The sequence below is a fragment of the Globicephala melas genome, chromosome 8 (genome assembly GCF_963455315.2).
Source record: "Globicephala melas chromosome 8, mGloMel1.2, whole genome shotgun sequence".
Classification (NCBI taxonomy): Eukaryota; Metazoa; Chordata; class Mammalia; order Artiodactyla; family Delphinidae; genus Globicephala; species Globicephala melas.
This window is the reverse complement of record NC_083321.1, coordinates 100,117,803-101,271,235: the sequence shown is the minus strand read 5'-3', so window position 1 is coordinate 101,271,235 and position 1,153,433 is coordinate 100,117,803. Positions and strand designations below refer to the sequence as shown.

Here is a 1,153,433-nt window from a genome sequence, read left to right as displayed (position 1 = left end):
AAAGTGAAAGGGACAACCACCAAGGGTCTGTGGTTCCAAGCATTTTATAGACACATGAGTGTCTATAAAAACTACTGAGGACCTTTAATGAAAATATAGCTATTAGAAATTATTGTGGTGCTTCTATGATTTGTTCCCAATCTGCCTCTCTATTCTGGCCCACTATTCATTTCTCCTTAAACATTCTATACTCAATCCAAACTGAATTATGTGATTTTCCTTCAATTTGTCATGAGTTTCCATGATTTGGATGATGATGTTTTCTCCCCATAGAATGACTCTTTCCCTTCGCTACCTCAAATCTTAACTATCCAACCAGACCCAGACCAACACTCCTTTTCCATCAGACTTTCCCTGAAATACCCACCTCCTATCCCGCTGCCAGCTAAAATTCAACTTTTGCAACTCTGATGTCTCATTACAATTCATACCTATTTCTCGCTGCACTCTCATTTTCTTTCTTGTATTAATGTTATTTCTGTATGTGTCTTATCTTCCCTTTTAGATCTGAACTTCCCCGAGGGTGGGAACCACATTGGATTCATTTTTGTGTCCTGATGGAACCAAGCATGGTGACTACCATATAATGAAAGTGAAACAAGTCCTCATGAGATGAATGGAAATAATGACGGCAGTGATGATGATGATGATGATGATGATGATGAGCAATGGATATTAATTAAAGGTTCCTATGTGTCAGGTCTTATTTTGGGTTCTTTCTATGGCTTATCTCGTTGAATGCACTCAGTAAACCTATGTAGTAGTAGCTGCAGTTATTATCTTCATATAATGGATTACAGAATTGAGGCTCAGAGATACCAAATTACCTACCCAAAACCACATAACAAGAACAAGGATTTTAACCAAGTTATTTTTCTTCAGAGATAGGATATAAAAATTACAGTGATAATTTTTTGTGTCAACTTGACTGGGCAATGAGGTGTCCAGATTAGATATTATTTCTGGGTGTGTCTGGGATGATGTTTCTGGATGAGGTTGCATTTGAACCTGTGGACTCAGTGAAGTAGGTGTTCCTCCCCAGTGTGGTCGGGCATCCTTCAGTCCATTTAGGGCTGACAGAGAACAAAAAGGTGAGGAAGGGGGAGTTTGATCCTTTTCTTCCTGCTCCTCTGCTTGAGCTGAAACATCTCATTTCATCTTCTCCTACCCTTGGACTGGGATTTACACCATCAGCTACCCCTGGTACTCAGGTCTTCAGACCTAGACTGGAATTACAATTTTCCTGAATTCCAGCTTGCAAATGGCAAATTGTGGGATTTCTCAGCCTCTGTAATTGCAGGAGCCAATTCCTCATGATAAATTTTATATATATATATATATATAATCTGTATCTATATCTGTCAATATCTCCTATTGATTCTGGTTCTGGTTCCCAGAGAACCCTGACAAGTACAATTACCTGATTTACCTCCTTTTTTTGTTCTTACAGTCCCATAACTTTAGGACAGCATGCCTATAATTTTAGAATTATGTAGCCTCTGAAGAAAACTTTCAGATTCATTTCTTCTTTGTATTCTTTTTCCCTCCTATTGTTCAAAAAGGAGGCTTTTAACAACCACTTAGTGAGAGGGCATTTGGGGTTAATCCTGACCAGGGCAGAACTAAAAGGACACCCCCAACTGAGTGGACGCAAATCGTTGATGCATACAGAGTCTTGACTGAATCAAGTGCTTTCAACTTCCTTTTAAAAGAAGTTACTCCCCCAGGATTCTATTTAAAGCCCTGCAGACATGAACAAAAGCAGATGGCATGAAGTAGCATGACATCCATTGAAGATGGTGGGACAGGAGGGGATCCCCAAGTTCCTCCCTCATCCCACAGGTCAAGATAATGCAGTAAATGTCATTGCAGGGTGTGGGCACCCCAAAGAAGCAAGTATCTCTGCACCAGTTAGCATCCTACCAAAGAGATGCATGGTACATGTGATCAAGGACTAAAATGGGTGGTTCCAATAAACCTCAGGCAGAGTAACTGGGGAAGGGAGAGAAAATAACAAAAAATAGCCTGGGGTCTGGCACAAGTGAAGGTGTAATGATGAGAGAGCAAGATGACGGGAACCTAGAATCTCTGAGCTCTCTACAACTCCACTTCCCCATCTGGAATGGTCCTCGTGGGTTCAAAGGCAAATGGAAGCAGTACGATTTGGGGGTTCCTTAAAGTGGCATGAGCAGCATTTCTATTAAAGTTCTTAACACATGGATGGAGAGAAGGATCTCGGTCATTTCTTGACTTCCCCTGACCTTGCTTGCACTGCCCTAGCCCAGCGTCTTACTTCCACTGGGCTCCCTTTCTGGTCCGGGCTCCCATTTTCTCTGTATCCTGAATTTCCTCAGCCATTTCTTTGACACTCTCCATACATGAACACAGCACATGGCCTTAACACCTTATGGATGCTCAAGAAACATTTATGGGGGAGGTAGTGATTTGGCAAGGATATCTAGTCTTTGCATCTTTGGCACACAGCTAGTCAATCAATGCTGATTGGAGTGGAATGAGAGGTGTGTGGCCAAAAACAGGTTTTTTGAAGCTCAGTGAGCTCAACTGCTTGATTTGGATAGCTGTTGTGCTTTGGCAAGAAGGTGTCCATTTCCAAATTCGAAGTGTAAATTCCATTTAATTAGTGATATGAACTAGATGGCCACAGCTGCTGTTTCTTGCAGCGGCCAAGGGCCTGGGGGGAGAATAGCAGCAATGAGTGCAAAATGACTCAAATGGGCAGGGACTGAAGATGGTGGGCATAGATGGGCTCTGCAGACCTCTCCCCACTCCACTGGTCCTGACCTCGGAGAAGCGACATCAGAGATGCAGAGATGCAGCTCCTGGTGTATGGCCTTTAGGAAGCCCAGGAAACTTTCATATTTTTTATTCTCACACAAATATTCAAAGAGAAGCTGTGAAGCAACATAGTTTAGTGAACTAAACATATAATTTATTTTATTATTTAAACATAGAATTTAGAATCAAAAGACAGAGCTTAAGAATGTTGTTATGTTGAACAGGTAATTTTTAAAAGCTTTAAAAAAAGTCTACCCTGATAGATGAATGGTATGGGGCTTGACAAACGTTTCTGATGACAAAGTCAACTCTAAAAGAACATCAACTGGTGTGTGTAGTAAAATAAGGCAAAATGATATACATTTCATAATTACAGATGTAATTGGGATGGGAGGAAATGTAATGCAAAATTAAGAATTTATGTACACTCAGAAGTTCTCTCTTTAAGGGGAAAATAAAATCCAAGTGAATGGCTAAATTCAAAAATAATATTAATAACACCTGACTCCATCTGCAAAAGCTAGCCTGTGCCATTAAGTAACCTACTTGTTGGCTTTGAGCCTTAATTTTCCAACCTGTTTAATGGGAATGACAATTCCAACCCTACCTACCTCATCAGTATACTGCAGTTATCAAGTGAGTTCATACATAGGTAAGTGTTCAGTAAAGTATCATATAAGTACAAATGAATTAATAAATACCAAACAAGCACCATGGTCTACTAAATGTCCCATGGTCAGGGACATTTGTGCTCAATAATCCCATCCAGTTTTCATAACACCTCTGTGCAGTTGGTATTATCCTCAATTTACAAGGCAGGCAATTAAAGATAGTTTTTATATTTGCAAGAGGTTACAGACCTCACACATCTGGATCCACAATCCCTTTTTATCTTTCAGCTATTTTCATCTACTTTTTGTCCCTACTCCAGTGTAAAGGGAGCCATTGGGCCTGACTCTAATTTTCCCTGTGGTCCACATTTGGGCTTAAAGCTTTAATCTGCAGTATATTTACAGTTAGCCCTCTGTATCTTGGGTTCCACTTCCAGGGAACCGACTGTGGATCAAAAATAGTACGGACTTGAGGATATGGGGAGGGGGAGGGGTAAGCTGTGACAAAGTGAGAGAGTGGCATGGACATATATACACTACCAAACGTAAAATAGATAGCTAGTGGGAAGCAGCCGCATGGCACAGGGAGATCAGCTCGGTGCTTTGTGACCATCTAGAGGGGTGGGATAGGGAGGGTGGGAGGGAGGGAGATGCAAGAGGGAAGAGGTATGGGAACATATGTATATGTATAACTGATTCACTTTGTTATAAAGCAGAAACTAACACACCATTGTAAAGCAATTATACTCCAATAAAGATGTTTTTTAAAAAAAAAAAGAAAGAAATTCTGGAAAGTTCCAAAAAGCAAAACTTGAATTTGCACAGCTCTGGCAACTATTTACATAGTATTTACATTGTATTAGGTATTATAAGTAATCTAGAGGTGATTTAAAGTATACTGGAGGATGTGTGTAGGTTATATGTAAATATTATGCAATTTTATATGAAGGACTCGAACATCCTTGAATTTTGTTATTGTGGGGTTCCTGGAAGCATGTCCCTCGGATACCAAGAGACAAATATACTATCCTCTGAACTACCAGATGATGCATTCAGCTCTTTAATCCACATGCTCACTGTATTTGTAAGGCATTATTTTAGGTTCTGTGGAATATTTTTAAATGTGTTAGTGGCAGTATCTTCCTTCATGGAGCTTGCATTCTAGAAAGAGAGACAAACTGGGAAAAATATTCATGATGTCATATATCACAGACAGATGACAAGCTGTGATATTGAACATTGACTATGTTTACTATATAACAAACTCTCTGCTAAGCATCATACGTGTACTAGTTGTGGAAATAAATGAAGACCACCCAAATGAAAAAAAGCAATTTATTCAGAGCTGGCTATGGCAAGGAGACAGTCACCACCACTTCATTGGGCAGAGACTCAAATGCGGGCAGCTTTATAAAGGGAGAGAAGGGAAGTCTTCAGGTATGCCCTGATTGGAAGTTGTTGGTATGTGCAAGCTGGCCGGTGGGCCAGCTAGAAGTGGGACACCCTGTGTGACTGGTTAGGGGAGCGTATTTGACATTCTCCAATTGGTCCTAAGTAGGAAGCAGTAGCCAAACTCAGGCAAGCTGGAAGTTATTGCCACAGATGTTGTGGTTTGGACTAGTCACTTCCTATATTAGTCACTGAGGAGTGTGGGTGTTCTATTTTTAGATATGTCCGGCCATTGTCCATTCGTCTATCCAGTCTCTCATAATTCACTTATAACTATCCTATGGTACAGACACAGTATTAGCCAGTGAAAACTGAGGCACGGAGAGATGAATTAACCTGCCCAGAATCACACAGCTACTAAGAGGCAGAACCATGATTCTAACCCAAGTTTCCTCCAGAACCCCTACCCTCATCCACTACACAAATACAGTTGAATAAAAAAAAAAGATCAACGACGTGAAAGGAAATGGGCAAAGAACCAGAGCAGAGAGTGTACAAAAAAGAAATGCAATAACTCGCTATTAAAAAGGATGCTCAGACTCCACCAAATTAAGGGAAAGAGAAAATAAATTACAAGCAGATACTCTTATTATTTACCTATCTGGTTGGTAAATATCAAAAAGTTTGATGGCATACATTGTGGGTGAACTTGTAAATTAAAAAAAAGCTGTGAAGAGGAATTTGACAATATCTATCAAAATTACAAAGACAGGGCTTCCCTGGTGGCGCAGTGGTTGAGAGTCTGCCTGCCGATGCAGGGGACACGGGTTCGTGCCCCGGTCTGGGAAGATCCCACATGCCGCAGAGCGGCTGGGCCTGTGAGCCATGGCCGCTGAGCCTGCGCTTCCGGAGCCTGTGCTCCACAACGGGAGAGGCCACCACAATGAGAGACCCGCGTACCGCAAAAAAAAAAAAATTACAAAGACAACTCTCCTTGTCCCAGCAATTTTATTGCTAGATATTTATTATAGAGATATAAACCCATGAGTGAAACGGTATACATGCAAGAATATTCATTGTCACATTTATAAGAGCAAACCCTGGAAACGACCTAAATGACCATCGTTTAGGGCTGGTGCGTCCATAAGAACAGGAGCGTATTTATACCACATACGGGGCATTTACTGCTCTCAATGCTTTACGTGTGTTAACTCATTTCATCCCCGTAACGATCCTATGAGGTGGGCACTCTCTATATCGGTTTACTAAATGAGTCAACCAATGTACAGAGAGGTTGAGTAAGTTGCCGAAGGTCGCACAAACAAGATTCGACTCAGGCAGTCTGGTTGCAAAGTCTGTTTTTAAACACTGTGCTATGATGACTACCCCATGGCAGTTACAAGACTGATGTCGTTCTATATGTACCAACATATAATAATCTCCAAGGTATAAAATGAGAAGAAAACACAACACAGAGCAAGCTACAGAATGGCATATATGTGTGTTAATTTTATACATAATATATAAACATATAAAATATTATATACATGATATGTATGATATATATTCAGAGGGATAGACAATCTGGGAGGGGAAAGGGAGCACAAGGATGAAAAGGAGATACTTTCATCATAAAAGCTTATTTTTTTGAATTTTGAGCCATAGACATGTTTTTCTATTAAAAACATAACTATAAGCACCGAATAAGCTCATATCACTTTCCTGCTGGAAATCCTTTAATTGCTTCTATCATGCTTAGAACAACCAAATCCAGACTCTGCAGGACAATCAACAAGGCCCCACCTGATCTATACCTTCTCCCTCTGGAGTATGCAAATCTCCTTCTGGCTCACTCTGCCCAGCTTCTCAGGCCTCCTTTCAGAGCTTAAACATGATGAGCTCTTTCCTAGCTCAGGGCCTTTGCACTTGCTGTTCCTTCTGCCTAGTTTCTCTTTTCCCTCATTTTGCAGCCACTTGACTGTTTCTCATCCTACAGACCTTGCCTTAACTTCCCAAGCAAACAATTTAAAGTTGTTATCCTAGTTCCTGTAATTTATCAAGTACCTTCTTTTATTTCTTTTTTCAATTAACACTACTCATAAGCTGTGATTCTACCTCCTTCATGCCTTTTTACTTTATTTCCTTTACCAGAACAGGACTGTATTTGTCTTCTTCTACATGACAGCGCCAGCACATTTCACAGTTCATAGCAAATAGTACCTACTCAATAAACACGTGTTTAATTGTTTAATTAATTAACTAATTAGCCCTGTCATTCATGTAGAATGAAACCCAGCACATAAGGGGATTTGAAGGACAGGATTTTCCATTCCCAGCCTCCAGTGCAAGTAGGAGACAGGAGGGTTTCACAAGAAATCTTATGTTCACTTATTGAAATGGGTCCCCAAAATCTTGAAATGAAGCTGTTGCATGATCTGTAAGGGAAAGATAAACGCATAAAGTTATATAGGTCGGAATTCAAATTTCTGTCTAGCTGAGAGTTCTGTGGCTTTGGGTAAAAATTATTTAACACCTGTGAGCTTGAATTATGTCATCTACAAAACTGAGATGGTGAAAATATTGTGAGGATTGAATAAAACAAAATGTGTAAATCTTGGCCCATAGTAGTCCCTCAATTAATGGTCATTATAAGTACCTCCTAATCCCTTTCCTAAGTGCCTTCAGAGACCAGAGACGACAGCAAAGGCTGCTTGAGGGTCCAGCGTCCCTCAAAGTCTGGGAGGAGGGTCCTTCCCCCAAGACTGCTGTTACTGCTATTGCTTTGAGCCTGATGATGACATGGGACAGTAGCAAACCCTAAAGTGTCATAGTCTTGCATGCTCTCAGACCCCATTGTATTCTCCTTGCAGACAAAGTTGCATTTCCATAAACAGTGCACGGTGTTCCCCATGGATTGAGATTTCATTAGTATTGCCCAACTTCTGTTGTGGTAATAAATTTGGAGCACAATATCTGCATGTTGGGTCCTTTCAAATGCTTTGATTAAAGAGGATTTGGACGTCATTTTTTTCTTACTATTCCATTTCTGCTTGGGTTGTGGAACCAGAGTTGGCTGGATCCTATGAAGCAAACAGATTATCACTGACCTGCCTCTTCCCCAGGTCCCAGAAGCTCAGAGAACCTGCATGCACCTAGGAGCAGCAGACCCTGGGACTCCAGGCCTGCTGGGTACCAGGACATGCTGTGCTCAAAATGGGCTTGAGACACAAATCACGATTCCTGGACAGACTGTCTGTCATGACTCACATGATCAGAAAAAAGAGCTCTATGTGGCAATGTCCTTGGACATGGTATCCTTCCAGCCCACGTGAAAGGGTATGATAAAGACTAAGAGGAGAAGAGGGAAGTTGAAATGTCCTGAGTGGCTTCGCCCAATTCAGCCAATTCCAGAGGAAAGATGTGGACTCCTGGGCTACTGTTTTCCTAAGTCAGCCTTCCAGGCCCCTCAGACTTTGTGTCACCATTCCAGGAGGAAAAACTAAGTAAGGTAGCCAGCCAAAGAAAGAGAGAACTCTGCCAGACAAACTCATCAGTCTGTCCTCAGGCTCCAGGAGCATGAAATGGAAATGGATGGTATCCAGTGAGCTTGCTCGGATTTTATTATTCCAAAACCTTCTGGACACTGATTGACTCTCTTTGCCTGGTGTTTAGTTTTACTTCCTTCTCTTTCTTCTTCTAGGGAATGACAACAAGATGCTCAGGGATGAATTCATTGGACAGCACTCTGTCTCCATCACAAGTCCTCAACATGCCTCCCTCATTCCTTCTGGATGGAAATGTTCCATCTCAGAGCCGTGCCCCTCGTTGAATCAACCCAAACACACTCCTTTAATGCCGCCTCAAACAGCCAAGCTACACCCATCAGGGAGCAGAGAAGAGAGAGCCAGGCAGTGTGGGTCTTCCTCTCCATGCTGGGGTGGACGGTATCCATCAATCTCCCAGCAGCGCTTCCCATCCTGAATGGGTTTCCATCCACTTTACAATAATACAGATGGTCTCTCTCTGTCAATATTTAGCTGCTTTGCTCCCGGCACCTTGAGGAATCCTGGCAGGAGGTGGGCCACCTACAATGAGTGATGATGTTGGCCTCCTCCAAGCTGTAGCTGAGGGATGTCTCACTAAATACTCCAGACACCATCTGTCCAGAGCACAGATGTCCAGGAAGTAGACAGCTCATCCTGCAAAGTAACCATGGTGGCGCAAGGGTTAACTTGAGTAAGGCGGTGCTGGACAGGAAAACACCTGAGTCCTCCTCTTCCAGTGATAAACTCTCTTAAGTCACTGAGCACATTTGTCAGTCTTAGTTTCTCCATCTATGAAATGGGATGACTGCTTACTGAAAGAATAGCATCCCTTTTTTTTCACATTTATCTTACACTGTTTTGAATCCTTTGGCTTCTTTTAATATGTGCAATATCTTCTCTTCCGAGGCAGCATGTTATAGCAAAAAAGCAGACAGGCTACAAGAGAGTACCAGCTCAGTTCTTTGCTGTCTGACCTTGAGCAAGTTGTTTTACTTCTTTTTGCCTCAGTTTTCTCATTTGTAAAACAAGGATTAGTGCTCTCTACCTTGGAGGAAATAAGATAATGATTTGAAATAGCTTAACTTAACGTATGTATTGAAAAAGCTGTAGCCACTCCTGCTGTTACTAACAACCACCAGGAACTCACATGGCATAAAAGTCCTTCCCCTTGCATGCCTAGCACAACATTGGCAGATAGCAGACACTCAGTAAATATTTGCTAATTGATACACTTTCAAGCTTCAAGGCAGCACAGAACTGTATCCACTAATGGCGTCATTCTTGCAGAATGATTTTATAACCCCATTAGCTTGAGAGGTAAATGGAGCTAAAAATGTTCACACCAAGAGCCATAGTATCCAGGCCACTAAAACATTTGATTTTTCTCCTTTTCTCCATCAAGTGCCAACATGTGAGTGAATTCATCTCTCCTCTCCATTTTGATGTCTGTCTTGACGTGAAACCCATTCTGGGAATGAGCTGATGACACCCAAACCGTAGCCTATTAACACATCTTCCTCTCAGAAGCTTCTGCTATTTTGCAAAATGCCTTTGGGTGCTCTGCAGAGAAAATGCCTGCGACAATGGAATCCGGGCTTTGATCAGAGTTGTTTTCCTTTGCACTTTCTTTAGGCACTGCAGAAAGTTTATTCTCACAACAGATTGACACAGTTATCAGTGATTCTTACAGAAATCCGGTTGAAATATTGCCTCTGTTGTTCCTGCATTTCTGGTCCAAAACACTGTTCTCAAGGCCGGCAAGCCACACAAGCGCTCGTGTCCTGGCCTGTGTGCTGTCCAGCTCTGATCACATTGCATCTGAGGCTTTGACAGTTTCATAAGGACTGGTCTGTTGACCGGGCCCTCAATACCCCTGATCTGTGAAACTAGGGCCACTTCGCCACTTTCTGCAGGTCCAGCTCTACCCCGGCCTCTGAGACTGATCCTGTCCCCAAGCAGGGGGAGTACAAGTTCCCTAATTTAGCATTGAGTCAGAGTTTCTGCAATTTCCATCCTAACAACATATATTGAATCATGTAGTCTGTAAGCAAGTGGCCTGCATTATGTCATTTATTCTTCTCCACAACCCTATAAGGTGGGTAGTGGTAGGATTCTCATTTTACGTATGAAGAAACTGAAGCTCAGAGAGGTTACATCTTTTGTCAAGCTCCCTTCGCCAGGAAATATTGGAGCCAATGGTCAGGCATGGGAGCCCTGCTTTTAACCCCTTACACACTGCCGTTTCCCAGGGCTGCCTCTGGTGGTCCTGTCATGTCTACCCGCTACTGTAGTCTTCTTCAGGACTGGACTTCTTGATCCTGAAGTCTATGCAGAGCTGCTCAAACTTTAACGTGCATATGAATTACTTGTAGGTGACTTGGGGAAGGAGAGGGCTTCATAGAGAAATGAGTAATGGCAGGGGTTGGGGGGTGGGAGTGAGAAGGCATCCCAGACAGAGAGGCAGCAGGTATAAAGAATAAAGGCAAGACGGGCACAGTCACCGGGAGACCTGCAAGTTTGGCGTGGAGTCAGTTTTTCCGCAGTTCCCATCCTAATGACATCCTGGATTGCCAGGACCAGAATATCCAGATGAGGCAGGGCCTGACCATCAGAACTGCAGGCCACATAAAAAGAAGCTGGAGGTAGGCTACCTGAAAAAGGGGACACGGAGCCACAGGGCAAAGTGAAAGGCCAGACTAGAAGGAGAGAAAACTGGCTTAATATAAAATCTATGTTACGTTCAAAGGTTCGGATTAAATCCAAGATGCAGCATGTCTGTCCCAGTCATGATCAGCCAAGCAAAGTGCTGGGTGGCACAAAGCTCCTGGCATCCTTGGTAGAGACACTGGTTCCAGTGTCAGCATCCAGGCCCACATTCATTAGAATTTTGCTCTTCAAAACATGGCCCAGGACACAATATCACCTCTGTGGTCTTCCTACCAGTAACACATAACCTGAATCTAATTGTGAGGAAACATCAGACAATCTCAGATTGAGGGGCATTCTATAAAATAACTGGCCTCTGCTATTCAAATCTTCAAGGTCAAGAAAGACAACAACAGTTGAGCAATTGTTCCAGGTTGCAGGAGACCCCAAAGTCACAACACCAAATGTAATGCGTGATCTTGGATTGAATCCTGGACCGATGGGGAATAGTGCTATAAAAGACATTACAACTGAAAATTTTTGAATATGACCTATATTAGATAATAGGATTGTATCAGTGTTAAATTTCTTGACTTTGATCAATGGAAGAGAATATCTTTTTCCTTAGGAATTTAGGGGGAGAGGACACATTGTCACCAACTTACTTAAGTACTTCAGAAAAAATATATATATATCATATATTACTATGAAGAGAAAGAATTATAAAGCCAATAGGGCAAAATGTAAACAATTGTTGAATTTGATTTTGGATACAAGTATGTAGTCTTTCTGGTGCTATTCTTAGAATTTTTCTCTAAGTTTTAAGTTAATATCAAAATATTTTTAAGTTCCAAAAAGTAAAATAAGAAAGACTTAAAATATATATAGTATAAGAAGAAATATTGGGCCTTTAACCAGTAGAATAACAGACTCAGAATTAGAATGACAGACTCTCAGGTCTCATACCAGAGCCACGGAATCAAAACCTACATTTTAACAAGATCCCCATGTGATATTCACATTCAAGTTTGGGAACTTCTGCCCTACCACATCCTGGGCTGGGTACCTGGTCCTGGCTCTCAGATGTCTCAATCACAAGTCATCTCCAAGCTATGTCCCAAACTCCTGTTCATCCCTGAAAACACAATTCGGAAATCATCTTCTCTATGAAAATGTTTTGTACCCTTGCCTACGGCTCCCTTCCAGAATAATGTGCTGTGTCAGTATTTTTCAAGGAAAATTGACTGTGTCCCCATTTTCACATTATATTGGAATTAAGCTTCATTTTCCTGTTAAGCTAAGATACTTATTTTTTGAGTGCCCTCGGCACTCAGTCAGGCAAATGCCTGTGCTCGAGAAACTTTTGAGTGAATGAATGGATACATATTTGAATGAATAAATTCAACTCTGTGTTGTCAACCCCCATGTATATTGATGGCTCCAGGACTATACTGCTGGAGTCTCAGAAGGAACAAGTGGTCATTTAGGTTTGAGCAGCCACTGGGGTCTCTCACCATCAGGGAACAAAGGAGTTGGCGGGAAGAGGAATCACAACACATCGATATCCAGCCGCTAAGCCAACACTGCTCCTCTGCACCACAAAAAACAAGGAGCTTCAAGTTTCCTCACAATTCTTAGCAGTCGTATAAATTGCTGCTGGCTTTATGACCCACTAACACATTGTTCTAGTAACAATCCATTGGTAATATCTACAAGATGTGTGGGAGTTAGGAAAATACAATAAATAACAAAAGATAAGCCTAGCCAATAAAATGGTTTAATCGTGATTCCTAGGAATAAAGAAGAAAGGCCAAAGAGACAGATATCAGTGCAGGCTTGTTTGAAAGCATGTGACCTTGTTATTCTAATCGCTCTGTGCCTATAAGAGGCAGCCCTTTCTCTCGCTCTGGCAGGAGCAGGTGGGAATACAGGACAGAGCATCAGAAAGCTCAAGTGACCGAAAGGAAAGGAGAGCCTTTGGTTTGGGAGGCATGATCTCCCCACTTGCCTTCAAATGCACAATAAGGAATGGATTTATAATGAGCTGCTTCTATCCAAGAACAAAAGCAAATTTAAAAGGACCTACTAGTTATAATCCAGCATCCCATTGTTTTCAGTGAAAGGATAATTTCGGATATCAAACCAAAGCATCCTTGGCTACGTAAGGCTGTGTGGACTCCAGATCTTTCAGTACAGACAAGGCCTACTACCACAGTACTCGCAGAAGAAATATTTTATTTTAAATCAACATGAGACTTTTTAAGAGTTCTCCCAGGAACAGGGTTTGGCCAAAAACTGGAGCTTAATTTAATGAAGGTGAAAAGATTAAGGAAGACATATAATAAAAAGGAAGTCCTGAAAAAACAGAAGGGACTTGGAGCAGGAAAGCGTGTGCCACTAGTTGAAATGTATCGACAAAGGCAGTGAGCATATTCAAACAATTATGAGGCTCTGAGCATCTCAGGGGATTTTCAGCAAGACTCTCCTCTGGCTGCTGCATGTGCAGGAAGCCTCTCAAATGTTCAAAGAGCCATGTAATAGAATTGCTTGAGGGAATTTATTTATTTTAATACCTACTATGTGCTAGATAACCTCAGAGGCAGGCAAAATACCTTTGTTTTGCAGATACAAAGGCACAGAGTTCCATGGTGCCTGCCCAAGATCAGAGTCTTCAGAAAGGTCCTCAACCCCAAACTTGAGTGAGGCCATGACAGCCCTTTAAAAAGCTGTCTCTTTGTTTGCAAAGCAGTCAAGTCACCTCTCCTGGTATCTCTTCCTACTTACCCTCTGAACCTTCCAGCCCTGCTGGCTTGCAGACACCTGCTGGGATCTTCACTAGGGACCATTTGCATCTGCTGGCCTCCTATAGATTTTTCACTTCAATCCCCTCCTTCAATTCCAAGCCCACCTTCACTCAAGAGGTGCCTTCAGTTCCTTTTGGTTCCCATTGTAGCAGCCAAGAGCCCATACACCCAGCTCCTTTGTCTAGCCCCGGCTCTCATAGCACCAACCAAGAGAGTACAGTTTCCTAATCTACAGCAGAACCAGAATTTAAATCCAGATGTCTAACCCCAAAGTCAAAACTCATCCTCCTGTTCCATGAAACTTCTGCATAGGGGGTCTTTGTTTCTAGACATAGAACAAGAGACTCAGTAATGCCAAGTAAGTCTGACAACATAGAGATTCTAATGAAGTACTGAGATCTTCAATTTGGACTCCAGTAATTAAGAATGTGTGATTCCTCATGCCTGATAGAAAGTCCATGATCAAAAACATGAGAGATAACAAATGCTGGCATGGATGTGGAGAAAAGTAAACACTTGTGCACTGTAGGTGGGAATGTAAATTGGTATAGCCACTGTGGAAAACTAGAGGTTATAGAGGTTCCTCCAAAAATGAACAATAGAACTACCATACTACCCAGCAATTCCACTTCTGGGAATATACCCAAAGGAAATGAAAACCCTAACTCAAAAAGATATCTGCACCCCCATGTTTCTAGCAGCATTATTTACAATAGCCAAGATATGGAAACAACCTAAGTGTCCATTGATGGATGAATGAATAAAGGAGTTATGGGATATATGTACAGTGAAATATTATTCAGCCACAAAAAATAAGGAAATCCTACCACTGGCAACAACATGGATGAAACTTGAAGGCATCATGCTAAGTGAAATAAGACAGACAGAGAAAGAAAAATACTGTATGCTCTCATTTATATGTGGAATCTAAAAAACAAATGAACAGGGCTTCCCTGGTGGTGCAGTGGTTGAGAGTCCGCCTGCCGATTCAGGGGACACAGGTTCGTGCCCCGGTCCGGGAGGATCCCACATGCCGCGGAGCGGCTGGGCCCGTGAGCCATGGCCGCTGAGCCTGCGCATCCAGAGCCTGTGCTCCACAACGGGAGAGGCCACAACAGTGAGAGGTCTGCGTACTGCAAAAAAAACAAAAACAAAAAAACCCACAAATGAACAAAAACCACCAAACTCGTAGAAAAAGAGATCAGATTTGTGGTTACCAAATGCAAGGTGTGGGGGAGGGGATTTGGAGGAAGGTGGTTAAAAGGCGCAAACTTCCAGTTATAAGATAAATAACTACTAGGGATGTAATGTACAACATGATGGCTATAGTTAACACTGCTGTATCACATACAGGAAAGTTATTAAAGAGTAGATCCTAAGAGTTCTTATCACAAGGAAAAATGTTTTTCTTTTTATTGTATGTATAGGAAATGATAGATGTTAATTAAAACTATTGTGGTAATTATTTCACAATATGTGGAAATCAAACCATCATGCCGTGCACGTTAAACGTATACAGTGAGGTATGTCAATTATCTCTCAATAAAACCAGAAAATATTCAAACAGGAAAAAAAATATGTAATTATTTCAATGTTGGCAGACCTGAAAATTACTTTGATGTCACTTATAAGCAAATGAATGCTACAAACAGAATCAAAGAGAAGAGAGAAGAAAGGCCCAGGGGGAAAGACTCAGCCTGGTTTCCCAGGTGATGGCAATCTGGAAGGGGCCAGAGAAGTACTGGATGAATAAAAGGGTCCACACTGGAGTCTGATAAGATTACAAAAAGGACAGTGAAAAAGGAGGAAATGAGGAGCAGCTTCTTCACTTCTTTCAATGAGGAAACAGTTTTTAAATATTGTGTATTATTAAATATTATTTAAAATTTTTTTTTCTAAGCAGGTAACTGAAGGTTTTGATTTGCACAGTTATTCTCCTATTCTGAAATATGTAGGTGCCCCTAAGTGCCCACAGTGCTTGTTGGTCTGAGAGCTGTGATCTAGCCTATTTACAACATTGTGCTGTGCCTGGCACATAGTAATTACCCAATGAACATGTGGATTAATAAATATGTCATTATTTAAATTATATACTGCTTAACTATGTTGTGTGTTTAATTATCTTTCTTTATATAGACCACAGCCTGTAAGCCTCATGAGGTGAGGACCCATGTCCCATTGTGTTTACCTCCCCAGAGCCTGCCAGAGTTACAACATAAGATAAAAGCTATTTGTCTTACACGATAAACCCCTAGTGACTAAGCCTGACATTCAAGATACTTAATAATCTGATCCAATCCAGCCTCACTAACATAATTTCTCATTAACTCACTACCCAAAGATTGTGCTTTGCTCCAGCCAAATTAGTCTCCTCCTTAGTCCCCAAGTATACCATGGACAGCTCCATTCCAGGCATCCGCATGCTTTACTATCCCAAACTAATGGACCATTTCCACTGTATTCTGTACAGCAAAGACCTACTCTTCAAGTTTCACTTCCATTAGCTTCCCAGGACCACTCTTTTCAACACCTTTACAGCTAAGATCTCTTTGGCACCTAGTTTAACCTGCCTTGAAACATTTTTTTTTTTTTAAGTGCTCTGATTTTCTCAATGCTGTGGGAAGAAATATGGCAACAAAAACCATTCCTTTTACTTCTTTATACAATACCTGAAATAGAACAAAGCAAAACAGTAAGAACTGAATAACTTTATGGGGTTGGAGATGACAATAATAAAACCACACTTATGTAATCATAAATTCAGAATGTTTTTCATCTAATGTTCAAATTAAGACACCTAAGTTACTGTAAATTACTCAGTGGTTCTAAAGAAGGGATAACAGTTAGAGACATTTATTTGCAGTGCTGCTCATTATTTAAATATACATTATTGTTAGTTTTGTGTTTTTTTAAGTTCCACACTCCTCTTTTCCCTTCTCCTCATTGTTAACTGAGGATGTGCTGTGATCTCTCTTCTCTGCGGCTGAGTAGTTCAACATATTGAAATGTCTACTCTCAGAAGTTTGTTTTCTAAGCTGAAAAGTGTAATTCTTTCAAAATTCACAAATCAAATCCAAGAATTCTCCTGCTCATATTCCATTGTTCCACAAAACGTTTAAGGACCAAATGAAGTTCTATCATCGCTGAATGGTAATATACCATTTAATGTAAGCTCTGACACAGATTCTGCAAAACAAGATATAAAATACTCATCTCTATTAAATATTTTTTTTAAAAAGAGTGCATTTTTACTCAAGGTAAGGAGTGGGCAATTGAAAAGTAAAATATTGTCAAATTGGGAGGAAGACTGATACGTCAAAACTTGTTTGAATCAAATTCTTTTGCTTTCCAAGGAACTCAATTAAAACAAACTTAAGCAGAATGGGAAGTCATTGACCGATTATAAGACCATAGATAGAGGGTGTTTTGCAGCTGATCTAAGTCAATTCATCCAAAGACTGGATGCTGACTGGGCTCTTGCTCTCACCATGCTTCTTTATGAATATCACTTTCAAATTTTCACGCTAGGTTTCTCCATGAGGCTGGACCCATGGCCACTCTCTTTACTGCCAGGGTGTAAGATAGTCTATTTCCTTAGATTTATTTTAAAAGAAGTTTGCAGAGAAAAATTCTGATTAGCTTGGTTTGGGTCTCATGACCAGTCCCATGAACAGTAGGACTCAGTAGCATGGTAGTTGCCCATGGACAGAATTTTCAAAGAAGTTTCAAAGGAGAAGAGAGGTGAACGGTCCAGAAAAATACAATCGACCTCCATTATATACTTGAAGGAGAAAAAAACCTTGTTTTCAATTCAGAAGAGTTGTTGGTTAGGATAAAAGAAAAAGGAAGAAAAAGCTTTACAATAGTGAATTCTTTCCTTTTCTACAGTGAGCCCCAATACAGAGATGAAGTACTTTGCTATAATTAAAAAAGCTCAAATCAATATCTACCATAGCTCCATCACACTGCATTATAACTTTCTATGCACAAGACTGTAGTCCCAATGACAGATGAGTGCTTTAAACTCAAGACCCTGTTATGTCTTTGCTCTTGAGGCCAAGGCCAACGCCAGCATACAGTAGAGGATTTTCTACAAGTGTGTAAGTAGGGAGGGAAAAGGAGGAGAGGGAGAGAAGAGATCCTTTACTCAAGTTGCCCACCATCCAGTGGAAGATCAGGCATGATGCAAGCAACTACAACTCAAGACAGAATAATCTGTGCTAAGTAGAATTATAAAAACATCCTTCAGTAATTTAGAAGAAGTGATTTACTCTCCTGAGGAAAATCAGATACAGCTTCACAAGGAAGTTGCTTTTGAGTATTTCCATAGAAACTCTATTCAGTAACCCTGAAAAAAGAAATGGGTGTTCAGACAGAAACAACAGGTGGGAACACTGCACCACAGCCTTAAATTGCTTATACATAGAATAGGGTGACTTCAGAGGTTCAAGAAAGGACTTTTTGCTCCTTATCTCCATTAAAAAGATCTCCCTCACCTATTCATATTGCCTGAGAATTATTCATAAGGAGCAAAGCCTTTCACTTCCTAATTAAGGATAAGTTTTCAAAATGCAAATATTCCTTGGTTTACAGTAAGGAGTAAATGACTAATAACTTGGCCTTTCTTGGAAGCTAATTGTGGTAGAAGGAAAAAGAAGGATAAAATGGAGGCATTAGGTTCTGCAGAGCAAAAAGACACTGCTGAGAGAAGGCAATGAAAGGGGAGACAGGACCCTCACAAGGTTGGAAGTTCTTGCATTGTATATTGGACTGGAAACGCACAGCGACAGTCCTCCTGATGTCGGGCCCTCTGTTAGAAAGTAAAACAAGCAACCATTGGCTCTGTTTTAGCACGTCTTAGTTTTAGTAGATTAAACTTAGGTGGGGGCTTGGCTTGACACTGAACTCTGTGCTCTACCATGGCAGTGGAAATAAGTTTTTTTAATGAAAATCAAATTAGCTCGTAAAAAGGGAGTATTTTGGATAACTGATAACTGATTTAGTATATCAGTCATCTTTTGAAACAATACACTAACGATAGTGCTATGTACCAAATCCAGGGACTTGAGAATAAATTTTATCATTGCTCACTGGTACATGGTCTGATGGTTAATTTTAATGGTCAACTTGGCTAGGCAGTGGTATTCAGCTGTTGGTCAAACACCAGTCTAGCTGTTGCTGTGAAAGTATTTTGTAGATGTGATTGACATTTACAATCAGTAGGGTTTAAGTAAAGCAGATAATATGGGTGAGCCTCATCCAGCCAGTTGAAGGCCTTAAGGGGAAAGACTGAGGTTCCCTGAGCAAGAGGGAATTCTGCTTCAAGGTGGCAACATAGAAACCCTGCTGGAGGCTCCCACCTGCTGGCCCATCCTACAGATTTTTAGACTTACGACCACAATGTCAATTCCCACCAGAATTTCTAGGCTGCAGCCCTGCCCTACAGATTTCAGACTTGCCAGCAGCCACAATCATGCAAGCCTGTTCCTTAAAAATCTCTCTATAGATAGATGGTAGATAGATAGATAGATCGATCAATAGATAGATAGATAGATAGATAGATAGATAGATAGATAGATAGATAGATGATAGATATTCTATTCCTCCATAGAACCCTGACTAACACACATAACTGGATAGCTGGGCAATTCTTTGGGGCTCAGCTGCCGGCAGGCTGGTCTTTCATGTTCCAGCAGGTGAGACCAGGCTTGTTCTCAGGGAAGTACAGGCATGTTATAAGAGTGGAGGTAAAGCAGCAAAAGAGGGAATGGAGGATTTCCTGAGGTATAGACTCAGAACTAGCACACCATCCCTTCCACCGCTTCTGTGGACCAAAACAAGTCACAAGGCCAGTTTGGATTCAAGGGGTGGGACAATAGACTCTACCCTTTGATGGGAAGAGTGGCAAAACCATTGCAGGAAGACCATTTACTGGGGTGATGAATGTAGTCAATCTAAGACTCTTAGAAAACAGGCCTGCGTAGTCTTGATGATAATACAGTTATGATGTGCAACCTAATATGATGACTGCTAACCCCCTCTTGAATGAGGGCATGTGACTGTCCTCTGAGTCTCAATATTTGCCCATGCAGCCGGGCTGTTAAAAAGAGTAAATGCTGTCAGATCAAAGTATCCTGAATATAATAATAGATATAATCAATATAATAACATATAGATTGTATAGTTCTATCTATGCAGCACTCAACAGTTTACAAACCATTGTTTCATTCATTATCAGAATGAATACTTAAGTCCAGGGAAATGCTAAAGGTATAAATGGAATTAAAGGAAAAAATAAACAAGAGGGAGAAGAAGGTATGAAGAAAGAAGGGAACCGAGTCTTAGAAGTATTTCGGCCTAAAGACAAATGCTAGAAAGAGTATTTCTTTGCAGAATTCTGAGCACCTGGGGGACAATTCTGAATTAGATTTGGAGATGGATAGTAAGTAGATGAAGATGACGCATGATTTAGGAGGGATATATGGGCACCAACTCCTGGAGCAAAAGAGCAAAACAATATCTTTGGAAGATGAATTTAGGGAAGAAAGTCTTCCTAGGTGTAAGTAAAATTATATTAAATGTGGGTATGTTTTTATTTGTTTGAAATGCATTTCTTCCTACCTCTCCCCCTTCTTAGAAACAGGGAGCAATGGTGAGGGAAGGAAAGGGACACAATAAAGAGTACAGGAGAGGAAAGGAGAGGGGAAAGACATGGAAGGGGGCCTCCCCAACCTTCTTCAAAATCCCCAGGAAGCCTGGAGGTGGAATCAGGGGTGTGTGGTACGAACCACGAGGGTGAACGCGTGAGCTTGCCGTAGCACAACTAGGAAAACAAAAGCAGCCTGGAGATAGTCACAGCCACAGTTCACTCTGAAATGACAAGAGATTTAGGCAGATGTACTAAGAGTTTGAACATCACTGCCCATCTTGGCGTGATGACAGAACTCCCCTCACAGCTGTCCCTGGAGGAAGGTCAAGTGTTAAAACATACCCAGGATTGAACAGTCTGATGGCAGCACGCAAGCCCTTTCAACTTCTCAGGGATATCAGGACAGCAGTTGGATATCTATCAAACACTAGCAGGGTCTCTGGTAGAGTACAAATCCCTCTGAAAGCACAGGTCCCAGCTCAGAGAAGTTTTAAAGGCATAAAGCCAAAGGGAGGCGAGGTCTGGGCAGCCACCATCCTCATACAGTCAGGCTGAACTTTTATAATCCGGTCACTGTGGGCAGAGAAGGAGTCTGCTTTCAGAGCAAGGTGTTTTATTAAATCTTCTCCCTCTTGGAAACGTTTCTACAGCCAGCCATCAGAGAAAAATCAGAAAAGGACGAAGTATTTTCTGGAGTGGAGAGTGTGAAAAGAGATTGGAATAAAAGAGGTAGAAGGCAGTAACAGCCACAATCCGCCCACTCCAGCATCTTTGCCAGTCACGTTCGCTAGAGAAAGTCTCTAGCCTTGAGGGAAGGGTCTGACTCAGGACAAATTGAAGGAAAACAAAGACTAGGCTAAGTGAAAGCCGACAGACAAGGAAATCCACAAAAGAAAATCCAAGGAATGAAAGTAATTTGAAAAATTATACCTAACACTGCATATCAAAACAAATATGAATGCACATGATTTGGGGAAAGACCACAAAACTGAAAATTAGAAGAAACTGGTTCCAGTTCTGGCTCTGCCACTTACCAGCTGTTATTTGATCTCTTTGAGTCTCAGTTTCCCCCTAATAAATGGGATCATAACCCTAGCTCACATGATTATTGTATCAAGGAGAAAAGTCCTAGGAATGTGCCTATAAATGTAGCTTTTCAAATGTTAATGTCCGTAATTGGTATTATCATCATGTTTGATAAGAAAAGGTGATTCCAGCATATAAATTTGCATATTCATTAAAAGCTAGGAAAATGCTGATGTTATAACTACGGTCACTGCTGCAGAACCTGTCACCGGCTAGATCTGTCAAAAAGAAAATTACAGAAACATGCCTGAAGTTGCCCTGCCCTCCCTTTCACGCTGATAAGAGAAATGAAAAACGAACTATATCTTTCGCAGGAACATCCCTTTTACTGTCTTCAAACTAAATATTCATACTTGCCAACTCTCAAAGCTATTCTGAGACAAAGCAGAGATCACAGTTTATCTCTTGGGCTTTTAATATCCCTCATTTGTATGGATAGAAAAGTTGAGGTGCATGAAGAGAGGAAGTGGCTCACTCCAAATCCACATGTGCTGGGAACAGCTGGCCTTCCCCACCATAGAGCAGACCCAGGAGAACGTCCCAGCTCCAGGCTAGCGGCAAAACACAGGGAAGATGTAAAATATTAAACAAATAAAGACCAAGGAGGGAAAAGGAAAAGATATATTCTGGAACATATTTTCAAAATAAGAAAGATAAATTCTGAGAAGGAAACATGTTGGGAGAACAAGACAACAGCTGAAATAAATATGAAAAGAAGACAAATTTGGGCCAGACCAAAAAGAAAACTCGAAAATATTAGGCAATGGTTGAAGAAAAGGTAAAACTGGGAGAGTAAGATAAACACCAAAGGGCAATAAATCATAGAAATAACACATCTGAGAATTATTATGAATAAAACACATCCCACAGAGTAAGTCTGCGAGAAGTAAGACAAATGCAATGTGACTAAAAAATATAGATATCATAAGGATGGAAACCCTGTTGGAAAGATAAATATCCAAAAGAACAGTGGCCTCCCTGGTCTTCCATAGGGAATCCGAGTTACATGCATTTCCTTAAGCTGTTCCTCTTGGGTTGTACTCCAGTCTCTTTCTATTCAGTACTGGAATGGAGGTCACCTCTCCCTTACCTGATAGGAGCTCTCATTTACTCTGTAAGTGACAGATGGACTGATCCCCTTAGGAGTGACACTGTTCTCCTTCTGTCACTGATAACTCCTCCCTGGGAAAAAGCCAGAGCACTGCTCTCCTATTACCAAATCCGGACCTTGTCACATGTAGGTGAGTAGCTTCAAATACGGTGTGCGTCACCGTCACCAGCAACTTGCCCACCTTTCCCCAGCTTCCCACAGTCGTCCAGATCACCTGACTCTCTTGTGAAAATCCCTGGACAAGATGCAGAAACAGTAGCTTGTCGTCATGAACTTGAGGCAGGCTTTGAAGTGAGACCGGCGAAGATTTGAAATTCTATAGCCGTTGTAGATCAGCTGTGTGATGTTGAACTAGTTAGTTTAACTCTCTGCGGCCCCTACTGCCTCGTCTGGGAAATGGGAATAACAATATTCTGAGATAATTAGGAAAACGCATGTGTTTTCCATAAAAATCTAGCTGCTTTAAGGACTCAAAAAGTGGTAGCTTGTGGAATAACCACGAGTCATGACAAACATAATCTTCACCTGCACGTGGGTTCTGGGTTCCGGTGGCCTGGGATCATGCCACCATGGAATATATCAGCCAAGGCAGAGATGAGGATGGAGAGGTCCAGCGTCTCATCTCTGAAAGCAGGAATGAGTCCAATTAAAGAAATACTCAGCGTCCAGAACACAGTGCTAACCATGATGCTCACATCTGTATCACACATTACAAACACATCAAGGGCTTTCACTCAAAGAGGGGCTTCGATTTTGGATACTGGGCATAAATGACAGAATGATAAGGCTACTTACTCTCTTTATATAACAGTTTTTTTTTTTACTTGCAAAGTACAATAGTTTCACATCTATTGTCTAACACAATCACATCAACACAATCACTTCCACACAGTAACGAAAGTTGTGTAGGGAATGTCCATCTCGTTCTCGTACGCGAGAAACCTGAGGCCAGGAGACGTTGTGACTCACCTAAAGTCACGCAAGGTCATGCAACCAGTAGGTGGCAGCTCATGGATGGCTCCAGATCCACAGCAGAGGATGTAGTGCTCCCAGCCAGCCCCTCCAGAAAGAGAAACATTCATTGCTTCCATCAAGAGGACCCTCTTAGCTAAAAATACCTCATGCAAATGAATTCTCCTTGAGGGAAGAGAATACACAACCAAACATTCAGTGGGGGAGTAAATGCAGTTAATATTAAAACGGAAGCCTGGAAATTGCCTCTCTTCTCCAACCAAAGTGTGTTCCTTAGACCAGCAGCACCGTGCCACCAGAGTGCTTGTAAGAAATGCAGAATCTTGGGGTCCACTCCAGACCCACTGAAGCACCATCTGCATTTTAACAAGATTCCCAGGTAATTCATATGCAGATTAATATTTAAGAAGCACTGGTCTAGGTAATTCAGACAGGAAATCATTTCACCATTGAGGTGGCCTGAATTCACTTTGTCGGGGAAGAGCTCTACTTGGCACAGCTGAACCAAGATGACTTTTAGGATCAACCTACCTAATTACCTACCCTCACCCCCTACCTGAGCACATCCATCCAACTGTCTATATCAGTTTGTCCACCTCAATCCCAGTTGGCTCTGCTCCTGACAGGATGTATAGAGAGACCATAGTTGGGGGAAATCTTTGCTTCAGAAACAGACTTCATAGAGCTGGAAAGGGAATGAAGTAGACCTAACCTACATCATCGTGAAGGTCTCTTGCATTCCTAAAATCCCATGATTCTGTTTCTACATTGCATTCTTGGTTTGAGCTCCTGGTTCTATGTAGCTTTCAGAACTTTTGCTTACCCTGATCTCTGACACATCCCTACTTGTCAGATATTTACCTGGGGATAAATTTACTTTTTAACCTATTTATGTGGGGATAAAATTTACATCATAGTGGACTGCTCTCCTGATTACTTCTGACCTCTGTTATCCGAAGAGTCCCCTAACAACAATTGACTCTGCACAGTCACTCTTATTTGAACGGCTACATCTGGAACCCAGAGGAACAGTTCTTTCAGAATATTCTCGGGAGAGGCATGTTCAGTCTATGACCCAGTTTCATCTGTTTTGCAAAAGTAAGGCAGCTATACCTGGCTCTTTCCCTTGGAGATGTGGGACCACATTACATCATGCATAGGGAGGTCTCTAAGGGTCCCACACAAAGGTTCACCATTATTGAACAGTATTATTACCCTATTGCTCCTCAATTAAAATAAGTGGCACTTTAAAATGCAGTAACAGCTGCTCCCAGCAGTGTCTCCTTGCAAAGCGTTTGTGTTCTCAGTTTTTGCTTTTCCCTACAGCCTTTTACATCTTTGTTTAAACTGTGCTTCACACTCACCATTGTGAAATCCACATAATGCTAAATATGAAATGCCCAATTCAATCCAAAACCAAAAAAAAGAGCTCAAAGGCCAAGAGAATGCCATACAACTCTCATACCTGGACCCTAAAGGCCCTTTACCATAATGGCCCTTTACCATTTTGCAGCAGTAGCTCTATGGGGTCTTCCTGTGATGCAATCAAATCCACAGGCATCACACTTGGGCCCTATGAGGAGCAAGTGGCATGCAATGAAAGGCAACACAATATGTCAACTACATATGCTTACCGTTGGAAAAAATCCAAGTGCATCCAACTCAAAAGAGAAGGATGCTTGTGCTTATTTGCTATGGTATATTTCATGGCATAAAATAGTGTCAAATGTAGAAAACAATAAAAATCTCCAGCAGAAATTAATTCTTCATACCTTCTATTCTCTTCTCAAACTTCCAACAACTCTTTCCTCTTCCTTATTCTTAGCTAATGACCTTCCTTCCTATTTCTCTGAGAGCGAGCAGAGAAGAGCTTTTATAAAGCTGTATCTATTCACATCTGAGCCCTTACTCTGCCCGCCCTTACGTTAGTCACTGAGGAACAGTGCTTACTACTAGCCAAACCCAGCTCCTAACCCTAGACACCTGATCCCATCACCTCTCCCTACTCAAGAATATCACTACAGAAATTCTCTTCTCTCTCACACATCGTTCCTTATTTCTTAATTCTTCTCCACTGCTGGGCTGTTTCCATTAACATCCAAGCACATTGTAATTTTTCACACAAAAAAACAGACTCTCTTTAAATTATAGCTACATCTCTCTCAATCTACTGATCCTTTTTTATTTTGTACATTCCTTTAAAACAAAACTCCCTGGAAGTATTTGTCTATGTACACTGTCTCAATTTATCTTTTATTCCCTCCTGAACATTTTCCAATCTGGCTTTCCCTCCTTTTGCCTGTCTCCAATTAAACTGTTCTTGTCAAGGTCAACAGTGACCAACATGTGGTTAAATCCAGCTTCTAATTTTCAGTCCTCATTTCATTTGATCTATTAGAAGCATTTGATGGGATTGATCACTTTTGCCCCTTCACTAGGCTTCTAGGACTCAAAAGAACATTCTTGGTTTCTTTTTATGTCACTGGTGGATCTTTCTCGGTCTCCTTTTCTAGTCCTTCCTCAGTTCCCTGAACTTTAAACATTTGAGTGCCCATGGCTCTCAAAGGTTCATTCCCTTGATGAGTTCATTCAGCACGATGACTTTAAAATGCCATGTTTACATGGGTGACTCCCAAATTTAGGTAGCCAGTCCTGACACCTACCTTTAACCACAAATCTTGGACATCTAATAGACATCTCAGACTTAACATGCCCTGAACTGATATCTCGATCTTCCTCCTTGAAACCACTCCTCCTGCAGTTGTTCCCTTGTCAGTTAAAGGCAACACATCCTTTATTTGCTCAGGATGAAACCATGGTTTCATCCCTGATTTCTTTCCTTCTCTCAGAGCTAATCCATCAGAACTTTTTTTTTTTAATTTCTATCAAATCACTGAGAAAGTGACCATTTCTCATCAGTTACACTGTTCCCACCTTGGTCCAAGCCATCATCATTTCTCACCTTCTAAATGACCTCTGGCTTTCTGTCCCTGTCCCCTGAAGTCCACATGGCAGTCAAAGTGATTCTTTTAAAATATATGAATCAGATCATGTCACTCTTCTGCTCAAAACTTTCTAATAGCTTCCAATCTTGCTTAATAGCTGAGTCAAGTTACCACTTTCAGGACTCCATTCATGCATCTATGAAATGATAATAGTGGTACCTATCTCATAGGATAATTGTGAAGAATAGAGGCAACAGTGTTCACAGCTTGTTTAAGAGAGTTCCTGGGATGAACTGAAAGCTCAGAAATGTAAACTATCATCATCATGATCACAAATGCATTGATAATATATTTAATCAAAAGGATCAATAGTATTGTAGTCCACAAATTATAATAAGATCTAAAAGTGAAACTAGAAACTCTTTTCTACTCTCTGTCCATTTATTTCTAAGGAGGCAAACTTTACATCAGGCACGCCACAAGCCCTTTTGGCCACAGGGCATCAGAAGGGATAAATATGATTACTCAGATGGCAATGAAATTCTCTAGCAATGAAGACCAAAAGGTGATGATAATGGTAACAACCAAGTCAGTGAGGAAGGAAATGTCAGTGACAGCCACCAGGAATTCCGACAGGAAATCCATCCTGGCCATCCAGAACATCCATGGGCATCTGTCTTTCTGGCTTGTCTTCTGTCAACTTCAACTAATGGCAGCTCTACCTCTGGAGTAGAAGGCAGCCAGATATTTCTGAGAGTCTGCAGTTGGACTCTTCAATCCCTCAGGTTGCCTTACCCCTCCCCTGCCCTCTGGGGCCCCCATTTCTGCCCCTTTCCCCAGTCCTCCCTGTTGGGACCTCTCCTGCTGTTCCATGCCCGCTTTTTACGGAGAGCTGTGTCAGCTCTGTACCGGCTGGCAGAGAGACACATATGAAAAGGTGAGTGCATCTTTATGCTGGCGTCTGGTGATTTTTCCCTGTGTGTGTGGTTTCCTTTTTCCCCCTAAATTGACTATTACCATTTTCCTTTTTTTTTTTCTTTCCCTTTTGAATAGTACCACTAATGCGATGAGAGAGAAAAGAAAAAAAGAGCCAAAGCCCATTAAAATATAACAACAAAATAACCCAAGGCTCAGGATGCTGAGGCGGCTTAAAGGAGTCCCCCTTCCCTTTCTCATTATCTCTCTTATTCAGCCACCTTCCCCAACAAAGCAGTCCCCTCCCTTCTCCCCCTCCTTGGATGCTTTTATGTTCCCCATTCAGCCGCCTAGATGCTTATATTCTCTTTCCTTTCCTTCCACTGCCCCATCCTTCTCTCCATCCCTCCTTCCTGAAAGATTTTGCTTCACAGCCTCTTTTTTCCTTTCCGCCACTTCATAGGCTATTGTTACAGGGTCCACGTACTATTAATTCTCAGCAAGAACAACATCCTGAGGACATGGTGAGGATAGTGATGGATGAAGGAAGACCAAGGGAAGCAGGAGACTAGCTATTCCTCCCCACAGCAGCCCACTAGCCAGAGGGACCAGATGATGAAAGACAAGTAAACAGTCGGAAAGCAAACAGAGAGCCCTGCTGGGGGAGCAGAGAGCAGAGGGTTAAGGGCCAGCAAGAAGGACAGAGAAAACTGCCAACTTGTTGCTTGGTAACTATACACAGGTCATTAAACTCTGTGAGTCTCATCTGTAGAATGGGCATCATGAATTCTACCTACCTCTTTATGAAGATCAAATGAATGGAAGAAGTTAGCAAAACTGCGAACTGCTATACAAAATAAAGTGGTTGTTGTGATTACTGTGGAATATCTTTTGAGGAAAAGATAGTTGTTTACTCATCCTAGTGGCCTCAGAATCAAGAGATGACCTTGCATATGTCCAGTAACCAGTGAATTATTGTGGAATATAATTAAATGGAATTCCCATTCTTTTCACGTCTTATGTCACCACCTACATGTTTTATTTCAACAATAATCATTTCTTCTACTTCTCAAAATTACCGGGACTAAATAAAACATGGCACTGTCCTATAATGAAATACCTCCTATGTAACCATTAAAAATTACCTGTTTAATGAGTTTGCATAGCCTGACAAAGTGCTCTGTTATATTGTTAAGTTTTAAAAGCAAGATACAAAACTGCCTAAATAGTATGTCCAACTATTTGTGTTGTGTGTATATACTCCAAATATTAATATTAATATCCAAAATATTAATACTCCAAAATATTATTACTCCAAATTTTGATAGCAGTTGTTTCTGGATTGTGAAATTATGGTGTATATATATATATATATATATATATATATATATACACACACACACACACATATATATATATAAAATAATATATATACCATTTTATATACCATAATATGTATACCATATTATATAATATATATACCATATATATACACACACATATATATTGTTGTTTAAAAGTCTTCAACAATGATTAAGTAATATTTTAATAATTTAAAGAAAACATAAAATGTTATATTAAACAAAGATTACAATGGCCAGGAACAACTTCATGTACCCTCTTTCCCCACTCCCACCTTACCAAGAGTACTGAGTTCTTCTAAGACAATTAGAAACTGTAGGGACAGGAAACCCATAAGAAACCAATGAGCATATGAGTTACTTTATTTCCAAGATATCACACCTAAAATCCCAATGTCTCCATTCTCTCAAATACCAACAACATCATCTCTCCAGGCAGAAAATCTGGGGTGGGATTTTATGTTAGTGAGTCCAAAGACGAGATACCATGGAGTAGCAGGCAGAGGAAGGAGATGGCCACATTCATAATTCACCTGAACTTTCTAGCGTCTTCTCTCAATCACCTGGCAGCGAAGGTCTACAGGTACTAATTCATTTTTACGTCTCCTTGAAGGAGTTGTGCCCACTGATCACTGAGGGAGGTTTAACCAGTTGTTTTAACCAGTGCACAATTGACAGAGCTAACACATCAAGGTCTTCATGGAATCATGCAAAGAAGTACAACCCAGGTAGAATACAACACTTGGTAATGGCGAAGAATGAGGTAAGGTTTATGAAGAACACCACCTTTCTGGGCAAAATCTGTATTTTTATGTACTCATTGATCTTCTAAAACATATATCTATCCAAACACTGACTCATTCAATATCAAGCTCCTGAAATTCCCAAAGACAATGGGGACAGCCCCCTCACACTTGTTTTATTTATATAACAACGACTTAAATACTCTCAATCTAACCATCTTGGTCCCATTATTTGTTGGAGGGGGCTTTTGTCTGCTCGTCTGGGACTTTTCCTGTTAGGTGAGGTACACTGAAGGTTTCTGCTTTGAGAAAAGTAAACAAAGGTATGCTCCCAAGGAGAAAGTTTAAGTATTTTAAACTTTCCAAACATTGTGGACTGAATCAGAAGGAAATACAATTGGTAAAATGTAAAATCATGGTCAGAAAGTAGATCTCCTATGAAGCTATGACTGAAATTTAATTCAACAACTTAATGGGGAGCTAGTGATTAGCAAAATGAAGCAAGAGCTCGGAAGATATAGAGAAATTTCTTGGGTTCCAGGACTGAACGTGTTCCCCAGAGGCAGAATTTGTGCAGAGAAAATTCCATTATTGGACCTGCCTTTCCTGGAATTCCATCACTGGAAGATAATTTTTAAAGCATCTAAACAAAAATGTGCCTACTTTCTGAAGAACCATATTGGCCTCAGATTTATATCTTTTAACCAGAAAAAACACCTCCAAATAAGAGAATCTCAGGTAATATCCTTCAGTGTTTGTGGGCATTTTTACAAAGTTTAATTTTCTAAAAGAGCTTTGGAAAGGGTACATGGTTTGCAATATGGACCTAAGATTTATCCTAGGTCTTTAATTTTACATGGCACATTTTTGTCTGGTATGGCTACATCTCACTGAGCACCCCACCTCACCTGATCCTTTTCTAATCATGAATTAATGTATAGGACGTCAAACAAAAGTCCTGTGCCAGAATCCCCCAGTCCCAGTGATGATAAAAAACATGGTGATCATTTTCTGTTAGGGTATTTAATACTAGATCGATAGATAGATACATACATAGATACATAGATACCATTCCTGGTGTGTTATTTTTATTTCAAACTATTACCTGGGTTCACTCAGCTCTCACTAATACCTGAGCCATTTATCTTAGCTTGAACTGCAACAAAGAATTTTTTAAGGGTATAAGCTTTCGAATTTTGGTTGAATACTGCTCCTTGGACAAGTCTGAACCTTCAAAATAAATCTTTCTTTTTGATGTTGGGTCACTGAGTGCCTCATACCTTTCCTACAGTGCCATTTATCTTAGCGAATGTATTTTCTCATTGGCTGGATAAATACATACATGTTTTCTTGTTTTATTCACCTTGCAGTAGAGAGGGGAAAAATGAACTCTGACAATATAACTTGGTTATTCCTCTTCTGCCACAGTTCCAGGAAGAAAAAGTAACACAGAGAATGTCAAAACCTGGAGAATGCCCAAAGTGCAAAGACTTTTATAACTAGCTTTCACAACATAAACCACTTTGAGAAGCTTCCAGAATGGCAAGCACCATAGTAAATCGACAGTGTCATCTGCCAAATGGCCTGGAGATGCAGACAACCGATGGGCTCATTAATTATGGATGACGATCAGAGTCAATTTGACTTCATTATGGGCCAAGAAGAGGAAATCATTGAGAAGCTTGTTCCTAAGGGGCCTCAGTGTAATGGGGAGTAGACGGGGGTGGGAGAGTCCATCACCCCACCTCCTCTCTCCATCTCTTTGAGGGCAGCACTGTGACCAGAACTACATGAAGTGTCTAAATAATTTAGGCCAAAGTCAAATGGTAGGAGGCCCTGAATTTCCAAAACTTAATATCTATCCGTATGGCTCACAGTTCATCAGATAATTATACTAACCTCTCTGGCAGGGAGGGAGACTGCTTAACCAAAGCTGGGCTTCTTCAAGAATTTTTACCCCTGTTTTTGTGGTCTCTTTTCAGGGGATGATGCCAGCCACCCCTCTTAAGATAAAACATGTCATTGGCCTGTGGAGATGGAGGGAGGTACAGGGCTACACTGAGGTTCTCCATCACACTCACTCAGCTTCCCGGATCTTCAGCCCACTCCTTGTGTGCAGCCTCTATGTACCAGAGCACAAACTGTAGAAGAGGAATGAAGCTGAGTACCACATCTGATTGGACCTGCAGGGGGCTTTCGAGAGACAGGATGTAATTACTCCACTTGGATTGCAGCCAGAGCAAACACTTGTGTGATCACTCAGCCTCCTTTGTGTTTCTCTAGCACCTTCTCTAGCATAACCCACTGCCATTCTCCCATTTGAGCTTCAGAAGAGCATCCGTGCTTCTCCAGCAGCCTCTCTTTTAATCAATTCAATTTAACTGAACAAAATGGAGGCTGTGATATCCCCAGTGATGTGCAAGTCATTCTGGGAGTAATAAGCAAAGTCTAAGGTATAACCTACGTGATCAAGAAATTTAGCCTATTTGTGGAAACACAATGTAAATGAAAGAAATAATCAGAGAGCAATAGAAAACATATGCAAGTACAAAAATAAGGGTCCACAAGCCAATGTTATTGTTATAGTTAGATAGAAAAGGGAAGCATACACTCTCTCCTTGGCTACAGGGAACATAAAAAGTCATCTTGAATTTAGCTAATTTGTTAATGACCATACCTGTACATTGAGAAATAAATTGGGATAGTTTAGGCGTAGTTTGATTATCTACACTGTTCCAATTCATTTCTCAGTGCATAGACGTGGATTTTCTCTCCATTCTAAACCAGTTTTTTTTTTTTTTTCAATCATACTTCTCAGGAATCACTCTTTAGCAAGAGGCTCTGTCACTATGATACTCCATAAAGCTCGTCTTCACTCGGAAATGGATGTGATTTTAGCTTCTGAGTGATACGCATCCCCCTTGATCCTTAGCGCACTGGCACTTAGCTCTGATACATACTCATGTACCTTTCTCATTAGGAGTTACAAGCAATAAACTCGTAAAAATCTCTTCTGCTCCTGTTTAAGTGTCCTGTGCAGTTCACTTATATTTATTCTTTGAAATGATTGTTTTGGACTTCTTTTTAAATGGACATGAAATGATTTGGACATTATTATTAAACCTAATAGGAGGCAAATCAAACGCAATGTTGAGAAATGCACAAGTTCATTAGTGCCCACTATGCGACTAGTGTGGTCCTTCCCAAAATATATATTAGAAAAAACAGGTTCCTTTGAAGAGTATGGTAAGAAGACTACTATTTTTCAATACGATAAAGTACCTTTGCTACAGCTCAGGGTACTTGCACAAGTATTATCATGTTTGATTCTCACAGAGTTACCCTGAGGCAGATGAAGCATATTTTCTTAGCTCCACGTTCCTAGTAAAGAAACTGAAGTTTAGCATGCTCATGTGACTTGTCCAAGGTCACACCACTAGGAAGTATCACAGCCAGCTGTTTAACTGAGTCCTGGTCCAGGGCTCTCTCTGCCACAATCTCTTGTGAAATTTCTAGATACCAGGTGTCAAAAACTGAGAAATTAAACGGGATAGATTTTACCCTATTTGCAAGCTGACAAATTAGACTGCCACAGTTTCATGGATGCTGGCAGAAGACATGAAGCTCCTGGTTCAGAGATAAAGGACTGTTACAGTAATCGTCATAGACAGAGTAATAGCATTATCCCCAGTTCCTATAGCCCAGTTCCCTTAGTGAACTGGACCAGGTGACTCCTGAAGAATGCAATAAGCTCCATTATAGAAGAGTAGCAGTAACTTTAGGGAACCAAGTCTTATATAATGTGCATTAAGCATATGCTTATCTTTGCATGTTATCTTTTTTTAAATTGAAGTATAGTTGATTTACAGTGTTGTGTTAGTTTCTGGTATACAGCAAAGCAACTCAGTATACATATATCTATTCTTTTCCATTATGGTTTATTACAAAATATTGACTATAGTTCCCTGTGCTCTACAGTAGGACCTTGTTGTTTATTTTATACATAGTAGTTTATATCTGCATGTTATCTTTATTATACTGGACAGTGAGAAACTTCCTCTTCTCTCCATAGGGATATATATATATATATATCTCCTTAAAAAAGGGTCTAAAACAAAGGCAGTCAGTCCTCTGTAAGATATGAATAAGTATAAGAGACTGATGGTGAATTGTCTCTAATTCTATATACTAATACTATGATGAGCAGGTATTATGGTTTACTTGAGTTTAGGTAACATATTTCATGTGTTGAAAACTAGTAATGGTTGGATTAGTATGTAAACCCACATCTTTTCACTCTATATTCCACATTCTACTATTTTATGCTGTCTGTCCAAGGTTGAGGCAATATTTGGGGACAATTAATATCTCTACAACCATCAAATCATACCTTCTGGTCAACAACCTCTCCTTCAGTCCTGGTGTAGTAGAAATACCAAACACCTATTTCCTATGCACACACGCTACCCCCTATATATAGCAGGAAATGTATCCTAACTCTAAAGGGAGTGAACACGAAACAGATTGACTTTGATCCGATGAGCTACTTGACAAGAGTGTGAGTCCAAGATTTGGAGCCAGAGAGAATTAGATTGCACTGAATAAAATAGTAAGCAGACATTGAAATGGGTGGATGGGGACCAAGAAAGGAAGGAGAATGCTTGTGGAGCCTGGAGGCTGAAGAGAGTAAAGGCAGATACATAACAAAACAGATTTATCTAATAGGATGTTTACTCTTATGTTGCACCCTAATGTTTTGTGGGAAAAGAGTCTTTGGGAAGAACTGCAAAGGTACTGAGTTTCATTGATGAGTCTCTATGGTTTAGAGATAGTGGCAAGGCAGGGCCTCTGAAGGGAAGGGAATAAAAGAATCATACCTCTCCAGAAACTCACCAAAGTCTCAGGAAGACTTAGGATGTTTCCAGAGATGCTTTGTGCTACAAAAAGTTGACTTACATGGTCTGTATCAATTGACCCTTTTTCCCTCCAGCTTCTAGTTGGGTTCAGCCAATGGGAGGAACTGACAGAAGATCCAGAGGTGAAGTCTGCCACCAGAGTATTAATTTCCCCAACTCGCTCCTCTAACTGACTGTCTCATTCTACCGAAGCTCACAATTCTTATCAGGCCATGTTTTCCAGACATCTACTCTCTCTAGCTTCATCTCAAGGAAAACCCAGTTACCATCAGGGTAGAGCAAAATGCTTTCTCTTGGATTCTTAATTAGACTTCACCACTTGCTAGCTGTGTGGTCTTGGGTAACTAATTAACTTCTCTGTGCCTCAACTTCTTTATGTGTAAATTTGGGCTAAAAATAGTGCCTACATCAGACGGATGTGTGAGGATTAAATAAGAAAGTCCTCGCATAAGGTTTGGCATATAGTAAGTAGTTGATAAGCATTAGCTAATTGTTATCGTTTTATTATTGTTGTTATTGTTATTTTTCAACATCATCAGTGTGGAAAAGAAGTTTTGCTCTCAAAGGCCCATTAATTTTTAAAACTGAAAGATCCAGCTAGAGATCCAGTCAGTGGCAGTGAACGAATGGCCCTCCTAAACTGGGAAAAATCTAGAACCTATCATATTCAGAGCAGAAATTGCAAATATTTCAATTGGCATGTCAAATATTAACAGCCCATGTTTGACTATGTCCATTCAGTTCTAGAAAAGATGTCATCTCCATATCAAGGGATTAAAATCATTGCGTGAATGTTTCCTCTATGCTGAGATTTCTCTCATATTATAGGATCCTCTATTATTAATCATTTTCTTTCATATCTTAATAATGTGATAGAAAAATCAAATTAGGCTGGTAGAAATTTCCCATCAAGCTGTATTAACTTGGTCTAGTAGAGACTTCAGTTTTCTTTCTAATGAGAATGCTAACAGCCAGCTTAGTCTGCATAGTGCATGGGTCAGACAAGCTCCTTCTTTTTTTGGAGGATGTGTCAAGAGTCATATTGAACTCATTCCCCTTTGTTGACATTTACAGCCAATCAGTTTCCAATGTTTGTCAATTCTGCCTTTGTATCAGCTTATTCTCTGTTCCCTATACCAACTGCATAAAACCCTCACTAACCCTTGTCTAGATTATCAGAGCCTCCAACAAAGGCTCCTACCTGGTCTGTTAACACTCTAATTAATCTTCCACATTTTTGCTATATTAATCTATCAAAGGCATATTTATGACTATATCATTTCCCTGTTCAAAAGTCTTCTATGATACCCCATTACCTACCAAAGACAAGCGTTAGGGGACATGCTTTTAGCATGTAAAGCACTCCATGTGCTGGTCTTAAATTACTTTTCCAACCTTATCTCACACTATTCTCCTCACTAACTTCTTTGGTAGCCAAAATGGATTTTTAAGCTATGCTGAATATTTTCACTTTGCATACTTGTGCAATATTTCCAAATGCACTCTCTACCTTCTTCACCCTGCTCTGTACATTGGGAAGCCTGACCAAAGGGGTCTTTCTTTCTCTCTGGTTTCTAGCTGGTTTAGCCATTGGAAAGCACAAACAAGAGATTGGAGAGCTGGAAGAAAGTATTAAGGTCCCCAAACTTTTGCAGAAAATCTCTTTGTTAAACTCTCTTCAACTACACAGTTTGAAGTAATTTGCACTTATCTGTTTTCTGCTGGGACCCTGGCTGATAAAGTAACAACTACAGGAGTAACATCAAGAAACCAACCCTCCAGTGTAATTCAGGGGGTGGATTTAAAGAGCATGTGGATAACCTTGAAAGAGGGAAACAGGACACTGGTTACCTGGATTTCAATACAAATGAACTTACTTAAAAACAGAAACAGAGTCACAGACTTAGAGAACGAACTTACGGTTACTGGGGGGAAGGGATAGTTAGGGAGTTTGGAACTGAGGGGTACACACTGCTATATTTAAAATGGATAACCAACAAGGACCTACTGTATAACACAGGGAACTCTGCTCAATATTATGTAACAACTTAAATGGGAAAAAATTTGAAAAAGAATAGATATATGTATAACTGAATCCCTTTGCTGTACACCTGAAACTATCACAACATTGTTAATCACCTATACTCCAATATAAAATAAAAAGTTAAAAAAACAGAGTACTCAAATTAATAACACTGGCAATGTGGGACAGGTAGAAATCTGGAAGCTCTGACACTAAAATGACAATAGCAATTCTTAAGCTGTGAGGTCAGATGACACTGCTGCTGCCAGACATAGCGAGAGTACACGGGGGAAAGGGCAATTCCTAGCTTAGTGCTTGGGTGGAAAATCAGAAAGATGCCATGACAGCTTTGAAGGTGGCTCTCATCCCTGTAGTTGCACGGCAGATACGGCTGAACTAGAAAGTTCAGAGAAAGCTAAATATCAAATTTTTCCAGATATCTTACGTCAAGGTAAGACCACCGGTGGGAAAGGAGTGGAATACCAGGACATGAGAGGGGACATTTAAGCAGATGAATCAGAAGAGTCTGCGAACTCTGAATCTGCTAATCCCTCCGAAACTCCTGAATCCATGGAGACGGAGGCCCCTTGTTCCCAGCCTTATCTGATAGACTCTACCTTCCGCTGCATAAAAACTTTTAGTGATATACATGAGGCAATTACTTTACAAGGCAATACTGATTCTCCTAAGGAACCAACCTCTCTAACCACCAGCCACCCTGCATTGCCTCCAGGACCATAGCAAGAATTAGATCCCAGACAGAGAAAGCCTGATCCTGGAAGGCTCAACCTATGCAGGGAAAGAGTTGAGGACTTTGCCTGTTTGTATTACAGACTATATTTTAAAAAGGATAAAATCAGATTCTATGGGTGTTAGATCAAGTTTGCCGTTAGTAACGCCACCCATCTACAGAAGTTACAGCTCCTGTCAGGCAACCCTTTGCCTATAGCTCCCCTCTCTGGATTTCCGTAATCCCTCCCTCCTCTCAGTCTTTCAGGCTCAGGGGTAGTAAGGGCTCTCCATTGTTGTGAGCCCCAAGGTACTGCATTATAACCCTTGTTAACATCACTTGACCCTGCCCACAGCGTTGAACTTTCCTTAATTATCCTGTCTGAGTAGGCTGATTCCTGCCAGGACCCTGACCAATACACTCTCTGGTTTCATGTTTTCTTGTCGTGATGTTTTTTATTCGTGCCATGCCCTTTGCTCATAATTCCTTCCTACTCATCCTTCAAAGCCCAAATTTAAAATCAGCTTTGAAGTGAAGCTTCCCTATTCCTGAAAGTGATATTGATGTATCCCTCCCTAAGCCGTACTGCCCTTCCCACATACTTCTTTAACATTTCTTAACAATTTCTTCTTCGCATTGTTGCTAGTTCTAAACATGATGTATTTCCTTTCTCCATCTATCAGCATTCTGTGGACAAGATTCATGTTTAATTCTATGTTCATCCTTCACTGGCCTTATCAAGCTGCTGAAAAATAATAATAACCACCTTTAATTTAATTATTTCTGTGTTTCAGGTACCATTCTATGCTCCTGTATATATTAACTTATTCAGTCATCCAACAAAGTTTTGAAGTCACCATTATTACAATGTCTATTTTACAGGGAAAGAATTGAGGTCCAAGTAACTTGCTCAGGGTCACACAGCTACCAAAATGGCAGAACAGGCTTCAAGCCCAGCATTCTGGCTCCAAAGCATATACTTTTTAAAAAATTTATTTATTTATGTTTGGCTGTGTTGGGTCTTCGTTTCTGTGCGAGGGCTTTCTCTAGTTGCAGCGAGTGGGGGCCACTCTTCATCGCGGTGCGCGGGTCTCTCACTATCGCGGCCTCTCTTGTTGCAGAGCACAGGCTCCAGACGCGCAGGCTCAGTAGTTGTGGCTCATGGGCCCAGTTGCTCCGCGGCATGTGGAATCTTCCCAGACCAGGGATCGAACCCGTGTCCCCTGCACTGGCAGGCAGATTCTCAACCACTGCGGCACCAGGGAAGCCCCGCCACCATTGCTTTTTCACCTTTGGTGCAAATGTAACACAATGAAAAAGAGAAAGAATGTCATAGAATTATTCTGAGAAGAGCTGTGACCTCCCAGAATGGGGAGTTAATTGTTTAATGAGTATGGAGTTTTAGGTTGGGAAGATGAAAAGGAAGATAATGGTGGTGATGTTTGCACGACAGTGAGAGTATGTTTAATGCCAAGAACTGTACACTTTAAATGGTTAACATGGTAAACTTTATGCTATATATATTTTACCACCATATGTTAATCAATTAATCAGTTTTTTTTGAATGAGTGGAAAGAATAAATGAACAAACTAACAGACTAATTAATTAATGAGGAAATAGATTTTAGAGTAGATAGCAGCCAGCCTGACAGTTGAGGTCAGACCATCTCTTTGCATCCAGTTTCATCAAACCATCCAGGTTGATGTGACCTTGGTGGCTGTGGTTTAGGTTTCAACATACAGGCACTGAACTTTCTCATTTGGGGGCCTTAGTAATCACATAGAGCTGACATCACATAGCTTGAGGGGAACCCCAATCATCTATCCCCAGCCAATTATGTAAACGATTAATTGCACCAAACTATACAAGAACTAATCCAATCATATCAGATATTTCTAAGACACTGGTGTCATTACTAGGACTATGGTGAGTGAGAAGGAAATTTAGTGACTTTTGTGAGGAGGCTCCCGTAGGAAAAGAGAAAAACCCCTAACCCTAAGTGGTGGAAGATCTGGGTTCCACCTTACCTCTCTTCTCTTCTGTTATTTACCTTATCTCCCCAGATAAACTAATCCTATCCTGAGTGTCAAATACTCTCCACCTGCCAGTATTTCTTCAACTTTGACCTCTCCCTAGTTCACACTCCTACTTCAAATGCCTACTTGACATGTCCACACAGATGTCTAATAGCTATTAGAAACACAAACTAACCAAACAGAACTCAAGTCTGCCCCTTATAGAAATCTACTCCTCACCCCAATCTTCCCCAATAAAATAAATGGTACCACTTTCCAAACAGTTTTGCAGGCTTTAGGACTAGATGTTATTCTTAATCCTTTTACTCACTGAATCAACTCACTCCTGTGTTGTGATACCCAAGTTATCTCTACTCCCCAAACTTATCTGAAATTCTACTACCATCACCTTTATCCAACCCACCTCATTTCTCCCCAACGACTGCAGAAACACCTCATTGGTCTTCCTGCTTCCACTCTTGCCCCCTACAGTCCATTCTCTACACACAGAAGCCAGAGATGCTGTTTGAAACATAAAGAATATCATGGTGTTCTCCTGCCTAAAATCTTCCAATGGTGTTCATTTGAACTTAGGATGTAATCCAAATTCCTAATGCTCTCTTACAAAACTGCATAATTTGGACCTCACCTACCTCTCACACTTCAGCTCTCATCACTTTTCCTCTTGCCAGTTACACTGCATCCTGGCTGCCTTCTTACTCTTCTCCCAATAAGACAAGCTCATTCTAGCTTTAGGGCCTTTACACTAAACGTTACCTCTACTAATACTACACTTCCTCCTGATTATTTCAGGCTGACTCCTTCATATTACTCAGACTTTAGCTCAAATATTACTTCTTTAAAAAGCTTTCCTTGACCACCCAATCTAAAGTAGCCACTGACTTACTCATCAATCTTCATTAACTTCATTGCTTGCTTTTTTTCTTTTATTTTTTATTTACTTATTTTTTTTGTGGTACACGGGCCTCTCACTGTTGTGGCCTCTCCCGTTGCGGAGCACAGGCTCTGGACGCGCAGGCTCAGCGGCCATGGCTCACGGGCCCAGCCGCTCCGCGGCATGTGGGATCTTCCCGGACCGGGGCACGAACCCATGTCCCCTGCATCGGCAGGTGGACTCCCAACCACTGCGCCACTAGGGAAGCCCCTTGTTCTTTGATTTTGTTCTCCCTTCCTTCTTCCCTTCCTTCCTTCCTTTCATCCTTCCTTCCTCTCTTTCTTTCTTTTCTGCTTTTTTTCTTTCTTCTCTTTCCTTCTCCTTTTTTTCCTTTTTTCTTTCTTTTTGTCCCAAGTAGAATGGGAGCTCTAAATGAACAGAGACCACTTCTATGGTAAGTGTATTCCCCACAGTAGGGAATGGCTAATACATTGCAACAATATACAGAATTACTTTTTTTTTTGCGGTACGCGGGTCTCTCACTGTTGTGGCCTCTCCCGTTGCAGAGCACAGGCTCCGGACGCGCAGGCTCAGCGGCCATGGCTCACAGGCCCAGCCGCTCCACGGCATGTGGGATCCTCCAGGACCGGGGCACAAACCCGTGTCCCCTGCATCGGCAGGCGGACTCCCAAACACTGAGCCACCAGGGAAGCCCTAAGTGTACTAACTCTTTATTTTGCTATTTTTTTTTAATCATTGCCAATATACTGTTAAGTTCACTAAGTGAATTTTTTTATTGTAAAGTTTTATTTTACTATATACTTTAATTCTGGAATTTTCATTTTATTCTTCATTATAATTTCAGTTTCTCTGCTTCAATTTCCTACTTGCTCATTCATTACTGTCTTGTTTTCTTTTATGTTCTTGAAAATAAACATAAAATCTTCTTTGAACTCTTTCTCTGCTAAATCCAGCATCTGAGTCAATCTCTATAGATTGCCCTTTCTCTTGAATATAAGTTGCTACAATTTTGTGTTTTTTCCTATGCTTAGTAAATTTGTTTTTATTTTTACTTGGTTCCAGATTTACTGAGATATAATTGACATATAACATTGTGTAAGCTTAAAGTGTACAAAACATTGAATTGATGAGCACACATATTGCAAAATGATTACCACCCTGGCATCAGCTAACATTTCCATCCTGTCACATAATTACCATTTCCTTTAGTGGTGAGAACATTTAAGATTTACTCTCTCAGCAATTTTCAAATATATAATACAGTATTGTTAACTATCAACAGAGGGCCTGAGCTGGCTGCTCATACAGTTCCTGAGCTTGGAGGATGGGGTGGTGAGCAGATCAGGATGCAGATGAAGGGTGTCAGCAAATGTGAATACTTGTGGAGTAAAAGCTGTTGAGATTTGCAGGGAGTTCATAGCAGCTGTGCTGGCCATTGGCTTTTTTGGTGGTGAAATCTGCTGGGTTTCTCTGCAGAGCAGGTCACTGGGAACCACAATTGCTCCCACTGTGTGATTACTACTGGCAGCCCATGCTTTTCTTCCTTGTCCCCAGCTGTATCTATACATCTCAGCTTTGCCAGTCTGGGTGGGATGAAACCAAAGCAGGGCCTTTGTGCAGTGACCTGAAAAGCTATGGAAACTCTTCTTTTCTTGGCAAGGGGAACCCTTTCTAGCTAGGAAGTCCCTCTTGGCACTGAGCAATGCTGGCTTCGGGGGGAGGGATAATGCAAGCAAAATAAAGCTGTCTTTCTTCTCTCCTTGTGTGGTTATTCCTAGGCTTTATGTCCCATTCTGTTACTAAGTTTCTTAAGTGGATTCCAGAACTCCCCCAGAGTTGTTTTTGTTCATTGATATTTGTAGGGGGATGGAGGCTGGGGTCCCCTATGTCACCATTTTTGTCTGCATCTAGTAAATTTAAATTGTCTTCTAAACACTGTATAAGGTATATTGCAGAAACTCTGGACCCAGCTATATCCCTTTAAAGAGTCTTAATTTTTTTGTTCTGGTTTCAGTGGCCAATTAACTTAAATAGACACACAGACTCAAAGCTGAATCTATTTTTTGGTGGGAAGAGGCTGAAACCTCTGTCCATTCTTTGTGTTTTAGCTGAGATGCTTGGAGTCTACCCTGTGAATGCATATTTCAGGGGTTAGTCACAGATTTGGGCAGTTTGTTTACTTACAGAATGTGAGGTTCTCCCTCTCTGGAGCTCTCCTTCAAGAATTCCTCTTCTCCTCACTTCAAGACAGTATGATTACAGTCTTCCATTTAGTTTTTCCCACTTTGCCTAGTATGTACTGGGGTCTTTGCTCAGGAGACAAACAAACAAACATAAAAACAATCACTTGAGAAAGGATTGAATAACATTGCAGAAATTAAATTGACAAACCTATCAACTAATTAGCTATAAGGGGGTAAGAGAGAAATCAAAGATACACACAGAGTATATCTCTTATCTGGAAAGCTTTCCTCTCCTGCACACATCAAAAGCCAATCCATCTTTCGAGGCACAGTTGAAGTTGCTTTTCCCAGTCCAACACTTCTCATTTCCACCAAAAACCAGGCAGGCACTGCCTTGGGTTGTGTGGGGCTTTGTGGAGTATACACTTTGCACTACCCAAGTTGATTTCAAGCTCTATGAAATTAAAAACATGCTTTATGCATTGTTGTATAGTTATGGGGACAACCCTAGGGTAGGTGCTTCATAAATACTTTGTGATTAAATGATTCTCCCACTAATCTCATCTCACAGTGTCTCTGATAATAGAGAAATAGCTCCTAAGCATCTCGAATCCTCACCTTGCTTTCTCACTACTTGCTGAACCTCCACTCAGAAGAAACTGCTACTCTAGTTATCAAGTTTGCTGATCCGTTTATAATATCAGGTTTTGCCAAAGTTGTCCACTTTAAAGGGACAGAAGAAATACTGCATTGAGAAGGGGGAACTATACTTTTTGAGTAGTTAAAGACCTGAAGAAATATACTGGACTGGTAAATATGTCCCTATTGAATGGCTCTAGCTTATCTTCAATCAGAAAGATGGGAAGGAAAGAAAAACATTGTCTGTGGCCATAGGGCACTCCTTTTGGCCTTTACCTCTTGATATTGGTGCAAAGAAAATCCTGTGCAGCTATTAAAAATGTTGATGCCCTAGACTGCCGGCATAATAAATGTTAATATGCAGCTGCTCACACGCAAAGGCTTCTTAGTACAAATAACAAAATGCAAAATTATAATAAATGGAGCCTCGGTACTTCTGGAAAGTTCCCAGAAGGCAGCAAATTGAAACAGCACAAAACCCCAAAACAATAGTAACAGAAAGGAAAGCCAAGTTGTCTTGGATCCCAGAGCTCCAAAGAGCTCCCAGCACAGACAGGCCAAAGAAGAGGGCAGCTGGAATCCCCTGGGAAGAAAGCCCAGGACTAGCTGACAATTTGATGGAGTCTGTTTTAAAGCTACACACACACACACACACACACACACACACACACACACACACACTTTACCCCCTCATGCAATGAGCAGTAAAAGGTAAGTCTTAAGACACAGAGAAGTCTCCAACCTTTATTCACTATCTCTTCAAAACTACCACTGCTATAGTCAGCAGTTATGTAGCCTGCAAGCTTCCGCCCACTGTTCTGATAGCCCTGTACCTCGATGTTACATGTAGACAAGTTCTTCAATATAAAATGACATTGTTCCTGCACTGGTTGTGTGTGTGTGTGTGTGTGTGTGTGTGTGTGTGCATCCACTTATGTGAACACAGACAGGCATGGCATATGCAGAACTATTCTACAAACATCAGAATTATGAAGATACAATGTATTATGCCCATTTTACAGGTAGAGAAAATTGCCTACAGAGTCTTACCCAAAGGTCTTCCCATAGGCCAATCCTGAGGACTCTGTCTCCTACTTACACACCTGTAAATGGGTTGTTATATGCCGATGAGTAGGCTTGCCATGAGAAACACTCAGTAACATCTTGAGAAAAAAGTAACAGATTTTCAAGGAGCAGCAATTGTAGGACCAACATAAAACGAATCAGGTCCTACGCTCCTCCCAACCCCACCTCCATAGAAAACCCAATCCGAACTCTAAAATATTGCACATTCCCCAAAGAGCCATTTAACACTAAGGGCCAGAAATCCTCCAAATAGGAAAGATTACCATAAAAGTCCCTGGTGTTACATCTAAAGATGCAAATGAGACCTCATATATAACATCGCGTCTGGCTTCACTGATGGTAGCCAGATTCCTGCTCGCTGCATCCCAGCCTGGTGAGGACCACTGCTCCAGGAGGTGCCCTCCTTCTTTGTTCTAACTGCAGGGAGGATGAGGACCACTGCTCCAGGCGGTGCCCTCCTTCTTTGTTCTAACTGCAGGGAAGATGAAGAAATCCGGCGGATACTTTCAATCATTCGGCCTCCTCACCTCCAAACTTAAGAAAAAGAACTGGGGGTAAAGAGAAGATTAACATGCCAACGTTTTCCTCCTACCTCTTTTAGCTTTTCAGATGGAGAGAAAGGAAAAAGGTGAGATGTTTTGGGTGATATCCAAGCCAGGAAAAGTAAGATCTGAGGCCCTGCTAGGAGGAGTGAAGACTCCCTTATATCCAGAGGTGAATAACAAGACATTTCTGCTTGCCAATAGAATCTGAGGCAAATATTTATTTGCTGAGAAGCTATTCAGGCCTCTGGGGTTCTTAGGAAGAAGAAACAGGTTCTTCACAGGTTAAGGGCTTAGTCCCATAAGGCTGCCCCCACCATGCCCAACACCAACACACACACTTCAGAGCCCATCACAAGTCAAGGTTATTACCTGTGCTTCTGATCAACCAGCTATAGAGCAGAGGTTCCTACAACACTTTCTTTGTGTTCAATTAATTTGCTAGAGCAGCACACAGAACTCATGGAAACACTTACGCTTATCTATAAAAGAATAGATAAAGGATACAAAAGAATGCCCTGAAGGAAGAGGTACACAGGACAATGTATGCGGGTGGGGCATGGAGTTCCCAAACCCTCTCTGGACGCACCACTCTCCCAGCACCTCCACGTGTCATCGACCCCAAAGCTCTCTCAACCCTGTACTTTGGGGATTTTTATGGTGCCTTCAGCATGTCAGCATGATGGATCATTAACTCCATGTTTAACCCTTCTCCCTTCTCAAAAGAATGGGGAGCAGGGCTGAAAATCCCAAGCTTCTAATCATGGCTGTGTCTTTCCGGTGGCCAGCCCTCATCCAGGAACCCACCCGGAGTCACCTCATTAGAACAAAGGATGCTCCTACCACCCAGGAAATTACAAATTTTCCTGTGTCAGGAACCAGGGTCAAAGAACAAATATTAAAAAAAAAAAAGATGCTCCTAGTACTCTTATCACCCAGGAAATTATAGCAATTTCACGAGCCCTGCGTCAGGAAGCAGGGGCAGAGACCAATATTTACTTTCTACTCTCTCACGCCATGGCACCATTTACTACTCAAAATTGAAAGGTCCTTGGACCAAAAGTTACAGATATGGCCTTCCTTAAAGGTCATAACACGTGTGTCCATCAGACTTAAGGGCTGCACTCTTAAGGCAGCTTTCAGAGAAAGGCAGGGAATTTGTCCGAGTTTCTGATCTCATGGCATCCCTTTTATGTGTGCCTCCATTATTTGATCAAAAAACAAATGATATCTTTGTTGCACAAATAAATGAATAATTGAATGAGTGAATGGATAAGCCTATAAATGAATTCATGAACGAATAAACAAAACAGCAAAGTGTGATAGACTATAATTAATCAGCTGAATTGTTCAAACTATCAATTCTATACTTTTATAGTTTAGAGAAAAAAGATGCTGAGCGTTGCTTAAAGTAGTCCAAGAGTTTTACTGCAGTAAGAACATTTAGACTTCACTTCATTATCTTCCTCATACCCGATGTCACTTGTCATTTTCATGTACTCTAAATTGAAGTCACCAAGACAAGGGAAGACATAGGGAGAGGACCCAGGTCTCTGACTTCCCAGACCAATGGCTCTCCAACACCCCAGAGCCTCTCCCCAGCTGGAAAGTCGTCAGATAATTTTTTTAACATATTTATTGGAGTATAATTGCTTTACAATGTTGTGTTAATTTCTGCTGTACAACGTGAATCAGTTATATGTATACATATATCCCCATATCCCCTCCCTCTTGAACCTCCTTCCCACCCTCCCTATCCTACCCCTCCAGGTTGTCACAAAGCACCGAGCTGACCTCCCTGTGCTATGCGGCTGCTTCCCACTAGCTATCTATTTTACATTTGGTAGTGTATATATGTCCATGCCACTCTCTCACTTCGTCCCAGCTTACCCTTCCCCCTCCCCATGTCCTCAAGTCCCTTCTCTATGTCTGCGTCTTTATTCCTGTCCTGCCCCTAGGTTCATCAGTACCTTTTTTTTTTTTTTAGATTCCATATATATGTGTTAGCATATGGTATTTCTTTTCTCCTTCTGACTTACTTCACTCTGTATGACACCCTGAGAAAACCATAATTCAAAAAGAGACATGTAGGGCTTCCCTGGTGGTGCAGTGGTTGAGAGTTCGTCTGCCGATGCAGGGGACACAGGTTCGTGCCATGGTCCGGGAAGATCCCACATGCCGCAGAGCGGCTGGGCCTGTGAGCCATGGCCGCTGAGCCTGCGCGTCAGAGCCTGTGCTCCGCAACAGGAGAGGCCACAACAGTGAGAGGTCCACGTATGGCAAAAAAAAAAAAAAAAGACATGTACCCCAATGTTCACGGCAGCACTATTTACAATAGCCAGGTCACGGAAGCAACCTAAGTGTCCATTGACAGATGAATGGATAAAGAAGATGTGGCACATATATACAATGGAATATTACTCAGACATAAAAAGGAATGACATTGAGTTATTTGTAGTGAGGTGGATGGACCTAGTGTAAGAGAATTTTTGAATCTAGCTGCGCAGGCATTCCAATAGCCACCTTGCAGCTCTGTTTTTAAGATACTCACTTCTTTTTGTTTCCTAATGCGGAAGCCAATCTATGAGGGATAATGCACCTTTTAAACAAAAATTTTGCCTGACATTATATTATCAGAGAACAGTCAATAAATACACATTTCTCTAAAACACATATAAATGGCAGAAACATGATTATCTATCAAGCAGGTTTGGCACTAAGAAGAAAGGTTTGCATTATCCCTGATGGTCAATCGCTTGGAGTCATTCAAAGATCTGAAACCTTAACCTCAAAATTATGATCTTCTCCAAGGACAAATGATTGTTTAACCAAAAGACAGATGGTAAGGAGCAGAGAAAACTGACATGTCTGGTCTCCAAGTGTTTCTGAGACTGAGGGAGAGTTGAGCAGGGGAGGTGATCAACCATTTGGCACACTGGAAAAGAAAGTTAAAGTTATCAAGGTCATCTGGTCCACTAATTGCTGTTGGCGGGTCCTCTCCACCACCCACCAACTCCAGAAAGGCCACTGTGTACCCAGAGCCTTCGAGCTGGTCCGGGTGAACTCTGTGGTCCCTTCACAAAGACTGACAGCGTGACAGACAGATGGCTCACATATTGACAGCCCTGCCACCTCACTGGTCATCCCTCAGTATGCTCAGAAAGGATGAAAAATGTCTCTTAGAGGAAACAAAGGAAGGAAAAGAGGGAGGAACACGTCTTCCTAAAGAAAGGGTCATAGAATTTGCTTTGCTTTGAGACCTGCCCTTCCTTCCCTGTAATGCCAGTCAGATTTGGGCTCTCCTGCTAGTCTGACCTTGAGTAAGGCTGTTTTACAGTCTGCAGACTAGTACGGGCTGCTCAGCACCCAACCAGTCATCCTGTGGGTGGCTCTAGCCTTGACCGCACCCCTCCTTCTCCAAGCTGTCCCAGTCATGCCCCAGAAGCATGGACTTCACTATGAACTTACGGCCCATATGACTGAACTGTGTGTCCGAGCCTGTGGCTCCTAACTCATCACCCTGAGCAAGGAACCCTCAAGATCCCAAGAGGCAATCTGTCTCTGATTTGATCAGTTACACCCAGTGTCTAAAAGACTGCAGATAAACAAGGCATTCAAATATGTCTTGAGTGAATCAAAGAAAGAAAGGATGGATGGATGGATGGATGAAAGAATGAAAATTCCTGGGACATGCAACAGTAAACCACTCCAGGAATCTTGAACTCACCACTTCACAATAAAACCAGAGCTGGATGGAATATCCCTCTTCCAATCCCTCACTTTCTCTATAATTTATGTGGCAGTTGCCACTCTGATTTATTATAGTTAGTTATTTTTAACTTAATAATGAGCTCTTTAGAGCAGAATCTGTGCTTGCTTCACCTTCATATCACTCATCCAACACATATTTATTGAATACTAAAAGTTCTGAGAGTTTTAGAGAATAAAGGCATAAATGAGGCCCAAGCTGCTTCCTCTAGCACAGATATTGGTCGGGAAAGGATGTGTCACCAGAATCAAAGGTGTGGGGAGTGGGTAGAAGTGGATGAGAAGTAGATAGTCATTATAAGAGCTCATGTTTATTGGGTGCCTGCTGTGTAATAGACACCTTACTAGATGCTTTACAAGCATTATCTCCGTCCTTACAAGGCACCCATGAAATCAGCATCATTATTATTCCTACTTTACAGATGAAGAAACCATCTCAGGCTTAGAATGGTTAAGTAACTAGCAAAGTAAAAGAGGCAGATTAGGGGGAAGGATAAATTAAGAGTTTGGGATTAACAGATACACACTGCTATATATAAAATAGATAAACAACAAAGACCTACTATATAGCACAGGGAACCATATTCAATTTTTAAAAAGGGCCAGGAAGACCTTTCTGACTCAAGAACTAATTTATTCCCTCTTTATCCTTCTCCCTCTCTCTCTCTCTCTCTCTCTCTCTGTCTCTCCCTACCTCTCTCTCTGACACACACTTCTGGTTGAATTTATATTTTAGTAACAATAGCCTCTATATTACTTGGAAACCAGTCTCACATGTAAAACTATTTTAGTGAATGAACTGGATGGGATAAAGTGCAATCAAAAAGAGTAAATTTATTCTTTCTTCCAGAGTCCCTACAAAATCACTCTGGATAAGTCTTCTCTCTCCCTGGGATAAAATTTCAGGAAAGTCTTAAAGCTGTCCAAGCTCCTTTTAATCACAAAAGCAGTCTCAGTTCAGTCATTGAGTCCAAAAGCATCCAGTACACTATAACCATTGGAATGCCAAACTTCATTCACGTTTAGGATTCTCCTTAAGCCCAAGCCTGAGCCCCTGGAGGCTTGCAGCCCTAGGTGACACAGTGGGTGTGCACGGCTTCCTCTCTGCTGCCCACCCTGATCTCTTCCTATGCTCCTCCCCCTGCCCAAGACCAGAGGGAATTAGAAGGAAACTACCCCATTTTCATGGAAGGCACAGTTGTAATCTGGAGACGGGCACACTCTGGATAGCAGAGGTACAATTGTTAGCCTTTTTACTCTATTTTGTTTGCTGTCTTTTGTGTTTAAAGCCCCCTGCGGAGACCTCTCACTGCCTCTCCCTTGATATGAGCAAAATCATTCCTCCTGAGACCACCTAGGGCTTCCCTTCCAGAAACACAGCCATCTAGCTCTCTTTGTGGAGGTTTTGCCCGTTTCAAGCAAAATCTCCTTCAAACATCTCCAGGCCAACTCCCCCTGTGGGATCCACTTGTGGCCCCTGGGACACATCTCCCTTTGTGTTAGAAGAGACACGTCATTCCCAAAAGTTTCTTTGTGTTGGCACCAGGCAACCAGTGCCAGCCTCAGCTTTAGTCTTCCTAAGGTGGAAATTAAATACCAGTCCTTAGGTTTCCCAAGCTCTTACGGGCTCCTGACAGGTGTTCTGGGTAGCCGCCTAGAAGCTTCCCGCACTCTGCCTTGAAGAACAAGAAATGCCTTAGTATTCCAAAAACTCCTTCCCAGCCTCTCCAGTAACTAGTCCTGTTGGGTGGAGGAGGGTGGTCCCTACCAATGAAGAAGCCGTTTCAGAAACTTCCCAGCAGCTCCTGCATAGGTGGGCTAGCACTCTTTTCTGCTTGGCCCTTGTGGTATTATTCTTCTACTTCCCTCTACTTCTCCTTTTGAACAGGAAGACTTGGAGTTTGGGCTCTACCACTTTCTTTCATCTCCTTTTTTTTTCTGTTTCAATATATATCTTAACAACAGGTAATAACAGCAACGACAAGAAGATCAGCTGTTCTGTCCGCATACCTGAAATTCTGTTCAGTGTGATTTTGTCTTTGCCCCTCCACCCCACCGCACCCCCAAACAATGAGTTTTAGAACTTTCTCTTTCCTTCGGAGGCAGGAACAAGCTTCAATTTGTCCCCGGTACTGAATTTGACTTCCGGGAAAGAATATAAACCTTCAGCCTCTGATTCTCTCCCACTCCTTTCTATTAGTGCCTGTGTCAGCAGGGTGCTGTTATAAGAGACTTTGTTACATCTTATCCAACTGTTGGCAAGTTCTGAATCTTAAAGAGAACTGTTTTGTAGTACAAAGATTAGAGTGCTTCATCGAACACTAAAAAGGGAAAGGGAAAAAACGAAGTCATCAAGAAAAGTTTTTAAAAACCCTCTCTGAGTAGGCTTATTTGAAGAGCCTGTATTATGCACTTGGAATTTACTTTAATTATTAACATTGAAAGAACACGTTCCTTCTAAGCATAGAAACTTCAAAGGGTAAATAGTGATTGGGCTTCACGTACCTTTTTCTTAAAGTGCTGTCATAACAGCAGTTGCAGCCACGCAACTATTCGGAGGTTTGGTGGTGGTGGCAGCTTGTTTTGTTTTGTTTTACTCGGTAATCGCAAAGGGCTTTATAAGGAAAGAATAATCAATACAGCTTCTACCCAGCTGGAGCAAACTGGGGCACAAACTATGACTTGGTCCAGGGTCATTCTGCCAGCCCTCAGAGAATGTCCTGCTCTGTATGCTCATCAGACTGAGGAGCTGGCTTCCATAGGGAGAGTAAAAGAAGGCATCTCTGTGTGGCAGCTTGCTAAGCGATGAATATCTGAGACATGCCAAGGATCTCAATGCCAATGCCAGGAAGAGATGGATTGATTAGTGAGACTCAAAGGGAGGAGGATACAAAGAGCTGGTGGAAACTGCAAAGAATCCAGCCAGATACTTATATACTACCTTGGATGTCCTATCAATGGCTTGGAGACCCCAAAGCAATCTTCATCATTGGTTCAGTTTAAACCTAAACTCTAGGAACACCAACCCTCCTTCCCCGAGACAAGAGAATAACCTGCTAGTTATTTGCTAGTTTCACCTCTTCCCATCTGCAGTACTGGGTGGCTGCAGTTAGACTTTCTGGTGTGAAACAACGGTTCAGAAGTCAAGGAAGCAGAGTCTCAGGTAGCACTGACCTCTTGAAAAAGGTCATCATCATTTTCTAAGTGATGGGGTAATTATTTTCCCATGTAGCTCGTATTTGGCCAGGTTTCTTTGCATTCCTTAAACAGCCATTTTCACCTGGAGTGCCCTTCACCTTGTTACCCATAGCTGAAAAGTTTCTTTACAACTGTAGTCTCATGACCTTGTCTCTGCCAATTAGATTCCATCCGGATCTCCAAGAATAACCTACATAGGAGGATGTAACATTTATGCTCATAAATCCCTGCAGGTTGCCAAGAGACCTGTCACTAGACATCCTGGAAATCACCTGCTTGGTTCGGTTGGGAGATACACACACACACACACACACACACACACACACACACAGAACATACTCAACATTGGTGCTTTTCCGTGATTGGACTATTGATGGATTATTCTGAAGGTGACAGAAGAATGGAGAAGAAACACGAGGTTTAGACGACACTGAGCATTTGCTCACTAATTGATTCATTCAGTAAAAATTTATCGAGTTTGTAAATTCAAAACACTCATTTGTACAGCTTCCTCCCTCAATGAACTTGATTCTATTCAGAGTTCAGCAAAACAATTACCTAATGATATCAAGCTTCGTTGATTGACAATCTCAGCTAAGCAAACTCTGTATCCTCTTTTCTTGAATATTTTGCCTTGATTTTAGATAAATGCGGAATCTGAGGCCCAGTTCTCCTTCCAAGATCACACATTCAGCCTGATTTCAGGCCCCTCATTCTTAATAATTCCCATGTAACTGGTGTCATCATTACTGTTCTCATTGTCATCAAGAAAAATTTATGGCGGGACCACTGGGGATCTAATACTGAACCAAAAGCCTTAAGGATCTTATATTGCAGAGGATGTGCAGTCCGTGCTGCCTAGAAGCTTCAAGAGGTAGGTGTTAAATAGATTAGCTAATTAATGGCAGAGGGTTGTTTAAAAGCTACAGAGCTGGACCAAATCCGGAAAAAAGTTCTCATGCATAATCAGTTATTTTTGATTTATAGAAAATATACTCTCTTCCCCTCTAATAACAAGCAGGAAAATAGTTATTTTCTGGTTCGCCCCTGGGGATCTCTGCATACAAATAATTCAAACAAAACTAAACTTTCAAACTTCACGCTCTCCCAAGGGAATCTTCTTTTATTAGAAATAGTCACTTCAAAGGTTTGAATAAATGTGGGTCTTTTTTTAAACACTGCAAGCAATTTACATTTTTGTGTGTACATTCACTAAATGATTCTGATCAGATTCAGGGAATTTATCCAGCCAGAAGTACTATGAAAGTGTGAAACTTCATAGCACAGCGATGTCAAACAATTAGTGACAGAAATTGGCTGGGTGTTCAAGCCCCCCAAGTAAACATTGGATCAGATAAATTCCTGACCCAACTCAAGAAATGATAGTAGGAGTTTGTGTTTATGTGGGTTCCCTGCACTTCTTCAGCAATATCAAAGTCTTTTAAAAGCATGCTGGTTTCTGACAAATGTCAATTTTGACAATAATAACCTGACATTTTTTTTAACATCTTTATTGGAGTATAATTGCTTTACAATGGTGTGTTAGTTTCTGCTTTATAACAAAGTGAATCAGTTATACATATACATCTGTTCCCATATATCTTCCCTGTTGCGTCTCCCTCCCTCCCACCCTCCCTATCCCACCCCTCCAGGCGGTCACAAAGCCCTGAGCTGATCTCCCTGTGCTATGCGGCTGCTTCCCACTAGCTATCTATTTTACATTTGGTAGTGTATATATGTCCATGCCACTCTCTCACTTTGTCACAGCTTACCCTTCCCCCTCCCCATATCCTCAAGTCCAATCTCTAGTAGGTCTGTGTCTTTATTCCCATCTTACCCCTAGGTTCTTCATGACCTTAATAACCTGACATTTTCTTTAGCACCTTATCAAAGTTTACAAAATGTTTTCTCACCCAATATTTTATTTCTGTCCTATTTAAACAGTCCCCATGAGTTTGATCTTGTTACCTTCTTATTTTATGATCCAAAAACTGAAGCTCAAACTCTACAAGAATTGCACAGCTAAAATGTGGAAGAACAAGATCTTGAAGCCAGATTTTATTTGAATATCTTGGAATCTGTCCTAAGCTGTTTTGGCCTGAAATTTTCAGATGGTTTTATATCAAATAGTATGAGGAGAATAATGGTGATGGTAAAAGGAACCTAATTAACCAGAATGACAGTATGTGCATTACAAATATTCTAGATTAATAGTGACCTTTCAACATCCCTTGATGCTAAGCAGAACTATATCAGTAAAAGACTTAAATCAAAATGCTAACTAGTCCTACCTTTCTAACCACTAAAACCATGCAATGTGACTAAACTAGCAAAACCCTGAGACTTAGTTAATATCCAGAGCTGATAATCATGAGTCTGCACTGGTACAGCTAGTCTAGTCATTAATGACTAGCATCCTTTCTCATGCAATTAGACATTAAATGCTTTCTATAAGCCTGACTCTAAGCTGAACAGTTTCAGATACTGTAGCTCATGGAACACTTACAGCACCATTCTGTGATAAGCATCAGCTTAAATTTTTTGTTCTTCTTTTATTTTTTGGTACATCTTAAAAAAACTGCAAAATGTCTGAAGATGATGTTCTGTAACTCACAGAGGCTTCAGCTATCAGGACACACACTAGGAAAAGCAAAAGCCAGCTATATTTAGATGGAGGGGAGTGGCAGTAGGTATTTCATACTAGGGGCAATTATAATCTACTGTATAGCCAATGTAGGAGAGATTTTTTCTTAATCTGCTTATCTTCCATTTAGGCTTTATTTGCCTTTGACAAGACCTCTCTCTTAGCATTGTCTTGCATAATACACAGCAGAATGCCAATGAAGCATGGAGAGCTCCGTCCTAGGAATCCTTAGGAAATCATCAATTCCCCACAGTGACTGGAGTCATTGATTCCCTCCTGGGAACTGCCTTTAGAAAGAATGATCTCAGAGGAATTTAGAAGCGTTAGCTCTGTCAGTAAGCCAAGAGGGATAAAAGTAGAGACAAATTCCATTCTCAGTTCAATTTAATTCAGCGAGCATTTATTGAGCCTCACACAGTCTTTGGGATATAAAAGTAGAAGGAGACAGCCCTTGTCCTCGAGGAGTTTGCCATCTGAGGGTGAGACCAAGGGAGGCTGACCTGAACAACCTGAACAAGGTCCCCAACCTCTTCGAGGCTGTTTCCTACAGAGTGGACCTACTTTGCCCCCAAAACAAGCCTTCTGCTCCCACTTGGTCCACGGAACCAACTGCTTATGCTTGCCACCCTGTTCCCTGTCATTGGCACTGTGTCTGGGGTATATCTCAGTGTGGTCCACTGATATTTCCCAGCGGTTCCCTGCTGAAGTCTTCCCCATTCATAACAGTTTGTCAGCTCCCCTTTGCTATGCACATTTGCTTAGCACCGCAAACACAGATAACCATAGCACTGGGGTCCCTTCACACTATCCTGCTTTTCCTAATACCTCACTGCCTTCTCTCTCTTTGTTTTTTTGTTTTGTTTTGTTTTTAGAACATTTTTAAATTTACAGAAAAATTGAGAAGATAGTACAGAGAGTTCTCATATACCTCATACCCAGTTTCCCCTATTATTAACATATTACATTAGTGTGGTACATTTGTTATAATTAATGAACCAACATCAACACATTATTAATAACTATAGCCCATAGTTGTTTCAGATTTCCTTAGTTTTTGTCTAATGTCTTTTTCTGGTCCAGGTTGCTACATTATAATTAGTTGTCATGTCTCCTTAGACTTCTCTCTGCTATTAAACTTTCTCAGACCTTCCTTGTTTCTGACGACCTTGACTGTTTTTTTGTTTTTGTTTTCATCTTTATTGGAGTATAATTGCTTTACAATAGTGTGTTAATTTCTTCTTTATAACAAAGTGAATCAGTTATACATATATATATATCCCCATATCTCCTCCCTCTTGTGTCTCCCTCCCTCCCACCCTCCCTATCCCACCCCTCTAAGGTGGTCACAAAGCACGGAGCTGGTCTCCCTGTCTCTTTGTTTTGTTTTTCTTGGAAAGGGCAGAGGATCTAGATTCGCTCTTTTCTTTGCAGTCATTTTAGGTCTGGTTTGTGTTGTGCCTACACATGAATCAAATTTCGTAATAAATAAAGCTACTAAAGAATGAGGTTCAGTAGAACAAAGAGGTCTGCCATGAAGGAGCAGTGACTTGGAAAAGAGGCTTAAGGACCAATTAAGAAGGATGATTTTGGGCTTCCCTGGTGGTTGAGAGTCTGCCTGCCGATGCAGGGGACACGGGTTCGTGCCCCAGTCTGGGAAGATCCCACGTGGCTGGGCCCATGAGCCATGGCCACTGGACCTGTGCGTCCGGAGCCTGTGCTCCGCAACGGAAGAGGCCACAACAGTGAGAGGCCCACGTACTGCAAAAAAAAAAAAAAAAAAAAAAAAGAAAAAAAGATGATTTTGAAGATGGAAAAAAATGACAGCTTACTTTCTACCAATAAGTGTGAGATGTTTGTGCAGTTCAGAAAATACTCGTTAGATTTTCTTTATTTTCCTGAATTGGAAAATACTAGTTAGATATATGTCCATTCCACACACACACAGGCACACACACCCACATACTCACACACGAAAGACACAAATGATATCAGCCAGAAGTAGTATTGCCTCTATGGGAGAGGAGAAACACATATATGTCTAAATATTTCAAAGCTTTAAACCAAATAATAAACGAGTAAAATCTGTACTATTCTCTTCCCTTAATAAACATAATCCATATTGACCTAAAAGATCAGCTTTGAATTTAGAATTGTTGGACTGCTCTGAGTTCTATGTTGCATGCTGGCAGCACAGAGAGAACTGGTACCTAGCCTGTACTGCACCTTCCCACCTCTGGCTCTGACCCACATCACAGAGAGCCTCATACACACAGCCTGCACACCCAAGCAGCATTCCTACCCATGGCCAACAGCCTCCCTTGGTTCCCCACAGGGGTGTGCACATCAGAGGTGCAGTATATGCTCAGAGGGACAGACCAGAAACGAGGGCCTTTCAGATGCAGTGAGTGACCTAAAAGTCATATGAATGGAGAATTTGGGGATCCTGGGTAGCCAGAAAATGATCTAGAAAAGGGATAAATGCTCAGAGTATGCAAGTCTCTTGGCGCCATGGACTCTTTGCCCCATGGGGAGAGGTAGGACTCTACCTCCTCAAAAAGTGGTCCATGAATTGGCATCACCTGCATCATGTGGGAGATTCAGATTGCATTTTCAGGATATCCCCAGATGAACTGAATGCACAGTGGTGTTTAAGAAGTGCTGCTCTGAAGTGTGGAGCCTGAACGTGACCTGTTCCACCTGGGTCTAAGGTCAGTAGTGGCCAGGAGCAGTGTGTATCCCTCTGTCCATCTCCTCACACCCCAAAGATACACATGGAGTACAGAATCAATGTCCCCAGATTCTTCGCTTGTTGCCTGACCACCCCCTGTTATTGGTTGGTGGCTAATGGTAAATTTGATTTCATCTGTGAGTCATTCAGCCACAAATGAGGCTACCCAGTTATTTCAAGGCCATTTCCCTGGCCCGTGAATGGATGTGGAAGGACCTCAGAGATTATGACAAGAAACACAATTTTGGTACCGAAGAGTGTGCCTCCATTGGTGAGCCCAATACAAAGTAGGTCAAGAAACTCAATGATAATCAAAGCATTCTAAACTGGAATCAGCTCTCAGATACTCCATAATGGTTTGCAAATGCAGGCTTATCTCTTCCCTGTTTAATTCCTTTCAGTAGGTGCAGGTAGAGAGAGGCTTACTTTATTCCCAAATATCCTTGAGTCATAGCCCCTGGACTCCAGTTACTAAAAACATTACAGCATTGATCAGGGCTATGATTCTGAGCTAAAGTGTGTCTATTATTGGAGGACTCCGCTGTCAGGCAACATTAAGAGTGCTAGAGGGACTTTAGAAAGATATTAAGAGGTCCTAAGATATGAAAGAGTTCCCTTGGCTGTCATGACTGTAATACACAGATCCCTGAAAGAGGAAAGGTAGAGAAAAGGTGCAAACACCCTGTTAGAAAGTGAAGACACTGACTTAGAAGATTCTGTATTTTAGATAAGTTTCTTCCAATCTATGGAATACTTGATTCTGAGGTTTGGGGAAGGATAAAAAGGAAGTGACGTTGGGTCTTAGAAAATTATCTTCTCTGCCATGGGTACCTCTTCTGATCTAGGTAAGGCAGAAAGGCTATTTTTGACATCTCTGTGTTTTTATCTTTTATAAGAACTTTATACGTGTTCCCCAAAATACAGGGTTTGTCATCTGCATTTTTCTAATTCATAACCAAATAGAGACATTTGGAAGATTGAGTTTTTGTTTTGATATTTAGAGTGGGAAGGCATGTTCCAGAAATCCCATCTTTAGAAAAATGACTATCTGATTAGAGTCATTACTAATAGAACAAGTTGACATAACTCAAAGTGGAAAGTAGAGAATTATCAAGATAATTTTTTTTTTTTTTTGCGGTACGCAGGCCTCTCACTGTTGTGGCCTCTCCCATCGCGGAGCACAGGCTCCAGAAGCACAGGCTCAACGTCCATGGGTCATGGGCCCAGCTGCTCCGCGGCACACGGGATTCTCCCAGACCGGGGCACAAACCCACGTCCCCTGCATTGGCAGGCAGACTCTCAACCACTGCGCCACCAGGGAAGCCCAAGATAATTTTTAATTCAGCCCAAATGTGAACTAGAATGCCTGCCTTAAAATCACAATCCACTACATCAGAGGTTCTCAAAGATGGACCCCAGACCAGCAGCAATAACATCACTGAGAAATTTGTCAGGAACACAATTCTCAGACCCTACCTCATACAGCTTCAAAGTCCCTGGGGACAGAGCCCAGCCGTCTTGTATTTTAACAAGATGGATCACTGGCTCTCAAATTTGATAACGAATACCAATGCAGGGCACACCTTAGACCCACTGAGACACAATCCCTTACATGGAGCCCAAGCTTCTCAGTTGTTTTTGAAGCTTCCCAACCTGTTCTGATATACAGCCAACAGCTAAGACCCACCCTGTACTGGATAATTTTAGTTTTATAGACCTAGCTCTCATGTACCTGCAAGAAAACTTTAATCCGAGAATCGACAGGCCATTTACAAACAGGGGCATGTCCTCAAAGACCTGTAACACCAAAACACGCTCACAGAGTCAAGCTGGGGTTTGGACATATCCAGCTCAAAACTCCTGTATTTCGGGCTACCGAGCATCATTTGCACAGCTACAATTATTTCAATCACCGTTAAAAATGAGAAAGGAATTAAATTAGCTTGCAATCTTTTTGCATGTTTCTAGAGAACATGTCACCTGTCACTCGGAATGAGAAGTGCTTCTCCCTGTCTCAGGATGTGGTATAATGAGGTCTCTCTCTGAGCTCTGAATGCAGAAATGTATTTATGGCACAAAGGGAGATTTATGTATTTTCTAAAAATCCTGGCAGCCAATAATTGCCTTGACTGACTCTCTAGGGCTCCAAATGCAACTAGATTGTGTTTGGATATAAATCTGGATGCACTGTAGTCTTACCTCTGTTTCCCTCCATCAGAGGCCAGATAGGGCAAAAGGGTCTGAAGGGGGAAAGTAATAAAATTATTTATAAAATGCATAAAAATAAAATACTAAGCCAGAGAAGGACATTTTGGTATAATCTGTGCAAAATTCTCAAAGATATCATTCATAAGTACCATCTTGGTGACTATGTTAATGAATTCTAGGATAACAAGTATTCTGTACAATCACAGCTTGGTGGGTAACCTTTTATTTTCCTTAATGTTGTAGAAAGTTGTAAGGAAAATATATTCACTAAAGGATTTGTCCCAGCGTAAGAAAGAGATTCAAAACTGTTTAACATCTTCCATCTGATATTTCCTCTCTGCTCGATCATTTTATCATTCAAGAAAGTATTACTGAGAGAACGAAAAGTTGGGAATGGAATGAACATACTTCTTTGCCCAGCCTGTAACTGATGGGGCATTCTCAAGAACACTGGGGTGAAGTCAGGTGGTAAACAGTTTTAAAATCACTCTGGCTCTGAGTTGTGGCATGTATTCCAACAGTTAAATATTATAAGTGCTCAACAAGAACTTAAAAGAGTGGACACAAGTTGATCTACGAAACTGTGCTAAATAAGTTGCCCAGTCACTTTAGGAATTCAGAGGAGGGGGGCTTGGGCTGCATCCTAGACGGTACCAGAAGTTCCAGGTTCCATTAGGCCTGTCCCTACTCCAGGCCTGAGAATGCTTAGAAATAATCTGTTCTTAAAACTAAGCCTTCTTCTGCACTGTTGAATCTTGACAGGTTGTATCCATTACCCATCATTTGGAACCAGCTATAGATCATGGCCATGGGCAGGATACCAGCAGAGGCCCATACCTATGGAAGCTGGTTGAGAGAAAGCCAAGGGCCACTGTAAGTGCTCTGACAGAGGATGGCAGGTCAGCACTGCCATCAATTCCTGTCCTCTTGGATAGGCGAATTCATTTTGGTCACTTTGGGAATTTGACAAAAAAGAAATAATATTTTTAAGTATCTGTCCTATGGAACAGAGCCAAGAGGAGCACAAATGCCCTAAAGACATTTTTTCCAACTAAATTACATGCATTTATTTTTCACCATGGGGGGCAGAATCGAAAAGTTAACAGGCTCCAGAGAGACAGAGCATGCTAATTCCACTCATATTAAAGGTCCTTTAAAATGCCACTCATGCCCGAAGCACTGATGAGTTTGCTAGTTGCCCAGCTGGAGGGATGTTGCTCTGCTCCCACTGGAACCCATTAGACAGCCTATAGATAGATGGACTCTGCACGGCCACGCACGCAGCCACGCCATCCCAAAGTTTTAAAAAAATTACTAAGCAATTACACAGATTTCCCAGCTCTAACAATACGACTAATGGCAGCCCATTTGTGATCGATTATTTGGCACAAGGAAAATGAAACTGTTTAGCATCGGGCTCAAAGCTCCCGTAGAAATCACATTCAATTGCAGTTCATAGAGAATTGTGGGGCAGGGTTGTGTTTTGTGGTACACACACTGGGTACTACCCTCACCCATGTAACACCGGGTTTGGTTACTCATAAGGAAGCATACACGTTTAGAGCTGAAAGCAAGCCTAGCGTGCCTACCTCTCATTGCACAGAGAGGAAACTGAGACTTCCAAATGTATGCATGAACGCATACACATGCACATATTTGCACACACAGGTGTGCATGCATGCACATGTGTTCATGCACATACACACACACACACACACACACACACACATGGTTGACCAACTGTCTCAGTTTGCCCAGAACTGTCCCGGTTTCTGCACTGAAAGTCCCATGCCCTGAAAAACCTCTCAGACCTAGGCAAACCAGCACTCCAAAACACACACATCTTTAATGAACACTATCTAATCTAAAAAAGCTACAAAGGCTGAGGACTATTAAGGACCCTTCCAAAGAAGTGTCATGCCAACAAAATTCTCTTCACGGGAAACCTAACCTAATTACCTAGGTCGGCTTGCCCTTGGAAGCAAAAGTGGAGAGACTCTCTGGGTTTCTACCTATTGTCACAAAAATCAGAGCATCATAGCACTTATCACAGTTGTAATTAATGATCAATTGCACAATTGCTTGTTTAATATCTGTCACTTGCTGCTGAAATCTTCATGAGGGAAACGTGTGACCATAGGCTTGTTCTCTATCTGATGCCCACTGCCTGAAACAGTACCTGACCCGTGATAGGCATTCTATAAATATTTGTTGAAATCAATGAACAAATTAAGAAGAAAACTCTGTGGATGTGACGGTAGGGTGCTGGGTGCGTTTCATCTCAGCTACCCGGCAAAGCATTCCTCTCTATAAACAGGAAGCCCAGTTCTCTTCCACAGGCAAAAGCCACCACAACCCATCCTGCCACCCTGATCTCAATCTTTGATTATTGTGAATACACTATTACATCTGATCGTGATAATAATAGCTATAGTAAGAAAGTCAAGTGCTTTTTGTATGTCAAGAAGTATAAGGCAGGGGTTTTATCCTACCTCAGGGCAGAGTCACCGTGCTCATAGCAAAGGATATTTGGGGAAGGTTTGTCATGCTCCACTGTGTCATCATCAGTCAATGGCAGGGACTGGCGGGACTCATTGCAAGGAGGTTAAGTCCATCGCTATCCTGTGATAAAAACATACGGCGTACAAGCCAGGCCTGCATCTGACCCAGGAGGCTGAGCTCTTCTCGAACAGGACATTTGCCATGACCAGCATTGCCAAAGCCTGGAAGGGTGCCCAGCACTGAGCTCAAGAAACATCTGTTGATGGAAAGTGGATGCGGGGTAAGAAAGGATGATGATTAAAGGAAGAAAATACATGAGTGACAACAGAGATGATGTCTCCAGTCCTGGCACAGGACATAGAGGATGGAACATGTCAAGGACACAAAGGGAGCATGTTGGGGATTTCCACACTAAACTCAACTGCATCTCAGGGGAAGAATCCAGAGTGACAGGTGCTGTGTTTCTTCACATCAGTGAAGGAATATTACCTGGCCCCTTCAGTTCAGCAAGTCAGCAGAGGTCTTCGAATATGACACAAGTTCCACATTTGACTCAGCTTGTCCCCTCCATCGCCTCTACAGGAAACCTCCCAATCCAGGGGCAGCCTGTCCACTTTACTTCTCTCCTCGTCTGTTTAATTTCCTCCTACAGGACCAGGAGTAGCTCAGCTGTGGACTATGTAATTCAATAGATTCGCAGATATGTCCTGAGTCAATTTTAATTCTATTTAAAGGACAGTCGATAGAGTCATCTCTGCGGCTTTCTGAGATGAATTTCATATTTCATACACTGAACAATGTGGACAGGAAAAATGGACTTCTCTTTAAAGATATATGACTTAGGTTTCTAAAGTGTTCCATGTCTGTCCCACTTCTCCATTTCAGTGAAACTAGGCTCAAACTTGGGAGCTTATTTAGAAAATCTGAATGGCAAAGGAGGCATGCATCTATACATACAGAAAGCTTTAGACTGACTGCTTTCTTTTGGGTTTGCCAAAATAGAACTGGAAGTCACATCTTTCTCTGGGATTTCTCACCCTTGTGCCTTTCCCTGAAGTCATGTTATTCCCTCTTCCTGGAATGCCATTCCTTGCCTTCCTGTATATTCTCATCTCTCCATGCTTTCAAGATCCAGCTCAGATGCCACGCCCACCATGAGGCTTTCTCTTACCCTCTTCCCTCCCACTCACCTCCACTCCCCCACTGGAAGGAACCTCCCAGGAGCATGGCCTCTCTCATCCCATTTTAGCTCATATTTTTGCTATGAAATGTATCTGTTTGTTTTCCCAGCTCATCTGCAAGTTCCTTGAGGGAAGTTTATATATCTAATTGATTTTGGTATCGTCCTGTATTAGTCTTGTTTTGTTGGTTATTAGTTTGCTATTCCAATGAATATAATAAATATACCCAAAGTTTCACCAGCATACAACAACAAACATTGATTTTCCTCACTTGTGAATCTGACAGTCATCTGGGGCAACGCTTCTGAGGTCTGAGTTCAAGTCTGCTCACTTGTCTCAGCCTGGAATCCAGGCTGAAGAGGAAGCAGCTACTTGGGGGAAGCTTTCCTTCTGGTGAATCCCAGGGAACAAGAGGTCAGGCTGAGCCACACAAGCAAGCCTCTGAGGGTCACATTTGCTCATGTCACATCTGCTTTCATGCCATAGGTCAAAGCACATCACATGACCAAACTCAAAGTCAGGAGGGAGGGGGTGAATATTCTGCACTGCAAAATCAAGTGGCAACATAATTCTGTCCCGTTGGCTCTGTCTCACAGCCTGCCAGCTTCTCACGATGCTTGTCTGAGTGTCTAGGAAGTTCAGTACATGCACACCCCTGTACTGAACTTGCTGTATTTCCAGCAAGCTTAAGCAGGCTGCCCACTGCTTGTCCTTGGCCCAGCACAATTCTGGAAGTTATTTGAGAATTTAATATACACGCAAGTGAGTAGGATCAAGAAAGTGACTTTTTGTGTGCAGCACAGTCTAGCTCCTGGAGAGCTCCTAACCTGGTGGGTATCCACAAAGGTCCAAAAGGCCTGGGAGAAGAAAGCAGACAGCCATTGCTAAATGACGGTTGGAAAGTTTGGGGGAAAGTCATTCATTTCAAAACATTGGTACTAGTGAGAGTATTGCCACTGGCCTTTACTACTAGAGTTCTGGAGATGAAAACAAGATCTTTGTTCTTTAAGATTTTCATCTGCTCCCACTGCTTTTTCCCACCTGAAGTGCTAATAGTCTTCTGGCCACGTCATAACCGCCTCTGTGGCAAGCCTCTCTGCAGTGTCCGAACACCCGCTTGAAGGTTCACCTGGTGAATGACCAGCAGGTGTGTCTGAAACAGACAAACAACTGTAACCCAGATTTCTCTGGGACTATAAAAAATTAAAAAACGAGGGAAAGGAAAACAGATTCTCTAGGGAAGAGCCTCTTGTATATATACTCAGCTTAGCCAAGTTCAAAGTGTTCTCCATACATTAATGCATGAATACTGAGGAGTAAGTAGTATGGAAGGAAGGCTGGCACACATCTGCTCTTCCTCAAAGGATGTAAAAGAGGGCACCAGGAGAGGCCAGTCCTTTCTGGAAGGTCAACAGGGTTTGGGTTGTTGGCCAAGGTCTAGAAGGCCGAGATGCTGGTCCCCAAGGCTTTGTGCTTGTCCCCAGACCTCACTCAAAGAGTGTTATTATGAAAGCACTTATGCGCTATTGGATTTCATTCCAGTCAGTGTTCAAGTAGGTTTTTAATTGTACAATAAAGTCCATTTGTTTGATCCACGATCTCAGCTTTCTAAATTGTTTTCTCCCACACATTGTAATCCGCGCTGCTCACTGCACAGTAATTAGCAAGTCGATCACAGCCCTCAGTGCAAATTAACGAGGTTCTACCAGAGTGGGCTTCTGAGGTCTCCATGAGATACAGGAATGGCTCTCTCTATCCTCCTCCCCTCTCCTGACAGATGATCAATTTCTTTAACTCGAATTGCATGTTCATTAACCCTCTCTTCCCAGAGTCAGCAAGCCCACTGTGACTTACACTTGACAAAGTGAGCCAGTGACAGGGCCATGTGGCTGGAGAGAAGCTGGGTAGAAACAGAAGTGGTTTTTGCAGGCTGCTTTGGAGAAGCACAGTGACGTTTTGAGCAAAGACAACAGAGTCAGCGGTAGCCACCATACTCCTCAGCCAGGAACAATTATCTGGGGATCGTGTGCTGCTCAGACTTTCTGTAAGTTTTCCTGATGTGATGTTAGTGGAATAACACTAACTAATTCCACTAATTATTAGTGGAATAATTAATGTATATCAAAGTGAAGCATGGCCCAAGTGGATATTTAAACAGTATTGTGTTCCCTTGTCAGATGGTTTCTTTTGCACTGCATAGAAAGCCCAAGTGAACATTTAGTTCCCTATTATGCCTTGGAAATGAACTTAGACGGCACTAATAATAGTATCACTTGAAGACATAAAGTTGAGAGACCATATTCTCCTGTGTCACCAGTATGGCATATTTGTCTTCTGCTTAATTTGCCCTCACTGTGTATTATTAGGAGTTAACACTGTAGTTTTGTTTAATAACGGGCTTCGCCGCCCATGGCTGACTCCAAACTGATCACTCAGGCCTGCTGATGAAAGTCCTAATTCATCCTTGTTAGAGCAATTAGAGGGAAATTGGATAACGGTGCATCTTCTTGCAAAAGTCTACGTGCAGCTCTAGCCTATCCCCCAAGAGGTTAAACAAATGCTCACTATGGCTGCAAGTGAAATAGATACTTTCCTTGTAAGTGAGATAGACCAAATTAATTTAGACTTCAAGAAATTTTTAAGTGGGAGCTGGAGCTCAGCCTCTCTTCTCCTCACTCCATTCCCCTCTCTGCACACGGCCAGGTTCAATGTTCTCTGCCATTAGAAATCAATTATGATGCTCTGCTGTACTACATATGCTGCCCTGGCATGAGCGACACCCCAGCATCCTGACTTCAGTTGCCGTTTCTTCTTGCCCTTGACATTCGAGTAGTCACTTGGAAGTGGAAAACTTCTCAGAGCATTACAACACATCCTGTCTCCCACCGATTCCATTTGCCTGTTGGGAATACAGCCACATACAGCTTGCTTCTGCCTGGGAAGATGGTGTTTCTTCTGTGGATGGATTTTTCACCACATGGGAAAGGTTTTGGGGTAGGGGAGAGGGTTATAATGGACTAGGGAAACTAGAGATGGGAGGAAAAATGCAAAACTTACATGAGATGTGAGGAGAGATATCTGTTGTGTTACGGCAGAGTTGGTTTGGACCCAGAGAACAAAGACAAACAAGAAGCGAGTGCCCTCAAAGTATCACAAAATTTCTAATCCCTATAGGCCGACGTTTCTGTTCATTTTGCTGTGAGTCTCAACTATGTATTTAACTTTTTGGGTCTCTTGTCTGTTTTCTTATCTGTGAAATGAGGTCCTTGTGATCTCAAAAGTTCCTGCTGACTCTATAACATGAAAGTTTTTTGCGACAAGTAACAGAGCAAATGGAGTTTTTTGTGTGTGTCACATCATGAGAAATCTAGAGAGAAGATGCCGTTATCGTTGGTTCAGAAGTCTGTAGTTACCAAAATCAGCGTCTCTGCAATTCTTTGGGGCTTTTTTCTCATCTTGCCACCTGATGGTCACCCAGATGGCTGCTGGCTTCCAGGTGTGACAATCACATTGTTCCATAACAGAGCAAGGGGACAAGCAAGGAAACTCCTCTTCCTGAGGCTTTGCCTCTTTTTAGGAAAGAGACGCTCTCTCCATAGATTTCTGCCTACATCTGGTTTCCCCAGGACTTGTACTTGGCCAGCCCTGGGGGCAGAGAAGCTGGGAAGTCAAGTATTACATTTTCCATCCTCTGTTGAAAAGGAGGCAAAGCAGGAGGGTGTTGAGATAGGTTCTGAGTCAACCTGCAAATCTGCCACAGGCTTTGAATCTTGAAGCGTGGTCGCCTGAAGCTTGCCTGTCTCAGACACAGAGAGGAAGGCAGTGGGCAGGCATTATTACTGCCCATAAATATTCCCATTTCTTCTCCCTTTCCAACCACACTGAGAGACAGTATTTCGCCACCACACAAAGACAGGTATAGCCAGGTAACTTTCTCTGGTCGATAACATACATGCCAAAGTGGTGTGTTTAGGTCCCAAATGAAAGCATTTATGAACCAGTGTGAAATTCTTAGTGTCTTCTCATCTCCTATAGCTAGAGATGTTCCAGGGGTCAGAAGCTCTGTTAGCTTGTGTCTAGATGTGAGGATGAAATGGAGCAGAGCCCCCTGATGGCACACGAGGGACACGTAGTAGGAGTGGGGTTCGGGGAGTTGCTAGTTAACATAGTATAACTTAGAGTGTCTGGACTAAAACACATGGGCAGAGAGGATGTACTTATTGTTGAAAATTCCACAGCTACTGTGAGACCCCAGCCTAGAGCCTGGCATCTCCACCTTTTCCTGCACTTCCTTTGCATCTTCCTTCACTTCTGCCCTGCAATCTTAAGAGCTCCTCAAATGACCAAGTGCTATTCTGGCCATGGAGATGTGATGATGGAAAAATCTGTGGAGGGGAGCACCTTTTAGAGCTCGGTGGCTTTGTGCTGTGATGGGGACCACCTGCAGGCATTCCTTTTAACATCTGTTGATTAGATTTCTCTCTGGCTCCTCAAGGAAGGGGAGAAGGGGGATCTTTCCCAGGCTGCAGCACTTGAAATCATTTTTGTGCTCTGGCAAATGTGATGATAACAATGGCCATGGTTTTGTAACAAAGTTTCGTGGAATTCATTTTCACCATCATCATTATCGTGGCCACCATGGCCATCATTATTAGGATAGGTGCCTCTACCAACATTTCAGGTTTAGGGAGCACTGCCGTTGGGCTGGGGATGGGAAATATATAATCTCTTCTCATTGAACCTACATCTTTTAAAAAGCCACTGGGATAAGCAAGTCATAGAAACCCCAGGAGAGATGGATTATTCTCACCTACAAATGCAAAGCAAGGCAGTGTAGGGGTGTGGAGAAGGGGTAGATTGGACATTCAGGAAAGACATTACTTGCTCATTTATGGACTTCCCTCTGTGACCTAAACAAGGCTCCTCTCTTGTTAGGGTGCCACTTACTCCAATTTACTATTAAATATAAAGAATATATGTACTCAAATCCTTCTGTATTTTAATACATCCATAGAGACAAACATTGATCTTAGAAAAATCTACACAATGGTCATCCTGTCCAAGCCACGTCTGTGGGTGTGGTGAGTGTCCTCAGAGGCACCAGTTTCTCTAGACCATAGGGGATCTGATGCTTTTCCAGCCCTGTAGGAGCTATTTGCTTACTTGGAAGGAGAGAAATGGACAGGCAAGCAGGAAGGGCTAAATGGCACTAGACTATTTATTTGCAGATGTGAGCAGTCCTGCGGTGTGTGTTTATACAGGAAGACGTTGGATGGGGAAGAAGCAGCAGGGCTGGCCACAACAGTTATCAGCCTGCAACTCCTCATTTCTGGCTACAAACTCTCACACGCCACTTAAACACATTAGCACTCAGCGTCCTTCGCTATATAACTTGGTAATGGTCTGAGCTTCGCCCCACCCCCACCCCCATCCCCCGCCGGGGACCTGTCACATGCCTGTACAAAGACGACAAAGAGGTCCTCTGAGCCATCTGAGGAAGGGACCTCTTCCCCATTCTGAGTTCCAGGGGCTGGCATCTTCCACGGATGGATAGAACATACGGCTGGTTGAGTCCTCTAATGACTTACAAATATCATTCGGAGGTCAGTTTCACTTTGAAAGGAAATACGGAAATCAGGACTCCTTCCTGGGAGGCTGCTCTCTCTTAATCTGTTTTTTATCAGTTTTTTTTCATTCGTGTCCGTTTTCTGTTGAGAAGTACCACACGGCATTTAGTTGTCATGTCTCCTTTGTCCTCTCCAGTATGTGACATTATCTGGCTTTCCTTGTTTTTCATGATTTGGGCAATTTCCAAGCATACCAGTCAGATAGTTTATAGAATGCCCCTCAATTTGGATTTATCTCAAAATTACTCTGGAGTTATGGGTTTGGGGAATGAATATCACAAGAGGTGAAGTGCCCTCTTATCATGTATCAGGGGCAGTATGAGGTCAACATCACTATCACTGGTGATATGAACCTTGTGATATCTTGCAGTTTCTCCTCCTCACAAAGTCACTACCATTCTGTTTCCATACGCTATGCTCGGGAGGGCCAGTCCACACTCAAGAGAGAGGGCAGGGGGAAATAAACTCCACCTTCTGGAGAGGGTATTGACATGAATTGTTTGGAATTTTTTTTTAAGGAAGATTTATCCCTTCACCACCATTTATTTATTTGTACTAGTATGGACTTATGTATATTTGTTTTAGACTCTGGGTTGTAATTCAAGGTTATGTTATTTCTTGTGCAAAGTGTTCCAGGCTTGGTCATTGGGAGCTCTTTCAAGTTGGCTCTGTTTTCTTTTGATATGCTTCAATTTCCCTTCCTCCCATCCATTCCTTCCTTCCCTCCTTCCTCTCTTTCTCTCTCTCTCCCCCTCTACCTCTTTCTTCCTTTATTGCTTTTTAAAACGTTTAGCACTTTCTTGCCTTCTGCCACTACAATATACTTCAAGCTCATCCTGCATTTTCCCTGCCCAGCCCTAGAGCAGGCATTTCTCCAAGGAGCCCTTGTTTCTTTAATTGGAGAATGGCATATAGAGACCAAATCTTCGTATTGAGTGTGCTCCTTGCTGCTGAGGTGTCACTGCTTTTAGGCCATCTCAGCTAACTGAGCTAGAAAATATATGTGCGTATACTAACCCATGTATGCCCACATATCTGTATATGTGTGTGTGCATCCATGTATGTGTATATATGTAAACATGAGTTAATACTGATGTCTCTGACATGAATCCAGGATCACAGGGTTCATTCTAGCCATCCTCTGCCCTTATTGGACACTTCTTTCTCAGATGGTTATCTCTCATTATTTTTAATCCATTTACTTATTTGTTCAGCTCTTAACCTCCTTCTAAGTCTCCCTAATCCTTCAGTCTCTCTTGGGATCTTATGTATAATTTCGCAGCACACCATTCACATCTCATTCATAATATTTGGCACAGAGTGACTATGCATTTGATGTCTACCGCTGCTGCCAGGTTCAGTTGCCCTGAAGGGAGGACCATGATGCCTTGCTCTCCACTGTGCACTGTGCAAAGATTTACTGAATCAATCAAAGAGAGAAGTAAGAGGACTAAAGCGACAGCTGCTTTTACACAGGCCCTTCCACTCAGTCCTCATTTGTACTGTTGCCGCATTAGACAGATGGAAGGTTTCCTGTTCCACTCTCCAACACTCAATTGCTTCACCCAGTTTTATCATCTTCCTAGCAACTACTATTATCTGCCATCATCTTGATTGTTTTCTGTCTCCCCTACTAGACAGTAAGCTCCACACTGGCAGGGACCTTGCCTGTCTCCTTTATCTAGAACAATATACAACGCAAAGCAGGTACTGCATAAAAATCAGTAAATAGGAATGTTATTAACATTGTTGGCTGTCTTACATTGTATCAACACAGATATTAACCAGATGTGTGATTAGTATTGTTATTTTTGAAATGTTTTGGTGACTTTATCACAAATAAAAAACCTTAAACAAAGAAAAAAAAGAAAGAAAAGAAAAATAAATGAAAACCCAAAATAGCCAATGTTAGGCTTCAATAACAAAACAACTTTTAACAGATAAATAGGTTTTGGAGATCAAAGTTGGAGTCATTTACAGCCTGGTTGGGGTTTTCTGACATTTTTCTCTAACGTTTCTTATATTTATTTGCATAACATTGTCTGTGCAAATGGCTGGTGTATGCTCTTTCCCATTTCCCCTCCATCATCTGTCTTTCCCTCCCACAAAACTTATGAAAACTTATGAAGAAACATAAATCATTCTAAATACAAACTATCTGGAGATTTGTTGGTTGAAGCAAAACAGGAGGTTGTGAGCAAGTGTGCAAAATTCCCGTGTCGATAACTCCAGTCTGTGGTCCTCCACCCATGTCCTCTGTCAGTTTCACTTCATTTATCTGTAAATGGCCTCACTTTTAGAATCGAAGCTTATTAATTTGGACATTCTTAAATTCACTTTAAGAAACTTTGGAAACACCCCAAGGTAATGATTGCTTTACCACCATCTGAAGAAATTGTTTACTGCTCTGGAGGTGTACCACCCTGGCCACGCATCAGAACCACCTGAGATACTCATTAAAACACAGGTTCCTGGAAATCACCTCAGTTCTCCAGAGCCTGACTCTACAGAGGGTTCAGCCTTAAGATATAGGCTCTAAGCCCACTCCCCCTGGTAATTCTTATTCCAGCAGCGCAGTTTTGGGCTGGGCCACGTAATATCATATCAGTGTAAACAAGTTTGTAATGGCACTGTTTAAACAATAAGACAATCTATTTTCTAGAGTTGGAATTCTGCTTATTCAAACCTCTAGTCAATTAACTTTTTTCCTCTTTTTATTTTTTATTATTTATGATTGTCAATTTTTAAATATGCTTGTTAAATAAAAAGAAGTCAAACTTACTCTTTACCATGACCCACAGGAAGAAATACATTTTAAATTGCATTCCAGTATACAGTACAAACATACATATGTAGGCATGTACATGTATATAAACCAATAGAAAATTCATAAAATAATATGATAAAGTAAAATGTAATTAATATTATATATGTTGATATGGTCAAATATCAAATAAAACATAGAAATAGCCCCAAATAAATGATACAAGAATAGTCTAGTAAAAACCCATAAATATTGACTTTGTGACCCACTAATGAGATTCAGCCTATGATGCGAAAAACACCGAACTAACTAGTCACTACCCCAATAGCCCTGTTACCAATACTCAAGAGACATTTCAAGGACTTGAAAAATAACAAAACTGCAATTTTTTTCAATCCAAAATTTAGAAAATGAGCCCTAATTGTGAGGTGCTAGTGGATTTGTGAAACTGCCTTAGCACTTTGGATAAAAGGAAACGTACTAGGTACAATGTTTCACTGTTGACAGGACTACTAACTTATTCACACTAAAGCCTAACTTAACAGTTCTCTGGTTTCCCACCCTGGTTTCCTTGCTCCTTGGTGCACTTTCTCAGTGTGGACCCACGGTTCTCTGCTATTATTCACTCTGTAAGGACCAGAGTAGAACGGCCTCTGACCACACACTTTAGACGTAGGCTGTAATGAACGAATGGTGTTCTCTATTAACGGTCCCTGCACTTGAACTCGGACTTTTCTCATTTGCATCATCTCTGTAAAACAGGCAGCAATAGCCCTTTTGATGTCACCTGTCTCCTCTAGAACTCAGCTTAATTTCTACCTATTCTGCAAAGTCTTGACCAAACAACGTCTGTCCAAACCAACTACCCTGGTCACAAATCTTTTCTTTTCACTTCCCATTCAAACACTATTTTGTGTTCCTGAAGGCTGTTAAGTCCTCATCTGCCTGCTCACTTTTGATTTTTCTGTCTGCCCTCATGCTGTAAAGTTCATGGGATCAGGGATATTAACTTCACTTTGCTAAATAGTATAAATGCTGATAATGATGAGGATACATTAAATTCCTTTCAATTCCTCCTCCAGCACCTGGGGGTGCCCCAAGCTTACAAAAACACTATATACAGAAAACTCTCATTCTTTTAGACTAGAGGAAGGGGGGAAAGAATGATGCATTCTTTAAAATCTGAATGAGATGCAAATAATAAAGAAGTTCAGCTGAATTTCTTTTAAATAGAAAAAAAACTAAAATCAGTTTTAAAAATTGGTGTTGAATGTAGGTTCTGAGGGACCTATTTTCACAAAAATAAATGTTATATATCTGGCATTTCACATTTGATTCTAAATCAATTTTAAATGGCAGTTTTTATAAGTAATCATGGAAATAGCTAACTTTGACCAGATGTGTGTTATGGATTGCTTCATTTGAGAGTAACCTACATTGCATTAGAATTATGCCCATTTACAGAAGCCACTGAGATGTCAGGAAGTTACTTGCCCAGAGGGGCACAGCTAATAAATGCTGGGACACAAACTTTAATTTCGGAGCCCTGCCCTTAACCTCACTTTCTAAAACCTTATTATTTTTATTAACTTGCTTTGAAACCTCTGTAAAAATTAAACCTAAGTCCAAACCTTTATCCAAATCTTTAGGAATTCAGAGGGTGATCAAAGGTGGAGAAATACTACCATACCTGCCTGGGGATATTGGAAATAAAGGAATGAACTGCTATGAACAGCTCCATCATTTTGGGCTCTGAAAACAATTCCCCTGTAAACCTTTATTTTCAACTCTTATAAATCTTAGCAGATCAATTCTGCGGGGATGCCGCTCGCTCCCACCTCACTTTGACTCAGTAGAGAGTCATTTCGGAAAGTTTCCGCTGAAACAGAGGTGCCCTTTGTGAGTTACAGGCCTGAGAAAAATTAACGTGTTTTGGTTTGCTTGTTTTGTTTTGTTTTGAAAAAGTCAAGACCTTTTTTCCCCAGCTCCCCATAAGTCACAAATAGCTTTTCTTTCAAAGTTCAACCTTGTCAGGCCGTTAATCCTCCACAAGGAAAAGTGCATGTGATAGGCTTAGAAAGGTTTAGCTTTCAAAGAAGGAAGTTATTAACTTTTACATTCCTGGTTGGCACATTCTGGATGGCTCTGGAAGTCTCTTGGGGACTAAATACCTGAGGAGCTGCAAGATTGATGCAGCTGGGCAAACCTTTTCCTCTGTGACCCTTTGCTCTAGCCCTGTACTTTCTTTATTAGGAAGAAAGGTGTCCTGATGCAAAAAAAAAAAAAAAAAGTCATCATAGAGCACAAGACAAGATGGAAAAACGGAGCAAAGTCCCGACAGAACACTCAGGTACTACCAGTCTCTGAGGGGAGTGGTCTCAGCATCTGAGCCCCAACTCACCAGCTCACAAGGGAATACTGTTTGTGTAGGTTGAAGCATGAAATTTAGACCTCAGATATTCTTGGACATATCAAGAAGTTAATAGTACCCTTCAAATTCATTATCCACCAGTAAACTAGATTCCCCAAGGCAGCTTTGGAAAGAAGGTAGAAATAGAATGGAGATTTTAAGTCAAAAGATCTGGCTTTGAATCCCAGCTGCAGTTTAGGCAAATCAGTGCTCCTGAGATGTTTGGTGTTTCCTCACCTATGAAATGGGGATAGTTTGGGGATGCAAACTATTATATACAGAATGGATAAACAACCATATCCTACTGTATAGCACAGGGAACTATATTCAATATCCTGTGATAAACCATAATAGAATAGAACATGAAAAAGAATATATATATATGTATGTATATATATATATATATATATATGTATAACCGAGTCACTTTGCTTTACAGCAGAAATTAACACATTGTAAATCGACTATACTTCAATAAAATAAATTTTTTAAAAAAGAAAAAAAGTTTAAATAAAATGAGGATAATATCCACACTTCTTCAGGTACTTATGAAAAGAGTAATAACTGACATTTATTGAGTGCTTACTATATGCCAAGCACTGTGCTTTATGTGAGTTTTTTATTTAATCCTCTCAGAAGGCACACACTGTCATTATCTTCATTTTCCAGATGAGGAAGCTGAGGTTTACAGAGATTAGACAACTGTTTGCCAAGAGAACGGAGAAAGTTTCCCAGCTAGTATGGCTCAGAGCCCATTCACCTAGCCATGGAATACTCTGCATCCTAAGGTAACGGGTGTCAGAGCATTCTGTAAATTCTAAAGAGTGGTACAAATGTGGTTATTTGTACTGTCTTTATCCATATATGACATCCTGAGTATAATTCCAGGCTCTCCAAGTGACCTCAAAATAAACCCATGAGAGAAAGAGCAGCCATGAACCCCTGGCAGGTGAGTGTGTGTAATGCAGTGATTCAGACTCGAGCATACTTCAGAATCACCTGGAGGGTTTCCTGAAACACAGATGACTGCGCCCCAAGCCCAGAGCTTCTGCTTCAGTAGACCTGAGGTGGGGTCCGAGAATCTGCATCTCTCACAAGTTCCCAGATGCAGCTGGCGTTGCTGGCCTGGAGCCCACTTTGAGCACCACTGGTGAACGGTTGAAAGCACAGTCTTGAAACCAGAAGTCAGTTTTGCCCCTTGCTGACGGTACCAAGTTTGCTGTCTCAGTCTTCTCGTCCACAAAATGTAAACAATACTGGTATCTACCTTGTAGATTTTCTATGAGGGTAAAATCAGTATAACACACGTACAGGCCTTCGACTCAGACTTGGATCATAGGAAACGCTATACTGGCTGTTGCGTGTGTAGACACCAACACCTTCAGCTCCTCTGAAGCTTTCTGTCTGTCCTTGGAGGGGCTTTACCACCAAACCCTGCAAGAGTTAAATAGACCATGAAAATTGTATGTCTTTTAAAATCTGCAATTTCATTTTTTATCGCAAGGGAAATGAAGTCATACTAACATGTATCTGTCAGGGTCCCAACAGGAAACAGATGGTACACTCAAAATAGGAAGATTCCAGGAGGGTTTATTTACAAAGGGGCTGTTCATGATGTGCGGATGTTGGGGAACCACAAGGGATAGTATGGTGATCTGGGGCTTAATAGCGGTTAACTTGCTATCGCTCCTGGGCCCGAAGGAATGAGGAGGAAAGAGGCAGCTATTGGAACCTGGTGAGAAACAATTCCTCAGTGTTGGCTGCCTTGAAAGCAGTAGTCTCGGATCAAGGAACACAACCAGCTATGTAGGCTTCCTGGGAAGAAGAGAGACCAGGGGATTAATGCTCACTCTCCTCCCAACCTCCATCCCTCCAGGGCTCCCAAATAAGAGCAAAGTTGACTCTGTTTTGTCCAACAGAGACCAAACCCAACTGCAAGACAGATGCATGGGAAATGGGATGAATCCACCAGATGTGTTGACATGAATATATCAGTTAGTCCTTACTCCAGCCCTATACTCTCCCCATTTTACAGATAAGGAAACAGACTCAAACTAGTACAAGTAACTTGCCCAATGCTATACTGCTTGGAAGTGGCTGGGTATTCAAGCCCAGGCAGTCTTACTCTAGAGCCTGTCTAGTCAACAACTATAGTAGAGGAAGCCTCTGGAGAGAAATAACAGAATTGAAATGCTTACTCTTTGTTAGTATAAAAAATAAATACTGTAAAGGGTGAGTACTATATAGTTGTCAGAGCTAGGGCCCCAGTGACCTCATCTGTCTTGTTAAGTCTAAAAATAAAAATAAAAATAAAAGGAGACAAACTTACCTGTTACACTGCGATTACACATTGGTAAAATATGCATATGGCCATTGATGATGTCGGCTATAATACAACAGTAGGATGATGGATGCTTTCTTTTTTATTTCCTCCCTTTTCTGAAGTTCAGTAATACGGCCAGATTGAACTTACATCTTTTTAGCATAAAGGCAATCAAATAAAATTTTTAAAAATAAAGTAAAATGAAGGGCGAACCAGACAATCTCCAAGTTCCCTTGAGTGTTTTATCAGCCTACAATCTCGATGTCAATCTCTTTATCTCTCCTCCTTTAATATTAAGGCAATCTTACACTTATGAATAAAGGTCCATAGAGTCCACGTCAAGCCTGCAGACATCATGCTTTATGAAAACTGGGGTGATGGGGGTGAAAGAAGAGAAGTATCTCAAAATTGCCATGAAGTCCTCCAGAGCAGAAACTTTTTTGTGTGTGTGTGTGTTTTTTTTTTTTACCCTCTAGCTGCATCTGATTCAACTTCTGTAACATTTCTATGACTTTTGGAAAGATCACAGAGATTTAGAGCAGTGCTGGGCAGAACCAATATGGGGAGGTATCTGCTTTTGAGGGATCCCTGTGGAAGTTCTCACTAGAGTCTTCGTTCTTGAAATGAGAGTTGGTGTGTCCCAGGATGGGCATCTTGCTTGGTATGTGGACATTGGTGGCAATGGGGAAAAAACCTGAGAAGTGAGAGTAGGATATCTCAGAGATGCCCCTGAAGAGTCTCCTCCAGGCTGTGGATCATCTTCCACAGGTATCTCCCTACAGGTGGGTCACAGAAAGTCACCCCAGTGCTTCTCCCCTGAAACAAAATTGCCCCATAAAGACAACATAGAAGGTCAAGTTTCTGCATTTCTGATTGTGATGCCAAGTTTCATAGTCACAAATAGGGGAGGCTAACACAAGACTAACTATCAGTTCTTAATACAGAGACGACATCTTCTTCCTTATGTTCTCACTTGTCCACCATCCATGTCTAAAATGGTTTAGCTCTATCCTAAGCAAAGAGATTATCTAATCTATCCAATCACCCAATTTCTACTCAGCATCTCTTCGAGGTCACTGAGTCAATGATCTCTCGTTGACCTTTTGCTTTGTAACTCTTCTCAAACCAAGTTTATATGAGAACAGCAAACTCAGGACTTCCCTGGCGGTCCAGCGGTTAAGAATCTGCCTTCCAGTGCAGGGCATGTGGGTTCGATCCCTGTTTGGGGAACTAAGATCCCACGTGCTGTGGGGCAACTAAGCCTGCACACTGTAGAGCCCGAGTGCCACAACTAGAGAGAAGCCCGTTCGCCGCAATGAAAGATCTCATGTGCCACAACGAAGAGCCTGCGTGCTGCAACTAAGACCTGACGCAGCCAAATCAATTAATTAATTAATTTTTAAACAAAGAACGGCGAATTCGCTCTCAACAGGCAAAGGGAGTGCCCTCTATTTATTAAAGCTCTGAGGAGTTCCCAACATAAGACTTTGTATTGGGGACAGATAGAGGTGGATAGACAGAAAAACTAATAAGTCTTAAATTTCAGGGCCTCTCACTTGCAAGACCCCATTCCTAGGCCCTAAAACTGATGTTATGATTGTAATTTTGCATTCTTCTTTTTGAAGAGAGTCCCCCAAATTGTATACATTTCAGACATTGCAAAACCTAGATCCACCTTGTGTGCAAATGTAAAGCTTTCAGATTATTTCAAGCTCTAGAATTCACCTAGGTTTAAATCACAAAGTCAGGGATATGTTTTCTTCTACCTCTCCTCACTACCTCACAACTAGTCAATAACTAGAAGGAGAGGAACTTGGTGCCCGAACAGTTGAGAACTGAAGGGTGTCCACACTAAGGGACTGTACTTCAGTAATGAGGTGGGAAATAGGTTCAGGATGAGGGACAGTGACAGGACAGAATGAGGCCAGAGCAGAGCTGTCTACCAGGCACCTGGCTCAGCACAGGGACGGAGTCCAGCAGGGTGGTTGAGACAGCATGCTTCGGGTATCCAAGGGCTTTCCTCCCTACCAAGCCTGTGATGTTGAGCCTCACAACTCAAACGCTGTGAGCCTCAGTTTCCTCATTTATGAAATAAGAATGGTAATACCTATCCCTTGAGAGATCTATGAAGACAAAATGGGATAATACCTGTAAGATGCCCAGTGTGTAGTCTGGTCCATCATAACTGCTCTGTAGACAATAGCTACTTCCCTTACCACTAAACCAGAAAAAAATAATAATGATGATAAGCAGATCATCTCAGTGAAATGTGATGTACAACGTGATGCTTTACTTAACATCTCATATTACTCCTTTGCCTCAACCTTCTCGTGTCTTTTAACAGTACATCATTATAACTACTATAATTTTAAAAATCTTATAAATGGGAAAATATGTCATGGAATTAAGAACAGATACGGAAAATGACTTGTTCAAGTTGGCACAACAATGAATTATAAAGCAAGAATTGTGAAATATTCCTAGGGAGCCCAAATAGTTCCTGATGTCAATAAAATTTATTTCAACTTATATTTATTGAGCACTTACTATATAATAGGCATTTTGCTTGATACTATGGGGGAGTCAAAGATAAGAGAGATTCTCTACTTTCAGAAAGCTTGGAATAAACCAGAGCAGATTTCCTAAAATGAATTGTTTCCATAGAATACTAGTAGTCAATAATGTTATATGAAAAATTGTTCTACGGACAAATCAATTTCAGAAGCTTCAGGTTAAACAGTTTTCTCGACTCTACAACTTCTTAGAATCTTTATAAGGATGATTTTCTTTACAAAGCTCTCAGTGGGGGGGGGGGATTGTCTGCAGCACTTTCCAAACTTATTTAACCATAGAACTCTTGACTACTGTAGAATCCCATGAGTCTAGTGTTCCTGGAATATACGGAGGGAAATACTGGATTAGGGAATTAGAGACCTGCAACTAATCTACAAGTGACTCTAAGACAGATTGAGGGGCTTCAACATATTATAAAAGCTGGATGGAGAGAGCAGCTGTCTTAGTTAGTGAGATTCTGGAAAGGCTTCCAGGGGAGGTATGGTTTGTGATGGTCCTTAAGGGCTGGATCAAATGTTGTATGATGGATACACAGACAAGAGAATTCCAGGTGGCAAGACTAGTGCAAACCGGGAAAGAAGTGAGGCCAAAAGTCTGGAATGATGGATTGGCTTCATTGAATTAGCTCATAAAATGTCTGTAGATATTAATGCATATATGTGGAATCTAGAAAAATGGTAGAGATGAACCTATTTGCAGGGCAGGAATAGAGACGTAGACATAGAGAATGGACACGTGGACCCAGGGTGGGTAAGGGAGGGTGGGATGAATTGGGAGATTAGGATTGACATATATACACTACCCTGTGTAAAATAGATAGCCAGTGGGAACCTGGTGTATAGCACAGGGAGCTCAGCTCGGTGCTCTGTGACCACCTAGATGGGTGGGATGGGGGATGGGGTAGAGAGGTCCGAGACGGAGGGGATATAGGTATACACATAGCTGATTCACTTCATTGTACAGCAGAAACTAACACAACATTGTAAAGCAATTATACTCCCAATTAAAAACAAAATGTCTGTAGATGATGCAAGGGAAAAAAAGTCAGAGAGACTGGGTGGAGACTTGTTATGGAGTAGCGCGAAAACCACAGCAAAAAGTCCTTGGAAGCGACGGGACTGAGACTGATCTGCACTCCCAGAAGAATATTCTGGCAAAATGTGCAGCCTGCATTGGAGTGGGGAAAGTTAAGACGTAGGGAGACCAGACAAAGGTTATCTCATTAAGCTCAGCAAGAAGCAATACGTTCTGAACTAAGGCGGCAACAACTAAAAGGCTGGGACTGAAACATTTCTGAGATAAGATCTAGGCGACTTGACAGCTTTTGTGTGTTTCATCACATCGAGTAACATCTTTTTATAGTCATAAATGGTCAAGTTGTGTGTATTGAATTTACAAGATTGAACTCAGCTTATGTGATTCTCAACATGGCGTGAGCTATGAGAACATGAGCAGGTTGCTAATGGACAGGTATGTAAATTCTCACAACAGAAGACTTCACTGGCAAGAATTGGTGACACCGGATGTGACCAGATCATGACAAACTATTCTGATCAGCCAAAAGGTGATTGCTGGGTGAAACTGACCAGGAGGCAGAGCTGAAATCCCACATGCATTTCTTTTCCTTGACTCTTAGGGCTACCAGTATCCATGTGGGTCCCTGAAACACCACTCACTTAGAATTCAAGATTCTGCAAACCTGAAACCACATTTAAAATTGTTCCACCCGCGGTACACAAACAGACCCTCAGAGCAGTTAAAGCCCGGGGCCTCTGCTTTCTTGCAGACTAACTGGCCAACGTACAGCCTGTGACGTTGTGAGTCTAACTGCTCAGGGAGCAGCAGGCTCTCTAGGACTCCTGACCTGGACCCACCACACAAAGTGTGGCCATCCCCGCCGTCTCTGGTGAGTACATGTGCACAGAGGCCTGTGCTCCATCCGTCAGATCCACACCCTGGTCATCCAACCTCTGAGAGGCAGATGTTTCCCTTAATTGCTGAAGATTAAAATTTGCGAACCAAAAAATGAAAACACCTCCCCCAGGCAACAATAGCCAATCAAATCACAGGCTTTGGGAAGAAAGATGATGATGGTGTCCTCCCCTCTCTGAGTGAGTGAATTGCCACCCCTGAGTTCCTTTGGCCACACAGAGGCTAGACAGTCTGTCCTTAGGGACTTGGTGCTATTCATCCTCTCACTTAGTCAAAAAAACCTATCATTTACTGTCCCCATGCAAAGCACTGTGCTAGGCACAGTGAGAGAGATTCAAGAGTAAAGAGATTCAAGTGTGGAAGACACCTCATCTCAATGAGAAAAATCAGGAAAGTCATCTTTGAGCCTCATTTGAAGACCAGGAAGGATTTGAACAGGCAAAGATGAAAACCAGGGCATTCTTTGGGAGAGAAATTGTCTAAGTAAGAAAACATTAGGCCAATAATTAAAAGCCATGTTTGGGTCTTTGGGTAAGCCAGACTGAAGGCATTGTAGAGCAATTATATGCATTTTATGACTGAATTATGTGAATAGATGAATAGATGGATCTTGGATTATTTGCATGACTGATATAACAGTAATAACCCTTTTGTATTTTATGGAAAATGTGCACAATCTAAAAAGGCTTCAAAGAATTAACTTCGTCGCAGAACAATGTGCAAAATCCAATTCGAATTTAAAACAGACACATACACACACAAATTCTAATTGCCCTAGAAGAGGAAAGAATTGATTTATCAGCAATTGTTCCTAATTAGACAAGTCCACTCAATTGTCTGGCTACCCAGCTGGCAGATGCAATCTTTACACATCTACACTTGGCAAAAATGAACTACAGTTTATTTTCAATTTCCAGGTTTGTTTTGGACATATACATCCCCCTTTGGATATAATGAGATACAATCCGAATGATAAATATCAGTTGATTAATGTATACAGGGCTTCAGTTTAATAACTGTTTAAGGAAAAAATATTTGGCTATTGTTAAATCTTAATAAATGTTTTAAAAATAAATTGGCTTGTATTAACAGCTGGCTATTAGCTTTCATACTTATTATGTACTAACGTAGTGCTTTAGATTTAATACCGTATTTATCATTGTTTATTTTCACAGTTATTGCTTCGACCTAATACTGTATTTTTATTCCTCCAGATTCTCAGAGTTCTTTTCTAACGTTAACAATGACTTCTCTCTTTTTCTAAACTTCTGATGACCTCCACCCAAACACAGGTGCACCACCGGCTTCACTCAAGTGCCTACCTACTCAAATGAAGACTCTGTTTCCAGAATTTTCCAGACTCTTGTCTTTCTAGGTCATGTTTTTGACTAGGTTTCCATTTCAGTGAAGCTTTGGAACTTAGTGCAACCTATGACTCCTGGGGATGAAGAGCACCTGTTGAAAAGACTCTCCATAGTGTGAATTCCTCTTCTGTCCTCTTATCCTAATGTAGGGATTGAAGAGTACATTTAATGAGAAAGAACCTGAGGTGTCACAGCAGAAGGAAGGGTCCACAGTGCATGTGACACTAGATCCAATGATGGTAGGGCCCAGCCTCCCGCTGGAGCATCTTTTCCACTTGAACCCCTGGAACAGGTCTCGGATCCTTTAAGAGCCTCCCGTGAGAATTCAATAATTGTCTCTGTGGAAAGTACGAGTTCCCCCTAGTGCAGCGTGATAATCATGGATAATAATAGCTCTTTCCAAGATAATCCTTAGGCAGAAGCAAAATCCAACGGAAAATGTTGTTCAGAGTCAAAACATGAGACCTGGATCTGTCTTCTATTTAGCTCTCTAAATACATTGAGTGTTTCTTTTGTCACTGCTGTTGGCATAATGTATTAGTATTACTATTCAGCTGTTATTCTCTTAATGCCTATATTTTTGTCTCTTTATTTCCTGCCAAGCCTTCATTCAATGGACCTACTGCCCACTTTTAACCCTTACTTATCTGCCAACCAGATTACAGTTCTAAGCCTCTCCACTTTCACTACCAAGAGTCAGGACCAAACTTTAGGGATATTTCTAGAAACAATATCCTAGTGTGAATGGAGTAGATCCAGGTTTCTAAATTGCCCTGATTTTCACTCCACTGTGGTTGGACTGATTAGGGATGGAATTTCTTTTAGGCAAAATCCCCATCATATTTGTTAAGTCATTTTCACGGTATAAGAAAAAGTTGAACTTTATATGTCTATAGGCAAGAGCCCTCAGAGCAACTTCCAGTGTTGTTCTGATTATAACTCACTGTGAAGGCTCATCTTATGCGTCCACTTGCCTGGGGTGAGGATGCCCAGATAGCTGATGAAAGTTGTTTCTGGATACATCTGTGAAGGTGTTTCCAGAAGAGGTGAGCACTTGAATCAGTTCACTGGATAAAGACCTGCCCTCCTCAGTGTGGGTACCATCCAACCTACTGTGGACCCGAGTAGAACAAAAGTGCTGTGGAAGGGTGAAATTTCTCTCTCCCTTCTGGAGCTAGGATGACCATCTTCTCCTGCCCTTGAGCATGAAGCTCCTTGCAATTTAATTGGAAGAGATATGGAAGTTTTGTCAGAAGATTGTTCCAACAGAGAATGACTCACCATGCAGTTCACATTCACGGCTGTTAGTGGTACCACAGCACTGCATGGAAGATCGGGCACCCCATCCTGAAGACCCATGCCCTCTCCATTTCTGCATACCAAGTTCCCCCTATTCTCTCAGGTGCCAGAGCTACCCATAGCTCAGTAAGTCAAGCCCCATCACTGGGAACTTGAACTAAGCTTCTAAGACCCTGGATATTATATCACCCACAAGTTCATGCTTTGCTTCTTTTCAATTTATGGGACAAACCAGATTCATAATTCTATTTTAAAATATCATAAGACATATTGTTTCATTTTCCTTCTTTAGAGTGTAATTATTCCTAATTCCACAATTACTTTGCAAAGTGACAGTGTAGTGATTAAGAATGCTTGCTTTTAGAAAATTTTTCTTATCACCAAACTCTATAAAAATTTAACTTCCTCCCAAAATTATGACGTTGTTGGGTAGTTTTTATTAGACAATTTTGGGACTTGAAAGTTCTTTGTGACTAGTTCTCTCATATTCCAGCACATATATAATTATAATTAATTGCTTCTCTGCACATTTCCTTTTTCTCTGGAAGGAAAGAAACGGTTTTGGGGAAAATAAGAACAGTAGGAAAGGCAGGGAGGGGCTCTTTTCTTTGTTAATTGTATGGTGCTAACTGCCTGTCTGGTATACAGTCAGCATTTCAAAAGTGCGTCTTTTCAAGTGGTGTTTCTGAACAGCTGAAATACGCTATGAGACACAGGCCAGGATAAAAGGCTAGGGCAGTACATGGCTTCAAACCAGCAGCCAGTCTATGTCTGTCTCACACACGCATACACACGCTCACACACACAGACTGGGAACTGGACTCCCCCAGAGTCTGTTGTTCTGCTGGATGACATGTGCTTTGTAGGCATATGAATTGGCAAAACTATGCTCTTCACCTTCTCTGAATCCCAAGTGAGGTCTGAACCCAAAGTGAAGAAAAACCTAGGAAAACCTAGTAGCCTCATCACTCAGGACATGTTTCCCAGGGACCCCATCATTGATCATGTAGGCTCATGGTTTGGGAAATCAAGCTGCAGTTCTCAGGAGCCTCACCCTAATGTGAGCCTGGGAACGAGGATGAGAGATAAGGTTCAGATGCCCAAAGAGCTTACGGCCATCATAGGAAGAGACTTTCCTGGTCATTAGTTTTCTCCCATTACCACAGCTCAGTCAGCCTCTTTTTGGGGACCATTGCTACAAGTAAAGAAGAGAACAATATGCCCTTTTATCCAACCGTAGTGGAAGGCTGATAGAAAAAAAATACGTAGCCTGGCATTTGATGGAGACCAGAAAGATACATAATCCCTCATACGTGGGTCTCTTAATTATCCGAGGGTCAATGAAGTCTACCTAACCTTCCCTTCATTATTTCTGACTTCGGACAATGGAATTGGAAACTGAAAGCTGGCTGAAGGGCAGGGAGCAGATCCTCAGACTATTTCCAGGAGGAAGTGCCAGAAAGAGCTTGTGAAACTTCCGTTCTAGCAAACCCAAGAGGTGGGGATAATAATAGCTCAGTACTCTGTGTGCGAGTGTGTGGGTGGGTGTGTGTTTCTCAAATGCGCTAAGTGCTTCCTAGATATGAGCTCATGCAGTTTCATGGCTCCCTGGTGAGTCAGGTGAAAAGCTCTGATGTCTATTTTGCATGCGCTGAACCTCAGAGAAAGTCCCAAGTACTGAGGGACTTGTTTCCATTGATATGCTAAGATCTGATGGACAAATATGGACTACGTCCCTACTGTGTGCCTCGAATGGTTCTGAGTGCAATAGACACACCCGGAAAGTGGGAGATACAGCCTTTCTTCGTGAAGATCTAGCACTTTGAGATCAGGAACTAAATCAATACACACAGGAAAAGAGGGCAACATGGCCCGTGGGGAGAGCCGGGCAGCTACTAAAAGTGCAGCTGAAATCCACACATTTCGCATTTCAGGGCATCCTTGATGGGAGACTGTTGTAGCCCTTTGGGCAATGCTACAGATACATCATTTGGGATGTGTTGGTCGCTGTAGAAAACTGCCATCATGGCTTCAACTGGAGGAAGACTTCGGTGGTTTTGTTTTTGAGACTCTGGATCTGTTCTCAAGACTTGATCCGCTTTGTAGTCCTCCAGCCCAAACAGCACAAGGACAAATGCACGTCCTAGAAATGCTGATGGCCCCTCAGAGATGCAGTCGGAGCCCCTAGATGCTCTGGGTGGGACAGCTGATTGGCCTGCCGTGGGGAGGGTGCACTCCTTCCCGTGAACTTGCGGCCGCGGTTCTTCCATTAACGAGCCCGTGGGTCAAACCGAGAGGCAGAGGTGGACTGGGACCCCCGCACCGCCCTGGCCTCCCGCCTGAGGGTTGCGGAGGGGAGCCTGGAGGGTCCGGCTGGGCAGGGAGAGGCGTTCCCCCCTGTCTCTCTGTCAAAAATAAAATAATAATAATAATAATAATGTTGAGGCTGAAAAGCCCATTATGGCTGGAGGGCGAAAGTAACATTTTCATTCTAAAGTCTATATGAGACATCTTCCCATAGAAAATGATGAACTTGCACATCGGGAAGTGCAAAGACTATTTAATCAAAGCCTTTAAGAAGATCAAACTTAATCATGAGATGTTAAAAAAATATACAAAAGCAGATAAGAAGAGGTTTTGGCTGCGTGACCAGAATCTGAAAATCAGAAAAGAGCCCTTTAGGTCCTTCCACGGCAAGGGAAATATGTCATTTTTTTTTTCTTGCTCAGCAATCCAATTTACTCACCCCACTGGTACGAGATGGGACTTAAATAGCATGGCCAGTCAGACAGCCTTGGAGACCCGCAATGCTCTGCCAGGGTCTTGTTCTCCATGTGGTCCTTGCTAACTGTCCCCGTTTTCTTATTTTGATTCATCTTAGGCACGGCTTTTAAAAGAAAGAGAGATAGTAGAAACGTTCCACAAGATACGAATGAGTAGGTGCCATAGAAGGAATAAACAAGGTCAGAGAAGGAGGTGGGGTTTGGGGTTCCCTCTTGCTGACCCCAAGAAAGTCCTGAGGGTTCACATCTTCACTCTTAAAACTAGACCAGGACCAGCTCCACTGAGGGCCCCATGCAGACAGTGGGATGCAGGAACACAAAGAAAGCCCGTAGAGAAAATGCGGGTGGAAACAACACCGTGAGGGCTAGATCAAGGACTGAGGATAGGCCAAGATTTTTTTTTTCCATCATGCCACACAGCTTGTGGGATCTTAGTTCCCCGACCAGGGATTGAACCCGGGCCACGGCAGTGAAAGTGCTGAGTCCTAACCATTAGGCCCCCAGGGAATTCCCAAGGTCAAGATTTTAATGCAGTTTTGATGTGTACTTTTGTCCATTCAAAATGAAGTGCACTGGGCCCAGTGTACACGGGGAAATAGTAACACCAAGAGCTACCACTGAGCATTTTCCAAAACAGGCATTTTGCCCAGAGTCAGAAAGGTGAAGTCACTTGATGAATTGAAGTAAGTCATAGCTAGAAAAAGCCAGACCTGGAATCCACCTCAGATCAGCATAATTACAGAAGCTTTGCTCTTTTACTTGTTGAATAATTCCCAATTCTTTTCAAATATAAAAACATTTTTTTATACATACCTCTCCCCCAAAAGAAAAATTCTAGAAATTTTACAGAAACGTTGCACTTTCACGTGTACAGTCTGCAGGCGATACTTGGTATGCACTGACATTCAGAGGCCCTGAGCAATCCCTTTACAGCCCCAGAGAATCCCTTTTCAGCCCTCATCTCACAGAACTTACTATCGAAACCATTCTGAGGAAAGCAAACGTGAGCGGTGGGCAAGGATTCACACATTTGGGCTCCTACTCCCCTAGTGAAAACGGAAAGAGGTCAACTAGCAAGTAGGCTACAGGAGGTGGCAAGAGCCTCCAGCCCCCCTGGCAGCCCCTCAAGCCTCTTACACTTTTGTAATATCTTCTTCCTCCCACATGTTTGCCAGATGACTGCTTTCCTGCTGTTTTCTCTCCAGGCTCCCTTGATTAAGATGGCACTGTTATCTAATCAGATTCTACCTGTAAGAAAATCACAGGGTAATCTCCCAGGTCCCTCACAGCCTGCTAGGAATGGTTCTGGGTACAGTTTGATGGACCGGGCAGACACATGAAACACACAAACACACACACAAATACAATGAGGTATCAGTGCATGAAACACACACACATAAAACATAATGAGATCTCAGCGCATGTAAGGAATATATATATACACATGTATATACATAAGATATATATTAATAGTACTAATTATTATAGCATAAAAATGTGCAGATGTAGTTAGAGGATGGGACAAAATAGAGGAATGGTCGCCGTATGAAGTTATTTAAAGAGGTTTTATGTATGGAAGGAAATGAATTAAAAGCAGATTTTGAACAGAGGAGAGAGAAAATCAAACGAACACTCTCACGATAAGAAGTAATCATTAAGTAGTAATGAATCAGGGAGAATATAGAATATGAGTTTTGATATGTCTACAATGTAGCCGAGGATAAATAATCCACATTAAAAAAGAAAAACTAAAGCAAACACAATAAGGCATATAAAATGCCACTGCTGTTTTGCTCTCTTCATGAACTCCCAGGGGAAGGACTGCTCTACGGAGAAAAGAAAAGGTCCCAGGACGAAGGCTGGGCTTCTCTTCCTTGGCTTCTGTCCTGGCTTCTTCTGAGCCCAGGCAGGCCCAGGAGAACCCAGCAGGAGACACGCAGGGCACACGCTTCTGTCCCAACATCGCTTTGACTCCTACTTGGTAAAGGATAAAAGGTGAAAATAAGAGATTGTATAATGTCTGCATGTGCCTGTGTCTCTCTCTTGTTCAAACCTGTCACCTCCAAAGAAGGAAGTAAAAACAGGTAACAAGGAGCCTTTCAAAGGGGAGCAGTGCTACATTCTGTGATGCACCTGGTATCTGGACTCCCCTCCCGGAAGGATATGGCCTTCTGCAACCTTGGGATAGCCATTTCCATGCTTGTTAGAGCAACTCTATAATCAGCAAATACATCTGAGGGCTCCAGGCTTTAAGCAGCCTCCCACTACTTTGGTGAAATTGCCTTTAATCTTCTCATATCACATATACATAATCGGAGACGCTTAGGGATTATGGATCCAAATCCTACAGGAAGCCACTGGGACTCTGGTGACCAGAGCAGGGGTTTTTGGATGCCAGGATATTTAGACGGTTATCTCCATAGGTTGTCTCGCTACTTTCTCATCTCAGTAGCTGGATGTGGCTTGGGGACAGAAGTCTACCCAGGTTTACTGAACACCCCTCCTCACTAAACTCTTCCACATTCACGATCTCACTTAATCCTTACAACAAACATTCAGGGTAGACAGCTTTATTATTATCGTTACTTTATCAAGGAGGAAACTACCTTGCCTAAATTCAAACAGCCAAAGGGGTTTGGGTCAAGGGCAGATGAGCCTGATCCCCACCCCAGACTTTGCACCACAGTGTGCTGGAGGCAAGAACACTTATCCCAGACACAGATAGAACGAAGGGAGGCATGCTCTTTGGAAAGTACTTTGGAAAAGGACTGTGTAGGTAGTGCAGGTGTGATAAGTCAAGCATCCAGCAGACGTTGGCTCACGTTGTAAAACCAAAACTGGTCCTGGTGCTGAGGGTGTGGGGCAGAGCAGCGAGGCTGGCTCCAGCCATGTCCTGGGGACATGGTGATGCCCTGCTGGGCACACGGATACCCATCGGGCCAAAGCCCTAGTTCCTTTGGCCTTCAGCAGAATAGCAAAGCAGGAAAGCTTGACCTTGGTGTGCCCTTCTGTCCATCTCAATACCCCCTTTTTCTCTGTAGTCCTCCCTCCCCACCAACGATTTAAAGATACATCCCCAGTAACATCTTCATCGGGTGATCTTTTCATCAACATTTTACTTAGTTAGCGGTGCCTGGCCTTTGTTTATGCTCTCCTCCTAACCTTGGACCTTTTCTTCATCCTTCTCTCTATTCTCCCTTTTCCTTTCTGTAATAGTCCCTTACTTCCTGTTCTAATTTCTCATCTATTTTTCACTCCTGAGATAGCAAAGAGAACAAAAGAATGAGAATGGAAGAGATACTTTGCATCTCCCTGAATGATTCATTATTTGATTTTTTTCCATTACATTCTTTGAATGAGCTTCATAAGATCTATGGTAACTAGATACCCCATTTGTGTCAAATGCTCTTTTGATATTTTGGCACTGACTAAATAAGCATTTCAGAGCATCTTCATTTCCTTTTCTCTGTTTCACAAGTCTGATGGTTGGGTTTCCAGCTAAAGAGAGGAGAAGAAAGGAAAGAGAGAAAAGATTTGCAGAAAGGCAAGACACTCAGAGAGCCAGCCCTTGTCCATTGCCAAAGGACTATTCAGGCCTTTGCATTCCTTTGAGCAAGAGGGAAGTGATCAGGGAAGAAGTTTGGAACATGCCACCCCAAAATATGCCACTTTGACATGTTGATTATTTTGAGCTGAAGGCACTTGAGAAACAGCAAGTACTGGAAGGGCCCTCTTCCCTCCCCTTTTCTACTGTTAAATAACCAAAAAAAAAAAACAGTAATTTAAAAATTTCAAGATCTAATTGGCTTTGTTGAATGATTCATGAATAGGGCAGCATCCCATCTAGCAAGTAAAGAGGAGTTCCAAGGAGTTATACAAAATGGAAGAGGATTTTATAGGCAGAAGGGGGAAGAGAGTGGGTTGTTTCAGCCTTAGGTAGCCTACCTACAGGGGATGGAAGGGAGCTATGTGGCAAATTTCCTCACTGGTACTGACCAGAAAATCCCAGACTGACTTGTTAAAACGACACTCCTGGGGGAAGTTGTGACTGCAGTTACATTAGGTATTAAATCTTTGTTTGCTGATGTGGGGCTTAGCACAAGTGACTCCACATTGGGCCTGTCATTTCCCTTTTGACTATCTAAAAGCAGGTCATAAAATTTCCTGTGAAAAATGTGCCCACTCTGGACTAGGAAGGAAAGAACATTCTTATCACCAGAGACTGGGAGTCAGCACCAGAATGGACCCATACAACCAGATCTACCAAAATAACCCTGATCTTTCCTTATATTCCCCCATATAGTTCCTAGTCATTTTCTCACAATTTACCACCCCTAGAAGCTTAACCCCCTTTTCCTTTGTCTTGTCACTTCCCCACAAATTTATCTTTCCTTGTTAAAAATGTATATAAGCTCTCAGTCCTAGCCTCTCTTTTGGATCTTCAGTTTTCCTATGAAGGCTCCCATGTGCATGAAAAAAAAAATTAAATAAAATGTGTATGCTTTTCTTCCGTTAAACTGTCTTTTGTCGGTTCAATCCATAAGCCCCAGCCACAGAACTAAGAGGGTAGAGGAAATTCTTTGTTCTCCCCTACAACATCAATTCTTTGTTCTGTATACACACACACACACACACACACACACACACACACACATACACACACACACTTCATTTTCTCTGGGAATGTCAGGGTTGGAAATGTACAAAATCTGTAGACCACCCATTCATTTTGGAGCTGCAGAAACTAAGAGCCAGAGGAGCAAAGTGACTTGATTAAGGTCATAACATCTGTTCCTGTTTAAACTGGGACTAGAATCCAAGCATCCTGACTCCCATTTTACAGTGTTCTTTCCACTGACCCACCTAGAAATGGAGCTAAAAATCTTTCTGCCTTTCCCTATAGTATTCATTTGGGGCTCTATTTTCCATGAACTTGTCTGAAGTCTTCTTAAAGCTATCTGGTTTCAGTGTTATGCTCCCAAGGAAGAGCCTGAAGCCATAGGGACAGAGGAAGGTGGGACCAGGAAGGGTTTTATTTGTGTCCTGTCTCAGATTCATGACCTCTTTCCTCCTAAGAGAGTCATAGGCCTTACCACTTAGGAAAGCGGTCTAGAGGCGAAGGACTTTGTTTTGGGGAGGGGCCTCATGGCAAGCTGTTAAATTTCCCCAGAAATGAGTTATCCTTCTTCCCACAGGTAGAGGTTGGCAGCTGACAGAGATAGAAAGGGTAATCTGTTCTGACTCTGTCTTGGACACCTGTCTAGATCTCCCACTACAGCCATCAGTGAGCTTAGAGTTGGAGTAGCTAGTCAGTGGATGTCTCAGCTGGGCCCCCACTTGCATCAAAACTTTCATTAACCCCTGGCAGATGGACATGGGGCCAAACTACTCAAGAAGCTCCTAAATATTATAAAGATAGTCAGTGAAAAGCAGCCAGTTATCTCTAGCACAAGATCATGGGAGAGTCAGGAATAGGACCCAAGGGTCCAGATTTCCAGGCAACAGGGCAAGCTCAGCTTTGTTCTTCGCCTCATTTTGTTTTCTTTGCCTCGGCCAGCTGCTCAGAACTGAGATATTTTTCAAATGTCTCTTGAAAATCAGAAGTTGGGAAAGGTCTTCTTTTTAATGATCTTGGCCCCCTCCTGTTAATTTCCCAGCAACGGGGCCTTTCATTTTACTTGGGGTTCAATATAAAAGGGCTTGGCTAGGGTGGAGAAAGATAGAGGAAGAAGATAATGCAGGGCTTGTGGCTGGATTCTTTCCCTTCAAACTTGGAAGATATCAGCTGCTTGGGGGATTTGCATAATTAGAGGAGCCTATGGATGCAAGGAAACTGGGGTGACCTGGGCTGAGGAAGTCTGAGGGGTGGGGGGAAGAGTCAGGTGGGGAGTGCTCCAGTGAAGAGAGATGGGTTCCTTTCTTCTTATGGAAATAATCATTTCAACTTTGCTCTGTCTTCTCTGTGACCATTTAGAGGAAGGAGGGCTCCCAATCTGCATTTAAATGAAATGATTTCAGGAAGCACAGAATAGAGTGTAGGCTTTTCATCCTCCCATCCAGGAGAAGGCCTTAGATGCATTAAAATTGACGGTTGCTCTTTGCAAAAGCAAAGGGCAGTTCCCACCCACTTCCAGTGCCCTGACAGGCCACGGGCTTCTGTGGTTTGGTTTCGGGGATGGAGAAGGTCCTTTGCTCAAAGGAAGGGTCGAATGTTGTCTGAAATTCCACCATTGAATTGAATGGAACTTCCTCCCCTGTCACTTTCATCTGTTTTTAAACTACAGATATCCCAGAAGAGGTAAAGCTCTAAGTGATTATCAGTCGTTTACATCTAGGGATGACTGGGGTCTTTGATAAGAGGTTTCCAGTCCTTTAACAAATATCTGAAAAGCGGCTGTTGCCAGGCAGGTGCTGTGCTGGTCCCCGGGAACGAGGCTGGGCATGGCCGAAAGAAATCCCCAGTCAGAGGGTGGTTTTGCTGCTCAGGACGGGGTGAGAGGGCACCCTGTGGAGAGAGAATTTAAGCTCAGTGGAAGGGAGGGTGGTGCAAGAAAAAGGAAGCTGGGGAGCCTTGACCATGCACGTGTATAACATTTTTATGATTTTCCTTTCTTGTCCTAGGCTGGTCCTGTCTCTCATAAATGGCTCCTTGCTTGACTTCCAGGATAGGAGGCACCTGCCCTTATCCTGCTATCACTGAAGGGAGAGCCAGGGGCCAGGAAGGAACTATTTCCATAAACCAGGATGTCATTTTCTAAGTCTCCTCCACCCCAAACCCCCAGGGCGGCTTTGCCGCTGCTGAGAGTCCCATCCTCTTATTAAAATCTCCCCTCCAGTCTGCTTGGTCAGCACGTGAAGGACCAAGGATATGCCTTTTCATTAAGATTATTTCTATTCCTGACAGGCCTCCGGGTGGGTCACGGGACGGACTCCTCAGGCGGTGCTGACAGATGTGGTCCCAGCGCCATCGGTCCTGGTAATTACTTTTGGAGCTGGCACTCCAAAAACCTGCATTGCCTGGGGGCCGGGAGACCCTGTAAACCCTGCAAGTCACAGCTGGAGACAGTGTGTGTGGCAGGAGGAAGCTGGTGGCAGGTGGGGGATGGGATGTGGGGAGGGGCCATTTAGGTGAGAGAACCTGGCGAGCACCGCATCCTTGGCTTTAAGAAGAGATGGAGAGCTTCCCTGGTGGCGCAGTGGTTGAGAGGCCACCTGCCGATGCAGGGGACCGGGTTCGTGTCCCGGTCCGGGAAGATCCCACATGCGGCGGAGCGGCTGGGCCCGTGAGCCACGGCCGCTGAGCCTGCGTGTCCGGAGCCTGTGCTCCGCAGCTGGAGAGGCCACAGCAGTGAGAGGCCCGCGTACCGCAAAAAAAAAGAAAAAGAAAAAAAAGAAGAGATGGAGCAGGGCTTCTTGGTTTGGGGGCGGCGGGGATACAGGCGGGGGTGGGGTGGGGTGGGAGGGGCGCGTCTGTAACAGCCTGGAATATCTCTAGCTCAAAAGCAGTACCTTCGGAACAGAACCGGCTTCTCCTGTCACTGCATTTGCCCCAGAGCAAAGATCGTCACTCCATTCTTTTCTTCTGAGAAATGACTTCTGGGTTCTGGCTTTGCTACAGAGCACTGAAACTTTTACAGGTACTCTGGGGTCGTGCATGGGAAAAGGCTTGTTGTCAGAGGATGGTGGAGTATTGGAATGTCCCAGGAAGGACCCCCTTGCCCCTCACCATCTGCGGGAGGGGCATTGCAAGAATTTAGGATTTGCCAGCTAGATTAGTAGACTTTCTGGGTGGGGACCGACAGTCACATGGATCAGCAGCCAGGCTAAAGCACTTCTCCCAGCCGGATAGCACTGACTGGATCTGCCTTTAGGAAGAAAATGTCCTTGTTATGATTTTTTATTTTACAGCTAAGTAAGGTCCTAAGCAGCTATGGGATTTTCCCGAGGGCCCTCAAGGATAGAAGAGGCCACCAGAGCCCTGGTCTTCCTCCCACAAAGCAGGGATTCTGCTAAGCTTGCGTTTAGGTCTTGGATAACTAAGAGGATACAGGACCGATGCCGTGCCTGCCGGGAAGCCATGCTCAGATTCTGGGAGGAGGGGTAGGGCTGAAGTCCTACTGCCTCGGCTCCTAGCCTCGTGCTCACCTTCGCTGGGCAACGGCTGTCCAGGCTCCACGGGGAACACAGCACTGGACAGCGGGGACACAGTCGGCTCCACTGGAGAGACGTGACGGAGCTTCTGTAGCAGCTTTTCTTGGGGCCAGAAAAGACACTTCTCACAGTTGCTTCTCCTACAAGACAACTCTGTCTTGGGACAGGTGCCGGAAACTTGTGGCCACAAGCCAGCTGTGCGTATTTGTCTATACATTCACTTGTTCTTTGGTGTTGAACACAGCTGGGCTGACTACCTGGGCTTCCCGAAGTGGGATGCAGAGATAGACAGGACCAGACCCTGCCCGCAGGGGGCTTTCCACCCCTCTCAGGCTATGCATCCCCAGCTCTCTCCATCTTTATGGAGCAGCCCCGTCATGGTCCTTTATGTTTCACAGTTGTCATGTCCTAACTCAGAGCAAGCCCATGGGGTGGGCGCTGAGTGGCCCAAGGTCACACAGGTGGCTGGGGCCAGATGCCAGCAGAGCGCCAGCCTTCAGCTACCACACTGAACATAGATACCCGGACCAGGCTAGGAAGGGGTGTCCAGGGAGTGCTGTGGTGGCCTCTCAGAGAAAGGAGCCATCTCTCCTGCTGCCACGGACTCCTGCCAGGTGTCTTTGCGAGCTGCTTCCCAGGTGTCTTTGCGAGCTGCTTCCCAGGTGTCTTTGAGAGCTGCTTCCCGATGCTCCACCAAAAAACCTGGCAGCTTTCCTAGGACAGCTTACAAACAGGGACAAGAGGATGCTCCATTCAGATCGGCCCCTGAGTCCAAGAAGAGGAAATATTCCCCACTCCTGGCTTCTGGATACCAACCAGGCTTTCTGCCTCTAGAAGTGAGATAAACAGTGAGGCTGGGAGGGGCCTTAGAGATAATCTAGTCAACTAGTCCACCCCCATCCCCTGTTTACTGGGAAGGAAACAGAGGCTCAGGTCAACTTACAAAGGGTCACAGCCAGCAGAAAAGCAGGAGCCCAGCCCTGTTCCCCTTTGTTCCAACACTCTGCTACTTCCCAGGTTGGAGCTTACCAGGGAAACACCAATTCTGTCTTTTTTTTTTTTTTTTTGGCGGTACGCAGGCCTCTCACTGTTGTGGCCTCTCCGGTTGCGGAGCACAGGCTCTGGACGCGCAGGCTCAGTGGCCATGGCTCACGGGCCCAGCCGCTCCGTGGCATAGGGGATCCTCCTGGACCGGGGCACGAACCCGCGTCCGCTGCCCCGGCAGGTGGACTCCCAACCACTGCGCCACCAGAGAAGCCCCCAAGTCTGTCTTTTTAAGGAGAGGGACTGACTTTAGCTTGTAATATCTATTAGGTGAAACTGGGGATAAACAGAGAAACACTGATTTGGGGGTCTTATCTTCTGTCAATCTCACCTCTTTCGCTAGCCTGGTATTCGCTGAACACTGGATTCTGAAAACTCTTTTAAAGGAAATCTCTCTCTGCTGATTAGTGCTGTGCTTTGTCCTAACCAACAGCCTTTATTGAGCACACCCCACTAAGCTAAGGGTCTCCGGGGAATTGATTGTACAATCCTTGCTCTCCTTGTCGAGGAACTGAGTCTCTGGGAACACCTGGACTGGAGTTTCTCTCCACACTCTGGTTTCCACATTCTGTCTTCTCAGCTCCATCAGTGAGGGTACAGCCACAAGCATCTCGGGAATATTTTGAGACTGACCACATCTGGCAATCTGGGGGCTGGGGTGTAAAATTAATTCCTGCTGCCCCAGGTTTTATGAATGAGGACCCAGAATCATGCTGGATTTTGAGTTTGAGGAGGATGCATTAGCGAGGGTCATCTCTGAGTAGGAGAGTTTGCGCAACTAGCAGGGGACCCGAATGGGACGGCTCTGGCGGAGATAACATCTCCAACCTGAAGAGCAGGGGCTTTGATTTACAGGCCTGGGAGTCAAATGCCTGATTCAGCAGAAGCCCTCTGTTTTATTGCACCAGGTGAAATTCAATCATTCCCAGGGAGGGCCTTTGCCCGGGAAATGGGAGATTCAGGCCCTTGTTAAGTTAGGATTAAATTGCTGATTTCAGCAAATGAAAACTAATGACCACTGCTGATCTCCCATTTGCAGGGGGTGCCTGCAGAGGAAACTCAGCCTCCCCAGTGAGGGGGGCTTGAACAGGATGAGGGTTTGGGTGAGTTTCTGGGGATGGCCATGCTTTAGGGCAACGTTTGGGGTCTGACAGTTCAAAGGACACGTTTCCTGCTGGGGCTTACTTTCTTTCTGAGTTGGCACAGAGGGGGGAAACGGGGTGAAGATGGGAGCCCAGGTTTCCCAGGAACTGTTACCCTGGTCTGTCTTGCGAGCTTGTGCATAGGTGGTAAATCAGTTCACCTCAGCCCCTGGCAATGGTGTCACCTGTCTGAGTTTTCTTTTTGGGAAGCTTGGCAACGTCTCCACCCTCCTTCCCTGATCGTGCTGCAAGGGTGTGCCTAGCCCTTGTGGTCTTTGTATATTTCCTGCCAGGGAAGGTGCGGGACGGCTGCCCCCACTTAGTGGCAGTACACATTCTCCTCTTCAAGCATCTCCAGCTCAAATGCAAATGTAACTTAGGCTGATGCCTCATCAGACAGCACATTAGCTTGGCTTGGTAACAATCAACTGAGACTAAAAATGAGGCTTAGCATGCACAATAATGATAATATCTATCATCTATTGAATAATTACTATGTACCAGGAGCTATGCTAAGCTCTCTACAAACAATATCTTTCTGCCTTCCTTTTTTTTTTTTTAATCCCCAGCTCTGAGGCAGGTGTTACATTTCACGTTCAGAAAGGTTCAGTCATGTATCCAGGGTTACACACTAAATAGTCAGTTAGGAGCCAAACCCAGGCCATCTGACCGTCTCCCACATTGCTACGGGTGCTGAGGGTTGCAGCAGAAGCTGGGGAAGGAAACTTCAGAGGTGGGGAATTTTGCCTCAAGGGGAGCTGGAGACAACAAAAGAGAGCATCACGTGACGGAAACATGCACGTCCTTAGAGTGGCACAGACACCGACTCCCATCTCAATTCTGACAAGTCTCCCCTGCTTTGTGTCATCTTAGGCAACTCACTTGTCTCTGATGGTCAGTTTCTTTATTTCGTAAATAAGGACAATGATGCCCTCTTTTACCGACCCATCCTCGGGTCTCTGCTTACGGTTTCTTTGGAAGACTCCCTGACCTTTCACCCCACACCTGCTCTAACCCTTTAAAGGCAGGGATGTATCCAGTTACATCTGCAGCATCTCATAAACATTGAATGAATGAACAAATGAGCTCACAATGAGGCATAAAATAAGCTGGAACACAGAAGACATTCAAGAGATTGGCTCTGTTCGCCCCTTTGGTGATTCTGCCTGGGGTCAGCTTCCTTGTTAAGACTTGGAATCACCACCGTGTGCTCCTGTAAGGGAAGATGACAGCCCTCCAGGACAAAGAGACTTTTATTAACATTCCTCAGTGTCAGTCACTCTGGCTTTTGGTCTAAGGCAGCAGCGTTCAGTGCAGAGACAACATGGTACTCGAAGAGTTGAGCTTCTCAAGGCAGCCGGGGTCCTCCTCAGCCTTCGTCTAACAGCCGCTGGGTGAGTGTTGAACAGTCTGGGGAGGTGGTCTCCCTCTCTTGGCTCACGTCCACCAGAGCACTGACCTCACTCTGAGCCAATGTGGGGTCCTCAGGGGCAGAGCTGGGAGAGAACAGCTCTTCTGTGAAGGAATAACCACAGCCCTTCCAGGGAGTCAAGTGCAACCTCTGTGAAAGTGGATGCAGAGGAGCTTACGGGAAGGATCCGCTGCGCAGAGCCGTCCAGCCAAGGCCGCGGCACTTTCTGAAAAGGAGGAGGCTACATACAGCATCTCGGGGAGGTGAGGGGGAGGTACGTGGGGACGGAGGGTCGGGGCAGGACAGGCTCTACGACCACTGCCTGTCCTGCAAGAGTTCCTGCTGCTGTCATGCAAGCAGAGTAATCCCTCCAGGACCAATCCCTCCTCTCCCTCCCAAATCGCTCCTCCGACTCCCAGCTAGTTCACCTCCACATTGTGCACTTCCCGTCAGGCTCTCTGCTCCACAAAGCACTATGTGGCAGCAGTAATAATAAAAGCAACTATAGACAGAGATCACTCTGTGTCGAGTCCTGATCTGAGCTCCCACAATAACCCCCTGAGAAGGTACTATTATTCTCCCATTTTGCAGATGAGGAAACTGAGGCCTAGTGAGGTTATGTAACCGGACCAAGGTCACACAGGTGGAGAAGCCTGAAATCAAACCCAAGCAGTTTGGCTTAAGGGTCTGTGACCCCAGGAGACAGAGGAAGAGAGGACAGGGAGGAGAGAGGGCGTGCTGGGCAAACAGGAAAACAAGAATGTCCTGGTGGGCAGCGGTGGCCCCCTTGAAAGCATGCCCTTCACCCTCAACCTCTGGTTTCTGCGCATCTGTTTCTCCCCCTCACTACCTAGTGCTCTGCTGCTTAGGGAGCAGGACATCAGTGATGAGCCCTCCACCCAGAAGGCAGCTGACCGTGTCCTCTGTCCTCCAGGTGAATGTCAGACCTGTTCCCTCACCTGGCAAGTCCAGTGTGTGGAGACACCCATCTTCCAACTGGCCCGTGGGTTCTTCAGAGCAGGATGAAAGTGAGCTCAGACATCGAGCCCCCTCCACCTACCGTTCTCCCCAGGTACACACACACATGCACGCATACACACTCATATACACATGCAACACACTCATGCAGTACACACATGCACACATACACATGCTTGTACACACACGCGCATGCACTCACTCATGCACACACCTCCACCTTAGGGCCCCGCCACAGACCTCAGCTACTCCCCCTCTAGGGAACCATGAGGTTGCCCTGTGTCACAAGGACAGCCTCCTTCCTGTGCACCTCCCTCGCCCACCCTGGCTTTTGACAACCCGGCAGATATTTTTCAAGCCCCTTTTGTTTTTTACTGAACAAAGAAAAGAAAAGTGTTCCTGTCATTGCTCACTGTGCTGTTCCTTCCCCCTATTAGCTCCACTAAGATGCACCCGAAGAGAAGAAAATACAATTGCATACAATTAGCCATGGGAATTATTAATAGGAGCAAGAGATTCAATCCATTCTATAAGTAATTCTGTAGTGATTTAGTAATTGATAGTAATTAAACACTAATTAATTCATTTCCTAACTAACGTATTTACTTTATTTATGGGTATTCACTTTAATTATACTTGTTTGCATTCCTTGGGTTAAGTCATACATTTTGCCATGTTTTCTGAAAATATTTATTTGAGCTTCTTTGAGTCATGCTTTGAGAACATGAGGGAACACAGACTAATTGTTCCGGATTGAGCTGAGCACGCGTCTCTCATGTTGGAAGGCAGAGGTGAGGGAAGGTGACGATTTGTTACCTCCCGGATTAAGCCTCACCTCCACCCTCACCTCCACTCCCCGAATTTTTCGTGCAGCTTTCTGACAAGCACTTTCTGAGTTCTTCTTTGAAAAGATCAGAATCTTGACTATGGGAATATGTTCCCCATGGACCTGAAATGTCAAGGAATGAAAATCCCATCTTTGGGCCTCATTTTGGAATGAGTGTAGTGACCCTAAAGAGACATGGCAGGCATGTGTCTATTCTCTGGATGCAGTGGGTTTTAGCTAGGTTAGTTAGACTCCCAGACTGGAGTACAGTGTAAGGCCCCCGCAGTCCAGCCACTCAGCTGATGCTCATGTGTCTTTATCAATTGGCCATGCAGCCAGTGTTCAGATAATTTCATTGAAAGGACATTATCCCCAGTATTCCATCTCTGAACAGTTTCAACGATTAGAAATTCTTCCTCACACTGGACCTCAAACTGTTTCCTTAAAAATATCTTCCTCCCTGACTACCCCCTACCCACAAGTGCTCTACCCACAGGGCCATAAAGAGTAAGTCCACTCTCATCCATCAGTCCATCTAATGCTTAACAATTAACATGGCAGCTCTAGACACTCCAATCCATTTACCATTCTCATGTAGAATGCATTTGTAGCCCTTCAGCATCCTGTTGGCAGAAGGAAATCTAGCCTCTTTTCATCACCCCTAAAATATGTGAATGGCTGTTGTCTGACCATCACAATGAAAAATGGAAATGACCTCACTCAGTCAAGATTCTGTACTTCTGTTAATGAGTGCATTAGCTTGGGTTGACCATATAGCAATAATGACTCACTGAGTTGTTGGTCCTTTGAGGAGCAACAGGTGGTGTGCTGAGTGTTTCAGGGGACTGTTATGAATAGTGGGTAGGTCGCAAGTATGAAAGAGACTTTTTTTTTTTGCAGTACGTGGGCCTCTCACTGTTGTGGCCTCTCCCATTGTGGAGCACAGGCTCCGGGCGCGCAGGCTCAGTGGCCATGGCTCACGGGCCCAGCCGCTCCATGGCATGTGGGATCTTCCTGGACCGGGGCACGAACCCGCGTCCCCTGCATCGGCAGGCGGACTCTCAACCACTGCGCCACCAGGGAAGCCCATGAAAGAGACTCTTGGTCATAAAAGAAGGTCTGGAAATCCCAGCCCTGGCATCAGCTATACAGAAGGAGAGGTTTTCCTCCTTGTGCTTACCTTTTATACAAACCATGTTTTACTGCAGACTGGCTGGGAGCAAATGTGTGTGCAGTCAACAGGGGAAGCAAAACATGTAGGATGAGGATGGCAAGCAGGGTCACACTCGTGATGGATTCTTCTGGCAGCAAAGTTGCCCTTTAATGTTCCATCCTTCTGGACCCCAAACCTCCACTCTATTTTGGGAGCGAAGGAGGATGAGGTAGGGCAGCAGTGGTTGAAGTGGGAAGGGTTGGGAGAGTTGGGGGTGACCCTGGGCAGAATATCTGTGAGAAGCACATGATCCTGAGAAAAAGTGAAATCCCCTATATACTTAATTCCTATATTCAGGGCTTTCCATAAGACCATGATTGGATGTGTCATTTTTTCACTGATGGGTCTGGATGAAGACAGGATGAGAAGCTGAGGCTGTACAGCTGGCTCATTTCCCCTTCGCTGGCCTATGGAAGGGAGCTGAGCTCTCAGGCAGGGAAACTGCTGGATCAGCTCTCACCTCCGAGCACAGAGGGTCTGTGAAAGTTGCTGCCAGGGCCTGACTTCTGCTAATCGACCTTTCCAAGGAGGGCAGGAGGCGATAAAATAGCCACACAACAAAATTGTTAACAGAACCCTATTTAGGGTTTGAATTGCTAAAAGAATTGTGTTGCAGAAGGGATTGCGGCAGGGTCGTGGAAGAAAACCCGATTCCTGCCTAGACGACACACGTGCTGCGTTGGATAGTGAACACCTGGGTACACAAATGAGGCTGCAGGAATGACCACGCTCCCTTCCATGGATGACAGAGCATCTTCTTCCATTGGGAAGAGAACCCTCCACTTCCAATTCCCCTGTTACTGTTTGGTCCCTTAAAAACTCCTTTCATCCTATTAAGTAACTCCTGCCTGACTATTTTTGAAGTTGCAAAGTGAAGGATTTATAATTGTGTAGAAATGAATGTATCAGTAATATGGACAGATGTGGATTTTTATGACAATGGTGTGTGTGTGTGTGAGTGTGTGTGTGTGCACACGCACATGCCATCTAGAGATACACAGATGTGTGTGGTTTAGTTTCATCGGCATGCAGTGCAGGATTTGCATCTGCTAATCAGTTCAGGATCCAGAAAATTCTCTTCCAGTAGAAGAATTCCATTACCAGTCAGCCAGCTGTGAAATACTGTACCTGTTCCATACCTTAAAGAGAAAGGCCTGTTTTCATCTCCTGCACAGACACACACACACACACACACACACACACACACACACACACACAACACATGACCCTAGCATACCACAAGGGAAATCAGGTAAGAATTCATGAAAAAGTCTCTGGAAGGAAAAAAAATCAAGGTTCTTTGACTTTAGTTTTTCTATGAACTGAAATGAGATTTTCAGGACCAGAATCTTTAACATGCTGTTTTATAATTAAGGAAGGAAGGAAGGAATGGAGGAAAGAAGGGAGGAAGGAAGGGAACTCTTGCAGACACAGAGGAGGGTGAGCTCTATAAAAAGCTGTTAAATGAATTATAATTATTATGGGAATAACAGGCATACTACAAATATATAGGCGAAATTGTCTCACCCTCTCTCTTCTCATCATCTTCGGAGTGGTGACATTTAAGCGTTGACTGGAGTTACATCCCCTGAGCCATTGGTCACTGGGATTTGGCTCTGAGAGTATAATGTTAACTAAACTTTAAGAAAATGAGAGTGTGAGCGAGAAAAGAAATCAGATGGAATATAAGGGAAGAAAAATAATGAAACATTATTGAGAATGTAAGTCTAGTATCCTATTTGTTGCTAATAATGATCCTTTGGTTTCTTGTCCCCAAAACAGACCCTCTCTACATTCAATGTGAGTTGTGTATTTGACTAAATTTAGGTAAGGAGATTCCTAACCCAGAAAAATGTGGGACGTAGCCACTCCTCTTTGAGGGGAAGAATTCAAAATGGCACTCAAGCCACCCCACCACTGTGGGTGTGTACAGTCTGGAACAAGCCCGGTGCTCTGACCAGCTTTCTAAAGTGAATTTCATAATTAAGAGTCTAATTACTGGAACGGTCTCATTGACATGAGATGGAAGCTGGAGCAAAGTAAATGACCTGACAATTCCATACCGAATAAAAGTCCAGGAGCCTAAAATGAAGCAATATTAGCGAGGATGCCAGACAGAGTCTAATCAAGGTTCAGAACCAAGTTAAGGGTTTGAGGAATCAACATAACAATCAAAAAATATTCAGTTGGATGTATATATGTTCTGAAACATGATGATTCCATTTAGTGCATTGCTCTCTCCCTGTTAACAATTTCACTTGATTTCTATTCCCTGCTTATGCAATTCTTTCCCCTCCAAACAGTCGGATGTACATCCCTAGGCATGCACGTGCTTGCACCCCAGTGAGCATACCACCTTCACCTACAAAGCCAGCTGTGTATCCAACCTCATGTATTGATCATTCCTCTCCCCTTTGTTACTGAGACACGACCTCTCACGTTTACCTCCAACTATGTGGAATCGAATGTACCAGTAATCTGGATGTATGTTCATTTTAACCTCAATGGTGTACGTACTCATGATAGCTAGGGATACAGCTTATTTTTCTTTTTCTCTTCTTTCTTCCTGAATATAGAGATTTACTTCCACCAGCCCTTTAGTCCTTTCTCTGTATGTTCTCTCATAGCAATTGCTTTCATTTATAAGTCTTCAATTATCACCTCTACACATATGATTATCAAATTTAAATTCTATCCTGAAATCAGTCCCAAGAGCCCCTTCCAAATGTCCAATGGCTTGTGACATCCTCCATCTGAATGTTCCCACCAGAACTTTAAACTCAGTACCTCCCAGACTAAACTCACCATTTCTCCTATAGTTCATCAAAAAAGAAATGAGCTTCTCTGTGTACAGCTGTGTTGATTAAGACCCCTCTATCATCTCAGGGCCCAAACCCTCATCATCCCCCTTCCTCTTCCTCTGCAGCTGATTCATTTTCTGAGCTTTGTCAATGTCGGCTCCATGATGCTTCCTTTACCTGCCTCTGCCACCACCCTATTCAGACACCAATCACTTGCCTTCGGGGTTACCGTAATAGCCTCTTAACTGCTTTGATGCCTCTAGTCTCTCACATCTTCAATTTGACTTACAAATGCCTGCCAGAGTGATCTTCCTAAAGCACTGCTCTGATCATCTTACTTACCGTCTAAAAAACTTCCATGTCTCCTGACTCACTCAGTCCACACACACACACAAAACAGCTTCCTAATCTGCATCCACAGCCCCCCTCCAATATAACATAAATTGACCACATCACCCACTGATCCCTTCACCTACCCTGAGCGTTTCAGTCGGACTGGACCACTGCTGTTCTCTGCACACTGCCATTTCTATCTCTGTGCCTTCGTTCCTGGCCTGGGGTGCAGTGCCTATTTCCACAGACACAAATCTCTGACTCAAATGCCATCTCCTCCTAGAAGTCATCCCTGGTCTTCGGCTGCAAGCAATGTTATATTCATCTGATCTCATTTATCTGTTTTTTTCTTTTTTCATGACCCTATCAATTTCAACTTTGTATTAAAGTTGCATGATAGCATCTCATTTCTTTTAGAAAACAGAAAGTCCTTGAAATTGAAGCCAATATCTTCACACACACAACAGTTGTTTATCACACAAGCACTTACCTCATGCCTTCTGCACAGTCAGTGCTTAATATGCACTGGATTAATGATCCTATATGAATAAATACAGGTGTCTGAATGCTCACACTTGCTCACTAAATACGCAACCATTCATGACGACAAAAGTATGAATCAATCACTCTATCAATTAATCTCTCAACCACAAGTTTACAATGTTCCCATGGTGAGAGCTGTGTGTATATAATTGCCTGCCCACATGCATTCATGCTTAAAAAGACAGAAAAACGAACTCCTTGAACAAATGGGCAATGACTCTTTCTCCGAACACTGTGAGTCACCCTAGCATGGGCACCTGCATAAAAGAAAGTGGAAACACCGATGTTTCTCTGAGAATACAGACCAGATGAAAGAGCTGCGGGGACTGGAAGAAATCCACATGCGTTGGATAGACGTGAGAGCAAGGACAGGGGCCAACCCAAGCTGTCGCTGATGGGAGGAAGAAACCCAGCCCAAGAATGTGCTTTAGGGGGAAGAAAACCAAACTGCAGACAATCCCAAAATGGCTCTATATGAAAATATACAGCAAACAACATTAACGTGGCTGGCATGGAGCTGTGTGTGTGTGTGTGTGTGTGTGTGCATAGAGTAGGGAGGAATGTGGGAAGGAATGAATGAATGAATTCAGGGCACCCTGATAAATTCCCCCTGGGATAAAATCCAGATGTCTGCTTCTAAGAGATAAACAGAAAGCTCTGCTGCTCAGAACCATGGCCAGTGGCTGAACATCACGCTAATCTTCTCTGCACCAGGTCCCAGGCACCGCGGCAAATGTGTGTCAAAAAAAAAAAAAAAAAAATGGAGGCAAAGAAGAGAATCTCACTAAAGGCAATAACGTGAATTCAAATACTCTTTGCAGTCTGGATGAAAGGAACCCAAACTGATGTTGTTTCAAAGAGGGTATAGGGGTAAGAGCAGAGCAGCAGATTCATTTGGCTGGAGAGATGGGGAGACCTCCCTGACTAAAGGGGCAGGGACTGGCTAGCTGCCAGTGAGCAAATGGTGCCTAACGGTTGCCATGCACTCTGTCCTCCGCTGAGCACTTTTCCATTTATTGTGTCCTTCGATTTTCTAAGCATAGTGGAGAAAAGCAGCACAGGTGCTATTACTCCCTCTCCAGGGAAGAAGTTAACTGAGGCCCAAGGGAGCCCCACCTTGGCCTCCATCTCCTTTAGGTTTAACCCAGGGCTCTAGGCTGCTGCTTCTAGGACATTAATGTAAACATCACCGGGAGGACGTATTGAAATCCAGATGCGAGTCTGAGGTGGGGCCTGGGAGTCTTGCATTTTTCACTCTCCCAGGTGAGGCCGACGCTGCTCGTTCAGGATCACGCTTTGAGTAGCACGGCTTAGGACGCCGTATCTGTGGGTGCTGGGTTTGAAAGGCTTGAATCAATAAAACCAGACCATTGGCTCTTCATTTGAAGGACGTTATTTCATTTACACTATGAAAATTCTAGAACATGTGTCACCTGGAGAGCCTGGGTAGGACTGGTGGTCTTCGGCTCCGACAGGCGTGATCCTTCCGGCGTCTACGTGGTGACCCTGCAGACGTCACAGACTCTCTAGATCTCTGCTTCTCCAAGTGAGCAGAATCCAAGCTCATCCTCTCCGGAACCTCACTGTCATCCAGATGAAGGAGCCGGAGAAGACTCCTTGTTTTGATTGATTTGACTCTCGCAAACCCCCTGAAAGTCCCGGAACATGGAGCCTCCAAAGCAAGCTGGTCTGCAGCACAACACAGGCTTGACTCCTCGTGTCCCTTCAAGAATCTCACACATGTCAGGATGGGACTCCAAGGCCCCATTGCTGACCCCACACTCTGGATCAGAGTTTAGAGAAAAGGCCAGCTTCTCAGGGACCAAGCATAGCACCTACCTGCATCCTGTCATTTAGAACATATTCCTTTGGGACTGTAGGTCCTTTTCAGCTTCAGAATGTGGTATATACACACCATGGAGTGTTATTCAAACTTACAAAGGAAGGAAATTCTGACACATGTTACAACACGGATGAAACTTGAGGACATTATGTTAAATGAAATAAGCCAGACACAGAAAGACTCATATAAGATTCCACTTATATGAGGTACCTAGAGTCATCAGATGCATGGAGACAGAAAGTAGAAGGGTGGTTGCCAGAGGCTGGGAGGAGGGAGGAATCAGGAATTATTGTTTAATAGGTACAGAGTTTCAAGATGGAAAGAGTTGTGTGGATGGAAGATGGTGATGATTGCACCGCAATATGAATGTGCTCAATGCTCCTGAATTCTACACTAAAAAATGGTTAAGACGGTAAATTTTATGTTCCATGTATTTTATCACAATAAAAAATAGGGGGAAAAAGGATTGCTCTAAAACTATAATCATTCTTGGGAGAATTGTTCAACACTTTTAAATTCTAATCACTTAACAACATCAAGGGAACTTATGTATTAGATTTCTTGTGACAACCAGCTGATACAAAGGTACCGCTAGGTTGAGGCGCAGGAGGGGTGGGCGAGGACCCCTAAAGGCAGTGGTGAGAAGCGGCCAAACGCTACCATTGCCGGCTTCCCAGCTTTGCCGAAAGCCAGGTCTGTGTGTGTGTTTCCACCTGTATCCTCTGGGCTCTGCTCTGGGTGCCTGGACTGACCTCCAAACTCTCATGACCTCCAAAGGCTCCCTGGCCAGATGTGGTCCTTCTTCCCCTGCCCCTGACCCCACCCCCATGCTCCGTCTGAGCTGTGATTGGTTCACAGAGCAGCAGGTCCCTGGAGACTCCGTGCTGTCTCATTGGACATGACTTAGGGTCACTGCAGCAGTTGGGCACTGAGCAGGCTGTCTTCCCCCGCCCGTACTCAACGGGCTCACCAAGGAGATGACAACAAAGAAGAACTCCGATATCCTGCCACCCCACCCCAGGGCCTGCTACTCTGCATGGCCTCGCTGCCGGCCTCAACGACCCTTCAGAGACAGCAAACCTCCAGGAGAAATTAAGTCCTCACCAAACACCCTTTAATTTTATCCACTCGGCTTAATGAAGGTTCCAGTCTTAATGACCTCGGAGGCTTTTCGTCTGACGGTTCTGCTAGTAACTAAACCCTATGCTATTTTTCCCACCCACCACAGCCTGAAATCTCACGCATTGCCTCTGATCCTATTTTCTATCTCTGGGCTCTGTTGCATTAGCACCTTTTTATTTCTCCTGGCATGTTTGACAGTGAGTTCAGGCTAGTGAGAATCATCTCTTTGTGCCGGAAAATGGGGATTGCACTGGTTTTCTTAGAATAATGACTTATAGTTAAAATTACCCCCAGGATGCCATAATTACATGGATGCCACTTTCTTGTTTGACAAGGTGGAGAGGCAGAGTTCAGATGCCTATAGGAGGTTGCTTGGGGTAGGGGAGAGAGAGAGAGAGAGAGAGAGATAAGCAGATGTGTACCCAGAGCCCCCCCAGAAAGCATGAGGACAGGAAACAGAGGCTGAAGCTTGTGACAGAGAAGAAAGCTGTTCACCTGCATCGCCCCCAGTAGGTGCCTTCTGCCCATCCAGGATGGACGGGGAAATTTGCAGGATTCCCCCAGACTTCCCACAACCATGAGTATCACACACTATGGGCATCACCACAGTATCTGAAATTCACAGATGAAACTTCCATTAGGCCTAACTCATTAAGGAGAAGGTCTCCGCTAAAAGGGAAATGTTCTTTGGGAGGGGGTCCCACATTAATGATACAGGCTAAGTTAATTCACAGGTGCTCTACTGCAATTTTTTTTTTACATTGGTTCTTAGTAGTGAGATAAACACGATCTCACGTGAAGCGTATTGTAGAAAGCAGTGGGATATGGTGCTGTGTATCAGCCTCTGCCCACTCAGCCCGCCACCCCTGCCCCCCGACTGTGCTTCCAGTGATGGGGGATGGGGACCCCTGCTTGAGAGCCACTGCTCCGCTCTGTCGACCTCTAGCAGGGCCTCAGGGGGTGATATCCGGAGACCTGAAGGGGGAAGATTTAAAATGCTGATTCCTGCCAAGGTAGGAAGTCAAAGGGGAAAACCAGGATGATGAGGGTTCAGGACCCCGGGGGGAATCCATGTAGGGTCAGAAACGGAGCAGAAATGGGACAAGGGATAAGATAAGGGCACCCTAAAAGGGGGCCAGTCACAGTCTAATCTCAGCCCCACCACGAGGACCTGTGTGTCTTTGGGCAGATTCCTTAACTTCTCTGGGACTCAATTTCTTCATTTCTAAAATGAGAACAATAACAGGACTTAATGTCCAGCGAGGACTATTGTGACAACTGCTCCCCCAGACCCCAAATTGCTATCTTGCTCTTCTCGTTTACAAGTCCCCAAGAGGCTGCGTTCAGCCCCTGGGGAAGGGGTCCGGAAGAGAGTCCAGGGTGGCTCGGCAGCTGAAAGTGTTCAGTCTGGAGGAGTTGCCGCTGTGATGGGCCAGTGGGGTGAGCCTGGTGGGGCCCCAGCCTGCATCTGTTTGTCAGGCGCGTGAACGGGAGCCCAGCCAGGTATGTGGAAGTGAGGCGGGACCCCGAGAAAGCTGGTTTTTTAAAGCCGACTTCTAATCTGTGTAATTACTGCCACGGGGCCAAGGCACCAGGGAGGAGGAAACTTGTACACCATCCTCTCTTTTTGTTTTCCTCTCCATCAGAGAGACCTTGAGACCTCCCCAAGGTTTTGAAGCAAAATTACATTTTTTACTAGAGCAGGGCCGGCTCAGCCTGCAGGAATGAGGCTGCATCCCAGCCTCCCAGGTCGCCAGCTGAGGCTCCCTCAGAAGCTAGTATGCAACGGACCATTTCTCAAATGACACTAATTAATGTGGGGTTTATTGGAAAAGCAAATCTACTTCAGCTCCTTGATTAAAACCCTCTGTGCTCCCCGGTGACACCATCTGTCCAATGGGCTTTTGGTAGGCGCTTGTGCGGGGGCAGCTGAGGAAGTGAGCATGTGCTTGGTCTCCGTCCCCATCCCAGTCTGTTGCTCGGACTAGTCTGTCACCTGAGAGCCTGACTCAGGTTTCACCTGATCTCATGATACAGAGGGTGTGATCAGCACAGAGGACTAGAGCACAGAGATGGTATGGTCTCACGCAGGGCCCAGGAGACATGAGTTTAAGGCCAGCTTCATCTTTTACTAGTCAGGGTACCTGACCTTAATTTCTTGGACCGTTGTAATAATAATACTGACACAAGCTTGTGCATCCTATTGTAATGAATGCTAAAGAGGCTTCTGAACCCCAAAGCCTTGCACAATGTGGCTATTCAGGATGGGACTCAGAGACACGGAGGAGTGGAAAATCGATCCAACAACACCACGGCATGCAGTGTAAATCTTGTACAGCGATGGGGGAGAGTCCCCATCTAAACGGGAGCTGGGATCACACTGAACTCCTCTGGTGACAACTATGGAATGTGGTGTCAGAGAGATCGCCAGGTCAGGCCCCCTCAGCCGCATTTTCTGACTCTTACAACGCACATGGGGGTCCCATGGAAATCTTCCTAAGCCCCACCCATCCGTGATGCCACCCCGGGGATCCCAGATCACAGGGACCTCCTAGAAGACCCCCTTCCCGTCTGTGGTCGCTCAGAGCTTTCTCAATGCCGCATACTCTCCACTAACGTGCTGTTCGTTTCTTTCTTATGTGCAGATGTCTTGCCTTCTTACACGCATGGTAACATCTTTGAGACTCTCGGCAGCGCACAATTTTGTGTCTGACTGGCCTGGAGGCAGAGTGCCCACAGCCCGGTGCAGCTAGTGGGCTTTAAAGTGGGTTATTGACCATTCGAGCTAGGTTCTCCCCCTTTCTCTCAGTGCCCGACTTTGTGGGGAGCCCCTGACTTCTTCATTTCCTGAGACCTGTCCCTCCAAGGTTCTCCCTGCCTGCGGGAACCTTGCTGAGGCCCCGCCCCATCCTCTACCAGTATGCCTGTGCTCCATCATTCCCAGGGCCAGGCTGGGGGACCCCAGAGCCCCACCCAGGTCCTCTTCTCTTGAAGAGAAGTGACACCTTCTCCCAACCACCCCCACCCACCAAAGAAAGAAACAGGGCAAAGCTTTGCAGAGTAGACATATGAAGAGGCTGCCATAAAAGATGCACCTTCAAGTCGGCAAAGCTGGTTTGTCATTCTCTTTCTCTCTCTGGGCCTCAGCTTCCTCATCTGTGAAATGCAGGGCCTGGACCAGGTGACTCCGCAGCACCTCCCACCTTGAAGACCCTGCAGTCCACCAAGGAAGACAGGAGGGCAGCAGGAACCACAGGAGAGAGAGTGAAGTGCTGTGTCTGTCCCCAGACCGCGGGGCTTTAGCTCTGCAGGCCTCCCCATTCCAGTCTCTTTCCTCAAGGACAGCGCAGGCAACCAAGAACGTGTGAGGATAGCTGAGCAACTGGATCTGAACCTACTTTGTGGTGGTGCACTCACTGTAGGACGGTCACACCTGCCCATGTTTTGCACGTTGCTTTACACACATCCCCTTTAATATTTGTCAATCATACCTCAACAAAGCTGTTAAAATTGGAAAAATCTGGTTGTAAGAGAGCATCTACTTTTTTTTCCCATCATTTTTGCAGTATCATTTGTGCAGTATCATTTTTGCAGTATCATTTTTGCAGTATCATTTTGCTGTTTATATACAGGAAAGAAAAGGTAGGGAATTATGCAGGTGGATTTGTCCATGCCCTGTTTTCTTGTTTTGCTACGGCTCTGAAATACATTCCATGTTATTCTGAAAAAAAAAAAAAAAAAAAGAGGGTTAAGCCCTTTGATTGGAGAGTTGGCGGTTTGTGTTCAAGTCCTGACTGTGCCTCTTTCAAGCTGTCTGATTTGAGCCGGGTGATACTTGTCCCGATCCTTAGCTCGCTCGTTTGTAACATGACATGTCTACGGTCAAATGCGACTGTGGCGGGGATTAAGCTACGCCCTCGGCACCTGGCATGTTGTAGGTACCCAGTAAGTGATAGCTCAGGGATTAAAGTAGGAGTCTGAATTGCACGGGGAAGTCACACCCAGGACCATGTGGAGTTTTACCCTGCTTCTGCGTTCCAGCTTGGCTTTGTGAACTTGTTTAGGTCATTTTGTTTGAAAGGGAAGAAATCTCTGCAATGACTCTTCAGGATCCGACGTCACGAGTGGTGACCCTTTGGGGTCCAGTGCTGGCTAAGTGGCTCCAAGTCTGATGTCCCGGGGCTTCTCTGTGCTCTAGATTTCCCCCAGTACAAGTTCTTACTCCATTTTTCTACGGGAGGACCTTAGGCCCTGCCTCTCCCCGGCCTTCCCAGCCACGCTGCCTCCGAGGCACCAGCTCCAGGCTGCGACCCCAGATTCCAGGGGGTACAAATACAGTCTGATTTCTTGGCCTCTTAAAGCTGCGTCCTGCCACTCGCCTGAGAAGGCAATTTCTTTTCTGTTGTTCTGTTGATACAGTTTCAAAGAAGATTTCCTTGGCCGCCGCTGCCTCGCTTTTCTTTGTGGGTAGATGCAATGACTAGGCTCCTGCACGTATGTACAAGTCAATTCTCCTTTAATGATGATTTTACCTGCTCTGAAGCTTATCAGAAGAAGGGTTCACGCACCCGGGGTCTCAGCTCGGAGCTTTCAGTGGGTCTCGGCAGCTGTTCTATAGGCAGATGCACCTATTCTGAATGTCATCAAGGTAATGCGAATATGCAAAGCAATTTGTGATGCAGGAAACCAGAACCAACAGTGGAAGAAACCATGTTTGGGATTATAAATCACTCTCCCATCAGCCGCTGAGCTTTCTTTGGGATTCAGCTGAGGAGGTTCTGCAAGCAGTGGGACACTGCACCGTCCCCTTAACTGAATTCTGTTCCCTGAGAGACGGGTCCAGAGCAGCATTGTTAAATCTTGCAAGAAGGAATTAGAGGGGTTCAAGTGGAGGAGAGGCCTTAGGCAGAAGGAGGGAGCGAGAGAGAGAGGGCATCTATTGGGCAAAAGGTATCAAGGAAACATGTTTAGATCTGCTTCTATCGCTACGGCTGGCAGCTTCGTAGAGGTTTGAATGGAGAGTTCTGGAAGGGTCACTGTACATCTTACCAAGAAGAAGGGCTCCATTAGGGCTCATTAGAAACTCAAGTCTATAATCTCCACCTCAGCCAGTCCTCCACTTCAAAGGGCTGCTCTTATGACTTTGAATTAACCTCTGGATGGGCGAAAGCTCAGGCTCCAATAAGTACTGGTGATGGCCGGGCGAATTCCAAACTCGATTTCTTGACTTCTGTAGTCCCAAGGCTGTCTCCTGAAATGCAGTCAGCACGGGGCTGCACATCTGTGTAATGGATCCAAACCATCTACTGAGATGCCGGGCCTGGAGAGTTTCTCTCTAACGAGAGCTATGCTGTTCTCACTGTTCCCTTGTTTTATTTCTCAGAAGGAATGTGGATGGATACAGCATAAAACAATGCACGACCATGCGACAGAGCTCTAAAGACAGTCACCACCCTTTCTCTTTATGACTTACTTCACTCAGTATGACAATCTCTAGGTCCATCCATGTTGCTGCAAATGGCATTATTTCACTCTTTCTGATGGCTGAGTAATATTCCATTGTCTATATGTACCACATCTTCTTTATCCATTCCTCTGTCTCTCTCTCATATGTGAAATCTAATTTTAAAAAAATGATACAACTAAACTTATTTACAAAACTGAAACAGACTTACAGATATCGAAAACACACTTACGGTTACCAAAGGGGAAACACTGGGGAGGGGAAATAAATCAGGAGCTTGGGATGAACATATACACACTCCTATATAGAAGATAGATAACCAGCGAGCACCTACTGTAGAACACAGGGAACTCTACTCAGTATTCTGTGATAACCTATACGAGAAAAGAATCCAAAAAGGAATAAGTACATGTATAACTGAATCACTTTGCTGTACACCTGAAACTAACACAACATTGTAAATCAACTCTACTCCAATAAAATTTTTTAAATAAATAAATTTTTAAAAAGACAGTCACCACCCTTTTACTGTCACTCTAGCTGCGTGTTCCTCACAACTGAAAACAGTTTTGAGACAAGGTTGGAATTCTTTAGGTCAAGCCATAGTGTTCACCCCAAGTTTGATAATGCCGGTAACTCAGAATTTTCTGGGAAGTTGCAGAGAAGATTTGGGTTTGTGGTGACAGGGGACACCAAGCTGGGGGCAGGTGTGGGTAAGAGAGGCCACTTTCTGTCTAAGATGCTTCTATCCCAAGGGTTTAAGGGAAGGTTCCTGCAGGATGTTGGCCCTGCGGGATAAGCAAGCCTGGGGCATCTGCTACGTGCAGGACACTGGTCAACGTCCTGCCCTCGAAGAGTTTATGCAGCCATAAAAAGCTAAGTAAAAGCACAAGGTGGCATATCCCAAACATAAGACGTCGGTGTGTTGAACGCTGCAGGACTCAAGGGAAGAACTTATAGTCGGGGAGGCAGGCAAAGCCGCAAAGCAGAGGTGAAACTCAACCTGGAACTCAGGAACCGGCGTGGTAGTGGGGAGGGCATTCTGAACAGAGAGAGAGGCATGGACAAAATGTGGGGTTAGGAAGGAGCACAACAGGACAGGGGGAGAGGGAGACCTCAGGGCACGTTAGCAAGCGCGCAGCAGAGTCAGCACAGAGCTCAGAATGAAGAGACCCTGAACTTCAGTTCTCACTCCTGCGACCTGAGACACAGGAGATGGAGCACTGGGGTAGGGAGCCCACTGAGAGTCTTACCACCAGAGCCTGCAGGTTCTCTTCTCACAACTGCAGATAATCCATTTTCATCGACACTAGAGGGGGTTAGCTGCCAGCGTGTGAGCCCACAGGTGTGTGCAAAAGGGTGTGCCCTGGCACAGCTCTCTCCCAGCTAATTCCTGCGAGTGTTTGGGGACCGCTGAGTCTCCACTGACCTGAGAACAATGATGAAAATCACCCAAAGAGTCAGCGTGTGAATATCCCCTAGTCCCTTTCCTGATATCATTGATTTTGCTGAATGCCTCCAGACAACAGTACAAAAATATATTTTTAAAAGCATGAGAATTCAATTAAGCGGAGATGCAGATGTACCTCCAGCAAGTAGGCCAATGGGACTGTCCCCAGTAGGATGGATGAGAGCCCAGATATGAGATGTCCTCGCCTGTGCATCAGTACATCCAGGCTCCCTAAGCCAGCAGCAGGGAGAGCCGTGGAGATATAAATGTCCACCATGTAGTTTCCCATCTTCCTGATCTTTCCCGTTCCCACCTGGGGCTTCTAGAGTGGTTCTCAGACTGGGCTTAGTGTCTATGATGTGACCGGGAAGGAATGGGAAGGCTCAGGTAGAAACATCTAGGAAGGGGATTTGGAAAACGCAGTTAATTAGCTGCCTGTATATTATTTTGTCTACTTGCTCAGCTGTAATCTGAAACAGGTTTGCGGTTAGGCTGTGACTATTCCTGCAGAGATCTTGTGGGGCAGGTAGTGATCTTTCTGAAACTCAAATGGGATGATGTCCATAAAAATCTCCATGGGTCCCCAATTCTTTAGGGTCCAGATCCCTTCTTAACACAGCTCACTCCGTTTCCTGTACAAGGGAAATGCAAACTTCTGGGTTCTTCCAGCTGAAGAATACGGGAAATCTTCATCCTAATCATCTAGGGCAGTGACTCCGAATAAGTTTGCTGTAGACACATTTGTTTATATCTGGAAAACATTATAGTTTAATGGAATGAGCAAAGGACTGGGAGTTGGCTACTACCTAATGAAATGTCATCATATCAGCTCCTTCCTAACCCTTCCTTTCTCCATTATAAAATAAGGATTTGGGAATAAATTACCTCTATGGTCCTATCCATGTCTAAATTTCTGTGCCATATATGTGAAATAAAACAGCTAATGCATCTCAAAGTCAACATTGGTCTTGGGTTGCCCACTCTTGGATAACACACACCTCTGCTTCCCTCCTTGGGTTTAGATCATCAAAAGCTGTCAGTGCATTTCTGCTGTCCCCCAAGGTAAGGTCATGGTAGTGACATCAGCCACAAGGAGAAAACATTCATGCCAAACAACGATGGTTCGAGTCTCCCTGAGCTCCATAGGTCTCCTGGGGAGAGAGAAGCAGGTGCAAGACCCAGAGCCTGCATTTTCTCCCAGCCCCCTGCCCAGAGGGAAGTCCGTCTCTATCCCCCAAGTCCAGTGAAGAGCTTATCCTGGAGGAAGAGACACTTAATAGAACTGACACCCTCCCAACAGCTGCATACGAGATTGGTCAGCTGTTGGCACAGCAGTGGCTACTAAGAGACCACTCTCTGCTGGGGATCGCAGCTGTATTTGCATGAACTGTCTAGGGTGACCTGCCTTCCCCAGAGGCTTCTGAACACACGCAGCCTCAGGGCTCAGTGCAGAGAAGTCTTCGTTTTCAAGGAAAGGAGGCTGTTTACCATCGATGTGATCATGCAACAGGGAGCCTGAGACTTGCTTGGCTTCTGCTGCAGCTGTGTAAATGGCTGTCATAAACTTTTCCCTGTCTGGCCCAGATCACCTAGAGGGTTACATAACCCTCTCTACTTACCAAGTGTAGAGTCAGGGAGCAACCGTAAAGATGTCACCTCCACCACAGGTGTCCTTTATTCACCCAAAGAGAAAGCCCCAGGTCACAGGCACCACCACCATCACTCAGACAATGATCAGATGGCTTCATCTACTATCACCACATTGGCATTTATAGCACCCACTTCACAGGTTTGTTGTGAAGATGAAATGAATTAGTACATTGAGAGCCCCGAGAACAGTGTCTGGCACAGTGTAACTTTGCTACAAGTGTTCACTGTTTTTTATCCATTCAATCCAATGAATACTTAGGGGGGCACCTACTCTGTACCAGGTACTGAGCCAGGACTGGAGATATAACAGTGGGTAATGAAGACCTACTTCCTCTCTGCTCTCCGGATGCTTAGACTCTATGAGAGGAATCCATGGGCTGTCCTGGGGACCTTCTCTAAAGTACAGAAACCTCCCCTATGAGGTGGGAAGAGCAGTCTCTCAAATTCCCACTCTTTAAGGTGGTATGTGAGAAAGGTCACCCAAACTGACCTCTGCCCGAGAAGCAGAGCAGGGGACCCACCCTCTGCACCTCCCCTTGGGCTCTGCAGGGTACCATTTGTCAAAGCCAGCCTCTAAGACTAAAAGCCTATCACATTTGGTTTCAATCCCATATTTACCCGCTGAAAAACTAACTTTCATCGAAGACTCCAGATCCATTTTCTAACAGAGCCATTCCAGTTAGAATTAATCCCCAACTCAACCCTTTCAGTAAATTGTCCTTCATCTGTAAGAAACAGGAACAAAAATATAACGTTGAGAAAATGATCCCTCCGCCACCTTCAATCAACTCATTCTGGTACCCCAGAAAACCTTATTAAATGATGACCTAATAGTAAATGGACAGTCTCCCCAGAGCAGCTAAAGCATCTCAGCCTTGCCCCCTTCTCTTCAGGCGTGGAGAACAGCTACTCAACATACTCAATGAATAACCCTGGGAGGGGTACCCAACTCTGTGAAATGCCAAGCAGATGTAGTGAAAAGTCTGGGATTCCTTTTAGGAATTAATTTTAATTGATCCACCATTCAACAAATATTGAGTACGTAGTATATGTTAGGTACTAGAGGTAAAAAGAATAATAAGAAACATCTCTTCATTCAAGGAGCTCACAACCCTGTTGGGGACACAAATTTAGAAAACGTACAATGCAGATGGATGAGCCTGAAAACAGAAATATGCACTCAGTGGCTCTTTACTGCCAAGTAATTTGTTAAAAACAGTATTCCATTGCTAACAGGCTTTCCATCCTCAAAAACCATTCTCATCTACTCTCTGGAAATTTCTTCGATATACTATGTTGATTAATGCTTTCACCTGCCATGCCCTTACCTCCTACTTCTTGTCCATAGGGTGAACTCCTATTCATCCTTTAAAACCCTTTTCAGACTACCCCAATAATTTTAAGCATTCCCTTTTACTACTTCTCTACCTTTTTCATATTCCTCTCTTTGCACATATTATTCTATAGTCTGATAAATTATTTGTATGTCCATATTCTTTACTAGACCGTGTGTTTCTTTAGGGATTAACACAGTACCTAGCCCATACCAGGTATTTGTAAATGTTCATTGAATTAAACTGTGTATAAGAAATAATGGTATTACTACTATGACCACTACCATGACTACAGTTTTTGAGAACTTTGATGAACAGGCATTGTGATAAATACTTTACATACATTTCCTCAGTTTTTCCTCAAAACAAGTTTGAAAGCAGGAAGTATCACAGATGGCTTGGCTTCTCCAGCAAGTGATACATTACAGAAAGAATGTATTGTATGAATTACTATTTTTCCTCCATTCTTTTTTTCTCTCTCTCATACACACACACACACACACACACACACACACACACGCATGCACACACAGAGAATCTTATAAGCCATCGTTGAACCTCTGTTACTATTGTTTGGAGTTGATAATTTGACTTAAGTATCTCATTTCTGTATTCCCATAGTGCCCTGCGAATGTCCATCTGAACATATCACTCTAGCATAACTATTGATATGGCTGTTTGCTTTCTTCATTAGACTATGAATTCCTTGAAGTCAGGCATGCCTCATTCATTTCTTTTATCTGAAATAAACATCTTGGTGCCTAGAACACAATAAGTGTTCAACGAGTATTTATGGTAAAAGGAAGGGGAAAAGGGAGGAAGAAATGAAGGAAGGAGGGAAGGAAGGAAGGAAGAAATGAAGGAAGGAAGGAAGGATGGAAGGGAGGGAGGGAGGGAATAGAGGGAGGGTAGGCAATATCTGCCATGAGCCAGAGGAGTTATTTAGATAGAAAATGTTGTTCCTCATAAAACCCAAATACTCTTCCGCCAAGCAAAGGAAAAACACCATCAGTGAGCACATTGGAGTCTGGAATTGCTGAGTTAACCAATCACTTGATATAGCACTCCCATCTTATAAAGAGAATACTAAGGAATCTTGGTGAAACCGATGGCCTTTGCATCTTCAGTTGAGTTTAGGCAAAGTGACCTTTTTCTTCTAGCCCCTTGCTTTAACTACTGGACCCAGTGCTTCCCAAGGACGACCCCACTGGCCTCTCGTATGCTCTATTTCCCCAAGCAAAAGTGAGCAATACCAGTGGGAACTGAGGATCCATTTATTTAATAAGACCTTTACTACCTACTTGGTGCCAGGGCACTGGGTTCACAGAGGCCTGTCCTCTGAAAGCTCACATTTTTAGACTAGGTGGTCACACCACCATCTTCATAAATCCTACAACTCAAAGCACCCAAGGTCAGTACATCAATGGTGGTAGCATCTGTGTACTCAACTCGCCGATAAAACTTTTAAATCTACTTAGAAAGCAAGGAGAGAGAAATAATAAACACCTGAAATTGAATTGACCTCTGGTTTTAACCTAAGAATTGGAGTGACTTTGGGGAAAAATGTTATGTGTAGAACATAAATGTAAAATGTGCCCATTTCATTTTCTTCCTGCATTGTATTTAACAATTATCTGTGATAAATGCCTTTCCAGAGAGACTCTCCAGGTTTATTAGAAGCTACCTGTAGACTAGAGATAGGCAACCTGCATTTCCTCCCTCCCCTATTCTGTTATCTGACTGGGAGCCAACCTCCTGCAGATCCCAGAACCCCGTGACAAAACTCATCCTTCTCCTAAGATGCCGAGGGAGGGGTTGTCTGTGCTCAGAGCTCCCCGTGGATGAGGCTGCTCAGAGTAGTCCACAGGTCTCCTGGATCTCTTTCCTCATCTTCGCCACTAACAGGGACATGGTTCTCCCCCCACTTCCCAACTTCCAGGGGAGATAATTGCTCAAGGTCGGTCTAACCACCAAAGGGCCACCCATTGACTCTCAACTGGTAATAGTTTTACAGGATACGCCAGATTCCCACAAGCTGAGGAGAGGGAAATCCAGCTCCTCTGGGCATAGAAGTAAGCATTTCCCCCCATGCAGAGACTGCTGCTCCCCTTAGCCTTCACCCTGCAACTTCCCAGACACCTGTGGCTACAAAGCCCCAGCCAAGTGTTAGGCTGTCACACCAAACCTTGATGCCCCAAGCACTCCCCACCCACCAGGGCTGCTCAGGCAGCGGGAAGGGGATTATAACCTGTAATTTCTCATCTCCGTTAGCAGGTGACAGGCTCCCATAACGTGACATCCATATGGCATCACCCCTGCTGTTGAGCACAGTTTTAGGGCAAGATTCATACCACTTCTCTCTGTGCTCAAAATAGATGCCCAAAATTGGGATAGAATTTACATAAATTGGCTGAAGAGACTGTGTTCAATTAAAAAGCTTTTGTTGCCAAGGAATTTTTTTCGTTGATACATATGCTCCTTTATTGCAGTCCTATGAAGGGAAAGATGTTGGTTCTCTCTCTCTGTCTCTCTCTCTCTCTCTCTCTCTTCTTCCTCCCTTTCTCCATCCATTCCTCAATAAATAAAGAATGGGGAGGTGGTGTGTATCTGCCCTGAAGGCTGAATGAGCAGCGGATAATGAAGTAATCCGTATGGAAATAACAGGGAACCCAGCCCATGAGAAAGAGCACGTGGTGCCCTCTTGCCTAGCCTGGGGCAGGGCAAGCTGCAAAGCTCCTCTCTGTGTGTGTTCTGGGCTCCATCCCAGGGTGAATGGGCTGTCCCACTTTGCAGTCACCATAAATTCAATGGGATGTGTTTTCAGTTGCACTGACATGAAAAACATGTGTTTTAATCATGAAATAATCCTGTTCTTGCACAAAATTGGGCAACAGAAAAGTATAACAGAGGGGAAATTCATAGGTAATTTGATCAGTCAGTGATGAACCCTGTTAATGCCTTTCCTTCCAGCCTTCACATCAATTGTGTATATTCACGCACATGTGGGATCAGAAAATATAAATACTTTTGTAACTCAGCATTTTTAATACTGTATTATAATTTCTTGAGCATTTTTCCATATCATACATTTTAGGAACATCACTTTTAATGGAGGTACTATAATGTATTGAACACTTTCTTTTGCATATTTATGTTATTTCCAGTTGTGTTGCTATCCCTATGTAAATATTGCTGCAATTAACAGCCTTGACTTGGTATGTACCTCTGATTACTTCCTTAGGATACCTCTGCATGGGTTGAGATTTAAGGTGTATATTTGATAGTGAAAGAAGTTGAACTGAGCTTTTCACGTGCTTTGGGACTGATTCATCTTATGATTAATGCATGCATTTTTTACAAAGTCTGTTTAGCATCAGAAATGAAGTAAGACCAGCTCCAGGCTTCTAGAAGTTTAGAGCACAGAAAACAGTCTGGAGGGCAGGACATAGGACCATGAGAGAGGAACCACTGGGTGTTTCAGTGGATGGGCAGGTCATGCCTTACTTAAAAGTAATAGAAATAATTTTGTTTTGGTGGGATTGAACTTGAGCCTTGAAACACTGCTAGAATTTTCATGGGTGGAGCCAGAGAAGGAGGGAATAGTTGCCAGATAAAAATGGTGTGAGCAAAAGGGCAGAAGCAGGAAAGCACTAGAGGTTGGGTAACTGCGAGTGTGGAGACTACCGTGCCTCCCGAAGTATCAATACGCCATTAACTGAAGAGGACTCGCCATTACCTGTAGTGCTGTAATTATGGAATCATAATTGTCCTGAATTACATGTTGCAATGACACATTCCAACTGTGTCCTCACCTCTGAACTGAAGGCTCCTTGAGGCTGGCACAGCCTTCTCTCTGCACACCTAGCTCCCGGAACATCGCCCTGTATGCTGTGCATATTCCCAAAGACTCACTGACCAAAAAAAATAGCTTAAAGCTAATTGCAATGCTTGATTGGACGTAATCTAACAGACATTGAGATATAACATCCTCACCCGGTGTCAGTACCTTCCCTTGGAAGTAGGTCAGACAAGGGACTGCATCCCTTGTTTTAAATCACTAAATGCTCTGCATCTCTGATAACTGGCTCTTTTGTTTTCCATAAGGACATTCCTGACCCAATATGCAGGACCTACCAAGATGCTTTGCTCATAAATAAGAACTCAATACCTATTTGGCGAACGGAATTAATAAACCCTAGACTTTGCTTTGTTTATCCTCCTGGTCCTTTGAGCTGGACATGCCCTTCTGCCTACCATTCATGACCTTATTACATATTCCCAGACAGTTAGTCCAATATCAGACCAGGTGCAAAGCTGACTGATGGGGATTCTTGGCAGAATCTTCTGGCGCAAGGTTTGTTTCTCCAACTATCCTGATCCTGAGACTCACCAGGGGTGCTGGTTAAATACACAGATCACTGGGACTCTCCTCTGGGAATCCTGATTCATAGGCTTGGATTGGGATGCAGAAATCAGGGTTATGAATAAGCACCTGAAATCATGTTTGGAGCAAGTTTGAGAAACCTTGCAAATCAACAGAGCTCTCTTGGCTATAACCAGGATATAATGGACAATGTTAATTAGCCATAATCACAAACAACTAGCTGGCATATAGAAAAGCAGTCCTGGAAAGTGGAGAGATCACTGTCAAGGGAATTCAATATCCTGGACTCAGATCCTGACGCTAACACTTGCTAGCTGGGTGGCTTGGCACAAATGATGTAACCTCTTTGAACCTGTGCTTCTGCCTTTGTAAAATAAGGAAGGCACTACTTGCCTCTTTCCCTTCAAGACATCTAACTGGATGATGCCTGTAAAAGTGTATCGTACATGGGAGGAATTCAGTTTGATGTCTTGACTGGAAACAAAAGCCACGAGATGATCTGTTTGCTGGGGGAGATAAGCTTTGTCACTGTCACAAGCTATTGGTAAATATTCGCTCCACAAAAACACTCCTTGCATGCTTGTCCTATTTTGTACCAATACCACAAAGCTGGGAGGTCATCTCAGTAAATAACAATTAGCATGAATTGAGCACTTACTCTCCATCAGGCATAATTCCAGGTGAATTACTCAGATGGACCGGTTTTGTCCCCACACAGCTCCATGAATAGGTGCTACTTTGATGGACATATTTTAGTTGAGGAAATTGAGATGGGAGGTATCTTTAAATAACCTACTGAAGGTATAATGGCAGCACATAGTTAAATAACTTGTCAGAGGTCAAACAGCTACTAAGGAGCAGAGCCAGACTTTGAACCCAGACAGTCTGCCTCCATGGTCCCTATTTCTGACCCCCTAAACCACATGATTCCTCAAGATGATGGGTGGTCCCCACAGTGACAGGGAGAAGAACCAAGGTCTCCAGTTACTTACCCCACTTCCCCTTTTTAAAAATGCAAAAGGGATGAGCGGAAGAGATGAATAGGCGGAGCTTGGGGATTTTTAGGGCAGTGAAACTATTCTGCATGATACTATAATGGTGGATACTTGTCATTGTGCATTTGTTCAAACCCATAGAATGTCCAACACCAAGAGCGAACCTAAAGTAAACTCTGAACTCTAGGTGATAATGATGTGTCAGTGTAGGTTCATCGATTGTAACAAATGTACCATCTGCTGGGGATGTTGATAGAGGGGCAGGGGGTCTACGCAGCTCTCTGTACCTTCCCCTCAATTTTGCTGTGAACTTAAAACTGCTCTAAGAAAATTAAGCCTATTAAAATAAAAATGCAAAGTGTAGCAGTTTTCTTATAGCTCATGCTATCGATGTCCATTTGCCCTCTATGGCGTTCAGCATTATCCTACATAGTTTTTCTGTGGCAGTCATTACAGAATATTAAGTCTTGCTGGAAGGCTGACAAACACAGAGTCTAGGGGGCTCTCAAGCCAGAGGCCCTGGGGCAAACATGCCACCACCACGTTGGGGTGCTCCTGTTGGGGAATGCCTTTCGCCAAAGCGCACGCTAGGCACCTTGGCGCTGCCTCCACCTGGCCATTTCCCACCTGAATGACCTGCCTAGTCCCTAAAGGCACTAGAGCTTGCTCCTGAAATCCGATCCCACCCCTCTAAGAGGAAACAAAGAGCCCAGACAAATGAAATGGATTGCCCACGTTCAAGGCAAACTAACGGCAGCGTCTGGAATAGATCCCAGCTCTCTCAACTCCCAGACCAGTGCTCTTCCAAACCACAGTGAAGGGGGAGCCACAGTGGCATCCCGGCCATCAGAGAAAACTAACCAACAAAACCCCATGAAGCACAGTGCTAAAGAGAACCTGACGGTGACTGGAGACAGGAACAGAATGGCTCCCAGCACAGCGGCGCCCCTCCGAGGACTGCAAGGTGCCCAGGGCCGCATGCTGCCCTCCCAGCGCAGGCGCTGGCGCCAAGTCAGCACTGTCCTTCCCGCTGCCTGGAAGGTGGGGTGCCTCGGAAGCGCCCCCACCCCCACCCCGGAGAGGCGGGAGAGGCGAGGCTACCGCCGGGATGGTGGCGCCTTAACTGAAACGGGCGCAGAAGAATAGGGGCGACCGCCCGCGGTCTCCTCGGCCCCGCAGAGAAGGGATGGGGGCCAGAGTCGCACAAAGCGTGCCCCGGGCCGCCTTCCGATTGCCGCCTCCCAGCGCCTTGTAGCTCTGGAGAACTTTTAATAGAAATCTGCAGAATGAAATGGGCTACAGCTGTTTGCCTTGATAAATATATTTTATGCTACATGCCTCAGCCGCCATCTGTTTGCTGATACGAGCACTTCTTCGTGGCAGCTAAGGAGAAGTCATCAAAAGGAATGGCAGGAGATGAGTTTCCGAGCAGGTAGAGGGGGAGAGGGGGGCAGGGCAGGGGGGCTGCTTCCAGGCTGAAAGGGGCCGTCCTGGGGGTGAAGGAAGGGAGCGCAGGAGCAGAACGGGGGCCGCAAGGACCAACCCACCCAGGGAAGCCAGAGAACAAAGCCAGAGAAGCGGCCCACCCACGCCTCTTCAGCCATCTCCCGGGACGCTCTCACTGCATCCCAGAGCTCCCAGTCTTTCCTCCCTCCTCCTCTCACCTTTGGCCTCTAATACTAAAAGCAAGGTAATGACAGGAGTTACAAAGGTGCCTGCCTCTGAGCTACTGGTGAGTGTGTCCTGTGGCCCCTGGCATGAGGCTCCCGGCCTGTCAGTCGCACAGGAGGAGCCTGGGGCCCCTGCACCTGATGCCACTGTCCCCTGAGCCCACCTCCTACCTCCTCTGATCCGGGCTAAGTGCAGAACAGACCGGGAGAGGGACAGAGGCCAGTGCCCTGAAAAAATGTAACCTATTCCAGGACCAAACCAAATCAGGGAGCAGTTTTAAAGCACCCGTGCTGGGCCCTGTGGCCGCACAGCTATCCAGCCCTGTAAGGATTGCAGAAATGGTCCAGGGGTGCTTAGAACAGGTATGGAGGAGGAGGGATGTACCCGTTCTGGAACTCTAAAATATCTTCATGACAGGGAACAGATTTGCTCACTCTCAAACCCTCAAAGCAAAAGAACAGAGGAGTCAGCATAACAGATAACGGGGAAGGGCTCAAATACTTGGAGATTTCTGATTTCTGAGAGCAGAAAGTCTGTGAAGGTGTCTTCCTTCCTTCCTTCCCTCCCTCCCTCCTTCCTTCTTCCTTCCTTCCTTCCTTCCTTCCTTCCCTCCCTCCCTCCTTCCTTCTTCCTTTCTTCCTTCCTTCCTTCCTTCCTTCTTCCCTCCTTCCTTCCCTCCCTCCATCCTTCTTCCTTCCTTCCTTCCTTCCTTCCTCAGGGAGAGATGGGAGAGGCCAATATGACTCACCACTGTTCTGAGTGGCTCCTGTTTCTGGCATCCCACGGCATCACTTACTCCTGTGTACACCCACCACCACCACCAGTGCTCCTGCTGCCGCGACTGAGAGAAACGCAGCCTGGCTGGGAAGTGGAGTCAGCGTGTGTGGACCCCACAAAGCCCCACACAGGAGCAGCGCGTCTCCCTGGCCCACCTCCTCCCTCCACCCCCACCTGGATGCTGCCAGGGAGGAGGCCATGCTGGCCCTCCAGCTGGCAATGCAAGGGCCAGTGTCACCACCAGCTGCCTCCAATACCTCCTTCCCCGTCCTGTAGGGCTGTGAACCTCCAGAATGAGGAGCAGGCTTTGGTATTGGAGGGCAGAGCCAAGAGGCCGAAGCGAAAGGAAAACTGGATCCGTCGTAGCAGAAAAGGGGGGACAACCTTCCAAAAACATATTAGTCAAAACAAACAGGATGGAGCTCCTGCTGCCTGGTGCCACCTCCTCGCAAGCACGTGGGCAGGGTACTGTTGGTGACATGCTTTGAGATGCTCTGACAGAAGGCACTGAATCATTGTGTACTGAAGATTGTGATGTTTGGCCCAAGAAACCAAGTGCTTTGCACGCACTTCAGAACTGCTGGCTGTTCACTGGAGCCAGAGCAAGCCTCAGGCTTCGTCGGAGCCCCAGTCCCAGGTATTAGGTGTTTCCATGGCACTTGGTATTTTGCAATTATCTTTTCTAACACGTCTGCCTTAGCAGAAGAAGCAGGCCGAATGTACATCCTTCTGCCCTCCGTGATGCCTGCCAGCCTCTGAGGAAGAGGTCCTGACCCCGTCATCCGCCTTGGGAGGAGACTAGCAGGGCCTGCCGGCTCCCCGAGTTTGCAGCCTCTTCTATCTACACTCGGTTGCTGGCTCCACACTCACTTCTTCTATTACTTATCTGTCCACGTTTCAAGGCCAGCTCAAAACAGACTGCATCCATTTACTCATCCATTTATTCATTCCTCAATTATTTGTTGAGTACCTACTATGTGCCATGCACTGTTTTAGGCACTGAATATAGAGCAGTGAATAAAATAGGAAAAAGAAAGTCCCCTTCCTCATGTAACTTACATTCAATAAGGAGGTAGATAAATAATAAGCAGGGGCTTCCCTGGTGGCGTAGTGGTTGAGAGTCTGCCTGCCGATGCAGGGGACACGGGTTCGTGCCCCGGTCTGGGAAGATCCCACATGCCGCAGAGTGGCTGGGCCCGTGAGCCACGGCCACTGAGCCTGCGCTTCTGGAGCCTGTGCTCCGCAATAGGAGAGGCCACAACAGTGAGAGGCCCGTGTACCGCAAAAAAAAAAAAAAAAAAAAAAAAAAGGAAAGAAGTAAATGTTAACACAAGAATACAAATAAAAGACCATGAGAGATCAGAGGACAAATCAATTAATTTTCCATGAATTCCTTTCCAAAGAAGACAGGGAAGGCCTTCCAGGGAGAATGACGTTATAGGCAGGCACTGAAGGATAAGTAGGAGTTTACCAGAGAGAAGGGAGTAAAGGACATTAGAACCGAGTTTCTCAACTGGGGGTGATTTTCTGTCCCCGGGACATTTGCTGATGTCTGGAGAGATTTTGCCTGTTGTGGCTGAACCAGTGGTGTTCCCGGCCTCTAATGGGTCAAGGTCAGGGATGTTGCTAAACATCCTACAATGCACAGAACAGCCCCCAACAAACAACTACACAGCCCAACTGTCAGTAGTGCCGAGGCTGAGAGATCCCTCATTAGAAGTAAAGAGAACAACATGTAAAAGGGTGTCAAATGGTGCCAGGGTCATCTGGAAAGTCTAGAGAACAGTAGAAGAAGTTCAAGTGTGAAGCAGAAATCTGGAGTCAGTGGAGGCAATGGCAGGGGATGGTGCTGGGCAGGAGGTCTGAGACAGAGAGAAAAGTCTCAACACCCCAAACTATGAAGTTTGGCTCCACACACAACAAGGAGCCGATTAAGAGAAGCTGCAATAGGTGAAAACAACGGCTGCCAGTTACGGAGCCTCTACTCTGGGCTGGATGTTTGCTGCATCACCTCTCATTCTTAAAAGAGAGAGACAGAGAAACCCAGCAGGCAGTTATTATTATTTCTACTTTACAGATGAGGAAACAGGGAAATCAAAGCTCAGAAAAGGGAAGCTCCTTGCTCAAGACCAGCCACAGGGACAGCTACAATAAGAGATCCCGGTTAAAGTGAGATCTACCCATCTCCTGAGCCAGTAACCTTCCCGGCAAAGCAGCCTCTCCCAGTCTGACCTGCACGGCTTCCCTAGAGCCTTCCCGCCCCTGGGATGTAATCACAGGGCTCTGAACACCCAGTGCTGAATAAAACCCTCCTGAAGGAAGGGAAGACTAGCTAACACGTACAACCAATTGGGAATCCACTGACATCATTCCATTCTTTCTACTCATTGCCATATTTTGCAACCCAGGAAACATGCCTGAATAATCTCTAGAGAACAACTTGAGCATTTGAAAATCTTTCCTTCCTTTCTCTTTCTTTCTTTTTTTTTTTTTTTTTTTTTTGCGGTACGCGGGCCTCTCACTGCTGTGGCCTCTCCCGTTGCGGAGCACAGGCTCTGGACACGCAGGTGCAGCGGCCACAGCTCACGGGCCCAGCCGGTCCGCGGCATGTGGGATCTTCCCGGACCGGGGCACGAATCCGTGTCCCCTTCATCGGCAGGTGGACTCTCAACCACTGCGCCACCAGGGAAGCCCATCCTTTCTCTTTCTTCCTTCTTGCCTCCCTCCCTTCCCCTTCCTTCCTCCCTCCATCCCTCCGTCTTCCTCCCTTCTTTCCTTCCCTTCTTCCTTCCTCCCTCCATCCCTCCCTCCCTTCCTTCCTTCCTTCCTTCCTCCCTCCTGAAACAGTGTGATTGGCACACTTTGAATATTTACCAAAACCCACTTGCTTTCCTCCTGAGCACATAACCCGCTGACATTTCCTGGCCACCTTGTGGCCAAGTGACAGAATTCCGGCCACTGAGATCCGGGTGAAAGCGGCCTGTACCTCAGCCAGGTGTGGCCCATGAAAACCACCCATAGGCTATTCTTGCTCCCTCTCTGCATCCGCTTCGTACAGAGGTTACAGAGTTCAGTGGAGATGCAGAGGGAAGGAGCACAGGCCCTGGGGTTCAGGAAGTCTGCCTACCACCCCATTATTTCCACATTGGGCTTGATGGGAATGGCAAGCTTTTATTGGATTAAGCTACTGAGATTTGGAAGTTTGTTACAGTAGCTAAATTTACTCGCCCGACCTAATACAGGGAGGGTGGAGGATGGGGAAACAACGTAGAACTGAGTTCAAAATTCAAACAAGTGACTTCTCAGGCAGAGTCCAGAAATAGTCAGGGAAGACAATTGTCCGGGAATCAGAATCCTCCTGTGCGTCTGCCTCGCCGCCTCTGGTATGTGACACTGACATCCTCTAGATCCAGGCAGAGGCCACATTTTAGGCAGAAAGAAGGACAAAGGACAAAAGAGAAGTGCCCCTTGGTGAGTCAGCGCGGTTGAGGGGCTTGCCTAGAAGCCTCACCTAATGGGCTTCCCTGGTGGCGCAGTGGTTGAGAGTCCGCCTGCCGATGCAGGGGACGCGGGTTCATGCCCCGGTCCGGAAGGATCCCACATGCCGCACAGCGGCTGGGCCCGTGAGCCATGGCTGCTGAACCTGCGCGTCCGGAGCCTGTGCTCGGAAACAGGAGAGGCCACAGCGGTGAGAGGCTCGAGTACCGCAAAAACAAAACAAAACAAAAGCCTCACCTAGTGGCCTCTGCTCACATCTGGGGGTCTTGCCTCCTTGCAGAGGAGGCTGGAAAACATCACCCTTTTACTTGGCACCCTGCTTCCTGGGATAAAATCAGGGCTCTGTTGGGAAGAAAGAAGGGAAACCAGGTGGGTGGGAAACCAGGAGTCTTTTTTAAAAGAAGGGAGAGGATAGTGGTTTTGAATCAGAAGATACTGCCTGGGCTGGTTATGTGATGCTGGGTCCCCTTTGTGTGCTGGGCCATTTCTGGCTTTTGAGGCCTAGGAGGTAAAGGTGTGGGTGTCTGAAATGGCTCCACCCCAGGGTGCACGCACCTGCACCACCCTTTCTCAACTGCCTCTGAGACGGGTTGTGCCGCCCCCGTGTCCCTCACGCACAGCCCAAATCCTCTGCCCACTCACTCCCGCCTCATTTCCCAAGAGCCCATCCTGCAAAAGATGCAGAGCATCTCTGCCTTCTCCCTTAGTGCTCTTTTCAGCAGAATCTCCCACGACAGGAAGCAAGGGCCGTGTGCCAGTGCTCTTGAACACCCGCTGCTTCTCCCCCTTCACAGTTAACACCAGAAACACACACATTCTCCTGCCATCAGACCGAGCCAATTTCAAGTCTTGTGTGGGGTTAACGCCAGTCTCTCTGCCTCTCCTGCTTGGTGTTACTAAACGCTGTTCCCTGTGGCACTCAGCACAGGCCTGCAGGGAGAGAACAACACAAATTAACCTTGAACATAGGTGTGGGACTGAAAAGCAGCTTTACCATAAATGAGAATTATAAAGGGCCAGGAATCGTCCCCTTGACGTTCGCACTTTGGGGTGCCACGTGGAAAAAAAAAAAACTGTGCTGGATTTTCTGACTTTCTAACAGGACTTACTGAGGTTGATTAGACCCTCTTCTGCCACCTCCGTGCCTGGCAGCAACAGAGAAGAGGCAAGCTGAAGAAACGGAAATCGCCTGCCCTGGCATCTGTGCTCTGGGAACCAGGCAGGGGAGAGGGACCACCTAACTCAGCAACATAATGACCGTGAGCCATGGCTGGCTCCTGTAGCCTAGGCACTGGCCATGTGCATGCTGGGATCTTAGGGATAGACTTTACATAGTTCGATAGATAATTCAGTGTCTTCCCAGAAGGTCAAACTCTCTCTTTCTGTCTTCCTCTGCTTCTATTTCATTGAGTCTGATTTCTTCCACTTCCTCTTATATGAGAAATATCTTATTCAAGACCCATGAAGGGAACTTTGGTAATCTTGGGCAGTGCTTTCTAAATGTTCATCGGTGGACAAGTCGTTGAGGAATCTTGTTCAAGTGGAGATCCTCATTCAGTAGATCTGGGGCAGTTCTGAGATCTGAACTCTAAAGGGTTTCCAGGTAATGCCGATGCTACTGGTCCAAGGACCAGCCTTTCACCTTGGCATTGCTGGCAAACACGCTTTGATTGTGTTAAGCACTGAGATTTGAAGGTGTGCTTGTTAGAGTGTATCTAGCGCATGATCAGGACCTTGGATGGAAGACCCTAGGACTTTTAGAATTGCTGATCCCTACACCTCAAAAGGTCATGAGTCTAGGACTTAGAGGCATATTCAAAGGCAGAGCACTCCGCCAGATGAACCCCCCCATGCAAAACCAAGGTGTATATGAGAAGCATCCATTGTTCCAAGAGGCACCATTGACTTTACACAGGCTGTGAGCAGGTGACCCTTCATTGTGTGGTACACCTGCAGAGAGTTCTGCTTGCAAGTGGCGTCCCAAGCAGAGGGGGCAGAGAAGCTTATGCTTCCTTCTTTCTTGATATCAACAAATGACTGTGTCAACAGCATCCCAAAGACTGATGACCTGGGGGAAACAAGGCAGGCCACAAGGTGTTCACCAGAGGACAAATCTGAAGGTGATTTCCCTTTAAACTAGCCTCTCAATGATCACCTGACTGTGTTAGGAATGATAGGACCCAGGCCAGCACTGCTTTTCAGAGTGTCTGTGACCACCTTCCAAGCATGTACCAGGTACCACGTGAAAGGGCTCTCGAGTCTAGAGCATCCTCAACAACAAACTGAGCCACTCCACCTGCCCGGTTCTTCGCCTCTAGCTTAATCTCTCCTTCTCCTAGACACTTAACTACCTCCTTCTCACCTAGATTTTTCCAGTCGTTCTTAATTCTGTCCTTGCTTCACCCTTTGGATATGATGCTTTCTATTGCCTCCCCAATTACAACTGTGTAGCTTTAGTTTCTCTTTTCTCCATTTCTGACTTTGGATGAAAAGTACATCCTTCACCCCCCTTAGGTAAGACTCTTTCCCCTCCAGACTCTCTTCCAGGTGGTCTCATCCACCCCATGGTTTCAACTACTACCTGTGTGCTGGGGTATCCCAAATCTATATCTCCAGACCAAAGCTGTCTTCAATGTTCCAGACTCAAGTATCCACAGGCACATCAAATTGAAGGTGTTCTGGATGGCACTGATCACAGGATCTGAAAGAATCAAGGAAAGAAATAGGGAAGGACCTGCTTTTTCATTCCCTAGCTCATGAAATGACACAGTCACCCACCCAGCTGTCTTAGCCAGACACCAGGGAACCACCATTAACTCTTCTCTCCTTCTCATCCTCCCACAGCTCAATCAATTTTTAAGTCCTATAACTTCCTTTCTCCAAAGTGCTGTAGAACCTGTCATATTTTTGACCATTTTAGTGTCTTCACACAACGTTTTCCCCGAGCTTGGGTTCTTGTCCTTCTCTTCTTCAATGGCTTATTGTTAGCAACGTTGACTACGCCCCAAACTCCTTTGACTCTCCGATGGCGTATCACCATCTGTTGCCAAATGAGGGCTATGAGGAAGTGGTACATGAGTGCTTGAGTTAGGAAGGGCTCCTGGTAAAAGTTGGGAGTTTTACCTGGAGCTAGATTGCCCTTGGCATTCATGTTGTTTAGGCAACACTGTTGGGGACACTAATATTTCCCCAGGAGAATGATTCCCAGTTATTCCAAGAAAGAAGAACTACCCCTGTGACTCAGCAGAGAACCGCAAACTCTATCCACTCGTGATGTCTTTTCCCTCCAGAGATCATGTCCCTGCAGGTGAAAGTTTACCACACTCATTCCCCTCTGACTCATTTCTGGTCAACAGGGAGATGGGAGAGATGAGAGATTGTTTGGAAGAGGTTAATGAGCCCACAGGCTGCTGTTCCGGTGGTTTTCTCCCTTTCTTTTTGTCTCTCCTCCTTCCTAGAAAAGCTTGTCATGCAAGAATGCTTCACGACTAGTCTGTGAAATGCAACTCAGTTTTTGACATTGCATCCTTAAACCACATACCCCAAAATGCTTTACAGGAGCTGATAAACGATGTGAGCAGGTTGCACATTGTGTGAACTAGAATACCAAGACTTGATTCCAAAGTCCTGGATCTGCCACTTGCCCATGACACGAAGGTGGCAAGTTACTTAAATCTCCAACCCTAGTTGTCTGCGTTTGTGCAACGGCTCCCTGCCCATAATTTCTATGCTAATTATTGGAAGTAATATCAGCATTTATAAACTCTAAATCAGGCTACAAAAACAAAGATTACTACTACCGATAATAGTAAGTAGTTATAAACAAGGTGTTTTTTGGTGAGGGGAGGGCTGGTTACAAATGACTCCAATATTATAAAATATTATAAAGAGAAAAAATGAAGCAGAGGGAAGCTCACATGAGTCATAAAATGAAGATGACAAAGTCTTGAAGACAGGAGAGAGTTTGGTGATGAGGAGGGTCTGGTACTCAGATCTGGGGGTGGAAAGTGACAAGAGGTGGGTGCTGGGATTTAAGCCGCATCCCTCCATGCAGACCTTTGGAGGTCACGTGAGGAGTTTGGATGTTTTTCTGAAAGACCATGGAAGTGATAAATGTGTTTCAAGCAGAGAAGCACTTGACAGACTTTGCATTTAAGAAAGTCATTTATGCTGCTGTTGTGGATACTGGACCTTAGTGCATCAAGGCTGGAAGTAAAGAAACCAACTTAGGACTGTGTGGCAGTGACCCAAGTAAGAGACGGCAGGGCTCAGTGCCATGGGGATGGAGAGCAGTAGATGGATTCAATAACTAAATGGGTAGTAGAGTCCAAACGCCACAATCTCATCTCTGAAACCTCAGCGCATCGACCGCGAAGGATCCCCTCTAGGAAGGCAGACTGTATCAGCAGGAAGGCACCAGACTTCTAATCAAAAGATCTGTATTTAATTCCTAGCCTTGCCATTCATTAGGTAATTAAAATTAGCTTCGTGGATTTGGGCAAGTCACTTAACCTCGCCAAGCCTCAGTTTCCTCATCTATAAAATGGGGATAATAAGCATTATCCCACCTTGTCTACTGAGTTGTGAAGCTCAGATCAAATACAACACAGGAGACGTGCTTTGTGAATTGTCAAGCACTGCATAATTGTAAAACACCATTCTCCAGAGAGGCAGTCAAACCAAACACACAAGGGATAGACATAACAGAAAAGAACGTTCAGCTCCTCGTTGGAGCCTCCTGCCTGATGCTTCCTTGGCCTGCTTGACTTATATCAGGCCAGGGCTTATTTCCATGGTTCCTTAAACTTTATAAAGCCCTTCCATAGTGAGAAAACTTTGCGAGAATCTTGTTAGACACAGCAAAGACCGAAATCAGCACAAAGCTCACATATAAAAGCATTAGGAAAAAATAAGGATTTCTCCAGAGGCTCTGTGTGTGCTTAAATGGCGCAGAGAGCTAAATTGTGAAATTACAAATGAGATGTGGAATGACATATTTGATTATACAGAGTTATCTGCAATGCCTCATAACATGTAAGAAATGTGACTGTTTATCTGGCACGAGCTCAGAAAGAATCTGCAGAACTAAATGAGCTCTAAGAGGACGTTCCCAAGACAGAGGTGTGCTTCTGCGGGAACCGTGGGACCTCAGGGCCTCATCCTGGTGCCTGAGACCCCCGGTTCCACTTTCTCCTCCATAAAAGGCTCACATGGACTTCATTTGACCTGACCCATTCGAGGAGAAATGAAAAGTGTATCCCTGTTTCACAGGTAATGAGACTGTGTCCTAATACAATCATAAGGCATGGTCTCTACTCTCAACCAGCTGACAATCTAAGAGGGTCCCTAAGATAGTCTGTGTGATACGGATCCCTCCCCTGTGTGGCCCAGGGCTAACCCAGTGTCCTTCATACTGTGGGAGACAGGAGAGCTCAGGCTTTGGAACCAGGCAAATCCTGACTCTGCTGTTTACTAGAGGCCTTAGATAAGATCTCTTTGCCTCCCTGATCCCTGATTTCCTCCATCCTAAAGCAGGGGAACAATGCCGGTCCTGGAGTGTTGGTGGAATTAAACGAAACTTTCACGCAGGGCGCAGAGCCCATGCCCCTCACACTGGAAGTGCTCCATAGCTATTAATACTCCATTCATGTTGTGGATGATGTTACGATTAAGGATGGCTAGAAAGTCATCCAAGGAGTCAAGGGGTACACAGAAGGACTACTTGGCTTCCTCTGTTCTAGGTCAGCACTAAGCTCTTCATCGAAGTCCCTAACATCATTGAGGTGCACCTGAGTCCTAGCCACAGTATCCCAAGATGCAGATGTTACAGTAACAACCTAGGACATCTGAAGGTAAGAGTATCAGAGAAAAGCAGGTGTCCTGTCCCTGACCCAAATTCTGCTGAAGCACCCAGAGCCAGTTTTCTATCTCCAGCCCAGCCAGCCCTACTTTGCCAGGGCCCTTTCAGAAGGAGCCCCAGCCCCCAGGTTGCCGACGTGGCAGCTGTGCCCAGCAGGCAGGTGTGCAGGCAGGAGGCGCTCACAGGAGAGAACAGATTGAGCAGCACTTCGGGAAGTCTCCAGCACAGATGTCAACACAGAAGGGAGACTCATCCTTGTGCTCCATCTTCCCACCCGTCCCAGCAATCCTAAGAGAGGGACAAGAAATTTGAGACGGATTGGAGCTGTTCATTTGAATCCAGCAAGGACCAAGTGCCTCCTCTTCAAATCCAGGCAATTGAGGCTGTGACCCTGGAGGTCAACATCAAGGCACATTTATTAAAGCCCACGGGTGGAGGTCCACACCACCCCCCTGCTACGAGCGTTTGTAATCTGACTCTAGGAAGCGCAATAAGTTTTGCACAGGTGACAAAACAAATGCATAATAAATCTGTGTGTGTGTGTGTGTCTATGCTTGTGTGTGTGTGTCCATGCATGTGTGTGAGTGTGAGCATGTGTTGGGATAGATGGGATGAGAAGATAGGAATCCTATACATTTTAATTTGATTTCACTTTCTAATCATTATCAAAAGAATGAGGATGGGACTTAGAATAAAGAAATAGGACAAAGGTATAAACAGGAGGCCTTTTCCTGTTGGACCCTCCTACTTTTCCTCATGCCATAAATAATTCCCAAGAAGAGTCTCTAACAGCATTTCCTAAAATGGTTTCATTTTGTAATTCTTACACACACACACACACGTGTGCACACACACACACACACATATACACACACACAAGATTTAAGTAAAATTTCTCAACTGGGGAGGCATCATTTGTCTAACCTTTTATCTTAGACCTTGTCATAGAAATATACTATGGGAAACCCTGGTTACAAGATCCCCCTGGATAATCAGGTCAGACATCTTTCAGATTCTACTTAATGTCTCACCAAAGTCAATCAACAGATAGATGTTAAACACCCACCATGTGCGGTATCCTATATGAAAATGCCCAGAAGATACGGGAAGGTCTGAGATTATTTTCTCTGCGACTACCATCATCACCACACTCTACTGATTGGCTCTGCTAAGTATGTCTCTGATCTGCCAGTCTCTCCTTGTCCCATTGCCTGCATCATCTTTTTCCCAGACCTCTGACAGGTCAGCTCAGGTGCCAGGTCCTCCAAGACTTCCTTGATCTAATCCCTAGCTTGACTCAATGTTCCTCATCTGTGTCCTCAGAGCAAGTTTACATTTTTTGTAGCACTTACTGTATGGTATTAAAATACTGGGCTTTTAGATCTGCCTCTGACACTAAACTGATTGTAACCTCTGACAGGGCTTTATAACCCTTTAGCCTATGACAGAGTCCTCCTCTCAGTAGATACTCCAGTGGCATTTACTTGCCAAAGCTTAGCCTCCATCACAGCAGGTTTCATCTGTGTTGTGTTTGCCTGTGTATCTGGTCATCTCACCTAGCAGACTTTGGGCCCCTTAAAGACAAGACCTGATTTATCTTGGGATCCCCAGCGCTGAGTACAGTGCTTGGTACCTAGTGATGAACAAATGAAAGAATGAGTGAATTACGTGTGAATGAATATATCTCTAAATTCCCTCTGATTTCTCTGAGGCTGTTTCTAATTCTAAAATAAGAGTCGATGTGTACCACGTGAGTGCACGGACAATAAGTGCTATTACATCTCTCAGGAGGGGAAGATCGCTTTCAGCTAGAATGGTTGGGAAAGGTTTTAACGAGAAAATGTGATTTAGGCTGAGACTGGAGAAGGCACAGTGTTTGGATATGTTGATGGAGAGGGAGGACCTTCTGGGAGGAAGAGGGAGCAAGGGGACAGAGCTGAGAGAGAGCAGTCCCTCTGGCTGCTGGGCTCCTTGCCTGTTTCTGATCTGTATGGAAAAAGGAGAAATGAACTTGGCTTTTTTTCTCTTTCTTCCTCTGCATCCACTTCAGAATTCTCAGAGCAAGCGTGTTCTGAGAATTCTCTGATTCGCTCTTCACACATTCGCTCCTTCACAACTAAAGATTCTGGGGTGGGGGTGGGAGGGTCATAAGGTGACCAGCTGTCCCAGCTTGTCAGGGACTAATGCTTTCTCCAGAATCCCAGCAGTAAAACTGGACAAGTCCCAGGCAAATAAGGATGAGGTGGCCTCCCTAGCCCTGCTGAAGAGATGGAGAAAACTGAGTAGCCCAGTGAAGCTTTTAGAAACACCCCTTCCCTACTATAGGCCCTACTTCTGATTTATTTTCTCATTTGAGGACAAAAGGAAATGGTTTTCCAACTGAAGGAAAATGTTTCACCCTCTTCAAGCCGCTTTCTCTCATGCCCCCCCTCCTACTTTAGGTGGACCGCTTCAGGGCCATGATATGACAATTGCTGCCATGCATTTACCGAAGCGGGTTGGTAGTGATCTGAAGTCCATGTTCCCCCCATACGCAATAAACTCTTTGCTGGCCTTGGCTGGGCCTCATTTACCCTCTCAGCCGCAGTGTAGAGCACAGAGGAAACTACCCAGTGCGTATTTTTGAGCTAATGGATGCTTTTGTTGGTTGTTTTTTTGGCCGGTGAGATAATTGTGACTCATTATTTAAAGATTCCACAGTAACTAACGGATCCATGCAAAACTGACGAGTGTAGACCCTTCTCCTGGAAACAATCTATTCCATTTGCAGTCCCCCATTTTAAAAGGAAGATGAGCCCACTTTTGCTGTTGAGCAGAAATCCACCATGTTACACCAGTTTTTAGTCTCAGGTATCAGCTCTCTAAGGCTGAAGGGCTCAGCACACCTTAGGCCACTGAGGCCCCATAACTCCCCAGACATTCTCTCAGGGTCAGTGAGAAACCAAACAGCAGAGGCCAGAGGTGGCAGTGGGTGGCCAGCCCTCTTCCCAGGCTCATTGGAAGCCTTGGCCCCAGTGGGCCATTAGGTCCCCCAAGCAACTCGTGCTACATCATGCTGAGATTTGGGGGAAGGGATGAACTGACAGGGGAGGAATTCCAATTCAAGTCCAGGAAAAAGAGGATTTATGGATGAAACAATGTCAGCTGACTGTATTTTACCCAAGTTTTCATTTTTAAAATTTTCAACCCTACTGAAGTTTGAAAGTATAAAATACAAATGAAAATGTATATACCTTACCTTGAACTTCGCTCTCCAATTGCTAACATTTTGTTCTATTTGCTTAAGATTGCTGTCAACGTTTTTGCTAAACCGTTTGAAAATTACAGATATCTTGAAATTCGACCCCCGAAATACGTCAGCACGTATATCCTAAGAAGTAGGTATTATCCTATATAAGCACCATGATTTTTTTCACTCCCAAGACATTTACCTCCTAAGACAGTGATACAATGTTATCTAATATGTTGTCCATATAACATTGTCCCCAATTGTCTTAGTAATGTTCTGATTCAGGATCCAATCAAGAATTATCTACTCCATGTAATTGACATTCTCTTTAGTCTAGCTAAGTCTCTTTAATCTAGGACAGCCTCCTACTTTTTTTTTTTTTTTTTTGGTCTTTTAAAACAGATAGTTTTGGAGTACAGGCTAATGTAGAATATTCCGTAGTCTAAATTTGGGTGTTTGTTTCTTCACTATCAAGTTCAGATTAGATATTTTGGGGATAAGTTCTACATAGGTGTTGTATCCTTCTCATTCCAGCATATCAGGAAGCTCATAATGTAATTTTGCTTCAATATTGATAATGATGTCCCTGGCTTCAGAGGCTTAGGTAGCAAGAACAAGTGGGGCAATCAGGCAGGACATTTTTTCTGTCACTTGGTTAAGGTGATGTCTGCCAGAATTCTCCATCATAAAATCTTTTCTATCCTTTGTAGATAATAAGTAACCTATGGGGTGAGGCCATGTGACTATCCCATTCTCTAATGGAATTCATCCAGTGGATTTATCATCCACTGATGATCTCTTTCTGAATAAATCATGGCACTGGTACTTACAAGTGGTGATTTTTCTAATTCTATCATTTCTTCTCCATATATAGGCTAGCATTCTTCTGTAAAGAACACTACCTCACCACCCATGCATATACATGCTTATTTGTTAACTCTTCATCTTGAAATAATTAAAGACCCATAAGAAGTTGCAAAAAAAAAAAAATTACAAAGAGGTTCAGTGCACCCAAGCCACACTTTCACTCAATGATAACATCCTACATTATCAAAACCAGGAAACTGACACTGGCACAATGTGATTAACTAGACTACAGACTTTACATGAATTTCACTTTTTAAAATTTTTAAATTTTATTTTAGTTGTTCAGCATCGCTTTGAACTCATTTTTTTTTCGTTGTGTTTTAATCTATTACCATCCTTACTCTTTTTGCTGCTCAAAATGTCTCAAGTTTGACTAGTGGAGAACCCCTTCAAGCCAGCTTATGTATCTTATTGATAAGCTACCATCAGTTTTTGAGCTATTCTGTGGTTTCTGGTACAAGATATCCCAGACTCCAGATCTGTAATTAGCCATTTCTCCAAGAGGCCTTGGTTCCTTTTTTTTTTTTTCCCCGTTGAAACTTTGATCCTGATTCCAAGCCCTGGTTTCTTTCGGTGGGGAATGTTATTTAAGTATAAGATCTAGGGGCTAGGTGAGTTATTTCCTACTGGATTTTAGCAGAAGGTCCTTCCAGTGAACAAACCTGAGTTCAGATTGATTCCCCTCACTAAACCCAGCATCCCAGAACTCTTTCTCCTCTTTTCATGTACTATATTTCTATACCCCTTCTCCCTGGCCCTATCACCATCAATATATTTAACTCATCTGCTCAATCCTACAATATATTCAAAACTGTTAGAATTACTATATCAATACCACTCACTGCCAACACCAAACCTACTAAGTAAGTTCAAGGTGTCTTTACAGTTCTTTTTTTTTAAATAACCCATTAGGATATACAGTTGGAACACTGGGCTCAAGAGTTTGTGAATTATTTATTTTCTGCATGGTTACATTATCAATTTGATGTGTGGTTGGCTTCCTTTGTTTCATTTAATTCAGTTTTAAGATTGCTTTGTGTTCATCCTTACTGATTTAATTTTATGTTAAAATATATGAAATGTTTATATGATTTATAAGTCAAAACTATATGAAAAGGTATATTCAGAGAAGTCTTACTATCATCCCTAATAATCTCTGCCCCTCCTCTTTCCACGTACCCCATAATGGGTAACCATTTTCATTAGTTTATGGTTCACGCTTCCTGCATTTCTTTTTGCAAAGCAAGGAAATAACTTTGTTTTCTTGTTTTTTTTATGTAAAAGGTAACATACTATATGTACTCTTTCTCACCTTACATTTTGCTGTCAACAATATATCCTGAAAATCATTGTGTATCAGTTCATAGAGCGCTTCTTCATTCTTTTTTACTTTGTGTGTACTCTCCTGTGTAGATGTGCCATAGACTATTCAACACATCTACTGTACAAGGCATTTTAGTTGATTCCAATGTTTTCTTACAATAAATAACATCACAGTAAATAACCTTATCACAGTGGTTATATTTGTGGAAGTGTATCGCAGGATAAATCCCAAAAAGAATAATTACTAGCTAAAAAGGTAAATGCCTAGTTTTGTTCAATATGCTAGATTCTCCTCCACGGAGACTCATCATCTTACTCTTTCTTTTTTTTTCTTTGCGGTATGTGGGCCTCTCACTGTTGTGGCCTCTCCCTTTGTGGAGCACAGGCTCCAGACGCGCAGGCTCAGCAGCCATGGCTCACGGGCCCAGCCGCTCCGCGGCACGTGGGATCTTCCCGGACCAGGGCACGAACCCACGTCCCCTGCATCGGCAGGCGGACTCTCAACCACTACGCCACCAGGGAAGCCCCATCTTACTCTTTGATCAGCAATTTATGAGTACCTGTTTCTTTGCCCAAAGTGTGTTTTGTCAACCTTTTCAATTCTGCCAATCTGATAGGTAAAAATTAGTACCTGAGTGTAGTTTTATTTTGCATTTCTCTTATTAAGAGCAAGTTAGAACAGGTTTTTTCCAAGACTATTTGTGTCTATTTTTCTCTGAAATGTCTGTTTCTTTTGCTAATGTTTCTTTCAGGTTTTGGACTTTCATTTCTTGATTTTTTTTTTTAATTCTTATGAATACTGGGCTCTATTTATTTTTATATAAATTTATTTATTTATTTTTTATTTTTGGCTGCATTGGGTCTTCATTGCTGCGCACAGGCTTTCTCCAGTTGCCGCAAGCGGGGGCTACTCTTTGCTGCTGTGCACAGGCTTCTCGTGGTAGTGGCCTCTCTTGCTGCGGAGCACGGGCTCTAGGCACGTGGGTCTCAGTAGTTGCAGCACATGGGCTCTAGAGTGCAGGCTCAGTAGCTGTGGCACACGGGCTTAGCTGCTCCACCGCATATGGGATCTTCCCAGACCAGGCCTCGAACCTACATCCCCTGCACTGGCAGGCAGATTCCCAACCACCGCGCCACCAGGGAAGCCCCATTTCTTGATTTTTGAATGTTCTTTATATATTAGGGAACATGTATTATGTTCCCTATACATGTTCCCCAATACATGAATTATGTATTAGCCCTTTATCTATGATATATATCGAATATACTTTCTCCAAGTTTGTTGCTTGTCTTTTGACTTTGTGATTTTTTTGCCATGAAAGAATTTTGTCTTTTTTTAATATGGTCAAATTTATCAATCTTTTTTCTTCTTAAATCTGGATTTTTGAATCATGCTTAGAAAGGATTTCTCCATACTCGGATTATGAAGAAATTCACCCATGTTTTTTCAAAAAAAAGTACTTTCTTTTATATAAGAAACTACTTGTGTGGTTCTTTGTTTGTTTGTTTGTTTTTACATTTAAATCTCTGACCCATCTGGAGTATATTTTGGAAGATGGTGTAAGATATGAATGCATTTTTATCTTTTCCCAAATAGCTAATTTTACAACATTTTACTAAAAAGTCCACCTACTTCCCAGAGCTTCCTAAGTTTGGAGGTCTTCTACACTAAATAAGCCCTACGGTCAATATTAGTCATGTCAAGACAGAAATGGATGGGTTTTCTTTTTGTGCCTTTTCAGTGTGATACTTCCAAGCCCTGAAAGACAGACATTGAAAAAAAAAACAAAAAGGACCTAGGGTTAGAAACTTAGAGTTTCTAAATATACATATTTTGCTTATTTTTAGGAAATACATGCTAATGACAAATATATTTTCAAAGAAATACATGTTAATGACAAAAATTCAAATAGTACAAAAAGTTGTACGATGAAAGGTAAAATCAACCTTCTATATCAGATTGCAACCTCTCTAGAAGCCACCACCGTTACCAGTTTCTTATGTATCTGTCCACATAATATATGTCTGTAGAAAGAGAAAAAATGAGAGAAAGAGAGAGAGATGTGTTTTAAATGAAAGAGGGGGAAAGTGAGCTCATACCTATGAAAGACGCTTAAGTGTCAAGCATGTGCAGGTTATCGAGAAATCGAAGTTCAGAGAGGCAAAGTGACTTGTGCAAAGACCTCAGCTAGCAGGGAGAGGATCTGGATTTGAATCAACACTGTCCTCTCTGTACTGAGCTGTGGACAGGCAGGGAGCGCTGTGGCTACCACATATAAGGGGCTACTTGGAACTCCTGGAGGCACACCCTCACCCCCCAAAGTGACTCGGCAGTGGGAGCAGAGAGACGTCCAAGTTGTGACAAGAAGTGCACATATCGCGTCACAGTCATGTGCTCCTTGACAGGACGCCCGCCACGGTGGGAAAGCAGATTCATGCAGCAGGGCAAAATCACCCATCTCCAAACACTCTGAAACTTTTCTCTAGGCCCTGATACCAGGAGAGAAAAAAAAAATCAAAGGAAAAACTGGATTGTGTCAAGAAACATTAGCAGCTGTGACTCAAAGATACATGGAGGGCAGTTCTGCTGACTCAGAAGGGTCCTTTTCTTAGTCACTTTGCAGCTTTTACCACACTTTAATCTTTTAGAGAAAGTGATTTACAAAGTGGAGGGGGGAGGTAAAAATAAAAGATTGCAACAGAAGGATTTGCTTCGCAACAGCAGTTTGTGGCAGCATGCAAGGAAAATACAGAGAAGAGAGCATTGTTCTTCTATTCCGGAGAGAGGGTTTTTGAATACCCAAGTTGATGGGTGTCAATTTCTGTGTATTAAAACATTCAAAACACAGCTCTTTTACACAGAAGTTCCTTCTATTGTAGTGGAGATGTATTTTGTTTTCCCATCTTTAGGGATTACAACTCTGTAGAAAAGCACAGGCTAAAAGGGGAATGGAGGAGTGGAGGGGTAGCTCCCCTGGAAAGTTCACAGGCTGTTTTTGGTTCCCTGGAGATTTTACTCCTTCTGTACGAAGGTCCTTGGGCTGCTCCATTCCTTGAGATCCTGGAATGTTGGATTGGGATGGGCCCTTCATCAGTATATGGCAGAGTTCCAGCTCATGATCAAGCCTATGCGTTCCCACTCTACTCTCTTTCCAGTACCCGCAATTATCACCTCCACAAAAGATGGGGGAGGCACTAGAATTCTGGATTCTGCACCTGAGCTAGACATGTGTACAGCCAAGGACAAGTTCCACCCCAGCACCTAACCTCTGACCTCCCAGCCTTCCATGAATTCTCCTCCTTTTCTCCATTCCTTTACCTAATTCCCTTCAACTCCTACGCTACTAAGATTCTAGCCAAGGAATTATGCTGTTCCCACTCAGATTGTCTCATTTGTACAGTAAGGAATATTTCTCTGCTCTTCCTAGCAGGTTTCCACACCCCTTCCCATTTAAAAATTCTATTAAAAACCCATGATTTATAGCAAATCTCCCTTGAGTTTTTCAAATGTTTCAAATAACTCCATTCTCACCCTTTAGCATCTGTCTACCCATCCATCAACTGGTGTCTTTATTAGACACTTGGTATGTGCTAGGCGCTGTGCTAAGAGGAGGGAAAATGACATTTGTGTAATGCTTTACAGTTTGCAAGGCATTTTCACATCTGTTTTCCTATATGATCTCCACAATAATCCTTAAAGTAGGAAGGGCAGAAATAATTACTAAACCCATATTGCAGATTAGAAAACTAAGGCCTAGAGAGGTCAGGTGGCTGCTGGGAAGTGACAAACCCCCAAATTCAAACAGAGCTCTGTTCAGAAGCTTAGGCACTTTGTATTAAACATCAAGATGCATGTGTGTGTACCTGCGTGTGCCCCTCGCCCCAGTCCCCATACACAGTCGATCTTTACACCTGTAATTAGTTGTAAGCATGTTTTTCTCTGCTTTTCTAATGTGTTAGCTCTGCTCTCCTTTTAATCAATAAGGTCCCCCTAGACTGGAGCCCAGAGTGGCTCTCCGAGCTTGGTGCCCAAAGGGGTAAGGAAAGTCAAATAAATCTACGATTCTTAAGAGCGAAGCTGGATAAAGGTGTTGATTTGCGTAGATGCTGTCTCCTCTGAGATGGCAGTGAAAGGTATTGAGAGCCCTTGCAGGTGGGCTCCCTGGAGCTTTACCCCTTGAATAAGTATTAGCATTTTTTGGAGTCATTTCCATTCTGTCAACACAACCCTGAATGAATCATCTCTGTGGTCTCCATCCCAGTCGCTCTCCTGCCACTCCACACAAAAGCCAATGCAGGTGAAAAGCCCCCATAGTGGGCATCTAATTATCATCAAACTGCAAACCCATTTCTCAAGGATCCTTCCCCATTGCTAGAAAACTGGATTAATCTGCAGGGCTCACAGTGGTTTTTGCATCTCTTAATTTACTACCAAACACTCCTTGTCTCCTGAGAGGAGCTGTTTTGTTACGTGTAATTAGACCATGTACACAATCTTATGTGGGACTTGTTATTTTTGCACAGGAGGATTACGGAGCTGTCTCCAGGTGGGGAACGGTGACAAAGGGACAAAGGGACGCTGGCTGCATGTTCGTTTGCAAATCTCCTCTCGCCCAGTGCCCGAGGCTCGGTGGGGAGATGGTAGGGCTGGAGACACACGTGGGCTCAGCTCCTCCGTCTGATTGGGGCCGGGAGTCTCCAAAGATAATGGCTGAAGCATATGGTCTCTCCTGCTCCTGAGATTTTCTGCCTCCCAAGAGCAAAGCCAGCAGTAGTAGCCACCACGGGGCTGAAGGGCGTGATGGTGACTTTGGAGCCCCTCCTTTCCAGGACACACGCAGGGGACCAGGATATCTAGGTAGAGCTGCATCTGATTTTAGGGAACTGAGAGGTGACTGGGCTTTGGAGGCTGAGGATCCCTCCGGGCCTTAATCTCCAAGCTTAGGTCTTTTCCTTGTGAAAGCCTGATTCCCTGTAATACTCAGCATCACCCTCAAGGAAACTCTTGAAGCTCTCAGTCCCACCAGAAGCAAATGAAAAGAGAGCACTCTAGCTTGTTTCAAAACCTTTCTACTCACTCGCTTAGAACTTCCAGTCCTCACTCAGATTGTACCAGAAAAATCTGTTTCGACTTTGAGTCGATTGGTGAGAAACATCCTACATTTGCATTTGTCCTCAGCTGTCTTTATTTTTCTGTTAATGATGGAGAAGCGGGGTCTGTCGGGATTACTTAGGGTCAAGTACTTCACAGGAGCAAGAGGCGTGCTAGTCAGGAGGAGAAGGACACTTGACACTAACCCTAGACCATGGTTAGGAGGCCCTAGAGAGCGGTCATGCTCTGGATCAGAGGTCCCGGTTCCTGCTTCATCACTTACTGGCTGTGTGACCTTGGGTAAGTCATCAGCTCTCTGAGCCTCCATCTCTTCAGACATCTGAGGATGATAATAGCAGGAACATCTGACCTACCTCCCAGGGCCTTAGTGAGGATCAAATGAGATAATGGACATGAAAGAGCTTTGTAAACCATATTCCACTTTACAAAGGAAAGTTGTTGTTATTAATGATAATGACTCTTCCCGCTGGTAATGGCTGTCAGCTGGGAGTTGGGGGATGCTCTGCCAGTTCTGTTAAGGTCCTTTGTAAAGGACCAGAGTGTGCCCTGTCACTCACCGGGAGACACCTCAGGGGACTCTGTCGGAGGTGCTGGAGGAGAGTGGCCAGGGCGCCCTGTCCCTCAGGTTTGACACAGCATAATTGTTTTGACATACAATGGAATTTGTCCTCGCATGGGTCAGAAAAAAAGCCCAATACTGATTCTTTTCATCTAATTTCAATTACAGTCATTAAAACGCTTATTCCTGAGTCAAGCCTTTCCCAAAAGCCATCAATGACAGCCCATTACAGGAGAGTTATTTATAGTGGCGCATGTTAATTTTACAGTACCACAGACCAATGATTCATGGCTTGGCATTAGTGAGAGACATTATTCAGGGGGCTGAGTGATCTCTGACATAACAAGCACTGCTCTGTATCTCTGCAGGGATGATTCAAGGCCTCAGACTTGGAGGCCAGACCCTGTTCAGAGCAGAATGCCCAGAGCCTCTTCCCTTGTCCCATTCCACCAAGGAGACCTTTTGTACTAAGTGGGGAGGAAGGCCACAATCTGCTTTGGGATTGGAGGGTGACAGCTATAGGATTTCTGGCTGAGATGATATCTGGCCTGGGCCAGAATTTCAGCTTTTCCTTCTCATATTTACAGCTATTAGCATGAGCATTCATTAGACCTCGTATTATTTGCTGCTATTCGATAACTCTAAGGGGATATTTGATACTCACCTGGACTTGATGGAAAAAGATGGCTCTGGGGCCATCGCAAGCCCAGCATCCTTTTATCCAAACTACTTCAACCTCAGGGTTGTAAGTGCCACTTTGACCAATCAATATTGGGCCTTTTGATTCTTGGTCTATTTGTAGCTGAAATTCTCTCCCTTGATTAAAAATTCACCAGGAGGCAGCCTGATGTGACATTTATGAGTTCCTGGAAGTCCATAAATGTTGAATGTTAGAAATTAGCCTGAGTTGTTTAGATGATAAGAAACAATAAGCAAGTAGGAGGGCTAATATTCAACACTCATATTTTTATTGTCTATCTGTGGGACCTCACGGCAAAGTGGAACTCAAGTTCCCAGCTCTATTTTAACACAGACCATGATAACAAGTATTGAAATTGATTATGTTTGCTCTATCTTCATATAATAGTAGCTCTGCAATCATTGAGAGGATAGATTGGCAAAAATAAATGTGTGACTTCCTTATTTTGAAGTTTTCAACCACAGAGTTTTTACACTCTACCCGTGATTATTTCTTTCGCATTATTTCCTGCCCACATCCCAACGCTATTCTGAGTCTCTGTTTCCTTCTTTTAAGTGACTTCTTCAAACATTTCTACAATGTTCCCTCTGTAGGCCTTTCTGGGCCATTGATCAAGGTTCTGGGAGCTTTGTACGCTTCCTAGAAGGGCTTGTCTAGTCTAGGCTGAAGTCAATGAAAGGACAGAGAAGGTTCAATGACTGAAGCTCTAATCAACCAGTCTGAGTGCTGTTCTACTTCTTTTACTGCACGGTCATCCAGAGAGCAGTTTGTACATGGAATTCCAATTCTGTCCAGTGGCTGGTACATTTTACAAAGTACAACAAGACTCTCGAATGGGGAAACCTAGAAATGTGCTGTATTATGGACGGATGAAGGAAAGTGCGGTGGAAAGAGGACAGAGTCTAGAGCCAAGTGGTTTGAGTTGACTCCAAGCGCTATCATTTATCAGGTTTATGACCTTGTGCTTTAACCTCCTTATGCATCCATTTTGTCTTCTGTAGAACGGAGGTAATGATGATCCCTGTCTCAGAGGGTTGTTATGAGAAAGTAAATGAGTTCATGTTTGAGGGCATTACCTAGCATATAGCCTATGCTGTGTATGTGTTTGTTAAAAGAGAGACATAATTTTTATTGGAGTAGAGTTGATTTACAATGTTGTGATAGTTTCAGGTGTACAGCAAAGTGATTCAATTATACATATATATTTTTAGATTCTTTTCTCATATAGGTTATCATAGAATACTGAGTAGAGTTCCCTGTGCTATACAATAGGTCCTTGTTGGTTATCTATCTTACATATAGTAGTGTGTGTGTTCATCCCAAGCTCCTGATTTATCCCTCCCCCTCACATTTCCCCTTTGGTAACCGTAAGTTTGTTTTCAATATCTGAAAGTCTGTTTCTGTGCTGTGAATAAGTTCATTTGTGTCATTTTTAAATTATATTCCACGTAGGGGTGTTATCATGAATTTGCCTTTCTCTGTCTGACTTACTTCGCTTAGTGTGATAATCTCTAGGTCCATCTATGTTGCTGCAAATGGCATTACTTCATTCTTTCTTATGGCTGAGTAATATTCCATTGTATATATGTACAACATCTTCTTTATCCATTCCTCTGTCAATGGACATTTAGGTTGTTTCCATGTCCTGGCTATTGTAAACAGTGCTGCAATGAACATTGGCGTGCACATATCTTCAGATTATGGTTTCCTCTGGATATACACCCAGGAGTGGGATTGCTGGATCATATGGTTGTTCTATTTTTAGTTTTTTAAGGAACCTCCATACTGTTCTCCACAGTGGCTGCACCAATTTACATTGACAGACATTTTAATTTAAGAAATATTTACAGAATATCCACTGCTCAAAGACACAATGTTAAGCAACATGAGAATGGAAAAAATTAACAAAATATGCCTGCCTTTAAGGACAGTGTTTGGAGGGATGTAGACATACTCAAAAAATCAAGTTAGCAGAGCTGGTACATGATCTATGCAGGTGTATTCACATGAGAGATCCAAGAATGTTACCCAAGAGATATTTGAAGGGTTCCTTAAAGGATAAGTAGTATTTCCAAGGGCAGATAATGGGGGGCAGGTGGCTGAAAGCTGTCCCACTTGCACCCAGCACAAGCCCAAAGCCAAATTGCTACCCTGCAAGTCCATCAATCCCATATCTGTCTCCACTGTGGGCCTCATTTCCCAGGCCTACCTGCCTTTCTTCCTCTTTTTCCATCCCTCCCTCTACTTGCAAATTTCTACCATTGGCCTCCTCCATTTTCCTCCAATTACTTTCTTCTTATTTTATCTTTCTTTTAATCTCAAAAATAATGCAAACAATGTAAATCAATCGAAAATATAGGACACAAAATGAAAAGCAAAATCTTCTTCCTCTACCCCATACTCCCTAGAGGTAACAATGGTGTGGTGGTTTTGAAACACGGCCACAAATTCTTGAGGCTTCTCCATCTGACGGGGGCATTTTTACCCATTCCCTTGAAACTGAGCAGGCTTACAGCTACTTCAACCCATAGAGGAGTGCAGAAGGGGAAGTATGTGCCTTCCAAGACTGAGGCATAAAAAGCCATGCAGCGTCCTCCTTGTTCACCCAATACCCTCTCTCTCAGAGCCCTGAGCTGCCATATAAGAAACTCAGCTTCCCTGGGGCAGCCTTGCTGGAGAGTCTACGTGCCCACACTCTGGGCAGTAGTCCCAGCTGGGCGCAGCCTTCCAGCCTTCTCCAGCACTTACAGAGTTAACAGACGCCATGGCACAACTGATTCAACCAGCCTTTTAATGATAACTCCTGTAGTAGCCTCCAAGTTTCTGGCATTATAAAAACCAGCCATGGACATTCTTATCCACGTATCTTTGTGCAATATATGGGTATGTCTGCAAGACAAACTCCTAGAAATAACATTGCTGAACCAAAGAGTATTTTTTTTTGATAGATATTACCAAATTGCCCTTCAAATAGGCTATGCCAATTTAGACTTTTCCTGATGGTGCATAAGAGTGCCTATTTCACTGCAACCTCACCAACACTGAGTTTTATCACTTTTTCATTTTTACCACTCTGATGTCATCTCTAGAGCCTTCCTTATGATGTGCCCCAGATGTATGCAGTGTCAGCGAGCGATCCCAAGTGTGACTTGTCCCCGCCTGCAAACCCAGGGGCTGAGGGGCATGTAGAAGTGGAGAGGGAGCGTTCAGGATGGTAAAGGACAAAGATAAGGCAAAAGGGCAAACTATTAATGAAAACTAAGTTAACACAAAGGTGAGCCACAGAACGCCGCAGACCTGCAGAGCAGATGTTTCAGAGTATAATGAAATTCAGCTCAATGACATTCTGCTAATGGCAGGTGTTATCTGAAGTCCAGAATGACCCAGTTGGAAGAAGAGGGTTGGGGGCTTACAGAATGAGGAGGGAGGTTTGAGGAATGAAAGGAAGTTCTTTCAGTTAATCAAAGGGCTCACTGAACAGCTGGCTAAAAATGGAATATTTTATAATGATTGATTTCAACCTGGACGATTCCAGGGCACAGTCAAGAATAATGGGCCCCAGACCTAGCTGCCTAGCAATATTACCTGGAGTGCTTTTTTAGAAAAATATAGATATTTCATCATCCTCACCATCGCTTCCAAACACATACATTGTCACCATAGATTCTGATGCAGTCGGTCTGCCCTTCTAACCAGCCCGTCAGGAAATTCTGAGGCAGAACAAGGTTAAGGAACAGAGTTTCTCAAATTTGCACGTGCATTGGAATCACCAGGGCCTATTAAAACACAGGTTTCTGGGCCCCAACACAACAGCTTCGGATTTGGTAAATCTGGAGTGGACCTGGAAATTTGCATTTCTAGCCAGCTCCCAGGTGATGCTGGTCCAGAGGCAGAGCTTGGAGACCGATGCCAAGGCATCAGGAGCACTGGGAGCTTTCTGGAAATGCAGAAACCTAAGCCCCACCTCAGATCTCAGGAATCAGAGTCTGCATTTAAAAAGAGCCCCTCCAAAAAGAGTCATGTACCCCAATGTTCATTGAAGCTGTATTTACAATAGCCGGGACATGAAAGCAACCTAAGTGTTCATTGACAGATGAATGGATAAAGAAGATGTGGCACATATATACAATGGAATATTACTCAGCCATGAAAAGAAATGAAATTGAGTTATTTGTAGTGAGGTGGATGGACCTAGAGTCTGTCATACAGAGTGAAGTAAGTCAGAAAGAGAAAAACAAATACCATATGCTAACACATATATACAGAATCTAAAAAAAAAGAAAAAAGAAAAAAATGGTCATGAAGAGGCCAGGGGCAAGATGGGAATAAAGACGCAGACCTACTAGAGAATGGACTTGAGGACATGGGGAGGGGGAAGGGTAAGCTGGGACGAAGTGAGAGAGTGGCATGGACATATATACACTACCAAATGTAAATAGATAGCTAGTGGGAAGAAACCTTAGCACAGGGAGATCAGCTCGGCGCTTTGTGACCACCTAGAGGGGTGGGATAGGGAGTGTGGAGGGAGATTAAAGAGGTAGGAGATATGGGGATAAATGTATATGTATAACTGATTCATTTTGTTATACAGCAGAAACTAACACACCATTGTAAAGCAATTATACTCCAATAAAGATGTTAAGGAAAAAAAGAGCCCCCAGTGATCTGTGTGCACATTAAGCGCCACCCTCCTAGCTTACCTCTTTTGTCTCGGATACGATGCAAGGGGAAGAGGCCTGAAGGAGTGGAAAGCTGCCTGGAAGACCTGGGTTCTGGTCCCAGTACTACTACTAATGACCTTTGTGATAAAATAAATCCCTTCATCTCTAAGAGCTTCTTCTTCCTTATAAATAAAATGGCGATGCTGAGCTAAGTAATCCTGTAGATTCTTTCCTTCTTTCCTACAATTCTAATTTGGTGCTTGGCACATTGTTATGGGCTGAATTGTGTTCGTCCCAAAAGACATATATTGAAGTCCTAAGCCCCAGTACTTCAAATTTGACCATATTTAGAGAGAGCGTCTTTAAAGAGGTAACTGAGGTTAAATTGGGTCATTAGGGTGGGCCCTAATCCAATATAGATAATGTCTTTACAAGAAGAGATAGACATGCATAGAGACAGTGAGAATACATAGTGAGAATACGGCCATGTACCAGCCAAGATGAGGCCTCAGAAGAAACCAACCCTACTGATACCTATATCTTGGACTTTTAGCCTCCAGAACTGTGAGGAAATTAATTTCTCTTGTTTAAGCCTCCCAGTCTGCGTTTCTTCATTGCGGCAGTCCTAACAGACTAATATACACATATTAAGCTTTGTAACTAAATCTAGATTAGAGTCTAAATGCATAAATCTGATTTCTTATTACAACTCATTTCACACTGGACCCATTAGTTCCTGTAGGCAGATTCACCAAGAATGCCAGGGCTTTCTACACGGGCCTCAGATTTTCTAGGCAATACCAACACTGGTGCAAATTCATTTCCCTGGATTCCATATCCAAGAACGATGGAACGCTCATTTACCACCAAACACTTATCCCAATCGAATTGTCACCCCAAACCGGCGCTCCCACCAGCCCTGCCCACCCTGCATGGATTTAGCTTTAAATTTTGATCTCTGACCTTGATCTCCTTAAATTCCTCTTTTCAGGAATCAAGTAAATTACACTTCTACATCATGGTCCTGGTTGTTTCATAATTCCTTTACCCAAGAACAGGTTTACATTTATTGCATTTTCATTCAGATCTTTTTTTTTTTTCTCAGCTAAGCCAAGGTACTCTTATAGAGCAAACATACAGGAGAAAAATGATGAAAACAGGAACCCTCCAATAAGTGCATTCAGATGATCTCCTCACTTCACTATAGTTACTAGTGTAATACAGCTAGAAATAAGGATTCTTCTAGAATTCGTCTAGTCAAATGCAAAGACTCCGGCCTCCAAACATTAACATAAGAATTGCCACTGTTTTGGGCTTCCCTGGTGGTGCTGTGATTGAGAGTCCGCCTGCCAATGCAGGGGACACGGGTTCGTGCCCCGGTCCGGGAAGATCCCTCATGCCGTGGAGCGGCTGGGCCCGTGAGCCATGGCCACTGAGGCTGCACGTCCGGAGCCTGTGCTCCACAACAGGAGAGGCCACAACAGTGAGAGGCCCGTGTACCGCAAAAAAAAAAAAATTGCCACTGTTTTGAGAGCCCTAAAGGTAAGCCTATTTTTCACAAGCAAAGGATGTATGTACCTTGGACATTTTTCAGTAGAGACACAAGTAGTCGAAGTCTCACAAAAGCAAAAAAATTTAAGACATTTCCTGAGCAATGGAGAAAATGGCAAAACTAAATTTTTTTCTTTTTTCCCCATCAAGGTAGTATAAAGCTGTGTTTCTCAAATGTAAATGTGCATGCATGTCACTTGGGATCTTGTTAAAGTGTTGATTCTGATTCAGAAGCAGTGGGGCCTAAGCCTCTACATCTTTAAGAAGCTCCTAGTGGAAGACCGCGCTGCTGTTCCATTGACTACCCTTTGAATAGCAAGGATCTAATGGCAACAGAGATCACTGGTTTCTGCAATTTCATTGATACTAAAGTTGAAATTCTAAAATTTTCTCTAGATAGGTTAGGCCACCTCACCTTAGCCAAGGTGGGGGTTTGAAAGACAAAAAACCTGGACCCCACTCACTTGGGCTCTTAACATCTTTGAAGAGGCTGGCAAGACCAGGAGAAGGCACCCAATTTGTTGACTATTATTACAAGTGGTCTGTCCCAGCTCACTCTTCTGCACTGACACAAGGAAAGGAAAGCAGATGATTGAGGCAACTGTGAGCTTAAATTGTAGAGTCTAATAAACATCCCTTCTCTACCTTTCCATGTCCCTGGAGACATTCCCTAGGCCTGGTTATAAAAGCTCAGCGGATTTCTCGTCTGGTCTCAGAGGGCACAGCAACTACAACTATCACAACTTGTGGTACCCACCAGAAAAGGCAATCACAGATGTCCCCTATGGTTCACCAAGTTTCTGAGTAAAACTATAGAACAATGCTTTCCAAACTTGTCTCTACACTTGGATCACCTGGGGAGCTTCAAAAATTTCTGATGCCTGGTGTAACCCCCAAATATTGGGATTTAATTGGTCTGGAGTGTATCCTGGGCTTTAGAATTTTTTTAAGACCTCACCCTTATCCCAAGGTGGTTTCAATGTGCAAACAAGTCTTGAAATCACTGCTATAGGGTATATTGATTGAGTGCAGGGATTGAGGTGAGAGGGAAACTGTAGTTTTCTGAAGGACTCAAGAGAGCTGTCTCTGGATTGATTGTTCATTCATTTATTCATGCATGCATGCGTGCATGCGCATATGCAACAAATAATTACTGAGAACAGACTTTGTGCCAGTGCTATGCTGGGACCTTAAGATTCAAAGAGGAAGGACATAGCCCCTGCCTTCTTGGGGTTTATGGTCCAGAAGAGATGTAGAGAAGTGAACAGACAACTCAAGTACAGGGTGGTGGTTCCAGGGTAGTGGGACTACGGCAGCAGTAATGAGGTCGTGGTGCCGTGGAATACATGAGGGTGCCACTGATGACACAGAACCATACATCTCGTGCAAATACCTCTCTGAGAATCAGGAAACCAGGAAGCAGTTCTGACAGGAAGAACAAACTGTATTCACTCATTCAACAACAATTTAGCAGCGAGCACGGTCGCGTACCTGTCATTGGGTGCATTGCTGAGCAGATTGTAAATGAAGTAGTCAATTCAAGAAATACAAAGCGGGCTTCCCTGGTGGCACAGTGGTTAAGAATCTGCCTGCCAATGCAGGGAACACGGGTTCGAGCCATGGTGCTGGAAGACCCCACATGCTGCGGGGTAACTAAGCCCATGCACCACAACTACTGAGCCTGTGTGCTAGAGCCTGTGAGACACAACTACTGAAGCCTGCACGCCTAGACCCCGTGCTCTGCAACAAGAGAAGCCACCGCAATGAGAAGTCCATGCACCACAACGAAGGGTAGCCCCTTCTTGCTACAACTGGAGAAAGCCTGTGCACAGCAACAAAGACCCAACGCAACCAAAAATTAATTAATTAATTAATTAAAAAGAAAGAAACACAAAGCCTCGCGTTTCTCTATGAATTTTTGGATTTCCTAGTAGAGTAGATATTTCTTGTCTTTACTTGCTGGTAATCCATTCTCTCTTCTGGTACCAGAACTCAGAACTTCCTCTGAGAAACAATCACTCTGTCTGTTTTGTCTGAGGCACCTCCTCTAAGTAGAGCACCAAGTCTGCCTGACTCCGATTTTACCCTTGGACTTAAACCTGGTGTGTATGTGGACATGGAGCTGTTGGCTGCCGTCTTGCGACCAATGAATAGAGGCTAAGGATGCAGCCAACCTGGAGAAGAGAGCCAGGAAGTACAGACTGCTGTCTGATGATACTGTTTCCCTGGATGAAGCCATGTCTTTATCCCCTGCTACGTAGGCTCATAATTTTCCTTTGAGGCCTAATCCAATTTGACTTAGCTTTTCTGTTATTTGCAACCCAGTGTGTCGTAACTGCTGCACCTAAAGTGGACTTTTTTCCAGGACTATTTTTTTGTGTGATTGGAAAAAAAAAATAGGCCCATTAATAACTGCTCATGAATTGCTCAGTTTCCTGTTTTGTGAAACTGTTTTTTAGAGATTCTATCTAACATATCTTTAGGTGTACAAATGGAATTCTGTAAAGTAAGTCAGATCATGAGCTTAGGATGTTCTTTAGAAAACTATTTAGGGAGATTGGGATTGACATATATACACAAATATGTATAAAATAGATAACTAATAGGAAATTGCTATATAAAATAATAAAATAAAATTCAAAAAATAAAGAAACTATTTAAATAATGCTACACCTAGTTAGCAGTGTAGCATTACTAACTAATGCTAGTTACTAACTAATTAGCTAACTAATTAGTGCTGCCAACTAAAGCTCAAAGAGCAGATGGAGAGAAATATTCCAGGTTGTTCTATTCACCTTCTAACAAGTACCTGAGAAAACCTTCTAGGTTTGAAGAGCCTGGGATGGGGATTTTCACTCTCTGGGTGGTATTGCTGTGTGGTTTGGGGATCACAGGTGTGGAGGAGCTGGTGAGGTACAGGAGGTTCTGAGCCACAGAACCAATTAGCTTGGAGTCCCAGCAGAGGGGTGTGCTCAGCTCCTGGAGGGCCAGGATGTTTTGGGTCACAAGGTGCACCGTGATCACCATAAAGGTAATGAAGGTTATCAGGTGAACTGGAGGAGAGGTTGTTAAGCTAAGCCTACCTCTTCACCAAGTACTGTTGGTCCTTCTAAATATCTCTTAAATTGTCCTCTTCCAAATATCTTGACATTTTTGTCCAAATTCTCATCATCACTAGCCTAAACTAATGCAACAACCTCTTAATTGTTCTTCCTACTTTTAATAGCATTTCCACCTCCAGGCACAGAGTCAGTCCATCCTCCACACGGCTGCCTAAGTGGTCCAATCATGCTACCTATTTAGAAACCTTCTTACTTGTCCCATCACTTACAGAAGAAGGTCCAAGATTTGTGTCAAGGTACCTTTTGCCTCTATCTACTTATGAAGCCTCTACATCTAGTTCCCAGCATGGGCTAGGCTGATTCAAATATTTGTTCCTATACTTACTACATTCCTTCTGTCTCAAAGTCTTCTAGGAAAACTCCTCTTCATACTTCAAAACCCAGTTCAGATATTCCCTTCTTCAGGAAGTCTTTCCAAGAATCCTCATACCTTTAAAGCCATTTTTTTCCTCCTCTGTACTGTATTTATAATTTGTACTTACTTTTATCCCCTAACATCCTGTTATTATGTTTCCCCTTCTGTCTAAATATGAGCCTCTTTAAGATAGGACCAGTTTCTTATTCATTTCTTATCTCTAATACCACGTATAGTGCCTGACGTATAGTAAGCACTCGGTAAATGTTCAGTGAATTGAACTGATTACATTTGTCTCCAAGTCAGTGTTGAGGGTGATTTAGAAAGAATCATCCTGATGACCAGGGATGAGATCAGAATTAGGTTAAGATATGATGGGGAATAGCTAAAAAAACAGTGATCAAACTTTACCTACATGTTGATGTCTCCTGTTAAAGTGTATCTAGTTTAATATCCATGTTTAGCTTTTGCATTAGAAGTAATATATTGTGACTAATACCTGAAAAAAATATATTTATAAAGTGTGTAGGTTTGAGTTGAAATCTCCATAGAAATCTCAAACACTAACTCTGACTTATACCCAAATACCTTCTCGTTTACTCTGGGAAAAAATAAGATTCCAATTACCTACCCTACATTAAGTAAAAATGTCTAAGAGAAAAAGGAATTATTTAAAAAAAAATTAAAAGACATTCTTTAATCCTAATTAGGCAAAACTAAAATTAACTAATGGAGATGATCTAGGCTAAATCCCAAAGGGTCAGAGTAGGCAAAGGGAGAGAACAAAGCTTCATCACCAGCCCACCTTTCCAACTCAGGTGACCAGGTTCCTGAGCAATGATTTCCAGACAATCTAGCCCAGAGCCAGGGGCATGAAACAGATGGCCCCTCAATTTTGTTCTGAGTCTACAGCCACCCTTTTTGGATAAGCCCTGCTTGAGCTGCTTTGCCTTTATTCCTAGTAACCATTAGAGTTAACAGCATCACTTTAAACTAGCTACAGTAAAAGAAGAAAAAAAGCAAGAGAGAGGGAGCCGGAGATTGCCTTGTAAAATTGGCAAGAACTTTCACTTGCTTTTTGCTGGTACTCTTAAATTCAAGACTGGTTTCCACGTTCCAGGAGCCCTGTTTTGTTACTGACTGACACTCAGCAGAAAAGGTAGGGGGCAATGGGGCAATTCCCCCCCCACCATTTTACCTCTTTGCTTAGCAATTTCCTCGTTAATATAACAAGATTAGCCTTCCTGCTGCAATGAGTGTGGCTTCCTTCATGCCAAGGACACCATCACGTTCACAAGTATAATAAATCCTTTTAAAAAAATCCGGCAATCAAGAGACAAATGTAACAACCTGGAATTTCTGGATTCTCCACCAATTTAATTACCATGGCAACAAAAGGACATGTGCCTAATTAAACTGTCAATCACACCTAAATGACAGGCATCCTATTTATACAAATGTTTACTCCTGTGGCTTGAATCAGCCCTTCTAGTTCAGGAGGCAGCAAGTGGTGATTAAAAACAAGTGACATCAGAGATCTCCACCAACTAAGTAAAGTAACTTAGCTTTACTTCGCTGCTACAATACATCTGATTCTTTTTTTTTATTAAAATTTTATTATCCTTTTAATGAAAATGCACATAATATATGTGTGTGGCTTGATCAATTTCCCCATATTGATTACATTCATTTACTAGTACCAACCACAAAACATGGTCAGCACCCCTGAAATCCACCACTTACCCCTTCCAGTAACTTGTCCCTCTCCTCCGAAGAGTAACCACTGTCCTAACTTCTCTCCACAGAGCTTAGTTTTACCTGGTTTTGTGCATTACATAAATGGAATCATTGGGAATGTACTTCTTTGTCACGATGCTGTGAGAGTCACCCACAGTGCTGCGTTTTACATGGTTCTTTTTTATTGCTGGGTCGTGTGATTGTGTGGCTACACCACACTCTGATGATCCATTCTGCTGCTGGATCCTGTTGTTTGAGTTGTTTCCTGTTGGGGTATTATGAGTAGTGCGGCCATTAACGTTCCAGTGCATGCCTCCTGGTGAAATATGTTCATGGGCCTATTGGGTTTTAATTGCTGGATCAGGTTATGCGTATGTTGTGGATGCTGCCACATAGTTCTCCACACTGGTTGTAGCAATTCACACTTCTGCCATCATGGAGACGCTAGCTACCAGACTTGAAGTCTCCCCACATGGCCAAGATGAGGCAGTGTGTTACTTAGTCTTCACAGCAGCCCCATTTTTCAGATGAGGAAACTGAGGTTAAGAGACTTGCCAAGATCACACTCAGTAACATCTGGGGCTCCACCCCAGGTCCTTGTCACCCGAAAGCTGGAGCTCTTACTCTCCATACTCAGGTCTCTCCGGTGTTCTGACTTGGTGTAGGTACCAAATGCACTGTATTCTTAACAGAACTCCCAGGCTCCTATTGTCCCGTGTGGCAGAACATTTCAATGCTGGACACAAGCCTCTTCAGAACCCTCTTCTCCCTCTGACCACTTTGTCAGCATGGGTTGTGAGGAAATAAAGAGCAGAGCTCACCATCGACCCACAATGGATAAATAGCATAAACAAGGAAGAAAAATGAAGTTATAAGTCACTAAGATTTGGGAGGCTAGGAAGTTTTTGTTACTTAGAATAACCAAGCCCATTCTAACTGATACAATGAACACATTTAGTTTTGTGAAGTTAGTTATAACCTATATTTTGACAGTTCCCAAATTTTATCTCTTGGCAGATCCTGAGTCCTGAACTCTAGAACCAGTTATTCTACCATTTCTCTAAACCTTCTCTTATAAAATTATTATATATCTCAAACTGGACGTGTCCAAAATGGAATTCCTGATCTCTCCTCTCCCCAGAATTGGACCACCTGCAATCTTCATATGTCAATTAATAGTGGCTACAATATTCCCATGACTCAAGACAAAAGCCTTGGAAGTATTCTTGTCTCTTCTCTTTCTCTTATACTGCACATTGAATCCATCATCAGCAAGTCGTGCATGCCTACTTTACTTTTTTATAGTTTTTATATTTGCAAAATGTATTTCAAAAGATGTTTGACATCACTAATTATTAGAGAAATGCAAATCAAAACCACAATGAGGTATCACCTCACACTGATCAGAATGACCATCATCAAAAAGTCTACAAATAATAAATGCTAAGGAGGGTGTGGAGAAAAGGGAACCCTCCTACACTTTTGGTGGGAATGTAAATTGGTACAGCCATTACAGAAAACAGTATGGAGATTCCTTAAAAAATGAAAAATAGAGTTACTATATGATCCAGCAATCCCACTCCCGGGCATATATCTGGAGAAAACTCTAACTCAAAAAGATACATGCACCCCAATGTTTATAGCAGCACAATTTACAATAGGCAAGACATGGAAGCAACCTAAATGTCCATCAACAGATGAATGGATAAAGAAGATGTGATATATATATACAATGGAATGTTATTCAGGCATAAAAAAGAATGGAATAACGCCATTCGTAGCAACATGGATGGGATTAGAGATTATCATACTCAGTGAAGTAAGTCACGAAGAGAAAGACAAATATCACATGATATCACTTATATGAGGAGTCTGAGAAAATGATACAAATGAACTTATGTACAAAACAGAAATAGACTCATAGACATAGAAAACAAACTTATGGTTACCAAAGGGGAAAGTGGTGGGTGGAGGGATAAATAAGGAGTTTGGGATTAATGGATACACACTACCATATATAAAATAGATAACCAACAAGGACTTATTGGATAGCACAGGGAACTATATTCAATATCTTATAATAACCTATAATGGAAAAGAATCTAAAAAAGAATATACGTACATATATGTGTGTGTGTGTGTGTGTGTGTAAATGAATCACTTTGCTGTACACCTGAAACATTGTAAACCAACTATACTTCAATAAGAAAATTAAAATTTACATATATATATATCTCTCCAGAATGTGACCCTCCTTAGGTTATCTAATTCTAGATACCATGGCTCTTCAAAAATTCATTCTTCTAGATATTAGTATTTTTACTACCCTTTCTTTGAAATTTTCTCACAACACCCCCTCTCATCCCGCTCCCAACCTATTTGCCATGATGCTATAGGGTCCTGTTTCTCCTGTACTCATCTCTTTCTTTGTAATTCACTGACAACATTTTCTCTCCCACACTTTAGCTTCCTGATCTTCTCGCTATTCTATTTCCATGAGAAAAGCAATGCTTCTTATGGCTTTTCATTTTTATTCACATTTCACAAAATGTATGTATAACAATGGTGATACTGGGGATGATTTTAGGAGGTATAGGGATGAATATTTCTCTTTTAACAGTTATCATTTTATTTTACTGTGTATTAGACAAAATATAAGTAACACATAAAGCCTGAAATTTCACAGATATTATTGCTTAGGTGAGGCCAAAAACATAAGTTGAAGTCAAATTACAGTAAAATATTAAATAAACAAGACTATAAGAGTATGAGACAGAGGGAAACAATGTAAGTAGCACACAACTGAAGTGTAGGTAATGTACTATGGATCCTCAAATAGTAAATGCAGTCAGTTCTCTTTGAATGAACACTTGTGACGGCCACCTGGAGAGTTGCATTTGGATGGTGGTCCACCATACCTTTAACATTAATAAATGAATCTCAAATGGATTTTCACCCCAAAACCAGTTCCTCTGTTTATTCAACGATGCCCACTCTTCTAGTAGGCCAAGTCCAACAACTGGACATCATTTTTTAGTCATCTCTCTCCCTTGTCCCCTTTTTTCACTAAATTTTTAAATCCGGAAATGACTGTCACATTTACCCTTTTCCTTTTATTCTCATTTACATCATCCCAAGCCATGACCCCATTATCTCATACCCAGATCATTGAAATGACCTCCAAACTATTTGCCTGGCTCCATCGAAATTCAGTTGCATTCTGCCAATGCCCTAAAATCATCATCCCCATGTTAAAAACCTTCAGTAACTTCCCCTGAAGGCAATGTCCAAGATCCCTCACCCCATGCTAATAATAACTAATGTATATTGAGTTTTCTGTGCTAAAGGCCTTACAGGAATTTTCTTGTTGAATCCTCATGACAACCCTGTAAGGTAGATACTCCAGATGAGGAAACTAAAGTTTAGAGGTTAAGTGACTCAGCAAGAGTTAGTAGGTGGCCAACCCAGAATTCCATCCCAAATAACCTAATTCTTTCATCTAAACTGCCATGCTACACTGTCTATTGACAAATCTAACATTCTTTCTAAGTATGTATAATCTTTGTGTCCTCTGCTCTATTTCCTTTTTCCCCTCCTTTAGGTGAGTCTCATTCTTAAATATTGGGCCTTTATCAAGCCCCCACCTGGGTTTTGATACTCTACCCTGCCCCCCACCAACACACACACATTGCAAAACCACCATCTGCTACAATATCCAAATTGTACCTCTCCTTTAGGACCCAGCTCAAGTTCAGGCCCTTACTGTGACACTAATGCCAGAATTATGCTGGAAAGAAATAGATGGCTGTTCTTCCAGATTGAAAACTTATGTGCCCAGGCCCTGAATGTGGGCACCGTCAGTCCTGATGTGAACTTGGCTCTGTGGATAAATGACTCCAAGGAAAGAAGCTGACATCCCCAGCCCACCCTATGAACAGGGGGGCCCTTCATCTCTGAATTAAGAACCTTCCAAAGTAACGCAAGTGGATAAAGTTCAAGGCATTGCTTCTCAGCTTTTTATGTGCCCAGGGCCTTTTCAGCCCATTCTTTGTGTTCCATAGACATTCAGTAATCGTAATAACACAGGCTGATTTCCAAATGTGCCAGTGTTTCAGAGACAGAGAGTCAGGTATGAGTCCTGCCCAGAGAAGTCATGGCCTCAGTGAGCAGTTGGTCCACCAGGATTTGTTTTGCTCACTGACCTTCTTTCAATTGTTCAATTCATTCCTTGAGCTCTTGTCCACAGAGAAACCAGAAAAGAAATAGAACTGGCAGAGATAAGCTGTCTCTTCTGTTCTTTTTATATAATAGAAGGCCACACACGCACACACAAAAACCCTTAGAATTAGACGGAAACTTAGACATCATCTAGTCTCACCCCTTCATTTCAGAGATGACAAAACTAAGGCTCTAATAGATAAAGTGACCCACAGAGGGTCACATAATTAGTGATAATTAGAGGCAGATCTGGGATTGGAACCCAGAAATTTGAGCCCCAGTGCAGCTTTTAAATCCTAGCTCTCTTGATAGGGTTATAACCTTGCAAACATGGACAAGTCACTTACTCTCTCTGGGATTCAGTTTTCTTAATTCTGCAATGATGCTAATGTTAATGATTACACTAACTTTGTAGGATTGTTATAAGAATCAAATAAAGTCAAGTGAAAAAAGTAGGGAGCAAGCATTTAACACATAATAGTTGCTCAAGAGACGTTCATTTATTCACCCAAATGGTTGTTGGCGGACATCCAGGAAGAATCTAGCAAAAACATATTTTCAGAGGATGACTAAAACGTTGAAGACTTAATCACACAAAATTTCCGAAAATCCAGAGAGAGCCTTGAAATCGGGATGGGGAGAAGGGAGGCTGCTGTGAGAGGGAAGATGTTTAATGGCAAAGGTGCCTCCGTTGTTTGTTTTTTAAAGGAAAAGTTGTGTGTCAGCTAGGTGACTCACAAAACAGTAATTATTTTTTTTATTATTTTTATTCCCATGAAACAAACAAAGCACTTTTAGCAATGCCGAGCTTTCTGGAGACCCAAGAAAATAATTGCCTGGGTGGAACATTAATTGCTTTAAAAATTAATTTTATGTTTTAGCTTTGTTTATCAACATGTGAAATGAGTGTTAGAGCCAAGTCTTAAGTTATGTGACACCTAACCTGGCAGGAAGAGGCAGAACTGAGGGGAATTGCTCCCCAACCTTCCACACTGCTAAGTTCAGACCTCAGCCTCCTGCTGGGTCTCTGTTTAACATGGTGAGCAAGGGTGCCTGGTCCCCAGGCTATGACGTCACACCCCAGCTCTCCCCTGGACCTGCTGGCTGTCCTTGGAAGACAGTTTCTCTGAGTGCATCTTTCTGTCCTTGTCTGTTTGCTCTGAAGCATGTGTGACTATAAGGCTTAGACTGGGGCTGTGAGTGCTGAAATCAAATGATCAGGAAAATTCTGATCTTGCAGAAAGTTTTGGGTTTTTAAATTCTGAAAAATTTATATGCATAAAAGTACAGAGAATCATTTAACAATTACCCATGGACCATCCAGATTTGCTATATGTTAATTTTTTTCCTACCTGCTTTAGAAAAACTTTTAAAGTGAAAAAATGTACAGACATCATTGAACACCCCCAAATCGTTTTTCTCCCTCCTCAGAGGTAATCACCACCTTGAAGTTGAATTTTATCTTTATATCTCTATTGTTTATATCTGTATATATTTGTATTGTATGTATTCACAAGTAATATACAATATCAATTTGTTCTTAAATTTTATATAAATCATACCATCTGCACATGTATTTTTGTAACTTGCTCTTTTCACTCAACATCATATCTTCAAGAGGTATATATGTTGATACATTTAAATCTAGTTCATTTTAACAGACAATATTTCATTGTATGAATGGACTACACTTTACCCATTACATTATTGACAGACATTTAGCTTTTTTGCAATTACTGTAAGACTGCAATGGATATCCTTGATCATATCTGCTTGTGAACATGTGCAAGATTTTCTCTAGGATATATCAATACATCTGGGAGTCAAATACTGGATCATAAGGTGTGTATATCTTCAACTTTACTAGATATTGACAAATTCTTCTCCAAAGAGGCTGCACTAATTTATATTCCAATCTCCAGTTTATGATAATTCCTGTTTCCTCTTCAGTGCTTGATATTGTGAGACTTTAAATTTTTTTTCCTAGTCAGATGGGTATAAAAATGACCTTTGCTTTAGAAGTTAGTCCTTGAGCACTAGTTTGATACCATCTGTATTTTAGGTGACCTGTTTTACCAGCAGGCCTGTTACCCTCCATGACTAACTGGGTAAGCACATGCTTATAATGGAATAAATTAATTTTTTAATGTATTTTCTTTTTTACTAACAAGTTTGCACATTTAAAAATGTTTATTGGCTTTTTGAATTTCCCCTTCTGTGGAATTCTTTTTTTTTTTTAATGTGGGTTGTTATTTTATTATTTTTTATACAATTTTTAAAGGTTATTTTCCATTTACAGTTATTATGATATATTGGCTATACTGCTGTACAATACATCCTTGAGCCTGTCTTACACCCAATAGTTTGTACCTCCCAATCCCCCATCCTTATTTTGCCCCCAACACTGGTAACCACTAGTTTGTTCTCTATATCTGAGTCTGCTTCTTTTTTGTTATATTCACTAGTTTGTTATTTTTTAGATTCCACATATAAGTGATATCATACAGTATTTATCTTCCTCTGTCTGAGTTATTTCACTTAGCGTAATGCCCTCCAAGTCCAACCATGCTGCTGCAAATGGCAAGATTCTGTTCTTTTTTGTGGCTGAGTAGTATTCCATTGTGTCTATATGTATACCATATCATCTTTATCTACTTATGCACATGGGTGCATGTATCTTTTTGAATTAATGTTTTTGGGTTTTTCCAGATGTATATCCAGGAGTGGAATTGCTGGGTGAAATGGTAGCTTTATTTTTAGACTTTTGAGAAATCTCCATATTGTTTTCCACAGTGGCTGCACCAATTTACATTCCCACCAAAAGTGTGCCAGTGTACAAGAGTTCCCTTTTTTCCACATCCTTACCAACATTTATTTGTGTTCTTTTTGATGATAGCCATTCTGACAGATGTGAGGTGATATCTCATTGTGGTTTTGATTTGCATTTCCCTGATGATTAGCAGTGTTGAACATCTTTTCAAGTGCTTGTTGGCCATCTGCATTTCCTCTTTGGAAAAGTGTCTATTCAGTTCTTCTGCCCATTTTTTAATCAGGTTGTTTATTTTTTAGATGTTGAGTTGTATGAGCTGTTTACATATGTTGGATATTAATTCCTTATCGGTCATATCTTTTGCAAATATTTTCTCCCATTCAGTAGATTGTTTTTTTCATTTTGTCAATGGCTTCCTTTGCTGTCCAAATGCTTTTAAGTTTAATTAGGTCCCATTTGTTTATTTTTGCTTTTATTTTCTTTACTTTAGGAGAATGGTTCCAAAAAAATATTGCTGCAATTTATGTCAAAGAGTATTCTGCCTATGTTTTCCTCTAGGATTTTGATAGTATCTGGACTTACATTTAGGTCTTTAATCCATTTTGAGCTTATTCTTGTATATGGTGTGAGACAGTAAGTGGTGCTGGGAAAACTAACAGCTACATGTAAAAGAATGAAATTAGAACATTCTCTAACACCATATACAAAACTAAACTTCTGTGGATTTCTTGTTCATGTCTTTTGCCAATTTCTCCCTTGCTTTTTTATAACATGCTTGTAGAAAAATATTTTCAATATTTTGCAAATGAATCCCTTGTTGACTATGCGATATTGATTTCCACATTCCTGAACTCTCCATTACTTCTATTGGGCAGACTTGAATGTGAAAGCAGCCATGGAGAAGCACTCATGTTCAGAGTTTCCCAGGCACAGTCTGTGTTGGGTAATCACACTAGATCTGTAAAGCAGTATGGTGGAAAGACTGGAAATCAGATGCCCTACTTTCTACCTTCACCTTGACCCTGGATTATCCAAGAATTCTCAGGCTTCTTTTTCTTCATCTGTGAAATCATAGTATTAATGCCAGCCTCCAGAGCTTTTGTGAAAAGCAAATAATATACATAAAATCACCTTGGAAAATGCTGTGCAAATGCTAGCCATTATTAGTAGCAGCAACTCAAACATAAGGTTATTGTATTAGTCTGCTTGGGCTGCTGTAACAGAATATCACAGACTGGGTGACTTAAAAAATAGAAATTTATTTTCCCACAGTTCTGGAGACTAGAAGTTCAAGATCAAGTGCCAGCATGGTTGGTTTCTGATGAGCATTTTTTTTGTGACTTGCAGAATTCTGCCTTTTTTTTTCTTTTTTAATTTAATTTATTTTTTATAAAGCAGGTTCTTATTAGTTAGGTATTTTATACATATTCGTGTATATGTGTCAACCCAATCTCCCAATTCATCACACCACCACCACCCCCACCACTTGCCCTCACCTTGGTATCCCTAAGTTTGTTCTCTACATCTGTGTCTCTATTTCTGCCTTGCAAACCAGTTCATCTGTACCGTTTTTCTAGATTCCACATATATGTGTTAATATATGATATTTGTTTTTCTCTTTCTGACTTACTTCACTCTGTATGACAGACTCTAGGTCTATCCACCTCACTACAAATAACTCAATTTCATTTCTTTTTATGGCTGAGTAATATTCCATTGTATATATGTGCCACATCTTCTTTATCCATTCCTCTGTCGATGGCCATTTAGGTTGCTTCCATGACCTGGCTATTGTAAATAGTGCTGCTATGAACATTGGGGTGCATGTGGCTTTTTGGATTATGGTTTTCTCTGGGTATATGCCCACTAGTGAGATTGCTGGGTCATATGGTAATTCTTTTTTTTTTTAATTTTATTTTATTTGTTCATTATTTTTGGATGCATTGGGTCTTCATTGCTGTATGCAGGCTTTCTCTAGTTGCGGTGAGCGGGGGCTACTCTTCATTGGGGTGCTTGGGCTTCTCATTGCGGTGTCTTCTCTTGTTGTGGAGCACAGGCTCTAGGTGCACAGGCTTCAGTAGTTGTGGCTCACAGGATCTAGCGCGCAGGCTCAGCAGTTGTGGCACATGGGCTTAGTTTCTCCGTGGCATGTGGGATCTTCCTGCACCAGGGCTTGAACCTGTGTTCCCTGCGTTGGCAGGCGGATTCTTAACCACTGCACCACCAGGGAATTCCCTCATATGGTAATTCTATTTTTAGTTCTTTAAGGAACCTCCATACTGTTCTCCATAGTGGCTGTATCAATTTACATTCCCACCAACAGTGCAAGAGTGTTCCCTTTTCTCCACATGGTCTACAGCATTTGTTGTTTGTACATTTTCTGATGATGCCCATTCTAACTGGTGTGAGGTGATACCTCATTGTAGTTTTGATTTGCATTTCTCTAATAATTAGTGATGTTGAGCAGCTTTTCATGTGCCTCTTGACCATCTGTATGTCTTCTTTAGAGAGATGTCTATTTAGGTTGTATGCCAATTTTTGGATTTTTTTTTTTTTAATATTGAGCTGCATGAGTTGCTTGTATATTTTGGAGATTAATCCTTTGTCAGTTGCTTCATTTGCAAATATTTTCTCCCATTCTGAGGGTTGTCTTTTCATCTTATTTATACTTTCCTTTGCTGTGCAAAAGATTTTAAGTTTCATTAGATCCCATTTGTTTATTTTTGTTTTTATTTCCATTACTCTAAGAGGAGAGTCAAAAAAGTTCTTGTTGTGATTTATGTCAAAGAGTGTTCTTCCTATGTTTTCCTCTGAGGGTTTTATAGTATCCAGTCTTACATTTAGTCTTACATTTTATAGTGTCCAATCTTACATTTGTATGGTGTTAGGGAGTGTTCTAATTTCATTCTTTTACATGTAGCTGTCCAGTTTTCCCAGCACCACTTATTGAAGAGACTGTCTTTTCTCCATTGTATATCCTTGCCTCCTTTGTCATAGATTAGTTGGCCATAGGTGTGTGGTTTTATCTCTGGGCTCTCTATCCTTTTCCATTGATCTATATTTCTGTTTTGTGCCAGTACCATACTGTCTTGATTACTGTAGCCTTGTAGTATAGTCTGAAATCAGGGAGCCTGATTCCTCCAGCTCCACTTTTTTCCCCTCAAGATTGCTTTGGCTATTCAGGGTCTTTTGTGTCACCATACAAATTTTAAGAATTTTTGTTCTAGTTCTGTAAAAATTGCCATTGGTAATTTGATAGGGATTGCATTGAATCTGTAGATTGCTTTGCATAGTATAGTTATTTTCACAATATTGATTCTTACAATCCAAGAACGTGGTATATCTCTCCATCTGTTTGTGTCATCTTTGATTTCTTTCATCAGTGTCTTATAGTTTTCTGATTACACGTCTTTTACCTCCTTAGGTAGGTTTATTCCTAGGTATTTTATTCTTTTTGTTGCAATGGTCAATGGGATTGTTTCTTTAATTTCTCTTTCTGATCTTTCATTGTTAGTGTATAGGAATGCAAGAGATTTGTGTGCATTAATTTTGTATCTTGCAACTTTACCAAATTCACTGATTAGCTGTAGTAGTTTTCTGGTGGCATCTTTAGGATTCTCTATGTATAGTATCATGTCATCTGCAAACAGTGAGAGTTTTACTTCTTCTTTTTCAAATTGTATTCCTTTTATTTCTTTTTCTTCTCTGATTGCCATGGGTAGGACTTCCAAAACTGTGTTGAATAATAGTGGTGAGAGTGGAATTCCTTGTCTTCTTCCTGATCTTAGAGTAAATGCTTTCAGTTTTTCACCATTGAGAATGATATTTGCTGTGGGTTTGTCATATATGGCCTTTATTATGTTGATGTAGGTTCCCTCTATGTCCACTTTCTGGAGAGTTTTTGTCATAAATCGGTGTTGAATTGTGTCAAAAGCTTTTTCTGCATCTATTGAGATGATCATACGATTTTTATTCTTCAGTTTGTTAATATGGTATATCACATTGATTGATTTGCAAATATTGAAGAATCCTTGCATCCCTGGGATAAATCCCACTGGATAATGGTGTATGATCCTTTTAATGTGTTGTTGGATTCTGTTTGCTAGTATTTTGTTGAGGATTTTTGCATCTATATTCATCAGTGATACTGGGCTGTAATTTTCTTTTCTTTTCTTTTCTTTTTTTTTTTTTTGTAGTATCTCTGTCTGGTTTTGGTATGAGGGTGATGGTGGCCTCGTAGAATGAGTTTGGGAGTGTTCTTTCCTCTGTAATTATTTGGAAGAGTTTGAGAAGGATGGATGTTATCTCTTCTCTAAACGTTTGATAGAACTTACCTGTGAAGCCATCTGGTCCTGGACTTTTTTTGTTAGAAGATTCTTAATCACAGATTCAATTTCATTACTTGTGATTGGTCTGTTCACATTTTCTATTTCTTCCTGGTTCAGTCTTAGAAGGTTATACCTTTCTAAGAATTTGTCCATTTCTTCCAGGTTGTCCATTTTATTGGCATTGATTTACTTGTAGTAGTCTCTTATGAAGTATTTCTGTGGTGTCTTTTGTAACTTCTCCTTTTTTCATTTCTAATTTTATTGATTTGAGTCCTCTCCCTCTTTTTCTTGATGAGCCTGGCTAAAGGCTTATCAATTTTGTTTATCTTCTCAAAGAACCAGCTTTTAGTTTTATTGATCTTTACTATTGTTTTCTTTGTTTCTATTTCATTAATTTCTGCTCTGATCTTTATGATTTCTTTCCTTCTACTAACTTTGGGTTTTGTTTGTTCTTTCTCTAGTTCCTTTAGGTGTAAGGTTAAATTGTTCATTTGGGATTTTTCTTGATTCTTCAGGTAGGATTTTATTGCTATATATTTCCCTCTTAGAACTACCTTTTTTGTATCCCATAGGTTTTGGATTGAAGTGCTTTCATTGTCATTTCTCTCTAGGTATTTTTTGCTTTCCTCTTTGATTTCTTCAGTGGTCTTGGTTATTTAGTATCATATTGTGTAGCCTCCATATGTTTGTGTTTTTTATAGATTTTTCCCCTGTAATTGATTTCTAATCTCATAGCGTTGTGGTCGGAAAAGATGATTGATATGATTTCAATTTTCTTAAATTTACCAAGGCTTGATTTGTGACCCAAGATGTGATCTATCCTGAAGAATGTTCCATGTGCACTTGAGAAGAAAGTGTAATCTGCCATTTTCAGATGGAATATCCTATAAATATCAATTAAATCTATCTGGTCTATTGTGTCATTTAAAGCTTGTGTTTCTTTATTAATTTTCTGTCTGGATGATCTGTCAATTGGTGTAAGTGAGGTGTTAAAATCCCCCACTATTACTGTGTTCCTGTTGATTTCCTCTTTTATAGCTATTAGCATTTGTCTTATGCATTAAGGTGCTCCTATGTTGGGTATATATATGTTTATAATTTTTATATCTTCCTCTTGTACTGATCCCTTGATCGTTATGTAGTGTCTTTCCTTGTCTCTTTTAACATTCTTTATTTTAAAGTCTATTTTATCTGATATTAGTATTGCTACTCCAGCTTTCTTTTGATTTCCATTTACATGAAATATCTTTTTTCCATCCCCTCACTTTCAGTCTGTATGTATCCCTAGGTCTGAAGTGGGTCTCTTGTAGACAGTATATATATGGGTCTTGTTTTTGTATCCATTCAGCGAGCCTGTGTCTTTTGGTTGGAGCATTTAATCCATTCACATTTAAGGTAATTATCGATATATATGTTCCTATTATCATTTTCTTAATTGTTTTGAGTTTGTTTCTATAGGTCTTTTTCTTCTCTTCTGTTTCCCACTTAGAGAAGCTCCTATAGCATTTGTTGTAGAGCTGGTTTGGTGGTGCTGAATTCTCTTACCTTTTGCTTGTCTGTAAAGCTTTTGATTTCTCCATTGAATCTGAGTGAGATCCTTGCTGGGCAGAGTAGTCTTGGTTGTAACTTCTTCCCTTTCATCACTTTAACTATATCGTACCACTCCCTCCTGGCTTGTAGAGTTTCTGCTGAGAAATCAGCTGTTAACCTTCTGGGAGTTCTCTTGTATGTTATTTGTCATTTTTCTCTTGTGGATTTTAATAATTTTTCTTTGTCTTTAATTTTTGTCAATTTTATTACTATGTGTCTCAGCGTGTTTCTCCTTGGGTTTATCCTACCTAGGACTCTCTGTACTTCCTGGACTTGGGTTCCTACTTCCCTTCCCATGTTAGGGAAGTTTTCAACTATGATTTCTTCAAATATCTTCTTGGGTCCCTTCTCTCTCTCTCTTCTCCTTCTCGGACCCCTATAATGTGAATGTTGTTGTGTTTAATGTTGTCCCAGAGATCTTTTAGGCTGTCTACATTTCTTTTCATTCTTTTTTCTTTATTCTGTTCCATGGCAGTGAATTCCACCATTCTGTCTTCCAGGTCACATATCCGTTCTTCTGCCTCAGTTATTCTGCTACTGATTCCTTCTAGTGTATTTTTCATTTCAGTTATTGTATCATTCATCTCTGTTTGTTTGTTCTTTAATTCTTCTAGGTCTGTGTTAAACATTTCTTGCATCTTCTTGATCTTTGCCTCCATTCTTTTCCTGAGGTCCTGGATCATCTTCACTCTCATTTTTCTGAATTCTTTTTCTGGAAGCTTGCCTATCTCCCCTTAATTTAGTTGTTTTTCTGGGGTTTTATCTTGTTCCTTCATCTGGTACATAGCCCTCTGCCTTTTCATTTTGTCTATCTTTCTGTGAATGTGGTTTTCATTCCACAGGCTTTAGAATTGTAGTTCTTCTTGCTTCTGCTGTCTGCCCTCTGGTGGATGAGGCTATCTAAGAGGCTTGTACAAGTTTCCTGATGGTAGGGACTGGGGGTGTGTAGAGCTGGATGTTGCTCTGGTGGGCAGAGCTCAGTAAAACTTTAATCCTTTTGTCTGCTGATGGGTGGGGCTGGGTTCCCTCCTTGTTGTTTTTGTGGCCTGAGGCAACCCGGCACTGTAGACTTTGGTGGGCTAATGGCAGACTCCAGGAGAGATCACACCAAGGAGCACCACATTAAACCTCTGCCACCAGTGTCCCTGTCCCCACGGTGAGCCACAGCCAACCTCCACCTCTGCAGGAGACCCCCCCCCAACACTAGCAGGTAGGTCTTGTTCAGTCTCCTATGGGGTCACTGCTCCTTCCCCTGGGCCCTGATGCACACACTGCTTTGTGTGTGCCCTCCAAGAGTGGGGTCTCTGTTTCCCCCAGTCCTGTCAAAGTCCTGCAATCAAATCTCACTAGCCTTCAAAGTCTGATTCTCTAGGAATTCCTCCTCCTATTGCTGGACCCCCAGGTTGGGAAGCCTGACATGGGGCTCAGAACCTTCATTCCAGTGGGTGGACTTCTCTGATATAAGTGTTTTCCAGTTTGTGAGTAACCAACCCAGCAGTTATGGGATTTGATTTTATTGTGATTGTGCCCTTCCTACCACCTCATTGCAGCTTCTCCTTTGTCTTTGGACGTGGGGTATCTTTTTGGCGAGGTTCAGTGTCTTCCTGTCAATGATTGTTCAGCAGTTAGTTATGATTCTGGTGCTCTCACAAGAGGGAGTGGGAGCACGTCCTTCTACTGTGCCATCTTGAACTAATCTCTCACTGTCCAGACTTCCGCCTTATTGATGTATCCTCACATGTCAGAGAGTGAGCTCTGGGGTCTCATCCTCTTCTCATAAGGGGACCAGCCGTATCAGATTAGGGCCCCACCCTTATGACCCCTTTTAATCTTTATCACCTCCTCATATCTCCCAATATGGTCACATTAGTGGTTAGGGCTTCAACATAAGGATTTGGGGGAGATACACTTCCATCTATAGCAGTGATGGTACATTGATATCCACTCATTTATTTTCAAATGGATCTAAGTTTCTTAATCTTTCATCAGGGTTTGGAGATCTAGATGGGAACAAACACCATTAATTTTGTAGAATAATCTCCAACTTGCTCTATTCATAAGTATCATTGTTATCAAACCAAAGTTTGACCATTTCTGTGATTATCATTCAAAAGGAACAAACCCTGATGGTCAGTATTTTTTCCAATAACATATTCACTTAAAACCGATTGAGTAAAGAGACTAGACCAGTACCATCCAGTGGAACTTTCTGTGGTGTTAGATATGGTCTATGAAATCTACACTGTCTAATAGAGTAGCCACTAGAACCATGTGGCTACTGGGTACTTGAGGGTGAGTAGAATGATGGAAGAAGTATATTTTTAAAAAATTATTATTGGCGTATAGTTGAATTACAATGTTGTGTTAGTTTCAGGTGTACAGCAAAGTGAATCAGTTATACCTATGCATATATCCACTTTTTTTTAGATTGTTTTCCCAGATAAGCCATTACAGAGTACTGAGTAGAGTTCCCTGCACTACACAATAGGTCCTTATTAGTTATCTATTTTATATATACTAATGTGAATATGTAAATCCCAATCTTCCAAATTATCTCTCACTTCTTTCCCCCGATAACCATAAGTTTGTTTTCTGCATCTGTAACTCTATTTCTATTTTGTAGATAAGCCATTTGCAGCAACATGGATGGACCTAGAGACTGTCATACTGAGTGAAGTAAGTCAGCAGAGAAAGACAAATATCATATGATATCACTTATATGGGGAATCTAAAAAAAGAGTACAAATGGAAGAGTATATTTTTAATTGTACTTAACTTTAATAATGTAAAATTAAGGAGTCATATGTGGGTAGTAGCTACTGCATCAGCCATTGCAGGTCTAGACCTGCTCCCCAGGCATGAGTGACATCTCCACCAGCTGATTTCTCCTCTTTTATTGTGTGGTCTTAGATCCCAGACTCTGCACAAAATGGTGCCTGGTGTCTCACTCTCCTCTAACAGGAATATCTGATGACCAAAAAGACAAAGAAGAGAAGCTTGAAGCTCATATGAGAATTCCAAACTAGGGAATGGGTGTGAGTGTCAGAGAATGGCATAAATCAGGTGGAAAACATCAAGTTTTCACCTTTCCCATTTTTCTTTTACTTTCAGGAAATCTAAGAAATAATCCTTAACTATAGAGCATTTCCAGATTTACGATGGAGAGGTCCCCTGACAACCATGCTGAACTAAAATTCAGCACACCTGAAATGAGAAAAGAAAAAAGCAGCCACTTCTTACTTCAAACGTTTTCAACTTTTAAAATTATTTTCCCTGGGTCCCAAATAAAAGCAGTTCACAGAAGGGGATTGGGGAGCACAGACAATTCAATTACCAGCCAGACTGTGAGATCTGCCATGTTAGTCCCACCTCTTATTAGGATATCTCAAGGAAAGTCAAGTTCCCAGAGTATCTGAACCTAAGAGCAATTAGTTCAAATAAGCAAGGTCCCCTAGGCTTGTCGATAAGAGGAAACAGCATCACAGATTTATGAAGCCCATGATTCCAAATTATTTGTCAAAGTAGAAGATAGGTCCAAATCTGTCCTGGAAAAGCAGGTTTGAAAATTCCAGCTTTTTCACATGGTGTTTAGAGTCTTGAAAGCTGTTTCTCCAAACTCTAAATCTGAACTTTAAACCACCAACTCATCTCTTTCACTCACTCCTGCCACTCACACACTCTCAAATTGTACTTACTGTGCTTGTGATTTAGCAAATGCCTTTGTGTGCCTGACAACATAGGTGTTCAAATGATGAGAGATATCTATCGTGCTCAAATCAATAGGCCAAACCCACACTTACTTCTTAGCTCAGAAAAAGCTTTCCATTTTCCCCTGTTAATGACCTTTAACATCTGTGCCAATAACCATCAAGCCAGGACTAAATGTCCCTGGGCTAGAGTAGGGAGGTGAGACAGGAGCCATGAGGCTGTGGACACCTTCATACAACTCGCCAGAATCTTAAAGATTCAGAGGTCCCCGAGGAAACTGCATCCTCCCAAGTCTCCACTTCTTAGTGAAGTCACTCACCTGCTCCCACCTTCACCCCGCCCTTCTGTGCCCTTGCCCTGAGTCTTGCATGTCCTGTCCATGTGGCCCTCCAAGGTGTTGGATGTCAGGATCCAGGTTTCCATGGTGACACAATCTGGGCTCCCACCAGAGAGGCACAAAGCCAGGAGGAATCCCAATGCCTTTGCAAGAGTCTTGCTCTAACCCTATTATTCACTCAGTGGGCCCAATTGCTGTTGTTATTCCTCACAATACAGGCTGGTCTCCTGTCTAAGAATCAGAATAACAGGTGATCTGCAATGAACATCACACTTGGTTGGGAATGGATTCTAGGGCCACTCCACTCAGCCCCCACTTGGGCTCCAGAACATCCCTGAACCTCTCCCAGCCTCTCCTTTTCACCACACCATGGGGATCATAATCATAACAGACCTACAGTTACTAGGATATCTGACAGAGAATTCTCCTTAAAGGACCACCACAGGCCCAAATGGTCCTGACTCTGATTCCCTGGCTCTGTTAAAACTTACAGCAAGGAGTGAAGTAGGCCTGTTTTTCTCACCTGCTCATCTCTCACCTAGTCTCAGGAACAACAAATCATAATAGGTTTAACACTATCCATGGTGGCAATGGGGCATGTCTTGCACCTATAAATTTGAAAAAAGGAAATTAAAAAAAAAAAGTCTCACTTGGGCTATAACACAGAACAGGCAGAGGAGAGCTAGGGGGTTTGCAGTCTCTCAAAAGAGCCCAGTCTGGGCGTCTTCTGCATTGCTCCAGATTCCCTTACTAACTCGCTTTTCCAATGACAATGTGAGCCCCTAAGAAGGTCCTGCCTTGCAGGGCCCAATGCCTCTTCCTGGGTCACACTGACTCCTTAGCTATCCCTGAAATCCAAGATGCCCCTGTCTGACCCACAAACCCGCACGCCCACACACATCCAGTTTTGCCCTTTCAACCTTGTTGATCTCACCATAACAAGCAGACAGCAGGGGAAGGTAGGAGTGACTAGGCCTTACTTTTAAAGATAGGTGAGTCCCAGTGGAGGTGAGAAGCAGAACTGTTTTTCTTTGGAAGACTTGACCCTGTCCTCCCCACCTCCTATTGATGCTGAATGTGGCCTCTGTACCCCAACACTGAATTAAACCTCAGAGACAGAGTTTTGGGTGAAGTAGAAAAGAAGAGCTTTATTGCTTTGCCAGGCAAAGGGGACCACAGCAGGCTAATGTCCTCAAAACTGTGTCCTGACCTGGAAGGGGTAGTGAGGAGTTTTATAGTAATGGTTCACATAGGACGTGACCAGCTCATGGACACTCTTCTCATTGGCTGGTGGGGAGAAAACGGGGAGTCAGCATCATCAACCTTCTGGTTCCAACCGGGTCTGGAGTCTGCGTGCTTGTGGGCAGCACACTGTTAACCTCTCCCACCTGGTAGGGGTTTCAGTATCTGCAAAACAGCTGGAAGATATTGTGTGTGTATCCCTTGAGGGGGAACTAGGACCCTGCCCCAAGGCTGCACTATTGTTTCTCTTGACTGTTCCTCCCTTGTCTCTGCATCCCTTCCCTTCCCTAATCAACAGCTGTTTGAACCTGTCCGTTGGAACTCAGGGAAGGTCAGGGAGGCTGAGTAAATCCTATTTCTCAGAAATGGGGGACACAGAAAGGCTTTTGTACCCAGGCACCCCACAGGGTCCTGCTCAGTTTCACTATCATAAGCTTTGGGGGTAACTGACCAATGGCTTACTTGGTGATTTTTCCTGGAGGTTCCTGAGACCCTGCAGGGCCTACTAATGAACATGCTAGAAATACTGTCTGTGCTGAGCAGGACTGTTTCCACCTACTGGTGAGAAACAGGAAGAGACCCTCGGAAGGAGCCCAGCAAGACAGGGCTAACGCCTGGCAGGAAACAGTCAAGAAAACCAGCCCTGGAATCAGCAGAAGAGAAAACCAGACAAAGAAAGGCACTTTAAAAACAAAAGATGGTGTGTTTGGGGGTAGAATTTGCTTCAAAGTATCACTGCATGTGGGGGATTTAGAAGGAATTCTTTCCAGAAAGGCCTGAATTTTAAAGCATCAGAGTCAAATGTTAAAAAAAAAAAAGAGAGAGAGATTTGGGAAAATCAAGTAACAAAATAAACACGGGTTTTAGTAAAAACTGAGCTGTCTCCTTAGGATTTCTTCTTAACTGGATAAAAATCGGATGTAACTTTGCTTTTATGGAAGTCTAGCCACCAGCAGTGATTCACAGCCCAGTCCGAAGGACCCAGTGCACAGCCTCCGACGTATATTCATCCCAATCCCTACATCCCTACAGCCTGTAGGCAAAGCTGCTCCCAATGGCAGAGCTGCAAGGAGTCAGAGCTATTTTCCCCAAGCATATGTTGATATGCAGAAAAGCGGACAGTCTTTCTCTATGCAAGCTGTCCTATTGAAGGCTCATTTCCTGTCAATCTTCCTTTTTTTTTTTTCCACAAAGCTTTAATTTTTTGCCACAGCACTTTCTACATTTTAGTTTCCTGCAAACCTCAGGAAATAGACTGAAATTAATATCGTCAGATGCTTCTAAAAGTGCTGGCTTGGCGGCATTGCAGAACGCTTTCGGATGCCGTTTTGGGATTAAAATATACCAGTTATGCCCCCATTGTTTGTAGGAGAGATCTGGGAGAGAGATTGTGTCTGAGATTGGACCAATTTGAAATTCAGGTTTAAAAAAAATGGGAAGGGAGCCCTGTGATTTCAGACCAGGCCAAGGCAGCAGGTAAGCAAACTGGAGGAGGAGGTGAAGAAACACACCCGGCTCCAGATCAGGGCGTTTTCCCAGCACCCCATCAGCGGGGGAAACTGAGGCCAAGACACCTTGTTCTTATTTTCTGTGCAGAGCTTTCAAGCTTTGGGTAAGACATCCGTGTTCTAGGGCCTCCAGATCTGACTCCAGGAGAAGCATCATGTGTCCTGGGAAAGAAGAAGAGGCGGAGCGATCTTTTATTAGCTATGCATCCTGAACCAGCAATGAGTTTTCGGAGGGGGCAACCAACTCCTAGTTTTCCTCATGTCTCTGGCCCCGAGGAGCCCAGGCCAGGGATGAGGCAGACTTAATGTCGAGGACCCGCTGTGCCCTGACTTTCAGCAGATCCCTCTCTTTCCAGATTGCAGGTTCTCTGTCAGTCTAATGGGGAGAGATGAGTCTTCCCTCCCTTTCCGCGCAAGGACATCGCAATGATAAACTCTTAACAACTATGCAAACATGCTTTGGGTTCTTGAGGGGGAGAGTGTGACATGAATCGAAGTTATTTTTATTATTGTTGGCTTCTGCATCTATGACTTCCTAAGAGTGTTAGATGAGGCCACGCTATTTCAGTATCTCCAAAAATCTATGCGAAATCTTGGTAATATTGAAGAATACTAAGGCTTTTTACACTCTCTGGGTTTCGTTCACCTTTGGAATCAGCTGCAACTTCTCCATCTACACCACACAGCCTCTGTTCGATCCATCCAGGAGATCTATGTATTGCACACCTAACTCGTTTCCTATCTGTCTACACCCCAGGTTGAAGTCCTCAGCACCTTCTTTGTCTCCAAATCCAACAATCACATGATTGACTGGCTTTTCTGCTCCCGGCTCTCCCTATTCAGCCAGCCTCTGCATTGCCTCCTGCCACCTTCCTAATGCGTTGCTCTAATCAGGAGACCTCAATGGTCTTTCAGAGCTCTTCTAAGAAAACCTGTATTTTATAAATGAGGACACTGTTCTCAGAAAGGCTAAGGGAATCACCCTGAGTCACCTTACTAGCCAGGGGTAGAGCTGGACCGAAAGCCAGACAAGATCACCAAATCCTAGGTCTACACTATCGCTTATCACGTTCAGGGGTCTACACTATTGCTTGTCAGCCTTCAGGGGTTCCTCAGAACCTACAGAATAAACTCAAGCTCTGGACCACTCTATGCAGCTTCATAAAATGGAAACGTGACTACAGAGGCTTAAAAATTGGGGCTCATTTTTTTCACATAAGGAGAAGTCAGGAGGTAGGTGTTTCAGAACAGATGCTGCAGCTCAAGGAGTCATCATGGACCAGATTCCTTCTCATGCCCTTTCTGCCCTCCCAAGCCTGGGCCTTTGCTTCGTGGTCACAAGATGCCTGCTCCACCTCCAGGCCTCAAGTTCACACTCTAGACAGGAAGAAGGAGAGAGGAGCAAGGGCAAAAGCCATGGACCAGATGAGTCCTTTTTCATCAGTCATCCAATGGCTTTCCCAGAAACCTCATCTAGGAGACTTCTAGTTACATGAAGGTGAGAGTTAGGTCACGTGATGCTCCTCTAGCTGCAAGGGAGCTGAAGAGGTTCATAGTTTTAAATGGACATAATGCCACACTGAAAAACATTGAGGCTCTGTTAGTGAGGAGAAAGAGAAGCAAGAATATTGAAGAGACAACTGGCAATCTCAGCCCCAAAGCCTAGTATTGACCTTCAGATGCCCTCCAGCCCCTCCCCAGCAGACTTTCCTGGTCCCACTTCCTCCTGCCTCGGCCACTCACTCCATGGCCCAGCCATCCCAGGGCTCCCGTTGCCCTCCCAAGCACAGGGTGGGTGTTTTTCTACCTTGTTACTTTTATATACCTCGTTGCCCACTTCTTTAAAACCCAGATGGAACGCCACTTTGCTTTTCCTAACGCTTGCAGTCAGAATTAACCTCCAACTTTTCTATACTCCAGTAACATATTGTACTTATCTCTATTAAAGCAGTAATCACATCCCACTCTGAAATGTCATTTACCATGCATGTATCTGCCTCATTCTTCTGTAAGCTTCAGAAGACCTAGGACCCTATCCTGTTTATCTCTATATACAGTGCAACGTTTAAAATGCTGTATGTTCCTCAGTAAATGCCCAAGTGTTTACAACTGGAATTATTTTTTTCATTTTGCATGCATGGCTAATGATGGATGAAAAGGAACATCTCATAAAGCTGTGGAAGTAGAAAAGCTGTGGAGGTAGAAAAGTTGGGACCTTCCATCTCCCTGGAATAGTCCAGTGCTACCCTCTTTGGAGGCAGAAGGATGACTTCTGGGATCTCTCCAGCCCGTGGGCTTTGTGATGATGTCACCATCCAGAGGATCAGGGCTCTGCAGCATCAGTGACTGGTGGTTTGTTCTGCATCCTTCAAGCTCTGAACACACTAGGGTGACACAGACAACTGTTTCTTCGCCCTTTTGGTTTGAACCTGAGCCTCATGACACTCTGCCCTGTTTTGGCTTCCAGGCTGAATCTTCATCAGGCTGAAGTGATGGCTGTTCTCTGTACCCACCTCACCGCCATCACCACCACCAGGGTTCAGTCTCTGACCTTCTCCACTTGGCTTTCTGCCCTGATGCACTGACTCTGTGGGATTCACCTCCAGATTCCTCTTCCTTCTGATTTCCAGTTGGGTTCAGCCACCAGGAGTCACCAAAAAGAGGTGAGAGAGCAGGAGGAGAGAGAGGTAGGGGTATGTCTCCCACTGCTCCCTTTCTGTTTCAGGGCTGGGTTCTGTTGTTGGTGGCATCCTGTCCCTCCAGGATTCAGCTCCAGCCACGTGGCCCCGCCCCTCCGTCTTCAGTTCACAGGACTCCACCCCCCCACCCCACCCCCACCCCCATCTTCAGGTCACAGGGCTCCACTTAACAATGGTCCCTCCCTCTGTGCTTCAGGACTGGGGTAGGGGTGGTAAAGGTATTCGCCTCCCTGAGTGCCTCAACATCACCTCGTCTTAGCTCCTGGAACCCAGCCCATCCTTCCATACACAGTTTATGAAATTTCCTTCCACATCCCATCCAAGTGCCCCTTATTTTATGCCAGGATACAGACTGGCGTGGCCGCCAAGGCCCTTGCTCCGTGTCCAGTATTAGATGTCTTCAACATGATAAGGACTATTCAGAATTTTGAACTGGCTCCACACACACATATGTGACAGTCTCCAGAGAAGCCCTGGCTAGTGTTTTCCTTGTTTTCTGAGGACAGAATGAATCTTCACCAAAGACCCGATGTCTGTCTGTTTCCACAACTGGCCTACACTTGCACGCTTCAGAATGAATCTCCTTCTCTGATACAAAAACGTTTGTCCTGTCGGACGGGATTGCTTATGTTTGGGGAGATGGGGAAATGGAGAGAGAGGTGGGGATAAGGGCCTAATGGATATTAAAGTCTCTGATTAATTGTGTCTAGAACCACATAAATTAAAGAATGTTTCCCCAAAGACCTCATCCCTCTCCAGAGTTGAAAGGTATGAATGTACAGAGAGCTATCAAACAGTCACACTGTGAACTCAGAATTAACCCTTTTCTGCTTTGTCTGTGTGTTCTGGATGTGCTGATAAGATGGTAGCTTCCAAACTCTCCCCAAGACAGGCACCCGAGAAACTCAGCCTCAAGCTTGCAGAGGGCAGAGGCATTTGACTTGTTTCTTTCTCTCTCCTCCCTCCCTCCCTCCCTCCCTCCCTTCGTTCCTTCCTTCCTTCCTTCCTTCCCTTCCCCACTCACTCACTCCCTCCCTCCTCCCTTCCTTCCTTTCTCCGTTTCTTTCTTTCTCCCTTCCTTCCTTCCTTCTTTCCTTCCTTCCTTCCTTCCTTCCTTCCTTCCTTCCTTCCTTCCTTCCTTCCTTCCTTCCTTCCTTCCTTTCTTTCTTTCTTTCTCTTTCTCTCTCTCTCTCTCTCTTTCTTTCTCTTTCTTTCTTTCCTATTCCTTCTGAAAATGGTCAATGATACCCTAAAAGAATACCACTAAAGCACTCGTACATTTTTGCACATAGAAAATGATGAATACATGTGGACTTCAGAGTGATTAGTTCAAGGTCAGGGCTGTCTTCCTCCCTGAGGCCAGCTGAATATCGGTTACCTAAAAGTGTCAAGAGTTAATCTTTGGTCCTGTTTCCCTTCCCTATGTTTGGGCCACATTTTAAAACCTGGAGACTCAATATAGCTCGTATTTTCTCCTGTGCCCTCACCTTTTCCTTTCTGCCCTTTTACCCTGACCACGACAGCAATTACTGCTTCACTGAGAGCCTGGATCAGATATGGATGAAAAAAGCAAGTCTTGCCTTGGAAAGCAGAAGACAAAAGGAAATGAATGCTTCAATTCTTGTTTCCTTCAGGCATATTAAAGCAGACTATCACTGGAAAAAATCTCTGAGATATATTGTTAAGTTCAAAGAAAATGTAATTGCAGAATAACATATATCATGTGTGATTCCCATTTATGCATTTGTGCAGAGTGCTTGTTCTTTTATATGTATATAAACGCATAGCAAAGGACTCCAAATGCTAATAGCAGCTACCTCTGGGAGTAGATTTGGGGCGAGGGTTGGTAAAGGAAGGTGTTCACACTTTATGTGCTTCCATAATATTTGGTTCTATAAAATTATAGAGTATCTTCTTTAGTTTTTGCTTGCATAAGTAATACATGGATTCAATCACAAATAGCGAATCCTTTAACAATTTTCTTAGGTCTTTTCTTTTCCTTCTGTTCTACCAAATTAATTTTCTCTAAGTTTTAAAAATTGAGATTTCTTCACTTGAAATACATCCTCTGTCTTTTCAGGGTGTCATTGTGCTTCCTGATCATGATTTAAAATAGGTTGTAATGAATCATCTTCCACAGCAAGTTTGACTAAATCAAGTAAAAATGGTTCAAAGGAAATCAAAATTATGAATTAATCTCCTCTTCTATTACCACAATGATGCCTCTCTTATTGAGTTTTATTGCTTATATTCTGGAAGATGGAACACAAGAGGAGAATAAGGAACCACTGGGTGTCAGGGTCTCTGATTTTACTGGGACTCATGTCAGGTTTAAGTCCTGTCTCTTCCTGTTCCATCTCAGGCCCATTGTGAGACCCCCCTGCCCACCCAGCCCACAGCAAACACTCCCTTCTCAGAATATCTGTATCTCTGAGTCACTTTCAGCTTCTCTCAAGGGCTTATACGGTTGTCCTATATGTCTCATGAGACCATGACAGGCTCCTTGAGGACTGAATGTAAATCTTTTTCATCTCTGTGTTGCCAGAGCCTGTATTCAGTACCTGACACAAAGTAGATGCTCAATAAATATATGTCAAATGCACATCTGAATGAATGAATACATGGTTGGTTGTGTCAAACCATGTGTCTGTTTTGTGTCTTCAACTGCATTGGAAGGTATTTGAGGACAGGGGTCAATGTCTTAAATCTTCTGCATCCTCTTACAGTGCCCTAAGAAAAATTAGCATCCAACAAATATTTGTTGATTGATTTCTCCTATTTTAAAGGATGATAAAAAAAATAGTCATGGAGATTTAGATCTTGATTTTTTTTTTTTTTTTTGCCAGCTTATTGACAAGCAAGAGGAGGAGAGGTGTATTTTTTCCCTTATTTTGTAGATAATTCCAATGAGGCACAGAAAGGTGAGACAGCTTGACAATTTAGGAGAATGGAAATATACCTCCTGACCTTTCCAGGCTAGTCTCTGAGGACCCTTCTGACCCCCTCAAGAGCCCATTGTTTCCTGACTGTGGACTTTCCCTTCCCCATCAGGGAGCACGCCAAAGCTCGGTAGACAGCCCGTTGCTGACTGATCTCTGAATTTCAGGTAGTTAAAGTAGAAAGTGGCACTTCATAATTAGATGGTAAAGAGCATAATTATCTGAAGGCACCTTATAATTACATTCATCCTCCCCAAGCTCCTTCAGCTGCTTCAAATGGGATTTTGGTTCCTGTCCTCCTGTCCCCTTGGTTCCTGTCTGCTTCCTGTCCTGTATCAGTTCAATGCCACTAGGCCAATGTTGTTTACCGGGGATGGTTGTACCTTAATAAGGGAGGAACCCTCCAGTGGATTCTCTCCAAAACTCAGAACTCATGGGCTCTCAGTGCTACTACATGGCAAACCCTACTTCAAATCATTCTGTATGTGGTGCCAGATAAATGAGATGGGAGGTTGAGAGATCATTGTGAAGCCATTAAATCTAGATGCCTCTTCAATATTTATCTCAAAAGGACTCTGTGACCTCAGTAAACCCTGCTGAGGTTCTCACCTACTGCATTAACGATGCTTCCTTATTTTGTAACCTCCAGTCCCATGACAAACAGATTCCCTATTGGTTTAGCCTTGAAAGCAAAGAAAAATCACCATCACCACCCTCCACCAAAGAAAAATATCTGTGTTTTCCTTTCTCTTGAGGTGGAGTATAGCTCCAAACCAACAGTTTCTGAGCAAGCAACACACCCAAATATAATGGCAGAGAGTGCAAACAATAAGCTCAGCTGGAACAGCAAGGGGACTTTCAGTCAGTAGCGTAAATCACCCACTTTGAAAAATGGCTGACTCAATGAACACCCTGTCTCAAGAAAGAAAGGAGCCGAGAGAGTCCTTAGTGAAAGCAAGAAACTCAGTTTTACATCTCATTCGAAAGATGGATTCACGGTACTCCTCTCCATCCAGGTGGGTGAGTTAGTTTAGTGTGGAATTTGTCTGCCCTCCCTGAAAACTCCGGTTAGGTAATGAATTATTCCAAGTAAATTAAGTGTATCGATCCCCTCCCCTTTCTGACACTTTGCAGATATTGCTATCAAATCATGCTCTATGCAAGTGTCAGTTTTTGCCACAGACATCTGAAAAGGGGAACAAATATTCTCTTGAGTTTCTCTGAGTAAAATAAGTACTTGTGGGGTCTACCAGGTGATGACAGAGCCCTATGACGAAACCGGCAGTTTACTGTGGAGAGCTAGCACACTCGGCTGATAAGACCAAGGTCATGGCTGTACTCCCCTGTATTTCCCAGGTAATATCAGATCATGGTCACGGGTTGTATCTTAACTCTGGCCAATTTTCATACAAATGCAAGTGGGTCAGAAAGAAGATCAGACCACAGAGCATGGACAAAAATTGTGAATCTATGACAATTCTGGGAAAACAATCAGACTATATACCCTATGAATGGGATGTAGCACAAAACTTTAGAAACTGGAAGGAGGCAGCCTCTTTCAAGGTGAAGTCCTGCATCATTTTGTTAAGGACTTGCTTCATTGATTCGAATTCTTCTTCCCCATTATAATGACCAGACTCATCCTTTTCTAAATAATAGATTCTTAATCTAAAAAAAAAAAAAAAAAAAAAAAAAAAGGATCTTTCTCTGTCTTATCTAATTGAACGTTGTTTTTTATTTTTTTTTGGCTGAAAACTACCATATTAAGGCTGTTGAATGTATTCAAAGGATGAATTGTCTAAGATGAATAGTCGGGCCCAGATGGCTAACAAATGTATACTATAAAGTGTTACTTTCATCCATATTAAAGGCCCTTATCGCAAACTGAAATTCTTATGGATGAAAGGATATGAGGTCTGAATTTGCTTCAAAATAATCCAATGAGCTGGGAGGAAGCATGGAGGATTAGTGAAACAGACTGGGCCATGGCATGGCTTGATCATTGTTGATGCTGGATGATGGTACAGGGGAGTGCTAATAGCACTGGTTCTAACTTTAGCATGCATCAGAATCATCTGGAAGGCTTGTTAAAACACAGAGAGCTGGGCCCCACCCCAGAGACTCTGATTTAGGAGGTCTGGGTGAAGTCAAGAATTTGCATTTCTAGAAAGTTCTCAGGGGATGCTGATGTTGCTGGCCTGGGAACCCCACACTGAGAATCATTGTATTAAATGGAGTTCCTACCTCTGCCTGCTTAGAATCTCAAACAGCAGGAAAAAAAGGCAGAAAAGAGACACAGACAATGGGAAAAGCACTGAACCATCAACACAATTCCAATTGGACTGAGTCTGGGAAACAATAATGTTGGTTTTCCTCATTTACTCTGAACCTCTATCTGTATAATTGTTATGGAGTATGCTTTGGGACTGTGCCATTAAGCAAAATGAATAACCAGGATCTCTAACTCTTCTTTTAATACAAGACTAGAGTTAGGTTGTGGTTTATCTAGATGGGTGGCACCACTCCCCGTATTTGCCTGAGATTCAGAATGGGTTTAAAATGTGTGGTCAGAAATCTTTTCCTTTGGTCTTTCAGATGTGCCTAGTTCCAGAAAGTAGATGTGGAACTTTCTGCATCTCGTTGGGTCTAGAGGCATCAGGTGATGAAGAAAGAAAATTTCAAGCTTGAGGCTGGATGGTCACAAGGAGGCAAGTAGGACTTTTGGTCTAATTTTGTTTCGTTTAAACACCCTTTGGCCAACGATTGCTGCATGCCAAGCATTGAGCAACAGACTCTGGGATATGCAAAAATAACTTCCAAAAAAATGGTCCTTGACCCTGAAGAGCTCACATATAGTTTGGAAGGTAGACATGTAAATAAATAATTATACTATAATATGAATCATTATATAATAACTGTGGTTGTTATGAGTATGCTGTTCGTTTTCAACTAAGTGGGGAAGGAAGTGAAGAAACAGTCTCAAGGGATGACAGTTCAACTGGTTCTTGAGCAATGAGCACCTGCCTATTAGCAAAGAGATGCATGCAGGGGAGAGGCACACAGGAGAGGAAGCAGTAGAAGTGTGGGAGAGTGAAAGTGGCTCCTACCTCCAATCAAAGAGTCATTTGACAGGATTAGAGTGTGGGCTGTGAAGGAGGAGGGGGCTGGCGAAGACACAGAAAAGGTATATTTGTTTGACATGCACTACACACAGCAATAAAAAGTTTATACTCTATCTTGGGGACCATGTACTCCAAGGTGGTATATGGGGAAGATATCACAGAGCTGAATTTCAAACAGCCAAATGCGGTGGGACAGTGGGTTAGACAGTGGCAAGAGGTTTCTTTAGTCTGTAGACCAGGCAATGAGTTCAGGAGGCCATGAGTTCAGGCAGAGATGATGAAAACTCGGTCTAGGGCTCCATAGTTTAGAATATTTGCTTAGGAGGCCCGTTGCTAGCATGCCAATAGAAAAGTCGTGTGTGTGTTTGTGTGTGTGCACGTGCATTTGTGTGTAGAGGTTTGAATATACATAAACTTATATAACTTTATAAAGATAGATAAATATGAAATTTACATATATAACTGTTATATCACCTATCTGGCCATAATATGGAGAGAAGAAAAGAAGGAAGAAAGGAAGGGAGGAAGAAAGGGAGAAAAGAGAAAGGAAGGAAAAATACTGTATCTATAATAAACAAAAAAGAGAAAGTAAAGTTTGCCATCTAGGAAAAGAGCTTAAAGGGCTTCAAGTGAGACCAAGCCGCTCCCTTGGCTGCTATAAAGGTTTGGTAACTTATAACATAGGCCTAGGGTGTGTGTGTATGTGTGTGTGTTGGTGGGGGGGGGGAGGAGAGGGTTATGAAAAAGAATAATGGAGAAAAAGAATAAATGCAGTATAATTTTTAAGACTTTGAATATCACAAATGAGTCACAATTTGGAATTTCACTTTTTCTTCCAATATTTTCCACATAATCAGCCCATTCATATACACAAAAAGAACACATGGAATATTCCAAAATGACACAGGACTCACTCCGAGCACTGAAGCGGGATGCTGAGACTTGCCTCCCGTACCATCCCTGGAGCAGGGATGAAGATCCTGGCCTGTGCATTCAGCTGGTGATGAGAAAAGGCACAGGGCACTGCCACCTCCTTTTATAATGTTTCCCATATCTTTTCTTCCCTGTAAATTACACATGCCAGGCCTTTGCCAAGGGAGATAATGCTGCTCCCATGTGAATTGGATACTCAGTGCCCTGCATGCCTGAGTGTGTCAAGGCTAAACAGGTCTATTGTTCTTAAACAATGTTGCCAGAGAATTGTCTCCTTGTGCAGAATGATGCTGAAGAGATAAAAATATCTTTCATTTCTGTAATGCGTTGCATCTTACAGTGTGTTCCACATTTTGCAAACTATATATAGGCTCAATTCATTACCCACCCCCATAAAATACAGCCAGAGCACTGGCAGGCACATGCCAGATGTTTGACAATGGTTTAATAACAGAGTAAAGAACAAGTTAAATTGGACTCGGAAAACAGGAAATGGGATGTGGGGCACTAGGTAAAACTATGCCCTTAATCCTACATTATGTATTGAGTGCCTACTGCCTACCAGGGTAAGAGCCCGGCGCCATGGGACCTGGAGAGGCACCACTCTTACCCTCAGGGGGCCGCCAGGATATCCAGGAGGATGCACAATCAGATAGATGCTATGGTCCAGTCTGATTCATGTTAAAATCGAGTTAAAATACAAGGCGCCATGGTCCTTACTGCCTTTCAAGGGAGGTGTTTACCATTAACCACCCTGGCATCAGCTTTCCCTCAGTTTCCTAAAAGGCTTGCATCCGATAGAATTATGGAGTGTATGTTGAAGAAAAGCTGTTCTGGAGCTCAGAATCCAGGTTGGGGGCGGAGCATGGTTCTGGGGGAAATAAGGAAAGAAGAGAAATCACAAGTTGAGCAAGTTGGGGAAAGACCGAGGGCACTCAGAGTAGAATGAAAATCAAACAGTTTGGGGAAAATACATGACCAATGAGACCAGAGGAGTCTGTGCAGATTCCAGGCTCATCGCTAGTGTTCCTGGTGGGGGGGGGGGGGGTCACTGGCAAAAATCTGCCCTAAAGCCGAAGTCACTGAGTCACTGGGGAAGCGCTTCCAAATCTCTCCAGGCTGAGAGCTGTGGCTTCTGGAAAACAGACAATAGGATTTTAGGACTGGGGGGATCCCAGGGAAGTACTGTCTTATTTCATAGATGAAGAAAGATACGCCCAGGTTTATTAAGTGGTTACAAAAGGTAGCAGTTCTCAGGCCAGAACCCGGGTCCAAAGGCTCACCCTGACCCCTCACTCAGGCCCGGCCTTGGGTGAATCAGTGGTGCAGTCTGGCCTTACCCTTTGGGGGATGCTTCTGAAAGCTGAAAACCTGGTTCTTGGGGCCTTTCTGCAGGACTGCAGAGAGACTGACCACAGTGCACAGGGATTAAGGTCTTATAACCCACCTACGCAGATGTGAGCAAGAAATTTGGTTCAGATAAATGAAAAAGAAATAGCTTAGAAGATTGTGACTGCCCAGGTCAGACAGGCTGCCATCCAGGGAGAACCTCTGAAGCCCAGTTGGTCTCTGGAATTATATGTAACTTCCGGCCCTTATTAACTTATCCAAGATGGGAGAGTCAGGTTACCCTGAACTCCCAGGAGGGGTCTGTTCAAAACATGTTTAAATCCCTGAACAAGGAGGTTTTCACCAGCACTGGCAGGTTCTAAGAAAAACAAAAAGGAATGTGGTTTATAATGTATCTGTGCAAAAAATATTGCCAAGAGGCATTAAACAGGAAATTCTCCGCTCATAATGACTGTCCCTCTCATAAAACTGCCTCTCCCTCTCCTTCGTGCTATACAGGGGCCCTGGTGAACACAGGAAGATGAGGGCGCATGAGCACTGCAGGAGAGCAAGGGAGCAAGCAGGACAGTGGAAACTCTAGCTGAAGGTTGGGGCCCTGTGCTGCATCTCGACCCTGCAGCTTCCTGTAGGGCCTCAGGCAAGTGGGCCCAGAAGGATTCCACTAGAAAGGATTCCAACTGACAGATGACCCTCCAGGGTAACGTCTGTCTTGTTAAAAAGCCAATGAGAAGGTTCATAATTTTTTGCCATGTATGCACCTGTGTACGCTTCGCCCCAACTAGAGGGCAAACTTTCCAAGAACAGGAGTTCACGTATTCATTCCACACATCTTCATTAAGTACCCAAAACAGGCCTTTGCACAAATCGGGGGAATAATAAATATTACAGACATTGGATGAACAGCCAGGAGGAAAGTCACTGGAAAGTGGTGATGAGTCAGAGTCTGAACTCCCACCGGCTCAGGACGCTGGACAGCGGTGCCCGGACACCCCTGTACCTGGGCCCAGAGCCTCCTGCCTCACTCTTTGTTCCTGACCTCAGGAAACAGCGGAGTACTCTTGCTGCCCAGAGACCAGGGCTTGGAAGCTGTCCGGAGGAGACTTGCACTCCTGAAACTTCTTGGCCGGGGAGCAGCAGACTCCGGAGCCAGCCCCCATTCTCGGGAGGGAGATCTCGTTCCTACCCGCTGGGCTGGGGGTTCGAAGGACACAACTCCTGGCCCTGAAAGCCTGGAGGGGGCGGGAACTGATTAAGGCGGCCACGGGCTCTGCGCCAGGTGAAGAAACTCTAGAGAGGATGCCACCTGCTGGCGAGGGGCCGCGGCTCGCGCGGTGGGCGCAACGGAGACCCGGAGCCTGGATGGGCAGAGAACAAGAATTCGGGCAGTTTTCCAAGTGGCCGGTTTTCTGCTGTCTCTTCAGGGTCGCCACCTCCTCGGGTCGAGCCCAGAGACCCGGTTCTCCGCGCGGCGCGCTCCGGACGCCGAGGTTCCCAGCGGGGGCGGCGGGCGTCCTCCCCCGGCCACCTCCCCTCGCGGCGCTTCGAGGTCTAAGCCTCCGCGCTTCTCCATCAGGTGGAGCCGTGCTGCTCGCCGCCTCCCTCCTCCGCTCCCTCCTCGCCGCGAACTGCGCGCAGGCACCTTACAGCGCCAGGAGGTTAACCGAGACCCCGGAGGAGGTGAGGCCAAGGATCAGCCCAGGCGGAGATGGCGGGGCCGCCGTCGGGGCTGGCGCCAGAGCCCGGCCGGCTGTGGGTCCTGCAGGTACCGCTGTGGTTCTCGCTGCCCCACGTGGTGGCTGCCGAAGACTGCCCTGATTTTTCCGGCACTTGGGCTTGAAAGGCCTCCTGGTCCTTTTAGAGGCAGGCAGCTCACCACTTAATCCAAGCTTTTTTCCTTTCTGCCGGAGACCAGAGGCTGCGGGGCGGGGGTGGGGGTGGGGGGGGGGGTGGAGGGGGGAAGGAGAGAGGGATGGAGAAGGGAACAGGCCTAGCTGGCTGGGGGGTGGAGGGGGTGGGGGATCGGAGCCAGATTGAGAGTCAGGAGGCAATCTCGGGACCATGGGGCGAGGGAAGCCAGGTCCTTCCAACCTCGGACTCCCCCCACCCCTCTTCTCCTGACCAAGAGTGAGTGTGTGTAGTTTGAAGGCACCTGTAGGTGGGCCTGATTTTGGTGGGTTGCACAAGTCGTGACCCTGGCCTCTTGATCCTGGTTTGTAGTATTTCCCTCTGGGGCTGAATTAAGCAAGTTTGGTCCCAGGCCACTTAGGAATTAGCAATCAGAATTAACAACAGTTTAAAGGGTAAATGTCAGTTAAAACATCAAATGTTGCTTTGTAAGGCACAATCTACATTCTTTAATTATTAGTCTTATTCACAGCAAGGTTGGCTTTAGGAATGACCCCCAGACCTCAAATTTCTTCCCGCCCCTATAGATTCAATTGGAAAGCTCCTACTAAAGTATATTTTCACTCTTGATTATGTTATTTGACATGTTATTTAGAATTATTATTCATCTTTTGCACGTGTTTCTGATTTGTCTCTTCTATTTCATTACGTTGTCTATTATAGCAAGTCCCTGGACTAAGGTAGTGCTGACACTTTGCTTCTGTGCCTTGTTTGCTAATTTAGCTGATGGGGTGCCTCTTTTGGCTCCTCTTAGTTTCTGTTGCTCAGCATTGCTTATTTTCCCCCAAAAGTTTGCTTACAAATTTCCCTTTGATGTGTTTAACAGCCTCTAAGGGGTGCAGTTAAATAAACTATTAAGAATAGAAAAGTCAACAGGGCAGACACCTACTAATTTGTAGATCTTTGATGTCAACAACCAGGTGTAAGCTCCTGATAGCACACATGTGCCCCTTCTCTCTTCCTTGTTCATAAATACTAAGGGATGTGTTTTTTAAAGTTAAGATCCACATGGAAACTTGGAATGTACCTTGCAATCAGCAAAGTCCCCAAAATATGTAATACTGTTGGAAGAAAAGCTAAGAGTTTCCCAAAACACCTCCCCAAGGTCCAGTGACTGATGAAAGTAATGATTGATTTTATAATTGCATGCCACAAATCGAGTGAGCATCTTTCATTTCCCTCTCCTTACTCATTATGTCCCCTTCTTCTGCATAATGCTGTATATTTTTATATGTTGCTTTGTAACTATCCTTACAGTTTGTATCTTATGTGTGTACTCTGCTTCCACACTAAATTATGAGCTCCTGAAGTCATGGACAGCGCCTGCAGTTTTATTTCCCCCAATGCCCTGCTTATACCAGGCATAGCTAAATGTCTCTCAAATAAATAGACCTAGATAAATTTGCTTTGATATCCGGGAGGAAATAGAGTTTGATTTGAGTGTGAGTTTCATGACAGGTGAAAGACCTGAAGGTTCTTAGGAGGCAGTTGCCTGTGACCTTGGCCTCTCCTTCGCGGTAGGATTCACAGCACCTCTTGGAGAAAAGACACACTCAGAGTGATGGGGTGCTCCTTAGAGGAGAGACTCCAAATGCAAAGCCAGCCTGCTCCCCTATCCTTAGTAGGAAATGCACAAACCAGGATAATAATAATAACAAATGGGTATGTGTCATAAATCTACCTTTTTTCCCTCTAGTTCCTTCATTTTGTTTTCTAGGAGTATGGCAAAGCAAAACCAAGGTGCAAACGTTCCCAGCTTATTACTTAGCCCCCTCCTAGGAAAGTCTCAAAAATTCAAAGCATGCTTATCTTTTCCCCAACTCCGAGACTCCTGCTGCACATACTGGCCAAGTCTTTCCTGGGGAAAGATGTACCCCCCCTTGCCTCTTGCTTTTCCCCATCCAGCCCAGTTTCCAGTCCCCCGTGCAAAGGCAAGGCAAGCATATTGTAGTATGGGTACGTGCATCCAGCCATCCTTCACTCCTTTAAACAACATTATGTCCTGTGGACAAAAAGTCACACCTCCGCTCCCTGTTCAAGATGTCTTTTGGTCAATAATGGTGGCAAAAGCTGAATTTCCCCCTATGTAGGGGGAAAAAAAGAAGGAAAGAAAGAACAGAGCCTCCCCTGCACCACCACCACCCTCCGTTTTGCATAGATCGCCTTTCACCAAGTATTTCCTCTTTAATTATGACCTGTTTCCCCTCCCTCTCCCTCCGCCCCAGCTTCAGTGAAAGGAGCCCTTCTGTCACTCGTCACTCGCTCCCTGGCTCGCTCGCGCGCTGGCTGTGGGAGGAGCCGCCGGAGGAAGCTGTGTGCCTGGGATGCCGAGCGCCAGAGGATGGAGCTGCTCCGAGAGGGGACGTCGCTGACAAACCCGGCTTCCCGAGGCGGCTAGAAACAGGCGACTTGCCTCGGCTGGCTGCGGATCCCCTGAGGCACGGAGCCCGAGGCCACCCGGAGGGACCGACGGACAGACAGATGGTCGGCGCGAACCCGGGAGGACCGCGGCGGAGGCAGGGCACCACGAGCCGCCGAGCAGGAGAAACTCACCGCGAACCCAAGTTGCCCCGCCGGCTTCCCCTCGGCGCGCGGAGGAATGAGACCTTTCCAGCTCGACCTGCTGTTCGTCTGCTTCTTCCTCTTCAGCCAAGGTAGGACCCGTGCGCCGCTGGAGTTGCAAAAAAAGTCGGCGGGGTTGTCAGGGCGCGCGAGGCTGCGGGCAGGAATGTGGGCAGGGTTCGGAAACTCGAACTGATGGATGCGTCTCCCGGTGCCCGGCCGAGAGGCACTGGCATTGCCTCTTTGCCTTTGAAAATGCAACAGAATGGTACTGTTTATTTTCCTTTGGAAGGCAGGGATACCGGAGGGGAGGGTGACTTTCTCCCCTCACTTGTCAACATCCAGCTCAAACTCCCCAATGCAAATGAGTTCTTTATGCTCCCGGTATGTTAATTAGGCGGCATCGTTGTGGCTGTGCGGCTCTGAACTTCTGGGCGCCTCCTCTCCTCCAGACGCAGGTTGGAGAAGAGGGCCGGGAGGGAGAGCTTTGTTTACGTGGCTATTTCAGCACGAATAAGGTCGGGCTGGCACGGGTGTATTCGGAAGGGAATGCGTGTGGAGGGGTCTGCGATGACAGAATGGACCGTGGCGTGATGTGCAATGTTTGGGAAAAGCTTCTCAAGAGTTTCATTGAATGTAATCGGCTTCTCTGAATACGACTGCATTCTGAGTCCTACACAGCACTAGATTTCAGGGCATACAATGAAATTCCGCCCGTGATGCTGACTGCTTCCTTTCTGCAGCTTAGCAGGGGCAGAGAAGCTGGTGGACTCTCCGAAAAGAACTTGGCCACCTCGGGCTCCCTGCCCCTGGGAGCCTTGGGGCCCGTGGGGGTGGAGGGCAGGGAGGGCCATTGGGGAGATGGATGGCCAGTGCCCGCAGAGCCGGTGGCATCCGAGTCACCTGTGGAATTGAGTTTGAGGGACAAGTCAGTCGGTTCCTTCCCCCGCTTCTGGAATGCCGGCGCTTTCTCTGCCATCTGAGGCGGCATTTGTGCCAGCCAGCACAGCTCTGGGAGGAACAGGCCTCTCAGAAAAATCCACAACAGAGCACGTCCATCTGTTGATTAAATGAAGGGTAAAAGTTTTTGAGAAAGCACAGCACCGCCATGGGTGGCTGGTTTTGCAAGCAAACAGCATGTCTCCCTTTCTTCCCCTGTCAGGGAGAAGCCAGATGAGAGCAGAAACCCACACCTCCTTCCCCAGCTCCTCAGCTGCTACTTGTGGTCACTGCATATTTTCCCGCTGTCAAACTTTGCTTCTGACCATCCTGATTTAACCTGGGGGCCCTTCCCACACCCGAGTATGCGTGCATCCCTGCTTGTATGTAATTCTAATGTACACACACGCACACACACACACACACACACACTCACGTATTCGTGTGGTTTTGTGCCTCTCACCAGGGCTCCCTACAGCAGCAGGAAGATAAATTGCCTTCCCCAGAGTTTTTGGGCTGAATGAATAAGAACTGTCTCAGAACACTGGTATAGAAACATTTGGGTTCTATTACCGTCTTGTGAGATGACCCTCTTTGTTGGATGTGTGTGCTCTTGCTTAGGGGTCACACCTACACCGACACACATGCTCACTCTCATCCTCCTTTGCCTCTTACCAATTCATTCACTCAGGGAGTTACGCATAGAATCCCTAAATAGAGGATCCAACCGTCCCTCCCCCCTACACCCAGGTTCATGGAACCAGTGCACGTTTTACTCTCTCCCTTGTTTATGTTCTTAGAAGCTTGAGCCGAGACTCCTGTCTAGATTGACACAAGAAGCCTATAGGTGTCTAAGTGCCTCTCTGGCTGTCGGAATCATCACAGTGTGCAACTCCTACTTTGCTTATTCCTTTCTCAGTACAGAGCTGTTTTTGATTGCCTCATATAAATCTTTAACTATTTACCTATGGAGGTTAGATGCTCTGCTGCTTCTATCCTAAGCCCCAAGAGCACTAGGAAGGAACCACAGCATCACGCAGTTCATAGTTCCTTGTTATTCCTGAGCTTTCTGAGCTTGGCCAGCTGTGCCCACCCTCCTAAATGGTAGATGCATAGTCGACGGGACTCCAAAAGAAGTCTAAAGAAAGACGAGAAGACCAAAGTGGACGTAGCCAATCAGAACCCCCTACATCACTGGACATTGTAGGGTAGGTTCCTTGAGTAGATGGTGTCTCGCTGCAGGAATTAAGGGTCAAGCGGGACAATGTTTAATGGACTTCGCTGGAATAGAATACCTTTTGACTTGATCCCGGGGCATTGATTTGAATGTGGATGAGTACTGTGAATTCCCCAGAGGATTCCATTTGACCCTCTACACATATATGCTTAATTCGTATACTGTGCCCAACTCCTGCCTGGTACCGTATGTGTATCGAGCTATCAGATAGAGAGGATGCACTTTCAACAGGTCACGAGAGGACTAGCCCACAGGCTTTAGGTGGCCCCCGCTCTCTCATCCCCCGTCTGCCGTTGCACCCCACCTGACACCCCCTCTGAGCCACCCGTCTGATCCCGCCTCCCGCGTGCCCTTCCTCCGGGGATGCTTTCCAAGGAAATGTGCAGAGGCTCAGGGATGGCCCTCCACTCGGAGAAAACAAATGCCCAGGGCTCTTTTGGGGGCCTTCTCTGGCCCTCTAGTGACACATTCATCTGCTGTCCGACGCCTCTCACGGCGGGAAACTGCATGTCATTTTGAAGTCGCTGGAAACACAGTTCTCATGCCTCCCATACAGAGGGGCTGCTCCCAACAGCGCTCCGAAGACTTTAAAAGCGAAACATTTAGGTAAACTCTTAACGTAAGTCATCTCAATCACCCTTTCTCTTCTAAGTTGTTAAATATTTATTCACCTTTCCTTTGTTTTCATTCCCCTTCAGAGAGTAAAATTAAGGTATAATTAATGTTAGTGATATGCTGTATCCCTTATCTTGTAAACTTTGGGCGTTTCATATAGGTTGAGATTAAATATGTATTGATCGTTCTTAAGGTGGCAGTAGAAAGGCCAAATGGCATTCTTCCACTCCCGCCGTGGCCAGTGTCCCCGGGCCTGGCTCCCCACAAGGACGTGGAGAGCTGCCGGCGTGCGCTGTTTGTGGGTTTCTCTCTTGCCGGGGATGCCTCTTCCCCAGCTGTCGGGACAGCGTGCTCTGTACAGAGAGGGATAATGTCACAGCACGCTTGGCCTCCTGCAGGGAAGAGGCATGTTCTGCGCCTGGGTGAAAAAGAATCTATCCTCTTGTCATCCATACACTTAGAACTTGCTGTGTTTTTCCCTTGCTCATTTCGGTTTGCCCACAACGATTTCCTTCTGTGCCCCCCTTCATCTTCAAGACCCGCGCCATCCAGCCTGCACAGCCACGTCTTAAGTTGCTTTGGGGGGATGATGTTCTAGCAGGACAGAGGGTGCCCTGCTTCCTGTCAGATCTCTGGTTCTGAGACAGTTCGGGGAGTGTGCAGTGGTACAATCTCGGTGCCTCCTATTCGGCCGCTCCTAGGAAAGGTGTCCTCTTCTCCACTCTGACGTTTTGCTCTAGCATCCCAGAGTGTCCTGTCCTGCCTAGTAACCTTGTGGGCCTGAAAGTTCCGATTCTGGAGAGTCCAGCTCCCTTGTTGGCTTTACATATGCACCACACTGCTCTGAACATGTTGGGATGAGAGTGAAAACTTGCATTTACCTGTCAATGGCATCCCTGAGTTGAGGATTAATCCGGGGTGTCATCTCCCTGTTGGGAAGAATCTAAGCCACTTGCTCTCCTAACTTGCTGGCAGGAATCACCAAGAGGGGCTGTCAGATGGCCATCAGAGGGGCAGAGGTTCTTGGTGACACAAATCTCCAAGGGAACAGGAGAGCATCAAGCAGACAGAGGGTAAGATGGAGTGTGAGTGGAGAGAGGTAGCCAGGGGGAAGGGGACCTGGGTGGGTGACAGGAAGCATGGGAAGGGATCAGCAAGGGCAAGAGGCTTCAACTTGCAAGAAACTCCCTTGGGGAGGGCAGGGAGGGGTCTCAGAAAACAGCACGAGCACAGCCGAGGCAGCCAGAAGTATGGAGGGGATCCGAGGGGGGTTACAGGCTGAGAAGGTATTGGAAAAGGAAATTGGGAGTGAACAGCAACTTTGGAAACATTTATCCTTCCCCAGAAATATCACAGAACAAAAGATAGAGCAAGTAATAAGTGTGAGACTTCCCCCACCGGCAACCCATGTGATCTGATGGCTTGTCTAGAGGGGGAAGAATCACTTTTTTTGTCCTGGAAGGTCAGTGCACAGCTGCTAAGGGTGTGGGACCCCTTCTTTCACAGATCGCCAGGGTGAGGAGAGCTGGGACGTGTCTGTTGGGCTGGGGGTGGCCACTGTGTCTGCTGCCCAGCAGGGAGCTGTCAGTTGCCAGCCAGACCTATAGAGGAGGGAGGAGATATGTCCCAGGGGGAGAGGGGTGTGTGGTGGGGTCAGGGCCTCCCTGCTGCGCTCAGAGGATCCCACAGAGCCTCCCTCTTGGGTTACAAAAGGCAGATCTCGCTTGGAACATGGCAGCAGTGAGCTAGGCATGCTACCAAGGGGCAGCAGCTCCGCCTGGGGTGCCAGTGTTGGTAGGCTCCTTCCAAGCCCTGATAGGAGCCAGGGCCAGTGGGGACCTGCGGAGTAGGGCATTAGGCCTGAAGATGCAATTTTTCTTTTTTGTTCAGCCCAGTGGGGGTGACTCAGGAGGCATTATATTGCAGACCTAAAAAAGCCCATGAGTAATCCTGAGCAAATTCAAGAGATTTCAACAGCAAAATAATAACAATACTAATGATTCCTTTGATTTGCAGAGTACTTTTCTTCCAAGGAGATAAAAAGATAAACTGTTTTGGAAACACGAAGAGGGAAAGAAAATTGCCTGTGATGGAGGGTTGGGGAGGAGGCCAGGAGCATTCATTTCAGGGCCTCCATGTAATTGGGGTTCGGGACAGTTACACAGCCTTAGGCACCATTTCTCGGCTACAGCCCTTATCCTTGTAAGCTGTTGAGATGACTTCTGGGTGTAAAACCAGTGCAGGCTTTTTTAATCAGGGTCAACCTAGAAATAACGGGGTGCCGAATTCCTTCCCCCCACCCCAGGAACAGGGTCGTTCTAATTCAGCAGTGGAGGGGGTCAGGGAGGCCATGAGCTTGCTGGAATCCACCCTTGGAGTCTCACCACGGCACCGATCCTGACCTTCATGGTGGTTCTCGCAGCAGAGCGATTGGGGCCCCAGTCTTCCCTCAAGGTCAGTGGACTGTCCAACATTCATGGTGCAGGGTCTGGCTGGAGCTGCTGCCCTGGGGATGTCTGTGCCCGCCGGTTTCATATCCCATCACTTGTAATCACAGGGAGCGGGGAGCAAATCCTGCCAGCATCCTGTGCCAGGTTGTGATAGCTTTGCCCGGTATTCCAAATGGAGTGGGATTTTATTTCCAGCTAGGGGAAGGATGCAGCGTCTACTGCATTGAGACAGTACAGCTCTGTATGTCAGCGTGGGTCAGTTTCTGTTCCCCAGGGGAAAGCCAGAATCCAGTAAGGTCGGCCCGTCAAATAGGAATATAGATATGCCTTATGGGTCATTAGAATACTTCTGTCACATTCACGCAAAGGATGCTGTGTCCTGCTCTCTGCTGAGCTTGAAGAGTATACCCAACCCACGCAGTTGCCATAGACTAGGGATCTCCACCCCACATTAACCTTAACTTTCATTAACTTTCTACTTCTAACCCACTGAAAGAGCTAGGGATCAAATATGGCGCTTTTTTTTTTTTTTCCGTCCTCTCCCAATGGTAAAAATGAGTATTCTGGCTGTATACTTCTAGAAGTCAGTAAATGTCAACATTAGGTAAGTGTTTCCTTTGTGTAGTTGCAAGTTAGCATAAGCTGCTTGGAAACAGATGTTTTCCCTAAGCATACAATGTTTCCGTGAGGACACAGGCCATACCGCTATGAGGATTAAATAAATGTCAGCTTCCCCTGGGCATGTTGGTAACAAGTTAAAGCCACGGAAACAGTGGCCAGCACGAGTGACTCCTGCTCGTTGCAGAGTTATTGTGTTGCAGCCCTGGCTGGGGCACGGAGCCTGAGAAACGGATACTTGTCCTCTCCTGGCTGAAGTCAAGGCAGGGAGTAGCCAAATGTAGACACCTCCCGACACGCCGTGGGGAGGTCTCTCCTGGCAGCCAAGAAGCCGTACCGTGCCCACTTTCAAGCCTCCTCCCATCCGTGAACCCCCTCTCCACACACATGCGTGCCTGCCCGCACGCACGCACGCACATACCACTTACTGCTACAGTGTAGCGATATCCAGAACTTAGAACAAATCGGCCATTTTCCTCAAATGCAGGAGGAGCTTTTCCCCTAATCTTCCACCTGGTGTTAGTGGCCTTCTGAGCAAAGTGACAGAGATTTGCCTGAGGTTGTTTTTCGATCATTGAAACCAACGCTGCCATGGCATGCATGTGTCCTCATTAAAAGGAGGTGTGCCCATCAGGCTGGATTATCTTAGGTGGTCTGCTTGCTTGGCCTGTGTTCACCGGACAATTGTTGCAAGTTCACGTTCTTTCTAACTAGTGCCTAGAAGACAGGAATTTGAAATCTGACACTGACAGCTGCAGCAGTGACAACCAAACATCATTTTCGCCTTTCCACACTCTTCCCCAGGGGCTCCAGAGGGTCTGTGTCTCAGAGGGCCACATTTCTTACTCCTTCCTTTGTGATTCAGTAGCATTTTCTGACACCAGAGCTCAGCCTGTCCACTCAGCCAGCCCTCACTGGGGGCCTCCTACGTGGTGAACACACTGTGCCAGGGACTTTTGATGAAAAGATGACTGAGGCTGTGTTTCTGCCCCAGGGGAGCTCTCAGGCTAGTCAAGGAGCAAACAGTCGGACTTGTCGTTACAATTCAACAGCTCAGAGTAGTCAGAGTGTGCTAAGAGCATCAGGAATCGCTGAAGGTATTGAGAAGGGCTGTGCAGAGGAGGTGACTTGATCGTAAAAGGTGTCTAGAGTTCTCCCGATGATGCAAAGAAAGATGGTCCCAGATGGTACCTCAGATGTGTGCACAGGTCAGAAGGGGGGACAGGATGTCAGGGTTCAGAAGCAGTGGTTTGTTTGGGGGCTAGACTTCTGGGTGTTGAGGAAGCTTGTGAATGGTCGTGGGTACCATGCTAAATGTTTTGAGGATGGATCATCAGAATTAAGTCTATTCTTTAGAAACATCGTTAGTAGCTTATGGGTCTGTAATGCTCTCTATACCATGGGTTCAATGGACGAAAAAAAAAAAGAGAGAGACAGATCAACATGTTATTTATTCTTGGTATTCCCTGTGTTGCACATGGGGCTTAAAAAATGTAGAATTGAGTGGAAATAGCCTCACTCATCTTCCTACGTAGTAGTGTGTATAGGGATGGAAAGTGGACAGGACCACGGAGAACACAGAAGCAGGGATGGCCGAGTACATGCAGGACTGTTAGTCGGATGGAGTGCTCTGAGGAATGGGAGTTTCCAGTTTCTGGGGCCCCTGGAAGGCTAGGCAGAGGTGGAGGAAACCTAACATTGAGGACAAATGGTAAATCAGAAAGGCAGATGGGGGCAAGGATGAGACAAGCAAGAGGTGCCTGGGGACGTTCTGCTGAGGACTTCTTTCCTGTTCTCAGGAGGAAGCTAAGCTACCCTGGCTCTGGGGGAAACAAGGTTACAAGCTAACTGATTTTACTCGGAAATGCTTACAAGTCTCCAGCACCCAGTAACCTTTCATTCAAGAGCAGAGAACATCATCAGATCACATGCTCCACACTCTGGCCCGCTCTCTTCAGGAGATGGCGGGGCTGGTGGGACAAGCTCAGGGGTGAAGCCAAACCCTGCACTGGCGTGCAGGAGGAAGACAGTGACATCCCCAAGACTGTCCACAGCTAACCCTACTGTCGAAGGCTGGCTGGGTAGATGGCCTGCCATTGCTGCAAGGCTATGAGTGGAATTCGGGCCATCGAGAATGGAAGAGTCGAGATGGATAACAAGGTCCTACTGTACAGCACAGGGAACTTTAGTCAATATCCTGGGTTAAACCATAATGGAAGAGAATATAATAAAGAACATATATCTATGTATACTTGATTCACTTTGTTGTACAGCAGAAATTAACACAACATTGTAAATCAACTATACTTCAATAAAAAAATAATAATAAAGTGAGTCTCCTAAAAAAAATAAATAATGATAATGGAAGAGTCAGATTGGAAGGTAGCCTAGATAACATCGAAATTCTCTCCAATTCCAAGATTTCCTAAATATTATCTATTAACAACAAGCTATTTATTTTGGATAATACACTCTTCTACCATCCTCTATCATCTAGAAAGTAGATGATGGGTTATAGATCTCTTTGTCTAGCTCATTTTCTTGCAGGTGCCAGACAGATTCTTTGGGTTGTTGTTGGTGGCAGCAGCGGTAGCAATGATTATGGTATCAGAATGATGATGATGATATTTAGCGTTTGTGTAAAGCTTCCCGCGTTGCACATGGCTTTCCACGAGCGCTGCTTCGTTCGTCACTGTGATAACAGTGAGAGGCGGCCACTGTCACCATCAGGCCCTCAGAAAGGTTCCTTTGCTGACCGCGCTCACTCCCCGTCGTGCTCACTGCACTGTCGAGAAGCCTCAGTGCTTCTCAAGAGGCTGGCGGATCTGCATCAGCAGCGCTGACAAACGCATGAGAGGATCCTAAGCTGGGGCCTGAGATGAGCCACGTTCTTAGAACTTGTGCAAATCCTCAGTGTCTAGGCACAGGCGAGGGCTTCAGGGGGTGTCTCCTATGAAAACTGGGGAGTTGACCTCTGAACTGTGACCCCACATTGCAGCTCTGTCTCTTTTTGATCGACTCCAGACTCTGCCTGAGCCGGTCCCTTCCTCTGTCCAGCCTTCAGCTTTAACTCGAAGGCCCGAGGTTTCCAGGCCCCTCCACCTGGGGAAATGACAGGCCAGCCTTTTGGGCTGAATGGCAATCAAGGAGCTGCTGCTTGGGTAGCTCCTTTCGTAGCTGTTCTGACAAAAACAAAAACAACCCAAAAAAGCCAGGGGCTATTCTTAACTGGTTGATTAAAATCTCCGTTTCTTTTATCGCCCTGGTGCCTAGCACCCTAGTCAGCATATGGGAGGCTATGAATAAATATCGACTATTGGAATAAAATGTGGGGAAAAATGAAAGAAAAGAACACGGTGCCTCGGATCCCCCCGCATCACCACACACCACAGCAGAGGCTGAGACGCGCCCCCCCACTGGAGGACGGAGGAAAGACCTTGATGGTTTAAAGTGTGGTCGTGCCCTGTAGGAAGATGTTCCTCTCCCACCAAGGCCTTGAATGACCATCGGGTCACCAGGAACACTGCCGAGAGAAACACCCTCTGGCAGCCACCCACTCCTCCCAAGAAACAGTCGGGCCTTCTGTTCTTTAATGCGTGTCAGTTCCCATCTCTGTCAGTCACCTGCACATGTCACAGGTGATGCAGCTCCGGTGCAGCGTGACAGGCCATCTGTCACCCTCGGCAATGCTGGGAGCTATGACAGCTTCAGAGTGACACCGGGCCCAGCTGGCTCATCAGGCAGGTGTTCAGGGGACAGAGACTTAGAGCTCTCTCCCAGGGACCCATCCCGGTGCCGCACAAGGAGTGATGGCCCCCCTTCCCTGCCTGCCTACCCTCATCCCAGAGGAAGAGCACCTGCCAATTAATCTCCCAGTGGCTTTGTTCTCCACGTCCTACGACCCGCACTTTTCTGTGCCTGCTTAAGGATGCTGGGGTCTACCCCACGTTCACGGGGAGTCCCATTTCTTCGGGGAGCTAGACTCTGAAGCCTCCTTCTTGCATAAGACACTGCGCCCTTGTGATGGAGCCTGGGGAGACCGGGCCTGTGTTTGTCTTGGGACCATATCGGTCAAGAGCTGGCAGAGCAGAACGTTGTGGGATCTGAAACGGGGTGAGCCCTGCAGTTCCTACATCTGCCTGACGGTGGCAGCAGCAGCGCTTGCAAAGCCCAAGAATGAGCTGAAAGCAGGAGGCCCAGGGCTGCCTCTTAGTACCAGGAAGAGAGTCAGGGTGCCCAGGCAACGGAGCTGGGGCAGCTGAGGGCGGGCAGAGGGCCTGGAAGGGAAGAGCAGGCCTTCCGAAGGGCAGCAGCTCCCCAAGAGGCTCACTTCCTTTCTCCTCTTTCTGATGGATGTGAGGGCAGAGTGTTAAGCGGGACGCCTATGTAGAGCGGCAAGAGGTATGTGGACACATTTAAAAATGCTGGAGGGGCTTGGAAGAGCTACAGAGAGAGGGGCTAGAGAGCCCCCGCTAGCGGTGTCGCTGTCTGCGGTGATGTCTGTCCTGAGGGTGATGGATGGGTTAGTCCTCCCAGGAGGGCGGCTGGCAGCCAGGAACCCCACTTCTCCCCGGGGAGCCCACTGCCCCTCCCAGGTGTTTGCCCCTTTAATGATCTGGGAGCCAGTATTTCTGCTGCTGCGCCCCTCTGCTGCTGAAAAAGCCAAACAGACATGCTCAAATTAGTCCTCATAATCCCTGATCTTGCGGGCCGGCTCGAGAGGAGCTACTCTGTTTTCACCTGTGGACAGAAACAGGCACCCTTTAAAAATTGCCATGTGCCACGGCTGCTCGTTTGAAAGTGTGTCTCTCCAGGCAGGGTAACCGGATCCTGACACAGACATGGCTAGCTGATGCCCTGCGCTCTGTCGGAGGGAAAGGGAGGAGTCCTCTTGGCCCCAAGAACACCTTACCTCTTCCTTTATCTTCTAGGGGGTGGTAGCTGCCTTATTCACCTTTTGAGAATTACAAGCGGGTTGGACCTCTGCCCGGGGTCGATCCACGGGTGGCATAAGCTAATATAGTGAGATGTGGGATGAAGGAAGGGTGAGGCGTCACTGGAGCATCCCTCTTGTCTTCTCTGTGTGGCCTGAGGGGCCGGTAGAACTGGCTGTTTATGTTGTCTGAAATCGTCAGACATTGTGTGACTGTCCATTAGGTTTTGGTTGCCAGTGGGATTTTATATGAGGTTTTGCTCAAGCCAGAGCAGCCTCCCACACCTGAGTCACCACCACTGTCCCTTGCCGCTTGCTCAGGAGTGTGGAGACTCACTGTCTGTCTTCCTAGGGGTGGGGGAGGGCGCAGCGGAGTTGGGAGGACATAAGATGCTCTGTCCATACTACTAACAGGCCCGCTGGTACATGGCAGGTGATACCTTGAGTATCTCATATCAGAAAAGAAAACTGTTGGCATAAGGTTTGCAAAACCTTGCTTGAAACTGCAGATGTGATGCTAACACAGGTCAGAGAGGAAAAATAGAGCTGCATGATTTGAGAATTTGCTAAAAATAATAGAGATAGCTCTCTTCCCCCCATAAAAAGATGTTATAGCAAGGTGGTATGTATGTGCCCTTTGTCCCCTGCCTTCCTGGCCCCCTGATTTGGCCACCTGCTCCCCTTTCTTCTTTTACAAACACGACCCTCCCTCTGGGATCCTTCAATAGAGAGGGGAAATCGTGAGAACAGAGAAGAAGCAAAACTTCTAATAGTCTCATTGTGTTTCTCTTTCTACCACTAACACCTGCGGTTGTTGAGCTGGAACCAGCCATGGGGAGGCACTATTGAGGCCTATAGCCAGGTCCTTTGCTGAGCTTGCCTGCATTTGCCTATTTAATCCTCACAGCAACCTGATAAAGCCGGGACTGTCATACCCATTAGCAGATGAAAACTACTGAGGCTTAGATTCCATAATTTGCCCGAAGGTCGCACCACAGACAAGCATGGAACCACCATTGAAACACTCGGATGAAGACCCACGTCCTTTGCCGCCCATCCCTTCAGGAGGAATTCTGGTCCCACTAGTCCCTTATAAGCCACAGAAAGCCCTGGCCGGGCCTGTGGTCCTCCTCGTTCCTAACTTGTCGGGCTTGGGGAAAAGAGCTGGTAAAAATGGAAGAAATCGTCTCCCCTTATGCAAAAGCACAAGTAAGAATTTGAGAAGATTTGCTCCACGGCTGGTGCTACTTCTTACCTCCACAAACCATCTCCAATTCAGCTTAACATTTTGAAAACCAAGTGCTGATTTCTTAACAGGAATCCATCACCACCTAACTTTTCTTCAGTGGATTAGAAAAAATGTGAAACCCCATTCTGCTTAGGGAGAGGTTAGTCTGCTGTTAGCCGTGCACTGTGAGAACAGAGCTACTTGACGGGAAGAGGCACTCAGGACATCAAAACCCTCCTTTTTGTCAAGTCTAGAAGAGTAGAAATGTCAGAAGACCACATGGTTCTGAAATGATTAATACTGGTCGTTAGGAAGAAGTAGAAAAGACTCTTGAAAAGCAGGGGAGTCCAAATGCCGTTCAGACTTCGACTCTCCTCACTTTGGATCCAGCAGGTACATCTTATCTTGTGTCAGAAATTATTTCTGAATATGGCATGTACCTACCAAGACCATGCTTGAAATCACAATATTGGTTTCAGATAGACACTTAAGATAAACTAGCAAAACATGAAAGTTCTTCGAAGTTTTCAAAGCTCCTTTAAATCGAATCAGAGGAATACAGAGGAAGAATGCCAGGCAGGTAGATCTCCACATGAAAGACGGAAACCTCCTTCTTATTCCACAGCCCAAGCCCTTCAGTGGAACACACGGATCACATCAGCAGTGCACTGTCAGCTGTCGCCAGGGCTCCAAATCCACGTGGATGCCCGTTTCTCTGGGCATGAGCTTTGCCTTGGTTTTTCTCTTCATCAGACCAGGGCAGAGGTATTCACAGATAGAAATCCATACTTTATAGGTAAAAGCAGCTGAATGCTGAGCTGATCAGAATCAAGAAATACCATCGAGAGAAACAGATTACTTTCCTCCCCTTTTCTCCTGCGAATAATAATAGAATATCTACATTCCCCTCTTATTATCAACGGATATCCACTTTCTAAAATCCATACCCCTGAATTCCTGCTAAGGAAAATAAAAATATTTACACTGCTGTATTTTTAAGAGAAATTCTTCTTACATTGTCAACGTCTTAGTCTGACGTCTGAGTCTTAGTCTGAGTCTTCTTATGTTATGTTTTCCACCTTAAATGTTTACATAGGCATAGCAGGGCTGTTTACATCTTTCTTAAGGGCTGTTGCAACCATATGAACTGAAAAAAGTATTTTCAAATCCAAGTATGAATATCCTTTACACCGAACAGTTTTGCTACTTTTGTTGAGTAGGGTTCAGAGGATATGAGTGTCCATGAGGCACCAGTGGGGGTGGGGCGTGAAGGTCACAGTGTTCCTCTCAATAAATACTGAGATGTTTTAAAGGAACAGCTTCACGGACACTTGTCTGTCTGGTGGTGCGTTTTCTGGCATGGGACTCACCTGCAGTCACTCTATCCCCGGCCCCCCCAACCTCACCTCCATGTGAATCTTGCTTATATTAGCTTAGGCTGTACAAGGGGTCTTGGGAGTGGTTTTTAACCAGAGGAAGTAAAGTGGCTCATGGGAGCTGCCTCTAAGAGTTTTATATCACATTATCTTAGGATGACTTACCCGGTGAGAAAGGACCCAGGAATCTCCATGAGTCCTGAGCTAGGAAACCAGACAAGCACCAAGGCCAAGAACATACAATTTAGAACGTGGTGGCTCTGCCCACCCATCACTGCGAAGAGCTCTGAGGATCACTCCTTTCCGGGTGACTCTCAGCCCTGATCCCCTCAGGGAGCCCGGGAGAGCCACGTGAGGGTCTGTGCTGACAGGAGAGAACGTAGCATAGGACAGCCATAGATTTTCTTCCACCTGCACTTCAGAATGTTTAAGTCAGGGCTGTATACCAGAGATGCTCATGTCCATAAAGGATGGATTTTCTGGGTCCAGATTCCGCACGTATAAAATAAGGCACCCCAAGAATTCTTGTTATGTTTTTTTTTAAAAAAAATCTTCAAGGTCAATACAACCACAGACATTGATATTTGCCTCATTGTGAACTGGGATCTGCTAGCTGCTTATGGTCATTTCATTTTTCAATTCGTAAAAAAAGATGTTCTCATCACTGGGCCTCTGGGCCTCCTTCTTCAACCCAAATCACCCATAGGAAACCAAATGCAGGAGCTGATGACTATGGTGATGGGAGGAGAGAGAGAGGTGGGGCCGGTGCCGGATTTGAAGGCACCCTCAGCGCCCCCAGGCGTTTACATAGAACGTTATGGTTTCAGATCCCTTTGACATGTATTATGGTCAACTCTCACCCTCACTTTAAAAAATAAGGAAAATGAGTCAATCGGGTTCAGTGGCTTCTCTCAGGTCACACAGGTAGTCAGTGTGAAAGTGAAGGTGGAAACCAAATCCAAGCCCAGAAGTTCTTCCACTCTCCCTCCTCCATGCCACCCATGCTGGGTTCCTGCCTCCAAGGAGCATGTCCTCAGAGGGTGCTTGGCAGACTGGGCCCTGGGGGTTATTTCCTGCATCATCACGTGGATTGGGACGGGGTCAGTGTGTCCACGGAGAGGCAGGAGAGCAACTTGTGCAGGGAGCTCGGCAAAGATCCTGGGAAAGGAGCGATGGCTGCTTCCAGCTGAGGCACATGGGTCTCTGTGCAGAAGCTGTGGGGAAATTGCTCTTGACTGGGGCTCTCTCTTGTAAATGAGGCATAATAAGGGGACTTAGTAGCTCCAGTATAGTGAGGACTTCACCGTGCCTGGAAGCTTCTCCCAGGGCACCTGCCATGAGTCTGTCCAACTGTCAATAGAGGAGGACCTTGTTGGGGTCCAGAGCACCCTCCACACCCCCTCATCCTCCGAGCATGTGACACCAGCTCTAGACTAGAGGCCTGGGGTCCATTCCCTCTGTCTCGTGTCTGTGGCATGGCTCTGGGTGTGGCCTTCCTATGTAAAAGGGAACCAGGCTTCCTCTCCCACGTGCCTCCCAGAAGTGTTACTTATTGAGGAGTGCTTTGAATCGTTACGAAGCGTGCTAAGCAGAGGGGAGGTATTCGTCACCCTCTGGTTTAGCGTTTCCAGACGTGGTGAGCTGGTGCCCAAAGTCAGGACAGGTCTGCTTGGATCCTCATTCTCTTTTCAAGGCAGGACAGTGTGTGGCTTTCTGGGGGAGCAGGTGAGGCCAGGCAACCTTTCTCAACAGAGTTCATCAGGAGAATTAAGCTCAAAAGGCCTAAAAGACATCCATTGTATTAATGAATTAATTGTTCCCTCTGCAGCTAAAATGGTTCTAGGTATGTGCTATGCTTGGGAGAAGGGAAAAAAATACTCATATTGTTTTCTGGTTTTCCTGGTTCAGAAGAGGAACCCCAGTTGAGAAAGAGTGGACGGGGCTATATTAGTTTCCTATGGCTGGTATGCAAATTACCACCGACTTTAGTGGCTTAAAACAGCATGAATGTGTCCTATTACATTTCTGGAGGCCAGAAGTCTAAAATGAGTCTTCTGGGCTGAGGTCAAGGTGTGGACAGGGCTGGTTCTTTCTGGAGGCTCTAGGAGAAATCTTTTCCTCGCCTTTTCTGGCGTCCAGAGGCAGGCCGCCTGCATCCCTTGGTTAGTGGCTACTTGCCTGCCTCTCTCTGACCTCTTGCCTCTGTCACCACGTCTACTGCGACTGAATCTGAGCCTCCCACCTCTCTCTTATAAGGTTGCTTGTGATTGTATCAAGCCCACCCAGATAATTCAGGAGAATCTCCCCATCTCAGCATCTCTTAACTGAATCACATCTACAAGGCCCTTTTTGCCTTGTAAGGTGACCTATTCCAGGATTAGGACAAGACATCTCTGGGGGGTTCATTATCCTTCCCACCTCAGGGACCAAAGTCAAAATTGGAGCTGGGTGGCCCCTCTTTTTCAGGAAAATGTAGGCATTCCCATCCTGCCTCTCTGTGTGAGAAATCTGTGCCTCAGTCTCCCTATCCATAAATTAGAGAGAACTATCTCCCACCCCGTTTATATTGATCAAGGACTTTGGGATTATCAAGTAAAAAGTGCTTACTGTGGGATGGCTGTTGTAATACCCTACTATGACTTGGTATAAAGTATGCCCACGTCAATCAGTGGAGCTACTACTAGATGCAACGTTCCTCTGGTCCCATGGAGGAGAGATTAGGGGAGCATCTATCAGAGTCTATAGTTAAACCTCACTAAATGATTCTTAATAGTGATTTACTTTGACTGCATTAGCACGGAGTATGGGAACGCTCCTTGCAAATATCATATAGCCTGGCCTCCTCCTGTCTTTGGAGTCATTGAAATGGAACGGAGATAAACAGCAATAGTGTAAAACAAAGGACACATGGACACTGGGTTTTTCTACGTGGATTCGCTGTAGTAGATCTTTCTCTCCTGGCCTCTGCGTCTGGCTGAGTCTCTGGCTGGGCATGAGGCACAGGCAGTGGGCATAAGTATGTGGCAGTGAACATGGGTTTGGAGGCTCAGGGATGAGTATGTGTGTCCTTCCACGTGCCCAAGCAAAGCAGAGGGTCTGTTATGATTGCATTAGACACCACTTTGGATCGTGTAGGTCTTGAGGTTCCATTAGCATGCTGTAAAGGCTTCGGGAGGTCTCCCTCAGGTTAGCCATGTAAGGAATTTGGAAGCTTAGCCCTTCTTGCCCACCTCGCCACCAGGGGCCGTAAGACTCCATAGAAGACCTGGGGGCTGTTGGCCCCTTGCCTTGGTGCACGGCAAGGGCTGGAGTGGCCAACCCTTTCCTGGGCCAACTCCCAGGCCTCCAGGATGCAACATGGGAGGCTCCAGATGGGCCTCTGAGCTGGCCGCCACCCCACGCTCACTCTGAAATCCCCCCCAGCTCTACCCCGGGAGCCCAGGGAGAGACTCCATCAGCAGGCGATGATAGCATCTTCAGATAGGTTTACAAAACGTTCAACCCTGGGAGAGCCTGAGTCCAGGAAAGGTTCTGTTGCTGCTAAACTGTCCCAAGGGGAGCATCACAATCAGCTTTAACCCCGGGGCTCTGGGGAATTAGAGGAGAGACAAGCCCTGGGAATGATTATAATCCCACCATGCAGCGCTCCCCCTATTTATTTCTTCATATGGATGAATTTGTATATATTTGCATTTTGTTCTATCTGATAATATGCATTGAATTCAAATTGAAATGACTTGAATAGATTTGAATATTAATGAGGCGTTTAAAGGCTGCCATCCCTGGCAAAGTCCCCTGGCAAGGGAGCCTGTGGTGCAGGAGCTCAGCCATCTCCTCGGGCACCCGCCCCACCAGACACCAGCACCGTAGCCCAGGGCAGGGGAGGGCCGCCCTCGGGAAGGAGGGAGGTGCCCCCCGGCACCAAGCTAGGAGCCCGCTCCACTGAGGGGGTGCGTTGAAAACAGCCCCCAGAGTGGGTTTGGCTTCTCGTCAGACATCCAGACACATGGTTTTAGCAAGGTCATGAAGGGCAGGAGGTTTTCCCACATGAAGAAAAGCCTACTGCCTTTTCGTCCTAGAACTGGGGGGGTGAGGGGCAGAGTCGTGTTGCAACCAGACAGGTCCAGGTGAGGGTAGCTCTTCCTCAGGGACCCATCCAGGTGCTGTGCTTTCTTCTGCCCTGGGTCCTGGAGCTCAAGCACATGTAACACCTCCTGGTTATTTTCTACAGGATGATGACAGTTTGCCCATGTGTTCTCAGTGGGCCTGAGGGCTGTCCGTTCTTCTCGAGGCTCTGGTAGGAAATCACTAGATACTGGTCACTGCACCCTGCCTGGACCTTGGGTTAACCTCCAAGAAGAAATACGATAGAAAGGCTGTGAACATAAGAACACCCCGTCTGGGGCTCACTGGCCATCTTTCTTCTCTTTGTCTAGACATTTGGGTAGCAGTTTGTCCTAAAAGGTGTCCTGTGGTTCCAGGCTTCAAATATTTAACCCTCAGCATCAGAATTTTGTAGCCCCATCATGTAAGAACGGCATTTTCTGGCAATTTGAATTGGGTTAATGGTTGTCTGTTGTATAGAGTATTAGGGATTAACATTTCTAAGTGATCCCCAAATTATTTGATTTTGTCCTAACTCAATCTTGGCTGGTTCCAAGTTTAAGCCCATAGCACCCATTCTAGTGGCTAATTGTGAGAGCAGGTAACAATGAGAATATACTTGGGAGTCATTTAGTTTCCTATTCCATGAGTTCTCATGTATACCCCATTTTCACTTCTAATTCAACAATCTGAAAACTAAAGTCATTGTATCCCCTGTTGTGGTCCTAATCTCAGTGAAGGCTACCCCCATATTCCCAGTACCTTGTTCTGAAACCCAAGTTGTCACCAGCCTCTTTCTTCATCTCCCACAGCCAATCAGCTCTCTTACCATAACACATTTTCTCTGCACCGTCTCTATTTTCTCTTCTATTGCCCAACTTGTTCTCATCCTTTTCTCCCAAAGTATTAGAGCATCCTCACAAGTTCCTCACTTTTTGTTCCGAAGTCATCCTTCACCGTCGTCATTCTTCACTACTTGTAGCTTCCTAAGATACAAGTCAGATTTACTCTTACCCATCTCAGCAAGTCCACTGGTTACCTGTAAACTGAGCCCCACACCTCCCCCTGGAATCTGAGTCTACACCATCAGCCCACAGTGAAAGTGCTATATAATCTGGCACCAGCTGTCTTCCTAGCATCATCGTCTCTCCATTTCTCCTTGCTCTCCTAGCTTTAGCCAAAAAAAAAAAGGAAAAAGAAATGATGTTCCCTGGATGTACCATGCCTTCATGTCTTGGCATATGCTATTCCCTCAGCCTAAATATTCTTTCCTCATCATTTATTAAAATACTCTTCCTGTTTCAAGGCTCAGCTCAAACCTCACCTCTCGCATGAAGTCATTTCCTGTTTGCAGCTTAGAGACTGCGCTTTCTCTGTCCTCCCCCGACAATGATGCAAATATCCTGTAGTATCAGGTGATCCATCCTGTCCAGACTGCTGCTTACTCAATATCTCACCAACTCAATGGCAAGTCCCACAAGGAGAGAAACTCTAATGTTTTAACATTTTTCGTATCATCTGATCATCTGTGACCATCAACAAATAGTTAATGAGTGAGTACATGAAATGAATGAGTGTAAAAGATACACTGTTGTCTAGAGCTTGTCCAGTTCTCTGCAGCATCCTGTTCGGCCCTTGCCCCATCCAGCATCTAATTGTCCTGAAAAGACACTGATGTTTATTAAGCGCTTGCTACACAGGCCAGGTGCTTCTCATGATCTCATTTGATTCTCCACAAAAACACTGAGATGAAAAGATCCTTCGTTCCATTTTGCAGGTGAGGAAACTGAGTCTCAATGAGTCTAAGAAATTTGCGACGGGTCATACCTCCCATGTAATAAAGCCAGAACGGAGGAAGCTCAAACCTTCTGCTTCCCCATCCAGTGTTCTTGGCACTACCCCAAAGCTGCCTCTATAGGCAGGCAGAGCAGCCCGATTCTCGGCTTCCCCAGTCTCTGGGTCAGGCTTCAGTGCTCTGGGAGAATGAGTTTCCCTCAAATCAATCCTGGATGCAGTTATTATTTTATAGGGATGTTGTAAGTTGATAAGGTAGCTGTTATATGTTAATAACTACTGTAATGTTGTTCTTAAGGCCTATTACTTGTGCTGGTTTGTATTTTAATGTGTGCAAAGGTGATTACAACTTTAATATGAATGTTAAACAGATTAGCTGATTTATATGTAAAATAAATAAATAAACGAAACCCATACTCTCATTTCTTTCTCCCTCTCTGTCTTCCCCCCTCTGTTCAAAAGCAGATGTGGTCTGTGGAGCACTGACAATGGAACAATAAGAGAGTGTTTTCTGGGTGACAAATAGTGGTTATAGACGGGTCTTTTGTTCCGAGTGAATTTGGACTATACGTCCTTAATAGCTGCTTGTCTGAGACTTTCGGCTTTTGACTGCATTTGGGAGATCGGTTCTGTTTGTGAATTGTGCGTTCACCATTCTTTCCCTTGAAATTGTGTTTTCCACCTCTGGGAAGCCCCCCGATGTTTTCTCAGTACACACTGGAAAGTGTGCCAAACTTTTAGAAAGGCAAGTATATCCCGAGGTATCCTGGGGCACAGGACATAGAAGGGAAGACAGATATGAAAACGAGCAATTGTGCAGGAAGTGCAGGAAGATGGGGCCCGGGGTGGTCTGCACAGAGTTATCTCTGTGGGAGCAGACAGGAGGGATGCTAACCCACCAGGTAGGGAGAGCTCTCAGAGGACACTTCCTCTAGGAAGTGGAGCTCCAGGGATGAGCTGAAATTAGCTAAGAGAGTGGCATGGATATATATACATTACCAAATGTAAAATAGATAGCTGGTGGGAAGCAGCTGCATTGCACAGGAAGATCAGCTCCGTGCTTTGTGTCCATCTAGAGGGGTGGGATAGGGAGGGTGGGAGGGAGATGCAAGAGGGAGGAGATATGGGGATATGTGTATAAGTATAGCTGATTCACTTTGTTATAAAGCAGAAACTAACACACCATTGTAAAGCAATTATATTCCAATAAAGATGTTAAATAAATAAATAAAAGCAAACATTCAAATCCAAAAATTAGCTAAGAAAATTAACAGGGGGTGTAGGGGGGTGGGGGAGGGAGCTTAGGGGAAGGGAAGGGCATTCCAGGCAGAGGGAATGGCATATGCTAAAACCTGGATGAATGCAGCCAGTTCCGGGAATTACGAGGGGCTTGGTGTGGCCGGAACCAAGGGGCATCGAGGCCATTGGTAGCACCAGTGCTTTCATGCACTGTGCCCAGAGCCAGAAGTCAGGGAGCTTCCTGGCCTGGAAGTGTAACTTGTGTTGGATGGGAGAGGCAATAACCAGTGTATGGTTATTGGGTGCTTTGCTTTAGGATGTAATTGCTGCAGAGGACAGGCAAAAAGGAAGAAAGAGTGCAGGTTAGTTACAGAGATTCCACACATAGGGGTGGAGGAAACTTAATTGAAGGTCATTGAAACTGAAATTTGTAGAGGAGGATGAAGACACACCCATCTGAGAGGACAACAGATATGACACAGAAAGATTGTTAGTGGGAGATGAGTACACAGCAACCCCTCAAAGAAAACATCAGAGAAAGAGGTACAGAAGCAACCCCGAAAGAACCACATTTTTGCAGACACACAGCACATAATGATACATTAAGTTAGCGTTAAAATCTAGCACCAAAGTGTTAACAGTTATCCCCTGGACTTGATGTCAGGGGCTTGGTAGGAAGCACCTTGGAGTGGACCACGGTAAGGATGAAGCTGGCAGTACTGGACATCAAGGAAGCACAACCGTGGTGCAGGAACCCACGTACCAGGGTGTGGGAAGCGTGGTGGGCAGAATCTGAGTGAGGGTACAAAGAAAAAATAAACAGAAGGGGATTACTCTGACTATGTAGCATACAGGACATGCATGCTCTTTCCTGATGCAAAGTATAAATTGGCACAGAAGTAAGTTACTGCCATGATGGGGACCTTCAACTCCCTGGACATTGGCTGGAAGGTCAGTCCAGCAAAAGCAGAGTTCTTGACATATTTTTAATCACCTTATAGGCGGCTTGATTTCTCAGAATGTTGAGAAAAAAAATCAGTTAGGGATTCTGACACTCTGGGCTCAAGCCTAAGTAATTTTCTCTTTTTCAACAAATATTTATAGAATACCCAAAGTGTGCCAGGCCTTATGCCAACAAGACATAAACCTCTTGATGACTTAGGCACATAGTAGGCCCTCAGGAAAGGCATGTTCAAAGAATGCAGGAATGAATGAATGAATGTAACAGGAACCTTGAAGGAAAATGAATGCTCATCTTCAGAATTATAATAAAAACAGGACACTGAGCGTGATCAAATGCCTATCCTAGGCTGTAGGCCTATTGCTGAAATCCACAAAAGAAAGATGTAGAAAGGGCAAGCAAAAGGAAAGGTGGTTCCAGAAGGGTGGGAGCTTCAAAAATCAGAATATACTTTGACAACACAGTTCCAATCATCCGGCTGAAGCATTGGGCAGCATCTAAAGAAACCAGCATGGCTACGCAGACAACACCCCAAGGGGCTCAGGTTGTAACAAGACGCATAGAAAGGATGGAAGGTGGGCACCTAGCACAGGGTGAGTACAAAAGAGGAGGAGGACCAGGTGACATAAAGACCCAGACTGAGCCAAGTTTGCAGAAAAAGAAAAAAGCAAACCATTGGAAAAGACAAAATGGAGATTTTTAGTACTTCTTAAGGAAGGCGCACAATGTTAAATCAGTTACAGAGAACTTCTCCTCAGCTTCTCTTTTGGTTCTGTCTTTTCTATTATGCTTTTCCTATTTGAGGGAGAATAAACTTGGTGGAGATGGAATTGAAACCTGAGCAAGGTGGTATGATGGTAAGAGTCTATATAAGGTTCAGAGTCCCAACGATCAAGGATTCAGTGCCAGCTCTGCCACTTCAGAAACTTGTGCCAGTAGTAACCTCTCCTGGTTCAGTTTACCCATCTATAGCACAGAGGTAATAACAAGAGTACAGATGTCATAGATCTGTTGTATAGATTTAAAAATCTGATGCAAATAACACAATGTCATAACACCTAAAAAAATTCAACGAATGTTAGCTATCATGATGATGATTAGATGTTTAAAACAAATCTGATGACACGACCCAACAAAATTAACTTCCCAGGATATTGAAACAATTTGAAGATAAGATCCTGGAACCATTCTGGGTGAACAATAGTCAAGAAATAATGGAAAATATGAGAGTCTGGAAAAATACCATTTTTTTTTTTAAGTGGAGGAGTAGATGGCAGTAGATTCTAGAAACAGCAGACAAGTGGATTTCACAGAGACCTCCAGGAAGAAAAATCTGCAGGAGATGAAGTAGATGGTTCATCAACACCCAGGAAGTCACCTGTGGTCACTTGAAACCACCTTGGGCTTGCTCACAGCAAGTCATGCTAACATCTCATTTAAGAAAAGAACTTAGTGTCATTTCAGAATCTGTCTTTCCTTTGTGATGTTGTATTATTCACAAATTTGATAAACAGATCTTCCTCTGTCTCAATTCCAGAGTCTTAATTGAAAAGGTTTGTTTACTGAAATCTCAGTATGAGCTAACAGTGTGACATGGTTACACACAATGGACTCTTCTGCTGCCTCAGTAGAAAACGCTGTGTTCGTATTGGGGACAGTAGCACTGGGGACAGTAGCGGTACCACTCTCTGCTGATGTGACCACACGTGGGAGGTGTGTGCTCCACCCTGAGGTCACATCTTAGCCCCTTACAAACAGGGGCATCCGAAAAAGGCTGTGAGGGCCAGGGTGGTGAAGAGCCTGGGGATGATGCCATCTACGGAAGGGTGGAGGAATTGTGTGTTATTGAGGCAAGAAGGGCAAGACTTCAGGGCTCTCCAGCTTTCTTGTGCATCCAAATGGCCTGGGGTGCCTGTTTAAGTTGCAGATTCCAGCGACCCTTCCTTTACTGAGGGAAATTCATTATCCATGAGTCTTGGTGGGAAACAGAGGCTCCTCCCACCTCTAGGTAGAAGTTGCAAAAATGCAGATCCTGGTTTTCCCAGCCTCCCTTGCAGCTAGAGTGCAGGCCCAGGACCCAGTCACTGCTAATGTGACCCACTTCCCAGACTCAGTCTTGAGAGCTGGTTGTGTCGAGAAGAGGTTAAGCAGAGCATCCTTCTGACAGGGTTGGCCGCTGTGGCCAGATCAACGCAGGGTCAGTGTGTATTTTGGCAGCAGCAGGAGTTCTGAGGATGGTTTGAGGTATTACGTAGACTACCTCAGAGCCTGGTCATCAGCTCTTCTGAAATTCTGTGCTCTGCCCAATATTGTTTACTGTTTATACCAGCTAGATGGCTCGTGTTGCTTGCCACTGAGGCCCCTGATGGATACAGTACCCAGGAGTGCCTGCAGGGGTGCCACATGTGTGCACACACCACACATGCACACCTTCTCTTTCTTCCCTAGTATTCTTCTCTTGCCTTGAAAAATGTTAGGTACAGCTAGCTGAAACAATTGCCGAGGGGTGGGGAAAGAAAATCCGTTTATTCATGTTCCCTATCATCCACATAAAAAGTGACAGAAAAAGGAGCAATATTTTGCTCTGATTGCATTGATAGCATTTAATCTACACTCTCTTTCACTCAAGCAGGATGCTGGCCAAAGTCAATGGGAATTAGATTTGTATAACAAAGGGCAGAGTTGAACCCATAGGGGCTGGAGAACAATTTAGCACACAACTTATTTCACTGCCAACTCTAAGTTTTGAAAAAAAAAAAAAAAGAGTCAGAAATTGAGTCCTGCGGCCAATCCGCATGAACATGTTAGTCACGGGCTTCTGAATCACAGGCCAAATGTCCCCTGGCATGAAAATCTGCTCATTTTTATGGTGGGGGCATCTTCTTAGGACCTCTGCATCAGACAACTTCTAGTCCCACCCACACTGCCAAGTTCAAACTGACCCACCCAATGTTGAGGTAACATTGAGCGCCCCGGCTCAGTGGCAAAGAGAGAGCTGGCTAAGGCACATGTGCCCCATGTGAAGGCTGAGGGGCCTGCAATGGTCAGCAGAAACAAGGCAGTGGTGGAGTGGGGTCAGCTGCTGCTGTGTGACAAAGAACCCTGGTGGCAGCTGAAACCAGTGTTCCAAGCTTCGGTCTGGACCCAGTTTTGTTAAAATCCATCAGGGCGATCCTGACTGAGACCTTGCCCCTCTCTGGATCTCAATCCACTTGTCAAAAACTGAGTTATCTAGACTAGTACGGTGTAGTAGAAATGGCCTGAGTTTAGGAGGTACATAACCCAAACACAGGCTTTATGACCGTGGCAAGTGACTCAACAGTGTTTCCATTCTGACATCTGTAAAACAAGGATAATGCTTTTTACAGAGTTTGGAAAAATTAAGAGTAATGACTTATACAAAGTATGTAATACACTGTCCGGCAAAAAGGGATTCAATAAATGTTAGTTTCTATTGCTCATTGATTCATTCAACTAATATTTATTGGTGCTCCCAGTGTACCAGGTACACGCTAAACTCTTGGGATGTGGTGGTTTATGTGACAGGTAATGTCCTTCCCTGTGGTGCTCACATGTTCTCGTCCTCTGAGAAGAGGCAGATTCATGTTCTGTAATTCTGGGGGCAGAAGTAGGATTCATGATCTCTTCTGTTGTCCTGTGAGTTCCTGGAGGGCCGAGACCAGCTCTAACTCTGCTTCCTGTCTGTGTATAGTAGGTGCTCAATGAGGGTTTGGGGAGGAATTAAGTTACATACCAGGTAAAATGTTACAGGTGCCAATTCCACAATGAAGCCATTCAGTGCTTTATGCTTGTTCAGACTTGGTCAACTCTTCATATTTCCAATGCTGGGCAGCCGAAAGGAAGAACATATCCATCCCAGATACATCTGGTGTGTGGCTTTCCCTCTTAATTTGGGGACGGGAAACACAGCGTGGGAAGGAACATGTATGCATAATCCTGCTCTCTCTCTACCAGGCCTTTTCTGTACCATCGCCAGGTCTAGGAAATGTGCACATAGTGACTGTACCCTGTGATATTTTCCAGTGAAACAGGCGCTGAGGTGTCATCCTCTCTAACTCATCCAGAATTCTCAACTTTCCAAACAAGAGAAACCAGATGAGCTTCGGTGTCGCTTTGCAGCAGGGAGTTTCTAATCATAAATAGAAGGGGCCGTATAAATTCTCTACCATGAATCTGTCTCTCCTAGACTGAATATTCAGATGCTGCTCTTACCTCGTCGGGTTCAGTTGCTGGTCATCCTGTCTGTACAATGGACTGAGCCCAAGTCACATAGAACCTGTGTATTTGGAAAACCACTGCAAGTGAATCATTAGAGGCTTTTGAAAGAAATAGCAAGGTTCCCCTGCCTCTTTATCTGTAGGCCTTACAGGATGGACCGTAGGAAAGATGCAGAAGCACTGCCTCAGTGCTCTTCGCTAATTGGAGGTTGGAGACATTGATTTATGACAGGTGCCTCCCATGATAACACCTTAGGTTGATCTCAGAGCAGAGAATCAGAACGATTTTTTTTTCTCTTCCATGGTTCCTTTCAGAGCTCTTCCTGCAGGAACTCCCCCTCCTAGTATTGCTGAGTTAAGGTAATGTGATCGTATTTTTATGGGTGCAAAAAACAAAGAGGCTCAATGACATGCCAAAGGTCAGATGACAGGATGGGGAAGCAGCACCCAGAACAGGACATAAAAAGCCTGTCCAGCTTCCAGTGGCTTCTAACTCTCATTTTCACATCTAGCTGTTATCTCTTGAGAATTTCTAAGCAATTTGTAATGATTACGATCTTTTCGGTAGACATCATTATTCTCAGGTCAGAGCTGGGAAAACTGGGCACTCAAAGAGTTGCCTCTGCATCCCCTATTCTTTCAAGAATCAGAAACAGACCTTGATCATTTTTCACTAATGGTTTAATCTCCAAACCATTGCACTTTTCATGATGTTTATTCAGTTCTGTTTCTAGAATTTCTGTCACCAGAATTGTAGATAATACAGTCTGCTCATAAATACTCAAAACCCACCTAAATAAGGATGTGCTTCTTTGAGCGAGATGACAATAAAGAGATACCAAGGAAGGTGAAAGCCGTTGTGTTGGGGGGATAAACAATAGATTAAAGGAGAATTGAAAAGCAACATTTGTTCACTATTTCAGCTCTTAAAACTCCCTGAGCCCTTCAGAGCCACTGCAAGTGAAGGAGATGTTAGAGGCTGGAATCTGAGATAGAGGCCACAGCACTGCCACAGTGCCAGTCTATCCCTCTGCTGCTGTGTGGACAGACGTCTACTAGATGCTCATCAGATACTAATGTGAAAGTGTTTCTTCGCTTCCTTAGGTGTCACTTATTTGGAACTCAGCAAACATTGTTTTTGTGGAAGCAATGTTCTAAATTAGACCAGATTCCTGAGTCCATCCACAGAATTTTATTTAACTAGGAATGTGGTTGAAATACTCTGTGTTTACAATTTTATGTGTAATAGAAAACACACCTGTCACTACATCAGTGAACTCATTAGCAATTCAATAATTGAATTTAAAAAAAGGTAAAATAAAAACTATTCAGTAGTTTGATATTTAATAAAAATCATATTTCTTTAGAGGACAGTATATTGATGCAAATCATGGCATTTCTGGACCCTGAAAGGTTGTCAGGGCATTTGTCAGGGTTTAAAGTTTGATGGTACAGATTTCCTTTTTTTTTTTTATAAATTTATTTATTTATGGCTGTGTTGGGTCTTCGTTTCTATGCGAGGGCTTTCTCTAGTTGCGGCGAGTGGGGGCCACTCTTCATCGCGGTGCGCGGGCCTCTCACTATCGCGGCCTCTCTTGTTGTGGAGCACAGGCTCCAGACGCGCAGGCTCAGTAGTTGTGGCTCACGGGCCCAGTTGTTCCGCGGCATGTGGGATCTTCCCAGACCAGGGCTCGAACCCGTGTTCCCTGCATTGGCAGGCAGATTCTCAACCACTGCACCACCAGGGAAGCCCCAGATTTCTTTACGTCTAATTTAGCTCTAAAGTTATGGATTTCTGTTTCATTGATACAACTATATCACTTAGATTTACACTCACCTGTGGATGATACAGGTGACCCTTGAACAATGCCGGGGCTAGGAACGCCAATCTCCATGCGATTGAAAATCCACCTATACCTCTTCAGGTGGCCTTCTCTATCCGTGGTTCCACATCTGCGGGTTCAGCCAGCCATGGATAGCGCAGTATTGCAGTACTATTTAATGAACAAAAAATCCATGTATAAGTGGACCTGCACAGTCCAAACCCATGTTGTTCAAGGGTCAACTGTAATAAGAATGCTGTTTAATAAGGAGAATGTGAGAGACTAGAAGAAAGGGAAGAAAAGAAGAAAGAGGAGGGAATTTCCTAGAAAACTCAAATTAAGAAAAAATTAAAAGGGAGACAAATAGAAATATGTACAGATATGTAAAGCAGCATGCCTGAAGTAGAATTAACCGAGCTGTGAAGAGTGAAAAACAGGAAGAAGGATTTTTCAAATGCATAATATCCCTGAGGGGAAGAGGATGGTGGTAGGGAAGGTTGCAATTCCCGAGTCAACCTCTAGGTGGCAGTGTCAACACCAGGCAGTTTGGCTGTTCTATGACTTGGGTAAAAGAAGGCTAGTTTCAGCTAGGTTTTCTTTTGTACTGTGTTGTCTGAACTCAGGTCGAGTTTTGCATTAACTAAGCATATTAACACAAGACTTTGATTCCTCTCATGGGTTTCGCTGGAATGACATACCAACCCTTCAGTACCATTTTGTTTGCGCACTTGGACCCCGGCACTGTGCTGTACCCAGGCAGTCAAGAGCAGGGAGAAGGTGGAAGATTAAAAAACATGGAAACGCCCCCCCTGCTGCCTCTTTCCTCGATCCAACAAGAGAATCCTGGAAGGAACCCATCTCCAACTTTGAACAGATCCACAAAGCCATATTCCAGGAGGGCACGTCATCCCTAAGTTACTCACAGTAGCCTCGTGCCGTCAATCATATGAAGACCATCGAGGCCACCGTCACAGTTTGCTGGAGGCTCTTTCACTGCTGCTGTTTCTTCCCTTTATTCACTTGGGTAGAATTTGTCTCTGAGGAGGACATGTCCTGTATCCTAATGTGGGATTGCTTGGAGGGCCTTGGACTCCCCAGGCTGCATCATTACCCTGCCCACAGCTCCACAACCCTGCCAGGAGGTCTGACTTCCTCTGCCCTGGTTCACACCCACTCGTTCTTCTGGGCTTTGCTTGGATATCATCTCCTCGGTAGCTTTCTTTCACTCTTTCTGTGAATTCCCACAGCACCCATGCCTACTCTCAACCCCATCTTAGGACTTGCCAGACCACACTGAATTGCCCATACGTTTTCCTCTGTGGTAACCCCCTCTCCCTGGAAGACTGGTGATCCTCAAGATAGAAAACCTGTCTTATTTCTCCTTCCCCTGTGCCTATGGGAGACATTCAGCAAGTGTTTATTGATTAAGTGAATAAAGTGAAACCTCCTTGACCAGATGTCCACTACACCTTTTGCCCCCAACCTGGTTTTCACAGTTAAGTGGCTTCATTGGCCCTTGAGCGCCCTCTTCTGTCCCAGCAGAAGTATGCTGTGCTCGGAGCCTGGTCCTCTGATAGGTGGTCACAGAGCAGGTGCTCAGACATCTAGGTCCAAAGTGACTCCCTCCCATCAGAGACCTGTTCCAAGGATGTGGCAGACTTTTTCTGTATCCGATACGATGGTCGAAAACACTCACATCCTGTTAGAGCTGAAGGGACTTTAGTGATCATCCAGCCACACCCACTCTTTTTTTTCACAAATGAGGGAACTGAGTGCCAGAGAGGTGTGATCCCCTTCCTAGAGTCACACAGCAAGCCTGCTAGCAGACCTGCAACTGGAAATTTCATCTTATACCCCTGCCGTTTTTCTGTGGCAAGGGGCTATTGTGTACAATTCCTGATCTGTGGGCTCCTGAGAGCCTGCTTCTGGGATAAAGTGAACAAAAAGCCTTATACATGGGCTAAATAAATAAATAAATAAATATGACAGCTTACCCATCTTAGGGCAGCCTTCTTCAGGAGGAGCTTAGCACATTTAATAGGGTGCTTGTAAACAGGAGCTATTTGAATAGTTTCTCCAGCACACTGTTAACATTTATACGTGCCCCATTTCATCTGTAATCTGCTTTTACAAGGCACTGGTGAGCCTTTGATGGCAGCAATGAATGACCCAGACGGCTTCGCCTCAAATGTTCAAACCAAGCTGAAAATTTGGGAGAATCTAAGGTATTCATCTCCATAAAAAAATCCAAACACATTAACTAGAATTGCTCTTCTCCATCCAAATACATTAACTTTTTCTTCCTTTTCCCTTTCTTTCTTTTGCATTTTGACATTACCGTGTTCTGGTTATTGCCCACATCTGGAGCATGGCAGCTGTCCTGTAATGTGCAAGCTGCGGTGTGTAATTTGGAGAACTTGAATACAAATATCTGTTAATTAAAAAAAAAAGTACAGAAGCATGTTTGTCAGCTTGTAATTATGTAAAGAAGAACACCACCTCCCAAACTAATTTAAAAAGCAAACTGAAAATAACTTTACCAGCGGCTTTACAAAATCCAACAACTCTGCATTTAGCCATTAAGTTTCTTCTGATTATCCCAACTTCCTTGGCAAACATCCATGAAGTTTCTCTGGGGAAAGCAAGGGGGCCCGATACGGTAATCAGGAAAGTGGGCCTGGACTGACAGTCAGGTCACTGGATTCTGTTATTTGCCCCTTATGGTAAGTGGAAGGCAGGGTTTCTCAGTCTCGGCACTGGTGGTATCTGGGGCTGGATAATTCTTTGCTGTGAGGGGCTTCCCTGTGCACTGTAGGAAGTTTAGCGGCATCTTTGGCCTCTGCTCGCTAGATGCTCACTAGCACCCACCCAGTCCCCAGTGGTGATCCGCAAAATGGCCCCAGACATTGCCAAATGTCCCTGGAGAAGGATTGGGGGAGATCGCCCCCGGTTGAGAACCAGTCATTTTTATTTGCTGTGTAATAGGAAGAGCACAGGGCTTGGCTTCAGAAGACGTGGGGTTAAGTGGCCATTCCGTTCTAATTATATGACCCTGGCCAAATCAGCTGGCTTTTCTCAACACCAGCTTCCTCATCTCAGTGGTGGGTTGCTGTGAAGGTCAAGTGGAATGTGGAAGATTTTCACAGGTAGAAAAGGGCATTAGGAAAATAGGTTGTTATTATTATTATTGCAAAATGGCGCCTGAGGTGAAAGTTTAGAGGAGGGCCACAGGGCAGCTTTGTGAAGTGGGAAGCGATTCCGTTACGACTTTGGCCTGGTTAACACAGGGCACAAGCTTGTTGACTTGACCTGTTAGCACAGAGCTCTCCCACACTCCGAGACTGAAGGGGTAGGTGCGGTTTGCAGTGTTCTTCGGAGAATTGATGGACCTGGTGAAAGAGCACTGGGGCACAGAAAATCACTGAGGAGCAGCTGATGGAGACGGAATAATTTTATATACACAAGACGAAGGGCTGTACAAGGGGCTTCAGTCCCCTCCCTGTACCCTCTCTTCTCCCCGTAACAGGTCAAGAGGTGTTTGAACTACTCAGGCTCCTGTGAGGTTGTGTAAATGCCAGTCCCCAGGTCAGAGAACATTTCAGAAACTTTTCTAATGGTGTTTTAACAGTAAAGAGATTGCCCGCTTCTGGGCTGATGGGAAGACAGGTGGGTGGGTGGATGAGAAGACCTCAAGGGCCCTTCCAGCTCAAGAATTTTAGGATTCTGGGTTCAGCGCTGGGTATTCTCGAATCCAGACCATCCCTTAATTCATCCACAGATTTCTGGGGAGACACTGATCTAGCAGGAGCTGCCACTCACTGAGGATGGCTCTGTGCTGGAAAGTGTGCTGAGCCTCTTAGGTGTATCATCTCCAGACAGTTCTGTAAGGTAGGTGTGTAATTCCTGTTTCCCAAATGGGAAAGCTGAGGTGTCTACAGGTGAAGTAACATAACACAGAGCAGGGACACATAGTTTGTAAGAGCAAGCTTGTCATCCTCTCATCCAAATCGATTAGGAGAAGGGTCTGTGGCAGGTGGCTGGACTCCAAGCTCACAGGTACCTGGGGAAGCAGAGCTATCGAGCTGCCACTCGCAGACAGAACTGTCAGGTCCCAGCCTAGCCCACCTCCACGGCTGAGCACTTGATGGCCCTGTGGCTAAACTCTGAAGGCCAAACATTATGGGAGGGTTTAGGAGGATGCCATAATGTTGAAAATAAAAAATAAAATAAAGACAGGAGGAAGACGCTGACAGCTTGAGTAGAGCAAACGCAGTCAATACACCCGAGATAACAATTTCTGCAGAGCAGCGCCTCGCTTACCCAGACCCCCAGGAGAGGCAGCAGCCCTGACAGCCCACAGGAATTCTGACTTGCTGCACATCTTTTCATCTCCTGCCTGCTCCTGCCGACTTTTTCATTTTATGTTATTAAATATTAAACCCTGTAAACACTTTCATTTGTCTGCGCCAGATTGTCAGTCAAATTACCCTTTTGTAACAGTATCAAATCATATAGGTATCACTTACTTTCCGGAGCCATGCAAAAATCCCATGGCAGGATCAAACAAGGATGGACCCGAACTGCTGGTCAGTACTCCTGAATTCTTTTCTTCAGACCCTGGCATCAGCTAACCCCTCATATCTATTCAAGTCAGATTGTTTTCTTTCCAAGCAAACAGGATTGGGCGTGCTACTAAGACACCCACCTTCTCTCTAGCAGATTTAAAGTCGATTGGAATGACTTTGAAATTTCAAAATTCTAGAAGTTGAGCCCCATCAACTCAAGAAGCTGTCTGTGGATTTAGACAGAGCACATTGTCAAGGTTACTGTCTTGATACCCAGAACACGTCACGTTCTGTCACTTCTCTGACTGTCATTTGCTGGTGCTCTGGAATTGGTCGTTATTTCCCAATGTTAAATACCCAAAGGAAGATATAATGAGGCCAACATGATACACAAGGAAATAATATATTCCAAAGTCAGAAAGAAATAAGGTTGTTAAATTGACCGATATTTTGGATTATCCATGTCTCCTCTCTCTCCCTTAACAAAGACAATCACAACTTTATAATATTTAAAATTCAATTTTGAGACAGCACAAAAGAAAGGATAATTGGTTCCATGAATTCAAATGCCAGTTACTTGTGTGTTAGTATTTTGTGATGTTACCAGCATTCCAGGCCCCCACTGTGAAAGCCAAGGCATTCCTGAGAATTGGAATCTGATGGTAACTATTGTGCAAATAGAAGAATAGACCATGACTCTCCCCTCCCAGTAACTACCAAGGTAGTCTCCACTTCCTAAGTACGAGTTTTCAAAAGATAGAAAAGATAGAGCTTATGATGTGTAAACACCCAAAAGCCTCCTTGTAAATAAGCAATACCATTGACCAACTCAAGTAGATTTGTCAATAGTGGGAAATAAATCAACTAAATGTAAGGAATTAAATCAAGTGGACTTAAGATTTTACCGGGAACTTTAATTAAGGCACCATCCTGTAGCTCTTTGCTGGTCTCCCCAGAGCACACCTCCCACCCTTATCTCCAATCCATCTTCTCATTCTTGTGCTGCTTTTTCTGTGCCCTCGGTAAAGCTATTTAACCTTTCCTTGGTGCTAATGACCCATCTGTTGATCTGGAAGAGCAAGAGTCTGAGGCATCTGGCAGAGGGTGGTCCTCTTTGATGAATGATTGGAAAGTACTGTGAACATGAAGTGCTCAGTATTAATATTGCTTTCCAGTGCCCTAGACAGTCTAATGAAATGATATCTTAATCTATGTCACAGCTAATTCATTTTGGAACCGAGTCTACTGATTCAGTTTGGGGGTCACCAAGAAGATGTATTTTTCCTTGGGACAAATATTGACCTCCTGAGCCTCCATCAATATTTACCTTTTGGGTCAATAAATCTCAGTGTTGACTTTGATAAAAGTCAACAATCTCCACGGAACCTCAGGGTCTTTGTCTGTGCTGCCTTAGTTCCAAGGCTGTCACTTGATTCTGTTTTAATAAATCCTTATGTGCAGGAGGTTATAACACAAGCTGTTGGCATGCCCTCAGGGGTAAAGTAGCTGGGTGTATCCCCCAGGCATTGGCGTAGAAATGCTGAGGTGAAACTATCCCAGTGCTTCTTAGAAAATCCCTGATCTTATGTCCATACTTCTCTTCCTGCAGGGAGGGGCTTTCTAGGAGGGCCTACCCAACATGAAATAAGGTGCAGACTAGTTAGACTCCTAACAGAGTCTATCAAACTGGACGATTCCATTCACTGAGTGTTCGAAGGCTGTCTGTCTACTTGGAAGTAGGGGGCGCTGCCTACACGCAGCCAGTGTCATGTTTGCAGACACAGGACATTAATCTGAGCACGCTGATGGTCACCAGTAATGCTCTTCATCACCAAAGAGATCATGTCGCTTTCACTCCAAACCGTGAACATGCCTGGAATAGTCTATCAGCTGGGCTGAGACCAATTGTTTTATATGTGCAGATTTAGCCATTCGGTAATGGTGTCCACTGAATATGTTTTAGGAAACTGCTGTGCCAGGCTCTTTGCCAAGGTGAGATTTTGCTCTCAAGCCCCACAGTTGCCCACTGCCTGGTAGGGACTGAGAATACAAAAATGCATGAGGCACGGAGGGAACTTTGTAGCATAGACGCAGTTGAATGCATTCCTCATTTTTCCTACTTCTTACCTCATTCAAACCCTCATACCCACACCTCTCCCATCATGAACGAGTTCAGACCAGGAGCTGGTGCTCGTGTAAATCTCTCATTGGAGTCACATGCCGAAAGGACTAAGGTCATTCACTCCAGGGATAGCTCTTCCCACCACTTTCAGACACCTTGCCAGCATCGCATCATCTGTGGTCTTTGGGGAACAGTTGGGGGAGGGGGTTGCCTTGGTTAAAGACACGAGAAACATGTTTTGTAAGAGCAGGAGGGGTCTGCTTTTGAACCTATGGAGAAGACGTTATCCAGGAGGGAGGGCGGACAGTGACGAAGTGACAGATCAACAGGGTGGGTGCTATGTTCATCATGTTTTGTCTTTGCATCTAATTGCTTTCAATATAGATTTGAGGAGAGAGAATGGCTCATCACAAAGTATTCTGTTCAGAAATGTTGCACAGATAAACAGATTTCTAGAATAAATATATGTAAAACTCAAAACTCTGTTCAACACGTCTTATGATAAATGAGATTTTTTATGTTTCCCATTGATTTATCTGCTTTTAATGGGCCCATTTGCAAGCAGCCGTGCTTCCAAACTCTCAAGGATGGTGTGTGTGTGTGTGTGTGTGTGTGTGTGTGTGTGTGTGTGTGTGTGTGTGTGGTGAAGGATGGTAAAGGGAGAAAACTAGCAGTTCATTCATTTCAGAAAGCTAAGTGTTGGAAGACTAGATCTCTCCTACAGCTCTTCCTCTCTTCTCCATCATTTGTCAGTCCTATTAGTAATTCAGGCTATAAAAGCCTATTTTTTATTTACCTAGATGTTTCCAAATAGTTGAGGAAAATACATTGATGAGAAGATGAAAGGGAAGGGGCCTTTCGAGTTATTCACAAGCAGGGTCTATGTTGTCTGAATTTTTAGCTTAATTGTCTGCTTTCCATCTGCATTTTTTCTGGGTATCCTGATCTCGATCCAGGAGCCAACTCAGCAGTCTGGTCTCTGGACCGTTAGCAGCTGCCTGGAACCACAATTCGAATCAAATCCATCTTGATGAGTTTGATTAACTGAGCTCCGGGAGTTTTGCTCGGTGCTGGTTCTTTGAATCAAAACCTTAAGATCTCAGGCAGTGTGTGCTGAGAGAGCTCTAAATGTACCCCAGGGCCTCTTTAGAAAGACCGGGTTTGTCTCAGTGTCCTAGGCTCCATTTCCGAAAATGGCAAAATAAAAACAAAAACAGACAAAGAAAACCTGTTATAGCAGAGCTTGTCCTGTCCCACAGGGGGTAGTTAGGCTATTAGCTGCCCTGCTCTTAAGATGACTGCTTGTTTCTGTTTTCCTCATTTCACATTTATTCATGGAGGATTTGCCTTTTATTTATTTCTGGCAAATAAATTAACTTCTTTTTCTCCTTTCATGTTTCCTGAGTCGTGTCAAGGTCTTATCAGGTACTCCACCTTCTTCCCTACTCCCAGCAGACTTCCAAGGGAAATCACTCATTCATTCATTCAATCATTCATTCAGACAACAGCCATTTATTAAGTATCTGATATTTGCCAAGTACTTTGCTGGGAACTGAGGAATTTTAAAAAATGGATCGATCAGGATTCCTGTCCAGAAGGAGAATAGAATGGAGCATAGAAAGACCTGCCTAAATAAACAAGTACAATAAACATTTGAAGGCATGATAAAGAATGAGCTAAAACAGTGCTAATGTGCATTAGAGATGGGGGAGTTAGATATGAGGGGAATCAAGAGGTCAAGTCTACTGTCCTTGAGCACCAGGTGGATTCAGGGAGTGTCAGATGCATGGCCCCAAGGTTGGCTACCAGAGTGGAAGGTGGGGCATCCTTTGACATAGGGACCAGTGGAGGGGAGGCAGGTTTGTGTAGCAAGTGCTGTCATCTCCTTTGGACTCACTGAATGTGAGTGAACTTGATGTCTGGGAAGGGGTATCAAGTTGGCAGTTGAATATATGATATCGGAGCTTGAAGTTTGGAGGGTGGGATCTGGACTAAAGAGAACAATTTGGGCTATTTCCACATAAAGGTGGTGGTTGAAACAATGGGAGTGGGTGAGGTTATCTAAGTATAGCTTGTGGAGCAAGGAGAAAAAAGGCTAAGACAAAAACCCAGTAAAAAACAACATTAGGGGTATATTAGTCAGAATTTTCCAGAAAAAAAAAAACAAAACAAAACAATAAAAAAATGGAACCAGTAAGATGTATATAGAAAGAGAAAGAGATTACGTAAAAGAAATAAACTCATGTGGTTATGGAGGCTGGGAAGTCCCACGGTCTGCTGCCTATAAGATAGGGAACCAGGAGAGCCACTGATGTAGCAAGTTCTAGTCCAAAAGCCAGCAGGATGAAACCTAGGAAGAGCCAATGTTTTAGTTCAAGTCCAAAGGCAAGAAAAAGATGGATCTTTCATTCAAGCAGTCAGACAGGCGGAGTTCCCTCTTACTTATGAGAGGGTCAACCTTTTTGCTTTAGTCAGCCTTCAACTGATTGGACGGGGCCCACCCACATTAGGGAGGGCAGTCTGCTTTCCTCAGTCTACTGATTTAAATGTTAAGCTCATCCAGCAACACCCTCACGGGCATACCCAGAATACTCTTTGACCAAATATCTGGGCTCCCTGTGAACCAATGTAGTTGACACATAAAATTAACCATCGCAAGGGGCAAACAGAGGAGAAGGAAGGGGCGCCAGAGACAGAGAAGGTAAAAGAGATAAAAGAGAAATGCTCTCGTTTGTAGGAATAATGCCTCAAATCACCTTAAACACCTTTTGCTAGGGAGGTTTTGTATGAGTATTTTGCATGATTGGGCAACAAAAACTATGTGTGAAAAACACTGTGCTAGGTATTGTAGGAGAATTCACAAGTGAAGGTGGTTCCATACCATCAAATGTAGTGAGAGAGGTTAAACGTATCTATAGATAAAATGGAAGAGGAAGGATGGGGCTGAAAAAGTGCTAGCCAGTCTCAGGGTCTTGAATGTGGGTCCCTGTTATACATCATCACTTATTGTGGCCGGTTGGGCAGAGGTCCCCTCAGCCAGAGGATGGGAGTTGGGCTAAAATGGAAGAGCTTCTTACAGATGCTTGCACAATGTCAGAAGGAGGATAGTTCCGTGGAACACCAGCCCACGTAAACTTTACTTAAGATATGGGCTCCTCTGGGGACATCCCACGTTCCACCATTCTGTCTTTGTGCTTGATGAATGGTCATGATCACACAATTATTCTTACATATTCACACTCCCAGATATCCTCTTATTTTTTTTTTTCTCAAAAATCCTAAACTGCAACTACTAGAAGGGGTGAGTTAACATTTCAGTGCCAGCCACTGTGCTCTACATACATTATCTCCTTTACCTCTTCCAACAATCCTTTGAGATTGTCCAACAAGACTAAAACTGCAATCCACTTCAGATTATAAGAAGCTGTGAGGATTAAGAGACCGTAGAGGACCCCTGTTCTCCATTGTGCTCTGTAAACTGTGAAGCAGCACACAATTGAACAATCTTATTGAGTCACGTGGCAGCCCTCAAGATAGATGGCACCCTGCCCATTTTACAGAGGAGGAAACAAAAGTTCCTTGAGACTGATTTGCTAGTGAGTAGTAAAGCTGGCAGCAAACCCAGGTCTTGTGATACCCAGATAACCTGGTCCTCCAGGTTACCCACAGCTACCTGTGCAGGAAGAGGTCAAGGCCTACCCTCAGATCTTGCTCTTGTCCAGGCAGAATTCAACCCTACGACAGAGCCAACCTGCCTCCTACGCCTTAGAAACTTCTCTCATCCAAGAACTCACCAGGTTGCCACGGTCCAGCCTTTCTTTGCAGCCTGCGCTTTTTCTCAGACTCAGAAAGTGCTGAGCTGGCAGTGCTAGAGGCTCTGTTCTCGGGTACGCTGAGCATCAGGTAAGATACGTTTGAGCTCGCACCTTCCCCTGGCAACATTTGACAAGCATTTGCCATGGAAAATTCAAAATTAACACTTGACAATTAATCTCTGACTTGAGAGAGCCGTATATACCATAGGTGTAACCCCTGGACATTTCAGTTTCCAATCTGCACAAGTAAGATAACATTCTGAAAATGAAACGTAATCGTTAACGAGCGATGTTCCTTAGGATAGGTTGATCTGCAGTAGTGAGCAGTCTGCACGATCTGAGCAGTGGCTGATGGTAAGGAAGAAGCAGGAGAGTCGGAAGAAGGAGAGAGATGAGCGTCTGGGCCTTGAGATCAGTCCCAGAGGCTGGAAGGTGGAAGGCCGGCTGCCATGAAACACTGGCCAGCTCTGTCTTCCTGGGGCTTAGCTCTGTGAATTCATCAGTCAGCAGCAGCCATTGGCTGGGCCAGGATGAGGTTAATGGAGGCACAGTGGGGAGACACCAGAGAAGCGGAAAAGGTGGTCCCTGCTATGAAGACTTGGTAATTGCCTTGCAGAATCAGACGATATACACATGAAGTAGATTAAGCACACCACCCAAGAGGCACCCACATGAGTACAAATTAATATGGGGCCTGGTGGTTGTGGGCCTGTTTTCCTGCCTCTGTGTCACCAAGGATGACAACTAGAATTGCCTGGCAGCAATTGTAAAAAGTACTTGTAGATCCTTGGCGAGAAGTCATCAGGCCAAAAGAGTGCATTGTGATTTCTTATTATATTTAATGTAAAATTGAAGCATTTGGATATTTCCAAAGTGTAATTTGTTCTGATGGGTGGGCCGACAGTGAATTGGACTGCTTCACTAGGGAAGAGGCAAAAAATAAATTAAACAAATTAATGACTGTGACGCATTCCAGGGAGGAGAGAATGTGGTTGATAATCTACCCCCACCATCGCCCCTAACAAAAATCATCAATTTTATTGCAGCCACATCTCCTTGGGCTGCTGCTTCTTATGGCTATTCTTAAAGAAAACTTCCCCTCCAGTCGTTTTCTTTAGCCCAATAAGCACAGTCACTAATTTTCTCTCATTTGGAGATTCCTCCTGGAACTATATGCCATTAAAATGCTTGGACATGTGGAAATGGGCTGAGGGAGATATGAGGAGAAGGGGATTGTCAGATGTGGAGAGATTTTGTCAGACGGAATGACTCTAACATGGGATTCACTAACCAAAAGAGAAAGCTCCTGCCACGGGATGGTGAAGAGGAGAGCCGGGCCCCGTGCCTGGAAGCGTCCAGGAGGCATCGTGTGCCCAGAGCACAGCTCAATGCCCAGCCTCTGCCAACTGCTCATTGGACGAGTGAGCGAATGAGTGAATGGATAAATGAATGAATGAATGAAGTCACAAACAAATGGGCGAATGAGCAAGACAGATGAGCCACTGAAGCAGAGAGGCGGACTGGAGTCTGGGAAGCAGGGTGGGGCAGGGGTGGGGGCAGGATGCAGGACTTGCAAGCCAGTGAGCATCAGTGGAAACCATCAACTGATGGTTGAGGGCAGCACAGAGCACAGCATGGGGTGGGCGTGCGGGCTTGGCACGTGTCTCTTGGGGCAACATGGACCCATAGTTGCGTGTCCCCTTCTTCATAGAACTTTTTACATCTTGCATTTACTTGTATGATCATTCATTTCATGATCACAGGATAATATTCAAACTATTTAAGAACTGGGGTATCAGTGGCACCGATCAACCAGAACAGACACAACCCCAGGGGACACCAGCTAAAAACCCAGTGTGGCCATCCAGAATATCAACCCTGACCGCATCTCAAGACCTAGGTTTTCTGAGGATGAGTATCATGTTTGTTTTAATACCTGTTAAAGCCTCAGCACCTAGCTCAAGCCTTTGATACAAATATAGTTCCTCGTTTATAGACACTGTGTCTGCTCTGGGTGTAGCAGCTACTCAATAAATACCTGTGGAATGAGTGAATGCATTATGTAGGGAAGGCATGGTCTGCGTGAAGTGAGGGAGGTTTCCCTGGCCTACCCAAACGGCAGGACGGCCTGCCTTCCTTCCGGGGGCCACATAGGACCACCCTGGGGCCTTGACACACAGGGAAGGGAGGGCAGAGGCAGATCCAGCAACCCCGCCCCCGGCAGCCCGGGCATTTCCTCCAAAGTGCTTTCCTCGGCTTGGGTAAATAACTCTGTTAATACTCTCCAGACCTCTCCCCTTTGTTAGGGAGCGCAGTGTATTAATTAAAAACCACGGGCAGCTGTAAGTATCTCCAGAACAAGGATTAAGCCAGGCTTCTGTCAACTGCTTTCAAAGCAAGTGCTTTTGCTTAAGAAATGCTTTCTTTAGGCGTTAAAGCAATGCGCTTTCCACTGTTCAATCTCCTACGTTACCTCCCTACCCTTCTGGTGCCTTCCCCTAATTCATGCTTCAAACCAACTTCAGCGGGAAGACCACAGTGAAATACCATGTGCCTGAAGCAGTGCCCCCTTGGACAGACACGGCTCACTGGGTTCTAATGTGATCAGAGCAAGGCCAGCATAGTGAGCGGGTCAGTCCCCTGCCCCTGCCCACCTCTCAGCTTCAGCTGAGTTAAGGCACATATACCATAGTCATATTAAGCATGTTTAGATGTGCCGATGAGGGGGAAGCAAAAGACAGGGCTGGACAGGGCTGGTTCCTACGTGATGTGTCTCAGTTTACTCTTCTTTTTTGCGTCCGTTACATGGGTCGCTTACCGGATGACAGTGCACCCGGAGACCCGTTTTTGCCTTTTATGGGAAGGGACATTCTGATAGAGTGGTTCAGGGGTGAGCCAGGCCGTCCATCTACAGGGATGCAGCCCACCAGCGTAGGCTCTCAACATGACTGTTCAAATGAACCACCCAGGAGATTGAACTACGTGGCCTTTAAGGGCCCTTCCTAGGTTGAAATGTAATGTTGTGAATCAAGCTGTCTTATGAGGTTTGAGCTGAGTTGAGAAGACTGTCTCCCCTCCTTCACGGACAGGCAAGGACCATCCTTTCTGGACCATCCACTCTACCCGGCCTGTATAGTGGTTCCCCCCTTATCCACGGTTTCACTTTCTTCAGTTTCAATTACCACGGTCAACTGCAGTCTGAAAATATTAAACGGAAAATTCCAGAAATAAACAATTCATAAGTTTTAAATCGCATGCCGTTCTGAGCAGCATGATGAGATCTCATGCTGTCGTGCTCTGTCTCACCCTGAATGGGAATCATCCCTTTGTCCAGCACATGTGTTAGCTGCTTGGTAGCCGTCTCGGTTATCAGATGGACTGTCAAGGTATTACAGTGCTGGCATTCAAGTAACCTTTATTTTACTTAATAAAGGCCCCAAAGTGCCAGAGGAGTGATGCTGGCAATCCGGATACACCAAAGAAAAGCTGTAAAGTACTTCCTTTCAATGAAAAGGTAAAAGTTCTTGACGTAATAAGGAAAGAAAAACTCGAATGCTGAGATTACTAAGATCTATGGTAAGAATGAATCTTCTGTCCATGAAATTATGAAGAAGGAAAAGAAACTCATGCTAGTTTTACTGTCACACCTCGAACTGCAAAATTTAGGACCACAGTGCATGATAAGTGCTTATTTAACATAGAAAAGGCTTAAATGTGTACAAGATATTTGAGAGAGAGTGACAACATTCACGTAACTTTTAATGCAGTATACTGCTTAATTGTTCTATTTTATTATTAGCTGTTGTTCATCTCTTACTGTGCCTAATTTATAAATTAAAATGTATCATAGGTATATATATATGGGAAAAAACGTAGTCTATATAGGGTTTGGTACCATCTGAAGTCCCAGGCATCCACTGGGGGTCTTGGAATGCATCCCCCAGGATAAAGGGAGACTATTGTATAAAGGGCTGGGGGGGCACGTGGGGATGGGGGTGGGAGATAGATAGGAGACCACGAGAAAGGCAAAGCAGAATGAAGCAGTTCTGAGCCCCCAGACAATGTGTGATTTGCAGATCTTTACATTATAACAATGAATATTAAGTAAATCAGTATGTTCTCCATTGAAGTGATAAATAATCAATCAGCTATAATAGCACAAAATATCTCTGAATTCTAATGTGGCCATAAAATAAAATGTCAAATCTGAGGCAGACTTTTTTTTCGAGAGACCTGATATGAACTTCCTGAATTCCTCTCTCATCCTCACTCGAGTGCCGGCAATGGCTGTCTCCATCCTCTGGTACCTATGGGGATGATCTCAACACCTCTGTCCCCCTCATTTGGAAACCTTGAGGAATGACTTAAGATACAAGAGATAGTCACAGCCCCTGGTGAGAATTTAGACTCTTCATACACACACACACACACACACACACACACACACGTACACACACACACACACACACACACACGTATACGCCTGACAGACCTGTATCTTGTCGTACACCATTCAGCAGATTGTGCCGTGAAACCCAGCCTCAGCAAAGAAAGAAAGGGGGAAAGAAAAGGGGAAAGAAAAGATCTAAATCAGGATAACATAAATAAGCCTGTGGCAGGCAGAGAAAAACCCAAACAAGTAATAACACCAGGGAAAAGTCACTGCTGAATTTATATGAAAACAGGATGTCACAAAAGCTGTTTGAGAGACCTCTGAGAGGCAGAAATCACAAAAATTCTTTCCTGCCAGCCTGTGGTTTGAAAGTGTAAGAATTACTCTTTTGTGAAACATTGGTGACGAATTTGATTATTTTCTGTCAGCAATCAGCCTTTTTGTCTTATCACACTTAGTAGATTTGTGACTATTTCTCGCTCTCTCTCTGAAATGTGTGTGTATTTAAGTCACATTTGCATCTTTGCTCTTTTCTACAGCCTCTTCTCTTTGAACTATCAACGTGTTCAAGTTATAAACAAATACACAAAACTCTATTTGCTCTTAAACCCTCATTGTTCCTCTAGTCCCTATCTTTTCCCAACCTTTTCCAGGACAAATATATATAGGATAAATGCATACATATTGGTCCAAGCTCATTTTGAGCCTCAAGCCCACAACTGGCCTTTTTTTAAAGCAGAGTTTCAGTTATTCTTTCCTCTTTCCTTTTGTCAATGGCTTCTTTCCTCAAGGTGAGTTCACCGCTGTAGATTTCAATGGAGTAGAAAGGATGGCCGGCAAGCGGTCAGACGATTCTGTCTCTCTGCGGGACTGATGGGACCAGTACCTTTGCAGTTCCTTCCATCACTCAGAGGTTTGGTTTGCCTTCTGGTTGCTTTGTTCCCAATATCTCATATGCCAACCTAATGATGGAGACAGCTGTCTTCACACCTCAGATGCTATCAGCCCTTCCATCATGAGGAAGAGGTAGGATGTGTTCCTCACTGAGAACTTGACCTCAAATCCTAGTCCCCTGACACAACAAAATCTTCTTGTTCAGGATTGTCTACTACTCTCTGAGCCACTCCTAAGTAGAGCACACCCATCCACCAGTAGCAGACGCCTCATAACCTCCTCCTCGTGCCAACACTCATGCTGGGCAGTAAGGCATTATTGAGCATTTACTGTGTGTTCTGCAGTGAGCCAGATGCTATGGGCAATAAATTGGAAATTGTAAGACATGGTTTCTGCCCCTCTGAAGCTTATGTTCTAATTAGAGAGAAAATCCAAAAATATGAGTGTCCATTATCAAATGCTCAAAGCGTTTCTGTTGATGCCCGCGCCTCTCTTTTAACCTCAGGTCTCTGGATTATTAGGCTTTTTCTGTTACTTCTATCTTGTCTTAAAGCAAAAGATACATGTGGTTCTTCTCTCCCATGGCTATTCTCAGAACCTGTGCTTTATTTACCTCTTATGGCAAATAGATGATGGCTCCCAAAGATGTCCATGCCTAATCCTGAAGGCTGTGAATATGTCACCTTTCATATCAAAAGCAGACGAGATTTGGTAAAGGATTTTAAAATGGGGAGATCATCCTGGATTATGTGGTTGGACCCAATGTAATCACAAGAGTCATTATATAGAGAGGCAAGAGGGACAGAGTCAGAGAAGGGGATGTGACAACAGAAGTGGAGGTAGGAGTGATGCAGGATCCGGAGCAAAGGATGCAGTCAGCCTCTAGAAGCTGGAAAAGTCAAGGAAGTAGATTCTCCCCCAGAGCTTCCAGAAGGAACCTGGCCCTGCCAACCCATCTTCGACTTCTGACCTCCAGAACTGTAAGACAGTAAAATTGGTGTTGTTTTCAGCTACTGAATGTGTGGTCCTTTGTTATAGCACCAATAGGAAACTAATACACTATCACACCATCCCTGGTTACCTGACCCGCATTTGCATCTTTGATCTCCTTTTCTACAGGTCACGTATTGTCAATGCATTTACATCATAAACAAATAAACAAAATTCCATTTGTTTTTAAACCCTCAGTGCTCCTCTATCTCCTATATATTTTTCAACCTTTTATAGCCAAATTACTTCAAACATGGCCTAAGGCAGTGATTCTCAAATCTATCACCAAAATCACCCATGGAGTCTTTAAATAATACATCTTCCCAGGCTTCCCCACAGACCTGCCTAGCTGGGGCTCCCCATCCATCACTGATCTTTGGCACCTACCACACTAGAGAGAAGATTCTCAAGGAAGTTTACGACATTGCTCCTCCTCCCTCATTTGCATAATCACTCAACCCACTGGCTTTTCCTTAGTCTGCTTGCTTTGAAACTCTGCTGCATTTAACCATACTTCAACTTCTTCCTGAAGATTCTTTCTTGGCTTCTAAGTCCCTTTACTGGTTCGGCTTTCCTAATTTCTCCTTAACTGCTCATTTGTTTCTTTCCTAACCTTAAAGATGAGTCATCAGATCTATCTGTTTATCTATCATCTATCATCTATCTATCTATCTATCTATGTATCTATCGGTCTATATCTATCTGTCAGTCTATCTATCTATCTATCCATCTGTCTATCTATCTGTCGATCTATCTATCTGTCGATCTACCTATCTATTGGTCTATCTATCTATCTATCTACCTCTCTATTATCTATCTGTCTGTCTATTATCTATCTCTCTAACTATTGGTCTATCTTATCTATCTTTCTATCTATCTATCTATCTCTGGTATTTTCATTGTTCATCTCCTTCCTCTCTCGCACGGAGCTCAGCTATTCTCATGGCGCCACAGAGTCCCTCCATCTTCTGTGTGGACAACTAACTGCTAAACTTGTAGCTTCGGCTCTGACCACTCTTCTGACTCCAGCATCACTTTAACAACTGGATGCTAAACCCTTCTCTGTAAATAGCTACCCTTTGTTAAATGCTTTTAGTCTTCACGGCAACCCTACAAGATCTTAGCCCTGTTGTCACAGATAAGGACACTTAGGTTCCTTAGGAGGTTATGCAACCAGCCAGAGGTCATATCTCCCTGTGAACCAGATTCAGAATGTGCCCTCAACATTCTGTTGGTCACCAGAATTCTCGATTCTTCTTCTGACAAGTTTTCAGAATCAAACTATATAGGGAGCTGACCTCCTTCTTTGGGGGGTTCTGAAGGCCTAAGTCGATGATCATGCCTATGTTTCTTACTAAAGCCAAGAGTGAATCTATCTGTGTGTACATCTCAAAGATGATCTGTCCAAGAAAAGACACCAGCTTTTCTCAAAGTGGGGAACTCCCTATTTTTCCATTTATTTAAAACTTATCCTTCAGTGCTCAACTGAATGTCTCTGTGCACAGAGCTCTTCCAGACCAAGCCCACAGGGAAGAAATCACCCCTTTACTGAACTAAGCGTGTTCAGGATGCTCAGAATAGGGATGATATAGTAAACACTCCCGTCCACACCCATCCCAAACCCAAGTATCTGGGAACATGATTCTAGGGTGTTGCCAAAGGTGATTCAAATGATGACATATTGTATTAAACTTGGGAATACTTTTCTCTGCTATCTAGTAACTGGTTTTTCTGAACAGGACACCTAGCTTAGAACTGTTTCCTGTCTCTGAGTAACTTCTCTGCTCTCATGGGACAGGAATCCTCTCTCTGAGCTGGTCTTGTAAACTCCCCTTTATTTGTGAAGGTCGATCTTTGTTCCCCAAGAGGTCATTCAGCCCAGATCTGCTTCATCACTTTTCTACCAAGGTGTTTAGGTGCTCTGTGCAAATGTAACCAGTCCTAGCTTCCTGGAATTCCTAAGATAATTATGCAGATGGATGGTTCCCCACCCCTACCCTCAACTGTGCAATGGGAGATGGGAGAAGAGAGGGACCAGCCCTGATCAGCACCAGGCAAAGGCATTCATTACCAGCTTGACCTTAGAGAAGGATGTATATTCCTACATGGAGGAGGAAAGTGTGAGCTTCTTTTTAATGCACCAAGCTTAAGTAGAGACCTGAAGGTAGAAATAAGAATAAATGATGGACAAAGTTGGCCATAATGAGGAAACTAGTCTGGTTGAGCTGGAGCATTTATGAGACGTGAAATTAGTTAAGTGTGCAGGGTCAGATTCTGAAGGCTCTTAACCACCAGCCATTAGCCTTGGTGTTAGGGCATTGAGTATCCTTGTATATTTTAAAGCTGGAAAGTGATCTAATGCTTAGGTTTCCACAAATAACAAACCAAAAGGAAGAAGAAAAAAGTGGCCAAATATCTTAAATTCCTCTTGGGCCTATTGCCTGAATTATCTTGGACCCCAAACACACAGACTTGTGCAGATTTTCTTGGATTATTTATTTTGGTTTGAATGTACACAGTGGAGAACTCGATGTGAGCTTGGCTGGATGCTTCAGAGAAAAGGACTGTGTTGTGTATGCATCTGTTGATGCAACTGGTACCCAGACCATCTGTGGGTGGTTCCTGCCATTCTTAGCAGCCCTCCTCTCTTGCAGAAAGAAGGCTCCTACACTGAGTCATTTGGTGGCCACTGAATTTTATTTTAGAGATACGTCCTAAATACTGAGAGCTTCCCACTCACTATGCAGAAGAGAATGCCCTTTGAGAAGAGGATTCCTATGTGTCTAACAACAGCACGCTGCCTGGGCAATCTCTCTCTTTTGTCACAGGCTGAATGAGGACACGTTCAGCCTTTGAGCTCCAAGGGTGAGTACATCCAGGGAGGATGCTTAGCAGCCTGTTAGGGTTTGAGTCTGAACTATACCTTTATGTCACTCTACATGTGAAGATGCGTGTATAGCACCATTTCAGTGTTCCAGAAGAATCAGAATCATAAAATTTAAGAACTAGAAGGGACGTGGGAGTCCAACTGCCTACAAATCACTAAACTCCCGTTATAGCAGATCCAATTAAGAGTCATTCTGGAATGAAATAATGCCGTTTGCAGCAACATGGACAGACCTAGAGATTATCATACTAAGTGAAGTAAGTCAGAAAGAGAAAGACCAATACCATATGATATGACTTATATGTGGAATCTAAAATAGGACACAAATGAACCTATCTATGAAACAGAAACAGACTCACAGACATAGAGAACAGACTTGTGGTTGCCAAGGGGGAGGGGTGGGGGTGGGTTGGATTGGGAGTTTGGGGTTAGCAGATGCAAACTATTATATATAGAATGGATAAACAACAAGGTCCTACTGTATAGCACAGGGAACTATATTCAATATCCTGTGATAAACCACAATGGAAAATAATATGAAAAAGAATGTGTGTGTGTATATATATATATACACACACATTCTTTATATATATATATATATATATATATAAAAAACTGAATTACTTTGCTGTACAACAGAAATTAACACAACATTGTAAATCAACTATACTTCGACTTTTTTAAAAAAGAGTCATTCTGCTTCTTCTTGCTAGCTTCTTCTGACAGAATACTTACCACCTTACAAAGATATCTAATCCACAGTACCCATTAAGCTCATACACTGCTTCCATACAGCACTTCCAGAGAGACTGAGTTATATGTCTGAAGCTCACCAAAAATCATACCTGCAGAGCCAGCAAATTCATATCTAGGAATTTATCTAAGGAAAGAAATGAATCAAACAATCAATTAATCAAGGTATTATATTCCTCTCAATAGTAGTAAGGAAATTAAGTGAATTACAAATCTTGCTGTAGAATAATAAATATTAATGGAGAAAACCAGTAATAGCTAATATTTTCGGCACTTGCGCTGTGCCTTTGCTGAGAGCTTTATATGTATTAGTTCATTCATTATTCACTCAGCTCTGCGATGTTTACGGAATGTGTGTCTATGAGAGTGGGTTTTGGAGGCTGGATGGGTTGGGGATTCTTTGAACACGTTAGGGTTTGTGAGGACCAGCTGGCAGTGTCTCCTCCCTCACATCCCCTACTCTCACTTCTGAGTTGCTGTCCCGCCCCCAGGCCTCTGCCTCCCTGGAGTTGAACAAAACATTTCCCCAGTTTGGTTACACCGTGAATGGGGCCAGTTACCTTTTCCTCCCATCCTGTCAAGGCGGGCACCCCCAGGAGGTAGGATTTCTAGGAGTGCTTTGAAGAAAGAGGAAACAGCATTGGGCAAAGTTCTGAAGAAGGAAAATTGAGTCCCATGGGTCTTTTACATGCATGTTAATACTTAATTGTTTTCGTTGTTCTTTGGAAGCCAAAAATGCCTCCTAGCTTTCTGGACCTCACAACCCTGGGGAAGAACTGTGTTATCTGTCAGACACTGGACTGTAAACCCGAGTTTCTGCTAGCTGTGAGCGTAGCCTTTGTGAGACCTGGGCCTTAGCTAACATCACAATGATCAGAACTGTATCCAGGTCCCCACGAGCTCTCAGTTGAACTGCAATCCTTCTATAAAGGGGGACGGGTTCATGTCAGAGTGTCTTTCTTATGCCGTTCTTAAAAACTTGACCATTTTTTTTAATGATCAAGTATGATTTCAGTAATACAGAATTGGTTTCTTATTAAATCAAAGGAGAAAGATATCAAGCGTGGTAGGTATTATACTTTAAGTTGATTACAAAAAGCATTTATTGAGGGTTAACCACTAGGCACTGGATAGAAAATCAATTACACGGTAGTTAAACATCCAATAATATGTGTTTTAATGAACGATTCATATTTAACACCTCTTATGAAATCATGGGCTCTATTGGAGTTTGGGGGAGCTAAGCTGCAGTTGGGATGTCTGAGTTAACTCTTGAAGAGCCTGGCACCATTTAAAAAAAAATTGACATGTAGTTGATTTACAAATATATTAGTTGCAGAAATATCACTCATTGGTGGAATCTGCTGCCATGTTTTGTCAAACAGCATTTCACAGCCTCATGGGAACTGAGGGCTGGTTCACTTCGGTTCTAGCATCGTGCCTCCTGACCCACACAGCTTCTAAGAGTCACCATCTAGACTAGGCTCAAAGACGACGCTGACATCACATTGGCCTGAAAGAGCAAGTCGTCATTTTGAAGAACTCACTAGGATGATGCTGTGCATTATGAAATGACATTTCCAGATTTCTTTAGGTAACTTGAAGAGCCACGGTGTCCCAGTCCATAGAGACCCATCTCTCCATCATCTGCCGTATCACCTCTTACGTGATATGTGATAACCTGACCCAGAGATCTTTATCTTGAAAAGGTGTTTGTATGTACTGTGTGCGTGTTTAATTCAACTCAGTTGCTATTCACGCTTTCTCTTTTCACTACACTGTCCAGTCGAATGTGGTTTCAGGATAGAAAAAGGCCATCCGGTTTCGAAACATGCCAAGACACCCACACTCCCAGCTTCATTGAACGTTGCTCTGGAATTCCCTAGCTCTGCTGCTGCTCTGGGTTCTATAATGTGTGGCTACTCTTTTCAAAGGAGTTCATAGTCTGTGCCGCTAGAATCAGACCATGGGAGAGTCCTTCAGTTTAGCCAATTCACAGCTATTTTACAGAGTTATAGGAGAGGTGAAGGAAAGAGCAAAGAGTGGAAGACAAGAAGAAAATAGCAGTGCGCATGTGGCAGTTGAAAATGAGAACCAGTGAAAGAGGGAGAATACAAAGTGGATACTTCATAGGTAGAGGACGGCGGTGGGGAAGCTTAGCTCCCATGTGCGAGATGCTGAGTGGGCAAAGGACCATGGGAGTGAGTAAGCTGTTGACTCAGAAAACACCGGCTTTGGCTGACAGTATGGAGATCACCAAACAAAGCTGAGGAAGGTAGGATGGTTAGCACTTAGGAGCTTGGGCTGTGGACTCTGGCTGACTAGATTCTTTCTGCCACTTGCTAGCTTTGTGGTTGGGAAGTCAACACCTCTACGCCTGGAGACATGATGCCAAGTACCTAGTACAAGGGCTACCACATCCTAATCACACAGTAAACCTTGGTTGAACAATGTGTGCACAATGATATCTACCTTATATGGTTGTTTTGTCCAGATAAATTGCAGAACCCACATGGAACATTTAGTGTATTGCCTGATGGGTAATACCTGTAACATTAATAAAAACAATTCTTATTATTACACATATTAGTAGGATTCCAAGTGTTTGATTTTCTGTAGTCATTTAATCTTATTATCTAAGTGATGTCCTTCCTGTTATGATTACTGGGACATATTTTGTGAGCTCTTATGATTGTGAGTGACATAAAACATGTTTTCAAGATACATTAAATAAATGAATCAATTAATTTGTAGGACTTCAGAGTGGAAAGTCACCTTACTGAACATCTAGTCTAGCCTGTAGATTTTATAGGCATAGCCTATAGATCCTTTTCTGGCAATATATAAATATTATTTATATTTAGTTATATTTATTTTATATTTTATATTATAAAATATAAATATATATTTTATATTATAAATAGTTGCGTTAGCTTTCATTTGGCTAACAGCATGGGGGATTGTCAGATATTGGCTCTGACCAGATTTAATCTGCAGGCTATGTTCTGCCCTCTTTCTACTTGCCTTAATATATATTTTAAATATATATTTTATATTATAAAATATAAATATTTTATAATATAATATATATATTATATATAATATATAATATAAAATATTATATTATTTTATATTTAGTTATTTATATTTAGTTATATATATAACTAAATTCCTCGTTTTATTAACGAGGAAGCTGAGGCCCAGAGAGGTTAGTTGGTTTGGGCTGGGTGACCCAGTACATGAGGACCAAATCAGAACTACAGGCCAGGTCTTGCAGCTCCCAGCGTGGTAGCATGTCATGTCAACCAGATCTTCCCTTCTGCGGGACAAGGATGGCTGGCCAGTTGCAGAGCCTGGAGGCTACTGCCTGAGATGTGACTTCATTTTGCAGTTTCAGGGTCTATACCATCATTTCAGGGGAAGAAATGCAGCTCGAGTCTATGCTCCAGGTTCCTGTCTTCACAGGGGGTGTTTGAGCCCCAGTTGGAGGGCTCTGGGTTCCTTTGTTCCGGTTCAGAATTCTTGGCGGTTCTGGTTAGGCTTCCTGACTTGATCTGAATTTCTAAAGCACCCAGCTCAGGATCTGTGATTTGGAGAGGCATCGCCTAGCAGCTGTCACCATAGGTTGTGGGAAGGGCACATGAGGAGTGCCAGGAGTCAGATGAAAGAGGTCAGTGCTGCTTGGGGAGGGAAGTGGCAATTCTCCTTAGACGGCGCATCCCTACTTTTTATGGCTGATGTGCTGGGTGGATCAAAGGGAATCGGCAGAGAAAAAGTAACCAGGAAAGAGAAGATATGGTGACTGTGGGGGGACAAGAAGTGAGAAGGGTGTGTGGGGTACCTGCATCCAGGAAGCATGTGGTCTCACTTCCCTTCCAGCCTGGTTGACTCCAGCCCGTTCCCTCGGAACTTCAATCCGGGGAACCCTAGGCCAAAGGATACATGACAAGTACTCAATAGGTATTTGATGAATGAATGAATGAACCCATAAATGAATAGAACTTTAGGGAAGTTCTAATAGCTGAAAGCTATTAGAGGTCCTTAATGGACCTCAAGTGACGAATATAATCAACATGGTTGCAATGATTAATTCCAATAAAGCAACTCTAAAATAAAGCACTAACAGAAGCTTGAAACTGCAGAATTTATAGTCATCAACATGCTTATTGTTGTCACCATCTTGATGGTGACCTGCCTGGAATTGTCCCCCCTCTTTCCAGCTGCCCTAACGAGGTGGGAAGGCTTAAGTCTAGGAACCCAGCAGAGGAGGGGTACATCTGTTGTGTGTCTAATGAGGCTCTCAGGGTGGAGGAAGGTGAGCAGCTTTCCCCAAAGGCACCAGTGTAATCCTGAGATCTGTTTCCGCACAGCTTGGGGGAACGTATCTGAAGATTTGCTCAACTGCAAGTACAGATGAAAATGATACTGAAAGGCCCCAGGCCACATTCTTCCAGGGACCTTGTGGAGACTGGGGAAAAATGACTTTTTTCAAAAGGACGGCAGTGCTGGCTGGGAGGAAGATGAGGAAAGAAGGTGTAGGACCCCTTCCTCGGTCCTTCCAGGAAATAAGCGGAGGTGTCCTCACGCCGCAGACACAGCCAGCCGTGTCAGATCCACACTGGTGGCTGAAGGTTGCTGACACGTCGCTGAAGAGCTCCAGAGGCTGGGATGCCCGAGAAGGATGGCAATGGCTCTGTCGTGACAAAAATCACGCTGGACAGCAGCCAGGCGGGGACGGGGGCTGCAGAGAGCTGGGCCCTGAGAATCTGAGCACGTGTCAAAGCAGTTTTATCATCGGGAAAGAAAACCGAAAGCGAAGCATAATGGAGGACTCGAGGCAGACAGGGTGTGTCAGTGAGATTTAACTTGTTTCAGAGCAGAGGGAATCGCGAGGGCCCCCGTCCTTGATTGGAGTGGACCCGCGAGGTGGGCACAGCTGGAGGGCTGGAGCTCTTCATCCCAGACGGGATGTGGCTCCACCCGTCCCATGAATCTCTTCACCAGCATCTTGAATAAAAGGCAAGTAGAAAGAGGGCAGAACATAGCCTGCAGATTAAATCTGGTCAGAGCCAATATCTGACAATCCCCCATGCTGTTAGCCAAATGAAAGCTAACGCAACTATAAATTAGCAGCTCCGGGAGCCAGGGAGGAGGGAAGTGGGTTCTCCAGCCCAGATGGAGACAGAGACAGGAGCCCCGGGAGGCCAGTGTGTGCCCCCCAAGCATGCAGGTGTTGGAGGGGGTGGCGGGTGTGGGCGCCCCCCTTGGGCTGCCCCGCTCTGGTCTCAGAGTCGTGCCTTGTCTCCCATGGAGCCCACATGAGCGCTGCCTCTTCTGGAAGGTTTCAATGGCAAAGGCACCCTGTCCCCTCCGAGAAAAATTGGTTCACGCTCTCATTTTCCTCCTGCCCACCTGGAGCGCGACTCTGTCCTCACAGTGAGCCCTGGACAAGGTTCCCTGGCCTGGCCCTCGATATCCAAATGAAGTCCCCACCAGGCTGAATCCAGTGACAATGTATACCCCAAACCTTGAGACTTGGCCATTTCCCCACTTGGTTTTCACTCACCGCAACAGGATGTTAATGAAACAAAGAGGACAAAGGGGAACGCGGATGCCTTCCTTTCACTTGTGGAGATGGCTCTTTAATGCTCCCCTTAGAGGACATGCCTGCCCTTGACCCCTTACATCAGTCATTCTGGTCCCCCTGACCCTGCGGTCGTGCCCACCTCCCAGCCTTCCACTCCACATGGCACTCACGCTCAGAAATGTATTCAGTACTGATGCCTGTGGTTCATTTGGCTTTCGGTCCGTGATTTAATCTCGCCCTGGGCTCGTCCTCACCCGTACTCCGTGGCAGCGTCAATGTGCTCGCAAGCGCGTAAGAGGCAAAGTCGGCCATGTCTAGGCAATTCTGTGTGTACAGTGCAGTCTGTAAAGGGGCTTCTTTTGATGATGACGGTGATAATGATATCAGATCGTGCTGAGAGGGGCAGAGAAAAGCTGTGATTAGTTCCAGGAGTGAGGCTTTCTGTGGCAGAGATGGAATCTCCATCCCTCACTGAGACACAGCTTTCACTGGGAGTGAGAGGAGGGAAAAGAGGAAGGTGAATGTCTTACCATGAGGGCTGCTCAAGGCCCAAAGGCATCTCAACAGCCAACCCCCGAGACCCCCAAGAGAAAGGCCCAGTGGAGAAGCACCAGGGTCCATGACACTGATGGGAACATTTGTCAGAGATCTGCAAATGAGAGTGCCAGAGCAGAGGCTTGTCCCAAGAGACTTTGTCTGCAGTAGGTGGGAGGTTGGAGGGAATATCTTAGAATAAAATCTTTTAATGTTCCTCTCCACAGCATTAAAGCCTCCTTAATGTGACAAATCGGCGCCCCTGCCTACTTTACTGCCTGCATGTTAATGAGCAGAGCCCAGGTAACAGTGCCATTGGGTGGGGACAGTTCACAAACAGCTTGGCTTTGAGATGCTCAGGGACAGAGAAGGAAGATGAGGTTGCATGAGAGCAGCAAGCCCGGAGGAGGAGGCTGCCTCCCTGCAAGCCCTGGGGTCTCAAGGAGAGCCCCCAGGGAGTGTCCTTGCTCTAGGAGGGGCCACACAGAGAGAGCCAGGGGAGACCTGAGACTCCCTTCCGCTGAAGGACCCCATTCATTAAAACAATATACAAAACACCCTCCAGTGCAGGCCACACGGCTCCCAGGATGAATGCAGGTCACTGTCCCTGACTGGCTGCCACTTCGTGGTACTTGAGTGACCCTCTCTAGCTGGGAGAGCAGGGGAGGGAGTGGGGCCTGGGCTTTTGCAGAATGTGTAAGCCCTTGTTTTCTCAATCCAATGTACTGATTCTTTGTCACCAGGTTCTTGAGGTCACTTTGTTACCTTGACAGGGTGATACAGTGGCCAGTGTTAATCAGGCCCTTGGGAACACTGGAGATTGTGTGGTGGTGATGATGATGATGATGATGATGATGATGATGACATCATGTAGCAGGTACCCAGTGCTCACCATGGGCCAGACATGGCAGTAGGTGTTCTAGATGCCGGTATTATTTAATCCTTACTCAACTATTTGCTTGATAATGCTGTGACTCCATTTTTATTAAGGAGTAAACTAAGTCTCAAAGAGATTAATAACTTGATTACAGTTATAAAGCTCTTAAGTTATAGAAAATGCAAAAGTATTCATCATTGGAGGAATGTATACAGAGCTCCCTTGGACTGTGTTATATTACAGAGTACTTGAACCAGAAGGGAACTTAGACATTATCTGGCCCAACACTTTTTTTTTTTTTTTGCGGTACGCGGGCCTCTCACTGTTGTGGCCTCTCCCGTCGCGGAGCACAGTCTCTGGACGCGCAGGCTCATCGGCCATGGCTCACGGTCCCAGCCGCTCTGCGGCATGTGGGATCTTCCCGGACCGGGGCATGAACCCATGTCCCCTGCATCGGCAGGCGGACTCTCAACCGCTGCGCCACCAGGGAAGCCCTGGCCCAACACTTTTTATTACTTGGGTGAAAATAACTGAAGCCAGGAAAGCTGAAGAGACTCCTGTAAGGCTACAGCCCTGGAAGTTGGCAAAGCTGGCGTGAAAGGCTAGTTTCTGTCGAATTCTAGCCCTTTGTTCTTTGCACTTTGGCAGACCCCTTGTCTCATTGTCTTCCCATTTGGAGTGCTGCAGGATTTTCATTTTTAAGTAACTTGTTGGTGGCTTGTGGTGAATTAAGTGCATGATGGAACTAGAACATCTACAAATTGGAAAATAACCAGGGGGAAGCTTGTGTCCATTGAGCAATTATAGGTGCGCTGAGACAGACAGACACCTGGGAAGCCCACCATCTTCCCCAGGGAGGCAGCCACCTCCATCCGGTCTGCCTGGGGAACACTGCAGAGTTGGAGGTGTATGGTTCTGGTCCTGGTCCTGGGACACTTGTTCATCCAGGCTGGTACCCGAAGACTGAAAAAGGATGAAGAGGAGAGTGGGAAAATGAGCAGAGTTGAGGCCTTTCCTCTTATCTACCTGAGTGTGCCCAGCACATGCTCCAGACTGGAGGGATATAAATGTCAGTTTATGTACCACACTGGGCTGGCTGCCAGGAAACACCTGCAGAGTAAATTAAAGGCAGATTCCTAAGGCCTTCTTCCAGAACTTCTGATTCAGTAAGTCTAGGTTATGATTCATCTGTATTTTAAAAAATTGCTTCCCAGGTGATTCTGATTATCGGCCCAACTTGTAGGCACTACTGAAGGCTCTAATGTCACCAGGCAAAACACAGGGGAAGCTGGAGAGATAAGCGACAGTGTGGTCAGTTAAATAAAAGAAGATGGTATAGGGTTTGGAGGGATGTTTTTGGTTTTGTTTTAACTATAACTCCTGGGCTATTGCTAAGAGAGACACTGAGGATGATTCCAACATTGAGAAACAAGAAAAAAAGGTTTTATGGGTATGATCCACTATTTGAATGTAAATGAAATTTTCCATAATTACAACTTCTTGTCCAACATGAAGGCTCAATTGAAATAAAATCATGAATGGTGTCTGAATTATCTAGATCAGTTCTCCTGTATGCATTGTCCCTGGTAGTCAACAGATAAAGCTTCCATCACACTAGGTAATTATCTGGATAAGTGAGGCAACTAATAACTCCACAGTAAACCAGCCGTAAGTGAATTGTCTAAGTGACAACTTAGACTGATGGACCCAGAGGAGAGGATGGAACCAGAGCGTGGTCCAAAGGGCTACATGGCAATCATGACCTCATCCGGTGCTGTCGTCATTTAAGGGCTGAATTGCTGCCTATAGGAGCAAAGGTGGGGGACAAGGATAAATTAGAAGTCTAAGGTCGTCCCTCAGTTTCCCAGCAGGCAGGCTCCCAAAGTGAAGTATTATGAGCCATGTGACTGGAAGAATACAGCAACTTCAGTACTGAGAACATGGTCTTGCACATAAGATGAATGTCTGGACACTCTGCGGTAGCAGAGGGGGTGAACACACACACACACACACACACACACACACACGCAGCATAGATATGGGAAAAAATTTACGTCTCTCCATTGTAAATTTAAATGAAGTCCGGAGTAGTGAAGGCCATTTGTAAGGTCTGCTGAGCTAATGGATTCATAATGACTTTTAAAGCTTCACTCGGGTAAGAAATACGGTTCATTTTTTAATTGCGTATAATTATACTTTTTCATAATCTAGGGTGGCATAGCAAAAGTAAATCTACTGGCTTAGTTATCAATCTTTTTATTATCTGGAACCCTGCTGAAATAAAAAGGAAAAGAAACAACTATTGTTTTTCTAATCTAGGAAAAAGGATTTTTAAAAATACTCTCAATGTTAAATGAGTTATGATGCTTTTGATGGGAAAACACTGGTTAGCTGCAACGAGTGATACTCCTTTGGGGGAATGCTCGTTGTAGAAGTGCCGGGGTGTTCTGACCTACCTGTGGTGCACACTGCTTCTTGTCCTGGAGGAGTGGCATTTGATGGTCTGTTCAATAAGCTAAGCAGAGAGTCCATTTTTATCCCTAGAGGTGGACTCTGTGAAAATCTTCAAGCTTGAAGCGGCAGGAGATTGGGGGAAAGGACAGTGAAGAGCGTGGTAGGAAGTCAAGAAGGTGAAGTTCCTGGGAACATAATCAGATTTATCTTTCTGCTGGGTTTCTCCTAATGATTTTCCCAAGGCCCTCGTAGGACCCTGTGGTTCACTCAGAGTGACCCTGGGGAAGAAGATGTATCTCTGAAGGACACGGGATGATAACTTGGCCGGGAAGATTCATTGCTTTCATGGAGATAAGATTTGCTGTATTCTCAGTTTCTTGCAAAGTGGAAATGCTGAATCAATCATATGTAGGGAAGCAGCCTCATCTGGGAGGAATGAGGGCAAGTTCTGGTCTACAGGACCATGCCAAAGGAAGGAGGGACGTTTTGCTCATGCAGGTACAGCGTAGTTCTCCACATCCAACTCTCCTTGTGTCTCATCTCACTAATCCGAGAGATGCCCTCCGCCTGCGAGAGGCACCGTCTCTAGGAGACAGCAGTTGGGTGGCCAGTGGAGGCCTGTTAAATGAGGCAGCCTCTCGACAGCACCGTCCCAGCCCTTGCTGAGCTGCCACATGGGCCTGTCTTCTCCCTGGCCCAGCATCCCATGATCCCTCGAAAAGGCATCAATTCCGGTCGCCCCGTGTTTGAGTGAATCAATTATTCAGTCATTGTTGGGGAGGCAGTAACCCAGAAAGAAAAACCAATTAAGCTCTTAAAGGTTGAGCAACCCATTTGGGTCTGATGGAGATGAATGATGTTGCAGTACATCTCAGAAGGGGGAGATGACTTCCTGTGAAGAGACAGCAGTTAGCAGTGAACATCTCTGAATCCCTTCAAACTATTTTTTACCATCCTCCCCTAGTCCCAAACCAACACACACATCAAGCCCATTGACAGTTCAAGGATGCTACAGCTTATGCATCTTACACCTAGAATAGCAATAATGACCATCACAGTGGTGCCTGTGGTATGTGCCTGGCGCTGGCTAAGAGCTTCTCTCACTGAAGTCTTTGCCCAGGCAGGTGCTAGGTCTGAGCTTCACCCTCCACAGGGACTCCTTTCTCCTTTTTGCCTATTCTAGGCTCCAGGAGCTGTGCTCATGCCTGGTGGTGCCAAAAAGCAGTGTTTTAATCTTTACTCCTGTCTCTAGAAAGAAGCAGAACCTCACATCTCCTGTGGAGAACTCCTTTACTCTCCTTTACATCCTGTAATCAGTGTGGGTTTCCTGAAAAAGGTGGAGTTTAAGGTACAAAAGTGGTTGTAGACAGTGAAAAGACACTTGGGTCCAGAAAGTGTCTTTATTTTACAGTTTAAAGTATGAACATTGTGATACACATGGAAACCTTGTGAGTTTTGCTAGCTAGGGAATCCCACTAGGGATCATCCAGACTCATTTCCAAGTAGATGATGTTTTTAATCGGTGGTGACCTAGAACAGCTTGTCCCTTTATCCTAGGGCATGTGCTTTATTCCTTTAATTTCCCTCATAGCGGGCAAGACACATGACAGCTGAGGATCCTGGCACTGCCACTTGCCAGCTACTTGACCTTGAGCAATTTACTTAACCTTTCTTAGCCTCAATGTGCTCAACCACAAAATGGGTCTAATGATACCTAGTTTTCAGAGTTGGAAGAATTACAGAAAAGATAAAACTCAAGTACCTGGAGTCAGAGACCTGGTACCTAATCAGTGCTCAGTAGGTGGGTTTTGTCCTTGTCACTGTTATTACTATTACATCACTAGATTCAGAAAACTGGGTACAAGTCACTCTTCTTCCACTTGCCGGCACTTTGACCTTGGATGACTTGTGTAGCTTTTCAAAACCTTAATTTTGGCATCTGTGAAGTGTGACTAGTAATTTCTACTTTACCAGATAGCAGTAGGTTTAGCAACAACAAATGGAAAAGCCAGCCACAATGGTTTAGACACGTAGGGAGCCATTGATCTCACTTAACAAGTCTGCCAGGGACACGATGCTACAGTTGGTTCAGCAGCTTGACCTCAGCAGGACCAGCACCTGGGCGACTCTCCAGGGTTCTCTTGGCCTTTTCCACCGGCTCTGCCCTTCATGGTTCCAGTATGACTGCTGTCCGTTTAAGGCATCATCTTTGTCCTAGGCATGGAGAAGGGGGAAGAGGAAGCACAGAAGATAAACCTCTTTTTGTCAGAAAAGCAAAAGCTTTCCCTACAGCCCACCCAGCAAACTGATGCTCACATGTCACTGACCACAACGGGGATGAGGGTCAGACCAGCCAGCTAACAGAGTTTGCCACATCTTGTAATAGGGTTGCTGAGAGAATAGATGAGCTGGTGTATGTTAAAGCATTTTGTAAGTGCTTTACCAAAGAAAGTGATTATTCTCACCCCAGCCCTTGCACAAAGCAGAGGCCAGTCAACTGGTTAAGTGATAACTTTATTGTTCAGGCCTTTTAACCCACACAGAGATAAATGGAAGGCGATGGTTGTTTTAGGACTAGCCGACAGGTCATACCCTCTTTCTGACCAAGCTGGGAGATATCCTGTTTGATTCTGTCAGCGAGATGATGTTCGAATTGGGCTTGGTGGCTTCAATTGTCTCTGCTTGATCTAACTATGAGGCCACGACCTAGATAAATACGGCAAATTTCTAGTACTGGCAGGAGGTATTCCTGAAAGACCCGTTCACCAGTAATGGGGTGATGTGAAATTAATCACAGGTAGTCTTCCTAATGTGTGCCCTCCCGTTCATGTGCCCTCATGACGTCCTTCATTAGCATCCGCTATTTTTTAACAGCTTTAGGGAGGTTTAATTTACATACAGTAAAATTCACTAAATATACAGTTGAATGATGTTTAGTAAATGTACACAGTTATGCAACTATTGATACCATCCATTTTAGAATAATTCCATCTCCCTGAAAAGGTCCCTCATGCCCATTTTCAGACAATCCCCAGAATTGTCCCCCACCCTACACTCACGCCCGCCTTGCTCTGGGCAATTGCTAAGCTACTTTCTGTCTCAAGGTTTGCCTTTTCTGGGCATTTCATGTCAACAGAATTTTAAAACATGTGGTCTTTTGCTTCTGGCTTCTTTCACTTAGCATGTTGTTGAAGTTCATCCATGTTGTAGCATGTTATCAGAAGTTAGTTCATTCTGATTTTTAAATAGTATTTCATTGTATGGCTATACAGTTGATGATAAACATTTAAATGCCTTCCACTTTTTGCTTATTATGAATATACTGCTACACACATTTATGTACATGTCTTTTGTGGCCATATATATTTATTTCTCTTCAACAGATATCTAGGACCGGATTTGTTGGGTCGTGCAATAAATTTATGTTTAACATTCTAAGAAGCTGCCTAACTGTTTTCCACGTTCTACCAGAGTGGAACATTTGTTACAATCCATGAACCTACATGGACCCATCATCACCAAAAGTCCATAGTTTAAATCAGGGCTCACTCTTGGCATTGTACATTGTATGGGTTTTGACGAATATATAACGGCCTATGTCAACCATTACACTATCGCACAGAGTAGTTTCCCTGCCCTAAACATCCTCTGGGCTCCACCTATTCACCCCCCCTCCCAACCCTTGGCAACCACTGATCTCTTTACTGTCTTCATAGTTCTGCCTTTTCCAGATGTCATATGATTAATCATAAAGTTTGTAGCCTTTTCAGATTGGCTTCTTTTACTTAGTAATACACATTTAAGTTTGCTTCATGTCTTTTCATGGCTTGGTAGCTCATTTCTTTTTAGCCATTGTCTGGATGTACCACGCCTTCTTTATCCATTCATCTGCTGAAGGACATCTTGGTTGCTTCCAAGTATTGCCAGTTATGAATGAAGTTGCTCCTATAAATATATGTGTGCAGGGTTTTCTGTAGACATAAGTTTTCAACTCAGTTAAATACCAAGGAGTGTGATTGCTGGATTGTATTGTAAGAGTATGTTTACTTTGTAAGAAACTGACAAATTGTCTTCCAAAGTGGTTGTACCATTTCATATTCCCACCAGCAATGAATGAGAGTTTCTGTTGCTCTTCATCCTCACCATCATTCAGTGTTGTTAGTGTTTTGGATTTTGGCCATTTGGATAGGTGTGTGGTGGTATCTCATGTTGTTTTTATTTGAAATTTCTAATGACATATGACATTGAGCATCTTTTCACATGCTTGTTCTCTAGGTATGCATCCTCTTAGGTGAGGTGTCTGATCAGCTCTTTTGCCCATTTTTTTAAACCAGGTTATTCATTTTCTTATTGTTGAGTTTTAAAAATTCTGCTTATATTTTGGATATTAGTCCTGTATCAAATGTGTCTTTTGCAAATATTTTCTGCCAGTTTCTGACTTGTCTGCTTTTGCCCATTTTTAAATTGGGTTGTCTGCTTTCTTATTATTGAGTTTTCAAAAGAATTCTTAGTATGTTCTGGATATAAGTTTTTTATTATTCATCTGATTCAGAAAATGTTCTCCCAGTATGTGACTTACCTTTTAATTTTCTTAATGGTGTTTTTTAAAGTACAAAAGTTTTAAATTTTGATGCAATCCAATTTCTTAATGTCTTTCTCTATGGATCATTCTTTTGTTGTGTATTGAAAAACTCTGCCTAAACCAAGGTCACAATGGTTTTCAACTATGTTTCCTTCTAAAAGTTTTATAGATTTACCTCTTACATTTAAGTCTATATGAATTTGGGGTAAATTTGTGTGATGTGAGGCAAGGATCTCAATTCACATTTTTGCATGGGACTATCCAACTGTTCCAGCACCATTTGTTGAAAAGGTTATTCTCCCATTGAATTGCTTTGGCATCTTTTTAAAAAATCAATTGGCCATAAACCTAAGGCTTTAGTTCTGGACTCTCAATTCTATTCCATTGATCTATTTGCCTCACAGTATATCAGCACGACACTGTAGGGGTTACTGTAGCTTTAAATCATGTTTTAAAATCAGAAAATGTAAGTACTCCAACTTCGTTCCTTTTCAGAATTCTTTGGGCTATTCTGAGTTCTTCCATTTCTATGTAAATCTTGGCATTGTGTTGTCAATATTTTCAAAAAAAAAAATCCTGCTGAGATTTTGATAGGAATTGTGTAAAATCTAAAGATAATTTGGGAAGAATTACCATCTAACATTTTTGAGTCTTTCTATCCATGAACATGGAATGTTACTCTATCTATCTGAAACTAATTTCTCTCAACAATGTTTTTTAGTTGGCCGTGTACGAATTTTTCACTTTTGTTAAATTTATTCCTAAGTGTTTAGTATTTTTAGGCTACTGTAAATGGTATTGTTTTCTTAGTTTTATATTTGGATTATTGCCAGTATACAGAAAGAAAATTAATTTCTGTATGTTGATTTTATATCCTGTGACCTTGCTGAATTCTTTTATTAGTTCTAGTAATTTTTGTTATAGATTCCTTAGGATTTTTAATATGTAGGGTCTTCTACAAATAACAACAGCTTTCCTTCCATCTTCCTTCTAATCTGGTTGCTAAGTATCTGTTATTGAATTTGAAATTTTACAGAACACTCAAAAACAGTAAAGAGGAGGTGCGCAGGGAAGATAGTGTGATGACTTGGGGGAGGAAGAGCCTGCAAATTGGGGCTGGAGTGGCAGAAGGGACCAGGGAGTCCCTCATTAGCCTGTGATGAGTTTGGACTCACTTATTCACCTTGCAAAGCACTAGGATGAAGGAACTGGTATAAGAAAGGCATGTCCAGGTTTGATGGTGGAGACTTTGAGAGTGAGACAGAAGATGCGTTATTGTTGAGCCCCTTTCAGAGAAATTGAACTACATACTCCAGTATTTTTTATTTTGTTCCGTGAAGAAATGGTTTGTTCCCTTCCTATTATTTTGGATGTCCTTTTCTGCTCAGTAGGGAATGGCTGGTACACTGTCCCTTCCAAATGAAGGTGGGGAAACAGTGGCACGAAGGTAACCAGGTGAACAGTCAAGAGGCCTTGAGAACATGAGTTTATCTGCCGTCATAGCAGTAATTCCAAACCATAACAACCATGCTTCCTCTTCTCCAGTGAAGAGCCTTTTAAATAATTCCTCATTATTTATTTTTTAAATAAATAAATAAATTTATTTATTTATTTATGACCATGTTGGGTCTTTGTTGCCATGCACGGGCTTTCTCTAGTTGCGGCGAGCGGGTACTACTCTTCATTGCAGTGCGCAGGCTTGTCATTGTGGTGGCTTCTCTTGTTGCAGAGCAAGGGCTCTAGGCATGTGGGCTTCAGTAGTTGTGGCACGTGGGCTCAGTAGTTGTGGCTCACGGGCTCTAGAGCGCAGGCTCAGTAGTTGTGGTGCAGGAGCATGTGGGATCTTCCTGGACCAGGGCTCGAACCCACGTCCCCTGCATTGGCAGGCAGATTCTTAACCACTGCACCACCAGGGAAATCCTCCCTCATTATTTAATATGCAATGGCTATATGGTTATATGAGCTGTTATCTATTTATGTTGACTATTAATAAATGATTAGACCATATTGTGTGGGTTTTAATAACTCCATAGGGAGGGAAGTGTGGCCAGGAAGTGAAATCTCAAGCAATTGCACATTAGTAGGTTGAGTTATTTTTTTTCTAACACGCAGAAGCTGTTCACTTACAAGTAAATTGAACACATAGGCCTGCAGCCCTTACTTAGGATTCTGTCCATGCAAAAAGAAGGCACTCACAGCAGATGCATGGTTCCTGGTGGGAAGAACCTGCGGGGAGCAGGCGTGGCAGGGACTGCCCAAGGCAAGAGCTGATGCTTGTTAGGTTGGATGCATTGCACTGCGCCTTGGCTTTTCAGGTGGGCTGAAAACCTCCATGGGGACAGGAATGTTGATGGTCATATCTGTGTGATGCCAACCAGGGCTTTTAAAATGTATTCCTCCAAATCAGATAGGTCCCCCCCACAACTTGGCCTGCTTGACTGCTTTCCAGATAAGACCCAGGAAAGCACACTGCACCCCTTACACACATGCCCTTCCCCATTCTAGACAAACAGGTGAGAGACTATTGGAAAATCAGGATTAGAGTGTCAGCCAGGGAGATTGGACAGAGGCAGAGAAAGCACCAGGCTTCAGCCACAAAATGGAAATGGACTCAAAACATCTTCTTGTCAGCAAGGATTTTCCAATCAATACCAAGCCTCCTTGCTACATACTTATTCTTTTCTTGCTGTCTGCTGAGGGTGATGATGAATTTCTTTCTCCAGGTAGCTGTAGAAATAAGGTCCTTATACTCTCCTAGGTACCAGGTGAGAACACAGCACTCCTGGGTGTCGGCCTACCTCAGGGCTCTGCAGCATTTGTCACCATCTTTTCTCTTTGCTATAACGGGAATTGAATCCACTTTTCCAGCCTCACTGCTCCCATCTGGAAACTGGTGAATTTTCCTAGGATGCTCTAAGGAAGAATGAGTACAGGTACATGACTGTTCCCATTCCGCATTTGAATTGTTTAGACAGCCAGTCCTACTCAGGGTCCTCACTGTTACAGTTGCTACTAGAAAGCAGATTTGGACATAAAACAAATTCATTCTCTAGGATGGCCATCCTAGAGGGTTCACTAAGGACTCCCTTCAAAAGAAATGTATCGTAAGTTTGTCCCAAGCATGGATCCCATAGCACTTGGGCTCCTGGAAGACAGGGAGGTTCTCCTCTGTAAACGCCTTCTCTTTCCATAACCAACAGTGAATGCTTGTGGAGTGATTGAGAGCAAAGGACGGAGAGGGAAGGGAGGGAGGGGAGAGAGATACTGATTCCAGTGTGTCCATTTGTAAATAGGGAAGAACATTTTGTATCCTATTACAAGTTAATCACTAAAGGGATGTTGCCTATGAGCTAAAATTATACATAATGGTCCATCACTGGGGACCCTGCTTCCCAGGTGATGAGCAGTAAGCTAAAATACCTTTGTTTAGCTCACAGGAGATATCCTGACCAGGCCCACTTGTGAATGACTGCAGGGAGGAAGAAATTAACACATCCCCTCCGGAGGCTGATGGGGACCAGGAAGTGTTTGACTTTATTCCCTCGCCTTTTAGTATAAAAGGAGCCTGAATTCTAACTCAGGCAAGATGGTTCTTTGGGGGCGTGAGCCCACCATCTTCTCCGTTTGCCGGCTTCCAGAATAAAATTGTTATTCCTGGCCCCAGGAACTCATCTCTCCATTATTGGCCTGTCGTGCGGTGAGCAATAGGAGCTCTGACTCGGAAGCACGTTCATCCAATCTTGATTTCAGCACAGATGATGTGCCAAGCAGTGCAGTAGGTGCTGGAGATAGAGCAGTGCCCAAGAAACAGGCCCTTCCCTCAGGGAGCTTAGCGATGGGCTGGCAAGGCAGACACACGTGGATGATGCACGTAAGTTCTGTGCTGGGCTGAGCACAGAGGGCTGTGGGAGCTCAGAGGTAGGACGTTCAACTCCCCGAAGGTTTCTGAGAGAAGGTGAGTTGTACGCTTCTTCTATGTGGGAAGGAAGATGGCGGGGGGACATAGGGCAGAGCGAACAGAATGTAAAAGCCTGGAGACAAATGGCTTTTCCGAGTGTTCAGGGCAGCTGGGAAGAGTAGGTGTAGAAGAGGGTGGTCAGCTATGAAGCTAGTAGATGATGAAGGGCCTGAGAAAAGGCTGTGTGAAGGATTTGGGGCCTGATCCTGAGAGCAAGGAGGGCGGGGGGGAGCATGGGAGCAGTGTGACCCGATAGGCAGTTCAGTAAGCCCCCCGCATTGTGTTGCATATGGGATGGGCTGGCGGAGCAGAGCTGAATGCAGGGAGGTGATACAGGAAGATGGCAGACCCAGTGGTGGCATGGGAATGCAGAGCATCCTGTGCCCACCCCTCATCCTCAGCAGCCTTCCTCAGCATCGGTTCCAGGCAGTCACTGCAGGAAAGGGCAGAAGACTGAAAGCAAGAAAGTGGATGCATCACAGAGACAGCTTTTAAGCTTGGAGAAACTTTGAGGGACAAAGGGAAAACGCCTGCCGTGGAGCTCTAGAGCACTTAGGAAAAGTAGCGAAAGGCCTGCCCCCATCAGTAGAGTAGGGTAGCAAGACGATGGGCATCAAGCATGGGTTTGGAGGTACTGAGGAGTAACCCAGTTCCAGCGCATTGCACACAGGGCTCCAGAGGCACGGGTGAGATCCAAACGTTGCAAAGAATGGGGGAAGAAAAGGCTTTGGCGCGCACAATAGGGTTCATTCACGAACTTACTGAGTGGCTCCTGTTACCACAGTAACATGTCAAGGGTTTTGCAGATCTGGGAGGAAAAAAAAGAAAAAAACGAAACCCTAAGTTAACAGTAATCAAAGCAAATTAGGTCACTGTTACGAGTTATTAATTTTAATGCATTAAGAAAAGTGTGCAGGGGGGAGTGAAGGGTTTGTGTGTGTGTGTTTTTTAAACATGGCAAATGGGAAACAGCAAAAAGTACAACAATAATTATGCAGAAAGCAAAGTGAAGTGTTCCATAAAATGTAAGAAATGAACAAATTACATGCCCCTTCTTCCTCCTCCCTCCAGTGTAGTTAGGGGTGGGTGAGGTGAGGAAGGGGCCCGCAGCCTCTCGTGCAATAACGAGCTCTCGGTTCACATCTCCCTGCATGTTCACGGGCGTTAGTGAAGCCAAGCTGAAATTCAGCACTGAAAAGAAAGCACAGAGGGGCATTTTTCTGGGCTGAGTTATGTTTAGTGCGGAATCGCTCTTAGGCAAATGTGCCATATGATGAGGGGAAATTGGAAGCCGTGAATAGATTCTCCAGGAACGTTCGTACCCAAGGGGACTCCGGGCAGGCTGGCTTTTTTTGGATGCTGGGCCTGGCTGACTCACTCCACAGCCTACTTCCCTGATGGGGCTCTGGGTCCCCCAGCTGCAAATCTGGGTCATGTGCGGCTCCAGCCAGAACAGGCTTGGTATGCTTTTGTTCTGTCTTATTTGGCTTCCCTTTTGTTGTTGTTGTATTTGTTTGCTTTTTATCATCTTCGGGTTTGCTCTGCATCTTTGAGGCAGGACAGAAAATTCTGCGTTCCAGATGATGTCACGTGTAGAACTGACCTCCTTTTTTCTATACACACAGTCTCCCCCTCCCCCCGACCCTCTGACCTCTTCCTGAACACACCCTCTTTGCCCACATGCCCACACATTCCCCCTTTCGATCCCTGTCCAGATGGCATTTGGGTCATTAGCTGCTTTTCAGATTTGGGAGGAGAAGCTAGGACTCAACTCTGCGGCTGCATCACCTCCCTTGACTCTTAGGATCCGACCACACTGTCCTCCTGGAAACTCTCTTCTCCTTTGCCTGTAAGATCACTTCCTCTCATGTGCCTTTTCTCCTTCTGACCAACTCAGTCACAACTGGCTGTGCATCGTCCCCATTCTCTGAGCCCTGCTGGCTGCCCACATTCTTAAAAGCTCCTAAGGAATCTGTGCATCTGAACTTGATAACTCCCTCTCTCTCTCTCTCTTAGGGTGATTTCATCCTCCCTTTCTCATAGTTTTACCAATTGGGAATCAGCTCATAACTCCCAAGCCCAGAATCTGGCCTTCACCTTTCACCTAAGCTCAGAGGAACCCACTGGAGATCTCCATCCATGTAGCCCGTAAGCACCACAAAACCATTTTTTTTTTAAATCGAAACTCAACTTCCCCCTCTCCTTGGTAACCTCTTCTACTTTTATCCTCCCCAAGCAAACAAAGAAAACAAAGCAATATCATATAAAACAACAGCAAAAACTCTACTTGTCTTTTATTTCTTGTTGACATTAAAACATAGCATCTGCCAGCCAGTCGTGCAGGTGAGAGGCACTTGAGTTGACCAGGATCTCACCCTCTCAGTCCCTGCACGTGGATAATACTTCTGCAGTAGCCCACAGTCCTCCCACTGTCACTGCTGTGGTTCCAGCCATCACCCTCTCCAGCTCATGGACGGCTCTCTCAGAAGCAGTGTCAGTCTACAGGGTCTCCCTTCTCTAGTCTTCTCTACACTGATTTCAGAGCTGTCTTTCCAAGACCTGGACCTGATAAAGGCATGCCTACCTAAGGTCCTAGAATAAGCTTCTCATTGCGTAAAGGATGATGTAAGAAGCATTTCAAGGTCCAGTGAAATCTGGCCCCAGTCACCTTCGCCACCCTCAATTCTGGCCACTCTTCCCTACCCCGTGACTAGCCCCATATCCGATAGTTCCTAATGCTCCGTGCACATCCGTCTGTCTGAGCCTTTGCCCCTGATCTTCCCTCTGATGGCATCCACGCCATCTCTTCTCTACCTAGAAAACTCCTACACATCTTCAAGACCCCTGAGGCCCCCCTGAAGAGTGAATCTCCCTTCCCTGGACTCTTCGGAAAATTGCCTTTACCGTAGCACTTTTCACAATCTCCTGTGTTTAACTGTACACATTCCCGGTTCCCTCATCAGATTCTGAACCCCTTGAGAGACACCATCTTTGAATCCTCATCGAACATGGGGAAGTTTATGCTTTCTTTTTATTCTTTATTCATGTTTTATTCTTTTCCTCAACGAGATTCTCACTTACAAATGGAAAAGTTCTGAGACGTCATCATAACCTATTCAAGACTGTAGATCCCAAGGTGGCAAAGCTTAAGTGAACTGAGAGGTAGAAGTACTAGAAATACTGATCAGACAGTCTCCTCTGGAGGATGGTCTCTCTCCAAGGTCACACATTCTAGGGATGGATACTCTGAGATCTGAGAACACATCAAGGCACCAGGTGGACGACACAGCAAGCTCCTGTACCTGGCTCTTATGTGAATGTTTCTGAAGGTTCGGGAGTCAGAGGGCAGTGGGTGGGAGGGTGGACAACACTTGAAATTCTGGTTTCTTTTCTACTCTATTGTTAGGTGATTTGAATAAAAGTCATCTCCACCTTTTCCAGTAAAATAGTCCAAAGGGAGAGTGGTCAAAGGAGAACTTTCATTTTTCATTTATTAAAATACTGTTTATTTTTATGATAAAGAGAGAAGGAAAAATGTAAGCCTGGTGGAATCCCACAGAAGTCTGACCAATCTTATGCCTAACATTGCTAAGAACAGGTATAGAATGTTGGGTATAACTGAATAGTACATATCAATATATAAGTGTGTATACACGTAGTCATAAATCCAACTAATATTTGTTGAGTAGCCACTGTGTCCCAAGTGAGCAGTGTGTGTGTGTGTGTGTATGTGTGTGTGTGTTTGTGTGTGTTCCACATGCTAGGTTGGGAAGCTTTCCTTTCAGTAATTTGTATGACCCTCACCTCATCTGTCTTAAGTGCTTTCTGGACACTGGGAGAGAAAGCACATTTTTTTTCCCCAGAAGCTAATTTACCTTGTGAGTGGAAAGCTCCACTTTAATTGATTCTATATTTCAAGATCCAAGTAACCTATAATCTCAGCTCAGTTGTCAGTATTTTGCCTGCCCGGTCCCTTAGCTTTGGACACGCAGATGGCGCAGGCAGAGAGCCACTGGCATGGCTCAGGAGGAGAAGGAACAGCAGCTCAGGGCGATAATCTCCTTTTGATTTCTTTCCCCTTCCTTTTCCTACACCCTCTCTCAAATCCACTAAAACGGGGGAAAATCCATAGCGATTAGAGAAGCTTCTGACCGAGACCTCTTTCTCCTTTGGCTTTCATTTTTTTCCCGCACCCTCTTTAGTATTCAGAAGGCACCCAAACATCAGAGGTTTCCATGATGCTTGGCTGTGCTCAGTATCCCAACCACAGAGTGGGGAGGAATTCTTACTGGAGATTTCACCGTTCATTCCTTTCAGGCCGAGGCCAGGTGGCTTCTGTCACACTCCCAGGCATAATTCTGCCAGCGAGCCACTGGAGCAGTGATGGCAACAGTTCTGCAGAGGCAAAGAGAGCATGTAGAGATGTGAATTAAGTGGGGAGTAGCCTCTGACTGGACAAGGTACCCAGGGAGTCTCTCAGCTGTCCCGTAGAGCCGTGGGTCTACCTGGCAGAACCTGGGAAGGTGGACACACACAGGACTTCAGGTTGGCCCTACAGAGAGCTGCACGGGTCACCAAATGAGAAGAAAATACTCAAATTAGCCCAGTTAGGTTCAATGATGATCCTGGGCTCTATGTTAGGAATATTGACTTTCATTGTACAACCCACTAGCTAGACACTTGTCTTCCCATCTTACAGAAGACAAAACCGAATTGCTTAGCTCAGGGGGCACAACTAGCAGGCAGTTGATCCAGATTTCAACCCCAGGTGTGCCAGGATCCTGCCCTTTGTTACCGATGGGCAGGATGGACCTCCAACACTGTTTTCCGGTATCTCCTCCGCTCCTCTCCCCGGCCCTGACGAGATGTGTGGACAAGGCGTGGGAACACAGGAGAGTGCTGTGCAAGGTTGGGGTCATAGAAAGGACATCAGGAAAGAGAAGCAGAGTGCCTCAGCTCTCTGCCTGCCACGCACAGGACAGGTGACTCTTCTGGACATGGATGTCCCAGGTCCTGGTGTGTCTGATTCCTGGCGGCCTCAGCCTGCCAGAGAGCCCTGTTCTCTGTCCGCTGTAGGTACAAGGAGGGTAAGTGCCTGGGAACGTACAGGGCAGAAGGGGGAGGGGGAGGCAGGTGCCCGCACAGTGGGGAAGTGGCGGAGATGGGAGGGTGGGAAGGGCAGCCAGGCAGTTTTAATGCTGATTCCCCGGGGGTGACTCCGGGATGCCAGTGTTCTTGGGCCCTGCGGAGGGTGAAGCTGGGAACCTGGCGGTCACTGACAGCAGGAAGACATAATGCCAAGGAGGAGAGGGCAGGTGGGCAAGGTCACAGGCGCTGGCATCTGCTCTCCAGCTCAACCCTCATGCTGAGTTCAGCTCAGGCCTGACAGCCTCCTCCATCTAATCTGAAAACTACCCCATCTGCCTCAGGCGGTTCTGTGACTCCATACCTGTGTCATGGGGCGGCTACTGACTTTTCTTGCTCTCCACTCCATCCCTTCCACGTTCCCAGGCTCCCCTCACTGGAAGGAAGCAGCGGCCTGCTGCTGCCTGGCAACCTCATCACAGGGGCTGGGCCCCCTCTCGATGGTCAGGACACACGCATGTGCGCGCAGGATCCCAGGGCGTTGACAGCCCAGGGAAAGGGCAGGAGAGCCTTCCAGTTACCAGTGGATTGTGATGGTGGGTGGCAGGTGGAGAGATGGCAGAGGGGCATCGGCCAAACCTTTGCAAGGGCTTCCACGATCCTGTAAACTCTCACCCTTTTCCCTCGTGGAAGGAGAGAGCTGGGAAAATGAGCAGAGATCTTTCTAGAATAGTCCCTTTTAAGTACACACACACCTTTTCCCTTGCGCTAAGAGCACAGCTCCCAGGCATAGTTATTATTCTTTCCCTGTCTCCTCTGCCACACCACACACACACACACACACACGCGCACACACACACACACACACACACACACACACAGTCACGCTGAATATCCATGCCGTTGGGAAGTGAATCAGGCTACTAACAACTTCTATCCTCAACCTCCAGGGAACCTAACCAGGAGGGGTGGGGAAGCCAGGTGAGGTGTCAGTGGGCTGGGGGACAGTGCATCCAGTGTCACCACTGTAGTCAAACAGTGGCGGGGCTGCAGATGAGCACGGGCGCAGCCACGTTTGCTTGGAAAGGCAGGGGTTTTAATGGAGCCAAGCTGCTCCTTTTTCTTTTCCTTCTTCCAAATCCCCAAATGGCCCTACCTTTTAATAAATGCCGTGCTGGGGCCAGTGTCTGGGAGGAAGTGAACAGAAGAGACTGTTGAAGAGCAGTCTGCGGGTCTGGTGTGTGAAGCCACATATGTTCCTTATTGCAAATGGGCAAATATAAGAATGACATAAAATTAATGGGCATTAGATTTCCCGTGTGCCTGGAAATCCTCTCTATTTTAGATCCTGATCATTTTTTTCATTGAGCAAATATTTTGGAGTGCTTGATAAGTGCCTGGTACTCTAACAGGCGCTGGCAGAGAGCTCTCTGCAGGTTGTAAACAGGACAGTGAGACCGAATTTATGTTTTGAAAGATCACTGTCTCTGCAGTGAGGAGAAGGGATGAGCCACAAGAGGACACGAGGGTCAGGAAAACTAGTTGGGTGGGTTCATCCAGGTGAGGATGATGGTGGCCTCAGTTAGGAACATAGGGAAGGAGCAGGGGGCATAGAGTCAAGAGATGTCTCCCAGATGTAAAGCCACTGTTTATTGAGTATCTACTATTGACAAGGCACTGTGACAAGTGCTGGGAGTAGAGGGATAAGCAATATTGAGGAGTAAGATGAAAAGAGCTTAGTGTTGCTTTGGTCCTGGGAGCTGAGGGTCAGGGAGAAGCTGTGATGACTGATGCTCTAGTTTTGTGTTTGAACAGATGGGTAGATGGGCAAGCCCTCACAGCATCTGGGACCATGTGAGGAGGAGAAGGTTTGGAGGCACAGCCAGTGACTTCCATTATGGACATATCAAGCTGAAATTGGTTCTGGAGCCTTTAAGTAGAGATGCCCAGTAAACAGTTGGTTATGTGGGGCTGGAGCTCAGGAGAGCTCCAGGATTATGAAAAGAATCTGGAAAGAACCCCCAAGAAATACTAACATTTAAGAAAGGAGCAAGATGTAGCTGTCCAGTTTTCCCAGCACCACTTATTGAAGAGGCTGCCTTTTCTCCATTGTATATTCTTGCCTCCTTTATCAAAAATAAGGTGACCATATGTGCTTGGGTTTATCTCTGGGCTTTCTATTCTGTTGCATTGATCTATATTTCTGTTTTTGTGCCAGTACCATACTGTCTTGATTACTGTATCTTTGTAGTATAGTCTGAAGTCCAGGAGGCTGATTCCTCCAGCTCTGTTTTTCTTTCTCAAGATTGCTTTGGCTATTCGGCGTCTTTTGTGTTTCTATACAAATTGCGAAATTTTTTGTTCTAGTTCTGTGAAAAATGCCATTGGTAGTTTGATAGGGATTGCATTGAATCTGTAGATTGCTTTGGGTAGTATAGTCATTTTCACAATGTTGATTCTTCCAATACAAGAACATGGTATATCTGTCCATCTGTTTGTATCATCTTTAATTTCTTTCATCAAGTGTCTTACAGTTTGCTGCATATAGGTCTTTTGTCTCCTTAGGTAGATTTATTCCTAGGTATTTTATTCTTTTTGTTGCAATGGTAAATGGGAGTGTTTCCTTAATTTCTCTTGGAAGGTGTGGAAACCTAAATTGATATTATAAAATTTTATTTCCGGGCTTCCCTGGTGGTGCAGTGGTTGAGAATCTGCCTGCTAATGCAGGGGACACGGGTTCGAGCCCTGGTCTGGGAGGATCCCACATGCCGCGGAGCAACTAGGCCCGTGAACCACAACTACTGAGCCTGCACATATGGAGCCTGTGCTCCACAACAAGAGAAGCCACGATAGTGAGAGGCTCGCGCACTGCAATGAAGAGTGGCCCCCGCTTGCCACAACTAGAGAAAGCCCCCGCACAGAAATGAAGACCCAACACAGCAAAAATAAATTAATTAATTAATAAACTCCTACCCCCAACATCCTAAAAAAAAAAAATTATTTCCTTGGGTCTACAGTAATACACCCCTTCCCCCCATCTGGTGTCATAGGAATGTCTTACGTCCAACTGCCCACTCTCTCTAATATGCATCAATTAGAACACTCCCTAACACCATACACAAAAATAAACTCAAAATGGATTAAAGACCTAAATGTAAAGCCAGACACTATAAAACTCTTAGAGGAAAACATGGGCAGAGCACTCTATGACATAAATCACAGCAAGATCCTTTTTGACCCACCTCCTAGAGAAAGGGAAATAAAAAAAATAAATAAACAAATGGGACCTAATGAAACTTAAAAGCTTTTGCACAGCAAAGGAAATCATAAACAAGGCAAAAAGACAGCCCTCAGAATGGGAGAAAATATTTGCAAATGAAGCAAGTAACAAAGGTTTAATCCCCAAAATTTATAAGCAGTTCATGCAGCTCAATATCAAAAAAACAAACAACCCAATCCAAAAATGGGCAGAAGACCTAAACAGACATTTCTCCAAATAAGATATACAGATTGCCAACAAACACATGAAAGGATGCTCGACATCACTAATCATTAGAGAAACGCAAATCAAAACTACAATGAGGTATCACCTCACACCAGTCAGAATGGCCATCATCAAAAATCTACAAAAAATAAATGCTGGAGAGGATATGGACAAAAGAGAACCCTCTTGCACTGTTGGTGGGAATGTAAATTGATACAGCCACTATGGAGAACAGTATGGGGGTTCCTTAAAAAACTAAAACTAGAACTACCATACAACCCAGCAATCCCACTACCGGGAATATACCCTCAGAAAACCATAATTCAAAAAAAGTCATGTACCACAATGTTCATTGCAGCTCTATTTACAATAGCCAGGACGTGGAAGCAACCTAGGTGTCCATCAACAGATGAATGGATAAAGAAGATGTGGCACATATATGCAATGGAATATTACTCAGCCATAAAAAAAACGAAATTGAGTTATTTGTAGTGAGGTGGATGGACCTAGAGTCTGTCATACAGAGTGAAGTAAGTCAAAAAGAGAAAAACAAATACCATATGCTAACACATATATATGGAATCTAAAAAAAAAAAAATGGTTCTGAAGAACCTAGGGGCAGGACAGGAATAAAGACGCAGATGTAGAAAATGGACTTGAGGACACAGGCAGTGGGAAGGGTAAGCTGGGATGAAGTGAGAGAGTGACATGGACACATATACACTACCAAATGTAAAATAGATACCTAGTGGGAAGCAGCTGCATCACAACCAGGCAAGGGGGTAAGTACAATGGGTGACTTGGTGGTCCGTGGTGTCTCAGCTTGATAGGGAAGAGAGTGAAGATGCAGGGTCTGTAGGATAAGGAGAAAGAAAGAGGCCAAAGAGGGGTTTCAATAATATCCAAGAACCTATCTGTCTTAGAACACATCCTGAGCTATAGCCAAGAAAGATCAGGAAAATTAGGAAGCTGTGAATAGGAAATAAGGCGTCTAAATTTATTCTTTCAGAAAAAAGGACCATGGCACGGCCCCACAAGAATAAACTGAACTCTAATAGAACCTCTTCACAGGAAGACTTCTTTAACTGGAAATCCCAAATCCAGATCAAATGGATTAAATTCCACAGTGAAGTGAGGATCTTTGCATTTAGAGAGATTTCACTCTACCTTTTGTTCCTCGGAACAGTGATTTGATAGCATTACTATAATGCTGTGTACTTGTCTATGTCTAATCAATAGGTCTCTTGAGATCTACTCATGCATCTTATAGTGGTAAAAAAAGACATTTTATAGGTAGAGTCAGCAGTGGGAGAGCATATCAGACTGTGTAAAGGCAATAAAGCATGAGTGTTAGGAGCATGAGTTTTGGGGGGCAAATCTCTAACCTCGCCAGATATTGTCTGTTTGACTTTAGGAAAGTGATGTAACCTTTCAGAGCTTTCATCTATACGATAGAATGATGAGTGCTTCATGGAACTGATATGAAGACTAAATGATAGAATTAAATGATGAAATAAATGATAGAATTATAAACACAGCATTGTGCCAGGCGTGTAGTAATGGTTCAGTAAATGACAATTAGTGATGGTAGTAGTTCTGTTACTGATTAAGGCAGAAGAACAATCTAGACTCTACGGCTCATCCCTAGCTAGCAACATCTATGGCCCACATTTGCTGATGCCAACTGAGCTAGTCCCACACGTCACCCCAGCCTGTGCCACTGCCTGTCCTCTTTGGAACCTTACAGCCTAAAACTTCTCCGCATCTACTCTGAACGTCATGTACTCTTATCTAGCCCCTCTCAGGAAGTGCTTCTCTTCCAGAGCACGGCTGACTGTGGGAGCTCAAAAGACTTCTGCACAACAGGCCTCACTAAACCGAAGCATGTCTCGGCCCCTGCGGCTCAAGCACCCAGAACAACCGGATCGCAGCTCTGGTATCTCCCCCAGCCAGAGGATCAGGCTCGCCACCCGCGTGTCGAGGCCCTGGGTGGTGGCTCAACATCAAGGACCTGGTTATCAATTATTCTAATTGTTATACCTTACCACGGCCAGAACTGCTGAGGTTTAAAGCAGTTTCCATCCTCCAGATCCATGAACTTGCCCTTGGCTTACTGAACCCAACCACACTAGTTTAACAGAAGTGATTTTAATTACTCAACTGGAACTACAGAAGGAAGGAAGTGAGGAGGGTGTGGGGCTGTGATCAGTGTTTAAGCAAAGGGCTGGCGTTCTCCTATCTCAGGGGCAAAGCCACTCCTGATGGCTATACCTCCCACGAGCTCTCTCCCACCCACACCACAAGAGCATCCGCGCTGAGGGATCAGACATATTGAAACCCACAAAGTTTCTATGCCTTAATTCTAAAAATTACATGTTTATTTAGAACTTGGAAGGTATGGAAACCTAAGTTGATGTTATAAAATTTTATTTCCTTGGGTCTGTAGCAATACACCCCTTCCCCACATCTGGTGTCATAGGAATGTCTTGCTGGTCCAGCTGCCACTCTCTCCAATATACATGGATCAGGATTGCACACACGTACTGCGATCCATTGGTAGTGGCTGCCCGGCCTTCAATGTAAGAAAAGACGCTGAAAAATAACACTATGCTTGACTAGTAATGTCTGCCATGGGCACAGGCATGAAGATTGGAACTACCCTTTCTATGTATTTGCAAACCCCATCTTAGATTACAAACTTCTGGGAGGCAGAGAATATATCACTTTCGTTCTCTGTGTAAATGTACCTGACATATGTCATGAGTTGATGATGATGGCGACAAATATTTATACCAAAATACAGTATTTTAACTAGTTGTAGCCAGCTAAAATCTGATGATTGTCCTTTACCCCTTAAGCTTGCTCATCACCTTGTCAGAGAACAAGCAACACAGATTACAAAGTCTTCACTCCTTATCCGAAAACTACTTGGCTCGTCTAAAGCACTGTCGTAAATATTAGACACCAAATTGTCAAAATAAATAAAGAGGGAAATTTTGTGGTGTGGCCAATTCTTCTCTTCTCCTACTAAATCACGTTTATTTGCTTATTTGAGATTCACTAGATGTCCCCGGCATCCAGCAATGATTTTGAGGCTCAGCTGGACACAGGCAGGGGAGAGGGAACAACCTTATGAGCAAATGAATGACCGACATTTTTTTTGCTTCAGCATCATTTATCTCACTCGAGTCTTGTGTCCTTCCACTGCTACGTCATGGGTCCCCGTCTTCCCTCTGAGAGGCATGTATATCATCATGTGCTAACCTCATAACACACATGCCAGAGATCAGCGTGGGCTCCAGTGGAAGCCCAGCTTGAAGAGAAGAGTCACAAGTCCAAATTCTGCCTCACCCCTGTAAAATTCCCACTAACCTTCTTTCTAAGTTGGACTATTCCTAAGTTGGTATCCCCTACCCCATGGTCTATATCAGTAAGTTGGTTGTTTTGCTTTTTAATGAAGGAGGAAAAAGGCTTCTGCAATGAAGCCTCACGGGCTGGCTTTCTACACTGATCAGTTGAATTTGAGAATCTAGTCGTGGGCCCAGAGGGTGTTCAGAAGAGTCTGTCTCTCTCATGCGCCTTTGTCTTGCTCTTTATTAGCTATGATGTTAATGAATGGCTCTCAAAGTGTGGTCCCAGAACCAGCAGGAGCAACATCCCCTGGGAACTTACTGGAAATGCAGATCTGGGTGGTCCTCCGAGACCTACTGAATTGACGATGTGCGGGTGGGACTCAGAAATTTGTGTTTTAATAAATCCTCCAGGTGCTTTGAGGCATGCTAAACCTTCAGAAACACTGATCTCCCTGAAAAAATAGCGCACGCTGAGAATCAGGTGACCTGAAATAGACTCCGGTTCTCCCACTGACCAGCTGTAAGATCGTAAATTACTCACACACTCTCTGGACCTCAGCTGCTTTATAAGGAAACTAAGGATGACTTTACCTCTGTTACCCATTCGGAGTATCAGTAGGCTACAGTTCATCAGTAGGTGTGGAAATGCTGTGAGCAGTTTGAATATATTTTTCATATGACTAGACTTTTATTCATTCATCCGTTTAACAAATATTTTTCATCACCTATATGCTCTGGGTCTGGAGGATGCTACAGGAAGAAGACAGATGAGGCCTTTGCTGTCATGGAGTCTACACTCCACCCTGGATCGTTTGTGATACTGTTTAATATTTGCAAACAGTTACACAATCCATTTTGAGATTAGGTTCAGATCTCTCACAGGAATGGGAAAATGTGAATTGCTTTTACCAAAGAGTAAGGATCAGGTTATGTCAAGCATAACAAAGCAGGAGTTGACTACAATGCAGCTAAAGCAATATGAGCTACCAGGAGAGAACATAGGAAGAGATTTAAAAACTGTCAAGCTGGACCTTGCCTCTCTACGATGGAGGCTTGGATGAATGGTACTCTAGGCCTCATCCAGCTTATGATATTCCAGTTCTGCTGTCTCCATTTGAGCCAACTATTGTGGCCTGGCTTGGACGAAACTGTACGCTATTCAGTACAAAGAGTAAAGCAAAGCATATATTTCCTGAGCTCTTTTCCAGAATCATAATTGATCAAATCGCTACCATCTGAGATATGGGCCTGGTGAGAATAAACAAATGTTCATCAGATGGATGGACCCCAGGGCACATTTTTAGAAGTAGGATTTTAATCCTTAGCCACTATCATTGACAATCAGCTGCTTTTTCTTTTCTCTTCAATCCAGAGCTAAAATTCAATTTCCTAAATTTTATGAAAAGAAATGAAAAATATGCTGGGGGGAAAACAGTGGCTCAGGAGAGTTTTTGGACTTCAAAACCCTCAAAAATCTTTTAATGATTTAAGTGTAAAGGAATCAGAAACATACTGATGAAATTCCCCTTGATATCCACATGGTGCTTACAAACTCTGGAGGGAAGGTTCCAGCAATGAAATCTGCTATTTTTTATCAAACCCAAACCATTTGAGATGACTGGTGAACTCCAGTATGGTGCAGTCATATCTTTTTCCCAATAATCCCTTCTCCTCAAAGGCAGAAGGGGAAGGAAAGGCCTAATTAAGGAACATTGGTTTTGAAGGTCAGAGTCTTAGAGGGGGTGTCAGGTTATATCGTATGCTGAGCTGTTTGTGATGTTTACACTGACCCACAGGTGTGCTGTGAATATACAAAGTTCAAGTGGCAATTGTCTAATCTTCTGCTACTTTCCAACATGCATTTGGCAAGACTTGTTGCATCTTAAGTTTAAAAACAGTAGATTTCCAAGCTGTCATAATATTGAGGTCTCACGTGTATTGCTTACTCTGCATAATTAATTGTAAAGTGATAATTGTACACTAAGATATTTTCATTCAAACATGGAAGTGCAAGTCTCAGCATCTTTGCCTCCAGCGGACAGAAGAAAAAGTGAAGCGGTGTGTGCTTTCCAAGCATTGACAATGCCTCTCCTTTCACTGAGGCCAGCTGATAAGGGGCTTGGAGGATCTTCAGCTGGTCAGGCTTTGGCACCTACCTGTTGTGAACCCTGTGCACTACTTTCTGTAGGTCTCACCCAGTCTTGAAGGTTGTCCCAACAAGCGTAGTCCAACTCTGGTTTTCTTCCCTCTGAATTCTGGTGGCCCGCACAATATCTGTGTATAATGTATCCCTGAATTTTGTACTCTCTGTAATTCTTTCTGGCCTTACTGTCTTTGTAAACCCTCTGAGAGCAGAAACCATGCCTCATAATTCTGTGTCTTCCAAATCACCCTGCAGAGTTCTAAGAATATAGTGGCACTTGATATATACTTTCATTAGCTTGAGTGCCATAACAAATAACTCCAGAATCTCATCGGCCTACAACGAGAAATGCTGACCTCTTATTAATGTCACAAGGGGGGCTGTGGGTCAGATGTGTCTCTGCTCCACGTGACTGCATTTAGGGCCCTGGATGAAGCAGTAACACCTCTCTGAGACATTCCTTTCTCATGACAGAAGGCAGAAATGGGTCAAGCCAGATCAGACACCTACGGTCAGAGCATCTACTCACATGAGGCATCCCTCATCTTTACTCATCTTCTATCAGCCAAAGCAAGTTGTAAAGCAAAGGCCAGTGCAAACCTGACTAAGGGGTGAGGAAGGAAACTCTGCCTACAGGGAACACTACAAGTCACATGGCAATGGGGGGAGGGAGTCGAATTGTGGGGAGCAAAATACAGCCTACCCTAATGCTGCTGATGGATTGTACTCGAGGTGGGGAGAGCTGACCTGCTCTTCCTGAGCGAGGATGGATGTGCTGCCTGGTAACAAGCCGCCTCTGAAGCAAGCATGTAGGCGTCAATCACAGGGACCCCTCCCTGGCTTTGCAGACCTTACGATCCATGTACCACTGCTCTGCCCAACCACTTCCTGTGTTCTTCCGTCAGCACTTAGGTGATGGTCTCTTCCCAAGCAGACTTGGAAGGAGGTATTTTTCAAGTATTCTTTGGGTTTCAAGTAACAGAAACTGACTCCACGTGCCTAAAGCCATAAAAAATTTTGCTGACATAAACAGAAATCCAGAGTTAGGTGCTATTGAATAAAGGCTCTGGGTCTATTTTTCCATCTTTGTCTTAACTCCTTCTTTCATGGATTGCCTTTTGCCCCCAAGCAAGCCTCCTTCCTGGCCATAAGATAGCTGCCAACAGCAATCTTGGCAACATGATTCTGGGTTTACATCCAGGGAGAGGGAGAGAGTGTGTGTGTGTGGCTTTCCATCACTCTCTTAAGAGGGGGATGAGTTTCCAAACACCCCTCAGCAATCCTCCCTTGCATCTCATTGGTCTAGAGAGGGCCACTTCTGAACTGATGACTTGTCAGGGGATTGGATAGCCCTTAGACCCGTCAGGCTCCTCCAGGGAGCTGGTCGTTTCCCTAAAGAGTATTGCTGCTATTCAATGGAGGGGAAATTGAACGGATCTTGGAGAGTGAACTGCATTCCCCAACTACATTTGGAAAATCTGGTATCCCAGATAGCTCATGGAGAAAGAATATCGGAAGATGGGCGAGATGAGCCCAGCCTCCCTGGGCCCTGCTCCTCGTGTTGGGTCCACATTCAAATCAAATTGGGTAGTTCAGGCCAGAGGTGCCTTCTAAATTTCACCTGCCCGTCAGCCACTCCTGTTAACTGTGTTTGCTTGGCTGAGAGCCTTTCCAAGGGAGCCGGTGGTTCCCTAAGGATCGCCTCTCGTGCCTGCTTTGACTGACTGTCACACCTCAGATGTCAAGACTCAGCAGCCCCTAGCATGTCACCATGATGAAATGGCACTGGTAGTCATGATCACGAAAGAAGTTCATCACTAGTTTCCATTATCATGTCAAGCCCTTCTTGGCCACGCTTCACCTGCCACACCCGTGGGAACGAAGGGAGAGGCTGGTAGTTAGGCTGATAAAGCGGGATGCTCCGTGGTGCCTCAGATTCAAAACAGAGACCCTGGACACATAATGAATGGCAGGTGCAGAAGCCCCATAGCTACACAGCATGCCCTCCAGGAGGAAGGCGAAGTGCCTTGCCCTTCCTCTGCTTAACTAATAGACAGGCTGGGTTATTTCTGTCTAGCAGCTCATGGTGGGCTGACTGTTCTGTGTGTGTGTGAGAGGTCCTCCTGGCTGATGCGTAGTGTGGCAGGCGCTCAGGGCTGGGGCCAGTGAAAGTGCTGAAATCTTCACACACACTTGCTGGAGGAGTATGAGATGGGCAGGGGTGATTGGTGTGGACAGAAGTGAAGAAATATCTCAGACGGTGGCACACAGGGTCCGGAGAGGCAAGGAGAGGGAAGACCGGCTCGAGGTACCCGTGGGCTTCACCTGTACGTCCTGAATGCCACGTAGCTTGCTTGAGGTGTGGATTGCCCACATATCTCTGGGGAAAGTGGCTGTGCTACTGATGGCTGTGCTTGTCTTTCTGAAGGGAGAGCTGGTCTCCAGACAGGCTTTCTGGAGGCCTGACTCACTTCATCTGGGCTTCTGAACCCCACCCCAATCCTGCTGGGACTCTGAATGGTTTGGGCTCCTCCATGGGTGCCTGGGCCTGGAAGCAGCCCTCCAGGGCTTCTTTCCTGGTCTCTACTGAGTCCTCCCACTACCCACCGGGGCAAGAAGAGGAGATTGCTTCATAAAAATCCCTCTGCCACCACCCCCATCTCCCACCCCTACCACTTCCTGGGGGTGTGTCCACATGTAAAGTCATTCCTCTTGGAGCGGGGAAGAGCGAGGCCAACAGAAATCTGGGCTGAGCCTTCCCTTCTCTGTCCGTCAGTGGCCAGCAGGGCACAGAGGTAATTTAATGGTTGGGCAGGCTTAATGCTAGAATGCCCTGCTCAGTGTCTGCAACAGAATCCATGTCGGATTGGGCCATATGGAGACTTCACCAGCAGAGGCACTGGCTGCGTCCCTCTGTTGCAAAATCTCCGTTAGGTTTTTTTAATTAGACAAATATCAGTGTTTCATTCGGGATGAGAAACTGTTTTCTGATGGCAACAACAATGCCTCTTTCAAAAAGGCAGCTCAACATAGGGACTGCCTTTCCTCTGGGTGCCTCCTTCCCCCTCTGTAGCTCCTACTCGGAGAGGAAGGGTAGACCTGGGAGTACGTGATCATCGTTGTCATCGACAGTATCCCGAGCTCTGCCATACCTTGGAGCTTCCTGCTTCTCATCGCTTCCCCTGCCTCCCCTCCCCTCCACCCCACCCCCTTCTGATCACAGTGACTCCCCCACCCCGCAACAGAGGGTAAAATACAGGAGGAGTGAGAGTGGCCCAGGGCAGTTGCAGAGGGGATTGTAAAGCCCAGCCTTCCTTCTTCTTGGCTGTTGGAACATATATCTTTCTGTCTTGCTCACTGCTAAGCCCAAGGGTCCGGGGCAGAGCCACTGCTGGGCTCCTTCTGCTTCTGATATCATCTGATAGAAAGGACACTCCACCAGAGGTGTTCCCTCGACCAGCTAAGCGGAGCCAGAAGTGTCGAACACTTACTGAATTCCATCAGAGTACATATACTGTTTCCTGGGAAGCGGGGCAGGAAACAGTGGCTGACGTGTTAACATAGATTGGTTCTTTGGGGCTTGGGACCCAACCTACCTGCCTTAGTAACCATGTGACTGTGAGGATTGTGAGTCTTGGAGAGATTGACAAACTTGCCCAATGTCACCATCCACAAAATGGGGATACCATTATTTACCCCGTGAGCTTGTGCTAAGAATTGGATGGGTTAGTTTATGAAAATCCCTCAACAGGGGTCTGGGCCTTCGTAAGCTCTCCGTAAGCAGTAGCAAGGTGTATCATGAAAACGCCCTACTGACCACAAGTCTGCCCATAGGCGCCTCAAAACCTTGTTATGCCCCTTGTCATCCAGATGGGCGACTACAAAGTCCCGATCGAGGATTTCAAGACTTTTCTACTTGTTAGCCACCAACTCCAAAAAGGCCTTAAAATCCCCCCCAGATGATCCTTTCTTTGCAAAGTACTCCTTGGTTGACCGCTTCCTCTTCTTTTAAATGAGGGCCTTTATACCAAGGGCTGCGCCTCCATCAGATAGCTGCCCCCTTTCCCTTCCTGAGCATGAAAAGCCCACCTCCATGGAGGTCTTTTCAAAGTCTGGATGCTTCTGGGAGTGGAAGATGAACTCGTATATCAGTTGCAAGGCACAGACACATGGTAAAGGAAAGGATATCCGGTGGTAGACTCCGGGCTGAGTTGGTTTGTTGCTTTGAGTTCAGGTAGACAATTTAGGGTGATTTTAATGACTCTGAAATGTTTTATCTTTTACAATCCCCACACCTGCTGCTCCGCCACCTTAACGGATTGCTGGCTTTCCATCCCTTGCTCCCTGCCATCTTCAGTTAACGCAGGGTCCATTAGGACTTGAGAAACTTATTATTGCAATAAAAAAATATATCCTATCCATATCACAGACCATATATCTGAATCTTGCCTAACACCCTCCGGGGATTAATACATATTTTAACCCAGTGTTTTACAATGCCGATGCTTCGACCCCCTACACAGCCCTTCCCACCGCTGCTGAGACAATAGAAGCAAAAGGTCATCTCTGAGGTTAGGATGCCACTTCTCCTGGGTTTATGGAGAACAAAGCGCATCTCCCCTCCTCTGGCAGGCCTCCCAGGAGACACTGAACCTCCCAAAAGAGTGGAAGACACCACGGAGAAGGGGACCATCGTGACCCCAGTCAACAGAGCCTGTTCTCAGTTGTAAATTACCCGTGGGGGGTGCATGTGCGTGGGGTGTGTGTCTAAACTGAGATCACCATCTCGTCACCAGAGCCACCCCTCGGGACCTGGTGCTCAGCTGGTGTTGCGGGCACCTTGGGTGCGCTACGCAGCGTGCCTGGTGTTTTCTCCAGCTACAAAGAGTGCTTGCTCTTTTGCTTTGAGGAAGTATCAGGCTAGCAAAGAAGTCCTCACTCAAGCCCATGGCCATTTATCCGTGATCAAAAAAGCCCGCAGCTGGGACCTAGGCTTTAGTTCCACAACCCCCTCTAACCCCTTCCTCTCCATCCCCACCCCCTCCCTGCCCCACTGTGGCTAATTCACATGCCGGCCATTTCTCTAAGGATGCCCCCCATTCCCCCTCAGCCCCTGGAGGATGCAGATTACATCTCCTACCCTTCAGGGTCCTGGTTCCCTGTACCTTCATAGTGCTCATCTAACTTGTAATTACATGTTTATGTGACTTTTCCAACATTCATCTCTCTACTTAGATTACAGTTTCCATAAAAGAAGGAACTATTCTAATTGATCTGTTGCAAAATCCCCAATTTCTAGTAATCGGACACACTTAACTGTGTTGAATGAATGAATGATTTTGAGCAAATTACTTAACTCTCTTAGTCTTCATTTTTCTTAATAATAGTAACAATAGCCAATGCTTCTAAAGTGCTTACCTTATGCCATGCCTATTCTAAGTATTTTATATAATAATTAATCTTCCTAACAACCCCATGAAAGGGTCACTGTTATTTTCCCCATATTACATATGAAAAAACTGAGGCACAGAGGGGTTACATGACTTGCCCAAGGTCACACAGCTAGTAAGTGATGGAGCTCCAGTTTGAACCCAGGGAGTCTGACTCCAGAGCCCCTGCCTTGGTTGGACAAAGTGATCACAAAAATCTCTTTAGCTCTTGGTATCTATGAATTTAGAAGCTACCCATTGGCATATCCACCTAGATTCATTTATTTAATAACTATTTATCAAATGCATGTTATGTGTCTGGGTACTGGAGCTACCACTGTAAACAAAACAAAGATTCCTGGAATGTACGTTCTGATGAGGAGATCAGCATAGTTAACAAACTACACAGCAGATTTGGCCAGTTAGATAAGAAGTGCTACAGAGGAAGATAACACAGGGGAGAGGTTTGGGGGTCTTGTGGGTGGTGGTATAATTTCATGTCAGGAGGTCGAGGTAGGTTCTGTTGAAAAGGCAACACACGAGTAGCGACCTGAAGACAGTGGGGGGGGTGGGGGGCGAGTCATACAGAGACCCCCGCAAGGGAAGGGCCTGGATGGAATGGAGAACGTGTAGAAAATGAGTGGGAGAGAGAGTGGGAGAGGCGAGGCTGGAAGGTAGCAGAAGCCAAGTCCTGCTGACTCTGAGTTCATCTCCGTCACTTTACACTCATTTTCTGTTTACAAGTTTGGTCCACCATTCCATTAGACTAAGGGAAAGACACATTCATCTTTTTAGCTCCCAAAGTCAGCTCTGAGCCTTGCCACAGCTGGTACTCAGAACAGTTTTTGAATTAATGGTAGAAGTGCTAGAAGACCTCCAATCCTAGACTTCTTTTCTTTTCTTAATTTTGTTGCTGAAGTTCTTTTAAGATTTATAACCTGTCCTTTCAACCTTTCAACCTTTCAGCGAAACGTTCCTTGCCTGGCCTGGAATGTGCAAGATTTCAGATGTCTTTTTCTGCTATTTCACTGTGTTATGTGCCATTGGCAGTGACCTTCCATTTCAACTTCCTCTGTATTGCAGACATCCCAAAGTGTGGAGAAGACTATGATAGTCTTTGGTGAATACAGTCATAGCTATATTTGTCACAGATAATGATTTGATCAAATGCAGACCCCTCCCTCTCAGGAGATGGCACCGTCTTCAGTGCAGATGTGGGAGTACGTGGAGCTTAAGATCAGTCACTGTGTGCAAATAATGGAGGGTCTGGGGATAGAGTTCAAGGGCATTTCCAACTGGAAGAGATATAACTTTGCGCTTTGACCAAATCTCAAGTCGAAATTCAAGTCCAACAGCAACTGTAATAGTGACACCCTCTACTGTTAGGTTCATTGACTGTGTGCCAGGCCCCATGTGGGTGACTGGACACACATCAGAGAGGTGCTCTCATTTGAAAAAGTAAGGACGCTGTGGGTTCCTTCGTAGACTTCCCTCCCTCTTCTGAACCTTTCATCATGCTTTTCCTATGTGGAATAGAATAACTCAGAAGCAGAAAACCGGGGTTCAGCCAAACCACTCTGATTTCCCTCCATGGTCCCCAGAAAGGCAGAATAAGTCATGACAAGGCAGTTGTCCCAGAAGATGTCCATCATGTCCCTGAGGCCAGATGCAGCCTCGTACGTACGTGGGGCTACGGAGGAGAGCTCTAGGGTCTAATGGGATGGTAAACTTTCAGGATTTAATTTGTTTTATAATGTGTACAATTCACATCGTCTGCTTTTAATACTATTCCTGACTATTAGTGAATATAATGTTCCCATACATGCTAAAAACAATGAAAGGAAATGAGATCTGAAGCAAAAACACTGTTTCCTGCAGCAGGAGAATCCCTGTCTGCTTATCTGCTGGAAGGAGAGTCAAGTTATGGGCAGAGGCAGCGAGGAGATCGTTTGTAAGGTCCTCACCATCTGGGAGGCTCTGTGACTTGTCTCTTTGGTAGCCATCTTGCTGTTAATACCTCCCTTTTCTGAGCCTCAGTTTCCCTCTGTTGATAAAAGACTAAGGATCCCAGTTCTTTCCCAGCCTCCCTACCTTTGAATGCTTTTCCCTTTAGCAAAATCCACGCCACCAACAAAAAGACCTTGGCAGCTACACAAAGCAGAATAACTTTGATTTCAGAGACTAGGAGCCACGTCTTTGAACCTCCTGCCTCTTGAGTGGTCATCTGGCAGAAAGAGGCCCATCAAAAAATCTTCAAAGGAAATGAAGGGCATGGGGAGAAAGAGGACCGGTGTCTGCAGTGAGAGGACCTGGAGAGGGGCAGGTCGGAGCTGGGACCCACCGCAGTGTGATTGCAGCCTAGGGCTCTGCACACCGCCCAGCCGTGAAGCCCGCCTGGCACTTTGTTCTACAAAGCTCCTTGTTTAGCAGATAAAACGATTTTTGACCCGGAGACCTGAACTGACAACTTTGTGTACAAACCCCAAACAGAATCGCCCTGTCAGCTCTTTCATCCCCACCACGCTTCCCCACGCTGCTGCACCAGGGTTTTTGCACTGCTGGGTGTGGACGAGGGAACCCTGGGGTCCTTCGGGGAATTACATCCCCCCTGAAGCCGCTCCCCAGCCTCCCAGCATGGAGTGACAGCCGGTTTATAGGCTCCGTGTTGTCAGGCCGTGGAGATGCGCGATAGCTCCATTTCACACATGTCTCCAGTGTTTTGTAAAGGTTCACAGTCAGACAGACAGGTTAGACAATGGTGGTGCCTTTCAGCAACCGAATCTCAAACCCATCCAGCGTGTAGGCTGAGGCTGGTGATGTGACTGCAGGTCACAAGCGCGACGGTCCAATAAGGCCTGAAAAGAAAGACCCTCCCTCCCCACTCTCTGACCCCTGGGCAGGGAACGGTAAATGCCACACATGGTCTCCTCAGCTTGGAATCCCAATGAGAAAGGGCATACAGGGCATATAGGAAGTGCCTATCTAGTGTGTTGATGAATTACAATTCTTTAGGGCCGTTTACGTCTTTGATACCATTTTGCAAATGAGAAAATAAGGCAGGTGAAGCTTAGAGGATTTCCATTCATCTCACAGGAAGTCTGTGTACCTGGTTGAGACCCACAGCTAGCAGCCCCCTCTATGAGCCCCTCCTTCATTAAAAAACATTAACCGTCCTCACCCCACTCCCCAGCTGTGCATGGCAAGTCCTGCCCTCCAGGATGGAACCCTCTGAATCAAACCTAGCTCAGCCTCTACAAATTGAGCTGTGTGGCCCTAGAGCCATCCATCCAGCAGTGATACAGAGTGGACACTAGGCGTAACACTGCCCTTTTTGCCCACCCAGGGAATGACCCAGACGCCCCCAGCTTCTCCTTGGAAACATTGCCACAGATACCTATCTGAAGATGGGTTTGTACATTACCTCCTATATCTGCATCATCATCTACATCATCATCATCATCATCATCATGTCAATTATTTTTTATCTACTTGACAATTATACTTGTAGCTGTCCTAGATACCTTCAAAGAACATTTTCACAGTTTCTATTCTCTGGGTGGGGTCTTAATGTCTCAGAGGGATAGCATCCATGCTTACAGATGCAAAGAGAACGTTACAAACATGGAGTGAACGTGGACTAAAAATAGATAAGGAAAGATTAAATATGTACATTATGCAAACCTCCCCCTCTTGACCACCTCCCCCCCCCCAAGCTATAGATGTGCTAAATGATAGCAGGGGGCAGATTTTCTTGGCCCAAGTAAGAACAGTCTTATAAAACAGATGATTTTTTTCCCTGCTTGTCAAAAACATATATAGAGAGTCATCAGTGGAAAGCCATCAGCAGCTGAGCTAAGAAGCGTGGCTGAGAAATTTTAAGGAAATATTATTAGGAATGACCTCTTATTCACAAAAGATTTTGTGACCGAAAGTCTGTTCTGTTGATGTTGCTTCAGACCAGGTCTCTTTTATCAACTGTAATATCCCTAAGAGTAATCAGTCTGATTGGCGTCAGAGACGCAGTAAATATCAAGGCACAATTTAACTGGCAACAGCAAAATAGCAAGTAATCATAAATGTGTGGGCCTTTGGCCATAAAAATGCAGATGTTTACCTTGAATTTTGATTTAAACCACCTAGATTTTGCGCCAAATGAAGCTTGAAACGTATCATCTGAAGTACAGTGTCCAACAGATAAAAATAGTCCTAAAAGCTTTGCCTTTGTATGAAAAAGACGTTTCCAAGGGGATGGTCCTCTTAGAGCCAGGCAATTTGCTCTATGCCATTTTCATAAAATCATAGTATTTTCAAGTTGCAAAGGACCGTCGGGGTCTTATAATCCAGCCGCCTCCTAATGCAGAAATCCCTGCTCAAGAATTACCTCCAGGCCGGGCTTGAAATATGCTGTCTACCCAGGGCAGGTCTATTATAGGGTCACCTTGGGGAGGGTCGATTCTGTTCCAGGGTGAACCAAGGGACTGCGTTCATTGTTGGGCACCTGAAGCTGATGTGAGCCTCCAAATCAAGGTGCCCAAATAACCCAGTCTCCCTAGAGGAGGTGGCAGGAGGACTGGTGATAATTTGGAAATTTCTTTGGTAAGACCATCTTCTTATTTTTCCAGCTGGCAGCATCCATTGTCATGCTGACCTATTAAGGTGATTACAGAAAGTGTTGGTGGCCCAATATATCTCATTTCCATCATTGCCAGCCTCCTGCAATCACAACCTCTGGACATGTCATAAATCCAATAGACTGAATGGCTCCAGGAGCTCAGCACAGAGGCTGCAGCTTTTTTGTTTCCACTTAGGCCAGGGTTATGAGTAGTAATAAACTCAGCAGTCAGGTCCAGAAGTGTGATAATAGGGGGAAATGAAAAAGGGTTTGAGAAAGAAAAGCAAAGCCAGAAAAATGCTCAGCGTTCCTTGCTTTGCTGAGTTCTCAAATTCATTAGCAACCCCAATTATTCAATTCCTCAATTTTAATCTCTAATTAAACACAGACACTATATCTACGGTGGGTGGAACTTAAGTGGCCTCTTCTTAATAATTGTGTAACTATGATCCCTGCATTGTTAACCCAGAAAAAAGAGGAAAAAAAAACTTTATTAAATAAAAAGAAAGAAAAGAAAACCATGAATGCCTAAAGCTCATACCAAATGGTAATTACAGAGAGACATTATTTCCCTCTAAATATAGCAAAGATGACTACGAGGCTTCCAGCATTTTCCTATAATAATTTCTTAAATCAAAAGCATATTTGCCGATTTGAGGATGTATCCCATAGCTATTCTTTCTGGAATAATTAGACAAGCTAGAAAACAACAGGCAGAGGTACAATATATTGCTGGCTGAATGATGAGACTATTTTTTGCTTATTTCACAAGGTTGAAGAATCCTGGGCTTCCTTTAAAAAAATGATTATTCAGATGAAGTAATGAAATAAATATAGACAGAGATGTTGGATGAAGTATTTTGGTAACGAGATTTCTGTTTATTTAAAGAAAAACTCCCTGAGAGAGGGAAGGCACATCTACATAGCCTCAGAAGGAAATGTGATTAAAACACAGGTAGGAGGAAAATAGAACACAAAAGTGCATCTCTTCCACAATGATAGGCATGTACGAACTAGATTGTTCCATACAGGACATCGGAAGGGAGCCGCGTCCTAGTGTTTGCCCAGCATCTGTCCACTTCCTAACACGCCGCATTGTAGTTGTTGGTTTTCTCACTCATCTGCCCCATTGATTGTGGACTCTTGAGGGAAAGGAGTGTGCCTTTCACTTTTGTACCCACAGGAATTAACACCTTGCCTGACAAACAGCAAGTACCAAGTACGTTAAACAAATCTGCTGCATTAAGGCAGTTATAGTTAGGAGTACATTCTTTTGAATTCCCTTTTGTAAAGTCTTAAACTAATTTTATGAAATACACACTTCAAAGTCATGAGAGAATGTATATTACATACATACATGTACATGTGTGTATATACATATTTCAAATAGGTTAACTTGACCCAAAGAATCAAGCTAAGAGTAAGCCAGGAACTTTAAGCAATGGGAAGGAAACACTTCCTCTATAGGAGAGACACAAAAGTATGCTCCTTCTGGCCGGAACTGGGTCTCTTTTGTCAGTTATGTAGACCCTTCCACCAAGTGGGTGTTTCCTTGCCAGGGTCAACCATAGTGTCTTTAGGTGGCCCCAGAGCTCTGTGCACACTCCATGAAGGTAACACCATTGGACCAAGGCTCTGTGGGTGTTTCTGACTGGAGGGTGACACCCAGGGACCAAAATGTGCTTTGTGGACCCCAGAGTGCTGGGCATTGGAGGTGTTACTCATCGTCCTGTGGGGGAAAAGAATGGGGCTGCAGAGGTTCTGCTCCAAGGCTCTTAAAATGTTTCCCACTGCAGTAGGGGTGTCCCAAGAGCCACCTGGCAACCAGCTGGGGTCACAGCTGTGAATTATAAGATGGCATCAGTGCCAGGCAAACTCATTGGTTGTTTCTTTGCTTCGAGGAGGACAACCAATTATTGAAAGAGTTTGCACTGGGCACCCTCAAGATGCATGTATTTTATTGAGACCGTCAAGTGAGAAAAGGACTTTTTTAGTCTCTACCCTCGAAAAGTTTATAGTTATGTAGGGGAGATGAGTTTGAATGACAAATCCATGCTTGGGGCTGGTCAGCAATTTGTCAGCATCATCTGATGGCATTAGACACCCAGTAAGGTCATAATTCAGATGACCTTATGGGGTATCAAGGGCTTTTAGCCCCGAAAGAGGTTCCCTGCAAGTTTATGACTGACCCAAGCCATCACCCATTCTTTCTCCAGTCAACATCCTGTTTCTTTGCTGATCGAATTGACCCTGAGTGTCCTCTGACTCTCCACATATCCTTCCCGAGAAAATGGGGCTTGATTTGCTGTGACTGTGCAGATTCTTCAGACTAGCAACTAGCTGTCTCCTCTTCGAGAAGCCCCCTGCTCCCCAAGGGAAAGTGGACGGCTTCTTGCCACAAGGGTGAAGATGAATCCTTTGTCAGCTTTTCCCACAGAAAAGAAAAATGATGAGAACCGAACACTAAAAAGAATCTGTAACTTGAAGCAGGTACCGTGTACTGGTTTGAGCCAATATCCCAGCAACTCTCTGTTGGTTCCATATTTTGGTCTTTGCCATTGATTTCTACCTTGAGTCTCCTCCAGGTCCCTTTCTTCTCTCCCCTCCTCTCCTAACTTGCCCTCTTTTCCTATAGTTTCCAAGAAAAATCAGCTACTTGACTTAACTTGCAGTTATTTTGAAAGTGTCTTTAAATAAGTGCAATGCATTCCTTCCAACGAAATACTCTGGAAGAGCTCAACAGCCCTGAAGATATACAATCAATACTTTGCCTGAACCATTGATACCCTTGCCCATCACTTAAATATTATTACAGGAAAGATTTCAACAAGATCACGGCACATTATACTTTAAAGTTTGACTTTAAAGGATGTCTGGGTCTTGCTGAAAGGCATTGGTAATGGAATTCTTTATCTCTGAGCTTAATTTATTCTGAGGAGAATAGGGCCATTATCTTAAATCTATTTTTTTTTTCCAACAGAGAAAACAGGCCTCAGAAGTCCAGCACTTATAAAGAAATTATTGTTTAATTACTTTTTTGTTTAACCCTTTGCAGAAGGAAAGGGAGTGGGAATGCATTATTGGCAAATGAATATGCATTCCTATTGGGTTGCCATCAATAGACTTCTAGTATTTCTTTTCTTGTCATTTCTATTCCTATGCTTCTCGGCATTTCTCACATACAAGAACTCTGCAGTCAAGGAAACCTGAGTTGTACTGAATCCACTTTCTTTTTGAGCATGGGTGATGAAGTGGTCTTTGGTTTGAAGAATGTAAGCAATCGGTAACTGAGGGATTAGTGTTCTGGTGTTAGGCTCCATACTTGGTGTAAATTAGACACGCGAGAGCTGTGTGTTGACACACCTGGGAACAGACACACTTGCCTGTAGCTCCTTGACTCTGGCAGGGTATCTCCACTGCGCAAAACACCTGGTTTGAAGAGTAGAGAAAATGATCTATCAATGGACTCCTCCTTTTACAAAACACCAACCAGCAAGCAGTTAATAGGCACACTGTTGCTTCCCTCCCTCCCAGCAAATTTGCTTAACTGAAGGGCAGTTTGGGATTTGTAGAAGGAGACTTGAGCTCCAGGAAAGACTCTAAGAAGATGCCATATGTCTAGGACCTCTTCCAGGGTCTCTACTTGCTTCTTTTTTTTTCATTCTAATATGTAAAACTCAACCACTAGGCCCCCATGACACATTTTGGGCCAGGTTTGGTGAACTAAATAGAACCAAATATTATAGAACTTCAGGAATAGCTGCTTTGCTAGCCTTAGGCTTCATCAGCCTCCCTAATCAGCACTTTTGCTTGATGGCATCTTTCCCTCATCCCTAGGATTCATCTGGTCAGACACGCCAGTTGGTGAGAATGGCATGGCTTTCCAGAGGTTGAGGGGTGCTCCAACTTTGAGGAAGGTTTGTCTTCCACTACATTCTTGCAGATTGATTAGATGGAAGGAGAAAAGTAGGCACCATTATAATTCCAGGATCAGAGAGTTTATCAGCATTTCACATCTAACTTTTAGCTCCGCTCCTTCCCTTCCCTTTCCTTCCCTTTCTTTCCCTTCCCTTTCCTTCCCTTCCCTTTCCTTCCCTTCCCTTTCCTTCCCTTCCCTTTCCTTTCCTTTCCTTCCCTTCCCTTCCCTTCCCTTCCATTTCCTTTCCTTTACTTTCCTTCCCTTCCCTTCACTTTCCTTTCCTTTCCTTTCCTTTCCTTCCCTTCCCTTCCCTTCCCTTTCCTTCCCTTTCCTTTCCTTTCCTTCCCTTCCTTTCCTTTCCTTTCCTTTTCCATTCCTTTCTTTCCTTTCCTTCCCTTCCCTTCCCTTCCCTTTCCTTTCCTTTCCGTTCCTTTCCTTTCCTTTCCTTCCCTTTCCTTTCCTTTCCTTCCCTTCCCTTCCTTTCCCTTCCCTTCCCTTCCCTTCCCTTTCCTTTCCTTCCCTTCCCTTTCCTTTCCTTTCCTTCCCTTCTTTTCCTTTCCTTTCCTTTTCCATTCCTTTCTTTCCTTTCCTTTCCTTTTGTTTCATTTCCTTCCCTTCCCTTTCCTTTCCTTTCCCTTCCTTTCCTTTCCTTTCATTTTCCGTTCCTTTCTTTCCTTTCCTTTCCTTTCCTTTCCTTTCCTTCCCTTCCCTTCCCTTCCCTTTCCTTTCCTTTCCTTTCCTTTCATTTCCTTCCCTTCCTTTTCCTTTCCTTTCCTTTCCTTTCCTTTCTTTTCCTTTCCTTTCCTTTCCTGTCAGTTAGGGTACGTGACACTTTTTTCTTTTTTTACTGCTATTATCAGAGATTTTGTGTTTGCTGGTTGCTGGGTCACATTTTACAAGTGCACATGGCTTGGATGACCTCCATCTACTTCTTAGCTATCTTCACATCTGCAGAGTGAAAGGCTGTAAAGAATCCAGACCAGCTCTTTTTCCATCAGCCTCTCTGGATGATCGTTATCCACAAGTCAGAAAGTCAATGCACTTCCCGAATCGGAGTCATATATGTAAGAAATCTCCATTTTACAAGAATCTAGAACATCTCTTGGGTTTCTTTCCATCCAGGTGGGTCAGTTAGTTTGTAATTGAGTCTAACTGACCTTCTACCTTCTGTTAGCCTTTACTACCTAAAGTCACAGGGAACTGAGAAGTGGGAGAGATTTTCCACCTGCTTTTGAATCCCTGCCCCATGACCCGTCTTACAGCATCCCTACTGATTGTACAAGATACATAGGTTCAGAGGACCATTGGAAAAGGGAGCCTGGATTGTAATAATCAGAATCACCATTTATGTTGGAATTTACATACTCCATGTTCTAAGTTAATGTGCTATCTTTTTAATTGAATATAAGCTATGAAGACTTTGGCTAATCATATTTCTCACCTAATGGACATTGTCACCCATTTAAAAAGAACTCTCTTTTCTATATTTTTTTACCTTTATTTCTGGTCCTTGCTCCTATTTCCCTATCTCTACCCCTAGGTAACTATTCTATGTTTAATATATGTCTTTGAATATATATGTAAATATGTAGCATTTCCTATGTGAATGACTTTAATTTACCTAAATGGCATTGTACCACATATATAATTCTGTTTTCTTCTTCCACCCAACTCTATGTTTAAAAATTGCTATTGTTCATGTTTACCCAGTTATTCTCTCTAATTGATGCAATTATGAAGCTGTATTTAGCCATTCCTTTTTTTTTTTTTTTTTTTTTTAGCCATTCCCTTTTGTTGGATCTTTAGGTTGCTTCTGTTTCCACTCCCCACTACCATGAACCTGTTTGAGAATTCTGGCATTCATACACCCAGACAAGATTTCTGGGTCTTAGGATAAATAATTGTATTAAGTACTGCCAGATGTATTCTAAAATAATTGACCAGTTTACATTCTCACCACTAGTTCACAGGGGTTCCGTTTCCCCTCCATGTTCACTAACTTTCGGTATTCTCCACTTTTCTAGTTCTTGTTTACCTAATTGGTACAAGTAGCATTTCATTGTTACTTTCACTTATTCTCATTACTGATAACTTTGATGTTAAATCTTTACTCTAAACTGTCCACAAGATAGGAAGGAGTAGCACCAAAGAACAGAACCAGGGTCAACAACCTGAGGTTGCCCGAAATGGAACACTTGGGCCTACGGGGCAGCTGTTCAAACTCCCCAACTTTTCTGAGCTGCAGGCCTCATAATGACTGCTCTACTGCTGCAGGAATTCAGTGACTCGATAGTGCTTGATGGGCTTGGACAACCCAGGCATCTACTCCCCCTTCCTCAGGAAAGGCAAAGTTACGTGCCCTCCCTGGACCCAGCTGCAACTGGAGGTGTCATACATCAGTGGATATGTGCAGACTCACTTAGTTTAATGTTTCTGTCAAAGTAGCCCACAAGTGCCATCTTATCAGAGGATCAATTTCATATCAGAGGATCATTAAATTCTTTTTTCATGAGAATAAAATGGGCTTTTGCTGCTGCCTGTTGTACTGCTGCTCTTCTGAAACTGGAGATGAAATCAAAGTGGAAGAGATTTAACCAAATTTTCCATCTTCAGAAAATAAGCTCCACTGTAAATGTATCTTTGATGTGGCATTGTGCAACACGGAGAGAGGAGAAATAAAAATATCCTAATGGTTCTGTTATACACAAACAGGGGGAGGCTGTAAATTTAACCCTCTGTGGAAGCAGCATTTCACTCTCCTTCCCACTGGCAGTGAGGTAGGGAGTGGGGTTGGTTAGGAGTTCGATAGGTGAGTGACAGAGGTCTAACCCCCATGATAGGCCACGCTGGGGTCCAATTGACTTGCACATTCATTTGTTATTTTTTCCCAAGTAAGAGAACACTTGGGGAAGGCTTCTGATTTTCTATGAGGGTTTGAGCACCTTCAAGGGAAGCCTTCCTAAGCTGTGTGATCCAGGGCTGGCCTCATTCCAAGACTGACCTCTTCATCTTGGAGTTTCCCATCAGCCTGGGAGGAAGGCTCCACCCCCAACCTGGTAGGCCTGGGGCCAAATTTCTGCTCTTCCCAGCGGGGGCACCTGTGCTCCTCCGGTCCAGTGGCCAGAAGGGATTGTTTTAGTTATGAAGTTGTTTGCGGTCCATATTTGTGAGGCACTTTTCTTAGGCTGATAACTTGGATTGTTGCAAAAACAGGAAATAAAGAGGTCAAGGCGCAGCATGCTGGGAGGAGATCAGCACAAGAAAGGCACTTGGGGCCCATTACTCACTGCAGCTCCTTCCCTGACCTTTTCCTAGGGTCCTGCGATTGCAAAGTCCTAGAAGAACAAATGAACAGAGCCAGAAGCATCAAACAGAAGCCATGGTGATGCTTATGAAAGTAGCCCTGGGAGGAGCGCAGTACTAAATGCAATTGGGGGTAAGGTGTGTAAACAACAGCAAAAGAGAAAATGTGCTTGGATAAGAAATCAGGAGGAAAACAGACACAGAGATGAAACCTATGGTGAGAGTGAATTCTCAAGTGCTAGAGATTACTGACCGCACCACCCCTCCCCCAGGGGTCTGAGCAGAGTCAGAACTCCGGGTGGCATTACAGTCCTGTCCAGTTCACACAGTCTCCCATACCCTGGATGGAGGGCACTGAGGCCGCCGATGGGACCCACATATTTTTGTAGGGCATCTGTGCCATTATTCCGTCCACTGGGAATGCCCCTCGCTCTGCCTGCTTCTTAGATTTTGATGTGTTCTCCATTCCGAGTAAAGAGCAGAAGTCTTTAGAAAGCATGCCTGTCCGTGGTTCTGCAAGGACCAGGGTTACCTGGAGGGGGTGTAGAGGAGAGCCCGTGAAGCCCGCTCAAAAGCCCAAAGCCCAGTATTGGGAGAACTCAGCGAAGCCTTCTTACTGGCTCAGCTTTGCTCTGAGATGCTGCCCTTTCTCAGGGCTCATTTTCCCCTTCGCAGACTAGCGAAGAGGCAGGTCTGCCTTGGATGCTGTGGGGTTAGTTGCTTAGCTATCCAACCACCTGGCAGTGGATTAGAGCAGTCACGGTATCCTGGAGAATCACGTCTCTGTGATTAATGGAGGCCTTGTCTTTTAAAAGGCCCAGCTACATTTTATATTTGCCATAAGCCATGCGTGTGCTCTTCAGAGAAAACAAGAATAAAAAAAGCCATTTGCAAGATAAGTAAAGAGAAATGTAATCCCTTAGTGGAATGAAGGGTGCTTTGAAATGAATGGGGGATAATCCTTTCGTTGTCTGTTACAAATGCACTGTGCTTCTGCATTATCTGGCTATGAGAATGTGCCATTCGCTCTGGTGACAAAGCCACTGCAGTTTCTCCTCTTGATGTCATTTTAAGCGTGTGGTACAAAGTAGTGTTTATCGTCTGGGGTCTGAGGCGTCTGCCCGATGTGGGCAGCTGGGTCGTGTGGCTACTGAGGGCTCCTGACAGGATGAGTTCTGTTTCAGGCTGTAAAAGGGAGGCTTAAGGCAGGGATGGAACGAATGTCCATGCCCCACCTGCTCCAGAGGTGGAAGGACCTGGCGCTCTATTCACAGGGTCTTTCAGTAACCAGAAGAGTCATAACTCAGACCCTCGCTCCGTCTAAGACCTGGGGCTCATCTCCCACTTCCAGGATCTGGCATGTAATTCTCTTAAAGGGAGAGCAGGAAAATTCCAAGGGCTTCTCAGAAGTTTTGCTTTGAATGTTTCTTCCTTCCTCCCACCTCTTCTCTCAAGCCCGCTCTGCTTTTCTTTCCCTTCCTCCCACAAGAAAGATGCTCCTTGTTGGGAGGAAGCTATCATGGAACCACTAGGAATGATGGCAAGCTGCAATATCTGAGAATCTCTGTTCCTGGGAGTTACTTCCTCTGAAGCTCAAATTTTCCCATGCTGATCTGTTGATTCTCACAGAGAGCTCTGGAGCCCTACACCTGTAGATTCCCAGAGAAGATGGAGTGTGATATGAATGATTTTATATCTCCCACTCTCAGTGCCTAGACAGCTCAAGAACTCATCTGATCACTGGTCAAGAAAATATTGGAGGGACGGGGGTGGTGAAGGATCACGTCACTTCCTGCTTTAAAGGCTCCAGTGGCCTCCAATGGCCAAGGACAAAAATGAAGTTCTGTGGCAGGGTCTGCAGAGAGCTCCCTGCTGCAACCCCAGCCTGACCAGACAGCCTCAGCTGGTACCACCCTCCTCTTGTTCTTTTAGCTCTTTGCTACTTTTTCTCCTGGGACCCTCATGCATGCTACTCTCTCTCCATTTCCTGTTTGTCTAACAACTTCTGCCCATCCCTCACAGCCCAGCTGAAGCGTCACTTCCTCAAGGAACCCCCCTTGGACCCAATGAGTAGATCGGGCCATCTCTTCTTTCATGGCACCCCATAGCTCTTTATTTTACTTAGTGTGATTAAAAATGAAGAATCAGTTAGAGAATTTGCTGCTTGCTGTGGTCTCCTCACACTGGAATACAGGCTCAAGAGGCAGGAGGCATGCCTGTCTTGTTCACCACTATATCCCTACACTGGGATAAATACTTACTGTACTGAGCGAAGACATAAATTAAAACAACCCTAGCTTTCTCTAGTTTGCATATATAAACCTCAATTCATCACTTCCTTTCACTCCCTTAGAAGGAAGACAGGAAGCTTGATTCCCAATAAAATCACATCATCCTCCGAGGTCGCCCCAGACGTGATGATTTAGGCATGTCAGGCCTGGAAATAGATTTTGTCATGACTTCCTGCAGCTGCACCCTGGGGAGAATTCTGCTGAGGCTCCTTGAAGTTCATCATTGGCGTTCCTACCACCTCATTCAGCATCCAAAAGCCCACACAGAGCACTGAGTCACGTGTGACTCTGGGATAGGCATGTACAGAGACCGTCTCATGGGTTTGCATTCTACCTCCTGAGAGCTTACAGTCTAAGAAACAGAAACTGATTCTAGAAATAGTAACTGTATCTAGAATATCCTGGCAACATGATCAAAACCTGAAACTATGAATGTTAAGGCATTTATAACATACATGTTTAATAATATAACATTTTTCTTAGCAGGAAGGAGCCAGTTTAAGTGCAGTTGGAGGTAGGAAATGGTTAGCTGGCTGAGACAATTAGACAAAGAGGATGTGGGGCTTGGAAGTCCAGGCCAAAACAAATGATTTTCTCATAATAACCCAGATAGCCAGGGCTTCAAGAGGGTCAAATCCTCCAGAGTCTAAAACTTCTAGCCTTTCAGGTGGCTGGTTCACTGGTTCTGTTTAGGGCATGAGCTCAGCAACAAATTAAGTAAAGTGTCCCCAGTAAATGCTAATAAGTCCCAAGAGGAAACAGGGGCATCCCCATGCATACCAAATGCACTCATTAGCATCCCTGCTATTATGAAGGATAGCAGAGTGACCTTGCAATCATTAGAAGCTTAAAATGTATGACTTAAGTTTAGGGGGATACATATTACATTGTAAAACCTAATTAGTGTTACCTTTGCTAATTGCTGCCTAGCACTGAGCTGGATAAAATAAATGCATGATGGACGTTCCAGGGCGACAGACATAACCCCATCACTGTTTTTAAAGGAAGTGAAATTATAGGAGAAGCGCCGTTTGAAAAAGTGTTTATCTGAATTGTTCTGAGTGGTTTGAAGGAAGCGGGGAAGCGTGGTCAGTGAGTGGATTTATCTGCATGAACCCTAAATGCTGACGTCTTCTCTGGAGAACATGGTTCTTCTCCTGGGCTTCTCTAATGTGAACTCAGGGATGCCAAACAAGAGGGGAAAATTACTATGGTACCAAAATCCCTCCCCGGCATGCAAACAGCTGTGCAGGGAGATAGTGAAAGCGTGTCTAAACAGGCAGTTAGAATACTCAGCACTGGCCCAGCCCAGACCCACAGCCGCGATGTCAGGCAGTATGCTGTGTCCAGGGCTGGTTTTTGTCCGCTAGACCAGCTGACATTCACACGGGAGACCCAGTGGGCTCCCTGCACTCACATGGGGTGTGAGGAGATTCACAGCCCCTTTACCATGCCGGGGCTGACGTGCACGCAGTGCCAGGGGCACAAAACTCAGATCTGACCGCAGTCTCTACCCTGTTACTGCAGATGACACCAAAATAGCAAAAAAGGATTGGCCCTCCACCCACACCCACCCAAACCACACGCACACACACACTCACTCACTCACACACACACACACGCACACACTCACACATACATACATTCACACACACACTCACACACACACACGCAGCCTTGCCTTGCTTCTAGCTGTGCTCAGCATTCATAATAAAGTTGTGAAAGGGAAATCATTTTCTCAGGGTTGTCATTTCTTTTTCCTGCTTAAAGATAAGTGATAGCTGATTTTTCCAAGAAAAAAGTCTGTCACTGTGCCTCTCTCAGAGCCCCTCCTGCGTGTATCCTAAATGGCACAGATTAAAATCAAGTCCTAGATATTACAGCCAGAAGCCGTTGTAAAAATAGTTTAGAGCTTTGTTTTCATGGTGGGTTCTGAGGAGGGCTGGGGTGCTCCGAGGTCCCCCAGCCTCTGCTGGGGCAGCAGGGTAGGAGGGGGACCAAGAAAAACAGAGCATGCTGGGACCTCCTGCCACCAGACCAGCCCCTCTTAGCTATTTTATATAGTGAGTTTGCACTTAAAATTTCATTTGGAGAAGAAAACACTTCCACTGCTAAAAAATGGCTGGAAATCACCAAGGCCATTGAAGACCTGGGAGGCTCTGTGACTTCCCTCAGGTTGCACCTCAATGCTGGTAGGGCCGGGACCGGCATCCTGGCCTCACGGTTCAGTGATCTGTCTCCAGGTCGGGGTGGAAGGAAAGTGAAGAGTGCCAACTGCTCCCAAATCCGTAACAGGTGACTCCCTAAATAACGTCAAACCCAGCCTTACTTTTGCAGACATTCTTAGGTGGTCTTAGATAAGATGCCTTCCCCTGAGCTAGACTTCCCAAGGATCGTGCTCCTCTTTCAGGGATAACAGGGACCTCAATGAAGGGGGGAAGGGGGTTAGCTTTTGCCCACTAACGCTGCTCCAGCATCACCTCCACCACTGCTATAGCTCTAGGCTCAGCAGGTCCTGGTGGCCGTTCTTCTCTGACTCAGCTGGTCAAGGCTGGATTTCAAAGCTAAATTGCTTCCCTGTGGTTTCCGGCGTCTGTGCATTTGCCTTGATTGTTAGCCCACGTGGCTTCTCTGGGGTCGCCTCCTGCCATTTGCTGCCTGACAGTGTTAGTGCAGCAAGACAGACTAGCGGCAGAGAACCTTCTGCATCTGCAGCCCAGGAGTCCCTCCATTCAGTGATGGTGGGACCTGTCAAAAGCAGCAGGATTTCATAGCGCTGCTATTTCACCTGCTTCCTCCCCCTCACTGTGCTTCCTCCCAGCTCCCCCGTCCTTTAAAAGTACTGAAGATAAAGCAAACAAACAAACAACAAAAAAAAAAAACAGAGCTGCTGATAATTAAAATTAAATCTTTGTTCCACCAATGTCTGAAACTCTGGGAAGTCATTATCAGAGTCAGACAGTGATATTTTGATATTCCAGAATCTTTTTGATATGAGGAATAAAGTTCTAAGGCAGGAGAAGATAGAGCACCATGCTATTTCCTAATCAGCCTTTATAATTTGCAGTATCTTGGGACTCTTCTCAGATGTTTCCACTGTGGCTTATGTATGCTTCAAATCCATGCGCCATTAAATGCAGAAGCTGGGCACTGAATTAATGAAGGGAGCTTCAAAAGCGTACCTCTTTGGCAGACTGAAGATCTGAGGGCGGACTCAAAGAGGGTGATGGGGCTTTGAAAATCCCTAAGCACAAACAATAAACCTCATTAAGTAAAGTCAGTGGAGTGGGCTCAGGAACGGAATAAGGCAAGTGGGGGACAGAAGAGGCAAGACAGACTGAGGACTGGCTCAGTCGAGGGGGCTGGGTTTGGAGTGGAAAGCATTGTGTTTGGGGAAATCACATGACCCCAGAAGAAGCTGTGTTAAGGAAAGTAGTCAGGAGGATGCTGGAAGAACCCAGGGTACAGGCAGCCACCACGAGGACGGTGATGGTGATGGCCTTCCGGCACGAGCATGCTGTGAACTAGAGGCGCTCTGAGTTTAAGAGTGGGGCTGCCGGCTCCTGTCTTACTCACCCCAGCAGCTTGAGGAATGTCTAAAGAAGGCAGAGCTTTTGAGCAGGGTCTGTAAAGGAAGAGAGGAGCTGAGGGCAACTGCTCGGCCATCCAAATGAAGTCCCCAAAGGTTGGTGAGGTTGTGAGTCACCCTGTCACACAGAAGCTGAGCTGGGACTTCCGAAACCCTCAAGGCACCTCTGTGTGCAGTCAGGGAGTAGGAACCTTAGGGAGTTGATCGCTGTTCAATGGGAGAGTTCTTCATGAGATTCCACCGAAAACTGGCCAGCACTTTGGACGATCAGAGTGCCAGACCAGTGGGTAGAGTTTTCAGAAGTATCTTAGTGCCACCGGGTAATACGTGGAGACATTTCATTAGGACACAGCAGGAACGTGAAGAAGTGCTCGGTGCTGGAGCCCATGCTTCTCCCTCTAGACCCTCCTGCGGGAAAGCCGAGACCACTGGGCCAATGCAAACCCTTCCTGGACCATCATTGCTAGTCAGGGCCATATCTCGTAGGTACCAGGCACTCCCTGGGTCCAGGTGGGAGGCCAGTTCTCTCGTGAAGCTGCTGAGCACCACAAAGCATCGCCCTCCACTCCCAGCCCTCTGCCTCTAATAATTATATCTTCATTTTAATTCAAGAATTTAACTACAGAGATAAATTTAAATATACTGACCCTTTCCCCTAGAATGAAAGGACGGAGGATCCTCCACCAGATAGTTACATGTGGTTGCAGCTGGGGGTTTATTTAAACTAATTTTATTATTCATGACACTGACAATTTATGCAGTGAATGCAATTATAGGCTATGATTGGCTGCCACCACTAAGGGCAAAAAGTGTCACTTCCCTGGATATGCAAGAAAGAAAGGCAGAGGATATTAGAAAAATAATCAGTCACAGGGATATTTTTTATGAAGTGTTCCCCCCAAAACCTTCACTGAAAAAAAAAGGCTAATTTAATTTCCCAAACACCCTGCAAAAGATATCTAATTATCCACTCCTAAATTGCTCTCATAATTTCTCCAAAGTTCTCTATTGTTTATGCCTCTGTGCGTTCTCCTCTGCAAGCAAAGAAGCTGTCGTCTCGATGTGCAAGTCCCAGTAAAACCTACACATGGTGATGCTCTCGCTGCTGGGTTCTGAAGGCCTGTGCAGCCTCCGATACGTTTGTCCGTTTAATTAGGAAGTATTTGAGGAGCAGACTTGAATTGTTATTTTCTACAGTTGGAGGAGGAGTAGAGGGAATTGACTTTTTCTTCCCCTTTTTCCTAAGAGGAGCAGTTAAAAAATATCATTGAACATCAAATCAAGACTAACTGTGGTGCATCTATACAGTGGATACACCTTGGCAGTAAAAAGCTGTGCGTTACTGATACACCCAACAATGTTAGATGAATCTCAAAATAGTTATGCTAAGTGAAAGGAGCCCTGCAAAAAGGAGCTCCTAACATGTGATTCCATTTACATAAAGTACTAGAAAAAGCAAACTCATTTTTAGAAACAGCAGATCACATAGTTGTTTGAATGGGAGGGAGAGAGAGAAAACTTTGGAGGGAGTGATGGAAACGTTTATTATCTTGATTGTAGAGATGACTTCACGGGTGAATACATGTCAAAACTGATCAAATGGACACTTTAAATACGGGCACGTTATTGTATGCTGATTAGACCTCAATAAACCTCTTACAACAAACACACACCCCTAGTTAGACCTTGGCTCCAGCATTTACTAGGTATGTCAATTTAACCTCTCTGGCTGGTGGTGTACTCATCTGTAAAGTGGGGATGATAAGATCTTCTCCGCCTACCCCGCAGGGTGTCATGAATATCAACATGAGAAAACAACAGCCCAGGTATATACGTACTGATAACTTCACAAATGGACTTCCTCAACCTCAATCCCTGGAGAGGTAACAGGGGTCAGTGCTACTGTCCCAGCCTAGCAAACAGTCAGCACTCAGTCTTTGTTTAATTGAAATGATGGACGTCTGATGTCTAATGCTTAGTAAACCTCCATTGGCACCACAGAGTCTAATTATTATCTATTGATTGAATTTCTGATAGGGACTCATAGAATCCTGAAATAGCACATCTTAGGATGGAAGGACATCAGGAGAGCCTCGGCACTGCATCCTAGTCTCAAACAGATGAGACGTAAAGACGTCTAGTACCTGATTTGGGGCCCAGCCTTTAAAAAGGATGCTTAAGCATCCTTTTTTTTTTTTCCGGTACGCGGGCCTCTCACTGTTGTGGCCTCTTCCGTTGCAGAGCGCAGGCTCAGCGGCCCTGGCTCATGCACGGCATGTGGGATCTTCCCGGACTGGGGCAAGAACCCGTGTCCCCTGCATCGGCAGGCGGACTCTCAACCACTGCGCCACCAGGGAAGCCCTTAAGCATCCTTTTCAATGGAGGAGAAAGTGGTGATCAAGACGAAATTCCTAGAACTTTCTATGTGCTCTCCTACGCTATTCCCTACTATAGGAATTGATCAGTTGAGAGCCTGGTGTGAATCTGGTAAGAGCCCTTTAAACTCACAGCACAGCCAAGTGGAACTGCAGTGGGGGAGCTCCTGTACTTCAAAGCCTCTTGCAGACCTCAGAGAGCTCCAAATTGTAAATTGTCTGATGCCAGCCTCGTGGCTGCTGTCTACATTAGCATCCCAAACTCTCAAAATTTTCTCCCTAGCTTCCTGGCAATCAGTTCAGCCCACTTGATCACACATCTGCCTCACTCCAACCAGTACTAAACATTTGTTTATGTCGCCCTTTGCAGATCTCAAAGTACTTCCGTGTAATTATCACATTTAGTCCTCACCTTGGTTCTGTGGGATATTTAGGATAGATCCTTCTAGGATTCCTGTTTGTGGTTAGAGGAATTGATGCCCATGTCAATGAAAGATTTGCCTAAGATCCCTCACTGAACAGAGTAGAGAGAAGAACCAATTCTCTACCTTCTAACGTTGTTTCCCATACTCTCTCTACTCACGCCATCCCCAGGGAGATGGGTGACCTCACCTCCACTGAAGGCAATGTTATGCCTATTCCCACTTTTCAGATGTGATGGGGAGAAGTAATGTGACCTACGTAATAAGGTCACCCGGTGGCTGAGTGGGGATCAGGTCCTGGCAAATGCAGCCTCCTTTCCACTCTACCAATTGCATCTCCAACACAGGCAAACCTTGTTTTATTGCACTTTGCAGATATTGCATATTTTACAAATTGAAGGTTTGTGGCTATCCTGTGTTGAGCAACTCTATCAGAGACATTTTTCCACCAGGACTTGCTCACTTTGTGTCTCTGTGTCACATTTTGCTAATTCTCACAGTAATTCAAATCCTCCACCAGCAAAAAGATTACGACTCACTGAAGACTCAGCTGATAGTTAGCATTTTTTAGCAATAAAGTATTTTTAAATTAAGGTATGTACATTTTTTAGGCATATGCTATTGCACATTCAATAGACAACAGTGTAGTGTAAACATAACTTTTACACGCACTGGGAAACCAAAAAATTGGTGTGACTGGTTTTATTGCGACGTTCGCTTTATTGCAGGGGTCTAGAGCCGAACCCGCAGTATCTCCGAGGTATGAAGTTCATTTCAAACTCTTGAAATGTGTGTGTCATTCTGCTGCCTTTACATTCCTGGCCAGGTTTGGGGAACCCTAGGGGTGTCAAGGGATGGCGGGGAAGAGAGGTTGAGAAATGAAAACCAACTCATTGGACCAGCGTAGATCCCGGCCTCTCCCATCCCCTCCCTGTGGTGATGGATGGGTTGCAGAAAAGCATACCTCACTCCTTGCTGAGGAAAGAGCGGTGACCCTTTTGTCTTCAAGAATTTGGAAAAATAACAGCATGGAAGCTAAATTGGGGCAGATAGGAGAGTCCTCCCTAGAAAGCACACTGACCGTGACCATAATCAGTAATGCTCCTTTCTTCTTAGCCTCCAATCCCCAAAGCATCACCTGCCGTTCCACCAACAAAAATATGCTGTCTTTTTGTCTTAGAGTGATGAGTGCATGCTTGTTCTAATATTCATGGGCTACATTCAAAACTGAACCAGGGCAATTATCAAGAGTTTTGGGAAGTCAGACTCAGTTGTTTCAGATGACACGATACCTCAATTATTCAGAGGCCACCTTTTCCAAACTGCCTTCTATAATTTTGTGTCCTGTTCACCTTGCATGGGTCCCTACACATCCCCCCCTCCACCATCACTCTGCCTTTCCCAAGGTCTTCTGGGAGGCTAGTCAAGGTGAAGCAGTGCAGGGCAGGAAGAATGATCTCTAACTCATGTGTTAACCTTAGATTTTGACTTTCCTGAGCCCACTTGGAACCATTATCCTCTTTTCTGAATGTTGAAGGTTTCTTTTTTCCCCCGAGGAGACATTTATGAAACGGATCACCATTGGACTGTGAATTTTCCTGTCAAGAGGTGGGACAGAATAAAGAATGTGACCGTTATTCTCTGCTCATAAAAGCGGCCTCCCTCCAGCCCCTTTGTCAGTTATTCAAGACAATCTAAGCCCTCCTGGCACTGGGTCACCCTGCAGACGGGTGCTCCCCAGTCGAGGCCCAGCCCAGCATTTGGTGCATGGGACCAAGCTGTCCACTGATGGCAGCGCTCAGCTCTCCAGCCCGACTGTTCAATAATGCTCTAATTAACTACTGCAGACTTCAGAGGACCCACTAACTGTAATGGAGAGATCAACAGAGGCTGCACAGATTTAGATGTGCATACTAATTGCTGAATTAGCCATCACCTGTTTTGGAATGTAATGCTGAAACATGGCTGCGTTTTCAGGCAGAAGACCTTCAGTTTAAGAAAAAAGTTCATCTTTCGGGAGAAAAGTGAGCCCCACTTCTTCTCTGATGAACAAGACCCTTTTGTTGGCACCGGTAGGTGATAAAGCGAGGGCTGAGGCAATGCAAATGAAGCGGGTACATGAAGTACCCGTGCACCTAGACCTCAGGGGAGACTCTGAAGGGGAAGACAGGGGTTGCTTAGAATGGATATTAATGAGGACTTTGATATCAGGGAGGGAGCCATGCTTGGCATCTGTGTGTTTCACGGCTGTACCCAGACCACGTTCCTGCGTCTTCTACATCTAGCGTGCACCACCATCTTGATGCTAGTAATGGGTCAAAACCACTTAGCATCTTCGTTAGGACTAGAAGGAACAGCATGGGGACAAGCTATGTCAAAGGACAGTGAAGAGGAAAGGGTGTAAGAATCAGGAAGAGAGGAGAGCAAGGGCTGAGAGAGAAGACAGAACTCAGGTGAGAAACAGATTTGGACAGGTGAAGAAAAGTAACTATTTCTTAGTCCCATTCCTTATTTTTACTGATTAGCTTCAATACCCCGTAATCAGTGGATTCAGACAGTGGCGAAATCATGCTTACCCTGTGAGCCTCATAATTTTTTAGATAAAGTATTTGTTGCCCAATAGAAAAGTGAGACCTATTTTTCAAAGCCCCAAATACCCTAGAATGAATGAGCACAATGGAGCAGCCCGAGGCATCCAACGTGAGAAAGCTCCGGAGCCAGCTGGCTGCCCTCTGCTCTGGGCTCCACCTAACTGATACGGTCTTATTCAGAAAAGAAAGGACTCTCAGTTACCATGAAAGAATTGCCTGCAAGACAATAGTAAGGCAGATTCAGTATTTCTGGTTTTTTCTCCGTTGGGAGATGATGATGCTAACGATGATGGTGGTGTTGGCAATGATGGTGCTAATGACTAATGCATTCACACACAATGCAAACAAAACTTAACAAGATCTAAGGGACGCTGGGATTCTAGGATGATCTGTCCTTAAGCTGTCTTTTCTAAGAAATGCAATACATTTGATAAGAACGTGCCTGAAAAGTTCTCAGAATATCCATTTGGGGAATAGGCTGCATTTTCATGCCTCCATCCTTTCTCTGGGGAGGCTGTGCTATGAATGAGACCAACATGGGCGTTGCCAAAGATGTCACCACACTGAGATTCTTTATGTTTCCCACTGTCTTCCTACTTGAACGTGAATCTTCTCAGACTTGACACACTTCTGCCTTTGAGATCGTTCTCACTGCTGAAATGTAAAAATGGCGGGACTGTTGTCCAGGACGGAAGAATGCAGTACCCATGGTCATCTCTTGGCATCAGATTCCTCTCCCCTACTCAAAGCTTTAACAGCCTTTGAAAGAACCCTATACCCTACCACTGCCCAATCTGAAGGGGTGGGGGTGGGGGCTTCTATATTAACACTAAATCCACGGAAGGGTTTTCTATTTAAAAACAATATCCTAGCCTCTTAACCTTTTGCCCCCTTCACCCAATATCTATTCACAAAAGGTTGGGTTAAATTATAAACCCCGGATGCTGTTAAACTTTGCACATGTTGTGTCAATTGTCTTAATCTGGAGAAACCCCATTGCCGAGCAACCCCCGGTTGTCTTTCTCATATTGACTGACCGCTGCACCTCTGTGCTAAAATGTGCTTGTTGTGCTTTTCTAGATGAACTTTTCCACTTCATGAGCCTCTGCGGAGAGGTGACATCGTTGCTTTTGAGCTCTCCCACAACCTTTGCAAATCTCCTTGTCTCATTTCTCTAGGAATGGGCCTCAAAATCTGTCATCTAGCTGGTCAACTAATTAGTTTCCTGGGTCATGACTCTTGCTTGCTCGATCGTTTGTTACACTCCCCCATAGAGCACTGAGCTGTCCTGGGCTGCAGAGATGCGCGACCTGTATCAGTTTTGTACATGTGCCTGTTACCGACCTGCCCAGCCTTCCTCAAGACTCTCCAAACACATCCTCCCTACATCCTGACAGCCTGGCTTTGTAGACCTACACATCTCTCTGTGCTTGGACTTGGAGCCCAAACTGTAAACTTTTCACACTCATGTATTGGGAGATACCTGAAGCTTGGGTCGACTTCATGTCAGTATAAAGAGAGATTTGTCGAATAAAGTGGTCTAGGGTCTGTTCATTGGCACCTTCTAAAACAGTGTTTCTCCAATGATAGTCCAGAGCTACTTCCAACAACATCATCTGTAGTGACTGTTTAAAATGCAAATTCCCAGTGGCCGCCTCCACATTACTGAACAGGGTTTCTGGTAGTGGAGCCCAGGATTTTAACAAGCTTTACAAGTGAGTCTTATACACGCTGAGAACCACGTAGTATTAGAGAACTTTTTTTTTTTTTTTTTACTTTGGAAAAATATTTATTCTATTCACTGAAAGGTAAATCAGTTTGTAATAAATCCCTCTAAGTTTGAGGGAAAAAATTGATGAAGAAATGCATCACGAGGTCGTTCCAATCTGCCCTGCTTTTTGTCCAGTTCTAAGGGGCAGCAGTCATCCTAGGGCTTCTCTCACTGCAGTTAGAGAACGTTTTTAAACTGGTAGACACGAACACTTGTTTGTTCATCTATACAGGCCTAATGCTTCATAGAATCTTAAGGTTGACATGTGTCATAAGCATCACTGAAGTCATTTGTGCCATCTCCCAGGGAGCGCACACTTCCTCCAGTTTTATATTTGCAGAGATAAGGAGCTTATGACTTCAAGAGACCTCCACTGAAGCTGCTCTAATGATCAGAAAGGTCTTTGTACCGATTCAAAGCGTCCATCTTCCCCTCTCAGTTCCAGTTCTGACTCTGAATAAATATGTAATGGCCCTTCTTCTACACAACACGCTTTCTAATACTGGATCATAAATTCAAACCAACAAGCATTTTGGAACATCCTTCACGAATCCATAAGCCAACCTGTGTTCAGCTTTGGAATTCCAAACCTAAGTTTGGTGCCTAATGCTTACCCGTGAGATTTTTATATTGTGATGTGGGGAAAAAGAAAACTCTATGTAAGGATGGGAATGCTAAAATAGAGGTGTATGAGCATGCTAAGGAGAGAGCAATGAATTCTTCACTGCAGAAAAAGTACGCATCATGTAACTTGAAGAGAGTGTTGGATATTTTCCAGGTGGAAAAACGAGTGAAGGGCATTCCAAGGTGCCAGCATGAGTAGCGTTATGGAAATTGTGATGGTGACCGTGCACTTATGAACCAGTCCAAAGTTGTGTGTGCATAGAAAGTAGGTGGACAGGAGGCAGGGAGGAAGGTGACAGGAAGCAAGAGTAGAAGCAATGGGTGGGAACGGGTTGTGAAGGGCTGTAAATGCTGTGTTGTTTGGAGATCTCTCTCACCACCCTGGTGACCTGCTTTGCCATTGCATGTTGCCTTGCTTTCCTCCTAATGATTACTGGCTTCTCCATGACTCTCTACAACACGTGATGATTCTCCTATCTCCTCAACTGCCAAGATGTTAGGCTCCTGATTCAGTATCTGATTCAGTCCCTGTTTGGAAGAGAAAAAAGTAAAGTAACAAACCCTGAGGACTTTCACTTAAACAGGAGGAGGTTTTTTACTTATAAGGATATTTGCTCTAATGGGGAGCATGCATATATGCTGAGTTGGGGTGTTAGCAGCTGGGCTCAGCGGGCAGACCTTTGAGGTCTATCTAAACTCTCACCTCTTGTCTCTCCTGCATAGTCATCAAATGTCCAACAGATCATATCCAGGGAGGTGAGGGGCTTTGCATCCATGGACCCTGAACCTAGGAACTCCAAAAGTTTCTTTGTTTGGGTGACTTTTAAAGTTTCTGTAGAACTGGAAAGCTGCCACTCAAAATGCATCCATTAGTCAGTCCAAGCATGTGATAGCAAATTTTCCACCAGTCAGGGAGTCACAGAAGGGGAGCAAAATCAGCTCTTCACTGCACTTCAGACAGCCAAGAACATCCAGGATGGCTCTTGCCATTGCATCATTTGTTGGCATCACCACAAAGCATGAAAAATATGGAAATAAGATTGCCGACAAGCAGAGGGTTTAGGGACATAGTTTCTGCCTGCATTCTGCTTTCTGCTGGGATGCCTCCCTTCCCAGTTTCTCTTTGTGCTGAGAACCAGAGCACTTCCGCTGGTTACAATCTCACACACACAAAGGGCAGGGTGGACAACCCAGCCAAGTGTTTTATAACAGCAAAATGCAAATACACAGGTATGATTTGTGCTCTGAGTTCAGTCAACCAGGGAAGTGAACGCTGTAACTATGGGGTTAGATTTACGCCCACCAGCCCACCCTACGGTGCCTTAGCAGGATGAAATTCTAAAATGTCCTGTACTGAACAGGAGGTCTGCAGTTCCTGATCTCAGGAAGAAGGTGAGCTATGCACCTGCTCCTACTTTAACAAGTGGCTGGCAATTTTTAGATACATTTGAAAGGATCCTTCAGTGAAAAGTGTTCTCAGAGAATGTCAAGAGTCCATGAGTCAGGGTGAGCAGAAAGTTTCCAGAACTAGAGTGCTCATTCCCCAGATGTTCCAGAGTACAAAGAAATGATACGGAAAATGACCTAATCAGGGGCCGATTTAGGACTAGACCCCGCCCACTCTCACACCCCAGGAAAGCTCCAGAGTGGATCTTCTATTCTCCAAGCGCTGCTTAGCTCATCCTACTTTTAGTTCAAAGCAATAAATACATTTTTCCCCAGACGTTTTGACACTCGTTTTTTGAAAACCAGGCACCCCTTTTTTTTAAAGTTGCATTAAGAGCTTTAAGCAAAAACAGCTCAGCCAATTGCCGAGACAGGTCTTAGCCTAGGACCTTCTGTCTCAGTGACCGTGACCGAGGGAAGCATAGTAGGGTTTGTTCTGAACTAGGCTCCTTGGCCCAGTCTGAACTGAGTGTTTGTCGTGCCAGCCTGTTCATGGGCTCTGCAATCTTTGACAAGGGCACGGCTCTGGAGGAGCTCGGAGAAGGGAAATGGGATCAGCTGGCACCTGAGAGAGGTCCCATTAGCAGAGCACGAGGAGAAGGGAGAGGCGGCCACACACAAAGTTCAGCCCATTTATGCCACTTGGTCCCATTCCGGCTAATCAAAGATACACTACCATTAAGTACATTACACTGACACTGTGATTGGTGGAGGGAGCAAAGTACTTGTCAGCTGAGTGAGTATTGGCTGTCACTTCTGTTATCCAGCTGCCTGCTTATTTGCGATTTTATTTTCAGATGTGATTGACAGTTGGATGGCTCTGACATTCTCGGCGCAAACATACAGCCTGTTATTATGCTTGCATTAACATTTTTATAAACACACGGTGCACATTGGAAAAGTAATTATGTGTCATCACTTCAGTGCTTCATCAAAGAAAAGTTTACTGTGTAATTGCTCTGTGATTTACCTAGGTAGAATGTGTTACATTCCACAAAGTCTCTCTCTATTTAATAGTTTACATTTACTCTTTAAAATACACAAGATCCCTTCCCAGGGGCTTCCTTGGTCTAAAATAAACTTGGCAATATAATTTAGCTTTCCATAAATATACTTAGATATTACTGTGGAGTACTTTTGCATAATAGTTATTTAATGCCAAGTGTAAATATGCAGTGCATTATGCTGGCTGGGCTATCAAAAAAAAAAAAAAAAAAGAACTTTCTGACGACAAGGAAAAATAGGATATTGTTACCTTGGTTTCCACGTTAGGAAAACGGCCTTTTGCTCTTATATTTATATCCATGCTTTTCACAATGACATCTAATTTTACAATAAAGTAACTTGAGCTGAAGCGCCGAGCAGTAGAATCTAAAATGTTGGTTCTTGTTAGCTTTTCAAGAGCTCTTCTGATGTAGCGCTGAAAGAGGTATATTCTGGAGGAAAGCACAAATGGTTGCAGGGTACTTGGGAACCGAGACAAAGGGACTGTTTGACTGATGTTCCCTCAGTGGGATCTCTCTGAACAGCTGGATATCTAGGGAGCAAAAGGTAGGGGTGGATGGGTTGAAACAAATAGTTGTTGAAAGCCCCCACCAACAGAATCTCAAAACATAAATTGCTTTTATGGCTGATATCGGTCAGGCACTTTGATTGTCATGTGCTTTGTAATTACTGAGGAGCAATTCCTTACAGCTACAGCCAAGATCAGAGAAGTAAAGCTTTCCTAGGATGCTTTGCACATCTGGATCAGCCTCCATCTGAGAAAGGGTAGGCACGGAGAAGGGACAGAGAGGAGAGGGTGGGCCAGATGACTTTCCTACTCAAGGGGTCTCCTTGGGCACAGCACTTCCCAGTAAATACCACAGCTTCCTCCTTGAACAGCTGAGATGGAGCATGGGGCAGTGGTCTATCCTGAGATGGGCCAGTCACTCAGTAAGAGATGTGGTGGTGTAGGTCTCTGGAGATACAAACTTCTGGGTCATGAGACCAACTGTGGCCTTGAAATGGTCTTTACCATGAATCCAAGTGGTCTCTTTGCCAAAGGATTATTCTGTTGGATGACCCACTCGGTACTGTACCGACGTTAAATGAATGAACCGCAAAAATCTAAGTGAAATCCAAAGGCTTTTGATTCTCTGGCTATTTCTCCACTCTTTTGGGAGAACTTATGCCTGCATGGAAAGTGGTTTAGCAGTGAGAGAAGCGGGGAGACATGGTAGAGGTTGCAGGCTGATCTTGAAAACGAAGATGGGAAGCTGACATTTGGACACAGATAAAGAGGAGCAGTGAAAGGGTCAGAAGTGGGTGAGGGCCGTGGTCTTGATCACAAGGGCCTATAGTTATCCCAGTAGCATGACATCGATTCATCGGGGCCTAAAAAGCAATGGCAACTTTATCAGCTGCTTCCCCAGTGCAGCTGGCAGCTACAAAAAAGAAACAGTTAAAACACGCATTTCCAGATGTGTATAATGGTTCAATAATTCCACATCAGTGTATATTAATCCTCTCTGGAAATTGGCATTAACTCGGCTTTAGCACCAATCTAAATAAACACGTCAGCTCTTAGAGCAGGGGTTTCTTTGCATAACAGCTGCGTAGAGCATCTGCATCCTGGTTATAGGTTCCCTCTACGTTACCTCTGAAATGAGCTCCACTCTCCCACTTTACATTTAGCCAGACTCAGGATATTTCCTCCTTTTGCTGTCACTGATGAGAAGAAAGATGCCATTGTAATTGCCAGTTGGCCTGTGGAGTAATGCCCTGTAATTGACAAAGATTGCTTAGCTGCAAGAAAGAAAGATACACTGTTTAGGAGAGATCATCTTCAATATTGTATTTAACCCGCACTCTTTTTCCACTTTACTTTTCACCTGAGCCCTGTAAAAGATGTCTTCATTCTTTGCTGTGCTATTTTACTCTTTGCGGGAGAAAAGAGAAGTGCAGTGAGGTCCACGAGGGAACACTTCGTCCCTTGGGAGTAATTTCACTGAGTTGGGAGACTTAAAAGCTTTAATATGGTTATATGCTGAACAATCCAAAAGCAGAATTTGTTCCCCATCACATTTAACACACCCTTTGACCTGCCAGTCCCGAGGGTGGCCAAGGCTTATGCCATTTTTTAACCGTGCCTCAAATTACTAGGTCAGGTCTTCACATCTTCATTATTCTCAGAGGGTTTTTTTTTTTCCTTTGCTCCTGAATTCAGGGTTGTGTTACATTTTTCCTTGAGAATCACATTGACTTTTTTTTTTTTTTCAGAGAGCTTTAAAAAATTGCAGTGTTAGAAAAATATATATACAGGTTAAAATGCATTTTTCATGTCCTTTCATACTTTATTGATATTTTTTCCCTCGTTTTTCTTACAAAAGAAAGTTTTAATGCAGTTTTGGGAAAAAAAAAAAAAAGCAGTCAGCAGTTGCTCCCTCCCCCAGGAGTAAAAATACTGGACACCTTGCTTAAGAAATGCAACAGCAGCTGTATATAATGGGAGTGGGAGGTGGTGAAACCCTATTAGTCACCTGTAACTCAACTCTTCCTGTTACACACTATTTTAATAGCTACAGGGGACTTTTAACTCCCCACAGTTTCTAACTGTGCAGTAAAGTTTAAATGTCCTTAGGGGAGTTTTTGATGTACCTACGGGATGTTCAATCTGAAGATGGAATAATTGTGTCTAAAAGCTAACACTACCTAGAGAATATGTATCTATCCATCTATCTCTCATCCACATACATACCTGTCTCTCTCCCTGTGAATGAAAGGTCGTGTGTGGAGTGGAAAAACACTGAGTTAGAAATCAAGGGTATCCAGGTTTTAATCTCAGCTCTAAGTCTCTGGGCAAGTTATCTCACCTCTTTGAGTCATCTGTGAAATGAGAAGCTTGGATTATATCTCTAAGGAGAAATCCAGCCTTGACCTTGCAACTGTTTAGCACCTATTACATTAATATTCTGCCTTCCCATGCATTAAAAAAATGTAAATGGTGAGCTCAAGATTGCCGTTATCACATACTGCTGTATGCCACTTCCTTTATGTTATGTAGTTTCCGTCACTCCTGTGTTTTTGTACGCCATCTTGAGCCCAGAGATATTGTAGCAACAATTCAACCACTCTCTCCCTGTTCAAAGTTATACCGGCACATTCACAAGTTATGCTAGACAAAGTTGATAAATTGGAATGATTTTCTAAATAACCCAAGTCAAAAATGCTTTCATCTAAATCAATTGATGCTGAAATTATTTTAGCTCCCAATGTAATTTACTTCACTTTTCTGGGGTAGACCCGTGTGCATTAGGTGTGTCTTGGAAATTGAGGAGAGAGATGAGTAAAGGAACAGATACTTTTCACTGCAGGATCACAGATCTTCACTGTAAACTGCTTGGGTGTTATAGGTCAAATAATTTACTTCCCCTGCCCCCTTACCAGCCAAACCCTTTCCATTCAGACTTGCATTTGGTTTGGATGTACAGAATCCACAGGAAGATTTGGAAACTACAGTCATGCATTGGTGTCCACAGGGCATTGGTTCCAGAAACCGCCCCCCACAGATGCCAAACAGATGCTCAAGTCCCTTACATAAAATGGTATAGTATTTGCATATAATCTACACACATCCTTCCATACACTTTAAATCATCTTCAGATTACTTGTAATGTCAAATTCAATTTTTGCTTTATGGGACTTTCTAGAAATTTCTTTTAGCATTTTCAATCCATATTTGTTGAATCTATGGATGCAGAACCCGCAGATACGGAGGGCTGACTGTACTTGTATACACGCAACCCAGTTTTCATATACGAGTCCGGTTCCAGGTGTAGCTCAGCTCTTGGCTGTGGCCATTCCAGAGAACACTCCTGCCCCCAGTGGGTCCACACTGCTTGCTATCAGCTAAGAAGCATACAGTGCTATTTCTCAATCCGTGGTCTCTTAACAGAGCTGGAAATCCGCTTGGTCTCCCCCTTCCCATTCAGACATCTGCCAAGTCTCCTATCCGCCCAGGAAGGGGTCCCCAGCCTTGCCTTGGCCAAGTGCCACAAGCAACGTCGATATTTATGCAGACTCAAGCAGCCTCCCGCCCCTCCCTTGTCCGTTCTCCCTTTTCCTTTGTCCTCATTAATACAACTCTTTTCATCATTTCAGGGTTAGTCTGTCTTAAAGCTTTCTGTCATCTCCTGTAGGCGCTATCAATTATGAAATAGTCCAGCTTAATGATAAAGTCATTCTTTTTTTTTTCATTCATTAAAAACTATTTACTGAGTGTATACTGTGAGCCAAACCCTATGATAGATGCCGTGGGTGCAATAATGAACAGCACAACGTCATCTGTACAAGCTGACCAGCTATGTGCTTATTTTTCCCTGAGTGTGATAGGAGATTCAACTCTCCAGATGGTCACCAAGCTGCTTTATACCACAGTGACGCCCCTTCTCCACATTTCTCTTTTCTCTCATCAATGCCTTTAGTCTGGGAAACTGATTCTAGTGAGCCTGCACCCAGCAGGTGCGTTTCTGCAGGCCAGCTGTAGCAAATCTTGGTCAGTAGAGAGAACTAATGCTGATTCTGGAGAGAAAAGACCCAGGCCTGGTGTCAGTGGTCTATTGAGCCAGTGTGGTATTTACGCCCAGAAAGTTCTGAAGGGTAGATAGAAAGATGTACTTTGAAATGACCATTTCCAACACGAGGTCGCCTGGCACACCCTGCCCCCCATCACCAAAGTCAAGCATGGCTGTGCTGTTCTCACCACTTGCAGGGAATCAGAGATTTAATTTCAGTTTCACCTCCAAGCCTTTGCCTGTTTCTAATGTCTTATGATATAGGGACAAGTCCTCCCGTGAAATGCCATGTTTTCTCTCTAAGTATTCATCTCATTAATGATCGTGCTGCGTTACTCTGTTTTCCCTGTACTATTCTGTAGATCATTTTTGCTATGTAGATACAAACTCTTTGATATTATAATTGTGAAGTACATATGAAGACAAATGCATAGGGCATAATGAGAATGGATTGCCAATAAAAGCTAAAAAACAATGAACCAGTTTTAAAAGTGACCCCTTATCCAGAGCACTGTCACTTTGAATGCTCTGTGGAGGCCCTTGGATGGAAGAAGTTTACTTTTAGTCTAATGTTGATAGAGGTTTGACATCGGTAGCATCTTAATTATCTGATAAAAGCCAGAACCCTGTGCCTTGCTTACCTCTAATGTCTAATGCCTTCTACTGCCATTAAAATTATTGCCACGGCTCCAGAGAGAGAAACAAGAGATAGCGGCAATGGATTTCCAAGATGTGAATTAGAATTTAAAGAGTCACTTGGTTTTGTTTAAACAAATTACAAAAATAATGGGTTGCCCTTAAAAGGTCTGTTTCATGTATTGCTATCCTTCACTTGTGACACCCCTGGCAGTGCTATTCCCAATATTGTATCTCCCGTTAGTTGCTAGGGAGAATAGTGATTTCTGGGGGTCTCATCTGCGTTTTTGTCACTTTGTCTCTGATTCTGAGGAGCCGAGAGAGGATGTTCAGCGTCACACCTGGAGGTGCGCAGAAGAATAGAGTGGTTGACTGGTTGACGTAAATTCAAAAACTCTGAATTCACAGAGGGCTGGGAAAATATAGAATGGGGCCAGAAATTGAGATGGGGTCCCTTAGAGGCCAATGAGTATTCCTAGAATATGCAGGAAGCAAGAGGAGCAGACACAGACCTCTGCCAGGTCAGGGTCAATCACATAACAGGAGAGCATGATGTAGACTGGCCCATTAGCTGTGTGACCTTCCCAGGTCACTTGACCTCTCTGGACATTCATGTCTCTGCTACAAAATGAGGAGGCTGGACTGGGTGTTCTCTGAGGTTGCTGAGCCTTTAATATTTCATGAGGCTCTGGGGGCTGGAAGTTCACAGCCATGCGTCCAAGCAGAGCCAAGCGGGAGGCTGAATTCTGAAAACGTCCCCTCTCAAAGAGAGAACGTGCCTGTGGAAAGGTATTTCAGCTGACCCAATTCCCACACTAAGGCAATAAGGCCCGGTCCCATATGGCTAATCCCTCCCCAAACTGTGTGTTTGCCATCACGCAGACCTACCCTGAAAATAAAGTGTCTAGGCGAGTTTCAGAACCCAAATGGAGCAGAATGCAAATGAGCAAGATAATGGTGAAAAGTACATTTACTTTGAAAATTCTTTCAGATGCAGTCTTCAGCGGCAGAAGCACCGCGAGTGTTGATTTTTAAACTGCGCCACTTCGCGATTCAAGCATGTAATTTTTACCTTGGATAAGAGATGCCGTTTATTGAACGCCTTCCTCCACTCCTTTTTTTTAACTTTTTTTTTTTTTTTTGCTTTGGCAAGTACCTAGTCTTGTTTCCAAGCACGGTTGGAGATCTGAGATACAGGATTTTCTGTTGGGTTGCAAAGGAAAGGACTTTGACCCCACTGTAAACCATGACCTAGGTCCCCGGAGGTTAGGAGAGTTCCTGAAGACCCTGTAGCTACTTCGTCTCTGACTCCTATCTGTTTTATGCCAGCTGGGAATAAGAAAACGAGAATGAAACCAAGGCCAGAGGGTTGCATTTGAGTAACAGTTGGGCGGGTACCTTGTATTACCTTGATACCTGAAGTATACACAGCACAGCGAGATGCGAAGCTGTGGACATTATTGGGTTAATCTTGATGGTGCAGACCCCCAGGCTGGAGAGATGGGATTCCTTAGGGGAATTTTTTGGGAGCAGAGAGAATGAGAGGTGATCTTGGTGTCCTAATCTATGGCCTTGCTGATTGGATTAACCTTCTAATTTCCAATCTTGGCATCCTTTAATACTAGGTAAAGAGTTACTGTTTCTTTGCTTGAAAAAGCATCTGTCCTGCACACAGGTAGTGGAGTCAGGCCAGACAGATGCCTGGATTCCTCCTGTCCGGGAGGTCGCTGGTCCCTGAGTACTTGGAGGTGTCCCAAAGGCCTTTGTTCCAGCTGTGAGTCACTCCTCTCCTTAGCATTTTTTTTTTTTTTTTTTTTTTTTGCGGTACGCGGGCATCTCACCGCTGTGGCCTCTCCCACTGTGGAGCACAGGCTCCGGACGCGCAGGCTCAGCGGCCAGGGCTCACGGGCCCAGCCGCTCCGCGGCATGTGGGATCTTCCCAGACCGGGGCATGAACCCACGTCCCCTGCATCGGCGGGTGGACTCTCAACCACTGCACCACGAGGGAAGCCCATCTCTTAGCTTTTAATGCGTTGAAATATAATTTTCCACGGGCCAGTAATTGTATAAAAATTGCTTTTTCTTTAAACAAGGATTATGCTTGAACATTTTGAGCCAGAAGAAAAATGTACAGAGGGAATCATTAATTTTGAATAAAAACACTTACTTTCCCATAGCCAACAAGGGAGTGAGATGTGAAATTGGTGTTTTCTCCAAACAGCCCAGCACTGCTCCCCAGTCTCTTTGCTTGATCTATTATCCAGTCACCTGCAAAGTTGAATGTCTTGTTTGGCCTGAATCTGACTTTTATTCTTTTCCCTCTACCTATTTTTTAAGGACTGTGTTATATGCATACCTCAGACTTCATTTGCATCCCATTAAAGTAAAACATTTTAAAGTTCTTCACAGCAGAAGTAAATCTGACAGACTTTATGAAGCTATTATACCTGCAGGTATTTTATACTTTTAAAACACATTCTTGTCAAGCTATCTTAATTATATTATTATATGTACTTTTGAACTTGTATCCGCTATTCCATGATATATTACACTTTTGACAGAGCCCTCCGAAAAAGTTACAATTTCTATCAAAGCTCTTTGGCTGCACAAAGGTGTATCTGTTGTGGACTCTGGAGGTATTTGTTCATCTACACACTGGAATGTGTAACCATTGACGGAGCAGGCTGCTTTAATTTTCCATCCCGGTGATGACACATGGCCAGTGGCTTTCAGGACCGGTGGCCAGAAAAGTAGCTGATCTACAGCCGCCTAATAACTCAGCTTCAGAAGTGAACACTGGCCATGCCCTGGATGCCTTCCAGGCCTGCTCTTGGAGTTGGGCTGCCTTTCAAAAGACCATAGCTATCGTCAGGGCGCTCTGTTGCACACCAAGAACGCCAAGGGTTGATCAGTATCTTGTTCCTTTCTCGTGTCTATACAACACCGTGTGGCCACACGGAGCAGGAAAGTGCCCCACTCACAGAGAAGATGAAAGCAGGGCTGGGCTGGGCTGGAGAGAGAGAAAGGAAAGCTCGAGGCTCCGTAGAACTGTTTCAAAGGTAACACAGCCCGTGGTCCCTTTGAAGGGCCGCTGCGTCTTTGAGGTAGCCACTCGCGGCATTCAGTGCAAAGTGGGGGGCACTGTGGTCTGTCCCGGGCAGCCTGACCAGGTTGGGGGTTATCCTGAATTGGATGGACCATGCCTTCTCTTCTGCTTCTGATGGCAGGGCATCCTCGTGGTGCGAGCTCTGTGACAGCAGGCACAGGGATGGATGTTCTGTTGACCTGTGTCCCCAGCATTCTGCATGGGCCCTTGATGAAACATGCTGAATGAGGGCTGAGATGGTTTCGGGTCCATGTGCACCAGGCTGTCTGCCTCTGCTGGGCTTGGGTTTTCCTTCCTTTTTACATTGACCTGCTTTCCGTATCCTCTGAGAGCTCCCCACACACATACTGCTGATCTGAGGGACACAAACTCATTGTCATGGACGTGCTCAAGCAAATCCTGCAGAAGCGATTTCTGCTTCCTTTTCCCCTACGTCTAGATTCTCTCATAGCGGGTCTACAGGGTAACTCAGCTCTCCTGACGAGAGGCCAGGAGAATGACAACAGCTTTATTCAGAAGCCTCATCATTCTCCTGCATAAAAGCTTTTATCCCCTTCTTTTTCACGGTCTGCTGATCCCTGTGAGGTGTATCTGTATCCGGCATTGTTCAAAGTGCAGAGAGGGTAGGTGACTTACCCAAAGTCACACAACATAATGTAGCATGGAATGCTCTATACAGACCAGCTTGCCTATCATTCATGCCATGAGTCTCCCCCCGATTGCCTTTGAGCTCAAAGGTGGCTCTGCATGTTCCCCTCCCACTCAGACCTAGAGGTCCTTTATCAACGGTGGAGGGAATCACTTGTTTGTGCTTCCTCTTCCTTCCCAAGAACACACAACCGTAGTCTGGGCGTCAGAGCAGAAGGCCATGTGCTCAGCAGACCCTGGCCGGCAGGGCTCAGCTGTTTGAGGGATGGAGATTTCTCCTGAAGAGTCTATTTGGGCTGTTTTAGGCATCATCTGTTGGCTTTACCAAAGGAGGCTCCACAGATGCTCTTGATGTCTGCTCCTAGCTCCAGACCCCAGGCCAGGCCAGCTTCCAGGTTGACGGCAGACCTGCTTGTCTGGAGAAATGTGCTCCGTGCCTCTGTGCTCAAGTAGAATAGTTTGGGTCCAATCTTTCTGTGAGGCAAGAAAAAAATCCCATTGCCCAGTGCAGAAAACACACATCCCAGCTATCACCGTATATATCCTGTGGCCCATGCAACACCCTGCTCCAAGCCCTCCTTTGTTCTCTGTACAGAGTCCCAAGGCCTCCACTGAGCACAGATCATGCACGGTGCACCCCTTCTCCCGTGCTCTCCGCTCTCCTTCCTGGCAGATGCAGGAGGTGGGCGCGCCCCAGGCCTCCTGGAGTTCATGCTCACATTATCACTGCTGCCTTTGCAATGAGTGGAATTGGAAGAGAGGTTGAGGGAACAACTGTTTGTCCAGTTAGGGGCCTGCAAAGCCTGGCGTGATGAGGGTGTGGTGAAGCCAGGAGGACCTACAGTTGGAGGGGTTGGCATGGGCCAGACCAGGAAGCTGCGTTCTAGTGAGATGTTTGCCTCTCACAAGGTGGTACTGGATTTTTGGTGACGGACCCGCCTTCTGGGGGACTTGCATCTTTAGGGGCAGGGACGGAAGCCTCAGGGGGAGGGCTCCAGTTCTGCTTTAGCGCTTTAGCTCTGACCCAGCAGTGGTGAGCCATGTCTGAGCGACGATCCACTTGGCTGGATGGGACCTCCAGGCGGCCTCGGCCCCTGGAAGCCAGGCTGGTTCCGTTGTCACCTTTGATAATTATATCCTAAGCAGTAGTCAGCCATCTAATGGATCAACTGTCGAGTATATGGCACAGGCAGTCCTGGCATCTCATGGAGGGTGTGCGGAGTGGGCCATGCTGCTGAGGAAAGGAGGAAGATGCACTCTGCTGCCCTGGCAGAGTATGAGGCTGGGCCAGAGAGGGTGCGGCCTTGGCCTTGGACTGAGAAGAGCCCCGCCCCAGGACAGGGATCGCCTGGGCCACACACTCGCCAGCACTCACCCCTGCTCATTAATCACGGTGTTCTCAGGCCCCAGTTTCAGAGGAGGTGTTCGTCTACACGTGGACCAGGTGAGCTTTACTGAAGGTAGCACTGTTTAGGGACATTTGAAGCTGATTGAGGAAAGGGTCCCGGTGATGCCATTTGAAAGGCCACTCACGGTTTGTACAACAGGATAAATAAAATAATGGACTGATTACAAGGCACTTGTGAACACTGTGGCTTCAGGAACAGAACTTTTATCACTTTAGAAGCCAGAGAAAGGCATCCCTATGCCTTTAGGTTGCTTTTGGACAGAGGGGTATTTTTTTCTGTTAACACAATCCAATTTAAAGACCGTTCATGGGGCACCCACTCTATGAGCGGGATTTACAGTAAAGACTCAACGTGGCACAGCCCCTGCTTTAAGGACTTTACAATCCTAGTTTGGAGTGGGGTAAGGTCGGGGGCTGATAAATCAAACACCTGATGAGCACACCGTGAGCGCGATACCGTCAGCCTCCTGTGAACATGTACGACACTCAGAGCTGAAGGTTGACCTGATTTATGACACTTGAGCAGAACCCATCTGGACAACTTGGGGAATTGATCTATTAGCAAATGTGCCTATCTCTACAACTAATAAAGACCCCACTGCCCTCCTTTGGGTTCTCCCAGAAGTAGACGCTCCAATTCGAGAGCAAGCAGTTCATTTGGGACGTGATCCCTAGAAACACTGTAGGAGAAGGGGAGGAAGCCAGAGAAGGGAAGGCAGCCAACAAACAGTTCATTATGCAGAAGTCACCGTGGGGCAGCCAGAGCTCAGGCTGCCCAGACCAGGCCTCCAAACCACCCGAGCCAAAGAGCAAGGAAGCAGGGCATTTGACCCCCTGCTCCCATCTGCTATTGCTTGAGAACTGCTTCTGCCTGAAAAAACTCCCTCAGGCCGAGGGTTCCACCACAGACAGCCTCTGCATGTAGAGTTGAATGCTGCTAAGAAGATAGAGCAGGGCACCAGCCTCGTCAAAGACGATAATAAATAATGACCGGATGCTACATGTATATAGGACCTCCACGTCTGCACTACACTCCCAGACTTGGTCACATTTTACCCCATGACCAGCCCGTAAGCAAGGCTGAGCAAGCGCCCTAGCTTAGCAGGCATCATGAAAAAGTCTAAGCAAAGCCCAACCCGACACTCCAGAGATCACTAAAGAGTGAAGGCGAGGAATCAGGGGCCATCTTTCTCACAAATGTGCCTCTCCCCCTCGCTCCACCTAGGGGCACATTGCCCATCCTCAAACCCCACTGGCCCCCTTTCTCCTGAAGCTCCCTCCAGCCACAATGAGGACCTACATTGATCCTTTAATCCCCCTTTCCCACCGTGTACCACACAACCAAGCAAGAACAAAAGGCTGCCTTGCTCAGCTCTCTGGTTGCCTCTTTTCAGGCTCAGCTTTGCCTCCTTTGTGGCAGGAAGGTTTTTGATTCCCTCCTGTCCCCCACATGCCTAGCATGTCATAGTGTGTGTTTAATAGACATCTGCTTGATGACCTTGAACTGGTCCAACATCAAACTTCCCTAAGGAGAACTGGCTATGCCATCCTACCTGTGCCCCACGGTCTGCCTTGAGCACTTTTCCATCATGAGAAAAGAGAGAAGTTTCCAAATCTGGAAGCTCTCTGGCCAATCAATAAAGGATCAAATTTATATTGAATGCCTCTTGCTTATCTGGCTCTGAGGTTAGGTACCGTAGGGGATACAGGTATATCCGGCACGAGAGGCCTCCTTAGGGAATCCACAGTTTTATTGCGGAACTAAACTAAAACCCAAAAATCAATCACCTCAGAAGTAATGCTGGACTGAGAGTCAGTAAAGGGAGTGATTAAAGGCTCATCAAAAAAAAAAAAAAAAAGAAAGTCTGGTTTTAGATTCTGGCCAACTTACTTACCTCCTAACAGAATGTAAATTTAAAGAATTACCTCACAGGGGCTAAGCCTCCATTTTTGTCACCTGGAAATATTAACAGCATATCCCGATGAGGTTTGTGAGAGTGGAAAGAGGTATTGCGTGGAAACCACATGGTGCCCAAAAATCACTCAGTGAAATGTATTAGTATTATTATCGAACACCGGTATTATCTATTCTCTAATTCGAGTCACTGCTGACTCAAAGTGCTATGGAAGTTTGGGGAATTGAATAAGCAGAAAGGCTTAGTCATGGAAGGAGGGATGGATGAAGTGGGTGTTAGATTGGCCCTTGAGAGAGTTTAGAAATGGGAGGGAAGAGAGAGAGTCTTCCAGGCCAGGAGAACAGCTGGACGGGAAGTTGATGGCAAAGGTGTGCAGTGTGCAGGCATCTCGGGGCACCTGGCCCCAAGGGGGTAAATGGGAAGGCAGTCAGGCGTGCAGGTCCTGAAAGCTGGCATGCCTAGAGAGGAGTGATTCGATTTGCTTGGGGGAATGGCGTGATCATGGTGGAGTTTCAAGACAGTGATTGCTATGGAGGTCGAGGCTGGTCCTAAGGGCAAGAACCTGGGAACGAGGAGAACACAGGTTGTGGGGAGGGAGGCCCACCCTGCCTAGCCAGGTCAGGTAGAAAGGGAAGCAGAGTCTCCCTGCAAGACAGAAACTACTTCCCTCTCATTCTGTTTCTTCCTAAATGCTGGGCAATCTTTGGCTTCTCCATAGTGTTTAGACAAGAGTCTACCACCCTCCCCCAATCGCTCTCCTAGGAGCCCAATCAGATACACAACCGAAGCACACATATTTCTTTCTTCTATTTTTGTGCTCCAAAGATGGCCTGACATTGGTAAATCACTGCAGCAGGCTTTAAATGATGTATGAAATGAAAAATTCCTTCCCTGTGTATTGGGAGGCTCCTGCCCAGCAATGGGTTGGCTCTGCTGGGCTGGCTACTGTATTATTCAGCTCAGAGGCAGCCAGAAACTCAGTGGAGGTGAGAAACTCAGGATCACAAAGGAAAACAAAGTTAAAAAAAATTATTCTAAGGTAATAAAAATATCTACTGAAACATTTACATGCCTTTCTCCCTGTCTCTCGCCTTTTTTTTTTTTTTTAAATTTCTGCTAAAGCTTTTTGGATAGGAATACTTTTTCTCTGCTTCTTATGCATTTTTCTCCCACCCAAGTGTCTGCTCTCATTCCTTAACTTCCCCAAAGACAGAAAAAAAACTTTGTTTCAGAGGCCTGCACAGTTGATGGCATTTCTGGTCCTTTTCTCAGGGACCATTTTTAGTTTGACTTTGCTCCTGTGAGTAGTTCAGGACGGCCAAGTCGAGAGGGACTTCCTCATGGCCCAGGTAGACTCCCATCCCATGCAGTGTGGCCCTGCAAGGGGTACAGGATGGTCGTTGCTGCAGCAGCCTGGGTCTGCTTTAAAAAGCCTCGGAGGAAACTGTCCACCTGACCTCTACCCCAGGATCTGCTGAGCCCAGGCTAAACGCATCCGTGATCCACTCTGTGAACTCTATCAGTGCAGAGAGCACCAGGCAGCCTCGACTCAGAGCAGCCGCCTTGTGCCTTTCAGACAGAGCTACAAATAGACTGAGGGCCTCCTCAGTCTGCAGGGAGAGCGGGCTTGATCAATTGGCTTTTAGCCGATGAAATAATTATTGACGGACTTCTAATCTTGGCGCAGAACAGTCAAGAGGCATTTTAGCTATAGAGGGTAAATGGGATCATCTCAGGATAAATTTAGCAACGTGGCCTGGGGGCAGAAGAGAAAGAGGCTTTGGGATCCAGGAAACACGCGGTTAGAGCCTCTCTGCGCCTGGAGGCAAGTCGGGTGAGTCCGTCTGCCTTGTCGGAGGGGCCCTAGGTGTGTGTGCTGGGGTTGTGCACAGGTGCTTGCAAGGAGGGGCGAGGAGGAGCTCCATGCTGGGCGCTGGGCGTGGAAACACGAACGTGACACGCACACTGTCTGTGCCTACGTGCAGGAAAACACATAAGGGAGTAGAAGACTGTGGAAGAGCAGCGAACGTGCGCATGCGCGGGACAGAGGCGGGGCCTGGAGGGCTCGGAGCGTGCGCCCTGCGGCTGCGCAGCCCAGACTGGCATCCTGGCTCCACCAGCTTCAGGGGCACGCAGTGGGGCAACACATCTCCCCACTGTCCCTGGGTCTCCTCAACCGTAAAAGGAGGATAAATCTACACCAACTCAAGGCTTATGGTGAGGGACAAATACATGTAAGGCACGTACTTCAACGAAGTGTATGTCACTATTTCTTATGGGGAGAAGAGCAAACCAGGGACACCCGATCTGGGGAGGACCTGGAGTCTAAGACCAGTTCACACAAAGTCAGCTCGAGTCTTATATTTGCTTCTGAAAGGAGAGGGGCCACGGACGGTCATCCCTCGGTGTCCGTGGGGAATTGGTCCCAAGACCCTCACGGATATCGAGATCCACCGATGCTCAGGTCCCTTATATGAAATGGGTTCTGCATCTGCGGATACAGAGGGACCACCGTGCTTTCCCAAGTAATAAGAACTGTAGAACTCTGCCGCTGCTCTCACCTCCACCGTGTGGCCATCACGTGTCACCATGTCAAGGCAGATGTCCTACAAGGCACATGACCCTCCTACTCCCACTCCCGTTTTTCTCCAGATTTCACAGGGGGGAAGGGGTGGGGTGATGCTCCAATATCAGCAACCTTAGGCTCATTCTGGAAGCCATTGTCCTGTCTTGCAGGAGACAGAGATTCTGGGGTGGAGTGGGAGACTGAGTTTGAACTGGGTGTTACTAGTTTCTTAGTGGGCCTGGGTTTCCTCATCCATAAAATGGGAATAATAACTCCATCTTCTTGACTTCACAAGAGACATAGAGAAGGAAAAGGCTTTTAAAAACTGTAGTGTGTTCTGTACTTTGCAATACACGTTATCTGGCCAGACCCTCTCTTCAGCCAAGTGTTCAGCCTCCGGCAGGATGCACAGGGAGGAAGGAGGGGGAAGAAAGTTAATACCCGCTTCACCACCTATGTCATGCGAGCCAACCCGGCCGTCAGTGGGTTAACACATGGTGCAGCCAGGTAGCAGCAGTCCCCGCAGAACTTGTTCCTGGCCACCTGACTCCAGGAGAGCTTTGGCAACCAGTTGAGACCTGCAGCCCCCTTTACTGTGTGAGCTTTGGTATAGGAGGGAGGCAGGGTGGAGGAATAGCAGCTACTGGGGGTTCTGAAAAGCCCAGAAAACCTCCCCTGCAAATCCAGCTTCATGTGACTTCGAAGACCTCAGCTTCACTGACTCAGTTCCTCTTCTCCCCGCAACTGTGTGCGCATGCAAGCACGCACGCACAAATGCACACGCATTCCCCCTTCCATTCAAATATCCGGAACCCCGATTGGGCTGAGCTGTCTTCCTGGGCAGCTGAGAAGAGAAGGCTGGACCCCAGCGCAGAACAGCAGCTGAGCAGTCCTTGGTCGTTTCCCCCAGGTAGCACATTCCAAACCAGCAGCCCAGATGCTGCAGAAACACCTCCGTACTTTCTTCCACACCTCCGTGTAGGGGAAGAAGGCATCGAGGCCATGGCAGTCAGGCAACAGCAGGAGCTGCTGACAGCCTTTCAGACAGAAGGGAGCATACAGGAAAGGAGGAGGCCAGTCCCTAACCATCACACTTCCTACGCCTGGAATTAACGCCTTGTCGCTCACAGCTCTGGTCTCCCAATGCTGGCTGTCATGGCCATGGAGCAGGTGTGATGTCCAGGAACGCCGTTGTCAGGGAGCCACTGCAAGAAACTGCCAGAGACGTCCCACTCTGTCTGCTTCTTGAGTGCCTGGCAGTGTAGGTTCAGCCTCAAGGGTCTGCACCGTCAGAGGCATCACTCTCTGGCAGGTTGATTTCTCTGTGCCTTCTCCATTTCTCAGAATTACAGAACACAGAACTGGAAAGGACCTTGGTGTTACCGATAAAATAACATCCAGTGGGGTTAGAGTAGATGGTAGGAGTAGAGGCTAGTAACTGGAGACCAGAAGCCAGTGCCTGCCTCCTGGTGCAATGCTCTTTCTGTTGCCTCAGCATCGAGAGACCGAGTCTCCTCATTCATCAGGGCTGCTCGCTGCCAACAAGGGACAGGGGCTTGAGGCCCCCTTCCAAGCCCACTGCCCATGTGTCCATGTCCATTAAGCCAGCACACCTGGTGTCTGCTCAGATAGGTTCAGGTTTTCCCAGATCCCAGGAGGAATGGAGATTTTGTCAATACCCACAGCAGAGGCGCTGGCTTGGTTTCCAGTAAGAGTCAGTGAAGCTGGGAAAATTACTCATTACAGTTTTATTGATATTCACTTCACTCTGCAAATGACGTGGGATGGTTCTGACAGGATGTCTTAATGGGATTGGCTGAACATCCATTTGGGTGGATGTGGGTTAATGGGGCTGAATAGACTAAAGGGTTCCATTGCATCGGCCCTATTCCCCAGGCATCTCCTCCACCATCAGGAGCAAAACGACGGGACAGTGCCCAGTGTGATGCTTGGGGGAAGCACTGCTGCTCAGGAAATTCTCAGATGTCTTTTCCTCTCTTTCTTCCATCACCTGAGTAGCATCCAACCTCTTTACTTGGTTGTGGCTTTGTTCATCAGGGCTGCTCACGGCCAAGAAGGGCAGGGGCTGGAGAGGCCCCTCTCCAAGGCTGATGCCCGCCTGCCCAGGTGGCCACCTGCATATTAAACTGGTTCTGATACTAACGGTTTAAAAGCAGGTGACTGGAGCTTCAGCTTCTGCAGAAAGATTTCTTATCACCTGGTACAATCCAGTGCACCCAGACATTTGTGACAGCCTACTGGATGAACGTGTCCCGTGGACTAACCCCAGGGAAACACCATCAGCCCATCCCTACTCCAAATCTAGGAGGCAGAGAAGTAATGACTAAACAGTTAAATGTGGATTCTCTTTGACTGCCAGACAAAACTCTAATACACTAACATAATTAAGTTCGGAGCTGCATTTGGGTAGCCTTCCGTAATTTCTGTGTATGTAATTTCCATGTATCATTCCATTTGATTCTCACCACTATCCTGTGAAATAAGTGGGGCTAGAGACATCTTGTGAATTTCCTATGTTGGTTATTTGCCCGTTTACAGGCTCAGATACATTCCCCATCCTTCTGCAAACTATACCGCCCAGACTTCCTTCCAACTGGCATCTGTGTAGGTTTAGCCAACGGAGCCTCTGTCAAGGGATTAGCGGGTAGAGAAGAGGTGAAGTCAGTATATTTCACTCCTTCCATCCTGGTTTGGGTGGCCTGTAGTTTTGTCTCTTTGGTGGTCTAGTTCCCACTGGGTGGCCCTATGCCTCCAGCTTTGGCCTGGCTGCCACCTGCTGCTAGCCTTTGGGCGTCCTCATCCTCCCCTTTTAGACTACCTGGTATGGGCTCTGTCCACCTGGCTGCAGCCTGACCAGTACATTACCAGAAATGATGAAACCAAGCCCAGGGCAACATAGCTACCATGTACCGTGTCGTTATTGCAAAACAAGTCCTCATACTTCCAGAACACACCCTTTCCCAACCCATGTGAGGGCAAAGAAAAGGGGTCAATTTAATAGCAGTTAATACAACTCAAAGTAATACAACTCTAGGGAACCCAGAGGGGAAAGCACAGACGTAAGCAGGGGAGCACAGAGGAGAGGGAGTTTGTTTGCAGGTGGGACATCAGTAAAGGCTTTGTGGACGAAGTGACATTTGATTTGTGTGGGATATGATTGTGCTGAAATTTGGTGTGAAAGAAGGAGATACTGTTTCCCGCACTGCAGAGAAGGGTCAAGTGTGGGACACCCCACTTTCAAAGTGCCCACGGCTGCTGCCTTGCATTTGTCCCTGTGCCCCCCTCCCCATGACTACCAAGACTGTCAACCTCCTCTCGCTGGTCTGCCTGTCCATTCTGCACCCTCTGTTAGGAAGTGTCTCTCTAAAAAACACACATCCCACCAAGTCAGTCTTCTGTCTAGACACCTTTGATGACTCCCTGTTGCTTATGGGACTGGCCCAAGCCCGAAATCCAAGGCCACGTGGGGACCAATCACCAAGTCTCCAGTAGCCCATGTGCTTCTCTTGCTTTGCTCAAACTCTCCCCTCTGCCTGGAATGCCCTCCTTTTTGTTTCCATCCAGTAAATTCCTTCCCATCACGTAATGCTGTTAAAGGATGTGACTTCTGTAACTCTCCCTGGCACTTCTACCTGAAACACAAATACAGACAACATTTTTGGTGCTCCCAGAACCCATTGCCCACACTTGTATTGAATTGTATCAAACTGTCATATCCTTATGCATTTACCAGTCAGTTCCCACACTAGGAGTTCATAGCTCGTCTTCTACGTCCCAGCACCACACACCCAGTAACTGGCACATAATAAATGCTCATTAAACATCTGTTGCACTGAAATGAATTCCATTGTTGTCCCTCCTCCTCATTTCCTTGTACTCCCTACTCCCCTCCTGAATTCCTCTACTTAGACTAGAGGTCAGGAGCATCTGTCCCCTTCCACACTGCGGTGGGCTCTCAGAGGCGTCTGTGGGGCTGGGAGAGGAGAATGCTGAGTATCCCCTGACACTGACACAACTTCATTTGGGGTGTGCTTTTCACACAACAGTATGTTGATAGAGTTGAATACAGTTGGCAAGGTAAATAATAGAAGGGAAGAAGGAACTTAAGAAGAACATTAGAAAAAGAAAGATTTATTCTCAACTGAGATACAGAGAGATAAAAATGGAGCAAGGCAGGTATGCTGGGAAGAAGTGCTATGTTGAGGGAGAGAAATAGCCAGACTCAGGCTGACGCTGGTGCTGTGACAAGCAGTCTCCCCCACCCCGTGGCCTCTTGGTCTACCAGCCATCTTCTTCTCACTCTGGTTCACTCGCAAGTTGCCCTCTCTTCCAGGCAGCTGGGCTGACTACACCTTGGGAAGAAAGTTCTTTCCACAACTGTGCTCTTTCTCAGGGTTGGGTAGTGCTTTATCTCTAATGGCAATTAAATTCATGTATGGTTAGGCCAACGTTTTCAGTCATTTCCCTGTGTATGTATATGTGTGTGTGTGGTTCTCCCATTAGATTATTAACAAACTCCCCAGCTGGAAGACCATTTCGAGACAGTCCCTTCCTTGTCCCTCTTGGCGTGGCTCCCTGCCTGTCCCTTGGACACTGCCCACTGTCGTCCAGTCCAACCGTCCCTCTGTGTACAGAGAAGTTATATATAGCACCACGGTTAGAAGCATAGACTCCGAAACCAGAGAGCCTGGCTCCCAATCCCAGCTCTGCTAAATGTGGCTCTGCAGCCTTTCGTGAATTTACGTCTGCTTCCTCATGAGTAAAAACAGGGATAAAGATAGGAGGTCCCTTCCTTCCCATCACATAATGCTCTTAAAGGATATGACTTCTGCAAAACTCAACACTTGTCCTTACAGAACTTCCTTAAAATGTGTTTGTGCCCCAGCAGCTCATCATGTAAATTTGAGGGAAACCAGAATCCTTGTCCACAGCTTGAGTCCTCAGCGGCTGAGACCTCTGTTCTGAGATCTCAGGAGCCCCAGCCAGGAGCAGTGCAGCAGCCTTGTTTAAACCACACTTCCCTCCTAAATTCTTATCCCCAGCAAAAACCACAATCTCCCCTAGCAGCCCGGCATCCTACCTCTCCAGCTGTGCACCGGCTAGTGTGCAAGTCCTTCAACACAGCCAGCCCTGCCCCTCCTCCTTCTCCGACCCGAAACTGAAAGACACACACACACACACACACACACAGCTGACCAACCTCCTAAGAGATCAAAGCCAAAATATGAGTCTGCCTTGTGGATGACAGACGAAGACTCACATTGGCTGTGTGTGTGTGTGTGAGAGAGAGAGAGAGGGAGGGAGAGAGAAGGAGAGAGAGAGAAGGAGAGAGAGAGAGGGAGCGAACATGCTAACATGCTCTCAGGGGTCAGAACCTGGAGTTTAAACCCTTTTGCTGATGACAAACATGCCCAGTGGCAAGCAGTGTGCCCCCGGCCCCCCACACACATCCCGTTCTCGGCATTTATGGTGGGTCACTAGTGTATTAAGAGAGAAATGCATCTGGCAGTCTAACATCCGCTGTTTAAGTCCTCTTGCTTTGTGGAATCAGGCCCAGCAGCCCCTCGTAGTGGCCGACTCTAGAGCATCCTTTGACAGGATATGGGGCATCCTTCAAGGTTAATGAGAGAAAAGCTCCTTTGGTCTATATCTGTGTATTTTGCTGCCATGACATGAGAGCTGAAATGGACCAAATTGCTTCCCAGCGTGAGCCCACAGTAATATTTCTCCAGCTTTTGTACATGAGCCTCTTGGCCTGGTTGGCTGTGGTGGTTGGCAGGTAAGTGGTGCCCTGGCCAGGTGCCAGCATGTTAGAGCTGTGTGTCTGTTGCTAGTTCATCTTCAGCACCAGCTCTGTACCCTTTGGCTGTCTGGAGCAGGGCTGGGGCACCCACAATGGCTAATTTCCCCGAGGTATATTGTGGGGGGCTTCTCTGCCTCCCTCTGATAGCCTTCCACTGCCTCCAGCCCCTGCCACCCTTCCGGGCACATCCCCTGCAGCACTGGAGGACCAGGCTCACCCCTGCACCCCGGATGAGCAGGTCTGCCCAGAGACCGTCCTCCCAACACGTCTGCTGCCTCCTTGGGAATCAGGAGAGGAGTGTCCGCTCTGGGTTCTGGATATGCTGCTTATGAAAGGTGTAACCATAGCGGAAATACCTGTGTCAGATCAGAGTCCCAGATGCAGTCTCTAAGTAAAGATTCCTGAACAAGTGCTCCCAGGAGAAACAGGCAGGAGAAAGGGCTGCAGACAGAGATGGAGAAGAAGCCAAGCAGGAGTGTGATTTTAGGCAGAGCCCCAGTCCCGCTAACCCTGCAGAAAAGCTCTGTAAATTACACCTTAGGGCGTACCTGACTCTCAGCAGGTTTGGGTGAACAGTGAGGCCAAGTGTCTGCACCGCCCAAAGGCAGCGGTGTCCAGAGACCTGCGGGTGTGGGCCGGTAGGAGCAAAGCACGCAGGTGGGTAGGGACAGTATGTGGGACCAGCAGGAGGATGCAGGGGTCTGTGTGGACCACCAGTCGTACCCGTTGCAACCGCAAGCCCACTGAGTTTCATGGCCCTCGGTGTAAATGGAGGATACAGATAGGTATGCCATAAAGTTGATGTGAGATCCAAAGGCCATCACACATACATAAATGTCAGCGCCCTTTTTTCCCGTTCACCTGTCAGGTTTCCCGCCTCCTGTTGACAGTTGCACTCACTGAAGAAGCTGAATGCTCATGATATAATGTTAAGTGGGAAAAAATTCAGGCTGCAGAGCTGTGTCCGTGGCATACTCGCCATCGTATAAAATTCTTAAATATATATATATATATATATGAACATATATAAAATTTTATTGGAAAATACTCAACATGCTAATGGTGATTATCACTGGGTATTGAAACTATGAGTTGTTATTTTGTCTTTATACTTTCCTGATTTTTCTACCGTAAGCAAATGTTATTTTTATTTTAAAAGATCACTTTAAAACACCAAGGCTTAGAAAGATCAAGCAGTTTAAATACTGTGAGAAAAACTTAAAGACCATCTTGTCTTCACCTGTTCCCACCTCCTACGTTTAGATGCAGAGGCAAAGTCGTGTGGTTGGGAGATTTTATCTTTGGTTCTTAATCCCCATCCTAGCTATGCATTTGCATTTCAAGGGAGATCTTGGTGGATACTGCGGCTTAAATAAGATTAAGCGGGCTTCTTTACTGTGGAATTTTCCAGAGCCTTCAATGTATTAAGGTGCATCCTGACTCTGGAGATAAGTAGCCTACGAAGTGTTCTCGCACATTACCCAGCGCTAGGACCCTTTCCTCAAGGATCATTTGAGGCACTTTCAGCCCAGGACCAACTTTGGGAAACACCAGGCTTCAGGCAAAGAGAAGGAGAGCTCTCGGGGCAGATGTTTTAGGGGCAGGCACATCTCCCCAAATCTCCTGCTGGCTCCACAGCTCCTGCCTCCACCCACAGCCTGGACCGGGTTCAGGAGAGTCCAGATCCTGAGAAGACCTGATGGGTGAGCCACGAGTGCCGGCAAAGGTGGTGAGAGAGAGGAGGAAAACGTGGTCCGTCGCCCCCAGTTGTGTCTGGTCGTGTCATGTCTGGCTAGACCTTACCCAGAGGTGGCCAGAGGAACCTTGGGGGTTGAGCCCCCCAGAATGGGAAAGGCTGGTGACAGGACCAGTGGGAGAGCATGACCCACTGGGCGGCCAGAGCCTCGGCTTTCACAAACTGTGGACATCATGCTGCTTGCTAGAAAGCAGTTCTGGGTGGCAAAATGGCAAATTTGTAAAATAAGGTCGGGGGGCCGCCCCAAGATCAATGTCTCTGAAAGCCAATATAACACGGCGATGATGCGCCCAAGCTCCTTAGCCCAACTCCCCTGCGATGAGTCCTCTTCCATCATGCTCTGGACCCTCAGGCTGGGGCTGAACTTCTCTGCCTCTGATCCCTCCTCTGTAACGTGGGCATTACGTGAAGACAAGGATGACTCTACATCTGTAAAAGATTATTTTAATGAGGACTGTGGCTAGTTATTCCATGCGGACAGAAAGAGAGGTTGAAATGACTGCAGGAAAAAAATTGGAACCTTGTGCGTTGCTGGTGGGAATGAAAAATGGTCCAGCCACTGTGTAGAACAGTATGGTGGTTCCTCAGAAAGTGAAACAGAATTGCCGTATGATCCAACAATCCTGCTTCTGGGTATACACACAAAAGAACTGAAAGCAGGGACTCAAACAGCTCTTTGCACATTATTTACAAGAAGCAAGAGGTGGAAGCACCCAAGTGTTCATCGGTGGACGAATGGATAAACAAAATGTAATATATCCATGCAATGGAATATTATTCAGCCTTAAAAAGAGAGAAAATTCTGATACATGCTATAACATGGATAAACTTTGAAGAGATTACGTTAAGTGAAATAAGCCAGACACAAAAGGACAAACACTGTATGATTCCACTTATCCTTTATAGAGACAGGAAGATTGGTGGTTGCCAGTGGAGGGAGGTGGGGGAACGGATAATGGGGAGTTAGTATTTAACGGGTATAGAATTTCAGTTTGGGATGATGAAAAAGTTCTGGTTACAGATGGTGATTATGTTTGCATAACAGTGTGACTGTACTTAAGGCCACTCAACTATACACTTAAAAATAGTAAAATTTTATGTTATATATATTTACAAAATAAAAAAAGAAGTCTCAACATTAAAGAGAAAAATAGAATCTAAAAAATAATGTCAACCCCATGGGGAGTTGGGGCCATAGGTCAGAAGGAGTTTTTCCTGAAACTGGAGGCCCCCTGTCCTTCAGGGCTTTCCAGGTGGACTTGGGTGAGATAATTCCTGTACCTTGGTTGTTGATCCAAGCGTTGAACTAATTGACCTTGGCGATCAATCACCATGAATTTTCCATCCCACCACGCATATCATTAAGACTGAGAAATATATTGTTAAATCTCTGACATTTAAAGTCCCTGTCATATATCTAGAATGAAACATAGAATCAAGTGTTCTGCAAAATAGGTCCAGAGATCTTGAAAGGAGGTCAAGAGAGTGTTTTTCTAAGTGCGTGTAAAAAATAATTTTGACAATTTTTACAAGATTGGTACAATGCCATGAGAAGCATATGCATGGTGGCAAAAACTTGGAGGGAGTCTGCTTAAATGTGAAGCACTCTCTGAGGCCGGCAGAACTAGGGGGTGGATTTTTTCATGTTTTAATTTCTTTTGTGTTGTCAAATATTGTTTTAATAATTAATAAAATGGACAAAATGATAAAAGTAACATTTGAGAAACTAAATGCATGAAAAGCACATGAAGACTGACATCCCTTCTTTTACTCATTTAAAAACCCAGGGCTTCCCTGGTGGCGCAGTGGTTGAGAGTCCACCTGCCGATGCAGGGGACACGGGTTCATGCCCCGGTCTGGGAGGATCCCACATGCCGCGGAGCGGCTGGGCCCGTGAGCCATGGCTGCTGAGCCTGCGCATCCGGAGCCTGTGCTCCGCAACGGGAGAGGCCACAACGGTGAGAGGCCCGCGTACTGAAAAAAAAAAAAAAAAAAAAAAACCAGATATGGGAAGTGGGATGAGCAGAATATCCTGCTTAATATAGATGAAAACAGCTCCTCATATTAAAAACTCAAACTACAGCCACAGGATAACTCCACGAGATGGCGTTCACAGAATCGATAAAACTCCAGTTTGTTTGGAAAGTCAGGTTGCCTATATGCCAAAATACATATTTTGCAAATTGATTAATTTACATTTGAAAAGACCCAACCTTAATTCTTCAAGAAACTGAATAGAAGGACTGAGAGAAAGGAAAGGAAAAAAACCCCCACAACACAGCCATTTAAGCATCTTTTTTGTCTCTGCAATATACATAACTTGATTGAAATTGATAGCATTTGGAAAAAGTAAAGATTTTTTTTCCATTAAGAAAAAAAACAACACAAAAAACTTGCCAGAGTTACATGAAACCTTTGCTGTCAGTGAGCTTTTACTGACTCCAGAATAGTGGTGACACACATTCTGACAGGGGTGCACAGCCTGCCATTGCTTTGCTGTGGTGGGACCTTAACCCTCATGCTTCCGTTTCCTTGAAAACTAATATTATAAAAGCACAGCAGATATTTTGAGCTCAGATACAGTACCTTGAATTTGAATTCACAAGGTGCTTTCTCTGCTGTCATCACATCACTGTGTCAGTGGTGCTCTCAACTCATCATATCGAAGCAGAGAAGGCATAGGCTTTCGAGTCCCAAAGCTGGGTGACCTTGCACAGACGACCTCTTATCTCAAGACTAGGTTTCCTGGTTGCAGTGAGAAGTGAGGAAATGTATACATGTGGTGTTTGGCACAGAGTAGGTGCTCAGGAGTTCACCCCTTTCCTGCCATGCACGTAGAAGACAGATGGGCTTCAGGGAGAATAGATGATTGGTCTCAGGCTAGACAGCTAATAAATGGCAGAGTTGAGCCTGGAACCGTGATCTTCTAAGTTCCATCAGGCCCAGTGGCGTTCCACTGAGTTCCTCCCCTCCTTCTTGTCCAGAATTCCTGAAAGCTGTGCTTTATAAAAGAATGGCCGATGGAAAGTAGCTGGGTCGGGTGGGGTGGTGGAGAGGCCATGGCCCGCTTTATAGCTGCTCCTGTGTCCCCCGCCTAGTTGCTGGAACCACCTGCACGTGGGCACCTTCATGGCCCCAAGGGAGCTCAGAGGAACCATCCAGCTTTGCACTGTCCCATCAAAAATCAGCAAATAAAGAGCTCGCCTCCCTGCCAGGATGTCTTAATCGCTCTCACTGGGGGCCTGAGTCCACCATTCACAGCCCGCAGGCCAGAAAAGAGAGAGAACCACAGCGGGGAGACAGGGTGGGTGCCCCGGAAAAAGGCACCTTGGGCTTGAGGGGGTTGAGTAGGCGGCTCCCCAGCCAGCAGGAAAGGACGATGGGTATGCTCTCTCCGTCTGAAACGAATGGTGTGGCTTGAGAACGGGGGGAAGGGAGCAGATATTACCCAGGGTGACTCCCAGGGCATCCCCCTTGGTAGTCCCAACAACTTATCAACCACACATATGTGTTTGTTTAGCACCAAAGCGATGTCACTGAGGAAGCTTCCGCGCAGCCAGGTAGAGAGGTGCCTCCCCCCGTGGATGCGTCACATGTGTCCCCCAAATGCCTGCCAGAGCCTACTGGTGTCCGTCAGTTTATAAGTCACGTTCTGCCCCCGGTCCAGGACTTTTCCCACTGTACCATCAGGATGTCACCTAGGGCAGCACAGCCCAATGACCCACACACTCAGGTTTCCAAAACACAGCCCTTTCATTCAGTACACACGCACTGGCTATCTGGTCCATGTGTAACTGGACACAGACAAAATGATTTGAGATCAAAGCCTTCTCTGTACAGAATCCTTCTCCTTCCTGACCCTCAGAGCTCCTACCAGAGAGCCTAATGCCCTGGCACCTTCCACGTGGGCTGGAAGTCATCTGAACTCCAGCAGGTGGCGCTGCTCTGCGTTTGACTTGGTGTGCAGTGTTGATGAGGCTCAGGGCCTTTCTATCCCCTTGTCTTGTGGTCTGACTGCCTCTGCGGCCTGGCTTTGGGTGTGGGGTCTCCTGGTGGACCAGGTGCAGTTTTCTCCCAATCACAACCCTCCGGGGTCCTGGTCTTTTAGCCTCACTCCCCTGCACAGTTGGGGCCCCTCACAGATTCCCAGACCCAACATGTCAATCGCTTGAGTCTGTCTTTTGAATTTGGTATAAACCTTTGCCAAAGTACTGTTCTCTGGAGTCCTGGCGAAAATGTCCCTCTGTTGGCAGCAGAGGTGGTGACAGGGACCGTCCGCTCACTCCCACCCACAGACCCTTATTAGTTTGTGAGGTTGGCTCATGGTCACCACGGAAGGGGCAGGGAGCCTGAGCCCAGAGGCATGAGGTCCAAGAGGAGGAGGGGTCCGGAGCCTCCGTGGGGACAGGCCTGGGTTAGCTTTGCCTCCATCTTCCATCCTAAGGAGGCTGCCCCGTGGTCCTTTCCCCTCCAGAGGACAGGAGCAGAGCTGCAGAACCCCAGTAGTTTCCTCTCTATCTCCACTTCCTCCTCTGAGAAGTGGGAATAATAAAGTCCACCTGCCAGGGTGCTTGTGCCACTCAATGAGATAACGCAGGGGAAATCTCTGTAGAAAGTCCGAAGTGCCCGGCAGGCGGTGGCTGTTGGCACTGGGCCTTCACTGTTTAACTCTGCCTCCTCTGCCCCAAGCCCAGGCCAGACAGACCTCAGGGGCCTCACCTTCCACTGGTGGCCCAGGAAAGAGGCCCTGCTGCGACCTGACAAGAACAGATAGTTTGTGATTACTATTCACCTCTTCTTTTAGAAAGCGCAATGAATAAAACATATGCAGTTCATGGACACTAAAGAGCCTTTTCATATCAATTTGGGCGGAGTTGTCAGCTTTGATTTATTAAGTAAAGTTCTGAAACAGGTTACTGATGGGCTGTCAGCCTCCTGGTAACGGATGGGCCTCAGCTGGCTGCGTGGTGATGGACTTGCGTCCCGCCCCTGCCACCTTCCAGAGAGGCAGCCCTTGAAGACGCAGCACACGTGTGAAGGCAGCCTTGTGCTCTCTTGATGGATCTGCCCATTTCCCATCACCCCTGCATTTGGTCTCTTTCTGTCTCTGCAGTTCTCCCCACCCAACACCAGTTCTCCTCCCTCAGACCCCTGTCCCCCACCCCACCCCTGTCGCCAAGTGCTTGTGACTGGAAAACATCGCTGGGTGTTTCAAGCCTGCCTCCTTCCACATCTGGTCAAGGTGTCCCATCGGTCAGGAGGGCCAGGGTGGCTGGGAAGACCCTCTAGGAGCAGGCTCGCCTGGAGACCCCATTTCTTTGCCAGGCTCCATGGTCTCTTTCACAGTGGTCAGCACTCTGGTCCCTTGTTCATAGTACAAGCCACTAGGCTGTATGATTCCTGAGTGGGGGTGAGGCTAGGCAATCCCAGGCCGAATGCAGGAGCTGGGGCTGGGATCGCTCCTTCTTGTAGCCAAGGGTCGAGTGAATGACTCACCCACTCCAACACCCACCATGAAATCTCTTTTTTTAATTTTTATTTTATATTGGACTATGGGAGCTCTGCTCAATATTCTGTAATAACACAAATGGAAAAAGAATTTGAAAGAGAATAGCTATATGTATATGTATAACTGAATTACTATACTGTACACCTGAAACTAACATGAAATCTCTCTCTAACATGAAGTAAGCATTTCACCAGCACCTATATACTTGGAGATCTTCCCAATTCCCTTGACCTCCAGGCAAGAGCGGACACCCATTAAGCTGCTTCAGTGGGTTTTCTGTTAGTGTTTTTCCTTGGTTTTTGTCCTGCTCAGAGACCATATCTTGGTCACAGAGAGCTGTTCTGTGTCGCCCCTTGCTGCCCTGATGATACAGGATGTTGTTCTAAAGGGCAGGAGAGAAGGAGGATGTCACTCTACAGAAGTAGGGACCAGCCTCTCAGTTAGGCGTTGGGTTGTGTACAGTGAGGCAGGGAGTCTGTGGCACAGTTCTTCAGAGCACCAAGTAAATGCCTTGCTTTTGCAGAAAGGAAAGAAAAAAATCTGTGATGCTCGGTCTTTCTGAACTTGACCCATATTCTCTTCTGATTGGGAGGTCAGCTCTCAATCCAGCTGGAGGATGTCATACTGAGTCAAACTCATGGTCAGCCCACTGTCTGCCTGTGACAGGGGCCGATAGGACACTGGGCCTTTGACGGGTGGTAGTCCAGTCCACTTTCTGCGAATAAACACGGGTCCCCATCACCCATGCCTTGCCCTTCCCAGCTCCTTAACTGTGGCTCTGTCATCTCTGTGCCACCTCTTGGAATGTGTCCTTTAGCCACATTGTATAAACCGTCACATGAGGGCCAGAGCCAGGTCTGACCATGAAGCTCTGCGGATTCCTCTGCCTCCAGAGGAGGGACCATCAGTCCCACCCTAGCACTGCGATCCCAGAAGTAGATCCCAAAGGAAGGCAATCCATGAAAGACATCAGGGGACTCAGTCTGAAAAAGAAGAGGGTGGGCCCTAGTATAATCATGGTCTTCCAGTGGATACGTGCTTATTACAAGAAGAAAAGGGCAAGATGTTGGCCCCTCCACCTGGAACAGAGTAGATGGAAAAGCATTTGTATCATGGAATCCTGAGAGATTTAGACTTGATACAGGGGCAGTTTTCTCATGACTAAGAGAGTTAGGTCCTAAACAAGTTCACAGTTCTTTAGCGGTTCAGACGCAGACAGTTGAGCAGAAGGAACCATGTGGCAAGGGGAAGACTCAGCACTACGGGTTGGATGTACCATCTCAGGCCGTGGACCTGTGTGCAGAGACTGACGTAGACAGGGCTCCACGCAGCAGCCCCATCCAGCCGGGCTCAGCGATTCTTCTTCCTGCCACCTCCTCCCAGGAGTGCTCTATTCCTCCTCTGTCCCACCTCTTCACTGCTGCAGAGCTCAGCAGAGCCTGGACACATCCAACCACTCCTCACCTGCCCCATCCTTCCTGGCCCAGAGCCCGTCTGGGGACACAGGCTGAGGGGGAAAAGGGGGAGGAAGGCTTACTCCCTAGGACTGCCTCCTATTTCTCCTTGTTTCAACCCAAAGGCTCATTTTGACCATATATGTAGCTTTATCTTCTCCTGCAGAACCTAGTTAGAAAAAAGACAATTGTTGGGTAGGTGCACAGAAGAGTAAGGATTGTTCACGATCCTTTCTAGCCAGCTGGGAGAGAATCAAAAAGACCACTGTCAACAATAATTAGAAAGGGTCCCCAGACACTGAGCATGGCTCTGAAGCACAAAGACGACGTTGCAGGGCACACAGGAATGAATAAGTTTCAGGTTTATTGCTGCAATTAATTGAACTGTAATGGATATAACTCTCTTTCAATAAGCAAACATTTATCAAATACTCATGATCCTTGGTCCTGGGAATACAGATCAATAAGGTGGGACTTCGACCTTTGACGGCCCAGCTATCTAGTGGGCCAGACAAACATGTAAGCAAATAATGAAGCATAATAATCTGATAAGTATTCCAGAGAGTTCTACACAGTATGCTGTAGACACCAGAGGTGGGATTCCCTTTTTTTTTTTTTTTTTTTTTTTGCCATGTCACGCGGCTTGTGGGATCTTAGTTCCCCGACCAGGGATTGAACCCACGAATTCAGCAGTGAAAGTGCTGAGTCCTAACCACTGGACAGCCAGGGAATTCCCAGGGATTCCCTTCTGAATGCCTCCTCCATTCCTGGCACTGTGCTGAATGCTGGGGATGATAAAGAAACAGATATAGGCCTTGCCCCTCAAGGAGGCTTACAGTCAGCTGAACACACCCCAATCTGCCCGGGCAGCTCAGACAGGGCTCCAGGAGAGAGAGGACCCAAGGCTTGGAGAAGGAGCTTCAGTTGTTCCACACGCAGGGAACAAGGGCTCTCTAAACAGAAGAAACAGAAAGTACAAGATAGAGATGCGAAAGCATGACCTACTTGGGGAAGTATGAAAAACTTCTTTGCTTCTTCTTTTGTAACCCTAGCCCCAACTGTCCCTTCAACTCAGACCCGTGAGTAATGGGAAATAGGACTATGTCACTGAGATACAGTTTGAAAACATTAACTGAGATCCTTAGACTTGACCGCGGGCACTGGAACATTTTTGAAAATTTTGAGTAGGATGAGTCCGTTCTCTTGTCCATGAGACTCCTACAGAAATCATACATAAACCAAAAGAAACTGGTCTGAATTTCAGTAAGTTCTAGAGCTGTGATTTACATGAATTGCCTCTTTCTGCTAATAGGAACGATAAAAATAATAGCTCTCTCCTAGAACCCTGTCTCCAAAATGGCATGAAAAGGCAGTGATTACGGGTGTCAGTAGATACCCATATAATTTAATCCCGGTAGTGGATCTTATTTTTTAATGGATCAATCTCCCAGGGATTTCTCAATGTTCATGTCCCCAGTGAGAAGTCGATTTTATTGCTCTAGCCGTGTGTACTTTCCTTCCTGAAGTCAAGAATACAGAAAGCAATCTGTAAGGCACACAGCAGGAAGAGGATGTATCCTTGTCCACTTAAATATTCATGGCAGCTTGCATTTTGGTTCAAAAAGACCCTTGTTTATTTAGATAAGATTTAATTTATTCATAATTTACCTAAATTTGCAGGCGCATGCATGTACATTTTAGCGTGTAAGTAGCATAATACATAAAACATCACCGAAGCATGCAAATTGTACATTGACAGCAGTGGAGCCCGCCTGGATGTTTTAGGGAGATAACACGTTTCCACCAGAGCAAAGACCTGAGCACAATGGCCTGGGATTGTTTGCCTGTAATACGATGAGTCATCATTATCTTTTTACCCAAGGCACACTTCTCATTAAAAACTAAAATGTATGTAATATAAAGTGATGCTGAAGAACAGCTTTCAGAAACCAACGTTGTGCTTCCTCCTCTTCTCCCTCGTCCTTTATTGTTGTACAGCCGACCCCTTCTCTCCTCTCAGCCCTCAAACAAAATAAAACAACCTATTTCAATGGCCTCTAAGTTTCCGGTTAATTAGTGACAACCTTACATTCCCATTCGTGTATTCGTTCATTCAAGTAATATCCATTGTCCACTTGTTGCATATCAATACCATTCTAGGCTATTCCAGCAGCCTTGTAGAGCACCTGATCTGTCTTCTCCAAAAGGCAATGAGCTCTCTGGAGGCAGATGCTGTGGCTTCTCCTGAGACAGGCTGGGACCTGAGACCTGGGACTCTTTGCTGCAGTGCTTACTCCTGGACAAACATCTCCTCAAGCAGCAAAATACAAAGAAACTCTAAGGGACTAAAAATAACTGCATGCGTGAGCAGTTGGGGCAAATTATGGACAACAAAATACAAAAAGACCAAAACATACCCAAAAAACCCAACTGCCACTTCTGAAGAGCCAGTAGCAAGAACAGGGTGTTGGGAACAAAAGCGAGGTACTGTGTGTGCCCCCTGCACTCAACACCACCAAAGGGGTGGGCAGACTACCTAAACCACCCCTCCAGGCTGACCCCTGGACCTGCCCTTACCCTCAACCCATGTAAGGAATCAGCTTGCCCCCACTCAGGGAGAGAGCAAAGGAACCTGTTGCTTGTTTTTGTTGGCCCCAATAAAGCCTTGCCTGAATTTCTTTTCTGGCCTCTTATCAATTTCTATTGGTTGGGGAAGGCCAAGAACCCTGGTCAGTATTCCGGTGCCCAGCCCTGACCCTGGCATATTGTAGCTGATGGATAAATGTTGTTAATGGTCTGGACCATTGTTTTCAGCAGCATATGGGAATTCTTAGAAATAGAGAGAAAAAGGAACTTCTCATGAAAGTTTTAGCCATGAGAACTTTCTCGTGACTTGTCGCTGGTCATGAGTCTGACAAGTCCTTCATCCTGACTCTTACGAAAGAAGAAAATCCCAGTTCTCGCCCAGAGCTGGCAACAGTGTGCCTTCCCTTCTTGGTATGCAGGGTTTCTCCAGCCAGAGCACCGTTTTTAGGCTTTGGAGGAGGAATTGGAGAGACATAATCTGAAGAGAGCGTAAGAAGATTTAAAGGAAGGGGATTTGTTTGGAGTCTTTGCTACCTAAAGGCATTAAAACTTTATATTGCCAAACAATCCCGTTTTTCTTTATTTATGGATCATATATTCCCCCTGTTATTACTGTCATATATTTTTCCAACCTGACAGCTGGTAACACCGAAAATTCACTGCTAGCAAAAAAAGCCATTTACCACTCTCTCCAAGATAATAATTTTAGAATTAAAGGAAAAAATACATATACATGTCTATGCAAAAATATCCATATTTATTTTTAGCCCCTGAACTCATACTCCAGACTGAATATGGATTGGGGGTCTAGAATCACGTTTTGATCAGAGTTCAGGGGGATTCTTTTAAAAACATAACCCTCAAACATCCTCTCTTACCTGTTAGCTATTAACTCGGGTAAGAAATATCAGAGCAGGTCATCCTGGTTTCCCCAGAGTTGATGCAATTTAATTTCAATTTGTCAAACGTGGCACGATGGCAGAGATTTATTTTTCCTCTTGATTTATTAGAAATATTCTAAAAGGGGCAGTCTGTCACTCAGGTTATTTTAGCCAGTCCTCTTGTTGACGTTTCTTTTCCTTTGGCTTACAATCCAAATCCACAAGAAGGGGAAAAGCAACCCAAGAGATAAAAACCACAAGGGGGAAAAAGAAAGAAATCAATGTGTTTTAAACCTGATGACAGGATGGGTTGTTTAAATTGCTTCTGCACATTGATTTAAAGCACGCCCAGTAGAAACCTCGATTATGTTAACAATCTTTTCCCTTCATTTCAATCACTGTATTTGCTGTATCTGATTACCTTCAGAAAAATGATGTCCAAATATAATGTTGAATACAATTTTATTATTATTATTTGTTAGAATGATGGGCAATGACTTAGACGTCTGGGGACAGGATTAGTAACATAAATAATGTGAATTCCAAATAGCCCAAGATACTGATAAATCAACTGCATGTTTAACTATAGGTTATGTCCTAGATGTATTTCTGAAAATGTCAGTTCTTTCAGGCTTCAGGAGTGCAGAGAGATAAGAGGTAATCCTGGCCATAGACTGCAAGTGGTGGGAAATGTCCTCCCATGTGAAATGAACAAAGCTTCCAGTGTGAGAGGCTGTGTTATGTTTTGACAAAGTCACCTTTAATCTCAATAATTTGTCATTGAGATACCATTGCCAAGGCCGCCGACATCTTTTGTAAAAATACTTCTAGTTAGCCTACCTGTACTTCAGCTCAGAGGCAATGGAGCCATTATTTCCCATGTTGCTTTGATATTTTCACACCAGTGTGACTCCCTGATGGTGGTTAGGATTGGAAATAATGGGAAGTGGTCTTTCCATTCTGTACCCATATCTTAGACAGATCTGGCTCCCGAGTAACTGTTGTGGAAATAACCCAATGATAAAGAATCCAACCGACCCATTCACTAGGTTTCTGTTTCTACTCTGAGTCTAGCACCATCCTTATATATGAGGATTGTTGTTTTTCATTCAGGATTGTGAAGAGTTCTCTGACCATATGTGAAAGTTTGCTTTTTGGCACACTGAACACGTGCTTTCACGTATGCTGTGTCCTTCAATCTCATGAAGCTGGTTAGATTTAACCCATTTCACCATTGAAGAGACTGAGTTTTAGCCAAAAATGTCACTCACCTAAGGTCACCCACTTGTTAAACACTGAGATTAGATTTGAACCAAGTGTTGTTGTTTTTTTTTTTACTCCAAACCTTCTATTCTCTTCTCTACACCACATTACCCTGAAGCTGTTGTTTTGTTCGACTCACCAAAAAATACCTACTGAATAGCTTCTATATGTCAGGCCATCCATGTTCGAGGTGCTGAGGATCAAAGCAAGTACCCACTGAGCCTACTCTTAGGGGCACAGTACAGAGATTAGTTTGCTGTGTGTTGGAAGAGCTATGCACAGGGTATCATGAGGGTGTGTCCGAGGTCTCCATGCCCACCAGGCTCAGGGAGAACTTCCTGAAGGAGCAGACCCTGTGTCAAATCTTATCATGAGACACATGATTCCTGCCTCTAGGCAGTGTCCACCTTGTGCACGTAACTAGGAGGTCTGTTGACCCATTCTGCAATGAGGAGGTCAAGGACAAATCTATGAACGTTTTCTCTTCCCTACACAAGTCAGAGGAAGCCGACCTTCTTGCTAGCATGTTCTTTCAGGAGGTTAAAAAGGAAAAAGAAAAAGAAACAACTCTATCCTCTAGGCATCTCAGACAGGCATCTTTAACCAGTCAATACAGTAAACACTTTTTGAACTGTTTGGTTTAACTGAAGTTCAAGCAGCCTGTTCATCTTCCTTATAGCTGCTTGGCTCAGATGCTTATCATATACCTTAGAATCCTGGTAGGGAGAACAAAGGCTATTTATCAAGGCTTTGCTGGAGTCAGGATTTATACCAGGCAAGAATCTTAAAGGTATCAGATTTAAAAGTGAGTCTATGGCACCTTTATTCTCTGCCTACCAAATTCCCATTCATTCTTGTGTGAGTTAGACCCACCCCCTTGTGTATAGTTAGAGAGAACAGCCCTTGCAAGAGACCACCTTACTTCTGACATCAGCTGGAAGTCCAGGAGGGTCCCCCAAACCACCATCAGGTTTGATCATTTTCTAGAGTGACTTATCGAATGCACTAGAAGCTGTTACAGTCATAATTAAGGTTTTCTGCAGAAAAAGGATTAAAATCAGCCAAGGAGGGAAGACCTCAGGGCAGAATCTGGGCAAACACCAAATGCAGAGCTTCATTTGTCCTCTTCTTGTGGAGTCAGGATGGTCACTTTCCTGGTGTCCACATTTAACAACACACAGGGAGAATTGTCAACCAAGGATACTCACCTGAGCCTCAGTGTTCAGAGCTTTTACTGGGGTTCCATTGCTAAGGCATGATTTGTTGATGGACTGATCAATTGCTCTCAGGGTTGATCTCAGTCTCCAGGTCCATTGATGCCAGGCAACCCAAAGCCCCCAACCTAAATCACATGGTTAAATTGCATGGTGTGAACCAAAGCCCCCCAGACAAACGAAGGCACTAAAGACACTGGCCAAGACATTGACAACAGCCAGACCTCTTTGGGGGCAAAGTTAAGTAATTTACAGCCCCATTCTCAGTACCAGCTCAAAGATGCACTCCGCCGTGCAGAGTCTGCTTTCTCCCTCTGAGTCCCCGCAGCACTTTGTCCAGGTCTCTGTTTGCTGATTGCATTGTAAACTCCTTAGAGCTGGAGACTGAATACTCGTTCTGCCTTCAACACCCAGCACCTGTAGGGTCAAGCACGTAGTATGTGTTTAATAAATTTTAACTGGGTTGGATTTTTCTATTTGATGAAGAAACTCATCTTTAGATTTGTAAAGAGTTTGGATCTTACTAGCTGCTTTTCTTTTGTTTTTCTGGTGGACATTTATGGGTTTTAGGTGTAATTCTGCCCTTACACCCAAGTGCAGGACATCAGAAATATTTTTTAACTTTCTACCAGCCTCGGCTGTAAAACCCTCGGCTGTACCTCAGTTTCCACTGATGGTTGCAGAATCTTCTTAAGCCGGAGCAAATGCCATACCCCTTCCTGGGCATGTCGATGACGTTTATAGGAGAAAATAACTTCCAAGCCCTGGGAAGTATAGAGTCCAAAGCAGCTATTCCTTGCTTTGTGTTATTTCTCCATTTGGTGATGTTATTAAAGATAAGTCTGCAGGAGAATTCAGCCCACTGAGAATGAAGCACAGGACTTTGAGGAGAAAAACTCCACTATCTTAGGAACAGCACATTTCAAACAAAATATAAAAAGGAGAGAAGTGGCAGGGAAACCACTGAAAAATGCACAACTGGATGCACCTGGGTCTTTTTCCCCTGCTATCTGTTTGTTGTTGCATGTTTGTTGTCTTGTGGGTGGAGCTGCTGTTCTCTGAGCATGAAGAGTAGGCGGAACGCTCACAAAAAATAGCAATGATTCGCTTGCACTGAGCTTATAATTATGTGCCAGCTGTGGAGTGTTCCTAGAGTGTCTGCAATGGTGGCGCCAACTAGGGGCCACTCTGCCACCTGTGCATGTGAGAGTGTTTCGTCAGTGCAACACCGTGCAGCTTGCCATGCTCCCTGTTAGTGAGTATGGGCTGCAGGTCTGTGTCTGCTGAGACACCTGTCATGAGAATTCTCTTCTTTACAAATTGGGGAGATATTCAGTAATGGCATTCGGAGTGCCCCTGAGTGATCTGATTTCCAATTTTTTTCTCAATAGTGAGCTGCTGAGGTGATACACAGTGTCATTGGCTGTTCTCTCTCCTGCCAAGAGCCAGGGTCTGAGAGTGGAGTTTCTTGGGGTTTGTGAAAGGATGGGAAAGTCCACGTTGTATCTATGACTCAGGCTTTTCTCCTGGCCCCAAATCAGATTAGGTGTTAACCGTTACACTAATGAGTAGTTTCACCCTAGGTTGGACCTCTTCTGGTGGCTACAGTCATCTGGAAGGTACACTCTTGAAAGAAAGCAGTCCCCACCCAAGTTCCAGGTCATGTGAGCTATGGTACCCTCAGAACCCAGCCTGCAATAGGAGGTCACGTGATGGGGTGACCCTACAGAGTGCCTCCAGGGATTGTAGGTAATCCAGCCTCAGACCACAATTTGAAATTCTATCTATATCACTGTATATGTAATGGCTGCATTTCAGCTATCCCTGGTACAAGATTATGATGTAGAAAAACTCAGAAAACAAACTTTCTCCCAAATGCTGTCCATTTGGGTGGTACATTGGTGGGACGGGGGAGGCAGAGCAGATGCTCAGAGTAAAAGAAGTTGAGAAAAAAGATGCAGTGGACCCTGAGGGCTAAAACAGACTTTCAAGGGAATGAAACCTCAAGAAGTGGCTGGGTGTTAATTCTTCCTCACAAGTCTGAAGTCAGATGTAGGCTGAACATCATTTTCAAGAGTCTAAGGCTGAGTCAGACCCGTAAAAACAACGCACAAGGAGAAATGGGGAACTCAGGAAGACAGGAACGATCTGTGTACGCTTTCAAATCAAGGCTTTGTTGAACACGGCCGAGAGCTCCGTGTGTCAGCAGCCCGTTCGTCTGCTTGGAGCCGCACCGTGCTCAGGGGACTAAAGGTGTGAGATGTTCATTCTTCATACACGGTAATGTGTCACCGACTGTCTTCACAACGGAATTCCAATCTGCATGTTTCAGTGCAAAGGAAACACTTTAAAGACTCCGTCCATCACTGCCTTAACGGAGTACTGTTGATATTCCAAAGGGTTCTTATTACGTGGGCGCCACAGATGAGCAGACAGCAAGACACAATATAGCTAATACAGCAAATGTTCAGACAGAGGTAATAATGCGTTCCTCTGTCCACGGGGAGGTGGCCGTGTGGACCTGCAGTGGCCGACTGGTCTGGGGACCCTAGGTGCATCCCTTTTGCCCTAGACGATATGAGCTTTGCACTTGGGCGTGCCCATTTGTGATATGCGGGGATGCCTATTTCGTGCTTTTAAGGGCTCGTTGCCCCGTGAGCAAAATACTTAACCGAGAAAAGGGAAGAAGATTGGGCTGCAGAGGAAAGCAAGCTTGCTTCATCCTTGTGCTCTCTGCAGGAGGTCAGGTGGACCTGCGTGACAAATTGCTTCTGTTTGAAATAGTTGGAACGGAGCATCTCGGAGACTAGATAAGCGAACTTGAATGATCCTGTTAGGAGGATAACAGCAGTGAGAAGAGGGGACAGACAGCCGTGTGCGGGCACGTTCCGCTGGTGTAAAGGTGGTGTGGCAGCCTGAAACTCGGGATCCTCTGCTTTGGATTGCTTCAGTAGAGACCTTTAACATTTTTTAAAAATTTTTTATTGGAGTATAGTTGCTTTACAGTGTTGTGTTTGTTTCTACTGTACAGCAAAGTGAATCAGCTATGTGCATACATATATCCCCTCTTTTTTGGATTTCCTTCCCATTAACATTATTTCAGTGTAGCTTGATCTGGGCACCACAGCTGAGTCCCCTTGAACACATCCATGTTCAAAGGAACGTGCCATCTGGGCATCAAACAGAAACACAAAAATAAGCACTGCTAGGTCTTTGAAAGTGAGGGTGCCAGGGAAGAGTGCAGGCAAAAAGGAACAGGTTTTCCTAGGTCCCAGTAGCTGCATCATGGGCCATGCTGACCCTTTCAGAACCCATGTCTGCTCATTATGACATTCCCAGAACACATGCCCAGTGCTACCTCTGAGAGCAGGGCCCTTCGAAAGGAAGACCCTTTAGCGATTTAAATTTCCAAGAGTAATACTGTGGCCCCATGAGTTTATTCTTCATCTGATTCTACCCTAATGAGATACACAGCTCTGGCTCTGAGTAGTTCTGAATGTGCAAGGAATCTGCTGTCCGGAAAAACAGGATATTCCTTAGGAAAATTTCAGCTACTGGGAGGGGCAGGAGGCTTGCTTTTCTGTGCAGCCTCTTCCAGGGATCTCCTTACAGGAATAGGTTTATTATAAATTTTCACATGCTCATTTATTATTTTCTCCAACATATTTATCTCCCAAGTATATAATCATCATGTGAGCTTCACTTTAAAAACAAACATGCATTGACTTCTAGACCTTATATTAATAGATGCTGTTTATTCTCATTTAATGCAGCCCTGAGCCGAGGGAGAAACATCTTTTCACACAGTGCACGTACATATGGTGGTTTTGAACATACCATCAGGCACAGCGATGACTTGACCCTGTTCTTCCATTCCGACCCCCACTTGCTGTGGAATCTGGGACACGTGCTCCTTTTCCTATTTTAAAAGAAAATGAAGAAATATTTGATGGAGAAATAACATTTAATTTTTGAGAGTTTCCGAGGTTTAAATAGTATGAGAAGTAAAAGACCAATTAAATATAAAGATTTAAGGAGTATATTATTTGTACAATTGTAGAGATAGAGAGAGAGAGAGAGAGAGAGAGAGAGAGGGTAATGCTTGCTTGTCAATGAGTTACATGCCATGGAGGCAATTGCTAAATAATGTTTTACAAATAATAAGACATTTCAAATGCTCAACCAATAGTATGAATGTGTCATTAGTTCTTTGACCACCTACTGTGTCTAACTATCACCCTAAATTATTTCTCTAAACTTACAACCATTGCTTTAATAGGATAGTAGAATCCCTTCAGGAAGGATTCCAGGCTCAGTATCCTTCAAGCAAACAAACAGAAAATACAGATTTTTCTGTTGTATGTAACCCCAGATTATAAGGTACGGGTACCAATTATTCAAGGACATATTCGGCAATTGCTGAACCAATTAAGGAGGGTTGTAGTTGTCACTTCTAAGGTGCCTTGGGACCTTCAAAACTATGTACCTATTTTTTTGGGGGGAAATGGTTCAAAAGAATGCTTCCTGGCTATGCAAAGGTCACCCGGTGGTCTAGGTTGTTATTTATTTATTTTTTAACATCTTTACTGGAGTATAATTGCTTTACGATGGTGTGTTAGTTTCTGCTGTATAACAAAGTGAATTAGCTATATGTATACATATATCCCCATATCTCCTCCCTCTTGCGTCTCCCTCCCACCCACCCCCCATCCCACCCCTCTAGGTGGTCACAAAGCACCAAGCTGATCTCCCTGTGCTATGTGGCTGCTTCCCACTAGGTATCTATTTTACATTTGGTAGTGTATATATGTCCATGCCACTCTCTCACATCATCCCAGATTACCCTTCCCACTCCCCATTCATTCTCTACGTCTGCGTCTTCATTCCTGTCCTGCCCCTAGGTTCTTCATAAAGTTCTCTTTCTTTTTTTTTTTTTAGATTCCATATATATGTGTTAGCATACAGTATTTGTTTTTCTCTTTCTGACTCACTTCACTCTGTATGACAGACTCTAGTTCCATCCACCTCACTACAAATAACTCAATTTCATTTCTTTTTATGGCTGAGTAATATTCCATTGTATATATGTGCCACATCTTCTTTATCCATTCATCTGTTGATGGACACCTAGGTTGCTTCCATGTCCTGGCTATTGTAAATACAGCTGCAATGAATATTTTGGTACATGACTCTTTTTGAATTATGGTTTTCTCAGGGTATATTCCCAGTAGTGGGATTGCTGGGTCGTATGGTAGTTCTCTTTTCAGTTTTTAAGGAATCTCCATACTGTTCTCCATAGTGGCTGTATCAAGTTACATTCTCACCAACAGTGCAAGAGGGTATTTTCTCCACAACCTCTCCAGCATTTACTGTTTGTAGATTTTTTGATGATGGTCATCCTGACTGGTGTGAGGGGATACCTCATTGTAGTTTTGATTTGCATTTCTCTAATGATTAGTGATGTTGAGCATCCTTTCATGTGTTTGTTGGCAATCTGTATATCTTCTTTGGAGAAATGTCTATTTAGGTCTTCTGCCCATTTTTGGATTGGGTTGTTTGTTTGTTTTTTTATATTGAGCTGCATGAGCTGCTTGTAAATTTTGGAGATTAAACCTTTGTCAGTTGCTTCATTTGCAAATATTTTCTCCCATTCTGAAGGTTGTCTTTTTGCCTTGTTTATGGTTTCCTTTGCTGTGCAAAAGCTTTTAAGTTTCATTAGGTCCCATTTGTTTATTTTTGTTTTTATTTCCATTTCTCTAGGAGGTGGGTCAAAAAGGATCTTGCTGTGATTTATGTCATAGAGTGTTCTGCCTATGTTTTCCTCTAAGAGTTTTATACTGTCTGGCCTTACATTTAGGTCTTTAATCCATTTTGAGTTTATTTTTGTGTATGGTGTTAGGGAGTGTTTTAACTTCATTCTTTTACATGTAGCTGTCCAGTTTTCCCAGCACCACTTATTAAAGAGGCTGTCTTTTCTGCGTTGTATATTCTTGCCTCCTTTATCAAAAATAAGGTGACCATATGTGCTTGGGTTTATCTCTGGGCTTTCTATCCTGTTCCATTGATCTATATTTCTGTTTTTGTGCCAGTACCATACTGTCTTGATTACTGTAGCTTTGTAGGATAGTCTGAAGTCTGGGAGTCTGATTCCTCCAGCTCCGTTTTTCTTTCTCAAGATTGCTTTGGCTATTCGGGGTCTTTTGTTTTCCATACAAATTGTGAAATTTTTTGTTCTAGTTCTGTGAAAAATGCCATTGGTGGTTTGATAGGGATTGCATTGAATCTGTAGATTGCTTTGGGTAGTATAGTCATTTTCACAATGTTGATTCTTCCAGTCCAAGAACATGGTATATCTCTCCATCTGTTTGTATCATCTTTACTTTCTTTCATCAGTGTCTTATTGTTTTCTGCATACAGGTCTTTTGTCTCCTTAGGTAGGTTTATTCCTAGGTATTTTATTCTTTTGTTGCAGTGGTAAATGGGAGTGTTTCCTTAATTTCTCTTTCAGATTTTCATCATTAGTGTATAGGAATGTAAGAGATTTCTGTGCCTTAATTTTGTATCCTGCTTCTTTACCAAAGGATTCTCTATGTGTAGTATTATGTTATCTGCAAACAGTGATAGCTTTACTTCTTCTTTTCCGATTTGGACTCCTTTTATTTCTCTTTCTTCTCTGATTGCTGTGGCTAAAACAAGGTGGACAACCTTGTTTTTTTCCTGATCTTAGTGGGAATGTTTTCAGTTTTTCACCATTGAGAACAATGTTGGCTGTGGGTTTGTCATATATGTCCTTTATTATGTTGATGTAAGTTCCCTCTATGTGTACTTTCTGGAGGGTTTTTATCATAAATTGGTGTCGAATTTTGTTGAAAGCTTTTTCTGCATCTATTGAGATTATCAAATCATTTTTATCCGTCAGTTTGTTAATATGGTGTATCACATTGATTGATTTGTATATATTAAAGTATCCTTGCATTTCTGGGATAAACCCCACTTGATCATGGTGTATGATCCTTTTAATGTGCTGTTGGATTCTGTTTGCTAGTATTTTGTTGAGGATTTTTGCATCTATGTTCATCAGTGATATTGGCCTGTAGTTTTCTTTCTTTGTGACATCTTTGTCTGGTTTTGGTATCAGGGTTATAGTGGCCTCATAGAATGAGTTTGGGAGTGTTCCTCCCTCTGGTATATTTTGGAAGAGTTTGAGAAGGGTAGGTGTTAGCTCTTCTCTAAATATTTGATAGAATTCGCCTGTGAAGCCATCTGGTCCTGGCCTTTTGTTTGTTAGAAATTTTTTAATCACAGTCTCAATTTCAGTGCTTGTGTTTGGTCTGTTTATATGTTCTATTTCTTCCTGGTTCATATTCGGAAGGTTGTGCTTTTCTAAGAATTTGTCCATTTCTCCCAGGTTGTCCATTTTATTGGCATATAGTTGCTTGTAGTAATCTCTCATGATCCTCTGTATTTCTGCAGTGTCAGTTGTTACTTCTCCTTTTTCATTTCTAATTCTATTGATTTGAGTCCTCTCCCTTTTTTTCTTGATGAGTCTGGCTAATGGTTTATCAATTTTGTTTATCTTCTCAAAGAACTAGCTTTTAGTTTTATTGATCTTTTCTATTGTTTCCTTCATTTCTTTTTCATTTATTTCTGATCTGATCTTTATGATTTCCTTCCTTCTGCTGACTTTGGGGGGATTTTTGTTCTTCTTTCTCTAATTGCTTTAGATGTAAGGTTAGGTTGTTTATTTGAGCTGTTTCTTGTTTCTTGAGGTAGGATTGCATTGCTATAAACTTACCTCTTAGAACTGTTTTTGCTGCACCCCATAGGCTTTGAGTCATCGTGTTTTCATTGTCATTTGTTTCTAGGTATTTTTTGATTTCCTCTTTAATTTCTTCAGTTATATCTTGGTTATTAAGTAGTTTATTGTTTACTCTCCATGTGTTTGTATTTTTTACAGAGTTTTTCCTGTAATTGATACCTAGTCTCATAGCGTTGTGGTCAGAAAAGATACTTGATATGATTTCACTTTTCTTAAATTTAACAAGGCTTGATTTGTGACCCAAGATATGATCTATCCTGGAGAATGTTCCATGAGCACTTGAGAAAAAAATGTATTCTGTTGTTTTTGGATGGAATGTTGTATAAATATCAATTAAGTCCATCTTGTTTAATGTATCATTTATTTTCATTTTGGATGACCTGTCCATTGGTGAAAGTGGGGTGTTAAATTCCCCTACTATGATTGTGTTACTGTTGATTTCCCCTTTTATGGCTGTTAGCCTTTGCCTTATGTATTGAGGTGCTCCTATGTTGAGTGCATAAATATTTACAATTGTTATATCTTCTTCTTGGATTGATCCCTTGTTCATTATGGAGTGTCCTTGTCTCTTGTAATAGTCTTTATTTTAATGTCTATTTTGTCTGATATGAGAATTGCTACTCCACCTTTCTTTTGATTTCCATTTGCATGGAATATCTTTTTCCATCCCTTCACTTTCAGTCTGTGTGTGTCCCTAGGTCTGAAGTGGGTCTCCTGTAGACAGCATATATATGGGTCTTTTTTTTATATCCGTTCAGCCAGTCTATGTCTTTTGGTTGGAGCATTTAATCCATTTACATTTAAGGTAATTATCGATATCTACATTCCTATTACCATTTTCTTAATTGTTTTGGGTTTGTTAGTGTAGGTCTTTTCCTTCTCTTGTGTTTCCTGCCTAGAGAAATTCCTTTAGCATTTGTTGTAAAGCTGGTTTGATGGTGCTCAATTCTCTTAGCTTTTGCTTGTCTGTAAAGGTTTTAATTTCTCTGTTGAATCTGAATGAGATCCTTGCTGGGTAGAGTAATCTTGGTTGTAAGTTTTTTCCTTTCATTCCTTTAAATATGTCCTGCCACTCTCTTCTGGTTTACAGAGTTTCTGCTGAAAGATCAAGGGGATTCCCTTGTATGTTATTTGTTGTTTTTCCCTTGCTGCTTTTAATATTTTTTCTTTGTATGTAACCTTTGATAGTTTGATTAATATGTGTCTTGGCATGTTTCTCCTTGGATTTATCCTGTATGTGACTCTTTGTGCTTCCTGGACTTGATTAACTATTTCTTTTCCCATATTAGGGAAGCTTTCAACTATAATCTCTTCAAATATTTTCTCAGTCCCTTTCTTTTTCTCTTCTTCTTCTGGGACCCCTATAATTTGAATGTTGGTGTGTTTAACGTTGTCCCAGAGGTCTCTAAGACTGTCCTCAGTTCTTTTCATTCTTTTTTCTTTATTCTGCTCTGCAGTAGTTATTTCCACTATTTTATCTTCCAGGTCACTTATCCATTCTTCTGCCTCAGTTATTCTGCTATTGATTCCTTCTAGAGAAATTTTAATTTCATTTATTGTGTTGTTCATCATTGTTTGTTTGCTCTTTAGTTCTTCTAGGTCCTTGTTAAATGTTTCTAGTATTTTCTCCATTCTCTTTCCAAGATTTTGGATCATCTTTACTATCATTACTCTGAATTCTTTTTCAGGTAGACTGCCTATTTCCTCTTCATTTGTTTGGTCTGGTGGGTTTTTATCTTGCTCCTTCATCTGCTATGTGTTTCTCTGTCTTCTCATTTGGCTTATCTTACTGTGTTTGGGGTCTCCTTTTCACAGGCTGCAGGTTCATAGTTCCCGTTGTTTTTGGTGTCTCCCCCAGTGTCTAAGGTTGGTTCAGTGGGTTGTGTCGCCTTCCTGGTGGAGGGGACTAGTGCCTGTGTTCTGGTGGATGAGGCTGGATCTTGTCTTTCTGCTGGGCAGGACAGTGTCCGGTGGTGTGTTTTGGGATGTTTGTGCCCTTATTATGATTTTAGGCAGCCTCTCAGCTAATGGGTGGGGTTGTGTTCCTGTCTTGCTAGTTGTTTGGCATGGGGTGTCCAGCACTGTAGCTTGCTGGTTGTTGAGTGGAGCTGGGCCTTAGCACTGAGATGGAGATCTCTGGGAGAGCTTTTGCCATTTGATATTATGTGGAGCCAGGAGGTCTCTTGTGGACCAATGTCCTGAACTCGGCTCTCTCACCTCAGAGGCACAGGCCTGACACCCGGCCAGAGCACCAAGACCCTGTCAGCCACATGGCTCAGAAGAAAAGGGAGAAAAAAAAAAAGAAAGAAAAAAGAAAGAAAGAAAGAAAATAAAGTTATTAAAATAAAAAAAAAATTATTATAAATTTAAAAAATTAAAAAGTAATAAAAATAAGGAAAAAGAAAGAAGAGAGCAACCAAACCAAAAAACAAATCCACCAATGATAACAAATGCTAAAAACTATACTAAAAAAAAGGGACAGACAGTACACTAGGACAAATGGTAAAAGCAAAGCTATACAGACAAAAATCACACAAAGAAGCCTACACAGACACACTCACAAAAAGAGAAAAAGGAAATATATATTTATTTATAAAAAGGAGGAATAAACAAATCTACCAATGATAATAAACTCTAAACACTAAACTAAGGTAAACATAAAACAGGAAACAAATTAGATTCAGAAAACAAACCCCAAGTCTACAGTTACTCCCAAAGTCCCCCGCCTCAATTTTGGGATGATTCATTATCTCTTCATGTATTCCACAGATGCAGGGTACATCAGGTTGATTGTGGAGCTTTAATCCGCTGCTCCTGAGGCTGCTGGGAGAGATTTCCCTTTCTCTCCTTTGTTCTCACAGCTCCCAGGGTTCAGCTTTGGATTTGGCCCAGCCTCTGCGTGTAGGTCGCCTGAGAGCATCTGTTCTTCGCTCAGACAGGACGGGGTTAAAGGAGCCGCTGATTCGGGGGCTCTGGCTCACTCAGGCCGGTGGGGAGGGAGGGGCACGGAGTGCAGGGCGAGCCTGCGGCGGCAGAGGCCGGCGTGACGTTGCACCAGCCTGAGGCGCGCCGTGCATTCTCCCGGGGATGTTGTCCCTGGATCCCGGGACCCTGGCAGTGGCGGGCTGCACAGGCTCCCCGGAAGGGGGGTGTGGATAGGACCTGTGCTCGCACACAGGCTTCTTGGTGGCGGCAGCAGCAGCCTTAGCGTCTCATGCCCGTCTCTGGGGTCCGCGCTTTTAGCCGCGGCTCACGCCCCTCTCTGGAGCTCCTTTAAGCAGCGCTCTTAATCCCCTCTCCTCGCGCACCAGGAAACAAAGAGGGAAGAAAAAGTCTCTTGCCTCTTCGGCAGGTCCAGACTTTTCCCGGACTCCCTCCCTGTTAGCCGTGGTGCACTAACCCCCTGCAGGCTGTGTTCACGCCGCTAACCCCAGTCCTCTCGCTGCGCTCCAACCGAAGCCCGAGCCTCAGCTCCCAGCCCCGCCCGCCCCCGGTGGGTGAGCAGACAAGCCTCTCGGGCTGGTGAGTGCTGGTCAGCGCCGATCCTCTGTGCGGGAATCTCTCCGCTTTGCCCTCCGCACCCCTGTGGCTGCGCTCTCCTCTGTGGCTCCGAAGCTTCCCCCTCCGACACCCGCAGTCTCCGCCCGCGAAGGGGCTGCCTAGTGTGTGGAAACCTTTCCTCCTTCACGGCTCCCTCCCACTGGTGCAGGTCCCGTCCCTATACTTTTGTCTCTGTTTATTCTTTTTTCTTTTGCCCTACCCAGGTACGTGGAGAGTTTCTTGCCTTTTGGGAGGTCTGAGGTCTTCTACCAGCGTTCAGTAGGTGTTCTGTAGGAGTTGTTCCACATGTAGATGTATTTCTGATGTATTTGTGGGGAGGAAGGTGGTCTCTGCGTCTTACTCTTCCACCATCTTGAAGGTCTCCCCCTTAGCCTTCTTATACCACTCTCATTAACACAAGACAATTTGGGATCTTTTGATGCTGTACATCTCAGCAACCTCAGCATATGATTTTCTTTCTTTCTTTGGCAGAGAACTTTCATCTTTTCGCTTCAGGGAAGCACTTTACAGCTTCTCTTTGGCATATCTGAATTGCCAGCATCACTACTCTGGTGCTTTGAGGCCATTATTAAGTAAAATCAGGGTCACTTGAACATAAGCACTGCAATACCGCGAGGCGCTAAGTGACAAATGGCGGGATGCGCTTAGGTTGTTATTTAGAATAGAAGAGGATGATGATGGATGGATGGATGGATGGATGGATAGATGGATAGATAAAGCATGGAGAGAGAGAAAGAAAGAGAGGTTGATTTAATAAATAATGAGCATATCCTCCAAGAAAGCTGTGCCTTGAGTTACTTTACTGAGCCCAGCATTTCTTTGGCCGTCACTCTCGTCCTAGAACATCATCTTAGTGAAGGTGAACTTGCACCGGTGAATAGATAGGATAATAGCAATCTCAAAATTGAGCTTAAGCCACGAGCTGTCAGTAAGTGCCGTGCCAGGCATTTTCTACATGCTCAATAACCTTAAAGCAAACATCACTGTCCCTCTTTTCCAGATGCAGACAGTGAGGCCCATACAGAATAAACGATGAGCATAAGACCAGAGAGCTAGTAAGGGGCAGTGCCAGTTTTCAATCCCAATTTTGTGTGATCCACGATCCATGCTCTTAATCCCTATGCTGAGGTTTAGCATCTGTAGAGTCTGGGTGATGATAAAACCCAGGATGGTATTCTTCACATATGTGAAGTCATATGTGGATGTACTATTTGGCCACAAAGCAACATTCCAGTAATTATGATGTGATCTTTCTTCTAATTGCTCTAATGAAGGACCAAGGGTGATAAAATGCATGGAGGACCCAGGCTCCAGTCATCAGTGACATAAACAATAATACCGTCCCTTGGCACAGGTGGGTGCACTGTTAGGAAGACATCACCTCAAGAGCTCTCACACTTCAGCTGCTATGCTCAGTGAGTTTTGCATCCAGGCAGTTAGACAATGAATGCATCTGGCACCGCCAACACCTTTCTGAATGCCTGCCTGTCCAATCCCTGCTTAGCTGGCTCTTAACAGCTGCACTGAAATCGAAACATTAAGAGATGACTGTCGCCAAGCCACCTGTAGAATCCAGGGATGCAAAAGGATAAGCCCCTCATTTAATTGTAAACGGAGCTTCTGGCGGTCCGATTCAGAGGACCGTCACTTAGAAATGTTAACGCTGTTTATTGTAGCATGCCTGGGATAATGGCATTTCTCAACATCTGTTTTCATTTAAAATTTCTACGTTGCCTTTGTGTTCCATTCTGTGGACGCCACTTGGTAAGGATGCCGTTCATACTTATGAAGCAGGAGGATGGAAAGTGACAAGTGGGAACCCAAACGAAATATTATTAATAACTATTTGCAGCTGCTGCTGGGACTTGTTGAGTAGCTGCCAGCGTCGCTGACAGAATTCATCTTGCAAAATGTACCTATGATGAATATCAACCAGGAGTGATTAGCAAAGGTTGTTAATTCATGAATGACTTGCAAGCACACCAGCCACTCAATCGCCACCAGTAACAGGATGCATTTTTGTTTTCTTGTGCAAGGCAACCAGGAGCTTAAGATCATAACATGGTCATCATTGTCACACTCTTAGCTCTCTTTTTGTACCTTGATAGGTTTAGTCTGGAAGACAGATAAAATGAAAGAAGCAGAAGTGTCTGCATGTTCAGGGAAATGAACTGTGGAAAGACCATGCACATCTTTCCAGGCTCACATCAAAACTCACTTCTTCCCAACAGGCTTTTTGGCAACATCAGCCTTCTGGAACCCTCCCTTCAGGCTCTCTCTGCACTCATCTGACTCCGTCACACTCATTTATCAATAACATTTAATCGTATTTTACCTTTTATGGTAAAGCCTTATAATTGTGCATTTCTTCTCTTCCTGTGTGTGCTGCAGGTTCTTAAAAGGTATCCATTTTCACCTCTTTTCCTCCATCATGGCCCCACCGAAACTCCCATGCTTGGTCCCTGACACCTAGTCATTCTAGGTGTCTACATGCTGTACTATCCCACACTGTGTTTTTTAAACACTTTTATAACTATTTCAATGTAATTGCTTTCTTTGTATCCTATATAGTTTGTTTTATATTTGAAAACATTATTCTGTGAAGAGGTCCATAGTGTCAGCAGATTGCCAAAATTTAAGAATTCTTGTTCTGGGTCAGGTGTTCAGACTCTAAGCATAATGTTGAGGGTGTTTCATACCCAAGAACCCCATTTGTATTGTTCTACCTGGAGCCACGGTGTCGTAGCCACTAGATGGTGGAAAGCATGCCGGAGTAAGAATCAGAAGGCCCATATTTATATCTGGATACTGCCTATGGATAACTGTGTGGCTTTGGGCAAGATATTACCCTCTCTGAACCTATGTGTCTTCATAGCAAGTCTTAGGTAATATAATTCCTGCCTCACCAGTTGTCATGAATAGAAATGAGATCATTTATGTGAAAACACCTGCACAGGTAGACCTTCCCTAAACATTTTTTGAATCTGATTCAAGGCCATGGGCTCTTCAGCCCATTTGCATATGCAGACATCAGCTCCTAGGACTGACAAGAATGCTTTCTTGTCTCCCTCCTGCTGGGACTTGGGGGGCCTGCCAGGAAGCTTGGGGATGGCTCTGACAGCGAGGTGCTAAGAGGAAACCTGCCTCCATTTCCAGTCCTGTCCCCACAGGCGAACCAGGCTGAGCCAAAGGGTTCGCAGGGATCAACAGGAAAAGGGAAAACAATTTGTTTGGGGGCCCTAGAGTCAGATACTCAGCATGCTGGGCTGGCGGGTTTTTTCAGCTTTAATCAGCATCAAGTTGATCTCATTTTGAGAGATGCCAACAAATCCAGGCTATCTACAGGTAGCTCCGGCCAGACATCCCCGGCCCTCCACCTGTTCCCTGCCCCTTCCCCTGCCCTCCTGAAGGCCAAGGGCACCAAGGTGCCTGGACTGCTGTCCTGGACCCAGTTGTCAGCATTCTCCTCTACGCTTCAGCTGGGGGCAGTGGGCAGCAGAAATTGTGTTTTCTCTTTCTGTCTTGACAGGTTGTTTTTTGTTTTTTTTTTCCTCCTCTCTCTTCTTTTGTTGAGCTGCATTTTTCTGAAAATTAATTAATTGTGACTGAAAGGACTGCAGACAGAGAACCCTGGAGACTGATTTCCCCCTATTTATCCAAGGTATCAGCCTGGTGCTAGCAGGGACCCACCAATGAGACCAGAGTTAAATAGCTTCTGTTCTCTGAGGAGCTCAAAGCACTTTAGAAACATGAGCTCATTTGGGGTCCGTTCTGACCTGGATTCAAAGTGCCCCACGATCCTCCCAGGACACAGATGTCTAAGACAGCCCGCATTCCTGCTGAGGCCATTCTGTCTGCCTAGAGTCAGAAAAATGGAGGCATGAAGCCCAAGTAAGATGAGCCTATAATGAAAAGCAAATGCCCTGAAGGTTAGATGAGGAAATTTAAATTTGCCCGCCAGCCCCCCACCATGTCCTCCAGGCTTTGGTTTGTGCCTTAGCTGAAACAGAAGACTTTCTTTTCAAAGGATCAGAAGAAATCATGAATATGAAAGCACCTAGCATGATGTGTTGCAAACAGTGGATACACAGTAAATGTTAGTTGAATCCAGAATGTGCAGAGTGACGCAGACCAGTGGGTTCAGTGCTTGTTGTATGGCCAAGGATGGACAGTTTAGTCCCTTACACCCGACTCCCATTTCTCTTATTCTGGGTTATCCCTAAGGAATACTAGATCTATGTGGTGGATTACAGAGGGTCACAGAGTCCTTGACATTCTTTCCATTGAGAGGTGCGGTCATTGGATCCCATTGAATCTGGGCAGGACCTCTGGCTGCTTTGACCCACAGGAAATGGTGGATGGAATGCTGTGCGTTTCCTGGCCCAGCCCTTAAGAGACTACCTCTGCAAACACTCTCTCTGGAAGCCCTGCTCTAAAGAAGTCCAAGCTAACCACCTGGAAAGGTTATGGAGAAAGAACGATGCTGGCCAGCCCCCAGCTCTCTCTGCCAAGCCAACCCAACCACAAGGAACATGAGTGAAACTGGCTTGGACCCTATACTCTAGACCAACTGAATAACCCGGATACCATGTGGAGCAGAAGAACATTCAACCAAGCCCTGTCTGAATTCCTGACCCATGAATCAGGAGCTCTAATAGAATTATTTTAAGTCTCTAAGTTTGGGGGTATTTTGCAGTACAATAATAAAAACCTCAATGCTACACGAGTTATGAAAAGTACCCAGGTCAGACCACCTTCCTCAAGAAGACACATATGTTAAAATTAAATTAAAACAGGAATTGGGCGGGCTTCCCTGGTGGCACAGTGGTTGAGAGTCCGCCTGCCGATGCAGGGGACACGGGTTCGTGCCCCGGTCTGGGAGGATCCCACATGCCGCGGAGCGGCTGGACCCGTGAGCCATGGCCGCTGAGCCTGCGCGTCCGGAGGCTGTGCTCCACAGTGGGAGAGGCCACAACAGTGAGAGGCCCGCTTACCTCAAAAAAACAAAACAAAAAAACAAACAAGCAAGGATACCTAAAAAACAGGAATTGGGCAAAGTCTGTAAGTGCAGGACCTCCTGGAATTTGAGAAATGTGCCTGGATTGCAACTGGGAAGGGAAAGTTCTAGAGCGGTGGACAAGGTCCCTCCTCCCTTCACCTTTCCATATAGCAAAGATAATCGTTGTTATGTTTGAGGACATAACTAAGTGCTTTATGGAACAGTAATACCATCAGCGAACCCTTACCGTGTGTCAGAAAGCATTCTGGTACCTCACATGTATTGGCCATTTCTTCCTGACAGCAATTCCACGAGGTAGCTCTCACTTTCATCGCCATTTTACACTTGAGAAAACTGAGGAGCAGAGAAGTCAAGTATTTTCCAAGTTTACAAATTTAGAAGTACATTGTAATATTTAATTCTCCCATTAACCCTATTGTTGGTGTAACAGATTACCAGAAGCTCTGTGGCTTAAAACAACACAAAGGTACTATCTTCTAGTTCTGGAGGTCAGAAACTCCAAATGGATCCCACTGGGCTAAAATCAAGGTGTCAGCAGGGCTGCCGGCATTCTGGACGCTCTAGGGGAGAATGTGTCTCCTTGCCATTTCCAACTTCTAGGGGCCGCCTACACGCCTTCGTTCCTGGCCCCCTAATTTCATCTTCAAAGAAAACAATGACCAGGCAAGCCTTTCTCATACTGCATCATTCTCGCAGGCACTCTCCTGCCTCCCTCCTTCACTTATGAGGACGCTTGTGACTACATCAGGCCACCTGGATAACACAGGATAATCTCCCCATCTCAAGGTCAGCTGATGAGCGACCTCACTTTCATCTACAATCTTAATCCCCTCCCCTTGCCGTGTAACGTAACATGTTCACGTGCTCCAGCAATAAAGACATGGACATGTCTTTGGGGGAGAGGAGGGAGGGGTATTATTCTGCCTACCACACCCTATAAGATGGGGAAGGCTAGGTCTCCCTTTTATAAATGCGGGAGCTGAGGTTCATGGCAGTTCAATAATGTTTCCAAGGTCACACACACCAAATGTCACTTCACCTGAAAACCGTAGGGCTAAAAAGCAGGAGTTTTCTAGAAAAAGGCCAGGTAAGCCCCTTCCAAAAGCAGGGATGTTGTTTGGAAGTGGACTAAACAAATCACCACGCCTTTCCACCAGCCCGTGGAAATGTCATTTTCTATCAGCTTTACTGCAGTGAGAGCATTATTGGGGGTTTCCCCCCTGCCAGCTTCTCCAGCCTGAAAAAAAGAGAGAGAAATCTTGTCTAGGAAAACCCCTCTGAGAGTGCTCACTTATCTGTCCCTGAGAATTGAAGAAACACCATTTCTCATCTCCAGGAAAGGCTTCCGATAATGAACTCTGTGATAAGGGGACTCCATTCACCATGAAGCCACAAATCATTCCAGCATATCAACCCTGTCAGTCCCAAGGGAGATAAAGAGGGAATGTTTTGGAGCTCTTTAAAAATATTTTGTGTGCCTCGGCCCTAAAAGCTCCAAATGTGTCCCACGTGGCACTTTGCTCGCCCTGCCTCGAATGCAAGGCTTGCTGTCCTGCACACGCGAGATGTGGCAGCCAGCCAGCCAGACACCTGAGGGAGTGTCCTTTAATCCTCACCAAAACGCCCCCGGGCAGCTGTTAACCTCTCTTAGTTTCCACATCTGCAGAATGGGGATAAGTCTGCTGTCGACAGCCAGTAAGTGGCAATAGGATGCGAACCCAGCTCTGTGTGGCCCCAACCTCGTACCCTGGCCACTTTACCTTCTGCCCCCCACCCTGCTTGCTCTGCCCGCTGAGCCTCTGCTCACTCCTCGGTCTCCCAGGGACACCATCTGTCACTACACCTCCCATCCATCAGAACCTCTCATCGGCCCTTCCATCCCACCTCGCCCACCAAGAAGCCTGCCCTACTTTCTCCTACTTGGTTCCCTCCTTTGGCCAAAATCCTCTACCTCTTCAAGTGCAGTAGCCCGTAGCTATGTGTCTTTATTCATCTCCTTCCCTGGGTTTGAGTCATTCTCCCAGGAGAGGTTGTGAGCACAACTGGGACAAAATCCATCCCTTACACAGGATTTCCCTTGAGTTCATCATGGACCCACCAGAAGATGAGGGGCACAGGTGTTTGATAAGGGTAGCCTGAGCTGCAGATTGACCTACTTTATCTTCAGAACATCTTGGTTATTATTTAAAGAAGCTTACTATAAAGTTTCATTCAAAAAGTTAAGGAGCTTGCTGTACACCTGAAACTAACATAACATTGTAACTAATTTTTTTAAAAAGAAAGTTAAAGAGCACATGTAGCACCCACAACCAGTTCACTGCTGGGTTCGACCTCAACCTCAGGGGTCCTGGCTCCCACTGCAGCATCCCCTCTACCCCACGGGCCAGCTGTAATCCTTTTCTTAAAGTAAATTGCCATGCAAATAAAATGGGACAGGGATTTTTTTGTATGTTTTGTTCATGGGTGGGGCCCCCAGCACTTGGAACAGTGCCTGGTACAAATATTGCATGAATGAATGAAAATTGTGGAAAAATATTTTGAATACAGATTTCAGATGCATACCTTAATTAGCTATTACTTAGCTGACTAAGTTCATGAGCCCTCATCAAATGGACATCAGATGTTCTGGACCCAAAACAACGGCAGAGTCCAACTCTGAATGTTTGGAGTGCGGTCTGGATGATGATATTATTAACACCCTTCCTGGATAATTCTGATACATTAGAGAAATGCACATCAAAACTACAATGAGGTATCACCACACACCAGTCAGAATGGCCATCATCAAAAAATCTACAAACAATAAATGCTGGAAAGAGTGTGGAGAAAAATGAATCCTCCTACCCTGTTGGTGGGAATTTAAATTGGTACAACCATTATGGAGAACAGTATGGAAAGTCCTTTAAAAAGTAAAAATAAAACGACCATATGATCCAGCAATCCCACTCCTGGGCATATATCTGGAGAAAACCATAATTCAAAAAGATATGTGCACCCCCAGTATTTATTGCAGCACTATTCACAATAACCAAGACATGGGAGCAGCCTAAATGTCCATTGACGAGGAATGGTGTGGTACATATATACAATGGACTATTACTCGGCCACAGAAAAGAATGAAATAACGCCATTTGCAGCAACATGGATGGACCTGGAGATTACCATACTAAGTGAAGGAAGTCAGAGAAAGACAAATATCATATGATATTGTTTATATGTGGCATCTTAAAAAAATGGTACAAATGAACTTATTTATGAAACAGAAATAGAGCCACAAATGTAGAAAACACACTTATGGTAACCAAATGCAGAAGGGGGGGAAGGATAAATTGGGAGATTGGGATTAACTGTACACAGTACTATATATAAAATAGATAACTAATTAAGACCTACTGTATAGCACAGGGAACTCTACTCAATATTCTGTCATTACCTATATGGGAAAAGGATCTAAAAAAGAATGGATATATATATATATATATATATATGTGTGTGTGTGTGTGTGTGTGTGTGTATAACTGATTCACTTTGCTGTACACCTGAAAATAATACAACATTGTAAATCAACTATACTCCAATTAAAAAAATAAAGTACTCCATTAAAAAAAAAAAAAGAACCACTGCTTTATAGCAGAATTGTTCATTGTTGCTTCTGAACCTGGCGAAGGGCTCTAAGTTATATTGATAAGTTGTCTGCGGGTAAAATCTTTTTGACAGCCAGAGAGGTTGGCCAAATTTTCCCTTTCACCATTACTCAGAGAGGTGTATGGAGGACCATATCCTCCAGTCAGTCTTCCAAAGTCTGGCCTGAGCCCCACCCAAAGGACCCTGCACATAGTAACTGTGGGAGGAGACCCGCTGAGATGCTCTGATTGGGAGGCTGCCGGGAAGAACCATCCATCAGTTCTGCCCGTGACAGCGGCAGGATGCAGCAGCCCCCGCGGTGGGCCTGCCAACTCTGCTGTCCACACCTCGTTACACCTGAGAAATTGACATCGTGTTGTTCTGTTTTGACACGCTGGGTGGAGCCACATCAGATAGTTGCTTCCTGTATTTGTCCTCTTTCTTCATGTTGCCCTCAGCAGCACACGGGGATGGACCTGCCCTCAGAAAGCTCTCATGCCCCTCAGCCGGGGAGAGGGTGGTGTACCCTGAGAGACACCCCCATGGGCAGGAGGAGCCTGGCAGACTAGTCCATCACCCCAGGCTGCCTGGCAAGCTAGGGACCCCAGGTTTTCTGCCACCCTTCTTTTGACGTCATCTCCTGGGGCCCCGCCTGTCCTTCCACTAGGCTGGTGGGGGAGTAGATACCTAAAGCTGCCCACATGTCCTTACCAGGTACATGCCTTTTCCTGCTCCTTGTCCCCTGGCCCACCATGTAAGCTCAGCACAGTTCAGTAAAATGTATTGGGTGTTCACATGGCCCAGGCCCTGGGCCAGGGCAGGGATGTGGGGATACATTCCCTGCCATTGGAGGGTTCAGCGTCTAATGATGTCTTGCATTCAAGGAAGTTGAATGACTGTAAAAATCCCTGCAGAATTTGGGGACCAGAGACCAAGTAACGGACTCTAGGTGGAGGCAGGTCTGGAGTCAACAATTACAATCACTTTGTAGTCTATATCTGGGGGAATCCTGACAATCAACAAGGATATCTCTGCAGTATTTCCTAAGCCTCCACATAAGGCTCTCTCTCTCTCGCTCTCTCTCTCTCATACACATGCACACACACACACACACACACACACATACCAATTTCTACTTTAAACAACATGTATAGTAAAGTGGAATGGTTAACATTTTATTGTCATCCTATAGCATTCTGGGTGCTTTGTATACATACTTTTATTTAATATATGCAACAACTCTGTGAGAGATATGGCATTGTAATTAGGCGAGAAAATTGAGGCTCAGAGAGAGGTTAGGGAACTTGCCCAAAGTCACACAGCTTGTATATGACAGAGGCAGAATTCAAGTGTCTGCCTTACTCCCAAGCTGGTAGAGCACCTCAAACTCTGCCACATGGCCTCCCTATAGACACGTATTTGCTTCACTGTTCACCCTTCCTAAGTCATTATTTGCCTTTTTGATGAACCAGAAGCAGTTGCAAAGGACTGGTCTATCGTCTGTGCCTCTCCTTCCCACTGGAGGCCCCCGGCCACCTCCCCAACTGTGAACACATTTCACGTGTCATGAGGCTGACTGCTCCCCTGCCGTGCGGTGCGCCTGGCCTAGACTCGCCTCACAAGCTGATTTTGAACAGATGCTCTCACCCACCTGAGCGCCACGTGCCAGGTGTCTGCTAGGTCTCAGCATCCTCGAAAGGTTCCTAATACTCCCGACAAGATTGAGCCGCACTTCTGTAGAACATAGTGACCCTCCTAATAAGCTTGGGCTCTTTCGAGGCTCTTCTGCTGAAGCCACTGATTAGAGAGCTGACTGGCCCACCTGAGGCATTGGTTCAGAGAAGCCCCCAGAGCCAAACAGAAGGGTCACTGAGATCTAGAGTCTGTACCCTTGGACTGTTAGGAGTGAGCGAGTCAGAGCTTCTTCCCCGTGGGTTACCAATGGGTTAACACAGTGACCCCTCAGCCCTCAGATCAGGGTGGAGCTGGGACAGCCAGAGCCCCAGGGAGTCAAATCCAGATTTGAGCCCATTACCTGTTTATTCCATGCACCGTAAAGATATTATCATTTTCTCTGTGTGTCATGAACAAGTTTCGGGAGCTCTAAACGGGGAGCTCAGTGGAGCTTCCTGATCCCTTTGACATGTGGCATTGGGTCTGACTGTCTTCTGTATGTGACTTCATGAGAGTCATTTTGCTTTCCCTTAGACCAGAAGGATGAGAAAGCAAGGTATCCCCTTCCGGTCAGAGTGGGGGGGTGGGGGCGAGGTAACTGAGATAAAGATCCTATGATAAGACATCAGAGACTTGGTCATGTGGATGTGTAATTGGTCAGAGGAGTGGCAGGAATGGCCCATCTCTCCGTCTGGCCCTTCGCATAAGCAGAGGAAAGAGCAGCATTGTTATTCCATCCTCTCTGCCTCCGGAGACTGGGAGGCAGACGCCCTTGGTCACCTGCAACCCTCGGCCAGCAATGGCATCTAAGTCACCATAAGCTTTTGCTAACTGGTTCTGCCATGGCCACTGCCCTCAGCACGCTGCATCCTCCCTCTTTGGAAACCGATTCTGACTCAGAAAATCTGCATTTCTTTCCTTTATACTCGACAGTTGCAAAAGTAAACATCTGCAACACAGTGTGCACTGTTTATCCTCTGGTCTTAGATGGGCTGCTTAAACACTTGGCTTTTTTGCTGTGTATCGATGGCCCAGCCGTTTAGATCTTTTTTCCTTTTCTGTTAATTTCAGTAGAGTTGGCTTTTTCCTCTTTGGTCTTTTTTCCCTGCACTCCTACAATTACGTGCTCTTTTCCTGGGCCCTGTTTTTAATGCAGCGGGTTCTCCCTTTCATCAGGTAACATGCTCCCTGTAACTGATTTTGATCGTGCCCAGTGTAAATACACTTGCTTAACGAGGCTCCACATGCCTTTTCAATAAATCACTTATTTCTCTTCTCTGAGTTTGTTTCCTGGACAATTATTGATTGTGGTGAGCCTCCCACGGCTCCCAGAGTAGCTCTGGTCTGGAACAACATGGCAAGCAGGCCTTGGAACAGACAAGAGCCTGACATTTGCTTCTGCTGAGCTCCCAGCTGGGGTGGAAGAGGGGTGGGTGAAAAGAAGATTGACAAGCAGCCCTGAAACTTTGTGAGCACTTGGGAAATCCCTGGTTTGGAGATTTGTACTTGGATCTGACCTTAAAATTCAGCATTAGGGATTATAAATGAAAACATAGCCAGAACTTTCTTTTTCCCCCGCGGGTCTCCAACTGTACAATTCTAAGTGGTTCTAACACACTTAATTCAGAACTGAGGCAATGAATTCAGAGCAGACAGATGAAACCTGCCTTCAGCCCAATTCTAAATCCAGTGGCCATTATAATCCTGTCGGCTTGTCAAACAGTGGATTTCTCACTCTACCTCAGAAAATGTAAACTCAAAAAGGAGTCTTGCAACTAGAGATTATCATACTAAGTGAAGCAAGTCAGAAAGAGAAAGACAAATACCATATGATATCACTTATATGTGGAATCTAAAATAGGACACAAATGAACCTCTCTACAACATAGAAACAGACTCACAGACATAGAGATCAGACTTGTGGTTGCCAAGGGGGTGGGGGAGTGGGGGAGGGATGGACTGGGAGTTTGGGGTTGGTAGATACAAACTATTACATTTAGAATACGTAAACAACAAGGTCCTACTGTACAGCACAGGGAATTTTATTCAATATCCTGGGATAAACCATAATGGAAAAGAATACAAAATATATATATAGAGAGAGAGATAGATATAGATATATATATAGATATATATCTGTATAACCGAGTCACTTTGCTGTACAGTAGAAATTACCACAACATTGTAAATCAACTCTACTTCAATAAAAAATAAATTAAAATATACTTCTTTTAATCTTTAAAAAAGAAGTCTTCCCACCAAAAGGGGAAAAACAATTTGCCTCTTCTCTGTGAAATTTTAGGATAACTGAACTGACATACCTTTGAATGATAATGAATAAGTACTGTTCTTATTTGTTATTTACCTACTTTCTAATTTTAACACATAGCACTAGTGATAATTACCAAATTCTATATTTATAGAAAGCTGACTCTTTCTTAAGAAGCCAATGGGGCAATTATCTCCATACTGTATGTGCTGTTTCTCTATAAATGTTGAAGATTCAATAATTACCACTAGAACTTGCTGTGGCATTTTGAATACGGATACATAATAAGGAAGGAGGTCATTTCTTCATTAATATTCAAAACACACACTAATTCCTGCTTTTCTCTGCTGGATGAGCTCAGCTCTGGGTTTTGTAAGAACTTTACATAAGCCAGTTTAAAACTCTGTTATCATGTGGCTTTTACTTATTGAGAGTTGATAAGTGCTGTAATAAAGGGAAAAGAGAACAAGAAGTATATCTTATAATAAAAATAATAGCTCCCACTGTTATTATATATCAGGTATGGTGTGGCTTCAAATTTGTCCTCTTCATTCTCTCAATACCTGTACAAAAAAGGCATTACCCTTCCCCCATGTTACAGAGAATTCAATTGAGGGTTCAGAGAAGTTAGTCATGTGCCTGAGGTCACACAGAGGAGTGACAGCCAAGAACAGAAGCAGGACCGTCTGGTTTCACAGCCTCATTCCTTCCACCCAGTCACTGTGGTGGCTCAGCTGGAATCTTGGTGACCCCAGACTTTTCAGTGGGGAAATAAAGTGTGTCGATGGTTGTTATGGAAATGAGCTCAGAAGCGCTACTTGCTCCTATGATCCTAGAGAGGGACGATGAATGTATAAACCAGAACCTTCCGTTATCTGTCTCAAGTAAGCCATCACCATAAGAGCCGACCTCCAGAGCCAAAAGAAGGGATCAGCGGGTTTAGGTACTTCCGTGTCCATGATTAATCCTCTAAATTTAGGGTAAATTGCAGGAAGGTAACCTAAAAGAATTTATTTTTGTTTTGGTTTGTTTGGGCTGTGTTTTATCACTTTGTAGATTTTGAATAAGAAGCTTTGAGTGAAGGACCCCATTCACTGACTCATTACTGTGACCTATTTGCTTGAAAGTCATCACAGATCTAAACCTCAATACAAATGATCTAAGCTCGTGAGTCCTAATGGCAAAAGGATTCGTGCTAGTCAAGGTGCTTATGAAGATATGAAGGCTAAGCGAACAAGGGAATTCGTTCTTCAGTCGCTCTTTGGGCAGAATTCCCACTCACTGCAGTGAAAGTCAAGTGGGCCAAATCTCAAGGTAATATTTTGGTCCAAAATACTTACAACTTTTTAACTGAAAATATCGTCTTGGCAGCGTGAATATGTGGGAAGGAGATAAATGAGGGACTGCCTGAGGAGAAGCTAGCAACAGGGATCAGAGATTCCACCAATTTATTTGCTTCATACACAGGTGGTGAGAGGTGCTTTGGACTAATGAACATGTTTTTAATGATTTTGAAGTGAATGCCAAAGCCTTGTTAATGCTCCAGCCACAAAGGAAAACAAGGCTGCAAATGCCTTCATCTCCCTGAATCCTGGGTATCTGAAGGCACAGTCCTTGAATCAAGTTATTTTCAGCTCAAATCCGTTGCTGAATTATTTTCGCTAGATAGCTACCGCCTCCCTAAAATCTTGCAGTGATTACAAAGAGAGGTACATCCTATTTCGATGATGGAAGCCAGTTTATGGATCTGAACTGGGGAAAACAGGGCCTGCCGCAGAGTGAGCTGTGGCTAATGAAATGGAGAAACAGGCATCATTGCTTGATCTGCCCGTCATGCTGTGCTGTGCGGTCCTACCTGGCCGTGGACTCCCGCTTCCTGTGTGAGTGAGGTGAGCAGGCTCCCAAGGCCCCTTTCCCCAGGACAGCGCCATGCTCTCGGGCAGGTGAATGGAGATGGTTCACACAGGGTCTGAGAGACAGCGCCCAGCCCAGAATGTGGGCTACAGTCGAGCTTGATGGAAATGCAGGTACTGATTGCTTGAGCCTGGGTCTCAGCGAAATAGTAGCTGCTCATCCCAATGAAAAGAACTTGAATTTCCAACACAGAGGCTCAAAGTCCAAGCAAACTAAGAAAGCTTAATTACTAACAATTTCCTTTCATCTGTAACCCACACAGGTTGGAGTCTAGTCATCAAATAGTCACTAGTTATATACAAATAGATAAACAGCAAGGACCTACTGTATGGCACAGGGAACTACAGTCAGTATCTTGTAATAACCTATAATGGGAAAGAATCTGAAAAACAATATATGCATATATATATATACATATATATGTACGTATAACTGAATCACTTTGCTGTACCCCTAAGACTAATACAACGTTGTAAATTAATAATACTTAAATTTAAAAAGTGGTTATAAAAACCAGTCACTAGCATTTGTGACATGTGTACTGTGTGCTGAGTACTGGAGATGCATCTCCAGTACTTGTGGACGTGTTGTCTTACCTTTCTAGAATACCTTGTTCTGTCCACTAGATAGCATTCAATGCAGATGCTGTCAGAGCTCATCAAGAAGTGCTGTCATAAAGTGTGAACACGTTCTGGACGAGCTCTGCTGCCTAAACCAGAAGTGCTTGGCAGCCTGCCCCATCACTGTGCCCCCCATTCCTCGCCACTACAACATCAGCTGCATCTTCAAAACAATGTGAATGAGAGCCTACTCTATACACAGCTCTGTCATAAATGCCCCAAGTACCCAAGTAGGAAAGTAAAGGTCTTTGGTCTTCTGTTTCTTATGATCGCAATAGAAAGAATAGGTTAAGTGGTAGAAAATAGCAAACTGTTTGCTTAATAGGTAGAATCTATTATATCTTGACATCAAGGTGAATTGTTCAAATAGAAATCAAGTTTAAAAATTCTCCAATCCTGGGACTTCCCTGGTGGCACAGCGGTTAAGAATCCACCTGCCAATTCAGGACATGGGTTCGAGCCCTGGTCTGGGAAGATCCCACATGCGGCAGAGCAACTAAGCCTGTGCGCCACAACTACTGAGCCTGCGCTCTAGAGCTCGCGAGCCACAACTACTGAAGCCCGCGCGCCTAGAGCCCATGCTCCGCAACAAGAGAAGCCACTGCAGTTAGGAGCCCACGCACCGCAACAAACAGTAGTACCCGCTCGCCACAACTAGAGAAAGCCTGAGCACAGCTACGAAAACCGAACACAGCCAAAAATAAAAATAAATAAATTTATTTTTAAAAAATGTTAAAAAAAAAATTCTCCAGTCCTAAAAGTGCCATAACCTTCTCAGTGAAAATAGACGGTCTGTGATGTGTCAGTATCAGTGCTGGAAGAATGGGAGGGCTGGATTGAGAAATTAGTCTCTTGACTGTAAATTAATGTTTTGAGGGCTTGGTCTGATTTGTTTTAGTCTTAGAGAAGTCCATTGCTAATGTGGAGTGCTATAAAAGAAGGCATAGCTGTCACTGGCACTGTTCCTGCCCAGTGCCCACTGGCCCCCAGTGTTCATTCACTTGTCTGTCCATCCATCCAAACAGTCAACAGCTATTTATTGAGAATTCTTCATGTGTCTAGGGACACAGCAAGAAATAATTCAGACACAGTGCCCCTACCCTTAACAAGATAGCAACCACATGGAAAATTCAGAGAAGGACCACGTGACTCCATAGCAAAGTCATTTGGTTTCTGGGTCAAAGTTCTCCCTGGAGAAGGAGCATGATGGGAGGGAGGGCAGGAGAGTGCTGAGGAGGACCTGCTTGAGAAGAGCAGCCTTCTTAGAACAGGAGGAAAGAGGCAATTGCGAATGTGAATGGGCCCTGGTGATGCACCAGGCGTGGAGTTGCTTGTGCTGGCTTCTCAGAGCCTGGTCGCAGCAAGAGCTTAGAATCGGGGATTTAACACTCCCGTTGGTCCCTCAGCAGGGTCCAGCACATGCCCAGGGTTGCCGGCTGAGCAGACAGAGAGCCTAGGTGGCCGATGGAAGGGAGCAGATGGGGTTTGTCAAACGGGCTGCACAGCTCGTTAGCGAGCTGCCTCCTTCCTGAGCACACTCTAACATTCACCCAAACAGCTGCAGCTGTCGGGGAGACAGCTCAGAGCTGGGGGGCTTCAGACAACGTCCAGAAGAGTATCGTAGTCTCAGGGTTGCAGCCAGGACCGCAACAAAAGGTGGCAACTGCTCTCTCCTGCTCAGCCTCCCTGATTAATTTGGTATTTCAGACTCAGTAGCCCATGAGGTCTTCATCTCTTTCAGTTACTCCTCCAAACAGATGTCCATTTTATGAACCATTCCTGAGCCTTGCCTTGGGAGCCAATTCCCCTCCTCCACATGAATGCCTCTGGCTTCAACCAGTTTCCAGAATGTTGCCGATGCCCAGGTACAGGGCTGAGCACAGAGAAGGTCTCTGGGCTGAGCGTTTTTTGCCTTATGGTTCCATGCTCCCATTTATGGGATGTTTGCAAGACACTTAACCTAAGGGGAAAAAACACATTACAGCTTGGAAACGTACAGAAACCAGAGATTCTGGAGGGACCCTGTGGGACTTGAGGGCTTACACAAAATGTTTTAAAGTGCTGTCCAGAAAGAAGGCCCCTTGGAAAGTCCTCACATGTCTTCAGGAAGCTGATATATGGTAATCAGAGCCATGTGCAGCGGCTGTAATTTTCGACAACGTAACAAGGAAATTATCGCTATTTTCCGCTGTTGCTGCATATTCCTAGGATCCTTGCTTGCTGGAGAGGCGTGAATAGGAGATTTATTTTGTATTGTTAGACTGTCAAGGCACTCTAGAGCAACAACTTTTAAATGATAACTTCCCAAGCTTACAGGAGTTGTGAATTACATGCTTTTAGTCCAGTGTACTTGAGGGGCTGACAGCTCTCCCCTCCCCGCTCATCCTTCACTCGGTGCCCTATATGATCAGTGACTGAACACGCTGCCCTTCCCAAACCCAATGGGACCATTATGAAGAATGACAGAAATCTAATTAGCCACGAAGCGAGCTGAGGCAACTGACGTGGCATCGCAGAAAGAGAACTGTTTCACACCCCGGCCCCCGGGGGCCCAAGGAGAGCCTTCTTTGCCAAAATTGAGACCATCTCGAATTAGCTGAATGTGAGAAAGGAGTCCGAGGTTGGGTGGGGGAGGGAGGGAGGGATGTGCAATGAGATGGGACACAGTTTCAGGGAAGTTTTGTCAAATCTTCCACCTTAGCAGCCACTTAGTCTTGGGGGCTGCCCAGCCACTCCCTAGAAGCGGGCGTGATAACAAAGCTTTGTACAGGACAGCACCCCATGTGCTTTGACCTTGACCTCTAAGCAGCTGATGACCTCTGTGAGCCCTCCAACCTCTCCCGTTAACATAGAGGGATTGAGATAACGAACAAGTCTCTTGAATGGGGTTACTAACAGATGATCAGTCTAAAGACACTGAACACAGCAATTTCATTTTTTACTCCTGCCTCGCCCTTTCTTTGCATCCACATAGCACTTAGAGCTCTCCTTATTACATGGGCAACTGAGGTTACTGAAGTGTCTCTCTCCCCATCTGCCCACTGGATTATACAGTCCTTTGAGGGCAGGGTCAGTGCCTTATTGGTTGTCTTCTGTGTCACCCAACACACTCGGCACTTAGTATGCACGTAAATAAATGGTCATTGAATTGAATCAGGGTCCCAGCTGATCCTAAGGCCATCATCCCCCTTGATCATGCCCCTTCTTGAGCCCAGAGGAGGTGGTGTTTTCCCCTCAGCCTCCTGCCTAATTGCATTTGCTCCTGGGCCCGTGAGTCAGGGCTTGTTTTCCAGATTGGGTGAACCTCTTCTCTCCACTGCCCCTTAATGAAGGTTCTGCTGAAGCCAAGGGCTCGTGTTGTGAGACTCTTATGGTTTACTCCTGCCTGCCGAGTTCGAGTTTATTATTAGAGGCCTGTACATAAGGGCTGGCTGCTTGCCTTTTTTTTTTTTTTTTCCCTAAGGCAGCTAAAAACAGAATAGTTGCATTTGTTTTGAGGGGGGAAAAAGAACAAGAGATTTTGCAAACAGTTAGAAAAAAAAAAAAGCCGAATTGGTCCATTTTGGAATCTCCCGACCTTGACAGTGTCCCTCTAATGCTCTATAAACATTTGTTTGGGGTATTTAGTAAGCTGCCAGCTGACAAATTGCAGAACTTTTGCAAGAGCCCCTTATCTTTTCTAGAACCACTGAGATGGCAAAGTATATTCTCTGTCTCCACAATTCACTCTCTATTTGCATGTGGAAATTGGAAAGCAAGTTGTTTTTCTTCGTTTGCATGACAAAACTCAGACCCCAAAATACAATCCAGCATTTAATTTGAGCTAGTTAGTGAGTGCAAAAAAGGACCTCCGCCCCCGGTTGGCTCCCTTTTGCTGCTGCTGTTTCTGCTGTTACAATTGAAACTGATGTATAACGCTGAGAACATAAAATACCTCCTTGGGCAGTGCTGCAGTGAACCTGGGGAGTCGTCTGCCTCAGGAGGTCACGGGGAAAAAACAAACCCCATGAAAATCTGCCTTTATTTTAAGACCTGAATAACCGGGTTTCAACTTGGTAGAGGCCTCCCCGCAGCATGAGAAGGGGGCCACTCAGCCCTGGGCAAGGCCGGAGTTGCTAGAATGACCCCTTGGAAGCAGACACTGATCACAGCTTGCCAAAAGCGGATCATGAGAACGAACTTAGGACAGGTAATGTTTAAATAAGCGCTCTCCTCGGCTAATGACTCCGCCGCGGCATCCTCCAAGGACAGTGGTGCTCTATTCCTTTCCCCTCCCAGCCTCCAGAGGGCGCTCCTTCCGCCAAACTGCATGCAACTGTTCCTGCCCCAGGGCAGTAGCTGCTCCCTGCTGCTTACAAGGAAGGAGTAGAGGGCAAGCAGTAGAGGGCACTTCCAGTCTGCAGCGAACCCTCTTCACCCTCCTTGAGACATTCACCCACGCCACCTGTATCCAGTGCTGACTGTGGAGATGAGCACCCTGCCAGCCACTGAGGGACGCAGATAGCCTATAATGGAAACAATCTGATTCTCTTACTCAATCAGTTTGCTGTACACTTGAAACTAACACAACATTGTAGATTCACTATACCTCAATAAAAAAATAAAAAACTTATCAGAAAAAAAAAAAAAAAAAAAAGAGGATCTGCTCCATGCCCTCGGGGTCCGATGAGGGAGGCAGGAAAATGAACAGGCACTTATAACGCCAAGCGAGTCCGTGCAGTGAAACTTTGGAATCAGAAATTGGGTCAGATTCTGACTCTGACATCCAGAGGTTCTGTATCCTTGGGCAGGTTACTCACACTCCCTAACTTGGGTTTCCTTTCATCATCTTCCCCTAGGAGTGCAATGAGCATTATATAAGGCAACATATGTGAACCATCGAATAGCGTGGTACTAAGTGCTGAAGTAGTCACGTCTGTCCCAATAAAGAACAACCTCCAAAGAGGAGTTCCGACCCGTATCGCAGAGCAGACATGTGGAATAACCTCAAAAGCCTTCTAGAAATGCTTAAAAGACCATTTTGCAAAATTCAGGTGATAGGTGAGGGGAAAAGACTTTCCAGGCAGAAGAAGTGACAAGTTCAAAGACCTGAAGATGAAAAACAGCAGAGCATCATTGGGTACCTGCAGGTGGTTTCATGTGAGGACCCATTCGGCAAAGCTGGTGTTGGCTGTCGTGTTGGGTACATGTCCCAGGGGGGGTCGGGATGACTTTTTTTAAGTTTTGAATTGAAATGCATTTTAAAATTTTTTATAGTAATATATGTATGAGTGGTGAAATGTATAGCTAATGAGAAGCTCTCAAACACTAGAGGCTGAGGGTAAGTCTGAGGGCTGCCTGCCAGTTAGAACAACTGTTCCCTGCAGAGAGGGGGAGACCGTGCTGGACAGTCTCATTTACCAGAACTATCCTTTCTCCTAACATCTTTCCCACCACATGGAAATGCAACTATAATTCACCTAGGTGATCTGATGATTCTCTGTGCTGAGTTCCAAAATTTCAGCGTGAGAAGTTCCCTCATCAAGTGAGAAGTGTAGGGTGTTACCAGGGAGGGTCTGATAGAAGAACTAAAACTCTGGCAGGGAGTAGGGTCTGAGCCCTCCGCCCTTCTACTTTCTCATACTGTATCCCACTCCCAAACATGCCTGTGTACTGGACTCTCTCTGGGTCTCAGTTACACCCCCTCTGCTGAAAGCAACATGGTTAATATCTGATCCTCACCTAATAATACTATAGGCAGACCTCAGAGGTATTTCAGGCTGTGTTCCAGACCACCCCAATAAAGCAAATATCACAATAAAAGGGAGTCACACCAAATGTTTGGTTTCCCAGTGTATAGAAGTTGTGTTCACTATACTGTAGTCTATTAAGTGTGCAATAGCATTATGTCTAAAACAACATGGCACATACCTTAAATAAATAATACTTTATTGCTAAGAAATGCTAACCATCATCTGAGTCTTCAGCAAGTAGTGGAAGTAACGGCAAAGATCACTGATCGCAGATCACCATACCAAATATGTTAATAATGAAAAAATTTTGAAACTTTGCGAGAATGACCAAAATGTGACACAGAAACACAAAGTGAGCAAATGCTTTTGGACAAATGGCGCCATTAGGCTTGTTCGACATACAGTTGCCATAAACCTTCCATTTGTAGAAATACGCATTACCTGTGAAGCACAATAAAATGAGATATGCCCGCATTGTTATCCCTAACTTATAGGTTAGAAGTCGAAGGCGCAGCAGAGGTCATATAACTTGCCTGAAGTTATCCATAGCAAGTATGCCATGGAACTGGCGGGCGGCACTCCAAAGCCCAGGAAAAGTGACCACTATACCGAGTTCCATCTCTGGCTGAATAAAGGACTTTTATGATTACTATTTGAGCTTCCTATCATGGAATAATACAGTCTTAGGACTGGAAAGGACTTATTCTCCTACACCCGCCCCCACCCCCTGCCCCACCCACCCTCCACCCCCATTTATAGATGGAGCTCAGCAGGAGTAAGAGATTGCTAGCCCAGGGCCCCAAGGCTACTCTGGAGGTAGCCTTGGTAAAGGATTACATTTGAAGGCAACCTCTTCTTTATTATTACCATCACTATTAGTACTCAAATTGTTGTTGTGAGTATATGAGGGAAAATATTATTCAGGTTCTTATTATCTCCATGAGGCTCATCAAGGCTGAAGAATCAAGACAATAGCTCTCCCTGAAGATCTTAGCTGGGTTTCCATCTTATTCATTCCCCAGCTTCTCTTTTTGTTTGTTTTTCTTTTCTTTTTCTTTTTTCTTTTTTGCAGTTTGAACTCAAATCGGGATGCAAGGTCTGGATGTTTGGACAACTGCTGGGCTGGTGACTGTTCAAGCATTTAATTTGGCATGTGACAGGCTCCGTGTGGATTTTAAAAGTTTGTTGAAATAGTTGAAGGGAGGAGTTGGGGACACAGGCATATTAAGAGGACAGCCAAGGAGCAGGCGACACTAGGACACGTAGGCCACCCACCCCACCACTGCCCACTGGGTTGGGTTTGAGCCTCTGGTCCCATGGAGATGGAGAGAGGGCTTGGATGGAGAGGCTGAGCTGAAAACTGTCTAAGGTCTAGGGTACCAATAACTCCTCCTCCCCTCCTTCCTTCCTTCCTTCCTTGTTTTTTCTACCTTCCTTCCCTCCATCTCTCTCCCTTCCTTCTCTCTGTCTTTCTTTCACTTACATGATAAACAAATATTGAATGTCTGTTACATACTTTGTACTGTGGAGATTAACAATCACCCAGAAAATAAATGTTCTTCAGATGACAGGATGACCGGGTGGGGAAGCATTATTTAATTTATTCCTAAATGAATAAGCAGCAACTTAGAAACAACAGTCTGCAATGAGATCAAGATTTCTTTTTGGGGGGGACGTCACGTCACACTAAACATTGGAGTTCAGAGCAAAACCGGATGAGGTGGGTTGAGGCTGGTAGGGGAAATTGTCCAAATAGGGCACCAGGACCTTTGAGGAAGATGAGCAGGACATTTGAGTAATTAAAGCCCCTCCATCCAGAATGGCTTCTAACAGGTGAATCTCCTTCCCCTCCCCAGGTCTATTTATTAATGAGAGGTAGCCCTTCTCCCCACGTTTAGGACGAGACCTCAATTCATAAACAAGTCTTTTATGGTTTCTAGAACACTTGTCATCACTGCCTCATTTTTTGTATTCATCTATGAAGGAATTAATCTAAATACAAAGGTGCTGTTTTAGTACATTAATGTATAAATATATACACACACATATATGTAATTGTTTCATTATAGGTTAAGACCCATCTACAAAAACTCCTCAGATGTTATGAACTGTTCTCCTTAAATGATAAGGCTTAAATCTTTCTTCATCTCAATCCCCTTGCAACCCCTCCCAGAACCAGACAACCGTCCAACCTCACCTATCCTTTGATCTCAACCCTTAGCTAAGAAATGTCCAACAAGGCACTAAAATGTGATTCTTGACCTTTTTTGTATCAGCGATCCCTTGGAAAACCTAACTAAATCCTGGATTTTGCTCCCTGGAAAGATGTGCCCAACATTTGCAGATGGTTTATCCACTCTTAGGGATCTGAACATTCCCAGGTTGGGAACAGCTGCTTGGAGCAAAAGTCATTACATACCAATGACTTTCCAATTTCTGTTAGTAAATATCGTTGTAAATGTGACCTATGACTTTTAGTTTCATTCCGCGGACAGATGCCCATATATTTTTTTTAATTTGGTTGCACCATGTCTTAGTTGCAGCAGGCAGGTTCCTTAGTTGTGGTTCACAGGCTCCTTAGTTGTGGCATGTGAACTCTTAGTTGCGGCATGCATGTGGGATCTAGTTCCCTGACCAGGGATCGAACCCGGGCCCCCTGCATTGGGAGTGTGGAGTCTTATCTACTGCACCTCCAGGAAAGTCCTGCCCTGTATTTTTTTTTAACAAAAAGAAGTTACAAATGAAAACAGGGAAGCATATTTCGTAGTTTCTTTCTCCCTCACTAAGATGATTTGTCAAAAGATATTTACCCACAGTTCACCCCCTCCTCCTTCCCATCCAAAAACCAGTTTCAGACCTATTTCTCAAGGTGAAGTTCACCAGGGAACTCAGATCGGCTTCCTCTGACATCTCCTCATAAGCCCCTAAATGGATCACCTTCCCCTCCTTCCACGAACAAGAGGAGATTTGCCATCGGACAGCATCTTTCAGTTTGTAGGCATTTCCCTTCCACCCTTATGTATTTAAGGAAGAAAATTGCCACTTATTTGTACAGAGTCAGTTGGCTTATGTGCCATAATAGGCTTCTCCTCTCTTGCTTCTGCCGGGAAAAGGTCATCTTCAGACTCTTGCACTCCACGGAACTCAGGGATTCTTGACAGTAAGTAGAGAAATCACACGCTCCTAAACTAATTTCCTTCTCGGATTAAGACATCACCGGTCACAGGTGTTTGGTTTCAGCAGGTTTATTTTCTAACACTGCTGGCTACTGACTGGCATGTACATTGTACCTCATGTGCCCTTATCGAAATACAGCCAGAGTGTCTGAGACACACATAAGCACGAACCTACATGCATACTCCCAAGCAAACATGTGTGCGTACACACACACAAACACAGACACGCACACACACACACGCCCCTGTCTTTGCTCTTTTCAGTTTGGATAACTCTTCAGCATACCACTCAGCAATATCTCACTGCAAAGGGCCCTGTTCCAATTTGATTTTATTAGCCGTTGCCTTGGCAACAGATATAGATGTTGTATGTGTGACAGTAGGATCCCAGGTCCCTATGGAGCTCTTACCCTTGAATGTATCTAGTTTACAGCTGAGACAAAGTGAACATGAAACAAGCAGGTTAGAAAAGAAGTAAAACCCATGTAGTGTCCAGCTGATAGTACAGTTGCCCAAGGGATGCAAGTGGAAAGTTAGCTCTGATCATACTGGGATGGAAAGCTTCCCTTGATTAAGCAGTCCTCTTCTCCAGCTTATCTTCACCCGGAGACTTAGTAACTTACAGGAGAATTTCATAGCAGCCAAGTGTTACAATTTTTATATATTATAAATCCCACTAACAGTAGGATTTATAATACCTATTCTTCCAGTCCTCTGACAGAAGGTAAGAGTTTCCTACCCTCAATCCTCTGATGATGCTCATGGGACTGGAAATGATGCTCAGCTCTCTTAGAGAGAATCGGGAGCTTTCATCCTTCTGTGCTTTTGCAGGAGCTGTTCCCTCCGTTGATAATGCTATTCCTTCAAATCTGCGCGTGGCGATCTCTGTTCCTCATTTTCAGGGCCCAGCTCCGTTGCATTCATCCCCGTGAAGCCTTTACATATTCCTCTAAACAGAATGGCCATAGCACACATCAGGTCCCACTGCACTGTGAACGTGCCTTGTGGAACCGTATGTTACAGTCAGTCCATTAAGCCCGAGCTCCTTGGACTGGGCGTTTCAGAGGCCAGGTGTGCCCCTCAGACTGTTGTCTGCTCCTCCCAGCCCCTGGCATCCTGTCTGGGCTGGCGCATCGTTTTCACGTTCTCAGTGTTTCTGAAGATGAGTGAAGGAATCAATTAGGTGACTCTGTAATACTCATGTAGGAAGCTCCCTGGTAAAATGGCTCCCTTATATATAGAAACCATTTCTCGTGCTGTGTGAATGGTGAGTCTGGGACTAATGCCGTCTCCCTAGGCTGAGCTTCCTTTGTTTCTGCTCCCACCTGCCTTCGCCGTGCCCGTGTGTGGGATGTTTAACTTGGTTAGCTCCTCCACTTGATATAGGGCCAATGCAAAGACAACCAGAAACAGACGATTAAGGCAGCAGGTAAAAGGGAGTAGTAACTGGGACGCTGGAACTGGATTCCTGAATGTCTGCTATCTTTCCTCTTCTTCTCTGTCACAGCCACAGACAACTGACTGGTGGCATCATCTGCCCATGGAATAGCAATTGATCAAGTTGTAACCCACTGACTGGGGATATAGGGTGTTTGGAGGCAGTGGAGTGGAATCTTGTTTTAGTTTTTCTTCTCAGATTTTAGGATGGTTCAACTTTTTATTTTAAACAAATTAACGAAGAATGTTTCCTATGATAGGCACTGTGCTAGGCATGTGTGTGTTTCTCACTTATGCCTGCCCCACGCTGTTGGGTGGGTATCATGATTCCATCTTACAGATGAGGAAAAGTGTCTGGCCAAGGTCCTGCAGTTGCTAAGCAGCAGAGCAAGGATTTGAACCCAAGGCCTCGGACCCAAAACCCTGTGGTCTTTGCACTGCCTCCCAGTGCTAACACAGCTCGTATTGGGGGAGAATTGTTTTCTCATCTGACTTCCACATAGTAGAGATTTGGGGATGGGTACCCCATACCAAAGACCCATGGATCATGAGGTACGTCTTGGGCTGTGTGCTCAGATGCTACATCATCTATATCCATGCTCATACCTGTGGCAGCAATATCCCAGCACTTGGCCTGGTGTTTGCCGTAAAGTGGAAATTCAAGAAATGTTTGCGTAAGTAAATCAATGAGAAATGATGTATCTGTCTGATGTCCTCAAAGACTCTGAAACCATCAATTAAATTAACCATACGATAACTCTGAAGATAGAAAAAAAAGCGAGTACATTAAAAAAAATAATTTCTAGGGCTTCCCTGGTGGCGCAGTGGCTGAGAGTCCGCCTGCCGTTGCAGAGGACACAGGTTCATGCCCCGGTCCCGGAAGATCCCCCGTGCCGCAGAGCGGCTGGGCCCGTGAGCCATGGCCACTGAGCCTGCGCGTCCAGAGCCTGTGCTCCGCGACGGGAGAGGCCACAACAGTGAGAGGCCCGTGTACCGAAAAAAAAAATTTTTTTCTACAAACTTACGGTTACCAAAGGGGAAAGGGGGGGATAAATTAGGAATTTCAGGTTAACAGATACACATTACTAAATATAAAATAAATGACAAGGACCTACTGTACAGCACAGGGAACTACATTCACTATCTTATAATCTATAATGGAAAATAATCTGAAAAAGAATATATATATGTGTATGTATAACTGAATCACTTTGCTGTACATCTGAAACCTTGTAAATCAATTATACTTCAATTAAAAAAAAAGATTAAGGGCTTCCCTAGTGGTGCAGTGGTTAAGAACCTGCCTGCCAATGCAGGGGACACGGGTTCGAGCCCTGGTCTGGGAAGATTCCACATGCCGCAGAGCAACTAAGCCCATGTGCCACGACTACTGAGCCTGCGCTCTAGAGCCCGTGAGCCACAACTACTGAGCCCACATGCTGCAGCTACTGAAGCCTGCGCGCCTAGAGCCCATGCTCCACAACAAGAGAAGCCACCGTAACGAGAAGCCCGCACACCACAACGAAGAGTAGCCCCCGCTCACCGCAACTAGAGAAAGCCCGCGCACAGCAACGAAGACCCAACACAGCCAAAGATAAATGAATTAAATAAATAATTTTTTTAAAAAAAATTAAGCCAAGGTACACAACCAAGGAAAGAATCAGGTACTACTTTAAAGAAGATAATCACATTTTCAACTTCCTATCTAATTTAGTACAAACATGTTATTTCTCATATAAAATTTTTGAGGAAAAAAATCCATAACTTCTATGATGACAATGTTGATTGTAATAAGTAATAAGCTTCCAGAATATTTTAAAATCTGAGACACATATAAGTAATATAGACTTATCTCAGATGTAGGGGATCCCCAGGAATCATTCTGAAACAAAGTTTTTAAAGGTGAAAAAAAAAAGATTTTCTATAAAAAAGGAAACTTAAATGTAGGGGTGGAGTTTCTAGCGAATCCTCGGTTATGCAGAATGAACTTAGTTAACCATTAATCCACATGTTTTTCAAGCACAGAAGTTAAAGTTTTACTAAAACTCAGAAAGCCCAAGGAGATTGCAGCTTTGCCCTTGTCAGATCTGAGGGCATGCGTGCACCCGAGATGCGAGTTCCTCAAGGGCCAGCACTCCTTCGTGTCCCTGTCCCTCACCAACCCTGACAGCCAGCAGGCATCCTATCAGCTGGAGCTTCCAGAAGCTGCGGCTCAGAGCCCAGCCACTGCTCTCTGCCATCCCATTATCCCCCGTCACAGCTGCATCCCCTGTATAATGATCCCTGGCTTCCCGTTTGCTTCCTGATTGTCCGGGGCTTGAATGGTTCCGTTTAGTCAGAAGGCCTGGAGGTGGCCTGTTTGTATGCTGGGGACAGAGTGCTGCGTCTCAGTCACTAACGGAGCTGAGAAGGTGCCCAGGGCTCATTATTCTTGAGGGAATCCTGAAGGTCACAACCCCACAGACACGGTTTGCAGGCAGATGAGGCAGGAGGGAAGCATATTTAAGATATCTGAGAATCCTAGCACTTGGTTGGTTGTTGTGTGTTTTTTTTTTTTTCTACATAAAAGAGGTATAAGGTTTCTGGTATTGCACTGCAGTTAAATCTAAATCAAGGGAGAAATCCCTGCCTGGAGACCTCCATACCTGTGGCCATTTGTGCCATTTACACTAACACCCTAGTGAGATTTTCTTTCTCTAGGTGCCCACCTTCTCTAACCCAGGTTATCATAGTGCAACCCCTGCTTTATCGTGACAACATGTCTTTCCCCAGGCCAGAAGGTGGAGCTCAGGCAATGCAGAGAGCTCAAATGAGGACACGGGGTTGGGCCAGCTTTCCTGTAGACGAAGAGGGAGGCCCTCGGTCCCACTTGGGTCAGATTCTAAATGGCCCAAATTAATTAGTTTTCTGTCAGTCTAGACCACTTCCCTGAGATATCCCAAGAAATTCTTAATGATGCCAAACCTGTGTACACAAGGGATGTGCCCTGGTTGCAGTCCAGGCCCCAGCCCTTTGAGATCTGGTTACAGGTGACCGGGGGCTGTGTTAAAAATGGTCTGCATCTCTGGCTCCCGTTGGGATCCCCGGGGGAGTTTCAAAGCAGCTCCAGGGCTTGGAGTCCCACCCCCAGAGATTCTGATGCATTGGTCTGGAGCAGGGCCTGGGCATTGTTATTTGTTTGAACTCGTCCTATGATTGGAAAGAGCAGTGGAGTGGAGACCACCCCTCCAAAGCAGCTCACGTTCTCACGCTCACCCCAGCATCCCTAGGCCTGTTGGCCCTGGAACCCCCAGGAGGGCAGCCTCCACTCCTTCGGAAGCGTCCCCATAAGAAATCACTCACAGCAAGCCTTGCATCGTTCCTACTGGAAGTTTATCAACGTTGGGGGCAGAGGGGTTTCCAGGGGTGAGGAAGGGTCTCTACCATCTCTCTATCTCTCTTCCTCTCCTCTGGCCCAACCCCTTTCCTCTCTGCTGGCCCCCCTCTCTCTGCAGAACGACATCAGATACCCCCCTAGTTTTCTGCTAAACTGTTATTTCCACCTGGGCTCAAGTTCCCAGGAATCTCCTCTTCCCCCAACTTCTTATCATTTTATTTTTCCAACAAAAACCATTCATACCCAAGAGAAATCTGGGAGAACCTGTTACTATAATAATGTTTCCTCCTCTCCGTAATACACAGAAACATACACACACACACACACACACACACACACACACACACACACACACACACACACACACACACACACACACACACCCCTCTTTGCAATTCACCAAGCACCTGTGTGTAAGTCCTCACAGGTGCTCCACTGTGATAGGCCTTATTGTATTCTTTGTTTTATAGACCGAGAGGCTGCACAGCAAAACTGAAATCACAGAGCCGCTGAGGATTTGAACCCACCTTTAGACCCCAAACCCATGCTCTTTCCTCTTAGAGCACTTTGCCTTCTCAATCAAAAAAGCATTCCTTAGGCTAATGCTTCTGCATAGCATTTCTCTAAAGAGATCCCTGAAGATGTGCCTGCTGTCCAGTTAGAACCAGAGAAACCAAAAAGACTGGGAGAACCTGAAGGGCAGGCCCAGAGTGAGCCATTTAGAGGCTCCATGTGTTCAAACGATGGTCTGCGGCCCCCGTGTGCCCCCCTGGTGCCCCAGGCCACTATGGACTTGTAACCAATACTAACCCACCACGTCAGGAAAGGAGGCTGTTCTCAGACCCTCTGCTCTTGCTGAGGGTCTCTTCCATTCTTTTAATGAAATAACAAATGGCAGGTTCTTTCCCCAAAGAAATGTGTTCCTAATTCTTTAGCAACCCTGGCTTTTCTGGAACCCAGCACATCTGTTTCTGTTGCCACTGGACGCGGAGCCCTGGGCAGGCCTCCTAGGAGGATCCCTGGATGTCAGTCAGCAGGTTAGGGACCCCAGCAAGCGATATGCTAAAGGTTCTGCCAATGGAGCAGGCTGGGACAGACAGGAAGATTCAGATATTTTAAAAGAGAAAAGAGCCGTGTGCCTGGGATCCCAGAGTGGTGGGGGGCGGCTGTGAGGGCCACCCTTGGGGGCTCCTGAATTAGGGAAGCAGAAGGGGGCTGCCCGGGGGCCCCGAGTACAGGGATATCTTCCCTCTCCACCTGGCTGGGGTGGGTATAATGAGCCATCACTTCCACAGTCATCAGCTTCGCACAATAGGGAGTAGAAATCCACCTGCTCCGAGATATTCCCCTTCCTCCTTGCCAGGCACACAGGGAGGCAGAAACCACAGAACAAACCCGTGCGTTACTTTGCAGTGTCCACAGGCCCTCAGGATCTGTGTGGACATGCAGATGAATTGTTTCAAGCGAGTCTGAATGCAATTATTTCATTTTCCTTCCCATTCCGAATTGTTGATGTTTAGAAATAAATTGCTCCCGGTGCTTCTGATTTACAAGGACAAAATGCAAATGCAGAAAACAGGGTCAGTGGAGTGATTTGAATTTCCATTACAATTACAGTTCTTTTCAACCATATGATTCTGTGCTTTCCTCATCTACATCAGCCCGGTGCTGACAGGGCTTGGAGGCTGAGGCCCACGCTGCCACCGCTCCCTCAGCAGCCCTGTCACTTGGCCCCAACTGCCACAGGCCACCCCGTGGATTAGGACTAAGCTCCACAGTCAGCCACTAATCAAACTGGAGTGCCCATCAGGACTTGTTCACCCTTCCCCGGTAACCGATGAAGCTGGAGGGTACCAGACACTGACCAGCAGATTCTGCCTGCCAGCAAGAGCCACGCCTTCAAAACCATCAATATTAAGCAGTTCCCTGGGCCAGATACTGTGCTAAGAACTTGATGTGTTTTATACTCACAATAGCTCTGTGAAAGAAGGTTATCATTAGCCTACTTTACGGATGAGAAATTGAGTCTCAGAGAACTTAAATAAGTGGCAGAGGTGGAGGTTAAATCCAAATCGTTTAGATATTCAGAGCCCATGTTCGTTTTCCCTGCACGATGGTGCATCCCCCAAATTCGGTGACAGAAAGCTGAAGTAACACCCCCAGAGTCTTGGTTTGCTCATTACAGGTGGTCCTGAAACTGGGCTTCAGGGAATCTGAAGGATGCTTTTTCCCTTTCCTTCCCCTACAGGCACCATCTCCCCTGCTAAACAGTGTGCACAGACATGCACAGTATCAGGCTTTCTGGCCCCAGCCCTGATATGACCCCGCAGCCCAGACACTCTGCGTTTGGGATCTTCCCCACTCCCCACTCTGTGCTGGTTCCCCACCACTCGCAGGCAGGCCTTTTTCTGAGCCCCAGCACTGTGACACTCTTGCTTTCTGAGCTGCGGCTCTGCCTGGGAGCATCAGCATTTATAAACAGAGCCAGGGACAGGGTGACACTTAACGCAAGAGGGGATCCACGCCAACATCTCAAGTGCCCTATTACCCAGTGGGCGCCTGTTCAGCATTTCACTCAGGAAGGAGGAGAATTTCAATCTCAGTGGCAGAGACATTGGGGCATTTCAAATCACACCCCTTAGGCAACGCAGCCTGTTTAAGGGGAAGGCTGGCTCTGCCATCACGGTTGTGATGTCCCCTCCTCCAGCCGTGCTGGCTGGCTCTCCAAGGCTCTCCTCCTTCCTTCTAGATTCAGCAATGCCCTTGCCCAGTGCAGCAGGACAGGACCGCAGAATGAAATCCCTCCATCCAAGGGAAACTTCAAGGCCGTGCCCTGGGCCAGGAACTATCACCAACTGAGCCCCTCCCTTTTTATCCCATTAGCCAGGTTTTTTCAGTTCCCCATTTTAATGTATAATCAGTCAGGTCTTATTTGGTGTCTCGCCTTTTTTTCCTTTCCCTGTCACTCCCTGGGTCATCTCTAGAGACTCGAGAGTATGTTCAGGATTCCAACTTTATTGCATTAGCAAAAATAAAGTCAAGCCTACGTCCCCCCGTGGATACAAAAGTGTCCCAGTGAAAGGTTAGTCTAAATCACAAATTAAATGAAGACATGATAGCAAAGTGGTTTATTACTGACTGTATGAAAAACAAAATAACCAGACAAGGTAATAGTTCAGCATGAAAAATGTGCTGTCATTTTTGATTCATGCTTTTCCCAAAGCTTGCGTGAGCCTTTACCCGGCGTGGGAATGAGCCCAACATCGCCGAGGCTGGGCTGGCGTGGGAGAGCTGTTTCTCTACAGGGACCAGGTGGGGAAGAAGAGTCAGGGTTCAACCAGCTCTGTAATTAATTTTTTTTCATGAATAGGCTTTATTTCTTAGAGCAGTTGTAGGTTTACAGGAAAGTTGAACAGAAAATGCAAGCACTCCACATACACTCTCCCCACCCCTATTATTAACATCTTGCATTAGTGTGGTATATTTGTTACCATCGATGATCCAATATTGATATATTTTCATTAATTAAAGTCCCTAGTTTACACTAGGGTTCACTCTCTGTGTTGTACATTCTATGGGTTTTGCCAAATGCATAATGACACAGTATCCACCACTATGGTACCACACAGAATATTTCACTGCCCTAAAAATCCCCTGTGCGCCATCTATTCATCCCTCCCTCCAAACCCCCAACCTCTGGCAATCTTTGTACTGTCTCCACAGTTTTGTGTTTTCCAGAATGTCAATAGTTGGAATTATACAGTATGCCACCTTTTCAGATTGGTTTCTTTCACTTCGCAGAGATACATTTAAATTTCCTCCATGCCTTTTCATGACTTGAGAGCTCACTTCTTTGTGCTGCTGACTGCTATTCCATTGTCTGGATGGACCACAATTTGTTTATTCATGTACCTATGGAAAGGCATCTTGGTTGATTCCAATGTTTGGGAATTGCAAAAAGAAAAAAGAAAAAAGAACTGCTTTAAACATTTGCGTTCAGGCTTTTGTATGAACATAATTTTTCAACTCATTTCAGTAAATACCTCGGCAAACAATTGCTGGATCAGATGGTAGAAGTATGTTTAGTTTTGTAAGAAAACACCCCGCTGTCTTGCGAAGTGGTTGCACCATTTTGCATTCCCACCAGCAATGAGTGAGAGTTCCTGTTGGTCCGCACCTTTCTTAGCGTCTGGTTGTAACTTACTTTCAGAAATAACCAGGTTACCATATTTTTGTCATCATAAAAGCCGACATTTTCACACATATTCTCTCATTTGATCTTTGTTACCACCCTGTAAAGAAGCTTTTATTATCCCCATTTTATAGATGAGGAAACTGAGACTCAGGAAGATTTTGTGAAAAGCCCAAAGTCACACACTAAGTGACAAGAGCAGGGCCTGGAATCCAGTCTTCTAAGGACAAAGTCCATGTTCTCTTGCTTCTATCCCACTGAACCAGCCAAAGAGATGGTGCCCAGGGGGGAACTATGGACCCAGGCCGGCAGGTTCTACAAGGCTCTTCTACGGTTAACTTACTCAGGAGATAGACTGAACAAGTCCTAAGGGTACCTAAAACATCTTTCAGATAAAATTTTATATTCAGTGTTTAAAACAATTAACTCCAGCCATCATGAGAAACATCAGAACATTGTTGGACTTCCTTACCATTATTTTTTGTCTTAGAATTGTTTTTATTTTCAAATAACAGAGGAAGGCACATGCTAATATTTTCAGTGTTTAGTGCCCTTTAAAGGTTTCAATACAGCCCTGATCTCCCTCTGTTCACACATCTCTCATCCTATCCTTGGAAACTCAACTATTAGAAATTCATTCATTTATGCCTTTATATAACTTTCCAGATGTTCAGTCAGCACCTATTAAAATCCAGGTACTGGTTGAGAGTGAAGAGAAGCAGCCTGTGTATTTGGATTGCAAATTTATTCACAGTAGAGCTCAGGAGTTACTCCTATCTACCTATTCCTTATCTGAACTTCTCATGAGTGGGCTTTTGGTTCACTCCCATACACTTGAGCCAATGTAATAATTTACACATTTGCCCTAGTTAATTCTCAGTCTCTTTGAGTGAAATTGTTTAGTCTCTCAAATTGTGCCCTCTTCCTGCAATTGCTCCCTATCACATCCTCTTTGGAAAGACTCCCGTGGCCTTGCATTGTTTCTTCTGTGGGGTTCACTGTTGGTGAGCAGTGGTGTCCTCCTGGTGCCACCACGAGTCTTCTGCTGAGCCCCTGATGACATCTGGTCTACCTCACTGTTACCTGTTCTTTCCTTTTCACCCTCTGGCTAACTCATCAGCCCCTTGACTCAGCATTCATGTGGAAGAGAATGAAGGAAGGTTCAAAAGGGCAAAGTCACCCCTCTCTCAGCCCACCTGAGGTCTGGTGGAAAGATGGAGGAGGGCGGTGGCTGGTTGAGCCAGGACCCCAGCCTTATCCACTGGCTCAGAAACTGTTCTCAGACCCCTTTGCCTACAAATGCTGGGCTGCAGCCTCCTCCCCTCAGTCATTCCTTTTCATAAGTGCCCTAGAAATTCATTTTTTTTAAAGAAGGGCAAGAAAAGGAAATCGATCTGCATGATCTGTTCAATCTTCTGCAAATCCCATATCCATCAGGAGTGGCCAGGCTTCCATTTCCCATGAGCTGAGGCCCAGCTGAAACACCCGGGAGCAGAAGTCCGGTGAGATGGTAGCTGACTGCATTAGACCCCGGCCAGGGATGATGAATCGGGATTTTTATCGTAACGCTCTCTGCCCTTCCTTGAGGATTTAATACCTCAACTCTTTCGCATCTCTTCAGGTCAAAAAGATAACAACCAAACCGTCAGTACAGGCCCCCCAAAACGTGCACGGTTTCCTCAGGAAGAGGTTTCCTAAACACAGACCTTTCTTTGGAAGCAGACAGGGTGTGCAGGCGGCAATTTCTGATCTTTTGTTCACAGAGATGGTTTTTCTCTCAGCTTCCAGCAGCAGAAAAAGGCCATTCCAGGGACCACAGTTTTTTCCTCCAAAGCCTAACAAGTGACCTCATTTGCATTTGCATTCTCATTTGCAAATCCCCCCACCACCAGATTTAGTCAGCATATTATTTTATTCCTAATTTTTAAAAGAACACAGCCCATTTCCAAGCAGTGCACAATAGGCATTGTTCTCGTTTATGATGTTTCCATCCATCACTGGCTCCTCTGGGAGCAGGAGTGGGAACAGGAGACAGAGGCAGAGCCTGGGCCAGTGCTGAAGACTGGGCCAGGGGCCACCGAAGAGTACCCTGACCCACGTCCGAGCCAGCGGTGTTCTCACCACATCTGGGTGAGCGCTGAGATCATCTTTCCTCTGACTCCCTGGTGGTGATGCATGCCCATTATTTACTCATCCGTCCATATGCTGTTCAGGTTTACATCAGGCTGGGTGGAACACATGCCAAAACAATCAGAGAAAACTATTGATCAAATGGTTGGGTTGTTATTAGAGTGTGTTTTTTTTTATTTAATGAAGCATGAATTGAGCACTAACGATGTGCTAGGTGTTATGCATGTAAAGGTTTTGCAACGTTTATGCCTATAAACGTTGCAATAACCCTATGCATTAGGTTTAACTAGTCTCACTTGATAGATCAACAAACTGAAACTTAGCAAGATTTAGTTCTCTGACCAGTTGCACCAAACGAATCAGGGACGAGCCTCTTTCCATGAGAACCGTCGGGCTATGACTTTTGACTCTGTGCCTTTCCTTTTACTATTCACCCATCCTTTCATCCATTCATCATCTGATATATATTTCCCAAGCATGTGGACCAAGTCTGTTTAATTTACTAGCATCTGCCCAGGACCCAGTGCAATGCCTGGCCGTCTCAGATTGAGAGAAGAGAGACAAGTAGACCAGAAACAAGGGAACAAATCCGTGGGGTTGGTGAGAGGACCACACAGACAGAGTGGGCGAGGGGAATTAGTGATGGTTCAGAATTCCAGCCTGGGCAACTAGGTGGACAGAGATTTTAGTTACTAAGATAGAGAAGACTAGAAAAGGATGTGGTCTTGGGGAAGCAGTGTGATTAAAGAAGTTAGTTTGGACCAGGGTCAGTCTGGAGTGCCTGTGACACATTCAAGGGAGAGTGTCAAGAAGGCAGCTGGATACAGTGGAAAAGTTTGGGCTAGAGATGTTGATATGGGGATTGTCAACCGTATATGATGGAACTGATGAGATTCTTAAAGAGAGTACAGCATAGAAAGGAAAGGTTGAGGTCAGGGGCCCATGTTTAGGAAACAGGAACTTGCCAGGGAGGCTGAGAAGAAGCTGAAAGAGAGGGATGAGAAGGAACAGCAGAGCACTGTCACCCAGGCTGAGAGGAAGTGCGTTCAGAGAAGTCAGGAGGAGATGACGGTGTGGAATTTTTCCTGCAGCTCCAGGAGGGTAGAGGCCGATGGACCCCAAGATCTGGCCACCTAAAGGCTGGCATTCATCTTGAGTTTTTGTAGCCATAGGGGAGAAACCAGAAAAGGTGGGCTCAAGAGTGCATGGGAGGGCTTCCCTGGTGGCGCAGTGGTTGAGAGTCCGCCTGCTGATGCAGGGGACGCGGGTTCGTGCCCCGGTCCGGGAGAATCCCACATGCCGCGGAGCGGCTGGGCCCGTGAGCCATGGCCGCTGCGCCTGCGCGTCCGGAGCCTGTGCTCCGCAACGGGAGAGGCCACAACAGTGAGAGGCCTGCGTACCGCAAAAAAAAAAAAAAAAAAAAAAGAGTGCATGGGAGGAGACAAAGTGAAGCTCATGTGTGTAGATGACTTTCGGCAGAAGTTTTCCTGAGAAGGATGCAGAGAAAGGGGATGGCATCCAAGATAAGGGGTGGAATCTAAGGGAGATTTCGAGAGTGGGTGGTAATTGACCATGAGTTTGCTTGCTTTTTGTCTAATGGGAATGATCCAGGGAAGAGAGGAAGGGCTTCAAGATGCAAGAAAGAGAGGAGGTAGCTGAGGAATCCTTGCGAAGGCAAGAGGCGACGGACACAGAGCACATGGTGAAGGCTTCGCTTCTTTCACAAGAGACACTAGATGTGAGAGGACAGAAGAAGGAAAAGATGTGGCAGGTCTGTGGATTTCGTGGTGGAAATATCTAGTTGCTCCATAAAGTATGAGCTTCATCAACATTTGACAAATGAATGTTAAGTGCCCACTGTAGGCACTAGAGGTGCAAAGGGGATTAAGAGAAGTCTTTGCCCCTAAAGGGCTCATGGTCACATGGGGGAGACAGATACCTCGTCACATGCTGGAGGTCTGCACAGGACGTGGAGTGAGTGGCAGTGGGGGAAAACAACCCAATCATCAGATCAAAGAGATCAGCTTGAGTTGCTGGGCAGGGTGCCCAGGCTCACACACTAGTCGGTGCTTAATAGATGTCACCCTTTGATGATGACAATTATTTAGAATTCTGATTTTCTACAAATGGAGGTCCTGATTTGGGAACTGAAATCTACAAAACAGCCCTTGATTTCCCCTTCCTTTTCCTATGATGCTGCTGATACAATGTATAGCTGCCTGCATTACTCCAGATTGAACTCTGACCATCTCCAGATCAAAACAGTTTCTTTGATAGTGATTGTAAGGCCTTTGTGGAGAAGTGGTGATGATGGGTCTGGTGGGGCTAAAGTTGGCTTTTAACCCAAGCATCATGCAGACTACAGCTCGGTCTACCCTACATCCTTAAAGCAGGCCTCTCTAAGGTGAACTTAACACTGCAGGTTTCCCTGCAGCCCAACACCCCAAGGGGTGGCTGTGCTGCCCCCTTGGACCTCTTTGACAGGAGTGTTTGCACTCTGAAAAGTTACTGGTAGGAAACAGACAAGGGAGGCAAGGAAAGGAGCCTGTCCCTGGCTCAGTCTCAAGGCCAAGGGCCTCAGACCCTGCAGAAATGCAGAATGCAGCTTGTACCCTCTAAGTCAGAACAGTGAGAAGAATCATGTCTCGGCCAGTAGAAGTGAAAGCCCAACGAGAACAAGATGAACACAAAAGAACTCAGACCTGCAGGGCGGCCCTGAGAGGCAGTGTCTGTGGGAATGGAAAAGAAATGATTAGAGATGATTTCCTTCCAGATTGCGAGGGCAGCAACTGAGCTGTTCTCATCTTTTTCTCAGCCCCAGCTCCATCCCCCCATTCTCCCGCACCCACAATGCCTAGCAGGTGTCAGAGGAAGCAGAATATGTCTTGGCTACGAGTATAGGCTCTGGGCCAGGCTGCCAAGTTTGTCATATATCAGCTGTGGCAAGTCTTGAACTCTCAGTGCTTCTGTTTCCCCATCTGTAAAATGGGAATGATGGTGGTAATAATACTAGTAGCTGTATCATTGGGTTGTTAAGAGGATGAAGTGGAGTAGCTCCTGGCACAGAGTAGATAGTTAATCAATAAAAAAAAAACTGGATAAATGCCACAAGGAAGCAGGGCCGAGAGTGGTTGTGTCGGAATAGACGGGCTTCCACTGTGAGAAGACAATCCAGGGAGGCCAATTCATCAGGAGCGTTCCCTTTGAAGGCAGGCTGTCTCTGCTGGCTGACAGGATGGCAGCCTCGGAAACAAAGGCCCAGGCGGAGAGCATCTGTGCTTCACTGGGTGGTGAAAAGGAAAAGAAATAACAAGAAGCAAGGACTGTATTCCTGAAACTGGCTGTCCAAGCTGCACCATCTCTGCCTCCAAACTAAGGAGCTGCAAGAACATTTACATTCATTAAAAATTTATCTTTCCAGGAAAAAAAAAAAGACCAGTCTTCTTTTCCTCTAGTGAGAAACATGAAAAGAAGATGCTAGAAACTGGCGTGAAAAGTTGGGTCTCCCTTCTTTATCTGTGGGAAGGAAAACAGTGTGATGAAAAGTTCCGTTGTGTGTTTGGGTGTGTTTATGTTGAGTTAGGTGAGGTTTGTTTGAGCTTATTGTTCTTAGCATTTGGCAAGGATTTAAATTATGTGAATAACAGACACCACGGGGCCGTGGTGCGATATGATTAATCGTGCAAACTCCGCGCACATAAAGCAGGCTGTTTCCTTGTGGTCCACACATTGCAAATCAAAGAGAATCCTGAGAACATGTACAATGGAGAGGACAAAACCCATCCACCTGGGGATTGATTGGTTCCATCATTTCATCATTCTGTCGTTCATTACATCAGCTGTTCCCTCCAGTCAGTGTCCTGGTGGCTTGGTTAAAATTACATCTGGCCCATTTTTTCACTGATGACGTAACTGGACACCCTGGGCTGGCCCTTTCCTTGCTATTATGCAGGCAGATGCCCCAAACCCACTGTGCTCCATCAGCCAAGAGTTCCTCTAACTACAGATAAGGGGATGCAGAGAGAGACACTGCCTCTCCCTCAGACCCCCGCTCCCACGGCTGCTACTGATGGCTCATCTGGAAAGGCCAGCTCCATTTCCTGTCCTCTTTCATACTGGTCTTCATTACTGGCCGCCTGTCCAAAGGCTCCAGCCCAGTTAAGAAATCAAGTGAGGACTTCATCCAAGGTGCCCTGCAAGCAGGACCAGCCTAACTAGGGCTCCACCGCTTCAGCCCAGGGAGCCCTGGGGAGGGGAGCCACGGCTCAGAAGTGGACAAGGCACCTGCTTCATGGCTGCACAGCTGTGAGCAGTGTGCAAGCCTGGAGTTGGCCAGCTTCCCCCAGTAGCCTAGATCGACAGAACGCCAATCACTTTGATGAGAACAAGGCCCCCCAAACTGATCCTGGAGGAAGTCAGTATGTCCATGTTAGGAAATCATCACACCATTTTCCCCAGGCTGTGTTCACTTTTATGTTATTAATTTTTATTAAGGTTCTTTTATTATTGATGACCATTATTATATTTTTCTACACATATTATGGAACCCCACTCTACTATTCATATGCATTGGGGGACAGAACTTGACATGTTTCTAAAATAATCTCTTCCATTAGGATGTAATATTACCACATCATAGAAAATTTGGAAACTAGAGAAAAGAAAAAAGAATCAACTCAAATCCCATCAGTCTAATACAAACTCTATTAGCATTTTGATGAATTTCCTGTGAGTCTTCTTCTTATGCATATTTTAACACAGTAGTAATTATCTTTACTTATATTTTTATCTTCCCTTTTTTGTTCTTAGCATAGTTTTCATATGCAATTTCCATATTATATAATTCTCATAAACAATCATTTTAAGCGTTCCATAATATTCCATCAAATCTATGAACCATAATTTATTTAACCCTATCTCAGTGATTGAATATTTAGGCTGTTTTTGCTATTACACTTATAGATTTTTTGGTATTTAGAATTATTTTCTGAGAACAGATTCACAAAAGTGGGATTACTGAGTCAGAGGGTAGGAACATTATTCTGACCGCTGATACACACTGCCAAATCACTTTCTAATGCATGTTTTAGTCTAACCATATTCCGTAGGCTTTTTAGTCAGCTGCGTTGTTTTTATTTTTGGAGAGGGGAGGAGACATATGGCCCAGGAATGGCATCTATATGGTGACAGTCTGGGCTGTCTTGCTCTTTAGAAAGAAGGCCCCTCGAGAAGGCCCTTCTCATGCCCTGGAGCACTTCACACCACAGGACACTTGGCGAACAAGGAGGAACAAACAGGACCTCTGACCGAGGAAGAGGCAGCCTTGGAAGAAACATATCAGTGTGTCTCTTTGTTAGGGTGAAAAACAGGAAATTAACGTCAGACTTGTCATGCATAATTCAAAATGCTTGTTTCTGCTGCATTAAGACATTTTCTTACAGAGAGCCACCTGGCCAGCTGTCACCAGGTCACATGTAAATAATAGAAGACAACACTCTGAGGGCATTGCTCTGGATGGATCCCCACCTCCCCTGCCCCCCATGCTTTCCACACCTCTTTACTCCCATGGGAGGTCAGTAGGGTTTGGTGTAAGATTCTCCTCCTACTGTATCTCTGTGAGCAAAATGTAATTAAGAATCCATGAGATCCTCATCTTCCTTGACACACCTGGCTTTTCTACCTTCAGACAGGTAGAAAACCAGAGCTGTCGTTGTCCAGGCTTGGAAGGTAATGCTTCTTTTTTCTTTTCTTTTTTTTTTTCGCTGTACGCGGGCCTCTCACTGCTGTGGCCTCTCCCGTTGCGGAGCACAGGCTCCGGACGTGCAGGCTCAGCGGCCATGGCTCACGGGCCCAGCCGCTCTGCGGTATGTGGGATCTTCCTGGGCCGGGGCACGAGCCCGCGTCCCCTGCATCGGCAGGCGGACTCCCAACCACTGCACCACCAGGGAAGCCCGGAAGGCAATGCTTCTTGAAGAGGAATCCACTGGTCAGTGGTGGTTCATGAGGTTTCTTCTGGAAACTCATAGTTGACCGGTGTCATACATCCATTTATGATGCAACTGACTATTCTTTTATTTCTAGCACAAACTAGTACTGTGTTTAGATGCAAGACAAGCTCTAAGAAAATTGGCGCTAGAGGGTAATTCTGACTTTAGGACTGCCACTCAGGCTGTGCAGGTTGTCCATTGCACAAGAGTACCTGGCTTGGGGGGAGTGGTTGGGGGAGGAGGTGGCAAGTAAGTTAAGACTGATACCTAGCCTACTAGCTACTACCCAGTATATACCCCCTAGCATGAGGCTATGCCCAGGTAATATTGTTATTCTCGGAGTACCATTTTTTAAATGAACTTTTTATTTGAGAACAGTTTTGAATTTACATAAGGATTATAATGTAGTACAGAGTTCTCACATACCCCCTACCCAGTTTCCCCTGTGGTTAGTATCTTCCATTAGTATGGTACACTTGTTAGAATTAAGGAATCAATATTGATACATTATTATTAAATCCATGCTTTATTTAGATTTCCTTAGTTTTTACTTAATGCCCTTTTCTATCCCAGCATCCAGGATACCACATTACGTTTAGCAGTTTTGTCTCCTTGGGCTGCTCTTGACTGTGACATTTTCTCAGATTTTGTTTGTTTTTGATGACCTTGCCAGTTTTGAGGAGTCCTGGTCAGGCATCTTGTAGGATGTCCCTTGGTTGGAATTTGTCTGATGTTTTCTCATGATTTAGACTGGGGTCACTGGCTTTGGGGATGACCACAAAGGTAAAGTGACACTTTCATCACATCATATCAAGGGTGCATTCTATCAACATGACGTCACTATAGAGGTTAACTTTGATCACCTGGCTGAGGTCATGTTTGTCAGGTTTCTCCAGGTAAAGTTACTCTTTTTTTCCACTTTTCATATTGCTTTAGAAGGACATCACTACATGCAGCCTACAGTTAAGAAGTGAGGAGTTATTCTCCACTACCTCAAGGGCAGACTATCTACACAAGTTATTTGGAATTCCTTTGCATTGGAGATTTATCTAGCCTCCTCTATTTATTTGTTTTACTTATTTATTCAATCATTGATTTATAATAGGAGTCCATACTGTATCCACATTATAGTTAATTTTTTTAAAGCTTCCTCATTTGTTGGTGACTCATCAAAAGCAGCTCCACAATTTCCTTTTCTTCTCCAGAGCTAAGGTGGCAGATGAAAGTGGGTGAGCCAGGCGGTCTGCAGAGCCCCCGGGTGCCCTTGCATGGTGCGTGGGCCAAAGGGAATTGAGAGGCACCATTCAAGGGCATCTTCCTCCATGTGATCTCTGCTGCTGTGGGAGAACAAATGTTTTTATTAGGAAAGGAGATGAGACCCATTCTTCTTAGAATTTTAGTGTCAGGCAAAACTTTAAAAATGAGGTCCAAATAATTTTTTAATGACACAGGGAGAATGCTTATGATAATTTAACATTCAGGGAGAGGAAAAGCATGTTACTAAATTGTTCGATTTCACTCTGCAATACACTATGTACAGAGAAAGCAGAATACACCAAAATATTAACAATGGTTTCCTCTGAGTGGTGGAATAATGGGTGTTTTTAATTGTCTTGTTTATACTTTGATATATTTTCCAAGCTTTCTATAATGAGTACACATGACTTTTATCATCTGGAAAGGAATGCTGAGAAAAAAATTTAAAGATACCTAATCCAAGTCACCTCCCTATTGTAGAGATGAAGAAACCAATGCCTGGAGAGATTAGATTGTTTCTCAACATGACACAGATATTAAATCGAAAGGTCAGGAGCCCAAGTGCTTTCTATAATGAGTACACATGACTTTTATCATCTGGAAAGGAATGCTGAGAAAAAAATTTAAAGATACCTAATCCAAGTCACCTCCCTATTGTAGAGATGAAGAAACCAATGCCTGGAGAGATTAGATTGTTTCTCAACATGACACAGATATTAAATCGAAAGGTCAGGAGCCCAAGTGCAGCGTAGAGCCTATCTTCTCCACAGCTCCCATTAGAGAGTATAGCACGTACAACTTAAGCCCTAGGGGAATATCACCCCTACTTCCACCCACACCACATACCCATCCACAACCCCCCTTTCACCCCGATCCAAAAAGCCAGGATTAAAATGGCTCCCAAACCCTCGCTCCACTTCACCCAGAGACCTAGGAGCTCTTGTCATCTCTAGGGAGGGGAAAGGAACTTTTATTTAATATCTGAGATAGGCAGGCATTGTGCTGGAACTTTATAACTCGCTGAAACCCAACAGTGAGAATGGGAAAGGGAGGGTGGGGAGAGGAAGACTAACACGAACTCATAACAAACTAAGCCATAAGGCTGCTTCATCCCCATTTTACAGATGAAAAGACTGAGGCACACTCATGGCCACCAGTAGCAGAGCTAGGATTCAGACTTACCCCAGGCTTTCTGGCCCTCCTGTGGACACCATTACCATTGAGCCTCCCTGCTGCACTACGTTTCAGGTGCATATTCAAGGCTCCATAGGTATTTGTTGAATTCATGTAAAGACCTCAATTGTGTCCCATGCCTGAGATTTCAGCAGGCTCTCAAATCTCACCCTGAGAACACCTGACAGCCTAGCACAGGTGGCCTGGCCTGCATCCCGAGGTGATGGATATGATGCCAGATGTGGGCATCTGGGCGCTTCTGGGTACCCATTTACCTTTGCATAGGACATCCCCCAAGCTTGATGACCTGTCAAGAGGCTGCTCAGGGAAGATATATACTGATGAGAAATCTCAGCCTCCAGGTTCATTTTTCAAAGAAGCCAGGCAAATCTGGTGATTTATTCTCTGTCATTCTGATCCCAGCATATGTTCCACATCAGGTAAGTGAGATAGAAGGGATGGTTCAGCAAACATTAAGTTAAAAGAAACCCTGTCGGGCTTCCCCATGAATAGCTGGTTTTTATTTAAAGCCACAGAGTAATTAATTACACTGCGTAAAAAGCTATGGCTCTCTCCTGCACCATACTTCTCAAGTGTGTTCAGCAAGAAGACGCTGTTCTTACTCAATCGCGGTACACATGCCCGCGCTGTCTTGGGATTGTGCTGCTTCCTTATTTTATTCCTTCTCATCTGCTGTCCCTTCTTGTTTTCCTTTGAATCTGAATCCCTCCCTACCTCTCTCTCCCTGTGCTTCCTGCCCATCTTCCCTTTCCTAATCTTTCTCCATCTCTTCCCTTCGCTGGGACTCCTGTTTCTGGTCTCAGATGTTCTGTCCTCCCTTGCACACACGACCTGGGGCTTCCCACCGCCAGTGCATGCAGCCAGGCTCAGCCCAGCTCCCCCTCCAGCCCTGCCTCTGGTGACAGACCTAGAACTTGTTCTCTCCATCCCTGCCAGCTGTGCATCTGCTCCTGAAGATGGTATACATGGTAGCAGAGCACTTAGCTCAGTCATTTATGCTTGATCCTAAGAAGGGACCTGTACCGTGTGTCATTAATTCATGAAACTAATCTGAATAGGAGAGAACATCATGACTCTATTTGGTTACAATGGTGACTGTTGTGGATGGAGCCATGTAGATGGACAGATGGGAGGAAGGAAATAAAAAAAGTATGGAAGGACATTAACATCTCATTCATACATACATTCAAGAAGCATCTATTAAGCACACACTGTGTGTTCAGCTTGGTGTCAGATGTTGAGAATATGAATATAAAATAAAACGAGATTCTGAGTCTAAACATTCTAGTTGGTGAGATACACATGAAAATAACAATTATAAATACAAAAGGAGACCTTATAAATAGTGATTGGGCAAGGTTTTCTGGGACTACAGGAGAGGATATTATCATTCAGGTGGGGTAGGGAGAAAGAGTTAACATAGGTTTCCCAGGAGATGATCTTGCGGACAAACAATGTCGGAAAGGAAATAAATGTGTTTTAGGGAGAGAGAATAGCCCTGTTCCCAGTCACTGAGAAATAAAGGGTTGAATCCTGTTAAGAGACCCACTAGTAGAGCATGGATGGGACATGGGCGAGGGTGGGAGACCCACGGAAGAGGAAGCTGCAGGGTCCCAGGGGCAGGTCATGGAGCCTTATAAGCCCTACTAAGGAGTCCAGACTTCGGTGCGTGGGCGATGGGGAACAACTGAAGACATTTCAGCAAGGGAATAATATGGTCCATCATACATTTTTGTTAAAGCACTCTGACAGGTGTGTAGATTGGCTTATAGGTTTCCAAGACAGGTGGCTGGAGACGACCCTTCAGATAAGAGATGATAAGGCTATACCCACAGCAGTGGTGATGGGCAAAGATGGCAGGAGCATTTGTTGAGTTTCTGCTGTGTCCTAGGCACTGAGCTAGATGCTTTCATACATGTTACCTCATGTGTGTGTTCAGAAAGCATGTACACAACTGTATAGCTCATCACACCGAAACTGAGCACAAAACTGGTCGACTATAAGAAAATAAGAGTGACAGTTCTTCTGCACTGAAACGGTATAAATGGGTCCTTGAATGGAATTGAAATAGCTTGTGTTGGTGTTTACATGGACCACGTGATAGCTTTTGTTCAAGAAGAGCTAATGCGCACTCTCCGTACATCGCTTGTGGGAATGTATGTCGGTACAACCTTTCTGGAAAGCAGCACGGCCCTACTTTTCAAAAGCTGTAAAGTATGCAATTTTTGTTCCAGCAATTTCTGTTCTAGAAATTCAAACTAAGGAAAAATGAGGGATGTGTGCAAAGATTTAACTAAAAGGATAGTTATCGTAGCATTGTTGTCATAGCAAAAATATAAAAGCCATACAAACTGCAACAATTGAGGCCTGGTTAAATACGCTGCAGCACAACTGTACAGTCACATAGTTTGCAGCCTTTCAATGCCATGGTGTGGAAGTATATTCACAGACATGGAAAGATGTTCACACAGATTTAGCGTCTCTTCAAAGATGCAGTCTAAATAGAAATGGGTGATTGCTATGCAAACACAACTTTAAGACAAATCCCCTGGCATCCCCTTGCACTAGTTTCCAATATATTTTTAAGTGGAGAAGCAGGCTACAGCACAACATATATAGCGTGATCCCATTTTAATTAAAAAGAAAAATATGTGCGTGTGAGTCTCATGAATATATAACCCTAGAAAGGGTGGCATGATATCTACTGAAATGTTAAATGTATTTATCACTGGGTAGGGAAACATAGGGGTTGGATCATTTTTATTTTATTCTTTTGGATTGTCTATAGTTTTTTCACTTATTTGTACAATGAGCACGTATTCTTATACTTCAAAAAAGAAAATAGGAGGAAGGAAGCCCATCACAGTCCTTACAACTGTGCAGAGGGTAGACTTACCCTCTCTTGTTGCTTCGTTTATTCAACCATCCTGCTTGATGGACCTATTATTTCTAGGCATCATGGAAGGTACCAGAGATGCAAGGATAATGAAGCATGATTCTTGTCCTCAAGGAGCTTATAATCTAGCAGGAAAACTGATTAATAGATAAATAGTTATAACATGGTGCAGTAGGGAAAGCAATGCTGGAGGTGTTTACATCATTTGATGGGCTCACAAATGAGTCCTGTAGGTGATTAAAAAGTGACTTGCTTTGGGTGGTTGTCGTTCTGCCCTCTATGCATCTCGTCTTGTCTTGTCTTGACTGGGAAAGAGGCAGCGTGGTGGGTGGACAGAGTACTGGGTAGGAAATTGGCTCTGGTCTGGCCCTTCAACTAACCCAGGAAACCATTTTCATCTTTGTCGTTTGGTGTACAAGACCCTTCTCTGCTTCCAACCTACATTTCCAGTCTCATCTCCCACTCTTGCCTTCATTAACTCTGCGTCCTGCTTCTCACCTGAACTCGCACTGTCCTCTTGACCTTCCAGACCTTTGAACAACTTGGTGACTTGAAACATACTGTTCTCTTTACCTCGAACCCAGCCTTCTCTACCTCAGCACCATTGACCTTAGGGGCCAGATAATTCTTGGTTATGGGGGCTGTGTCGTGCCCATGCCTTGCAGCATCCCTGGCCTCCACTCTCTAGAAGCAGTAGCCACCCTCCAGTCGTGATAATCAAAAATGTCTCCAGACGTTGTCAGATGTTCTCTGGGGGAAAAAAGTCTCCCCAGGTTAAGAACCACTGCAGTCACCAACCATGTAACCTCGGAAAGGTCACTTAACGTCGCTGGGCCTGAGCCATCATCCAGAAAGTCGGGGCATGGAAACACAAGCAAGCAAATATCCTGTGGCTGTGATGGTCTGTGGTTCAGTCAGGTTTCCTGGGCTCCTTGCATCTTCTCCACATCGTGCTATGGGTTAAGGGGACACTGGCAGAAGTCCTGTTCCTGCTGTCTCAAGTTGCTGGAGAAAAAACTGTACATATCAAACAATTAATAAGCAACAGGCTGCAGCGTGTAAATTGAGTCCAGTTCTGAGGCCCTGAGGGTTCCTGCCCTGCAGTCCGGCTGGTGATGCCGTTCCGGGGCCCTGGGACAGTTTCTCTCTTGACATTTGAGCTTTGGTACCGCTCACACGTGGCAGTGCTGGCTGACATCTCTCAAGAAGACACGTGGCGCATCTATGGTTGCAAATCCAAATTTCCGAAACCTCACGTAGGCCTCATGTGGCCACTGCTGTCCTGGGCTTCCAGGGGCTGCTCCGGGCAGTGCCATGAAAGCTGGGCACCGCTGGCTGGGTGGGAGGCCCCGTCACCCAGGGCTCATCTGAAAATGCTTCCTGTGGAGAAGAACAGCAGGCAGGGGACTCGGTGAAAGGAAAAAGGACATCCACTAAACCATCCCCTCCGTTCTCTTTGGATTACCATGAAGTTTTAACAGTCAACTTCTGTGACTCCAAAGTCCCCAAGCTTTGGATAGACACCCTGCATTGGGTCGAGCTAGAGCCTCTTCCTGGAGAAGGACTCAGTCTCTCCCAAGGGACCTGGATTAACCCTGGTGTTTGCTCACGTGGTATGGAACCCAAGGTTGACCCGGTCTTGCCGTCAATGCCCTGAAACACTGTGTCTCTGCTAAGGCGTATTTCTCTAGCCCTTGTTCATCATCTCGTTTGACTCCCAACCACGCTGGGAAGTAGGTGGCAGTGTCTTTATTCTACCAGTGGGAAATTGTGGTTCTGCGAGGTTTCATCACTGAAGATGGACAGAACCAGGACCCGAAACCCAGGTCTCTGCCACTCTCCATGCTCACTGCCCGGCCCCTCAGGAAGCTCCACCTGAAACACACATTCCCTGCCCCCTGTTCTTCACTCCTCCCCGTGCAGGTGTGAAGGGAGCCTCGGAGAGGGCGGAGGGCATGGGAGGGAACCCCCTGCAGACAAGCCTGGACCAGCTTCTAGAGGCCAGGCCCCAGCAGAGCAGGCAGAGACCCAGGGAGCCCCCGAAGAGAAGGCTGCCCCACGAGCACCTGGGCCAGGCCTGACCCCCTCTGGGGCAGCTGCCGAGGCTCCCACCGTGCTCTCTGGAGCCTAGCCCCTGCCCCTCAGGAAGAGCAGTGGTCCTCCAGGCTCAGCACCCCAACTCCCCCCAGCCACGGAAGTCAGGAGCCTCAAGGCGGCCTCTTGCTCCAAGTTCTTCAGGTGAAAAGAGCAGGGACATTACCAGTGTGATGTGAGAGAGCCCCAGACTTGGCTTGAGAAGAAGCCAATTCAAATCCCAATTCATTCCCTCCTCTACAAAATGCAAATAATAGCATTTCCTCCTCCAAGATCTGTGTCAGACTTAAAAATAAAAGGTAACTATATTCAATGCCTTGTAATAACCTATGATGGAAAATAATCTGGAAAAGAATAAATATATATATTATATATATATATATAAAACTGAATCGCTTTGCTATATATCAGAAGCTATCACGACAATGTGACTCAACTATACTTCAATTTTCAAAATGGCAGCGGGGGGGCATGGGGGGAATCACTGCCACGACCAGCACACACAAAAAATTACATGCATAAGATACTTTACAGTACCTGGTCCATGAAAGGCAATTTTTTTTTATTAGGAAATGTTTCTTGAGCACTTATTATGCACCAGGAATGAGAACAGGCCCTGAGGACCTGGGGGAATGAGACAGGCTCCGGGCATCCTCGGTGGTCTGGAGAGCCAGGCAGGGCCTGACGGGGCTGCTGTTTGGAAAGCTCAGAAGGAGGGGGGCAGCTGTCACGGGCACTGTCCCAGGACTCATATTTATCTCCTGGCAAGTCGAGACGGGCTCCTGGGTCAAGGAGCTCCGGCCACCTCCCTTCCCCATACAGAGCTGGCATTACTGGAAGTGTCCGTGCTGCTGGGGAAGATCTGTAACTTGATGCGTCGCTCAGTGGGACTGCGGAGAATTCCATTTTGCTATCGGGAGCCGCCTTCCAATGCATCCATCTGAATTTTTAAATCGATGGACTCCTTACGTGAGCACATCTGGCAGACAGCTCCTTCTGCCTGTCTCCCACAGCTTGCATGTTCCTTGACAAACCACCAGGAGGTGAATGCAGTGATTTCTAAGAAGGGGGACCTATTCCGGCACCATGGAGCTGGTCATTTGTTGTTTACCCCAACTGCTTAGAGCCAATAAAGCCTAGTGGACAACTGGTTATCGATAGCATGATGGGAAACCCTGTTGTTCTTTTATTAAGGTAAACCACATTTGGGACTCCTGGGGTGCAGCAGGGGTCCGTTCTGGGGTGCCGTGGGGTGGAGCAGCTCATAGACAAGAGTCCAAGACTTGTTCCAGAGCCGCCGGGAGAGGAATGGCACCTTGACCAGTAGAAGCTTTAGAAATAGGGGTAGGAGGCTGGGCCGCAGCAGGAGCCTGCTGTCAGCTTACTTTCCATTGAGGGTGCAGATCCAGTTGGCCCGGAAGATGGGTCAGAATCTCCGAGAGAGCCCTGCCCTGCAGGAGCCAACCCAGCCCAAGCGCTCAGCTGTCCAAAGGAGAATTTTGCCAACTGGAGCTGAAAGAACTTGACAAGAGTCCCACTCTGCCTCTGCCCTGGGGGGAGGCACAGGTCATGCCGATGCAGTGCTGCCGTGTAGCATGTGCAGCCCACACCCACTCTTAGCTCCCCCCACCGTTTGCACGCTGCACACACGCCCGGCACTATGTTTGGGTGAGTGCATGGGTGGTGTTCCGGGTACGGGTAGCCCAGAGCTCTGACGACCAAAGCAAAATTCCGTAACTGAAGTAAATCCAGATCACTTCCCCCTCCACTTGCGTATCTGAGGACAGAGCCCATCCCAAAGGCCGCGGAGGCCCCATTCTGCCTCCAGGGCACCCAGTGCACAGGCTCTGGGCCCCAGCGGGAGGTGACTGAAGTGGCCACTGGCATGGATTCTGAGTAATTTCTCTCTCCTCCTGCACACAAAATAGTCCTTCCTAAGGCCTGTTTTCCTGCTGGGTTAGGGCCCTTGTCCCTAACCCCCATCTCTACTCTTTACCCCTTCTTCATTTATTTATATTACCTGAAGATTCCACGCCAGAGCCTGGACACAAGTCCCTAGAAGAGCACGGGCCACGGGGAAGACATTTGGTAAAAGGGGCTTCCCTCCCATCCCCTCCCTCTTTCCCTCCAGGTTTCGGTGTTCACTCCATTACCCCCAGGAACCCCATCACTTCTTCCAACCCATCACAGGCCCTACAGCCCTCTCCCCTGGCCTCGTTCCTATCGGCCAAGATATTTAAGGGGCAAGGAGAGTAAACAGGGGACCAGTATGTGTCCTGCTGCCTGGAAATTTGGAAAGTCCCCAGAAGTATCCAAAGAACTGAGACTCACAAAGGTTTTTGCTTCCCGTCAATCACTCACTCAGTACTTACTGTCGGCCAGGTTCAGTGTTAGGGACTGGGACGATAGAAATGAATAAGGCATGTGGGTCCCAGGCTCCAGGGAACTCACAGGACACACACACACACACACACACACACACACACAGAGCTTGATGCTCTTCCTGTGTCCAAAGCCAGCACTCTCAGAGCAAGGAGGACTGTCAACGGTAGCCATTACTTCACGTCTCTACAGGGACCTAGGTTCTAGACCCCGTGTTAGTTCTCATACCTCGTTGGACCTTAAATTAATCAGAGTTCCCCAGAGAAACAGAACCAATGGAATGTGCATATATAGAAAGAGAGACTTATTTTGAGGAATTGACTCCCAAGATTATGGGGCTGGCAAGTCTACAGCCTGCAGGGTGGGCCGGCGGGCTGAACACGCAGGGCAGAGCTGCAGTAGGAGTTCGCAGGCCGTCTGCCGCCAGGATTCCCTCTCACTCGGGGGAGGCCAGTGTCTGTTCTATTCAGGTCTTCAGCTGATTGGATGAAGCCCACCCACAAGTAGAGCAGTTGGAGAATAAGCGGCCTTATTCCAAGTCCACTGACTTCAATGCTAAATCCAAAAAACCCCTTCACGGAAACAGCCAGGATATGTTTAACCAAGTATCTGGCCACAGGGATCAGTTGACACATGAAATTAACCATCACTGTCCTGTTAACTCAAGAAATTGAACTGCAGTGAGTTGGAAGATTCCTTCATTTCTGGTGTTTTAGGAGGCTAGCAGCTCTGGTAAACGAGACGCAGACAGTGCTTTCCCTGCTGGAACTTTTTAGAGAAGCAAGCTATCCTTAGGGGTTTGCCCAAGATCAATGAGGCCACCAAGTGATTCCACAGTGGACCCCTCTCCCCAGCTGACTCCAGATGACGAAACCTCAGGACGTGACTTTGCTCGGTGGCCTAGTTCTAACGTTCATGGGAATCACCCGGGGACCTTTCAACCGAGCAGTTTCCAAACACATCTGTGAAGATTCTTATGTGTTAGATGTGGCATCGTGTTGGGGGCCTGGGCCCTAAAACCTACCCAGCAAGAAAGTAGCTACCTGGGACCTGGGAAGAAACACCCCCGGGGCAGGAGGTTGCCAAAAGTACCAAGACTGCCTCCCCAGGAGGCGGCTTGATTAAGGAGCCCCCAGGTGACTCCATCTGGTGCGATCTGTGGACACACTTTGAGATACGCTGGCCTGGCCTCTTCAGAGCATGCCAGGCTGAAGTAGTGAGGGTTGAGGGGTGAGTTCAAAGCGGGTAGGTAGGTGCCTTTGGAAACACATCAGTTAGCAGCTTGCCACTCCCCGTTGCTCTTTCCTACACGTCTCACTGCTCACCTGTCCCTCCCACCCGGTGGCTGAAACTTCCTCCCCACAAACCTCTTCCTCAAATTATCCCAAATCACAAACCAACCCTGCTGGGGGGGAGGGAAGGTGCCCAGGTTGGTGTTTTCACCTGTACCTGTGCTGCCTATCACCCTCTATCCCAGAAACCCTCTTAGCAGCCTCGAGTTTGAGGGTCTGCTCCTCCAAAAAATGACCAGGAAGGAATTTAGCAACCACAATTTAGCTGTGGTTTGTTTTTAATTTGTAGCGTCTCTTTCCTCCCAAACAACACTGGGAGATTTCATCAGACCGGATGATTTGGAGTCTAGACTAGATAAGAACTCCCATCGGTGAGAGCTACCCTGGGTCTGTCTGCCCAGGGAAGCAGCTGGAGCCTCCCTGCTCTCCAGGCAGGTGGGGAGATTGTGGTTCCCTGAGATTGCCCTCTCGCCACCACCCTAAGTCAGGCAGCAGGTGGAGAGGAAGGGGTTTAGGGAACAGGACTGTGTCAGAGGATGTTAAGATAGAGTTAAGGCAAGAGGATGCTGCTTTCAATTGACGGATGCTCAGCCCGTCCACAAGAAGTATACAGATGGACCTCAGGTCTTTGGGTCAGGAGTCGATGCCTGCAGGACGGAAGCCATGTCTGGCCGGATTAGTCTGCACCAACTCTATTGCTTCACCTGAAAATGTATTTTAATAAAGATGTTGATTGGTGACCAGACGATCTTACTTTGGTCACTTCTAATGGTTCGTAGCCATGGAGGAAACCAGTTATTTATTCACCACCTATTTTTTCTAGCTGCCCACAGGCACCAAGATAGAGCCTGGCAATACAGTGCAGAGTAGGAAAGACAGTGATTCCCTGCCCTGGTGAAAGCCCACAGCAGAGCTGGCAGGAGAGGCAGGCAAATGATTAGTCAGATGCAGAATGAATAACAGCTTAAGTACTCGGAAGGAGAAGTTCAGGGAGTACTGTAGCATGGGAAGGAGTACGGGCTCCCTAACCAAGCGCTGCAAGTTCAAATATTTCTGCCAAATGGTCTCAAACAAGGCTAAACCTCAGTTTCCTCGTCTGTTAAAAAAAAATAATAGGGCTTCCCTGGTGGCGCAGTGGTTGAGAGTCCGCCTGCTGATGCAGGGGACATGGGTTCGTGCCCCGGTCCGGGAAGATCCCACATGCCGCGGAGCGGCTGGGCCCGTGAGCCATGGCCGCTGAGCCTGCGCATCCGGAGCCTGTGCTCCGCAACGGGAGAGACCACAACAGTGAAAGCCCTGTGTACCGCAAAAAATAAATAAATAATAATAATAATAAAGTGAAGGGATGAAATGTCTTTCCTTGCCAGGTGGGTTAGTGATGACTGAGATACAAGGGTCAGAGTCAGAGCATCTCACACAAGACTTGGTCTGTATCCCTTTGTACAAATGTTGGTTCCTCTTTCTGACCCTCCATCTTCCAGTGGTGCCGATGTCCATTCCCTTGCCTGCCCGGGGTGAGACGTGGAGTCCAGACAACGGCTTCAGGAAGAAGCCCAAGTGAGTCTTCCTCCAAGGCTGTCTTGAGGACGAGTCCCAGGGGGTCCCATGAAAGTTGAGGGAGCCTCTCTCGTCAGGCGTGACTGGGTGGAAATATCAGGTCCTTCAAAGCCTGTGCAACCAGCTGCCCTGTAATCACTTGCAACAGAGACATGATGTGCTTCGCCTTCCATTTTATAACAATCAAGGCATTTTTAAAAGATTCTGTTAATTGCCATTTGCAGACGATTATTATCTATTCAGAATCCCCTGGGGCAAGTGAATCACACACTGTACATCGTGTCTGAACTCTCGCAACCTGTTCACTGACCCCAAATGCCGCTGGGACTGGAGAGACAGGAAGAGAAAGGGGCTGAGTGGCAGGGAAGGGGCAGAAGTCTTGGGAGAAAACCAGAAGGCTCCTTCGGGTGTCTGTAGGTCGGAAGCGGGTGAGTCGATTTATGATCTCTCTGGGGTATGTTTAAGGCAAGAGAAGAGAAAGGTAGTGAATGGGTGGATTCTACTCACAACTGGCGCAGCAGAGGAGGGAGGACCCTGACCAGCTTGCAGCATGGAAGCTCCACCCCACACCCAACTCGGGCTCCCAGGTGCTGGCTCCATCGCTGTTCCAAGTTGAGCTGCAGTTATCCTGACTCTGAGGCTTGGAATGTGGGAAGGAAGGAAGCTGGACATGCCGGCAGAGTCTAGCCAGGAGTTTTTAATGGAATCTGTAAATCCTCCCATAGAGGGAGTTGGGAAAACCAGTAATCAACAGCTGTTACCCACAGAGTTCTAGCTATACGCCCAAAGCTCTGTCAAGTCAACCCAACTAGTTATGTATTGTTACGTTCACTTTATAAATGAGGAACCGAGGCTCAAGGAGATTAAGCCAGTTGCCTAAGATCACACAACTCGTCAGTGTTGAAATCCACATCTTCTGATTCCAGAACCCCAGATGGAAACTGTAGTATTATATTCTTCTGCCTCTCCCCTGGGGGCCAACCTATGTAATCTCACCAAAGACAAATTTTTTCTTCCTTATCCTTCACAGGGCCCAGCATCAAGCAGGATATTCAGGAAACACTTAATTAAAAGTTGCTAAATGAAGGAAGGAAGGAACCAGGGGATTGAGAAGTCTGTCCGTGCATTTCAATGTTAAATGGAAATATGCAAAGTGCATGAATATCGTATGCAAATCAACCTCTCTCATTCTCATCAACTGCCTGTATTGGCGTCGCATTGGAGAGAGGAGAGGGCTGCGTGGGTTTCACTGGGATGGGCTTCCCTTCTTGATGACAATATCTTTCAGTCATGGCTCCTGTTGACTTGAGCAGATATTGTAGGATGTGTGTGACTCCAGCCTCTTTTGGTCATCTATCAAAATTCTATGCATCCTTCAAGATTTGCTTCCACGGAGCCTACCCTGACTACTGGCCCTGATTGAATCTATTAACCCCCTTCCATGTTCTGGGTCCTTTGCTAGAGGAGACACTTGTAAGCAGGTAAATCTATTAGACTTTGTGCAAAACAGAGGTGTGTATGAAGCATAGGAATAAGAAAAAGGAGTGATGGGCAAGAGACAGGGCCTGCAGGAAGGTCAAGGGAGGCTTCACAAAGGAAGAGATACCTGAATGAGATCTTAAAGGCTCTGTAGGAGGCTGACAGGTAAACAAGACGGAGAGGAGATTCCAGGGGACAGCCTACACAGAGGCATGACAGTGTCCCACAGAAATGTGTATTTTGGAAGCTACGAGTACTATTTTATTTTTAATGATTTTGAAACATAAACCAGATTATGCTATTTCCCTGCTAAAAATGCTTCACTGGTTTCCACACACAGAGAAAGCAATCTTGACACCTTGCCATGGCCTGCCATGTTCTGGTCCCTGCCTTCCGCTCAGACTTACACCAGGTCCCCCTGCTCCAGGTTCATCAAGCTCCAGCCACAGCAGCCTTCCTTCTGTTCCTGAAGGATACCCAGCTCATTTGCACCTTAGGACCTTTGCACTTGCTATTCCATGTGCCTGGAATTCTCTTTTCTCAGCTCCACTCCCCCGCCCCCATTTTGGGGAAACGATGCTCATATTCAAGTCTCCGCTCAAATATCACATCCCCCAAGAGTCCCACTCTGACCACCCCATCCAAAGTACTCTTCCAACCCACCTTCAGTCATCACCCTGTTTTACTTTCTCCTGTGTACTTCTCACTGTTTGAACCTACCTTATTTATTTCTTTACTTTTTATTGTCAGTCTCTTCTCTAAACTGTAAGTTCATAAGATCCTCAGCCTGCCTGACCCATTCACATGCATTCCCCAGAGATCAGGGACACACAGTGCCTGCACCTAATAGGCCCTCAGTATTTGTGGAATAAGTGGATGGATGGATGGATGGATGGATGGATGGATGGATGGATGGATGGATGGATGGAATAAATAAATGAATGAATGATTGTTGTTGGACAAGGCTGATATAATGAACCATAAGGATGGAGAGACATTCAGGGAGCCAACCCCACTGGGCTTTGGATGTCATGCAGATCATTTATCCTGTAGCTGATGGGGAAACTATCATTCTCACCAGACAACTTAGCATTTGATTATCTCTTGCTTTGCATTGGCTTTTGAGAGTTTCTTATGCCTGAACCTTATCTCACCAAATCACTAACCAGATAGCGTGAACCAATTTTTGCAGAGAACTCTACGTCGTCCTTCTTTTACTGGGTTTTCATGGGCAAGTTTCTCCTTGTAAATCCCTCTAGCACTTGATTGAACATAGAGTAGATTCTCAATAAATATCTGTTAACTGATTGAATGTCTGAGGTGGTCCTTCAAAAGAGTAAAAAGAAGGAAACTGATCTATCCAGCATGGTGATGTCTGGACACCAGGCTAGGGCTTTACATACTCAGTCCCCATAGCTGCTTTATGCAGTGTGTGTCATTAGCCCCCTCACGGTCAAACTAGGGCTTAGAGAGGATCGACAGTGGGTCTTACAGCTGAGAAGCAGCAGGGCCGAGACCCAAGCCTCAGGCTCAGAACTCTTTCCGTTGTTCCATGTTGCCCTGCAATCCGTCCACAGTCCTGGCCTTAGCAGCCCCCGGGAGCGTCTGTCCCAGAGGCAGACTCAGTGGCCACAACTTAGGCAAGAGCTCAGTGGGCTCCTAAGTGTATCTGGAGCCTAATCACTAAGGACGTGATTAGACCTCTTGCCCCGAGGATGCCCCCAGCCCCCTCCCATTAGATTTGGTAGAAAATGCCCTTGGAGTTTCCAAGAGGCCCTTTGACCATGGGGCTGGGTGCCTGGTATAAAACACATAGAGAGGTAGGCTGATTCCTAGGCTTGCTGTCTCTTCCTGTGTCCTGGTGTGTACTGCCAGACCCTCCGTCACCCCCATTTGAGCCTGACACCCCCTGGGAAACCCAGTACTTCCACCAAGAGGCTTCTAGCATTGTTCCTAAACATCCATGCTCAGCAGGAGTCTGGGAGCCTCAGCCTCGCCCGTCTCTTTGTTGTGTTAAACCAGCCTGCATATCTCATGTTGAATGTTCCCCATCCCCACGATGCAGCCACGCCTCAACCCCCTACTGTCTGCAGAGCCCTCAGTCTCTTTGCCTGGACCAGTCCCTGATGGCCAGACAGAGTTAGTGCTTTGACCCAGCTCTCTGTGCCTCAGTTTGCCCATATGCCAGATGGAGCAATCTCTTTTTCTCACCTCCACAAGGGAGTCCTAGGGACTAATTACTGTAAGCAAATCACTTTAATCATCATAATTATCAACAGCATTTTAGGATCCCCAGTCAGAAAGCTGATCATTAAGTTCTGCGACACCCCTTCTTCCCTGCCCAAGGCAGAAAGTTAATTTTGTAAGTGCCTGTTGAGATTATGAAAGCCCCAGCAAAGAGCATCCGGGAACAGACTGCATTTGGGGACATGATCATGGGATGACACTGCTGGCTCCACCATGGTTCCCTAAGACCCAAGTGATACCTTCCCCTTCCCAGAAAACGTGTTCGCTGGGTTAGGGATATATGGTTACATGCTTGTGTATCTTTTTAATGAAATAAAGGAAAATGAAAGAGGAATAATGCCACTTCTTAAGAGGAGGAAAGAGAGAAAGAAAGCAAAACAGCACAAGATTTCAACCCTGCCCCCTCTCTCCCCAGTTTTTTTCTTCTCTATGTAGGAGTGAGTGTTCTAATTCTGCAATGCTGTCATTACTGTAATGGGTTTGGCAGGTCCATATTACAGCCCCGAGGCTGTCAGGAATGGATGACATGCTGTCTGTTACAGGCTCCTACTCTTCTCATCTCAGCCAACCGAGGGCCAGGAAGACAGGGGAGGAGGTGGGGGGCAGAGAGACTCCAGTTGGTTTAGGCATCCTAAGAGATGATCATTTTAACCCCCTCACAACATTAGGGATGAAATGATACTAGATGCCACCCCTGGAGGGCTGGCGAATGCAAAGGGTTATGGGGATTGGAAGTAAACAGCATTACGAGGAGGTGAATTAACTCCACTGAGAGCTACTTTCCACGGTGGCCAAGCTCAGATTGCTTGCGATGGATTCTGTAGCACAAAGTGGAAACTACAGAGCACTGGGTTATGGGGCTTGGTGGGAAGGGGAGCGGGGGATGCTTCCTTATCCAGGTAGCAAATTTAAAAAAAAAAAAAAAGTCTTCACTGGGGAAAAAAAAAGGTGAGCTCGAACCTAGTAAGAAGCTGGCTCTAATCACTTCCTCACCTTCCAGCCAAGTGGCAGGAGCGGGAACGATTAATCACCATGAGGAGTCAGGTGGGTCCCACTCTCTCTGCTGAGGTCAACTTTGTTGCTGTGCAGCTCCTTCTAAAACTGCCTGGTTCCCTTTGCCTGACCTTTGACCCCATTAAAGGGAGACAGTGAAGAAAATTATAGTAGCACCCTCTTCCCAGGGCCCTAAGGAAAAGGGCTTTCTGCGATCAAAAATAACTGTAGAAGTAAATAATGGTGTCCCGGCAATTATCAGAACATTGTTTTTTTGTTTGTTTTTACATCTTTATTGGAGTATAATTGCTTTACAATGGTGTGTTAGTTTCTGCTTTATAAGAAAGTGAATCAGCTATACATATACGTATATCCCCATATCTCCTCCCTCTTGCGTCTCCCTCCCTCCCACCCTCCCTATCGCACCCCTCTAGGTGGTCACAAAGCACCGAGCTGATCTCCCTGTGCTATGCGGCTGCTTCCCACTAGCTATCTATTTTACGTTTGGTAGTGTATATATGTCCATGCCACTCTCTCACTTTGTCACAGCTTACCCTTCCCCCTCCCCATATCCTCAAGTCCATTCTCTAGTAAGTCTACATCTTTATTCCCATCTTGCCCCTACGTTCTTCATGACATTTTTTTTTTAGATTCCATATATATGTGTTAGCATACGGTGTTTGTCTCTCTCTTTCTGACTTACTTCACTCTGTATGACAGACTCTAGGTCCATCCACCTCACTACAAATAACTCAATTTCGTTTCTTTTTATGGCTGAGTAATATTCCATTGTATATATGTGCCACATCTTCTTTATCCATTCATCCGATGATGGACACTTAGGTTGCTTCCATCTCCAGGCTATTGTAAACAGAGCTGCAATGAACATTTTGGTACATGACTCTTTTTGAATTATGGTTTTCTCAGGGTATATGCCCAGTAGTCAGAACATTGTTTATTCCACGGCCAAAAGCTGGAGCCACAGTCCTGCCTGAACATAGCCTGAGGAGCACCTGTGATAAGGAAGCCCACCTGCCGCGTGCCCCACGAGGGCCAAGGAGCAGGTGCCGCAGTGGACTTGCCGGCCGTAAGGCGCCCCTGGTCCTCAGGAGGACATGGGCGCATTGGTCTAGGTTTTCCCTTTGCTCTGCACTGTCTGCCATTGGGAGCTGACCCAGAATGGAGAAATACTGGGAAGAGAGTGGAAAAGGACACAGGGGCTTAGCTCTGTGGGGTTTTAGTAAGTAGATAAATCCATAGGTGAACTTGACAACCATTAGATCAAGACTTTCCTATTTCAGCCCTAGAAGGTTGTCCATCATCATGGCCTCCATTTTACAGATGGGGAAACTGATAACCTAGCCAGTAAAAAGAGTTTGCAGAACCATGGAATATGGTTGGCCTGGGGTATTTGGTGATCATCAGGGGCTTCTGAATTACCAACCTGTGGCCGCAGAAGGCTGGGAGACTCTAGGCACTTTTTATTACACTCTAATCTTTCACGAAAGGCTTCCGTTCTCCATCTCTAGGATGTCATATGGTCCCCTTGTGCTGTCTCTAAGCTGATACCTTTTACTTTTTCACCTGTATACCAATTGATTACACCTCAGAATTCTTCAAACTGCAGCGAGGAACTCTTTCACTTGACAAACAGAGCTGAGGTATCGGTGGGAGTGACACTTAGATGGTTCAGTGCAGACGATCCAGGAGTGTGGGACTCTTGGCCTAAGGCTCAGTCTTAGGGGGACCTGCCCCTTTGGGTCCTGAAGTTAGATCATGGAATAGCCATGTTTATGGGGCCCCAGAGGCCGACAGCACAAGCCCCACGCTCCACTCATGTGTAAAATAACTTATCAGGTTGGCCCAAGACTTTGTTCGGGTTTTTCCATGAGATGATACAGAAAAACCCAAATGAACTTTTTGGCCAACCAAATACAAACCCAGCATTCCGGACCTACAAGTCCAGAGAGAGGGAGACGGTGATAACCAAGATCACATTAACTGAGACCCATGGGATGAGTGGGGAATTGTTTTGGGGGTGGAGGTCTAGCTCTCATTGGCACATGGAGGGCTGGCAGGAGACTCCTGAGGTGGTGGGAGTGCCATAGAGAAGGAGGTGGGCATCGGAGATGGATGTGAGAGGAGAAGGTCCTCAGCACCCTGGAAAAAGTGCCTCTGCTGGGAGTAAACTGGGAGCAACACAGCCCTGAAGCCACCGTGCCACCTGTTTGTAGGACAGACATTCGTAGCTTCCCCTGAAGGCAGAACGCAGCACAGTGCAGTCATCTTCTTCCGTCAACATCTAGTTAAGTAAGGTGGTGAGAGGCAGGACGCAGGGCAGAACCGATACTTGCTGAGATCACTGGCGCTGCTGCTTTCGGCCCGTTGACCACAATGACCTGCTGTCTGATAGCTTTCCTGGAGAAACTGAGTTATGTTTCATTTTGTCCCAGGGTATACGGGTGAGTGGGTTAGACAGGGGGAATGTTAGCATTCTATTCATTCTGATCTGAATCCTTTTTCAAACTCAAATGGCATACATAATCTTCCCCTTAATTAGAGCTTCTGAAATATCACTGGGCATCTGTATAACACCACCTTTCCTTGCTCTCTTCAGAGAAGGAGGGTGGGAGAGCTTGGCTGGGGAAAGAGGTGTGTGTGCAGAGTTGTAGGGGAAAAAAAGATACGGGAAAAGAGAACAAAGATTCAGGGGGCAGAAGCCAGGGGAGTTGGAATATTGGCTGGAAACTAAGTGGGATCCTTAATCAGAGTCTGATGTTTTCAGAGAAGAAAGGGAGTGAGAGGGGGGGACAGAGAAGCGGAATTCACTCAGCACCTACTGTGGGTCAGGTGCTTTAGGAACATTCCCACCCTACGTGTGCACATGTGAGGGGGACTGCTTGCATTATCCTGACCTGACAGATGAGGAAACCGGGGCTCCAAAGTCTGGAAACTCATTCAAGGTCATATAGCAAGAACGGTGGCAGGTGGGGGCAGACTTCAGTCCTGTGCTAAGGGCACCATGCTCACCTGTCCCCGAGGCCCACCTCTGCTTTGGCCTCTCCTCGGGGGCACACTACCTGAGTGACTTATTAGGCTGTGCTCACAGATTCTGTGCGTGTGTCATGTGGCTCCAGAGAGACTAGCCCCCTCAAGCCAAAGGTGTCTGTCAGCTGTCAGCTTTGTAATACCTGTCGCCCCCTGCACCCCCATGCCCTCACCCCTGCCCCTCCACCAAAGCACCATTCAGGGCTCAGCAAAGTATGAGAAGTGAGCAGAGCGGCTCTGCCGGGCCCTCGGCACAGACGTGCACCTTCCTGAGGTCGTTGGCCTTGTGTACTGAAGATGACACTGCAGCCACAAGGCTGGCCGTGGAGTTGTCACGTTATGGAATGCCAAGCTGGAAGGAATTCCAGCCATCAGGTAGCCTAACTCCCTTATTTGGCTCAGGAAGATAGAGAGTTGTTCAAAATCACACAGCTGGTTAATGGCAGAGCCAGAGTCAGCTCTCGAACCCTGCCTGAGACCAGACCATGAGAAGAATGTGTCTGGGAGTCAGGACGGTGTTCCTGAGCCCCTGGCCCCCCTCCTCCTACCTTGTCATGCTCTCAAACTTCAACCCCAGGAGCGCAGAGTATGAGTGGCCTCTGAGAGTGTATCTCCAGAGCTGTCAGCCACAACCAAAGAAAACAAAGGAGAAATTTGGGGCCAAGCGTGGTTTGGAAGGGACTGTTGCAAAAGATGGCCCCAGATTCCACAACGTTGGATCCCAGCTCCTACTTAGATTGTACCTGCAGGGACCCTGCCCAGCAGATTGACAAAGGAGAACAAGACAGGAACCCCCATCCCAGGTCCCGCACTGAAGATCTGCATAGCAAAGGTTTCTGTTTAGGGTCATGTGACAAAGACCCAACTTAGCAAAGTTGTAAACCACAAAAGCGTTCATTTCTCTCATAGGTAGTCAGGAGGTAGGCAGCAGAGCATGACTCCCATCTCTGGTCCCCCATGCTTTCTCCAGCTCCCACTGTCGTGCCCAGATACCAGCCGATGGGAAGGGGAGAAACAGAAGGGAAGCACTTGTCTCCTTCTCTTAAGGGCAGAGTCCAGAAGTTGTACACATCCCTTCTGCTCACATCCTGTTGGACAGGAGTTGCTCGCATAAGGGACAAGGGCAGATGGGGAATGTGGGGCTTATTCTGGGCAACCTCATTTTCTCCTAATATTTAGGGTGTCCTTTAGTAGTAGCTAAAAAAGCAGAGAAGAATGGATATTAAAGGACATCTAGTGGGAAAAAAAAAAAGACATCTAGTAATGTTTGTCTCCGTGAAGAGATTATTTCTAATGAACCTTATGCATCTTCTTCGGGAGCCCAATGCAACCCAGCTCCCCCAGCCAAGAGAGGGAACCTTCTGCAAGGCATCCCCAAATGAAAGGTGAGTGAGCCAAGATGAACAGCCAGCAGGCCCAGAATAAATTCAATTATGGGAGATTCAGAGCTAGATATCAGAAAATGAGATAGAAAGCAGGGAGCAACCTCCTGGGGAGGCTCCCTAAGAGATCTTATAGGAAAGAAGATAAAACCAAGAAGAAACAGCACAGATCATAACTCTGCTCCAGCCCCCAGGGGCTGAGTGCAGTGCTCACTGGTCTACCTCGTACGATTCAGTGATACACAGAGACTACACGGTAATTACATTTGTACAGGATTAGTTAGCATTAAGAGTAACTACGTCCCAAAGTAATAACAGTATAACCATATAATCTGCTTTGTGAGTTAGGCTTACATTTGCTTCCTAAATCCTCTTCCCACTTACTGATCTTGACATTACTCGGGGAGGCGGGGTGGGCGGGGGGAGGCAGGAGGAATGGACTCTGGACACTGCCCTCTGCTGGTGACCAGCGGTGAATCACCATCTCTGCAAGTCTCAAGGAGTAAGAAATTGTCCAGAGAGGCCAGTCCACGGCAGTCCCCCCCAGTGAGCCTCAGGGAGGGAGAGCTGTCAGTAGCGTTTGCATGGGCAGCGCGCCGGGGCCTGACAGGCTGACTGCCATCCCTCTTCCCTTATTTAGGCCGTGCATGACCCCAAGCCCCTGTCAACTCCATTTCCACCCAGAGTTTCCATTCTTCTCAGACTGGTCAAGACAAGGACTCCAAGCCCTAGCCGACTCCTCAGAAGAAGGGGTGGGTTGGAGGAAGTGGACCACCTTCATGCCCATCCCAGGCGTCCCCCATGGTCCAGCATCAAGGAATATGAACTGATGAACTGACCTTCCACTTCTTATCCCATGTATGGCTAGCAGTATTTGTCCAAGAGGGCGAAAATGGACAAGAGAATAACCACCTTCCAAGCTACCCCAAACCAGACTGACCACCTTTAATAGTAACTCCTAAAACGTGTGTGGCACTTCCCAGCTTATAAAGCATTTCCACAGCCATTGTCTCATTTAATCCTCAAGACGATCCTATCAATAGGTATTATCACTCCTGTTCTATTGCTAAGACTCAGAGAGAGAAGTAGCTTGCCCAAGGTCAGGTAGCCAGTCAGTGATGGAGCTAAGTCTGGAGTCCTGATCATATGTCAAGTCTTAGCCTTGTTCTAGTACATCACAGTGGCCTCCCAACTCCTAGCAGACCCTGAGTAGAGCACTAGCATTAATGGGTGTGGTGCTATGTTACAGTGGGTATGTCTTGCTCTGTGATAATCCTCCCGTGTAATCTTGGGTTTCTGGTTGATCCCTCCAACTATGATGCAAGTCAGTGAGAACAGGGACTGACTCTTACTTGCTCCTTTGGATCCCTCCAGAGCCAAGCTCAAGGTGGAACATAAAGGAGGTTCTCAGATCTGAGTGGATTAATTGTTGATGGTCCACAGAAATGCAAGCTGTAAGAACATGCTAGAATGAAGCCATCTGAAGGAGCAGCTACCAGGAAGGAGCGAGGACGGTGCAGACAGGCTGGGCGTGGAAGGCTCCCATTCTCTATGACAGCTCTCCCTCTCCTAGTACTGTTGGAGCTCTGTTGGAACATATCTGATGATCTACAGTTCTCAGTATGGGAGCAATGAACAATAAGTAGGAGCCATGAGCTGGCAGCTTCCCCCAAATTCCAGAGTGGAGACCAGTGGGTGACTCCCAGCCAAAGAGGAGGGAGGAAAGGAGAATCTCAGGCTGATCAGAACCATGCCTGACACATCTTAAACACCCAGTAAATATTTGTGATTGAATGAATGGGGAACCAGAGCAGAAGGTTCTTGGGAATAAGGAGAACTGTGCTAGATAAAAATCAGTTGCATGGGAAATCTCAGAGGTCTTTATGTCTGTGTAGGGAGTCCTGGGGTTGAGTTGGGTTTGGGTAGGGTGCCTTTGGACGCTAGACCTGTGTTTGGGCTGGCTTAGCTGGCATTAGGTATTTCCCACTTCTCCATCTTGGCCATTCTTCTCTGAAAACACCTCATCGTATTTTATTCCAGATGTATTTCCTTACCCAAAGAGAATTGAATCTCTTTTAGAGATATTGATAATTGTATTTCAGAAAAGCATATTTCTTATTGTCTGAATAGAAAAGTGTATAAAATGTTAGGTGTATTTATGTCCAATTCTTATAGTCATAGAAGTTCCTTATGTCATAGAAGTACCTTCTCTAACAGTCTATTTGTTCATACAGCTAATGAGCTTTTCCTTCTAGAAAATTCTCTTTAAAAGCAGGCCATCCTCCTGGCCACATCATCATATATGTTGTCTACTAATGATTGCCAAAGATTTTTCTTTTATCACTAGCCCCTATCAGTAAAAAATTTAGCATATACCCAGAGTATATGCATTTCTACATAAATTATACACATGTACTCCAGTTCCAATGTATTATATGCATTAAAAATATATCTGCAAAATAGGCAATATAGAATTAAGAGATGAAGTACTTTTTTTCCTGTACTCCAAAGGATCAGATGACTTCCTGGGGTGCCCACAGCCCATTTTGGAGGCCACTGGCTTACACAAGATGACACCCAATGCACCCAAACTAAACATAATCAAAGAAGAATTTTACATTGTTTTCCAAATCAGTGCTGAAACATCTCATTCCAAAAGGTCCCATTCCATCTTGTAAGGGTTGAAAAAAATACCAACATGCCACATTTCAGATCGGTCAAAGCTTTTTCTGCCCCAGAAGCAGTTTTGAGGGAGAAATTGTCATCTAGCGCTACAGTTATGCAAATGTGATAGTTATTTTTGACACTGGTAAATAATAGTTCTGTATGCACAGGCACTGTGTTCTTATCTTATCATGCAAGGTCTCAAGTCATAATTTAGATGTACGTAAGTGATTAGCATTTTGGAGCTATGGTAAGCAATTTGTGCAGTGTTCCCCATCTATCTTCTGCATTGAAAAGGTGATTAGCACCTTGGGGGTGGGGAAGGGAATACCTAACAAAATGCTTCTCTGATCAAGGCAAATCAAGCTGGCTGACGGATGATTGGCTGATGTACGTATACAAGCCATACCCTGGGTTGTCCTGTGTTCATGTTGGAATTAACAAAGGCTGCTTTTATCAGAAATTCACCTGACTTTTCTTCAAATGATATGAAAATCATTACCCCTCAAAATAGTATTACTACAAATTATTTGATGCAGAATAAAAATATACACGCAACACTGGTAATACAACAAGCATAGTACTGTTATAAAAATCTTTAAAAGACTACAAGACAGCATTGCCAGCCCACTCTAAAACTAGCTAATTGAGAAAGATTCCTTTATGCTAATACTTTTAATTGCCTGGGCAGCTTTATAGAAAGGTCAGTTACTGGCTAGTACTTTGAGAAGCTTAATAGCCAAAACCAGGAGCCCAGTTAAATAGTGTCGCAGCAGGAACACTGGTTCCTTCCTGCATGGCTGTACTGGATGTCTTTCTGGCTAATTAGTGAATCACAGCCATTGTGCAAATGAGCACCTCCTGATTGGCAACAGCTTGTATCTCTCCCCACCGCCCATGCAAAATGAGGCCAACTGAATGGCTGTTTATAGTCCAATGCAGAACGAGGGAATGGTAACGTATTAGAGCCAGTCTCCTTCAGAGATCACATAGTCTAACTTCTCAATTTACAGATGAGGAAACTGAGTCTTCAGAGATTAGGACCCTTGCCTAAAATTCTTCAGTTAGCTAGTGGTAAAGCCATGCTTAATTTCAGACTTTTAAACTTCTAATAGATTCTGTTCTTTTCTGCCTTTAATTTTTTTTTCATCTTGGAAACGTTGGGATGCTACACACAAACTCATGAGACCCTATTATAGTGACAGGGAAACTAAGGTTGACAGAATGAAGTGTCACCAGATCAAGGACTCAAGAGACCTGTCATTTGAAGGACCCTAAAACCACAGACTCTCTGCCCATCACATGGGAATTGAGCCTTTTCCCATGGGAAAATTCCTGGGTCATCTAACACCACCATGAAAGGACATAGACATGATTTTCATGAGTCCTTGAAACACTTCCCCACAGTGCTTAGGAAGTTCCCAAGGTTTTCCTATTTCCCCACACCCCCGGAGTTCTGAGCTGAGGCCAATGGCTTCAGTCATAGCAAATTTGGATTATGAAACCTCTTCTCTTCTGAATTGTTGGGACTGACTTTTTCTTTTCTTTCCTTTTCTTTTCTTTTTCCAATTCCTTTGTAATCATCTCAAAGCCAAGTGCTCATTTCCACCAGAACTTTAAACATTGTGCCTCTGTGTAGCACAGCTTTTAATTTTCCTCCCTAACAGAAGTGATTGTTTATGTTGTAAATGCCACATTAGTCTCCATGAAGTGGAGATGGAATTGATTTTCATTTCAGAGATTTCACAGCTTGCCCCAGAACTTTATGCTTGATTGCCAATGCTCAGAAATGCATGGGCTTCTGAGAGGTTCAGACATGATGTGTGTAATATGGCATATAAAAATGTGAGAATTGGAGCCGCATTTGTTGGGAGACAGACCCCTGTGTCTCAGTAGCTGTGCCTGTCCAGGTACTCAAAGAAAAACAATGCCTTGAGGGACTTCCCTGGTGACACAGTGGTTAAGAAACCACCTGCCAATGCAGGGGACACAGGTTCGAGCCCTGGCCCGGGAGGATCCCACATGCCGCAGAGCAACTAAGCCTGTGCGCCACAACTACTGAGCCTGCGCTCTAGAGCTCGTGAGCCACAACTACTGAGCCTGCACGCCACAACTACTGAAACCCCTGCACCTAGAGCCCATGTTCCACAGCAAGAGAAGCCATTGCCATGAGAAGCCTGCACAGAGCCATGAAGACCCAATGCAGCCATAAATAAATAAATAGACAGATAGATAAATTTATTTAGTTATTTATTTTTTAAAAATGCCTTGAGTAGAGGTGACACCTTCAAGAAACAGACTTCAGTCTCAAGTCAGCTCACCCAGAGTACCACCATCTTTCCCCTCCAGAAAGCTCTGGAAGATTTATTCATGGATCCCTTATTTCAACAAGCATTTCCTGAGCACCTGCCCAGAGCTGCTTGGGCATTATAGGAGTGAAAGGAGGAGTAGCACGCACCTTGGGAAGTTTATAACCTAATCGGGGAGAGAAGATGCAGGATGCCACCAGCGCATTTGTCAGGGACACGTGGATGCACTCCAAACTGAATTCAGAATGTACACTGCTCAAAGCAAAGGAAGGGAAAAGCTACAGAGGCACATGAGGGATGGAGGTGGAATGAAGGGCAGATGTCAGATTGACCCAAAGGAAATGTTTTATTTTTGCTTGTCTCCCCTGCTACTTACAGAGCTACAGCCCCCTCCTCCTTGGGAAACCTGTTGTTTTTAACTGCTGGAGCCAAGATGACAGATGGCTCCACTATCTTTCAGAGATGTGAGATAATGCCACTGGCATTTCATGGGCTTGGACAAATACTACATCTGTCCTGGTCTTGGTCATCTATTGGCCTAATCATCCAGAGAGCATGCCTTCCAAAGGACCCGCCTTACTTTCCTGGAAGCCCCTTCCTCTTCAAGAACTCCTTTGAAGCTGGAGTTTTTAGAACACAGTTAACATTCAATACAATATAATTAAGATATTCCCTATCATTCTATTGACTACTACATTGGACAGACCATTTTAAAGGTCTACATTTTCATATGGGGTGGACAGAATGACATCTCTGTAGCACACTACTTTTTTTTCTGTGCAAGTTTTTTTATTTTCTAACACAAATTTCAAATGTTTTCATTGAAGTATAATTGACTTACAATATTATATTAGTTTCAGGTGTGTAACATACTGACTCAATATTTTTATGTATTACAAAATGGTCACCATTATAAGTCTAGTTATCATCAGTCATGATACAAAGTTATTACAATATTTTTGACATGTATATATATGTAATATACCTTCAAGCAACTTAGGCTGCTTCCATATCTTAGCTATTGTAGATAATGCTGCAGTGAACACTAGGGTGCATAAACGTTTTCAAATTAGTGTTTTCATTTTCTTCAGATAAGTACCCAGAAGTGAAATTCCTGGATCACATGGTAGTTCTATTTTTAATTTTTTGAGGAACCCTACATACTGTTTTCCATACTGGCTGTATCAGTTTACATTCCCATGCAAATGTTCCCTTTTCTCCACATCCTTTCCAAAACTTGTAATTTCTTGTCTTTTTGATAATAGACATTCTGACAGGTGTGAGATAATATCTCATTGTGGTTTTGATTTGCATTTCACTGATGATTAGTGATGCTGAGCGTCTTTTCATGTGCCATTTGTAGTACCACACAAATATTAGTATTATCTATTCCAGTTCTGTGAAAAATGCCCTTGGTATTTTGACAGGGATTACATTGAATCTATAGCTTTCTTTAAGTAGTATGGACATTTTAACAATATTAATTTTTCCAGTCTATGATCATGGTATATCTTTCCATTTATTTGTCAAATATTCAGTTTTTTCACTGATGTCTTGTACTTTTCAGAGTACAGGTCTTTCACCTGCTTGGTTAAATTTATCCCTAGGTATTTTATCCCTTTATTTTATTCTTTTTGATGCAACTGTAAATGGGATTGCTTCCTTATTTTCTCTTTCTGATAGTTTGTTATTAAGTGTATAAAAATGCAAAAGATTTCTCTATATTAATTTTGTACCCTTTACAAAATTAATTCAACTTTTTGGAATTCATTTATTAGTTCTAATAGTTTCTTGGTGGAGTCTTTAGGGTTTTCTATATGTAATATCATGTCATCTGCAAATAGTGACAGTTTTACTTCTTCCCTTCCAATTTGGATGCCTTGCATTTTATTTTTTCTGTTTGATTGCCGTGGCTGAGACTTCCAACACCATGTTGAATAAAAGTGGCAGGAGTGGGCATTCTTGTTTTCTTCCTGATCTTAGAGGGAATGCTTTCAGCTTTTCACCATTGAATATGATGTTAGCTGTGGGTTTGTCATATATGGCCTTTATTATGTTGGGGTATGTTTTCTCTATACACACTTTGTTGAGAGTTTTTATCATAAATGGATGCTGGACTTTGTCAAAAGCTTTTTCTACATCTTTTGAGATGATTATATGATTTTTATCCTTTGTTTTGTTAATGTGGTACATCACATTGATTTTTCAGATATTGAACCATCCTTGCATCCCTGGAACAAATCCCACTTGATCATAGTGTATGATCTTTTTAATATATTATTGAATTCAGTTTGCTAATATTTTGTTGAAATTTTTTGATTCTCTGTTTATCAAGGATATTGACCTGTACTTTTCTTTTTTGTAGTGTCTCTGTCTGGTTTGATATCAGGGCAATGCTGACCTCATAGAATGAATTAAAGAGTGTTCTTCCCTGTTCAATTTTTTGGAATAGTGGAGAAGGACAGGTATTAACTCTTCTTTAAATATTTGGTAGAATTCACCTGTGAAGTCATCTGCTCCTGAACTTTTGTTTGTTGGAAGTTTTAATTACCGATTCAATTTCGTTACTAGTAATCAATCTTTTCAGGTTTTCTCTTTCTTCCTGATTAATCTTGGAAAATTGTATGTTTCTAAGAATTTACCCATTTCTTCTAGGTTTTTCAAATTTTTGGCATATGATTGTTTACAGCAGTCTCATGATTATTTGTATTTCTGTGGTATTGATTGTAATATCTTCCCTTTTATTTCTGATTTTATTTATTTAGGTCTTCTCTCTTTTTTTCTTGATGAATGTGGGTAAAGGTTTATCAATTTTGTTTATCTTTTCAAAGAACCAGCTCTTAGTTTCACTGATATTTCCTATTGTTTTTTATTCTTTATTTCATTTTTTCCATGCTGTTCTTTATTATTTCTTCCTTCTACTAATTTTGGGCTTTGTTCTTCTTCTTCTAATTTCTTTAGCTGTAAAGTCAGATTGTTTATTTGATATTTTTCTTGTTTCTTGAGGTAGGCCTGTATTGCTATAAACATCCCTCTTAGAACTGCTTTTGCTGCATTCCACATGTTTTGGAAATTGCATTTCCATTTTCATTTGCATCAAGATATATTTTGATTTCCTTTTTGATTTCTCCATTGACCCATTGGTTGTTTAGTCTCCATGTGTTTATGTTTTTTCCAGATTTCTTCTTGTAATTGATTTATTGTTTCTTACTGTTGTGGTCAGAAAAGATGCTTGATATCATTTCAGTCTTCTTTAATTTATTGACACTTGTTTTATGGTCAGACATGTGATCTATGCTGGAGTTTGTTCCATGTGCACTTGAAAAGAGTATGTATTCTGCAGTTCTGGGATGGAATGTTCTTTATATATCTATTAAATCCATCTGGTTTAATGTTTCATTTAAAGCCAATGTTTCCTTATTGATTTTCTGTCTGGATGACCTATCCATTGATGTAAGTGGGGCATTAAATTCCTCTACCATTATTGCATTCCTGTCAATTTCTCCCTTTACATTTGATAATATTTGCTGTATATATTTAGGTGCTCCTATGTTGGGTGCCTAAATATTTACAAATGTTATATCCTCTTTTTGGATTTACCATTTTATCATTATGTAATGCTCTACTTTGTCTTTTGTTACAGTCTTTGTTTTGAAGTCTATTTTTTCTCATATTAGTATTGCTACCCCAGCTTTCTTTTTGTTTCCATCTGCGTGGAATATGTTTTACCATCCCTTAACTTTCAGTCTGTGTGTGTCTTTAGATCTGAAGTGGATCTCTTATAGGCAGCATATAGAGAGGCCTGTGTTTGTTTGTTTGTTTTTTTAATCCATTCAGCCACGCTTTGTCTTATGATTGGAGCATTTAGTACATTTACATTTAAAGGTATTATTGAGAGGTATGTATTATTTCCAGTTTGTTAATTGTTTTCTGGTTGTTTTCATAGTTCTTCTCTGTTCCTTTCTTCTTGTCTTTGTTTCTTCTTTTGTGGTTTGATGAGTTTCTTTAGTGTTATGTTTGGGTTCCTTTCTCTTAATTTTTTGTGTATATATTATAGGTTTTGGTTTGTGATTACAATGAGGTTCATATATATCAGCCTATATATAGCAGTTTATTTTAAGTTGGTAGTTGCTTAAGTTTGAATGCATTTTAAAAGCACTACAGTTTTACTACCCCCTCCATGTTTTATGCTCTTGATATCATATTTTACATCTTTTTATTTTCTGTATCCCTTAATACTTATTGTAGTTATATTTGATTTTACTACTTTTGTCTTTTAACTTTCATACTACCTTTTTAAGTGGCTGCTCCACTGCCTTTGCTATATATTTGCCTTTACCAGTGAGATTTTTTTTCTTTCATAGATTTTCTTATTACTAGCTATGACCTTTTCTTTTCTCTTAAAGAAGACCCTTTAACATTTCTTGTAAGGCTGCTTTAGTGATGGTGAACTCCTTTACTTTTTGCTTTCCTGGGAAACTCTATCTCTCCTTCAATTCTGAATGATAACCTTGCCGTGTAGAATATTCTCAGTTGTGTTTTTTTCTTTTGGCACTTTAAATATATCATGCCACTTTCTTCTAGCCTGTAAGGTTTCTGCTTAAAAATCAGCTTATAGTCTTATGGGAGTTCCCTTGTGTGTGACTAGTTGTTTTCTCTTGCTGTCTTTTAAATTGTCTCTTTATCTTTAAATTTTGCCATTTTAATTTTAGTTTGTCTTAGCATAGTTCTCTTTAGATTCATCTTGTTTGGGACTCTCTGGGATTCCTGAAACTGGTCTCTTTCCTGCCCCAGGTTAGGGAGGTTTTCAGTCATTTTTTCTTCAAATAAGTTTTCTGCCTCTTTCTCTCTCTCTTGTTTCTATGAAACAGCTACCTCTCCCAGTCTTGAAGGCATGACCTTGTGTAGGTGCATCTGCTGTGTAGACTGTGTGTGCTGGGTGGCTTTGGCAGGCTCGGTGGAGCAGAGATGGTCATGGGCTGGAGTGAGGAGGAGAGGTCCCAGGGTAAGCCATGCAGTGTATAATTTACATGGCAGTGCTGGCGGATGGAGCCTTTTGCTGGAGGAGATCAGGAAATCTTATTTTGAATGATTATCATTATTGTTATTATAAACCATTCTACTTAATTATAACTAGCTCCATTGAGTTATAAATATGTATATTTTAATGTTAACAATATGAGCTTTATTGGCCAAAGACATAATCAGTGATTAAAAGAGAAATCTCTTGATGTCCAAAACAGCCACACTAAATTAATGATAGTGTGTAAAGATCCCCAATTCCACTGCCAGTCAATGAACGATATTTCTTTACATCAAGTTAACAACTGGGTGTGATTTAATATTTCTGAGTGAGACTTCAAAATTGAGTGCTGGGTCATGCAGGCTGGTGCAAGACTCTCTCCCTGTCAGTCTGTCTGTCTATCTCTCTCTCTTTCTGTCTCTCTGTCTCTCTCTCTCTCCCTGAATGGCAGATGGCAGACACACATGTGCAAGGTAGGGGAAAGGGGGTGGAAACAAGTGCAAATAAGTGGTATGGAGAAGAGTTACTTGAAGCTGTCAGGGAGACATGTTTTGACAGAGAGAGCTGGAATTAGTTGGCTGCCAGGGGAAGCTCTGGAGCAACAGGAAATGGGTGGGGGGGGGCAGCATAGACACTCAGGGAAGCATCTGTTAGTATGCAGACCATTTCCTATGTAGGCCTTTTTCTTCTTTTTCTCTGTTTTCTCTCTCTCTCTCTCTCTCTCTCTCTCTCTCTCACACACACACACACACACACACACACACACACACTTTTTGGTGTGGTTCTTCTTTAAACAGAGTAGGGGGAGGAGGTGGCTTTTTCAAGTCCAGTTCTCATTTTGTGTCAAAGAGTAGTATTGATTTTCCACCCATGACTGCTGAAAATTAAAATTTCTTCATGAAGCTGGGTTCTATTCTTGTTGTGTTCCTTATCTTTTTAAATATGATTCCCTGCACTTCAAGACTTCATGGCTAAAATCATAATGAACTTCCCCATCCACCACAGTGCATGGGATCAAGAGAGATTTGCCTGCAGGCCCAGTGTTTGTGGCTGTAGGAGGGGCGGCTAGGGCCTAGGGCTGCAATAAATGTTTTTCCTCTGGTTACTTAATGCCCTATCTTTGGGCCACAGGCTTATTGACTTACTACTAATTTTCCTGTCAGGATAATTCTTCCAATCAAGATTTAAAACAAACTAGGAGGTTACTGAAGTGCTGAGATTAAAGCCTAATGCTTCCTTTTATTTGATTAAGATACTCTTATCTGGTTTCTTTGTGCCCAATTTAGACTCGGCACAAACCTTCCTTAAAGGGCCAGGCTTGTTTGTCTCAAGCAGACACTTTCTTTCACATCTGCCTCGCCTGCTGTGTATTTGCTCACTGGGAAGAAGAAATAGATTACTCCCCCCTGAATCAACTTTCAGGCAGCTGCTCAGGGCAACTTTCTTCAAGGTCTTGCCATGGAAAAAGAGACAGTCATTTCCTAAGCGGTGATTTGGGGTGACCTATATTTTTGGAAACTATTGGCTTCACCATCACCTCCTCTTCTTCCGACATGTGGACCCAAAGCCTGAATAGAGAACTGCACTTAGAGGAGAGATTATTGAGAGAGGAGAGACAATCTGGGAAGAACACAGCATGCTCCCCGACACCACTAAATGCACAAACTCACCATGACTTTAAAGGTGGTCTTTCAAATTTATCTCTTGTCCCCCTTGTTTGCTTCGCCAGTGATGTAGAGCCCCTTCACCAGTATCTGAGGAAGATATTATCCAGCTTATAGCCCGGAAACCAAGCAGACTTTGCCCATCCCCTTCTGTTATTTTCTGTATATGTTCATTTGAGCCCCCAAGAGAAAGCTCCCCAACCAAACATCCAGCCCAGCTACATAGTCTGAGTTGAAGGCCAGAGACAGACACACAGAGAACATGAAGTTAGTGAGGAAGGTTCCGGGGATGCTGTTTTCAGCACTGAACATCTTTATTTTCCACCAAGTTTTCTTTTAATCTCTCTTTCTATTAAAAGTCTTCTCAGTGCTAATGCAATAAATTTAGATCTGTAGCCAGATGCAGAGGAAAACTTTTGGCAGGGAATACTCCATCAAAAGACATTGCAAATGAAATATGCTCTCCCTTGGGGATTATTCTACAGTTTAATTTAATTTGACATTTCAAATTAACTTAATTCAAATGGTTATGCAGTTTCCAGGGAAAACAGACTTCATTTATGATGTTCTGCCACCAAATTGTTTAGCAGCCATCATACATCTCACGTTGTTAACTAAGAAAGATAAATAGTGACAAGGTAAGCTCTTCCCCTCATTTCCCAGTCCCGGCCTTAAATAGAGCACAAGGAAATCCTTCCAACATCATATGCTCCCTTACTGGGCAGCATAAATATTTATTAAGACCATTATAGTTAAGACTAATACTATCTGTGGACCCTTCTAGCTAATCATTTCCTAGCATGTGATGAAGATGTATGAAGCCTCATGAGAGGAACAGATGTGATGATTCCTGTTTTATAGACCAGGAGGCAGGTGGTGATGGGATTTACCCAGCCTCACACAGAGCACCAGGATGAGAGGCAGGAGCTCAGATCCAGCCCCCAGGTTCTCAACCCTCCACTGTGTCACGTTATGCTCCCTGCTTGTAGCCCTTCACTCGGCCTTAATATGATCTGAACCAGGTCTGCACTGTCCAAGCAAACAGAAAATGAAGTCATTACTGAGGAAATGAATCAACATAGGCATGCCATCTGGGGAGCTAAGGAGAAGAAGACTCATGTCCCACAGCTGTCTTTTATGTCATTTTATTTTTTAGATTAACAGACAGAAAATTGCCTCTTTTCTTCAGTTGCCATTTTTGTTTGTTGTTTGTCCTAAATAATCTAGGTTACCCACTCTCTTTTGTGAGTGTGGTTAGCCGGGAAGGGAGCCCTGCATCCCTTTGGCGCAGGAAGGAGCTGGTGGCCCCTCAGGGTGACTACAGGACCCTCCTGCCTGGTTCTGGAAAGGCTGATTGGCTGTGAGCTGGAGAGGAAGATTCAAAGCCCCGCCAAGGCAGCGAGGGATGCTTGGTGATCTGATGCTAGGTCACTTGGATTGGAAAGGCTTCCTCCAGTGTGGAGAGTGGGCAAGCAAACATTTGCCAACATGTTATGTCCTGGGGAGCTTTTTTGCTTGTTTTTCTTCTTTCTTTTAGAGCATAGGTTTATTGAACGCATGCTGTTCCTTGAGTCTACTAACCTCGTGTCCCTAAATGTTGCCTGGAGGAAGGCAGACCATTTGTGGAAGGCTTACGTCTCTGCTATTGCGTTCGTGCCCACTGGCCACATGAAAACTCCAAGGCTTCGCTGCTAAAACAGAAATTAATATTATCACAAGAGACGGTGGCAGAGCACAGAAAGCTAGATTTACAGCAGTTCATTGCTACTTCCTTCAACAAAGGACACAAGTTTTAGAGAACAAAGGGAGTGTATCTGTACCAACATCTCATGCCATCAGCACTGTTCAACTCAACCCCATTTCCTCCTAACATCCACAAGGAAACAACGCATATGCCTTTATCCTTTTTTATGCCTTCACTTTAGGAGAGTTCCTTTTCAGGGGTACAGCTAGGAGAGTCCATGGATTTAGATTTCCTTGACAGGAGAAATGGAATTTTCATTCCTCTGACATGTGAACCTTTAGGGGAAAAAACAGTAATTATTAGAACAGTGATACTTGGTACAGTAGATGCCTGTAAATTGTTCCCAAACATGAAAGGCTTCAGTGTCCTATAGTTCTGCATTTGTTTTCAGGTACAACACCCAGTGGGCTTATTCTGTTGTAAGGATAATGCTATTATGCAATCAATATTATTAGCACAGTAATAATAATGTAAACGCTGCGGCTACATAATTAACTCACCAGCTACTTAGCACCTGGGATCTCCTGAATTCATAAATGCCTAACTAATCCTGACATTTTTTAAAGCCATCTTTTCAATTCTTGAAAAAGGAATCCACAAAATCCAAAAGTAAGGAGGCCCCTAAAGATAATTTTTTTTTTTTGCGGTACGCGGGCCTCTCACTGTTGTGGCCTCTCCCGTTGTGGAGCACAGGCTCCGGACGCGCAGACTCAGCGGCCATGGCTCACGGGCCCAGCCGCTCCGTGGCATGTGGGATCTTCCCGGACCGGGGCACGAACCCGCGTCCCCTGCATCGGCAGGCGGACTCTCAACCACTGCGCCGCCAGGGAAGCCCCCCCCAAAGATAATTTTGAAAGCCAAGACCTATAGCCAGATACCTGGTTGAAGAGAATCATAAAGGCTGCAATGTTTCGAACACCTACCAAGAGCCTGGGAAATGTTTAAATGCAGCATCTTATTCCATCTTCACAACTCAGAGATAGGGGTGCCTGTCCCCACTTTGCAAAAGAAGACACTGAGCCACAAGGAGGTGAAGTCACTCGGTCAAAGTTGCATGCCCAGGCAGAGTTGGGATTTGAAACCAGTTCTTTTTTTGCTGTCAAGCCCAGATTCTGACTGACTGTATATAATTCTCTGGCTGCCCTGGTTACAGATAAACACAAACGGAGGAGACTGGACTTTTGTCTCTCTCTTTCTATTCATCTCCTTTCACTTTTCCCTTTGCATTTTTTTCCCCTCTTTGGCTTTCTTCTTATAATCAGATAGACACTGGAATTTTACACTAGCTCTCACCTTTATTTTTTTCTTTTTCGCTTAACAAAAGTATTTGGTAAGAATCCATTTGCAGCAGGTTTTGTAACAATTACTTTGTACAGTTTTTTAACCGATCGTCCCTCTTTCCCCTAAGATCTCACATTCCAAAATTATTTTAACTCTCTTATCAAAATTATTTTAACTCTCTTATCAAACTCTCTTATGTGTAGAAAATGATCTCTCTCTGTGACAAATACTAAATGAACTGAGTTTATTTAGCCAGCAGAAGAGAAACTTGAACAGTGTTTTTAAAACAGCTTTCAAGTTTATAACAGAGATATTGAAACCTTCCCAGCTGTTCTCCACTGCTAGCAAAAACAGAACAGAAGGAAAGTGGTTCGCTCAAAGCAATAGACATTCTGATTATGTGTAAGAACTTTCTGGCTGTGAAGAATTGTTAGACAAGGACATGGTTTACTGAGGCGGGTTGTCCTTGGACACCTTTCTGAATAGGACGGTTTGCTTTCTGGGGCCTTTTAGACTTAGGGGGACTAGTTTGAATGAGCTGAGTAGACGCTGAGTCCAGGCTGAGTCCTCAGCTCATCCAGGCTGAGTCCTCTCACTGTACAGAATGTGTTTAGATAGTTTGTCTACACTGTCAACACGAAGTGGAAGTTTCATCAATTTTCTGGTAAATTCTGAAGCACAGATCTAAGATAAAATATATTTCATCTAAAGGATCCAAATTGATTTCTCTGTCCGAATCACAGGTATACACATCCATATAGAGAAACTAGACAAGATCGTATTAAGGTAACAAACTTAATTGGATTTATAAAAATCTCTAAATGTTGTTTGCTTTTTAGAGGTAGGTGCCATGTAAGTGTAAGCCATCTCTAGAATGATAGCCACTATGCATTTTATTAGCACAGTTATGGAAATGGAGACAGGTGAGCATTAGTCACTAAGGACCTGGGTTCAGATCCTCGTACAATTCATGTGATATATCTGAGAGTCCGCTTTCCTCTCTATGAAATGAAAAAGATTATGCCTATTTCCTGGTATGGGGAGAGGGAGCTTAGATTAGACAGCATTTGTACATCACCCCTCAGAGTGCCTGCCAATACCAGTTGGTTCTTTCCTAATAAAATGTTCCATGGAACCTCTTGCAGGGTCCAGCCCAGGAGCCCTGAAAGGCCTCACTGCTGCATTCACCGGCAAGTTGAAACCACATCCCTCAGCCTCTCTCAGCCAACTTCCCTCCCACCCCCAGTCTGGGCCCTCGTTTCCAAAGAGGAGAGGAGAGGAGTGCTCCTCTCTGGTTTGGAGCTCCTACGTGTTTGAGCACCGAGTATTTTTACAGCCAATGTGTCATAATTGAGAACATTTTTATGGCATCTCTAAGGAATCGGTGTATGTTCAATGGGATGGGTGTTGAGGAGGAAGCACTGTAGTAGAAGCAGTGAACTGGGGATTAAAGGACCCGAGTTCTAGGTGCAGGGTTGCCAAGGTGATTTGGGGCAGGTCACTTCACTGCTCTGTGCCTCGGCAGCAGTTAACGTTTATTCTGTGCCTACTGTGTGCCAGGGACCTGCTTACTACCTTCATTATTTTCAATATCCGTAGTACCCCGAGGTAGATAGACAACACACCCTTCCTTTTACAGATGGGGAAACTGAGGTTCAGGCAAGTTGGGAAGGACCCCTGATGGCCAGTGAACAGATGAGCTGACATTAGCACCCATGATGCAGGACGTCATAGCATGAACCTGTCCCACTTCACAGCCCTGACTCAGTTCCGTCGTGGGAAAAAAAATGAGATTAGATGAAGTTCTCTAGGGTCTTCTATGTCCCGGATAGTTGATGAATCTAATTCTGATTCCTTCCCAGCCTCACAGCCAGCCTGGACTCATTAAGGGCGGAGTCATAGAAACGATCACAGCCATCAATTTCCACCTCTCTCACCCCCATCCCTTCATTTGTCTCCCTTCCTCTCTAAAGACTATTTGGAAGTTCACTTTTATTTCCTTCCCTGAGACATAATTGTTGACAGTTTTTTGAAAAGAAGGGCTTTCTGGTGAGGGGACAGAATCGAAAGAGTACTTTGGTAAAAAAGTCACTTGAAAAATGATCCTATTTCCTTTGGAGATGCTCTTGTAACATTATTATGAGCCATCTGTTAAGCTCCTCTCCCCTTGCATGACCTTTCTGGTGTTCAGTCCCCCAGAGAAAACCGGCAGGAAGGGAGGACGAGCCCTCGTCATTGGGCACAGAGGAATGGGGCAGTGCTAGTCAGTGCATGCAGCAAAGGTGTAGACAATGCAAGCCAAGCGCAAATACCAGCAAATGTTCTAGGGATTAGCAGATAAGTTGCATCAGGAGAGGACCAGGGTGCCAAATTTCTATAGCCGAGAAAGGATCCAACTCCAAGGGGACACAATCACGGTCTATAAATACCTCTACAAAAACAGTATAAATGAAGTAAGGGAATTAATCAATCGTGTCTCCAAAGCCAGGGGGACAAGGTGCACTAGTCCTCAGCGTGCAGAGAGAGTTGGAAAGCACAGTAGTAAAAAGTTCAGAGCTCAAAGGGGTAATCGGGCAAAGGGCTGGGCTCTCCAGGGAAAGTGGCCATGATCCACTGCTGTCTGGAGACCGGGGCAGGAGGAGATTAAATGCGAATTGAGCTGGAGTCCAAGGAGGCCCAACAAGGCTAGATGGGGGTCAAACAAGATGACCCAAGTGGTTTTTCCACCTATGATTCAGTGAACTGAGGAGTAATTACTTACTCTTGCAAATTGCTTAGTAAATACGCTGAGTAAATCAAAGAAGCATTTTCAGCAGCAGAGTAGCTGGGGACGAGCAGATTGGCCGCAGATTCCAGAGAGACCCCAAGCAGCGTTGGGTTTGTCAGTGAGACTTTTTATCGTAACTTTGGATGGCACACCTGTCCCTGTTTAGTCCACGGTTATTAACCTGAGAAGCAGCTTCCCTTGTCAGAGGGCAGGCACTCCACCCAGGGCCTTATCCGGCCTCAGCCTGCCTGGCCCTGCCCCTTCCAGAAGAACCTTCCGCCTCTTGCCTCCCCACCACAGGCTCTGCCTGCCCCGCCCTGCCCTTCAACAATATGAATGGCTCCAGCCTAAGTACTTGAATGGAGTCAGGCCTCTCCTCCACAGAGCCTGTTTAGGATGGCCTGAATGCCTGCTGGGAATAATTCTAGCCATAGGCAAGCTCAAGAATTATTGATGAAATAACCTTCTGGGGCCCGAGTCTGGGGTTTTGCAGATGCAACGGCAAGATTATTGTTTACGTGGGGACTTGATCAGGCGGTGACCTAGAATGCGTTTAGTTCCTTTATTGCTTTCGCAGCTTCCTGGGGCTAACACTGACTTCTGCCACGGAAGCCCGGGCAGCTTGTTGGGAAAGGGAGTGAAAGGAAGTGGACGGTGAGATTGTCTGCACGTCCAGGAGGCCAAAAAGTACCGAGGCAGCATCTTGCCCCGGGATGAGAGGGCCCCGGGTCTCCCTTGCGTCACCAGGACTGGAATGGCGTAAAATAATTCAGCTTTGCAGCGACTTGCTGTTTTCACCTTAAAAGCTCAACCTCACCAGGTTCGAAGAGCAGATAAATCAATGACGAGGGAGGTAGTTATTAAGGGAGCATCCCCTAACAGGGGCCACAGTGCTAGGCTGGAGACAGACCTAGAGGAAGGTCATCTGGGAAGGCCACGTCCAGGGGCAGGAAAGAGGGCAGCACCCTTGTGGTGTGGGCTTCAGCTGACCACGGGTCTCTAGGGGGCAAGGGCCACAGAAAGCACTGTCTGAAAAGAACCGCTCTGCAACACATAGAAAGGGGTGTAGGGGTCTTGTCTCTCCTCCCTGCACAGGGTTTTTTCCTCACCCATTCATTTATTCACTCAATTTGTACTGAGTACCTACCCTGTATCAGGCACTTTGCTAGGTTTGGAGATTCCACAATAAATAAGATCGTTTCCAGTCTCAACATGCTCAAGGAAGATGCACTCCCAATCACATCGGGTCCTTAATACCACAATGGAGGGATAGACAAAGCCTTCCCCATGCGCACAGTGGCAACTGCCGAGAGCACTGCTTTGTAGAAAAGTAACACATGAACCTTTGAAGGGTGAATAGGAGTTTTCCAGTTAGAGGAAGACCATCCAGATAGTGGCAATGAGATTGCATGACTTAATCAAGGCGTAATAAATGGTCCAGGAAAACTGGGGTATAGAGTGCCTAGTGGGGAAAGCATGAGATGGTATAGCTTTCAGTATTAAGGTCTTATCACACACTGGCTACATGGCCAAGAGCTCTGTTTCTGTTATTGTATTTAATCCTTATAACAACCCTCTGAAATTTAGAACAATTGTGTAACTTGATGAGGGTCACAGCTAGTCAGGACGGAGTAAGGATGTGAGATCTGCTTGCCTGGGATGAAGCCACACCCCAAGCTCTATGCTATTGAGTCACGTTAACTGAAGGAAGGGCTAGGAAGCTTGAAATTTTAGAATCCAGTGCACCAGAGCTATAAAGTATAAAGGCCAACCTGCTCACCGGATAGAGAAGAAAAACAAGTTAGTTACACAGCTGAAAGAATTCCATTCATTTTAAGAAAGTCCTTCAGTACCGCATTAAGAAGTTCAAGGAATTCCCTGGTGGTCCAGGGGTTAGGACTCCGTGCTTTCACTACCGTGGGCCCAGGTTCGATCCCTGGTCGGGGAACTAAGATCCCACAAGCTGCATGGAACGGTCAAAAAAATGTTTTTAAGTTCAGAATCACTGAAGGCAGGACATGAGCGTGTCTGTTTCAGAATATACTCTAGAGGCAGCAAGGCCTATTAGAGCACAGTGGAAACTGAAAGCAGAAAGATACCACTTATACAGAGTGTGGTCCATAAACCACTCACCTTGGAGCCACTGGAGGCCCTGCCCCCAGACCTACCTAACCAGTTGTTCTAGGCCAGGGGCTGGAGAATGTATGCTTGTAAAAAGCTCCCCATGTGATTCATAAGTACAATGGTGTTTGAGACCAACAAGTTGAGAAGTGATTGAGCTATCTGATATCTGCAGTACTCCAGGAGAGAGATAGCAAGGGCCTGGATTTGGGTAGTGATCATGACAATGTAGAAAGAGGCAGGCCTTCTTTTTTTTTTTTTAATTTTATTTATTTTTTATACAGCAGGTTCTTATTAGTTATCTATTTTATACATATTAGTGTATATATGTCAATCCCAATCTCTCAGTTCATCCCATCACCACCACCCCCACATCCCCCGCTTGGTGTCCATACGTTTTTTCTCTACATCTGTGTCTCTATTTCTGCCTTGCAAACCGGTTCATCTGTACCATTTTTCTAGATTCCACATATATGCATTAATATGCAATATTTGTTTTTCTCTTTCTGACTTATTTCACTCTGTATGACAGTCTCTAGGTCCATCCATATCTCTACAAACGACCCAATTTTGTTCCTTTTTATGGCTGACTAATATTCCATTGTATATATGTACCACATCTTCTTTATCCATTCCTCTGTCGATGGGCATTTAGGTTGCTTCCATGAACTGGCTATTGTAAATAGTGCTGCAGTGAACACTGGGGTGCATGTGTCTTTTTGAATTATGGTTTTCTCTGGGCATATGCCCAGTAGTGGGATTGCTAGGTCATATGATAATTTTATTGTTAGTTTTTTAAGGAACCTCCATACTGTTCTCCACAGTGGCTGTATCAATTTACATTCCCACCAACAGTGCAAGAGGGTTCCCTTTTCTCCATGGCAGGCCTTCTTTCGTAGAGAACTTTTGCAGAGATATTGTCATCAGGATGTGGTTGGATGAGGCAGAAAGAGAGATTTCCAAGATCACGCTGAGGTCTCCAGCTTGGGTGTCTGGGTAGCTGGTGATGGTGATGCATGGAGGTTGGAGTTTTAGCTTTGAAAATCTTGAGTTTTTGATGTATCTGCAGGATATGCCAGTGGAGATGGCTGTCCAGTCATCTGAAACTCCAGTGTGGAACTCGGAAGACAGGAGGCAGAACATGGGCAGAGATAGGAATTTGGGAGCCTTGATTGATTGCTACATCCTGCATAAAGTTGATCCTGCATGAGGCAGAGTTCATCACTTTCTCTGCCACATATCCTTAACACCTGTACAACACATAGCTCACCGTGTTGTACCTATTTGCTTTATGTATCTGCTCGTCTACTAAACCACAGGCTGATTAAGAGCAATGTCCGTATGCCCAAGTGCCCAGCACAGCGTCTGGCACACATGAGTTTCTTTAAAATATCACAGAATACGTGTAAGAGAATAGAGAATTAGACAAAATCGAGAAAAGTTCTAAAGACCTGGTCTCAGGGACCATCAACATTTGCAGGATGGGTGGAAGAGGGCAGGACTACAGAGAAACCTAACAAAGGGTGGTTAGAGTGGGAGGAGGGAAAGCAAAAGAAACTAGTGACTGGGAGAGAAGAGAGAAGAGAACTCTTCAGCTGCTGCAAAGAGGCCAAGCAGAGGCTGGCAGCGGTGACAAGGAATGTTGTCCCTTTCAAGAGTAAGCCTGGGCTGCTACAAAGATAAGCCCCAGACACCAAGCCTGGCCTCTGCCATTTTCATCTTGTTCTTTCCTTGCAAGTCCAAGCAGCCCTGGCATTGTGAGGGTGAGTGGTGAGGCCATGAGAACCCAGAATGTGTCAAGCAATGAGGTGGCCAGAAGAATCCAGAAGGCCACTGCAGGCCAAGCTCTCACGTGGTCCTCCCATATGGGAGGGACCCATGCATATGGGTCCCTCCCATATGCATGCCACACAGATGGCTGGGAAGCTCAGCGGTTAGACCACCTGAGACCCCCTGAATACATTTTTTCTTCTCTCCCTCATCTCTGGCTTTGGTCCTATGGGCTTCTCTTCATGCATGTGTTTGGGAATTTGGGGGAAACACAAAGAACCACTGGAAATGGCCATACTGAGTATACCAAGTATTCACTGTAACACAGCCTGGGGAGTTTGTTTGATTTTGCTGTCTTTCCTTTTTTCTTTTCCTTTTTTCCTATCTTGGTCTTATCTCACTGGCCTCAGCTCACATGACCACGCTGTAAAATTCTATTTTGTGTTTTTTTCAGATGTTGAAATGTGAACCAAATGCTGTTTTTAACGAATTAGGAAATTGTTTAGGCTTCTCTCTCTTTTTTTTTTTCTTTTGAATTGCTGTAGGGCGTACCTCAAAGCTTCAGTTGGAAGCCTGCAATTTAGAGTCATTTTCTTTAGGCAACAGAGGCTGCGCTGTATCACAGAGATATCACCACAGCTCAAATTCAAAGAGTCTGTGGTGGAGGAACCAGGATACTGGACTTGGAACATAGGAGGGTGATGTTGCGGGAGGTTCCCTGAGAACCTCTCAAGGAGGTGGCCAGAGGCAGGTGGCCAGGATGGCAGGGGTGCCCACTGGTGACCAGGGTCTCCTCTTTCAACTGGGCCTCCAGCCAAGAATATTCAACTACCCAGTAGACATTTCCACCATGATGGCTCCCATCACCTCAAACCTAAAATGTCTTGAACAGAGTCGATCGCTTTCCTTACTGAACCAGTTCTATTATTGTTTCAATCTTTATTTAGTGTCTACTATGCGGCAGACAGAATTTTAAGTGTTGGGGTCATGGTGTGCAGCAAAGACACGGTATCTGGCTCCTGAAGCCTACACTGTAGCAGGGAAAGCGGATCTGAAATATTGTTGCCATTGTCCTGAGCGCTGTAAATAACCGTAATAAGAGTAACATTCATTGAGTTCTTACCGTCTACCAGACGCCATTGCCATCACCACTGGACATAGACAGGGAGCCCGGACATAGTCTGGAGGGTCAGGACAGGCTCTGCACCCTCTTCCTCTGCCCCATGGAGTGTCCCCCTTGGCCACCATTTTTTCTCAGACACACACTGTGGAAACTGAGGTCTCTGCCTCTTCTGTCCTTCCTCTCTAACATCACCAAACATGGCTCTGCCTCCATCACCTGTCCCTCCTCTCCTGGCCCTCTCTGGTCCAGCAGCCTGGCTCCCCCAGGTGGATGTCACAGCAGCCCTGGCCTCTCTGCCTCCAGCCTCCCTTCTGTCCTCTCTGCTCTGCACATCTCCTCAAGATGAACTTTCAGAAAGGCTGCTCCCTGCTCAACATCTTAGTCACTTATTCAACAAAGATTTATCAGAGGGTCTGCCTCACTCAAAAACTCAGGTTACACCACTTCAAAAACAAGTTTAGACTTGTAAAAAGCAAGTCATCCACTTACTTATTACAAGACTGTCTTAAAATCAGATGGAATCACTTTACGTGTGCATTCCTTCACAGCAAAATCATTGTTAAACTTTATGAAATAAAAGACTAATAAAACATAAAAGAAATCGGGTTATATGTTTCAATAGAGAAACTGATGCCAATTGTGGTCCCTTGACTAAAGACAGTCCAACCTCCTTCACCTAGCATGCTTGCCCTCCCCCCATAGGCCAGCTTTCCAGGTTCATCTCCACAAATGACTTGTTCACCACTTCTCCAAACACAACTTCTGCCTTCCTGGGCCCCATGCCCCTCTCCATTTCTACTTGTTATTCAGAAATAAGGCCCTAATCAAATGTCACCTCTCCATGAGGCCTTCCGTGATGAAGCCAAGAGGAGGTGCAGAAGTAGTTTCTCCCATCACTGAATTTATTCCGAGATACATCCTCAGTGCCCATGCCTGCCTGTGTGTGTCTGACACACTCATATGCATGCCACGCAGATGGCTGAGAACCCCTAGGAATCCCTGTGTGTACCTGCCGTTGGTAAACCTTGGCTCTGCTCCAGGAACTGTGCTAAGTGGCCAGCCAGAGTCTCTCTTGTATTCATCACAACCCTTTAATGAAGTGGGCATCATCATCATATCCCCATATTACAGATAAGATCAAAGAGGTTAGGTGAGTTGCATAAACAAGGTCATACCGCCAGTAAGTGGCAAAGCAAAGGTTCAAACCCAATTTTGACCTAATCCCATGTATGTAATACTACACTGCCACTCATCAGGCAAGAATTCCTCTTTAAACAATCATGTACCTCGATTGCCTTGTACAGTGCTTCTTGTGCAGTATGCATTCACAGTTATATCCCAATACCTCACACAGAGTCCAGAACGTCTCCTGCATGTGCAGGGAACACCCGTGACTGAATGAATGGGATTGTTGCCGGGCGCCCCCACAAAACTTCGGAATGAGAACAGCTGAAACTGGGGCCTGAGAGTCTCTATGTTGACAAAAATCCAGGTGATTCGTACACGGCCAGCCAGCCCTCCCCTGTCCACAGACTGACATTACGACACTAGTCCAGCAAAAGACACGGAGGCCCACAGTAGTTAATCGACTGGCCCAAGGTTAGCAGCCTCCCTCCCACCCCCAAGACATTTCTGCTGGCTGGAGCCTTTATAGTCAGCCCCTCTTAGTATCCGCCTGGCTGGAAGATAAGATACTAACACTGGGCAGAAAGCAAGCCCGTATCTCCGTCTGTCCTGTCTAAGGGGATCTTAAATTGGATTTCCTGACTCTTCCCTCTGAGGAGGTGCTTACTAAGGCCTCATCTCAGAGAAGCTGAGCAGGGGACAGCCTCTGAGCAGCTGACCTAGAAACTCTAAACCGCAGCAAACCAAGTCTTTGACCTGGAAGTGCCTTGTCCTTGGGTTCTGCTTAATGCAGATCCATCATCTTCAGAATCTCCTCCTTGCCTCTTCAGAGAGGAGCCACGTTGCCCCGCTACCAGTGTGTCAGTGACGTGACAAAGCTGTTGATCAATAAAGATCGGGCTGCATAACCTCTCTCTGAAGCTGTGTTTGGCCTATCCGGTTTGAAAAGCCACTGTCCGCTAATTTCTTAGCAGCTGGGGTGATGTATTCAAAAGAAAAGAAGATTTGGAGTTAGACCTACCTGAACTGATGTCCCAGTTCAGCCACATACTGGCTGTGTGATCTTGACAAGTTACTTGCCCTCTCTGATCCCCAGTTTCCTCATCCCTATTGTGAGGAGAGTTTAATGGGAAATCTCTGGTTCCCTCCAGTTCTGACATCGAGGGTCTGTGTTCCACGGCCTGCGGTGTGAGCTCCTCCTATGATCCAAGTTCAGTGTGATGAACAGACTCAGTTCTGCTTCATGTTGGCCATTCTGTGTTATCAGTCCAGCCCACTGAGGCATGAAAATAAATCAGAAGCAATGAGAGGTTAGGATACATTGTCCTTCCATGAACACCACCCTCCTCCCAACCCCCGGTCCTGCCTTGATAATAACGCTCCCCTGCATACAGACAGACAGCACGACTCTCTGGGAAGTCCTCGAGAAATGCCATCCATATGTTTCTGAATCATTTACACTGAACCCATCATAATATTGTTATTTGAAGATCCATCTACATTTGTTCTAAAGGCTTATTTTAAAGCTTATGCAAATGAACTAGATTAAGGTTGCATTCTGGAAGCTGAGGCTGGAAAATGGGAAGTTCATTTTAAAGCTTGGTGTAAATAGAGTTTCCCATGTGTTCCAAATAGTGCTTCCTCCTTAGACCAAGTGTCCTCCATTCAACCGCCCCCCCCATAACCTCAGCCCGAGAGAAGTTCTCTGGGAGGGAAATGCTAATTGGTGGCAGTTAGGAATAATGGAAAGAACTAGGGAACGGTAGTCTAATTGTCTGCCTCTTAACTAGCCTTATGGCATTGGGTGAGTTACCCAATTTTCCTAGGTTTCAGTTTCTTCATTTGGGTCCCACACAAGACCTCTGTGGTTCCCTGATGTAGGCAGCATTAGAATTGCCTGAGGACCAGAGTCTGGGCTTCTCGCCCTGATCTACTGAATTATAGTCTCCAGGAGTGAAGCCCCAGAGTTGGAATTTGTCACATGTTCCCCAAGTAATTCTGATGTGCGCCCAGATATGAGAACCACTAGCCTCGATGATCTACAGGGATCTCTCCTCGCTACCTACAAGGTTCTACGATTTGTACCGAAGTATCGCTTTTCAACTCATATTTCCCTACCTGCCTCCTGCACTCTTGTATGTGCTAAAAATTCCCATTTATCATATGGCCCATATTGTGGACTCTCAGGCATTTTCTTTGAAGAATCTTGATGCACTTGTTGAACTCTGGTTGGATGTAAGAAACCATCACTTATCACCCCAGCACACTCTGACGGGGAGGCTGAAGCTTGGAGCTCAGTATCTGGTGGCATTACAGAGCCCCTGAAGAGTCATTGTGTCTGCGTTACAGAAGCTAGCAGACCCCCTGATGAACAAACACAGCTGCATCAGTAAAATGACTTGCATATTAGCACCCTTCTGTCTATGTAGGTGTTGAGTGAGTAGCATTATGGGAATCTGCATTAGAACTTGGATCTGTGCTCCAAAGCACTGGTGAAAATGGGGATGGGGGGAGAAGAGAGAAGAGGCCTGTGCTTTGGAAAGGACACCTTGTCTTTCCCCTGAATTGCCTCTTCCTACTGTTGAGACCAGAGTGTTGGCCTGTGTTACGTAATGCCCAGGATGGTTTTCCGTTCAGTGCCCGCAGAAACGAGACCCTCGTGATGATAGCTTCTCCCTGGTCTGTCACTTTCCCTGTTCTCACACAGCCCCAAAGTCAGCGCTGTTTGATGATATTTCCGAGAGTCTTGTCCCTTGTTATACCATGGAGGACCCCCCTGGGACAATGTACATCTCCTGCTCAATGAGTCTGGCTTTCTCCAAGCAGCATGACCTCATTTTGATGTAAATCTGGCAAGGGTTACCTTCTCTGCTCCCAACAAGGAAAGGATATACCTGAGCCCAGCGAATTTGTCTAACTTTGTCTTTCAGTCCATTTTTGTGCCTCCGCCCCTCCTCACCTCTCCATCAAAGCACCAAGCGCCCCCCTCCCGGACCCTACCATCTTTCAGTCTCAGTCGAGCTATGGGATTATTGTTTTATTAGTCTTCTTTCCCAAGATAAGTGAAGATGCTGGGACAAAGCAGTGTCTTACCCATAGGGATAAGTTGCAAATATAAGCAACATGCTTCCGGGTAGGAGAGAGATCTGTGAGCGAGGGGCTTTCACGTGACTCCCAAGTCAGGGCACATTTGTGACTGCTGAAGTCTGTCTGGAATATCCAGACGGACTTTTCTAACTTCCAGACAACTGTGGCACCAAAAAGTAGAACAAATACCATCTCCACTGAATTTAGCAATAGAGCAGTTTCGTTTCCTTCAATCCTATTTATAAAACCATATTTTACACCATTGCTTCAACTCAGCTCCATCTGCAGTTTCTTCCATTAATCACAGTAGAACTCCCCACTGTAGCTTTCATTACCTGCTCAAAATGAATGTGGAGAGAAAACATAATTAGGTGCCACCTTTTAAAAATAATATCTTGAAAACAGAGCGATGACTTAAATAAAAAAGAAGGAAGGAGGGAAGAAACACCATTTGAACTAATGGGCCAAATTACCTCAGGTTAAGCTGGATTTTAAATCAGCTTTTTCTTTCTCTCTTTCTCTCTCTCTCTCTGCCCCCAGCCCTCCAGTGAATCATGACAAATTTAGAGTTCAACTGGATGGATGATTAGATTTCCTCGTCTCTGCTGAAACAATGACATATTTCTATAATATTAAACCCGTCAAACTGATCAAAGTGCAGTGTCAAAATTCTAAGTGCTTTCCTGTCCAATCCCCTGTGCTCTGGCAAACTGGAGCACATTTTATTTGCCAGCCCTAAATTCCCTGAGGTTTTTGAAACCTGATCCCTGCTGCCTGATTGGCGGGGGTTGGTGCCTTTCTCCTGGACGTGTTTGCCACCATCCACATCGCTGGCGGGAGTATTCCCCAAGGGCCGTCCCATCCACCAAGCCCGACACACGCCTTGACTGTTGTTTGCGCCTCCTTCGGCCTGAAATACAGACTTTGTACGTTACCAAACCGAGTGGCTGAGCCAGGCAAGAAACCCTCAGGAAGAGTGCGTTAGGCGGTATAAGACCCAGGCAGGGTTCATGGTTCGTGGTGCTACCTGACACCTGGCCCGCGACCAAGGGGCCAAATGCTACTCAGGGGCTGCTCAACTTTACCCAGATTCCTCCGTTTCTTCTCCTGTCAATGAGAGTAATTCAGTAACGCCGGCTCAGCCTACGGCACAAGGCTGTTACGCTGATGAAGATTAAGTGATTTATGGAGAACCCCGTAGCCAGGCCGGGATGAGATCACATGAACACTATTATGAGTGTCATCCCATGCTCTGTGGGCAAGTTATCTGTGGAAGTCAGGCAATTTGCGTCAGTGAATCCACAGTTTAGACACTAACGTGGAGCAGTGGGGAGAGTTCAGCTTCGGAGTCAGATCAGCCTGGATTGGAGTTTCCATTCTGGCGCTTTCTAGCTGTGTGGCTGTGAGCAAGTTACTTGGTCTTTCGGAAACACAGTTTCTTCGTTTGAACGATGGAGATAACACGTACCTGCCTTTTAAGATCGCTGAGGTGTTATAAGAATTAAATGAAACATATATTTAAGTACCTGGAACACAGTAGGCTCTCAGTAAATGATAGCTTTATCTCTGAGTGCTTTGTTTCCTAGACATTGTCTGGAAGAATAAGGAAACAGATGTCGCTCTGTCTTTAAGGAGTTTCTTGTCTGACACCAGGTCCTGGGGAGCTGGGGGTGGAGTTCATTTCTTTTTTTTTTTTTCTTTTCTTTATTGGAGTATAATTGCTTTACAATGGTGTGTTAGTTTCTGCTTTATAACAAAGTGAATCAGTTATACATATACATATGTTCCCATATCTCTTCCCTCTTGCGTCTCCCTCCCTCCCACCCTCCCGATCCCACCCCTCCAGGCGGTCACAAAGCACCGAGCTGATCTCCCTGTGCTATGTGGCTGCTTCCCACTAGCTATCTACCTTACGTTTGATAGCGTATACATTTCTTCTTCCGTAAACTTTTTTTTCAGGTAACTACCTGACTCATGAAGCAGTAAACCTCTTTCTGGGTTGTCGTGGGGTTTTTTTGTTGTTGTTTTTTAATGTTGTTTTGTTTGATTTTGGCCTTCTGTTCTTAAGACCTGCTAGGGCTAAAATAGGAAAGGCCATTTTGGGGAAGGGAAAAGGATGGAGAGAGCCAACAAGGGGTGGCTACAGTGACTCCATTTCTTAACAAATGAGAAACAAGCTCAAGATTTACAGATTAAGTGCTATTAATTACCACCCAGCAAATATTGAACCACAATGTTGTGCTTCCAGAAAAAAAACAGGAACCTCAGCCTGGTTACTAAAAGGCTCCATTAGCCTGCATGAACATACATCCCACTCGTGTGGCCGCATCCCATTCATGTGAACATGCATCCCACTCGTGTGTCTCTGAGGACTCCAGGGGAGGCACAGGCAGGGCACACCAGACAGGGTCTGGCTGGGTGCCTCTAGGAAGCCCACTTGCCCCTGTGGCCCATGTCTGGAACAGTGGCGAGGGGGAGCCCTCTGCCAGGAAGGACCAAAAGGAGGCAGAGGACAAGAGGAGGTGGGGTAGGTGGGACGGCCAATGGTGCTGTTGGGGGATTCTCACCTTGTAATCAAAGACACGTCGGGTTTTGTTCCTTGGCTTAGCTGTGGGCCTTGCATACTTTGTAACTAGCACATGGGAAGCCTTAGGTATACTTGTGCATTTAAAATGTCCTGCCCTGACCAACCTTGTGCATACACAAGCCTCCTCTAGCTCACCATGTCCCCAGATGCCCTCATACACTGGAGGATGCCAAGATGGGGAAGAAGCTAACACACATTGATGGGTCGTCACCTTGCTAAGTGTTCACATAAGTGATCTCATTCTGTCCACCACTGGGATCATTGCCATCGTTGTATGGTAGGGAAACCGAGACTTCAAGATGTTGAGCCCTTGCCCAGGTCCTTTACCGGGATCCACATAAGACCCAGAAGCCCCGGTTCTCCTCCCCCAACAACATGCTGCCCCACCCCTAGACCCCAGGACGATGGGGGCTGCTTGAGTGGTGGGAGAGCAGAAGGGCGAGCTCACACCCGCTCTGCCTTCTCCCTGCCTCTGTGGCCACTGCCCTCGGTGCTCTGGAGCTGAAGCCACCAGCACACCCTCTGCCCTGAACGTTTCCTGCTTCCCTCCCATGTTCCTGGACCCCAGCCCGATGCACTGACAGCCACCATTGTCCCCGAAGTCAGCCCCCCAATCAGGAGGACGCACTCATTCTCCCCTTGGCGAGTGCATCTCTACTCTGTACACTCTCACCCAGATTCTGCCAAATCTGCATCCGAAAATTGCCAAATGAAGCAAAGTGGGAAACTTACTATTTGAGAAAACTCTAGCCTTTTTTTCTTTTCTGAAATCTGAACAAGGGCAGTGCTCCTGGAGATAATGTTTTCTGATGTAACAAATTGCTGTCTCCCTGAATAACTAGAGAGAGCCTTTCCCTCCCACGCTCCCTGACAGCCAGAGTAGGGCACACCCTCTGAGTTCTTTATCCCGGGTACCACAGGGACATGTATGGTGACCCCCATCCGCCTGTCTCCCTGTGACCTTTAACCCTACCCCCACCTCAGTTTTCTCATCGTAAAATCTGGAGGCTGGTCTACACGAGGGTTTCTCAACCTCAGCACTACTGACCTGTCAGGTAGGATGACCCATTGTTGCAGGGACTGTCCTGTGCATTGAAGGATGTGTAGCCGCACCCCTGGCCCCTGCCCGCTAGATGCCAGGAGCATGCACCCCACCCCTCCATCTAGTTGTGACAACCCAGAATACCTTCAGACATCGTCAGACATCCTCTGGAGAACAAAATTACCCCCAGTTCAGAACCAATGGCCTACTTGATCGCCGAGCATCCTTCCAACGTCCAAGTTCTCTGCTTAGAAGGTGTATGAACACAAAAAGAGCTTGGATGGGGTTGGTTGACTAGAGGTGGACCTCTATTCAAATCACAGCTCTGGCATTTACATTTCAGCTTTTTATAACGGGTCAAATTACTTTGCTCCTCTGAACCTCAGTTTGCTTATCTACAAAATGGAGATGATAGTACCTATTTCATAGGGTGGATTGAAGAATTCAATGAGAAAATGTATATAAAACATCTGGCACATAGTATATAGCCCCAAAAAATGTTTCTGTTTTTGTATGATTATAACTGAAAGTAAGCCAGATCATCTGCTTTCTCTGGACAGTCCCTCGTGTGACCCAATTCATACAAATTCACACAAAGCTGTCCAGCCAGCTTCAATACCTATGCAAAGACAGAAATTAATACATGTATTCAATATTGCTATGTCCTTGCACTACATTAGCTGTGGAAACTCTCAGGCTACATCAGGGATGTAAACAGCAGTGAGAACTAATAAACGCAGTGATAGCTATGGGCAGAGCCAGACCCCTGTCAAAGTCCAATGCCTTTGGAAATGGAAACATCGAGGTATTTATTTTGTACCGTCAGTATCGGGAATGATCCCTCTTATTTTGCCATTCACTTAAGATTATCCATTCCTCTGTTACCCAGGATAAATGGCATACAGGAGGCGGGAAGGGATGAAAAGTAGTTTTTAGCTGGGTTTGTTCACTCCCAGTGAGTTCTTGTCTCCTCTTTGGCTTGGCTCTACCCAAAGGGCAATTTACTTCAGTTCATACAGAAAGAGAAATGGAAATAATATCTATCCTTAAACCAGAGTTACAGGTTTCGATTTCCTCTTCTCTCGTTTTCCAACTTCTGAGGTCCAACAGCCTTCAGTTACCTTCAAAACCACCTTTTCCAGTAAGCCCCAATTCCCCAGTGCACGTTACGGAGCTCACACCCCCGGTCTGGCCTGCCCCACGAGGGGTTTTACTCTTCAATGGAAGTATTGAGCAGTCGCCGGGTTCCAGGCCTGGTTTCTATATTGTGTCAACAAAGAGTGGACGGAGGAGGCCAGAAATGAGGCTGATGGAAACTCTCCTTTCTCTCTTCCTGGTTGATCATCCTTCAGTCTCTGCTGCTCCAGGGTCCCCACAGTGCTCTCCTGGCTTTGCTGGTTTCCTTTGCTATTACTCACCTCCCTGCTCTACTCATCAGCCTCTGATTCACGCTCAGATCCAGTCATATTTTGGCACGCCTGCAAAGTGCTGTTCTCTTTCATGTATTTCACCTCACCTAGCCTTCCCAGGAACTTATTTTACAGATTTACAGAGAGGTCAAGGGTATCGTCAAAGGCCACCACTAGGGATCGGTAGAAATGAGTTGACGTGTCCCCCAGCTCTGAGTCCCAGTGCTTGTTCCTCTCTCCAGCAGCGACCAACCACGGTCTCGACAGGAAAACCCTTTCTTCCTTAGGATGGGAAACATCCCCTATGAGCCTCTGCACTACAGATGCTGCGATTGGTCCAGGCCATGCCGGTCAGCCCTGCCCTTGACCAGAGACAGAAACAGGGCTGGACCAAAGGACAATGTCATTCCCTGAACATTAATGTCCACGTCTTTTAGCCATCATTCCCTCGGCCTCAATTAACACCCAACCACCCCTTCTTTTCCGCCTGGCGAACTCCTATTCATCCTTCTACAATCAGTTCAAGAATCATCTCTTCAATTAAACCTTCTCTGACCTCTCCATGAGTCTCCCCCTCCATGTGCCTTTAGCACTGTGAACACGTCTCTAGCAGGTGACATTCCATGTCTTATTTATTACTTTCCGCAATTCCTAGGATACAGCAATACTCAATCAGTGTTTCTTAAATGAGCAAATGGAGGAATGGAAAAATGGCGGGGGGTGCAGGTGGTGAAATCTCAAGCCAAATAACAAACACAGTATTTGAACGACTACAGAAATGGCCCAAGAAAAATCTACCATAGATTCTGAAAGTAGAGCTTTTTTTTTTTTTTCTTTCATGAAAGCCTGGGAATTTTGAGAGAGAAGCAGAGAAAGGTCTATTTTCTTCCCACCCACAGGTTGATTTCCTTTAGTACAATGCTTCTCAAGCTTTAATGGGCACACAAATAACCTGGGGATCTTGTTAAGATGGAGATTCTGACCCAGTGCTTCTGGGATGGGGCTCCCAGGTGACCCTCAAGCTGCCGGACCGCACTTTGAGAAGCAGACTCTGATTTCTTCTGGGCTGCCTGCGTCCTACCTTGTCTGAAGTTGCTGGCCTGTCACTCTGAGCCCCCAGTAGGGCCAGAACACCCTGGCATCCCTTTGTCAGCTTGGCAAAGCAGCTGTCTGCTGGTTTATTTACTCCCTCCCATTATCACCAGGGGAAGAGAATCCGTAGACATGCCACATCTTGTTTACAACGAGCATCAGAAAAGTTAAAAGTGCAAGTTTTAAAAAAAGATTGCATCAGCAGCTCCTTAGAATCGCACATATCAGGGAAAAAATGGGCTAAAGGAGAGTCATAAAATATTAAATGACACTGTGTCAAGACACAGATAGGGGCAGAAAAATAATTAAAGTAAACAGCACATCAAAACCCTGGCTAAAACCATTATTTAAATTGAAAGCAAATGTAGGAACAGATCATGTAGCCTTGTATAAATGTGTTCCCAAGAGCCTTTTAAGAATATTAATGATTATGGAAGTATAATGGCTGCATATCAATGATCATGTTTACAGCAAATGACAGCTCAGAGGGAGAAGAAAAGAGTCTAGATCCTTCCGAAGATGCAACCGGTTTGATCTTCCCTGCACACTGTGTCCCTCCCGGGGACAGAGGGAGTGCTGGGAAGATGATGAAGGTATCCTGAGCTAGCTTTCCTGCGGTGCGAGGGACAGAAGGCTGCTTGGGTGGGGCGCCTTGGCCGTGACTGTGGTCCTCCTCCTGGTCCAAGACACCAGCTGAGCTCCTACTGTGTGTCTGGCCCCTGAGTCCTTACCATCTCTAAAAATACTTCCCCACCTTACTTGAAAGTTTCTGAAAATTTCAGCGGCCCCAAAACCAGAAAGGGAGACTCTAGAGAACTTTCACTGACTTTTCAACAAAGGGGCTAGAAATTCCCTGGCTGAATTGGAAGGTTGTACTCTTATCAGAGGTGAAATACTCCAAATATCTCAAGATGCCTCAGTGCCCAGTATTCATTTCTTCAGTATTCACAACAAGGGCCAATCTCCCTCCTCTAATATTGGACTTCACCAAAACTATCTGAGAATCCAGTGGGTAGGCAAGCTATTCAGGGTCCAAAATGAAGCACTGTTTTCCCCTTAGGGTTCAGCCTCTTGCTAACTTCCGGTTTGCTTGGTTTTCTGGTGAGAGAAAGGGCTCCCACTGGGCCTTTCTTGTCTATGGCCCTCTGGGATCAGATTCCAAATCTCTCCTTAGGATTCTTCTTAGGCAAAGTCTTCTGATGGGCAGCATCCCAGCCTCAAAAGGTCACCTTCCTAGAAGCGTCTCCTCTCTTCTCCGAGATGGCAGCTGAGCCAGAGACAGTGTCCTGGTTCTGGGCCAGGCTTCCCAGGCCAACTCCAGATCGGGAATTGGAGGGAAATGCTCAGTCTTCATTGCCTCTCCGTCTCTGCTCCAGCCTTCCTGGGGCTGGTGATGGATTGGACTGGCCCTCGTCACGAAGCTGTTAAAGCCTACCTTACCTAGTAGGAAGCATAGTCTTATCCGGCTGACCAGAGAGCAAGAGTTTTGACCCCAAGCCCAGCTAACAACAAAGCATTGCTTCCCTTTCTGTGCTTATATTTTCTCAGGGTGGCTTCATGAGGAGTGGACAGGATTGGGGTATTCCTGCAACCCCGGACTCAATATAGAACTTACCAAGTTGTTACATTATTATAAACTATGAAATCATGTTATTATTAATAATAGCTTCATATTAACTACTGTATTATTCTAGCCATTACTTAAATCCTCCATCCCAAATCTCTGGCTTCGATTGCCATTCCTGCAGGAACCCTGAGTGTCCTAAGGGACACATTGATGAGGCCCCGAGGCAGGGCGGCGAGGAGGTGACATTAACGAGATCCCCACTCCTGGCGCCCCAGAAACCCACCGAGAGCCACTAGTGGGACCCTCCCTTCATGACTTTATTCACCTTCCGGAAGCCACTTCTCCCTCTCCTCCCTGCTGGAGGCTCAGCCCTCAGTTGCGTCCTCAAAGAGCTACCTGCATCAAAGCGGCCACTGTTTCCAGCATCTTGCCTTCCTGGTCCCTTTTGTTCTTTGCTTTTGATCTGGCGTATGCTGGGGGCCAGGCTTTTGTCTTTCAGCTTGTGAATAAATGGAAGCACTTGGGCGGCAGCGCCAGCCGCTGCTTAGCTCCTTGCTCTTCCCTAACTGGGAGCGGGAGGGGTCAGGTGGCTCGGGACCTACTTGGGTCTCCTTGGGGACATCGGGTCTGGTGAGCAGTGCAGAGCTTGGGCGTCCCAAGGCCTGAGTGCCAGGCCCGGTCCTTCCAGCCACAAGGGGTGGCTTCACCCACTCATTCACCAGGCACGGTTCAGGGCGCTGGTCTGCAACGACCAATAAAACCACCTCTCAAGGAGACTGCAGGAATGTGAGAGGTACACATAAGAATGCACACAAGCCGTGGTGCAGGGGACACTCAGCTGAAGCTTGAAGGATTAAGTAAACACTGGCCAGACGCAGACAGTGAACCTGGTGCGTGAGCCCTGGTGGGACAGGGTCATGAAAGAGTGTGATTTCCCCAGCGAGCTGCAAGTTCTCCCCATCTGGCTGGAGCAGAGAATGAGGGGAGAGCCGGAACACGGGGCTGGAGGGGTGGTAGGCAGGGGCCATATCACAGAGAGTTTGCAAACTACAGTCGCCCTCTGTATCCACGGGTTCCGCATCCTCAGATCCAACCAACCACCATTCAATCAACTGGGGATCGATAATATTTGATAAAAACAAATTCCAGAAAGTTCCAAAAGCAAAATTGGAATTTGCCAGACACCAGTAACTATTTGCACAGTGTTTACATCATGCTAGGTATTGTAAGTAATCTAGAGATGATTTAAAAGTATACGGGAGGATGTGCGTATGCTATATGCAAATACTAGGGCATTTTGTATAAGGGACTGGAGCGTCTGGGTATTTGGGTATCCATGGGGGCTCCTGAAACAATCCCCCGTGGATACAGAGGGAGGACTGTATGCTAAGAAGTTGGGAAGTGGAGAAATGCAGGTGAATTTGTTTGTGGTTAAGAATTCTCTCAGGAAGCAATGAAAAGAGTGGTTTAAAGGGGGAGCCTGAGGTCAGAGAGACCAGTTAGGAAAACTTGGCATCATCTTAGCGAGGGTTTTGTCAGCTCTGCACCATCCACATTTGGGACTGTAAACACTTGGGGGGGTGGAGGCTTGTCCTGTGCGTTGTAAGATGCTCAGCCACATCCTGGCCTCCACCTGCTGGATGCCAGCAACAACCACGCAGTCATGACGAGCAAAAATGTCCCCAGACGTCGCCAACTATTCCCACGGGGGCAAAGTCTCCCCCGAGTGAGAACCGTTCATCTAAGCAGAGGATGATGCAATCCTAAGTATGGTGTGAAGATGGGGGCAGATTAAAGACACATGTAGGAGTCAAGCTGAGAAGGACTCGTGACTTACAGATAGTTGTGTGTGTTGTGGGGGAGGGCTGAGGCCAGGATGACCCCGAGATCTTCAGTGGATAACTAGGGCATGTCGGAGGTGCACTGAGATGTGGGGGAGAGAGGACAGAGCAGACTTGGTGGCAACGGAGGTCAGGCTGTTTGGACACACCACACCTGAGGGCCTGTGGGTCTCTGGGTTCAGGGTCCAGTAGGCAGTTGGCTCCATGGGACTGAGGGTCAGAGCCCAGGTGTAGGCGGAAGACACAGATTGCAGGCTCTGAGATTGATGAAGCTGCCCCCAGGAGGGGTGTCCTGGAGAGATGGGGGCCGAGGATAGATCCTAGGGACACCAACATTCAAGGGGCTGGGAAAAGGACAGAGGAGGACGGTGTCCCAGAAAGAAGACGGGGAAAGAGAGTTTGCAGAAGAAATGTCAAGGAAGGGAAGGGAGGAAAGTGTCCACTGATAACCTCAAAGGGTTTCTTTTGGAGTGAATGTGAAAGATCTGTTAAAGGTTCACAGTGCAGGACAAACATGCTGGCGCTCGGTGGCCTAAGTCCCCCCACCCCCCACCGCTGCCGCCACTGACCAGGGCTCCCTGGGCTTCTGCTGCCTCCCCAGCTCATAAAATACAGGTGCATGCCCTAGGGGTGGCTGCACTGCAGCTCATCTGTGCCCCTGGGGGTGCCCTGGGCCTCACAGTGGCCACAGCAGGACCCAGGCCCATGCCCACCTGGGAGCACCGGCCAGCCTGTCCCCTGGGCCCCCTGCTGTCTCCAGGAATCCAAAGGCCAGGAGTGGCTCCTACGTCCTGTTGACCCGCCGACTCCCTCCAGGGCTTTGTGAGCTCCGCTGCAGTGACCTAGAGGAATGGTCCAGATTCCCACTCTGTGTCTTCTGCATCGTCCCTAAGACAACCCTCCCCAGCCTCCACTCCGTCCTTTCCTCCTTTCTCTTTCCATACTTTACCCATGCACCACCCTCTTCCCTGAAAGAATTAGGGTTTTTGTTAAATCAGAAATCTTGTGTTTCTTAGAAGTCTGTTTCCCCTGCTTTATTAGGCCATCTCTTTCCAGCCTCTCTCTTATCCCACCTATGATTCAGGCAGGACTCAGGTGAGGCGAAGGGAGAGGACCAGCTTGTGTTTGTCTGGCCTGGGGTGGGCACCCATCACCCCAGCCCGATCCAAGCCCCAAAGCATGCACACCTGCCCCCAAGCCGCCTCCTTCGGGGTCTCCCCAGCAACCGGACAGCCCACTGCCCGGCCCAGCCCCACCATTCCTCCCACCCCTCAAGCTTCAGAGCCAGGGCTCTGCTCCCCAAATGCAAATGGCACCCCCGGAATGGGGGCAGCGAGAGATCAGGGCAGGAGCCACGGGAGAGGGGAAGGGCGGTGGAATCAGCGCTGGGCGTGGGAGGGACTGGGTGCAGAATCTTTTGCCCGGAGGACCACGTTACTTAATGGACAGACCTGCCCCTAAATCCTTTACAGCCCTTACTCCATTGATCAGTACTCGGGGCTTCTTCTGCCTCTCTTGCCCTCCCTGTACAAAGTCCAGGTTGTCCAGGGTTTCTTGGGTTCTACGTCAGCATCACTCAGCCTGGAAACTAATAACCGTGTACAGCAGGCAGCCAGCTGTCTACCCTGTATCATTTCAGCTCAGGTGAACAGACATCCCTAAACTCCGTATGGGCCAGACAGGGTGCTTAGCACTGGGATAGAGCAGGAGCTCCCTGCCCCTCTGGGGCCTACACTCTAGTGGGGAAAACACATCCATGGACACCGCACTTTAGTATGTGGGTAAGTGTGATGTGGGTGCTACAGAAGGACATCCATCCCCAAACCCATTCTGCAGAGGGGAAAACTGAGGCTCAGGGGCTTGGAGTGACTCAGCCAAGGTCACACAGGGTCCTCTGACCCTGCCCCTCTGTGGTCGTGTTTATTTCACTGGGACTGGCTGCCCTTCTGTGACAGCCATCTTGTCCACCGGTGGCCCTGCCCTGCAGCATCATTTCCCCGTCACGTCCAGCCCCTCTGATTCTGCCCCCCACTCCGTGACTCTGATATGCCTCATGAGGAACTGCCTTTGCCCCATGTCCTCTGTGATGTGCTGGAGGCTCCCAGGCGGCGTTGCCCTGCTTCTCTCCAAGCTGTGGGGTGTGGAGTCTTCGGGAGAAATACTCCCACCTGGGGCTGCTCTACTCCAAGCTCTGGGCCACCTCATCCCCGGGCTTGGGGGACCAAGGGCTCCAGGTCAGCATCGTGCAGGCTGCAGGTGTCTCCACTGTGTCTGAGCCAGGTTAGTCACCCAGATACTGCTGCACCTCACCCCAACTCCCCACCCCCCTAGGAAGCCACCAGTTCAGCCCTTCTGTCCTCACAGACACAGTGCTTCAGTAGCAATTGTAGAAATGGCTCAAGCGAAGTCAAATCTGATTTTCTTTGGGGAGAAAATTGAATTCTCCACTTTGTGAGGTAGACAGAGAGATTAGAAGAAGGAGGACCAGAAAAGCACGGCTCACCCAGGGTGGGACAGCCAGACACTCCGAGGGAGGTGTCCATGCAGATCGGAAATGCCGGCCTGGTGGGCCGGGCCCTGAGGGAGAGCCGAGCAACTCTCGCTCTTTGAGCCTCACGGAAGCCAAGTCCTCCAAACTGAGCCTCGTCACGCAGCCAGAGCACCGCTGTCCATTTACTGCCTCATTTTAATTTTAAGATCTGTGAACTCTGAGGCCTTTCTTCTCAGGCTGAGGCCACCAGAGGCAAAACCTCAGATTTCTGGTGGAGAACATGTTCCGAGGGAGTGTGCAGGTGAGGAAGAAGAGGTAGAGCCTGAGCTTCTGCGAATCCAGGCTGGTGGCAGGTGAGGGACGGCCAGCCCGCTGGGTGCAGGGAGTGTCCACATGGGATCGCCCTCAGCCCCACCTCTTCTGGGGAAACACCCGCCGTACATGTGCCTTTGCTGTTCTTCTCAGTCATTTCACACACGTGTATTGATGGTTTCTCCCCGAGAGGCTCTGTGCTGGGCACTGGGAATTTGGAGCTAAGGTCCTGTCCTCATGGAGCTCTTAGTCAGGTGGGGAGGATGGACTTGTCTACAGTAGCCATGACACACCCTGCTGAGACCTCTGATAGAGGTGGCCCAGAGGATAAGGTGTCTCAGAGGAAGAAGCAGTTGACTGCCCTATAGGAGTGGCTGGGAAAGAGAGGAAACGTTTCAAGAAAGGGGGCATCTGAGCCAGGCCTTGAAGGATGAGTAGGAGTTTTCCGGGAAGAACGTAGAAAGGGGGCATTCCTACCACAAGCAATAGCATAAGCAAAGGTAAGGAGGCACAAGACACATGGCATGTTCAGAAATGGTGTGTGGTCCAATACAGAGTTTCACTGAGAGAAGGGAAATGGCAGGGGTGGGGAGAAGAGGCTGGAAAAGTAGGCTGAAGCCACTCCAAAAGAGGCATCTTGAGAAGTTTAGACTCTTCCACGAAGCCAAAAGTTTACCCCAGAGAAGTTCCAAAAGAAACAATGGGGCTTCCCTGGTGGCTCAGTGGTTGAGAGTTCGCCTGCCGATGCAGGGGACACAGGTTCGTGCCCCGGTCCGGGAGGATCCCACAAGCCACGGAGCGGCTGGGCCCGTGAGCCATGGCCGCTGAGCCTGCGCGTCCGGAGCCTGTGCTCCGCAGCGGGAGAGGCCGCGGTGGTGAGAGGCCCGCGTACTGCAAAAAAAGAAAAAAAAAGAAAAAAGAAACAATGGGAGATTTATGAGAGAAAATTCTAGAAAACATGTCAGAGCTCTTCCATGGATTTGTGAGGGATTTGTAAGTGCTCCCCTAGAATCACTGAATGTCAGAACTTTAAGAAACTTAGGACAGGATCTCTGTGGTTGTCAAGCTGGGTTCAGCGGAGCCCCGGGGTTCCACGGAAAGGCCTTCGAGACCCACTCCAGGATGCTGGGTTTAGAATGAGAGGGAGGGCGCTCAGGGTGGTGGTCTGCAGGGCCCCAAAGACAGAGACCACCAGCCCTGAACATGTTCTCCCAGAGTCCTCCAGCAAGGTCGGCGCCCTGATGGTCCGTGCCCCTGCATCCTCCAAGCAAGGCTGGCTTCTGAGGAAGCAGGAGAACTATTGAGCACACATCCTCCCAGAAGAAAATGGGGGGCCAGCCGGCTTGTGAGTGAGCAATGGCAAGCTGATAGGCATGATAATGTTTTTGTTTATGGACCGGCAACAATGAGATGTAAGGAAATGTCAAAAAAAGTCCAGGTGGGTGTTAGCACAATTCCCAAATACGATGGTTTGCTTTGTGCCCGGAGTCAGGGAGTCAGGCCACTGATGCACAGGGCACCAAAATGAACCCTTTTGTTTTGCTTTGATCGCTGCTGATAGCACACCCTGCCGGAGATATCATAGCTTTGATCTCTCGCCACTGATGTTAAGTTTCTGGAGCTCAGTAGCATCTCCTTGAGATTAATTCTTCATGGCACTGCCGGCACCACGCTGTCCTCTTCCATATACATCACACCCAGTCACACGTCCCTCTGGCCTGCGCCTCGGTGGTTACCCACAGGCTTAGGAAAGAACCCCCTATGTCCTCCCCTCCAACCTCCCCTCACCAAAACCCACGTTTGTTAAAGCCTTGGTAAAATGAAAAGGCCATTAGGCAGACAGCAGAAGACAGGCCTTTGATTCCTGAAGCAGTCACTTTTCAGGCGAATTCCTCACCTCTCCAAACCTCAGTCTCTTCATCTGTAGAACGGGAATGAAAGTACCTACCCCCACACGCAGCACACCGCCTGGCACGAAGTCAAGGCGCCATAAATATTCATCAAATGAATGATGAATTGACCGGCTGATCTGTGATACAGGGGAACGCAGGAGAGTTGCTATTATTAAGGTTATTCACATTTAGTAAGAACTCTTGGCACATAAGCAAGGCTCAGTCTTGCTTCCCAGGCTCAGCATTCAATAGGTCTCATTGGGATTCAAAAGGGGAAAGAAAGGCCTCAAGGAGAAAGGTGGCTAAAACACACACCTGGACTCAACCTTGGCATGACGTATCTGCTGAGCAGCGGAAGAGACCTCAGCAGCCCTCGGGGAGAGAAAGGTTTCACTCCAGCTAGAAATTCATAGCGCCCACCCATCTCATCAGCAGCCCCTCCCGGATCCTGCCTGGATCTTTGGAGAAAGCTGATAGGGAGTGACATGGCTCAGAACCTCCAGGGTGTCCATCTGCTAGCTCACTCACTCTGCATCTCATCCATAAGAGGAATGAACTCTGACAACAAGTCTGCGTGTGTGTGTGTGTGTATGTGTGTGTCTGTGCCTGTGTGTGTGTGTGCTGGACCAGGGGCCTATCTTGTGATGACGTTTGTGTACCACAGCACAGGTGTTTAAGGTATAGAGAAAAATGAACCAACCTCAAGGAGATGGAAACCAGAAATCTTACATAGGAACCTATCTTCCCATGGCCAGGGTAGGAGAAACCTACTTTTGAAGGGTGACCTACTTTCAGGCGTCATGTTTTTCTCCCCACTTGTCTCTTAGGTCACCCATGGGGTGAGTGAGGGCAGGGTGTGGTCTCCATCTCTGTCCTTGTCAGGAGGCTTGGGTCTGAGAAAGAGCCAGGCCAGACACAAAGGCTCAGAAGAGGCAGCTCCAGCGATTCCTGTTCCCACTGAGCATGCCCGTGGATCCGTCTACCTGCATCTCCTTTCATCATCAGAAAGCTTCGTGAAAGCAACCAGCTCAGAGTCTGGTTTCCTTCAACTGTGTTCTTGAAGAGAAGAAAATTCCCAGGAACCCCAGATGGGGAGATAACTGTTCTGGTGTTCACCATCTCTTAAAGGATTCTGAGTATTTTGTTGGTTTGGGGGCTTGTTTCCCGAGTTCCAAGTCCCAGAAAGCATTTGTGCTGACCCCTTTCCTCCTTCTTTCCCTCCTCCTTTCCTTTTTCATATCATATAGGATCACTTATATAATTCAACAAAAATTAATTGAGCATCTACTCTGTAATCAGGCACTGGTCTAAGTGCTAAGAATATAAACACAACACACAGTTGCTACTTTCAAAAAGCTCACAGTTTAGAAGGGTAGAGAATACTACGTTTGCTTTGGTTGCTCTACTAGGGCCTTTATTTTATTTATTTATTTTTTTGCTTTGTTTTGGTTTGGCTTTGGGGTTTTTTGGCCACACCATGCAGCTTGCAGGATCTTAGTTCCCTGAGCAGCGATTGAACCTGGGCCCCCGGTAGTGGAAGCACTAACCACTGGACAGCCAGGGAATTCCCTGAGGCCTTTATATTAAAAGCATGGAGGAGAAGGGTCCAGGAAATGGTTTCTTGCCCAAGGTGAGGTGCTAGGTAGTGTCAGCCCCAACTGTTTACTGATTCCACAGAGCATGTGAGTCAGGAAGCCACAGAGAATCTGTTTGAAAAAAAAGGATACCTCTTCATAGCAGAATGTGATGGACAGAGCACGGCCCCTCCCCATCCTTGCTTAACCATTTCTGGCTCCCTCTCCACTGCCCCACCCCCATGAATGCAGTGTCCTCTGGTTCAGCCCTGTTCCCTTTTCTTTCCACTGTATTCTGCAGACACAAGAGCCCTGCTAAGTAGGAGGGCTACCAGGGTTTCAGTGGGGAAGTCCAGCTGTGTTCACTGACGGCCTACCCCGTGCCCAGGCCACAGGCATTACGCTAGATGCCTGGCAGAGACGACTGGCCCACAGTGCCTGCCCACGAGGGTCTCGGTCAAGTGCAGGAGCCTTATCTGTGCCAGACACTGCAATACCATTTCCATGGGCAGCCATAGATGATGAAAGAGGGATAGAGAGGCCAAGTGTGGATACTGTCTTGGGAGACAAAGGATGGTTTCACGATAGAGGTGACACCTGGAGCTTACCATGTAGTGAGAGAAATGAGATTTCGTGCAGAAATCACTGTGCTCCAAGGTAAAACTAAAGCATCACGGAGCAAACAGGAAGGAGCATATATCTGGTTAGAAGATAAGGAGTTCTTCATGAAGAGGTGCTCTTGAAGCTGGACTTGGCCAAGGGGTAGAATTTTCAACATTATTCCCTCAGCCAGTATTTACTGGATAATTATCATGGTCTTCCAGGTCAAGAGGAATGCAATGATTTAGAAGAGAGATAAAACTTCTCACCCTTATAGAGAGTTCACCTTCTAGTAGAGAAGACAGAAAATGAACAATGTACGTTAGCTAGAGAAGGGGTTCAGCAAACTTCCGGGGAAGGGTTAGTTAATAAAGAGTTTAGCCTATAGGGCCATATGGTCTCTGTCACAATTGCTCAACTCTGCTGTTATAGCACAAAAGCAGTCGTAGGTACGACTGTGCTCCGTTAAAACTGTATTTACAGAAACAGGGAGTGAGCTGGACGTTACCATAAGCCATCATTTGCCACGCCCTGATAGAGTATGTTAGATAGTCAGAAGTGCTCAAAAGAAAACATAAATCAGGAAGGTAAAAATAAGTGAGAGTAGAAGGGGGTGAAATTTTAGTAGGGTGGCCAGAGAAAATATCCCCAAGAAGGTAGATGCGACTTCCTGTAGAAACTGAGGGAGAAGCTATGCTGGTGACCAGGAGAGGAGCCTTCTGACACAGGCAACATCATGTCCAGACCTCTGGGTTCAAGTGTCAGTGAAGAGTGATGCTTGGGATGTTTGCAGGCAGACAGATTTGACAGACTGGGGAGAGATGCCATACGAGGGAGTCCTAATTTTCTTCCTAGGAAAGGACTTCTCTGCAAATTCCTCTCTTCTGACCAGAGCAGACACAAATGGTTCAGAAGTACAAACAAGCTTTTCAACTGGAAGGCGCCATCCTGGTGTTAGCCACATATAGCTGTCCTGAGACCAGGACAGTTCTGGGGACCCCAGTGGCCCTGCCCAGGCGTGAAGCTGCACTCGTCCCCCCAAAGCACCCCTGTCACTGTCCGTGCTTCAGTGCACAGGCGTCCCCACCAGGCCCTTCAGCTCATCCCCCAGCTCCTGTCTGCAAGCCCCACGTGAAGCCTCAGCGATTGGTCCTATCTTCTTGCGGAGCAGGTTCCTTAGAGAAGATGCGGGGGAAGCACCTGCTCTGTGCCGCACGTTGTGCCGGATGCCTTCCTGCCTTGTTTACTCCTCAGAACCGCTTAAAGAAGGAGCTAGGAGGACACGGAAGCAGGGACTGTCTGTGACATCTCCACAGTCTAGTGGGTTCGTGAGTGTCAGGAGGTGAGATTAAGTCAGGACCCGACATTTCTTCCCGTCGCCGTGATGCTCCTCGATCGGTCGGCCCTGAATGCACTTTGCCTCCCAGCCAGAATTGTTCTCATTTCATGGCCCCTCCCAGACCAGCTCAGCTGGTGCCCAGTTAGCTCCTTCCATAGGAATCCCAGTTTCTTTCTTCTCTCGGGTGTATGAAATAGACCCTTCTTCCAGACTCTCCCAGCCCCTGCCCTTTTAATGTGTCGGACCTGATGCCCGCACTTCTCTGCCCTTTCCTGACTCTTCCTCCCCTCCTGATGCCCTCTGTCTCCTTCCATTTTCCCAGACATCTTCTTCCACTCCATCCCTCCAGCATCACCCCCATGCCCACCAGACCCAGCCACAGGCCAGCCTCTTCCTCCCTGATTAGTGTGCTATCACCTGCTTTTCCCAGAACAGTCCTGGCATTATTATTAAAACTCCCCATTCCCTCCCCAAAGCATCTCTGCTCAGATGATGAATGCCTTCACCTAGACTGAGCATGGCAGTGAACACTAATTTAAACCTCTTGGATCTAAGTTGAAAATAATTTTCAGTTTGTCACAATTTTCTACTCATCTAATTTTTTTTTTCCTTATATCATCCGGCAATCTAGCAGGTTTCCTTGACGTCTGGATTTTTAACTACTGTGGTAATACCTTCTTGGAGGGATTTTGGGCCTTGGCCTTTCGAACTCAATATCACCAGGGTACCAGGCAGATACATCCCTTAAGCAAGGCCTCGCCCTGCAGCATGCCCCTATCTACATGCAAGCAGCCCTGTAGGGGGGCGGAGGGACGGGGAGGGCAAAACTTCGGAGTCGCTCTGGATCTAAATACGGGCCCTCAGCAAATATTGATTGGGCCCCTACTCTATGCCTGGGCACCACCTATTTTGAGCGCTGGGAACACAGGAGTGGACAAAACAGAGTCCCTGTCCCCAAGAGCTCACATTCTAGTGGCAGGAGACAAACGATCCGCAAATAAATATACGAACGTCTCAGGTGATGAGAAGTTCAATGAAGAGAAATAAGACAGAGTAAAAGAGATAGCGGGCAGAAAACAATAGTAAGGACCGAGATCCAGAGGAGGGAGCCTGCATGGCGTGTTTGAGAAATAGCAAGTAGGTCAGTCCGGCTGAAGCAGAGGAAGTAAAAAGATGAGTAGTAGCTGAGATGGGAAGAGTGAAGGGGCAACACCTTGATCCCGAGCCACTGAAGGGTCTGAACAGAGGGGCAATGGGCTCCGATGCACACTGTGTACGGATGGCGTATCCACCATGGGCTGGGAGGAGGCTGGAGGGGAAAGGAAAGAATCAGAGCGTCTCCTAGGAGCTCTCACCCAGGTGAGAGACAATGCTGTCTGAGACCAGGGAGGTTGCCACAGAGATGGCGAGAAATGGTCATTTTCCAAATAAACAATTGAATGTGGAATGTTAGAGAGAGGGATGACTTCTGAGGCTATAGCCTGAGCAAGAGGAAGAATGAAGTTGCCGTTTTCTGAGTTGGGAATGATATTGAGAGGATCAGGTTGGGGGAGGTGGGCAGGGTGTGGAGAGGGCAGGCTGGGATGCATGAGTTTGGGATTTTGGACTTGGCTTTGGATGGGTTACGTTTGAGATGCTCATAAGACTTGCAAATAGAGATGTCAGGCAAGGGGATGGTCTTCAGCATGTGGATGGTATTGGAAGCCACAGGACTAAATGAGATAACCTAGGCAGTAAGTGTAGATGGCCAGAGATGCCCTGAGGTCCTCCAGCATCTGGGAATAAGAGAGGCGGGGTAGGGGCTTCCCTGGCGGCGCAGTGGTTGAGAGTCCGCCTGCTGATACAGGGGACACGGGTTCATTCCCCGGTCCGGGAGGATCCCACATGCCACGGAGTGGCTGGGCCCGTGAGCCATGGCCGCTGAGCCTGCGCGTCCGGAGCCTGTGCTCCGCCACGGGAGAGGCCACAGCAGTGAGAGGCCCATGTACCGCAAAAAAAAAAAAAAAAAAAAAAACAGGAAGAGCTAATCAACGACGCCCACTAGGAGTTGATCACTGGATTTGGCAGTAACCTTGAAAAGAACTCCCTCAGTGGAGAGCTGGGAACCAAATCTGAGTGAGTGGGCTCAAGAGACAATGGATGAAGGGGAATTGGAGATGGTGGGAAACAGCCCTTCTGTTCTGTAAAAGATAACACAGAATAGGATCTCTAGCAGGAACAGGGTCAAGGGAGGTTTGTCCATGTTTTAAAACTCGGAGATATCGCAGCATCTTTGTAAGGAGATGATTAAATGAGAAGAGGGAAATGGTGGCACTGGAGAGGAAGAGGACAGAGTTTGGATCAGTGTCCTTGGGTGGGAGAGAGGGACTGGGATTTAGCGACAAAGAGGAGGGTTTGGCCTCAGGGGGAGAAGGACTCAGGAAGTCCCTCTAGTATCGCACCAATGGGGGTGTCTGGCCAGCGTGTGCTACCCAGAACCCAGGAAGCTCTGGGAGGGCCCCGGTGAACTTGGCAAATCACTTATTGTCTAATTCTCAGTTTCCTTGTCTTAAATATTAGCTGGCCATGCCCACCTCAAATGACCATTGTGAAAAGGGAACCAATTAAAAGAATATGTGCAGAGTGCAGTGCTTACCCCATTGTAGGGGTTCAGCGAAGGCCAGCTCCTCCTCCCCTCCCTCCCCAAGTAGCCCTCCAGGGTTTCCCTGGGGACATCTGACTCATCGTGAGGAACGTGGATGGTCCTTCTGCTTCCATTGCTGCTTCGAGGCCAGCAGGGCCGAAAATAGGAACAGCCAGGAGCTGTCGTTCTCCCAAACACCCTTTTGTATATTTGTCTCAGTAGATTTCTGCCTGTGTGTTTGGTGAGTCATCCTTCTATGATGATTTTTCATTTCTGTGCGGTCCTGGAGCTGAGTTCTGTAACCCACACCTGCTTGCTGCCAGGATCTTCAAAGAGCTACTTCCCACTGAGTGGAGCCCAGCCAGGGATCCCCATTCCTCCGCCGGCGCCACAGGGCAGGGGCGGGAAATTCCTGATACCATTCCGGGACAGCCTGCCTGAGCCTGAGACAGAGGGCAGCAGTACAGCTACAGGAGACGGAAGTCTCCCTCCTGACGGCCTGAGGGCAGCCAGGGTAGGAGAGAGACCCAGGCCCGGGACGCAAACCCTCGTCCTAGCCAAAGCTCTGTGACACTCCTTTGCCCAACTAGGAGATCTGTGAATCCCTGACCCAGAAGGACTGGGCTTTTGTCATGAGGAAAAGGACATTTTAACTTCCCTCCACAAACCTCCCGAGGAAAAAATTGAAAGTTCTGTCAAAACAGGTTAGCCTATTAGCCATCACGGCTCACTACCGTCTGTATTTGTTCCATTTGTGGCGTTTATGACAGTTACCCACATTAATTATTTCGCTGCTAAAGTCCCTTCTAATTTCTGAACACTGTTATTTCTAAGAAAGATGGATATTAAATATGCCACACATCAGCACAGGGTGGCATTACAGCATGCTATAAAGTTCGGATGCCAAGACTCAGCAGAAAATAACTTTGCTTTTTGTAATCGCAATAAAGTGTTTTATTTTGTGGCTCAAAATGAAGAATAGCATTGATGGAGATGGATTTCTTAGTTTGGCAATGACCCTGAAGTCACCAAGAAAGACAGGGGCCACCAGCCTGGGGTGGGTGGGCAACCCGAGGGCAGAGATGGGGGGTGGAGGAGAAGATGTGGGGACAGTGATTCCCCAAGTGGTCCCACAGCAGACCTGCCTGAGGGGGCTTAAAAGGATCCGTTTCCAGCAAGAACCCTCAGAGATTCCGGTGAGGAGTAGCCAATGCTAGAACATTCTCTCACTGCTGGTTTGCACAGTCCCTTGAGCCCCCATGAGAGAACTTACAGATGGTGGAGGAAGGTGGAACCCCGAGGACAGTAGCCACTTGCAAAGAGCTTTATCTTACAAACTGTGGTCACACATCACTGGACATCATGGCAGACTTGGAAAGGAGCCTTTATTACTATGATTACCAGGACAAAACAAGTTACCCTCCTCCTAACTCCCAGCCCCACCCCCCAAAGAAGACAGCAGTGGGTGAAACAGCTAAACCCCAAGAAGGCAGTCTTGAAGGCAAGGTCCAGCCTGAAGGCCGTTGGAAAGCAAAGAAAGCTCCCTCTGTGGAGCTCTTTGCTTAAAAGTAACATTTGAGATTCTGATCTGAACGGGATTTGCTAGGATTAAATGCTTCCTCAGGAACCCCTCCTGCTCAAGCCCGTCCACATCCTCTCGTTTGCTCATTCATCAAAAATGTACCATACAGCTACATGCATCAGGCTCTCTGCCCGGCCCCAGTCCAAAAGTTAGGAATGAGACACGAGTCATCTTTCAAGGGATGGACAGCTAACCAGAGCAACAAAGTCCATGGTCACAGGTTGAGAAAGGGGAACAAACAGATACTGATTGAGAATAACAGGTAGATTCCATTTAGGTGGAGTCCAGGAAACAGTGAAAATCAGCTGGTACAAATCAGCCCAGTCAGCTGTTGCCCTCCCGGATCACAGACTAAAGCCACACAAACTCAAGCTAGCAAATACCTCCTTTGCCTGGCGTGGCTAGTTCTTAGATCAACATGGTTGCTATTTCTGCTGGGGAGATAGCTCCCCCTGGTGGTTGGAGGCCTAAGTTTTTACGTGTATAGGACGGTATAGGAATCTTCTGTGCTAAATTGTTCCCTTACCTGGGACAAGCCCAGCGGTCCATGAAAGCAGGCACTTGCCTGTTCCCCTGGAGCATCCCCTGGAACTCAAGGATAACTCCTTTATCGCTGAGTTCGAATCCCAACCTACCTATTTCCTCAACGTTGTGATTTGGGACAAAGTTACTTTAATTCTCAGAGCCCTTGTTTTCCTCAACTTACATAAAAATGAGCATGACAGTTCCCTGGTGGCCTAGTGGTTAGGATTCCAGGCTTTCACTGCCGCGGCCCAGGTTCAGTTCCTGGCGGGGGAACTGAGATCCTGCAAGCTGCAGAGCGTGGCCCAAAAAAATGAGCGTGACAGCACCAGTGTGGTGTTGGCATAAGGACTAAATAAGGTAATGAAGTGACACCTAGCTCAGTGTGTGGCACTAGCAGGTCCTCCAGAGACGTTGGCTTGCTTTACTCCTCTTAGCTCAAGATTTTCAAAATCTTCCTTTGCAGCTCCCTCCCCTCCCGCCTCCTCTCCCAAACTCCCATCCTATCCTCTCTCTCCTCTTCCCTGGCTCCCTCCCCTCTTCTCCTCCCCTCTCCTTTCTTCCTCTCTCTCCATCTCCTTTCTTCTTTCCCCTTCTTTCCCCTCACCTGCCTGTGCTCCTCTTTTCTCCGCATCCCATCCCCCACCCGTCCCATGCCCACCCTCTTGCCAAAGCATCTAAGTACTGACAGGGGCACATTGAGGGTGCTCTCCGGAGATAAATCGCATCCTTTGCTAAGTCAAGCAGCAGCCATCTTCTGCTAGGCAGTAGCTCTGCGGATGGCTCTTGTATTCTTCGGAGGGGTACCAACCGCCCTTGCGCACACTTCACGCTGGAACACTAACCCTTCCGCCGCCCCCTTCATCCGCGGTGGCGTTTGCACATGCTCTGCCTTCCCGTTCGTTCTTTTCAATGCGCTCTGATGTTTGCAGGCTCTGCCTTCCTCTTTCCCTCCTCCTTTGCTCTCCTGCCCTCTTCCTCCTTATCTTCCTTGCTTTTCCCTTCCGTATCATTGCGTGTGTTCACTGTCCCTTGCCTCTTGTTTTTGATTTGCAAAACGGCCCATGTTCCCCTTTCTTCCCAAACTGCATTTGCTGAGGCATCCTGCGATAGCTCTTCCCTGACACCGTAAAAGCTTTTTCATCTCCATTTAGAGCCACTTGCCCTGATCATATCTCTCTTCAAGATCATCACACTGATGAGCCCATGTGGTCTCTAGCTGTCAACAATCCCCAGGAAAGGAGAGCCCGTTCTTAAAACTTGCTTTTTAGGGTCTCCCTGGTGGCGCAGTGGTTGAGAGTCCGCCTGCCGATGCAGGGGACACGGGTTCGTGCCCCGGTCCGGGAAGATCCCACGTGCCACAGAGTGGCTGGGCCCGTGAGCCATGGCCGCTGAGCCTGCGCATCCGGAGCCTGTGCTCCGCAACGGGAGAGGCCACAACAGTGAGGCCCGCGTACTGCAAAAAAAAAAAAAAACAGCAACAACTTGCTTTTTAATTTGGGGACCCCTCGGGGATCAGCGGGTGCCGGGTCAAAGCCACCGACTGGTTCAAATGGGCCAACTGGGCCCTGGGATCTTTGGGAAGGAATCTGGAAAGCACAGAGTAGTTTTGTTTCCTTCCCACACAAGACAGATGGAAGGGGTAAGTAGGCCAAGACTGCTTTTCTCAAGTGATTCTTTCTCTAACAGTTTTCTTTTAGGAGGAAGGAAACAGAGTTATCAGATGACAAAACAGAGACATCAGTTGTCCAGGGTTTGTTCCTGGGGTGGAGGGACAGGAGGCTTGCACAAGGACCCAATGTTGGAGTCCCAGGCAACGCAGTCACACGGAAAGCTTGTGTGTGAGTTTAGAATTTAAAATATATGTATGTATTAAGTCCGATTCCTCATACTGTGGCTTGAGGCCTATAGGGGAAAGAAGTCCTACAAATGAAACTCCGCTAGCTAGCCAGAAGAAGGCATCCCTTCTCTACAGGGGGACTTGGTAAATGTGACCCCTCCCACCTTGGGGCAACTTGGGGACATCCCACTGTCTTGTTGGATTGCCCTCAAAGCAGATTCTGAGATGCACGTGCTTCGTCTGGGGGGCCGGGGTGGTGATACCAGAAAACACTGCTGGGGGGCAGGGAGTGAGCAAGAAAGGGAAGGAAGGGAGCCATCGAAGGATTCATTGTCACTGTCGCATTAGACACTGCTGTGTGTATTGTGCTCTGGCCCACAGGGCAGCTCTGGGGCATAGGCTTCTCCCATTGAGAAGCGAGGAAATTGGGATATTTGTCCTCATGAAAACCATTCATCATTTGTTGAGGGCTGCTTCCAGGGTGATAACTCTGGCACCCACCCCCTCGCCCTGTGCACAGACTGAACGAGTTTCTGCAGCTGGAGACAATGCCCCCTCCGCCAGGCCCTGCGGAGGGGCACAGGTGTTTGCACAGGTGCTCCTACGGGCGGCGCTCCAACAGCATCCATGCTTGGCCTGTACCACATGCCCCCTCATTCGCGCTGCTCTAGCCCAGGGGCAGCACAGTTTTTCTATAAAGGGCCAGAGAGCAAATACTTCAGGCTCTGTAACCAGCCTCTGCTGCAAGTATTCAATTCTTCCGCAAGAATTCAATTCAAATGCAGCAGGATGGGGAGTAACAAAAGGCAAGTAGGGCACCCGGGGTGTGAGATTAGAGGCGGCGCTCGCTGGCAGGGCTGCGGCTGGGCACTTTCAGTGCTGCACCCTGGGCACCTACTTCCCTTACACTAGTCCTGACCCAATAAAGTGCAAAAGCAGCCCACCCAAACTGTGCCCCACACGGGTGCAGCTGTGTTCCGATAAAACCACATCAAGTCCGGCAGACAGCTGTATTTGGCCCCCAGGCCATAGCTGGTCCACCCCGGCTCTGGCCAGTCTGGTCTCTGAGGTCCTCCGAGCACCCTGCTCCTTCCTGCTCTATCGTTTCACCTGGGCCTTTCTTTCTCCGCCTGCAGGTCAGCATCACTTCCTCAAGGAAGCCTTCTCCACACCCCCGGCCAGAGCAGATCCTCCCCTAGTAGGCCCTCACCCCCTCCACTCTCTTTCAGAACAACTTATCACAGTAGTAATTGCATAATTAACTGTGTAATTAGTTGTTTAATGTCTGTCTCCCTCCTCAGAACATAAGTTCCCATCAGTTACTAAGGCCTGTTAAGTCTGCTTCCTAACATGTTTGGAATCTTCCTTCCTCATTGCCTCTACCATCACGGCCCTGGACCAGGCCTTCGTCTGGTCTCACCTAGGCCCCTGCAACAGCCTCCTGAGCGGCCCTCCTGGGTGTGTCCCTCCTCTGCTTAAAAGCATCCATGGCCCCCCTGTGCCTTCACGAGAACCCGTTCAGCCCTCATTCGTCTTCCAGCTTCAGCCAATCCCTTTGCTTCAGTCATGCTGAGTTACCGGTGGTCCCTGACTTCCTAAAAGAGAAGTCCTCCAGGCCTTGGCATGGGCTGGCTCCCCTGCACGGATGCCCTTTGTCTCCCCTCTGTGCATCCCATCCGTTCAGGCAGTTCACTGAGAGGCCTTCCCAGGCCATTTGTCCTCACACCCCACAGCACCCCCAAGTCATGTAGGGCTTGGCACCACGGGCCTCCTCAGCTCCCATGCTTACCCAATTTCATGTTTCTCACACTGTATTACAGCTGACTGTCTACCTAATGTTGCCCTTATCAGACTATGAGCATCCTGAGACCAGGAGCCAAGTATCCAGCACTCAGCACCCAGTACCTACCACCTAGCACCCAGTACTTAGCACCTAGCACCCAGTACCTACCACCTACCACCCACCACCTACCACCTACCACCCACCACCTACCACCTAGCACCACACCAGAGCTTAGGAGGCTCTGAGTAAGTGGTGAATAACCAAAACCCTTGGAACACCTAAACTGTAGCTTTTATCCAGACGACTGGCAGGGGGCTTGAGTGGCCTCTGGACCTCCCGTTACTTTGTAGGAGGAGCAAAGATGGAAAAAAAGGGGGTTTTGGCCCAAAAGTAGCACTATCTTCACCTGCTTTTCTCTACTGGTAGCTTTTTGGTTGTCACCAACTTCAGAAAGCCAAAGGCCCAAACTTGCAGGCCCCCGGTCCCCTTCCCCTCCCTCCCACAAGCCTGACGCGATGAGTGGATAGGAGCCCTAGATCTCGATGTCAGGGGCACAGGGCATCACGCCTGGGCCCTCACCTGCATCCCAGTTCCTAAGGAGGAGGTACCAGCACCAGGAGAATAAGGGTAATAACCATAGGCCTCCATGTTACCTTTTCCTCTCACAGCCCTAGGAACCAGGGAGGACATGCTGAGTGTACTGAAATCCAGGGGCTGGAGAGGTGGGGCAGGCGGCAGGAGTGGCCCCCTGGCTTGAAGAGGCCCTGGCCTTTGGCCGTCATAACCTCATCCAGACAAGAGGCCTCTGAGCGTCTCATCCCTCCCAGCCCCTGCCTCACTCAGAAAGGCCCCCTTAGGAATTGCTCTGATAAGTGAGGACAGCCCCGTCCCCACCCCGTGTGCACAGGCACACACACGCACACACGTGCACACACGCACACACGTGCACACACGCACTCCCCACTTATCTGCAGCGCACACTTCCTCGTCCTCCGGGCTCCTGGCAGCCTGCTGTACTGTCACTTTTATCATTGCAATAATTCACATTCAAACAAACTGATTCACCAGAGACACAGAAAGAAAATGCTAGGAGAGTGGGAACACCATAGCTCGCTGCTTTGCTTTCCCTTTCCTGGCATCTTTCATGTTCAAACAGGACCATCGGGAGAGAGGCTTGGCCGGCGGTGGCGGCAGCCCAGGTACCACGGCACTGAGGAGCAGTAGGTCGGTGCCACTGGCGAGTGGGCTTCCTGGACCCCAAAGGAGGCACTTTCAGTGGAGTGCCAGTTTGTTCGTGTGACTGGAATATCATGTTCTTAGGGGTGTTACTGCTTTCAATAATAAAGTGCTGCATAGCTGGCCACGCAGGTGGGAGGGAGGCTCTATGGACTAGCTAAGCCCTGGCCTTTGCCTGCAAAGCATCATCGGGAAGTGGCGACTGTGTTAGAAATCCCCACCTTACTAATCAGATCTCTTAGCCCATACCCGCTAAATCAAACTTCTACGGGACCAAAGCTTTCCATTTTTTTCCTTACAACTAACGTGATTAGTTAGTTAGTTCTGCTAACTATGTGGGAACCATTGATTTAATCAATTATACTAAGAATTCTCCTTAAACTCAGGTGGTTTACTTGCTCACGCATCAGGCAGGATGGAGACCCTTATTTTGCACTAACTTGGTCCATGAAAGGATGGAGCAGAATCTTTTCTCTAAGGATCCAAAAGCGTGTCACAGTGACCCGAGGTTAGCATTTGCAACCTGAAGCCCAGAATGTTCGACAATTAGGTGATTCATTTGATTAGTGTAAACCACAGATTTTTTTTTCTTGAGGGAAGGTGAACTTGGCCAGTTTCTCCCTATGATGAGCTGAGGAGAGACAGCTGCAGCTCCCACTGCCCAGGGAGGGGGCACCTGGCACCCAGGGCTCCCCTTGCCTATTCTCCGAGGTGCACCTTCCCTGAATCCCCCAGCTCCATCACACCCTCCTCACTGTGAGGATGTCAGGCAGGTTGAGACTGTTGCCATGCATTAATTAAAGGTTCACTAATTATTAAAATGACGCTTATTGAACTCGGAAATCAGCTTTTGTGTTAGTGGCTCTTGTTGCCCTTTAGCGATTCTTTTCGTCGTGATTGACTGTGATCTGTCTGACTTGGAATCACTTTTCTTATTAAACTAAACCAAACCTTGATTTGAGGCACTTAATTATAACTAAGACTAATTTGCTTCCCCTCAGGGCACCAGGGACTCCAAGTCCACAGAGGGATGGGGGAGCCCCACGTCTGTGGGCAGAGGAGGGACGCCCTTCCTGGGAGACTTGAAGGGTGATGGTCATTCATGCAGAGCGTCGTTTAGAGAAATATCCCCCCAAGCTCCATCTGCACGCATGTTCACTGGAGCTCTAAGCACCGCCTTCTCAGCTTATTAGGAACGTCAGCTGCCCTGGAGGGTTGCTTGAATGAGATTGAACCATCTCGGGAGCTAAAGCTGGCTCCCCGTCTGAACACTTCCAGGACCAAGCTGAATATAAACAGGGAGGGGCGGTGGGTTGGTGGAAAGGACACTGGGCTGTTGCTCCTCCCCTTGGCCCTGTGAAGTCTTGTGTTTCTCACCCCATGAGGGCGTGAACATGCCCCTCTAGACAAGGCACAGCTCCTAAAACCCACCTGGTGGTCAGGTAGACAGGTCTGGGGCCGACAGCTGCCAGCCTACCTGCTGACCAGCACACATAACACGGAAGCATGAGCACAGGTTTCGCGGGTAGGAGACTGGGGTTCATTCCTGAGAGCTGAGGCTCATTTTCCGTGTCTCCTGGGAACGCTTACTATCATTCTGAGCTTTGGATCCCCATATCTCTAAAATGGCTGTGACAGTAACTACCTTGCGGAGTGTTTATGCGGATTAGAGATAATGAATGTGAAATGCTCGTCTGGCAGCGTGATGCTTGGCACATAGAAGATGCTCAGTAAACCGAGCTCCCATTGTCAATACGCACCCCCGTGCCCCGCTGCCGCACTGCCCTCCCCCACTTTTTCAGCCAACACCTGCTCAGGCTCCTGTATTAGTCTGCTAGGGCTGCCATAACAAAGCCCCACAAACTGGGTGACTTAAACAAGGGAAGTTTATTTTCTCAGTTCTGGAGGCTACAAGTCCAAGATCAAGGTGTCAGCAGATTTGGTTTCTTCTGATGCCTTTCTCTTTAGCTTGAAGATGGCCATCTTCTCCCTGTGTCCTCACATCGTCCTCCCTTGAGTGTGTCCATGCCCTCTTCTTATAAGGACACCAGTCATGTTGGATTAGAACCCTCCCTAATGACCTCGTTTTAACTTAATTACCTCTTTAAAGACCCTGAACCCAAATACAGTCACATTCTAAGGTACTGGGGGTTGGGACTTCAGCACATGAATTTGGGGGGACACAATTCAGCCCATGATAGCTCCCCACCACCACCATAACCACACGTTAGCAGATGCTTGTCTGGACTTGTGAGCTCTGTCTTTCCTGTTTGACCACACCTTCCACCACAGGGCCTGCCCTGCCACCCCACCTCCTCCAAGAGACCTTGATTGGAACCAGTTTCCCCTTGGGGTAGAGTTGGTGGTAAGGCCAAATAGTCAAATCAGAGCCATATTATAGGGGGAGTTTTGGATGCCAGGAAAAGGACTTGGAATTGCTCTAATAATTTCTTGATCCTTTTGCTTAGAGATATAGTAAAACACACCTCATACGGTTGTTGACAGTCTTAAATGAAGTGAGCACAGGCTGTAATGGTGCCCGATGCAACATAGGCGTTCAAATACCAGTGCCCTTCTCCTTGATCGGAAGGGGTGCACTGAACACAGTGTTACAGAAGAGTCATCCGGCCGTGATGGCACAGGCTGTACTTGTGGCGGCGGGGTGGGGGTGGGGGCGAAACTGTGGGATTAAGATGGATCATGGCAGGAACAGTGGGCTAAGAAGAAGAAACCTTCAAGAGACACCTGAAGGAAGAAGCACTGAATTTAGGGGCAGTTTGGATACGAGGAGGGCACAGTGAAAAAGAAAGGGAGAAATGATTGTTGATCCCACCATCTTAGACCTGGCTTAGTGGAGAGCGGTGCACTTGACAGAAGGAGAAGCTGGAGGTCATGCAGGAGGGGAAAGGAGGCCCCTGGAGGCACTGGAGAAATGGGGCGGGAGGTCGGCTCAATCAGCAGAGGAGTGCAAGCTGAGATTGCCTTGGCTTCTCAGTCCCCTGGTGCCTCTCCCGGATGTGGAGCTGCCCACCTTCCCGACCACAGGAAGCCCAACTGGGAACTGCAGCTTGTTAATTAAGCCGTTGTTACTGATGGTGATGACCCCCGGCCCTGTGATCCCCGGGCCAGGATTTGCGACCTGAGATAAAGGACTCCAGTTCCAGTGTTCCCCTCCAATCATTCCCTTGAAAAAGAAAATAGGGTATTCACAGCTGAATTACAGATCTACTTTCCCATTCCTTCCCAGATGCTTGACTTCACGTGGTCATCTTGCCTGCTTTCGTGGCAGTACAACATTGTGAACAAGAAGAAGCACAGGCTGATAAGGTTTTGGGCGGCATGAATATTTTCTGATTCCCTACTCAGGGAATTCTTTCACAGGTGAAAAGCAGGTGGAAAAGGGAGACAGTTTATTTCTTGGTCATCAAATGGTGCACGGATGCCCTAGGACCTGTGGAGATTATCACCTTAGTCAGGGACACCTACAAGAGGTCCAACAATTGCGTAGTCCGCACGCCGCTTATTCAACCAGGTTGCCCCATTTAACACTGCAGGTGAGTGAACAGGCAAGAGAATGAATGAGCGTGGATGTCCACAAGAAGAACTATTTTCCTGGAGGAGTCAGGAAGAGGCAGCTCTTGGCCCCGGGTAGAGGGGTTCCCAGGAAAGTAAGAAGAGCTAATCACGGTGACCAAGAAGAGCTTCGGAGCAATTATCTAAAGGAATTTTTCTATGGGAGAGAAATGATCCAGGGAGGGAGACTTCCTAAAGAAGTGCGTCAAAGACTCTATGGGAGAAAAGAATGGGTTGGATTGGAGTGAAATGGAGGTATTATGACTCTGGGGCTGGCAACAGGGCTGAGTGCCCCAAACCCTGGCTCTAAAGTGAACTGCCGCCCCAGAGGAAGTGCCCGCCAGAACAGCTGAGACGCAGACTTTAGGTGCTGGCAACAAACAGAGATCAAGGGAACAAAACAGTACCGAGATAGAGCCAAGTACGTACGTGGGAGCTAGTATATGATAAAGGGGCGTTTCAAAGCAGTGGGGGCAAGGTCAATTATTCCATAAACGTTTTGAGCAACTGGCTAGACATTTGGGAAGAAAAAAGTAAACAGGATCCCTTCCTCACTCCTTATACCAAAACAAATACCAGCTGCATAAAAAATAGACAAAACCAGAAAACGAGAGAGAAGGAAAATGTATCACACACGTACATGTGAGTGTTGGTCTACACAAAGTCGGAGGCGAAGAAGTAATCTGTGAAAAAAATATTTGTAACACAAATGACAGAGGGCTCGTTTCTTGCGTTTGTCATCTGAGAGTTCTTGCAATTCAATGAGGAAAAGAGTTCTTGGAATTCAATAATGAGAAAAGCTCTTATGAGCCAGTAGAAAAATGAGCAAAGGACATTAGCAGAAAATGAAAAAATAGCTAATAAACATATCAAAAGGCAAACCACAGTCATCACTGAAGAAAAGCAAACTAAAACAAGGCTGATTTTTTTTTAATCTATCCGACAAGAAGAGATTAAAAGTTTGATTATATCGCCATGCCCTTGTGGGCAAAGGTATAGGGAAGCAGGCACATTCATATACTTTTGGTGGGAGTACAAAATGTGGTGGGACACCTTTGGAGGATAATTTGGCAATATCTGTCAAAATTTTAAATTCACATATTATTTAATAAGAATTTTATCTCTAGGAATTTAACCTAGAAGTATATACTTAACGCATGTCCACAAATACACACGTACAGGATGTCTATTGCTGTGCCCCTGCTAGGAACCAGATATAACATAACTGTCCTTTAATATGATATTAGTTTTATAAAATTATAGCCAATCAGTGCATGACGACGTAGTTATTAAAATGAATAAATCCATCCACACGATTTAGTACTTTCTATGTATTACCAAGCCACTTCACAACGTGCTAGCTTAAAACAAAAGCCACTGTTTACTATCCTTCATGGTTCTGTGGCTTGGCTGGTTTCAGTCCAGTGGTTCATTTGCTCTGTCTGGTATCACGTGGGGCTGCTACCGTCATGTGAAGGTTCGATTTGGCTAGAAGGCCCGGTGGTTCACTCACTGGGAGCTCAGCTTGTATTCTTGGCCTCGTGCCTCAGTTCTCCATGGGTCTCTCCATGGGATGTGGACTTCCCACAGCATGGTAGCTAGATTCCAAGAAGAAGCATTCCAAGGACATGTGGGAAGTCCAAGGACTTCCCACAGCATGGTAGCTAGATTCCAAGAAGAAGCATTCCAAGGACATGAAAGCACAAACAGCAGATCTCTTCAGGCTGTGTCTCAGAAGGTATGCAGCATCACTTCCTTCACATTTTATGGGAGAAGCGGCAAGGTCTTTGTAGCCATCTAGTCCTCTATGGTGTGTTTTCCATATATACACATATATCTATGTATACATACACACATACATACCTGCAGATACATAGATATATATAAAATTTCTGGAATGATGCACAAGAAACTGTTGATAATTTTGGCATCAATGGAAAAGGACTGACCTCTTTATACTGTTTGTATTCTTACTATAAGCATGTACCATTTTTTAATTTGGAAATAAACTTTTTAAGAAAACCAAACCCATTTATTAAGCCAAAGCAAGCTATATTCAATAGATAAGCTGTCAATTTAGCACCCACATATAAGGTTTGGCCCCAAGATTCCTCCCACCCTACTCATGCAGCCCTATCCCCCCGAGGAGTTGACTGATCATTTGTAGAGGCAGAAAACTGGCCAAAAAATAAAGGGTAGAGGCTTTTTGTCCCAATGGCTTGGTTTACGGAGGAAACTATTGCTGCCTTGTGGGTGATGGCCAGTTGTGAACCTCGGGTGCCTTCCTTTTGGAGAACCCGTGGCTTGTTTTGTCCCCAACTTTAATGTGCTTCCTGTGGGAGGCCTTGGGATTGGTGTCATGATGGAGCCAAAACTGCCTTGCTGATGCAGACATCCGGAGGTCATGGAAACGCGGGTGTCAGGAAGGACTCAGACTCCCCTCCCAGCCCCAACTTGTGAAAACCAAGGCATCCGAAAACAAAGAGCCCTCTGTCTACGGAGAGAGTAAACCTGAGCCAGATACACACACGTGCATGGGCACACGCGTGTGGATGAGATGGTCTCCCCGAGGAAGACTCTGCAGGGCTGTGGCCCCCACTCTGAATTCCACCGCTCTGCCAATATCTCTCGGCCAAAACTTCTAAGTGAGAGACAGTGAGCCCCTAGTCAGCTGAGACCCGTCACTCCCTGTCTGAATGACCTCAGACAGGTTGCCTCATCTCTCTGGCCTCAGTGTTCTCATCTGCAACGTGGGGATAAGGTGATAACAGTACCCACCTTGCAGGGTGTTGGGGGGCAGGATAAAAGGTGAGTGCTTAGCACAGAGCCTGACACATAACAGGTGATCGGTAATTGGTCACGGTGCTGCTGCTGCTGTCGGTGATGACATGATTTCATCTGCTTCTCACAAAAGCCCCCTGAGCAGGGCTGCTGCACCGTACAGCTCTCAGGGCACCGTTCATCTGCGGTATGTGCAGCTGGCAACCCTTGGCCTTGTGCAGTACACAGTCTGCACAGCTGCCCATGGTAGCCCGGACCGTGAGACAAGCCAGACGAGGTGAACAGGGAGGAATCCAGGTCTCCTGGATCCTCCCAGGCCCCCCACCCCATCCTGCTGCCTCTGCTGGCCTGAGTAGTTTCACAGCTCAGAGAATGTGCAATCCGATCGCTTCCACTTTGGGATCCACAGGCACCATAAACCGTCTTCCCGCCGCCCTGAAAATAAAGAGGCTCCCCCAGAGCAAGAGCAATAATTGTCTTCAGGGCCTCCAACGGGACTAAGTGACAGCTGCGGGTACGCCCCCAAGTGAGCGAGGCAGAGCCCGGCCTGTCCACCCACCCCGCAGGATTTCCCCTCCTGGGGACAAACTGGGCACAGGGGCACCCAGCCCTGCCAGTCCTCTGCCAGGGCCCCCTCGCTCCCAAGGCAGGCTGGGCAGAGAGGGGCCGCATGGGCACCAGGGCAGGAGAGCCGAGCAGGGGGTCGCCGGCCCCACCAGGCAGGGTGCACACGTTTTCCTCTGGAGCCACCGTGCGCATTGCTTTGCTCTGCTTCGTTCGGAAGAGAACGCGTGGTCTGCCGAGGCTTTGGGGCTCTGCCCGAGAGGAGTCGATCAACGCGCAGGCCGGGCATCATCTCCCTCCAGCCTGACACCAGCCTGCAGAGCAGGCTCCTGCCCGTGGCACATCCGGCCCCAGTGACATGCCCCGTCTGCCGGACTTGGGCTTCGAGTGAGGGTGCGACATGGGCAGTGATGATAGTAGTAATCACAGTGTCATGTGTTTCTGAACTCCTGTGCTGCCTTCAAGGAGATTGTGCTTTCTTTAATTTGCCGTTCAGCCCAAGGTTGTGTTAATACCTGTGCTGCCGCCGGTGAGGGGTGTCCTGCCTGACAGGCTCCACGCTGAGCATTGCACCTGCAACATCATTTCATTCTCACAACAGATCTTCGAGGCAGGTATCATTCTTCCCCATTTTATAGATGAGGATGGTAGTGGGGAACAGAAACCTTAGGAGGCGTTCCTAAAATAATGTAGCTAGTTAGCGGCAGAGGCCAGATTCAAAGTCAGGTATCACTGGGCTCAAGCCCACATTCACAGCCATTACGAATTATCTATAAGTTAAATAGGGAGGTACTGTTATGACCCTGTTTTAATGAAGGAAATTGAGGCCTAACAAAGGTTAAAGAACTGACCCAGGGCCATGAAGCAAGTTCATGACAGTTCTAGGAGCCGGGACCTGAACAGCATTGACTAGTCTAAGAGTCTTAATGAAATAAAAAATTTTAAACCCTAAGAATTTTTTATGGCACCTTCACAGGATGTTCGCCTTCCTTGTTTATAGATGGGAAACCTGAAGGCCAGAAAAGGATTCGTCCACACTCTGCCCATGACGGTAGGGGTATCACTCCCCAGCAGGCTGGGACCGGGCTCCAGGACTCCTCCCGGGAGCTGCCCCTGGGGGCCCAGCCTGTCTCCTCTAGCAAAGGGGGTTCTGTGGGCCTCTGCACCCCTTTTCCCTTTCACACGCTGTACGAGTTCCCAAGCACAACAGGAGAGAAGCTGCTTTTAAAAGCACTAACCTGGTGCCTTTCCGAGGAGTCTTCCATTTCCAAATGACGGGCCGCAGGATGACAGGTGGCACGCTCAAAGCCACCAAGGAGAAAGAGCCATTGACTCGGAGCCTTTATGCCCTGCTGCCTCCCCGCTGCCTCCCTTAGATGTCCTTTGGCAGCAGCATGAACACAATGCCCGCGGCCCTCCCCTCATGACAGAGAACCCAGGGGCTCGCGGCTTCTCCTCTCGCTGTGTTGACATTTGGATTTATGTCGAGAGATGGGCGCGTAGACCATTCACTTGTGACGTCAGCTTATCTAGGAATTCATCATGAAACGGGGGAGCAGGTCTCACACCCAAACACATACCCACCCAATCATGGGATTCATTTATTGTCAGAGGGACTGTGTCCCTGAGGGATGAACCTTGGTGTTGGAAAGTGGTTGAAATGTGTTGATAATTTCTCTGGCGCTACCTTGTTCGAATGGCCTTCGCCCGACAAGGCAGCATGGCTTCCGCAAAGAGACACTGACTGACGCGGGCTTTCAGAGGCTATTTGGGGATGAATAGGCTGTTGGGCCGGCTTTTGTGGGCTCTTGTTAAATGAAATGAAGCTGGAGGCCTTGATTCTGGGCTTTGTCTACACGGCCAGATGCAAAGCAAAGAGCTGCTGGGAAGGGCGGAGGCAGGAGCTGGGTTTAAAGGGACTGAGCTCATTTAGCACCACCGGGGAAGGCTGGGGATAAGCGCTCTGCCTGGGAAGACCTCAGGGAGATAGTTGCCCACCGTACACTTTGAACATTGCGGAACTGGGAGGAGGTTGCAGGAGAAGAGGTTGAATATGCTGAATGGTGGCACGAACCTCACAGAAACACAACGCGTCGCCTCTCCACTTCTTGAGGCCAAGCCCCCAGCCCTCTGCCCAGGTACACTCGGGCAGGGTCCAGCCATGGGAGGGCCTCGGCCTGGCAAGAGGGCCAGTGCACCCCAGCCTGGTCCAGGGACGGAGGCAGAAGTCAATAAGGGGCGATCACGGTACATGCAGCACTATGCGATCACCTCACATCATTTTCCAGCCCTGCTGCTTGGAGGACCTTGCTGGGTTCTTAAGAAGAAAGGAGGGGCGGGGGAGATAGGCCACATGAAAGATCTGTGGGAGCTAAGAGTATGAGGCCACTCTGGTGGGTGACCTCATGACCGCTCCAGTGGTAGGACGGTGTTCCTCTCTCACCGACATGCCCTCTCTGGAGTCTAAACACTTTCAGGCTCCTGTGGGATACTTTGCTGACCCCTGGAGCTGCAAGAGGAGGATATAAAGGGATCTTGACCATGATCCATGTTCCTTCATGATGACCTCTAAACGGGGGGTGGTTTGAGACCTTAGGTGGGTAACCGGTGGTATCTTGGATTCAAGACGTCGACTTTCAGCTCTGTCCTCTCGGAGCAATGCCTTTAACACATGGCTTTTTACACTGCCCTTTCACTTATTCTGCATTTCCTGAGCAGCTAGCACATGCCGGGCACAGTGTCGGGGCTGGACGGTGCGATGATAAACAATGATAAACAAATAAGACATGCTTTCCTGTTCTTGAGTTCACAATCTAGGGACAAATATGGACACGTAAGTTATTAGAATCCCATAACGTATTATAACAAGTTATAATAAAAGAAAAACATGATGCCGTGACAGTAACTGTTGGATGAGGGAAGGTCTAGAAAGTTTTAACAGAAGAAGGGACTTTGGAGCGGGTTTTTGAGGATAAATGAGAGGTAGCAAGGAGGAGGGGAGGGGAAGATATTGCTGACAAAGGGACAGCATGGACAAAATCTCAGAGGCAAGAAGGAGCAATACACTGGCAAGAAATCAGAGGTGCAGGAAGTGGTGGCGTTCTTGCTGGGCACTGTTTACCCTCCAAGAAGGCAAGGCAGCAGCCAGCCAGCAGCTCCCAAGTCTGCAGAGCCTTTCACATACAGGATTCTCCTCTGATTCTCAAATCAGCCCTGTGGCTATTAGCCCCATTCTACGGATGAATTATGAGCTTGGGGTTATACACAACTCATTAGCTGCAGTGCTAACGAGAAGCGGGGAGAGGAGGGAGCTGCCAAGAATCTCTACACAGTCATCCCTCGGTGTCCCCAGGGCACTGGTCCAGGACCCCCAAGGATACCAAAATCTGCCGATGCTCAAGTCCCTTATATAAAGTGGTATAGTGTTTGCATCTAACCTACACCCATCCTCCCACACACTTTAAGTCATCTCTAGATTACTTATGATGCCTAAGGTAATGTGAATGTTAGGTACATAGTGGCCAGCGCACAGCAAATTCAAGTTTTGCTTTTTGAAACTTTCTGGTGCTATTTTTCCAAATATTTCCAGTCCGTGGTCGGTTCAGTCCCCAGATGCGGAGCCCATGGATACAACGGGCTGAGTGCAGTCTTCTCCCGCCAGAGTTGGCGGCAGCTTCAGAGCAGGGGGAGGAGGGGTGGAGGAGGGAGTGAGCCAAGGTATCCCTTTCCATTGATTCTAACAGGAAGTGAACTCCTTCCACATAAATGGCTCCAAATTCTCTTCAAGTATCAATCAAGTTTCCAAATGATTTCTCTTAGACCCTGGAACCCGTAGGTGGAAAGGGAATGATCACCTGTCCCTGCGCCTAGCCACCCGGATAGCCCTGGGAGCCCCCCAGGGAAGTGCCCGTTCTCAGGGCAGTGATCATCCCTGTTTGGGCCACCCTGCTTCTGTTCACGGGAGCGCTATCCTTCCTGTCATCCAAGCTCAAACTCTTGGAAGTCAGATCCGACCACTCCTTTCTTCCTGAATCCTCGGAGTCACAGCAACGAACTGCTAATACCTCTTACCTCTATCCATTCCTTTCCGTTTGCAGCACTGCGCTGCGTTAGCCCTAAAATGCACCCACGGGCCGCCCTGCTGCCCCTTTCCTCCCACTGCCGTCCACCCATGTGACCCCAGGAGATCACATGATCTGAGGCAAAGCTTCAACCTCTTCATCCCCCTCCACCATTCAAAACCATTCTAGCATCATAAGTGCTCAGCAAACGTTTGGTGAATGACATAGTCTTGAGGGAGGCTACACTGCCTTCTCAGGGAAGCGCAGAGCTCTCTGCACCCAAGAGCCCTTCTACCACCATGTCCAAGTCGCCTTTGCCGCCTTGTCTTCCACCACTTGCTCGGACTTGGCCTGCTCTCCAGAGAACCGGGCCATTGCTCTCCTCCACTCGGAGCTTGTACTTTCCTACACTACTTTGATCGTGGCTGTTCCTCAAACGAGAAACCTCCTTCCCAGTATCCTCACCCATCTCCCTGTGGCAAAGCGGCTTCCCCCCGTCAAGACCCCAGTGCAATGCCACCTCCTGCAGCGAGCCATGCCATGTCACTCTTAAAACATGTCTGTTTAAGAAGGGAAGAGGAGAAGCGTGTTAACTTACTCGTCTGCGGCCACAAGTCGCGTTAGCTCTCTGTATCTCCTTTTTATTCATCTGTTAAAAAATAATAATATTCACCGTCTTTATCTCACAAAATTGCCGAGAAGATCAAATGAAATCATGTACATGAAAGTTTTTAGCAAATGATTGTCGGGGGTTAAATAACAATCATTATTATGCCTATATTATAATAATTCTTATGCATACATTTTTCTCTCCTTGATAAGCTCTAGATCTGCCCTGTCTAATACAGTCCCCACCAGCCACATGTGGCCCGTGAGCCTTGAAACGCGGCCAGTCCACACTGAGAGGGTGCTGTGAGGGCAAAGATACTTAGCAGATTTTAAAGACAATACTAAAATAAGCAAAATATCTTTTTAATACTTTTCATCACAATCACATGTTGAACTAATAATATTTTGGGTGTATTAGCTTAAATAACACATATTACTAAAATAAATTTCACATTTCTTTTTACTTGTTTAACGTGACTATTAGGACATTTAAGAATTCCACATACGACGTGTTATATTTCTATGGGACATCACTGCCCTAGAGAATGGGAAGCGTGTCATATCCGTCGTTCAGAGCTCCTTGTGGGAACACTCTCAGTGTTTGTCAAAGAATTGTGATGTGAGTAAACACTCAGCCTCCCTGGGGGAGGGTTGGCTGTGATGTTGGATGAGTGGGGACGAGCTGGGGAGGGGCTCTGGCTTTGCCGTCATCGCCGCCCCATGAGGCTTCCCTGGCCCCATCTGCCTGTGGCTGTCACACCCCAGTGGCACCCCACACCACCACCACACCCCTCAGCCTTCAGGAGGCACTCGGGGTGCTGGCCTCATTCCCACTTCCACCCGTCCTGCCTCTCTCCCAATAACTAGGAAGGGAACCATTGATTGGAAGGAAGGGGAGGTGAACTAGGGTGTGACTTTTTCTACGTGAAGGTAAAACTTACCGATGAACAACCTGCAGGCACCTCCCTGCACAGCATCCTAGGACCACAGCCCCCTCACGTCCCTCTCTATGGAGCAAGGGTATGGGAAGCCCTTTGCTTCCTGGCCACGAAGAGGCAGCGACTTGGGCGGGAATCTTGGAGCCTTTCCTACTGGGCTCCATGCTGGAGGCCACCTGTCTTCTCTGGGACTCACTGCCAGACCAGGGAGAGGAGCCAGCAGCAGTTGGAGTCACTCAGAGCCCTGGATGGGACACTGAGCGGTGCTCCCCAGGCGGGCAGGGCTGGTGCCGAAGCCAATGCCTCAGGCCACCGACACGCCCAGCCCCCCCCCCCACTGGGCTCCTCGCCTTGCTTTTGGATTCCTCACTCAGCAGAACCCTGGCTTTTGTGCCCAAGACACACTAAAGGGATAGCCCTGAGCAGATGGCCTGCCACCTTCAGGACACAAGGGCCCCTGTCTCCACCAGCCCCTTCTTGTCTACCCAGGGCTCGCGCACCAAAACAGCCCACAGAGGAGAACACCCAAAGTGGGGATATCCAGGGTTGGTGTGTTGTACTTTCTTTATCATTTAGTTCAGATATTCTCTAGTTTTCATTACGACTTCTGCATTAATCTGATTCTTGCTATTAATTATTCATAATTATTAATCTGATAGGCTATTAATTTCCAAGTATTGAAGATTTTCTAGTTATCTGATTCTTACTGATTTCCAGTTTAAGTATACTATGGTCATACGAGGTTTGCTTACAGAACAGCATGATCTATTTTGGTAAATGTTTCCTGTGCACTTACAAAAAACATGGTCTTTTTTTGTTGGGTGCAGTCTTTTATGTGCGTGTACATGTGTGCAAATTATGCCAATAAAAAGATCATTTTGTTCAAAAAAAAAAAAGCAAAGTGGGGATATCATGTGGGCTTGCCTCCTTTTGACTCCATCTTGGGGTTTGAAGAGATTGTAAGGCTTTTTAAAATAGAGTCTTAGCAGGCTTAGGAGAGGGATTTGTCTCTCCTGAGTGTCTTTTCTTTGGGATATGTGTCAGAAGGATTCTTAAATCTTCAAAAACCCTCATTTCTCCATGAGCCTGAGAACGTGGTAGCAGTAAGGCACAGTAAAAAACCGCTGATAGACAGATGGAATACTGTAATTATACACAGGAGGGAGAGAGGGAGCGTTTGCTGAAATTATTAGTGTGGGCAGACAATTAGAGGCTTTTCCAGGAGATTACACTTTTCCCTCCCATCTGCACTCCATTTAGGAGTTTTTACATTCACAATGCTATCTCCTCCTCAGCGGTGCCATTTGCCATTTTGCCCAAATTATTATTGTGCTTGACTTTGCGTTTGCTCCGACTTCACCAGTGCTCCCGGCTTCTCCTCCCGGCTCCCACTCTCCCTACTCATCACTTCCAATCTCTTCCCCCTTCACTCTCCCTTCCTCCTACTTCCCTCGTCCCCCAGCAGAGAGCCGAACATGTCTAGCAAGAAGACGGCTGCTTCTTGGTAGGCTGAGCCGGATGCGATCTAACGTGAAATGCTAGGAAGGAGGTCAGAGTGATCTAGAGCACTGCTTCCTGCCCTGGGACCCACGCTGCAGCCGTGGGAGAAGCCGGGGCCCCAGGACAGCGGGGCTGGATGAGTCTGGTTTGGAGAGGGAGGAAAGCTTCTGTGTTCTCTCTCCATCCAATTACACCGGAGCTCAGGTCATTAGGATGGGCCCAAATCTTCTAACTTCTTATGAGCCCAAGGCTCTAGATCCCATAGCTTCATTCACAATAATTACTCATTCATTCATTCATCCAGCACAGGGTCTTCCAGCGGCTCTTGTGCTCCAGACACAGGGCTTAACACTGGAAAGGTAGAAGAGAACCAAACGCTCTGAGTGAGGGCCTGCAGAAGGTACTCTGGCAAGCAGGAATTATTGTTTTCACATTCTAGATGGGAAACCAGGTTCCAAGAGGTTGCGTTACTTGCCCGAGTCAGAGACACTTAGCGCCAGATCCCGGATCTCTGGCTCCAAGGCCAGTGCTCTCCACAGCGTCCCCCTGGCCCTGGAGAAATGGAGTGGTCCTGTAGCAGCCCCCTAGCAGCCCTGTCATCTTCTAGATAAACAAGCGCATCAACAATTACGACAGCAAGTGAGGAGGGCCGTCATCCAGGGGACGAAGGGGTGCGGGAGCCAGGCCGAGGGGGTGACTAACCCTTTGCCAGGAGCCGGAGGGGCGTGTGCTGGAGCAGTGGCCAAGGATGAGCAGACTCCGGGGAGGGAGAGAGGCAGGGAGGGCATTCTGGGCACAGGGGCAGCAGGCGCGGCCAGCAGGGCTGAAAGGAATGAGGTGGGACTTCCTTAATGCATTTCTTTGTCGTTCAGCCCTTTCATATACATTATACTACGTAATCCTTGCGGGCGGCCCTAAGGTAGACATTGCCGTCTCCATTATACAGATGAAGAAACTGAGGCTCTGGAGGGGTGGGTGACTGGCCTAGAGAGGAGGTGACACAGTGGAGCCTTTACAGGCTGACATTTGTGTGGAGGGTGGCTGGAGGGAGACCCAGCCTGGAGGCGGGGAGATCTGTCAGAGGTCACATCCAGAGGTCAAAGAAGGAGGTGATGTGCCTGCTCTAAAGCTGTGGAGGTGCAGGCAGGATTTGGTACTGATTGGAGGTTGGGAATGACGGAACAGCAGGAGTGGAGGATAACTCGAAAGTTACTGCCTAAGACATTGGATGGACTGTGTTGCCGTTAAACAAGCTAGGAACCCAAGGAGGAAGAGCAGGTTCTGGAATAAAAGGGCACGAGGGCAAATTAGTCGAGAAGGAAGCTTTAGCCATGGAAGCTTTCTGAGGCAAGGTATCTGAGGAGGCAGCTGTGTCAAGGAATTGGAAATGTTACCATGGATCAGAGATAACCTCAGTCCTTCCCCACCAAAAATAAATTAAAAAATGAAGTCTCCCAGGAGTGTGACACTCTACGGAAAAGGAGGATTCTCCAGGAGTCAAGCTTCCTCTCCCCGCTTCCTTTGCCTCTCAGATTTCTGTCCCAGGCCCTCCTTGCAAAGCTGCAGAGCCTCGGAGACACAAAAGCCCCAGACAGGCAGTGGCATGTAGACAGACAGACAGAGGGACCGCACACCAAGGAGCTGGCTCGGCCTTGTCAGAGCTCTCTGACTCCCACATGGAGGGTAGCAGAGGCCAGCACAGCTGGCTGGGCGTGTTCTCAGGGGCACAGGGACATCAGGGCCTCTGGAAGTGTCTGCTGAGCCTGCAGAGATGGAGGTGCCTTGACGAGGGGCCTAGAGGGTGGAGCCTTGGGAAAGGGGGCTGTTGGTACAGGTGCCAAAGTTACCCACCAAATGGAATTCAAGCCACCACATGACTCAGAGACTTGCAGGGCGAATCCTAGTGGCTTTGGGGCCTCTGTGTGACGGGACCATCAATTAATGAAACCCCTGGGCTGGGAATCAGGAAACCTGCTTGCAGTTCTAGCGCACATACTAACTCTGTGATCTCAGACGGATCGCTTTCTCTCTCTGAACCTCAGACCTCTCCCAGCTCTGTGAGTCCTCTGGCCACACAGACAAGAGAAACCCCAGAAATACCAATGAGTTAGAGCAGCGATTGGCAGACTTTTTCTGTAAAGTGCCAGATTGTTAATATTTCCGGCTCCGTGGGCTCTACAATCTCTCTCACAAATACCCAACTCTGCCTTTGTAGCAGGAAAGCACCACGAATAGAACCCAAACAGGCATGACTGCAACCCTCATACAGCTTTATATACAAAAACTGACAGTGGCCAGATTAGCCCACTGTTTGCTGATCCCTGACCCAGAGCATTCTGGGCACAGTGAACCGCACATGTAATCTTCCAATCAAAGCAAAGGATGAGGGAACCCGCATCCTCTCAAGAGTCCATGGCAGGTTCAGGAGATGAGGCGAGGTCAGATGCTAACCTCTCTTTCAGCCGTCCTTAGAAGGGAATTTTACATTTAGTGAGCACCTGCCCTATACTGGGTCAGACTTCACGTACACGACGACTCCATCGTCATTATTATTAACAACAGCCCTGTGTTAATAAACTCTCTTACAGGTTAGAAAAGGTGGCTCATAGAGGTTAGGTAACAGTCCTAGGGTCGCATTGCTTGGAGCAGGGTCAGGATAAAACTTCAAAGACTTGAGATGGCATCCTGCCATTCATTAATCCCCCAAAGCAGATTCTTCTTTGTTTGAAAGCTACTCGCTGCCCCCAGACCTGCCCTCTTAGCAGCTTTCCCTGCACCCACCCAGAGCTGACGGAGATCTGAGCAATCATCCTCTACACTTCCCTTGCTTTCTCGGCAGTATTTCCCTTCCCCACTTTTAAATGTCATGGAGCGTGATGCTGACACAATCAGACAAAATCCCCAGTCCAGACAGCCCCGCAGCCAAGGGAGACACAACTCCAGTACACACTCGCTGAGATACAAAGGAAAAGTGCAATTCACTTTACATAGATTCCCATAAATAAGCAATAAAACAGGAAAAGCCATTTTCAGTGAGCATTTCCAAGGTTTGATGAGCTAGGTGTTCAGACTGGGGGAGAAACAAAGAGCCTTTTTCATTTTTTCCCCATCCCTGCAATTGTCTTTTACTGCCTGCCAACTTTGAAAGGGAAAAAAGGAATGTGGCTCCCTGAGGGATGGAGTCTGTTCTCCATTGCCTGCTGCAACCTGCCAAATTCCACGTCCCAGTCGTGCAAGTGTCACTTGGAGAGCTGTGCCTCTGCTCTTCTCCCTCCAACCCTGCCTGCCCTGGGCTTTTGTCATCAGGTTCACGGGGAAGTGACCCTACTTTGGTTTATACTAACGTGGAAAGTTGCACAGGCTGTCACCGTGGACCGATGAGATTTCCCCTTTGTAAACTCACCTGATTTGAAATGCTGCTACTCTGCCTACAGGTACGCGTGTGTAAGTGTGTGTGTACACATGTTGCACCCATGCGTCAGGCAATGTACGTCTGCATGTTCAGTCTGTTTGGAACCATGCCCCATGTCATGAGTCACACACTCCTGTGGCATCTCAACATAGTCTCTGTTTCCTTGTTGACTTTTAAAGCATCCTACCCTCCCGATTGGAGGTTTCCCACATTATAACTTCGCACAGTCCACCAGCATTTTTGACAACTTCCTCTGACTCTGCTCCTCACCTTGAGTCCCAGCCATATTTAAAACCAAAGAATTGGCTGTAACCAAGTTCTGGTTTCTCTACTAATATCAAGCCACTCTTTCCATTTCCTGAACTCACTGCTCTTCCTAGGACTATTTAGTGCATGTAGCATCCCAGCAGAGTGGCCACTCACTGAGGCCATCCTCCATAGCCATGCTGCAGGCCTGTGTTATAGACGGGTCACACAATTTAACATTTGATTTTATATTATCATATATTGTTCTCAAGTTGTTTCATCTGTGTTAGACTACTAAGCTCTCTGAAGACAAAAAACTGCACACATACACATAGACATTTCTCAGGCAACCTCTTAGTAACAGCTAGCTGTTGCTGTGTAAGGAATAATGCCAAGCTCAGTGGCTGGAAACACTATAAGCACTTCTCATCGCTCACCTAGCTATGTGTCAGCTGGGCAATTTTGCTCATCTGGGCCAGGCTCAGCTGAACTTAGCTACTCAGTCATCTGTCTGTAGCTAACCTGGAGAGACTGAGGAATGGCTGGTTTTAAATGGCTTCACTCACATATCTGGTGGTTGTCTGACTGTTGATGGTTATTACAGTCATACCTGGGCCATATGTTTGCCAGGATCCAGCATGTTGTCACAGGCCTGTTCACACAGCAGCATAAGGGCTCCAAGGGAGCAAGTGGAAGCACGCAAAGGCTCTCAAGGCCTCAGCTCAGAACCAGCACACCCTCACTTCCACCTATTGTCTTACCCAAGTAAGTCACAAGACCAGCTCAGCTCCAAAGGATGAGAAAATAGACTTCACCCATTGATGGGAACTTCTGAAGAGTCATATTGCAAAGCATCTGGGGCCAGGGAGAGGTGGAGAATTGGGACGTCTTTGCCATCAGTCTGCCATACCCACTAAAGGATGGATATGTAACATAAACCAGCACAAAATCCAAAACTCAGTTCTATTTTGATTATACCCATTTATATGTTCCCATCCTTCTTTGTACCTAGCTTTGATCTCTTCCAAGTTTGGCCATGGTGGGGTCATCCCAGGGCCCAGCTGCAAGTCAGGAGGAGAAAGTCTTTGTTGCTGCCAAATAGATGATCCAATTGAATAGGATCAAGGCGTGAATTTCATCTGTTGTTAGATGAGCCAACCTGTGAATTCATTGGATGGTAGTAAATCAAATATGAATCCGATAAGTTTCATTACCTCCTTTAATAAGCCATCAACAAACATTCAAGTCTTCTTCAGTCAAAACTGCTGGTCTGATCATTGCCCAGAGAAGAGCCCAAGGATCCAGGGGAAGGGGTTTTGAAGGGATTGTAGGTTCCACCCCACTGGCCAGTCTCTGTCCTCCATGCTAAGACTGAGTAGTCATGTGACTTCAAGGCTTCCTTCAGTCCAGATCAGGGCCATCTGGGAGGTTTCTATTTGTGGCCTTTCTCCATTTCATGAGTACCAGTGAGCCCAGCTGAGACATAAATGAATTAAATACAGCCACTAATCACACACTCTCATCTTTAGTCTGCAACTGGCTCTTCTGATTTATTTCTTGATTTATGTGTTTGTTCACTTATGTATTTCTTTTGTGGGGGGGGCACAGGGTGCGGCAAGGTTGTTATGTTGGAGTTTTAGGAGTTGAGTGTGATTTTTTTTTTTTTTAATGCTCATTGAACCTGAGATTCTTCTCTTGAAGATTTGGCAGTAATTTAGTGAGTGCTTATAAAGTATGGCTCCTGCCTTTTTAAATTTTTTTTTAAATTGTAGTAAAAAGATAACATAAAATTTGCCATCTTACCCATTTTAACGCACAGTTCAGTAGTGTTAAGTATATTCATATTGTTGTGAAGCGAATCTCCAGAACTCTTTTATCTTGCAAATCTGAAACTCTATACCCACTAAGTAACAAGCTCCCTTCTCCCCACACCCCCCAGCCCTGGTAAACAACATTCTACTTCCCATTTCTATGAACAGAATTCCGTTGTATGTATATACCGCATTTTGTTTATCCATTCATCTATAGATGAACATTTGGGCTGCTTACATCTCTTGGCTGTTGTGGATAATGCTGCTTTGAACGTGGGTGTGCAAATATCTCTCTGAGCCCCTGCTTTCAAATCTTTTGGTTATAAACCCAGAAGTAGGGTTGTTGGATCATAAGATAGCTCTATTTTTTTTTCATTTTCTGAGGGTCCTCTGTACTGTTCTCCATAGCAGTTGCACCATTTTACATCCCCACTAACAGGGAACAGGGTTCTAATATCTCCACATCCTTGACAGCACTTGTATTTTCTGGTTTTTTGATAGTAGCCATCCTAATGAGTGTGAGGTGACATCTCATTGTGGTTTTGATTTGCATTTCTCTGATAATTAGTGATGTTGAACAAGTTTTCATAAACTTGTTGGCCACTTGTGTATCTTCCTTAGAGAACTATTCAAGTCCTTGGGCCATTTTTAAGTTGGGTTATTTGATATTTTGTTTTTATTGTTGCATTTATGTGCTTTAGTACTATAATAAATGTCCATTCAGTCACCAACAAACAAAACTCGAACACTGATGGCAACTGTGTAGTAGTCCCATCTTCCTCTGCCCAAAGTTACTAAGCACTGTCTTAAATCTTATGTTTGCTATTGCCTTGCTTTCCATTTTTTCAAATAAAGTTTTATTACAGCTGCATATTTTCTTTAAAAAAGAATATTTGGGATTTGGTTTGATTTTAACTTTCGTTTATTTTATGTATTTTATTTATCGTATAAAACATTATTTATTTTAAGTTATGAATTTATGTATTATGATACAAAGGGTATCAGGCAATATTTATTATTTGGAGGGCTTGCTTTTTTAATTCAAATTCTACTACTAAGACAAGTCCACAGTGTTGCGTGTAGCTGTTGTTCATGCATTTTAGCTGAGGTTTATTGTTGCGTCATATTCCCAGAGCACAATATAATTATCTATTCTTCTGTCAGAGTACATTTGTATGGTTTCCAGGTTTTTGCTGTTTATGGATAGCGCTGGTATGACTGTTCTCGTACACATCTCCAGGAATACGTGTACAAGAGTTGTCCTTGAGTGTTTTCCTGGGAGTGGGGCTGCTGGCTTGTAGGGCATTTGAATGTCCAACTTCACGAGATGATGCCAACTGTTTCCAAAGTGGCTATACAATTTCACACTCCCACCAGTAACGTACAGACAGCTCTGTAGATCCATGTTCTCTCCAACACTTGATATTGTCAAACTTCATTTTTAACAGTGAACCGGGTGAGGATGGTATCTCATGTGCCATTGGTACACATTTCCCTGATCATTAATGAGGTTGAACATTCCTTCCTGTGTTTATCGGCCATATGTGTTTTTTAATCAAATGAAAAGCTTCTGTTCATCAAGACACTACAAAAAAAAGGGAAAAACAAGTTACCAACCGAGACGAGTTATAGCTGCCAAAAGATTTAGTGCAAAAAGTATCTGCAAGAAAAGGACAACTCACCAAATAGAAAATGGGCAGAAGAAACGGCAGGCACTTCACAGAACACCCCCCCCCCCCAGTTATTACTGTTAGCCATAAAGATGTGTTTCTATTCATAATGCCTGCTGGTCATATGGTGGAGTTTTCTAACATCAGGTGGAAACTTCTTTCAGTGTAGACACAGTTTTCTAAAGCCTTGTCCTCAGCTAGTTCAGAGATTAGTCAGACAAGCCTGCTGCTTTCCCCCTTGCCAACTAGGGAATTTGTCTGAGTCCAGAAAAAAGTGTTCACAAGGAAAAAACCTTGAAGCCAAGGGACTCTCACAGGTGGTTACCTAGAGACACTCAAGCCTTAGAAAACCCTAAAGCTGAAGGCATGAATAGCCATCCATTCCAAGGAGAACTAGGTTACATTTTCCCCATCAGGACCTTTCCAGAGTATTCCCAGGGGAGGTGAGGAATCTTCCCATCTCTATTCACGCACTGAGGAAAGGGTAATCATTTCTCTTTCTCTAAAATTGCTCTGAGATTGATGACCAAAAAAAAAAAAAATCTATGTGGAACTAATTTCTCTCAAACATTCCCTGGAGCCAAAGAAACGGTTAAGTATTTAGTCTTTGAAGGACTTCCCTGCTGGGGTGAGGTTTCTGGTGAAGAGTAAAGAGACGGAGGGTAAGAAAATATATTGAATAAATAAATGCATTGAGGAGAATGGACACGAGCTGTCAGTAATTTTCAGCATGGTCTGCACTGCAGAGAATGCCAAAATGGGACCATTCTGGAGGTCAGCCTGGGCTCCCCTCTCCAGCTGCCTCCAGACTTCTAGAGGGAAGGTCCAAGTGCGAGAAAAGCAGGGAGGCAGAGTGATAAATAGGGACTAAAACAAGAGTCAGCACTCACACTCCTATTCCTGTGTCACTAGCTAGCTTTCTAAGGTGTTGCTTGCCATTTGCAGTTGATAGCAAGTATCTTCCCATATTTATTCACTTACCTGTCAAGGGTACCTATTCCCTGTGCAGCAGTGGGAAATCTTGAGTCGGAGATTATGCCTTTGGTGTTCACCTGTCAGTCCTGGGCTCTCCTCTGCTGGATAGGAGAGCCAGGGAGCCACAGAAAAGTGACAGGCAGACAGGTAGCTAGTTGCAGTGACTTGAAGCAAAACTAACTAAAAACTGGAGTCTTGCAATGGAAGCTACCAGAGGACCTGGCTAACAAGATATCTTTTCCAATCTCCAAGCGGGGTTGGGATGGAATAATTAGACATGTCTACACTGGAGAGTGTCAGGGTAAGACAGAGCCAGGTGCAAGGATGGGCAGCTGGAAAGTCTGAAGGCTTATCCTCATTCTGAACATTGGAAACGTCCTCTTGGGAGCTTGAAGGAGCCTAGCCTGTGCTCTCCCACACACGCACTGGAGAGGATGCTAAGTGAGAGGCTGGAAAATGCAAAACCAGATTTCAGCATTCCTGTGGCCCAATGGGGTTATCTTCCAGGTGCGTCGTTGTTCCCGAGTCTAGATGCAGAAAATTCCTACACCACATATTCATCTCAGAGGCCACTGGCAGAACATAGTGGCTCATTTGAAAATCATCTTTCTTAACTATTTCCAGGATTCTTTCCAGTTGCTAAAACAGCAAATCACAGATTGTTGACATTGCCAGCAGGATCACAGAGGTTCAGCTTATCACCTGGTGAAGATGGGGCAGCTCATGTTACTACATCATACACCTCTCTCTCTCTTTCTCTCTCTCTCTCTCTCTCTCTCTCTCTGTCTTTCTCTCTCTCACACACACACACACACACACATACACACACACACTTCTACATCTCTTCCTTACAACCAAGCAAAAACAAGATTGGGAACAGAAAAAAAAAATCTCTCCATCCAACCATCTTTTTGCTTTTATCTCCCCCTTCCTCATCATCCTCTCACTCCTCTTTGGGGCTGAGAGAGCTCAGGGTAGTAAGCATTCCATGTTATTAAGCAAAAATGTCTTGTGACAACAACCATGTCATGTCTGAATCTTCCAGTGTTGACAGAGACAAGAACAGAGCTAATGAAATACACACATTTCCTTCCATACAGGAAACTGGAACAGCAACAGAGCTTTAGAAACAGACACTGTCCTCCCTACAGAAAACTGACATCGTGTATTCAAAGCCAGTAACAACAATTCCTTCCTTTATTGTTTAATTACGAGCTGACGCAGCCAAGATAAAGGCCCAACCAATCCAGGGCTCAAAAATGCCAATCACTCTTTGAAGAAAGCTGAGGCTTATCCTCTGCTTTTATTATATTTGTTACAATTTGAGTTTGTTCAGTGGTAAATGCAATATTGACATTTAGAACCCCTAGCAAAAAAAAAAAAAAAGATAGATAGATAGAAAGAAAGAAAAGGCAACCAAAACATCATTTGCTTCAAATCCTTGAGCAGTTTCCAACTGGAGGCCATAGGAGTTTCCTCACTCTTTTTAATTTGATTTCCCCTCCCCCTTTCCAAACATTCCAACAGAGGCATGTTTTCCAGTCAACAATGTACCTGCAATCAATATCTCTTATGTACAGCACGCATGCAATCATGTTCTAAATGGAAAGGGAGGGTTCTTGAATGCACTTGTCAAGACCATCTGGCCGTGGCCAGAGCTGGATGAAGAGGTAGCCAGACAGCAGAAGCGGGACAGGTGGGAGAAGGATGCTCTCCGAGGTTCCTGATTTGAGTGTTGGCAATGAGGCTGAGCTCTCCAGCTACAACTGTCTTCAAGCCCCAATTATGTCGGGTTTCTTGGTACTGGCATATTAGCAGAGGCAGGAGTTGTTCTTAAAGAAGTTCTGCGTCTTCTTCCCTTTGACATTTTCATAAATAAAATTGTTTACCTCTCAAATTTAACCAGTGCCCAGGATCCCTTTTATAGTCATTAAACCTTTTATTTTATTGTCCTATTTTTTGTCTTGTTTGGTAGTGGGGAGGGGCTTCTCCCCTGTGAGCAGTGGAGTCCAACTCGGGCCTGCCCCTCCCTAAGGCCACACTCATGCCGCCATGACCATGCTTCTCCCTTCGCCGGCCAGTATCCATGGGCTCTTCCAGTTGTCTCTAGACTGCAAGCATGTGGGGATACAGGCCTTGTAGCATCCATCTCTGCATTCTCAACGTCCAGAACAGTGCCTGGCCTGTAGGAACAATGGAAGTTTGTTGAATTAAAGGGTTAAAAAACAATGCCCTAGTCAAGCAATCAGTCAACCCATCAATGAACAGAGCGTGTAAGAGATGTTCACAGAAACATGTTCCAGTAAAGTAAAACCCTCTGGAAGCTAATAGAAAACTCTAATTTCTCCCTCACCCAGAACTGGCAGCTCCAAAAGGCTGGGGGAATTTTGAGAAGCTTTGGTCTATACTTTTGTGGTTTCCCCACACAAAAGCTTCCAACTCAGTGAGATTTTCTTGATTCCAAGTTCTATTGGTTCAAAAATAGAAAGATTTTTAAATAATTTTGGGCTAGGTAAATTTGGGGCTGTTATATTAGTGGGCGTATGTGTGTGTGTGAGTGTGTGTGAATTCTTCCCTCTCTGTACCAATCAGAGGAGATTCGTTGATGCAATTGACCCTTGAGTCAGTGCTGTATTAGCTTTGGCAAGAAAGCCAGAAGAGAAAATAACGGCTAGCTCGTTGCCGGGCACAAAACATAGCTCTGCAAATGTTTGAGATAACATTGTATAAATTAATTAGCTCCTTTCTGTGGCATGGTCTTTCCCAAACCCATTCATGAACTTGAGCCCTCCTAGGTGTGTCCTGAAGTTAGGCATGTCCTACCTATGTCTGCAGCCTGTCTCTTGCCTCTCATCCACTTGAATCCCACCTCCAGCCATGCTCATTGCTTGCACTTCCAGGAACGCTATGCCCTGCTGGACCTTCACGTTTTTTAATGTGATGCCTCCTCTTCTCTGTGTGACCTTCCCCTTTATCCTCTACTTGATAACACTTACTTACCTCTCAAATTTTAACATAGGGTCACAAGCCCAGGAAACTGTCCCTCACCAGCGCCCCCCGGGTCAGCACCCCACTGCCCACCCAGCACTGTCCCCCTCAAACCCTCAGCACCCAGGACTCCCACTGTCTGTGTACCTTCCTTCCTGTTGGAGGCTAAGATGATGTCTCTTGTCTCTGTATCCCAGCACCAAGCACCATGCCTAGACTGGTCCATAAACGTTTACTGATGAGAGAATACATGGAGGAATTAATGAAAGAACGCTAATACTATAGAAAGTCTGGAGGTGGCCTCGAGAAGCTACACAATACATGGAAAGCTGCCTCTAGCCTTGAGCCGTGAGTCAGAAAACATGGGCAGATAGATGGGCTGTGGTGAAGTTCAAAGCGGGACAGAAGGGCAGAGACCCCTGCCAATAAGCAGGACCAGAGGGAAAGGAGAAGCCTATGCAGTTGGGGCTGCCTGAGGCAGCCTTCGCTCAGACCCCAGGAATGGGGCCACGGAGCCAGAGCAGAGAGGACTTTCCTGGTCTAGAAGGCACGGGAGCAAGCTGTCCCATGGACCAAGAGGAGAGACGTTTTTACATGGGGACTAGATGCAGCGTCGGTCAGTCGTGAGATGCTACGTGAAGAGGCTCGCGTGAAGGAAAAGGCTCGAGCGGCCCCTGACCCCAGTGAGTTTACCATCTGATACCCAGGGGCGTGAAGGGGCTTTCGAAGCTACCGCTGAAGGACATGCACCGCTCTGCACAGGCAAGATGCTGCCAACAGTGGGGAAACAGTCACCATCGTCAGCGAGAGATCACATGAGATGGAAACGACCTGTCACAGCATTTTAATTCACCTACTGTATTTTGGAATGTTTTAATTAAGGTTTACGTGTTACCGTTATGACTGTAATCCTGAGAAGCGCCAAGCCTGCCCTGGCAGAGGGAAGAGAGGACGGAAGCACATCATAATTAAAATAATTAGTAATCTAATCTCATTAAGTATAGATTGTTCATGTCGTTGCTGTTATTAGGTGCTGGGGGCAGACCCCTTTCCTGAACCAGTCCCGTCAGCTTGCGTAGAGGTGGAACGCGCCGCGGTGCCTGAGGAATCCTTCCGCCTCATATAAGGCAGTGACCCCCCCATCTCTTTCCCGTAGAATTTCTGCCTCCACCTCTCCTTCAGGAAGGTCTCCTGCACAGAATCTGCGTCGTGCTGGGTTTGGGAAAGGCTCTGTGTTTGGCTGTGTGCCCACGCCTGCCCCTGACTCCCCAGTGCGGAGCTGCTGCGTGCTCCCTCCTCTGCTCTCGGCCCTGGAGGACACCGCCCCGGTCCTGCCTGCAGGGGGCGTGTTCGCAGGTCCTGCTCCCCCATGAGGCCCTGAGCTCCTTGAAAGAATTTACCGTCTCCTTCACCTTTGTATTTCTTCCAACATCTCTTTCCATCCCAATATCTACAGGAATGTGTGTATCATATTGCTTCAATATTGGAGCAAGGAGGGGGGAAGGAGAGAGAGAGGGAAGTGGGGAAGGAGGGAGAGAGGAGAGGCAAGGAGGAAGTGGGTGTGGAGTGAGACAAAGGCAAAGAACCCTGTTCTGCTGAGGGTCACTAGGGGCCTGGACCAGCAGTGCCTCCGCCTTCCCAAGTGCCCAGCCCCTCACACACACACAGCCAACCTGCTACCTCTTTCCATTCTTCAGGGGTGCAGATGACTAATGAATAGCAAAGCAAAGTGATTAGGTGGCCTTTACAAGCTTCAATACCTCCCAGGGTATCTATAAGTCACTCTGACATCATAAATGCCTTCTCGGAAAATGTAAACAAAAGAGGAGACCCACACAAAAAATGAATGTAATTCTAAAGTGCTTTCTCTCTCTCTCCCTCTCTCTCTCTTTTTTGTTTTGTTGTCTGTTTGGTTTGGGTTTTTTGTTTGTTTGTTTGTTTGATCACCAGTGAGTAAAGTTAGACTTGCCTGGTAGGGGATTAAAGGATTCTGAGCCCAATTCCAACATTGGCATTTGGGAGGGGAGGTTCTCACACCACCACCAATTCTCTGCGACCCCAGCCGGGTGTCCTCACTCAATTCTGACACTCTGCACAGAGACAGCATCTGACCCCACAGGTTAAGGGCTCAGTCCCACAGACCGCCCCCCACTTTAGATGCCCACTGCAAGCAGTACGTCCCCAGGTTGCCCACAGCTGCTGTCTGACTTGGCCATGCGTCGGAGGTTCCCACGCCCCCCTCCTCGCGTTTGATTAATTAGGCTGACAGCACTCAGTGAGACACCTGCTCATATTTACTAGTGTATTAGAGGATATGATAAAGGATACAGATGGATAGCCAGATGCAGACATACTAAGGTGAGATCTGGGAGGGTCCCAAGCCTAGGAGCTTCTGACACCATGGCCGTGAGATGCATCACCTTCCTGGATGTGGATGTGTTCACCCACCAGGGAGCTCTCCAAACGCCCTGCTATTGGGATTTTTATGGAGGCTTCATCATGTAGGCTGATCCATCATTAACTCCATTTTTTCCACTTCTCTCTTCTCAAGAGAATGAGGGTTTAGGGCAGATAATCCCAAGCTTCTAATCATGGCTGTGTCTTTCCGGTGGCCGGCCCTCATCCAGGAGCCACCCAGACTCACCTCGTTAGAACAAAGGACGCTCCTATCGCCCAGGAAATTACAAGGGTTTCAGAAGCCCTGTGTCAGGAACGGGGGTAACAACCAAATGTTAGAACAAAAGGTGCTCTTAACACGTAGGAAATTACAAGGGTTTTAGGAGCCCTGTGCCCGGAACCAGGAACAGAGACCTGTATATTTTTTCTATTGCCTCACAGGGATGTTAACCCAAATAATGAAGGGACACAATTGGTCAGATGAAGTCATACAGTATTAGATGCAATTTACGCTGATCGTTTCCCCAGTATTTCCCCAGAGCCCTGAGGTTTCATGAAGGTGCCTTAGGACAATTTTGAGTTTGGGGGAAAGTACGTTCAATCGGTAAGTTTTGCCTCCATATGCTTTTATGTAACAGCTCTTTGTGTAGATCTGATTTGTGAAAAGAACTCTTCTATTTAAAATAACAGCAACCTGGGAATTCCCCGGCAATCCAGTGGTTAGGACTCCAGGCTTTCACTGCCGAGGGGCCAGGTTCAATCCGTGGTCTGGGAACTAAGATCCCACAAGCCACGTGGCACGGCCAAAAAAAAAAAAAAAGTAAAATTACAGCAACTTGGAAATCCCTGATCTCATCCAACTCCCTGTTTTAGAGCAGAGGAAATAGGTCCCCAAGGTCAGGGGAATCCCACAGCCGGCCGGTGGCAGAGCTGGGCAAGGATGCTGCATCTGCTGACTCCAGCCCTGGCTCTTTCCACTGCATCACACACTCCCTTCCCCTCGGCCCTGCGCCGTCCGTGTCCTGATCCAGGGCTCTGAGCAGCCCGGCCTGAGGCCTCTCCCCGTAAGGGGTCCCACTCACCAGGCATCATGTTCATGCCAGCCCAGGCTGTGGGCAGAGGCCCAGAACCGAACCCTGGGCTCGGGCTCCCATCACCCTGGGAAGGACCTGCGAGGCCCAGAAAGGGACCGGGCAGGAATCACCTTGGGATCCGGTAGACCAACCACAGACCACGGTTGTCTGGGGCCCAGCCAGTGTTTCAAGAACGCATCTTGTTTCTACTCCGAAAGCAAGTTGACCTCCTGAGAGAGAGAGGGCTGCCAGTCCTGCTGAAGGGAGCCTAATTGGAGATTTCGCTGCTCGTAGACAAAACAGAAAAGGGGCTGATGTCAGCACTCTTATTTTCAGCTCCTGTTCTTCAGACCCACTCTCCTGGGTCTCTGTGGTCCCTGTGCTCCACAGCTAGCATGCTAGCTAGTCAGTAACATTGCTCAAACACGACTGTGTGTCAGGCCATGTGCTGAGAGCATTACTTACCGAATCTTCTGTTATCCTCCCAACACCTCTTCAGTACAGATACCATCGTGCTTCCCATTTTGCAGAGAAGAAACAGAGGTTTTGAGAGGCCTGGTGACTTGCCCAAAGTCACATAGAGACCCTGTCTGCAAAAACCTCTGTATGCCCCAGACCCACGGCTCTGAGTCAGATCCAGAAGTTTTTCCCCGTGTGGACCGCAGCTATTTGGGGGAACTCTCCTGATGTAACGTAGTCTGTCATACTTACAAACCATCCAACTATCTCAACATTCCAGGGCTTTAGCATCCCATTTCTGTCTCTCAGATTCAGTTCATGCCCTTGGAAGCAGCTCCAAGAACACTTGTCACACCCTCTGTCCCAGTTTTGGGGTCGGAAAATTTGGGTCACAGTACCCACAGGATACAGATCAAAGGGCTTGACTCTGATTCTCATCTCTAAAAATATCTCATGGAAATATACCTGAAATTCTATCATGAGTTCTATTCTCTCTCTCTGTCTCTTTTTTTTTATCTTAAACATTAACCGCTCCTGCATTATTTTCTTAAAATACCAATACCCCTGAAGCGTAACATGGTAACTTCATAGCATCTTAGGGTGATTCAGTATGCCAGATTTCCTATCCTCTCTGAGAAGACTGATGAAGTAAATCACCACTCAGAGATCATCACTCGTTGGTAGGAAAGGACCCGAAAGAGGAGTGGGAGGAAAAAGCAAACACTGATGTTCTCTGTCTCACCAGGAGCTGGGCCAGACGCTTTGTGCCCATCTCAGTTTATTCCTCACAGCAACCACATTTTACAGGTGAGGGCAGTGTGATTCCAAGAGGCTATGATACCTGCCATGTCACCCATTCCAAGCTAGAAAGAAGAGAAAGTGACTGTGGGGCTGGAAGAGATGTTTCACAACTACCAGCGCATGACTGTGTGTCTTGCGGACCCCGCGGGTCTAGTGCCTGGAATTTGCGCACGCCCTCCACGCTGGTTTTGTGCCACCCGCTCTTTCTTCTCTCGGGTTCTGGTGACCTTTTCAGTGGTTAGGGGGAGGAATATTTTATTGCTTTGCATCAACTAATAGATAACAAAGAACTTTAAATCTGGGAACAACTGAAGATTTATTCCAATTTTGACATCTGGTCTCCTGATTCCCAAACTAATATTTTCTCTCTTCCTATGAGATGGTATGATGTTTGAAATCTAATGTGTAAAAGAATTCTGAACAGTCTTTCTATGGCATGATTTCATTTTTTTAAAAGGTACATTTAATTTGCTTGCCATGTGTTTCTTATCTGTCGGGACCTGGGATGCTGAAAAGCAGAGTCCTCAGGAATACTGATCCAATAGTATGAGCCTTACAGTTGCCTTGAAGCACAAAGGAACAGGAGTGGGATTAACATTAAAAGAAATTCAATTAAACAAATAGTGACTGAACACCTACTATGTGTGAGGCAGTGCACTAATTCCGGGGACAATTTGCAAAGCTCGAGCATCAACCTCCAGGTTATATCACTGATCACGTGTGTGTGTGCGTGTGTGCACAAGCGTCTCTTTGTGCACACATTCCCTTGGGCACGTGCAGTTCTCCACTTTTCCCATGATGAACTGAAATAAATAAATCCCCATAAACTGCCCCCCTCATGAGCAACCTTGGAAATAAGTCCTATTTACGAATATTTCATCAGCCCCCTACTTCCAGCCCCATGTTCCCCTGATGACTGTAGGCAATAACATGAATAAAACTCAGAACGATTTCCTTCTACTGGGCATCAATCATCACTTTCCTGGGCAGATAGGTAAATGATTCAGTACCAGGCAACCTGGAGGCATTAGGGAACGTCTGCAAACTCTACAACTCTGGAGCTTGGACCCTAGAAAGCCTAGCTAGGGAGAGAATAAGCTGGATCCAAGCAGGGCACCAGGGGCACCTTTGGATGGCCCTGACGTTATTTCTCCCATTTTACCACCTAGGAGGGAGCTACAAGTCCCTTCAGTCATTGCTGCAGAAAAACATTTTGACACGAACTCTCATACATCATGACGGAGGTTACCAAAATGCACACATTTGCCTTAGCCGGTTTCATTTACTACCCTTTAAATTATTCCTCAGCCTTGCAAATCTTGCTGTGACAGACAGAGCAGGGGGTGGGGCGGGGGAAAGACTAAGTGTTCATTTTTCACATAATATATTCCAATCCTGTTAGGTCGTGCTGCTGAAGGTAATACTTCTGGCATTCATTTAGTGAAATTGACATTGATGAATGGTTAATTATACAAATTACATTCTTATTAAATCCCCTAGAATCGGTGCCTTAAAATTTTCTAGCTATGGGCTTCTTATGGTTGATAACGCTTTTTTTTGCTCCGAGTAGCTCCTCTGTTGGCTCTGTTGTTAAGACTCACTCTGCATATTTTTCCTCCTCTAAGAAACTTTGAAAAAGCATTAAGAACCCCCTAGTTAAGGCAATTACCGCAGATAAGTTAATCTGCATGGGATGTTTAAAGCCCAGTTCTTGCATATGTTTATTCTGAGTTTTTTCCCCTCTCTAGACAGTGTCTGCCCTGGAGGTGGTAGAAAAGAGGGAAAATCTCTGACTCCTGCTGAATAAGGGTCTGAGGGGCTGGGAGGGGAGAGAATCAGCTGCATAGACAACTCCCTCAACTGGCTGCTGGCTATGCATATACCTGATAAAGTAGATGGTGCGCGTTGGGCTGGTGGGAAAGAATCAATAAGTGGTCCCTCGCATTCGAAGTTATCACTCTGAGATGTGTTACACTGAGAGCAGCCTGCTTCTCGCCCTTTCACTGGGGAATAGAAGGATGAATCGTATCGTTAAGAGAACGTTTCTTTCTGTCACCCGGACTGGTCACCAGACAACTGATAATCTGCTAGGCAGCCGTACTGAGTAGGCACTCGGGGGAATTGGGAACAGTCTCAAGGAGTTCACACGTTTTGGGGACATTCTTGTCAAAGGACAAATGCAAACTTGGATTGTTTCCTCCAACCAGAAGAAGCAACAGAAAGAAGTGTTGCTGGGAGGACCAGACCCGGTTTTCAAAAAGCCATCGTAATCTTTCTCAGTTTTCAAACGCCATGAAGAAGCTGCTTCCTGCTGTGGACTCACAGATAGGAGGGGGGCTCCGCTGGGCTCCACCGGCTCAGCTGGGGGGCTTCTTACTCCAGGGCTCTCTCTGGGGACATTTCTTCTCCTTGAATCCACGTCACTCTGACCATCAAGTTGGCTGGGGCAGGTTAGGTTCTTTTGCCTAATTTCAACCTGTAAGTAAACGTGGCTTGTGTGGACTGTTTGTGGTAGGCTGGGGCAGGGGGGAGTAGGCTGTGTCAGATCAGCAGTTAGACTGAAGCTCACCTTGTTTCAGTGGGTCATGTGGGCAAAACTTGGTTTACTCTGAGTCCTAAGTCAGCCAGACTTTAAGCAACACTCATTCCCAGGCATCGGTGCTCAAGTGAAGCATCTGCAAAGTCACAGAGCATAATGGTTAATAGTAGTAACTCTCTAGAGTCAGAAAGATGGGTTCAAATCCAGACTCTACTCCTTCCTGGCTGTGTGACCTTAATACACTTAAACTCAGTGTCCTTATCTACAAAATGGAGGTAATAAGAGCACCTGCTTCAAAGGGATGTTGAGAAGCTTCCTAATGACGTAAAACACCAAAAGCATGTGCAGCAGCTCAATAAGCGAGAGTCATTTATATTAGATAGGAATGTGTTTTCAGCTGCAAGTAACACGACACCCTTCTGACTGCGGCTTAAACCATAAGGACGTATACAGGAAGCTTAACAAAAAGTCCATGACTAGATGGTGTCAGAGGTGATCTGCCAGCTGAGCTGACTGAGAACCCAGTCTCCCTCTATTTTACTATTCCACCATCCAGAGCATGTTACCTCTTTGGTTTTTTTCTTGGAAAAATACTGTATTTTTAAATTTTTTTTAATTGAAGTGTAGTTGATTTACAATGCTGTGTTAATGTGTGCCGTACAGCAAACTGACTCAGTTATACATATATGTACATTCATTTTTCATTTTCTTTTCCATTATGGTTTATCCCAGACTATTGAATATAATTCCCTGTGCTTTGCAGTAGGACCTTGTTGTTTATCCGTTCTCTGTGTAATAGCTTTTAACAAACGTTATTTTTTAGAATAGTTTTGGGCTCACAGGAAAAGTGAGTGAAGGTGCAGATGTTTCACCTATACCCTCTGCGCCCACACACGCACTTGCCCCCCTATTATCAACGTCCACATGTTACCTTTTCATCCTCATTCTCACAAGATGGCTGCCAACGTTTCAAGCATCACAACCACATTCAATGCAGGAGGAAGGAGGAAGGGGCAACACCAGCAAACCTTTATAACCTGCATTTCCTTTTGCTTCAGAAAGAAAAATATCTTTCCTAGACACCCCTCAGCAGATTTCGTTTTCCATCTCATTAGTCAGAACTTGGCCATCTGCCCAGCTCTTTGCTACTGGGTGGGCAAGAGGGCAGGAAGTCAGGAGTGGCTTTTGAGTAGGTCTACCATCAGTATCATCTAATTCAACCTCCCGCCTTCCCGTCCTAGGACGTGAAGCTAGGCCCAGCCATCTTTCTTTCTGCTCTTTAAGGGGTGCGTGGCCACCTCCACTGAGACCCTCTCTCTGTGCAGGTTTTGCCACTCTCCTGCTGGAAGGCGTGGGAATGGATAAGACCAGGCAAAGGACCCAGAAGGGTCCTTACTCCTAGAGTCCATTCACTTCTGAAAGGTCACTTCCTTAGAAGCAGAACAACTCTACCACCATGACTCAGAGAGAAAAGTGCCTCTGCACTTCTTGTCTTTGATCAGTATGGCCTCAGATCCCATCCCCATCTCTGCTGGAGTCCGCTCATACAACCACGCGTTACGATTTTAATTGTACAGCAAGGAGGGAGATGGGACATGTTAATCAGGTATGCAAGCTCAGAGAGTGAATGTAATAAATAGACTATTAAGTTAACCAAGTTTTCGCTTTCACTAGTGAAAGCCGCCATCTATCTTGCGTGGTTTTCTGCATGCTTCATTACCACATATAACCGTACTGAAAAAATATGCCTTCTCCTTTGTAATGAGATGATAAATTCTCCACGGCGGGGGTAGCAGAGCCTTGACTCTAAAGGTCCACAAAGCTGGAGCATGGGGAGGGGGTGTCTGTCTGTGTCCCAGGGCCTGACACTGATGCCGGTGACAGGGCAGGGCTTTGGTGGTGACAACAGCCTGAATCCAGTCCTGAACATTCCCAGGGCACCAGGGTGCCTGGGGGCTCAGATCCTGCCACTCCCTCCCCCCTCACAGAGAAGCAGTAAAACAGGGAATTTCACCCCAACCCCGGGCAAACATCAAGTTGTTGCTGGAATCAGCTTCACCTTGATCTGGTCCAGCAGGTCCCATGGGCATCATTCTGGGAGTCCCACTCATGCGACTGCTGGCGGACTCTTTGTCTTCTCTCCCTGACCCATCCTGCCTGCAGCACTTAGCAACTCAGTAGATGTCCATCCCGGCTCTACCGCTCACGGTCTCGGGGGCCTTGGCCAATCCACTTAATCTCTCTAACTTTAGCTCTCTCATCTATAAAATGGGGTTAATACAGCTACCTTTCTGGAGAAGTGGAGAAAATTAAATGAGAAAATGGAAAAGCACCCAGCCCTGTGCTTGATGCCAATATCCTTCGTCCAGAGTGAAGATTCAGTTATCAGATAAGATAATGAAATCTCTTTGACAGTTACAGTAAACCACATATTACATGGTTCCATTCCTATGCAATGTTCAGAACAGGGAAATCTAAAGAAACAGAAAGTAGGGTAGTGGTTGCCTAGGGCTGGGGAGAGGGGGCTGAAGCCAAGTCTAAAGGGTTAGGAAGGCTACAGCGAAAGAATGTAGGGCTTCTTTTGGGGGTGATGAACATATTCTAAAACAGACTGAGTTGGTAGTCGTATATATTTGTGAATATACTAAAAAACGTTGAATTATACACTTTAAATGGGAGAATTGTATGGTATGAGAACTACTTCTCAAGGTAACTATTAGAAAAGAACCATTCACTCTAACCAGGACATGGGAGCAACCTAAATGTCCATCAATGGAGGAATGGATAAAGAAGATGTGGTACATATACACAATGGACTATTACTCAGCCATAAAAAAGAACAAAAGTGGGCCATTTGCAGAGGCGTGGATGGACCTAGAGACTGTCACGCAGAGTGTGCAAGCAAATATTCTATATTAATGCATATATGTGGTATTTAGAAAAACGGTATGGATGAACTTATTTGCAAAGCAGAAATAGAGACACAGATGTAGAGAACAAACATATGGATACCAAGGTGGGGGGTGGGGAGGTGAGATGAATTGGGAGATTGGGACTGACATATACACACTACTATGTGTAAAATAGAGAACTAATGAGAACAGAGTGTATAGCACAGGGAACTCTACTCAATGCTCTGTGGTGACCTAAATGGGAAGGAAATCCAAGGAAGAGGGGATACATGTATATGTATAGCTGATTCACTTTGCTGTACAGCAGAAACTAACACAACATTGTAAAGCAACTGTACTCCAATAAAAAAAAAAAAACCTCAATACCTTTAGAGTTGGTAATAAAACATATTTGAAGCGCAAAAGAAGAAAGAAAGAAAACATTATAGTAGAAAAATGGTACCATGTGGTAGCATGTGGCTGCCTACGGGCCTGAGACATATCTCTGGTCCAGGCACACGGAGTCCAGGACCACATCAGATAATCTTGAACTTGAGAACTCAAAGGCCCCTCAGAATATGTATCCCCAGACTATCAGGGGAAGCTCTTTAGAGAACTCTCAGCACCTTTCCCAAACCCCCCAAAACCAACAAACAAGAAAAAATACATGTAGAGTCACTAGTTTGAGAGACTCAGGTCTAAGAGCAGCATGGTGGGGGTCATTCTCCAGAGCCAGCCCAGCAGCCCCAGGGGGCAGGAGAAGCCCCAGGATGGGCGGGGATTCCCCCATGACTGAAAGAGGATGCAGAGGACGGACATGACGCAATTCCCTCCAGGATATTAATGGCATTTGCTCGGGCTTCTCACCTCCTGGAACTCCCTGGCTCCGCCTGCCCCTTAGACGCTGTGCCCCGACACTGTGTGTTCCTTTTCCGAGGTGAACTCACCTTTGCCCATGAGATCCACTCTCACCCTGATGCTGAATACACCCCCATCTGTAGCTCCAATCAGGTCTCTCTCCAGAGTTCCACACAGAGACCTAGACCCACACCCCATCTCCAATCCAGTCTGCCCCAAACAACACCTGTCATCCTCTCCCGTTCTCAAGCTTCCTTCTCCTACTGGATTTCTTATTCTAGTTTTATCATCATCCATATATTTCTCAAACCAAAAGCATGGAGTTGTCCTCAACACCTTCCTCTCCTTCTGTCTCTCGGTTAACAAGTTCATTCCATTCTGCCTACAAAATAGCTTCCTCTTCTTTGCTTGGCTTACCTCTGTGGCCTCTAAGTAGTTTCCAAGCCTCCAGTCTCTCCTCATTAACCCATTACCCAGACAGCTGCTGAAGTGATCATTTGCCTGCCTTGAATGGCTTCCTGTTGCCTACAGAGTAGAGTTCAGTCCCCCGTGTGTGGCTTACAAAAACCTTTCATGAACTGAGCCTGTGAGTGCATTCTTTCACTCCCCACTTCTGCCATGATGCACTCCCAGTCAGCCAGGAAGCAGCCTCTTTGTTCCTGGGAGTGACAAAGACAGCCGGTGGGCATTGGGATGCCCCCGCAGTACCTGCTGGTGATTGACCCCTTTGTCCCCACCACCTGCAGACCCCCAACTAGAGAAAAACGGTCGAATACTGCTGCCTGCAGGCTTCAATCCCATGACATCCAACTCCTCTCCCAACTCTCCTCCTCCACCCCTAACCCCTACATGAAAGCAGATGTAGGCCAAAGCTAAAAGTTTTTTGTAGTAGCCTCCATCCAAACTTGAGGGCTTTTGACATACAGAATTGAGCCGTAATTAAAAATATGCCGAGTGCATAATCACAGAGCAAAGCAAAGACGGCCCAGCCCGTTAGGTCAGACGTGCTGAGTGCTGTGGAAGAGCAGAAATCCACTTCTAAAGTCATGAACAGTAGCTGGAAAAGTAAAAGGTCAGATCACTGGCTCAGTGGACTTGATTATATGAAACGAGTGTGGAGATAAAGCCCCCAAAGCTGGGATGGTGTGTTTAAGAGATAAATGAAACCGGCAGGAGAGGGGCGATGCTGATGTCATCCCTCAGAGGATCTGAGAGGCCAGCTGGAGTGGGCAGACAGCAAGCCTGGAGGTGAGGGCCTTCCACAGACGCTGAACTTGGGAGTGACCTAGTGGAGCCAGGTGCACCTACCTCCTCTTGACCAGAGGCAGACCCCTTCATGTGTGCACTGGTTGACATCACCTGCACCACTGCAGTCGGCCCCCTACTTTTTTTCGAGTAGAAATAAAACTCACTCCATCTCCTCAAGCCACCCAGTAGTAGAGACAAGAGGGACATGTTTTTATTGCCATCCAGGCTCGGGGGCTGGGGAAGCGTTCAGAGAAAGCAGATCAGCTTCTTAGAATCCATTGATTGTGACCATCTCTGAAATACAAGTTAAAATTCTTAGCCCCCAAGCAAAGCTCCTGCCATCCTTTCCCACTAACCCCTTCAAATACTCTTCCCTTGAAATTTGGAAGAGAAACAAAAAGACTGTTTTCCTTTTGTGGGTCCCCAAGCAGTACATGGGCTTGGGTGACTGCGTGATTTCTTGTGTGAGCTCAGGAAGGAGGGTGGGTACTGGGCCCCAGTAACCTGTGCAGCAGCACTCCCCATAGCGGTGGCCACCTGAGCTTGTTCAAGCCCCTCCCTGGTGCCATTGCTTTGTCCGGACGTCTCACCATGGAATCAGGACTTACAGGCAAGGGTCTGGTGCTTGGTAGGTGCATAAGAGGAACTTGCAAAGGCCGTGAAATTCTGGACAGAGATTACTTAGCATGCTTGTGACATCCCATCCCCTTGAGATAGAGATTGGGGATCAATCTGACAAAAAAAGGTAAAATATAGAGTCTTTGAAGTTCTTTGCAAGCTACAGAATTCCAAAATATTGCTCAGAAAAGAACTGTCCTTCCCTTCTTTCTATAACATTACAGCAGAACCAGACCATCCCCAATGCAGACCCTTATAAGCATTGAAGATTAGAGTTTGAAAGGGCCCTTGAAGTCCTCTCATTTGAGCCTCTCCGTTAACGAGTGAGGACGTGGGGACCCAGAAAGGGTTCACCCAAGATCACACAGTTAGTTAAGGGCAGAGCCATGACCAGAAGTAGCTCCATTCCCAGAGAAGCCTCCAAATAGATGAGCCTTACTGGTGTATGCTCTGTTAACCCCCAGCCCTTCCATAGTTAACTCATGGAAAAACCTAAGTGTGGAGGGAGGGAAATACACCCTGGTGTTTAGAGCTTCTTTACATGCTTCTATGAGCAGAGCAAGGATTAATCAATTTCCCAGTGGAGGAAGATCTTACTAACCCCAACCCAGAATTCTTCCTGGATTGGGAGAATATTCCAAAAACTCCTCACTGTTCTGCTTTGGAAATCTCACATAGACACATATGTGATGAGGAAGGCCCTGGGCTCCCATTTGTTTTTCCCTGCCCAGTCCCTGTGCCAGCCCCAACTGTGGCAATGAGTGAAAACACAGATGAATTTTGGAAACATATTAAGAAGCAATTATAGATTCCTTGCATTTAGATGCTTCCTCCTTCCCCTTGGGTCCCAAGAATTAACATAAATGCCTTAGTCAGGAGAAGCTATGAGAATACTACCCATCTGGATCTAATTTTCAGAGCTGCTGGGCTACAAAGCGACCAGAGCTAAAGGTCTATTCATAAATTTTCCTCTTGGTGTCGCCTGCCTGAGCCCAAACTCTGCCGGCAACCCACCTGTCCTGACCAGATAACAGATGGGACCAGCTCAGATTCTGCACACGCAGCACAGCGCTCTGGCTGACCAAGCTCTCTCTCTGCCCTTCCCAGCCAAATGTGGCCTTGTTTCCTTGAACTTCGTTTGTCTGGGTCATCTGCTTTCCTGTACATCTTTGCGAGTGTGGCTGTCCAAATCAGCTGAATACAAGTACTCATTGTCTGGACTTGCTTCTCCTTTGGCTATTCAAGCCCTTGACTGCATTGCCCCTTCCTGGACCCAGCTGCACACCTGGGGACCATTTCTTTTTTTTCTTTTTTTTTTTTTTTTTTTAATTTTTTGATGTGGACCATTTTTTTAAGTCTTTATTGAATTTGTTACAATATTGCTTCTGTTTTATGTTTTGTTCTTTTGGCCCCGAGGCATGTGGGATCTTAGCTCCCCAACCAGGGATCGAACCTGCACCCCTTACATTGGAAGGTAAAGTCTTAACCCCTGGACCACCAGGGAAGTCCCATGGGGACCACTTCTATCTTTACTACTTTCCCAGGAGAGCAAGGAGGGCTAGGAGAGGAGGAAACTCAAGCTGTTTATTATATTACTTTCTGTAATTTGATGAAGAGCAGATTACTAAAAATTGGCTAAAATACAAAGTTTGAGACTTCGAGGTTAACTCAGAGCAATTGGGACACAAAACAATGATTCAAATAGGAACGAGAGAGTTCACTGCCTAACTAGTTAGCTGGTTTGTTAGTTTAGTTAGGTGACAAGTAAGGGAGGAACTCATTGCTATAGATACAAGGAAAGAAATACTCCACCAGTTATCTGGCTAGATAGTAAATTCCCTAGGTACTCTTAGGACTGTTTTTATTATCTTTGTATCCTCCTAGCTATGTGCCTTAAAATTCCCTGTGCTTCACCTATTCAACCCTCTCCTCTACCCAAGCCTTTGGTAACTACTTATCTGTTTACTCTTTCCATAGATTTGCCTTTTCCAGTGTCATATAAATGAAATCAAACTGTATGTAGTTTTTGCAGACTGGCTTCTTTCACTCAGCATTATGTATCTAAGATTCATCCATATTATGGACTGATACCTCATTTCTTTTTATCACTGAATCATATTCCATTATATGGATTTACCCAAGTTTGTTTATCTCTTCAACTATTGCTACGAGTTTTTAATGGTTATGAATAAACTTGCTATAAGCATTCACACATTTTTATGCCCACATGCGTTTTCAAATCAGTTGGGTAAATCCTAGAATTACAATTACTTGATCATATGGTAAGCGTATGTTTAGCTTTGTAAGAAACTCCCAAACTGTCCTCCAAAGTACCATTTGCATTTCCACCAGCAATGAATGAGTGTTCCCATGGCTCCACATCTTTGCATTGTCTTGTCAGCTTTTACGATTTTAGCCATTCTTATAAGCATGTAGAAGTATCTCATTGTATTTTTAATTTGCATTTCCCTACTAGCAGATGATATCGAGTATCTTTTCATATACTTACTTGCCATCTGTATATGTTCTTTGGTGAAGTGTCTGTTTGGATCTTTTGCTCAATTTTTAATTGGGCTGTTTGTTTTCTTATTGTGGAGTTTTAAGTGTTCTTTGTATGCTTTGAATACAAGTTCTTCACCTGATATGTGATTTGCAAATATGTTCTCCCAGTCATTGCTGATTTGCTTTCAAAAGATCACTGTTGCCTGCTATGTGGGGCATTTTTAGGGCATTTTAGAGAGACCAGTTGGGTCCACACAAGAGCTGATGGTGGCTTGGACTAGAATGGCAGCAGGTAAGAGAAGTGAAGAGATTCTAGATGCATTCTGGATCGAGCACCCATAGGACTTTCTGGCGTGTTGAATACGGAGGGAGAAGGAAAGGGAGGAATCAAGACAAACTCTTAGAAATGAGGCTTGAACCACTGGCTGGATGGTGTTACCGTGTACCAGCAAGCCAAAGACTGGAAGAGAAACAGACTGGGGGTTGAGGGGTAGGAGTTACAAGTCTGTTTCGGATATGTTATAGTTTTCAATAAGTATCAGACCTCCAAAAAGAGATTCAAAAAGACAGTGGAATAAACAAAGCTGGAGCTCAGAGGGTAGGTCAGGGCTGGATTTATAATTTCAAAAATTGTCTGTATAATGGTATTTAAAGCCTTGGAATTTCATGCAATTACCCTGGGAGAAAAATTGAAGTGGAGAAGAGGGGAAAGCTCACAGCCAAGCCCTGGTGTCCTCCAACATTTGCTGGCTGGTTGGGTAACCCGACTCATAGGAGGGCTTGAGTGAGTCATGCAGAGTTAGCAAGTATTCAGAGCGTGCCACTGAGACCTGTAGCTTTGTGCCAGAAAAGATGGATTGATTCCAAACCAGGAGTTGAAAGTCTAGCCACCCACAATTAACAAAGACACCCTGAGATACACATAAGCTATTATGATAATTAACTACAGATACGAAAAGGTTGAGGAATATGCTAGTGGGTTAAAAATAGATGGGGTTCAAGAGGGGAAAGTTTCCTGGAGGAGGTGGTCTAAGATCTGAAAGCTAAAGAAGAGACAAGTGCCCAAGAAGCAGAAAGACCGTGTAAGCATTTGAAACCACCTTGGGACCCTGGACCTAGAGGCGCCCTTTACTTTCACCTGTTCAGTGCGTCTAGTGACTTCCCAGAGTAACCAAAGATGGGCAGTCCTGCAAAAACAAACAAAAGAAAGATCTACATACCCATGCAGGGGAAGCCAAGCAATAAAGAGCAAGCGAGTTTGGGTGAGACATTTCTCTAGTTAGCTCCGCACTGGGAGTAGGGATGGAAAATCCTAACAGGTGGAGAAAGCTTCAGGACATTGCTGGAAACCCCTTCCTTTGGCAGAACGTTCCTACTCTGTACACACAACCTCAACCATGGGCGAGAAGGGGAGGGCTGACATTTTTGTTAATTCTACAATAACCGAATGCCCACAGGAATAGACTCTCCATTGCACACTCAGGGCTGCGGGGTTTTAAATGGACCTGAAAATTATTAAAACCCCAGGTGAACCACCTGGGGCAGTTAAATTTTTGAAAAACCAATGGCCTGCCACAGCTTTTTATAGATTTGAGACGGCAAATGGCACGGTATTAGCTGACTCTCAGCCATAATGAAAACCAAGCAGGGGCCCTTCTGTCATCTGGGGCAGTCGGGAAGGAACTAATGAGGAGGGGCAGGAGGAAAGGCCCCCATGCTGCCCGGGGTCCAGTGGACAGGCCTCTTCTTCCTGGAAGAGGCAGGAAGCTCCCCAAGCTTGGGCAGCCCGTCCGACCGTGGGGGAAGGGAGGCAGTCTGGGGAGAGGAAAGTCCAGCGTCTTTCTGTAGCCATTGCTTCTGTATCACGCCTTCAGGAGGTGCTGACGTTTTTCTGAGACAAGGTTCCCCGTATTTGTCATCACGCGTGAGTGTGACCGAACAGTCCTGTCCCGCACCCTGGAGGAAAGAAGCTTCAGGGTTTCTCTCCAGGATGCAGGGAGTCCAGGATTTTAACTGCGTTGTCCCAAGATCAGGAAACAGCAAACCTTCCCAGACCGGCCAGATCCAGGACCTGACGTCTTTTGTGAAGTGTTCATAGGGTCACTGCACTCCTGCCCAAAGTGAGCAGGTTTCCCTAAATATCATTGGCCTTGTTTGTTCCTGAAAAGAGTGCCACACGCGCACACGCACGTGCGTACTGACACACACATGCACACTCATGCACTTCTCAGAAATGTTAGTTGTGAACATCCCAAATGAGGTCCCAGGAGGGGTCTCAGAATCCAGGTAGGACAACGGTTCCTCTGGGCAGCTTCACTTGAGATTCTCTCTGGGAGCAGGAGCATGGGCTCACTTGTTTGCCGAATCCATCACAGCAAAGTCGAAGTCATTACAGCCATGGCCCTCCAGGGAAAACAGGTTATGAAGAGGCTGCGTTTCTCTCTGTATTCTCCCCCAATCTTCCCTCCACCTCACATTTGGAGTTGAAAACTCATCCTTAAAACACTGCTGCCTTCCAGGCAATTCCCTTCTGCAAAAGTCCATTAAACACATCAGCTACACCTATGTGCAAACAGCCCAGCTCTCTCGAAAGCCACATTATTGTTGTTCCAGAAGCACTTCTAGGCAGGCAGTTCTGAACCAAAATATTTGTCAAGCAACTTAATATTCAACCTTGTGCATACAGTGCTTCTGAACAGTATTTGCAGGTGAAAATTGTTTGTCTAGAATTCAAGAGGATGGAAATGGACTTCTGCAGTGATTGAATTCATTAGAGGCGCATTTTCTGACTGTTTTTTTTCATTTCTCATAACTCCCAACTTTCAAAGTTATTTCCTTGAGATGCTTTGTCCTACGACATGGAGTCATTTGAAGCTTTTTTTTCTCTTTGCTGTTGGGTTTTTTTTTTTTTTAAACGTAGAGTGATGTCTTTCCCTGAAATAAATTGGACAAAAAGATAACAGAGCTATTGACAAATAAAAATGCCTTGTTGAACAGGTTTCCTGGTCACGACAGCATTTCCTAGGATGGACGTCAGGTATCTGAACCTTGTAAGACTGGGGAGGAACTCTGACCCCAAGGCTGTCGGTCAGGACCTCTCCCTCCCCAGGAATCCTTCAACAGTTATTCTCCCATTCCAGACCCAAAGTGCATATACCCACACCAGCACTGTTCATTGATCAGCACATCAGCTCAGTGACTGGCTCCTCAAGAACATGGGCTTTCTTATTCCCCTGATGAAAGACCTCACAGTCGATCCAAATAAAAATGGGAAAAGCAAAAACCCCACCAGAGAGAAAAAGAGAGCTGTATTCAGCTCTAAGCGTTAATATCACAGGGCGAGAAAATGAACCGTGTTGGGAGGGAGACCCTGTTGGATAACCAGGCAGCACAAATCACTCCTATTGTTTTCCCTGTGCCGTGGAAGTGAGAAAAGTGTTTCTTCATTGTTCCTAAGTGAAGGAAATGGGTTATTGTTCAATCAGCTTGGCTGTAACTTTCTTCTCATTAGATTTGTCCCATCTTGGTAAACCCTTGGAAGGCTCAGCAGCCCCGGAAGAGCGCTAAGGGCACTCGGCTGTCTATTCCTCAGGAGCTGGTTATGCAGTGGGTGGATCACACACACGCACACTTTCCTTCTTCCCTTCCCTGCTCTCAAGATCTTCCTTGATCACTCATCGCCGCAGGAAGAGGAAGCTGGTACCCGGACAGGAGCTGGAACCCAAGGCTGTCCATTGTAGATACAGCGAGAAGGAAGATAGCAAGATGACTTGAAATGAATTGCCAGGGAGAATTGGATACCAGGAATCCATGATCTTCCTGATTAGCCAAGATCCCACTGCACTTCTTTATTGTTGATTAAATGTTTCCTCAACTTCTATAAAAAAAAGAAGACAGATGGCTCTGAACCAAGGGTGCAAATCAGCAACTCCTGAGCAGCTCTTTCAAAATAAAAATGTCCAGATCTTCCCAATCCAGGGACTCCGATTCAGTAACAACAAAAACAATAGCATGTATGTGCTCATACTTACATAGCATGAGTAGAAAATTCTAAATTCTTTATATAAATTACTTCATGTAATCCTCAAAACAGCCCTAGGAGACAGGTTCTATTATGGCCCCCATTTTACAAATGGGAAGAAATGGACACACATAGAGTTTAAGAAACCTTCCCAGGGTCACACAGTTGATAAGTGCTGGAGGTATAGGCCTCAAACCCATGTAGGAAGTTTCCAGACTCTATGCTGTTTACTATTAGGGTTTTCTTATATTTCTACTAGAACATCTCCTGAAATGCATACCTGGCTAAGAGCCGCTGTACTAAAACTGATTTTAGATATTCTCATAGTACAACGTTTCCCTCAGAACTTGCAGCCTCAGGTGGCAAAACATACATGTGACACAAAAACAACATCCCACAAACATCACTTGCAGATGGCATGAGCTGTGTTTGGATTTTCTTGTTAATGCACGTCTATTGGTTTGTGACTACCGATGACTAGGCTCACATCGGAAGGACGTTTACCACAATACAACAAAGTTTTACAAGGAACTACTCTGCTACTTTCCCTGCACGTAATACAGAGGATACATGCTGAGCAAAATATGGTCTCTGCTTACCGTGTGAAGGGGAAAAGAGACACACCCCAAATAATCATAATATCATCAATAACATATGGAAGGCCGTGGAAACCTAGAGTATGATCACAGTTAATTCTGCCTGGAGGGGACAGCATGAGGGCCTTCAAGCTGGACACAAGGGATGAGCTTCAATACCTGCGGGTGAATGTTCTACCCAGGACATTCCTGTCGAGAACATAGTGTTCATGGACCAGGAAGCAGTACCCTGTGGCTGCAGCTAAGGATGGAAAGGGATGCAGTTCAGCCAAGTGTCATTGAATCAACCTTTGAGGGACCTGAAACAAGGGAACCAGTTTCCCAGATGCCTTGCAGGGTGTTTGGTCCTGTCCAAAACATCCAAATATCTGCTGACCAGATGCTCTGCCGGACATTTGGTCCTGTCCAAAACTCCATAAGATATTTGGTCTATGCCAAAGGGGCCTTGAATTTGGTCCTGTCCAAAATATCTGTGAGCGTATTTGGTCCATGCCAAATGGTTTTGGACAGGACCAAATACCAAGGACCTTTCGGAGTAGACCAAATGTCTCCATGGACATTTTGGACAGGACCAAATATGACCAGATATCTGAGGACCTTTTGGAATGGACCAAACATCTTATGGACAATTTTGGACAGGACCAAATGGTCCTCCAAATATAAAGGACCTTTTGGCTTGGACCAAATGTCTCCTGGATGTTTTGGGCAGGACCAAATGTCTGCCAACCCCAAGGGAACAACAGTGGACATCTCCAAGAGCTAATTGGCCTTGGGGCAGAGAAGCGGCACAGTAGAGCTGGTAGAGGTGGAGATACTCTGAGTAGCTCTTATATAGAAATGACCTCAAGAGGGTGAATTCCTTAGTCCCTTTCAGCATCCCCAGCCCCCACAGAAGACCTGCTGCCTTCCCTCTCTCTGAAGCTGCTGTACTCCTGTCTCATTTAGAGTAGGCGGTGGGGCGAAGAAGAAGCTTTTCTCAATGCTGAAAAGTGAAGTCCAGCCCATGAGGTTTCATGACTTCCCTCTCCACCTCAGCATAGTTCCGTTTTTATTCATTTCCTGTCTGTCACGTCAGACAAGTGTAGGTTCTCTGTGACCCTCTTTGTACTTTGCCTTCTACGTATAATAGGCGCCGGGGGTGATGATAATAGTGATGGAAAAATGCACATGGTCCCAGAAAAAGTACACATCCTCCCTCTGACCCTTAGATTGGTAATAGAGGCTGGAAGGTGCACTAGGGTTATTTCCACTCAACTTGCTCTAAACGGCTCCAGTATTAATGGAAATTTTAATGAAAAACTAAGCCTTGATTAGGTTGCGATGCAGAATTCCCCCACTAGGCAGAGTCTGGTTAATTTCCCTTGTGCCGGGGGCATGGGTTCACATAGCACACACACACATACACACACACACTCAGCAAACTCCCTCCAATCTCCAGGCCAGTGACCCTCATGCTTTCTTCTGCTAGCTTAACCCTCGAGTTTTATACAGGATTGCGGTGGCTCTCCCATGCCTATCATTGGAGCAGGTTCAGAGGTTAGGAATTGCCAGGGAACTCCAGAGGGAACGTCCAAGTTCTCTCAACCTCCTTCAGCTGCTCACATGGAATCTTGAAGTGGCTACAGGGATCAATAGGTTCAGAGGTAGAAATCCAAGGGGCGGCTAGGTGCTGCGCCCCTCTCTTTCTGGGCAGCCCTGGAGTGCCACTCCTCACTTCCCTGGGTACTAGCTATTTTTACAGCTTCCTGAGAAACACCGAAGCATACACTCCCAGGAGATGTTTTAATGATGACAGGCAGCTCCATCTATCCCTGTGCAGTAGAAACCAGCACCTCCCTAGGGAGAACCAGGAGTTGTAGGAGAGAAGCAGCCAATGGCTTTGTCTTGCTAAAGCCAGACACGATGTGGAAACTTCCTTCACGGCCCCCTGCCGCGTCCAGGCATAGGCCACACTCCAGATCCTCATGTGTCCCATGGGTGGGTGGGCAGGAGCAGTGAGGCACCAGCACTCTTCCCACTGCTTCTTCTTAGTCCAGACCTGAGCAGCACCCTGACACCTGTTCAAGAGCATCTCTGCCAAGGAGAGACCGGTGAACAGGGAGAGTGGATTCCTGACTCCTGTTCTGAGTAGAAATACATGAGTAAGAAGAGAGATGGAACAAAGAAGGGAAAAAGAAAAAAGGAACAAGTAAAATGCAACACTCTAGACAGCTAAAGAGCCTGCTGTTAAGAACCCATTTGAAGCAAAGGTGATGCCCTGGGCCTCTTCTTATTCTCCTCCCTGTAAGTCCCTTCCTTGATAAGTCACGCTCTGCTTTGCCCTTTCCAGCTTCACCGCCTTCTGCAAGGGGCCTGCCCCCTTTTCTGGTTTCTTTGATGGTCAACGGGCAGATTCCCCCAAGCCCCTGGCAGTTGTTACGGTTCTGGGCTCTTGGTCATAGCAGGACGCTTTTTCTTTTATTAGTCCCTAATGCTGCCGTTCACCAGTTGCCCGACTCCTCTGTGATTGCTGACGGAAATACTAAATTTTCCTAAATGATAACTCTTTTCAGGGCTAAGAATAAACACAGCTTTCACCTTTCAGACGCTGGTTGCAAAAAAACTATTCAGGGAAAATCAGTCCTATTTCTCTTCTCTCAATAGGCTTTTGGCTCTCTCTGTGTTTCTCTCTTCCCTTCCTATTCGCACCTCCCTCCCCCGCTGCCGTTTATTTGCTGGCATCCTAAGGATGAAAAATCCTTTCAAAGGCTGGATTTGGTCCTCAGCTTTGTGAATTGAACCAGGGCCTCCTGTTTTCTCGCATATCACAGTACAGACCTTTGCTCAGGTTTTCTCAACCCTAGTTGCACACAGAATCTCCAAGGTACTTTTTAAAATTACCCACATTGTGGGCCCACCTTGGACCAATTAGATCAGAATCTTTAGAGGTGGAGCCTGGGTGTTTATTTTTTATGCTCCCCCGGGTCATCTTAACGTGCAGCCAGCAGTGAAAACCACTATGTCTGGCGCCACCCCCAAAGCCATAGACAGCTGTCCTCAGAACCCTGTACGTGTAAACCTCACAGCTCACATCCTTTGGTTTTGTTAAGGTTTGGGGTCAGGGTTGACCTGCCAGAAACACAGTCAGCAGACCCTCTGGCTGATTGCGAACCCACTGAAAAGACCTCATGAGTACAGATTGACCCCAGACATAGGCTCTCTGACCTACCGAGTAATGTACCTCCTCCTTCAATTACCTTTCAACCTAGATAATTCATTTCTCATTATTATTTTGGACAGAATACAGACTTGTAAAAGTTGTAGGGGACCCCTCTCATGATTCTTGGAAAAGGCAGCTCATGTGCCTGTGTGACAATAGTATCTGTTCTCTTTGTGATAAACAGCATACCACCAAACAATGCTTATCAGAAAACCACATGAGGCATGCCCCACTGCTAGTTGCTATTTATTCTAAGAGACAGAGTCTGTGCCATTTGGGAGCTTATGTCATAAGAAAAATGACACCATCCAAAACACAGTTGCCCGGAAGGCAGTTACAACTCTGTGCTGTCTTTTTTCTTTTTTCTCTTTCTTTTTCTTTTTTTCTTAGGATGTTTTGGTTTTGAGATCTATTTGGAGTATTTCACCAAGATGTTAAATGACAGAAGAGTGTGTCTGTGACACGTAAACAGCGGTGGTTTCTTTGGAGTCTTGGTTTCTACAGAGGCTTATTCATTCCAAGCCTTTCATCTGGTCGCATCCTGACGATTTCCCCATCTCAAATGCGGTCTCTGTCTCATCCTTGCTATGCAAAAGCCAGAGCAAAGCAGAGTCGTTTGCCAAACCCCATCCCCTGTAGCTTCCTGGATGGTGTTAATATACAGCCCAAGGAAAACCATATTGCATCTTTTATTGGTTCTTGGAATGGCTTCATCCTTTACTAACCAAGCCTCATCTGTCTCAGAGTTGGTGCATGTTCTAGCGGTGGGACAGTTTTATGGTTTACTGCCTTGGCAATCAATGTGACATGCTGAACAAGATTGCTTTCTCTAGCCTGGTAACAGTCAGGTCATCCTCAAAAGTTTGCTGCTCCTCCAATGGGCATCTGCCTGAGGTTTCCATCCACTTACGTGGCTCTCTCGGGAGCTCTTATCATCCAGACAATGGGTTCCCTTCTTGGAAATGGTCCAAAGCACACAGTCAGTTCTCAATTAGCCATGCTAATGAAGGCGAGCAGTGGTGCAGATAATCCGAAGTAGCAGATTATCTGAAAATCGCTTGTATCGGCTTGGGAACAGATGCAATGATGCAGTGCATGTAAGTGTGTGTGCAGGAGTGTGTTTCCCAGCAGCGTCACATTTTCCATAGATTGTCTGTGTCTTATATGCAGCAGAGTTTGCATTCCCTAAGGTAACATCATTTGGAAGCGAGAGTGAGCCTCCCACCTGTATCACGAGTAACAGAGGGAAGCCAGCCTGGAGTTACAGATGCCCCCGAAGGTATCTCCAGAGGTGACCAAGAGGGCCATGGGCCTCTGTTTCAGTAGTTTTATGGGTATCACCGGGCTAGTCCCTTCCCACCAGGGACCCTGCTTTGCCCTCCATACCCGCCACGGGGTGGCTGGTGTCCACTCTCTGTTCCAGATCCTGGCAGGGCTGTTGGGAGTCACTCCCAGCCACTCTCTCTACAGACTGCACAATTACCCCAGCTTGGTGGCCACACTGAATTTTGATTGCCCCCTTCAACCCTGGGATGCCACCTGGGATGTAGAGCCTGTTCGATGCTGCTGCAGAGTAAGCATCTCACAACCCCAGCCTTTCTTGGAAGTTGATTGCAAGTTCCTAAGGGTCAGCTTGAAAGGAACCACATGGTGGGAAGTGGTTCTCAAATGTTATTGAACATAAGAATCACCAAGGAGCTTGTTTTAATTGCGCATATCTGGGCTCTACTCACAAAAATTCTAGTTCACATGCCTGGGGTGGGTCCTCCAGTTTGCATTGTTGTCAAGCACATCACCCTTTGAGAGACTCCCTCTGAGAATCTCTGTTTACAGGACCCTCTGACTCTGCTTCTGATTGACAGTGGGCAGTGGCTTGAGTGAAGATGAACATCGGCCTTTTCAGGGTCTTTTCTTCCACAAACCATTATGTTTTGGTCAGAGTTTGACTTGTGATGGGCCAGTAGAGACCATATATGCAGGGTGGGGCAACCCAGTGGGCTGGGCAAAGTGTCCAGACACTTGGGTCAGTGCACCTTCTTCCCAGCCTGACCATGCACGGCCAACCCACAAGCCACAGAGCCTTCTTAAATGATGCAATAATAATAGCTACTGTTTATTGAGTACTTATGAGTTAGCCAGCATTATTGTAAATGTTCCACATGAATTTTCTCATTGAATTCCCTTAATCCTAAGAGGTGTTATTCTTATTTGGGGAGGACCTGTGGAGAAGCTATCTCAGTCTTTGTAGAGCCAATTTTAAAATAAGAGAAAAAAATAAACAAACCCAGCATGTTTGAGATTCTTGAAGGAAAGACAGCATGTAAATCAACTAATTATCATTAACATTCATAACTATATCCTTGCAGGCAAGAGGGGAAAAGTATGATTTTCTGTAGCTTTCTAAGAGATGGTTAAGACTAGAGCAATTAGCTAACTAATTGGCCAGTTGAAATGGTTTTCTGTGATCCTCTTGACAGATGCCCACTGGCCTATTCTCCTTGTGAGATATAAGGATTAGGTCAATCCAACAGCTGTGACCAACTGCCTAAAATGCGGTTGTCACTCTGGACAATTTCCCATGCTTCAAAGATCTGGGTGGACAGAGTAACAGGTCCAATGGTTTATTTGATCACTGACTTTCTAAAATAAACAGTAAGATTCATGGTCACCTAAAGAACCCTACTCCTGGTAGATAAACCAAATGTTGTCAGTCTCGAGACAGAACCAAGCAGGGTATAATGGAGAAGCAGGCAGTAAAATAAGGCCCAGAGGCAACAAGAAGAGAAAGCTGTTGATATGGCGCGCTAAAGACAAAGGAAAGGTCTTAACGAGATGCAAATCCCATTCAGAAAAGCTCTCCGACTCAGTAATTAGTCTACCCAGGAATGTAGGGCTGGTGAAGTATAAAAGATCAATAGGTTAAATACTTTAAGTTGTTTAATCAGATACTTAACACAAATCAAATATTACCTTATTGAGGTTATAAGGCTAAATGAGGGCACCGTGGTGGTGAACATTCATTACTGAGATGCCAGTGGATCATGAAAATAGCAAGATACATCCCTGAGTCACCTCCAGCCCTGAGATGAGGAATTAGATCAGAAAGCCTGTGCAAGACTAAAGTGGCATCTGTGCTTTTTCTTTAGGAATAGCTCAGGGAGTTGGGGTTATGAGTTTCCCCAGAGAATTAAAGGTGCCAAGTCCTGACATGTATAAAAATGTATTTAAAAAAATTCCTTGAAGCTGGATACAACTACTGATGTGCAAAAGTGAGGCAGGCATCCACAGTATTCAGGACCATGGAAAGTTCCCCTGTTCTTGTAAGACAGAGCCTTCTCATTCCATGCATTACCATGACAGACAAGGCAGTGTTAGGGTATGAAGCTGCGAGTCAGTCATAGAAACACTTCTCTGAGAAGGGATCCCATGGGGATAAGGGGTCTACCAGACCCGTCCAGAAGTGGGAGAGCTGTGACTGAGCCACAAAGGAGCTGAGTGATCCTCAGGCTTTGGAGATACCGATCTTCACTGTTAAATTCATGGGCATCCAGTGGTGAGAGCTTTGTAGATTGATCATTACCTGTGCTCTGCCAACTTTGCTGGCCTTGATCTAGTCAAATTAAGTCCTTGTCTTTTCCAGCAGATAGTGGTAAAGCCAAGATGGAATTTTACTGAAAACTAAGAGGAAGCAAAAGGGAAAGGAACAATAGAATTATGAATGTATTACCATCACTAAACACAGGGTTCTGTATCGACACAGTCAGATTGCACAGCTCCACCTGACCCCATCTGCAGAAACCCCCACTGGTTCCCACTCCTTCCCAGAGCTGACACAGAGCCGTCTGTGGGGTGGAGACAGACAGTCTCTGTCTTATTGTCCCTCTCCTTTTACTCCACCTCAACCCCCATTCATCTGCAAGCCCTGGATTTCCACAATTCCTGGCCCCTCTCCGGGTGAGAAAAGGAAAAGAGCTCTGCCCATTCTCTTCCAAAGAGTACATCCCTGGGCATCAGTTTCACCATCTCTCACCTGGCAAATCTGTGTCCTGCCCTACCTGGAGGCTTCCCCTGATCACCTCTCTCTGGCTTGGTTTTCTTGGTTCACCAAAACATGTTAACTAGCAGGGTATTAAGCTGGACTCTACTTTTTTGGAAACAAACCATCATTTCTCTTATATTCTAAACCTTTGGTTTTCTAACTGGGGCCCTCAGAGCCTTGGATTCCAGGAAAGTCCAAATTGCCTGTACAATCAATAGGGAGGCTGAGCAAGCAAGGCCCAGGACCCCACCACCCCTTGACACCCACTGCCTGGTACCTTACTGATACCAATTTTATATGTTGAGATCCCATGTAAAACCTCATCTGAAAAAAAATCTACTACTTAAGAAAAAGAAATTGGCAGCCATTATCCAAAGATTTCTAGAGACTCCAGTGATAGCATCTTTTATTCTACTTCCTTCCCAAAAGATAACAAAACAATCATAATAATAACTAGCAATTGTTGAAGCCTTGTTGTGAGCCAAGGCTTTTCAATGCACTGTCTGATTTAAACCTTTCTGCAAATGAAAAAACTTCCTTCTGCACATGAGGAAGCATAAAGACGATGGTGAGAAAGCAGTGGAAGACCTCACAGGTACGAATGGCAGAAGCAACAAGCATCTCTCCAAACTCTTGGTCCTTCCGACCTCACTCAGCAAACATTGCTCTCATGAGCACCTGCTGTTTCTGGCTGCAGAGACATCTCCAGTTTTTGACTCCTTGGTGGAGCATAGATAATTGACAGCCCAGAGTCCAGGGAACCCACAGGACTTCCCGGCTCAGGTTCTCATCTCTGCCCACTTCTGGAGGATTCTAATTAGCTTCCAACACCTCCTCCACTCTTTCCTGGGTCCCACCCACCGTTTAGAGTCACACTGTTTTATAATGACAACACCTGAGTCAGTAACAAAATGTTAGGAAAAAAAAGAGCAGGAGGAAGTTAATTTTGGCCTCAAAAGCCAAACAAGAGCTAATGTTTGCTATGGCTGCTACTCTGGTTCCCCCCACTTTAGCAGAGTGGGCGGGATTTCCATCACAGTATTACCACCTAGAGACCTCAGCCCAGACAGGACTGAGGAGATCAGGCCACCAGGACTTTCCCCCTCATTCTGTGCCCACTGAAACAGCTTTGACACAGCCTTCATACAGCTCTCCAGGGCAGCCTGCCACCCCCTGCTCCGGAGATGACAAGTGTGTCGTGAAAATTGTACCTCCACTCTCTTCTCAAAGTGGCTTCCCGTCCCCAGAGTGAGAGCACGGTAGCTCCCTTCCCTGGGTAGCTCCCTCCTCTGGGTAGCTCCCTTCCCTGGGTAGCTCCCTTCTCTGGGTAGATCCCTTCCCTGGGTAGCTCCTTTCCCTGGGTAGCTCCCTTCCCTGGGTAGGAAGGAAAACAACTCGAGAGGAGGAGGAAGAGCTTTTGAGTTGACAAGTGAAGTGATTTTTAACCTTCCAAGTTCAGTTGTTTGCGGGGGGTGGGGGGGCGAGGAAGGTATCGGGGGGGGAAGGTGAAGGAGAAAAGAGGCAGGCATGATTGCTTCAGCAAGTCAGACTTTTCAGAGAAACAAAGAAGGCATTTGTCAGAGCAGAGAGCTGTATAAACCCACCGAGAATTCAGGCAGTTAGCACCTTGGCAAGCCCCTGCATTTGCAAGCTGTGACCTAATTTCAAGAGATACCACCTATATTGTCTCCCAGATAAATGCAGGCAACAGTAAAAGCTCTCCTGGATGAGGCTCTGACATCAGGAAAGATTATCCCAACTCAAGTGACTAATCCCCTTTCTTACCCTTTTCCCCATAACCCAACCCTGTCCCCTTCGCTCTCCCTTTCACAAATCTTTGTCAGAGCTACCAGATCACAATCTGCTAACACAAAGAGACAGACAGATGTGCTCCACCACCACCTGTCCACGGTGGGTGAGACCCGTGTTTAATGCAGCCTTGGCCAGTGGGTGAGCGAGGAACGTCTCTCAACATCTTCTTCCATCCTAATTAAAATCTGGCAGCTTGGGCTGTCTTTTTAAAGCCAGGAAAGACCAAGGAGTTACCTCTGGGGTGAATGAATGGCCCTCTGCAGACCCCTGACCTATTACCTAATAGGTTACTAATAAAAGTTAGGGAGAGGAGGCAAGGGCTTTAAAGAAGCAAATCCTTAAAATACTCATGGTTTAGTATAAAATTGAAAAATACTGAGGCAGTGTGGAAGGGAAAGGGTGTAGAGGTTTAGATACACAAGTTTACGTTGAGTCCAAGGGTCTGTGATTCTCAGGGGCTGAGACCTCCTGTGGTGTCAGGCTATGTGGCTGCAGTTGGAGAGGTCTGGAGTGATGTGGTCCAAGCTCAATGCCCCCTCCAGACAGATGTGGAAGGGGCTTTCATGGCCATTATGTTCTTAGGTGGGGTGAGGGGTGAAAGGAGAGCATCTATCTGAAACAAGGGAGCTTCCTAGATCATACACACTCCCCTTCATCTTTGAGTTAACAGTAGGAAACGCCTTTCTTGGAGGTCTTCCCAGAAAGACCAAGCCTGTCTCCGTCTTCAGTATTTTAGAGGCAGATGCATGGAGGTAGGAAAAAGGAACAAAGTATTCACTTATAATTCCTTTCAGCTTAAGTATTCTAGATCCATCTTCTTGGGATTGATTCTTCATCTTATCACTGAAATGGAAAAAGTCCTGGATGTGATGGAGAAAACTCATCCTTTAGCAGCTTTTAGTGATAAAATCAGTATCCCCAGTAGAGCAGGGGCCCTCCACCCTCTGTCCTGGTATCCTAGCCGTGAGCCCTCCTTCATCAACCTAATGATACTGAATGCAGAGATCGAAGTCAAAGAGATTCTCAAAGTAGAAATGAACGCATCCAGGCTTCTCTTGGAACCAGAGGCCGACGGTGGGGAGATTCAAGGATGTTGAACTCTAGAATTGAGGGCTGTGGCCTCGCTGTGACTAAGACTGGGATGTGTGCTAGCTTTGGGTCTGGTGTGGTGGAGAATAATAGAGAAGTAAAAGACTCAGCCATGCCTCCAGGTGGTTCTGTGTAGGGAGAAGTTGGGGGATCTCCCCCTGGATCTCCACATAGGCATTTGCAAGGTATTTTTTCAATTACCCTTTATGGTGCGACTGAGTATGGCTATAATAGAACGGAGTTGTCATTTTCTATATGATAGCACAAGAGACAGGAGAAACTTCAAGAGCCTCCTGCCCCTTCCTACTTCCCTTTCCCAGGTCTCACTGTGCTCCCCCTGTGCAAAGTCAGGGAAGCTTCCGGATCAGTTGTAGTCTTACCACATCCTGCCCAGCTTCTCCCACTAGGCACACGGGCTCCGCTCGCTGACCTGGCGAGCAACGTGTCACCCTGAATGCTGCCAGGACAGAGCTGGGACTAATTGTCCAGGTGAGCTAGAACGGAACTCAAAGTGAGGCACCTGGAGATTTCTGTTTATAGGATGCCTGCCTCTGTGGTTGCTTTTCTCACGCGATATCTGGCATTTGGATTGCACTTGACATCTTTCAGAGCAGTTCTATATCCATTTCCCTATTTGAATGTCATGACCACCCTGTGAAGTATCTTCATCTTACGGCAAAGAACTGAGACACTAGAGAGAGATTCCCTCAAGGTCAAACACCTAATTACTACCTGAGACCTGGAGCCTGGCTTTCTCACTGGGTCCAGCTGGTGCCCCTTCTGCCATCCTGTTTCTGCCCATCTTTCAAAGAGCAATTCACATCCCACTCCCTCTAGGAAGCCTTCCAGGACCTCGCCAGGCCCAGGGCTGTCTCCTTCTGACTGTACAAAGCTCACTGTCTGCATCTCACTTGCCTGGTATTCAATCACTCTCTTATTTACTTAACTTTTCAGGTGTGTACATATATGCTTCCAAGAAAATTATAAACAAGGTGTCTGGCATACGCTTTATTATACCTGCTCCCTCTCTCCCTTCCCCCGTAACAAAACCCAATTAAGAGTGTAGGAGACATTTAACAAATACCAGCTGCTGAATGCATGAATGAATGGCTTTTTTAATCAGATATAAATTAAACTGGTGTCTCATCCAAAGCAAAACTTCTTTTTTGCATTAACCCCTGTGGAGCTTTTTCTAATGGCAGTAGAAGACCAGGGAGGTGGCTGGTCCTTTTGTAGCTGCTCCACAGAAGGGAACCTGAGGGAGGGAAATCTGAAGACCTCTGACCTGGTGGATTTCCTGTGGAGTAAAAATTTGGTATTAAGATTTCAAAAAAGAATAACTCTTCAAAGTTCGCCATTTGGGGTGGTAATAATAGGGGTAGCACTAATGAGGTTATAATAACATCCCAGATGTTTGGGAGACAGTGGGGAATACAGGAGGCTGTACTGCATAGTGATTAAGTGCAGGGCTCCAGAATCAGACGTCCCCAGAGCCCCAGCCCTGCTGCTTACCGGTTGAATGAATGACTTTGGGCAAGTTACATGACCTCTTGTCCAGAGTTCCCTGACCTGTGAAGTGGAGATAATAATAGTATCTATACCATAATAATAGTATCTATACCATAGGGGCTGTTACGAGGATGCAATGGTATAATGTATATAAAGTGGCAGCCACACTGCCTGACATTTAGCATCTGCCCAGTGTACGGTAGCTATTGTTACTATGACCATAGACTCCCTGGGTGAGCTTGGACTGGGCCCCTTCCTGCCCAGGCTCATTGGCCAGAAGGTGCCAATTCCACATTAAAAAAAAAGAAGAAGAAGCAGAAGATCCTGGGGCCCCTATCCAAAGAAGCCCATCCTTTTCTTCTGAGGGGCTGAAATCTCAGCTTTCAAGTGACCCCCCAGAAGCACGGGTTCTTCTTAAAGGAATTCTCTGAACGGATCAGAGACCACGTGTGCCTGTCTCCCTCCTGGCTCAGAGTTAACAAGCCCCCGCCATCTCATCTTTTCCCCTTCTGTTAGAACAAGGTCGAACTCCCCTTTTCACCTCCTTCTCCAGTTGGTGTAATTACTTCCTCCACCTTGTCTTAAATATCTGAATTCAAAAACGTTAATTAGGGACTTCCCGCCATTTTATGGAGGTGTCATGATTAGACCTATTATTTCCATCCCAAATGGGAAAATTGAACATCGACTGCTTTATGAACACTTTATCACAATTAATGCTGTCTGCAAAGCTTCCCATTTATTGGGTGCCCTGGTATAATCATTCCTTATATGTGTTTCAAGACCTTGTACAAGTACAAATAATTTAAACTAATTAGCTTATTATAAAAAAGGAATGAAAACAAATGGCACATGAATGAATTGTGAGGTTTCATATGGAATTAATATCTCCCTAATACCCACAAATTTGGTAAATTCCTTATGCATCTATAATCAAGCCTGATGAGTCCCCTAGATAATTCAGAAGTAATTATGCATGAACTGCTGCCACTTATTTTAAAGTGCTACCAAAATAAAAGATTTATCCTCAAGATCCAGTTAGGCTCCAGGATAACTAGCAGTAACCAGACATGTCCCGTCAAAATCAGCCATATAAAAATTACATTGGCTTTGCCTCCCCCCGATGCCTGCACTGATATCTGTAAAAAGCAGACGCAAGCCTCCGCAACATGGAGGTGAGTTTTCATTGGGATTTGTTTGTGAGATTTGGGGTGATGAGAAGGGATCCCCAGTTGGAAAAGCCACCAGGGCCCAATGAAACACTGCACACAGTACGTGATCACCAGCTCCCAAGAGCCAGTCTTGATCTAGTTGAGGGATCTTGTAACAGGGAACCATTTTCTCCTTTCAACATCGATTGCAGTTTTTTGGGGTTTTTTTTCTAATACTACCTACCCGTAGTGAAATCAGAGGCCTAAGTTTAGCAGGCTTATTCAACCAGGTAAAATGAAATTTTCTACCCTTTGAACTACCATAGCTTTTTATTTATTTCCAACTTTCTTAAAATATAGCTCATTATTTATTTTCAGACATAGCTCCTGTTTGACTGTATGTTTCTTAAAGACTATGACAGTGCTATTTCTTAAAGACTATGACAGTGCTATTTATTACATATAGTCATTACATATATGTGTGTACATATATACATATATATAATAAATATTTACTAAATATCTCTGTGCTAGGCACTGATATATCAATAAGTAAAAGAGACAATATCTAAGACTTCACAGACTTGACATTCTAGTGGGGGAGACATAAAATAAACAAAAAACTGAGATAAATAATATGTCCGATGGGGATAAGCACTCCAGAGAAAAATAAAGTCAGGAAAGGGATGTGGAGAAAGGGATACAGTACAAGAGTGGGGTGCAAATTTTAAATAAGGTGGTCAGTCCCTGAGAAGCTGACAACTGAGCAATGTCCTGAAGGAAGTGAGGGATTGAGCCATGTGGGTCACTTAAGGGCAGGACGTCTCAGGCAGAGGCAACAGCTAGTGCAAAGGCCCTGAGGCAGGAGCGTGCCTGATGTGCTCAGGGAACAGCAAAGAGGCCACAGTGACTGGAGCAGAGTCAGCAAACGGATGAGTAGGGGATGAAGTTAAAGAGAAAACAAGGAGGCAAGACCAGGTAGGATGCTGTAAATCATGAAAGGGGTTTTGGGTTTTATTCTGAGATGGTTAGGGATGGAGAAATAACACCATCTGACTTCAGTTTTTAAAAGCTTCGCCCAGGGCCTCCCTGGTGGCGCAGTGGTTGAGAGTCTGCCTGCCGATGCAGGGGACATGGGTTCGTGCCCCGGTCCGGGAAGATCCCACATGCCGCGGAGCGGCTGGGCCCGTGAGCCATGGCCGCTGAGCCTGCACTTCCGGGTCCTGTGCAAAAAAGCCTCACCCAGACTACGCCGTTGAGAGTGTGGGACAGCAAGAGCAGCAGCGGGGAGACCAGTTAGGAGGCTCTGGAAAGAATCTAGGTGCAGGCTCATCCTAACTTGGCCTAGGGTGTAGCAGTGGGGAGTGAGAACAGTCAGAGTCTGAGCTTGAACACTTTGAAGAAAGAGCCGACAGGATCTGCTGACAGATTCGATCGTCTTTGTAAACTTTTCGGCTCCCAGAAGCATACTATATACCTAGACGGTGCTGAGAAATGTTTGCTGAATGAGTAGACTAAACACATGTGTAAATTATTCAAATAATTTGGACCTCATCGCCGGGTGGGGGGAGGTGAGTGGAAGGGGGTTGGGGTTGAATTTGATTTGATTAGAGGGAAAAGAACACACCACATACCCCTCGGTCTCTCTCAGAGGGCTGAGTTGTCTTACCTAGTAGACACTCATTAAATATTTGTTGAGTAAGTGAATAGTTAATTAAAATGGGTGTGCAAAACCTGGGACCTTGTTCTGACTTCCAGCTGAAACCCCAGCAGATAGGCCCTGCGTCAAGGGGGGGCTTCTTTCTCTGGCCCCTGGCAGAGTTGCAGGGGGAAGTCTGGGCTTCATAAATATTGCAAAACGGAGCCGAGGCAGAGCTGCCCAGAAAAGTGCCTGAAATGATCATCTGGCCTCCTGTTTGTCAGTGGTGGGAAACGAGAAATACTTTCTAAGTGCTTAAATGTCATCATCATTACTAAATTGCTGTAGGAATAAAAATTCAGTTTATACTATTGAGGATCATTAAACTCTCTTCTGAATCTGATACCAAAATTGAAATAATTGGCTCGTCGATGGTACAACACGGAATAGAACTATATCGGCTTGTCAGGAGAAGCATTATCTCAACATGAAGGATGGGACAGGAACTTGAGTCGGTAGATCGGTTTGGTTGGCAGAGGGTTGCTGTGTGGCAATTACAATTGACAGCCCAGATCATGATTTAAAATACTTGGAGCACAAATTTAGAGTTACAGGAAAATAAATGGATTTTGCAATTAAACCAGAGTTTGAAATCCATTGGCTTTTCCAAGGCATGGTTAAATTCTGTTTCAGGAGGTCAAGTGCAGATCTGACATACCGATACTCAGTGAAGAGAAGGTACCAAATAAGAACAAAATAAATAACAATAATAACAGATTGAGCTACAGTCCAAGAACAAAGGTGTGTTTTAAATGAACGTTATTACTCAGATGCCGGAGCACAAACACAGTCCAATTCAGTGCTGACTCTAAGGTAGAGAGAGACCCACTGGGCGCTCATATCTTAACCTGCAGATGCTCATGCTGACCTGTGAGGGGAGGGGCAAGTTAATTAGCTGCTGGTTGTAAAGCATTATTGCTTTGCTGAGTATTATTATTTTAATAAAAGAGGCTCATGAAAACGTCTCTGGTGGTAACTCATGAAGAATCATTTCGAGGACAAGAGTACTCATACATCATTCTGAGTGCCGCCTATGTATCTGAGTATCAACAGAAAATTTACTGTTTAAACATAAATCTCTGGAAGAAGTTGAAGTTAATTAAAAAGGTTTAACAGCATATGCATTAGTATTAGCCCTGGCCCTCTTTAGCATGGAAGGAAGGGAAGGAAATAAAACAAGGTATGTGAAGAAGTAGTCAATGTAGGCATTTAATTAAATGTGGTCCAAAGCGTAGGCAAAGATACCACTTTATCTGCCATTCAGAGCCAGGAAAGAGAATGGGAGGCAGGGAATGTTCCCTGAAGAGCGATTCATGTTTTTAATTAACAAAGGCTTTGAGCGTTCTTCCTACTTTTTTTTCTTTTGAAACCTAGAATTTCATCTTGTGCCATGATGCTTCTGTTCAGATGGGGGAGGCCTCTGGCCAACAACTGTAGCCCAGTTTAAGTACACATCTTCTGATTTCTGCCCAGCTATTGCTCACCGATTGGTTCATTTATGCCACAAATATCTGTAGAGCTCTGCATGACCCACGGAGCGCTATAAACTGAGGGGCCTGCCGAGATGGGCTGGTCTCTGCGCTCCGATGGCTCACGGTAGAGAAAGACTGGCATGCCAACCAAGAGCACCACGTGGTAAATGCTGAGAGAGACACACATTCCAAATGTGGGATCACAGATGAGGACGTCTGGGTCCATGTAAAAACTGCATGCTTAAGTTGGCCCAAGCCTGTGACTGCAGGAAAACCAACTTGGAAATATTTCGTTGCTTTTGTATTCTCATACCATCAGTCTGCCTGCCTCCATTTTCTGGTTCCACTCTCATTCCTTTGTCCTTCCTAACTCCCAGCCTGCATCCCTCCAATGCTAGCCTCAGGATATGCCACATTCATTCCACTTCTGCTCAGTTATTCTCTCACCTATTGTTCAACATTCTTACCCCATCCCTCGAGGTTCACCCCAAGTCCACCTCTTCCATGACGTGTATCTTGACTCTTCTGAGCTGCAGGGGTGCATAGTAGGAGTTGGAATGTTTGCCATTTGTCAAGAGGGCTGGTCAGAGCACCAGAATCAAACTTTGTGTGGCCAGCACCACACACTGTAGCACTTAAAATAGTTGATGTCTTTATAACCTCTTGCTTATTACTTGATTCAAAGATATCTCTTGACCCTCCGACTTAAGACTTTAAGGCATTTATAAGAAATCAACAAATTTATCCTTTATAGTGCTTTGCCCAGGCTCACTTCAATTTGATCTCTTTGCCCCAATAATTCCATCCATTATAACATCTGTCCATCCTTCTCACCTCATCTACAAGTTTTCTGGACACGACCCCGTCTTCCTCTTGGATTTTCGCACAGGTTCTCAGCCCTCTCCTCTCTTTCTCGTCACCTCCTTCATCCTTGGTGACTTCTGATCCTTCCAAGCCACTGACCCCTTCAGTTTCACGGCCCCTTCACTCCAGTGACCTCTGTCTCTACCTCTTCTGCATTTTGAAACTCACAACTCAGAATTACTAAACATTCAGATTTTCAGTTGTCAGAACCTCTCTCTATCCTTACCCATTTTGTCACTCCCTCTCGACCTACTATCTGGTTTTCCCATAGCCTTCCATCTTTTCCATCTTTTCCTGTTTTCCCACCTCCCTCCCTGGCTTCACTCAGTCTGAACACAACGACCACACATTTTACCTCTACTATTGCTAACATTCCAGAATTTCTCAACTTTTTGTCCTTCTACCTGCTTGACTTTGCAGCCCCCTATTCTCAGGACCCACAATGCGCTGGATCCACTTCAATTCAAGCACACTTATCCCAAACTAAGAGTTACTTTATCCCCTTCTCGCTCACACCCTTCCCCACGCTTTCAGTCATCACCCCTAAGAAGATGATTCCACATCCTTACCTCCAGTTCTAGACCATGCCTGGCCTTCAGGCGCATAGTTCCGGCTATATATTGAACATCTGTACCTGGGTTTCCTGCAAGATTTCTAACTGACCACCTAGAGCATAGCTTACCTTCCTTCAAAACCTCTTACCTTTTTCTGTGTTGCATGAACTATAGTTGATATCATGGTCTTCTCACTTATCTTTCCCTAAAGGTTCAGGGTCAGGTTTAAACCTCCCTCTCCCTTATTCTCTACATCCCATTGGTCACCAGCTCCTACTGACTCTGTTTCTCTTTCCTTTGCTTCTATTATCACTAGCCTTGTTAAGCTCCTCATTTAATCTCACTGAGGTTACTGCTGCCTCCAAACTCATCTCGCTGTCTCCAATTAATCTCCAGTATAATTCTACTCCTTTGATTGCCATATTAATTTTCCTAAAATATTGCCACTCCTTTCTCTAACATCTCTAATAATTTACTGTTGCCCAAGGTTCAAGTCCATACTCCTGAGCATAGCAATCATACGCCACAGTAGACCCTAAACTATATCTTTGGTCTTATTTCCCACTAGTCCTTGCCTCTCTGGTGTGACCTACTCTTTTCCACTTCAGTGTTCATGCTGTTCCCTCTGTCTGAAATAGCTCTTATCTACACCTGTCGAAATCCTCTTCACCCTTCAAGATCATCTCAGATACTGTCCCTCCCAACTATTGGTGAGCTTTCCTCTGTGTTTCCCTAACATTTTCTTTATTTATAATTCATTCATTCAACTAATATTTATTAAGCATCTACTATGTGCAAAGAACTTAAATATACATTATCTTATTTCATCCTTATGCTAATCCTGTGAGGGAGATATCATTAATATTCTCCTTATATAAATAAGAAAACCAAAGCTAAGTGAGTTTAAATTTCCTGCCCAATATCATAAAGTCAGTAAGGGTGGAGCAGGTTTGCAAACCTAATTCTAATGCTCTTCACATCAGCCCGGAGTTACCATTCCTTTAGTACAATCTGCCTTGCATTGTATGGGAAAAAGAAAGAGAGAGAGAGAGAGAGAGAGAGAGAGAGAGAGAAATGGAAGGGAGGCATTGGAGACCATGGTCACCCAAGGAAATCAGACGTGTTCTTCTTAGACTGAGATCTTGCTTGGAAAGGGCAGAGGAGAGGGAGACAACAGAAAGAGGAGGACAGAGTTCACATTGCTGTGAGTCTAGCTTGAGCTTGGCCACGTGGTAATCTGCTCTCACAGAGAGGCAGTTTCATTCCCCTCCTGCTCCCAGTAGGAGTCCAGAAGCAAGCTCAGTGTTATCTCCCAGGAACGCTTTGCCTCATGTGGGTGCAGCCACAGTATTTATAGGGAAACCTGGCACAAACAGAGCCGCTTACTGGTCTCCAAAGAGGGAACAGTGAGAACAAATCACCAACCCTGGTGAGACCAGTGCAGGAAAGAGTTTGAAACTAGGACTAAAAGGCAGGGGAGCATCTGTCGAAATCTGTTACTTAACCTGCTAACGAGATTATTGGTGCGCCCTCTGTTCCCATGGGTGGTGGAGATCTACCCTTTCTGGGGGGCCTTTGGCTCTCCATGAACAGCCCAGCAGCTGCCCACTGGGACCTGAGCTCCGTCTGCAGCATCCAAGGACATCTGCACATTTCACAGGGAGGCTCCTCCCCACGGGACACCTGTGGTGAGGGGTATCATGAGCATCTCTGCATGGGTCCACGCGGCACCTGGAGTAGCAGGACTGAGCCAGGGGACTCTGAGGTCAAAGGTCAAGGAGGGGAGGAGAAAACAGCAGGGAGAAGAGGTCTGTGACCCAGGGGAAGATGAAAGGAAGGGAACCCAGGAATATTCTTTCTTGCTTGCCTGTCTCAGGGGCTACTCCTCGCACTGAGCTGGGCATCCCTAAACACAAAGGTCCCCGTGGTTCACCCTGAGATTCAGGAAGAATTCAGCAAGAGGATGCCTCTTTAAGACCAAGTTGTGTGGTTCAGACGTGGTGTGACGGAGTATGTTTATCTGACTCTTGGACCCACCTAGCCACACTTTTCAGGTGCAGGCAGCCCAGAAGGAAAACCTGGCTTAATTCAGAGGCCAAATTCTTCCCTCGATCTATGCACGTAACATATTGCAGTGAGCAGACTGGAATGATTTTGATGTGGATAATCTGACCTGACAGTCTTGTCTGCTAGTTCCAGATGAGGACATCTTTCAATACTCTGTGTGTCTGTATGTGTGTATGTGTGTGTGTGCGTGTGTGGTGTGTTCCATCAGTCTTGACAGCCTTCTTTCCCAAACCAAAGTGGGACCCCAGGACCCCCACCCCTCCACTGGCCACGGCTGTTCCTCCAGGTGGCCCAAGCCAGTCTCCAGGCTACAAATGACAGGAGCTCTCAGGGACCACTCAGCAGCTGAAGGGAAGTGATGGGCTCAGAAAAATCATAGAACGTCTATGCCTTGTCTTTCTTAGCACAGTGCGGGGAGAAATAAAGCAGTAATGGCTTGGGAAGGTGGGAGATTAATTGTCTTCTCTGGGCACATTCATTTCATATTCATTGTCACAGTACTGATCGTAATGAAGTTACTTAGTATTCATGCAGATGTCACGTCAAGTTCCTCCATAGATGTTTTACTGTAATTTAGCATAAGTTAATGGATATCTGTATTAAAGTGTTCCCAATTAAGCCAATGGCCTTTCTAGTTTACAGGCCAGATTGGATTGGATAGCCATGAAGTGTAAGCAAACTAAACCTCCCCAGGTCCCAGCTTCAGAGGTCAAAACTGAAATGAGTTTAGCTCCTTCTTGTGTCTGTTCCACAAGAATCCTAGTGGCTCAAATACAGCTTTGTAATTGACTGATCCAGACAGATGAGCTGGAAAGTGGGTGATTGATGGGCCCAATATATTTGAGCAACATCAACACTGGGGAGAATACTAATTACACAAGTCAGGCCAGCCAGCAGAGCGGACACAAGAATAGAGTCAGGATTAGCGAATCGCATCTCCAGCCCACAGAGCCCCGAGACTTGCAGGAACTGTCCTGGGATGCAACTGGTGGTCATTTAGCATCTGTCTTTGAACTCTCCTAGATTAGAAGCTGCCACGTTAGAAATGGCTTATTGCAGTCAGCGGAGGTACTTTTCAAGGCTTTTCAAGGGATTGGGTTCCATTAAAAAAAATACAAACAACTTTTAAATGAGGTTTGGTCAAGCAAAGGAACTTTTTTTTCTTTTTTCCTTTATGCTTACCCAGAAGTAGAAAAAGAAAAGGACCAAAACATTCAAACAGAAATACAAATAGCTGTCTACACCTTCACTGGAGATAGGACTGATTCAGTTAATATATAAGGTTTCTTTTTTTTCAAATGTTATCAAAAGGTCAGAGCCAGTGGCCTTTGAAGGCAAATCTCATCCGACAGAGGTGGCCCTCCAGAGCTTAAGTCTCCAAATCCGTTAGCACTGAAGCGTTTCTTCTGAGTGGGCTTTTGGATGGTTGGGGCCCAGCCAAGTCACAAAGAAACTGTGGACTTTGGCAACACAGCCCAGGACTAAGGGACACCAGCGGGACCAATGGAGATTCCTCACACATTACTTGAGAATCTTAGTTCATCCAACAAGAAATTATTAAATGGCACTCTTCCAGGCCCTGGGGACACAGTGGTGAGCAAAACAGAGCTTACTCATTCTAGAAAAGGAAGTGGGTAATAAGTCCATATCCAGACACTCCGCCTTCTGTCTGCAGAGAGACTGGGAGATGCGTCAGCACCTGGCTCTTCAAGACTGAGGTTCTTTGGAACAGTGGTCCCCTCACAGCAACACCTTTCTCAGCAAGGTTCCTACACTCAATTGATTTCAAGCCCTCAGCCTGGACTTCCGGTCACCAAGGCTGATCCATGATCAGGACTGGCTGTCCTGGCTGCAGGACATGACTGCAGTTATGAGAAAGTATAGGATGAGTCAGGGGAAAATAAAGAAGAGGGAATTATCATTGGACCACGGGGCTATCCTCCCAGGCCATCTACGGCAAGACAGCTGCCCCACATCTGAGTGATTCTGCTTGAATCGACAGTGCCCCCCATCCATACAGTAATTGTTTCTGCTTATGTACACTCTGGGAGCCCAGGCCAGATCCAGCACAGAATATAGGACAACTCTCATAGCTTTGAGAGCCTAGTTGAAAAGGAGAGTTGGTGAAACATTGGAGGAATTTCTGGCTCTCCTAAGGAGATCAACTTTAGTTGCAGCCAGAGAACAGACAAGTAGGTTTTTCCAGCAACAGGAGATGGTGGAATGAAAGAGAAACATGGTGGAGCTTTGGATTCTTTAAGAACAAGAGAGGTGATTCTATTCCCATCTCTCTGGCAGGGTTTTCTTTTAGGAAAATCCTGTCAAGAGGAAGTCACATTACCTAAATGTTCTGAGTTCTCTGATTCCAAAGCGAAGTTGGTTATTGTTCCTGTCCTGAGCTCCCCATTCTCAGGACATTACAATTCTCCCCACACGTTGGAGCAGGTGTAAATTTTGTAAAGATTCTGGAGCTCACTGATCCTGGTACCACACGTGTGCCAATGAAAGTGAACACTGCAAAGCTCAATGCTCTTCATTCCTTGATCTTTAATTCAAGTGTGCCCTTCTTCAGAGCAGCTGTCCCTTTCTGCCCCTGACCCAGATGTCTCTCCTCAGGCTCCCGTGTATCACATGGGGGCATGTATCACACTGTACAGTGATCTCAGTTTAATTCCCAGTCTTCCCACCATCATCTGTGTGTCCCCAAAGCCGGGCTAGGCTTGGTACACTGTAGACACTCTGCAAGTATTATTAAATGAATAACCGGATGGATGGATGGATAGACAGATGTTGGAGTCACTGATTATTAGCTTCTGCTAGCCAAATCTTTCTCCGCACTTCTATCCTTTTTTAAGTGACCGACCTTCAAAGGTAGCCAGCCTGAGGGAGAAAAATAGGTCCCCATTTTCCAAGTAGGATTTTTGTCAGCCCAGACAGCACTAAGCCATATTTTTAATCAGGATTTAGACCTGGTTCTTTTTTTTTTTCTTTTCTTTTCTTCCAGGAGTAGGAATTGAAATAAACCCATAGGTAGGATTTGCAAGAGGACAAGCTAGCTAAATGTGCCTGCTGGTTCTGAGCAAACGGGTAGGCAGAGGCAAGGGTAGACAAACGGGTAGGCAGACAAGAGGCTGGAGAAGAGAAAAGAGGAGGCTGCCCGGAGACTGACCCATATAGTGCTAAACAGGGAATGTGGCATCTGCAGTGGGAACATGAGGCCAAAGGCCATATGAGGAGCAGACATTGTTATAAATGCATCTGGAGCCTTTGCATTCAGAGCAAAACAGAAGAAGTGACAAGAGGGTGGTTGCAACATGATTCACCCATGCTGCCACTGCTAATTACTGAAATTTCCCAGGTAATCTGAAATCAGCCCATATGGAAAACAAAACAGCACACCCATGAGGAAGTTCTGTCCTCCACCCCGGAAAACATGTGCAGCTAAAAATCTTCCTTTAGGCTGGATCTAGGTTTTCCAGACTATAGTGAGGAGGTATCGTGATGCAGCGAGCGATGAGGAGGAAGGGCTGAGTCGTCTTGGGGGGGGGGGCAATCTCACCACCCTGCCTTCCTCCCCTCCCCTAAGCAGGCTTCAAGGCCGGGGAAATAAGCGGAAGAAGGGAGGTAACCTGGTATTTACGAAGTACCTATCCTCCTAGGTGCTTTGACACATCATCTCTTTTTATCCCTCCGTAATGCAGTGTAATAGGTGTCACTCTCATTGTACCGATGAGGACACAGACTCGATGACATCAAGCGACTTGCCTAAGGTCACACGGTAAGTAGTTAAACCAGGATTCAAATTCAAGCTCAGATGATCTGGACTCCCTGTGGGAGTCACCGCACTGTCACCCCTGTCACCCCACTCTGAGGAGCCACAAAGAGCTCAGCTCACTGTCACCCCTGTCACCCCACTCTGAGGAGGCACCCCACTGTCACCCCTGTCACCCCACTCTGAGGAGGCACCCCACTGTCACCCCTGTCACCCCACTCTGAGGAGGCACCCCACTGTCACCCCTGTCACCCCACTCTGAGGAGGCACCCCACTGTCACCCCTGTCACCCCACTCTGAGGAGGCACAAAGAGCTCAGCCCGTCCGGCTGAGACCATAAAGAGCAGCAGAGCAAGGACCCCAGGCGGACACTGAGAGCGCTGCAAGAGCGCGCTGTAAGGGGTGTGGAAGCACCACAGACAGTAGTGCTGGGTCCAGGAGGGCGACACGGAAGACCAGAAACCCGCAGAGAAACCGGAGGGCACAGAGATCTGGGAGGCAGGAGGAGGGGCCAACACTCGACATTCTGTTTGTGAGTATAAAAGCGGAGCTGCCACATACCCCGTGGCTTCATACACTTCTCCTGTCAGGGCCCATTCTAAGGTCTGAGCATCACTGAGCCCTCAAGAGGGCAAGTACAGCAAGGGGGAAAGAGGAGGACAACTCACTTCTAGGGCTTCTGGGCTCATATGCCAGGGGGTCCTTACATTCTCCTCACTGATCCTCACAGCTCTCTGAAATGGATACTCTCTCCCAATTAAGCAAAGATGCTTAGCTCAAGAATCAAATAACAACAAGGTCCACATTTATTAAGTACCTAGTACATGCCATACCTGTGTATACCTGTATATCCCTTATCCCATAACTCTATGAATATCTAAGGATAATTCTATTACCATTCCTGTTTTTACAAATGAGAAAGCTGAAATTTGGAGTTTTCTGTGATTTCCCTAAGATCCTAAAAATAATAAGCGGCAGAGCGGAGATGTCTTCCCATCTCTGTCACACGAGGGGGCGGGACTTGAGAGCTGATTTTGACTCAGGGAGATCCGAGTCTCACAGGAAATACATCACTTCCTTCGTTGATCCCTCCCACTTCCTGCAGGCCTGTCGAGCCTTCCCGTGACTTAAAAATAGCCAAGTTATTCACAGAATTCTTTAGTGTTTTCACACTGGGAATGAGAGACCAGGGAGGAGGTCTCAGGGGAGAAGGCAGGGCCTCTCCTTCACCCCTCATGCCTGGGACACACTCAGCTCTTTATAAGGTATTTTCATACCTGTTGGCTCTTCAGACTCTCACAAAAACCTAAGGTAGGTAGAGCAGGTATTTCCATCCCCATTTTACAGATGAGGAAGCTGAGGCCCCAAAAGGTTTTGCAACCTGACCAGATACCCAGTTGGCATTAAAGCCACGTCCTTGGCCTACGTCTCTCTGGCTCCTGACCCAAGACCTCTGCTCTTTCTGACCTGGCAGGGGTGCTCATCCCTGGGACACACAGTGACCAGCTGAGAATGCATCCCAGCCTCTAGCCGTCTCCACACTCCCAGTCCCTTTTCTTCCAGCCATCTCCAGCACCAGGCCTTTGACCACTGTTCAGCCCCAGCCCCACTGTTCCGTGGCCCAGGAGCCTGGAGGTGCTAAGGGCCTTGGAGCCCCTCAGTCACATTGGCCCTTTTAATGAGGAAGCTTCTCTGCTCCTGCTAAGCCTTAATGTAACCCTCAAGTCCAACCTCTGTGGGACCAGGGAGGAAAAAAGTGGGGACAGTGATTTGCTCTGGACCAGGAGGGGATATACCTCTACCTTTGAGACTTAGAGGATTTTTGTTTTTGTTTTATTGTTTTCCAAACCACCACACAACTTTTTTTTTTTAATAAGCAGATATTCATTATTTATTTATTTATTTGTTTGTTTGTTTATTTATTTCTGGCTGTGTTGGGTCTTCGTTTCTGTGTGAGGGCTTTCTCTAATTGTGGCAAGTGGGGGCCACTCTTCATCGCGGTGCGCGGGCCTCTCACTATCGCGGCCTCTCTTGTTGCGGAGCACAGGCTCCAGACGCGCAGGCTCAGTAGTTGTGGATCACGAGCCTAGTTGCTCCGCGGCATGTGGGATCTTCCCAGACCAGGGCTCGAACCCGTGTCCCCTGCATCGGCAGGCGGATGCTCAGCCACTGCGCCACCAGGGCAGCCCCTGAGACTTAGAGGTTTTTTAAGGCCAATCCTTAAAAGAAAAAGTGTTCGTTGTGCTCAATCTCAGACTTAGCATTATTCCTGATCTAGGAGAAGTTTAGGGTCAAGTAGGGCCCAGAAGCTGGAACTGGCCGCATTTCCTAACCGAGTACAGCAACTAATACTCTGGGCTACATGAGAGGCTGTTCTGGCTTTCTTCCCTGGGTGCACAGACCCTCTCCCCTCCGCTCCCCGTAGAGCAATGAGCCCCTCTTGAAGACCAGAGAGGCAAGAGGTATAATGAAAAGAACACTAACAAGGGCCGCCATACCCAAGAGGGGCCAGACCGGTCGCCCAGGGCTGAGAGTGGCTTTTTTTTGGAAATCTGATTCTTTACTGAACAGGGAGCAAGTGATACTGACTGGGGCTGGAAATGGGGTGTGAGGAGGGCTGGATGAGGGAGACTGTGATCCCCCAACACATTCCTGCCAGGTATACCCAGAGTCAGGCTAACCGAAGACACCTGGTTCCCTTTGGTACTTTTCTGAGAAGAAAGACCCAAGAATCAAGCCTTATTTCCCATGCAAAGCCCCCCAGCCTCTCCAGCCCAGTGGTCTTTCCTCTCAACTCCAGAGTTGTTCCAGCCCAGCCATTTTACCTGCCCTGTGAGCCATCACCTGCTTCACCTTGATTAGGCCCATCCGTGTCCCAGGCATCAGGAGTGAGGCCAGCATTCACCCAGGCAGGCCAGCAACTACAGTACTGTGACAAGCACAGGCTTGAGTGGAGTCTCCTGGCTTGTGCCTAACCAGCTGTAAAATAGGGAGGAAAGAGGGCACCTTCCTCATTCAATTATTATGAAGACTAAGTGGAATCATTCATGTCAAGTGCTTATCACAGAGTCTGACATAAAGTACATGCTCAGCTGGGAGGACTCACCACTCTCTCTCGGGGAAAGCAAAGTCAGGTCCAAGCCACCCACTTGTTGGCAGAGCAGAATAGGCAACTCATGCAAATCAGCCTTCTACACTGGACCAGAAAAAGAGACTCTTCTCCCTTCAAATAGGCGCCTTGGGGGAAACTAAGCCAGATCACCAAACCAGCTCTCCAGAGCAAGAGGAAAGGGCTCCCGGCGGCCAGGCCTGCTTCACCTGGAGTGGACTGTACTTCAGTCCACTGAAGGAGGCTGGAAACGCATCTGAACAGGGACACTGTGGCAGGAACGTGACTGAACCATGTGAAACAAGGTCTCTGTCGGATACAGCCATCCTTCCTGTCCTTTCCATATCTACGCCGTAGATAAATTGTTAGCACTCGGGTTCTGCCTAAATAAATATATTGCTGGTACAAAAGTATGCTCTGATGGATGATGAAAAAGGAAGACAAGATAGTATGAATTTTACCATCTGAGGAATAATTTCTTAAAACATATTTAGTCCCCAAGTGACATAGGAAAAAAAGGATCGGTGAGGGGTTAAGTATATTCCTCACACAGGCAGCCAATCTGCAGCTGAGGAGGCTGAAAGAAAACAGAGAGCAGCCCTTAGCAAGCTGGGAGCTGTCCGAGGTGCTGACAACAACCGTCTGTAGCCTGCGTGCCCAGAGCACCAGGAGGCAGAAAGGCGGGGCTCAGATGAGTAACATGTTTCCCCAGAACTGGCCAGCTGGAGACAGAAGCTGATTCAGAAGGATTAAAAGGGGTATAAAATAGGAAACGTAGAGATTCCTACCTCAGCAGGATGCATCGCCCCGTCACAACACTGCAACAGCAGCTGCGTCCCTGTATTGCCTGTGTGTCCAGGTCAGCTCACACCTGTCATGAAGCAGACAGCTGAGCTGTAGTGCACTGCCCCTGAGTGGACCTACAAGGTACCTGGAAGAAATGGAAGACAAGGGAGGGTCCAGGGAACAACGTGAACAAGGGTTCAAACAAGTCCTACAAGGGCTCCAGCCAGGTTGGCCGAGGGGCCTGGACATGCTGCTCTCCCCTGTCTCCTGGGACCCACGGCCCGGCACCGCCGTGCCCCTCCACAGGTCTGCTCTGTAGGCAGAACAGAGAAAAAGTGGCACAGGAATGGGGCTGGCAACAGGGAGTGCGGTGAGCAAGAAAGAAGCAGACACAAGAAAGTAACTGCTCAGTGCTGAGAGCGTGGGGGGGATGGGGGAGAAGGTAATCTGTGTAATTGCCAATGTGTCAGTCACAATTACTCACCAGCAAGAAAAGTAATAAAGTTTCATTATTCACACCTTACGTGGAACAAGCTATTCAATGCTGCCTCCCTCTGAGCCAAATAATGTGATAATTTTGGAGATCATAACTTAATTGAACAAGGAATTAATAATCTCACGTGTGGACATTTTCCTTTCGTGTGTGTGAACCAAATCCCGAGGTTTTCTTCCCATTCTCTGGGCCACAGAGCAGTCAGTCACGGAAGCAAGACGCAGGCAGATTTCTCACCTCAGGGAGAGACCCACAAGGTGAAGTCTCTCTTTGTCTGGGGTTTCTTTAGCCCAGAATATGAGCCTTGGTGAGAGAAATCCAGTTAAATATCCATAAGACACTGCTTGATATTAGTGGTTCTCGAAGTGCGTGGTCCCCAGTCCACCAGCACGAGCATCACCTGGGAACCTGTTAGGAATGCAGATTCTTGGGCCTCCTGGACCTCCTAAACCAGACACTCTAGGGTGGGGCCCAGAAATCTGTCTGATAGCCTTCCAGGTGGTTCTGATGCCCAGTAAAATTTGAGAACCACTGTTTTATATAGTCTAGGTGGCCTGGAACCCAAGAATGAGGGGTTTCTGGGAGTCTGGGCAGCCAGCCCTTCCCACAAATGGCTCCAAATCAGAAAGTGATGAAGAAGAAAGTGAGGCATGTTGCACAGACCATAAGACCAGGGGTCAGGGACCCAGGTTTTCATCCAGGATCCCCAACTTGGGGCAAATTACATAACCTCACTGAGCCCGTTCATCTGCAAAATAAGGACAACAATTCCTGCCTCTTCACAAGATTGCTGTGGGCATAAAATGAGCTAATGGATTTGAAAGTGTTGTGAAAACTACAAAGTGCTACACAAAATTGAGGGATTGTTATTGTGTCAATACAGGAAGAGGCTGTGACAGCGTGACACGTACTCCCTTCTGCTACGGATGCAAATCATTTCAGGGTGAACTGGCTCCGCCTGCACCGCCTCCTTCCCACGCTTCTCCCTCAGGTTTTCTCGCCTCGTCTCTTTCCAGCTCCCTTTTTGCACACACAGTCATACCTGCTCCGAGCAGAGCCCGTGGAAGTGTGACTTGGGGAAGGGGGAGAGAGGGGATCTGCTCAGGACCTTCTACTTTTACATATGAAGGATTTCTAACTGTCTGTGAATAGAAATATTGTGCTGAGGCTTGAGAGTTCACGTTCTTGCAGCATACTACCTGCTTCAAACCCTGGCTCCACCATTTACCCGCTGTGTGGCCCTCAGCAAGCTGCTTAGTCACTCTTTGACTCAGTTTCCTCCTGTGTAAAATGACAATAATAATAGATCATAGCTGAGGAATTCCCTGGCGGTCCAGTGGTTAGGATTCCACACTTCCACTACAGGGGACGTAGGTTTGATCCCTGGTCAGGGAACTAAGATCCCACATGCTGCGCGGCACAGCCAATCAATCAATCAATCAATCAATAAATAAATACGTCATAGCTGATAGAGACATGTGAGGATGCTCAATAAAGAGCAGAAAGGATGAAGGAATGAACAGATGAATGAGTATTAACTGGATGCACAGACAGGTGAATAAAGAGTGAAAATGAAGTAGCCACTGTGTCATATACGAGAAGAAAGTTCTGTTCCATCTATACAAGCAGAAAGGTCCATTCCATATATATAAGAAGAAAGGTCCATTCCATACTTGGGTGTGGGGAACACTGGGCAGGGGTGGAAGCTGACATTTCAGGCAGGACACGTCAAGGAGAGAGTGCCTGTCTCCCAGTCGGTCAGGGGCCTCAGAGTGGAGTAGAGTGGAGTGGAGTGGAATGGAAAGTGAGGTATGTCAAGGGATAATCAGACCGGCAGTGCGGCTGGTCACAAGGTCAGGTCAAGGGCAGGCTCACCTTTTGGGGCCTCTGTGTGTGATAGCACTAACAGGAGTCCGGGACCTGGTGGGGAAGAACACCAACCCAAACCATCAGGCAAAAAGACCAATCAGGAGTCAAAGAAGAGCTCCTTGACTGGGGGCAGGGCACGCATCTCAGAGTTCACCTGTGTGAGGTGAGGCGAGGCACCTGTAGGAGGAAGCCAGGCAGCTAAGCCAAAATCAGAAACCCTACTCAGGGGCCAGCTCCAGAGAGAGGCAGGGAGGTAAATCATCACTGGATAAGAAGGATCCTGGGGACCTGGCTAAGGGACTGTATCTCAGTGGAGTCCTCTCTAGCTCTGGGTCAATGCCCTACTCACTTTCCAGCAAAATCTTTGAAATGAGTCTTCACAGCCAACAGAGAGCAGATAAAAGATGGAAGGACTGAAAGAGGGAGAGGTTCCCATCAATTACTAGAATACCTGCTTCAATTCTTCGCTAAATATTAGAGAGAGCACGCCCCTTAAATTCTTGTCTAGTTACTCAACTGCAGTGGCCTTATCTATAAATAAGAATAGCACCTGCATAAGACATCTGGGGAGGAATGAACCCCACCCCCACCTTGCCCCATATACACACACACAAAGGGCTTCTATTCCACCCTACACAGACTTTCAGATAAGTTTAAGGACTATCACTGGGTCCTGGGAAGCTAACTCACTACCACTTTTCCAAACCCACTTATCTACCTTGAAATGGGGACCTTTATCATCCACAAAACTTTACATTCTGTTCCATATCAAAGCTGGCATCCCAGGAATAACCTGATGCCAACAGGATCCTTCTGACCATGTGTCCGGTGGGAAGGATGGCCCTGGAAGAGAACAAGGCAAAAAAAAAAAAAAACAGATGACACACTTGAATGGGGTAATCTGGAGAGAGTTTAATAAAGGGACTGTTTGCAAGACTGTGTTCAGGAAGTAACACAAGAAAAAAAGGGCCTGGGCTAGAAAGAGAGGCGGCCCTTACCGCCCCTGCCTATGGGAACGAGGGGCGGGAGTGTGAGAACCAGGGGTGAGTAGAGGGAGTGGTTAGAGGGAGGGGAGACTGAGGAAAGAGAGCACCTCCTAGAGTAGCCGCCTTAACAAGGAACTGCGAACTCCAGTCAAGAGACAGACCAGCCCCAATGATCTCACAGAGAAAGCTGGAGGAGGAATTGGTTCAACCTTGTTCAACCTCTGATGTCCTGCTGAGGCCTCCTCATCGGCCAGACCCAATCCAAAGCCTATGGCGAGGAAGTCTGCTGATGGAGTCCACACACTTCAGATTCCCAGGGCAAAGGAGCAAACAGGCAGTTACTTTCCAGCACAGCAGTCACTCCATCCCCAGAGAAACAGGGCAAAGCCCTTTCTCACAGCTGCCTTTGCTCCCCACTCCATTTAGCCATTTGGAAAGAAAAGTGTCACGAGTGACCCAAGAAACACCCCTTTGGCCCAGAGGTCCCTCAGCTGGTCCCCGAGCCCTCACCCCAGAGCTTCACCCAGGAAGCTCGGGAGGCTGGAAGCTGCCACTCATTCACGAGCCCGTGTGGATCCCCGCTGCGCTTCCCAGGGTGTGGACACCTGCCTGGCTCCTGCGAGCACAGCCCTGACGCACCCCCACCCACATGCGCGTGTCCCCTGTCAAACCAAGTCTGCGTGGCGGGCCCATGCTAGAGAAGAGCGCTACGTCCCCCAGAGAGCAGCTCAGTAGAAGGACATATGAGACACACACCTTTTGCACAGGCCTGTTCCAGAAGTAAGAAGTATGCCTCATGGGTGGGGGGTGGGGGCAGGTGCTAAGGAGGGGCAGAGAGGAAAGGGGAAAACTTAAAAAAAGAGAAGCCTTGGAATTAGAATCTTCATCCTGCCTCCCGTGGCCAGACTTCCTGGCTCTACCCTAGGATGTGCCCTTTAAATGCTCATTACCAGTGATTCACAAATGGTGTGGTTCTGATGCCTCTGCTGAGTCATCAAAGTTTGCCTCCCTGCGACAATTAGACACTTTGACAACATCCTCGGCCGCTCAGATTTTACCCAGGAGCAAGGAGTCCCGACGGGGCAATGAGGAGGGGACTGGCGGCAGGTTGCAGTCTAGACTCCGGGCATCTGAAGACTGGGGGAAGACGGGTGTGCTCAGTATCACACTTCCATCAGAGGCGGGGAGGATGGCCACCAAGTTTCTGTTTTCTGGTAGGGCGAGACAAAGAGGAAACAGATGTGCCCTGCCCCAGGGGAGATGCGGGTGAGCCCTCAGAGGGAGGTCTACAGAGGGTTGTTGGAGGGAATCGTGAGAGCACCCACCACTGCTGTGAGAGCCGTGAGGGTGAGATGTACCGCTTTCCTGCTCCCAGGGCACTTACTAACTGCCCATTGTGCGCTCTCAGGGTCCAGAGTTTAGACATGTGCTCAGAATACAAGGGTGGGAGCAGAGGGGAGGCGCGGGCTGAGTATGTCTACACTGTCACTGGGAGGTGAGCTGCTCCCCCGCCAGAGCCCTGGGTGACGCTCCTACAGCCAGAGGAAGGAGAGTATATTTCCTTCCGAGATCTTCCCATGGAGAAGGTGAGGCTGGCTGGGCCTCCAAGGACAGGGAGAAGGTGCTGGCAGGATTAGAGAGGGGAGAGCAAGGGCTCCATGAAATGAGTGATCAGAGGATGCGGCCAGGAAGCCCTGGAAAGACAGGTGAGGTGTGTTCCGAGAAACACCACGGGACTAACCTCGCCTGAGCAAAGAATGCTCCCCGACGTCCCCAGGTTAGAACCATGTTATGGTCTGGTTATGTCATAGTATTGTAGGGTTTTATCCCTCAGAATTTCCATTTTCTCATTAGACCCACTCAACAAGCCTGCAAGGTAGGTAGGGCTGCTACCGTCCCCATTTTTATAAAGGAGCCTGGGCCCTTGTCTTAAGTCCATTTGGGCCGCTATACAACTTACCCCAGACCAACCTTGTGGCTGCAGCCGCAGGCACGGTTCTGCAGGCTGGAAGGCTGAGATTAGGGCGCCAGCGTGGTTGGATTCTCTGTGAAGACCCTGTTCCTGGTCATGGCCTCACATGGCCTTTCCTTGGGCTGTGCAGAGAGATCTTGTCTCTTCCTCTTTTTATAAGGACACTAATCCCATCATGGGGGCTCCACCCTCACGACCTCCTCTAAATCGAATTACCTTCCCAAATTCTACCTCATAATACCATCACAGTGAGGATTACAACTCCAGCCTGCACGTTTGGGGCAGGGGGACACCCAGCCTTGCCAGGTGGTGGGAGAGATAGCGTGAGGATCCAGGCCTCCTGATTCCTGACCACACCGCCACCCACCCTGTCCTGTCGCTACACCAAAGAGAAGAGCCCTCCACTGGGCCCCGCGAGTGCTCTCTGATCATCTGACATCCCTCTCATCCTGCCAACAGCCCCCAAAAAGAACATCCCTCCCCCCTGCCCGGCCGCCAATGCCATCTCCCTCCTCTTGAGCTAATGAGGCAGCAGGCCCCACTCAGTGTCCCAGTGACAGCTGCTAGGAGCATGTTTACGGACGCCAACCGCTGGACCTGACAAGATGTGTTAATTAGGAGATGATGTAGCACGGTAGGACACATCGGCCTCATGGCAGCTGGACGGGCAGTATCAGTCACCATGGAGCCAAGGAGGCTGCCACGACATCCCTAATTAAGGCGAAGCTTGTACCCCTCACCAAGTGACAGCCCCAGACTTGGTGAAGACGGTACCACTGGTTGTCCCAGCAAGGGCCACCCCGAAGCCTGCCTGACCAATAAGCTTTGGCTACAGGGCTGCCTGTGGGACCACAGACAGGATAACAGTGCTTCCACCAGGCTTCCAAGGCCCTTAGCAATCTGGCTTCAATCCTGCCACTCCTTCTTGTGCCCCCAGTGATTCTAAGCATTGTGCAATCAATCACCTTTCCCAACAGGCCCACTCACACATCTGTGAACTCATTCAGTTCTAAGGCCTGAAATTCTCTGCTCTCCACCTCCTTCTCCTTGTATGGAAATAAAACTAAAACTTAGGGACTTCCCTGGTGGCACAGTGGTTAAGAATCCGCCTGCCAATGCAGTGAACACGGGTTCGAGCCCTGGTCCAGGAAGATCCCACACGCCGCAAAGCAACTAAGCCCGTGCGCCACAACTACTGAGCCCACGTGCCTAGAGCCCGTGCTCCGCAACAAGAGAAACCACCGCAATGAGAAGCTCGTGCACCGCAAGGAAGAGTAGCCCCCGCTCGCCGCAACTAGAGAAAACCCGCGCACAGCAACAGAGACCCAACAGAGCCAAAAATAATAAACTAATTTTTAAAAAGACAAAGAGTTACTTTAAATTTAAAAAAAAACTAAAACTTAGAGGTTCAGCTCAAATACTGCCTTCTTATAAAAGCTTTGCCTCATTCCTTCACACACACGTACAAGTACACACACACACACACACACACACACACACCTTCCTTTGAAGGTGGGTTCAAAATTTTTGTTATTCTTTTTTTTTTATTTTTTATTGAAGTAAAGTCGATTTACATTGTTGTGTTAGTTTCAGGTGTACAGCAAAGTGATTCGGTTATATACATATATAACTGAGTATATATGTATATATATATATATTCTTTTTCAGATTCTTTTCCCATATAAATTATTACAAAATATTAGGTAGAGTTCCCTGTGCTATACAGTAGGTCCTTGTTGTTTATTTTATATATATAGTAATGTGTATATGTTACTCCCAAATTTCTAATTTATCTCCCCCCCACACCTTTTCCCCTTTGGTAACCATAAGTTTGTTTTCTGTGTCTGTGAGTCTGTTTCCATGTGTAAATAAATTCATTCATATCATTGTCTTAGATTCCACATATAAGTGATATCATGTGATATTTGTCTTGCTCTATCTGACTTACTTAGTATGGTAATCTCTAGGTCCATTCTTGTTGCTGCAAATGGCATATTTCATTCTTTTTTATGACTGAGTAGCATTCCATTGTGTATATATACCACATCTTCTTTATCCAAAAAATTGTGTTATTCTTTAATGAGACATCAGCAGGCTGATATGCACCAGTACAGCATTACCAGGGCCAGTTGTTAAAATACTGGAATATTTTCATACTGACAGCTAAGGAGCTGCTGGCCCAAGCCCCCTCACCCAAGCTGCTTCTACTATTCCCAGACCCTCTTCCATGGCACCCCTAACTGTCCAGCCCCTAAAGGGTTAATTCTTGGAACAAAGGGTTCTGCTTTAGCCCTGTGGCCTGTGTCCATTCTGATTGGTCAATACACTTGCCCTGTCAGTTATTAAATATTTGAATATTTGAACTGACAGGGCAATACACGTGCCCTGTCAGTTATTAAATATTTGAATATTAAATACCCCACTCATCAGTCTGCAGGACTGATATTCAGTCTACGTCAAAGCAGGGTGTGCTCTTTCTTCCATTAGAATGTCAGTCTCTCTTCCCCTAGGGGTCCATGGTTACACATATGCCCAGGGCCACTGTTTTCAAAGAACTTGGTGGTAAAAAGGCACACACACACACCCTAAAATCCCCAAAATGCTACTGAGTTGAGGCTCTGCTTTTCTGCCTCTAGGTCTCAATTCCACGACGGTCCATCCTTAGACCCAAGGCTGCAGACATATGTCAGACAGGGCCAATGTATGTGCCCTAAACCCGACTGATGGCTCCCACCCCACAGCTTTCTTTCTCTTCCAGAACACAGTCCCCCATTTGTTGGATAAGCACATAGAGAATACCTACTGTGTGCCCAGAAGTGGGATATAGAAATGAAAGAGGCACATGCCCTCACCACAGAAGTTCAAACTGCACTGTGTATAGACAAGAAAACAAACACAGTACAACAGGAAGGCTGTTATAATAGAGATAAAATAAAGGCTGAGCGGTGTCCTGTGGAGTCTCAGAGGAGGAACTGCTCCTAATTCTGCACAGAGAGGCAGGGGTGGTTCTCAGAGTGGGAGAGAAGAGCTGGCTCTCTTTAAGGATGGGTAGGAATTTCCCAGGCAGCAGATGGGGGAAGATGTTGAAGACACAGGGAATTTCGTGTACAAAATATACAGAGGATATGAGGACACAGAAGGATCAGCAATGACCAGAGTGGCTAGGAACAGGAGGGGCAGGACATCAGCCTGAAGACGGTGGGGGGTGGGGGGTGAGATTGAGGACCGTGCCAACGAGTTTATCCTGTCTGCAGAAGGGGCTGATGGAGGTCTTTATGCCAGGAAGTGACAAGATCAGATTCATCTTGTAGCAAGATAATGTGAGTAACAATATGGAGACTGAATTGGAATGTAGAAAGATTGGGCAGCCTGCAGAATTTGACCAAAATGGGATTTGTTTGTGAGTAATTGATTTCTTACAATTGCTCTGAGGTTTTTTACAGAGCCTTTTTAGAAGGAAATATCACTGTTTCAGGTCATATATTCAAATAGCTTGCATCAGCCTACCTAAAGGTAACTGAGAGTAGACCTGGGTAAGAAATTCTGAGACCTAGATTCTAGCCCAGGCCATGAGTACCTCGTTGTGTGACCTTGAATAAGAAACTTAACCTCTCTAAAAGCAGTCACTGGAATCATACACTTAAAGTAGTCCCGTGCCCAGATCACAGGGCATGGGGTAGGAGCTGCTACCCAGCGCCCCCTGCTGCAGGACTAAAGGCATTAGGTTTCAGTACTATCAGGGGCATGTAGTGCTTCTGGCTGAAGAGGTGGGAAAACCTACCCTATTCTCTGCAACAGGGTAGGGTCTGACTTCCCAGGGCCTGGCAAGCTTTCAAGATAAGAGTGTAGGATACCTGTGCTTTCTAATCATCAGTGACCTTTGTGATGAGTCACTAGGAAATACTGTCATTTCCTAGTGAAATGAACAGTCACCTCTGCTTCACCACCACTACCCTATCCCACCCCAATTCCCAGCATCCTTACCTTGGTAGGTCTTGACAAAGTACAGGCCACCTCCCTAAGCCCTGGATCAGTATCCAAGGGCCCCTTCCGGCAGCCCCGCCCTCACGGTTGGCCTGAAGTCAAGCATCTTGTGGTTGCCCCGCATTACATCATGACAGACGTTATTGATGCCTGGGAATTACTCAGCCCTTTGAAAAATCACAGCCACTATATTTGTCTCCATTAATATCCATGGCAGCACTTCAGTGAATCAATAGGATACTTAATGCTGAATTACACGACATGCCCAGGCAGTCTGCCTCTGTGGAGCATAATGTCAGATGAAGAGCATGGGAGAGTGTTCCAAGCCCAGTGTGACCACACCCAGACTAGGAAGCGGCTACCTGGCATAAATATGCATGTGTTTATCTGCTAGAAATGAACCACAGATTCTTGGTCTTTCCAATTATAATTGGTTTTTTAAGGATCTGATTGTGCTTTTCTTTCCTTTCTTGTTTAAGTGAATCATGCTTTGTGGTATAAGAAAGACCTGGAGATTGGCTTTTTTCCTACTAGAAATCAGAGGAGAAGAAAAGAATCACCTGTTTAGGGAAAATAACAGATGACCCAGCTGCACAAACGTACCCCCATTCTCTGATCCCCCCCAGTGTTCAGGACAGGGCCAACGTATGTGCCCTAAACCCGACTGATGGCTCTTCTACTATTGATTTGACCCACGGTGCCATTTTCCTCGTTAGTAGCCTGACCTGTCCTCCAGGGATCTCCAAGCTCTACATCACCGTCCATCACCAGTGAGGACAGTCCTTCCCAGGCTACGGTTATTGCAGATGAAGGGAAGGGTAGCTCTTCTGTCCTCCTCATTTCAGTGTCTGCCTCTTCGATTCGGACCAGTTCAAGTATATTATTTATTGAATTCAGACAACTGCTCACTTATTTTCTCAATAGGCTAAAATAACTACCTGCCAGCCCCTCCTGAACTGAGGGGAAACAGGGGCATAACTTTTATTGCTGGGTTCAACACAGGCCCCGCTTCACGGCAAAGGACTTTTCCAGTTGGTTGGTTCATTTTCTTGAGGGCCTAGAATTTCACCATACATCTTTGTCTGCTAGACTGATATTTAGTCAGTGACTTTCTCCTTGCCTCCTTTGGCTGCTATGCTCTTTTATTTTAAGAAAGCAAAAGGAATGCCCTGCACACAGCCTAGCCCTGACCCCAGGCACCCTTTCTATCCTTTCTGGCCTATCCCTTAATGCCCCTTTTACCTTCCTTCTCACTCTAGTCTGATTTATCCTTCTTCTTCCTGATTGAAGGTTCACACAGATGCTTGTCTGATCATTCCAGTGGCTGCAAAATCTCATCAGCGCATCAGGCGGCCAACATCACAAAATACCAACGCAGTCCCTTCAAAGACCTTGAAATCATAGTACAGGAGCAACAAACTGAGAAGAGCACATTGGAGGGAGTGCCCATGGAGATGCGAGAGAGTGAAGATGCGTCGTCTTCCCCGCCCCCCGCCCCCGCTTTATCCATTTGCACAGAATCCAGGCTGAGTCCATTTGCTTTGGGGACGCTGCTCCCCGAGGGGCTTGGCTCGTACACTACCAAGGAGGGGGCGTGTTTTCTGGCGAGGCAGACTGCGCATGTGCAGAGAGCCTTGGCTTCCCTTCCACGTGACACATTATTCCATCTTCCACCCTGGAGGTGGGTTTTAGAGAGGGAGAGAGGAAGCAGGCTGTCCTGCTAGCAGGTTTTGGCTATATCACCGTAGACAAATGACTACCTACTTCTGTTTTCTTATCTCTAAACTGGAACAGAGGTTGTCAGGAAGATCAAATGAGATAGTTAGTGGGTAAGACTTTATAAATTATAAATGTGATATAAATGGACTCTGAGAGTCACACTGCCTGGGTTTGAATTCTGCACCCACCTCCCTAGTTGTGTGACCTTGTGCAAAACAACCTCTCAGTGCTTCAGTCTCCTCATTGTAAAGCGGGACCCAGATAGTGCCTGCCTTGTGAGATCTGTTGTACGGATTAAAAGCGGTAATAGAGATAAAGCACTTGCAACAGTTTCTGGCATGTACTTAGCACTCTAGAGAGCGTGGCTGCTGTTATTATTTTCCCTTTTTAGAATTCTACCTCCTGGGAGTCAGGATCTAGCCTCCCCTAAAGTGTAATGAAAGTGCCAAGTTAACCGCCTAGGGACCTGATAAGGGTGTGTGAGCTCTTGTGGTGGTCACAGAGGGCACTGATTGCTGTCCTGCCAAGGGGTTAGCAGTAGCGGCCCTTCCTCCAGAGAGACCAGGAGTATCATCACTCAAAAGCCAGACCCCGCTGCGCTCCTTCCACCTTCACCAAGATCCTCGTCCAGAGAACGGAAACTCAAGGTTCAACGTGAGATGAAATACGTCACCACTTTTAACAACATTTAGAAGGTGCCTCCAAAGAAGAGTAATTAAAACAGCACCCAAATTTGTGATCACTTTTTCTCTAAGAACACAGGGTTCTCCACTGGCCGATTTAGCATGTGAACAATTACTGTATGCAGAGTACCTTAAAGACGCAATATGAACCACAACTCCCAAGAGAGGTTAGCAACTATAGCAAAATAGTGACACAGACGCAATCCCAGATATGTCCTCTAATCTGTGCTGAGACCCTGATTCCCACACCTGCCAGCGCCCGGCCAGCACATGGACAGTACCTCAGAGCTGTCTACTCCAGAAAAAACACAACTGACAGCCCCAGGGACTGCAACCCCAGGTCCCCAACTCCGCAGCCAAAAAAAGAGCATTTTCCACCCGTGTTGGACAAGATAATTATCTTCATAAAGTTTAAGAAACATGATAATGGATCTCATCTTATATAGCACATTAAGTTTAGAATTTAGTGCAAGACAGTAAAACAAATCTAAAAATATAAGGCACTACAGTAGAATCAATAGGGATTGTTAGGAGCAGAGTGTTATATCGGAGGCGATAAAGCCTTGGAAATCCAAGAAAACAATGTTCTAGTAAAACTACGATAAATGACTGATTTAATTACTTGGTACATAAGTTGGTATCTCTATGGGTTTTATAGTTTCATGGGATAAAAAACATGCACATCAGGGATCCATCCAAGATAATTCTTATAAAGAGCATATCCAAGAGTAGTATCATTTTGGCAATTCATGCTTTTAAATAATAGTATATTATTTTCTTCATAGACCTACTTTTAAGCCTCTCACATGCTTTTAAGATTTCACTTACCATTAGATGATCACTCTGAAGTTTCTCAAGTCTTTGAGCACATGAAATTACATCACCCGTGCCCTTCTCCTACTTCATAGAACAGCCAGGCTCGGGAATTCCCACGGGAACTTGATATTCCGAACTCTTTTTCATTTAGCTGGGTATAATTCCAAATGTTGGTTTAGAAAAATAGGAAACCATTTTACCTGAAGTTCTTATCCCCTGTTCAGATAAACCAAATCGAAAGGGGCTCTCCCCATCCCCGCCTCAGAGCTGTTCTGAATAGTCAAACAAAGATTAAACTCTTGATTTAAGTAGCTATATCTGAGCAGTAATTAACATGAACATCAATTTTTTTTTCCTTTGATATGATGTGGTACTGGAATTTAAACCCTGATGAAGGTGCCAAAATTAACTGCAATGGGAAATGAATAATAATTATTTTAAGATGACTTTGCCCTTGGCACTAGCTCACATTGATCCCTTTTCCAGACTGTGCTCTGCCCTTAAGAAATCTGCAAGTCAGGCACACAGGTCAGTTCCAAGGATCTATGAGTCCAAGGGGAAAAAAGGAAAAACCTCGGCTCTATGCCCGTGTCTCTATAGGTTCTCACCCCTGTTAGTTGGACACACTCGTCTCTTCCCTAAGAAAAAAGCAGAGGTTGTCTTCTCTGGGTTTGGATGATTTATAAGAAGTTAAGGAAGGAATTTCAAGTGGGGTGTGAGGCAGGAAGAAGACATCGAGACCTGTATAGGCATTTGAAGCAGGAGGGAAGAGGATGAATGTGGAACCAGAGAAGGGACTAATTGTAGCTTCTCCTCAGTGTAAACATCCGTTGATTTAACTTCCTAAGGCAGTGGTTCTCTATTTCTGAGAGCAATGAAAATTTGAGACCTGAATGAAAGCCCCGGGCTCACTTCCCAGAAGCGCACACACAACACACCTGTGCACACACGTAAGGACACCATTGTGTCTGGGGTGTGTGGACCCATCCAAGGGCCCAGAAGCCCCACATTGAGAACTCCTGTACACTAAGGACTTAGTCTAATACTCTTACTTAGTGACTGTCCATGGAATTAACAGTACCTCTGAATCCTGGGCTTGTCAAAAGTATGGGTTTTTTAGATCTCATCAAATTTCCCTTTTATGTACGAGCAATATTTTGCAAACGTTAGTTTTCTGCTGCCCTTCTATTTGTTATATCCATTTACCATGTCCATGCCACAGTACAATACCTGTACTACTACTGACAAAGTTTTTCTTCAAACTAACTTATTCTCCAAAAGAATGTTTGATACTGGATACCACATTTCGAAAAGGTCGCGGACATGCAGGCTATGATGGTGCAGATCTGGTGGCACAGCTCCAAGAGGCCCATAGTGAAGGCAATACAACTGCTGGACTGGATACGAAGGAAGGTACCGTTGGAAATATGGCGATACTGCACATAACAGAAAGTTTCCAAGTGAAGCGACAAGTTCTTTTAAGTGCAGCTGAAGCAGCAGAGGTGATTCTACGTGTGGACAACATCATCAAGGCAGCACCAAGGAAACGTGTCCCTGATCACCACCCCCGTTAAGCATTCCCATATGCTATTGAGCCCTGGACCAGTTCATAGTAAAGTTGTGTTTGAAAGACTTCGACCTCCTGAAAGAAGACTATAGAATTGAAGTTTACCTGTGACTGTTATATCCTTAAGATTGGACATTTAACTGACCTTCTATCTGAACATGGGTCTAATTTATTTGCTATTTCATTTTCCATAAAATTCAGTTGATTTAAAAGTTCATTTCTCATACTGTGCATCAAAGTAAAAATTTGAACAATTAAAAACAGAAAAGGGGCTTCCCTGGTGGCGCAGTGGTTGGGAGTCTGCCTGCCGATGCAGGGGACACGGGTTCGTGCCCCGGTCCGGGAAGATCCCACATGCCACGGAGCGGCTGAGCCCATGAGCCGTGGCCGCTGAGCCTGCGCGTCCGGAGCCTGTGCTCGGAAACGGGAGAGGCCACAACAGTGAGAGGCCCGCATACCGCAGAAAAAAATAATAATAATTAATTAATTAAAAAAGAAAAAAAAGAAAAGGTCATGTATAAACAAGAGATCAGCCAATGAAGAATGACCAGGTGAGGAGGAGTCTAGAATCCAAAGTAACTAATTGAAATAATAGGGAAAATTTAGAAAGAACTAAAGGTAAATAAAACAGCTGATAACAAAAATTCCAAGAGGGAAGTAGCCTTGTTTTGGGTTTCGTGTTGGTTTTTGGTGCAGGAGTCATTACTAGAAGAACCAAGTGTGAACAGTAGGAAAGGGAATAATCTTCCCAACAGTTAGGAGTGCCTCCTTGCCATCCAGTCTCCACATAGTATCTTTTTAAAATATGAACCATATTATGTCACCTTCCCATTCAAGCCCATCTGATGGCTTCCCACCACACCTGGAATAAAATCCAAAGCCCTCACTATGGCAGGTGGGCCCTACACCATCTGGCTCCCACCTTCCTCTCTAGGTTCATCTTCTCCCCATCTTCCTCCAGCTTGATTGTTCTCCAGGCCACTGGCCTTCTTTCATGTGACAAGCTCATCTCAAAGCCTTGCCATGTCCTGTTTCCTCTGCTTCAGATGCTCTTCCCTGGATCTTGGGAAGATGGATCCTTCTTATCTTTTAGATCTCAGCTCAGTTGTCAGGTCTTTAGCAAGCTCTTCCCTAACTGTTCAATCTCAAGTGGTCCCCACACCCAGGCACCCTCTGCCACTGTTTCATTGTCTCCAATGCATTTGTCAGCACCCGAAACTCCTGTTCATTTACTTTTTATTTTCTAATACTTGTTTCCCCTGCTAGAAATCAAGATCCATGAGGACCGGCCCTTGTCTGGCTTGCCAGCTTCTGGAATAGTGTCTGACACAAAGTAGGCATTTATTAAATATTCCTTGGGTGGACCGATGAGGAGTCAAACAGCATAACTTCCTTGTGAAGTGATTTATGAGTCTTCCATCAGTAGAGGTGGGTGAATCCAGTCACAGCCCTTATCAGGGATGCTCTGAGAAGCTCCTAGCATTGAGTAGGTAAATGAGTTGAACTCTAATTTTCAGTGTTGAGGTTTGCATATTTCATAGGCTCACGTCACAGAGGGGAAAGAGCATGACCAAGTCCGACGGGCCTGGGATTAAGTCTTAGTGTTGCTACGTATGCATGGGGGACTCTGGGCAAGTCACTTAATCTCCCTGGACTTCAGTGTACTCCTCATCTGAAAAATGCAAATAACGAGACCTGTCTTGCTGGGCTGTGGGGCGTATTTAAGAAGATAACACGTGTGATGTACCGAACTTGGTGTCATGTGCCTACTCGGGATGCAGCATAGTTATGCTGCATAGCTTCCTCCACAACCTGTCGACCTTTGACAAGAAGCCTGATTTGTTGGCAATATTCAAGCTAGAAGAATTTGTGGAGGGCATCTTCTTTTCCTGAGAAAATAATATGCCGCTTCAAATTCTTTTTGAAAGTAAATAAGTGTCAATTCTGAAAGACAGACATCAAAATGAATGTGTGGCCTTGTATCTCTGACCCAAAAAACAGTTTAACCATGCTATTGATGTAGCTCTGAATTTCTCTGTGGTGGGTCTGGGGGTTCTCTCTTCTCTCACTCCTTCCCTGAGGGTTAACTGACAGACAGGGCTATGTTTCTCCCTGACCCACCATCTAATTGCTCATGGACCAAATCCACATCTGTTTGATGATGAGAGCACCCTTCCAACCTGCAAGAGACCCAGATCCACCCATCCTGTGGGCTGAGACTGTGGCCTCAACCTGGGCAGGCCAGGAGGACCTGCTCCCAGAATTCACTTGGTAAATCAGGGTTATTAGCCCAGGAAATCCTCCTCAGAGGGCATTCTCCTAAGTCCCCAACTTTAGTCCAGACGGCCCTCAGGTATCCCTTCTGGAAGAGAGCACGATATAGTGAAATGAACACAAAGGGTTAAGTCATGCTGAGATAAGACTCACTTGCTCTAGTTTCTTATTTCATCTTCAAACCCCCGACTCGAGCCTCAGTTTCCTCATCTGTAATATGGGAACCCTATCACCTGTCCCATATGTTGATCAGCAACTAATGGGATAGTGTATGTTCAGTGCCCAATTCTCGAATGTTTGCACCCGTCCTTCTCCTTACCATCTCATCACTACCTCCCCCCAACCCCTCCAGAGAAAGGGTGACGCCTCTGTGCCTAAGAAACTTAACAGGAGGGTAGTCACGGCAGCCAACTGAATCCCCACTTTCCACGTGAAGTTTGATTTTGGTCATGTTTAAGAAGGATGCCACGACCTTTAATACTATGCACCCTGAGTTAAAAGAATCCCCAAACCCAGCAACGTGTCCCCCCCCTTTCCTTTTCCTGCCTCTCCTCGCCCTGTGCGGGCCCCTCCCATCCGTTCTCCCAAGCCTCCATTTCACAGTGCTCCTTGTAGTCTTCCGCTAATTGGCAGTGCCATCAGGAATATTATGTCTCTGCCTTTGGCTATGCCGTCACTTTGAAGAAAGAATTCCTGGGAGCACTCCCTCCTTCATCTGCTGCTTCCACCCCTCCGACTCAGAGCCAGAGCCCCGCGGTAATGTAATCACTGTGTCTATGAGACATGAGCGAAGAAGTAGCACAATGTTTCATGGCCAAAGCAGTTATGCATCTCCCCACCAAGACCCAGGACTAGTGTCTCCATTCTGTCCTGTCACCAGGGACATACAAAGGAGTCTGATTCCCGGACATGTGACCGTGGGCCTTAATGAGAAATGCAGGCGGTGGCAAAAGAGACCACAACATCCATTACCTGGAGATGACCACACCTGCCAAGAGAGCATTCCATCCTGGAGCCTGTGCGGCCCAGGTAGTGAGGCTCTCCCTCTGGACCAGACCAACACCTTGCTTGTTGGTGGAGTCTGGGTAGAAGGCTGATGGGAGCAGTAACCAGGTGACCTAGGACTTTAAATATCCGCCTCCTCTGGCTCCATTATCATCTGGGACCAGCCTAGCTCAATCTGTACTCACTGCCGTGGTATCAGAAGTTCACCCAAATAGTTGTGTATCTTCAACCTGAGCACCTCTGGGACTGGGGAGCCCTCTATCCCCCAAAACAGCCCACCCAGGGTGCTGGCAGGCAGGGTAGCACAAAAGTTAGGAGCAAAGGTTTTGAGTCAGACAGGCTTGAGTTCCCAGCCTGCCTCTGCTACATGCTGGTGGTAACTTTGCACATTACTTGACCACCCTAAGCTCTGGTTTCCTTTACTCTAGACTGGGGTAATAAATAGACCTACCTCTTAAAGCATTGGAAGAATTAAAGGAAATAAGAAGAAAAGTGCTTTGCCTAGTGGGCATTAATGACAGTCATGAACCATCATAGAAATAATAATAAACATTTGTTGAAGACTGTGTCAGGAAGTGGATTAGGTACTAGGAATACGGGGTGACAAAGACATGGTCTCAAGGTAGAGAAGATGGTCATAAAAGCAGGTGACAGAGAGTATGGGACCATAGCTCTATATTACAGGTCTTCCTTATAATGCAACAAAATCAGTTTCCCTGACTCTCTACGCACTGGTTCAAGTTCAGCCCCCCTGGAACATCTAAAAATCACTCTAAACCCTCTTCCACATGACAGCCTTTAACCTCCTGAAGACCACAAATCATGTCCCCCTAAGTCCCCTCTTTTCTAGGCTGAACAGTCCCAGTTCCCCTCTAAAAATAATAAGCCTGGCTTATCTTTCTACGTGCCTTTCTCCAAGGAACAAAAGGTATATTACCAGCCCCAACTCATTCATCTTCTCAGCACAATGGGCCCACAAAGAAAGGAAGATTTACCTGCCCTAGCCAGGCCTGATACCGAGAGAAATTTAATTCCATTTGGGATCCCTCCAGGGTCCTTCAGCTGAGACACGTCAGACCCCAGCTCAGAGGCACTATCCAGTGATTGTGACCTTCTTTTCTATTTCACCAGCTTTGGCTGGTGAGACATCACTGCCCAGCTCACAGCATCAGGCAACCAGAAACCCAGAGGAACCTTTGAGATCATCTGGGCCAGGGGTTATCTGCCTGGGCTTCATCATAGAATCTCCTGGGGAATGTTTAATAAAGACACCGTTGGACAGCCCCATTCACCCACAAGAAATTCTTTTTTTTTTTTCCTGGTCGCACCGCGTGGCATACGGGATCTTAGTTCCCTGACCGGGGATCGAACCCACGCCCCCTGCACGGGAAACCTGGAGTCTTAACCACTGGTCTGCCAGGGAAGTCCCAAGAAATTCTGATTTAATTGATCTAAGGGCCTAGGCATCAAAATAGTTTCCAAAGCTCCCCACGGCATTCTAATACACAGCCAGGATTAAAAATCCACCCGTCTAGCTCACCATTTCCTTTTGCACTTGAGAAAACTGTCCAAAGAGTAGACATGATCTGTCCAAGGTCACAAACTAGTTAGAGGAGAAGGCAGGATTAGAAGTCCTGGCTCCTGCTTCCCAATCTAGTATCTTTTCCACTAGGCTATCTGGAGGTTAACATTCTGACTTCAAACTAGAATCCAGGAGGTGTGCCATGAGATGCTATAGAGAAGTAGACAATGGACCTTACTCTTCCAAGCCCTAAACCCACCGTGTTAATCCCGCCCTCTTTTCTAAGTCTTTCTTCTCCTCCCTCACCTCTGTACTCCAGTCTTAAAATGTGTTGTCAAAGTGACATCCACAAAGGGAGAGCTCTATTCAGTTTTCAGCCAAAAGAATTACACAGGAAAGAACCTCATCGTAAATCAAAAGCCAAAAGCAATTCTTAAAACCAAATTAAGGTCCTAAGCATTCAGCAAAGCCTCTTTAGAAATCAACCCTTCAGGGTCAGTCCTCTGCTAGGAAAAGGCTATGCAGGGGTGGGGGAAGAAAAGAAACAGTATTAAAATTCCAGAAATGTAACCTGAAATAAATAAGTGATATTTTCTGGCCAAGGTAACGCCAGGGTTTTAGTTTCCAATGTGATAGAGCTACTTTACATTTTAATAAATGCACATTGAGAAAATAATATTATTGCTCTGATATTGGGAGATTATTTGTGAACATAAAATATTAGAACTTGTCAGGAAGGCATTTATTTTCTTTTTCCTTCTTTCTCTACTGCAATATTCTTTCACCTAATGAAAGATGATTGCAAAAATAATTATATCAAACAGTAGCCAACACACACAAAATAAATGGGGGAAAAAAAGAAGGTTATCTGGCACTGGATTGCAAACACAAGAAGGGAAAAGCGTGTGTCAGAGCAAGGGGGGATAATTGCACATCAATCTGATGATTACAGAGTGGGTGGAAAAAATTAAGGCAACTGATTGGCTGCTGAATGTTCAGTTCCCAGATGGAAATCAGAACATGGATCAGAACTCATTAGTCAAATTATCCATTTCCTGTATCCATGTGGAAAAGCCAAAAATGTAGATGGAGTTCTGTGTTTGAGAAAATACTCTAACCTTAAAATGCTGCCACGTGTGAGCCCGTAATCATGGAACTTTGGGTCCATAGCCAGTTTCTGATGGCTCTTGAACCCCTGAAATTATGTGTATTCATACATACACACTTACCTGGAGAGAGATTCTATGGTTTTTAATATACTTCTAAAAAAGTTGTTTATCAAAAATAATTAAGAACCACTGAACTGCTCTATCCCCTTCATTTGAAAAATAAAATAAAAATAAAACTGTTCCCAGAAAATAGTTGGGGAGTTCTGCAAAAAGTTAAACATAGAGTTACTCTGTGACCCAACAATTCCACCCTTAAGTATGTACCCAAGAGAACTAAACACCTATGTTCACACAAAAACTTTACACAAATGTTCATAGCAGCTTTAGTCATAATAGCCAAAAGATAGAAACTCAAATGTCCATCTAATGCTGAATAAATAAACAAAATATGGTATGTCCTTCATACATGGAGTATTATTCAGCCATAAAAGGGAATGAAGTACTGATACAGGCTACAATATGGATAGATGTTGAAACCCTTATGCTAAGTGACAGAAGGCAGTCACAGAAGGTCACATATTGTATGATTCCATTTATATGAAATGTCCAAAATGGTCTTTTTTCTTTTTTCTTTTTTTTTTTTTTGGCTATGCCGTCCGTCTTGCAGGATCTCAGTTCCCTGCCCGGGGATTGAACCCGGGCCCTGGCAGTAACAGCACCGAGCCCTAACCACTAGACCACTAGGGAATTCCCCAACAATAATCAAATTCATAAAGACAGAAAGTGGATTAGTGGTTGCTGGCGGGTGGGTTGGGGATTGGAAGTGACTGCTACAGGGTACAGGGTTTATTTTTAGGGTGATGAAAATGTTCCAGATTTAGCTAATGATAATGGTTTCAAAATGATGTAAATATACTTAAAACCCACTGCACCGTACATTTTAAAAGGGTGAATTTTATGTTAGGTGAACTATACCTCATTTTTTTGAGTGTCCAAAACAAAAACGTATGCACAAGTTCACCAAGCAGTAGCAGAGCCAGGTCATAGGAGAGCACACTGAGAGCGAGTAGGAGATAAGGAAGATTAACCCAAATTGATGTCATGTGTATTTATTCACTCAAATATTGATGGATGCTCATTATTTATACATGCCAGCACACCTGGGCCCTGCCGACCCCAGCTCCATAGTGAAGCAATAGATGTATGCCTACTCTCTTGGACTGACATTCTAGTGGGAGGGAGATAGTCCACCAAACTCACAACAAATTGTGTAATTACAGTAGTCGTGCAAGATGTGAAGGAGAAGCACAGGTGACATGAGTGTGTAACAGACCAGACAGGGCAGGGGGCAGGAGGCCTCCTTGAGCAGGTGGGGCTAAGAGGGTAGGAGCCCAGCACATTTAAGGAACTAAAGGAGATCCATGTGGCCAAGGGCACCAGAGAAGGGCAGAGGGGTGTGTCAGGGTCTAGAGAGACAGCAGTGGCCTCTAGACCAGATAAAGGGTTTGGGTTTTGAGCCTAAGCTGATGGGTCTAGCCGAGACGTGATCTGTTCCTAAAGCATCAGACTGGCCAATCTGGGGAGAACGGATGGAGAGAGGCAGCATCATTGTACGGAGGGCAGTTGGGAGGCTACTGTGGTCTTGTCAGCCAGAAAAAGGGTCCAGGGCCAATGTACCCAACATGCGTGCAGGCTGGAGGGTACTGATGGAAAGGAACCAGGAAAACCAATTTGTGCAAAGGCTGTTACAACATCTGGGCTCTGCCACACCTTCAAGAAAGATATAGGAAAGTGAAAAATGGAGTTGATGAGGTGGGAAACGGTTATCCGCAAAGTCCGGTTTGAAGAAGCACAGGCTGAAAGGGAGTATAGCTTCCATGTATGTGTGCTCACCAGAGGTGAACAGAGACCGTGGAGTGAGCTGAATAGAGAACCACCCTTGACGTTTGAAAGAAGCCTAAACCTGCAAAAGACGTTATCCCTGAAAGGTGTTAGAAGTTGAAAATGTATGTCGGTTATAGAAGGAAAGTAATGAGAAGGTTTCGAAGGTGGTAGTAACAATAACAGTAATAATAGCTAGTACTCACTGAGCATTTCGAGAGAAGAACTGGGCCAAACAGGTCACACGTGCTATGTCACTTAATTTTCCCCCGGGGACCTCCACGTGAGGGATGTCATGTTACTATGGTCACCTCTCAGATGGAGCCACTGGGACTTCAGTGATGTCACTTTCCCGAGGTCGTAGGCCTAGGAAGAAGGGGAGCCAGACATTCACACGGCAGCCTGCCTCCCGCACTGCCCTCTCGGCCCCTAAGGCCAATGACCTAGTCCTCCCATCTGGGCTTCCATCACAGGTGGTGGAGGCTATCAGATTCCTCCTGAATCTTAGAGATTATGGCTAAGAGTCCCAGCCTTCAGCCCCTGCCCAAGTCAGGCTATGAAGGCCAAGAGGACCTTAGGCTCTGTGAGGACCTGGTATTCCCCGAGGCCAAAGCTCCTGCCAGGCCTGCAGGGACCCGGCAACCAATGAAACTGCTCTCAGGGAGACGGAGAGCCCTCCAAGTGACCACAGAGAAGCGGATTTCTCCAGCAAGTCCTGGTTCCCCTTTGCCCCATCTGCAGTCCAGGCCCTTCCAGGCTCTCCTTGTCTCCCCCGACCCCACTGGCTTATAGGGCCGGAGCCTCACACTTGCTTTACGGCCTGTAGCCCTTCTGTCTACAGTGAGTAGACAGAATAGACAAGGTCAGCATCTCATTACCACGACCACCCGTTATCCTAGGGATGCCCCCTTTGCCCTTGTACCCAAGGGTTCATTTGTTAATACGAAGCATCTCTTAGGGAATTGTTTAACAGGATCCTCTTCCAGATGGGACCTCAAAATGCCCCGCCCTCTTGCCACCTTTCCAACGACCTTCTGAAGGGGATATAAAGTGGCCTAACCGTCTAAGAGCGCAGGCTTTGGAGTCAGACCTAGATTTGCAGCTGAATAAATGAGTGACCTTGGGCCGATTTATTTAACCTCCTTGAGCCTCAGTTTCTTTGTCTGCAAAATAGAAATAATAATAGCATCTTCCAACAACGTTGGGCTGTTCTAAGGTTTCCCTGAAACTACCTACATAAAATCTTACCTCTGTGCCTGTCACATAGTAATACTCAATGAATGTTCGCTGCTCTTGTTAGTAATGGTTAACAGAATAAAGGATCACGATAGGGGGGAGTTAGAACAGCGATTCTGTGTGTCAGACTCGCCTAGGGAGCTTCTAAACCACTCAGTGGGAGGTGCACCCCATACCAATTAAGTCGGAACCTCTAGTGAGGGAACCAGTTGTCAGGGTCTGTCAAAGCTCTCGGATGGGGCTTCCCTGGTGGCGCAGTGGTCGAGAGTCCGCCTGCCGATGCAGGGGACACGGATTCGTGCCCCGGTCCGGGAAGATCCCACATGCCGCGGAACAGCTGGGCCCGTGAGCCATGGCCGCTGAGCCTGCGCGTCCGGAGCCTGTGCTCCGCAACGGGAGGGGCCACGGCAGTGAGAGGCCCGCGTACCGCAAAAAAAAAAAAAAAAAAGCTCTCAGATGATTCCAATATGCAGCCAAAGTTGAGGACCCCCAGAACAGGATGACCCGCGATCCCGTTCCCCCCAGCTCTACCCAGATGAATGTAAGTCAAGTGAGCACCAGAGAGCAGAGGTTCCCCCAGAATGCCCAGAAGGTGCTGAGCTGAAAGTGAAGTCTCCCCTTACTCTAGTTTCAGACACACCCACCCACCTGTCTCTCAAGGCCGCTCTGGGCCTCAAAGTCACTTCAGGTAGGTTGGGAAGGAGACCTTCCTCACACGTCTCCCAAGGCATTAAAAACTCTAGTCAGCCAGCCATGTTGTCCCTCTAGGATAGACCAAAGAAAATCATAAGTAAGAGATGCTACATAAACAATGTGCAATTAACCCTGCCACCAGCCCCGGGGAAGACACGCGTTAGCTGTCTTGGCACAAGGCTAAGCTGAGACCTGAAGGAAGCCACCTGGGGTTGCACAAGAGTGGCAGCTAAACCTCAGTCCTTCAGAAGCTGCCCCTCCCTCCCAGCCCCCTTCCTGGGGTCCCGGCCTCAGCAGGAGAGACACACACCCAAGGTGGATGGACGGCTGTCAATTTAGCCCAAGTAAATGTGGAGTTAGAGTTGGCGGTAACTTTAGCCCCATCTCCATCTCCACGCAAGATCTTTCTTGTTTTCCTACAACACTAATGGCATTTCTCTTCTATAACTGCCCCTCTGGCTGAGTGCTACCCACCCCGACAGTGATCATTTGTTTATCAGGGGCTCAGCGCATCCTCAGCCTGTCTCAGGAGCTGCCCTGCTGGCTCCCTACCGTCCTGCCCCAGGCTTCACATCCTCACTGTGCATCCTCATTGCCCATGTCGGCCTCAGAAGCACACTCCCTGCACCAGCGCAGTGAGGCCCCAGGAAACTGCAAATCACATGTGCTAGTTACCAGCTGACAAGCTCGCGGGGTACCCTACTTCTGGACCAGCCTCCCCTACCAGTTGAACTCCCGGCCCCGCCCACCACCGCCATCCCCTTAGGCAGGAGGGCTGAGGAGGGGCCTGTCCTTCGTGGCTGGATCCGTCCTGGTTGATTACAGGCTGAGAAAGGAGCTCTGTGATTAAGGAAGCCATTTGGGGGAGGGGAGAGGAGGTGCGATCCTAAAACACCTGCCTGGGACCCACTCAAGTAAGGGCAGATGTGCGCCTCCCACAGACAGAGGAAGGGCTCCAGGGGCTAAGCGCAGTTGAAAAGCAAGGTTAGTGAATTTAATGAGGTGATGTTAAGCAGCTTAATGCAGCTCGATAGCCTGGGGCTAGAGGAGGGGCCATAGCAGAAAGTCAGAAGTTAAGGCTGTAGTAATTAGATTTCACAAATGCCATTGTTATTGAGCCTGCCAGGTGGAAGGGAGGCTCCCCGAGGCCGCTTCTGAGACGCCCCACCCAGCTGCCTCCCACCTCTCTCTCCCACCCGGCCCGCCCACCCTCACCCCAGCACCGGTCCTGGACCCGCACCCGGCTCAGACCGCCCCCCACGCCCGCCCCTTGGGGTGGTAAAAGGTGTCGGGGGAGCGGCAGCTACCACTCTTCCTCCTGGTGGTAAGAGGCCGGCATGGCAGGCCCGTCAGGCGGCAGAATGTCTCAGGGGACATCATGCCCTGGTCACTGTGACAAGGTGTCAGTCCCCAGCCTTGCAGGGCTTACCCAGCAGTGACTGTCCTGAGCTGAGTGACGATTGGCCTCAGGGCTCCTATTGGTAGCAGCGCCCTCGCTCTTCACCTGTGCACCCTGCAGAGCTAGGATGCAGAGAGGAAGTGGCCGGAAGGGAAGGGAAGGGAAGGGAGGGGTGGCCCGCCTTGGAAGGATTTGGCCTTCAAGCAAGAAATGGAGGGCTCGGTTTCTCCATCTGTAAAATGGCTCATTGCACAAGGCCCCAGGATGTAGATTGCAGTAGTGAAGGCTCATGTAGACCTTGCTGCTGGAGGTTTAGTGCTCTGAGGACAGGGCAAGCCACCGGGTGCCCACGCGATAACAGGGAGCCATTAATACTGGCCGTGATAGTTCTTGAACCAGGAAAGCTACTTACCTCCGGACGGGCAAGAGGGAGCTGAGTTCCTGCTCCCAAGGGACAGCCCCACCTGTGGAGAGGCTGCTCCCTCCAGTGGAAGGCAACCATTATGGTCAGCGAGCTCAGCCCCCTCTCCCCTCCCTTCCGATCTCGTCTTCAACCCTTCCTCTCCCAGCCTGGAGCTTCACATCCCCACCAGAGAGCAATCCCAACCATCACAGACTCATGGGATCTGGCACCAAAATTTGATAAAGGGAGTTGAGTTGATTGCCTCGGTTTCCTTTCCTGTAAAAGGAGGCAATGGGCCCACCTCAGCCCTGCTACCCCATTGTTCCCCTGTGCTGGGGGAGCCAGAACCCCACCTCCTGATGGCCTCCTGGCGGGGCTGGTACTCCTGAGCCCGTGACAAGCCCTGTGGCTGGTTCACAGCCGCTCGCCTGCCTGCCCCTGCTGGGAGAGCCCCCTTGGAAGCGAGCAACTGCTTAATGAGGTAAACACGCGTGTGAAATTACAGAGCTCTGGGATCCAGGCAGGTTCTCAAGCAGCTTATTTCAGCTAGAAATTACCTGCAGCCTGCCCCCTCCCCACACATCCGGGGCCCTCCCCCAGCCCCCAAATCCCTCCCTTCTTTGCTCAGTCTAAGCTTTTAGAGGAGAAAAAAAAGGTGTGGAGGAAAGCAAGCCTGTTGATGCATGGCAGTTCGGGCAAGTTTTAAGGCCTCTGCAGAGTTTGAGAATGTCGCTGGAATGTTAAACATGCCGCTGGGTTCCCTCCGCCACTGCCTTGAGCCAAGTCCTGGGGACTGGGACTCTGCAGCAGCCTTCCCTGCTGCCTATGCTGGAATGTCTAGGGCCTCAGTCTGGCATCAATCCGGGATGTGTAGGGCCTCCTGGGATGTGGCCCTGTGACCAACCGAAGCTGGTGAAATGTGGAAGATGGTTTCCAGGGAGCCTGGACTCTCCTCCCCCGTGGCCCTGTGAAATTGACAATGATGATGGTAATAATCTCTAATGTTTCTTGAATCATTCATGTCTCAGACCCTGTTCTAAAGGATTTGCACATCCTAACTTGTTCAATGCCCACGACAACCCTATAAGACAGGTATTATTTCCCTGTATTTTACACATGAGGAAACTGGGACACAGAAAGGAAAGATAAAGTGACTTGTCTAACGTCAGAGCCAGTAAGCAACAGACTTGAAATCTGAACCCAGGAATTCTGGCTCCAGAGCCCACGCTCATAAATATTATGCTAAGTTGTTTCTTCATAAAAATAGTATTTTTAAATTAGTATGACTGGCTCTGATTTGAGCACTTTTATGCTGGGCACTGTGCAAAGACCTTGGCGTACCTCATGTCAGGGAATGCTCTCAACAGCCCTACAAGGCAGATGCTATGATCTCCTTTTCCAGATGAAGCATTGGAGGCTCAGAGAGATTAAGTAAGTAGGCCAAAGTCACACAGGTGGTGAGTAGATGACGGGGATGCCTTCCCGAGTTTGTCTGAATGCAGAGCACGAGCCCACTTGGAGACAGTACCTCCCAATGCTCCCTTCCAAAGGGGACAGTCTGAGTGCCTCTTTCTCCTGAGCTGAAGAATGAATGCAGGGTCTCTGGGTGTCCCTCTGCCTGTGTGCCTCTGATCTGACTCTGGAGAAAAAGTGCAATGAGAGAAATCTCTGCTTAACTCCCAAGAGGAACCAGGTCCCCTGCCCTCCCAGCCCTTGGCTCTCCACCAATATGCCCTGTGCTTGTCACCCTCATCCTTTCCCCCAGCCCCCAGCATCCCTGCTCAACCCAAGCAGGGATGTGCAGCTCCAGGCAAGCATGACGGAAATGTATGGCCAAGAATGGTGATGTATTTATTAAGTGAATCCGACAACTTTCATTAACCCAAGCAGACATTATTAAAACATGCCGGTTGTCTCTGGGAGGGGAAGTGCCCCGTGCAGGCTGCGAGCCAAGCCCCTGCTTGTATGCTCCAAGCCACTGAGTGTGGGCTGGGCCTCCCTCCTGACATCCTGCATCTCATCCATCGCTTTCCATGAGGTGGGCCCCATCCTGAGCCCCCACGGTACTCCCTTACAGCAGTCACCACAGGACACCTCCGTCTGGCATCCCTCTGAGACAGGCATCCTAGACCCAGGCGGCCTGAGGCCCAGAGACCACAGGTACTCCATCCCTCCCCCTGCCTGCACCTGAAGATGGAGCTGCCTCGGGGCCCCTGGGCGGCTACATTAAATGCAGCACAGTAAACCTGACCAGAGTCCCGGCAGCGGCTGAGGAGGCACCACTGGACATGTGGTTTGGGGTGGTCCCCACTTTCTGGCCCACTAGGTAGAGTTATCCCTGGGGGCCCAGTAGAGGCAGGTGGGAAAGCAGGGGTGCCAGAGAAGATGCAAGAGGATGGAGAGGAACCGAGCAGAAAGAGCAGGACCAAGAAAGGCGAGAGACAGGCTGTTGGGACGGGACCTCCCCTGCACTGTGCGCCGCCTGTGATCACGGGTCTTTGCTGAGGTGCAGGAAGTAGTAATAATCCACGATGCAGTTTACAGTGTGCTGTTTTCATAGGCCATCTCCTCTGCTCCTCATAAGTCCTGCTGGGAGGGTGATAGATCGGCCTGGTTTCCCTCGTGTGCCGATGGTGAGAGGAAGCTCAGAGAGGTTAAGTGACGCAGGCGAGGTTGCGAAGTTGCTAAGTGGCAGCTCCGGGACGGTGCCCAGGCCTCCGACCCAGCATCCAGCCTTGTTTCACGGCCTCACCTCGCAGACGGCTCCTTTTACTGAGTTCCAAACTCTGGTGTCTGGCAGAGTCGAGACACTGTTCGAAGTCCGCCGTTCTGCACAACCTCAGAACAACGCGCTGTGCTCCAGGCGCTCGGGCCACATGCTGTGCACACCTGCCCACCCACAGGAGCTCAGGCCACAAGGCCAGCAAGGACCGTGCTACCCTGACTGGTCACCCGGCTCTCCATCACCTTATCTACACAGTGAATTCTCTACAGGCCCGTGGAGGAGACTAGCTAAACGCTGTGCACGTGTCCAGCACAGCCTGGCACACAGTAGGTGTTCAGCAAGCAACGGCTCCTGGCGTTCTGCTAAAAGACCAGGGCAAAACCTATGCAGTGCGGCCAGGATTTATTGACCGCTCTGGTCTCATCTTGGTTTGGGAACAGCGTGTTGCAGACTTTCAGGGATGGTCTCCTCCCATAAGTACACTCACCCTTGTCACCTCCATGTCCTTGTTTTTGGTTGAGAAATGCAGTCGTCATAATACTGGACACCCTGAGGAGACAGCACAAGGATGGGGCTGTAGCTTATTCATCTTTTATTCCCACTGCCTAGCATCTTTCCTGATGTGACGGATTATCGATACATGTTAATAGGTGGATAGAAGGGAGGGAGGAAGAAAAACTGCCCAGTGAACAGAAAGCGGATGGATGATAAGAATCTTGACATTCTGTGGCTGCTCTACCATCTCAACAGATTCAGTTGCCTCTTCACAACAGGACAGCGCAGGTGCTGCTTGGTCCCAGAGTCAGTGGGGAGAGGGGTATCCAACTGGGGGACATGGGTAAAAGCCTTGTGCTGGGGAGTATGGGTCCTATGCCTACTCCCTGGCCTGTACCACATTTCTCTTCCCATCAGCAGGCCTGGCCAACCCAGAGCTGCCAGCCCTCCAGAGCCAGGAAAGGTGACGGCCACAGCTCCCCTGCCAGCACGGTGGCTGCCTGACGTCAGGCAGCGCCCAGGGAGCGGCAGGGCTGTGCTGCTAGCAGCAGGCGCCGCCACCTTAATGCTCTGATGCCTGGCCCAGCACAGCTGCACAGGTGGCAGAGACCCGCACCCATTCCTTCCCTCTCAGCTTGTCTGTGGAGAGGAGGTAACAGAGGGGGGCTCCCCCCTACTTCCACGCCCCTCTCTGCCTTGGCAGGGCTCCTGTCCCCACCCCACCCCTTCCTCCCGTGACCTCTCCTTCTCTAGGCTCCGGGGCCACTGCGGCTCCCTTATTTATGGGGAACCAGGACTCTCGCCACAGGGGTGGGGGATATTTCTCTCCAAACCAGCTGCTATGAAATGCTGCCAGGAGGGAGCCAGAGCTGGCTGGAGTCCTTACCTGCCTGCTCATTGGTATTCGCCGTGAATTTACTGTTTTAATCAAAGCACTAAGTGAAACAGGGAGCTCCGGTATCCTCACCCTGGCACGGCGGGGATCGGCAGCCGTGGAACTCTGTAGAGGATTCTCAACATTACGGCCCATCCAATGCAAAATGGATTCCCTGCTCGGAGTGTGGCCAGAGCCCTCCCCCGCTGGGCAGCAGCGTGATGTAGCTTGTAGAGAAAGGATCTCAGGCTGGTCGCTAGGTCTCAACCACCCAGACTCAGTAATTATGTACTGAGACCCCTGCAGACACAGCTGAGTGAGAGAGGCCTGCATCTCCCTTGGCCACGCTTCCTTGGGCTGCCCCTCGCCGTGGCCTTAACCTTTCCCAGAGCAGTTCTCGAAAAGCTCATTCTCTCTTACTTGTCTTTCTAGCCCACAAGGACTGCCCCAGAACAGAACAGCAAGCTCAGGGTAAACGGGCTTATCAAGACCATGGTTCCCAGGTCCAACGGAGGGTCCCAAATCGGAACCCCAGCTGAAGTGACTCAGGTCCAAGGCTAGGTGGAGGCTTCACGCTGGTGGTGGAGCCACAGTCCTGTGATGGAACCGTGAAGCCAAAACACCTGGATGCAGGCCCTAAGTCAGTCACTTACGAGCTGTGTGACTTCAGGCAAAGCGCTTGCCTCTCTGAGCCTGTCCCACGTGGTCAGATGAGGATGGCTTCGCAGGACGGTTGTGAGGATGATCAAATGAAATGATGTACGTAGATGTGCTGTGTAATCCATGAGGCGTTTGACCGAGGCACGTTGTTATTGTGGCATCGCTGGCGCGGGTGGAAAGTACAGAGGGCCACAGGCCAGGCCTCGGAGAGCGGAGTTGGAAGGCCTGCTTCCTCCCCAGTAACCCCTCGCACCACAGGCTCCCAGACCTAGAAAGCTCGGAGGGCTAAGGTCTCCCTGCTGGAGCCGCCTCTGATGGCGCACACACAATGCTCCCCTCACCCAGAGCGGCGGCTTCACCGTGCATCAAAAGGCAAACAGAAAGGCTACTGGGGCTGACCTCTCTGTCACCGCTCCTGGGGAAAGACTTTGTTTTGTGAGGAGGGAGGGGAGCCAGTCCCCATCTCGGTAAACAAACTCAGCCTTTCAATTAGCTCCTGTGCGGTGTTGATCCTGCACCGGGAGAGGCCACTGCCCTGCCGGGCCTCGCCAGGCCTCGCTGGTTGCTTCTGTGACTTTGCCAGGAGAATCAAAGAGGCAGCCTTGGGTAACCTTGTTTCATCTCAGATGCTTACAGGATCCCTTGTCTCCTGAAACGCGTGCTGTCCTGTGTGCACAGCTCTCGGGCTGAGATGTCCACTTTTAATACAGAGGCCTTAAGGAGAGCCAGATCCTGAGGAAAGAAAGATGGAGCTGGGAGGGAAGGATCTGGCCTTCGTCCAGAGCATCCCCTGTGCCAGTGTGGAGACCGCGCTGAGGGGGACGGCGTGGGCCACCCGCTGGCTATGCCTCGTTCTCTGCTCTTTCCTCTGAATTCAAACATCTCGCATGGGCATCTCGAGCGCGCTATTTTAGAAGATGGGTCACATTTCGGGGGGACATCGGGAACAGAACTCCAAAAACAAGCCTAGCGGCAGAGGTTGTGGTTTGGGACTGAGCAGGAGACTCCAAAGTGGTGTCCAGGACGTTAAGGGGGCAGGATGAATGGCATTGCAGGAGGACAGAGAAGAATGGACGGGCAGCGCAGACAAGGTGGGGAAGACCGGAAAAGGGCAGGCCTGCTTTCCCAGATTATCCTTGGCGCCTGGGGTAGAAGGACTGGCTGAGCAGTGAGGTAGAAGGCTTCTGTTTACAGCCATCTATCTCCCATAATTAGTCATTTAGGAAGAAAATAGCCTTCAGATTCAAAGGTAAATTGACTTACATTGGGATAATAACGTTTGATTGAGCACGGGAAGTTCATCTTTAGAGTATGAGAGCAAACAAATTGCTTTTCTTCCCTGGTGCTTGGGAAGGAACAAGATGAGATTGCAGGTGCTCCCAGACCTGTGTTCCCATCTCCTATAGGCATTATCTGGCCCAGGGCTCGGCCACTGAACCGAGGGTGCCCATGGCTCAGTCCCCGCTGGTTGTTTCCTGATCCTTGTTTTGGAGGGTTTTTAGACTATATTGCATCACACTGATGCAGCAATCCCTTACGATTGTCTACAAGAGCATGAAGAGACATGAATTCCCTCCCTTAGACAGAGGCTGGTTCATAAATACATTTCCTTATTGCTTCCTAGATTGGAGAAATGGCTGTGAGCTTTGGCTTCCGGGAACACAGTGGGAGCAGGGGGAGGGAGGCAAAGGTTTTTAAACTTTGCTTCCGACTCTGGTTGTGAAATCTTGGGTGATTTTCTGTAGACGTCACTGCATTCTGAGCTTCTTAGGATGGAGGATTAGGGAAGGGATGAGAAAGTGAGGAGGGAGCGTATACATCCTGAAAATATGTATCTGATATAGATACAAACTGACTGGGACTCACGGAATAGGAACGCTCCCTGGAGAAGTCAGGTAATATGTATCTGATATAGATACAAACTGACTGGGACTCACGGAATAGGAACGCTCCCTGGAGAAGTCAGGTAGTTTTTTGGTTTTTTTTTTCCAGAGGAAGAAAGTTTGAGTCAGGCTTCGAAAGGTAAGCGTGGAAGTGAATTATCAGAGATGCACACAGACCCCCAGGGCCTCGTTGGTCAGGCCTCTTCTGGCACTTTGGTTTCTGGCAGAAATTCAGATTATACTTAGGTTACTAAGAGAAACCAGGAATCACCTCAGTAGAGCTTCATCTCAGCTATGTCTTTCTTCCACTTATTCTGATGATGTATTTTTAGAATAGGGGTAAAGGGATGTGAACAGCCCCTAGATTAGAGCGTGTGTGCAGATATGGGTATGTGTGTGTGTGTGTGTGTGTGTGTGCGCGCGCGCGCACGCATGAATGCACTACTACAAGTGGATGTGAAAGGTTTAAGTCCTTGAGTCTAAACATGGAGGAGCAAAATAAAGAAACACATTTTTAGGCTAATAAAGACCTGTGTTTGTAATCTACTACTGTGGAACGAAGTACCCCCAAATTAGCAGCTTAACGCAGTACACACTCCTTACCTCAAAATCTCTGTGGCTCAGCTGGGTCCTGAAGCCAAGCCTGCAGTCAAGGTATCGGCCGGGGCTGCCGTCACCTCAAGGCTTTCCTGGGGGAGGATCTGTTTCCACGCTGAGTCCCGTGCCTGTTGACCCCATTCAGGCCTCTGCAGGCTGTCGGATTGACGGCCTCCACTCCTCACTGGACGTTGGCCAAAGACCAACCTCAGTTCTTGCCCCATGGGCCTCTCCAACAGGGTGGCTTTCTGCTGCAAAGCAAACCTCAAGAAGACAAGACAAAGAGTATGTGTGCCACCTAGACACACCCAGAAGTTACAGTCCTTTACGACTGAGTTATAGCTGTGACCTCTCATCACTCTGGCCATATTCTCTTCACTAGAAACAAGGCACTAGGCCCAGCCCACACTCGAGTGGAGGGAGTACACATGGGCTCGAAAACCAGGAAACAGGATCATCGGGACCCTGCCTTGGTCACACAGGCCCTGGGCTTCCAAGTCAAAACCCCTGAATGTGGACCGGGACAAGGCAAGCCCAGCCAGGGGTTGAATTCAGGAACAGAGCCCCAGTCTTCTGGTTCTCTCCCCACAGCCTTTTCAACTGCAGAGAAGATCACACATGAGAACGGTGGTCAGTGGATGGGCTGGAGCCAGGGGAGTGTCCTGGAGAAGACCACCCAAAGCTTATCTACTCAACAGCTGAAGTAGGTCCCCTGCAGAGGACCGTGGCGATCCCAGAAGTCTTCCCCAGGCTTGACAACCCCCTAGAGGTTTTCATATGAAGGAAAAAAGAGGTTTTCTTTTGAAAAAAAGTGGGCCTCAGTTTCTACACAGGTCCCTGTCTGCCTGACCCAGATCCAGCCAGATGCCAGGAGAGAAGGGGTGAAGCAGAGAGCCACAAAGGGGGTATAGAGGAATCAACAGCCCAAGAAGAGTGGCCACCTTTTCACTCTAAGAATTCAGGCAACAGAGGAGAGTCAGGGGATGAAATCGCAGGCGCAGCAGAAAGCGCCTGCCTTGGAGAGAGCCGCCAGGGGCCAAGACACCAGGCTGGAAGAATGCGGCTGAGACAATTGACGCGCTGAAAAGCCCTGGAAATAGGGCGCACAGAGTCCCGCTGCTGGGACGTCGTCACAGATTAATAAGGTTTTTGAGGATTTCCGAAAACGTTTCTATGAGTCAGAGCCTAAGAGGGGCCAATGTGGGGCTCTTTGAAGCGTCCTTTTCAGCAGCTTGAAACGGCAAATGTCTCTGCACCCAGCAAGGAGGGGCAAGGCCTGGGCGAGCCAGGAAAAGCTATTGTGTCTCTAGAAAATGGGAGCCCACAAGGGGACTTTATAACAGCCCCGAGCAAGCCATTGAACTTGGAAGGTGGGCACATGCCTTAGCCCGGGAACAATCCACCCCAACAATGCGAGGGAGGCCGCCACTGCTCAGATGCAGAAAATCCATGATCTTCAGACTGAGGGGGATGGCATGCTCAGAAGCCTAGAGTAGGCCCCAGAAGTCTGAGATAACGTTTACAAGGCAAAGCAAGAATTATTATTCCCACTGTAGAGGTACAGAAACTGAAGCTCAGAGACATTTCATGATTTATCCAAAGTCTCAGGAATAAATGATAGAACAGGCAATCATTCTGTATCGTTGGCATTCAATAGTTAGTAGCAGATATCCAAAGCACCAGTGGCATAAGCAAGCTAGGGGTTAATTTTTCTCTCATATAACATGAAGTTTGGAGGTAAGTAGGCAGCCCATCCTTAGCACTGGCTTCCATACTTGGTTTATACCTCATGGTCCTAAAACGGCTGCTGAAGCTCCAGCTATGGCTCCACATTTCAGGCAGGAAGGAAAAAGAAGAGGAAAAAACAAAATAGATGTACCGTCCCAGGTAAATCAGCCATCTTTAAAGAATGGTTTCTGATTATATCTCATTAGCCACCTCTAGCCGTTCAAGGGGGGCTAGGAAATTCATATTTTTTAGTTTAGTTACATTTCCTCCTCAACAACATAAGGATTCTGATGGTAAATAAATGGGAGAATGTATATTAGATAGGCAAATTTTTTTGCTGTAAGATCCAAATTTCCTGAATCTAAATCCAAAATTCTGTCCACTACCTACACTGCCTGTGGTGACCATGGACAGAATGGCCCAGACTACTGACTAATACCATGTCCCCTGACTCTAACACAAAATCAGTGGCTGCACTGAACTATCCAGCACCCAGAACATTCCACTGCCCAGCACTTGTGTTGCACCAAGGACCCCAGGAAAATATGACTGTGCCCCCTAAATCCTGGCCCCATTAGCTGTGGGCCAGCCCAGATCTCCTCCCGAAGAGGTGCCGTCTCCTCCACTCGAATGAACTCATATCTCTACTTCTGTTAGGGCCGTGCAGAACCAGGCACAGGCCTTTGCTGCCACAGGAGGAATATTGTGGGATGCTGTGGAGGAATGAAGTAGCTGTTGTGTTCCACTCTAGACAGAGCTGGATTTCCAAGTGATAACGGTATCGGCCAAGTTACATAGAAACGTGTATGCCGGCATCAGAGCAGAAGAATGGCAGTCAGTTGCATATATGTTTATTAATTCCCCAGCGATCGGGGCAAGCTGCCACGTTCTGCCCCATTGATACCAACTTGTATTCCATGTCAGGGAAGACAAGGGTCCCATTTTTCACTCATGCAGCAAACAGAGAGCCCATAACCAGTCATGGGGGTAGGAACGTGAGCGAGCAGAGTGGGGCCACTTTGAGACCGAAACAGTTTGGATCTCCCACTGGAAACAGTGACTCTGACGGGAGGACAATGTGACAGGGTCATTCTTCCCACCAGCTTCCTCTTCCCCCAATTCCAAATTTCTCCCTATGACATTTCAAGTTGCAAGGCTCCCATCTCAGAACTTTGACTTTGAATGTCTTTTCATACTGGCCTTGAAGAAGATGGTGTCACCAGTGACCTTTGTAAAAGACCACGGGGACTTAATTAAAACCCAAACTTGGCCACTTAATTCAGACGATACTGTCGACTCCTGGGTGCTGGAGGGAACTCAGGCTCATCAGCTTGCAGCCGGCTGCTAGCACTGCCCCTTGGTGTCCCCACATTGTGGAGCTGCAGAGTGACAGGCAGGCTCTGGCCCAGGCCCCAGGACCACTGATGCCGCTCTTGGCGAGAGCAGGGCCCAGCCACTGAGAGCTGAGGGGCTCTGTGGAGAAGGGGAGGAGCCCATCGGGGAGACCGAGGCATCTGTGCAGGGAAAGGGCCTCAGAGGAAGAGATTGGGGGCCACACGGGCTTCCGGTGACGGCGAGTCTAGAGCAAGGGCATTCCTCCTATGTCCTAGCTTTCCTCTGAGTGACTCAGCGGAGGGACTGGAATGCATATAATGACCCCATCCTGCTCCCGCCTCCTGCTTTGAAGATTCCAGCGATGAGCAGATGACTGTGCCCACACGTGTCCCCTGGGCCCTGGAAACCGTACCCTGGGCTCTGCCTCTCTCTCCCAGAACCCATCCCCAGAGGCCACGAACTCATCTGGAAGGCCAGGTTGGATGTAGTTTCTGCTTTTTATACTTTATTGGTACTGGCTTTTATTCCTGCTTCCCAAAAGACGAAAGCAGGGCGCGTGGTGCGAGAGATGCTGTGAGGAGCTGTGTGCTCCTAGGAGAGAGTGGGTGGAAGCATCTTCTCACCACAGCCAGTGTGTGCCTGCCGGGAGATGGGAGGCAAGATCCTTTCCAACCACATCCAATAACTGCATACTCAATGCAACTAAGAAACATGGAAAGAACTTCTCAGAGGTCAAATCAGCTGCTTGATCCTAGGTCCAAGGTCCTCACGTTCCCATCTCTCCCCCTACAGAAGGAAGAGCATGTAGGGAAAGGAGACCTCAATTCCGGTACTTCTCCCACCACTAACTGTCTGTGCAACCTTGGACACGTTACTTAAGCTCTCTGGCCCTCAGGTGCCACCTCTGTAAAGTACAGTGAATAATATTCTGCAGGTGATGAGCTTCTAGGTTTTGTTGCACTTAATTCATTCATTTGAGAGTTTGCTAAGCATCTAGCATATGCCAGGCACTCATTAGATCTGAGCGTAAGACAGTGAACAGAGCATTCTTGCTACACTCCTTCATGGACATAGATGCTGGACGTCAGAGTTACTGGGACTTTCTGGAAGGGAACCCTTGAACTTGGTGAACAGCTTCTGGAGAAGACAGCTCAGCCCCGAGGCGGGATCCGCCACCACTGCTTAAATGGCTTTCCCTGTGGTCCATCAGAGCCTAGGGCAGAGGGATTCATCCTGGGAGGTTTTCCTGCCTTTCTAGGGGCCAAGACCTCGGCTGCTTCCCCCAGCTCCTAAAGGAAGAAACCCTTTGCCAGTCTATGGCTCTGGCTCTTAAATCATAGCTTATTACAATTCTTTATGACCACGCACACACCAAAGAAAGCTTTGGAAAAGCAGGTGGTGCCTGTGCCTGGAGAAGCTTCTGGGAAGAAGCTCCTGGCTCACTCTGTTACTACCCGTCACCTAAGGCTTTGTCATTTCTTGTCATTCCCCTGTCACTCTCAAGGGGGCAGTGTGGCCTGGCTGAGGGGACTGAAGGGCGGGTGGTCAACGAGGTCTTTGGGAAAGGAAACCTCATTCTAGTCCTGTCTTTGTCACATACTGGCCGTGTGACCTTGGGCAAAGCACTTAAGCTCTCGAGTCACAGCAGCGTCATCCATAAGATGGTACTAACAGCATCTACCTCTCAGGTTGTGGTGGAGATGAAATGAGATGATTTATGTAAATGCTTGGTAAATTAATAAGGCTCAAATCAAAGGTCAAGTGTTACGATAGGAAGACCCTGACAAGGGAGAAAGAGGCCGAGACTCAAGTCATCAGCTGAGCAGGTATCTATCCAAGGCCTCCCCGTCCGGGTGTCGCCTCCTGCGTATTCCCGTCCCTGTGTCCTCCCACCAGGCACGGCTGGACTCGGCTCCTCCCAGGGGCTCTGCAGCTGCCCCGGCCCTGTCCCCACCTCCAGTCTCTGGGGGCCAAAGAGGAGGCTAACTTGGGCTCCTTTGTCTGCCCGCAGCGGGCGTCCATCCCTGTCAGGCCCCTCCTCCCTGCTCGAGTGGGTTAAGAGACTTGGAGGGAGAAGAGGAGGTCAATGACGTAGCTCTCGAGTGCTCTCCAGCCGGGCTGGCAGCCCGCAGACCTTGTCATGGGGGCCACAGCTGCGGGGACACAGTGCCACGGGCAGCCGAGGGGACCCTGCATCCACGTGCAGTGCCTGCTTGGGAACCACGTGCTACGACCAGGTTCTACAACGGGTCGACCAGGCGCTACGATCCGTTGGGCCCAGGGTCCCAGAGCAGCTGCAAAGTGGCTTTTGCCAGGAAACACCTCTCCCCCAGAACCCCACCCCGCTGGCCCGGAGGGCTGAGAACTGCACGGCGGAAGGCTTGCAGAAAACACCGCGTAGACCCTAAACGCAAGTTCCTTCTCTGTGGCTTCAGAATTCTATATGATCTTTAGGACAATGATTTTTTTTTCCTAGGTTCTAGTCAGGGCCTCTCTCTTTCTATGAGGACCCCTGGCTAGACAGAGAAGGGGAGTTAGCCAGGAGGATGTGTTAGAAATCAGAGAATTGTAGAGCTGGCAGGGGCCTTAGAGAGTTTCTGCTGCTGCTTCTTTCTACCCTTAAAAGTCCCAGTCATGAGGCCTCTGGGGCCCAGAGAGGTCAGCCGACTGGCCCAGACCCTCCAGCGGTGGACAGCCGGGAAGAAAGGACTATCCCCTCCCTGTAGGGCTGAGCCCTACCCTTCACCTTCCTCCTTAGCTTTTAGCAACTCCCCATCCCTCCCAGCCCACCCTCTGTCTTCCTCCTTCCCCAGGTAAAGGAGTCCCACATCCTGGTATGTGGGACACTGCACTGCACAGCCCTGTGCCCGGCATGGGGGTGGGGACTTGGGAGTGGAAGGGACACACACTGTGCCAACACAAGATGGAGGGAAAGGAGTCGAGGGATATGAGTTCTTTTCCCCTTTAAGGCAGAAGGAAAGACAGAGCTCTGCACATGAGCCACTCCTCCATCTCTCCCTGTGATTTGCCTGTCAGTCGATGAGCAAACACCTGCCCATCCACAGGGCACAGGTGATGAAGTGAGGACCTGGCCTTTTCCTCCAGAGGAGAACAGTCAGATTGCATCTCCTGATGCCCCAAGTACCACTGCAATGATGACAAACAGTCCGATGGGTCAACCTGCACAGCTTCCGGGGGGGACGGATGAGACCGATGACTTCCCAGCTTTTGCTGGGGGGGTGGGGGGGCGGTCAAAAATCCTTTTGAGGATCTGCTAAAAGCTATGGAGACGATCGTTCTCCCTCCCTAAAGCTTTTATGCACATTCACTCAAAATTAAGAAATTGCACGAGTCCTGCAAATCATCCCATCTGTGCATGCCCAGACCCCAGCTGAGGACGCTGTTCTAGATTGTCTCGCACATACAGGGCAGTGTGGCCACAGGGAAATGACCAGCAGGCACGCAAGTGGGGCTGACAGACAGCAGGGAGCAGGCCAGGTGGGAGTTCCACTGCCCATCCTGAGCCCAGAGGGGAAGCGGCAGCCTGGCAAGTGCGGGTCTGCTGCTGCGTCCACTTAGCACCCTGCCCTGCTGCCCCCATGAGCAGTAGGGGCTGCGGCTGGGGCCGGGGACAGTGTGACACTCGGCCCGCTGCCGTCAGCCAGAGAGAGCTAGCAGAGTGGAAGTGCCGGCGCCCCTGCAGCCCCCCAGGTAACGGTGCTAAATAAAGGTAATTTTCACGTCACCAGCTAGCAATGGCTGAGCGCACGAGCACTGGCCACAGAGTCAGTCACTCACTGGGCTTGCTGTCGGGCAACCGCTCTGAAGAGCCACCTGGCCCGTGGTCCGCGTCCACACAAGGATAACCTGCAGAGAACAGCATCTTGGTGCCATGGAAAGCCTAGCCCACAACATTTGCTTCTTCAAAGCCGTGGCGCTTTTCCTGTCGGAGAACCGTTCTCCGCAGAAAGGGTGGGCTCCACAGGCTTCTGGCCGAGGAGCCGTTTGTGCAAGCGTCCTAACGTGGCTGGACCACATGCCTCCTCCCCTCGGCCCCTCCTGGCTCCTAGGCACCCACAAGGAAAGCCTGCCAGGCCCTCTGCTCTAGCCAACAGCCCGCTTCTCATTATTTCAGGCCCTTTGCCCCTGTGGCCACACCCAGCTCCCCACAGCAGCTTTCACTCCCCGGAGCACACACGGCTCAACCTGGGACTGGTTCCAAACGCATTTCCTCCCCGAGGCCTCCACAGATGGACCTGCCAGGCCTAACTGCCCTGGTTCGTTTGGCCCTGACCCAAACAAAAGGGCTACTTACGCCCAGCCCCAGGGAACACTGCTTCCTGTGCAGTAGGCTCACCTGCCATGATTTCTTTGCCATGGTCCTTCCCATCCTCATGTGTTCTGTCTTTTTCACTGAACCAGACTCCTCAAGGAAACTGCCTCTTCCAGACCCCAGTCTTCTGTGGGAGGCCACACAGTGTAGGGCAAGGATCATGACCTTTGGAATCAGCTGAGACTGTCAAATCCTGGCTCCCCCGCTTCTTAGCTGTGCGACTTCAGACTTTGCTCTGCTTCGGTTTTCTCATCCGTAGAAAGGAAACGAGGATGCCTGCTTCACTGTGTCCTTTACAAGGAGTAAAACAATATCTGTTGGGAAAATACCTGGAACAGGGTCTGAGACATCATAGGTGCCTAGCTCACTTAAGTCCCCATCCAAGGGGCCTGACAGCGGTTCTAGAATTTTATTCCATGGCCCACCCAGGGCTGCAGACAAGCCCTTATCCATTGCAGGGACTCATCTCTGGAGAGTCCAAGGCAAAGAGCCCCCAGACCTAGCATGCAGGCCCCAGAATCTGTCAGTGCCCTGAGGAGATGGAAGGGGAGGGGGTCTCTTGGCCCAGCAAGGGGCCTGGGGCTGCTTGGGCTCCAGGAATGGTGAGCTGTGTGACCTTGGGCAAGACACAGAACATCTCTGAGCTTCCTCTTCCTCATCCTAAGGAAAATCACCCTGTCAACTTCAAGCATTATTGTGAGGAACAATGTCAAGTAGGGCGGTGTCCCGGGCCGTATAACCAGTTGGGGTTTACCCTGCCCAGACTCGCTCCCTGCCAGAACGCATGGAAGGTCACCCTGGGATTTATGCCTGGAGGTTAAGGAATTCTCTTGTTAAAGCGTTTATACCCTTGGGTTATGGCTGGTTACAAGCGTCAAGCCAATTGCTAGAGTTGAACACCTTAATACCATATTAATGTATTAGATCACTTTCTAATAAGGCAAGTGCCCCAGGAGGTGGGGTAAAATGAGACACACAGGACAAGCAAACTGTGGTGAGAGAAGACACAGGGAGAACAGGGGAGGAAGAACCTGGGTGGCGTACCCAGCTAGAGAGGGTCCTGAGAAGCCTGAGCTCCGGGCTCTCTGGTAGGTGGAGAGAGGGGACGAGGTGGAGACCGAAGCCAGGGAGATGACAGGGCAAGAGAAGGTTTTACTCCCTTGAAAACTTTTCTGGCCATATGTCCTGCTTCACTCCGTCCCCATCTTCCTCCCATCCCCCACTCCACCTGCACACTCCCGGGGAACATCACGATCTTCAGTTACCGGGTGCAAAAGCCCTGGTTGCTACTTCTTCTCCCCCGTGGACGTGGACAAGCAGGCACACTCCTCCCCCCTGCCCGGGATGACAGAGACTACGGTCTGTGTCCCCAGCTTCCTTGAGCTGGGGACAGCAGCCCCCGCCCCCCAGGCACAGCTCAGGTCCTAATTACACCCTCCATCACTTTCCCACTGAGGCTGAAATGGGGACAGATCGCTCACCAAGCAGTGGCAGCGACCTTCACAGGCCGTTTCACCTCCATCCAGCCCCCGACTCCCCCGGGACCAAGTTCTCTTTCATCTGGGGCGTTCTCTCTGTGCCACAGCAAAGCCAAGTGCAGCCATCAGAGACTAGGGGGCAGGAAAGGTGGGCTTTGGCCACACAAGGGGGCAACGAAAAGGGCTTTACCCACAGTGGCTCATTTCTGGAAGACCAGCGGACTTAGGACTGGCTGATAGTTGCCAACCCGGGGACTTGGGGACCAAGAAAAGTGAGTGCAATCTTAGACTGCATTAATTGCAAAATGATGCTCAAAACGTAGGGACGTGATGTGTCCCTCGGCTTTGTTCGGTCAGGCCACATCTGGAATTTTGCATTCAGTTCTAGAAGTCGGTCTGAAAAGGGATGTTAACAAAACAGACCAGGGTGGCTTAGGTTGAAGGATCATGTCATATGAGGAAGAGGCAGGATATATGCAGTGGTTGAGAGCGCAGATCTCCAGAGTCAGCTTCCTGGGCTCACATCTGAGATTCAATAAATGCTCAACAAATAAACCGCATTAGTATTAGTATGAGTAATTACTATGAGTGTTATTATTTGTACCTGTATCAGTATTAATATTTGTATTTGTATTCATACTCATGTTGGTACTGGTGTTAGTGTGGTCACCCAAGGATACTCTGTGCTGCAGTTGGACCCTGGTCGGTATTTGGGGGGAGCCCCGCGCGGAGGATGAGGTGCAGTAGAGAGAGGGGCTCTGGGCTGTAACTGAAACAGGACTCAGCTGGCAGCAGGGCCCAGGGATGGCACCTGCCCAAGCCCGGCGGGGTGAGGACACGGGCAAGGTGAGGCGAGGCGGCGGGACACGGTGGGCCGAGGTGCAGGGCGTTTCTGCAGAGCACAGGTAGCGGGTGCCCCAGTCAGGAACCTGAGGCTGGGGGGTCAGGGGCTGCACTCCCACCCTCCAGGGAGTGTCCACACCACTCGGGGCCCAGAGAGGACACGTGTGCTTTAAGTTCAGAGATGTGGGAGTTCTTCCCCCAGCACTGCCACTTAATGAGCTGTGTGACCCAGTGCAAATTACTCCCTGAGTTCCCGTTTCCTCATCTGAAACTGAGAGTGGATGCTTCAGGGGGCTGTGGGGAAGGGGAGGCACTTAGCAGGACCCGCGCACTGCACCGTGATGGAGTGCCAGCTCCCTTTGCACAGCAAGCAGGGAGGAGCGCGAGCCATCGGCGGTACAGCTGATGCTGCCCCCACCTGCAGGCCCCTGCCGCCTTGGCCAGAGTGACGCTGGTCATGGACAAAGTGGTCTGAAAGTCCTGCAAGAGTCAGGACAGCTGCGCTCCCCACGCAGGCTGGTGCGTCGGTTCCCTCCACGCAGACCCAGCCTAGGCTCTTCAGCTCTGGAGGGCTTGGAGGGCCCTTCAACTGCCGCTGGGTTATTTGTTGTCCCTGTTGTCACGAGGAACAGAAGAGAAATATTGTCTCCAGCTGGAACCGCAGGAGGCAGACACCTCAAGAGGCATCAGCTCGGGGCGGCAGTAATTGCTCTGATTGGAAGGTTGCTAGGAGGGACGGGGAGGCGCAGCCAGGTTGCCGGTGCCCAGGGATTCTGGGAAAATCCTGGGGGCCTGTGGCTCCCTTGAAGAATGGGCACCGGGCTCCACGCACCAAATTGCTGTTATTTCTTTCTGCCTGCAGCAAACTCCCTGCTGGAGTGACGGATGCCCTGGGTTTCCTGGGCCTCCCTCACCTCGGTTATCTCAGGAGACAGAATTCTAGCCCCGCTCATAAATCCAGTCACTGGACACATATATCCTGAGTGCCTACTAATTGCCAAGTTGCGTTCTAGGTACTTGAGATGTGCCAGAGAACAAAACAGACCCCTGAACCAAGGAGACAGACTCTAAACAAAACATAATAGATAAGTAAATTATATAGAATGCTGCAGTGTGTTAGGTGATGGGATACAGGGTAGACAGAGCAAAATAAGCTGGTGCGAGAGTGCCAGGGCAGCGCACCCCAAGGGAAACGTTCCACAGGGCTCCTCTCCTTCCCCTCCCCACCCAGGGACGCCCAGCGAGTTTCCACCAAACCACGTCTGGTTGCTGTTTCAGGGAAGGAGAGCCCCGGCCTCCTCCAGAGTCCTGTTCCCACCCCGACCTGCCAGGGCAGCCCTCCCAGGTGGCTTACATTTTACAAAGCACTTTCAACATGGAAACTCCCATTTAATCCTCTCCCTAAGGACACCCGAGGCCAAGGGTGCTTATTCCCATTTTGTGGATTAGGAGACAGGGGCTCCCAGAAGCTGAGTAACAAAGACCAAGGTCACACAGATGTAGTAAGTGGTGTTGCCCAAATATGGCCAGGACGTGGACTCACATCCCAGCTCTCGGCCACCCTGCAGCGTGGCTCTCACTCCCCAATCTCGTGCCACCCAGAACAATCCCATGAGCCAGGAATAATAAAGCCCATTTTGCTGATGGGAAACTAAGACTCAGAGAGTCTAAGTAACCTGTCTTAAGTCACACAGCAAAGCAAATGGCAGAGCCAGGACTTTTCCCAGATCTGCCTCCAATCCCAGAGCTCTCTCCCTGCCCCACAGATCCTACAGCTTCTTACATCAGCTTGTCCTTCCTTTCTCCGAGCCGTCTCTGCACCCAGACCCTGGCTCTCTTTGCATTCAATCACCCCCATGAACACTAAAAAAAAAAAGAAAGAAAGATGGCAATAAGAATTGTGTTCAACTATTTTACTTAAGTCATAATCATTCCTAATCTAAATTTGCAGGAATGTATTACACAGTCTAGTCATTCACATATATTGTACTGCAGTTTCAATTTAGTGAAAAGTAAAATCCATTCAGAAGGCAGAAATACATTCAATGAACATCGCCCAGATTACAGTCCTGCAGTTGATAAAGCACAGCCGGGTTTTTTTGACTCAGGGGTTGGTGCTGTCTGCTCTGGTTTGGGAGCGTTTCCAGAAGCTCCGCCATGTACGGTTAAAGGCTGAGGGAGTCCAGAGCAAGGTGGACGCTCCAGGCTGCGGGGTCAGGGCAAGGAAACGGCTATGGGTTTGGACTCACCGCCCCTGATGGCCCAGACACCCGGCTGGGGTGTGCTAACCACCGCCCCACCCCACCACTGTCCCTCCAGCTCTGCTCCAGTCCAGACTAAACGTGCCTTCACCTGAACAGAACATGCTCTTTCTGACCGCCGGGCCTTTGCACGTGTCATTTCCTGAGCTGGGAACACTCTGCAGGCCCATCTTATCTGCCCGTCTCCCATTTGTCCCTCGGGTTTCAGCTTAGATGTCATGTCCTCTGTGAACCTTCTCCAAGAACCACTGTATCTGGTGGTGACTCTCCTGCACATCATCATGGTGCCAGGCTCCTGTCATCAGAGCAGTGGCCACTCTCTATCTGGCCGCTGTCTGGCTGTCTCTCCCACTAGACCACCAGCTCCCTCATGGCAGGGACTCTGTCTTGTCCCTAAGCCTAGTCCTGGTAGGAGCTCAGTGAATATTCATGGGGGGGGGATCAACAGTCCTGAGCCTTTGCACACCGATTCGCCCTCCTCCGACACTTTCAGAGACCTGGCCACATGCCTGCCTCGAGACTTCCCTGTGAGCTCGGCTGGGTGTCCTCCTTGTCTGTCCGATTGACCTCAATAAGCCCCCAGCAGGTCAGTGGCCAAGTGATGTGAAAGCCGGCCCTGACCACTGGCTCCGAGCCTCCCCCTGCACTGCCTTGTGATCGTTGCCTGTCAAGACGGGGAAGGGGCAGCGGCCAAGTCCGCACGGCCCAGAAAAGGTGGGAAGGCTAGATGTGGCATCATAAAAATTGACTTGGAGGCCAAAAGACCCGAGTTCAACTCCCACTTCTGCTTCATCTGTCGTGTGACTCTGAACAAGTCATCTGATTAATCTCTGAGCCTCTATTGTCAGGTTTATAAAAAGGAATGACAATACCTGCTACCTGTCTCCAAGGGTTGTACAAAGATCGAATGACAGGCAAAGGGTGAGGAGGGTTACGTATTTCAACGTGGCAGTGCCCGTGTGAGCATAGAAGCCACAAGACACCCCCCAACTCATGTACAACAAGGGGGGCTCAGCCGGACAACCTTGTACTTGATCGTGAATCTCCAGCTCCCGTCAGGTTACCTAGTTGCCCAGTTGCTCCATGAAGATTTAGAGCCCAGTTGCTCCATGAAGATTTAGACCAGGCAGGTGGCAGTGCTCCGCAACGTGAGTCTTACTGATTTGGGCTCTGAGTCCCTCACGAACTGGGACACATGCACGGGGGCCCCTCTGATTCAAGACCTTCAGGTGCCTCTTCCGGGCCAAACATCTTGCTGTGTTTTCCCAAACACGCACTGTCACCTGAGCTCGTCCCTCACTTCCCATCATTGAAACGCGGCCCCATCGGGCAGGGATCCTGGGGCTGAAGGATGCTCTCCAACAGAGAGTTTGTTTTTAAAGAGGAAGTAAAGAATAATGTTCCTGTTCTAAGCTGCTGAGGGAATTGGGAAGGCAGACGGCCATTACTCAGGCCGGAGTCTTGCCAGGCCTTATGATATCATATTTATTTGCCAAGAAAAACACCTCCCTCACATCTCTCAGCCAGTGAGGGAGCGCCAAGGCCCGACCAGTCACGGTTTGGGCGGAAGGTTGAAGACACACAGACCTCGTGGCCTCGTGATAACGGCAGCCATTTCATTAATAAAGTACTGTTTAGCTGGACGGACCCCCAGAGTTTGCCAAGCATTGTGGACAGGTGAACAGACGGGCACGAAGGACTAGGCCCAGATCCCTTCCTTCCCTCGAGCCCTTTTTGCCATTTGGCGTGAAGGTGGAAAATCAAGCAGTTTCCTACCCAGTCCTCTGCTTCTAAACACTGTTAAGAAAAATGGGACAGATGAACCTATCTGCAAAGTAGCAATAGAGACACAGACATAGAGAACAAACATGGACACCATGGGGGGAAGAGGGGGAGTGGGATGAATTGGGAGATTGGGATTGACATACATACACTATTGATACTATGTATAAAATAGATAACTGATGAGAACCTGCTGTACAGCACAGGGAACTCTACTCAATGCTCAGTGGTGACCTAACTGGGAAGGAAATCCAAAAAGAAGGGGATATTTGTACACATATAGCTGATTCACTTTGCTGTACAGTACAAACTAGCACAACATTGTAAAGCAACTATACTCCAATAAAAAAAAAATAGATCGCAGAAAAAATAAAAAGGATAAAAGCACATCCTGTGAATAAAGGTCCACAGACTGTCTTGGTAAGTGTTCATTCCTTTATGACACACTCCCAGGACCCACACAAAAAATGAGTCCAGAGTTGCCTGATAGCTGATGTATTGAGTTCGGTGGCCGTTACTGGGGTCTGGCCCCCTGCTGGTTGTGAGACGCTCGTGGGACAGACATCTGACCTGCAGCTGTAACTAAGTCATGATGAGGAAGCTCTTCCCAGATCTTAACCAAACCCCTCCTACATCAGCTTCCGTCCAGTGGGAGGGAACGGGGAGAGCTGGTAAGGCCGAATCTGTTATCCTGAGCACGTGGTACCGGAGGAGAGTTGAGCCCATGTGGAATATTTGGAAGAGGCACCTTTGCTGTACTGTATTCTGCTGCCTGGACGGCAAGACTGGGCCAAGCCCGCGATGGGGGCCAAGCCAGAGAAACATATACAAAATGGGTTTTCAGGCCCCTGGAGACCGCGTAATGGGAAGGGAAGAAGTGGGTCATCTGAGAGTCCAGGAGCGTGAGTTTTGACAAGCTCCAGGGTCAGCAGGAAGGGAGACCATCAGTAGGAGTTGCCCGGACCGCGTAGACCTCTTGTACAGGATCTAGATCTGGGCAGCAAAGGGGCGGGAACCCCAGTGCCTGGGGTCTGGACCACAGGCTGGATACGCTCTCCCTAGTAGCCAGACCGTGCTCCCAGGGTCCATGTGTATTATTTTTTTGCCTCTCTTGAGCACACAGCCCATGCCTGCAAGCGTGCACCGGACGCCCTGACCCCCGCCAATCTGCGGTTCTCGAATTTCTGTCACGAGGACGGCTTGGTGACGGTTACACCATCTCATTTTCCTGGAGGTCCTGAGGGGCAGCCACCAGTTTGCACACGCTAAATGTCAGCTACGTTAAACTAACACATTCACATCATTGGAAAACCCTGTTTACACATAATAAACATGGGGATAGACGCCACAGAGGAAATAATAGAGTATTGATTAAAACAATGGCCTGTAATGCCTTCTGAAAGGCTGGCGATCCCCAGCAGCTTCCGCAGTGGCCCTGCTCACTGGCAGCCTCCCTCCCGGGCAGCCTCTGGCCGCCACTCCCCAGACGGAGGAGGTGGGCGTTTCCGTGGGCCCTCCCCTGAGGAGCCCTCGCTGCAGGCCGGGCACTGTGCTCAGTGATTGATCTCGTTTTATCCCCATAGCAGCTCCTCAGATGGGTGGTATTGTTATTTTCATTTTCCAAAGAAGGAAGACGAGAAGTTAAATGTCTTGCCTGGGGTTGTGCAATTAATAAATGGCGGGGCTGGGAGTTGAAGCTGGGTCTGCTAAGTCCATAGCACATCCTATCCACATTAATTTAGCCTCCTTTGTGTATTGGTTTTATATCTAAGTATGTAGGTACGTAGACGGGAGTGAGGGAGAAGTGCCTTGTGTTAGGCCGTACATTAGGCGCTGGGGGTCTGGACAAGACTGTTATCGCTGACTTGGCAGTGTAGGTGGCACGGCGGTCTGTGAGCAGCTCCACCTTAGCTATGATCCCAGCTCTCCTGGGCTGGGAGGAAGGCCGGCAGTTTGGCAAACCTGGAGGTCTCAGAATCTCAGAAATGGAAAATCTCATTTTAGAACGGTAACTCGTTGCCCTAGAGCGGCTGGCAAGCCGAGAGCAAGGGCGTATTTTCCCTGGTAACCACAAACCCCCCAGCGCCGAAGGAGTCCACAGCCAGCTGAGGACAGCAGGAGGGTCTGTGACCACAGGTCGGTGGAGCAGATGGAGGAGGCTCCCGCCGAGAGGGCACGGAGCAGGCCAGAGGTGTCAGGGTTAGTTTCCATGATGACGAGTAGCTGGTGTTGGGCAGCAGAAGATGGGGGTGTCTGGTGGCCAAGAACGGACAGCAGTATCCCCCTCACCCCCCGTCAGGCATCAGAAGCTCTTCTCTGTGCTGTCATTTACTGATTGTGTGACTTTGGGTAAGTCACTGACGCTGTCTGTGCCTCAGACCAGGAATAGGGATGATCCTACTTCTTTGTCAATGTTGTAAGGACTTAGTAGGGAAATGAGTGTGACCGCAAGAGGTGCTGACCTGTCGTGCGCTCAGCTCTCGATGGACCTGAGTGCAGAAGGGTTGCTCGGTCCTCATGGGACCCAGGCCTGTGGAGACCCCAGAGACCTCTCTGCATTCAGCTTCCCCCTTCCCCACCTGACCCGGAGCTGAGGGTGTCCGCCTGTCCCTGCCGAGCGGCTGGATTTGGAAGGTAAATGCACAGCGTTTGCATCTGCTGAAATCCTTGCTTCGCAGTGTTTTGCTTTCTTCTGCTGTAGCGGAGGATTTCCACTAAACCCTTCAACTGGGTCTGGATTATTGCTTCCGGCAGCATCAGGGGAGCGCGTTCTGATACCAGCTCACACAGGCAAAACACAGAAAGCAGAAACACAAACCGGGGCTTAGGGAGGCTGGTGAAGGCGGCCACGGGGGCAGCTGGCAACACTCGGCAGCCTCGCAAACAGGCATCCGCAGAGCGGGCAGTCGTCGGGAAGGAACCCTCGTGTGACCCGAGCAGGGAGGTCACGGAGAGCTCAACCCCTGGTTGGAGAGATGAGAAGCCTGAAGTTCAGGGAGGTTCAGTGATTTGGTCAAGGTCACCTGGTAAGGCCAGATGAGGGCCAAATAAAGGGGAGAAGTCTGGCTTTGGAATCAGACAGACTTGGGTTACAACCCTTCTGCCACTTAGCTGTGTGACCTTAGGCAGTTTGCTGAGTCCCGAGAATCTGCTTCCCCATTTGTGAAATGAGGCTATGAATACCTACCTCGTAGGACCAGGGGGTCACAGGCCAGGTCTGGTCTATCATAGGCCCTCAGTAAGTGGGAGCCCTTTTCCAGCACACTCTCCCCTCTCCCTTGGGGTGTCTCTGCCGCATCAGGACACCAGCAGCTCTCCGTGTGAGATGCTAAGTGTCTTACTCTGGTCCTGAGGCCCAGTCCTGGCTCAAGAGGAGACTCCTGTGTTAGGCCCTGGCCAGGTGAGCTCTGGCACTGAGACCTCCGCTGGTGACCGAATCATGGTGGCTGTGCTGGGGGACAAGCACCGGCTTTGGGTTTGATCCAGATCTGGGTCTCCTGCCCTCTGGCTGTGTGGCCCCAGACAATGGAGCCCCTTTGCCGATCCTCAGTGCTATCCGAGTTCATGGAGATAAATTGCATGAAAAGAACGCAAGGGTACAAACGTGCTCGTGGATGTGGCTGTCCCTTTCCTTCTCAGAGTCAGTAAGCCCAGACCCACTGGGATACGAGAGGCTGGAACTTTCACAGTTTCTAAAGCGTGGGCCTGTTTTAGAGACAGAAGAAGCAGGACATGTGCAGTCCGAGGCGTAGAAGGCTGCAGGGCAGGAGCAGTTTGTCACTGAATGCAGAGGACCCTCCCCGGGGTGGGTGGGTGGGGCCGCGGATTCTGGGCCACAGGAGTATCATTACAGCCCCTCCCCCAGGGCTTGAGAGCAGCAGACACATGTGCACACGTGCTCACTCACACACCCGCACACTCTCACACATGCGAGACACTCACTGTTCACTGCGTGTCCACCCCACAGGGACACGCGTGCCTATCTTCCCAGCCATCCTCCCCTCACGGAGGTGCACACACACACTCCCCCTGTGTGAGATGCCCAGGTGGAGGTCACACCAAGGTCAGATCACCGTCTTTCCTCTCCTACACGTGTGAAGCAAGGATTCCTCCGGGGAACTCCCATTTCGCCCTCCTCCTTCTTCTTGAGATGCTGAGGAAGGAGTAGTGAGTGAAAACAGGGTCCTGAATGTGCAGAGAGGCCAGGGAGCCCTTCCTGGGCTGCTAGCATCCCAGGTCCCAAACTCCCAAGGGTTGTTTCTCTTGCAGAAGAGAAAGACCGTCTGCTCAACTTCTGAGTAGTCAGTTGGAAATGTGATTGGCCTTGTTCTGTGTGGCCCTGGGGGCAGATGTGGGATGAATGAGTCACAGCTGCAGGGCAGTGGAAGACATTTAAGCTAAATATAAAGGAACTTTAAAATGATTTTAGTTTTCCAAAAATGAAAAGCACAGCCTTACAAAGTAATGAGCTGCCTGTCACCAAAAGGATCCAAGGGGAAACCATGGGACTACTCCTCAGAGTTGCTATAGAGGGGTTCCTGCACCTGCTGTGAGGGTGAAGCTGAGTGACCTCAAAGGCAAGGAGTCATCACTCAGCATCTTGCCCAGCTAGTCTCCCTGAAGGCAAGGATGAAGCCTAGAACAGAGGAAGGACGGCCAGTTTCTAGGATGCTGGGCTCCAGTAAGACCCTCCCCCACCCTGGGTATTGGACTCTCACTGATCAACAGGTGGCCCAGACCGTCTTCTTCCCTGGGTTCTGCCCCCTGTCCCCTGCCATCGACCTGAGTGCAGAAGTCCAGAGACTGAATCTGTTCCAGGGGATGAAATTTTGATGAATTTATACCCAAACTCCCTTAGCTTATTGATCCTAGAGAAAACGTTCATCCTTTAAAGACCACCCAGCTGCGTACTTAATCCATGGGCCACACACCAGCTCGACAGGAAATGCTGCGAAGGCAAACATGTTGCAATCTTTATGGAAAAGGAGCTTTACGACATTCAGGTCCGCTCTTCCCTCCAGCCGGCAGGACCTCCCTGACACGTGGGGAAGTGCCCACAGAGGCCGAGGGGCGGTTAGAGGCGGTCACGGCTTCTGAGCCCACTTGGCTGCTGGCTGCTGACAGCTGTAGGACTGGTAACTAGCATTTACCTGCCCTGAGCCTTAGTTTTCTCCTCTGAGAAATGGCAGACTAACAGAGCCCTCACCAGTTCTGTGTGGAGTAAATGACCTAACTGTGTGTCACGGCGCCCGGCGCACGGAGCAGCTCGCTAAGCCTGGTGCCTCGTCCTCTGGTTTACGTTCCAGCTCAGAAAACCTCATCTGTGGCTCAGAAGTCTCTGGCACCGCACCTCAGCTGATTAAAAGGCCCCAGAAACAAAGCAAGCGGGAAGAGAGGAAGCAGACTGACCAGCACGCATGTGCGTGTGCGCCCACATTCAGCCCAGCGGCCACTCCGGCCCCAGCCTCACGCAGGGCCAGGTGTGGTGCCTGACACACACCCTGCCAGCGTGAGGTCAGCTCTACGGACAGCATTTTGCAGATGGTGTTGCTGAGGCCCAGTGACTGGTCCAAGTGATGTGACACTTCCTACCCCTAAGTGATGCGTCTGAAACAGAAGCTCGGGAGGGCAAAGCATTGACTGTCTGTTCACCACAACATCAACAGCAAGCAAAACCGACTCAGAGTGAACGCTCAACAGATGTGGAAGGAAGGAATGAGTGAATGAATGGTGGATAGAAAAAAGAATCAGAGATGAAATTCTGAATGACTTGAAACTTAGCCACATAAGTCTGACCTCCATGTAAGGCTGATTCGGGCACGTTTCTGAAAAAGGAAGGGCCAGTGAAGGAAGAAGATGCACAGAGTCCTGTTCTCAAACCACCAAACAAACTCTCAGACCTAAGACCTCCCCTCGGCCCCCAAGACATAAGGGTAGATAGTCCCAACCATTTAAGTCACTCGTATGTGTTTATTGAGTGCCTACTCTGTGCCAAGCTCTGTGCTAGGTAGTAGACTTGCAAGGATCAATGGAGATGGTCCCCACCTACAGTCAACATGGGTGGTACAAAAGATAATACACCATCCTTGCTTCCACACAAGTCTCATAACTACAGTACTTGCAAGGTAGAGGGGTGCCCAGCTGCATGAATGGGTGAGAGAGGGCCACATGGAGAGGGAGTTCCCTGTGGGAGGTCTTGAACTATAAGTGGGACGGGACAGATGTTTGCAGGGAGTACAGGAATCCCTAGTGGAAGGAACAGCGAGGTCCAAGGCACAGAACTAGTCATCACAACTAGCCCTTTGGTGGAGGAGAAGGCAGGTCAGGAAGCAAGACTGGGGAGGGACGCAGGGGTGAGCATCCCCGCCATCCAGGACTGAATGACGCAGCCCTGCCCCTGGTGGCTCTGGGCTGGTCACTCCCCTCCTCTGAGCGTAGGTTTCCTCCTCCATACAAGGTTGAAGGGGGTGATTTCCAAGTTCCCTTCCGGTTCTAACATTCTATGACATTTCTGACTAATGCACAAGATCAAATATGTACACAAGACCAAAGGCATAAGAAAATACACAAAGAAACGTGGGTTAATCTAGTGCAAACAGAGTAAGACCCAAATAGCGTGGCTACGCTGGCAACTCCTGTTATACCTGTGGAGTCCTCCCCCAGGTGTACATTCTAGTTCCCAGAACCCCGTGGTCCCTCCCCAGCCCTCAGGAAGGGGAGGTTCCCAGTTGTCCCCTGGGAAGTCTCACCCATGTGAGCCAGATGCCCCCAGTTGGTGGCACAGAAAGAAGCAGTCAGGAGGGCCCCGCCCTCTTTGTGTTTGGCCAGGGGCACGTGCTGAAAGTACACCTCAGCCCACAGGGCTCCTGACACTGAGAAAACAAGGCTTCGGTCAAGGGTAGTGGAACACTGTCATAGCCCTCAGTTCCCTAGGGTCCGCATCAGCTCTAAGCTACAGTCTCCAAGGAAGGGGCGGTCTTCAGACTCAACAAAGCCAGAGCGCTCTTAGGGACCCCTTTGGTGAGAGGTTATTAGTTTGGACGGGAAAGCACCAGCCCCTTGGACAATGCATGAAAGCCACAGTTTTCTCCCCAGAAAAAATGTCTGCTTACACCTCCAGAAGAGTGTAAGAGCCCCTGATGGAGGTCCCCGTGAGGTCCTCAGACACCAGGTTAAGTCTCCTATCCTAGTTCAAACTCTGTATTTTGCAAATGAGAAAATTGAGGCCCAGAGAGAGTAGGTGACTCACCCAATATCACCCAGCTAATTAGAACAAAGCCAGATCCCCAGGAAAATTGGGCCAGCGTCTGCCCCAAGCAGGGAGGCTCCCAGCAGGGCACAGCATCACTGGCACCTGACCTGGAGCTGGACCCCTAGCAGAGCCATGGCTCAACTCTGGCAGGCAGCCGAGGAGAGGGGGCCACCAGTCTCCCCGGTGGGCAGGTGCTCTTCTCTGGGTATTGGCCGGTCCCCAGAGCTTTCGGCTTCTGCTGCCTCTCTGTCTGTGGTCTTCCCTGTGGCCCCAGCCAGGAGAAGGGACTTGGGCCACGGCTCCCTGGCTCGGCACCCTCCAAGTGTCCAGCAGGCTCCATCCCACTCTGCACACAGAATGCTCCTTAGGCAAAACCGGGAGAACTGCATCTCCTTGCTGGCATTTGCAGAGCTAGCTGCCCGCATCCCCCATAGTGTGAGCAGGAGACCTGGGCTTGTGAGTGCTAAAATGCTATGGGGTGGGGGTAAGCGGGGGTGGGGACAAGATTTAATAGAACTCAGGCTGTGAAGTCAGACAGACCCAGATTCAAACCCTGGCTCAGCCACTATATAGATGAGCTGATATCTGGCAAGTTATTTAACCCCTCCAAGCCTCAGCATTCTCATCTGTACAATAGGATCACGATGGTACCTCTTCAGAGGACCGGTGTAAGAATTAAAGGAGATAATTTATATAAAGTACTTAACACCATACCTGGTAAAACATTTTTGCTGCTTTTGTCACACTTCCCAAGGGGTCCCCAGTGTTGCAGAGCCTCACCTTCAGAACCTCACACCCAGCTACTGGCTGACACCCTGGTGACAAGGGTAGGGAGAAATTCCCCCTTCCCGCTCTTCCAAGTATTTGCTAAAGAGTGCAGCGGGAGGCCTCCACAGAAGCCTGGGAAGAACTTGCCACCCATCGAGAGGTCGTGAGTTTGCACCCACCCTTGGAGATTTCAAAGCAAGTCAGTCCTGACCTTTCCGGAACGGTCAAATGGCAGTCCCGCCAGGTGGCGAGAGAGCGAACACATGGTCTCCCATGGCCCTCTGCCATGCGTTTCTCTGCCTGGACCCGGCAGCTTCCGCTCAATGGTCAGCCAACACAGGATGAGGCCTGGAGGTGTGGTGACTCCCCTGAAATGAATCGGAAACCACAGGTGGAGGCCCTCAGTCACATCTATGAAAGGCCTGGAAGCCAGAAACAGGGTAGACAGCCCTCTCCTCAAATGTTAAGTCTCCGCCAGTGGTGAGCTGGTGACCCTGTTCCCGGGAAGGAGAGTGGGCGGGGGAAGAGCCCTGATGGCCCCTCTGCCGATTGCCCCGGTGTGAATACTCCCCCCGTGGCCGATTTGAGGCTGCCTCTGTGGCATCATGGAACACAGTTGTCAGTGAAAAAAATGTTGCCTACCATACCGGTAAACAAAGGATGTTGCAACCATCAAGCCATCCCATTACAGCTGCCCCTACAGTGAGCCCTGAGGGAACTCAGGATGGAAACACGATGCCCACCATCTAGCAGTCAGCCGCGGCAGTCCTCCCCGACGGTGCGCCCTGGGCATACTCAGGATGAGACAGCACAGGATATGGGCCTCACAGAGCTGAGGTGCATATCAAAGGAATGAGCCCAGACTTTTGCATCTTCCCATAGAGAGAAAACCAGAAAAGTACAAAATTCCTTAACTTGAGATGTCTGGTTTCCTTTAACTTACTGTAATCTTTTGATGTCCAGACTACCTGGTCTTTTTTGCAAAAACTCCTATCTATACTGGCTCCCCACCAGCCTCTTCCGAGCAGTCTCTCAGAGCTATCTGAAGGGCTGCGTCTCAGGTTTAAATCTTCAGTTTTGTCTGCCAAATAAAAGGTAATCCTCAACTTTTCTGTCGTGCATTCTTTTCAGTCAACGCAATAATGGGAAGAGATACCCACGTCGTCCCTCCCAAGCTGGTGCTAGGTCCCCACTCCACCGGCTGAATGCAGCCTATATCCCAGGCCCACAGGACAGGCCAGGGGACTAGGGTCCTGGGCTCTGGTCCCACCTGAGTCCTTGTGAAGAACAGGCCCTGGGCAGCTTGCCCTGAGACCAGTTCTTCCTTCTACTGAGTTGCCACCTGCCTCCCTGTAATCTGCACCCGCGTCCGACCTCTTGCCAAAGCCCTGCGATCAGTCTCCTCTCTCCGACCTGCCCGATCCCAATCCCCACCTGTGCCTCTTTCGGCCAGACTTCCAGTCCCTGGCTGGCCTGGCACCAGCCTCCAGGTGCTCCCAGCTTTGCCTGTGTGCCCCTTAAAGGAGGGCTTAGAGAGCTGCGTGCCACCTTCCCTGTGTTCTGAGCAGTGCCAGGTGGAAACTTCCATCCTCTGCTTGCACTGGATGTGTCGTGAGAGGCTTTTTATCTGGGTCTGTCTGAATATTTGTTCTGACTCCTGACTAGTTTCGAAGACCCCCGAGAGCGGGTCTTAACCTCCTTTCCCTGCCCAGTTCCTAGTATTCACCCTGCACTCACTCTGCAGTTACTCACAGCAGCTGGCGAGGTTGGCAATGACCGTCTTCAGGCCTTTTGCTCTTCTGATTCTGCACAGCACCAGCCTGGGACCTACACTACCATGCCAGCCAGGAGTGGCCGCCCCATCAGGACCACCACGACCCAGGGAGCTGGATACAGCCGCCCCCGAGCTGCTATGGGCATCATCTTTACAACAGTTTGGAAGAAGCCTTGATTCAAACTACAGAACCAGAGCCCTCAGGCAAACCTCCTGCCTAGAAAAGTTTATTTTTTTTTTTAATATTTATTTGTTTATTTGGCTGCATCAGGTCTCGGTTACGGCACGTGGGATCTTCATTGCAGCACGCAGGCTTCTCTCTAGTTATGGTACATGGACTCTAGAGTGCACGGGCTTAGTTACCCTGTGGCACGTGGGACCTCAGTTCCCCAGCCAGGGATCAAACCCACGTCCCCTGGGTTGGAAGGAGATTTTTAACCACTGGACCACCAGGGAAGTCCCTAGAGAATGTTATCATTGTCTTGACTTGTAGCACACCCCTGCTCTTTTTTTTTTTTTTTGGCCATGCCGCTCAGCATGTGGGATTTTAGTCCCCCGACCAGGGATCGAACCTGTGCCCCTGCATTGGAAGCACAGAGTCCGAGCCACTGGACCACCAGGGAAGTCCGCCCCTGCTCTTTATAATGGTATATTATGTTACTGTTCTAACTAACTCTCACGTATGGGGCACTTGCAAGGCACCCAGCCTTGGTTGCGTGCCTTTGGACAGGTAATAGGGACACACCTCTCCTTACCTCCCAGCGCTCTGCATCAGTCTCCAATCCTCACCGCAGACCAGGAGGTCTGCATTCCACAGATTAAGGAAACAATGAAGGTGGACCCTCAGATCAAGAGCCCAGGGACAGTGGAAGGCTCCACACTGCTGAGTGACAAGTCCCACAGACCGTGGGGTCAATGGTCCAAGCTTCCTGGGCTGGCTTCCCTTTGTCTCAGGAGCAGGGAGATGACCTGGCTGTCCCGTCCAAAGACTTCCTGCTCAGCAGGCCCCTGGGTTTAAAGGCCCCTCTGTGTCTTAGACTAGCCCACCTCACTGTGCCCTCCGGCCAGAGAACCTTCTCCAGGTTAATCAGAGGTATAAATCCTCCTGCAGGTCAGATCTGAGCCACCAGCCTCCTTCCCATGGCTGTGATGTCCTCTGTGGACTGGCCGGAGCCGAGTCAAGGTCCCTGGTGGTTTCTTATGGGCAACAGGTCACACCTGTTGGGATCATGGATCCCACCGCCCACGTGTACTGAAACTTCTGAGCTCCATTGCCCCCAGACAGAGGAGGAGTGGTCCAGGTCTTTCCTGGTACCACCCATGCCTGCTCCCAGAAGTAGTAAACAGCCCACGGGTGACCCAGCCAGCAGGTGGTGAACAAATACCATTTTCTCTTGAGGGGAGAATGGTTTAGGTGTCAGCTGGAGTCTGGAATTCCTTCCCATTCTCCCACCGTGATATGCAAGCATGCGCCTTCCTCTCCATCTCTCACACCGTCCCAGCGACCGCGCCCTCTGCCCTGGCAGGGCAGGGTTGCCAAGTTGATAGCCCCGAATAGGGTCACCTCTCCGGGGCTTGGCTACTGACGTGTGCAGAGCTCTAGCAGCCCCTGGCACGCCTATTAGCAATCAGCCTCCTGCTGGGCTGGCCTCGTGATAAATAAACTTTCATGTTCTTACTAAGTGATGGCTGGTGGTTCAAAATCGCTACCCTGGAATTGTTTGAGGTTGATTCCTTAATCAAAGCTCTCAGGCTCTCCTCCACCCCCTCACTGCTGAAAGGTTATCATTAAAGAGAAGAAAGGCGCTTTGATTTCTGTTGCTGGGCTGCCAGCTTGGAGCTGGGGCTCTTGGGGGAGGTGGGGAGGCTTGGTTTTACCCCAAGCCTTGTGTGCAAATCTTAGCTCTGCCAGCACCAGCTGGGCAACTTGGGGCAAGTTGCAGAGCCTCTCTGATCCTCTGTACCCTCCTCTGGGGCTGTCTCAGGTATGGTGAGGCTCAAGGAGACCTTGTGTCTGACGGGTGCTTCTAAGCCTGCCAAGCCCTGTAAGTGTGTTAGTCCTGATACCCAGTCACAGCCATATTCTCAGACCCATGTTCAAGTCCCTTAGGGGCAAGGGGCTTCCATGGAGCTTTCTGGAAATAGTGGACCTTCCATAAGGCACCTTGGACAAGAACATGGGATTAGAACCAGCCCATGGCATTCACCCTAACCCACTCCCAGAGGTATCCCCCAGAAAGAGCTCAGCCGGTGGACCTGCCTCACTCTGTCTTCCTCGCCTGCCCCTCTCCTGTCCACATCTGTGCTTTTTGACGGCAAGAGAAACACGGGGCTAGGGCCCCCATGTAGCTAGATAAATAATTACTAAAGAAATAAATGAATAAAAATAAACAAAGAAAGCCTCCAGGGAGCTAGAATTGCTGCCATGCTGACAGGTAACTGGCAGATTCGATTTCATTATAAGATACAGAGCTGTAATGGGGTGTGTGGAGCTCAAGGAGGATTGCAGTAAAGGGAGGACTGCAGCGTTCCCTGCCGTCCCCGCCGGCTCCTCTACAGACCCCACCATCCACTTTCCTGCCTCGCCGGGTGGGCGGGAAGCTGGGCACTGCCCTGGGGGACGAGGTCTGGCCAAGCCTGGCCCTCCCCTCCTCGCCAGCCTGACCCGCAAAACAGCCCAAGTCACGATGCGCTAGTGGACAGCCCTAGGTCGGAAGTGTGGACGGAGGGGCAGAGTCAGGAGGGCTACACACTCACCCACACTCTCCTCCTCTGCCCCAGGGGAAGGTGTGCAGCTTCTGAATGGACACAGCCCACGCAGCCAGGCACGGCATGGTGACCGGACTGTGAACAAGGCAGCTGTGACTGGCCTGGCCTGGGGACAATAACGTGCCACCACCTGGCCTCCCTCCTGTCCTGCTTTTCTACCCAGAAAGTGGAGGAAGCGCCCTCTAGCTCACCGAGGCTTAGTCTACCCCCTTCCATCCCAAAGACCCTAAAAGACCCTCCCCTCCCCGCACTCCTCGGACACATTTCCCTTCTCTCTGCCGTCTTCCCTTGTGCCAGGTAAGAACTGACGTCTCCCTCCACCCCAGCCCTGTCCAGTGGGATGTGGGCTTGAGGACAAAGCCTGGCCATCCCCACCTGACTCCAGTGAGAAATGCTTTAAATCCAGCTCATGGCCTTTATGGGACCCTCCTGGTTCTTCCTCAGCCTTTATGATTTTATTTGGGCCATAAATAGGTGACAAGGGGGGGGTTGTAAGCACAAAACTAAACAGCAGCACTGCTCCTGCCGTCCCCTACCCCCACTCCCACCCCTCCATGCTTCCCTGCCCTACCCTCGCCACCTGCCTCTCTGGAGGCCACCCTTCCTTCTCCAGGCACGGACTCCCCAGGGACCCGGCTCCCACGGGGGCTTCTCAGAGCCCCCCGACCACCTGGCAGTTCTGACCTAATTGGCCAGCACCCTCTGGACACACGTGGTCGCCTTCCTCCCACTGGGGTCTGTGCGGGTCACCTGAGCTGTGTGTGCAGCATCTAGGCTACATCCTGGCAGAAGGGCACAGCCTGGGCTCTGGGATCAAATGGACCTGGATTTTAATCCTGACTCCTCCCCTTCCCAGGTGTGTGACTTCGGAAAAATTGCTAACTTTCCTGAGCCCCACCTGATCAATGGGGCTACGAACCTGTGTGAATAGCAAACCACAAATCAGTCTTACATTCACAGCCTCTTATGGGGGCTCTGCCTTCTGGCTTTAGATCTGGTATTGAAGAGAAGGGCAGGGGACTGGGTGGGAGCACGTGGACGTGGGGAGACCTTGCAGGCCTCCCACTGCCCTCAGTCTTAGTCACTGGGGACTTTTTTGGTCCTACTAGAAAAAGGAGAGGAGAGATGCCCTCTTTCTGCCTGGCCTCCCAGCGTAATTAACTGCATGTACCAGGCTGAGCATACCCAGGGGCAGGGCCACAACTCTCGAGCATCGGCCCCGTTCAATCATTAGTCACCAACCCCCAACTTGCTCTTAGGAAAAGTCTAAAAGTCTTCCAGGCCTATGGCCTTCAGCAGTCCCCGTTCCTCACAGGATAAGTAGACTGATGGCAGGCCAGTGCGTGGAGGGGTGGCCTTCATCATCTCGTTTCTCTGTCACGCTCCTCCACAGAGCAATTAAGCACTGGGATTAGATATCCTAAATCAGAGATGGCTGAGGTTTTCTTGTACATGTGATAAAACTGCTTCCCATAAAACTTCTCCACCAACATTATTAAACTTCCCCCAATTCCCTGCACCTCTCACAAAAAGATTATACTAGTAGCGCGAAGAACCTCGTTTATCGTCAGTTTTCTTGGCCTCCACATTTACTAGCTGTTTGACCCTGAGTGAATATTTAATCTTTTGGATCACCAGTTTCCTATTATTAGGAACAATAATAGTACTTACCTTACAGAATTTTTACGATAGAAAATAATGCATGCAAAGTACTCAGCCCAGAGACTAAGCAATCGTAAGTAATCAGTAAATGGCAACTTTAATTGCACTGGTGAATGAAGTGAGCTTGGCCCCACGGTGGGTGATACCAGCCAGTGGAGAGGGGCAAGGCGAGGCCACGTCCAGCCCCCAGGGGAGGGGTGGGCAGCCAGTGTCCCAATTCCAGGGTGCAGAGGGGTGTGGTGGACTCTGCTGACCCTGGGGGCTGCACTGATGCCCAAGTGGCCCAGAGGAAGGCCACGTCCGGAGTCAGCTGGTGGCCGCGTTGGAACTCTAAGCAATTAATCAGCTGGGAGAAAGACCCCCAGGCAGCATCTGAGGGTAGGTGAGGAGTCGTATCTCACAGAGAAGGGAGACCAGCATGGAAGCCACCAGGCACGGAGTCAGGCACACAGGTGTGCCCAAGCTTCACCACTCACAGCTGAGGGACCCTGGCAAACTCCTTACCCATCTAAAATGTCCAGTTCTTTACAAACAAAGACAGGAATAATAATACCTAGCTTCATAACGTCTGTGTGAGGGTGAAACAAGAAGAGGAAAGTAAATGCCCAGGGCTGTCTTTTTCCTGCCCACGAGGTACAGACTCGGGGCAGTGAGCAGAGATTTGGAGAAGCCGGAGGATTGGGGACCACATGGGACCCTGCAGACACATGGGATCTGGGGCCAGGAACAACACAGACAGTCATGGGCCCCACAGCTGGTGGTGAGGAATTTGCGGATATGCTGCCTGCCTTGGCCACACTGGGGTAGGGCCATGCCAGGCAGTAAATGGCACGGCTGAGGCAGCTGAGAAGGCGGGGGCTGGCAAAGGGCTGCCGCGATGCTGGTCCTTGCTATTGTAGGGAGCCGCAAGGCGCTTACCATCTGGGGCCTGAAGGAGCCTTGCTCCCTGCAGGAGGTAGTGAGGATGGGCTGGTGGCCACAAAAATTTTTTGGAATTATCACAACGATTGCCAACTCTTCCTAAAAGAGGATCACTAGATGTGAGCTTTTTTTTGCGGTACGCGGGCCTCTCACTGTTGTGGCCTCTCCTGTTGCTGAGCACAGGCTCCAGACACGCAGGCTCAGCGGCCATGGCTCATGGGCCTAACTGCTCCGCGGCATGTGGGATCTTCCCAGACCAGGGCACGAACCTGCATCCCCTGCATCAGCAGGCGGACTCTCAACCACTGCGCCACCAGGGAAGCCTTAGATGTGAGCTTTTTCTGTAATTCATTGTTTCAAAAAATTTAATTTAAGACCACGTGTGTTTCAGATTTCTCTTAGAAGGATGTAATTGGTATGTAATAGCATAGTTAATTAAATACAAATCAATTGTTTAAGAGAACTAATTGATACTTAACATGAACAGTGAAAAACTTAGTTCTAATATAATTAACTCATTAAGTAAGCAATGAAAGAGCAATTATGTCTTTACAACAATGTAAAGTTTATAGTGCTTTAATAAACTTAACATTAGCAAGCAATGCAATTCAAAAATTATGAAACAGGTATTATTGGTCTATTAAACATTTATTACTTGTCCTAGAGGCCCCGAGCCACGCACTAGACAGGATTAATAAACCTTTATTATCCCACTCTTCAGGACTCTTTCCTAGAGAGTTTGATCAGAAAACTGTGATCTTTGCATGATTTATGGGCACCCTTATTGCCTGGGATGTGAGTAATTATGCTGAAAACAGGACTAGGCAGACCCGATGCAGAAAGCAGTTTAGCAGAATCATAGTGAGAACTCGCCAAACGTGAGACTCCAGCATCCTGCCACCAGGGGGCTACCACCGGGCAGAACACATATGAGAGAGGCCATGGGTACGGACACCCAACCAAGGCAAACCCCAGACAAATCTGCAGCCCCCCAGGTCCTGTAGGAGGCCCACCCGACCACCTGAGCTCCTTTTTCCTCGTCGGGACCCCTACAGCCATTATTGCCGTTCATGTAGAAATGACTCCAGCCCTGCCTCATGACGCTTCTCTAACTGAACCATTGCTTGTCTTTGACGCTACCTTTTCACAGGTGTATGCCTTACATAACCAACTGGATCATAATCTCATTGGGAGAGGAAGCTTGTGTTACATATTTTCGTCTTGAGCATCGTGCCTCTCGAGTGTTCGTGGGTTGGGTTTTATAGCTGCCGCATTTTGTAAATACTTGCTGGTTATGGAGGGGTGGTAGCCGTACTATAGCAGAGGTTACCTGTATCATCCCACTGCTTTTTACATAATTCATCACATTACGAATTGGTCTACAGACCAAGATATTTGCTCTCCGAGGTCAGTGAAGCTGGTTAAAAATGTATTTCTTCAGATCTGAACTTGTGCTCATGTAATCAACCAGGACCTGTTCACTTGGGGATCCTTCAAATACAGAAGTCCAAAATGCACCGTTGTCACATGTAACCTCATAGGCTTCCTTTGTCAATCACTTCCTTTTTTTTGGCTACTTTGGGTCATCGTTGTGGTGTGTGGGTTTTCTCTAGTTGCAGTGAGCAGGACTACCCTTCGTTGCAGTGCACGGGCTCTAGGCACGTGGGCTCAGTAGTTGCAGCATGCAGGCTCTAGTGTGCAGGCTCAGTAGTTGTGGCTCACAGGCTCTAGAGTGCAGGCTCAGTAGTTGTGGCACGCGGGCTTAGTTGCTCTGCAGCATGTGGGAATCTTCCCGGACCAGGGATCGAACCGGTGTCCCCTGCGTTGGCAGGCAGGTTCTTAACCGCTGCGCCACCAAGGAAGCCCTGTCAATCACTTCTGACCCAGCCCCCTCACTTCCTGCAGTCTTCTCCACTAAAGACCTTGTGGTTGCCATTGTCCCCTTCCTCTGCCTAAGCCACTCTGATGCTTAGCCCCATTGTCTCGGTCAAGAACATCTCTCCAAGTCGCCATTTCCTCTCAGTTGCCAGCACCTCTGGTCCTGTGGCCTCGCCTGTGACACCCCCTGGCTGGTCCTCCTGACTCACTTCACTCCTCCAGCCCAGCTGACTTACCTCTGCCACACTGACCTTCAAAGATGCCACCTAACAGCTCATTATATCACCTTGGGCAGGGTATTTCACCTCCCTGAGTCTCCTCTTTCATAGCTGTTTAAAAAAAAAGAAAAAAAGGAGGGTAAGGAAGGGGATTTGATGATCTCTAAACCCCAGTCTGATATTCTGTTTCTGTTTCCTGAACTCTCGCTCATCAGTACTTCATTCGAGGAGGCCCTTTTCATCAAATGCTGTCTCCTTGGATTTGCATGGCAACCATGTGAGAAGGGTTTTACTACCAGTATCCATATTTCGTAGATGAGAAAACTGAAGCCCGGAGAAGCCTGAGGACTGTTAAGGGCTGAAGCGAGGCTCCAGCCGGCAGTGGTGGTTTTACAGCACACGTGGCCTCCCCTACCCCCCAGGGCTCCCCTGTGACTCCAGCCAGGTCCAGCTGACGTCTTCTCCACCTGCTCTCTGGAACTATCTGGGGAGCTATTTTCAGCCCCTGCACTGCTCTCCTGTGTCAAGGTGGCGGGGATGTGGAAGCTCTGAATGTCCCTCTGAGAAGCCCAGGGTCCTTTCACCTGCTTTCTCCTCTCAGGCTGTCTTGGGAGAGCAGGAAGAGGGGGCACATGTCATCCCATCACCTCCTGCCAGGAGTGTTCCACAGTTTCCCAGCTGTGCTCCCTTGTCTGGTCTTACCTTCTCCCAGCCACATCTGCCCCAGTGCTAATATGGTCTTTATAAGACGCAAGTCTGGCCTTTCTTCTGCTAAGCATTCTGTAGGAAAATTCCAGACTCCTAGGCAAGGCTCACCAGGTCCTCCAGGTCCGGTCCCTGACTCTGTCTCCTGCCTCGTCTCACTTTCTCATCTCCCGAAATCTTTGCTGTATCCACACCAAACTGCCCGCCCATCATGCTCTATTCTTGTTAGGTCGGCTTCTGGGGACCTGCTCCATCTAACAGCTTCAGGTGGTAAAGGGTTAGTCCTCAGCAGGCACCCCTGAACCACTGTGACTGGGCACGTTGGGGACAGAAGGGCCCCCAGATGCACCAAATAGCCTCAGAAATGATGAGGGATAGCCATAAAAGAGGACAAAATAATGCCATTTGCAGCAACATGGATGGACCTAGAGATTGTCATACTGAGTGTTATCGCTTATATGTGGAATCTAAAAAAAAGGGTACAAATGAACTTATCTACAAAACAGAAATAGAGTTACAGATGTAGAAAACAAACTTATGGTTACGAGGAGGTAAAGGGAGGGAGGGATAAATTGGGAGATTGGGATGGACACACACACACACACACTGCTATATATAAAATGGATAACTAATAAGGACCTACTGTATAACACAGGGAACTCTACTCAATCCTCTGTAATGGCCTATATGGAAAAGAATCTAAAAAAGAGTGGGTATATGTATAACTGATTCACTTTGCTGTACACCTGAAACTAACACAACATTGGAAATCAACTTTACTCCGATAAAAATTTAAAAACAGAAAGAAAGAAATGGTGAGGGAGAAGGACGTGGTACCTGTCCATTGTCACCAGCTCGATCCGTGGTCACTTCACAGCTCATTTGTTTCTGGCTGGGGCAATAAGCAAACACTCTTCTAGCCAATGTCATCCTCACGCTGGCAGCAGGAATGCTCACAGCATCCTGGGTTGCCACCAAGACCCACAGCTGCCCTCCCTCCCCACCTGCCCTGTTTCCCATCATCTCTTGTGCCACCACCCCCATTGTCCCACCTTAGCAGCCCCTCTGGCCGCTCTCCAATCAGTTGGTGCCTCTCACAAGGCTTCTGAGTGGTCGTGCAATGCTGCTCCCTGCATCCCCTGTGACCAAGGGATGGGAGTCAGAGTCTTGGCCAATGGAAATAGCCAGGTTCTATAAAAGACCAGCTTCTCCCCTCTTCCTGTCTATGTTAGCTTGCTAGGGCTGACGTGACAAAGAGCCACAGACTGGGTGGCTTAAACATCAAAAATGTATTGCCTAACAGTTCTGGAGGCTAGAAGTCCACAGAAGATGTTGGCAGAGTTGGGTCCTTCTGAAGGCTGTGAGGAAAGGCTCTGTTCTAGGCCTCCCTTCTTGGCTCATTGATGGCCGTCTCCATGTTTATATGTGTGTCTGTCCCAAATTTCCCCTGTTTATGAAGACATCTGTCATATTGGATTAGGGCTCCCCATTGACCATTGTAACTTGACTACCTTGGTAGAGTCTCTTTGTCCAGATAAAGGCACATTCTGAGGTATTGAGGTTACGACTTCAACATTGGATTTGGGGGGACACAGTTCACCCCACAGTCCCAGCCAGGACCACTGATCTCTGCTGTCTCTTCTCTGTCTTGAATCATGGCATCAGCAGCCCTGGGATCCCGGAACCTACCCTAAGAATTAGCCAGAAATCAGACCTGGATTCTAGCCTGAGCACTGTCACCAACTGTGCTTTGGCCTTGAGTTGTCATTTTACTTCTCTGAGCCTGTTTCTGAAAACAAAACGGAGGAAATCATTTCCTCCTTGCGTGCTTCACAGAGCTACTGTGAACACCCAATAAGATAGTGAATATGACAGCATCGTGAAAAAATAAGTATCCCACAAATGTGAGGTAATATCACTGCACTATCATTATGATTACTCGTAAGAATAAAGGAATCCTTGGGCTAGAAAAAGTCCCATCCTCACCCTCTGAAACTGAAGGAAAACCATTCCATTTAGGAAGCCATCCCTCTTTATTCCTCCCGAGAGGAAACCTCACGCTTCCCAGACTCCTGTTCTGATGAATTACAATGTTCATTCACTTCAGACCATCTGCATCTACCTAATCCACTGTGCCAGGGTTAAGCCCTCCTGATTCCATTCTGGCCCGGGTCGGGGAGAACTGATTACTACCCATTAAGTCAGACTTTTCCTGATCCGTTGCCACGTGCCAGGCACTGTGCTTAGGGCTAAGGACTCTGAGCCTAAAAAGGCACTATCCTCACCCTTCTGTTGCTCAGTCTAGAGGCCGGGAGTTCCTGGGGTGCAATCTGGACTTCTCCCTAAGAAACACACCGCTTCCCAGGGAATGTTTCATTGTGTAGCAGCATTCCCTAATTCTTTGTCCTCCTGAGACAGCGGCCTCCACATCCCCATCTGCAGGTGACACTGGCCTTCTTTGCTCTGAACTGTCCTTTAAGCCGGGATGACTCCATTCGCGTCCATCATTTCCCATGGGTACATTCGGTGCATCTGGTGGTTCTGCTACTGATTAGTCCTCAGGCAAAGGCTGCAGCCCCAAAGTCTACGTGGAGAAGACCCCATCATCTTGCTGTTCTAAAATACGCATCTAGGACCCTGACTCCACCATCGGTCCCATGCCATGTGACAAGGAAGGTCGCAGTCTGGTGGCTGTTCTAGATCACAAAGCGAATGATGGATTCACTTTTGATTGATTGACAATCATTGATTCACCATGATTGTTCAACAATGATTGTTCTTTCTATCACATTCTTTCATCTCTCCCGTAATAGCCTGGTTGATCTGGCTTGGTGACGTTTTCCCAAGAGGATGCCATAGGTTCCTGCTTCCCCCCAGCTCTCTCTCTGGTCAGTATCTTTGACCACACCCATCCTCCACACCTGTGTTTCTAGATTCTCCTCCCCTCCCTCACTTTGGCCCCTGGCCTGCTTCCTCATGTGGAAACAATGACCTCTAATTTAGCTCTGCAATATCTCTCCCAAGAACACCCCAAATTTTCATATATGGATAGCTAGATAATTCCCACTTCGCTGATCCCCCAACCTGCTCTTTCTTGCAAAGATCCCAGTGGCTTCTCCCCACTTCTCAGTAAAGACTCAGTCAGAGAGCCCTCTCACTTAATACATTTCTGCAGTGTGCTTATTAGGGCCTTGTAATGTAGACGCCTAAATAATTAAGACTAACCCACAAGTGTCAAATTAAATGAGCCAAATACATTGAGAAATTGCCTGGTCCTCCATTTCTTTTAGTAATCAGGTTTTTTTAAAAAAACTTCTTTTCCTGCTCATTTGCAAAAGTCAGACATGGTCAGTGAGACTCTTACTTATAATAACCGTGCGTATGTGCAGCCTCTTTCCCTGGGCGATTCCCCCGGGGGCATATTATATATGACATAGGACAGGGTCGGTTGCAGTGGCAGAGACAGCCAGCCCAGATAACACAGAGTCAACAGGTTGTCCCCGGTCTCGAAATCTTTAGGAGAATCGTGCTTCTTCCATTTCCTTGAGAGTCGAGGGGACTATCCAGGAAGCCCAGCACGAACACGGGCCAAAATCCATCCAGCATCTGCCGCCCTCCACCCCTCAGTGCTCACCTGGGCTCGTTCCTGGACTCAATGCAAGAACCCAGGCTCCGTTTCTCATTAGGAGCTACTACAGATGTGCTTCAGATGAGCGTAAGAAGTCAGTGGAAAATAGAATAGGAATCATCAGCAATTGTATCATTGTGATGATGAACAATATGCATGCAATTATAATGGGCTGGTTAACTCTGCCTGTCGTCAGCATGTTGAGGTTTCAATACAGTGCCAGGCAAGAGGCTATTGTCTGCTGGAGCTCAGAGCCTCCCCACAGCTTGGGCTTCCGCTGGCCCCCTCCTGGCATGCCGCATTCCTGCCTCTTGAAGGTGGTTGTTAGAAAGGATCCGCAAATATAGTAAGTAAACATCAAAGGGCCTTTGATCCGCACGGCTTTCAACAGAGCAGGAGCCCCTGAAGAAAGGGCCAAGGCCTTGGATGAGGGAACTTAACATCGTCAATTTGAACGCCCGAGATGTAAGGCTGTTTGAAGTGAGGGCGTTTTGGCCGTGCCTTCAGACAAGCGTGGAGGGAAAGGAAGAGAAGTGAGTGCCTTTGGAAAAGGCACGCTCAGATCTGCTTCTCTGCTCTTTACTGATAGTCAATAAACCCCTTTAAAGAATCAGGAGATCAAAGCCTGCGACCTCCTTGGGCCATGGCTTCTGCCACCGCCCACCACACTTTGTTTTCCTCTGGGGCTGGAGCCCCTGAGCTCGACTTAGCTGTGTCTCTTGGGCCCTTTCATCCTGCTGCCCAGAGAGGCTGGGCCTGGGCCACAAGAGGTGGGTGGAGGGGTAGGGGGCAGAACGAGCCCAGCCTCTCTGTGCTCTGACAGCCTAGATGCAGACTGTCTAGGGCTCAGAGGAACACCCAGTGTCGTGGGAGAAGCTGCTGTGACACACCCCTCAGGGGGAACCTCCTTCTCTAAGAAACCGATGGAGAGAGTATCTGGGCGTCCAGAAAGCTAGCAAAACCTGGAAGGAGCTGCAGGCACGTCCCCACCTCCAGAAATCAGACCCCTTATCCATTTACCCAGTTTATGGCAGCTGCCACATTTGTATGACTCCAAAGCAAAGAGGGAGGGGCAGGGAGTCTACAATAATCATGGGTAGTCACTTAACATCTTTGAACTTCAATTTTCTCATCTGCGTAATGTGAATAGTAATAACCGATCTGCCTACCTCATGCAGTTGTTGTGAGGGTCAAAAGAGAAACTTGGTGTGGAATTGCTTCAAAGCCCACAAGTGCTGAAGACAGGTGAGGAAGAAAGGATAAATACCAGAGAGGAAATCTTGCCCGGTTGGCTGAGGTACTCCAGTCCAACGCTCACACACAATGAGCACTGATTTACAAAATATCGTAGGGGAGAAAACGGTCTCTTGCTTTCGCTACCTGGAATTGTTGTTCTAACCTCTTGTTCCATTGGGTCAAAGTCTTGTGGGACCAGAGTCTATGTCTTACGTCTCTCAGCCATCCCCACCCCTGTGCTCTACACTGTGTTTACACCTCATAAGTGCCGGATGACAATGCTGAATTGCGCCTGAATATAAGGATGAACAGGGATCCCCAGCCCCAGAAATTCACTCTCTCCCAAAAGATAGACTCCTTCTACCTACACCTTGACCCCTGTGTCTTCTTCCAAATTTACCCAATCACTCCTTTGGCCACTGTGTCTAGTTGTACTGTTCCATCCTGGACACCGCTGGCTGGACTCTGCCTCTTCTCTGGCTTGACAACAATCTCAGTGTGATCAGAGCATAGTCCCTATGCCTGGGATATATAGGGCCTCGTGAACCTATAGAGTAACGGTTATGAACATGGACGCTGGAGTCAGGCTGCCTGTGTTCAAAATCCCAGCTGTGCCACCGACCAGCTCTTTCAGCTAAGGCTGCCTGCTTAATATGTCTGTAAATGGGGATAACAATGGCGTATACCTCACAGGGCTGTTGTGAGGATCAAATGACGAAATTATTGGTCTTAAATTATGTCTGGACCATAGTAAGTGCTTTCTAAATGTTTGTTAAGTAATTAAGTAGCCCTGTTTATAAGAGCAACAAGCTTTACATCCCTTGCACTGACCCCTGACCCATTCCCACCTCACCGACCTCTGCTTTTCTTCCAGAGCTGGGGCTCCAGAAGAGAGGATGCTGTCTGGTGCTGGGCTACATGGCCAAGGACAAGTTTCGGAGAATGAATGAAGGTCAGTGAGAACCCGCCCTCTCAGGGGAAATGGGGAGGGAAGAAGTTATGCCCTACAACTACGGTACCAGGAAAAAGAGCCTGGGCCATTTCAGAAAGGACAGTGGACACATCCGTTTGGTTTCCGTGAAGCCGTCCAGCTAGTAACATGGGGAAGAGGACCTAATGCCTGAAGCACTGTATGCTGATTCACGAGCATGCTTCATATGCTATCTTCCCTCCTCCCTTTGTGCCCCCTCCTTCTCTTCCTCTCTCTTTGTTTCCTTTTGGTCCTCAGCTACCCACCCAGTGCAATTAAATCTGCTTCTATTATCTTTTCTAATCCAGACCTCTCTGCCCTTTTCCTTAATCATTCACATGTCTTGGACGCTTATTGAATTAACGGCACCTCACGGGGCATTTGGGAGGATACTATACAAGAATAAGGCAGTGTTTCTATTCTCAAAGAACTTCCCCTCGAAAAACTGCCCTCTTTTCCGACTCCATCGGCCCTACCTCTCCCACTTACTCATAGGCCATTCTGCCTTCCTCTAGCACTGGGTCTTTCCTCTGAGGTTTGACTGGGCCACAGAAGGCTGGAGGAAGGTATTGACATTGATGTGGAGGCTAGGATGTGAGAGGAGTGCTGTCACTGACGGGCCTGCTGTAATAAAGAGCCAATCTCCTCATCCCCAGCCATCTGTCTCCATGCAGTTCATAAGCCTTTCCATCAGATGCCACAGACTGTCAGGCTTCAAAAGTAGGTAAGCAATGGCTGGGGAGGCCATTTATTCAATAAAGTCAGACAAATGAAACCCTGGCTTCTCACCAGCCCAGCTTGCCATGAGCTGGGCCCCTCCCCACTCAAGGACCAGGGTCCCTGTAGCCTCATTCCCATTCCAGGCATGAAAAAGGCAGCTCACCTGTACCATCTTAGCCATCTTCCTATGCTCTTCCTTAACATCTTCCTTATGCTCCTTAGCTTCCTATGCTCTTCCTTCGCATCTTCCTATGCTCCTTAGCTGGCTCTCCTCCCAGCCCACAGACCATGACACCCACAACCCCCTGTGCTCCCCAGACCTAATGCCTCACCCGCTGTAGGTTTGTTGCCAGCACACATCATACTGACAGTTTGACAGCCGTTAAGCCAGCACAATTAAACATAAAGACTATCACCTCCCCCGTTTCAATGCCTGTCTGTGTAAGAAGGCAACAGCCTCAAGAAGCTACTTCCTCTTTGTCGGAGCTCCGTGGCTGAGCACAGCCAGGGTTGAGGGCTGCATTTTCTGCATCCAACCAGTCAGTATCCCTTCCTGACTTTTCTCTTTCGCAGCCTACCCCTCCCTTCCCAACACCACGTTCTTGAGAGCCGAGGCAGTAACATCTAATTTGTAGAAACTGACAGCATGCCTCTGTCCATGGTGCTGAATAGACACATTCTCTTGCTGGCAATGCTCATTAGAGAAGCTGAAATGAGGGTCACAGGGAACAGGGGTGCCAAAAAGTCAGGACTTGGATTGGATTTGAAAGCTCAAGCTCTGAGTGCCTGACCTCAGTAGAAGGATACTGCCTCAAGATCTTGGGGCCTAAAAAAATTCATATCACAAGGCTGATGAACACGATTTGACTCCCTCCAAATTTTCACAAGTGACTTGGGCTGCCATAACAAAATACCATAGACTGGCTTAAACTCAGAAATTTATTTTCTCACAGTTCTGGAGACTGGAAGTCCAAGATCAGGGTGCCAGCATGGTCAGGTTCTGGTGAGAGCTTTCGTTCTGGTTTGCAGACAGCAACCTTCTCACTGAGTCATCACATGGCAGAGAGAGAGAGAGAGAGAGAGCGCTCTGGTGTCTCTTCTTACAAAGACGCTAATCCTATCATATCAGGGCCCTACCCTTATGACCTTATTTAACCTTAACACTTTTGTAAAGGCCGTATCTCCAAATACAGTCACAATTAGGGGTTAGGGTTTCAACATAGGAGCAGTGGCGGGGGGGGGGTGCAGTCGGGGAACACAATTCAATCCATTTCTTTGCCATAGCAGAAATGTACGATGGTAATACTCTGAACCAGAGATTAGGAAAATGGTAAGAAAAATAAATGCAGCCTTAATATCTCCTTAGACTTTGTTCAAGTAAAGAAGGAAGGAAGAAAGTCAGGGAGGACTAGAGGAGGACTTGGAAACACGACCAGCACCAGATGACTTCTGAGGACAGTTAGCCTTACTTTGTGCAACAACTAAGCTGAGGCGGCATTTTAAACTGTTTTTTTCTTGTTAAAAACGGAAGATGCCAGAACAATGCCTCTTCTCTCTAAGTCCCCTCTTCAAACACACACAATCCATATAAACGGGTTATTCCTTTCAACTGACTGTGGTCGACCTGGTTAGGAATGCTCTACCCCAATCTATACCCTCCGCCAGTGAAGACAAACTGAGAATCAAGGAAAAGGCAACAGAGACAACGGCAATAGCCAGGAGGTAACAGGACGGCTAAGCCCCAGCCCCGCCTTCCTCTGTGCCTGTGATTCTCACCCCTCACAAATGCCCCCCCCCCCGCCCCGCACACATTCAGGCTCACACACAACAGCACATACAGTAGCTGCTGCTGCTTCTGGGTAAACGAGGAGACAAGGGGGTGGTAAGCAAGTGAAACCACCATGTGTGAGGAGTTACAAATCTCAGCTAACAGAGGAGACAGGATAGGAGGCGGGTGAGTCACTGGGGCAGAAGGAGGGATGCCGGGGGTGGGGGGGTAAGCTTTGGCTCTGGAGGGGTGGGAGGCTTGAGGAGGGGAGGCGGGAGGGGCCTGGAAAGGAAAAGAATGTTTCTCTGCTCCCACTCCAGCCAGGCTTACTGCCCCGAGTGCCATATTATACATTTTTTTCTCTTTCTAAAGCTCACATGCCCAAACTCCAACATGTTTGCACATAAGAAAAAAGCATCGGCAAGCATGGGGAGCTGTTTTATGGTTTATAATTATCTTGTTCCAATACTCAAAATGATTATAACTTCCACATATTAATAATTGAACTGGAATCGCAGCTGTGACATAGATCAAGAAACAGACATCTCTGTCCCCGCTGCACTACACTCCTTGCTGTAAACTGAACAATTGGTAGAAGAGTTTTAAAAATGATAATTTTTTCTCCCGGGTGTTAGAATTAGTGAGACATTGGAACAATTAGCTGCCTCTTCCATCAAAGATAAGGCGGTGAGCATTATATTTGCAATTTAGAATAAAAATAAAAGACCAACTAGTGCTGTATTAAAGCACGTTTGTTCTGTTTAACAGTATCTAACAGGGTGTCTGTCACCCGGGGAGAAGTCGTCCCCTATTTCATTTGTTTCCTTAATTTGGTATCTTTTTATTTTCTTTTCCTTCCACTCTCTCCTCCTCACTACACTCCCCCCAAAAATAACAGCTTGAGAAGAAGCAAGAGAAAAATAATGAATGAACAGGAACTTTATAGATCTGGGGTTTCTCATAAGCTAGAGTAAATGCAACTGGTGCCGTTAAACTACAAAAAGCAATACAAAGAAAACACTATTCAAAGATCATTTAAGGGACTCCCCTGGTGGCGCAGTGGTTGAGAGTCCGCCTGCCGATGCAGGGGACACGGGTTCGTGCCCCGGTCCGGGAAGATCCCACGTGCTGCAGAGCGGCTGGGCCCGTGAGCCATGGCCGCTGAGCCTGCGCAGACGGAGCCTGTGCTCCGCAACGGGAGAGGCCACAGCAGTGAGAGGCCCGCGTACTGCCAAAAAAAAAAAAAAAAAAAAAAAATCATTTAAGGAGGCATGTGATGGTTAATGAGAGGTTTGCTCTATTTAGGAGCACGTAATAGCTTCTCGGGTAGAATCTGCAGCATTTGCAGGAATGGAGGTGGCTGGTAAAACGTGTGTGTGTGTGTTCCTTCCTGTTTGGACTCAACACATCTGAGGCGTCAAATGGAGATATGGACAAAAATCAATGAAGGGCTGTCAAGAAAGGAGCAAATAAAGACAGACTAGGCATGGGACTATTAAATTTGTTTGACATAATTGTCTTCATGTGATTAAGTACATGGTGCTTTAAGTAGGAACTGCTGGAAGGAGATCATTTATTTATTCATCAAACTTTCAAAGAATACCCACCATAAAAATAATACCAATCTTTCATAGTAAGTGCCAGCCACTGTTCTAAGCACTGGAGCTTTAAAAGTAAATAAGACACAGCCCCTGCCCTCCCGCTCCCAATAGAAACACACAGGCGCATCTCAGTGTTCCTGTCACCTCCACAGGGGGTCCTGCCAGACCACCTTACCTAAAGCAGATACCCCTCTTGCCCCCACCATTGTGCTCCATTGTGACAACCAGCCTATTTACTTTGTGGCACTTACTCCATTAGACTGTCCCACCTAAGAGTTAGCTTCAGGAAGGCAAGGCTCCTGCTCCCTCATTTCCTTGCCAGTCCCTGGGCCTTAGCCCAGTGTCTCGCACATAGGGAGTAATCAATTTCAATTTAAGTAATTAATGAGTGCCAGGAGTGGCAATGGAGGAATACCCAAAGCCACCCACAAGGGTAAGGTGGGTCTGGAGAAGGAGCTCAGGAGGCAGAGCATCCTGACGTAGAGCACGTCCCCAGCAATTCCATAAGCCTTACCTCTCAGCCTCTCCTCCGAGGCCAGTGCTACAGTCCCTCCGGGGAGGCTAGGACTCGGGCAGGTCAGCCAAGTGGAGGGCTAGGAGGTGAGGCCACCAGTGGGGTTGTCCGTCCTGTACCCACCTGCCCTCCTTCCTCACCCCTCCTACTGCTGGGCCACCTTGTCATCTGGGGCATCACTAGGCGGGTATTTCCCAGCAGATATGCAAGGGGAAGTGCCCTAACATGACACACACACACCCCATTCCCTTTCCTCTTTCCATCCTCCCCCGATTACCTGATTACCCATTTCTCCTGAAGAGCCCAGAACCACTCACCTGCTCGATGCACGTTGCTTACCCAGGGCGGATCCTATCCAAGGGCAGAATAGGAAGCTCTCGCGTAGTGTCAGATGAGGGGCTCTGCTTGCCTCTCAGAAAGCCCAGTACTCCTCTCTGTTAGAACCGTGAGCAACTCTAGCGACTGTAGCACAGCCCACCCACCCAGGGAGATCTGGGACCACGGAGGGACTCGCCCAGGGTCAGTAGGAAGTTGCTGGAAGAGCCAGGACTACAGCCCAGCTCTCCTGACATCCAGTCCAGCCCTCGTTGAATTTGGAAAGAGGAGGCTGAGGCCATGATCGGAGGGGAAGCCCCTAAGGCTTTGACTTGAAAATACAGAGAAGGTGGAAGGGGCAGGAGAAAACGGGGGCAGAAGACAGGAAACTCCCCAGCTGATGTGGGAGAAAATCAGGAAAGACGTGGGGAGGGAGACACAGGCCAGGGAAGACCCTTTCTTTCTATGGAACCAGAAAAGGCTACTGGGCCCTAGGACTCTAGAAGGGGGAAATGAAGGGGAAGTAAGGAAGAGGATGCTTAAAGGAGGAGAGGGGAAGCCGTGAAGCCCTGGCCTCCCTGCCCGGGGGTCCCTTCAAGGCCAAGGTGGGCCTGCCCATGAGGCTCTCGTCCTCTCTCCTCCGGCTGCGCATCTGGTGGGCAGCAGAGTCCCCAGACCTTCAGAATCACAGGGACCGGCTGCTTCTCCCGGCTCAGTGAAGGGAAAGCAGATATGCCTCCCAGCACTGTCACTTTCATCTTCCCAGAAAGAAACAAGTGCAAGTGATTAGCAAAGGCAGCTTCGTTGACTGGGGGTGGGCCACTGCGGGAGGGGCGGGAGGGGCGGGAGGGGCCGAGGAAGGAGAAGGCCTGCTCCATGGCCACTGGTCCACACAGGCTCAGGCTGCAGCACAGCCCCTGGGGGCACCATCCTCCTAGGCCAGGCTCTGCATGCCAACGTCCTTGCCTTTCAGCCTGTGAGGGAGACAGAGCCCTGGAGGATGAGAATCCAGGCATCTTGAGCAGCTCGGAAGTTCTTTGGGGGGGCAGGGGCACCCATCCTCTCCTCCTGCACCCCTGTCCCCTAATCCTTAAGAATGAGTCTAACACGTCCACTGCTCCCCATCTGTCCCCTCATAGAGTGATAATGAGTAGAGGTGGCCCATGGGCATGTGTATGGCCTGGGGCAGATCCCTAAACCCCGGGATGATAGATAACCTCTTAGTGGGGAAAACTGGGTACTGTTGGATATGATCTCCGTTCCGTCTTTGAAATGTGATGATTCAAAAATCTACCCCGGCTCTCAACACCCTGCCACACCCTCTTCTCACCCCCCACCCCATAATTTTAAACGCTTTGGTCACCAAAGAAACCAGCACTAGGAAATTCGGCAGCCTCAGAGGCAGACGTGTGTCTGTTTCTGTCTGTCCTTAGAGAATGAATTCGGGCCCATGTCAGCTGGACCCTGGGTGGCTGGGAGGCCGTCGCGCTGGCCTGCAGGACAAGATGCACTTTCTTTTTTGGCGGCGTGGGCAGGAGTCCGGTGGTCTGGACTTGGCCCGGGGACCTGACCCGGGGGAGGGTGGGTCGGCTCACACTCGAGCTCCTGGCCCTCTGCCTGTCGTCCCCCAGAGTCTGGCTCATGCCGAGGGCCCACCATCATTTTCCTGAGACAGTCCCTTCACCGCCTGCCAGGGCGCCCCGGATACTGGCTAATACCATCATTTTGTTAGTTGGAGCTTTTGGGTGCATTTCTTCTTATTTCATTTTTCTTACTGATGTGTTTTCTTCCACTGGGGCTGCAAAGCTCATTATTTGTATAACGTGCCTGTTTATTATTTATGGCAAGACTCAGGTTTCCAGGGCGCTTTATGATTGTTATTTAATTAGCTCGGCGCCTTGGAACAAGGAGCCCACCATTTCCATTCTCCTGCCTCCATCTGACAGTGGATTTCGGAGCTTTTCCCCAGACCTGTTCCTCCAGCCACCAGCCCTCCCTGCTGCTCTAAGGCGAGCTGGGGGCCATCTAGACCACAGACCCTGCCAAGCTCCTTTTCAGACTTCAGTTTCCCTCACACCCCTCTCCAATCCTCCGCAAGACCTAGAAATGTTACCTCCCGACTGTCTCTCGAATCCGTCCACCTCTGCCCATCTGACGGCCAGCGCCCTTACCCATCGCCAACGCCCCCTGACCAGGACTGCAGCTGTGCTCTCCTAACTGGTTCCTTGTGTCCATCAAGCTCAGCCCCTTCCTCCCAGTTCTTCTTCCATCCTTTAGCCACAGCAATAGTTCAAAATGCAAATCTGAAAATGTCACTTTCCTCTTGAAAATATTTCAATAGCTTTCTATTGCCGGTAGGGAAAATACCTAAATGCTCGGCATGTTTTATAAGGCTCTCTGTGACCTAGTTGCTACCAACCCCCTTGGCCTCATGTTGCCCCCTTAATACTCTGTACTCCAGTCACATCAGTGTGCTTTTGGCTCCTCCAACAGGGCATATTCCCGCCTGCCATAGCCTTTGTCTACACTGGTCCCCCCTCTTAGGATACTGGCCACGCTCGCCACACCCCATCCCCAAACCCTTCACATAGTGACCCCTGCTCAACTTGCAGATCTCAGCTGAAGTGTCACTTCTCCAGTGAGGCATCCTCAGACCCACCCCTCCCCAGTCTCGATCAAGTTTCTGTGTTACATGGTCTCATATTTCTTTCCTTCCAAGGGCTTAGCTCAGTCTGTACATAGAAGTGCATTTTGCAATTATTTAGCTCAGACCTGTTTCCCTTCCCAAGTCTGTAAGTTCTGCTTGGTCTCCATTATCTCCCAGGATAATGTTTCATGGCATCATGTTTGCACAAAGTAGACAATGAAAGAAGAGCAAGGACAGTGAACTTCTCTGCCCCTGGGCAGTGGCTCCCAAGATGCTGGGACTGGGCAACTTGAGAATCACAGAGGAAACATTAGAAATCACCTGGGAAAGAGGAAGCCGAGACTCAGGACAGGGATGGGCTTGCCCAGAACAGCACAGCTGGCGAGCGGTACAGCGAAGGCTTGAACCCAGACTCCTGAGCCTAAGTCCACCCCCCTCCCAGGTCTTCCATTTTTATTTTAGGCATTCAGGCTTTGCTGTCTAGAGCTTATGTTTACTTTATAGGTAAAGAACTCACATTTTCTTGGACCACTTCTGGGGGTGGGGGGTGGACCATGTTTTGAAAGAGACAAGAAGCAAGGACCTCTGGAGAAAAGGAAGGGAAGTAGGTTTTTTTGATACAGGGGTATGTTTTGACATGAAACATATTCCTATGAGCCCAGTACTGTGCCGGGTACAGGAGCTTCAGAGGCTGGATACAGCCTCCGTCCTCAGGAACTTCATCCTCCACTTGGAGAGATTAGACATATTTCATGTCAAGTTGATTTTGGGGTTGTTTTGGTTTTGTTTTTTCTCTTTAGCCTTGTGGTTAGTATGCTTAATGGTTAAGCACTGTGGCTTGGGAGACACAGAAATTTAGGTATCGTCAGGTTTAGAACCATATCTGCAGGTTTAGAACCATATCATCAGAGATTCTCAAGGCCAGAAGGGACCCAAGGTCATCTAGTCTACACCCTCTTCTGATGGCTCACTAGCCCTGCCAAGTACCAATCCACGTAAATACTTTTGAGTACTGTGGTGCTGCGTGCTCATTCATTCACCAACCATGTATTAAGTGCTAACTCCATGCCCAGCACTGTGCTGGGCCCTTGGCATGTAAAGACACAGTCCCTGTCCCAAGGATATCACAGCAATTACAACACAGCGTCATAATGGCTGTAACCCGGTGTGTAAAGAGCTATGGGAGCAGAGAAGAGGAATCCAGTCAAACTGTAGGCCAGGTGAGCAGGGCCCAGGAAAGCCTCCTGGAGAAAGTGATACCTGAGCCCTGGGAACAAATTTTATTCTAAGAGGCTATTGTAATACCTGCACCCCAATGTTCACAGCAGCACTATTTACAATAGCCAGGACATGGAGGCAACCTAAGTGTCCATCGATAGATGAATGGATAAAGAAGATGTGGTTCATATATACAACGGAATATTACTCAGCCATAAAATGTAATAATAATAACGCCACTTGCAGCAACATGGATGAACCTAGAGATTGTCGCACTGAGTGAAGTTAAGTCAGGCAAAGAAAGACAAATACCATATGACATCACTTATAGGTGGAATCTAAAAAATGATACAAATGAACTTACGTACAAAACAGAAACAGACTCACGGACATAGAAAACAAACTGTGGTTTCCAAAGGGGAAGGGGGGGAGGGATAAGCTGGGAGATTGGGACTAACAAATACACTCCACTATATAAAATAGATAAACAACGAGGACCTACTGTATAGCATAGGGAATTCTACTTAATACTCTGTAATGGCCTACATGGGAATAGAATCTAAAAAAAGAGCTCATATATGTATACGTATAACTGATCACTTTGCTGTACACCTGAAACTAGCGCAACATTGTAAATAACTATACTTTAGTAAAAACTTAAAAAAAAATAAGAGGTCATTGCAGCCTATGCTTGAATCCCTCCAAAGACAGGAAACTCACTGCCTACCAAGGCCATGGGCAGCTCCTCGGCCAGGCTCTTATAAAGGAGTTTCAAATAGAAAACACCCCTTCAACCCCGAGAGTCTACAGTTTTGTCATTCTGGCTGCACTGGGGACAATGGGACCGAGGGACAGGTAGCAGCCACTGGCCAAAATCCCGGGGTCTCACCCCACGCCACCTATGCCCTAAGTAGGCATCCTTTCCTCTCTCTGCCTCCCCTTGCCCATCCTCAGCCAGCCCCAGAGGCTGCATCACTGAATGCTGAGACCCTCCCTCCACCCTCCTCCCCAGGGAGGGACAGTCTGAATAAATGAGGGTGCCTAACGGCCTGCGGTACCATAAAGTTTTAGAGCTGTGTGCCGGAATGAGCAGGTTCAGGCCGAGATGAATTATCCAGACCTTTTATCAAAGGAGAGTCAATAAAAATCTGACTCAGAGTGGCCGTGTCACACCACCGAGCCCCGTGCTCTGGAAATAGTAATCGGCGGGTGCGTCTCCCCCCAGTCCATCTGCTTTCTTCCCTATACCTTTCCTTCTCCAAAGTATTCGTTTCCATGGTAACTGTGTTGTTACGGGTGTGGGAGGAGTTTAATGACATTCAGAAGTACCAGATCAAGTCCATTTATATAATGGTTTGAAATACACATAATGGCCTGTGGCATATAGGGCACGGTGACAGTTTCAGTAACTGCGTACAGACTGTGGGATAAATAGAGCGATGTGACACTCCCCCCAACCCCCAAATCAAACGTACCAGGAATAACCACTATTCTTAGTACAAGAGCAGAACTTCTCAACCATTACTCAGGAAAGGGTCTCAAAACACAACACCGAGCTGTTCTCTCGTTGAGGAAGGATGCTGGCCAGACTGTGGGTCCTCTGCACCTGCCAAGGTTTGACCAGGTGTCAGGTGGGGCAGGTGCAGAGGAGAGGAAGTAGCAGCCGTCCTGCCCTGGGAGCCCCGGGCACCCGCCTCGGCCAGCCCGTGCTAGGACATGGGCTTCAGGTGCCTGTGCTTATGGTTCCTTTCTGTCTGATTCAGAAAAGACTCATCAGGTACCCACCGTGTGCCTGGTGCTAAGGGTGATGTGGTGATGAAAAACACGTAGAAGAGGCCCTTACCTTAGCTCGGGTTCCCCCAGAAGCAGACCCTAAGCACGGACTCATCCAGGAGATGCCGACAGCTCCAGAAGGACGGTAGGGCATTGACAAGAGAAAGGGAAGGCGTCCAAAACAGAGGGTACCATCAGGTCCCTGAACGGGGGGCAGCTGGAGCCTCATCCCAGTGGGGGGTTCTGGGAAGTGCTGTGGAATCCATGCCTCACAGTCAGGCCACCCGAGGATCTGGCTTATCTACAGAGCACTCTTGCCAGTAACTGGCTGAGGGCTGCTCGGGTCGGGGTGTTCGCTCCCTGGCACTTCTGTCCTGCTCTTTGCAAGGACAGGGTGGCCTCTGCAGCTGAAGAGGAAGACCTCAGGAGAAGGGCAGCAGATGCTGGCAGCTGGGAGTCGGCCTGAGGGATACAGGTGGGGCACTGGCAGAGTCGGCTACAGCCCCCGGGGAATTTTGAGTCCAATGGGGAGACAGGCACATAATGAAATAGCAGGAGGCAGGGTGGTGGGAGAGCTAGAGGGCGGTGCAGGTGAGATGCTCTTGGAGCACAGAGGTGGCGGGAGCCATTTGTCTGACTGCAGTAAGACTGGAGGGACTTGGGGAGAGCGGCAGAAGGGAGGGGGCAGCTAGCCCGCAAAGCTGTGGGGCTAGGGAGGCACTTTCACACACATGTCTTCAATCCTCATGACATCACGAAGTGGGTGGTGTTAGCTCCATTTTGAGGACAAAGCAAGTGAGGCTCAGAGAGATTAAGTCATCTACCAAAGGCATGGAGCTAAGATTCAAACCCTGGTCTTCTTACGCCTACTCTGCTTCGGGGAGCTTTGTGTATTTGGGGAGATGGGGATGGGGTAATTCCCTCGGTCACTGTCAAAGGCAGACGTGACCGGAGCCTGTTGTGCATCCGTGTAGAATTCTCCCCTTGGCCATGGACTGCCCACTCCCGTATCTCCCCGCATTGCACTGTCCATGGCCCCACACTCAACCAGTCAGACAGCCCCTCTGATCCCGCCCCAGATGTAAGCAGGACTGACTGTACCTAATATTGAGTGAATTATCTGGAACTCACAGCCCTGCGGGTACAGGAAAGAGAAGAGGCAGCCTGAGGGGAGGGCTTCAGCTCTAACGGCCCCGCGAGCATGTCTGCTGCCTGTCGCCCTCCCAGCCCTGCTCCAAACTCCACTGCCTCAGGAAATACGGCGAGGAGGGATCACATACACGCATTTCCCTGGAGCAGCATTTCTGTAGCAGGTTAATAGTTTTTCTGTGAAATAGAGTCTGCATAGTTAAATAAGGTGAGCAGAGGCTGGGTTAACCCTGATTAAAGAAGTCTCTCCTACTGAACCTCTCAGAGCCTTTACTATGCCAAAGGGCCTGGTGAACCCCCAAAAGGAGGATATGGTTCTCGGAGTTTCCCAAACTTACTTGACCACAAAACGCTTTCCCTAGAGCACGTTTTAGGACTAGGATTTCTTGGAATCCACTTTGGGACAGAATGGTTTAAGGCCAGCTCTGCCACTGAGCTTTGTCAAGTAAGAATAAATGAAGCTGCCTCATGAGGACCAGTAAAACCACAGGGATGAAAACCCTTTACAAACTATAAAGGAAATGGTGCTACTGTTTATTCACATAAAGCAAACACACTGAGTTTCCCAGAGAACATTTCATTCGGAGTCCAAAAGAATAGTAATAATAATAATTAATAATGTTTTTTAAGTAATAAGTTCTGCTCCTGACTAGGCATGTGACCTTGACCTTGATCTCTCTTGACCTATGTTTTCTCATCTGCAAAATGGGTGTACTCGCGATGCCAGCCCTCTTTCCTCCGTGAATTTGTTGCAATGATAAAATACGCACAATGGTTGTACGGGTGCTTTGAGAAGGCATAAAGCACCATAAAATGCAAGGCATTATTATTAGTGTTCCAGGTTAATACCCTCAATTCAGTCCCACTTGTGCTCAGACCAAAACAGGAGACGTGTTGGGGGAGGGGATCGGCTAGTAGGAGACATAACAATGACTAATAATTTTCATCCATATTTGTGATGTTAGGAACCTTGTATGAGCATGTCGCTGAGGGGAGAGAATGAATATTTCATGAGTGGGCACTAAATGTAGTATTAAGATGAGATGGACAGAAAGAGCCCCGCTTGCCTCCGCCTCCAGGTGCGGCTGGGAAGTCAGCACAGGTCCAGGCTCATGAGTGGCTCTGGGGAGCAGGGCACCCAGTCAGGAGGGAAGAGCACAGCCCTCAGCACAGATGGGGAGCCGTCCAGCTCGGACTGGCCGGGGGACTCCTGTCCGGGGAAGCAGGAGAGCCAGCGCCCAGTCCATATTCCAGGTGGGTAGCCTTGGGCAAGTGACTGTCACCAGCCTGGGCCTCCACTTCCACACTGTAAAATGGGGTGATAAGATCAGCCCTGCACAGCTGCAAGGTCTCAATCCAAGCTCGATTGTTTGGAAGACGGCTTTGCAATGCACTCAGGTGGGAAGTGTTATTATTCATGGATTCACTCGGCCACAGCCATTGAACACCTACCATGTGCCAACCACTGCCACTGTCACAAACACTGTTGGCACCATGTGCCAACCACTGCCACTGTCTAAACACTGCGTTCATCACTTTATACACATCACCTGGTTTAATCATCACCACGATCCTGAGAGATATCTGTTACTACTCCCACTTTCTACATGAGGAAAGAAAACCCGGGAAAGATAAATAACTTGCCCAAAGCCATACAGCTAGTAAATGGCAGAGTCCGGGGTGGTATGAAGCCCAAACCCTTCATTCTACACCGACGGCCCATCTTTGTCTGGACTTCTGCAGAACTGGTAGGTACTCAGCCTCCACCCGCCAGCAATTCCCTATTCCATTCATGCCTTGTGCTCCCCCTACCTGCCTCGCCATCCCCTCTTGGCCCTCCAGGATACCCTCCCTTTGTTTTCCAACCCCTACTCCCTTTTTCCAAGTCTCTTTTAAAAGGTCTGTCTCCCATACGGTGGTCACCCTGAGGTTCTAATTTCCGTCCCCATCCATCAAGACCTTTGCCTCCCAAGACCCTGGGCAGCCTGTATCTCTTATCTGGACCAGCCATCGAGTGGTGTAAAGATTGAACACCTCCCCCTTAAATGCCCTCAGAAGATGAAGCAAGGACAGATGAGGCCTTGCCAGGGATAAACCCAGCCAAGTCTTCCCCGCCTCCTGACGGATGCCTCTGGAGGAGGCTCCTGGCTCTCTCCATCCGCCCCACAGCATGAGGACACCACCATCCCTGCAAATCGCTTCCCTATAGGGCATAACTTCCGTGTTATCTCGGCTCAGCCCTCCTCCAGAGATGAAGAGATTGTTTTAAACCTGCCGCTCCACTACCTCTGCTTCTGGCTTCCAACATCATTAAGTTTCATTATAACGAATAAACACCACAATGACATTTATAAGTTACCACTGAGCACAGAAGCACAAATATGAAGCAGATAAACTGGACGTGATCCAAATAATTACTGCAGGCAATACTGGGCTTAGTTTGAGCTGGCAGCCAGGTACCGAGTAATTTATTAGATTGCGTAAGGCAGTGTTGCACGTTGCGTTTTTCATTATTGTGTCTCTTCCCCTCTCCGCGGTCTAAATAGGTTAGAGGAGTTTAGACAGTGCACTGCTGAACAAAGACAGACTTTGCTCAAGCAGATGGAGGCTGGGAAGTGTCCAGGAACGGCTGCTTCCTGACCAGCACAGCACTTGCGAGACAAGAGAGGGTTTCAGATGATCTCGATTCTGCCAGCCAAGGACAGTTCCCTCTACCCGGCACCCACTGGCCCAGATACAGAAAGAGGCCCAGTGGAGGGAATAAATGGAAGGACTGGATGGAGCCCCCAGGACACCAGGCCTGGTTCCTGCTGCTGGCTTCCTGCTGAGTTCCTATGTGTTCATCCAAAGACCCTCTCTACCAAAAGGCCCTCCAGAGCCCCGGGCAGCCCCGGGCAGCCGCAGGGCCCAGTCCCAGACCTCTCCTGCTATAAAGAAAGGGGAAGGAAGCAGTCTGCCAGCCAACTCTGAGAAACAAAGCAACGAGAGCTGGCTACCAGCTGCCACCTCCCTGCCAAACCCAAACTCATAAAGCTTGATTCAAGGGGTTACGATACCTCCTATTCAGAGTCCCTCCTGCCCCATATTCTCCAGGCTTAGTAAATTAGCCAACAAGCAGCAAGGACCTGTCGTTATTGTGCAGTTAAACGGTATTTGCCCAGTAAATCCTGAGTAGAGTACTAACGGTGATATACAGGAACTAATTACGGACAGGAATTCTCTCCCCAAGACACCAAGTGGTACCGGATATTGTTACATTTCGGGGAGGGGGCTTGAAAGCTGCTCTGTTCTCTCCAGTGAAGCCATGAGTAGCTCTCCTATCAGAGGAGTCGGCCCCTCCAGGGGCACTTCAGGTTGGAAACAGAGACGTCCTGGGAGAGCCTTCTCCCAGAAAGACTCCCATTCGCTGCCCCCAATCCCGTGCCCAGTAGAAGGCTGGGCACCACCTGGTCCTCCTTGGGTCACCTTTACAACAGAGAAGACGCTCCACGTCACAGCGGCTGTTTCAAAGGCCCAAAGCTCCAGCCCTGTAGGACATGGAAGTCATTCCTCACACGGCCCTGGATTGCGCTAAGAAAGCTATTTCAGGGGGTCGGCCTATGCAAAGGGCTTCTGAACAAGGATGCAGCAGGGTGGCCCATGCCTCTGCCTGGGTGTGAATGACTTTTGCCCTAAACTGTCGTTTACGGAGCTGATCTCAGGCCCAGGGGCTCCCCGGGAGGATCAGAGGTTTCTTGGCTGACTGTGGTCTGCAGGTGGGACAGGGCCTGTGACCAGCAGCGAGAAGCAGATGTCCCTTCAGCTTCCTGTGTGTTTTGGGAGCACAGCTGGGGGCAGCTGGAGGACACAGTAGCCAGCCTCTGCTTTCTGAAGAGGAAACCACACAGCTCAAACACTCTCAGGGCTTACCGGGGACTGTCTAGTAAACAAAGGCCCATAACTGGAGTCAGATGGTTCAGACACCAGCCCTCCAGTTCACATGGTGACCTTGGATGGGTTTCTTAACCTCTCTGAGCTTCCGTTTCCTAATCCGTAAAGTGGGATTGATTCTCTCAACCCCTCGGGATTACTGCTGTGAAAATAGCTTGCCTGCAATTGAGGCTACCGCTTCCAAGGAGTAGCCCATCCCACCCCATCCTTCTGCAACGCCTGGGCTCAGTGACCCAGCCTCAGCCTCCTGGAAAGGAAGACAAGCCCTCAGCCCATCTGGCACCCCCAGCAGCCTGCACACTCCCTCGCCTTCCTCTCAAGGTGCTTCCAGCACAAAATCTCTCCTTTACCAACATCTCCACTTCAAACAATCAAAACAAAGACAGGGCAGTAACTGCAAGTTAGTTTTATTTTGTTTCCTTTGCTGCTGCATTCTCAGGGTTGAAGCAGATAATCTGAGCCCTTCCCAGGGCCACTGTTAGGCGGTGACAGGAGAGGCCGTGTGACACAGAAGAGGGCTGGCATGGGACATACACTTGCATTAGGACCTTGGCTGTCATCACTCTGAACCTCGACATTCAAGTGTCTACATCAGGACTGATGATAGAATCTTTTTGACAGGGTGTCAGGGGAGTAGCTTAAGTAAAATAATGTAAGTGAAGAGCTTTGTGATGTATAAAGCATATACAAAAGTTAGTTGTGGTTAATATCCTAGAGCAGCCAGAAGACAAGACCCAGAATCCCAGGGCTGTGAGAAGAATCGCCTTTTTAATTAGACACATATATAGTCAGCTCTCAGGTATCTTTGGCAAATATCCCCATTCCTGGCACATGCTCTCACGAAGATGCTTAATGAAGTCCTCTGTTAACATTTCACAGCTTCTTATTTTTTTCTTATTTGCATGCAGCCCAAAGGGAATGAAAGTCCTTTAAAGGCAAAATCAGCTAAGATCTCCATCCCCTCCTGAAGAAAGTGTGAGCCATAAAGACAGCAAGCTGGGGAGGGTGAGTGGACGAGTACCAGGGGTGATGTTTTCCACCCAGCTGAGCAGGAGGCCAGAGGGAGCTTCATCGCTGGGTTTTTGTGGCTTTTCATAAGTATTAAAAATTCCCTGGGGCTTCCCTGGTGGCGCAGTGGGTGAGAGTCCGCCTGCCGATGCAGGGGACACGGGTTCGTGCCCCGGTCCGGGAAGATCCCACATGCCGCGGAGCGGCTGGACCTGTGAGCCATGGCCGCTGAGCCTGCGCGTCCGGAGCCTGTGCTCCGCAACGGGAGAGGCCACAACAGTGAGAGGCCCGCGTACTGCAAAAAAAAAAAATTCCCAGGACATCAAACACATCCATATTCAAACATGAATACCAAAATGCATTCCAGCGTTGAAAATAAATGTCACTTAGGATTATTCATTATTTTGAAATGTCCATCATTTTGGATTATTCACACCTTTGCTCCTCTCCATTAACAAAGATCATGAAGAGTGGATTGTCAAATCTACAATGAGGTACCAACTCACATCAGTCAGAATGGCCATCCTTAAAAAGTCTACAGATATCAAAGGCTGGAGAGGGCGTGGAGAAAAGGGAACCCTCCTACACCGTTGGTGGGGATGTAAGTTGGTACAGCCACTGTGGAGAACAATACGGAGGTTCCTCAGAAAATTAAAAATAGAATTACCATATGATCCAGCAATCCCACTCCTGGGCACATATCTGGACAAAACTATAATGCAAAAAGATACATGCACCCCTATGTTCACAGCAGCACTATTCACAATAGTCAAGACATGGAAACAACCTAAATGTCCATCCACAGAAGAATGTATAAAGAAGACATGGTATATATGCACAATGGAATACTAGTCAGCCATAAAAAAGGGACAAAATAATGCCATTTGCAGCAACATGGATGCAACTAGAGATTATCATACTAAGTGAAGGAAGTCAGAAAGATAAAGGCAAATACAATATGATATCACTTATTGTGGAATCTAAAATATGACACAAACGAACCTATCTACAAAGCAGCAACTGACTCATAGACATAGAGAATAGACTTGTGGTTGCCAAGGGCGAGGTGGGTGGCAGGGGGATTGGGGGAGGGATGGACTGGGATTTGGGGGTTAGTAGATGCAAACTATTACGTATAGAATGGATGGACAAGAAGGTCCCACTGTACAGCACAGGGAACTATATACACTGTCCTGGGATAAACCATAATGGAAAAGAATATAAAAAAGAATGTATATATGTGTGTAACTGAGTCACTTTGCTGTACAGCAGAAATTAACACAACATTGTAAATCAACTATTCTTCAATTTAAAAAAACAAGAAGAGTGGATTGTATTTGGGCTCTAAGAGGGCACAAATTCAGGACATTGCACTGAGATGATCTGCTTCCAATCAGGAAGGTCTTCAGCAGTCACAAGAAGATTCTTCCATAAACACCAGGTCTGAGTTGTTGTCGCTAATGCAGTGTTTAGTGAGTGACCCAGAAGTAACCCGTGCTTCAAGGCCAGGCTGCCTCAGCCACAGTGTCCCCTGGATCCCCAGGCCTGCTTTGCACCTGTCAGTGGGACACAGCAATGTTACCCTTCCTGGAACACCTGGAGACCAGCAAAACTGCCCAGGTCCTTCTGATTCCAGGAACATTTAACAGAGGGACCTTGGGGTCCACTGCAGGGGTCCAAGGGGCCAGACTCTGTCCTTCCAACTCCACCCCAGTTCTGTCTCCAACCACGTTATACACTGAGGTTCCACACAAGATTCCATCAACAAAAGGGTATGTGCACTAAGAAAAGTGTGGGAGCTACTGACCTCATCCAGGATCTTCACTGTGCAGCTGAGAAAACCACGGGATGCTCAGAGACAGACAGCAGCTTGACCAAGGCCACACAGGGACAGAGCCAAGATGGGAAAGGATGCAGTCCCTCTGAGCCTGGGCTGTTTGCCTACAACAGTGCTTCTCAGATGTGGACCAAAAACCACCTGGGAAGCTGTGAAAATCCAGATTCCTTGGCCCAGTTCAGACCCACCATCTTGAAATCTCTAGCTTGATGCCCAGGAAACTGTATTTTTAGCAAGTTCCCCAGGTGATTCTCATGCATACAGAAGTTTTAGAACAACCCGCAACTGGCAAGGCCTATACCAGCATACAAATGATTTTTTTAAGATGTTTGTTTTTTAAAAAACGATTCAGGGGCCTCCCTGGTGGTGCAGTGGTTAAGAATCCGCCTGCCAGTGCAGGGGACACGGGTTCGAGCCCTGGTCCAGGAAGATCCCACATGCCACGGAGCAACTAAGCCCGTGTGCCACAACTACTGAGCCTGCGCTCTAGAGGCCATGAGCTACACCTACTGAGCCCGTGCACCTAGAGCCCACGCTCCGCAACAAGAGAAACCACCGCAATGAGAAGCCCATGCAATGCAATGAAGAGTAGCCCCCGCTCGCTGCAACTAGAGGAAGCCAGCGTGCAGCAACAAAGACCCAACACAGCCAAAAATAAATAAAAATAAAAATAAATTTTAAAAAGTGATTTAGGACATAGATATTCCCCAAATAGACCAAATGGTCTTAGGAGATTTGCTTTTACTTCCTTGTACCTCAGTTTTATTCTTTTGGGCCTTAGCGCACACACACACACACACACACACACACACAAAATAAGACTTTGGATAAATCAGAACACAGAACATTAGGGCTGAAAGGGGGAACCTAAGGGATTGACTGCTAGTCTAAACCCTGCATTTACAGATGGGAGTTGAGTCTCAGAGATGGGAAGGGTCAGGCCCAAGAGCACACAGCTAAGAGGTGGCAGATGCAGCACCAAACTGGTACCTTCTGGGCCTGGGTGCTCACAGCTTCCTATGTCCGGACAGCATCTCTTATAAAAGGGAACAGGACTCGCTGGACTTCCTAGGGCAGGATCCGTGGCCCCGCCTCCAGCCTAAGCCGGTGGCTCCCAAGCTGCTGTGCTCTAAGAGGGTACCACAGGAGCTCTCTCTGCCTGTAACTGATGCCTGCAGCTACCTCTCGGGCTAATGACCATCACTGCTCTTCAGCCCCACTTTCTTTATTTCATGCTACTCCCTGAACCCAACAATGGTTCAGTGAGCACATATTCCAATCCCAAAGACACAAGAGCCCGAGACTCAGAGAAATAAGCGGGCTTAGCCTGGGCCCCTGGCCAGCCAGCAGGAGGCCTGGGATATCCTCCAGTGTCCTAGCCTTCAGAGGCTGCCCGAGTGTCTCCCATCTCTACCCTCCCCCATCGCCACCACCTAAGCCCACACTGCTCTGCCCTTCCCATCTCGGTCAGACTCCAGGATGACCGCAGGCAGGGATGGATGGGCGCTTCACAGGCACCGACGCGCCAGTATTTCCAGCAGCCCTTATCAGTGTCTTCTTGGCATCCAGAACTTGGCTAAATGGATGGGGGGCCACCTCTCCCAGCCACTAATGAACTCAGGGCAGGCTCGGGCTGGGGCTACAGGCTGAAAATCAGGAGGCGAAGGATTTATAGTGCCTTTGGAGTCACCCTGCCTCGGCCAGCCCCATTGTTTTTCATTAGAGCCCCACGCTGTCCAGGATAACCTTGGCAGACTGCGTGTCCTAGGGAGAGCCGTGTGAGGTTGGGAGAATCACAGCTTTGCCCGGCCGCCCCAGCTCAGGCAAGGAACGAGGTGGGAGAACGTGCCCACAGTACTTCTGCCCCTCATCCAGCCCTGGGAAGAGTAGTCACTCTCTCCCGTGTAAGCCCCAATAAAAATTCAGCACAATTTTTGGAACGTTCATGATATTGGCAAGCTTCCCCTCACCTGTGTTTCAGAGTCAAGGCTACCAACAGCTGCAAATGGCAATGCTGGGGTTGAAAGTATGTCCCAGCCTCTCTCCCAGCAGAGGTCCAGGAGAAACAGACAACGGAGAGAAGGCTTGTCTTCCACCCCTGCCTATTCTTCTGGCTTCTCTGTATTTCCAATCCTGGTCCAAAGGAAGGAGATTGACCTCTTTCCATCCCAACAGGGCTCTAAGCCTGTGCAGACCTTGACAGGAGTTAGACGTGCCACCCGAGGCAGCTGCCCCCTATACTCCCAGCCTGGAGCAACCGTGTCCCTCTTAGTCACATCAACACCTGTAACTTTCCAGATTTGCAGATGAGTTCTCAGGTCAACACCCAATGAGAGGACACGTAGCGAAAACCCTTCTCCCACTGCCTGAGCCATAGTGATGCTCAGTAAGTGTGAGTGAATCCCACCTCCTTCCGCCAGACGCAAGGATCCAACTACAACCAGGGCATCTTCTCTCTTCTCCTGAGTGATTCCGGGCCCCTCTCCACAAACATATTTACAACTGAGCTCACTGCCCTCCCCCAAACCTGCTTCTTCCCCTGAGACAGCAGTGGTTCCAGCAGTCACCCATTCACCCCGTTCTGCAGGCCAGGGAGAGGGGGGCCTTTAGCCCTCTATCCTCCTCGTCCCACAAGTGCTATCAACTCTACCTCCGTTGGTTCCTAAATCCATTTCCTTCCTTCCACGGCTGCCGCTTCAGCCTGAGCCCTTAGGAGCAAAACCCTCCTCCTCAGTCTTCCTGCCTTCAGTTTATCCTTCCTCATCCACCCTCCTCACTGTGGCCACTGTGATCATTCTCAAACTCAGACCTGAGCCTGTGGGTCAAAACCAGTAATGGGGGCTTCCCTGGTGGTGCAGTGGTTGAGAGTCCGCCTGCCGATGCAGAGGACACGGGTTCGTGCCCCGGTCCGGGAAGATCCCACATGCCACAGAGCGGCTGGGCCCGTGAGCCATGGCCGCTGAGCCTGCGTGTCCGGAGCCTGTGCTCCACAACGGGAGAGGCCACAACAGTGAGAGGCCCGCGTACCGCAAAAAAAAAAAAAAAAAAAGAGTAATGATTTCTCATTAGTGCAAACTTCTTACTGTGCATCCCAGGGCCTGACGCAGCTGGACCTACCACGTTCTCTCGATACACATCCTACGTGCACAGAGGCCACGCGCCCATCACACCAGGCTCGCAGTGAGAGGGCATGCAGGACCCTGTGTGCTTTCCTCAAAGCGTCCTGTTCATTCTCACAAACAACCCAGCAAGCGTGATTTCCATCCTATGGGGAAAGTGAGGTTCAGAGTAACTAAGAAATTTGCCCAGGGTCGCACAGCTGTAACAGCACAGCCAGAGATCACACCTGGACCATGTGACGTCCGTGCTTTTATTCCCTGAACGCATTCTGACCTCCTCGCTTTCCTTACGCCGTCCCCATCCCAGGGAACGTTTCCTCCTTGCCCTCAGCTTGCTAACCCTTCCAGGCCATTTCCAAAGCCAGCCCTTCGGCAACTCCTTTCTCCATTCTCCCAGAAGGAAAAATCTTTCTTCCTTGGGACTTTCTTTTTTTATTATTATTATATAAGTTTCAGGGGAACACATAGTGATTCACAATTTTTTTATTATTATTAGTTTATTTATTTATGGCTGCACTGGGTCTTCGTTGCTGTGCACAGGCTCTCTCTAGTTGCGGCGAGTGGGGGCTACTCTTCATTCCGTTGCGTGGGCTTATTGCAGTGGCTTCTCTTATTGCGAAGCATGGACTCTAGGCGTGCAGCTCTCAGTAGTTGTAGCACATGGGCTCAGTAGTGTGGCTCGCAGGCCCTAGAGCGCAGGCTCAGTAGTTGTGGCGCATGGGGCTTAGGTGCTCCGAGGCATGTGGGATCTTCCTGGACCAGGGCTCAAACCCATGTCCCCTGCCTTGGCAGGCAGATTCTTAACCACGGCGCCACCAGGGAAGCCCTAGTGAGTCACAATTTTTAAAGGTTATACTCCATTTATAATTATTAAAGAATGTTGACTCTATCCTCTGTGTTGTAGAGTACATCCTTGCAGCTTACTTACCTTATCCACAGTAGTTCGCACCTCTTAATCCCCTACCCCTCTCTTGCCCCTCCCTGCTTTGCTCTCCCTACTGGTAACCAAGAGTTTGTTCTCTGTATCTGTGAGTCTGTTTCCGGTCTGTGATATCCTTAGGACTTTATACCTCACTTGCGGCACCTTTTATTTTAGTTCCCTGTGCACGTATTTGTCGCCTCCAGACACTAAGCTCCTTGTCGTGCAAAATACATCAGTCCCTCCTCCGCATCCCCACACCTGGCCAGGGGTCTTGGAGATTGATGGGGTGGGACCTGCCCCTGTGTGTGGCCAACGGCACATCCCTGGTACCATTACACCCCGTAATGATCCGTCTTATTATTAGTCAGGGGGCTAGGACATAACCCCATAACCCCCAATTCCGCTCCCCTGAGTAGGTCACAACAGGGCATTCCAGAAATTCCCCCAAACTCATTGTCCTGCATTAAGAGCTGGCCCTGTGCTGAGCCACAGGATAGCAGCAGAAGTCAAGACTTGGGCCTCCAGGCACGGTCTGAGCCACCTGCCCTGGTCCTTTCCCACCTGCCTGGCACTGCTGGTGTCAGCTGAGCGCTGGGCTGGCTCCTGCCTCCCCTCCCTTCCACCCATCTGTTCGCTTCTTGGACCCTGTGCAGCTTCCCTTAATCTCATAAGAGGCAATTTGCGTGCTCCGGGCTGGGAAAAACCTGGCAACGAATAATCCGCGGTACAAGTATTCTTAAGCCTTCCCCAACTGGTCACTAATAGCAGAACAGACGGTGACATTTGCGCCTTTTCTGCATGGTTGACCAGGTAGCTCTGGGAGGCTGAAACCAGTAAAGGCAGGGCTGCAGGAGGCTCGGATGCTCACCGCTCTCACCTGCATGACTCATGGGAAGAAGCAGATTCTAATCGGTCCAACTTCACATTTGCAAAGCCTCCTTTCCCATCCCTGGGACCCCTCGTGGCTCCGGTTTTAATAGTCCTGGGCTCAGGAAAGACTCACGAATAGTGATGAAAATTAGAACAAACCTTTATGAAACACCTTGTGTGTGCCCAGATCAGTTACACACGTGGCCCCTCAGCCTCACGGCAGCTTGCAAAGTAGGTGTGTCACCCCCATTTTATAAATGGGGAAACTAAGGCTTAGAGTGGGTGAGGCATGTGCCCCACATCATACTGCTAGTGACAGGGCTGGAGTTCCTTCCCAGGCCCGCCTGGTTCTGTGTTTTTTCCACTGTCCAGGACCCAGACCCTGGCAGGTGACCCGTTAGGCACTCAAAGTGGGTCCCTGAGGCTACCCGTCACTCACACCTTTGCTTGTAGTTTCCCTGCCACAGAAGGACATCTTTCTTCCATCACATCCCCGTACCCTGATTCCTCCTCCAGGAAGCCCCTCTGTTTCTTCTCCCCACCCCTACGCTTGCAGCAGGCCTTTCTTAAAGCCCCAAAGAACTTTACGTGACCCCTTGAGGAGACCCATCACCTTCTCCCTCACGGTCTAGCAACTTGGGTCAAGTGCAGCCGTGCACAGACTCTCAGTAAGTTTCGCTGAATGTCCTGGGAGTTGCAGCAAGCAGGACTTCAGCCGGGCTGCCCCCGCATTCAGGAACAGGGGTGGCAGTGACGCCCCCCCAGGGCATCACAGGAGTCCTCACTCCACCTGCTCCTGGACCCCAGGGCATCCTCGGGGCATCACTCAGCCTCTCCCTCCTTGCCCTTCCCTCCCCGCTGAAGGAGCAAGTGAGGGTGGCTGTGCACTGGGCTCCACAGAAGCCAGGCAAGCTTACCAGGTGGCCCTGACATTCCTGTCCAGGTCTGGCTGGGATTAACGCTAAGGGCAGTGGTCACCTCCCCTCCACCTGCTACTGGAGCAAAGGCCTGGCCAAAGTGCCCAGAGAGACGGGAGGAAGAGGGTGAGCACACTCCACACCATCTCCCGAGGGGGGTGCAGGGGATATGGGGACATCAGCACCCCTGCTCCCCGCATCAGGCCTCAGTGCAGAGTTTGCCCCGAGGCTGTCTCTCCTGTTACACTAACTAACCCCACACCCCTTGCTCTCTGCACTAGTGCATGCGGACCCCACAGAGAGCTGCCTCTCATACCAGCATGGGACCAGCTGACCACCAGATCAGTGACTGGGGAGAGGCACAGACTCAGATACCTGTAGGTGTGGCCACAGACTTACGACACTGCAGTACCAGAACGTGTCCGCAGAAGACCTGGGGTTGACAATTATCGGAGGAAGGGATGGGTGAGCGCCATGGTCCCTCTGAGCCTGGCAGGGAGGACCCCGGCCACCTTGGGTGTGGCTCGCTGGGCCCTCTTTCTGCCTGTTCCACACACACACACACACACACACGCACACACGCACACACGCACACACACAGGCACAGCCAGAGTCAGGCCGCAGCACCACGAGCTCCTGGAACCATAAAGCCTTAAAGATTGTCCAGACCACAGTCCCTTCCAGGGGTCTCTACAGTGACCCTGACAGCAGAGGGAGGCCTTGGCCTTCTCAGCCTACATTTTAGTCCCAGAAAAAATTCCACTACGCCCCCCCGCAGAATTCTAAACCAGAGGCTTTCAAAGATTCTGAAAGAATAAGAAGAGTTTGTTCAAGCAAAATTTTAAGTGGTTGACAAGGAACAGAAGCAGAAAAGGTCCGGCTGGAGAAGGGGTGAGGCCTACAAGTCAATTCATTCAGCCCCCCCCACACACACACACACACACACGTGCATACACCATGGCAGCCAGGCCCCTGGAGCGCGGCTGTAAAGGCATCGCTCAGGGTAATCTGGCCCTTATAACCTCAGCCAGCAAAGTGCCTCTTCCCTCCCCAGGAAGTAACTGGGAATTGCGGGGGGACCTCAGATCGGAGGCCGGGGGTGTGTGAGCTCATAGAGCCTCACGGGGTCTTCAGCGTTTTAAATGTTTTCCTGGAAGACGGTGGGGACCTCCCCGAGCCCGATGGTGACGGTTCACTCCATGCCAAGGTGTGCTGCGGGTCCCCAGAAAAAGACTGAGGCGAGGGGCTGGGCGGTCAGGGGCGGCCCCTTCGGAGAGCCTGGTGGGCTGAAGGAGGCGAGGCAGAGAGCGGGGGGTGGGGCGCTTTGGAGAACAGTCTAGAGACGTCAGAGAGCGGTGCTGAGCAGAAAGCAGCGGGCAGGGAGCAGCCGGCAGCAGGACAGGTTTGGAGAGAATCTACGCAAGATGCTGCCCAGGAGGTTATAGAAAACGATCATTTGCCTTTCACCTCTCTAGACTGGAAAGCAGGAAGTGAGGGAACCGGTGAGGAGATTCTCTGGACAAGAGCCTGCCCCCGTGGTGGCACGCCGCATCCCCAAGGACTCCTGAGCCCAAAGAGGAGGCCTCAGGGCCTGTCCCACTGGGCCATCCCTCCACCTCCTCTCCACCCTCTTGCACTGCAGCCTTCATCTCCTCTAGAAGTGACACCTGACTTAGGTTCTGCTTGAGAAAAGCATCTCATTGACTCGAAAGAGAAAAGTGTTTAGTATTTAATGCACAAAAATTAAAAGTATGCTGGGGACTTCCCTGGCCGTCCAGCGGTTAGGACTCCATGCTTCCACTGCCGGGGGTACAGGATCAATCCCTGTCGGGGAGCTAAGATTCTGCATGCCGCCAGGTGCACTAACTACACCCGCCCCCCACATAATTCGCCAACCATGTCCTCTGGGGCAGCTTTATGAGACTATCCAGTGAGCCTGTATCCCTCCAGAAACATTCTTTCCATAGAAATCCAAGGGGATGCAAACGAACACAGTGTGAAAGCCGAAAAGTCTCTCTGAAGCCTGCTAGGCCGGGTCGGGAGACTAGTCACCCCGAGGCTGGCTCCTACCACCCTGCCCCCCAGGCTCCCTTCCATCGGCCCCCACCCCAACTCCTGGCTCTGAGGCAGCCTCCAGGGTGAAATAGTGACCGCTTAGTGTCCACCTGCACGCCTGCTTCTGACAACCTCTCCTCCCAGCCCCTCCAGAGCCCAGTTTCCATGGTGACAGCCCCTCTTCTCCCTGGGGCACTGCCACACCCGTCACCCTTGGGCTCCTCACCCTTGCCCCAGCCCGCACCTTGGCCTGGGGATGCTTCCTGCACTCCAGCTCTCCGGGCACCCTGACCAACACCAAGAGGAAGCGGGACTGGGGTGCGGTGGCGGGGAGACCAGCCCAGTTCCCACCGCAGGCCTCCCTATTCAGGGGCATTCTGGGGGCTCAGGCTCCACTGCTGAGAGCCAGCTTATCCCAGCCCTGGCTCTCAGCTGACAACCCGATGCTTCTCTCCGATCACACAATCTTCCGCAGCTACTGCTGCTGTCTTGACACTGTCCTTGCAAGGAAGATGCTGAGACAGAAGAATGCGCTGTGAAATCATCATTAGAGCCTGGAGAAGGAGGCTGGGAGAGGACTGGTCTCCCGCTCACTCATCCTCTCTGCATCCCAGCGTCTCCCGCCCCTCTTCCTCCTCCTGTTCTCCCTCTGCCTTCTCTCCATCTCTCTCTTCCTCTCCACTCCTGCTCTCCTGCTCTCCTCACTCCCCTCCCTCTCTCGCTCCTTCTCTGGTCTCTCCCTCCCTTTCTCCTCTCATCTCTTCCCTCCTTCTCTCTCTTGTTTTGGTGCCAGAAACGGTCTAATTACAACAGGGAACTTGAAGAGACAGAAAGGAAGAAAGAAAAAAAAATCCCACCCCACCACACATAGCTGATGATAATGTCCTATGAAATCTAATTTATAAAGCTCAAATCAGAATAAAAAGTGTTACTCTCACAATTCAGGGCCGATTTGATTTTTAATGAGATCCCTCAGAGACCCAGCCAAGAGCTCATCAGGTTGAAAACTCAGCTACCTTCCCGCCTGCCACAAACTCTCCAGTGTGGACCTCTGTCTCTCCTCCACTGCCATCCCCGGTGCCCCTTGGAGCCACACACCAATGGCTCCCTTCTTAGGGCCGTCTGCTGCTGAGAGCTTGGCCCTAACCATGGTCGAAGCCGGGGGCTCTGTCCCCAAGTTGGACAGCAGCCAGTGTCCAGGACTTCTGTGGCCACCTCTGACTCTCTCCAGGTGGAGGGGCAGCCTGCCCACCAGGTCCTGTGTATTTGCATCTGCAGAGCAGGGGGTAGGAAAGAATACAGGCTTAGACGTCATGAGCCCCAGGTCAAGCCCCACTCATTAGCTGTGTGACCTTGGGCAGGTTACTTTCCCTCTCTGGTCTGGGTGTCTTTACTATAAAATGGGACTAGTCCTGCTCTGAAGTGTAATGACATGGGTACAGGAGGGACAGCACGGGAAGCACAGATGGTACTGTGGGCCGGGAGCTCAGTGGATGTCAATGTCCCATGTCCTGTTGTCCATTCAGCTGTGGCCTCCCAGGGAACGTGGGTCACATCACCCCCCTTCTTCAGCAATCCCTCCAGGATGAGACATAGGGACCTGCATGCAGTAGATGAGAACATGGTCCTTAGAGCCAGAGTCTTGGATTCACTGCCCTGGTCCTGCCACTAGATGCTCCCTGGACAATTTAGTTAACCTCCAAGGCTCAGTGTGCTGAGTGCCTGTGAAAAGGGGTTAATAAGGCTCCACACAAGTGTTGCGGGGATGTGACGGCCACAGAGAAGGCCCACAGGGCACGTGGTGAGTCACTAACAGGCGCAGCTCCTGTTACTAATGTTTTACCTCCTTGGGCCTCATTTCCTCATCTGAAAAATGGGGATAAAAATAGTACCTGCCTCATAGGTTGTTAGGAGGATGAAAATATTAACAGGCTAATATTTGTAAATCTTGGAACAATGCCTGGCATATTGTACCCAATGTGGGTGTCTCTGTTTAATAAAATATGAACTGCCTACCTTAGATGGTTCAGGGAGGTGTGTATGGGCAGGTGTGGGTTCACACTGATGATTTGCTCCCAGTGACAGAGAGGCTGGTGCAGGGTCTGCTGCAGAAAAGAAAGAGACAGGAGACGATTACCTGCTCACTCAACCCCACCATCCCTCACACTACACCACCCCTCATCCCGCCAAATTTGGCCCTAGTCCCATCCTGGGAATCACTAAAACTATGATATTATTGATATTTCTTGGATTCTCAGGTTTAACCAAAGCACACCACGCCCTACGCCTGTTGCCCTCTTGAAGCACACCCCGCCCCCCCAGAGTGCTTCCAACTGGGGGTCTCTCTCCTGCCTCTGCCCCTTGTGGAAGTAGGCACCAGGAAGTGGCGTTAAGGGGAAAGAGGAATAACACGTGCCAAGTGCAGTAGCACATGGCCCGTTTTGGGGGCTGGAGGATGGCTGGACCACAGCGTGAGTGCGCTGGGGATTGATGGGCAGGGAGCCTGCAGCCGGGCCCAGCTCCTGCAAGCAGGGGATGGAGCTGGGGGCAGTGAAGGAGCCGCAGCTGGGCCCCAGGCAGGTAGGGAGGTGCTCTGGGGGTCCTTGTCCCCCAGGGCAGCCTGGGCTCTGCTTCCATAGCTCGAGGGGAAGCCCTTCCGGCAAGTAACTGACCGTTGCATTCGTTTCCTTCCTAGGTCAAGTGTACTCCTTCAGCCAGCAGCCCCAGGACCAGGCTGTGGTATCGGGGCAGCCGGTGACACTGCTGTGCGCCATCCCTGAATACGATGGCTTCGTTCTGTGGATCAAAGATGGCTTGGCTCTGGGCGTGGGCAGGGACCTCTCAAGTGAGTATCCCCAGACCTCCCCAGGAAGGCCTAGAACCCGCCCCTGCCCTACCCACACACCCACCCCCTCCTAGGGAACCCCATCTCCAGAGGCATTTGGGGATTAAATCTCAGCTTTCATTGCAGATCCCACGGGCAGAGGCAGGCAAGGCAGGCCCTGGGTCCAGGATGCATGGGACTTTGAGGGCCCCTCTGACTCCTGGGGATGAATTATGAGTAAACCCTCAATTCGGGCGGTCAGTCCTAAACTTAACACAGTGTTGCCCTGGAGGGTCCATTCCAAAGTCAAACATGATTCACATAAAGCCAGTTTTCCAGAAGTAAAGTGTTCCTTTTCCTTGGTCCAACATGTGTTCCCCACTTAAGTCACAAGTTAAGTGTTGTTCTTCCCTCCTTCCAACCATTAAAGGGAGCCAAGTAGATTGAAAACGCGAAGGAACCTGGTTGGGTTTAGGGGTCATCATGTGATGGGGAGAAAAGAAAACCAGTGTTTAAAATAAATTCCAAGCCTCGTTCAGCCCACCACCCAGGCTGGTATTCAGCAAAGATGCGCTGGTGGGCTCCCATGGTTGTTGATGGCTGACGTCTGTGCTGCCTGGTTGGTGCCCACGCCCCATCACCTGTTAACTATTGTAAATGTCAACGCTTAAGCCCACACAGACGTTTTTCCAATCCATCCTCTCCTCTGGGAGAAAAAAGAATGAAATCATCCTCCTGGTCACTCATCCATCAGCCATTATTATTCTCCCCTGAGGAGGGTAGGCATGTGGCTGTTTGCTAGCTTAGCACAAACTGTAAAATGCAGAACGAGGAATGTGGGTATCCCTGTGGTTGGGGAGTATCTGGGGGTGGAGAAAGAGAGAAGAATATGTGTTCAACTGAGAAGTAGCTTGGCCTCTCTCATGGTGTTCAGCTGCAGGAAAATAAAAATCGAAGTGCACTCAGGAACATGATGGTTGGGAAGTTAATATTTTAAAATGTGAGTTATGTCTTGCCAAAAATGTGTATTGAAACATTATAGCAATGGTCAATAGTATCACAGGGTTTGAGTGCTGCAGCCCAGCTGAGCATGGATAGAATACACAATCACATCTCCAAAATATACTGTGCTGCCATAAAATTTAAGTATTGTGGGAACCAGCCAATTTCAGGGACTCTGAACCCCCTTACCGCAGAGGAACTGGGGGAATAATACGATCCTCCCAAACCGAGTCCTTCACGCCCCACGAGGCTCTGAGCTGGCCCAGCACTGCTGCTGGTTAAGGAAGCTCTCTGGGTTCCCGGTCAGTGGTTTTCAGCTTCCATCAGGGACTGGGGGCTTGTTGGGTCGGTGAAGAGGAAGCCCCAGGTCACCATGGATGGTTCATAGAAGGGTCATCGCTGCATGGATAACTGACCCTCTGGCATCCACTTCCATGAATGTCTTTCTGGGATCCAGCATTGGGTCCTTCTAAGTGCTGGAAGGCAATGGGATCTGATGAACTGGGATCCGTTTCCTCTCCAACTTGACTCCATTGATAGAAAGAAGGTCAGCCCTCTCCTTGCAGAGCCAATAAACTCAAACTCTTGGTAACGTGTTTTCTCTGTATTTGATCACTTGTCCCAAAATAGCATCATGACAATAATGACAAACGTATGCTCAATAAACACTGTTTGCTTGCCTGATAAGAAAGTGGGTGTAATAGATCTCAGTTCAGTTCAGGAAGTATTTGCCGAGCACCTAACACCGTGGGGGAACTGGGGCCCGTGTTACGGGGTTTCAGCCTGCTACAGCTCTGCCCGCTTCTATTTTAAATATGTGGCCCCATCCAGTCTACCAGAAACGATGCCTTAACTGAAGGCCTCACTACCTTTCTGGTCACCAAAGCTGGAAAAAACAGTCGAAGGAAGTGATTTACAAATACACTCCCTCATACTGATGGAACATTTTTCTTCTAAGAAGCTCAAATATTTCTCAGACATTATCTCATAAATCTACAATCATCCACGGGTAGAAAAAGAAGGCTTTTCCCCTTTATTTGACAGGTAAATAAAATCACAGCTGAGAAAGAAATTGATTCAAACAAATACCCAATCCCAATGCATGGGACCCTGGCTCCTAACCCCAAAAGCCCTTATACCCTCCTCAAAACAGGGACCTCTCTGGCTACCCTACGTCATTGTTATGTTCCTTTAAACTAGCGTTTATAGACTACTTACTGAATGCCAGGTACTTTACATAGATTATCCTATCTGATCTTCACCATAACTCTGTGAGATACTAGCATTGTCCCCACTTTACTGACAAGGAAATGGAAAGGCAAAGGAGTTAAAGTAACTTACCCAAGACAACAGAGCTAGGCAGTGATAGAGCTGACGTTGGAACCCAGGCAATTTGTCTGTAGAACCCAGACTTCCAATAACTTTGCCTCCCCTGGGAGTAGCAAGAGAGTATTGATGCTGTGGAAGGAGCTAGAACTTCCTCAGAATCTGTGCTTCTGGGCCTGTGCTTTGCGAAGATACTGCCAGTCTTTGGGATAGCATCACGGCTCGCTGCCTAATTATGCAAATACAAACAAACCCATCACTGATGTTTTCAGCAGCTTATGAGAGGGGAAGCCTGCTGTTGACGGCTTGCAAGTCAACAAAAACACAAGCTCCGGCCAAGATGCCTGCAGGAGACCAGGGGCTAATCACAGGACAGTGGGATCCAGAGGCTGGGCTGGAGGGCCTGGGGCAGTGAGCCAGCTACGTTGAGGACAGCCGCAGCAGGGTGAGAGCTGGACTAGGACCCACTTCCAGCCCCTCATCCGGCCCCAGGGAGAGCCAACTTAACTTACCCGGGCTCCTTCCCAAAGCCCAGCAGAGGGCAGGCAGGGCAGGCAGGGGGGTGGCCGGGCTCTTGCGGGTACAGCTGACAGCCTTGTAGCATCTCCAGCCAGGCCTGAACAGCTGTGGAGGGCAAGACCACTTGATGGAGTGATGGGGACAATGCTAGTCGTGAAAACGTGAGCCTGAAAGGCTCAACCGCACAAGATGCACCCCAAAAGCATACTGGGGAGTCTGGTGGAGGATCACAGCTACCTCCACTGACCAGAAATGGGTGCTGCTTAACAGCCCACCCCCAGGGAGCCCTGCCCCACCTCTGGAAGACCCTTAGGTTATGGGGGGGTAAAAGGGGCCTAAAAGCACCAACACTTCATCCAGGGTAGAAATCTCCTCTGCAGTATTCCTGACAGGCAATCATCCCATGTATGCTTGAATACAGCCAGTGATGGGGACCTCACTACCACCTCTGGCAGCCCAGATCTTTGTTGGACACCAGTAAATTGTTAACAATATTCTAAAGTATTTCCCCACGTTCATTCTGACCCTTGGTCCTAATGCCGTCCTTGGGAGCTACATGAACACATCTAACCCCCACTAAGAGACTTGGAAATATTTGAAGAGAGCTATGGCACGTCCCTCTGTCTCTGCTTCTGTCTCTTAAGCACTAGTCTTCTCTTTAAAAGGCCAAATGTGGGCTTCCCTGGTGGCGCACTGGTTGAGAGTCCGCCTGCCAATGCAGGGGACACGGGTTCGTGCCCCGGTCCGGGAGGATCCCACATGCCGCAGAGCAGCTGGGCCCGTGAGCCATGGCCACTGAGCCTGCGAGTCCGGAGCCTGTGCTCTGCAACGGGAGAGGCCATGACAGTGAGAGGCCCGTGTACCGCAAAAAAAAAAGGCCGAATGTGCCCAATTCCCTCCTCCTATGGCACGTTTCTGAGAACTCACTCTGCCCTAGCGAAAGCCCTTCAGAAAGAGGAGCAGTTTGGGGCTGCTGGAGGCTGGATGGGCCTCTGAGGGGAAGAAGGACCCTGTAAGGCACTGGTGGGGGGAAAGCAGAGCTCTGGGAAGAGGACTGATGGAAAACAGGTCCTGCTGGGAGAAACTAAGGAGGTCGAGGGTCCAAGACCCGGGAGAGAGAGGCTCTGCCCGTGCCGGCAGCCACGACTCACGTTGGCATTTACATTCAACCCGCAGAGCATCAGGAAAGCCGCTTAATGATTTATCATTCTCAAGCTTTTATTTCTCTGTTATTCATTGCCCATGGTGTAAGAGGCCCCAAACTTTTAAGTATCCCGAGTGCCTCCTAAGTGTTTAATCAGGCCCTGGGGTTCAGGGGGTCGTAGTAGGAATGACCGGAAAAGAGCCACTTACAGTTCCAAGTGACCAGAGGTTCCTGGGAACTGGTGGGTGGGCCTCGGTTTCTACTTCCTGTCCATCCTGAAACTAAAGTTTTCCCCAAAGTGACTCCTGATCCTTTCCAAGTTTTTTTTTCCTTCTTCTCTGTTCTTCTGACTCCGTCTTCTCGGTTTGTACATCTCAGCCTGGGTCTCTGTCTCTCTGTGTGTCTCCTTATTAGGATGCATGTCTGCTTTGCAAACCACAGTGCCCAGCGCGCTGCTTTCCAGGGTGACAGCCCGCTGTGTCTGTCCACATTTAGCACCCCTATCTCTGCTGTGTCCTTCCCACTCAATAATAGCTTCCCCAACATTCCTAAACTTAAAACCTACAGTACCCTTGTACACACACACACACACACACACACACACACACACACACACACACACGCTGCCCCAGCCCCCTGGGGAAACTCTCTTTTGTGCTCCTTATACTGAGGTCAGGGCCCTGTGCAGTCACCTCCTGCTCTGCCAGGCCCTAGGACCAGCCCCGGCTCGGGTGTCCCTGCCATCCCCCGCTGTGCCTGTCTATCATGCCCGGCTCTCCACCCCCGCCCCAGCCCTCCTGATATGCTGATATGCCTGCCGTCTCCACAGGTTACCCACAGTACCTGGTGGTAGGGAACCACCTGTCAGGGGAACATCACCTGAAGATCCTGCGGGCAGAACTGCAAGACGATGCTGTGTACGAGTGCCAGGCCATCCAGGCCGCCATCCGGTCCCGCCCCGCACGCCTCACCGTCCTAGGTAAGAACCGTCTGTACGCTGGGCTGAGGATGCTATGGGAGGCACCCTGGGCTCAGCTCCAGAAGCCAGGGGCCAGACTGGAGGGGCCTCCCCACTGGACAAAGCCCCCCGGCATCGTCCCACAAGGCTCTGACCACTGCTGCCCCACTGTGTCAGTCCCTCCCCACCCAAAGGGGGAAAATGAAAGTTCCTGCCCTGGACGTCAGAAGGCCAGCACCAGCTGACCTCTGACTTTGCCCAACCCCAGCGTGTTTGACTGCCCCTTAGGGAGTTAAAAAGGGCTCCTGGGTGCTTATTTATTGAATCAGGAAGCATGTTCTGCACACGTGGTCCATGTGAGGTCCTGTGCTCGGTGACGGAGATCCAGAGAAGAAGGGGACACATCCTCGAGTCCCTTCTTTCTGAATTGCCCTCCCCTGGTGCTGACAAAGCCCCATCTAAAACCCTCCCCTGTCAGACTCAGCACGGAGCTCAGTTCTCTCCATGATTTCAGCGTCCACAGGGACCACCCCGACCCTGCTCCTCCCCACCTTTGCTGCTCCCTGGGAATCCCGGCTCTCCGGTGGAGGCCCGGGCTGCCTACGTCATCCCCAGGAAAAGTCACTTCAGGTTCTTATGCTAAATCACACCTTTACCCCTTGGTCGTTCTCCATCTTGGCTTCCCAGGAGCCCAGCATCCCTGGGACATCCTCCTGAAGAGGTCCCCGCTCCTGACTCGGGCACTCCTGCCTGAGGCCAGGGGACGGGCTCATCTACCTCTCCAGCTGCGTCGTCCCAGTTTAGAGTTCAGCCCCTGTCAACTGCCTCCTCCGGCCAGATGTTAGCCAGGAGGTGGGCCCTCTGGGAACCATGCCGGCACATAAGTAATAATAGGTCACGTTTGCATAGCGCTGCACAGCAGACCTCTCAGCACCTCCACTTCTGTTACCGCGCCTGTTCCGCCGCCGGCCTGCGGGACAGGGACTGTGGCCCCCGGGGGAGGGTCTGAGGCTCAGAGAAGCAAAGGACACGCATGGGGGATGGCACACAGGCAGCCAGAAGAGGGAAGTCCCTCCCACCCCCGCCTCCTGCAGCTGTTGTGAAGTTTGACAACAGGGTCAGCAGCTGGGGTGCTGCCTCCTTGCCGCTGGCTGCTCAGAGATGAAATATTTACGAGGGTGTCAGGTTATCTTCAGATCTACACGGCCGGCACACGGGGTAGACTGTCTCAAGCACAGCAGCAGACTGACCCTGGAGGACCACTTACCCAGCTCAGAGCTTGGCTTCTTGAGACGGGAAGGAGGAACTGGAGGCCAACCTCAGAAGCCCCCTCCCACCTCTCAGTTTCCCCCCACCTGCGATGGAAGGAATGAGAAAAATAAACCTGCTCTGGAGGGTCAGCAAGTTGGAATTGACCAGGAGGTGGGCCTCCTGTGTTAGAGGGAAAGGCTGCCACCTTCCTCTCTCCTGAGATGTGGCTAAAATGGGACCCGGTCTGTAATCGCTGTGGGGATTGAGGGAGGAGAGAGGAGGATTTAGTGCCTAATATATTTTCTGATCTTTAAGGATTGCAAAAGGCCATATAGATTTGCTAAGTGGAATTGTAGGATCTTCACCCCTTCCCTTGTACCCCTTCTAGAGGGTCCCAGAGATGCTAAAATGAGAGGAACCTGAGCAGTGCCCACTCCTGACTTCACGCAGGACGGAAAACAGATGGAGACTTCTCTGGTTCTTAAGTTCACATCCTGGTATCAGAGCTTCAACCTGGTCATACCCAGCCAGTCACAGCCTCCTTTCCTCTCTACTATCTCAGGTGACAAAGTCCACATTATCCCAAATGTTTTACAGATAAGGAAGTTGAGGCTCAGAGAGGCAAAGGCTCTCATGGGAGGTCACACAGCTTAATTAGGCCTCAAAATAGACCCCAGATTTTCCAACTCCAAACCACTTACGTTACCTCGCCTGTTCCGATGCCAGCCTGTGGGATGGGGATTGTGGCCCCAAATGAGGGTCTGAGGCTCAGAGAAGCAAAGGGTGCTCTCTGCCCGGTCTCCACATCCCTAAATGCCCTGGGATTGCCTTTGTCTGGCTGGTTAAGAGCCAGGCTTCTGAGAGCAGGGCCTCTGGTTCCGATCTGAACAGACTTAATTTTGTCTTGGGTCATATCTAAAAGGCATTCACTCCCCAGTCTCCCTCTCCAGAGGCCTGACCTGGCACTGGCTTCTGGCGGTTTGGGGTGGGAAATGTTTCACAAGTCTGGAGATCAGTTGAAGAGCGGGGAGGCAGAGTTTCCAGGAGACCCTAGCAGGATGGTCTGGGTAGAATTCCTGAGGCCAGAAAGGGAGACTGAGCTGGCATTTGTCCATCAGCCTTTCCTAAGGTCTCCACAAAAACCACTCCTCAAGCTTCCCCAGGCTCTGCTACATTCCCCCCGACTCCTCAAGGCTACGCTAAGTCCCTACTCCCGAGTGGTCCTGTGGGTCCCAGCCCTGGCCTGGCCCTGCAGGACTCTAGCTGAGTTTCTCCATGGTATACAGCCCCACCTACTGCCCTGGAGGGAGGCCCTACAGGCAGAAGCTGTCCCAGCCTTCTGGAAAGGGAGCCTGGTCTATTCATGGTGGTGGATAGACAGGGCTTCTCCTGTCCCAGCAGAGAGAGGGCTGTTTCTACCCTGGGCAGCCAGCTTCCCAGCCAAGATCCCATCTGCTTGGTGGTGACATCTCAGCCTGGAAAACTGTCCCAGCCATATCCCCAAGGGGGCCGCTGCTTTCCCTATGTTCCAGGAATGAGAGAGCTTTCTTAATTTAGTCCGTATTTGGCCTGAGATAGATGTTTAATTAAATAAAGTAAGAGCCTGATTAGAACCTGCAGAAGTTGTAAGAGCAGAATCGGATGGTCTTCCAGCAAAATTGCAAAGCAAACACTTTGGCTGGAACAGAGGGAGACCCCCAGGGGTCTTCCATCAAAGCACCAAGTGAGAAGGACAAATACGAGAGATTATATAGCCAACAGATGTGCACTGTTAAAATATGCAACTGCCGGCAGCCTGCTTAGAGAAGTCAGAGGGCCAGCTCAGAGTCTGCCATGCTCCAGGGAGGGCACGGGGACCTGGGCCCGGCAGCCAAGTCTAGAGTCACAGACACATTAATTAGCCTTGTGTTCCCAGCTCTCAGATGCAATCAGGCAAGGAGCAACTGTGAGCTGAGCATTTCCTACCTCAGGGAGACAGAGGGTAGGAGCCAGGGGACAGAGAGGAAAAAGGGGAAGGGGCAGATCTTGTGAAGTTGAGCGAGGCAAGGACTGGGTGCCCTTCCACCCCACAGAGCACCTCTGGAGTCATGGTGTCAGGGGCAGAGCCACAGGCTTGGAGGCAGCAGTCATGGTCCTGCCATTAACCAGCTGTGTGACCTTGTTACTCAGCCTCTCTGGTCCCAGTGTCCTCATCTGTAAAATAAAGGTGGTGATAACTAAGATGACCTATTACTATGAAGAACCATCCAGCTCCCAGAAAGCAACGACTTCTGCAATAAGGAGCCTAACTTGCTCTAACAGCTATTTTCGGAAAATCCCCCACTGGAACCCGAATTCACATGGTGCCTGAGTCATAGACAGTAACTGATGAGGGTATTTTAGGCAACATCCCACTCTGAGGCTACAGAAAGGACCTTTCAAAGTCCTGCCCAGCGCTGGGATTCTGGCTGTACACCTTAGCCCCAGAGCCCGCCTCCACATCCAGCTTCCATGCACACCCAGCCAGCTCTGCCGGGACGCTGCCCAGGACCCCCAGCACGTGTGCAGAGCTGTGGTGCAAGGGGAAGAGGCTACGCCGAGAACCAGAATACCTGCCTGCCGCTTACTCACTGTGTGGCCTTGGGCAAGGTCCTCAGAGCTCCTTCTGGGCCTCTGGTTCAACCCTATAACCAGTACTTAGTACAGGGTAGATACTCAGTAACGTTGGGAATTTTTAAGGAATGAGTGAATGAACGAATGAGTGATTGAATGAATGGATGGAGTTTCTGGTTCTTCATCTATAAAATGGGGATAATAAAAATACCAATCTCGGAGAATTGTTGCGAGCAGGAAACTAACACACATGCCACTAAGTGGCATGCACTTTCAAGTTACACACCCATGCACACTGCTGCTTCTCCCACCTGCCGGAACCTCTGAGTTGAAAAATACTACGACGGTTCCAGGGCCAGAGCTGTAAGGGTGATATTGCATGATGTGATCCTTCTCACTTCCTGAAAACCCGGAAGGCAGGGATTTGGGGGACCCAGAGCAAGAAGACACGAGCACCAAGGATTTGATCGACACGTATTATGTGCCAGGCACTCGAGATTCATTAGTAAATGAGAGAGAAAAGCACCCCTGCCCCGGTGGAGCTCGTGTTCTAGCAGAGAGAGAGAGACAGTCGATACATAATAAACATTAAGCAAGTACATTGTGTAGCTGTGTAGGATATCAGATGGTAACAAGTGCTATGAAAATGAGAAAGCAGAGCAGGGTAAGAGGGATTGGAAGTGGCGGGGGGGAGGATAGTGGATGTCAGGTTAATTATTAAAAGGGGGATTTTCCCAGTATTCCTATCCTATTTCCCTCTTCTTCCTGGTCTGTTCTAATATTAACTCAGCTGTCTTGTGGCTCCCATTAGAAATAAAGCTTCTTACAACTTAAGTGTCCATCGACAGATGAATGGATAAAGAAGATGTGGCACATATATACAATGGAATATTACTCAGCCATAAAAAGAAATGAAATTGGGTTATTTGTAGTGAGGTGCATGGACCTAGAGTCTGTCATACAGAGTGAAGTAAGTCAGAAAGAGAAAAACAAATACAATATGCTAACACATATATATGGAATCTAAAAAAAAAAAAAGTGGTTCTGAAGAACCTAGGGGCAAGACAGGAATAAAGATGCAGACGTGGAGAATGGACTTGAGGATATGGGGAGGGGGAAGGGTAAGCTGGGACGAAGTGAGAGAGTGGCATGGACATATATACACTACCAAACGTAAAATAGATAGCTAGTGGGAAGCAGCCGCATAGCACAGGGAGATCAGCTCGGTGCTTTGTGACCACCTAGAGGGGTGGGATAGGGAGGGTGGGAGGGAGACACAAGAGGGAGGAGATATGGGGATATATGTATACATATAGCTGATTCACTTTGTTATACAGCAGAAACTAGCACACCATTGTAAAGCAATTATACTCCAAAAAAGATGATAAAAAAAAAAAAGAAAGAAAGAAAGCTTCCTAAGTCAACACGAATTATTTAACTCTGATGGAGAGTAAGTCAGTTTAAATGAAGAAGGCATCTTTAGAATGATGTCAAACCCCAAATACTTTGGGGCAAACGAATAAGGTCCAAATGTGTCTTCACTTTGTGGGTTTTTCAAAGCCACAAGCGCTGTCTGCAACTCTTTCAGCAGGGGAGCTGCAGGGCAAGGTCTCTAAGTCCACACTGCTGGCAGCATCCCCCAATTCCCAATCCCCTAACCTTCCGGGTAGATGGGTGCAGAGAGAGACGGTACGTAACTCAGGTCCTGCAGCAAGGGAAGGCAGAGCTGAAACAGAGCCCAAGAGCACTGGCTTCTAAATTCATTCTTCCAGAAGTTGGTGGTGAGAAAGCCACCCAGTCACACTTTCAGTAGGGGATGGTCTGAGTGGCTCTTCACGGGTGAGGAAGCATCTCCACAGAACAAAGCCCAAGCTTCCTCCGTGGCACGCAGGCCCTCTGAGGCCTCCCCTCGGCTTGCTCTCCAGCCCCCGCTCCAGGATAATGACCAGCTCGCAGCGGCCTCCACTCACCACACTCCTCCCTCCACTCACATGTGCTTCTGCCTGGAGCGCACTTCCCACCTTTCTTCCCTTGGCTAACTCTTGCTCACCTAACAGGATTCATCTTAGATATCACCTCCTCCAGGAAGCCCTCCCTGAACCCCACGTGGCCCAACCATCCCGCTCTGCACTCCTTAGCCGTCCATCCCCACCTCAATCACAACGCTCGGCACATTACATTGAAACTCACTGTTCACACGTCTGTCTCCCCCACTGAGTGTCTAGGAGGCAGTGAGCAGCCCTCACGCCAGCACAGCTCAGACATATACCAGGGGTTCAGTAAGTGTCCATCAGGGGACTGTAGTGATAGGGGTGGGGCTGACTAGGGGGATTACACAAAGAACCGTACCTGGGAGACAGTACGCCCTCGATACATGGGAGAGTTGTGTTGTGCTGTGCTGTGTTCACAGAAGCAACACGGCTTCATGGTTAAGAGCCCAGACTCTGATAGCCAGCTTGCCTGCACTTGAAACCTGTGGCGTGACCTTGGACAGTTATTCAGCCACTCTGTGCCTCAGTTTCCTCGTGTGTAAAATGGGGGAATCGTTGTACCTGCCCCCTTAGTGGTATAGAGAAGATTTCATGAAATAATACATGTAAGGCCTTTCTCACAACAGTGCCTGGTATGCAGTAAGGCATGCAAGTGTTGGCTGTTGTTATTATCCCTCTCGTTGTTGTTGTTACTATTATTCCTGCAACCTTAAGAGACACCAACAAGCAACTCCTCCTTCCTGGGGGATCAGGTTCCGTTTTCTAGAGAAGTTTTCCATCCAATACAAAGGCAGAAATCCACGAATCCTGCAGGCCTCTCATAGCTCGCGTGCCTGGGAAGACAAGCAGAATTGATTTCCTTATCTCCTCATTAAGCCTGCTTTTCCTGGGGCCCAGCCTGGTCTTAGGTGCCGTGTCACATTTCTGCTGTGTGCCTGTTTCCTGCCACATTCATTACCCGGCAATCACCCGCCAATTGGGGCAGCAAACAAGCCAGAGATGGGAGAGAGTAACAAAAAAAAGCATCCCTATCTCCCAAATTTCCAGATGGGAGATGTGCCTGAGCCGCTGTGCACCTCACCCCATGCACACCTGCCCCTGCCGCCGGCTCTTTCCTCTCCCTTCCTGCTCCTCTGCCCTCTCAGGGACCCAGGCCACCCCCAAGGTCCCCTGGACCAGAAGCGGATTCCACCCCTCCCCCTCTTTTTGGCCAGTGCCCGCCCCTCTTCGATTTCTTGGTTTAACTCTGTGCCCACCTGCTCGCGTAGCTTACGTGGTGGGCGTGGCCTGGGGTCATTGAGTTACCTGGAGCTGACAAATGGTCCCTCTCTTCCAAATTATATTATAAGCTCCCTGAGGGTGGGGTTCTGTTCTCTGAGGTCCACACTTGGGTTCAATGCCACATGGCCCCCGCGTGGCTGCCCATAGCCGTTGTTGATGGGGGATCGGGGGAGATGGAGGATATTCCTGGAGCTCCCTGTAGCCATTGGGTGGAGGTGCATTGACTTCGGAGCTGAGTCACGATGGACCCTCCCTCCTGCTGTGAGCTCACACCGTCCCCACCGTACCACCGACAGTCTCCCTGTTCCTCTAATCAGCCATGTTGTGTGGAGAGGAATGGCCTCTCTGCCCACCCCCATCTCCCTGTTCTTCACGTCAGCCTCAGTAGGATGTCAGGAGAGGCCGCTGCTCCCTAGCCAGGGCCCATCCGTCATGGTGGCAAGTGCGGGGTAGAAGGAGACTCACAGATGCTGGGCGGCTCCCAAGGCTCCAGAGGGGATGGGGACCCATCAGGGACGGAGGCGAGCTCAGCACTTCCCCTCCTGACCTGAATGTAGGTGGCAGGGGGTAGGCAGGGGCCTCTCCGAGAAGGAGGAGACCTGATACAAGGACGAACATCCCCCACCTCACCCCACCCGCCATCGCCAAGGGCAGTTGGAACAGACTCGGCCAATGATAGGAGAGCTAAGTGGTCCAAGTAAGCGGCCTTGCCGAGGTGGCCCAGATGCCCGACACGACCTTGGGAAGTGCTCACCGCTCAAAGCACCCACACAACCACCCCAGGGCCAGCCCCTCCCCTCCCTGTTCCAGCATCTCTTGCTTTCAACAGCAGCACAAGGGAAGGCAGGGAGGTTGGCAGGAGCCCCGGGTCTACTGTATGCAAGGCTCTCAGCCCCCTGCTCCTGGCCCTCCACCACTCCATTTCTAGTTCTGCTGACCCTCCCCTCAAGTCCCCCACCATCATTAAGTGACTTAGGCTGTCCAGGGCAGCCCTGCAGTCCTGAGGGTGCCTCCACCATGTCCGGGGCACCGCCACTTCTCCAGGTCCAAGCCAGACAAGGGCTCTGGCCTGGAAGTCAGGAAACGAGCATCGTTGCCCCAGTCCTGCCACGGAGCAGCCGTGAGACCTGGGACCGCGCTGCTTAACCTCTCGGGACCCACTTTCCTCCTCCTTGGGAAAAGCAGGAGCTGGAAGGATGGCATGCAGATCCACTCCACAGTTTGTGCTTCTCCCTCATTCCGTCATGGTTTAGGGATCATTGTTCCCTGAGTTTCTTCCCCTGCTCCTATAGTGAGCAAGGGAAGAGGGACTCAGGGAACAATGATCTTTTTTTGACTGAGGTCAAAAAAACAAATACACTGGAGCAAGGATAATACGTCCTTCCGCTGCTGTAACCAAGCATGACCCTGGGAGACGCTGAACAGGCTCCAACGCTCAGCAAAGGGGAGCGTGGGCTCAGACCATGGAGATTTGCGAAAGTCAGGACCTTGATCCTCTGCTGTCAGCCCTTTAGCATGGAACCACCCGCTCCATGGCTACGCATGAAATTCCAGCCACTTCCCTGTAACTTTCAGAATGCAGCTGCCTTGAGGAGGCCCTCACCAGCTCTGCCATCACAGGGCTGCCTCCTCTGGCGTGGCCTCCAACATCCCTCCCACCTGAAAAAGCACAAGCAAGAGCCCACCTGTCTCTGGGTGCCCCCCTGGGTCTTCAGTCAGGAAGTCCAGCTGGCCACTGGCCATTTACCAGGCTCCCTGTTTATGCATCCAGACACACAATGACACCATGCATCAAGGACAAATGCACTGGTGTGCGCGTGTGCGCGCACACACACACATATACACGCACACACACACACGCACACACACACACACGCACACAAAGTTCAGAGCTTGGCAGACTCATCAGTGCCTCCACGGTGAAAAGACACAAGAACCCTCACTCAAGACAATAGTAACTGTTGGGAAATAGACAAATCTCGGTGACCCGGCTCCTCCTCAGGCCCAGAAAAGAATGGAGTAGGCGAAGCATGACACCCCCAGCACGAGGCCCACTTCTCCCCTGATTCCCCTAATGAGGAATGAAGCAGAGGGAGGAGTCACAGCCAACTGAGAGGGGCGAACCCAGCCAGTCCCCCAGGAGCGAAGGGCCTTCTCCTGGCTCCAACCTGTGGGGCAGCATGGGTGTCACCCCCAGGACTCTGCCCGAGGCCAGCCCTGGGGAAAGCCCGAGAGGCTGGGGTGGACAGGGGGACCTTGAAAGGGTAAGAAGAGCCACCATTTCTCCTCTCCGACCTCAGCCCAGGCCCGGGACGAGGGTTTCATGGCCAATTATGGATTTAAAACTAGCAATGAATCTCCATTACAGCATGAAATGAGAAAGAAAATGCCACTAAGTGGAAGCAGCCAATGGGCTGCTTGCCCCCAGCAGCCAATGGGCAAGGGAGGTTAGAGGTGAGGTCACACAACCCAAGGCAGACTCACGGGGACACTGCCAAGAGAACCCGCATCCCGGGCCAGCAGAGGAGCCCACAGCGACGGGATGCGATGCCGGCCAGCAGAAGCCGGGAGCCAGTCTCTCCCTGCAGGCAGTTTTCTGCAGAGGAAGGATGCCCAGAGCCGCCTTGGGACTGGGAACGGCCAGAGCTTTGTTATTTTGCTGCTGTGTTGGGATGAGCCCTTTGTTGTAGGTCCAGCTAGAGAGGAGCATTTCGGGAATCTTCAGTCTCTCCGTCATCCACACAGGGACCTTTTTTAAAATTCTCACCATCTCTGGCAGGCAGGCCAGAGGTCTCCTTATCCAGATGACACCCAAGAGGCCCATTCACTTGCCCCGGGTCACGCCACAACAAAGAAAAAGAGCTAGAACCTGAACTTGGGTCTTTCTGGCTCAAAAACCCTTGCCCTTTCTGCTGTCATGCCCCGCCCCTTTCCCAAAACTCTGTTCACAGTTACTGCTGTGAGTAAGTCTCTTTCCAGCCCCAGGGAGCTCCAGGAGCCCTGTCTGAGCCCTCTCACGGCCCAGGCCCCCAGAGGCAGAGAGGGAGCCTGCACAACAAACCAACGGCTCCAGAAAACCTGTCCCGACCTGTCCCGGCAGCCCTGTTCTCCAGATGTGCCATGGGAGCCAGGGCCCCGGACCTGCAGCATCCGTTTTCCATCCCAGTAAGTCTCATCGTCAGGGGACTGCCCGCTGCTTCTTTTCCTGTCGCCCTGGGCCTCTAAGTTATTCTGTGCCTGTGGAGGAGGTTTGCCTAAGTGGGAGGTTCGTAGGCACCCAGAAGCCCACACAGCTGCCTCTGTCTCGCAAAAATCAATAGCTGAGCCCTACAGCCCACGAAGGCTGGCTTCCAAAAGAGTTTCACATTTTCACAAGTCCATCAAGGTGTTTGTAAATGTTTGTAGGAAGAGAGAACTTTCCATATGTAAATATGTCAGGAAAGGTGTCAGCAGCTGAGAAATCACCCAGTGCCAGGAACACCACTGCAGCCTCCTGGGTGGAAGGGAAGAAACAGGGGAGCGGGCTGGTGGTCCCACAGCCATCCTCCCGGAAGAGCTGGCCACGCTCTGGCCGCAAACACGCCCTCTACTCGCTTCCCCTCTGTCTACACGCAGAGAAAGACACACGTTCAATAAGGTGATCAGGAAAACTTGTTTTGCAGATGGGTCGACTGAGGTCAAAAAAAGAAATAAACTGGAGGCTGCATGATGCCTGGGAAGAGAAAACTAGTCCTTTCTGACTCTGCAAGACAGAGAATGGCGGGCTTTGAGCAAGGGTCACCTGGGACTGCCCTGTCCCTCCTCCAGCCCCAGCCTCAAATACCAACTTGACCTGGGCAACAGTTCTACTAAGGACCAAGAGAAGCTCCCCCAAAACCAAACCTTGATTAGAGAATATTAGAGATATAAGTGTTACCAAAAGTGGTGTCTAGCTGCTCGCTGCTCGAAAGCTAATACTCAAGAGGCAAGATTGATGGAAAGGAAAGTTTGCTTTATTCCAGAGGCCGGCAACTGGGGGAGAGGGCAGACTCTTGTCCAAAGGTCGACTCCCCCCTGTCAATCAGTGGGCAAGAGCTTCTAAAGGGGAGTTTCCAGCATTTATAGACAGAGGGAGGGGGCTACATGTAGAAACAGCACAGTCAGCTCTGACAATCTTGAAATTGGTCATGCGGTCATCTGGTCAGTGTCATCTTGACTGTCTTAAGCACAATTAGTCTTCAGTTCCAGGGTCGGTTTGTTCCCATTTCTTTGAGGCCGGTTCTCAGAATTGTGGCAGCTTATGTCATGGCTACAGTCCGGTCACCAGGCAGTTAACTTCTTCCACCTGGTGGAGGTTTCAGTATCGACCAGACACCTCACAGAATACGTCTCAGAATATTATCTATAGCCTTTGAGGAGGAACTAAAGGTCCTTAACTTTGCTTAGTGACTAAACTATTATTATTTTGCCCTGTTTGGCTGTTTCCCTTTGCTTCCGCATTTTCTCACTTCTCTGATTAAACTTCTTCTTCGGCTAAAGTTTATCTACAGACAAAGGGCAGGTGGAGGACATGGTGGGGAAGGACCACAGGGTCCTTCTCCGTTTCAGAAGGAACCTGCCAATGAAGGCTTCTTCCCTCATTACGTTTTTCAACATACATCTGTGTACCTTCTGCACACCTGGCACTGTCCTAGGCGTGGGAAATATACGTCAGTAATCAAAACAGACTGAAATCTCCTGACTCCGTGGAACTTCTACTCTAGCAAAGAGTTCATCAATCAAAAATAAATACAAGAAGCAAATGTTATAGTTTATTAGAAGGTGGTAAGTGCTATCAAAAAATGTAGAGCAGAGTATAAGGAGTGGGGTTTCCTGGAGAAAAGAGCAGGTTGAGCACTCAGGGTAGACTTCCCAGAGGAAGTGTCCTTTTTCACCTTCCCCTTTATTTTTTAAGAGCTTTATTGAGGTATAATTTATATACCATTAAATCCACCCATTTTAAGTGCACAACTCAATGATTTTTAGTAGATACAGTTATGCAACCATCACCGTAATCCAGTATTAGGTCATTTCCTAGAACGATCCCTTGTCCATCTCTGCTCCCACCTCCAGACCCAGCAACCACTGACCAGCTTTGTGTCTTCATAGGTTTGCCTTTTCTGGATATTTCATATAAATAGACTCAAAATACGCGGCCTTTGTGTCCGGCTCCTTCAGTTAGCATCACGTTTTTGAGATTCATCTGTGTTGTAGCAAGTGTCCATAGTTCATTTCTTTTTAGTATCCCATTGTATGGTTTGACACATTTTGTTTATTCCTTCATCACATGATGGACATTTGGACTGTTTCCAGTTTGAGGCTGTTACGAATCGTGCTGCTGTGAGCACTCACATGCAAGTCCAAGTGTATGTATGCGTTTTCAGTTTTCATGGGTAGATTCCTAGGAAGTGGACTAGCTAGGCCGTGTGGAAAGTTTATAATTAACTTTCTCTAAAAAGTGCCAAAGTGGCACCAACCTTGAATTCCTGGGGAAAATCCCATTGGGTCATGGTGTATAATCTTTTTTTATGTTGCTGCATTCAGTTTGCTAAGTTGAGGTTGAGGGCTTTCAAAGTTTCCAAAGTGACTGCATCATTTTACTCTGTTCCCACCAGCAGTGTATGAGAGTTCCAGTTTTTCTACATCCTCATCAACACTGGGTGTTGTTTGGCTTTTCTGTTATAACCAATCTAGTGGGTCAAAGTGGTGTTCCACTATGCTTTCAATTTGCATTCGCCTAATGACTCATGTGTTAAGCATCTTTGGATCTGATACTTATCCGTTTTTAATTTTCTTTGCTGTGTTTATACAAATCTTTTGCCGTCTTATTATTATTGTGTTGTAAGAGTTCTTTACACACTCTGGATACAAGTCCTTTATCAGATATATAATTTGTGAATATTTTCTCTCAGTTTGTGGCTTGTTTCTTCATCTTCTTAATGGTATCTTTTGAAGCACAAAAGCTTTTAATGTTAAGCCCAATTTAGTATTTTTTTTTCTTTTATGGATTGCGCTTTTGATATTCTATCTAAGAACTCTGACTAACCCAAGGTCACAAAAATGTACCGCTATATTTTCTTTACAAGTTTTACAGTTTTAGCTCTTACATCTAGTCTATGATTCATTTTAAGTTAATTTCTAGGTAATTTGTGAGGTAAGGAACTAAATTCATCATTTTTGCATAAAGCTATCCAGTTGTTCCCCAGCATTGTTTGTTGAAAAAGACTACGCTTTCCCCCACCAAATTGCCTTTGTCAAAAATCAACCGACCGGGACTTCCCTGGTGGTGCGGTGGTTAAGAATACGCCTGCCAATGGAGGGGACAGGGGTTCGAGCCCTGGTCCAGGAAGATCCCACATGCCACAGAGCAACTAAGCCCGTGCGCCACAACTACTGAGCCTGAGCTCTAGAGCCCGCGAGCCACAACTACTGAAGCCCACGTGCCTAGAGCCCATGCTCTGCAACAAGAGAAGCCACTGCAGTGAGAAGCCTGTGCACCGCAGCAAAGAGTAGCCCCCGCTCGCCCCAACTAGAGAAAGCCCGCGCGCAGCAACAAAGACCCGATGCAGCCAAAAATAAATAAATAAATAAAATATTAAGAAATTTTTTTTAAAAATCAATTGACCAAAAATGTAAGGGTTTATTTCTCAAGTCTCAATTATGATACATTGATCTATATGTCTATTCTTATGTGAGTCCCACACTGTCTTAATTACTAATAGCTTTATTTTAAATTTTGAAGTCAGGAAAGGAAGGTCCTCCAATTTTGTTCTTTTTCAAAATGATATTAGCTATTTTGAGTTCCTTGTATTTCCACATAAATTTTAGGATCAACTTGTCAATTTCTGCAAAACGGTTGCTGGACTTTTTATAGAAATTGTGCTAAAGCTACAGACCAATTTGAGGAAGATTGTCATCTTAACAATATTGAGTCTTCCAATCCATGAACATAGAATACGTCTCCGTTTAATTAGTTCTCTAGCTTTTCCCAGCAACATTTTATGGTTTTCAGTGTATGTCTTATATTTCTTTTGGTAAATTTATTCCTAAGTATTTTATTCTTTTTGATGCTATTCTGAATGGAATTGTTTTCTTAATTTTACTTTCAGATTTTTCATTGCCAATATATAGAAACACGATTGATTTTTATATATGGATCTTGGATCCTGTAACCTTGCTGGACTCATTTTTTAGGTTTTAATAATTTTTGCGAATTTCTTAAGATTTTCTGCATGCAGTATCATTTTGTCTAAGAATAAAAATAGATTTACTTTTTCTTTTCCAATCTGATACCTTTTTAAAATTATTGGACTGGCTAGAACTTCCAGTACAAAGTTGAATAGAAGTGGTGAGAGCAGACATCCTGGCTTTATTCCCAGTCTTAGAAGAAAGCATGAAGTCTTTCACCATAAAGTATAATGTTAGCTCTACTTTTTTCATAGATGCCCTTTATCAGGTTGAGGAAGTTTCCATCTGTTCCTACCTTGTTAATAGCTTTTACCATGAATGGTATTGGGTTTGGTGAAATGCTTTCACTGTATCAATTGAGATGGTCATGTGGTTTTTGTTCTTTATTCTATTAATATGGATTATATTAATTGATTTTCAAATGTCGAACCAACCTTGAATTCCTGGGGAAAATCCCATTGGGTCATGGTGTATAATCTTTTTTATGTTGCTGCATTCAGTTTGCTAATTTTGGGTTGAGGGCTTTTAACTATATTCACAATGGACAATGGTCTGTAGTTATTTTGTGATGTCTTTGTCTGGCTTTAGTATCAGAGTAACAGTGGACTTGTAGAATGAATCAAGAAGTGTTCCTTCCTCCTCTACTTTCTGGAAGATTTTGTGAAGGATTGGTAATATTTATTCTTTAAATATTTGATAGAATTCACCAGTGAAGTTGTCTGGGCCTGGGGTTTTCTTTGTGGGAAGATTTTTCATTGTTAATTCAATTTTTTTACTTGACATAGTTCTATTCAGATTTTCTCTGTAGAAGGCGGCTTCTGAACAGACTTGAGAGGTGAAGAATTTAGCTGTGAATCTTGGGGGGAAATCTCTACTTGAAGTGAAAAAGCAGAGTCATTGAAGGATTCTGAAGAGAAGAGTGACATGATCTGACTTACATTTTAAAAGCCCCACCCTGGCTGCTGGATTGAGACCAGACTGTAAGAGGACCAGGGAAGGAGACCTGTGAGAGACTCTTGCAGTGATACAGATGAGAGGTGAGGGGACTCGGACCAGGATGGTAGCAGTGGAAGCAGTGGACCGCAGTAGAAGAGAACAGCAGGAACCAAGGGCAATGCCAAGGATTTGGGAGTGAAGTCTTTTATCCTTATACAACTGGATGCAAATTCCTGAATGAAGATGTGCATTTCCAGGGAGAGGTTTCACATGTTCAAAGGAGTCAGTCAGTAAGCTCCCCAAAATTTAAGAATGGCTAATCTAGACCAAGATCTTCATTTTCAAGAAACTATGGCTCAGAGCGGTTGGGTTATTTCCCCAAGGCCACTCAGCAAACTAGCAGTAAAGCTAGGGCTATCCCAGCTGCCTTGCCCACCACCTCGGGAGTTTACCTAATGGTATGTGTAATCAGAACCTCTCCCCACCAGTCCAATGAGACCCATTCACTCCTGCCTAGGGGCACCTATGGGAGAGAGAAGGAGTACAGAAACGGCCCCTCCTCTGCGCCCAGCTTCTGGTGCCCGCCTGCCTCCCAGGCCAGGGTGCCCTTCCCAGTGCCCACGTCTGCCTTCACAGTCACCTGCCCTCCTTGCCCACAGCCATTGGTCCATCCAGGATCCGCAGGCTCAGAAACCGCCCCCCAGGAAGATATGAGAGAAAGCCTTTCTGCCACTCCCAGCTCCCTTTCCACACAGAATGGCAGAAAAGCAGTAGCTTATCTGCCTAAGAGAATGAGAGCCCTTGGTTTTTATCTGTGCAGGAATCTTACCTGAACAGGTTCAGATGGCAAGAGTGAGAGAGAAGAAGAATTAAGGGCGAGGCAGGTGAAATGTTGACATTATTATTACTTAAGTACTGTGACGCTTTTAGTTCATGTTTTTATACCTGTGACACCCAGTGAGGGGAAATCAGCTTGGCCCGTTATCTGAGCCACACACCCACCACCTATATATCTTATTAAAAAGGTTCCATTGGCAAGACAGAAAAATAATTAAGGCGAAGGGAGGTTCATTGTTGATGTTATTATTGTAATACAACAGTCTGTTCAGTTTCTACACCAATGAAATGCAGCCGAGGGACATCACTTTTCAAGATTACGTTTCCGAGATGCAAATCAGAGCGCAGAAAGCTGGGCTTACAGACGAGCGAGTCAAACCAGGAAACATTTCCAAGGCTGTGGCAGACTCTTAGGGGCTTTTAAGCTCACAATTTACCTTTTGACTGCATTCTATTTTCTTGTGAATCCTTTATTTCCCACTTATTTACTGACCAGAGATACAGCACCAAAAGGAAAAAAAAAGGAGAGTGGTTCTCCAGCCCCTGGTCCTAAAAATCAATAGCAGATGGTTCTCTGGAGGGAGGATGTTAGCACTCGCCACTGTGAACGGTGCTTAATTGAATCGCTTTCCCTCCGAGGTGTGCCCGCCCAGAGGGGATGGATTCTTCTAATGGCCACTGGACAGAGGAGCTGCCACATCTTATCCTGCCCCAGGGAGTGGGCTGGGTGCTGTGGGCAGCATTCCCAGGACAGTGCCCTGGGCCTCGCACACATGAGGAGTCTGGAACTCTGTCCAGCAAGATGCGTCAGATGCCTCCTCTGTGTGAGGCGGCGTGGCGTAGGCCAAAGAATGAGAGATATCAGAGTGGGCAGGGACCCTAAGACTCGCTGAGCCCAGGCTCACGAGTGGCAGCTGGCAGGCCAGATCCGGCACACAGCCGCATCTGGTTGGCTCCCAAAGCATCTTTCGAGTTTCTTAAATTCATCGCCAACATTTCAGGTTCTGAAGGGTTATGTATTAAAGATACAGATCCTGGCTTCTCTTGCAAAGATCCGGCAACATCAGGCCCATTCACCTGCTTGGCAACATGTGGGATGGCTGCTCCCTTTGGGGCGGTGCAGCTGCCAGCCCCCGCTCACCTGGGGCGCTCCACGCATCCCATTACCTGCACTGAATCTGTCGCCCCTGATCCTGCCAATCCCAGACCTGCCTTCAGGGAGCTCACAGGGAGAATCGAAGGTTAAAGGAGAAACAGGAACGGGAAAGGAGAGGAAGCAAGGCAGGCCAGCCGCACCCAGTCGTGCCAGGGGAGTCACCAAGGGCAGGGTTGAACCCGTTTTAGGTGAGGTTTCAAGTGTGAGAAGAGTTTGGACAATTCAATCAGTTTGGCCTAGAAGAGTAGAAGCCTATTCCTTCCCTGCTAACAGAGGATCTCTTGTAAAGAGCCCAGAGCTTGGAGCTGAACTCTCTTTGCCCCTCACTGCCTGGTATGGAAATGCCCTGTATAGGGTGGGGCTCAGAAACAGGACCCAGGATGGGCTGGAGCGGGGTCTGCTCCACAGGCAGTGAACTAAGCAAAATGACTCATGTTCCTCAACATGGCCAAGGAGAGGCTCTTCCCCGGTTAAGCTTGCATTCCAGTTAATAGAGTTATCATCAACATCATACCAAAATCAGCACCGAAAAAGTAAGAATGCATTAAAAATAGATCCCATTCTCAATTGAATGAATGTGAGTCACCAGAATAACTTGTGAGCAACCTCATTTGATCCCAAATGGGCTTTGGTTCCAGGCCCTTCGTGCTGCCCTGGACGATGGGTCTCTGAGGACTCCCAGTGGAGCCTCTAGATCTTGCTGTCCCACATGGCCGCCACCAGCCACAAGTGGCTATTTAATTTCCAATTAATTAAAATTAAATAAAACTAAAACTACAGTTCCTCAGTGGCACTAGACCCACTTCAAGTGCCCAATAGCCACATGGGGCTCTGGGAAGGCTCGTTTAAACAGGACTCGGGCGTTCCTGGCCAAAGGCCATCCAATCCTGCCCCCAAAACCCCACAGCATCCAACAGTAGACACAGGTTCAAAGACTTGGACCTGGAGGCGTAGAGGTCAGCTTCCCATCACCATTTGCATTGATGTCATAATGCAGCCAGTGAGTGGAAGCTTCTCATTAATTCACTCACTGCTTTACTCACCAAGTCTTTATTAAATTCCTACTATGTGTAAAGGCATCATGTAGATGCAAAGGGGAGGTATAAACACCGTCTCTGCCCTCAAGGAGTTTATCACCATGGGAAAGAGAAAACATACAAACGATCTAGCAATCATACACAGCAGAAGGAAAGAAGTGTTTGCGTGTGTAAACAAAATACAGAGAAAGTTCGTTTCAACTGAGAAAGTCTGGCAGGCCTTTGTGAGGAAGTGACTATTGAACTCTCCCTTGGAAGAATGAGTAGAATTTTAGTAGACTAATTATTTAAATTACTTGGTAGATTATTTAAAAATAATCAGGGGGCTTTCCTGGTGGCGCAGTGGTTGAGAGTCCGCCTGCCGATACAGGGGACACGGGTTCGTGCCCCGGTCCGGGAAGATCCCACATGCCGCGGAGCGGCTGGGCCCGTGAGCCATGGCCGCTGAGCCTGCGCATCCGGAGCCTGTGCTCCGCAACGGAAGAGGCCACAACAGTGAGAGGTCCGCGTACCGCAAAAAAAAAAAAAAAAATCAGGGAATTCCCTGGTGGTCCAGTGGTTAGGACACCGCACTTTCACTGCCGAGGACGCAGGCTCAGTCCCTGGTCGGGGAAGTGAGATCCCGCAGGCCACGTGATGCGGCCATAAATAAATAAATAAAAAGACATACAAACTTGAGAACATCTGCTGAGACTGGGAAACTAGAAAGAGTGATGTTGCTTAAAAGAAATAATCATAAGCGGGGAGCCATGGCAGGCGCTTGAGGAAGTTCATCACCAAGTCTGATGGCCCCAAGGAAGAGAACCACACAGTGTACAGGGCATGGACCTGGCAGGGAGGCACTGGCTACTTAGATCCTGGTCAACAGAAAGTAGGACAACCAAGACTTTGCCAAAGCCCTCGCTAGAGACAAAGAAGAAAGAAGTGCCCAGAGAGAGGGCACCGAAGTGGGGGTGAGAGTCACCCCCCGCGATTTCCGTTAGCCAGGGAACTCCTATGAAAGCCTTTCATCCCATTCAATTCAACTATGATTTTAACAGTACATATCCCGTGATGCCTAAGCCATGTACAGTTTCTTTAATGATCCAGAAGTTTCCATGCCGGGCTCCTGAGCCACTCACTAATTGGCATTTGCTGCACACCCACTGAGGGCAGCCCTGTGGGGTGAGAGACCTCAGCCTCCGATGTGCGGGGAAAAGTGCCACCACAGGTGCCAGGTGACCCGGATGCCAGTCGGGCTCTGTCCCCATGGGTCCACCCACCTCCTGGCCTCTGAGCCACGAGTTCCTCTGAGTCTCTTTACTCAATGGAAGCTCAGAGGATGAAAACCACGGATGTGAGGTCGCCCACTCCTCACAAGCCCCTTCCCCTGTGTCTGTGGCTCCCAGCAGCCCCGGGGGCTGTTAGCACCTCCCTGGGAATATTTAACTGAAAACAATTTCTAGTCAGGAGCTGTTATAATTACTAAGTAGATCTGATTATAATTACCTCTTGCTGCCATCCCTTACCTGGCGCATAAGGTAGGACTGGGCCTAGTGACAATTAGCGGCGAGGCTTTCCTGACACACTGGCCGATTAGGAACACAATTGCGGGGTCGAGGGGAAGAGCCTGGCTTATTGGAGGGAGGCCGCTCTTTACCGAGGAATGGCACGATCAAATTAGATTAGAATTAACGCGGGGGGAACGCGGAGTGCAGAAATGCACATTTTTTCCCTCAACCATCTCCTTTGTGTCTCAGCTGATGACATCATTTGGAGGAAGAAGCTGAACTCCCTGCTGTGCTCCCCTTCTTTCCCCCATCTTGAGTTTTCGGGTTTCAAAGGCCACCCCCACTGCCCAGAGTGACGCAGCGGACATAATCAAAAGACACTAGTGTGTGACTTTGCGAAAATCACCTGAACCCCCTGAGCCTCAGCTTCCTCATCTGTGAAACGGGGACAACGCTTGTCTCTGAGTCAGACACCTGCCGTTACCTGCAGGGCTCTGGGGCTGGGGGCTCACGGTGAGCCAGAGACCACGACTTAATCATCTGGGAATCTCCAGGCTCCGCCCCAGGCTTGGCTCACAGAACGTGCTGGTCACTGAAGGAGGAGCCACACTAAAGTCCTATCCAGGACCCATGTCGGGGGCGTCTCCCTCCCCAAGGGCGGCAGGCACCGCCAGGAGAAGAAAGGCCAGCGGAGACAGGGTTACGCGCTGCTGGACACTCTCACCCGTGCGCTCGGCCGCTTCCTTCACCTGCTTAACAAAGTGACACCTTCTTCGAGTGGTTCACCGTGAAGAGAGGAAATCTGGGCTTGAGTATCTTCATCCAAGAAGAGTCTTCTAGGCTCCCTGAGCAGAGAGACGCTCTAACAGCCCTGGAAGAGTGCAGTGTGGCCACTACACGATCAATCTGGTGGCTTGGGCTGGTGCCCTGGGGAGACCCGAATGATTTTTTTTGAACCTCCCGAATTACCAGGCGGGTCCACCCTCGACCTGCTCTATGCGGGTGAGAGACGGCAGAGGCACCCGGCCCACAGAAGACAGCCCCTCTTGTTGTTTCGGCGAGAGGGGGACACTCATACACGCACACACACGAGCATACACACAGCCAAACAGGCCCTAAGCTCAGGTACCTGCAGAGGTCAGCCCCGCCCCCATGTAAAGTATACTAGTTTATGCAGCTGCTCCGGCTAAGTATTTGACTTGCTACCTGAAAGGATGCTCAGGGGAATCCAGGAGTGCTTGCCTCTGCTGTCACCCCAGCTCCAAGAGTGGGCCCTCTGCTCCCTCCTCCCTCGGTTCCTCACCAGCAGGACCCCTCCACCCTCTCGGGCCCCCAAGAAGGAGCTGTGGGTGATCGTGGCACTCGGGTGAGGGCAACCCCCGCTCCCGGGGCGTCCAGACAGAGTTTCCTGGACTTTGGATCTGTGTCTGTCCCCCTTGGCTGATCCCTGCTTCCGCAGCCTGGACACCCATGCTTACCACCCCCAACTTTTCCAAGGGCTCCCTTTCAGGGTGCTGACTTGGAGGACATGGGAGTCCAAGGCTAGCCCTCGGGCCCTTGATATCCACCCTGGATTTAACCTCTTTTTCCAGGAATGGCCCCCCTTCACCCGACCTCCCCAGAGTCCTTCCTTCCTGCTGCCTCCATCACACCCACCCTCACTCCGAGCTTGGCCGAAGACTTGGGTTCCCACGTGGTGAGCAGTGAGTTGGAACAGAGCCATGAGTGGTAGAGAAAGCAAGGACTTATTATCAGATCCCTAAGCCCTAGTACAGCCTGCCCTTGTCCGCATCGCTCGGACTCTCTGACCCTCGGTTTCTCATCTATAAAATGAGGATTAAGAATACCTGCCCTAAAAAAAGAAAAAAAAAAAAAAAAAGAATACCTGCCCTACCAGCCTTCTGGGTTATCGCAGAGAGAAAGGTAACTGTGTACAGGCAAGCACGTGACGCGCAGCTCGGGGCCTCGTGATGTTCTGAGCGCAGACATCCCTGCAAAGTCTCTGCCAGTTCTCTATGGCTACATAACAAGTCATCCCCAAACCCAGGGGCTTAAAACAGCAGGCATCAGTTACTAGATGCTCGTAGTTTCTGCAGGTCAAGAAGCTAAACCCAGCTCGGCCGGTCTGTTCTGGCTCCGGCTGTGTCATGGCCACAGAGCCCAGTGGGGCTGGGTCATCTCAAAGTCTTCTCGATTTGCATGTCTGGTGCCTGGGCTGGGAATATGTGAGCATCAGGGGGCTGGAGTGCCAGCTCCTTGGCCCCTCTCTCCATCTCTGCGTGGTCTCTCCACGTGGTCTCTCCAGCACAGTGGCCTCAGGGCAGTGAAGTTCTTACACAGCTGCTTAGGGCTCCAAAGCACATGTCCCACCCCCAGTGGCAAACGCACCAGAAGTGCCCTGTTGCCCTGGGGCACCCAGAGCAGGGTGGGGTCTCAGCCACCTGGCCCTTGGTCAGCCATCTGCATGGGGAGCCCGTCTCCCTGACACACAGCCTGCCCCGCGGGCTCCCACCGGCCATGACATCCTGTGGCCAGAAGCCATGTGTGGGCACCTGCCGACCACACACCAGCCCTGCCCTCTGCGGGGAGTTGCTCTGGGGCTGGGGCAGGGAGGGCAGGGCAACAGACACCTTTTCTGCCTCCAGTGGGTTCGAGGGAGCCGGGATTTAAGACCGGCAAATAGGAGGTCAGTTTCTCAGGACCCCAAATCCAAACACGGCTTTGACGGGCTGACCAGGCTGGCATCTACCTCATGCTGCTCCAGATTCTCATAGCAAACTCAGAGTCTGAGCACGCTCAGGGGACACAGCAGGAGCGGCAGAGCTGCAAAGGCACTGGGGACCAGGAGTGTCCGTCTGAGGACCCGCCTCCCTCCAGCCCCCGCTCTCCCCACTGCAGGGTACCCCCTCACTCATCCTCTCCCAAGCGTTAATCACATGATTCTCTCTCTTCCTCTGTGTGGAAGACGCCTCTCCTCGCTCTTCTCCACCCCACGTGCCGCCCAGGCCCCTCCAGGCCTCGGCCTTCCCCGGCCTCTGATTTAGGGTCCCTTCTAGGTTCCCATGCGTCCTACACTCCCCGTGACAGCCCTCACCACACAGTCCTGTGCTGTGTGGATGTCTTCCCACCTGGACTGCATGTCTCCAGTGGTCAGGGCCTGGTCTCCCTGCCCTCTGCTCCCAGCACCGAGTCCGGGCCCAGCACATGACAGCTGTCAGTAGAGTCCGCAGAACAGATGGATGACCACCAAGGTCACCTATTAGCTAAGGGAGTTTACCTTCCGCTGCAACTGCCAGGTCAGCTCGGACTGAGGGAGGAGCGGCCAGAGGACTAAACCAGGCAGGGTGCCCTCCGCTCCTTTCCCTCCCGGCCGCCCTGCCTCGGCTTGGCCGGCATTCCCAGCAGGGACACGTAGCCCTCCCCTCCCACCTTGAACAAATCAGTTCATCTCTGAGCCCCAGTTTTCTCATCTGATAAATGGGCATAAGCATAGCTGCCCATCTCAAAGGTTGTTGTGAAAATCAGACGAGTACTGAACGTGAGCATGAACTGTGAAGGTCTGAAGAGAGGCTCAGGGCTCTCACCCTGGCACAGGGCATGCTGCCCAGAAGAGGGGTTGGCGGACGTCTCTTCCCAGCTCTGCATCCAGTGACGACACGTCGGCAGCTTGTAACTGGCCATAACGGGAGGATTTATACCCTAGAAATGGCCAAACATTACAATCAGGGTTTGTTTGGTGTGTTGTGTAGTGTTTGGAGAGCAGGGTTTACAGCGTGCCGTTGCCCGGGCCCCTCCCCTGTCTTAATCTGTAAAGTAGGAACAAGTATTCTTGTCTGTGCTCACTATTCAAAGAGGCTATTTGAAATGAATGGAAGCGCACTGGGCTCTTCAGCAAAACCAGGCTGGAGAAGCCCCAAGAGTGAGCCATTATTTCCTGTAATTAATGTCCCTTAGTATAATCACCCTTCATCATAAAACAGGCAAGAGCAGTGACAGAGCTGTGACTCACATCGGGAACCAGGCCCGGACTGGAGAGGCTGAGGATTTGCTTAGCAGCCTCCCCAGGGGCTGGCCTGGACGTGGGCCCCAGAGATCACTCATGATTCAGGCCATAGGCCACCCCAGAGGGCTGGGATGATGAGGCTGAGCCCCAGGGGGTATGCCTCTGACCCAGGGTCTACCCAGGCATCTCACTTTACCACTTGAGCCTCCAGGGATGGGCAAGAAGATGAAATGAGATCCTGTGTTGAAAGCCATTGGAAAAGTACAAAGTGCCAACCTAATGCAAAGTAGGGACCATGGGTGCAGAGGGGGCCTTCCAGCAGAGCATGAGAGCTGGACGTGGCCTGATGGGATGCAAGTCCATCCACCTATCTGCAGATGGGAGAACTTTATCCCCCATCATATGCAGCTAGTAGGCGGTAAGCCGTTCGGATAAGCACCTACTGTGTGCCATTGCTTTTCTGAGCACTAAAGATACAACAGTGGCAAAACAGAAAAAGTCACTCTTCTCCTGGAGTTTCCACCAGGGTAAGGAGACAGACAAACAAATACTGTAACGTCCTGAGTGTCATAAAGCAAAACGAAACAGGAGGAAGAAGAGGAGAGGGGTGGAGCAGAGGTGCAATTTTATATGGAGAACCAGGGAGGGCCTATTTGAGGGAGTAACATATAACCGAAGGCCTGGAGAAAGCGAGGGAGCTAGGCAAGAAGACATTTGGAGAAAAAGCATTCCAGACCTGGGGAGGGCAGAGGTGGGTACAGCAAAGGCCCTGAGGTGGGAGCGTTCTTGTCATCTTCCAGGAACAGCGAGGAGGCCTGCATGGCTGACTCAGAGTGAATAAAGGAGAGAGCCATGGAGATGGGGTCAGAGGGAGCCAGATCTTGTGGGATCTTGTAGATCACAGTAACAACCTCAGAGTTTACTCTGCTTAAGGTAGAAACCAGCAAAAGATTCGAGGAGGTGGAGACATAATGCAAAGAGGATCGTCCTGGCCGCTATTTTGAGAAGAGATCATGGGGGACTGGGGGCGGGGAGGAAGCAAGAATGAATGCAGAAAACCCATTAAGAAGCCACTTTGTGGTCCAGGTGTCCTGTCCTGCTGAGCTGACTGGGACAGCAGTAGTGCAGGTGTGAGAAGGGATGAGATCTGTGTACGTTGCGATGGCGGAGCCACAGCAGTTGGAATGTGAGACACAGAGCAAAGTCAAGGGCACACAAAGGTGTCTGGCCTGAGCTGCTGGTAGGGGACAGTTGCCATTTGCTGAGACACTGGGAGGAGAATCCAGTGTCCCGCGCCTCAGGCAGCGATGTCTTCTGTCAGGAGAACCCCGAGAGGGGTGGGGGCTCCCACACAGGCTCACAGGGGGACCAGAGCTCCATCAGCCTGACCGGGACCCTGCTGGAGCCCTCCCTCAGCAGCCACCCCTGCCTGCACCCTCTGCACAATTTGAGAGCCACGGGCCTGCGAGTATTCACAGGGTCGTCTCACCCCAGACATTGCTGCCAGCACGTGCGAGGCTCTGAGAAAGGACCCCGGGTATAAGCCATCGTCCAGGCCCTCAGAAAATTCAGAGTCTGCTGGGGGAGGCGCCTTATGCACCCGTGAGATGGTTCCACGCAGAAACGAGGCCAGCAAGAACCAGTGGGACAGTGCGGACAGTCAGGGAAGGCTTCGGAGAGGACGCAGAACTTGAGTCTGGAGGAGGAACAATTGCGGGGTCAGCTGGAGAGGGTGGAGGGCCCTGCAGGTGGGCAGCAGAGAGGGGGTTCATGTGGAGGACCTTTGGTGGCTCGGAGGGCAGGAGAGGGTGGGGCTGCTCGTTCAGCCCTGTTCTGCAGGCGGGGGGCCCCCCAGAGGTCTGAGCAGGCAGACGAGGGTATGCAGGCCACCGCTAAGCTGTCTGCCTCCACACGCGTCCACTTCCCCCGCTCTCTCCCCACACTCCCTCCCAGCCCCCAGCCCTGCCGGGGTCTGAGCAGCAGGGCGGAGGCCTGCCTGCAAGATGGGCGGTAAGAGGAGCCAGACCAAGTACGCAGCACCCCTTGGAACCGGTCAGTGCCCAGCCCGGCCGCCCTGGCTGAGCCTCACCCCTTCCAGGCACCAGCTCAGAGCCTGCAGGAGCCCTCTGCCCACTTGGCTTCTTCCTGACTCCCTGTTCCTGAAACCTGGGGCCTCCTGGCCTGACTAGGGTGAGTGTCGCTGCACTGAGAACTTGATGGATGGCCTCGGGAATGGACGCTCGTCTCTGTCTGTAGAGCCTCAGAGCCCATCCATCTTCCCTTGGCAGCCTGTTCCCGCCCCAGTGCTCACCTTCCCGGGGACTATTCCAGGCCTAGGTGGGTCCCAAGAGCCCGAGGGGTTGGGCTGTGTCTTGTTCCCACCAGGGACAGGAAAGAAGGGCAACTTCGCTCCCTGCAGAGCATCAAAACAGGTCCAAGGTTGGGGCGATGCACAGAATGTAAGGGGCATCCAAAACCTCAGTGATCTAGATGGCATTTTAAGGCAATACTTTAAAAAATCAAAGTTAATGCAAAAAAATTAATTTCTGAAAAAAGTATCAAAATATTGAATAAAGACAGGAAACAGTAGCAACACCAAGCCTAGACATACTGGAGCCTGAGGCAAAAGGAAACAATGCGTGCCCTAACTCCATGATTCCCTGTATTTTTAAATAGTTAATTTTCTTTTCAGAACATTAAAGTACTTGAAAAAATATTGAAACATTTAAAAGTAGATGTATTTAAACTCACAACGTTATTTTATTTACAGTAGAAACAGAGTTTATTTGGCTTTGATGGAAGCAAATACATCAATAATGATAATAATCTATTTCCCTTTGCTTCTCTCATTTTTCAGTTGAAAAAAAATGGCCATGTTTGATCATTTCTCATGACCAAGTGACCATCTTCAGTCATTTTAAATTAATTTCAGCTTCACGATCCTGTCTTTATTTAAAATCGTGATCGTTTGTGCATCATGAATACTTTTGCATTTGTCTTGGTAATTTTTTTTTTTAATTTTCATTCAATTATAATTTATCTCCATTTCTGAGGTTTGGGGCACACCCATAAACTTCACGCCCGGCCTTGAGTTAGAGCAGAGGTATTGGACCACCTGCCCCCAGCCTGAAACAGAAAAGGGTTCCAGGACCCGGGGCTAGGGGAGGGGGCATTAGGAATAGGCCAGTTCTGGGGCAGCCAGCAGTCACCGTGCATCTGTCCAGGCGAGGCCAGCTAGGGATGGTGAGTTCAAATTTTGGGTGGTTGCAGGGTGAGGTGCCGTAGGGAAATCTTCCTGGACCTGAAGTTCAGTTTCCAGCTCAGATTCCCGCTGTGTGATGTCGGGCAACTCTCTGATCCCTGCTGGGCTCTTTGCTCCTGAGTCCCAGAGGGCTGTTGAGACCTGCCCTGTCTGCCCACCTCTCTGGGTCATGGTGAGGTTCAAGGTAAATAATACTAATGATCGCCCCGTGCTGGGCAGCCAGGGCACCCGAGGCTATTCCACAGCCTCTCTGGTCACTCAGCACAGTGTCAGAAAGTTCTGCTTCATGTCTGACTTAATTCCTCCACCCTCCCTCCCTGGTCCATCTCTTCTGGAAGACCAGCCTAGAGCTCCCTATTCAGTTCTGCAGCCATTGGCTCCCAGCTGGGGCTCCGAGGCGGCCACCTGAATACCGCTGTCCTGAGCATCAGAGAGGGGGTCCTGGGGGCTCAGAGCAGTAAGAGGCCAGAGTCTACCCTGCACAGACCGCCTCACAGCCGCCTTCAGCACCTAGATACTTCACACCATGAACAGCTGGGAGGCATAAATCACTTCAAGGAAAGGCCCTTCAGAGTCAATTTATCAAAGTTTGATAGGAAGCTGTAAACATTGCCTGCCGCTGTTCCCCCTCCAGACCCTGGCCCTCCCCACCCCCAGTCCGGCCCCCTCCCTCCCCAGCCCTCGGCCCCTGCTCTCCGCTCCCTTCGTCAGAGAACCGGAGGGGCAGAGGCTAATTGGGGGCAGGGAAGAAACTCCCCTGGCTGTGGGCAAACTAATGAGCAAGGCTGGGAGCGGACACAGCCCACAGGGGCTTCGGGAAGCCATCAGGTCCACCGTCTGCCTTGGGGCCATGCCGCCACACGTATGCAACTCATCCCAGACAAGGGAAGACCAAACCCAAAAAACAGTCTCCGGCCATTAAGAAGAATTAAATCATGCCATTTGCAGCAACATGGATGGACCTAGACATGATCCTGCTAAGTGAAGTAAGTCAGACAGAGAAAGACAAATATCATATGATATCACTTATAGGCGGAATCTAAAGAAAATGATACAAATGAACTTATTTACAAAACAGAAACAGACTCACAGACTTAGAGAATGAACTTATGGTTACCCAGGGTGGAAGGGTCAGGGGGAAGGACAGATTAGGAGTTGAGGATTGACATGTACACACTGCTATATTTAAAATAGATAACCAACAAGGACCTACTGTAGAGCACAGGGAACTCTGCTCAATACTTTGTAATAACCTAAATGGGAAAAGAATTTGAAAAAGGATAGATACATGTATGTGTATAACTGAATCACTTTGCTGTACACCTGAAACTAACACAACATTTTTAATCAACTATGCTCCAATATAAAATTTAAAAAAATGTTTTTTATGTATAAAAAAAAAAACAGGCTCTGGAGAAAGAGAGAGAAGCCCCTCTCCCCTCCCTAGTTCAGTGCTTCCTCATGTCTAACCTCACTCCCTCAGGCTGCACTTCAGCCCCTCTTCCCTTTAAGTGCAGATGGAGAACATATACAGGCCATCCTCTATGTATCGATGACCTCCCTGTTACTGAAGGTCCATTGTAAGTTATCCTCCTATATGATAAGCCCCAGGAAACTGAGTCAAGCAAGGATGGGAGCCACTGGGCTCATTTAAGGCAACTAAGAAAATAAAAAGTCCGGATTCTGAAATCACCCTTTCCAAAAAAAACCACATCTGCGCTGCAGGGCACCCAGAGAGATGGGTGCTAGTAACCAAGACCACAATGTAATGCCAGGTCTAACTCCAAAAACAGCCCTGCCTCCCTGGCCCAGTGGCCCATCCACGGAGGCAGTGTCTTAGCCCCCAGGAGTTCTGAGCACCTGCGAATCCCATGCCCCACCTCGTGAACAAGTCCAGGCTGAGGGCTGCTTCGTGCAGGGAAAGCCCTGCCCACCTCTCCCGGGACTGCAACCAGTGAATGCAAATTAACTCTAACAGGAGTCTAAAGTAAACATGGTCAAAAAGGAAAGCCACCTTCCTCCCCTACACACACACACACACGCACGCACACGCACGCACACGCACACGCACACACACACACTCACAGTGTGTTCCAAAGTCAAATGCAAGCGATACTTTCAATTATATACTAAATTTGGACTATCCGTGCCTCTGGCCACGAATGTTAGTGGCCATCACAGAAGCCGACTGTGGCTTTAAGACACATCCAATACATTTCACCCCAAATCATCACTGAACACCTCACCCCAACCGCTCCTCTGAGCAGTGGATGGGCTGTTCCCCAGCAGCACGTATATATGCAGCACTGACACCCCAGATTCCTTCACAGTAACAGTCATGTAGATCTGAGCTGAAACCCATACATTCTGATCCCAGGACGCTCCCAGCAACTCGGTGCCGTCCTGTCTCTTTTTACAGAGTATACACCGTGCTCAGAACCCTTTCCACAGTGAGTCAATTGCTAATCAAAGGAAAGGGGAAGCCTTAGAAGGGAGCCGGTGAAAAGAAGGATCCAAGGGTAGCTAGGCGTAGCTAACAGGTCCCAGAGAGAAGGGTGGTTGAAGGTGGAGAGTGGGGAACACAGAAGTTAAAAGACTTGTCCGAGGTCTCAAGAAATCCAGGGGACACCAGCTGTCCTGGGTCCCATTTGGTGACTCAAATCCCTGTAGCCAACTCCAAACTAGCAATGCCCTAAACTGGCCTGTGAGTCCCACATGGAGTGCCAATGGGGCCAAAGGGGACCTTCTGGAACAAAGCAGGTCCTCGATACATCTTAGTGTTTATTAATGTTTCTAGATCTGCTCCTCTCTAAGCATCCCCATCTGGAGGCTGTTTTTTCTACCCAACCCCGCTTCGTCCGCATCTCTTCCTACCTTTCACTCGTTTACTCCGCGCTCACCTCTTGAGCACCGGCTCTGTGCAAGCTCTCGGCTGGGGCCGGAGAGACAAGGAGGAAAACGACAGGGCTGCTCCCCTCAGGAAGTCACCCCCAGCCAGGCTCCTGGACTCAGCCACCTGCGAGGTGCAGGAGCTCTGCAGGAGCGAAGGGGAGGCTCTCAGCCAGCTCAGCCCCACGGCACCGGCAGAGGCACCGGGTCACACAGGGATGAGCCTGTCCCCTGCACCCACCAGCACCCAGCCACAGTGTAGTGGGGGTCACATGGGAGGCACTTCAGCAAAGCTTGCAGGTCACATAGGTGCCCACAAGTCAGGAAAGAAGGATGGGTGTTCCAGGAAGAGAGAGCCGCCCCCTAGGGACGTGAGGGCGACCACGCAATGGGGTACCTGCAGGCAGGGAACCCAGCGCAGTGGCTGCACCTTGGAGGTGTCGGGCAGTGATGGAGAAGGACTCACACACCCCAGAGGAGGGCCCCTCCGCAGGGCCAGCAGGGGTGAGGGGGGCCAAAGGAGACGGGGAGGAAAACATCACTCAGACTCGGAATAAAGAGAATCTATCTTCCAGCTGAGGTCCGGGCACATACCAGTGAGTGGGATTTTTTCATCCTGAGGGTTCCATCAGGATCACCTTCCCCAAAGGGTGGAAGGGGTCTGAGTGGACTCTGGGGGGTCGAGGAGAGTGGGAGCCTGTGGGGTCCAGGCTGGAAGGAGACCCAGGAGTGCATCAGAATCAGGGCCGGGAGACAGCTGGCCCAGGAGGCTACCACCCAGCACGGGGGGGGGGGGGGGCGGCCCTCCATCCTGGGGCCAGGGTACCTGAGCCCTCACACTGCCCCAGGCTGCCCAGCCCCTGCTGAGGAGCTGCCAGGTGGAAAGGTCTCTAGACTTGAGGTCAGAAAGGTGAGATTAAAATCCTCCTTCTTCCACTAAAAAGCTCTGAGGCCTGGACACCAGCTCTGATCCCTCATCCCTGGAACGGCACCCCTCACCCACCTCTTAGGGACGTCACCCAGTGGGTGACTAAGGCTGCACCTCGTAGGTTTGTAATAATTGACATTGTAAGGTAGAAAGTTAGTCTAAACGTTAGGAATGTGTGGGGAGCAGCCTTCTCCATCCCAGGCCAGAGCACCGCCCAATTCTGCACCTTGTCACACTTACCTGCCCCGTACGGCTTTCTGGGCAGATCTGATAAGTCTGTCCATGGCCATTGTCACCATGAGACATCAGGGCTCTTTCCCCGTTGCTTCCCTTACCTTGCACATAGCATTTTACTTGACCTTTTCTTCCCGAACTTTATTGAGATACAATTGCCTTATAATAATACGTGAGTTTAAGGTACACATTGATTTGATACATCCATATATTGCCTGTGATTACCACCACTGCGTTAGCTAACACCTCCATCCCATCACATAATTACCAATTCTTTTTAGTGGTGAGACATTTATGATCTACTCTGGTGGCAATATTAAAATGTATAATACAGTGCAATTAGCTATAATCACCATGCTGTACGTTAGATCCCCAAAACGTGTTAACCTTACAACTGGAAGTTTGTACCCTTCGACCAACATCTCCCCATTTTTCTCACCCTCAGCCCCTCGTAACCACCACTCTACTGTCTGTTTCTCAGAGTTCAGCCTTTTTCAGATTCCACATACGTGATATCATACAGTATTTGTCTTTCTCTAACTTATTTCACTTAGCATAACGCCCTCAAGTTTCATCCACGTTGTTACGAATGGAAAAATCTCCTTCCTCGTGGCTGAATGGTGTTCCATTTTACATAGATATATATATATCTTCTTTCTCTATATTGAAAACGTTTTGCAAACCACATATCTGACTTGAGCTTAGCTGGCACCCTGCCTCAACCCCAGGGAGCACCCCACAAATCAGGAGAGAGGGCAGCCGACCTCAACCTTAGCCGACCCAGCTCACGGCCACCCCTGCCGAGGACCTGCTACAACCCGCGCCGTTCGTGTGCTCCCTCTCTCAGTCCTGCACCACGAGAAGCCCATATTGGCTCCACTTTACAGATAAGGAAACTGAAGCTCCGGAAATTTAGAAACTTGCCCAAGGTCACCACGTAAGGAGGTTCCCAGGTCTGTCTGAGAGCAAAGACGGTGCGCGCTCTTCACCCTGACACTGCTTCCCTGGGGCCAGAGAGGCAGGGGTTGGGTGGTCCCAAACCCAGCCCACCGACACCAGCAAACACAAGCTGTGGGCGTGACCAGAGGCAGATGGGGAGGCCTTCCCGGCCCCACCGTGAATCGAACCCAGAGCACAGAGCAGGGCCAACATCTTCTCCTGGCCAACTACCCAGCTCTCCTCCGAAAGGGCGGTATTCTGATACAGAGCAGGCTGGAGCCAAAACCACCCCACACCACCGTAATTTCAATGAGGAAGAGGGGGCCGCTCTGGGAGAAGAGGCGGCGCCTCCCTCCTGTGCACACCGCCTGCAGTGCACGCTGTGATGGCCGCCTCCACTACCCTTCCCCCTTCCAGCAGAAGGACTCCTTGCCTCAGCTGCTGGGCTGTCAGGTGGCCAGCTCTCTGCTGAGTCCTCTCTGGGGATTACCTGCGGCCCAAGGGGAGGAAGCCCACTGCCAGTGACTGGGCCCTGCAGGGCACAAAGGCCAGCCTGCCCTCCCAGTTTCATAGCTTCCTGTTGGGTCCGCTGAGATCTTCAAGGTGCCACCACCGCAGTCCAGACTGGCCCCTCTGTCCAGTGCCACCCCCCCGGTTCCCATCAGGGGTGATCCAGAGAGGCCTCCCCACTAAGCGTCCTGAGGGCTCTATCTCGGGCTTGGCCTACAGGACCCCAGTCTGCACCGCCCCCTCCTGCACCCTCCCCAGGACGAGCATGGCCTGATTTCCCTCCGGTTGCAGAGAGGCCTCAGCCTTGTCACGTTCCACATCGCAGCGCCCTGGCAGATTGTAAAGAGGGAATGTTCACCTAGAAAGTGTGCCCTCTCCGTAGAAAATGCCATGCAGCGCTCACCAGTTTCTGAGGAGAAATGTGCTCTCTCTGTCTGTGAAAAATGAGGAAGACGGGAGACTTTAAAAATATCTATAATGCTAAAGTACGGAGGAGCGGTGAAGCGCTTTTTGCAAGGAATTCTAAAAGAATTGCCCTTTTTCAAATTTAGAGACTTGTGCTTTTCCAAAAACAGGCTCAGAGCAGAAAAAAAAAAAAAAACCTTGACTTTCTCCTCTTAAGGATGCTGGCAGATACTGGGTTTGGTAAATCTGCATAAAGTTGAAAGGTACGTTTAGCGGTTTTCTGGGATTCCCTGAAATGAATTTTTGTGGCGAGAAGCCCAGAGAAAGCGTTTTGCTTTTTTCCTCGCCTGGTGCGCTGCTTTACAGCTCCCCGTGACGAGGGACGGTGTGTTCTGTCTGTTCCCGTTCATCATTTTCCCGAGTGGATGACTTGCCCATCGCTCAGCTCTGTCTCTTCTCGTCCCGCCTGTCTGACCCTGCGTGTCCCCGTCCCTGAACTCTCTCTGTCACTTCTCCATCCTTCCCTGCGCTTCCTCAACCAGCTACCACAGGGAACAAACACACATTTTTATAATGCAAAAATCAGTGTTCCTAGTGTCTCACGTTAAAAGCCAATTATTAGGATTTCATGTGTTTATTTTTTAAGCCCCTTAAAGAGGCGACCTTTTCCCCGTGCCCCTCAGTCTTTGTGAGACTCCTGAGGCCCCAGGTGTTGGTCGGGGAGGTTCCACCAGCCTCACTTCCCTCCTGAGTGAAGCCACGGAGCCTCTTGAGGACCCCGATTTGACAGATGGGCGCCTGTTGCAAAACCGACCATATCAGTTCTGCTTTCTATTTCCGGGACCGACCCAGACACTCCCGAGTCCCGCGGTGTTCCGCTGGGTCAGGATGGCCTCCTTGAAACTGTTAACGAGACAAAGACCCCGAGACAGCTTCTCGCGTAGTTGCAGCCAGACAGCACTGAGGTTAGGAGAGCGCCGCCAGGCCCCCAGGCGCCTGAGCCAGACTCCTGGGCCCCTCACCGTGAGTTGTATCCCTTGTTCCAAGTGGATCTGCCGCTTTGTGCCTCGGTTTCCCCATCTGTAGAATAAGGCATGAGGTTACTGTGAGGTTGAAACCAGTAAACGGCAACCCACGCCACCACACTAGACTTCTCCCCCGGACCCAGCCATGTTGGACAGGAGAACCCCAACGTCAAGGTCAGGACGAGCCAGAGAGGTTTGGGAGGTGCTGCGAAGCAGATATTGACCTGAGAAGGGCATTCAGCCCGCCCTGTGGCCATCTGCACGGCAGCCGAGCTGGAGAGGGAGAAGTCCCTTCCTCCGCATGATGACCCACCTCCCACATGGCAGGAGGGATGTCCTCCCCTGCCTGCCCTCCCGCTCCCCCGCCTGCCCCAGGGTTCCACGTGCTCTCCCACCCCAGCCTGTTCTCCTTGCCGCTGCTCTTCTCACAGGTCGCCCTTTCCCATCTGGTTTCTCCCTCTGGCCACCAAAGGGTGCTACACCTGCTCTCCACACACCATCACACATCACCCACCTGCGCCGTGAACACACACACAGACGCGCACACACACACACAGCCCTCTGCCTGCGTGGAGCCCGCCATCTGCGCCCTCCCCCTCCCCCTTATCTCTCCTTCCCTCTGCTCTGCACACATCCTGTGATACATTTGTGTGCTCGGGATTAAGGAAGCATCCGTCTCCTCACAGACAGCGCCTCACTGATGAGATGGCTCAGACCCTTTCAGGGTTTCATCGGAAATAAACAGAGTGCACACCCTTCCTCATTTGAGGGACGAAGCAAGTGACTTTGTTTGACTTTGCCCCTACAGCATCTGTCTCCCTTGCCGCATCTCTCCTCCCTGGGGGCCCTGCCCATCCTGGCCTCTTACCTCCTGCTGTCGCCGTCACCATGGTGATGGCTTTGTCGGTGCTTTGAGGCAAGGTGCTGACCAGGCCACCTAGGGAGGCTGAGGCCAGGGTGCAACACAAGGAGGTAACAGAGCAGGAGGTTGAAACGAGCAATTTCACATGTAACTGCTGCTCTCCGTGGCCACTTATTGAACAGACAGTAATCGTATCGGGAGCTAATGAGGGCTGAGTTCTTACTGTGGTGTCAAGCTCTGGGACAAAGCACTTGTATTAACCCATTTCCTCAGCACACAGCCCTGTGAGATAGATACTGTAATATCTATGCCATCCATGCTATCTTGCCCACAGTCACGCAGCCAGGAGCCAGGAGCGTGGCACCTGCCGCCCATCTTTTCCCTGCATAACAGGAGCTCCAGGTGAAGCGCGGACTTCCCAGTGTCCGGACCTTTGCAAGTCGCTGGAGTCAGGGACCCCTGAGCTCAGCTAGTCCAGGGCCCCCCAGGCTGGGGGCAGGGCCAGAGCTGAAATGCAGCCTCCAGCCCCCTCTCCTCCTGTCCTTCTGCCCCCAACCTCCCAGGAAAAGCGTCTGGGCAATGGTGCCACAGACTTCGTGGATGACACATCTTAAAAAGACCCTATTTGCATCTTACCCCAAATCTTCTTTAGGTAGACCTGACTGGGAGTGGAGACGGTCTGAAGAGGGGGGAAGGCACTCACATTTATTAAATTACATATACCTAATTAACACATTATAGCATTGCCAGATAAAATGCAGGATGCCAGTTACATTTGAATTTCAGATAAACATACTAAAAATTATTTGCAGTTTATCTGAAATTCTAATTTATCTGGGCGTTCTGTACTTTTATTTACTAAATGTGGCAAACGCTGCACATCTCCCAACTCCGCTGCTTACTAGCTGCGTGACACGGGGCAAGAAACCTAACTGCTTTGTGCCTCCATTCCCTTGTCTCTAAAATACGCATGACCACGTCTACCTGTATAGCGTTGTTGTGAGGATTAAATGACTACTTTTATGGCACTGGAAGAGCTCTGGAGTTCGGGCTGTTAACCATATTATTATTTGTTGTTGTTGTTGTATTCTTATTACTACACCCAAGGTAATACGCTAGGAGGTGGTAAAAATGCAAAGATGTATTAAGACTCCTCCTGGAGCTGTAGGGAACCTGAAACAGGTCCACAGATCAAGTAACATGGACCACGGTGGGTGTCAGCATGAAAGGCTAGTGCTAAGGGAGCAGGGGATGTTTGCTTCCAGCTCAGTGGGATCAGACAAGGCACCAGCTAACCAAGATTTATTGAGGGTCACTCTGAGCTGCACACGGTACTAAGTACTGGGATAGAAAGAAGAACCCGGCAAGGGCCAGCCCTCAAGGAGCTCACAGCGGTCGGGCAGCCGACGGCAATGGCACCAAGGGCCACACAAGCTCATGGAGATGGCACATGGTCTTAGGGCAAGGGCTGAGATTGACAGAGGGCTTCCTGGAGGAGGTGACAGTAAAGAATGACCAAGAGTTAACAAGGCAAAGGTGGCCTTTGAGCTGCTTGGAGAGAGGATGGTATTCCAGCCTGTTAAGAATCGGGATGAGGACATTCTCGGCAGAGGGAACTTCACAGACCCAAGCATGTGGTTGTAAAGGTCAGGCTACCTTGCAGAGAGGTGAACAGACCCGTCCAAGGAAAGCACACGAGAAAGAGCTGGAGAAAGAAGGCCTAGCTGGAGAGAGCCTTGGACGCACTCCATGCGAATGAACTGGATTTTATCCCGGAGCAGCAGGGAGTGATGGACATTGTGAGTAGCAGAGATGGAGCCTGTGGGACGGTCCCCGACCATCACGGAGGTGGAAAGGGCTGGAGCGGAGCGGAGAGGGTCGCGGCCATGGGCCCAGTGCTGGGACTACTACAGGAGCCCAGAGCTCCGAGCCATCTTTCAGGAGCAAACCGGACAGTCGGTTACTACTGAGTGCATCGGTTAGCTTTTGCAAACTTAATGATTCTGTAAGCCAGCGATTTGGCCGAGCCCAGAGGAGATGCTCATCTCGACTCCACACGGGGTCAGCGGCACACGCACGCCTTTGCAGCCGTCTAGCATAACGGCCTCACTCTCATGGGCACAGGATGTGGGGAGACTGGAGAGGGAAGGGGGCCAAGCAGGCAGGGCAGAAGATCACCCCTGGGGAGCAGCAGGGTCTTCACCCCGCGTCTGGTGAGGACAGGGCAGGGAAAGCGGAGAGAGACCTCTGCTTCCCCAAGGAAACAGAGCACCAGACTCACAAGCCCCAGGAACTCTGCCCACCATCTTTCAAGGGAATGAGCCCAGTCTGCTTGAAGAACAAATAACCTCTCTACAACACTGGACCATTGATAAAGTGTTTTCCCACACTGCATCTCACTTGATCCTGGGAGCTACACAGCAAATCTGGTTTTATTATATAGTCTGTTCTACAAATGAGGAAATTGAGGCACAGAAAGGCTAAGAAAGTTGGCCATGGCCACATGCTAGTAAGTGTAGGGCTCAGCATGTGAGCCCAAGCTGCCTGACTTTCGAGTTAGCCAAGGAAAGGGAAAGTGACAATTGGGGAAGAGTGACTTATTCCAGGAGTTGCAGGTGATTCTTATCCATAAGAACAAATTAGAAGTGATGGAAAATGAAGCAGAAGGGATTGGCGAGAGCCACGAAGTTCAGACTTTATCCAGATGGCAGTGGGGGACCTTTGGAAGACTGTAAACAGAGGACTGCTAGAAATGCAGCAAATGGTGAGTGAATGGATGACTGAGTGGATGGGTGAATATCAAACCTTTGCAAAGATCACTCTGGAACAGTGTGGAGGGTAGAGCAGGGGGTGTTAGGTATTGTAACCCAAGTAAGAAACGATGAGGGCCTGAGACAGGAAGACTGCTGGGGATGGAAAGGGAGAGACAAATCTGAGAGAGATTTCAGAGAATTAACCAGGATGGTTCATAATGCCGGATGCAGGAGAGTGGAATTCGGAAAGACGTGCAGATTTCTAGCTTCAGTCATTGAATGGCGGTGCCGATCCCCCAAATAGAAGTTCTGCCTATTGGGGATTTATCAACGCGCAGATGTTGGCTGCGTCCACAGGAAAGCCATGTGCTTCTCCACGGCTAGTGCACAGAAGGACGTATGCAGGCCTGAGAATCCCTGGGGAAGAACACCAGTTACGGGTGGGAAGAAGACAGAAAGTAGCATCCAGAGAGGATGGGAGAAAACCAGAAGAGAATCCTAGAGGCCAGTTTAGGATTTCTCTATTCCCCCACTTGGTCTTTTTTTTCCTTAGTACTTACTACCAACCAACATTGTATTATGTATTTACCCGTTTATTGTCTGTCTCTCCCACTGGAATATAAACTCCACCAAGGCAAGAGTTTTGCGTCCCCGCTGCTTTGAGCAGGGCCTGGCACATAGTAGATACTCAACATAGATTTTCTGAATACATGTCTAGTGAGCTGGGCCTGAGAAGGCAACCCTTAAAAGCAGGCGCATCCCGGTCGTGTCTTTACAGACTGCGGTTCTGCACTTTGGCCATTAGGTGGCGCATCAAAGTGAGCGAGGAAGCTGGAGGCTGGGATCGCATGGGGCCCAGAACCTGACAACGGGGCAGAATGACAAAAGTGAGCAAAGCGTGGATCTGAACGGCAGAAATCATTCCTCCTCTCCCTTAGCAGACATCTCTCTCCAACACAAACTGCAAGTCAGGCTCGTGCGTCATCGAGCCGTCGGAAATCAGGTTGGGGGACGGGAGTGCGGGGTCTGAATGCATAGGGATAAAGAGTCAGGACTGGGGCAGGAGCGTTGACGGGACGGGCTGTGAGGCACAGCCCCAGCTTCACGGGCGGCTCTGCGTGCTGCTCTGATGCTGGCAGAACATATCATAGGGGAAAACAAACCTGGGTCTCAATCCCAACCCTACCCCTTACCTGCTGTGTTAACCCAGCTAAGTAATTTGCCCTCCCTGAGCCCCAGCTTCCTAGTCTATAAAATGGAGGTCCTAAGAGCACCCGTTCCGAGGAAAACTGAGAATGAAACAAGAGGGCCCTTGGCCCAGTGACGTCCACATAAACAAAACTAAATGTCATTCTTAAAAATTGGACCTGATAGGGCTTCCCTGGTGGCGCAGTGGTTGAGAGTCCGCCTGCCGATGCAGGGGACACGGGTTCGTGCCCCGGTCCGGGAGGATCCCACATGCCGCGGAGCGGCTGGGCCCGTGAGCCATGGCCACTGCGCCTGCGCGTCCGGAGCCTGTGCTCTGCAACGGGAGAGGCTACAACAGTGAGAGGCCCGCGTACCGCAAAAGAAAAAAAAAAAAAAAAAATTGGGCCTGATAATCAATATTTGTCTAGCCGTTTACAAAGCTCCCTCCTCATTCTTCATATCATAAAGGTAATCCTCAAAACAGCCTGCAGGTATCTTTATCACCCCACTTCCCAGACAAGAGGGCAAACATTATCGGATTACATATGTAATACAGCTTGTAAAGGGATGGACTCGAGCCAGGTTCAGCTCAGCAAACATACATGGGATAACCCTGGAGCGTCAGGTGCTCTGCCAGGTGACGAGGACGGGTGAGGTTGCAGTCTAGGGAAAGACAAACACACTCAGATCATTTCCATAGAAGAGGTTAGATACTGAGACAGAAGGATGCCCAGGATGCTATAGGATCATAGACAAAAGCCACTTGGTCCAACCTGGAGATCCAGAAAGACCTCATGGACTGAGCAACCCCTTAGCTATATCTGGAAGGCTGGGTAAGAATGATCCATGAGAAGAAGGACCCCAGCATTCCAAGGTAAAGAACTGCCCAAGCAAAAGAACCTGTTATTTTTATTTTTTCAATGCGTTGGGTCTTTGTTGCTGCACGTGGGCTTTTTCTCTAGTTGTGGCGAGCAGGGGCTACTCCTCTCAGAGGTGTAAGGGCTTCTCATTGCGGTGGCTTCTCTTGTTGCAGAGCACAGGGCCTAGGCGCACGGGCTTCAGTAGTTGTGGTGCTCAGGCTCAGTAGTTGTGGCTCGCAGGCTCTAGAGCGCGGGCTCCGTAGTTGTGGCGCACGGGCTTAGTTGCTCCACAGCACGTGGGATCTTCCCACACCAGGGCTCAAACCCGTGTCCCCTGCATTGGCAGGTGGATTCTTAACCACTGCGCCACCAGGGAAGTCCCAAAGGGACCTGTAATGAAACACATCCATACTGGGGTCCACCTCTAAATCTAGTGTCTAGTGAGCAGGACGCTACCCCCAGGAAGTCATGGAGGGAAAGGCACCAACCAGCACAGAGGTCCCCACACGTGTTCTCACTGTCCAATGAGCCTTTTCTTCAAAGCACTTATCGGTTTGTAATCATCCTAGGAGCCCTCCAGAGCAGTGTTCCTCAGACTTTAACGTACATACCAGTTATCTGGGTCGTTTCTAAGCGCAGATCCAGATTCAGGAGCTCTTGAGGTGAAGCACAAGCCTGCGTTTCTAACAAGCTCCCGGGTGATGTGGAGGCTGCAGCTCCGTCCCGGGAACACGCTCTGAGTAACAAAGTTCACCCTACCAGCTCAAGAGGGCAGGCTGGGTCTGGCTTTACTCAACCACTATGGGCTCAGATTGGGGCGTGAAAGAGGCTGAAAGAAAGACGTGGAAACATCAATTTCAGGAGGGAAGGAAGGAACGCTGGCCGTGCACCCGGGACACTGGGAGGAAAGAAGGTTCTGGAGTGTGGGAGGTGCTGGTTAGGATGAGCTCGGAGGCCCCTGGGGGTCCTCCCTCCCCTCCAGTCAGCTCCCCCCACTCCCAGCACAAACTCAGTCCGCTCCCTTCCTGACTCCCTGGGGCCTGGGGCTGAACACTGACCCCTAAAAGCAGAGAAAAGCACCATGGAAGGCACACCTCATCTTCCCTCCAAGCCAGAAGCCCTCCGAGCTGCCACCCTGCTTGCAGCAGACCTCTCCCTAGCCTATGATCCAGAGAAATCAGACGGGGGTCCCTCCTCGACCGAGGGGTCTGGTGCTACCGAGAAAACAAGCCGAGAACCCCACCACCCCAAGCCCTCCCGCCTGGGCTCCTCCTTTCCAGAAACGGCAGGAAGCAACCACTCCCCAAGGTCCCACCATAGGGAGTTCCTGTCCGTGCGAGGGGTGGGAGGCACCTCCTCTTTGCCCGCCACCCCAACTCTACCCACCGCCATACACACACGGCATAGAAACTGCTGGCCTCGGAAGCAAACGCCCATGCCAGACCCCTCACCCAGGGATCTTTCATTTATTCATTCAACAAACATTTACTGAGCACCTACTGTGTGCCAGGCACTGATCTAGTGACCAAGAGAGACAAGGTCTTTCCTTGCTGTCAGGCAGCCTCCTTTCCATAAGGGGAGATACAAATGAACCCAGTGATAAAGAAGCAAGGGGGCTGGTGTGACAGAGAGTCATGAGGGGCTGTTACACAGGGTGGCCAGGCCTCGAAGAGGACGTGGCATTTAAGCTGCACCATCACTGACGAGGAGAAGCCAGCAAGACAAAGACACAGAAAAGAACATTCCAGACGGAAAGGCCCTGGGGCGGGGCGTGGTGAGGGCTGAGTGGCTGAGTGGAAGGAAGCCGGGTCCCAGAGGGAGGCCAGGACCAGGGGTGCAGGTGCTTATAGACAACAGAGATGATTTCAAATTACGTTCCAGGGACAGTGCAGAGGCCCCAGAGAGCTTGGAGCAGAGCAGTGACCCAACCAGACTGTGTTTGAACAGCCCACTTGTGGAGAAGGCACTGCACATGAGTTGAACAGGACCCGGGCCTGCCCTCCAGAAAGCTTAGCGTCTACGAGGTGCTCCCGGTACTGATGGGGGTGGGGGGATGGCCCGCTGACCGCCCCACCTCTGCCCCTGGCAACATAAGCTCCGTGTCCGGGCTGCTGGCCTCTGCTGGCAGATGTGTCCCATCCCCCATCTCTGGGGACCAACCATCTGGGCTGACAGAGCATCTGGGGAACCCTGGAAGCCCAGCGGGCTGGAGGGGGCCACTTAGGTGACCAACTGGACTTTGGAGGAGACCCCAGAGCGCTGCCCATGGCCTGACACCAAGAGGATTTTCCCAGCCTGTTCGGGCAAAGTTGACCAACCGGGCAGACCAAGACCAAGGAGTCAAATGAGCTGGGCACAGAGTCAGTGAGCAGTTCCAGAATGAGGCGGAAGCCCTCTAACCCAGCTCCACTCTACTCTCTGTCCAGCCGATGTCCTGCAGGAAGGAGAGTCAGATGGTCACCCCTAGCACATGCTCTAGTGCAGGAGGCCTTCTGATCATAGGAGCACGTCTTAGAGATAGCTGTGGGGCTGGGGATCGGTCCCATACAACTTTTAGCCACAGAATCTCTTGTTGCTGTAAAATGGTATAAAGAACCCTAGTACCTAAAACAGGTGAAAGCTTTACCGCCCAGGTGGAGCCAGGCTGCACTTCCCCATCCCCTCTTACCCTCGCTCCCTGTGACTCTGGGCAGCCACCATGCTCTCTGGCCTCATACACATCCCCTGTGCCTCCCTGCCCGCCGCTCCACTGAAGCCCGCTTGCTCTGGGCAGCAGAGTTGGGAGAAATTCCTCAGGGGCTCCCTCCCACAGAGGGAGCGCGGGTCCTCCACACTGTACACCCACACACGTGGCACTGTCTACACGGCTGATGGCCAGAGATGGGCAGAGCAAGGAGGAAGGCCCCCAGCCGCCTGCCCAAAGCCCGGATGACAGAAGGGTAAATGGCAAAGAGCCAGGCGCCCCCCGCGACTGTAGAACCCTAATTCGCATGATGTGCCCCTTTCAAATGCAGCGCCCCAGAGCCAGCCCCTGTCCCAGGGAGGGTGTGACCCCCGGGCTGCCTTCCAGCTCCCGGCACCCACCCTGCCTGGGCTCAAGTCCTCCCAGGTCTCAGTCACCCAACAGCTAATGCACTTTTCCTGACTGACAACAAGCTCAACACCAAAACCGTCAACTATTTTTATCTCCGGATTAATCACAAAAGGTTAACGCTTCCACCTTCCCTGTGATTAAAAAATTAGGAGACCAAGCTCTATAGTGGTTCAGGATAATAACGAATCCTGGGAGGGGGATGGATGAATAATGCATCTCCAGGCTCGGGCTGCTCGAGACTCTCTCCCCTCCTGGCCCCCCAGGTCCGGGCCCGGGTCTGAATGGAGAGGTAATGAGTCACCCCCCTCCTGTCAGGACCACAGCTGCCAGGAGGGAGCGACTGTTGATTTCTATTCAGCCTGCGGGCCCCAAACCTCCCCCCTCCTCCCCCTCCCCCCTCCCCCGCCCCAGCCCCCATCCACACCCCTCCTACCCCATCTGGTGTGCACCGAGGCGAGGGCCGATCCCTAATGCATGGTTACGTGAACGACTGGCGTGATAACCACTTACTTGGGAGGATGTGTGCGCACGCACACGTGCACCTAAGCATCGCACGGCACAGTCCCACTCCCCTCTCCCCTCCTCTAACCCGACATTCCAAACGCAGTACTAGCCATGATCACAGGTGGTTACACTGAGCAAAGGCCCAGAGACACTATATTCTCAAACCCGGTCACACAGCAAAATCCTCTGCGAGCTTTAAAATGCCCTGATGCTCTGGTCTACCCCCTGAAATGGGGATTCAACTGGTCAGGGTGTGGCCTGGCGATGGGACGTTTAAAACCTCCCCCGGAATATTGTAAACTGCAGCGAGAACCACTGTCTCGGGCCCAACAAATGTCAGTGCTGGAGGAACGTTCCAGATCCCCTGTTGTACTTTCACACTTTATATCTGAGGAAATAAAACCGGGCAAGGGACTGCCTTCCCGCTTCGGCCTCTGATTTAGGGCACTTCCACGATCTCGCCCCCTTGGCTCAGCACTGGGGATGGCCAGGTGTTGATTCTGTTCCGGAAGCTTCTTTCCAGTCTCCCTGGCCTTCAGCAAGCTCTGCCTGAGCACATCCATCGAATCGAAAGCCGCCACCTGGAGGGAGGGGCCCGGAGCCCAGCGCAGCCCTCCCTGCTGGAAGGGCCCGCCCAAAGCAAGGAGATAAAATCCCCTCCCCAGCACTATAAGGCCCTCCTTAGCCTCCCTGGGGCTCTCTGGCCCACAGCACCAAGGAGGCCTCTGGCACTAATGAGGGGGTAAAGGGTGGGCGGGGTAGGAGGCTGTCTTTACTGTCCGGCCCACACCTACCGTCTACCTGCACCCAGGTCCCCCTAGGAGGCTGGGCAGGGCTGAATGAGGCCGACTTTCTCCCTGGGCCAGGATCACAGTGGAGTCCTGGGGCTGACGAGAGCAACTTGGAAGCCGGGAGGGTTTTTTTTCCCTTAGGAAATAGAAACTTGTGGGATGGCACTCGCCAGGGCTGTAGTTCTGAACCAGGCGTCCTGGAGGCCGGAAAGGGAGGGGGCAGAGCCGCTAGCTGGAGGCGTGCTGCTTCAAGTACTCACCTGGCCCCAGGGTCTCCTGGAGTTTCCTGAGGAGCCTGGCAGGTGCCAGGGCAGGGATGGGCCCTGGGGAGTGGAGGGAAGCCAGCAGGTTGCTGGGGGTGCCCTGGGTGGGGAGGGGCTGGAAGGCAGAGCTGCTGGGTCTGGACGTGCCTCCACTGCCTGGACAGGCTGCCTTCCTGCCCACGGGCCCAGAAGGTCGCACAGGGCCTGGCTGGAAGGATGGACTTTCTCTGGCTACTGGGCAAAGAAGGCCCTTTGCGTGAGGACCCCAACTCTCACCTAATGACCCATTCACTGAGCAAACATGCAGCTCAGCCCTCCTGACCAGCCCCGCCTTGGGGAAGAAGGCCAGGGATTCCTCAGGTGGTCTCCAAGGAGCCCTGCCCCTTCTGGTTTGTCCAGGAAGGAGAGACAGGGAAAGCAGAGGCCTGAGACCCTCGTGCGTCCACAAGCACAAACCTCAGAAGAGGCTCTGTGACCTTAGGCCAGTCACTTAACTTCTCTGGGCCTCTTCTCCCAACAATGGTCATCCATCATCATAACTGCCCATCCCGCATCCCATGGTCGTCATGGGGATCAAAGGCGTGACTGCACTGGAGTTAGCAAACGTGTATGGCGCTTCCGCCAGGCACCAGGCCCTGTGCCGGGCGCTACGGGAGGCGTCACTCTCCCCCTGGCAGTCCCCGTCTCGTGGCGGGGACCACGCTGCTATGAAATGGGGTGGAAGGACCAGGCAAGAGAGATTCATTCTGACTCTGGGATGAGGGAGAGTAAAGTGCTAAGGAGATGCCCAGCCCTCTGAAACACTGTCTCAGCCTTGAAAGGTCGCCTGTCACCTGTCCCCTGCAGGGGAAGCAACCAGCCTGGTGCTCCAAGTGTCAGGGGACCTGCTTCCAGCCCTGGCTCTGCTACTCATGCACTGTGTGACCTTGAGCAAGTCACTTGGTCTTGCTGAGCCTCGGTTTCCAGATCTGTGTAATTGGGATAATAATGTTTACCTCGCAAGATGGTTGTGAGGACTAAATCAGACGACAGATGTGACATTGCTTTGTTTTAAAAGAGGGAGAGAGAAGTTAAAAAGAATGATCTGGGCTTCCCTGGTGGCGCAGTGGTTGAGAGTCCGCCTGCCGATGCAGGGGACACGGGTTCGTGCCCCGGTCCGGGAAGATCCCACATGCCGCGGAGCGGCTGGGCCCGTGAGCCATGGCCGCTGAGCCTGCGCATCTGGAGCCTGTGCTCCGCAACGGGAGAGGCCACAGCAGTGAGAGGCCCGCGTACCGCAAAAAAAAAAAAAAAAAAGCAATCCAGGCAGCCGTGCCGTGCTTCCCGATCTGCAAATCATAGCTAATGACACCTGCCCTGTCCCCTCACGGGCTGCCGCACGCGGGATGAAATGATGACATGAGAGTCCTCTGCAAATAAACACGCGATGCCTGTGTCAGGATTACCGCTGTTGTTGCTGTTATTGTTATCCTACAAGGGGATTATACATTTTATTAAAGAATGATAATTACTGTTGGTCATCAACTCCATAAAGTCCACCCAGCCCTGCCCGAGGGGAGGGGCGCCCTCAGCCTGACCTCTCCCCTCCTCTCCCCGCAGTGCCACCTGACGACCCCGTCATCCTGGGGGGGCCTGTCATCAGCCTGCGGGCCGGGGACCCCCTCAACCTCACCTGCCATGCAGACAACGCCAAGCCTGCAGCCTCCATCATCTGGCTGAGGAAGGGAGAGGTGATCAATGGAGCCACCTACTCCAAGGTGAGGCGGGGTGGAAGGAGGGGAGGGGCTGCAGGAGGGGCCGGCTCTCCCCATCTCTCTGCAGCTCTTGCTCTGCCTGTATGATTTTCTGTCACCTTTTGTTCCTGGCTCGTTGTCTCTCTCTCTCTGTCTTTTCTCTCGTGCGCGCACTGTCACTTTGTCTCTCTTTTTCTCTCTCGTGCTCTGCCTCTATTTATCTGACCTTTTCTGTCTCTCCTCCACTTTCTCTCTTTCCTGGGGTAATCGCTGAGCTTGGTCACCCTAAGAATAGAGTATGGTCAGAGGAGAGGACTCAGGGACACAGGTGGCCAGGGCTGAGGGTTGCCAGATAAAATACAGGATGTCCAGTTAAACGTGAATCTCAGGTAAACGATAAATAACTTTTCAGTGTAGGTATGTCCCAAATATTACATGGGCCACACTATGGGCCATATTTATACTAAAGATTATGCACTGTTTATCTGAAATTCAAAGTTAACTGATGTCTGTATTTCTATTAGTCGTTCTGCCCACCCTCCCAGAGCTGCAAGGTGAGGCTCTTTAGGTTCCTTCCTGTCCCAGGTGCCTGGCTTGGGGTGGGGGAGGGGTGCTGAATCCAGCCCATAATCCCTTACCAAGCCCTGCATCTGCTGTACCTACCGGCTGAGGTGCTTTTCTCTAATTTACACAAGGTGCCAGGAGCTGGAAGGGCCCTGAACTGGCCCCTGTATTTGTCATGTTTTTATTTTCTATATTTCATGATGCTTTGACATCTTGTAGTTGAGGAGGGACGGTCCCTCCTAGGGTTCGCTAATCCCTAGAGAGCAAACACCTGGGAACAGGCCTCTACTATGCAAACCAAAGCACCCTGGGTCCACAGCCTCACCCCCTCCTCTATCAGGCTCTTGCGGTCCCAGGCTCTCTCCCCCTACCCTAAGTCACTGCAGAGCTGGATACCAGGTAACCAGAGACCACCCCTATAGCCTAGAGCCCGCGGAAATTATTCTAACCCTCCAACCCTAGACCTGTTCAGCTGCTTACCCTGCCTCGTCCATTCTTTCCCACAGAAACCACAGTAAAGGCTTGCACCCGTGCTTTCCCCTCGCTCCCTCTGCCTCCTGACTGACCAGGTGCCTCCTGGCGGGGCCAGTGCTGTACATGGAGTCGTGTGCCCCCTCCTCTAGGGAGCTGAGTAATAAACTACCTTTCCTTTTTTCCTTTTTTGGCCATGCCATATGGCTTGTGGGATCTCAGTTCCCCAACCAGGGACTGAACCCACAACCTCGGCAGTGAAGCCCAGAGTCCTAACCACTGGACCGCCAGGGAATTCCCCAAACTACCTTTTCAATGGCCACCTTCTCCTGATCTGTCAGCCTCACCAACCCTGAATAAAAACAAAATCCTCGGCACGTTTTAAAACAGCTCCCACCAAACTCCACTCCAGGATGCTGTGAGTAGAGTTCCAGGCGGCACTGACATACCCCGGAGCCGTTAAAGGTGAACGGGACCTTGGGGAGGGCTGGTCCGACTCCCTGATCTACAGACGAGGGAAGTGACGGCCCTTCTCACCTGATGACGGTCCTCCCAACAGCGGGCCTACTCCTCCTCTCCGGGCAGCCTCAGACACATGCGCAGCTGCTCAGAGACTGGATCAGGCTCTGAGGCGGGAGGCCCAGGCCTCCAGAACCGAGGCTCTCCTTTCCCCTTGGCCCTCCTTGGCCTCAGAGAGCAGGAGGGGCACGGCCTGCTGCCCACTCCCAGTGCACCAACTTCCTGGGCCCCGGAAAGATGAGCACGGCCTCCACCATCCACGGCGGATACGAGATAGGACGTCCCTCCTCTGAGGGAGTGTCCTTCCTGTCCAAAGCCGAAAACCCAGCCAAGGAATCAGCTCCAAACCTGCAGATAGAGGCCTGGGCCCCTGCCCCCCACCCAGAGCTGGTGCCAGACCCAGGACAAATGCCTTCCCTCGGGCACGAGTCCATCCAGGGGGAAGCTGCTTTACTGTGAGAGAAATCTCGCGCCCACATCCGGAGCGGGAGCCACCCTGCTGTGTTAGGAAATACAAAACTATGACACAGGGATGGATCACCCAGATGATGAAGGAAAGGGCTGCTCCTTCAGTCTGGGCATCTGTCCAGTCCCTCCCTGAAGCTGGACCAGCCTGGCCCCTGCCAAGATTTCTGCCCTCAGAGGACATGCCCCCATCTGGGGAAGAGAAAGGTCCGGGTCACTGCTGGACCTTGCCCCCAGCACGTTGGCCTCGTCCATGAGGGGAAGGCCCCTCCGAGAGCCCAGCCCCGTGCCCCTGCAGACCGGAGCAGGGAGGCCACGCTCCACCCTCTGTCCCACCCGACCCTGTCACCCTCCCGCCGGCCCACGGCCCACGACAGGAACTATAGCACCACCAGCCAGGGCCCTGGGATCCATCCCTACTGTGTAACTTCAGGAAAGTCACTCCCTGAGCCTCAGGCTCCTGTGTGTAAAGCAAAGGGGCCGGATCAGACACTCTGTATCAGTCTGTTTGGGCTGCCATAATAAAATACTACAGACCAGTGGCTTAAACAACAGACATGCATTTCTCACAGTTCTGGAGGCTGGAAGTCCAAGATCAAGGTGCCAGTGAGGTTGCTTTCTGGTGAGACCTCTCTTCCTGGCTTCCTATAGACAGCGGTCTTCTCACCGTATCCTCACATGGCCTTTCCTCTGCGTGTTCAGAGACAGAGAGAGAGAGAGAGAGAGAGATCTCTGGTGTCTCTACCTCTTCTCATAAGGACTCCAGTCCTATTGGATTAGGGCCCCACCCTTATGACCTCATTTAACCTTAACTACCTCTTTAAAGGCCCTATGTCCAAATATGTGCCATTGGCGGTCAGAGCTTCACCATATGAGTTCGGGGGTGGGGCGGACACAATTCACATATAGCAGGGACCTGCCAGGTCTGACAAGCTATAACCTGTGACTTGGGGCACACGGAGAAGGCTGGATCCTCCAGCCATACTCATACGGCATCTGCTCTGGGGGCTGCCAGAGCCCAGCCCTCTGCTGCCCCCTCTTTCCCCAGGACTGCACGTGCCATTGACCTAGGAACTTCTGAAGTCCCAAAGGCAGAGCAGCCCCAGACAGGCTATGCAAGAGAAGGGGCAGGGACATGAGCATCTGAGAGAGAGACAGAGACAGAGAGACAGGGAGAGAGAGAGGCTGAGAGGACACACGAGTACACAAAGTCAAGGAGGGTCCACCGTCTACAGAAAAAAATCCCACAGGGCGGCCCTGAAAGCCCTCATAGCTGAAGCCTCAGTATTTACCACATGGTGGGTGGTTAAGCCCGTGGACCCAGGGGGCTGGGAAGCCTGAATCCAGGCTCTGCCTCCTTCTAGCTCTGTGACCACGGGCAAGCTCCCTAACCTTGCTGTGCCTGAGAGTCCCCATCTCTACCATGGGAGCCACGGCACCTGCCTCAAAGGCTGGTCGTGAGGCTTGAATGAGCAGAGTGCCGGGCAGAGGGAAGCAAGGCTGTTAGGATCACTGCCTTCCCTCACTTGATCCGCAAGGTCCCCATGGTGCACCCTGCCATCCACATTTCCTGGGCGAGTGTGACAGTGTCATAGTAGAGCAGGCCCCACTGTTAGACCTGCGCGGTCTCCTAGGAGTTTCGACTCGCCCAGGAAACAACAAGAGTCGGAAGTCGATGCAAAACGCAAGAGGTTTATTGAAGGCCGGTGCACCGGGGTTCCTTGGTCCTCACGCAGGAGGTCGAAGAAGGAACCCTTTTGGGCGCGAATATGTCAGTTTTATAGGTTCCCACTTCCCCGTATGTAAATTATAGATTTGGTTGTGTTCTCCTGCTGATTGGTCCCGGCTTAGGCTCGGACCAGAGAGGGAACTTGTCCCCAGCTGCCTGATTGGTCTTTGACAGACACCTTTTTTACATTTTGTTATCTCCCTCCTTCTCCCCAGCTGTCTGATTGGTCTTTGACAGACACCTTTTTTACATTTTGTTATCTCCCCTCCTTCTCGGAAGGGGGCCGGACATCCTGGAAATTCACCCATTGTCTAAGAAGCCCCTATTGTCTGGAGAGTTCTTAATCATTAGCTGGAACAATGTCCCTCGAGTCCCACACCACGATCCTACCAACTTGGTTCAGACCTGAGCCCCATCACATATTATGGTAACTTCAGCTCTCCGCCTCAGCTTCCCCATCTGCAAAACGGGAGGATGATAACTGCGGACCCCTGTTAGGATTGCTTTGAGACGTAGAGAGAATAATGCGTTGAAAGCACTGGGTAAAGTGCCTGGCGTAGAGTCAGGGCTTCGTAAAACGTTCGCTGTTATTACTGGGCCCTTCCTCCCAGAGCCCCATCTGGCTCACCCTGTTCTCCCTCCCCAGAGGTCACACAGCAGCCCAGGTTTCGTGGGGTGCTCATTTTGCTCCTCCACCGTGTGGCCAGCAGGGGAAGGATGGGCTGGTGGGACTGAGGATGGCATCACAGAGGATGGCTAAGTCCCTCGCCCTGGGAGAATCCTCGGGAAGAGGATGCAGCAGCACAGGCTGTGGAGCCTCTCCCTGGACCCACGGCCGCCAGAGCCCTCGCGGCCCGGGTGCTTGGGTGAGGGCCCGCAGCTCCCAGCAGGTGTCTGGCTGCAGAAGCAGGGGAGAGGATGGCGGGGCCTCTCTCCAAGTCCTCTCTTCCTGGACACCCAGCCTCAGGCCGTCTTCTCCGGGCCTGGCACCAGAATGGAGGCCACCTGGCATTCATCGGGAAGGCAGACCAGGGGACGCAGGACAGGTTGTGGAAGAGGAGAGGAGACAGTCTGGGCTGAGGCCAGAGAGAAGTCTTCCATGGGAGCCAGATCCCTGCCCCATCTGCTACTACCCCAGCAGCAGCCACATTGGGGGATGAGGCCTTGACCTGGGTGCGCACAACAGGGTCGCTTGGTCTTAGGATGTACAGTCGTGTATATCTCTACCTTGAAGCCCCTACCCTCCAGCCCTACCCCACTGCTTCCTCCAGCTTCAGACTGCTGCCTGCCCAAGGGGCCACCCACCCACCCCCAGGACCAATGAGCCTCATTAGGTTCCACGCTGGGCCCTCACTGGAGCCCAGCTCTGCAATCTCTCCCCTCCAGTCACCCCAGTACCCCCCATCTCATCTGTCCATCTTAGGGGCCAAGAGTCTCTACTCGGTGTGCAGCTGCCACTCATCCTGGCCTTCTTTGTGAAGAGCATCCTTCCTGGCCCCAGGGAACAAAACTGGGGGTTGGTCCCTGAAGACACAGGGTCTGGGGCAAAAGGCACCGTGCAAACCTCCACCTTCCCTGACAGCCCTCATTCAAACCACATGACAGGCACCAATGGAGTCCCCAGGCAGCTATAAGAAGGGGAGGCAAAGAGATGATTAAAAAAACTTGAGGGACATGGCAGGTGGGCGAGGTGAGTGAGGAGGGAGAAGAGAGGAGGCCTTGTTGCCAGGCAATCAGGCCGGTTCAAGCCCTTTCCAGGCTGTTTGCATATCAATGAACATCCTATATTCAGCACCAGGTTTGGGCCACCCACCCAATGCATTCCCTCCAAACCTCCATCCTCCCTCAACTGTGCTCACGAGGCCTCCCAGCTCTTGGGGCTCAGCCTGGCTCTCCACTGCCCAGCTGAGGCTCCAGGGGCTTTGGAAAGAGCAGAGTGGTGGCAGCTGCCCACACTGGATAACCTCACACAGGGTGCAGTCTGCCCCTGGCCAGCCCAGCTCCCCCACTACCGCTGCCAACTGAATGCCAAGTGCCTGCCCTCAGGGGTGGGACAGGGGGGCTGGATGCACAGACAGGAAGCAGCACAGCACAGGCAGGGGCCAGAGATGAGCCCTAAGCCTCCCGCAGACACTGGGACAGTCAGGAAGGCTCTTTGGAAGCAGTTAGTGGACCAGAGGCCGGTGGACACGCACACAGGCCCTGGCATGTTCACCCCTGTGCAGGTGAGGTATATAGGCCCCGCTCCTGGTCCACATCTGCACACACAGGTGGCACCCGCAGGAGAGGCCATCAGGGTCACACTAGTGCCCACCAAGCTGGAGGGAACGCTGCCCCAGGCCTTGGAGGTGGCGACCCCAGAAACAGTGATTCACCGCTAATAACCCACTTACCCTCCTGAAGCTGAGTGCGTGCTTACGACCGTTTCTCAAGCAGAAGGTGGCGGCCTGGAGGTGTGTCTCCAGAGCCAAGTTCAGGGGAGGGAAGGGGCAGGGAGGACGGGGAACTGACAAGAATCAGCAAATGAGAGAGTGTCCACCTGGCCTGGACCTGGAGGCCACAAAGTCCCAGGGTTTCATTTGCATGTGAGAACAGTGGAGGTTTATAAGAGAGGAATGATGGAAAAGAAAAGAGAAAGAAAGGAGAGGTGAGGAGATGCAGAAGGAAAGAACAAGGGAAGGAGGAAAACCAGGGTGAGAAGACCAAGGCCCCCTCTTCGCCCTGCGCTCGGCTCCCTCCCCAGGAACGCCTTGTGGCCTCGCCTTCACACCCCCAAGCGGCCCGTGGGGAGCGGGCGCTGAGCTCTCCCCCGGTTTAATGAACACATCTCCCCTTCTCTAATTAGGCGGAACAAACAACTTGAACCAGAATTTTTATTTCCCAGAAAAGCACACGCCCGGACACAGTAAATATGTCATTAATCATCATTCTGGGCGAGGAGCGCCCTGGGTGCGGGGAGCGGGCAGCAGTCAGGGGCCTAATTAGCTCGGCCCCCGGCTCCCCTCCCACCGGCCCTGCACCCCTCAAGTAGATCAACCTGAGGGGTGCCTGCAGAGTAAAATTTATGTAAATGCCCCTCGTTAGCACCACGGAAAAGTAAAGAAAAAGAGAGGGGGAGAACAATACGATCTCCCTCCCTCCCCAGCCCCGAGGTCTTCTTTTCATCCAGGAAATTGTTGATTATCGCTTGGTTATTTATAGACGCGGGAGGTCAGCAGAGCCGGAGCCAGCAGGTTACGTTGGTGCGGCCGCAGCTCCCTGCTCCGGCTGGGCGGGGCTACACCGCCCGCGCGCCAAGCCCTACCCCCGGGGGCCGGCCTCCAGGTTAGCGCCCTGGCCCTGAGGCTGAGCTCAAGACCCTTACCCCACCGGCTCCTGGGACTGACCGTAGCACCCTCCCCCAGCCCCTCTCCAAGATCCCTCTGCCCAGGGCTGAGACCATCACCCCACGTCCCAGGAGAGAATATGGACGGGAACAGGCCTGCGCCCAGGCCGTTCTACAGCAGAGGAGAAACAGGCCGGGACTACTGCCCTGCTCTGCAGATCTCTCCGGCATCTGAGTCTGGCTTTGTCTACAGCAGGACGCGCCGTTCTGGACGGAAGCTCCCGTCCTGTTCTCCTAGTGTTGGAGGGTACTGAACTGAGGACCTAGAGGCAGGGTCCAGCCGCCTGCATGTCACTGCTAAACTCGGAAGCTACTTAATTATCTAACTGTTCCCACCTTTAAGTGGGGATCACACCACCCGGCTTCCAGGTCCTCAGGAAGCTGCAGTGGGAGGGTCATGGGCTCAGGGCTCACCATTCTCAAGTGCAAATCCCAGCCCTGCCCAGCAAGTTCCTGACTCACTTTGAACTCAGTTTTCTCTTCCGTTATTTAGGAGACAAGGCTCCCTTCCTTCCAGGGTCCTGTGAGGATTAGAGAGGATGTCATGGTTATTTTCAGGGAGGTTTTGAGGAAGTAGAGTCTGTCCATCTATTCCTTGGCTCCAGTCATGGCAAAGTAAGACTGCATCCGGCACCCCCTGCTGCAGGATCAAGTTCCTTCCTGGGGTGTACTGAGCAAGTCCAGTCTCCCCACCTTGTCCCCTGAAGTGACCTTCCTGCACACTGCACCTCCCCAGTATGCACCCACCTTCGTGGGCCACCAGGGAGCTCAGGGTTCGGGGCAGTAAACGGCTGCGGAAGTAGCTGGAAGGGGGCTCAGAGGAGGGAGGGGGTAGCGGCAATGATGGGAAACAGCAGCTGTGAGGAATGACCTCGTGGTCACGGGGAAGACAGGAGACCTTTAGGCTTGCGTTAGTTTCTAGGGCCACGGTAACCAAGTACCACAACTTGGTTCAAACAACCAAAATGTGTTGTCTCACACTTGTAGAGGCAAAAAATCAAGGTGTGGGCAGGGCTGTGCTTCCTCCAAAGGCCCCAGAGGGAGGATCTTCCTGCCTCTTCCAGCTCCTGGGGGCTCCTGGCTTCCTGCCTCTTCCAGTTCCTGGGGGCTCCTGGCTTTCCTTCCAGTTCCTGGGGGCTCCTGGCTTCCTGCCTCTTCCAGGTCCTGGTGGCTCCTGGCTTTCCTTGGCTTGTGACATCATCATTCCAATCTCTGCCTCCTTCTCGCCATGGCCCCCTTCCTTGTTTCTCCCTGTGTCTTTTCCTCCTCTTACAAGGACACCAGTCACTCGATTTGGGGCCCACTCTACATCCAGGTTGATCTTGTCTCAAGATCCTTAACTAATTACTAGTTACTTAACCAAGTTGTGAAGGCCCTATTTCCAAATAAGGTCACAGTCTGAGGTTCTGGGTGAACATGAATTGGGGGGATACTATTCAACTCACTCCAAGACCCTCTTACTTATATTATCACCAACTTGAAGTGAGTTTGGTCAAGCTCCGTAGCCTCTCTTGATCACACCTGTTTTCTCACCTGTCAAATGAAAGACGATGGCATCTGTCCCGCCTGTGGCTTGGTCTGAGCTCTAATGAGGTCAGGAAGTGAAACGATTGAAACGTTGAAAGGGTTTGTACAGGTAAAGTAATGAAATGGTCAGTGTGCGTTGATTCTGCCCACATCCCTCCCAGCCCCGCCCTTACCCCCACCCCCCAAACTGCACCCCCTTCTACAGCCTGCGGCATCCCCAGGGGCCACAGCACCTGCATGTAGCCCCCCATCTCAGAGCTTCCTGCAGACCCAGAGATACCCCCAGACCAGAGGCAGAATAGTCACAAGTTCATTTCTACATAGAAGCTGGTTTCCGTCAGGCCCAGCCTGGCTTCTTTTATGTGTCAGGGTGGGCAAGTCCAGGCTGATTTTCACACATGCTGGAAAACTTTCCAGTTCCTTGTTCCAGCCGAAGCCCAGCACGCATCTGGGCCAGGGAGCCAACGGTAACCCCTGGCTCTGCATGGAGACGGGCTCCCCTGGGTGTGCTGAGCTGACCCACCTCCATCCACAGGGCTCCCTCCTCCTCTCCAAGACTGGCACGTGACCCACCCAGGCCACCCCAGCTGAGTGACAAGTGACAAGGGCCTTCTCTCCCCCCGCAGACCTTGCTTCGCGACGGCAAGCGTGAGAGCATTGTGAGTACCCTCTTCATCTCCCCCGGCGACGTGGAGAACGGGCAGAGCATCGTGTGCCGAGCCACCAACAAAGCCATCCCCGGAGGAAAGGAGACCTCGGTCACCATCGACATCCAGCGTGAGTACTGACCCAGCCCTCCCCCCTGCCCGGAGCACGGGTGGGGGGATGTAGCCAGGCCAGAGCCATACCCCTGCAGGAGGGCTGGAGACAGGACCTGGGTCAGTCAACCCCAGGGGCACCCAAAGGACCATCTTGTCCTTCTTCCTGTCAGAGATGAGGGTGACAATCTTCTTAAAAACATCACTGGGGACTTTGCTGGCGGTCCAGTGATTAAGACTCTGCGCTTCCACTGCAGCGGGCACGGGATCGATCCCTGGTCAGGAAACTAAGATTCCACCTGCCACGCAGCACGGCCAAAAAACAAACAAACAAACAAAAGAAAACATCACCGATGAGGGTCCTTTACAAGCGACCAGTTGAAGCCCCATTTCCATACCTGTATGAGGTAGAACTTCCACACCGACAAATAGGGTGGTCAGCCGTGGCAGTGCCAGCCCAGCCGGGCGGCCTCACACCCTCCCTTGGAGAGGAAGCCAGAGCAGAGGTGCTGGGAGCAGAAGGGGCACCCAGGGCTCCAGAGTGGAGGCACGGCACCAGGCCCTGTCTTGGCAGCGTCGGTCAGGGAGAGAAGAGGAAGAGGAAGAGGAATCATCGCTCAGTCAGCTCGTACTTTGCCCGTATTATCTCATGTAATCTTTTTATTTATTTCTTTTTGGCTGCATTGGGTCTTCATTGCCGCGCGCCGGCTTTCTCTAGTTGCAGCGAGCGGGGGCTACTCTTCGTTGTGGTGCGTGGGCTTCTCATTGCAGTGACTTCTCTTGTTGCGGAGCACGGGCTCTACGCACACGGGCTTCAGTAGTTGTGGCTCGTGGACTCAGTAGTTGTGGCTCGCGGGTTCAGTAGTTGTGGCTCGCAGACTCTAGAGCGCAGGCTCAGTAGTTGTGGCGCACGGGCTTAGTTGCTCCGCGGCATGTGGGATCTTCCCGGACCAGGGTACGACTGCGGTCCCTATCTGGGAAACCGAGGGCCCCCAGGCCGCACGGGTTTCTGAGGTGGGCATCCAGCTCTCCAGAGCCCACGCTGGGAACTCTTCTTGTAGACGTCCACACCAGGAGCCCTCAGCCAGGGTCAGTTATTACGACGAGCATGAACAGTGACACTTTAAATCTCCTCCAGCATTGCATTCCCAAAGTCCCTAAAGGAGACCCCTGAAGGTCTAAAATCTCTCTACGGTACCCGTCGGCCTCCGCGAACAAAGGTGAGCTCAACACAGGGCCCCAGCAGCTTTGCTCTCCATACTGGACTGACTTAGGTTGGAAGTGTCAGCCCCCGGAAGTCAACTCTTCTTCTCTTAAACCCCCCTCCCTGCCACAGAGCATGAGGCCACCATGAGCTGGTGGCTTTGGTTGGAGTCTCTGAAGGACAAGGCCAGAGCTGTAGGTTGGCATTTGTTTCTTCCTTGCCATTTTACTCATTTTAATTCAAATCCACCTAGAAACACCTCCCAACAGCCCTGGCTCATCTAAGTGTCTGCATTCTGTGCTCCACGTGGCTCTCCAGGGATCTGGGGTCTGCAGGGGCCATGTCCTGGGGCTTCCAGGGCCCGCCTTGGGAGCCAGAGAGCAGACTTCTCCCAGTGTCTGGAATCCTGGCAGGTGACCTTTAGGTTCCAGAGGGCGGAAGAAACTGTTGAAACCCTCACATGGGCTTGCTCCGGACACCTAGACACAACAGCTGAGGCCTTGGAGAAGGTTTTGTATTTGCCATTTTGACCAGCTGTTAACACCCCCCACCCCCACCTGTACCAGGCAGAGGACTCTGGCCAGGTCTAGGACCAGGGCGATGGGAGGGAGGCCCTCGCTCTGAGGGTCATGTAAGTTCAGGGTCACGCTGAGAGGGATGCCTCCCTCCCCAACCCCAGTCCAGGCCTTGGCTGTCCACAGCCGCCTGCTTCCTCCATGCAGCAGGCGTGGCATCTAGCAGCAGGCCCAGCTACGGAAAGGAAGCGAGATGCTGGAGGATGGAGTGGTCCACATCCAGAGAGGCTCCACCACCCACGAGCCATGCGGGCCTAAGCTGGACACCTCACCGCAGACATGCCCGTTCCTTGTCTGATCTGATCGAATGACATCCGAGTTCTCTTTTCGCCCTGAGATTGACCGTGAATCAGAGCTCTCTCAAGATACAAGCCAAATCTGAGAGGAATGAGGGTGGGAGACACAGACATCCAAGCCTCCTATAACAGGCTGCCAGTCGTGGCCACTGTGCAGCGCCTCCCTCCTTCGCCCACCAACCCCCCAGCTGGTCAGGAGACCTATGCCAGCCACGGAACCCTCACAAAAGAACCACCTGGGCGGCTCCTGGGCCCTGGCAGGAGAGACCCAGGGCAAGGGGTGTTCCTGCTTCCTCCAGTCCGCTATCCGTCACACAGCAGAACCTCTTCTGTCAACAAGAAAGTCATCATCATGACAACAGCCCACCAACTACTAAAACACATTCCTCTAAGCACACTCTAATGAGATGATCAATTTACCAGGGCACGCAGATGACAGTCTGCACGGGAGGAGGTCGCCGGCCTTGCCAGGTCTCTGGACTTTGCTGGCCTTCTTTCCAGGAACAACTCAGCCACCTGAGGGGGGAGGCATCGGGAATGAGGTCAGGCTGAGGTTGAGAACCCAGGTGCCCGGTTTCCTAGGTGGGCCCCGTCCAAGGCAGTCTAGCGTCGTGGTTAAACCCATAGCATCCTTCCTGGTTTGAATTCTGGCTCTGCCACTTACTGAGTGATGCCGACCTGGTCATTTGACCTCCTTGTGCCTCGGTTTCCTCATCTGTGCGTGGAGGTAGCAGCGCTTGGCTCACCTGCTGGCTGCGAGGATTACATTAAACCATTCGGGTGGTGACCCTAGCACAGCGCCCGGCACCTGTCAGCTGCTGTTACCGTGCACAGTCCTGGGGCTGCAGCTGCCCCTCCCCGATGCCCCCAGCCCCGACAGGGGGAGGTCTGCATCCATTTGTCCCCTCTCCTGAAGGTGTCTGCGTGCGCCTGCCGAGCAAGAGAGCATGCTCTCGCCACGCCCTCCCTCCTGCTCTCCCCCTGCCCGCGCGTATCCCTTTGTTCATTCAGTAAGCATCCAGCTGTTCACTGTGGACACCACGGGCTGGATCAGAGCTGCCTTTCCAAACCTGCTCATTTTCTCAGTCAACCAAGAAGCAACGAAACTCAGCAAAAACACATTTGTTGTTTGTTTCCCTTGGTCTTTAGATGTTACCCAACGGAAGACAAAGCCCCCAGATTGAGTAATGGGAGAGAAAGCTTAACACCCCCAAAGCCTTGCTACATCTGGACTCTGCGTACAGCTGCCAAGTTGCAAATGGATGTGCTGTACAATCACTGAATCACGGAGTTTCTCACCCCCTCCTCGATGTAATACTTCCCCTGAAAACACACACACACACATACACACACACACACACACACACACACACACGGGCAGGTTGCTGATGGAAACACTAAAAGACTCTCAGCTGTGACATCTGTTCAATGCGATCTCAGTTCCACCAGCTACATCAAAGCTGCCCCCTGCAAGTTATTCAGCTGACATCACAAATGGGATTAAAATCGTGTTTAATAGTTGGATATGACATAAACTATTTATACCTCTGGAGCCCGGTAGACTACTGAGAATTCACATCCTGCGCGTGCAGAGGAGAGGGGTGGAGAGACGAGCACGGGCACCTCTGGGCCTCGGGTGGAAGCACAGGTGAGACTGGCAAGTGTGGAAGCTTCCCAGGGCCTGTTCGCTGGGGTACCGAGCATGTTGCAGAGAGGTAGGGAAGCTGCAGGAGAGGGGTGCTCACAGGATAAACTGGGAAGGGCAGCTCTGTGGTGGAGGAGGGGAGCAGGCAGTCCGAAGGGGGTCCTCCATCAGGTGTGCGCCCCATCTCCCTGCCACCAAAGCCTCATCACTTTATAAAGCACATCCAGGTGAGGGCAGACCTCCTGGAACTACCCCGCAAGTTCTGTGGCGGGTTTCTAGAGGCCATTGAACTAGCCCTGGAAGCCGGTGGTCCTCGGCTGGGTGGGCCGGCATCAGGGTGACGGGCAGAAGCCGGGGAGAGGCTGCAGGGTTCTGGGGGTGCAGCTCTCCTGGGAGGTGTGGGGAGAGCTGTCACGGAGAGTCCTGGCCACACATCTTTGGGACCACTGGAATTACGCTTTAGAAACCAAGATTGAGATCACTGAAGTACTTCCCCGGTAATTAACTCTCCAGAAAAAGGCAGACAAGCCAGCTGTTCCAGTAGCAGAAGCTCGTGGTCCCCAACCAGAACCCGGGGATAATGTGGGGAGAACAGCCCCAGCTCAGTCCACCTGCTGCTCAGGAACCGGCGTTCTCTCCCGTGTCTTAACAAGCTGTCTGCAGACCCCAGCACAGCCCCTGTGGGTCATCTCCCTGGGCCCGGTGCCCCAGCACTGGCAGCTTGAGCACCAGCAGGGCACAGGGAGGCCGAGTGGCCAAAGGATCCCAACTCCGGGGTGGGTGAGCTCCGTCCACAGCTGGGCGACTGCACAGATGACTCTCTGAGGGGCTCGGGGACCACCCTGCCGTCTCAGCCAGGAGCTGGGCCAGGCGGCTGGGGTCTCGCTCCCCCGGTGGTGCCCTTCACATGCACGCAGAGGGGTCAGCATTTTCTCGATGGTCTCTGAGAAACCGACCTCCTCACTTCTTTTTCTGAAAATGGGCTGAACCCCTGGAAAGTTCTCATGCCCTTCCAGCACATTGCCGTGCTTACTGGTGAGGTCGGGCTAGAAGACATGGCCGCGGGGCCTGGCTAGGACGCAGGGACCAAGCTGCCCTCTTCACTCAGCCTGGAGCCGAACTCCAGCCGGACCTCCAGGACCCGACAAGGAAGAAGGGCAGGCACTGGCTGTCATCGCCCCTCCCCTGAAGCGCAGATGCCTGGGGTGCTGGGGCCTGGGCGCGTGCCCAGGAGCTCGAGGATGCCCAGCTTTTCGAGCAGGTCCCGAGGCTGCTTCCCTGGAGCTCAGGAGGGCCAGGCCGCCTTGGGGCCTCTCTCTGGGCTGATTCCCCGCCTCTTATCTCTGCTGTCGATCCCTCCTCCTCTTGTTCCCATCTCTAGGTCACTCCGCGTCTGTTTCTCCCTCTTTTTTCAGTTTCTCATTATTTTGTTTGGTCTTTCTCCCCAGCACCCTATCATTTTCTGTCTCCATCTGTTTAGTCTCCCTTGGTCTTTCTGCCTTAAGTCTAAATTTTTTGTCTGATTGTGTGTCTCTGTGTACATGTCAGTCTCTCTCTGAACCTGTCCATCTCTGCTCTCTGCTTCTCTGGGTTTCTGCCTCTTTTTCTTAGTCTGCCTCTGCACTTTCTCTCTCTCTCCCTCTCTCTGTCTCTCTCTCTGTGTGTATGTCTCCCTCTCTCTATGTCTCTCTCTCTCCCTCCCTCATCTCCATGTCTCTCCTATGCAGGCATCTCTCTGCCTGTCCCCCCCCCCCTCTTCGGCACGGATCTGTGTGTCCCTGTGTCTCCCCGTCTCTCTCTGACTTCTGTCTCCGCTACCTCCGACCATTTCGCACTTCAGAGCTGGGCTTCTCGTCATGTTGAGTGAGAAAGACGAGCCAGGCCTGGGGAGCTGAGGGCTGGGTGACACCAGTCAGCACTCAGCAGAGATGATTAGGCTGATGAAAGGGTGTAAATGCCACTTTCAAGGCAACATGCACCAGAACCTTTACACAAAGAGACACGAAACAGATACTTCAGAGACAGAAAGTTAGTATTTAAAGGGGCTTAGTGTCCACATCCCCCTCTGGCCTCTGCAGCCCCTCTTCCCACCTCTCCTTTCTGCAGTGGTTAGTACTCCCAAAGCTGGAAGGTGGACAGTACGCTCTGAGGCCCAGGCAGCCCTGCTTCCTGGCTGACCGTTCGTTTAAACACCGGCCTTGAATCCACAGCGGGAGCCCTGACCCCACCGCCAGACGGCCTGAAATCCGGCACTTCCAGGGAGGGAGGGAGCCCCCTGCCAAGGCCCCCAACTTTCTGGGGACCCCCAGGGGAGTGGCTGCTCTGAGAGTCCCAGGTGGTGGAATCACTGGCCTTTACCCTCATGTTCTCCCGGGGATTCAGCCCCCAAACCGTGAACGCAGCTCCCCGTCTGCAAGGACACCCCTTTCTCTCTGCAGACCCCCCGCTTGTCAACCTGTCGGTGGAGCCACAGCCAGTGCTGGAGGACAACGTGGTCACGTTTCACTGCTCTGCAAAGGCCAACCCCGCCGTCACCCAGTACAGGTAAGAGCCCTGCTGGGGAGGCCCAGACCGTGGCGCCCTGCACACCCCTCCTTGTCACAGGGGCATCACCTGTGGTCCTGGTCGGTGCCTGCACGGTGCCTGGTCCACTGTGGGTGTGCTCAGCACACCCGTTCACCCCTGGCCAGGTGGACTTCTCCTTTCCTTCATGAGCACACACTCCCCTCCTCTGAGGCAGAAGATTTCACTCCTTCTGTTTGAACAGCTTGTTTACCCCTTATTTCTGAAAGGAGGGAAAGAGGCTCAGGGAAAAAAAGCTGAAACAGCCAGGAGAACGAGCATGATCAATCAGCATCTGGATTCTAGTCCTGTGCTCACCAAACCGTTCTCCTGGGGGCGTCGGGTCTCCGGGGCAGCCAGCCCTGAGCGGCGGGTACCCAGAATCCATCATACCCGCCGCCCCTGTGCAGCCTTTGCTCACCACACTGATAAAAGCGTCACTTCTTTGCGCACGCCTGTCTTTCCCTGTGGACTGAGCTTCTTGAAGGCGGGCCCGCAGTTCGGTCACCTAACAGTTCTCAGTGGAGCACTTGTGCGGCAGGCACTCGGCGCTCCAGGACATTAGCTCGCAGACTCCGTAAACACGTAGAGCAGCCCTCTCTGGGCACCCTCCTGCCCGGGCACCATCACCACCCAAGACTTCCAGACACAGAGCGGCCTCAGAGGTGCTCCGGGGTCTGACTCAGACACTCCCCTCCTTGAGGCATCTGTGCAACTCACCATAGCCCTCACTCTGCCCCGTCCCTTCCCCCAGCCCACACCTCATGGAAGAGCCTGGTGTCGCCTCCACTGTCGAGATGGGCTATGAAGCCCCAGCATGAGCCAGTGCCAGGAATGGTCCCAGACTAGGAAACAAGCCTGCCAGTGGGAGTGGAGGACAGGGGAGATGAGAGGCAGTGCGGCCCCAGCGGGCAGAACTCGAGGAAATGGGCCAGAGGGGCAGCCAGAGATTCAGGCTGGACATAGGTGGTGCCCCTGCAGTGCAGATAATTAACGCTGGAACCGGAAACCCAGGAAAGGCTCAGAGTCTTTATCCTTGAGATAAAGGATGGGAGGAAAACCCATCCGTCCCGTCGATTTCACCAGTCACTGGGCTAGAGGCAGGAGAAAGGGCAGACGACCTTCAGGCACCCTGGAGTCCTACAGCCCCTTAGGTCCAGGGGGCAGGTCTGGTTTGACTGGGACAAGTGACAAAGGTGCAGAAGGAGATGCACAAAGAGTCTCTGTTTTTTTCTGAGCTTCCACCCTGCACCTGCAAGACCTGGGCTCCATCCACAGGTGGGCTTCTCTCTGTTGTCTGCTCTCTGCTCGCAAGCACTAAACACCGGCACCATCTGCCCAGAAAAGACCTCTAACGCCAGTTTCCCTGGGCAGGCCTTCTCTCCCACTGACCCCCCCCCCGGGCAGGCACACCCACATTCACCCTCACATCGTTGACAATAATAAGGTATAAATCTACGTATGGAGAGGTCATCAGAAAGCAAATGTGGCAAGATACTAACAACAGGTGGATCTAGGTGAAGGGAATATGGCAGGTACTTGGGCCATTCTGGTGACTTTTCTATAACTACAAAGTTATATTTAGCTTCCAAACTAAAAAGTGAATGAGCCAGGACGTGCGGGTTTCCCCAGGCTCTGGGCACCTGTGGTTCCCCTCCATCCGCATCCTTCCCTGCAGCTCAGAGCCTGGGTCAGCTCATCACACACAGAGGAGGAGCCAGAGGTTCAGGCAGGCCCCCTGCAGATATGCACCTATCCTTACTTGCCACCTTTCCTCCTGAGCTTCCGATTAGCCATAGGCCCCAAAAAGGCTTTGGTGCGAATCAGGCTCCCTCCAGGACTCCAGAGGCTCTCAGGGAGCCCTTCTGGCCTCCAGAAAAATGTGGGAGAGCTGGGGTGGCCCGGGAGGAAGGGGGTGCAGGGGCCATGGCAAGCGGAGGCAGACGTCTGTGCCCACCCCCAACTGGCTCAGCCCCTTGGCCTCAGGAAGGGCTCACCCAGCAGGCAGATGGTCCTTCTAGACGTGGTGTTGGGATCCGAGAGGAAAAGCCTTGAGCAGATCTTGGCATGTAGGCACATCGATTTTTCCCAACTGACTTTGACAAGACTAAGGAGTCTTTGTTTCTTAACTTCCTTTGGCCTTATTGCTTCCTCCTGTTCCGCATAAGAGGCTGTAATCTTGGAAATTAGAGATACGCCCTCGTCCACCCCAGCACCCAGCAAGGGGCCCTGGGGGGGGGGGCAGGGGAGCCCATCCAGCTGGACTCAGCAGTCACTTCGGCTGCCCCACTGGACCAGCGGCCCCGGGGCGAGCAGAACAGGCCCACACGCACCTGAAGCGCATCTCTTCCGGCCTCTCTGCTCCCCTCTGAGGCTTTGAGGGCCACCCCACCCGGGCAGGTGACAGGGCGGGTCCCACCGCCCAGAGTGAAAGGCAGGGCTATTGAGAACAGCCTGTCAGCCTTGACACACCAGCCTCCCGATTGTGTGATATAAATAATGAATCCTCTTACATTCGCTCTCGCCAAATTAGACATTGATTGGGAAAGGTTTAATCTGACGCCCGTCTCGAGGCAGTGACAGCAGCAGTGGCAGCAGGGGCGTAGGTGGGTGGTGGGAGAGGGAAGGGACAGGAGGAAAGAGGAGAAGGAGGAAGTGAAGCTGGAAAACAGAAGAGAGATGGGAGGGGAGACGGGAGCGGGCGGGACTTGCATCCCAGGCTCACCCCTGGTCGTGTGACCAGCTGCTTCAGTGAGTGGTTTGAGCTTCTGGAAGGGATGCCTACGAGGGACTTTCTGGTGTGGGAGGGGAGTAAACATGGGGAAGAGAAAGACTGGCTGAGTGGGATGTGAGCAGGGCACTGTGGGGCGCCCCCCAAGGCTCTGCCCCACAGCTGGCCTCCTGTGGCCCTGGGAGAAGACGGCATAAGACTTCCTTCTGCCCCCCCTTCACCTCCAAGGTGGAGACGGGCCCTGGGGGCTGAGAGCCGCAGCCACACAGCCATCCGGCATCCCTGAAGTCTCCCTTCTTTGGCTCTGAGAGGGCAGGCCAGCCTGCTCTGGGGAAGAGGAGACCCGTGTGGCCTGGACCACTGGGCTCCGGGCCTGAGGATGCCCCAGCAGCTCTGAGATCCTCAGGGCCCCAGTGGCGGAGCTTTCGCCCTTCTTACACTATGAGAGGACCCAGACAGGTGGGGAGAAAGCCCCCTTTGCCCCAGGAACCCCCCAATAATGGAAGAGGACTGCCCAGCAGAGCCTGCTCGCTGGGGCCAAGCCCACCCCTGCCCCAGCATCTGGAGCTGTGGGCAGGCAAGAGCAGGGGTCCGGGCAGGGCAGGAGGGGCTCACCTGCCTCCCCCCAGCCCAGCCAGCTGCCTGCCCCACCCCCCAGCATCCCACCGCCTAAATCTTCACTGCAGCAGGGTAGATGGAGTAGGGGCTGGACACCGACCCCCGACCGTGTGTCTGGGACTGAACTCAGCCACCCCAGGCGGGAGCTGTACCTGACTATTAAGTCTGGTCATTAAATTAAAGTTAGAGATTGAAATGGTTCATGAATAATTCATAATAGTTTGTTGGGAAGCTCCTTCGGCTCTCGGGGAGCTATGGTTCGCTCTGTTGTTAAACTATAATTGTTATTATTAATTGTCTTCTGAATAACGACCCCATGTTAATTTGAGATAATAACCGCATGGTGCCAGCCTGATGCTCCCTGCTGTGCCGGGAGACGGGCAGCCTCCGGCCAGACGGGCAGGCTGAGTGGGGGCCGGTGGAGGGAGGGGCAGGAAGGGCAGGAGACGGGCCTCTGTGGCCCCAGGAAAGGCTCCAGGAATGTGGTTACAGGGGACTGTGGCCCCAGGGTAACGACTACAGGGCCAAGGTACCTGCCCAGCTCTGGTAAAGACATGCACCCCAAAACAGGCCTGAGCCACAGTAGGAAGAGCCTGGTCGGAAGTTCTGTGATTTTAAAAAAGTCTTATCCGCAACAGGAGTAAACCAGGGGAAGCTCTGAACTCTCTCTCCTAAGGCATCTGTAAGGAAACCCCAGCCTCACGCACACAGGCACACCCCCCACCCCACCCCGGCCGCACTGCCCCACAGGTAGCAGGCTGCCCAGCTACCGGTCCAACACAGTGATCACCGCCCCTGAGCCGGGTCCAAGACACAGATCAGCCAATTGGCCCAGCAAAGAAGTCAGCACAGCTGTCTTCCCATCCCCCCTCCCCCGCCCCCATCAAACCAGTGCTGATGGAGCCCAGGCCTCTGAGGGGCGGAGCCTGGGTGGGAGGCAGAGGCTGGGCAGGAAACAGAGCAAGTACCATGGGGCAGGCTGAAAGGACTTTCAGAGACAGAGGGACACCATGAGGGGACCGCCCCCCTCCCCGCCCCCAGGGACAGGAGTCAGGACAGGGGGGCGGAAAGAGCTGACCGAGCTGGGGAGGGAGCAGTCAGGACCACTGCTCATACCTCTCCATCAGCTTCTTGCCTTGTCTGGAAATCAAGCTTCCAGAGCCCCACGCGTGTGTGCAGGAGTGCGTGTGTGTGCAGGAGTGCACGCGTGTGTGGGCACACACCATTAGACCTGGGCCTCTTCGGTCATGGATTTGGCTTCCTTCTTTTCCAATGTGGCCCAGGACGGTCCCCTGCCACCCCCGAGAGAGCTCAGAGCAGCAAGAGGGCCAAGCGGTTTGGGGACTGACAGCTGGGTTAGCCATCACCTGGCCCGCCAGGTGCGCTGACCCACTGAATAGTCAACCCACCTTCCTCCAGAATAACCCACTAGTCGAGTGCTGCCGGCTGCCTGGTGACCCACGGACCAGAAACCACTGCCCCCGTCACCAACCCCACACCCCTAGCCCTGGGAGTAACCCCTCTGCAGAGGGTTCCCCTGAGGGACCGCTCGGGGGCCTGCCCCACGCCGCCCCTCCCTGGGCCTCGTTTTTCTGCGGGATGGATGCGTCCGGCTCCCAGAGAGAAGAGCCCCCCGGGCGGGAAGGACGCCCTTGCCACCGGAGGTCCACATCAGCCCGGGCGCCTGCGTTGCAGGTGGGCCAAGCGGGGCCAGATCATCAAGGAAGCCTCCGGGGAGGTGTACCGGACCACCGTGGACTACACGTACTTCTCCGAGCCCATCTCCTGCGAGGCGACCAATGCCCTAGGCAGCACCAACATCAGCCGCAATGTCGACGTCTATTGTGAGTGGCTGTTTAGGGGCTTCCCGGGCGCACGCGCACTGGCTGGGCGCTGCTCGCGGCAGGGGGAACCGCCGTGGCCTCGTTGCACGTGACATAAGAGTGCCTCACAGGCTCGTAATCCGTGCGCTTTACGAAAAGCTTCCCTCGTGTTTATCTCCACCCTCATAGTCACCGAGGGAGGGGACCTGCCTGGCGGTCCAGTGGTTAGGACCCTGCACGTTCACTGCCGAGGGCGCAGGTTCAATCCCCGGTCAGAGAACTAAGATCCCACAAGCCAGGCGGCGTGGCCAAAAAAAAAAACTACTAAAAAAAAAAAAAATCACCCGGGGAGGCTGGACTTCTTCTTCCCAGTACCCAGATGAGGGGATGGAGGCCCAAGGTCACGCAGCGAGTAAGTGGCAGAATGAGGACTGAAGAGGGTCCGCCTCTCATCAGGGCCTCCCCCTCTTCCCCAGTGGCCAGGAAGGGACCCTCGGGGAAACAGCCCACAGCTGTGGCCACAGCGTTGCGCATCAGCTCATCCACTGCCCTTTACAGATTTAGAAGCACTTTTGCAAACTTTATGCCTGACCTGACCGCCCCCTCGCCCGTCCGGGCCTCAGCAGAAAGTGCTACGACTCCCTTTTTGCACCAAGGGACTCATCTGGGTCTCCTGACCCTGATTTCACACCTTCTGCTCCCTGAAAACAGCTGTCTGCACACCCTCCCGTCATCACCCCTGAAATCCCAGGGCTGCACCCACTCTGGGAAGCAAGGCTTGGTCTGCAGGGGACTCGGGTTAGGGCGGGTGTAGGGCAACAGAGCCAAAGGCCACCTGCTTGGTGGATTGAAAAGGAGGTGGGGCGGGGCTGGACTAGAGAGTAACCTGGGAGGGCGGCCGGCGCGGGGGGGCACCTCCAGGAGGCCTGGCCTCCCCACTCCTTATCTCAGAGCCCTGCAGTGGCCCTGCAGGGCCCTGGGTGGGCCCAGGGAGCTCGGCCAGACGCACGGGTACCTTGACTCCCGGTCACAAGGCTGAGGCCTGCAGGAGGTGGCCAGTTGACTTGAAGGCAGACACAGAGAGATTCTGGGCTGGGGGAAGGACCCTCTGCCCCCACACTGGGGTCAGGGGGGCTTCCTGGGACCAGGACAGAGGGAACGGGATGGGAGAGCCCTTGGGGGCAAGTCCAGGCAGAAATGGGACCAGAGCCGCTTTTTGGGGCTGGTTGGTGCTGCCAACCCCCATGGTGGGCCCGAGGGAGGCTGGACTGGGGGAGAGGGGTCTCCTCCTTACTGCCCAGACCCGGGCCCAGACCGGTAGAGGACTGACGCGGAACGGAAGGCAATGGGCCGGAGTGGAGGGTCGTGGCACCAGTGGTTCCCCCTCCCCCAACCAGAATGGGGCAGGGGAGGCAGCAGCAAGGAGGGTCCCCAGAGCTCCCAGCCCACGAGAGCCCTGTCTCCTCCTTCCTCCCATCGCAGTCGGGCCCAGAATGACTACAGAACCCCAATCCCTGCTCGTGGATCTGGGCTCCGACGCCGTCTTCAGCTGCGCCTGGACAGGCAACCCGTCCCTGACCATCGTCTGGATGAAGCGGGGCTCTGGCGTGGTGAGTCCGCAGCTCAGACCCTGGAGGGCCCTGGAGGGGTGCGGGGTCCACAGTCCAGGAGGGCACTGCCTCCCATGGCCCCTCTCACTCTTAGACTGGGGACGTTAGCCTCCCATGAGAACTGAAGGAAGGAAGGCCCCAGAAGGAGGAGAGGGAGCCCCAGGTACCCACACGTACCCACCTTGGGTCTAAACACATTCAGCCGTGCAGTTCTGCTTTATCCTGAGCCTTGTAAGGAAAGCAGGTGGTCCCCAAGATGCTGGGGCGAAAAGTCACTAGAAAGGCTTTTTCGCTTGCCCCAAATAGTTGTTACCCTTTAACTTTGGGGTTAAGCCTTGCTTTCTTCCTGTGTTCCCCTTTTAAAGTGTATGTGTTCTTTAGTGTGCCTAGGAGTTTCAGACATCCCTCCTCCCAGGAGGACCAGTGAGAGCCTTGGGCAGGGAAGCAGGGGGAGAAGCAGCAGAAAAGTGGCTTCTGTGTGCCCTACTGTGTGCCAAACACTGCCCTGTCCTCTGAGTGTCACTGCGCCCATTACAGGGATAAGGAGAGAGCCTCCAAGAAGATAATTAACACCCAAAGCCACACAAGTAGGCACCGCTGACGCCGGGATTCCCACTCAGAGCAGCTGTTGCCAAAGCCTGTTTTCTTTTCATCACGCCAAACCTCATCCCAAAGGGATATTGCAAATGACTCAGGAAAGACAGATCTGGGACCCTCAGAGATGCTCAGCGGCAGGATAGCTTCACCCCTGGCCAGCCTGGTACAGGCTGGTTGGCAGACCCCCTGGATGAGGAAGCCCTGGGGGCCCCAGCCAGGGAGGCCCCCTCCTTCTCTCTCACCCCCGCTTTGCGTTCCCACCCTTCAGGGCTGCCGCTGGGGCGGAGCTGTTTCAGCCTCACGGGGTGCTCTGTGCCGTGGTCTCCCGCACCCGCCAGCCCGCCGGGCACACTGTGTAAGAAGACTTCCGGCTCCCACCCCACCCCCTGTTGTTGCTGAGATGCTGGAGACTGTGTACCCTGCCACCCGGCCTGCCTCTCAGCCTTTCTGGTTCTGAGACAGAGAGCGTGGCCACTGCCCTCGGGGTCTGACCCTCCCCACTCCTCCTAGGTCCTGAGCAATGAGAAGACCCTGACCCTCAAAACCGTCCGCCAGGAGGACGCGGGGAAGTACGTGTGCCGAGCTGTGGTGCCCCGGGTAGGGGCCGGGGAGCGAGAGGTGACCCTAACTGTCAATGGTAAGACCCCACTCATGCCAGGGCAGGGCTGGAAGGGGGCCAAGTGGGTCCCTGGTGTTGCCCCAAGGGGCACACGTGGGTTCTGGGCCTCACATCCACCTCCAACTGTGGGTCCATAGTGATTACATCCACCTGTTCCAGTCCGTGTCAGAGCCCAGCCCTGGGGTGACAAAGGACCTGGGTGGTTCTCTGGTCACCTCCCTCCTCTGTGTTCCTTCTAAGGGGTCTCAGCCCTGAAAGTGATGGCTGATGAATTTATTCCTGGCCAGGAAAAAGAGTCCGAGAGCTACTGGGCAACCAACATAGATCCCATATCTACGCTTCGACCATGACCTGGGCCCCGGTGGAGAATTTAAGGGGGCATCTCCATGACTCCTCGTCTGCCTCTTCCCATTTTTAGAGCCACTCAGTGAGGAAGACCTGCCACCATCCCCACAGGGCCAAGTTCAGGGGGTGGTCCCCTGAGGGCAGGGAACTTGTCTTATTATACGTAATAAGATCACCACAGCAGGAGAGTATTGCCATCTCTCTCCAAGAACACAGTGTGAGTTACCAGATGACTGGTACATGAGACATTCAGGGGACGGGGCCTGGTTGATGGGATGTAGGAGGTCCCAGAGAAGCTGGGACCTAGCTCAGGTCAGACCCGAGAAGGCTGTGGCACCAGGACGGAAATTCGATGTCCCTGCCTTTATGTGTGCGTGGGCCACGCCGGCAACCGACGCAGCTGGTCTGAGAGGGTGAGGATGCTAAGACAGCTCCCTCTGTGTTTCGAAACGTCCTCCTTCCGCTGGGTTTCGGTTTCCTTGTGAGGCCTCTGCTCCCGCATAGTCTGTCTCCCGATCAAGGCTCTGAGCCCCAAGAGGAACCAAGCCACAGACCCACGTCTGTAGGGCCTCTGCTTCCTGTTCCAGACCAGGGCCCTAGTGAGGGGCTGAGCCAGGGTCCAGAAATCAGCCCAGGTGGCACACAGCTTCCTCTAGTCTCTGCTTTGCTAGAAACTAAAACCAGCTTGGTGCGGTCCCCATGAGCCAGCCCCCTCCATCTCTTTCTTTGCCTCCCCCCTCGCCAAGAGTCGTGGCAGCCCCAGAGGGAGGGTGAATCTGCTGAGACCCCGGAGCCGTCTGTCCAGGGCAGATCCCTGACTCGGAAGCCTTCCTGCCTTTCCTACGTGTCCCCAGGACGCCACCAATAAATTGGCGCTGCAGGGCTAAAAATAACAGCATCTGATCGCACCTCCATATATCCATGGCAACATGGGCTGCAGCCTTTTCCTGCCGGCTCCTGTGTCTGACACTCGGCTCAGGCGCTAGCCCCTGGTGAAATCAGCGGCCTCCCCGGCTACCCGCCACCCGCTCTGGGAGGGCGCTGGGAGTCGTGCTGGCCCATGACTACGGCCAGCTCTGCTCCGATGGCCCTGTGACCAGCCGGGCTGGGGACCCTCAGACTCACGTGTGGCCCCCGGGGTCCCCAAACCCGAAGCTTTTAAATGAGCATCCTCATTGCTGGGGAAAACACGACGGATAAAGGAAGGACTAAAATCCGTTGTCACTTTAGACTTCCAAGCATTTCCCAACAGGGATTCAAAGCGGCTTCTTGAGGAGGGAACGCACACCTCAAAGGGACACTCCTCTTGGATGGGACACCCCAGCCTGGGCCCTGGTGTCTATCCAGGGTTTAATCTGCACTCTCCAGGGTCGTTCTTTCCAACCCCCCGCCTGTGCCTCCAATCCTCTGACACAAGCTCCCCTAGGCTGCCAGGAAGAGAAACACCCAAGAGGTTGGAGTGAAGCGAGGAGGCAGTTTGCTTGTTTCTGAATGAGGGTCATCATGCCCTGAGGCAGGAGGATGCAGGAAGTGGCCCACAGAGAGGAGCCTGCCAGCCGGCACGTGCGTGGACTTGGGAATGGACTTGTCTATACCTGTGTCTGGAGAATAGGTGGGGAGGGGTGGTGAAGCCCTTTGGGCAGGCCTGGACTAGGCTGAAGGAATCAACACTATGAACAAATCCAAAATGAGATGAGGTTCTCATCAAAATGCATCCCGGCCGGGAGATGACTGCTGGCCATCGCCCTTTGGGGAATAAACTGGCCCATGATTTGGCTCAAACCCGGGATTTGCAGGAAGGGGGAGATAAACCGTACTACTGCTGTGTTCTGCCTCTCCCACCCCACTCTACCCTTACCCCGATTCCTGTTTTCTTTTAAGAAGCCCTTAAATGTGTATGCATTTACCTGATCGTTTTTAGAACAGCTGATGACACCGGCCCCCCCCCACCCCAGGGAAATCCTAGCTCCTGGGGAGTGAAGGGGAAAAGGTTTTACAGGATCATCACTTTCAGCCCGCAAGCGCCAACCAAGGTCCTAAAGCATGAAGCCTTCCTGGCCAAAGGCTTCTTGGAGCTAAGGTTCCTAAGAGAGGAACTCTGAAGGCCCCCTGAGGGTGGAAGCCCTTATCTTGAGGGTCCCTCATGTCTGCCTCTCCCATCTCCAAGACGTTTCCCTTCCCAGCCTAAATGCAGTCATTTGGGTTAGTTAACAGGCAGAACTGGCCAGGAAGCACTGCTGGAATCCTGGTGGACCCTCCAGGCTGTCCGAGGTGGTACATGAGCCAGGTGTCCCCAGAGACATCCATAAACATGACCCACGCACGCACGCACGCCCGCCCGGGCGGGATAGGATAATGTCAGGGTCAGCTTTGGAGCTGTGGTCCCACCTGGGCTGGCCAGGTATGTATGTGGCGTGCAAAGCGATGAACTAAGGGATCTCCTGAGACACATGTGAGATGAAGTCCGTGAAGGTGCCCAGCCCAAGCCATGTATGCCAGGTGGGTGGGGGGGTGATTCCCCGCTTCGCCGCTTCGTGGAGGAACATCTTTTACTTCCCTTCCTGCCTGGTTTTCCTGTCCTGCCGAGGACACCGGTTTGTTAGGCAAGCGCGCCCTCTACTGGAGATACAAGGGAATGGTTTGAAATCCAACAGCTGGCTGAGGTGGAGGTGACATTACATTCCTTCCTCCCTGACACCTCCCCCACTCCCTTCGCAGTGTACCGCCTTCTTCATAAAGGTTTCCCCACCTGCCGGGTAGAGTTCTCTCTCCTGTGAAGTCGGTTAGCACTTTGCCTGGTGCTCACCTCCCCACCTCCTGTGACAGCTCTTGATGTCTCTGGGCGTCCTGACCTAGAGGCACTCACTCATGATCCCTTGAGACGTTTATGACTGAAGGTTCATCTATCTCTGAGTCCCCTGTCTCGCCCGTCACCTTGCATATACAGGCCTCCAGTAACTGTTTGCTGAACGACTGAATGAATGTATAAACTTCTGAACTTGCCAAGAGGGGCCCAGCCAGGGCCCACCCCCTCCCGAATCCCTGATGTGATGCTGTCTCCCCAACAGGACCCCCCATCATCTCCAGCACCCAGACCCAGCACGCCCTCCACGGGGAGAAGGGCCAAATCAAGTGCTTCATCCGGAGCACGCCGCCACCCGACCGCATCGTGAGTGCCCCGGGGCGAGCAGGGAGGGCCAGTGGCACGGCCCCCAGGCTGGGCAGCCTGGTGGGTCATCTGTGCCTGCAGCCGCTCCACCATCCGGCTGGTCAGTCTTGCCTCTGCACTGCCTTTCCCCGTCGGGGGAAACTATTCCTGCCTTGTGTCTCTTGGAAAGGCATCACGAAGACAAAAATCACGGGCAGTCTCCTTTCTCAGGACAGGCTGTGCTCCTCGCCTGCGGGTGTATTTAACTCTTCTCTGCCTCTCAGCTGTGTGCCAACACAAATGGTTCCGACCAAATTCTGCATCTTGGGGGCAGAGGGCAAGTGAGGGCAGCAGAAGGGGAAAAATGATTTCTTACCTTTCCTGGGTTCAAGGCCAGCCTTTAGCAAAGTTGCAAATAGGATGCAGCTTAGAGTCAGCAGACCTCTCTCTGCGCCTCCACAGCCCTCCTCTGCTTCGATGCCGTGGAGAGTGCTGCCCCAGTTAGCAAGTTTCCCTCTGAAAGCGTCACTCCCTTCTCCCCGCCCCTCCCCGCAGTGCAGCTTGGGCCGCCTGACGGGCTCACATGTAGCCCTCCCAGATATTTGCATTTGTAGAAGTGGGGGTCTCCCACCCAGGTTCCGCTGACACTGGTAGAAGCTGGGGCGGGAAAACAGAGAGAGGTGAGCATCTCCCCGCACTGTTGGGTGTCGGGGGAGGGGTGGAGACACTGTTGTCTGCAAGCCCAGTGCCCAGGCGGTCCTGCCGAAAGGCCGCCCAGGTCCAGTTCACAGGGCAGTCTCACCTTTCCCCAGGGCGGCAGCACCTGAAGGGGCGTGGGAGGCACACGCCAACAGCTAAGGTGTCACCCTGTAGATGAAGTCCTTGTTAGAGCACTGGTGCGTTACACACCTCCTCAGGCATTCAGTTCATTCACTGTCTGAGTCACACAGAAAGGGCAAGCGTCCACGCGTAGAACTAATGCCTACGCCTCCCTCTTCCCTTCACTCTAATCTTTTTGAAGTGTAAGTGTAACACGTGCTGGTGTCGATAATATCCTGTTCACTACTGAGCATAGTCACACTGTCTTCCTCTTCGTGGAAATGGAACTCTAGGCCAGGGGTTCTCAACCTGGGCAGTTCTGCCCCCAGGGGACATTTGGCGACACCTGGAGACATTGTAGGGTGCAGCTAAACACCCCACAGAGCCCAGGGCAACATGGTGGGGCAGGCGGTGACAGTGTACGGGAAAGGGCTCTGAGAAGACGTAAATGCTCACCGGCCGAAACCAAGCTGCACTAAGGTTCTCACAAACGCAGCTCTCAGAGCGTAATGTTTCTACAAAGACACGCACAAAGTAACCAAACCAGACTCAGTCAGCCTGGGGCTGGCCTTCACCACCATCTGTCAGGGGCCCCAGCTGACGGAGGGGCTCCCATCGCCGCCCCAGAGCCCCTGCTTGCCTGGGAATATGTTCCAGCAAAAAGCCGCGTAAGGCCCCGTGTCGATGGAAATACCCTCTGAGGTGGCCCAGCCTGTGTGTGTGTACGTGTGGGGCGGTAGGTGTACCCGTGTTGTGACATGTGTGTGTGCTGTGTGCACACGTGTCTGTGCTGTGTGTTGGGACGTGGGCGTACTTGCGTGTGCACGTGTTGGCACTGTGGGTGGGACGGTAGGTGTACCCATGATGTGACGTGTGTTTGCGGGTGCAGTGCTGTGCACACACCTGTTGTGGTGTGTTTGCGGGTGCTGTGCTGTGTGCACACGTGTTGTGGCGTGTGTTTGCGGGCGCTGTGCTGTGCGCACACGTGTTGTGGCGTGTGTTTGCGGGCGCTGTGCTGTGTGCACACGTGTTGTGGCGTGCGCATCGACCTGTGCCGTGTGGCGGTGAGCGTGAGCGCGGGCCTGGCAGCGTCCACCCAGGAGCAGGGAGGCGGCACGGTGGTCCTGGCGGGGCGGCTCTGGCAGGATGTCCTCCTAATTCTGCGCACCTGGGCAGGCCTGGTCCTGGAAGGAGAACGTGCTGGAGTCGGGGACATCGGGCCGCTACACGGTGGAGACGGTCAGCACCGAGGAGGGCGTCATCTCTACGCTGACCATCAGCAGCATCGTGCGGGCCGATTTCCAGACCATCTACAACTGCACTGCCTGGAACAGCTTCGGCTCTGACACGGAGATCATCCGGCTCAAGGAGCAAGGTGGGGCTCCCCGCGAGGGCAGGGCCCCAGGCAAGGTCCTCCGGGGCCCTGGGGGGGACAGAGCGCCTACACTTGCGGGCGGGCAGGAGGCCCTTCCTCACCTGCCACGCAGCCGCTGCAGGTCAGCCGGCCCCCCGAGCCCAGGGGCACTGGCCTGCACCAGAACAAGCAGGAGGACAGCTGCCCAGGTGCTGGCCCCTCAGCAGGCGCCGCGTTGCCTAAAGGCCCTGGCTTCCCCGCTCTCAGCGGTCCCCTGGGGCCCTCTGGGGGCGTGATCGCTGAGCAGTGTCCCCACGGGGATGCACCAGGATGGGCGTATTGGGGAACCTGGCCCAGCCCGTTAAGCCAACAAGCCAGTCCAGTTGCCCCAAACCCGAGGGTGCCCGTGCTAAGCTAAGGAGTGGCACTTGAGCTGTCCAATCCCTGGTGTGCAGGGGACTGGCCTCAGGCTGCCTGCAGCTCCCCATGGGGACACAGGAGACACTTGGAGCGCTGTGCTCTGAAGGAGACCCCGGCCAGCAGGGCAGCGCCGGGCAGAAGGGCTCAGAGCTCGGAAGGACTCAGGCTCGGAGGCCGGGGGGCCTCAGAGGGGCATGGAGGGGGTTCCAGAGAAGTGAGGCAGCCAGCCAGTGGCACACCAGGTCCTGAGATGGGCTGCGGATCTAGCCCCTTGGCCAGCGGGGGTTCGTCCAAGACAGGAACGGTCCAGGGGGCCTCGGCCCTGGCAGTCTCCGACCCCTCCAAGCTTAAGGCCCACCCACAGGCTGTCAGGCCTTGGAAGAGATTCTGGGCCAAGCAGGTGGTCTCAGCTGGGCCCCTGGGGCCGCAGTGCTGCCCTGTGGATCACGCATTGCTCCCAACACCTCTTCCCTCATAAGTGCTGCTTTGCTAATGCTTTGCACATAATTTGCATAATATCATCCACACGTCATCCCAACCCTCCCGGTCCACTGTTGCCTCCCCTCCATGTCTTCCCCTCAGTGCCCCACCCCTCTACCCGCCCCTTAGTGTTCTCACCCCCCCTCCTCAGAGCCAACTCCCACCCCAGCCTTGACCTCTCTCTCTGGTCCCACCCGTCTGGAGTCCCTAAGTCAGTCTGAACGAACTCCGGGTTCAGTTCGGCCAGCCCGGATCTGTGGGGCATCCTGGAGATGTGATGCAGGAGGGAGCCCCCAACCACCCCAGACCCTCCAGAGGGCCGCGCCGCCCCCAATCCCACCCCACCCTGGCCAGCCAGGCCCTGGCTGTGGACTCTTGCTTTATTTCCAAACAGGTTCGGAAATGAAGTCGGGAGCCGGGCTGGAAGCAGGTACGAAGGAGACATGAGACTCCCCGGGATGGGGGAGGGGCTGCTGGGCTAGAGGGGGAGGGAGCCCAAAGTGTGGGTCGGGAGGCCAGGGCAGCCGCTAACGTCTCTGCCCTCCCCCATCTTGAGACTTTAGTGCAGTCAGAGCAGCAGGGAGAGAGCCTCCAGGCAGCACGGGTCTAGAGACCCCGAGACCCGCCTCCACTGTTGCTGCCCCCCGCAGGCTCCTGGCAGCCCAGGGCACTTGCTCCTCCCCCGTCTTTCCTCCCACCCCTCCTCTTCTGAAGCCCTGACTCCTCCCCCTGGGGTCAGCTCCCCCCCACCTGACTCCGCTTCTCACCATCACCACCAGCTTGGCCATCGCTTCCAAGAACACCTGGGCCGCCCAGCCCGGCTGTGGCCTGCGTAATCCATGCTGACCCCGTGCTTTCTGCTGGCTGCCTCCTTCCCGCACTCCTGCATTCCCCGTGGAGCTGTCATCTCACCACCGGGCTGAGGCCGCTGGGCAGTGCCTCTCTCCCCGGGGACTCAGCAGCAAAAGGGGTCACCAGGCTCCCTGGGTTGAGTTGCTCTCTCTTGGGACCCCACAGGAGACAACTGCCCCCCACCCTCCAGGGAGAAACCCAGAAAAGAGAATCAGGACATGGCAAGCCAGACCCTACAGGGTCGGCAAAGGCCATGACGAAGATGAGGGGTCCCCTGCCCTAGTTCTCCCGCCACACCGGCCCAGGAGGCGCTTCAGCAAGTCCCTGGTGGGTCCCGCTCAGCCCCTCCCCTCTGGGCGGACGGCCCCTTAAAGAGCAACAGGCCGGGCACAGGCCAGCACAAGGTGGGCACACAATATCAACTCCTGCTGTGTTCTCCCTGACGCCCCTCAGGGCCACTCCTCGTGCTGAGCTGGTGTCACCCTCTGTCTCCATCTCTTCTGTGCCTGCACCCTGGGTCCCCCGCCCAGGACCCTCTCCCTCTGCCCCCGCCCACCCACTCAGGACAGTCCTCCAGATAAGATGGCTACCACCACGACCCCCCAGCTGTTAACAACTTAAGGAAATGTGGACGCCAGAGGCACAGCTGCCTTAAATACCGCTTCCCTGGTTCTCTGGTTTCACAGACCTTGAGGCCCAGAGAGGTTAAGGACCCTTCCACCGTCATCCTTTGGCTCTGAGCTCAGCTGAGACAAGACCCGAGTTTTCCAAGGAAATGCCCTAGGAATCTCGGAGAAACTGAATTCAACTCAAATCAATAAAATTCAAAAGCATGGAAGCAACGAACTTCCAACGCGGCTTTCCTTTCCTAGAGGAATTCAAACCTAGAGACAGGGCCGTCTCACTGTCAGAGCAAGCTCGCAGGGCTGGCGAGGTCAGGTCCATTGTCTCACCCCTGACTGTTGAGACCAGCCCAAACGCCTCCCATTTTCAGTCCCCGAGTGTTTGTCGCACCCACCTCCTCCCCGTCGCCTCCCCTGCGCCCCCTACAGGGGTCTCGGGCTCCAGTAGGCAGGTGATGAATGCACCAGTGTGCCAATCCTGGGCTGGAAGGAGAGCCCCAGCCTGACGGCCAACACTGCCAACCGTTGGACACGCGCTCCTTCCGGGAGAGGGACCACACCCCCTCCCAGCAGCGTCTCCAGGGGCCAGGGTCTGCGGGGTTCTTCCTTTCTTTTGCTCTTTAAAGAAAACGACAGCGAGAGGCGAGAGGCCAACCTCCAGCTCAGGACAGATACCTGGAGTCCCCAGTCATCCACACTGAGAGCGTGGGGTAGGGGCAGCAGCTGAGTCTCAAAAAGGGGCTTTCCTATCCTTGTATCTGCTGCGGTCCTCCTTCCCACACAGACACGAAGGCAAAAGCTGGGATCGGTTTGGGTGCCAGGCTCTGTGCCAGCCTTTACCTGCCTGCATTCACCCATCTAAACCCCAGACGCGCCCCTGAGGCAGGCACTGTAATTATCCTATTTTACAGGTAAAGAAAAGAGGGTAAAGTACGTTGCTCTGGGCTGTACAGAGGACGTGAGATTTGTAGGATGCCATGGGACGCAGTGTGCGGAGCTGGGCAGGATGAGGGGGGCGGATAAGAGGAGACGTGGATTTGCACTGGCTCTACTGTAGCTGTGTGTCCTTAACCAAGTCACTTGACATCCCTGGACCTCAAGGTTTCCATCTATAAATGGGAGGCTTGGACTCTCTGAGCCCTAAGCTCTCCTGCCCCTGCATTCTCTAGTTCTAACCCCCCATGGACTACTCAGGGCCCCACGTCATATGCTCAGGCCCCCTCTGCAGACACAGAAGGGTCAGGACTGTCTGGAAGAGCGCCCACCCCAGCCTAACATCACCCTCCCCACCTCCATCTCTACTTGGCTAGGGCAGGAGACAGAGTACAGGAACTCAGCAGGGAGGGAAGCTTTGCCTAGCTGGAGTTCCAGGTGCCTCTCTGGCGGGGTGGGGTGCCGGGATTCCTGCCCAGAGGACTGGCCCAGGAGAGGAGGGGGCAGGACTGGGCATCTCTCCTTAAAGAGGTGGGGGGAAGGACTTCCCTGGCTGTCCAGTGGTTAGGACTCCGCGCTTCCACTGCAGGGGGCACAGGTTCGATCCCTGGTTGGGGAAGTGCATGCCATGCAGCGCGACCAAAAAAAAAAAAAAAAAGAAAGAGGTGGAGGGAGCTGTGATCCTGCCCTCCGGCCCCTACGACGTGGCCCCTGGCTGTTACCACCTGTGATGCCCAGGTCCGGAGGGGAAGTTGCCTCAGACCTGAAAACTCTCTAAAAGCTGCTTGTCCATTGTCCACCCTCCGCACCTGGGAAAGGGAAGAGAAGGAAAAAGCGAAGCGAACAAACAGCGGCAGTGACCCTGGTCATTTTCCAAAGAAAAGCCAGGACTTAACGACTCTCCCGGTGTATCACCTCGGAGAGCTCAGCGTACCAGCCTTGCCTCTCACCTCCCACGCTCCCCTCCCCTCCGCGTCTGCGTGCCTCTCTGCCCCCACCACTGCTGCCATCTTTCCCAGGTCTGCCCGCCCTCTCCGCCACACCGTGTCCCGCCCGAGCTGACCCCTGTTGGACTGTGCCCGCGCCTGCGCAGGCCCCTGTGGCCTTTCCCAGGAGCGCCCACGCGCCGTGGTCTGGCCCCAGCTCGGCAGGGGCTGTGCCCGAGGAACTGGGTGAGATCTGGGGGGAGAGAGCGGGCTGCCCCAGCTCCCTCATCAGCCTGCTTGCTTCTCTCCCACAGAGGCTGTGCCGATGGCCGTCATCATCGGGGTGGCCGTAGGAGCTGGCGTGGCTTTCCTCGTCCTTCTGGCAACCATTGTGGCCTTCTGCTGTGCCCGCTCCCAGAGAAGTACGGGAGGGAGACCCGGGAGCTCAGGGAGGGGGGCAGAGAAAAAGGCCAGCTTAGACTACCCCGGAGTAACAGCAGGAGTACAGCGAGCAGGGCCCCTACCAGTGCTGTGAGCTGCTGGGGCAGGGATGGGCCTCCCGCATCTTTTCACAGGCGACGCTTTGCTCGGCATCTGCTACAGAGCAGGCGCTCTGCTGCGGCTGAGCTGGACGGAAGTGAACTTCATGCACCTCAGATTGAACATACACAGCACTCTCCACCCATCGGGAACTGTACTGAAACCCGGGGTGGGGGGGGGTGGGGGGAGGTGACCTTTGCCCTCCAAGATCTGCTAGTCGAACCAGAAAAGCAGGTCACCCACACAGGAAAGAAAAAGGGGGTTCAGGGAATTGCTTTGGGGGCACTCCTAAGGGTCTTTTAGTTGTTAGCCATAAAATGCTGGGGTTGCGCTTTTTTTTTTTTAACATCTTTTTGGAGTATAATTGCTTTACAAAGGTGTGTTAGTTTCTGCTGTATAACAAAGTGAATCAGCTATACATATACATATATCCCCATATCCCCTCCCTCTTGTGTCTCCCTCCCACCCTCCCTATCCCACCCCTCTAGGTGGTCACAAAGCACCGAGCTGATCTCCCTGTGCTATGCGGCTGCTTCCCACTAGCTATCTATTTTACGTTTGGTAGTGTATATATGTCCATGCCTCTCTCTCGCTTTGTCCCAGCTTACCCTTCCCCCTCCCCATATCCTCAAGTCCATTCTCTAGTAGGTCTGTGTCTTTATTCCCGTCTTACCCCTAGGTTCTTCATGACTTTTTTTTTTTTCTTAGATTCCATATATATGTGTTAGCATACGGTATTTGGTTTTCTCTTTCTGACTTACTTCACTCTGTATGACAGTCTCTAGGTCCATCCACCTCACTATAAATAACTCAGTTTTGTTCCTTTTTATGGCTGAGTAATATTCTGTTGTATATATGTGCCACGTCTTCTTTATGCATTCATCTGTTGATGGACACTTAGGTTGCTTCCATGTTCTGGCTATTGTAAATAGTGCTGCAGTGATGCACTCTTCACTCGTGTGTGCCTGGAGTCTCCGTCCTGGGCGTAGCTCTGAAGTTACGTTTGCTAGACAGACACATGGAAGGGTAAATGGGATGGTGGAGACGGTGGGAACAATAGAGACTGTCTTGTGGCCCCGCCTCTTCGACCCCGTGACCCTGGGCAAGCCACAGCCACTCCAGGCCTCGGTTCTCTCCTGTGTAATAGCAAGGGGTCGGCTGATGTGACTTTCGGGGCCCCACCCGGCTCTGACATTCTATGAGCGGAAGGCACAAAAAGAATAATCAGGGTAAGCCTGCTCCCTCCTCTGCTTGGCAGCCTTCACGTGTTGAAAGAAAGTTGCCTGTGTCCTCCCCTCCAAGCTGAGCAGCCTTGCTCTCTTGAGGGCCCCCAGTGATGCGGTCTCAGGCTCTCCCTCACCACCCGCTCAGTGGACATCATGGGGGAGCATATTTCAGCAGGAGTTTTCTAACAGAGCTCTCCAGGTATAAATCGGCTTCTTCCTCTAGAAGCCGTAAGCTCTCCATTACGGAAGCTGGACCACTAGTGCAGGGACGTTTCTGCTTTGGGTGGGAGGTTGACCATGGGATCTCAAGGTCCTTTCTAACAGATGTGTGATTCTCTGAACAGAGAGATCAGAGCCTGGTAGAGTAGGTCAGGGAAGACTTCTAGAAGGAGGTGAGAATTTAGTAGGATGACCAGGTGGCCGAATGGTTGGGGATGACCACCCACGCCACGGGAGAGGCAGGGAAAGGCTGAGGGTCGTGCAACCAGGAGCCAGCAGAGAAAGTACTCTGAGGTCCCAACAGCCCACGGCACGTCCAGACAGGTTCTATTACCAGGTGGGCCCTGAAACTGCTGAGTTCAGGGGCTGGAGGGGAGGGGAGAGCTTGACATCTCAGGCCCTAATGCCTGAGATGACAACTGATTCTGTCGTCTACACTTTCCTATTTTGTGGCCAGATCTCAAAGGTGTCGTGTCAGCCAGGAATGACATCCGGGTGGAGATTGTCCACAAGGAGCCTGCCTCTGGCCGGGAGGCTGAGGAACAGCCCACCATCAAGCAGCTGATGGTGAGAATGTCATCTTATCCCCGCCCCACCCCGACCTCTGCGCCCTGAAGCTCCCAGAACCAGAGGCTTCCTGATGCTCTAGATGCTCCTGACAAGCAAAGCATCAGGCAAGATGTGCTTCCCCCCCATAACAGGCCAGGCACCTCCAGGCAGACCTAGGAGACACTGTGGGTTGGGTTCCAGACCGCAGTAAAGCTAGTCACGTGGAATTTTTGGTTTCCCAGTACATGCAGAAGTCATGTTTATCCTATGTACTGTAGTCTATGAAGTGTGCAATAGCATTATGTCTTTAAAAAGGTACCTATCTTAATTAAAAAATACGTTATTGCTAAAAACTGGTAACCATCATCTGAGCCTTCAGTGAATAGTAACATCAAAGATCACTGATCACAGGGACGGTCCAGTGGTTAAGACTCCGCGCTTCCACTGCAGGGGGGGCGGGATCCCACGTGCCGTGAGGCGTGGCCAAAAAGAAAAAAAAAAAAAAAAGATCACTGATCACAGATCCCCATAACAAAGATGATAAGAATGACAAAGTCTTAAATTCTCAAGAATGACCAAAATGTGACACAGAGACACGAAGTGAGCAGCAGATGCTCTTGGAAAAATGGTGCCAAAGGACTTGTCCTCTGCAGGGTTGCCACAAGCCTTGGATTTATAAAAAATGAGATATTTGTGAAGCGCAATAAAACGAAGCGTGCTCGTATTCTCAGCCAACAAAGATTTATTGTGTGTCTACTATATTGTGCTTGGGGTTCTCGGAGACTCAAAGGCATCTAAGATGCAGTCCCAGCTTTCAAGGGACCCATTGTCCCGTAGGGAGAGAAGATGTGCATAATTGCCATAAGATGTTGTGATATAACATATAATCCTCCACATATAGATATTATCAACATCCAGTACATGCCCTGCTCCCCCCATCTCCCCAGAAGTCTGCAACAAGCATAGGTTCCTCTTTGGGGACTGGATGGCTTTAAACTCATAATTTCTCCAGCAACCCCAAGGCCGCTTCTCCTCCCAAGCCCCCTCGATGGACCGTCACCCATCCATCTGTCCAAACAAATCCCGGAAAACTCTGCTAGAAAACTCTGGTGCCTACTGTGTCACGGTTATAATATGTTGGAGTAGCAGCTGCAAGCAGGTCGGTCAAGAGCATGGGCCTCTCTGTGCTTCAGTCTCCTCTTCTAGGATAGGATGAAGGTCATGGTACATGGGGTCGGGGTGAGGGCTCAGTGGATGAACCCCTGAAGAGGCTGGAGCCAGTGGAACACAGTGAGGGCTCAGGGAACGGTCGCTATTTGCTTTGCTGTGAAATCACCTGTTTCCTTATCTGTCTCCACTAGACGGTGAGCAAGCTGCCTTACTCATCCCTGTGTCCCCAGAGCCTTCCACGGTCCCTGGGAGATGCTCACCAACGTTTAGTGAATTGAAATGACGTTTTCTCTGCTGCTCGTCTTCTATCCAGTTGATTTTCAGGTCCCGACAATTCCACTTCAGAATCTTTTCAGAGCTGTGCCCCTGCCTCTTCTCCACTATAACTCCTAAGTGCAGGCCTCACCACGGCTCCCCTGATCCATGACAGCCTCCTCCCAAGTGGTCCCACATTCTAATCTTTCACCACTTTACTCTCCACCCTCCAGAGTCCCACAAAGGGTCCTTCTAAGATGCAAATGTGATCCTGTTACCGTCCTACTTAAAGACCCTCGGTGGCTCCAGACCTACCTGATATTCCAGCAGCAGGCGGGTCATCAAGACCCTTCAGCAGGAAGCGGCTTCCGGCCTGTCCAGCCCCGTCTTCCTGCCAAATGCATCCAGCCCTCCAACACCCCAGAGAACTTGCAGTTCTCAGCCCTCGAGTCTTTTATACCTCGGAGGCTTCGCACTGCTGTTCCCTCGGCCTGTTGATTTTGTCTGTTGAATTTCACATTCTCCTTCGAGAGTCAGCTCAAATGTCACCTCCTCCACAATTTTCCAGGCTTGCCCCACCGTGGCTGGCAGAGCTATGCACTTCCTGGTGCTCTCCCCAAACACTCTGCATGTTCCTCTTTCATAGTGCATTTCTCTAATTACACGTCAGCCTCCCCAAGTATCCCAGCGTTCCTCAAAGACAAAGAGACAAATGTCTACTTCGCCCAGACCTAACATAGTGTCTGACACAGATGAACGGTCAGTCTTACAAGGGAGGGGACCACAGTCCAGACCTGGGCAGGAATGGACGTCTCTGTTGATGAGATTGATTGAGTCTAGTGTGAAAGTACCCATGCCTGTCCTTCATCCCCTGGGGACCTTGCATTCCCTCTCACTGGGATATTCTGACTGCCTCTGACTGTTTCCACACCATTCTCCAGTCCAGACCCTCAGGGAAGCGGGGGGGGGGGGGTCACTCAGTCGTCAGTTAAGAGTGGGAGATAAGAAGAACCCGCTGAGGGCTCCCCTTGGGGAGACCTTCGTCCAGCCACTCCCTTCACCCCCGGCACCGATACAGCCCCAACACTGAGGAGAGGCGGGCTGAGAAGCTGAATCTGGTGGAAGAGAAGAACTCAATCCAGATAGAGCCACAGCACTTACTGGAAAATGAAAAAAGCAGCATTAGTGGGGAAGTGACAGGATGGAAGCACGCTGGCTGATTCTGTGGGGCTCCAAAAAGAGATCAGGAAAGTGAGTCACAAGGGAGAAGACACAGCCCCGTTCTGAGAGTGGGTGGGAACCTGGCCCAGATCATGTCATGTGCAGAAGGGATACATGGGAAGAACATTCTGTGCCACAGGACAAGAACCACTGTGGCTGTTCACATTCATAATAACCCCACTGTGTGCCAAGCGTGCTTTACTTTTCACCTTAAGTCTAATTATTTTTTTAATTTCCAGTAGTTTAGCGCCTTGTCGCTTCATTCATTCATCCGACATAAACATAACAATTGTGACAGTCCTACTGTATGGCACGCGCCACGCCGGGCACCGGCCAATCAAAGAATGAATAAAACACAATTAAATATGATTCCACTCCGGAAGGATTTTGGTCGATGACCACAGTGTGTAAGGCGCTGCACCAGGTGTGCTGGAGAACCAAAGAGAAACAGGAAATGATCTTGTCCCCAGGCTCTCTGGCCTCTGTTCGGGAAGATAACTTCGAATAATCTAAGTCCTTGCTGTGAATGGCAGGTGAGGCCCTAGTTGCCAGCACCTCAGAGGTGGTTATTCACTGATTCCTTCTCAAGGCCGTCATGAAGCCTAGCCCCGCTGAGCAGCTGCGGGGCCCCGACCCCTGCCCAGAGGTTCTGCAGTTATTTATCTACAAGCCCAGCTCCCTGATGAGCACAGCTGTTCTGTAATGTCTCCTGACCTCTGTTTGCCTGGCCCTGAGCACAATGCCTGGCCTGAAGTCAATAAAGGCTCACTGAATTGAACCGAATCAAAGCAAGATCTCTGGAGGAGATAACCGTAGCCCACGGGAAGGAGATAACCGTAGCCCACGGGAAGGAAGACGGTGGTGGGTCTTAGAGACCTGCCCTGCACCCACCCACCTCTGGGTCTCCAGCTCTCAGGAGGGGTGGGGCTAGGGGTCCAAGAACAACAGTGAGATCTGGAATCTCCTCCAGGCTCTTGTCACCTGCCTCCAGGGGCCAGGCAGTGAGAGGTGGTGGGGAGGGGAGGCACAGATGGCAAGCATCTTTTGAGTGCATTTCTCCGGCTTTTCCTTGGGGGAAGTGGACGATTAGCCCACCTCCTACCCACTGAGCAGCGATTTCTGGGTTGTAGATGGACCGGGGTGAATTCCAGCAAGACTCAGTCCTGAAGCAGCTGGAGGTGCTCAAAGAAGAGGAGAAGGAGTTTCAGAACCTGAAGGTAAGAAGGGCCCTGGGTTACGACACGCCTGGTCTTCAGCTCTGATGACCCAGGCCCCAGATCCAGGCACAGATAGAAGGGACAGTCCCCCACAAAGCCACCTGCTCTCTCGCCCCAACACCAAGGGGCTGAGAGAGTTAAGGTTGAGCTCTCACGGTTCTCCCCTCCCACGACTTCTTCACCAATAACGTTTTTAATACCGTTTCCAAGTTCCGGACTAAAACAAAAAACAATGAAAGCCTGGCTTTCACATGGCCTTGAGCTGCCCTGAAATAACAAAACGTACCGGTCAAGACCCCACTTGAACACCTGCCAGCATCCTGCCCAGGCTGACCCTCCCGACCGCCCCCACCAACGCCTCTCCCGCTGTCCCCTTCCTCCTGTCTGTCCCTGGCCCTCCCCATGGACGGTGGGACTGGCTCCCGTCCGGTGCTGTGACGCCGCTCTCCCCCCGGCCCCCCAGGACCCTACCAATGGCTACTACAGCGTCAACACCTTCAAGGAGCACCACTCGACCCCCGCCATCTCGCTGTCCGGCTGCCAGCCGGACCTGCGCCCCGCGGGCAAGCAGCGAGTGCCCACGGGCATGTCCTTCACCAACATCTACAGCACGCTGAGCGGCCAGGGCCGCCTCTACGACTACGGGCAGAGGTTCGTGCTGGGCACGGGCAGCTCATCCATCGAGCTCTGTGAGCGGGAGTTCCAGCGGGGCTCGCTCAGCGACAGCAGCTCCTTCCTGGACACGCAGTGTGACAGCAGCGTCAGCAGCAGCGGCAAGCAGGACGGCTACGTGCAGTTCGATAAGGCGAGCAAGGCCTCGGCCTCCTCCTCCCACCATTCCCAGTCCTCTTCCCAGAACTCCGACCCCAGCCGGCCCCTGCAGCGGCGGATGCAGACTCACGTCTGAGGATCCCGGGCCGAGGGCGGGAGGGCCGGGGAGGGCGGGGCCTCGGCCTGGCTCTGCAGAGACTTTGCAGAGGACCCCGGAAGCAGCCGCCTCCACCACCCTCCTGGCAACCCCGATCAAGCACAAATGCGGGCCCAGCTGCCGGGCATCGGGGCGTGGAGGTGGGGACGTGGTCAGAGGATGCCGCTGAGCGCAGTGTGCTCCGTGCTGGCCGCCCTCGGCCCCCGGCCCTTTCCTGGCGGCCCCTCCTCTACCTGCCCCTCCCACAGGCTCCAGAGGCAGCTATAACTCTGCTTTCATGAAACTGCCGTCCACGCTCCGGGCTTCGGAGGAGCTCTGCCCCTTGCCGCCCGCAAGCCCTCCCCCGACTCCCACCGTGCCTGTGCTCCTGTACAGCCCCGGGGAGCAGGGCGTCAAGTGCTTGCCGGCACGGAGCTGCCCCAGAGACCTCAGCGCCCCCTGCCCCTCCTGGTCCAGACTCCAGAGGCTGAGAAGCCAGAACGGCCCTGGCTGACACACTGGCCCGGAGCCCACCCCCAGTTTGTTCGGTGTTTTGTGTCCATACCCTTACAGTTCTGAACTTGGACTGGATGCCTCTCAACTCTGAGGTGGGACTGGCCCAATCAGAGACTGGTGTTTGGGAGGGAGGGGGAGGGAAGGAGGGGGGAACGTGACACTCGGGGACCCCTCGCCAGGCTGTGCGACTCAGAGCCTCCCCACGCGCCCCTGCTTCGTGTACTCCCCTCCTCCCCTCTGCACATTCGGAGTCAATATAAGGAGTGTGACCTTCTCTGGTCAGGGTTCTTTAAACAGCCGTTGGAGAGACTGTGTCCCAGGATCTGTGGGGTTTGAGGGGACTAGGGGGCAGGCCTTTAAGGTGATGAGACTCACCTTCTCAGCTGAGCCTAGATTCACACAAGGAACCATGGTCCTGTCCTCAGTAAGGCTCCTGGGGCAAGAGAGAAAGCATATCTGCACCTCACTCCTGCCTGCCACCTGAGAATAAAGGTGAGGGGTCATTCCTCCAACAGATGCATTCTACTCTTTTGTTCCTGCAGAGTCACAGCAAGACCCCAAGAGCTCAGAGGATGCTTTGGGAACGCAGGGTTCCTTGCCCTGCTTTGATTTGGTTTTCCCAGACAGTGGAGAGCTCTGGTCATGGTGACAATAGGACCTATGGGCAGACTCCTCTCCTTGCAGATGTGCCCAACCCAGAGGGCGCACGAAACCAACCACCTGACTCCCGCCAAATACAGCTCAGGGGCAAAGGGGTCAGACTGCACATTGGAGGGGTCCTTCTAGGCCTTTCTCTCAGCAATATTCTGCAAGGGTGGCTCCCTCTGTTGGGGGTTCAGGGGAGGAGGCCCTCTTCAAAGAGCCTGTGCCACCAGGCAGCCCAACGCTCTGAGACTCAAATGATGTTCTACGAATGGCTTTGTTTGGGTGGGAAGCTTGACGTGGTGATGGCAGACAGGCTGGGGTGGATAAACAGGGCCAAGTTAGGATGCAACCTCTGCAAGTAGGATTCAAACAGAACTCTGGAGAACCCACACTGTCCCAAAGGTTGGAGGTTCCTCCCCAGATTTAGACCCTTCTCCTCCAACCTTCCCTGGGAGTCCTTACCCACCATGGGAACCTTCATCACAAAAGCCTGTGCTCCTTTCCTCCACTGATGCCTTGGATGGCCCCAACCCACAGATGGTATACGTAGCCTTCCTAGAGCCTCCACCCAGAGGATGTTTCTGCTTCCACCAGATTTCCTGTTGCTTCAAAACCCTCCACCTCCTTAGATATCTTCCTTTGCAGCACCCAAGCCTGAGGTAGTAGAAACTGATGAGAAATGTAAGTGTACATCCCAGCCCCACATCCTGCTCCTGGTACCATTTCTGGCCCAGCACAGATGCCTGTGGGCTCCAGGTTAATCTTGACAAGTTCTCTTCCTTCCCATACACGTTTTGCCTTTGCCAGCAAGGAGTAAGGGTCTAAGATCAGATGCAAAATGCCTTGGTGTGCTAGAATAAGGAAGAGGATGACCTAAGAGGATCTGTCCATTCATTTCTCCTAGCCTTCCCCACCTTGGAGGTGGGCGGGACATCTCCTTCCTAAGCCTCACCACAGCCTACCTTGCCCCTCACCCCCTGCCCACATCCTCCCCCCGTCACACACAGCACTTATAATAGGATGGAGGTACCCATTCTTTCTTGGAACCCAAGGTTATGGCACAGAATAACCTGGAGAACAGGGAAGAAATCTGATCTCCTGGAGAACAGAACCCTCTTCTCCCTTGGGAACCTCAGACACTCCCAGGGTGGGAACGTGGACATCACGGAAGATGGGGCTGCACAGTCAAGACTCGGCTACACGGGGCCCACTCCCTGAGCTCTCTCCAAGGCACAAACACAGCAAAGAATTGCCGAAAGGGTAGGAGATCACAAGTAAGGCCCTGGTGAAAGAGATGAACATAGGCAGGGGAAATCAGTAGGCTCTGGTGGCCTCTGGACCGTTGAGGCACTGAGAAGGATGCTGGACTGAGCAGTGTGCATCCTTCAACCCCTCTGACTCCATTTACTTCTCGCGTAGGAGTGAGGGGACAAGAAAGCTGGTAAAGGGAAGTGTTAAAAAAAAAAAATTAAGGCAGTGGGAGGCCCTGAATTTCCCCGTAGGTGATTTCAAGTTAACTGAAATGAGTGCTTCACGTTTGTAATCATTTAATTCTCACAATTCTACCAAGTACTACCATTTTGCAGACGAGGGAGTGAACTTAAAGAAGACCGGCCCAAGGTCACAGAGCTAACAAGTGACAGCACGAGATGTAAACATATGATTTCCTCTGTGAAACGTTTCCATTCTACAGTGCAAACCCAAGGCCACTTTCATCCTAGAATAAGATGAAAACGGCCGACGCTGAAGGCCATGAGCTGGGACCCACTCGGGGGCAGGCTGAGCAAGGACAGGCCACAGCTCCAGTAGGAAAACAGGACAGGCATCCTCCACCGCCACTCCCCAAATGACCTGGAAAGACCACGACTCCCTGGGAAAGCTCGTCTGTGTATCAAATCACCCCCACCCCTCCCAAGGCCAGGATCCAGTTTTCTGATAGCTTTACAATTCGTTACTGGCTCCGAGTCACTGGATGGGGGCCCAGTTTCTGACTCTCAGGCTCACTATCAGTCTGGGAAGGCCAGGGTTATTTCCATCACGTCTTCAACTTTCATGGAACAGGAAATGGTCTCATACAAAGCACTAGAGCACCACAGCAAATCCACCTCTGATGGAGACTACTGAAACAGTGCTCTAAAGGAATAGGCCTTGAAGCTGCCTTTGAGCTTCCGGAGTAGAGAGGAACAGGGGGAAATAACAGCAAATGTGAAGCAGCCCTTGGGAGATTTCTCAGAACAGGAGAAAAGAGCCAACAGGAATTCTGCTTCTCGCTTCCTATATGGGGGCGGCATACACGAGGCACCGTGGCCTTTGCTATTACGGGATCAGAACTGAAATCGCCAGGTACACACTCCAGGAGTCCCATCAGCCCTTCCCAGGTATTGTACTCTGTTTATGATGGCGCCAGAAAAAAAAGACGAGGGGGAGTCCTGTGATCAGTCTCTTCTCTAGTAAGTTTCCCTATAAAATCAACCCTTGATTAAAATAAAGGTATAAATATTTAAATAAAAACTATCCTAATTTGCATAGAGATTTTTATTTAAAATACCACTTGGGGTGCCTGCTTTAAAGAAACATGAATGTTTAGACATAAACTGATGACATCTCAACTAAATCTTGACGTTTACTTTCCCTTTAAAAAAGCCTTTTAGAAGCCTCTTATGGAAGCTGTTTTTAGGAGCTGTAACCACAGGCCAGCTTCAGCATCGAAACTACAAGCGATCTCTGAGAGTCACTGATAAAACATTCCCTTGCTCTGACAGTTACTTCTTACACCCAGTAAGGCTGTAATCATCTTTTCCCCAACCCGCTATGTTTCCACCTTCCTAATTAGGTCATAAACTGGGAAAAAACAAGTAAGGATTTGTTTTCCTGGATGAATCCACTTGTGTTTTAGGGAGAGGACCGCCCACTCTTGCCCTCTCTAGCTGCTGTTCTTCCTGGATCTGTCTCCTCCTTCTCTTTATTGGCAAAGTCTTGGACATACACGAAAGCTTTCGGACCACAGGCCCTGTGGTTTCATGCCTACCCCAGCCCTCATCTTTAAAAGGCCTTCTGTGAACACATGCCATTCACAGGATCCATTGTTGAGTTTTGGTCTACATCCCGGGTGCCCGTATCTGCCTGCCATTCCATGCTCCCAGAGCTCCTCTCTGGACCTCTGCTCGGCCCACCCACAGGGCCGGAACAGCCGCAAACCTCGGGCCAAAAGCCTCCCTTGAGCTCACTGATCAGGGAGCCCCGGTCACACAAAGGAATCTCCTTCCACTGCTTCTCAATCTGTGACCCTTGGAAATTTCTTGGAATGCTACGAGAACATTCATATAATGCTCCTTAATAGCTGTCTTGTTTGTGGTGAATCTAAAGTATTCATGTTCAAAGACAAGGTATGTGAAGTCTCAGGAAACAGGTCTTCTTAGGGAGAAGTGGGGTCTTATTAAATAGACCTTCTCTGAAATCTACTCCCCATTATGCAAGAGGAAAAGTGCTACTCAGGATAGGAGCTGAATCTAGGGATTCATTCCCCCTGAATGGATTCATCTCCCCTCAACTAGGCAAAGAAAAGTTCAAGGGGACTGAGCTCAAGATACCACCTTCACCACCTTTGTAAAGAAATTAAAGGGCCACAGCCTTGCTGCCCAAGGACTAGAAAACAAATTCATGACACTAATGGGAGAAATATGGAATGAAGAAGGCATTAGAGATAAAATGATACAGATAAGGATTCAGGACTTCTACAGCAGAATTTTCAGATGAGAATTTCCTGAGTTTTATTTAAAAGTTTCCCTAGCTCTCTTGCCATGGAGGGCTGCAAGTGGAACGGAAATCGACAGAGAAAAAGAACAGAACTGGAGAGAATCTCCCTACCGGACTTGCCCTCTTGTGATATTTTTCCTCAGGAGAGAAACACATTTTTAAGCAAGTGAAGACACTCCTTAAGTGTTAAAGTTGGTGATGTACATAAGTAGTGTTTTAGGAAACCTCAGAATAACAGCTTAGTTCAGTAATTCCAACTTCGACTCCCCTGGGGTGATTTCTCTCATTCACTCCGCCAGCTCCACCCTCCCAGCCTTGCAAGATTCTCCAGAGGAAACAGCGCCTTTGTTGAGGGGTGCAGTACTTTCAACTGGTCTTCCCCGGGAACCTGAAATCTGGCTCCCAAAGTTCAGTTTTCCCTAAAAACTTCTGTCAGATCCTCTGTGCTGACCCTCCTAGACAGGACTGTGGTCTTCCCAACCTGCTCCCAGCAATCCCTTTACTTTAAGAGGTGGAGCCCTCCAATACATTTGGGCTCCCCCCAAATCTGACATTTAATGAGACCCAAGGTTCATCTCCCCGCTTCATTTCCCGGGTGCAGGATCTCCACAAACTCTAACAAGAGAGGGAAGGTCCCTGAGGAAGAACTGGACAGGAAAACAGGCTATACCTACTGACATACACACACATAGATCCCTCCTCAAACTTTTAAGTTGGGAAGATTTCCTGGAACCACGTCTGGTACAAAACCATGGAAATGCTCAAAACGAACAACAAATAGTTTTCTGAAGCTATAATTAAGACATCAAAACGGTCGGATGGTTTAGCGGAGAGCTTACCAACCCTGAAGATGTACTTCTCAACTTTAGTTTAGGAACCTACCCTGGTATGCTGCATGCCATGGAAACGGGATAATGCCACCCAAGAAATCCCTTTCTCCAAAAACCCCTAAGAGCATCTGACTTCAACTTGAAAGCCACTGCCAGAGAGCAGTTTGAACTCACAGTTCTTTGTTGGATTCTGCAAAGCCTGCATTTGAGTCCTCTCACCAATGTCTTAACCTTCCTCTCCTTAGCTTGTGGGTGACTTGAAGACAAAGACTTTTCTGTAATTAGCCATACCTGGGCGGACGTTTGGCTCTTCAGATGGACCTCAGTTGTTCCATATGCTTTCCGGTATTTTCCATTATACAAGGTAGCTTTCCAATCTAATATTTATGTCATACTTTACGGTCTACACAATGTTCTTCCAGACATATTCCCACTAGATCCTTAAAACTTCATTGTGAGACAGGCATGCGTAATCACTAGTTTACAGATTACGTGGCAGAGCACGGCTGTGTATGCGCTTACACCTAACTGCCTCACGGACAGAACTGCTTCCGAGTTCAAACTTTTCGCAGGCTGGCCAGTCTCTGGGGTAAGGCAGTTGGATGTATTCACGTCCTCGGAAAGTGTAAATAAAACCCGAAGTGTTCAAAATTAAGACACGCCACTTGATGTGAATATAGAATATCATTTCAATGTGTTCCTGGGCTAGATAAAGACCTAAACTCTGTCTTGCCCAGCTAGGTGGTCGCGCTGGGAGTCCCGCGTCTTCTCCAGGCCTCTGTGGAGGAGAGAGATGGACCTCACAGTCTACACTGCACGGAGCAGATATCCTCCGATCCCTCCCAGTCCTAGTCTGTTTCACCCCCGCCCCTGCGGTGAAGTCAACGTAAGTCACGTGACCGAGGCCCAGCGGGAGCTCAGAGGAGCCCAGGGAGACACCCGCTGGGAAAACCGCGGCTCCGCTGCAAACCGGGCAGACGGGCGAGGCCTCAGCGGCCGTTGCCAGGCCCGGAACCGGTTGCCAAGGAGGCGCCGGCCTCTCAGCGCGCCGAGAGGTTCCCGGGCGCTCCGCGCTGGAGCGCCGCTCTGAAGGGGCCAATCCCGCGCCCGCGCGGACGACGCATGCGCGTCCCCGCCTCCGCCCCCGCCCGCCGGAAAAAACCGCGCGTGCGCCTAATTAACGCGGCTCAAGGGCTCCGGGGATTAGGCTGGGCTGTACACGCAGACTGTTGAGTTGGAAGAGGTTCGTGAGATCATCCTGTAGTCTAGACGACCGAAGCAGTGGTTGTGGGTGCTTGTTAGAATTCCAGATTCCTGGGCCGTACCCGCAGCGGCCTGGGTAAGACCCGAGAATCTCCATTCTTAGATTATGCCCAGATAATTCCGGCAGAGGTGGTCCTCATTGGCTGGACCCTCCCTCTTGTTTCAAGGGATGTAGGAATTGGAGCAGAGACGTGGAGAAGTGATCAGCCCAGGGTCGTCCAGAATTAAGTGACAGAGCCCGGTGGAGGACCCGGATTTGTGGACTTGCACCCAAGTGCCTTCCCTCTGCTGTGCCCTGCTTCCCCACCTGTCTCCTTTTCGGGGCACGGTTTAATCAGGACCAGACAGGCTGGCTGGCAGGCGGTTCATTCACGTCGGTCGGGCTAACTGAAGAATGAAAGTTCCTTTCTCAGACCGCCAAGAAGTCCCACCCAGCAAGTCCACATCAAAGCTCCACTGCCTGCTCCTTAGCGGAGCGATGCTGCCTCCATCCGCCTAGATTGGGGCAACCTGGAGAATGCACACCCCCCAGGGAGCAATGGCCAGTCTGGGGAGTATACACCCCCTCCGCATACACACTCCTGTGTGGATGTGATTAGTCTGCATGTGGTATCACAGGCTTCACGCAAGAATGTCAACCGCTCCTGTGTCTGCATGCGTGTGTGTGGAGTTTGGGGCGGGGGTATGAGTTTGGATTCTGGCTCGAGTTTAGGCACATTCAGTAACAGGCAGTGGCCCCAGTCCAGCTGGATCATATGTGCTGACAGCCACTTTCAATGGCCTGGACGGGGAACTGGACACTCCCATGCATACCCTTACGAGAAGCAGCTGGAGAAGCATCAGGAATCAGCAGAGCTGAGATCCCCGAACATACTCACGCCTGTGACGCCTGTCGGAGTCAGCAAGGCCCCCCAGGACAAAGCCTGGGGGACGAAGCTGGCCCGTGTGGTGGAGAGGGGAGGGGGCTTGGGGCTGCAGCCCAATCTGCTTTCAGAATTCCCTGTCTCCCCTGGGGGGAGAGCAGCTAGCAAAAGTGTTCTGCCAGGCTTCTGCCCATCCATTGCAATGGGTCCTCTGTTGCTCCCAAATCTCTGCCCCTCTTTATCTGTCCTGTCCCAGCCTTGCTGTCTCAAAACCTCAAGGCCTCAACTCTTTCCAAGAAAGCCAGGAACACAGCTGTGAGTCCCTTTCCCTCTGGGGGAGGTCCAGCTCTCCCTCCTGGCTCCAGATGTAAAGGAACAGCTGTGAGAGTGGCAGGAAGCCCACTTGGCAGCTAAGCAGGGCCTGGGGAGATGAGGAACAAAGCAAGGGTAGAGACAGGCAGACAGCAGGGCTGTATCAATTCTAGAGACTGGGGGATGGAAAAAGCATTTCATCCTGTGGCTCCGCGACCGGCTGACAGGCCTCGCCAAGCCCTCAGACGCCCCCCATGCCCTGCCCATCCCAATTCTGCTGCCTGGGCCACTGGCAGGACTTTCTGTAAACTCCATTTTATGATTCCCACTTAATCTGAGAAGGGAAACTTGGCTTTCTTTGTGTGTCTCCACCCCTGTCCTCAAACACACACCTCCCAGAATGAGATTTTGGAAAAGAGGCTGGTGAGGGAGAGGAAGGGAGGTGGAAGAGGGTGCTGGCGCTCCACTCTGGCATCCTCCTGCCCCTCCCTACCTCTGGAAAGTAAAGCAGGATGCAGATGCCAGGCTCGGTGTCCAGCAGACAGGGCTGCTTGGAGCACCACTTGCTCCGCCTGCTACGCCAGGGTGACAAAGCACGACTTGGCACCCACCAGGCACTGTACTCAGTAAATAATTATTTCCTGAATGACCCTGGCCCACTCTGGGCCTCAGTGGGTCTTTAACAAGCCTGTCCACTGCCGGGAGAGGGACCCACTGCTGTGGCCCACTACGCATCCGTGTCTTCTTTACTCTGAAAGGACACAGGGTATCACAGCTGCTTCTGTTTTAGGAAAAATAGTTTAATAAGTCTGAAACGCCTTTTAGGTCCTCTCCTCCACAGAAGCCCTGTGCCAGTGCTCTTCCCATGCCCGCTGGGAGGGAGCAGCCCTTCTCTGGAGGGCACCACCCGCTCCGGGCACCGCCCGCTCCAGACGCCTCGCCCTCCTGGGAGGCCTGCTCTGGGTCTAGGCCGTAGTGGGTCCATCACTTTTGTGTAAAAAGTGAGCAGAACACGGTAATATGCCCCCTTTTCTGGATGCCATGGGGCCAGCCCACAGCATGTTCCTACCCCTTAATTAAATAGCCCGTTAAATAATCTCCCGGCGCTGGCAGAGAGGGGATGCCACAGCAGCAAGCCCCGTGCCTGGCCGGGCTCCTGCTGCCTCAGGGCCGCCACCCTGACTCGATCTGGCCTCCACCGGAGCCGCCAGGGACACAGCCTCGTCTCAGACCTGGCCTCCTCCTACCCACACAGGGGAGGGTGAGTCCCAGCTGGGACCAGGCACCCCCCATAGCCATGGATGGGGGCACTCAGCAGGGTGAGCAGACGGATGGGTACAGCTCCTGCCCAGTCAGAAGTACGTGAGGTTCTTGACGGCTCCGATTTCCAGCATCCGCTTGATGGCCAGGGCCTCTTGGGAGACATTGTGGCCTGACCACTGTGGAGACAGCCAAGGAAGCCAACTGAGGAACTCCCAGGCAGCTACCTGGCCCTCCCCGTAGGCCCGCACCCCGGGAGCTCCATTCCCCACACCGGCTCTCGGAAGGAAGACAGAATACAGGGGACGCTGGCCTGGGAGTCCAGATGCCTTGGTTCCAGTTCTGACTCTCCGTGTGACCTCTCGGTGAGCTATCTCTGGGACCACCCTCACTCTCTCAGGGTCCCCAGTTCACCAGCAGGGACCACTTACCACCATGGACTTGAGCGTGATATACTCATAGTAGTGAATGGACTGCTTTTTGTGGTGGGCGTCTGGGTAGCCAAAGCCAGCGATATGCACCAGGTCACAGAGGTGGAGGGCCAGGGTGATGGCCAACAGCCCTGTGGTGGGCTTCTGAGGGACAAAGCGTGGGGAAGATATTAGAGGGAGCCTGCTCCTTTCAGCACCTCTAGGCCAGCGTTCTGCAACAGAACCTTCTAGTATCATGGAAACGTTCTGCATCTGTGCTGTCCTGTATGGCAGCCACGAGCCATACGGGGCTCATGCAGCTAAGGAACTGAACTTTTTATTTTATTCAATTTTAATGAAAATTTAAATTTAAATAGCCACATGTGGGGAATTCCCTGGTGGTCCAGGGGTCAGGACTCCGTGTTCTCACTGCCGACGGCTCGGGTATGATCCCTGGTCGATGAACGAAGATCCTGCAAGCCGTGCCTTGCAGCCACAAAAAACAAAAAAAAAGCCACACGTGGCTCGTGGCTACCATACCGCATACTACAGCTCAACACGTCTGGGGAGGGTTTGGGCCTTTGGGGATGATGATGGCCATCAAGATGACAAAAATGATAGTAATAATAACATCTACGATTTTCGGAGCACCTGCTATGTGCCAGACACTATGCTAAGTATTTCACCCCATATGCCACCTCATCCAGTCCTCACAAAAACACTTTGAGGTACATAGTATTATTAGCCCCATTTTCCAGATGGGGAACTGAGGCTTACAACCGTTAAACAAGTCACTCAAGGAGTGGAAAGGTTCTGCTCTCCGTCTTGGAGAAACTCACCTCTCCTGGAAGCCCCGAGGCTCTCACATTTCCGGGCTGTGTGCCCTTCATGAGGGTGGGCTCTCCCTCCTATAAAGTGGGGACAGCAGTACCTCCCGCACCCCCTACCGTATGGGCTGCTGTGAGGACCTCACTTTCTCCACCCCTGAGCCATCCACGGGGATGGGCCACCTGATATTCTAACCTCACAAACCGCCTTCCTCAGCAGGGATGACCTGCCTTCCACTCCCCAGACCTTGTCAGATCCCCTAAGGCCAGGTGTTCCCCAGCTTCCCTTTCTGAGCTCTCCTATCTTTTCATGTCACTACCTGCCCCAGCCTTCCATTTCAGCCCGTTGCTTTTACCGCCAACTGTGTTATCTCATCCGGTTCAGACCTCTGCCAAACCACACATGCGTCACCTTCTAGCAAACTCTTCTCTTCCCGTTTATTCCTGTAACTGTTAAACATATTACCGTCCACCTAGTTGTGCTGGAAACGGTCACAAATCTCTCAATTTCACCTTAAAAGAAATGCTGTAGCAGAAGAATTCTAAGATGAAGCCCAATGACCCCTTGCCCTTGAGAGTGTGTGTAACCTATGAATAGGATGAGATATATTACATTGTATTATATTGCTTAATGTGGCACGGTAGACTGTAAAATAGATAGTCCTGGTGGGCTTGACCTAATCTCATGAGCTTTTATATCTGGGTCTAGAGATCAGCAGTGGAGGAAGTACGAGGTGTGAAGCACAAGAGGGTTTATCATGCATTGCTGGCCTGAAGATGGAGGGGACCAGACAGCAAGGTATGCAGGCAGCTCTTACATGCTGAGGGTACCACCCCTAGGCTGAAAACCAGCCAGGAAATGGGGACCTCGGTCCTGCAACCACAAGGAACCAAATTCTTCCAACAACAAGAATGAACTTGGAAGCAAATTTCACCCCCCGAGCCTCCAGAAAAGAACGCAGCCCAGCTGCCAACTTGATTTCAGCCTTGTAGACCCTGCGCAGAGAACCCAGCCATGCTGTACTGGACATCTGACCTCCACAACTATAAGCCAATACATGGGTGTTGTTTTAAGCCTCTAAACTGTGGTTATCTGTGAGGCAGTGACAGGAAACTCAAGTTCATCCCTTCCTCTCCCTCTTCCTCCTGCCAGGAGCTGGGTTCTGGTCCTAATCTCTGGCTTCCCTCTCTAGCCTTCACCCTCTGCCACCAGGGCCAGAAAACTCCTCTTTGCTGCCCCCCACCCAACTCCATGTGCACTAGAACTCAGTGCCAGGGGCGTTGTTTGGTCTTGCCAAATGAAATCCCTTTCCCCAATTCTCTGCTTGATGGGCCCCACGACCCCTTAGGGCCCAGCTCCAGTACCACCTCTTCCAGTGGCACCACCTCCAGACAGCCCCAAGCAGAGTTCCGCCCCTCCTCTGAGACCCCGCAGCACTCGGAACAACCCTCGATCGGAGCGCTTTGCCATTCCGGGCTGCATCCTGCATGTCTATTCCGCTAGACCGAGTTTCCTTAGGGCAGAGGGCACGTCTTATTCCCCGTGCGTGCAAACTTGGGGCCTGGCGCTGAGCAGTCGCAAAAGCAGGCATTCAACCTAGGAAGCTGAATCGTAGGAGATATTCAATAAAGAATAGCATCATGGGGAGCTCCCTGGTGGCCCAGTGGTTAGGATTCCGGTCTTTCACTGCCGTGGCCCAGGTTCGATCCCTGCCTGGTTAGGGAACTGAGATCCCGCGAGCCATGCAGCGCGGCCGAAAACAAGAAAAGAAAGAATAAAATCGTTTATTCAAAACTTGGCAACCGTTTATCGAGCATTCACGGTGTGCCAACCTCCGTGATAAGCACATCACGTAATTATCTTTTTAAATTCTAGAATGGCTTTAAAAGGTCAGTAGTCCTATTTTCCCCACCCCACAGATAAGAAAACCAAGGCTCTGAGTGGCTGACTGGCCCAAGGCCATACAGCAGGTAGCACCATGAGTCCTGTCTATGTCTGATCATTACTTCTTTTTTTTTTTTTTTTTGGTGGTACGTGGGCCTCTCACTGTTGTGGCCTCTCCCGTCACGGAGCGCAGGCTCCGGACGCGCAGGCTCAGCGGCCATGGCTCACGGGCCCAGCCGCTCCGCGGCATGTGGGATCCTCCCGGACCAGGGCACGAACCCGCGTCCCCTGCATCGGCAGGCGGATGCTCAACCACTGCGCCACCAGGGAAGCCCTGATCATTACTTCTGTCTCCTACCTCACACAGCCTCTCTGAGGGCTCAAAGATACGGTGGAAGTACCTGCTTGGGAAGCTACCCAGTGTGCCAAAACCCGCCAGCAGAAGACCACTAGGGAGGGCTGTGCGAGCCGAAACCAAAACCAGAACTTGCAAACTGCACCCTGACTTCCCAAACTGTCACACTTACCAAACCATGATATGCAGGACCAACTGCATTCTCACATTCTTTTAACTCCTTTAGACCAATATGTGCCAAGACTGGACCACAGATGAAGTGATCAAATAGTAACCACAGGGCTCAGCCTGGGCTCCATATCCTAAACATAAGATTACTGACTGTTGGGACTGCCCTGGCGGCCATGGCTCACGGGCCCAGCCGCTCTGTGGCATGTGGGATCTTCCCGGACCGGGGCACGAACCTGCGTCCCCTGCATCAGCAGACGGACTCTCAACCACTGCGCCACCAGGGAAACCCAGGACTCCACGCTTTTACTGCCGGGGGTGCGTGTTCAATCCCTGGTCGGGGAACTAAAATTCCACAAGCCGTGCGGCCCGCGGCCCAAAAAAAAAAAAAAAAAAAAGACTACTGACTGTCCCAGCAAATCCCCAGTGTACAGATTCTGATCAGCGCCTGCCAAAGGCATCCTCTTCTTCTAGCACCCAAGCCCTAAACATACCCTTCCCTGACTCCCCATTTTGGAGATGCCCCAGAGCATCTCAAGAGTGTGTGCCCTCCCTTGCTGTAAAAGCCAGAATACCTGCCTCTGATTACAGGTGTGCGCCTGGGGGCCGTGTGCTGCCGTCTCTGCTATTGTTTTCCCCTTGCCTGGGGTCCTCCCTGGCCTTCTGGAGCCTCTAGGAAGTCCCTCCTACTTCCCACAGAGAACCCCAGCCCTCTGGCTTCCCGTCCGTCTGCAGCCCGTCGTCACCTGCTTAATCTTGTACGGCTGCTGTATCGGCAGGCTCAGCAGTTTGTCAGCTGCAATCTCCATGAAGAAGGGGTTGAGAATCCGAATCTGTTTGGGGTTGACGTCCCAGATGAGGGGAGGCTGTTTCCAGAAGCCCTTTCGCACCTAGGCGGGTGGGGGTGGGAGGGAGAGAGCCAGTGGGTTGAAACGGGGAGGGGGAGGGGCTTCTCCAGGGGACGGGGCCCCTGTGTTGACGGCACAGGCCCTCGGGAGCGCGGGGTGACGGGAGGGACGTGGAGGCCTACACCAGAGGTGGGAGAGGAGACCAGAAGAGAGGAGGAGGGAGAGAGGGGAGCGGCGCACCCCCCAGGGGAGGCCAGGTGCCATGGTGTGTAGAGTATGGGCTCCAACCATTGCCCGCTTCCAAGTATAGCCATGCAGGTAGAAGGGGCCAGCTGAACACGTGGCAAAAAATGGACAGTCGGACAGTTCAGCTGTCAACTGGATGGCAAAGAGACAGAGCGGACTTTCTGGAGTCCACCTAGAAGGACAGAGATCTCGACTGTTCTAACTGCCTCCACCTGGAGATGACTACCAACTGGTCCCTCTGCTGCCAAGCTTCTCACCGGCAAACATATTTTGGCAGTTCTTCTGTCCCAAGCAGCCTCGAGCTTAGGGTGCCCTTCGCTGCTGCTGTCTGACCCCTGCAGTAGAACACTGAGTTCACACCTTCCCCTTACTGGCTCCTGAGGACCGTGGGGCACACGTGATGGAGCGGCAGGGCCTGACCCGGGCGGCGTCCCCATCCCCAGGCTGCGACCTCACCCCCGCCAGTCTCTCCGCTTACGCGCTTCTTATCACTCAGGATGCTCTCAATCCAGTGGAAGTCCATGGCCTTGAAAGCTACCATGACAAGGAGCGTGTCAGGGTTGTCCTCCACTTTGGGATTGAAGTGGGCGGATTCAGGGTAGAAGAGACGCATGGTGGTCTTGGAGCCCACATCATTCTCGTAGCCAGCCACCGGTGCGCTGTTTAACCTGGGAGGCAGGGAGGAGGATGCCCGTCACCTAGAATCCCACTGGGTCTGTTTACCGTCGCCTCCAAACAGAAGAGGGAAGGGCGCTCATACAGACCTGATGACCACGTCGTACTTGTTGATGGCCTCTCCCAGCGAGCTGTTGCGCAGCCGATGCCCGTTCCCCACCACCACGCAGCGGCGGCACTTGAGGCTGCCCCGGGAACAGGGTGGTAAGACCCAGAAGGAGCCCCTGCTCCTGCCCCGGTCTGCCCAGGCCCCCTCAGCCCCTCAGCCCCTGGCCCCCACGGACCAGGCCTCTCCAAGGAGTCCTGCTTCTGGTCATGCCGAGCCTGCAGCCCTGGGCTTTCAAGGGGGAGGAAACTGAACAGAGCACGGAAGAGAGAGAGGAGGAGGGAAGGTGCCTGGGGAGTAACAAGAAGAAACCCCCTTTCGGAGCCCCCGACTGCTGCCCAGGCCTGCCTGTTACCATGGCAATACCCTCAGCAGCCTCTGCCCACTCCAGCAGCCTGGTACCCAGGCTCAGCCGCCGTGGGGACTGGCGTGCCTGCCTCCCCTGGAGACAGGCAGGCTCACTGGGAGGTGCCAGACCATGACGGTTTCACACTGGGGCAGGAGGGAGGGTCTCCTCACCTCTGGATGCTCTCTGGAAGGGAGTAGCTGGTGACGGCCAGCACCCGGAGCAGTAGGTCTTCTACAAAAGAACCGCAACGAAGGGGCTGATCTCCAAAGGCTGTCAACCCTCCCTGCCCCGCCCCCAGGATCTAGGCCTGGCTGAGAACCTGGGCGCTGGGACCACGGACAGCAGGAAACGGGAAGCTGTGCGGCCAAGGTGAGGCCACCGTGCCCACCTGACCAGGCGGATACTTACCACTCCCCTTGGTCCCGTAGGGCAGCTCGTAGGCAGATGGCGTCTTGACCCAGAAATAATCCTTAAGCTGCAGAAAGACGGGCTGTTCTCGGGAGTAGCTGTGCCGAGGTGAAGGCAGGGTGGGGATGAGAAAGAGATTCATCTTCATGCCAGAAACTGGGTCAGACCCCTGACTCACATTACGTATACACACCGAGGCCTCTCCCTCCCTCACAGGCTGACCCTGGCCCACGTCCACCAGCACGGTTCCCTCCATCTAGCCGGCACCCAGGCCCACCCCGCATCCTCACATACTTGCCAAAGAGCTTGGAGGCCATCCTCTCCGCCTCACCCTGGAGGCATGGCTCCTTCTTCCCTGGGATGGGAAAATAAAAGCTGGAGACAGAAAAGGAGAGAGGCAGGCGCTCCAGTCAGACCTCCCGGGCCCGGGGGCCAGCTTTCCAGGCAGCCTCCACCTCCTCCCAGGGCACGCCGGCCCCAAGGCCCCGGAGAGCGACTCTCCGGCTGCACCGGTGTCAGCCCAAGTCCCACTTTGAAACCAAATCATTGCAAAGCCAGTTCTTTGTTCTCCTGAACTCCCTGGGTGAGGACCCCGGGGAGTCATCCCAGGTCCTACCCCCCAAAACCCACCAACTCCCCTCACAGAGGATCCTGGGCTAGTAGTGTATGGGAGAGGTCATGCCCTGGCTCTCTGAACCCTCCTGTCCCCCCACTAGGTCCCCACCTCATGACGCTCCATCCCTGAGCCCGGTTCCCAAGAAGAACCCACGGAAGGACATGAAAGGTGGACTCACAGCTCAATGTACCTGTCTTCTCGGGAGATGGAGTACCATACCATGACGACCAGGACCAGAGCCAGCGTGGCCAGGAGTTTCCAGCCTGCAGGGCGAACGCACGGAAGAGCTGGAAGCAGAAACAGGGAGGCACAGCCCCAGGCCCCCTTCTCAGCTGCCTCAGCTGGGGCCCCTGCAAGGCCGGCTCACAGCAGGCCCTCGCCTGGCCCTAGTTCTCTGGCTCAGGGCTTGGACCCAAGTGTCTCTGCCATCCTTCAGGATGAAGACAGGGCCCCTGGCTCCGTGTCGGTCCCTCCCCAACCCCTTGCTTCTGGGGAGCCCACCCCGCAGGGTGGGGAGCTCCTGGGGAATACTCACGGGACTTGCTGATCATGTTTCTCAGGTGCCAGGGTTCCTGGGGAGAGCTGTCATCCCGGCTGCCTCGGGCCACCTAGGAGGCAGGAGTCACAGGTGTCTGGTCAGCACCACAAACACTGTCGCCTAGACACTGGAGCAGGGCACACCCACAGCCTGCCTCTTCCCGCCTCCAGAAAGCACCAAGCTGCTTCCAGGGCGGCCATCCAGGGAGTGGCCCTCCTCACCCTGGGCATCTCCCTAACCCCTCAAAGGCAGCATCAGCGGTCCAGGCGGGGCCTACGCCCCAGAGAGGGAAACCAAGTCCCACCCTTCACGAATTCCGTCCCAGGCCAGACCAGCCTACCACAGCCTCCCTGGCATGGTTCCCCCCACTGTGTCCTATCCCTCACTTGGACCTCGGAAGGGTCAGCTCCAGGAAACAGATGTACCTCCACCCATTTTCTACATGAAAGTTAAGCTAACTGTACAAGGGCGTGATTCACATTGTACACAACTGAAGTTTATCTTTTCTCCACATCCAAGGCATTCCCTTGGTTCTGGCCACCGTCCACGCCTCTATCATCAATCTCTCACCATTCCACCTGAACAGATCTGCTCGGGCCAGGCCCTGGGGTGACTGTGGGACCATCAGATGGTCCACAAGTTCTCTTGCAGCCCTTCTAGCCTCTGGCTGAGTCCAAACAGAGTCCAAGCCCTCACCACCAGGTCCATGGGGGAAACTCAACGGAGGCAGGCTGTTTGAACAGGAGCGCGGAGAGTGAGACGGGTCTGGCTGGTCAGAGGAGAGAAAGGAGACCCTTTCAGGTAAGGGCAGAGGCTGGCAAGGTAAGGACAGGGCTGTGGGAGGGGTGAGTTGCTACATGCACATCAACAGCGAGGCCCCTCCAGTCGCAAAGCCAGCCAAGGACCGTGCTTCTGAGTCACCGGGAAGAAATTTCTGCAGCTTTCACAGCCACAGAGAGGCACGGGATGCGCGCAGAGCGCCAGCTTCTTCTCTCCATGACATCCTCCCCAAGGATCTGGGTTGTAGGAATCAGATGGGCCACATACTAAACATAGATTCCAGGGCCCTTTCCGGGGATAGGTTCAGCCAGCTGGGGTGGGACCTGGGATGGGCATCTTCACAAGCTGCCCACGTGGTTCTTTTGAAGGATCAGGAAAGGGAGGGAAGCCCTAGTGTTTGTGCTCTTTTGGGGAGAAATGAAAAATCTCAAATTATTTCTCAATGGTGGGGGACCGCATCTGGACGAGGTCTGGTTTTGGTTAGAAATCATAAATCGATTATCCTCCGTAACACTGTCCTGTTATGGAATCGATGCTCTGCTCCCAGGGGTACTCCCCAGGCTCCACCCTGAGTCCGCAAATACCCAAGAATGAGAGTGTTGAGGGAAAGAGAAAGCCGGGTGGGGGAAAGGGATAGGGGTGGGGACCAGAGCCAGATGTTTTCAGCAGGGTCAGGAGGGCCCATCTCTGAATCCCAGTGGGGATGGGGGCTGGTCCTGTCCAGTAAAGAAGAGCTCTAGAGTTGTAATCAGCAGACCCCAGTGAAAGTCAAGACCTACTGCTTTTCTGAGGGTGGCCTGCCTCTCCGACCTACCCACAACTGCCAAGTCATGCCCTACCACGTTATCCCCTTCACACGCTTCTCCCGATCTGTAATTCGTTTAGTTACTTGCTCTCTGTCTGTCTCCCCCACTGCACATAAGCCCTGTGAGGGTAGGAATCGGGTCTGTCTTATTCCCAGCTTGAGCCCCAGCATGTAGCACACTGCCTGACACACAGCCAGCGCTCAGCAAGTATTGAATGAATAACGTGTTGGGTTATCTTGGGGGAGTCACTTTTCCCTCTCTGACCCTCAGTTACTTCAGCTGTAAAACTGGGAATTTGGCCTAAGAAATGCTTGTGACTCAAATATATTTATCAGATCTGCAGCCTGAGCCTCACCAGGGACCTTATTAGAAATGTATAATCCCGGACCCCTCCAGAGGCACAAATCAGAAACTGCGTTTGCGTAAGATCCCCTGATGACTCACATGCACATTCGAGCTTGAGATGCGCTTATCAAGATGGATGTCCTTGACCTTGGCGGAACGGGAGGACTGCAGTATCTGGGTCCCATAACTGGAAATTCTGACTTAAGTGGTCTGGCCTGGCACTGGAATGTATTCAAGCACCCAGGGGCAATTCTAACCCAGCCAAGGTTGAGTACCACTGGTCCGGATAATGGCGAAAGCACGGTTCTCAATCTTTGATGTGTACGTTCTGATTCAGTGGGTGTCGTGGGTCCAACATTCTAACTGGCTCCCAGGTGGTGCTCTGCTGCTAGGCTGGGACCGCACGGAGAGCTGCAAAGCTCTAAACAAGATCCTTCAGGCTCTCACATTCTTTACATTATGAACTGCAGCCTCTCCCACCCTCCGTGCTCTCAGTCCTTTCTGATCAGGATTCAGTCCAGCGTACTCCATCTCCCTGTAACAGCAGGTCACAGCACTCGGGGCACAAGGCAATCACCTGAGAAGCTGAGGCATTTACTGACATCTAGACCCCACTTTCCAAGTCTTATTTAATTGGTTGGGCATGGGGCCCAGGCATTGGCCAGTAAAAAACCAACCAAACAAAAAAAGCTCACCTTTCTGGTGATTCTAACATGCAGCCAAAATGGAGAACGCTACAGAGAGTGTGTTGTGCAGTAACTGAAGGTCAAGGACTCAGCTGTCCTCAGTGAAGGAGAACTTTGGTGGTCGGAGGTGATGGGTCCTGAACAAGAAAACTACTCTTTTTTGACCTCTTCCCCAGTAACGTTCTGCACTTTCCTCCTAAACTGTGCTGGTCTTATGCTAAGCAGACTGGCTAGTCCTGGGGTCTGCTCCGAGAGACCCCCAGGGATGTCATCCACCTACCCACCCCCTCCCCTTGCTGGCCAAGCCAAGAGGATGGCTCAGCCCCCAGGATTCCAGGGGCGCGGGCTTCTTGGGCTGCCTGCTGCCTCTGGACAACAGGGAGCCTTCTCCCAGCAGCCGTCCCCACCCCAGGGACAAAAGGACAGAAGAAAAGTCACAGCAGGGTACCTGGGCAGGAGAACAGAAATCTCGTCCACTCATGTCCAAGGTGCAGCAACCTCTGCCTGCCACCAGCTGCCCAGGAGACTGGCTCACCCGACCCGCTAGGTAAAGCTGACCCCAAGGCGGGAAGGCTGTGTGCCCTCCCGGTGCTCTGCTAAGAACCACAGCGTCCCCCGCTGCAGCGAGGCTGCTGAGCCCTGCCACGGAGTCGCCAAAGGGCAAAACTGGAGGACGCGGTGAAGAACAGAAGCCTCCTGCTGCCTGGCGCTCAAAGCCTCACACAGCAAGTACTCAGTGGGTACCCGCTGTACCAAGATGAACAGAACTGGACGTCACCCATGGACATGGCATGACGCCAGGCCCCTCCAAGCCCTTGGGCCCATCAGAGGGCTGTGGCTTAATGTTCCTGAGAAGGGGGATGGGAAAACCAGTGGGGCAGAAGCCGTAATCCGTGTCACTGTCCCTCAGTCCTGTGGGGAAAACCCGGAGCTGCCTGCCTGCCACCTCTAGACTCACCTGCCACTCCTGGCCCACCTGGATACTGGGTTGGGTCCCCGCCCACCTTTCCAGCATTGCTCCCAACCAGTGATTCCCCTCGGCCTTGCTGCTTCCACCTCTCCCCCCTCCTCTGCTCCCTTTGACTCAGAAACATAGTCAAGTCTCCCTGTGCCTAAAACAAAACAACCCCCCTCTCTACTTCTGTCTCCTCCTCAAGCTACCTCTGCATCTCCATCTCGAGCTCCAGTGGTCAGACTCCTTAATCTGTGCTACATGCTCGCTTCCCACTCAACCCTCTGCCCTACTCCACCCCTGAGCCTTGTCTGAGCTGAAATCGCTCTTGCCAAAGCCTTCAGTGGCCTCCTAACGGTCAAACCTGAAAAAGATCTATTCTCGCTCTTCCCCGTACTCTGAAGCCTTTGCTACGAACAGGCCGATGCTTCCAGGTCAAGACTCTCTCCAGGTTTCCTCCAAACTGGCTCCACCTCCTTTAAGTGCTGGCATTCTCCAGGGAGCTGCCCTTGAACCTCTGCTCTTCCTCTACTTGTTTACACAGGCCAGGTTCATTCATTTTCAGAGGCTTAACTACTACTCAGACCCTGATGATTCAAGCTCTTTTTCAGCTCTGTAATTTCTCTCCCAGATCCTGTCCTAATATTTCTAATTTTCTATGGCTCATCCTCCCTGGAGGATCTTAAACTAGTCACCCGTAACACGTCCACAACTGGACCCGTGTCTCCCCGTTCCCCCCCACCCCACATTCTCATCAGCTCATCCGCCCAACATCTCCTTCGCCTTCGCACCATCCCTACGAAATGCTACCCATTCTACCCCCAGTTCCTCATTCCAGCAAATGTTTGCTGAACTCCCACTAAACGCTCGCCATTATAGGAGGCACTGGGATGTGAAGCTTGATAAAGTTCAGCGCAGCGTGAGGGCCACATAGTCTAGAGCCTCAGAAGTACTTCGGAAAGCAGGCTGCATCTCCTCTTCTTGAGCCACAGGTTGATTCCAGATCTCACCCCAATTTATCTGCTTCCTAACTGGTCTCTTCACCACAAGTCTTTCCTCACTCAACTTCTTCCTCAGAACTGCCAACACGGTATCTTTCTCAGAAATGGTTTGGATCAAACCACCCTCCTGCTCCAATCACACCCCATTCCTTCAATGAAAAACCAAAGCTTTTTAGAGGCAACCAGGGCACTTCAGTCCCAGGCCCCAAGGCCTGCGTGTGCATCTCGGAGCTCCTGCCACGTGCGCTGCAGGTGCCGTCTTCTTCCACAACCCCACCTCTGCATGGGCTTTCCTCCAGCAGGAAGACCCTACGCAGCCCCCGTTAGCCTCAACAATCTCACTCCTTCTACAGCACCGGCCCCTCCTCTACGAAGTGTTTTCTGACATTTCTAAGCAATGTTTTTCTTTCCACAAAAAATTGTTTATATCTTGATTTTAGCACCTAATAGGTAGTAAACTTTTGTATTATATAATTACTATTTTCATGGCTTGCCCACTATCCTCTGACCTCTGAAACTGGAGGCTTGTTTATACCAAGAGTCTACCAGAGCACCTAGAGAAGATGCTTTATCACATAATATAATTTTATATCACATTATTATGTGTTTTCGTATCTTGCCCATGAGACTATGACCTCTGTGGTCCAGGCCTGCATTATATCTTCAGACTCTATTACAGTGCCTAGGACGTAGCAGATGTTTTATAAAAATCTGACACACGAGTAATAAGATGAGACTAAAAATGTATGACATCCATTACTGATCCTGAAATGTACTGTGCACTTACTGTGTGCAACACCAGGGGGGTGCCAACCTCATTGCCATTGCTTTGGGGACCAGGTGAGTCATCACTGTGGAGGCTATCCTGTGCACCACTGGGTGGTTACCAGCACCGTGACCGCTGCCCACTAGAGGCCAGTATGACCCCCACTCTCCAGTTCTGACAACCAAATGTCGCCAGACATTACCACGTATCGAGAGCTGCTCTGCCAGGTACTCTTAAGGGCTTTCCGAGTATGCTCTCAACCCTGTGAGTTAAACACTATTATTACCTCCATTGTGGAGACAGGGAAGCGAGGTGCAAAAAGGGTCAGCAGCTTGCCCAGGGTCGCCGAGCCGGTGAGGAGCTTAGCTCCAGAGGCGCATTCCTAACTCCTGCCCTCCGCCGCCCCTAAACCATCCTGTGAAGACGCCAAGATCCTCAGAGGGCCCACCTGCAGCCCTCTGGAGCAACAGGAGGAAGCTGCCCGCCGTCACATCAAAGTCCTTCAGAGGCTCCTGACAGCTGAGAGGAGCCTCCTGCGCTCCTTCCCAGGCGAGTCGCCTGGCCCCCTGGAAGCCCTCCAGCGTGTCTTCAAAGCCCGCAGCTGTATTCATGGGATCACCAATGCCCTCCATCTGGACACCAGACTTCCACAAATGCTGGCAAAGACCGCGTTCACTTTCTCACAGCCATGCCGCTTCACTGGCAGGGAACCAACACCCCTCAGCTGGTAAGCCAGGTCTCCTGCGCCCTGATCTCGTGTGGCCTCCCTCTGGAACCAAAGAGCAGGACTGTGGTACTACAGCTGCTTGCAAACGTCTCATCTCGGGAGTCGCCTGCCATGTTTCCAGCCTGTTGAGGTGTGTGAATCTCGACAGCGCCAGCTAACCCACAGCGATTCCTCTCAGCTTAGAGTCCTCTGCCGTTATTCCTGGGGGCCTTGAGCTGGACGCTGAACTTGATGTAACTAACACAACTGCGAGGTGAGGCGAGGTGAGGACACAGGCCACTGGAGTCGCACTGTGTTGTGATCAGCCACTCTTGGGTGCCGTCAACTAACCACGATTCTCCAGAATGGGTCACCTGTATCACCTCTCCTCAGCTCAGAAACCCTCCACGGCACCCATCCACTCAGAAAGAAAGGCCAAGCCCTTGCTCTGACCTGTAAGAACGCACGTGATCTCCCCACCAGCACTTCTCTGCTCTCCTTCCCCATTTCCCTCATTTAGTCTGCTCTACTCAGACGGGCCTCATTGTTCGTGACTGGGCTAGGCCCACTCCCTCCTCTCTGGCTGTTCCTTCAGCCTGGAATGCTTTCCCCCTAGACACAGGCTAGGTATCTACCCACTCAGCTCTCCACTCATCTTCTCCACCTCTGGTCAAAAATCCCCCCTACACCTCACATTTCAGATCCCTCTCCCTGGCTTGCGAAAAACTTTGGCTGTCGTTTTGTTCGATGCTGTATCACCAATGTCTAGAACAGTGACTGGTACACAGCAGGCTCTCGACACAAGTTTGTTGAATTAACTTACTCATCGGGAACTACACCGCCACAGAGCAGGCAGAGCAAGAGGGGAAGAGGCGGTAGCAATAGGTCAGATACCCACTCCAGCCCCTCTGGCCTGGCCGCTGGCTAGACACAGCCTGAACAGCACAGTGTGATCCGCAGCCCCAGTAGGGAGGGAGCTGGTCTTGGCCCGGGGCTCTTGTGAAGCGGCAGAGGGCAGAGTAACTGACCAACTGCCTCAAGGCCCACCAGTGGGCAGATGGGGCATCTCTCCAGCCATCTAAGCTTGGAGGAAAGGGGCTGCAGAGGCTTCCACCTGCAGGGCAGGAAGGCTCTCTGCTCCCCACCTTGGGGGTCCACAGGATACCCTCCACCCCCAGCAGGCGTCTCCAACAACCCAGGCCTGCAGCCTCCTGCAGAGAAACACTGTATTCTCCACTTCAGCAGCTACCAGTCACAAGACACCACAAAGAACCACGTGAAGATCATACTTCTGGAGTTGGCCAGGGTGGGGCTCGAGCTTTGAATTCCACTCGCTGGGTAAAAGAGCTTAAGTGTAGTGACGGCGTGGGGAGTCAACAGTACAGGTTCATGCCCACAATAAATTAAGAAAAACTCCGGTGTGGCCGTCGACCTGCGCCAGGCTCCTGGGCACGATTCCCTCCTCCTATCTCCCAGCCAGGGGCCAGTGAATCTAGCCCCAAGAAGCCAAAGCTGAAGGCCCTACAGGAACTGGGGCTTGAAACCACCAGTATGGCCAGTCCCCTCCCTCCCTCCGGCCTCCAGATGCCCCTTCTGAAGATGGTGGACTGCACCTGCCCCGCCGCGCCCCAGCCGGTGAGGTGGCCGCAGCCTCACGTGGCCGTGGAGGACTTGCATTGCGGCTAGTCAGCGCTGAGGAACGCTGTCTGCGGGGCCCATACTCGGGATTCCAAAGACTCACTACAAAACAAAGTAAGTAAACTATCCCCTTAAAAATTACTTACATTGAGGCGGCAGCCATCATTGAAAAAACACTTTTTCAGGCTGTTTTGTGACCAGAAAGCACAGCACTAAGGACTGAACCGTTCATGGAGCAGAACTGGGTGGCCACTGAACTGAAGAGGTCCCGGGTGACCCCCGAGGCCTCACCACACTTCCTAAACACACCCTCCCCTCCCCAAAGATAAGAATCTCAGCTCACATGCCCCCATCTGCACCCCAACCCCGTTTGAGGATGGAGGACGAGGCAAGGTTAGTGACAGGAGTTTCACATCTGAGTCCTTGTCAGGGGGGTCGATTACAGTATAAATGTTGGGGGGATCTGGAATCATTGTTGGGACCCAAGCACAGGCTGCTCTCCCCAGCCACCCCTCAAGGATCCTGGCACTCACGCTTCCATCCTCTTGGCACCGGGTCCCAGATTACCCAACCACTCCCTCAGTCTGTCCCACCCGGTCGCCCTGTTTCATTTCCTCTGTAGCAGGAACACCACAGTGTCTCCCGTACTCACAAGATCATAGGACCCAAGAAAGCAGGGACTTCTTGTGGCCCACAGTATCTCCAGCACCAAATGAAACACCTGATGTGTGGTAGGTAACTGACGAATATTGAAATGAACAGATGTCTAAATGAATGAGCAAATTAGCAGAACAAGTGTGAACAGAAGGTTTCGCCAAGTTAAAAATTTCCACACCCTTACTTTGCCACGACCTGGTCAAACAAGGGGCCAGGGGCTTGTCAGACGTCAGCCCAGGACCTGGCAGACCCAACCGGTGCCACATTTGTTGCCAAAGGCACATTGCTATGCTCACAAACACACTCTTATACCAGAAGGTGTTGTTTCTACAGAACTGGCGAGGGTTAACCTTTGACTCCCTTTAATCACTACCAGCTCCAAGGTTGCTGGACAACACTGCGAGCTGATGTCAGTATACTCTGTGGAGTCCCAGGAGAGCTAGGCCTGGAGACACCCTATTACCCAGGAAACCTCCTTTCCTCCTTACTCGCTCAAGAGGGCCAGCCTGGGCTAAAACCCCAGCCAGCAAGCCCCAGACCTCCAAGTACGCTTGGTCTCCTGGAAGCAGAGGAAAGGGGTTTGGACGCAGACCTGAGGTCCAACCCAGCCTCTGTGATCACGGGCCGGCTGTCCCTGGACAAGGTCCTGTATCTCTTGGGCCTCAGATTTCCCATCTGTAAAATGGGAGTAGCAAGAACAAGTTTTGGGAGGTGTGGGAGCCTCAAAACGTATCCCAGGATTGAAAGCCCACAGCCTTAGCACCGGCTGAGCCCAGAGCAAGCACTGGGCCCCTGGAAGCTGAAGGTGACTCCTGGTCTGGGCCTCCCCCCAGTGCGTGGCAGCGCCTCTCCACTCCAGGTCTGCCCCAGGCCAGCACGGGGAGCAGTCCAGAGCTCCCACCTGACACCACAACCACGACTGCACTCACCTCTCCTCCCAGCCGCTGGGTCCACTGCACTCATGGCACGCACGCAGCTGCCCAGGCAGACGGGGGACTGCCACCCAAACTCTGCCTGCACTAAACGTGGATCCCACGTACTAGCCAGGTTCAGGGTTGCATCGCTGGGGTGGGGAGGATCATGGGATGGAGGAGAGAGATGAGGCTTTGTTGGAGAAGCCACTCTCCCTTTCCGGGTACAGCACCTCCTAGAGAAGGTGCCCAGACCCCTGATCAGAGCCCTCTCCTGAGCGGTGCCCCCGTTGCAGAACAGCTGCTCACAAAGCTCTTCGGCCACAGGCAGAGGCAGTGGTACAGTGGTGCAGAGTTCCAGACTTGGACAAGTCAGAGAAGGCATATCATCAACAAATACCTGGATGGAGCAGTAATCCTTCCAACCAATTAAGAAAAAGACCAAGGAACCAAAGAGAATATAGCAAAGGACAGGAAAAGCAATTCGCAGCTCAAACCCACACACCTAACAAACGTGGAAAGGTGTTCAGCCTCATTCAGTGACCAGGGAATGCAGGTTAAAACCGAATAACACTTCTTGCACATTTCGCTGGCAGGCGTTCATTGACATAAAGGCTTAGAGTTCACTGACATAAAGGCTTTGTTCATTGACAAAAAGTACTTCATAGTATCTAGTAAGGCTGAAGGCGTGCATACGCTATGAGCCAGCAATTCCACGTCTAGGTGTATCCCAGTGTGACCTGCCTTTGTACGTGTACACACACTAAGGATGTTTATTGCAGCACTGTGGCAACAGCAAAAGAATGGAAACACCTTAAATGTCCAAGAGTGGAGGGATGGCTGAATAAACTGTATCATCACACAACTGAATACAGCCATTTAAACTGAAGAAAGTACTCGCTATGGACCTATTAGGATAAACCTGATGTTTAAGGTTTTCAAAAAACTGTAAACAGATACTTATAGTATGGTCTCATTAATTTAAAAAACACACAAGACTATCTATAGCGCGTGTGAGCTAAAAGAATTTAAAACAAAACAAAACATGGAGGAATCACCCAACTCTTGGTGACCATTACATTCTAGGAAGAGATCAAGTAAACTGGGATGGATCGTGAGGACGGGGATTAGTTCTATTCAGACAGAATATGCAAAAACATGAGCATTTGTAAATCTGGCTGTCACATGGGATTCTATTATCTTTTATATTTTGAAATATTTTTATACTGAAAAGAGGGAGTACAGATTTTAAGACAAAAATTCAGAAGCTATAAAAGATAAATTCAACAACATAAAGATTTAAGAAGCAGAGGGCGGCAGGAGAAGGGGGAGAGAGAGGATGAACAGTTAAAAAACAAATGACAAACGAGGAAAAGTATCTCTGTAACATAATATGTATCAGACCAATGAATTCCCTTAGCCTGGAACGTGCTCATGCAAGTCAATAAGGAAACAAGTCAACAAATCAGACAGAGGAATAGGCAAAGGACATGAATGAGCAGTTGACAGTCCATAATATAAAGGCAGAGGAAAGACCCATTCTTCACTGATCGTAACAGCAAAGCTCCAGAGGCCTGAGAGCACACGCTGCTTGGGGAGGTGGGGAAACGGGCCCTCTGTTAGATCACAAGTGGATCAGGGTGACCTTTTTGGAAGTGACCTGGCAATATCTGTCAAAATCCCCTTAGCCTGGGAATTCCATTGCTAGAAGTTTATTCTACAGAAAAGGCTCCTATATTTGCATGAACTTTTCTATCACAGTCTTTACAGACAGCCCTATTTGTGACAGTGAAAGATGTAAATGACTTGAAATTCTACCGAAAATCCACAAGGACCCGTTTAGAAGCATAACCACACAAACAACGAACGGAACGCTACGCAGCTGTGAAAAAGAGGATGCAAATGCATGCACGCTGACACCAGATTATCTCCCAAGTACATGATGAAACTTTAAAAAGGTGGGTGGAGAGCAGTGTTCTGTGTATCTCCAATGCCCTTTTAACAAAAGACTTACACGCATGTATGTGGATATGTTGCTAAAGGAATAGATTATTCAAAGGATGCGCAAGAAACTAAGGGGGCAGGGGTCTAGAATGCGGGAAAGGCCTTCTTTATATCATATACCGTTTTATTTTTTATTTATTTATTTATTTTTGTCTGTGTTGGGTCTTCGTTTCTGTGCGAGGGCTTTCTCCAGTTGCAGTGAGTGGGGGCCCCTCTTCATTGCGGTGCACGGGCCTCTCACCGTCGCGGCCTCTCCCATTGCGGAGCACAGGCTCCAGACACGCAGGTTCAGTCGTTGTGGCACACGGGCTCAGTAGTTGTGGCTCGCGGGCTCTAGAGTGCAGGCTCAGTTGTTGTGGCTCGCGGGCCTAGCCGCTCTGCAGCATGTGGGATCTTCCCAGACCAGGGCTTGAACCCGTGTTCCCCGCATTGGCGGGCAGATTCTTAACCACTGTGCCACCAGGGAAGCCCCATATACCCTTTTTAGGTTTAATTTTTTTTAACGGGTGAGTGTGATACACTTTCAACTAAAATTTTGCTAAAAGGAAAAGAGGAGAGGAAAAAAAAAAAAAAGAGGAATGTAAACTCTGGAGTCTCACACACCCGGACCTGCATTCCAGACCGACCGCTTATTGGCTGCACAAGTGTTGGATCCTCTCTGGATCTCAAGTTTTCTGCTGCATCAAATGGAGATAAAAACAGGGCACTTCCTTCTAGGGTGGGTGGATATGCCAGGTAAGAGGGGCTCTAAGGTTGTTACCGGGGAGAAGTAGAAGCAGCTGGTCTCAGACTCCAGAATGCGCTTCATCTTTCCCCCTCATGGATCCAATGGACACAGGCCATTCTTCTCTCTCCTTATGTTCCACTCTGCAGACAGGGAACAGCAGGGGCAGGGCCACCAGGCACAGCTATGCAGACTGGTGTGTGTGGCCAGGCCTGGGTAGGGAGTGAGGGCTGAAATCCAGCCCTCTCTTGGCTTGTCAAACCATCACCCTCGTGCAGGGCTGTGTCCAATCGCAGAGGTCATTCATTCTGCTTTCCGTAAAGGCTCTGTACAGGCTAGCAGCAACGTCATTTACAGCAGAGCAATTTAACCCTTCTCCAGAATCCTTGCCAGGTTATAAAGAGCCCAGGGAAAAGATCTGGGGGTACATAGACCAGGGGCGGGGCGTAGCCATTCGGGAAGTTGGTACAGTCATCCCATCCGTATTTATCTTTTCATGTGTCATTTCCTCTGAATTCGCAGGAACACCCTGTTTTACCAGCAGAAGTGGTTTCTAGGGAAAGAGTCCTGCCACCTTTGGCCCATCGACACCCACTTCATATACCTTGGGCAGCTGAGTGATGTTCTAAGTGAGGTCACCCTGAGAGGAATCCTGAGTGGGAGAAGAAAAGCCAAGGGGACACACCCCTGCCCCGCCTGCCTGCTCCTCAGAAGGGCTTGTCTGCAAGAACAGCCCTGTCCCAGGGCAGGTTTGGGGTCCTGAGGCCTCCAGGGACACGGTGAGGCTGGGCAGTCCAGAAGAAACAGGAGCTGACAGGGACTGCGGGCCTACTGCACCCAGGGCACAGCCTCAGGCACTGAACTACAGCAGGAAACAAGGTAACAGGCCTGTGCTCCTGGAGTGCACACCTGGGGAGCGGGGGGAGGGGTGGGGGGAGACACCTGACAACCACATAGATAAATAAGAAAAGGTGCCACGAAACACACGGTGAGGGCTTCCCTGGTGGCGCAGTGGTTAAGAATCCACCTGCCAATGCAGGAGACACGGGTTCGAGCCCTGGTCCGGGAAGATCCCACATGCCACGGAGCAACTAAGCCCGTGCACCACAACTACTGAGCCTGTGCTCTAGAGCCCACGAGCCACAACTACTGAGCCCACGTGCCACAACTACTGAAGCCTGCACGCCTAGAGTCCGTGCTCCGCAACAAGAGAAGCCACCGCAGTAAGTCTGTGCACTGCAACGAAGAGTAGCCCCTGCTCGCCGCAACTAGAGAAAGACCGCGCGCAGCAATGAAGACCCAACGCAGCCAAAAATAAATAAAATAAGTAAATTTATTTAAAAAAAGAAGAAGAAGGAACACACGGTGAGGCCATCAGAACAGGGCAGTGGAGCAGAGGGAGATGGGGCAGCACCTTGGGATGGAGCGTTGGCAGGTCCCTGAGGGGCTGACTCTTGACCTCAGACCTAAGCGAGAGGCGGTCATGGAAAGGTGGGTGGGGGTGTGGGAGCAGAGGTTCCAGCCCGAGAGAAGAGCAAAGACCCTGGGGCCTGTGGGGTGTAAGTAACAGAAACAGGTCCAAAGTGACCGGAGACAGTGAGGAAGGGCCAGTGGCGGTGCCAGGGAGACCCGCTGGCCGGGTGGTACAGGACGTCACAGGCCAGCCTGGACGTTACTCAGGGTTCCATGAGAAGTCACTGGAGGGTATGAACAGAAGAGTGACACTCTGGACTCATTTTTTAAAGATCCCTGGGGCTGTTCAGCAGCTCTTGTGCAAAACCTCATTTAATTTTTTTTTCTCTTATTTAATTTTTAAAACACTCTGTGTGGTAGTCCTCTTTCATTCTCATTTACAGATGAGCAAACAGGCACACAGAGGTACATTAAGGGTCCCGGGGTCTCCAGAAATAAAGAATTCAAACAGTCTGAACTGCTCAGAAGCCCTACACTCTCTGGCACCCATGAATTGGGGGGAGCTGTCTGGGGTGGATCTAGAAAAGCTCCTGCATCTCTTGGGCCTCAGATTTCCCATCTGTAAAATGGGAGTAGCAAGAACAAGTTCTGGGAGGTGTGGGAGCCTCAAAACATATCCCAGGATTGAAAGCCCGCAGCCTTAGCACCGGCTGAGCCCAGAGCAAGCACTGGGCCCCTGGAAGCTGAAGGTGACTCCTGGTCGGGCCTCCCCCCAGTGCGTGGCAGCCCCTCTCCACTCCAGGTCTGCCCCAGCCCAGCACGGGGAGCAGTCCAGAGCTCCCACCAGACACCACAACCACGACTGCACTCACCTCTCCTCCCAGCCGCTGGGTCCACTGCACTCATGGCACACACGCAGCTGCCCAGGCAGACGGGGGACTGCCACCCAGACTCTGCCTGCACTGAACGTGGATCCCACGTACAGGCCAGGCTCAGGGGGCGTTGGAGTCCTCAGTGGCCAAGCCGCTCTCCCTTTCTGGGTACAACCCCTCCTAGAGAAAGTGCCCAGTCCCACGGGGCGTGGCCACAGACCTCCAGCCAGAGCCAAGCTGTCCCCCTCCCCCGGCAGCTCCAGGGGCAGCACCCGCTCCACTCTGAGCAGTGCCTCATTTGCAGAGCGGTGTCCCCTCTCCAGAGCTGGTACTCCCACAGTTCCCCAGCAGGGACGCTACAGGGCCAAGTTCAGTGCACGCCTGAATTTCTGTCAGGAGCCCACCAGGGTCAGAGCTGCTGAGGGTGGGATTAGGGCAAAAGGGGAGGATCGTGCATGGTGGAGTGCGGCGGGGCAGCACGGCCTCTGGGGTGGGGTTTCTGGAGGAGAAATGAAACTGCGGAGAATGAAAACAAGACCTCCGTTTCCTCCAGCAGCCTGTCCCCTGGGAACAGCGAAGCCGATAAGAGAGACCCTTTTGAGATCGTTTCACATCAGTAAGATGTTTCCACAAATCAGCTGTTTATACAACTCTCCTGGAGGTAAAGGTTACCAATGAGGAAGGGGAGGGGCGGCTAGCATTCTAGGTGTTGCTGGGGAAGGTGCAGACCTTCCAGTCTGACCAGTGGTCCCTCTGGGGCAGGGCCAGGGCAGAGCAGGTGGGACTGCTGGCACGAGGGCTGCCAGGTCATCAGGGATGACCCAGAGCCTCCCCTGCCAGGGGCTCACGCAGCCCCTGTAGGGAAACAGGGAGGCAGATCTGAGCACGCACAGAGCCGGGAGGCACCCAGAGGACACTCTGAGCCCCTTCCCAGCCCAGCTCCGCTCTGGTCCACTGAGACCCTCCGTGTTGAAAACCTACAAACACACCTCTGAGCACAAACACACGAATCCCTGTTCAAGCACAGGAGCACAGCCCAGAATAAACATGACCCCTACACACACACACACTCACACACACACACACACACACACACCTCTCCCCCCTCCCCCCCCCGCCCCCCTCTCTCCTCCTTCTTCCTCCTCCCTGCTGGCCCCACTTCCCGCCACAACGGACAGCTTCTGGGGCCTGCTGGGCCTCCTCTGCCAGGGCGCTGTCTTCCCCCATCTTTCGAGAAGGGCACTGCCCACCGGCTTCCTTCAACTTCAGCTCCGGCTCCAGCGAAGTTTGTTTGTCAGGTTGCAGGTCCCTTGGGTTGTCAGCCAGGGACCTTGAGATTTGAGAGGGGCCAGGAGTGGCTGAGCCAGTCCTCTGGGGATCTTGTCATCTCCAAAAGTTGAGAAAAGGGGAGCCCTGGGCTCCTGGCTTGGGGCGGCCAAGCCCAGCTCCTGGGAAGGGAGCCTCACCCCAGCTGTGTTCAGAGGTACCCGGGAAGATGGGTTGTCGAGCAGGGGGCTGCAGGAAAGCAAAGAGGGGGGGACACTCGGCCTTGTAAGCGTGTTCCCGGGGCCAGGGGAGGCAATGTCAGGCCCCGGGGCAGGGCACCCCCCCAGTGAGCGTTCACTCACCATCCTCCTGGCCTGTCCCAGCCTCTCTGCACCTGCACCTGATCTTCATCTTCCTACTACCAAGTCCAGGAAACCCCTAGGCCTTCCCCTGCCCACCTCCCACCCCATTCAAGCCCTTTGGGGCTCAGGCCCTGAGGCATTAGCAATTCCAGACTCATCCTGGCTCCCAGTCCTGGGGGAGGCGGAGGGGGGCAGGACTGGGGCAGTCTGGGCCTGGGGACTGAGGATTCCAGTCTCGGGCTTGCTCGGCAGGTTTGGGCCGTGCCCACGCCGCCTCTCCCCAGAGCTGCTGGCCCAGGGTCATAGAGGGTGCCCCTGGGCGGGCACCCTAGATCTCACGGAGGGCGGTGCCGGGGGTCAAGCCACGAGCCAGAACCCTGGGCTCTCTGCCACTCACGCCCAGGAAAACCCCGGGCTTTGCCAGCAGCTCCTCCCCTCTGCCCTTCTGGGAGCCGTCATGGTTCTCAGGATGGAAGGGCAGGAGCTGCGGCCCGCGCATGAGCACCACCCTCAGGGCCAGACCACTTCCTCTTTCTGAGGAAGCCTGGTGCCAGAAGCCGGCTCAGAGAAACCGAGGCACAGAGGAGACCCTGAGAAGGCCCAGGAGACTGCGCCACCGCGGGGCCCTGGCCCCGTCTGAAGGTGGGAGGCCAGACAGGCATCCCCATCCATCCTCTTGGCCTCTTCCACGAGCCCTTCCTCCTGCCTAGAAGCTGTCAGGGTCAGGGTCCTGGGACAGGGCCCCTCCTGCCCCCAGGAACACACCCAAGCCTGGCCAGTTCACCTGGCCTTCCCGGCCTGTCAGTCCAGCTGTTCCGGAAAGAGAACATTTTCTTCTCACTCTATTTGGACAGCTGCGGGGACAGTGACAGTGAGAAGAGAGTGTCTGATTATTGAGGGGGGTGGTGTGCAGGGGACAGGGCCACAGGGTCTCTGAAGTGGCCGAGGGTCTGGAGCTGGGGAGGCCCCAGGTGGGGGGCTGCGTGAGGAGCTGGGAGGCCTGGGGCCACCCGACAGGGTCAGCGTCCCTCAGCAGCACCATCAAGAGAACAGCTGGAGGGGCTTCCGGCCCAGGTCCGGGGCTATAGGAGGAGGGACGAGGGGCTTCCGGCCCAGGTCCGGGGCTATAGGAGGAGGGACGAGGGGCTTCCGGCCCAGGTCCGGGGCTATAGGAGGAGGGACGAGAAGCCCAAGGCACCAGGGAGACCGATTCCCATCTTTAGGGAATGTGCTCGGTTACAGGGTGGGGTAAGGACGCCTCTGAGGCCCAGCCCCAAACCTCCTCTGGCCTCACTCCTGGACTCTCCTCTGGCCTCACTCCTGGACTCTCAGGCCCAGCAGCCCCTCCTCTGCAGGTCCAGCGCTGACAGGCGGGGCTCCAGAAAGGAAGACAAGGCACCCACAGGACAAGGCCAGAGGACCTGGAAACGGAGCTTCCTCCGCCCTGGGAGGCGGGAAGTAGGACCGCGGGGTCAAGCCAAGGCTCTTCCTCCTGCCGCTGCCCACCCTCCCTCCTTCTCGACAGTCTCTCTCCCTCCCCTCCGCGCCCCTCCCGGCCCCTGCCCCCTTTCCAGCCGCCCCATCCTGCTGTCACCTTGTCCCCATCTCCAGCTCCTCCTGCCTGCCTCCCCCGCCCCGGTTATGTAAGGGGCCTGAGAACACACAGAGGGAGCTTTGTTGTCAAACCAAATCCATACGGAGCCGGGATCGGCCGGCGCAGCTGTTCCCCATTCCCTCCGCCTTGGCAGGGGTGAGGCACCGGGCAGGAAGCCCCCCCACGCCTCCATTGGGGGAGGTGGGGGGCAAAGCACACTGGCCCCAGGGCCCCCAGGCAGCTGAGTGGGTGGCCCCGGACCAGCCACCACCACGTGGGACCACAACAGGGGAGCAGCTGGCCCCCAAGACAGAGGAAAGCCTCAGTGCAGAGCCAGGGCCCCAAAGCCCAGAGAGGAGAGCTCTGGGCTAGGAGCAGGGCTGCACAATGAAGGCCTGGAGGGGGGCCCAGACCCACACCAGTGGACCCCATTCTCGTCCACATGCGGATGCAGGCCCATGTTCTCTCTGCCACACAACCCGTGTACGTACTCTCCCGCGCGCACACGCACACACACACACACACACACACACACACACACACACGCGCACTGTGTGCGCTCACCTGGAGGCATCTGAGCAGAAAGCTCCTCCCTGCTCTGATCAGCCTCCTCCATCCCAGCAGGTACCTCTGGAGAGAGGAGGGTGGAGGGCAGAGGTCAGAAGCCAGAGAAGCTCCACCAGCCAGCTCTTCTGTGGAGGCCCTCTGGCTCCGGGATGAGATCCTGCCTTCCGGCCCAGGAAGATGTCCAAGAAGGGAGGTGAGGGCCCAGGAAGCTGAGCTTAAGATCAGAGCATCCGCACCCGGGGCAGGCCCTGTCCCTTCACCCACCCCGACTGCTGCACGAGCGTCCCGCTCGAAGATGCTGGGGCCGCCAACAAGAGGAGGCGCTCCTGAACCTCCACGGCTGCAGGGCACCCACCCGAAGTCCAGCTGCCACATCAGGCAGGACAGCAAGGATGCCGGGGCCTGGGTGAGGCGGGGGCAGAGGCACAAGGGAAAGAAGAGGAGGCAGACACAAAGGAAGAGGGATGGCTGGGGGAGGAGCTGAGAGAAATCTGAAGGAGAAGGGAAGGAAGGCAGGCGGGTCGGAAAAAGAGGAGAAAAAGGAAAAGGACCAAAGAGGGGACAAGAGGAGAAGGGGGCATGTGGAGAGAAGGGCCCACACCTCCTGCAAGGATGCTTGCACACCCTCTCAGCCGGACAGGCGGGTCCAGGGGAAGCAGCACAGGGCGGGGGCGTTTCCAGAGCACTGGTCCCAGCCCACCCAGTCCCACCGTCGGCCACGCCCCAGGGGTTTCAGCCTCAACAATCCTGGATCATTGGAACCAGAGGGCAAACCAGGACCTTGGAGAAAGGAGAGACGGGTGGGATGGAGCACAGGAGAGGCAGCCCCTGTCTGGGGGAAAAGTCGCTCTGAGACCTTGAACAGTAAGTTACTTTTCTGAGTCTCAGCTCCCACCTTTGCAAAAAGAGTTACCGAGAGGCTACCACGTGCCAGTGCGGTGCCGGGTGCTGGGGACACGATGGGGAGTCAGACGGTCACGGGTCCTATCCGACAGTCTAACATCAGCCAGGACCTCTGAGGCCTCCCGAGCTCGCCAGTGTCTAGCATCTGTGCTCCGAGATCCATCCCATGAGCTGCGCTGCGGCAGACGCTATTAGCCCAGTTATCGGATGGGCTGATGGAGAACCAAAGTCCCAGACCTGCCGGAGGTCACACAGCTGGGGGCGGACAGAGAAGACAAAGGCCACCTGCCTGGCTTCCTGGCCCCGAAGGAAGGCACTCTGCAGTCTTTGGGCCGCACCCTGAGTCACAGAAAACCCACCAGCCAGCACTTACAGAGCCAGGCCCCAGGTGCTGGGACACGATCTGAAACGCACTCTGGTTCAGAAGTGAGAAACCGAGGCTCTGTGTCAGGCCCAAGGCTGTGCAGCCCTGCCCTCCCCCACCCGTCTGAGCTCACGGGTGGTAGGGTCCCCTGATGTCACAGGCTGGGACCTGTGGGAGGGTGGGGTAAGTGACAAGGGTGCCTGGCCGTCAGGGGAGCCTCAGAACAGGCTCGAGTCGGATGCAATCTAGGAAGGGGACTGCCAGCGGCGCCCAAGCCACCGTCAGGGGACAGTGGGAGCAGAGGTGGGGAGCTGAGAACACGCGGCTGGGGAAGTAGAACAGTCTGACCGGCGCCCAACGGAGGTTTTCAAATAAAAAGGGTTTTAAGCCGAGACACCCTCTCTCCCACTTTCAAATGAGATTTTATGTGGAAACCCAATATGTAGAAGGAATAAGAGTGGGGTCGTTGGGGTGAAGCAAGAATGGGGGCGAACCCGCCTTTTGAGCCCTCACTCCTCAGCTGACACCCCAGAGGGTTCCACCCCTGGGGAGCTTTTCGTGGACCCGGATAAGGGGAGAGCTGACATTGGGCAGGAGGGGAGGTTAGGGCCTGTCTGTGCAAGGACCCAAAGGCATGGCTGAGGAGGGGATGGGGGCAGGAATGTGACCAGCTGCCCCTGGCATGGGGGAGTGGGAGGATGCCCTCCCGGTGGGCGGACTCCTGCCCACCCCACCCCCAGGGCTCCTGCCTGCCTCTCCTGTGTCTGAAAAGGCTGCCAGGCCAGGCTCCAAACAGCTCAGCTGTCAAAAGGGAAACTCTTTGCCCTTCGCCCAAGAAAAGGGGGAAGCAAAGCAGGGACACAGTGAAGACACTGTAGCACTTATTGTTAGACATCATTCCAGGCATGAAGGACACGGCAATGAGATGACAGGCTCCTGGAGCTTACGTGAAAACCCTAAAGAGTCAGGGAGGAAAACGCCTTGAGAGTTTTCAAGCCCATTTCACACCACACACATGCCCCTCCAATGCCTGCATCTCCTCTGGACCGTCCCTGCCAAGGTCACGGGTCCAAGCTTGAACATCTCCAGCCGCAGGGCACTTGCCCCCTACACAGGCAGAGGCCTGCTCCTGAGAGCTCCAGGTGGCCACACTGAAGACCCTGGGTCCCTCCCCACCCAGCCTAGGCGAGGGAGTCCACAGAGCACTGAACACACCGTTAAACGTGCAAGTTTTACTTTTGATCACGACAAAATATGAAGCTTCATCTCGAGTTTTGCTGGTTCTGAGTCAATTGCTCGGAACCAAAGGAAATGAGCCGTCTCCCTTCTCACCTGCCCAGAGTTCCCAGGTCCCTGGGTCTCTGGCACCGCCCGTCCCCTGCTTTGCTCCCCTCCCGTGACCTTCAAACAGTGGGTTGCCAGGGTGGGCCCCTGCTGGCCCCCACTTCTGTCCTGCCATCCCTTCCAACCAGGCCTCCCTCCTCCTGACCTGAGTGACCTCTGAGGAGCAGAGGGGAAGCAGGTCTTTGAGGAGCCTCTCTGGCCTCGAGCCAGGCCAGGCCAGGGTCCAGGAGAGCCCCAGAGCAAAAGGTACTGTGGCCTGGCAGGAATCTGGGGAGCCAGATGCCAGGAGCAGCCACCTCGGCCGGGTCCCCGCGCTCAGACCCCCGGAGGACCCCTCCCCTTCCCCACGTGTCCCCGTGGTTGCCGGATGAGGCCTTGCAGCCTTGTGGGCGGCAGCGGGGGAGCCGCATTTCCAAGGAATAGGAGCCGATGGGCAGGCCAGACGGAAGCAATTACCGGAGGGAAAGGGGGAGAGGTGGGGGCCGGCAGGGGCTGGGAGGGGCCGCAGAGGGGAGGGAGGAAGGAGAGCCCAGCCCTGCCCAGCTGAGAGAGGCAGGGGATGGGGAGGCAGGACCGGCAGGGCCAGACGTGGGCTTCGGGGCTGCACAGAGCCCTGGGCTGCGAATTGGGAGGGCTGTGTTCTCGTCACCCACACCCGGTGGCCTTGAGCAAACCCTGTCACACCTCTGAGCCTCGCCCTCTTCATGGGTCACAGGGCAGGGGAAGATGAGCTCGCAGAGTTGCAGGGCAGAAGCGAACTGGGCTGAAAAGTGCAGGTTTTGGAAACAGGCCTAGCGAGGAGTCCCAGCTCAGCTGCTTAGGAGTCGTGTGACCTTGGCCGAATGGGTTAATCTTCCAGAGCCTCCATGGCTTCAGTTACAAATGGGCTTAATGAAAGGGTCGTGCTTACGTGAAGTGATGTAAATAAGCGGACAGCACTTTTTGTTTTTTTAGGTTTATTGGGTCAGGCTTTTAATAAGTGCTCGATAGATAAATCATAACTAGTTTTGTTATTTACTAAGTCCCTTTTTACTATTATAAGGACAGGTATTTGCAGAGGCTGCACGGGCAGAGGACACAGGGCAGACCATGGACACAGGAGCATCACCGCAGGCCCTGGAACGTGCACCCCGGAGGAGGGTTTGGACCCACGCAGAACAACAGTGCGCGGGCCCGGCACTCTGCACACTGCTCCGTGCCCTCTTTCTAGCAACCATGGTCCCCACCCTGCCCAGGAAAGCAAGATCCTGGGGCCCCCGACACACTGGGGCTTTGAAGTGAAGCTGCAGACAGGAAGAAGGGGCCATCCTACGGCCAGGCCTTCCTCACCCCCGCGGCCCAGGGGGCCACCCCCCCGGCCACCCCCCGGCCCCAGCAGCACCCTCCTCCCTGCTGGGCTCAGGGCAGAGGCCAGGGCTTCAGATTCTAGAGCGTTCACATCATCTCTCTGCAGGATGGCTTGGCGGGGTGTGGGGTGGCAGAGATAAGGCAGTCATCCGGCTGGAGGTCTCCCGGTCCCAGGCAAGGGGCCAAGATTAAAGTAAAACCTGCAGCTTGGGATGGCCTTCCTCACGCTGAAGAGCGATCAACCCAGTGCAGCTCCTGGCAGAGTTCACCCCGTGCCAGCCTCAGGGGCACCAGTCGGAGGCCCGTGGCACCTGGCTGGGGCCCACACATCACACACAGCTGCTCCCACTTGCAGCTACATTTGACCACTTCCTCTATCCGTAGAATAAAGAGTGTCACTCACACTCACATTCACACACACACACACACTAGGAATGTGATACAGGTCAGGAGTGAACGTGAGGCCAGGGGTGGCCGCAGCCCCTCCAGGGGCACTCAGAACACTCGTGCAGAAGTGCTGAGCACCTCTGGGAAGGGGTGACAAACGAGAGAGGGGAATTAATGACTAGAGGCACCCAAACCTGCCTGCCCTAGTCATTTCCTCAAGGAAACCAAAGGTTTCAGGTCAAGGCCAAGAGTCGAGAAGGAAGGAGGACCCGAGGTCGAGAGGCATGAGAAGCCAGCTCGTTTCTGCAGGGAAGTGTGTAACCCCAGGGCAACTGAGGAGTCAGGAGGGGGAGGCAGGCCCTGCATGTTTTCTGGGTGTCCCCCCACCTGACTGCCCTGCTCCCTGGCACCGAGGGTCCAACTCCCAGGGCCTGGGGACTCAGCTGGCTTGTGGTGGATGCCTTGGGCACAGTCTGCAGGTCTGGCTCTCAGACTCTGGGACCCTCTGGGACATTGATCTGAAGGGTCCCTTTCAGGAGGCTGGAGGGTCCCACCCCACCATGGGCTGGGACCCCTTTGTGTCATTCTGAGATGGAGGGATCCCTTCCCCACGACGGCGGGGGCAAACCTTTGAGCTGCTCTGAGAGGAAGAATTCGCCCAGAGAACATACCCAGGTAGGGTCTGGGCGGGCACCCAGTGCAGGGCAGATACCAGGCTAGTAGGGGTAAACCACAGACGGCCACAGGTTAAGCTGGGGCACAGGAAGGGGGGGCTGGCCTCTCTGCTCCAGTTGGTGAAGGGTAGGGGGGCCTCTTTCCAGGATTTGTTATATAATTCTGAAAGGAGCAGATTCTCGGTTCTCTCCAGAAAACTGGATCCCAGAGATCTAAGAGGGCTGGCAGGGTGGAGAGGCTGAGCAAGTCTGTTTCTGAGGAGTGGGGACTGAATCACTGCTCTGGGTAGGGAAGGGGTGAGGGAGGGAAGGGAAGACGGCCCAGAAGACGCCGAGGGCTTCCTTGGCCTGGGCCTCCACTACGCACGGGCCAGGGGCCTGTGGCTCTGAGCACAGCCCACTCCCAAGCCACAGATGCCTCTCCACCCACAGTCCAAGCAAGAGGCTCCCGCGCTACTTTCCTAACTCCACCTCCCGTCTACCCTCCCCTCCTAACCCCTGACCACCCGGACTCTGGGGGAAAGCCCCCGACTCCTGGCTCTCCCTCAGCTGCTGGGAGGGAGACCCAGGGCTCAGGGGACAGACTGAGATCTCCCGCCCAACACATGGATGCTGAGGGATGGAGGCACGAAGAGCACGTGCAGGGGAGACACAAGCAGAGCCAGGAACAGGCTAGAGGGACCTGGGCCACCTCGGCTCGGGCAGGGGTTATTCACAGATGAGCTCCCGGCAAAGAGAAAAAGCCCCAGAAGTTCATTTCTAGGCCCCAAACAGCTGGCGCCTCCCAGGCACCCCCTCTAGAGTTATGGGGCAGCTTTGGTGAGTGTGGAGAACTTTGGAGAGTGCGGGAGAACCGCTGCTAATAGCAAACACTCACATACCTCCGCCTCTGTGCAGGCACCTTCCACAGTGCCCAACGCCTTTATGATCCCCCCCCCCGCCCCCCGTGGCACAGCAAGGCTCAGGAGAGCGCGGTATTGGTTTGTGCCTCTGGTGACACCCTAGCTGTACCAGGCCCGTTCCCAAGGTTCCGCAAAGAATAAGTCTGCCTGAACTTGGCTTCCACACTGTGCCTCCCCGCAGCGGTGGAAAGCACAGGCTTCTGTGAGAAGCGCATGGGGGTGCCAGCCTGTGGGTGGGCATGAGGTCACATGGGCACAGCTGAGCACCCGGACGGTGCCTGTAGCCCCAGTCCTCTGGCAGGAGCCCCCAACCCCAGCACTCGGGACCCAGTCTGCGGGACAGACGGAGGAAGTGGCAGCAGTAGGTCAGGCCTCCTGGGCCCAGAAGGAGCCTCCCCCAGGACTGAGAATGGAGGGGGCAGTGCTGGCAGACATGTTGGCAGCTCTGGGCTGCCTGGGAGGTCCCAGCCAGCAGGGGCCCCAGGGGGGCACCCAGCACAGATGGCTGAGCCCAGCGATTCTGCCCCCAGCTGGACTCCACCTTCACCCCAACCCCATCCCATCCCACTGCCCACCAACCAGGCAGCTCTGTGGCCCAGTGGCCTAGGCCCAAAGAGCCCCGCAACGTGGACTGGTGTATTGGGCACAGCCAGCCTGCAGCTAGCAGCCCCACCTTTGGGCTCTGCTTGGTGACCTTGGGTCTCCTGCACACAGCCAGACCCAGCAGAGCCTGCCACTTGCAGGCAAGCCAGCCCAGGATCTCCTGGACTCGGTGGGGCAGTTGTGGCCAGAAGTCGGCTCAGAGGATGCGCAGGGGTGGGGGCTAGAAACTTTCCAGAGAAGAGGACCGTCCCGTTTGCTCACTCCCAAGGAGCAGAAAGAATCGGCTTCCCGCGAAAAACTGGTCCAGGGCAAGGGATCCCAGGGCTGTGGCCTCCCCACCCGGCCCCGGCCCCGCGCGGCGCCCACGTGCCCGGCCCGACCACCTCCCCGGCCGCGGCGCCGGGCGGGGAACCGGGCAACCGGGCAGCCGGGACCCGGAGGCGCTCCCCACCCTCCCTCGCGGGCCCCACGGGGACCGGCCGCCGCGTACTCACCCTCGCGGGTGGCGCGGGGCGAGGCAGGACAGTTCCGCGCGCAGCTCCGATCCGCTAGGCGCACGGGCTGGAGGCGCGGCACTGGCGCGGCGGCTCCGCTCGGCCCGGTCCCTGTCCCGGGCTCGGGGCCGGCCTGTGAGCGGGTAAGTCCGCCTGCTGGGAGGCGGGGGCCGGGCACAGGCGGGGGGCGGGGAAGGGGCCGGACACGCTTGCGCACACAGCCGGGGAGCCGACTGGGGAGCGGGCGGGCAGGAGGAGGAAGGGCGGGGTGGGGGAGGAGGAAGGACTCGACTCGGGAGATCCTGCTTGCGGGCGGGGCCGATGCCGGGGGCTCGCGATGGTCCGGGAGCCGCGGAGGCCGGCGGAGAGGGCAGGCGGCGGGGCCAGGAGCGAGGGGCGCGGAGGGGTCGACCGACCGGGCAGGCGCGGAGGGGCGGGAGAGGAGGCTGGTGGGGTGAGGGTTGAGTTCTGGCGGGCGCAGCCTGTGAGTGGCACCAGGATGGATATGCCCAACGCAGCCTCTGCACACCCTCCTGGAAACAATGAGACCCAACAAAGGGTTCTCCGCTCTCCCACGCGATGAACCGTGTCCTTCCCTCGCTCGGGAAAGTGAGGCACAGAAGAGGGAGGGCCACCTGCACTCCCCATGCACGGTGGCCAGGTGCCCTGGACAGAGACCTGGACCCTCCCTCTGCCCTAGTCTCGACCTGCCACCCCCAAACTGCTCCCTCTGCAGCCTCTTTGCACACCCTCTCTTTGGCCCTGAGAAAGCTTCTCAGTTGCTGTTCCTTACTGAAGGCGCCAAACATCCTGTCTCCAGGGGAAACCCCATCAGGCCCTTACCCTGGTTCCTGGGGCCACCCACCCCAATCAAACCTGGGAACTACTCAGGCCGAAGAATAGTCCAAAAGTCACCCGCAGGACAATCCCCATCCCCCCAGACACTCCTTCATAGGTGCACAGCATTTACTGAGCGCTTAGTGTGAACAGCCTGATGCTGGGGGCTCCAGGGCTCCAAGGAAAAACGTAAGACACGCCCCGCCCCCCCCCCCCGAAGCTTACTAGAAAGAAGGCTCACAGTGGACTCCCACTCAAAAATAAATTAGGACATAAAAGCTTTTGCACAGCAAAGGAAACCATAAACAAGATGAAAAGACAACCCTCAGAATGGGAGAAAATATTTGCAAATGAAGCAACTGACAAAGGATTAATCTCCAAAATTTACAAGCAGCTCATGCAGCTCAATAACAAAAAAACAAACAACCCAATCCAAAAATGGGCAGAAGACCTAAATAGACATTTCTCCAAAGATATACAGACTGCCAACAAACACATGAAAGAATGCTCAACATCATTAATCATTAGAGAAATGTAAATGAAAACTACAATGAGATATCATCTCACACCAGTCAGAATGGCCATCATCAAAAAATCTACAAACAATAAATGCTGGAGAGGGTGTGGAGAAAAGGGAACCCTCTTGCACTGTTGGTGGGAATGTAAATGGATACAGCCACTATGAAGAACAGTAGGGAGGTTCCTTAGAAAACTAAAAATAGAACTACCATACGACCCAGCAATCCCACTACTGGGCATATACCCTGAGAAAACCATAATTCAAAAAGAGTCATGTACCACAACGTTCATTGTAGCTCTATTTACAATAGCCAGGACATGGAAGCAACCGAAGTGTCCATCAGCAGATGAATGGATAGAGAAGATGTGGCACATATATACAATGGAATATTACTCAGCCATAAAAAGAAACAGAACTGGGCTTCCCTGGTGGTACAGTGGTTGAGAGTCCGCCTGCCGATGCAGGGGACACGGGCTTGTGCCCCTGTCCGGGAAGATCCCACGTGCCGCGGAGCGGCTGGGCCCGTGAGCCATGGCCGCTGAGCCTGCGCGTCCGGAGCCTGTGCTCTGCAATGGGAGAGGCCACGACAGTGAGAGGCCTGCGTACCGCAAAAAAAAAAAAAAAAAAAAAAAAAAAAGGAACAAAACTGAGTTATTTGTAGTGAGGTGGATGGACCTAGAGTCTGTCATACAGAGTGGAGTAAGTCAGAAGGAGAAAAACAAATACCGTATGCTAACACATATATATGGAATCTAAAAAAAAAAAAAAAAAGTGGTCATGAAGAACCTAGGGGCAAGACAGGAATAAAGATGAAGACCTACTAGAGAAGGGACTTGAGGATATGGGGAGGGGGAAGGGTAAGCTGTGACAAAGTGAGAGAGTGGCATGGACATATATACACTACCAAACGTAAAATAGATAGCTAGTGGGAAGCAGCCACATAGCACAGGGAGATCAGCTCGGTGCTTTGTGACCACCTAGAGGGGTGGGATAGGGAGGGTGGGAGGGAGATACAAGAGGGAAGAGGTATGGGGACATATGTATATGTGTAACTGATTCACTGTTATAAAGCAGAAACTAACACACCATTGTAACGCTATTATACTCCAATAAAGATGTTAAAAACAAAAAATAAGTTAGGACAGGATGTGACCAAGTGTAAGGTGTGCGTAACTGACAAAGAGGGTTCACGGAAATGCCAGCTCAGGCTCACTGGAGGGTTTATCTGCTAAGAACATATAACAGAGGAAGCTCTACCCTGCGTAAGCAAAGTGGAGAAGGCAGGGTGAAGATAGAGGGCTTCAAGTGCTTCCACAGGTGACTCTCCATCCTAAGTCCCACCTTGCGTGGGCAGAGGTTTTTCCTACATTTCCCCAGTGTCTAAATTATGCTTGAATAGTGCCTTTGGCTTTGTCAATCAAGCATTCATCCAACAAATGTTTATTGTGTATCAGCTCCAGGTCTGGCACAGTGACTAAAGTCTCTGCCTGGGTCAAGGTTAGAGGAAGAGAGAATAGCCTCCCTGGTACGTGGGTGGGAAAAGTGGCCCACAGAGAGTAAGCAATCACCCAAAGCGACTAGGTGAGTGTGGCAGAGCTGACCTGAGAATCAGCCCAGCTCCTAAACTTTGCAAACTCCTTAATGAACTAGATCTAAACATGGTTGGCAGTTCTTGTTATGAGCCATGTAAACTTCACTCTGTGGGAAAACAGAACTGAAGGGCCAAATTTTGCTCCTGGAGACCTGATTTCCAACTCTGCCTCGGTCACTAAGTAGCTTTAATTTTCTTACTAGAAAAAAATGGAAATAACTGTGCTTATTCAAAGGGATGTAAGTTCAAATGGATACACATTTGCTCTGGCAGTATAAGGTGCTGTATAAGTACGTGCTTTTATTATGCACACGGAACCAGTAAGCTGTATTCAGATCTCCTCCCTTCCCCCTCCCCCAGCTTATCCCAGACCTGGTAACTGGGTGCCCAGAAGCTAACTGAGATCCTGACTCCTCCCCTTAGGCCACAATGTGCTTAGAATTTTTTTTTTTTTTTTTTTTGCCGTACGCGGGCCTCACTGCTGTGGCCTCTCCTGTTGCAGAGCACAGGCTCCGGACGCACAGGCTCAGCGGCCATGGCTCACAGGTCCAGCCACTCCGTGGCACGTGGGATCTTCCCGGACCGGGGAATGAACCCGCGTCCCCTGCATCGGCAGGCGGGCTCTCAACCACTGTGCCACCAGGGAAGCCCTGTGCTTAGAATCTTTTCCCCCAGTTTCTTAATGGCACAGCCAGATGCTTAGCTGGCTGCCTAGAACCCACATCATCTGTGGGGCAGGAGGAAAGGATTCTGGTACTTTTCACCTGGAGCCCCTCCCGGCTCCACTGTCCCCCTTGCCCATCTACAAGGCACTGGGATTTGCTTAGCAAGAGGCAGTGTGGTGGGACAAGCGGGGCTTCGGCTCCTAAAACTGTTCCTGTCGGAGACCAGCTGTGCCAAGGGCGTATCAAGACACCCTGAGGGTCAGTGGTCTGGGTCCTGGTCCCCTTCCAAGCCATGCTGCCTCCATTCCCACCTCCTCAGCGCCCCCTTTACCTCTCTGGTTCTGTCTCTGCTGTGGAGGAGGTGGCGGACAACACTCTGCTAGGGCGACCAGGGGGCTTCTCTCTCTCTAGGGTGTCTCTCTCTCTCTAGGGAGTAGAGGGAGGAGACAGAGGAGCAAAGGGCGAGGGAGGGGCAGGTGCATCTGGAGCTGGGAGGCCCTGGACTTGTGGCCCACCCCCGGGCAGGCAGGGGTGTGTGTAGGAGGCGTGGCGCCCTCGACACATGTGTCTCACAGGCTTTTGGCTCCCGTCCTTCACATGTGCCACGTTAGCATCCTGCCGACCAGGAGGAGGGAACAGCAAGATGCCGTTTGAGGAAGAAATAAACCCAATCCAGCATCTCAGACGCTTTTAAAAATAGCAACTCCGGGATGGTGTTTCAGCTCCTATTTTTATCAGATTTATATGGCTGGACGCTGGAGCTGAGCTGTTCCCAGGGTTCTCAATAGCAGCGGACATCACTATTGTAGTCTTAGAAACCTGCCGTAAGGCGAAGGCTAAAATGCACTCCAGGAACCTGTCGGCTGGACGGGATCCCTGAGAAGCCACTGCACACAGCCCTTGTCTCTTTTGGGGCCATGATCAATTAACCACAGAGAGTTTATGGCTTGCTTTTTGCCTTCAAGTCTCTTGGTTACCATGACTTCAGTGCATAATTGAGGATTCACTGCCTTCTAATCCGGAAGTCCTTTTTAATATCTAACCCCAATATACCGGCTGTGTCCTTTAGGCCCTTCTCGCGGTAGAAAAATGGCAGGTAACATTTATAGGTCTTACCATGTCCACAAAATCCTCTTACTTAATCCTCACAAAGCCCCTCGGGGTAGGCACCGCTATCACTCCTAGCTTACAGACAGTTACATAACTTGCCCGAGATCATATCTGGTTATGGTGCAGGTTCTATGCCAGAGTCACCAGACCATGCTGGCTCTCAAAGGAGGCGGTTCCAAACACTAAGCAATTTCCCCTTCGCCTTGACTTTCATTTCTTCCTCATGATCCTGAAGGAGAAACTGGTCAGGGTACTACCGGACGTGTGTGCCCCATGCTAGAAGCCAAGTTCTAGGTCCCGGCCGCGCTGAGCCACTGTCTCCCTGCCTGCTGGCCTCGGCTTGTGCTGGCCACGCGGCTCTCAGGCTTCAGCCCGGAAGTCTGGCTTCTCTCGGCATAAGCCGCCACAGCCCCCCCCCCCCGGGTCTTCTCAAAGCACTCGTGTCCATGGAGTTACTGTGTAATTACGTCTACGTGGCTCACTAAATTGTAAACTCCAGGAGAGCTCTAGCTCCATATTCTTGTCTAAAAACAAAAAGTAGGGTCGATATTCAAAACCTTGTTGATTGAACCGAAACACTGTAGTCCATGCTTATTTTTTAAGTGGTTAAAACTTGGTAACTTCAAGTTTATAGAGACTTTGGAATCCAGTGTAATTTCAGTAAGAATATGGAGCGAACACAGGGCTGCCAACATTTATTTTGCTAAGTGAGGATTTTTAAAAAACAACTACTGTTAATTATCAGCATCTTCTTACAAAAGAAAGACCACTTTAGGGTTCAATATACGGGTCTGGAATAAAGATTTAGTCCTTTCTGAGAAGGCAGAGTTAGCAGACCCACGTCAGCCTATTCAGAAATAAAATAGATACATTGAACTATTTTGGAATAGAAGCATTACAAGAGAAACATTTTCAAATATTACTTTGTACGTAATCGTTTCTTGATTTGTTTCTCCATTTGAGGATCTGTATCCAACAGAGTCAGGCAATGTGGAGCTAACTGCCCAACTCCTCCTGAAATGTTATTTTTCTCAGTGTCCTGAAGGAATGCTGACAGAACACTCAGCAATTCTGCTCTATGAGGAAACCTCTGGGCAAACAGAGAGGAGCCGAGGAACAGCAGTCCTGTCTCCAGTTGCTCCCCTCCCTCCCCAACCACGCTGGGAAGAAAGTCGGCCAAGAACTGGGGCCTGGTGGCCGGTGGGGAGCCCTCCAGGACTTATCTGGGAAGGTGACATCTACCTCCAGGAGAGCAGGGACACAGGCGCGCACACCGAGGGCACGCGGCTAAACACACAAGGACGTCCACGCTGCCAGAGGGGGCTGGCGCTGCTCGCCTTGCTCAGGACGCTCTCTCCGGGGCGGCGGGATGCTGGGTTCTGCTAAGGGAAGGCAGGAGGAAAGCCAAGGCAGAGGAGGAGGTGGTTCTCATTCTGCATCCCTCGGGCTGAGGACCGTCTGTCCGCCCACTAGCCCGGAGGCCGGGAGCTTCTTTTTAGTCATCTCTGTATCCCCAGCGCTTAGGACACTGTCTGGCTTGAGTCCATCAGCGAGTCAAAGCTTTGGACTCCACCACAACCATGTCACTTTGCCCTGTTGGTTTACGATCACCCAGCACATCACTCCGTAGTGGATCCTCATCCCCGTTCCCCTTGACAAAGAAATAGGCTCAGGACGCCTCGGGTGGACACCAGGAAGAGACCATTTACCACTATCTAGGGCAGCGCTTGGCCTGTAGTATGTGTTAAATAAACACGCAAGGACAAATGAGTGGCGCTCGGCTCTGACTCCAGTCTCCTGGCGCTCAGTCCAGGGGATGCAGAATAAGAGCTACCCCCTCGTCTGCTTCAGCTTTCCTCCTCCTTTCACTTTGCGGGACACACATCCTGTCTCCCCTGAGAGTGTGTCCTGAGGAAACGAGACCCAGTAACCCACAGCCCCATGCTAAGGAGCAAACGCCAGCCCCTCTCCAGCAGTGTGATACATCTGTCCGCTGGGCTGGGAAGAGAGCCTCCTGTGTTTAACTGCATGCCATCAACGCCCGCACCCGAGTCCCTGTTCTGCTGGAGCAGTGGTAGGTGCCACCTTCCCAGATAAGCCCTTGATGGCTCCCTACAGGCCATAGCCTTGGACACTGAAGTCCCTTCCTGGCCTCGCGACTCTATGGACATTCTATTCTATTCTGTGATGCTGGTCATACCTTGCATCCAAGAACCTCAGGGCTTTCAGACCCCACTACAACCGTGTCACTTTGCCCTGTTGAGACACTGTTTGTATTTGATCTTCTGGCTGCTCCCTGCGAGTTGCTGTATCTTCCTGCCCAGATAACAAACTCAAGGCCACGGACTCCCTGACCAAGAAGCCAAGGCAAAGGCAGGCTTCTTGGGCTTTGCAACATCTGACTCTTATTAAGGCCCTCCCACTTCCAGGAGCGGCCATGCTCCATCCTTGTCAACAACAGTGTATCAACAGGATTGGCTCACACATGGGAAGTGTGACCTCAATGCTGGGGAGAGAAAGAGGAAGTACTGTCAGAAAGACTCTATCGATTACTCCCACCAGACAGGTGGAGATACAGTAAGTGGGAAGAAGGCAGAGCGCCCCGTGGTGGCAGAGCAGGAAGGAGTGAAAGCAGAGGGAGGCTCAGCTGGATTCCGGATGTGAAGACAGCCAGGACGGGTGCACGGGGGCCTACAGAAAGCCCCAAGCCCTCCGGGCCAGCTGGGGCTGACCCCCAGACACTCACCCCCTTCTTAAGACCTTCCCCCTCCGGAGTGGGAGGTTCTGCCCACTCCGCTTCCCCAGCAGGCCACACCGTGGGTCCACACCGAATGAGACCGATAGTTTATTCTCATGCTGGAAAGAAACCAGTAGAAAATATATTAAAAAAAAAAAAAATTCACTTGGTGCTAAAATCCGGCTGCCCTTCCCACCACCCCACCGACCCCCCCGCCCCATACACATCAGTGCTCTTCTCCGACTCAGCTTCTCTGGGCCTCCTGCAAGAGCGCGAGGAGGGGGTCATCAGCTCTGAGGGCAAAGGTGAGGGTGCGGCGGCCGTAGTGCTCGGGGTCCTGCTCCAGGTTCTCGATCACCTCGGCCAGCAGGTGGGCCCGCTCCACGCCCGCACCAGGGGCCTCGAAGCCCAGGGCAGTGAAGTGCACGTGCAGGTGGTAGTAGGAGGGCAGGTAGTGCAGGTACACGCGAAGGCGGTCTCCCGCCACCTGGTAGCGCTGCAGGATGGCTTCCTGGCAAGAAAGGGGAGGGTCGGGGAGGCTCACCCTGCTGCCCACACACCGGCGCCAGAACCCCCTCCTGCCCACGGCCCCGACCAGCCTCTCCACCCGCTGTTGGCTTCGGATCCCTGTCTTCCATTCTTGGGAGTCAGCAAGTGCAGGTGACAGCAGCAAAGCGGAGGCTCTTTCTCCCAAGGATGGGGACGGTGGCCTCGATCCGGCTTCCCCGCTCCAACCTGGTAAAACACCTGCTTCCTCACAGTTGCCACTGGGCCTCTAGGAAGTCTCGGTGCTAAGGACAGGCCCAGGTTTCCAAGACTGTGGGGACCATCCTGCCCTGGATGATTTACCAGACTTGTATCATCAAGTAGGTGGGAAGAGGCCTTGTTTTCTCTTTCAGCATAGAGCAGAGTGGAGCTGGGCTGCGGCAGAGCTAAGGGCTTGGTGGCAGAGAAAGGATAGGGGAGGGGACGCGAGCAGGGCTGCCCTGGACAGACCAGGGAGTCACAATCGGATCATCAAATTCTTGCAGGGCTCCTGGTGGAAGAGGAAAGCATCACCTTCGGCCCTGGCTCCCTTTGCCTGCCCCAACCTTGCTCAGGGGTAGAGCTTTTTCTACCACACCCCCTTCAGGAGCCTCCGAGGCTTGGAATTAAGAGGAGACTTAATTTCCGCTGTAGGCAAATCCCTGAGGCCGCAGCGGTGAAGAGAAAAAGACAGGGCCTCAGCGTGCTCAGAATACATCCTGGAATTGTATTCTGTTCTGCATTTGGCGCTCCCCCAGGGATCTCGGCAGCAGGGTGACACCAGGACCAGGGCACCCAAAGCGCTTCCTGGGAGGTGCTGCCGGAACTGCCAGGGCAGGCGCAAGTGCTGGCCCAGCATCTCCCAGGGGCTCTGCATCCAGAGGCTGTTTCAGCAGAGAAACGAGTTACTGGGAAAAGAGAAAGGCAGCCAGGGGGATGGTGACGTGGGCATGCGGGGCAGAAGGCAGTCGGCACAGGACAGGGAGGGGCCGCAGGTGAAGGGAGAGTGGCCCCAAGCACAGCCCCTCCTTCAGGTCTGCGGCAGAGCCTCAGCAGCTCTTGTTGAACCTGACCTGGTGGGGGGAGCCTCTTCCCCGCTGGGCACCCTGGTGACAGCAGGCCTGCCATGGAGGCCGCATCTTCTAATGTCTCAGGCCGAGACCAAGCCCACAGAATAATGGAATCAGAAGGAATAAGGACCCCCTCCAGACACCGAGGCCCAGAGAGGTGAAGTGACCTGCCTGAGGTCATCCAGTGGGCTAAGGTCAAAGCGTCAGAACCAGGACCAGGACCCAAGACTCGAGACTCTCTTCCCCCATCTCCCCTCGCCCCCAGGGCTCCTTTTAGCAACTCTTTAATTTCATTCGATTCAGCAAATCTCCCAGAGAGAAAGTATCCCAGAATGCCAGGTGCTAGAGGATGCAGTCTCTTCCCTCAGGGTAGATGAGGGGACACAGACACACGTCAGGTCGTGCACCATCTACCCGAGAAACACGTCTGGTATGATGTGGCTGTCGTGAGCGGGGCGGTAACCCCGGGATGGGAGGGCATCCCAGACGTGACCTGCTGGACACAGGCAGGGAGCAAAAGCGGGAACCCGAGCTGAGGAAGCCCGTGTCGGGTGAGGCAAGGGGGCTAAGAGTAGAGCTAGAGGGCAGGGCAGGACCAGGAACAGGGGCCTCGTGAGGCCCCCTAAAAGCCTTCATGGGCCACTGCACGGGCATTCAGAGAGGAGCCCTTTTCACGAGACAGACTTCTGGAAGGGGTGAGGAAAGGGGCCCAGGAACGCAATGGAACTGGAGTGTAACTGCCCTGGGCTCCGGCATAGATTTGGCCCCGGCAGCTCACCTGCCCCTCCTGGAGGATGTTCCTGAGCAGCGGCAGGTGCTCTGGGGTGAGGTCCCGAAGCGACTTGATGTCCCGACGATGGCAGATGGCAATCAGATACAGGTCATCGAGCTGTGCGGAGACAGGCAGGGGTAAACCGGGCTCAGCAGGGGACAGGGCCGGGGAGGCTGCCAATCCCGGAATTCCGCCCAGAAACCAGAGAGCACCCACACCCCAAGGCCTGCAGTGTCAGCCACAGCCAATCCCAGGGACCCCGTGGCAGGACCAACCCCCAGGCAACGTGGGCGTCCTCGTGGCCAGGGCGAGTGGGACAGTCTAAGGGGCAGAGCTTCTGTTTATTCTTCCTGCTAAAAATACCATATGAGAGTATTTACGTACTCACAGCTGATGGGGAATGAGCGGCGGGAAGGAGGTTCAAGAAAATGCCAAGCACAACTCTTATGGTCTAATCGCATGCACAGAAGTAACTGCTGTAAGACATAAGGTGATACGAGTGCAGGAGGAAGGACAGACTAGCTAGGGGGATCCCGAGAGGCTTCCTAGAAGAGAAGGCAGGGCACCCGGGTCTTGAAGAAGAGGTAGGGTTTGGAGAAAGGGCATTGAGGTAGAGGAAAGCAAAGGCTCAGAGGCAAGAAAGTCTAGGGCATCTAAGTGGGAGAGTAAACAACTCCATGTGCCTGGAATCAGAGGCAGGCGAGGAAGTGAAGAGGCATGTGAGGGGGGGAAGGGAGCCTCAGGCCAGCGGGGCAGTGAGCTCCACCACGGCTTCACCCTCTCCTCCCTTCCCCTATCTCACAGGGCTCACAGACGGCCCTTCCTGCCATCCGTCCTGAACACTGCCTTGCTGAGGACCTGGAGTTCACAACAGTCCTGAGACCCAAGGCCAACAAGGTCTTGAGCCAGAGAAGAGCAAACGGACTCTTCCTCTTGCCCAGAAAACCCTCCCAGCCGTCCCTGCTTACCCAAACCCTGGCCTTGGCCAGTTTCACATCCTCGTGCAAGGCAAGCCCCAGACACCAGGGCTCCAAGGGCCAAGGCATGGAGAGAACCCAGCAGCCCTCAGCCCTGCAATCTGAGCTGCGAGATTCCTCAGTAAGATAATCTGGGGACCATGAGTCACCCAACCAAATCCCCAAGGGCCCCAACTTAAAAACTTAGAATGACATTTTCCATATGGTGCGGGATGTCCAACTGTGCCTCTTCATGCCAACAGTCTCTCCATGCCATACACATTCTTCTCCTCCAGGGCCGTAAGAATCCAGGCTTTCTGCCCCAGACCTGCTACAGATGAGCCCAGTGGGAACCTCCCGGCAGATGGCTAAGCTGTGCCCACCCAGGCCTCCGTTTTGCCTACAAGTCCCTTCTGGGCTCTTCCTTCTCATGGCCTGTGTCCAGGACTCTCGCACTAGCTAGGGGCCCAAGGAGAAGTAGGAAATAAAACTGCTTGAACCTGGAGTGTGTGTGCATGTCTGTGGGTGTCTTCAGCTGTTCCACGTGTCACTGTCATAGGACTTCCAAATAACAGTAGCATTTATTTTAGATGGTATCTGCTGATGAATCCCAAACATGACATGAAATCACACCTCTCTGCTCCACTGGCATCGAGTGAAGCATGAAGGCTGTGACGGGTATCAGCTCACGGGATGGGCGAGGGAAGGAAAACAAACCCATTCTTTGGGATCAGACGTGACCCTGCATTTCCTGCAGGCAGCCAAAGGGCCCCGGCCCAGAGATACCGGTGATGGGCCTCACAGTGAGGTGAGGAAGGAGGAGAGAAGGCGGCCAGAGGCTGCAGAGGACAGGAGTGGCGGTGTGAGTGAAGACGGCTCCCGGGAAAGCTGCTCTCAAGAAGGTCAGGGCAGGGGCCGCTAGGGGGCCAGGCAGCAGAGCTGAGAGGCTTGGAGGAGGGGGGTGGCCCTGGGCCACCGGAGGCCTCCTCTGTGGCTTGGGTAGTGCAGGGGACTCCTTGGGTCGGTCACCCTACTTTCTGCCGGCCAGTGTTGCAGACCATGGGCCTGCCTGGATCTGCCGGTATCCAGGGCGCGGGGAGAGGGTGAACCGTCCACCTCAGGGCTCCAGGTGCTCCTGGAAGTGAGGGTGCAGCTCCCCAGCTTGGCTGGTAAAGGAACAGCCCGCAAGGTCATGGATGCAAACACTGCCCCATCCTCACCCCCAGGGTGGGAGGTGAGCCAGAAAGAGGCTTTAACTGGCCCATTAAAGTGTAAACATTTGTTTTAGGTGCTCCCACTGCAGAGAACTCAGGCCTCCCCTTTGGTTAATTATAATCTGCTTAGAGAGAGCGAGCAACATGAGGAGGAAGGGCAGGATTAAGGAGGCCCAGCGGCCTGGAGCAGGGCACTCAGAGACCAGAGAGGCCCAGCACGAAATCCCTTACCTGCTGCTGGTTCCACTTGAGGTCAGGGATGAGGACAAAGCCATCAGAGGGGTCTGGATTCTCAAAAACAATCCGGTCGGCTTCAGCCTTCCTGTCGAGAATATTGTACACCCACTGGAAGGAAGGGGAGAGAGGGGGTTCACAGACCAGTCATTTTCCCTGAGAGACACCCCACAGTGGGCCAGGTAGGCTCTCAGGCCTCCCCAGGAAGGACAGCCAAGTCTGAAAGGGCCACTATGCTCGGGGGACCGACACTCAGGCTGTCCTGTTCCGGGGAGCTACTCTTGGGGGTCCGGAAGGGACCTCCCCTCTCCGACTACAGCCATCCCCACAGGGGTCACGGCAACTCAGACAGGGCCATCTCTTCAGGCGGTTCCTGGCCGGCACTGTGCACGTGCTCTGCTCTGGCCTCACAGGCCTGGTCTGTAGCCACCCCTTCCACTGCCCACAGGACACGGGAAAAGCGTCCCATGGGCGGGCCCTGTCCCACTTTATTCAGGACCACGGGCAGAGAGTCAGGCTGGGAGTTTCTTCTGCAGAGGAAGTCCGCTACACACCAGGGTGGGGAAAGGCTCAGGTTCTAGAAGTTAGTGTGCTGGGTTTCTCAGCCTGCTGGGATCCTTGTGAGGGCTGGGGTTAGCACTGCTGCCCCACCTGGGGACCCAGCTGACATGCACCCTTCATGACAAAGCGGAACAAACGCCACATGGAGAGGCGATTACACAGACCTTTCCTGTTAACCCCAGGCTGCCAGCTCTCTCACGCCCTTTGATTAGCTGCTGTCAACAGTCTTCAGAGGACCCTTCCTTGGGCGCTGTGTGAATCCCAAGGGCATCACTTTACCATTAAGGTCCTGGAGGCCTCTCTGAAGAAGCCAGCCTGCAGGGAGGTTAAGATAAGAAGGCCCCTGTTCTCACGGGGATCCAACCCCCCAGCCCCGGCTCTTCTCCACTTCCCCAGAGGTCTGAGAGCCCTTTGCCAACACGACTTCCTTCCAGGCCAGTGAACTCTGTGCCTGAAATCCGAGAGCGAACCCTGCTGGAGAGCCACAGAGAGGGCAGGAGCTGGGCTCATACGGCTGCCCCTTCTGCCCCGCAGTCACGAAGGGCCTTAAGCTGCCCGAGCGGTGGATGGGAGGCCAGGGCGCCAACACGGCCAGGCCAGCGGAGAGCTCCTCTGCCAACCACCAGGAACGCTGGTGCAGCAGTGTCAGTGAGGGCCAGGGCTACACACATCCTCCCCCATGCCCCGCCGAGTCCACATCCTCTGCTGTCAGCCAGCAGGGCCAAGGCCAAGTGCAACTGTCTGAGATGCAGAGCGAGGAGGCAGAGAAAACCTGCCTGGGACAATCTGGGCCTCCCAGACCCCCTGGTAAGACCCACAGCCCAGTCACAATATGGTCAAGAAGAGCCTGGCAGTGCCACTTGTTGGGTGGAGTCGGGGGGCCGCCCAGCAGTGGCTTCCTCATGCAGCACTGAGGCCAGAGCGATGCACAGCCCAGCAGGTGGAGAACATTCCAGGGAGGGACATTCCAGACAGAATGTCCTCTCTGACTGGAACTCTCTCTAAGAATGTGCTACTGGAGAAAAAAAGCCAGCTGGATCCTGACCTGAAACTTCCCAAAAATAAATGGGAGGGAGGGGATGGTGTCCCTGCGTGGAGAGCCCTGGTGTGGCCCAGCCTCCCTGGGGCCCTGCTTTTGCCCACAGATAAGCAGCTCTGCCTCTGCCTGGAAAGCAACAACATGTCGTCTGGGAGAGAATGAACAGACTCTGGAGCCCAACAAGACTGGGCTCATCTCTCACTTCCACCACTAACTAGCTGCACGCTGGCAAAGTGACTTCATCTGGGACTTCCCTGGTGGCACAGTGGTTAAGAATCCGCCTGCCAATGCAGGGGACACGGGTTCAAGCCCTGGTCCGGGAAGATCCCACATGCCGTGGAGCAGCTAAGCCCGTGCGCCACAACTACTGAGCCTGCGCTCTAGAGCCTGCGAGCCACAACTACTGAGCCCGCGCGCCTAGAGCCCGTGCTCCGCAACAAGAGAAGCCACCGCACTAAGAAGCCCACGCACCGCAACGAAGGCCCCCGCTCCCCACAGCTAGAGAAAAGCCCGCATACAGCAACGAAGACCCAACGCAGCCCAAAATAAATAAATACATAAAGAACTAGCATCTTAAAAAAAAAAAAAAAGTGATTTCATCTCTCTAAGCCTTGGTTTCCTCCTTCCTCAAGAGGATCTAATAACACCCCCAAGTGAGGGTTGTGGTGCGAACCGTAAGTGAGAAAATGCGTGTGAAAGTGCCCAACACAGAGCCCTGCCCAGGGAGGCAACGGAGAACAGGGAAGGCACTGGGAAGGCTCCAAGGGGAGGTCAGGCTGGGCTTGCCCGAGGCTACAAGACCGACTGTGGAAAGGCAAAAAAGAAAGCGGATGAGAGCAAAGGAGGTGCGCCGAGGGGACCACGTGTGGGGCCGGAAGGGCACGTGAGGGCTGGGAAGGTGTGCTGTGATGAGCCTATCTCACGGGACCACCCTGTGCGGCAAGCCCGTAAGGTGGGCACTGTCGGGGTCCCCATATTGCAGGGAAGGAAGAGGTAGGTGCAAGGAAGTTCACCCAAGTTCACACATTCCGACCCAGAGTCCGGCCCCAGAGCCCAGGCTGCAGGCCACATGGGTAAGACCTCTGGGAGAGCCGGGAGAGGTCTGAATACACAGGATGTCTCAGCCCAGATGAGAGAGGGAGGAAAGCCAGGGAACAAAGTCCACATGAATCATAGGGGTGACGTAACGGAGAGTAACATGCTGGGAAAGCAAGCCCGGGAGCCTCGGCCCCGCAGACGATATGGGGGTGCTGGCCGCTTCTGGACGCACCCGGCACGACTTCTTTCCTGTAGGTGACACTGGCAACTGACCCAGGAGCCCCTCTCCCCGAGCCCCCTCTTCACTATCCTCCTGCTCTTTTTTGCTGGCCCCTCTCCTCCAGCCGCCCCTCCCCTGCCTGCGTCTCAGCCCCACACTCTCCCGTCCTCCCTGTAACGGCTACCTGTGTGGGCAACGGCGGCCACCACTCTGGCGCCTTTTCTGTGCTGGAAATGGCAGCAGGCACATGATATGTGGCACGGCTCTCAACTTCCACTGGGACCCCAGGAGGGAGGTGCCGTCGGTCACATTTTCCAGACAAGGAGACTGGGACTCAGAAATGAAGGATGAGATCGCGAGGCTGCGGGGCGGCCGGACTAGAGTCCAAACCCTGGGCCGACGCAGAAGCCCTGATCAGATGACTCACAAATCAGCCTCCAAGGCTCCAGATGCAGACACCCCACCGCATTTTTTTTACTGGGAAATTACAAGCACCTCAAATTTGAGCAGCCAAATAGGGTAGTTGGCTTAGAGCACAGACGCTGGGGCCAGACCGCCTGGCTTTGAAGCCAGTCTCCAAAGGCCTGCTGTGAAGATACGATGCCTGTAAAATGCTTAGGACAGTCGCTGTTCTGTCACCTCGTGAGTTCCAAGAAGTGACAAACTAACTCACCGTCCTCCACGTAAACCACTCCGCTGCCCACGCCCCCGTGCTGGCTAACAATCCGACTCTGTACCATTCATCGCCCAAGCTACCCCTGGACCCACCCCAGGCCCTTCCCTCACTGCTCCAAATCACCCACGTCTACGCCTTAATCGCAAGGGAAGCTCCCCGCCGCCTCTGCCTCGGTTCAGTCTTCCTCCTTCTTCTACTCTCACAACTTCCAAATGACTCTTTAAATCTGATCACGTTACCCACATGCTTCAAACCTTTAACAGGACGCTCATCGCTTTGGCAATCGCCCACAAATCTGACGATCATTAGAACAAAAAGATTTTTTTAAATGCGGATTTCCCAGCTCTACTCCCAGCTCCATTCTGACTCAGTAGATATGGAGGAGGGCCCTGTGCTCTGTATTTAAAAACATCTAACCAGGCCATCCTGACGAGCAGCAAGGTGTGGGAACTCCTGGTCTCCTGGACAAAGTGCACAAGCCCCTTTGTGGCCCCCACCTGCCTTCTCCTGCCCGTTCCCAAAATGCATCAAATGGGTCCAGTCCTCTGTGCCCCTATACGTGCTCGGCCCTCTGCCTGGAATGCCCTGTCTGCCTCTTCCAGCTGGCAAACTTCTCTTTGTCCTTTAAGACCCAACTGGAGGATCCTCTCCCCTGTGAAGCCCCCCACTGTCTGGGCTGATCACTCCCCTTCTGTGTCGATACTGTACCTCGTGTATAGACCGTCAAAGTGCTCATCCCATTATACTGCAGTTACCAGGTTGCATGCCTATCTTCCTTACAAGACCGTGGGGACGTTATCAGTGTTTATCTTGGTGACCCTCCAGAGCCTAGCACAGGGCCTGGTACATAGGGGATGCTCAATAAATACAATGACTATTGCCAATTAAGCTGGGTGCTTGTAAACTTGCTAGAAACAGCCGAGAAAGAATACATGGGAAATTCCCTGGCAGTCCAGTGGTTAGGACTTGGCGCTTTCACTGCTGTGTGCCTGGGTTCGATCCCTGGTTGGGGTACTAAGATCTCACAAGCCATGCAGTGTGGCCAAAAAAAAAAAAAGAATACATGAATGCTCATGTCAAGCAGAAGTTGGTAGAGCAGAGGGGTTATTATTTCCCAAGAGGATCTGCATAATGGTCTATAAGAAGGTATATATACGACTCATACCAGCTGTATTACAGGCTTCCTCTCTTGAATCCCACATACGTGCAACCAGTGCAGCAGAACACACATTCCAGGACATCCCCCCGCAATCTTAGACACAGTCTAGGAAGATGGAGACATATTTCCCTTCTACCTAGAAGACAGAGCAAGTGCTGGGACTTCTTTAAAAAAAAGGAAAAAATCAAGCCACTGTGAGTTAGAGGAGCCTTGTGCAAATAATGTGCAGGGGACCACGGCTAACAGCTGGGTTGGGTCTTCCCCAGGGGACCCCCTGCAAGCCCTGTCAACCTCCTGTCCTTCCTCCTCCCAGGCACAATCCACCTCCCGAGACCCCACAGACAGGACACCCTCCCTCCTCCGGGACAAACGGCTGTGAGCTTCCCACACTACGTCCCACACCACCGCAGCCTGCATCTCGGGTGGAGTGTGTAGAGACACTCTACAGGAGAACGCCTGATGCACCACATTATCTCTGAGCGTGCACGTGGGACCAATTCCAGGCAGAGGCTCTGGCTGGTGCTGGGCACAGACCCAAGAAGTCGGATGTCTTAGCGAAATGGCCTTGCACCTGGCCCAGTTGCTGCAGACACTTCGAAGACGCTCCCAACCCATGGCCATCGCCCTGGGAGAAGAGGCCCTGCGCCAACCCCCGCGCCTGCCCCCTGCAATGGATGCAGGGCAGCAAGGGAAGGGGGTTTCTACCCTGTGACTCAGCTCCCAGAGGCTGGTTTGCTGTGGGTGAAACCAGGGATAAGAGTCTGGATGAGGAGGCCTAACCAGCACCCGTCTTTACCGTTCACAGACCCCCGGCCAGGGCAAGCCATTCTGAGACCGTATCAAGGCTACTGTAGAGTACTTAGAAATTGTTTCCACGAACTGGACTGCTCTGAGATCCCCGAGTGCCTCGGCGGCATGCCCAAGACCGCTGTCAATTCCCTTATCAACGAAGGTGACTATCCTCTATGAAACAGCGACAGCCTCAGCCCGGCACTGTCTATGCCATCTATCCTGCTTATTCTTCTCCACAGCACTCACAATCTCATGTTTTGTGTGGTTACTTATATATTCACGCGCCGACACCTGAACAAGGAGGTAAGCTCCGTGAAGGCAGGGCGCCGCTGTACTCTCTGCTGTGTCCCGTGGCCTGTGCTGTGGGAGAGCGCTGGACCCTGGTACCACCTCGACAGATGCTTGAGAAGATACACTGGCCGTGGGGAGAGCACTCCGAATCTGACCCGCGGGGCTGGCCCAGGCCGTGGCGGCCAGTACCTGGATGCTGAGGCTCTGGGACTCCAGGTGCGGTAAGGTGATGTTCTTGTAATCGTCGCCCGTCTCCCGGACCAGGCGGAGGTCCCGGTGCAGGTACTTTTGCAGGTGTTTCTCTGTGGCAGGGTAAACCACGGTTGTCTTCACGTCTGCAATGACACAACACAGCCCGGGCCACAGTCAGCCACTCTCTCCACACGGTCCTGCCACACTCTGACCCTGACAGGCACCACGGAAAGGATGGGCCCGGTCTCTCTTTGATTCCCCAGTGAAGGGAGCCAAAGACTAAGAAGTTATGTTCACCCACGACCCACTCCCACGAGGTGCCTCGTGCCATTAAATTCATGACCTGAACCACACTCGGAATCTGGAAAATGTACGGTTTTCACTGATGGGTCACTAGGCCCCTCATCACCCTTAACCCTAGCCCTTCCCTCTTATTTTCTAGGCACAGGAATAAAACGTTTCTGTGGTTAAGACTCCGCGCCTCCACTGCAGGGCGCACGGGTTCGGGGAACTAAGATCCCACATGCTGCGCAGAGTGGCCAAAAAAAAAAGCCAAGCGGCTTCCTTAACGCAGAGCAGTGCAGCACAACAGTGGCTGAAGGCGCAGACTCTGGGGCTGGACCATCAGGGTCCAAGTCCTGGCTCTGCCTGCTCCTCACTTGGGACCCCTGCCCCAGTCCAGGTGTTTACCCTCCCTGTGCCCCTACTTCTCCATCTGTCAGCTGAGGGTGATAATAGCTCGTATGTCATAGGGTTGGGAGGATTAGCAAGTTAATACCTGTGGAGCTCTTAGAACAACAATGTCTAACACATAATAAATACTGGCTATTTTCAACCCAGGGTTACCCAGTCTTGACTTTGGCACCGTCAACATTTCCACCTAGATCATTCTTTGCTGTGGGGCTGTCCCGTGCATTGCAGGCCGTTTAGCAGCATTGCAGGTTTCTACCGGGATGCTAGTTAAACCCTCTCTCCAGTTGTGACAACCATAAACGCCTCCAGACATTGCCAAGTGCCCCTGGGGGATAAAACTGCCCCCAGTTGAGAACCATCGTTTCCATCACAAGGAAACCTGGCAGTGTCCCTAAAGAGACTCTAGGCTAGGGTCCTAGTAAAACACCACCCGGTTTTGGTTGAGTCCTTTTTCCTGTTTCTCTTAACATCTGCTACAACATCGTCAACATAGATCTTAAAAGCAGGGAAGGAAAATGTTGTCTTAAAATCAGTTGGGATGTTTCTCAAAGGACCCAAGTCCTCCCTGACTCTAGATTCACATGTGCTCTCCCAGAGAGGTCCCTGAGAGGAGCGGCCCAGCAGGGGCATCGGACACTCCAGGAAATGCTCAGACTCACCTACATACCCAGAACTACCAACCTAGGTCTGAGGACATAGGCGATTTTCATGCTCATTTCACAGGTGGGTAAAAAGAGTTCACAGGGATTCCAGACTCATTCGACACCACGCTGTGGGATGGGGCAGAGACAGGACTGGAACCATGGTCTTCCCGCCCTGAAGCCTGCTCTTTCCACCTCTGCCTGAAGGCCCATATCGTCTTCCAGCAGCTGAGTGCGGGCGTCCAAAGGCGCAATGCCAAGAGCGTGATGCCTGGTAGAACCAGAGGCCCCTGGCCCGTCAGCTCTAGCAAGCAGAGCAGCGCAGCATGGAGACACAGGCTGGCATACGACTCTCCCCTTCCTGGCTGTGCCACCTTGGGCGTTATTTAATCTTTGAATCTCAGCTTCCTCATCTATTTATGGTGCTCATAAAATCTAATTGACAGAGAGTCGTTGTTATCGTTAAACAAGGCATGTCAACTGGACCCACGTAAGCGCTAAATAAACGTCACCCCGCTTCCTAGGAATCTCTGGATCTGACCTGGAACGGGAGGCACAAAGTCTCCTCGCAATCCTCTGGGCACTTCTCACTCCCACCACACTCTAACAGCCCAGGGTCACAGGCCAGAGATCAAAGGTCAAGCACACCAAGCTCTCAGGAGACAGGAGACTGCTGAAATAGAGGGAATGTCAGCACCTTGGCCCTTGCAGTGCAGCCTGCTGGGGAAGGACGAGATGCTGGCAACAATCAGCCTGGGTTCAAATCCTGGCTGTGGAACCTTGGGCACGTGAGAAGCCAGTGAGCAGCAGGTGGGAAACCTCTAGAAGCTGCCCTCCACCTGCACCCCCATGGAAAAGTGCTCCTCCAATGCTGGCTCTTACTCTCCTTGTGTCGCCTGGGCAGGGCAGGCGGAGAAAGGCGCTCCCTCCGGGTGGGGAGACGGGCTGGGACAACCTAGAGAAGAGCCCGGCCCCACTGGCAATGCACACGCAGCCCTGGGCTCCCGGCCTGGGGGCCCCTGGCCGCTCCAGACTGGAAAGCCACGGGGCCGATGGGCTTGCCCGCCTGCCAAGGCTGGCCACAGACCGCCCCTGCCGCAGAGCCCTGGGAAGCGGCCCCTCCTGCCCTCCCCCCGGCAGCAGGGAAAACTAAAAAGGCACTTTCCGGGGCTTCCCTGGTGGCGCAGTGGTTGAGAGTCCGCCTGCCGATGCAGGGGACGTGGGTTCGTGCCCCGGTCCGGGAAGATCCCACATGCCGTGTAGCGGCTGGGCCCGTGAGCCATGGCCGCTGAGCCTGCGTGTCAGGAGCCTATGCTCCGCAAGGGGAGAGGCCACAGCAGGGAGAGGCCCGCGTACGGCAAAAAAAAAAAAAAAAAAAAAAAAAAAAAGGCACTTTCCAACTGCTCACTTTCTGCCGTCCTGTCTCCTTTCCTGAGACCCGCCTGCCTGGAGGAGGCGCACCTTGCTGCACTCTGAGCCCTGCCAGAGCCAGTCACCCCTCGCCTGGCCTCGGTTAGATCCTCGCTGCTGGCATCAGGGTGGGGATGCCCCTCCAGTCTCGCCCAGGCCCTGCTCCAAGCCCACTGACCGCCACTCTCCCCCGGCCGTCTCTGCCCCAGCCACAGAGACCCCCTTACACTCCCCACCGACTCCCACCTCTAGGCCTCACACCTGCTGCCCCGTCTCATTCCCTCAGGCCTCCGTCCAAAGGCCAGCTCCCAGACGGCCCGACTAGAGAGGCACCCCTTACCTCCCCACACCCTGCCTCCTTCACCCCTCACTGCCTGACGATGGAGGACATATTTACTGTCTGATTCCCCCGTTAGACGGACTCCCCTGGAGGACAGGGATTTTTGTCTACCTTAAAATTTTGTTTTATCATTTTATCCCCAGCACCTGGAAGAGCGCCTGGTATACAGCAGGTACTCAACAAATACTGAACAAATGAAAAAATGAATCTGGCCTTTTTAGACCTTAAACCCAGGAAGAGCATTTCTTGTCCCAAATGGAATAAAACCTCTCTGGAAAAAAAAAAAAAAAAGGTCAATATATTTCCCAATGCTGAGTTTCTCACTGGCAGCCAAAAGCAAACTCTGGTGTTTATCCAAATGACCTGCAACTGAGCTTCACGAGGAATCTGGGCGAGAGTCAATGCCCGATAAATGCTCAAACCATCGGGTGAAAATACGTCGGGGAAGAGGACATCCACTCAGGGCCTCAAAAACATCTCCTCAGAGATTACTTATTAATTACAGAGGCGGACACAAAGTGACTGGAGTGAACATCACTCCTCACGGGATGAACGGACGCCCTGGGCCTCCTGGGCTGTGCCGTGGTGTGCCCGCCAAAGCGCATAGCCTGCATCCAATCGCGAGGCAACATCCTCCTCCCAAACCCAGGGACGCTCTACGGAACAAGTGGCTTCACAGCGCTTCCCAAGTGTCAGAGTTAGGGCTGAGGGACTGCTCCAGCTTACAGGGCGCTAGGGACTGGACTGGATCCTGGACGAGGGCAGGACGGGGGTGTGCGGGAGATTCCTGCTTGAAAGGGGGTACTGAAACACTGGCAAGATTTAATAATGGTCTCCACACACATAATGGCTTTGTATAAATGTGGAAGTTCCCAAAATTGATCATTTTACTCTGGTTCCTAGGAGACACACACTGGCGTGCTCAGCACTGAGGGGCTACCACGTCTGCAACTTACTTTTCAATAACAGAGCGAATAGTAACAAAATATTATTATATGTGTATGTGGAGAGAGAAAAAGGAAACGTGGCCAAATGTTAACAAGAGGTGAAGGGCTTTTTAAGGGAGTTCTTTGTACTATTCTTACAGCCCTTCTGTAAGGTTGAAAAATTTTTTCGAAATATAGAGTTAAATAAAAACGTGTTGGTACTCTCTAGACCCTGGGTGCTAACTGCCAGTGGAGGTGCCAGGCACTGTCCTAAGCCCTGCATGCATATGTACCCACTCACTCCCCACAGCCAGTGTGAGACGGGTATGACTTTGGTCCCCGCGTCACACACGAGGAAGCTGAGGCTCAGCGCTGGGCATCAGCCTCGGCACCACGTACCAGCCGCGCAGGTCAGCAGACGTGGCTTCACCCTCCGCCTGGCGCCCTCTCTGCCAACCCGTTTAGCAAGTTGACTTAAGGGGCCACCTACCCAGGATGAGAAGTACCTGGAACCTCCCAGCCCAGAAGCTTCTCCCAGTAGCTACAGAAGCAACAAGGGACTTCCTGACCCTGCCCTCCTCCTGGCATTCTTAAAAAAATCAACTCCAAAACCAACACCTCAAGAATGTTCACAACCTATTGAGAGCATCCTTGACATTCCTTAAAAGGGCTTCCTATTCGTCATGCTTCTTCAAACTTTGCTTTTATTTTTAGTTTAAGGTGTGTTTGCACATAAGTTAAAAGTCAAACAAAGCTTGTTTTTATGTTTTCTGCTCCTTTCTGAGTACCATTTTCAACTCTTCCGGCCATTTCCTTGCTTTCATACTTCCATAGTTCCAAATTACAAACATTTTTATAACTCGTTCCACCTTGATTTTTCAGTTTTATTATTATTCATTAACCTCCCATTATGGAAGGTAAGGATTTAGCTTTTTCACCAACTCTATACCAAAAGAGCGCGAGTACGCATGTGCACACACGCTCTTTCTACCCCATCCTCACAACACAACCAGATCACAATTTTGGGTAAATCAGTACTCAACATCAATATCATTATGATGATGTAAATGCTGTCTACTGCTGAAGAGTACACTATGACTGTTTTTCCTTTTCAGCACAATTTTTGGTATACAGAGTTAGTATTTACTTTTTTGTTTTCTTTTCTATAAACTTGTCACTAATTCATCCCCACATCCACTTCCCTTTTTATAAAAATCTCCTCTTGATGTTACAACTCATCAGGCACAAGAGCAACAGTGTGTTCACGGAGCCTGCGGGTGCCCCGCGCAGAGCTGTGGCCTGGGAGCTCCGAGCACTGCCCTCGCCCCCTCTCTTGTGCTGGGTACCTTGTTTCCCGGATCCATTATCTTCCTCTTTCACATGTATGTCCTCATTTTACTGAAGCAGTGCTTCTCAAGCTTCAGTGTGCATCAGAACCACCTGACTCAGGACGCCTGGGGTGCGATCCAAGAATCTGCATTTCTAACAAGTCCCCAGATGCAGCTGCTGCCGCCGGGCCAAGGACCATACATCAGGAACCACGGCCCTGGGCTTCCCTGGTGGCGCAGTGGTTAAGAATCTGCCTGCCAATGCAGGGGACACGGGTTTGAGCCCTGGTCTGGGTAGATCCCACAGGCCACAGAGCAACTAAGCCTGTGCGCCACAACTACTGAGCCTGCGCTCTAGAGCCCACGAGCCACAACTACTGAGCCCACGGGCCTCAGCTACTGAAGCCCGCGGGCTCTAGAGCTGGTGCTCCACAACAAGAGAAGCCCGTGCACTGCAACGAAGAGTAGCCCCCTCTTGCCGCAACTAGAGAAAGCCTGCGCACAGCAACGAAGACCCAACACCGCCAAAAATAATAAAGAAATAAAAAAAAAAACACCACGGCATTAAAGTACAAACTCAAGATGCGTCCAGAGATATGGCGCAAGGGAGATACATTTAGAGACTTGGAACACCTGAAAATGTCTTTATTCTACTGTCGCACTTAATTAAGCGCTTGGCTAAAGAATTCTAGGATGGATAGCAATGACCCTCCAAGTCTGAAAGCACTGCTCTGTGACCGTCTAGACTGCAATGCTGCTAAGAAGCCTGAGGTCATTCTGATCCCCAAACCTTTGTACTCACCGGTTTTTTCCCCGCTGTCCCCCGTGTCCTGATGGTGTTGATGGGTCTTGGAGCGGGTTTATTTTCCTCCATCGAGCTGGGTAAGTGTCAGGCCCCTTCAATCTTGAAAATCATGTTCTTCAGTCCTGGGACTCATTTCTTTGATTATTTTCCTCCCCATTTTCTCTGCCCTTTCCTTCTGGAACACTACTTGCATATTTAACTTCTTTGATTCATCTTGTAGTTTTTTTTCTCTCCCATTTTCCAGCTCTATGTCTTTCTGCTCTACTTTTCAGGAATGTTTCATCTTCTCTTCTGTTTTCATTTCTGCTGCATTTTTAAAAATATTTATTTATTTGGCTGCAATGAGGTCTTAGTTGCGGCACATGGGATCTTTAGTTGTGGCGTGCAGGATCTAGTTCCCTGACCAGGGATCAAACCCAGGCCCCCTGCATTAGGAGCGTGGAGTCTTACCCGCTGGACCACCAGGGAAGTCCCATTTCTGCTGTATTTTTAATTTCTAAGAGCTTTAAAAAAAACTTCCTTATTGATAGTATCTTGTTCTTTTGCTTTCTATATACCATAATTTCTCTCTGAGATTAATGATAGTCTTTGAAAATTCCTTCTCCCTGCGTAGTTTCTGTCTCCTCCGTCTCTTTCTTTTCCTTCCTTTTCCTTGTCCTTTCTTTTTTAACTGAGGCATTACTCAAAAGTCTGCCACCTGGTTTGTCCACTCACTCATATGTTAAGAGTAGAGCACTGAGTCGCTGGCGGCAAGCCTGCGGACACACGAGCGCTCACCTGGAGCCTCCTTTTAGGATCATCGGGCTACTCCTTTGCATGATGGAGCCCTCGAGAACTTAAGTCTTTTCTCTTGGGCTGGTCAGATTCCCCACATGATTCTTCCAGTTTCCTATGTGGAGGTAGGAACCTGGCAGGCAGCATTCTGAGCGATGAGGAAGAGAAGCAGGTGGCTGGAGGGAAGGTGGCCAGGGGTCATCTCAACACTAAACGTGCTGACTTCCACTTAACCTTCTACGTTTTGGTACCATCACCGCACCCTCACCGGCACCTAGAATCTCTAGATCCATCTCTGGAAGGAGCAGTTACCAGTCCTGTGAAGCGGGAAAGAGGATTTTGGCAGCCGAGGCTCAGATTCCCCTCGGCTGGCTCAGGTTTCCCCTCTCAAACCTGCCACGTCAGTTCCTCCTCCCTTCGCTTCCTTGGTTTGTCTCCTCTCCCTCTAGTCTTTATGGGTTAATTTTCTTTAAAGGGAAGTCCTTTCATGCCATTTCTCGTGAGGGTTTTAAAGGAAACAGGTGGGCACTCGAACTGGCCCCTTTTAACTGGAGCCCATGTCCCTGTCCTTCTGTCTCCCTTCTAATGCTTTATTTTTCTTCTTAGCCGTTTACTGACTCTTGACCTACTTGTTATTTACGGTTCCTCTCCTCCAACTGGACATCAGCTCCTTGAGAGCAAAGACTCTGTTTTGCACACTGGGTGTACTGTGCCGGAAACAGCACCTGACACGTGTTGGGCCCTCACAGTACAGTCTACAGAACAGAATGTATGCCACTTTACGGATGTGTGTGCGTGTACAACTGCATATACATAAGCACACACAGAAAGAAGTCCGAAATTCAGGACATATTCCAAGATGGGACGTTATCTCTGGGCAGTGGAGATGTGTGTAACTGTAATTTTTAAAATTAGTTTTTTTGGGTATTCATTACATTTTCTAAAACAAATATGGATCACTTCATGACAAATATATTAAAAACAGAAAAATAAGCCACCCCTTAAAACTGAAGCCCAGGGAGGTTAGTAACTTACCCAAGGTCATACAACTAGTGAAGTGGTGGGGCTGAGATTAAACCTAAGAAGTCTGACTCCTCTATGCAATAGTGCTTTCCCTGCTACAGGGCCTTCCTCTTCCAGGCCTTCTCCTAACAAACCTGTACTGCAGCCACTTTCTCCAAAAAGCAGCCCTATCAGATGGGAGAGACGCGATTAGTTCCAGCCCCTCCTGGAGACACGTAAACAGCTGTCAGCAAAACCCAAGAGCTCAGTGAGGTGCCAGAGCGATTGCAGCTGCAGACTGGGAGGTCCGGGAGGACGTCAGCGCAAGAGCCCAACAACGTGATGCTCGCTGCTCGCTGCAATGCCCCCTGGGAGTGCAGGGAAGCAGAAGCTCGCTCCCCTCAGCGTCGGGGGCCTGTCTGAGGAGCGGCCCCAGGGGGTCCACTGAAGCCAGATGCTGGGCTGGAACAGGCTCTGGAGGGGAGCACAGAGGGATGAAGACGAGCCCGCGGACAGCCAGGAATGATGGCTGCTTCGACTTCCGTGGGTGGTACCAACCGCCCTGCCGCCCACCCACTGTGACAGTGATGGACGGTGGGGAAGGAGGCCTGGGGCAGGGTGGTCGCCGCCCTTGTGGGGCTCAGGGCAGCAGCTGTTTCTCTACAGGGATGCTGTGGCGGCAGGTACGGTCACACCAACACACCCCAGATGACAGCAGCCCCGTCCACACCCGCTCCCTCTCCGCAGCCTGGTGTGCCCATGGCTAGCCCAGAGCTCCGTCCTGCCTGTCCAGACCCTTAATTAGGGTCTCCTGAACATCCTTCTCCAACAAATAAAACCAACCCTGTCCCCCGCCCAGACACGAGAGCCCAACTGCTTTCAGAGGCAGGGCTACAGACAGGAACGAGCAGCCGGCTTTCCTGCTCTCTGCCAAAGCTCGCTTAGCCGAATCCCCAGGAAAAGGCTGTTGCACATGAAACATGAAAATGCAAACCGCAGACAGTCTGCTCTCCTTCCCACACACATGTTCAAACAAGCCTGCTTTCCAGCGCTGCAGATGACTTCTCCCCGATGAGGTCATCGCTACGGCCCAGCCTGTGGCTTCTGCCCTCCCTCCATTATCATGAGCTGGTTTCAACTTACCTGACCCAGATGTGCAGGCTCAGGGGAGCAGGGGAGAAGCAAGAGCAAAGCGTGAGCGGGCTGGGAGGCCCACCCCACCCTCCGTCCACAGGAGCCAAGCAGACCCCCGGGTGATGGGCTGCCAGACCCAGGCTGGCAGGGCACCCCATCAGAGCATTCCTAGAGAAGGTTGGCAAGGGGAGAGGCTGCTGGGGGGTCTCCCGGGACTTGCGTTTTCTTTCCTCCTCTTGGGGACCTCCCCCCGGCCAGACAACACCCTCCCCAGCCCTGGTGTCATAGAGACCAGGGAGCAGGCCGGAGGCTGGAAGAGGAGGCCCGGGGCAGGGTGTGCACTGTCCCACGCTGCAGGACGCTGAAAGTACTCAAGTGAGGTCGGAAAAGACCTCCAGATCAAGGATAAACAGGGCTGAAGGGTGTGGTCAGGATCCTACTGGAAAGAAGCTTCAACCGCCCCACAGCAAACCTCCAAACAGCTAACTACCTGTCTCAAGGAAAGCACAGAGCTGCCACTGGAGACAGAGGAGAGGCAGACGCTGATTTTAGCAAGACCCTGGCTCCGGCAGGCTCCTCAGCGCCCCCTCTCCTTGGTCCTCCGAGGCCCGGGAGGGTCAGGAGGGGGTCTGACAGGACCTGACCTGACGGCCCAGCCACAAATTCAGTGACTCTGAATGCAGCCCCAGGGGTTACATCCTTTAGGGATGGGAACTGCTGTGGCAGGACGGGAGTTGCATCTGAACAGAAGGATGAGAGCAGATATCTAACGAGATAATGGAGCTGCCATCGACAGTCCTGGCAAGACCCTAACCCCACACGTGGGAAGAAACTGTTCTGGGGCCCAGTGGACCAGACTCTAAAAGCTGTTGGACTGAACACTCAGGAGTCCCAGAAGACGGCCTCAATCTCAACTTCCGGTCTAAAGGCATCTCCTTACTTCACTCTGAAGGGAGCAGAGGTGCCAAGTCTCAGGGCATCCTGCGTGGGCTGGCGCGAGGCGAGAAGGTGGAGGGCACAGGACACCCCGCCTCCCGGGGAGCCACGACGACCGGAATTCTAGGCCTTCGCTCACGGAGAAGCACGGATCAGAACCAGGCCGCCCAGGCTGAAGTGGAACCAGCGCATGGGTAATTTACCCTCGCCCACTGGTCCTGAGTAAGCTGACTTTCTGCTGACTCGAGCCTTAAGACTGCCACAGAGTCTTGGCGCCTTGCCCCATCTGAGAGACTGAGAGAGCGCGGTGGCCACGTTTCAGGAGCTCAGGATCTAGCCACGTCTAAATAGTCTCTGAACGCACCAGCTCTTCCCAGCCTCGCAGAAGCCACAAGTCTAAGCAGAGAACTGAACAGAGGCCTCTGCTCCCAGCTGGTGAAGGAAGAGATGGGGGCACGGAGGAGGCCACGCCCGAGGGCTCTCGGAGCGCAGCTGGCAGGGGAGGGGCAAGCGAGGCCCGTCGGACAGCTGAGAGGAAAGCAGAACCCAGATTCTGGGACAAGAATTCTACTCTGGTGGTAGCGGCCTTTCCATCTTGAAGTTTCTGCTTGTTGTTATTCCACTGTCCCTCAAAGCCCCAGAGAGGGCCCTGGCTTGCTGGTGTCAGAAGCTCTGAAGCACCCAGGGAGAAAGGCAGACAGAAATCTGCCATCTTTAGGCGGCCTCTGCTGATGAAGAGAGACTCCTGTGGGCTGGCTCGCCTTTCCCCTGCCCCATTAAAGAAGCCCCATGTCAAAGCCCAGCTAGCTGAGTCCACTCCGCAGCTCTGTCCACACCGCTGTCCTCACCGGGAACAACCTTCTGCCTTCACGTCTCCAGGTGTGGGAGGAGCTAACTGTGCACGGCCCACCCCGCCAACTCCCAGCATCACCCCTCCGTGGCCACACACTCTTGACCAGTATCTCCCAGGTATGTCTGTGCAGCTAAGTGTAAATCTCCAGTTTGGGGTCTGCGTATTTGGGGGTACACAGTACTTGTTGATGAACTGACAAGCCCCATGCAATGAGGGTCATTCAGGCTGTGAAGTAAGGACATAGCCAGAGGCCCCAGCCCAGGCTAATCTTTTGGTCTGCTTCTTTGTTTGCTTTGTTTGGGGATGAGGTTAACGTCCTAAAAAATCTCTAGCAGAGCATCACGTGATTATATTCTCAAATAATTCAGAAGTCTAACCCCTAATCCTTTTCATTGGCATAAACACCAATAATAGTTCGGTGCTCATTATTCTAGTCTTTTCTTGAATGAATTTACATATACATGAACACATGTACATAGAAGTCTATTTTTTAAGCACAAGAGGGATGAGTCTTTAGGGGTTATCTGTGACCTCAGAGATCTCCCATGACAGTCCATACAGACCTCCTCCCTCCTTTGTAACGACTGCGTTGTAGCCTAGGCTGCGTACGCACCATGCCTATTAACCCTTCACACACACAGGGTCACTTAGGTTGGTTTTGGTTTTATTTTTCATTTTTTCTATCACAAATGATGCTACAGTGGACATTCTGGCCCCTCTTTGTGACGTGCATGAGTGACTGTCTAAGTCAGACACCTAGAAGTAGAAACGCTAGGTCAGAGGGACACAGGTTTCAATATCTCATGGATTTGGCCATGCCTGACACCCCACCCACTGTGCATGAGCACCTAGGACTCGCTCTGTGCAAGGGAGTCTGGGAGAAACGAGGTGTCTGTCTCAGCTCACCAACACTGGCTCCATCTGGCCACGGTCTCAATGGGGTAACTTCTCTATGGCCTAAGCTCCCTACACCTACAGAGCCCCACCCAGCATATTGAGACATATGTGGAAGGTCCCCTTCTCCTATTTAATAGTGACTCTCAGGCCGTTTCAAAAACCCACACAATGGCACCACAGGAACCAGAAGAGGATGTGGGCTCTAAACAAGCAGGGACAGAGGACAGGATGGGAAACGATGCTGGAGACTGGGACCAACTAAAGGCCCCCTCTAGAGGAGAGCTGTACCAACTGGCTCCATCCATTGCCTACCTTCATCCTAGGGGCAGGCACTTAACGCAGATGCAAACAGAGGAATGTGCTCCAAAGATATTAACCCTTGGGCTGGAGCAGGGGTAGGAAAACTCTTCTTAGTTTTCTTTTCTTTTTTTTTTTAAACAACTCTTGAAAAATGTAAAAACCATTCTTATCTCATGGGCCATACAAAAGGAAGCAGGCCAGATCTGGCCCATGAGCCATGGTGGACAAGAGAGCATGCAGGCTCCGGAGCACACACTGCTCAAACTGCACACTCAGGCAAGGCCAGACGGCCGACAAGCCCCACTCCCCATCTGCACAGCACCGGGCAGCTACCCACCCAACAGGGGCCTATTGTGGAAACAGACCTACCTATCAGCTCACTAGACTATCAGCCTGGTTCTTCATTTTTAAATACAAATGAAGCAGGAATTCCCTGGCGGTCCAGTGGTTAGGACTCTGTGCTTTTGCTGCGGAGCGCCCAGGTTCGATTCCTGGTCGGGGAACTAAGATCCCACAAGCCACATGGTATGGCCAAAAAACATTTTTTTAATAAAATAAATACAAATGAACTAACATTCACCAGACACTGGGGGAAAAACAGCTGAGGGAAAAAAAGAATGACCAAAATAAACAACCAGAACCAGATCCCAGAGGAAATGGGATCATTTAAGGGTCAGGAGATAATTTTTAAAACAATTCTAATTAGTGTGTCAGAGAAAGTTAACCCAGTTTTGGCCTCTGTGAAGCAAGAGCAACACGTCATGAAAATGAAATAATCGGAGGACCAGAAGAAAGAAAATTAAAATGGTGGCTCCCAAATGAAAACCTTCTCTAGGAGGTCTGGAGAACAACGTCAAGACCATCTACCAGTCTACAGAAAGAAAAGACAGATGGGAAAAGGAAGAGAACAGAAACAGCACATGGGACTGAAACCGTGCACCTCAGATTGGGACTTGAACCCACGTGGCCGGGACTCAAACCCAGCCAAAACCCACGATCTTCCAACTGAGATCACACACCTGCTTTCAGGACTTAAGGAAGCTCAGGTTCTTGATGTCTCATCACAGAAAGAATTCAGTAAGAGACAAAGTGATAGGTAAGAAGTGGATTTATTTAGAGAGAAACACACTCCACAGACAGAGTGTGGGCCATCTCAGAAGGTGAGAAAGGCACCAGGGTATGGGGCTGTCAGTTTTTATAGGGGTGGGTGATTTCATAGGCTAATGAGTGGGAGGAGTATTCCAGCTATTTAGGGAAGGGGCGGGGATTTCCAGGAATGGGGCCACCGCCCACTTTTTGATCCTTATGGATCCTTGGAACTGTCATGGCGCCTGTGGGTGTGTCATTTAGCTTGCTGATGTGTTACAGTGAGTGTATACTGAGGCTCAAGGTCTAGTGGAAGTTGACTTGTCTGCCATCTTGGACCATTTGGTTCTAATCAGTTTATGTCATGTCCTCGGGCTATATCATTCTTTCAAAGGCTGTGCCCTGCCCCCTTCCCTCCTGTTTCAGGACCAATATAGGAAGTCTAACAACTAATAGGATTTCCAGTAAGAGGAAATAAAGGAAACAGAGAGAAGGAAATTATCAAAGAAATAATAGAAAAAATATTCAGAGTGAAAGGCTAACATAAGACTTTAAATTGAAAGGGTCCAAAAGTACCCAGCAGAGTGAATGAAAAAAAAAAAATCCAACCTAGACACAGCATTACAAAACCCCACTACACTAAAGATAGAAGACATCTTATATGCTTCCAGAGAAGGAAACTAACAGAGCAAACAAATGACAACAAAAAGCGAAGTTAGCTACAGAGAAATGACAATTAAACTGGCATTGGATATCTTATTAGCAACAATGCTTTATTTAAGAGATCAATGCCTTTAATATTGGGAGGAGAAATAAATTTAAATTCTGTATTCAGTCAAATCATAAATTAAAAGTGAGGGCAGGGACTTCCCTGGTGGTTCACTGGTTAGGACTCCACACTCTCACTGCCAAGGGCCTCGGTTCAACCCCTGGTTGGGGAACTAAGATCCCACAAGCCACGTGGTGTGGCCAAAAAAAAAAAAAGTGAGGGCAAAACAAAAGATTCAAAGTTTTCCTCTCATTTATTCTTTCTGAGGAGGTACTTAAGAATGTACTTCAGCTAAACAAGAGTAAAACAAGAAAGAAAAAGACGCAGCATCCAGAAGACAGTGGATCTAACCCAGGAAAGCAGCTGTGGAAGGGAAGTCTGTTGGGAGCTCAAGGCATGCCTTAAGAATCAGCTCTCCAGATCGGAGCGAAAAGAGAAGAGCATTTTGGAAACAGTGTTTCCGGAAGGAAGGAAGGAAATACATAACAAATTATTAAAGTAAATGACTAGGTAATTTCAAAAACAGAGTACAGGTCCTCCTCACCTTATGATGAGGTTACATGCAGATAAACCCATCCTAAGTCGAAAATGCATTTACTACACCTAACCTACACCATACCTCAGTCTAGCCTACCCCGAACGCGCTCAGAACACTAACGTTAGCCTACAGCTGGGCACCACCATCGAACACAAAGCCTATTTTATAATAAAGTGTCGCTATCTCACGTAATTGAATACTGTACTGAATGTGAAAAACAGAATGGCTGTCCGGGTACAGAATGGTTGTAAGTGGTTTGCCCTCGTGATCTCAGGGCTGCCTGGGAGCTGTGAAATACAAGTACAGTACAGCTGACAGAGAAGCTGGGGGACAGCAAAGGACAGAAGAGGTGCTGGGAAGGGAAGGCCGGAGGCTTCTCACCGATACTCTCCCCCAGCACAGTGATACAACCTATAGTACATGGAATAAGGACTAAAGATTTCAATATATTTAGGATTCCAAAGGCAATTAAGAAAAAAACCCTGGTAATAATAATATAAACATCAAAAATTGGGAGGAGGAGGGAGGGAGGGAGGGTGAGGAAAATGTAAAGGAGCTAAGACTTTCATCCTCCACTGTGGGAAATTGATAATGTCAAAATCGATAAATCAAGAAAGAGCTGCATAAGCGTATTACCCAGTTAAGTGTCTAGAAGAAATCACCAGAAGCACTAACCCCAGAAATTGTCTTAATGGTAGTTACTTCTAGAAGGCAGAACCAGGGTGGGCCAGACAGGCCAGAGCCTGTCTCTACTTGACCGCGTGACTGCACGACTTTGATAAATGCCCCAGCCTACCCCAGACATTCTTAGTCAGTAGGTCCAGACTCTGTATTCAAGAAAGCTCCTCAAGCAATTCTGATGACTGACCTCTGCATCCCATTCAGAGCTGAGAAATGATGATTTTATGACCTCATCGGATACCGAAGCCCCCTGAGGTAGGCTAGTCGGCTACTCGATTCCTCATTTCTCATTCAGAGAAACTGAGTCTCAGAGCAATTCCGTGATGTGGCCCTGAGCCTGAGGTACTTCTCGTGTTGGGTGACGCTGGCGCCCTTCCCCACCCTGCTCTGGTGCTGTCCTGGCCGAGACCTGTCTGGCAAGGCTTCCTCTGCTGGTCACGGTTCAAACTGCACTTGTCCTTCAGTTCAGCTGTGCCGGGAGGGCTGCGGAGGACACCCGAGGGCACGGGGTGAGAGGCCTGTGCCAGTCTGTGCCGAAGCGGAGCCACGGAGCCTGGTACCGGCCCTGTCCTCCAGTCGTTGGAGGAGGCCACATGCCACCCTCTTCTGCCCGCTGGCACTGACCCGAGTGGGCACCGCACAGCACGGGGCTCCCTCGTCCACAGAAGGCAGAACAGAAACAAAAGTCTGCTAGTGCCCCAGACCCAGAGGAAGGCAGGAAGCCTTAATCAAACACTTTTACTTGCAGCAACAGTGACTAGAAACCAAACTTGAGAATGAGGGCAGAGCCCTGCAATGCACCTGGGGAATGTTCTTAGTTCTTCCAAGGACTTGCCAGTTTTTCTTAACTTTTAATTGGGAGATACACTGTAAATATTAAATGTGTGTGTGTGTGTACCACACATATATATGTATATATACACACACACACACATATATATGTATATATACACACACACACACATATATATGTATATATACACACACACACATATATATGTATATATACACACACACACATATATATGTATATATACACACACACACATTTTACATACACACACATATGTACATAAATAGAAAATATATACTGTTTAAAGACCTAAAATAAAAGAACAGCCATGCATGGAGCACACAGCCCAAGAAACAAATATTACCTGAAGTCTCGGCCCTGCCCCGCCAGGGATAATCACTTTGCTGAACTGGGGGTTAATCATTTCTCTTTTTGTCTTCCTAGTTTTATGAGGCATGAATGCATCCCCAAGCAGTGTATTGTTTAGTTCTGCTTGTTTTTCAACGTGATCTAATCGGAATCAAGGAATCACACGGTGAGTATTTTATGTCTTGCTTTTCCGGCTCTATGCGTGTAGAGCCTTCCTTCCTGACGTGTGTAGCTGGGTGGAGAAGTAGTCCGGTGCAGGACTTACTTACTTACTCTTATTGTTAGTTGTTATCTGGACTGTTTCTAGTTTGTCCTATGCTGCCAGGAAGACTCTAATGAGAGTGGTTGGCCTTTTAAAATGCCCCTCCTCCAGAGCCCCAGGTTTTGCCTCTGTACAGAATACCGGGCCTGTAGCTAGATAGCTAGAGTTCTGGGAGTTCCCTGCAACCACGAGAAGATGGGATTCCCAGGGGTCCCTCTGCTCCCTGGCCCGGCCTCACTCACACACAGAAGCCTTCTGCTCTGAACCTGAGATTCCCCACCACTGCTCTAACAGCAGGGAAAACAATGGCCTTTTCAGAGGCAGTCCGGATTTCTGAGTCACACCCCTCTCCCTACTATCTGCCCCCTTCTTCCCAGGTAAGAGAACAGAGTTCTCAATGAAAGGGCTCCATTGATGGGCCACAGGGCGTGAAAGCGTGAGAGCCGGAGCAGGAGGGGGCCAGGCTCTGCCCTGCCATCTGGCCCACACGGTGCTCAGATTTGCCACATGGCTACAGGGGGAACAAAGGAAACCGGACCGTGGTCAGGGCCAGGCGTGTTTCCCTCTGTTACATATATTGTTCCATTTAAGGCTCATATAATTTTAAAGGTGGAAAAACAACAACAAAAGATGACTAACACTTCTGAGTCCACACCGTACGCCACTGTGCTGAGTGCTTCAGATACCTCATCCCAGTGGGTCATAACCCATGACAGGGGTGAGGAAATTAATTTAGGAGGTTAGGACCAGCATCTAAACAAAAGGAAACAGACAAGACTGGAAGGAAGATGAGAATACTAGAGCGTGTCCCGTAAACTAAGGGTAAGTACTGTTTTGTGAATTCTTTCTGTACCTTATATTCACATATATTTATCTCTCTGCACTGGGTCACAATGTAAACTATATATCTCTCACTGTGGATAGAGGCTAAAAAATCTTAAAACACCCTTTCTTGTCTCATTTATTTCATAACCATCCTGACGTAGGTTCAGTTACTAACCTAATTTAACAAGGAAATAACTGCAGCTACTTCCTCGGCTTCATCTGGGCCACACAGCTCGGTCACCAACCACCCACCAGCCTCCCGCTGCTCTGTTTCTCTTTCCTCCCCCAGAACACGTGCTGCAGCCTCAGCCTGGGGCATTCTCCCCGCCCCTCTCACCAGCTCTTTGCACAGCTGGTTCCTTTCCATCCTTCAGGCCTCAGCTTGGGGGTCGTGTCCACAGAGCCCTGGTCCCCAGCCCGAGCAGCCCCTCTCCTGTTCACGGCCGTGTCAATGTGTCTCCTTGTTGCTGTCTGACTTCCCCACTACGACTCCAAAGGAGGTAACGTCTGATGCCCTCGCCTGTGTGTACCTGGCAGCAGGCATTCCCTAATCTGTTGGTTGAATACAGACACTCAAGTTCTCACAATTGGTAAATGGCAAAGATAGGATCCCAGCCGGGGGAGGGCGGACCCCTTGACCCCTGCACTATATATGAAAACTGCGAAACAGCACCAGTAAGTGTTAGCGCTTGGCTGGGTCGGACTTCGACGCCTGTGCTCTATTAGGTCAACGGGGTAGGGGGGCCATGGGGGCCTCGCTGAACAGCCTTTTGTGGTCAGCTGAGAACTTGAAAGGGGTGAGTGAGGAGACAGCAAAACCTCAGGCTAGAAGAGAAGAACAGAGAAATACCAGAAGAAGTCCTCAGAGCAGCCAGCTGAGAAATGAGCTGGTGACTGGGACTGGAGAGGCGGGGCCGAGAAGCCTGAGGACCAAGGCCAAAGGAATACCCTGGCCGTGCTGCCACCTCGTGGCTGTGGAATGCTTGGCCCACAGGAAAAAAAAGGGAGGTGGGCTGGTCTGTGGGTTCATTCTTCAGGGGTCATTTACTGAACACCTATGCAGGCCTGGCTGCTGGGGCCTGGAAATGAGTCTGACACGGCTCCAACGTCCAAGGACCGCTGTTCCCTACATCCGGGCAGTGACCCAACCTTGAGAGGTTTACCTCCCCCTTTTCACAGTAGCTTGTGGGGTGCCCCCTCCCCAAAACAAGACTGAGAGGGCAGAGATGACCTCTCATTCATCTCTGAAGCTCCAGCACCCAGCACAGGGCCCAGCACATCAGAACAGTTACAGTGGCTACAGTTTAATAGGTGCTAAGTGCTTCCAAAGACAGCGCATCAGTTCCCACATTTTACCTCTGAGGTACTTACGAGACCACCAAATAGAGATGTCAAGTCAGTGTTTATTTCAGTATGAGCCTGGGGTTCTTGGAGAGGTCAGAGATGGAGAAATAAATGTGAACACCACCCACAGATGTGTTCAAAGACCAGGACCTCTCAACGAGTTTCGTGTGCATGTGACTCACCTGGGGTTTTTGCTAAAATGCATATTCTGATTCTGCGGTCCGGAGCGGGCTCTGAGAGTCTGCATTTCTAACAAGCTGTCAGGCGATACCAATGTTGTTGGTCCACAGACCACACTGTGAGTGGGAAAAGTCTGGAACAGAAGTTGACAAACTATGGCCAGAAGGTCAAATCCAGCCTATGGCCTGTTTTCCTACCTCCAGCAAGATAAGAGCAGTACTTTTATTTTTAAAAAGGTTAAAAAAGAAAAGAATACGTGACAGAGACCACTAGTAGCTCACAAAGCCTAATATATTTATCTCTGGTCATTGATGGAAAAGGTCTGCCAATCCCTGATCTGGTATGTCATCCAGGGACAGGAGGCACAGCGAGATGAGAGAGGGATGAGGGTGGAGCCCTGAGCCAGGCTGTTATGACTTCCAAGTTGCCATGCCTAGTTTCAGTAGGAAAAATAAGAATATAATGCACTGTTTGTGTGCTTCTGCTAAAAAGACAGTGAGCCCTGGAAAAGGTGAGCTAAAACCTGAGGCTCCCAGGTAGGAGTGTACAGCACTGGGGAAGAGGTGCAGACATCTTCGGGGCTGAATGGGGACGAACACCTGTCATCTTGATAATCCACTGCCTCTTTCAGCGCTTATCCTGGAAAAAAATGACAAAAATAGAAAGACGGGGCAGTAGCCACCACCCACTGTGTGCAGCACCACAGAAGTACATGTGCTGAAAAAAATAATATGAAAGGGAGTTCTACAAGGTTGCTCTGTGGAGCAAAACCTTCTGAATTTTGGGTGAGGGTGGGGAGGGTGGACAGAGAAAAGGGTAAGGCAAGGGCAAGGGGTGCAGCAGAATAACGGTCCCAGAGCCTGTAGTTTGGGGGCTGCCCCACGTCGTGTTTGACTACAGTGTTTGGCTACTGTCATGCTTCGTCACGCTGTGTTGACGACTATGTCTGCTTAAATGTCAGCGCCTGAGAAAGCAAATACAGCCGTCCATTTCCGTCAACGGGAACCGATCAATCTGGCCCTCTTTCAACAAAGGACCAGGCTCTTTTGTTTCCAGCCGTGAAAAGTTTGCTTGTCTCACATTAAGCATTCACATATATTTCCGAAGGACAACAAGAGAACCCTTTCTCGGGGGTGCGGAAAAGACTAAGTCTATCCAAAAGACTGTGGCAGGATATCCGTAAAGCCAAACTGTTCTTAAATACTGGAGAACAAATAAAGACAGAAGGATATTATAAAACTGTCCTGGGCTGCAAAGCACATTCCAGAATTTCCTGGTTGGAAGGAACCTTCAAGGTCAACCAGGCTGCCTCATGCTTCCCACGAAGCTGCCTCCTGAATCTAACCGTCTAAAGGAGAAAAGCTCACATCGCGTCTGGCTTTCGGCACGGAATATTCTTCTTCTTCCACTTCTTCATAAATTAAAAAAATACTTGCAATCAAAACCAAATCACTGCCTTTTAACTCACACACCCCTGCCCTTCTCAAGTCCTTTGTCAATCACACTGTCTCCCCCCTAGAAAGTGAGTTCCTTCAGGGAACTAACTGATCTTGCAGCACCCAGCACACTGCTCATTCCACAGCCGCGTGGTGAGCAAGTCCTCAGTCGACTGAAAAGATCTCAGTTTCTCTGCCACCTTTTTGCCGTGTGATCTTAGACACACAGCATTAACCTTCCCAAATCGCATTTTCCTCACCTGTAAAGTCCTATCGCGATAGGGCTATTTTGAAGACTAAATACAATGACACATGTAGAGTACTTAGAATGGTGGCTAGCACAACAGTAAGGGTTTCATAAGTGCTGACAATCATTATTACTCAATTAGTAGATGAAACCGTTCCATCCTATGAATCACACTCTCACCCCAAAGCACATCACACCAGAACTGGTTTTCTCAGCCTCGGCACCGTTGCCATGTCTTTGTTGTGGAGGCCCATCCTGTGTTTTGTAAGATATTTAGCATCATCTCTGGTCTCCACCTTCTAGGTACCAGCAGCACCCCACCTCCCCAGATCTGACAGCCAAAAATGTCTTCAGAGATTGCTCCTTCCTCCATAGGGAACCACTGCACTAGAATATGCAAATCAGTTGTGGAGTGGTCACCACACCCCCTAATTCCCCACCATCCCACTCTCCCCACAGGCAGCCACCTCCACCCCACGTGCTCACCACTCAGTTGCCTTGGAGGGAACAGGTGATAGGTGCTGTAGATATCATTGGAGAACTGCAGCTGGAGCTCAGGGCTGCCCTTCAGGAGCTGGGCAACGTGGTCCACCTGAAATGGTGTCTTCTCCAGGATCACAATGGCATCCTCTCCGTCCCCATCCCCAGAAGCCTCATTAACCTGTGGGTGAGACACCATCAGTGGGCCCAGGGGCAGAACCACAGGTGAGGCCTGGAGAGCAAAGGTAAAAGGTGTAAAAGCTCCCAGGGCCTCTGCAATCCCAACACCTGGGATCTCCTTCCCTGCAGTCTTCCCTCTGGGGAAGTCTAGCCGATGGCGCCCATGTTTCTTCTCCCAGAGAAGGCATCTCATCAACCCAAATCCTTGTGGCAGCTCTCACATCCTCCTTCTAAACGATGCAAAGCTTCTCAGCTGTCTTCTAGTTTAGGCTCACAAGGCCTCTGTCAAATTCTCCCCATACAGATGAAGAAACTGAGGTCCAGAGAAGACTGCTTGCCCAAAGTCACACGAATAGTCAATGCTGAAACAGAAACTAGAATCTGGGTATCCCAACAGGCTTCTAGGTCGAAGGTTCTCATGGCTAAAATCTTCAGCAGGTGCTGCAGACGGAAGACAGGTAGGGGCGAGAGAACCAGACAGAACCTTGTAAAAAACAAGTTGCAGGGACTTCCCTGTCAGTCCAGTGGTTAAGACTCCACGCTTCCAATGCAGGGGGCGTGGGTTCAATTCCTGGTCTGGGAACTAGGATCCAGCACCGCCAAAAAAAAAGAGAGAGACACAGAGAGGCATGGAAGCCTCGGCCAGGTCCCCCTGATGCTCTCAAAAGTGAGAGCTCCTGCCAGGAGTTCTGGAGAACCCTTGGCCAGCGTCCTCACTAGTTCTTGAGGTGGTCTCCAGTCTCTCCTCAGCCCCTGCTGGAAAGCTGAGCACATGGCATTAGAGGCAGCGGTGTCTGCCTACCTGAAGATACTCTGCTCTCCTGAAGACCAAGGATGGTAACTTTCATCACTACGTCCCCCGCACCCAGCTCAGTGCTGGACAGTCAGAGCGTGATACGTGGAACTGAATCACCAATTTAATAAACTGTCTCCTCGGCTGGGGCTGGAGTTCTTTATAGCAAGGATCAGACTTCCCAGTCTCTATGTCCCTACCTGGGGCCTGGATGAGCAAGACCGTCCGGCAACACTTGCTGGGTTCCTAGCAACTTACAGGTTTAATGAATGACTGATGACTGCTTAGGGACTTCAACATGTGATTATGAATCGGCAATACACTCTACAAATGTTAGGTTTTTTTAGTAAAAGAGGAATTAGGAAAATCAGCCCTACGCGTGTTAATTCCCTTAATTTCACAGGTAGTCTTGCCTCCTCCACGAACTAACCCCCCTGCATTTTAGTGCACTCTGCCTTCCCCGCTCCCCACGGAGGAATGTGCTTGGTATTTTCCGAAGAATCTAAAAAAAGAAAAAAAAAAAAAAAATCCGCCTCCGAGGCGACGATTGGGTCGCTCCTTCCCGCATTCCCTCCCCAGGGCTGCCTAATGGTACCTTCCCGTGTAGGAAAATGATTTTGTCCCGCGCAGACTCCCTCAGCACTTTTTTCACTCTAAAGCCGGAGAAAGGTAAGCGGACAGGGGCAGAGGTACCATTCCCAACGCCCGCTTCTTTCCCCTCTGTGCTGAGCGCCTCCGCCTCTTCGGCATCCACTTCGCGCTTTCTCTTGTTGGGCTGCGGCGCTGTGTCCGCCATGCTGCCCGGCGGGAGGTGTGCGCCTGCGCGAACCCGGCCGCGGCCCCGCCCCTCCCGGCCGCCTCCTCCCACCTCAGCCAAGGGGCGGTGACTACAACTCCCGACGTGCTCCGCGCCCGAGGTCGCATCCCTTCCGGCCTTAGGGAGCCTCGGAGCGCTGATCACTGGGATCCACCCGGAACGAGCGTTTTAATTCAAGTTACCTCCCCTTGGTCCCCTGGTGCTAGCCGGCCCGAGTGGAGGCCGGTGCTGAGGGCAGCGAGAAGGCAACAAGTCCCTAAAGAGGCGGGCTAGAGAGGCTGCAGGGGAGAGGGCTGCCCCAGCCTCCCAGGGGCAGGAGACAAAAGACGCCGTTTGGACTCAATGCGTTGACACTTTGGTTGAATGCACATTTTAATCAGAATGACACCCATATTGATTAGAGTGGAAGGGATGTTTCAGAAATCTGAGCCAATCTATTTCTTGGTCAATTTGTTTTTAGAGCAAGCCCTTAAATCATTTCCAGTTTTCACCCGTTTTCATTTTACAGAAATGTTCATCCTATTCAGTTCTCAGTACTTTTGGCTGAAAAGAAAGGTAAGTGAACAGGGACTGAAATACATTTCTAAAACCTCCAGCCTGGAGGCTCCTGCCCCTCTGTATCCACATTACTGAACCGAGCTTGTGTGTGCTCCCCCCAGCCCGCCAGTCTACCCACCCTGGGTTGCGGCGAAGGAAAGTAGCAAGGCTCTCAAGGTAGGGCCAAGCAAGGAGAGTGGGCAGCTGATGCTCAGAAGACTTGAACTCCCTGATGACTTTCAGAGATGCGATTTTAAAGACAAGATGAGGGAGAGGGTCATGGGGTGCCTGATAGCTCCTGGACTTCTTCTGATTGGTTGGTGGTGATGTAACTAGGTGGTATTTCTGGAGTCAACATCAACCTTCTAGTTCCAGAGAGGCTGGGAGTCTACGCAGATATGGTCAGCACGCAGTTTGCAGTTAACTTCTTCCACCTGGTGGGGGCTTCAGTCTCTGCAAAATAACTCAGGGATATGGCTCAGGATATTATCTCTAGCCCTGGAGGAGGAACTAAGGGTCCTTGACTTTGTTTTATGGCTAAACTATTATTATTTTTGTCTTGTTTGACTGTTTTCCTTTGTCTCTGCATTTCCTCACTTCTCTGATTCAACTTGCTCTTTGGAACTCTGGGAAGGCCTAGGAGGCTGAAGGTTTTCTACAGACTTGAGATGGGGGTAGTGCTGGGGTCTGCTCCCAGGAAGGCCTCACAGTGTCCTGCTCCGTTTCACCCACTTTGACCATGTGGCCACCGTGCTACCAGGGTTGTGATTTGCAGCATGAATATGATTCATCCATCGGAGTTTCTTTTCGTTTTTTGGCCATGTAAAATTTTTACTGATAATTTCTCTGCAACCTCCCAGTGCTCGAGCACACCCTTCCAGGGACCAATGGCACATCAGCATCATCTCCTGAGCAGTGAGCTCACCCCTGCTGAAACCTGCCAACTGGAAAAAAAAACGCACAATGTAAAAGTTAAAAGTTATATTTTATTCGGGGACCTTACTGAGGACTACAGCCCGGGAGACGGACTGTCAGGATAGCTCTGAGGAGCTGTTCCAAAGAGGTAAGGGAGGAGCCAGGATATATAGGAGATTTTGCTGAAAAAAAAAAAATGTAGTTGAACATCAAAAGGTTACTATTAGGGGACTTCCCTGGGGGTACAGTGGGTAAGACTCCACACTCCCAATGCAGGGGGCCCCGGTCCGATCCCTGGTCGGGGAACTAGATCCCGCATGCGTGCCACAACTGAGGATCCCCCATGCCGTGATGAAGGTCCCACGTGCCACAACTAAGACCTGGAGCAGCAAAAATAAATACATAAATAAATACTATAATTAATTAATTAATTTTAAAAAGATTACTGCTAATCACAAAAAAGAGACATCTCAAGTTAATGATTTTAGTGCTTGTCTGTGTATGGGAAAATGCAAGAGTCTGGGCTCCTTGGAATTATTCCTTAGATATGCATCTTAACTATCTAGGGCCGGTATCCTCTTTTTCTCCATCCTGAATTCCCCTCAGGTGCACCATGGGGTGGCTGTGTGGCTGATGGCTTGATGGTGGCAGTATTTGTTGTTTACTGAAATGGCAGGCGACATTTTTTTTGTCAGCAAACCATTGGTATTTTCTACTCGCCACCCTTACTTTTTAAATTTTTTTTAATTTGGTGGGAGGGAGCATATTGGGTTTTCAAAGCCCTGTTGGGTGAGCTTGCACTAGTCCAGTTAAACTTATAGCACTTTCTCTAGCTCCTCTTCCCCGTCCCCCCATAAGCATGAGTGACCAGCTGGGCTATTAGCAAGACTGGTTGAAATATGGTGGCTTTGGTGGAAACTTCAGGAGAGTGAAGTCTCTGCTTTCCAGAAAAATAATTGTCACTCAAAGTGAAATTTTTCTTTGAAACAAGTTTTTTAAAAAAGAAAAGAAACAGCTCTCAGCCTTAGTGCCATCTCCTGAGAAACCTCCGTGCCATGAGAGCGAAGTGGAGGAAGAAGCAAAGGTGCAGGCTCAAGCACAAAAGAAGAAAGATGAGGCAGAGGTCCCAGTAAAATCGTACACCCATGGAGGCCACAGGAGCAGAAACAAGGGAAGCCAGAGGCCAGGGATGCTGGTAGAAATTGTTGGGCTGCATACCTACTGTCTAGAACTTGTCTCAGTGGATCTGGAACATGTATGCCCATTCTGATTGCCTTGACAACCTTTGAGAGACCCACCTTGCTCACATCAAAACGACCCCTTTTGGTCCTTTGCCCTGGACCTGTGTCATTCTGTACTAGTTCTGTTCTCAGTTGCGGCTGAATGTAATGTGTACAGTAAATCATCTCTTTTGCTGTCTTAGCTGAAGAAAAAAAAGAAAAGAAAAGAAGCATACACTTGGCCCTTGAACAACACGAGTTAGAACTGCAGGGTCTCCATATACTCAGATTTTTTTTTAATAGTAAATACTGCATTACTACATGAATCCACAGATACGCGTCCAGAGGGTCAACTGTAGAGTTGTAGCTGGTTTTCTACTGCACAGAGGGTTGGCGCCCTTAAGCCCCACATTGTTGGAGGACCAACTGTATAATGCTAATTAGAATATGCATAAGGTCAGAATTCTACTCATAAGAGGGCCTGGCTCAAGGAAAAGATGAGCTCATAGGGAGCCTCAGCCCCCAGAGGACCTGCTGCAATACCAGACAGCAGAGTGTAAGGGACCTTTACAGCAGTAAATCTTCACTTGGCTTCAGAGGCATTTGTCTGCTGATAATTTTTTAGTTCAGCTTGTTTGGAAACATTAGAAGGCTCTGCACTGTCCTATCCAATAGCCATTAGCCACATGTAACTTTATATTTAAATTAATTAGAATTAAATGAAATTTAAAATTCAGTTCCTCAGTCATACAACCACGTTTCAAGTGCTTGATAGCCACGTATGGCTCGCATGGCTCGTATCACATTGGACAGCACAGATGTGGAACATTTCCATCACCACAGAAAGTTCGACTGGACATTGCTGTATTAGAAGGTTGTTACTGGGAAGCCCTCGTCTATAAGCATCAATCCTTCCATTTTCTTGCGGAATCTCAAAACTTCTCCCTTTTATTTTACTTATTTATTTAGTTTAGTTTAAAGAAGGACTAGACACTTCCACTTCAGGTAGTATGACAGACTAGATATTCTAAAAACAATCAGCTAAAAACTCCTAAACATTCTGGATGCAAAATTTAAAACATCCCTTTGGTTACATTCCTGTGCTCCCAAGAAAATAAAATCTATAGAATAGTAAGTGGGTATTGAAGCTGAAGTTCTAAGGGTGATGGCTTGTTCCTAGAAGTCTAGAGCCTCGGGCTTTAAAATGTGATGTTTAAGGCGCAGATCTGGGCTCATGCAAGCGAGGAGTTGGAAGAGAAAACTTCCCAGCGAGCCAAGATCTCTAAAGGGCCCCCACCTCAATGAAAGGGCCAACTACTTAAAAAGTAAAAGAAAAGCTGCCCTACTAAAGGAGACAAGATGTTTAGGAAACTTACCTGCCTCAACATCTGGCTCCGGAGGGGAGAAGAAAAAAAAAAAGACAAAAAACCCTGAAAATTTGTAATCACGGGCCAATCTCCATGCAGGTTTAGAATTCAGATTCATACTGCCTACATGATCCGGGAATTCAAACTGAAAAATCTATTTCAGCCAGTTTTGTATTCTTCACTGTTTACGCCAAATCGACTCCAGAAGAAATGAAAAATCTAAATAGATCTATAACTCTTTAAGATACAGAAATTGGAGTTTTAAATCCGCCCCACTCTCCCCCTTGCAAAACACGCTAGGTCCAACTGCATTTGCAGATTAGTCTACTAAACATTCAAGGAGCAATTAATTCCAAGCTTTAACTCATCAATGAATAGAAAAAAGGGACCACTCCCCAATTATTTTAGAAAGCTGATATAACCTTGGTAACAGAGCCAGAAGAGGATAATACAAGAAAGGATAATTACGGGCCAATCTTACATACGGATATACATGTACAATCATGAAGAAAATGTTAGCAATCTGAATCCTGCAATTTAAACAAAGGTAATAATACATCACGATCAAGATAAGTTTACCCCGGGAATATAAGACCAGCTTAACATTAGAAAATCTAATGTTATTCACTGAATTACCATTTAAAAGGGGGAAAGAAACATCATTTCAGTAGATGCGGAAATTTTAGAATATATTTCAAACCCATTCAACATAAGTAAAACTCATAATCAACTAGAAACAACAGGAAACTTACAGCTTGTTAAAAAATATGTACCAAACCCAAAACGTACAACAGATACCACGTATAATGGTGAAATGTCTGACGCATTCCCTTTGAAATCATAATTTAGACAAAGTTGTCACTTTCAGTATCTTACTGGTGGTCCTAGGCAGCAGAGAAAGATAAGTTTTTGTTTTGTCTTGCAAATTATATGATTGTCTTTATAGAAACCCAACAAAGTCTATAGTCTTATAGAATAAATAATTCAGTAGTTTGCTTATATTAAATCAATATGGGGGACTTCCCTGGTGGTCCAGTGGTTAAGACTCCACGCTCCCAATGCAACGGGCCCGGGGTTCAATCCCTGGTTGGGGAACTAGATCCCACATGCATGCCGCAACTAAGAGTTCGCATGCCGCAACTAAAAAAAAAAGATCCCGCATGCCGCAACTAACACCCGGTGCACGTAATGAGAAGCCCACGCACCGCAACGAAGAGCAGCCCTCACTCAGCGCAACTAGCGAAAGCCCGCGCGCAGCAACAAAGACCCAACACAGCCAAAAACAAATAAATAAATTTATAAAAAAAAAAAAGACCCGGTGCAGCCAAAATGAAGGAATGAATGAATGAATAAAAATATTTTTTTAAAAAAACCTTTTACAGTAGCAACAGAAAATATGACATACTAAGGAATAAATCTCATAAAAAATGTGACTGACCAATATGGAAAAGATTTATAAAGTTTTTATTGAAATACATTTAAAGACATGAATAAATGGAGACATGCCATTTTTATTAGGAGAAAGATTCAATATAATTAAAAAATCTATCCTTTCCAAATTAATCTCTCAACTCAATGTAAGTCCAATAAAAATATTAACTGGCCTTTTCCTGGAATCTGACAAACTGAATAAACAATTTACATGAAAGAGTAAAGGAACAGGAAGGGTGGAAGTGATTTTCATGATTAAGAGGAATGGGAAGAGCTGACTATTAAGTTATCCAGGTTTACTAACAACAACAGTACATAAGCCACGGTGCCACTGACACAGGGATACATCAACAAAGGGAGGAGGCTGGAGAACCCAGGAGCAGACTCTCACGTATGACAACGTATAACAGCAGTGACATCACAATCAGTGGGGAAAGGATGGACTAGTCAGTAAATAATGGCTATTCAAATGAAAAAAAAAAAAGTATCTCTAACTTATAAACCAAGAGCTACAAAAACAAACCCAAACAAAACATCCAGGTGGATTAAAGACCTAAATGTGAAATACTTCCAGAAGAAACTACAGGAGTAGGGAAGATTTCCTAAAGAAGACACAAAAAGCACAGACTACAAAGTAATAGATAAAAGTTTTCACATTAAAAAATAAAGCTTCTGTTCTTTAAAAGATACTGTTATATGGTGGTCATTTTTTTTTAAACTTCTAATAATTTAGAGAGACATACTTAAATATTTAGAATAAAATAATACCTGCGATTTGCTTCAAAATGATCTTCGGTTGACTAATGGGTAAGGTTATTATTAATAAAAGCTTATCTCTGAGTTGGTAATTGTTGAAAGTGGGTGATAGGTATATGGGGGTTCATCAAACTTCCTTCTTCCTTTTAGTGTATGATATATATATTTTTTAATAAAAAAAGGCAAAAGGAAAAAAAGAATATTATGACAATGGGATACCAGTGTTCATCCACCAGCTTATTAAACACTTAAAAAACTGATAAGTCTAGGGAATTTCTTGGCAGTCCAGTGGTTAGGACTCGGTGCTCTCACTGCCGGGGCCCGGGTTGAATCCCCGGTCAGGGAACTAAGATTGCACAAGCCGTGCAGCGTGGCAAAAAAATAAAATTTAAAAAATCTGATAATTCCAAATGTTAGCAAGAACATGCAAAAGTGGCAACTCTTATGCACAAATGGCAGGAACATAAATTGCACAACCAATCTGGAAGAAAATTTGGTATCTTCTACCAGAACTGAAGGTGCGCACGCTTCACTACCCAGCTGTTCTCCATCTAGGTTAAATCCTAGAAAATCTTGCTCTTGGAAACATACACAAGAATAAAAATGCTCACAGGCTCATTGTTTTCAACAGCAAAAAAACTGGAAACAACCAAATGTCCACTTGTAAAAACATGTGCGACTGAATAGTGGTATATTTACATAACGGAATGAAAGTGAATTTACTGCAGCTCCATGAATCAATATGGACACATCTTACAAACATGGCAAAAAAAAAAAAAAAAAGAGGAATTTGCAGAATATAACACCATTTATGTAAAGTGTAAAACCATGTAAAAGTTAATATATTGTCAGGGATGCATACATATGTAATAAATTTCTAGAGAAAAGCTAAGAATGATAAATTCAAAATTCAGAATAGTGGTTACTTCTGGTGGGAGTAGGGAAGAGCATGTAAGGGCACAAAGGGAGCAACATGGGGATTGTGAGGTTTGGCTTCTAAGCTGGGTGTTGAGTACGTGAGTGTACACTGCATTATTCTTTAGTCCTTTTGTATGTAATAAGATAATTTGTAATTAAAAATAAAATTTTTTCACAATATATACAAATAGAGAATCATGTACAGTTAAAACTAATATGTTATATGTCAATTATATCTCAATTCTATATATATATATATATACATTTTTTTCAGTAAAAGGAGGAGATGTGGTGGGGGAAGAGGGAGAAGAGACACAAAAGTACACATCAGGGGAATCATAAATTCATTTCAGTTCAACAACCAAGTTTTACTAAGAACGGATGAATGAAACTCTGCCTGTCCTACAAGGTAGACCATCGATCTGCCAGAAGAAATACACTGATTCCTCTGAGTGCAGAGGTGAAGGAACTACTGTAAAAGCAGGAGTTCTAGCCAGATGCCTGATGAGGCCCCCATATGTCAGAGCATTGGTGGGTGGGCTTTTGATCCCAGCTAAAGGGTCTGAGCTTTCCTCCTCTTCACCCCACCTGCTCCCTCCCCTCTTCTGTCCCCTCTTCAGACTCATTTCTAGGTGTGAGTCTTTAACGACAGGCGTGCAGTGAAAACAAATACAGGACAGTATTTGTCCTGTAGACGTGCTGAGGGCATCTTCCATGCAGCTTTCGGAAGTGAACGACTCACTGGGAGACGCCGGCAAGAGTGTGAGTGTGAAAGACGCTATACCTATTGTTCTCTCCTGACACCTGTTCAGGGCTTCCGCAGGCAACTGGGAAAACCCCCCAGCTGAGGCGCGCAGTCCAGGCTTCCAGCTCCTTACTCAGGTGAGCCACCTCTTCAGGAGGAAGGCACCTAGACACCAGTGCCCGATTCCAGGGGAAGAAGACATGGGCACGATGTGCCAGGCTTCACGTCCAGTCACGCAGGAGGCAGCGCGTGGGTGATGTCTTGGTATCACGCTTCCTTCCACCTCCACTTTCTGGCTTCCCCAGGCCTTCTTGGGGAAGTCCCCAGCTCCCTCACAGCCTTCCTGGGGGAGTCCCCAGCTTCCCCGGGACCTTCCTGGAAGCCCATGGTTATGGAGGCCACAGACAATCTGATCCCAGGGTCACATACAAAGTGCTGCAAACTTACTCCTCACAACTTGGCACATGTATGGAACCCAGGGTCCTAGGCCCTCTCACTCCATTTCCAGCTTTGCTCCAACTGTCTGCATCCGTGTTGATGTGAGAAGTGTCAGCTGAGGGTCTGCAGATCTGAAAGGGACGAAAGAGAATCACATGGCTCGTCACCCTCCTCAAATCCCAGCATCTCTGTTTCCCCCACATGTCCCTGTCTTCGCTACCTTTTAATCTATTTTACTTCTAAACCCACTGTAATACAACGCCCCTCCCTGGATACGCTTATGGTAGGCAATTCTTTCCTATTATTTTGTACCTGTTTGCGTTACTAAACCAGGGTCCCTCCTGGCATTTTCCCAGCTCTTGGTGGCCATCTCCAACCTGACCTCAGTGAGAGAAACCTAATACTATTAATACTAATAATGATAATAGTGACTTATATTTATTGAGGACTTGATAACGCGCTAGGCCCGGCCTGTCACAAGTACTTTACATGTGCCAGGCCACGTTCTGAATTTACTTAGTGTACATACTTATTTAGGTATATAGTTTCATTCTCATTTAACCAGTGAGAAAACCCAGGCACAGAGCAGTTAAGTAGCTTGTCCAAGTGACACAGTTATTTTCCCAGAGCCTGCATTCTGAACTACAGGCAGACCTCAGAAATACTGCAGGTTCAGTTCGAAACCACCACGATAAAGCAAATATTGCAATAAAATGAGTCACACAAATTTTTTGGCTTCCCAGTGCATATAAAAGTTGTGTATACACTTTTTTGTAGTCTATTAAGTGTGTAATAGCATTATGTTTTTAAAAACAATGTACGTGCCTTCACAGAGAACTATATTCAATATCCTATGATAAACCATAATGGAAAAGAATATAAAAAAAGAATGTGTATATATATATCTATATCTGAATCACTTTGCTGTGCAACAGAAATTGACACAACCTTGTAAATCAACTACAATTCAATGAAAAATTGATAAAAAAATACACTGTACATGGCTTAATTTAAAAATGTTATTACTAAAAAAAAATGCTAATCATCATCTGACAACGCAGGGTTGCCACAAACCTATTTGTAAAAAAAAAAAGCGCAGCATCTGCTAAGTGCTCTGAACTGAAGCCTGTAGTAGGCCACACTGGGTGTTTCCTAAAAGCCCAAGTAGAGCAGGCGCTATGGCTGAAGCCCCTTCCCCTTCTCCCTTCCCCGTAACTTACACCGCGTGACAGCCTCCTTGACTTGGCGAAAGCCACCGTCGGGACCCCAGCCGTTCACGAAGTACATGAATCGGAGCTCGGCGGGGTAGGCGGCTCTGCTGAGGCCTGACATCAGGGGGATGGTGCGGCCCTCCGCCCCGGGGGCCTCGCTCAGCGCCTGCAGCATCTGGTACTTGCACCACGGGTCCCGGAGGAAGCCCGGTGTGATGAGCAGCACGCGACAGTGGCTGTTGCTCAGCGCCTGGCACAGCTCGGACACTATGGCGCCGCCGGGGTCTGCGTCGCGAAGCTGCAAGAAGCAGCGCAGGCCGGCGGCGCTGCCCTCCAGGTAGGAGACCAGCTCCTGGGCGGCCGCCAGGTCCTCCTCGCTGTGGCACACGCACACATCATAGTCCTTGCTCCAGCGGCCGCTGCTGCTGCTACTGCTGCCGTGGGCGCCCAAGTGTGTCGGTGTCGGTGGCGGGGTGGGCGACGCCTCTGAGCTGGGGCCCAGGGGTGGGGGCCTGTCCGAGGAGCTCGGCTGTGAACCGTCACTGCGGGTGTTTTCTGGGGAGACGGGCGTCTTTGTGGGCTTCCTCGACAGGGCCTGCCTGAACCAGTCTGCGGGGAAGAAGCACTGCTGAGGCCTGGAGCTTTCAGCAGGGGTCTCCTGGCGACCCCCCCCAGAGAGGAGCCACCGCGGGGAGGAGGTCAGCCCATCTCCCCTGTCCACCTTCTTCTCACAACTGCAGCTCTGCTACTGTGTACATCCCTCAGGACTTGCCCCAAAGTCTCCCTTATCTTTAAAGGTTTCGGGAACACATAAAAACTCTGGCAGCTTTATAAGTCGGCAGGGATGTAATGCCGGCCTGTCTTACCATACTGCATATTCTGAAGGTGCCAAGAGAATAGATCTTAAAAGTTCTCATCCCAAGAAGAAAATAAATCTGTAACTACGTATGGTGATGGATGTTAACTAGACTTGTTGTAATGATTACTTCACAATGTATACGCGTGTTGCATCATTATGCTGTACACCTGAAACGGATAGAATGTTGTATGTCAATTATACCTCAATAATTTTTTGTAAAGCTTTTGGTATAACAACAATATGAGGGGAAAAAAAGGAAGAAAGGAAAGGAGGGAGGGAGGGAGGGAGGAAGGAAGGAAGAAAGAAAAGAACTCTGGCTGTTTCACAAGCCTGATTGGGAAAGATGGCTTTGCTCCACGCCCTTCGATTGCTGGTACCCCCCTAGCCTATCCTAACCAGAACTTCCCACAAGCTGACTAGTCGACAATCCGTGAGTCAGGAAGTAGAGCTACGTTAAGCTGGTAAAGATCAATTAGGCCCCAAACCCACTTTCAGCATTGAGGGGAGGTGGATTTAGATTAAGGGGCTACCCACTATGGGAGGGAGAGAGCCAGGGATTGTCATCTGTTTGGCCCTAAGAAATCCTAGCTTGTTCCTAAATGGGTAAAATGGAAATGTGCAAGAGGACCACTCACTGCCCAGGGTACCTGAAGACCTTAGAGCTGAGTGAGCCGGGGCCACACTTTGGAGTGGGGCACACAGATTTGATTGTGGACCTGCTACTTGCTTTCTATACGACCATAAGCAAGTCAGTCTATGTCTCCACTTCCTCTTCTGTAAAATGGGTTCATTTTAGTTGTTGTTGAAGATCAGCGGAGATAATGCAGTGTCTGGCATACTGTGAGTACTCCAAATGGTTTCAGCTCAGCTTCCCCATTTTGACCGGGACAGAGAGTGTGGTGTCCTGGAGGTTGATTTGTTTTTTTCTCTCTCCTTGGCTCCTACCTCTGAATGGTTCAGGGCAATTTAGTTAAAAAGAGACACCCTGTTAAGCACTCAGCACAGTGGTTTCCAGGCTGGGAAGACTAGCTGAGCACACTTGGGAAAGCTGTGAGCCAAAAGGACTGAAGGCTCCCTGATGCACGCCCCCTCACTCCCCACAGAGCCTGTGGGCACTGAAGTCAAAGCAGGACCCCCCCACGCCCACCCCGTCAGCCTCCCTGCGTCTCTCCAGGGCCTGTGTTTGGGGGCCAGGCAGCCTCCTGGAATTAGGAGTCTCTGTCCACTCACCAGCCATTTTGCCCAGAGGCTTCTTGGACCTGGAACGAGGAGCTGGCACGGAGGTTGATGATGCCATAGTGGTGGGCTCCAAACTAACCCCATGAGATCAGGCATTGGTAAAGTGGGAGAAGGGAGGGGACCCAGTCTTGACCTCATCCAACATCCATCCTACAAGAGACAGAGAGAAAGGATCACAAAAGCTGTACTTAACCTTACTCCCAGTCCCAGTGGGTGGGCTCTGGCATTTCTTTCTCCCTTGGTGCCTGACAGAGGCTCAGTCTCTAAATCGGTCCCTCATCCCTTAGGGAATTAGGGACAGACACCACTGGGATCAGGTTGCTAGCTGAACCCCGATCTGTGCAGCCGTCAGACTTACAGAGTATGAGCTCAGCATGACCAGCAGAGTGACTGTTCTCTGCGCCACCTGGCCAGGGTTGCATTCGGGATCTGGGGAAGGGCGGCTGGCAGGCAGCTCGTTGTAAGAACTTCCTGTGTAAATGCTGAAATCAGAGAAGAAGGTCTGTTACTATTTGGACAAATAATTATGTATCAAGGTAGACAGATGTTGAGCAGTAGAGAGAGAGCACGTGTAAGAAACCTTGGGGGAGTTTTCCTCCAGGTCTGCCTTCCCCTGAATAACTCCCTCCCTCCATCCACCCACCCAATCTCCCTCTACTCCCTCCCTCCCTTCCTCTCTCCCTCCCTCCCTCAGCTGTACATAGTGGTAAAGGCTGCAGACTCTGCAGGCAGAGGTCCTAGATCTCATCTCTTATGAACTGTGGCCTCTGGTAAACTACTTTACTCTTGCTAAACTTTAGCTTTTTTGGTTTTTTTAATTTATTTTATTTATTTATTTTTGGCTGCATTGGGTGCTTGTTGCTTGCTGCACGCAGGCTTTCTCTAGTTGTGGTGAGCGGGGGCTACTCTTTGTTGCAGTGCACGGGCTTCTCTTCGCGGTGGCTTCTCTTGTTGCCGAGCATGGGCTCTAGGGCGCGCGGGCTTCAGTAGTTGTAGCACACGGGCTCAGTAGTTGTGGCTCGTGGGCTTTAGAGCGCAGGATCAGTAGTTGTGGCACAGGGGCTTAGTTGCTCCGCGGCATGTGGGATCTTCCCAGACCAGGGCTCGAACTCGTGTCCCCTGCATTGGCAGGCGGATTCTTAACCACTGCGCCCCAGGGAAACCCTAAACTTTAGCTTTTCCATCTGTGAAATGGAAATAATACTACAGCCTGCTCAGCATTACTGTGAAGATTACATGAGATGATTTACGTAAAATGCATGGCTTAGAAAATAGTGTGGGTTAGTATGTATTTAAAATAATCTAGATATTGGAGGGATCTATTCAATGTTATTCCAAATTCTGGAAGGTGTTTGGTTTGGTTTTCTTTTTTTGGTGGGGGTGGGGAGAGAAGGGATTGTCAAACGGCATCTAAATTTATATGGAAATGCAAAGGACCATTAGACGGGCAAAACGCCATGGCCATGTTCTCTTCCCACCACAATGACCTGATGTCCCTGATGGTGGAGGCTCTTTCTGCCTAGGTCTGGGAGGACATTGTGTGGAGCAGAGCCCACCCTGGTCCAAGATGGAGCCACTGTGTTCTAGTGGCTTCTGAAGATGAAGGGCTGGTGGAGAACTTGGTTCTAGAGCAAGGACTGCTTTCTCACTATTTGATGGATCTACAGAGGTCAAAACAACCCCCTCCCACATCCGGGAACTCACAGAGAAAACGGCTTGTCTGAATAGACGCGCTGAGATAAGAGTTTTCAAAATTTAAAGAATGTCCTTCAATGTTGGACAAAAATGCTTCATTCTGCTAAATGCTGAACACCCTTATGCCAAGCTGATGAAGAGAAGACAAGAGATACTGATGATTCATGAAAATATATCAAAGTTCAAAAAAAAGGAGAACTTCAACTGCAGCAGTAGTGGGTGCAGGGGTGTGGGAGCAGAAGCAGGAGTGAGACGGACTCGGGACCAGAAGCACATTTGAAAGAGCAAAGCAGAGAGCTGCGAAGCGAGCCAAAAAGACGTGAAAAGGGGAACATTAACAGGGACATGCGTTTCTTTTCCTACCTAATATTCTTTGGATTTCAGCCCCTAAGTGGTGAGATTGAGGCAGTGCCTGGTTAACCACTGTTAGGTTTTGAAATCCTTTTCCTGGTCAGGAGTCGCTGTTTCTTGACATCTTCATTTCAACCATTCAAGATGTCCTTCCCCTCCCCACCCCGCCCCCAGCAGTAGACACAATGTTACTTGCTTTTTATATTATTTAAATCTTTTTTTCAATTGTGTTTTAATTTGAAAATTCATCATTTTCAAATTCATCATTTAAAAAAATCTTTTTTTCAATTGTGTTTTAATTTGAAAATTCATCATTTTCAAATTCATCATTTTCAAATTCATCATTTGGCCTTGATACACTTAAAAACTGGAGAATCATTTGATATTTTTAACGACAGCCTAAAGGTTCAAAATTAACATAACACTTTACTTAACAGATGTAGACAGATCTAAGTTTCAGTTTCTCATTGTATCAAATGACGTGCCCTTTTGGCGATACATGCTGATTTGGGGTAGCTGCCATTTTTCATTGCTTGTTTAAGAAGAAATCCAATTGCCCAACAGCCACTGGAAGTGGATTGGTATAAGCCCTAGTAACTGATGTTATGGAAAAGTTCAAACACAGGAAATAGCATCTTTGACAAAGGATAATTGAGTAAGAATGCAGACCAGTTCCATTAACTGTATACACGGTCTACTTCCTAGAGTCTAAACCATACTGCATTTTCCTTGTTACTTTTTCAGTTCTGTACAGCTGAGGCTGTGGAGCCATCACATTCAAATACGATTAATCTTTACAAGATTTAATAACAGTCTATATTGAGATATGGTCGAGATATGGGAGACATAGTTGTCAGGCAGGTGAGAAGATAATGAACCCAAATCTCCAACTGGAAGCTCTCATCCCTCACTCTGTCTATTCTCTGATCTGTTATGTAGTCACTTTTCCCTGTGCTTTGAAGACATTCATCCAGTAGAATGATATAGACCTAAATACCTACTTTGTAGATAATTACAAAGACTTGATAGAAGATTAGTAAAGAGCTTCTTCAAAAGAAAAAGAGGGCTTCCCTGGTGGCGCAGTGGTTGAGAGTCCGCCTGCCGATGCAGGGACATGGGTTCGTGCCCCAGTCTGGGAAGATCCCACATGCCACAGAGCGGCTGGGCCCGTGAGCCATGGCTGCTGAGCCTGCGCATCCGGAGCCTGTGCTCCGCAACGGGAGAGGCTACAACAGTGAGGGGCCCATGTACTGAAAAAAAAAAAAAAATAGAAAAAGCAGTAGCCTGTTACCATCAGTGTTTTTAGAATGCTTTTTCAATATTACATGAAGGAACTTAATATGTGAGGTAAATACTGTAAAGTTTCACTGTATAAAATCCAAAGTGTATTAAGTATTATTCAGTATCTAACTGGTCTCCAATATCTATTATATAGGGAATGTTCTGAAACCTATGAAGGCGTATGATTATGTATCTTATATAATTCGTATCCCATTTCTGTTAAGCTGGAATCACTGTCCGTGGTGACAGCACAGTGGTCCCCAAAGACACACACATCCTAATCCTCAGAACCAGTGAAAATAAGCTACCTTACTTGGCAGAAGCTGACTTTGCAGATGTGATTAAGGGTCTGGAGATGGGAAGATTAGCCTGGATTATCCAGGTGGGCCAGATGTAATCCCAAAGGTCTTAGAAAAGGAAGACAGGAGGGTCAGAGTGAGAGAAGAGATGTGACAACAGAAGCAGAGGTGGGTGTAGCGTGGGGCTGTGAGCAAGGAAGGTGGCAGCCTCTAGAAGGCGGAAGAGGCAAGGACCTGGATTCCTCCCTAGAGCCTCCAGAAGGAATGCAGCCCCGCTGATCCACTTCAGACTGTGACTGCCACAACTATAAGATAATCAATGTGTGTGGTATGAATCCACTACGTTTGTGGTGCTTTATTACAGAAGCAATAGGAAACTACTACACCATGTTTGATTGTATGTGAGGCTAATGAATGGGGAAAGCATTGAATCTGAGTGCTAAAAACTGGTCTGCTTGGGACTTCCCTGGCGGTCCAGCAGTTGAGGCTCTGCGCTTCCACTGCAGGGCGGGGCGCAGATTCGATCCCAGGTTGGGGAACTAAGATCCCTGCATGTCATGTGGTGCGGCCAGAAAGTAAACAAAAACCGGGTCTGCTTAAAGAGTTAAATTGTTTGAGGGAGTTTTTCACTTCTTTGATGGATAAATTAGTATCTACTCTTCATGTGATTTTTGACTTTAAGAACACCGGTTTCAAAGGCTCCAACACTGGCTTCTCAAACATTTGCTGAAACGCTTGTCAGGGAGGATGCGTTAGAACTTGCAGGACAATGTCTGTAAAAGTGCTGCAATTAATTGTTAATAGCTAGAGAGGCACAATACAGTGTTTCTGAGGAGTTACGGACTGTGGTGGACAGACCCTAAGGTAGTCCCGTGTTCATACCTGTGAGTGTTGGGCAGGACCCATGACTTCTTACCAATAGAATATGGCAAAGGTTGTAGTATGTCACTCACATGATTGTGTTATTCTGTAGGGTGTGTGTTTGCATATGTATATAAATGTATATACACATCATATATATAGTAACAATTGTGTGTGTGTATATGTGTATATACATACAATACAATACATACATATGGTATGTATATTTGCTATATAAGATGTGTATAGGGTTTCCCTGGTGGCACAGTGGTTGGGAGTCCGCCTGCCAATGCGGGGGACGCGGGTTCGTGCCCCGGTCCGGGAGGATCCCACATGCTGCGGAGCGGCTGGGCCCGTGAGCCATGGCCGCTGAGCCTGCGCGTCCGGAGCCTGCGCTCTGCAACGGGAGAGGCCACAACAGTGAGAGGCCCATGTAACGCAAAAAAAAAAAAAAAAAAAAGATGTGTATATATAAATATAACATATAAATGAATATTATGTACATATGTACGTATGTGCATGGGTGTAGGTGTGGGTGTAAAAATTCATCTTAGCAGACTGGAGAGAGACTCCCTTGCTGACTTGGAAGAATTTCCCATGTCATGAGAGGGCAAAGTGTCAAGGAACTTCAGGCAGCCTCAAGAAGCCAAGAGTGGTGTCCAGCTGATGGCCAGCAAGAAAGCAGACCTCAGTCCTACAACTTCAAGGAGGTGAATTCTGCCAACAAACAACAACCTGAGGGGGCTTAGTAGAGGGTCTTTTCCCATTTGCATCTGTGATGGCACTGCAGCCCTAGCTAACACCTGGACTGCGGCCGGGTGAGACTCCAGCGGAAGACTTAGCCAAGCCTTTCATGGGCCCTTGACCCACAGAAACTATGAGATAACAAATAGGTGTTGGTTTAAGTTGCTAAATTTGTAGTATTTGTCATGCAGCACAGAGAATGAATACAGGGACCAAACAAAATGATGGGTTAGAATGCCAGTTCCCGGGCCCCATCCCAAATCTACTAAATCAAATCTCTGGGTGTAAGGCTTGGGAATGTGATTTTTAAACAAGTACCCCAGGAATTCCCTGGCGGTCCAGTGGTTAGGACTCAGCTGTCTCACTGCCAGGGCCCTGGGTTTGATCCCTGGTTGGGGAACTAAGATCCTACAAGCCGTGCAGTGTGTCACAAAAAACAAAAACAAAAAAAACCCCAAAAAGCACAAAAGCCACAAAACAAAAAACAAGTACCCCAGGATTCTGACGTAACTAAGGATTGATCTAGTGGGCTGCAGCCGTGGCTCCTAAACTAAGCTGTATATCATTATCACCTAGAGGGCTTTTAAAAATATAGCTGCCCCTGTAAATTCTTATTCAATAGTTCAGAAGTAGGGCCCCCAAATCTGTATTTTTTAAGAGCTCTCCAGGTAACTCTGACACAAGGAACCACTCGTCTCGATTTATATAAGCAGTGGAATAATTGAAAATTGCCTGGCAAATCTTGGGATTTGACTTTGTGAAATAAATTTCAAACTGCTAATTTTGCTATAAAGTCAGATTTAAGATGGGACTCTAGCAGGCAGAAAACTGAAGTCTTATAACCTGTATTAAAGTAAACCATTGTGCTGAAGTTTTGCTAAATATCTAACAAAGTACATATGCTTTCAGCACTACATTTTGTAAATTCTGAAGACTTTTAAACATGTCAAAAATTTCAGATATATGTGTGAGTGTGTGTGTGTATATAAAAGCACCCACTACTTTATTTTTATTTAATATTTTGGCCGCGAGGCTTGCAGGATCTCAGTCCCGGGACCAGGGATCACACCCCGGTCACGGCAGTGACAGCGCTGAATCTTAACCACTAGGCCACTAGGGAACTCCCTCAATTTAATTATATATCAAAAGTATTGTTACTTTGGTTGTTAAAATCTAAAACCTTAGCTGTATTTTAGTCACATAGGAATATATCTTACTGACCAAACACGGAATGTGAAGCATTTTAATTAGTGTTGCTGTATTTTGCAAAATGTAGCAAATTGGTCTTTGGAAAACAGTTCCTTAGTTTTAGAAAACTGCCTTAGTTTTGAAACTATGCCACATGCGTACTAAAGGTCATTTTAAACTGAAATGGTGTGAACTTATTTTGTATTTACTTTGCTGTAGGTCTCAAGTAAATACGCAGGCATTGAATGTAATATAGATTGTGCCAGCAGTGAATTTAATGACGGATACAGTTTACAAATTATGCCTTTATACATTAGTTCCCTTTTGAGCTTACAAAATGACTGCTCTTTATATATTTTTGAAAAAGGCTTTGGGGGGGGGCAGTTAGATTAAAAAAAAAAACTAAGATTTTTAAAGAGGAACTTTAAGAGGACTTCCACTACCAGAATAATAAAAACTTACTATAAAGCAACAGTAGGTTTAAGATCCTAGTGGGATATTCGCATGGAGACACATGCCAAGCCATATGTTTAAAATGAGTCTGGAGTTGGAAGAAGGCGGCAGGGCCAGAATTATAGATGCGGTAGTCGTCAGCCTGTATGTGACAATTCAAATCATCTGGGGAAAGCGTAGCATGGAAAGAGACAAAGCATTAAGGAATACCTACAGTTAAAAGACGGAGAGGAGCAAGTTTTACAAGCAGACACATCAGGAGAACGCAATGTTATGATAGGCAAGGAAAGAGAGTTTTGAAAATGAGATGGTGTTTACAATGGTGTTGGTGAAAAATGTCAAATGGCCAGTGAGGATTAAGAAGAAGCATTTGAATTAGAAAATTAGGAGATGACCAACTGCCTACACAAAACCCCACTTTCATTTAGAACAGAAACTAGATTATGAGGAACAAATGATATGCCTGCCAGAAAATGAAGACAGTAATTATATACTTTTAAAGTTTTGCCTGTGAAGTGAAGGGAAGATGTAACATCATAGTATAAACAGAAAACAAGATTTACTGGTTTTTTTCTTTTTCAGGAGATTTGAGTATGTTTATAGCACTTTTAACTAAATAGGCTGACTACAAAATAGGTTGACTATCACACGTAATTACTTATTGAAATACCGTCCCAAGTTAAAGCGCAATGATTACGTCACATGCTTAAAAATTTAACAGAAGACTGGCATTATTTTCCAAAGAATCATGTCAGAGAACATGAATTGTAGGAACTGATTCATGAATAGTTGTCTTATTAGAGCAAATGAATCAGCAATGTTTAGCTTTAAGAGTCTGTTCCCTAACTTTTTATAATATCTTCATCTTTCATTAGCAAATACTTCATCAATACCTACTTCTGTTCGTATTTAACCATAACCAGACAGAAAGTCTTAGTAATGTCTGGGGACCAAAGAAAGATGAAAATTTGCAATCTGTATCTTCCTAACAGAGAATAATTTCAAATAACTTAAAAGCATGTTGTTCAGAAGTATTTACCAGAAGGAAATAATAGTAACTCTAGGCTATACAAGTCTATTTTCTTATTGGAATACCTGCGTTATTACCGCTATTTGTGCTATTTTAAAGCCAGACATTTTATTATTTTCACTGGGCCTTTCTTCTTTGTTAAAATCTACCTTCAACTTGGTTTCTTAGTAAGGACAGTGAAAGGCAATCTCCTGAGAGAGAGAAGATATTTTAAAAATACATATCCAATATGTCTCATATCCAGAATATTTAAGAACTCTTACAAACTAGTAAGAAAAAGAGAGACAACCTATTGGAAAAATGGGCACAAGAATTGAACAGACACTTCACAAAAGGATATCCAAAGGCCCAACAGATGTATGAAAACATGCACAGTTCATGAGTCGCCAGAGGAATGCAAATTAAAACCTCAGCGCAACCCCACCTCCCACTCACTCAGCAGAATGGCTACAATGAAAAAGACAGACAATATCAAGTATCGGTAAGCATGTGGAGAAACAGAACTCATATACTGCCTGTGGGAGTGCAAATTGGTAGGAGGACTTTGAAAAACTGTCTGGCGCTATATTCCGCTTCTAGGAATGTACCCAACAGCAGTGCTAACATATGCTCACCAAAACACAAACATAAGAACGCCTCAGCAGCACTATTTACAATAACCCCAAACTGGAAACAACCGTATCCATCAATCCTAGTATCCGGTAGAATGTAGAAATAGTGGTCTATCCATACAGTGAAAAATTACACATCAACGAGAATACATGAACGAGTGCTAAATGCAACGGGGTTCAATCTATATATTGAGTATAAAACACCATACACAAAAGTACATAAGTAGGATCCCAAGTGTCCAAAATTCAAAACCAAATAAAACTATTTTATGATGTTAGAAACCAGGATAGCAGTTACCCATGTGTGAAAGTAGTGACTGGAAGTGGGCATAAGAGGGCATCCGAGGAGTTCCCTGGTGGCCTAGGGGTTAGGATTCCAGGCTTTCACTACTGGGTGCCAGGGTTCAATCCCTGGTCAGGGCCTGAGATCCCACGAGCTGTTTGGTGCGGTCAAAAAAACTCTGGAGTGCGAGTAATGTTTTATTTATTCTGGGTGCGGGCTGCACAGGAATGTCACAGGAATGTGACACTGGGAAAGCTGTACACTTAAGATCTGTGCACTTTTCTGTGTGTGGGTTGTATTTCAATTTTTAAAAAAGGTTTTAAAAATAACTAGATGTGCCTTCCTCTGACAATGGGTCATTCCTGAGCCTCCGTGGCCCCTGGGTTAGATGCATCAGCTTGGGGAGTGTGTACTCTAGCCTCCCCTCTCTTAGCTGCACTTGTCAGGGTGTGTGTGGTTCCTAGTGTGCCCAGGTAGAGGACGAGGGCTGACTCTGTCCTGTTCAGTGCTGTCACACGATGCCCAGCCCATCGTAGAGGTTCGTGAAATGACTGTGGAAGGGATGGCTCCGTAGGCCTGTAACCCTAAGTAAAGCCCTGTTCTTGCTGAAACACTGTCACAAAGGCCATCAGAAGAGCAGAGGGAGAGGCTGCGACAGAGCAGAGAAGGACGCGAGAGCCTGGAAGAAAAAGAATCTACAGTTCAAGACCGAAGCCACCTGAACCAGGCAGGCTCCTCAAGCTCAAGGAGGGCTCCCTGCACGAACTTCTTGGCGACAGAGAAGGTGACAGCTCTCTCTGGGGGCCTTTTCACCCGTTTCCGCGTTGTGGGTGCTACGAGCGGCCAGGTGAAGGGGCGCAGAGGGGACGGCGGTGAACCGGCCGGAGGTGCCGCAGGGAGGGGGCAAATCCGGGACCGATGACCGGGGACCGGGGACCGGGCCGCTAACGGGGCCGAACGCAGGGGTCCACTGCCCGCGGGAGTCCTGCCGGCCCAGCCGCCTGCCCGCCCCGCCCGCTCGCCTGCTCGCCCCTTCCGCGGGGCCCCGCCGCTCCCGCTCCCGCCCTCGCCTCCCCGAGCGCTCACCTGCGCCGGGGTGCGCGGGGCGCTACCTCGGTGCGGCCGGTGCGGGGCACGGGCTCCGAAGCCCGGCGGGCCGCTCGCCCACGGGAAGTGCAGCCGGCCGCCCGCTGCCCCGGAAGCGCCGAGACTCCCGGCCCCCCGGCTCCTCCTCCGACCGCCGCTCCCACGCCCCAAGCCCGACCCGAGGGGGCGGCGGCCGGGCCCTCCGCGCCCACTTCCCCGGGCTCGCAGGGAGGTTCGTGGGCATCTGCGCAGCTAAGGACCGGGCGGAAGCTTGGAGATAAGTCTTTCCTCCCGAGTTCCCCAAAACCCACCAGGAGAACCTGCAGCCTCGGCTGTGTTCTCTGCCGCGGACACAGAAAGAAACTCCTTACGTCATTCATGGAGTCTTCTCGACGCCTTGCCAGGGAAGCGTTTATACCTTTTTTCTTTTTAGGCAAGTGAGGAAGATGATGCCGGACTTTCCCAATGGCCACACACAGTCAGTGGTGAGGCGGAGAGGCCGGCGGCCTTGGCAGCCGTGAGGGCAGCCCCCGGGGCCGGGGCGCCTGGCACGCTCCCCTGAAGTTCATGGCCCAGCGGGTACGGCTCCGCGGGCACTAACGCCTGGCCGAGTGTGACGGGCAAACGGTGGCGAGGCCTGGCTTAGAGTGAAGGGACTTCTTAGCGTCCTCGGGATGTTGATGAGCGGCGTGAAGCACCCAGGCGGGGATACAGCACCTGGCATTTCCCAAGCTTGTTTCACCCCAGAGGGAATGTCAGTATCTTCCTGAGCAGTGTTCCTCGCATGCCGGTTTGGGAAACACGCCTACTGCTGTGCAGGTGAAATGCTGGAGCGTGGAGGTGGTTTAATAGGGCCGATCTAAGATTCATGATCTCCCTTTCAATCTGATTTCCTGCTTTTCTCACCAGCCAGCGAAAAGGAATTAGTGCTACTCCTGGGAGGGAGTGTGGTGTAAGGCCATACCGGGGGAGCTCAGGAGTCAGATGGCTGGGGTTCATATCCAGGGCTCATCACGTTAGAGGTGAGACCTTGGGGAAGTGCGGGGCTTGTCGAGGTTCACTTTCGTCATGGAAATGATATCTGGTTCCTAGTGTTGTGGGAAGGAGTAGATGAGATAAAGCCTGTCAGACAGCTAGCCTAGTGCCCAGGTGCTCAGAGTAAAAGGGTTCCTTTTACTCTGCATGGGGTATACCTCCATTTTCCCTGCCCTGTGCCTGTGCTCTGAGGTCCCCTCCACCCAAGGTGTCCTCTTTTCCCAACTCTGCTCTTCAAAAACCCCCGTCTTCTGACAAGGGTCATTTTTGCAGCTTATGCAGAACTTTTCTTAACCCTGCCCTTCCCACCTTCTTCACTGAGATCCCCTCTAGGACCTTAAGGTATTTGGAACTTGTGCTCAAGCAGCTTACCTCTGTTACAGTGAAAATTCCCTGAGGCCAGGGATCGATCTGGCTCCAGTGGAAGCAAAGAGGAACTCAGGTAAACACACTGAGAGCCAAGGATAGGACAAGCATAGGACAGCCAAGCTCAGTGCTGGGGCAAAGGTGAAGGCTAGGTCCCAGTGTCCCTCGCACAGGGAAGACAGGTGCAAGGGTAAGTGCTGTCCTGTAGCCTGAATAAAGCCCTGTGGGAGTGCAGAGGGTTCATTACCGCCTTCCTAACAAGCGCAGCATTTGTTGTCCTGGAGGAAGCAGCTTCTGGGGGAGGAGCCAGATGAAGGCCTTTTCCCTCCGGACCAGTAGATAGGGGCATCTGTGCTGAAGGAAGGGTGAGTGGATACTGGGCACCAAAGGAGGCTGCCTTACAGGGTTAACACGGACGCTGGGTTTAGCCAGCTTCCCTGGCCCCTGGCCCCTGGCAAGTTTCCTCTCTCTCAGCGTGAGTTCATTGAGTTCATTCCGCATTCAGGTGGCTCTTCCTCTTTTGCTCACCGAACTGGTCCTGGTTCTTCCCCACCCATCCTCACCCCCCAACTTAGGGGCTTCTACTGTTCCCAACTGATGATCGGGAGGTCCACCTCCATCTTTTATGTTTCATTCTTCTCCCCACAGGCCACTTAGGGAGGGAGTGGGCACTTTACTAGCTGTCTCTACTCCCACTCACTTCTCCCTCTGAACAAGTATCCACACTCAACCCCACTGGGTGCATTTCTCCCTGGGGCTGCCCTCCGTAAGGTCCCCATGGACCCTCTTGATACTGAATCCAGCCCTCATGTGTGTGTTTATACCACTGACACTTCCTCCCAGGCTCTGGAGACACCTCACTTTCTGGGCTTTTCTCCTGCCTCTGGCCACCTCTTCAGCGTCCTCATCTCTTAAATATGGCGGGAGCCCCTCCAGCTTCCCCCCGCCCCACACCAGTCCCCTATTCTTCTCCCCTCCCAGGGTGATGCCGTCGTTCTCCTTGACGCCCACATCTCCATCTACAGCCCACATCCCCCTCAGTGCAACCGTGAGTCAACCCCTATTAGATGTTTCTACCAGACGTCCTGTAGGCAGAGCCTTAACATGTCCCAAACTGTCCCACTCACTCTGTCCCTCACACTGCTCATCTCTGCGAAAGGCATGACATCCATCCAGTTGTCCAAGCCAGAACCCTGGAGTCTTACGTGACCCCATTTCTCGCTGCTAAGTTGCCTCTCGGGTCCGTGCACCTCTTGCCGTGATGGTGCCGGCCTAGCTGTCTCTGCCACGTGGACTATAGTGACAGCCTGCTGTCTGGTCTCCTGCTTCGGCATCATTCTCTTCTCCACAAGGCAGGCAGGCTGATTTCTCTAAAAGAAGAATCTGATCATGTTGCTTCCCTATTGAAAGCCCTTCAGTGGTCCCTGTGCACAGAAAAGCCAAGGTCCACAGCTGGCTCTTCAGGCCCCGGCCCCGCTGTGCCCCTCACTACCTCTCCATGACCCAGCGGGGACACACCACCTGAGTCCCTTGAATTTTGCTAATTCTTGGCCCCAGGCCTTTGTATATGCTTTTCCCTCAGCCTGGGATCACCCTGCGTTCACTGTGTTAAACTGCTCATCCTTTAGGTTCAGCTCAGAGGTCACCTTCCCTGGGAACCTTCAGGGAGAAACATCCGGCTGGGGTGAGGCGTCTGTGTCCTGTGCTTTCTCGCAGCACCACAGAGGCTGCGCTGTAGCTGACCCAGGGGCGAGGGGCCAGGCACAGGTGAGAACTCTCCAGGGAGAACACATGCCATGCTTTGCCTGCTGGTATATCTCTAATATGTAGCCCTGGGCCTGCCGAGAGTTGGAACTGAATACATAATGAATTGATGAATGAACACCTTCCTTCCCTCTACAGTCCCCCCCGGTCAGGAACTCAGGAAAAGGAGGCACTAACGTGCAAACCAGATGCCTAACACCCAGGATTTAAGAGCGCTCCTGTGCTTCTCCCAGCCCGCTATCAAAGGCAAGTGGGGTAACATGAGGTGAAAAGAGGAAGGGACAGAAGACTGAAAGGAAGGCGTTCATCACGTTTCTTGATCGATGAAAAGGTTAAGTAGACAAGTCCATAGACCTGGGTCGGGCTGCCCCAGAATGCTCCCTGCCTGGGCTCTGCCGACAGGGGCAGAGGCAGTCTTTCTGGGTCGGTCCCACGAAGGAGCCAGTCCTGGGCCACGGTGCTCAGGTCCTCCGAGGTGTTCTGTCCGGCTGGGCTCCTGGTGGGTGGCATCAGCCTGGGCCATGATCAGTCCTGGGGTCCCACCCCATCGTTCTCTGTCAGCCTGGGCCTTAGGCAGTGGTTGGCCCGCCTGCCCAGCCATACGGGGGCAGGATGGCCTGGACGAGAGGGGGGCGGAGGAGACCCTGGTGGTGCTGGGGAGCAATCTAGCAGTGAGGCGGTGTGAGCACGGGCCAGGGGCGGGGCTCAGATGATACAGTGCTCTTGGGCCTTCTCTCCCAAGTAAAAGCGGCTGAAGAGGAAGGGGCTCAGGTTGATGGTCTGGAAGTGGCCCTCCAGCATCACCTCTGCCACAGCCCGGCCCACGGCGGGGGCCTGCTGGAGCCCGTGGCCACTGAAGCCCGTCGCAAAGTACATGTTGACGACGAGGGGGTGAGGGCCCACCACGCCATTCTGGTCAAAGGTGTTGTAGTCGTAGTAGCCAGCCCAAGCGCGCCGCACCTGCGGGGCACAGGACGCGGTGCGTCGGGAGGGCTGCCCCGCGCTCCGCCCCACCCACTCCCGGCTGGGCTCGGCGCACGGTACCCTCCACCACCGCTGAGCGCGCTCACGGGACGGGTCCTGTGAGGCAGGGGCCCCAACGGGGCCCAGATGCTCTGGGGTCATCTGTCTCCATCCAGTTACCTTTAGAGTCTCAAAAGCTGGTACTCTCTGGGCCAGATGGGGCCACACCTTCTCCTGGAAGAAATCATGGTCCACTTCCAGGTTCCCTGGGTCTGGTTCCTCCTCCTGGGGGCAGAGGTGGGGACAAGGCTTACGTTGCCCAGGACACACATCAGACCCAGGCCTCGCTGGCCTCTTTAATCTGTCCGCTTGGTAAGTGGTGGATGGGGGTAAGAGACCCCAAGTCAAAGCCAGAGGGGACCGTGACATCAGTACCAGCACTAGGCCCGCCAAAGAAGCCTGACTGCTCAGCGATACCCGGTCTCTGTCTTCTCCCCGGCACCCCGACCCCACAGAGCTCACCTCAGCGGGGCTACAGCCGCCCAGGTAGTTGTTGCTGAGTCCTTCCCGGCGGAAATAGGCTCCGCTGGGGTCTGCGACAAGCGGAGCCTCCAGGCCTGGTCCCTGGGGGCAGTGCCACAAGTACACATACCTGCCGTGACCAGCGGCGTTAGAAGCGGCGAGAACAGCAACTCCCTTCCCCGACTCTCCTCTCACCCCCACCCGGCTCCACGGCCCTGGGCAAGTCACCTTTTCCTCGGCTCCACGGGCAGCTTGGTACCCTGAAGAGTACCAGACGGCCCCTTCCCAATGCCAGCCAGCTCTGCGATTCGCCCAGACCAGGCTCCCGCTGCATTGACCACTATGGAGCATTCCACGGGCTGGTACTCCTGGCTGTGGTCCACCTTCACCTATGGGCACCAGAGAGGGGGGTGGAGGGAGCAGTCCAGTTCTTCCTGAACCTCAGTTTACCCACACTGGAAGTGGGTAGCAGAAGATCAAAATAACAGCTGTTACGTTTCTCATTAGGTAAAGGAGACACCTAGGCTGGGAACTTACATGGACTTCATGGATCCTTTTCAAAGTCACCTTCTCCCCGATGGCGGTCTCCATGTGGTTAGATGAAGAGACGAAACCTGCATGAAAAAGGAAAGGAAATAAGCCCTTGAGGCCTCAAAGAGGAAGGAGATGGAGATTCCACTGGTTTCCTGAGGAAAGAAAGCTGGAAGGCTGGAAGCTTTCCCACAGACACTGAAGCAAAGAGACAGGGTAACCGGGATGAACTTGGCCGCACAGGACAGGAGGGTGCCAAAATCTTCAAGCAGATCACGAGTCACGGCCAAATGCAGTTAGGAGCCAGGGTCAGGATGCCCAGGACCAGTCCCCAGGGGAGAACCCCCTGTCCTGAGAAAGCACAGCCCTTGCTCAGCCTGTGCGTGAAGGTAAGACCCTGTCTGGGCTGGCGTCCTGGCTGGCAGAGGTCACAAGCAGTGGACATGGGGCCGCAGACTCACGTGTCACCTCTCCGTGGCAGAAAAGGACCCCCATGGACTGGACCTTTCGCCGAAGCCCCTGGAGCAGACACCAGGGGTCAAACCAACCTTCGTTCTCCAACCCTGTGCGGAGAACGAGGATGCGTGAAGGCGGGCTAGGACCCTCCTCTCCTGTTGTCTCTCCTGCACCCCTAAATCTTCTTTAGGGCTCGTAAGCTGGGGAGTCACATTGACCAACTGCACCAGAGTCAGATCCCGCGGAAGGACAGAGAGCCGGCCCGGCCCGGGAGAGGCCCTGCAGCCAGGAGGGAAGCGCTCCTCCTTGACTCGGCTGCAGGGTGCCGAGACTCCTAACCTGAGGCGCCCCTCAACCCCTGACGCCCTCTGCACGCAAGCCTCACCGTAAGATGCCAAAGCCACTCCCTCCGTGTTCATCCAGGGAAACTTCTTCCGAAGCTGCTCCGGAGACATCAGGCAAACTTTGGCTCCTTGCTGCCTGGAGAAATGTGTGGGTCTACGTATGTGTGCTGGGTGAGTGTCTGGGGGGAGAAGTATGGGCCCCAGCTCCACAAGTCACTCCTCTGCCCCCAACTCCCCACGTATCCTCCTTGCTTCCTGGAAAAGAGCAAGCTCCTAGTCAAGGCTCTTCAGCATCTGACCCCGTTTCCTTTATGACACCCTGGCCTCCCTTTGGCCACGCTAAACGCCTTATTACCCCCTAACTGTTCCTCGTGCTTTCACAACAGGGCGGGTCACTCTGTTCCCTCCACTCCTTCTGCCCAGGACAGCCTTCCCGTCCACCTCCTAGAACAATCCTGCTCACCAGCACAACTGTCTCCTTCTGGGACCTTCATGCCCAAAGACAGCATTGTATGCGCTAAAAGGACACACTCACAAGGCGAACTGCCTGGTTCAAGTCCCAGCGCCACCACTTACTAGCTCTGGGGGCCTCAGTTTTCTCACATGTAAAATGGGCATGTTCTGATGATTAAACAAGTTAACATTTATAATGCATTTAGGACGTGACCTGATGTCACTAGTGAAACTCGTAGAAGGTTCTGCTAAAGGGTCTCAGGCACAGAGATCAGGCTGCCTGCGCAGCCATGTGGGGGCAGGATGGCCTGGATGAGAGGAGGGTGGAGGAGACCCTGGCACGGTGCTGGGGAGCAATCTAGCAGTGAGGAGGTGTGAACCCGGGCCGGGATTAGAGCCCAGGGTAACAGATGGGGCGTTGGGGCCCAGTGATGAGCTCACAGGCTCAGATGATAGTCCTGACTGACGGGTCATGAGACCCACAGCCTTTTACACGAGTCCCGGTATGGCCGGCAAAGCCTACGAGCTTAGCTCTCTGGCTCTTAGAGAAAACATTTGCAGATTTGCGGGCCCCTCCCCAGAGATCCTGACTTATTAGGAGGGATGTGTCCTGGGTGGTTCTCATCACCTGGGAATTTAGGAACCACCGCGGCAGTGCTTTGTCCGTGTCTGTGTTACAGCACTTAGCACAGGGCTTCGGAGGTTTGCCCATGCGCGTCTTCCTGACAGACTGAGCTCCTAGGGAGCAGGGCCTGTTTCATTGGCTCCGTCACCCTGGCTCCTAAAGTGAGTCAGAGCCCACTGCGTGCGGGCAGCTGAGACGCAGCATGGCAGCCGTGCCGGGCGCCCACCTCTGCACTTTCACGTTGTTTTCCATGATCGTAGCCCCCTCCTCTGAAGCCAGAAAGAGGTAACCAGAGGGGTTGAACTGGAGGTCCAGGGGAGGGTCATCGACCACGGCCAGGTACTCCTGTGTGCAAAGAAAAGCTCCTCCAAGAAGCTGACTTCAAGAAGGGAGGGAGAGCTTTCCTGGCTTTCTCACCACAGCCCCCGGGCTCGGTGCCCCGACCCAGAGGGAAGCTCTCTCCGGGCACCGCCGCTGGGAAGAAAACCGGGGGTTCCAACCCCTAGCTGCCCATATGCTCGCCCAGCCAGCTGGGCTGCTCCCCTCCCTGGGCTAAAGGAGGGGTCAACACCCCACCCCCAAATCTCACAGCACATACATTGATGTTCCGGAGAAATTCGACCGAAAAGAGGGAGAGCTGGATGTTCTCAGGCAACGAGAACTGCTGACGAATCCCACCCACAGAAAGCACGGTGGAGGCCTGGGAATACTGTGGAAAGACAAGAGAAGGCGATGTGGGCCCTGTTCCGTGTGAGCAGAATACCGTACTGGAGGGTGAGAGTCACATACGCAAAGTTAATTTTTTTTTGGCCACGCTGCTGCTTGCGGGATCTTAGTTCCCTGACCAGGGATGGAACCTGGGCCACCTGCAGTGGAAGTGCGGAGTCTTAACCACTGGACTGCCAGGGAAGTCCCACGTGCCCAAAGTTAAAGGGGAGTCCTACTTGCAAGTTTATAATCTAAACTTGCAGAAACCTATATGCAAGTCAACCAGCAGCCCAACCAGGACAACAGCTATTAAAATCCTTATTAGAAGATACACAGAGCAGAGAGGCTCAGTCAGCTAAAAAGGGCTGGGCGCCGTCGTACAAAACGGTAATGGCCTGGAAGTGCAAGGCAGGAGACGGACGTGGAAAACAGAGGGATGTGGCCACAGGAGCAAGATTCGTGACTAGCTGGCAGTGCTAAACAGGAACAGTTAAAGAGCAGAAACCTCAGAAGTACTGTAACCTACAAGGGCGTCGTGACAGCTGTTTGTGTTAACCACAGCTCGAATGCAGGCCAGACCTCTGAGATCTCGAGACATACAACGTTGTGAAATTTGCTTCCCAAAGCAAAAACCTTATTGTCAAGGTCTCTGGTTTGAGGGAGGAAGAACATGTGGCTATTTCTCAACAAGGGCCAAAGCACAGTCCCTGCCCTTTGGCCCTGCAAACACTGAGGTCTTTCCTCTTCTCTCCTCCCCTCGAGTCCTTAAGAAAATACGGGTCTGCACCCCACTCCTGACTCTGCCCCACCCCAGACCTCACCGTGTGGTCCCGCTCCACCACCAGCACCCGAATGGCACCTTGCCGCTTCTCCAGCCTCTTCAGCCAATAGGCTACGGACAGGCCAAGCACCCCACCGCCAACAATCACCACATCGGAGTGTTCAGGGGGCAGGTGGCTGGTGTCACATAGCGGACTCCAGGCCCCTCCAGGAAGGACGGACTGGATCTTCTTCTTAATCTCCGACACCTTTCCATGCCAGTCTGTGGGATACAGTTATGGTCAAAGAGGGCCATACATCTCCTTTCCAGGAGGTGGAGGGGGGTGTGTGTTAGAGGATGGGCACAGGAAAAGGTGGGCTAAACGGAACACCGAGTGTTCAGTCCTCACTGCCATTCCTTCTCACGAGGTCAACTCGCACCCAGCAGCACTCCACAGCTTGGCTTCATGTTCTCTACACCAGAGTCTCACTTCCTTTGAGTGCATTATACCCAGCACTGCAAGATTCAACTTCCTAAAACCGACACTCTCTATTCTCTCCACTGGCTAGGGGACTTACACGTATTTCTCTCCTGTGCAGACCTCTCTCTCCCCTGAGGCCAGGCTCCTGGACCAAGAGATCCCGGCACACCTAGAGCCGCACTGCCCTCTGAAGCACGGACCTCTGAGTGGCACCTTATCCTGGATATCCATCGCCAGCAGCAAACCTACATTCATGTTGTCTGTTATCAAGTCCTGACGACTGTGCCTCTTAAATATCTCCCCAATCTGTCCCCTTTTTTCCCCATCTCTACCACCACTGCCCTAGACCAAACCACGATGTCTCTCCCACCTAAACCGTTAAAAGCTCCTGTTTCCACTCATTCCCCTCTTGTCTAACCCCCCAACTTCTTTTCTATATCACGGCTAGAATGATCTCTTCTAAACACTAATTTAATCACACACTCTCTTGCTTAAAACCCTCCAGTGGGTTTCCATTACCCTAAGGATAAAAGTCCAAAATCTTTCACGTGGCCTGCGAGACACTGCATGATCTGGCTCCTGTTTGCCCTGTCCTCCCCGAACGCTCCAGCCTCAGCCCCTTCATTCCCGCCACAGGGGATCCACACAGGTGTTCTCCCTGCTTTGAAACTCTGTGCCCACTTCTTTGCCCAGCTAACTCCTTGCTTCCTTTAGATCTCAGCTCAGTTATCATTTTCTCAGGGATGGCTTCTTTCCTGACCCCCTAGACTGTGCCAAGTTCTCCTGTCATGCTATCTCATAGGTGCGTGAACCACTCTTTTGCAGCATGCAACACACTTGCAACTTTGAGTTTATCTGTGATTGCTTCATGCTGTACTATGTACTATGTACTAGATTCTCCATAGAATCTCCAGTCTAGAACAGTACCTGGCACATCCTAAGTGCTCAATAAATGTCTTGAATACATGAATCCTTTTGTCTTTCACACCTAACTCATGAATCTCCAAGTCTTCTCTCACTGTCTCCAATTCAAAGTTCAAACTCTTCTCTGCATTCGAATCCTTCTTTGATCTGGACTTAACCTTACCTGTCCTGAGTACATTTCATACTACTACTCAAACTCTCTATCTGGATGGCCTTTGCTGATTCCTTGCACAAGAACAATACTTTTCTCCTCCTAACCTTTGCTCAGTTCCCCAGAACCTGGAAATCATGCTTTCCTTGAGCCAGTAAACATCATCTTTCAAGGCTGATCTCCGTTCCCACCTGTTCCATGTACTGCTATAATTACACTAGCTATTGGCACTGGCAGTGCAGGGTATCCTCCGAGTTGGGTTCTCTCCAGTCTTGAACCGGTCTACTAAAGCCTTCCCTCTCCAGCTACACTTCAGGCACCTGCAGGACATATATCGAATCCTCTCTTTCTCTTCTTTCCTCCTTCACGGCCACAACACTAAGCACAGCATCCTGCACGCGAGCAGGATTTCACGCACTTCTGCGCCACCAATGAATCTGCCTGGCTGCTATTCTGGTGGTAAGTTCAGGCACAGAAGGATCTGGGATATGTCACCTGAGAAGGGCAACCGTGGGATCCATACCCCTGTCCAGGCTCTACAAGCTCCGGCAGGCAAGGTTACCTCCTGCTCCCAGCGACCCACTGTCTTCCCAACGCGGACCGGGACCTCGAGTCCTGAAGGTCACATCGCTGGAGATTGGGAACACCCCAGAACCACGATACCCTCCGCTGCCCTCAGCTTTACCCAGAGTAGAGCCTTCTCTGTGTGCGCCTAGCCCCCGGCCCAAGAGGCCCGGGCCCAAGCCGAGCCGCAGCGCCCTCCGAATCATGGCCCTGGGGCTCTCGGCAGCTAGAATTGGGGCGCCCTACCCCGGCAAGGTCCCAGCCCGTCGTCACTGCTAACGCGTCGCCTGCAGTTCATTCGAGCGCGCCCATTGGCCAGCGGCCCCTGCGGGCCCCACCCCTCCACCCTATAGGCGGCCGTACTGTCCCTTAACTGCCTGAGAGCCCCGCCCAGGCCCGCCCCCACCCGCCATTGGCGTGCCCGGCGTTACGTCAGACCTACGCGTACGCTGGCCGAGCTGGGGAGGGACCCAGGGTACTGCGCTAAACGGAAGTGCGGCTGAGCAGGTTTCCGGGGCCGCTGGTGTGACGTGTCCCGCGCTTGGCGCAGCAGGAAGCGGGGGCGATCGCGGCCTGAGTTCCCGGCGCCGGCCCCGGCTCTTTTCCCGCTGCCGCCATGCTCGACTTCTTCACCATTTTCTCCAAAGGCGGGCTAGTGCTCTGGTGCTTCCAGGGCGTGAGCGACTCATGCACCGGGCCAGTTAACGCGTTGATTCGTTCCGTGTTGCTGCAGGTACTGCCCCCGCGGGATCAGAACTCTGGGCTCGTCCCCCTGACCCGGTCCCTAGTCCCCCCTCGACTGATCCCGCGCCTCCCTCCCACCCCGTCGGCCCACCTCAAACCGGCCACTCACTCGTAACTGTGACTCCACTTTTTTCTCCCGCCCCCATCAGACCATCCCGCAACTTTGCGCTGTCCCCTCCCCCTTCTCTTTCTGGGACTCTGGCCGGAATCCGTAGTCTATTGAGACTTAGCGTCGTTCCCTCCATTCGCCCCCAGCAGCTTGGTTTTCTGTTGTTTCGAAGGCCGGGTGAGATAATGGCTGGACAAACGGCCTTTAAGAACTGTAGATAGTGTACAGCTGCTAGTAAGTCTGATTGTTTATATGAGATGAGGACTCCTTCCCATCTGGCTCGCACGTGTCCTCCCCTCCCACCTCTTTGCCCCTTTCCCCCAAGCTCGGTGTCTCCTTTTCTCGCAGGAGGAATGCTGAAGAGCAGCTCCCCTGAATCTTCTTGCCCTGGGGACAGGTTTGAGTTTGGGGGAGTGTCTAGTTCTTCTCCAAAGGCAATCCTGGAGAGGCCCAAGTCTACGTGTTGGGACAGTCTGAACTCTGAGACATACTCTTTTTCCAGGAAAGGGGAGGTAACAACTCCTTCACCCATGAGGCACTCACGCTCAAGTATAAACTGGACAACCAGTTTGAGCTGGTGTTTGTGGTAAGTGGGGGTATTTTAGAGGGGCAATGATTATAGTCACCACGGAGTCCTGATTATTCAGAAAACCCTGATTAATTGCACCCAGTGTTTACGATGAAGTAACTGAGAAGACACGGAGGGTGGAGGGGGAAAGGGGAGAAGCTCTCGGGCCCAGTCAGAGGGCTTGGCTGCTCCTAGGTCAGGGAAACCTGCCAGGTGGCCGAGCCAGTCTCTGAAGGGCTAGGCTGAGTTGGCTTCCCTCTGTTCTGGGCTGGCATGTGAGCAGATCTCTTGGCTCTGTTTCTTTCCCTAAACAGGTAGGTTTTCAGAAGATCCTAACACTGACGTACGTAGACAAGTTGATAGACGACGTGCACCGGCTGTTTCGTGACAAGTACCGCACTGAGATCCAACAGCAAAGTGCCTTAAGTCTACTGAATGGCACTTTTGATTTCCAGAATGACTTTCTGCGGCTTCTTCGGTGAGAGGCCTCCCCTCTCCAAAATAGTCTCTGTGACTTGAGCTTCCTTCCTTCCCGAGGGCGGGTGGACGGCAGTATGTTGTGGATTGAAAGGCACTCCTGAGTTTGCTGCTCCGTTCTGGTTGTCCTCTGGGTGTGAGGGCCCTTCTCCTGCATTTGGACTGTTCCCTTTTCTCTTTAGTGAAGCGGAGGAGAGCAGTAAGGTCCGTGCTCCCACAACCATGAAGAAATTTGAAGATTCTGAAAAGGCCAAGAAACCTGTGAGGTCCATGATTGAGACACGGGGTGAAAAGCCTAAGGAAAAAGCCAAGAACAGCAAAAAAAACAAGGGGGCCAAGAAGGAAGGTGAGTTTGAACTTGGACACCTGGGGGCATGAGAAGTCGTTAAGATGGGCTGGAGTGGTTTCCCGCCCTTCCCTTGCTCCGGTGCCCACCACCCTCACCGTCGTCCCCGGTCCTCGCGATCCCCTAGATGTTTGTTCCTAGTTTTGTCTTAATGATTTGGAAGGCTTTTCCCTATTTGTCTGTTTTGTTGGAATTTGGTCTTTTTTTCCCCAGTGAGTTTTCTCCTTGACAGGTTCTGATGGCCCTTTGGCTACCAGCAAAGCAGTCCCTGCAGAAAAGTCAGGTCTCCCAGTGGGGCCTGAGAACGGGATAGAACTTTCCAAAGAGGAACTGATCCGCAGGAAGCGAGAAGAGTTCATTCAGAAGCATGGGAGGGGTATGGAGAAGTCCAGGTGAGCATTCCAGCTTTTGCCATACGTACTGCTATCTAGACACGTTGGGGGTGAGGGAGTCCTTGTCTCTGGGGTGGATGTTTCCTCTCCTGCTTCTTCATCGGAACCCTTTGTGCTGTAACCCTTTGCAGCAAGTCCAGTAAGTCAGATGCTCCCAAGGAGAAGGGCAAAAAAGCGCCCCGGGTGTGGGCACTGGGTGGCTCTGTCAACAAGGAAGTCCTGGACTATAGCGCTCCTACGGCCAATGGGGCCCCCGAGGGCGCCCCGCCCGAGGACATCAACTTGGTAAGAGGCAGCAGGGCCAGAGTGAAGGCCAATGTTAATAAGAACTGGGGGAGGAAGGAGAGATGAGGAGGGCAGTACTCTTGAGTCCTTGGCGCGAGGGGTGAGTTACATTTGGAGCTTCCTGAATCGAAGAGGTGGAGCAGTGTAGACAGGGTAAATCCAGGCTTTCCCCCCCACAGCCCATCGTGTTCTTGATCCCATCTCCTTCTTTTCCGCATACCCTCCAGATTCGAGGGACTGGGTCTGGGAGGCAGCTTCAGGATCTGGACTGCAGCAGCTCAGATGACGAAGGGGCCGCTCAAAACTCCACCAAACCTAGGTAGGAGATCCGAGGTGGTGGCTGGTGGGTGTGGCTCCAGCACTGAGGAGACGTGACCGCTGCCTGCTGGCCACATGTGCATCTGTAACCTTCTGTGCCTGCAGTGCTACCAAGGGGACTCTGGGTGGCATGTTTGGGATGCTGAAGGGCCTTGTGGGTTCCAAGAGCTTGAGTCGTGAAGACATGGAATCTGTGCTGGACAAGATGCGTGACCATCTCATTGGTGAGTCAGGAACGGGTGGACTCGTGTTTCTGGGGTAGGGACGGTGGGGGGCAGAATGGCTGTACCATAGGGGTTGTTCACTGCTGCTGGAGCACTCATACCACGCCTTTCCCCCTCTTCTCAGCTAAGAACGTGGCAGCAGACATTGCGGTCCAACTCTGTGAATCTGTTGCGAACAAGCTGGAAGGGAAGGTGATGGGGACGTTCAGCAGTAAGTATCTCCCTGGACCTGGAAGTGCTTGGGTGGGCGTCACACACCCCAGGAGGCCACCGCGTCCACCTCCGTTCTTACTAGGTGCGTGACTTTTGACAAATCCCATAACATAAATTTCTATTTCGTAACTTGGACTTTGGGTGTCGATGAGCTCTAAATTAGGACTAAAATGAACGAATACTTGTAAAGTGCCTAGGATTCCTGGGCAGGCTCCTAGTTCCTTTAGCTCAGAAAGGGGCTGGGCATTCCTGGAGCACGTGACTTGGGCTTCACTGATACACCTCTGCCCCCACCTCAGCGGTGACTTCCACCGTCAAGCTAGCTCTCCAGGAGTCCCTGGTGCAGATTCTGCAGCCGCAGCGCCGTGTGGACATGCTCCGGGACATCATGGATGCCCAGCGTCATCAGCGCCCTTACGTGGTCACCTTCTGTGGTGTGAATGGCGTGGGGAAATCTACTAACCTTGCCAAGGTCGGTGCAGTTCCGCAGCCCGTCTCTGACATCATTTCTTCACGCTGCATTTCCTGGCACCTCTGGGTCTAGGTGACAGTTTTCTTTGCCTCTTTTGCAGATTTCCTTCTGGCTGTTAGAGAATGGCTTCAGTGTCCTCATTGCTGCCTGTGATACATTCCGTGCTGGGGCTGTGGAGCAGCTGCGGACACACACCCGACGTCTGCGCGCCCTGCACCCCCCCGAGAATCACGGCGGCCGCGCCATGGTGCAGTTGTTTGAGAAGGGCTACGGCAAGGACGCTGCTGGCATCGCCATGGAAGCCATTGCCTTTGGTACAGTGCACAGAAAGCTGGGGGGCTTGTCTGGGCCCCTTTTCTCCTTGGGTTCTCTTGGAACTTGCAGAGGACCGGGGTTACCCTACCACCAGCTTTCTGCGCGGTAACAGGTCAGGATTAGTGACATGCCGTGATCTGCTTTGGGGTAGTAAGTGTAGTTGCAGGCAAACCTAGTATATTTGTTTATGTCTATTTGGTCACCTTTACCTACTGCCACCCTTTTCCTAAATATGCTTGATGGCCGAGTATGGGAATTTTTTCTTACACTACCTTGTAACCTAAGGAAATAAACAGGTAGACTTCTAATATGGCCAGTTTGGGACTTCCTGAGAGGAAAGCTGGAAACGTGACAGTCCAGGAGTTTTGACTTGACCACTTTTTTTCTCTCTAGCACGTAACCAAGGCTTTGATGTGGTGCTGGTGGACACAGCTGGTCGCATGCAGGACAATGCCCCTCTGATGACTGCCCTGGCCAAGCTCATTACTGTCAACACACCCGACTTGGTGCTGTTTGTGGGGGAGGCCTTAGTAGGCAATGAGGCCGTGGACCAGCTGGTGAGGGCTAGGGCTTGGTTCTCTTTCCAACCTCAGCTCTGGCCACTTGAGGTGCATCTTATACTTAACGTCATGTTCCTCCTTTCCAGGTCAAGTTCAACAGGGCCTTGGCTGACCATTCTATGGCCCAGACACCTCGGCTCATTGATGGCATTGTCCTTACCAAATTTGATACCATCGATGACAAGGTAAATATGGACGACCCAGGGCGGAGTGGGACTGGGAGAGGGGAATGGCCATCCTTCACAAGGGAGCAGAGGCTCTAAGGGCACACTGGCTCCAAAGCCTCCTGTTGCTTAGGGGGTGAAAAGGAGTGGCCTGGAGTTGACTGGGTATCCCCTTTCTCTGCTTCAGGTGGGAGCTGCTATTTCTATGACCTATATCACAAGCAAACCCATCGTCTTTGTGGGCACCGGCCAGACCTACTGTGACCTACGCAGTCTCAACGCCAAGGCCGTGGTGGCTGCCCTCATGAAGGCTTAACGTGGCTCTTGGCCAATACCAAATCACCGCTTCCCCCCAAAGCCCCCATCCCTGTATCAAGAATGTGCTTTAGAGTATGTGAGCAACTTGTCTTCAGTGTAGTTCAAAGGCAGAGTGAGGGAGCTCCAGGCAAGGGCTTGCAGCCCCTCCTAACCCCACTCCCTGTTCAGCCCAGCCTCCCTCTGCGAGGAGGGCCTAATCATGTTACAGTCACTGCCCATTACCTGCCCCCAGCCCCATGCTCCTCCCCCTTCCTACTCACTCAGGCATCCCTTTTCACTCTGCCTACAGACTCGGTCTCATTACAGCTTTGACCAATGGTTAGAAGATCCAGCACCAGAGCTTTGCTAGTTAAGTGTGGTCATGGGGACGTCCGAGCATCATCCCCTGCTCCATTAGATAAAGAGACTTCCAGAGCCAGCTCTGGGTCTTGAGTGGCACCTCCCCCTAGGATATACACAGCTTTCAGGTCCCTGGGGCCAGGACGACACCCCCACACTGTGGCAGTGTATGGCCTGTTCTTAATTGCTGCTGATTCCAGGATGACCCCTGGCCCCGTTTTCCCGAAGCATCAGCTAGGCCACAGTGATGTGTTACAGATGAGTGAAAGAGGAGTCCCTGCTCCCCTCAGAGATGAAGGGAGCCGAGCTGCAGTGCTGCACTGGGCTTCTCAGCCTCCAAGATCTCCTCCCACTTTCAGAATCCAGACATAACTTTGCATGTTCCCCTTCCCGGGAGAAAACCAACTGTCAGAAGGGGAGACACACTGCCCCCTGCCCCTTCTTCACCTGGGATGGATCCTGGCTTCTCCTCATCCTCTACAGTGCCTGGTAGACAAGTGCTACGTTGAATACAGACCTTGTTAAGACTTGTCCTGTAGCTTGGTATTACAGATGTGCTCTTAGTGCAATAAGGTGAAGGCTGTCTGCCCAGAGAAATACATAATTTATATAAGAAAATAAATTTCATAAATAAATTGCCTTTTAGGTCTTGGAGTTATTTTACAGGAGGATTCAAAACTAAAATCCTACATCACACTGTAGTTCTAGGATTTATGGTAAGAAGGGAAACAGGAATTGATAATGCTGAGGAATCAGGTAAAAATAAGTAGTTGTCCCAAGAATGAGGTCACCTTCCCCCAAGGTGAAAGAAGAGAACTTTTAAAATTTAAATTCGGCTTGTATCTTTGCAGGTTAGGAGTTTTCTAAAGTGACTCAAAGTAGAGCTGGGGCCCTGGGAAGTAAATGAACAAGCTTTTAATACAACTCAATTATGTAAAAGACTGTACACTGTAAAAGATCTAGAAAACTAGAGCTTCAAGCCATGTTTTAAAAATGCCATTAAGCTTAACTGAAAAACCAAGTATAGAGTACAAAACTGCAACAAGGGCCGCGGCGATCCCGTGGCATCTAGATCCCGAGTTCTTCATGCGGAGCTGTGGCCACGGTCGGTAGAGATGTCCCGTGGATCTGCTGTGTGGACATAGGCCTGTCCAGCCTGGGGGTGGGGCGGGGCGGCCTCTGGGTCCCTTGTCACTTGGGTATTGAACTGGAACAGGCCGCAGAGGATCAGGAAGCAGCCGGCACGGCACGAAGGGGTAAGCTGCGACACCCGCCCACTAACCCCGGCCTTCAACCTCTGCGTTCTGGTAGTTCCTAGGAGCTGTTTTGGGTTCTTGTGAGTTTACTTGTTAAACACTGTCCACGGTAGGCCCTTACAGCTTGGGCTAATGGTGGTGATTCCTCTAGCCCTCTCATGTACTACAGTCTGTGGAGAGAGAAGGGAGAGAGTTAAGTGAAGTTTCACAAAACAGGTTTACACATCTAAAGCTGCAGAAATTTAAGTCAAGCTTAACCCTTCAGAAGACAAGACACAAGATACTAGGAAACTTGTAACAGACTTGGTGGGAAAATACAGACGCTTTAATAGGTAGGAGAGGTTCTCCAAGGTCTTAACTAAGTTCTGGGAAAGCATTTTCTGCTGACAAACTGACAAATAGTAGAACAGGAAACAGTATACCTCTCATTTCACTGTGTGCTGTCGATGAGCCATTTAGCTGGCCTTCTGAGCCATTTAGCTGGCCTTCTCTTACCGTCCCTGCTAAACAGAACATACACCAGTATCAGGTATTTGGCTGAAAAGCTAAAACTATTAATAATAGAAAAGCAACCAACTAAAGGGAGATGAAAGTACATGGTCTGACTAAGAAGGATGACATTATTTAGGAATGCACACATTAGGCAGGACAGTAAACCAGTTAGTCTTCACACTGTTGTATTAAACAACAGGGAAGCAGTGAGGTCCCTGAGTACACGGACATTACTTGTGAACAAAACAAGTGTGCTTGCTGTCCCTAACTAGTCCAGAAGGCCAAGTTTAGGTAAAAAAAACTACTCCAGCTGGGGTCAGGAAGCAGCGTGCAAGGAGGCAGATTCAACCAAGTACAAGAGTGAAAAGGAAGCAGCGTGCAAGGGGGCAAATTCAACCAAGTAGAAGAGTGAAAAGTAGCAGCCACGCCCACGATATAAAATGGGTTTAGAGCTGTGCCGTCCCACTGGCCACATGTGCTGTTTAGTTTTAAATTAAATTAAAAATTCTGTTCCTCAGGGAACTCCCTAGTGATCCAGTGGTTAGGACTCCAAGCTTCCACTGCAGGGACCTGGGTTCAATCCCTGGGTGGGGGACTAAGATCCCGCAAGCCAAGTGGTGCGGCCGGCCAGGAGAAAAAAAAAAATTCTGTTCCTCAGTCACACTAACCACACTTCAAATGCTCAATGGTCACATGCGGCTTGTGGATACAGCACTGGACAGAGAAGATTACAGAATATTTCTATCATTGCAGAAAATTCTATTGGACAGCACTGGGATAGATAATATATAGGAAGAGGTTTAAATCTGAACACACGGGAGGAAAGAATAGCCATCAGAAACATGGCCAATTAGAATATAAACAAAAGACAGCACCCAAACACACAAACTGGTATTCCTCTCTTGGAAAGCACTTGAGCAGTATTTATCAACCACTAAAATGTTCATGCCCTTTGACCTAGTAATTACACTGAGAACCCATCCTACTGGCAAAAGGAAAAACTGTACCATTCATTACAACAGTGCTTACAATAGAAAAAACTAGATACTGCCTCACATAGGGGAATAATTAGGTAACTGTGACATCCACACTGGATTATAACACAGTCATTAAAAACACTGGTTATGGGCATTTTTTACAGAACCAGAACAAAAAATCTTAAAATTTGTATGGAGACACAAAAGACCCCGAATAGCCAAAGCAGTCTTGAGGGAAAAAAAAAGAGCTGGAGGAATCAGACTCCCTGACTTCAGACTATACTACAAAGCTACAGTAATCAAGACAATATGGTACTGGCACAAAAACAGAAATACAGATCAATGGAACAGGATAGAAAACCCAGAGATAAACCCACGCACCTGTGGTTAACTAATCTATGACAAGGGAGGCAAGGATATACAGTGGAGAAAAGACAGTCTCTTCAATAAGTGGTGCTGGGAAACCTGGACAGCTACATGTAAAAGAATGAAATTAGAACACTCCCTAACACCATACACAAAAATAAACTCAAAATAGATTAGAGACCTAAATGTAAGACCGGACACTATAAAACTCTCAGAGGAAAACATAGGAAGAACACTCTTTGACATAAATCACAGCAAGGTATTTTTTGATTCAGCTCCTAGAGTAATGGAAATAAAAGCAAAAATAAATGGGACCTAATGAAACTTAAAAGCTTTTGCACAGCAAAGGAAACTACGAACAAGACGAAAAGACAACCCTCAGAATGAGAGAAAATATTTGCACATGAATCAACGGACAAAGGATTAATCTCCAAAATATATAAACAGCTCATGCAGCTCAATATTAAAAAAACAAACAACCCAATCCAAAAATGGGCAGAAGACCTAAATAGACATTTCTCCAGAGAAGACATACAGATGGCCAAGAAGCACATGAAAAGCTGCTCAACATCACTAATCAGAGAAATGCAAATCAAAACTACAATGAGGTATCACCTCACACCGGTTAGAATGGGCATCATCAGAAAATCTACAAACGACAAATGCTGGAGAGGGTGTGGAGAAAAGGGAACCCTCTTGCACTGTTGGTGAGAATGTAAATTGATACAGCCACTATGGAGAACAGTATGGAGGTTCCTTAAAAAACTAAAAATAGAATTACCATATGACCCAGCAATCCCACTACTGGGCATATACGCAGAGAAAACCATAATTCAAAAAGACACGTGCACCCCAATGTTCACTGCAGCACTATTTACAATAGCCAGGTCATGGAAGCAACCTAAATGCCCATCGACAGACGAATGGATAAAGAAGATGTGGTACATATATACAATGGAGTATTATTACTCAGCCATAAAAAGGAGCGAAATTGGGTCATTTGTAGAGACGTGGATGGATCTAGAGACTGTCATACAGAGTGAAGTAAGTCAGAAAGAGAAAAACAAATATCGTATATTAACACATGTATGTGTAACCTAGAAAAACGGTCCAGATGAACCAGTTTTCAGGGCAGAAACAGACACAAAGATGTAGAGAACAAACGTATGGACACCAAGGGGGGAAAGCCGCGGGGGGTGGTGGTGGGATGAATTGGGAGATTGGGATTGACACATCTACACTAATATGTATAAAATAGATAACTAATAAGAACCTGCTGTATAAAAAATAAAATAAAATTCAAAATAAAAGGTTACATTTTAAATTTAAAAAAAAAGGTCCATATGAAAAGAAATCTAAAAAAAAATACTGGTTATGAAGACTGCAGCCATGTGGGAAAATGTATGATGTATCACTGAATAAAAAAAAGGACCGGGGGCTTCCCTGGTGGCGCAGTGGTTAAGAATCCGCCTGCCAATGCAGGGAACATGGGTTCGAGCCCTGGTCCGGGAAGATCCCACATGCCGCGAGCAACTAAGCCCATGCACCACAACTACTGAGCCAGTGCTCTAGAGCCCACGAGCCACAACTACTGAAGCCCACGTTCCTAGAGCCCATGCTCTGCAACAAGAGAAGCCACCACAATAAGAAGCCCGCGCACTGCAACGAAGAGTAGCCCCTGCTCGCCACAATTGGAGACAGCCCACACGCAGCAACAAAGACCTAATGCAGCCAAAAATAAGTTAATTAATTAAAAAAAAAAAAGTACCAGGAGTGTATGTGTACTTTGTTTACAGCCATGAAGAAATGCACAAGGAAAACTTACCTGAAATATACCAAAGTAACTGCTTCTATTACAGTAATGAATTATAAAAGAATTATTTTCCTTTCCCCATTACTTGGTTTTTCTGAAATAAATGTACCGGGATCCTACAGAATCTTCTGAACCCAAGTAATTCTCACTACGCAAAAGCGAGTACACAGCACAAAGCAAGGCACACAGCAAGAGGCCAGGGTTAAAAAAAGAAAACATCAGCAAAAGACCTCGGACCTCTCATCGGTACTTATCTATAGAGAATCAAAACATAACCACGGATGGAAGGTAAGCTTGACCGGTCTCAAAACAAAAAAGTGTTTTTAACCTAAAACCGCTCTGCTAGATTTTAGATCACAAACTTAGCTGACCATTCTAATAAAGCCTCTGGCCACACTGAAAATCCTTGATTTTTAACAATTCACAATACCTTAATGAGTGATAACTTTGAGAAGAGCTGCTCTGTTAGGAAGCCCATGCAGCTAATGAAAGAGTCTGTGCTGCTCCACAATACTTCTGATGGTTTTTGTCAAGAAAAGACACAGTGTAAGAGGAACAGCTGTCCAGCAGGATTTTGTTCTTTTCCACCCTAGCATCTTCCCCGGGTGGAATAGCTCAGAACGCAGATCAAAAGAAATAAGTAGAGCTTGGCTATGTACTCCTTGCCCAGTGGAAAAAGCCTACTGAGAGTCCTATGTGTGGGCAAACAGCAGAAGAATCTGGAACACTGCAGGACAGCAGAAAACATACCCGCAAGAAAGAATAGCAAATTGTTTTCACAAAAGAGATAAACCAGAAGATTTGTCTTTTTAAGGGTTTTTTAAAAAAGTCTTCTGGAAAAAGGGTAGACCTAGTTTTCAGCGTTCAGTTATGGTGATGCCTTTTACAGACCTTGTTCCATCGAAACACAGCCATGGATAATAAGAGCTTATGGAATTTCTCATCACAGGAGAATTCCACTTGAAGCAATCTGATTCAGAAGAGAAACCTGGGATTGATTATTGGGTATAGGACAATTAAATCAATCTATTAATCTACTAATAGACTAATAAATTAATTAATTAATAGATCAATTTAATCTACTAAATTACCTGTACCTTAACAGGCTCCCTAACATGTATTCAGATTGACAATGAAAATGAATACTGGCACATGACTTTTCAAGAACATATTCTACATACAGCAGGAAAGTTCCTTTGGAACTGTGTGGTGAGTCAGAATGGCCATACCCTGAGGCCCGGCTTTATTCAAACTGAGATTTTAAAAAGCATTCTCCAATTTAGCTGTACCAAAAGGTTTTGCATTTTGTAGATTAACTGAGAACTTGCCTGGAGCCATTAATAAACTGAACCTTTTATCCCCATTTGGCTTTCCTGTTAGGTTACCTGGAGGTAAAATGTCAAGTGAGTGGTACCCCTAACCTCTGACTTTAATTCCACCATAACAGTTTCCAAATAGCATTTTCAAAGTGTGTTTTTTATTTTTCTGTTTATAAAGACAACGCATAATCATAGAAAATGCTAACATAGAAACAAAATATTAAAAAAAACACATTAAATCCTACTTCATAGAGATAACCACAGTTAATTTAGTAAACTTCATTCCAGATATTTCTCATACAAGCATACAAAAATAGACTATATCTACAATTCTGTATGCCAGGGACTGACCATGGTGGCATTTTACAACCGTTTTTTTTTTTTTTTGTCACTCACAGTATTATATCTCTGACATTATTTTGGCCAGTAAAAGCATTTTTTCTTTTATGGCTTCTTATGTATTTCATCAATTAATAAATGGTGTATTTATAGAATCCCCCATTTTCTGGAACATTTTAGATTGCTTCCAATTTTTGCCATTTATCGACAACACTGATTACATCCCTACACTTGTATCTTTGTGCAACTGTGTAGTATAATTGTGCAAGTATCCCGTGATCTCCTTAGGAGAAACTTCTCCTGAGATAAATTGTATCAAGTGGGATTTCTGGGTCAAAGGTTTTAAACTTCTGAACATATTCCAAATTTCCCCTTCAGAAAAGTTGTACTAACTTTACCTTCTCACCAATACTACATGAATGTATTCCTTTCCTCACGGCCTTAGGAGAAACTTCTCCTAAGATAAACTGTATCAAGTGGGATTTCTGGGTCAAAGGTTTTAAACGTCAGAACATATTCCAAATTTCCCCTTCAGAAAAGTTGTACTAACTTTATCTTCTCACCAATACTACATGAATGTATTTATTCCTTTCCTCACGGCCTTAGCCGAAAGGGAGTTATCATTCTTCTCTATTTTGAAATCTAAATTCTAATTGCATTTCGCTGATTAATCTGAAGACTAACCGCCATCTCCCTTCATAATCTGGTTAGGATTATATTCCTCATCTTGGTGATGACTTTACCCACCACAAACACATAAGAGGCTGAAGAGCGGTTGCCCTCCGACCCCTCTCAGTCTCAAAACGCATCTTACCTGACCTTCCCCTTGTGGAGATCTCACATGTCAGTCGCTTGAAATACTCTGGAAGGTCAGCATATTCATTTCCATAGGAGATGACTTTAATCCCTTTGTCCAGCATGTTTTCTCGAAGCTTCTTGAACTCGTCCACATCTCCTCTCCGAACGAGCATGAAATGTTCTAAGTCAGATTTGTGCTTGACAGCCTCCAGAAAAAGGGCTTGGAAAGTGGTGTCATCCACAGTCCAGCCACAGCCCAGGAAAAGGAACGACTTGTTTTCATAGAGCTTCTGAATCTCTCTCTTGTAGGAAAAGAAACATATTAATGACACGTGAAGACATGTCTGAAACAAGAGTCAACAAGGTCATAACTGCTGCATTTAGCAGACTGTGATGACCGATTAACCAGCATTTAAGAGGGGAGATGCATCCCCGTGAAGGAGTCTGACCTCCTCATTGTTTATTATTGTAACTTGATGACTGTCCTAAAATTGTATCTTTACCTGGAATTCTCCTGCAGGCTCTCTATTCAGGGTCTCACTGGTCTATGCCTTACAGTTTATTTTTTAGATCTATGTGCCCAGAGGCCATAAGGCAATGAGTAGTCTTCAGTATAGCTTACTCTTCCCATTTTCTTGAGCATATCTGCCTTTTTTGCTTAACAGAATAAGCCGTGGATAACTAGAGAATTCCATCACCAGATGTGCTCAAAGAAAGCCTGACACTTAGAATATTAATATATACATGTGTGTATACATTTATATACGTGTGTGTGTGTGTGTATATATATATATCTCACACACTACACATATATAAATATAAAAATATTAGAAATGATAGTGATGACAGATGCAGCTATAACACGTCAGGGAAAGAACAGGTGAAAAAAGGTCCCCTTATGCTTCAGAAAACATCACATTTTCTTGGTCTTTTTTCATAAAGAAAGCCTCCATTTTATCACCCTATCCAAATTTTTCTCTATGTTTTCCCGTGAGCAATAAGTGAATAAGTGTGATGATTCAATATAAAACCATCACCATTTATATAAAATCTCTTTAGAATGTACGCCCTAGTAGTGACTGGTCAGTGAACAGCTGCATAAATTAGCTTTGGCATAGAGAGGGCCATTAACACTATATATACCAAACGATGAAGGGCAGTAAGTCTTCTCTGTATGTGAAAATGACACCAATAACAGAGGGCCATCTGCTGGGTGTCAATCAAGAACAAAGTAAAACCTCAGAGTTTGACACCTGAAGATGTCTGACATTTCCAAAGGTGGCATGTACACCCACAAGTTAAGAAGCACAGGAAAGAATGCTTGGCCTTCCTTTTTTTTTTTTTTTTCCGCCTCGCCATATGGCACGTGGGATCTTAGCTCCCCGACCAGGGACAGAACCCGAGCCCCTTGCATTGGAAGCACAGAGTCTTAACCACTGGACCCCCAGGGAAGCCCCGGCCTTCCAATTTTCATTAATGAGAAGAAACTGTTATCCCTGGAAGACCAGTGGTGTATTTAGAGGTTTCCCAGGAAGGCTTTCCCGAGCGGCAAGGTCAGCACCACTCACCATAACTTCAGTGTTCCTGAGCACATTCTGATAGCCAGCTGGGTGAAGGACAATGCCACTAGGGTTGGTGTAGACCCCATGGATGTGCAAGACGCTCAGCTTCCGCTTCTCCTGAGCCCACTCGAGGACCTGCACAACACAAACACAGCTCAGCCAGGTGGGCAGGGCTGAGCACTCGCTTCAAGGTCCCAATGGGCAAGAGGCTCTTCTGAGGACTAGGCTTCTGACATAACTCTCCAGCTTCCTGATACTACAGGCCAAGAATGTGGCCACCCGACGTGGCCTCCCTTTCTACTTCAGGCATGACTGTTAGGAATGAAGGCAGCAAGTCTGGTGATTTCTCTTTGAAAGCAACAAGCAAAAATGAGAATTTGTTTGTCTAATTTGCAGGAACCACAGGGCTCTTTCCACTGGTGACACACATGACAGCTCTGGATGACCATTTCAGGAAGGATCCCCGAGAGGTCAAACCTTGTATCGATGCCCTGGTCTAGTCCCCTTTCACACTTACTCCAGGCTTGGCCATATGGCTTGCTTTAGCCAACGGGGCATTAGCAGACAAGAGCAGAAGCTTGGAAAACGTTGGCACAATGAGTCTTCTTTCTCTTTTGCTGCTTGTGGAACCCAGCTACCATGTGAAGAAGTCTGATGGCCCAGCCGACTGCCTGCACCAACAGACACGCAAGCAAGGCCATCTACCACCACCTGGTCTGGCCCCCAGAGGACTGCAGCCATGTGTGTCACTTGCAAAACCGGCAGAACTGTCCAGCCGAGCCGATCAGCCCAGCTCAAGTAGCAAATTCACATTATCACGGGCAAATAAAACATTGTTTTAAACCACAAAGTTTTCAGGGTGATTTCTTGTGCAGCAATTGATAAGCGATAAAAGAATCACTTCAGTCACCTCTGAGTTACCTAAAAGGCTACCAGTGAAGAACGATTATTTAGATGACAATGATAATAAGGGCCAACTGGATCCCATGTTTCCATTTTCCCAAGGACTTGAGACAGTATAAATTTATTTTTAACATTCTAGAGAAATAAGGTATGCATTAGGGAAAAACAGTCAGGAGGCACAGAGATTTAGAATTAGAGTATTACCAGGCTCTATTCTGACTGCCAGTCAATGGCTTTAACCCTTAAACTTCAATACTGCCCCTAATGTGGACTAAAATACAAAGCAAATCTTGAGACTCCAGGGTGAAAATGAGAAGGAAAATTTCAAGTCTGATTGATACCCATAACTTTAAAAAGGCCCTTACGCTTTTGATGCTGGTCATGATCTTTGGAGACTGTATCAGAAACAGCATGGAAGCTGTTTCTTGCCATTCATTTTTTAATTTCATTCAACCATTTATAAATTCAAAAAATATTTACTGAGCACCTACTATGTACCCAGTACTATCTTAGGCATTAGGGTAAGAAGGGCTGACATGGTTCCTGTCCAAATGGGGTTGCTATTCCTCTGGGGCAAACAGGCAGAAAACAAACAAACCAAGATGAAAATGGAAAGTTATATCAAGTGCTTCATTGAAAATACGAACCAAAAAATAAGGTGGGTCCTTTCTTAATTAGGATGGTCAGAGAAGACCTCTCGGAGGAAGTGATTCGTAAGTGAAGACTTACAGGTGAAGAAGGAGCTGGCCATACAAAGCATGGAGGCAGCAGGTAGAAAACACTCCAGCCAGAGAAAACCAGTCTTTTCGGCACCATTTCTCTAAACTGGATTTCCTTTTACGACTCGACTTCAAGGTCAGCAAAATCACAAGACTGGCATTATAGCTACTGCTCTGGCAGAGGCAGTGCTGTGACATGAGTGCCCGTGGGGGAGTCATTTGTCCCTTCAAACTCTACTTAGCTGGGTTCTAAGTGGGACACAAAGGCAGGCTCCCAGGAAAACGAAGTATGAAGGCAAATTACAAAAACTACAGGGCAGGACAAATGAGACCCTGTGGCGGTTTATAATCTGTTTGGTTCCCCCCCCTTCTTCAATCATTACGTCTCTGACACCTTTTTATGGCAATGAAAACATTTTCCCTTTTATGGCTTCAGTGTATTTCATCAATTAAATGGTGTTATCTATAGAATGTCCCATTGGTGCTAGATTTCAAATTACAACCTTTGGTGACCATTCTAATAAAAGCCTTCTCTCATTAGATGACATAGATGGACATCTGTAATTCCATATTATGGGAGATGGCGTAGGTATAGTATGGGCTACATTAAAAAAAGAAGTCTGTTGAGGTGTCCTTTGAATACTAATCTCAACCCAGCTGTCATTTGGCTTGAAACGGGCTCTCCAGACATCAAAAAGTAGCTTTCGTACATTTCCAACAGATGCCATGAACAATATATCCTAACAGAGAACTCTAGATCAATACTGCACCCACCTGATATTATCTAGTGTTAAAAGATTTACATCTCACAGTTCAAATGGCTTCCTATAATCTTGCTTAAGATCGGGTGAAACTGTCAAAACTCACAGAACTGAACACTTTTACGATCTGTGCTTTTAAATGTACATTGATTTTTATCTCAAAAAACTAAAATCCAACCAGGGATAACAGTCTCCCTTTCTACCTCTCCATAAATGTCAGTACTATACAATATCCCAACCAGAAAACAGTATTTCTCATGAGGATACAATCCACTGGCCTGAAGAGATAAACTAATCCTTTACTTTTTACCTTCTTCTCATCAGTAAGGTCAAGGGATTCAAGTTGTTTTCCCTGATCTGCTGCATACAGTTCCAGGAGATTGTCAAAATTTGTAGTTAATACCAGGGCTCCATTTTCCATCAGGTGGAGAACTGACTGAAGTAGCTGTTTACCAGAATCTTCCATCTTTGACTCCAAGTCATCAAATACTTCATATAAACAGTCCTTGAAAAATGTGGATCGAACATTACTAGTACGCTGGGGAGGGATATAAGAGAGATAAGTTAGTTCTAGCATTTTGGTAGGTCATTTGTTTCCATTAAATAACAGCAACTTTTTGAAGAGTGCTTTGCACTTATACTGTCTCTGGGACTTCCCTGGCAGTCCAGTGGTTAAGACTCTGTGCTTCCACTGCAGGAGACACGGGTTTGATCCCTGGACGGGGAACTAAGATCCCACATGCCGCGCAGCATGGCCAAAATATTAAAAAAAAAAAAAAAAAAAGTAAAATACTGTCTCCCTCACAGGGTTCTAATAAGGAAAACAGGAGTATACATGCCAGCTGCCAGCTCAACGCTTTAGCACACAGCAAGTGATCCGCACTATTACATCATATGCAAAGAAGCACACGCTCTCTAAATAGGCAGTTTAATAGAATGAAGAAGATGGGCATGGCGAGGAGAGGTGACTACTGTCCAGACCAAAGGAAAACTGGGGCAGAAAGCACAGCTCCAACTACCCTTTAAGGAGGCCTCAGGTAAGAATACTTTCGTTAAACTTTCCGTATCTAGGGCATAACCACTAAAAGACAGCTCTAAATGTGGTTTAACATGTCTTTTTCTAATCCTAGGTGCTTTTTACAGATGCTGATGGATTCAGGACAGACCGCTTACCTTCTCCCTGCCTGTTTTTTTCCCTGGTATAATTCAGCCACTTGTTTACAAGGCTGCTAGGGAGAATATTCAGTACATGATAATGGTTACCAAAAATCTTTATTTTGCAACTGTTAAAAATACCAAAACTAATCAGTTCTGAACAGACTCCCTATTTCTTAACAAATGTTCATTTAGATAACTGTTTTCCCGGGTTTGTTTTGAATACTACAGGTAAATATCCCTGAGAACTAATGAGGAAATATAATACCAATCTCAAGTGGGAAGTTGGCTTTCTAACTTAAAAGGCAAAGTGATCCCTAGACAAAAGGAATTTGAAACAGGAAAGTAGCTTTGCAGTGTGCTATGACAAATACCTGATCCCTATCTTATTCTTGCAACACCATTCCATTAGATAATATCTAAGCAAGAATCAGTTCTTAAAGGCCCCATTATTCCCCATTCAAACTCCAAGTAACTGCAATTAGCTGCTAGATAGCAGACTAGCCATAATCCTCCTAGCAGTCTCCCTACCCTCCTGGTTTGCCTTGTATACCTTTCTAATAGCACTATGCGCCAATAAAGATCTGTTTCCACGGAACCACGTAAGTAGATTCATAAAGCACACTTCAATCTGCCGAATGTGCTTCCTATTTTTTTCGAAGTATTTTATAAAATTATCCATTTTTTCATTATACCTTCCAAGTGAATGGTAAATTATTTTCACAGGAGAAAAATGAGAGCACAGAGGTGAAACAGTACCTCTGCCTGGTGATGACACACCCAGAAGTTTGTCTAGCTCTGTCGCTGTTCTCTGCTACATTTACCACAAGACAGGCTTCTCACTGTACCCTGTTGTCAGTGGGCTCAGACTCCTTTCTAGGGCTAACTAGATGGAACAGCCCACGATTTATGTGGCTAAGAATGGGGGTCACGTTTTTCAACTTCTGTCCGCTCTCTTTACATCATGGCATAAATTATTACGTCACATATTAGCAGACCACAGGCAACCAAGGAGGGACTCTAACACTTAATCAGAATGAACAATCTGATCAGAAACGAACAGTGAAGAAACTGAATTTCACTACATGCAAGAGTCAACTACTATTGAATGCCAGGCACTGTTCTAGATTTGTTATAAAAAATATGGTGCCCCTTTAATGTCCATCAACATTACGATCCATGTACCCTATAATCTTGCAATCTCATTTCTGGGAATATATCCCACAGACGTAATTGCAAACAAATAAAATGACATATGCAACATTATCACTGCTCTGTTCCCTGTGACAGTAAAAGACTGGAAATAAGCCAAGTATCTATACACAGGAAACTGGTATGGAAAGATGTCCAGGATATACTGTCACGTAAAACAAACAAGTACACGTCAGTATGTCTAGAATGCTACCCGTTGACATGGGGGTGGAAGCAATGAAATAAGAATAAATAGAATCCCATGTGCTTGTTTTTACAGAAAAGAACAATGGAAGGATACTCAAAAAGAGTGGTGACCAACTGGGGGCAAGTCGGGGAAAGGAGGTAGACAAAGCCATGGGTGCGAGTGAGATGCCATGATGGATGTACACCTTTTGTATCATTTTGTATTTGTGCAATGTGTATAAACAATACAATACCCATTCAAAAAATGAAAATTAAGTTTAAAATTAAAGAATATGGTGACTTTAAGAACTTCCTCATCTTTCATACACACACGGTTAAACAACACTAATAAGCCAGCACCAGTTTAGTTATCATGCACACAGATAAAAACACCTGGGTATACGAACAGGTAAGCATGGGTGTGCGATGTACTTCCTTGCTTCTAAGAAAAGAAATACAAAAGGTTAAATAAAGTCTGGAAATAAAAGTCATGAGCCACTTATTTTAGCTAACTATCTTTGGGTCCTCTTTCAGTTATTACATTTTGCATATCAACACAGACACGAAGGAAAGCGGCTTCTATAGCTGCATCGATTTCCTCAGACTTAAAATCAACTTTTTCTCTCTTGAAACAGGTGACCCTAGAACTGAATTTCCCACAAATGGCCTCTCTCAGTAAAGACAAAAGAATGAAAACAAACAAGGAGGTTCCAAGGTCAAAAGGAAATGCCAAACTCCCACACATATTTATGGACATTTTCTCATTCATTTAAAACAGTGAACTGAATCCAATGTTGCTTCATTTCCTCCTACCCTGTAACTCCCATCCTTCTGATCCCAGACATAGTAAAAACTACAAAAAAAATCCTGACTCATTTTCACCAAGGTTATTAACATTTACAGTGCATTTACTATGTGCCAGACACTTCCCATACATTTTCTCACTTATTTTTCAAGTGGGATAAGTAGCATTATCCCAGTTTTACAGGTGCAAAATTAGATTCTGAGACCTTAAGTGATTTGCCCAGGGTTCCAGTGCCTTTAAAAATGGCACAGTCTTTCCGGTTCTGAAACCCAAAATTTTTGCAATGGCATTTCCCTACTGTAAGAAACTGGCTCAGTAGATGGGCCTATTAACCCTGTCATGTTACTGTTGTTTGTTAGATTCTTAAAAAATAAACCAAAAAAACCAACAACAAAAAAAAACCCCCCAAAAAGGACATTTTCAAAGACACACAAAAGTAAAAAGGAGAATATTATCTCTCCCCGCTTCCACAGTGCTCCCCCCAACCCCCCTGCTCCCAAGTACCAATTTCAACAATTATCACACATGGCCAATCCTGTTTAACCTAAACTCCCTTCCACCATATCCCACCCCCTTCACTGAATTTTTTCTGAAGGAATTCCCAGGCATCATATCATTCAGACACTTCAACAGTTTCCTTAAAGATAACGATTCCCATTTACATATAAAAAACAGTCTGCAAAACCACTATCACACCTAAAAAAATGCAATAATATTAATTCCTTAATAGCAAATACTCAGAGAGTCTTCATATTTACCCAAATGTGTGTTATGTGTGTGTCTCTCTTTTAAGCCTTTGGGTTGCCTATATTTTTTCCTTACATATCCCCTATTGGAGTGGTTTTCAACATGTGGCCCATGGATTCCTAAGATTCTTTTTTTTTAAAAAATAATTTATTTCTTTACTTATTTATTTTTGGCTGCGTTGGGTCTTCGTTGCTGCGTGCGGGCTTTCTGTAGTTGCGGCGAGCGGGGGCCACTCTTCATTGCGGTGCACGGGCTTCTCATTGCAGTGGCTTCTCTTGCTGTGCAGCACAGGCTCTAGGCGTGCGGGCTTCAGTAGTTGCGGCTCGTGGGCTCAGTATTTGTGGCTCACGGCCTCTAGAGCGCAGGTTCAGTAGTTGTGGCGCACGGGCTTAGTTGCTCCGTGGCATGTGGGATCTTCCTGGACCAGGGCTCGAACCCACGTCCCCTGCATTGGCAGGTGGATTCTTAACCACTGTGCCACCAGGGAAGCCCTCCTAAGATTCTTTAAGGGGTCTGCAAAGTCAAAATTATTTTCATAATGGTATTAAGGCGATATTTGTCTTTCAAACTGTATTAATATTCACACTGATGGTACAAAAGCAATGGCAGGTAAAACTGCTGGTGCCTTGGCATGAATCAGGACACAGGCACAGTGGAACCCAGCTGTGCCAGTAATCACAGTAGTACTCTTCACTACCAAAGACTTACAGTAAGAAAAGAATGCCAGTTTCACTTAAGAATGTCCTGTAAAATGAAGCAGTAAAAATTATTAATTGTACTAAATACTGACCCTCAAGTACATGTCGTAATATTCTGTGTAAAGGAAAACAGGAAGTACACACAAAGCACTTCCCACTCTGATGGGGTCTTGAGGCCAGACACTCTCGTGATGATTTTGAGTTTTAAACTGAACTAGCCACCTTTTTTTCATCAAACATCATTTTTACTTGAAAGAATGACTGGCAGACAAACTATGATTATTCAGATTTGAGTATTCTCAGCATTCTTGCAAAAATAAATGAAGTGAGCCTGTCATTTCGAGGAAAAACTAGCCAATGATCGCTGCCATTGTTGCCAATGATGAAAGCTGAGCTTTCAAGCAAAAATCAGATTTTTAGAAAACTTTTATCTGCCACCATGAGCTTGACAGCTTCCAAATACCTTTGTGATGAGATTGGTGGTGATATTAATGGATGCAATTTTTTTGTATGGTGTAATGAAATGTGTCAAAATCTAGAAGATACGTACACCTCAGTGAAGCAGTGTTTTTCCAATGGGTAATGTTACAAAACCATGCATGGGTAGAAGATGGATCATGGATCTTAATGCAACAGCATAAGGGAAGTTCAGATTCCATATCACCAATAACATGGATATGATCTGATATCAGATTCTTTATGGCTATTAATCTTTAGGAAGCCATCACTTACTGCATTTTTGGTGTAGTATCAACAACGAGTATCTACGTTATCCAAAAAGACTATTAAAATACTTTTCTCTTTTCCAAGTATGTACCTGTAAGCCCTGATTTTTTTGTATAGTCAAACCAAAACCTCACAAAGACACCTGACTGACTACGTAAAGCAGATATGAGAATCCATTTTCAATTAAGCCAGACATTGAAGAGATTTGCAAAACGTGAAACGATACCACTCTTCTCACTAATTTATTTTTGTTTTTGGAAAATATAGTTGCTTTTGATAAGCACGTTGTTTATGTTAGCATGTAACAGGCTTATTATTATTTTTAACGAATTTAACATTTAAAAAATGTCTCAGTTTTAATTTTCAATATAGTGAATATGAATAGACATAACCCACATAAACAAGAGCTGTTTGAGATTCTCAGTAATTTTTAGGCGTATATAGGGGTCTTGAGACCAAAAAGTTTGATAATTGCTACTCTATTGGAACTGACACTACGACTACACTTTAAGGTGAATACTAAATCTTCATCCAAAGATAATTAGTGACTCCAGTTTGATGTTTGGTTAGTATACATTTCTTGACACTGACTTTAAATCCTCTCATTACTTTCAATCATAACTAACCCACCTAGCAAGGTCATGCTTTCTAGTCTCAGGAGACCTTTTCAAAGGATGAATGAAGGGTCCAGCCAAGTGGCACGGCACCATGCAGACAAGACTTGCTGGACTAATATAGCACTCTTTGTCCTCACGAGCTCTTTCTTTCTTTTTTCCCCCAGAAAGACAACATTTTTATTACCGGGCTGACACACTTCTTTAATACTTTTCCCTTATATTTTGGGTCTATATACGCTTTAATTACCTTTTTATATGACAACAATTTTGTATTTGTTTGAACATTAAAAAATTATGCTTTCTTCTTCTTTTCTCTCAAGTGTACTTAGCAGATATTAACACAGCCACCCTCACTTTCATTGACTACTGTTTGAATCCTACAGCTTTTCCATCCTCTTACCTTTATTTTTAACAGCTTTACTGAGATATGGTTCACATAACATACAATTCACCTATTTGAAGTGCACAATTCAGTGGTTATTTGTATATCCACAGATATGTGCAACTGTCACCACAGTCAATTTTTTTTTTTTTGGCTGTGCCACGCGGCTTGCAGGTTCTCGGTACCCCGACCAGGCATTAAACCCCAGCTGCAGCAGTGAAAGCCCGAAATCCTAACCACTAGGCCACCAGGGAACTCCCCATCACAGTCAATTTTAGAAAATGTTCATCTCAAAAAGAAATCCCATCCCTTTACTATCACCCTCCTGCCCTCCATCCCTGCTCCAGTCCTAGGCAACTACTGAACTACTTTCTGCTCTAACAGATTTCCCTACTCTGGACATTTCGTATGAGTGGAATCCTCTAACATGTGGTCTTTTGTGACTGGCTTCCTCTCAGCGTAATGTTTTAAAGCTTCGTGCACATTGCACCATGTAAGTACTTGATTCCTTTTTATTGGCAGGTAATAGTCTATCGTGTGAATATGCCACATTTTGTTTATCTATTTGACAGCTGCTGGACATCTGCACTATTTCCAGCTTTTGTCTATTATGAGTAATGTTATAAAGATCTGTTTATAAGTTTTTGTATGGACACACACTTTCATTTCTCTTGGGTGTGTGTGTGTGTGTGTGTGTGTGTGTATGCACAAGTGGAATCGTTGGGTCATATGACAACTTTATTTATTTGTTTGAGAAATGGCCAGACTATTTTCCGTCCTGTCTGCACCACTTCACAATCCCAGCAGCGTACGAGGGTTACAGTTTCTCCACAGCCTCATCAACATTTATTACCCAACTCTTTGATTCTAGCTATCCCAGTGTGTGTAAAGTGGTATCTGACATAGTTTCTGATTTGCATTTTTCTAATGACTAATGACGTCAAGCATCTTTTCATACACTTATTGGTTATTTGTATATCTTCCTTGGAGAAATGACTATTCAAATCCTTTGCCATTTAAAAACTGGATTATTTTAAATGCTGGAGAGGGTGGGGGTGGGAATGTAAACTGGTGCAGCCACTATGGAAAAGAGTATGGAGGTTCCTTAAATAGAGCTACCAAATGACCCAGCAATCCCACTCCTGGGCATATATCTGGAGAAAACTCTAATTCAAAAAGACACACGCATCCCTATGTTCACAGCAGCACTATTTACAATAGTCAAGACATGGAAGCAACCTAAATGTCCATCCACAGATGAATGGACAAAGAAGATGTGGTACATATACACAATGATACTACTCGGCCATAAAAAAGGATGAGATAATGCCATATGCAGCAACATGGATAGACCTAGAGATTACCATAGTAAGTAGGTCAGACAGAGAAAGACAAATATCATATGACATCACTCACATATGGAATCTAAAAAATGATACAAATGAATTAATTTACAAAACAGAAACAGGCTCAGAGACATAGAAAACAAACTTATGGTTACCAAAGGGCAAAGCAGGGGAGGGATAAATTAGGAGTTTGGGATTAGCAGATACGAATTACTATATAAGACAGATAAACAACAAGGTCCTACTGGATAGCACAGGGAACTATATTCGATATCTTGTAATAAACTATAATGGAAAAGAATATGAAAAAGAATATATGTATAACTGAATCATTTTGCTGTACACCAGAGACTAATACAACGCTGTAAATCAACTATACTTCAAAAACAAATTAAACTGAAAAAACTGGATTATTTGCGTTTTTATTAAGTTATAAGAGTTTTTTTTTATACATTCTGGACACTACACCCTTATCAGATATATGGATTGTCGACATCGTCTCCCATTCTGGGGGCTGTCTTCTCACTTTCCTGATAATGCTCAGTGAGCCTAGTAGTTTTTACAACTTTGGTGAAGTGCAGTTTATCTATTTTTTCTTTTGATTCTTGTGCTTTTGGTGTCATGATTAAAAAACTACTGCCAGATCCAAGGTCATGAAGCTTTAAAACTACGTTTTCTTCTAAGAGTTTTATAGTTTTTAGCTCTGACATTTAGGTCTTTAATCCACTGAGCTAATTTTTGTATATGGTATGAGATGGAGGTCCCATGAGCTCTTTAAAGTCTGTTAATTTTTTATACTGTTCTAGGTTAGTAACATTTTACCCCAATTAAGCACAAAGAAATGAAAAGACAAGTAAAAGGCCCTAAGTTTTTGAATGAGTCATGATCTAGGAGGGAATTACCAATACTTTTAAATGCCTTTCAGGTTAACACTTAATGACACTTCTTTCCTATGGGCCCTAGGGCGTAGGGGGAAAAATCAACACTGATAATTGACTTTTTAAGGCATAAGAGTTACATTTTTTTTCCAGGTGCACTTAATTCATTAAGCTTTAAAATATGCTTTGGCTACTCTACTATTTCCAAATATATCTTAAGTGAATCCTGATTTTTAAGACATTTTTAAAACGAAGCAAGACAAAGAGGCCCTTAAATCATTCAGGAATTGATTTCCAGCTCAGTTTGCTAAAACGCAGCAAAATTCCATATATATATATGTGTGACTGCCTTTAAAAGGAACATTAAAAACTGGCGCTGCTTCATCCACAAAATAAGAATTATCTCTAATCTTTCTGAGGTTCCCTGAAAGGCATGGATGCCAGGGAACACAGCTTTTATAGTAGTGAGTGTAGAAAAAGTAAATTTAAAACACAGCAATAATGGGACAGTGGTCTCATTTTGTACAAATAAAGGCCTCAACAACATTATCATCACCATCATCACCAACCCCCCCGCACCACCACCACCACAACACACTGAAATGAGGTCAAGGTAACTACCATGATTCGGGTCCATAAACTGACATTTTGCAGAAGAGCCAAATGTTATGCAAATCTATAGGCTAGAAACATAAATCTCCTTATTGCGTTCAGCATGTGTGTCTGGTTTTAGGAAAGATCGAATGCCAGGGCTCACACAAGGGTACTCACAGGAGAGAGTTTCTGGATGAGGTCATGGGCAACATGGACAAGGTTCTTGTCTTCATGGAGACATTTCTGAAATTTTTTGCTCTCCTCATCTTCTAGAAGATCAAAATCAATGGCCGCATCCAGTAAGGCCTGAATCAACCCCTTCCAGGATTTCAGAGCTGGGACCTGGGGTGCGACTGCAGCACTGATGCCCGTTCCAATCACCAGCACGAGCTCCCGAGGCTTCTTCGTTTTCAGGCTTGGGAGCAGCTTCCTGAAAAAGTCAAACAAATGAGAGGACTGAGAACGTCCAACAGACACGAGGCACAAAGACCGTCCAAAGCCACAGTTTTCAGCTCTAACTCCTACAGCCGCAAAGATGACAAGCACAGGCTTGATGCCTTTCCAAAGTAGTGTGAGCACGGTAGTGCCAGTACGTGTTGAGAAAGTAATAACCCTACTGTGGAAATCCTAAAGAGCCATCGTAAGACCGATCTTCTCAACCTAAGAAAACCCAATATCAGGAAAAGGTCCAACTATCACCACTGAGTTGAGTTTTGAAAACTAAACTATATTTTAAACAAACATAAATTTCAAAAAACATGTCTGATTTGATTTGGATTCCAGAAAGAAAAGAAACCCCCCACATGTGAAATTCCTATTGTTCAGAAATGCAAAACAGGAGATGAAAGAAAAGCCAATAAAAAAAACGTAAGCCCAAAGTTTGTGAACACAAAGACGAAAATGAACATGACTAAAGCTGAGTATGAGATAGTCAAATATGGGAACACATTTGCCTTCGGCTTTGTTCTAGATATCCTCAAGCAGGAAAAAAAAAAAAAAAAAAAGTGGCCAACAAAATTCTGAAAACACAAAAGCCTTACATACCTAAATAAAGAAACAACTATTCAATGGATATGACGGAAGGTGGAAAACATTCCTTTCTTCCCGTGATAAACACTGAGTTCTGTCCTGACTTCTGTGTGAGATAATTTTTGTGTTTTGGTACAAATTTTTGTGTTTTGTTTCTCTACGCCCCTTTCATCCTGAAACTATATTAAAATCTGTTTGAAATATGTTTATGCACTTTAATTTAAACACATGCTGATGGCATGTGTTTTCCTAAGAAACTGCCCTTCTCGACCTTTTGCTCACATAATACAATGAACAGAAAAAGGATTTGCATGTTGGCATAATGCAAGAAGGGAAAGGTACTTTTAGCCTTGAGAAAGCTGGTTTTGAAGAAACCACCTCTAGAACTGCCTTCCCTATTCCCAATTCCATGAAAAACTCATAAAGCACCATACACATGGAGTCCCTGGCCGCAAAAGCTTAGTCTGCTGGGGAAGACTGATAATAGACATTAGAAGCAAACAGTGAAAAATGCCATTTCAGTTCAAGGGGATCAAGAAAGTGAAGCACACACAAACATATACTTAAAAATTTCTAGAAGGGAGGGACTAGCAGATGCAAACTACTGCACACAGTATGAATAAACAAGTCCTATTGCACAGCACAGGGAACTATATTCAATATCCTTTAATAAACCATAACGGAAAAGAAAAAAAAATTTCTAGAAGTATTCATAAGAACTGTAAATAGTGGTTAACTCTGGGGATTGAGGAGAACAGGGATTTTTGTTTTCCATTTGAATGTGCTGTACTATTGGAATTCTTTACCTCATACGTTATAGCTCTGAGATGTGATTTTTCCAAATTTAAGACTTCCAGTTAAAAGGGAAAAATTTAACAGTTATGTTTCACCTCTGGTTCTTCCTAAAACACTAAATAGTAGTAATTTTTTAAGAAGGCATACATTCATAAATAGCAGAATAGGAAAAGATGACAAAAATAGGAAAAGTAGACGAAAGAGGTCAATAGATTTTAGAAGCGGTCAAGTAAGAGCTGATCCCCTCTGCAGAAGCTTGGAAATGTTCAGGCACAGCTGAAGGTGGAGGGTCAATTCGCTGCAAGGCTGTGTCAGAACTCTAGGACAGGAGGCCTGTCCTCCAGAGAGCTTCCACCAGAGGGTTCTGTATCTGAGAACACCGTGCACAGCTTGGGGAAGGGGACTGTGTACATTCTGTATAAGAAATATGAGACTCTCCCCTGCCCCCTCTCCTAAAGGAAGACTCCCAGACGTTGGCAGTCAACCTTATGCCTGCACCTCAACCTCTTGGGGTCAGGAGGTGGGAGGAGTTCCCTTTGGGGAAAATGGCCAGCATGAGAGAAAAGACCCACAGAGTCCGGCAGGCTGTGGAACCTGGCCCATGCTTGTTACCCACAGGGAGGCCCACCAGCCACCAAGCCCCTCGTCACACACAGAGTCTCCATTGGCTTTTCAGTGTTTTCTCTTAAATATGAGCAGAAAAATAAGGGTCACCTTACCTTTGAACAAAATCCCCAGCATGAGAGTTATACCCAAACAAACCAGCAGATAGAAAGGAACTTGGGGGAAATAAGAGACCATCTGGGAAAGGGGAGAAAAACTGAAAAGGAAACAGTGACATCCTGACATAGATTTTTTTTTAAAATGGCATCTGTGCAACAGAACAGGATGCTATAAAAAAAACTGGGCAAACGAAAAGATTTCTTATTTCTATACAAAAAAGACAGAAATAAAAAATTCATAAGGTTGGGAGATACAACTGAGAAAATCTCTGAGAAAGTAGAATGATAAAAACAAAAGTGATAGAAAGCTGTAAGAAAATTAGAGACTTATCCAAAAGGCCCAACATCTGAATACCAAGAATTCTACAAAGACAGAATACAGAAAGAACCGTAAAGGAAATTATCAAATCAGTAACACAGGAAAATTCCTCCAAAGTGAAATTATTAGTAGCCTGCTTGAAAGAGTTACCTGATATCCAGATTCATGTGAAAATGTATCATTGTGAAATTTCAGATTACTGAGAATAAAATAACCATACTTACAAGTTCCTAATGAGAAAAGAAAAAGAAGTCATATAATACAAAGGACTAGGAATTAGAAGAGAGTGGCTATTGTGGCAGGAACACTTAAGATGTTAGCAGAGAATGGGCAATGATTTCATTAACGGTAAGGAAAATGAGTCCGTATCTGAAGTTCTACACTCAGCCAAATCATCAATGTAAGAGTACGATACAGACATTCTCAAATGTCTCCCAAAACTTTTCTCCTCTGAATCCTTACTAAGGAAGCTAACGAGATGTTTTTCAGCAAAATGAAGGAGTACACCAAAAAGGAAGACATAAGATCCAGGAAACAGAGGGTCCAATACAGGAGAGATGTGAAAGGAATTCCCAGGGTGACAGGAAAGGAAAACGGCAGACAGCAGCAATGTGGCAGGCCTGGAGCACAACTGCCCAGAGGGAAGGACCCACGGAGCAGCTTTAAACTTGCACATTACTGACGTGTGTCAGCAGATTAGGAGATTTACGCTCTATCACAGAGTTTGAATTTAAATTGATAGGTTCAAAGAAAACAAAGCAAAAAAAAAAAAAAAGAGACAATCTTTAATAACCTGGAGGAAAAAATGGACAAGGAAAGAAACATAATAACACATTAGGCTCAGCTAAGAATACTATTTATACAGTCATACAATGTAAATATTAAACCAAAAATTGTGATATAAAACACACTAGGAGGCTGTGAGGAGAGTCTATGGTGTGTTTGGGGAGGGCAGCTGGGGATGGATGAGGGGAGGATTCAGGACAGCAAGTCTAATCCTTACCTTCCATAATTAGAAACAGGTAAAACCCAAAACTAAGAAACAGCAGTACACATGCAGTGTTAAAAATCTGGATGTAAATATTAGAAGAAACAGACAAAGTTGAAAGTGATTACCTCGGAGGAGGAGGTGAGGCACTATGAGCCTTAAAGAACTGTCTTTTAAAATTATATACATTTCTGACCTTGATAAAAAACAGAAATTAAATGCAAAATAAAAACAATTTTTATATGAAGGCCAATATTAATTAGTGATGCCAACTGGGATGTAGGGTAAGTTCATTATTTTTCATTATCTACCATCAGTGGTGATTTCCTCTGTTCCTCGGATCCCCTTCCCTTGTTTACCTGGGCTTTTTGGTGGGAGGTGCGCCATCACTCAAGAGCTCCCAAATCTGGTCTATAGCCGAGGCCTGGCTCCCTGTAGAAGCCATCCAGTTTCTAAAAGAGATTAAACACCATGGACCACAATTAGATGTGTAAAGTATATCATTCAAAATAGCACATGCATTAAACAGTTTTAATAAGCTGTACATCCTAAAAAGTGTTCTAGAGGTATAACCGGCTTAACGGAAATTCATTAATTAATGTGTCCCAAATTTAAGGAATTAAATTCATCCAAAGGAAAGTAACCTCAAAATTATGACTTTGGAGCTCTATATTGTTATCCAAAGTATACAGATATATATAAGTTCTGAAGGCTTCCCCTCCCCCTCCAAAACCAAACAAAACCAACATCAACTCATGTCAATTGTTGGCCATCACTTTGTGGAGCCTAAGAAATACCTGCTATTCTCCCATGAGACAGGCTTGGGGAAGACTTTGAGGATAAAAATAACCCACGAGGATTTCCCTGGTGGCACAGCGGTTAAGAATCCGCCTGCCAATGCAGGGGACAGGGGTTCGATCCTGGCCCAGGAAGATGCCACATGCCGCGGAGCAACTAAGCCCGTGCACCACAACTACTGAGCCTGCGTGCCACAACTACTGAAGCCCCTGCACCTAGAGCCCGCGCTCCGCAACAAGAGAAGCCACTGCAATGAGAAGTTCACATACCGCAGCAAAGAGGAGATCCCACTCTCCGCAACTAGAGAAAGCCTGGGCACAGCAACAAAGACCCAAAGCAGCCAAAAATAAATCAAAAAAAAAAAAAAGATTTAAAATTAACCCACGGGTAAGTGTGCTAAATGCCCCCAATTATCCTTTACTTTCACCTAAAGAAATCACTGGCTCAAGAATAGAATAATCAATACTAAGTTGCTGATTGTTGAACATCCCTTGTTGCTGGACAACTGTGTCCTCACGGGCAGTGAGGCATGACTCTCTAGCTAAACAAAGACTGGGTTCTGAGACACTATGAAGAATGGGAAAGGTATTACCAAGCAATTATATTCAGGTGATAACTAGACAAAGTGAAAGAATTATTGTGGATTAGAATAAGACCAATAAAGAGAAGTTTTAACTGCTCAAAAGTTTACTAAACTTGCTAAATATAAGGACTGTTAATTCTAAAATAGCAATACATTAAATATTGTCCCCCCCCAATAACCAGAAGACAATACATATTACCAGAGTTTTGGACTTTTTAAAAAAATTTATATTTATTTATTTATTGTTGGCTGTGTTGGGTCTTCGTTGCTGCGCGTGGCCTTTCTCTAGTTGTGGTGAGCGTGGGCTACTCTTCATTGCCGCGCGCGTACTTCTCATTGCGGTGGCTTCTCCTGTTGCGGAGCACGGGCTTTAGGTGTGCGGGCTTCCGTAGTTGTGGCACGTGGGCTCAGTAATTGTGGCTCACGGGCTCTAGAGCACAGGCTCAGTATCTGTGGCGCACGGGCTTAGTTGCTCCGCGGTGGGTGGGATCTTCCTGGACCAGGACTCAAACCCGTGTCCCCTGCATTGGCAGGCAGATTCTTAACCACTGCACCACCAGGGAAGTCCCTGGATGTTTTATTACCTTACATTGTCAGTACTTAGAAACCAAACTACTAATAATTACTTGAAGCTTGCTGTTTTATCAGAAAGCTTTTTTCTTTCTTAAGACATTTTTAAAAGTTTGCTGAATTAGTTTTTCTGGTAAAGAGAAGGCTAATTTCCTCAACTCATATTCCATCACACATACTGGAATTCTTTGGTATCATAATCACTTGGAAAATAGGGATTACAAAATCCTAACAGTGAGTGAGGAAGTAGACCATCTTTCCAGTCATATCTTTGGTTCTGTTGGTGAGAAAGCTGGGGCTCAAGAGAAGACAGACAAACTACTTAACTCAATAAACCTTGCCCTACCTTCATAATCATCTGAGATGCTTGTTAAAAGTATATGTTCTTAAAGATAAAGTCTATTAGTTAATTTAAAAGATAGTATATGTTCCCAGGCTCTACTCCTAAATTACTGAACGAGAATCTCCACAATCTTCAGGGGATTCTTATGATGAGACAAACAGGGAATACCTAAAAGAAATGCAAACAATTTCCCCACAATCCAACGTTTTGCTAAATAAAGGATGCACACCACATGCCACACTCCCTTCTTTTACATGTACACATCACTTATTACAGTCTCACAGCTTCCCAGTTGCCAATACCAACAGTTAGGAGTTAACTGCCATTAAAATATTTCCATGAGGTTTTTATTTCTCTGAAGTCTACCTATGCTCTAGACTGGAGAAGTCGTGGCAGGAGTGGGAATTTCTACCACATATGCGACAACCCAGCAGTTTGGGGATGTTTTTTAAAAGAACACAATGAAAAGTGTTCATTATGCTCTTTCTTTAAATATGGCTCTATAAACCCATCTGCAATCTGGACAAACTACACTCATGTAGAAAACACTGTGTCTTGAGAAAGCTGAAAGTAAAACATAGAGAAAAGTTAATTTAATGTTCATTAAGTTTTGAAGATGGACATCTTCATAATCCAATGTTTAATTCAGCTACTAAACCAGAGTTTTAACTCTTATATAGCGCTTACCACGTGCCAAGCACTATTTACAAATATTAACTCATGTTATCCCCATAACCTTATGAAGTACTATTACTGCCCCATTTTAGTGATGAGAAAACTGAGGCACAGAAAAGCTGGGTACCATAATTCAAACCAAGGCGGTCTGCCTTCCAAGTTCATGCTCTTAATCGCACTATTACAACCTAAAAACATTCTCCAAGTATTAGCTTCTCAGCTTTTTTACCCCCCGTTTTTAATTTACAGTCCAAAACTATCAAAGAACGGAGCTCCCACATTCTAGAAAGCAGATTTACTTGAAATAATTGTGATGCTTCGTAGCGGCTACATGATTAGGTGCTTTGTTGATGCAATCACGGCAGCTGGCTAAATTCAGGAGCTGAATGAAGCCATTTTTTTCCGGTGACAAGCACTATTTGTCACGTACCTCCCACCACCAACAACCTACCAGAGCCCTAGATCGGTCCTATCATTTTCTCCTGGAAAGTATGCAAGGTCATTCTGCTGGATTCTCTTTTCTGACAGATGGTCAATTCTTAGTGTCAACACCTGAATACTAAGCTTTTTAATTTTTTTCGTTACAGAGCCAACTGTTATGAAGGTCCATTCCATCTACATAATATAAGAGAATTAAATATGGCCGACAACTCTTGACAAGTTGTTACTGGAATGTTCTCGGCCCTCTTAGGAATTGAGCGAGAAGTAATTCAATATGCCCACATTAAATCTGACCATACATTCATTCTGTTTTCTAACAGGATAACATCTTTTCTTCAGTCTAAAAGATGGCTCATATGATACAATCTTACATGTATACCTCAGTGACATCTAAGCATAAACCGTATCTTATTCCTTTTAGAGTGTTATTTCAGGAAAAGAAAAATCTATTTTACCCCACTGTTTACTCTAAACAATCTGCAGGTACTGCTAAAGAGGTTCTAAGCTAATTGCAAAAATCTTGCACAGAATTCCTAATATGCAGCAACTAGTTCACACATTAATTTCTTTATGTGATCACTATTTGAGTTTTCATTTTAGTGGGACTTAGCAGAGGTGGAAAAAGCTTTTCTGCCACAAGAAAACAAAGGCAATTACCTGTGCCAGTGTCTTCATTACCCCAATTACTGCTAATAAGCCACTGAGAAATCCTTTAAGGCCAACAGAGTTCAGCAAAATAAAAGTTAGACGTTCGGTAAATGCCAAGACAAGTAACCTCATTAACAAACTTTTTAAGGCCTAAGTCTTCATATCAGATAGGATACTTCTACTTTGAAATCTGTCAGCTTGGCAAGAAATAGAATGCTTATATCTGGTGGGTGAAAAAGGGAAAAATCAAGGCAAGTGTTCTAGGAAAAATCCATTAAGAAACACGGAAAAGATAAGAGAAAAAGGATTGGTTATATGCATGAAATTAAGATTGTATAAATTAGCAGTTGTAGATTTGAAAACATGAAAGAATTCCAGCTCCTCCTTTCACAACATCTTGGTGCTGGCGAAGATGGCAAAATCTAGCTGCTTTCTTCATGGAGGGATGAGAGTGGGGTCTCCCAGCCGCTCTCCTCACGCTGATCCGGGGGTCTCCCTGTGCTTCCAGTGTGTGGTCTTCAGCCCAAACAAACCACTGACATGCCAGAAGGAACACAGAATAATACACTTTCAGATATGGGTGGATGGAATAAAAAGGAGAGAAAAGTTCTAATGATGGCATTTTTGCCTGGAAATAAAAGATCTACAAATGACTAGCTTGCAAAGATGGTACATTCCTTGTTTTAAAAGATCAGTTGTATTTATAGCAAGCTTTCCCCTCTTCCATTAAAAGTAATAATAAAATAAAACAGTGACTGAAATAGAGACTGGTTTATTTCTCTATCATAAACATAGAAAAGGGTTAACTTTGTTTTTTAAGGGAAAAGACAGTCATCCCCCGACTTGGAAGAAACCAAGCCCCTCTGATTGTGGCTTTTGGACTAATTTCAACACATCTGTTTTTTTAGCAACTATGGGAGAGGAAAGAAGAAAAAGATAGCCAGTGTAAGGTACTACAAAAGAGCACCGGACAAGCTTGTTGACAATGTAACAAATTAACTAAAATAGGTTACTAACGCAGTTGATGAATTCAGTTCTATAATGTAGATTGCAGCCTATCCTATTTGTTTTGTATAAAACAAAATTTCCATTTTCTTCCTTCTCATTCATACAAAGAAATGGAACTGATATATAAGAACTGTATCTAGATGTGCCAGGATGTGATCCCTCTGTGTACCCCAGTCTTGAAGTCTTTCCTCTACCTCTGGTTAACCTAGTTTGCTCCTACTTTTATCCCTAAATTGTATGTGCCTGACACCCTCTACCTTCTGTTAGATAAGATCTGTATCACACTCATCTCCTGAAAATTTGCTTTAATACAGTCACTGATAAAATGCCAGATTGCTACCACTTATTCTTGGGATTTCACCAGCAAACAATGACCTATCAATGAAAAATGTGAGAATGAACTCATAAGATATAGGGTTTCTGGAAAGACTTTAAGGATTGAGACGTATAATCACAAATTCCAGAAAGCCTTTCAACTCAAGTCCCAAAATAAACTACACTGGTATTCCAGGCTCAAGAGCTGAGATGTTGTTTATATCATTTATTTTCAATTATAAAACCAAAGTAACACAGCATGTACAGGGAACAAAAGTGTTTCAAGAAGGAGTAATGGAACATCCAAATTAAAATCTGCTTTGAATTAGAAGTTGGTGATGGAAGTTGATGATTTTACCATGCAAAGAATGATAACAAATAAATTCCTTCTTTGTCACTGCTTTCCCTCCTGTGAAGCTTCTGAGAAGCTTGTATCTGAGACAGTATATCCTGAAAACAATGACACATGTTGCTAAGGAAGGAGACTTTAAAAATATTTAATAAAAATATTTTCCATGGGGACTTCCCTGGTGGTGCAGTGGTTAAGAATCCTCCTGCCAATGCAGGGGACACAGGTTCAATCCCTGGTCCGGGAAGATCCCACATGCCGCAGAGCAACTAAGCCCGTGCGCCACAACTACTGAGCCTGAACTCTAGAGCCCGCGAGCCACAACTACTGAAGCCCTTGCACCTACAGCCCATGCTCCGCAACAAGAGAAGCCACTGCAATGAGAAGCCTGAGCACTGCAACAAAGAGTAGCCCCCGCTCGCCTCAACTAGAGAAAGCCTGTGCGTAGCAACGCAGCCAAAAATACATAAATAAAATAAATTTATAAAAAAAAAGAAATATGGTCTTTATTAAAAAAATAATATTTTCCATGTATCAAGTAGTACGATGATACAAACAATTTCATCACAAGTAACCTAGGCAATTCATTAAAAATAAGATTAAATAAATCTTCAAGGGTAAGATTTTACATTCTAGCCAGTCCTTGAAAACTGAAGTCCCCTATTAAGACAGTGTGAATTATGAATGGCTGGACCCTCAACTGCTTGCTTCTCATGCCACCAAGAGGACACACAATGTGCCACATACAGACGTAGGTTCCTTCAAGTCCGGGCGAGCTCAGGCCATGTCACCATTATAGAGGATTTCTCTATGAGCTGAAATTTGACAAGTTGTAAAGAAGGGAAGACTTTCCTGTCATAATAAAAATTAAAATGTTTAGCAAGAATATCCCACCTAGTTTCCACTCCTTTTTACTTTCTTGAGGATTTCTGACTTAAACAGCACTGAGTTTGAAAAAATTTTTTTCAAGTTGCATTTCGACATGGAGCTTGGCAAATATTATGGTTAAAAACTTCAAGTGAACTGTGAACTGTCACACCGTGTGAGACATCTCAGAAGTCGATTGTGGCCATGTAATCCAAAACCCGTTCACAGTAAAACCAAGGACAGAATATAGGAAAGATACACAAAACAGACCTGTCTTCGCACAATATCTTTTTTTTTTTTTTTTGCGGTACGCGGGTCTCTCACAGCTGTGGCCTCTCCCGTTGCGGAGCACAGGCTCCGGACGCGCAGGCTCAGCGGCCATGGCTCACGGGCCCAGCCGCTCCGCGGCTTGTGGGATCCTCCCAGACTGGGGCACGAACCCGTGTCCCCTGCATCGGCAGGCGGACTCCCAACCACTGCACCACCAGGGAAGCCCCGCACAACATCTTAAACTGACATAACGGATAAAAAAAGAACTGAATAGACACCCATCTTGGGTTCTTAATTATGTTTAAAACTCAATTATCAAAATACCCAGTAAAGAGGGATTTTGCAAAAAGCTTGCTGTGAGTGCATTCAATCTTTTCATTCTGTCATTCAACAGAGATTAAATGTCTATGAAGTGCTCGCTCCTGAACTTCCCACTCAGGATGGCAATGGAACTGGACGTCTACAGAGGTCATGGCATTTCCTTTTAAAGAAAAAGAGGGCAGGGCTTCCCTGGTGGCACAGTGGTTGAGAGTCCGCCTGCCGATGCAGGGGACACGGGGAGCCGCTGGGCCCGTGAGCCATGGCCGCTGAGCCTGCGCGTCCGGAGCCTGTGCTCTGCAACGGGAGAGGCCACAGCGGTGAGAGGCCCGCGTGCTGCCAAAAAAAAAAAAAAGAAAAAAGAAAAAGAGGGCAGACCATTACCTTTTGGGGTGATGCTTATGCAGTCCTATCTAAAGGAAGGAGAAAAAAGGCCTTGCAAATTTTTCTAGGGCCCGTCTAACTCAGTTATATTAACCTGTACCATTTTCCTTTTTTACTGTGAGATGAATGTAGAATGTTTTGTTTCAGAAAGTCAAAGACGTGTGCTTCTCAGCATTTTCTTTAGTGATCATACCTCATATTTAACCTCATGGGAAACTAAACTCAAAACAATAAACAGCAATTTCGCAGGGAGGACTCAAGTATGAAACAACCATGACAAATTGGGAAAGGAATCAGTAAGAAAGGAGTTTAAGAAACCACAAAAGGATACTCTGAAAAATAAAATTCAGAAACATGGGAAAAGATCAGTTATGGGCAAGTACGGCAGAACACCTCCCTGGATAAACTAAGCCTGGTCCTTTATAAAGAATACTGTATATGCAAAACAAAGATGATACTGAATATACACACCAACACAATACACTTGACATGCGTGCAACTGTGGCAGCATTCTTCTATATTAGTATTGATCACATAACCTGCACCCCAACCCCGCCCAAGTACAAACGCCCCTCCCTGTCTCCTGCCTCCTGTCTGTAGAGAAGTTGAAGTCTCCCAGGCCTCTGAGTCACAAAGGAGCAGGCTCAAGCAGCTAACGATCAGGACAATAGAGTTACAGACTCAGTGTCTGATGCATGTTCCTGAGTGGTTTTACAGATACCGTAACTGCCACCTGAGGGGAAAGGCTGACTGCATGATGACCAGACTGCAGTTGTGACCAACCACTCCATCTTGAGCAGTACGGAATCTACGGCTAGCACAGCGCCAAGAACTGACCTTAAGAGAATGGGATTAACACTACTGCTGAAAATAATCTGCATCTTTGTGGGCATCAAAATAATTGTAGCTTGTTCTGCCCCTGTATGGAAACGGACAACTACAACTGTGAGAAAAGAGATGCTACAGACCCATGTCAACATCTTCCACTCTAAGAATACGACACCCTACGTCAGCAGGAAGAAGTTACAGAAGACAGACCTTTGCCCATGATCCCACAGAAATGGAATGATGTTCTGACAAGTGGGGATTTGTAAGCAGCATTTGGAAGGAAAGAGCTCTCTGCAGGAGGCCTCTTTGCCTTGTCACTCACCTTAAACCAGCCCCCAGCGCCCCCCACTCCCCCCACCCCAGCTCTGCTCATCTCCAGCCCTAGTACACCTTTCAGATCTTTTGACCACGTGATACCTTGCCTAATCCTAGTCTGTTGGTTCTTTCCATAGATCAAAGGAGTAGAAATGAAGAATAAGTAACAGATAACCAGATCTCTTCCCCAGCTTCCCCTTCAGTAATCCGGCGAACAAACTGTGAACACGATAGCATCTAAAGAAAAATCAAGGGAATTCCCTGGCAGTCCAGTGGTTAGGACTCGGCGCTTTCACCGCCGTGGCCCAGGTTCAATCCCTGGTGGGGGAATAAGATTCCCACACGCTGCACAGCTGGGCAGGGGGGATCATCACAAGACATCAGCAAGCCTGCACACAGTGGGATGTCGATCACTGTGACCCGCTACGTGAATGACTGACTGGGATTACTTCCCTTTTTCCCTTTAAAAACTTTCACAGCCAATCAGAATCTTTGGAGATGGTTTTGGGGGGACACTGAGTCCACCACCTCTGCAGATTGCAGGCATTCTGTAATTAAAAGCAACTTTCCTTTCTACCAACATTTCTCTCTCTCTTAATTGGTTTCTAAGTGGCCAGCAGCCAGACCTGATTTGGTAACAGGACCTTATGAAAGTAGTGTGCCTGATTTAGGTCACAAACTTAAGAAACACATGGAAAATCTCACTAAGTCAAAGAACAGAAAATATAGATCACCAAATGAAAATGTTAAAAAAGGATTTGGAGCAACTGAGCTTGAAAGAAATAAGGGAGGTGACCAAACCTACTCTTACAGGGCAGCTTCTCCCAGACTCAGCCCAATCTTCACCCCCATCACTGCCCCTCTTGGAGATACGTGCATTTGGCACCTTTGCCATCCTTTGCTGTAAAACAAAGCCTTTGGCTTTTAACCTGAGATCTCTAAATTGGAAAGGTAAATTTTCAGCTTTTACTAAATGCTAGGTCATATGAGCTTGTGATCTATCATCAGTTTCTCATTCACAGAAAAAGAGATTTTTTGCTTGTTTGTTTAGTTGCCCTTTGAAATGAATTTAAGAAACTTTCGTGTTACTTTGGAATTACCTAAATCAAGTTAAGACATGAGTCGGAGTATTTATAGATTACCACCTGCAGAGCATTCACAGAATGAAAATTCTTTCCCTAATTTATTCACTTATTTTGGCTTATGAACTTCTGAATTTGACTGAGAAGTCTGTTCCTAAAAGGCTGAGGAACTCCCTCCCTCCCTCTAGACCTGCTGGCTTCTTTACTGTTCCTCAAACAGGCCTGGAGCACTCTGGCCTTGGGGCCTTTCTTTGTATGACTGTTCCTTCTGCTGGATCTTCACCACCTGCCCCCCCCACCCCGCCCCCTGCAAATCCGCACAAGTTTCCAATCCTTTGCTCAAGTCAGACCTTCTCAATGATGCTACCCTGACCACCGTATCTGAAGCTGCAGGCTCCTCACTCACTGCATCAACTGCTCTACTTTTAATTTCATAGCACATACCACCCCCAGTATACTAGTTATATTTATTAGTAGTATAATAAAGATATTAATTATGCTTATTATTTGCCATCTGCCTCCTCCCACTGGAATATAAACTCCTCAAAGGCAGGGATCTTTGTTTAGTTCACAATGCAGCCCGAGATGCTAAACGGTGCCTGGCACAGAGTAGGCACGCAAATACTTACTGAAATGAAGTAACTGAAATCTAAGATGTTGCTCATGATCAGAATTACAAGAAAGAAATTTATCGTGCAACAGAGAATGCATTTCTAATTAAAAGAAACACCCTGTGACTGCTTTTAATGCAACTAGGACCATAAAAGGCCATTTCTTTTTAAAATGGAACAAATGGGAAAAGACAAATTCCTGTGAAAATTGCGTGCACAGTAAATTAACATTCAGGCTATCACTTTTCAGATACACCAACAGTCACAACAGGGAGTGAAGGTAATCTGATTCCAGCAGGCAGAAGAAGGATTTCAGACTTAAAAGTTTTAAGACTATCCCTCTGACACTAAATGAAAAATTTTAGACGTAAATCATTTTATTTTTATAACTCAAGTTTCTGATATCTAAGATGTAAACTGATGTAGATTCTTAACGCAGGAACTCTTTCTGGCAAACAACTCAAAGACCTTAGTATTTAGGGCTAAGAAATCGGTTTCTTTTATTTAATATATTAAATCTATCCTAAGTGTTTTACAACTAGAGAGGACGAAAGTCTTTTGTAGCAGCAAAAGGGATTTCAAAACACAAATTGGATCAAGTCATGGTTTAAAATCACTCAAAGGCTTCTCTGGGTTTAATAATACAAAACTCCTCATCCTGCCTGCAAGACCTGGCCCGGCCTCTCCAGTCCTCTTGGCAACATCCCTTCCAGCCCTCAGCCTCACCCACACAGAACACATCACACACCTTCTCGGCTCACACAGTCTTTGCTTAGAGCGCTATACTCTGCCAGTGAAACAGGAGGGAAAGGGGCAGGCACAGCCTTTGAAAGAATAACATAGCCTGAGGACATGACATAAACTGATTAGAACGAAATGGGTCCAAGATGGCAGACAAGTCAACTTCCACTAGACCTTGAGCCTCAGTATACACTCACTGTAACACATCAGCAAGCTAAATGACACACCCACAGGCGCCACGACAGTTCCAAGGATCCATAAGGATCAAAAAGTGGGCGGTGGCCCCATTCCTGGAAATCCCCGCCCCTTTCCTAAATAGCTGGAATACTCCTCCCACTCATTAGCCTATGAAATCACCCACCCCTATAAAAACTGACAGCCCCATACCCTGGTGCCTTTCTCACCTTCTGAGATGGCCCACACTCTGTGTAGTGTGTTTCTCTCTAAATAAACCCACTACTTACCTATCACTTTCTCTCTCACTGAATTCTTTCTGCAATGAGACATCAAGAACCTGAACTTCAGTAAGTCCTGAAAGCAGGTGTGTGATCTCAGTTGGAAGACTGTGGGTTTTGGCTGGGTTCAGTCCCAATCAGGATTTAGGCTGGGTTCAAGTCTCGGCATGTGGGTTCAAGTTCCTATCTGAGTTTTACACAGTTTAAAAGCTACATGCAGCGAATTCTCAGTCCCCTGAGTTCTTCCTCTGGCCTGGCATGATTATATTCTGTATATGCTGGTAGAGTTTAAAATGACTGGAACTGTACTAGCCACAGCAAATCCACTGCTTTGCAGTCACAAGCTGTTGAATTTTCATGTTAAAATACCTGTTAAATGCCAGGCATTGGGCTAAAAGTGATACTATTACCGCATCCAGTTCACCTCCAACAAACACCATGTAGTGTTTACAGTGAGCCAGGCACTTTTCTGCGCTTTACAACGTTCACTCCTCTATGAAGCAGACACCATCACCATCACATGTCACAGATATCACAGATAACGTAGGCACAGAGACATTAAGTAACTCGCTAGCGGTCACATGGCTATTTATTACACAGTAGATACAGGATGCTGATGCCAGAGCCCACGTTGTAGAGACACAACTCAATACTGTCTCACCAAAGATGACTAACGTCATACCCTTAAGGGCCAAACCCCTGAAAAGTCTCCATCTTTTAGGGGCAACGGAACTGTAAACATATACTTACCAATATGGCAAAATTCAATGAAATAGTTGAGACTTATTTTCCTTTACCTCTTGGAAGCATCTGACACTTAATTCCATTCTCATCTCCCCTGGACACTGTGTTTTCCTGGCCTTCCTCCCAACCCTTCCTCCTCTGCCCATTCCCTGAATGTGGACTGTCTTCATGGCACCATCTGAGGCTCTCCAGTTTAACCACTTTACCTACTCCCTACTCTCCCTACCCCACTTACTCCGATGGTTTGGCCTCCAACGAGGCCAACTAAATGCTAATGACTCCCAAATTTGTATCTTCAGCTCAGATCTCTCCTGTGTTTCAGACCCATGAGATACCTACTCAGAAGTTTCATTACAGCCCTTCAAAACTCAAACATACTTTTAGACAGTCCTATTTCAAACTTAAAGATCAAAACACAGTTCAAAAACCTGCTCCTAATCATGTGTTGGAGGTCTCTGAATGGCAGAAATAATCTCTGGGAGATAGGATTACAGGTGATTATTTCCTTCTTTCTGTCTCAAGCACTAACACAAGTATTTATTGATTTTGAAAGAACTGTCATCTACTTCAGGAAAGTTCTTGCAAGTACCTTCCCTGGATCAATCTCAGTAATCCCTTAAGAACAAGAGAAGGACGGACCAGTGGGAGCGTAGGAAAGTGGCTAAGCTTGTACCTGTAAACTAGCTGATATTCCGTTCAGGGCATTTGGATTTCTTCCTAATAAAAAATTAACTGGAAAATATTCTCTTTGATCTGTAAATGAACTGAGGGATGAAAGCACTGTTTAGACCTGAAACAAGAACCTGAAAGCTCCAAAAAGAGGTTATTATCTGCCACAGAGGCCCACCAGAGCTAGAAAGACTAGGCTGATAGAAGAAACACCTTTAAAAGCATTGCTTTGCAGAGCAGGCAGCATCAGTCTTAAAAAGTGGTCAGTGAAAATAATTAAGGAAAAAAGATAGATGAGAGAAAAACAGGTTAGGGAGACCTAAAAACATACTTTAATAAAGAGCGAAGGAGGTCAATGCAAGACTGAGGAGTCACAGGGAGAGACAAGAGGGCTGGATGGCCTGGGCCCCGAGGTGGGGACAATGCATGGGGGCGGAGGGAGTGGGGGAAGGCACTTCTGTTTTCTGAGAAAACGAACCGGTTGCATGTAGGCACCCGGGAATAAGTTTAGGGTACAGCGAAGTAGAAAGAACAAGCGATCCCATTTGGTTCTGTGAAGAAAAGCAGCTTTCAGGAGGAACTCTTGGAGCAAGTGTAAGCATCCTGGTTTCATGCTGACATCAATTCAAAAAACTGTATTCTTAAGAGTTTGCCCCTGCTTTTACACCACACGTTTTCTTATACGTAAATCCCCTTCGGGTTTTTTTTTTTTCCTAACTTTTCTTCCTTCATTTACCTTAGTGTCTTAGTAAAATTAACTTTTTAAAATACTAAGTACTTGTGGATTCACCCAAAGAGCAGCAGAGCATGTTTCTAGAGCAGAAGAAAGAGAGAAGCAGTGCATTTCTAGTGACTGAGGCCAGGGGGCGAGTTGGGGTGATGGAACCGGAAGTGAGCAGAGGGCTGGACCCTCCAGGTCCCCGTGGACATGCCTTAGTGGGGTCTAGAGAGCTGTGGTGAAACGCTAAGTTCTTATCACATTCATTCTGGCAACAGATCTCAAACCTGCTCCAATGTGGAGAGCAGGAAACTGAAAACTATAATGGGCTCTCATTAAAGCTGTCATATCCATATGACAAGAATGGATATTATGAAAAATGATCAAAGGAAAAGAAAAGATCGGGAGAAAAATCACAGGAATCATAGAAGAAAATGTCCCCGGATTGAAGGACATGAATTTCCAGAATGAAAGGGTCCACGGAGCACTCGGAATAGTCAATGATGAATACCTGCACCAGGGCACATCATCGTGAAACTCCAGACCACCAGGGATAGAGAGAGTATCTTCAAACTTCCAGTGAGGGAGAGAAGAGAAACCAAACCAACAAAGCAAGGTTTCGTAGAAAAGGTGTGAACCACCACACCTCCAGGGCACTTACAGATACCGGGAAGTACAACGAGGCCTTCAAAACTCTGAGGGAAAATTATTTCTAACCTGGGACTCGATTACACTTCCAAACTATCAAACAAGTTTGTGGGCAAAAGAAAGTCTTTCAGATACTTCTTAGGATGTAAGATGTGAGCCAAGAAATGGGACGGCATGGGGGCCAGCCCAGGAGGAGAGTAAAGGTCAGTTCCTGCATGATACTGACAGGAAGCAGCAAAGGGAGGAGGAAGGTGATGCAGGGCTCCAATAAAAAATGGAAGTGATACATTTGAGCCCACAGATAATGTTACTGCTGTGAATGTGATTAATACATTAGTGCATTTGGAAAAAAATTAACATAGGTAAGTGAAATAACCAGGCAAAGGTGAGCCTACACACATGGAACGGCAACGCAGGATCACCTGGCTCAACCAACGGTGGACGACATTGGGCAGAGGTATAAATACAGGAGTGTCTGCTGGGTGGGAGGGAGGGAGGGAGACTGATTCCTGGGCCCTAACTCAGCATTCACGGAATCAAAATTTCTAGAGGAGTGATCTGTAGCTTTAAAAGTACCTCAGGTGATTCTTATCATCAAGCAAGTTGGGGAAATGCTGACTAGTACTTTGGGGTCAGTAAACTCAGAGTGGATTTGGTTTTCTGAGTCAGTTAACAGTGCAGCTCTCTTTATAACAGCTAGTGTAAGTCATTTTCATTAAACCAACAATATCATTAGAGCAAACACAGCATATTCCAATCACTAACAATTAATACACACATACACACACACACACACCCAATCCACATCTTTTTATATGGTCAATTAATCTATGACAAAGAAGGTAAGAATACACAATGGGGAAAAGACAGTCTTGTCAATAAATGTGTGGGGAAAACTGGACCGCTACCTGCAAAAGACTGAAAGTGGGCCACTTTCTTACGCCATATACAAAAATAAACTCAAAATGGATTAAAGAGTTAAATGTAAGACCTGAAACCAAAAGCTCCTAGAAGAAAACATAGGCAGTGCACTCTTTTGGTCTTAGCAATTTATTTTGGATCTGTCTCCTCAGGCAAGAGAAACAAAAGCAAAATAAACAAATGGAACTACAGTACATCAAACTAAAAACAGCCTTTGCACAGTGAAGGAAACTATCAACAAAACAAAAGGCAGCCTATGAATAGGAGAAGACATTTGCAAACAACATCAGGTAAGGGGTTAATACCCAAAATATACAAAGAATTCATACAACACAACGTCAAAAAAACCCAAACAACCTGATTAAAAAATGGGCAAAGGACCTGAATAGACATTCTTCCAAGAAGATATACAAATGGACAACAGGCACATGAAAAGATGCTCAACATCACTAATCATCAGGGAAATGTAAATCAAAACCACAATGATATTCCATCTCACACCTGTCAGAACGGCTATCATCAAAAAGACAAGAAGTAGCAAGTGTCTTTATGGTGAGAATGAGAGAAAAGGGAACTCTCGTGCACTGTTGGTAGGATTGTAGACTGGTGCATCTATTATTACAGAATATTGTACAGAGGTTCCTCAAAAAATTAAAAACAGAATTGCCATATGATCCAGTGATTTCACTTCTGGGTATTTACCCAAAGAAAAAACACGAATTCGAAAAGACACATGCACACCAGTGTTCACTGCAGCATTATTTACAATAGCCAAAATATGGAAGCAAACTAAGTGTCCACCGATAGATGAATGGATAAAGAAGATACACACACATACACACACACACACACACACAGGAATATTACTCAGCCATAACAAAAAATAAATCATGCCACTTATGATAACATGGATGGATCTAGAGAGTATTATGCTAAGTAAATAAATCAGAGAAAGACAAATACCATATGATCTCACTTACATGTGCAATCTAAAAAAACAAAACAAAATGAAAACAGACTCACAGATACAGAGAACAGGTGGTTGCCAGAGGGGAAGGGGGCTGGAGGTGGGGGAGAAATAGGTGGAGGGTACGAAGAGGTACAAACATCCAGTTATAAAATAAATAAGCCACAGGGATGTAACATACAGCATAAGGAATATGGTCAATAATATTCTAATAACTTTGTATGGGGACAGATGGGTAACTAGACTTAACGCAGTGATCATTTCATAAAGTATGCAAATATCAAATCACCATGTTAGCACACCTGAAACTAACATACCACTGTATGCAAACTATATTTCAATTTTAAAAAGCCACATCTTTAACTTACTGATGAAATTTTCAAATGCTACAGGAAATAGGTTTATTCAACTTAACCAACTATCTGTTGCAAAGACCTTCTTGAATTTCTCTAGGGATCCTCATATCCTCTTTTATCAACATGGCTGAATAATCCCTCAATTTTCCATTGTCCATGTTCTGGAAACAGTTTCTAGGTTCACCCTTCCAGTGTATATTCCTTTTCCCATAAGATACTTGGTCATCTTCATTTATATAAATGCTACAAAATACATAGCTCTTTAAGATGTTGAAAATGCTCCAATGTAACATTCTTGTTTTATAATCATAAAATGCTGACTAATAATGTGAGTACCTACTACACAGTAGGAACCAGATACACTTATCTTGCTGCTCATCACAACAATCTTATCAGGTAGGTATTATTGGTTCCACCGCACATATGAAGAAACTGAGGCTGAGAAGATTAAATGCTTGTGAATAACAAAGCATGATGCAAATCCCAGTCTGTTTTTGAAGCTCATGCTGTTTCTAAAATACTCATTTCCTGCAAGCACTGGAATTTCAGCGGTCAACAGGTTGTTTACTCCACCCCCCTTTTTGGACGAGAAATTTAGGGTACAAAACTTTGAAGTGATTCCCCTAAATGGCAGAATGAAACCAAATTCCATAGCTCTTGACTCTTACTCTATTTTTACTCCACAAATCTATGCACTGATGCTATACTAGGTGCTGGACAGGGCTAGTATTTATTGAGCATTAACTACGTATGGGGCTCTACAGGGCTTTAACCAGCATTAACTCACTCGATCCTCATGGTGGTCTTAGGGTAGACATTCTTCCCATTTTACAGGATAAAAAAAACTAAAGTGAGAGAGATTAAGTAACTTGCACAAGGTCACACAGCTAGCAAGTGGCAGAGCTGGATCTGAAACCCAGCCTACATGACTCTGAAGTGCAAGCTCTTAGCATCTCCAAGGTTTACAGTCCACATTATCTCTTCTGAATGCCCATATGGTTTTAGTCTAATTAAAAGTGTACACATGATGTGTGGACCCTTCTTTCAACCTGATAATTCAAACAAATGAAGTGTTAGAAAGTGAGACCAACAGGAAAATCTGTACACTGACTGGTTGCTTGGTGATACCAAGGAATATATTTTTTAAGGTGTGATGATGGTATTGAGGTTACGTTGAAAACTAGTTCTTATCTTTGACAGATACATACTGAAGTGTTTACAGATGAAACGATTATTTCTGGGATTTGATTCAAAACCATTTGGGAGTTTGGGCCAAGACTGGCCCTGTGTTGGCTGGATGTATCAGAAGCTGGCTCATGGGTACATGGGGTTTATTAGAGTTTTCTCTATCATGTAAACGTTTGAAAATTTCCACAATTCAGAAAGAATGCACAAAAAAAGAGAAAAAGATGAGAAAAACCATGTTATTTTAACAGTATTTGGGAAACAGAAATATGAATAATTTTCCCCCACTCTACTTTTTGTATTTTCACATTTTCTATATTACTTGTATAATGGAAAACATAAAATAAGCTACTTAAAGAAATTCCCCCCCCAGAAAAAAGAAATTCCCTATCTTCTAAAAATAGGCAGAGCAAGTCTGCCCATAATCTAATGAGGTCAAAGCATCATGACGAAAGCATTTCCCAGCCCTTTATCAGTTAACTACCATTCACACACTTTAAAAAAAGGCCACTTTTTAAGGACAAGTATGGTCTTTAAATATTAAACTAGCCAAGAGCATAAAGGTACATAAGGGCAAAACAGATTAGACACAGACTTAAGAAAAACAATTATGGTAACTAGACTTGTGGCGGTGATCACTTTGTAGTGTGTATAAATGTTGAATTATAATGCTGTACAACTGAAACTTAAATAATAATAATTTAAAAAAGAAATTAACCCCCCAAACCAGATATGGTCAGGTAAAAATGGGTTACATTTCAAGGGATAATTAATATATAACATGCTTTGGTTTAAAAAAAAAAAAAAAAGACTAACTAGTGATACAGTTCCTCTTGATAGTTAGGCAGAGTTTGGGACAAAGACTTTGAATGTGTAATGCTGACCTTTCTAATGGTCACATGGACCACAGGACAGGGATCCCCTCGCCAGTGTATGGCCAGGTGGGGATGGGACAGCCACAGATCACAGGCCAGCTGTCTTCTGTGGGTCGCCGCCAGTTTTCCTCAGTGACACAACAATAATTTCCATGTGTGTCACAGTATGAAAAAAGTTTGGGAAGCAGTGTTAAAGCTAGACCTGCCCTGACATTGCTCAAAAGCTGAAAAAAAGTGAAACAAGGGGCAACAGTACAATGGAATCTCTTTGAAATGCTGGCATGGAAAAAAGAACGAACACACATGGTATAGGTCAATACCATTGTTTTCTAATTTTTTTTCTATCTGCACTCCTTTCCACAACCCACCTAGGAAATCTGAAGGTGTATTCCAGCAGCACTCAATGAAGTAACCTCCAAACATAAATGTTAGCTCAGTGGCATAAGGTTAAATTGTGGGGACAGGATTAAAATCCTGGTTCTCTGTGCCAATGCTAAATGTACTCAAGGTAAGTCTGAAATAAATTCCACTTGTTAAGAAAGAGAAGCACTTAAGCGTCAGTGGAAAATCTTGATAGAAGCTTAGAGCTAGTAAGGATCTTCTTTTAAAAGACAAATAACTGAAGCCCAAATTACTCGCTCAAGTTCACAAGCAGCTGAACTGGGACCAGTCCCCAGATCTCCCAGCTGCCGACAACTGCTCTTTCCAGGGCACCTCCAGAGAACTGCTAATTGCTTCTTTGAATCTCTCTAAAACCATAAAACAATATCCAAGTACTTCCTGCTCCTCAGGGAAACTGAATCGCTGGTTAATCTGCAACTAGCAAATCGCTGTTCAAGGAACCAGAATTTAACCTCATGCCACTAATTAACCTTAAATTTGGGATATTTAGACACAAGTTCTTTTATTAGTCCCTGTTTGTATTTATGAAATAACAAGAAGGCTTTGTTGTTCTTGCACAGGTTAGAAAATATCCTTAAAAACAAATTATCAAGTTCTTCTTTATATGGTTATGGGGGGCACATATTATGATATATCAAGATCTAGGGAGATAAGCCACGTTCATACTCTGTAAGAATGAAGACACCACTAATAGAATTTCCCTCCTTATACTGAGAAAACAGTCCAGATAAGAAGAGCCCCCAACCAAAAAGAGAATATGAGATTAGTGCAGAAGTGGAAAAATGCACTATCTAAAACAGGATTACCTGAATGAGGAAGAGAAAGGAGGTAATATATATCTTTACATAAATTCTTGTGTACTGAGAGCAACTCTATTTCAAATCAACAAGTGGCCAGACTCAAAGGATAAACATTAAGGAACCAAACTTCTGTACCCACATTGGCTAAAGCTGTACTGTGATACCAAGCAAACAAAAACTCTGAATTCTTCAAATTTCTCTTACAAAGTTTCAACAAGAAAAACCTAAAAGTTCCTTCTCCAGAAAAAAAGAGACCAGTGTTTTTATGCCTAGGCACTATAGTGTGTGCCTCGCGTTAACCTGAAACCCAAGAACACAAGCTCTGTGTCACTGACAATGACATCTGAGTTGGTTCTTCATTTTGTTTCCTGCCACAGAAGGCCAATTCTGCAGGAACAGGGGTCACTTCTTGAATACCATTAAGGACAGGTTAAGGCAGAAAAAGGCTCCCCAGCCCCCCCCCAAAACCATAAAAGTCCTACACCTAAAACAGGCTTGTAATTAATGTAACGATACGAATTTAAGTCCTGATGTCCAAATTTCAGAGTCCCTGGAAAGGAGTCTTCACATACTTATGTAACACGTGATGTGCGACTGCTTAGTGAAATTAGAACCTGGGTCTGGGACATTATCAGTAAAAGGTAGTAATTCTCAACTTCTCTAGATCTGTGTCTTTCCTGGGAATTTGCAGGGGGAAAAAACAGTAGGAGAGAAGCTGTTTCTCAATCTCCCTTCGAATTCTTCACATTTATACCCCGATCACCTCTCTTATTACAGAAACATACACAGGTCTTCTTTCCCCCTCTTTACAAATACATGTACTCCTACCTCCAATCTTTAGGTCAAAAATGGACAGAAATTAGATAATTCAAAATGTTCAGACACACCTAACCCATGCCTCTGACGCACTTCAGCCAGCCAAGGGATATTTGTGAATTTACTCTGTACCAGATGCGGGGGATAAAAAAAATGAATGAGTCCTTAAGGCGCTCACAGTTCAACAGCAGCTGTCAATAGTACCTCTTGACCTGTACAACTCAAAACCAATTCACACTCAAAGGACAGTACAGTGTAGGGAAAAAGACCAGTGAACGGGGCTTCCCTGGTGGCGCAGTGGTTGAGAGTCCACCCGCCGATGCAGGGGACACGGGTTCATGCCCCGGTCCGGGAAGATCCCACATGCCGTGGAGCGGCTGGGCCCGTGAGCCATGGCCACTGAGCCTGCGTGTCTGGACCCTGTGCTCCGCAACGGGAGAGGCCACAGCAGTGAGAGGCCCGCGTACCCCCCCCCCAAAAAAAAAAAAAAAAAACCAGTGAACGAAGCACGGCCTTTCTACTGAGCACTCAGATTGCAGCTTCCTAGCTGATTTCCCAGTTATCAAAGCCCTCTCCTTTTCAATCTGTCCTGCATTCAAATGCCAGATTCATTTCCAGAATTCCACTTTCAAGGAGTCTCTCTCCTGCTCTAGCATCTTCAAAGACTCCTCCCTACTTACCACATCTAGTTCAAACCCTTCTTCCAGTTAAAGTCTTCTGTAGGCTAGCTCCACTTACCTGTTCAACTTTATCTCATGCTCTACAGGGCTCCCTTCTGCCAATCCCTTTTAGAGGGGTAGGACGCAAACTTAATTCCACTACCTCCTCTAACTCCTCAGGCAGCCTTCATCCTAAGCAGTCTTAAAAACCGTTTCCTCTATCGTCAGCACAGATCCGTTAATTTCCTGAGATCTCGTCAGGGCTCGGCATCAGCTTTCTTCTTCATAAATGGCAGGTCTGTTCCCAGGTTCTTTTAACATTACTATCCCAACCAGATGTTCCTCTTCCTTGCCACCCCTTAGTGAAGTCCCAGGGTCTTGACTTAGTGAAGTCCCTGGCAGTTTGGGCATGGGAGTCCCAACACTGCACCTTGTAAGGGAAGGAGAGGGTCTGGAGCAAGTTACAAACCAGGGATGGAGAAAACGAAGGAAGTGGAAAAGGGAAGGGAAGATTCCTGCTCTGTACTTTGTCTTTTCTTTGGAAGCTGTGGGGGGAGGGACGGGGGAGACGCCACGAAATGAATTCTTGAAGAAGGCAGAAGAAACTCAAGGTGCTCCCTAGGAAGAAAATATGGACCCGTGGATAACGGAAGGGCTCCCCATCACCCCTGGGAGAGAAGGACTAGTTACAACGTGAAACAAAGAGGTTGGGAATCAGGAGATGAGGGGTGGAGAGGCTTCAGAGATCCCGCGTCTCCGAAGGTCGAGCGGTAAGGAAAAAAAAAAGGACGCGAGGCGTCCCTCGAGGGATTGGCCGAGCACCCGGGACGTGGCTGCCAAAACGGACGAGGTGGGCGCCTCAGACGGCTCTGGGGCGAGTGTTCATGGGGCACGCTTCTCCCGGGGGCGGGGAGGCGGTTTTGAGTGGGGTCGTCTCTTAAAGGGAGAAACGGTTTCCCAAGATAGGGACCTCCGAGAACGGAAGCGCTGGGGACGCGGAAACATTAAAGCGTTGAGGCACCGGCATTTCCCAGCCCCAACCCGGCTTCTCCACACACTCACCGCGTCTCCTCCGAACACAACCGCTCCAGTTGCAGCTACCGGCCAACGCAGCCGCACTTAGCGCGCCTCGCCCCCACGTGACTCGCCCGGGACCCCGCCCCGCCCGCCCCACGTGACCCTCAGGGCCCACCTACTCCCTCCTCACTCTAGTCCGTCTTCTGCGCGTGGGCTTAGCTCGGCAAGATGGCGGCTCCTAGCTGTAGTGCGCTTGGCGTCTGGGTCCGGGGTTCCTGGCAGCGTCTGGGGGATCTCTTCACTTTCGTCTCAAAGCCACTTTGTTCCGCTGCTGCTGCCTCTCGGCCCCTGGATGCCCAGCGATTAGCGGAGAGGCTTCGAGCCCAGAAACAGGAACAAAAGACGAAGAAGCCGGTGAGCCCAGAAGGACCACAACTCCCAAGAGGCAGTGCGCTCACTGGTTTCCCAGGCCGGGAGGGAGGTGGGAGGGTCCTCTGACACATGTCAAGTAATCAATGTCGAGGACTAGTGGTGGGAGAATGGGGAGAAAGCGGAGGGGAGAGGTCAGAAGGGTGCGGTATCTTCCTGTGGGCTGGGTCTCTGGCTCCTGCCGACCCCGGCCCTAAGCGCTACGTGGGTACAGGCGAGACACACCCACCCCTGCGCTCAAATTACTCGGGGACGGGGCGAGTCTAATGCAAAAATACAGGCATTCCCTTCCCAAATTCTCACCCAGACTTACTGAAAGTCCTCCCCACCAGGCATTTACCGTCGCTCCTTCTCTCCCCGCAGGTGCCCACAAACCCTGTTCAAAGGAGAGTGCAAGAACTACTGCGGTTCACAGAGCAGCTGCAGCGCGTCCACCCCAACGTGCTTGCTAAGGCGCTGAGCCGAGGACTTATCCACCAGGACAAGGACCTTGTGGTCATCAATAAGCCCTACGGTCTCCCTGTGCATGGTAAGCAGCATGTGGGGAAGGGAGGCGGGCCGCTGCTGCTTTGTGCTACACGTAGGGGCAACTCTAACATTACTCGGGGGGCTCTCTGAAGCCTTGCTTTCAAAGTAATTAAACTTTTGTGGGGTACTGTCCTCTGTGAGGAACCAGTAAGGACGCAGAGATAAATAAGACAGTCCCCACCTTCCAAACATCTGGCAGCCAGCAGTGATTTATGGAATTTGCTGTGTGCAGACCTCCACCGAGGATTGCTATAGAGAAGGACAAAGGCTGTGTGGTTCCTGTCTTCAGATTATTTTCCATCGGAACTGGGAAAGAGGACATAACGTGTGTTGGTGTATACCTAACAAAACCCCAGGGTGCCTACAACTTAATGGAAACCCTAATGTTTTTGAATAAATGTTAAATGTAGTCAGAGACAGCTAGGGTGAGTCAGGAAAGACTGATAGAAAAAAATGCATTTGTGGAAAGGGTTTTGCTGGGGGAATAGGCATATTTTAGCTAGAAGAACGAATGTTTTGGGGGGAGGTATGGAGAAGGTTGTACATGAAAACAACGAATTAAATCAGACATTGCCGAGTGCTTTGTATGGTTTTTTTCCTCTCTTGATCCTTACAGTAGCTTGCCTTTCCGTTCCCCAAGAGATAACTATTATCAAGATATTTACATTTTATAGATGAGAAAACTGAAAGTTGGAAAGAGTACGTAATCTGTCCAAGGTAAATGGCTAGTTGTGAGGGTCCATAGAATGGAACCCAGGAATGTCTCACCCCAAAGCCCTGCCTCTCAGCTCTTCTGTAATGCCTCAGGAAGGCCTCATGGTCTTGCATTTCTCACTAGGGTTTACTTGGCAAATTCTCAAGCCTTTGTTTATATAGTGAAATATCAGATCTCATCATTTTGGTTGCTAATTTTAGTATGAGTACATAAGTAGATTAACTATATATATATATATACACACACATATAGGTCTGAGGAGAAAGCCACGTGCTCTAGGATGGTGCTTTTTAAACTTTAATATGCATATGAGTCACTTGGGCCTTTTGTTAAAATGCAGATTTTGATTAATTAGTCTGGGTTGGAGGCCTGAGATTCCTTTCTAGCGAGCTCCCTGGGCAGACTGATATGTTTCTAGTCCCTGGACCACAATTCAGTAATAAGGCTCTAGAAAGCATTTACTGTTAATCCAGTAAGGACTGTTGTCCCAGGTAGAGGTCTTTGGTGAGATCTTTTCCTGGCCTTTCAAACCTCTGGCTTTTTCCTTCGTAGGTGGCCCTGGGGTCCGGCTCTGCATCAGTGATGTACTGCCTGTCCTGGCGAAGATGCTTCACGGCCACAAGGCAGAGCCCTTGCATCTGTGCCATCGGCTGGACAAGGAAACTACAGGCGTAATGGTGTTGGCTTGGGAAAAAGACGTGGCGCATCAAGTCCAAGAGTTGTTTAGAACCCGTCAGGTGACAAAGAAGTACTGGTATGAAGCCCATCGATAGCGGTCGAGGTGGTGTAGGCACCCTTCCATCTATTCATCCGTTCATAGAGCAGGAACTCCTAGTAATAGAAGGCACTGTACTCAGACGTGTGGGCATATAAAAATTATAGGAAACAGGTTTAGTGCTTAGAATGTTAGAGTCTGGTGGCATAGTGGTTCCTAATTATGGCTGTACATAAAAATTATTAAAAATTAATTATATGAGTATACATGATTTCATTCCTTTGGTAAAATGTCAGACAACAGCAGTAGTGTTAGGTCATTAGAAAGGGTCAACTCATAGTTACAACTCAATGTAGGTATGATAAAATGTATCAGATGGCAGCCTAAACTGCTACCAATCTGCAGTGGGGTGTCCAGGGTGTGCAATGTTATATCTGGGCTTGTGACTCCTGGGCCAGTGATTCTGTGTTAGGCCACCAAGTACCCAGGAGAGCTGATTGACTGACTGGAAGAGGCATGGACGTAAGGACAGATTAAAGAGTCTTCTGCCTGTCTGTGGTGTGATGGAGGGAAACCTCCAACAAGAGGGACTTACTGAACTATGGTTGGGATTCCTGTGACTTTTCTGAGCACAGTTCCTCTGTTTTATTGACCTGGCAAATAGGCAGGAGCGGTCCCGTGAAATTTTCACTCAATTCATTCATTTATTCATTTATTCCATATGCAGTTCGAACTTACCATCTTTTATTATTTAAAAAAGAAAAACAGGATACAAAACTGTATTACCCTAGTTTTACTTTAAGCTGTACATACTCATTTTTAAAGGTTGGATGAGTGACAGTGTTATAAATACAATTTTTTTCTTGTTTTTCTGTTTTTTCCCCAAATATTCTACAATCAGCACATATTAGTTTAGTTGTAAAAAAGATAGGCGTATAAGGATAGTGTCAAACTCTCAGGCTAAGCACTATACCAAGAGATCATTTGGGACCCTCTGATCTTAAGACCTGACCGCAGTAGTGCAGGAGGTCCAGAGTTAAAACCTCTAAGTAGCCGATGCAAGGAGAGCCTCACTCACCTTTGTGGCTTAAGCAAGGGTCTGTGTGTGTCCCCTCAGGGCCATCACGATGCGCGTCCCGGTGCCCTCAGCGGGAGTCGTGGACATTCCCATCGTTGAGAAGGAGGTGCAGGGCCAGGAACGACACCACAAGGTGGGTGAGCGCCTCCAGAGGGATGGGTTTGCTGCTCTTTCTTCGAAATTGTGTCCTGATTTCTTTGGCTCCAGATGACGCTGTCCCCGAGCTACTGCATGGACAATGGGAAGATGGTGAGGGTACGGACCAGCAGGAACGCACACCTGGCTGTGACTCAGTACCGGGTGCTGAGCAGCACCCTCTCCTCCGCCCTCTTGGAGCTCCAGCCTGTTACCGGTGAGGGTGCCAGTGTTCTGCAGTGGGTGGAGAAGCCCCACTGCCCCTCAGCTTCACCCAGGGCCTTGTGCCAGTCTCCGCCCCTCCCCTGAGCAGCTGGTATTATGGGGACTCTGGAATTGCACCAGAGTGTGCTTCCAGTGCTGATCTGAGGCTGGGAGCTTCCATAGGGATGATTGTTTAAAACAGCAGGTAGGGGCTTCCCTGGTGGCGCAGTGGTTGAGAGTCCGCCTGGCGATACAGGGGACGTGGGTTCGTGCCCCAGTCCGGGAAGATCCCACGTGCCGCGGAGTGGCTGGGCCCGTGAGCCATGGCCGCTGAGCCTGCGCATCCGGAGCCTGTGCTCCGCAACGGGAGAGGCCACAGCAGTGAGAGGCCCGCGTACCACAAAAAAAAGAAAAAAAAAACAGTAGGTAGCAGAAAGATACAAATAGTTTGCTTTAGGCAGACTCCTACTCTTAATCAGTTTCCTGGGTGGGTGAGAAATATTCAGTTAAAATGATAGAATAAATCAATTCTTCCTTCAAAAAATAATAAATAAATGGTTTGCTTACGTTTATTTAAAAATTTGCAAATTAATTCCTCAAAAAATGAAGCATAGGATTACCCTATGATCCAGCAATTCTGCTTCCTGTATATATGCAGAAGAATTGAAAACAGGGATTCAAAGAGATATTTGTACACCGGTGTTTATAGCAGCACTATTCACAATAGCCTAAAGGTGAAAACAACCTACATGTCCATCAACAGATGAGTGGAAAAACAGAATGTGGTACATCATGCAGTGGAATGTAATTCAACCTTAGAAAGGAAGAAAGTTCTGACACATACTGCAGCATGGATAGACGTTACGACATTATGCTAAATGAAACACAAAAGGACACATACTGTATGATTCCATTTATATGAGATACCTAGAGTAGGCAAATTCATAGAGACAGATAGTAGAGTAATGGTTACCAGGGGCTGGAGAGAGCGGGGGGCGGGGAGTTATTGTTAACTGAGTACAGAGTTTCAGTTGGGGGCAATGGAAAAGTTCTGGAGAGGGACTGTAGTAGTGATTGCACAACAATGTGAATGTACTCAGTGCCACTGAACTGTACTCTTAAAAACGATTAAAATGGGACTTCCCTGGTGGTGCATTGGTTAAGGATCTGCCTGCCAATGCAGGGACACAGGTTCAATCCCTGGTCCGGGAAGATCCCACATGCCGCAGAGCAACTAAACCCATGCGCCACAACTACTGAGCCTGTGCTCTAGAGCCCGCGAGCCACAACTCCTGAGCCTGCGAGCCACAGCTACTGAAGCCCACACGCCTAGAGCCCGTGCTCCGTAATGAGAGAAGCCTCCGCAATGAGAAGCCCGTGCACCGCAACGAAGAGTGGCCCCTGCTCGCCGCAACTAGAGAAAGAAGACCCAACGAAGCAACGAAGACCCAATGTAGCCAAAAATAAATAAATAAATTTATATTAAAAGAAAGGATTAAAATGTTAAATTTTATGTCTATTTTGCCACAGTAAAAAAAATAAATGTACAAAGCAATACTATTTAGTGTTATACAACACAATTATTAAAAAAAAAAGCATGGCAATGATAGACACCAAGTTGATAGCAGTGGTTATCTGTGGTGGAAAGGGAACTGTGGTGGCGAGGGGTACTTAGAGGCTTAACAGCATTTATAATGTTTATTTCCTAATAGCCTATTGTTTGTTATATTATTCTTTATACCTTATTGTAGTTGGGGCTTTGCCCGTTTTACTGTCCTTTGGTTTAATATGGTTAGAAGCAGATGCCACCAGTGGTATTGTTTCAATAGCTACTCCTAAGTTTCCTCCCTCTCTTTTTTTAAAGGAATAAAACATCAGCTTCGAGTTCACCTGTCTTTTGGATTGGATTGCCCGATCCTTGGTGACCACAAGTACTCAGACTGGAACAGGCTGGCCCCCCAGGTAATATACGTCTGACCCAATATGCAGCAGAATAAGGGGGAGAACTTATGCTTTCCCCTTGTTAAGTCCCTGAAGTGAGTCACAGCAAAGATGTCTTGATTGTCTTCCGACACAGTACCGTGCTAGTTATCTAGCTTCTGGAGAAATTGAGAAGCAGTTAGGAGACTTTCTGAAGGCTCAAAGCGGGCTTTCACGCTACAGCGAAAGAGCCTTGGTGGGAACTTTGTTTTTTGCTGTTACAGCCCATTCTCTTGGAAAGCCAGAGAATTGGCCAAGGAGAGCTTCCCTGGTGTGGTGGGTTTTCTCATACATGGGCTCTGAACCCTTCCTAGAAATGGCCCCGAAGCAGGCTGTCCATCCCTGTGTCTTCCGGGAGTTAGTGAGGGGGCCCTGTGAGTGGAGGTCTTCTGCCCCCGCACACTGGAGCTGTTGGCCTTGCGCTCACGAGCTCTTTCCTCTGCACAGAAGCTGTCCGCCTGCATCCTGAAGAAGCTGGGGCTGCGGCAGTCCAAGGCCCGTCACATCCCCCTTCACCTGCATGCCTGCCAGCTGACTCTGCCTGCCCTGCAGGCCGGGAAGGAGGAACTCAACTTGGTCTGCAAGCCTCCTCGATATTTTGTCCATTCCCTGCGCCGTCTGGGCTTAAAGATGCCGAGTCGGGATCAAAATGGGGACAAGGAAGCCACACACTCAGGAGCACAGTGAAGACAGTTGGGCAGTTTGCCCTGAATTCTTCTCTCTGTTTAAGGGACTCTGCTAACTTCTCACTTGGGACAGACTCCAGAAGAGCCAGGTGTGATGAGTTGAAGAAACAGCTGCTTCAGGGCTCTTACTGGGGACTAGTGTCTGTTTTTCGACACTCTGGCCACATGCTGGAAAAGCCAGCAGGCAGTCTCCCTGCTTCAGAGTGGAAGAGAGCTCAGGACCAGGAGAACTAAAGCACAGAATCTGTGATCAGGAACTGTTTTTACCCAACAATAAAGCTCTTGGTCTGTCAGGAAAGTTCCTGTGGTTGGAGAGAACATAATGGTGGTCTAGCTCATAGAGATTCAGAAGCAGCTTCTGCTGTCCTCGTGGAGCTGCAGGATCTATCAGCAAAGCCTTCCTGCTTTATTTGTTCAGTCTCAGATTTTGTAGCCAGCGATCATAGACTACAAGGATTCCCTTCAGCCTCCGCTCGGGCCCCTTACTGTGCTAGTGACTGTGGAGCCTGCGAAGGGGTGTTCAGTGAGCAAGCAAAGCAGGTGTAAATGGCAGGCAGGTAACAAAAACGAGTGGAGCAAGCAGGGTGTAAGGCCATGTGGGGAGCACCCACCTGTCTAAAGAGGGCAGTTGTTAGCTCCAGCTGAGGGTTGCTCTGTGGGAACAGATCTTCTAACTTTTTAAATTATTTATTTATTTATTTGGCTATACCAGGTCTTAGTTGCGGCACGCGGGATCTTTGTTATGGCATGCGGGATCTTTAGCTGTGGCATGCGAACTCTTAGTTGTGGCATGTGGGATCTAGTTCCCTGACCAGGGATCAAATCCGAGCCCACTGCATTGGGAGTGCAGAGTCTTAACCACTGGACCACCAGGGAAGTCCTAACTTTTTTCAGAGAGTCAGGAAACCCAGATATTTATGTGAAATCTCCCAGTATATTGCTAACTAAATCAGAAGTTTTAAAAAGACACTTGGATAGCCAAGCAGGACATATTTGTAGGTTGGATTTGGTCTGCAGGCTGCCTGTTTGCAATCTAAAGAATGTTGTAGGGCTTCCCTCGTGGCGCAGTGGCTGAGAGTCCACCTGCCAATGCAGGGGATACAGGTTCGTGCCCCGGTCCGGAAAGATCCCAAATGCCGTGGAGCGGCTGGGCCCGTGAGCCATGGCCGCTGAGCCTGCACGTCCGGAGCCTGTGCTCCGCAACAGGAGAGGCCACAGCAGTGAGAGGCCTGCGTACCGCAAAAAAAAAAAAAAAAAAAAAAAGAATGGTGTAGAAGTTTGGGGAAAGGGATCATCTTGAAAGTTCTGGATCAGTAGTTGGCATTTTAGCTCCATGTAGCATCTGTCCTTTCTAGACTAGGGGATGGCTTTGATTAATCTGTAAATATGTGGTTGTGAGGGGGCTGCTGGTGTTTTGAATCTCCTTTGTTTTGGAAGCAAGCCTATCCTTGGGTCTCAGGACGGAGATGCTGAGCCGGGCACCCCGCGGGAGGAAGTTATCCCGGCCATCCAGCTAGCTCCCATCTTATTTCTTGCAACAGTACCATCTTGCAGACAAATACACCTCATGTTACTTTGGCTGAGCTGAGAAAACTCGGAGTGACAGCACAGTTGGGGAGAAGCCCCAGGAACAGTCGTTAGGTGTTCTCTCTGTGTTGATAATACAGCTTTCTAAAAACCCACTTTCCTGTTTCCATGATGCCTTTTACCATGCATGATGGATTGAACTTTAAAAGCACAGATGAAATAACTGTCCAGTAAATCCCCTACATACGAACGAGTTCCGTTCTGAGAGCATGTTTGTAAGTCCAATTTGTTCGTAAGTCCAACAAAGTTAGCCTAGGTACCCAACTGACACAGTTGGCTGTATAGTACTGTACTATAATAGGTTTAAAACACTTTTCACACAAATAATACATAACAAACAAAAAATAAACATTTTAAATCTTACAGTACAATACCTTGAAAAGTACAGTAGTACGGTACAACAGCTGGCATCCAGGGGCTGGCATCGAGTGAAGAGGCAAGCAGAGTTACTGACTGGAGGAGGGAGAGGAGGTGGGAGATGGTAGAGCTGAAGGATCGTCAGCAACAGGAGACGGAGGGCAAGCTGCAGTACCAGCTACATCACCACTGCTTTTACTCTTGCTTCCAGACATCTTGAGCTTGAAATAAAGACACTGTACTACTGTACTTTATACAGTACTATACAGTAAAGTACACAGAAGCACAACCACTTACAGAGGATGCAGGCATGTGACAGTGTACGCCAGACATGTGAACTAACTTACGTGATTGGACATGCAGACGCACGTTCGCATCTTTGTAAGTTCGCAACTTGAAGGTTTGTATGTAGGGGACTTACTGTATTTGTTTCTGTAAGGCCTAAAACTGTTGGCTGTTGTTTCTATTTCTAGTAAACCATGCTCCTCGAGATAAAGGTACAAGAACGTGACACTTAGAAAATACTGATAATTGACTTTGAATTGGGGAGGCAATTGAAGAAGACCCCTGGTTTTGTGAGTGTTTGGAGAAACCCCAGGAACCTGGGAACCGCCCCCAAAGGGACCAGGCAGTCCAGATGTAGGGCAGCCCGGGCTGCAGGTGTCGGCTGGAAGAGGTGAGACAGCGCCAGCCTGCAGCAGTCTGCTCGCGACATTCCCGACTGCTGGGCGGCTAGGGCAGGGCGCGGAGTGACAGTGCTCTCCCCTTACCTGTCTGTGTTTTCTTAGTCTTGCTGGGTATAGCAGTTATCCAGGATAATCTAAGAGAACTTTTATCCCAGGTTGGCGTGGCCTGGGAAGGTGGGCTACATCCAAGGGAGGCTGGAACATGCCTAAAATGAAACATTGGTTAGAGCCAGTGAAAAGATTGGATTTGGTGTTAAATCATATAATTAATAAGAAAGTAGTTTTTCATTCTTTTTATTAAAGTTCTACATGCACATGATTTTTTTAAAAATCAAGAACTAAAAGGCTTATAATGAAAAACTGTCCCTTGCCCATCTGGGCTTTTATTTTTAGCTTCCCCACAAATGCCCACTGTGAGCCTCTGGGAAGAGCCAGCTGCTTTGCTTAGGGGGCTGTAGGGCAGACTCACGCCAGCACTCCCTGCTGCAGGGAGCCGCTACCCGCCTGCTGCTCGCCAGCTAGGTTTTTTCCAGGCTGGGCACCCCCCAGCCTGAGCCGGCAAGGTACTCTCCTCAATCATCACACCGTACCTTGTCTTTACATTTAGAACCCATCTCTCCTGCTCTGCCTCCTTGCTCGCTTTGATTCTGTGAACTCCTCTCGCATCTCCTCACTTGATTTCCTTCCAGGCTCCTTGAAGGCTCCAGCCTCAGGGCTCCGTCTGCATCCAGTTTCTCACCCAGGTGACCTGGCAGCAGAGCTGGATCGGCTTTGGAAACCTCTGCCTGTATGCTGCTGCCTCTAATCTCTCTCTGACCTTGGTCTCTCCTGTGAGCTCCTGATCTCTATATCCATTTGCCCGTGGGCATCACCCCTTGAGATTCTGTACCGGCCCCCCAGATCGTGCTCACACCACTCGTCTTCTCTCTCCAGACCTGGTCGTCCTCTCCTGCTCTTGCCTTAGTTAAATGGTATCACCACTGTCCTGGGAATCACCCTCAACTCCTCTCTCACACCTGCCCCCAAATCCAGTTAGTCACCAAGTCTGCTCTCCTTCCCTCTAAACCCCTTCTCTGAATATGCACTTACATCCTACTTCCCCGGGCACCAGTGTCACCCTCCCCAGCCTTCAACCATGAGGGGATAGAGGGGGAAGGTGGAGTGGCAGAGCCGGTACGAAGTAGGGTCACAGGCAACCTGCTCGTTCCCACAGAAACCAAGCTCAGGGTGTGCTGGGACCATCCTGGGTCCCTGGGCTCTGTACAGTGGAGGGCTGGCGTAACTACGATAGAACACCGCAAAACACACCCCCGTGTTTTCTCAATCGGCTGCCCTTGGCTCTCTGGGCCACTTTTAGCTAGAGCTCCCAGTAGGATATACAGACACGGCCTTCTGTCTGTGCTTGTGCGGAGCATGCCCTGTGGGTGCAGACACCTCTTCCCCCAGTGGGACGGACAGCGCAGTGTACTTCCCACACCACCTGCCCAGAGTGAGGCCAGACTCCACAGGTTAAGGGCACAGTGCTGCACAGGACTCCTGTCCAGACACCAGCTGCAAGCTCGGGGGTTCCCAGGCCACCGCACTTCCGACTCATCAAGGGGAGGAATGAGCTTTCCACGGCCCTCTTAGGGTCCCTGGCTGGGTCTAAAAATTGAACTGACAGATTAACAGGAGAAAAGCGTACACATTTATTTGCTACAAGTTTTACGTGGCATGAGAGTTTTCATAAAGAAATGAAGGCCCAGAGAAACAGACCCAGAAACATACCTGTGTATTTTCGCGCCAGCTTCGATGAAGAGTGGCCCGTCAGGGAGGAATGCGATGGGTTGGGGGGGGGGGGAGGAAGTAATTGTAGCAACTGAGGCAGCTTCACAAGTCCTGTTAGTTAGGATTCTTCTTGGCGACTCAGTCTTTGGAGATACGGACGCTCCTTTTCTCCAGGTATGGGGAGGGCACCTCTCACATGACGATGTATGACCTGTTTCAGGGAAGAAGGGCAAGGAGAGGAGGAGGTCAAAATGAGTTTCCTGCTTCTGCTGTTTTCTCAAACTTCTTCAACGTAAAATATTCAAGGTGCCAGATTTTGGGGTAGCATGTCCTCAACCCCATCACCAAATAGCTAAAAATTCAGGGGTTCCTGCGACCTCCTCAGGCTCGATAATCCTCTAGAATGACTCCCAGAACTCAGGAAAGTGCTATACTTACTATTACAGGCTTATTACAGCAATAAAAGAATACAAATCAGGACCAGCCAAAAGAAGAGACTCATGGAGCAAAGTCTGGGAGGGTTCGAAATAGGAAGCTACCATGGCCTCTCCCGGGGGAGTCAGGACGCATCGCCCTCCTGGCACACGGATGTGTATTGCCAACCATAAAGGTCATGTAGCTTCAGTGCCTGGAGTTTTTACTGGGGTGTCATCATGCAGGCTTGATTGATTACATCACGGGCCACTAGTAATTGAACTCAATCCAACTCCCCTTTCCATCTCGGAGCCCGAACCCTCTAATCACAAGGTTGGTCTATTGACGTGGCCTCCACCCTGACACTCTCCACGGGTTACACAAATTGTCAGGGCCCCACCGTGAGTAACGAAGACACTCCTATCATTCCAAGGATTTAGAGGCTTCCTTCCCGGAGCCAGGGACAAAAGCCAGGCAAATTCCTTACTATACAACTTCGTTTCCCCTCTGTACCCCCAGTTCCCTGAGTCATCTCTCCATGTCCTATATAGGGACCCCTTCGCCTGTCTCCTTGGTGGCTGTCTGTATAGATGCCTCCATCAGCTGGGGCCTTAGGCTCCTCTTGGACCAGCAGTCTTGAGATATTTCTGTTCACTTCCTCTCTCGAACACCACGTGGTGCACTCTTATGTGCTACGATCCACAGCGTAGATTAAATCCCTGGGGTTTTAATCAGGGGTGATCACACAGTAGGGTGAATCTTCTTTTGGGGGGATTTTCTATGCTGTGTGTTCACAGTTACAGTAAACATGTCCTAAATACACAGGTACCCCATGCCTTCCAGCCCACGTCAGTCCATACACGTGTGTACTCCACACACACAATTCCACACTTCATATCACCTCCCTTTAACACTCCCCCCAACTCACCTCATTGCCACTCTTCACACCTGTGGGGCTCTTGACCTGCCGCTGCTCGCACTGTGGACTCCTCAGTGGGTGTGTGCAGACTGTCTTGTGGGAGCCAGACTAGGAGCGGGGAGACTGGTGAAGAGGCCCACGCCATGGCCCAGCTGACAAGTGACGGTGGTTGCACGAGAGTGGGGCCCTGGGCGCACAGTGAACAGGCTCAAGATACAGCTGGGAAGGAGCATGGGAAGAGCTGATTAGGGGTTGACGTGGGTGGGGTAGGGGGAGCGTCTAGGGTGCCTCCCAGGGAGCCTGTCTGAGTGGTGGGGTAGATGAGGTGGGTTGACAATAAAAGGGGGAGGAAGAGGTTTGGGGTGGCCGTCCCAGTCCTATGTCAGTGCTGTTACACATCCACACATCCAAGAGGGAGGAGAGGAGGGTGGCGGTTACCCCCTGTCCCCAGAGCACCGCAAGGTGTGCCCATCTTCATCGTTCCACACTTACTACAGCGCATCCTAACCATTACCTGTAATCACGCCTGCCTTCTCCCAGCCTGTGAGCTTCCCGGGGGCAGGCACCACGGCTTTCATCTTTGTGTCTGGCCCCCAAGCCCTATATCTGTAAACCCTTGTAAAATGGCTACTGAACAGAGAGGCAGCCCTAGGTCTGTGGTAGCTCTCAGGCTCTGCAGCCAGATGGGCTTTGGGTTCAAACGGCTCTGATATTTATTTGGTACGACCGTGGATAATTTATTTAACTTATCAGAGCCTCAGTTCATGCACCTTCAAAATGGGTATAATAATAGTACCTCTATGACACAGATATTTTAAGGATTAATTGAAATAATTCATGTTAAGTTCCCAGAAGAGTTCCTGACGCGGCAAGCGCCCAATTAATGTAATGTTAGGTTAAAGCAGGTTAAATTTGCCATTTTTATTGAGGTAAAATTCACAGGCTTTATATAAAATTCATCCATTTAAAGTGTAAAATTCAATGGTTTTTGTATATTCCTAGAGTTGGACAACTATCACCCCAGTCTAATTTTAGAATATTTTCATCCTCGCGAAAAGAAACCCGATATCCATTTAGCAGTCACTCCCCATTCCCGCTCAGCCAGAGCCAGCCACTCTCCTATTTCTGCCTCTATAGATTTGCCTATTTTCGATACTTGATATACATAGAATGATGCAATATATGATCTTCTGTGCCTCTTCTACTCAGCATGTTTTCAAGATTCATCTTGTTGTAACATGTATCAGTATTTCACTTCTTTTAATTGCTGAATAATACTCCATCGTATAAGTATGCGAGTTTTGTGTATCCATTCATTTGTTGATGATCGTTTCCCCTTTTTCGTTATGAATCATGCTGCTATGAACATTCATGTATAAGTTTGTGTGGGTGTATGTTTTCATTTCTCTTGGGTACGTAACTAGGAGTAGAATTGCTGGGTCACATGGTAACTACAGGTCAAGTGTTAACTCTGCTCAACACTTTGTAGAACTGCCAGCCTATTTTCCAAAGGGGTTGCACCATTTTACACACCCAATTTCTCACCAACACTTGTTATTACCTATCTTTCTGACTATGGGCCTCCTAGAGGATGCGAAGTGGTTTCTCACTGTGGTTTTGATTTCCATTTCTCTGATGACTTATGATATTGAGGATGTCTTCATGTGTTTATTAGCCATTTATATATCTTGTTTGAAGAAATGTCTTCAAATCCTTTGCCCATTTTTAAATTGGGTTTTTTTTTTTTTTTTTTTTTGCAGAACGCGGGCCTCTCACTGTTGTGGCCTCTCCCGTTGTGGAGCACAGGCTCCGGACGCGCAGGATCAGCAGCCATGGCTCACGGGCCCAGCCGCTCCGTGGCATGTGGGATCTTCCCGGACCGGGGCATGAACCCGTGTCCCCTGCATCGGCAGGCAGATTCTCAATCACTGCGCCACCAGGGAAGCCCTGGGTTATCTTTTTATTATTGTAAAAGTTCTTTATGTGTTCTGTATGCTAGTCCCTTATCAGGTATATTATTTGCAAATATTTTCTCCCTTCTGTGTGTTGTCCTTACATTTAAAAAATTATAACATTTGCAACACAAAAGTTTTAGATTTTGAATTTATATCTCCTTTTGTTGGTTGTGCTTTTGATGCCATATATAAAAAAATTGTCTAATCCAAAGTCACGGAGATTTAATCCTATTTTTTCTTCTAATAGTTTTCTAGTTTTAGCTGTTACATTTTGGGCTATGATCCATTTTAAATTAATTTTTCAGTATGTTGTATTAAGGTCCCTAACTTTGCATGTGGGTAGCTAGTGGTCCCAGCGCCATTTGTTGAAAAGATTCTTCTTCCTCCCATGGAATTGTTTTGGTAAGCTTCCATTTTTGAAGGTCACACTGGGTCAGATATAGATAATTTCATAGGGTGCAATTTAGTTTTATTACAGTGTTAATGTGAATGAAGCAAAATGAGAAATAATTGTAGTTTCCCATTTTGCCACCAGATGGCAACAGTCTCCCAGATTTCTTATCCCTCACTGGGCCGAAAGTGGGAACACGTTTTATAATCAAGTATCCTCCACAAGAGTCTTTCCCTGTTCTTCTCCAACCTCCTGAAACCCCTGACATTGGCTTCCCCAGCATTGTACATCTCGGTCCTTTATTTTTTAATTTAGCTTAAACGTGGGGTTTTCTGTTCTCAGGTGGAGAGTGAGGTAGTGGGGGGAGGTCATGGTTTAGGCTGGCCGAGTGTATTCCAACTAGAATAGGACTCGTAAACGCTCAGTTATAAAAGTACTGCAAGTTCATTATAGAAATGAAAAGTATAATCAAGCCGTTCTCAACTATCAAAAAGCCTCATGGCTACACTCAGATAAGAGTACATCTTAGGTGGGATGACAAAATGACATCCAGCCCTATAACGGGGGCCCTGCCTTATCAACCCCAGATCTGCATTACGGGCCCCAGCCCACCAATCATACGGCCTGCGGCACTGTCCCCGGCACACCAGGGGAGACGCGAGAGTGAGAAGTGAAAGAGCTTGCCTACCTTCCTTTCAGGAATAAATACCTTCTGCTCTGAAGGTATTTATTTATACTCACTGGCCTCTCTTGCCTGTTTCTCAAAGTATTAGCCGTTCTGAAGTTCCAGAATCTACTGGGAGGAGTGTTGCTACATCCTGACCTCCGGGCTTCCTAACTGTGCACGGGGTTGAAGGGCCACCTTTCGTCCCAATTCCCCTAGAGACAGCAGATTTTACCTGTGAATTCTGTTGATGGGGCCCGTTCCATAGTCTGCAGGCTCCATTCATTTATAAGACATTGCTACTTTCAATTTTTCACCAATTAAAAAAAAAGCCTAATGGAAATATGCATTTACTCACCACGTGGTTGCACAGCTCAGCTGAAATATCAGGAGTTCTTAGCTTTTGGCTCAAGGTAGTAGAACATTGCCATCTCTTTGTTGATCAGAAGCCCTGATTAATATGCATGATTTTGACTAACAAAACAGGTCGATAAAATGTCATTTAATAAATAATGGGGGGAAATAAAGATGGCAGGCTTGGAAGCCTGGGCTGCGATGATGTGCCTCAGGTGCCAGACATGTGTGCTCAGCTGCAGGCCTCCCCTTCTCCACCGTTGCTCCGGGGGCGGGCCTCATTCCTGCACCCCACGGGCTTTCTCACGTGGATTTCAGAGTCCTCAGCTCCCTCACCGCTCCCACACCTCCCACCTGCATCTGTGGGCTCTGAACCCCAGCGTCAGAGCAGACTGTGAACCCCCTTTTCCCAACACCCAGTGAGCAGTCTGTCCCGGGGGAGCCGAGACAGTGGCTGCAGGAGAGGACAGCTCTGACCGCCGGGGCTGTGCTAACCTGAAGCTGGTCTTTCAGTGCTCTGGGAGCTATTACCGTCTGTCCGTCAGCAGCTTCAGGGAGCCAGAAGTGATGACCCGGACCCATTCAGGGAGCGAGCAAGGGGAAGGGGTCCCCACTTTGATGTGAGCAACAGGGTCAGGGAGGGAGTAGGAGGTGAGAGCCAGGGCTGGGCTGCTGGCGGCAATCTCCTCTCCCAGCCAGGCCTCCACGCAGATGCCAGCTTGTCTTCATCACCCCTTTCATGTCTCCCTTCTCTGGGGCCAGGTCTCCGCCCAAGCCTCTGGACTGCCCTGGGCTCCTGGTCCCACCCCTCCAGCCCGTGTCCCAGATGTGGCCCCATCGCCTGCGTACACACCCTCCTCGGAGGGGGAGTGAGGCAGTGGGTGGGCAGGTAGTGCCCAGGGTGGGGACCAAACCCACCTGCTTCATCTGTCCTTGATTCTGAGGGGCAGGTGGTAACTGCTTCCTGCAGGAAGCACCCAGCCTGAGAGAGAAGAGAATCTTCCATTTGGAACCAGAAATCCCAGGGCCGGGAGGGATCTCTACCTTCTGCTACATTCGTAGCAGGCAGCTGCCCAGCCTGGCCTTGCACACTTGAACGGCAGGAACACTATCTCCTGAGGGTCCCGCACTCATGGGTGGAGGGAGGAGATGGGAGAACAGGGAGCGGGGCAGGGAGATGGAAGACAGAAGGACAAACAGAGGGAGAGAGCCACCGGCTCCCCTCACTGTGGCCAGAGTCACACACACACACACAGACACACACACACATACCTCTTACAGCCAGGCCTGAAAGGCTGTCAGCAGCCGGGGAGTCTGGCCTTTTTCCTGTCTAAAGTTACAGAATTTTCCAGAAGTTTCCCTGTCTTTTTTTTTTTTCCTGGCGTTAGAAACCAGATTTTCTCCTGTCCCCCTACTTCTCTGGCCTAGAGAAGAAAAGCCAAAGAGGGAAAGCAAGCAGACAGAGGGCCTGTGGTCACACGGAAGGCCAACCCTTCCCTTCTTCCCTCCTACTTGGAGTTCCCGGAGCCTGACAGTACCTGTAACATCCAACACCTGTTGCCCACACGGAGCGTCTTGCCTGTGTTAGCTTATTTAAAGGACAGCAGCCCTGAGAAGAGAGGAAAGAGCATCTCGTAATGGAGGATGATTCAGCTGCATCTTATTTTTATTCTGCTGACGGCTAGCTGGGTCACAATCTCTCAGGCCTCAGTGTCCTCACCTGTAAAATGGGTAGGATGGGGCAAAGTCTATGATCCCAGTCTCTAGCAAAGACAATCTCTGAGATCACTTCTAGTTGCAGGACCTTGAGTCTGATTGTTCTGAGACCACTCATTTGGAAGAAGAAACAATGCCCTCAGCCCCTTGCCTGGAACCCACAGGGTTTCTGCCTAAGAACCTTTAGCATCTCAGAGAAAGACAGTGTAATCACTCAATATTTGGATCCAACTTCGGAGGCTTGCCTGTTGAGCCTCCCAGAAGGGCCCTGGGGACACGGTGTCCTTAGCATTCTGCCCAGCACCTGGGCTGGGAGGCACGTTCCCACTGTCCCAGGCAGTGAGTGATCACAGGAGAATCAGAGCAACAGCGAGTAGCTTATGCTGAGTACTTACTGTGTGTGCTGTGCTGTGTGTTTTATCTATGTGATCTCATTAAATCCTTATAGCACTGCCACATAGTAGGTGTTTTAGAGACCAGGAAATCGAGTTAGGCAAATTGCCCAGTGACTGGTAGCTTGGAAGTGAGGGGGCTGAGAATTGCACACACGTTCTTATCCACCGTGCTATCGTGGGCCCGATTTCAGACGCAGTCTTAGATTTTCACCAATTTTTCCAGAAAGGAGGCGGGTCTCTGGTTAGGCTCTTTGGGCCATTAGCATGATTTTCTGGAGTCCTCACAGGATGAAGAACAGCCCTAAATATGCTACCTTTACTACAGTTTGGGGGAGAAGCAGGAAAGGAAAAGAAGTTGGGTCCTCCCTACCTTGAGAAAGACTGGGGGCTTCCCTGGCGGTCCAGTGGTTAGGACTCCATGCTTCCGATGCTGGGGGCATGGGTTTGACCCCTGGTCGGGGAACTGAGATCCCACATGCCGCGTGGCGTGGTCAAAAAAAAAAATAAAAAAAGAGAAAGACTGGAGTCCCAAGCTGGACCTGGGGGTTGCCAGGCAATGACTGAGCAGTTAGAGCCTCAGGAGGGAATGTGAGGAACCCCCCACCGTAGCTCAGAAGATCACCCTGAGAATAGGGTGGGAACACAGGTGCTTCCCAAACTGGATGGTTCACCAAAGATGAAGCTGGAGACCTTGGGAGTGGAGGACATGGCAGACACTGCCAGGCAAGCCCCCTGCCGGGAAATGAGCAGATTCAAGGGACAGCACAGCATCCCGGGCAGCCCCCGAAGAGCCTTGGATTCCTTGAGACGTGTGCGGTGGTTTGAAGGTGCTGATATGTGGCCAGGACTCCCGGGTTCCTGATTTGCAGGCCAGAAGCCCAAGATACCGGGGATAAGGGAGCCGCCAAGATCTGGCCTCAAATCCTTTCCCTGTCCCCGAATCGGAGGGGGAGGGGAGAGGTTACTGTATCCAAAGGTTTCTTTCCTTCCCATCCTCCAAGCAGGTTCACTCAGCGCCCAGCATCACTCATCCCTGGACAATTTATATGCCACCAGTGGTGCTATCTGGTGCAGGGAGAGGGAAGGGGAGGCAGAGCAGGGAGGAGAGCAGAGGGGAACCCTGGGGCGTGGGGGACACTGGCGGCTTTGTCTCCCATGCCCACCTTTTGGGGGAGGGGCGGGGGTTGTCGGCAGCCCCGCACCCTCTCCGGCACACAGCCCTGAGTCTGGGTCAGGGAATTAGCTCTCCTCGCCTTCCCAGCATGAATGAGCCCTGAGAGGCCGTGACAAGAGCTGTCAGGGCTGGTGTCCTGTCCCAGCAACTGCTGACAAAGCCAGGCATCTCAGGACACCTGGGAAAGACAGGGCCGGGAGAGCAGGGTCCAGGGCCCGAAGGGGGCGGTGCAGATGGGGACACAGCAACCTTTGGGCGCACCTCACCAGCGCTGGCCACGGAGAGCTTCCTGCCAGGGGGCTCTGTCCCTGACCTGCCTCCCCGCACCTGGACTCTGCATGCAGTGTCCTCTGCCCTCCATCCCCCTCCCTGCTTCAACACCTGCTCAGGGCCAGGCTCTCAGCTTCTCTGGAGAGCTCGTCCTGCAGGGGATGAGGGTGGGCACGAGCTTCAAGGTGAAGCAGGTGATGGTGACTGTCTTGGCCTTGGTCCAGTGCCTGCCCTCCTGGCCTCTCCTCTCAGCTCTGTGCTGGGCGATGCCAATCAGCTTGCCAAGTGCCGGAGGCTGAAGCTGAGAAGCGTGTGAACCAGTGGGGGATGTCCTCATGGGTAGGATACCCGGATGACCCACAGATCCCCACGTGGGCCTGCCCTGGGAGGAAGCTGAGCCTCTGTGGGAGCTGGGCCTCCACCAGAGAGGAGCAGAAACCACCTGGGGATGGGCCTTGTCGTGGTCCCCAAGTCTTCCTGGGCCCTATGGTCCAAAAACCCTACACGAGCAGGGGCCTTACTGGGCTTGCGTTTCTGCCTGGTGAGGACGTTCTGGGCACTAAGGTTCTAGGCCCTGAGCCCCAGCCCAGCTCATCCCCAAACCAAGAGGCCAGGTAACTGCAGCAGCGGGCGGGGCGGGTGACAGCGGCCGACAGCTTCTCTCCAATACGCTGGCTTATTAGCAGTGCATGGCCACCGTCTCAGCAGGAAACTTGCCCAGGACTGCGTTCTACCCGCTCTGTCTCATATTGTCCGAAGAACAGTGCCCCATCACCAGCTGTCTCGTCCGCCCCTCCTTCTGGCCAGCCCTAAAATCAACCTGTGGGCTCCAGGCCAGGGTCTGGGGTGGCAGGAGTGGGAGAAGGCATCTCTGACCTTGCAGCCCCTGCAAAGGGGTAAAGCTCCAGGGAGACCTGGAACCTTCCTGGTGCCTGGGAACTCAGGGTCCTGGGAAGGCCTCAGAGAATCCAGGCGGGTCCCCTGAGTCACAGCAAGGCTCCAACTCCTCTTGCCGTCAACAGAGCTGAACCTGGACAGAAGCATAGGAGCAGGAGGTACAGTTCCTGCACCCAAGGGGCTGGCACTCTAGTTGGAAAGACAAAAATGCAGTGCGGGGCTTTCCTGGTGGCGCAGTGGTTGAGAGTCCGCCTGCCGATGCAGGGGACACGGGTTCGTGCCCCGGTCCGGGAAGATCCCACATGCCGCGGAGCGGCTGGGCCTCTGAGCCGTGGCCGCTGAGCCTGCGCGTCCGGAGCCTGTGCTCCGCAACAGGAGAGGCCACAGCAGTGAGAGGCCCGCGTACTGCAAAAAAAAAAAAAAAAAAAAAAATGAAGTGAGAACCGATCAGGAGTAACTGGTGAGCTGAGGCTTCTGGCCTGACTGTGCCGTATCTGTTCACTAACCCCGCTGGGCCCAGGCTCTGTGCTGGGCAGTGGTGATGCATGTGAAGTTGCAGCCCCATCCTGCAGAGCATGTTTCAGACACACACAGGGTGTTATGCGGCCCCAGGCAGTGCAGGTGCAGCCTGGAGGGTTGCAGCTCCAGGTGGAGGGAGGGGAAGGGCGTCTCCCAGGAGATAGCGGCAGGGATTACAGGTGGGTCTACAGGGGTTTTGGTGCAGCTGGAGCACAGAGCTGGGGCAGGAAGAGGCATGGCTGGGGAGTGGAGCAAGGGCCTGGTGACCTGCCGGTAAGGGAGTCTGAGGGTGAGGCCGGGAAGCCCAGGGCGGTGGGCAGTCGTGGGCAGTCTTGGGTCCGAGCTATGGGGACCGGGAGGCCTGAGCCACGCACTTAGGCTCCGGTGACTAAAGGACAGTTTCCTGAGCTGCCTGTTTTACCGTCATGGCCCCAGCAGCCACAGACAGGCCACCTCTCAGTCTCAAAACCCCCAGAGATGCCCTGTCCTTGGCTCTTCTTGGGTCCGAGGTCCACACTCAGCCCTGCTATGTGCCACGTGGGCCTGGAAGGAGCCTGGGAGGGTCAGTTTGACTGGTGGTTCTTAGGGTCTTTCTTGCCCCCTCCATGGGCTCTGTTCCCGATGCCCCACAGACAGCCCCACCCAGCTGGCTGGACCCTGGAGTCTCTGGCTGCAGCTGGAACCTCACAGAGATAACAGGGAGGTTTGCAGAGACCTCTAGGGTTCCCATCAGGAAGATGGGAGAGGAAGGCATCCACTGACAGGCACACTCCTGGGTCCTGACCCGGGACTGAAGCCAAGAATTCTCATAGCAGAGTCAAGCTCTGAAATGTGAGGGGCTGTCCATCATCTGTCTCACTGCCTCTGCCGTCGCCTCTGCTATGGTCTCTCTCTATCCCTCTCATCCTCTCTCACTCTGCCTCTGTCTCTCTGTCTTGCCCCGTGCCCCGTCTCTGTCTCTCTGTATCTGCCTCTCTCTCTCTCTCTCTCTCTCTCTTTCTCTCGCAGCTGTTGTTTAAGTCCACCCCTCTGCTCTTCCCTATCTAGTGCCTTTTCCTTCCTATTTAGACCTGAATCTCCCCTCCTCTCTCTCTGCCCAAACCATCCCCAATTTCTCTGTCTTGATTGGCTTTCTTTGTGTGAAGTCCCTCCTCTCCTCTGGTGGCAGCTACAGCCACATCCTCTCTGCAGCCCCCCGTACAGCAGGGGTGGTGCAAGGCAGGCCCAGCAGCCTCATTTGTCCCCAGGACCCCCTCACGGAGACCAGGAGACCACCGGGCTCTCCTCCAGGCATTGGGAAGCCAGCCCTGTGGCTGGGGGGTAGTGGGGGGCGGGCTTTAGCTCCCCCAGCAAACAATCGAAGTACTAAGGTACCTGCCCGGCTAACGTTTCCAGACCAGCCCCCTTGCCCTCTCTTCCAGAGGGGCTGCCTCCCCTAATCCCCTCCTGGGTGGAAATGCTGAGCCTCCACCACCCAAAGGCTGTCACCAAACCTACACTGAGTCCCCAGGTCCCACATACAGAGTGTCCCCTCTCTGCTGTGAAGGGGGAGGAGGGGGGAAGGGGAGGAGGGGGCGTCTGTGTGTGTGGAAGCTTCTCTCTCACCCCCATTGCACTCCCCTCCGCCACCAGGCCGGCTGAAACCCCTCCTTCCGATGTCAGTATAAACGTCCCCATCTTGGAGACCACCGCCCAACCCTCCGCCAGACTCTGGGTCCTTCTACGCAGCCTGACACCCCTGCCCCATCACATAGGCCCCTCTGTGTGATGTGCGTCCCCTTCAGACACAGTCCGCCTGCGGCTCAGGGGAGGGAGGGTTTACTGAAAATCTACAATGGGCCGGTTACTAAACTAGGATCTTTCATACTATCTACCTGATTTAATCATCCCAGGAACTGCGGATGGAGGGAACCCGCAAGAGGGAACTGCGGATCAGAGAAGCGAACAGTCAGCCCCATTGCCAGGGTGATCTCCTTTCTCCACGGCCACCACCTCCTAGGACCCCCGCCTGAAGGCCTCAGCGCTGACTGCAAAGTTCAGTCTGTGCTAGCCTTCAACCCGCGGTTCCCTGCATTTATAAATATCCGAGTCTAACAAACATTTTTTTTGAGCTCATTCTCTACCCCAGGCATTGGGCTAGTTTAGGGGCTGGACTTGCCAAACGGGATGTGGGTGGCACCTCCGGGAGGTCACCTGTCTGCCTCTGGACCGCTGTTCTCCAGCAAGTGTTTGTGTTGCCACCCGGCCAGGGCTGAAGGGAGGAGGGGCAGGTGTGGGCGTGTGTGTGTGGGGGGGCTGTGGTGAGAAGGGTGGGTGGAGGGGCCTGGGGTTAATGAGGTGACTGCCACTTGTAAATGAAACAGAAGGCGGGGCAGCTTGTGTGAACTCTGACCTCTCCTGTCCATCTCGCCTTTCATCGGGAGCTTTACGAGTGAGCAGCTCCCTCACCAGGGACCCACCGCAGCCTGGGGATGCTCAGCCCCGGGTAGGGAGAAGGAGGGCTGGGACTGGGGCTCAGGCTAGGGTTCACTGGAGCCCCTGCACCTCCCGCCTCCCTAAGAGGAGCTCTGGGAAATAGAAGCGGGGGCTGGATTTCAGAGGCATAGATTGCAAACCTGGAGACTTCTAAAAATACAAACTCCCAGGCCCCATCCCCGGAGTTTCTGGTTCAGGAGGTTTGAGGTGGGGCTTGGGAACCTGTAGTTTTAAAAAGCTCCAATGGTGATTCTTAAAAACAACCAAGTTTATAGGCAGCACATGGAAGCAACCTAAGTGTCCATCGACAGATGAATGGATAAAGAAGATGTGGCACATATATACCATGGAATATTACTCAGCCATAAAAAGAAACGAAATTGAGTTATTTGTAGTGAGGTGGATGGACCTAGAGCCTGTCATACAGAGTGAAGTAAGTCAGAAAGAGAAAAACAAATACCGTATGCTAACACATATATATGGAATCTAAAAAAAGAAAATATGGTTCTGAAGAACCTAGGGGCAGGACAGGAATAAAGACGCAGATGTAGAGAATGGACTTGAGGACATGGGAAGGGGGAAGGGTGAGCTGGGATGAAGTGAGAGAGTGGCATGGACTTATATACACTACCAAATGTAAAATAGATAGCTAGTGGGAAGCAGCTGCATAGCACAGGGAGATCAGCTCGGTGCTTTGTGACCACCTAGAGGGGTGGGACAGGGAGGGTGGGAGGGAGACGCAAGAGGGAAGAGATATGGACATATATGTATATGTATAGCTGATCACTTTGTTATAAAGCAGAAACTAACACACCATTGTAAAGCAATTATACTCCAATAAAGATGTTTAAAAAATAAATAAGGGCTTCCCTGGTGGCGCAGTGGTTGAGAGTCCGCCTGCTGATGCAGGGGACACGGGTTCATGCCCCGGTCCGGGAAGATCCCACATGCCGCGGAGCGGCTGGGCCCGTGAGCCGTGGCCACTGAGCCTGCGCGTCCGGAGCCTGTGCTCCACAACGGGAGAGGCCACAACAGTGAGAGGCCCGCGTACGCAAAAAAATAAATAAATAAAAAATAATAAATAAGGTGAGCCCCTGTGGAAAAAAAACAACAACCAAGTTTAGTAAGCACTGTCTTCGAACACACAGCAACGTTGACGGGCCAGAATCATCCTCTCGCCGGGCTGGGAAATTCCGGTTCTCAGGAGTACTCGTTGGCTCCGTCTGTGGATGTCCCCACACATCAGATACTGTGCTTCATGTTTTACAGCCATTACCCCTCTGTGCCCTGCACATAATCCTGCAGGGTAGAAGGCGTCATCTCTATTTCAAAAATGGGATGGAGATGAAATAACTTGCCCAAGAGGACACAGGACTGACATTTGAAGATGTTTCCACCTGACTCCAAAATTTCTGTTGTTAAGTAGATACTTATGCCATTGCCTTTATGGACCTATGTAAAGGTTGCCATTAATTGAGATATCCAGTGTGTAGGAACCAAGAAATCATGGTCTTACTGCATTCTAAACATAGTCCTGGGGCCAGCTTTGGACTCCATGATGGAATACGGCCCCATGAGGCAGAGACAATTATCTAGCTCGTGATTACATCCCAGAGCCGAGCAAGGCCTGCTTCGTAGGACGTGCTTAATAAATCCTCGTCCAAGGGGTAGTAAATACTGTAAAAAAGAAAAAAAAAAAATAGAAGGGACCCTTGATACAAAGTGTAAGGTGGCCCCTTCTACATTGGATGCCCCTTCATAAAACAAGAGTTTTCTCCTTTTTCTTTTGAGCAGCAGAAGTGGGTTTGGCTGAAAAGGATAGGCTCTGGGGAGGGTCCCGTGTGTGTCATAGCTATGGGGACAGCAGAAAGCGCCCCTTCCCTCTGGTCTGTCGCCCTCCTGCCTGCATCCCCGAGGGCAGGTTTCGGTGGGATCCACCGCCCTCAGTGCCACTCTTCCGGAGAGGGTATCATCCAGGGCTGCCCACGCCTAGAGGCCGGGCTCTGCAGGGCCCATGCCCAGGGCGATGCACCGGCAGCTTTAGCATAATTTTGCCAGTGCTTTATTCATTCAAACATTACTTTTCAAAAAGAATCATTTCTGGAGCACCTCCTACTTTATATAGGCACTAGCTGTATAAAATAGAAAGGATGTGGTCTGGGATGGTAAAAAGCAGAGACGATGGGGAGATGGGGCAGGGTAGAAATGAGATGTGAAGATGGGATTTTTCCGCCTGGGGAGGAGAAGGAAGGCTGCTGGCTGCAGGGGCTCCAGGGGAAAGTCACCACTGCCTTCAAAGAGGCCTGGGGATGAGGACAGATGACATGGGAGAAGGTGAGGCCTTGGGGCCAGAGCGGTGGCAAAGTCCCACACGCTAAGATCTTCACACACGGAGCCAGGAAGGCTGTCCCAACGATTCTGCCAGCGGGCACAGCCTTGGGATGCTGGAGTCCTCCCCACAGACACTCCCCCTTTAGGCAAAGGGCCAATTAAATGCCTTACAATTAAATGCCTTACAAACCAGGATACTTTTAAGGACAAACGTGACACTCAACAATCAGCCCCGGACACAGGCTTAAACCAAGACTGTCTGCAGGCAACCAGGACTGTGGTCACCCTACTTATGGGTCACCCCAGCATCGGAGTCGGGGGCCCTGGAAGCCAGGACTCCCGGCTCCTAGTTAATGGTAGAGCGAGTGGCAGCAGCGGGATGTGGAGTAGCGTCCTCCCGGGGAGCCTCGCAGGGCAGCGGGAGGGGGGACGGGGAGGCAGGCGCTGGGCGGGGCTCTGAGCCCGGGCGCCAGGCTGTGGTGAGAGCGCTGCTCTGTGGGGCGCTGCGACCAACCCGACTCCACACCGCAGTGGAGCAGTAAATAAACAGACTCGGTAGCGTAATCGCCCCGGGTGGGGGGGTTTGGGGGGTACTGGGCGGAACCACTCCTCTCCCACCACTGCGGGACAGCGGATCGCGGGAGGAGGTGTAAAGGGGCTTCGCAGCACACGCTTTCCCACCCTTCCCCCTCCAGTCAGCCTGAAGCCAGCGATTCCTTTTTGTCGCCTGGACCCTCTGCAGAACCTTTTTTTTTGGTACGCGGGCCTCTCACTGTTGTGGCCTCTCCCGCTGCGGAGCACAGGCTCCGGACGCGCAGGCTCAGCGGCCATGGCTCACGGGCCCAGCCGCTCCACGGCATGTGGGATCCTCCCGGACCGGGGCACGAACCTGTGTCCCCTGCATCGGCAGGCGGACTCTCGACCACTGCGCCACAAGGGAAGCCCCTGCAGAATCTTTTGAAAGCTGCCGGCCTTCTTAGAAAACGCAGAAATGCGCTCCCACGTACTATTTTGCAATTCCAGGGGATTCATGGACCCTAAGAATCTCTATCCTAGGAAATGAGCTTCCCCCAACAGCCTTATTGAGACTTCACAATACCATAAAATTCACCTGTTCAGAGTGTCCAATCCAATGATTTTTAGTATATTCACAGAATTGTGCAACCAATACAATTAATTTTAGAACATTTTCAGCACCCCGACACCCTGCATTCATCAATCCCAATCTCCCTTTTCTCCCCAGCCCTAGGCAACCACTAATCTGTGTTCTGTCTCTAAGATTGGCCTATCTGGACATTTCATATAAATGGAATCGGGAAAGCACACGGCTAGTGCACCATCACTCACCACATACCTGCCTCCGGTCCCATCTCTTCCGACACGCGCTAACTCTCTCCAGTATCCAGGTGTTCAGTGTGGTATCATTTCATCCTCTGCCTCTCACCTCTGGCACACACATCTTTTGGTGTAAGCGGGTCTTGTCCCCACATTTCTTTGCCTGGGCTGATTCTGCCAAAGGCCCAGTGGGTGGTGGGCTCTTTCTGCCTCCTGTCTTGTGGCGTGAGAGGGGAAGATGATTCCCAATGATCTCTGTCTCCCATCATCCCCACCCTTGTGTAGTCCCCTCCCCTTGCGTGTGCACAGGACCTGTGAACTAACTTCTAACAAACAGATGCAGCAAAGGTGATGGGATAGCACCTCCTTGTTTGTATTACATAAGGTGGTGACTCCCCTCTCGCTAGCAGACTCTCTCTATTGCCTTCTTGGTTTACACAGAAGCAAGTGGCCACTCTGGGGAGGCCCACTTGGCAAGGAACTGAGGGCTGCTTCAAACCAGCATCCCACAAGGAATGGGATCCTGCTAACAGTCTTTCTTGGAAGTGAATCCTTCCCTAGTTGAGGTTCAGCTGAGACCTCAACCCTGGCCAACAACGTGATTGCAGCTTTGTGGGAAACCCTGAACCAGAGGACCCAACCAAGCTGTGCCTAGATTTTTGACCCACTGAAACCATGAGATAATAAATGTATGTTGCTCTAACCACCAAGGTTGTAGTACTTACACAGCAATGGATAACTAACACACCTCTCATGATAGTTTTTCCTGATGCCTGTGTTACCCTATCATAAAGGATGTTCTTCCCAGACAAGGGGGCATGCTCCCAGATGCTACTATCTGTACTGGCTGTCAGTTAGCATCTGCAGAAGTATACATCTTGGCCTGGGAACCCCTGTCTGAGGGAGCCTTGTCCTGGCTGAGCTACCCAGCCATCCTAGAAAATGTGGCCACCTGGACAGCCCCAGCATAGGGGATAATGCCTAGGAATTGACAATTGTCAATGAGGTTACAGTAAATGGCAAGAGAGAATTCACATCCCGAGATTCCCTATGCCCGTACTCACAGTAGGGACTGTTTCATATTCTTTGCTAGCCCCGTGTCTCTGGCATGTAGGTTTGCAGTTAGTAGTTACTCAGTACACGCTTGCTGACTCATTTGATCCGGTCATTCCTGAAGTTAAGACTGGGGCAGATGAAGAAGTACCAAACCCCACCTATTACCTGAATTTCAGGACAGTCCATCTGGCACAAAGTGCGGGGGCAATGTTGGGCTTTGAAGAGGACTTGTGGTCCTGGGAGTGTAGAGGGAGGTGTCTGGGCAAGAGAAGCCAGGTAAGAGATGACCCAAGTTGGCATCCAAACCTGCAAGGAACACACCTTTTCCGTCTAAGGCTTTCAACAGTCTTCACCTTGACCTGGAAGCCTTGGAGAAAGAGCAGAATGGTTTTGAAGAGACATCTCACTAATTTCTCTGGGTCTTCCACTCTCTCAGGAAGCAGAGGAGTAGAAATTGAAGGAGAGGATTGGAGATTTCAGCTGTTGGGCTCTGAGATTCTGGTTATGTTGGTAAGCTTTTCCATTTCCTTCTCAGAAATTAGAATTACATGGAAGTAACCTTTGAACTGTAGAAGCCCAATCATCTCATTGCATAGATAAAGAAACCAAGGCCCAGAAAGGTGAACAGACTCACCCAGGGTCACACAGCCAGTTGGTTGCAAGGCTGATCCAGAAACCAGTGCCTCTCCGTATTACTCCCTTCTCTCTTCCCATTGAATGGGAGCAATTCACAGCCATGGGAGCCAGGACATTTTATGTAGATGCGCCCACAGCCAGGGACTTTCCACACACAGGGTGAAGGCGGCTGAGAACAAATATGGGAGTGCCCGGGACGTGGCCTCTCTCCCTGCCCTCCCTGGAGGTGGTAAGAGTTGGGAGTTCGGCAGCAGCGTGAGGCATCTTGTTCATATGTTCTCGGCTGGGCAGTCCTGGCAACATCTCTTCATTTCCTGTAAGGGAATGACTTTTCATCTCTGAGCTCAACCTCACTTAAGATGGGATGGGGTTTGGGGCAGAAAAACTGAATCCCCCAGAGTAGAGCCCCTTCCCCCTGACCCAGGGCACTCTGGTGGGCTGGTGGAGCCAGCAGTTGAAAGCAAGGGGCCCTGTCCGTTGGGCTCTGGGCCGAGATCTGAGAGGCTGGAGGAGCAGAGGCAGAGCAGGGCCACTCCTCCAAGGCGTCCGCCCAGCCTTGGGCTCGTAGTAAAGAGCCTGTGTCTTTCCTCTTTCATTTAAGACTAGCTGGAGGTTAAAAATCATTTTCTCCCGCCCCAGCCATGCCCATGTTGGCTCTCATTTCAGATGACATCATCTGGGAGCCTCTTTGGTCCCCCAAGTCTCATGAGGTGCCCTCCTGGGTCCATACACCCATGGTGACTGTGCTGCCCCCCTTTCAACTGCTGCAGATGCCTGCCTGCCTGCCTGTCTGCATCCGCCCACCACCCAGACTCTGATGGGGAGACATCCCCGTAAGCAAATGAGAATGATGGGATGAGGGAGGGAGAAGCCGATCCCCTCATCTGGTCCCACCAGGCCCCTGGAGCTGGGATGCCCAGAGGTGGCAAGGATGCCAGGCCTTACTTTCCCCAGCAGGCCACCCACTGGGAGGAAGTTGACCTTGGGCCAGGCAGCTCCCAGTGAGGGTCAGGGTGTGAGCCACCTGCCCGCCGGCATCCCCTGTAGCTGGGAGATAGGTCTGTTGGCCTTGAAGAGGGGACCTGGGCTGAGCCCCACTGTATCACCTTGAAGATGGAGACTTTGATTGCCATGGTAACACAGCACATTACCTGACAGTTAAGAGGTATTCCATAATTATTCGAGAGGTAAATGAAACGTAGCATTTCAGGGGCCTTTCTTCTCTGGCTAAAAATGCCAGATAAACATTCCTCACGTGCTATGATTTCCAGTGCTTGCCTCGTCCTGGCTTCTGTCTCCTTTGAGTCAATCTCTCTTAAAATGCAGCCCCCAGAACCCACAGCACGTTCTCCAGGGCGGTGTGACCCACAAAGCTGAGCTGCATTGTCATGTTGCCAAGTGTAGATACTGCTTTTCTAGAAGGCGACCTGAGGTTTTTAGCAGCTTCGGAGAACTCAGCCTCCTGTTGTGCCTATAACTTACCAGAACCCGGAAGTTTTTCTTCCCAAATTCATTCTACTGGCTTCCCTGTCTCACCCTTATAAATGTGTGTGTGTGTGTGTGTGTGCGCGCGTGTGTGTGTGTGTTTGAGAGAGAGAGAGAGATTGAGATCTAAGTGCAGGACCTTGCATTTGTTCCTATTAAATTTTATCTTGCCTGACTTGTGCTATACATCCAGCCTACTGAGATCTGGAGTTTTTTGACCAAGAAGTTTTCATTTTGCTCTCAGACTCCTACCTGTCTCTGACTCTCTCTCCAAAATTGCCAGGACGTACTGTGTACTCAGCACGTGCCAGTAGGAACCTAATCACTTTACGTGGATTTTTTTTTATCCTCCTCGCAACAACCTATGAAGTAGATACTTTTATTGGCTTCATTTTATAGATAAAGAAACAGGATTTCCCAAGGTTACAAGAGTTCAAATTGTGGAGCAGGAGTGTGAACCCATCTATCTGCCTCTAGCCCATTCTTGTAACTACCACAGTATATGAACCCTATATTTTCATCCAAATCATCCACTAAAATGATGGGGAGGAAAGACTCAGGGGCAATACTGCCGAGGCGATAAACATGGAAAAGCACATAAGCAGGGAGCTCCCCGCGTCAGAGTGAAAATTCCAATACACTAGAATGCGAAGGGAGATGAAATCGTCTATTTCGTGCCACACATACCCATTCGCAAGGCACCCAGGAACTCCATGGAAAAGAACTCAGATATCTACACAGATGGCCAGATCCATCTGCAAGTCTGTAAATGCAGGGAGGCAAAATGGGACCGAAAAAAATCACTCAAAGCCAAAAGTATTGACCATGGCCTTTGTACATGCAGTCCCTTTACCTGGACACCTGTTAACGCTCCTCACCCCCCCGGCCCCCTCCTCCCCCCAGTCCCTTTGCCTAGCAAACTCCTATTGATAGCTTAAATATCACTCTTTCTAGAAATTCTCCCCTGACTCCCCAGACCATTTAGTGCAGTTGGTATAAGTTCCTGGAGCACCTTGCACATCTCCTAAATGCTCGGCACCCTTGGAGTAACTCACTCCTTGTCTGGTTTCTGCTAGACGATGAGTTCCATGAAAGTAGGAACCTTACCCGTCCTGTTCTCTACTCTGACCCAGCTCCTAGCCTGGCCCAGAGCAGGCTCTTCTTGGAAAATCAGTGAATAGATTTTGAAAACAGTAGATGGAGGCAGAAGGAGGGAGGCGGCTGCCATGTCTCTCCTATGCGGCCCTGGCCCCAGCCGCTCATCGTTCTCTGCCATCTCCCCCAGCCCTCACCCTGCCTCTCCCGCACGCCCTTGCTTGGGCTTTGCTTGATGCTCATTTGAACTGGTTTTCACCATCAACTAATGTTAACAGGAAAGGGAGGGCCCGCAGAGCTCAGGTCAGCCTCTGCCTGTGCATGGCCCTGGCCAGGGAACGCAGCTGCGCCCTCCTTCTGCTGTGGGATATTGATGCTTTCTGTCTCAAGCCTGCCGGCTTGGTCCGGCTGTGACTCTGAGATATTTTTTGTCTGCCAGACCCAGTCGGTGTTGGGAAGCTTTTAAAAATGGCATTCATATCACAGCCATCCACCAATGACTCTGAAAGTGAGACTGGGCCTTGGGGAAATGGGACTGTCCCTGTGCTGAGAATACAGCACCCTGAGAGTTACCACCTGGACTCTGCACCTGCATGTGGCCCTTTTCTGATCACAGCACCAAAATGAGGCCAAGCCTCATGGGTCTTCCTTGCATCCTGCTGGAGCAGCGCCAATTCCCCAACGAAAGGGAACCAAAGAAGCCAGCGAACGGTTATGTACTTAACATAGAATGTTAGGACTCCTGGCGCCCTTACACCTGTATTAGCTTTTAGTCAATTAGTGTTGACTGTTTGCTGTGTGACAGACATTACACTGTATGTCATCTCATTTCTTCTCACAACTCTGTCCTGGATCGAATAAAGATCACTATCTCCATCTTGTAATTGAGAAGACTGAAGCTCAGTGCAGTTATATGGACTGGCTTCTGGGCCTCCCATCTTTGCTGGGTCCCACACTCCCTCTGCTGCGCCCCGAGGCTAGCTCCAGAGGGCATCCCCTACTGCCCCGGCCTTGGACCCACTGGGTGCGGAGTTGCTTTCGACTAGGGTCAGATGTAGAAGCCAATCAAAAGCACCACCAGGCACACAACTCTTTTGGGGAGCTGGCAAGTTCCTTCCTCGGCCTTGGAAACATTTTCCAAATATGGGGAGCCATCTGTTTGATGATGTGAGAATTGGGCAACTTCCACCCTCATCACGAGCTTGGCAGCAATGGGAAGCAGGTCCAGGAAGAGCCCTCGTGTATCATAAAGGAAATTTAAGACGTATGTTTCTCATTCATTTACTCCTAAGTCATCAACATGTTGGTTTTAAAGAGGCCTTTGATGTCCAACTCACTTTCTGCTCTTTTATGGGGGAGAGAGGGAAAGGAAGTCACGATTCTTTAGCTGTAAATTGCCCAGTTTGGGCAAAGCTGGAGACGATCCAGGACCCCAAACACCCGAAGAACCGAGGCAGCTCCAGGCAGGGGGATGTTTTAGGAACGCAGACGGGACTCATTCTCATTCCCCAAAAAGTGCACATTGAATACTTGGTGTCAGGCATAGTGACAAGTACCAGATAAACAAATCAAGAGCCTCTTCCATCAGTGTTAGGGGAAAGTAGGAAGATAGACATCTAAATAAGTTACCGTGCTGCTCTCCGGTAGGTGACTCCCCTGCCTGCCGTCAGCTTCTACAGCTGTAGCCCTAAGCAGCAATGCTGTGATGAAGAAATCGTGGCTGAGAGGACAGGAGCCATGCCCGAGGTTACCTATGCAGGGGATGCAGTCTTGGAGCTGGGACTGGGATCTCAGGATCTCAGCCATCTTACTCGAGAGCTCCTGTTCTTAACCTCTGCTCCCTCTAGGAGAAGAGGCGGTGTTACCTAGGCAGGGAGAAAGGAAAAGAACTCTCCAGGTGGAGGAAACCACCCCTGAGAAGGGCCCCAGCAGGGAAGGGCATGTCACATGTAAGAAACAGAAAGGCCAGGGTGGGGAGCGCAGGAGAGGGGCCCAAGGGGAGGCTGGAGAAGCTGGGGAGGGCCGGGCCTGAGGGCCTTGGTGCCAAGGCAAAAGCGTGACCTCTAACCTAAGAGCAGAGGAAAAGCACTGGAAGGTTGGGAAAGCTCTCCAGGTGCCTCAGGGTTGAGGCATTCAGGGTTGAGAACCACCGGGGCTAAGGTGGTGGCAGTAAAGGCAAAGGAGAAGTGGACAGACTGGAGAAGGACCGTGGCCTTCAGTTTATAGGACTTTGAGTGTTGCCTGGCGGGAGGTCAGGGAGGTATCGAGGATGAAGAGGGGAAGGTAAGTGATGGAAATAGAGACTCGCCAGAGAGGGGTCCGGAGACGCCGGATTTTAGGAGGTGACTGATGCGCTGAGGCTCCCATTAGCACCAGAGTTTCTGTCTGAGGAGTGAGCGCAGCTGTGCCCTGAAGGTTGTCCAGGCTTTGAAATCACTTTTGTCCTTGGAACCCAAACAGCCTAATGAATTTGTTTTTAATATGACATGGCAAGTGTCACAACAGAGAGAGAAATATCAATAAAATGCTAGAGCTGCTGAGTGAACCAAGGGACTAATTCTGCCGGGCACGTCAGGGAACACTTCACTACAGAGGTGACATCTGAGCAGTTCTGGAAGGGTCGTAGCTGTTCTCAGGCGAAGAAGGAAGAGGGTGTCCTAAGCACGTAAGAGGGCACAGGGTTGCAAAGGACCCGTCGAGTCTGGGAAACACTGGGAAGTTCAAAGTGGCAGCGATGTAGCTGTGTCTGGGAGAATGACCAGGATGTGATGGAGAGACAGGCTGGGACCAGCTGAGAAGGGCTGTGGAAGCCAAACAAAGGATTTGGATTTTCGTTTCGGTTCCGCTCCTCTAATTACTAAGTTCTCCTTCTCACAGGACTTGGCCTTTGACCTTCTGTTGGGGGCCTATGAACACAAGAGAATCCTTGGCACCAATGGGCCCTTGGAAGTTCATCTTATCCATTCTGCTGTCCTTTGGGGTGCCAGATCTCAACTGTCCTGGACACAAGAGAAACTTTCCTATATTTGAAGCATTTTAAAGGAGATCCTACCACTTCACTGGGTCATCCATTCATTGACAGGAGCTCTCATCCTAATTCTTTTCTTTTACAGTTTCAACTTATTTTTGTAGATTCTCAAAGGAATGGAAATAACCACCATTTTCTGTAATGGAAGATTCCCACACTCTTAGGCATCACCAATGAAAAACATTTATTGAACACTTACTATGTGAAAGGTTCTGTGCAGACCCGATTATAAAGAATTAGAAGACACATTCTTTGGCTTTGACTTACTCATATCTGGCGAGTCAGGAAATAAAAAAGAACACTTGTAACACCAGGCAATGTAGGCTTAGTGCCAAATGAAATCTTCCTGATTCACTTAGACCTGGGTTGTTCTCTGCCATGCTCCCCTTGTTCCTGGTACACACGTTAGTTCCACATAGCAGTTGTCCTGTGATAGCACGGCTGTTTGTTTCCATTTTGTTTGCCCAGCAGGCTGAGTTCCTTAAGGCAGAACAGCTCTTCCTCTTTGTGTGAACCCTTCCTGTTTATGTGAACCCCTCCTCCCTAGCTCAGTATCTAGCTTACACTGGGTGCTCAATTAATGTTTGATAGATTAATAAATGAATGGTAAAGACAGTACATTTCTCCTAAGAGTTCGGAGGACGTAGGGATCTCTCTGCGCCAGAATGGTCAGGAAGTTTGACAAAGACAGTGAGGCACCTACCGTATGCCTAACTTTCAGTGGTGGAAAGTGGGAACCAAAATAATGAAGTTAGAAATGGGTAAGTTGGGTAGGAGAAGGGTCTGCCATCACCAAACTCCAGCTAATATTTTCCAGTTGGAGCCATGGTCACTTACTTGAAACACAATGGATTCTGGGACAATTGACCAGTGAATTGTTCAAATGGGTGGCCATGCATTGAGTCACGGGGATCCTGAGTCCATCCTGGGCATTCTCTTGGGTTCTGGAGCACCAGAGGTTGCTCTGGTTTTTCTGGAGTTCCCTGGGATCCCACTCTCTCCACCAGAGACTGTGCCCCCTTCTGAGTGAGTCCCTTTCTCTCTCGCTCAAATTAAAACAGCTAATTTTAGACACTCCCTGATTACTCCTCTCTGGGTCTCATTAGTGGAATTAAAACCTTTGGAACCTCAGCCGGAGGAGGAGCCACTTTCATTGGTCCTGGTCTGTTTTCCATCTCCACATGGCTGTTGATGTTGGCTGCCTTGGAGAAAAGCAAAATGAACTCTCTCCCTAAGAGAGCGGACCACAGGCTGTTGGCTGAGTGCCTAAACCAGTGGGTGATGGGTGAAGGCACACGTATCCAAGGGGATATGACCACCTCTGGTGGCAGGCGCATGTTTTGCTCACAGTACATCTGAAAAATGCATAGGCATTCTTTTTTTCATTTATATACTCATTCAACATTTAGTGATCGCCTAGCATACACCAGACACTAACTTATCCCATATCCCAGGTTCTTAGGATACAAAAGCATCTAACAAATGGGTCCTGCTTGTCAAGAATGTACAATCAGGTGGATGTGATGGAAAAGCATTTGACGACCAACCCACGGGGCCCATGTACAGGTATGTGAAGGGCACTCATCTTTGAGTGTTACGGTCGAGGGTGTCTAAGGATTTTACATGAATTTACTCACTTAATTCTCCCAATAACTCTATGAGCATTGGGAAGGACTACCTAGCTTAGTGCAGAGTGGGAGCAAAGAACAGGTACAAAAGGAAAGCAAGAGCATTCCAGGCAGAGGGACTTGCATCCGCACAGATGTGGAGGCCCCACGTGCAAATCAGATATGGGGATCTGTTTACCTCTTCCTGCAATTCTTTTCCTCTGTCCCAGAGGAAAAAAAATCCCTGCAGATATCTTGCAGTTGGTGATACCTGTTGATTACAAGATGGATTTCAAACATCTCCAGGGCATTTTTATTCCACCGAAAACAGTCTCCTGCAATAGCTCTTGTCTCCTGCTGGATTTGCACCTTATCTAACAACAACCCGGCTGGGAGCCTATTAATCTGCTCACCCCCACTGTCACCATTTCCCTCTTTCTTGCTCCTCCCCCTGCTCGTGTACGTGGATCCCAGAAGCATTCTTTTCTCACTTTTGGTCTATAGCCTCCTAGGTTGGCTCTTTCCCCTCCACTAACATAGCTCGTTTTCCCATGAAACTCATCATCGGGGTCGCGCTGTCATCTCTTCTCTTCGAGTCCTAGTCACCTGGGACTGTCCTGAAGCAGGATTAACAGCCACAAGACTTCAACAAATACAAGGTCAATGGGAAGCAGAGCAGTGGCGGTTGGTGTGCCTCCATGCATGGCCTGGGCTGGACACCGTAGAGTCCAGTGTCTTCTGTCTGACAATGCGACGCCCAAGTCAGGATTTATGTGGAATCTACACCAAAGCTTTACGTGCTACCCAAACCCTAGCGTAGGAAACGGAGAGGGGATTTGTAGAGGGGGAGACTTGCCAGCACAATTTCAGTCACAGAGGAGATACTTCTGGAATCACTGAGAAAAGCGACCCCGGGAAGACAGCAAAGTTACAAATAATGATGTTTCCCATCCCGGGTCAGACGGCCTGAGAATCTCAGCACATCTGACCTTCACTGCCACTTTTCAGGAACTTAAAGGGCCAAGGAGACATGGTCCTTTTCCTCTCTTCTGCATGTCCTTTGTCCTAAATCACAGAGAAGTTCTGAGCCCCAGCCTGGGATGAGGAAGACGGGGAGCCCTGAATCTGCCCTCAGAGGGGAGAGGGCGGTACCTCTCGAGAAAGCCAGCTTCCCTCCCCCCTGAGGTCTTGGCTGCACGTAATGATCCTCTCCAGAGCACTTGAGGCCTAGAGTCCTTTTTAATGGGAACAAGAAACTCGTAAATCCCCAAGCCAGACTCCCTTGGAAGCTCCTGGCTCAGCGCTCGCCTCCTGGGCTCCCTGCCACGGGGAGCGTCTCGCATCTGCCCACCCTCTCTTCCTGCAGACTTCATGCATTGACTCCTGACTCTGGCCAGGCAGCCTCTACCGCCTGGCCAAGGCCTTGGCCTGCTCTGGCTAAGATGGGTGAGCATCTTTGGGCAGCGCTAGAGCCCTCAAGTCCTTCTGAAACTTGAGGCTGTTGGATCGAGAGATACTGACCCAGCATTTTGAGGAAGGTCTGAGAGATTAAGTTTGGAGAGGTCCCAGACAGCCATCAGACCAGGAAGAGCTTAGGTGAAGTCTACCTACAGTCCCCTTTCCTCAAGTGGAGGCTGCGGCACCCAGGTCCCCCCATTCCTTCTGTGGCCCCGTCCCAGAGGGCTGATCTCCCTCCAGGTCCAGCCATCTGTCCGGGCGTCTGTCTCTCTTCCACTCTGATAAGGGGGCTCCTGGCCCCTCCCCTCCCCTCTTCCTTTTCCAGTCACTCTTGTCCTTCGACTAGAGGTCATGAGCAGAGACGTCCAGGTGCAGCCTCTGCTGGGCTGAGGGCAGTCAATCCCACACTGTCAGGCAGATCTGTCAAGAGGGCTTTAGGGTTTGTAATTAGGAGGGCCAGCTGGCCTCCTTCTTTAGTCTTTTCTGGCCTCTCACCCCTCCACCCAGCACCCCTGGCTTGTAACTTGACTTTTTAAGGTGGAATCAAAAATTAAAAAGAAAGAAAAAAACGAAGGACGACTAACCTCCACCCCCTCCCCGTGCTCTAAAAATTGCCTTGTGCCAGGTCTTACTTCTTACTCCTTGACTCCTGGTGTCTTTAGATGTCCTCAGAATTTGCAGGGGAAAGTTTCTGATGGAGGAAACTGATTCCTGGAAGTCGTCCGAGGAGGGAGGTTTCTCTCCTTTTTGTTATAGCAGGTCAGCCATGGGGCTGGACCTGGATCCCAGACATCCCCATGTTCCCGCCTTGATTGGAGCTAACTGGGTGGAAACAACCAGGAAGGCACCGGGAGCCCTGGGCACTGGTCAGGCTCAGACCCTAGATTGCAGGACGACCTTGGACCAGATTTTTCTCCTCTCTGGATCTCAGAGTGTTTTCATAGAAATAGGAGAACCCTTCTGCTTTTGAATGTACTTCGGATAAGCGGCTGCAGGAAAAGGAGTGATGGTTGCTAGTAGCAGTTCATGTCATAGGTAGATGGCGTCTTAAAGGATTTCATGATGGAGCTGGACTGTTTTGATTTAAACATGGAGAGGAGGGGACTTCCCTGCTGGCACAGTGTTTAAGAATCCACCTGCCAACGTAGGGAACACGGGTTCAATCCCTCGTCCGGGAAGATCCCACATGCTGCGGACCAACTAAGCCCGTGGGCCACAACTACTGAGCCTGCACTCTGGAGACCGCGAGCCACAACTACTGAAGCCCACGTGCCACAACTACTGAGCCCATGTGCCTAGAGCCCATGCTCCGCAACAAGAGAAGCCACTGCAGTGAGAAGCCCACGCACCTCAATGAAAAGTAGCCCCTGCTTGCAGCAACTAGAGAAAGCCCATGCACAGCAACGAAGACCAAACACAGCCAAAAAAATAAACACGGAGAGGATGTTGGCCTTGGGGGCCGGGAGGTGGTGGCGAGAGCGGCTGGCTGGAGAAGGTGGCTGAGGCGGGACCTGCTGGAAGTCCCCAAGTCCAGGCGGGTCCAGGCAGGTCCACGGCCTGTTTTTGAAGATCCATTTCCTCTCCCAGGCCCGTTCAGAGGAAACCAGACTACGTGGGCACAGAGTTCTAGAAAAGAGTTTCTTGACTGTTACGGCAAATCTGCCTGCAGCTCTCTGTCTGCACCTCCTGGGTCTCACTGTCTGTGTGGGAACCTCCCCGCTTTGGGACTCAATTACTGGAACCTCCAGGAAAGTTTAATTGAATATTTGTTTTGAATACAGGAGCCGGGGCCCAGGCCTCTGATTCGGGGAAGCTGGGCACGAGAGGAGACCTGTGCCTGCTTTTCACTCCGGATTGGAGACTTTTAACTGTGCTGAGAGCAGACAGGGGGACCGGGGGATAATGAGTCTGAAGTTTGTTTTCTCCCCAAACTGCCCCTTCCTCCCTCCTCTCTCCCTACAGAGGAGAAGGGTTAGGACAACGGGCTGCAGGCTGTCCTGGCGTCCTCCCCGGGCGCTCTGCACTCTGGGTCCCAGCCCAGGTGTCGGGAGCTGGGGATGGAGGACCCACACTTGTGTCCAGCAGGTGGGGCGTGCAGGTTCCTATGTGTGTGAGGTCATCACGGGGCAGGGGATAGCGAGGAGGCCCCTGAGGAAAGCCCCTGGCCCCTGCGCATGTGACAGGGATGCTCTGGTCAAGAGAGCAGTGATAGCAGAGCCCACCGGCTGGTGCGCCCAGCTGGCCACGTGCGGGGTGATTCTTTGAGCCCTGACAAATGCCATCGATCGCTCTCTCTCCCTGGAAGGCATAGTGTGAGCCATTCTTCATCTACACTGTCCTCACGGCGGCCCCTGCAGTTTCTCAGCCTGGCCCACCTTGGGAGAGTCGGCCCAGGAACCGGGGCTTCTCTGGGTGTCCCCTGTCCATCGTCCTGAGGCCCCTGTGAACATTACTGCTTATTATCTGAGCGGATTCGAGAGAGGCCCCTGACTTGGAGAGGCTGGGGGACTGGCCCTGGGTGGCTCCCCTCGGGCTCTGCTGGTACCAGGTGTGGTCGCGTGGAGAGGCTCTCCTGGTAAGACAGGTGCTAGTGGCCGTGACCTTAGAGCCGGACAACTAGGTCATAAGTCACTTTCTTAAGGCCACACGGCCAGCTCCAGGCAGAACTGGGATTTCACCCAGGTTTGTCTGCTCCAAAGCTCACGCTTCCCTTTACACCATATGGAGATGCAGGATCAAGGGGTGAGGGGTGGGGGGGCTTCACACCAGGCTAGAGATGAGGACATTTGGTTCCTCTACATTTTTCTCTGAAGTAAGATTGTGAAGAGAGACATGAGCTTCCTGCAGGTGACTCTGAGTCACTAGCGGTGTGAAGACGGAAGCAAGTGGTGTCCATATCAGACTCCGGTTCTCCCTTCTCTGCATCCCCCCGGCCCTGGCCCGTGCTGAGATACCAACAGCCCATCACTGAGCATCTGTGTGCCAGACCCACTGCGAGCACTCCAGTGGGGTAACTCACTGGCAAGGGGGCCTCACTTGATTTTAAGAGGGAGACTGAGGCTTGGAGATGCTGAGTAACTTCTCTCACTCAGGGAGCCAGGGGCCTGCCTTCTGGTCCCGGCACTAACCACTGAGCCATGCAGCCCTGAGGGGAATGCTTCCAGCAGCTCCACTGCCACGTCTCCAAAGGGGCAGAGAGGGGGAGGGTCACCATCCTCTAGTCCTCAGGGGGCGGCGCTTCTTCCCTCAGCTGCAGGCAGCCCAGAGATCAGAAGAGGCAAGGTTGGCCCCGCTTTGGTGGGGAGACCCCTCCCTCGTCGTGCTGCCCTCCGGGCCTGGTAGCCGCAGGGTGACCCATGGCCGGGATTCCAGGGCTGTGAGCTTCATCAGTGTCTCACAATAAGGGCTTATGGCAGCCCCAGGGCACAGGGCATTTGTCGTGGCCCTGGTGACCGTGGGGTGTGGAAGGGGCAGGATGTGCAGCCCCTGCATGTTGACCTGACCTCGAATGGAGGTGACAACACACTCGGACCTGGAGCGTGTCACTGTGGCTCCTTTGCCTGACCAATGATCTGACTGCATCTGCCTCATTCTTAAACTCTTTGTCCTTCTATCAGTGTGTTTATCAGGGAGAGGGATGAAAGGCGGAGGAAACCCGAGGTCCAGAAAGATGGAGAAACAGGAGGAGATGGAGTAACAACAGACGTAGGAGTTGGCCCTGTGACCCTGGGGATGCTCCCATTCATGGGCTGTGCTGTCCTTGTTCTCCCAGACCAGCTGAGCGAACTTCAAACCCACGACTGAGGCCAAGTGGAGCTGGGAGGTGCCGAGCCTGGCCCCCCTTGCGGTAAACAGTAGTAGGAAAAGGCAGCTGTCTGTGTATAAACTCAATCTCCTTAGTCCTGGAAGCCTCTGACTCGGGGGCCCACAGGCTTGGAGCAGAGAACACTGTGGGCAGAAAAATCCCGTGTGAGCTGTGACTGCCAGGCCCCAAGCGTTCTGCTGCCCCCCCTCACCCTCCTTCACTCTCTGGACCTGCCCTGCTGCCCTCCCCTCACTCCCACCGGAGCCCAAACACAGCCCAGCTGCAGTAACATCAGCCACTCATGACGTCCCCTGAGCTCCTGCACAAACAGAGCAGGTCTGTAGGGGCAGGGACGTTGTGGGGAGAGACCCGCAAGGTGGGATAGGGCTTTCCTCAGGGGTTGAGCACTGTGAAACGTGCCAGAGGAGGGGTACAGGCACTTTGGACCCCTGCCATCCACGGGGATACCCTGAGCAGACCCCTACCGTGAGGGCGGGGTGGAGGCGTGAGGAGTTTTGGCTCAGGCTGGAGTCCACTCTGCAGGGACGGGGCGCTGAGGAAGGCGGCAGTGCGGAGGGGGCATTCCGTCCATTCTGGCATTAACTGTTTATGTAAATAATATGCAAATTGGCCCTTTATTGTGTTTTAGTCAATAGCCAGACATTTTTTATCTTTGACTGGGAGCTTTGGTCTCCGTAGGTCCCAGCAGGTCACCAGGTTGGGGGCAGCGGGAGTCAGCTTCCGAAAGAGGAGGTTAGGAGGGGAGGAGTCATCCCTTTCCTCTACCAGTAACTGTCACAGCCCAGGGGCTGCAGGGGACTGGCATCGGACAGGCCCTGGGAGTCCCTCTCGGTGGGCCCCCTGAGGGCAGCTCTGACATTCACAGGCTGGGTGTGATGGGGCTGGCGGGAGGGAGGGCTGTGCTGGGCCTGACGGATGGACCCTGGCAGCAGCTCTAGCCGCCCTGCTGGGGGTTGGGGCCCAGGCTCTGCAGAGCAAGGTCAGGCTGAGGGTGGAGGGGGCTCTGGTGACTGAAATGTCCACGGGATGGGGGACAGGGGCTGTTCCGAGGGCTGGTGATGGGAGGTGGGTGTCTGAGGGGAGAAAGGACAAGTCCCGTGTGGGCAGCGGACTAAATGACACTCTGGCTAGAGAGGACCACCTTGAGTTGTACCGCTAGGCTTCCTAAGGAGCTAGTGTGACTGTATTTTGTGTGGGTATCAGGGTGCCCGTGTTGGGGAGGGATTGAGTCCAAATGCAGTACACAGGCCAAACAGGTATTGCCTTTCTTGTCAGTATCGTCTGCCCTACCCCAAACACACACACACACACACACACACACACACACACACACACAGAGCCCCTTTTCATTTAAAAAAAGGACTTTGGTTTCCATGGAAACCTGATCACTTAGATAACGGAGGTGTCTAAACTGACATTCTTGGCTGTAAATCATGTCTCTCCTCCCACCTGTTTCTCCAGTGCCCCAAGTGCAGTGTCAAATTCCCTCCTGCTCAGTCCCTGAGGGTCCACCCTCTCCTGTACAGGCTCCACAACCCTTCCTCCTTATATGCCTGGGAATTGCAGTGTGGGAATGTGGAGGGCAGTCCTGTCTGTTTCTGCCTCATGGTCACAAAACTGGGACCCAGTTGCCTGTCCTCAGAGGTCAGAGGCTGTGCCGTATGGCAGGGGAGCATCCAGCCCTGGGGGAAATCTGTGTGTCTGAGTTAGAGGGACTTGGGAAGTGGGTGGACCTTTGTGGGAACCCAGAAGTGGCTGTCACCGCCTTCTCCCTTTCCAACCTGTTCTGCACCCTCACCATTGTGTGGGCATCATCTCCCAGAAGCCCTTCCAGGGCCCTGAAATCTGAGGAATTTGCCCAGCCTGCTGGTGAGAACGTTGCTTCATCGAGGTGAACGTTCTCCAGGATGGTGCAGGGTTGAGGCAACAGGGCTGAGGCAGGGCCAGCCGAGAGCTGTCAAACCGGCTGCCTCCTCACTTTATAAATTCCCCTGCCATTTCCCCAGGATACCTTGATTCTGACCTCCTGCAGGGAGCAAAGTCCTTTCTTTGTCCCCTAATAAGCAGCCTCGGCCATCGCTGGCCTCCAGCTGTTCTGTGGCCCCTTGGGCCCCACCCCCTCACCCTAGAGGCTCTTTCTCCCTGTGAAGTCTCATTAACTGGAGGCTTAGGGCCAAGGTGGGGCTCTTGCAGGCCACCTCTCTCCTTATTAGCACAATCATTTCTGTCTGGCGTGATGGCCCGAGCTTCTCCTGGAAGCCTGTCTGCACGGAGGCCCCTCAGAAGCCCTGGAAGCACTGCCTTGTGTCCTCAGAGTGACCAGGGCTGTTTCTACCCTGTGGTCATTAGTGCAAAGTGGCTACGGGTGTGGAAGGACTGCTTCGGTCTTCTCAGGGCCCAAAGGAAACAGCTGCTGTTGGATCAGATGCAGGATGATGGGTCTCCAATACCTTCTCCCTAAAAGCCATCCCCTGCTCTTCTTTGTGAAGAATTCCTTTCCTTGTGGTGTTTGCCCACTGTAAACTCAGGACGCCCAGAAGGTACTTTCCTGTGTGCACGCATTCTGTTCCTGCACACAGCTCTCTCCCTTCCTAAAATTCAGTGCAAAACCTGAGCTGGGCCAGAGAAATCTCACGAGGAAATTTGGGGTGCTCTTTGCAGGTGGATTTCTCCCTGGACATCTGCGTGGAGACTGGATTTCAGGCTCTTCTCTGTACTCTCTGTACACCCAACTCCCGGACTTCAGTCTGCAAAATCCAAAGTGCTTTCCACTTCCTCTTTCTAGAAACAGTTGTGTGGTGGTTAAGAGTCGAAGAGGTGCAATCAGACAGGCCTGAGTGCAAATCCTGCTGCTGCTGGGTGACAGGGAACATTTCTGAACCTCTCTGAGCCTCAGTTTCTATGTCTGGAAAATGGGGGTTATGGAAGTAATATGGAGCATGACAAGAGAGAATGCCCGTAACACACACAATATTAGTTGTTATCATCCTGAGGACACTCAACGCTCATCCGTATTATATGTAAACTCTGAGGGAGGATTTTCCTCTTCTGCTTGAGCCAGGACACGGGATTGTGTACATTTCCCTCTTGCCTCCATGCAGGGGAATTCCAAAATGGCCCAGAAAGTTTGTTTCAGCGGGGAAATGTGTTTCTTTTTCTAAAGAAGATATGCAGGTAAGAAAGTGTCTGAGAGGATCCACAAGGCCCTGGGAATACTGGGAACAGGAAGGGGAGCGCAGTGGCCACAGGCAGGGTAGGAGGAATATGCTCCATCACAGGTCTTTTTGACTCTTTGTTCCGTGTTTACATCATACAAAACTGCCTTTTAAAAAATGTATAAAATTTAAATATTAGAGACACATAAAAGTAGACACACACTGAGATAGCAATCCCTAAGCTTTCTTTCTTTTTTTTTTAATTTACTTTTTATTGAGGGACTTCCCTCGTGGTCCAGTGGGTAAGACTCTGTGCTCCCAATGCAGGAGGCCCAGGTTTGATCCCTGGTCGGGGAACAAGATCCCGCATGCACGCTGCAACTAAGAGTCCACATGCCGCAACTAAGACCCAGTGTAGCCAAAATAAATAAATAAATATTTTTAAAATTAAAAATTTTTTATTGAAGTATAGTTGAATTACAATGTGTTAATTTTTGATGTACAGCAAAGTGACTCAGTTTTATATATATATATATGTATATATACATTCTTTTTCATATTCTTTTCCATTATGGTTTATCACAGGATATTGAATATAGTTCCCTGTGCTATACAGTAGGACCTTGTTGTTTATCCATCCTATATGTAATAGTTTGCATCTGCTAATCCCAAACTCCCATTCCAATCCTCTCACATCCCCCTCCCCCTTGGCAACCAAGAAGGTTGATCTCTATGTCCCTCATTCTGTTTCTGTCTCTTAGATAGATTCATTTGTGTCATATTTTAGATTCCACATGTAAGTGATATCATAGGGCATTTGTCTGTCTCTGACTCACTTCACTTAGTATGGTAATCTCTAGTTGCATCCGTGTTGCTGCAAATGGCATTATTTCATTCTTTTTTATGGCTGAGTAGTATTCCACTGTGTATAGGTACCACACCTTCTTTATCCATTCATCTGTTGACGGACCTTGAGGTTGCTTCCATGTCTTGGCTATTGTGAATAGTGCTGCTATGAACATAGGGGTGCATGTATCTTGTTGAATTATAGTTTTGTCTGGATAGAGGCTCAAGAGTGGGGAAACCCCTAAGCTTTCTCAATTCTCAAACCTTAAGGTGTTCGGCTGTCTGGTTGGGCAAAGGGCCGATTGTGAGGGGTTCTTCAGAGGAGAAAGTGATGTGGGGACCGAGGGGTAGAGGGTCCGTGGCCCCAGGGAGTTGGTGTAGGTCTGTTTGGAGTAATTTCCCTGGCAGGTTATCTTTCGCCTAAGTGCCTTGTCCCAGTGGCTCCTCTGTGACCTGGATGCAGACACAACATCTGTGCGGCGAGCTCCGCTCTGTGGGGAGTGAGGCAGGAGGTTGCAGCCATGGCCTCTGGAGACCTCCTTGGGAGCCCTCTCCCCTGCAGGCCTTGCTCATTCGTTAAAAGTCTTTTCTTCAGGGTTTAGCTCAAATTCCACCCCTCTATGAAGTCTTCTCTCTTCCTACCGAATCAGAGTTCACCTCTCCATCCCTTCGTGTATTTTTTTGCTCGTTTCTCTATTCTAGTTTTTCCTCCAGCCTGTTTTACATTATCTTTAGTCATTTGGGTGCTAGGCCCCCACTGTTAGTTTTGAAGTCCCCCAAGGACAGAGACCATGGCTCAGACTAGTTCTAGAGTTCCTGGCTCAGGGCCCAGAACAGGATAAGTTCTCCATCAATGCTTGTGAAGGCACGAGTGAGTGAGTGCACAGCTCTTAGCCCTCAGGACCTCCTAGACAGGCCCTGATATGTCCTGTCTCTTTGAACCTCAGTTTTCCACCTGGAAAATGGGAATTGCAACAGTGGAACCTCCTGTGAGAAATCAGCTGGGTTGTGCTAAGAGTCTCTGCTGTGCCACTTGCCCTGATACGCCTGGGCAGTGCCGGTCCTCTGACTTCCTGTCAACTCTACTGTGTGCAGATTTTGCCTTCTTTCCATTTCCCACATGGCTCCTTGGTGTCACAGGTCATAAACTTAGCTGGCATTAGGCTGGGCCTAACTTTAGGGCCCATCGCCACCAGACACGGAGTAGTTAGCCCAAGGAATCAGCCCTCAGCCCCCCTCCCCAACTGCTCCCCAACAGGGCCTCAGGGCAAAGCTTCCTGACTCTGCCCGCCTGCTGACGGCATCAGGGCCAGTGCTTGGAGGCGTGCATGAGGGGGCCTGTTGCAGGCCTTGAGGAGTGTCTGCTGTGAGCCGGGTGATGCCACTCTGACACGCCGACCTCCTGTCTTCTGCTCTGACCCATCTTTCATTTCCCACTTTATGCCCTTCCTCCTTTCTCCTTCCCTTTTGCTTGCCTCTTCTCCACATCACCCACTGGCTTAAATCTGCAGACGGTTGAGGGATGTGTGTGGAAGGAGCTGGGTGGGCGTGGAAGGAACATCCATGTCCTTCACGGATCTCCCATCTCTGGCACATCATCTGGTCCTGCTCCTAGGAGGAGCTCGTGGGTTACACCGAGTTAGAAGAGGCTCCGTTTATCCTATCTGTCATTCCTTCCTGGTCCTCCCAGCTCCACCCCTAAGAGGCCCACTGGAGTAAGGGTCTTGCCAAGGGTCTTCTGTGAGCAGCACATTTCTGTGAAATGTATACAGGGCCTTACAGAGTCCATCAATCCTGCCTCAAATGAGAGCTTCAGTTCTTACCCCAGAAAGAAGACATCTTCTCCCATAGCACAGTAGGAAGCCAGGCATCTTGGGGTTGGGGACATGCAGTATAATGTCACTAAGAGCGCAAGGACCATCCCAGGGCTTTATTCTTTCCTTTCCCCAGTCACAGAACAAACACTCCACCCTCCCCCGGGTAGTGGAGACCCAGGGCAGAAGCCGCAGCAGCTGGTGAGATGCTACCCCCTGCACCCACGGCCCTGCCCAGGCGGTACCCTTCTTCCTCCTGCCTCTTCTGTATCTGCTCCGCAATCCTCAGCACCAGCGGAAGTGCCTTCAGATTTATATGGTGCTATTTGCTGGCCCTCTGCCAATTAGTGACACTTTGAAATTCCCTTAAATGACGCACTGCTGCTCTGACAATAAACAAGTCATTAGCTGGGTCGGAGGGCAGCTTCCAGCTGGATTTGATTCATTGTTTCTAAAGCGGCTCAAGAGGCTCATTAAGATGCAGGGTCCCCAGCCCAAGGCTCAGGAAACCCTAAAGTTGGAGGCAGATGGGGTTTCTGCGCATCCAGGTGCCAGGTCACCGTGTCACCTGCTTTCTCCTCTGATCCCCCATGAGGCTCATCCCCACCCCTGGGAGGGATACTGACTGCCAGCCGAGCCTCCACGCCCCATTTCCTAAGACACAGACATGGGACCAAGGCCTCCCAGGCAGTGGACTTGGAGGAACGGCAAGGTATGGTGAAAGGAGGCTGGTGGGTGCAGGGGACGCTGGGGGCGGAAGGAGAGGCCTAGGTATCGGAGGAAAGAGAGGGAGATAGAAACTCTCTCCACAGGGAGATAGAAACTCTCATGGGTGATTTGGGGTGGGGATTATCTGGGGGACACTTGAGTGAGAGCCTGACTGTTTTCTCCAGTTTATGTTCTTACCCTGCAGCTTCAAAGGCTGTCGGACCTGAAATGGAAGTTGGAGATCGCCCAGATCCTCTGCTTCTGTTTTACGGTTGCAGAATCTGACACCCCAGAAAGGTGAAGTGACTTTTCCACGTTCTCCCACTCATAAGTGCCCGAGATCAGACTAGAATGACGGTTAACTTTTGGTCCAAATCTCTACCTGCACTACCTCCTAGGAAAGAACCCATAGCTTGGAAAAGAGCAATGAAGTGTCCTGCGCCAGTGCCAGTGCTTACTTCTGCGTCCCTCCTCCCTGGATCACCCTGCATGTCCCCGGCTTATGGGATTCTGCACAGACGAAGGGGTCAGGGTCATGTGTGGGTGCCTAAGGGTTTCGTCTGTTTGGATGGTTAAGGAAGGAGGCTGTGACAGAGCACTGTGCTAGGCACTACAGGAGCGACAAAGATGAAGTAGGCAGGCTTTTCAAGAAGTACTCGGTCTGTTTGCAAAAACTCATGACTTAGAACGCAAAGCGCAATGAAAAAAAGTTCCTAGGAGGTAAACATGGAGCTTAAAGTCTGAATGGTAAGTTCCACAAGCTGAGCCACGATAATGGTGTCATGGGGGATATCAGATTAGATGCAGTCCTAGGTGTTAGAGACTATGGTTCTGATATCAACAAGGGGGAAGGTGGCAGGATCTCTAGTTCATAAGAGGCAGACAGCTAAAATAGAGAACTGTGAAAAAGCTGAGACCCTGTGAGGGATGCATCCTCAGAGAAATCTGGACCAGAAATATATCACTCAGGGCCTGAGGGTAGTGGCAATTAAGCTTGGGCTTACTGGGGCTCAGAATAGAAAAAAGTCTCCAGTGAGAAAAAGAAGCTCCAGGCCCAAACCATATGTGACTATAGTGTCTGAATTTCCACTGTTGGAATTCCCAAGCTGAGAAATTAATGTAAGAATAGATTCCAGACCAGTAAAACTCATGGGGTATCAAGAGGAGGAAGGACAAGACGACTCTGGAGGAATGTGCCCCAGAGCAACAGCATTCTCACAGTAAAATATAATCCCCTTTGAAGTTGCACTAACAATAAAAAAATTGCAAACCACATGAGGAAACAATATGCCATGAGGGAAAGTCAGCAAACACAGCAAACTAGTTTAGCATTAATAACATAAAATAATATAGCAATCTGAAAGAGACCTTAAAATAACTATGTTTAAAATGATTAAAAAGGTGAAAAAGCAATACAAACCATAAAGGAAGGGTAGAATATTTTGAAAGAGAACAGGGAAATTTGTAAAGAGAACCAAATGGAACTTGCTAGAAATGAAAAAAATAGTCATTGAAATAAAAGCTCAATGGATGTGTCAAACAGCAGGTTAGACAAAGCTGAACAGAGATTAAGTGAACTGAAAGATAGATCAGAGGAAATTACCCCAAATGCAGCACAGAAAGTTAAGGAGAGAGAAAATATGAAAGAGAATCTAAGAGTCATGGAGGGTAGACTAAGAGAGTCCAAACTAACCTACAAGGAGATGCAGAAGGAGAAGAGCAGAGAGAATGTGGGAATGGCAATATTTAATTTTCCAGAATTGATGGAAGACATTCATCCTCAGGTTAAAGAAATTTGGGGAGTTCTGAGGAGGACATACATAAGTAAATCCACATTCAGATATGTCAGATATGGTGACACTGGATTCAAAGAAACACAATCAGAGTATAATTTTGCCCATGAATGTCTGGGAGAGTTCATGGATCACTGAGGCTTAAGCCGGAGTAGAATTTTAAGATGCAGAGAAGCTGTGGAGGAAATCTAAGTAGTAGGAAAATAGGAGACTCCAGACTGTCGGACTAGTTTCTGAACCGGTTTTAACACAACTTGTTTTGAATTAAGTTACCTAGACTCTGGATACCTGTCTGTTAACTGAACGTTTCAGGGGACCCTCCCCTGCTCCGTACCTTCACTCAAACCTGGTCTTTGATCTTCCTGTTCGGGACCCCTACTCTGTCCCTGAGATCCACCATGATTCCACAGCCCTGGGAAGAGTCCTTTCTGAGACCAATCATAACCATCTTGCCCTCTGAGGCCTCCCCCTCCTTTTGGGGCTGAGTTGAAATTGGACTACCTAACCTTCCTTCTGTCTACTTGGGGTCCTTCAGGGCAAAGAAAGCCCCTGCTCCGAAGTGGACAGCAGGGGCTCGCTCTGCTGCATCTGTGTCTTGTTAGCAGTGCCAGGGGCTTCAGAGGAACAGAAAAACCTGGCCATGGTAATTGGCTCATGAGAGCTGCATGTTGCTGGAGGGGGAGGGAGGGTCTGGAGAGGAAGAGGGAGAGGGCTTAATGGGAAGCAAATGCCAGAGAAGAGCCCTGTGTAGACCCTCCCCCAATTCAGGGCCATTAGCATTCCTCAGACACCTGCAGGCACTTGGCCTTGGCTGGGTAGGGGATGTGTTGACTCCTCCCTGCTGGTGCACAGAACAGAAAGATGAAGTTTGGTTCCAATTAAGGGGGCAGGGAGCAGGGGTGGATGTGAGATAGGAGACCTCTTTCTTGTATCTTTGAGAGCATGCGATTTTATTTGACAGTTGTTGGATTCTGCTTCACCTTGTGACTGTTTATGGTGTCAGGGAAAGAGCACTGGGCTTTAGGACCAGATGACTCTGGGTCTGAGCACCAGATGATCCCCTTCCTGGCTTTGTGACCGTAGAAAAGCACCGAATCTCTGTGGTCCTCTGTGAGGATAATGACGGAATAATAGCTACCAAACAGAGTAACGAATAAATAAGGCAGACCGCCTGACGGCACCTAGCGGAGTCCTTATCATGGTAATGGACACTCAAAAAACATTAACTTTCTTTATCCCTGGATTGTAAATCCCTTTAGGGGAAGGATAGCACCTCGTCCATCTTTGTAACCCCTGAAGTGCTTCTGGGAGTGCCAGGCACACAAAGTAGACTGTTGAGTAAATGATGGAGAGAATGCTCTACTCACTTGAGCTCCCAGCCCCCATGCTAGTCCAGGTCAAAGGTTAGCTCAGAAGCCTGAGATGCCAGGAAGGGAAAACACGGTCCCTAAAGTCACTGACATGAGCATGTGGCAAGCTGGCGCCCAGCCAGTAGAAAGGCAGTCTGTGCTTCCTTGAGGCCACTTGAAGAATTCATTCCATCTGAATACTGGGGATTCTAGGTCCCTCTTGCAGGGAGGGAACTGTGCTGGGAAGTAGGAGGCCGCCTTGCCCCGGGACCCAGCCTGGCCCAGGAAGTACGGCTCCTTCTTCTACTTCTCCCACTCGGTATGTGCAGATGCCGTGTTGGGATCAGCAAGGGGCGGGCTTGTCTGAGGCTGGAGGAGGGTGAAATGGCCTCTGGGGTTGGCGCCCCTCCAGCCACGAAGGCCTTTGGCTGGGGCTCCTCTCCACCTGCTCTCCAGCTGCAGCTGGTGGAGCCCCGGTCGGCTGCGGCATCTTCCACGCATCTTAAACCTGTCCTGCCTCGGTGCCAAACATCTGTAGAGTGAATCCACTGGCCGTTTATTTTCTGTTTGTCTTGGGTGTGACACAACCTCCGTTCTTCACTTCAATGACTCTTCTCTTTATTATTATTGTCTCAACCACTCTGTTTATTTGCTTTGCCCCAGTACAAACCACTTTCGCTCTCTTCTCCCAGATTGGCCGGGGCCCACGCCAGCGCCCCCTGCTTCCCTTCCTCCGCAGCTCTGGGCCCTCTCCTCTGGCATCCCAGGGCCCTGCTCTCTGCTGGGAACCTCATCAAACCAGATGTGGCTTCCTCCTCCTCTTCCTCTTTCTTCCCCTGATTTACCAAGGGCTGCAGGGGGTAGAGGGGGAGGAGAGGCTCTCCACCCACATCCTGCCCCCCCCACTCCTGCTTCCCTGCCCAGCTCCAAGGCCCAGGCCTAGGGGAAACAAGCAGTGCAGGACAGGACGTCTGTTTAGTGCCGACAGTGAGGCATGGTGCTGGGTAAGCTCTTACCCCTGGGAGCTTAGCCAGCAGGGGGCCTGGGTCCCTTCTGCAACGCAGCTGCCCTGGAAGGATTTGGGCACCATCAATGACATTAAGTATCCCAAACTCTTTGACCACAGACTGTTTCAAGGCCTCTCTGCCTCAATATGTCCTGATTGGCAATATCTTGCAACTGGTTAGTACTTATGGACTACGAAAGGCCTTTACTTTCAGTCTCTGCCACCCTCCCCATAGCCCTGGAACGCAGGGCTGTCACCTCCTCGTGGCAGAGAGCTCTCAGGCTCTGGCATCATTCCGTTGATAAAGACCAAGTAAAGGTTTGAACCCAAGTCTGGTCTGATGTGAAGAATGGCTGATTAACTTAAAAACTGGGTCTGCCTTTCTCCACCCGGCCCCTTCTGTTCCAACACGTGGGAATGAAACTCTTTTAAAAAATAGAGTCTGGGTGTGGAGGCATCAGCCAGCCTGAGACACACCTCTCTCTTTCTGGAGTCATTTCTACCTCTGGCCACGACGGGTCATTGGAATTTGGCCTCTGGGATTACCATTGTGATTGTTAGAGGTGATGTTATAGCTTTCACAGGGCAAAGAATATTGGACTGTATGAGGGAAGAGGGATGTAAGAGAAACCGGAGACAGTCCATCATCAGAGGGGGCGTGTGACCTAGGCTTAAGGCCCTACAAAAACTCACCGATTAACTAGCTCAACCAGGGACCAGGCCAGGTTTTTCAGGGTTTGAGCTTTTCTTATGTGGTGGTTAGGTTCTCTTTAAGTAAAAGAATTCACAAGTCGGAATACAGAGTTACCAGGGCCCCTCCCAGGGCCTTGTAAGGAGCCCGTGCAAAGGTCGTTCACTTCTTGGAAAATCCGCCCCAAGTGGAGCTCAAGAAAGTTCAGACTGAGCACGTAGGTGGATTCTCGGTGGAGGTTATAGTTCGGAACAGACCAGGGCGGTGGTTCTCCACCCTTAGGGGGCCCAGGACACACCCGGAGCTTGTGTGAAAATGCGGGCTGGGTCCCACCCTTGGAAGGCCTGCTTCTGTGGATCTGGGTGGGGACTTGAAGCCTGCTTATTTAACTCTGGGGCATCCAGAGCCGTCTGATCCTGGACATCTGGGGATTCAACTCTAGGAAACACTGGTCTAGCCCGCCCCTGTAAGGAGGTGATGGTGGAGAACGGGAGCCTAGTCACAGCCACAGAGCCGGACAGCGGCTGAGGCAGAGCTGGGATCTGGGGCCCGCGTCCCCGGTCCATGGCGCCTTCAGTTTGCCACGCACCTGCTGCTGAAACCTCACTTCCTGAAGAAGCTGGGTTATTAACGTGGGGAGTGGAGACGTGACGGGTGCGACGCAGGGAGAGGCGGGGGCGGTACCGGAGGGAGGTTGGGCAGGACACGCACAGCCCACCCGCTTGGGACTCTTGAAAGCAGAGCGACCCTGGGCCCCGAAGGCGGTACCCAGGCCCTGGGGAGGAGACATTTAAGTGCTGGCAGGTGCCTTAGGTGTGGGGCAGAGCCTCTCCCAGAGCAAATGCCCAAAGCCTTCCGGAGCTCCCCTGGTCAAAGGTCACCATCAAAGGATCCAAACGTTCTCATTAAGCCAAAATATGGACTGGTCTTGATAAGAACTTTGTTTGTTTTGGCCGGAGGTTTAGTCTAAACACGTAGATGACTGTCGTCTGCTGCCGAGTGCGTCTTTTGTTCCCCAGGAGTCTCTTCTGAAGACCCATTACCCAGCGAGGAGACCGCGGGTGGGGAGGCCGGCTGGCCCCTCACAGCCTCAGTGACAGAGGGGACGGTGGACGAAAAACGGCTGGAACGGGGGAGACACTCCCACCCGCTGTGGGGCCCAGAGGGACCTGCCCGGACCAGCCCCCAGCAGGCCTGCAGCCCCAGTGCCCCCAGTGCCCCCAGGGCTCCGAGCAAAGCAAGGAGGAAATTGCTCGAACTTTCAAGAGGGCTGAGGAGCCCAACGGGCCCAGATGCCCTTGGCCGGGGCCTCTCCGCCACACAACCCCAGGGGCCGCCAGCCCCAAAGTAGTGCAGTGACCAGGTGGCCCGCTCCTGAGAGCATGGCTACTTAGTCTGTGCCCGCTCACGGGGAGGAAGGGCGAGGACAGTGGAGAAGGAGGTGGAGGAAGGATGGAAGGAAGGGAGGGAGGGAGGAAGGAAGGAAAGAAGGGAGGGAGGGAGGGAGGGAAAGAGGAAGGATGCAAAGAAAGAAGGGAGGGAGGGGCAAATTTTCCTTGAATCCCTACTTTGTGTCAGGCCCTGGACTGGGTGGGACGTTCAGGTGGGCAGGCCAGAGAGGAGGATGGAGAGTGGGCCAGGGTGGGAGAGGGAAGCTGCCAGAGGAGGGCCGAGCCCCTTGAAAGCTGCTATTGTTTGAGGTCTCTGCTCAGAGAAGCCCCAAGTAAAAAGAGCTTGTTAGAGAGGGCCAGGCTGGAGACAAGCGGCTCTCAGAGAGTCAGTGAACCGTGCGAAATGACTTAAACTAACATCCCTGACTGCACTGGGCCGGGACCCAGGAGTCAGACCGAGTGCTCATCAGAAATTCATAGAAGGTGCCCCGTGGCTCGGCTTTCTCCGGCCCCCTTGTTCATTGAGTGGTTTTTTCTTTCCAGTCCCGCGGCTCTGAAAGGGAGACAGGGGCTGCCTGATGGGGAAGATCAAGTGGCCTTTGAAAACCTCTCTTGGAGTTTATTAAACCCTGGGGCCGGGGCAGGATGACCTGGAGGCCCAGCCAGGTCTGGCTCCACCCCCCTGGGCTCCCCGTAGGGAACCTGGCCTGTTCTCATGTCCCCAACCTGGCAGGCCTGTGCCAGGCACAAGGAGCAGGTCCTGGAGGAACTGGAGTGAACACCCGCATCATTTTCCAGAAGATGTGGGGGAGATGCTAGGGAGGGGACCTGAGGGGGCGGAGGCCCTTCACTCCCACGAGTGACACGGCCTTGTCTCCCTGTCCGCAGGACAGTGTCCGCTTCCTGCTGGAACTCTGCTCCCCGAGGCTTCTCCAGAGTGTTTGTGGTAATGGTCCACACAGAGGAGAGGGGGCGGAGGTGAGGAATCACAGGGTCTCTAGGCTGGGTCACGGCTCAGTGACCGAGTCAGGGCAGGAATGAGGCTTCTCAGATGAAGCCTCAAGTTCCCTGGATCTGGCGCCCCTCCAGACGGAGAGATACACCTGCTGGGTGTACCCCCAGCTCCAGAGGGACTGGCCCGGCTGAGACAGTGCACAGAAGTGGGGTGAGAGCTGATGTTTAGCCCAGAAAGCTCTTGTGAAAGTGCTTTGTGAACTGTGTTGACAGAAAGCATAGTTGCGGTGTATCCGTTTATTCCACAAGTGCTCACAGAGGGGCTTCCGTGTGCCAGACGTGATTCTAGACGCTGGACAGAAGCGGGGAGCAAAGCAGGTGGGGAGCTCTGGGCACGGCACCTCTGGAGTCGACCTCCTGCTGACCCCCGGAAATGACCACATGGCTCTGAGTCCGGGGGTGAAGGAGCAGAACCAGAAGGGAACCACGTTCAGCCACAGCCACGTTCAGCCAGAGCAGCTCCTTCGACCCACTTACATCCTGGGATTCTGCGTCCGTGTTGGATTTCTTTTCTTCTTCTTCTTCTTTTTTTTTAATATGTATGTATGTATGTATTTATTTATTTTGGCTGCGCAGGCTCCTTAGTTGCAGCACGCGGGATCTTTGTTGTGGCACGCGAACTCTTAGTTGCGGCATGCGTGTGGGATCTAGTTCCCCGACTAGGGATTGCACCCCGGCCCCCTGCACTGGAAGCACGGAGTCTTACCCACTGTGGAAGTTCCTCGATTTCTTTTGAAAATGTAGTTCGCCTTATTCAAGAAGTTGAGGGACTTCCCTGACGGTCCAGTGTTTAGAACGCCGCGCTCCCACTGCAGGGGTACGGGTTCGATCCCTGGTCAGGGAACTAAGATCCCACGTGCTTCATGGTGCAGCCCAAAAGGTTAAAAACCATGAATGAAACCCCCTTCAGCACCTTATTTTCATCTTTTCTGTCTTGTTTCATTTACTGTGCCCCCTTCCCAGATCCTTCCCAGGCTCCTTCTTCCTTCTCTCTACACTTCTCGCCCATAGAGACTGATCTTTCCCAAGCTGGCTTGGGATTTGGAATCCAGTTTGTCTCGGCCCCGTTTTATACTTCCCCTGCAGACAAGTTCAAAGTCCTTTACAGTTTTTCCTGAGTCTCTTTCTTGGTAACTGTAGAGAATAAACGGTTGGGGACAGTCTGAAGATATAAATCTAGAGTTCAAAGTCATATATGGTAACTGTCCCTGGACCTCGCATAGATTGCAAGGTACAAGAAATGGCCGTATTCCCCCTACATCGTAGGCCTCTTTCTCCAGGGCCCAGGCAGTTAACAGGCAAGTTTAAAACACTTACCTCCCAAGTTAAGGCCAGCCCTCATCTCCTGTTGGAATTATGGGCCAGTGCCTTGTCCTATGGGTCCAGGAGGCCACGAAGGATGGTTTGGGCAGTGACGGTGGTGATCCTTTTAGCTTGGCTTTCTTGGAGTCAGACACCAACAAAGTCTGGGCTAGCAGGGAGGTTTCAGCTCATGTACTGACTCTTCCCGATTGGGGTGGGCACCTGGAATGCTCTGTTTAGACAGATCCTGAGACTGTGTTGTTGTTATTATTATTATCAATATTATTAGGAGAATTATTACTCTGAGAGCGTTATTATTGACTTGTGATATCTGCCGTGGGCACAGGCTGGAGGAATGATGAAATCGATGCTGTTTCTCCCATTCCTGAAGCAAATGAAAAGAGGGAAGAGTTACAATGCTCATGCTGCTCGTATTTTTTTTTACCAAGAAAATAAAAAGAGAGAAAGAATGATCTGACAGTGAGACAGAATATATGAATGCGGGAACTGTGCCCCAAAGTTGGTGCATGTGTTCGCTGCATGTTCCTCCGTAGAATCACAGCTGTTGGCATGGACATATATACACTACCAAACGTAAGGTAGATAGCTAGTGGGAAGCAGCCACATAGCACAGGGAGATCAGCTCGGTGCTTTGTGACCGCCTGGAGGGGTGGGATAGGGAGGGTGGGAGGGAGGGAGACGCAAGGGGGAAGAGATATGGGAACATATGTATATATATAACTGATTCACTTTGTTATAAAGCAGAAACTAACACACCATTGTAAAGCAATTATACCCCAATAAAGATGTTAAAAAATAAATAAATTAAAAAAAAAAAAAAAGAATCACAGTTCTTATATCCGGTAGGAACTCCCAAGAGAAATTATACCTTAGTGGTTTTCAAACTCTTCTTTTACAGGCTTGCAACGGTAAGCCTTTCTTTCAAGGAAATCTTACATAAAAGCAAACAAATCCAGCAGATGATGTGGAGCTGCTCTGGCTGAGATGGGGAGCTGGATGGGGGCCCTGCCAGCTGTGAGCATCTTCCCTCCCACCACCTCCCCCCTTCCTCTCCCCACCCTCTGCTGGCTTCCCAGGAGCTCCTTGTGTTCCTTGGAGCCCATCTGAAGCTACTAATCTACCCCTCCTCTCTGCTTTCAGGGGGGTATTTTAAAATATTGGGTTGGCCAAAAATTTCGTTTGGGTTTTCCATAACATCTTGTGGCAAAACCCAAATGAACTTTTGCACAGGAGAACGAGTTGTAACTCAGGAGTCTGAGTTAAGTTAGACTGAGTTGATGCACAATTATCCCGGCAGCTGTGTCACGTTTACACACCTCCATACACACCATTGTTACCCCAAGCTGCATCCTCACACTCTCTCTGGTCCCCTTCTCCGGAGCAGTGAACCACTTCCTGCTTTTTGTCTTTCTAACCTTACTGGCCCAGGCTGCTCCGTGCCTTGCTGTGCCTGCCCTTATAACATGGCCCCATCCCCTGCTCCATGCCCACAGCTCAATGGGGATCACACATCCTGGACCCCAGCCTGGGCTGTGTCTTGGTGCCATGGGCCCCTCCCTCTTCCCCATCACTTGTCCACCTCTCTTTGCTCTAGAGGTCCAGAGTGACCTCTAATTCCCTGCACGTGGGACGGGAAGAGGGCAACGGCAGCCCAGGACTGCAGAGGACGAACCCTTTGCTACTGTGCTGGGGCCAGCTCCTGGCTCTGTGCCCACAGCTCACTCTGTCCTTCCCCACCTCCTCCGTCTCCTAACCTGGTCCCTGCCCTTGTGTGTACTCACTTTCTGATGCACCACCTGGTTCTCTTACCTACTACTTTATGCTTCTGTTCATTCTACTCCCTGAAATGGCTTTCTGTCTGAACTTTTTTCCTCCGTTTCATCGTAAGGGCCTTTCAGAAGCCAGTTTCTTCCCAGGAGCTTCCCTGGATTGAAGAAAGGTAGAGCTATGTTTCCCTAATATTTCCACCCATCCATCCATACTTAGCACAAAACCCACTGGCACATTGTACTGGGCATCATGCCAGGGTTAGTTTACTTTGTTCTTGGGCGCTGAGCTCTGGTGTCGTCCTGATTTATTTTGTGGGCTGTGTGCCCTCTGCCTCTGTCCGCATATGCACGGCTGTTTGACACTGTACCCCCCTAGGCAAACATTTAATACAGAGAGTACAATGAGAAAAACGGACCATGTAAAGGGCAGGAGGGCTGCGTGTGCGGGCCAGGCTGGGACTGATGTGGAGAGAAGGTGGGATGAAGGGGGTGACTTGTAGTTCGGGTTCTTTATTTCTCCTTGATGGGGAACTTTGGGACTGTGTGTGCTAGCTGGACTTCCCAGTTCCCACCCATGTCTCCCCTCCTGGGTTGTGTCAGGGACCCTGGCTTTGCTGACAGCCCTCTCCTTACCTCCCCACACTCTACCTTCCCAAAAGACTGCAAGGGCTGGCTGCAGTTCAGTGCTTGTCAGCTAGTTCGGTGGGAAGGAAACATTAAACACTCCAAACACTGCTTATTGGAGCTGGGTAAACTCAGCACACCACAGTTTACTTTGCTGTCAGAAATCCCTTGGCTTACCACAGAGCAGAACCCCGGAGGACCTCTGTCCCTCCCCCTCCTTCCCCACCCACCAGAGGAGACCCCCGCCTCTCTTTTTCCAGCCCGAAGCCCTCTATAGTCCCTTCCGGGCTTCAGCCCCCATCTGACCTCTTCTCTCCTCCCTCCCCCTGCCCCCCTCATCTCCTCCTCCTGTCTCTTTCCATCCAACTCTGGATCCTTCCTGAATCCTCCTCCAGACTTTGTGTCTATCAGCAGCCGAAGGCCAGGGGAGCTCACCCTTCAGAGCAGAGAGATGGGGCAAGGGAAGGTCAGGTCCAGGCATTTTTTAAGGGACAAAGAGAGATCAGGATGCACCCTCTTTTCTTCCTCACTCCACACAGCCAGGCACTATGAACCCTCGATTCAGGAGGGGCAGGAGTTGAGACAAAGGTGCAGAACTGGAACCAGAGGTTGGTGGAATGTGCAGGCACGTGAGAGGCACTTGGATGAGGCTGGAGGCGTGGCTCTGCCGCTCAGGCTCCTGGGTAGGTGCCTGGAGGAGTTTTGAGTTAGGAAGGAGGGTGTCGCCGATGTTGGACCTAGCTTTGCATTCACTCAGATATTCTTGGACATGACAGCTCCCACCTCCCTGCTGGCCTCCCGCATCCCCACCTCTCCAAAGACATGTGCAGCCCGGCCAAGGTTTTCTCTTTGGCTCCACTTGCAAGTGCAAACCTTGTGGGCTTGAGATGAAACATATGCTGCTCTGGAATGTGGCTATTAGCCAAGGGGATGCTCAGAGGCCCCTGCAGAATTTGCAGCCATCTGCCTGGGATTGGGGGCTGGGGGGTGTGTAACCGACCATCTGGGGCCAGGAAGGAGCAATGGAGGCCGAGGGCACCTTCCTTCTCTCCCCCGCACTTAGGACCAGGGCCTCTTTCAACACTTGAGTGGATCTCAATGTACTGTATTTCCTCCCCCTGGGGAGACCCAAAGCCAGGCTCAACCTCAGATGCCACAGGCCTGCTGGCTCCCAAATGAACAGGTGCTGATTAGTGTGGCATTTTCATATTCTCTGAATGTAATTCACTTCCTGCCCAAAGGCACAACCAATTGCCCCTGCATTCTTCCGCTGGGACCCAGCCACATTTTCTGCTCTCCCTCTCCGACTCCATGTGACTTACAGTCCTTGCCCTCTGCAGCTTTTGCTGACCCTCTCCTACAGCTCCCTCTGGCCTCACAGGCCCCGATGACCCAGCTGGGACACCTTCCTTTAAAGGAGTCCTCACGGGTCCTCCTTGGCGAGGTCAGAGAACAAAAGCTCAGGTCCTGTCCTGAGTTTCTCCAAAGCGCAGAAATAAATTTCTTGAAATGAGGATTCCCGACCCTACTCCACGGGACGCCCTGCCTGGGTTTTCTTGGATGATTGCAGGGCCAGGCTGGGAAGTTTCTGGCAAGGACTAGTCACCAGGGATGGATGGTTTGTCATGACAGAGAGGTCATGGCTGGCAAAGACCCCACAAAAGTCATGGATCAGAGAGCTCCATTCTGGGAAATTGCTGGGGCCGGGGTCGGGTAAGGAATTCTTAGGGGTTGGCAAGGACCTTGAAGATTATTTAACTCAACACTGTAAATTTATTATTATTAGTATTATTATTTTTTAATTTCTGGAGAATCTAAGACCCAGAGGGTGAAGGCTATTTTCCCAAGGCCGCTCCGTGGGCCAGCGGCAGAGCTGGAATCAGAAACGGGGGCTCTTGGGCTTCCCTGGTGGTGCAGTGGTTGGGGGTCCGCCTGCCGATGCAGGGGACACGGGCTCGAGCCCTGGTCCGGGAGGATCCCACAGGCCGTGGGGCAACTGGGCCCATGTGCCACAACTACTGAGCCTGCACTCTAGAGCCTGCGAACCACAACTACTGAAGCCTGCGTGCCTAGAGAAAGCCTGCGCGCAGCAATGAAGACCCAACGCAGCCAAAAATAAATAAATAAATTTATATATATATAAAAAAAAAACAGGGGCTCTCAGCTCCCCATCCAGTGCTATTTTCACAAGACGCCATCTTACGTGTCCCTCTGTTGAGAAATTTCACCCTGTCCCCAGAGCGTTGTGGAGGTGACAGTTCTTCCGTGGCAGTCCTGCCCCCCAGCTTTCGAGATCCACTCCTGAGATGGCTGGATTCTCTGAGGATGAATGTTACCCGTCCCTCCATGAACCCCAGAACCACATGGGGGGTTAGGCACACCTCGGGAGGGATGTGTCTGCTTCTCAGAGAGTTGTTTCTGCATGTTCAGCTTCTGCTGCCCTTGTACATGTTTTGTACCTCCTGTTCCACCCCTCAGCCACGGCTCATTCGACCAGGAGTAAATGCCCAAGGCCAGCCGGTACTGCAGCAGAAGCACAGACAATCTGTTTTTCTTTTTAAGAGTTTGAAAGAAAAAAGCACAGACTCTGCAGCCATCTAGTTGGAGGGGCTGGACTAAAACTTCTCGTTCAACCAGGACTTGAGTCAGAACCATCTGGTGATACCAAGGGCAAACCGAGTAACGCACGGAAAAGTTGAGACAGGAGACTCTGTAGCTATGAGGCCTGGTACTTCACTTATTTGGAATCTCTTTGTCCTCCAATAGCTGTCCCTTTATCCACTTTTTATATGTGAATGGGTTTCTGCCCCTTGTGACCCAAAGTGCTTTGACCAGAAGAGGAAGGGAGCATTTTAGCATAAAAGTCCCCAAACAAGCCCAACTCAGATAAGGCTGGACCACAGCTGCCAATGGGCAAGGTGCATTCCCACCCTGTCAGGGCAGAGGTGGGACTCTGGGAGTGGAGCATTTGGGACCACTGCCTTGCAGTGTCAGGTTAGCGGGGAGGAGAACTGGGCCACAGGCCCCTACTCCCTCCCCCATCTTCCTTCAGGAAAAAAGCTCCTCTGTTGTGCAGACCCTCACCTGAGAAGCCCTCTGTATCCTGTTTCACCTCCTAGAGAATGTTGGAATGAATATAACTCTACCTGGTGGAGAAACATCCAGTGTATCCTCTGCTGTTACCCAGTATTACTCTCCTCTCCCCCGGAAATACCAGTGTGTGTGTGTGTGTGTGTGTGTGTGTGTGTGTGTTGGGGGAAGGCAGGGGTGGTGGAGAGATGGGGAGATGGTCAGCTGATTGCTGGAATGTGGGTTTGAGGGACAAAGATACAATCAGCTCCATCTAAGTTGGTTCAAGGACTTGGGGGTTTGGAGGAGGGTGAGAGACCCGAGAGTATGCCCCACAGTGTCTCCAAGCAGAGAGAGACCAGTCCCACCTCAGGACTCCCAGGCACCCTCCCATCTGGAAGACACAGCTCTATCTTGCAGCAAAGCTACCATCTGCCAGCCAGATGAGCGGTACCTGTGAAAGATTCCCACATCAAGCCTTGTTGGGCCAATGCCTATTCCAGAGCCTGCTGACAACAGGAAAACCATCTCAGAACTACATTTCCCAAAGGACTCAGAGATGCCTGCCCTTGAGAACGTAGCGAGGAGCTTGATATTGTATATAGACATCTCAGGAAGGACTGCTGCAACGGGAGAGGGACAGGAGATGGCCAGGACGAATAAGGGGAGGGTTTAGGGAACAAAAGCAGATTCTCAGAAAGAGGTCCCTACCTCCTTCGTAACAAAAGTCCCTACCATTTACTGAATGCCTCCAAAGTGCCAGGCCTCTTACAAACATTAGTTCATTTAATTCTCACAACCCTCCAGAGAATGCATCACTTCCCTCATTTCACAGAGGAAGAAAATGCAGCTCCAAGGGGGCAAGTAAGTTTTCAAAGATCACGGGCTGGCCAGCCTGCCTGCTGCTTCAGGTCTCAGCAAAACAGAATGTCTTCCAGACACCAGGAGACCACTATGGGGAAACATTGATACAACGGAGCTCAAGGGAGTAGGTCAACTTCAGACCTTGGTCTTGGTCCTCTTGGAACTGATGGTCCAAAGAGGAAAAGGCGAACAGCAGAGTTCCTGAAACTAACAAGTGTCTTTTTTTTTTTTTTTTTTTTTTTTTTTGCGGTACGCGGGCCTCTCACTGTCATGGCCTCTCCCGTTGCGGAGCACAGGCTCCGGACGCGCAGGCTCAGCGGCCATGGCTCACGGGCCCAGCTGCTCCGCGGCGTGTGGGATCTTCCCGGACCGGGGCACGAACCCGCGTCCCCTGCATCGGCAGGCGGACTCTCAACCACTGCGCCACCAGGGAAGCCCTGACAAGTGTCTTTTTAAATAAACACGCCTAAGTTTGTCCAGAAATGCGGGCCATGCTTTGAAACAGGTCCTTGGAAAGCTGTGTTCTATCAGATCTGCTCTCTGGCAATGGCCTTCAGTGCTTAGAGCACATTCCTTGGAAAATCTTCATTGTGGTAAATCTTCCTCTTCCTCGTCTGAGGCAGATTTGATTTTTAGGGCAAGAGCCAGAAGTCATTTCAGATTTGGGTGAGTCTTCAGACTGGGCTGTATCATTTCGGGTCCAAGTGAGGTGTGACCCTCCTGCGGGAAAGTGCCCGGTGTCATCAAAAACACAGTGGAGCCCTTGGGATTTGTTGGAGAGGTCAGCCCAGGATCCCACGGTGACCAGCCCGTCCTTGCAGGGCCCGCGGGGAGGACTTGAACAAGATCTGAAGGTTCTTCAGAGGGAGAGACGCGATCAAACCCAATCAGGGCATAAGTAAAAACACACACGGTTCCATAAAGTGGCCTGGGAAAGACGCCACGTTAATAAAAGGAAAAATGCAGAGGAATGTGTGAGGAGGGAGCCACTGAGAACACGCAAGCGCCTATAAACTCTGCTCTGCAAACCCTACCCCTCATCTCTCCTCCAACTTGTTTTTCATTTAGACTCAAGACAAGCCCTAAAGAAACCCCTGTTTGTGGAGGCAGCAGAGGGTGGAGCTGGACACCTGGCTTGTGTCTTGCCTTTGCTGGTCCTCTGTGTGCCCCCTGACTAGCCTCTTCCCTTCCACACGTCCCAGGGGCCAGCTGCCCTGAGTAACATTCCCTCCAGGATGCCGTAGGAGCACGGCCGTCTTGGCAGGCCAGGGTGCTTCGTGTGAGGAAGAGGGTTAGCATGAATGGGGTGCAGGAAGGCCATTGTTTCCATGCTGGTGCATTCTGAAACACTATTTATGTCAAAAGAGTCATTTTCGCCTTCATCTCCCCAAATTGGCCTTGGGAACCAGCCAGTCTGTGGGCAGCCAGCCAAAACCTCGTCATATTTCCAGGCCCCAACCCAACAGGAAATGGGCTTGAACGGTAGTCAGAGGGTAGCTCTCAGGTGGAACTTCCTGAGGGTCAATAGTCAGAAATGCGAACACCGACGACAGTTCAGAGGGGAAGGAGGAGAACTGGTCTGTACTCCAGAGGGGCTCCCGGTTTATGAGTGGGTGGGACAGACACTGACATGAGCATGAAAACAAAACTGAGAGAAGATACCGCGAAGCTGAGTGCATTGGCAAAAATTATCAAGTAAGCACTTAGTGTTGAGGAAGCAGCAGAGAAAGAACCATGGGAATGAACAGACTAGCTAGAGTCTCCTGGAATCACTCACAGCAGTTCTGGGGAGAAGATAAGTCTTACACTGGAGACCTGAAGCCCAGAGAAGGACTAGGGGTGTTGTGGAAATGGGGGCAGATGGGCATGCTTGGGGGACAGCATTTGCCGCGCGCGGTAATGAAGGGGCAGAGCTGAGCTCGGGAGACAGGCAGGAGGCTACGTCTTGCCGACGTGGAGGGTTGAACTAGTGTCAGTAGCACAGGTAGTTTGTGCAAATAGTTTGACTATGGGGAGGGTGGTTGTCAGTGATTAAATTCTGAAAGAGTGACCTAGGAGGCCACAAAAGCATCCAAAGATTCCTGGAAACTGAGCCGCGCTTCTGCCTCTGTGCCTGGAGGAAGAGACCCAGGCACACTTGACCCTGGGAGCCCCTTCCGGCCTAGGAAGTTCGTCTCCTTGCTCTGTGATGATGATGAAGCTCTTCAGTGCTCCAACCCCAACTTCTGGGGTTGTGACTGGACACAGAGCTGGGCAGATTGTCTTTGCTTAGGAATCTCTGCGGGGACCCAAGGAGCAGGAAGCAGCTGAGATGCCTCCAGTTAACACTGCAACCCGAGTACCCTCTAAAGGAGGCTCAGCCGGAGCCCTGACAGACTCTGCATTGTTCAGCCGGACAGCTGTGGGCAGCTGCGGGGCTCCCGGGGCTCCCCAAGCATGGGGACTGGGATGGCCTTCATCGCAAGCTCACAGACGTCCTGTGAGATCAGTGGAGTGCCAGCCTGTCTAGCGTGGTACCTGGGTTGGGCAGTAATCATGGGTCAATGACAATCAAGGACAGAGACCTTTAAGAGCTTGTCTTCTAACCTGAAAGAGATCATGTTGATGTCCTGGAAGGCTGGAAAAAGGAGCCGAGAATGGAGGGACCAGCTGGGGTGGAGTGGGGGCAGCATCCTCCTGGGGTCTTCGGAGCAGCTGGCTAAGTTCTCCCTACTCCCAGCCCAACTCCAGATGGCAACGGGCTGAGTCATTTTCCCAGTGACTTGGGAAATTGTCTCTCCCCAAGGGGGAGGCCAACCTGAAACTGAGTCAAAGAACATACAGTTTCAGAGCAAGAAGTGACCTCAAAGAGCATCCAATTTGTGACTTTCACATTATAATACCTAGAAAAGTGAGGTAACCCGCTCGAAGTCACACCCCTCATTAGTGTCAGTGGCAGAATTTCGAACCCGGGTCTCTAGGTTTGAAGGCCAGGGATCAGGCCAATGCTACTTGGGATGAAGCCACTCGATCCAGCTTCCTAGAGGCTGGCACAGGCCAAGATTAAGGTGAAAGGGACAGGAATTGGGCAATACAGTGTGTCCATTTCAACATAAAGTGATCAACGCACAAATGAGATGCAAAATTAGAGGTGAATGAGCATTACAGATGGGGGTGGGGCAAGGTGAGCCCAGCAGTGGGAAGAGCACGGGGCTCTGAGTCAACAGAGCGTGGTTTAGCTTCCTAGTCTTGTCCACTATTTAACTGGGAAAACATGACAGTCTTTCTGAGCCACAATTCATTCATATGTTAAATGGAGCTATAAATACTGCAGGATTCTCGTGAGAAATAGCATATATGAACGTACCTAGCGTACGGGAATGGGTTAGGTTGGGAGAGGTATCGTTGGGATTCTCCCAGTTCTTGGAGCTTCTCAGCAGAAGAGGCAAATCCGATCATTGACAAGGGTTTCTGCTTCCTCTGGGACATGTCCAGGTTCAGCCACAGGAGCCGAATTAGGGCAAAATTCAAGGCCCGGGTGGGAGTTCAGCTACACAGTGAGGAGCCTTCAGAATGAGGGCTTCCAATCTCTGGTTTCTGCCCCAAGAGTCCTGGCCTCCCCTGAGAGGGTGCCTCTTGCAGAGCAATGAAGCCTGATACCTCTCCACCTGAACAGGGTCCCTCTCGGCTGTCTGGAGGGGAAGAGTGGAGTCAGGAGGAGAGAAGAGGAAAGGGGGGCTGCCAGCCATGAGGCCACATGCTTCAGCCGAAGCCACTTGGAGCCGCTTGGACAAAGGGACCCACAGCATCCTCTCTAGCGGACCTGATGGTACCACTCTCCTGACTTTTTTAGCAGCCTTGGGCGGGAAGTTATGGCTCAGGAATTAAACTAGGGGAGCAGCATGGGGTACCTAGAAGGGGAAGGGTTTGGAGAAGGGAGGGTCTTGTTGTGGTCCAGACCAGAGCAGCAGCTTTTCATAGGTGAAAGCCCTGCTGTTCAGGCTGAGGTCACTCCTGGCACGAGCTCCCCACTCATTGCAGACGTCTGCAGGTCTGTTTTAATATCTGCAGTAACTGCATTCCTAAGCAGGGTGGGTAAGAGGCTTCTGGACAAGACTGCTTTCCATCAGAAATTATTCAGTTCACCAGGGTCAGATATTTTAGAGAGAGCTGGATTGTTTTTTGTTTTTGTTTTTTAAGGAAGAAAATAAAAATTCAGAGAGAATGACTAAACGCAGGAACTAGAAGCAGGGAAAGGTCCCGAGGACTGGAGAACGGAAGAGGGACCTCGGGTCATAGGTGAGGGAGAGAAAGGAACAAAAGATATAGGTAGCAGGTCTGGGGAAGAGCCCACTTTTTGGGTCTAGCCCAGCCAGACCTTTCTCAGATCCTGATGAGTTTACCTGTAACCGTCATTCCTTCATCCACCCACTCAGCCCACACTTGCTGCTACTCTGTGCCAACTGCTGTGCTAGAAACGCAAAGAAATCATATTAGTTATTTATTTCTGTGCAACAAATTACCATAAAACTCAGTGGCTTAAAACAATACCCGTTATCTCATGGTTTGTGTGGGCTAGGAGTCTGAGCACAGCTTTGACCAGGGCTGGAGTCTCGTCTGAAGGCTCAGCTGGGGAAGGATCCCTTTCCAAGCTCACGTGATAGCAGGCAGAATTCAGTTCATCGAGGGTTGTTGGATTGAGGGCCTCAGCTGCCAGCTTATCCTCAGCCAGAGGCTGCTCTCAGCCCTCGCCTTAGGGCTTCTCCAGCAGCGCACAAGCTGGAAGCAACAGAGCTGCCTAGCAAGTCGGAAGTCACAACTTCACGTAACCTAATGATAGAAGTGACGTTGCCTCACCTTTGCCATATGGTATTGGTTAGAAGCAAGTTACAGGGCCCTCCCAGGCTCAAGGGAGGGGATTACACAGGGCTGTGAATACCAGGACACAGGAATTGTCCAGGACCATCTGAGAGTCTGCCTGACACCGAAGTCCAATGGTTTCCTGCCCTCAGGCAACTCAGAGTCAACAATAATGACAGTTATTAACAGTAATGGCAAATGTAGTGTACTTATATGAACTTATAGTGTGCCAGGAACTGTGCTAGGTTCTTTTATATATGTTTGCTTTTCATCCCTATTTAGGAGGTACAATTACTCTCTTCTCTCTAGGTTAGGGAACAGAGCCTCAGAGAGCTCACAGCAGGGAGAGATCTAGGAGGTTTTGGACTCGAATTTGTCAGACTTCAAAGCCTTTGCTCCTATCCCGTCATTCCCTGTCTCCCGGATGAAGGGCAATATCTAATATGGGCAGGGCTAGACCGGCCCCTGTATTTGGGACACCGGGCAGGGCTTTCAGAGATGGGGACACAGGAGCACAGCTCCAACAGCAGTGGGACCCTAGAGGGAGTCCAGGGGGTGGAAAAGACACGATCCTTTGCTCTTGTGGAGCCCTTGAGGCTCAAGTGGGGAACAGGACCCAGGAGCAGACCCAGGGCACTTGCTGGGAGCCGTAGCCTGTGCAGACGAAGCAGCTGTTGGAAGGAGCTCTGAGGAGACTGGAAGCTGGGGGCTGTTTAGATTAGTTTTCTAATTGGTTGAGTGTTAGCAAAGCCTCTTGTGTATACAATGGGAATCGTTCATCTTGTCTATTTGTACATCCACTCATGTTCTGTCACTCCCTGATCTGCTCAGCTGTCTGCCTCTTACGGTCAGTTTTAGCCCAAGAGAGGGTTCAAGTCCACAGGACGGGATGCTTTCTACCCGGCCCGCAGCAGAGGAAGGCAGTGGGAGGAAGGGCAGCGGGAGGAAGCGGATTCCAGAACACCCCACTCGCATCCCTGCCCTTGTCCCTGCCTGCGTGTCCCCAGCTAGTCCCCCTTCCTGCAGGGCTCATCGTCCCCACACCCATTTCAGTCATCGTAACCCATACATTTGTAGTAAGTGGCCTTACATATGTCACCTGGTAGCTTCACGACAAACCTGGAAGCTAGGCTTTGTTTTTGCAAATAGGAAACCCAAGAGAGAGGTCAGATGACTCGCTGATGTCACCCATACAGCTATTAAGTGGTTGACCCAAGCCTTGAACTTAGGTCCCACACTCTTATTTTCTTACACGGTCTGTCAGTCCGCCTCACCCCACACACCACATCCATCGTGCAATTTTCTTGCTCAAGAAACCATAAAGGGTCCCCTTGGCTGACTGTATCAGTCCATCCACGTGCTTTTGCCCACCTTCCAAGGCCCTCTAGTACTTGCCCAGCCCCCGCTCCCCCTATGAACCTAGCTTAACTTTATCACGGGCTTCTGTGGGACTGAGCCTGGGTTCCCTGACTCCCTGAAACATCTCCTTCTCGAATCAGATTGGCATCTTTAGATAAGGGACCAAGGTAGCAACTTCTCCCACCATCCTCCAGACCCAGGCACAAATTGAGTATTTACGCCTTAATCAAGGAGGGAAAGATGACCACACCGCTGAGAAGATGGCTAAGGATATGAGGGCCTCTTTCTGAGGCAGAAATGAGCCAGCTGCCTGTGTGGGCGCCTGCCTAGGTCATTACAGTAAGTCCCCTACAGATGAACCTTCAAGTTGCGAACTTTCAAAGATGCGAACATGCGTTCCATCGACAACAGGCGTGAGTGACATTGTAGCTTGCCCTCCGTCTCCTATTGCTGACGATCCTTCAGCTCTACCGCCTCTCGCCTCCTCTCCCTCCTCCAGTCAGTAACCCTTCTTGCCTGTTCACTCGATGCCAGCCCCTGGCTGCCAGCTGTTGTACTGTACTACTGTACTTTTCAAGGTACTGTACTGTAAGGTTAAAAGTGTTTGGGACTTCCCTGGCGGTCCAGTGGTTAAGACTCCGCACTTCCAGTGCAGGGGGCATGGGTTTGATCCCTGGTTGGTGAACAAAGGTTCCACATGCCACACGGTGTGGCAAAAAAAAAAAAAAAAGTTTTCTTTATTTTTTGTGTTTTTTATGTTATTATTTGTGTGAAAAGTATTATAAACCTATTATAGTACAGTACTATATAGCCGATTGTGTCAGTTGGGTACCTAGGCTAAATTTGTTGGACTTACGGGCGCGCTCTTGGAACGGAGCTCATTCTCATGCAGGGGACCCATTGTATTCACTCTCCTCCCAGGTCTCTCTTAGCCACTTCCTTCCCTGGAGCCCTGTCTTAGGCCTCTAGGTGTCTGTTAACGATTTTCTGTCACACATGTACTTAAACACACATATTTAGGGGGGAGAGGTGAGGGAGAAGGAGCTCTTTACATATGGTGATGCTCGTGTCAGACCCTGGGCAGTGTTGGCAAGGGGATGGTCCATTCCTCAATAACACGCAACCAGACTTGTTTCTTGGGAATATCATTCAGAGAATTAGAAAAAGAGGACTATACGAATGAGATAAACAGTCAGTTAGTGAGGTGTTGGTTTCCTCGATCACTACGTCTTATATATAACTATATATACTATATAACTTATAACTATACGATGCATAGCTAGAGCTACTATTGATTAAGCGCTTTCTAAGGGCCAGACATTTTACTACTAATGCTCTACAAAAAGGATTGTATTTAGTCTTCAAAACCATTCAGTAAAGTAGCAATACAGAGCGTCAATTTTCATCCCTGTTGGAAATTGATGCTCACAGAGGTGAGGTAGATCGTTCGAGATGACACAGGAAGAGTCAGGATTTGAACCCAGGCTGCCTGACCCCCAAACCTTTGCCCTTAATCTCTGATGCCAGTGGATGGCCTCTGAGCAGTTTTTTTTTAATTTTTTTTTTCTGAGAGGGACTCAGTAATATGCCTGTTTCTCCTCTGTGGCTGGGACTTGGTAAGAGGGAGAGAGAAGGTTGGGGTTCCTCCTTCTTTTCTAAGAAGGGCCCAGGGTCTGGGTTTCTTCCCCGCCTAGCACAGCCTTCTGCTTTGCAACTTCGTCGAAGTGGGCAGCTGGCAGGAGAGCTGCATTTTTTAGGTCCCAGGCTGCCTTCTTATCTCAGGGAGCCTTGATTTACGCTCCTCTATCTTATCTCAGTTCAGGGCCCTGGTGATGGATTTCACCTCTGGCATTTGGAGAGTCGCTCCTTGCCAAGAGCACTCCCCTGTAGACAGATGGAGAAGGAGACAGCTCTGGGCTCCCCACTCTGGGATCCACCCTTACCTCCCCCGGCTCAAGCGGAGAGAGGGGGGTGTTGCTCTTTCTGATTGGAGAGGGTGAGGTGGGACTCGGAGGCTCTGCCTGGGCTTCACTGGTGGTGCAGTGGTTGGGAGTCTGCCTGCCAATGCAGGGGACACGGGTTCATGCCCCGGTCCGGGAAGATCCCACATGCTGCAGAGCGGCTGGACCCATGAGCCATGGCCACTGGGCCTGCGTGTCCGGAGCCTGTGCTCCGCAACGGGAGAGGCCACAACAGTGAGAGGCCCACGTACCGCAAAAAAAAAAAAAAAAAAGAAGAAGAAGAAAACTGCCTTTCCTCACCCAGGACTGTCCTTCCTTGAGATGTGTTAGGGGAACAGGAGGGGAAAAATAATAGTAATATCAATGCGGTACTTTCCTTTTTGTTATGATTGTTCATATGTCTTTCCAAATTTAATCTTCACAACAACTAAATACATCAGCTTTTGTATTCCCCTTTTACAGATAAGGAAACGAAGGCTCAGTGGACTAGAGTCACACAGACAATTAGTGAAGAGTTGGGTGTCCAACACGTGTCTTCTGACTTTAAATCCTGTGTCTTCCATGACACACCAAGGAGGAAGAGTTTTCTCTTTGGGGGAATGCATCTCCCACATGCCTTCTCTTCATTTTTACATCTTCAAAACAGAATTGTGGCTTAGATCAGGGCGGCCCATTCCTTTGCAATGCTGGACTCGAGTGAGGGAGTGTGGCCAGCAGGAAGGGGTGCTGTGTTGAGAGAGGGTCTGAGTGTCTAAGTTGGGCAGACGTGAGGTGGAAAGTCACTCTGAGAAGGAAGAAGGTGGATGTCAACCCCTTTTCGTGCCTGGGAGGGAATCAACAGTGAGCTTCTCAAAAAAAAGCCTTGAAACCCTTCAGAAGGCATCATGCCGGGGGTGGCACACCGCCATAGAGGCCAGGGCTCAGGAGAAAGGAAGGAGTGTAGCATTAGTGAGGTTCCCTGTGTGCCAGGCACGGGGCTGGGGAACTTACTTGTTTGATTTGATTTGCGTAACAGTCTTATAAGGTGGGTTTCATGATCCTTGGTTCAGAAGAAGCCGAGGTTCAAAAAGGTTAGATAATTTGCTTACGGGCTAGTAGCTGGTGAAAGGTAGAGCTATGATTCAAATCCAGGATCTCTGACTCCAAATCCATTAGAAAACTAGAAACCTCTCTTTCTCCTATATCCTGAAGTGTGGGGAAGTGGGATTTCTCTCCTCCGGAACCAGAAGAGCCCCTTACAGATGGCAGCCTAACCAGGTAACCTCTACTTCCTAACCCACCCTGTGCACCTCCTGAAGATTTAGGGGGAGAAAATACTGACAGGGCGAGTTCAGGTTATTTGTAGAAAGAAGCCCAGATGCCCCCTTGCTGGCCGAGTGTAAGTCTGTAAGGACAGCAACTATGCCTTATTCATCTTCGTGTTCCTGGGGCTTAATGCTGTGCTTGGCAAACAGTAGGGGCTCCATAAATGCAGGCTGACTTGGACTTTTAAGTCTTGGGGCTCGAAACTATAGAAGCTATATTGGCAGACTGGCCCAAAGTACACGAATTCATGGAGCAGAACTCAGGGAAAACTACGGACGGGACAGGATTTTTGAAGGAAACAGGAATTGGGCAGTTAGCGGGGAGGCTTGAAGTCAGCTGTTGCACAAAGTACATCTTTCCTGGGGTTGAGGAGACCTGGGTTCCAGTCCCGGCTCTGTCACTCAGCAGCCAAGGGACCTCGGGCAATTGGCTTCCTCTCCGCGAGCCTGTTTGCTCCTTTGTAAAGTGAAGGGTTGGACCAGTGTTCTAAGATGCCTTTCAACTCTAACACGGCAAGACTTTTGAATCATTACCCCCCACACACCCACTCCAACAGGTTCCAGGGGAAGACCGTGAAAGTCGCCTCTCAAACAGAAAAGTTTCACCTCCAACCAGGATGAGTGAGGCGCCGTCCTCCCGGAAAGGCAAGAATAGACTAGACGGCATTAGTCAGATATTTTCAAGTCTGGGGGTGTGGCTGCTTTTAGGGCGGATGGGCCCCTTTCCTAAGGCTCATCTCTATAGACAAGGGGACTCAGCCTTCAGTGCCACCAGAGGAGCCACAGGCTTCCCCAAGGTCAGTTCACCCCAGAGGAGGATGGAGAGCAGGAAACCACCGAGCTTGGGGTGATTCCCAGCTACCCAGTGTGCTGGCCATCTTCCACCCAGGCCTCACTTGCACAGCTAACTGTTACGTCTTCCTCGGTAATTTAGCACTTTCAGACAGTTATGGTTAGATTCTGTTTATTTTTCTAAACCTCACAAAAGCCCCTTAATACAGCAAGGGAGTGAGCCGAGAAGGAGAGGGGGCGGGGGAGTTTTTCTAGAAATATAAACTTAAGGTTCAAACGCTCTTCCCCATCTGTAGGACAGCTGTTGTGGCACCCCGTCCATCCTGAGAGCTCCGGCATCCCATTTCCAGGATCTCTTGCTGGCTCCCCTCCCACCATCATTCCTTTCAGGGAATGTGGCTTTGAGATCAAGCCCCGGAGAGCTGCCAGCTACTGCCACCTGACACAAAGCCTCACCGCCCTTGCCTAAGTCTTTTCCCTCTCCATCCTCACTAGGGGGTCAAGAATGGGGATGTTTATTCCTTGAGGTAAGAGCAGCGGACATGAGGGCTAGAAAAAGAGACTTCTCCGTTACATGGCTGAGTAGGAAGAAGTTTGGGGTCCGAGTGGGCCAGCCCCTAACCTAACCTAACCTGGTCTAATTGAGCATAGTCTAACCCTAATCCAATGCCCCAGGTGGACTCCTTGTTTTCTTCTCCAGGAGGTTGCCATGTGTCAATCGCCCAGCTCTAGCTACAGTGGTGGAGGGAAACTGGTGTCATTGAACTTTTGCTGAATGAATGGATGAATGAACGCATGGATGGATGATATCTTAGAGAACTGATTGAAGTTTCAGCAAGAGACAGGAAGACAAGGCCAAGACTGTACCTCACCAAACGCCCTGATACCCCTTGGGAAGAAGAAAGATTCGGATGGAAGAGGCAGAAAAGGATGAGTTTAAATTGAGGCGTGAAGGATAGAGAACTGGAGAAGTAAGATCGGAAAGGACCCTAAGGTTTGAATCCATTCCAAACCTTTATTTCTTCAGGGGAAGCACCAAAAGCCCGAAGGGACAGAAACCTTAGTGACCTCCTTAAGGTCACAGAGCCGGACTCTGAGGACTTGCGTCTCTTGATGGTCTTGTCCCTGACAAAACTCTCACTTCGTCTTCTCCACACTCACCTCAAACTCGTTGATTCCAGAAAAGCACCTCACCTAACCTGGGATCCTCCTTTTGGGGCTTATTCACCCTAAAGTAGTTTGTACTTACCTTGAGTTTACTGTTCTTGAGCCATTTTGGACAGAAGGATGGGTGAGGGTAGCAGAAGCCAGCCATATGGGGACTCCTTTACCCCAGGCTGGCCCCATGAGAGGTTTCCTAGAAGTTTCCAGTGGTCTGCGCACATGGGAATTTACGCAGTCTTGAACGAAGGTGTTCAGACCTTGTCAGTGTTCAAGGACTGGGACATGGACGTACAATTTACCCCTTCATAATTATATGGGTGTCCCAAACAGCGCCCATCACTCCCAAATCCCAGACTAGGATTTTCTAACCAAGCGTGTCATTAGAAGAAAATGTAATCCACATGTATCTGACTCACTGATCTCTAAGTTATCCTAATGTTTGACTCTGGGAATGGTTTGATATGTAGTCTGCTTTTTTTCAACTCTTGGATTGGTGAGTTGGCCAAAACAAAATAAACAGCTACCCCGAGAGATGGAAGGAAGCTTCAAGTAGAGGCGTGAGCTGCACGCCTACCTGGGGAGCACACCAAAAACCCGGAAACATACCCCAATTCATCTCACCCCCAGCTCCCCTTCTGCTTGTACTTCTGGGATTCTGAGCCCTACTACGGAAGATCACCCAGCCCAGGAGGTGGTGTCACCACAGATTTATGGCATCTGATCTCTGTTGCACCCGAGAGGGTACACAGAGACCCCATCAGGTGTGTCTCCACAGCCATTCCAGACCTTCACCACTCTTCTCAAGACCCCAAGCCCTCTTTCTCCACAATTTTCTGTTTTGCAAAGAAAAGGGGAGAGTCCATCCAGACAGTTTCCTCCATGCCTGTCGCTCTCTGCAAACCTGCCTGCCTCCCTACCCCTCCTCCTTACGTAGGATGCTCTGCTAACTGCATCACCTTCAGCTCCTGTCTGCCACGCCTACCTCCTGGCTCCCTCACTCAGCAGGTGTTGTCCTCAAGGTCCTCCCTCCCCCACCCCTCCTGCCCCAGTAATTCTCCAAGAAAATCTCAAAGTCTGTTTCTGGGGAACCTGACCGGAGATAAGAGGGAGTGTTTCAGGCACAGGAAACATGATTGGGATCCTGTTTTTTCATCTGTCCTCTGTCCCATTTCCTCCTCTTTCCCCCCTGAATCTTCAGACTCCACCTCTCCTTAGCGTATATACTTCCTCAAGTCCTTCCCATGTTAAAAAATGAAAATTAAACCTACCTTGTACCCGCAGTCCCTCTCTAGCTATGACGCCACACATCTTCCCTCTTGATCAAGTTTCTCAAAAGAGTGACCTGTCATCGCTTGCTTCACCTTCACCCAGAGTGCACTCCCCCAAGTCACCACCAGTAGGCGCTCCTCAGTCTTTCCCTGACTGGACTTGTCAGTGGTTATTTGATACGGTCGACCTTTCAGTCTTAACGTGCTTTGCTCCTTTGGCTTGTGGGGTACTGCTCTTTCCTGACTCTTTCCACTACTCTGGAGGAATCTGTTTAGTGTCTCTTGTGCCCCCTGCCGCCTTCCCCCCAACTAGATCCATACATGTTGGTGGGGTTTCCATGCCTTCCCTTCTCACTCTACACGCTCCCCACTTCTGGCTAAACTACACCCTCAGGCCCCTGACCCTGCATCTGCACTTCCAGTCAAGGTCTCTCTTCCGAATTCCACCTGAAGTTCTCTGAGATAAAGCAGGACTCCTGAACGGGACTCTCTCTCCCTTTGAATCTGCTCAACTTTCTGCAGACCCCTACCTTGGAGGAGGGTGTCAGCATGTCCCCAGGGCCTCCTCATCTCCAGCATCCAATCAGTCACCCAGTCCTGCCAATTCAGCCTCTTCAGCATCCCTCCCCTCTGCTCTACACCCTGTCCCCACCCCCCTCCCGTCTTAATCCAGCACCAGCTGCTGCTTCTTTTTTTTTTTTGTACATGAATGTTCATGGAAGCTTTATTTCTAACAGCCCCAAACTGGGACCATCCCAGACGTCTTTCAACAGGTGAATGGTTAAACAAATTATGGTACACCCATACCAAGGGTAATACATAGAAAGAAACAAACTATTGATACATGCAACAACTTGGATGAATCTCCAAGAAACTATGTTGAGTGAAAAAAGTCAATCCCAAAAGGTCACATGGTGTATGATTCCCTTTATGTAACATTTTTCAAGTAACAAAATTTTAGAAATAGAGGGCAGACTAGCAATTGCCACCGAATAGAAATGAGGACAGGGAAGGGTGGGAAGAAGGTGGGTGTGGTTATAAAAGTACAACAGGAAGGATTCTCATGATTTACCTTCTTTCTAACCTTTAAAAAATAAATAACAAGTTTATTGAGTTATTGATATAATTCACATACCGTACAATTCACCCATTTAAAGTGTATACGAATCAATGGGTTTTAGTATATTCACAAATATTTGCAACCATTCTCACAGTCAATTTTAGAGCATTTTCATTACTCTAAAAAGAAACCCCATAACTACTTAGAGGTCATTCCCTACTTCTCTCCAACTTCCCCCAACAGCCCTAGGCAAACACTAATCTATTTTCTGTCTCTATAGATTTGTCAATTTCGTGTATTTCATATCAATGAAATCATGTAATATGCAGCACTCACTTTTTTTTTTTTTTTTTGCGGTACGCGGGCCTCTCACTGTTGTGGCCTCTCCCGTTGCGGAGCACAGGCTCCGGACGCGCAGGCTCAGCGGCCATGGCTCACGGGCCCAGCCGCTCTGCGGCATGTGGGATCTTCCCGGACCGGGGCACGAAGCCACGTCCCCTGCATCGGCAGGCGGACTCCCAACCACTGCACCACCAGGGAAGCCCATGCACTCACTTTTTGATGGCTATTGCTATAGGCTCCCGACTGGTTTCCCCTCGGCCAGTCTCGACTGTGCTCCATCCATACCACAAAGGGCAGCAAGAGAGATATTGTTATGAGACAAATCTTGTCCCTCAGTTCTTCACTTCAACTTCTCCAGTGGCCTCCCATCGCTCTCAGGGTAACATCTCAATTCTTCAGCACAAAAAATCCTGTGGGATCTGGTTTCTGTCAGTCCAGTCCCACTCCTCGTCTTTATGCTACAGCAACACTGAAGTTCATTGTACTAACTCTCAGGACGCAGCGGGTTTCTCATGGCTCTGCATCTTTCCACTTGCTCCTTCCTCTGCCTGCGTTCCCGTTTCTCGGCTTGTCTGCCTGGAAAACGCCTATTCATCTTTCCAGGTGCAACTCATGCGCTTTCCTTCCGGTAGCTTTCCCTGATTTCTTAAGGTGAACTGGAACGCTCTTTCCCTCATCTCCCTCTGCTAAACTTGTACCTGCCCCCATGGGGGTCATGATCTCACTGTAAGTGCCAGTGTGAAGTTGGAGCCTCTGTCTAACCTTTACTTCTAAGCTTCTCGAGAGCAGTGTCCAGATCTTTTCACCTTTGTATCTCTTATACAAGGTGCAGGGTCTGGCCTTATAATAGGCACTTGATAAATATTTAATTGGTAATTATGCCTAGCTTTTGTTAAACACTCTTAATAAGGTCAGGAGGAGTGCTAAGCCCTTTAACACACGTTATGTGATTTAGTTCACACAATTACAATTACCCTGTGAGGTAGGTGTCATTATCCCCCTTTTAAGGATGGGAAAACTGAGGCTTAGAGGGGTCCATCGACTCTCCCAAGCTAGTAAGTGCCTCAGAAGAAGGGTGAACCATGCTCCTAATTGAACGTGCGGGTGTATGCTGCTGCTTGCGGTCCTTCACGCTGATAAACACTCAGTGCAGGGGTTCCGTTGTAGCTCCCAGGAACTGCCTCCCACACTGTCTACCCTGCCCTAGCCCACCAGTGCTTGCACTTAATGGGCCTCTACCTGTTAACTCGGGCCTTGAGGCCAGCACTTGGTGAATACTTCCACATTCCCAGTTCAGCCAGTCTTTTCTCCCAAGTCAAAATCCTTTCTTGCTGCTAGAGTTCCACACCCCTGCCCAGACTCTTTGAGATCTGATGCCCGGTTTCCTGGTCTCCTGGCTAAGAGTTCTGCTTCCTGACTCTTGCAGACTTGTAGCTGGCAACACTCAACGATGCTTGGTTCCCAGACATGTCTGGCCAGTAGGTCTGCCTTGGGCCTTCGGCTCTGGTGTGCACCCCAGGCTAGGCCACACCCCCAGCCCTGATCCGAGCACTTCCCACGTAGACCCAGTGCTCTTAGCATGCCTGCCACCTAATCCAGAGCCTCCTTGCTTTGCTCTGAGTCTCCCTGCCCTGAGTTCAGACCCTCTTGTCTGCTCACACTGACAGCAGCTCAGGGACCAGACAGCCAGAGGAGACAGAGAACAGAGGGAACTCTTGGAAAAGGCCTGTGAGTGCCGATCAGGGACACACTGGGACAGAGGATGGGTGGGTCAACTCTCTCTGGTCCTCGTCCCCCACACCTGCAGTCGGAGAGCTCACACCTGAACTTTGGAGCCACAGGCCCACCTTCCGTGGCTTTCTTATCCCTCCATCGCTGTTTGTTTGTCATTAGGGCAAAGTTACATGGCAAGTACGAGTAACATGCTTCTGACAGCAGGAGTAATATTGTAAACCCAGCTTTGATTGCTATGTTAATGATCACTTGTGTCTGACGATAGCGATTATATTAACGATACGCAATCACTGATGAAGAAAACTTGGACTTTAGAAATACACTGGGGCCAGATTGATCTGAATACTGAAACTACTTTAAATGCTAACGCCTCAGTTTTGTTGGTCACTTTTATTATAATGCACTTTCACACATATGATCTTGTTTCAACTCAATTAATTTTTTTCCTACAATAAAGGGGAATACAGCTTGGATTGAAAACCATATCATCGTCACCCATCACTGTGGATGGCAGCAGAGCGAGTGCCGGAGGCTTAATATACAGCATTTGATTCATCTTTACAGCAATCACCTAAGATGAGAATTTTGGAGACAGAAGAAGTTTGGTAACTTACGTACTGTCCCGCAGCTAATAACAGAAAGGCCGAGGCCTGAAACTAGATCTGCCTGGTGCTAGCGCTTATAGCCCTGTGCTCTGCCCGCCGCCAGGCCTGGTCTCCATCTGTGCGCCTGTGCGCTAGTCCTGCCGTGTGCTCTGGGCTTCAACGCAGGTTAAACACCACCGCCTCCCCACCCCTCAGTTGCCTTGATTTTCTCATGTACTAAACACAAGTCCTGGGACTTCCCTGGTGGTCCAGTGGTTAAGACTGGGAGCTCCCAAGGCAGGAGGCCCAGGTTTGATCCCTGGTCATGGAACTAGATCCCGCATGCCGCAACTAAAAGATCTCACATGCCGCAACTGAAAAAAAGATCCTGCAGGCGGCAACAAAGAGACTGCCTGTCGCCACTAAAGACCCAGTGCAGCCGAATAAAAACAAAACTAAACAAAACAAACAAAACAAAAAAACCCACACAACTCCCTGGTGTTCATCTCCAGTCCCTTTGGCCTAAGGTATTTCGCCTCTGCTGTTGCCCCACTGGAACTCAAGCTCTAGGTAACTGATGTTCCCATCTGACTTACTGGTAAGGTGCCTGGCGCTCAGCTGTGAGCTGGTTGTCACAGGAAGCCGCCCTTCCCAAGCATAAGACAAGGCAGCTCCTGGGAAGCTCCAAGGTCAGGCCAGGGTGACAACACAGTGAGGACTCTTCCTCCACGTGGCCCAGGCCTCGTAGAGAACGTCATTCCAGAACGAGGCAGGGACTTCGCTATCTTCTTGCTGTTTCTTGAGATTCAGCTGGATCTGGGTGATGCTTGTCTCCTTTGAAACATCCTGACCACAGAGGGCCACCAGGGGTGAAAATGACCCAGAAGATTGGCAGGGGCCTTTTGGGGGAGGGAGAAAGGGTTCTGATCCTGCCTCTGGAAGACCCATTCTCAAGATCTTGGGGAGGTCATCTTCTCTTCCAGGGCTTCCGTTGGTTGAACTAGTTATTAGATCATCCTGAAGGTGCCCTCACAGCCCAGCTGTCCTTAAGGCTGACCTCTGGGGTTCTTAGAAGAGACCGGGACTGGGGCTGCCAGAGCGGGCCTCGATGGAGCCTGTGGGATAGGTCTCCAAACCCTGAGGTCCCTGATGGTCCCAGCATCCTGGCGGAAGGTGGCAGTCTCAGCCACAACGCTGAAAGTAGCCTGTCTGTTAAGGCTGGGGCCCGGCGGGGGCTCCGCGGACGTCAGTGGGCACAGGCGTGCGAAAGCGTGCAGCGTGCGAGCGTTTGTTTATTCCAGGAGCGGTTGCTAAGTCGGGGATGTTTGCCAGCAGAGAGCTGCCTGAGTGCCGTGTTTATTTACTTAAAAGAGCCCAGGGAAGGACAAGGGAGAGACAAGTGCAGGCTCCATACAACCAGAGATGGTCTTGGGGCCACTCGGAAGCGTCCCCGTTTACGGTGCTGCTGGTTCGAGAGCGCCCCCTTCAGGCCCACAAGCTCTGGTGTACCTTCCTCACCAGCTGCTCTACTGCCAACCCTCCACCCAAGCCGCGTAGAATTGCTAATCCCACATCATCCCTTCTTGCTGGGGGTCTCCTGGTGGCAGGGTCCTAAGAGAAGGTGGAGGAGAGCCAGGAGGGACTGGGGTATAATGACAGAACGGCTAGTTCTAAACTGGGCTCCACTGACCATAACTGCGTGGCCTTTGCAAGTTGCTTCACCTCGTCGGGCCTCGCCAGGTTCCCCATCTATAGAATGAAGGTGATTTCAGAGTTTCCTTGCAGATCTGTGTCGTAACTTTCAGGAACCGGAGACCTACGCCAGCTGCTTCCCATCCCGTGGGACCTGTAAGCAGGTCCCGCTACTCCGGTCTCATCTCACTCCCATCCCCGCCAGAGAGCACTCCCACCCCTTAGCTTAAGACTGGCCTCAGCCTCCTAGCCCCCCACCCTCCGTCTTCCAGGTTACATATTGGTCACATGTTCTCTGACTTCAGGAGAGAGAGAGAGAGAAAGGGGACAAACCAACAAGAGACCCTCCTGATTCCCTGTCCGCCATCAGCCTCAGGCCAGGCAGTCCTGTTTCCCCAGAAGCCGGAGCTGGCTGGAGTTCAGGGCTGGTACTTCCCAGCTGGGTGGACCCAGGGGCTCCCCAGAGGCATCTCCCTTCCTCCCGCTACCCTAAGGCCCCAGCAACGCGTCTGCAAGTCTCTGAGGGAGCACGGCCCCCCAAACACAGGCTGGCTGGCAGCCAGGGCTGGTGTTCCGGCTCTTGCACCAGCCAGAGGGGTGGCAGGAAGGCCCTGTTAATCTCCTGGGAGAAAGATCCTTGGCAAACAGAGAAGAGTGAGTGCCTGCCCTCTGCCCCCACCCCGGGGCCATGGACTCCATACCCCAGAGTCTTCCAGGCAGGCTTCGCGCCTCAGTGCTATGCTCACAGCCTCAGGGTGCTTGGGCTGGGATCCCAGCTGGGCCTGTCCGGTAGGAGAGGGAGACCGGGTTCTTCCTTTTCAGGTTAAGGCTCTTGGGTAATCTATGGCTGACCTGTGTTCCTCTCAAAAGCCCAGAGGAATTATGAAGAAAGAGGGTAGGTGGGCACGTTTTGCCCTCCAGGCTCCAGCCTTCTCTAGCTCCCATCAGCCTGTGGCTTTCCTGACAGCATTTGGAGAAGCGGCCATAAGTGCTAGGCTCAGGGCTACTAATTCCTTCTCCTCCTTACCCAGCTCCCCTCCACCCACCTCTGCCCCCAGCACACACAAACACACACACCCAGAGTCAGCCCTCTGCCCCTGAGGCTGCCTCTCGTGCTGGTGCCACATAGAAATGGATGAAGAGCTGGAAAAATCACGCCAGGGCCAAAGAGGTTCAGTGTGGAAAAAGCAGGGGAGAGAGTGAAACCAGATATTGAGAAGGTAGCCAGGGGGGAGGTGTGCCCCACCCCTGGCAGACCTCCTGCCGTCCTCCCTCGGAACCAGGGCCTGGGTGGGGGGCCCAGGCCCAGGCCCAGCCTTGGTCTGCCTTTCGCCCTGCTTGCTCATCTGGCAGGCCCCTGCTCCTCTAGGGCTCTAGTCCCAGATCTGGGAAATAGGATTCTTCCCCCCCGAGACAACCTCGCCCCTTGCTTGGCTGTCACTTGGTGAGCGAGGTACCAAGGGTTGAGCTATTTCTTGCTTTCTCCTACCTGTCTCCGCCTCACCTCCATATCCTTCCAGCATGGTACCAAAGTAAAGCTTTGAATTTGGGATGTGTGTGGGATGGATTTTGCTCTTCTCAACAGCAAAGGGGAAGTAAATCTGGTCTCAGTTTGAGACCTCTCTACAGTCCCAAGGGAGCTGGTACCACTTACCTCACTTGAGCCTGGAGGGTCCTTTAAGGGCCACTGCCAGGCCTGGCTCAGCACAGACCACAGTGCAGGAGGGGCTGGCGTGTTGCTCGCTGACAAGGGTCAGTAGGTAGAACTCCCTCGGGTTCCCCCCAGGCCACAGCGTGGTTCTGGCATTCCCAAGGGGAATGTTCCAAACCAAGCAAGGTCCACTGTGTCCAGGTGGACCATTCCCAAACCCATTTCTATCACGGATCAGTTTCCAGAAACTTCCCAAGATGGGAAATCACAACTGAAGCTGGTTGTTTAGATTGGAAAATCTGGGTATAATGTCATTAGAGAAACCAGAAAGTCTCCTCACGTGAGCTTTTGCTCCCTCGGCCCGTCCACTCCTCTCTCCTGAGTCATGGCCATCAGCAACTTGAACACGGGGCTTTCCACTGTGCCAAGTGCTCCCACAGTCCCTGCCCCTGCGAGATAAGTGATCCTTTGCTCCACCCAACAGAGGCCGGAACCGAGGTTGCCCTGCCCTGGGGCCCGCCTGAGATTGTACAAGCAGCAGGTGCAGGCAGGGCCTGACTCGAAATCTTGGGTTCTTTCTCTGGCATCCTTTCTGCCGGCCACCCGGAGACGTGTGGGGGAATCAGAGGCCCCTGATTATTGGAAGGAGGAAGGGGCTGACTGGACCGCCTTCCAGCTGGGTCTTTGGTGGTGGCCTCGGCCTTCTTAGATCTTCAGGAGGCATCGCCAGATCTCCTTCTTCTGTGTCTGCCAGGCGAAAGCTTGTCCTTTTCTTCTCTCTCTGGGTCACCTGCCCCAAAGAACCCCTGCTCCTTCTCTTCCTTTCCACTCCTTCCCCCCGATATTTTCGCCCTTACTCCGGAAGAGAGGGCAGGGGTCACCCCAGCAGACATGCCAGCATTCCCAGGGTGTCTGGCTCTTACACTGCCTCAAGAGCCCTCATGTTTGCTTTGTCTCCATCATGGAAACTGAACTCTGTTGGATGCTTTGGGGCTTCCCCAGTACCTTCCCCCACCCTTAGACTTACTGTGTGACCTCAAACAGGAATTTAGACTCTTCTGTGCCTTTCTGTTCTGGAGCAGAAGGATAAGGGAACCCAAATCTAGACTCAAGAGGCAGAAGTGAGGTTCACAAAATGTATCCTTTTTTCCAAAGCAAAAGTCTGTTCCAGTCCATCTGGTCCCCTAAGGCAGCCATTCCCTTCACCCGATGACCTTAGAATCCCCACCCCAGGTCTCTGAGGGAAGGTGATTGTGCAAAAGCCAAGTTTATCCCAAGAAATGCAATGAATATCTTGGAGGGGATGGGGTGGGGAGGAGGTTTTATCCAAAACACATGTTATTGCCACTATTCTAGTTATCTTGGATATTTCCTGCATGTTTGTCACCATGGCAACTGACTCAGCACAAAACCTTGTTTGCTGGGCCCTGGAGTCCGGCAGAGAGGCCATGTGGTGTCAATTTGGGCCTCTTGGTGCTTTTCTGTCTCTCTGTCTGTCTCTCCCAGCTTGTGTCTCTCTGTCGTTTTGTCTCTGTCTTTCCTCAGCCTGTCTCTGGGCCTCTCCGTTTTCTTTTTCCAGGAAATAGCTGCTCCTGCATCCCTGGGTGATGTAGGTAGAGCCAGTGGCCTGCTCTACTCACCCCAAACCCTCCCTCCTCCCGTCCTGGCAGTCCTTGACTAAGGATGTCCCAGAAGGGATGGGAAAACCGCACGGGAAACGCAGGAGACAGGCCTTTGGTGGAGAAGGGGCTCAGCCAGGCTCGGGGCTGTTTGTTTGACATAGACCTGGGCTCCCTGCCCCCCGAAGGTCCCTCAGGAGGGAGGGGTTTGGGTTCTGGGAGGCACCCATTAGCAGGAGGTGGGCTTCTGCTCTTTTTCTCCCTGTGTGTGGCAGTGCGGTGTCCCTGGCTCTCACAGCCTTTGTTCCCTGGACGTCCGGAGACGAGGTAGGTGTAGAGTAACAGATACGGGGAAAGAGCTAAAACTCACACGAGAGAAGCAGAGGAAGTCTGAGGAGTGCCCCCCAGTGGGAGGGGCTGTGAGGTCTCTAGGTGCCCTGCTCTCCCGGGGGCCCTCCAGCTTCTAGTCCTTTCTCCCCGGCTGTGGGGTGGGGCAGAGCCATCACAGACAGCAGTGGCCCTCTGTGGGAGCACCAGGCAACAGGGAGGGTGTTGACCACAGCAGCATGTGAGGGAGCTGGGCCAGCCGTCTGGAAAAGGCCGAGTGACCAGACAGAATATAAACAGGCAGCTCCGCGGGAGGTGAGGGTGTCTCCTGGCTTCCCCACCCCCTCCAACCCTGGGTCTTCCTTCCCTTCATGCCCAGGAGGCCCAGGCCTGCCAGCTGCTCTCCACCAAGTTTCTGCAGCCACACCCTCTGCAGGAGCCTTTCCAGACCACCTTCCCAGGCTCCACATTTGTCCTTGGCTCTTTCTGATCAGGCCTGGTCCCCACCCCCCGAGCAAGGTCGCCCCGGAAAGTGTACGGACCCAGATGCTCGGGCAGGGTTGGCAGCCCTCACGGGACTGCTTGGAGGAAAGAAGAGAAGCGGTGTCGGGCTCAGAACCGGGGGGCTGAGTCAGAAACTGCCCTCGCTCGTCATGATTCCTGCAGGCTCAGCCCTCAAGGGTGATGGGCCCCGGGATGAAAAGGGAGAGAATGGACGGGCAGCTGCTGGGCGGGGCCCGGAGGGCGGTACCCTATTGTCACAGGGCCAGCATCCTGAAGAGTACAGCAAATTAGCCTTCTTTTGGGCCAGTGCCATTCCAAGGAGGTCCACTCTGATGGATGGACCAGAGGAGCAGGGAGACAGAAAGGACAGCAACAACATGGCACTGGGGGTCGGCCAATAGGGTGCAGGGGCCCTGTGGGCTCTGGGGGACCTGGGTATCAGGGACCAGTCCCAGGGAGAGGGTCTACCAAGAATTACAGGGTGTGTCAGGGCCTCAGTCATATTGCAAGGGATTCAGGAAAAGCTCTGTTCCCAGCGAGGCACTGAAAGGCCACATGGGAAACTAAGGTAAGGCCAAGTTGGCAGAGGCTTGGGGGAGACAGAGGGTGGGCAGGCCTAAGAGTGCCCCGAGTGGTAGAAAAAGCAGGAGTTATAGAATTGAACAGACATGGCTTGATGTCCAGCTTCACCATTCAGCCTTGGGCAAGTCCAAGAATTCTCTGAACCTCGGTGTTCTTACCTGTAAAATAGAGAAAATACCAATTTTACAGGTTCTCATAAGGAGTATCTAAGATGTTCTTTAGAAAGAAGAGCGTCTAAGATCCCATGGGAGGTGGCTGATCTCCCTTCCCTGGAAAGGGGGGATGATTCCACACCCTCCCCCTAAGACTAATGCGTTTCCTGGTTTTGTTAGGATTGGTCCAGAACGTGTCTGGGCTAGAGTGGGCAGGGTGGGTGCTGACAGCTGAGAGGACACAGCAGGGCTCTGAGCCCAGAGAGCAGGCGCGGGGGGTGGGATGGCTGGCCCCCACCCGGTGCACAAGAGGGCAGTTGTATGTGAGAGTAGTTTGTGGGGAGGGTCCCCTGCCAGTGTGCTGGAAACGAAGCCGCAGTGTCCAAATCCGCCCCTCCTCGAGGGGGTCGTGCAAGCCTCACTGAGTCACGGGCAGGCAGAGAACCCGAGGCCATGGTGTTCAGGAAAAGCGTCCCAAAGGATCAGAGGACCCAGCATGTGGTGGGGTGGACGCTTGACCCAGGCAGCAAGAGCCAGGGTGTGAAGCCAAGGCTGGAGATGGGGTGGCCTGGGCATGGGACAAAGGGCTCCGGGCAAGCTCGCGGCAGGCAACAGGCCAGGCTGCGGATAGACACGCCGGGCCACTAGGCCTCAGGGATGGTCCCTTTTTCCAGCCGGCATGTCCAGCTCCACCCAAAGTCCAAGGCAGTAACCTTTAGTCCTCACAGAGCCCTGCTACCTGGAGTGAGTGAGTAGTCCTCTGCGGGCCTCTGTTTTCCTGCTGGACTAGTGATGCTGAGGACAGAGAAGTGGGTTGTTAAGAGGAGGCCAAGAGCAGGTGCCCCGAGGGAACTGCTGGCTGGAGCAGCGCAGGCCACGGGAGAAGGGCGGCATGGGCTGAGGCAGCTGCGGAGGGCTCCAGGGCTGCAGACGGGGCGCCAGCTCACCCCACGTGGGGCTACAGGGGTTTGGGTGGGAGGGACGGGCCTTGCACTCCTCCCTGTCCCCTCAGCCCGCCCCATGGAGACCACAACTCAGGGCCCAGCTGTCCCCTCCCAGTGACTCAGGCTTTGGCTGCCCTCCTGCCCACACCCAAGGCGGGTCCGGTGCCCCATAACAGGAAGGGCTGTGCTCTGGGTGCAGAGGAGGGGCGCTGCCGAGGGCCTCGGTGCAGAAGGAGAGGTCTAGGCAGAGAAGTCCTTGCACCTTCCGGCTGGGTCACCCTGTGCCACCTGGGGAATGTGGCTTTGGGCTGTGGTGGGAGTCTGTCCTCCGCCCTCTGCCCTGAGCACGGCAGGCCACCTGTTTCTCATTAGCAAACTGCACGATGTCATCACTGCGGGGTGGATGTGCATTTTTGTCCTATTTGCTGGAGCCGTGGGTAGATGGTGGGGACGTGCGGGCTGAGCCAGGGACAGGGTCCGTGGGACCCAGGGCACCGGCTGTGGCCACGTGGGGCAGAGCCATTGGGGGGCCACAGGAAGCCACGGTCCCTGCTGGAGCCCAGGGGCAGCTTTGCAAAGATGTGGGGAAAAGAGACAGGAGGAACCAGTGTATAATAATATACCATATTATATTATATTATATTATATTATATTATATGTATTATATTATAATATAATTATAATAATTATAATTATTGGCTGTAACTGTTGTTAATAATAATAATTAGCCTTCATTTCTTGAGGGCAGGCCTGAGCCAGGTGGTTCATGTATATTATTTCTTTAATTCTCCCAATAATTCAGTTTTACAGATGAGGAAACTGAGGCTCAGAAAGGTTAAGTAAATGCCTTCGTTGTCATAACAATGAAGCATTAGAGCTGGGATTTGAACCCCGGCTCTCTGATACCCTGACATCTTTTCCATTATGCCACATTGCTTCTACCAGGGTCTGACCTTTTTGTGCCCTGGGCACAGTCTGTTAAAGCGTGGGAGACCCCTCTCAGAATAATGTTTTTATAAACAATATAATAGATTCACAAAGGAAACCAATTACATTGAAATATAGTTATCAAAACATAAAAAATGTGTGATATAGTAATATATGTGCTTTTTATTAACACGTTAAATAACAAGATCTAATAACTATCATAATTTCAAAATAGCGATGGATGCAAAAATATTTTGTGATATTGGTGAAAACTGCTGTGTGATTTCTCCTGGTGGCAAAGTTATGGGTACTGATAACACCGATATTCTTTTTTTTTTGTCTTTGTAAAGTTTTATTGGACCATGGCCTTGTCCATTCATGTATGTATTGTCTATGGCTACTTTGTTTTCTTTAAATCGATTTTTTATTGGAGTATAGTTGCTTTACAATGTTGCGTTAGTTTCTGCTGTACAGCAAAGTGAATCAGCTATACATATACATGTATCCCCTCTTTTTTGGATTTCCTTCCCATTTAGGTCACCACAGAGCACTGAGTACAGTTCTCTGTGCTGTACAGTAGGTTCTCATTAGTTATCTATTTTATACATAGTATCAATAGTGTATATATGTCAATACCAATCTCCCAATTCATCTCACCTGCCCCTTTCCCCCTTGGTATCCATATGTTTGTTCTCTACATCTGTGTCTCTATTTCTGCCTTGCAAATAAGATCATCTGCACCATTTTGCTAGATTCCACATATATGCGTTAATATATGATATTTGTTTTTCTCTTTCTGACTTCACTCTGTGTGAGAGTCTCTAGGTCCATCCATGTCTCTACAAATGACCCAGTTTTGTTCCTTTTTATAGCTGAGTAATATTCCATTGTATATATAACACTGATATTCTTTTTTTTTTTTTTAAGATGTTGGGGGTAGGAGTTTATTAATTTTTTTTTTTTTTTTTTTTTTGCTGTGTTGGGTCTTCGTTTCTGTGTGAGGGCTTTCTCTAGTTGTGGCAAGCGGGGGCCACTCTTCATCATGGTGCGCGGGCCTCTCACTATCGCGGCCTCTCTTGTTGCGGAGCACAGGCTCCAGACGCGCAGGCTCAGTAGTTGTGGCTCACAGGCCCAGTTACTCCGCGGCATGTGGGATCCTCCCAGACCAGGGCTCGAACCCGTGTCCCCTGCATTAACAGGCAGATTCTCAACCACTGCGCCACCAGGGAAGCCCTAACACCGATATTCTTAATTGAAGGCAATCTCACGTTTCAGTTAGAGAGCAGTGAAAATAAAAATGTGACTTTTTTATCCCCCATCATGTTCCCAGGCACCCAGAACTCTGTCCGTGGATACCTCAGGGGTCTAGACTCCAGGTTAGGAACCATTGCTTTAGAGGGAGGTTGTTAACTAGAAACCTCTCTTTTTGCCCTGGTGGTAAGGAGTATGCAGACCACTTCGAGGCTGTGGAGTTCTGTGCCGTCTGAGGAATATTGAGTGGCTCCTTGGTCCAGCTCTAAATAGTCTGTCCTTGTGACCTACCTGGGTTTTAGGGTTTAGCAAACAAAATTATGGAAGATCCAGTTAAAACTGATTTACAGGTCAACAATGAATAATTTCTTTGTTGAATAATGATTCAACAATGAATAATTTTTTAGTGTAAGTATGTCCCATGCAATATTTGGGACATGCTTATTTTATTGTTTTTCTATTGCTATGTAACAAAGGTAGTAGCTTAAACAATACAAATTCATTAGCTCAAAGTTCTGTGGGTCGGAACTCAGCCCCGTGTGACTCACGTGAGTCCTCTGTCTAGAGTCTCACAGGCTGCGATCAAGGTGTTGACCGGGCTGCGTTCCTTTCTGGAAGCTCTGGGATGCATCCACTTCTCCTCATTTGAGTTGCTGGATGAATTCCGTTCCTTGTGGTTGTGGGACTGAGGACCCGGTTTCCTGCTAGGGGAATGCTCTCAGCTCCTAGGGGCCATCCACGTTCCTTGTCATGTGTCCCTGCCATCTTCAAGCCAGAACACGATTATGGATTCCTCATGCTTCAAATCTCTGACTTCCTTTCTGTCACCAGCTGGAGAAAATTCTTTGCTTTTAAAGGGCCCATGGTGATTATTTTGGGCTAGTCTAGGTAATCTCTCTTTTACAGCACGGCACAGCATAATCCCACGAGAGACACCAAGAGACGAAATCACGGGGCCATCTTAAAGTTCTGCCCACCACACCTGTACCACACATTCACATTTCTGTTCCTTAGAAATTACTTCCCAGAGTCCTGTGTGTTCCCAGAAGCCCTGGTGGGGATAGACCACCAGGGGACTTTGCTTCACAGCCAGGCTCAACTCCTTCCCCTTCTTGACCTCAGTTTCCCCTCAGAGAACTCAATGTAATTCTTTAAAATCCATGTGTATGAATTGGGCACCAGCACAGCACGTCCAAGGGCCTTGCTCTGCCTTGTAGGCTCTCAGGTGCACAGGTGGAGACTGACATGTATGTAGGAAAGTGCACAGGGGCCTCGGTGGCGGAGACAGATAATCACCACACCCTGGGGACCAGCAGAGGGAAGAGACTAGTTGCTATTTGAGTCTAAAGGGCCTGAGGGAAGACTGGGAAAGCTCAGGGATGAGGAATGATTTGAACAGGACCCCAAGCATTTGGATAGGCCAGAATCGGGAGGACTGTTTGGGCAGAGGGAACAGAGCCAGCAAAGCCCGGCAGGGAGGGGTCCTGGCGCACGCTGGGGTGGCACGTGCCGCTGGAGGTTAGGGAACCTGGTATTTGGGGATTGGGGAGGAAGGGGGAGGGGTGGCATAGTTCAAGAAAGAGGCAGGGGCCAGACTGGAGGCCTTCCCAGCTCCAGCAGCAGGAGTAGGAGGGCCCGCAGGCCCCGGAGTGCTGAGTGGGAAACTGAGCTGCCAGGGACATGGTGCAGCTCCCTCAGCTCTCGCAGCCAGTACGGCTGCGACGGGGCAGTTGGGAGGCAGCCTACCATGGTGATGGAGCCAGGAGTCCTGGGGCTGGCTCTACCAGCTGCTCATGGAGGGACTCTGGGCCACGTCTGGAACATTGAGGAAGGGCAAGGAGCCTGAGTAGGTAAGGGGCAGAGTGTGTGTGTGCGTGTGTGCAGCAGATCACATAGGGCCTCGCAGGCTGTCAAAGAGACTGTGGTTTGTATCCTGGGTGAGGCGGGAAGACTGTAGAAGTTTCTGAGCAGAGCACTGGCATGATGTGCCTTAAGTATCCAATGGTCATTGTACGTGCTCAGCGGCGGGCATGGTTTGTGCCCAGGGCTGCCAGGGCACGGGATACAGGAGCACCGCATGGTACAGTCTCTATCCACAGAGAACTACACTCTGCTGGGGAGACATGGCAAGGCGATGCGGAGAGTGGCAAGATCCAAGGCTTTAAGACGCAGGAATCTGGGGTTGAGTCTTCTCTCTACTGCTTCCCAGCCTGGAAACTTACCCAAGTTCTCAGCTACCGCAATGACCACACCTGCCTGATGGGGTGATTTTGGAGTGCGGCTCATCACAAAGTACCACGTGCAGAAATAAATAGTAGCCGTGTTATTATTTAAATAATAGTACGCGGTAGCCTTAAACTCCTCATCCAAAGATGCAGGTGGCAACTGATGGTCTGGAGGCTGGGGGCCTCCTCAAGGCAGGGGAGACGGCTGACCTCCAGAGGCGGCAGGAATCAGGAGGTGGAGGACGGGACCTGGCAAAGCCCAGGGGCAGGAGTAAGCGGTGTGTTCTCCACAAAGACACACGAGGTGAGGTCAGCGTGACATCTCACACGGAAGCTGGGGGAGGGGGGAGGCATGAGCAGGCGCTGAATTACGCCGGTGGGAAGACCCAATTCTGAAGAGCATGAACTGGAATTGTGGAATTGGAAGTGACAGGGAGCGGGAGGGGGATTGCATTCGGGGCTGGGGGGCGGGGAGGGAGGAGCGGGACAGACCCACAACAGGGCCAGAAGGGCTGGGATGGGGTGGGCCCTGGACAGGTGTCTTGACACCCACGATTGCCAGGCAGGAGGAAGCAGGCCTGTTTGTCCTGAAACCTGATCTTTCCGGCAGCCGTCCCCCTCAGCCTGATGGACCACGGAGGGGATGGGGGGGTTGGTGGGGGGGCGTCCCTTCCGGAGGCATCATTTCCACCAGCATCCCAGCAGCTCTCTGAGAGGACAGGAGTCCCAAGTGCCTGAGGGGAGGGACACAGTACCACTCTCGCTGGGTGCAGCCCCCAACTTTTCTCTTCCCATGTTACGCACCCTGGGGTCTGTGTAGCCTCGTTAGGTTCCAGGCCAGGGATTCTCGACCCGGTCACGCCAATTCCCCAGGTGTCCCTGGAGGCAGTTTTGGAGGTTGGGGAGTTATTTTAGTGTTTATAGAAACATCTCATAGAAATCATATTTTCTATAATAAGATTTACTCCTGCTCACTCTTCAGATACCAGCTTAAACGTCATTCCTCTGGGAAGCTTTCCTAACCTTTTACATGTCAGGTTCCCAGCAGGAACAGATGGCTCATTGCAACCAGGTAATTGAGAGTTTAAGAAGGGATTATTGAAAAAGCTATTGGCAGATATAATATGATATCGCTTATATGTGGAATCTAAAAAAAAAAAACGATACAAATGAACTTATTTACAAACCAGAAACAGACACACGGACATAGAGAACAAACTTACGGTTACCAGGGGGGATGGGTTGGGGGGATGGATAGTTTGGGAGTTTGGGATTGACGTGTACACACTGCTATATTTAAAATAGATAACCAACAAGGACCTACTGTATAGCACAGGGAATGCTGCTCAATATTCTGTATTTACCTAAATGGGAAAAGAATTTGTAAAGGAATAGATACATGTATATGTTAAAAAAAAGAAAGCTTTTGGCAGTATTAAGGGATACTAACAACAGCATCTTGAGCCCTTGGCCACCTGAGGCCTAAAGGGACCAGGGAAAGGGGTAGTGACTGGAACCCTGAGAGACTGGAAGTGATAGAAGGGGCTGCCTGGCAAGTTCTGTGGCCTTCAGGAGAGGATCCATGGTGGCTGATCAGAGAGGGAACTGACATCCTCCTCAGCCAGGGCCTCCCACTGGCAAAACCCACCTGGAAGCTGGATGGCAGAGGAATCCCTCTGATAGAGTCCTAAGTCAGGCCTTGAGGTCTGGGGCAGGGTGACCCAGGAGTAGAGTGGATTTGGAGGGACAAAGGAAATTACCTCCTGTGTTAATCTTCTCGGCTGCCATAATCAAATACGATAGACTGGGCTGCTTACTCAATAGAAACTTATTTCTCACCATTCTGGAGGCTGGAAGTCCAAGATCAAGGTGCTGGTCAATTTGGCCCCTGGTGAGGGCTTTCCTCCCGGCTTGTTGATGGCCACCTTCACGCTATGTCCTCACATGGCCTTTCTCCAGTGCACATGGAGAGAGAGCTCTCTTTGTCTCTTCTTATAAGGGCACTGATCCCATCATGGGGGCCCCACCCTTATGACCTCATCCAACCCTCATGACCTCCAAATACCTCCACATGGTGGGGTGTGTGTGTAGGGCTGCAACATATGCATCTGGAGACACAAACATTCAGGCCTTAAAACCTCCCAAGGCTGTGTTCAGTGTCTCCTGAATCTCCCATCCAACCCTGTGCTTACCTAGAACATAACATTGTCATACTTTATCGTAATTGGCTTTTTCCTTTTCTGTATCAACTGCAAGGCTTAAATCTTCCTGAGGGCAAGGACTATGGTTTATTCATATGTGCTCAATAAAATTCATTGGGAAAAATGAATAAAATTGTTGCTCAGACTAGCTTAGACATCACATTTCTTTACTTTGGCTGAAACTGCATCTTCTCAATGTGCCAACAGTAGTTATGTCCAGCAATCAGAAGCTTGGATCAACAGTTATGTAGGCCTGCTTATTAGAACACGAGGCAGTAAAGCAAATTAGTAATTTAATGAATAAAAAATCCTTCAAAACAGTTCATGGGGTGAGAACGGGAACAATAAAAGGAGTCCTTGGTGATGAAAAAATCTCTGAAAATACCCCATCAGTCATGATGGGTGGGCCATTCCAAGGGTGTTCACATAGCCTGTTGTAACTCACAACAGAACAATGCATGGTCCTCCCAGGCCCACCAGGCCCCCAGTTATAAACGGGGCTTCCGTGGAGTAGTCTCTGTGGGCCTGTCTGCCTCTTTCTATCTCCACTGTCCCTGTCAAGCCAGGCCACCAGTCCTTCCTCTTAAACTACTGCCCACTTTGCCTGGGAGTGAAGTCTTACCATTTCCCCTTCTGTCCTACTCCTGGTTACAAAAACACAAGCTTTGACATCTGGCCTGCCTTGTTTGAATTCTGGCTCTACCACTTACTTGCTGTGTGACTTTGGATGACTTACTTAACTTCTCTGAGCCTCTTCATTTGTAAAACTAGGGTAACTGTGAAGATTAGAAAAGATATTGCACCTCCAGTCTAGACTGCGGCTCTAGGAGCCTATCAAATCCCACCATTTTCCATTCTGGCCACCATCCTCCACCCCACCTCCTTTCTTTTCTCTACCCAGTAACACTGGATTATGCCATTCCTCTACTCAAAACCTTACCACGGCTTCTAATTTCACTTAGAACACAATCCAGGTTCCTTATGGGGCTGCGAAGTCCCCTATCGTCTCACAGCTGCCCTTGTTTCCTCAACCCAGACTCTTTTCCTCCCACTTGTCCCTGTCATGTTTCAGATCTCAGCTTAAATGTCATTTACTCAGAGGAGGCTTCCCCAAACCCCAGAGTTCCCTGTTGTGTTCTCACGATGGCCTATACTTTCCCATCACAGCACCCATTGCATCTGGTGAAAACTTGTTGCAACTCCTCGTGTGATGGATTGCGGCCTGGCTGTCCGCTCCACCAGGAGCTTCATGAGAGCAGGAAACTTGACTGCCTTCCCCACTGCTGAGTCCCCAGTGGCCTGTGCAGTTCTGTCCAATGCATATTTGTTAAACGAATAACAAAGTAAAAGGTCTTTCCTGGAATGCCAACAAGCTTGTTGGGGAGACACAGACTGACACAGAAAACTATTCAGAACGACGCAGGGTAAGTTGTGTCTAGCCATCTCCAGAGAGCGTGGCCCTCACCCTTGGGGCTTTAGGAATTCAGAGAAAGGAAGAAAGGGTATTAGCTACTTCGGGAAGACTCTGCTTGAGGCCACGCATTCCAGAGAGAAGGAAGAGAGCAGGAAAAGTAACATTGGTCACGTGTCTACAGCATGCCAGAAACCTACCGTACTACATCTTCACAGTTATCTAGTTTTACAAAGGAGGAAACTGAGACCCAGAGAAGGTAAGTAAATCATCCGAGGTCACACAGCAAGTAACTGGCAGAGCCAGGATGTCATACCAGGCAAGCCAGATGTCAAAGTTTGCGTTTTTGTAACCAACCAGGCATAGGACAGGAGAGGAGGTGTAAGGCTTTACCCAGGCAAAGTGGGCAGTGGTTCAAATGGGGCTTATGACAGCATAGCTTCTCCTCTATAATAACTCTGAAACTTGGGTTTGTTCTGATACTGAGTCCAGGTCTTAAATGCCACTTAGGTACATGTAGGTTCTGAGAGGTCCAACGACAAACAGGGCAGTTGGGCCCACTCAGAGCAGCTGCAGCCCTTGGAGATGGCCTGAAATTGGACAAGACCTGGAATGAGGGTCTGGGCACTGCTCCCAGCATCTGACCTCGGACAGAGACAGCAGAGCTGTGGTTTGGGAGGTTTTCCTTCCTCAGCTAAGACCCACTGGAGCCTGTTATAAGGATCCAGGTAAGGGAGCTAGGTGGTGCAGGGTGGGCGCTCCTGTCTTGCTGAGGTGGGGGAGGAGCAGGAAGGGGTCATTCTTGCCCGGCTGACCTCAGCTGGGTAATGCGATCAGCCTGTCATGGTTCCAGTCCTGATTCGGGAAGAACAAAGAGGCCAGGCCCCTCTGCCTCCTCTGTCCCAGGAATGCAGCTGGGGCCAGGCTGTGACCAATCGGGAATGCAGGTTGGGAGCGCAGCGAATGCGGTTTGTACAGCCAGCCGTTCATGCCGTGATGGGAGCGGGCTCACAAACCTGGCTGACATGCCCCTGCGCTTCCAGCTTTGATATCCCAGCCCTGCCTTGGGGGAGCCGCGCATCCCCAAGCTGTCTGGCCCCGCCTGCCCTGCTGTGGCCTTTGCGGTGGTCGTGGGGTGGGGGGTAGGAAGTCCAAATCCATACACCCCACCCCCAACGATGCTGTCCCAGTTGCAGGCATCCCCTTGTCCATCTCGGTCCATCTCGGGAAATTTGAGAAACAGGCAGAGGGAGGGAAGGGCAGAGGGAGAGAAGGCTGAGCCTCCTGCCTGCTCCTCAGGGTTGGGAGAGATGGGTGCACAGACAGGCAGACGGGTGTCCCATGGGAGAGGCTGCCAGGACTCGGCAGCTGCCTCTGGAGACGGGTCACAGAAACCTGCTGAGGCCACCCCCTCGGGGAGATGGATAATGCTGGGATTGGGGGGTCTGCCTCCTGGGATGACGGCTGAATGCTTTCTGCATTCCGAAGCTTGTCACCTCCCCTCCCCAGCCCAGTTCTACCAGTGTGGGGTCCTCTGGGGCTGCCCTTCTCTGCCCTCTCAATTATCCGCTGCCCGCTCCCCTCCCACCTCCTCCATGCTCCCTGCACTTCCTCCTTTCCTGGTGTTAGCAGTGCATTGCTTTACCGTTCACAAAGCACATTTATACACATTAGATCATTTGATCCTTAGCAGAACCCTACGCAGGAAGGGAAGGAGGAACAGAGGAAGCAGAAGCTTCTGGGAGCAAGAAGTTTAAGGCTATTAGATGGCATGCTCACATGGATGTTCCAGTTGCCTCAGATGTTGGCAGGAGCGGAGATGGAGAAGGTGTCAGGGAGCCAGGAGCTAGAGTAGCCCACCCTGTGGGGACCAGGAGCTCGGAAACTTTCTATCCCCAGTGCCCGGAGTATTGGGGGCACTTAGTAAATGTTCGTCGACTGATTGAATATGCCTGGTGTTCTCTTGATATCCCTGCCTTCTACTTGCTCTTATGAAAAGACCTGAAAGCCACACTGAGATGTAAGCAACTGGTGATAGTTTTCAGACGACGCCTCGCAAAGGAGTCAGTTCTGTGTTACAGATGTCATTCCAGTGAGCAGACACTGGAGACTACAGTGGGAAGACCCAAGAGACAAGGACAGAGGAGAGGGCTTTCCCAGGCAGACCCCTGGCCTACCAAGGCTTCGGGCCTCCCAGCTAGGGGTCACAGGAAGGAGACTTTGATGGAGCAGAAAGGAAGCCCGGGAGGAGCTCTGGCATCCCCTCCAAAGTCCCCATCTCAGAGGCACAGAATGGGAGGGGCTGAGGGATCTCAGAAATGCTATAGACCTTTGATTAAAAGGAAGGGATGTATCCCTAATTTCTACTGTTCTGTGTGGTGGCTTTATTCACTCAGACCTTCTGGCAGCTCCTGGTGTTGTCATCCCAGCTTCCTAACCAGAAAGAAAACAGGGCTTCTCTCTCCTGGATCAGGTTGGTGTGAAGGATCCTGGGAACGGACTCCACATTGGTCCAGCTTGAGGGGTGTTCACCACCCTAGGACCCATGACGGTGGCCCTGGAAACAGCATGACTCTGTGCATATTTGGACTACAGGTTAAAGGATGCAGAAGGAGGAAACGGCTCCCCAAGACAGAGGGTGATCACATACGTGGCCCCCATTTGAACCCCGAGCTAGGCAATCACCCCACACTGAGTCTACTACAAAGCAAGTTCATTACAGCATTTAGACACATTCTGTTGTTTATCCATAGGGAAACAGGTGAGTAAATCATGGTACCTCTTATGGAATCCTATGCAGCTGTTAAAAAGATTGAAGAAGAACTGTATATCTTTAGATGGAAAATATCCTTCATATATTAAGTAAAACATGTTTCAGAGCAGTCTGTATAGTATTATTTATGTAAAACGAAGCAAACTAAAACCCTATACATCTATATATATTTAAGTATTTAAAGTTCACTTTTTAAAAGCTTGAAAGGTAAGGGGAGAGATAAATTGGGAGATTGGGATTGACATATACACACCAATATATATAAAATAGGTAACTAATAAGGACCTACTGTATAGCACAGGGAACTCTACTCAATACTCTGTAATGACCTATACAGGAAAAGAATCTAAAAGAGTGGAGGTATGTATATGTATATCTGATTCACTTTGCTGTACAGCAGAAACTAACACAACATTGTAGATCTACTACACTCCTATAAAAATTAAAAAATAAATAAAAAGTTTGAAAAACTTTACGCCAAACTGTTAATAGGGTGACCTCTACGTATGTACATATTTAAAAAAAATTTTTACCAAAGGCATATATTGCTTTTGTATTAAAAAAATGAATATACACAGAAAGGAAAAGGCCCAATGTTCATAGTCTGCAGATAAGGAACATGCAGGACAAAAAAATTAAACGACCCTGCACAAAATCACACACAGGAAAATAAGAGCCCTGACCTTCAAACTGCCCAGGAGGTGGCCTTCTTTAAGCACCTGTCCAGTCTAGGAGCAAAGGATGGAGGTGGTGGGAATCAAGGGGAATCCAGGCCAGACGGCGGCAGGGTTGCAGCCATGAGGAAGGAGAGAACCTGAAGTGCAGGCACGGAATGGTTGTTGATTCTGTAACTTGCTGATGCCGGGGACCCCTCCCCACCACCCCCTCCTCTGCCAGCAAACACTGGCCTGAGGACACATACATCTGAGGGCCAGGAATGGGTTAACCCAGAGTCTTACTGGTGAGGGAGAGGTCTGGGTCTTCTGGAACATAAAAGGAACTCAGTGGCTCCTGGGGGTAATGAAAAGTGAAGAGGCTCAGGTCCGAATCAATTAGACTCTCTATCTGAAATGTAAACCAGGTTCCTGCCCAAATGCCCCTTTCCCTCATCCTGATCCTGGAGTCCCAGAGGAAGAAAAAGAGAACAATGCAGCCTTTGGAGCGGCTGCCTTTTGGAGGCCACAGCTGTCTACTCTGTGGAGGCCCCAGCCCACCTGGGGAGCCCGCCCTCTTCCTTGCTCCTCGGTTCCGCTGACACTGAGCCCTCAGCTGCCAGGGTTGCCCATGATAAGTCCTAGCTCCAGAGCCTCTGCCCAGCACCCAAGGACAGCAAAGAGATCTGGGGGTCCTGCTAGGCATTAGGTGCTCAGGTAATTATGTCAGTAGAAGCCCCCAGCACAGATGCCAATGCCTGAGCATCTCCCTACAATTCACAGCACTTTCCCCACAATTCACAGCACTCAGAGTTACAATGTCCATCCAGGCTAATATGGTCTGATTCCATTACCTTCTTCACCGTTCCACTTTTTCCAGGTACCCTCTGAGCATCCGCATCAGAAGCTTCCCTCCTGCTCACTCCTGGGATCCCCTTTATCCAGTCTCACTTGTTCTGAAGTAGGGATGAGAGTAATTCCAGTTCCAGCATTTTCTGGCTGTATGACCTGACAGCACTTAGGAACATTTTCTTCATAAGCCTTTCTGGGCTTTGGTTTCTCATAATATAAAATGGGGATCAGAGTGAGGAATAAATGAAGTCATGTGTGTAGAAAGCTAAGAGCTAAGTAGAGCTGAGTGTCAGATCCCTTTCCCCTGCCCCTCTGTGCCTCACGCCTACCGTCAGTGAAGGGAATTAACAAGATTTGCTAAAGCACAGCGGGTAGCTGGGGAGAGGAGACCGGTGGGGCGCTCAGACCAGGAGAAGGTGCTTCCTGGGAGCGAAGGTAGGGATTCTGGCTGGTCCCATAGACCAATCACCCCCAAAGAGGAGGGTGATGGTCTGCTGCAACGGGTCTCCCCGCAGAGATCAGTTTCTCGGTCGCCAGGTGGTGGGAGACAAGACCACAGGAGAACGGCAGTGGTCTTCAAGCACGTGTGGGCATCCACGACAAGACAAGGCAAGCGGACATCAAACCTGATTGTAGCTGATGTGGCAGAGTCAGGAGTGTTGGTGGTGGAAACAGGATGGGGAAGTAGCAGGAGACCAGGGCTCTGCCATGTACCCACTGCGTGACCTGGAGCAGGGGGCTTCTTGACTGTCTGCTCTGTAAGGGAGGGGTGAGACTGCAGCCCCAGGGCAATGGTTTTTGGACTGTACTCTGAGGGGGACTTCCTGAAGCCCTGTCGAGCCCCACTTCTACATATTAGGCTTCTGAGCCCAAGACATGTTGGAAAACCCCACTGGGAGCAAGAAACCAGGCGGTGATGAGACAGGAGGTGTGTGCATGAGAAGGGCTCATGGAGAAGAAAAAAATCTAATGAGAATGAAAACAAAAAAGTCACTAGGTTTGGGGGCAGAAGAGAGGATGATCCAAAAGACAGACAAGGGAGACACTGGGGAAAATTAAGGGCAGCCTGGGTGAAGAGCACAGGCCCTGGGTTTCATGTATTGTGTGACCTTGGGCATGGTTCCTCTCTGCCTCAATTTCCTTATTTGCAAAGAAAGATAGAAATGCTTTCCTTATAGGGTTTCCACATGGGTTAAATGAGCAAATACACATAGACACAGTAAGATATTAACAGAGGGGTTGGGACATGGAGAGAAGTATGGTGAGGAAGAAAGGTAGAGCCAGAGAGACAGAGAAATGTCAAATCACAGGGGGTGAGGGACACACGTGGAGACTTGGGCATCTCAGGGTGGTCCCTGGGGCCTCAGAACGTCAGCTTCCTCCCCCACCCTGGGTCTGTCTCCCTGACAGTGTTACCAAAGTCACACTCACCCCTGGACACACACACACACACACACACACGACTTTCGGGAAGGGTCTTTCTGTTTTCTCTATCTTAAGCATTTTTTGTTTTTCTGAATGCTTACTATTCGCTAGACACTGTGCTGAGAACTTTACATGCCTTATGTTACATAATCTGCACAGTAGCCCTGAAAGGCAGATAGGTACCATTTAGTAGCCACATTTTACAGATGTGGACACTGAGGCAGAGAGAAGTTAGTTAAATAGCTGGTAGGGGTGAAACCAAAATTAAGGGGACACCAAGCTTTCACAGTGACCCAGCTAGTGTATGGTTAGTGTTCCTATGCTTAAAATAGTATCTGACAGATCATAAAAGCTGAACAACTGTTTTATCGTCATCACCATCATTATGGCTGTGTCTTGGCAGGCAGTATAGAACAGTGGAGATCATATCCAAGCATGGGCTTGAACTTCTGGTTAAAGATGGCAGATTAAACACGCTCCTTAACTTCATTCCTCCTGAAATCCCATTAAAACAAAGACTAAAGGAAACAAATAAACAAACAAAAGTATAAACCCACAAAGACATGGGAAAGGAGACAACAGCCACAAAATTCTGGAGGCTAGAACGCACATTTAATAAATGCCATATTAATAAGTGGAAACTGTCTAAGCAGGGCTGAGAAAGTTAAATCCTGACTCACACACACAAACTCCAAATCATATCTCAGAACCCCCAAAGACTCAGGAATTAGCGATATAAGATAATTCTAGAAGGGAGAGGGGCAAAGGTAGCGCTGAAAACAAGGAGATTAAAAGTTTGCTCAAAAAACAGTAAGCCCCAGATCCTTTCCCCTACTCCATGTTCCCATCCCTAGCAAAGACCAGACCTTTCTAGAGGAGGGGAGATAAAACAGTTTCTAGACGGGGGGTATCATGCACTATTAGCAAGTACATGAACACACGGGAATCAAGTGCAAGTTTACAGACTGAATGTTGAGACCACCAGCCTTCTTCCCCTAAATGTTGAAAGCCAGGCTTATACTCTCCAGGCAGGAGACCACGATAAAGTTTTTCTGAGAAATGTTATCAGATGACATCAAGAGTTTCCCAAAGGAATGTCCCAGTCAGAGCACCCTACAGTGAAACCTACAGTTGACAAGCCCTACCCGTGCACAGATAAGCACCCCATGCTGCCTTTCAGCATTCAGTCCTAAGCAGTCAACCAAGAAGCACTAGATATTTGAAGAAACTTTTAACACGAAAAGCAAAGGCCCAACAAACAAACAGAAGACAAAAACATCTTGGAGAAAACAGATTATGTGAGGAGAAGAAAACTTACATTCTTAGAAAGATGTGATATTGCATCTAAAAGATAAGAATGGGATACTATAGAAAAAAGGAATTCTCAGAGAAAAAAAGAGCTTATGAAAATTAAATGTGATAGAAGAAAAATTTTAAACTTTTCTTATGATGATTGAAAAATAAGTTGAGGAAATTACTCAGAAAGTAGAGGGGAAAGTTAGGAGAGAAGAAAAAAAGAAAATTAGAAGATGTATTCATTAGCACTAACCTCCAAATTACAGGAATTCTAGAAACAGATAATAGAGAAAAGGGAGGTTAAAAATAATCAAAAGCATCATTCAAGGAAATTTCCCCAGTCTTAAAGATATGAGTTTCCACACTGAAAGAGCTAACTGAATGCCCAGAACAACCAATGAATTATAAAACCCAAAACACAGAAAGCTATACCATGATGAAATTTCAGTGTGTTAGGGTCAAAGAAAGTATCTTACAAGGTTCCAGAGAAAAGAAGCGGGTTTCATATAAAGGAATCAAAATGACAGTAGACCTCCCGACAACAATGGAAGTGAGGAGACTACAGAGAAGGGCAACCACTTCCAACCTAGAATTTTTCTACTTGACTAAACTCTCCATCAAGTGTGAGGGTAGAAGGAAGATATTTTCTGTTATGTCTCCAAATTTTGTCTCCCACAGACTCCACCTCAGGAAGCTACTGTGAAACGTATGCTCCACCAAAAATCTGGGAGTAGACCAAGGAAGAAAACATGGCGCCCAGGGAAAAGAGGACCCTGTATGAGAGAGGAGGGAGGCCCCAGTTAGACAGTGAGGAGAGAACCCAAGTCAGCAGCTTTGCAGCCAGCCTGGGAAGCACCCGGTCCAGCCAGAAGCTCCGGGACCATCTCTTCAAGAAAATGAAATGAATAAAATACCTAAGGAGTTTCAGCATTTGGGATGATCGGGAGGCAACATTCAATGTGGGAAGAGTTTGTCACTAAATTAGTGACAAATACATAGAACGAAACAACTAAACAAACAAAAACAAAGTGATTTTTAACTCCAAGAGAAAAATTTAGCAGGAAAAGGAAAACAATCATTATATACTTAGCACTTGGCTGTGAATAGTGTTTATATATTCATAATAAGGTAAATATTGAATGTTGATCTAACCAAAATCATGATCTAATTACACTGGGAAACCGCAGGAAACGTGCGTGGGTGTGTGGCAAAAAGGGCAGAAGGATTTGGCCAAAGAGAGAGAAATCCTCCACTTCCGTGATGGGGAATAAAGCGATGCCTACATTAAAAATTTTTAAGAAAAGTCTAACACTGAAAAATTAGAAGTAGTGACGTAAGCTCTCTACTTAGCAATATGAAGGGAAAGAATCAGTTAAAAGGAGTTGAAGCAGGAACCGAATGGGGCAGGAGCTCTGCTGTATTTCTTATCAAGCCTTGCAGAACTTGTGGTATCTTTAAACTATGTGCCAGGAAAACGGTTATTAAAAAAATCAAAAAGACAAAGAACAGAAGTAAGAGCAGGAGGGGAGGAAAAGAAGAAGAGCTCAGAAGAGTCCAGTAAAGACCGGGCTCTGCAGTATTTGGGGCAAATTATTTAGTTTCTCTGATTTCTTCCTCAAAAAAATGGGGATAATAATACCTAACTCACAGTGTTCTTTTTGTCTCTGTATAGTTACTATTATTTTTGGAACCACGGACAGAGCCATCCAAGGATTAACCCTAGTTTTCTCATCTGGACAACAGAGATAATCACCTGCTTCATTAGGTTGTTGACAGATTAGGTGAAGTAACTAAGGTCAACCTCAAATGCTTTTGGAACCAGGCAGAATAGAACTGCAGTCACACATCTGACCTGATGCCCAGCAATGACACTTGCATGTAGAGAGAGGTTACTCCACGAGGGTCTCCGTGCATGGGGTTATCCCCTGTCTTCACAGGCAGAATGTCCTTAATCACCAGACCAGCCATGTCCTCCTGGGGAAACAAACAAACACACACCAAGCAACGTGACGCATGTGAGTAATCACATCTGGGCAGGGCATAACGTGCCAGAAAGACTGTGGAGCTTTCTGTACAGCTTGCCCACTTCCAAGAAAGGTCAGTGACGGAGGACCAACAGTAACCCGGGACTTCAAGACAGAGAATCTTCAGGTCTCTACTTCACCAACTGGCCAGTCATTTCCTTTTTTTTTAATATAAATTTATTTTATTTATTTATTTATTTTTGGCCGCATTGGGCCTTCGTTGCAGTGCGAGGGCTTCTCATTGTGGTGGCTTCTCTTGTTGCAGAGCACAGGCTCTAGGTGTGCGGGCTTCAGTAGTTGTGGCACATGGGCTCAGTACTTGTGGCACACGGGCTCTAGAGTGCAGGCTCAGCTGTGGCCCACAGGCTTCGTTGCTCTGCTGCATGTGCGATCTTCCCGGACCAGGGCTCGAACCCGTGTCCCCTGCATTGGCAAGAGGATTCCCAACCACTGCGCCACCAGGGAAGCCCTTGGCCAGTCATTCCTTGAGATTCTGTTTCCTCACTGTTAAATTGAATTTGGTAGTTAGAAAACGGACCTTACTGTGTGATTATCATGGAACTTAAATGAGATTATTTGTATGTATATTTAAGTGTGTACCTACTCTTTATATGCAAATGACTATTTTCAAAGAAAATACAAATCCAGACTTCGTAAGGATGGACTTTATTCAGGAAGGAGTATTGCCAGGTTGGGGGAGGGGAAGGGACTGCTGTAGTAGAAGAACATTGTCGATTGTGAGATTTGCAAGCATCTTAAGAGCTGGGCAAAAAAAGGGATTTTCCTTTCCAAAGGGGAGTAGACAAGGCTGGAAAGAACCAGGGGTAGGGAAGTGGGCTGGCTGAAAAGGTTGAATTAGGGGACAGCAGACCAGAGAATGTTTTACCCTGAGACCAGCCTATTCTCAGGACATTTGGCTGGCGGAGGGTGGGCAGAAGTTCAGGGTCCTGGAGGAGGGAGAGGAGTGTAACCAGAGTTCCAGTGAGGAACATTTTGTTCTGATTGATGGAGGGGGGCGGGTGGGGAATAAGCTCTTTGGATAATTTTTTTGAGGCAAGGAAAGGGAATTTTGAGGGTGTGTATCTGGCCTTGTCACAGGTAAACAAGAGCATCGTGAAGTCTTTCTTAGTCATGTGGGGAAGGGTGGTACTTTTCAGTAGCCATCTTCTGGAGCGCAAAAGATGAGGGCATTTCTTAACTTTCACTGCTTTCCAGGATCTGAGGGCTCAGGTAAAATTTGACGTCGTCTCTATCCATATGCTGCATAGTAGTAGCAGCAGAAGCAGTAGTAGTAGGCATAGTAGAAGTAATAGTAATGGTAATATACACATATAAAATGAGGCTTAAAATAGAAATGAAACCCCCAAAACCATATAGGGAGGAAGAGGAAAACAAAGACTTATATTGTATTTAGTTTAGTCCTAGGCTTCCTGGCAACTAAACAAGAATGAAAACACTGTGATTCTCATTGATAAAAAGCAAACAAAAATAGGAAACCTTTTTTAAGTGCCAAATTCAAAGCAATCTGTCCTATCCAGGCAAAGAATCACAAGGACCCAGAATGAACGACATTATGCAGAATTCTTATGATAACTTCTTATGATCATCCTCAATAACAATTGATATGAAGACATTAAAACATTGCTGAATGAAAGCATTTCTCTGGGAACTAAACTTCTGTAGTCTAGAAATATAGTCTTCTCATGATGAAAATCATAGTTTCTTTTGCGATGCTTTTAACGGAAACAAGGCTAGAAGATTTCTAATCCTCACGACAGCCCGGAAAGCAGATGTCATCACCCTCCTTTTACAAATGAGAAAACAGAAAGGGTGAATGCCAAGGCCACACAGCCAGAGGTGGTGGAATCACCATAAGGTTCAACCCCTTTCCATTAAACCAGACCACCTTCAGCTTGACACCTGGATTTGTTTTATGATATGGTTGACCAGCACACCCTTTAGCCAGTCTTCAAATACCAGTGGTCTCAGGCAGGCTTGGGAGAGGAACTTGACAGTAGTTCAGGCTTCATCTCCCATGTGAGTATCCAGGGCTCAGACACTCTCCTCTAACTGAACGGAGACCCTACAGTTTCTTTTCAGCTTTCATCTTACTCAACTTTTTTCGTAGCATTTGATGATATGGAATATCCTTTCTGTTACAGCAGTAAAATGAAATAAATTGTATTCAGTAAAATTGTTCATTCTTTCTTCTTAGCAAGTCACAGTTTTGTGTTCCCTGGGGGATGGTTTACTTGGGGAGCAACTGGGGTTTTCAAGCCCAGCCACTCACTTGAATCGCTGATTTTCTCTCTGTGGTTGTGAAGGAATCTGTCAAAGCCAATGTCAGGTTGTTTGAGGTTTCCACTAGCTTCTCATTGGCCTTGACTCAATGGACAGAAAATGGATCACATAAGAACGGGATAGATCCCTGGTTGTCAATGTTCATATAAATCTTCCATTGGATGCCACCATGAGAATCGAAGTCCTCAGGAATCAGAGCAAATAACAATTTAGAACATTCTAAACCACAGCACCATTCTGATTTCTTTTTTTTTCTTTTGTCCTCCCCCACCTTTTAAATTTAAAACTTTAAAAACATGTACCCCAATAATCTGCTCTGGGATTACATAGGGATGAATATCCTTGCTTTAGAAATAGGAGGGGAAGGAGTCCTCTAACTGAAGATGTGATAGGCCTTCTGTTTGCCATGATTAGGAGTACATAAATTGAAGGGACCAAGGGTCCTGGAATCCTACCATGTTGGGTGACTTACTGCTGTTCTAAAACAGAATTACTATCTGGGGCAGATATCATCCTCCAAAATTGAATTGGCTCACCTAGGATAATCCCAAAGGTCAGATTAATCAGTCTAGCAATTTAGGAGTATATTTACAATTAATTTTCTTTGCAGAGTGATGAAAGCACTGCTCCAAGCTAGATCTTCTAAGGGAGAATTTTTGAGATTTTTCTATGACGGGGTACAGTAGTTGATGACAACATTCCCCTCTGGACATTGTCAAGACCAAAGTAATTTTGATCATCCTCTATGGCCATGCTTTTCAAATGGAGTTCATAACATCATGAGGGAAATAGGCAACATGCCACAGGGGGATGTAAATCCAGAGGATGAGTAAGGCTCATTTTCTGAGAGTATCCTTTTCATAAAGACTGGTAGTGAGAAGTTTGAGTAATTTAACCGATAGTAATTTATCAGAAGCAATTACAGAGTATAAAAATAGTTTTATGGAATTTTAAGAGAAAGTGTGAAATTTTAAAGGGATTTCGTGCTACTGACAAGCTACCTGTCTCAGACTCCTCAGGCTACACAGAGATTTTTCATTATTGGAGGGTAATTGTTCCTGGGAAATGGTCACTGAAAGTGAATCCACATAGAATGAGGACCAAATATTTCATAGTAAATAGTAGGGGAAAAAGGGTAGATTAAACTTTTATATTGAAAATCATACAAAAAATGTGAAAAATAAGTTCATTTTACCCCATGTTTAACAATATGTTAAGTTATAATTGCAATCATGCAGTATTTCTTTAAAAAGCAAATGATGATTTAAGCTTTGGAAGGATTTTTGGCAACACGGTGTGAGACATCACCTTCCTTTCCTTTTTTTTTTTTTAAACATCTTTATTGGAGTATAATTGCTTTACAATGGTGTGCTAGTTTCTGCTTTATAACAAAGTGAATCAGCTATATGTACACATATATCCCCATATTCCCTTCCTCTTGCGTCTCCCTCCCACCCTCCTTATCCCACTCCTCTAGGTGGTCACAAAGCACCGAGCTGATCTCCCTGTGCTAAGGCTGCTTCCCACTAGCTATCTATTTACATTTGGGAGTGTATATATGTCCATGCCACTCTCTCACTTTGTCCCAACTTACCCTTCCCCCTCCCTGTGTCCTCAAGTCCATTCTCTAAGTCTGCGTCTTTATTCCTTTATTCCTGTCCTGCCCCTAGTTTCTTCAGAACCTTTTTTTTTAGATTCCATATATATTGTTAGCATACGGTATTTGTTTTTCTCTTTCTGACTTACTTCACTCTGTATGACAGACTCTAAGTCCATCCACCTCACTACAGATAACTCAATTTCGTTTCTTTTTATGGCTGAGTAATATTCCATTGTATATATGTGCCACATCTTCTCTATCCATTCACCTGTCGATGGACACTTAGGTTGCTTCCATGTCCTGGCTATTGTAAATAGAGCTGCAATGAACATTGTGGTACATGACTCTTTTTAAATGATGGTTTTCTCAGGGTATATGCCCAGTAGTGGGATTGCTGGGTCGTATGGTAGTTCTAGAAAACTTCCTTTCCCTTTTGACTTTCACAGCAAGATCATAAAGAAGGTTATGTTTGCAAAATGTTCTAAATGCCTGTCAGCATTCTCAAGGGAGTTAAATCCTTTGTTATTCAAAAATTATCTTTTAGAACACCTATCAAGTTAACAATTTTGTCAATTTTCTCTGTAATTATGAGTGACCTGTCATTTTCTAAGGGCTTTGCATGAGTTTCAGTGGTTATCTAACACCACTTTCATTGACTTCACGAAATCCTGCATTTTGTGCCAGATTGCCGTCATCTTTGCATTTTTGGGTCAGATATTCACCACATCTACCACTCAGACCACCAGGCAGACTTACAAACAATGACTCAGACCACCAGGCAGACTAACAAACAATGATGCAGATGCAATGCGGGGGTGGGAGGGAATGTAGAGATGAATGCTAGGCTTAGGAGGGAGGCTAATTATATAAGTGGTCTATTCATTAGAGAATATTTTCACATTATGATGACATTTTTCTCCCCTATGTAGCCTCAGAAACTGCAGGGACTCGGAGACACTTACGTAATGAAGAATCCATGCATGTGCTTTGATGGAAAATGTAGGATAGTTTCTACCACATCGAACTTTGGGAAATTCATTGACCACTTGTTTATGGACTATAACAAAATGAGTTTCTAAGGAAAAATCCTTAGAAACCTTTACTTGGGGGCACTCCTCCAGCCTTCCCCTGTGACACTCCACCCTGGGGAGAGTCCTGGTTAGACACCTTAAAAACAATACCAAAATTGTTACCTGCTCAGCTAGTTTCTATACAAATGGATCTAATCCCATTCAGCAACAAAGAACATCTGCACTCCAGGGTCTCTTTATGGAATATAATATTGAACTACCTGCCATCCGTCATCTTTCAAAGGTGACATTTATGGAAGATTACCTGAGAAATACTGAATTTATCCATTTCTTCAAATTTTAAAATTTCTATCTTCTTCAAGCAGAGGTTCCAGTTCTGGTCTAAGCTGTATCTACCATTGCAATTTGAGACAAGCCTAAGCAAATTTGGCAAACTGGTGAGGCAAGCCGTCTAGAAGTCTATTTGCATGAAGGACCAAGGCACCTCCCAGGAAATAATCCCAAAGAAAAAGAGAGGAAGACAGGTTTTATCTCTTCACAAACTTGGTGTCGAAGGGGAAGAGAGAGGATTTCCTAATACAGCCTGTTGGGCAGGGAGGAATAGTCATGTATACAATATTCTTTGGGTTGTCCCCTGCCTTGTCTGGGCCTAGGAAAGGAAAAGGGGTAGCTTCACATAAAAATCGAAAGAGTTGTTTTCATTGTAATTTTGCTCGATATCAGGACACAGACTGCCTTGCTTTGGTGGATTTTTAATAGAATATGAGGCAATGGAGAGAAAGGCATTTTCTCCTTTTCAGTTGAGAGCACAGTGCGGTGTTCTGAGGGCTTTCTGAGAGCTCCATCTCACCCTGAACTTGAAGGGAAAGAGTGTCAAAGTCCAGCGTAGACTATGATGCTGAACAGGTCTGGTGCTACCTGTGACGCTTCTGGGGCCCAACAGAAAAGGCAGCTGACGTGGGATTTAGGATAAGCTGATACCAGCAGAGGTGACAGTGTCCAGTGGATGCCCTGCTGACTGGACTGGTTTGTGAGTGCATGTGAGACACTCCCTGGGTTCTCCTAGGAATAATCATGGGAAGACTTTGCAGAGAACTAGAAGTCCTGCATCCGCGGGTCTGAACAAGAGCCAGGAGGATGTAGACTGTTTTTGCTGGGATGTCACCATGTGTTCCCCAGGCTGATGTGACCAGAGCAGGATGGTGTAGCAGATGCTGTCAGCACCCTCCCACACCTCCTTGGTTTGTACCACTTCAAGGCACACTGGCCCACATGCCCCTGCCATGACCTGCATCTCTTTGCCTGAGGGATTTCTCTGCCTGCTGGGGCCTGCTCTGTCCACCTGCGTGGCAGGCTGGAAGTGCCTGGGAATTAATGCTCCCAGGAGCAGCCATCAACCAATGACTGATGGGAGTTGGTATACAAATGCCCCGGCTCCCTCCGCACTCAGGTAGGATAACTCTGAGCCTGTTCAACAAGCCCTGAATTTCCAGTGGGGTAGGCTCTAATTTCCCTTTTTAGCAACTAACTTGATAATACATCTTTCAGGGGGGTCTCTTTTCCTTTTTTAGCTCACTTGTCTACCCTCTACCGTTGTTTACTGGCATTGTATCTCAAGTAAATGACATGTATTTGAATTCTTTTCTTAAAATAAAAGAATTCCTGCTTCTAGGGGAACCCAAACTAAGACAGATGGGTTACACTTGGAGGAAACTAAAGCAATTCTTTCAGGTTGTTTTATCTTGAATATTCATCAACATGCTTTTGCTTTTTTTTGGGCCGTGCTGCAGCTTGTGGGATCTCAGTCTCCCCCAAAGGATTGAATCCAGGCCACAGCAGTGAAAGACTGGAATCCTAACCACTAGGCTACCAGGGAACTCCCCATCAACTTTTTTTTTTCTTTAACATTTTTATTGGAGTATAATTGCTTTACAATGTTGTGTTAGTTTCTACTGTATAACAAAGTGAATCAGCTATACATACACATATATCCCCATATCCCCTCCCTCTTGCATCTCCCTCCCTCCCACCCTCTCTATCTCACCCCTCAAGGAGATCACAAAGCACTGAGCTGACCTCCTTGTGCTATATGGCTGCTTCCCACTAGCTATCTATTTTACATTTGGTAGTGTATATATGTCAATGCTACTCTCACTTTGTGCCAGCTTATCCTTCCCCCTCCCTGTGTCCTCAGGTCCATTCTCTACATCTGTGTCTTTATTCCTGTCTTGCCCCTAGGTTCATCAGAACCTTTTTTTTTTTTTAGATTCCATGTATATTGTTAGCATACGGTATTTGTTTTTCTCTTTCAGACTTACTTCACTCTATATGACAGACTCTAGGTCCATCCACCTCACTGCAAATAATACAATTTCATTTCTTTTTATGGCTGAGTAGTATTCCATGGTATATATATGCCACATCTTCTTTATCCATTCATCTGTCGATGGACACTTAGGTTGCTTCCATGTCCTGGCTATTGTAAATAGAGCTGCAAGAACATAGTGGTACATGTCTCTTTTTGAATTATGGTTTTCTCAGGGTATATGCCCAGTAGTGGGATTGCTGGGTCATATAGTAGCTCTATTTTTAGTTTTTTAAGGACCCTCCATACTGTTCTCCAGAGTGGCTGTATAAGTTTATATTCCCACCAACAGTGCAAGAGGCTTCCCTTTTCTCCACACCCTCTCCAGCATTTATTGTTTGTAGATTTTTTGTTGATCGCCATTCTGACCGGTGTGAGGTAATACCTCATTGTGGTTTTGATTTGCATTTCTCTAATGATTAGTGATGTTGAGCATCCTTTCATGTGTTTGTTGGCTATCTGTGTATCTTCTTTGGAGAAATGTCTATTTAGGTCTTCCACCCATTTTTGGATTGGGTTGTTTGTTTTTTTGATTGAGCTGCACAAGCTGCTTGTATATTGTGGAGATTAATCCTTTGTCCGTTGATTTGTTTGCAAATATTTTCTCCCATTCTGATGGTTGTCTTTTTGTCTTGTTTATGGTTTCCTTTGCTGTGCAAAAGCTTTTAAGTTTTATTAGGTCCCATTTGTTTTTTTGTTTGTTTGTTTTTATTTCCATTTCTCTAAGAGGTGGGTCAAAAAGGATCTTGCTGTGATTTATGTCAAAGAGTGTTCTTCCTATGTTTTCCTCTAAGAATTTTATAGTGTCTTGCCTTACATTCAGGTCTTTAATCCATTTTGAGTTTATTTCTGTGTATGGTGTTAGGGAGTGTTCTAATGTCATTCTTCTACATGTAGCTGCCCAGTTTTCCCACACCACTTATTGAAGAGGCTGTCTTTTCTGCATTGTATAGTCTTGCCTCCTTTATCAAAGATAAGGTGACCATAAGTGCATGGGTTTATCTCTGGGCTTTCTATCCTGATCTATTGATCTATATTTCTGTTTTTGTGCCAGTATCACACTGTCTTGATTACTGTAGCTTTGTAGTACAGTCTGAAGTCCGGGAGCCTGATTCCTCCAGCTCCGTTTTTCTTTCTCAAGATTGCTTCGGCTATTCGGGGTCTTTTGTGTTTCCATACAAGTTGTAAAATTTTTTGTTCTAGTTCTTTGAAAAATGCCATAGCAAGTTTGATAGGGATTGCATTGAATCTGTAGATTGCTTTGGGTAATATAGTCATTTTCACAATGTTGAGTCTTTCAATCCAAGAACATGGTATATCTCTCCATCTGTTTGTATCATCTTTAATTTCTTTCATCAGTGTTTTATAGTTTTCTGCATATAGGTCTTTTGTCTCCTTAGGTAGGTTTATTCCTAGGTATTTTATTCTTTTTGTTGCAGTGGTAAATGGGAGTGTTTCCTTAATTTCTCATTCAGATATTTCGTCGTTAGTGAAAAGACACAGACTGGCTGAATGGATACAAAAACAAGACCCATATATATGCTGTCTACAAGAGACCCATTTCAGACCTAGGGACACATACAGACTGAAATTGGGGGGATGGAAAAAGATATACTGTGCAAATGGAAATCAAAAGAAAGCTGGAGTATCAATACCCATATCAGACAAAATAGACTTTAAAATAAAGACTATTAAAAGAGACAAAGAAGGACACTACATAATCATCAAGGGATCAATCCAAGAAGAAGATATAACAATTGTAAATATTTATGCACCAAACATAGGAGCATGTCAATACATGAGGCAAATGCTAACAGCCATAAAAGGGGAAATCGACAGTAACACAATAATAGTAGGGGACTTTAACACCCCACTTTCACGAATGGACAGATCATCCAAAATGAAAATAAATAAGGAAACACAAGCTTTAAATGACACATTCGACCAGGTGGACTTAATTGATATTTATAGGACATTCCATCCAAAAACAATGGAATACACTTTCTTCTCAAGTGCACATGGAACATTCTCCAGGATAGATCATATCTTGGGTCACAAATCAAGCCTCGGTAAATTTAAGAAAATTGAAATCATATCAAGTGTTTTTTTCCTGACCACAGTGCTGTGAGACTAGATATCAACTACAGGAAAAAAACTGTAAAAATACAAACAAATGGAGGCTAAACAATATGCTACTAAATAATCAAGAGATCACTGAAGAAATCAAAGAGGAAATCAAAAAATACCTAGAAAAAAATGACAATGAAAACACGATGACCCAAAACCTATGGGATGCAGCAAAAGCAGTTCAAAGAGGGAAGTTTATAGCAATAAAATCCTACCTCAGGAAAAACAAGAAAAATCTCAAATAAACAACCTAACCTTACACCTAAAGCAATTAGAGAAAGAACAACAACAACAACAACAAAACCCCAAAGTTAGCAGAAGGAAAGAAATCATAGATCAGATCAGAAATAAATGAAAAAGAAATGAAGGAGACAACAGCAAAGATCAATAAAACTAAAAGCTGGTCCTTTGGGAAGATAAACAAAATTGATCAACCATTAGCCAGACTCATCAAGAAAAATAGGGAGAAGACTCAAACCGACAGAATTAGAAATGAAAAAGGAGAGGTAACAACTGACACTGCAAAAATACAAAGGATCATGAGAGATTACTACAAGCAACTCTATGCCAATAAAATGGACAATCTGGAAGAGATGGACAAATTCTTAGAAAAGTACAACCTTCCAAGACTGAACAAGGAAGAAATAGAAAGTATGATCAGGCCAATCACAAGCACTGAAATTGAAAGTGATTAAAATTCTTCCAACAAACAAAAGCCCAGGACCAGGTGGCTTCACAGGTGAATTCTATGAAACATTTAGAGAAGCGCTAACACCTATCCTTCTCGTACTCTTCCAAAATATAGCAAAGGGAGGAACACTCCCAAACTCATTCTACAAGGCCACCATCACCCTGATACCAAAACTAGACAAAGATGTCACAAAAAAAGAAAACTACAGGCCAATATCACTGATGAACATAGATAAAAAAATCCTCAACAAAATACTAGCAAACAGAATCCAACAGCACGTTAGAAGGCTCATACACTATGATCAAGTAGGGTTTATCCCAGGAATGCAAGGATTCTCAATATATGCAAATCAATCAATGTGATACACCATATTAACAAATTGAAGGATAAAAACCATATGATCATCTCAATAGATGTAGAAAAAGCCTTCGACAAAATTCAACACCCATTTATGATAAAAACTCTCTAGAAAGTGGGTATAGAGGGAACCTATCTCAACAGAATAAAGGCCATGTATGACAAACTCACAGCTAACATTGTTCTCAATGGTGAAAAACTGAAACCGTTTCCTCTAAGATCAGGAACAAGACAAGGTTGCCCACTCTCACCACTATTATTCAACACAGTTTTGGAAGGTTTAGCTACAGCAATCAGAGAAGAAAAAAGATAAAAGGAATCCAAATTGGAAAAGAGGAAGTAAGACTGTCACTGTTTGCAGATGACATGGTAGTATGCATAGAGAATCCTAAAGATGCTACCAGAAAACTATTAGAGCTAATCAATGAATCTGGTCAAGTAGCAGGATAGAAAATTAATGCACAGTTAATTAACTTGTGCATTAATTAATTAATGCACAATTAAATACAAAATTAATTAATTAATGCACACGTAAATCTCTTGCATTCCTGTACACTAACAAGCTATTTTTATAGAGTTGCATTTTAATGTTAATGCTTTTAGTTTTTATTGACTAAGCCCAGAATCTGCTAAAGGAGTCCAGTTCCTTCAGTAGCCAGCTAAAGACATAGTCCATTCTGTTACACAGCGCTTCCTATATGATGTTCATTGTGAAAAATTTCTTCGAAAATTTTAAGGTGGAAAATGTTTTTGCTTAGTCTGAGAAGCTGGTATAATTCCTGTATTCTGATAAAGAGAATTAGATACCAGACCCTCTCCCCCCCACAGCCCTGCCTTATAGGAAAATCAGAAGTCACTTTGGAGTCCAGTAACAGTAAATATATAGAACTTTATGACCTGCATCTATAGACGTCTCTTCCCTAGTCTGGATTTCTGTTAAGGTATGTTTTCTCTGGTCCTGGTAATTTATTCCCGTTTATATTTACCTCTCTACTTTTTATGTGCATCTTTTCATAAGCTTCCTCAAATCTTCTGTGGAACTAGTGGGCGTATAAACAAGGTGTTTGATAAGCATTTATTTAGTGAATTACATTTGGATGCCAACTCTGCAGAGATATTTTCCTGAAAACAGAGATCTATGAATCTTTCCTCCAGAGCATCTTACCCCTTAGGGTGTTGCCTTTCAAACTTTCTAGATTCTGTAATTGTCTCTTTAGCTGAAATCTTACAGGGAAGCTATATCAGGTAAATGTAAGCAGACCTCTGGTGAGATGTGTGGCTGAGAGAATGGGATCCCCTCACTCAGCTTGGACCATCCCCTTTCTCGTCTCTGTGAATCACCTCCGAAGCCCTAATTAGGTCCCTGAGGGTTGACAAACAGCAGGTTGACAAACAGCTTTGGAGAAGACCCAGCAGGATGCAGGATGTAGCCCTGCTGTCACCCAGGAGTGGGACCCCTCCCTCCCGTGGGCCCTGTCTGCCCGACGGCTGAGGGGTGTCCTCCCCGAGTTTACCTTAGCCCAGGTGCTGACTCACTGGTCAAGAACTAGCCTCCCGGCAGGCCTCTCCCATGGCCACCCGTTTGTCACTTCATGTCTGTCTGGACCTTCCTCTGGCCCGCCTGACACTGCTCCCGGCTCCCTTGAGGCTTTGGTGAAGATGGCAGCGTTGAGGCTGCAGAGGAGGTGAAGGGCCTGGGGACTCAGCGGGGCTGGGGGTGGAAGGAGCCTGCCTCACAGGCCCCCGGCTCTGCCTCTTTTCTGGAAGCTCTTGGTTCCAAGCTGAGACTCATCCCCTGCCCACCCCCCCTCCCAATGTTTGTCTAACGAGGAAACATTTCTGACCCAGACAGTTAAAAGTCCTGCCCCTTCGCCTCATTACTGCCAAGGCCAGAGCTAAAAAGGTGAAAGCTGGCAGCCTTGGGCTGCCTTCAAACTGGCAACTACCCCTCCGGGTCTGTGTCTCGGAGGCCCGGCCTCTCAATAGGGCTGTGTTTTCAGTCCTGGTTAAACAAAGCCGGGCAGTCTCCCTCCGGGCCTGAGCTCCCCATTCTCATCTTTCTGTGGGGGATTAAGAGCTGCTCTCTTGTTTGGGTGTCACTCTGCCTTTGAACCCCTGTGGCTTCATCTGGTTTCAGGCTCAGCTTCCTGCCAGGAAGTGGATTTACCTCTGATTTGTTGTTACTGTCTCCACAGGACGACGCCCAGGGGGATGGAGGGTCTTCCTCCCCGGGGACCCCACCTCGTGCGTGCCCTCCCCTTCCCCTTCTCTCTCCTGCCTGCGTCCCCAGAGCTGCTCCCAGCTACCTCCTCCGCACCCTGAATTCTCCTGCCGTGCCCGCAGGGGCGGGGACTCTGAAGGGGGGCCCAGGCCTGCTCACTCTGGGGGCACAAAGGCCAGCGAGCTGGAGATGGTACAGGCTGGACATGCGCTCACCAGGCTGAGGCAGGAGAGAGCCCCAAACTGAGTGAGAGGCTGGGTTGGGTCCCTCTCCAGGGATGGAGTCCAGGAGTCTCTCTCTCACTATCTTCTTGAAAACCCCAGAAAACGGGTGAAAGGGGCGTTTCTGCCTCACATGCTAGACTTGCACTGGAAGCCAGATCTCTTGAGTGCAAATCCAGGGCTATTTCTATCTTATCACTTTGTAAATGTGTATTTTACCTTTATTTGCAATAGATAGAATCTTACAGACAGAGGCCTTGAGGGATGGAGTGTGTGTGTGTGTGTGTGTGTGTGTGTAGGTGTGTGATGTAGGAAAGGGGGCTGAAGGTCAATGGATGTTAGGTACATTGACATCCAGGCAAAGAGAGAAGATTTTTTTCTGGAGGGGAGCCTCTTGTCCTTATTCTAGAAAAGATCTTCTAGAAAACATCAAGAGAAATATCAAAGTACAGTTTGGCTGGCATTCCTCGTAGTGTATAGGAAGTGGTTGTCCAGCAACCAACTAAATAACTTCTGCTTTACTAACCATCAGGGAAAGGTGAGTTTTGGCAGTAAGAATCCACGTTGGCCCACATTTCTGGAAATCCTTCTCAGGGCCCTGGATATCTCCCTAGATCTCAAGGAAGAGAAGCTAAAGAAAGGTGGTGATCTCACCCAGGGGAGGAGACCATCTCTGGATCAGGACAGGTGTTTTTCCTTGTTTGTTTTTATTTTGTTTTACGTGCCATCCCCTACACAACCTGTTAAGGGAGAAAATCACCCCCTAAAACTGGGAATGAGGAATCTGCGGGGCACTGAGATGAAAACAGATTCAGGTGTGGGGCAGGGAGGACAAGAGAGATGGGTTGGGGGTCACAGAAAGTAGCGCATGAGAGGAGGAGGATGGTGTCAGGCAGCGAAAGGTTAAAGGGCAAAAGGAGCTGAAAAGGGAAGTGTGCCCTGAGTGGATGAGCAGAGGCCGAGAGAAAGCCAGCAGATGTCACCCTCCAGGGCCTGGCCCTCCCCTGCACGCAGGTCGTGGGCCCTGAGGGTTCTGGCCCAGGCCCCTCGGTCGCTCTCCTCACAAAGCCTGGGTTGTGCCCTTGGTAGGGCACAACCCTCCTGTCCCCAAGGTCCTGGCTGGAGCCGCCAGCCCTGGGAGCTGCCAGCCCTGGGAGCCTCCCTTTGGTGACAGAGGCCCCAGATTTGTGCCAGTGCCCAGACCTAATAAGCAGCTCGTTGGAATCTGAGGAAGGACCAGCGCGCAAGGAGACATGCTAATTAAAGTGATTGCTGTTCTTTAATTAAGCAATCATCCCCCCAAAGAGGGCATTATCATGCAAATAGAGCCCTCTTGGGTGAGGTAAGGGCTTTGGGCAACAGCTGAGGTCTGTTAATAAGGCCTGAGAGCGTCCGAGGGCAGGGATCCAGCACGCCCCATTGACTGGGTGGCGGAGCCCGGGAAGCGATCACGCCTCACCGCGCGCCCTTTGTCTCTCCAGGCGTGGGCTGCCGAGCATCGAGAGACAGGGACCCCGCACCCCCTGCTGCTGTCCCCCTCCTCTCCTCCCCTCGCCGTCTCTCCCAGAGAGGCTTGCGGAGCTGTGCAGGCTGCAGGGGTTTGTGGGACAGTGTCTGGTTTGGCCCTTTGTGCAATCGACGCCCCAGTTATCAGAGCATCGGCGCAGAAGGGTTGGAATGAGGTGGGAATGGGGGCTCCTCCGTGTTCGTAAACAGGGAAGATTCTACAGGAGGATGAGCACCATCCAGCCGCTGTAATAGACAGAAAGAGACGGAAATTAGCCACCCACCCGGCTGACTGGGGCAAACTGCTGTCCCTCTCCAAGACCCAGTTTCTCATCTTTGTTTTGTTTTGCTTTTTTTTTTACACATACACGTAACTATTCTTTTTCAACTTCTTTTCCCATTTAGGTTGTTACATAATATTGAGCAGAGTTCCCTGTGCTATGCAGTAGGTCCTTGTTGGTTATGCATTTTATTTTTGCGGTACGCGGGCCTCTCACTGTTGTGGCCTCTCCCGTTGCGGAGCACAGGCTCCGGATGCGCAGGCTCAGCAGCCATGGCTCCCGGGCCCAGCCGCTCTGCGGCATGTGGGATCTTCCCGGACCGGGGCATGAATCCGTGTCCCCTGCATCGGCAGGCGGACTCTCAACCACTGCGCCACCAGGAAAGCCCTATCCATTTTAAATACAGCAGTGTGGGTGACTTTCCTGGTGGCGCAGTGGTTAAGACTTCGTGCTTCCAATGCAGGCGGCCCGGGTTCGATCCCTGGTCAGGGAACTAGATCCCACATGCATGTCGCAACTAAGAGTTCGCATGCCACAGCTAAGAAGCCTGCCTTCCGCAACTAAAACCTGGCATAACCAAATAAAAATAAATAAATAAGTATAGCAGTGTGTACATGTAAATCCCAAACTCCCTAACTATCCCTTCCCCCTCCCCCTTCCACCTGGTAACCCTAGGGTTTGTTCTCTAAGTCTGTGAGTTTGTCTCTGTTTTGTAAATAAGTTCATTTTTATCATTTCTCTTTAGATTCCACATATAAGTGATATCATACGATATTTCTCTTTCTCTGTCTGACTTACTTCACTCAGTATGACAATCTCTAGGTCCATCCATGTTGCTGCAAGTGGCATTATTTCATTCTTTTTTAATGGCTGAGTAATATTCCATTGTATATGTGTACCACATCTTCTTTATCCATTCCTCTGTCCATGAATATTTCGGTTGCTTCCATGTCCTGGCTATTGTAAATAGTGCTGCAGTGAACACTGGGGTGCACGTATGCTTTCGGACCATGGTTTTCTCCAGATACATGCCCAGGAATGGGATTGCAGGATCATAAGGTAGTTTTATTTTTAGTTTTTTAAGGAACCTCCATACTGTTCTCCAGAGTGGCTGTATAAGTTTATATTCCCACCAACAGTGCAAGAGGGTCCCCTTTTCTCCACACCCTCTCCAGCGTATATTGTTTGTGGATTTTTTGATGATGGGCATTCTGACTGGTGTGAGGAGATATCTCATCATTTTCTCATCTTCATAACTGCCTGACACGGTTATCGTGTGGGTAAATGGTTGTGAACACACCAGGCTCAGGGCTTGACACCTAACCCAGTGGTTCCCGACAGAGGTGATCTTCCCCCCAGAATAAAGTGCCCAATAAAACATACCTTTATCTTTTTATCTGCTAAATCTGGCAACCTTACCGCTGGGGACATGGGCTTGCCTTACAGGTATTTGGGTTGTCACAACTGGATGACTGGGGGCTACTGGCGTCTGGTGGGTAGAGGCCAGGGACACTGCTAAGTGTCCCACGATGCACAGGATGGCATCCACGACAAAGAGTTGTCTGCTCCATCAGAAAGAGAAAAACAAATATCGTATAACATCACTTATATGTGGATCTAGGAAAATGGTACAGATGAACTTATTTGCAAAGCAGAAATAGAGACACAGACGTAGAGAACAAACTTATGGTTACCAAGGGGGAAAGGGGGGGTGGGATGAGTTGGGAGATTGGGATTGACATATATACACTACTACGTATAAAATAGATAACTAATGAGAACCTGCTGTATAGCACAGGGAACTCTGCTCAGTGCTCTGTGGTGACCTAAATGGGAAGGAAATCCAAAAAAAGGGGATATATGTATACATATAATTGATTCACTTTGCTATACAGCAGAAACTAACAGAACATTGTAAAGCAATTATAATCCAATAAATTTTTTAAAAAAAAGAGTTATCTGCTTTAAAATATCCACTGGTGCTCAGGTTGAGAAACTCTGACGTAAGTAGCACCCAAGAAACCTGAGTTAGATGAACAGGTCATGAGGCGACGGCGCATTTTCTGGAGCAGGACCTCCACTGGTGTGGCTGTAAATCACCCTGGGACCAGCTCTTTAGGTTTTTCTGCTTTTCTTGAAAGGAAGAGTTTGGACAATTGTGTTTTAAGTAACTGAACGAACAGACTGAGGCTGAGTGGTACCAGTGCTGGGAGTCCCGTGCAAGAAGCAGGACCAAAGAAATCGACTATGAATCCAAGGAGCCTCAGAGACAACACAAAGCCAGCTCTGAGGTAAGAGGAAGGTGAGCCTGCATGAGAAGAGGCACCAGGGCCCAGCCGATGGTCACAGCAAGGCCACTGAGAGCAGGTGTCAGTGACTCCTGGATTGTGAAGAAGGAACCATACTCACACCTTACCGTTGACAGTAATAGTAATGGCATAGCTAACACTTGTATTGCGCTCTCTGTTCTAAGTCTCACAACAGCCTAGGGGGTAAGTACTATTATGATCCCCATTTTGCAGATACAGACCACAGGTAATTTGCCCAGGGCCCCATCCTAGTAAGAGCCAGCATTTTAACAGAGTAGCGTCTGAGGCTGGTCCAGCCGGGGAGCTGGTCTGCTGTGAGACTTCGCTGTCTTGCTGCACGGGAGTCAAGCCCTCGGCTAAATGCCCTTGTGTCTGCTGAGGCCGCTGAGTGGTGCCCAGGCTGTGTCTGTACTTAGGGCTTTGGGTCCCCTACAGACAGCTAGAGGGCAAAGGTAAGACGGGGAGAGTGTCACCAGCCTGGTTTTGCCCATCAGAGCTCGTGTCTTTCACTGAACATAGGCAGTCTACCCAACCTCCTAGGCCGAGGTGTGGGGGGGGGGGGTGTTTGGTGTATCCAGAGCCGCCTTCCTCATAGCGTGCGTCTCGGGGTGGTGGTAGCGGCTTGTGCACTGCTGTGGCTACACAAAGGGCAGAAAGTCAGCAAACCAGACCGTCCAGTGAGGGGGAAGATCAAGCCTCTCGCTCCCAGAAATCTTGGACGACTTTCAATTTGGCTTTCAACTCGCTGCAAAATAAATGTTTTGTGTTACAAGGACACGGAGATACTATCTCATCAGCCCTACTAGTTTAGCAGCACCTCTGCCAACCTCTCACTCGACGTTTGGCAGGGGAAGGAGCGTGGAGAAAAACAGGACCAGGTTCTGTTTGCAAAACATTTTCATCAGTCAAAAAACTGCCAGGGTGGTGAATATTAAATAAACCCTGACTCACAGAGACGGATACCTTGCTTTACTTTGCTGACCGGCTGGGTAACAGAGTTAGGTTATTTTAGGAGTGACAGCGCTAACATTCTGCAGACTTCTCAGAACGGCTCTGGCTTTTTCTGAACAAAGAACAATCCACAAAAACGCCCATGGTTTTGCAATGCACAGGAGTCTGTTTACAGGACCGCAGGCTCAGGCCCTTTCCTTGGTCAAAAGGGACCCGGTGAGATCACCCATTTAATTGCCTTCCACCTACAGGTGGGGCTGGGTGGCCTGAAGGTCTTCTGCCAGCAGACTTAGTGAGAGTGTGGCCCAAGTGTCAGGCCCTTACAGTGAGTTCCCTACGGGCCAGTCCTGTTTTTTTTCCACTGCAGGATTTATAAGTGGGTTTGAAATGAGAGCACAGTGTTGCTTGGCCAGGAATAAAGATTTTCATTGTGTTTCAGTCGCTAACCTAAGACACCATCATACAAGCCAGGCTCCGCGGTCCCCAACTTGAGCTAGTCCTGGAGTCAAAGTTCATCCAAGAACAATAATAATAATAGTATAACCCAAACTTACACTTACTACGTGCAAGGCATTGTTCTAATTCTCACAAAACCAGGCAGGAGGTAATCTTTGTACCGTCATTTTGCAGAGAAGAGCTTTCCTATTTTCTTTATTCTTAAGTTAGGAGAGGCTCCCATCCTACCCTTTAGCTTCTCTTCAGATCTGCAGGTTATCTCCCTCATTCCGCACATGAACAAGATCTTCTGTTAGCCTCGAAACAGTCCAACCCAGCTCTTTCTGTGGTTCTCTCCCCAAGAACCGTTTCTTTCTTGCTCTAACCCCATAACCTCAGTCTCCATCATAACCACTGAATGTTTGTTTCTGTGCTGCCTTGCCTGACTTTCTCATTGTTTTGGAGACACATTTAAAAGGCTGCAGAGCATAGGGGCAAAGTGTGTGGATTCTGAAGTTAGCCGCTCGGGTTTGAATCCAGCTCTGTCCTCTCAAGCTGTGTCACCTTGGGCAAGTTACTCAGCCTCTCTGAGCCTTGGTTTCCTCATCTATAAAGCAGGAATAATATGCTTATTTCACAGGAATAGTAAATGAGTGCTATCGAACTGTGCCTGGCACATAATAGGTACTACCTAAGTGTAATGCTATCTGGCCAAAAGAGACTAAGTGTCTCAAGGGCAGAGATGCTACCGTGTCTTTCTGTAAGTGGCAAGTGAGTGATGAACAAGTAGAAAAAGCTTGATAAGCATTTGCCTGGGTCTTTGTCTGCTCAAAGAAATGGTGAGAAGATACATGTATCTTCCTGGGACCCCTCCCAGGAAAGCAGCAAAATAGGAAGTAAAACAAAGAAGTGTAGAAACGACATCTTTCTTGATAGTGTCTTGTAGGTGCTTAGTAAACGTCATTGAATAACTTCATTAACTGAATCAGCAAACTGATTAAAATTGAGAACTATGGCAGTTTCGGTGTTTAAAGGTAGAGAGAGAAATAAAGGAAAAGAGGGAAGCAGAGGGATGATGATAGATTTTATCTCCTTCACTTTGCCAAGTGCTTGTTAAGCTCAGCACCTTCTGAACCACCTCTAGGGCAGCCATGGGGTGGAAGCATGCACCGATCCGGGCTCGAGAGGAAGCGCGGCGCTGAATCTCCAAACTGTGGCTGCTACTGTTGATAGAAAGAGAAGGTAGAGAATGACCACCTTCCTGGTGACTCCGGACAGGTCACAGGGCTCACCGACAGGAAGCCAGACGGTTGAACATCCCAGAGACGTCCTGACATGTTTCCCGTGTTACAGGATGGTGAAACCAGCCCCTGGGCCTAGAAGGGGCCCTCAGGATTACGTGCCTCGTGATCAGGAGTGAAAGACGCTGACGCGGGGAGAGAAGGGTAAACAGGCACTTTTAGAGGAGTGTGCCGTCTCTGAGCCATCCTCATGCATGGAGGCAGGGGACTGGACCTGATGGGCACGTATAGTCCCCAGAGGCCTGGCTCCTGATGGTTGGTTAAAAAGAGAATGATCTCACTGTGGAAAAACGTCCTGGAGTCCTGACATTTTGTGTGGGTCTGGTTTATTTGGGGGCTTAAGTCTCAAGGCCCGCACCTCCATTCCTCCCTTCTTTCCTTCTTCAACAGGTCCCACAGCCCTCCTCCTCCAGCGTTTGTGAAGAATGTTAAGCACAGTCCTTTAATCAAGGTGGAAGCCCTTTGTGAAGGGGCCCAAGAAAAGCTGGGCTGCAGGAGGGGCTCACTGCAGAGTTGAGCTTTTTTTTTTTTTTTTTTTGCGGTACGCGGGCCTCTCACTGTTGTGGCCTCTCCCGTTGCGGAGCACAGGCTCTGGACGCGCAGGCTCAGCGGCCATGGCTCACGGGCCCAGCCACTCTGCGGCATGTGGGATCCTCCCGGACCGGGTCACGAACCCGCGTCCCCTGCATCGGCAGGTGGACTCTCAACCACTGCACCACCAGGGAAGCCCCAGAGTTGACCTTTTGACAAATCCATGAAATGAATAGAGAGGAGTGGGCAAAGAGGTGTTCCTGAGTGCAGGTGAGGTCTGAGACGGACCGGAGGGGCCTGTGATGTGCTCTTCCAAAGGTCTTCTCGTGCCCCCTCCCAATCTGGGACCAGGTTGGGGGGGTTGCTAATTTCAGCCCCTAACACACTGCTGGTCACCAGGGAGCTTGCTGGCTGTGGGGCAAGCAGAGAAAGGGTACTGGGCCTGAAGCGTAGGCAGCACAGAGCCAGACGTGTGCTGTGATCTGGATGGTGGAGACAGAAGATCCCCTAGAGCCAGAATATCTCCCTAGGTGTCTGCTGCAGCACCTGAGAGTCTGACTGCCCGGGATCCCAGGGTCCCAATTATAAAGCTGCTGTCAGTTATTGACCCCTTAGATTGAATTAGCCTGAAAACATGCTGAGAAGCCCATGGCCAGTTTCATGGGCATCTTGAAGAAGCCTGGAGAAAATCTGTCTCTTTCTCCATCGCACTCCCCTCATTAACAAGGCGGTCCCTGGTGCAAGGAGGCGAGGGGCAGTGAGTAAGAACACGGTGTAAATTGTTCTCCATCCCTGCCGCCCCTCATAAACTTCCCTCACTTGGGTACCCAGCTCCCAGGGGCTGTCTGCCTACGTGCTTCCCTCCCTTTCGGGCATAAATGTGAATGTGAAGGCTGAATCCAAAACTTGGGGGTGGGGGGCCTTCTCCAGTCTCCTATCTCTGTCCCAAGTGGCCAGAGTCCCAGGCTCTCCTCTCCTGGTGTCCTTTCTCTGCCCGGGCCCTGGTCCCCATCTCTCTAGCCCCCAGGGATAAGGTGATAAGGCTGAGATCGTAATGCAGAGTCAGAAACAAAGAGTTTCCATTTCTCCCGGGAAATGTGGTACCCAGAACCTCCAGGACAGGATAGACAGTAATTGGCGAGCAGCAGGTGGTAAATGAGCTGGACAGGATGTGATCAAGGGAAAGGATGGGACAAAGATGTGAGAACGTGGGGAAGCATAGTGGCCGGCACCAGACCTGCGGCTGGGGGAGACGTAAGGACTCTTAGAGAGCTCTGTTCAGAACCGTGTGTCAGCACCGACGCGCTCTGTAAGTACCTTTAACCAACCTAGAGAAGAGAAACACTTGGTTATGTAGGGCACAAGCAAGGTTAAGGATAATGATTCATGAGCTCGCCTTGTCTTTCTATATATGTATGTGTTTATTTGGTTAACAAGCACCATAGAATGCTTGCCATGTGCCAAACTTACCTCAACCTTATAACGGTCTTCTAAATTTATGTCGTTTATGGATACCTGTTAATATGAAGAGCAAGTATTATCCTTATGACTAATCTGTGAATGATCAGAACGCAGACCATTAATTCACGTGTGCTCCATCTTTCACTGCTTGTGTAGCATGATAGTCGTTCACAGCTAAAGCAGTGAGAGAAAACTTTAGACTGTAGGAGAATTCACAATGATTTTTTACCATGATGATGATGATAAAAATAATAATAGTAGCTATTTTAAATTATTGATTATGCTTTTATTATTTATTATTTCTGAGCCTAGTTCTTTGTATGCATTATTTCACTTAATCCTCACCGCAGTCATAGAAAACAGGTACCATTATTACTGTTTCACAGATGAGAAAACTGATGCACAAAACATAAGTAATTTGTCCAAGAGGGAAGTTAGTTTTCATAACATTCTTTGCTGCTGATACAAGAAATATTGATAATTGATAAGGAACGTCTAAAGCGAGCTGGTGAGTAATAAGAGCCATCAGTACAGCACACGTATTCTGTGCTGACCACAACACAAGGTACGTTATACACTTTAAATCCTTGAAACCACCGGGCAGCGTATGGTATCTTTATACCTCTTTGGCTGATGGGGAAACTCACCTGACTTTACACAGTGTGTGGACCAAAGGGCTAAACAGAAGACCTCCAGCATCTCCAGAGATGAGCCCAGTCAGAGCTGCCTTGGGTGTTAGAGATCCCGTCCCGAGGATTTGGAAAACCACATCCTTCAAGCAGCAGCTAAGACATCATGCCAAAATCTTTTTGTTCCGACCCATACTAGAGCTGTTAAAGCTGCCAGATTCTGCTCTAACAACACCAGCCCCTTAGAGACCTTGACATACTGTAGCTCATTTTTTTTCCTCTCTGGGAGGAAGAAAGGAAATTCTACCATAGAGATTAAGTGATTGGCCCAAGTTCACACAGCAGACAGTAGGCTAATGAGGGACCTGGGAATAAATCACACTGGACAGGTTTCCCATTCCTCAGTCCAGTGCTTTCCTATGAGGCCGTCTAGCCCCAAATAGCTCATTCGTTAGCTGCTACCCTTTGCAAATATCCCCAACCCCTCATCATTCCCTCTCAGGACTTTTGCTTTCTTTCAAGTCTCCGATGGGGCCCCTTTGCCGCCTGTAACTGAATGGCATGGAAGGTGGCATCCTATCAGTTCAGCCCTGACCTCTGTTACAGACCTGTCTTCTCTTTCCTGTAAAACGATCTCCACATTCTTTGCTAGTGCAAAGGAGATGTGTAAAGTCATTTTCTCCCGACCTGGTGTGTGGGTAAATTAATCTGGCATCACAAACCCAGTCACAGAGTTAGTTGATCTGTGTGTAATGGGTTTAGGCAGTGGGTCTCCAGAGCTTAGCCTGTTCAGCATAAAAAAGGCCATAGAAATCTCTCTCTCCGTGAAATCCTCTTGCACACAATTCAGGAAATGTACAAGACAGTGAGAATACAGTCAACCTATTGGAATTTCTTTTTGAAGAAAAAAATATCTCGCAGAGGAAAACCGTTGATTACCAACCTCTGAGCCTTGGTAGGGGAGTTACCCTGCAGTCATTAGACGTGAAATTCTAAAGGCTTGGGGGAGGGTCAGCTCACTTAATAACATGTCAATATTAAATTACATCGTAAATAATCAGAACTTCCTGCATATTTAATGGAAACTTTGTTGTATAAATTTGGAAACCATCCAAAGGGAGACAAGCGACTTTTGTTATTGTTTAGCCCTCTGGGCCCAACTTATTGTGGGATTTCGTTGTTGTTTTGAACTTTGGAACCTTTAGCAGAGAGAAAGGCCCTAAACCAATTGACTTTTAGATGATCATTTTTCCTTCCCTCTTTTGCTTTAAATTGGTTCATGTTTTTTCTTATGTATATAAGATCCAATAAAATCCAAAGCCATGACCAACATCAAAACATGTGAAATCACTGTTTAGTTTGAAAACCTTCAACAGACTGAGCCAGCTTGGTGATAACCAGCTCCGACCAAACTTGCTCTCCCTAAAAGGGAAATTCCTTGACATTTGCCATGTGTATTAGGTCATTTCTAGCCCAAGAATATTTGAGAGGCTCATAATATTGATTTGGGTTGGTATCAAATCCAACCAATAAGGTTTGATTTTCTACCATAAACTACAATACAAATATAAAATTCGTTACTCTTATGACCCAAAGAATAAAGTCTCAAGTTCATGATACAATTCAATCCCTCCCCATGTGCCCCAACTTCTCTACTAACTCCACCTCCCACTGTTGCTATGCACCACTCTGCTCTAATCCCCTGGGCCACTCTGTCCAGTGCCTTCCTTCCACCTGCCATTCTGCCCTCACAGCTTTGCTCCCCTGTGCCCCCCACTCCTCATTGGGAACCCTCCCCATTTCCCTACTTCTCTCTGAGTCTTCCCCAGCTTCCAGGATGAGGTCAAGTTCTCCTTCCTTCTTAAAGCCTTTCTACTTCCACTTCAACTGAGAGTTCTTTTTGTAGTCTCCGTTTTCTGAGATCCTACTATGTGTCAGGTACTATGCTAGGAATTTGACGTGGGTTATCTCATCTAAGCCTTGAAAGGAGGGTATTATTTTCATATCAAATTTTTGTGTTTTGTCTAATAATGAACTCCTGGGGTTTTTAAAAAATAAATTTATTTATTTATTTATTTTTGTCTGTGTTGGTTCTTTGTTGCTGCTCACGGGCTTTCTCTAGTTGCAGCGAGCTGGGGCTACTCTTTTTTGCGGTGCGCGGGCTTCTCACTGCAGTGGCTTCTCTTGTTGCGGAGCACAGGCTCTAGGCACGCGGGCTTCAGTAGTTGTGGCTCGCGGGCTTCAGTAGTTGTGGCTCGCAGGCTCAGTAGTTGTGACACACAGGCTTAGTTGCTCCGCGGCATGTGGGATCTTCCGGACCAGGGCTCAAACCCGTGTCCCCTGCATTGGCAGGTAGACTTTTAACTACTGCGCCATCTGGGAAGTCCCACCTGGGTTGTTTTTAATCTGTTATAAGCAATGCTGCAGTAAATGACTTTCACATCAGCCTTTCACATGTGTGCAAGAGTGCCTGCAGGATAGATTTAGAGGCTGGGACTGCTGGATCAAAGGGTGAAAGAGTGCTGAATTTTTATAAATGTCCTCAAATTTCTTGCCTGGAGATTGTGCCATTTTTTATTCTTACCGTCAATGTGTGAAACTACAACACAGGTCTCACTATACCTGTTTTATATATGAGGAAACCGAGGCACAGAAAATGCAAGCTCATGTAGTTAATGATACTCACGTTGGACTGCAAACTTGTGCTCTGGTGCATGCTGCTCATTTGGTATTTATCAAATAGTTATTTGTATGTAATTTATTTCATGCAGACATAGGCTTAATCCTTCTAAAGCTTTATGTAAATTCCTTAGGTTCAGAGACTCTCTGGTACACAGAGATTGAGACAACGAAGTCAATCCCAGGTGGGAGTGAGGGAGAAGGTGGACGGGGAGGAAAAGCTGGGAGACAAGTGCAAGGGGACGTGTTACCACGCTGGCCGCTGCTTTCTGACATGTCACAAGAGATACAGCTGGTCACTCACCAGGCATTCCAGCTTGGCCATGAGAGGTGTCTCCGGAGGAGATGTACTGAAAGACCACGCCTCTGAACAGGGCACGGCAGAGAAGGAACCTTCCTGTGGGGCTCCTGCTGTGTTCTCCTCACAATCGTGGGGGAGATAACACACCTGCACTTTTGGGTTCAATCACTTGGCTCTCTCAGCAAATGCAGGGAAGCCACATCCCAAGCTGTGCAGTGTCCAGGAATGGTGGGAGGTGCGCTGAGTGGGTCACTGCGGTGGCCGAGGGTCCTAGGGACAGTGCGGCCAAGGGAGCCTCAGGAGGCCCTCAGGTTTGTTTAATCCAGGTATTTTCTTATATCTCTTTATATATATATATATATGATTAAACATATATTATTATACATATAAGATTATATATATAATCTAAGTTAAATGGCAAAGAATTTTATTGGTGATGTACATTTAGAAATTGAAGATGTACAAAAAGTGCTAAAAGTGATAGCTGTTTTAAAATTAATTATTTTTTATTGGAGTATAGTTGATTTACAATGTTGTGTTAGTTTCTGCTGTACAGCAAAGTGAGTCAGTTATACATGTACATATATTCGCTCTTTTTTAGATTCTTTTCCCATATAGGATATTGAGAGTATCGAGTAGAGTTCCCTGTGCTATACAGTAGGTTCTTATTAGTTATCTATTTTATATATTTTAGTGTGTCTATGTCAATCCTAATCTCCCAGTTCATCCCTCCCCCCTCCCCCTTGGTAATCATAAGTTTGTTTTCTACATCTGCGACTTAATCTCTGTTTTGTAAATAGGTTCATTTGTACCTTTTTTTAGATTCCACATATAAGTGATACCATATATTTGTCTTTGTCTGGCTTACTTCACTTAGTATGATAATCTCTAGGTCCACCCATGTCAATGCAAATGGCATTATTTTGTTCTTTCCTATGGCTGAGTAATATTCCATTGTATATATGTACCACCTCTTCTTTATCCATTCATCTGTTGATGGACATTTAGGTTGCTTCCATGTCCTGGCCTTATGCCTCTTTAATTCAGTGCTTTACATCTAAAAGGTGCTCAATAAAAGTTTTCTAATTGATAAATTCATTTGAAGTGATATTAATACAAATAAATATTCCTATTATGGGGAGACATTAGTAATCAAGAGTCCAGCCTCTAGAGCCAGACTATCTGACACTGACTAGCTGTGTGATCTTTGTCAGGACACCTCGGGTTTCTTGGCCGCCCATATTCTCATTTGTAATATGGAACTAATGCTTAAAATGATAATTAGCATACAGCTAGTACCATATAATCATTAACTATTATTCTAGCTAATTTTATTTAGTGTTTGCCATGTTCCAAGTACTAAGTGCTTCATACGTATCATCTCAATTAATCCTCCCAGCAACGCTGTGAAAGTATCAAGTGGGCATACAAGGTATTAGTCGCATCCCCATTTTACTAATGGTGAAATCAAGACTCCAAGAGCTTAAGTAACTTGACCAAGTCAAATGAGGTGGTGTCAGAATTTGATTCAGGTCTGTTTCATTCAACTGTCTGTTGTGTTATTCTTGGAGAACCAGTTTTAACATTTATTTTGTATTAGAAAAGCACCCGATTCAGGCCTAAAATTCATTGAATGTATATCTGTGTCACTTAGCAACCTTCCCAGCTAGTCACTATGGACTTGGGCTTATGGTATTTCTCTTAACATCCTCTAGGTCCCTTCAATGTCGGACCATCTCTCAAGGCCCAATGTCCCCTTATCCCATAAATTCTGATGACCTTAAACCTCTATACCACTTCATCCACCAGCATCCATTAGCGTGCTGGACCTAATAGTTACCTGGAACTATTCCACTTCGGAAATTGGGGATCGTAACTAAAGACCTCCTGGCTTTTTCACTCCTCAATCCTGAAACAAGGGCCCTTTAACCTCATAGAAATCTACTTTTATTCAACTTTTCATTTTATTCCAGTCTATCATTCCAGCTCAGAGCCTAGATTCTATGATTGATGATTTAAATTATTTTCTTACTAATACTGTGTATTAATCTCCTTCTTGCACATTCTCCAGCACAACTCCAAATCTGGATCAGTGTTATGCTTTCCCCTCACACCTAAGTGATTAAATTTTGATAGAGAAAGTCACACAACCATGTAGACTCTGTCACTACAAATTCATGATCTCCAACTTCAGCCAGGCCCTCAGCATCACTTATCAATCCTGTGACTGCTTTTCAACTTTCATTTTTCAACTCTTGTTTTTCCTAATGACTATTCCAAACCCTCAACACTTTCCCCAAGCGTCCTTTTCAAGTCCCACACCTTGAGTCCCGTAAACAACTTTCCCTCCAAATTCACCAGGATAATTGGGGGCTTTATATATCGGAGTTTTAGAGATCTATCCTTGGCCACAACTTTCTAGAATTCCACATTCTTCCTGAGGCTTCACTTCTGCTTTCATGGTATAAAAACTACTCTATGCTGATGACTTTCAAATCTAATACCTCCAGCTTGGACTTTTCCATCTAGTGGACACCTGTACTTGGAGGATCCATGGGCACCTCAAATTCAAAAGTGTCCAAATTAAACACATCATTGTTCCCCTAAAATCCTTCTCTTATTCAGGGCATGACTCTCTTCCTGGCTACTGTGGGGGTAAGGAGATGGCCACCACCCTCTCAAGCTAGAAGGCTGATGTCATCCTTGAGTCCTCTCTCTTCTTTACCTTCCACATGCAATCACGTTCGAAGTCCAGCCAAGATTCCCTCTTGTTTCTAGAATTTCCCTTCTCTTCTCTGGCCTTGTTATGGTTGTCCTAGTTCAGTCTCTTGATCCAATTGGACTATCTGGATTCTTCAGAAGCTTCCACATTTTTTTATCTCAGGCTTGGCTCCCTTAAATCTGTCCTTTTTGTTATTTTTATTTTTTGGCCATGTCATGAGGCATGTGGGATCTTAGTTCCCCGACCAGGGATCGAACTTGCATCCCCTGCATTGTAGGGACAGAGTCTTAACCACTGGGCTGCCGGGGAAGTCCCTTAAATCTGTCCTTATGGCTGCTGCTAGGTGATACCTCTAAATATAAACCTGGCCATATCACACTCCCACTTAAAACTGTGCATTGACTCCCCATTGCCTACAGGATCGAGTCCTAGCTTCTTGGAATGACATGCATAGCCTTCCGTGATCTGGCTTCAGCTTCTTCCTGCAGTGCCTTCCCTTACCAATCCCTACCTGGCCTCTCACATTTCAACCACAAAGAAGAGTTTGCAGTCCCTCTGAGCTGTCTTGTTTCTTGCCTCTGTTCCTTTGTTCATAATGTCCCCTCTGCCTAGATGGTCCTTCCACTCCTTCACCTGTACCTGGTTAACCCCTACTACCCTTTAAGGCTTAGTTCATGGGTCACTTCCTTTGGGAAGTCTTTCTTGACACGCTGCCCTCCACTCCCCCCAAACTCTAGCCTGGGTTGGCCACACTGCCCCTGTGCTCCCACATCTGCCTGTTCATTGCACTGAAGACGTCTCAATGTACTTATCCATCGATGTATCAGTATCACAATTAGATTGTGAGCTCTTTGAAGCTTGGGACTGTGCCATATTTCTCTATGTACCTTTTTGCCTAGTGGTGGCATAGAGTAGGTGCTCAATAAAGTTCTAAAATATTACTTTACACTTATAAGTGAACAAATAAGTGAATGATTCATTAATGAAAAACTATTTGCCCCTGAAATGAATACTCCACTTTACAAGCAAGGCAGCAAGGGAGTAATCAGTATCCACAACATCATGATTATTTCTCAGGTCTGATTATGAGTAACAATAGGCATAGTGATATTCAACTGGCACTGTGAGACTTGGAGGTGCCCAGAATCAATTGGGCCCCAAGAGAGGACCCTAGAAGGGTTTGTAGTGGAACTGCTGTGGTAGGGGACAGCTAGGATTCTTACAGATCGCCACAAGAAACCTGCAAGGCTTCCATCCCATTCACACAAAACTCTCAGTTCAGATAAACTTTCAATGTTTTTCCTTCAATGTTTCCAGGACATTTTATTTACGGATTGAAAAATCATTTAATATACCTTAAGTTAATAACACACAGACTCAGTTTGAATAAGTAAAAATGGAACAATAGAGAACAAACAAGTAGAGTTCTTTTTTTCCCTCCTATACTGAATTTCTTAGGACCTTATACTTTCATAAAGACCCTGGATGTAGCTAAAGCAAAAAACTAAACTGTCTGAACATCACCACACTTTCAGAGCCTTTGCTTGTGAAATTCAAGTAAGAAGGTAAGGAGTTCTGTCATATTTCTCCTGACGTTCAGTACTGAGTGTTTTTGAATTCCAAGTATCATTAGAGCTCTTTCTGTAGTTAAATAGTAAGTAATGATGATGATGGTAAAAAAATAAACTAATTGCTAATAATAATTATAATTATTATTAGTAGTATATAGAAGTCACAGTCCCCAAATGTCCATGCAGTGGCAGGTGCTTTCCACTAAGTATCATATTTATGCTTCACAACAACCTTTTAAACAAATTATTTCCCCCTTTTTCTGTTTGAACAACTGAAATTCAGTGAGATCAGATCACTTGGGGCACATCCAAAGGACGAGTTGGGAAGACTCTGGGGCCAAAGGTCATGCTGCTTGCACCAGGCGACAATGAGCCTCTCCTAGTCTCTGAGAAGTTTTGTTACCTGCCTGCGTGTATGTGAATGCAGGGCGGGTGTGATGGGAATCAGAGGAAACTGCCTAAGAATCCAAACACTGAAAGTGGTTTAAAAGCGAAGGTACCAAAAGCGGGAAGCTGGAACCACAGAGCAGATACTAGGTATGAGCCAAGTGAATGGATGGACTGGCTGGCTTCGCACACTACTTAGGTGGAGGGGTGAGGGGCCGGGCCTGGGCGGGGAAACAGGGGAACGTGTAGACCAGTAGTGGACCCGCCCCAAATGCCGCCTCTCCCGGGGAAGTAAAGATGAGGGGAAACGGAATAAAGGCATTATGGGAAACTCCGGGAATTGCTAAGGCAGCTCATCCTCACCCATCCTAAACAAAAGCAGAGACTGACTTCTCCTTTCCTGGGGGAGCTCACTCGTAGAGCAAGCAGGAGGGGGACTGGTAGAAGGACCTGCACAGAGCGCCCCCCCCCGCCCGTTGGTACGGCCCATCTCCCCCACATGCCGCTGATCTGGCAGGCTGCGCGCGCACCCTCCGGCGGGGCGCGGGCCGTCGGGGAGCTGCGGCCTCCGCGGCCGGGTTCCCTCCTCCACCTCCTCGCGTGCTCCTCACTGGCCCAGCGCCCGCCGGGTTACGCGCCCGCGCGCCTTGGAGGGGAGGAGCGCGACCGCGGGGGCGCGCCCCGGTGACTCCGCCCCCACCCCCCCAACCCGGGCGCCCCTCCCCTGAGTCCCGGGTGCCCGGCTCGCGCGGCTCGGTGCGAGGAGACTGGGACCCCGCGCCGCCAGCCCCCACGCCCCCGCCCCGGCGTGCGAGGCGCCGCGCCCTCCCGCTGCCCTGCCCGGTGCATGGAGGGGCCCGTTCGGATCGCAGCCGCCGCTGCCGCCGTAGCCGCCGCCAGCGCGCGGGGGATGACCTGGGGGTGGCTTTCGGAGCCGGCTGCCGCGCAGGAGGTCTTAGCCAGCCCTGCTTAGAGGTGCGGGGGTGGGGTCCCACCTAAGGGTGGGCGGGAGGGGTGGCCTGGGGACACCGGGCTTGGGCGCCACGAGGCTTGGGAGCTGGAGGTCCGGGGGCGGGTTGGCCGGAGTGCCCGGGAGGGCGTGGGGGTCCAGGCTGCGTGCGGGGTCTGGGGAGGGCAGCTGACGGATGCGCAGTGGGGAGCGCCTACGTCCCCCGTCCTCGGGAACTCTGAGCCACCTCGTGGGAAGAGGCGGGGTGAGGTGTCAGTGACACGATTAAATCTGTTTGACAATGATCCGCTGAGGCAGGTGAGATGCAGCATAGCCGGGAGCACGGGGCGCCGGCACGTTTTCCCAAGGGAGCGGGGTCCCTCGCCTCTCTCAACCTCCATGCCCGCAGAGCGCCCGCGAGAGACAGTGATTTATGTGTAAGGAGAATCAAGAGAAATTTCCTGCGCAATGTTTCTCTGCCTTCACAGACTTGGTGACTTCCCAGCCCCAGGGAGCGTATTTTTCCTTCTCCTCTGTATAGCGTTCTGTGGATTGCATTATCATTTGCTAAATACATTACAGCTCGCTATTTATTTCACTCTGCAGCTTCCAGACCTTTGTTGCATTCTCTCCACATCTAGGAATTTCAGTAATAAATCACCGAGGGGGCTAGAGAGGCTCTCTCGCCTTTCCCTTCATTGTTCTCCCAACTCCACCAAATCAGGTGGAAGGCTCTCCAAAAGGAGCTTTCTCCAGAATGCCTGCCTTTCCCAGTCCAGACTCCAGAGGGTGGCAGGTGCCTTAAGGGCAGGCTGCTTTCCAGTTGAGATCTAGAATTGAGGGAACCTCATTAACAGAACCTCTGTGTCCTGAATCAGACACCTTGAGAAACAGAAGATAGGACTAAAAGGTAACATGAGATTTAGTCTCAGGCCAGTGGCCAGTAAAGATGAAAGAGGCCAATTCTGATTCCATGCCTCGCTGATGCCACAACCCACAGATGCTCCAGCTGACTTTTGGAATACCTAGTGGACAGTGTCTGCTAGGAAAGGGTGGGGAACGGGCTGGAGAATGAAATGGATTTATTCTCAGTATAATTCTAAACGTTCTATTACATTTCATAGCTCATTTTTGGGAGGTAGTCTATTTTAGCTGAAAATGCGGGGGTAGTTCAACTTTTAGGACAAGATGAAAGAAAACTCCAGAAAACTGTAAAATTTAAGTTAGTGCTTAGCTAGAAAGCATTCTTAGGAACCCAGAGAGGCACCAAATACTGTAGTTTCTGTTTTGCACATGTTGAAATGAACTGCCTCATACTTGAAGTTATATGAGAAGGATGGAGAGAAACTGTTTCATTTTGTAAAGGCGTTTCCTGGGTGTGTGTTTGGCAGTGTGTGGAGCAGACACATTTATATTTCTATAAAAAACACACAAGTGTACATTGTTTAACTTTCATGCAAAAACTCGGATATAGTATTTGGGAAATCTGTCTTCGTTTGAATAGTTCAGTCAACCAGGAAAATCAGTTACTAGAGGTACCGTGCTATTGTTTGTGTAGTTACTCACTTGCGATGCTTTGATTGATTGCCATGGTTCTCATCAACCTCCTCTTCTGTGGAAAGTACTTAAACAGCTCTGACTCTCAAGCCGGGAAGTACAGAGAACCCTTAGGACTTGGAGCATACTGATCTAGCTTGTGTCGGTTGGCTTCTAAGTCAATGTTACTCCTTGCCTTCTTTGCAGGTGGTTTGACTGTGCATGGGAGGAATTAAGTTCACTTTAAGGTAGGACTTCCCCCACCTCTGCCCCCATCTGCAAGGTGTATATAAAGAGAAAGGCTTTATGTTGGATTAAGAACTTCTGCCATAGGGCTGGGCTCTAAAAAGGTCAGGTAAAACCTGTTGACTAGCTCTTGTGCTTTCTTCTTATTTTTCCTCTTCGCCTGTGTGCTTTCATGACTTTCTGGATGATTTCATTTATGGTTTTGTCAAAATGTAAGTTGAAGTAAGATGTGTCTTCTCTAGAAATGTTTCTTATGCAGGCATTTAGACTAGAAATTGGTATTGTTTCTAAGTAAAATCCTGGAGAAATGCTTTCAGGAATTAAACATTATTGTGGTGAAATCAGGCTGGAGATAGGAAATTAAAACTAATTAAGTGAAAAATCTGTTATTTTTAACACATCGTTACGTTAGCCACTGCCTTGTGATTAGCATTTGTACTATGTAGGAGTGCAGATAAGGCAACACATCGCAAGAGAAGATGAGCTGTCTAGAGATAGTCTTTCTTTAGATATGTGATCTTACTACTTAATAGAAACTAATTAGATTAGAAAGGGAATTTGGGGTCTGGTTGCTAAATAGATTGCTCCGAAGGACTTGATTTTACTGTGGTTTTTGATGGGTGCTTTTTTCAAGAAATTTTGTTAACTTGAATTAGAGAATGCTTTATTGTTTTTATTGAAATTTTATATTGTATGTAGACATTTCATTGATTTATAAACATTCCATTTATACATTTTTGTTGTGGATATGGTACCAACTCATTTTCAAGAGAACGGGGAGGAGGGCTTTACTTGATTCTTTTCAATTGCAATTAAGAGATGGTATATGGAATATACTTAATGTTACTTTAAAAATATTGGATTACAATTCAATGAAAAACTGGTTGTTTTTTTTTGTTTTTGTTTTAATCCTTCAAGTTTTCCCTCATTGTTTGTGCTCTTTCCCCCATTGTCAGGCTTAAAACATACAGTATCGTTGTCATCTGTCCCCTGAATAATGGTCCTGAGGTGATATTATTAATGTGGCTTTTTAAAATCAAACTAATTATACTTGCCTAAAAGAGCCACATGTGTGTGATTCTAGCTGCCTGGTGCCTTTTGAGAGCCCTGGAGACAAGCTAGTGAATAGAGCTGAAAATTTATTCTGTATTTGATTAAATGGGACAGACTTGCTGCTCCTTACCCCAGCAGGGGCGATGAGATCTCTTGATCCCCGAAGCGGCTCCAAGACCCTGGGAATTCCATTAGCGAGCACCTGAGGAATTTCTGCCCTGCAGTGCCTTTTTTGTATGTGTGTATGTGCGTGTGTGGAAAGGGAGGGGAGCCGAGTGGTGAGGGGGGGAGGGTGGCGGGTGGGCGGAGAGAGGCTACATTAGAAGACTCCATATGTTAGCAGATCTAAAATCAAGACAGGACTTAACAGCTTATCTTGTAAGAGAAGAGCCCAACCCAAAGGCAGATTGCTGGTCAGGACTTTTCTTACGAGCACGACCGTGGTGATGTGTCTTTACCCTGAAGTGCACGCCGCTGTAAGTACAGAAAGTCACTTTTCTGCTTTGCCTCCGAAGCACAAGCATATACACGTTGCAGCCTTGGTAAGTTTTCTCTGAATGATCTTTTGATAAATATGTAAAATCGTGTTACAGTTAGGTCTTGCCTGTCAGGGCTGCTTTTATTGTTTTAATAACTCTTCAACCGAGAGGAAAATCAGCCTTTTCTGTGAAGCAAAGTATTTTGCAGAGATGAAATGCTTGTTTGAATAGGCATATTTGAGTTTGCTCTTTTGTTTTTATACGACTTTTCTTGTGTTTTTGTAACATTATTATTACAGAATTTAAATTCATTTAGGGTATCTCTCTTTTCTGTTGTCTTTTGAAGAATTCTTTCTGATTGCTAGTATTTCTTAAGGCATCGCTTCGCAGACTTGCCAGCAGCCGTGCGTAAATGAAAATATATCTACCAAAAATATTCTGTAAAATCTTTGGAGCAAAATTTCTGAGAAACATCAGCGTGTCTTCCTCTCCCTGCCCCACCTCCCCTGCCCCTGAATACTTTTTGGATACAGACATTCTTCAGAATATGAGCCCAGTTTGATTCTTGTGTACTTTTCAAGGAAGAGCAGTTCTGAATCTTGGATGGCCTAGTTAATTGATTTTCCTCTTCTGAGAATAGTTAAAAATGAATGTGAATTCCAGTGCTTGTAGTTTTCAACTAGTGCAGAGTGCAGTAGCCTATTTGATGGTTAATTTGATGTATTTTGTTTCTGATTAAAATCATCTTGTGTGTCACAGTTCCCTCCATCCTATTCCCGTGTAGTCCTCTACCAAATTCTCCTTACAATACTAAGTGTTTAGAAAATAAAGAAGCCTTTGAGAGAATATTTAATTTTCTTCCCACCTTCATCCTGGGCTTGCCTTCTAGTAGTATGGCCAGGTTGAAAGAACTCTGGAATGAATGGGAGTAAACACTAAAGTTAGCATTGGGCCTGCCTCGGTTCACAGTTGTTCAGGCACTTTGCTGTGTGATGTATTTTGATGGCCAGAGATAACAAAAAGCTACCTCAAAGCACATTTTGTTCTGCTACATATCAGTTGGAATGTGAGTCAGGACTTCAGTTCTTGAGAACCAGTGATGTGCTTTTAACCATAGAATTAAGGAACTGTGAAGTTCCTTACATCTTACTTGAGAGGGGGAAAAACACACAGGTTATGTTACTGAACTTAGATATATTCTGCTTACGTTTTGTTACAAAATTTTTATATTGCGCTAACGTAAGCATATAGCTTGCTTTTCAGCTATTCTTGACATAGACTAGCGCATCTCTTTTTATCCGTGTGAGCTGGGGCAGTGATCTTGACCTAAGCCTTGGGTTCCTCATCGCTGAAATGAGGATAACCATAGTATCTGTTACCGCTGTTGTGTGGATTACGTGAGATACTGAAAGTAAAGTGCTTGGCACGTTATAAAACCCCTATGATTGCTAGCTGCTGCTACTTTAAGTAACTCCTCCTGTACATGTTAGTCTGTTACTTTGATCCAGAAATGATTTCTTTTGAAGATTAAATAATGAGGAATTCTCTGAAGTTAGTAATAGTGTGGGCACGTGGAACTGCTATAGTTTCAGTATGCTACAGTTCTCTTCATTTTGCAATTGAAACTTAAAAGGCACTTGGAAACAATATGTTGCAATTTTTTTTCCTGATTGAGGTATAATAGAAAAATGTACACAAGTGTACAGTTAATGTATACTCAGTGAGCAGCCAGATGAAGTGTCGTATATGCACATGTGTGGTAACCATTAGCCAGATCGAGATGTAGAACATTTCCTTCATTGTGGAAGGCTCCCTGGTGCCCCTTCCCAGACTAGCCCATCACCCCCAGCAGACGACAGCCCTTTGGACCAGTCTCACCATACGTGAGTTTTGCCTGTTCCCGAACTTTATAAAAATAGACTCATACGATAAATACTCTTTTATATCTGGTTTCTCGCACTGCTCGTTATGTCCAAGACCCATCTCTGTTACTGTGTATGGTAGGAATTTATGCTTTTAAAATTGTTTTAGCATCTTTTGCCTGTTTTGAAATTCATAGTAGTTCGTTTTGTTGGCACATTGGGCATGTGGTCATTGAGAAAACAAGAAAATAACAACATTTCTTCCTAAATTATTAGAAAATCAGATCCCAGTCACTATCTTAGAAAAATAACCATGACCTTCTTTTTATACATAAAGTTGGGTTGAAGGTAATATAATTACCTTCAGTGACAGTTCCATAAACCAAATCTTTTGATAACTGCATTCATTTTGTGTGTGTGTGTGTGTGTGTGTGTGTGTGTGTGTGTTTAGAAGCGAAGGGTGGGAGCCTCGAAAGAGAGAAGGACCACCTAAGGTAGCTTATAACCTTCATGCTTAGGATTTAACACTTAGAATGGTAGAGAAGTAACCACTAGCTCAGCAATAAGTGTAATATTCCCTAAGAAGAAAACAAAACAACACGGTGTGTTCTGGAAAAAAAAAAATCCACCAATAATGGAAGAAAATGGAGCAAAGATGTTGTTATCCTACAGGAAAATTTTGAAGAATGGGACCTTACGTTTATATCAGGAAGAAGAATTTTGGCTACTAACTTTCTGAACGGTTGCTGTCAGGCTGTGCTTATATGTTTGGAATTTCTGTTTGTATTGTTGGGATTCCCTGATACGCTAAATAAAATTTATTTCACTAAACAATGAAACAAGAATACAAGGTGGTATCGATGAATCCGAAGTGTGTTTTTTGTTTTTCACTTTGAAAGGGGCTGCGGTTGAGGTTAAGAGCTTTGCCATCATCATATTTCTGTTCTTGGAAATGTTGATGAAGGATTTTCTGGATGTTCTGCTTGAACACAAGCCACTTCTCTCGTTGGAGACATTGTCTTTTTCAGCATTTGTAATTTTATTAAATCTTATTATTCATAGCTCCTTGACACAAGGTCATTCTTCACATACAGCCATGTGCAGGGTGGGTTCCTCTGGACTCCAGAGGGGGCAAGTTGTTCCCTTGTCTCTTAATTCAGAGCACCAGTGGCCAAGACTTCAATGGGGGTGGGAGGGGTGAAAGAGTAATATGAGATTCATCTTTTGTCCCAGAGGGGCACTCCAAAGATGCAGGTTTTGTTTCAAAAGAAGGAAGCACTGTTGACAAATAAAGCTGCCTCATGTTTGGAAAATGCTCCTTTGAAGGGGCATGAGGTCCTTATTACTAGATGTGTTGTCGTGGCATTTGCGAAAGATGGTGCAGTAAGAATCTCTTCCTTGGGTGAGAGTTGGGACCACATGACCTCCAAGGGCCTTTGCCTTTTGAGTCCACTAAACAGGCTCTTGTGGGGGAGCTGTACTACTTAACCACCACATACCCAGGGTTCCCTTGCTGCAGTTTCATTCCCCTGAGGTCAACTGCAGTCCAAAAATACTAAACGGAAAGTTCCAGAAAGAAATGATTTATAAGTTTTAAGTTGTGCACTGTTCTCAGTAGTGTAATGAAATCCCGTGCCATCCCTCCCGAGGTCCCCAAAGCTTCAACATTGTTCTGCTCCTGACATCCAGCCATTCACTTCGTCCTGGCTCGGTGATCCAGGATCACCTGAAGCCGATGATACTGCTGACGTATCATCAGAAGGTCAATAGTAGCCTAACGCTACGTCACAATGTCGACGTCACTCACCTCACTTCATCTCATCCGGTGGGTGTTTTGTCATCTCACAGCATCATCATCATCATAAGAAGGGTGATTACAGTATAATACGATATTTTGAGAGAGAGAGATCACATTCATGTAACTTTCTTTTAGTTTTTACTTTATTATTTTTTTCATGTAACTTTTATTACAGCATATTGTTAAAATTGTTTTATTGTTACTCTCTTACTGTGCCTAATTTATAAATTAAACTTTATCATAGATATGTATGTGTTGGAAAAAAACATAGTATAAATAGGGTTCAGTACTATCCACAGCTTCAGATATCCACTGGGGGTCTTGGAATGCATCCCCGTGGGTAAGCGGGGGACTACCGTACCTAATTTTGGAGGGAGAAAATGTGTAAAAAAAGTTCCAAACGACCACTGGATAAATAAATTTTCTCAGATTTTCCCTAGTTTAAAGTTGAGGAATGCCTCTTCTTGTTGACCCTTTTCACATTAAATGTAATTTAGTTTATCACTAACAAGTAAATGTCAGATATTCTTTCTTTTTTACCTGAAGAGAGAACAGGGACCTTTCCAATATTCTATCAGTATCAGAAGTGAAAACACTTTACAAGTTTAGTATTTGCTACCTTTTTAGGTAGGTACACACCTGAATTTACTCGAAGCCCCTCTGTTGGCCGAGTTATTTATGCACTCCTACAGCAAATTATATGTAAAGTAAAAATAAATAAATGTATCTCTTGTCTCTCTACCTTCTCTCCTCCACCCCAATTTTTCCACACTTGAATTTCAAGAGAGAAATAACTCACGGGGGGAGAAAGGCTGATACGCGTGACTTATCCAAGCAACAGAGCTGTATTCAGGATCTTTTCTGGAGTCCATAGTTATTTACTGTAACCAGGTACACATCTTGTGTCTTTAGATATATGTTAATAATTTATGTTAATAATTGCTGTTTAGAATGATTGAAGGGAGTATAGAATCCTGAGTCACCAAAATAATATTTTGTCTATTTTATGAAGCAGAAAAGTATAGTGAGTTTTGTCTGTTTTGTATTACATGACGTATACCCATACAACCGTCTAAAGCCTCTTGTAACCTCTAAGTGGCTCTCTCCTTTCTCTGTCACCATTACCTTACCCTTCCAACTTCCTTTTCGAATTTTGGGAAGGGGATCAGAGAAGGTGAGACAAAATGTGAGACAAAAGAAATACCTTCGTGACTCTTTATTAAAGTACTGCCACCTCACCTCCCTTGTCTCCACTCTTGGTTTTCCCCGCTTCCACGTCATCCATTTTTCTCCATTTTGTCAGAGTAATGATCTTTCAAAAACATAAAGCTGGTCAGGTGACTGCTCTCCTTAACATCAGTTTCTTCAAAGGCCCTGACTCCCTTATTCAAACCCAGGTCTTTAATAGGGCACACAGGGGTCTTTACCGACCTGGTGCTTCTGCCGTCCTCCACCTACCTTGCGTTCCTTGAATATACCTTGCTTTTTCTCTTGCAGGCTGGGAACATGTCTCTCGTGCTGATGATGTTGTGTCATCATTTTGTACGTGTCTGTCTCATCCTTATCTTAATCCCTAAGGACAGACAATGGGATTTTCCCTTGTATGTATCTCCTCTCACCCCTTTCCTTGCATTACGCCTAACAAATACTAACCCCAAATGTCCCAAACGTGTGAGTCCTAAAGTAGGGCTTCTCAAACTTTAACGTGCATTTGAATTTCTTGGGGCGGGGGTGGGAGGGATGTTAAGATGCAGATTTTGATTTCGTAGGTTGTGGGTGAATCCCAAGATTCTCCCTCTCTGACAAGAGTCCACATCATGTTGATGACACTGGGTGGACCACACTGAATAGCGAGTTGCTAAACTGTCATCTCTAGACCCATGAATGATTTCAACACACAATTCTGCTCTTATAAAGCAGAAACTAAGGCACCATTGTAAAGCAATTATACTCCAATAAAGATGTTAAAAAAAAAATACAGTGAAATCAGTGACTCTGCATGTCAAGTTCAGGCGGATCACAGCTTCAAGTAATGAAGGTTAAAAAAGCTTTAGATAAAGAAAAAAATAGTTAAATATTGAAGATACTAGGACATCTATTGTCACATTATTGCTGGAATGCTGGCCAAACGTCTTACATATTTAAAATGCATATTTTCATTCTGTGCTACATTAGTTTGTGCCCAGAGAGCTGATGCCATGTTTCGTCTGTTTTTTAAATATGCAGTATTAGAGGAGTTTTCCTGGATATCTAGGTATTAAAAAGTGCATTCTGCCTTCTCTCTCTTGCCAGGGGAATTTCTGACAGTTATTGGCTTTTTAGGTATCAGAATAACAGCAATTAGTATTTTCTATTTTACTATCATTTGAAGTCTGTTTAGTGAGTAATTGTACACACTGTCTGATTGGAGGTGAAATTGGCAAGGGGGATGAATGTCTAATGGATAAAATACTACTTTTAATCAGGCCGTGAAATTACTGTAGTGACATCAGAATTTGGCAGCCTCTTTTATTACAATAAAAAGAAAGATAGCATCCTAAGCTAGGGATAAGATTTTTCTTGCCCATTTATTTTGGCTTATTTTCATGGTTTGGGCCTCAGGGCATGTGTGCAACAAAATAGCACAGTGAATAACAGGCAATAAGAAGGAGTGAACATAGTTTCAGCTGGAACAGATGTACTGTTTAATCACTCATCTCTATTTCAGTCAACTTCCTCCCAGATTGGTGAGTATGAGGTTGTGAGAGTGGGTATGAGGAATCCCCATCTATGAAGTGGAGTTAAGCTTCATTACTTGGGTTGGTGTTACATAGCTTGCAATATATTGAAAAAGTTTGTTAATGGGCTGTTAACATGGTCATGTGAGGGGGACTGTCTAAATGTGATTATGAATGGGGTTGTACAGTTTTGTAAGAAAGGTGCTATTTATTCCTCTTTATAAACACCAGTAAAGTAACATCGTTTGATTTAAACTAGTGTTTCCTCTTGGCCTGTTCACTCCTGTTGTGAAATTAGGCTAATTAGGCTTTTAGAGATTGCCATGATTTAATGAAAACTCATGCACCGGGATTTCAATTTGGTTTCCACGCATCTGAGCAGTTGTTCCAGTAGATCTTGGGACTGCTAAATCCTGAGAAGATATTTTTATGATTCTTAACAGATTATTAAAACTCCTGAGTGGAACCACACTGGTCTTACCATTGTGTTGTGCCCATAATTTACCTTTTGGGCTCTTCTTACTGTGATCACTTTTTTAAACAAGGCCATTTTATTGTTTCTTCCATTAAGTCTTAGATGTTCTTCCAAAATGAAATTTTAAGATTTGTTCTACAGTAAGGAGGATTATAGTACTGATGGGTTAAAGTAGATTTTAAACCTAATTCTGCGTATTTACTTCAACTGAATAACATATCTTCAAGTCATATTATGATCTGATTAGAATTGGTTCTGATCGCTAAGTCGTTTCTTTTGATTTCTATCTGTTGACTATTAGGCACACTTCCTTTACTATGGCTGAGTCCTTTTCGAGATTAAAACAAATACAAATAGATCAAGCTTCTACCCTGAGTTCCTAATTCCAAGCTCTAGTCATTAAGTTATTCATGTTTTGACTGTAGACCTATATAAGCTCTTTCATATAATTTTCATCATACATTTTAGAGCTAAAGATTATTTTTTAACCCCATGGCTAACTAAAGCCAATTTTGAGTCATTCTAAGATGGGTTGTTAACTGTGGTCTCCTATTAGGATAGGAAATGAAATTGTCATTATTTGTTATTTCTTTTGTGTTTAAGGATGCATTTTTAAAGAGCTATTGTCACAGTGGTTAGGTCTTAAAATAATTACACATTTGTCACTGTGACAGCAGCCGTGGTGGGGTTTTTAATGATACAGTACAGCTTGTGCAGAGATTTGATATCCAGTTTTTGCAGCATCAAATAAATTTTAGCTCAGGGATTTGACTAGATACATCTTAATAATGTTAATAAGAGTCTTATAGCTAACTCCCAAAGTGGATTTCTAAATGTGAGCCTGGTAAGTTCAGGCTATATCCCACCCCACAGGAAAATAACAATAGAAATTGTTTTAAAGAAAAATTGTTGGTGTTTTACTTCTTTTGGGATTTCTCTTCCAGATAGGTAGATTATTAGGAAAAAGATAAGGAAACAATTGGCCTTGTAGAACCAAGACTTTAACCCTTGATCAGATCCATGTTTTCTCAGCGGGGTGTTGTACACATACACAGAATACTTAATTAGTTGTGACTGTAGATGTCAGCTGGTCATGGAATCAAATTAACAGGCACCACATATTAAACTTCCAAGGCCTTCAACGACTAAGAATGAGAGACTGAGTTTTTCATTTGTGCAATTAAGAATCTTTTCCCCCTTCATGTTGGAATGTGAGTTTTCTGGAAAAAGAATCCCTTCGCTTGACATTTCCTAGGCAGAGTCCCCACTCGCTTGTAAGAGTCCTTTCTAATTCACTGAGAAATACTAGCATCTTTTGTGCCTGATTCACCTGGAGGGACTGTACTACAGGTATACTTGGGCAATTTAACGATAAATAATATGGTGACAAAGGAGTGAAGTATTGCTTAGGCAAAGCAGGGCCCTTGTCTGTTTGAGTGCCCTGCAGACTTATCAGAATGATGCTTCCAGAGGATTGGGAAAGGAAAGACTGTCCTGTCTGGCACTGCATGCACAGACAGGCACAGAAGGAACCAGGACCCTCCCCATGCTCACTCGGCTCCTAGCTGAGGAGTTGCTAGTTCAGTTACAACTCCTGTCTTGTGGTTCTTTTTATTCCATATATGAAATAATTTTCTCCTATCCTTTATTTCTAATTGTCATCATTTCTTAAATAATATTATAGAGTCCTTTGTACTTTGCAGAGTGTTTTACAAGTTTTTTTTTTCTGTTTACAATAATGTATGAACGGTAAAATTTTCATGAGAATGGAAATCATGAAGACAATAATGATCGAGCATTGGTTTTACATACAAGAGTTTTAATGTAGTTCAAAGTTGGGTGATCTTCAAAATATCTCTGCCTAATATTTGAAACTATAGTCTTTCTTTTCAAGCTTTTTTTAAAAGTATCTATTTATTAAATGGCTGCGTTGGGTCTTAGTTGCAGCACGCGGGATCTTTCGTTGAGGCGCACGGGTTCTTCGTTGCAGTGTGAGGGCTTCTCTCTAGTTGTGGCGTGCGGGCTTAGTTGCCCCGTGGCATGTGGGATCTTAGTTCTCTGACCAGCTATTGAACCGGTGTCCCCTGCATTGCAAGATGGATTCTTAACACTGGACCTCCAGGGAAGTCCCTTTCTTTTTTAAGCTTAATTTAAGTTATAATTGCACATTCTTAAATTCTAAGGTTTTTGTTTTTGGCCACATCGTGTGGCTTGTGGGATCTTAGTTCTGCCACCAGGGATCGAACCCAGGCCCAGAACAGTGAAAGCACTGAGTCCTAACCACTGGACCACCAGGGAATTCCCTCTTTTGTTTTGTTTTTGTCTTTGACATTTGTAAACCACAAACTCTGCATTCTAGATTCTATTGACCTAATGGAAGATATTGAGATAGTGAATTTTGCCGAAGGTAAAATTGACTCCCAGATGTCTTGTATTTTTAAACCCTTTCCTCTTTAAAGAGGTCTTTTCATTTTTTTTTTTTTTTCTAGCCACAGGGATCCTTGCTTTCTAATACATTTCTTTAAGGCTGGTACTTGATGCTTAGAAATTCTTTAATAGTATATTCCAGCTGAAAGTGAAGTTTGAAAGCCCTTTCGAATTGTGTGACAGTAGGGAAAATAGCAAAGGGGGCTTTTTAGAAGTAAATCTCATTTTACATTTGTGTCTTTGCTCGTGGAATAAATATAAAATCAAATTGAACGCAGTTTCTCTTAACATTTGTTCCACGGTGCCCCTGTGTCCAAAGCGTGACAGATGATGTCAACACTTAATCTGACTTTCTTGGATATGTTAGAAAATGAATACAAGCTTTGCAACTTTAAGTGATTCCTCTAGTCTCGCTTTTGTCAATCGTTAGCTATTTCTTTTTCATTTTATATCATTGTATCATATTGGCTACAACAAAGGTTAATGCTACAGCATTTAAAGATAGCTCATGTGTTCTTTCAGTGTAGATCAAAATTAGTCATTAGCTGTTTAATGAGATAGTTTAAAAGTAGTTTTGACGACCAGATTGAGAAGGAAAGAAAGAAAAATAATATTCTTAAAGGCAAATCTTGCCCTGCCTCTTGGGCTGGAGTGAAGGCTGAGTTGTAAGAGTGCAGAGTCCAGCGCGCAGTAAGAGGTGTGAGGCTGTTTATTTTCACTCTGGAGATGTATATACTACAGAAGGAAAACTCTGGCCTTGCTTAACCTAAGCAAGTCATTACTTATCTACGATCTGGCAAGCAATTTGATTAAGGTTGACACAGCTCATATAATATCAGAGCCAGGCTCTCCTGATGATTGATGAGGCCTGTCTGTAAGTTTTTTTTTTTTTTTGAAAGGAGAAAAACAGAACAAGAACGAATACTGTTCAGATCTCTAATTGCCACGTATAAGCCAAGTCTATAATGTAGTTTTATCTGTAGTGGTTAATACGTACTAATTTGTATGCTGTTTTTAATGTTATAATTAAATGGCTTTAAAATAGTATTTTTAGGTCAGCAGGTTAATTTAGCTTCTACAGGATTAAATTCTTGAAATTTTAGAGATCTTGCTTCATATCGTAACATCTTATGGTTTTCTTTGATGTAATATATTCTTTTTTAAAAAATTTATTTTAAATTTATTTATTTTTTTGGCTGCGTTGGGTCTTAGTTGTGGCTCGTGGGATCTTTGTTGCGGCGTGCAGGCTTCTCTCTAGTTGAGGCATGAGGGCTCAGTAGTTGTGGCGTGCGGGCTTAGTTGCCCTGTGGCATGTGGGATCTTCGTTCCCCGACCAGGGATCGAACCCGCATCCCCTGTGGAATTCTTAACCACTGGACCTCCAGGGAGGTCCCGGATGTTATATATTCTTTAGTCTAGTGGAATTTTTAACCTGTAAGGAATTTTCCTTTTTATTTTCTAATGAAATTGAGTTATTTGCAAATCTTTGGCTTTAACCTAAGGCATTTCAACCCCCTGCTTTCTCACTATACAGTCATGATTTGGACACTTGTAATAGCATATCATTGAGTGTTGCTGCTGACCTTTGCTACGTTATTTGTTCCTTATCTTATTCTCATTACCATCAGATAGATTCTGTGTGTGACTGGAATGTGCCAGATGTTCTTGGCAACACTTTAAATCATTAGTCTACATATAGTGCTGCGTCCAACCAAAGAAGATAATTTCTTGTTTTTTTTATCATTCATACGCTACTTAGTAGAAATGGGTATAGGAGGAGAAGAACTCTCTCCGCCTTATTATTTTTTTTTATTTTTTATTTTTTGCGGTACGCGGGCCTCTCACTGTTGTGGCCTCTCCCTTGCGGAGCACAGGCTCTGGACGCGCAGGCTCAGAGGCCATGGCTCACGGGTCCAGCCGCTCCGCGACATGTGGGATCTTCCCGGACCGGGGCACGAACCCGTGTCCCCTGCATCGGCAGGTGGACTCCCAACCACTGCGCCACCAGGGAAGCCCTCTCCGCCTTATTTTAAGTAAATTGAGCATAAGGAATTTCCAGATTAGTGAGTGAAACGATTGAGTTGAGAATGAATTAGTTTTCTGTAAGTGGATTTTCTTAACCTGGGAGTTTTCAGGCTGTGGATCATACAGGTTTAGACTTGGGTAAACTCTGGAGTCAGAGTGCCTGGCGTCAAAGCCAGACTCCACCGTCTTCTAGTGACATAGCCTCTGTGTGCCTTAGTTTCCTCATCTGTATAATGGGAATGGCACCTCATTAGGCTCTGGGATCACCTCAGTGAGTCCTCACAGAGTGATTGGCACTTGGTAGGTGCTTCTTGAATGTGAGCGGTTGCTGTTGCTGCTTCCATGGCTGTTATGTTAGCGATAGTGACAAAATATTATAGTGATGTAGCTGAATTAGACACTGTCAAATATAAAATGAGGAGAGATTAAACTTTGTGGGGCTCTAAGTGTGGCAGTAAACTAGAATTGATTGATTATATGTTGTTGTTCTTGAGTTGGTTAGGACTTGGCTCCCATCACAGAGACTGGTTAGGTTAGGTGACTAATGTAATAGCTGCTGGGGGCACCTTTGGATGAATTCCCATATCCCCAAACAGCTGAATACCATCTTAACTTTCTTGCCCTAAATTTCAATTTTGTTTCTTTGAGATCTCCCCTTTCTCCTTCTCATCTCCCTAGACTCAATAGAAACATACTTTAGTACCAGGAAAATAAAATTTATTTTTAGGCATGAGATGTACTTCATACCTAGACTTACTGACATAAGTTTGCTTTTCTTCTTAAAAGCAAGGGATATCTGTTATTGGAACCCTTTGATAACTCTTCTTGATAATTTTCCACCAAAAGTACAAGTGTTGCTATCTATGGGAAATCCCAGTGCTTTCTAGAATTTTGATGTATATGTACTTAAATAACGAGTTTGACTCTTACGTCTGTTCTTCCACTTTTCCTATTTTTCTCTTGGGCTTAGGTATGGTCAGAGCAGGTAAACACTTAACTGGGATTGGTAGCCTTGAAGACCGCCAATAAAGTACCATTCCCACGTTGTTTCAAAAGAAGAAAAAGAATAGATATGGGATCATCAGATGCCAATCTTTGACTTGGAGAAAGGCCAGTTCTGCATACTGCCAGCTCCACGCCAGCCACTTCCCGGTGTGTTTCTCACTGGCCAGGATAAGCCCTCAAGTGACTGTTGAAGATTGAGATTTAGCAGTGGAGGGGGATCCAAAGAACTGGAGCCAGGAGTTGTGGAATCAGAACATGACAAGTGGGGCTGCATGCACCCCTTTCCAGCTGACTGTTGGCTTTTTTTCTTGCAGTTCCTTTCTGTCATCAGCAGTGACAGTAATAATGCTTCAGGAAGGAGATGTTTGTCTTAGTTTTTCATTGTTGTTTTAAATATTTTTTAAGGTAAGTTTTGAGAATTCATCTGTTTCTTCTACCCTACAGGTTGGCCTCATTATTGCGTTTTTATCACTGGAATCTGGGTTTTCAGTACAGTAATTTTTGTAGCAATCATGAGCGTGTTTGCAGGAGAAAACATTGTACCGCCACTCTAAAATGCACAGGTTTTTAAGATATTCCATCTGGGGCCTATAAAATAGAGAATAAAGCTTGGTTGAATTGCATTTATGAGTTTTCTTAAAGTAGTGGTCTTGGTGGCTATGGAATTGGGTAGCATTTACAAGATTCTTTTAAACTTTTTGATTTTGGGGAATGTGAATCTAGTATTTGAAACTATAATTCTTGTCCTGTCACACCCGTTCTCAGTTGAGATTTGCAAAGATGTGTGTGATCAAGGAAATAGCTTTGCGTTTGATTAGTCAACATCATGTCTTAACCGAGATGATAATGTCCTATATTTTGTTAAAAAGGGATAAACACTAAAACTTGAATAATGTGTGACTTCTTCAAAGGGAAAAATTCTCATAAACCCCAATGTTGATGAAATAATTTTATTATGAATCTCATTTAATTATGTACAAATAAACTAGATGCAGACTTTTTATAAAACTAAATTTGCAAATTGTGACAAAACCAATATAATTCAGAAATGTTAAATCTTAAAAAAATTTTTTTATGTTGTCAGTATTGAGTTTAATAGTAGGAAGATATTTTTGCTTATTTCATATTTCACGTGTCTGTTTGATTTGATTCTTTTTTTTAAAAACATCTTTATTGGAGTATAATTGCTTTACATTGTTGTGTTAGTTTGTGCTGTATAACAAAGTGAATCAGCTATACGTACACGTATATCCCCATATCCCCTCCCTCTTGCTTCTCCCTCCCACCCTCCCTATCCCACGCCTCTAGGTGGTCACAAAGCACCGAGCTGGTCTCCCTATGCTATGCGGTTGCTTCCCACTAGCTATCTATTTTACATTTGGTAGTGTATATATGTCAGTGCCACTCTCTCACTTTGTCCCAGCTTACCCTTCCCCTTCCCAGTGTCCTCAAGTCCATTCTCTACGTCTGCATCTATACTCCTATACTGCCCCTTTTTTTTTTTTTTTTTTTTAGATTCCATATATATGTGTTAGCATATGATATTTCTTTTCCTCTTTCTGACTTACTTCACTCTGTATGACAGACTCTAGGTCCATCCACCTCACTAAAAATAACTCAATTTCGTTTCTTTTTATGGCTGAGTAATATTCCATGGTATATATGTGCCACATCTTCTTTATCTATTCATCTGTCGATGGACTCTTAGGTTGCTTCCATGTCCTGGCTATTGTAAATAGAGCTGCAATGAACGTTGTGGTACATGACACTTTTTGAATTATGGTTTTCTCAGGGTATATGCCCAGTGGTGGGATTGCTGGGTCATATGGTAGTTCTATTTTTTGTTTTTCAGGAACCCCCATACTGTTCTCCATAGTGGCTGTGTCAATTTACATTCCCACCAACAGTGCAAGAGGGTTTCCTTTTCTCCACACCCTCTCCAGCATTTATTGTTTGTAGATTTTTTGATGATGGCCATTCTGACTGCTGTGAGGTGATACCTCATTGTAGTTTTGATTTGCATTTCTCTAATGATTAGTGGTGTTGAGCATCCTTTCATGTGTTTGTTGGCAGTCTGTATATCTTCTTTGGAGAAATGTCTATGTAGGTCTTCTGCCCATTTTTGGATTGGGTTGTTTGTTTTTCTGATATTGAGCTGCATGAGCTGCTTGTATATTTTGGAGATTAATCCTTTGTTCGTTGCTTCGTTTGCAAATATTTTCTCCCATTCTGAAGGTTGTCTTTTTCTCTTGTTTCTGGTTTCCTTTGCTGTGCAAAAGCTGTTAAGTTTCATTAGGTCCCATTTGTTTATTTTTGTTTTTATTTCCATTTCTCTAGGAGGTGGGTCAAAAAGGATCTTGCTGTGATTTATGTCATAGAGTATTCTGCCTGTGTTTTCCTCTAAGAGTATTATAATGTCTGGCCTTACATTTAGGTCTTTAGTCCATTTTTTTAAAATTAATTTATTTTATTTATTTATTTTGGCTGTGTTGGGTTTTTTGTTGCTATGCGCGGGCTTTCTCTAATTGGGGCGAGCGGGGGCTACTCTTAGTTGTGGTGCATGGGCTTCTCACTGTGGTGGCTTCTTTTGTTGCGGAGCATGGGCTGTAGGTGTGGGGGCTACAGTAGTTGTGGCTCGCGGGCTCTAGAGCACAGGCTCAGTAGTTGTGGCGCATGGGCTTAGTTGCTCCGAGGCATGTGGGATCTTTCTGGACCAGGGCTCGAACCCATGTCCCCTGCATTGGCAGGCAGATTCTTAACCACTGCATCACCAGGGAAGCCCTCTTTAATCCATTATGAGTTTATTTTTGTGTATGGTGTTAGGGAGTGTTCTAATTTCATTCTTTTACATGTAGCTGTCCAGTTTTCCCAGCACCACTTATTGAAGAGGCTGTCTTTTCTCCATTATATAGTCTTGCCTCCTTTATCAAAGATAATAAGGTGACCATATGTGCATGGGTTTTTCTCTGGGCTTTCTATCCTGTTCCATTGATCTATATTTCTGTCTTTGTGCCAGTACCATACTGTCTTGATTACTGTAGCTGTGTAGTATAGTCTGAAGTCAGGGAGCCTGATTCTTCCGGCTCCGTTTTTCGTTCTCAAGATTGCTTTGGCTATTCGGGGTCTTTTGTGTTTCCATACAGATTGTGAAATTTTTTGTTCTAGTTCTTTGAAAAATGCCATTGGTAGTTTGATAGGGATTGCATTGAATCTGTAGATTGCTTTGGGTCGTAGAGTCATTTTCACAATGTTGAGTCTTTCAATCCAAGAGCATGGTATATCTCTCCATCTGTTTGTATCATCTTTAATTTCTTTCATCAGTGTTTTATAGTTTTCTACATATAGGTCTTTTGTCTCCTTAGGTAGGTTTATTCCTAGGTATTTTATTCTTTTTGTTGCAATGGTAAATGGGAGCGTTTCCTTAATTTCTCTTTCAGATTTTTCATCATTACTGTATAGGAATGCAAGAGATTTCTGTGCATTAATTTTGTATCCTGCTACTTTACCCAATTAGCTGTAGTAGTTGTCTGGTAGCATATTTAGGATTCTCTGTTTAATATCATGTCATCTGCAAACAGTGACAGTTTTACTTCTTCTTTTCCAAAATGGATTCCTTTTGTTTCCTTTTCTTCTCTGATTGCTGTGGCTAAAACTTCCAAACCTATGTTGAATTATAGTGGTGAGAGTGGACAACCTTGTCTTGTTCCTGATCTTAGAGGAAATGGTTTCAGTTTTTCACCATTGAGAACGATGTTGGCTGTGGGTTTGTCATATATGACCTTTATTATTTTGATGTAAGTTCCCTCTATGCCTACTTTTTGGAGAGTTTTTACCATAAATGGGTGTTGAATTTTGTCGAAGGCTTTTTCTGCATCTATTGAGTTGATCATATGGTTTTTCCCCTTCAGTTTGTTAATATGGTGTATCACATTGATTGATTTGCATATATTGAAGAATCCTTGCATGCCTGGGTTAAACCCCACTTGATCATGGTGTATGATCCTTTTAATGTGCTGTTGGATTCTGTTTGCTAGTATTTTGTTGAGGATTTTTGCATCTATGTTCATCAGTGATATTGGCCTATAGTTTTCTTTCTTTGTGACATCTTTGTCTGGTTTTGGTATCAGGGTGATGGTGGCCTTGTAGAATGAGTTTGGGAGTGTTCCTCCCTCTGCTTTATTTTGGAAGAGTTTGAGAAGGGTAGGTCTTATCTCTTCTCTAAATGTTTGATAGCATTCGCCTGTGAAGCCATCTGGTCCTGGGCTTTTGTTTGTTGGAAGATTTTTAATCACAGTTTCAATTTCAGTGCTTGTGATTGGTCTGTTTATATTTTCTATTTCTTCCTGGTTCAGTCTCGGAAGTTTGTGCTTTTCTAAGAATTTGTCCATCTCTTCCAGGTTGTCCATTTTATTGGCATATAGTCACTTGTAGTAATCTCTCATGATCCTTTGTATTTCTGCAGTATCAGTTGTTACTTCTCGTTTTTCATTTCTAATTCTGTTGATTTGAGTCTTCTCCCTTTTTTTCTTGATGAGTCTGGCTAATGGTTTAGCAATTTTGTTTATCTTCTCAGAGAACCAGCTTTTAGTTTTATTGATCTTTGCTATCGTTTCCTTCATTTCTTTTTCATTTATCTCTAATCTGATCTTTATGATTTCTTTCCTTCTGCTAACTTTGGGGTGTTTTTTTTCTTCTTTCTCTAATTGCTTTAGGTGTAAGGTTAGGTTGTTTATTTGAGATTTTTCTTGTTTCTTGAGGGGGGATTCTATTGCTATAAACTTCCCTCTTTGAACTGCTTTTGCTGCATCCCATAGGTTTTGGGTCGTCTTTTCTTCATTTTCATTTTTTTCTAGGTATTTCTTGATTTCCTCTTTGATTTCTTCAGTGATCTCTTGGTTAGTTAGTAGTGTATTGCTTAGCATCCATGTCTGTGTATTTTTTACAGTTTTTTTTCCTGTAATTGATATCTCATCTCATAGCATTGTGGTCAGAAAAGATACATGATATGATTTCAATTTTCTTAAATTTACCAAGGCTTGATTTGTGACCCAAGATATGATCTATCCTGGAGAATGTTCCATGAGCACTTGAGAAGAAAGTGTATTCTGTTGTTTTTGGATGGAATGTCCTATAAATATCAATTAAGCCCATCTTGTTTAATGTGTCATTTAAAGCTTGTGTTTCCTTATTTATTTTCATTTTGGTTGATCTGTCCATTGGTGAAAGTGGGGTGTTGAAGTCCCCTACTATTATTGTGTTACTGTCTATTTCCCCTTTTATGGCTGTTAGCATTTGCCTTATGTATTGAGGTGCTCCTATGCTGGGTGCATAAATATTTAGTTGTTATATCTTCTTGGATTGATCCCTTGATCATTATGTAGTGTCCTTCTTTGTCTCTTTTAATAGTCTTTATTTTAAAGTCTATTTTGTCTGATATGAGAATTGCTACTCCAGCTTTCTTTTGATTTCCATTTGCATGGAATATCTTTTTCCATCCCCTCACTTTCAGTCTGTATGTGTCCCTAGGTCTGAAGTGGGTCTCTCGTAGGCAGTATATATATGGGTCTTGTTTTTGTATCCATTCAGCCAGTCTGTGTCTTTTGATTGGAGCATTTAATCCATTTATATTTAAGGTAATTATCGATATGTATGTTCCTATTACCATTTTCTTAATTGTTTTGCGTTTGTTATTGTAGGTCTTTTCCTTCTCTTGTGTTTCCTGCCTAGAGAAGTTCCTCTAGCATTTGTTGTAAAGCTGGTTTGCTGGTGCTGAATTATCTTAGCATCTTTTTTGTTTGTTTTTGCAGTACGTGGGCCTCTCACCACTGTGGCCTCTCCTGTTGCGGAGCACAGGCTCCGGACGCGCAGGCTCAGCGGCCATGGCTCACGGGCCTAGCCACTCCGTGGCATGTGGGATCCTCCCGGACCGGGGCACGAACCCGTGTCCCCTGCATTGGCAGGCGGACTCCCAACCACTGCGCCACCAGGGAAGCCCTCTTTTAGCTTTTGCTTGTCTCTAAAGTTTTTAATTTCTCCGTCAAATCCGAATGAGATCTTTGCTGGGTAGAGTTATCTTGGTTGTAGGTTTTTCCCTTTCATCACTTTAAATATGTCCTGCCACTCCCTGCTGGCTTGCAGAGTTTCTGCTCAGACATCAGCTGTTAACCTTATGGGAATTCCCTGGTATATTATTTGTTGTTTTTCCTTTGCTGCTTTTAATACTTTTTCTTTGTATTTAGTTTTTGATAGTTTGCTTAATATGTGTCTTGGCATGTTTCTCCTTGGATTTATCCTGTATGGGACTCTCTGTGCTTCCTGGACTTGATTGACTTTTTCCTTTCCCATATTAGGGAAGTTTTCAACTATAATCTCTTCAAATATTTTCTCAGTCCCTTTCTTTTTCTCTTCTTCTTCTGGGACCCCTATAATTTGAATGTTGGTGCATTTAATGTTGTCCCAGAGGTCTCTGAGCTTGTCCTCAATTCTCTTCATTCTTTTTTCTTTATTCTGCTCTTCGGTAGTTATTTCCACTATTCTATCTTCCAAGTCACTTATCCGTTCTTCTGCCCCAGTTATTCTGCTATTGATTCCTTCTAGAGAATTTTTAATTTCATTTATTGTGTTGTTCATCATTGTTTGTTTGCTCTTTAGTTCTTCTAGGTCCTTGTTAAACATTTTTTGTATTTTCTCCATTCTATTTCCAAGATTTTGGATCATCTTTACTATCATTACTCTGAATTCTTTTTCAGGTAGACTGCCTATTTCCTCTTCATTTCTTTGGTATGGTTGGTTTTTACCTTGCTTCTTCATCTGCCGCATATTTCTCTGTCTTCTCATTTTGCTTAACTTACTGTGTTTGGGGTCTCCTTTTCACAGCCTGCAGGTTCGTGGTTTCCGCTGTTTTTGGTGTCTGCTGCCAGTGGGTAAGGTTGTTTTAGTGGGTTGTGTAAGCTTCCTGGTGGAGGGGACTGGTATGTGTGTTCTGGTGGATGAGGATGGTTCTTCTATTTCTGGTGGGCAGGACTGCGTCTGGTGGTGTGTTTTGGGTTGTCTGTGAACTTATTATGATTTTAGGCAGCTCCTATGCTAATGGGTGGGGTTGTGTTCCTGTCTTGCTAGTTGTTTGGCATGGGGTGTGCAGCACTGGATCTTGCTCGTCGTTGAGTGAAGCTGGTTCTTAGGATTGAGACGGAGATCACTGGGAGAGCTCTTACCAATTGATATTAAGTGGGGCTGGGAGGTCTCTGGTGGTCCAGTGGTTAGGACTCGGCGCTTTCACTGCCAGGGCCCAGGTTCAGTCCCTGGTCGGGGAACTAAGATCCTGCAAGCCTTGTGGTGCAGGCAAAAAAAAAAAAAGACAGATGTTTGGTAAGATGCATATATATATATATGTATCTGTATTATATCTATCTATAAATGTATGTATTTCTACACAAAGCAATTTTCTGCCTAGTGAAAGCAAGAGGCAAGGGTAGCAAAGAGTTTCAGAATTCTTTGGCAAGGTTTTTCACACTGCATGTAGAGACCTGCTTCCTAAAATCATTTCCCAATGACCTGGGATTACCACTGGGAATGTATCATTACTCTCTTGTGCTGGGACAAAAAGGTGACTGAGACGTACTGGCTAAAACATTTGAATATTTCTCTGGTAGCTCGGATTTCAATACTTGTACAATATTTTTAATATCCTAATTTTATTATTAGTTATCCTAAAGACACACTTATTTATTTGTGTGAATAAATTAGCCAGTTGATATTGCCTGATACTGACAGGGAATGACTAATCTACCTGACGTGTATGTATAAATCAAATCAGCGTTGCGGCAGGTTGCTTTAAAAAATGTATGTGGTTTTCCTTAGGTATTTATTTACCAAATTCTGGACCTAAGAAAAAGTGTTGACAAGATGTGAGACAGATTGACTTGATGGTTTTACGGAAATTTATAAACCTCTTTGTGGTTTGACCCAGTTAATTCGGCCAGTACTCTTTAAGTATATTTGAACTGTTTCCTAGAGAGTTATCTTCCTATTTAGAAATAGCATTGTGTGGTAGGATTTTGGTTACATGATTTTGACTATACAAAAGTTCATATCCCATTGCAGGAAACATGACTATGTACTATTAAAAACCTGATATTTTAGTCTGTAACACCGATCTCTGTCATAAGTGTGTGAAGAGAGTCTGCTGTATTTGTTTTAGCTACAAATCCTTGTGGCGGTCCTAAAAGTAAGATTTCCATTTACCCCCTGTTTAGAGTGCTTAAGATGAATATTTTGCTGACTACCGAGTCACTGCTGTTGGTGAGCAAAGTAACAGGGCTTCCGGTGTTAGCTCTAGTACCTTTTTTTCCTCTTAGATTTAAAAGGACCTCTTGATAACATGCATTATTTGAACTCTTTTCATTTTTGTGTATGGCTTTTCTGTACTGCTACATCATGTACTTTGATAGTCATTTGGCCTCAGTACCTGTCAAATTGTATGTTATATAACTATTAGCTATTGATTTTTAAAAATTGACATCACAAAAGGTAAGTAAATGAGTGTTCGCTTCTGTAGAAGACCAAATAAACTCAGTGGACAGATCATAAAGCTTTAGTGCTGATTCTCTTCAACATCTGTTTTAGAGTGTTAGACCGTTCCAATCATTTCTCTTTTGGTTTCCTAGAATGTTTTTAAACATATTAAATTAGTAGTGTGTTAAGACATGTCGTAATTCCTAGGAACCGTTGCTGCGTTTCTCTCAGTGTACGTTTATTCATTTATCGACATTCATTAAGCACTCATTTTGTGCAGGATACTTGCCAGGTGTTGGATATACAGCGGTGAGCAAAGTAGACACGGTTCCCTTCCCTCATGGAACTGACAAACTAGTGTTTAATCCAGGTCCGGTAGAAATTTTTTACATTTATGTCTTAAGTCTTTAGATATAAATATCTAGCCTAGTTCTTTTTTTTCACAGTATAATGCGTCAGGTAAAACCAAATTCTGTACTTTCTCTGCATGACTCCTCCTTGGCTACAATGTTTACTCAGGAGGAATCAGATTAAAATGAACATCAAGGCCGTTACTGTATGAGGAAAGAAGTACGTTTAAGAACGATCTACAGAGAAAGCAAGGGGACGACGGGAATTTTGTGAGTTGAATGTAGGGATGTATAGGACAAGGTTCCCGCCTCTGAAACAACAGTTTCCCAATAAGTTCTAAAAGTTTGGCCTGTTTTGGAGAGGAGTGTTAATAAGGAAAAGTAGGGGTGGCACTGGGAGCAGGGGGTCTTTTTGAGTGGCAGAAACCTGTCAGTACTACGAAGAGTGAAAACACTCCTTTTGGGAAATTTGTTGGTTGTCATTCAGGATGAAAAGCTAAGGGATATCTACATTTAATGCTCCATTAAGGGACATGTGATTCAGCCTATTTTGTAACCAAATGTTGGTGATGAGCTGTTATAACATAATCTACTGATTTAAGACAGTGAAAACTTAAGTCTTTAGATTGTTTCTCAACATTGCTCTTCAAACCAACGTGGTTTATAATGTTATATTTGTTTGGAGTAAAACGAGAAACAGCCAACCAAAAGACATGTAGTGATTACTTCCCAAAGCTAAATTTATTCTGAAATGACTTTTTGGCCTACGTTTTGTTCTGATCCAGTGAAACTATGATCGTAGATGGTAGTTCTTCTTTTCCTTTCTTTCTTTCTTTTTTTTTTAACTTGGTAAATGCTCGGCACTCTTACATGGGACATACTGGTGTTTGTTTTATTTTTAGATATTCCTGGTTATTGAAATTGAAAAGTCTGGGAACCATTGCTGTAGATTAAATTTAGTAAACTATCAGTGTACAATTATCCAAATTGGATATGGCTTCTTTGCTGTGTCTCATGCTAGATGTTTTTCCATCTGTAAGATTTATGCCCACGTGTTTAGGATGCATCAGTATTGAGTAGGATTCTCTCTCTGACCACAGCCTTAAAAGTTGACTTTTTATCCTTCCCCAACAGAAATGGAAAGGCCTCACTTTGTTTGACGTGTACCTTCATTGTTCCGTATACGGAGGTCAGGAGGCAAACACCTAAAACGTCTCTCTCTCTATAAAAGCTGCTTTTTAGATGTTTTATTAGTCCTACTGTTGGTTATTTTAATTAGTAGTATGTTTTATTTGTACCCTGAGGCTGTTCAAGCAAAGAATGTAATTCAAATAAACAAAATAATATCTGATGTTTTGGAACACCCACACCTGCCATCTGGGCCTTTCCTCTTAAGTCCTTACTCAGGTTGGCAGGGAAGCTGGGAAGAGAAAAAGAAGACGATTATGTGGAGTTATGAAGCGTTTTAAATGTAAGTTCTTGGAAAGCTTGATGACGAAGTAGTTTTCAAATTGCCATCGCTGTTTGCTTCGTAACCAATGGTTCTTTGCTAAGGTAAACCCTGAGTTTTCGTGAGAAGGCCTGTCTTTTCCATTATGTACATGTTTTCTAGCAGTGGTTCAAGAATTCTGTGAAAATCTCACAGATAATTTGACTGTAAGATGGTGGGTGACCCTTTCACACAGCAGGAAGGTTTGCTAGGGAAATTTCTCCAGTTTCTTCACCTGAAAACAAAGTAAAGGGGCCGCCTCTCCAAGTTCTTACAATGAAATCGTAAACTAGTCTCCTGCTTCTTTTTCAACTTGGCTTTTTTTTTTTAATAAGAGTGAACACGAACAGTCTGTTTTTTTGCTTACAACCTGGAGTGCTGAACTGTATGCTTTTGCCTTAATTTTTAGAGCTGAAATTTTGTTGATTTTGGATACCTTTGCTGTTTTTACTCCCCCTTTCCTCTTTCATTAGTTCAGTCATTTTGGGAGTCTGCCAAAGATGAGGCAAAACTAATGTGAGAGGTGCATACAAGCTTTTAAGTGATTTTTCATTTAAACACAGCACTTGTAAAATGTGTGTCATAGAATCCTGAAGCTGGGGAAAAAATTGTGGGTTTTTTTTTCTCCCCACTTGCAGACAGAACCTAAACCACATTAAATTAGTAAATGTTCTAACTGACTAACATTCTCTAGGAGAAAGAAATACATCACTGTAGACCACCAGCTATTAATTTAAAAAAATATATTTAAAATATACTTATTAAATATTTAAAAATACGTTATTTAAAAAATTCAGACTCCTGTCACTTTTGGAAACTTTTTTATACCTCAAAAAAGTTTTAAATGCTATTGTTTATATGCAGTTCAAGAGTTAAAGATTCAGGGATTAAGAAATGAGATCAAGGTCTGGTCTCTGTTATCTTATTCTACTTCTATGTTATCTCCCCTCCGCCCAGCTACCTTGAATATATGTACTCAATACATTTTTGTGGTATAAATGAACAAGAAACTGCTTTTTGTGTTTTTAGACTACAGCTTCCAACTCCACTCATAATTTGTCTTAGAAAAAGGGTTGAATGAAGAGATTTTAGAAAATTAAGCTCAGGATCCTATCCACAGTACTCTTATACTTTTAAGCCCTAAATTAATCATCTTCATTATGTAAAGAATAAAGTTTTAACTCTCTTCTGAATCTCACCAACAAAACAAAAACTCCTCAAGTTGTGCATAGGAGCCAATAAGTCCTTAAAATTCCAGCTTACAAGGTACATGGATGTATCAACATACAACATGTATTCTACAAATGTCAGCTATGACATGAATAGTGTGATATGAAGTATTTAAGAAATGTATCAGAACTTAAATATTCAAATGAGAATTGTGTCTTTAAAGAAGTCCGTCTCTTCAGGAAGCTGTATATTTAATCTCACGTTGCTGTTATTGTACTGAGTAATTTGAGGTTCTTTTGGAATTATCTTTACTTCTTACGGCACTTTAAAAAAACTTTTGGTGTTCTTGAGTTTTTTGGAAATAACCATTAATGAATTCATTGGGTGATGCTGATAGAGTTAAGACTATGTGGGGTTAAAAATCAGGTGTAATTATAACCTAATGAGATTATTTTTATACCTTGTTTATACATGGACACTGAAAATGATTAACAAAGGATTTTCAGAAAAGTTTTGCAAAGAGGAGCATCGTTAGAATAAGTTTATCTGTCTTCCCGTTTGGGTCTATCTGCTGCTACGGCGTTCCAGTGGTATCTGTGTGTGTTGTATATGTGTGTGTGTGTCTCCTGTATCAGTGTGTCCTTGAATCCTTTCTTTAGACCATCCTGTTTACTGTTGCCCAATATAATGTCACGAAGCAGCTGCTCTTGCTTGATACACGTGCAGCCCAGCAGAGTTGTCCCAACAAGCTTTGCTTCATTTCTGGTGGACAGGCTGGACCCAATGCTAAAACTGCGTCTCAGGCTCTCCAGTTGGACTAAAACTTCATGCTATATTGTGCTGTGTTTAGAAAGATATCTCAGTCTTAATTGATCTCTTTTTCTGTTTTCACTTCATCTAGGCATTGTATCTTGATCATTTCTTTGATTTTATCTGTCTATCAAAGCTTCCGGAAATGCAAGTTTTCTTTCTACAGACCAATGTGCATTTTTACTTATTTTCAGGTTTCTCAATCTGTTTGTGGGGATTGCGTACTAACTGCACAGGAATCTGTGACTGGCTTGTGTGCCAACTTATGAACGTGTTTGAAGAGTCCCATTCTCAGTGCTTGGTGCACAGACACGGTGCTGTGACAGCTTTGATGAAGCCGTGTCTGACCTAATTCCCATCACCAGCTTGAACAAAGCAGGCCTCCTGAGAAATCTAGACCCCTTCAGTTAATTTATGCAGCCAAGTTTAAAGATGGAAGAGGTACTTGGAAACTAGTATCGCTATGTTCCAGGTCTCTAGGAAACTCATAATTCAGCAGGTCATATAATATAAAAATCATCCTGAAGGAGGTCCAGTGCTCAACCAGCATTATTCAAGTTTGTTTGCAGCAAAGATATTTTTTCTTAGATTTCTAAATTTTTCTTATTTTGCTTTTTCCTCAGTGTTTGTATACATTAGAATATATTTCATGGAAACGAGTTGCTCCTTCAGTTCTTATTTCCTTGTTATGAAAATGCAATCTAAACCAAACCCCATGAGGGTGTCTTTCATCATGGCCTGGGAAAATTTGTTCCATTTGTTAAGGTCTGAGCAAGGCATTGGCCTTATTAACAACTCTATTAATTTTATTACCTAACACATCATCTAGAGCTCTTCTTTAAATGTCGTCACTTTCCTCCTCCTCATTCTCCATCAAAGGCGGTTAGCCAGGTGTCTGTCTGGATCTTTATAATATCACCCTGTTCAGGGTTAGCTGGTTCCTTGCAAACTTAAGATTTTGCATTTGGCATGTGTTTTGCGGTTCCCGTCGCTCTCTTATTTTTTCCCGTGAAGCCAGTTCCGATGACAAACCTGAACATCTACTGAGAGTTGGATCTGTGGCAAGTGTTGATTCTGTGATGCTTGCAGAGTAATCCCCTTGAAACTTGCTGTATTCTGTGTTTTTAATAATCTCTCCCGAGTCACTTTTTAGAATTTCACTGTCTGTATGCAGCTGTGCTTTTAAATATTTGTAACGCTCCTGTACAGCTCACTGTGGATGCCAGAATTATCTTATCTCTGCAATTCTTGGTTTCCTGTGCTCTAGAAGCAGGAAGAAATAGCCTCTTTGAAAGACAGTGGAACAGGAACACTTGACTTTTTTTTTTTTAAACACACAAATATTGTGAATAGAACCCAACTGGCTCTCACTCAGACCCCTTCCCTTTCGGAGTGTAATTAAGACCACATTGACTCCTATTGCAGCTGGCAGCCCCTCACTGTTGCCTTTTTCTGCTTGTGACCTTTGATCTCCGTGACCTTTCCTGGGGTTAGTCCTAGGCCCTTTTCATTGTGTTGGAGCTGAAGTGGCTCATGTGGAGTTGATTATTTCTTTGCTCGTTTGGCCTTTTTTGGTGCCATAACTCCAAGTCACTTCCATTTTCTTCCTTGACTTTTGATGGTCCACAGTGAAAGGAAATGCTTCTGCAAGCAGCAGGATCAGTGTGCATGCTTGGCTGACTTGATTGAGACTCAGGAGAAGTGGGGGAAGGTTGTGAAGTCTGTAGGTGTCAACGTTTTAAAAAATGTTCAGCCTCCTGACTGCGTGATCCTTCCGAGCTCATGAAGCGGGGACCGCCGAGAGTGCTGCATTTCTCACGGCAAGGAGGACTGAGTTCTGGTGAGAAGGGAGTTCTGCCAGTTGTTGACCTGGCCTGGGTGTTGGACATTCTGCAGCTCTACTTTCACAAGATATATACGTTCCTCGTCCTGCGTCCCAGCTATGAGGCAGGTCGGAGGACGCATCCTTGTCGTTGCACATGACTGCTTGAAGGGATTCTCTAGTCTCTAAAAGCACCGAGAATAGCCCCCAGAGATGAACATGCTGACTCTTAGAGGGTGTGTTTGTTGCCACCGAACTTAGGAAAGCACTTTCTTCCCTTCTCCTTTCCTCCGCCTCCACCTGCCCCTACCCACGCCTCCAGTCAGACCACTGAAGGATGCCTGCCAGCTGTTACTCTCATTTCTCGGGACCCCATGTGGGCAGCATGAAGACTGTCACTGATCAAAGGCTTTAGTGAAGGAATGCGTCTGGTTACCCTACACTGTGGTACCTTTGAAAGGTATATGGGTGTGAAATTCAGCGACATTTGGAAACTCATTTTTAGGAAGTCTGAGTGTCTGATTCCATCCCTGGAATATCATTTTCTGTCTTTTCCTTTTTGGTTACAAAAATCTTTTTTATTAGTAGTATTGATAATATGAGTTATTCTGAGTGAGGAATGGCTACCCCTTGAAAGGCGATTGTATTGTATTTTATTTTTAGGCTTCAGCTCGAGGCCCCTCCCCCACAGGGATAACAGTTCCTCTGTGTGCAGACGCCTCCCTCGTCTCTCCTAAGCACTCAGGCTTCTTTCCGCTTGCCTGCCAGGTCTTTCTTAGAGTTTCTCTTCTCTCCAACTCAGCTCATTAGCTCCACACCTTAAGATGCATCCTCTCCATTCTCCAAACAGCAACAACAAACCACGGAGAGCCCTGCTGCTTCTGTGCGTTTCCTGTCTTAGTGAAGGCACGGCATCCACGAACTCGCTCGTCCAAATGAGAGATCCGGACAGCAGGTTTCATGCCTTTCTTTATGGCCGAAGCAGTAGGGAAACAGAAGTGGACAGACGATGGATTCCAAAGATGTCTAAGAAATGTATTCCTTCTCAATGCACATCATTCACTATCCAGGTCCTATTCAATTCTACCTCCTAAATATGGCTACACAAAAATTCACCAATTTTGATAAGTCTTTTTTTAAATGCACGCTGATGTGACAGCTGTCACGTACAATCTAACAAAATTGTTTCGAATGAAGTTAAAGACAACTAAGTGTTAGAGCCATCTTATGGAAAAAACTGGATGAACCTTTTGGCCAACCCAATAGCTTTTAAATATGTCCATGTCTTAACACTTTTTAACTCTTTTACACTTATCCCCTGATATTTCTCTAGTACAGGTCCCCGTTCTCTTTCACAGCAGCCTCCTAACCCTCTTCAGTCATCCGCCACATTGCAGTGTAAATGATTTTTCAAAGGCACAAGTCTGATCTTGTCCCTGGCCTGCTTCAAAGCTGTTCATACTCCTCTCTCAGGAAAAAAGCCAAGCACCCTAACCTGATTTATTTTGTTCTTTATGCTCTAGCTTCTACTCACCTATGTGCCTTACCTGTCACCTGTCAATCCCGTCCTTACTCCCCTCTCCAGCCCATTCTTCCTTGCTCTCTGCCTCTGGTTCTGCACACAGACTCTTCCTTCTGCTTGGAAGACGTCCCTCCCCTTGCTTGTCCTCCCTCCTCCCGAACTTCTCCACCTGATTCACCGAATCATCGTTGCCTCTGGGAAGTCTTCTCAGCCGCCGAGTCTTGGTTGGGTAACCCTTCTGTTTTCCCTGCAGCACCTGTACTTGCTTTATTCTGGGGCTCACCTATCCCTTCCTCACTTACGCACTTTAATTCCTGAAAACCTTTATTTCCTAAAAGCCTTGCTGCTGCTGCTTTCTTTTTTTTGCCATGCCCTGTGGCTTGCAGGATCTTAGTTCCCCGACCAGGGATTGAACCGGGGCCACGGCAGTGAAAGCACTGTGTCCTTACCACCGGCCCGCCAGGGAATTCCACTAAAAAGCCTCGCTTCTTAGTGAAAGCCATTTTCATTGATTTTGGTGGGAAAAAAAATCATGTGTTCCCTCCCAAACCAAGAGAGCTACACTGCTTTCACAGATAGAAAAATAAATCAACTAAGCAATAAAAACAAATTTGTGTAGGTGATAAACAATATTTTGAAAGTAAATGAATAGTTTGTTCCTAAATATATTGCAGTGATTTTATTGTCCTCAGCAAAGGAGAAAGAGAAGACTTGAGGGTGGTGACTGGTGAAGGAGGGCTGGTGAGGAAGTCCTTCAGAGGTGGGGGAGTCGGGAAGTGGACTTGGAGACAGGAAGTCTTCTAAAGGCATGTAGTTATCTTGCAGTCACATGGCACTTAAAGTTACAGCACACAAAAGCACCTTATGGCGAAATAAAGGCTAAGCGGCGAAGTGTTCCACCAGTTGTGGAAATGATGCATCCCCGCTGGTGGGTGTGTCTTTGACCGAAGCTGTAACATCAAAGTTCCATTGTTTAGTTTCTGATTGAAAAAGTTATATAAAAGTTTATACCAAATAAAAAGAAGCCATCTGCAACATGGAATAACTTCACAGGAGCCCCTGTGGCAAAACATTTAGTCATTCTGTTAGGTGAGGCTGTGTTTGAACAGCTTCTTTAGTTGTCACCTGTCCTCACCTGACTCAAAACCTCCTGAAGGCAGCTACGCTGCCTGTTTTCTCCCTGGCTAAGTTTCCAGCATAGCACAGCGCCTGACACGTAGTAGGCAGGCGCTAAGTATTTGTTGAATGAAACATGAATTCCTCTGCTTTGAATCCTTCTAATGCTTTTTACTGTCTCATTTACTTATTATCATTTTCTTTATTCCAAAGTTAATTCAAGCCCTCTTTTCCTAATTAGGGTGCAGTATCCTTCAGTTCAGGAATTATACCTTCCTCATCTTCCTCATTTTTGTACCCTCCCAGGATCTTGCCCAGAGTAGATGCCCTACGTATGGAATTAATTGACTGGATGAATATTTCTTGGAAACAGTAAGATTCTTTGAGAAATCTGTGCAGGAAATGTTTGCTTCTTAGCTAAATTATTCAAATATTCAGAATGAAGAAAACTTTGAGAGGAGATTTAAAGCTGGATGTGATTAAGGTCAAGGTGGTTCAATAGGTTAAAAAAAAGTATATATTGTGTTGGACTTCCATAACTGAAATTGTGCTGAATTAATCAGTACCTAATAAAAAAAATTAAAGTAGACATGCTTTATTTTTTCTTTTGTTTAGTTATTTCTGAAAACTCATTTTTTCTCAACAATTGAGAAATAGGATGTTTTGAAATAGAGGGTTTGAAAGTAAGAATCAATCTTTTTTTTTTAAGAAGGAAATTACTATTTCATGAAGAAAATGATGCCTTTAAAAAAGAAAACTAAGTTAAAGAATTTTCTATTTTGAAGAACAATACTGATCCCAAAGCTGAGTTTTTGTTCACAAATTAATCCCAGTTATTCCCTAAGCCTCAAAGAAAACTATAAGAAAGTCTGATATAGGAGTCTAGGGAGGGGATAGTTCAGAGAGACAGCTTTGATCATCCTTAGGAAAGCAAAGGCGTTCCTTTAAAAACAGAGGAATCAAATCTAGAAATTCAGGACTTTCCCCAAAGGATTATTCTGGCAGCATGTTGAAAAGGGGTTATAAAAGCATGAAGTTCACAACCTGAACAATAAGTTAAGTAAATGTTAGGGAACTATTTCCTTTCTTATTCTGAGACGAGGCATACCTTTAGCTTCCCTTTGCCGACAGAAATTCTCTTAAGCCTGGGATGGCTTAAAAGTACAGTTTGTAATGCAAGACAAATTGCCTTCTCTGTAGGCATGCAGGAAAGGCTTAGAGAAAGCCCTGTAACTCAGGAGATACCAGCTAGTCTTTAGGCCAGGACTCAAGGAGCAGCATTTGGGCCATATGAGAGTGGGGAATGGGGAGGAGAATGGGTAAAAAAAAGATTTTTACCGCATGGAGGAAAGAGTTATCCCCTGATCCTGATTTGTAGGTTGAATGGGATACTACACTTAGCTGTTCTTTTTCTTGTTCTTTTTTTTTTTTTTTTTTTTTGTACTGTGAAGAGACTGTACTACCAGGTGCTTTCTTGGGAGCAAAGTGACCACTGAGCATCTTCTCAGACACTTAAGTCAGCCACTCAGAACTGCAGTGAAAATAATGGATGTTGGCCTTTAACTTCCTCTGAGTATAAGAAGGAGGTAGAAGAACTTCCTCATGACCATGTTAATTCCTTCTGAGACCAGTGAGTTGGATAAGCCTTGATGGTTCTGTTTTTCACATGGGAAATTGATCAGGCCTTTGCCAATGTCCAATAGTAAGACAAGATCAAACCCAATTTAAAGTCCAAGTCCTTGAGTTATTTTACTACCTCTAGTAGTTTAGGGACGTAGGGGTATATATATGCTTAATGGACACGGAAAGCAGTAAGCAAGAGAGGATAATGGTTGGGAATGAATGGTAACTTACTATTTTGAACGCCAGCAAATCTTGCCAGAAAGCGTCTGTCAGCAGTTCTTGCGTACAAATTGCTTTTCAGACAAATACACGTTATAAATTAAAATCACACAGTATAACAACCTCAACACACAACCCCTTAACTTACTTGAAGTGAATTTTGGGTAAAAAGCAGAGATTTTTGTGTCCATGGTGTTTTTTGTAATTGAAAGTTCAGAGATGGACAAGGTTTGATCAGGGTAGCCTGCGGTGTCCATTATTGTTATTCTTTCTGCAGTTACTTTCATATAAATTTCGAATATTGTTAGAGAAACCCCTAACAGATTAGACAGTGAATGTTGCTTTATGCCCTATAAAATATTTTAATTAATTTCTCAAATTCATGTTTGATATCCACACTTCGCTTACCTCAGTGTAAGGAAATAAACAGTCTGCTGGTGAGCAGGGGTCCCCCCACGTGCTGGTGGCGGTTGATGGGGATCAACTTGTGCCTTGTTGCCATCTTTTTGGACGACAACCTCAACCATCTATATATTTAGTCTTAAAAATGTTTTTACTCCTTGGCCCAATAATTTCACTTTTAAAAGTCGGTTCTAAAGACATGCTTAGAAGAGCAGTTAAAGATTTATGGACAGAGATACTCACAGCAGTATTATCTGTAATAGCGAAAAAACCCCACAAAACCAAAAATATACGTATGCACACACATGTAAAAAAGTGGAGCCTAACCAATAGGGAATGGCTAAGCAAATTAAGTGTTGATACCTACATTCAATAAGTATCTATAGCTGTTACAAATTATGTTTATGAAAAATTTTAATAAACATGATCATTAGGTGATAAATGAAAAAAGCAGGATTTAAAACTATATTCCATATATATTATGATCTTCAGTTATGTAAATATACACCATATGAAAAGGATTAGTTGAAAATGGATTGAGATATTGATGTGTTACCTTTAGGTGATAGAATTGTCATGCTTACTTGCCTTGTTTTTGTACATTCATTCCACATTTTTATGCTAAATGTGTGATTTTCTTTGTCATTGAGTATTTGTAGAAACTTTCTGTTAACAATTTTCTACTTGATAAAATAGCATATTCACTGTAGAATATGTGAAAGAAAACCTTGAATATTTTGTTTAGAATATCACCTGGCATTATGTTAACCACATTGGATGCTTAAAAAAATATTCTAAATGAGAAAAACACTGCAGTCTGAAAAATGGCAATGTAATTTAAATCAGAATTCTGTTTTATCTGATATGATTTAAATCCAAATTCTGTTTTGAATTTTTACATGAGAATATTTGAATGGTACGTATGCTAGAACAGAGGTCAGACAGCCTTGGCAAGTGATGTGTGGTGGGGTGGGCTGGTGTCCTCTTACTGTGGACCTTTTCTCCGCTGGCCACTGTTTCCAGATCAGAAAAGGAGGATGGGATAACAGTTTCTATGCAGAGGAAATTAGGGCTGTTTTCTCCCTTGCCAAGGTAAATTTTTGTGGGTAAGAAAGATGCCATACGTGCTAAAGCCACTGATCTGTGTGTGAGAAGATGGCAGGAACCTTGTTCAGTTATGATAAACTTGGCCAAACAAATTGTTCATTTGCGAGCAGTGCAGGGAAATGATACATATTTATATGTATGTGTATATAAATTAAAAATATATAAAATTTGTATATACTTATATACATTTATAGTATACACATATATTTATGTATAGATGTTAGATATGTATGTTAAAATATATTTTTTGTTTTCCAATAACTTAACTAGTCAAGTAGCAATAGCACTAATATTATTAAGACATTTCCTCTTTCGACAAATATAGTACTTTTGAAAGTGACATAGTATTGAATAACTTTCCAGCAGTGCTAATGCATATACCCTGACTTATACATCCTCTAACCCTCCTTATGGTCAGGGATGTTTGTTTGTGAGGTTGGACCTAGGTTGCTCTTGGTGGCTGTTGAATATAATTTCAAGCCACCTGACCCGTAGAGCAACAGAACCCAGGTTGTTGTCCTGAATATCACAATTTTCTAACAAGCTGAGCAGGCTTGCCACAGAGAAATATAAACCAAGTCAACAAATATTTAGTCAGTGACTGTGAGGGTCATAATTTCTTTCCAACCTCTCAAATCAACTGACAGCACGTTAACCTAATAGAAAGATAGGCACATTCCTGTGTGATAATATTTAGGTAGCAATAATGAGCTGTGATGTTTTAAAGGACAGCTGTAAAGTAACTCACTAGATCACGTGCTGGGGTTAAAGTTGACTCTGGAATTTGTTTCACTGCTTTTCAATAAATAAATAGTCGAGGAAAGATTTGGCAAAAGGAAGAAACTCTCTTCCTTGTCCTCAGGAAGGTGCCTCCTGTTAACAAGTTGTTTGAATGTTTACTCTGCCGTGACTGCTTAGCAATGGTGTGTCAGTTCTTACCCTTGAACCAAGGGAAGAATTCAAATAAACCAAAAAGGTTTTCACACAGCTGGCCCCTTCTGCCAGCGGGTGGTACCAGAGTATTTTCTCCCACTTTTAGAAGAGCTCAGCAAGGGCTTCCCTGGTGGCGCAGTGGTTGGGAGTCTGCCTGCCGATGCAGGGGACACGGGCTCATGCCCCGGTCCGGGAAGATCCCACATGCTGCGGAGCCTGCGCGTCCGGAGCCTGTGCTCCGCAATGGGAGAGGCCACAACAGTGAGAGGCCCGCGTACCGCGGAAAAAAAAAAAAAAGAGCTCAGCAAGAAAACATTTAAAAGGCATTCCTCGAACTGATAGTCCACGATGTAGATAAACTTGAGTTTGCAACTTGGAGATTTTGGAGTACCTGGTGTAGAGAAGTGAGCAGATCCTGGGAGATATTTGATTTATTCAAAGCCATACTTAAGGTGCCTTACTTTGTATTACTACCCAGTTTTATCAATGGTTAGAATTAACCTTTCTTTTCACAGATGAGTACACACGTAGAATTCTCATTTCTAAAATGTCATTAATGTAACTCTGGCATTACATTTTGTTGTATTCTGTAGTCAGATTCTGTGTCCTGGCCAAGCAGGAATGTAGGGGAGAATTTGTCGACACAATAACCACTCTTTGGATCTCTAGCCTAGCATGGTGCCTGGCATACAGTAGGTGCTTACTTTATGTTTGCTAATTTTTGAAATCATATATATGAATGCATAAGTGAATGAAAGAATAAAAATATAGCTAGGTTACACTGAATTCAGTAGAGATAACAGTTCTCATTAAATACTACTCTCTAAGGTACTTCTGGGAATTACATTACATTAAGGTATTCCTTTCATTTTAAGAAACATCAAGTGCCTCTTTTCTGCTAGGCATTAGAATTTGCAAAGTTGGATATGACATCATTCTTGCCTTCAAAGAGGACATAGTTATGTAACCAGGTAAATTGCAGAGCGCAGTAGTGAGTGCAGTGGTAGATAGTGACCAAGGTGTAGGAGTAGCACAGAGAAGGAATGAACCATATCTGGAGGATGGCATGGACCTTGTGAATATTGCTAATTTATTCATCTTGTTTACTTTCCATCTCTCCCACAGAATGTAAGGTATACATTTTTGTCTGTTACTTATTTTTACTTACATATATATTTAAGTGCTCTATCTCCAGCTCTTAGAATAGTACCCATCATATAATAAACATTCAGTAAATATTTGTTGCATGAATGAATAATTTTCCTTCCAAAAGGAATTTACCAATTATATTTCACCAACGAGATATTATAGTGATTTTTACGCACATCCTTACCAGTGCTGGGTTTTGTGAAACTTTTTTAACTTTGTAAATGTGTTATATTATCTCTATATTAAAAAAACACATAAACAAACATTTCCATGGCTGCCATCCATCCATCCCCAGCAATTCTCTCTGTTTTTCTGCTGCCCTTTTATAGCAAATCCTTGAAGGAGTTTTCTGTGCCTGTTTCTTCATTTCCTCCCTTCCCATCCTATCCTGAACTGATCAGACTTTTGTCCCTTCTCCACTGAAACCGTTCTTGCTATATCACCCATGGTCTTCTTCATGGCTTTCTGATGCCATCTTATCTTACTCTGTTTCTCAGCAGTGTTTGAGATGGGTTGATTACTCTCTTCTTCCAGAAATATTTTCCATTTTTCTCCCTAGATGCAACATTCCCCTGGATTTCTTCTTATTTTGTTGGCTACTTCTTCTTAGTCTCCATTATTACTTCTTTCTCCTCTGTTCAGTGTCTAAAGGTTGGAGTATCTTTCCTCCTCTATCATATTTTCCTTAGTGCTCATCTAGCGCCAAGGCTTTAGTACATGTAACACCTGCATTTTCAGCTCTGACTTCTTCCCACAGCTCCAGACTCCTATATGCAACTGTCGACTAGTTACTGGTACTCGGATGCCTCACAGATCTCAGACTTTCCGTGGCCAAAGCACAGCTGTTGAGCAGCCTCCTCTTCAGCCGTTTCCCCTGCTCCAGTCTTCCCCATTTCAGGAAGCAGAACTTTTACTTATTCTGTTACACCAAAAACTAAGAGTTGTCTTTGATATAGCTCTTTCTCTCACACTTTTTTTTTTTTTTTTTTTTTTTTTTTTGCTGTACGCGGGACTCTTACTGTTGTGGCCTCTCCCGATGCGGAGCACAGGCTCACGGGCCCAGCTGCTCCGCGGCATGTGGGATCCTCCCGGACCGGGGCACGAACCCGTGTCCCCTGCATCGGCAGGCGGACTCCCAACCACTGCGCCGCCAGGGAAGCCCTCTCTCACACTTTTTATCCAAACCTTCATCAGCTTGGTTTAAGCTTTAGTGTATGTTCTGAAGCCGGTGATTTTCCTCAGCACCTCCACAGCTGACTCACTGGACTCACCCACCACGTGCTCATCTCTCTCCCCAGCGATCTTGTAACTTCTCACTTGGTCTCCCTCCTCCATCCCGGCCCCACTTCAGTCTAGTCTCCATCAGCCAGTGATCTCCTTAAAGCATAATGAGATCCCATCCCTCCCTTCTCTAAGTCCTCCAAGGGTCTGCCATCGCATTTAGAATAAATGCCAAAACCTTCAGCGTGGCCTTTGAAGCTGGGCAGGGTCTAGCCCGGCTTTCCTGTGTGCTCTCTACTTGGCTCATCCCACTCTCACCACAGTGGTCTTTGGATTTCTGCAGACAAACTCGATCCCCACACAAGCCTGCCCCTGGTATTCTCTGCACAATCCATGAGTCCCCCATCTGAACAAAGGGAAGAAAACCAGGAGTACCTGACTCATAGGCTTGTCGTGAAGGTTCAGTTAATATATGAAAAGCACTGAGATGGTGTCTGGCTCGTACAAGCACTATATAAACGTTAGTTATTATTTTGTTGTTATTGTTTCTGTTTTAAGGAACATAGAGGAGGAATGCATCTGAGTTGTGTTGAGTTTTAGATGGTTGTGAGATGTACAAAGAGAAAGGCGCTAAAGGCCGTTATGTATTCATTTGGAACGATTGGTTCTGTGTAAAATAAGTGTCTTAGTATCTTGGAAGAATGAGCAGAATTTCTAACTTTAATTTAACGTCTAGAGATTAGCTTGTGAATTGGGAAGATGTGGATCATTGAATGCCTTGTATTTGACGCAGTCTATGTGGAGCTTTCAAAATAGAGGGCAGCCACTGTGTTCATAACTCGGGCTGGCTATTCAGATAAAAAATTCCAACTGTTTTTGTACTTTAGAATTTCTTCCTTTTTTTTTTGATGTCTTTTAGTAAGCCAAGGCCTGGATTTTGCCCTGGAAGTCTGTCCTGCCCGCTTCTGCAATCTGGCGCTATGCATCCAGTTGCTGGACCCTTACAGACACTGCTCTATGTTACTCTCCCGATTCTGTGCTCTTCCGTGAGTCCAGGTAAGAGGAGAAGAATGGTAGTTTGGGCCTGAAGCTTTTCCTCATCTCAATCCTATGAAGAACTTCGACTTTAATGCTTCGACGATAGTGATGGTTTCTAAAGACGTTTCTAAGATTTGTTTGACCAGTGGAATGATTTTAAAACTTTGATTCATTAAGCAAATTAAGGATCTCTTAGGAGTGCTTCTGGGCACTCGCAGGCCTTCCCATCATTGTCCGTATAATTTATTCCTTTTGTTGTCTTGAAAATAAATATTTTCCGAACATGCTTTTTTTCTGTGAGGATATGTTACAAATCTCTGAATTTGGAAATTATGATAGGAATAAAATGCTGACTACACACCACCAAAGAGGAATTTTAGAATCCATATGTAAGAGTACTCAACTTGGAGTGAGAGAACTTGGTTCAAATCCCAGGTCTCTCATGATCTTGCCTAATTTATTACCTAACTCTGGGTTACTAAAAAGCTTAAATGTGTTTATTATTAAATGTATATGTAAGCCTGAGGCTAATTCATGGCCCATATGCATTTCTTTTTATTTTAGATAAGTGTGAAGATTTATATAGGAGTATATACAAATATGGTGATGTTTATTTATTAAGTAATGTTTGTTTATTATCTTTGTTAAAAATACTGTAAGGGACTTAGACTTAGTAAGGGAAAATTAGTAAGGGAAAATCAACTTAGTAAGGGAAAATTGATTTAGTGGTTTTTGTTTGTTTGTTTGTTTGTTTGTTTTTTGCGGTACGCGGGCCTCTCACTGCTGCGGCCTCTCCCGTTGCGGAGCACAGGCTCCGGACGCACAGGCTCAGCGGCCATGGCTCACGGGCCCAGCCGCTCCGCGGCATGTGGGATCTTCCCGGACCGGGGCACGAACACCGTGTCCCCTGCATCGGCAGGTGGACTCTCAACCACTGCGCCACCAGGGAAGCCCGATTTAGTGGTTTTATTTCTGGGTTTTTTTTTGGCTAAATAGCAACCTCAGATTCAGTCAAGGCATTTCCTTTAATCTTTATTTCTGGTAAAATATCCTATAAAAGTAGATTCAGAAATTTATTATTTTTTTCTTTTAACTATTTTATTACACCAGATTATTAGTATCCCTGTCCCCTGCCCTCATTTTTGGGTGGAGGGGAGGGATCTGTTTTGATACTTGAGCGCAAGAACCCCTCTCCCCCAAGTTACTGGAGGAATAGACATAACAAATGAAACTATTCCAAACACCAAATAAAAATATTACGATTGATACCCCGTTTATCCTCATATCCCCAAAAGGATAGACTTTGTATTTCGGTGTGGCTTCCTAACTTTCTACTTCTGCGTTCTTAAAAGTTGAACATTACTTATATTAAAGGGAAGTAGTCAAATTATTTTGAGAAAATAATTTGCTCTTAAAGTCAAACCCTGTTGGTAATATGGAAGAGAATTCTTTTGATTTTGAAAGTCATCTTCTCTTTTTCAGATTCTTAATTTCCATTTTTTAAAAGCTACTTCATTAGAAGAGCAGTTTACCATTTCTCATTTATAGAATTAGTATTTTGTTTTATTTATATCATAAGGATTCTCATCTGTGCTGCCCTAACTGTTAAGTTCTCCATTGGTATGTTGCCTTCTTTCTTCCAAAATATAAGAATGTTCCTAGAACGCTTACAAGCTCTCAGGACCATAACGTATAAAGTAAGGGATTGCCTTTCGTTTTGTAGATTCAGATGAAGTATATTAAACTTGCTCTTCTTTCTCTCTCCCCTTGTCTCCTCTTCTCTCCCACTCCCCCCACCCCTTTGCACACGGGGACTGTTCCCTTGTAGACTTGGCACCTTATTTTATTTCTGAGCCATTGTCTGCCGTCCAGAAACTTGGTGGACCTGTAGTACTGCATTGTTCTGCTAAACCTGTGACTGCTCGTATCTCATGGTTGCATAATGGAAAAAGATTGGACAGAAATGTGGAACAGATTAAGGTTCACCAGGGGACGTTGACTATCCTTTCTCTTAACCCCTCCCTGTCGGGTTATTACCAGTGCATTGCCAACAATAGCATTGGCGCCGTTGTGAGTGGTCCTGCAACCATATCGACTGCAGGTGAGTCTGATTTTGTGCTGTTACAGATGCTTTTTTCCTGAAATTACTGTTAATACTTGCATTTTTTTGAGTACTTGGAGGAGCGTGGGCTTTGGAGTAAGACACGTATGCGTTCTCATCCCAGCCTTGACACTCGCTGTGTGTTTAACCTGGGGGACGATACTTGAGCCTTGCTTAGTGTCTTCCTCTGTATCAAGGGATCTGGACATTATTTTGTGCAGCGTTAGGACAATTTTCTAACGTGAATCTGAATTTCTTTGTGAGTATTTAAAAGTCCTTAATATCAACAACCAAAAAAGCTGTTGTCCGCTTTGACAGTTATTTCATGCCATCCTTTATCTTTTTTGCACATCTAATTGTTTTATTTGCCTTGATTACAGAGTGATTTTCATGTATTTAATTGAAACCAGGCTAAAGAAGTGGGGTAGAAAAATAACTGTAAGGAAAGGAATGTTGAGTATTGAACTTATGGAAAAATCTGGTATGTGTGGTTTTCTTAGTAAGTTTGAGCCATCTGCCTTTCAAACGGTGATGGCTTCCAGTAATGGAAAGCGTCTTTGTGAGGGCACCCCTATTTACAGAACAAATCTGGATTCCCCAGGAGTAGTGAGTTTGTCATAACTGAGAAGAGTAAATGTTTTGGTAGAGCTGTGACCCGTGGACAGCTCCAAGCCACACACCGGAGGGCTGAATTCCTAGGGGCAGGCTGCAGAGTGCTTTCAGCACTGGCAATAATAAAGAGCCCTTCCATGCAGGCTCCAGCTGGAGTCAACTTAAACCGAGAGAAATTGAGACCTAGTTGGGATATTCAGGTAATTCAAACGATACACTGCTTTTTTTTTTGATATCCTAGGTTCATTCTTGGAAACCCTTTTATTGCCATGTGAGTAGCTACTAACAGAATAAGGATGCATAGGGAAAGTGAGTTTTGATGAGAGACTGGATTAAGAAGGATTTATCTTGACAGAATGGGAACAATTAGGCTTTATAGTTCTCCCTAACGTTTCAAGAACAGTTTGCTTGCCTTGTAGTCTCCTGGAAGCATTGTCTTCTGGAAAAGGGTGCCATGACTAAGCCCCAGCTCTCAACTGTGCACCCCTACCCCAACTGCTTTCTAAGATAAAAAGATCCTGCTACTTTGGGAACTGGGATTAGCTGCCACAAATGGCCATGGTGCAGATGTTGTTTCTAGCTTTACAATTTCCTTTGGGAAAGAGAGTTCAAATTTACATTTATTTATTTATCTATCTACTTATTTCTTTTAGTTCTTGGTGATTTTGGTTCATCAACAAAGCACGTTATTACAGCAGAAGAAAAAAGTACTGGTTTCATTGGCTGCAAGGTACCAGATAGTAACCCCAAAGCTGAGGTGCGCTATAAAATCCGGGGAAAGTGGCTGAAACATTCCACAGGTGAGACCTCTTACGACAAGCCAAGGGCACCCAGAGAACAAATGTGATTAACCAACTACCGTTAAGCTCTGTGTGCTAGGGGCTGTAGACACAGAAACACATAAGATATATTGTGTCTACTGTTGGGAGTCAAGTGGAGTAGTTTAGACACATGGTTACAGTATGAAATAGAACATAGTACAGAAGACAGTACAGAAATGATTACAACCCCGCACCCCCGAGGCTCACTCCTTCAACTCATTCAGGAATCTACTCAGATATCACTTCCTTTGAGAAGATCGCCCTCATGGCACTATCTGAAATGATGTGCTGTGTTGCTCTGTCCACTTTATTCAACTTCGTTTTCCGTAGCCCTGTGTCATACATATGACTGTCTGCTTATTTGTCGTTTGTCCCTTTCTCTGCCGCCTTGTTCCTGCATCGGAGCACTGGCAGCATGAGTGCAGGGCTTGCTTTATCTGCTCGCTTCATTGTTGTATCACTTGTGCACAGGCCATTGTTGGCAGAAAATAGGGTCTCAGTACGTATTGTTGAGAAGAAATGAATGAAGACGTGAATGACTACTGGGTGGTCAGTGCTGCAGGCAGGGGTTTGCCCAAAGTGGCAGCTGCGGTCGTTGTATCTTTGTCTAAATATGTTTCTTGTGCTGTGGTGTTCTCAGGGAGTGATCTGTTGCCGTGGGGCTCTGATGGGTTTGATTCTGTTACTGTAGTGCTGTTGACTTTTTTTGTTCTGCTTTGACTTTCCTTTTCCTTCATTTAATGGATTTTCCCCGATTGCTTATTTGCTGCTCATGTCACGTCTACATTTAAAGCGTAACTATCAACCTTTGTTGGTCTTAACTTGCATCCTTCATAAAGAGAGAGGCCTAACTGCATTCCCTTCCTTCCTCAGAGAATTACTTAATCCTTCCATCAGGGAATCTTCAGATTTTGAATGTATCCTTAGAGGACAAGGGATCATATAAATGTGCAGCTTTTAATCCTGTCACACATGAATTAAAAGTTGAACCCATTGGCCAAAAGCTCCTTGTGAGTCGTAAGTATTTGGGGGAATCGTGGTCACTGGGAAGAGTCCTCAGAAGCATTTCTCATAAAAAGTTGGGAAGCGGGAGTTCCTTTTTCTTTCAGATCCTGTTTGTTTATCACGAGAAAGTCTTTACATGCAGAAGTGCATTATAGCATAGTACTGTATATGTTTTAAAAATATAATGACTTCTTAGAAGAGAATTTTGGTCAAGATGACAGGATAGAATTCATGTGGAGAACTTTGCCCTTTGCTCAAATAAAAAGAAATTAGTGAGCAAATATCACTTTGTATCAGTGGTAATCAAATTGGTGGCTAAATGTGAATTACAAAAAAATATTTATCTGTTCTCTTTGAGATACGATAAGTTGTAGTGGCACCAAGAGTCAAAGCATAGTTAAGTAACAGTCCACATACTTGTTGAGAAATTCAACATTTCCAAACTGCTAATTCAGGAGTAGCTCTAAAGGATCATGAAGTCTTTTAAATTTAATTCTCAACTGAAAATGATTTAGTTACCAAACAGGACCTCATAGTGTAAAGGAGAATAAATGGGAAGATGGGGAAGCTCACAGCTTTGCTAAGGAAGAGGGTGGAAGTGAATACATAAGAATCATGATTTTTTATTTTCCCTTCTTTCTCCAGGCCCTTCTTCAGATGACTTTCACATTCTTCACCCCGCCCTTTCACAGGCATTAGCTGTTCTCTCTCGTAGCCCTGTGACCCTGGAGTGTGTGGTAAGTGGGATCCCAGCTTCTCATGTGCACTGGCTGAAGGACGGTCAGGACGCTGTGCCTGGAAGCAAGTGGAGAAGGTTGTATTCGCATCTTGCCACGGACAGCATTGATCCGGCGGACTCCGGCAACTACTCCTGTGTGGTGGGAAACAAGTCTGGAGACACCAAACACGTGACTTACGTGGTGAATGTACTTGGTAAGACGTTACTTGTTAAGTGTTTTTTCAAGTCAGGCTATTTTTCTGGTCTAACTGATATTTGAGTGGAAGATCTATTTGTGAACCATACATGGAATAGAGGCTACCTAGAAATAGCTACCCCAGTACCAAAATGAGCTTCATTTCTGTAAAGGACTGCTGAGTTGGGCAGTGTTTCTGGGTGGCACAGAGAGTTTCACCTGGGATGTTCTTGGGAACCTCACCCCCAACCTGGTTACACAATACAGTAAGTCCCCTACATACGAGCCTTCAAGTTGCAAACTTTCAAAGATGCAAACGTGCGTTCCCATGTCTAATCACGTAAGTTAGTTCACGTGTCTGGTGTACGTTGTCACGTGTGTGCATCCTCTACACGTGGCTGTGCTTTTGTGTACTGTACAGTACTATATAGAGTACAGTAGTACAGTATCTTTATTTCAAGCCCAGGATGTCCTGAAGCAAGTGTGAAAGCAGCGGTGGTGTAGCTGGTTCTATACTATATAGCCGATTGTTAGTAGGGTTCCTAAGCTAACTTTGTTGGACTTATGAGCAAATTGAACTTACGAACGCACTCTCGGAATGGAACTGGTTCATGTGTAGGGGACTTATTTACGAGCTGGTTCTTCCTTCTCGATGACGTGGAGGAAAGAGACTGGAATTCAACAGGATGCAAGATTCTGGGCTGTATCAGTGTGTAGTGTCCAGTAATCGTAACTAAGACAGAGTACTGACTAGAAAATGTCATCTCAAAAAGAAATCATTTCATTTTATTTTCCCTTTTGGAATGCTTTCACTATAGCTGGCTCATAAAATTTGTGTTATTTTCACCCATATTTCTATATATACTGTTTATCTCAAAGCTATTCCTTTCTTCCAGCTACCTATCTCACTGTCATGTGTAGCAGCAAAAATGTTTTCCTTTATCAAAACAGATTTTCATGAAAACTGGAAAAAAAAAGTTTTCATAGTAAATGTAGTTTTTGTAAAGCTTCTACACCTGTTTATGTGCAACAGTGGCCTGACATAGGTTACACTGGAATTAATACAAGTGTATGGCAAGTGGGCTTTAAAATTTAATGCTAATTAGGACTAGATTAATATGCATAGTCATTTAATTTGGGCATATGTTACAAATGCGGATACATGATGTACTCTGTCCAGGTAATAAGTGACTTGATGCAGAAAGAAAAAGACAAATACTGTATGCTAACACATATATATGGAATTTAAGAAAAAAAAAATGTTGTGAAGAACCTAGGGGTAAGACAGGAGTAAAGACACAGACCTACTGGAGAACGGACTTGAGGATATGGGGAGGGGGAAGGGTGAGCTGTGACAGGGCGAGAGAGAGTCATGGACATATATACACTAACAAACGTAAGGTAGATAGCTAGTGGGAAGCAGCCGCATGGCACAGGGATATCGGCTCGGTGCTTTGTGACCGCCTGGAGGGGTGGGATAGGGAGGGTGGGAGGGAGGGAGACGCAAGAGGGAAGAGATATGGGAACATATGTATATGTATAACTGATTCACTTTGTTTTAAAGCAGAAACTAACACACCATTGTAAAGCAATTATACCTCAATAAAGATGTTAAAAAAAGTGACTTGATGGATACGAAAGGAAAATTTTTGCCCAGAATACATGTAACCTCAAAGCAGAATTGAGCATAAAAAGAATTTAACTTCCAAATAAGCATTCTTCTGTTTTGGCTTTTGCGTAGTGTGAAATCCAGGGAAATGATTACTTTATTTCAAACAGATCACCTGGAACAAACGCTCAGAGAAGCCAAAGATTAGAAACTCTGCATGTATGTATGTGTGTGTGCATTTGTTGGGTTGGCGGAGGGTGGTTAAGTGGGAGGAGAGATCTATAAAAAGAGGCTATAATGTTTTAGTAACATATGGTTTATCCTATTGGAGGAAAGTAAATACATTTCTAATTTTTTCTTGATGACCATGGTGGATGGGAGAATGTGAGGAAATAATACAATTCGGTTTCAACTAGTTCTTGAGGAGAGTTTGTATGACTCATGTGATAATTTAAAAAGTACATCTTGAGGGCTAGACTTTAATTTATGTTTATTTTATTTTTTATTAAGTTTTTACTGGAGTATAGTTGATTTACAATGTTGTGTTAGCTTCTGGTGTACAGCAAAGTGAATCAATTATACATACACATGTAATCCACTCTTTTTTAGATTCTATTCCCATATAGGTCATTATATTGAGTAGAGTTCCCTGTGCTCTACAGTAGGTTCTCATTAGTTCTTATTTGTTTTATTTTTAGAACATGCTTCCATTTCTAAAGGACTGCAGGATCAGACAGTGTCTCTGGGTGCCACGGTGCAATTCACGTGTGAAGTTCATGGGAACCCAACCCCCAACCGTACCTGGTTTCACAACGCACGGCCCATTCATCGTTCCCCACGACATCTAACTGTGGGAAATAGATTGAAAATCAGGGGTGTTACCATGGAAGATTCTGGGCTGTATCAGTGTGTAGCAGATAATGGGATTGGATTTACGCAGTCTACTGGGAGACTGGAAATTGAAAACGGTAGGCTTTTAGGTCATGTAATCATAGGAGATTTTACTTTACAGATGGGGTTTTGTTCTGGTTAAAAATTAAATCATTTTTACAAAAAAGGAAATAATCCTATCACCATAACAGAGCAGTGTTCATTTTCCATGTTCCTTTCTTGTTGCAGGTAGGCATTTCCATGAAGAAGCAACCTTATTTAATCATGCTCATTTAAAAATTTTTTTTATAATATTTTTTCAACAGATACTGCATAGTTTTGAAAAGGCATAATTTTGAAAAGCACATGGTAGAAGTCTCACTCATGTTCCCCAGCCAGCCAGATTTCTCTTTAGAACTAACGAGTTTTTCATTTTCTTGAATATCCTTGTATGCATGTGTATAATCAATTACATATAACATGTGAGCTTGTGTGCATTTAATGACAATGTCTGTTTTTTTTTTTTTGAACGTAAATGGTGGTAGCATTCATATAAATTACCTTGAAGTTTTCCTTAAAAATTTTTCCTTGAATTTTACCTTAAAAATTACCTTGAACTTTTCACTTCACACATATCTTGGACATCTTCTCATATGGTACATTAAAGAGTATTTTCATTTCTTTTTAAAAATGGCTGCTTAGTCTTCCGTTGTATAGTTGTGATGATTTGACTAGTACCTCATTGATAGCTGTTTCTAATCCTTCACTATTACAAGAAGTCTACAATGGATGTCCTTCTACATAGATTATTTTGCACATGTGTGAATATCTCTAGCATAAATTCCTAGAAATGAACTTGCTGAATAAAAGCATGTATGTCTTGGTAATTTTGATAGATATCACTGCTCTCCAAAATAGTTACTAGTTTACACTCCCACTAGCAATGTTTCCACATATCCTCACCAAGGTGTGGTGGTGTCAAAATTTCTGTTTAGTCTTTGCCAATCTGATAGGTTTTTAAAAAAGTACCTTTTGGGCTTCCCTGGTGGTGCAGTGGTTGAGAGTCCGCCCGCCAATGCAGGGGACATGGGTTCGTGCCCCGGTCCGGGAAGATCCCACATGCCGTGGAGCGGCTGGGCCCGTGAGCCATAGCCACTGAGCCTGTGCTCCGCAACAGGAGAGGCCACAGCAGTGAGAGGCCCGTGTACTGCAAAAAAAAAAAAAAAAAAAGTACCTTTTGATCTATATATTTTTTATTATTATGAATGAAGTTGGGCATCTCATCATGTGTTTATGAGCCATTTGAATTTGCTTTCCTGTGTATTGCCTGTTCATTGTCTTTTGCCCATTTTAAATTAGGTTGTTGGTCTTTTTTCTTTTTTATAGGCGTTCTTTATATATTAGGGAAATTAATCTTTTGTCTGAGAGTTATAAATATTTCAAATTTCAAAGAATCAGGATGATAGAGACCAATTCTCTGAACTTGGTGCAATTAATTTAGATGTTAATAACAAAAAATAATTTTTAAATGGCATGTATTTGGAAACAGAATTATATTTCTCAATAGCTGGGTCAAAAATCATAATGGAAATTTAAAATTCTTTCAATGATAATGAGTGTCAAATTGTGTGGGATATAGGAAAAAGGAACATAGAATTTATAGCCTTAAAGGCTTATAAAAGAAAGCTAGTAAAACTGAAAACTAGTGAACTACGTAAAATAAGAGAATAGATTTAAAGAAAACAGAAGAAAGGAGATAATAAAGATACGGGCAGAAATCAATTAAATAGAAAATGAAGATAAAATAGGATCAGTAAAGATAAAGTTTAACTAAGGAGTTATTCCAGTAATCAATCAGAAAATTTAAAGTATTATTCATCCTATTTAATGAATAAAGGAGAAAAACAATATGATTATCTCCATAGAAGCAAAAAAACATCTGACATAATTCAGTATCTATGATAGACACTTTTAGGAAAACAGAAATAGAAGGAACTTTCTTAACTTGATAGAGTATCTAACAAAAACTCACAGGAAGCATTACTTTTAATGGTGAAATGTTTAAGCATTCCCTTTAAAATCTCTTTTAGTTGTCATCATAGTGGAGATTCGCATCAGTACAGAATGACAAGAAAAAGAAATGAAAGATGTAAGGGTAAGAGAGAAAGAAAACTCAGTCGTTATTCATTCACAGCTGCTATGGTTGTCAATATAGAGAATCCTCAATAGTTTGTTGGCAAATTGTTAGAAATAATAAAAGCTTTTAGCAAGGTGGCTGGATAAAGACCAATAAACAAGAATGTTGCCTTTCTATGTACGAGTGTATTAGCCAGGTTTCTCTAGAGAAACAAAACACAAGAGGATCTATGATATACACATAGGAGGAGATTTATTATAGAAACTGGCTCACACAGGTATGGAGGACAAGTCTGCCATCTACATACTGGAGAAGGAGGGAAGCCAATGATTCAGTTGAGCTGTGGGAGGAGGAGTGATGGTATAAGTCTCAACCTAAGTCCAAAAGCCAGAGGTCCAGGAGCACTGATGTCCAGTGTCCTAGGGCAGAAGAAAGATGGCTCAGCTCATAGAGAGAATTCGCGCTTCCTCTGCGTTTTTGTTCTACTGAGGCCCTCAACGGATTGCATGGTGCCCACCCACATTGAGAGGGCCATCTGCTATACTCGGTTTACCAATTCAGATGCTAATTTCTTCTGGAAACACGCTCACAAACACAGCTAGTTATCTGGGCATCCCTTAGCCCAGTCAAGTTGACACAGAAAATTAACCATTACAATTAGCAACAGACAGAAAAAGTAATTTAAAAGACACTCTAAAAGAAGAAGAACAAGAAAGTGGGGACCTTGCTTTACCAGATATTAGAATATACACAAAAATCTATAGTAATTAAGACAGTGTTGTATTATTGGTGCAGGAACAGACAAATAGACTCTTGGAACAAGACAGAGACCACCAACAAGGATTTGCACTAAGGATTTGACTTAGGTGGCATTGCAGATCACCAAGGGGAGGATATCCATTTCAAGAGTTGATGTAGGATAATTGGTTATCAAAATGGAGAAGAAATTAAATCTCTAACTCACATTGTACACAAAGACAAATTTCCAGTGGATTAAAGACCTATATATGAAAGGCAAAATGGCAAAGTTTTTGAAGAAAATATAGAAGAATCTCTATATGATCTGGGTAAAACTTTTCAACAAGACATTTTAGGCTAATTTTTAAGAAAAGATTGGTATGACTACATTAAAATTAAAGCATCCTTATGTTTTAAAGATACCATTAAAAATGAAAAGCAAAGCAATAAACTGAGAGAAGATGCTAGTAACATATGTAACTAGCAAAAGAGCAGTACCTAGTACTTACAAAGAATTCAGAACCATTACAAAAAGGATAAAGGATCCGATAGGAAAATGGACAAAATGCATTTGACAGAGGAGGAAAAATGAGTGGCAGATAAATATGTGAAAAGATAGTCAACCTCATTAGTACTGAGGGAAATGCAGGTTACGACCCATGAAAGCATTTTACAGTTCTTAGATTAGTAAAAATTCAGAAATCTGATCATTGTTGATAGACTTCGTCAAACACAGGAAGTAGGACTGGAAAAGGAGAAAGATGTGCTGGAGAAAATGTCATTTGTAATCGATATTCCATTGTGAGATCACTTAAAAATACCGCCCCCCCAAAAAAATACCTGAGACCAGAAGGAAAGAGTCGGTGCCACTTGTTTAGAAACAAAACTTTGTTCGTGTATTTGGTCAGAAACATGTTTGTCAACCGTAATTCAGAACAGGTTTTTCTCCCAGGATTTTTGGGATCAGATTTTTGCGCCCTGGAATTGACTGTCTTTTTGAAGGACTATTATTTAGTTTTATACTTCTTTACACCTTTTTCATGTTAAAGTCTGAGGTTTTGGCCTCACGTGTTCTGGATTTACAGTGGTCAGATGCGCTGAGGATGCAAACTGGAAAACTCTCTGTGGATTCCTTTATATACATTCCTTTCTTTCTGAAGGACAGGCAACCTATGTGGGAAATGGCTAGGAGCCCACACGATGAAAAATTCTACTTTTGATTGACTGCTTTACTTGGTGAAAGTTGAGAAGCAAACTAACAAGGAAGGAGATATCTTTGTTCTAATCGTGACTATGATCATTACTACTTGCTAACGACATTGCAAGCACTGTTACTTCAGTGAATGCACATGTTCACCACACTGTTCTGCATGTAAAACACTGTTTAGAAACACACATATAAAAGATGTTTCTAAGACAGCTACTTGCGCACGACACAACATTTACGTAATAGGATGAAATCATTTTGCATTGTAGATACTATAATGTTCTTAATTTACGTGAATTACTTTTTTTTAACAGACAGTGGACTCAAGCCTGTTATAATTACGGCACCAGCAAGTGCAGAGGTGGCCTCTGGAGGCTCCGTGACTTTCTCCTGCAATGCCACCGGGGTGCCGGTTCCAGCCATTCATTGGTACGACAGGCATGGACTGATAACCAGCCATTTGTCTCAAGTTCTTAGATCTAAATCCCGAAAACCACACTTATCAAGACCTGGGGGTTCTGACCTGGAGCCTGTGTACTTCATCATGTCCCAGCCTGGCTCAAGCTCTCTGTATATTCAGGCTGTCACTCGGGAACACTCTGGGAAGTATACCTGCGAAGCTGCAAACGCACACGGCACCACACAGTCGGAAGCCGTCCTCACTGTTGGTGAGTTGCCATTAGTATCTTTTCCCAGGTGAATGGTTTCCTTTGACAGTAGGGGATAAAGTGATTTGAAGTAGATTTCAATGAGTCTAGCAACCTCTAAATATATATGTATTTACCAACAACAGTGAAATGTAGAATTGCATTTTCTGGTATTTGGCCTTATGCGAACCAGATGAACTTTGGTCTCCACTTCTGGTGGGTTTGTTAAGCTTGTAGTTGTTCTATAGGACACTTTCATTTGGGAGCAAGCCCAAGGTATGACCTCTTTGGGGCATTAATACTTTTGGTTTTCTAAGCTGCAAATATCGTTGCAAATATTTTCAGGTGGGCCCTTAGTAAGGATAGTATTCAGTCTAAAGAGTTGGTTTTTATTGGGAATGTTGAGTCCTGTGTACTGTCAAACAACACCCATCTGTATATTTGCCTCAACCGTATTCAAAGTTATTGTTCTAATAGGGTGTATAATATAATACTCTTTTTTTTTTTTTTTTTTTTTTTGTGGTACGCGGGCCTCTCACTGTTGTGGCCTCTCCCGTTGCGGAGCACAGGCTCCGGATGCGCAGGCCCAGCGGCCATGGCTCACGGGCCCAGCCGCTCCGCGGCATGTGGGATCTTCCCGGACCGGGGCACGAACCCGTGTCCCCTGCATCAGCAGGCAGACTCTCAACCACTGTGCCACCAGGGAAGCCCTAATATTCTTTATATTTTACTGATTTGGGGTGATGATGACTTAATTTGGAGTACTGGTATATAGAATATCAGTATTATTCAAATTAATTCAAATTTGACTTAATCCACATCCAAATCTTATATCAGGGGGCATTGGTGAGGGTGCCCCACTCATAGGGCTGGTGTGAGGATTCAAGGAGTCTGTACCTGTAAAGTGCTTAGAATGATGTCTGGAAGTAGAATGCCTTCAATAAATACTACGTATTAAGTTACAATTATTACTATCTAATTATTATTAAATTATAATTATCCCTTCTGGTAGTGTTTAGGGAAGAAGAAATAGTTACTGATACTAGTAGACCTTAATAATCCTTAAATAAAGAAGGTAGTTAAGTGTTGCATAAATTTATACACGCATATGGATGTGTATATGTATGTGTATGTGTGTGTGTTTATATATCTGTTCTGCTAAGCAGAAATAGGGGTGGCTCTGCTCAATGTTGTTGTAGCCGTAAGACAGCTGTCATGCGGGGACTGCTTGGGTATCATTTGGCTGAAATGATTTTCTTTTAAAATTTTTATTTTTTAAAATTTATTTATTTATTTGGCTGTGTCGGGTCTTAGTTGCGGCCTGCGGGATCTTTCGTTGTGGCATGCGGGCTCTTCTTTGCCGCACGTAGGCTGCTCTCTATTTGTGGTGTGCAGGCTCCAGAATGCGTGGGCTCAGCAGGTGTGGCGTGCGGGCTCAGCAGGTGTGGCGCACAGGCTCAGGTGCCCCGCGCCACATGGGATCTTAGTTCCCCAAACAGGGATCGAACCTGCGGTGTCCCCTGCATTGGAGGGCAGATTCTTAACCACTGGACCCCCCTGAAGTGATTATGTAAATAAAGGGTAAAGGGAGCCATAGACATCACAGTCATAGCTGATGGAACTAGGTAAGTACCTAGTTGTCTAACTGCCTCACTTTATTTATTTATTTTTTAAATTCTATTTATTTATTATTTATTTATTTGGCTGTGTTGGGTCTTCGTTTCTGTGCGAGGGCTTTCTCTAGTTGCGGCAAGCAGGGACCACTCTTCATTGCGGTGCGCGGCCTTTCACTGTCGCAGCCTCTCTTGTTGCGGGGCACAGGCTCCAGACGCGCAGGCTCAGTAGTTGTGGCTCACGGGCTTAGTTGCTCCGCGGCATGTGGGATCTTCCCCTTCCCAGGGCTCGAACCCGTGTCCCCTGCATTGGCAGACAGATTCTCAAACACTGTGCCACCAGGGAAGCCCCTCACTTTAAATATGAGAAATCAGAAGCCCTTAGAAGATACATAACTTGTTTAGATTCGATCTTTCTAGATCTTTAAGATCCCCCTACTGCCAGGATTTTATGTCTTGATAAATACCATTTTTTATGTATAGTAACCCCATGAGCTACATCCTACCTGAGTGGTCCTTCGTTGCTTCTTTTACATGCTCTATAGTAATTACTGAAGTCTAGCTGAGTCTATTAAAGTTCAGAACAGCACATAACAACCCACTTCTTCCCATGGGAATCTGAGCTTATTATTAAATTCTAGCATGCTGGCAGCCTTTATTTTATTTGTTATGAAGTGGGGGGTAAGCAAGATGACTCTCTCCCCCACCTTTTTTTCTTTCCAGAGACCTTGGGTTTTTGAGGTCCTGGATGTACAAATATTTGTAGAGTGAGTTGTAACTTTTCAAAACTATAATGGGAGTTGGCCTGGGGTCCTAAATAGTTTAGGGTGGGGTTGCTGGTTTGAGTGGTCACAGTGGGAACAACTTTGGCAGATCTGGTTCCGTTCCCTGTGGAACTGGTTTCAACTCAGAGTCATTAATTCATAGACATTACCATAGTTATAGTACTTCGAAAGCCAGAGTTTTATCAATCTTTTTCCAATTCAAAAAACATTCTACCTTAAAAAATGCTAGATGTCTCTCCTGACCATTTCACAGAGTTATTTTGAAGATAACTTGAGATCATGTATATGAAGAACCTTTGGAAAGTACTGTGAAGGCCTTATGAATTGTATCTAGTATCTGTGAGTGCTCAAATTCTGTTATCCGGAATAGTAGAAGAAAATTAATTGAATCCCCTTTTTGATAAAAGTTATGGAAAAGTCTCATTGCAGCCTGAACACAAGTGGAATTTTGATACTTCTGCAGTAGACACAGGCTGTAGCATAACATTTTTTCTCACGCCTCTGTATAAACTGAGGCGTGTGGTATTCAAACGCTCCTACAGCCAAATACCACTTCCCGGTGGTGACCTGCCCAGAGGATCCATGAAACACTAATGATAAAAAGGTCCTTGTCCACTGCCCTAAGCCACAGCTAATTGCCTCTACTTGCTAGAGTCCATCTCTTCATTAACAGGCTCTCCACCACACCCTTCACATCCAGCCCACATTCTGACTCACTAGATAAACACGACTGTTCCAGGAGCAGTACTTGGAAGCTGTCTCAGTGACCTTAATTAGTTTTCTTCTCTATTATTTTCCCACTAGCTTCTTGTTTTCTTTGACGGAGGACGCTTCTGGGACACCTTTTCTCTCTTTTAAACAAACAGAGAACCAGAGAACCGACCTGCCACTGTTAGTCCTGTTTTTTGGTCGGTTCTCTGTGAAACTGCAGTAGCTCTCCTAATACACTCCCACCTTTCACCAGGAATCCGACTTCATTGTGGAAAAGAAACTCTGCCGTTGTTTCCTCAGCTCCCTTCCTCCACAAAAGTAGGAGACTTTTCATTGCCAGTATTAATAGTGCTTTAGAGGAACTAGGCTGTCAACCCTCGGGTTTTATTGTGCTGGAAGTTTGTTTTCATAAATTGCTCTCTCCTCACCATACGTGCTCACCCACGTCCCCTCCCTCTCCCTCTCTCCCCCTCTCCCCCCTCCCTCCCCCCCCATCACCCCTCTCCACGGCTAGCTTGGGCATCTATCTGTATGTGGCAGCACTACAGTAGGGGTGCCAGGCCTTCTTAAAGCTTAAGCCTGGAAGAGCGCAGCCTGTCTTGGGCCTGGCGTCTGTTAAAACGAGTCACAGGGCAGCTGGGATTCAGCGTGGGAGGGGACTGCTCAAGGGTGTGAATATTGAGATATCTTTGGAGACTAGCTACCCAGTAGGTAATAGCCTGCCTCTTGACCTTTTCTTTACTATTTATTTTACTTTTTTCCCAAGGGAATGCATTACTCATTGTGTTTCGTTTACCAACTAGAGTTAAAGTTGTTCTCCAACTTAAAATCTTCTGAGGTTACACTAGCAAATTGCTGTTGTAAAAGAGGGAATGCTGGTGTCGAGCAAGGAAGAATGGCGTCCTTTCAGCTACTAAACTCCTGCATCATAGAACTGATTTTTCAGACAATTAATTTGCTCCTTCATGAATAAGAGATGGCTACTGGAGATTAGATGTTTCCATGAATCATAAATTGAAATGTTACCTACTTTAACTTCTAGGGCTCAAACCGTGCTGACAGTGTGTTAGATCACTGTATGAGAGACCCTGAAATAATGAATTTCTTCTATCTCCTCTTTTTCTTTCTCCCTTTCTCTGCAGTTCCTTTTGAAACAAATACAAAAGCAGAAATAGTCACACCTTCTGATCCCACTCAGAATGATAAAAGTGATGGTTCAGAAACTGGACTATTGAGCTCATTTCCATTGAAGGAACATTCCAGTGCTACAGAATCATCATCAGAGAAAAATGCTAGTGGTGCCTCTGTCCCCGATGCCCCCATCATTCTGAGCCCCCCACAGACGCACACACCAGATACGTACAACCTGGTCTGGAGGGCGGGGAAGGATGGCGGGCTGCCCATCAACGCCTATTTTGTGAAGTATCGAAAGGTAATGTCTTCTCATTTATCATCTTTCCCTTCCCACACCTTCACATCCTGTGTATAACACATGCTTATTATCTTTCACATTTGTGGAGTGGCAGGAAACAGGAGTGTCCCAGAATGATGAGTTTGGGAGAGAAATGCCAGCAGTCATGCTGGATTTACCAGTCTTATAAAAGCAGTGAGAATGAAGTACAAATAATTTCCCCTCAAATTGGGATTCTAAGAAGCCTGTAGCTTCTAGACATTTTTAATCAAATATTTTAACCCCTTGGGTATAAAATTCTATAAACCAATTTTTAAAAAGTAATTCCTTCCCTCTCTGAGATGGCAGAATGCAGTTTATTTAGTAAAAAAGCAGTTTCTTATTACAAACAACTGTTTGAACAAAGTTGTCCCTTATAATCTCTGACAAATGTTTTCATTTCAAGTTCTCTTCTTAATTGTATTAAAACCTTACATTGTTTGGTCATTTATTATGATGAACCTTGATTGTCTCAGTTGATTTTTCAGATGATGTTTTTCATCCACAGTCTTCTATTAAAGCAAAATGAAAAAAAATCTCCCCTCTTTGTTTAATGAGACTAAATGAAATGGGAGGAGATGCACTCATATTTAAAATAATTTTCTATGTTCAAGACATTTTGGTATCCATCATTTAACAGTAATATTTTTTCTTTAGGTATTTTTTTATTGAAGTATAGTTGATTTACAATGTTGTGTTAATTACTGCTGTACAGCAAAGTGATTCAGTTATACCTATAGATACATCCTTTTTTTCATATTCTTTTCCATTATGGCTTATCACAGGATATTGGATATAGTTCTCTGTGCTATGCAGTAGGACCTTGTTGTTTATCCATCCTGTATATAAAAGCTTACATCTGCTAACCCTAGCCTCCCACTCCATCCCTCCCCTTATAGTAATATTTTTAATATCTGGAAAAATTAACATGGTGATATTTGAGAGTTTATTCACCGTTTGTAACCTGATGGTTCTAGATGCGGATAGTTTCACTTGTATTCTTATCCACGTGAAACTTCCCATGTAAGGTTGGCTCTTGGTTCCATTAATCGAGACCCAACGGATTGGATCTCTTTCTGTTTCCTCGAGCTCACATTGAACAGTGTCAAGACATGAAGCAAGACTGTTGGAAATATATAATGAATAATTATATAATTTATACACATATAGACATACATAATATATATTTTGATTTATCATATATCATGCATAATATATACTATCATTAATACATGTTATTGTATACTTATTTAATTCTCCCATTAGCCCAGTAAGAAAGGAGCATTGTTTCCATTATAAGAAAAGGAAACAAACTGGGTGATCAAATAACTTGCTTGAGGCCGTAAGTTAGTGGCAGCTAATGGAGCAGGAATCTTTTCACAGTGAGAATCCCTAAGTTCTTGCTATAGGGCTCCTTCTATTTCTTAATGTGGAGAGGTGTTACATCTCTTTCACTTTTGATAGTGTATTACTTCCCAAAATTCATCTGGAATTGAATGATTTCTCGTTTTTATCCAGTTGGAATGGAAGATTCTTCTGCCCTGTATCTCGTTTTTTTTAAAAAAATGCCTTATTTTCCCTTGAGTAGCTGGAAGGTGGTGTTGGCGTGGTGGGAAGATGGCACACAGTTCGAGTCCCAGGAAGTGAAAATGAGCTCCATTTAACGGAACTGGAGCCGTCGAGTCTCTACGAAGTTTTGATGGTGGCAAGGAGTGCAGCAGGTGAAGGACAGCCTGCCATGCTCACCTTCCGAACCAGCAAAGGTGAATATAATCTTCCTTAAGTGGAAGGAGTTGGCTGTCTTGATGTCACTTTAATAATAAGTGTCTTTTGGGGTAGTAGAGATTCTTGTTTATAGAGCTACTAAATAAACCTTTTATAGTAACGTTCGAAGCCACGTTTGGATGGTTGTATTCTTCTATTCCATCCAGTATTTCACAGATATTTTTGAGGGCTTGTTATAGGTAAGACAGTAGGGTAGGTGACGCAGGGAAGATGAAGATGATCAAGACAAGATCCATCCTAACGGAGCTTCTGCTTTGTTAAGAAAGGTAACATATATGCATAAATACCAACTCAAGGCAAAATTTCAGTTCAGCTAATATTTACTGAATGGCTTCTCTGTGCCAGGCAATAAACAAAATAGACAATACTCCTCTGCCCTCATGGAGCTTCCATTCTAGTTGGGAGAGATACGTTATAAGAACATTAGTAGGTGGTGAGTGTTAACAAGAGAAATAAATTAAGGGATGGGTATAGTATAGGAAGTGTATGAGATAGCAGTTGTCACAATTTGAGCAGGTGGCCAGAGAACTCCTCAATGAGTAGTTGACAGCAGAGCAGAACTTAAAGGAGGTGCGTGAAAACCATGTGGGTATCTAGGGCAAGAACATCCCAGTAGAGAGGATAGCATGTGCAAAGACCCTGGGGTGGGTGTACTTGGTGTGCCCTAGGAACACTGAGGGGCCATAGTGATGGGAGTAAAGTACGTGGGGAGGGGAGAACGCTCAGGGAATTGGCAGAGTGGCCAAAGCACTAAGTACGTTGTCCACCCTGCAAGGACACTGACTTTGAACCTGAGTGAGCCAGAAGCTTTGGAGGGTTTTGAGCAGAGTTGTGACACAATCTGTTGTGTGTTTCAATGGGACATACTGGCTGTAGGGTAAGGATAGACTGGAGGAGGGCAAGGGAGTAGGGAGAGAAACCAGATCTGACAAGGACTAGGAAAGACTTACAGAGAAGATGCCAGAGGGTAGTCTTTCTGTGGGGTAGCTTGTGAGGGTAGCTTGATTGAAAAGATGCCATTGCAGGTTGGCCATAAATGAACAAAAAGACTTCAGTGAGCAGAGATGGGAACTGGAGAGAGGAGTATTCTTAGGGTGGCACAGTATTAAAAAGGAGTTCTGATGATTGAGAAGAAATTGTCTATTGGCTTTTGAAAAAGATCCTTTCGGACTTCCCTGCTGGTGCAGTGGTTAAGAATCCACCTGCCAATGCAGGAGACACAGGTTCAAGCCCTGGTCCGGGAAGATCCCACATGCCGCGGAGCAACTAAGCCTGTGCGCCACAACTGCTGAGCTCGTGTGCCACGACTACTGAAGCCCGCGCACCTAGAGCCTGTGCTGCACAACAAGAGAAGCCACTACACACCGCAACAAAGAGTAGTCCCCGCTCGCCGCAACTAGAGAAAGCCCGCGCCCAGCAACAAAGACCCAGTGGAGCCAAAAAAAAATTAATTAATTAATTAAAACGAAAAAAAAGAAAAAGACCCTTTCATCTAATTAGTGAGTCTGGCCTGAAAAATAATGAGTATTTCTTATTTGAAATGTATTTTGAGTTAACTTCCGTAATTAGTCCTTAGTTGTTTATAAAGTCTGACCTACAAATACTGAATAGTAAGCATGTATTTCAGTTTTAAAACAATCACCCAATTTCACTTTTTGCCTCTTGAGATTTTAAAACTTAACATGACAGCTTTCTCATGAAGAAGCTTAACAGAAGCTCTTAAATAATGAATTTATGTGTCAGAATTAAGAAGTATGTACAGTAAAAAGAAAAATGAGTGAATAGTTTGAAAACCTTCACTCTAGTCATTTGGCTTTTTCACTTGTGTCATTTTCTCTATGTGTAAATTAAAGCTAGCCTGGTGAAGAAAGACACATTTTAGTTATAGGTACTACAAAAAGCCAAAGTAATTTTTAAAGTTAATTCCTCATATTAGCTAAGTAATTACAATGTAGGTTTTAATTTTAGACACTGTAACGATAAGTTTATATATTTATATCTATATGCCAGGTGAGTTTCATAGTATCTTTTCTTATTTATACATAGATGCTTATATTATATTATATTAATTATTATATCTTTCTAGAGAAAACAACATCATCCAAAAACACTCAGGTCTCCTCTCCACCTGTCGGCATCCCTAAGCGCCCTGTTGTTTCAGAGGCTGCAGACAACTTTGGAGTGATACTCACAGATCCTTCCAGGCACAGTGGAGGTAAAGAGAAGACCCTTCATTTATTCATTTTGCTTGTTTTCAGATGTAACTGACCTGTTTCAGATTATTTGGGGGTGGAGTGGCACAGGGTGTTTGTTTACTATTCAGATTATATACTACCATACAGCTCTTTTAAGTTCTATTTCAACCATTTTTTAAATGTCCTATATTCAGATCTTGGTAACCCAGTACAATGGTTTGTATTTAAACTCAAATTCAAAATGTTATGGTACTAAGTTTTTATAACTCACAAAAGGAATTTTTCTGTCTCCTCTTGGCAAGGAAACCAAATTTACATTTGAACTCTGAACATCTGACTCTTTAAAAAAAATGATTTGTCAAAACGTATGATGGTACCTAGAGTAAGATTTAGTTTTTTTAATTGAATGGACTACATGGCATACTCAGCATTATTGTTATATCTTACGGTTTTTAGATGCCATAGCAGTAGAATTTTCAAAAGACTTCTTTTTAGTACTTAATCACACATGAATTCTACTGTTACAACATAATGTGCTTTTCGTGATCTAGGGAAGGCTTAACATTTTATTGCTGAGCTCTAAGAATTTTCAAGCTTCTCTTCCCTATTTTTATAGTCTTCCATGCATTGGTTTCAGACAAAAGCAAGCCACAACATTTGAACACCCTTCTGGAGCACCTCTGCTTCTTCAATATCATGAGCTGCTTTTTCTTGAGTCCTTTTACTTCTGAGGAACCTTTCCACTTCCTTAAGCAGAGATAGGAGTGTCAACTTCATAGGTATAAAACTGACATCGGAAGAACAAAAACCTTATGACTTAACACATTGTACTAAATGCTGGAGCAGCAGAAATAAAATAAGTCTTGCCCTTGGAGAAGTTTACAGTATAGTGGATGTTACATACAATTAAACCAATACCAATATAGTAGGGAAGACAGACAAATTAACCCATAACAGTGATTTTGATTCCACCCTTGTTGTTGTGAGGTCAAAAGAGAAATATCTAAATCACTCACTTGCTAGGAAGGAGGCCCAGTGGTGATGAGAGGCGTCCTGATCTAAGCCTCAAAGATAAGAATGTTACCGCTGGATGAAGAAATAGGAGAAGGAGTTCTAGGCAGAGACCCCTCCTTGTGCAGAGACAGATGAATGACATGTTCTATTTCATTTAGAGATTCAGAGATTTTATTGAGCGTGACTGGTTGCTGTGTGAAGTGATGCTACAGTGGGGAGGTGGGTGGGTGCCGTATATGATGTACTTAAAAATTTGGTCTTTCCCCAGAAGCTATAAAGAAGCCTGAAGGATTTTAGAGAGGGGACAGGAGGAGTGGCAACAGGTGAGGCTTAGAAATAAAGATAGTGGCCGTGTGAGTGGAGAAGGAGGACACGGGTGAGAGATAAAGGGAGTTGAATCTACACTGAATGAGAGGAAGAAATATGGTGCCTTGGGCTTGGGCAACTTGGACCATTTACCAAGATAGGTAATAAGAATCTTTAGGTGAAGATGGTGGATTCTGTTCTGGAAATCATGAGTTTGGAGTTATCCAAGCAGAGATAACCATAAAGAAGTGATTTATTTAATCTCCACAACCTCCCTGTGAGGAAGGTAGCGTAACTATTTTACAAATGAGGACACTGAGACTCTCAAGGAGGTTATACAGCTTGCCTAAGGTCATCCAGAAAGGTCATCGTCACGCACCATCCAGAAAGTGGTGGAACTGCTGTTCACAGTCAGATATTTGAACGCCAAGAGCAGTATTCTTTCTTCTATCTCCTAACAGTCACACACTATTTCTTTTAGGTATTGATGATATTCTCCTCAGTAGAGATTTTCCCCTAATAACTTTCTTTTCCTGTTTGGTCTGTGGTATTCTTTGATGAATTTTAACCTCACGTGAATCAACATAGGAAGTTGTTTGGTTATCTGGTATTAAAAAAAAAAGAGGTTCACTAACACTTCTATTCATTCTGTTTCCATTGCTTTCTAACTTGAAAGGAATACAGTAAGTATCATGCCAAGTTGCCTGCTTTGAATATCTTCCTCTTTTTATCCATTAAGCAGTTTATTTTTAAAATGCCACAGTTTTCTCCATGCAGGTACCATATGCAACATTATTTTGTGCTTGTGTATTGGTAGTCAGATTGAAGAGGTGTTGAGACAGAGAGTTGTTGCTTGAGGCCAGGCCCAGGCTGGACAGAGACAGGGCTCCCGGAGTAATTCACCAGAGTAATGTAACCATGGCCCAGAGTTGGTCCTCCTTGTTTTAGCTCTAGAAACTTGATTGTTAGCATGCCAAAGGAGAGTTGGTCTCTTGAGAACCAGCTCACGCTTACAAAATTCACAGGTGATTAATGTAAACTGAAATGGGCAGTTTAATGTCACTGTCATACAGACCAGATTGTTTCTATCTGCATCCTTTCCTTTAGGAACCAAATGGGAAGCCCCTTATAACCACAAGATTGCTTGGTCAGCAAGAAGTGTTAGGTACACGGTTTAAATGACTGATGAACTCACTGCTGAGGTTTCCACCTGCCACAGAACTGAAACCTTCCCATTTGGGGACTAGGACGTACCCTCCCCTCGGCAGTGCTAACCGAAAACCGCCAGACATTAGCTCTCTGACCCCCTTTTCCTACAAGGTCATGTGCGTGATCACGTGGATTACCAGTTTCTTGATAGCACTTGTCTCTTTACTTAACTGCGCATCCTGCCTTCCTGCTTTCTCTCCTCCCATTTTTATTAGTATTGATATTATTGGTTAAGTTTTATCCCTATTTACTGCTTGCAGTCTGTTTTTTGGAGTAGCATTCCTACAAAAGTAATAGCTACATTACTGATTATTGATAGGCTACCATAGTAATAGCTAATATAATAATCTGTAGATCGTTTGCTGAATATGTTTTCTGTAGCTTGGATGGGTAAAGAAAAACATTTAAGTGACACATCATTTTGAAAATTTACCGTAAATTTTAACCACAGTCAGACTTGAAGCACCAGGGAATAATGACGTCTTCACTGTTTTAGCCAGGAATCCAAGATAGCCTGGTCATAATGATCATACTCATTAACTTTCAATGTTTCAGAGCTAATTATCAAATTTATAAATTTTGGGGCTTCCCTGGTGGCGCCGTGGGAGAGGCCCGCGTGCCGCAAAAAAAAAAAAAAAAAGAATAAATTATTTCACTCTTTCTTCCTTCTGTGCTGTACTTGGAGATTTCATTGCCCATTAGCTTTTAACAGAGGACTGGAGGGTAGTCATAATACTGTTAACTCTGGAAAGAAGTTTGGTGAAGAGCCGTTAAGACAATGATGTTTGGGATTTATCCCTTGCAGTCCATTTGAGTCATCCTTGTCTCTGCTGCCGCGGGTTATTGAAACGAATGTTTCCATTTCCAGTCCCAGAGGCACCTGATCGGCCCACTGTCTCCACTGCATCAGAGACGTCCGTCTATGTCACTTGGATTCCTCGGGCAAATGGGGGGTCTCCAATCACTGCCTTCAAGGTCGAATATAAACGGATGCGGACTAGCGATTGGCTGGTGGCAGCTGAAGACATTCCTCCTTCCAAACTCTCTGTGGAAGTGCGTAGTTTAGAGCCAGGTAGTGATATGCAAACATTTTCTTTTAAACTATCAGTGCTGACTTTAGATGCAAATTCTTAATAATCTCATATTCTTCTAATTGTTAAAGTAATATGAGCTTATTGTATAAAAATTTGAAAATAAAATATAAAAAGAGAATAGTCACCTGAAACCCACCCATCCAGAGATAACCATTGTTTATATTTTCTTGTATTTCTTCCTAGTCTTTTTTCCTTTCTAATACAAACCAGGATCGTGCCATAAGTATTATCTTGTGACCCCTTTCCTCTATATTATATCATATGCATTTTCCAATATCATTAACAATTCTTCAGAAACTCAATTTTTAATAACTGTGTATCTACCAGGTAAGTACACCATGATTTTCTTAACCATTCATCATTTCTGGGCTTTAGATTATTTCTAACTGCGGATAAATAGAAACAGTGTTGTGGTGACATCTTTGTGTGTGTGTGTGTGTGTGTGTGTGTGTGTGTGTGTGTCTGTTTTGCTGTGAATGAATATTTTAAGAGAAAAATTGCTTATTTGACTAAAATCAATCTGATGATGCATCTCAGCATGGTTAGACCCATTGCTTTATTTGAAGCAATGAAGACGAGACAACACTAACACCTCTTTGTTCTGTAAGTTTTGGTTCAGCAGCAGGGGATTCCCCCAGCCTCCCCAGTTTATGAAAGAAATTAAACTGTAAAAGAGAAAAGCAGTAATCACAAGTCAACTTTCTTTACTTGTATTTGTTTGGGTTTCATGACCATTTTTGTTGATGGACTTTTAAATGTACTTTAGTAGCAAATACCTGTGTTTGTCTAAACAGGCAACATGAGGAGCCCAGGAACATGTAGGTACAGTTGGGAGAAGATGGCAGTTTTAAATACGGGCAAAGCTAAGGAACATTTTACAGACAGAAAAGACTGTCTTCAGATGCCCAGGGGTTATTTCTGAGCTTTTAGGCAACTTGCTTTAGGAGTCTAATTTGTTCTTTAGATTCAGATTTTCAGAAACTCACAATCCTTAGAGGTTTTTTTAAGTTCTTAATATCTAATCCAAACAGATACCTTCTGTTGTAGCTTAAATCTGCTCCCCTTATCCTATTATTAGCGGGAGCAGAGTGACATCTGCTATCACCCACACAGTGCCTCTTCACAAACGTATTCACCGTATTAAACTTCGCTTCAGTTGTTTCTTTCAAAGGGAAAAGAACCTAGTTTTGAGCACAGATACACCAGCTAGTCCTGTATTTGATGGGTATGACTTTAGAACAGGATGTTGAAAGAGTAACATGCTCTTTCCCATTTTCTCCCTGCCCTGTTCCATGACGGACGTCATCCGTCTCTCCCAGTGACTCCCAATAAGGTCTTGTAATCTTGAACACGCTCAGTGAACACATGCAATACCAGTGAATAGGAGTTGGCAACTGTGTTGAAATCTATTCACCATCTAGGCTTTCGAGGATGTTGTTATTGTAGAGAGATACTTAAGCACAATTGTCGTATTTTGAATATTGTCCTTTCAGATGTCTTATTATAGCTTTTAAAAAATTATGGTTTTCTTCCCCCCCCCCCAAAAGGTTCAACATACAAATTTAGGGTCATTGCTGTCAACCATTATGGTGAGAGTTTTCGGAGTTCGGCCTCTCGTCCTTATCAGGTGGCTGGGTTCCCCAATCGTTTTTCTAACCGTCCAATAACTGGACCTCACATCGCATACACAGAAGCTGTCAGCGATACTCAGATCATGCTCAAGTGGACGGTAAGTAAAACATCTTCTCTAATGAGAAGAGTTTCTGATTTGGCCATGTTAATTTAATATCTTGTGACATAATACTATGAACGGCAAATGTTTGAACTTTCAAGTAAGGGGAAATTGAAGGGCACAGATATTTGTGTAAGAGCACATGTTATAAGAGGGGCAGGTTTAAAAATAAAATGATTGTCTCCTCAGCTCTCATCCAAGTGTTAACTTAATCGCCATTTCATGTTTTATTCCTTTTGAACCCAATGTACTTTTATGTCTTTGAACCTGGTGAGATATATTGCTTTATTTTTGTTTAGCCCTGCAGTAAGCTAAAATGCTCTTAATACCTCTGAATACCTTTAAATTAAATTTAAAATGGCCATCAAGGATGTTTGCAAAATGAAGCTAAAAAAATATTGCCACACAGATAAATAAATCTTAATGGATGTGGAAGTTACGTTTATTTTTGTCTTTGACAAGTCTTTGCTTCTCTTTTCTAGTACATTCCATCAAGTAACAATAACACTCCCATTCAAGGATTTTATATCTATTACCGGCCAACAGATAGTGACAATGACAGTGATTACAAGAGGGATATTGTAGAAGGTAAGTTACAAGGACAAGTGGGAGTCCTAATAAAGGAGCTTTGGAGGGAGAGGCTTTATAAATATTATGAAAAACATTATCCCAGGTTAAGATAGAGTAAAAAAATGAATTGGTATAGGTACTATTACTTTGAATTTTTCCCAAAGAAAGATAATTTTTCCAATTTAGTGCAGTGGACCCTTGAAGAATGGGGGCGTTAATCCTCGTATAACTTACAGTCGGCCCTCCGTATCCAGGGTTCCTCCACATCTGCAGGTTCGACCCACCACAGGCTGTGTAGTAGTGTAGCATTTACTATGGAGTATCTGTGTAAAAGTGGACCCACGTTGTTCAAGGGTCAACTGTATATATACCGTCTTACATTTGCTTAAAGGAACAGTCAGTTACAAAAGAGTGGGGGAGATATGATTTGTCAGTAGTTCGTCTGAAAAAAATTTTTCTGTTTTGTTTAAATGAATAGTGGCCTGAATATAAAAATCAATTACAACTTCTAGCTATATTAAAAAAAAGAATGTCTCAGGCAACAGTTCCATTGAAGTCTGTCCTAGAAAGATCACATCTTGAGTGTGTTACCCATTTTTAGAGATGCTGAGAAGTTGAATATATGTAGAGAAGAAAACAGCTGAGAGCACAAAGCGTGTTGAAACTGCCTTTTGACTACATTTAAAATATAATCCAGGGACTTCCCTGGTGGTCCAGTGGTTAGGACTCCGCACTTGCACTGCCAAGGGCCCACGTTCAACCCCTGGTTGGGGAATCCACAAGCTGCACTGCACAACCAAAAATAAAAATAATTAATTTTAAAAAAAGAAAGAAAGAAAAAGAAAATATAATCTGGAACTTTGCCCGTGGTCTGAGGGCCGCACGCGGTCTGGCTGGCGCCTGCCTCACCTCCACTATGTGTCACGCACTCTCCCTTTCTCACCGTGTCTTCCATCACGCATGGGCCTTCTTTCTGTCTCCTCGTGTGCACCAAGATCTTTCCTGCCTCGGGATCTTGGCACACGGCAGTTCCAGCTACCTCCCCCAAGGCTTCATCTAGGACCTCCACTTCTGTCTGTTGTGTGCTTGAATGTTCCTTGCTCAGAGATCCCCCTCCCGTTGACAGGAGATGCCCTTGTGATTTCTAACCATGCGCTTTGTGTTTACTTCATGCATTTTATCCTAGTTTAGTTGTGTGTGTATGTGTGTGTGTACGGAATTATTTGCTTAAAGTTTGTCTCCCCCACTAAATGTTAACCTCCTTGTGGGCAAAGGGCCTTCTTTCCCACAGCTGTGTCCCAGGTCCTACAGCGATGAGATGTTTGGTGTTTATTGAATGAAGGAATGAATGAATGCTTGGAGTCCAGAAAGAACAGTGGAGTGTCTGGGAATGATCAGATTGGAAAAAAGACGACGAACCAGCAACAGGACAGCTGTCTCCAAGTATTTAAGGACTAGGATGTTTAAGAGGAACTCAACCTGTTGGGGTGGGAGAGGGGGGCTACAAGGGAATTTTTTGAAGAAGAACCCTCCAATACTGCATTTTTAACATGGTTCTCTCACAAAATAATAAGCTCCCTAATTCGGGAGGTGTTCAGTAGAAGCTGGGTGCCTGTTTCTCAGTGATATCTTGGAAGGGATTCTTAGTTTGGGAGGAAAGCTTCTTCCAAGGTCTTTTTTTCACTCCAAGGTTCTTCTTTTTTGAAATATTAATCTCCTAATGGATTGTGTCAGAAAATCGTCCCAGGCCAAGGTTTCTTTCCTCTGAATTCTTGACGTCAAATACTGCCACATAGTTTTTTGTTACAAGTAGTCTTATAATAAATTACTTTTAATATGCACCATCACATTTCTTGAAATATCGCAGCATTCCTTTTACTGTTTATCCAATGGAATTACTTTTGTAATATGATGAAAAATTTATTGTCTAAGTTTTACTACCCAGCATAGTTTTTGAATGAAAGAGTGATTGTTTCTCTTCTTAATCTGGAAAAGTAGGAAAGAAACGAGTCCCCCAAATCTGCTTTAGATGTTAAGAATTGGGGAAATGTGGAAAGATCATTGTTAGTGGCAAAAGGATTCTGTGAAGTTGAGATAGTAGCTGCCTTGAGGGAGCAGTGGAGGAGGAAGCATGATGGGGATGGGGGAGCCAGGAGCCCTCTCTCTCTTCACCTGGGTGCTGGTCCCATGGCTGTGTTCTGCTCGTGAACATTCAGCTGTACAGTGATGGGTACTTTTCCATATGCATATTTTACTTCATAAAAAAGCTGTTTAAAAAACGAAATGGAAAGAATGGTTAGTGACTGATCTGCACTTTAGTCCTGGCTCGGTCTTCATTTTAGTTTATCTGGGTTAGGCAGGTGAGGCTCTCAGATTTTTATTTTTCAAATCTTTTGAGAGAGGCTACACTTTTGTTAGAAAATCATTGTAAACAAGGCAAATGTCAGTGAAATGAGCATCCCTCTCTGTCTCCATGTGTATCACTCTCTTCCCCACCCTTCTGGGTTTTACTCTAGAAATAATCCGCTGATAAAGGGTTTCTAAACTATATTCTCTAGTTAAATCTTCGAACTTTTGCAGACTTGAGTGATGTGACTGTTGAGTGTGGAACTGGGAAATTGCTCTAAAGAAGACTTTGTTTTCACTACAAGCATCTGTACATGTGAGCTTTGCCTTGTGGTTCACAGAGAACTTGTTTATGACCGTAATAGATGGAGCAGTTAGATGTTTAAGTGGGCTTCACTGTGCTGTGTAATTCGCTCCTTCCTTATTTTCAAGTTTATGCACTTGAAATTCTTTTTGTGGCAGTTGGAAACTATTGGCTTGTTTTCCCAAAGCGAGGAGCAGAAGTATTTATCCTTTGTACCTAAAGTTTTCTTTAAAGTTTTAGATTACTTATGTATATCGACTCAAAATTGTTTAAGCTTTGAAACACAATTGCATTGTTAAAGAATACAGTAAGAGAAGAGCAATTATATTAAGTTATCCTACCTTCTGAATTAGGTTCCACGTTTAGATAAACTCAGCGTTTCCAACATACCATGTTTTCGTGATGAATATTTTAATTTTGTAAATTAAGTTGAGTTCCAGGTAAATCAAACTATCGGTCATCCTGATCTTTAAGCCTGTGCTTTGGTTTTTTACCCTTTCTAAAATATTCTTGGAGAAAAATCTGCTTGCTAAGCAAAGGATATGCTGGTTGGTTGATTTTAAACCTAATAATGCACTTAGGTGTCTTATTCATCAGTGAGCCATAAAACTTTCTCTTTGCCGATATTTCCTGTAATTGGAATAATTACCATAACACGGGATGTTAATCTAACAAAATATGTATTACTTTATTCTCTCTTATTAGAAACATATCAGAAGTTTAGTTTAATTCCATTTTTTTACTAGTGCTACGAAAGGAAAACTTCAAATCTAGTGTAATAATTATTCAAGCGAATGGTGATAGGTGAGTGGAGGGCTGGGAAAGACCTAAAGATACGGAAAAAAGTTGAAGTCTTTTAGAAAAGTTTTTGGAATTTAAAGATAGATCTGTTCCTATCTCAAGTAGATTTTGAGGCAAGTTTCTTTTAGGGTCCTCTTTACACTTATAAGTGGGGCATAGAATTCAGAATTCCTCACTTCTTGAGCTCTTCATAGTCCCTTGATCCTAAAACAAGCAGATTCTCTTCCTTCTAAAATATGGGGCTTATAAAATATGAACGAGGGGCTTTGTGTTGGTGTCCTGGAAGGGCGTCAGGGTGCTTCCAGGTCAAGGTGTTTTTGTCTGTGTTGACTTAGAAAGGATCCCAGAGCTATTGGTCCTGTCAGCCAAGTAGATATGACTTGTGTGCGTGGATTGGTTTGGTTTTGTTTTTCTTCCCCTTTAATCGACTCTTAAATCAGTTGGTGGTATAGTTGAGTTTCTAAGAAACAGTGGAAACAGGTTGAAGAGGTGTTTTCTAAGAAGGATTAAAAGTGCTTGAAGAGTTCATTGAATCTGGCAGAAGTGTCCCTGTCTATTAAAGTTTGTCACAGGTCCACAGAAGCAAAAACGGAGAGTCATTTATACTGGAGTGTTCAGTTTAGAAGTGTTTCTAAATGAAATGCTGGCTGCGCACCATGGATAACAGAATCATTCTGTTAGAGATGCTTGTGTGGTTTGGAGACCCTGGTGCAAAAGAAAAGAAATGGTGGGAGCGGTAGCCAAGAGTTTCCCATAGTAGACTTTGCTTTCTGACTGTTCTTGAATTCGGGCATTCATTTATATGTTGGATCATGTTGTGTCTATTACAGTGGAATTGAGAGTTTCATTGAGGCCTGTCTTGTAAGTGGTCACTTGTTCTGGGTAAGGCACCGTTTTCTGACCTCATACGTGGTGTTGCTTTCTGGTTAGGTGGACAGAGTGATTGACTTGCTGGGCTGAAGTAGGGGATCAAAGGACTTGAGGTGGTTTTTTGTTTTGTTTTACTTATGCATAAAATTAACATGTATTTTATGAAGGACTTACTACTAATTACTTGTAATGAATCAAAGTCTGCCCACACACAGGTAGAGCTTTAATTCAGTTTCTCTCTTCTCTTTACCATTTTTTCATGCCATGTAATAGAAATGCTATCTATCTGTTGTGCATTGCTAAAATATTTATATGAAGTACACTTTTATTGCACAAACTGACTATGTGCTGATGGCCGCTGCTCCAACCTCATTTCAAAATTACGAAGTGATTTTATTGACAGTGTTGCTTAGGTTGTGGGTTGTAAAGCTTATCTTTTATTTTTCCTTTCTAGGTTCAAAGCAGTGGCACATGATAGGCCACCTGCAGCCAGAAACCTCCTATGATATTAAAATGCAATGCTTCAATGAAGGAGGAGAGAGCGAGTTTAGTAACGTGATGATCTGTGAGACGAAAGGTAGGGGAGGGGTCAGAATTAGTGCTTTTCTCCCTGGGCAGAACTAGAATTCTGAACTCTGGATTATTCCTCCTGACTGTCGATATATTTACTAAAGAAACTTCGGACCATTTTTTAGGTGCATCCATTTAGACTGTCCCAACAGTCTAGCCTTCTGTCGGCTAGAGAACTTGCCTTAAGAATAGTTTACATAAAGGCTTCCCTGGTGGCGCAGTGGCTGAGAGTCCGCCTGCCGATGCAGGGGACACGGGTTCGTGCCCCGGTCCGGGAGGATCCCACATGCCGCAGAGCGGCTGGGCCCGTGAGCCGTGGCCGCTGAGCCTGCGCGTCCGGAGCCTGTTGCTCCACAACGGGAGAGGCCACAACAGTGAGAGACCCGCGTACTGCAAAAAAAAAAAAGAATAGTTTACATAAGCGTTCACTGATTCATTAACTTCTGTGTGACTCTGAGTAAGTCATTTCTTGTTTTTTCCTCCATGAAGGAACAGAAATATTTGCTGACTAATTATCTGAGACTGCTGTGAGAATTAGAATCCTTAAAAAAAAAGTATAAGGGTGTTTAAGGAAAAGCACTACGTACGTTTAAAGTGGTTTCTTGAAAGACAGATACGTATAACACTACCTACTCGTTCAATGAAGCGTAGTAAAGTTCAGAATTAGTCGATAATTCTAAAGTGAAATTCTCAGCTCTGCCTGCAGACATAGATTAGCTGTAAAATATTACCATCGTTGAAAACAGAAGATACCACACTTGGATAATAGAAATAGCCAAAGTAGAAACAGGCTCAGAAAGATTGAATTATAAAGCTAAGACTCGGTTTCCTTGTTTAATTCTGAATCATGTGTCTTCCTGCTGCAAATCCCACATATTAAATTCACTTTTAAACATATATACACACAGACCTGTAGACTTACCTTGAATTTCACTTGTTTAGCATATATTTGAGTACCTTTTTGTACTGAACACTGTGATATGTTCATGAGCATTTCTTACTTGCCTCCAGAGTGCTGTGAAACCTGGAGCAAAATTACATAAAAATGAAATTTCTCATCTCTGTTCCCAAGACATTTAAGAGTCTAGCCAGGCGGAACATAAAACACAGACAATAATGTGCTAACTGTGCTGTTTTTAAGTGTTATTAATTTTTTTTGTTTGTTTGTTTGTTTGTTTTTTGCGGTACGCGGGCCTCTCACCGCTGCGGCCTCTCCCGTTGCGGAGCACAGGCTCCGGACGCGCAGGCTCAGCGGCCATGGCTCATGGGCCCAGCCGCTCCGCGGCATGTGGGATCCTCCCGGACCGGGGCACGAACCCGTGTCCCCTGCATCGGCAGGCGGACTCTCAACCACTGCGCCACCAGGGAAGCCCCAAGTGTTATTAATTGACTTTGCTGGGGAATCAAAGGTTCTACCTACAGACTTTCAGATCAGTGAAAAACAAAAAACTTTAAAATGTTAACTGTTCATACGGAATGAGTTTCTAAAACGTGTTACACAGTCCCAGCCTGTTTAAGTAGAACATCTGATGCATGATTTCTCCTTTTAAAGAAATGACTCAGAGTTCCTGCTATGAACAGCAATTGTCTTATCTTTAGTAATTCAGTACATATTGGAGGCCAGCCTCTTTCCCCCACCCTTAAAGATCATAGACTTTCACGACTTTCCTTTCGTTCTCTGCTTTCTCTGTATGGTTTTCACCTCACATTGCTCATGTCATGCTCCTGCTGTCTCTTCTTATTCATGTTAATGGGACCGTGTCACTCACCATCCACTGCAAAAGTTTCTGACATCAGGGAGAGGTTGGCAACTGGTCCTCAAGCTTGGTGGAATTTTGAATACATTAAGAGTAAATAAAGAGTGAATAAACCTGACGGACTTCCCTGAGTAATCATGGTATTTCATGTGCGATCTGTAACACCCATTTTTGTCTCAGAAACTTGTTTGTTGTCTTTGGAATTGTCAGGGACCTTAGAATTGTATAATCCAACATACCACCCAAAGTAGAAATTTCCTACAGAGATTCTCTGCCAGGTATTCTTCCAGCTTTCAGTGATGGAGAGCTCTTTCCTTGGAAAGGCAGCCTCTCGTTGACTGATTTCCAGCCCTGTTCTGCATAGTTGAAGTTGCTAGAAAAGAGAACCCCAATAGAATGTTTGTTGAAGTAGATTTTTTTAAAGACCACTCTGCTCCTGTAAGTTATTAGGATAACAGGAAGTATACTATAGTAACTAATAATAATGACAAAATGGATTGAACACTGCCGCGTGCCAGGCTCCATGCTGAGAGCTTTACTCTTCATGACAACCTATGATGGGGCTGTTATTATTATCTCTATTTTCCACCTGCAGAAACTGGTTCATGGAGGTCAAAGTCTTACAGCTAAGGATAAGTGATGGAACAGGTTAAAAACCTGGGCAGTCCGGTTCTAGAGATCCGGCCATCAACCACTATGCTCTACTGCTTTTCTATGACAGTTAAAGCATCAAGGGCATGTTATTTGGGGACAGAGAAAATGGGGTTTGTGTCCCACTTGTTATTAGCTTTTGTGGTCGCCATTATCCAGAGGACCAGTGAATTAGGGAAGAGCACTGCGTCTATGTGGACTCCAGCATTTTTGGGTTTGGGAAGTTTAATATTATGTGTGAGGTTTTCGGAACTGTATAGAATTGTTCTAGTAGTCCAGAGTCATGTCTTCTAATATTATTCACAATCGAGAGGCATAAAATATCTAATCGTGAGTCTCATTCAGCTCAAAGTATATCAGATCGAAAGGAGTTTTTGTCCCATCTGTAAGTTGTAATAGTTTTATGTCAACTCTTTGGGAGTCTTCTGCAAGTACAATTGAGCAGATAATCATATAGCAGCTTGGGTTAGACCAAGTGCATCTGTGTCTCTGATCTTATAATTTCTTTAGAATTTGTGACCTAAAACCTTGACATTAGATTTTTAAACTTTTGAGTCCTCTTTGTGACTCACTGGTGGTCAGATCATCTCAGTACCAAGCGTAAACAGACTGGCTTGGATTCCTAACCAGACCTCCTTCGGAGAGTAAACCATTTCATGGAGTCTGTCTTCACTCTGACATCATGTTTTCCTGTATATTTCAACTAGTGAAACGGGTTCCTGGAGCTTCTGAGTACCCTGTCAAAGACCTGAGCACCCCTCCAAATTCTTCGGGGAGTGGAGGAAATGCTGGGCCCGCAAGCAGTCCCGCCAGAAGCAGTGACATGCTGTATCTGATCGTCGGCTGCGTTCTGGGTGTAATGGTGCTCATCCTCATGGCTTTCATTGCCATGTGCCTGTGGAAGAACCGCCAGCAGAATCCCATACAGAGTAAGTCATCCATCAGTGTCTCCTTCCCTTTTTCTAAAGATCAGTAGAGAAAGATTGTCAGAATAAATATTGATTTCTAACACGTTCACGTATGAGTGTCGTGGTATAAAACACATTCGATACTGTTCATTCAGTGGAGGTGACTTTAAAACAGTTCTAGCTGTAAGCCAAAGTAAGTGGAGCATCAAATTAAATTGCCCAGGAGAAATAAACAACAAAGCCCAAACTAAGCAGGTCTCTATGTAAATAGCCGACTTAGTGCTGGGAAACTCTGGCTCTGTCGGACCACCAAAGAGGATGAGGACTTGAAGCGTGAGCTTTGGAATTGCTGCAGGAGCCCCTTCATACGGGTCCAAATCTTGTCAGCGAGGAATGGAAAAGGCATGATGGAAAGGAGGGTAGTGAAGACTTTTCTAAGTTACTGTCCTGGGATGACACAGATGAAGGTACTACAGTCCTGATTCGGTACTTAATGTACTAAAACTTCTGCAGAGTGGCGTCCCCACCCCCAAATGTGTCCAGTAGTAGGAGTGTCCGAGCTGTCAGTGATGGTACATTAGAACCCTGTTCCCTTTTCTTTCCCCATTTTTCTTCCCCTCACGTTCCTACCATTTCTCTTCCCTCAGCTATCATAAAAGAGCACAGTCAGATCAATCAGAGTCTTTAGTCTCTGCTGGGAGGAAGTATTTTGGTTTCCTCTTTGGCCCCAGGAGAAAGATGAGAAAAGAGCCGAGGAAGACCCCAGCCGTGACAGGCACTCGAGCAGCTCTTAGCCGGTTCCTGCCCGTGGTCCCTTTTTAGTGAACAGCTCGGGGTGGGGTGGGGCGGGGAAGGGGGGTAGAAAGTGATGTATTTTTATTGCCTTGGCGCCTTCCAGGAGATAGGCAGGGAGAGAAGTGGTGGCGGTACCAGGCTGAAAGAGCTGGCCATCCCTTGATTAGGTCTTTTTCTAAATGGTTTTAATGTCATTGACTCTGAGTGTGTGAGAGTGCGCTGAACCATTAAAAGAAGAGTATTGATCTGGTTGTCTGAGCGAGATTAATCTGGCTAAAGTCATTTTCCTTTGTGACTTGATAACATGTTGAAAGATGGGAATTTATGACGGTAATGTTCATTCCGTCGTTCATTCAGAAGATACTCGTTGGCTCTCTCCTGTGTGCTCTGCACTGTGGTGGACAGTGCAGGTATAATGCCCTCTCCTTATAGTTTAGTGGAGAAGAGAAGCAGGTATACTGATAATAACACACCTGTGATAATAACACACCTGTCATAGGAAGAGGAACACCTAGTCCAGTCTTGGCGCCTCCAATACCTGTGAAGAATCGATCAAAACTCTGACAACGAATCCTGTGCAGTTTAGATAATATACTTTCTAAAGGACATTTCACTTTGTCTAAATATATCTGGTAGGTGTGCCTCTGGGAATCAGATATTTGAGGTAGTTGTTGAAATGCTTTTAATATAAGGAAAGGGAATAATTAGCCTTTTGCCGTTGGTGCCTCAAAACTTCCAACTTGGCTGTAATAACCAAAGAACTATATGAATAGTGAATGTTTCCCCAACCCCATCCTTTTACTTAAAAGTGGTGTTTATTGCTTTTTGAAATATCCTACCTAAACTTATCCTGTCGTTGTACAATTTCTTTCAGCACTTGGAAGCACAGGGGAATTTAAACACCTTTTTGTCGTGTTGCCGTTACTTTGATAGTTTCAGCTTGCATAGTTTACTAATTCTGTTTTGAGTAATTTCTCTCTGGTTAATTTCTCCTCCCATTAAAAGAGTCATAACTAACTTACAGTTCCTGGCTGACTCCACCCTGTAAAGGAAATAACAGCAATAATTTTATTAAAGCATATCTCACAGGGAGGCTTTAAGCGAACACTTTTTTAGAGTATTTTATTTTAGTATAGTTATAGTTTATTAAGGGTTTAATTAATAAAACTTCCTAAGCAAGAAGAATTGTCCGTTTCCGTATCTTACCTTTTCTTTTTGTTGTTCTCTCTCAATAGAATATGACCCACCAGGCTATCTCTACCAAGGGTCAGATGTTACCGGGCAGATGGTGGAATACACCACTCTGCCTGGCACAAGCCGAATAAACAGAAATGTTCATGGAAGCTTCAGCAATGGCTGCTCCCATCTCCACCATAAGCTCCCCAGTGGAGTCAGCGGGAGCTTAAATGGAGGACTCTACTCTGGGCGCACGAGCTCTCTAACCAGGACACGTGTGGATTTTGAACATCCTCGTCATCTAGTGAATGTAAGGGACCCAATTATAAATAAAAGCGCCCCTGTGCCCCACGGTGCCAGGATACAAGAACGGGGCCAGCATGCTTGGTTTTTCCCAATATAGAAACCTCACAGGTTCACTGGAGTGGACGTAGCATGTATCACCGGCAGCCCCTTGATCCAGAGTCATGTTTGGAAGCTTTCTATTATCAGGCAGGAGTTATATTAATCAATCTGATCTATATTTTTTAATTATTTGGCACTGGAAGTACAGGACCAGTAGCAAACAGACTGGAAGTTATTCTTGCGATGAAGCGGAAATACCATTGAGCGTGGACCAAACCAAATACTTTAAATTTGATTTATTCAGAGCAAACTCTGAAAGCTCATATGCTTAGACGAGTCAGGCAGATCTTGAAACTGAGTGAAGCAAGTTGGGGATGGGACAGAAGCGGTGGAGGCGTGGGAGAGTCGTGCACTGTCTTCAAGCAGCGGCCCGGTTCAGCGCCCGTTGTTTGTATGCAGAGCTGAGGGCCCCGTGTGGCCTGGTCTTCTGCTTTTTCATGACATCCGTACATCTAGGTGAAATCGCCAGATTTTTTTACACGTTGGCAACTAATTCCGGTTTTAGAAAGCGTTGCGTGGGCCATGCACAGCATGTCTGCAGGCCACCAGATTGTCACTTCTGACCCCCTGTGAGGTTTTTTTGATTTGTTTTGCCCCATGTGTGTTTCTGTGGTTTACGTTTTACAATATTAGTATTCTCTAGCCACAAGGGGTGATAAACCTTTAAAACTACTATATTTCAGGGATAACCAGCTGATAGAGTTTAATTTTTGAAATGAGAGTAGAATGACGGACGTACTTTAGATTTGTGCTGGTGAAAGAGATTCTCTGCACTAGGCAGTTTGATTTATTCCATTCTTTGGATGTGCATCCACATTATTTTTCAGTCAGATAGATAATATGTTTAGTTGGTCGATTAGGCACTCGTTTACGTTTTTGTCATTGTTCTGATGACAGATATATTTGCCCATAACCCGCAATGTGCTAAAGTTTGGAGAAGTTTAGAGATTTTTTTTTTTTTTTTAATCTTCAACGGTAGTAAAGGTTTATTAAAATATTACCTTTGGAGAACAAAACTATAATATATATTTGTATCTTAAAGCTAGAAATCTAATGGCTTTCCTGTGACCTAGCTTTAGTATGTCATAGAAAAAATATTTAAGTTGCTTTAGTGCATCTCATTACCAAACGAGAATAATGATTTCATTATTTTGTGTGGAAAGACATGGTTTATATTCAGACTTTCTCAACTTTTTTTGTCACCATTCCTAGTCCAAACTACTAACATTGTCCAAGAAACTGAAGGAGAGAGCATGACGCTTTGAACAGCACATGCTGTTTCCATAAGAAGAAAAAATAACTCTGATGCTTGCTTTAGTATTTGAACACAGTACTTTGTGTTTTTTGAACAATGAGTTGCTATTTAAATAAGAGTTGCCCCATTAAGTGTACAGTTTTAGAGGTTATCCTCTGTGATCTTAACTCATTCATTTTCTTACTATTCTCTTTTGGGAAGGTGGAAATAGGGACATATTTTATTTATTTATTTTATTATTATGATTATTATTTTTGCGGTACGCGGGCCTCTCACTGCTGTGGTCTCTCCCGTTGCGGAGCACAGGCTCCGGACGCGCAGGCTCAGCGGCCACGGCTCACGGGCCCAGCCGCTCCACGGCACGTGGGATCTTCCCGGACCGGGGCACGAACCCGTGTCCCCTGCATCGGCAGGCGGACCCTCAACCACTGCGCCACCAGGGAAGCCAGGGACATATTTTAAATGCTGTTGATCATAAAAATGATTGAATTAACTGTAATCCGTTTAGTGATTCAAATAAATGCATCATCCTGTAGGTCGTTAACTTCATTTTTTTCGAAAGCTTTGGAGTTTATCCTCATGGACTGAATGTAGCATAGGAATATTCTTTCTCTCAAAGTTTTCTTAAAAATTCCTATTGCTAGTTGGCTCAGGAATGTTGAGAGAAATTTTCGGTACTTTTGGTTTGCTTCTATTCTGGCTGTTGTTATGAGATGAATGGAAGTGGAAAGTGTTCTGGGGAGAAACGATTGCCTGAACTTTTCCTAACCTTGAAGGCCTGTTCTGAGTCTGGGTGCAGTGTAACAGCCTCCCTCACCCTTATCAAATTCAGTTCTGCTGTTTTGCTTTCGAAAGCAGAATTTTGACTCTGACCATAAGGCTGGTTCAAGCCCTAACTTCAGTTTTGAAGAGCTCTTGCCATCGTATATGTCAAGTGAACATTTTACAATGAGGTGTGTGTTAATCTGGGCATTTTTCTTAATTGCTGGGCAGTTTCCGCCAAAAGCAACAGCAAAATATTAATACTCCGCTCCAAGTCACCGCTGGCTGAGAATCTGCTCCATCTGGAAAAATATAACATGTTTTAAGACTTCGTCTAGTCAAGTGAACAGACCTAATCGAAATAATTACAGGAAAATGAAGATGGGTTTATCTTGTGACATCATTCAAACAGATTTCCACCCTGTTTCTCCAACTGGCATCCCATAAAATTTTTCCATGACTGCTAGGAAGGTAAAAATGGATAGGAGGTTATAACGCATAGAATATTTGGGGCCCGTTAGATTTGAAACACTGAAGGGAAGTGACTAAACTTCTCCCTTCGTTTACTTGCCTCTTTCCAGTACAAACATACATGCAGAAAACATAGGAGTTAACTTTTTGGAGAACACTTTCAATATTGTGCAGCACTCATTTGTGAATACAGTAAATAGTGATAAACGTAACGTGGCTCAGGGAGATGGTTAAAATATACACGTAGCCATTTATTGTTGGGGCGGCTTTTACATTTGAGATGATGTGGTTACGAGTCTATGGCACCTTCAGCACTCTCTCTTTTTCTCTTTTTCCCTGTACTTGCTTCCTGATAAGGGTGGTGGCCTGTACACGACAGTACCTCAGACTGACCCGATGGAGTGCATTAGTTGTCGAAATTGTCGGAACAACAATAGGTATGTGGCTGTGTTTGCACAGGTGGTTGTGAATAGTTATGTGGCTCCCTTTGTCATTCTCCCTTCAGCAAAGGAAGTTCTTACAATTTTACCTAAGTTATAAAATCTCAGAATGTGGAGTCTTAAGTTTAAGGCTGTTACTCAGTTTTTGCCCCAGCTTTACAATTTTTACCTTTCTGTACTTTGGTTTCTTTAGATATATGGACAATATTGATGACTTTATTTCTCACTGAGATACTTTTAAGAGGTTTGATGTTTTTGAAATCTTTGAATTAGTATCATTCTCTGCATACAGACTTCATCTTTTCTCACCTGTTCTGTTTTCAGTAGAGTTCTTTTCTATGCTATGTGATATTTTCTACTCTATATTCTGGATGAGAGCATGTTTGAATGTTAGGGGGAAAACCCTGTGTGTATGGTAATGTTTTTTCATAGTAACATTACTGAAATTTTCGTATCAGATTATTCAATTTTTAAAAAATTCTTAAAACCTTAAGATAATTAAGTAGCATAATCTTGCTTTCTTTTAATTTCTGTTTTTCTAAATTAAGAGTTATATGTACTCACAATACTTCAGACAAGATAAAAATAAGTAGAGTGAAATGTACATTTAAATTTTGACAGGATATTCAGAAAGCTTTCATGCTAGTTCTCTATGTATTAATCCCAAAGGATTATCAAATATTTTGTTGTACTGAAGTTGCATCTGTCAGAAATCTGTTCTTTCTCTTACATAATGATGGTGTTTGATTACATGGTCTCAAAAGTCCTTCCCAACTCTAAAGCTCTGCAACTTAAAAATCATATTATAGTTAGTACATAAAATACCTGGAGTATGCACTGGAGTTTGGTTATTTCATTACTGAAATGGGATTTGACCCATATTTTCTAAAACGAATTATGAAGTTAACAGTTGCATCTGGGAGTTATCAAAACCAGAACTTGAAGAAGGAATCGGTCGACCATTGAATTAAAAGTACATTGTTTCATCATGTGTTTTGAGAGTTGCAGAGCAAACGCAATAAAGCTTTCTGGAGATTTTTTTTTTTTTAATCATTTACTTAACCCATCTTAGGGTTTCTATATTAGCAAGAGCCATCTGCCTGTCTTGTGTACTAAGATTTGCTTGTTACACTTTAAAATTCTGTATGACCCTAGCTAGATTTTAAGATGCTCATAACAGTGAAGCTACAGTTTTGTCCTGAGCTTGTCAAAGGCTTTATCACAACCTGTTAGGAGCATGCTAAAGAACTGGTAAAGATGGTTTATACGCCTGGTAAGTAATCAGATGGACTTAATTAAAACACATCCTTTGTGGTTCCTGTGGCCATCAGCAAATGTGATTCAACCCAGACGTTAGAATGATGGAATGAGCGGACCTCAGGTCTAAGAATAAGTAAACATAGACTTTGCCACTGCTTAAATCTATGATCTTGGGAAAGTTATGTAATCTCTCTGATGCTATTCCTTATCTGAAAAATGGAGAATTGTCCCAGATAGTGTAAAATTGCTCCCAACATACTCTGATTCTAGATTTTGGTAATTTGCTGCTCGTCATCTTTATAATGAGGTATCATACCCTAGTACCAAAAATACATCCCATTTCCTTAAAAGAATTTGAATGACTTCTGCCATCTTGCATTCATGGCCATTTTTGTATGTGTGAGCGTGTGTGTACATGGCATTTGGGGGGTTTATGATACATGGTTTTTCTTTCCTTTAAGACAGTGGACAATGACGCTTCTATTGGTTTTCAAGTTAATGGCCTCTTGCATTTCGTGTATGGGGGTTTTATCTGGGAGCATAGGTGAGTTCTCTGCAGCCTGAGAAAGCCAGCTTCTGTTTCTCCCTGGCCTAAATCTTCTTCCTACCTCAGAGTCTACCTGTTTAGGGCAAACCTTCGCTTACCTGCCTTGCCTCCGAGGTTAGCCAAGTGGCTCATCTGGCTTCCAGGAGCGCTTATGTGGTTTTGACACAGATGAACATCAGTAAGTACCTATCTTCAACTCTGCCAAATTGGAATCATTAAATCGAAAGCATCTAACTCATTTAACGTTGCAACTGAAAACAGGAATCCCCTCTCAGATCCCCAAGATGGCAAAATTTGTAATAAGCTTCTAATACTGAGAGGCAGGTGATATATCATGTGCTCCCCAAATATGCACAGTTTTCGTCAATTTATACTTTTAGAATGTCGACATTACCGCAAGACTAAATTTGTGTTTCCTAATGCCAACTGAAAAGAGTGTGTACACAAAAAGAGGTATAATTTCAGTTAAGACATATGAGGGCTATCCAGGGGATATTTTAGAGTTTTTCGCTCTTCAGTCAAAAGAAACATTTACACTAGCCACTGGAATAGATTCTGAGGTGTTTCCAGGCAGAAGGAATCACGAGTCGTGGAAGGAGGAAGGATAATGCTTACATGAGGGTAAATAGTCTAGTTCAGTGGTTATCAAACTTCAGCACACACTAGAATTAACTTGGAGCACTTGTAAAACCCCAAATTATGAGGCTCTACTTCTAGAGTTTGTGAGTCAGTAGGTCTCGGGTGGGGATGGAGAATTTGCCTTTCTGATGAGTCCCAGGGCTACTGGTGCTGCTGGTCCTGGGACCATGCTTTGAGAAACACTGACATAATTTAGCTGGACAAATACAAATAGAGGGAGCAGGATCTAAAACTGGAAAACCAGTCTGAGTTTATATCATGGATGACTCTCACTGTCAGGGTTTACTAGTTTATTTAATCAACATTTATTGAGTGCCCACCATGTCCTAGGTACTGGCCCAAGCCCTCCCTCCAGAGAGCCAACAGTTAATAATAGTGACTCACAGCCAGAGCTTGAAGTATAACGAGTAGAGTTTGAAGAAGCACATTGAATCTTGTAGTTTTATATTTAAGGAATAGAAAAAAATCCCTATTGTTTCTGTAATATACAATACAGGAGGGATGTGAGATTTTTACATTAATCAAAAAGGGGGATATGGGTTAAGTGTTGAGAAACACTGGGCTTAGTGGCACAATGATGCTTTTGAAGATTTTTAAGAAAGGGAGCCATCTGTGCAAGATGTGTATAATAAGCTGGTTAATGGTAGCAGGCAGGACGCTGGTGGGATTGGAGGGAGGAGACCAGTGTGACTACATGTGTAACGAAGGCCTTAGCCTCACGCGAGGAATGGGGGTGGAAAGGAAGAGAAAAGTGAGATTCTAGAGCTGGAATCTTTAGGACTTGGCCATTGACTGATTGGGATCTGGGAAAAAATGGGAGGTTCAAATGAATAGAATGTTTCAAACACGAATGACCTGGTAGTTGCCATGGTGATAGTCATATAAATAAGAAACTTAATAAAATGATATATGGAGGAAAGTTGATGAATTTGGTTTGGGGCTTTTAGAGTTTCAACTGCCATTTGGGTATCTAAGTCAAGGAGACACAGGAAAATGCTGGTGTTGGGTTCAGGGGGTAGATTGGGACAATGATCTCTATATTTCAGAGTCATTTGTATCAAAGTGATAGAATTTAAGAATAGGTGAGATCACCAATGGAGACAATAACCGTGGCAGTTTGATTATTTTTATATATTTAATTATTTAAGGTATTTGTTTGCTTTATTTCTTAAGGCTTTTTTTTTAAGCTTTTTGATGTGGACCATTTTTAAAGTCTTTATTGAATTTGTTACAATATTGCTTCTGTTTTATTTTTTTTGGCCCCGAGGCATGTGGAATCTTAGCTCCCCGACCAGGGATCGAACCCACACCCCCGGCACTGGAAGGCAAAGTCTTTACCACTACACCACCAGGGAAGTCCCTATTTCTTAAGTATTTAAAGTGATTAGACATCTTTTTTATAATCCTCTCTTTTATTATTTTTTGCTTATTGCCTTGATATATCTTCGAAGAGATGAGGAAAGGGGTGTGAAAATCAGGAGAGCGAAAGGGAAAGAGGATTCATTCATTCATTTATTCATTCAACGGACATTTGTTGAAGGTCTACAGTGGGCCAAGATAGGTGCTGAGGCTACGGTTGTGAGCAAAACAGGCATTGTCCCTGCCTTCACTGAGCTTATAGTTTGATGGGGAGACATGTCTTTTTAAAAAATGACATAATAATCATAAAAGTGAATATATAATTAAAACTGGATGCTTTAAAGACAAAGTAAAGAATGTAGTAGAAAGGAAAGACTTCCCTTTTGCTCTGAAAAATTGGGAAAACTAGGTAAAAGAGGATGGGGATAGGTTTAAAGCTTTCCAGGCAAAGGCAAGGTACCATTTATGCAAAATCTTTAAAGCAGAATGCCGGAATCCTCACAGAACTTAAAGAAGGCTAATGTGGCAGGAACCTCGTAAGCGAAAGGGTCAGAGGTAGAAGATGAGTGAAATCAGATGGTACGGAGCCATGGCGAGTCAGTGAAAGATTTTAAGTAGAAGAACATTGTGATAGAGCACTCCTGGAGGATAGAGTTTGGAGAATCCATTGGATGGCGCAGGAAAGGATACAGGGGACCAGTTGGATGGCTGTGGCAGTAGTCCAGATGAGAAATAGTGCACTAAGATAGCTACAGTAGATACAGAGAGAAGTAGGTGGGTTGGAGAGTTTTAGGAGGTGCAGTTTTTAAAAAAGACATGAGTAATTGTGTGAGGAGGCAGCAGAGGGGGAGGTGTCAAGGATGGCGTCCAGGTAATTGGATGCCGTCACTGAACGAGGAAACACTGCAGGAAAGAGCTTATACCTGTCTACCCCTCACACACCTGGGAGTCATCCCCTTAGACCCCGGGGGTGCCTCATCAAACTCACCTTGACCCAGGGCAGCTGTCTTAGTCCACAGGTGCCTGAGAACTGACGAAGGCCTTTCCACGTGGAATCTTGCCTGCACTGTGTCTTGCCACCCCAGTTCGTTTTTTTCTGCCTTCTTAGGTTTAAACTTGAATGTATTTCTTAGAGTGGGCTTTTAAGAAGCAAGTCATTGCCAACCTTCGGCCCCTTTTCTCATCCTTCTATTTTAGTCATAGAAAAGTTTGCTTTTCTTGTCTAAACTGGCACATTGACATGCAGATTTGACATCAGATAAGAGGGGCGTGTGCACTCCAGCAATCTGCGGAGTTTTATTTGCTTCTAGGGCTTTTGTGGCATTTGTAGAAGACTGCCTGCCTCCCTGGGTTCAGTCCATGTGAGCTTTTCAGGTTTGAGAGTAGCATGTAATAGCTCCCTATATGAACAGCTAGAAAGAAGCATATTTAATGAGGCTTTTCAGGGAGCCAGCCCCCTACACAAGAGACTCAGCTGAGAGTCTTGTGCAATTTGGGCACTGCAAGAGTTAAACAGATTTTAATCAAATAGCTTTCTACCCACCTCCTCTCCTCAATTCAAAAAGCAGTAGTGCAGTTCTGGATATGTAATCAAACGGGGTTTGTCAGTTGCTTGGCTAGTTTAATGGGGAGGGATTGACATTAAATCTGCTCTGTTTACCATCAGTCTTGATACTCTGTGAGAGAGTAGAGGGGACACTGATGAAATTCACAGATGAACAGAGAGGTCCCATCAGGAGGGAACAAAAAATTAACTTTAAGCGTCCTGGAGAGATTGGAAATGGGCAGGAAGTAGCCAAGTAAAAATCAGCTTGGAAAAATGTATATAATCCATCTGGGAAAAAAAGTACTATCTATACCTGGCTGATGGTCAAGAGGAGAAATAACGCTATTCGGAATAGTGCTTTAGAACACATAGATAGAAATGACCTCCAGGTTTTTACATAATGATCACCTTAAAAGTCTGTGTATTGTTGGGTTTGGGGGTGCTCTTTCACCAACTTGAAACCTTCCACTGCTGTCAGATATACGCAGGTAAAAGTAGTGTCTGGAGATGAATATGAAAACATTTCACGATAGTCATAGTTCTTTCAGACCTAGAGTTTGGTCTGCCCAGTTGGTTTGTTAAGTATGAAAACAACTGCTTATCCAGGACTCCTGGACTCCTTTCCTGCAGCAGGTTAATTTGTTATGACTAAACCCATCTCCTGTATCTGTCCACTCAGCTACTTCAGAACTAGCCATAAAACCAAAGGAAGGAAACACGACAAAGCCTAAGATTTGGATTCTCTTCCATCTGTGGTAATCAGTCTGATTCCCTAAGAAAAATATTGAAAGAACTATGTCTAATTTCTTTAATTGATCAGTACCTTCCTTTTGAGTTACATATCTCCTGCTTTTGATACGGAGACCCAATCCTGTTGTCAGGGAGTCACATGGTTAGACTAGTACTTTTGGTCTTTTATTTGTAGGATTGTGTGTGTGTGTGTGTGTGTGTGTGTGAACTTGCCATGTTCAGTAATGCACTCAGTCATTTATAGTCACCCAACATGTTGGGTGACAGTCACCAAGAAACTAATTCCCAAAAGGAAATTCCCACTGCAACATCCAACCAAGAGTGTACGGTGAGAATGGAGAACCTTTATGGGCCCTGGAGGAATGGCATCAGGGTTCTGTTGCACAGTTACTGATGACTTCCCCAAAATAAGGGCTAGGTCAGCAAAACAACAGACACAGGGGCAAGAGGAAACAGCAGGGGTGAGCCGAATATTAAAACAAACCACCACCAAAATGAAACCGTTTCAGAAGTTCATGAAGCACATTCACGAAAAGAAGTATCACACATCCAAGAGGCTCATGGGTAGTTAGTCCCTGCCCTCCAGGGATAATCAAAAGAGGAAACTTAAGGCAAAATGTATATAATTATCTAATCAGAGTTATTCTGCACATAATCATGCTTAACAAATATTCAGCTGTGTAATCAGAAATGGGATACTTCTCTGCAAAATATTTTAGAGGTGCTGTGTAGTTTTACTGGAATGTCCAAAATATGTTTAGTCAAATACTAAAGCAATGTATTCTTTCGAGAACAATCCTATGCTACTATTCCAATTTCTTATTTCCTAGTCTGTGCTATTCAGATTGTTGGTGAAAGAATAGTTTATTTTTATGACACTATAATAGTCATTCTCCTATCTTACAGGTTGGTCAGACAGGCCTCTCCTGTTTACTAAAAGATATGTTAGTAATAAACTAACAGGTCCCAGACTACCTGAATTCTTGCAAAACAGCACAGATTTTTGTATGTGGCATGATGCACAGAGTTCTATTTACTCAATGTTTTAAAATTAGGAAAAGTCGTTTCATTGAGCCAGAGACAACTCAGTGAAAACTTTCACCCCACTTTAAGCCAATAATAACTGCAGTTGAAAGATTGTTTGAGAAGCCTAAGATAGTAAAATTACAAGCTCTTTGTATCGTGTAAACTGTAAGATGTGCATTATAAGAGCATCTTTTTTTTTTTTTTTTTTTTTTGCGGTACGCGGGCCTCTCACTGTTGTGGCCTCTCCCGTTCCGGAGCACAGGCTCCGGACGCGCAGGCTCAGCAGCCATGGCTCACGGGCCCAGCCGCTCCGCGGCATGTGGGATCTTCCCGGACCCGGGCACGAACCCATGTCCCCTGCATCGGCAGGCGGACTCTCAACCACTGCGCCACCAGGGAAGCCCCTATAAGAGCATCTTAATGAATGTGATACATTTGCAGACACAGACATTTGCCCTTTTCTCTCTCTCACTTGTTATAGATTTGGGTCTCTTACATTTACGTATATACAGGTATTATTTTTGTGATTATCTGATTGCTTTAGAAACTTTAGGGACTTCCCTGGCAGTCCAGTGGTTAAGACTCTATGCTTCCACTGCAGGGGGCATGGGTTCGATCCCTGGTCAGGGAATTACGATCCCGCATGCCATGCAGCAAGGCAAAAATAAGTAAATAAAGCCACAGTTTTTTTTTTAAAAAAAGAAATTTTAATTAAAGCGTTATCAGTAAAAGAATTGTTTTACATGTTATATGCCTAATTATATTCAGAACAGGTATTATATTCCTTTTTTATCGACTATGACCTCTGTGCTTATATCTTAGCATGTAGCCCCCAAGTTGAAGCCATTTTTATGTCAACACATGTAGACATCCAGAAATGAACTAAAAGTAAGGTGACTGAATTTTTTATATTTGGTTATCTATGTGGTTAATTACTGATGATTATGAGTTAGGGTTCGGCATACTAGAAAATTTTAAATCAGTTTGGTTTATCATGTTGAAATTTGGGTTATAATCACGTTAACAGTCTAACTCAAATGACAGTGTTACTACCAGCACCACCCTGTTAATTGAGAGTCACAGTTCGGAATAAAAGTATGCACTGCTGTGATTTTCTATATCACTTACCTGAAAAATAGCTGCTAAAGAATATGTAATAGGAAATTGCACTTTTCTCTTGCTAAATATCTGTAATTTCTTTTAAAACATATGTGTATTCTGCTTGTTAACTCCCAGCACATAAAACCAGGTGACAGTATCAGCTCTCTAATTACCATCCATCATAGTTGGCCCTGGCTCTTCTGTCCTGACCATCCCTCGGTCCTGTCCCATCCATGTAGTTCACCTTCATTCTCATGAAAGTGCTCTACACTCAAACTGTTAGACTGCCCTTAGATTTCCTTTAAAAATCTCGTCCTTTGCTTTAAATTAAAGAAATGAGCAGGACAGAAAAGAAACTAAAAGGAACGGAACAACAGAAGAACTTAAGGCATCTTATTATCTGGTGAGTCTTCATTATTTTATGTCAGCATTATGAAATTAAATTCATATTAGATCTATATAAGCCCATTATTAACTTATAATATCTTGTGTTTAGGGAACTGCCCTGGTGTTTCAAATCCTGGCAAGTATATTTTTTTCCTACACCTTAACTTTACTTTTTCAAATGAAAACTTCTCTTTCTGACCTGATCCTCTTTTGTCTTTCAGGTTTCTAGCACCTTTGTATTACTTCCAGATTCCTGCAGAGAAATGGAACATCAAGCCAGAAGCTCACTTAGTTTGTTTTACATTATGATTGGGGATTTCATTAAGTGCCTGACTGTGCTCCATTGTGTCACTAAGAGCTTTCTCTGCCACCTAGGACAGGCATTGCCCGTCCTCCAGAAGACTGAATTTTAAGTCAGAGAACTTTGAAGCCAACAGGTAGAAGAAAGACCGAACAACAGAACTAGTATGGAACAAGGACAGAGATAACTACTATTGTGGTACAAAAATCTTAAGGGGTAAGTGTATGGTTCACTCTCACTTTATTTTTCTGGCCGTGCCGAGCGGCATGCGGGATCTTAGTTCCCTGACCAGGGATCGAACCTGTGTCCCCTGCAGTGGAAGCATGAAGTCTTAACCACTGGACTGCCAGGGAAGTCCCATGGTTCATTCTCACTTTAATCTACATGTATTATCTTAGTTTTAGGTATGGTCTGTTATAAGGTATCTTGACCAATTAGTTTAATTGTTGTTCCTTGATAATAAATTTACTTGCTTACAGAAAAGGTTATTTAAAAAGTCTGATATTCTAATGTTTATTATTTATTCAGCATTTTTGAGGTCATACAATATGCCATTTACTGTGTGCTTGGTGCTGGACATTATGATCTTAATTAGAGTTTAACATGCATTAGTACTTTTATTACTTCCTAGACAATAAAATACTTTAGAACATTTTAACTCCAGTTCCTTCCCCAATGTTTTGTTATTTTTGTCATGTGGTTTAATTCTATAAATATTTAAAATCCTTTAAGACAGTAGAGTTACTGTTTTTTGCGGTCGATATTTAGTCACAATTCCCAACATTACCTTTGTTGCTATTCATCCCTTCTTTTTTTTTTTTTTTTTTTTTGCGGTACGCGGGCCTCTCACTGTTGTGGCCTCTCCCGTTGCGGAGCACAGGCTCCGGACGCGCAGGCTCAGTGGCCATGGCTCACGAGCCCAGCCGCTCTGCGGCATGTGGGATCTTCCCGGGCCAAGGCACGAACCCGTGTCCCCTGCATCGGCAGGCAGACTCTCAACCACTGCGCCACCAGGGAAGCCCCTTTCTTTTTTTTTTTAACCAGTTTTTATTGGAGTATAGTTGATTTACAATGTTGTATTAGTTTCAGGTGTACAGCAAAGTGAATCAGTTACACATGTACATATAACCACTCTATTTTAGATTATGACCATATAGGTCATAACAGAGTATTGAGTAGAGTTCCCCATGCTATACAGTAGGTTCTTATTAGTTATCTATTTTATATAGAGTAGTGTGTATATTTCAGTCCCAATCTCCCAATTGATCCCTACTCCCCTTCCCCCCTTGGTAATCATAAGTTTGTCTTCTACATCCGTGACTCTGTTTTGTAAGTAAGTTCATTTGTACCATTTTTTTAGATTCCATATATCAGCAATGTCATATGATATTTGTCTTTCTCTGTCTGACTTACTTCGCTCAATATGATGATCTCTAGGTCCATCTATGTCACTACAAATGGCATTATTTCATTCTTTTTTATGGCTGAGTAATATTCCATTGTATATATGTACCACATCTTCTGTATCCATTCATCTGTCAATGGACATTTAGGTTGCTTCCATGTCCTGACAATTGTATGTAGTGCTGCAATAAACACTGAGGTGCATGTGTCTTTTTGAATTACGGTTTTCTCCAGGTACATGCCCAGGAGTGGGATTGCTGGATCATATGGTAGCTCTATTTTTAGTTTTTTAAGGAACCTCCATACTGTTCTCCACAGTGGTTGCACCAATTTACATTCCCACCAACAGTGTAGGAGGGTTCCCTTTTCTCCACACCCTCTCCCTCATTTCCTGTTTGTAGATTTTTCTGTATTTCTTCCTGTTGTCTGCTGGTACTCATTTTCCCTCAACTTGAAGAATTCCGTATAGTATTTCTTGTAGTAAAGGTCTGAGGGTTACATACTCTCCCAGATTTTTTGTCTGGAAATGTCTTCAATTCATCTTCCTTTTCAAAGGGTATTTATTGCTGTTCATTAAATTCTAGGTTGGCAGTTACTTTCTTTTTGTGCTTTAACAATGTCATTCCATTATTTTGTTGCTTCTGTTGTTTCTATTGAAGAATCATCTATACAGCTGTTGTTCCCTTTCAAGGTGATAATGTCTTTTTCTTCTGGCTGCTTTTATGATTTTCACTTTGTATTTTTGCTTCCAGCCGTTTAATTATTCACATTTGAAAGTATAATTTTCTTTGTATTTATTCTGCTTGGGGTTCATAGAACTTCTTAAATCTGTGGCTTGAACTTTCATCAGTTTTAGAAAATTCTTAGCCTTTATCTCTCCAGATACAGCTTTTATCCCATTCTCTCTTTTCTGTCCTCCAGAGAGATGCCAACTTTACAGGCATACCTTGGAGATATCAAGGGTTTGGTTCCAGACCACTGCAATAAATTGAATATTGCAATAAAGTGAGTCACATGAATTTTTTGATTATGTCCAAAAAAAATATACATACCTTAATTTAAAAATACTTTATTGCTTAAAAAAATCCTAACCATCATCTGAGCCTTCAGTGAGTCATAATCGTTTCACTGGTGGAGGGTCTTGCCTTGATGTTGATGGCTGTTGACTGATCAGGGTGATGGTTGCTGAAGGCTGGAATGACTGTGGCAGTTTCTTAAAATAAGACAACAGTGTTTGTGGCACCTCAAAACAACTACAGTCAAAGGTCATTGATCACAGATCACCATAACAAATATAATAATAATGAAAAAGTTTGAAATATTTCAAGAGTTACCAAAATGTATCACAGAGACAGAAGTGAGCAAACGCTGTTGGAAAAATGGCGCTGATCAACTTGCTTGACGCAGGGCTGCCACAAACCTTCAGTTTGTATAAAACGCGTTATCTGCGAAGTATAATAAGGTGAAGCATAATAAAATGAGGTGTGCCTGCATATATTTTTGAGCTTTTTTCTATGCCTCGTATGCCTCTTAAGCTTCTTTATGTATTTTCCATCCTTTTGTGTCTGTGCTTCAGTCTGAAGACCGTGCAGAGACACGCTTCATGTTTAGTAAACTTCTAGTCATCTGTGTTCAATTTGGTCTTAACTCCATGAATTGAGTTCTTCGTTTAGGTATTCTACTTTTTAGTTTAGAAATTCCAAATAATAATTATTATTAGATTCTAAGTCTCTGTTAAAATTCTCCATCTTGTCACCTGTTTTCTTGAATATGTTCATCCAGTTCTTTTAAAATGTTTGTCTCCTAACTCAATGTCTGCATCACTTAGTTTTCTCTTGTTTCTGTCTCCAGAAATGCCACGTAATTTTTTACTGAATTCTGGACATTGCATATAAAAACTCATAGAGTCTCTGGAAGATGTCTTCTTGCCCCAGAAAGGATTTACTTTTGCTTTTGGCAGGCAGTTAGGCAACGGGCAGATCATTTTAACCCAATCAGCGACTGAGCTGATTTAATGCTGAGTTTCAGTCTTTTTAAAAGCCTTGTCTATTCCTGCTTCACTGTTATTTTTACAGTGTAACCCTTCAAGGGTCCCAGTGAAAAGCCTGGGGGGGTTTACGGAGCCTCTTCTCTTTGGTAGGCTCTGAGCTCCAATATCTGTCTTCCCAGCCCCAGGAAACTGCCAGAAGTTCTGCTCAGCTCCTTAGCCACTTCCTGCTGACGTCTTAGCGTTTCATCCTGCACTGAACTGGGCAGATGCCTCATGAGGAAAAGTGGTGCTGAAACTCACATTTACCTTCTTTCTGGAATCTCAGCCACTTAAGTGCTGGAGTAGCTCTCTGATGATTTTGACAGATTTAAACTAAAATTTCTCCATCGTTTTTAGTTGCCAAGTTGCTTTTGGCAGGAGAGTTGTTCTGATATAAACTAATCGGCCATAGCCAGAAGCCAGGAACTTAATTTTTAAGAATGATTTCCAGCGAATCATGGTAGCCATATAGATTCCCCTGACCAGAGATATTTATGGTTTTTTGAAATCAGAATCCTTCTTACTCTCTAATTCCACAATTGCCATCTACTGTAATTTCCTCAATTATAAGACGCTTGAGTCTGAAATAGCATGGAGGAATACACACTGGTCTCTAGCTGGAATGTGGGAAGTACCCTGTTCTCATCAGCTATACATCTATAGCCCATCTCAAAGTTGAGCGCTCCCAGTGTCTTTTATACCTTCTTATATTACACTTACTACATTATATTGTAACCATTTGTTTACTTTTTCTCCTCTGCTAGACTGAGAGCTGGAACCTGTTGTATTTATCTTTATACTCTCAGTGTCTACCACAGTGTCTGACATTTAGAAAGTATCAGCAAATGGTTTTAGAATAAAGGTTTCTTCTAAGTAACATTATTTATAGATATATAATATCTATTAAATTCTCATTAGTAGTAGTTTGAATGCAAAAAGATTTTTCCAGGAGTTCCCTGGTGCTCCAGTGGTTAGGACTCAGTGCTTTCACTGCTGTGGCCCCGGCTTCAATCCCTGGTCGGGGAACTAAGATCCTGTAAGCCATGCAGCATGGCCAAAAAAAACAAAAAACAAAAAAAAAACAAGAAGATTTTTCCCCTGGACTTGCCCCACATTTTGGGTGAGTACCCTGTTTACAGTCTGTGGATTCTCATGAATTGAATACATTCAAGGGGATTTTCAGATTCCCTGGGTGTTGCGACAGTGGAAGAGACTAATGAAAAAAGAGACTGATAACATGGACATTTTTAAATGGATGTCAAGAGATTCGTGTTCACCCTCGTCAGCACCCCGGAAAAAATTTTTAAGTTCAGAGTTGAATAAAATGCACATCAGACCAATAAGGAATGCCATGCTCTCCTGGAGTCATGATCTGTCCAGCACAGTGCTTTGATTCTGACTCCAACGAACTTTCTTCCACACCAGTGCTCCCTCCACTTTTGACTGCCTTAACACTTGCATGGGAACACAGATATTCTTTCAATCAGGTATATATCTTTCCTGTACTATTAAAAGTTAAAATTACAGTCATATTAGATAATGCTGTAGTCAAATTATTCTGTGCAGATGAATACCTGACAGACATACTTTGCTTTCATGCCAGGTGACTGGTATCTGAATTCTACTAAGTGTAGAGTGAATATATTTCTCTATTTGAAATTAAAGTTGGACTTACTTAAATTAAGGATTTGGTTTCCTGACAGATGTCTTATTCTCTTCCAGGTTCCAAGTCTTCATGCTTAGGATTTGGTATTTCTAATAACTTGAACCAACAGAAATGCTGGTAACAGTTGCATGGACTTCCTTTTACTGATTTTCTTATGCTCCAGAAACATACCATCCCATGTTCAAAGGATGGAAGTCCAAAGAATTCTTATCTTTATTCCCTAACATGCCTAGCTCCATCATACTACTGGTCAGTCCTGTGTGTTTCCTACCTAACAAACCCAGATCAAAGCCAAATGAAATGTCTTCTCCAGACTTTTCTCACTCCTAATTTTATAAATAAAAAATATTTTTATTTTTTATATAAATACTTCTTAGATTCCAGTTTCTGTTAATGATGGACTAGCTTGATCATCCACAGGTAATAATGATGAAACTGGACAATTTGAAAGTATTGTAGAGTAACCAGAAGCAGGCAGAAACTGAATAAATCTAACCTTGAAAGACAATGGGTGACATTCGTTTATGGGTTTTTGCCTGAGGGCATTCTCCAATCTTGGGTCAAGAACACAAAGTGAAGGTGTTGAAGGATGGAGGTGGAGGCCAACAGATCAACCAGAAAATCAGAGGGAAAAATCCAGTTAAAAAAATTACTATACATGTAAGGAAATAGGAAAATGTGATCCTTACTCAAGGGAAAAAAATAGTCAATAGAAACAGACTCTGAGATGATCCAGATATCACAAGGAGTAGACAGTGACTTGAAAGCAGCTGTTACAAATATGCTCAAGGACTTGAAGGTATACACACAATGAATCCACGTGGGGAATCTCATCTGAGACATAGAAACAGTTAAAAAGATCAAGTGGAAATGCCAAAGCTGAAAAGTATAAATACCTGGAATGGAAAGTTTACTGATTGGGCTTAAAATCAGATTGGAGAAAACAGAAGCAAGAGTCAATGAACTGGAAGATCAATAGAAATTATCCAATCTGAAGAACAGGAAGGAAAAAAATTAGAGAAAACACATATCTTGGATGAAGGCAAGAAATAAAAGTAGGGCAGAATTGAAGTGAATGCTCAGTACTAATAAATTCTAGCAATTAATTCTTCAAAGAAAAAAATTGAAAAATAAAACCTGGATTTGGGGTGTCTAGTTCTTGTAGTGTTTTTTCCAAGAGTGAGAGGGAACATATCTGATTTCAAAACAGTGTGTTTTTGTTGGCTTTCTTTCATAAGGTCATTTCTCTCATGTGACCAAAGTTTCTTAGCTTTCTGTCCTCTTCCTCTTTTTCTCTTTCATTCCTTCCAGTGTGGATGGCCTTTTCCATCTGTGTGCTATATTCTGGAGCTATTTAATTATGAAGACAACTTCTGACAGCAGACGAGGGCAAAGGAAACATGGGATAGGTCATCATATACAGTTCCATTCTTAATTGGTTTGCTTTTTGATGCATTCTCCTGTTGTATTTCACTTTAACTCTAAGTTTTGATATTTCACATCATAGTGAATCATTTAGTTATTTCTAAGCATCAGTCTTTCTTAAGAATCTGTGAACACAAAATACCAAATGATATTTCAAAATGAGTGACTTTTAATTATTGATCCCTCTAGATACGATTCTATTTCTTTTGGTTTACCCTTTATAGGTGTTTCACCAAAACCAACGGCACTTTCAGCAGCAGCCCCCTTCCTGTGGTCCCAGTGGTAGCGCCTTATCCTCAGGATGGTTTGGAAATGAAGCCCCTCATTCACATGAAGAGGCCTGTATGTCTGGCTTCCACAGTCCCCGACTGTGGTCAGTCACCTGAGAAGGGCATCAAAGATGACAAGGCACGAAGACCTGCTCAGCATATTTGCTGTCAAGACAATAGAAATGAGACCAGCTCTGATTGTGTGGAAGTTGCAGCAGAGTTCAACAGAGGTACAGCAAGACATTATAAATCTTAAGTTTCTAGATAGTCTTCAGTTAACTAAGAACTGTATCAGGAAAGGTGATGGTTTCAGAATGTTCTCTCTGTGATCAACTCACATATTTCTTAGATATTGGGTGGGGGGGGGGGGATATTGGATACTTAAAAAAAAGTTGACTCAATAAAGAGTTCTTTGAAATTTTGTTATGCACACCATTCATCTCAGGTTGTTCATCCTGAGAACATTTTGGAAAATAAATCCAAATAGGCTTTGATTCAGTTTGTACCTGAAAGTAGACTTGCTAGAAGGATGCATTTTGTGATCCTGAGCTTTTTCATTTGAATTGATTCTGGAGTTGTAGCCTCTCTTTGTTTAAGATGGTAATTTTGGGGCTTTTAAGGGGTTTCCTTTAACCCTGAGATGAATTGTACAGCTGTTCATGAGAGCTCAACTTTATTTTAAACCTTTTAAACCTACTGTCTCCCTCAAATTCAGACTAAATGTAACTGGGCTCTGATTTTGCTCATGATTCTTTCTTTATTGCTCAAGGTAATGTTTGTAGACTGCTTTGATAAAAATCAGCCTTTATCATTTCCAAACCTTTGTTTTTCAGGAGACAGCTGTGTGCCTTCAGAAACAGAGAACAAAATTTTAAGTTGGAATCCTCTTATTTTGCCACCTGTTTCAAAGGATTGCGCTGAAAAGACACCATGGTCTCCTCCTGGCATTCCTGTAGACAGCCCTTCAGGGGTCCTTCAGCAATCCCAGGAAACCTGAGGATGTGTCGGTGCCTCGTCATGTTTCCACTTCAAGCCAGTAACTGCACAAAACAGGCCTGGGGATGGACTGTGTGAAGGACATTAATTCAATTCAGAGAAAAATCGTTATTTATTTTTTGTAGTAGTAATGTCATATGAATGTATCTTAAAATGTGTGCCCTTTTATATTATTTATGCCTTAAAAGTTTCCCTCCCTATTTCTTCCTCCCCCTCAGTAGTAAACAACCTGGTTTGGCATAGTTTTCAATCATATGAGAGCAGTGGGATCATTCCACGTTGTCCAAGAGCCTCAGCGACAGTAAGAGCCCCTCCTACAATGATCCCACCTATTGGCTGACTCATCTAAGAGAGAATTGCACAGGCCATTGGAACTTTTCAGAAGGAAAGCTGTCTTTCACTATCATGTTATCAGACTTTCTGAGAACATTTGTAGTCAACCACAGTTGTAGCCTGATGTTTGTAATAGCAGATGTCTTGTGAATTTGATGAGTGCCTTCCACAGAAGTGATAGTTGACCTATAGACCGTCTGCACATGGGCACAAGTTATGTCCAGCTTTCTAGGCACTAATCACAAAGGGTGTCATGGACATGGTGGTGGTTAAGTCTGGTTGGGTTATTGTAGAAGCAGAAAGGGAGCCAGGGCCAGAGAGAAAAAGAATGCCTACTAAAATTTTAAATTGCATTTGTTTATAACATGGTCACCATGGGGCTCTTTTTGACTGTTTCTAAGAGTAGGAGCAAAATAAGACTTTCAAGTAGTGACTGGAAGAGAAAGATGTGCATTTTAAGAAAAAAGGGAAGGTTCCAGGGGGACTATCTCGGCGGAAGCTCTCCCATTAGTATAGGATGTGTCATGGTACCACAGCCCCTGAAAATCGATGTTTTCTGATTTCCAGCTTGGGCAATACCTGGAAGATGGGAGTGTCAGAAAAGAATCTGGAGGTTTGAAGTTTCCAGACATTTTTTTCTGAATGTCGTCATTGTAACAGGCACCGAAAGCTTCGATTAGCAGAGCTCATAAATCACAATTGTTGCCGCCTCTGAGTGACGAGGACGTTTGCAGCTGTCGTTGGAAGGCTTTTCTTCTCCACATCTAAAACAAAACAAAACAACACTCTAAGTGTATTTAATAGCTTGAGTCAAGCTTTACGGATCACTGCTCTTTTCTGGATTGTGCATATCCCTTTGGGGAAGAAACAGATCCTACCTAAGAGTCAAGCAATTCCAGCATAAGTGGAAAACGTTTACAGTTTCCCAACAATTGCAGTGAAATAGACTAGCATACTGTACTAATCGACTTTCTATATAAATGCATCAATATCCCCTTACATATGTCTATATACTTTATAAATAGAACTGTTAGTGGAATGTGCTTTGTGAGCTGGGTCACTATGCAAGGATTACTTTGAGTAGAATGTAGTAGATATGATTTCCTAGTCGGGTATCAGGGATGCTGCAGTCAAGTTCTCCATTCCAGACGTCCATGCCTGTAGTATACTGGATTTATTCTTCATGTTGCTTAGATGCAGTTAGCTTTGGAGGGGGATAGCTGTGTCCCTTACTTCTGTGGCTAGCAAAGGACAAAGTCCTAGCACACAGAATATAAAGACATAACCCTGTGTTTCCAGTCAAGTTACGGCAATACAGTCACAAAGGGAGTTTTAGAAAACTGGGGAGTAAATGTTTGTAGGCAGTCATTTTGATTCAGGAAACAGAGGTGTATTAGCATGAGCCTTAGGTCATAAACTGCTTTTAAAGATTGACTTTGAATACGGGATTTGTCCACTACGAAGAGAAAACAACTTTACCTTTAGGGCAATCTCATTGTGGACTGCTTTATTTATATTATTAGTAACGCTGTTTTAAGTGTTATCCCTTTTATTGTATTTTATTTATAAAAAATGCCTTTATATATTGAGATATATAAATATAAATATATATATAATTGCCTTCATGTTTAGGAGTTATGAGTGCTCTCTAACCGTGAGTTGTTCTGAACTTTTAGCCCTGCACAGTCACCCAAAACAGTCCTACCTAAGTCACTTGCCAGGAAGTCAGAGGAAAGTACAGCGTGGGCGATGGCTCTGACATTTGTGAAGTAACTGCTGTGTACCAGGCACTGTGCTGGTGCTTGTTACTGCTATCTCAAATCTTACTGTTAAGACACATCTACAAAGTAGGTGGTAAAGTCCCCAGGTCACACAGGTGAGCCACAGAGCCAGCATTTGAACTTACCTGGAGCTGTAATCTGAGCTCCTTCCGTGTTTCCATACCGCTTTCCGAAAGCATTGTGGTTCACTCTCCTGATGGAACTGGTCCAGTTCTGTAAGCCCTGGCCCGCCCCGCCATGGGATTCCTCGGATGCTCTAACTCCACAACGAGAGAAGCTGCCTCTGTCCTCCATGGGCAGAGCTCTGAGCCTATTGCCTGGTCTTCCCGGAGCCCTCATTTCTCTCCATGACGCCCCCTCACTACCATCCGCGCACGGGAATTTGACCTTCTCTCAGCGTAATAGTGATCCTGTAATCCGTCAGGCCTCTCTGTTTCTTCTCCTCTTAGAATTCGCTGTGAGTCTTTGTTTTCGCATAAAACTCCCCCCACTCCTACTATGTTATTTCACTAGCTCCTTTTTCCCTTCTTTTGGTTATGCGCTGATCGTCTGGTGATGGGTGCGCTACAAGATGTAAGTGGAACGGCAATGTTTTAAACCTTTTGAAGTGGTCTTTAGAAAAAGCAACTCTTTCTGGGTTTTGTTTTTGTTGAATGAGTCCTCAAGGGCCAATACATCCTTACTAAGCTGATTGTGATGCAAATCTCATTCCAGCTACAGTACTGCCAAGAAGTTAACTTTATAACTGAATTTCATCTGTGTTGCTCTCTTTTAAAGCAATGACTTTTAAGATGCATGTTTTTGTAGCATATTGAAAAGTATGTTTTATTTTCCTTAAAGTGGTAATGTTTGAAATTGTACATATTTTAAATGATGTAGCTTCGACAGGTTTTATTTTGTTGATTTGATTTTATATTAAAAGAGAATGCTGCTTTCATGTAGAGTAGCACGTGAAGATGGGGATCCTGATTGCTCCCTGTTTGTGTAAAGCTGCTTATAGCCTGTGATTGGGGTGGGTGTACATCTCACTCTGACATTTTTGGACCCCTGTCCTCCCCTGAAAATCCCCTATGCACATCCCAGAGCCCAGTGAGTTAATCCATTCTGTTCTGACTGCAGAGATCCAGGCCCCGAAGGAAAAAGATCCAGGACAGGTATTTTATGGGAGGCTGGGAAAATACGTGCACCAAGGAGCTCTGTCGAAGCAGGCAGACTCCCTTTGGGGAACTCAGTATTTCTTTGGAAGGAAGCAAGAATTAGGAGAGAAGCAGCAGGAGAGTGAGGAAGAGGGGTCCCTACTGAGACCTCACCTATTTTTACCGTTTACCTATGTCCCTATGAACCCCAGGGTAGAAATTTAGTCTCAAGAAGCAGCTTTGCTTTACTGCCCTGAAAAACTCAGTGTCTGGGCTGCTTAGACCAGAAAGCCAAGAGGGACTTTTGCACGGGGTGGGGCCGCCTTGTTCTGTTGTGTTCCCCAGATTTAAAAGAGCCTTCCTTGAACCTCAGCCCCCGTCCTGAGAGCTGTGAGGGAACTCGAAACCCCTCGTCTAATGAAGTCTGAATCTGTGAGAACCTAAGGAGAACTTAGTTTCTGTCAGTTTTCCGTCTCCTCTCAGGCGCCACTTTCCTGATTCCTGGCAGGATGATCCCTTGGCTCTCTCGCTGTTTCTTCTCATCTGAGTCCCCCGCGGAGGCAGCTCTGCTGACTCTTCCAGGCAGTGGAACAAGCATGCATTTGTGTTTCACCCAGATGTCAGACACACACGCTTGGAGTCAGTGAGTCATGCTGGCGGCTGACAAAGTGTGACTTTGGCTTGGCCGGGTCCCCTCTCAGCCAGCTCCCCAAGCCTGGTGGCAAGAGCCCTGTCCCGTCTCGTTGGCACGGACTCCGGGGTCTAGCAACTGTGAGGCCCTTTGCTCACGACAGGCTCGGTGCTATTCCTACATGAAAGGTGAAAGGGAGACAAAGGCCCTGGGCACCTGGCTCTGCTACCAGCCCTGATTCAGCTGGTCCTACAGTAGAAGCTCGTGTTCTTGGGGAAGGAACTTGGGATGTGGAAAGAACTAGACGAGCACATCTCTTGCAAGAGTTGAATGAAGGGCACACATGCCTGTAGATCTTGCTTCCCATCCCCTAGTTTCCTCCCAGTAGGGAAACCTGGAGCCCAGCTGAAGCCAGGTCAGCCTTTCCCTGTGGGAGCTGCAATCGGAATAATCCACTGGTGAGAGCATCACGTGTGATTTATCGAGGGATTTCTCAGTTCACGGACTTGGTGTGGAAGCAGGCAGCTCGCTCCTATGGCACCAGACACTGGTCCCGGCACCGTGGTTCTCACTTGCCCTCGGACAGCCGATTCGTCTTCTCCCCAGTCGTGTGTCTTCCTCGTCTTTCCACCTCTGTCTTCCACAAGCTGGGCCAGGACTTGTCTCATAATCAAGTCATTTAGAGGCCCTGCAGTTGAGCCTCGTGCTGGTTGTAAAAGCCGGATATTCAGCGGGAAGGGGTAGTGGGGTCTTAGCTACCTTGGCTTTAACACTCAGTATGACCGAGGGGATGTTCCCGTCCCCACCTTCTCCCCTAAGCGTGTTGGCACCTTCCCCTTGAGGCCTTATGGTTTGGCAGTCACTGTGATGGTGATGTTTACTGGAGCCCCCGGGGATTCTTGTGCAGGATGCGAACCTGGGGTGGTGGGTAGTGGTTCAGTGCCTACAAAGAACAGACACAAGCGAAGGAGAGAGAGATGCCCTGGGGGTGCCCCAGATTGTTCCCAGAGGACAAGAGAGACTGAGCATCACGCATGAAACTCAGGACTGTTTCCTGGCTTTGGGGATAAAATCGAGCTTACCTGTCATTGCCTCGGGGCCACCCCTTGAACCCCGATATTGGTGACTTTGCTCCCTGAGGGTGAAGTGTGAGAGTAAAGTTAGTGGCAATTACACTCTCCCAGCCTTCCTGACCTCCAGAATGACTGGGCTTCCATACTCACCTGGGAACAGGCAACCGCCCAAGGCCGGTAGGAAGAAAAGGAAGAGGTGCGTTTCTTGAGCAACCAGCACAGGTGTTGGGAGAATAACCCTCCCTTCCCTGACACTCAGGAACCCAGAAGGGGGTGGCCCTAGATGCCCGAGGTTGGGGGTTGGAGCCCTGATGGACATCTAGCACTGGGGAGAGGTCACAACTAAGGAAGAGCCTAGATTCCTTGCCCAGGGGAGTCTATATCTTATGGGGCCACCTTACAGGGTCAAGCAACCCTGCCCTTGAGCTTCCCACTCACAGGGGAAGGTGTCCAGGTGCCGGGCAGCATACTGGAACACCAGCAGAGAGTCACCGTTGCCACTACCATTCCTGTGCCTGCCGCATCCAGCACTGCAGGATAGGCGCTGAAGGGGGTGGTCTGCTAGGCGGGGTTGCACGGGATAGGTTTAGAGCCGCTGCTGAACTTGGCAACAGTGGCTTATAGGGTACCAAGTAGGCTGTGCCCTGCTCATCCGGTTCCCCCGCCACCTGAGGTGGGTGATCAAGAGCAAGCCTTGACACAGAGAATCTGGAGACCAGGTCTCTCCCCAGGAAAGAGATGCTCTGCGTGCCTGTATTCTTGAGGTTTTGAGTCCCCAGCCAAGTCCCCTACATCTGGCACGGGAGGCAGCAGGCCAGTTATCTCGGCAGCCTGGGGCTGAAGGAAAGGATGCCTTAACGCAAGGAATTCCCAGCGTGGAGAAAGAGCAGCAGGAAGCCAAGAGCCCACCTCTGTCCCAGGAGGTGAGACTCAGGCGCGGAGTCGGGCCTCCATCCTTATTTAATCACCAGCACCTGCACCTCCCCTTTTCCTATTTCTTCTGATTCAAGCCGACTGTGGCTCCCACCCCTAGGCCTGGGCCTCCAGAACCTCCCCGGGAGGGGACGGAGGGGAGAGATAGCAGTGGGGGTCACCTGAGGGGAGGGTGCAGAAGAGGACAGAGGCTGGGGGTGGAGGGACTCAGGAGGAAGGAAGCGAAGGGACAGAGTCGGGGATGCCCCCGGGTTCGGTTCGGTGGAGCAAACCTGGGTTGCTCCACGGCGCTAGCCTTACGGCACCTGGTGTCTTCACCTCAGAGGGGTATCCAGCTGTGCGGTGATTCAGAGCCAGGACGTGGAAGGCATAGAGGACCCCCGGGTCCAAGCCCCCCGGCCGCCGGCCACTGCTCTCCGGCTCTATGTCACCAGCTGCGGTCTCCCAAGCCCCAGGAAAGAGATGCTCTGCGTGCCCCCGGGGCCTCGGACGGCCCATGGCAGCTGCACCTCGCTCTGGCGTCTCCCGTAGGTCAGGCGGCTGACGGTGAGGTGACGTTGCGGGTAGCTGGATATCCCGGGTCGAGGGTGGGTACACACACAGGCGTGTGCGCTCCTAACAACAACCATGTCCGCGCGCGCATGCGCGCGCATGCTTATTACGGTTTTGTTGAGAAAAGCTGGTGACGTGCAGATCGGGGTTGTAGCGTTGACCACTTCCGTGTAGTTTTAGTCTGTGTTACCCTAGACTTACACACTGGCCTCAATTTCCTCCTCTACAAATGGAGGAACAGGAGATTACTCTGACTGCGTGGCGTCCTTTTTTGCCTGAACTCAGGTGCATCCGATTCACGTTCACGTGGGGCTTGTGCTTTCTGAGGCCCTGTGTCTGAGAAAGGTAACGCCTCCAAGTTTTGCAGCAGGGAATCCCTGTGCCTTTCCACCTAAAGGGCGATGGCTGGAGGTTCCCCATCCCCCTCTCCACACGCACGCCACCCCTCACTCACTCAGCACCTACAGCAGGATGCTCCGACTGCTGTTGCCCAAGGCATTTCGGGCCTTGCACTGGCAGGTGTGGCGTGCTGGGTGCGCATCCCGGACACTCAGGCGCAGCTGGGCACCCTCAGGGTGCAGCATGAACCCCGAAGTGCCTGGCTCCACCTGCCGTTGCTGGGATCCCAGCCAGAGGAGCTGGGCAGGTGGCGTGCCCCCGAGGAGGGCACATCCCAGCCAGGCGTCTCCCCCCCTCCAGCACTGACACCCAGGGCTCAGCCACTGCCAGCTGTGGGGCTTCCACAGGGACAGAGAGGGTAAGGCTAGAAGGTGCCCCCTGTGTCTGGGCTAGTGGAGAGGCTTGGAGGTGAGGTGCTGGCCGGCAGTGGAGGAGATGGTGGGGGACAGAGGAGACGGGGCCTGTGGGTTTGACAGTGAAGCCTGTCATGGCCCGGTCTGCCTCCTCTTACAGGCTCTCATTCTATGCCGAATTCCTGTCACCATCTGCTCCAGGCTTTACTGATAGCAGCTGTGTTCCTCGATGCTCCTCTCCCACCCGACCACAGAGCAGCTCCTACAGGTGGGGCCCCTGCCCTATTCACCTCTGCATTAAGCACCTCCTCCTAGCACATGGCAAAGGGCCTCCTTCCCCCTAAAGGCCCACAACCCCTCCACCAGGGCACAGGACCGGACCCATAGCAGGTGCTCAGTTTTTATGCACTGACTCCTAGAGACCCAGGGTTTCAGGTGTCCGTGAATCTCCTATGATGGAATTTCCAGTCCCGAGACTGAGTAAGAAGGGAAGGAAATATTCTGAGTGGTGGACCTCCCTGAAAACATGCTAGTCACCCAACGTTTGGAAACCAAGATATGAATCATTTTGTGAGAATTGTTCTATGTGACAGCTCTGCTGCTTGCTTTTCTGAAATTTTTACTTCAATATTTAATTCTTTTTTTCTTGAGTTGGCAATAAATAGGACTGCCAGGGCCAGACAAAGACAGAGAAAGAAATCAGACCAAAAACGAATAGAGGGAGTGGGAGAGGCAGAGAGAGACCTCTGGCACCTGAAACGTTAATGCAAGTCAAGAATATAGTCAGGCACATTTCATGCAAATTGATGCAAAGGAGGGTGACAGGATCCCTCATGGTCTAGATGGTGCTGTCCAGTAATGGCTCCCCCCTCCAAACACACATGGGCCTATCTAGCACTTGAAATGTGGCCAGTCCATGTTGAGATGTGCTGTCACTATAAATACACACACCAGATTTTGAAGACAGCACGAAAAAAAAAGAATGTAAAATATCTCATTAATAATTTTATCATTACATGTTGAAATGATAACATATTGGATATATCAAGCTAAATAAAATGTTTCACTGTTTCTTTTTACTTTTTTAAGTGTGGCTACTAGAAATTTTTAAATTATATATATATATATATATATATGGCTCACATTATATTTTTATTGCACAATACAGACCTAGACCAAGCCCCCTGATTGTATGGATCAAAAACTTTGAGTCCCTGGGAGGTGAGGTGACACAGTATCTTGACTTACTTTGCATTCCAGCACAGCTGTCCCCCAGAGCCCCTCATCCCGATTCCAAAGGGCTGCTGCTCCCACCCTGCCCCAGAACCGAGTCTCCAGCCCCCACTCACCTAGCTGGAGCCGGCAGAGGGCGTCGGGGACCCTGAGTGGGTGAGTGCCCAGGCACGTGAACTCTCTGCCAGCCAGGTCGTCCTGGGCCTGGAGGAGGTGGACGGCCAGCGAGGAGCGGCTGCTGGTGCCGAGGTGGGCTGCCATCCATCAGACCAGCTCGGCACAGCAGGGAGCTCCAGGCCCCTCACAGCTCAGCATGATGAACTGGTCTCTGATTGTGGCCATGGTCCAGCAGGTGGGGCCCCAGAGGGGCTGCCCTAGGTAGGGAACACGGCTCGGCATGGCCCTACAGGAGGAGGAATGGCCGGCAGGCCTACCCATCCTTCCCTCCTTCATTTACTGTTTCACTCACTCATTCCTCCATGTACAGAGTCACTCAATCATTTATTCATTCTCCATTTATTGAGGGCCGACCATGTGCCAGGGAAGTCGTGGGAACAGATGCTAAGCAAACAATTGCAGTACAATCTGATGAGTGCTAGAGTATAGGTAGAAAGTCAGACTCTCTGGGGCTTCAGGGAGGAGGACTTTGAAGACAGGATGACATGTAAACTTGGTCTTGGTAGACGGGTAGGAGTTTCCAAGGCAGAGAGAAAGCCAAAGGCATATTTCAAGACCAACATGCAATAATAGAGTGGTAGAAGTAGAGGGTCGGGTCGATGAGCACCTCCCTGGAGGCTGGGAGATGGTAAGGAGGGTGTTGCAGGGCTCTAAGCCCGGACTGAGGACAGGGCACAGTGTGGGTGGAGACCGGGGCTGGAGAGGAGAGAAAAGCTGGGAGGTGGGGACTGAGCAAGTGCTGTCACCTCCTCATTACACGGCAAGTCCTGGAGCTTGTGGTCTGGAGTCCCTCCCCAGATCCCAGGGTCCCACTGGTCTGGCCCCTGCCCACTCCTCTGCCTAGAATGGCAGAGCCCTGCTGTTTCCTGCGTGCACTCACAGGGCGTGATCCGCAGAGGGCAGGCAGAGCCGGGGCTGGGTGCTGGCTGGTGCAGGTGAGGACCCTGCTGCTGGGGAGCTGGGTGGCTGTGTGACTCCAGACGACATTGCCTGCTTCCTTCTCCTCCTACCTCTTTCCCAAGAACTGCTCACCTGTCTCCTCCACAGTCCTCAGTTCACAGTTTGCACAGACCACCATCCTTAGTGGACATCGTTAGACAGAGCCCTAGCTCCCTAAATCCTCTAGACCAGCACTGTTCAATAGGTAGACGTGTGCCACAGATGTGTTAAATTTTCCAAATCTCAAAAAGGAAAAATAACCAAACCCAACCAAGCAAAAAAACACCAATAGTTTTTAACAATTTTAATAATATTTTTGGTTTAACCAAACACATGCAGAATATTATAGTTTCAAGGTACAATAAAAAGTATTGATGAGCCCATATATTAGATTAAGTCTTCAAAATCTAGTGTGCATTTTATACTCAGAGCACATCTCAGTCAGGTTCAGCCACATCCCAGATGATCAAAGTCATGCAAGTGGCTACCCTACTGGACGGTGCAGCTCTAGACTATCACCAACCACTGATTTCATTTTTAAATTAAAAAATTTTTTTGAAAAAATGTTTAGAAGTTAATTAGCTTCATGTGTTCTCCTCTTCACTGAAATAACTATTCTAGTCTTTTGTCCACTTTTGTATGGATTGCTGCTTCTTCCTCACTGGTTGTTTTGGAAATCTTTATGTCTTCTGAAAAGTAATCCTTTGTTTGCTGTGCGTGCTTGCTTTCAACAGAAGCTTCTGATTTCTAACTTCAGCTTCTCAGCCTCAGACTTAGCACCAAATTGTCACCCTCTCTTCCCACTGTGGCCCCCTCCCTGTTTCTTCAGGGTTCAGCCAGTCAAAGGCAGACTTTCTGAGCCACCCCTGAAATTATGGGTCAAATTGTGACTATGAACGTATGCACATTTTCCTGGTAAGAGGGGCCCATGACCTTGAAAAGGTGAAAACCCCTTGTACTAGAGCCGTATTTGGCACCAATGGGTACAATGCCTTGAGCTCCTGCCTACTGGAGCCTCTTGGAGGGCTAGGGTACTCCTAGGGGCCCTGAGGTGTGTCAAGAAGCCAAGCCCAGGTGGGTAGGTGGTTGCAAGCCCTGACCCCTCCCCCAAGACCATTCTGACTCACAGATGATATCCAGGAAGGCTCATCACTGCTCAGCCAGTTGACGGTGTTGTGGGCAGGGCACATATACCAGCCCAGGTGTGTCCGATTGACGGGGTCCAGCTGGATCAGATGCTTCGTGACCCCTACCAGGGCCTCTCCAGGGCCTCCGGTGCCTGATGCTACCAGGCAAAGGTCACGGGCTCTGTGACCTCCCACACTGCACATGTGGCCACCACGGAGGTCCCCTCCACTGGGGACAGGTCGCTCAGCTGCACCTGAGGCTTTGATACGGGCACTGGCCAAGGGAAGGAGAGGCCCTGTGTTTCTTATCACAGACCCGGGTCATGCCCAGCTGTGTCCAGCAGCCCAGAGCTTGCTGGCAGGGTTTGGCCTACCCACCGGGCCCTGAGCATCCCTTCTTCATGATCCCAGGTCTCCCCACTGCCTGGAGGAGGGCCCAGTAGAACCCACGCCCAGCAGAACACAATGGGAAACACATGCAAATAGATGCAAAGCAGCCTGCGATGCAGCTCAAGCCAGCCTGGGTCCCTGGCCAAGCCCCGCAGCCAGCACGGCCAGAGCAAGGGAGGGGCGGGTGGTATGGAGCTGGCCTCCGGCCTCGTGTCGGGCCTGGCACAGGAGGTGGCCGTGGGCCCCCTTCCCAGCTCCCCCAGCACCAGGCTTCTGTTCTGTAGGCTCACTCACGGCCCCCAGAGCCAATGCCCCGGCCTCCGCCTTAGACTCTGCTCTGCTGGTGACAGCCACGAGCTGCGGAATCAGTGGGCCTTGGGGGGCGAAGCTCCAGAAGACCGCTGGGGGGCAGGCCGGGAGCCACAGCCAGCTCCACGGAGCTGCCCTGCACTCCTCGGGTGGAGGGGGCCTCCTCTGGTAGTCCTGGGGTCGCCTGGGGCTGCCCTGGAGACAGAGGCAATGCAGGCTGTCTGGGCAGTTCTGGGGTCCCCTGCTCCCCGTCATCGCCCAGAATCTCTGTTACCGGTCTGCAGGGCGGGCTGCACAGGGTTTGACAAGGCAGCATAAGCCCTTTTGGAGTTGGTGGACAAGAGACGGTTTCTGCGGGAGCCCACGGAGCTTCCTGTCAGGCTGTGCTGTAGAAGTGGGTGGGGTGGGACACTGGAGCAGAGGTTCCCATCAGACCTTTTGGAAAGCTTGATAAAAATGTAGATTCCTGGGCTTCATCCCAGACTACTGAGTCAGAATCCCCTGGGCTGGGGGGGAGGGGTCAGGGCCCAGGAATCTGTATTTTAACAAGCATCCAGGAGTCGATCTGATGATCAGCCAGAAAATGACTCCCGAGACTCAGGAGATGTACGTGGCCGCCGGCCGTTCAGGCCCCAGAGATCGCTGAGTAAGGATCCCAGGGGGATTCCAGACCCACTGCAGCAAAAGGAAGACGACCCCAGCCTGCCGTCAGCACATCGAGCATCCACGCGTCAACTGTTAATTACGGAGCACGTGCTCCAGGCCAGGCACAGGCGCAGTGACAAATGAGCCACTCATCCCCGCCCTCATGGAGCTCCCAGTCTCCCAGGGAGTCAGGCAGTAAACAGTCATCATGGACAAGGCAGGCCAGCAGGCGTTCTTTCCTGCTCGGGGCCCAGCGTGGAACCCCAGGACCTGCCTGAGCACCCTGTTCTTCTGTCCCTTGTGGTCAGCATACTGTGAAGAGCCTCAGCAAACTTAAGAAAATAAGTGCGTCGGGGGACAACCGAGCCACGGGGCTCATTCGCACTAGCTTCCGTGGACTGAGTGCCCCCCTGTGCCGTGCCCTGCACTGGACTCTTCCCCTGCATCACCTACTGATCTTAACTGTAATGACGATGACATCCCTCCAGACTCTGAAACATGAAATCACTTCGTCTAAAGCCACACAGTAGGTGGAGGAGCTGGGATTGGAGCCCTGGTCTAACTCCCAACTTCAGATTCTCCCCGCTGCTGTCCCCACAGCTTCCGCAGAGAGAGAAGCAGAGGAGACCAGCATGGAGTTGGAGGGAAGGGATCAAAGGCAAGATTCCGATGTTCAACTGATCAAGAAGAAAGACATGTAGCGACTTCCCTGGCGGTTCGGCGCTTAAGACTCTGAGCTACCACTGCAGGGAACGCGGGTTCGATCCCTGGTCGGGGACCTAAGATCCCACATGCCCCAGGGCACAGCTAAAAAAAAAAAAAAAAAGAAAGAAAAAAGAAAGACATTTAACCCAGAAACTGGTTCTTTCCAACCTCATGGACCCTGCTTTGGCCCACGCTACCAGCATCTCCCACCTAGACTATTTCAAAGGTCTCCCCACTGTTCCCAGCTCCCTGAAAACTGTCAGCTTTGGAGGGAACTTTCTGAAACCCAGATCTGCCCATGTCACTCCATGCTGACTCCCTGACAGCGGCCCTCAGCATAAGCTCTAATGGCTTCTTAAGGTAAAGCAGAGTGCTCTCTGTGCCCTGGCCCTGCCTACCCACCGGCACAGCGTGGCCTGAGCATGACTCGCCTGAGGCCCCTGGATGCAGCAGGCAGAGGGGTACCCGCTGCAGGAGGCTAAGTGGTCAGCTCAGGGCCCTCTGACCCACCATGGCCCCGTCTCCCTGGGTGGCTGCCCCTTCGAGGTTCCTGCCTGGCTCTTGGGCTCCCTGGAAGCCCAGCCCCGGAAGAATGGGGGGTCTGGCTCAGGTTGCCAACCTTGGCCCTCCCTACACCTCCACCCCTGATCTCCTGTTACCCTCACTGTCCCAATTACGGGTGAATTGCTTACCAGATGATTCACTCCATCCATAATGCAGAGTAGTGCAGGGCAGGACCGGGCTGGGGCAGACCTGGGGGAGGACCCTGTGCTCTCTGAACTTTGATTTTAATGAAATTATGAAATTAAAATGCCGAGCATGGAGGTGAAAAAGGCCCCAACCTCATCAAGTCCAACCACCTGCCCAGTGCAGGACCCCCGTGTGCAGCCCTCCAGACCATGGAGATCAGGAGGTGCAGACACGCCTTTAAATGCCCTTTGACCCCTCTCATGTTTTCCTCAGGTTTCGTGGGGAGAAGCTGGTGGAGTGTTGCCAGGAGCTCTGGACTCAAACATCTCCAGAGTTTGGATTTGGCTGACGACCCCTGAAACTTGAACATTTCTGAGCCTCTCTGAGCTCTAGTTTCTTCACAGATTAATGGGGATAATAGTACCTCCTTTCTTGTAAAGATTATTGTGAATATTAAACAAAAAACTCACACTAGCATTGTGGGGCTTCTTGGGCTCTCATAATGTTCTATTTCTTGTCTTGGGTAGGGGTTACAGTTTACAAGCTGTACATTCTTTTTATAAATATACTATTACATATGCTTGATAAAATTCACACACACACACACACACACACACACACACACACACACACACACACGAATAATGCCCAGCACAGAGTCGGTGCACCAGCTTTCAAGCTCCTAGCTAGATGTGGCCTGCAAAGTCAGGGCCCTGGAGCTGGAATGGAGACCAGCTTTCCTGCTGTCCAGGGCTCTCTGAATCCCAGCACTCTCTCTCTCTCCCTCTTGCTCTCAGCATGTCCTGCTGCCATAGCTGTCTTTGAGTGACAGCCTGAGATGAGATCAGAGTTTTCCATTATCTGATGGAGGGGTTGGGGGGAGGGTGAGATTCCTGGACCCCAGTGAGATGAGCTCTGATGTCTGGTGTCAGGTTCCTCAGGGCTCAGCTGGGACAGGAGCTGTCAGAGCTGATGCCAGGCAGGCTCCTCCTGGGCCCAGAGATGCTCGCCATGTGCTCTCGGCCTCTCACTTGTCCTAGGACAATGGACAGCCAGGTGTCCCACTCTCACTTAGCCCACGGCCAAGTTTCCTCCATGCTCTCCACAGGGTCTTCAGCCCCCATGCCATCCTAACTCAGCTTTGAGCAGAATGGCAGATATCCCTGGGGGTCAGGGTCCTACCTAGTGGGGGTGGCACTACCCTATTTGCCCTACCCTATTGACTATATCCCCCCTCATTCTGATCCCCCCACCCTAACTGGGAAAGCATCAGAACCCTGTTAGACGTTCTTTGGGGAGCAAAGAATGGTTATCTAGCACTGTCGTCCACCTCAGGGTGGGCAGCAGCCCCTGTGTCCAGAGAAAACGTGAGAATTCAGGCAGGGTAAATCAGGAAAACTTTAAAGGAGACTCTGGCTTGTAACGAGGGTTTGTGCTGGCCCTGCAGTTAACCTATTCTGCTTGTGGAATCAGCCTCTCTACCTTTTCTCCCCCAGCCTCTCTACCTTTTCTCCTCCAGCCTCTCTACCTTTTCTCCCCCAGCCTCTCTACCTTTTCTCCCCCAGCCTCTCTACCCTTTCTCTTCTGTTTCTCCCAGGATCACAGAAGACTTGGGAGCTGCTGTTGAACCCACTGTGTCTCATGGGGGACCCTGGAAGGCAGAGTCGGGGAAGGAGTTTACTTGTCCAGATTCTCCAGAGAAAGAGAACCAATAGGATGTGTGTCTGTAGAAAGAGACTTATTGTAAGGAATTGGCTCAGGTGATTATGGGGCCTGGCAAGTCCCAGGGTCTGCAGTCGGCAAGCTGGAGCCCAGGGGAGAGAGCCGAGGGTGTAGGTTCCGGTTCAGAGACTGGCAAGCTTGACACCCATGAACTGCTGCTGTTTCAGTTCGAGTCCAAGGGCGAGAAGAGACGGATGCCTCAGCTCCACGTGCTCAGGCAGGAGCAGTTCCCTCTTATTTGGGGGAAGGTCCACTTTTTGTTCTATCCAGGCCTTCAGCTGATGGGACGAGGCCCACGTGAGTGGGAGGGGGAACATTTTACTGATGCAAATGTTCATCTCATCAAGAGACACCCTCCCAGACACATCCAGAATAACGTTTGACCGAATATCTGAGGCCCCAGCCCACCCCCCAACCCACCATGGCCCAGAGAAGTTGGCACCTACAGTTCACCTGGCTCTGCCAGGCCAGGATCCCGGGCAGAGCTGCAGCCTGTCTGGAAGGGAAGAGGAGGCATGACTGGAATGGCAGAGCTCAGGGCCCCAGAGAGACAAGCTGAGGGGGTCCTTCATTTTTTTAAAAAAATTAATTTATTTATTTATTAAATATTTATTTATTTTTGGCTGTGTTGGGTCTTCATTGCTGCACGCGGGCTTTCTCTAGTTGCGGCGAGCGGAGGCTACTCTTCGTTCTGGTGCGCGGGCTTCTCATTGCGGTGGCTTCTCCTGTTGTGGAGCACGGGCTCTGGGCACACGGGCTCAGTAGTTGTGGCTCGCAGGCTCTAGAGCACAGGCTCAGTAGTTGTGGTGCACGGGCTTAGTTGCTCCGCGGTATGTGGAATCCTCCCGGACCAGGGATCGAACCTGTGCCCCCTGTATTGGCAGGAGGATTATTAACCACTGTGCCACCAGGGATGTCCCGGTCCTTCACTGTTGAGAGACAAAAGAGTACAGTGATCAGAACACAGCGTTGCCTCTTCATCACCGTGTGATCTTGCATCAGTGAAGAGCAAGGCACTGTGCTGTATACGGTTGGTGCCTCCCTTTCTCCCCTCCTTTCTTTTCCAAGGAGCGTTAGCTAAGCCAGCATAACCTGCTACCATTCTTTGCCCTGGGTGTGCTCCGTGCCGAGTCCCTGGAGCAGATAGAGCTGCAGGCTCTCAGGTTTTGGTCCCAGCTTCTCATCTGCCACTCCTGCTCAGACCCTATGAGCTCCACCCTCACGGTGGGACCTCCATCCACAGCCCACCTGGTTCCAAGGGCTCCCATCAGCACCCACATTCATTGCCTCCGGAGATTCCGGAGGGAGGGAGAGGAGATAGTGTGAGTCAGGAGCAATGAGGGGTCAGCCTGCAGGGGTCTCTCAACTAAACTTAGAAAAGAGGAGGCATGAGGACGTGCTTGAGGACCCAGACTCTTGATTAGTTTGAGCTGAAGTTTTAGAGAACCAGGCGGAAGGCTCCGAGTGGGTCAGTGGGACCTCCCTCGCAGCACAGGAGTCCCCACTGCAGCCTTCGGGACACGTGCCCTTCAGCCTCTGCCCTTGACCAACGTTAAGTGGGCAGTGTACTACAGCACGACCTTGGGCAAGCAACGCGCCTGCTCTGAGCCTCATCGTCCTCACCTTTAAAACGAGCATAATAATAACGACCTCTTCAGGGTATTGGAGAGAGAGGATGCAGCCACACACATCCGGCACCTCGTAAGCCCACGGTCCACAGTGCACGTTCAGTCAATGCTCGTTCTCGCCCTCTTTGTGTTTAGGTTGAACTGGAATCTGCTTTTCTGACACATCTATCCTAGGGGTTGAGTTCCTCCCATGAAACTTTGCAAAACGATTCAAATCCCTCTTCCAAATGAAAGTCATCAAATATTTGAAACAGCATGTCCAGCCCTCCTCTCCTCCACCTGGATGGTAATCTGAGCTCCCAACCATCGCCAGGCGTGTGATGGGTGTGCTATGTGTTTTCCACCCTCCAGGAGACAGCACTGCTGTCCACATTTCGCGAATGCACTCAAATTCTCTCCTCTCTTTCCCCCGACGGCTTCATTCCCCACGCCCCACTTGGCTCCCCACCTTTGGGCCTCTTCCATTCTGTCCCCACCCACCTGAAGCTATGTCACCTCTGAGCTGACCAGGGGTCCGTGGAACCGCTAAGTTCCTTCTCTCTGACAAGAAGACTCAAAATCTTTCTCGGTTACGTACTGTTAGGGTTTTATTTATCAGTCCAGTAAACATTTGTTTCCTGGCCACCATGTACCAGGGCATGTTGACTCCACTGCTTTGCTGGGCCTTCACCCAGGCCCATGAGCAACGCTGGACAGAACTCAGCACTCTGAGAGGACGCAGCCTCTCCGTGGGGCTCCCCGATCCTTGGACGAGGGAGAGCTGCGGTGCAGCAACTGTCCAGGTTTCCGGCCACTGCCTCACTTTCCAGGAACCTCCGCAGCGCTATGGGCAGCATCGCGCCAGACTGTGACCCTTGTTAAACGCGGGGCCAGGGGATTCTCATTCCTGGCCTCTTCCTTTCTTGCACTCACATCTCTGCTTCTCTGAGCCAACCTGCAGGCCTGATTCTGAACCCCCAGGCCTTGGGAAGAGCAGAATGTGGAAGGATGGGGACAGCTGGGCTGGAGCAGAGGAAGAAGATGATCCTGGAAATAAATGGCTTTTCCATGTGTGTCCACGTGGGCCTTGTTGGAGGCCAACCATAGGCTCCCCCTGGGGACCCCAGCGGGAGACGAGCTGAGGGCTGGAGAGGAAATGGGCCAGAGGCTCCACAGTCCACATGGCTCCCGCTGCGTTCACGGCTGAGAGGAGGGGGATGGGGGCAGGAGGGACAGAGGGTCCGGCAGGGGTCACGGCTTAGTCACTTTGTACACTGCTCCTTGGAGACCGGAGAGGAAATGAATGGGGCCCTAGATGGAGGGGTGAAGAGAGGGAGAACAACAGAGCAGGGGAAGAAGGAAGGGGAGGCGGGAGAGGTAGAGCCCCCTCGGGGCCTGGTGTCTGTGCCAGCTCTGCCTGGTAACGAGCCCTCCTTCCATCTGCTCGACCACTCTCGGTGCCCTTCCACAAACAGCCCTTCCTGGGCCGCTGTGGGCAGGACACCCCGTTTCTCTGGGCCTCCGTTTCCTGATGGATGAACAATGTGGTCGTAATGCCCACCAGCCGCTTCTCTGAGTTGCCGTAAGAGCTGGCTGCGTGGTGAAGCAGGAGAGGTCTGCAAAAAGCATAGAAACCACTGTACAGAAGTAGGGGGTGAAACGAGAGCAGATCTTGGAATCAGATCAGCGTTCGGATCCTGGCTCCATCATCCACTAGCTGGGTGACAGCAAACAAGTGACTTACTCCCAGTCTCAGTTTTTCCCCTATAAAAGGAGGCTGCTATTAGAAAATTGTTGTTAATTTTGTTATGTGTGATAATAGTTTTGTGTTTATGTAAGACAATGTTTCTATTTGTTTTTTTAATGAATACTAAGATATTCAAGGATGGGATGTCATGGTATCTTTACTTTAAAACACCTCCGTGAAAATAAAATCAATGAAGCAGCTGTAGCCAGGTCTTTAGTTCCATATTGGTTCAGGGATTTTTACGGGGCAGATGCAAAACCTGCTTGACACCAAAGTTAGCATTTCCCTATTTTTGTAAAAGCCTAAACTCGTTGAAAAGTGGTGTCAGGTGTTCTCAGTGGAAGTGGTGGGCAGGAGAAAGGAAAGAGCATTTGGAGGCACTTAAAGTGGAGAGGAGGAGATTTCCCTGACCTGGGGACAGGTCAGAGGTTCCTGGGTCCCTGGGACAGGATGAATCTGAAGTCCAGGCCCGTGACCCAGGGCGGCAGAGAAGTGTAGAGCCCCCTGGAGGCTCGGGCAACAAGGTCGGCAGCAACCATAAGGGACCCGAGGTTCGAAGCTTCTCCGTTTTAACTGATAAACCTCCAAGATTCTGGTGGGACCCTGGGAGGGGCAGGGCTCCAGTATGGGATCCACTTTATTTGATTTTAATGAAATAAAGGAACAGATACTCTTGCACACACATGTTTGTGGAGTGAGACTCACACCCACCTCCCTGCTATTATTATCATTAGCGTTGCTGTTATGTCTATTATGAAATAGCCTGGAGCCTGCGCCGTGACACCAGGTTGGAGTGCGTGTTGAATGCTGTTCCACTAGAAGAAAGCTTGGGCAAGGCTGAGGTTCCTCCCCTGTAGATGTTCCAGGCCCTTCCCTGCTCCAGCTGGCGATGGGGCTTCTATCATGTCTGGAGTGACAGTGTTAGGACAGCTTTCTCTGATTGAGGGCCTGGTTGGAGAATTCAGCCTTGGCTGGACCCAGTGGGTGTCTGTCTGAACAGGGCTGAGGGGGAGCCAGGCCAGGCACTGAGGTCTGTGGAGGAAGCCAGGGCTCAAGGAAAACTCTTGCCTCTAACTCCATCTTCAGGCCTGGTCTGCTCCCTCCTCCCCGCTTCCCAGTCCCCCGCTCCCCAGCCTGGCTTGATTCTCCAAGTTCCCTGGCTGGGGAGCTGGAAGGAGGAGGGAGTTTCCAGCATGTCTCCGTAGAGCTCCAGGGGGAGGCTTGGCGACTGGAAATTGTCAGCCATCTCCTTGGCAACCGGCAGCCAAATAATTCTGGGAATGGAGGAGGCAGGGGAGCTCTCCGCAGGCTGGCCAAGAGAAGCAGGCCCTCGGCCCCCAGAAAACTTCAATTCTTTCTGACCTGTGTCAGTCAGGGTCCAGACAGGAGACAGAGGCCCATCAGTCAGTTGAGAAGAGAACTTACTATAAAGAATTGGTAACTGGATATAAAGTTGCTAATTAAGTAGCACAAGAGGGCTTCCCTGGTGGTGCAGTGGTTGAGAGTCCACCTGCCGATGCAGGGGACACGGGTTCTTGCCCCGGTGCGGGAAGATCCCACATGCCGCGGAGCGGCTGGGCCCGTGAGCCATGGCCACTGAGCCTGCGCGTACGGAGCCTGTGCTCCGCAACGGGAGAGGCCACAACAGTGAGAGGCCCGCGCACCTAAAAAAAAAAAAAAAAAATATCACAAGAGAATGCTTAGGTGTCATGGAGGTGACAACTGCTGGGGCTGGGAAAACAAAGGAAGAGGCTAGAATCACTGAACCTTAGACATTTCGAGGAAGGGGGACCCAGAGCCTGGGACCCTGACCTCTGAGGAGGAGGCTCTGAGTAGGAAGCAAGGACCCCTGGGCTTGTGCCCAGACCTCTGAGGAAGGGGCTCCTGCCAGCT

General features: G+C 47.2%; 10 protein-coding genes and 5 long non-coding RNA genes across 49 annotated transcripts; 6 read left to right on the top strand and 9 right to left on the bottom strand.

Annotated features, from left to right (window-relative positions):
* Positions 1-189,730: 189,730 nt before the first annotated feature.
* On the top strand, positions 189,731-740,042 carry KIRREL3 (kirre like nephrin family adhesion molecule 3). 6 transcript variants are annotated; one of them, XM_060304276.1, is made up of 19 exons: positions 189,734-190,057; positions 192,511-192,939; positions 290,154-290,279; positions 612,478-612,555; positions 641,632-641,781; positions 646,581-646,730; positions 692,596-692,753; positions 702,016-702,166; positions 708,306-708,411; positions 713,474-713,622; positions 715,084-715,211; positions 716,319-716,445; positions 719,841-719,941; positions 721,916-722,114; positions 723,388-723,423; positions 726,642-726,749; positions 728,770-728,879; positions 732,638-732,724; positions 733,188-740,042. In XM_060304276.1, the coding sequence occupies exons 4-19, from the start codon at positions 612,522-612,524 to the stop codon at positions 733,629-733,631; spliced, it is 2,238 nt and encodes a 745-aa protein (XP_060160259.1). In that variant the 5' UTR covers positions 189,734-190,057; positions 192,511-192,939; positions 290,154-290,279; positions 612,478-612,521; the 3' UTR covers positions 733,632-740,042. The 6 variants fall into 6 exon arrangements, with proteins under 6 accessions (XP_060160260.1, XP_060160259.1, XP_030696757.2 ...); XM_030840897.2 differs by lacking the exon at positions 290,154-290,279 and having other exon boundaries at positions 189,735-190,057; XM_060304274.1 differs by lacking the exon at positions 290,154-290,279 and having other exon boundaries at positions 189,995-190,142.
* On the bottom strand, positions 639,050-646,318 carry LOC115844154 (uncharacterized). 4 transcript variants are annotated; one of them, XR_009564988.1, is made up of 6 exons: positions 644,601-646,318; positions 644,104-644,317; positions 642,952-643,238; positions 641,609-641,732; positions 640,953-641,041; positions 639,050-640,208 (listed from the first exon to the last, which is right to left on the bottom strand). It is a non-coding gene; the product is annotated as an uncharacterized lncRNA (long non-coding RNA). The 4 variants fall into 4 exon arrangements; XR_009564987.1 differs by having other exon boundaries at positions 640,953-641,038; XR_004036006.2 differs by having other exon boundaries at positions 640,953-641,732; positions 644,601-644,712; positions 645,961-646,318.
* Positions 649,984-687,319, bottom strand: LOC138842786 (uncharacterized). The gene is made up of 3 exons (XR_011377641.1): positions 686,956-687,319; positions 680,679-680,736; positions 649,984-650,153 (listed from the first exon to the last, which is right to left on the bottom strand). It is a non-coding gene; the product is annotated as an uncharacterized lncRNA (long non-coding RNA).
* Positions 695,325-720,410, bottom strand: LOC132597722 (uncharacterized). Its single transcript, XR_009564989.1, has 3 exons — positions 720,297-720,410; positions 704,643-704,738; positions 695,325-695,438 (listed from the first exon to the last, which is right to left on the bottom strand). It is a non-coding gene; the product is annotated as an uncharacterized lncRNA (long non-coding RNA).
* A 2,553-nt stretch (positions 740,043-742,595) lies between the features above and the next one.
* On the bottom strand, positions 742,596-783,154 carry ST3GAL4 (ST3 beta-galactoside alpha-2,3-sialyltransferase 4). 7 transcript variants are annotated; one of them, XM_030840964.2, is made up of 11 exons: positions 783,045-783,154; positions 750,505-750,577; positions 750,148-750,256; positions 749,648-749,728; positions 749,354-749,451; positions 749,116-749,176; positions 748,580-748,675; positions 748,294-748,483; positions 747,468-747,611; positions 743,508-743,651; positions 742,596-743,255 (listed from the first exon to the last, which is right to left on the bottom strand). In XM_030840964.2, the coding sequence occupies exons 2-11, from the start codon at positions 750,518-750,520 to the stop codon at positions 743,169-743,171; spliced, it is 1,026 nt and encodes a 341-aa protein (XP_030696824.1). In that variant the 5' UTR covers positions 750,521-750,577; positions 783,045-783,154; the 3' UTR covers positions 742,596-743,168. The 7 variants fall into 7 exon arrangements, with proteins under 7 accessions (XP_030696824.1, XP_030696844.1, XP_060160263.1 ...); XM_030840984.2 differs by having other exon boundaries at positions 750,148-750,232; XM_060304280.2 differs by lacking the exon at positions 783,045-783,154 and adding an exon at positions 775,576-775,966 and having other exon boundaries at positions 750,160-750,256.
* LOC138842787 (uncharacterized) lies at positions 763,291-767,829 on the top strand. The gene is made up of 3 exons (XR_011377642.1): positions 763,291-763,362; positions 765,322-765,429; positions 767,752-767,829. It is a non-coding gene; the product is annotated as an uncharacterized lncRNA (long non-coding RNA).
* Positions 783,045-816,633, bottom strand: DCPS (decapping enzyme, scavenger). Its single transcript, XM_060304283.1, has 7 exons — positions 816,392-816,633; positions 814,830-815,004; positions 793,772-793,917; positions 787,804-787,917; positions 785,409-785,519; positions 783,259-783,546; positions 783,045-783,154 (listed from the first exon to the last, which is right to left on the bottom strand). The coding sequence occupies exons 1-6, from the start codon at positions 816,590-816,592 to the stop codon at positions 783,280-783,282; spliced, it is 1,014 nt and encodes a 337-aa protein (XP_060160266.1). The 5' UTR covers positions 816,593-816,633; the 3' UTR covers positions 783,045-783,154; positions 783,259-783,279.
* Positions 816,634-822,100: 5,467 nt separating this feature from the next.
* TIRAP (TIR domain containing adaptor protein) lies at positions 822,101-839,620 on the bottom strand. Of its 5 annotated transcripts, XM_060304272.1 has the most exons (6): positions 838,132-838,235; positions 829,954-830,074; positions 828,608-828,731; positions 828,241-828,399; positions 826,161-826,760; positions 822,101-825,071 (listed from the first exon to the last, which is right to left on the bottom strand). In XM_060304272.1, the coding sequence occupies exons 4-6, from the start codon at positions 828,305-828,307 to the stop codon at positions 825,052-825,054; spliced, it is 687 nt and encodes a 228-aa protein (XP_060160255.1). In that variant the 5' UTR covers positions 828,308-828,399; positions 828,608-828,731; positions 829,954-830,074; positions 838,132-838,235; the 3' UTR covers positions 822,101-825,051. The 5 variants fall into 5 exon arrangements, with proteins under 5 accessions (XP_060160255.1, XP_060160254.1, XP_060160256.1 ...); XM_060304271.2 differs by lacking the exons at positions 829,954-830,074; positions 838,132-838,235 and adding an exon at positions 838,443-839,620; XM_060304273.2 differs by lacking the exons at positions 829,954-830,074; positions 838,132-838,235 and adding an exon at positions 838,503-839,620.
* On the top strand, positions 838,301-848,080 carry LOC115844111 (uncharacterized). 2 transcript variants are annotated; one of them, XR_011377640.1, is made up of 5 exons: positions 838,301-838,950; positions 840,514-840,580; positions 841,161-841,542; positions 843,289-844,283; positions 847,258-848,080. It is a non-coding gene; the product is annotated as an uncharacterized lncRNA (long non-coding RNA). The 2 variants fall into 2 exon arrangements; XR_011377639.1 differs by lacking the exon at positions 847,258-848,080 and having other exon boundaries at positions 843,289-845,449.
* Positions 841,587-849,112, bottom strand: FOXRED1 (FAD dependent oxidoreductase domain containing 1). Of its 11 annotated transcripts, none has more exons than XM_060304270.1 (11): positions 849,025-849,112; positions 846,720-846,940; positions 845,789-845,899; positions 845,417-845,535; positions 844,154-844,248; positions 843,774-843,875; positions 843,319-843,395; positions 843,010-843,170; positions 842,782-842,911; positions 842,440-842,544; positions 841,587-842,256 (listed from the first exon to the last, which is right to left on the bottom strand). In XM_060304270.1, the coding sequence occupies exons 1-11, from the start codon at positions 849,074-849,076 to the stop codon at positions 842,002-842,004; spliced, it is 1,428 nt and encodes a 475-aa protein (XP_060160253.1). In that variant the 5' UTR covers positions 849,077-849,112; the 3' UTR covers positions 841,587-842,001. The 11 variants fall into 11 exon arrangements, with proteins under 11 accessions (XP_060160253.1, XP_030696710.1, XP_060160249.1 ...); XM_030840850.2 differs by having other exon boundaries at positions 848,900-849,040; XM_060304266.1 differs by lacking the exon at positions 849,025-849,112 and adding an exon at positions 848,777-849,015.
* Positions 849,113-849,241: 129 nt separating this feature from the next.
* On the top strand, positions 849,242-855,262 carry SRPRA (SRP receptor subunit alpha). Its single transcript, XM_030840746.3, has 14 exons — positions 849,242-849,511; positions 850,134-850,217; positions 850,514-850,677; positions 850,859-851,022; positions 851,255-851,414; positions 851,546-851,699; positions 851,927-852,018; positions 852,123-852,241; positions 852,366-852,452; positions 852,754-852,926; positions 853,027-853,240; positions 853,635-853,798; positions 853,888-853,986; positions 854,153-855,262. The coding sequence occupies exons 1-14, from the start codon at positions 849,395-849,397 to the stop codon at positions 854,279-854,281; spliced, it is 1,920 nt and encodes a 639-aa protein (XP_030696606.1). The 5' UTR covers positions 849,242-849,394; the 3' UTR covers positions 854,282-855,262.
* Positions 855,263-855,522: 260 nt separating this feature from the next.
* Positions 855,523-901,812, bottom strand: FAM118B (family with sequence similarity 118 member B). Of its 6 annotated transcripts, none has more exons than XM_060304262.2 (8): positions 901,659-901,812; positions 879,465-879,557; positions 875,430-875,682; positions 866,238-866,465; positions 863,551-863,679; positions 861,999-862,284; positions 856,301-856,381; positions 855,523-856,048 (listed from the first exon to the last, which is right to left on the bottom strand). In XM_060304262.2, exons 2-8 carry the CDS (start codon positions 879,548-879,550, stop codon positions 856,035-856,037), a joined length of 1,077 nt encoding a protein of 358 aa, XP_060160245.1. In that variant the 5' UTR covers positions 879,551-879,557; positions 901,659-901,812; the 3' UTR covers positions 855,523-856,034. The 6 variants fall into 6 exon arrangements, with proteins under 6 accessions (XP_060160245.1, XP_060160247.1, XP_030696640.1 ...); XM_060304264.2 differs by having other exon boundaries at positions 901,674-901,811; XM_030840780.2 differs by lacking the exon at positions 901,659-901,812 and adding an exon at positions 901,529-901,606.
* Positions 901,678-909,219, top strand: RPUSD4 (RNA pseudouridine synthase D4). The gene is made up of 7 exons (XM_030840703.2): positions 901,678-901,897; positions 902,276-902,441; positions 903,708-903,909; positions 904,988-905,081; positions 905,156-905,300; positions 907,152-907,249; positions 907,715-909,219. The coding sequence occupies exons 1-7, from the start codon at positions 901,712-901,714 to the stop codon at positions 907,952-907,954; spliced, it is 1,131 nt and encodes a 376-aa protein (XP_030696563.1). The 5' UTR covers positions 901,678-901,711; the 3' UTR covers positions 907,955-909,219.
* Positions 909,220-1,035,510: 126,291 nt separating this feature from the next.
* On the top strand, positions 1,035,511-1,136,135 carry CDON (cell adhesion associated, oncogene regulated). The gene is made up of 21 exons (XM_030840688.2): positions 1,035,511-1,035,635; positions 1,037,353-1,037,393; positions 1,075,599-1,075,735; positions 1,077,546-1,077,818; positions 1,079,084-1,079,230; positions 1,080,125-1,080,268; positions 1,080,902-1,081,189; positions 1,083,478-1,083,747; positions 1,088,046-1,088,399; positions 1,092,630-1,092,919; positions 1,094,526-1,094,700; positions 1,096,809-1,096,937; positions 1,100,315-1,100,518; positions 1,102,088-1,102,269; positions 1,102,755-1,102,860; positions 1,107,618-1,107,740; positions 1,110,849-1,111,070; positions 1,113,080-1,113,330; positions 1,116,271-1,116,350; positions 1,132,018-1,132,292; positions 1,132,896-1,136,135. The coding sequence occupies exons 2-21, from the start codon at positions 1,037,368-1,037,370 to the stop codon at positions 1,133,057-1,133,059; spliced, it is 3,840 nt and encodes a 1,279-aa protein (XP_030696548.2). The 5' UTR covers positions 1,035,511-1,035,635; positions 1,037,353-1,037,367; the 3' UTR covers positions 1,133,060-1,136,135.
* A 1,649-nt stretch (positions 1,136,136-1,137,784) lies between these two features.
* Positions 1,137,785-1,146,287, bottom strand: VSIG10L2 (V-set and immunoglobulin domain containing 10 like 2). Its single transcript, XM_030842359.2, is given in 15 exon segments — positions 1,137,785-1,137,882; positions 1,138,451-1,138,501; positions 1,138,504-1,138,570; positions 1,139,249-1,139,418; positions 1,139,421-1,139,512; positions 1,139,948-1,140,189; positions 1,140,191-1,140,234; positions 1,141,599-1,141,851; positions 1,142,540-1,142,665; positions 1,143,451-1,143,464; positions 1,143,726-1,143,746; positions 1,143,749-1,143,871; positions 1,143,874-1,143,999; positions 1,144,259-1,144,619; positions 1,146,177-1,146,287. Coding segments are annotated over 15 exon segments (1,899 nt in total).
* Between the last annotated feature and the right edge of the window lie 7,146 nt (positions 1,146,288-1,153,433).

Bases quoted from the DNA above. Each gene is read 5' to 3' on its own strand.
- FOXRED1 (XM_060304266.1), bottom strand. From the start codon at position 848,984: ATGATTCGGAGGGCGCTGCGGCTCGGCTTGGGCCCGGGCCTCTTGGGC. The intron at 845,536-845,788 runs GTATGTGCTGTG...CTTTGCACACAG, and splicing joins AATTTCTCCGGAACATCAAT to GAGTACCTGGCCGTGGTCGA. The intron at 842,545-842,781 runs GTGAGCTCTGTG...CTCTGCCCCCAG, and splicing joins GCGGCTGTAGCCCCGCTGAG to GAGGAGGAACCAGACCCAGG.
- KIRREL3 (XM_030840897.2), top strand. From the start codon at position 192,885: ATGAGACCTTTCCAGCTCGACCTGCTGTTCGTCTGCTTCTTCCTCTTC. The intron at 646,731-692,595 runs GTAAGAACCGTC...CTCTCCCCGCAG, and splicing joins CGCACGCCTCACCGTCCTAG to TGCCACCTGACGACCCCGTC. The intron at 722,115-723,387 runs GTGGGGCTCCCC...ATTTCCAAACAG, and splicing joins CATCCGGCTCAAGGAGCAAG to GTTCGGAAATGAAGTCGGGA.
- ST3GAL4 (XM_030840964.2), bottom strand. The intron at 749,729-750,147 runs GTGAGTCCACCT...TTCTGTCTCCAG, and splicing joins GAAGACAGGTACATTGAGCT to CTTTTATTTTCCCATCCCAG. The intron at 747,612-748,293 runs GTAAGCGGAGAG...CCACCCGCCTAG, and splicing joins TCCTGAGTGATAAGAAGCGC to GTGCGAAAGGGCTTCTGGAA.
- TIRAP (XM_060304271.2), bottom strand. From the start codon at position 828,307: ATGGCATCATCAACCTCCGTGCCAGCTCCTCGTTCCAGGTCCAAGAAG. The intron at 826,761-828,240 runs GTGAGTGGACAG...TCTTCCCCGCAG, and splicing joins GCCTCTGGGCAAAATGGCTG to ACTGGTTCAGGCAGGCCCTG. The intron at 825,072-826,160 runs GTAAGTTACGGG...CGTCCCTTTCAG, and splicing joins CAAGGAGGCTGTCACGCGGT to ATCTGCAGACCCTCAGCTGA.
- RPUSD4 (XM_030840703.2), top strand. From the start codon at position 901,712: ATGGCGGCTCCTAGCTGTAGTGCGCTTGGCGTCTGGGTCCGGGGTTCC. The intron at 901,898-902,275 runs GTGAGCCCAGAA...CTCTCCCCGCAG, and splicing joins AACAAAAGACGAAGAAGCCG to GTGCCCACAAACCCTGTTCA. The intron at 903,910-904,987 runs GTATGAAGCCCA...GTGTCCCCTCAG, and splicing joins CAGGTGACAAAGAAGTACTG to GGCCATCACGATGCGCGTCC.
- DCPS (XM_060304283.1), bottom strand. From the start codon at position 816,592: ATGGCGGACACAGCGCCGCAGCCCAACAAGAGAAAGCGCGAAGTGGAT. The intron at 815,005-816,391 runs GTACCATTAGGC...TCTCACCCACAG, and splicing joins TCATTTTCCTACACGGGAAG to GTTAATGAGGCTTCTGGGGA. The intron at 793,918-814,829 runs GTGAGCACGTGG...GTGTCATTGCAG, and splicing joins CCCTCCAAGGCAACTGAGTG to ACGTGAAGACAACCGTGGTT.
- FAM118B (XM_060304262.2), bottom strand. From the start codon at position 879,550: ATGGCTTCTACAGGGAGCCAGGCCTCGGCTATAGACCAGATTTGGGAG. The intron at 875,683-879,464 runs GTAAACAAGGGA...TGACTTTTTCAG, and splicing joins CCTCCCACCAAAAAGCCCAG to GAAGCTGCTCCCAAGCCTGA. The intron at 856,382-861,998 runs GTAAGATGCGTT...TGTTCTGTTTAG, and splicing joins CTCCACAAGGGGAAGGTCAG to CAGGGACGGTAAGAGAAGGC.
- SRPRA (XM_030840746.3), top strand. From the start codon at position 849,395: ATGCTCGACTTCTTCACCATTTTCTCCAAAGGCGGGCTAGTGCTCTGG. The intron at 851,023-851,254 runs GTGAGTTTGAAC...TCTCCTTGACAG, and splicing joins CAAGGGGGCCAAGAAGGAAG to GTTCTGATGGCCCTTTGGCT. The intron at 851,700-851,926 runs GTAAGAGGCAGC...CATACCCTCCAG, and splicing joins CGCCCGAGGACATCAACTTG to ATTCGAGGGACTGGGTCTGG.
- CDON (XM_030840688.2), top strand. From the start codon at position 1,037,368: ATGGGAGGAATTAAGTTCACTTTAAG. The intron at 1,075,736-1,077,545 runs GTAAGAGGAGAA...GTTCCCTTGTAG, and splicing joins GTGCTCTTCCGTGAGTCCAG to ACTTGGCACCTTATTTTATT. The intron at 1,092,920-1,094,525 runs GTAATGTCTTCT...TCCCTTGAGTAG, and splicing joins ATTTTGTGAAGTATCGAAAG to CTGGAAGGTGGTGTTGGCGT.